This window comes from Carassius carassius, chromosome 3, assembly GCF_963082965.1.
Source record: "Carassius carassius chromosome 3, fCarCar2.1, whole genome shotgun sequence".
NCBI lineage: Eukaryota > Metazoa > Chordata > Actinopteri > Cypriniformes > Cyprinidae > Carassius > Carassius carassius.
The window spans coordinates 30,808,653-31,962,085 of record NC_081757.1 but is presented as its reverse complement, the minus strand read 5'-3'; the positions used below and the strand labels follow the sequence as shown (position 1 = coordinate 31,962,085).

Here is a 1,153,433-nt window from a genome sequence, read left to right as displayed (position 1 = left end):
CCATAAAAATCATGAACAGAACCGGCGACAAAGGGCAGCCCTGCCGGAGTCCAACACGTACCGGGAACAAGTCTGACTTACTGCTGGCAATACGAACCAAGCTCCTGCTCTGGTCGTACAGGGACCGGATAGCCCTTAGCAAAGGGCCCCGGACCCCATACTCCCGGAGCACCCTCCACAGGCCGCCGCGAGGGACACAGTCGAATGCCTTCTCCAAATCCACAAAGCACATGTGGACTGGTTGGGCAAACTCCCATGAACCCTCCAGCACCCCGTAGAGGGTATAGAGCTGGTCCAGTGTTCCACGGCCTGGACGAAAACCACACTGTTCCTCCTGAATCCGAGGTTCTACTATCGGCCGGATTCTCCTCTCCAGTACCCTGGCATAGACTTTCCCAGGGAGGCTGAGAAGTGTGATCCCCCTGTAGTTGGAACACACCCTCCGGTCCCCCTTCTTAAAAAGAGGGACCACCACCCCGGTCTGCCATCCCAGAGGCACCGTCCCCGACTGCCACGCGATGCTGCAGAGGCGTGTCAGCCAAGACAGCCCCACAACATCCAGAGACTTGAGGTACTCAGGGCGGATCTCATCCACCCCCGGTGCCTTGCCACCGAGGAGTTTCTTGACTACCTCGGTGACTTCAGCTTGGGTGATAGACGAGTCCACATCTGAGCCCTCAGCCTCTGCTTCCTCAATGGAAGACGTGACAGCGGGATTGAGGAGATCCTCGAAGTATTCCTTCCACCGTCCAACGACATCCCCAGTTGAGGTCAACAGCTCCCCACCTCTACTGTAAACAGCATTGGTAGGGCACTGCTTCCCTCTCCTGAGGCGCCGGACGGTTTGCCAGAATCTCTTCGAGGCCGACCGATAGTCCTTCTCCATGGCCTCACCGAACTCCTCCCAGGCCCGAGTTTTTGCCTCCACAACCACCCGGGCTGCAGTCCGCTTGGCCTGCCGGTACCTATGGAGTCCCACAAGCCAACCAGGCCCAATAGGACTCCTTCTTCAGCTTGACGGCATCCCTTACTTCCGGTGTCCACCACCGGGTTCGGGGATTGCCGCCTCGACAGGCACCGGAGACCTTACGGCCACAGCTCCGAGCGGCCGCTTCGACAATGGAGGTGGAGAACATGGTCCACTCGGACTCAATATCTCCAGCCTCCCTCGGGATCCGGTCGAAGCTCTGCCGGAGGTGGGAGTTGAAGATCTCTCTGACAGGAGGCTCTGCCAAACGTTCCCAGCAGACCCTCACAGTACGTTTGGGTCTGCCGAGTCTGTCCAGCTTCCTCCCCCGCCATCGGATCCAACTCACCACCAGGTGGTGATCAGTTGACAGCTCCGCCCCTCTCTTCACCCGAGTGTCCAAGACATACGGCCGGAGGTCGGATGAAACGACCACAAAGTCGATCATCGACCTACGGCCTAGGGTGTCATGGTGCCACGTGTACTGATGGACACCCTTATGCTTGAACATGGTGTTCGTTATGGACAAGCTGTAACTAGCACAGATGTCCAATAGCTGAACACCACTCGGGTTCAGATCAGGGGGGCCGTTCCTCCCAATCACGCCCCTCCAGGTGTCACTGTCGTTGCCCACGTGGGCGTTGAAATCCCCCAGTAAAACGACGGAGTCCCCAGTCGGAGCACTTTCCAGCACCCCTCCCAGAGACTCCAAGAAGACCGGGTACTCTGCACTGCCGTTCGGCCCGTAGGCACAAACGACAGTGAGAGACCTATCCCCGACCCGAAGGCACAGGGAAGCGACCCTCTCGTTCACCGGGGTAAACTCCAACACATGGCAGCTGAGCTGGGGGGCTATAAGCAGACCCACACCAGCCCGCCGCCTCTCACCATGGGCAACTCCAGAGTGGTGAAGAGTCCATCCTGTAAAATTATTTCCGGTGTCAAAAACGCTCTGATCGGAAGTGACGCAACGGCTGGTAAATCTCATCTCTTCGTAATGGAGTCAGACAGTGAAGAGGTTGCAGTAAGGGTACATGTCAACTCTTACGATGGGCCATTGCTGTATAATTATGAGCCGCCTAGGGGAGTGGGGTCAGGCAGAGTTAAGGGGAAGGGTAAATGGACATAGGAGAGAGATAGAGTTGTGGTGTGAAGAGAATCGGTGGAGTGACCACAGGCTATAGCTATTTGTGGCTAACGTTGTCTTCATGTTTATCACATTGCAGTATATTTAATAAATCATATTTAGCAATATTGCTGTCGACTTATTGTTTTTCAAGCATCCATGTAGATTGTCACCATCTATGCCAGCAACATGTGTCTTAAAATGTTCAATTTAGATCCCAGATTTTAAATGAATGTTGTAGGCTGGCTATAGCTTACATCTGTGACAGTCAGCTAGTCTGGACAGGGATGGAAATGCTGTGCATTTCGTGATTTTTTTTTTTTTTTTTTTTTTTTTTTTTTTTTTTTTTTAGAAATTGCTAGAAATTGCTGAACTGATTTCAGACCTAGGTGTCCACATGTTCTGCTTCTGCAGATGTCAAGCGTTTGGGCCGTATATCTGAACAACATAACTGGCCAGCTGGAATTCCAACCTTAGCCGGCTGTTATACTACTTAGTATTTCCGACGGACATTATGTAAATGAGCTCGCATGTACTGCGGAGTACGTGTATGAAAGCAGTTAGTGTTCCGGTTAGGACGGGAATATGCTGTTCATGTAAATACAGTCATTGTTACAAAAACCAAATATAATAACGATAACGACAAACTCTCTGTTACCACCTCTCAGACTTCGTAAACCCGGGGTGCTCAACACTACTCCGATTGACTGTCCTGCAAAGTTCAGCTCCAATCCTAATGAAACACACCTGCCTTTAATTTTTAACTGAGCCTGAAGACCTTAATTAGTTGCTTCAGGTGTGTTTGATTAGGATTGGAGCTGAACTTTGCAGGACAGTCGATCACCAGGAGGAGGGTTGGGCAACCATGACCTAAACCTACACTGAGAACCAGGGCGGCAGAGCCTATGTTTGCCTGTCGTTACGTCATATGACGCGTTCTCTGGGAAAAGGCATTTTTTTGGAGCGTAGCTTAGAATAGGCACACTTTTTTCTTAATTTCTGCCCGTGGGTGTTGTAAAACATACAAATTCTTATGTATGTCTTTTTAAATTAACATTTTCATACAAGATTCTGTATAAATTAAGTTATACAATTAAATTGAAAGATGGCCTTTAATCTAGATTTCAACTGCAAGAGTGTGTCTGCCTCCCGAACAATGTTAGGTAGGTTATTCCAGAGTTTAGGCGCCAAACAGGAAAAGGATCTTCCACCCGCAGTTGATTTTGATATTCAAGATATTATCAAACTGCCTGAGTTTTGAGAACGCAGCGGACATGGAAGATTATAATGTAACAGGAGCTCATTCTAATACTGAGGTGTTAAACCATTCAGGGCTTTATAAGTAATAAGCAATATTTTAAAATCTATACAATGTTTGATAGGGAGCCAGTGCAGTGTTGACAGGAACGGGCTAATATGGTCATACTTCCTGGTTCTACACACACACATATATATATATATGTGTATATATACATATATATATATATATATATGTGTGTGTGTATATATATATATATATATGTGTGTGTGTATATATATATATATATATATATATATATATATAAATATATATATATATATATATATATATATATATATATATACACACGTGTGTGGGCGTGTTTTTGTGACACATCAGGACACAACTTTGTATAATGACAGGGGTATGACACAGGTATTACAAGGAGAGGGTGACTTTTGAGTACATAACCCATGTCCCCATTTTTCAAAACGCTTATAAACCATACAGAATTAGTTTTTTTTTTTTTTTTTTGGAGAAAATAAAAAATGCACGAAGTTTCCTGTGTAGGGCATTGAATATAGAGTTTGTACAGTATAAAAACCATTACGCCTATGGGATGTCCCCACTTTTCACAAAAACACGTGTGTGTCTGTGTGTATATGTATATACACACACACATACAGTGGGTACGGAAAGTATTCAGACCCCCTTAAATTTTTCACTTTTTTTATATTGCAGCCATTTGCTAAAATAATTTGTTCATTTGTTTTCCTCGTCAAAGTACACACAGCACCTCATATTGACAGAAAAACACAGAATTTAAATTTTTGCACATTTATTAAAAAAGAAAAACTGAAATATTACATGTTCCTAAGTATTCAGACCCTTTGCTCAGTATTTAGTAGAAGCACCCTTTTGATCTAAAACAGTGATGAGTCATTTGGGGAAAGATGCAACAAGTTTTTCACACCTGGATTTGGGGATCCTCTGCCATTCCTCCTTGCAGATCCTCTCCAGTTCTGTCAGGTTGGATGGTAAAAGTTGGTGGACAGCCATTTTCAGGTCTCTCCAGTGATGCTCAATTAGGTTTAAGTCAGGGCTCTGACTGGGCCATTCAAGAACAGTCACAGAGTTGTTGTGAAGCTACTCCTTTATTTTAGCTGTGTGCTTGGGGTCATTGTCTTTTTGGAAGGTGAACCTTCGGCCCAGTCTGAGGTCCTGAGCACTCTGGAGAAGGTTTTCGTCCATGATATCCCTGTACTTGGCCGCATTCATCTTTCCCTCGATTGCAACCAGTCGTCCTGTCCCTGCAGTTGAAAAACACCCCCACAGCATGATGCTGCCACCACGCTTCACTGTTGGGACTGTATTAGACAGGTGATGAGCAGTGCCTGGTTTTCTCTACACATACCGCTTAGAATTAAGGCCAAAAAGTTCTATCTTGGTCTCATCAGACCAGAGTCCTTCAGGTGTTTTTTAGCAAACTCCATGCGGGCTTTCATGTGTCTTGCATTGAGGAGAGGCTTCCGTCGGGCCACTCTGCCATAAAGCCCCGACTGGTGGAGGGCTGCAGTGATGGTTGACTTTCTACAACTTTCTCCCATCTCCAGACTGCATCTCTGGGGCTCAGCCACAGTGATCTTTGGGTTCTTCTTTACCTCTCTCACCAAGGCTCTTCTCCCCCGATAGCTCAGTTTGGCCAGACGGCCAGCTCTAGGAAGGTTTCTGGTCGTCCCAATTATCTTCCATTTAAGGATTATGGAGGCTACTGTGGTCTTAGGAACCTTATGTGCAGCAGAAATTTTTTTGGAACCTTGGCCAGATCTGTGCCTTGCCACAATTCTGTCACTGAGCTCTTCAGGCAGTTTCTTTGACCTCATGATTCTCATTAGCTCTGACATGCACTGTGAGCTGTAAGGTCTTATATAGACAGGTGTGTGGCTTTCTTAATCAAGTCCAATCAGTATAATCAAACACAGCTGGACTCAGATGAAGGTGTAGAACCATCTCAAGGATGATCAGAAGAAATGGACAGAACCTGTCACAGCAAAGGGTCTGAATACTTAGGACCATGTGATATTTCAGTTTTTCTTTTTTAATCTGCAAAATGTCAAAAATTCTGTGTTTTTCTGTCAATATGGGGTGCTGTGTGTACATTGAGGGAAAAATGTTTTTAACATAAATGATTTTAGCAAATGGCTCCAATATATAAGTGTAAAATTTAAGGGGTCTGAATACTTTCCGTACCTACTGTATGTGTATATGTGTATGTACAGTCGTGGCCAAAAGTTTTGAGAATTTCATAATGTGGCGAGTGGGGCGGGGCCGAGGGACGTGGGAACAAGGAGTGAGGCCGGCAATGATTGGGCAAATCAGTGACACCTGCGACCCACCGCCGGTCTCGAGTCCCACGTAGGAGATGGAAGGATATAAAACTGGAGCGACGACAGTGAAAGACGAGAGAGGACCAGGCCTGGGCTTTTAGTTGTGTTTTGGTTTTTATTTGAGCGCACCAGTCGTCCGTGAGGGGCTGGTGCGCTGTTTTGTGTTTATTTTGTATTATTAAAATGTTATTTGATTGTCCGTCGGTTCCCGCCTCCTTCTTGCCGATGATTAGGAAGTTTTAATTCATTACAGTGGTGCCGAAGCCCGGGAGAAGGAAGGTCGCGCTGCTGAAGATCCCTCGCCGCTGTGGTGAATCCGCGGTGCCACGGAGCTGGCGAGGAGGATGCCGCCATGGACGCTCGAGGCGGTGGACTGGAGCGAGTTGCCGGGGACGGGCGAGCTCGCTGCCGACCGCCCGCGATGTCGATGAAGGAGGGTGATGCTTGAAATCATAGTTCTTCCATTGTTAACCATGGTGACCTGCAAAGAAACGCGTGCAGCCATCATTGCGTTGCATAAAAAGGGCTTCACAGGCAAGGATATTGTGGCTACTAAGATTGCACCTAAATCAACAATTTATAGGATCATCAAGAACTTCAAGGAAAGTCCAGCAAGCGCCAGGATCGTCTCCTAAAGAGGATTCAGCTGCGGGATCGGACTGCCACCAGTGCAGAGCTTGCTCAGGAATGGCAGCAAGCAGGTGTGAGTGCATCTGCATGCACAGTGAGGCGAAGACTTTTGGAAGATGGCCTGGTGTCAAGAAGGGCAGCAAAGAAGCCACTTCTCTCCGAAAAAAAACATCAGCGACAGATTGATTTTCTGCAGAAAGTATAGTGAATGGACTGCTGAGGACTGGGGCAAAGTCATATTCTTCGATGAAGCCCCTTTCCGATTGTTTGGGGCATCTGGAAAAAGGCTTGTCCGGAGAAGAAAAGGTAAGCGCTACCATCAGTCCTGTGTCATGCCAACAGTAAAGCATCCTGACAGCATTCATGTGTGGGGTTGCTTCTCATCCAAGGGAGTGGGTTCGCTCACAATTCTGCCCAAAAACACAGCCATGAATAAAGAATGGTACCAAAAAACCCTCCAACAGCAACTTCTTCCAACAATCCAACAACAGTTTGGTGAAGAACAATGCATTTTCCAGCATGATGGAGCACTGTGCCATAAGGCAAAGTGATAACTAAGTGGCTCGGGGACTAGAATGTTGAAATTTTGGGTCCATGGCCTGGAAACTCCCCAGATCTTAATCCCATTGAGAACTTGTGGTCAATCTTCAAGAGGCGGGTGGACAAAAAAACCCACTAATTCTGACAAACTCCAAGAAGTGATTATGAAAGAATGGGTTGCTATCAGTCAGGATTTGGCCCAGAAGTTGATTGAGAGCATGTCCAGTCGAATTGCAGAGGTCCTGAAAAAGAAGGGCCAGCACTGCAAATACTGACTCTTTGCATAAATGTCATGTAATGGTCGATAAAAGCCTTTGAAACATATGAAGTGCTTGTAATTATATTTCAGTACATCACAGAAACAACTGAAACAAAGATCTAAAAGCAGTTTAGCAGCAAACTTTATGTATGTATTTATGTAATTCTCAAAACTTTTGGCCACGACTGTATATATATATATATATATTAGGGGTGGAGCCGACCCCGAATACGGTATTCGGAAAGGCACAAATAACATGGTTTTTACAAATACTTATTTCATACAAATACTTTAAAAAAATATTTGTATTCGGGGAAAAAGTAAACCGTTATATCAAAAAGTTGTGTTTTCTCATGAGACCGCAGTACATGCCCGGATGTGAGAGAGAGAGAGAGAGAGAGAGAGAGAGAGAGACGTTCAGTCGGGGGAGGGGAAAAGAATAAAAGTGGTAACTGACACAGGCTGCTCCACAGTCCACACATCTCCATTCTCCACACAGCAACAGAGCTCGCTCGGCTGAGCGAAAAAACTTAACTGCGTCACAATTTTGTTTAATGTTTTTTGTAGCTTAACTGGGTTCCAAAGGCAATTTTTAACTTTCAGGAAGCAGAGTTTGATCGGGATATTATTTCATTACGCTGCAATCGGGTGCTCTGTGTACGTAACGTTAGCTCTGTGTTAGCTTGGCTATTTATAGACTGTTGACAGAGTAACGTTCACGTTTGATTAAAAAAGTAAAAAAAATGCTTGTGTAGTGTCGAATTGTATGCACTTGTGGGAGTTATATGCTACATTTAACTTATGACAGTTCAGCGGGTTTTTTTTTTTTTTTTTGCAGACAGCAATATGTAGGCTATAGGTTAGTTAACCTTAGCATTATAGCATAGCTTCCAGTCACTCATTAAATTAGATTAAGCTCCCCACATGCATTTGGGCAACCAAATAGAAAAGAGTGTGGCTGCTGCTGAGCCATCTCTTGGTCCTCCACTAGCCAAAAAAACTTGCTCAAGTTCTGTGTGGAAACATTTTACAGTCAGTGCTGCAGATATTACTAAAGTGATATGTAATGTGGGCAAAAGTCAAATCAGCAGAGGCAGAGATATCAAACATCTGTCAACATCTGCTATGCATAATCACATGCACTTAAAGCATCCTCTCCTGGTACTGTCTGCCAACCCCACCACAAGCACAAATCCCCCCACCAGCACCAAATGGCTGTTATGTTATTTTCTTTCAATGACGTTCCTTGTTACATGTTCATTACTGGATTTATGGAAAAATATCAACCAATATTTTCATATCCATAATTATTATAATAGATTTAATTAAAGAATACTTAGACTATAACGTAAATTAGAAGTGTAACGCAAAAAACCCCCGCAATTTTTACGCCTATTTTTAATTTGACTCGAATACAAATACAAATACTTTTTCCCCCTTAACAAATACAAATACAGATACAAATACTGGCTGCTCTGCACACCCCTAATATATATATATATATATATATATATATATGTATATATATATATATATATATATATATATATATGTATATATATATATGTGTGTGTGTGTGTGCGTGATTATCTAAGAACACAAGTCTGTCTACTGTCTCTGGTTTAAGAGAACCTCTTTGGCATGAAACTATGTTCCCATTGCTACTAAAAACTGTCATATGGGGAGCTATTGGCTGAAAACACATGTATTTATTTTATATATTTATAGTTATATATAAATAAATATATATATACACACACACGCACACATATATCAAAGACCTATACACTCTCTCTGGTGAAACAAATGAAAAATATTATAAAAGTTAAATTCCTATTAGTAATTCCACATTGCCATAGTCCATATACCTCTATTCATACAACAGCAATTGAGTTTTTTTATACAGCGAGCACAATGGCAAACAGTACAGTTGAGATCTCATGACAGAACACAGGCCGGCTGAATGACGCTTTCTTTCAGATGCTAAACTTCAGCTTTGTTTGTTTTTCAGATCATCTGCGGTGGCGCTTCCACAATGAGGAGCAAGCGTTTGTGTGTGCATGGTTGCCAGATTGCTTAAGATAAGCAAAACACCGGGAAGAAAATGTATCTATGTAACAGTGAAGCTCTGATTCTGGGATTTGAGCTCTTGATATCTGGCAACCGTACTCATGAAAGTTCGCGTAGTAGAGGGGTGTAGAGCAGTCTGCATTAACAAAATTTAAAATATATATATATCTTCATGGAACATGATCTTTACCTAAGATCCTAATGATTTTTTTTTTTTGGCTATTGCTAAAAATATAACCCAGCGACTTGAATGGTTTTGTGGTCCAGGGTCACATATTATTATTATTTTTTTTTATCTTTGTCTAGATGGAATCAGTAATCAGTCCAGGATGTTTAATAATGTATATACAAAAGGGTTTTAAACAAGGATTTATAATGGAAACCCACTTTACATAGAATACTTTGCTGTCTGCACACAGGCACTTTTGTGTAACACAGATGTATGACTGCTGCAGTGTTTGATGTATCTGTTATATAAAAGCAGTGACTAAGATGTAAATATAATTTTTGGGTTTCATTTTGTATTTTACTTTACCAGCTTAAAAAAAAAAAAAAAACTAAACATGCTGTATTGTAAAATAACTTCAAGAAGCAGTATAAACTATCATGTGTTAAAATTACCCATATCTGATGTTCCTCTGAGCTAATGGGAGAGTCATTAAGTGATTGCGTAGTGGCTTATTGTGCACTTTGACTTTGGGCTTCAAAAAGGATGGCATATATTCAAGCAATTATTTCAGACTCCGTTTAGTAATGGAGAACCCAATTATTTCTATAGACCCTTGTCTACATTTATATAGAAACTTTGTTTTGGACAGCCATATATTTTTGATTGAAGATTTTTTACAAGCTTTTATCCTACTATTTGAGTGTTGTGGATATGGACTTACCTTTATCTTCATCTTTTTTTCTATTTCCTTGCTTATGTTACTTTTATCACTCATTCACTCATTCCTGCCTGTACTTTCTTCCTTTCAGGGGTTGACAAGATGCACTGGACCCGGATATGAGAGCATTAGACCTCAGCAATCCTATTCTCCCTCCTTTTTTCTTTCTTATTCTTTCTCTCTCTATTTTTTTTTCTTTTATTTTAATAGCCCATGTGTGAGTCAAAAACTAGAAAATATATTTAATAAAACAAAAGGTACACAAGAAATAAATAACAGAAATAGACATAAATGAGTGGAAAGTAAGTACCATAATGATGAATGGCTGGGGTGGGAAAAGGTTTTATTTGTATTTATTTATGGTCTGGTTGGGCACATCATAACTGTCTTTACTAGCATGAGTGTCTGTTTTAATTTTAAGATGATTTAAATTTTTGCTAACTTAAATCACAATGGTAAATAGCTATAAGAGGTCTGTTATGTGGTTCATTTTATTTATGAGCAATTATAGTGCAAAGGAAGGGTAAAAAAAAGAAAAAGAATCCGTGCAGAATCTCCTGTACAGGACAGATACAAAGGCAATGACGAGTGATAGGATGCAGGTTTGTGTCTAAAGATGGATGATGCAGTAAGACTTTGAATCACTTTTTGCTCCTCCCCCTCTCTCCCCGCACTCCCACTCCCCTGATTAGACTGATAACAGGGGAAGCAAGCATCACCATTTTATCAAAATTTCCCAAGTTTTGGATGTTTGGGTATGCTCTGAAGTGGAAGAAGGTTCCATTAGCCTTATATTTCATTGAAATAATCAGACACATACTTCTGCCTATAATGTACTCAGTCTTGACCTGTAGTGCTTTGCTTAATGCTTGCCGTTCATGTTTGAAGGACAAAGAATCAAGTACCCCAATTCCTGGATTTTAAGTTTGAGGGTTTGATTTGAAAAAAAAAAAAATTGTACTACTACTCCCCTTTAAAATCAGTTGTATCCCATGCAGGACTGATTTTACAGTCATGCACATTACCCTAGACTTAAATACAGTAAGTTAAGTTTTTGTTTGTTCCAATACTGTGATTAAGACAAAAATAAATACAAATTTGTTTTCTAACAAGACAACACAACCCAATTTTAAAAAGAGCACCTAAATCATGTCTTTATTTCTGTTTGTGATGCATTCCGGTGTTACAATATAGCGACCATATATTGGCTGCTGTTGGCAAACTGAAAAAGACAAAGGCATTAAAAGACTAACTGTTGGTTGGTAAACTATTAATGTAATGTGGGAGAATAATATTTGTATATTATTAGCATTTTTAACACTAAACTTGAAGTTAAAATATACAGACAGCGTACTAACCAAAAAGCTCTGAAATCTGCAGAAAATTTAAATTGTGGCTTGTTCAACCTTTGGCTCTTGAGTTTTTTGTTTTGTATGTCGAACCCCTAACAAAGTAGGACCTGTATTTTTTTTTTTTTTAAACCATCAGAAAACCATGACATCTTTTCTTTGATTCATCAAGTGTAAGAACATTCCTTATTAACAACATTTATAAAACAGCAATATTTGCTGCATGGGACATTTATTACACTGTAAAAAAAAGAAAGAAGATGAAGTGGCTTTTAGCTCTCTAAGGTGAGCCTCCGAAAATAGTTTTCTGTAGCCTGGTACCTTGGCAAGATCATACTTTTAGAATTTAGTGAAGTTTTCCATGGTGACAGGACACACTGTCCAGTGTGAGGGAGGAAAGCATGCCGTGATGCTGGTTGAGATTAATTCAGGAATGGAGCCTAAAACATAATAAATTAAGTTAATCTATCTGTCAGTAATATAAGAAAGCTTCATCCCCACAAAATCTACAATTTGTTTTTTTAATTATCCAATAACTTCTTTAATACTGAAATAAAAGGTGTATATTAAGGTTCAAATGAAAATAAATTATTATTATTTTTTTTTATAATGTTTTTCTTAAAATTGTAAAGCAGCAACTAACAATGTACTGTACAGTTCCCTTTCGAGGAAACTTCGAACTGCGTCCTCTAGGGGGTCGCTTTGGTGAACACCTCGTCGTGACTGAAGCATACATTGAAAAAACACCATCTTGTTGGCCGGCGACAGCCTCCGACGTCACTATCGGCGTGACTATAAATAAGCACCAGGAGAGCATGTCATTATCTTCTTCATCTTCACTGCAGGGTTCCCACCCTTCTTGAAAGTACTTGAATTTCAGACATATGGATTCAAGGCCTGGGAAGTACTTGAAAACTAACATAGGTCCTTGAAAGTGCTTGAATTAAATTTGAAATCAGTTGTGTTTATGCTGCTATTTTTAAAATTGTCCGATATGTGCTTTTGTCAAAAACAGAACTAAACAAGGGGGGTTATCTGTTTGATCTCTGACGCGATCGTGCGCAGCACAGCAAAGTTGATTCTGTGCTTGCTTGATCTAATATTTTGTTTTGTTTTTTTAAATGTTGTAGATTTAAGTATAGCTAACAAGAGAATAGCTAAAAAAAAATCAATGCATATTTATGATTTTCAGTTTTGTTTATGATAATTAAAGCAACGGTTTTTAAATAAAGAACATGTAAATGTATGGTATTTGGGGTGAAAAACGCCTCCGCTGTAGCGACTAAAGGCGCTGTGATTAACATGATAATTAATAGACTGCTAAAAGACTGCTTTTCCATTTGTTGACATGATATGGTTAGATTCAGTTGCTAAATACCATATTATGTTGGGTGTCCTTGGAGATAATCACCATGTTTAGAATGAAAGCATCATATTTAAAAACATGATATTAATGTTTACGCGCCGCGAGCTTCACATGGATGATTATATATCTATAGCACGTGGACAGGGTCGCATAAGAGTTAGTGAAGTGAGACGTCAAAGACTGGAGATCGCGTTGGTTTCATATGGATTACTTTATTACTTAAAGGTGCTCTAAGTGATGCCGGAGTCGTAACTTCTTGTTGACGTTCAAATTGTTGTCAAACAAAACGGAGGCTAGCTAGACTGTCCCTCCTCCTCATCCGTTTACTAACCCCCCAAACCCCACCCCCAAATCTTTCTTGTCGGTTATTGGCTGGAACAGTTTGTTATGTTTTGTGGTGCGGGTGAGCCCAGTTTGTTTTTCTTGTTGTTTGTGGAGCCTGTGATGTCTAGAGAGACCCCGTTTTTTTACAGTGTGTTCAGGGGACAAGCAGCTAGCGTATAGTGAGGAGATGTTTGCTGGATATGACAAAAAAATGTTTTGGCCTAAAAAATGTGTGACATCACTTAGAGCACCTTTAATATTTGTTGTCAATAAACATGTCAAGATTTCTATAGAAATATCTCTCATATCTCTTTGTGGAGTATTTGTTGAGTTTCAGTTCATTTTAATAAGCATTTCTAAATGAAGATCACGCAGACCAAGGCTGCAGACAGCACACTCTGTTTGTTTTCTTTATTTTATAAATGCACAAAGTTTTCTTATTATGTGTGTATACAAATAAAAGTACACCATTTACAGATTTGATTGATGTATTGCTCTTACCTGTATGATCCAAACTGAAAGTGCATTTTAAGTTCTTTTCTCCCTCAAACGGTGAAACTTTTCTCCCTCAAACAGCACGCTGGCGTTACTTCTACACTAGTGGACACAGGTGTCATTCCCTGACTGCGGGTGTCGCTGTTGGACAGTGTTTTCTCTACTTCCTGTTGGCCTTCTGTTGCTAATCGTTGCCCTGTGTAGCTGTTTTTATTTTATTTATTTTTTCTCTAGAATCTTTTGCAGTACACCTGCAAAGCGTTAGCACTCGTTAGCTTGTCATTAGCATTTTCATTCGAACCTATCGCTGTTTTCTTTTCTCCTCTCCTCTCTCTCGCTCCAGTTTTTCACAAGTTCATCAAACAACCGCAGTAAGAATATTTCATCAAGCACGGTGAGTAATGGCTTCTCCTGCTATTGTTATTTGCACCTCTTGCCACATGTACAGTTTATCTATCTCTGTCGCAGATGAGGGATGCACATGTGATAAATGCAGGGAAATAGTTAGGCTGACAGAGAAGATTTCAGAATTAGAGACACGCATCCAAACTTTAATTGAGGACAGTAAGAATGTTAGGGCTCTAGATACGGCTTTGGATGCGTCTATCTCAGGGATTCCTGTACATTGTTCGGTTCTGGCAACAGAGCCCCTGCAGCAGGGCAACTGGGTGACAGTGAGGCAGCGTAGTCGTGGGTCAAAACACCGCTCTTCTGTTCCGATCAAAACATTAAACAGGTTCTCCCCACTCAGTGATGCACCCACTGAGAAACCTGATGAAAGTGCTCTAGTTATTGGTGATTCTATTGTACGGAAGGTGAATATAGAGACACCAGCCACCATAGTCAAATGTTTACCGGGAGCCAGAGCGCCTGACATCTAGGCAAATTTAAAAGTGCTGGCTAATGCTAAATGCAAATACAGTAAGATTGTTATTCATGCCGGCGCTAATGATATTCGACTTCGCCAGTCGGAGATCACTAAAAATAACATTAAAGATTTGAACTTGCAAGCACGATGTCAGACACTGTAATATGCTCTGGTCCCCTCCCTGCTTACCGTGGTGACGAGATGCATAGCAGATTGTCATCACTCAATGGCTGTATGTATAAGTGGTGCCCACAGAATAACATAGGTTTCATAACCAAGTTAAGATTAACAATTTAATTGAGGTTCAACAAATAAAAAACAGATGCAATATGGATAAACAAATGATAAAGCTTGGCTTATTGAATATCAGATCCCTTTCTACGAAAACACTTTTTGTAAATAATATGATCACTGATCATTATATGGATGTGCTCTGTTTGACAGAAACCTGGCTAAAACCTGATGACTACATTATTTTAAATGAGTCCACCCCCCAAGATTACTGTTATAAACATGAGCCGCGTCTAAAAGGCAAAGGGGGAGGTGTTGCTTCAATTTATAGCAATGTTTTCAGGATTTCTCAGAGGGCAGGCTTAAATTATAACTGGTTTGAAGTAATGGTGCTTCATATAACATTATCCAGAGAAACAAATGTTAATGATAAATCCCCTGTTATGTTTGTACTGGCTACTGTATACAGGCCACCAGGGCACCATACAGACTTTATTAAAGAGTTTGGTGATTTTACATCTGAGTTAGTTCTGGCTGCAGATAAAGTTTTAATAGTTGGTGATTTTAATATCCATGTTGATAATGAAAAAGATGCATTGGGATCAGCATTTATAGACATTCTGAACTCTATTCGGGTTAGACAACACGTTTCAGGACCTACTCATTGTCGAAATCATACTCTAGATTTAATACTGTCACATGGAATTGATGTTTATAGTGTTGAAATTATGCAGTCAAGTGATGATATCTCAGATCATTATTTAGTTTTGTGCAAACTTCATATAGCCAAAATTGTAAATTCTACTTCTTGTTACAAGTATGGAAGAACCATCACTTCTACCACAAAAGACTGCTTTTTAAGTTATCTTCCTGATGTATCCAAATTCCTTAGCATATCCAAAACCTCAGAACAACTTGATGATGTAACAGAAACTATGGACTCTCTCTTTTCTAGCACTTTAAATACAGTTGCTCCTCTACGCTTAAGAAAGGTTAAGGAAAACAGTTTGACACCATGGTATAATGAGCATACTCGCACCCTAAAGAGAGCAGCCCGAAAAATGGAGCGCAGCTGGAGGAAAACAAAACTAGAGGTATTTCGTATTGCTTGGCGGGAAAGTAACCTACCCTACAGAAAAGCATTAAAAACTGCTATATGCGATTACTTTTCTTCTCTTTTAGAAGAAAACAAACATAACCCCAGGTATTTATTCAATACAGTGGCTAAATTAACGAAAAAATAAAGTGTCAACAAGTGTTGACATTTCCCAACACCACAGCAGTAATGACAGTATCGCATCAGACAGTGTACTATAGACCCCCTGAGGAACAGTTCCACTCATGAAAAGTGGGATTTTCGACAGTTACCGGCGCTGTAGATTGTCGTGGAAGTTCAGGTTTACGACTGTAAACGGCAATTTACAGGCAACACTGCAAACTGTCGGAAATTGTCGGAAATTGACGTGGAACTTGCTTTGCAGGTTTTCCCCCGTGACCCCCCTCACACTAATGCTTTAACATGTAAATGAGACTGGTGTGAGCTTTACAAATGCAAATGAGGGAAGCAGGGGGAGTTTTATCCCAGGTGACTAAAAGGTATTAACTTAATTCAAAAAAAAAAATACAATACAATATTTATTTATAACGCACAATTATAAACAGCCAAGGCTGACCAAAGTGCTCTGGGCAATAGATAAAATGCAGGGTAGAAACAGGACAATAAAAAAGGCAATAGTTGTAGGCCTATCATAGTCAAGGGGTATTAAAAGCAGGAGAGAATAAATAAGGATGTTTTGAAGATGGAAATTGAGGGAGCTAGTCTGATATAGAGGGGTAGACTGTTCCAAAGTTTTGGGCATGCAGTCGCAAAAGTGCAGTTGCCTCGTTTTCTTAAGTCTGGATCTGGGCACGTTGAGAAGACAGTGATCACTGGATCTCAGAGTACGAGTGTACGGGCAGAGGAGATTGGTCAGATATTGGGGGCCGGTTTGTTAAGAGCTTTATACACATATAGTAAAATTTTAAAATCAATCCTGAATATGACAGGTAGCCAGTGGAGTTCGAATAAAATATTGACTCATATTTGCGTGTCCCGGTGAGAAGTCTAGCCGCTGCGTTTTGAACTAGATGTAGACAAGAGAGAGAGACCTGAGATAGCCCAAAATAAAGTGAGTTATAGTTAAAGTGAGTTATAGTTGGCCATCCTTAAAAATATTCTTGTTTGCCGTAACCCGACCGACCCTGTCAATTTAGTAGCCTACCGCCGACCCAACTATTATTTTTTCCCCCTTTTAGTCCAACCGACTTGCAGGCTGTTTTTTTAAACTCTTCAAACAACTAATATAAATGCAATAAAATAATATTACTTATTAAGTATTGTGAATATAAATTCCGTAGGCCTGCATACAAACATAAGCTACGTTCTTTCTGTTTAAAACCCCGTGGCGCGTCCTCTGTTTAGGCTAGGCCTACACCATTGGTTCACGCGCGTGCACGCTGCGTTTCATTCACTGTCAATGCTTCGCGCTTAGTAATGATAGCTGTGGCTTTATAAGATTACTCTAAAGATTATTTCATTTGTATATGTTGTTTAATGTGGTTTATTAAAAAATAAACACGTGAGAGCGTGTTCTAGGCTAAATGTTATTCTTTTAGTCAGATATGACGACACTGCAACACGCATTGCCTCAGATGAGCAGCAGAGCATAATTCATCAAGTCATCGTGAAAACTATCACAAATCAAAGTAAAAGTCGTGGACACTTAACACACAATCATCTTCAGTAGCCTAAATGTAAAGAAACTAAATGATCTTACCAGGAGGGCTGTTGCCCCTCTCTCTAATTACAGGCTTTGATTCAGAAATTAACGAGGGCGTAACTTCACATTTACTTGAAACTATGTCAGCAAGTCCAGATCTTCGTGACGCTGATCATGAAGACATTGTGTGTAAGTAACTTTTACTATTTTCTCCTTTGTTTAATTTTACTGTGACTTGCGTTGTTTTTATTCATATCACTATCATTAAATTGTTTTCCAGCTGCCTGTAAGACGTACTACGAGACAGTACGCAGGAACTTCAGGTACAAACACCCAGATCTGGCATTGCAGGCCGAAGCTGTGAAGAGTTCAGCTCGGAGTCGAGCAAGAAGAAAGAGGGTAAGATTTTTAGTCAATGTGACTATTTTTCATGTACATTAATAGATGTGTTGTGTCCACACACAGTGCATCACAGTACTGATTGTCTGTATTGGTTGTTTTTACAGCTGCTACAAGCGAGACAGAGTGTGCTAGCTGAGGATGAGGTGGGCATTTGGAAGTGCGCCACCATAGATTTGATGTCAGATGAAGAAGACGGCATTGTTGGCGGGGTGTCTGGATGGATTGTTCATCCACCATCCGTTCGCAGCCAGGAGCTCATATATATATATATATATATATATATATATATATATATATATATATATATATATATATATATATATCACTAAGATATATATATCTTAGTTTTGCTTAATATATATGGTTCGTTTGACTCAACAAAAATGGATAAAGTAATTTTAACTGTTAAAACACTTAACATTTGTTAATAGTAGGCCTAGTATATTATATTTTGTTAATAGGACCAAAGATAGCGTAATTCTTATATTTTACAATATTTTAGATAAATATTTTAACTAAATCGTTTACTTTTGTTTTCATTAACTTTGTTTTAAACTTTGAAACGTTTCAAAACAAAGAACTAGCGCAATGCATTGTTGCGCCCACTTCCGGCCAGAGGGGGCGGTAATGCACCAATAAGCTGGATGCCAACCGCCGGAAGAAGAAGAAGAAGACTCCATTGCTGGTGAACCATGATCATGACCATGATGAACTTATCGTTTCCTCTAAACTGAATGTAAGTTCGGTCAACCTAATAAATCCAATGTCCATTGTGTACGTATAGTCTTAGGTAGTTTAGCGTTATTGTCTTAAACTTCAACTTTTAAATCTTTTATGGTTACACAGCCGCCGCGAATGAGCAATGGAGTCAGCGGTTTTCACAGCAGCTTTTGGCGCTTTTTTTATTTTTTTTTAGTTAGCTTGTTGCTCATGGTTCATGTTCAGTTTCCATGTTATTTTAGCTGTACACGAGAGAATACGTCAATTTGGGACACTAAACTGCACGTAAACCGATAGCAGCATGGGATAGAGTTCTGAGTCTGACTGGCTAACTTAGCTCTTTGCTAACTAAGTTAGCTTGTGTCCATATAGCAGCTTGCTAGGGAGTTCCGGCGAAGATGGCGAACTGAGCACTCAATAATCCAGAGCTCCGTTTGTTTGTCCCCAAACTATTAGACTAGTCCTTCTTTTAAGAATAAATACCTACACAAACGAAACTACATTGATACGTGACCAATTTGACTTACTCAGCACGAGTTTCACACTCTGAAATGCCGATATCTAACAAGATGAAGAAAGCTAATGCAGCAGCGACAGCACTTCTCCCTCATGATTACTGTGCTGGTGCCGATGGTAACAACATGGAAACCTCCCCCACGAAGGTGAGCCTGAGCCGTCCTCTTCCTGACACCCCTACTAAAATACCTGTCTCGTTTAAGAAAGCGAGGGCAACTGCGGGCAGCAGATCCTTTTCCTATTTGGCGCCTAAACTCTGGAATAACCTACCTAACATTGTTCGGGAGGCAGACACACTCTTGCAGTTTAAATCTAGATTAAAGACCCATCTCTTTAACCTGGCATACACATAACATACTAATATGCTTTTATTATCCAAATCCGTTAAAGGATTTTTAGGCTGCATTAATTAGGTAAACCGGAACCGGAAACACTTCCCATAACACCCTATGTACTTGCTACATCATTAGAAGAATGGCATCTACGCTAATATTTGTCCGTTTCTCTCTTGTACCGAGGTCACCGTGGCCACCAGATCCAGTCTGTGTCCAGATCAGAGGGTCACTGCAGTCACCCAGTACGTATCCAGACCAGATGCTGGATCAGCACCTAGAAAGGACCTCTACATCCCTTAAAGACAGTGGAGACCAGGACAACTAGAGCCCCAGATCCCCTGTAAAGACCTTGTCTCAGAGGAGCACCAGGACAAGACCACAGGAAACAGATGATTCTTCTGCACAATCTGACTTTGCTGCAGCCTGGAATTGAACTACTGGTTTCGTCTGGTCAGAGGAGAACTGGCCCCCAACTGAGCCTGGTTTCTCCCAAGGTTTTTTTCTCCATTCTGTCACCGATGGAGTTTCGGTTCCTTGCTGCTGTCGCCTCTGGCTTGCTTAGTTGGGGACACTTCATCTACAGCGATATCGTTGACTTGATTGCAAATAAATGCACAGACACTATTTAATTGAACAGAGATGACATAACTGAATTCAATGATGAACTGCCTTTAACTATTATTTTTGCATTATTGACACTGTTTTCCTAATGAATGTTGTTCAGTTGCTTTGACGCAATGTATTTTGTTTAAAGCGCTATATAAATAAAGGTGACTTTGACTTTGACTTTGAATGTAAGTTTCGCCGAGCACATCCTACCAGCCGACCGGGAGGCGAGAGCAGCAGTGTGGCCTCAGATTAAGCAGGCCAGAGAAGCAGGTCAGCAGGCTTACTTCAGGGGCCCAAATGGATACATAAATGGGAAAAGAATTGTGGTTCCTTAACCACACTGCGGTTCACTATCATTTCACTGTCTAATGTGATGAAATTTGTTTACATTTCTATGAAGGACATCCAAGTTGACTGTTTTTAAGGGGACACTGCCTATGTTCTCATTCCAACGCAGTTTTCTCCTGCTGATTTACCTCGGGTTGTTTTTTTTTTCTTAAGTGGTAAGTTCCTGTTTAATGTTCACTGTTGATTCTAATTTATGTTTCATTTCATTTAATGCAAGGGGCCTCAGAGACAGCATCAAGCGAAAAGCAATTTTCCTCTTCTGTAAAAGCAAGAAACCACACTGTGTCCTGCTGCAAGAGACTCACTCAACTGATAAGGATGAAAAATTTTGGTCCAATCAGTGGGGTGATAAAATCCTATTCTGTCATGGAACTAATCGTTCTGCTGGTACTGCTATCCTTCTGAACAACTTCCCTGGGAAAATTGTGACATCCAAAAAGAGCACAGATGGTCACTGGATACTATGCGTTCTTTCGGTTAAAGACTCTTTTATTATCTTGGGAAATATCTATGGCTATAACAATGTAAACCAAAACAAAAATCTTCTTTCTGAAATTGATGATCTTGTTAAAAATTTGAAATTACGTTATCCAACAACTAATATTATCTTAGGAGGAGACTTCAATATGGTATTTAATGAATGGTTAGACCGCTCACCCACCAAGTTTCATAGCCATCACTATAACCCTCATTTAGTCAGTTTCTGTAGCATTCATAATCTGTCTGACCCATGGCGCTTTATAAACCCCAATTTAAAAAACTTCTCTTGGTTTAAACCGGATGGTTCAATCAAATCAAGGATTGACTTTTGGTTAATCTCTGACAGTGTAAAAGACTTAATATCTGACTGCTCTATATCTTCTGCTCCGCTATCTGACCACTGCTTTATTAATCTCACCTTGAAACCCAGTAATAATCCTAAACGAAACAAGGGTTATTGGAAACTGAATGCCAGCCTGTTACAGTCTGAAAAGTATAGCCAAGGGGTTAAAGACATAATTGATGAAATTATTCAAGACCCAAACCTTTTGTCTTATAGCTCCAAATGGGAATTTTTAAAATTCAGAATAAGAAACTTTTCAATCTCTTTTAGTAAACAATTGCAACAATCTACCCTTTTAGAGGAGACTAACTTAACAAGAGAGATAAGTCTCTGTTGTAATAAACCCACGCTTACAGATAGTGATAAAAGAAAGCTACTTACACTACATACCAAATTAGATAATATTTATACAAGAAAAGCAAACGGAGCCTTCATCAGATCCAGAGCAAGATGGATCGAGGAAGGAGAACGAAACTCATCTTATTTCTGTAGACTAGAGAAAACTCGCCAAGAAAGGAATAACATAGGAATACTGATCATTAATGAAAATGAATGCTCTAATCCTAATATTATAACTAATGAAGTTTATACCTTTTACAGTAATTTATACTCTTCTAGATTCTCGGCTGATGCATCAGAGGCTTTCTTTAATAAAATTAGAGAATTTATTCCCCAAATAAATGAGGACTTCCAAAATACCTGTGAGGCAGAGATCACATATAGTGAGCTAGAAAAGGCGTTGCATTGTCTGACTTCTGACCGCTCCCCTGGCCTAGACGGCCTGACAGCCAATTTTTATAAGCATTTCTGGGATCATATCAAAGAACTTTTATTTGAAACACTTAAAGAAGCGTTAAACAACCAATCACTTCCAGAGACGTTAAGACAAGGTGTAATCGTTCTCATTCCGAAACCAAACAAAGATCCCAAAGTCTTAGACAACTGGAGGCCGATAACACTATTAAACAATGATTATAAATTGCTAACTCACATTTTTTCAAATCGTCTCAAAGAAGGTCTCCCTCAAATAATAAGTGACACTCAATCAGGATTTATGAGAGGTAGATCAATTCACAATAATGTTCGCCTTGTTCTTGATCTACTTGAGTATAATGAGCATGTTAATGATGATGGCTTTATTCTTTTTTTGGATTTTTACAAGGCGTTTGACTCAGTAGAACACCCTTTTATTTTTAAGGCTCTAGAATTATGTGGTTTTGGGGAAAAATTTATAAACGCTATAAAATGTTTTTATAATGACACCAACAGCTCAGTGTCTCTCTCAGGTGGCACTACGCCTCGCTTCACGATCAACAGAGGGATAAAACAAGGCTGTCCCATTTCACCCTCGCTATTCATAATTGCAGCTGAAATGTTGTCAGTCCTCATTAAAAATTCAGATATCGAACAGTTAAATGTATTCGATAACCAAATAGTTATAAGTCAGCTGGCCGACGATACCACTCTATTCCTTAAAAATCTTGAGCAGGTCCCAAAGGCTACTGAAACTATAGACTCATTTTCAAAAGCCTCTGGATTACAACTGAAACTGAAAAAATGTGAGTTGTTATCTATACATGACTGCCACCTTCAGGCAGCATATGGTATCCCTATTAAAACTGCAGTCAAATACTTGGGTATTTATATAACCAAAGATACTAAGATGAGTGAAACATCAAATGTATGGAATAAAATGGATGAATGTAAATCAAGATTAGACAGATGGTTGAATAGAGATCTTTCTCTATTTGGTCGCATTTTTATAACCAAAATGGAAAGCCTTTCCAGGTGTATTTACCCAGCCTTTTCTCTACCTATCCCTAAAAAAGCCGTTAAATCCATCAATACATTAAACTTTGATTACATCTGGAAAAGAAAACCCCATTATCTTAAAAAAGCAACTATAGTGAAAGACTATGAAGATGGTGGGCTACAAGCCATAGACATTGATTGTATAAACGGAACATTAAAGATGAAATGGCTAAGATGCTTTCTCGCAAATAGTAGTAGCTTCTGGTATTGTGTCTCCAGGGAATTGTTTAAAAAAATGGGAGGAATTGATTTCTTTTTGTGCTGTGATTTTGATGTTCCAAAACTTCCTGTAAAACTGTCTGCATTTCATTCACAAGTTTTGCTATATTGGAAACTATTGTACAAACACAATTTCACTCCCCATGATGTTCCCATCTGGAATTGCAGATTTATTCTCTTTAGAAATAAGTCCATGTATTTTAATGAATGGATGGAAAACAACATTTGGTCTCTCACACATTTACTGGACAGTTATGGCAATATTTTATCTTTTGAAGATTTTGGTACAAAATTTAATTTTCAGTGCAATCGTAAACATTATAATATGGTTATCCAAAGCGTCCCTTCTGCCTTCCTTTTGATGGCAAAAAATGCACTACCTCATTTGCTCAACCCTCCTTCTCTGCCTTCACTGATGATTGCTGGTCACCAGTTCTGTAGTAGGACTCTGCAAAACAAAGTGTTCGGTGATCTCTTTACTCTGACCTTATACCCAATGCAATATAGCCGAAATGCATCTTATCTTATCTTCAATCATTCTTCTCTGAAAAAACTGCGTACAGATTTTTTTAGATTACCTATATCACCAAAAGCTAAAGAGCTTCACTTCAAAGTCATGAATGACATTTATCCTTCAAGTGACCTCCTTTCACGTAGATTTAAATTTGAACTAACAAACTGTATATTCTGTGATGAAGAAATAGAGACCACAGATCATTTGTTTTTCTTCTGCCCTTACAGTAACACATTTTGGTGTGACATGTATGATTGGTTGGAGCCTTATCTCCAGTCTCTCTCTAGTTTCACTAGAGATAACATTACATTTGGAATTATAATGAAGGACAAAAACCATGATCTGCTTTTAAACACTTTAATTATTTCTGGTAAATTTTTCATCCACAAATGTAAATGGATAAAGACACAGCCTCTTTTTTCTGTCTTCAAGAGAGAATTTGCATTGTACTATAAGTCCCTGTTGTTTATGAAGAAGAAAACAGCAAGTAAATTGCTTAATTTTATTGATGCTTTAAAATTAACTGAAGCCCCTTAACTACTGTCTTAATTTATTATTTGTCATTTATTATTTTTGTTTATATTTTTATTATTATTTTACATGCTCCGTTCCCTGTATGCAATTATATTTCTGTGAATTATATCTAAGCCAGTTATTGTTGTAAATTTTGACACTTCAATAAAAAATAAAAATAAAAAAATAAATATAGCAGCTTGCTACGGGGTTCACAGATGATGCAAGGTGGGTTTAAAGGTGAATTGTCTAATTTATTAAATATGCGTTGTGAATGTGACACCTAACGTAACAACGTTACCAGGCAGAGGAGAAGGACGATGAGGTGATTAACTTAGATCTAACGTTAACTTAATGAGGAAGCTCACTAAAAAAAAATCAAAAAAAAAATCGGAGGGTTCTGTTAGAAATGGTATTCTCATTTTCATAAATTTTTATACATTTGAAATATAAAATCGGTTGATACAAATTGGGCATGAAATTTTATACAAATGATTGATTTTATTTTGCAGTATTATTGGATTCGGATGAGAATATCGGTATGAATTCGGTAATCGTTTTCTCTTAATTTATAATTGCAGTTTAAAAATTAAATTCTTTAACTTTATATATTTTACCTCTGTATAAGCGTCAAGATACCCCCTTCAATAATGTACGAAGGAAGCTGCAGCCCATTGAGGACACCAGCATGTTGCACAATACTTGTGAGTACTGATGACAACTTAAACATAATATTGTGTTGTGTACAACATAAGTCACAGGCTTATTCATGTGTTTTATCTAATAAAGATTGTGCCATGTCTAGCCAAGAGGAGTGTCCTGGCAGTGAAATGTTCACTCCTGGTAAGTACTTTTCCCCCTGCACAAAACATTGCTCTTCACAAAGTCACACTCCATTCAAGACAAGTAATGTTTTACTAGCCTGGGAAAACCCAGACTACTTCCGGCGAATTTCAAGTCTCTCTACAGAATAGTTTGGCAAAGAGGACTATCTAGCTCGTTTCTGTGCCGCCGAAATCGCGGCACCAATCAGAAACGTTGAGGCGGGGTTTACACGATGACGACAGCGCAGCGACGGTAAAGCAGATTTTGTACATTACAAAGATGGATGCTGTAGAGGAACATTCGTTCGAAACTGCTATCGCGTCTGTTTTAAGTGATTTAAACTTTAACTTTGCGTTAAAACCCGAGCAAAGAACAACACTTGAAGCCTTCATATCTAAAAAAGATGTTATCGCTGTCTTACCGACTGGATTCGCTCTGCATACGTCATCTCCTTCATCGCTCTGATTGGTTTTAGGTCTATCAAATTGCGCCCAGAGGCATTTGAACGAGGTCCATCGGTGACGCCCCTTTAGAAACGAGACGTCAAATAGGCTTTGCCAGACCCTAACTCAGTTTCAACTGAAAAGGGTCTGGTTTTAACCAGGCCAATGTTTTACTGCTTGTGATTAATCTATTTTAAATATATACAGTGCTGGTCAGATTTATTTAAGCCGCTTAATTAAGAGTGAGAACCTACTCATCCTAAATGGACAAAAAAAGCCTATGTTTTTGTCTCATCTTTCCTAGAACATTTGAAAAGTAAATGACACTACTGGAACTTCAAACGGGCAGCGTTCTATGGTCAGAGTCTGGTCGTCCCCGTCCGTTTGAAGTTCCAGTAGTTACAGTTACTTTTCAAATGTTCTATGGAAAGATGAAACCAAAACACTTGCTTTTTTTGGTCCATTCAAGATGAGTAGGTTCTCACTCTTAATTAAGCGTATTAATGAAATCATTAAATTGTTTTCCAGCTGCCTGTAAGACGTACTACGAGACAGTTCGCAGGAACTTCAGGTACAAACAACAACAAACAATAATCTTACATTCTTTTATTTTTTACTTTCATAAAAACTTAAAAACATTTTAAAGGTAAGATTCAAAGAATATGCTTTCATTCTCTTGTATAAGAAAATAGATCCTTTATAGATACCGATCTTAATCATACATTTTGTTTTCACAGAGTAACCTCGTCTCATAACGAGGGCGTAACCTCACATTTACTCGGAGCTATGTCTCCAAGTCCAGATTTTCATGACTCTGATCATGACGACATTGTAAGTAACTTTTACTATTTTCTCCTTGTTTCATTCTACTGTGACTTGCGTTGTTTTAATTCATATCACTATCATTAAATTGTTTTCCAGCTGCCTGTAAGACGTACTACGAGACAGTACGCAGGAACTTCAGGTACAAACACCCAGATCTGGCATTGCAGGCCGAAGCTGTGAAGAGTTCAGCTCAGAGTGGAGCGAGAAGAAAGAGGGTAAGATATTTAGTCAATGTTTCACGTGCATTAATAGATGTTTTGTGTCCACACACAGTGCATCACAGTACTGATTGTCTGTATTGGTTGTTTTTACATCTGCTAGAAGCGAGACAGTGTGCTAGGTGAGGGTGACCTGGACATTTGGAAGTGTGCCACCATAGATCTGATGTCCGATGAAGTTCAACCACCAGCCAGGAGCTCAGAGAGCTCTGTGCCATGCTGCAGTCCTTATTAGAGGCGACTCCTAAATGCTGGGCAACGCACCATAACGTTTTCAAAGTGGATCGAACTCAGAGAGAACGCCACTAGTCACCTACAGCTCCAAAGATGAAAACAGACACTGAGCTTCCAATTTGTTGTGTGTGCAGATGATCTATGCATTGTACAAAGGTGTATATTGTTTTGTGTTTGTGCTAATAAAGCTCTTTCTTTGAATAAACCCTGGCAAATTTTCCTTTCCTTTATAAATTCATGTCCTTGATGGTAATAAGTGTAGTCCATAGGTTAACAATGACATGAATATACCACAGAATAGCATATTATGAATAAAAAAATAATTTATATAAATATTATAATTTTTTGAATTTATGAATATAAAAAAATAATTTATATTATTTATATGAATATTATAATTTTTTGAATTTATAATGAGCGAGGGTGACCAATAGTAACAGATCTGCCAACCAATCACGAGTGATTTTTCTTGTTTAACCCACGTGGGTTCAACCAATAGTGAGTGAGGAAATTCAAGCCTTTCTTTGGCAAGAGCTGCTATTCATATGCTATTTACGCTCTGCATACGTCATGGTTCGTTTCCGACAATTTTCGGCACAGACGAACGCGACGTTCACAGGCTGTAAATTGTTGTCAACTGCCGAAAATTAGGGAGATTTACGGCCGTTTACGGGGTCGGAAATCCCAATTTTCATGCAGTGCTACTATAGGAGAGGAAGAATTGTATAAACTTGTTAAATCATCTAAACCAACAACATGTATGTTAGACCCTATACCATCTAAGCTCCTAAAAGAGGTGCTTCCTAAAGTCATAGATCCTCTTCTGACTATTATTAATTCCTCATTGCCATAAGGATATGTCCCCAAAACCTTCAAACTGGCTGTTATTAAGCCTCTCATCAAAAAACTACAACTTGACCCCATAGAACTAGTTAATTATAGACCAATCTCGAATCTCCCTTTTCTGTCCAAGATACTAGAAAAGGTGGTATCCTCACAATTATATTCCTTCTTAGAGAAAAATGGTATATGTGAGGATTTCCAGTCAGGATTTAGACCGTATCATAGTACTGAGACTGTTCTCCTGAGACAGTTACAAATGATCTACTCTTATCATCTGATCGTGGGTGTATTTCTCTATTAGTTTTATTGGATCTTAGTGCTGCGTTTGACACAATTGACCACAACATTCTTTTGCATAGACTTGAACACTTTGTTGGCATTAATGGAAGTGCATTAACATGGTTTAAATCGTACTTATATGACCGCCATCAGTTCGTAGCAGTGAATGAAGATGTATCATATCGATCACAAGTGCAGTATGGAGTACCTCAAGGCTCAATACTAGGGCCGCTACTCTTCATGCTTTATATATTACCCTTGGGAGATATCATCAGGAAACATGGTGTTAGCTTTCACTGTTATGCTGATGATACTCAGCTCAATTTACGGCCTATGCTCTCAATGTCAAATGCAGAAATGTTAATCCATGTATTTATGACCTCAAGGTTAGATTATTGTAATGCTTTATTGGGTGGTTGTTCTGCACGCTTAGTAAACAAACTATAGCTAGTCCAAAATGCAGCAGCAAGAGTTCTAGAACCAGGAAGTATGATCATATTAGCCCGGTCCTGTCAACACTGCACTGGCTCCCTATCAAACATCGTATAGATTTTAAAATATTGATTATAACTTATAAAGCCCTGAATGGTTTAGCACCTCAGTATTTGAATGAGCTCCTTTTACATTACAATCCTCTACATCCGCTACGTTCTCAAAACTCAGGCAATTTGATAATACCTAGAATATCAAAATCAACTGCGGGCGGCAGATCCTTTTCCTATTTGGCGCCTAAACTCTGGAATAACCTCCCTAACATTGTTCAGGGGGTAGACACACTCTTGCAGTTTAAATCTAGATTAAAGACCCATCTCTTTAACCTGGCTTACACATAAAATACTAATATGCTTTTAATATCCAAATCCATTAAAGGATTTTTAGGCTGCATTAATTAGGTAAACCGGAACCGGGAACACTTCACATAACACCTTATGTACTTGCTACATCATTAGAATAATGGCATCTACGCTAATATTTGTCTGTTTCTCTCTTATTCCGAGGTCACCGTAGCCACCACATCCAGTCTGTATCCAGATCAGAGGGTCACTGCAGTCACCCGGATCCAGTACATATCCAAACCAGATGGTGGATCAGCACCTAGCAAGTACCTCTACTGCCCTGAAAGACAGCAGAGACCAGGAGAACTAGAGCCCCAGATACAGATCCCCTGTAAAGACCTTGTCTCAGAGGACCACCAGGACAAGACCACAGGAAACAGATGATTCTTCTGCACAATCTGACTTTGCTGCAGCCTGGAATTGAACTACTGGTTTCGTCTGGTCAGAGGAGAACTGGCCCCCCAACTGAGCCTGGTTTCTCCCAAGGTTTTTTTTCTCCATTCTGTCACCGATGGAGTTTCGGTTCCTTGCCGCTGTCGCCTCTGGCTTGCTTAGTTGGGGTCACTTCATCTACAGCGATATCGTTGACTTGCAAATAAATGCACAGACACTATTTAACTGAACAGAGATGACATCACTGAATTCAAGCTGAATTTTGAGCATCAGTACTCCAGTCACACGATCCTTCAGAAATAATTGAAATATTCTGATTTGCTGCTAAAAAACACTTATTATGATAATGTTGATGAGTAGAATTTTTTCAGGTTTCTTTGATGAATAGAAAATTCAGAAGAATAGCATTTATCTGAAATAGAAATCTTTTGTAAAATGATGTCTTTATCATCACTTTTGTTCAATTTAAAGAATCCTTTCTAAATAAAAGTTTTCATTTTTTATAATTTATTTTCCAAAAAATAGACTCTAAGCTTTTGAATGGTATAGGGTATAATGTTGTGAAAGCTTTTTGTTTCATATAAATGCTGAATTTTGGATCCTTCTATTCATCAAATTATACTGAAAAATGTGCTCATCTGTTTTAAATATTGATCATCAGCAAATTATCATATTAGAATGATTTCTGAAGGATGTGACACTGAAAACTGGAGTAATGATGCTAAAAATTCAGCTTTGATCACAGGAATAAATTACATTTTACACTAAATTCAAATAGAAAACGGTTATTTTAAATAGTAAAAATATTTCACAATTGCTTTTGCTGTACTTTGGATCATATAAATGCAGGCTTGGTGACCAGAAGAGACTTCTTTAAAAACATTAAAAATCTTATATTAAAAAACTGTAGACTGGTAAGCTATATTGATTACAGAAATGTTATATTGTAATGTTTTATTAGGGCCCGAGCACTGCAGTGCGAGGACCCTATTGGAATTGCTCCGTTTATTAGGGCCCAAGCACCGAGGTGCGAGGACCCTCTTGTATCTGCTTTGTTTATTATTAGGGCCCGAGCACCGATGGTGTGAGGACCCTCTTGGAATTGCTCAGTTTATTATTATTATTAGGGCCCGAGCACCGAGGTGCGAGGACCCTCTTGTATCTGCTTTGTTTATTATTAGGGCCCGAGCACCGATGGTGTGAGGACCCTCTTGGATATGCTCCGTTTATTAGTATTATTAGGGCCCGAGCACCGAGGTGCGAGGACCCTCTTGTATCTGCTTTGTTTATTATTATTATTATTATTATTAGGGCCCGAGCACCGAGGTGCGAAGACCCTTTTGTATCTGCTTTGTTTATTATTATTAGGGCTCAAGCCCGAAGGGGCGAAGAGCCCTATTGTTCCCCTAAGGATTATTCTTGTTATTATTATTAGGGCTCAAGCCCGAAGGGGCGAAGAGCCCTATTGTTCCCCTAAGGATTATTCTTGTTATTATTATTAGGGCTCAAGCCCGAAGGGGCGAAGAGCCCGATTGTTCTTCTAAGGATTATTAGGGCTCAAGACCGAAGGGGCGAAGAGCCCTATTGTTCCCCTAAGGATTATTAGGGCTCAAGCCCAAAGGGGCGAAGAGCCCTATTGTTCTTCTAAGGATTATTAGGGCCCGAGCACCGATGGTGTGAGGACCCTCTTGGAATTGCTCCGTTTATTAGGGCCCGAGCACCGAGGTGCGAGGTGTGAGGACCCTCTTGGAATTGCTCCGTTTATTATTATTATTATTATTATTAGGGCCCGAGCACCGATGGTGCGAGGACCCTCTTGGAATTGCTCCGTTTATTATTATTATTATTAGGGCCCGAGCACCGATGGTGTGAGGACCCTCTTGGAATTGCTCCGTTTATTAGGGCCCGAGCACCGATGGTGTGAGGACCCTCTTGGAATTGCTCCGTTTATTATTATTATTATTATTATTAGGGCCCGAGCAACGATGGTGTGAGGACCCTCTTGGAATTGCTCCGTTTATTATTATTATTATTATTATTATTATTATTAGGGCCCGAGCACCGATGGTGTGAGGACCCTCTTGGAATTGCTCCGTTTATTATTATTATTATTATTATTATTATTATTATTATTATTAGGGCCCGAGCACCGATGGTGTGAGGACCCTCTTGGAATTGCTCCGTTTATTATTATTATTATTATTATTATTAGGGCCCGAGCACCGATGGTGTGAGGACCCTCTTGGAATTGCTCCGTTTATTATTATTATTATTATTATTATTATTATTATCATTATTATTATTCTCTAAGATGAATCGCATTTTTGAGAGCCTAAACATGCTCGAAAAGTCATGAAACTTTGCACACACCTCAGAACTGGCGAAAATTTACGTCTGATATGGGTTTCAGAAGTGGGTGTGGCAAAATGGCTCGACAGCGCCACCTATACACATTCAACGGTGTGCGCCTCGAGCTACGTTTCACGTACATGTATGAAAATTGGTATACACATGTATCTCTCCAATACCTACAAAAAAGTCTCTTGGAGCAAAATCCGAAACCCAACAGGAAGTCGGTTATTTTTAATTTTATGAGCAAATTTTGTGTCATTTTTGTCATTTCCATGCGTTGTATTTTAACGGACTCCTCCTAGAGATTAATTCAGATCAACACCAAAGTTGGTATGCCTAATCTAAAGGCCTTTGCGATGTTAAATTGCGAAGATTTTGAGTTTTCGTTAAAGGGCGTGTCCGTGGCGGCCTGGTGAATTTCGATGATTCGCCATGAAAAATGAAGTTGCTATAACTCAGACATACAATGTCCAATGTGTCCAAAACTTCACATGTTTAATAAGACTCCTGACCTGAACAGATTGACATGCCCATATTCAGTTATAGTCATAGCGCCACCTATAGGCAACAGGAAGTGACATATTTTACACTGCGACTAACTACTCCTAGAAATATTATGACATCAATGTCTTTTTTGTGGTTAGTCTAATCTAAAGGCCTGTGCGATGTTAAATTGTGAAGATCTTGAGTTTTCGTTAAAAGGCGTGTCCATGGCGCCATGACGAAGTTCGATGTCTCGCCATGGGAATAAAATATGTTATAACTCAGGCATAAAATGTCCGATCTTCCCCAAACTTCACATGTGTGATAAGAGTCCTGGCCTGAACACACCTGTAGGCCAATATTCCATCGGGTATGGCAAAATGGCTCGATAGCGCCACCTATACACTTTCAACATAGCGCGCCTCGAGCTACGTTTCAAGTACATGTACAAAAATCGGTACACACATGTAACACACCAGTACCTACAAAAAAGTCTCTTGGTACGAAATCCTAATCCCAACAGGAAGTCGGTTATTTTGAAATTTCCCTGCAAAATTGGCGTTGTTTTTGCCATTTTCAGGGGTTGTACTTTAACGAACTCCTCCTAGAGATTTATTCGGATGAACACCAAACTTGGTCAGTGTAATCTAAAGCCATTGGCGATGTTAAATTGCGAAGGACTTGAGGTTTCGTTAAAGGGCGTGTCCATGGCGGCCTGACAAATTTCGATGTTTCGCCATGAAAAAGGAAGTTGCTATAACTCAGACATACAATGTCCAATCTGCCCCAAACTTCACATGTTGGATAAGACTCTTGACCTGAACAGATCTACATGCCAATATTCAGTTATAGTCATAGCGCCACCTATTGGCAACAGGGAGTGAAATATTTTACACTGCGACAAACTACTCCTAGAAATTTTATGACATCAATGTTATTTTTGTGGTCAGTCTAATCTAAAGACCTGTGTGATGTTTAGTTGTGAAGATCTTGAGTTTTCGTTAAAAGGCGTGTCCATGGCGCCGTGACAAAGTTTGATGTGTCGCCATGGGAATAAAAGATGTTATAACTCAGGCATAAAATGTCCGATCTTGCCCAAACTTCACATGTGTGATAAGGGTCCTGGCCTGAACAGATCTGAAGGCCAATATTCCATTGGGTGTGGCAAAATGGCTCGATAGCGCCACCTATACATTTTCAACAGAGTGCATATACACATTTAACGGAGTGCGCCTCAAGCTATGTTTCACGTACATGTACAAAAATTCGTACACACATGTAACACACCAATATCTACGAAAAAGTCTCTTGGTACAAAATCCGAATCCAAACAGGAAGTCAGTTATTTAGAATTTTCTCTGCAAAATTGGTGTTGTTTTTGGCATTTTCAGGGATTGTACTTTAACGAACTCCTCCTAGAGATTTATTCAGATCAACATCAAACTTGGTCAGTTAAATCTAAAGGCCTTTGCGAAGTTAAATTGGGAAGATCTTGAGGTTTCGTTAAAGGGAGTGTCCATGGCGGCCTGACAAATTTCGATGTTTCGCCATGAAAAAGGAAGTTGCTGTAACTCAGACATACAATGTCCAATCTGCCCCAAACTTTGAATGTTAGATAAGACTTCTGCCCTTAACAGATTGACATGCACATATTCAATTATAGTCATAGCGCCACCTGCTGGCAACAGGAAGTGACATATTTTACACTGAGACAAACTACTCCTAGAAATTTTATGACATCAATGTCTTTTTTGTGGTCAGTCTAATCTAAAGGCCTGTGCGATGTTAAGTTGTGAAGATCTTGAGTTTTCGTTAAAAGGCGTGTCCATGGCGCCGTGACAAAATTCAAAGTCCCGCCATGGGAATAAAAGATGTTATAACTCAGGCATAAAATGTCCGATCTTCCCCAAACTTCACATGTTTGATAAAAGTCCTGGCCTGAACAGATCTGAAGGCCAATATTCCATCGGGTGTGGCAAAATGGCTCGATAGCGCCACCTATACACTTTCAACGGAGTGCGCCTCGATCTATGTTTCACGTAGATGTACAAAAATTGGTACACACATGTAACACACCAATACCTACAAAAACGTCTCTTGGTACGAAATCCTAATCCCAACAGGAAGTCGATTATTTTGAATTTTTCCTGCAAAATTGGTGTTGTTTTTGCCATTTTCAGGGGTTGTACTTTAACGAACTCCTCCTAGAGATTTATTCAGATGAACACCAAACTTGGTCAGTGTAATCTAAAGCCCTTTGCGATGTTAAATTGCGAAGGACTTGAGGTTTCGTTAAAGGGCGTGTCCATGGCGGCCTGACAAATTTCGATGTTTCGCCATGAAAAAGGAAGTTGCTGTAACTCAGACATACAATGTCCAATCTGCCCCAAACTTCACATGTTGGATAAGACTCTTGACCTGAACAGATCTACATGCCAATATTCAGTTATAGTCATAGCGCTACCTATTGGCAACAGGAAGTGAAATATTTTACACTGCGACAAACTACTCCTAGAAATTTTATGACATCGATGTTATTTTTGTGGTCAGTCTAATCTAAAGACCTGTGTGATGTTTAGTTGTGAAGATCTTGAGTTTTCGTTAAAAGGCGTGTCCATAGCGCCGTGACGAAAATTGATGTGTCGCCATGGGAATAAAAGATGTTATAACTCAGGCATAAAATGTCCCATCTTGCCCAAACTTCACATGTGTGATAAGGGTCCTGGCCTGAACAGATCTGAAGGCCAATATTCCATTGGGTGTGGCAAAATGGCTCGATAGCGCCACCTATACACTTTCAACTGAGTGCATATACACTTTCAATGGAGTGCGCCTCAAGCTATGTTTCACGTACATGTACCAAAATCGGTACACACATGTAACACACCAATATCTACGAAAAAGTCTCTTGGTACGAAATCCGAATCCAAACAGGAAGTCAGTTATTTAGAATGTTCTCTGCAAAATTGGTGTTGTTTTTGGCATTTTCAGGGGTTGTACTTTAACGAACTTCTCCTAAAGATTTATTCAGATCAGCATCAAACTTGATCAGTTAAATCTAAAGGCCTTTGCGATGTTAAATTGGGAAGATCTTAAGATTTTCGTTAAAAGGAGTGTCCATGGCGGCCTGACAAATTTCGATGTTTCGCCATGAAAAAGGAAGTTGCTGTAACTCAGACATACAATGTCCAATCTGCCCCAAACTTCGCATGTTAGATAAGACTTCGCCCTTAACAGATCTACATGCCCATATTCAATTATAGTCATAGCGCCACCTGCTGGCAACAGGAAGTGACATATTTTACGCTGAGATAAACTACTGCTAGAGATTTTTTGACAATAATGTATTTTTGTGGTCAGTCTAATCTAAAGGCCTGTGTAATGTTAAATTGTGGCAATCTTGAGTTTTTGTGAAAGAGTGTGCCCATGGCAAAAATGACAAAAATTGATGTCTCGCCACAGCAAGAGAAGTTGTGGTAACTCAGGCATAAAATGTTTGATCTTCCCCAAAGATTCACATGTTCGATAAGAGTGCAGCCCTGAACACATCTGAAGGCCAATATTTCATTATAATGATAGCGCCACCTGCTGGCAACAGGAAGATTGGAACATATATGGAATAAACATTGATATATTCTACTTATATTTATGAGTTTAAATGCATATTTCTCACCGTTCACCTATTTACTAAAGCCACTCGCTGCCGGTGGGCCCGGGTGCGAGGGCCCGTTCATCGCTGCTTGCAGCTTTAATTAGGGCCCGAGCACCGATGGTGTGAGGACCCTCTTGGAATTGCTCCGTTTATTAGGGCCCGAGCACCGATGGTGTGAGGACCCCCTTGGAATTGCTCCGTTTATTATTATTATTATTATTATTATTATTATTATTATTATTATTCTCTAAGATGAATCGCATTTTTGAGAGCCTAAACATGCTCGAAAAGTCATGAAACTTTGCACACACCTCAGAACTGGCGAAAATTTACGTCTGATATGGGTTTCAGAAGTGGGTGTGGCAAAATGGCTCGACAGCGCCACCTATACACGTTCAACGGTGTGCGCATCGAGCTACGTTTCACGTACATGTATGAAAATTGGTATACACATGTATCTCTCCAATACCTACAAAAAAGTCTCTTGGAGCAAAATCCGAAACCCAACAGGAAGTCGGTTATTTTTAATTTTATGAGCAAATTTTGTGTCATTTTTGTCATTTCCATGCGTTGTATTTTAACGGACTCCTCCTAGAGATTAATTCAGATCAACACCAAAGTTGGTATGCCTAATCTAAAGGCCTTTGCGATGTTAAATAGCGAAGATTTTGAGTTTTCGTTAAAGGGCGTGTCCGTGGCGGCCTGGCGAATTTCGATGATTCGCCATGAAAAATGAAGTTGCTATAACTCAGACATACAATGTCCAATGTGTCCAAAACTTCACATGTTTAATAAGACTCCTGACCTGAACAGATTGACATGCCCATATTCAGTTATAGTCATAGCGCCACCTATAGGCAACAGGAAGTGACATATTTTACACTTCGATAGACTACTCCTAGAAATTTTATGACATCAATGTCTTTTTTGTGGTCAGTCTAATCTAAAGGCCTGTGCGATGTTAAATTGTGAAGATCTTGAGTTTTCGTTAAGGGGCGTGTCCATGGCACCATGACAAAATTCAAAGTCTCGCCATGGGAATAAAAGATGTTATAACTCAGGCATAAAATGTCCGATCTTCCCCAAACTTCACATGTGTGATAAAAGTCCTGGCCTGAACAGATCTGTGGGCCAAAATTCCATCGGGTGTGGCAAAATGGCTCGATAGCGCCACCTATACACTTTCAACATAGCGCGCCTCAAGCTCCGTTTCAAGTACATGTACAAAAATCGGTACACACATGTAACACACCAGTACCTACAAAAAAGTATCTTGGTACGAAATCCTAACCCCAACAGTAAGTCGGTTATTTTGAAATTTCCCTGAAAAATTGGCGTTGTTTTTGCCATTTTCAGGGGTTGTACTTTAACGAACTCCTCCTAGAGATTTATTCGGATGAACACCAAACTTGGTCAGTGTAATCTAAAGCCATTTGCGATGTTAAATTGCGAAGGACTTGAGGTTTCGTTAAAGGGCGTGTCCATGGCGGCCTGACAAATTTCGATGTTTCGCCATGAAAAAGGAAGTTGCTGTAACTCAGACATACAATGTCCAATCTGCCCCAAACTTCACATGTTGGATAAGACTCTTGACCTGAACAGATCTACATGCCAATATTCAGTTATAGTCATAGCGCCACCTATTGGCAACAGGAAGTGAAATATTTTACACTGCGACAAACTACTCCTAGAAATTTTATGACATCAATGTTATTTTTGTGGTCAGTCTAATCTAAAGACCTGTGTGATGTTTAGTTGTGAAGATCTTGAATTTTCGTTAAAAGGCGTGTCCATGGCGCCGTGACGAAGTTTGATGTGTCGTCATGGGAATAAAAGATGTTATAACTCAGGCATAAAATGTCCGATCTTGCCCAAACTTCACATGTGTGATAAGGGTCCTGGCCTGAACAGATCTGAAGGCCAATATTCCATTGGGTGTGGCAAAATGGCTCGATAGCGCCACCTATACACTTTCAACTGAGTGCATATACACTTTCAACTGAGTGCGCCTCAAGCTATGTTTCACGTACATGTACAAAAATCGGTACACACATGTAACACACCAATATCTACGAAAAAGTCTCTTGGTACGAAATCCGAATCCAAACAGGAAGTCAGTTATTTAGAATGTTCTCTGCAAAATTGGTGTTGTTTTTGGCATTTTCAGGGGTTGTACTTTAACGAACTCCTCCTAGAGATTTATTCAGATCAACATCAAACTTGGTCAGTTAAATCTAAAGGCCTTTGCGAAGTTAAATTGGGAAGATCTTGAGATTTCGTTAAAGGGAGTGTCCATGGCGGCCTGACAAATTTTGATGTTTCGCCATGAAAAAGGAAGTTGCTGTAACTCAGACATACAATGTCCAATCTGCCCCAAACTTCGCATGTTAGATAAGACTTCTGCCCTTAACAGATCTACATGCCCATATTCAATTATAGTCATAGTGCCACCTGCTGGCAACAGGAAGTGACATACTTTACGCTGAGACAAACTACTCCTAGAGATTTTTTGACATTAATGTATTTTTGTGGTCAGTCTAATCTAAAGGCCTGTGTAATGTTAAATTGTGGCAATCTTGAGTTTTTGTTAAAGAGCGTGTCCATGGCAAAAATGACAAAATTTGATGTCTCGCCACAGCAAGAGAAGTTGTTGTAACTCAGGCATAAAATGTTTGATCTTCCCCAAACTTCACATGTTCGATAAGAGTGCAGCCCTGAACACATCTGAAGGCCAATATTCCATTATAATGATAGCGCCACCTGCTGGCAACAGGAAGATTGGCACATATATGGAATAAACTTTGATATATTCCACTTATATTTATGAGTTTAAATGCATATTTCTCACCGTTCACCTATTTACTAAAGCCACTCGCTGCCGGTGAGCCTGGGTGCGAGGCCCCGTTCATCGTTGCTTGCAGCTTTAATTATTATTATTATTCTTCTTCTCTAAGATGAATCGCATTTTTGAGAGCCTAAACATGCTCGAAAAGTCATGAAACTTTGCACACACCTCAGAACTGGCGAAAATTTACGTCTGATATGGGTTTCAAAAGTGGGTGTGGCAAAATGGCTCGACAGCGCCACCTATACACGTTCAACGGTGTGCGCCTCGAGCTACGTTTCACGTACATGTACAATAATCGGTACACACATGTAACACACCAATACCTACAAAAAAGTCTCTTGGTACAAAATCTGAATCCCAACAGGAAGTCGGTTATTAAGAATTTTCTCTGCAAAATTGGCGTTGTTTTTGCCATTTTCAGGGGTTGTACTTTAACAAACTCCTCCTAGAGATTTATTCAAATCAACACCAAACTTGGTCAGTTAAATATAAAGGCCTTTGCGATGTTAAATTGCGAAGATCTTGAGGTTTCGTTAAAGGGCGCGTCCATGGCACCATGACAAAATTTGATGTCTCGCCACAGCAAGAGAAGTTGTTGTAACTCAGGCATAAAATGTTCAATCTTCCCCAGACTCTGCATGTTCGATAAGAGTCCTGGCCTGAACACATCTGAAGGCCAATATTCCATTATAATGATAGCGCCACCTGCTGGCAACAGAAAAATTGGCACATATATGGAATAAACTTTGATATATTCCACTTATATTTATGAGTTTAAATGCATATTTCTCACCGTTCACCTATTTACTAAAGCCACTCGCTGCCGGTGAGCCCGGGTGCGAGGGCCCGTTCATCGCTGCTTGCAGCTTTAATTATTATTATTATTATTATTATTATTATTATTATTATTATTATTATTATTATTATTATTATTATTCTCCAGAATGAATCGCATTTTTGAGGGCCTAAACATACTCAAAAAGTCATGAAACTTTGCACACACCTCAGAACCGGCGAAAATGTACATCTGATATGGGTTTCAGAAGTAGGTGTGGCAAAATGGCTCGACAGCGCCACCTATACATGTTCAACGGTGTGCGCCTCGAGCTATGTTTCACGTACATGTATGAAAATCGGTACACACATGTAACTCTCCAACACCTACAAAAAAGTCTCTTAGAGCAAAATTCTAAACCCAACAGGAAGTCGGTTATTTTTAATATTATGAGCAAATTTTGTGTCATTTTTGCCATTTCCATGAGTTGTATTTTGACGAACTCCTCCTAGAAACTTATTCAGATCAACACCAAATTTGGTATGCCTAATCTAAAGGCCTTTGCGATGTTAAATTGCGAAGATTTTGAGTTTTCGTTAAAGGGCGTGTCCGTGGCGGCCTGGCGAATTTCGATGATTCGCCATGAAAAATGAAGTTGCTATAACTCAGACATACAATGTCCAATGTGCCCAAAACTTCACATGTTTAATAAGACTCCTGACCTGAACATATTTACATGCCCATATTCAGTTATAGTCATAGCGCCACCTATAGGCAACAGGAAGTGACATATTTTACACTTCGACAGACTACTCCTAGAAATTTTTTGACATCAATGTCTTTTTTATGGTCAGTATAATCTAAAGGCCTGTGCAATGTTAAATTGTGAAGATCTTGAGTTTTCGTTAAGGGGCGTGTCCATGGCGCCGTGACAAAATTCAAAGTCTCGCCATGGGAATAAAAGATGTTATAACTCAGGCATAAAATGTCCGATCTTCCCCAAACTTCACATGTGTGATAAAAGTCCTGGCCTGAACAGATCTGAAGGCCAATATTCCATCGGGTGTGGCAAAATGGCTCGATAGCGCCACCTGTACACTTTCAACGGAGTGCACCTCGAGCTATGTTTCATGTACATGTACAAAAATTGTTACACACATGTAACACACCAATACCTACAAAAAAGTCTCTTGGTACGAAATCCTAATCCCAACAGGAAGTCGGTTATTTTGAATTTTCCCTGCAAAATTTGTGTTGTTTTTGCCATTTTCAGGGGTTGTACTTTAACGAACTCCTCCTAGAGATTTATTCAGATGAACACCAAACTTAGTCAGTGTAATCTAAAGCCATTTGCGATGTTAAATTGCGAAGGACTTGAAGTTTCGTTAAAGGGCGTGTCCATGGCGGCCTGACAAATTTCGATGTCTCGCCATGAAAAAGGAAGTTGCTGTAACTCAGACATACAATGTCCAATCTGCCCCAAACTTCACATGTTGGATAAGACTCTTGACCTGAACAGATTGACATGCCCATATTCAGTTATAGTCATAGCGCCACCTATTGGCAACAGGAAGTGACATATTTTACACTGCGACTGACTACTCCTAGAAATGTTATGACATCAATGTATTTTTTGTGGTCAGTCTAATCTAAAGGCCTGTGCGATGTTAAGTTGTGAAGATCTTGAGTTTTCGTTAAAAGGCGTGTCCATGGTGCCGTGACGAAGTTCGATGTCTCGCCAAGGGAATAAAAGATGTTATAACTCAGGCATAAAATGTCCAATCTTCCTTAAACTTCACATGTGTGATAAGAGTCCTGGCCTGAACACATCTGTTGGCCAATATTCCATTGGGTGTGGCAAAATGGCTCGATAGCGCCACCTATACACTTTCAACTGAGTGCATATACACTTTCAACGGAGTGCGCCTCAAGCTATGTTTCACGTACATGTACAAAGATCGGTACACACATGTAACACACCAATATCTACGAAAAAGTCACTTGGTACGAAATCCGAATCCAAACAGGAAGTCAGTTATTTAGAATGTTCTCTGCAAAATTGGTGTTGTTTTTGGCATTTTCAGGGGTTGTACTTTAACGAACTCCTCCTAGAGATTTATTCAGATCAACATCAAACCTGGTCAGTTAAATCTAAAGGCCTTTGCGAAGTTAAATTGGGAAGATCTTGAGATTTCGTTAAAGGGAGTGTCCATGGCGGCCTGACAAATTTTGATGTTTCGCCATGAAAAAGGAAGTTGCTGTAACTCAAACATACAATGTCCAATCTGCCCCAAACCTCGCATGTTAGATAAGACTTCTGCCTTTAACAGATCTACATGCCCATATTCAATTATAGTCATAGTGCCACCTGCTGGCAACAGGAAGTGACATATTTTACACTGAGACAAACTACTCCTAGAGATTTTTTTACATTAATGTATTTTTGTGGTCAGTCTAATCTAAAGGCCTGTGTAATGTTAAATTGTGGCAATCTTGAGTTTTTGTTAAAGAGCGTGTCCATGGCAAAAATGACAAAATTTGATGTCTCGCCACAGCAAGAGAAGTTGTTGTAACTCAGGCATAAAATGTTTGATCTTCCCCAAACTTCACATGTTCGATAAGAGTGCAGCCCTGAACACATCTGAAGGCCAATATTCCATTATAATGATAGCGCCACCTGCTGGCAACAGAAAGATTGGCACATATATGGAATAAACTTTGATATATTCCACTTATATTTATGAGTTTAAATGCATATTTCTCACCGTTCACCTATTTACTAAAGCCACTCGCTGCCGGTGAGCCCGGGTGCGAGGGCCCGTTCATCGCTGCTTGCAGCTTTAATTATTATTATTATTCTTCTTCTCTAAGATGAATCGCATTTTTGAGAGCCTAAACATGCTCGAAAAGTCATGAAACTTTGCACACACCTCAGAACTGGCGAAAATTTACGTCTGATATGGGTTTCAGAAGTGGGTGTGGCAAAATGGCTCGACAGCGCCACCTATACACGTTCAACGGTGTGCGCCTCGAGCTACGTTTCACGTACATGTATGAAAATTGGTATACACATGTATCTCTCCAATACCTACAAAAAAGTCTCTTGGAGCAAAATCCGAAACCCAACAGGAAGTCGGTTATTTTTAATTTTATGAGCAAATTTTGTGACATTTTTGTCATTTCCATGCGTTGTATTTTAACGAACTTCTCCTAGAGATTAATTCAGATCAACACCAAAGTTGGTATGCCTAATCTAAAGGCCTTTGCGATGTTAAATTGCGAAGATTTTGAGTTTTCGTTAAAGGGCGTGTCCGTGGCGGCCTGGCGAATTTCGATGATTCGCCATGAAAAATGAAGTTGCTATAACTCAGACATACAATGTCCAATCTGCCCCAAACTTCACATGTTTGATGAGACTCCGAACCTGAACAGATTGACATGCCCATATTCAGTTATAGTCATAGCGCCACCTATAGGCAACAGGAAGTGACATATTTTACACTGCGACTAACTACTCCTAGAAATTTTATGACATCAATGTCTTTTTTGTGGTCAGTCTAATCTAAAGGCCTGTGCAATGTTAAATTGTGAAGATCTTGAGTTTTCGTTAAGGGGCATGTCCATGGCGCCGTGACAAAATTCAAAGTCTCGCCATGGAAATAAAAGATGTTATAACTCAGGCATAAAATGTCCGATCTTCCCCAAACTTCACATGTGTGATAAAAGTCCTGGCCTGAACAGATCTGAAGGCCAATATTCCATCGGGTGTGGCAAAATGGCTCGATAGCGCCACCTGTACACTTTCAACGGAGTGCACCTCGAGCTATGTTTCACGTACATGTACAAAAATTGGTACACACATGTAACACACCAATACCTACAAAAAAGTCTCTTGGTACGAAATCCTAATCCCAACAGGAAGTCGGTTATTTTGAATTTTCCCTGCAAAATTGGTGTTGTTTTTGCCATTTTCAGGGGTTGTACTTTAACAAACTCCTCCTAGAGATTAATTCAGATCAACACCAAAGTTGGTATGCCTAATCTAAAGGCCTTTGCGATGTTAAATTGCGAAGATTTTGAGTTTTCGTTAAAGGGCGTGTCCGTGGCGGCCTGGCGAATTTCGATGATTCGCCATGAAAAATGAAGTTGCTATAACTCAGACATACAATGTCCAATCTGCCCCAAACTTCACATGTTTTATGACACTCCGAACCTGAACAGATTGACATGCCCATATTCAGTTATAGTCATAGCGCCACCTATTGGCAACAGGAAGTGGAATATTTTACACTGCGACAAACTACTCCTAGAAATTTTATGATATCAATGTTATTTTTGTGGTCAGTCTAATCTAAAGACCTGTGTGATGTTTAGTTGTGAAGATCTTGAGTTTTCGTTAAAAGGCGTGTCCATGGCGCCGTGACGAAGTTCGATGTGTCGCCATGGGAATAAAAGATATTATAACTCAGGCATAAAATGTCCGATCTTGCCCAAACTTCACATGTGTGATAAGGGTCCTGGCCTGAACAGATCTGAAGGCCAATATTCCATTGGGTGTGGCAAAATGGCTCGATAGCGCCACCTATACATGTTTCAACTGAGTGCATATACACTTTCAACGGAGTGCGCCTTAAGCTATGTTTCACGTACATGTACAAAAATTGGTACACACATGTAACACACCAATACCTACAAAAAAGTCTCTTGGTACGAAATCCTAATCCCAACAGGAAGTCGGTTATTTTTAATTTTCCCTGCAAAATTGGTGTTGTTTTTGCCATTTTCAGGGGTTTTACTTTAAAGAAGTCCTCCTAGAGATTTATTCAGATCAGTACCAAACTTGGTCAGTGTAATCTTAAGCCCTTTGCGATGTTAAATTGCGAAGATCTTGAGGTTTTGTTAAAGGGCGTGTCCATGGCGCTGTGACATAATTTGATGTCTCGCCATAGGAAGAGAAGTTGTTGTAACTCAGGCATAAAATATTCGATATTCCCCAAACTACACATGTTCGATAAGACTCCTGGCCTGAACACATCTGAAGGCCAATATTCCATTATAATAATAGCGCCACCTATTGGCAACAGCAAAATTGGTACATATGAATGACTGACATATTTCACTTTTTATTTACGATTTGAAATGCATATTTCTCACCGTTCACCTTTTTACTAAACCCACACGATTGCGGTGAGCCCGGGTGCGAGGGCCCGTTCATCGCTGCTTGCAGCTTTAATTATTATTAGGACCCGAGCACCGATGGTGTGAGGACCCTCTTGGAATTGCTCCGTTTATTATTAGGGCCCGAGCACCGATGGTGTGAGGACCCTCTTGGAATTGCTCCGTTTATTATTATTATTATTATTATTATTATTATTATTATTATTATTCTCTAAGATGAATCGCATTTTTGAGAGCTTAAACATGCTCGAAAAGTCATGAAACTTTGCACACACCTCAGAACTGGTGAAAATTTACGTCTGATATGGGTTTCAGAAGTGGGTGTGGCAAAATGGCTCGACAGCGCCACCTATACACGTTCAACGGTGTGCGCCTCGAGCTACGTTTCACGTACAAATATGAAAATTGGTATACACATGTATCTCTCCAATACCTACAAAAAGTCTCTTGGAGCAAAATCCGAAACCCAACAGGAAGTCGGTTATTTTTAATTTTATGAGCAAATTTTGTGTCATTTTTGTCATTTCCATGCGTTGTATTTTAACGAACTCCTCCTAGAGATTAATTCAGATCAACACCAAAGTTGGTATGCCTAATCGAAAGGCCTTTGCGATGTTAAATTGCGAAGATTTTGAGTTTTCGTTAAAGGGCGTGTCCGTGGCGGCCTGGCGAATTTCGATGATTCGCCATGAAAAAAGAAGTTGCTATAACTCAGTCATACAATGTCCAATCTGCCCCAAACTTCACATGTTTGATGAGACTCCGAACCTGAACAGATTGACATGCCCATATTCAGTTATAGTCATAGCGCCACCTATTGGCAACAGGAAGTAACATATTTTACACTGCGACTAACTACTCCTAGAAATTTTATGACATCAATGTCTTTTTTGTGGTCAGTCTAATCTAAAGGCCTGTGCGATGTTAAGTTGTGAAGATCTTGAGTTTTCGTTAAGGGGCGTGTCCATGGCGCCGTGACAAATTTCAAAGTCTCGCCATGGGAATAAAAGATGTTATAACTCAGGCATAAAATGTCCGATCTTCCCCAAACTTCACATGTTTGATAAAAGTCCTGGCCTGAACAGATCTGAAGGCCAAAATTCCATCGGGTGTGGCAAAATGGCTCGATAGCGCCACCTATACACTTTCAACGGAGTGCGCCTCGATCTATGTTTCACGTACATGTACAAAATTGGTACACACATGTAACACACCAATACCTACAAAAAAGTATCTTGGTACGAAATCCTAATCCCAACAGGAAGTCGATTATTTTGAATTTTCCCTGCAAAATTGCTGTTGTTTTTGTCATTTTCAGGGGTTGTACTTTAACGAACTCCTCCTAGAGATTTATTCAGATGAACACCAAACTTGGTCAGTGTAATCTAAAGCCATTTGCGATGTTAAATTGCGAAGGACTTGAGGTTTCGTTAAAGGGCTTGTCCATGGTGGCTTGACAAATTTCGATGTTTCGCCATGAAAAAGGAAGTTGCTGTAACTCAGACATACAATGTCCAATCTGCCCCAAACTTCACATGTTGGATAAGATTTTTGACCTGAACAGATCTACATGCCAATATTCAGTTATAGTCATAGCGCCACCTATTGGCAACAGGAAGTGAAATATTTTACACTGCGACAAACTACTCCTAGAAATGTTATGACATCAATGTTATTTTTGTGGTCAGTCTAATCTAAAGACCTGTGTGATGTTTAGTTGTGAAGATCTTGAGTTTTCGTTAAAAGGCGTGTCCATGGCGCCGTGACGAAGTTCGATGTGTCGCCATGGGAATAAAAGATGTTATAACTCAGGCATAAAATGTCCGATCTTGCCCAAACTTCACATGTGTGATAAGGGTCCTGGCCTGAACAGATCTGAAGGCCAATATTCCATTGGGTGTGGCAAAATGGCTCGATAGCGCCACCTATACACTTTCAACTGAGTGCATATACACTTTCAATGGAGTGCGCCTCAAGCTATGTTTCACGTACATGTACAAAAATCGGTACACACATGTAACACACCAATATCTACGAAAAAGTCTCCTGGTACGAAATCCGAATCCAAACAGGAAGTCAGTTATTTAGAATGTTCTCTGCAAAATTGGTGTTGTTTTTGGCATTTTCAGGGGTTGTACTTTAACGAACTCCTCCCAGAGATTTATTCAGATCAACATCAAACTTGCTCAGTTAAATCTAAAGGCCTTTGCAATGTTAAATTGGGAAGATCTTGAGATTTCGTTAAAGGGCGTGTCCATGGCGGCCTGACAAATTTCGATGTTTCGCCATGAAAAAGGAAGTTGCTGTAACTCAGACATACAATGTCCAATCTGCCCCAAACTTCACATGTTAGATAAGACTTCTGCCCTTAACATATCCACATGCCCATATTCAATTGTAGTCATAGCGCCACCTGCTGGCAACAGGAAGTGAAATGTTTTATGCTGCGACAAACTACTCCTAGAAATCTTTTGACATTAATGAATTTTTTGTGGTCAGTCTAATCTAAAGGCCTGTGCAATGTTAAATTGTGGAGATCTTCAGTTTTTGTTAAAGGGCGTGTCCATGGCGCCATGACAAAATTTGATGTCTCGCCACAGCAAGAGAAGTTGTTGTAACTCAGGCATAAAATGTTCAATCTTCCCCAGATTCCGCATGTTCGATAAGAGTCCTCACCTGAACACATCTGAAGGCCAATATTCCATTATAATGATAGCGCCACCTGCTGGCAACAGAAAGATTGGCACATATATGGAATAAACATTGATATATTCCACTTATATTTATGAGTTTAAATGCATATTTCTCACCGTTCGCCTATTTACTAAAGCCACTCGCTGCCGATGAGCCCGGGTGCGAGGGCCCGTTCATCGCTGCTTGCAGCTTTAATTATTATTATTATTATTATTATTATTATTATTATTATTATTATTATTATTATTATTATTATTATTCTCTAAGATGAATCGCATTTTTGAGAGCCTAAACATGCTCGAAAAGTCATGAAACTTTGCACACACCTCAGAACTGGCGAAAATTTACGTCTGATATGGGTTTCAGAAGTGGGTGTGGCAAAATGGCTCGACAGCGCCACCTATACACGTTCAACGGTGTGCGCCTCGAGCTACGTTTCACGTACATGTATGAAAATTGGTATACACATGTATCTCTCCAATACCTACAAAAAAGTCGCTTGGAGCAAAATCCGAAACCCAACAGGAAGTCGGTTATTTTTAATATTATGAGCAAATTTTGTGTCTTTTTTGCCATTTCCATGAGTTGTATTTTAACAAACTCCTCCTAGAAACTTATTCAGATCAACACCAAACTTGGTATGCCTAATCTAAAGGCCTTTGCGATGTTAAATTGCGAAGATTTTGAGTTTTCGTTAAAGGGCGTGTCCGTGGCGGCCTGGCGAATTTCGATGATTCACCATGAAAAATGAAGTTGCTATAACTCAGACATACAATGTCCAATGTGCCCAAAACTTCACATGTTTAATAAGACTCCTGACCTGAACATATTTACATGCCCATATTCAGTTATAGTCATAGCGACACCTATAGGCAACAGGAAGTGACATATTTTACACTGCGACTAACTACTCCTAGAAATTTCATGACATCAATGTTATTTTTGTGGTCTGTCTAATCTAAAGACCTGTGTGATGTTTAGTTGTGAAGATCTTGAGTTTTCGTTAAAAGGCGTGTCCATGGCGCCGTGACGAAGTTCGATGTGTCGCCATGGGAATAAAAGATGTTATAACTCAGGCATAAAATGTCCGATCTTGCCCAAACTTCACATGTGTGATAAGGGTCCTGGCCTGAACAGATCTGAAGGCCAATATTCCATTGGGTGTGGCAAAATGGCTCGATAGCGCCACCTATACACTTTCAACAGAGTGCATATACACTTTCAACGGAGTGCGCCTCGAGCTCCATTTCACGTACATGTACAAAAATCGGTACACACATGTAACACACCAATACCTACAAAAAAGTCTCTTGGTACGAAATCCGAATCCCAACAGGAAGTCGGTTATTTAGAATTTTCTCTGCAAAATTGTTGTTGTTTTTGGCATTTTCAGGGGTTGTACTTTAACAAACTCCTCCTAGAGATTTATTCAGATCAACACCAAACTTGGTCAGTTAAATCTAAAGGCCTTTGCGATGTTAAATTGCGAAGATCTTGAGGTTTCGTTAAAGGGCATGTCCATGGCGGCCTGACAAATTTCGATGTTTCGCCATGAAAAAGGAAGTTGCTGTAACTCAGACATACAATTTCCAATCTGCCCCAAACTTCACATGTTAGATAAGACTTCTGCCCTTAACAGATCTACATGCCCACATTTAGTTATAGTCATAGCACCACCTGCTGGCAACAGGAAGTGACATGTTTTACGCTGCGACAAACTACTCCTAGAAATGTTTTGACATTAATGTATTTTTTGTGGTCAGTCTAATCTAAAGGCCTGTGCAATGTTAAATTGTGGAGATCTTCAGTTTTTGTTAAAGGGCGTGTCCATGGCGCCATGACAAAATTTGATGTCTCGCCACAGCAAGAGAAGTTGTTGTAACTCAGGCATAAAATGTTCAATCTTCCCCAGACTCGGCATGTTCGATAATAGTCCTGGCCTGAACACATCTGAAGGCCAATATTCCATTGGGTGTGGCAAAATGGCTCCATAGCGCCACCTATACACTTTCAACTGAGTGCATATACACTTTCAACGGAGTGCGCCTCAAGCTATGTTTCACGTACATGTACAAAAATCGGTACACACATGTAACACACCAATATCTACGAAAAAGTCTCTTGGTACGAAATCTGAATCCACATAGGAAGTCAGTTATTTAGAATGTTCTCTGCAAAATTGTTGTTGTTTTTGGCATTTTCAGGGGTTGTACTTTAACGAACTCGTCCTAGAGATATATTCAGATCAGCATCAAACTTGGTCAGTTAAATCTAAAGGCCTTTGCGATGTTAAATTGGGAAGATCTTGAGATTTCGTTAAAGGGAGTGTCCATGGCGGCCTGACAAATTTCGATGTTTCGCCATGAAAAAGGAAGTTGCTGTAACTCAGACATACAATGTCCAATCTGCCCCAACCTTTGCATGTTAGATAAGACTTCTGCCCTTAACAGATCTACATGCCCATATTCAATTATAGTCATAGCGCCACCTGCTGGCAACAGGAAGTGACATATTTTACGCTGAGACAAACTACTCCTAGAGATTTTTTGACATTAATGTATTTTTGTGGTCAGTCTAATCTAAAGGCCTGTGTAATTTTAAATTGTGGCAATCTTGAGTTTTTGTTAAAGAGCGTGTCCATGGCAAAAATGACAAAATTTGATGTCTCGCCACAGCAAGAGAAGTTGTTGTAACTCAGGCATAAAATGTTTGATCTTCCCCAAACTTCACATGTTCGATAAGAGTGCAGCCCTGAACACATCTGAAGGCCAATATTCCATTATAATGATAGCGCCACCTGCTGGCAACAGGAAGATTGGAACATATATGGAATAAACATTGATATAATCTACTTATATTTACAACCCGAATTCCGGAAAAGTTGGGACTTTTTTAAATTTTAATAAAATGAAAACTAAAAGACTTTCAAATCACATGAGCCAATATTTTATTGACAATAGAACATAGATAACATAGCAAATGTTTAAACTGAGAAAGTTTACAATTTTATGCACAAAATGAGCTCATTTCAATTTTGATTTCTGCTACAGGTCTCAAAATAGTTGGGACGGGGCATGTTTACCATGGTGTAGCATCTCCTTTTCTTTTCAAAACAGTTTGAAGACGTCTGGGCATTGAGACTATGAGTTGCTGGAGTTTTGCTGTTGGAATTTGGTCCCATTCTTGCCTTATATAGATTTCCAGCTGCTGAAGGGTTCGTGGTCGTCTTTGACGTATTTTTCGTTTAATGATGCACCAAATGTTCTCTATAGGTGAAAGATCTGGACTGCAGGCAGGCCAGGTTAGCACCCGGACTCTTCTACGACGAAGCCATGCTGTTGTTATAGCTGCAGTATGTGGTTTTGCATTGTCCTGCTGAAATACACAAGGCCTTCCCTGAAATAGACGTTGTTTGGAGGGAAGCATATGTTGCTCTAAAACCTTTATATACCTTTCAGCATTCACAGAGCCTTCCAAAACATGCAAGCTGCCCATACCGTATGCACTTATGCACCCCCATACCATCAGAGATGCTGGCTTTTGAACTGAATGCTGAAAACATGCTGGAAGGTCTCCCTCCTCTTTAGCCCGGAGGACACGGCGTCCGTGATTTCCAACAAGAATGTCAAATTTGGACTCGTCTGACCATAAAACACTATTCCACTTTGAAATAGTCCATTTCAAATAAGCCTTGGCCCACAGGACACGACTGCGCTTCTGGACCATGTTCACATATGGCTTCCTTTTTGCATGATAGAGCTTTAGTTGGCATCTGCTGATGGCACGGCGGATTGTGTTTACCGACAGTGGTTTCTGAAAGTATTCCTGGGCCCATTTAGTAATGTCATTGACACAATCATGCCGATGAGTGATGCAGTGTCGTCTGAGAGCCCGAAGACCACGGGCATCCAATAAAGGTCTCCGGCCTTGTCCCTTACGCACAGAGATTTCTCCAGTTTCTCTGAATCTTTTGATGATGTTATGCACTGTAGATGATGAGATTTGCAAAGCCTTTGCAATTTGACGTTGAGGAACATTGTTTTTAAAGTTTTCCACAATTTTTTTACGCAGTCTTTCACAGATTGGAGAGCCTCTGCCCATCTTTACTTCTGAGAGACTCTGCTTCTCTAAGACAAAGCTTTTATAGCTAATCATGTTACAGACCTGATATCAATTAACTTAATTAATCACTAGATGTTCTCCCAGCTGAATCTTTTCAAAACTGCTTGCTTTTTTAGCCATTTGTTGCCCCCCAGTGCCAACTTTTTTGAGACCTGTAGCAGGCATTAAATTTTAAATGAGCTAATTAAGTGGATAAAAGTGTAAAATTTCTCAGTTTAAACATTTGCTACGTTATCTATGTTCTATTGTGAATAAAATATTGGCTCATGTGATTTGAAATTCCTTTAGTTTTCATTTTATTAAAATTTAAAAAACGTCCCAACTTTTCCGGAATTCGGGTTGTATGAGTTTAAATGCATATTTCTCACCGTTCACCTATTTCACCGTTCACCGGGTGCGAGGGCCCGTTCATCGCTGCTTGCAGCTTTAATTATTAGGGCTCAAGCCCGAAGGGGCGAAGAGCCCTATTGTTCCCCTAAGGATTATTCTTATTATTATTATTTTTTTTTTTTATTAAACCTTCCGGGGGTTTTTGGGGGCCTTAACATGCTCAAAAACTCTTGAAAATTGGCACACACATTGGAACCTGCGGCCATCAGGACGTCGCAGAGACTGGGACCCGGGCGTGGCACAGGGGCTCTACAGCGCCCCCTGGAACACAGTCAGAAATCTTGAACCATAGCTCACACACACTTGCATATATTTATATGAAACTCAGTACACTTATAGATCTCATTGAGCTGAACAACTTTCACGCTCTATGTCATAGGCTCCGCCCAACAGGAAGTCAGCTATTCAGGGCTGTTTAAAAAAAGCATGCTCTGGAATTTGATATACTTGTCATAGGTTTTTTACTTGATTGCCACCAAACTCGGTCAACATGATCTCAAGACATTGGGGATGAAAAATTGCCAGGGGATTTTTGATATCTCGAACGGTTTGCCCATGGCGTGGCATTGAAATTTGGGCAAAAAATGAGAAACAGGAAACGCCTAATAACATCCACATACATTGCCTGAGTTTGATCAAACTTCTTCGATTTGTTCGATGTATGATACCGATCGTATATATGTGACTATTAAGAGTCAACATTATAGTGCCACCAACTGGCAGCAGGAATTGAGTCATTTTCAAAATGCTTTGAATTCAGCATCTTATTTTTACTCGATTTGCTTCAAACTTCATCAGAATAATGACAAAACATGGCCGATGTAAATCTGTTGTGGGGATATTGATATCTAATATATTGTTGCCATGGCAACGTGTCAAACTTGAAAATTCTGTTATGGTGATTTTGAGGCAGATAACAACCTCAGATTTACATGAAACTCAAAACACATATCAGTATTATTGATAGCTAGACAATGGAAAAAGCTTTTAAAAGGGCGTGGAAAAGGCACTCTATAGCGCCACCTTTTGTCAAAAGTGGGGGGGTTAGTTTTAGCTACAGACACCAAACTCGGTACGTATATTGTTCTTATCATAACGGACAACTTTCTAATTCACAGTCATCAGCTACGACCAACAGGAAATCGGCTATTTTGATTTGAATATGGATTTTTTTTTAAAATTGAGCTGTGATTTAATGAATACTCCTCAGAGGAAAAGTTCACTATACTCACCAAACTTTGTCTACATGTTGAAAAAACATTGAGGAACTTAAATTGCGAACGGATTTTGGTTAGCTTGAACGGTTTTGTCGTGGTGATTTTTTTAAATAACAGTAAAAAAGGAATCATTAATTATCTTGTATTTTTAAATTGCAGCTTCCAAACACTTAAAAGCATTTTTTCATACATAGATCAAATCATTCTGAGGACATATGCATAGTTTCATGACTTTACAACACTGTATGATTAAAAGAAAATTAAAAAACTGTCAGACATTTCAACTCACTCTGTCCCTCTGTTTGAGGAATGTATGTGTGCTGACTGAGTGTGTGTGTGTGTGTGAGTGGGGGATGGGCATGAGCTGAGTGGCAGGCAGACAGACAGAGAGAGAGAAATAGAGAGAGAGAGACTTAAACATCTCTTTAATCACCAGGAAAAACTGTATTTTAAATTGTTATTTTTTTGTTGTTGTTGCTAATTGTGCTGTTTTCATTACAGCTCAAGAAATCTCTTAGGCCTTATCCTTTTCTGACAGTTTCAGGAATTAAAAAAAAAAATCTAAAAATACTTATTTGTGCTGCAAATAATAATTTCAAACTCATTTGATACTGACCTCTGAAAAAAATAAATAAACAAACACAGAACTCAGAAATATTTATTTCAAGATGCAATAAAAGAACACTGTACACTTGAATTCATATATATATATATATATATAATTGCATAAGTTTATATTTAATTTCTTTTATCAAGTGTACTGCTGTACAGTTTCATTTTTTGCATCTTGAAAAAAATATTTCTGTGTTCTTTATCCCTCTGTGTTGTGTTTAACTTTTCAGTTTGGAAGATCAATGATTCTTTACATCTCCTTTGTGAATGCTTTTAATGAAAAAATAGTCCTCACTTTAGATGAGCTCACAAAAATAGATAGCTGGCAATTACTAAATATTTTATAAAATCCTGACTTTATCATGAGTTACAGCTGGAATATATGTCAATAAAGCAGTTATTAGCAAACTGACCAACTATTATCATGTGTCTAAATAATAAGATTTATATATTTACACTAAAATAGTTCATTAATCATTTAATTTCACTTTCTTAATGATCTCATAAACCACTGACAGCTCCTTAATATCTGGTTTGTAAATAATGCAATAATTTATAAATGATAAATTGATCCTTAAAGTATGAAAAAAAAAATACAATGATTGAACTTTATAGATATGCTCAATAACAAAATATTTATAGCTGTATTTATGAACTGCTTAATAACTGCTTTTTCACTTTTTCAACTTTAGTTAGTCTGTAATGTTGCTGTTTCAGCATAAAAAAGTTCTGCAAAGTTACAAAGCTGAAAGTCCAATTCAAAAGGAGAAATTTTATTTAACAAAAATCACTTTTTAAAATCTACAACGAACAAATTGTTTGGACTACAACAAGCATTTTCCGGGATTTGTGATAACACAAATATTGACGAATGGGATGTGAAAAAAGACTGGAAGAGAAAAAAAAACTCCTTATATTCAGTTGTGCAGAATTATTAGGCACTTTTCCTTCACTGATAAAATGAGCCAAAAAAAGACATTTCACTCAGACTGAAAAAAAACAAAATTATTAGATCCTCATGAGAAATATTCAAAATTAGATCACTACATTGATTGCAAAGTAAAGACATGACCACTGGACAGCAAAATGCTTACTGGGTCAGAAGGGTCAGAAAAAAAAACAGGTGGAGAAGACCAGAAACACGTACACTGCAAAAGAATTAAGAATTAAAGTGAAGAATTAGGTGTGCAACATTTAGGGAGCATTTAGTCTACAGTGCCACCATTTTCCAGAACTGCAACTTTCCTGGAGTCTACGAATTACAATGTGTCAGGTTCTGAGAGATGTAAAAAGATCCCAAAAAATGACTTAATTAGAATAGCACAACGTATTGTGGAATACTATTTTAAGACTTTATATATAGGCTTTATGAACAGATAAGTTTTGAGAGATTCTTGAAGGACTAGCATCACCTCCTCTTGTATGACGGTTTGAGGAATATATCTTCCAGATAGTACCGCCACTCCCTATATGCAGAGTACGCAGTCTTTGTAGGGCACCAACTCCCAGAGGGGGCACCATCCCAGTTGCTCAAAAAAAAAAAAAAAACATGCGCCATTCTCCCATCCGCGCTCGCGACCGCTCGCACCTCATGTTTGCGGATGAATGTTCGTTATTGATGGATGGACATCTATGCCCATGTAAAAGACATCAGCAATCCGGCACAGAGAAAAGAAAAATAAAGAAAGTAAAAAACAAAACAAAAACAGGCATAAAGTTGGCTTGACATTGGACATTCGAGAGTCTCAAATTTAGGGACCGTCTCTAAAGTTATATGTGATATTGTTATACGCTTTTCTAACGTCAGCAGCATTTATAGAGAATGACTTACAGTCAAAAAACAACTGTAATTGTTCATCTAGGTGACAGCTATAATGCGCAATTAAATTGAATGTTTGATATTTATTAAAACAAACTGTAAGTCATATGTAAATTATGCTACTTTTTCACATGGGCTCAAACGCAAATTTGAAGCTCCATAGCATTTGAGGAGAAAGACTTGCAGTCATAAAACAATTGTAATGTGTTCATTTAGGTGTCAGCTACGATGCACACCTTATACATTTTTTATATATATTAAAATAAAGTGATACTAAAGTTATATATATTGTTCTGTGTATGTGATTTCAAAGTCTAGATGAGTCGGATTAACCCTTTAACTGCAGTATCCCTTAAAACGTGATTGCCAGAGGGTTACTGTAAATTCTTATGCCCGCTGGGCACAGTTTTCCCGATGCCACCGGGGTGGCGTTTGCACTGACGGCTTGAGCCCGCCATCGCTGCTTGCAGCTATATTTATTATTATTATTCTTCTCCGTCATGAAGCGCATTTTTGAGGGCCTAAACATGCTCCAAAACTCACGAAACTTTGCACACGCATCAGGACCGGCGAAAATTTACATCTGATATAGGCTTCAGAAGTGGGTGTGGCAAAATGGCTCGATAGCGCCACCTGGTAAATTTCAACGGAGTATCCCTCGAGCTACGTTTCATGTACATGCATGAAAATCGGTACGCACGTGTAACACACCAATACCTACAAAAAAGTCTCTTGGTACAAAATCCAAAACCCAACAGGAAGTAAGTTATTTTGAATTTCCTGTACGATTTTTGTGCAGTTTTTGCCGTTTCCATACCTCGTACTTTGATGAACTCCTCCTACAGTTTTAATCGGATTATCTTCAAATTTGGTGAGGGTCATCATAAGACCTTTGTGACATTAAATTGCGAAGCTTTTGAGTTTTCGTCAAGGGATGTGTCCCTGGCGGCCTGACAAAGTTTGATGTTTCGCCGTGAAACAGGAAGTTGCTGTAACTCAGGCGAGCAATGTCCGATCTGCCCCAAACTTCACACGTGTGATGGGTGGTCTGTCCTGAACAAACACCCATGACCAAATTCAGTTATAGTCATAGCGCCACCTGCTGGTAACAGGAAGTGACATGGTTAACATAGTTATGGACTCCTTGCAAAATAATAAAAGGCATCAACAAGGGTTAAATAGGCTGGCAAAATTTTATAAGCATGCTAATACATGCTAACAACATTTAGCTAAGTGCTAAAGCATGCTACTAATGCAGTGAAACAGGAAGTTGCTGTAAATCAGGCAAGCAATGTCCAATCTGTCCCCAAACTTCACACGTGTGATGGGTGTTCTGTCCTGAACAAACACCCATGACTAAATTCAGTAATAGTCATAGCGCCACCTGCTGGTAACAGGAAGTTACATGGTTAACATTGTTATGGACTCCTAGGAACATATTAAAAAGTGTCAACAAGTGTTAAAAAAGGCTGGCAACATGCTAGAAACATACCAATTTATGCTAGAAAACACTTAGCTAAATGCTAAAGCATGCTAGTGATGCAGTGAAAAAGGAATTTGCTGTAACTAATGCAAGCAATGTCCGATCTGCCTCAAACTACAAACGTTTGACAAGAGTCCTGTCTTGAACACATCAACATGCCCATATTTGATTATGTTCATAGTGCCACCTGCTGGCAACAGGAAGTGGCATGTTTAACACTGTTATGGACTCCTTGCAAAATAATAAAAGGCATCAACAAGGGTTAAATAGGCTGGGAAAATTTTATAAGCATGCTAATACATGCTAGCAACATTTAGCTATGTGCTAAAGCATGCTACTAATGCAATGAAACAGGAAGTTGCTGTAACTCAGGCAAGCAATGTCCGATCTGCCCCAAACTTCACACGTGTGATAGGTGTACTGTCCTGAACAAACACCCATGACCAAATTCAGTTATAGTCATAGCGCCACCTGCTGGTAACAGGAAGTGACATGGTTAACACAGTTATGGACTCCTTGCAAAATAATAAAAGGCATCAACAAGGGTTAAATAGGCTGGCAAAATTTTATGAGCATGCTTATACATGCTAGAAACATTTAGCTAATTGCTAAAGCATGCTACTAATGCAGTGAAACAGGAAGTTGCTGTAACTCAGGCAAGCAATGTCTGATCAGCCCCAAACTTCACACGTGTTATGGGTGTTCTGTTCTGAACAAACACCCATGACCAAATGCAGTTACAGTCATAGCGCCACCTGCTGGTAACAGGAAGTGACATGGTTAACACAGTTATGGACTCCTAGGAACATTTTAAAAAGTGCCAACAAGTGTTAAATAAGCTGGCAACATGCTAGTAACCTACTAATACATGCTAGCAACAATTAGCTAAGTGATAAAGCATCATATTATTGCAGTGAAACAGGAAGTTGCTGTAAATCAGGCAAGCAATGTCCAATCTGTCCCCAAACTTCACACGTGTGATGGGTGTTCTGTCCTGAACAAACACCCATGACCAAATTCAGTAATAGTCATAGCGCCACCTGCTGGTTACAGGAAGTTACATGGTTAACATTGTTATGGACTCCTAGCAACATGTTAAAAAGTGTCAACAATTGTTAAAAAGGCTGGCAACATGCTAGAAACATACCAATACATGCTAGCAACACTTAGCTAAATGCTAAAGCATGCTAGTGATGCAGTGAAAAAGGAATTTGCTGTAACTAATGCAAGCAATGTCCGATCTGCCTCAAACTTCAAACGTTTGACAAGAGTCCTGTCCTGAACACATCAACATGCTCATATTTAATTATATTCATAGTGCCACCTGCTGGCAACAGGAAGTGCCATGTTTAACACTGTTATGGACTCCTTGCAAAATAATAAAAGGCATCAACAAGGGTTAAATAGGCTGGCAAAATTTTATAAGCATGCTAATACATGCTAGCAACATTTAGCTAAGTGCTAAAGCATGCTACTAATGGGTCCGGCGAAGATGGCGAACTGAGCACTCAATAATCCAGAGCTCCGTTTGTTTGTCCCCAAACTATTAGACTAGTCCTTCTTTTAAGAATAAATACCTACACAAACGAAACTACATTTATACGTGACCAATTTGACTTACTCAGCACGAGTTTCACACTCTGAAATGCCGATATCTAACAAGATGAAGAAAGCTAATGCAGCAGCGACAGCACTTCTCCCTCATGATTACTGTGCTGGTGCCGATGGTAACAACATGGAAACCTCCCCCACGAAGGTGAGCCTGAGCCGTCCTCTTCCTGACACCCCTACTAAAATACCTGTCTCGTTTAAGAAAGCAAAAAACGAAGCAGAGGTATCCAATGCTGCAATACTCGAAGCTGTTAACAACCTCTCTGTCATGTTACAAGAACTCAACGTGCAAATGAAAAGCAACAGTGCCATGATTGCACAAGTGGCCAAAAGTGTTGAGTTTAATGCCAAAGAAATAAAAGACTGCAAATCCAAAACTCAAACTTTGGAAAAGGAGGTGAAAAGGTTCGGTACAGAGAACGTCGCTTTACAAGAAAGAGTCCTTGAACTGGAGCGTTACAAACGGCGCTGGAATTTGAAATTGCGCGGGATGAAAGAGCAAGAAAACGAAAACACGAGAGAGAGGGTGTTACAGATCGTACTTAAAATCGCTCCGCATTGGGCTGACAAGATGGACAGTGTCATCGACTCCGTGCACCGCCTGGGGAAAAGAGAGGAAGCTAAACATCGGCAAGTGATAATGCAGTTCACTATGAGGCACCACCGTGATGAGCTCTGGCATCTGACCAAAAGATCTGCAGTGTGCAAGGAGCTGAATGTAAGTTTCGCCGAGCACATCCTACCAGCCGACCGGGAGGCGAGAGCAGCAGTGTGGCCTCAGATTAAGCAGGCCAGAGAAGCAGGTCAGCAGGCTTACTTCAGGGGCCCAAATGGATACATAAATGGGAAAAGAATTGTGGTTCCTTAACCACACTGCGGTTCACTATCATTTCACTGTCTAACGTGAAGAAATTTGTTTACATTTCTATGAAGGACATCCAAGTTGACTGTTTTTAAGGGGACACTGCCTATGTTCACATTCCAAAGCAGTTTTCTCCTGCTGATTTACCTCGGGTTGTTTTTTCTTTTTTTTTTTTCTTAAGTGGTAAGTTCCTGTTTAATGTTCACTGTTGATTCTAATTTATGTTTCATTTCATTTAATGCAAGGGGCCTTAGAGACAGCATCAAGCGAAAAGCAATTTTCCTCTTCTGTAAAAGCAAGAAACCACACTGTGTCCTGCTGCAAGAGACTCACTCAACTGATAAGGATGAAAGATTTTGGTCCAATCAGTGGGGTGATAAAATCCTATTCTGTCATGGAACTAATCGTTCTGCTGGTACTGCTATCCTTCTGAACAACTTCCCTGGGAAAATTGTGACATCCAAAAAGAGCACAGATGGTCACTGGATACTATGCGTTCTTTCGGTTAAAGACTCTTTTATTATCCTGGGAAATATCTATGGCTATAACAATGTAAACCAAAACAAAAATCTTCTTTCTGAAATTGATGGTCTTGTTAAAAATTTGAAATTACGTTATCCAACAACTAATATTATCTTAGGAGGAGACTTCAATATGGTATTTAATGAATGGTTAGACCGCTCACCCACCAAGTTTCATAACCATCACTATAACCCTCATTTAGTCAGTTTCTGTAGCATTCATAATCTGTCTGACCCATGGCGCTTTATAAACCCCAATTTAAAAAACTTCTCTTGGTTTAAACCGGATGGTTCAATCAAATCAAGGATTGACTTTTGGTTAATCTCTGACAGTGTAAAAGACTTAATATCTGACTGCTCCATATCTTCTGCTCCGCTATCTGACCACTGCTTTATTAATCTCACCTTGAAACCCAGTAATAATCCTAAACGAAACAAAGGTTATTGGAAAATGAATGCCAGCCTGTTACAGTCTGAAAAGTATAGCCAAGGGGTTAAAGACATAATTGATGAAATTATTCAAGACCCAAACCTTTTGTCTTATAGCTCCAAATGGGAATTTTTAAAATTCAGAATAAGAAACTTTTCAATCTCTTTTAGTAAACAATTGCAACAATCTACCCTTTTAGAGGAGACTAACTTAACAAGAGAGATAAGTCTCTGCTGTAATAAACCCACGCTTACAGATACTGATAAAAGAAAGCTACTTACACTACATACCAAATTAGATAATATTTATACAAGAAAAGCAAACGGAGCCTTCATCAGATCCAGAGCAAGATGGATCGAGGAAGGAGAAAGAAACTCATCTTATTTCTGTAGACTAGAGAAAACTCGCCAAGAAAGGAATAACATAGGAATACTGATCATTAATGAAAATGAATGCTCTAATCCTAATATTATAACTAATGAAGTTTATACCTTTTACAGTAATTTATACTCTTCTAGATTCTCGGCTGATGCATCAGAGGCTTTCTTTAATAAATTAGAGAATTTATTCCCCAAATAAATGAGGACATCCAAAATACCTGTGAGGCAGAGATCACATATAGTGAGCTAGAAAAGGCGTTGCATTGTCTGACTTCTGACCGCTCCCCTGGCCCAGACGGCCTGACAGCCAATTTTTATAAGCATTTCTGGGATCATATCAAAGAACTTTTATTTGAAACACTTAAAGAAGCGTTAAACAACCAATCACTTCCAGAGACGTTAAGACAAGGTGTAATCGTTCTCATTCCGAAACCAAACAAAGATCCCAAAGTCTTAGACAATTGGAGGCCGATAACACTATTAAACAATGATTATAAATTGCTAACTCACATTTTTTCAAATCGTCTCAAAGAAGGTCTCCCTCAAATAATAAGTGACACTCAATCAGGATTTATGAGAGGTAGATCAATTCACAATAATGTTCGCCTTGTTCTTGATCTACTTGAGTATAATGAGCATGTTAATGATGATGGCTTTATTCTTTTTTTGGATTTTTACAAGGCGTTTGACTCAGTAGAACACCCTTTTATTTTTAAGGCTCTAGAATTATGTGGTTTTGGGGAAAAATTTATAAACGCTATAAAATGTTTTTATAATGACACCAACAGCTCAGTGTCTCTCTCAGGTGGCACTACGCCTCGCTTCACGATCAACAGAGGGATAAAACAAGGCTGTCCCATTTCACCCTCGCTATTCATAATTGCAGCTGAAATGTTGTCAGTCCTCATTAAAAATTCAGATATCGAACAGTTAAATGTATTCGATAACCAAATAGTTATAAGTCAGCTGGCCGACGACACCACTCTATTCCTTAAAAATCTTGAGCAGGTCCCAAAGGCTACTGAAACTATAGACTCATTTTCAAAAGCCTCTGGGTTACAACTGAACCTAAAAAAATGTGAGTTGTTATCTATACATGACTGCCACCTTCAGGCAGCATATGGTATCCCTATTAAAACTGCAGTCAAATACTTGGGTATTCATATAACCAAAGATACTAAGATGAGTGAAACATTAAATGTATGGAATAAAATGGATGAATGTAAATCAAGATTAGACAGATGGTTGAATAGAGATCTTTCTCTATTTGGTCGCATTTTTATAACCAAAATGGAAAGCCTTTCCAGGTGTATTTACCCAGCCTTTTCTCTACCTATCCCTAAAAAAGCCGTTAAATCCATCAATACATTAAACTTTGATTACATCTGGAAAAGAAAACCCCATTATCTTAAAAAAGCAACTATAGTGAAAGACTATGAAGATGGTGGGCTACAAGCCATAGACTTTGAGTGTATAAACGGAACATTAAAGATGAAATGGCTAAGATGCTTTCTCGCAAATAGTAGTAGCTTCTGGTATTGTGTCTCCAGGGAATTGTTTAAAAAAATGGGAGGCATTGATTTCTTTTTGCGCTGTGATTTTGATGTTCCAAAACTTCCTGTAAAACTGTCTGCATTTCATTCACAAGTTTTGCTATATTGGAAACTATTGTACAAACACAATTTCACTCCCCACGATGTTCCCATCTGGAATTGCAGATTTATTCTCTTTAGAAATAAGTCCATGTATTTTAATGAATGGATGGAAAACAACATTTGGTCTCTCACACATTTACTGGACAGTTATGGCAATATTTTATCTTTTGAAGATTTTGGTACAAAATTAAATTTTCAGTGCAATCGTAAACATTATAATATGGTTATCCAAAGCGTCCCTTCTGCCTTCCTTTTGATGGCAAAAAATGCACTACCTCATTTGCTCAACCCTCCTTTTCTGCCTTCACTGATGATTGCTGGTCACCAGTTCTGTAGTAGGACTCTGCAAAACAAAGTGTTCCGTGATCTCTTTACTCTGACCTTATACCCAATGCAATATAGCCGAAATGCATCTTATCTTATCTTCAATCATTCTTCTCTGAAAAAACTGCGTACAGATTTTTTAGATTACCTATATCACCAAAAGCTAAAGAGCTTCACTTTAAAGTCATGAATGACATTTATCCTTCAAGTGATCTCCTTTCACGTAGATTTAAATTTGATCTAACAAACTGTATATTCTGTGATGAAGAAATTGAGACCACGGATCATTTGTTTTTCTTCTGCCCTTACAGTAACACATTCTGGTGTGACATGTATGATTGGTTGGAGCCTTATCTCCAGTCTCTCTCTAGTTTCACTAGAGATAACATTACATTTGGAATTATAATGAAGGACAAAAACCATGATCTGCTTTTAAACACTTTAATTATTTCTGGTAAATTTTTCATCCACAAATGTAAATGGATAAAGACACAGCCTCTTTTTTCTGTCTTCAAGAGAGAATTTGCATTGTACTATAAGTCCCTGTTGTTTATGAAGAAGAAAACAGCAAGTAAATTGCTTAATTTTATTGATGCTTTAAAATTAACTGAAGCCCCTTAACTACTGTCTTAATTTATTATTTGTCATTTATTATTTTTGTTTATATTTTTTATTATTATTTTACGTGCTCCGTTCCCTGTATACAATGATATTTCTGTGAATTATATCTAAGCCAGTTATTGTTGTAAATTTTGACACTTCAATAAAAAAAAATAAAAAAATAAAAAAAAATAAAAAAAAAATAAAGCATGCTACTAATGCAGTGAAACAGGAAGTTGCTGTAACTCAGGCAAGCAATGTCTGATCTGCCCCAAACTTCACACGTGTTATGGGTGTTCTGTCCTGAACAAACACCCATGACCAAATGCAGTTATAGTCATAGCGCCACCTGCTGGTAACAGGAAGTGATATGGTTAACACAGTTATGGACTCATAGGAATATATTAAAAAGTGCCAACAAGTGTTAAATAAGCTGGCAATATGCTAGTAACCTACTAATACATGCTAGCAACAATTAGCTAAGTGCTAAAGCATCATATTATTGCAGTGAGACAGGAAGTTGCTGTAAATCAGGCAAGCAATGTCCAATGTGTCCCCAAACTTCACACGTGTGATGGGTGTTCTGTCCTGAACAAACACCCATGACCAAATTCAGCAATAGTCATAGCGCCACCTGCTGGTAACAGGAAGTTACATGGTTAACATTGTTATGGACTCCTAGGAACATATTAAAAAGTGTCAACAAGTGTTAAAAAAGGCTGGCAACATGCTAGAAACATATCAATACATGCTAGCAACACTTAGCTACATGCTAAAGCATGCTAGTGATGCAGTGAAAAAGGAATTTGCTGTAACTAATGCAAGCAATTTCCGATCTGCCTCAAACTTCAAACGTTTGACAAGAGTCCTGTCTTGAACACATCAACATGCCCATATTTGATTATATTCATAGTGCCACCTGCTGGCAACAGGAAGTGGCATGTTGAACACTGTTATGGACTCCTTGCAAAATAATAAAAGGCATCAACAAGGGTTAAATAGGCTGGCAAATTTTATAAGCATGCTAATACATGCTAGCAACATTTAGCTATGTGCTAAAGCATGCTACTAATGCAATGAAACAGGAAGTTGCTGTAACTCAGGCAAGCAATGTCCGATCTGCCCCAAACTTCACACGTGTGATGGGTGTTCTGTCCTGAACAAACACCCATGACCAAATTCAGTTATAGTCATAGCGCCACCTGCTGGTAACAGGTAGTGACATGGTTAACACATTTATGGACTCCTTGCAAAATAATAAAAGGCATCAACAAGGGTTAAATAGGCTGGCAAAATTTTATAAGCATGCTAATACATGCTAGCAACATTTAGCTAATTGCTATAGAATGCTACTAATGCAGTGAAACAGGAAGTTGCTGTAACTCAGGCAAGCAATGTCTGATCTGCCCCAAACTTCACACGTGTTATGGGTGTTCTGTCCTGAACAAACACCCATTACCAAATGCAGTTATATTCATGGTGCCACCTGCTGGTAACAGGAAGTGACATGGTTAACACAGTTATGGACTCCTAGGAACATATTAAAAAGTGGCAACAAGTGTTAAATAAGCTGGCAACATGCTAGTAACCTACTAATACATGCTAGCAACAATTAGCTAAGTGCTAAAGCATCATATTATTGCAGTGAAACAGGAAGTTGCTGTAAATCAGGCAAGCAATGTCCAATCTGTCCCCAAACTTCACACGTGTGATAAGTGTTCTGTCCTGAACAAACACCCATGGCCAAATTCAGTAATAGTCATAGCGCCACCTGCTGGTTACAGGAAGTGGCATGTTTAAAACTGTTATGGACTCCTTGCAAAATAATAAAAGGCATCAACAAGGGTTAAATAGGCTGGCAAAATATTATAAGCATGCTAATACATCCTAGCAACATTTAGCTAAGTGCTAAAGGATGCTACTAATACAGTGAAACAGGAAGTTGCTGTAACTCATGCAAGCAATGTCCGATCTGCCCCAAACTTCACACGTGTTATGGGTGTTCTGTCCTGAACAAACACCCATGACCAAATGCAGTTATAGTCATAGCGCCACCTGCTGGTAACAGGAAGTGACATGGTTAACACTGTTAATGACTCCTAGGAAAATATATTAAAAAGTGCCAACAAGTGTTAAATAAGCTGGCAACATGCTAGTAACCTACTAATACATGCTATCAACAATTAGCTAAGTGCTAAAGCATCATATTATTGCAGTGAAACAGGAAGTTGCTGTAAATCAGGCAAGCAATGTCCGATCTTCCCCAAACTTCACACGTGTGATAGGTGTTTTGTCCTGAACAAACACCCATGACCAAATTCAGTTATAGTCATAGCGCCACCTGCTGGTAACATGAAGTTACATGGTTAACATTGTTATGGACTCCTAGGAACATATTAAAAAGTGTCAAAAAGGGTTAAATATGCTGGCAACCTTCTAGAAGCATACTAAAACATGCTAGCAACTCTTAGCTAAGTGCTAAAGCATGCTACTAATGCAGTGAAAAAGGAAGATGCTGTAACTAATGCAAGCAATGTCCGATCTGCCCCTAACTTCTCACGTTTGACAAGGGTCCTGTCATAAATAAATCAACATGCCCATATTCAGTTATAGTCATAGCGCCACCTGCTGGCAACAGGAAGTGTCATTTTCAACACTTTTATGCACTATTTGCAACACAGTAAAATATGCCATTGTGTGCTAATCATGCTCGAAATATTTTCAAACATTCTAGCAACACTTAATATGTGCAAAACGATGCTATTAATACTATAAAACAGGAAGTTGTTGTAACTCATGCATACAATTCCCCATCTTACCCAAACATCACATGTTTTATAAGAGTACTGGCCTGAACACAACTAAAGGCCAATATTCTATTCTAAGTATAGCGCCGCCTGCTGGCAACAGGAAATGAATTATTTTATACTAACTTAAACATGACTTGTCTGATCTGCCCGAAACTTTGCATGTTTGGTAAGAGTCTTGGCCTGAAGAAATTTACATGTCAATATTCTGTTATAATCATAGCGCCACCTGTTGGCAGCAGGAAATGTGGCACAAATATTTACTATTTTATAAGCATATGGCCCAACTTTCACTGTTCCTCCTATGGGCACCGGGTAGTGGTGAGCCCGAGTGCGAGGGCCCTTTCATCGCTGCTTGCAGCTTTAATTCTTCTTCTTCTTCTTCTTCTTGTCCGTAATGAAGCGCATTTTTGAGGGCCTAAACATGCTCCAAAACTCACGAAACTTTGCACACGCATCAGGACTGGCGAAAATTTACATCTGATATAGGTTTCAGAAGTGGGTGTGGTAAAATGGCTCGATAGCGCCACCTGTTAAATTTCAACGGAGTGCGCCTCGAGCTGTGTTTCACGTACATTCATGAAAATCGGTACACACATGTAACAAACCATTACCTACAAAAAAGTCTCTTGGTACAAAATCCAAAACCCAACAGGAAGTAAGTTATTTTGAATTTCCTGTATGATTTTTGTGCAGTTTTTGCCGTTTCCATGCCTCGTACTTTGACAAACTCCTCCTACAGTTTTAATCGGATTATCTTCAAATTTGGTGAGGGTCATCATAAGACCTTTGTGACGTTAAATTGCGAAGCTTTTGAGTTTTCGTCGAGGGGTGTGTCCCTGGTTTGATGTTTCGCCATGAAACAGGAAGTTGCTGTAACTCAGGCAAGCAATGTCCGATCTGCCCCAAACTTCACACGTGTGATGGGTGTTCTGTCCTGAACAAACACCCATGACCAAATGCAGTTATAGTCATAGCGCCACCTGCTGGTAACAGGAAGTGACATGGTTAACACAGTTATGGACTCCTAGGAACATATTAAAAAGTGCCAACAAGTGTTAAATAAGCTGGCAAAATGCTAGTAACCTACTTATACATGCTAGCAACAATTAGCTAAGTGTTAGAGCATCATATTATTGCAGTGAAACAGGAAGTTGCTGTAAATCAGGCAAGCAATGTCCAATCTGTCCCCAAACTACACGTGTGATGGGTGTTCTGTCCTGAACAAACACCCATGACCAAATGCAGTTATAGTCATAGCGCCACCTGCTGGTAACAGGAAGTGACATGGTTAACACAGTTATGGACTCCTAGGAACATATTAAAAAGTGCCAACAAATGTTAAATAAGCTGGCAAAATGCTAGTAACCTACTAATACATGCTAGCAACAATTAGCTAAGTGTTAAAGCATCATATTATTGCAGTGAAACAGGAAGTTGCTGTAAATCAGGCAAGCAATGTCCAATCTGTCCCCAAACTTCACACGTGTGATGGGTGTTCTGTCCTGAACAAACACCCCTGACCAAATTCAGTAATAGTCATAGCGCCACCTGCTGGTAACAGGAAGTTACATGGTTAAAATTGTTATGGACTCCTAGGAACATATTAAAAAGTGTCAACAAGTGTTAAAAAGGCTGGCAACATGCTAGAAACATACCAATACATGCTAGCAACACTTAGCTAAATGCTAAAGCATGCTAGTGATGCAGTGAAAAAGGAATTTGCTGTAACTAATGCAAGCAATGTCCGATCTGCCTCAAACTTCAAACGTTTGACAAGAGTCCTGTCCTGAACACATCAACATGCCCCCTATTTGATTATATTAATAGTGCCACCTGCTGGCAACAGGAAGTGGCATGTTTAACACTGTTATGGACTCCTTGTAAAATAATAAATGGCATCAACAAGGGTTAAATAGGCGGGCAAAATTTTATAAGCATGCTAATACATGCTAGCAACATTTAGCTAAGTGCTAAAGCATGCTACTAATGCAGTGAAACAGGAAGTTGCTGTAAGTCAGGCAAGCAATGTCCGATCTGCCCCAAACTTCACACGTGTTATGGGTGTTCTGTCCTGAACAAACACCCATGACCAAATGCAGTAGTCATAGCGCCACCTGCTGGTAACAGGAAGTGACATGGTTAACACAGTTATGGACTCCTTGCAAAATAATAAAATGCATCAACAAGGGTTAAATAGGCTGGCAAAATTTTATAAGCATGCTAAAACATGCTAGCAACATTTAGCTAAGTGCTAAAGCATGCTACTAATGCAGTGAAACAGGAAGTTGCTGTAACTCAGGCAAGCAATGTCCGATCTGCCCCAAACTTCACACATGTTATGGGTGTTGTGTCATGAACAAACACCCATGACCAAATGCAGTTATAGTCATAACGCCACCTGCTGGTAACAGGAAGTGACATGGTTAACACAGTTATGGACTCCTAGGAACATATTAAAAAGTGCCAACAAGTGTTAAATAAGCTGGTAACATGCTAGTAACATACCAATATATGCTAGCAACACTTAGCTAAATGCTAAAGCATGCTAGTGATGCAGTGAAAAAGGAATTTGCTGTAACTAATGCAAGCAATGTCCGATTTGCCTCGAACTTCAAACGTTTGACAAGAGTCCTGTCCTGAAAACATCAACATGCCCATATTTGATTAAATTCATAATGCCACCTGCTGGCAACAGGAAGTGGCATGTTTAAGACTGTTATGGACTCCTTGCAAAATAATAAAAGGCATCAACAAGGGTTAAATAGGCTGGTAAAATTTTATAAGCATGTTAATACATGCTAGCAACATTTAGCTAAGTGCTAAAGCATGCTACTAATGCAGTGAAACAGGAAGTTGCTGTAACTCAGGCAAGCAATGTCCGATCTACCCCAAACTTCACATGTGTTATGGGTTTTCTGTCCTGAACAAACACCCATGACCAAATGCAGTTATAGTCATAGCGCCACCTGCTGGTAACAGGAAGTGACATGGTTAACACAGTTATGGACTCCTAGGAACATATTAAAAAGTGCCAACAAGTGTTAAATAAGCTGGCAACATGCTAGTAACCTACTAATACATGTTAGCAACATTTAGCTAAGTGTTAAAGCATCATATTATTGCAGTGAAAAAGGAAGTTGCTGTAAATCAGGCAAGCAATGTCCAATCTGTCCCCAAACTTCACACGTGTGATGGGTGTTCTGTCCTGAATAAACACCCATGACCAAATTCAGTAATAGTCATAGCGCCACCTGCTGGTAACAGGAAGTTACATGGTTATCATTGTTATGGACTCCTAGGAACATATTAAAAAGTGTCAACAAGTGTTAAAAAGGCTGGCAACATGCTAGAAACATACCAATACATGCTAGCAACACTTAGCTAAATGCTAAAGCATGCTAGTGATGCAGTGAAAAAGGAATTTGCTGTAACTAATGCAAGCAATGTCCGATTTGCCTCGAACTTCAAACGTTTGACAAGAGTCCTGTCCTGAAAACATCAACATGCCCATATTTGATTATATTCATAATGCCACCTGCTGGCAACAGGAAGTGGCATGTTTAACACTGTTATGGACTCCTTGCAAAATAATAAAAGGCATCAACAAGGGTTAAATAGGCTGGCAAAATTTTATAAGCATGTTAATACATGCTAGCAACATTTAGCTAAGTGCTAAAGCATGCTACTAATGCAGTGAAACAGGAAGTTGCTGTAACTCAGGCAAGCAATGTCCGATCTACCCCAAACTTCACATGTGTTATGGGTTTTCTGTCCTGAACAAACACCCATGACCAAATGCAGTTATAGTCATAGCGCCACCTGCTGGTAACAGGAAGTGACATGGTTAACACAGTTATGGACTCCTAGGAACATATTAAAAAGTGCCAACAAGTGTTAAATAAGCTGGCAACATGCTAGTAACCTACTAATACATGCTAGCAACAATTAGCTAAGTGCTAAAGCATCATATTATTGCAGTGAAACAGGAAGTTGCTGTAAATCAGGCAAACAATGTCCAATCTGTCCCCAAACTTCACACGTGTGATGGGTGTTCTGTCCTGAACAAACACCCGTGACCAAATTCAGTAATAGTCATAGCACCACTTGCTGGTAACAGGAAGTTACATTTTATGGACTCCTAGGAACATATTAAAAAGTGTCAACAAGTGTTAAAAAGGCTGGCAACATGCTAGAAACATACTAATACATGCTAGCAACACTTAGCTAAATGCTAAAGCATGCTACTGATGCAGTGAAAAAGGAATTTGCTGTAACTAATGCAAGCAATGTCCGATCTGCCTCGAACTTCAAACGTTTGACAAGAGTCCTGTCCTGAAAACATCAACATGCCCATATTTGATTATATTCATAGTGCCACCTGCTGGCAACAGGAAGTGGCATGTTTAACACTGTTATGGACTCCTGGCAAAATAATAAAAGGCATCAACAAGGGTTAAATAGGCTGGCAAAATTTTATAAGCATGCTTATACATGCTAGCAACATTTAGCTAAGTGTTAAAGCATTCTACTAAGGCAGTGAAAAAGGAAGTTGCTGTAACTAATGCAAGCAATGTCCGATCTGCCTCGAACTTCAAACGTTTGACAAGAGTCCTGTCCTGAAAACATCAACATGCCCATATTTGATTATATTCATAGTGCCACCTGCTGGCAACAGGAAGTGGCATGTTTAACACTGTTATGGACTCCTGGCAAAATAATAAAAGGCATCAACAAGGGTTAAATAGGCTGGCAACCTTCTAGAAGCATACTAAAACATGCTAGCAACACTTAGCTAAGTGCTAAAGCATGCTACTAATGCAGTGAAAAAGGAAGATGCTGTAACTCAGGCAAGCAATGTCCGATCTGCCCCAAACTTTACACGTTTGACAAGGGTCCTGTCATAAATAAATCAAAATGCCCATATTCGGTTATAGTCATAGCGCCACCTGCTGGCAACAGGAAGTGTCATTTTTAACAATTTTATGCACTATTTGCAAAACAGTAAAATACGCCATTGTGTGCTAATCATGCTAGAAATATTTTCAAACATTCTAGCAACACTTAGTATGTGCAAAACGATGCTATTAATACTATTAAACAGGAAGTTGTTGTAACTCTTGCATATAATTCCCCATCTTACCCAAACATCACATGTTTATAAGAGTACTGGCCTGAACACAACTAAAGGCCAATAATTAATTCTAATTATAGCGCCGCCTGCTGGCAACAGGAGATGAATTATTTTATACTAACTTAAACATGACTTGTCTGATCTGCCCGAAACTTTGTATGTTTGGTAAGAGTCCTGGCCTGAAGAAATTTACATGTCAATATACTGTTATAATCATAGCGCCACCTATTGGCAGCAGGAAATGTGGCACAAATATTTTTTTTATTTTATAAGCATATGGCCCAACGTTCACTGCTCCTCCTATGTGCACCGGGTGGTGGTGAGCCCGAGTGCGCTTTCATCGCTGCTTGCAGCTTTAATATTATTTTGTAATTTTATGTGTGTGTGTTTATATATATATATATATATATATATATATATATATATATATACAGTACAGACCAAAAGTTTGGAAACATTACTACTTTTAATGTTTTTGAATGAAGTTTCTTCTGCTCATCAAGCCTGCATTTATTTGATCAAAATTACAGAAAAAAAACAGTAATATTGTGATCACTGTTGGGAACGTTACTTAAAAAAAATAATTAGTTATAGTTACTCACTACTTGTTCCAAAAAGTAACTGAGTTAGTAACTGAATTACTCTATAATAAAAGTAACTCGTTACCAAGGAAAGTAACTATTTGCGTTACTGTAAAAAAAAAAAAAAAAAAAAAAAAAGTTGCTATATGTCAAAGAATTTGTTTTCGATATTTATTGCACGTCAACAGACAGCAAGAGTTTTATCCTGCACTTTTTTGTAAGAAAAGTGTTTTTGGCCACTAGCTTTGTAGATGCGTGTGTATCACATTACATGTACATATTACATGCACGTTCTTGCCTTTGACTACAATGAATTTGAAGTAGTGCTTATATCTCCACCTTGAAAATGCCAACTTTTCATCGGATTGCTCCTGACTCGCCATTTCTCCTGCTGCTGCGAATCTCTGTGTAGCTGTTGCGTGTGTGTGACTGTGTGTGTTTGGCGCCGCTGGCGCGTGTGTGTAAAAACACTGGCTCTGATTGGCTACCATGAAACACATGACTCTGCCTTAGCCAATAATAATTGCTTATCTCGTTATTAACCCACCTGCTCACTCGCTGTATGAGCCAGGGGTGCGTTCGGATTGCATATTAAATCAATGCATAGTAACGCACCGCATTTAACGTTCAGTAACGTTAATGGCGTTGTAACGACGGGAAAAGTAATTAGTTAGATTACCCCGTTACTGAAAAAATAACGTCGTTACCTAACGCCGTTCTTTTCAACGCCATTATTCCAAACACTGATTGTGATATATTATTACAATTTAAAATAATTGTTTTTAAATTTATTATACTTTAAATTATCATTTATTTCTGTGATGCAAAGCATTATCACATGACAGTTCTGCTGCTCAATATTTTTTTCAGAACATGTGATACGTTTTAGAATACTTTGATGAATAAAAAGTAAAAAAAAAAAAAAAGAAGCTATGTTTTTAAAATATAAATATTTTATAATAACAATATACACTACTGGTCAGTAATTTGGGGTCAGTAATTTTTTTTCTTTCTTTTTTTTAAAATAAAATCAATACTTTTATTCAGCAAGGATGTGTTAAATTGATAAAAAGTGATCGTACAGAAAATATATTAGAATAAATATTATTAGATTTTTTTTTTTTTTTGATTAAATGCAGTTCTTTTTAACCTTTTATTCATCAAATATATTAGACAGCAGAACTGTTTCCAACACTCATAATAAATCAGAATATTAGAATGATTTCTAAATGATCATGTGATAGACTGGATGTTACATGTGACACTGAAGGCTGGAGTAATGATGCTGAAAATTCAGCTTTGCATCACAGGAATAATTTTTTTTTTTTAAGTATATTCAAATAGAAAACTATTATTTTAGCTATGCCCCTGCACGTCTCTATTGAGTGAATGTGCAAATGTTTAATGTTAACAGGTTTTGCTATGTTATTAAAACATTTAACAGCTTTTTATATAAAAAAAGCTGAGACAAATTAATTCTTAATTCAAAAACTTTAAAAACCAGTGTAATGCATTTTCTTATCAATATTTCAGAAACTGCATTTGAATATTACCAGTATTGAGTTTAATTGATTTCAAGTCCTTTAAACACGACTGTCTAAAACGGTTTAATTTTATAAAACCTACACATTCAAAACATCATTATTACTCTGACATTACTTTACGTAAATATTAAGTGTAAGTGAAATGGTAAGTACATTAAGGACTTTCATGATGTTATGTGCTGGGGGTGTGAATTTCAAAGGTTTCCTTAATTTAATTAAATGGTGCATTAAAAAGTCCTTGAAAGTCCTTGAATCTGGTGTTCATGAAAGAGTGGGAACCCTGTCACTGACTTTTTTGTTTGAAGCGTGCATCTGAAAGAACCGGTAAGGGCAATCTTTCTCTGTTTATCATGGCGACAACTAGCAAGCGTTTAGACGATGTGTGCATCTGTGTCTGTGTTATTTGACACCCGATGACACACGCGATCTTTGCGTCATTTGTTTGAGTGAAGAGCACGCACGTGATGTCTTTGAGGAGGCAATCTGCATGCATTCTGAGCGTTTTTTCAATGGAAAAAGCTCCGCTCTCGTTCGTATCTCTTCTGAAAGAAAAGGGAAAAAAAGGCAGCCATCTGCTTCCCGCGGTTCAGGACCTGTCCGCGATGAGGCATTGAAAAGAGAATGAGCTCGTGAGAATACAGGTGGATCTGTCTGAATGGTTTAAAGAAGGACTTTCCCTTTCACGCTCGTAAAAAAAAAAAAAAGGGCGGCCGACGAGAGAGAGAGTCTTGGGAGGATGATGTTATATCTTTAACACTTTCTTATACTGAGGTTAGTGCTCTGCTGGGTTTTTACCCAGGAAAAGCAGGAGATATTTGAGGATGGTGAAGAAGCTGAGGCTGAGCCTTCTCATTTCTCCTGCCCTGCGTATGTAGAGCTGTTGGAGGTTATTGAGGGAAATTTACCCTTTGACCATAGCCCTCCAGCTCAGGTGAGCCTTTCATTTCTGCATGATCTCCATACAGAGATTATAAATAAATGAAAGATGCCGTTTTCTTCTCGCAACAGCGTCAGCAACGCAGCTCGAGACTCCGCTATTGCTCTACCGGCCGTCGCCCCGCAACGCGGGGACCACGGCGGAGGATTACGGTGAGGCCGGAAGCCCCGAAGTCATCCTAGCACTCCTAGGAAAGCGCCGGTGTACGAGTCCCGCTGCGGCCGAACTCTCACCCAAGCGCGCCGCTGTTTCAGTTCCAGGAATTGTGACTGTCTCAGCGTCTTCTGCAATGCGCAAGCCTGTACAGTTGCCCGCTTGCCTGCACACAAAAGCCGTTATCGCGGCTACCCAGATATTTCCCGAAAAGAGTGTAATTTCTGGTGTCCCGGCCACGGCCGATGGTGCTATAAATGTAGTGACGATGCCCACTGCTCAGTGCCCATCTCCACATATAAGCACAGCCCTTCACACAGGGCTCGCGCCCATAAAAGCGACTCAGGTCGATCGCTCGCACTACATAGTAAACGTGCCCACTCCTCAGTGCCAACAAACACTATGTCACATACGGCATGTGGTTTCTGTAAAAACGAAACCCGTGCACGTTCATTCTGCCCAGGCAGACAGCGAGTCGAAAGCAGTAAATGTGCACGCTTACAGCCAACAATTACTCACAGACAGCACGAGTCCCACGGGACCCGCTCCGCCCTCCCTCACTCGGTTAAGCACCGTGGCGGGGTCGAGGACGAGCGATCTGCCCGCTGTGATCAGCGCGCTCCCCGCCTCAAATGTCACAGGCATAACGCCCATGTTACAGCACATCGAAGCGCTGCTGTTGCCCAGCCAACAGAGCGCGCTTCGCATCCAACCCTTAGCCATTCATGCAGACGCATGGTCAGCGCTTCCAGGGGTTTCGGATTGGGTGCTAGACATTATAAAGAGAGGCTACTCGCTACACTTTTTTCGATGCCCTCCGCGCTTTTTAGCGCGCGTCGAAACTACGGTCAAAACAGAAGTAGCACACCTACTTCGAGCCGAAATATCAAAACTGTTGAGCAAAGGGGCTGTGGAGCCTGTATCTCAAGCTCAAAGCGAAGGGGGGCTGTACAGCAGATACTTTCTAGTGCCCAAGAAAGACGGGGGTTTCAGACCCATACTGGATCTAAAACAGCTGAACAAGGCATTGGTGAAACGCAGTTTCAAAATGCTTACAACCAGGAAACTCCTCGCGTATATTCGCAGAGGAGACTGGTTCATGTCGATAGATCTGAAGGACGCGTATTTTCAAATACAGATAGCGTCACGTCACAGGCGATACTTAAGATTCGCCTTCGAGGGCCAGACATACCAGTATACAGTCCTGCCATTCGGCTTGTCCATGGCTCCTCGTACGTTGACGAGATGCATGGACGCAGCGCTTGCTCCTCTCAGACTCAGAGGCATGCGAGTGCTGAACTAGCCCGCCCCAATCAGCCAGATGACTGGGTGATTCTGGCTCAATCACGATCAGAGCTCGTGGAACACAGGGCCATTTTAATCGATCACCTCAAGAAACTCGGTCTCAGTGTCAACTGGAAGAAGAGTTCGCTGAACCCCAGTCAGACGATACTCTTTTTGGGTATAGCTCTGGACTCACGGTCCATGACGGCGCAGCTGTCGCCACAGCGCGCGTTGGGCATTCAGCACGCAGCGAGCTCTCTCCGCTGCGGCGCGACCTTCTCGCTCAGAGAATTTCAGAAGATCCTAGGTCTCATGGCCTCATCACCAGTTCTTCAGTTGGGCCTGATCCGCATGCGCCCCTTGCAGTTCTGGCTGAAAGCGCGAGTACCGCGCAGAGTGTGGATATCCGGTCAGTTGCGTCTCAAGGTCAATCAGAGCTGTGTCACAGCCTTGAAACCCTGGACAGCGAGCGACTGGTACCAATCAGGTGTAAGCCTGGGGACTTCCTCGAAAGTGAAAGTGGTGTCGACGGACGCCTCCACTTCGGGATGGGGAGCGCTGCTCGAGGGCAGACCGTTCTTTGGCCTGTGGTCAGAACGGGAAAAGCTCCAACATATCAACTGTCTGGAAATGTTGGCAGTGGAGCACGCGCTGACGCGCTTTTGTCCCCGAATCAAGGGCCACCACGTCTTAGTCCGTTTGGACAACATGTCTGTGGTGTCCTACATAAATCGCCAGGGCGGTCTCAGGTCCTGAAACCTGTACAGGTTGGCGGAATGCCTCCTGGTTTGGGCTCAGTGCAACTTGTGCTTGCTGAGAGCAGTTCATGTGCCTGGGCTACAGAATCTGGGTCCAGACAGACTGTCCAGAAACAACATTCCCACGGGCGAATGGTCTCTACACCCACAGACAGTCCAGCTGCTGTGGGAGAGATTTGGCAGGGCGGAAGTGGACCTCTTCGCGTCCCACGAAAACGCTCACTGCCCCGCGTTCTTTTCCAAGAATGAATGCGCGCTGTCACAAAGGTGGCCGTGCTGCCCGCTCTATGCTTTTCCCCCCGTCTCCCTCCTTCCGCAGGTGATAGAACGGGTGAGGGAAACAAGATGCTCAGTACTGCTTGTAGCACCACTTTGGAAGAACCAACCATGGTTTCCAGATTTGATGCAGTTAGCAGACACTGCCCCGTGGCCAGTGCCGTTGAGGAGGGACCTCCTCTCGCAGGCCAGGGGCTCGATTTGGCACCCTCAAACGGAGTTGTGGTCCCTCCAATGTGTGGGCGCTCAACGGTTACCCGCTGATCTCTCAGTGGGAGTGCTAAATACTATCACTCAGGCTAGAGCTCCGTCGACTCGACGGCTATATGCCTCGAAGTGGTAAGTATTCTCCAGCTGGTGCACAGCTCGGGGACGTTCACCCCTTAGTTGTGAGGTGACGGAGGTTCTCTCCTTCCTACAGGAGCTGTGGGATAAGATTACGTGGCGGCTATCGCAGCGTTTTGTAGCCACACTGGGTTGTACATAATAATTAACTCAAATGATATATAGGGAATTTGGGTAATTAATCAGGAATATTATTAATATATATATCATATTACAGTTGTATTAAAATTATTGAAGATGAAAAATAGGTCAATTGTATATATTAATAACTCATCACAAGGCACTGTAATTTACTCATTAATATTTCAATATTCTATTCTTCATATCAATTATTGTGATATCTTTTACTAGAAATTAATGTAAATCAAACGTGGTTCATCCAGCAAACGGCCGTAAGATTTACTTATTAATTCTCAGTAACGCTATCACTTCTTATAATTCCAGGACAAATAGTCTCTGGCCATGAAACCATTCTCCTGTCCTTATAAAATTTATATTACTTAAAAGTAACAAATGAGCTTTGTAGCTAAGATCGACATTTCATTGACTTCGTAACATGAGCAACTTAGACAGACAATCTGGAGTATATGGAATTTAATAATTGAACTAATGATACATCAAACTACGATTTATACAGAGTAAATACGCGTACGACAATATAGACAGTAAACTTTGTACAAGACATAATGGAATCCAAATGAGGGTGAGAGAGAGAGAGAGAGTGAAAGAGGATGAATGAGAGAATAGGCGTGATATGCAAAACTCACAGACAGTAACCCTTGAAAGGCAAAGATAGAAATCAAATTATAGACAACTTTAAGCAGCATTTCAATTTCCATAGAGAATGATACTTGCAAGTGTCTCTGTGTCTCTTTGTGTGCTGGAGACGAGCGGGCGTGTAGCGTGCGTCAGTCTGGGCGTGTCCTCTCTGCTTTCCGGGCTGCTGCGGAATCGCGCGATATTTGAAAGTTCAAAGAAAGCAATGTTTCAGAATTCGTCTTCCTCGTGTGGAGAGGTGAATAGGTGAATAAACTTAGTAATGAAAATAAACGAAAACAAAAGAAATAAACGCTCCCGGAAGAGTCATGAAAAGGCTGTCCTCTCAGCCGCCGTGCTGAGAGGGACGGCGATAGGAGAGCGGCCCAAGGCCGCGCAGAGGGACGAGCAGCACGTAAGAGAAGAGCGAGGACCAGAGAAGAGAGAGAGCTGGACCTTCCGGGGTCAGCTCTTATGGCTTGAAATGGTTCACGCCTCTGTTCGCGTGAACAACCAATGAACGTCCGCGATCTGAAGCGGGAAAAAGTTCCTTTGTCTCTGTGGAAACACCCACCCTAATAAATTAGGGTTTATCAGATTTCAACAGTGATATTCTAGCACGTTCGTAATTCCAGATTAATACATTTTTCATTAATTTCCTTGAGATAAATGAGTTCGTCAAAGCATGACGATTAAACAGACACCAAAAGTGACATATATAAATGATCAAAACATGAAGTTATGTTCAAATGCAGAATTACACACATTTAAAATTTGATTAACACATGATAAAATTGCAGATACTCCAATTTGATATGGGGAGACATCTAAGCACAAAAAGAGATATATTCTATACCTTTAAAGGGTGCTTTTCTCTTTCCTTACAAAAGATCCCAGCGAGAGCTGGCTTCCCTGTTTCTCCCAGATGCAGTCGTAAAGTTTTTTATGACTTGGGGGAAGGGAGGGGTTACCAACAGGGCTCTATTTGGGAACATTAAAATAAGGATAAACACTTCCAACCCTTTAGCACTTATACTCTTCACATAACAAGGATTAACCATTTATGCAACGCACAAACATACTCAAAATACATATTATTAAGGATTTACATGATGAGTGTAAGATAAAACATTTGTGGGTGTGTGTGTGCGTGGGTGTGTGTAAGTTGAAAGGAGAGTCCATTTCTCCTTTGAAGCTGGAATGTGTTGTCGGGCCGTGGGGGAAAGAAAAATGGGGGTTTCGTCCTTTTTTCTTTTTGAGGCTCCCGCGAGTGTCTCTGGAGACTCTCTCTAAGGTGTAATAACTGTCACCCACGGCAGGGTGTTGCCGACATCGTGGCGCCCCAAATGGTGAATTATGTTGGAAGACGTAGTAAAACTCAAAGTCCTGGTTTTTGAGTGCAGAATGTGTTAGGGTTAGGATTCATTAATATGGAGCAGATGGCTGAAATACCATCAGCTCAATAATGTTTCATCTCCCCCTTTCCGTCAGATGAAATCCCTGTGTGGACATCATCGGACGGCAATCAACACTATGTGCAGATGACAGGTGAATCATGATGGTGGTGGTGTTGGCGCAGTGGTTAAGTCACATGACTTTGGTGTAAGAGACCCGGGTTCGAATCCACTGTGAGACACCAATGTGTCCCTGAGCAAGACACTTAACCCCTAGTTGCTCCAGAGGCGTGCAACCTCTGACATATATAGCAATTGTAAGTCGCTTTGGCTAAAAGCGTCAGCTAAATGAATAAATGTAAATGTAATGTAAAATGATGGTCATGTAGCAGGTGGATCATGATGGCAGGTGGTTCCTGGAGCTGAGGATTCAGCTTGATGAGGTTCGGTGTTGTCTTTGACTTGGCACCCCCTTTCCGAGGATTCCATCGGAGACCTCCAGCCACGGCTGTTGTGAGTTTGGATGTAAATGTAGCAGTGCGCACAGGAGTGTTGACGAGCCATCTGTCACCTACAATCTCTGCTTGCGTTTCTGTGACTTGTGTACGAGGCTTGGCTTCAGCAGGGCAGCGTGTGTCGCTAACCAGGGGTTGCAACCCGCAGATTCCTTCAGCGTTGTGTCTGAGGAAGGGTTTGCTAAGGCAGAGATAATGAATGTCTTTGGTCAAAGTACACATGTGCAGGTTTGGGGCCAGGTACAGCTGTGTGTCGCTGTCGTGGTAGGCCACCACATCTGGAATGTGTGTCTTGGTGTGGGTGTTGCTTTCCCACAACCTGACACTGACAATGTCTTAAGGTCTGTAGACTTGGCTTGACTCGCTGATGGGTTGGTTCAGGAGCACATTCACTTCTCTTTGTTTGGGGTTGACGTGCAGCAAGATGGTGCTATCCAGAGAGTTGGCCAGGTGTATTTGCAGCAGGTCAGCTGGTGTGGTGATGGCGTAAGCCAGCACAGTTAGCACAAAGCTTAAGGGTATCATGTATGGTGGGGTTTTACCCGTGGTTAGGCTGTCACTGGAGGAGCTATCCTCCCACAGCAGGTCTGTTGTTAATGCTGTAATCAGCTGAGTCTGGACAAAGTCATTATGGAAGACAGTAAACAGCGGTTTCGTGGAGCTTACGGTCTGGTTCGCTGCATTGACACTGGACATACCAATGTTAAATGTTCTGGCGGCAGCAGCGGCTCTGAGCAAAGCTCCCGGGAGCTGTTTGGAGCGGTGGTGGTGTCCACCTAACCCCATTTGGTTAACAGTCACTTTCTCATGTTGGCTGAACATGTGTTTGACATCGGCCTCAGTGTGAGTGAGGGAGTCCTCTCTCCATCGGACACCTGTCCAGCTGTATTGGGTTACGGTGCTGGGGTAGTGTGCTCTGTCGTCGGTGATCAGGAGTCTCAGTGGTTCTCTCGGTGGCAGCTGTCCTCTCTTTGGCTGACAGCACAGCACGGCAAACCACAGCAGCATCCTGGTACAGATAACAGGGAGAGAGAGAGAGAGAGAGGGGAGGAATTAACAAGCGAGGGCTGTCTTTGGTTGGACAGGGCAGTCTCTTTGCTTTGTGGGCAGCGACTGGTTTTAGCTCGCCCTGGCTCATGTTTTGCCACATCTTGCTGCTGGCATGACACTTGCTTCAGTGTCTTGTCAGTGGCTCTGGTGCTGCGTGGTGCAGCACATGATGCGTCATGGAAATATATTGGCATAGTCCCCCTTTTGCTCCGTAGCATTACAAGCCCCGGCATTGTGATGTCAGACGGTGCACAAACCACAATGTTTTTCTGTGCACGCAGCATGTCCTTTGTATCATGCAGTGGTCTGGGGCTTTGGTTGTCAGTGACTATAGACTGGTTGCTAGGGTGGATGGAGGGGTCTGAGAGGTGGTAAAGCAAAGTCATTATGGAGGTTTCAGAAGCCCGCATGTCCGCTATGTTGGTCTTTGTAGACAGCGGAGCCCGCGTAAGCGGTTCTGAGGTAGGCAGTTTAGCTAGTAAAGTGACACCTTTCTCCAGCATAGATTCGATGATCTCCTGCACTGGTTCGTGTGAGGCGATGAGAATCTTGTACTGTTTGACAGAAGTGGGAGGAGCATCAGGGTGCATAGGTATGCGCATCGTGTGTAGGTTGGTAAGACCACAGTCTAAAAAGTCTTTGGCACAGGATTCTTAGATCTTATAAAGAACTTGTCTGAGTCTTTGGCGATGTGTATCACTCTGAAGTGCATGAGCATCTCATAGAATTTGCTGCACTTGAGATTGAAAACCTGTGTAAGGCTCCTCCGTCGGTGTGTCATTGTCAGTTTGGTATTGAGAGTTGTAGCAGCTTCATCAGTCTCAATGACGTTCTGGTGGGAGACTGTGTATACTGCAAGGTGTTGGTCATCTGTCAGATCCATTCCGCACACCTGGTCTTTGCTTACCGACATGACAGATGTGATGACGACGAATTTGAAGGGTGCAGTGAACAATGTGTTGTTTGTACTCCCTTCGGGTATCAGTGCAGGTGGAATGGGCTCAATGACAGGTAGTACAAGTTCAAAGTCATAAAAGTCATGGCTCACTAGCCATCCCAGCCCGTAGCCCTTGGGAATGTTAATGTCAGTTGCCGTGCAGTTGTCGCACAGGATGTAGGCTATACAGGATGTATAGCAGGTCTTTGTCAATGAGAAATGCATGAGTGTTCATTAGTGAGACATACATGGGATGAACTAGACTCATCAGACCGATTGTCAGGTGAATGGAGTTCACAAGTTTGAGGTGTAAGAGTTTGATCTAGTCTCTTAGCTTCAAATTGGAGTCTTTTGAAAAGGTGAGATGAGATCACCGTAAGGTTTAATCCTGTGTCGATCAGGTCTTCCATGTTCACTCCTTTTCGGCCCACCCCCTTTTCGACAAGGCTGCCCAGGAATGTTGACATCAGGGCAGGTGTGACGATCGATGGGTGGTGAGGACCGGTCTTGTGTAGCTCGCTGCGAAGGCAGGTAGTCAAAACAGCATTTTCTGGTACCTTGTGTTTGTGGTACCTGGTGTGAGGACCTGTGCTGTCTCGTTCAGGGTGTGCAGTTGTCAGCTGTGGAGCTTGGGTGATGCGGTCACCTTGTGATGTGACAGTTAGCTCTGTGGTCTGTGGATGACGAGCAGTGTTCTGGGTGCTTGGCTCATACAGATGGCAGTTAGACAGGGTGTTGGTTTCAGTTCTTATGCTTAGACATAAGATGTCTGGTTCATCTTCCTTGTCTTCCTTGCAAGGTTTCATGTAAAGAAGCTCTTTCAGCACCCTCAGGATCTCTGCTGTCTCAGACGTGGCTGCACTGTGTTTTTCTGACGTGGGCTCAGGATTGAGCTTACCAGTGTCATGTCGAGAGTGGTTCCACTGCCGGCTGTCGGGGCTTTGTGTTCTGGACGTTGGGGATCGGCTCTTTTTGGGTCGCCGGTCCCAGAGTCGCTCGCTCTGGTGCGTTGGATGAGCACCACCACGATTGTGTTGCCCTCTGCTGGCTTGGAACGGTATTGACTCTCTGTAAAAATGTCTGTGACTGTGGTGTTGTAGGGCGCCATCTAGGATTAACTCCAAGCAGTGCTCAGAGGCAGAGACTTTGGGGTTTTTCACAGTCTTTTCACAAATAGTCTTTTGCTTGGTGCAAGCTTTGTGGGCTAAGTTCCGTAACTCTTGTGTAGTTCTGTTACGTGGACACGCTGGGACTCTGAGATGAAAACTCCAACTGGCATGTAGGTTTCGGAGGAACAGAGTTTTTAAGTTGACATCCTGTTCCATACCTGTTTCGTTGCATGCTCCGAAGTAGGCTTTTCGTAGCTGACTACAGAAAGTCTGTGGGTTTTCAAGTCGACCCTGTTTGAGGTCCATAGCAATAAGTAGCCCATGGTCTGAGTCTGGATCAGAGAATTCAAGAATCAAAGTCTGTAGCATTTGCTGGTAATACGCTTTGACAGTCTCTGGTTGACGATCCAGAAAACAATGCACATCATGGCTGGACGTGATTTTTAACAGGTACAATGTGTTTACCCTCACAGTACGTTTGGGTCTGCCGAGTCTGTCCAGCTTCCTCCCCCGCCATCGGATCCAACTCACCACCAGGTGGTGATCAGTTGACAGCTCCGCCCCTCTCTTCACCCGAGTGTCCAAGACATACGGCCGGAGGTCGGATGAAACGACCACAAAGTCGATCATCGACCTACGGCCTAGGGTGTCCTGGTGCCACGGCAAAGTACTGTGAGGGTCTGCTGGGAACGTTTGGCCAAGTCTCCTGTCAGAGAGATCTTCAACTCTCACCTCCGGCAGAGCTTCGACCGGATCCTGAGGGAGGCTGGAGATATTGAGTCCGAGTGGACCATGTTCTCCACCTCCATTGTCGAAGCGGATGCTTGGAGCTGTCGCCGTAAGGTCTCCGGTGCCTGTCGAGGCGGCAATCCCCGAACCCGGTGGTGGACACCGGAAGTAAGGGATGCCGTCAAGCTGAAAAAGGAGTCCTATCGGGCCTGGTTTGCTTGTGGGACTCCTGAGGCAGCTGAGAGGTACCGGCAGGCCAAGCAGACTGCAGCCCGGGTGGTTGGGGAGGCAAAAACTCGGGCCTGGGAGGAGTTCGGTGAGGCCATGGAGAAGGACTATCGGTCGGCCTCGAAGAGATTCTGGCAAACCGTCCGGCACCTCAGGAGAGGGAAGCAGTGCCCTACCAACGCTGTTTACAGTAGAGGTGGTGAGCTGTTGACCTCAACTGGGGATGTCGTTGGACGGTGGAAGGAATACTTCGAGGATCTCCTCAATCCCGCTGTCACGTCTTCCATTGAGGAAGCAGAGGCTGAGGGCTCAGATGTGGACTCGTTCATCACCCAAGCTGAAGTCACCGAGGTAGTCAAGAAATTCCTTGGTGGCAAGGCACCGGGGGTGGATGAGATCCGCCCTGAGTACCTCAAGTCTCTGGATGTTGTGGGGCTGTCTTGGCTGACATGCCCCTGCAGCATCGCATGGGAGTCGGGGACGGTGCCTCTGGGATGGCAGACCGGGGTGGTGGTCCCTCTTTTTAAGAAGGGGGACCGGAGGGTGTGTTCCAACTACAGGGGGATCACACTTCTCACCCTGGGAAAGTCTATGCCAGGGTACTGGAGAGGAGAATCCGGCCAATAGTAGAACCTCGGATTCAGGAGGAACAGTGTGGTTTTCGTCCAGGCCGTGGAACACTGGACCAGCTCTATACCCTCTACAGGGTGCTGGAGGGTTCATGGGAGTTTGCCCAACCAGTCCACATGTGCTTTGTGGATTTGGAGAAGGCATTCGACTGTGTCCCTCGCGGCGGCCTGTGGAGGGTGCTCCGGGAGTATGGGGTCCGGGGCCCTTTGCTAAGGGCTATCCGGTCCCTGTACGACCGGAGCAGGAGCTTGGTTCGTATTGCCAGCAGTAAGTCAGACTTGTTCCCGGTGCGTGTTGGACTCCGGCAGGGCTGCCCTTTGTCGCCGGTTCTGTTCATGATTTTTATGGACAGAATTTCTAGGCGCAGCCAGGGGTCGGAGGGGGTCAGGTTTGGTGACAACACGATTTCGTCTCTGCTCTTTGCGGATGATGTTATCGTGTTGGCCTCATCAAGCCAGGACCTTCAGCATGCACTGGGACGGTTTGCAGCCGAGTGTGAAGTGGCTGGGATGAGAATCAGCACCTCAAAATCCGAGGCCATGGTCCTCAGTCGGAAAAGGGTGGCTTGCCCACTCCAGGTTGGTGGAGAGTTCCTGCCTCAAGTGGAGGAGTTTAAGTATCTTGGGGTCTTGTTCACGAGTGAGGGAAGGATGGAACGGGAGATTGACAGACGGATCGGTGCAGCTTCTGCAGTAATGCGGTCGATGTACCGGTCTGTCGTGGTGAAGAAAGAGCTGAGCCGCAAGGCGAAGCTCTCGATTTACCGGTCAATCTACGTTCCTACTCTCACCTATGGTCATGAGCTTTGGGTCATGACCGAAAGGACAAGATCCCGGATACAGGCGGCCGAAATGAGCCTTTCTCCGTTTGCGTTTCTCCGATCCAGCCACTCTGTAATCTGTGAGATTGTCTCAGCTCTGTGTGAACAGTGTCAAGTTCATCTTGGAGCTCCTCTCTCTGCAGAGTAAGCTCGTTGATTTTAGCTCGATTTTTGATTTTTAGGCCGCTTGCAAGTGTGTTTTGCAGGCCCAGGTTTTAGAGTCTCTTTCTTTTAGTTCAGTCTCTTCTCTTTTTAGGAGAGCGTCACCTTGCTGGAGTTTTTTGTTGAGTTCTTTGAAGGCTTTTCTCTCCAGTTGTTCTCTTTGGTCTGTGTCGAGGCGAAGATCTTGCAGGGCATTGTGAAGTCTTTCCACTTCTTTCTGTAGCTCTGGATCTGTGTCGTCCTCTTTCTCGCGCTGGTTTTGGGTCTCGAGGAGGAGCTGATCAAGGCGACTCTGGGTTCGGGCCTGGTCCTTCCAGGCCTCCTCCACTTGAAGCTTAAGTGTTGCTGCTTGTTGTCCAAGGTCAATGTTGCTCCGTTCACTGAGCCATGCCTGGGCGACGAGAATGTGAACTAGGCTTCCGAAGATCCTGGCGAGTTCTTTGTAGTAGTCGCTTTGAGTTGGACCGTGTGCCATCAGTTTATCTAGCTCGGTGTCTAGTTGCTCTGGGTGCTGCAGGTTACTGGTGTCCTTGGGCAGGAAGGGGGTCGTCACTGCTTTCAACCATGTCGAGAGGTGGCCCCCGTGGACTGCTGGACTGGATGGCTGGAACATCCTGACTCGCTGTCGGTGAGAGAAGCACAGCACACACACACAAAAAGACCAATGCAAGTTCGTTCTACAGTTAACGAGCTATATTCATACGGGCTGTGCCGTTTCTGAGAATTTTGGGGCTAACTGATGCAAACAGTCAGACAATTCAGTAGCCAATTAACTTGGGTCAACGAAGGACCTGAAATGGAGATTTGACAGGCAGTAGCCTAGCGGGTCGCGTGATGACACCGGCTGCTGGTTGTCACTCTATTTAGCTTCTCTGGTGGCTCTCACAGGTTACTGACTCTATGTGAATTGAAAGAAACAAATCACAACAGAACAGAGGGTAGAAAAAGATCAAAGTGAAACACGACACTTGAAATTAGATAAAACAATAGTAACACAATGTGTTAGTGAGAATAAGGAGGCCTAAGCCTACTGCTAGATTTTAAGATAGGGCCAACAGGTGAGTGGGGCTATCTGAGTAGGAAACCTAGGAATATGGTGTGGCTTGAAGAAGCAAATGGGTCAAACACTTAAAATATATCCGGGGGAACATCTAATATTCTGTGGCTTATAATAAGTGGATGGTTTTATCACATTTGGTTCACCTGGGTGCATTGAAGCCATTCAGGTAGAAACCAGTGGCTTGGTCAACCTCTCCAGCGCTTCCCAAACAATCAACCGCAGTGTCCCTGGCCCTCCGTTACTCTGGCGCTGCACCCTCTCAGACAGCTTGTGACTTTTAACACAACCGGGCAACACCAAGATGTCAACCGCCAGACAGCACTACAAAATTGGGCTGTTCCCTAGAACCCTCTCTTAAAAGAGAGTGGCCCCGATTTAGGCCCCGGTTTAGGTACTGGTCCCAGAGATTGCGTCGTGTGTCGACTGGACTGATTGACTACCGTTGGAGTGTCAAATTGCTGATGTCTCCGCTGCGTGCCGCAATGGACAGAGATAAGAGGAACCAAGTTTCACTCACAGCCAGTTGCGGTAACGCTGGTCGGCTCCCTTGCTCACTGGAGACCTGAGATGACTGTCCAATCACCAAGGGAGTTCTACAATCAAATACACAAAGGATGAACAAAGGAAACTTAAAGTTAATTAAGGTTTGGTTGGTTTAACATCAACTGAGTAAATATATATGTAGAAAGGAAAGGTAACAGCTTTACCTAATAATGATAAAACAAAGAAAAGGGATTATGATAATAATGGTAATTATCAAAATAACCTAAGCCAAAAGAGAGAAGAAAAATAATAAGAATCAAAATAAACGACAGGAATGGAACACGGGAGAAGTAGTAGCTGGTTTTCACCACAAGGGGGCGTACTGCCTCTCCGTGCTTAATTTGGTGAGCAGAAAACTTAATTCAAATTAAAAATTCAAAACTGGTTTAAATCAAAATTCAAAATCAGCATGTAAGAATTAAAATGAAAATCTGAATAATATCTTATAATAACCAATGATAACAGTAGGTCTCATTATTAATTATGAAATTAATCAGAAAGGGTCAAAATAGACATGCAATTCAAAACAGAATTGAAAGAGAGCAAAGAGCTGTTAGTCGATTTAACAGGAGACTGCCACTAGATGGCTTACCTACTAAGTGGGTCAATCAGTGGTTGACCTGAAAAATCTAGATTTCCACTATTAAACAATTACATTTTAATTCAAATCATGGTTGAACCAAACTCAAAGTAAATGTAAACAGTCTGAAACTGTCTAACCTGGAATAATATTCGCATGAGCAAGGCTGTAAATGCAAATAATTATTGAGAATTTAGACATCTAATTCAATAAATCACAAGGGGAAATAGAGATTAGCAATTAGAGCGCATTATCTGAAACGGCCACGGGATGGCGGACTTGCACTCATGCAAGCTGGAATCAGAAGGCAGGGCGTAACTTGAAACTTCTAAACAAAAGACCCCCTCTGGTGTTTAGTAAGCGGAATTACAGCTGACATCAATGTGATCTAGAATTTGATCGTTTGTCAGGCTGATTCTCTGCATCGAAATCTTAACTAACAAACAGACAAAGGTTTTACCTCTGCGGTGCTATATTAAACAGAGCGTGAAGGGAGGATCCGTTCACTGCCAAACACACAACTGTTAACAACAGGAATTTTCCATCTGTTGACTCCCATAAACATTTATCAAAATAGCACTTATGTGATTTAAATGTTTTAGGTTTACAAATCGGGTAGCTAAGCCAATTTTAGACCAGGAGTTTTTATCGTTTATTTTTGAATATCAGTGTGGTTCACCACGAATTCAATAACGATATTTAATAAGCAAGGCCTTTTTAACTGAAGCAGAGGAACATCGCTCATGTTCAGATTTACATGTTGCGACTAATAAAAGATTTTTTTTTTCATCTTTTAATTATTCATATTAAAATGTTCTCACTGCAGAGAGATCTTGGTCTTTCTTAACAGGAGACTTTTTAACATTTTACCTTCATTAAAATAACAGTGACTATACTGTTAAGTTTCTATGAATACCTAACGTGCTGACTGATCAGTTAGGAGAGAGTTCGCGTCTTGCGACTTCTCACAAGTACAAATTTCATAGCGCGCGTGCAGAAATTATTAATAACCATATACACAGATTGAACTGGATTGCTCACAAAACGAAGTTTGAAATGGCCGCATTTCTCCACCAAAATATGTAGCCGCACTGGGTTGTACATAATAATTAACTCAAATGATATATAGGGAATTTGGGTAATTAATCAGGAATATGATTAATATATATATCATATTACAGTTGCATTAAAATTATTGAAGATGAAAAATAGGTCAATTGTATATATTAATAACTCATCACAAGGCACTGTAATTTACTCATTAATATTTCAATATTCTATTCTTCATATCAATTATTGTGATATCTTTTACTAGAAATTAATGTAAATCAAACGTTGGGTAATCCAGCAAACGGCCGTAAGATTTACTTATTAATTCTCAGTAACGCTATCAGTTCTTATAATTCCCGGACAAATAGTCTCTGGCCATGAAACCATTCTCCTGTCCTTATAAAATTTATATTACTTAAAAGTAACAAATGAGCTTTGTAGCTAAGATCGACATTTCATTGACTTCGTAACATGAGCAACTTAGACAGACAATCTGGAGTATATGGAATTTAATAATTGAACTAATGATACATCAAACTACGATTTATACAGAGTAAATACGCGTACGACAATATAGACAGTAAACTTTGTACAAGACATAACAATTTTATTGGATCTTAGTGCTGCGTTTGACACAATTGACCACAACATTCTTTTGCATAGACTTGAATACTTTGTTGGCATCAGTGGAAGTGCATTAGCATGGTTTAAATCGTACTTATATGACCGCCATCAGTTCGTAGCAGTGAATGAAGATGTATCCTATCGATCACAAGTGCAGTATGGAGTACCTCAAGGCTCAGTACTAGGGCCGCTACTCTTCACGCTTTATATGTTACCCTTGGGAGATATCATCAGGAAACATGGTGTTAGCTTTCACTGTTATGCTGATGATACTCAGCTCTATATTTCTTCGCAGCCCGGTGAAACACACCAATTTGAAAAACTAATGGATTGCATAGTCGATATAAAAAAACTGGATGACGAGTAATTTCTTACTGCTAAATTCTGAAAAAACAGAGGTGTTAATTATAGGACCTAAAAACTCTGCTTGTAATAACCTAGAACACTGTCTAAGACTTGATGGTTGCTCTGTCAATTCTTCGTCATCAGTTAGGAACCTAGGTGTGCTACTTGATCGCAATCTTTCCTTAGAAAGCCACATTTCTAGCCTTTGTAAAACTGCATTTTTCCATCTCAAAATATATCTAAATTACGGCCTATGCTCTCAATGTCAAATGCAGAAATGTTAATCCATGCATTTATGACCTCAAGGTTAGATTATTGTAATGCTTTATTGGGTGGTTGTTCTGCACGCTTAGTAAACAAACTACAGCTAGTCCAAAATGCAGCAGCAAGAGTTCTTACTAGAACCAGGAAGTATGACCATATTAGCCCGGTCCTGTCAACACTGCACTGGCTCCCTATGAAGCATCGCATAGATTTTAAAATATTGCTTATTACTTATAAAGCCCTGAATGGTTTAGCACCTCAGTATTTGAATGAGCTCCTTTTACATTATAATCCTCTACGTCTGCTACGTTCTCAAAACTCAGGCAATTTGATAATACCTAGAATATCAAAATCAACTGCAGGCGGCAGATCCTTTTCCTATTTGGCGCCCAAACTCTGGAATAACCTACCTAACATTGTTCGGGAGGCAGACACACTCTTGCAGTTTAAATCTAGATTAAAGACCCATCTCTTTAACCTGGCATACACATAACATACTAATATGCTTTTATTATCCAAATCCGTTAAAGGATTTTTAGGCTGCATTAATTAGGTAAACCGGAACCGGAAACACTTCGCATAACAACCTATGTACTTGCTACATCATTAGAAGAATGGCATCTACGCTAATATTTGTCTGTTTCTCTCTTGTTCCGAGGTCACCGTGGCCACCAGATCCAGTCTGTGTCCAGATCAGAGGGTCACTGCAGTCACCCGGATCCAGTATGTATCCAGACCAGATGGTGGATCAGCACCTAGAAAGGACCTCTACATCCCTGAAAGACAGCGGAGACCAGGACAACTAGAGCCCCAGATACAGATCCCCTGTAAAGACCTTGTCTCAGAGGAGCACCAGGACAAGACTACAGGAAACAGATGATTCTTCTGCACAATCTGACTTTGCTGCAGCCTGGAATTGAACTACTGGTTTTGTCTGGTCAGAGGAGAACTGGCCCCCCAACTGAGCCTGGTTTCTCCCAAGGTTTTTTTCTCCATTCTGTCACCGATGGAGTTTCGGTTCCTTGCCGCTGTCGCCTCTGGCTTGCTTAGTTGGGGACACTTCATCTACAGCGATATCAATGACTTGATTGCAAATAAATGCACAGACACTATTTAACTGAACAGAGATGACATAACTGAATCCAATGATGAACTGCCTTTAACTATTATTTTTGCATTATTGACACTGTTTTCCTAATGAATGTTGTTCAGTTGCTTTGACGCAATGTATTTTGTTTAAAGCGCTATATAAATAAAGGTGACATTGACATTGACATTGACATAACGGAATCCAAATGAGGGTGAGAGAGAGAGAGAGAGAGAGTGAAAGAGGATGAATGAGAGAATAGGCGTGATATGCAAAACTCACAGACAGTAACCCTTGAAAGGCAACATAGAAATCAAATTATAGAAAACTTTAAGCAGCATTTAAATTTCCATAGAGAATGATACTTGCAAGTGTCTCTGTGTCTCTTTGTGTGCTGGAGACGAGCGGGCGTGTAGCGTGCGTCAGTCTGGGCGTGTCCTCTCTGCTTTCCGGGCTGCTGCGGAATCGCGCGATATTTGAAAGTTCAAAGAAAGCAATGTTTCAGAATTCGTCTTCCTCGTGTGGAGAGGCGAATAGGTGAATAAACTTAGTAATGAAAATAAACGAAAACAAAAGAAATAAACGCTCCCGGAGGAGTCATGAAAAGGCTGTCCTCTCAGCCGCCGTGCTGAGAGGGACGGCGATAGGAGAGCGGCCCAAGGCCGCGCAGAGGGACGAGCAGCGCGTAAGAGAAGAGCGAGGACCAGAGAAGAGAGAGAGCTGGACCTTCCGGGGTCAGCTCTTATGGCTTGAAATGGTTCACGCCTCTGTTCGAGTGAACAACCAATGAACGTCCGCGATCTGAAGCGGGAAAAAGTTCCTTTGTCTCTGTGGAAACACCCACCCTAATAAATTAGGGTTTATCAGATTTCAACAGTGATATTCTAGCACGTTCGTAATTCCAGATTAATACATTTTTCATTAATTTCCTTTAGATAAATGAGTTCTTCAAAGCATGACGATTAAACAGACACCAAAAGTGACATACATAAATGATCAAAACATGAAGTTATGTTCAAATGCAGAATTACACACATTTAAAATTTGATTAACACATGATAAAATTGCAGATACTCCAATTTGATATGGGGAGACATCTAAGCACAAAAAGAGATACATTCTATACCTGTAAAAGGTGCTTTTCTCTTTCCTTACAAAAGATCCCAGTGAGAGCTGGCTTCCCTGTTTCTCCCAGATGCAGTCGTAAAGTTTTTTATGACTTGGGGGAAGGGAGGGGTTACCAACAGGGCTCTATTTGGGAACATTAGAATAAGGATAAACACTTCCAACCCTTTAGCATTAATACTCTTCACATAACAAGGATTAACCATTTATGCAATGCACAAACATACTCAAAATACATATTATTAAGGATTTACATGATGAGTGTAAGATAAAACATTTGTGGGTGTGTGTGTGCGTGGGTGTGTGTAAGTTGAAAGGAGAGTCCATTTCTCCTTTTAAGCTGGAATGTGTTGTCGGGCCGTGGGGGAAAGAAAAACGGGGGTTTCGTCCTTTTTTCTTTTTGAGGCTCCCGCGAGTGTCTCTGGAGACTCTCTCTAAGGTGTAATTACTGTCACCAACGGCAGGGTGTTGCCGACATCGTGGCGCCCCAAATGGTGAATTATGTTGGAAGACGTAGTAAAACTCAAAGTCCTGGTTTTTGAGTGCAGAATGTGTTAGGGTTAGGATTCATTAATATGGAACAGATGGCTGAAATACCATCAGCTCAATAGTGGTACAGTTTTCTGAGACAACGCTCGGTCAGTCAATAGGAAGGAACGATATGGTCATCTGCTTCCTTAGAGGAGCTAGGAGGCTGAATCCTCCCAGACCTCCGTCAGTCCCTGTATGGGACCTCTCGACGGTTTTGGAGGTCATGAAAGGTTCCCCTTTCGAGCCTATCCGAACGATTAGCCTCAAACATCTGTCATTCAAGACAGTGTTCCTGTTGGCTCTCGCTTCAGTGAAGCGTGTGGGTGACCTGCATGCGCTCTCGGTGAGCCCGACGTGCTTGGAGTTTGGGCCTAATGACTCAAGAGTCATACTCAAACCTAGGCACGGTTATGTGCCGAAATCCCTCAACACACCGTTTCAGGCTCAGGTTATTTCCCCTACTGCCCTGTCGATGTCAGAAGAGGATGGAGACTCAAGTCTTCTTTGCCCCGTTAGGGTTTTAAGAACTTATGTGTCTCGCTTTGCTGTCTTCAGACAGACTGAGCAGCTGTTTGTCTCGTTCAGTGGACGTTCCAGGGGAATGGCCGCTTCGAAACAGAGCCTATCCAGATGGATAGTTGAAGCTATAGCGTTAGCTTACACTTCCAGGGGCCTTCAGTGCCCACTGGGTGTCAGAGCACACTCCACAAGAGGTGTCGCCTCATCGTGGGCGTGGTCTAGTGGGATTTCCTTACAGGATATATGTATGGCGGCAGGATGGGCCTTGCCGTCTACATTTATCAGGTTCTATAACTTAGAGGTTCCCGCTCTGCAAGCAAAGCTGTTGTCGGTATAGTTGAATCAGAGTCCTGATTGGAACTCTGAGATCGCAAGCGCGAGGCGCTGCCGACTGTTATGTGGGCAGTATTGCGTAAGACCCACATTCCCACATTGGTCAGGCCTTGCCTTGAATATGTGATGTCATATTGCCGCGTCTACGGACGCTGCTAGATATGGGACGGAGAGTTTACCCCTCCTGTTCTAGGACTCTCTGTGAGTCCCTCTGGTGATTGTGCACTGTAAATCCTGGGCGTCGCTTCCAGGTTTATTGGTGTGTGATCTCTGCACGCACGGCGTTTTACATTGGGTTCCCGTAGCGTCTTAGCTAAGACGCAGTACGAGAGAACTCTCGTAAGAGAACGTACTCGGTTACTAATGTAACCTCGGTTCTCTCTAGAAGAGGGAACGAGTACTGCGTTCTCTGCCGTGCATACGATTCACTCTGGTTCGCTTCGGCGATGAAATAAATCAGGTGAGTCAGCCTTTTCGAGCTCCCTTTATAGGGCTAGGCCACACCTGTTTCGGCGGGAAGTGGCGTGGAGGGCGCGAGCGCCCTCATTGGTCTGATGTTGCATCAGCCTGCGCTCGATAGGCTTATGCAGTTGCTGCAGAGCAGCCAATGAGCGAGCGAGCCATCTCGCCTATGGCTGTGTGCTGCTGCAAATGCGCTTTACAATAATTCAAAATTAAGAATAATTTTTTGCTTCATGTATCGTGAAAAGAGACTTTTCCCGTAGCGTCTTAGCTAAGACGCAGTACTCGTTCCCTCTTCTAGAGAGAACCGAGGTTACATTAGTAACCGAGTACGTTCTTAGCCGTATCCCTTTAAAGGAATCTTTCCTGATTCCAAGCCTTCAGCTCTACCCTGGGCCGAGGCCCTAACAATTAAGTTGGGTATTTAGCTTAGGCCTTTTGGCCGTAAGGGGTACTGTCACAGACAGCCGTCTAAACGTCCCAGGGGCAACTCCCATGGAAATGGTAGAGTTGGTACTTAGTGCTCGCCATGATTCTGGTCTGCACTCCCCTCAGCATGGCAGCGTGGGTATACTTTTCCCCAAAGCGACCCCTAGAGGACGCAGTTCGAAGTTCCCTCGAAAGGGAACTGTCTCAGGTTACGTATGTAACCATAGTTCCCTGAGTAGGGAACGAGACACTGCGTCCTCTAGCTCCCGGCCATGCTTCAGACGCAAGCTTCAGACGAAGAAGATAATGACGTGCTCTCCCAGTGCTTATTTATAGTCGTGCCGGTAGTGACGTCGGAGGCTGTCGCCGGCCAACAAGTTGATGTTTTTTCAATGTATGCTTCAGTCACGATGAGGTGTTCCCCAAAGCGACCCCCTAGAGGACGCAGTGTCTCATTCCATACTCAGGGAACTATGGTTACATACGTAACCTGAGACGGTTATCACTATGCTGTTTTTACATAGCATCTGTTTTTAAAAATGTGTAATTTTTTTATTTTCATTCTTTTATATTTTTTGTGAACAGTTGCACTCACTCAGCATGCAAAAGAACAACTGATAAATCACAACAATCAGATAGTTATTAGGGTTGTGAAGGTGAGGAAATTTTCCCACTGGTTAATCAACATGTTACAACTTCGATAATAGCTTGTGTAGACTGCGACACATAAGACTTTAATTATATGCAGTTAAAGGATAGTTCATCCAAAAAATGAAAATTAGCCATATATTTACTCACCCCCAAGGCATTCTAGGCATGTGCATTAGTTTGCAGGATTTGCAGGAAATTTGCAGGAGCTAAGCACTTTTAGCGTAGCTTAGCATAGATTGGATCTGATTAGACCGTTAGCATCTTGCTGAAAAATGACCAAATAGTTTCTATATTTTTCCTTTGTAAAACTTGACTCTTCTGTAGTTACATTGTGTACTAAGACTAAAGGAAAATTAAAAGTTGCAATTTTCTAGGACGATATGACTAGGAACTATACTCTCATTCTGGCATAATAATAAAGGACATTTGCTGCCATATCATGGGTGCAGCAGGCGCAATGATATTATGCAGTGCCTGAAAATAGTCCTCAGCAACTCCGCTATAGCTGCAACAACACAAACTAGCTGGGAACTAAATACTGGGCGCTAAAAGTGCTACCGCCAGACCAGGAGATCGGCTTAATGGATTCAAAAACGATGAAACTCAACTGCTTAACTCTAGGGAAGTTGGAAAATGAAGCTATTTTCCAAAAAAAGAAAAAAAAAGTGTGCCTTTTTTACACGCCAGAGCCATGTGGAGTAATTTTATGATGGATGGATAAAAAAGAAACAGGGGCACCATTCACTGCAAATTATAATTGTTTATTACAAAAAATCTGTACCAATATTATGGACCATAAGCATCACTTGGCCACAGAGTATAGTTTGGGCTCCTCCTCAATGCATCCTGTAAATGTGGTCATAGACTCTTAAAAAAAGTAGGTACTTCACGATGCCGTAGAATAGGGGTCGGCAACTAGGGATGGGCGATATGGCCTAAATTATCACGATAATTTCAGGTATTTATTGTGATAACGATACAAATGAAGATAAATATTTTTTTTCTCCAGCTGTGCGAAAAAACACTGACAATCTTCTTACAGACTCCCACAGCTCTGTCAATCCTGGTATCCCTCATGCTTCTCTCTGCAAAACAACAACAAAACTATTTGTTTATTTTTAAGTATTTATTTATGTTTCTTTTGAATAAAATAAATACAATAAAAAAAAAAAAAAAAAAAAAAAAAGTTAAAAGAATAAAGTTAAAGTTCAGTTAAAATTAAAATAGATGAAACTTAAAAAATAACTGAACATTTAATATGTTCAATTTATTTATAAAGCACATACTAATACAACAAAAGTTGACCACAGTGCTGTACAAAAGATAAAATAACACAATCATCAAGACCATTTAAAATCAGGACCTTGCCACAGACAACGTCATACTCTAAGCGACACTATTAATATCCCATCGTACCATTAACACAGCACTAAATGAGCAAAAGCCAGAGTGAAAAAGTAAGCTTTCAAATGTTGTTTATACTCCATAAGAGAGGAACATTCCCTGATATAATGAGGTAAACTATTCCACAGCCAATATTAAATGCACATAATATAAACATTAGCTAATGTAATGAATTACTGTTAAAAAATACTGCAGTCTCATTATTAATGCAGAATCAAATTCATAAATACAGTTAATATTAAGCTCATGTTTACTCAGTGTGCATGCATTAAATATACTGACACTGACACAAGAGAGAAAGAGTAAACTTACCAATAGCAACATGTAGACAATTGCCAAACCAAGACAGTCTTGTCCACATGTTTAGAGTGGCTGCTTTTACTATATTGGCCCTGCTGTCTGTTGTCAGGCACACTTGTTTCTCCTCATGTAAATTCCATTCTTGAAGAAACTGCTTCAAGCCACTCGCGATGTTTTCACCCGTGTGGCCATCTGGGAAAAAACTTGTCTGGATGCAACAGCTGTTCAAACTCCAGTCACTCGTTATGTAGTGGAGCATAAGGCTAATGTATGGCTCAGTCGTTCTGCTACTCCACATAAGCATACAAATCCGCCATTGACAGTGATGTTTGAACCCTACCGCTGCACTCTTCATACATCACTGGCAGGGCTGTTTTGGAAAAGTACTTCCTTGAGGGCATGTTGTATCTTGGGTCCAGTTTATGGATCCTTCGCTTTGATCCTTCTTTTTCAACCGTTTGGAATGGCAACGTATATTTTGTCAAACAAAACGCGACTACTTCCGTCAGTTCGTTCCATCGTCAACTTTATGACCGTTTTTCTTTCTTTTTCTTTTGCATATTACGGTAGTTTGCTCCTCATCAGATGTAATCAAACCAGTTCCAAATTGTGGAGGTAGCTCCTCGCTTAACAACAAGCTTCTCTTCAGCATCGCGTCCGCCTTCCGCCATTCTTGTTTTCACTCCGTCCGCACGTGAATAGTGAATCGGGGGCGCGAGCGTTGTGCGCACAAAACTACGTCATCAACTAGACTTATCATTATTATCGTGAGGAGACAAATTTTTATTGTGAAGAGAATTTTCAACGGTAACAACGCAAACAAAAAGATATCGCCCATCCCTATTGGCAACCTACGGCACACATGCCAACACTGGCACGCAGAGGGATAGTCACTGGCACGCGAGCAATAGGGAAACACCAAAGCTGAGTTTAGTTACTTAAAATAAAAAACTGTGATTTTACCCCCCTCCTTGCTGAGAAATATAATGTAGCGATTCAGTATCGATTAATAAAAGTCTAGTGGCAGCGCTGACAAGTTTCAAGAGGGTCTGACTGCAGACTTGCTTGCACTCTCAGACTTGCATTCTCAGACACTTGCGCTACCGCTAGTGACATCACTTGCAGTCTTTTTTTTATTTTGTTCTATTTATTTATTTTAATATTTAGATTTTATTTTAAATTTAAAAATTATATATTAAACCAGACCTCATTTGCGAAATTCTCTCTTGAAGCTATTTCCTCCCATAGCAAACATACACTGAAGTGCCTTGAAACAAGCAAAGTTATTCTATGTGGTGACGTAATTTCATCTGAAACAGGAAGAGAGGGCGGGACATGTTTATTAAAGTAGCCAACAGTGCTTTGATTATGTCTGCTCGGGCCAGAGACGTTTAGTTTCGTAAAGCCGCATTTGACAGCCACAGTCTATTAGATTATCCCCTAGATTCAATATGAAACTCTTAGTAAAACAAAACAGTGGTCATTATCATGCTGAGGCGGTGTAGTTGCAAAAGTTTTTAATAAATGCAGACTCGCGCATATGATCAGCTCCGTACGATTGTGTCTCTGGATCAGAGCCAAAGTCTGGATATGTGCTGCCACAGTTTGCATGAAACCAGACCTTATTTGCACCAATCGAAAGCATATTTACACTTTCTGAATCATTCCCTATCACCTACACCAGGCTATTCAATTCATTTCATTTGAGGGCCAAATTATAAAATTGAAAATTTGAAGGGGGCCAGATGGGGGTGGTCATCCCAATGTGTTTTTTTTTTTTTTTTTTTTTGAAAAGCATATTCAGCTGTAAAATAAACAAATATTATACCAACAATAACATCTCTGAAAGGTTAACATTAGTGCTATCAATCGATAAAAAAATAACTAATAATAATAATATAATAAAAATAATAATAATAAATAATCAATCACACATTAAGTAATTAATAAATATTTATAAACTGCACATTAATATATTTATCATAATATCAAATTGAACCTCCAAATTAATGAAGTAACAACTTAAAGATGGTTAAAATGCAATACTGCATAAATATAGCAAAACGCTCCTCTTTATAGTTATTTTTCTAACTGACTGATGAGCTTATTTTAACAGAATGGTTATTCAGAGGTAAATGTATATTACGTTCATAGGCGTAAATATTGCGCTAATACTAGTATTGAACTAAAAGAAGCAAGACAGTTGCAAGCCTTTGATTAGAGTTATGTAAAGCTTTTGATGGGACAGTTAGGTCCTAGAGATGTGGTGACAACAGCTGCGCAGAGGGGGCCCAATTTGATTTTTTTTTAATGGGGCCCAAAATTCCTGGCAGCGCCCCTGGTTTTACTATAGAATAAGTGATACATAGATCATAATGAATTAATTTATCAGGACTCAAAATTAATCACACATAAATAAATGTATTTCTATTTTATTTATTTTTACGCTTATGAAAATAGCCAGCTTATACAGTCGAGTCTGTTTCTGTTTATTTGTAGTCACAGTAGCCTATACCTCACATTTAGAATGAATGATAATATCTCTATTTTTATAAAAGCTCCCGAACATAAAACATAAAACGTACATTTTTATGATAGGCTACGTGGAGTTACACTCTTAAAACGAGACTAGTGACAGATAATGTAAGTTACTAAATAAATACACAATTGTGATAGAGAATAAGAAGCTGATGTCTGATTTCTTCAAACGGTCACATTTATCATGTTTAATATGGTAATGTTAATGCCTAGCGTGCATAGTCTTTTGCATCGCTTATAAATATTTCTGCTTTGTTTAGTGATTATAATCCACATCGGATCAAGTTATTTCAAACACTGCTGCTGTCTAAGAGTGCGTTTTGAGCTCAACTTATTTTAAAAAGTCTTTAATGCTGGTTTTAAAAGCTGTTATCTTTCTGAAATGATCCACGTGCTGACGCTCTCCAAACGCGGAGAAACGCCGCCTTTGTCCTTAACCACTCCTCTAGGCCCAGCTGGCCCACTTTGGCCCAAGGTTTTCGTTGGGCCAAAAAACCCTGGCCGTTGGCCCAGACGAAGCCCCGATGAGGCACGATCAAGCCCCGGAAGTGACAGTGGAAACGCGACTGGCCCTGGCACGCCCTAGCATGCCCGGTTTTAGCTCGACAGTGGAAAATCGGCCACTGAGCATAGTGGCATGTGCCAATGGCATCTGTGTGTCAGATGTCATGTCACTTAATGTTAAAACTCTTTTGCGTATGAGAAAACTCAAACGGCAAATTATTTGAACTGGACAGCGCTTCAAGTGTAGTGCCTGGTTTATATAGGCCTACTTGTCATGTCAATTTTTCAATATACCATCATATTGATGGTTTTGATGCTAAAGTAAAAGACCGCTTCTTATGCTGTGTTCACACCAAACGCGAATAGAGCGTCAAATTCGCGTCTACTGAGTCTAGTTTGCCGCTTGAACATTTTGAGATCATTCGCTTCATTCGCGCGTGAAATTAACTTCACAACAGACGCAAATTCGTGTCATGGGGGGGGGGGGCTTTTGCCTGCTGAGTTCACGCAGTTCTGTGTTCTCTGTTGCTAGACCTTCTGACATTTGCCTCTGGCTCTGATGTCTCTTTAGTGGTTCAAGATAAAATATAATTAATTTGGGGTAAAACGAAACGTTTCTTATCTTTGGCCTTTATTCAATTAATCTATTAATATGTTTTATATATATAGGTCCTTTTTATTCCTGTCTCTATAGAAAAATGAACTTTTGTCATATAGCTCCGGTTGACTGCTCACTGACAACATCAGTCGTTCCTCCATGTTGAATGAGTGACTCCTAGAAGGCTCCTGATTGGTTAACGCGGCGCGAATTGACGCCAGAGTTCAAAACTAGACGCGCGAATGAGGCGAATTCGCGTCTTCCGCGCCGTGCTAAATGCCTCATTCGCGCCACGAGACCTCCAAACGCGCATAAACGCGCCTTTACATTGACTTAACATTGAAATCATTCGCGCCAGACGCTCTATTCGCGTTTGGTGTGAACACAGCATTAAACCAGAGAAGGTTGGGTGAACAAGTTGGTAAAAAATGTTGGTAAAAGGTGAACATGTTGGTAAATCTAAACTAAAAATTTAGTTTTACTTTTCTTTTTGTTTTCATTTTGAATAGGTAATCTTTGCTGTTTACCTAACATTATGCTATGGAGGTTCTCTTTTATTTTTTATTATTTGATTCCTCAGTGTTTGCTAAACGTGCTGCAATTTATTAGTGATTATATAGCCTAATATAGCATGTATTGTAGACCTATGCCATGCCTTATCTTATTCGTTTTTGTTTATAAACGTTTTGTAAGAAAGTTTGTCATTGAATCTTACGGTTTTATTGTTGTTGTGCATTTTAATTAAACAACAATGAATCCACCTTTTTTTATCTTAAAGGTGAAAGGTGTATAGATGTAAGCAAAACAGACAATTACTATCTTTTATTGTAAAACCTAACTAGATCACGAAATCGAATAGCCTAATATTACTGAAGAAAAAGAAAGGATTGAATTTTAACCACTTTTGTTTCCATATAACTATAAACTATGATAAAAGTTTGTGCTTGTGCAACCAACTGAGAAAGTTGCAAAAGATCGACTAGTGGGAAGAATAATATGGAGCCCTGAATTGCCCAGCTCCCTGTCAATGATCTAGCACCCCCTCTGCACCCGCTTTCAAAATTCTTTGGCACAGCCCCTGGTACATCGATGTATTTTTAAAAAGCGAAAATTAAGTTTTTCCAACTCTAAAACCAGTCCCCAAGTAAATTAGGTTCTAAAATAAAACAACTAGCAAAACAGTTGTGTGGTGTCACCACCACTTTTCAAAACAAAGTTACAGACTGCAAAATAATAATAAAATTATTATTATTAAGGATCTACTGCATAATAATAATAAAGGAATTAAATAAATAAAAATACTTATGTTCGAGGGTTTGTAGACCGTTATATGAAAAGTGCCATCCAACATTTTCTTCTAATATGATTATTTTTTCATACTCCTATATGTTTGTTTAGTTATTTTACTTTAATGGAAAATTAAAGAAACCATTAAAGAATGAAAATTGAAGTAAAATTACTGAACCTATACATGGGAGCCTGGTAAAAATGCTAATTTTAGAAGAAAATTTCTAAAGGGACTTTTATGCTTTTGCATCTGAACTCTTCATATGAAGTAGTAATCAATTTACACTATATAAAAATATTTTATTTAAAATGTTATTTGCATGTAATAGTCATAAAAAGTTGACTAGTTTGCATTACTATATAGTCTATTACTGTCGGTCGCTAAACATTTCTATCGTAAAACAGTTTTCTAATACAGTACTACTTGCCGCAAACTCTTCCACAAACTCTAGTTGCATTGTGACAGTGACAGTAAGACCTGCCCTTCTTTGATATGACTGGCCATCTCGATAATTTTGACTTTGACGAACGCTGTTGGACTACTGAGGCAGACCAACCTAGACTCCTGCACGGGTTCAAATTTAGGCCCTAGCCTGAGACGCTCAGGCCCTAGACCGGCCCATGTCCGACAGCTTATCAGAGTTACAGGCTCGAGCCTGACCCAAGCCCGTCTTTTCCCTCTTCCTCTCAAAACAGCTTATACTACTGCTCCAGCTATTAAAATAATTAATTTTCGTTTTGTATGTAATGGCAAAGTGATTATTGTCACACCCCTGGACTCATTATGTTGTGTTTTCCATTCCCCATGTTCTCTGTGACCCAGTTTCTGTCTCCCGTGTTCGGTTAACTGATTAGTTTCCAGGTTTGTCTAGTTTCTTTCCCATGTGTTCCATGTCCCCATTAATTTGGTAATTCCATGCACCTGTCTGCCCTTCCTTAGTTTGTCTTTATATACCATAGTCTTTCAGTTCAGTTTTGTCGGGTCAACCAGTTAAAAGTCAGTATGTGTGTCTTCCTCCTCTGTTCCATGTTGGATTTACCCCTGTGTTGGTTTCGTCTGGTCAGAGGAGAACTGGCCCCCCAACTGAGCCTGGTTTCTCCCAAGGTTTTTTTCTCCATTCTGTCACCGATGGAGTTTTGGTTCCTTGCCGCTGTCGCCTCTGGCTTGCTTAGTTGGGGTCACTTCATCTACAGCGATATCGTTGACTTGATTGCAAATAAATGCACAGACACTATTTAACTAAACAGAGATGACATCACTGAATTCAATGATGAACTGCCTTTAACTATCATTTTGCATTATTTATTTTTTTTCCATATATTTTATTGGAAAAAGCATTTAAACAACATCTGCAACATGACACAACACAGGTCTCCATGCCATATTTTCAAGAATAAACAATTCAGAATAACAGTCCTTTTATGGTTTTATCCCATATCCCTCCCTAGCACCCACCCTCACGATAGCCAGTCAGACATACAAACAAAACCAAATAAGTAGGATAGAAAGACTAAGTAAACTTAAAATAATTAAATGATAATTAAAATAGATTTTCCATATAGTGTAGCTTATGGTGTGGCGGGCAGACAGTGAGTCATAACGAGGTAGGAACCAATAATGATACGTACTAAATATGCCACTACAGTGACATTTCCCTAACGGAAATCTGGTTTACATAATTTAATAGTGGTTTCCAATGAGAATAAATTTTGTCAGTAGCGCCTCTGAGTGTAAACTTTATCTTCTCCAGTTTTAAGAAAAACAACGTGTCACATAGCCAGGCTTTGAACGATGGTGGTAGGGGTGACTTCCATAGAGTCAAAATTTTACGACGAGCAATTAGAGAGGTAAAAGCTGTTACATTTATTTGAATTCTTGTCAAATTAAGTTCGTCCGGAGGTCTGCCAAAAATCGCTATATGGGGGGGAAGGACAGATCTTCAAAGCCAGAATCTTTGAGATTGCATCAAAATATGCCAAAAGTTGAATAATTTGGGGCATGACCAGAACATATGGGTCAAGTCACAAGGGGTCTGAGAACATCTATTACATCCCTCATCCGAGCCCCCCGGATAAATCTGGGCAAGCCTGGCCTTGCTAAAGTGAATCCTATGCACCACTTTAAATTGAATGAGACTGAACCTAGCACAACTGGAGGAGAAATTAACTGCTCGAAGGGCTTTTCCCCAAAAGTCATCAGACAGGGAAATCTGCAGTTCGTTCTCCCAGCTGGTCTTAATTTTGTTTACAACAGAATCAAAAGATGGAGTAAGTAGATTATAGAAGTAAGATATATGGCCTTTTGACAACTTCTCAGCCTTAATAATTAGATCAATGCCACTTGGAGGTGGGATTTGAGGGAACTGAGGGGAGTGGGTCCTAGCGAAATCCCGTAACTGGAAGTATCTTAAAAAGTCAGAACCGCTGAAATTAAAAGTTATGCGCAATTGCTCAAAGCTAGTTGTTCAGTTGTTCACATACATATCGCTAAAATATCGGAGGCCACTGCTAACAAAAAACTTGAATCTAGGGTCAATTTTAGCAGGAAGGAATAGATGGTTATTGCAAATAGGTGTTGTCTGAGGAAGGGTGAGCAAGCCAGAGTTACGTCTAATTTGTGCCCAGATTTTCAGAGTGCCAGTTACTACAGGATTAGATGTATAAAGTGATGGGGAAAAAGGAAGGCTACTGCAAGCTAGAGCCTGGAGCGGAGAGAAGGAGCATGACTTGGCCTCGATTTGACACCAATTGCTCTGAGCCGAGGTAAACCAAAGCATAATCTTATGAGCATTTGCAGCCCAGTAATTCCCAATAAGACTAGGCAGGCCAAGACCCCCAAGGGATCTACTCCTCTGCAATAGTAATCTACTGGCTCTGGCGTGTTTGCCAGCCCAAATAAATGAGGAGATAATGCAGAAAAGGAGATCTATGGCAGTAAAAAATGACCTAGGTAAGAAGATAGGCAGACATTGGAAAAAATATAGGTATCTGGGAAGTATATTCATCTTAACAGACTGTACTCTTACGGCCAGGGATAGTGGTAGACGGTTCCACCTCTGAAGATCGGACTTGACTGTTGCCATTAAGGCAGTGAAGTTCTGTTCTCGCAATGCTCGGACGGACCTTGTTATTGCAATGCCTAAATATTTGAATCCTGAATTGGATTTTCTAAAAGGGACTGAAGACAAGGGTAATTCCATAGCTAATTGGTTAATAGCATAGCACTCACTTTTTGAGATGTTTAATTTATAACCGGAGAACTCGCTAAAGGACTTCAGGACTGAGAGAGCACATGGGATGCTGGACTGAGGGTCGCGTATATACAATAGAAGGTCGTCGGTGTATAACGATACCTTGTGGTGTAAGCCCCATCTCTGAATCGCCTTAATTCCCTCCTCTGCCTTCAAGGCAATTGAAAGTGGCTCAATAGCGGCCGCAAATAGGAGTGGAGAAAGCGGACATCCCTGTCGAGTCCCACGGAAGAGAGGAAAGTACCCCGAGCGCTGGGTATTAGTACAAACTGATGCGCAGGGGGAGGGGTAGAGTAACCTAATCCAAGAGATAAGACCTTCCCCAAAACCAAACTGTTGAAGGGTGGAAAACAGGTAGGGCCACTCCACCCTATCAAAAGCCTTCTCAGCGTCAAGAGATACAACAACCTCCGGTTCTGAAGGAGAATGCGGTGTATGAATGATACTGAGAAGTCTGCTGACATTAGAGAACGAGTGCCTCCCCCTTATAAATCCTGTCTGGTCTTCTGCTATAACTGAGGGCATAACGGACTCCATTCTGCGAGCCAGAGCCTTTGCGAGTATTTTAACGTCTACGGATAAGAGCGAGATTGGGCGGTATGATGTACAATTCAGGGGGTCTTTGCCTTTTTTATGAAACAAAGAAATAGCAGCCTGTGTAAGGGTGGGCGGCAGAGAGCCCAGGCTGAATGAGTGATTGAACATTTCTAATAATAGTGGAGCTAGTTGGTCTGAAAATTTCTTATAAAATTCGACCGGGTACCCATCGGGTCCGGGGGATTTACCATTATTCATTAACTGTATTGCCTCTTTGATTTCTGAAAGCTGCAAAGGAGCGTTTAACATCTCACGATCGCAATCAGATATTTTGGGCATGGTACATTTTTCAAAAAACTGAGACAACTGGGCTTCGTCATAAGAACATTCTGACTTATATAACTGGGCGTAGAACTTCCTAAAAATACCATTGAACGTTTCTGGGTCAGATGTAAGAAAGCCTGCTTCGTCTTTTATCTGTGAAATTTGATTTGAGGCCATTTTTGCCTTTAGTTGATGGGCCAAGAGGCGACTGGCTTTATCCCCATGCTCATACATGTATCCCCGCGCTCGAAGGAGATTTTGTTCAGCTTCCTTTGTCAAGAGGAGGTCGAGCTCAGTATGAAGTACCATCCTCTCTTTATACAAGTCAAGTGATTGGTTGGTAGAGAGTGAGATGTCCAAGTCTGCGATAGCTTTCTCCAGCTCCACTCGTCGAGCCTTACGAGCTCTATTTGTATGAGAAGTAAATTATATAATTTTGTCTCTAACAAAAGCCTTCAGGGTTTCCCAGAGAAGGGAAGGTGAGGCCTCGTCATTTTGATTGGTGTCTAGGAAAAGTTTAATAGTCTCTAACATATACTTGCCAAAGTCCGCCTCAGCTAACAAAAGAGGATCCAGTCGCCAAAATTTGAATCCCTTTGGTTTGTAGTCAAAAAGGAGGTCCAAAATAACAGTTGAGTGGTCCGAAACCGTTATTGGTGAATATTGGGTGGAGGAAATTGATGGGATAAATGTCCTGTCTACTATTAGGTAATCTATACGTGAATATGTACGGTGCACATGGGAGAAAAAAAGAGTATTGTCTGGTAGAGGGGTATGAGAGCCTCCAGGGGTCAACATAGCCATACCGGTCCATGAAGGTGGAGAGAGTTGCTGCCATTTTTGAGAGCGGGACAGGTTTCGGATTAGATCTGTCTAGTACCAGATCTATAACGCAGTTCATATCCCCTCCTAGCACCAGTAAGTGAGAATTCAAGTTTGGAATACAAGACAAAAATGATTTCATGAAAGAGTCATCGTCCCAATTAGGGGCATAAACAGATGCTAAGATAATTGGTTTTTGGTAGAGTGTGCCCGAGACGATAACCTAACGGCCATTCGAATCTGTAATTGTAGTATCGGGTACAAAGTCAATCCTAGATCTTAACAATATTGCTGTACCCCTTGTTTTCAGATTAAATTTGGAGTGAAAGATCTGTCCGATCCAGGGCCTTTTTAATTTTCGGTGGTCAGAATCACACAAGTGTGTTTCCTGCAGAAACATTATATCGGCGTTCAAATCTTTAACATGCGTCATGATCTTAGTACGTTTCGTCTGAGCATTCAACCCACCGGTATTTAATGAAATAATCCTCATTTTTTGCCCACCATTTGCCCCCTTTTTAGTCACTCCAGCCATGGCGTAGCGAACAATTGCAACGTATCAGAGACACCCTAGGATGTGAGCAACAAATAGAGAAAAAACAAATAATTATCTGTGCAAAACGTACTCGGTTACTAAACGTAACCTTGGTTCTCTCTAGAAGAGCGAACGAGTACTGCGTCTTAGCTAAGACGCTACGGGAAAAGTCTCTTTTCACGAAATACTGAAGCAAAAAATTATCCTTAATTTTGTATTTTTGTAAAGCGCATTTGCAGCAGTACACAGCCATAGGCGAGACGGCTCGTTCGCTCATTGGCTTGTTCTGCGGCAACTGCACAGCCTATCGAGCGCGGGCTGATGCAACATCAGACCAATAAGGGCGCTTCGCGCCCTTCTTGCCACTTCCCGCCGAAGCGGGTGTGGCCCAACCTATAAAAGGAGCTCGAAAAAGGCTGACTCACCTGATTTATTTCATCGCCGAAGCGAACCAGAGTGAATCGTGCGCACGGCAGAGAACGCAGTACTCGTTCGCTCTTCTAGAGAGAACCGAGGTTACGTTTAGTAACCGAGTACGTTCTCTTACGAGAGCTCTCTCGTACTGCGTCTTAGCTAAGACGCTACGGGAACCCAATGTAAAACGCCGTGCGCGCAGGGATCACACACCAATAAACCTGAAGCAACGCCCAGGATTTACAGTGCACAGTCACCTGAGGGACTCACAGAGAGTCCAGGACAGAAAAGGGAAAAAGCCCTCCGTCCTATATCTAGCAGCATCCGTAGATGCGGCAATATGACATCACACAGCCGAGGCAAGGCCTGACCAATGTGGCAATGCGGGTCTTACGCAATACTGCCCATATAACAGTCGGCAGCGCATAGCGCTCGTGAACTCAGAATTCCCCTCAGGGCCCTGATTCGACTATACCGACAACAGCCTTGCTTGCAAGGCGGGGACCTCCAGGTTATAGAACCTGATAAATGTAGACGGCGAGGCCCAACCTGCCGCCATACATATATCCTGCAAGGAGATCCCAGTAGACCACGCCCACAACGAGGCGACCCCTCTTGTGGAGTGTGCTCTGACGCCCAACGGGCACTGAAGGCCCCTGGAAGCGTAAGCTAACGCTATGGCGTCAACTATCCATCTGGATAGAGTCTGTCTCGAAACAGCCATTCCCTTGGAACGTCCACCGAATGAGACAAACAGCTGCTCCGTCTGCCGAAAGGCAGCAGAGCGAGACACATAAGCTCTTAAAACCCTGACAGGGCAAAGAAGACTCGAGTCTCCATCCTCCCCTGACACCGACAGGGCAATAACCTGAGCCCGAAACGGTGTGTTGAGGGATTTCGGCACATAACCGTGCCTAGGTTTGAGTATGACCCTTGAGTCATTGGGCCCAAACTCCAAGCACGACTGGCTCACCGAGAGCGCATGCAAATCACCCACACGCTTCACAGAAGTGAGAGCCAACAAGAATACTGTCTTGAACGACAGATGCTGAAGGCTAACCGATTGGATAGGCTCAAAAGGGGGACCCTTCAAGGCCTCCAAAACCGCCGCGAGGTCCCACATAGGGACTGACGGAGGTCTGGGAGGATTCAGCCTCCTAGCTCCTCTGAGGAACCAGATGACTAAATCGTTCCTTCCTATTGACTGACCGGACGCCGTTACAGAAAACGCCGCGATGGCCGCCACATAAACTTTGAGCGTGGATGGGGCTCTGCCCTTATCCAACAGTTCCTGAAGGAAGGAGAGGACCTCCGTCACCTCACAACTAAGGGGTGAATAACCTCGAGCTGTGCACCAGCTGGAGAACACCGACCACTTCGAGGCATACAGACGTCGTGTCGACGGAGCTCTAGCCTGAGTGATGGTATTTAGCACTCCCACTGCAAGATCAGCGGGTAACCGTTGAGCGCCCACACATGGACACAACTCCGTTTGAGGGTGCCAAATCGAGCCCCTGGCCTGCGAGAGGAGGTCCCTCCTCAACGGTACCGGCCACGGGGCGACATCTGCTAACTGCATCAAATCTGGGAACCATGGTTGGTTCCTCCAAAGAGGTGCTACAAGCAGTATTGAACATCTCGTTTCTCTCACCCGTTCTATCACCTGCGGAAGGAGGGAGACAGTGACAGCGCGCTTTCGTTCTTGGAAAAGAACGCGGGGCAGTGAGCGTTTTCGTGGGACGCAAAGAGGTCCACCTCCGCCATGCCAAATCTCTGAGCTCCGCTCGTGATCGGGCCAGAACCAGCCAGTCGTCCAAATAATTCAGCACTCGTATGCCTCTGAGTCTGAGAGGAGCGAGCGCTGCATCCATGCACCTCGTAAACGTACGAGGAGCCACGGAGGACTGTAAACTGGTATGCCTGGCCCTCGAAGGCGAATCTCAAATATTGCCTGTGGTTTGACGCTATCTGTATTTGAAAATACGCGTCCCTCAGATCTATTGACATGAACCAGTCCCCTCTGCGAATCTGCGCGAGGAGTTTCCTGGTCGTAAGCATTTTGAAACTGCGTTTCATCAATGCCTTGTTCAGCTGTCTTAGATCCAGTATGGGCCTGAGACCCCCGTCTCTCTTGGGCACCAGAAAGTATCTGCTGTACAGCCACCCCCCTCGCTTTGAGCTTGAGACACAGGCTCTACAGCCCCTTTGCTCAACAGTTTTGATATTTTCGGCCCGAAGTATGTGTGCAACTTCTGTTTTGACCGTAGTTTCGACGCGCGCTGAAAAGCACGGAGGGCGTCGAAAAAAAACTGTAGCGAGTAGCCTCTCTTTATAATGCCTAGCACCCAATCCGAAACCCCTGGAAGCGCTGACCATGCATCTGCATGAATGGCTAAGGGCTGGATGCGAAGCGCGCTCTGTTGACCGGGCAACGGCGGCGCTCGGGTGTGCTGCGCATTTGAAGCGGGGAGCGAGCTGATCACAGCGGGCAAAAAACCGCTCCCTCGTTTTTACAGAAGCCACGCGCCGTATGTTACATAGTGTATGTGGGCACTGGGGAGTGGGCACGTTTACTATGCGGCGCGCTTGACCGATCTGTGTCGATCTTATGTGCGCGAGCCCTGTGCTTACATGTGGAGATGGGCACTGAGGAGTGGGCATCGTCACTGCATTTATAGCACCATCGGCTGTGGCCGGACGAGCGTGCACGGGTTTTTTTTTTTTTTTTTACAGAAACCACATGACGCGTGTGACATAGTAATTGTGGGCACTGAGGGGTGGGCACGCTTACTATGCAGTGTGCGCGATCGACTTGAGTCACTTTTATGGGCGCAGGCCCTGTGTGCAGGGCTGTGCTTACATGTGGAGATGGGCACTGAGGAGTGGGCATCGTCACTACATTTATAGCACCATCGGCCGTGGCCGGACGAACGTGCACGGGTTTCGTTTTTACAGAAACCACATGACGCGTGTGACATAGTGATTGTGGGCACTGAGGAGTGGGCACGTCTACTATGTAGTGCGCGTGATCGACTTGAGTCCCTTTTATAGGCGCGAGCCCTGTGTGAAGGGCTGTGCTTATATGTGGAGATGGGCACTGAGCAGTGGGCATCGTCACTACATTTATAGCACCATCGGCCGTGGCCGGGACACCAGAAATTACACCTTTTTCGGGAAATATCTGGGTAGCCGTGATAACGGTTTTCGTGTGCAGGCAAGCGGGCAACCGTACAGGCTTGCGCATTGCAAAAAATGCTGAAACAGTCACAATCTCTGGAACAGAACAGCGGCGCGCTTAGGTGAGAGCCCGGCCACAGCGGAACTCGTACACCAGCGCTTCGATGAAGCAGCCATCGTGTGTAGTGCCGACGCAGCGTCATGCAGCATGCGTAGATGGCTTTCCTAGGATGGCTTCGGGGCTCCCGGCCTCACGGTAATCCTCTGCCGCGGTCCCCGCGGCGCGGGGCGACAGCCGGTAGAGCGAGAACGGGGGTCTCGAGCTGCATTGCTGAAGCTGTTGTGATAACGGCTTTTGTGTGCAGGCAAGCGGGCAACTGTGCAGGCTTGCGCATTGCAGAAAACGCTGAGACAGTCACAATTCCTGGAACTGAAACAGCGGCGCGCTTGGGTGAGAGCTCGGCCACAGCGGAACTCGTACACCGGCGCTTCGATGAAGCAGCCATCGTTAGTAGTGCCGCCGCAGCGTCACACAGCAGGCTTTAGATGGCAACACCGCTTTTGCAAAGGTGCGTCGCTATCGCCTGTTCCACCGGCGGAAGTGAGTGGTAGTTCCTGTTTTTAGCATCATCAGCATGGAGAATGCTAGTGAGACAGACGAACGAGTTCGCGCTGAATATGGAGCGTTCCAAGCCTTCGCCACCTCTTCGTGAAGCTCAGGAAGAAATGAGGCGGGCTTTGAGAAGTACGCTCATCCAGCCGGGAACGAGAGGGGGGGCGCTGGTGCAAACCACTCGCGGCCGAGACTCATTCTAGATTTAAACTGCAAGAGTGTGTCTGCCTCCCGAACAGTAGGTTATTCCAGAGTTTGGGCGTCAAATAGGAAAAGGATCTGCCGCCTGCAGTTGATTTTGATATTCTAGGTATTATCAAATTGCCTGAGTTTTGAGAACGTAGCGGACGTAGAGGATTATAATGTAAAAGGAGCTCATTCAAATACTGAGGTGCTAAACCATTCAGGGCTTTATAAGTAATAAGCAATATTTTAAAATCTATGCGATGCTTGATAGGGAGCCAGTGCAGTGTTGACAGGACCGGGCTAATATGGTCATACTTCCTGGTTCTAGTAAGAACTCTTGCTGCTGCATTTTGGACTAGCTGTAGTTTGTTTACTAAGCGTGCAGAACAACCACCCAATAAAGCATTACAATAATCTAACCTTGAGGTCATAAATGCATGGATTAACATTTCTGCATTTGACATTGAGAGCATAGGCCGTAATTTAGATATATTTTTGAGATGGAAAAATGCAGTTTTACAAATGCTAGAAACGTGGCTTTCTAAGGAAAGATTGCGATCAAGTAGCACACCTAGGTTCCTAACTGATGACGAAGAATTTACAGAGCAACCATCAAGTCTTAGACAGTGTTCTAGGTTATTACAAGCAGAGTTTTTAGGTCCTATAATTAACACCTCTGTTTTTTTCAGAATTTAGCAGTAAGAAATTACTCGTCATCCAGTTTTTTATATTGACTATGCAATCCATTAGTTTTTCAAATTGGTGTGTTTCACCGGGCTGCGAAGAAATATAGAGCTGAGTATCATCAGCATAACAGTGAAAGCTAACACCATGTTTCCTGATGATATCTCCCAAGGGTAACATATAAAGCGTGAAGAGTAGCGGCCCTAGTACTGAGCCTTGAGGTACTCCATACTGCACTTGTGATCGATAGGATACATCTTCATTCACTGCTACGAACTGATGGCGGTCATATAAGTACGATTTAAACCATGCTAATGCACTTCCACTGATGCCAACAAAGTATTCAAGTCTATGCAAAAGAATGTTGTGGTCAATTGTGTCAAACGCAGCACTAAGATCCAATAAAACTAATAGAGAGATACACCCACGATCAGATGATAAGAGCAGATCATTTGTAACTCTAAGAAGAGCAGTCTCAGTACTATGATACGGTCTAAATCCTGACTGGATATCCTCACATATACCATTTTTCTCTAAGAAGGAATTGTGACGATGCCCACTCCTCAGTGCCCATCTCCACATGTAAGCACAGCCCTACACACAGGGCCTGCGCCCATAATGTCGACTCAAGTCGGTCGCGCACACTACATAGTAAACGTGCCCACCCCTCAGTGCCCACAATTACTATGTCACACGCGTCATGTGGTTCCTGTAAAAACGAAACCCGTGCACGCTCGTCCGGCTACGGCCGATGGTGCTTTAAATGCAGTGACGATGCCCACTACACAGTGCCCATCCCCGCATGTAAGCACAGCCCTGCACACAGGGCTAGCGCACATAAGATCGACACAGGTCGGTCGAGCGCGCCGCATAGTAAACGTGCCCACTTCCCAGTGCCCACATACACTATGTCACTTACGGCGCGGGGCTTCTGTAAAAACGAGGCCCGTGCACGTACATTCTGCACAGGCAGACGGCGAGTTGAAAGTGGTAAAAGTGCACACATGCAGCCCACGGTTACTCGCAGATATATCGAGTCCCACGGGACCCGCTCAGCCTCCCTCCAGTCGGTTAAGCGCCGATACAGGGTCGAGGATGAGCGATCTGCCCGCTGTGATCAGCGCGCTCCCCGCCTCAGATGCGCAGCACACTCGAGCGCCGCCGTTGCCCAGTCAACAGAGCGCGTGTCGCATCCAGCCCTTAGCCATTCATGCAGATGCATGGTCAGCGCTTCCAGGGGTTTCGGATTGGGTGCTAGGCATTATAAAGAGAGGCTACTCGCTACAGTTTTCTCGACGCCCACCGCGCTTTTCAGCGCGCGTCGAAACTACGGTCAAAACAGAAGTAGCACACATACTTCGGGCCGAAATATCCAAACTGTTGATCAAAGGGGCTGTAGAGCCTGTGTCTCAAGCTCAAAGCGAGGGGGGGCTGTACAGCAGATACTTTCTGGTGCCCAAGAGAGACGGGGGTCTCAGGCCCATACTGGATCTAAGACAGCTGAACAATGCATTGATGAAACGCAGTTTCAAAATGCTCACGACCAGGAAGCTCCTCGCGCAGATTCGCAGAGGGGACTGGTTCATGTCAATAGATCTGAAGGACGCATATTTTCAAATACAGATAGCGTCAAACCACTCGTACGTTTACGAGGTGCATGGATGAAGCACTCGCTCCTCTCAGACTCAGAGGCATACGAGTGCTGAATTATTTGGACGACTGGCTGGTTCTGGCCCGATCACGAGCGGAGCTCGTGGACCACAGGGCCGTTTTACTCGATCACCTCGAGAAGCTCGGCCTCAGTGTCAATTGGGCGAAGAGTTCGCTGAACCCCAGTCAGACGATCCTGTTTCTGGGTATAGTTCTGAACTCGTGTTCCATGACGGCACGACTGTCACCACAGCGCACGATGGGCATTCAGCGCGCAGCGAGTTCTTTCCGCTGCGGCGCGACTGTGTCGCTCAAACACTGTCAAAAGATGCTGGGTCTCATGGCCTCAGCATCTCCGGTTCTGCGGCTGGGCCTGCTCCGCATGCGCCCCCTGCAGTTCTGGCTGAAGGCTCGGGTGCCGCGCAGAGCGTGGGCGTCTGGCCGGCTGCATTTCAAGGTCAATCAGAGCTGTGTTGCGGCTCTAGCACCTTGGACAGCGAACGGCTGGTACCGATCAGGTGTAAGCCTGGGGATTTCACCGAGTGTGAAAATGGTGTCGACGGACGCCTCCACTTCGGGATGGGGAGCGCTGCTCGAAGGCAGACCGTCCTTTGGCCTATGGTCAGAACGGGAAAAGCTCCATCATATCAACTGCCTGGAAATGCTGGTAGTGGAGAACGCACTGACGCGCTTTTGTCCCCATATCAAGGATCACCACGTCGTAGTCCGTTCGGACAACATGTCCGTGGTGTCCTACATAAATCGCCAGGGCGGTCTCGGGTCCCGAAACCTGTGCAGGCTGACGGAACGCCTCCTGATTTGGGCTCAACGCAACGTGCGCTCGCTGAGAGCAGTGCATGTGCCTGGACTGCAGAATCTGGGTCCAGACAGGCTGTCCAGAGGCAATGTCCCTAGGGCCAATGGTCTCTACACCCGCAAACAGTCCGGCTGTTGTGGGAGAGATTTGGCATGGCGGAGGTGGACCTCTTTGCGTCCCACGAAAACGCTCACTGCCCCGCGTTCTTTTCCAAGAACGAAAGCGCGCTGTCACGGAAATGGCCGTGCTGCCCGCTTTATGCGTTCCCTCCCGTCTCCCTCCTTCCGCAGGTGATAGAACGGGTGAGAGAAACGAGATGTTCAATACTGCTTGTGGCACCTCTTTGGAAGAACCAACCATGGTTCCCAGATTTGATGCAATTAGCAGATGTCGCCCCATGGCCGGTACCGTTGAGGAGAGATCTCCTCTCGCAGGCCAAGGGCTCGATTTGGCACCCTCAACCGGAGTTGTGGTCCCTCCATGTATGGGCACTCAACGGTTACCCGCTGATCTCGCAGTGGGAGTGCTAAATACCATCACTCAGGCTAGAGCTCCGTCGACACGACGTCTGTATGCCTCGAAGTGGTCGGTGTTCTTCAGCTGGTGCACAGCTCGAGGTTATTCACCCCTTAGTTGTGAGGTGACGGAGGTCCTCTCCTTCCTACAGGAACTGTTGGATAAGGGCAGAGCCCCATCCACGCTCAAAGTTTATGTGGCGGCCATCGCGGCGTTTTCTGAAACGGCGTCCGGTCAGTCAATAGGAAGGAACGATTTAGTCATCCGGTTCCTCAGAGGAGCTAGGAGGCTGAATCCTCCCAGACCTCCGTCAGTCCCTATGTGGGACCTCGCGGCGGTTTTGGAGGCCTTGAAGGGTCCCCCTTTTGAGCCTATCCAATCGGTAAGCCTTCAGCATCTGTCGTTCAAGACAGTATTCTTGTTGGCTCTCGCTTCTGTGAAGCGTGTGGGTGATTTGCACGCGCTCTCGGTGAGCCAGTCGTGCTTGGAGTTTGGGCCCAATGACTCAAGGGTCATACTCAAACCTAGGCACGGTTATGTGCCGAAATCCCTCAACACACCGTTTCGGGCTCAGGTTATTGCCCTATCTGCCCTGCCGGTGTCAGGGGAGGATGGAGACTCGAGTCTTCTTTGCCCTGTCAGGGTTTTAAGAGCTTATGTGTCTCGCTCTGCTGCCTTTCGGCAGACGGAGCAGCTATTTGTCTCGTTCGGTGGACGTTCCAAGGGAATGGCTGTTTCGAGACAGACTCTATCCAGATGGATAGTTGACGCCATAGCGTTAGCTTACGCTTCCAGGGGCCTTCAGTGCCCGTTGGGCGTCAGAGCACACTCCACAAGAGGCGTCGCCTCGTCGTGGGCGTGGTCTACTGGGATCTCCTTGCAGGATATATGTATGGCGGCGGGTTGGGCCTCGCCGTCTACATTTATCAGGTTCTATAACCTGGAGGTTCCCGCCTTGCAAGCAAGGCTGCTGTCGGTATAGAAGAATCGGGGCCCTGAGGGGAATTCTGAGTTCATGAGCGCTATGCGCTGCCAACTGTTATATGGGCAGTATTGCGTAAGACCCGCATTGCCACATTGGTCAGGCCTTGCCTCGGCTGTGTGATGTCATATTGCCGCATCTACGGATGCTGCTAGATATGGGACGGAGGGCTTTCCCCCTTTTCTGTCCTGGACTCTCTGTGAGTCTCTCAGGTGACTGTGCACTGTAAATCCTGGGCGTTGCTTCAGGTTTATTGGTGTGTGATCCTTGCGCGCACGGCGTTTTACATCGGGTTCCTGTAGCGTATTAGCTAAGACGCAGTACGAGAGAGCTCTCGTAAGAGAACGTACTCGGTTACTAAACGTAACCTCGGTTCTCTCTAGAAGAGCGAACGAGTACTGCGTTCTCTGCCCTGCGTACGATTCACTCTGGTTCGCTTCGGCGATGAAATAAATCAGGTGAGTCAGCCTTTTCGAGCTCCTTTTATAGGTTGAGCCACACCCGTTTCGGCGGGAAGTGGCAAGCCTGCGCTCGATAGGCTGTGCAGTTGAAGCAGAACAAGCCAATGAGCGAACAAGCCGTCTCGCCTATGGCTGTGTACTGCTGCAAATGCGCTTTACAAAAATACAAAATTAAGGATAATTTTTTGCTTCAGTATTTCGTGAAAAGAGACTTTTCCCGTAGCGTCTTAGCAAAGACGCAGTACTCGTTAGCTCTTCTAGCCTTTAATCACTCCTAAAAAAGGACAACACTTAAAGTCTTTGGGGTCATTTTTACCCCAAACTTTTAAAAAGCGATTGCATAAGGAAATATACATTTTTTATATGGAAAACTATATATCATTTTTTTTATTTACTTCTCAACTATACATTTATGCTGTGTTTTTGTGGAAATTTTGAAGTTTTTTACCTATTTACTGCACAATTACATAACTAGGCCATAAATTGGCTCATGAAAAATGATTTTTTAAAGAAAAAATCACTTAAATGATGATCTTAATTAAATCTAAATAGTTTCTGGACATTGCTCTATGTGTTAGGGATAGAATACTGCCATCTAAAGGTTAGTCAAAAAACTTTATTTCTTATGGGTTAGGAATTAAAGTGCAATGGCCACATGTATCCACTAGAGTGCTATAGAGACTCATTCATTTTCACTTCATTTTTCTTGATGCTTCAACTTCTCCTCACAACTTTATGATATATATTTTGTGAATATTTATTTAAACATTTTGAAATACATAAAAAAATCTGTAGTTTTGTCAGAGTTAGAATTTGTTGTTGTTTTCTAATATATTTTGAATTATCTGCTTTTGCAAATTATTATACATACATTTGAAAAAAACAAGTCACCACTATGACATGATTGTAATCACACACTATTTATTTCAGAAAATTATTTATCAACAACTATTTATTTTTTTAGAACAAGAGATTTTAGAACAAGATGAATTTTAAAAGTAAATAAACCAATATAATACAAAACAACAGCACCAATAAACTGTAATGAACAGGAGTGAAGGGTACACAGAACAACTTTTTTTATAAATCACATGGCTAATAAACATGTGAAAGAACAAGCAGAATATTATAGAATATATATTACAAGCTTGTTCCATGTTGCATATGTGACATTTTTCAGATTTGTGCCAGTTTAGTTGATTTTATTTGCCAATTTCTATAAAAATGCTCTCTGTTGCAGTGGCATACGTATGTTTGTGTGTGTGTGTATGTGTGTGTGTGTGTGTGTGTGTATGAGATAGAAAGTTTGTTCCACTTTGGGTTTATGCTCTAGGACCAGACCTTGAATTAAATGTAAAATTTTTTAGATTTATGCCAGTTTAGTTAATTTTATTTGCCAATTTCTATAAAAATGCTCTCTGTTGCAGTGGCATACGTATGTTTGTGTGTGTGTGTGTGTGTGTGTGTGTGTGTATGAGATAGAAAGTTTGTTCCACTTTGGGTTTATGCTCTAGGACCAGACCTTGAATTAAATGTAAAATTTTTTAGATTTATGCCAGTTTAGTTAATTTTATTTGCCAATTTCTATAAAAATGCTCTCTGTTGCAGTGGCATACGTATGTTTGTGTGTGTGTGTATGTGTGTGTGTGTGTGTGTGTGTATGAGATAGAAAGTTTGTTCCACTTTGGGTTTATGCTCTAGGACCAGACCTTGAATTAAATGTAAAATTTTTTAGATTTATGCCAGTTTAGTTAATTTTATTTGCCAATTTCTATAAAAATGCTCTCTGTTGCAGTGGCATACGTATGTTTGTGTGTGTGTGTGTGTGTGCGTGTGTGTGTATGAGATAGAAAGTTTGTTCCACTTTGCGTTTATGCTCTAGGACCAGACCTTGAATTAAATGTAAAATTTTTTAGATTTATGCCAGTTTAGTTAATTTTATTTGCCAATTTCTATAAAAATGCTCTCTGTTGCAGTGGCATACGTATGTTTGTGTGTGTGTGTGTGTGTGTGTGTGTGTGTGTGTGTATGAGATAGAAAGTTTGTTCCACTTTGGGTTTATGCTCTAGGACCAGACCTTGAATTAAATGTAAAAATTTTTAGATTTATGCCAGTTTAGTTAATTTTATTTGCCAATTTCTGTAAAAATGCTCTCTGTTGCAGTCACATACATGTGTGTGTTTGTGTGTGTGTGTGTGTGTGTGTGTGTATGAGATACAAAGTTCGTTCTACTTTTTATTTATGCTCTAGGACCAGATCTTGGTTTATTTGTAGAAATTTTCAGATTTATAATGGATTTAGTTTTATTTTTTTGACAAACAAAATTTTAAAAAGTCATTTTTTGCATTTTCCCATTCATTTTCAATGTGGGGTCATTTTGACCCCAAAGACCTTAAAAGGTAAATTTTTTTTTACACACCTTTAGAACAACCAAATCAAGCCCAGTTTTTTTGTGCATGTTTAGATAGATGATTTAGGAAATGTCACCGAGTTTCATGCCCCTGCGATGAAGGTAACACTTTTAAAAAATGAAGGAAAAATCCATTGGGGTCATTTTGACCCCAAAGGATGATTAAAGGCTAGAGAGAACCGAGGTTACGTTTAGTAACCGAGTACGTTTTCGTAGTTGGAAAAGTGTAAAAACGGTGTTAAAGTTGTTACAAATTAAATAAAAAGAAAACCAGGTTACTGGTTATTTATCTAAAACGACTAAACAAGTCAAAGACTATCAGAAAAAGGTTATAAACATAGAGGAAACAGAAACAATGTAATGATCATTTTTTTCATACTTGGAAAAGTGTAAAAACCATGCTAAAGTTGTTACAAATTAAATAAAAAGAAAACTAGGTTACTGGTTATTTATCTAAAACAACCAAACAAGCCAAAAACTATCAGATACGTTTCGTTAAACAACAAGTGAGAGCTTGTAGCATTACAATTTAAAAACTTTTAAGGGTTGTTACCAGTTAGAAAACTAGGTTACAGAGTTTTATAACATTTGTAACTTACCTCAAACTAAAAAAAGAAGCGAATGTAAAGCAACGATACAAACCAAAAGTTGGTGTTTGTCAGGATGTTAGAAAAAGTTAAAACAAAAGAAAAAAGAGTTATGCATTTACGCTGATCTCGAAGAAAATACATCAGACCCCGTCTTTAAAACACCAGCACAAGATACTTGTCAAAACTATGCTGTACTTTACCACTAACTACCATTTTAAAAATCGAGACTGTTACTTACAGAGAGTTAAACAACAGAAAAAAAGGTGTTACGATGTCTCCAGTAGATCGACTCAAACTAAAAAAAAAAAGAAGCTAACGTAAAGCAATGTTACAAACCAAGAAAGTTGGCGTTTGTCACGCCGGGTGAAAAGTTAAAACAAAAGAAAAATGAGGTATGCATTTACGCTGATCTCGAAGAAAATACATCAGACCCCGACTTTAAAACATCAGCACGAGATACTTGTCAAAACTATGTCGTACTCTACCCAGGGCCGGATTACCCAATGGGCATTATGGGCACGTGCCCAGGGGCCCATGCGCACTTGGGGCCCAAGAAAAGGAAAAAAAAAAAATTCTAAAGAAAATATTTTTTTTTTTCTTTTTACGGAGCGTATTGTATAGTTGCGCAACTTGCGCTAAGTGTCTGTCTTTCTAGCAAAAAGACTCACGTTAATGCATTATATCTACAGTCAGTGCAGTGGCGTAGACCGTAGGGCGTTGGTACTTGAGATTTTTGACGCGTTGGACCCGGGTTCGAATCTGCCTTTGGCCGAACTTGATCTTCTTCTTTCTCACTTTTGATATGATATGGTTATTATTTATATGCAGCACACAACTATGCAGTTTTTTCAACCTCATAATGTTTATTTTAGGTTTCAGACATTTCAATACATATAAGCAAGCACCGAGTAAAACAATACATTTGGATTAAGCGTGAAAGGTTTAATATAGGCTATGCATAATAAATGACGCTGGCTTATCTTTTTATTAAGCTAAATCTAAATCTTTAATTAAAGCTAAAGTTAATATCAGTGTGTATTGATCACTGATGGTATAAAGTTAAGCCTCCTTAAGAATTTCACATGCTGAAAGGCAGGCTGATATATTTGTATTCATAATATAATTCAAGCGCAGCTGTGGGAACGCACTGACTTAACAACCCCGCCCCCACGCGAACTTCAAATAAATCCGCACTGAATTGAGCGCGGACTGTGGGATGAGTCGTTGACGTTGTAGGTCAAGAAAATGAGTGAAAGAAGCGGTTGTTTTAAACGCAAACGAAAAAGAGAAAAAGAGGAGAGGGAGGCGTCTTTATTAAGACAGCTTCCATCTATCAAATCATTCTTTAAAAGTAGCCAGGCTGAGGCCCAGGAGGCGGAGAATCAGGGTGAAGAATGTGTGGTAGATCGAGATTATTATGATGATGACGAGCATGCTGCTAACCAGGGACCCGAGGACGTCGTGGAGACTGAGGCTAACGTTAGCAAGGCAGCACAACCTGCTAGCGCTAACGTTATCGGTAGCAGCAGCAGAAGCGACCATGATGAGCAGTGGTTTAATCAGGTGTCTGACCCTGCATTGTGGGGGGCAATCGACGAGGATGCTCGTGCTGTTCTTATCGATCGTGGACCTGCTGCTTTTCATAACAGAAAGAGCACATATCTAGCCTCAACCCGTGATGGGGGTCTGGGTGGTAACGTTAAGCGCTCCCTTACTAATGATCTGCTGTGCTGTCAACTCCCAAATAGGGAAAAAGTTTCCAGAGACTGGATCACCTATTCACCATCTACAGGTAATATTTTTTGTTTTGCCTGTATGCTTTTTTCTACCAAGAAAAATCAATTTGTTAGTGGTTTTTCTGACTGGAAACACCCTGAACGTGTGCGTGAGCATGAAAAAAGCACAGAGCATTGTAATTGCATGTTAGCATTGCTTCGGCGCTCATCTGTCACCGGGAGCGGGACTGTGGATGCTAAACTAGTGCAACAGCTAGATGGAGAGAAGCGGTATTGGCGGGAGGTGCTCAAGAGGGTTGTGGCTGTCATAAAGTTTTTAAGCGAAAGAGGACTGCCTTTCCGTGGCGATGACGAAATACTTGGCTCACCACATAATGGTAACTTTCTCGGCATTCTGGAAGTCATCTCTCAGTTTGATCCTTTCCTCGCCGAGCACATTAATAAGTATGGACAGAAGGGTAGAGGCAGCACATCCTATCTTTCATCCACTATATGCGAGGAATTGATTCAGCAAATGGGCAACAAAGTAAAAGATATCATAGCTGCAGAGATAAGGCAGGCAAAGTATTTTTCTGTAATAGTGGACTCTACACCTGACCTGTCACATACTGACCAGCTGACATTTATTTTTAGATTTGTGAATAACGAAGGAAAAATAATTGAACGATTTGTTGGCTTTGTACCAATTGAGAGTCACACAGGGGAGAGTCTGGCTGATACTGTAATGGCTATGCTTGACAATTTAGGCTTAGATATTGCAAACTGCAGAGGCCAGGCATATGACAATGCAAGCAATATGTCAGGGCGTTACAATGGGCTGCAGGCTCACTTGAAGAAAAAAAATCCATTAATCCATTACATACCCTGTGCAGCACATTCTCTCAATTTGGTGGGTGTCAACAGTATTGATGGCAGTTGTCAAAATGCAAGTCAGTTCTTCGGCCTCATGCAGTCCCTATATGCATTTTGTGCGGGTTCCACTCGTAGATGGAACAGATTCTTCAATAATGCAGACATCAAGGTAGATATGACGTTGAAATCACTGTCATCAACACGTTGGAGTTGCCGTGCAGATGCAGCTAAAGCCCTTTGTGGCAATTATGCACAAATCAGGGCTATACTTCAGAGCATTTCTTCTGATACAGAAGAAAACCGTGACACACGCAACGAGGCAGCAGCACTGTTCTCAAAACTGGGCACTCTTGACATGTCATTTATGGCACAGTTTTGGCACTGTCTCTTAAGCAGATTTAAAGTGACAAGCGAGGCATTACAAAAGGCCGACATTGATCTGATGACTGCAATTAATCTGTTCAGGTCTTTGAGATCATGGGTTGAATCCCTTAGAGAACAATTTGACCATTTTGAAACCTCTGCAAAGAACATTCCCAGTGTGTGTCAGTCATATAAAGATGAACTGCAGAGGGTCAAAAAGCGCAAAGCATTTTCAGATGAATGCACAGAGCATCAAGTAACTCTGAAAGGCCAGGAGCGATACCAGGTAGAAACATTCAATGTCATTATTGATAAGCTAATCAGCTGTTTAGACCATAGACTGGATGCATACCGGAACGTTAATGACATCTTTGGGATTCTACTGAACATGGAATCAGAAGATTTGCCCACTGTTCGTAAACAAGCGGATGCACTCAGCGCTTCATATCCTTCGGATTTAGATCAGAACCTTGCAGATGAAATTATCCAGTTCAGATTCTTTATAGAAAGCGAGCAGGATAAGTCTCCTCAAAAACTGCTGCAGGTGCTCTTGAAACATGGTCTGCAATCAACTTTCCCCAATTTGTTTGTAGCCCTACATATTTTTTTGACACTGCCGGTTACAAACTCTGAAGGAGAAAGATCTTTTTCACAAATGGCAAGAATTAAAAATGAACTCAGAACAACACAAACACAAAATCGCCTCAGTGCACTTTCACTGATGGCCATTGAATCTCAGCTGGTCATGGACTTGGATTTTGATGATATTGTAACTGAGTTTGCTAACAGGAAAGCCAGGAAGAAGTATTTTTAAGGGCAGATGGAGAGAGGAGAGAAGGAGAAAGACAGACACACAGACAGCCCCTGAGGAGAAAGACAGACACACCGACAGCACCTGAGGAGAAAGACAGATAGACAGACAGCACCTGAGGAGAAAGACAGATAGACAGACAGCCCCTGAGGAGAGGAGGAGAAAGACAGACAGCACCTGAGGAGAGGATGAGAAAGACAGATAGACAGACAGCCCCTGAGGAGAGGAGGACAAAGACAGACAGCCCCTGAGGAGAGGAGGACAAAGACAGACAGCACCTGAGGAGAGGAGGAGAAAGACAGACACACAGACAGCACCTGAGGAGAAAGACAGATAGACAGACAGCCCCTGAGGAGAAAGACAGACAGACACACAGACAGCACCTGAGGAGAAAGACAGACACACACACAGCACCTGAGGAGAAAGACAGACAGACACACAGACAGCACCTGAGGAGAAAGACAGACACACACACAGCACCTGAGGAGAAAGACAGATAGACAGAGAGCCCCTGAGGAGAGGAGGAGAAAGACAGACACACAGACAGCACCTGAGGAGAAAGACAGATAGACAGACAGCCCCTGAGGAGAGGAGGAGAAAGACAGACACACACACAGACAGCACCTGAGGAGAAAGACAGACACACACACAGCACCTGAGGAGAAAGACAGATAGACAGAGAGCCCCTGAGGAGAGGAGGAGAAAGACAGACACACACACAGACAGCACCTGAGGAGAAAGACAGATAGACAGACAGCCCCTGAGGAGAGGAGGAGGAGGTATACTGTGTGTTTGTGTGTTTGAGTGTGTGTGTTTGAGTGTTTGTGTGTGTGTGGTGTGTGTTTGAGTGTTTGTGTGTGTTTATGCAACAGCTTATAACAGCTTATGTGAAACAGTTTTGTCAATTTTTGGACAGGTCATGACTCCAGAAATTGTAATTCAAAAGCAACCAATATTATACCAGAATACAGTTTAAATCATCTTGTAATGTGTCTTCTACCATTTCACTTTTTCATCACAGGAAAAGGGGGAGAGAGACAAAGAGTGGCAGCCCCTGGTCTGGAGAACCGAGGAAAAGAGGACAGGAGAGGAGAAAAGAGACCGACAGGAAGGAGACATTAATAGGTGTGTTATGTGTTTGTTTGTGAATTATGAAAGTTATTTTGATTCATAGAACTGGATTGGTAAAGGTGAGGCTCTATGTGATTGCAAATGCCAGCTAGTTGCTCAGTAGAGATTTTACCAGCAAATAGTAACCAAAAATGTAAAAGCTTGATTGGGGTGGGGGGTGGGGGGGGGGGCCCTACAAGACATTGTGCCCAGGGGCCTTGGAATTCTTAATCCGGCCCTGACTCTACCACTAACTACCATTTTAAAAATCGAGACTGTTAGTGACATAGAGTTAAACAACAGAAAAAAAGATCCCCCAGCAGAGTTTGCGAAGCCTCCGGTTAAACGACCTCACACCACCACTGACACACTCATAATGCTTATGTCCGGTCCCACTCAAACCACTTCTTCGTCTTCTTGACGCAAAGCTTTAGGTGCATTTATCGCCACCTACAGGGCAGGGGTGTGCACTGGGGTGAAAACTAACTCAAACATAAGAGATAAAAGAAATACAAAAATAAAATTAATGATAATAATAAACTTAGTTGTGGTTCTTTAAATACTGTTTATCAACTGTTTGAGATACTTAATCTGTGGAACATTTCTATAGTCACATCTTTATTTAACAATTTCTAAAATTAGATCTGGTTTATTTCTATATTAAGTGTAAGTAAGTTGTAATATTTCGTTGTCATATCTTTTACATTTTATTATACACATTTAACACAAAGTCCAGACACATGTTTTTCCTCTTATAAATAATGACTGATTAAGTGCAGTGGGTCAAATTATGGTGAGATCTTCCTTTCTATCCCCAAAATTCTCCTTTCATTTCCAACTGTTCTTTGAATATTATATAAATGCCGTCCTTCATTCTCACCATCCCATTTAATTCCCATCCCACGTATCTTTTTATTTATTTATTTTTTAAGTAGCCCTTTTAATTATAATTTAGTCATTGGAGTATTAAATACGATGTCTGACATTTTAATGTTTTTATCTGATCCACTTTACATTACCCTCTATTCCTATATGTGTGGGTATCCATACAAAATAAATATTTGTTTTTGCCTGTATTCTGAAGAAACTCTGTAATATGACTGACAAAATGTCTTGTCTAGTTGAAGATTCGCCACTCTTTAAACTTGATAGTGCTGAAAATGAGTCTAAACATATGACTACTTTAGGTATATTAATGTGTTCAACCCACTGAAGAGCCAAAAATATGGCAATCATTTCTGTAGTATAAACTGACAGATGATTAGATGTTCTTTCTGGTATTCTATTCCTAACCCTTGGAACATTTATAGCTGCTGCTGCTGTATGGACTGTTTCAGGATCTTTATATACATCTATGCATATGAGTTACTTTAAAACTAGGTTAGCCTATATGTTCTTTATTTTTCATCTAAACAAAAGTCCTTGTTGTTTTATTTTATTTTAATAAGCCACTCACACTTACTTTAGTAGCCTAAATCATTGAATATGTCTTTTATTTTGTTAATATTAATTTCTGGCATAAAATTCTACATTCATAAATGTATGTTTTTCAAAATTCCCCCTTATTTAGTGGTACTTAAAGAGGAATTTGTGATGTATTTGGAGGCGTTAAAAGGAATGAAAAGTCCCAAAGCAAGATTTTTGTATTCTTCATTAGAGGACTTTGGTTTCTTAATGTGAAAATCTGTTACTCCCCTACTTTTTTGTCCTTTATCTTTATATATATATATATATATATATATATATATATAATATTTTTATTTTTTCTTCAGTGTTTTATTTATTTATTTTACATTTATTTTGTTTTATGATGTACAGAGTGTGAACGAAAATTGAGTGTAATTTCAGACTGTATTTGTAAATCTACTAGTAATGTATCCCTTTCTGTGTTAATGTTCAAAGCATCAAATAAAAAATAAATAAAAAACACCCTCTAACACCTCCCTAATAACATTGGCCGCAAAGGTTTACATGTATGTTATAAGAATTAAATAAAGTAACGTTTTTAATAGAAACACATCAGTTCTTATTTGATGAAAACATTCTACCTGTTTCTAATATTAGACCGATGTTTTTACTTTAAAATTAGGTTAACCTATACGATTTAATTTTTTCGTCTCAAAAAAAATCCTTGTTGGAAAAAAGTGTTATTATATTTACTTTTAATAAGTCACTCACAGTAGTCTATATCCTTGAATACGTCTTTTATTTTGTCAATATTTTGTCGCGTTTAGGCATACACAAATCTAACTGGAATTAAATGTTTTGGAAAGTCTTTGATTTTCTTGCCAAAGAGTTGTTATCATTTGTATCGTAAAACGTCTAAACTTTTACAACATTACACGAAAGGCTAAATATCTCATCTCAAGTAGTGCGTAGAAACGTGCCTGGTGTCTGGCATCTGATGTCTTTGTGTTTACTGTTGCGATCATGTCAGCGAAGATTGTAAAACATCTAAAGGTTTTCGGGGTTTGCAACTCAACTGTAATCTAATTAGTTTTGCCGGGGTTCTGGTGTTGTAAATGGTGTGCTGCAGGTCAGCTAAAGTAAAAAAAAAAATTTGTATTTAGGGATCAAAGAGTGACAATTTCAACTTTATGACTTAGGCCTGTGAGTGCGAGGTTACCTGAAAGTTCATTTACTGGTCAAAAGGATGTGAGATCTTTTAACAAGTCAGACCATAGAAAAATGTTGTTTAACAAAATATTGTTAACCTCAACATAAACGTACTGAGAATGCAGAAAACATGAACATGCAAACAAAATAAATAAAAATATACACTCAAACAAGTACATACATACACAAACAAACAAAATAGGTCACAAACACGAAAATAACTACATTAGATTGAAAATGAGTTGTCATAAGTTTTCTTTGAAACCAAAAGTGTTTGTTGCTACAAATGTCTCACAGAAATTTATACAATAGATTTGACGTTCTTTCTCACTTTACAAATGGTGTTGTTAACCATGCTGTTTAAAAAAGTAATATTTTTTTTAGCTTTCATGTAGGATTCATGTCAGCACTCAAATGCTTTTAGCAAGAGTCCAGGGACAGATGAAAGTAGATGCGTGAAGAAAAAAAATGTAAGATGTCTTTTTAATGACAGACTAAATGGTTTAGATTGTTTAAAACAATTGAGTTTATGCATTTGAATGTGTGTATGGTAACCGTTGCATACATGAAGCAGAATAAATACATAAACTCATTGTGGTTGATGTTAAACAATAAAAAAAAGTGTTATTTATATATCATAACTTACTTTCTTTTCAAAACACAATAAACATTCTTATGACTTTTTTTAACTGCAAACAACCGGTTTGGTTGGAAAATAAAAAAATAAATAAAAACATATTATGTTTTTAAGTTAGAATGCTTATAGTTTGTAGTAAAATCACATATATAAACTAAAACATTTTTCTTTCAAACCATGCGGTTTTCACAAACAAACACACACACACACACACACTCCTCACAAAACTGCCAACAAGGACCTTAAGTTTTTGTTTTAACATTTAGCTGTAGCTGAGACCTTGGTGGAATTATTTTATGCACAGTTTTGGGGAGGTTACTATGAACTTTGTAATAGGGTTATGTCACCTTTATTTATATAGCGCTTTAAACAAAATACATTGTGTCAAAGCAACTGAACAACATTCATTAGGAAAACAGTGTCAATAATGCAAAAATGATAGTTAAAGGCAGTTCATCATTGGATTCAGTGATGTCATCTCTGTTCAGTTAAATAGTGTCTGTGTATTTATTTGCAATCAAGTCAACGATATCGCTGTAGATGAAGTGTCCCCAACTAAGCAAGCCAGAGGCGACAGCGGCAAGGAACCGAAACTCCATCGGTGACAGAATGGAGAAAAAAACCTTGGGAGAAACCAGGCTCAGTTGGGGGGCCAGTTCTCCTCTGACCAGACGAAACCAGTAGTTCAATTCCAGACTGCAGCAAAGTCAGATTGTGCAGAAGAATCATCTGTTTCCTGTGGTCTTGTCCTGGTGCTACTCTGAGACAAGGTCTTTACAGGGGATCTGTATCTGGGGCTCTAGTTGTCCTGGTCTCCGCTGTCTTTCAGGGATGTAGAGGTCCTTTCTAGGTGCTGATCCACCATCTGGTCTGGATACGTCCTGGATCCGGGTGACTGCAGTGACCCTCTGATCTGGACACAGACTGGATCTGGTGGCCACGGTGACCTCGGAACAAGAGAGAAACAGACAAATATTAGCGTAGATGCCATTCTTCTAATGATGTAGCAAGTACATAGGTTGTTATGGGAAGTGTTTCCGGTTCCGGTTTACCTAATTAAAGCAGCCTAAAAATCCTTTAACGGATTTGGATAATAAAAGCATATTAGTATGTTATGTGTATGCCAGGTTAAAGAGATGGGTCTTTAATCTAGATTTAAACTGCAAGAGTGTGTCTGCCTCCCGAACAATGTTAGGTAGGTTATTCCAGAGTTTGGGCGCCAAATAGGATCACAAATTACCCTATTTAAAATCTAAAAGGTTGTGTAACTATATCAATTTCTTTAAAAAAGTAATGTAACTGATAACATTTGATTACATGTCTTAAGACTTGTAATGTTTTCAACCGTTAATCTTTTGAAACGTGTAAACAGGACGGGGTTAACATTAGAGTACTCAATAACTATTTTTGTAATCCAATGATATAATTTAGCTATATGTAACTAGTTGACCCCCTAACACTGATTATGCATTCTAACAATAATAGATGGTGAAAGAGTTCATTACCCTCTTTAACTTTAAAAATGTGGACAGTGTCGCTTAACACTAGTTTGGCAAACAAGGGTTTGCTCTTAAAACAACCCCAGACCCCGACTTGAAAGCACCGTAACAAGTATTGCCATTGCAGAAATTTATTATAGAGATGCAGTAAGATAAACTCTGGATGCACGATTGACCGACTTATGACATGTTTACCATATTATTACAATGCCCTGCTTACCTAGTTTTATGATGAAATATGTCTGTAAAAATAAACAAACATGCACACAATCTCCAGAATGGGGGCTGATGATGGGGGTTCATCATTTCATGATGAAGACAGACTGGATATTCAGACCGCAGCAGCAGGACACGATTGTCTTTTTCTAAAGATAAAGACAATTATTTGGTTTCAGGACACACGAATCCTAACGCCCCAATGGTTCACAAGATAACATAACAACGGTTGCTCCATTACAGCATAGCCAACCCTATTTTAGCCTGTTTTAGCACATGTATATCGTATTATTGTTGAATATAGTCGTTTAGTCTAAATATGTGTTAACAGTTATTTTATTGTTATTATATGTATTATATGTTTTTTTTTTACAAAGGGGTTCAATTTAATACGTTTAACTAATACCTCATTCAAGCTTTGTAGATCTTCAGGTCAGGGAACTACAATACCAATCATACACCTCAGGCTTCAAGCATGGCCATCGTGGATACGTACTCATATTGTATGTGGCAACGCTCTAAATCATTGGACATCTGATTAAACGCATGCGCAGATAACCTAAATAAAAAAGACGCACATTTCTACACTGTTTGTGAAGTATACGCTCCTTCCATGTTGTGATAAATTACAAAATGTAATATGGAAAGATGAGGACCCAAAAGCGATTATGCAAGTGAAGCTGCTTTAATAGAGGGTAGCGATGCTAAGAAGACGCGCTAAGAAGACATCGAAAGATATATCTTACCAAAGTTGTTGATGTTTCTAAGTGTGTTCCCCGAAGTGTCCCTTAGGAAGCTTCTTAGCACGCTGCCTCTTACGTCCGACGTTACAAGAGCGCTGTCCAAAGTCAGGGTGCTGAATTAGTTGGCATCGATTGCTCATGAATCGATTTTCCACTTTACGCGAAGGTGCAATACAGCGTTAAGAAAGACTACACGTTCTATGCAAATGAAACATTCCTCAAATTATTACAGTAACATTTATTTTAACATAGTTTAAGTTATCAGTAAAATATAGACTATAAATTAAATTATCAAAGGGTCAGTAATGTTCACACGATATGTTGTGATGGTAAGACAAACCGGGTATCCCTCGCTAATCATCCATCCCGTTGTGCCACATGTGCCGCTTCTTGACATGAGTCTAACGACTTATAAAAATTATATAATACACTTTTATATTAATGGCAAGGTACTTTAAAATTAGAATTGATTGGCAAGCAGCTGCAGTTACTTCTGTTTAATGTGGTATTGATTGCAATTGGTTTATGTTTTTAATAAAAAGCAACTTATGTACAATGAACAGAGAGAGAGAGAGAGAGAGAGTTAGATACAAAATATGCTGAGGAAGCAACGTAAAAAAGGGCACCAAGCCTCTCGTCAGAGGAACTTGAAGTGTTGCTGGACCTTGCCACCAGGTAAGATATCACACCCCTATGGTCCACTATAACCTGCACATTTATGGCCGCATCTTCCTTTCGCGATAAGTAGCCTACGCCTGATCATTCACTGATGGATTGGCGATAGGGATGAGTGCCATCCACCAGGATGCAATCCCTGGCATGGCGCAGAAGGGCGTTGGTGACAGTGTGGACGCACTTCAACACAGAGGTCTTGATTAGGCTGTAGCCCTGTCCCATGACCTCGATGAATCTCTCTGTAGCAAAAAAAAAAAAGGAAAAAAAAAAAAAAAAGTAGCGCTGGGCTTCAGGGCTTAAAGCAGAATTCCGCCGCGTTAGCCTGGCCAGCGCGGGTCTGGGAAGGTCCAGCTGCTCCACAATGAGTTGTCTTGGGAGGGGATTTTTTTTAATATAGCCACGTCAGGCAAAATGTCAAAAGGGCTTAAGTTTTGCCGAATAAAAAAACTGACATGGACTAAACGGCTCCGAGTCCGACTCCGTCTTTGATTGAATACAAGAACACGTTGGATCGATAGTTGGTCGCTTACTGGACACCACCATGCTTACCCATTTAAAGATCTTAGCCATTTAGAGCCAAATTGTTTGCCAGATTTTAATTATCAAAAAAATGATTGCCAATTCGCTTTAATTACATTACGAAAAAGACTAGGCTAATTACCACCTTATTAGTTCTGTAACCACATAAAGTCAACTTCATAAATAGGCCTGTATCCATTGCGAACATAATTTATTATGAGTCTTAAAAATAACAGAAAATCATTGTTGAGCCAAAAAATTGTCAACATACCATAGTTTGACTTGTACTTCGCTGCGCTGGTTTCTAAAGACTGCTGTACAGTAGCGTCATGAGCTCAAATAACGCTAAGAGAGAGCTACGAATGGTCCAGACCAACCTTACGAAAGTGTGACTTACAGAAGATATACTTAGCGTACGAACGTGTCGGGAACCGTGCCATAAGGTTAAGAGAGAGGTTAAGGAATAGGTTAAGAACTACTTTGCGATAAGAACGTTTTGGGGAACCGGGCCTAGATTAATATAACAGTGTTTTCCAACCTGTTTGTCTTAAATATACCCCTATCCCCATCTACAGGTTCAAGTTCATATCAACCTATTAATCGATATGAAACTAAAGATGTTTACTGAACACTAAATTAAAATTGTCTCAAAACCATTTAAGTGAAAAAGATTTACATATTTCAAAATTATGAGAGTAAATCACAATTTATTTTGATATATTGACATCCATATTATTTTAGGTCTTAAACGTGTGAGGTATTAAATTTTCTGGTAAGGGGCAATATTTAACCCCTTGAATTGATTTCTAGTGGTATTGACTATAACAATTGAAAATGACTTGATGACTAAAATTACTAAAACTGCCAAGTGAAAGCAAGGTAGTTTCTTAATCAGTGGGTCATTATATAATTTATTTCAACTGATTTGTTAAAATGAATTTGTTTATTTTGCTACTGTCATATCAGGAACAGGTAAATACATATGAGAATACATATTTTAATATTGTTCATAGTTCACAACTGTATGTACCCATAAGAGCTGTTTACATCATTAAATAGTTAAAATATGAACTAGGATTATTTAACTGTGAATGACCTTCATATAGGAGTCAAGGGTAACATGACTTCTGCTAAAAATAGAACCATCACGTATGTAGACAGACACATCTTGGTGCCGATTTCTCCTACACATCCTGCAATGATGATAGACATCGGTTTACAAAAGGTGTTGGGGCCTTCTTCTTTACGTTAGAAATTTTAAATTTAAAACCATTATTAAAAGTTATGTACTGTCATAGCTTGCAAAAAAAAAAGAAAAAAAAAAGGTGGGATCACTTACCATCGATATCCATCTTTTGTTGCATTACTTTTTTGAAGACTCATCCTCTTTTTGCATACTGGACACTTCTTTTTTCTAAGCAGATATCGGATTTCTGAAGCCATTTAATGAGTGTCTTCTGTTTTCCATAAATGCTCCATAATAAATGTCTGACTAAACTCATTTTATTAATTCCATTAGCTAAACGAGTTAATCTTTGTGTAATATTATATTACTATCAGCCTCTAAAAATAAAAAGTCCGCCAAAACTAACAATCTGAATACTCATTGGCCGTTTTATGAACACATTTTTGCACATGTAGCCAATCAGCTTTTAAACAGGAAGCCCGCCCTTCCGGTATTTGAAATTGTCAGCGATAAGCAATCGCATCAATCAATAATTTCCTGTTGGTCGCGTTAAGGTACGTTATCATGTAAAAACAATATACATACTAGCAGTGTATACGTATTTGTAGCGAATATTTTCGGCTCTTTTGGTTTTGGACGCGTCTGTACTGTGTGTACACACTTAATGTGGCGTGGCAGATTGGAACGCCATCGCCATACTACTGGTTAAAGCATTAAATAATCATAATTAAACATATTTACATTTCATTACAATCAGCTAGATTAATATATATATATATATTTTTATATATATATATATATATATATATATATATATATATATATATATATATATATATTAATCTAGCTGATTGTAATGATATATATATATATATATATATATATATATATATATATATATATATATATATATATATATATATATATATATATATGCTATAACGTTTTATTTTATAGCGAATTGGAGTAGAAACCAAATTTTACAATTAGATTCAGATTTTAAATAAAAAAAAAAATGCCTTACAGTATGTGCAATTGACATATTTTGTAATTTTTTGGTTAATATAAAAATAAATAACAAATGAAGTGAATACCTTAGCTGTTAACTGTAACATAATATTATGGGGGTTTTTTTGTGCCTTTTTTACAGTATTAGCTGAAGTAGATTTTTATCCTTTATATATATATATATATATATATATATATATATATTATATATATTAAAAAAATTATTATTATTGAAAATATAACAAATTATAATTTAAAGACAATGCCACACTAAAAAAATAAAAAAATCTGTTTACTTTCCGAAAATCATGCACCCAGTTACATCAAAGAGTTATTTCACATAATTTAAGATGTCCTACTTTATGAATTTCTGGAGTGTCAGATGACAGGACTAACCCCTAATATTTGGCATATTTGACCCACTTGTCCATTGTGCATTAATGTTACTCAAGTAACATGGTTGTATGTTGTCAGTGCTGTTGCTGTGTGTTTTAATGTTAACATTTCTAATAGTATGCAGAACACAAAGCGGGGGAGAAACCAAGGTGGCGTTGTTGTGACGTGACATTCAGCCAAGTATGGTGACCCATACTCAGAATTTGTGCTCTGCGTTTAACCCATCCGAAATGCACACACACAGAGCAGTGAACACACACACACACTGTGAGCACACACCCGGAGCAGTGGGCAGCCATTTATGCTGCGGCGCCCCGGGGAGCAGTTGGGGGTTTGATGCCTTGCTCAAGGGCACCTAAGTCGTGGTATTGAAGGTGGAGAGAGAACTTTACATGCACTCCCCCCACCCACAATTCCTGCCGGCCCGGGACTCGAACCCACAACCTTTCGATTGGGAGTCCGACTCTCTAACCATTAGGCCACGACTTCCCCTAAAACAGTTGTTGATAAAGGTAACTATTTTTCTTTTCTTTTCTTTTTTACAAGCCATAAATAAATCCATTCCATTATTCAGCAGAATAAGTGTGATGAATTTATGAACATATTCACTCCTCTAATAGCAGTTAATCATAACATTCACCCTCATAACAGTTTACTTGTACTTGACTATATACAGTACAGTGGTGTAAACACTAGTTGTTTATTAATGTGCCTTCCATGCTTGCATTTTAAAGTAAGAATAATCCAGATTTACTCAACTTTTTTGAGATCTCTAGAATGACCAGATAAATATTTTGTAATTACTGTAAATCTACAGTAGGTGATACAGTCTCAGTGCCACCTCCTGTCTCTGGTTCACCACAAGTTGCACCGACGGCAGTTGCAACAATTGAAAAACTCAAAGAAGAAAATAGACTCCTGAAAGAGGAACGGGATTTTCTGCGGGAGCAATTGAGAGGTTCCCTCAATAAAAAACAACTTCGTAAGTCTTGGTTTACACATTGTTTTCTTTCCATATCTTGCTCAGTTTTTTTATTTTATTTTTTTATGTCAAACAACCACAACAACAACAAAATAATGTGTGATCTGATTTTCAGAAACCTGATCCGAATGGAAATGGGAATTTAAAGTATTAAAGCTTTGCTGGAACAGCATCTCATTATGTTCTAGAATAAAGTTCTTCATATATTATATGCCCTAGAATATATTTATTGATATATTTATTTTAAATATTGTTCAAATTTATTAACATATTTACTGACATATAATTGACACTTATATGGTATTTAAATATAAATATGAAAATGTAAACAATGTATACAAACTTTTATTTTGGATGTGATTAATTACAAAATTGTCTTTTTTTACTTGCATACTGTTTTAGGGGCAAACAGAAGAATGCAAAATGATTCATCTTCTGAGTCAGAATCTGCAGACAACTCAACATTCTCAGACACATCAGATTCCTCAGACAAGCCTCCAAAGAGAAAACACAAGAGAAAGCACAAAGTCAGAGAAGACAAAGATACCTACATTCTAAGAGGCAAGTTAGTATATTATAGGACCTGCAGTATGCTATACACAAACACAAACACACACACACACACACACACACACACACACACACACACACACACATATGTGTGTGTTTGAGTGTGTTTTCTCCATTCCCAATTTAATGTGCTGAGACAATTATGTCTTATTGGTTTATTAAATTTAAATTACATAGTTTACCTTTAACTACTTCACACCTATATAATGTACATGTATTAATAAGAGTTTCCACCATAATAAATTAGCGAGAGAAGTCATTTTTTTGTTGTTGAATTCTGTTGTTGAGTTCATATAGTTTCACATTAGTTATCATGAATGTACCCTGTTTGTTTGTGGCTGTTATTAACCATACTTAAGTACTACATATTTACCATGTAAATACCATTAGGATGTACAGTAATGTGTCTTATTACTTACCATAAATGGATACTTTAAGGACGTGCCTGTTTGTACCCACACTAGTCCATAAGTACTACATATTTACCATGTACATACCATTAGGATGTACAGTAATGTGTCTTATTACTTACCATAAATGGATACTGTAAGGATGTGCCTGTTTGTACCCACACTAGTCCATAAGTACTACATATTTACCATGTACATACCATTAGGATGTACAGTAATGTGTCTTATTACTTACCATAAATGGATACTGTAAGGACGTGCCTGTTTGTACCCACACTAGTCCATAAGTCCTACATATTTACCATGTACATACCATTAGGATGTACAGTAATGTGTCTTATTACTTACCATAAATGGATACTGTAAGGACGTGCCTGTTTGTACCCACACTTGTCCGTAAGTACTACATATTTACCATGTACATACCATTAGGATGTACAGTAATGTGTCTTATTACTTACCATAAATGGATACTGTAAGGACGTGCCTGTTTGTACCTACACTTGTCCGGAAGTACTACATATTTACCATGTAAATACCATTAGGATGAACAGTAATGTTTCTTATCAGTTGCCATATACAGATAATGTAAGTGCATTTTTGTACATTCACACTTGTCCGTCAGTACTACATATTTGCCATGTATTTACATTAGTAGTTACAGTGAAGTATCTTATTACTTACCATGTACAGACACTACCTGTAAGTACCCACACTTGTATGTACATAAACACTAATTACCATGCATGTACAACTGTTAAGTACAGCCGTGTTTCTTATTAGTTACCATGTACATACAGCTCAGGTAAGTACCTTGTGTTACCACACATTTCCCTGTAGGTACAGGATATTTACCATGTATGTACCATGGAAGTACACATACTGTAAAATAAAGTGCTACCATTTTTTTTATTGTTTAACATCAACCACAATGCGTTTGAGGTTATGTATTTATTCTGCTTCATGTACTCATCGGTTACTGTATACATATTCAAGAGAAATGCATAAACTCAATTGTTTTAAACAATCTAAAACAATAATCTGTCATTAAAAAACATCTTACTTTTTTTTTCTACGCATCTATTTTCATTTGTCTCTGGACTCTTGCTAAAAACACTTGAGTGCAGACATGAATCCTACATGAAAGCTAAAAAAGAATACTTTTTAAACTATTTTAAACACCATGGTTAACAACACCATTTATGAAGTGAGAAAGAACGTCAAATCTATTGTATAAATTTCTGTGAGACATTTGTAGCAACAAACACCTTTGGTTTCAAAGAAAACTTATGACAACTCATTTTCAATCTAATATAGGTATTTTCGTGTTTGTGACCTATTTTGTTTGTTTTTGTATTTATGTACTTGTTTGAGTGTATATTTGTATTTATTTTGTTTGCATGTTCATGTTTTCTGTATGTTTACGTTTGTGTGAGTGTGTTTATGATTGTATGGTTGTGTTTGTGTACTTGTTTACATTCTCAGTACGTTTATGTTGAGGTTAACAATATTTTGTTAAATAACATTTTTCTATGGTCTGACTTGTTAAAATATCTCACATCCTTTTGACCAGTAAATGAACTTTCAGCTAACCTCGCGCTCACAGGCCTGAGTCATAAAGTTGAAATTGTCACCCTTTGATCACTGAATACACAATTTTTTTTAACTTTAGCTGACCTGCAGCACACCATTTACAACACCAGAACCCCGGCAAAACTAATTAGATTACAGTTGAGTTGCAAACCCCGAAAACCTTTAGATGTTTTACAATCTTCGCTGACATGATCGTAACAGTAAACACAAAGACATCAGATGCCAGACACCAGACACGTTTCCATGCACTACTTGAGATTAGATATTTAGCCTTTCGTGTAACGTGTAAAATTTTAGACGTTTTACGATACAAATGATAACAAGTCTTTGGCAAGAAAATCAAAGACTTTCCAAAACATTTAATTCCAGTTAGATTTGTGTATGCCTAAACGCATGTTTTAATTGATATAGCAATGATAGAAGTTAATATTGACAAAATAAAAGACTTTTTTTCATTTGGATTTAGACTACTAAAGAATGTGTGAGAGACTTATTCAAATTAAATAAAACAACACTTTTTTTCCAACAAGGATTTTTGTTGAGACGAAAAAATAAAATCGTATAGGTTAACCTAATTTTAAAGTAAAAACATCGGTCTAATATTAGAACCAGGTAGAATGTTTTCATCAAATAAGAACTGATGTGTTTTTATTAAAAACGTTACTTTGTTTAATTCTTTTAACACACATTTAAACCTTTGCGGCCAACGTTATTCGGGAGGTGTTAGGGGGAAGTGTTAGTGGGTGTTTTTTATTTATTTTTAATTTTTTATTCGATGCTTTGAACATTAACACAGAAAGGCATACATTACTGGTAGATTTACAAATACGGTCTGAGATTACACTCAATTTTCGTTCACACTCTGTACATCATAAAACAAAATAAATGTAAAATAAATAAATAAAACAACACTGAAGAAAAAATATAAATAAAATATATATATATATATATATATATATATATATACAGATAAAGAACGAAAAAATAGGGGAGTAACAGATTTTCACATTAAGAAACCAAAGTCCTCTAATGAAGAATACAAATCAATCAAGCAATCTTGCTTTGGGACTTTTCATTCCTTTTAACGTCTCCAAATACATCACAAATTCCTCTTGAAGTACCACTAAACGTGGGGGAATTTTGAAAAACATACATTTAAGAATGTAGAATTTCATGCCAGAAGTTAATATTAACAAAATAAAAGACATATTCAATGATTTAGGCTACTAAAGTAAGAGTGGCTTATTAAAATAAAATAAAACAACAAGGACTTTTGTTTAGATGAAAAATAAAGAGCATGTAGGCTAACCTAGTTTTAAAGTAACTCATATACATAGCTGTATCTAAAGATCCTGAAACAGTCCATACAGCAGCAGCAGCTATAAATGTTCCAAGGGTTAGGTATAGAATACCAGAAAGAACATCTAATCATCTGTCAGTTTATACTACAGAAATGATTGCCATATTTTTGGCTCTTCAGTGGGTTGAACACATTAATATACCTAAAGTAGTCATATGTTCAGACTCATTTTCAGCACTATCGAGTTTAAAGAGTGGCGAATCTTCAACTAGACAAGACATTTTGTCAGTCATTTTACAGAGTTTGTTCAGAATACAATCAAAAACAAATGTTTATTTTGTATGTATACCCGCACATATAGGAATAGAAGGTAATGAAAAGTGGATCAGATAAAAACATTAAAATGTCAGACATCGTATTTAATACTGAGTAAATTAGGATTAAAAGGGCTAATTAAAAAGATAAATAAATAAAAAGATACGTGGCAAATTAAATGGGATGGTGAGAATAAAGGACGGCATTTATATAATATTCAAAGAACAATTGAAAATGAAATGAGAATTTTGGGGATAGAAAGGAAGATCTAGCCATAATTGGACCCATTGCACTTAATCAGTCATTATTTATAAGAGGAAAAACATGTGTCTGGACTTTGTGTTAAATGTGATCTTCCTGAAACAGTTGAACCTATTTTAATAAAATGTAAAAGATATGACAACGAAAGATTACAATTTACTTACACTTAATATAAAAATAAACCAGATCTAATTTTAGAAATTGTTAAATAAAGATGTGACTATAGAAATGTTCCACAGATTAAGTATCTCAAAGAGTTGATAAACAGTATTTAAAAAATCACAACTAAGTTTATTATTATCATTAATTTTATTTTTGTATTTCTTTCATCTCTTATGTTTGAGTTAGTTTTCATTAACATCAATGCCGCACACCCCTGCCCTGTAGGTGTAGGTAGGTAGACGAAGAAGTGGTTTGAGTGGGACCGGACGTAAGCATTATGAGTGTGTCAGCGGTGGTGTGAGGTACCATTTTTAAAATGGTAGTTAGTGGTAGAGTACGACATAGTTTTGACAAAAATCTCGTGCTGATGTTTTAAAGTCGGGGTCTGATGTATTTTCTTCGAGATCAGCGTAAATGCATACCTCATTTTTCTTTTGTTTTAACTTTTCCCCCGGCGTGACAAATGCCAACTTTCTTGGTTTGTAACATTGCTTTACGTTGTAACGATAAACAACCTTCATATTCATGAAGGAGGCGGGAACCGGCGGACAATCAAACAACATTTAATTTCAAAATAAACACAAAAACAGCGCACCAGCCCCTCACGGACGACTGGTGCGCACAAAATAAAAACCAAAACACAACTAAAATCCCAGGCCTGGTCCTCTCTCGTCCTTCACTGTCGTCGCTCCAGTTTTATATCCTTCCATCTCCTCCATGGGCCTCGAGACCGGTGGGACGAACAGGTGCAGTTCATCTCCAATCACTCCCCCGGCCTCGCTCCCATGTCCCTCGGCCCCGCCCCACTCGTCACATACGTTAGCTTCTTTTTTTTTTAGTTTGAGTCGATCTACTGAAGACATCGTTACACCTTTTTTTCTTTTGTTTAACTCTCTGTCAGTAACAGTCTCGATTTTTAAAATGGTAGTTAGTGGTAAAGTACAGCATAGTTTTGACAAGTATCTTGTGCTGGTGTTTTAAAGACGGGGTCTGATGTATTTTCTTGGAGATCAGTGTAAATGCATACCTCTTTTTTCTTTTCTTTTTCTAACATCGTGACAAACACCAACTTTTGGTTTGTATCGTTGCTTTACATTCGCTTCTTTTTTTAGGTTGAGGTAAGGTACAAATGTTATAAAACTCTGTAACCTAGTTTTCTAACTGGTAACAACCCTTAAAAGTTTTTAAATTGTAATGCTACAAGCTCTCATTTGTTGCTTAACGAAACGTATCTGATAGTTTTTGGCTTGTTTGGTTGTTTTAGATAAATAACCAGTAACCTAGTTTTCTTTTTATTTAATTTGTAACAACTTTAACACCGTTTTTACACTTTTCCAACTACGAAAACGATCATTACATTGTATCCATTTCGTCTATGTTTATAACCTTTTTCTTGAAATGCACCGTGTATTTAAAACCTTAATAAAAACTTCCCTTATACCATATTCATGATTTCACCCTTTTCAGAGTTTAAAAAGCCCATAGCTTCCTAACACATTTTCCCTCCCACCGAAATTCCAGAACAGATGGCTTTTATGACCCTCATCAATCAAATTTTTGGAAACAAGGCAGCCTATACTCTCTCTCTCAGACTATTGAGTGCAAAAAGGGCCAAAATGAGGAGAAGCTCATAATCTGGGAATTGGAACTAGAAGTTGAACTGCCCCCTCTTCTCTTTCCGTCGTCTCCGCTGGTCCTGTCCAGCTCTCCTTCGTCCTTGGTTTCCTCGTCCAGCCCTGAGGGTCTTCTAATGCTCCAGTGCCTTTTCCCGAGTTAAACCCAGGATGGGCTCCTGTTGCACAGATAAGCCCAGGATGGGCTCCTGTTCCTGAGATAAGCCCATGAAGGGCTCCTGTTCCCGAGATAAGCCCAGTGTCGACTTTAGCCCTAGAGCTCACTCCAGTGTCGGCTCCAGCCCCAGCGCTCACTCCAGTGTCGGCTCCAGCCCATGAGCTCACTCCAGTGTCAGCTCCAGCCCCAGAGTTCGATGCGAAGTCTTGTTCTCTGACTCAAATCTACACCCAAACTCCATCAGCGCACGAGCATTTGCTGCAACATTGACAACTTCGACATCGACATCTCATCCTCATGAGTTATACTAACGCTCTCTAACTCTTCTTACTAAGGAAAGTTATGCTTCTTACCTTAACTTTTTTGTTGAAAAAGCGATAACAGTGTCATTCGCTGATACAACTTTCTCTTCTGCATTCAGCTGTTGAAACATGAGCGTTTTCCACCGTGCACTCAACGCCAAGTTTGGGCTGCTCATTACCCAGAGTGATTCAGCTTTGCACTCAAACTTGCTTGGCAAGGAAAGTTGTTTGGCAAATTGTTGCCATCAGTTGCCATTAGTAACGCAATGGCATTGTAGACTTCACAGCGACTACGTTGGTTCGTTTGTTTACTCCGCGTTTTGTTGTCTTCCGCAGTACAAATTAAATCTGCTGTTTCCCCCCCTGTTGGATTGTGGATTACCCTGGGCACATCGCTACAGACCAAAAATGCATGCCAGATGCCTCCTGCTGCGCACTGTTCTCCTAATAATGACTGTTAATATTACCACATTTTATATGGTTTAATTTGACCAAGTCCCTGATGATATAAATTGTTTCCATCCTGAACTCTCCTATATTGCATTTATGCATTTCTCGTGTACTGCATTCTACCAGCCAGTCATTAAATATAATTTTTTACCTTGTAATATATATTTTTGTGTTCCTAGTAAAACTGTCATGGAAAGCTTTAAAGTCTTAATATCAACTGGCCAACCTCATAATCATGATTCTCACAGATCCAAAGCTGTAAAATATCGTCTTTTAATAATTCTACTTCTTTTGATGTTAGGTGATAGTGTTGTCAAAAGACCCGGTACTTCGGTACCAAGTCGGTACTAAAATTTTTTTAATGTGACGGTACCAGGTTTCTTTAAGTGCCGGTAGTACCGAGGTCCCGTTCAAACCCGGTTCAGCGCTATGATTTCCGCGAAGCAGAAAACGAGGACGGAATCTCAAAATCCAGTCATGAAAATAAAACTTAAATTTTAATATGGACAGTCATGGAATTTGTCAAAGTTAGCAAAAAATAATCAAATCAAATCTCCATATGGACCAGTATCTGTAAATGTTAAGCCGCAAAAGTTGTTTGAAATATGAATCCGTGTTCTGCGCATCTCTGTGTGAATTAATGAATGGCACAGACGTGCGGGTTTGTTTACTACATAGACTGAAGCACATGACGCTTGCATTAATTTCAGCATCTGAGCTTCAGAGTTCTCTCTCCATCAAGTGATCTGAACTTTTCAGTTAATCTCAATGGACGCACAGCGCACCTGTATTTGACGCTCTGTAAACTCTTTATGAAGGCGCATGACTCACCGTCGCTTTACTGATAGCACTGTTTCTCACACATGCAAAGAGAGAGAGAGCGAGAGTCTTACCACGCTGAATCAACACGCTATATGTAAACTATTCTTTGTTGTCTTCTCCTGTCAAAATAATGGATTTCAATTAGAATTATTCATATTCATTTTCGAACAAGCAGAAGACATTACGGTTTCTCAGGTAGTGGGCAGAGCTAATGTGCAAATGGCAATTTCATTGGCTGGCGCTGATCTATTTCAGCAAATCAGTTTGACCGAACGCAGACAACGTGATTAATATTCATGAACCCAGCAGCTCATCAATTCATAGTGCATTGTATATACATTAGTATGATAGTAGAATTAGTAGCAGTATTATCTTTTAATAATAATTAATATGATCTATTACAATTTTTTTTTACATAAACCCTCAATGACCAAAAATATATTAAGCATCACCACCAGTCTTAAGTTCAGTTAAAATGAAAAATATGCATTCATTAGGCCTAAAAGTTAATTTTACATAAAGGCATTGTGCTAGAAATATTACTATTATTTAGTAAAATGTATGTGATACTGCTACTATTGTTGAAAAAAATTATAAAACTTTATTTTTTAAAGAAATAAATCACAATATTTCTTCCATGTTTTAATTTTAATAGCAAATCCCCTTTATTTACCAAAAATAAAATGTGTTTAAATTTCATAAATTAAAAGACAAATTAAATTTGGGTGAAATTTGTTTACTGTTTTTCATAATTATATAACTTGTAGAAAAACTTTAAACACAATTGTAAATAAGTATAAAGAATGGCATTGGTTTTATTTTTAGTGCTAAAAAGTTTTTTTTTTTATTAGCGTATTTTTGTGTTTTGCTTTGGTACCGAAATTTCAAAGAAAGAAATGGTCTTGGCTTCCTCCACATGAATGTTAGAAGTCTTGTGCCAAAAATGGACCTAGTCAGGGTTTGGGTGTCTACTTCAGACCCTAATGTTTTGGTTTTATCTGAGACTTAGTTGAAGAAATGTCAATGTCACCTTTATTTATATAGCGCTTTAAACAAAATACAAAAATTGCGTCAAAGCAACTGAACAACATTCATTAGGAAAACAGTGTCAATAATGCAAAAATGATAGTTAAAGGCAGTTCATCATTGGATTCAGTTATGTCATCTCTGTTCAGTTAAATAGTGTCTGTGCATTTATTTGCAATCAAGTCAACGATATCGCTGTAGATGAAGTGTCCCCAACTAAGCAAGCCAGAGGCGACAGCGGCAAGGAACCGAAACTCCATCGGTGACAGAATGGAGAAAAAAACCTTGGGAGAAACCAGGCTCAGTTGGGGGGCCAGTTCTCCTCTGACCAGACGAAACCAGTAGTTCAATTCCAGGCTGCAGCAAAGTCAGATTGTGCAGAAGAATCATCTGTTTCCTGTGGTCTTGTCCTGGTGCTCCTCTGAGACAAGGTCTTTACAGGGAATCTGTATCTGGGGCTCTAGTTGTCCTGGTCTCCACTGTCTTTCAGGGATGTAGAGGTCCTTTCTAGGTGCTGATCCAGCATCTGGTCTGGATACGTACTGGATCCGGGTGACTGCAGTGACCCTCTGATCTGGACACAGACTGGATCTGGTGGCCACGTTGACCTCGGAACAAGAGAGAAACAGACAAATATTAGCGTAGATGCCATTCTTCTAATGCTGTAGCAAGTACATAGGGTGTTAGGGGAAGTGTTTCCGGTTCCGGTTTACCTAATTAATGCAGCCTAAAAATCCTTTAACGGATTTGGATAATAAAAGCATATTAGTATGTTATGTGTATGCCAGGTTAAAGAGATGGGTCTTTAATCTAGATTTAAACTGCAAGAGTGTGTCTGCCTCCCGAACAATGTTAGGTAGGTTATTCCAGAGTTTGGGCGCCAAATAGGAAAAGGATCTGCCGCCTGCAGTTGATTTTGATATTTTAGGTATTATCAAATTGCCTGAGTTTTGAGAACGTAGCGGACGTAGAGGATTATAATGTAAAAGGAGCTCATTCAAATACTGAGGTGCTAAACCATTCAGGGCTTTATAAGTAATAAGCAATATTTTAAAATATATGCGATGCTTGATAGGAAGCCAGTGCAGTGTTGACAGGACCGGGCTAATATGGTCATACTTCCTGGTTCTAGTAAGAACTATTGCTGCTGCATTTTGGACTAGCTGTAGTTTGTTTACTAAGCGTGCAGAACAACCACCCAATAAAGCATTACAATAATCTAACCTTGAGGTCATAAATGCATGGATTAACATTTCTGCATTTGACATTGAGAGCATAGGCCGTAATTTAGATATATTTTTGAGATGGAAAAATGCAGTTTTACAAATGCTAGAAACGTGGCTTTCTAAGGAAAGATTGCGATCAAATAGCACACCTAGGTTCCTAACTGATGACGAAGAATTGACAGAGCAACCATCAAGTCTTAGACAGTGTTCTAGGTTATTACAAGCAGAGTTTTTAGGTCCTATAATTAACACCTCTGTTTTTTCAGAATTTAGCAGTAAGAAATTACTCGTCATCCAGTTTTTATATCGACTATGCAATCCATTAGTTTATCAAATTGGTGTTTTTCACCGGGCTGCGAAGAAATATAGAGCTGAGTATCATCAGCATAACAGTGAAAGCTAACACCATGTTTCCTGATGATATCTCCCAAGGGTAACATATAAAGCGTGAAGAGTAGCGGCCCTAGTACTGAGCCTTGAGGTACTCCATACTGCACTTGTGATCAATAGGATACATCTTCATTCACTGCTACGAACTGATGGCGGTCATATACGTACGATTTAAACCATGCTAATGCACTTCCACTGATGCCAACAAAGTGTCCAAGTCTATGCAAAAGAATGTTGTGGTCAATTGTGTCAAACGCAGCACTAAGATCCAATAAAACTAATAGAGAGATACACCCACGATCAGATGATAAGAGCAGATCATTTGTAACTCTAAGGAGAGCAGTCTCAGTACTATGATACGGTCTAAATCCTGACTGGAAATCCTCACATATAGCATTTTTCTCTAAGAAGGAATATAATTGTGTGGATACCACCTTTTCTAGTATCTTGGACAGAAAAGGGAGATTCGAGATTGGTCTATAATTAACTAGTTCTTTGGGGTCAAGTTGTGGTTTTTTGATGAGAGGCTTAATAACAGCCAGTTTGAAGGTTTTGGGGACATATCCTAATGACAATGAGGAATTAATAATAGTCAAAAGAGGATCTATGACTTCTGGAAGCACCTGTTTCAGGAGCTTAGATGGTATAGGGTCTAACATACATGTTGTTGGTTTAGATGATTTAACAAGTTTATACAATTCTCCCTCTCCTATGGTAGAGAATGAGTGGAACTGTTCCTCAGGGGGTCTATAGTGCACTGTCTGATGTGATACTGTAGCTGACGGCTGAATGGTTGCAATTTTATCTCTAATAGTATCGATTTTAGAAGTAAAGTAGTTCATAAAGTCATTACTGCTGTGGTGTTGGGAAATGTCAACACTTGTTGAGGCTTTATTTTTCGTTAATTTAGCCACTGTATTGAATAAATACCTGGGGTTATGTTTGTTTAATTCTAAAAGAGAAGAAAAGTAATCGGATCTTGTCACGTTCGGTGTTACAGAGAACACACAGGAGAGAGAACCAATTGCGGGTATGTATTTATTAAAGGGGCAATCCAAAGAATAAACAGTCCAGGCAGGGGTCGATATCCAACAAATCCAAACATAAACAAAACACGAAGACAAGGCAAGGCAAGGCAAGATGACGGACATGAATAAACATCAACATTAAACAAGGACTCCGTGACTAAGACTCAGACAGACCAGGTATAAATACACAAAAGGATGATGGGGAAACAGGAGACAGGTGGGGAACAATCAATTACCTAAACAAGGAGGAAGGTGACCAAATAAGGAGACAGGAAGTGATAAGGTGACAGACACCGTGAGAAAGGAGGACATCTAGTGGAAACCCAGGGACACAACCCAGACACTGTGACAGATCTAGCAGTTTTTAATGCTTTTCTGTAGGATATGTTACTTTCCCGCCAAGCAATACGAAATACCTCTAGTTTTGTTTTCCTCCAGCTGCGCTCCATTTTTCGGGCTGCTCTCTTTAGGGTGCGAGTATGCTCATTATACCATGGTGTCAAACTGTTTTCCTTAACCTTCCTTAAGCGTAAAGGAGCAACTTTATTTAAAGTGCTAGAAAAGAGAGAGTCCACAGTTTCTGTTACATCATCTAGTTGTTCTGAGGTTTTGGATATGCTAAGGAATTTGGATACATCAGGAAGATAACTTAAAAAGCAGTCTTTTGTGTTAGAAGTGATGGTTCTTCCATACTTGTAACAAGAAGTAGAATTTACAATTTTGGCTATATGAATTTTGCAAAGAACTAAATAATGATCTGAGATATCATCACTTGGCTGAATAATTTCAACACCATCAACATCAATTCCATGTGACAGTATTAAATCTAGAGTATGATTTCGACAATGAGTAGGTCCTGAAACGTGTTGTCTAACACCAATAGAGTTTAGAATGTCTATAAATGCTGATCCCAATGCATCGTTTTCATTATCAACATGGATATTAAAATCACCAACTATTAAAACTTTATCTGCAGCCAGAACTAACTCGGATGTAAAATCACCAAACTCTTTAATAAAGTCTGTATGGTGCCCTGGTGGCCTGTATACAGTAGCCAGTACAAACATAACAGGAGATTTATCATTAACATTTGTTTCTTTGGATAATGTAATATGAAGTACCATTACTTCAAACGAGTTATACTTGTAGCCTGCCCTCTGAGAAATCCTGAAAACGTTGTTATAAATTGAAGCAACACCTCCACCTTTGCCTTTTAGACGTGGCTCATGTTTATAACAGTAATCTTGGGGGGTGGACTCATTTAAAATAATGTAATCATCAGGTTTTAGCCAGGTTTCTGTCAAACAGAGTACATCTATATTATGATCAGTGATCATATTATTTACAAAAAGTGTTTTCGTAGAAAGGGATCTGATATTCAATAAGCCAAGCTTTATCATTTGTTTATCCAAATCTGTTTCTGATTCTTCTATGACTGTTGTATATGCAGTATATCCTTAAACAACGCCCCTCCAGTCGTTAGTTTGCTATGAGTGAGAGACCGAGACCAGGAGCCCAACCAAAACCATGCATTCTAATTAATATTCCGTTTCATCTGGAGATGTCACTACACTGAAATAAAGTCAGCAGCAGCTTCCGGGTCACGTGGACTTTAAGATGCCTGCAGAGCATTGAGCCGAATCTTCTCAATTGGAATAGGACCATGTATGCGTCAGCTTGATAGATCCCGTGTTCATAATAGCTCCAGTCCGAAGAGTGAGTGGTGTAAAGATGAGGTGAAATTCAGTTCAATTCACCTTTATTTATATAGCGCTTTAAACAAAATACATTGCGTCAAAGCAACTGACAACATTCATTAGGAAAACAGTGTCAATAATGCAAAATGACAGTTAAAGGCAGTTCATCATTGAATTTAGTGATGTCATCTCTGTTCAGTTTAAATAGTGTCTGTGCATTTATTTGCAATCAAGTCAACGATATCGCTGTAGATGAAGTGACCCCAACTAAGCAAGCCAGAGACGACAGCGGCAAGGAACCGAAACTCCATCGGTGACAGAATGGAGAAAAAAACCTTGGGAGAAACCAGGCTCATTTGGGGGGCCAGTTCTCCTCTGACCAGGCTTTCCTCAGAAAGCCACGTTTCTAGCATTTGTAAAACTGCATTTTTCCATCTCAAAAATATATCTAAATTGTGGCCTATGCTCTCAATGTCAAATGCAGGAATGTTAATCCATGCATTTATGACCTCAAGGTTAGATTATTGTAATACTTTATTGGGTGGTTGTTTTGCACGCTTAGTAAACAAACTACAGCTAGTCCAAAATGCAGCAGCAAGAGTTCTTACTAGAACCAGGAAGTATGACCATATTAGCCCGGTCCGGTCAACACTGCACTGGCTCCCTATCAAACATCGTATAGATTTTAAAATATTGCTTATTACTTATAGAGCCCTGAATGGTTTAGCACTTCAGTATTTGAGTGAGCTCCGTTTACATTATAATCCTCTACGTCCGCTATGTTCTCAAAACTCAGGCAATTTGATAATACCTAGAATATCAAAATCAACTGCAGGCGGCAGATCCTTTTCCTATTTGGCGCCTAAACTCTGGAATAACCTACCTAACATTTTTCGGGAGGCAGACACACTCTTGCAGTTAAAATCTAGATTAAAGACCCATCTCTTTAACCTGGCTTACACATAACATACTAATATACTTTTAATATCCAAATCCGTTAAAGGATTTTTAGGCTGCAGGAACCGGGAACACTTCCCATACCACTCGATGTATTTGCTACATCATTAGAAGAATGGCATCTACGCTAATATTAGTCTGTTTCTTTCTTATTCCGAGGTCACCGTAGCCACCAGATCCAGTCTGTTTCAAGATCAGAGGGTCACTGCAGTAACCCGGATCTAGTACATATCCAGACCAGATGGTGGATCATTTGACATTGAGAGCATAGGCCGTAATTTAGATATATTTTTGAGATGGAAAAATGCAGTTTTACAAATGCTAGAAACGTGGCTTTCTAAGGAAAGATTGCGATCAAATAGCACACCTAGGTTCCTAACTGATGACGAAGAATTGACAGAGCAGCCATCAAGTCTTAGACAGTGTTCTAGGTTATTACATGCAGAGTTTTTAGGTCCTATAATTAACACCTCTGTTTTTTCAGAATTTAGCAGTAAGAAATTACTCGTCATCCAGTTTTTTATATCTACTATGCATTCCATTAGTTTTTCAAATTGGTGTGTTTCACAAGGCCGCAAAGAAATATAGAACTTTGTATCATCAGCATAACAGTGAAAGCTTACACCATGTTTCCTGATGATATCTCCCAAGGGTAACATATAAAGCGTGAAGAGTAGCGGCCCTAGTACTGAGCTTTGAGGTACTCCATACTGCACTTGTGATCAATATGATACATTTTCATTCACTGCTACAAGCTGATGGCGGTCATATAAGTATGATTTAAACCATGCTAATGCACTTGCATTAATGCCAACAAAGTGTTCAAGTCTATGCAAAAGAATGTTGAGGTCAATTGTGTCAAACGCAGCGCTAAGATCTAATAAAACTAATAGAGAGATACAACCAGAGGTGGAAAGAGTACAAAAATATTCTACTCAAGTAAAAGTACCATTACATTAATGAAATTTTACTTAAGTACAAGTAAAAGTACCAGTCTAAAAATCTACTCAAGTAAAAGTAAAAAGTAGCTCATTTAAACTTTACTCAGAGTAAAAATTACTTAGTTGCATTTTAACAGTGGGAGGGAGTCAAAATGTGACAGGCCAAGAGTGTCAAACTCAGTTCCTGGAGGGCCACAGTCCTGCACAGTTTAGATATAACCCTAATTAAACACACCTGATCCAGCTAATCTAATCATTTAGGTTTATTTGAAAACTACAGGATATGTGTGCTGGAGCAGGGTTAGAACTAAACTCTGCAGGGCTACGGCCCTCCAGGAACTGAGTTTGACACCCCTGGGATAGGTCTATTAATCTCAAACTAGTTGTTTTTAATTAAAGGAATCAGTTATTTAGAATAATAAAACATTTGGGCTGTTACCAGGCAAATCAGTATCAACAAACTCATCTTTTAATGCAGAGGAAATGAAGAAGATTCATTGGAAGTGGCATTTAGATGTATTACACTGTTTAGTGCAGGACAAGAATGCATTTAACCTGCAGTTACAAATGCATGAATAATGTTTTGATATACAAGACATAAAATGTTGAATACTCATTTGAAATGATAAGAAATTAATTATTTAAAAAACTCAAAAGATACTTTAAATGTGAAATTAAAATGGCCAGTATGTGTCAGCAAGTCACTGTTAATAAAGTGAGTCATTGCGATTGAACCGAATCATTTAAACGGTTGATTCATTCAGGAACGAAACACTGTCACGTTGCTCAGAGACGCAAAACTGTGCTTTGGTGGCTGTGTTTGGAATTATTTTCTGTTGTAGAAATAGAGCTAAAAAGGCAATATGGTTTCTAAAACGCAAGTCTCTTAATTAACTTGTTTACTGAACTGTTATATATATATATATATGTATGTATATATTCATGATGATTTTTGGAGGAAACGATGGCATCCTTTGTGTGATTTTGATTTAATATATGAAATTATATAAATATGTGAATTTTCTGCCCCTATATCTTCAATTTTGTGATCATTCTAAATGCATTTTAGGAGACTGAATCACACAGTGAAAGAACGCACTATAAATGCGCGCGCACATCATTAAAACAAAAATAGCACACTCACCACCACGGTCTTTTTAGCTAATTTGTGCAAAACCTCTTGCTAAAATGTCAAAGCTTCATTTTAACCACCAATGCAACAATGCAATTATTTAGCTTACCTCTACATTCTTGCGAATGGTTGATGTCTTGTCGAGATTTTATAAGCTGCTAGTTTGGTCTTCCTAGGCAAGTACAGCTTACACTGCATAATAGAGCATACATATGGCCAGGGGTTCACTTCATTTCCTTCGAGTTCAACTTCAGAATATGACGGGGTTTCGTTTTCAGCGGTGTCTGCACCACTAACGCCTGTTTTGTCCGTCTGCATCTTTCTTGTGATTTTAGCGCCAGTTTGCCCTCCCCATAATTTACTGACTTTTTTTTTTTTTAATTTTTTTTTTTTTTTTAATTTTTTTTACTCAGTAATTAATGTGTTTTAAAATGTAGCGAAGTACAATACTTCAAACAAAATATACTTAAGTAAAAGTAAAATTACAGATTTAAAAAATTACTTTAAAAAGTATTAGTACACAAAAAAGCTACTCAATTACAGTAACGCGAGTAAATGTAATTCGTTACTTTCCACCTCTGGATACAACCACGATCAGATGATAAGAGCAGGTCATTTGTAACTCTAAGGAGAGCAGTCTCAGTACTATGATACGGTCTAAATCCTGACTGGAAATCCTCACATATACCATTTTTCTCTAAGTAGGAATATAATTGTGAGGATACCACCTTTTCTAGTATCTTGGACAGAAAAGGGAGATTCGAGATTGGTCTATAATTAACTAGTTCTTTGGGGTCAAGTTGTGGTTTTTTGATGAGAGGCTTAATAACAGCAAGTTTGAAGGTTTTGGGGACATATCCTAATGACAATGAGGAATTAATAATAGTCAGAAGAGGATCTATGACTTCTGGAAGCACCTCTTTTAGGAGCTTAGATGGTATAGGGTCTAACATACATGTTGTTGGTTTAGATGATTTAACAAGTTTATACAGTTTTTCCTCTCCTATAGTAGAGAATGAGTGGAACTGTTCCTCAGGGGGTCTATAGTGCACTGTCTGATGCATTACTGTAGCTGGTAGCTGAATGGTTACAATTTTAGCTCTAATAGTATCGATTTTAGAAGTAAAGTAGTTCATAAAGTCATTACTGCTGTGATGATGGGAAATGTCAACACTTGTTGAGGCTTTATTTTTCTTTAATTTAGCCACTGTATTGAATAAATACCTGGGGTTATGTTTGTTTTCTTCTAAAAGACAAGAAAAGTAATCGGATCTAGCAGTTTTTAAAGCTTTTCTGTAGGATAGGTTACTTTCCCGCCAAGCAATACGAAATACCTCTAGTTTTGTTTTCCTCCAGCTGCGCTCCATTTTTCGGGCTGCTCTCTTTAGGGTGTGTGTATGCTCATTATACCATGGTGTCATACTGGTTTCCTTAACCTTCATTAAGCGTAAAGGAGCAACTGTATTTAAAATGCTAGAAAAGAGAGAGTCCATAGTTTCTGTTACATCATCAAGTTGTTCTGAAGTTTTGGATATGCTAAGTAATTTGGATACATCAGGAAGATAACTCAAAAGGCAGTCTTTTGTGGTAGAAGTGATGGTTCTTCCATAGTTGTAACAAGAAGTAGAATTTACAATTTTGGCTATATGAAGTTTGCATAAAACTAAATAATGATCTGAGATATCATCACTTGGCTGCATAATTTCAACACTATAAACATCAATTTCATGTGACAGTATTAAATCTAGAGTATGATGTCGACAATGAGTAGGTCCTGAAACGTGTTGTCTAACCCCAATAGAGTTCAGAATGTCTATAAATGCTGATCCCATTGCATCTTTTTCATTATCAACATGGATATTAAAATCACCAACTATTAAAACTTTATCTGCAGCTAGAACTAACTCGGATGTAAAATCACCAAACTCTTTAATAAAGTCTGTATGGTGCCCTGGTGGCCTGTATAAAGTAGCCAGTACAAACATAACGGGATTTATCATTAACATTTGTTTCTCTGGATAATGTTATATGAAGCACCATTACTTCAAACGAGTTATACTTGAAGCCTGCCCTCTGAGAAATCCTGAAAATGTTGTTATAAATTGAAGCTACACCTCCCCCTTTGCCTTTGCCCTTTGCTCATGTTTATAACAGTAATCTTGGGGGGTGGACTCATTTAAAATAATGTAATCATCAGGTTTTAGCCAGGTTTCTGTCAAACACAGCACATCTAGATAATGATCAGTGATCATATTATTTACAAAAAGTGTTTTCGTAGAAAGGGATCTGATATTCAATAAGCCAAGCTTTATCATTTGTTTATCCGTATTGCATCTGTTTTTTATTTGTTGAACCTCAATTAAATTGTTAATCTTAACTTGGTTTGGACATTTTTTGTATTTTCTAGTTCGGGGAACAGACACAGTCTCTATAGTATGATATCTAGGTGAAAGAGTCTCTATGTGCTGAGAATTAGCTGACCTCCGTGACGTGAGACAGCTAGCAGACAGTCGGTTTAGCCAGTCTGTCTGCTTCCTGACCTGGGCCCCAGTTAGTCAAGTATAAACACTAAGACTATTTGCCATATTTCTAGAGAGAAGAGTGGCGTCACCCCAGGAGGGATGAAGACCATCTCTTTTCAACAGGTCAGGTCTGCCCCAAAAGCTCGTCCAATTGTCTATGAAACCTATGTTATTCTGTAGGCACCACTTAGACATCCAGCCATTGAGTGATGACAATCTGCTATGCATCTCGTCACCACGGTAAGCAGGGAGGGGACCAGAGCATATTACAGTGTCTGACATCTACATCTCCGTGTCGGTTGCCGGAGCCATCAGTTCCACCTAAGACCTCCGGATCCTCCCCATCACCCTGGCTCTTCAGCTCTCTGTCTCCACCTTGAGCTCCCCCTCCACCTGCTCCGCCACCGTTGGTCGGCCCTCTGGAGTCGGAGGCCATTCCTCCTCCATTTCTCCTCCCACCGTCGGCTCAACCTTGGGCCATTATGGCTGTGGCATGAGTCCTGCTGGGCTCCTCTTGCTCCATGGCCCACCTGTCTCCTTCCTCCGTCGTCTCCTCCTTGGCTCCTTCCTCCGTGGTCTCTGTCTGCTGTCCCACTCCCAGGAGTCCGTTCCCTACCGGAACCTCCTCTCAAGTTCCCACCCATTCCTCCTCCCCTCTATTGTTCCACGGTGCAAGGTCGCATCTTCCAGGAGGGGGGAGTAATGTCACATCATGTTGTGTTTTGCATTCCCCATGTTCTCTGTGACCCAGTTTCTGTCCCCATTAATTTAGTAATTCCATGCACCTGTCTGCCCTTTGTCATCCTGTCTTTATATACCATAGTCTTTCAGTTCAGTTTTGTCTGGTGTACTAGTTACAAGTCAATACGTGTGCCTCTCTCCTGTGTTCCATGTTGGATTTACCCCTGTGTTGGATTAATAAAGACTCTCTTGATTATTCTCGACTCTTTTTTCTTTCCAGCACAGTATTTTGAGAATTATATTTCATTTAGTTTTTTATTTCATTTTATTAAGTTAATTTATTAAAACGTTTGGAGCATTTTTTTGTTTATTAAATATAAGTTTTTTTTTTTAATGACAAAACAGCCAGCAGCAGACAGTGAGCCTATGTTTGATCAATTTAGCCTTCTCAAATCATCATGACTTGCCTAATATATTATCTATAGATATAAAACAGTTCAAGCATGTTTAAACGTTAAACCTAGATAAATGTGAGCTATATCCAATAGTTTGTGTGGAGAGTGCAAGCCAAACAGGAACAGTTTCTTCCCTCAGACAATCCATCTCATTAACACTTGACAATAACTGTGGAACACACAACACTTATTTATACACTCATATACTTATTTATCTAACACACATACTTAGCCTACACTTCAAATTTGCACATAATATACCTATACATACAAAACTTGTCTATACTTGTCTGTAACATACTTGCACATACAATTGTCAATTTACATAGTCAACAATATATGTTATTCCTTATTTACTTTTTCTTTTTTTAATTCATTTATTATCTGAGTTTTTGTTCTGTCATTGTCATCTGTTGCACTGTGTAAGCTTCGGTCATGAAAAATTCCTAGTACCTAGCAATAAAGCTCATTCTGATTCTTATTCTTAAGCTCGCTTTGCAGGACACCGAGGCACCAGCACAATCACTTGCATTATTTTCAGAGGTTATGCAGTAATTTTTGCTCATAAGAGTTATGCATAATTCGTAACTGTAAAGGGTCTACTTTTATTTGTGCACACTCACAATTTCAACTAAACGTTGTGCTTTTATAAAATAAAGAAAAACATGCGCTTTCTACCGAGTCATCTAGAACAGGAGCGCTTCACAAAAATGAACCAAAAATCAGCGAATACATGTCCCACAGACATGATAAATATATCTATAGAAAGTTTAACATGGAGTCGGAGACGTTCGGATCCATATGCAGTAGTTTATTAAAGAGAATGGCCAGACAGGCAGAATTCAGGTAACAGCGTCAGGTGTGTCAAGGGATATCCAGAATTAATAACAATAACAAGCAGAGGTCAGGGCAGGCACAGATAATCACAGTCGGTATAAACAATCCAGAGTCAAACACGAAGGAACAAACACTAGGAAAACGCTCGGAAATGCCAAACAGAACTAAACAAGACTTAGCACTTATTGAGAGTCCAAACACAGTTTATATAGGGGAGTGGTAATGGGGAACACCTGGTTGTTATTAGCCCTAAGCATGGGATTATGGAAAATTAAGTTGGGAATGGAAATACAAGAATGCCAGAGTCCTGAATGGAGTGCCCTCTATTGGAGTTCATGGGAACTCCAGCTGATGATTGTGACATAGCCCCCCCAAGGAGCGGCTTTCAGACACTCTAAACAATCTATGAGGGCGGTGGAGTGGAGTCGGAACAGGGGCAGGGATGGAGGGCCAGGTCCGTGTGGAAATGGAGTGGGCGGAGTGGACATTGCTAGCAGAGCAGGAAGCCAGGGTGGATCAGGTGGAACTGAAGCCCTTCCTGGGTTTAACTGGGGAACAGGAGTCCTTCCTGGGCTTAACATCCTGATCAGAAGCCCTTCCTGGGCCTAACATGGGGAACAGGAGCCCTTCCTGGGCCTAACATGGGGAAACGGGTCCACCGTGGGCTTAACTCGGGATCAGGGGCCCGCCGTGGCAGAGCAGGTGGAGCTGGAGCCTAACAGGGTGGAGCAGGTGGAGCTGGAGCTCACCAGGGCAGAGCAGAGGACCATCACAGCCGAGCAGATGAGACAGAAGCCCACCAGGGTGGAGCAGAGAACCACTACAGCCGAGCAGATGAGACAGAAGCCCACCAGGGCAGAGCAGAGGACCACCACAGCCGAGCAGACGAGACAGAAGCCCACCAGGGTGGAGCAGAGGACCACCACAGTGGAGTCGATGGCACAGGAGAGCAAGTCTGGTTAGGTGGGACTGGAACAGATAAGATAAACAGATTAATGGTGGCCTCTGTGGCCATGATAAGGCAGGTAGAAAGGCCTCCATAGCCATGACAGGACAGAACGAGAGTAAATAGGTGGCCTCCATGGCCATGACAGGACAGGTGGGGAAGTTCAGCTGAGATGTGACAAGGCTCTGGATGATCTGTTGTGGTATGATGAAGCTCTGGAAGATCTGTTGAGACGTGATGAAGTTCTGGAAGATCGGTAGTGATTTGACTGGGCTCATAAAGATCAACTGTGACTTGACCTTTTTCATCAAGATCAACAGTGACTTGACTTTGTTCACGAAGATCAACGGTGACTTGACTTTGTTCATGGAGATCTACGGTGACTTGACTTTGTTCACGGAGATCTATGGTGACTTGACTTTGGTCATGTGACTTGACCTTACTCATGAAGATTAACTGTGGTTTTACTTGACTCGTGGGTGTTAATGGTGACTTGACCTGACTCTGGACGGTCAGCGGTGACTTGACCTGACTCTGGACGATCGACGGGAACCTGACTTGACTCTGGAAAATCAACAGGGACCTGACCTGACTCTGGGAGATCAACGGGGACCTGACTTGACTCTTGGAGATCAATGGTGAACTGACTTGACTCTGGGAAATCAACGGGGATCTGACTTGACTCTGAAAGGTCAACGGGGACCTGACTTGACTCTGGAAGATCAATTGTGGCTGCCATCTCGTGTTGGGGCATTGGGCTGGCGGCCATCTTGTATAGTTGTGCTGGACTAGTGGCCATCTTGTGCAGAGGCGCTGGACTAGCGGCCATCTTGTGCAGTGGCTCTGGTGGATCAAGCTCCACTGCTATCTGCTATCAATGTTGCCCCCTCCCCAGAAAATTATTTGGGGTTTCAACACTGTCCTCTGCCTCACCCACAGTGAACGGAGAGCCACACAACAAAAGAGCATAGTCCATGATGTCCATCAATCTGCCATTAAATTCCCCTCCAGGTAACATTGATTAATTTTTAATCATTGAGTCCGAAATGGAACAAATCCTTAAACAAAATTTCGTCAGGTAACAGCGTCAGGTGTGTCAAGGGATATCCAGATTCAATAACAATAACAAGCAGAGGTCGGGGCAGGTAGCAGATAATCACAGTTGGTATAAACAATCCAAAGTCAAACACGAAAGGAACAAACACTAGAAAAATGCTCTGCAATGCCAGACAGAACTAAACGAGACATTCACACTTATTGAGAGTCCAAACACAGTTTATATAGGGGAGTGGTAATGGGGAACACCTGGTGGTTATTAGCCCTAATCACGGGATTATGAGAAATGGAGTTAGGAATGGAAATACAGGAATGCCAGAGTCCTGAGTGGAGTGCCCTCTATTGGAGTTCGTGGCCACTCCAGCTGATGATTATGACAGAAAGCTTTAAATTACTACAACGAAATAAAAAAAAACAAAAACTCTTTCCTTATAATCATAATCTGTAAAGATGCACTTCTCTCTAGGCACGTCTAATGAAAAGGTGGCGAAACAGGATCGGCAACTTCGTCTTTGCGACACTGACTCAGAAAACACAATTTATTAGTAAATAATTAAAATATCTCCTTCCTATTTCCCCGACACATTTATGGTAATTACTTTTGCCGATGCTTTGCGGCAAGCTTAAGCCTATGGGCTCAGTGCATAAGATGGCACCGATGAGCTTCAGTGACGCAAGTCTGCATACTTCAGGTCTTGCAACATTCTCATTTAATGTAAGGGGAAACTTACATAGAAAACTTGGCTAGATAGAAATAATTAATGTTTTTTAAATAGAAATAATTAATGTTTTTTAAATAAAAAAAATTGGTAATAACAGACAAGAGAAAACATCCTCCTTACATTATTGCGTACATATGTATGGAAATTTATTAAGATACCACACGGATCAAGAATGATTCAAACACAAACCACTCAAATCTGCAATACTGTTCATTTTCGGAGAGTTGATTTTGTTCTGTCTGCCATTTATAAGATTATAAGGTTTGTGACTGTCAAATGATTGTTTCGAGACACTCAGAGATTTCCGCATATGTTTTATTAACTTCATTTGATGACATAATTACTAACTAACTGTACAATTTAACAATGTAATTATGGTGGGTTGGTATTAAAATATCGGTGTTTGTATTAGGCTACCTGTGTGGTTTTATTCATATCTGTTTTGTGAAAAGATGTTGCATAAATAATTATGTCTATAAGCAGCACATGTATATTTTTATGATTTCTTTTGCATTAATTATCAGATAAAACAAATATTTGTATTTGTCATGTATTAGTTGTATCCTTTTACATATCCTTTAATATTTGTGCACAATTGAGAAATGGATATTTATGAAGATCTATCGCAGCCCATTTCTCACAAGGTAAATATTTAATAAAAAAAAATAAAATTGAGAAATAAATAATTTGTAGATTTACATAATAGGTTAGGGAAAAAGACATTGTGTAGCTGTGTATACACGCATGTTCAAGTTTCATTTCATGAACTGTAGGAATTTCATTCATTCATGGACATACCTAAGTTTCAAATGCACTCAATTAACATTTATAGTATAGTAATAATAGCGGTGTAGATGTTATTTGCATTTTAAGTGATATTATAAATCCTGTAAACGTGTAGAAGGTAATATTTGGATTTCTTCGGTACTCTGCACTGGCGTTTAGCACAACCAGAAGTATCTATGCACACACTCGCTAGAACGGAAATCCAAGATGGCGGAGATATGCAACTAGCCCACGTGCATTTGAATGTGGAACTCTTCAGTTGCAAGACACTATCCGTTGAGTCGCTCTTGACAGTCACGGTAGCACGATCTTGTGTTTTTTCGACCAGCACGGCAACAAACAGCTTTACTCATTCTTATACACAGAGTCTTATACTGTCTATCAGCTATGACTATTTTAGTCTTTCAAAGGGCAAAATGGGCAGAAAACAGTAATAAATATTAGACATAGATGACATAAAATGCAGGGCTGGAGCAAGGCCATCTGCCGCAAGGCCCTGTACGTTTGCACACTTAGCACAGCCCGTGCGACGGTACTGGTCAAGTAAAGTCAAGTCACCTTTATTTATATAGCGCTTTAAACAAAATATATTGCGTCAAAGCAACTGAACAGCATTCATTAGGAAAACAGTGTGTCAATAATGCAAAATGACATTATTTAAATGTTAAAGGCAGTTCATCATTGAATTTAGTGATGTCATCTCTGTTCAGTTTAAATAGTGTCTGTGCATTTATTTGCATCAATTTAACGATATCGCTGTAGATGAAGTGACCCCAACTAAGCAAGCCAGAGGTGACAGCGGCAAAGGAACCAAAACTCCATCAGTGACAGAATGGAGAAAAAAACCTTGGGAGAAACCAGGGTCAATTGGGGGGCCAGTTCTCCTCTGACCAGACGAAACCAGCAGTTTAATTCCAGGCTGCAGCAAAGTCAGATTGTGCCGAAGAATCATCTGTTTCCTGTGGTCTTGTCTTGGTGGTCAAGTGAGACAAGGTCTTTACAGGGGATCTGTATCTGGGGCTCTAGTTGTCCTGGTCTCCGGTGTCTTTCAGGGCTGTAGAGGTCCTTTCTAGGTGCCGATCCACCATCTGGTCTGGATACGTACTGGATCCGGGTGACTGCAGTGACCCTCTGATCTGGATACAGACTGGATCTGGAGGTTACAGTGACCTCGGAATAAGAGAGAAAAAGATAAATATTAGCGTAGATGGAATTCTAGGTATTATCAAAATGCCTGAGTTTTGAGAATGTAGCGGATGTTGAGGATTATAATGTAAAAGGAGCTCACTCAAATACTAAAGTGCTAAACCATTCAGGTCTTTATAAGTAATAAGCAATGTTTTAAAATCTATACGATGTTTGATAGCGAGCCAGTGCAGTGTTGACAGGACCGGGCTAATATGGTCATATTTACTGGTTCTAGTAAGAACTCTTGCTGCTGCATTTTGGACTAGCTGTATTGTTGCTGTATTGTATACTAAGCGTGCAAAACAACCACCCAATAAAGCATTACAATAATCTAACCTTGAGGTCATAAATGCATGGATTAACATTTCTGCATTTGACATTGAGAGCACAGGCTGTAATTTAGATATTTTTGAGATGGAAAAATGCAGTTTTACAAATACTAGAAATATGGCTTTCTAAGGAAAGATTGCGATCAAATAGCACACCTAGGCTCCTAACTGATGACGAAGAATTGACAAAGCAGCCATCAAGTCGTAGACAGTGTTCTAGTTTATTACATGCAGAGTTTTTAGATCCTATAATTAACACATCTGTTTTTTCAAAATTTAACAGTAAGAAATTACTCGTCAACCAGTTTTTTATATTGACTATGCATTCCAGTAGTTTTTCAAATTGGTGTGTTTCACCGGGCCGCAAAGAAATATAGAGCTGAGTATCATCAGCATAACAGTGAAAGCTAACAGCATGTTTCCTGATGATATCTCCCAAGGGTAACATATAGAGTGTGAAGAGTAGTGGCCCTAGTACTGAGCCTTGAGGTACTCCTTACTGCACTTGTGATCGATATGATACCTCTTCATTCACTGCTACGTATTGATGGCGGTCACATAAGTACAATTTAAACCATGCTAATGCACTTCCATTAATGCCAACAAAGTGTTCAAGTCTATGCAAAAGAATGTTGTGGTCAATTGTGTCAAACGCAGCACTAAGATCCAATAAAACTAATAGAGAGATACAACCACGATCAGATGATAAGAGCAGGTCATTTGTAACTCTAAGGAGAGCAGTCTCAGTACTATGATACGGTCTAAATCCTGACTGGAAATCCTCACATATACCATTTTTCTCTAAGTAGGAATATAATTGTGAGGATACCACCTTTTCTAGTATCTTGGACAGAAAAGGGAGATTCGAGATTGGTCTATAATTAATTAGTTCTTTGGGGTCAAGTTGTGGTTTTTTGATGAGAGGCTTAATAACAGCCAGTTTGAAGGTTTTGGGGACATATCCTAATGACAATGAAGAATTAATAATAGTCAGAAAAGGATCTATGACTTCTGGAAGCACCTCTTTTAGGAGCTTAGATGGTATAGGTTCTAACATACATGTTGTTGGTTTAGATGATTTAACAAGTTTATACAATTTTTCCTCTCCTATAGTAGAGAATGAGTGGAACTGTTCCTCAGGGGGTCTATAGTGCACTGTCTGATGCATTACTGTAGCTGACGGCTGAATGGTTACAATTTTATCTCTAATAGTATCGATTTTAGAAGTAAAGTAGTTCATAAAGTCATTACTGCTGTGATGTTGGGAAATGTCAACACTTGTTGAGGCTTTATTTTTCGTTAATTTAGCCACTGTATTGAATAAATACCTGGGTTATGTTTGTTTTCTTCTAAAAGAGAAGAAATGTAATCGGATCTAGCAGTTTTTAATGCTTTTCTGTTGGATAGGTTACTTTCCCGCCAAGCAATACGAAATACCTCTAGTTTTGTTTTCCTCCAGCTGCGCTCCATTTTTCGGGCAGCTCTCTTTAGGGTGCGAGTATACACATTATACCATGGTGTCAGACAGTTTTCCTTAACCTTCCTTAAGCGTAAAGGAGCAACTGTATTTAAAATGCTAGAAAAGAGAGAGTCCATAGTTTCTGTTACATCAAGTTGTTTGGATATGCTAAGGAATTCGGATACATCAGTAAGATAACTTAAAAAGTAGTCTTTTGTGATAGAAGTGATGGTTCTACCATACTTGTAACAAGAAGTAGAATTTACTATTTTGGCTGTTTGAAGTTTGAACAAAACTAAATAATGATCTGAGATATCATCACTTGGCTGCATAATTTCAACACTATCAACATCAATTCCATGTGACAGTATTAAATCTAGAGTATGATTTCAACAATGAGTAGGTCCTGAAATGTGTTGTCTAACCCCAATAGAGTTCAGAATGTCTATAAATGCTGATCCCAATGCATCTTTTTCATTATCAACATGGATATTAAAATCACTAACTATTAAAACTTTATCTGCAGCCAGAACTAACTCAGAAGTAAAATCACCAAACTCTTTAATAAAGTCTGTATGGTGCCCTGGTGGCCTGTATACAGTAGCCAGTACAAATATCACAGGGAATTTATCATTGTGGCAGGGGGGGTGTGGTTAAGCGAAGTCTGCAGCGGGAGAGAGAATCAGGAGACGAGCGGTGAGTGAGTGGGTTGGACGGAAATGATCAACACCTGTTTCTTGTTCCAGTAATTGGCGTGGAGAGAGTATAAAACGGCAGGAGAAACGGGAGCAGTGGAGAGAGAGACGGACTACTGACGTGACCTGAAAACCGGAAGGAGTAACCCGGAAGTGCTATGCAGTAGAGTATATTGTTGTCAAAGTAAAAGTCACCATTGGTGTTAAAAAAGAATATTTATTTTGAGTACTAATAAAACTCGTCAGCAATCCAGCCGACCCTTGTCTTCTTCCTTTCCTCACATGAACTCGGGAAGGAAGAAGGAGTGCCGCCGCCATGCAGAGCCCACGAACCACGAGAGGTTCCAGAGCTGGATCGACCGGGAGGTTCGTACCGAGGCCACGGTCCCCGCTCACCTGGCCCTTTCACAAAATGGGACCGCAGGATGACCCTGAAGCTTTCCTGGAACTCTTTGAAAAATCAGCTGAAGCGTGCGGCTGGCCCCGCGACCAATGGCCAGTTAGACTGATTCCCCTGCTCTCAGGCGAGTCCCAGGTGGGCGTACAACAGATACCGGTGGAGAACCTCCTGGTCTTCGACGACCTGAAGAGGGCCATCCTTCAGCGGGTCGGCCGGCCCCCAGAGCAACATCGTCAGCGGTTCTGTTCCCTGGACCTGGGGGAAGCCGGTCGGCCCTTCGCGATGGCCCAGCAACTCCGGGACTCCTGCTGCAAGTGACTACTGGCCGAGGAAAGTGATGTGGAACACATCATCGACCTCGTGGTACTGGAGCAGTTCATCGCTCGGAATCTCAGAAAAACAGTTGAGTGGGTCCAGTGCCACCGTCCCACGTCACTGGACTCGGCTATCCATCTCGCGGAGGACCACATGGTGGCGTGCCCAGGGGTCGGCGAACTCCTTCCATCAATCTCTCTCTCTCACTCTCTCCCCTCTCCTTCTCTCTCTCGACCTGTCCCTCTCCCTAGGTCCCGTCCACCCGGCCCTCCTCGTGTCCCGCCCCTGGGGTCTGACCAAGGGCACCACGCGAGTCTGAGAGCCCCGCCCAGGGCGTTGCAGGGACCCGGAGCATTTTGTGGACAGGTGTCCCGTGATGGAAGTGGGAACGATGATCCGGGTCCCGGATGTCCCGCAGGCCACCCCCGGTCAGGCAGGCGAATACCAAATACCTGTGAGTATCAAGGGGGTATACATCTGCCCTTGGTGGATTCAGGGTGTAAGCAAACCTCAATCCATCAAAGCCTGATGCAACCGGGGGCATTGGATACAAGCCGTGTGGTTAAGGTGTGGTGCGTACACGGGGATGTGGTACCCTGTGGTCCCGATCATAATTCAATTCAGAGGTCAAAAGCATAGTGTGGAGGTGGCGGGTAGTCCCTACCTCCGGCATCCGATAATTCTGGGAACGAATTGGCCCGCGTTTACTTTCTTATTGGGGTCGTTCTGTGTGGATGCCTTTTGGGGAAATAAGGCACGGAAGGGGGATGCGCGTGTGCAGGTGGGAGAAACTGAGCCAGGACCGCTGGGTTCTGCTTCAGGGGAACCGAGCGAAATCGGGAGACTGGTTCTCTCGGAGCATGATGACTTTCCTCTGGAGCAGTCTCAGGACGAGACATTAAAACATGCTTTCCAACAGGTCCGCTCTATCGATGGCCAGCCTCTCCATCCTGCCCACCCGCTCACCTATCCGTATTTTGCCATTCTAAGAGATCGGTTGTATCAAGTTGACCGGCCACCCCAAAAGCGCCATTGCGCCCCCTTCCCTTAATGCAGGTCCCCTTCGAGAGAATTGGTATGGACCTCATCAGGCCATTAAAGCGAAACCCCGTAGAGGCTTGTGGGACCTCTCGCACAGCGAATAACAAGGGCTCTAGCCACTTATCCCAATTCTTGGCGTCTTCTTGGACGAATTTACGAATCATTGATTTAAGCGTGCGATTAAATCGTTCAACCAGGCCGTCGGCCTGTGGGTGATAGACGCTAGTTCGAATCGATTTAATGCCCAATAATCCGTAAAGTTCGCGTAGCGTACGTGACAAACGCCGTGCCCTGGTCAGTGAGGATTTCTTTCGGAACCCCCACCCGGGAGATTAGACGAAACAGGGCATCCGCAACACTCTTAGTGGAAATGTTGCAGAGAGCAACTGCTTCAGGATATCGTGTTGCATAGTCAACTATGACTGGGTGCTGGATGTCCTGAGAGAAACTTGGGAGGAGGGGCCATCTCAAGGCAAAAATGAAATTCAGTATGTCCTGGACTTGAGAACAAAACTCCACATTTTGGGGCTGCTATCAATGGAGAATTTGTTACAAGCCCAGGACTGCCAGAGCCAGCTATATAACCGGGAAACTAGATTATGCAAATTTGCACCGGGAGAGAAAGTAGATGATCTCGGGCCAGAGGCCCGATTCAAACCACAATCCCTCGCCCTGGCCACAGGGGGAGATCACCTTTTGCCGTCCCAACTCACTGAGCTAACGAAATTACAGGCAGAGTTTGCCGACATGTTCTCGCCCCTACCGGGCTGTACCAACCTCATTCAGCACCACATCGAGACTGAGCCGGGTGTGGTAGTGCGCAGCTGGCCATATCGCTTACCTGAGCACAAGAAAAAAGTAGTTCAGGCTGAATTAGCCAAAGAAAAGACAGCTTTCACAACGCCGTTTGGATTACACCAGTTTGTTACCCTTCCGTTTGGGTTGTTTGGGGCACGGCTACTTTTCAGCGCCTCATGGATAAGATTCTGCGGCCCCATGCCGCATATGCAGCATCTGAGGGCCATCCTGAGGTCGCTTAGGGGTGCTGGACTCACGGCCAACCCAAAGTAGTGTGCGATTGGGCGTGTGGAAGTAAGGTATCTGGGCTTCCACTTGGGGCATGGACAGGTGCATCCCCAAACTGACAAGACAGCCGCTGTTGCGACCTGCCCACGTCCCAAGACCAAAAAGGAGGTAAGGCAGTTCTCGGGGCTGGCGGGATTGTAGATGGTTTGTTCCTAATTATTCGGACCTCACCAGCCCCTTGACTGACCTTACTAAAAAGGAGGCACCAGATACGGTCCAGTGGACGGAGTTGTGTCAGCAGGCCTTTACCCAGGTAAAGGCTGCCCTGTGTGGTGGGCCGTTATTACACTCTCCTGATTTTTCTCTCCCTTTTCTGTTGCAGACTGATGCGTCGGACAGGGGGCTGGGTGCAGTCCTGTCACAGGAGATAGAGGGGGAGGAACGGCCGGTGCTGTACATTAGCCGGAAGCTCTTGAAGAGAGAGGCTAAGTACAGCACCATCGAGAAAGAGTGTCTTGCCATAAGATGGGTCCTCACCCTCCGCTATTATCTCCTGGGATGGGAATTCACCCTCTGTTCGGACCACGCTCCCCTGCAGTGGCTCCACCGCATGAAGGATATCAACGCACGGATCACCCGATGGTATCTGGCTCTACTGAACCTGAAAAATGGAAGGAGTAACCTGGAAGTACTATGCGTTAGAGTATATTGTTGTCAAAGTAAAAGTCACCGTTGGTGTATACGAAGAATATTTATTTTGAGTACTAATAAAACTCGTCAGCAGTCCAGCCGACCCTTGTCCTCTTCCTTTCCTCACACGAACTCATTGCAATCATTAACATTTGTTTCTCTGGATAATGTTATATGAAGCACCATTACTTCAAATGAGTTATACTTGAAGCCTGCCCTCTGAGAAATCCTGAAAACATTGTTATAAATTTGCCTTTTAGACACGGCTCATGTTTATAACAGTAATCTTGGGGGGTGGACTCATTTAAAATAATGTAATCATCAGGTTTTAACCAGGTTTCTGTCAAACAGAGCACATCTAGATTATGATCAGTGATCATATTATTTACAAAAAGTGTTTTTGTAGAAAGGGATCTGATATTCAATAAGCCAAGCTTTATCATTTGTTTATCCGTATTGTATCTGTTTTTTTATTTGTTGAACCTCGATTAAATTGTTACTCTTAACTTGGTTTGGACGCTTTTTGTATTTTCTAGTTCGGGGAACAGATACAGTCTCTATATTGTGATATCTAGGTGAAAGAGTCTCTATGTGCTGAGAATTAACTGTCCTCTTGTGACGTGAGGCAGCTAGCAGACGGTCGGTTTAGCCAGTCTGTCTGCTTCCTGACCTGGGCCCCAGTTAGTGAAGTATAAACACTAAGACTATTTGCCATATTTCGACAGAGAAGAGCAGCGCAACCCCAGGAGGGATGAAGACCATCTCTTTTCAACAGGTCAGGTCTGCCCCAAAAGCTTGTCCAATTGTCTATGAAACCTATGTTATTCTGTGGGCACCACTTAGACATCCAGCCATTGAGTGATGATGATCTGCTATGCATCTCGTCACCACGGTAAGCAGGAAGGGGACCAGAGCATATTACAGTGTCTGACATCATGCTGGCAAGTTCACACACCTCTTTAATGTTATTTTTAGTGATCTCTGACTGGCGAAGTCGAACATCATTAGCGCCGGCGTGAATAACAATCTTACTGTATTTACGTTTAGCATTAGCCAGCACTTTTAAATTGGCCAAGATGTCAGGCGCTCTTGCTCCTGCTAAACATTTGACTATGATGGCTGGTGTCTCTATATTCACGTTCCATACAATAGTATCGCCAATAACTAGAGCACTTTCATCAGGTTTCTCAGTGGGTGCATCACTGAGTGGGGAGAACCTGTTTAATGTTTTGATCAGAACAGAAGAGTGATATTTTGACCCATGACTATGCTGATTCACTGTCACCCAGTTGCCCTGCTGCAGGGGGTCTGTTGCCAGAACCGAACAATGTACAGGAATCCCTGAGCTAGACGCATCCAAAGCCGTATCTAGAGCCCTAACATTCTTACTGTCCTCAATTAAAGTTTGGATGCTTATCTCTAATTCTGAAATCTTCTCTGTCAGCCTAACTATTTCCCTGCATTTATCACATGTAAATCCCTCATCTGCGACAGAGATAGATAAACTGTACATGTGGCAAGAGGTGCAAACAACAATAGCAAGAGAAGCCATTACTCACCGTGCTTGATAAAATATTATTACCACAGTTGTTTGATGATCTTGTGAAAAACTGGAGCGAGAGAGAGGAAAGGAGAAAAGAAAACAGCGATAGGTTCGAATGAAAACGCTAATGACAAGCTAACGAGTGCTAACGCAATGCGGGTGTACTGCACTCATGGATATAAAATGAAAGTGAACGATCAAAATTAATCTGATAAGATTGATCAAAAATATCAGAAATATGGTGTGAATTAAGTTATATTTTATCACTTTAAAAAACAGAGAGTGATAGTAAGATAAAGATATTAGAGAAAAAAAACAGCTACACGGAGCTACGATCAGCTCCAGTCAGGCCAAAAACACTGTCTAATAGTGACACCCGCAGTCAGGGAGGGGTTCTGTGTTTCTGGTAACCGGTATGTACAGGTGAATCTCAAATTAGAATGTCATGAAAAAATTCAAATGGTAAAACTTGTGTATTAAATAAATGAAATGCACGCAGACTGAAGTAGTTTAAGTCTTGTAAGTTATTTTAATTGTGATGATTTTGGCTCACATTTAACAATAACCCACCAATTCACTTTCTCAACAAATTATATGGCGTCAGGCCAATCAGCTAATCAACTCAAAACACCTGCAAAGGTTTCCTGAGCCTTCAAAATGGTCTCTGAGTTTGGTTCCACTAGACTACACAATTATGGGGAAGACTGCTGATCTGACAGTTGTCCATTAGACAATTATTGACACCCTTCACAAGGTGGGTAAGCTACAAATATTAATTGCCAAAGAAGCTGGCTATTCACAGAGTGCTATTTCCATTTTATTCCATAATATTTCCACATTAACAGAAAGTTGAGTGGAAGGAAAAAGGAAGAAAAAGTGGCACAAAAAAAAGAGAACCGCAGCCCTATGAGGAATGTTAAGTGAAATTGATTCAAGAATTTGAGTGAACTTCACAAGGAATGGACTAAGGCTGGGGTCAAGGCATACAGACGTGTCAAGGAATTTGGCTACAGTTGTCGTATTCCTTTTTTTAAGCCACTCCTGAACCACAGACAAAGTCAGAGGCGTCTTACATGGGCTAAGGAGGAGAAGAACTGGACTGTTGCCCAGTGGTCCAAAGTCCTCGTTTCAGATGAGAGCACGTTTTGTATTTCATTTGGAAAACAAGGTTCTAGAGTCTGGAGGAAGGGTGGAGAAGCTCACAGCCCAAGTTCAGTGTTAAGTTTCCACAGTCTGTGATGATTTGGGTACAATGTTATCTGCTGGTGTTGGTCCATTGTGTTTTTTGAAAACCAAAGTCACTGCGCCCGTTTACAAAGAAATTTTGGAGCACTCCATGCTTCCTTCTGTTGACCAGCTTTTTAAAGATGCTGATTTCATTTTCCAGCAGGATTTGGCACCTGCCCACACTACCAAAAGCACCAAAAGTTGGTTAAATGACCACCATGGTTGTTGTACTTGACTGACCATCAAAATCAGTAGACCCAAAACCCATAAAGAGTCTATGGGGTATTGTCAAGAGGAAAATGAGAAATGAGACCAAAAATGCAGATGAGCTGAAGGCCACTGTCAAAGAAACCTGGGCTTCTATACCACCTCAGCAGTTTCACAAACTGATCACCTCCATGCCACGCCAAATTGAGGCAGTAATTAAAGCAAAAGGAGTCCCTACCAAGTATTGAGTACATGTACAGTACATGAAGCGAAGGCAAAAGTCACTTCCTGTTTGTTGCTGCCATGTGTATTGAGTTTGTGCACAGTCACACAATTTTTTATCTTAAAAATCTATTTTATACACCAGGGGTCAGCAACCTTTTTAAATTTTCTGGTTAAGCACTGGGCCAACAACCCCCACCCCCCAAATACAAATTAATGTATTCTGTATTTAAACAGTACATACACATTTTTAAATGATACTATAAAAAAAAAAAAAAAAACGTTTCTGAATATTTTTTAATAAATCGTTTTTTAAACTTGTCAAAAAATATGAATAATAGATACACAGTGTGCCATATGTGTATGACAAGGCCAATGCATTAAAACAGTTCAGTTTAATCAATGTTAATGCGCGGCTCTAACTGATGCGCATGCGCACATACACACACACCACTCAAACACAGAGATCTGAGATTGCAAATCTAAAACAGCAATATAGCTGCACATGTTCTGTGTGATGTGCTTTGATGTTATTGGTGTGTAAAAATTACACAGCAATCACATCAAAGCAATTAAACTTAAACACAGTTTTCACATCTTAATCAGTTTGTCTGCATATATTCTGGCCCTGGTAATTATTACATATACTTACTGCTTGCTTCATTTCTGTGAATGAATGACTTGCTTTACCGGTTGCTGTGGTCTTCCTCAAACACTCACATGGACCACCTGCTGATGATCAACTAACAGCAGTTGGAAATTATGCATTGGTACTCTACTGTTATTCCTGCAGTTCCCAAATGTGTAATGGTGAATATTTTGTAGTGATGGGAAGTTCGGATCATTTTACCGACTCAGACTTTTGAGCCTCGTTCAGCAAAATGAAAGAATCTTTTTTCGAGTCATTTCGTTCATTTTAGCAAAATGTAATTAAAATGTTACGTGTTACTTCCCCAACACATGTAGTACTTACGCAAACGTTGATTACACTACAAACAATACAAAACTAAAATGCTATAAGTTACAGAAAAGATTAATACATTTTTTACCTGGGTCTTCAGTCTGTGATTAGCTCAACTCACCTCTTGTCTGAAAAGTCTTCGGATTCAAGTCATTCCTTAATCACGTAACAGACCCATACGCTACCAATGCAGTCCGAGCCGGAAAGAGAATTGATTAGTTCATATCATGAGTCTTTCGGGTCGAGTCGTTACTTAATCACGTGACAGCCCCATACGCTATTTCTGACATTTCTGTCACTGTGTTTTTGTTACTGTTGCTTCAGGATCTGTGGTGTGTTGTTATTTTATAAATAAATAAAGCCCTGTCCTAAATAAAATATTGATGAATTTTTCTTTTTGACTGTCTATCAGTAAATAAACACTAGGCTATATAATAATACAAGCCTACAATACAAAGTATTTATAGCCTAGTTTGTTCATTTTTAATCCAATTTTGAGTTTGCTGGTATAATAATTGCTTTTCCTAGGCAAACTTGACATTTTGGTGTAATATATATACAAGAAGATTGCTCAAAAAGGACATAATGACATAAATTAAAAGCAAATAACATTCTGAATCCTAAACAAGTAACACTACAGTTCTATAGTCTAATCTGAAGGGGAAACTCAAAAGACATAAATCATACAACAAGGTAATTTTTGAAGATTAGAATCCACTGAAAAAAAAAAAAAATCTCCTTTATCAAAGTGATTTCGCCATCATATGGACAAAATTTAAAGCATAACCAGTAACTGTAATAATAATAAGTACTGTGCACCCATTTGTAAGGAAGGTCAATCAAGATCAATTCTCTTTTCCGGCTCAGACTGCATTGGGTTAGCGTATGAGTCTGTCACGTGATTAAGGAACGAGGCGAAAACGCCATTAGACCTGAACAATGAACTGATCAATTCTCTTTTCCGGCTCAGACTGCATTGGGTTAGCGTATGGGTCTGTCACGTGATTAAGGAACGAGTCAAAAACCCGATAGACCCGAACAATGAACTAATCAATTCTCTTTCCGGCTCAAGGCTGCATTGACTGACACATGTGAATTACTACTAGCAGAACAGAACCTACAGAATATTGCGCATGCGCGACTGAATGAATCACTCCCCGAGATGACTTGTTCTTCTCGAGTCACATTAAAGATTCATTCAAAATGAACGAATCATTCAAAAAAGACACATCACTAACATTTTGTCAAATTTGAACCACTTAATTTGTGTTAGCAAAGTTTTAAAGCAAAATAAAATGAAGTGATTTCTGGAAGGCAAATACAAATAATTAAATTTTTAGTAATGAAAATGTTTGTATTATTCAATCATTCACAGCTTAAATATGCACACATGTTGAATTTCAGCCCCTAAAACACAAGCCCTGAAAATGCAGTGCAAGCACTGTTAATGCAATGCTTTTTTTTCAATTAATGCAATTCAGCTGTTTTGTTTCAAATACATTTGTCATTATTTGAATTCCATACAGGACTTGCTGTCAGATATACAGTTATATTATGTTCTGTAAACTTGATGAACTGATTAAAAAGGCTATGCTGAAATGATGCAAAGCAAATAAACCTCCTCAACAGAAAATAACAACAAAACATTGTGCTTTTGCAAAATAAACAAAACTGCCGTCTAGGTCTCCTTGAGCAACTTTCTACTATATTTGACACAGAGACATGAGAAATTCGAAACGAATATTCTCTGATTATGTAATCTGTATGAAACTAAAGCGAGGTAAAGTTTTTCCCATATCTAAGCTCATTATATGCAGTCACCTGCGCGCAAACACCTTCATCTAGATTCGAAATCCAAATCAAGATTAGTCTAATTTTCATCATTTTTGAAAGAAGTCCTGCTATGAGGAATTTACTTCAGAAGAACAGCGTGATCTGACACGGCTTTATTCAGCAGAAAATATCATTTATGTAATGTTTTCTTACCTATATTAGTTAACGTGTTATTTTTACATAAATCTGTATGGATTTTACTAGTTGAGCTTGTCCTGAACATCTTGCCAAACTGAAATATATTGTTTAACTTTCAAGCTTTTTTGTTATTCAGATATAATGTTAATCACAGTATTTCTATTTGTTAACCAAAGAAGGTAAATTTTTTGTATTTTAAAAAATAATGTTTTGAAGGTAAAAGGATAAACTATTCTATGTTTGACTCAAATGGAAAGAATAAAGATTTTATAGGGATTTTAAGATGTAGCCTAATAAGCAATTTGAATAATTAAGTTACTTATTGTATAACGAAGTTACTTTTCAGACAATGTAATTAGTAATGTAATTTAAATAGAATTTTGATGATGTAATTAGTGACTTAGTGACGTGACATTCAGCCAAGTATGATGACTCATACTCAGAATTCGTGCTTTGCATTTAACCCATCCAAAGTGCACACACACACACAGCAGTGAACACACACACACCGTGAACACACACCCGGAGCAGTGGGCAGCCATTTATGCTGCGGCACCCGGGGAGCAGTTGGGGGTTCGGTGCCTTGCTCAAGGGCACCTAAGTCGTGGTATTGCCAGCCCGAGATTTGAACCCACAACCATAGGGTTAGGAGTCAAACTCTCAAACCACTAGGCCACGACTTCCTCTAAATCGTATAAACTTCTTCTTGGATCTTAGTAAACGACTTCTATTGGATCTTGGTGCTGCGTTTGACACAATTGACCACAACATTCTTTTGCATAGGCTTGAACACTTTGTTGGAATTAATGGAAGTGCACTAGCATGGTTTAAATCGTACTTATATGACCACCATCAATTCGTAGCAGTGAATGAAGGGGTTTCATATTGATCACAAGTGCAGTATGGAGTACCTCAAGGCTCAGTACTAGGGCCGCTACTCTTCACGCTTTATATGTTACCCTTGGGAGATATCATCAGGAAACATGGTGTTAGCTTTCACTGTTATGCTGATGATACTCAGCTCTATATTTCTTCGCGGCCGGTGAGACACACCAATTTGAAAAACTAATTGAATACATAGTCGATATAAAAAACTGGATGACGAGTAATTTCTTACTGCTAAATTCTGAAAAAACAGAGGTGTTAATTATAGGACCTAAAAAACCATGTAATAACCTAGAACACTGTCTAAGACTTGATGGTTGCCCTGTCAATTCTTCATCATCTGTTAGGAACCTAGGTGTGCTATTTGATCGCAATCTTTCCTGAGAAAGCCACGTTTCTAGCATTTGTAAAACTGCATTTTTCCATCTCAAAAATATATCTAAATTACGGCCAATGCTCTCAATGTCAAACGAGACTAACTACAGTGTTTCGACGCAGTGCCACCTAACGGTCAGGAGATATGAGAAAAGCATTTATGATTATAACTTCTAAATGGTTTGTCCAATAATCACAAAACTGGTGTCTTTAGATTCAGTGGGTCATGTCGAGTTGAATGATGTCCAATTTTCCCATGTCAGCCATTTTAGGCGTCTGTCATTTTGAATTATGATTAAAATTGGGAAGTCGTGGCCTAATGGTTAGAGAGTCGAACTCCCAATCGAAAGGTTGTGAGTTCGAGGCCCGGGCCGGCAGGAATTGTGGGTGGGGGGAGTGCATGTACAGTTCTCTCTCCACCTTCAATACCACGACTTAGGTGCCCTTGAGCAAGGCATTGAACCCCCAACTGCTCCCCGGGCGCCGCAGCATAAATGGCTGCCCACTGCTCCGGGTGTGTGTTCACAGTGTGTGTGTGTGTGTGTTCACTGCTCTGTGTGTGTGCATTTCGGATGGGTTAAATGCAGAGCACAAATTCTGAGTATGGGTCACCATACTTGGCTGAATGTCACTTCACTTCACTGAATGTCACTTCACAAATGTTGTATTTTTGGAACGCTTTATTGTATCATTACAAAAATGTTTGGCTCCATGCCCTGATGTTACTCAAAAAGTTTGGTGGCAGCACCACCTTGTGGTCAAAAGTTATAATGAAATATCTGAAAAATGCTAATAACTTTAGAATAAATTAGGCTATTGAATTGAGTGGGCTCCCTATATTCCTTGGATCATGCCCAGAACATTGATACCAATTATGCCAAAATTGGCCATACTTTCTGACTGCCATTTTGATTAATGTTTAAAACCTACTTTTTCGAAACTCCTCGTAGACCTTTAGTCCGATTTTCACCAAATCTGTATCGAATAATCTTCAGACCAAGCTGGCAAAAAGTTATGGATTTCGTGTCGATATACAAAACGGTTTCCATTTAGCGCATTAACAAATTTGCTGGAAAGATGCCAAAATGCATCTGAGGCTGTATCTCTGCAAACCTTTGACATATTTGCACCAAACTTTGTATGTGCCATTGCCACATCACACTGACCCCGCAACATTGATTTGGTAACAGCGCCACCTATTGGTCAAGGGTAATAAACCATTTATTTACCATTAATAATTAAATTTATAAAAATGCTAATAACTTTTTATTGCATCAGCCTATTGCAATGAAACCGGTCTAAAAATATTCCGTGGCATATGCCGACAACATAGATATCAAAAGCTGAACTTCCTGTCCACCATTTTGATTTAAGTTGAAAACCTACTTTTTCGAACTCATCATCAAGCGTTGGTCCAACTTTCACCAAAATGGAGTCAGCTGATCTTCAGACTGTGCTGACAAAATGTTCTGGATTTTGTGTCGATAGGACAAAACCGTTGTCGCATACTTCAGCAACGAATTTTAGGCATGATGCCAAAATGACACTTCAGCCTGTATCTCTGCAATGCTTTGGCATATTGAGACCAAACAATGTGTGTACTATTGCCACCTCACACAGAACACACCAAAATGATTTGATTACAGCTTCACCTGATGGTCAAAAGTGATAAGTCATTTAATCAGATTACTAGTGGTTGTATTTATGATTTTTTCAGCCATTTCAATTACAATCATCCTAAAATTGCTGTAATTGTTCATTGTTGCATTTGCTGTGATGCTCCATGCCATGCTTAGCTCCTCAATTTGCCTGTGGAGTGCTTGGCCCCAGAATTGCTGCTTGCAGCTATATTCTGAACTTATTTCTGATGGTTTTCCAAATCTAGCAATTACTTCTTTTGTTAGATATGTAATTACTGTTCCTGCTTCCAGACCACATTTCAATTTTTTTGTGCCTGACATTGTATTATTGCTAGTCTTTTTGGTAGCATCATAGCAGAAATAAATTGCTCTATTTGTTCACTATGTTGAATGGGAGTCCCATCACTTTTTGCAAACCTTTGTTTCCACACACACTACGAATAGATTAGATTAGATTAGATTCAACTTTATTGTCACTGCACATGTAAGGTACAAGGCAAGTTAGCATCTAACCAGAAGTGCAATAAGCAGTAAGTACAGAATATACAAGGTCTACAATATGTACAATAACAATACAGATAAGTATTATGGACATAATTTACAGATTTCAAATACTATTAGCATGATATACAGATAGGTGTACTATGAACATACTATACAGATGGATAATGTAAAAGTGTATGTACACTATAGGCAGGACTATGAACATATGAACATAATTTACACTATTGCAATGGACAGTAAAGTGAATTAGTTCTGAGACAGTCCGTATCAGGGAGAGGTGCATGAGATGTACATGAGTTATGAGGTGATGTGCACTGGGCAACATGATTGGCTCAAAGGTCCTAGTCTGTCCTTCAATGTATCTTTTACATTCTATAAAAAGTTGACTGAGTCAGTGTGTTATCTCTTTGCACACACACTCAGAAGCTGTGTGTAAACCAGATCATTCTCTGCAGAGAATTAAACCAATACAAAGACAAAACTCTGTTTGGTTTTTCATTTTTAGTCTCTACAAATTGTTATTGAATTAGAATTTCCACGACAGGAGCACTTACTGGGAGACATCATTGTCACTTGTTCTGCTTCTGGATTCTTTATTGAAGCTTGAATCTTTTTCTTATTTTTATTTGTTAGTTATTCAAGCTGTAATTGAGTTGGTTTACGCTGTAGCTCTTTCCTTCGGCTTTTGAGCTTTTGTAAAAAAAAAAATTGTATTGTTCCACTGCATAAGACACATGGTCACAAAACTCTATATATGTCTTAGTATTTTAAACCGACCACATAAGGGCTGAAACGATTCCTCAATTAACTTGAGTAACTCGATTACAAAAAATGATCTAGGCAAATTCCTCTCGAGGTCTCGAAGTCTCTTTTAATTTATTTTAAATCTCATGTCAGGTTCTTTCACAATGATTTTTTTAATGTGACACAACGCGTTTACGTCACCCAGAAAGCGGAAGGAGACACAATCGCTGCGTCCGAAAATCGCATACTGCAAGGAGTCACACACTGTTAGACACACACTGAAGAGACTGAGACTTCCACTCCCTGACTGCGGGAGTCGCTGTTGGACAGTGTTTTCTCTACTTTCTGTTGGCCTTCTGTAGCTAATCGTAGCTCCGTGTAGCTGTTTTTATTATTTTTATCTTACTATCACTCTCTGTTTTTTAAAGTGATAAAATATAACTTAATTCACACCATATTTCTGATATTATCGATCAATCTTATCAGATTAATTTTGATCGTTCACTTTTATTTTATATCCGTGAGTGGAGTACACCTGCAAAGCGTTAGCACTCGTTAGCTTGTCATTAGTGTTTTCATTCGAACCTATCGCTTTTCTCTTTTCTCCTCTCCTCTCGCTCCAGTTTTTCACAAGTTCATCAAACAACCGCAGTAAGAATATTTCATCAAGCACTGGGTGACAGTGAGGCAGCGTAGTCATGGGTCAAAACACCGCTCTTCTGTTCCGATCAAAACATTAAACAGGTTCTCCCCACTCAGTGATGCACCCACTGAGAAACCTGATGAAAGTGCTCTAGTTATTGGTGATTCTATTGTACGGAACTTAAATATAGAGACACCAGCCACCATAGTCAAATGTTTACCAGGAGTCCTAATGCTACCTAATGCTAGTCCTAATGCTACCTAATGCTAAACGTAAATACAGTAAGATTGTTATTCATGCCGGCGCTAATGATGTTCGACTTCGCCAGTCGGAGATCACTAAAAATAACATTAAAGAGGTGTGTGAACTTGCAAGCACGATGTCAGACACTGTAATATGCTCTGGTCCCCTCCCTGCTTACCGTGGTGACGAGATGCATAGCAGATGGTCATCACTCAATGGATGGATGTCTAAGTGGTGCCCACAGAATAACATAGATTTCCTAGACAATTGGACGAGCTTTTGGGGCAGACCTGACCTGTTGGAAAGAGATGGTCTTCATCCCTCCTGGGGTGGCGCCACTCTTCTCTCTAGAAATATGGCAAATAGTCTTAGTGTTTATACTTGAATAACTGGGGCCCAGGTCAGGAAGCAGACAGACTGGCTAAACCGACCATCTGCTAGCTGCCTCACGTCACAGAGGTCAGCTAATTCTCAGCACATAGAGACTCTTTCACCTAGATATAACACTATAGAGACTGTGTCTGTTCCCTGAACTAGAAAATACAAAAAACGTCCAAACCAAGTTAAGATTAACAATTTAATTGAGGTTCAACAAATAAAAAACAGATGCAATACGGATAAACAAATGATAAAGCTTGGCTTATTGAATATCAGATCCCTTTCTACGAAAACACTTTTTGTAAATAATATGATCACTGATCATAATATAGATGTGCTCTGTTTGACAGAAACCTGGCTAAAACCTGATGATTACATTATTTTAAATGATTCCACCCCCCAAGATTACTGTTGTAAACATTAGCCCTGTCTAGAAGGCAAAGGGGGAGGTGTTGCTTCAATTTATAACAACGTTTTTTTAGGATTTCTCAGAGGGCAGGCTTCAAGTATAACTCGTTTGAAGTAATGGTGCTTCATATAACATTATCCAGAGAAACAAATGTTAATGATAAATCCCATGTTATGTTTGAACTGGCTACTGTATACAGGCCACCAGGGCACCATACAGACTTTATTAAAGAGTTTGGTGATTTTACATCCGAGTTAGTTCTGGCTGCAGATAAAGTTTTAATAGTGGCTGATTTTAATATCCATCCAATAGATGCATTGGGATCAGCATTTATAGACATTCTGAACTCTATTGGGGTTAGACAACACGTTTCAGGACCTACTCATTGTCAAAATCATACTCTAGATTTAATACTGTCACATGGAATTGATGTTGATAGTGTTGAAATTATGCAGCCAAGTGATGATATCTCAGATCATTATTTAGTTTTGTGCAAACTTCATATAGCCAAAATTGTAAATTCTACTTCTTGTTACAAGTATGGAAGAACCATCACTTCTACCACAAAAGACTGCATTTTAAGTTATCTTCCTGGTGTATCCAAATTCCTTAGCATATCCAAAACAACTTGATGATGTAACAGAAACTATGGACTCTCTCTTTTCTAGCACTTTAAATACAGTTGCTCCTTTACGCTTAAGGAAGGTTAAGGAAAACAGTTTGACACCATGGTATAATGAGCATACTCGCACCCTAAAGAGAGCAGCCCGAAAAATGGAGCGCAGCTGGAGGAAAACAAAACTAGAGGTATTTTTATTATTGCTTGGCGGGAAAGTAACCTATCCTACAGAAAAGCATTCAAAACTGCTATATCCGACTACTTTTCTTCTCTTTTAGAAGAAAACAAACATAACCCCAGGTATTTATTCAATACAGTGGCTAAATTAACGAAAAATAAAGCCTCAACAAGTGTTGACATTTCCCAACACCACAGCAGTAATGACTTTATGAACTACTTTACTTCTAAAATAGATACTATTAGAGATAAAATTGCAACCATTCAGCCGTCAGCTACAGTATCGCATCAGAGAGTGCACTATAGACCCCCTGAGGAACAGTTCCACTCATTCTATACTATAGGAGAGGAAGAATTGTATAAACTTGTTAAATCATCTAAACCAACAACATGTATGTTAGACCCTATACCACCTAAGCTCCTAAAAGAGGTGCTTCCAGAAGTCATAGATCCTCTTCTGACTATTATTAATTCCTCATTGTCATTAGGATATGTCCCCAAAACCTTCAAACTGGCTGTTATTAAGTCTCTCATCAAAAAACCACAACTTGACCCCAAAGAACTAGTTAATTATAGACCAATCTCGAATCTCCCTTTTCTGTCCAAGATACTAGAAAAGGTGGTATCCTCACAATTATATTCCTTCTTAGAGAAAAATGGTATATGTGAGGATTTCCAGTCAGGATTTAGACCGTATCATAGTACTGAGACTGCTTTCCTTAGAGTTACAAATGACCTGCTCTTATCATCTGATCGTGGGTGTAACTCTCTGTTTGTTTTATTGGATCTTAGTGCTGTGTTTGAAACAATTGACCACAACATTCTTTTGCATAGGCCGCTACTCTTCACGCTTTATATGTTACCCTTGGGAGATATCATCAGGAAACATGGTGTTAGCTTTCACTGTTATGCTGATGATACTCAACTCTATATTTCTTCACGGCCCGGTGAAACACACCAATTTGAAAAACTAATGGAATGCATAGTAGATATAAAAAACTGGATGACGAGTAATTTCTTACTGCTAAATTCTGAAAAAACAGAGATAACCTAGAACACTGTCTAAGACTTGATGGTTGCTCTGTCAATTCTTCGTCATCAGTTAGGAACCTAGGTGTGCTATTTGATCGCAATCTTTCCTTAGAAAGCCACGTTTCTAGCAATTGTAAAACTGCATTTTTCCATCTAAAAAATCAAAATCAACTGCGGGCGGCAGATCCTTTTCCTATTTGGTGCCTAAACTCTGGAATAACCTACCTAACATTGTTCGGGAGGCAGACACGCTCTTGCAGTTTAAATCTAGATTAAAGACCCATCTCTTTAACCTGGCCTACACATAACATACTAATATGCTTTTAATATCCAAATCTGTTAAAGGATTTTTAGGCTGCATCAATTAGGTAAACCGGAACTGGGAACACTTCCCATAACACCCTATGTACTTGCTACATCATTAGAAGAATGGCATCTACACTAATATTTGTCTGTTTCTCTCTTATTCCGAGGTCACCGTAGCCACCAGATCCAGTCTGTATCCAGATCAGAGGGTGGATCAGCACCTAGAAAGGACCTCTACTGCCCTGAAAGACAGCGGAGACCAGGACAACTAGAGCCCCAGATACAGATCCCCTGTAAAGACCTTGTCTCAGAGGACCACCATGACAAGACCACAGGAAACAGATGATTCTTCTGCACAATCTGACTTTGCTGCAGCCTGGAATTGAACTACTGGTTTCGTCTGGTCAGAGGAGAACTGGCCCCCCAACTGAGCCTGGTTTCTCCCAAGGTTTTTTTCTCCATTCTGTCACCGATGGAGTTTCGGTTCCTTGCCGCTGTCGCCTCTGGCTTGCTTAGTTGGGGTCACTTCATCTACAGCGATATCGTTGACTTGATTGCAAATAAATGCACACACAACTATTTAACTGAACAGAGATGACATCACTGAATTCAATGATGAACTGCCTTTAACTATCATTTTGCATTATTGACACACTGTTTTCCTAATGAATGTTGGTCAGTTGCTTTGACGCAAAGTATTTTGTTTAAAGCGCTATATAAATAAAGGTGACTTGACTTGACTTGAGTCAGCAGTGTTTTGATTTGAGGGCGCGGGCAAACGTAAAGAGAATGTCGTGGCATGTGTCCATTGCAAGATAGAGCTGGCATACCACAACTAGGGCCATATGATTTCCGCAATGCAGAAAACGCGGAGGGAATCGCGAAATCCAGTCATAAAAACGGAATTTCCAGTTTAACGCAGAATGGCACGGATTTGCCAAATTTTGAATGAATTAATCAAAAATAGGTCATTAAACTTACATCAAATCACGATATGGACGTATATCTGTAAATATTAAGCCGGAACAGTCTATTTAAATATGAATCCTGCATGTTCTGCGTGTCTGTGTTAATGAAATGAGCAGAAGCGCGACTTCCTTTAACACACACACTGAAGCGCGCGTGACGCTCGCGGTGATTTCAGCGTCTGCTGTCTCACTAAATAAGGACATGAACACATGAACAACATCTCCAGAACTGCTCTGACAGTCACTTCATGAGCATTTGACCGTTTGATTTTAGTAAAACTAGCATCACATCACATACACAGAACTGTAAGGGTTCATCAACCCGTCAAAATAAAAGTCTGGTTTAGTTTAATTATTGCGGTTTAGTACCAAAAAAGTTACTTTTGCTTAATTTTCAATAATTAAAAGATGAATAATTCTTAAATTAAATTAAATTTATGTTTTATGTGTTTAATGTTTAATGTGCATCTCAAAAAATGCTTCATTTAAAACCCCATCTGAATGGTACTTAAATGCACTTAATTCATCTATCAACTTTATTGTCATTGTTCACAGTACAAGTACAGACAGAGAAACAATGGGTACTAATTAAATGTTTATTTTTGATGTATGCATTGCATTCTATGCACTTAAAAAATAAAAAAAATAAAAAAAATTCTAAAAAAGGAAACCTAGTTGTTCATTTTAAGAAACCCAGGAGTCTTATTTTCTCTTGCATAATTAATATTGCACTTTAAGCAAAAACACATTTTTTCCGATTACTCGATTAATAGAGAGGCGAAAGGAAGGATAAGCTGTGGTGGTAAAAAAGTGTACAAGCAATAGGGATAACTGTACCCTGGAGAGGATTGTGAAACAAAACCCATTAAAAAATGTGGGGGAGATTCACAAAGAGTGGACTGCAGCTGGAGTCAGTGCTTCAAGAACCACTACGCACAGACGTATGCAATACATGGGTTTCAGCTGTCGCATTCCTTGTGTCAAATCACTTTTGAACAACAGACAGCGTCAGAAGCATCTCGCCTGGGCTAAAGACAAAAAGGATTGGATTGCTGCTGAGTGGTCCAAAGTTATGTTCTCTGATGAAAGTAAATTTTGCATTTCCTTTGGAAATCAGGTTCCCAGAGTCTTGGAGGAAGAGAGGAGAGGCACACAATCCATGTTGCTTGAGGTTCAGTGTAAAGTTTCCTCAGTCAGTAATGGTTTGGTGTGCCATGTCATCTGCTGGTGTTGGTCCACTGTGTTTTCTGAGGTCTAAGGTCAACACAGCTGTATACCAGGAAGTTTTAGAGCACTTCATGCTTCCTGCTGCTGACCAACTTTATGGAGATGCAGATTTCATTTTCCAAAAGGACTTGGCACCTGCACACAATGGCAAAGCTACCAGTACCTGGTATGACCATGTTAGCCAGCACCAGAACGCAGGCTTCCTGAATGCCTGCTTATAAAGACTGTATTTGCTACGTTTGTGTAAGCAGTACACATAAAAATATGAACAAGGGAAACGCAGTACATACCAGATCCGTCATTATAACGAGTCATAAACATCCACAGCTGTAAATCCCGGTTTAGTTAGGAAGGTAAGGGTCCACTGAACGACATCTCATGGAGCACGTTTTAAACGTTGAAAATGAACGTGGATTTGCGCATCTTCTCAGTTAACAATGGCTCTGTGTAGTAACAGCTGCTCTATGTGAAATCACGCACCTGATGGAATTTACCGCTGATTAGAAAACCGGCTTTACTGACGAGATGCGCATAACGATCGGCCGATCGTGATCGGAGCAGCCCTATTTTTCAACACTTTTTATATATGTGTTTTATGTTGAATGTGAATGTATCTGCATGATTACCATCTGCAAATCAGCCCAGATCAGTTTGCTATTACTGTATGATCACGGCTGTCAAAGTGAACGCGTCCATATGAATAGAGAGAGTGGATTATTTACTTTATGGCACATTTGTGTTATTACCATCTGTATAAGTGGCCATCAGCACATCAGCACTTATTTGCATCGTAATTTATTGTAAATGCTGCATTTCTAGCAATCTCAGGATTTTCTGTAATTGGCAAACAAAGTTAAATCTTTTTTTTTATTTTTCTTATTATTCTTATTTTTCTTACTCAAATTATTCTTATTGTATTTTCTAGTGCTCAAATAAATCACTTATATGATGTCTTAGTTTCTGTCTAGTGTTTTATAATTGAAAAAATCTATGCAGTGGTATGTTTACTGACTAAATAGTTTGTAGAAGCCTGCAATACTGTTGGTAAATATTTTTTATATTTGGGGAGGTGGGGGGTGTAGACATAGTCTCATAAAAATATTTGCAGGAGTCTCATTTTTCATGATATCTTATTCAGATTTGAAACAGAAACTCATGAGACATGTGACTTTCAACCCATTACTTTTCTAGATTGCTCCAGGACTCATTTCATGTATTTTATATAAAAAAAATATAATAATAAATAATAAGTGTGCTAAAAAAAAATCCAAGGCACTTCAGTGTCTATAACTTTTCATATTTTTTTACCATTATCAAATCTGGTTATCTGGTTACAGTCCGTTATTTTTTGGTGAAATTAATACATATCTAAACTCATTACAATCTAATCAGATTATAATAACTGGGGATTTTAATACAGTCTTAGATACAAATAAGGATCGTAGTGGTCTGCATAAATTTAATAATCATCCCCATGCACTTAGGGAAATTCAAGAAATGGCTGCATCATTAGATCTTGTTGATATCTGGCATTTGCTAAATAAAGATACTATGAGGTATACATGGCGTAGAGGAAAACAGGCCAGTAGAATTGATTATTTTCTTATTTCTTTCTCATTGGTTCCTACAGTATTAAACTGTTGTATTGGTGACTGTTTGAGATCTGATTGATAATCAGCAATGTTCCAGAGGACGGGGTTACTGGAAATTCAATGTATCGTTTCTAAATGATGATTCATTTGTTGATATTACCAGGAGATTTATCAAAGAATTTTTTGAAGATAATGAAAACTCCTCTAGTCCACATAATGTTTGGGAAGCCTTTAAATGTTCTTTTAGAGGACATGCGATTAAGATGGGATCAATTAAGAAAAAAAGAAACCTAAAACAGGAACAAGAACTTATTGATGAAATAATTGAGCTACAACAATTATTAGATACAAGTTACGCTACTGAAACAGAAATATTAATTAAAAGAAAACAAGATAAATTGGCGAGTCTTTATCATGAACGGGTAAACGGAGTTATGGTTAGGTCACACGCTGCTTGGATGGATAAGGGAGAGAAGTGTACGGCGCCCTTTTTACAGTTAAATCAAAGAAATTCTGTTAAAAAGAATATCATGAGTTTATACAGAAATGATGTCTTAGTCACAAATCCACAAGAAATATTGCAGGAAGAATGTGAATATTTTAAAACTCTATATTCTAACGATGCAATATTGGAGTCCCTAAATGGTGTGACTGAGCAATATTTCCCTTTGAACAATGTCTGTGCTTTCTACTTAAAAATAACAGAGCAGGAGTCATTGGAGGCAATTAATTAATTTTCATCTGGTAAATCTCCTGGTATCGATGGAATTCCTATTGAGATGTATAAGATTTTTTTTACAGAAATGAAAAAACCCTTATTAGAATCTTTCAACTTTTCATTTCAACAAGGTAATTTATCTAATTCACAAAGAGAGGGAGTTATCTCAATACTCTTAAAACAAAATCCTGATGGGAAATATAAAGATCCAAAATGGTTAAAAAATTGGCGTCCATTGACACTGCTCTGTTGTGATACTCGTATTTTATCTAAATGTATTGCTTTAAGAATAAAAAATATAATTGGAGATGTTATAAACAACAATCAAGCAGGTTTTATTAAGGGGAGATTTATAGGAGATAACTTGAGACAAATACTGGACACTATACATTTTTATGAGAACCATCAGGAACCAGGATTATTGTTTATTGCTGATTTCGAAAAGGCATTTGATAAAGTTCAATGGAAGTTCATAAAACAATGTCTTAGCTTTTTTAATTTTGGGAAAAACTTAAAAACTTAATACAGTGGTTTGAAACTCTTTATAATCATCCAGTTAGTCGAGTGATTAATAACAGTCATATATCAGACACATTTTTATTAACGCAAGGAGTCCGTCAAGGGTGTCCTATGTCACTGTATCTCTTTATTTTATGTATTGAAATTCTGGCTATTAAAATTAGGAACAATCCAGATATATCAGGTCTATCTGCAATCTTTTTTATAAAACCAACACAATCCACTTTGGAAGGACTAATAAGGGAATTAAATACTTTTTCAAAAATATCTGGTTTGAAACCTAATTTTGCAAAATGTAACATTCTGAGAATTGGGACATTAAAAGACACAGATTTTATTGCCAGTTCCGTTCCTGTTAAATGGATTAATGGAGACGTTAATTTATTAGGGATTCATCTACCTGACAACTTTAAAGAAATTGTTAAATTCAATTATGAGAGAAGGATGGAAAAGGCAGATAGAATTTTACAACCTTGGAGGGGGAACTCTCTGACAATTCAAGGAAAAGTAACTCTGATTAATACATTAGTAATTCCACAATTTACCCACTTACTAATGCTTCTTCCTTCACCTAGTATGAAGTTCTTCAAACATTTCGAACAAAAAATGTTCAAATTTATATGGAACAATAAACAAGATAAAATTAAAAGGCAGTATTTATATAATTCTTATGATAACGGTGGACTGAATTTGAAAAATCTTCGAATGATGGATTGTTCCTTGAAAGCCTCCTGGGTTGCTAAAATTTATCACAACAAACAATGGATCACAAGCCAGAGATTATATTCAGCCTTTTCCTTTTTCTCGAATAATATATTTCCTTTTTACCAATTAAAAGCAATACATATTGATAAAATATTTCAAAATAGTTTAAAAGAGTTATCACCATTCTTCAAGGATGCACTGAAAGCTTGGTTGAATTTCCAGTACCACCCTCCAGATACAATTCAAGACATTCAGACACAGTTGCTATGGATGAATTCAAACATTACCGTTGGAGACAAGCCATTGTTGTGGGAGGAATGTGTCAAAAATGGGTTAATTTTTGTCAATGACCTTTTAGATTTATCTGGAGATTTTATTTCTTTTGAAAATTTGAGAAATGTTTTTAGCATTTCTCTCAATCAGTTACAATTCAACCAGCTGATTTCTGCAATTCCTAAAACTTGGAAAATGAAACTGCAAAATGAAAAGAAGAATAAATTAATGGTTTGTCTCCCACCAATAAGATGCCTTAAATGGTTGTCTGGTGTAAAGATAAATAAAATAATATATATTTGGAATTTAAATATTACAGGCACTGCACTTTTTCCACACAGAATATGCCTGTTTTGGGAAGATGAATTTAATGATCCAATTTTATGGAAAGATTACTTTAGAACAATTTATAGAAACTACAATTTATAGAAAATAAATGGAATGTTTGCTTATTTGAGTTAGAGATATAAATATAAATATAAATAAAAGGTGCGCCATATGTTATGGCATAAATGTTTTGCTAATTCTATTGTGTTTTATGTTTATTGATTTTTTGATCAGTAGTATTGATTTATTTTATTTTTCATTTTCTTATGTTATTAACTTTATTTGCTTTGTGCTTCGTTTTACTTTGCTTTCTTGTCATAACACGGTGTGGATGATTGTGGTTGTGGTATGAATGCATGGTGGGGTGGGTGGGGGGTTTGAAGCTTGTCTTGTTATTTTGCTCTGTAATAAAAAAATAAAAAATAAAAAAAATACCGGATACATATGGTATAGTATTGCCACCTTAAAAAAACACAAACAAATGTCACGCTCAATAGTGCTAAATATCAATAAAAAAAAATAAAAAAATGCCTCGCAGGTGTGCAATGATAAATTGTTCTAATAGTGGGAAAGGGTTGTCCTATTTCTCATTTCCCAAGGACGAAAAAAGGTAACACGTGTGGACTGTGTTAATTGTCAAAGCCTATCTGAATTTACGGTGGTTCATGTGGGAGGGAATGTTGGCCAAATGCCAAGTTGGCTAATGTCCAAAATCGGCCAGGTTGCACGGGCTACCACAGATCGTAATGATACGTGTTGTTGGGAGGGGGACTCTTCCCTTACTCGATTGCTACATACAAATTGTATGTATAATTAATTTTTCAACGGCTCTGGAAAGCAACATAGACATTCTCTGAAAGCACCAAAAGGACTGAAGGATTGCCGTAAAGCAGTATCTCTGGTCGTACGATGTGTATGATGTCATTGACATTTTAAAATACTTTTTAAAGCAAATAAGTGACTCTAAAAAAATCTAACACCCAGCAATGTGTAATTTCTTTGCATCTCCTTTCGAATACAACATTCAAATTACTAGACAAAAAATTATATCCTGAGAAAAGTGTATTTTGAGGGGTATACCGCCATTGACCTCCATTCATTCTGCACTCGTCCTGTGAGCACCCTCATATGGAATCAGAGTGGAACTGCAACCAGTTCAGAAGCCGGAAGTGTAGTGAGAGTGAAACTTCTCGCCATATTAGACATTCTCTGCTTTGGGACAGTTTACGCCGTGATGCTGTGACGCAATCACACTTCACATCCTCACTTCGGAGTCCATGCACTTAAGTTTGGGACACAGCAATTGTCTGCAAAAAGCCCACATGACAACCCCCCCCCCCACCCCTTCTTTCCGTCTATCATTAAACTTTTTTTCAAAGCTCTATAAATTATTAAAATATGAAGACTTTACATTTATAATTTATATTTATTAGCATGAAAAAACTGTGATCAACTTCACTTCCCATATTTAAATAAATATGCATGTAAAGGGAAATATTCACCATTCAGACACTGGTGCCTCCATGACACGGAAACTAGTAGACTGTGGAGAGATTGGTCAGAGTGTACAAAGTGCTGTTGTCTGATCAAACATCTTCCCTGTCAGTACATAGCAGCACACATCAGTAGAGAGACAGAGACATGAGCAATTCATGTAAGTTTACCTTTGTTTCTTTTAGTTTTGAGTCTTTAACTTAGTTGTTCAGTTAATTTGCCACTGAAACTTAAAAAATATGTTGTAAATGTTTACTCACAAGATGTTTTGTACAACTAAAGAATAAATGTGACATTTGCTTTAACTGAAGATATTTTTAAACTCTGATATAGCTGAAACCAAGTATAAATAGTTCAAATTAAACAGCTTCACTACGCATTCCCAAATCTAAATGCAGTTTGCATATAAGTAAATTTTAAAAGTTGATTACATTTTAAATGTTATTATATTAAAACTGTGGAATCTAACTGTATCTTAAATGTCTAAGTGAGTTACAAAATGGCTCATAGTTAAATAATATATAATATATTATAATAATTATATATATATATATATATATATATATATATATATATATAACTTAAACTACGTGAAGTTATTTTAACTTTAAAAAATATTCAGAAGAAAAAAAATTTTGGAAGAAATGTAAAACAAAATGTAAGTGGTCCTTTCCATGGCAACACTTGGCACTGGACAGTTAATAGGTTGTTCTGAGTGTTTACAGTTGAGCCAACACCCATGTCACCCAAAGCTTGTTGCTGAGATATGGCTTGTACATTTTTGCTATACAAAAATTGCTAGGGTTTGGCAAGATGCCAAGCTGCCAGTCTGATACTTCCAGAGTGCTTGGTTGACTGAATTAAATGAGCCCATCCTTGTGTCAATATGGGCACTATGGGCCCCAAGTCATACCAGACCTCTCCTCTATAAGAATTTGACAAACTGTTCATTACAATGTGACAAACAGTGTGGGATGAGTTATGCACTGAAGTTTTGTCTTGGAAAAAGTAGGCTATAGTACACCACTAAGTTGAACAGAAATCCCAATATGATGGTATATTTTACATAAAAACAAGTAAACAATACACTTAGAGTTTAACTGAATATATCTTTAAATATGTAACAAAACTAGAGAAATATTGAAATTTACCATTTTTAGCTGAAGATCTCCTGATCATCTATGAAGCAGAGGCCGAGCAGTGGGCATCATACCTGCACTTCCATCTGGTAGGGCCAATTCCTGAGGCTGGCATCTGTTGTTATGATATTGCTTTGGTGACAAGTCGCCAGGATGACTTCCTGCGACTTAGTGGATACAAATGTAAGCTGCTTATCCTGTCGCGTGGCATGCTGGAGGGGTTATGCCAGCTCCGGCGGTACTTTCTGAATCGTGTATTGCGACCAGAGACAAATGTGGTGATTCTCTTATGTGGAGTGGAAAGCTTGGATCCTCTGCTAGAGCTGGTTCCACTGAAGAGAGAGCAGTGTCTCCAAATCTCCAGTGAGCAGGAGCCCCGGGACTATCAACTTGCTGTGGCAGAGATTGTTCACAAAGGTAAGAAAGTTTGGGAAGTTTTGGAATTGGGTTGGCAACAAAAACAAAAATGTAGATTTGATCCCTAAAATATATTTTAAAAAATGTTTTTGAATATTTACATAACATCTAACATTTACATAAGTTTTAGTAACACTGTATTCCCTTAAAGTTTATTATTATTATACAATTCCATTCTAAATATATGCATGCAATTGTACTCTTTATACATTATACATATGTAATTTATTGTAATTTTATTTATACTATTATAAACTATTATACTATTTAGTCTTTACAGAAAATATATATTTTTTTAGACTGAAAAAAAAGCCACAAAGTGCATTTTGTAATATATTGACATTTGAAGGTAAAACCTTTAGAAGGGGTGGTGGTGGCGGTGGCGCAGTGGATAAGACACATGCCTTTGGCATGAGAGACCCGGGTTCGAATCCACTGTGTGACACCAATGTATCCCCGAGCAAGACACTTAACCCCTAGTTGCTCCAGAGGCGTGCGACCTCTGACATATATAGCAATTGTAAGTCGCTTTGGATAAAAGCGTCAGCTAAATGAATAAATGTAATGTAATGTAAAAACCTATATATGTGAGTGTGAGTGTGTGTGTGTTTGCGTGTGTGCAATCATGTACCAAGCCAAAAACAAGCCTTTTACCTTAGCCAGTTCTTCTGGAATTTTCAGTTGACTGACTCTATAGAAGTTAAACATGAGATAGAATTTGTTTTGGGTATATGTATAACAGGCAGTCTTTGTTCTGATTAATCAATTGTTTGTTCCAAAGCAAATGGTTTTGGCTGAGGGCAAAGTTTCATAACTTTTATATTTTAAGACCCAACCAACAAACGCATTGACCAGTGAGAAATCCTCATAACCTTTGAAAGGATACTACAACAAAGATATAAATTGGACTTTCAAACTAATGTTTTATTATGAATATGAGATTGACCTGAAGAACAAATGCTTTATAAGATGCAGTTAATCATACTCGCACAGTCGATTCCTCTCATAATGTTCTATGCCAGGGGTGTCCAAACTAGCTCCTAGCAAATTAATGGCAAATTAAATTTTTATGCCATTTATTATTAATATTATTATTTTTTAGAATTAAACTGTACATATCTTTGTGTGTGTGTGTGTGTGTGTTCTGAATAAGGTAACCCTATTGTCTGAAATAATTAGTTCTGCACACAATTTTTAAAAGGGTCATTGGATGCCCATTTTCCACAAGTTGATGTGATTCTTTAGGGTCTAAATGAAAAGTCTGTAACATAGTTTGGTTAAAATTTCTCACTGGTAGCGTAAAACACACTTTTAACCCTGTCAAAAACAGCTCTTTTCAGAGAGAGACGTTTTTTAGCATTTTCCTTTACATGCAAATAAGCTATATTGACCCGGCCCCTCTCTTCCGAGCCGGTCTCTGAGTGACTGTTTATTCATAGGGGAACTTGTTAATTAGCACATTATTAGGAAAGGCAATTTGCAAAGATTAATTATAAAAACTTATACTCACTTCTTCTGTTGGTGAAGCTTGTTCACAAATGATTCATGCAAACATAGACACATTTAGGTAGACCGGCGCCTCAGATGTCAGGAGTAAATGAGAACTGCTATGTCAGTCGCTTAGGAGAAGTTCTTGTCTACATCTGCTCCAGTGGCCAAACAATGGTGGACTGATGACTGATGATAGGGTGGGTCTGAGCTAAGACACCAGTCCAGTCTGTGCCGAAACACCACTGTCAATCAAACTATCATGGGAGGGGCCTGCCTGTGTGACATCACATAGAAAAGCATCTGAGATCGGCTCGATTTAAGAAAGGGGAAATGATTTAACAAGATTAAAAAGATGCTTCTTATGAGATGCTTCTTATTTATTTACATAATCTTGTTGTGGGGCTGTTGTAAAAAAAATGATATCACACTCACAGCCATGTGATTTGAACTATGCCCAGGAGCTGAAATGGTTGGTTCAATTAGTTTTGTTGTGGCCACGACATAATAACTTGTGGGAACATAATGTGTCGTGGCCACAAGATATACATTTTTGGGAACGTCATATTAACTCGTGGGAATGATAGGATATATTATTGGTTATATTTTTATATTTGTTTATATTTACTTTTTTTCCTTCATTTTGATCTGTTTACTTAAATTTCTGAATACTTTTGTTAATAATAGCCTACTGTAAATGCTCAACATGATATTTGGTCTGTAGGTTCATGCTTACTGCTGAATCACCATGCTGATATAGTCAAGTCACCTTTATTTATATAGCGCTTTAAACAAAATACATTGCGTCAAAGCAACTGAACAACATTCATTAGGAAAACAGTGTGTCAATAATGCAAAATGATAGTTAAAGGCAGTTCATCATTGAATTCAGTGATGTCATCTCTGTTCAGTTTAAATAGTGTCTGTTCATTTATTTGCAATCAAGTCAACGATATCGCTGTAGATGAAGTGACCCCAACTAAGCAAGCCAGAGGCGACAGCGGCAAGGAACTGAAACTCCATCGGTGACAGAATGGAGAAAAAAACCTTGGGAGAAACCAGGTTCAGTTGAGGGGCCAGTTCTCCTCTGATCAGACGAAACCAGTAGTTCAATTCCAGACTGCAGCAAAGTCAGATTGTGCAGAAGAATCATCTGTTTCCTTGTGGTCTTGTCCTGGTGGTCCTCTGAGACAAGGTCTTTACAGGGGATCTGTATCTGGGGCTCTAGTTGTCCTGGTTTCCGCTGTCTTTCAGGGCTGTAGATGTCCTTTCTAGGTGCTGATCCACCATCTGGTCTGGATACGTACTGGATCCGGGTGGCTGCAGTGACCCTCTGATCTGGATACAGACTGGATCTGGTGGCTACGGTGACCTCGGAATAAGAGAGAAACAGACTAATATTAGCGTAGATGCAATTCTTCTAATGATGTAGCAAGTACATCGGGTGTTATGGGAAGTGTTCCCGGTTCCGGCTTACCTAATTAATGCAGCCTAAAAATCCTTTAACGGATTTGGATATTAAAAGCATATTAGTATGTTATGTGTAAACCAGGTTAAAGAGATGGGTCTTTAATCTAGATTTAAACTGCAAGAGTGTGTCTGCCTCCCGAACAATGTTAGGTAGGTTATTCCAGAGTTAAGGCGCCAAATAGGAAAAGGATCTGCCACCCGCAGTTGATTTTGATATTCTAGGTATTATCAAATTGCCTGAGTTTTGAGAACGTAGCTGACGTAGAGGATTATAATGTAAAAGGAGCTCATTCAAATACTGAGGTGCTAAACCATTCAGGGCTTTATAAGTAATAATCAATATGTTAAAATCTATACGATGTTTGATAGGGAGTCAGTGCAGTGTTGACAGGACCGGGCTAATATGGTCATACTTCCTGGTTCTAGTAAGAACTCTTGCTGCTGCATTTTGGACTAGCTGTAGTTTGTTTACTAAGCGTGCAGAACAACCACCCAATAAAGCAATAATCTAACCTTGAGGTCATAAATGCATGGATTAACATTTCTGCATTTGACATTGAGAGCATAGGCCGTAATTTAGATATATTTTTGAGATGGAAAAATGCAGTTTTACAAATGCTAGAAATGTGGCTTTCTAAGGAAAGATTGCGATCAAATAGCACACCTAGGTTCCTAACAGATGACGAAGAATTGACAGAGCAACCATCAAGTATTAGACAGTGTTCTAGGTTATTACAAGCAGAGTTTTTAGGTCCTATAATTAACACCTCTGTTTTTTCAGAATTTAGCAGTAAGAAATTACTCGTCATCCAGTTTTTTATATCGACTATGCATTCCATTATTTTTTTAAATTGGTGTGTTTCACCGGGCCGCGGAGAAAAATAGAGCTGAGTATCATCAGCATAAGCATGTTGCTAGCATGATAAATATGTTGGTTGTATGTCGCTAACATGTTGCTAGCATGATTCACATGTTGATAGCATGTTTTTAGCATGATTAGCAAGTGACTAGCATGTTTGTATCATGATTAGGAAGTGACTAGCATGTCGCTAACATGTTACTAGCATGTTCCTAGCATGATTAGCATGTTGCTAGCATGTTGCTAGCATGATTAACGTGTTGCTAACATGACTAGCATGATTAGCATGTTGTTAGTATGTCGTTTGTTGCTAGCATGTTGCAAGCATGTCGCTAGCATAATTAACATGTTGCTAGCATGATTAGCATGTTGTTAGTATGTCGCTAGTTGCTAGCATGTCGTTAGCATGTTACTAGCATGTTCCTAACATGTTTCTAGCATGATTAGTATGTTGCTAGCATGTTGCTATCATGTTTCTAGCATGATTAGCATGTTGTTAACATGTTGCTAGCATTTTTCTAGCATGATAAGCATGATTAACATGTTGTTAGCATGTTTGTAGCATGATTAGCAAGTGACTAGCATGTCGCTAACATGTTACTAGCATGTTCCTAGCATGTTTCTAGCATTATTAGCATGATTAGCATGTTTCTAGCATGAGTAATCTTTTTGCTACCATGTCGCTAGCATGATTAACATGTTATTAGCATGTCGTTAGCATGTTACTAGCATGTTACTACCATGTTTCTAGCATGATTAGCATGTTGCTAGCATGTTTCTAGCATGATTAGCATGCAACTAGCATGTTGCTAGCATGTTTCTAGCATGATTAGCATGTTGCTAGCATGTTGCTAGCATGTCCCTAGCATGATTAGCATGTTGCTAGCATGTCGTTAGCATGTTTCTAGCATGATTAGCATGTGACTAACATGTTGCTATCATGATTTTAGCATGATTAGCATGTTGCTAGCATGTTTCTAGCATGATTAGCATACGACTAGCATGTTTCTAGCATGATTAACATGTTGTTAGCATGTTTCTAGCATGACTGGCATGATTTTAGCATGATTAGCATGTGACTAACATGTTGCTAACATGATTTTAGCATGATTAGCATGTTGTTAACATGTTTCTAGCATGATTAGCATGCAACTAGCATGTTTCTAGCATGATTAGCATGTTGCTAACATGTTTCTAGCATTACTAGCATCCGACTAGCATGTTGTTATCATGTTGCTAGCATGTTTCTAGCATGATTAGCATGTTGTTAGCATGTTTCTAGCATGCGACTAGCATTTTGCTAGCATGTTGCTAACATGATAAGCATGTTGCTAGCATGCGACTAGCATGTTGCTAGCATGATTTTAGCATGATTAGCATGATGCTAACATGTTTCTAGCATGTTCCTAACATGATTAGCATGTTGTTAGCATGATTTTAGCATGATTAGCATGTTGCTACCATGTTTCTAGCATTATTAGCATGCGACTAGCATGTTTCTAGCATGATTTTAGCATGATTACCATGTTGCTATGATGTTTCTAGCATGATTAGCATTCGACTAGCATGATTAGTATTTTGTTAGAATGTTTATAGCATGATTAGCATGCTACTAGCATGTTGCTAGCATGATTTTAGCATGATTAGCATGTTGATAGCATGTTTCTAGCATGTGACTAGCATGTTGCTTGCATGATTTTAGCATGATTGGCATGATGGTAGCATGTTTCTAGCATGATTAGCATACGACTAGCATGTTGCTAGCATGTTTCTAGCATGATTAACATGTTAATAGCATGTTGTTAACATGTTTCTACCATGATTAACATGCGACTATCATGTTGCTAGCATGTTTCTAGCTTGATTAGCATGCGACTAACATGTTGCTATCATGATTTTAGCATGATTAGCATGCGACTATCATGATTAGCATGCTACTAGCATGTTGTTAACATGATTAGCATGTTGTTAGCATGTTTCTAGCATGACTAGCATGCAACTAGCATGTTGCTAGCATGATTTTAGCATGATTAGCATGCTGCTAGCATGTTTCTATCATTTTTCTAGCATTATTAGCATGAGACTAGCATGTTGCTAGCATGATTAGCATGTTGCTAGCATGATTTTAGCATGATTAGCATGTTGTTAGCATGTCCCTAGCATGATTAACATGCGACTAGCATGTTTCTAGCATGATTTTAGCATGATTAGCATGTTGCTATCATGTTTCTAGCATGATTAGCATTCGACTAGCATGATTAGTATTTTGTTAGAATGTTTATAGCATGATTGGCATGCGACTAGCATGTTGCTAGCATGATTAGCATGTTGCTAGCATGATTTTAGCATGATTAGCATGTTCTTAGCATGTCCCTAGCATGATTAACATGCGACTAGCATGTTTCTAGCATGATTTTAGCATGATTAGCATGTTGCTATCATGTTTCTAGCATGATTAGCATTCGACTAGCATGATTAGTATTTTGTTAGAATGTTTATAGCATGATTAGCATGCGACTAGCATGTTGCTAGCATGATATTACCATGATTAACATTTTTCTAACATGACTAGCATGCGACTAGCATGTTGCTAACATGATTAGCATGTTGCTAGCATGTTTCTAGCATGACTAGCATGCAACTAGCATGTTGCTAGCATGATTTTAGAATGATTAGCATGATGCTAGCATGTTGCTAGCATGTGACTAGCATGTTGCTAGCATGATTAGCATGTTGCTAGCATGATTTTAGCATGATTAGCATGTTGTTAGCATGTCCCTAGCATTATTTTAGCATGATTAGCATATTGCTAGCATGATTTTAGCATGATGTTAGCATGTTTCTAGCATGGTTAACATGCGACTAGCATGTTTCTAGCATGATTAGCATGTTGCTAGCATGTTTCTAGCATGACTAGCATGCGACTAGCATGTTTCTAACATGACTAGCATGTAGCTTGCATGTTTCTAGCATGCGACTAGCATGTTGCTAGCATGATTTTTGCATGATTAGCATGATGCTAGCATGTTTCTAACATGTTTCTAGCATGATTAGCATATGACTACCATGTTGCTAGCATGTTTCTAGCATGACTAGCATGCGAATAGCATGTTGTTATCATGTTTCTAGCATGATTAGCATGTTGCTAGCATGTTTCCAGCATGATTAGCATGAGGCTAGCATGTTGCTAGCATGATTTTAGCATGATTAGCATATTATTAGGATAGATAGATAGATAGATAGATAGATAGATAGATAGATAGATAGATAGATAGATAGATAGATAGATAGACAGACAGACAGACAGATAGATAGAGTTTGAATGAGTTTAAATTGATTAGCATCAAAGCTTGATTGAGTCTAATTGGATTTGGAGCTTGGGTCATCTGAACATCCTGTCAATGAAAGTCTATGGGCATTTTTATGATTTTTAATATTAATTTTTAAGAAAACCGTAACTCAAACCAGTCTGAAAAGATATAGCACACCGAGTCAGAACAGTATGAAGGTCTGACCCGAGTTTGGAGTATGTAGCTTGAACGATCTAGGAGGAGTTAGTGTCCAAAAATTTTGCGGCCAGAAAAATAATAATAAGAAGAAGAAGAAGAAGAAGAAGTTTAAATAGGATTTCAGTAAGTTGACTTTCTCAAGCCAACTTAATAATCAGTGTTGGGAAGGTTACTTTGGAAATGTAATGGGTTACAGATTACAAGTTACCCTATTTAAAATGTAATAGTAGTGTAACTTTTTCAATTACTTTATTAAAGTAATGTAACTGATTACTTTTGATTACTTTTTGATTACTTTTAAAAATCTCTAATAAATGTTTATTTGCAACCGTTAGTCAACATTTACACCATGCAGGTTTAACCTTAAAGTAGAGCTCAATACTGTCAGACTTTCACCATCCTTCATCACTTGAATTAAGATGATCAAATTTGAACAAATCCACCACACAATCAGACTTTAGTTCTGCATTTTACTTTAAGATTGATCTAAAGTTCACTGCAAATTTAAAATCATAAGAAACTGTTTAGTGAAACTTTTTTTGAAACCAAATCTTTGCATAGTTTCAGGAAACACTGCTTCTAACAATAGTTTGGAAAGAAAAAGTTAATTAAAAAATAATAAATAAAAGCATATACATCAACTCAAATATGTTTATCTAATAAGCATACCTCCTATTCTGTGTACTAAACTCCTGAAACATTGCTGCTCTTTGTATATGATGATAGTTTTCTCAAAACAAGTTAAATGCTCATGAAGTGATTCATGTTAGAGATTGTGTTTATGTGTTCATGTACTCATATATCGAGACGGCAGAGGTTGAAAACACTGCGAGCTTCAGTAGGCCTATGTATAGTAAATGAAACCGCAAGTCTGCATCAATTTCCATGAGGGGTGGACTGCGAAAAAAATTTCAGACCAGGAAATCTCAAACTCATACAAACAAATTCATGGACAACACTATTTTTTGTATGGACCTCACATAAAAAAAGTTTTAAATCTTTAGTTTGGGGACATGCAAAATAATTAAAAATTCTCTGCTGAACTGCACCTTCACTTCCATTTTTCTTTTCAGTCTCTTTATTTTGCCCTGTTATCCATCTCTCTCATGACTTTAATACTCAAGATTTAACAAAACTATACTTTCTAAATTGCCTACATGTCAAAATGAGTGCATCACTTCAATATATTTATAGAAAAATCCTAATTCATGAGTCATGTTTTTCCCTTACACAAATTTACCATGCTTTTATTATATAAAAGTACATTAACCTTGTTTTATTTATTTGCAAATGGAATACCATTTGTATTTGTTTTTAAATAAATACATTTGTAAGATAATTTTTAATTTGTGGCATGGTGTATTGTGTGCTTTGTGGCAATAGTAACCTTTGTCTCTGGATTTATAGCAAAATATTAAAACATAAATTTTCGTAAGGGTTGTGTAGTTGTCTGTCATAGCTTCCCCTAAACCTATAATAATCTCATTATTTTTCATCTTAATTACTACTGTAACATTACAATAGATAATAATGACGTCGTTTATGCAGTATTTTGAGTGAGTGTGATCAATGTGCTGTTGCTCCTTGACTAAGTGAACAAATACAAAACTACAATAGCATCTTTACAGATGAAACTGACCTGCACTGCAAACCCTGAAAAGTAGTTTTGCTTCTCTGCTCCAGCTGTGCGCTACAGTTCACTCCGGTCTCTCTCTCTTGCATTGATTACTCTGAGTCTGATCCAAACCGTTCGGCGGAGGCGCGGAGAGCGCACGCGACCAACCATTGCCAGTAACAACTAACCGATCCATGAATTATTAGAGATGTAATTATCGAATGGCGGATTCGGAAATGATCGCTTTAGTACAGTACATTCGGCAGGCAATTATACAATAATAATATTAAAATAGCGGGACAAATCGTCTGCCAGGCCACCGGGAATTGTCCCGGTTCTCCAGATGTCCGGTCCGCGCCTGTTCTCCACAGACACGCAGAACGTGCAGGATTCATAATGTCTTTTGCGGCTTAATATTCATAGACACTAGTCCATGCTTTGATTCAAGTGTACTGACCTACTTTTGATTTTTGTGTCCAAAATGTGGCATATTCTGTCCGCGTTAGGCAATAGCAATCCCGTTTTTATGACTGGATTCTACGAACCAGACTATGTTTCTGCATCGCAGAAATTATAGGGCCGTGTGTCTCAGAAGAAATCATTTAAATCTGTATGTGGATGTGTGAAATATTCATATGTAATCCCCTTTGTAATCTTTAAAAATTGCATAAGTAACCGTAATTTAATTACTCACTTTTTCTTAGTAACTGTAACTGATTACGGTTACATTTATTTTGTAATTAAATTACGTAACGCCATTACATGTAACTAGTTACTCCCCAACACTGTTAATAATATAGGCTTAGCTATAAACAAACAAATAAAGCTTTCTTATTCTCTCACTCGGGAGAAATCCGTTTCCATATTCGTTGCCCATTTGAAGCTTAAGTATTATTCGTGAGGTAAAATAGGCTTTGTTCTTCATGCGTGTTTCAGTATCGATGGAAAAAAATTATAATTAACAATATGTGGAGTAAGTGGACCGCTGCTAACGCTGAATGTCTGGTGAACGACTGCTGTTTCCAGTGAATATGTGCACGAGACACCAGCGCGATCAAACAGCAGAAACAGAAAATACTCAATTTTTGGTCACACATAAGGCACAAATCAAAAATGCAAAGTGTTAGTAGTTTGAAAAAAATCAAGAATAAAAACAGAGTTAATAATAATTATTGCTAAATGCTGGACCGTTCCCATTTCACTCTGCATATGGAACCTGAAGATTTTTTTTTTAAACCAAGAATGAACCGAAATGAAAATGAAAATATATATATATATATATACACATACATACATGGGTGTTATATTTATTTAATGTTTAATAACAATAGTATGCATATGATCCTTTGTGTAAAGGTCTTCTTTTAATTTTTGATGAGTAGACTGTAGCCTAAGACTCTTACGTTTTAAAATTAACTCACTGTAAATGTTTGAATATTTTTTAAAGACGTTACAATTTTATATCATAATGTTATTGTTGTTTTACTTCTTCCTTTTATTTCATCTTACAATTACATTCATTTCGCAATCTTTGCGCCACCTGGCAGTAGTTTCGCGAATGATTTTAACACGTGACTGAATTGCGGCGGTACACACGGCGGTAAAGCCCAATTAGTAAGTAAAAGTAAGTAAGTAAAATTTAGTTGTATAGCACATTTCACAGATAAAAATCACAAAGTGCTTCACAACAATAGGTAGAATACACAACACTTATAAATACATTACAGCACATAATCAAAATAAACAGAAGTACACATAAGGCCATCCTACAGTCTAGTTAAAAGCCTCTTTAAAAAGAAGAGTTTTCAACTGGGTTTTAAAATTTTCCAAACAATCCAAGCAGCGTATGGAAGGAGGCAAAGCGTTCCACTACCGAGGTGCCACAACTTGAAACGAACGGTCCCCTCTAGTTTTAAAATGTGTAAGGGGGGCAACTAAAAATCTCTGGCCTGTTGAGCTCAGACTACGTGAGGACGTACGCAGCTGTATTAGGTCAGAGATGTATGGGGGCGCCTGTCCTTGTAAGGCTCTAAAAGTTAGAACCAAAATTTTAAAGTGCATTTTAAATTTCACTGGTAGCCAATGAAGAGAAGCTAAAATAGGAGTAATATGTGCCCTTTTACTCGTGTGGGTTAAAAGCCTAGCAGCAGAATTTTGGACAGTCTGGAGACGACAAAGATCCTTCTTATTAAGGCAAATAAAAAGACTGTTACAATAGTCTAAACGAGACAAAATAAAAGCATGAATGATCATCTCCAACTCGGCCTTTGACATCAAGGCTCTTATCTTAGAAATGTTCCTTAATTGAAAGAAACAGTTTTTAATAAGTTGCTTCGAGTGTTTCTCCAGAGACATGGCCACATCAAAAACAACACCTAAGCTCCTGAGACTCGGCTGAACAGACGAACCTAAGGCACAGATATGTTGTTTTACCTGAGGGATGCTCTGCTCAGGGGCAATGATTAAAGTTTCACTCTTGGCTGAGTTCAGTATTAAAAAGTTATCATTTATCCACTTCTTGATCTTACTCAAACAGTTGATTAAAGATGACAATTTATATAACTCAGTAGGCTTAAAAGAACAGTATAACTGAATGTCATCGGCATACAAGTGATAAGAGACATCCTGAAACTGGCTAATTATCTGTCCTAGAGGAAGTATATACAGAAGGAAAAGAATCGTTCCCAGGACAGATACTGTAGGTTTGTCGAGTGGTGTTCCTCAGGGTTCTGACATGATCTGATTTATAAAAACACTAAAACTTCTACGGTAAAGTAAGATGAAAACCATTTTAAAACTGATCCAGATATCCCTAATAGATCCTGAAGTTTATTATGCATAATATTGTGATCAATAGTGTCAAAGGCAGATGTAAGGTCAAGTAAAACTAACTCTGTATGCTTCCCAGAATCAGCTGACATCAAAATATCACTTGAAACTTTCACCAGTGCAGTTTCCGTAGAATGTTTTTTTTTACGAAACCCTGACTGATATTTGTCAAAAATATCATTTATCTCGAAGAAAGTAGTAAGCTGCTCTGCTACCACTTTCTCTAGAATCTTAGCCATGAAAGGGAGTTTAGATATAGGCCTATAATGTATGGGTTGCAATGGGTCTAAACTGGGCTTTTTAAGAACAGGTTCAACAATAGCATGTTTAAAAAAAGTCAGGAACCACACCAGTTAAAAGAGAAGTATTGATCATTTCTACAGCACAGGGGCCAATACTATCAAAAACCTGCTTAAACAGCGAAGTCGGGAGAACATCACTATGGCCATAAGAGGGCTTCAACTTATCTAGCAGAGTGGTAACATCATGTAATGTCACTAGTTTAAAGGAGAAACACAGATGGGAAAGAGCAAAAGTGCAAGCCTTGTGTGCAGGATTAGGTAAAATGCTAGCTCTGATATCCTTAATTTTCTCAACAAAGAAGTCAAGGAATACATTACTTTTTGGCAGAGAGAGATTAGGCTGTCTACCTACTGTATGCTCATTATACCATGGTGTCATTCTGGTTTCCTTAACCTTCCTTAAGCGTAAAGGAGCAACTGTATTTAAAATGCTAGAAAAGAGAGAGACCGTAGCTTCTGTTACATCATCAAGTTGTTCTGAGGTTTTGGATATGCTAAGGAATTTGGATACATCAGGAAGATAACTTAAAAAACAGTCTTTTGTGGTAGAAGTGATGGTTCTTCCATACTTGTAACAAGAAGTAGAATTTACAATTTTGGCTATATGAAGTTTGCACAAAACTAAATAATGATCTGAGATATCATTTGGCTGCATAATTTCAACACTATCAACATCAATTCCATGTGACAATATTAAATCTAGAGTATGATTTCGACAATGAGTAGGTCCTGAAACGTGTTGTCTAACCCCAATAGAGTTCAGAATGTTTTTCATTATCAGCATGGATATTAAAATCACCAACTATTAAAACTTCTGTAGCCAGAACTAACTCGGATGTAAAATCACCAAACTCTTTAATAAAGTCTGTATGGTGCCCTGGTGGCCCAGTAGCCAGTACAAACATAACGGGATTTATCATTTACATTTGTTTCTCTGGATAATGTTACATGAAGCACCATTACTTCAAACGAGTTATACTTGAAGCCTGCCCTCTGAGAAATCCTGAAAACGTTGTTATAAATTGAAGCAACACCTCCCCCTTTGCCTTTTAGATGCGGCTCATGTTTATAACAGTAATCTTGGGAGGTGGACTCATTTAAAATAATGTAATCATCAGGTTTTAGCCAGGTTTCTGTCAAACAGAGCACATCTAGATTATGATCAGTGATCATATTATTTACAAAAAGTGTTTTCGTAGAAAGGGATCTGATATTCAATAAGCCAAGCTTTATCATTTGTTTTTCCGTATTGCATCTGTTTTTTATTTGTTGAACCTCAATTAAATTGTTAATCTTAACTTGGTTTGGATGTTTTTTGTATTTTCTAGTCCGGGTAACAGACACAGTCTCTATAGTGTGATATCTAGGTGAAAGAGTCTCTATGTGTTGAGAATTAGCTGACCTCTGTGACGTGAGGCAGCTAGCAGACGGTCGGTTTAGCCAGTATTTCTGCTTCCTGACCTGGGCCCCAGTTAGTCAAGTATAAACACTAAGACTATTTGCCATATTTATAGAGAGAAGAGTGGCGCCACCCCAGGAGGGATGAAGACCATCTCTTTCCAACAGGTCAGGTCTGCCCCAAAAGCTCGTACAATTGTTTATGAAACCTATGTTATTCTGTGGGCACCACTTAGACATCCAGCCATTGAGTGATGACAATCTGCTATGCATCTCGTCACCACGGTAAGCAGAGAGGGGCCCAGAGCATATTACAGTGTCTGACATTATGCTTGCAAGTTCACACACCTCTTTAATGTTATTTTTAGTGATCTCCGACTGGCGTAGTCGAACATCATTAGCCAGCACTTTTAAATTTGCCAAAATTTCAGGCGCTCTGGCTCCCGGTAAACATTTGACTATGGTGGCTGGTGTCTCTATATTCACGTCCCGTACAATAAAATCACCAATAACTACAGCACTTTCATGGGCTTTCAGGGGCTCTCTTGCCGGAACCGAGCAATGTACAGGAATCCCTGAGCTAGACGCATCCAAAGCCATATCTAGAGCCCTAACATTCTTACTGTCCTCAATTAAAGTTTGGATGCGTGTCTCTAATTCTGAAATCTTCTCTGTCAGCCTATTTCCCTGCATTTATCACATGTGAATCTCTCATCTGCGACAGAGATAGATAAACTGTACATGTGACAAGAGGTGTAAATAACAATAGAAGGAGAAGCCATTACTCACCGTGCTTGATGAAATATTCTTACCACAGTTGTTTGATGAACTTGTGAAAAACTGGAGCGAGAGAGAGGAGAGGAGAAAAGAAAACAGCGATAGGTTCGAATGAAAACGCTAATGACAAGCTAACGAGTGCTAACACTTTGCAGGTGTATTGCACTCACGGATATAAAATAAAAGTGAACGATCAAAATTAATCTGATAAGATTGATCGATAATATCAGAAATATGGTGTGAATTAAGTTATATTTTTTCACTTTAAAAAACAGAGAGTGATAGTAAGATAAAGATTCTTGAGAAAAAAAATAAAAACAGCTACACGGAGCAAATTTGTGTATTTGGTGTAATGCAATGCATTTATGTGATTTAAGGTAAAAAAAAAAAAAAAACACTTATTTTCCACATAATGTATAGCACTAACTTACTGGTTGCCACAAGGGCTACCACCATTGTGCCTTAAATTAAGCCCAGATTGCCTCAGCTGGGCTCACTGCCTATAGAATATAGTGTAGTAAAAATTTATAAAATTAATATTTACCTCATAGGTCTCACAGGTCAAGGTTCTATCATTTTAACTTATATGTTATATGTTAAAAGAGTTATTGTGTGCACATCCCACCTTCTGGCAGGTGCTGGACAAAGAAGGACTACTGAGGTGAAGAAATGTGATGTCCGCAACACTGCTAACTCCCATAATTTATTAAAAAACAAGCAACGTTTCGACCCTCAGGTTTTCATCAGGCTTAATATCAATGTGAAGTGAAATCACCTTTAAATAGACACAGGTGATCACCTTAATTAGACACAAACAAATACAAGTCATGTGACAATTACAAGTCATAATAACCCCACTCATTACTCAATTAAGGGAACAGTTGTATGGAGAAAACAATCAACATACATAGCCTACATGCAGAAACACAAATGCACTCATTGTAAGCATGGCTCGAACACAGATGTACTCATAAGAATGGCTTTATGTTAAAATCTTCATTAAGACCATAAGGAGATAATGTGTTTAAATAGTAAATCCAAAAAGTTTCCCGTTGGAGAAGCTTTTTACCATGATCACCTCCTCTAAACGGTTTGTTGACCCGCTCCACCCCAATATATCTAAGGGCGCTGACATTATGCCCAGCTAATTTAAAATGAGCAGCAACAGGACTACGTTCATCTCCTGTTCTGATGGTGCTTCTGTGCTCACTGATCCTAGTCCGTAGCGCTCTCGTTGTTTTACCGACATATGATAAGCCACATGGGCAACTGATTAAATAAATAACATGTGTGGTACTACATGTAATGGTGCCGCGAATAGATAGTGTCTTACCAGTGTGTGGATGATTAAAATTTTTACATTTATGCGTATACGAGCACTGGGCACAACTTCCACATCTATAATTACCCTCTGACATGTTAAAAAAAGAAGTTGTAAGTTGTGGACGTATATCATTCTTAACTAGATGGTCTTTTAAGTTAGATGCACGCTTAAAAATAAGCTTAGGTTTTTCTGGGAAGACTCTGATTAGTTTGGGGTCCGAATCAATAATGTGCCAATGTTTGTAAACAGATTTTCTAAATTCTGATACAAGTGGAGAGTATTTTACACAGCATAAAGGAGACTTATTTGGGGGTTTTGTGCGTTTATTTGATCGAAGGCACTCATCTTGCGTTGTCTGATCAAAACGTTCTTTTGCCGAATCCACCCAATCTTGTTTGTACCCTCTATTGAGGAATCTTTTTGTCAAGTCCGCAGCCTGCTTTGAGTAAGATGTGTTATCGCTGCATATTCTGCGTACACGATTAAACTGACTTATTGGGAGACTTTTGACCAACGGCCTGGGATGAAAACTATCCCCATGCAATATAGTGTTGCGATCTGTAGGCTTGCGAAAAAGATCAGTTTTTAAGACCGTACCATCTTTATATATCTGGATATCCAGAAAACTGATGCGTTGTTTATCATATTCCAGAGTAAATTTTAAATGTTCATTACAAGAGTTCAAATACTCCTGAAAGTCATTTAATACATCCACTGTGCAATCAATAATCAGAAAAATATCGTCAATAAACCTCTTGTAAAATAAGATCTTAGAGTAAAATGGATTTCTCTGATGCAGCACAAATTGATTCTCAAAAAGACCCGTAAATAAACAAGCATAATTAGGGGCCATTTTGCTTCCCATGGCAGTGCCTTTATTTTGTATATAAAACTCATCTTGGAAGCGAAAGAAGTTATTGGTAAGAACTATGTTCGCCAAGTCTAATATGCACTCAGTGCTAGGTTTTGACTCCGCCTTATTCAAAGATAGAAAATACTGAAGTGCTTCTAGGCCACCATCATGTGGAATATTTGTGTACAAACTCTGAACATCAAAAGTGGCCAACAAACAATTATCAGAAATATGATCAAAGGTCTTTAGTGAATTGATAAAATCGATAGAGTCACGTATATAAGAAGGAAGGGTAACCACTTCTGATTTAATAAAATAATCAACAAAGGCAGAAATATTTTCCGTTAGGCTACCAATCCCACTGACAATAGGTCTTCCCTTCAGAGGGGTATCTAAGCCCTTGTGGATTTTAGGGAGTGTATAAATTACAGGGATCACTGGATGTTCAATCTTAAGAAACTCAAAGGCATTTTTGTCAAATTCACCATTATTAAAATAATGTTCTAATTGAGAATATACCCCGTTCTTCAACCTATTAGTGGGAACAGATGATAATCTCTCATAGAATGTACAATCACTTAATTGTCTTTTAATTTCATTTTCATAATCCACAACATTTTGCAAAACAACAGCTCCCCCCTTATCAGCAGGCCGTACCACAATTCTATTGTCCTTACTCAGATCCATTACAGCTATTCTTTCTTCTTTAGTCAGGTTATTGTACACTTTATATTCTTTTTTATTTCTTAGTAGACCCTTTACATCATTCTCAACCAAACGACAGTATGTATCCAAAGAGGCATTACGGTGCTTAGGAGGAATAAAAGTTGATCTTTTCTTAAAGCGACTATGGGACAAGTCACTAGGGGCAGAGGAAACAGGCGACAGGACTTGATCCAGAGAGGGAACACTCATGGTTAAACTGTCCTTCACATCAGAATGGAAAAACTCCCTCAATCTAAGATTACGAAAGAACTTCTGGAAATCAATAATAGTCTCAAAGTCATTAGTATGAGTAGTTGGGACAAAACTCAGTCCTTTACTCAAGGCTGACGTACAAGCCTCAGACAAAGTTTTTTCAGAAAGATTAATTACCGTACTCTCCTGCTGGTCTGAATACGGGGCTGTCTGCGACCTCTTTCGCTGACTTCTTCGGCATCGTTTTTTCCTGGAAACGGGTCTGCTCTCCGCCATCGTTTTTTGGTTTATTGAGGTTTATTGACAATATTTTTCTGATTATTGATTGCACAGTGGATGTATTAAATGACTTTCAGGAGTATTTGAACTCTTGTAATGAACATTTAAAATTTACTCTGGAATATGATAAACAACGCATCAGTTTTCTGGATATCCAGATATATAAAGATGGTACGGTCTTAAAAACTGATCTTTTTCGCAAGCCTACAGATCGCAACACTATATTGCATGGGGATAGTTTTCATCCCAGGCCGTTGGTCAAAAGTCTCCCAATAAGTCAGTTTAATCGTGTACGCAGAATATGCAGCGATAACACATCTTACTCAAAGCAGGCTGCGGACTTGACAAAAAGATTCCTCAATAGAGGGTACAAACAAGATTGGGTGGATTCGGCAAAAGAACGTTCTGATCAGACAACGCAAGATGAGTGCCTTCGATCAAATAAATGCACAAACCCCCCAAATAAGTCTCCTTTATGCTGTGTAAAATACTCTCCACTTGTATCAGAATTTAGAAAATCTGTTTACAAACATTGGCACATTATTGATTCGGACCCCAAACTAATCAGAGTCTTCCCAGAAAAACCTAAGCTTATTTGTAAGCGTGCTTCTAACTTAAAAGACCATCTAGTTAAGAATGATATACGTCCACAACTTACAACTTCTTTTTTTAACATGCCAGAGGGTAATTATAGATGTGGAAGTTGTGCCCAGTGCTCGTATACGCATAAATGTAAAAATTTTAATCATCCACACACTGGTAAGACACTATCTATTCGCAGCACCATTACATGTAGTACCACACATGTTATTTATTTAATCAGTTGCCCATGTGGCTTATCATATGTCGGTAAAACAACGAGAGCACTACGGACTAGGATCAGTGAGCACAGAAGCACCATCAGAACAGGAGATGAACGTAGTCCTGTTGCTGCTCATTTTAAATTAGCTGGGCATAATGTCAGCGCCCTTAGATATATTGGGGTGGAGCGGGTCAACAAACCGTTTAGAGGAGGTGATCATGGTAAAAAGCTTCTCCAACGGGAAACTTTTTGGATTTACTATTTAAACACATTATCTCCTTATGGTCTTAATGAAGATTTTGACATAAAGCCATTCTTATGAGTACATCTGTGTTCGAGCCATTCTTACAATGAGTGCATTTGTGTTTCTGCATGTAGGCTATGTATGTTGATTGTTTTCTCCATACAACTGTTCCCTTAATTGAGTAATGAGTGGGGTTATTATGACTTTGTAATTGTCACATGACTTGTATTTGTGTGTGTCTAATTAAGGTGATCACCTGTGTCTATTTAAAGGTGATTTCACTTCACATTGATATTAAGCCTGATGAAGATCTGAGGGTCGAAACGTTGCTTGTTTTTTAATAAATTATGGGAGTTAGCAGTGTTGCGGACATCACATTTCTTCACCTCTATCATTTTAACTATCATAAAGGAATCTTCAGTGACTGAATGTTACTGTTTTTATGTGGTATGATGGTGTTTTTTGTGGCATTCAGAAACCCTGATGTACAAGGAGGTCTAATTTAACAATAGTTAGAGAAAGACTTATAGTGAATTGTCCAAGTAAGCTCACAGTGAATTGCACCCTGGTGGTATTAAATTGCCACATTATGGATTTTTTGAAAATTACCTTTCATGTAGTGTGTAACACAGCTCTAAGTGAATGAAAACATCCTGGCAAGTTTTAAAGGGGTCATATGATGTTGCAAAAAAAAAAAAAAAAAAAAATGGGTATTTGGTGTAATGCAATGCGTTTATGTGATTTAAGGTAAAAAAAAATATATATATATATTTTCCACATAATGTACATAATTGTTGTTCCTCTTTGCTCCACCTTTCTTAAACACATCAATTTTTACAAAGCTAATCGTTCTGAAAAGTGAGGTGTACGCTGATTTGGCAGCTATCCAGTGCGTTGTGATTGGCTCAAGCATGTGACGGAAATGTTAAGTACCTTAACACACTATGATACCGTCTCCCAGCAGCATGAGACAAAAACAATAAAACCCATTACAAACAAGGCATTTGTTGCATTCAGTGGGGAAATAATTACTGATTATATTGACTTATGCTGTTTTTTAACACGTTGCATTGCGTATCGCACATAAAACCATGTCTGCATTTGTGATTAGAGAAATTACAAACAACAAGCGCTACTCTTCACTCTTCAGAACTCACGTTTGAATCATCATTCACAAATTCTTTAAATATAAAAAACGTACTTACAGACTGTTAGCCAGAAGCACCAGACTGTCCTTGCAAAGAGTGAGAAACGGCTGGCAGATTAATCTCTAGGCATGTCAAAGTGGATATCAAACAATACAAAACTATAATGCTATACGAAACAGAAAAGTTAATTAATTTCCTCACAAATGGGTGCATAGTTATTACAATTATTATTAATTACTCTTACAGTTACTTGATGCGTTTCTGGTCTCAAATTGTATTTTTTATTTTCTTACAGTTTATAAATGTGTGCATTTCTGTCATGATCATTATTTTCTATAACACTGAATGTGGTAACAAAGGTAATAAAGAGTTGGCTATTATTATTAAGTCTCTTTCCGTCTCAGACTGCATAGGTTAAAGCTTATTGGTCTGTCATGTGATGAATGAAGGACTCTAAAAACCCGAAGACTCTAAACAGGTGAACTAATTTCAGTACAGAACCCATAGGAAGTTGCACATGCTTGACTGAAGGAATCACTCCCCAAGACGACTAGTTCGTCCGAGTCACATTAAAGATTCGTTCAATATGAACAAATCATTCAAAATGAATGAATTGTTCAAGAATGACCCATCACTAGTAGACATGTGGGGGCGTGTTTAAATAAGCCATTTTAGGAGGGCAAGGAGAAGTCTTAACTTTTATAAAGAATATCTCTTAGGTTTTAAGACTTTAGTCATTGCAACTTTACAGATCTTCTTTATGCACCAAGAGCTTGTAAATATGAAAGTTCACCATGTATAAAGGTTATTCTCTCAAAAGAAATGGCTTACTCTGAATCATTGAAACAAGTTGTTTTTAAAACAATCCCAAGCTGTTTCATGTTAACATCACCAAGAAACATTAGCATATTGCCTACCTACTTGTTGGTCTTTTCACGTTGGTCTGAATGAAAATGCTAATTCGTTCTTTGCCACTACGTGCCTATTTTGGAGCGGTAAAATAGTGATTTTCCTGGTAACACTGTACACAAAGCAGCACTGTGCTCACAAACATTGCTTTATTAGGCATTACAGGCATGATTTAAATGAAAATGACACCAATCTGACCTATCGCAGCAGATTAGCATCATGCAAAGGTGGGTTTGGAAAAATTATTTGTTAAACTAAATGTCAGGGAATCGCTGAGCATATAGGTAAAAATAAATGCATTTTATAAGACAATGAAAGTATTTTTTTGACCTTGCATGCATGTCAGCCTGTTGTTGGGGACTCCCCCATGCAGAAGTTGCATTGTGTCAAGTAGGTTTGTTTTCACAGGTTAATTCACAACGGGAAGTTTAATCAGGTTTACATTTTGCTACTGCTTGGTGGTCCTGGAGACTGTAATTACAGAATAGTCTGAAGAAAGGACCAGAGATTTTTCCTGGCACATGTGAGACTTAATTTTCCTGCCCCGTGACTTGATAGGCAATTACCATTATCCCTTAAAACAATTTGGACAGACTGTTTGACAGATTCTGAAATTTCAAACACTGAAAGTGGATTTGCTATAATTTACAGGGTGTATTACACACAGTTTGTTACTTGACCGGTGTAAGTACTTACAGTATGTTGGTAATTCTGCAGCAGTGCAAAGTTTGCCACATGTTGCCATGAGGAAACCGTGTACTGTATTACCATTTGTGGATGAAGCAGCGGGTGAAATTATAGTGTTTCGGCTACAGTAATTTGAAGATTTAGATCTTTTTAACAAACCAGGGTTTCATGTGTCAGGTATAATGTAGAGACAAGAGTTTCACTGCATTTAAAACATACACAGCTACTTGAAACTCCATCTTAAAATCAGCTATTTAGGTAAAATGCAAATAAATTCAAAAAGAGGGGTTATTTTTACCTATAGTTTTGCATACCATATTACTCTTCAAATATAGTCTTAATCATCATTCAGATTATAATGACAGCAAAGCAGTGGTATGTCCTTTGCTGATGGATGCTTCAGCACAGGCCAAACAATATGCAAATACATTCACTTCCTCATGCGTCAAACTGAGTACTTATCACTGAATATGTAAAGCTTGATAACCTCTGGGACAAATTTACCACGCTGTAAAAACATTCACTTTTATCATGAGAAAAAGGTTTTCATTAGCAGTTCTTATTGCAGTGTAGCAGGCAGAGAAGGCAGACAGAAACATGGATCTAAGTGCAGGAATTTAATAAATGATACCAAGCAGGAAAGCACATGCAAGCAACATGTAACACTTTTAGTTTTTAGACTAATTTAAAAGTGATAGTAGCTCGAGTAACAAATGGCTCTGGAAAAAATACCAGTAATAAATAGAAATGTCAGCACTATTAAACATATTAAATACATATTATTTGACTTTAAACTTTGGAGTAGGGAAGTTCAAAATGTACCTGCCAGTTTTCAGTGGTTAGTCAATCAGGTGTTATTTTATGGATTTTACAGGATTTATTTAAAGTCGTAGTTCACCTAAATAAAAAAATCTCACACGCATGCTGTTCTAAATCCATATGCCATTCATTATTTTGTGGGGCATAAAAATATACATATAACATGCATACACACACACGCACACGTTTGTTTTTGTGAAAAGTGGGGACATCCCATAGGCGTAATGGTTTTTATACTGTACAAACTGTATATTCTATGGCCCTACACCAACCCTACACCTAACCATGTGCATTTTCACTTTCACAAAAAAACAAATTCTGTATGGTTTATAAGCGTTTTGAAAAATGAGGACATGGGTTATATCCTCATAAGTCACCCTCTCCTTGTAATACCTGTGTCATACCCATGTCATTATACAAAGTTGTGTCCTGATATGTCACAAAAACATGTACACACACACACACACACATACATACATATATATACATGTGTGTGTGGGGACCAGGACCATAACATGGTCTCCTTGCTGGAACTCCCGTGGCTGGGCCGCCCTGTTGTAGTGTCATTGCTGGGCTTGTTGGTCCTTGGCGAGGTGTTCCCAGACTATAGGCATCACTTTGTCGATCCACTCTGGCATCTCCCGCACGTGTTCCACGGTGGTCTGGTGTACTGCCGGTTGTTGTTCCCAGGCCTCTCTGGCGACGTCAAGCAGGCAATTTTTTTGTAAATTTAGCCACTGTATTGAATAAATACATGGGGTTTTGATTGGTTTCTTTAAAAAGAGAATAAAAGTAATCAGATCTAGCAGTTTTTAATGCTTTTCTGTAGGATGGGTTACTTTCCCGCCAAACAATACCTCTAGTTTTATTTTCCTCCAGCTGTGCACTTTTTTGTGGGCTGCTCTATTTAGAGTGCGAATGAGCTCATTATACAACGGTGTGAGACTGTTTTCCTTAATCTTCCTTAAGAGTAAAGGAGCGACTGTATTAAAATGCTAGAAAAGAGAAAGTCCACATAAACACAACAGGTTTTCTTCGCTGTTGGTACAAAGGTAAAATTTACTTGATCAAGCTTTTAAAACACTCCCATCACGCTGTGTTACATGTATCATGTAAAATTACTTAGTGAACAACAGACACAAACAGGCAAACATTATTCTCTAATGTTTATCCCAGGGAGTCAAATAGCATAGCATGATTTGACCATGGAACACACACTGGTAATCAAGCTATGAATAATGAGGCTTTGATAAATAGATTGAGGAACACACTAAAAAATATATTCTTTATACATTTATTTATTTCCCTTTTAATTACTGCAGTTTAGCTCTGTACAGCGAACGTAACTGAGATTCCCTGCTGGGAGTATAGCTATTGAAAGGCACTGGAACAGGTAGTGAAATCAATTTAGCTATAAACAGGGCATTACAAAAATGAGGAACATGCTCAATTTCTACCTTATTGTACAATTTCAGATGTTAACTTTAAGTTCACTTACTGCTGTTTAGCAATGGAGAGGCGGACTTGAGTTACAGCCTCCTCTGCATTGGCAGAGGCAAATGGCAAATGTGAAATCCCAAGTTTATAGCAATACGTGAAATTGCATAGACATGAATAACCATCTGCGGAGTTGTGGGCTGGTTGAAATTTTAGACGGGCACTCAAGGACTTGACACCTCCCAAATGGTGTCTTTACAAATCAGATATTGTTTTTGCTTGGGGTGTTCCTATTCATAAACAATGTGATCTTATCAGTTGCATGGTCTAAATTGTCCCGCTCAGTCAATCCAAAGAGCTTATGATCATAATTACTATCATGGATTTACATGTGATGTTCATACTGTGCGTCTCTTTGACCATCAGTCTTGATTACTTGCCCCAAATTTGATAGCAATAAAGCAAATTTGACAATCTCCACTCCAAATTGGAATTTGTTAATAATTGTTCTTTTGTTCTAAAGTTGAAAGCTGTTCAAGCTGCTAGTTAGTGGACTTGCTTCAGACTCGTGGTGCTAGGATTTGATTTACAACATCCTGTGTCTTGAGCCTTTCTGTAAAATTCGGCTCCTCATGTTTCAGCAATGCTCCTGATCAAATCTTTAATTTGTCTGGTGCGCTCTGAAAACCTACAAAGGTAAACCATTATTGTTGTATTTATATATTTTTTTTAGATTGTCATATTATCGTACAGTAGAATTTTCATCAATAAATGACAGTTTTGACTGTCATTGTATGTGTTTGAACGAGTGTGAAATGCCTGCTAATTACGTTGATTTTTTTCTTATCACTTATATTGGCCACTTTTTGCAATAAGTGATTAGTATTAACAAATTTCAGGAGGAGCACCCGCAGGTTATTAACACGGCCAATTAATCATCAGTCATCACATCCATCTATCCAATCAGTGCAAGAGAGAACACCTATGAACAATCGAAGCAGTCCTATCTTCCTTATTTCTACTCTTTCAGCATTCGGTTCGCTCCATTTGCCATCTTATCAGAGACCCAAATCTATACCGGGGATTTTTTCAGATCGGCCGCAAATTGCCGGCCCCATGATCACTCCTACCCTGCCAGACACTACCACTGAGCACCAGGCTTCATCGCACCCGCTGCTCTCCTCGACCAGCCACACACTGTGGCCAATAGACTTGCCTTGCTCGACAACACCAATTTCCTTCACAAGACCCGTCTCTCCTCAAGCGCTAGGTCCCAGCAGCGACAGGCCTTCAATGAGCCTGGGCCGCTCCCCAGATCTCACCGCAGCAAAGCCTCACTCACTTCCCGTTGTGGCTCAGCCTTTCACCGAGTCTCTTCCGGCCGCAGCCCAGTTTGAGGCTGCCTCCACTAGTGGTTCAGGCCATGTGTTGCAAATTAATTAATTTTCAGGTGAAGTCACTAAATGCATGCGGCTTAAGTTTGTTAAAAAACGTTATGACCTAATTATGTCGGATCTTGATGCCATTTTTAACCATGAAGCAAACAAGGCATTTTTACCAAAGTTTTTCATCCACACTGAAATGTCTGAAAGCATTACATTTGCCTTACTGTGCATCTACAAACCTCACTGAAATGATACAGACATAAGTTTCACGCAATTTTTCTGGCAGGATCAATTCATTCCATGGAAATATTTCACCATTCACTGGCGCGCTCACTTAGAATTTAACTAAAATGCAACTGCCCTTGTGTTTTGCCACAGGACAGCAATCGTGAGTAAATTTTCTGTTGTTTTTTAGGACTAATATGAAGAGCGTGCAAAGTAAATATCTTTAGCAACAGTGTGAAAGTGAATAGAACAACTGCAAAATTAACGTTATTGGTATAAACATGTCTATTGGTACAATGAGTTACAAGACTAAACATGCTTCATCATTTTCAAAAGCCTCCGTTTCAACAGTCCATACTACAATGTGAAAACAGCATTTTCAAATTGATCTGCTCTGATCTGCCAAAACGAAAGGAAAAGATGCATTTTCAATGGAAACATATTAATGTGGACAAGGCTTGAGGAAATGCCAAATCAACCAACAAATTGCTACATCGGCAACAACGTAGGCTACCCAGGCATTTTTAGCTTGTCCCGTTAAATGTCATTAAACCTTCCACTTTCTCGCGGCCTACAGCTAAAGCAGCCAAAGCAAGCATGAAGCTGAACACATGCCCATATCTCTTCCGCTCCCTCATGCTTCTAATAACCATTTTTCTGTTCAGTGGCTTCCAGCTCCCGTAGCAAACATTAGCGTGAGGCTCCCTCTGTTATCAGTGTAGACTGCACACAGGGTCTTCAGGACTCCCTTCTCCTGGCCTACAGCATGTGAAGCAAGTGCGAAGCTGCTTCTGCTTGCAACACAGGCCCTCACATCTCAGACTTTCCTTCTGCTACTTGTTACCTCTTTTTTTCCTCTTTAGTGGCCTCCAGTTCCCGTAGCAGATTCTACCATGAGCAGGCCTCCGCTAGTGGCACAGACCCATCCACACCCCTTTTCTTACCAATCCCCTCTCTACCAATGGCCTGCAGTCCCACAGTCCAACCCGTTTCTGTATTTCATCCCCTGCCTCATCAGTCCACAGGAGCCTTTTCTGTATTTCATTTGATTATTTTTATCCAGAGTGCTACTCCATAATCCAGTCATATTAGTTACACTACCTAGTGACTAAATAAGTCACATTGTATTATCACTAGTGACTAGATTATGAAATTCCACTCTGAGGAATTACTGGACCAAACATCTCTCTCCTAATTTGACGAGGAGGGAGTAAAAGATCCAGTCTCCCTGATTCCTTCTTTAATAGTAAACAATGTTATAAGCATGAGCGTGCAATACTTACATCACATCACTCATTGAATATCACAAGATTATAAGAGTTGATCTTCAGCTCAGATACCTTATGTATCGTAGAGAGCCTTTTTGGTTACCCTCAAAAATCAATTTTCCGTCATCTTGACATCTTTGAATTTAATTTGCTTAGCTGTAGCTTTGACTAGTGACCTCGATATAGGAAGTATACAGTAAAATAGTAAATCTCCTGTCAATAATGCAATTCCTAAAAACATTCCCAGTTTACCAAACCATGCTCCCCATGCTCCAAATTTTACATCAATCCAATCCCAAATGTGTTGGTCTCTTCCGGCATTTGCTGTAAGATTGACTCAAAACCTGCTTTTATTTCATCTCTTGCCTTGAATTTATTAGGAATTCCTCTTGGCTGTCCAATTGAGTCTAAATACACTTTGGGGTCTGGCTCGTATCCTCTTTTAATTCTATTGTCTTCCTTGTTTGTTCTCTGTTCTGTTCCCCATTGTGCCATGTTAATTTCTTGAAGTAATCATACTCTTACACATATACCTTTCCATCCAACTGGTAAAGAAGGCAATAATATTTCACTTCCACAGATCCAAAAGAAATCTGCTATTATTAATGATTGGTCTTCATAAATTTCTATTGAAGGTAAGGCTATAGTTTCTCATTTTTGAGGTGCTATCTTACTTCCTTTAGTTGTTCTGAGTGCTAAAAGTTCTGGAGCTCTAGAAGGAACTCCTGAATTCTAAGAATTTTTCTTATCTACCAAATAATAGCACATTTTCCTTTGAATTTACCCACATCTTGTGTTCCTTTTGGTTTATGGAAACACTCATATTCTTGTTTATAATCTATGCTATACCATTTTGGAATCAATACTTTTTGTTTTTAAATTTTTATATTTTGATCGATATCTGAATACTGACACCAAGATCCCCAGAGTGGTCTAAAGAAATAATCTGTTAATTTAGGATGTCCTAAATATCCTAGGCATTCAGCAATACAATATGGTCTGGTAAAATCTGTTAAATGACAGAAGTTTCTCCCAAATTTGGCACATTTTCGGTAGTCATATGGATTTGGTATGGCTATTGCTTTGTTTAACGGAGATTTGGAGCACAGCAAGCAATTTTCTTTTCCTTCTTTAGTTTACGAATAATCTAGAGCTTTTCTATTTGTTGCATCCAATTGCTCTATTTTCCCTGTTTTCTCTTCCTACATCATTATCTCCCTTCTTCTCATAACCTTCAAACTCTTGATCTGCCATTACTTGACATTATCTTTCCACTTTTTCTTTTCCATTTGTTGGCTCACATTTGCTCCCAAGTATTTTGATCTCAGTAGCAGTCCCATCACTCTCTCATTCCATCTTCACCAGGGAGACTCTTTGCGAGTCGTTGCAATGGTCTTTCCCTTGTTGGCAAGGGTGGGTCGTTAGTAGCACGCCCTTCATCCCTCACTTCATGCTGTGTGGAGTTGTTGAAGCTGGTTAGCGTATTTTAAAGGTTAGAGATGTGAACTCAGGTGTCACTCTTTAATCATTTTGCTGATTAATGCAAGGCTCTCCCTTGAGATCATAACTTCACCTGGAGCAAAGCATTCCTTGGGCTTACTAGAACTGCTGTCCCCTGTAAATGGAAAACTTCAGAGTTTTTTGTTAGTGATATCAAGCATGCTAATTTGCTCATCTTGCTAGTCATCCTTGTTGGTGTGACCTGTGGAAATGTAATGCGGGTTCAGGGCTGTCTTGGCCCCTTTTTGAGCTTTCACAATTCCAGTGCTGTCCTTACAATGAGAAAAGGGTGAATAGCCATTTTTTATAATATAATAAAGAATTTGGTTCTCTTACGAGAGCTCTCTCGTACTGCGTCTTAGCTAAGACGCTACGGGAAAAGTCTCTTTTCACGAAATACTGAAGCAAAAAATTATCCTTAATTTTGTATTTTTGTAAAGCGCATTTGCAGCAGTACACAGCCATAGGCCAGACGGCTCGTTCGCTCATTGGCTTGTTCTGCGGCAACTGCACAGCCTATCGAGCGCGGGCTGATGCAACATCAGACCAATAAGGGCGCTTCGCGCCCTTCTTGCCACTTCCCGCCGAAACAGGTGTGGCCCAACCTATAAAAGGAGCTTGAAAAGGCTGACTCACCTGATTTTTCATCTCTTCAGCGAAGCTCACGCATCGCTGGATCACGGAAGAAGCAAGCGCCGTCTGAGAAAGCATATCAGCAGGACGAGCCATTCTGAAGCTCCTGGCATCGCCGCCTTCCACTGCCGTTCCTGCTGCGCTATCCGGCGCCTATATCCTTTCAATTCTGTTATATCCAGCTGTTCTTATGTGTGTGTGTGTTCGCCCTACGACACACACTCGTAAAAGAGCTCGCGTCTTTTTTAAGATGTCTTCCTGCGGCTCGTCAGAGCCCCACTCAGCGAGGGAGACCGGTACGTCATCTGTGTCTCCTGCCTGGGTGAAGATCATGCAGCGCTCGCGCTCGCTGACGGCGGATGCCCCCACTGCGAGCTGTTGCCATGGCGACTCTGAGGACTCGTCTGGCCTTTTTCTCTGAGCCTGCATTCTCCGCTGCGCTGAGGCGCCGTAAAAGCATCGCTTCCAGCGGATTCCGGAACTGTCTTCAGCTCAACCGAGCTCGCCGGTTCGCCCTGCTTCACCGGCCCCCCACTGCATCGCTTCCCGGTGGGCAGCGCCCGCTGTTTGCCGGCGCGTCGTCCGACAAAGTCGATCTCAGGGCCGTGTCGGGGGAAGAGGACACGCGCTCTCTGCTAGCTTCGGGCAGTGAGGGCTGGGCGAGCTCCGAGGATCTCGCGCCTTCTGCTCAGAAGCCCAGCAGACGAGCTGACATCGAGAAGGAGCCGGGGCGAATGCTCGCGTTGGCCGCGACGAGTCTCGGCCGCGAGTGGTCTGCACCAGCGCCCCCCCTCTCGTTCCCGGCTGGATGGTATTTCCCTTTCGGATGAGCGTACTTCTCAAAGCCCGTCTCATTTCTTCCATTTCTATAGGCCGATGGTGCTATAAATGCAGTGACGATGCCCACTCCTCAGTGCCCATCTCCACATGTAAGCACAGCCCTGCACACAGGGCTCGCGCACATAAGATCGACACAGATCGGTCGAGCGCGCCGCATAGTAAACGTGCCCACTCCCCAGTGCCCACATACACTATGTCACATAAGGCGCGTGGCTTCTGTAAAAACGAGGCCCGTGCATGTACGCTCTGCACAGGCAGACAGCGAGTTGAAAGTGGTAAATGTGCACATATGCAGCCCACAGTTACTCGCAGACATATCGAGTCCCACGGGACCTGCTCAGCCTTCCCCCAGTCGGTTAGCGCCGGGACGGGGTCGAGGAGGAGCGATCTGCCCGCTGTGATCAGCGCGCTCCCCGCCTCAAATGCGCAGCACACCCAAGCGCCGCCGTTGCCCGGTCAACAGAGCGCGCTTCGCATCCAGCCCTTAGCCATTCATGCAAATGCATGGTCAGCGCTTCCAGGGGTTTCGGATTGGGTGCTAGGCATTATAAGGAGAGGCTACTCGCTACAGTTTTTTCGACGCTCTCCGCGCTTTTCAGCGCGCGTCGAAACTACGGTCAAAACAGAAGTAGCACATGTACCTCGGGCCGAAATTTCAAAACTGTTGAGCAAAGGGGCTGTAGAGCCTGTGTCTCAAGCTCAAAGCGAGGGGGGGCTGTACAGCAGATACTTTCTGGTGCCCAAGAGAGACGGGGGTCATACCGGATCTAAGACAGCTGAACAAGGCATTGATGAAACGCAGAGGGGACTGGTTCATGTCAATAGATCTTAGGGACGCGTACTTTCAAATACAGATAGCGTCAAACCACAGGCGATATTTGAGATTCGCCTTCGAGGGCCAGGCATACCAGTTTACAGTCCTCTGTGGCTCCTCGTACGTTTACGAGGTGCATGGATGCAGCGCTCGCTCCTCTCAGACTCAGAGGCATGCGAGTGCTGGATTATTTGGACGACTGACTGCTTCTGGCCCGATCACGAGCGGAGGGCTCACAGGGCTGTTTTCCTCGATCACCTCGAGAAGCTCGGCCTCAGTGTCAATTGGGCGAAGAGTTCGCTGAACCCCAGTCAGACGATTCTGTTTCTGGGTATAGTTCTGAACTCGTGTTCCATGACGGCGCGGCTGTCACCACAGCGCGTGATGGGCATTCAGCGCGCAGAGAGTTCTTTCCGCTGCGGCGCGACTGTGTCGCTCAAACACTGTCAGAAGATGCTGGGCCTCATGGCCTCAGCATCCCCGGCTCTGCAGCTGGGCCTGCTCCGCATGCGCCCCCTGCAGTTCTGGCTGAAGACGCGGGTGCCACGCAGAGCGTGGGCGTCTGGCCGGCTGCATCTCAAGGTCAATCAGAGCTGTGTCACAGCTCTGGCACCTTGGACAGCGAACAGCTGGTACCGATCAGGTGTAAGCCTGGGGGCTTCCCCGAATGTGAAGATGGTGTTGACGGACGCCTCCACTTCGGGATGGGGAGCGCTGCTCGAGGGCAGACCGTCCTTTGGCCTATGGTCAGAACGGGAAAAGCTCCATCATATCAACTGTCTGGAAATGCTGGCAGTGGAGAACGCGCTGATGCGCTTTTGTCCCCAAATCAAGGATCACCACGTCTTAGTCCGTTCGGGCAACATGTCTGTGGTGTCCTACATAAATCACCAGGGCGGTCTCGGGTCCTGAAACCTGTACAGGCTAGCGGAACGCCTCCTGGTTTGGGCTCAGCGCGACGTGCGTTCGCTGAGGGCAGTGCATGTGCCTGGGCTACAGAATCTGGGTCCAGACAGGCTGTCCAGAGGCAATGTTCCTGCGGGCGAATGGTCTCTACACCCGCAAACAGTCCGGCTGTTGTGGGAGAGATTTGGCAGGGCGGAGGTGGACCTCTTCGCGTCCCACGAAAACGCTCACTGCCCTGCGTTCTTTTCCAAGAACGAAAGCGCGCTGTCACGGGAATGGCCGTGCTGCTCGCTTTATGCTTTCCCTCCCGTCTCCCTCCTTCCGCAGGTGATAGAACGGGTGAGAGAAACGAGATGTTCAATACTGCTTGTTTCACCTCTTTGGAAGAACCAACCATGGTTCCCAGATTTGATGCAGTTAGCAGATGTCGCCCCGTGGCCAGTACCGTTGAGGAGGGACCTCCTCTCGCAGGCCAGGGGCTCGATTTGGCACCCTCAACCGGAGTTGTGGTCCCTCCATGTGTGGGCGCTCAACGGTTACCCGCTGATCTCGCAGTGGGAGTGCTGAATACCATCACTCAGGCTAGAGCTCCGTCGACACGACGTCTGTATGCCTCGAAGCGGTCGGTGTTCTCCAGCTGGTGCACAGCTCGAGGATATTCACCCCTTAGTTGTGAGGTGACGGAGGTTCTCTCCTTCCTACAGAAGCTGTTGGATAAGGGCAGAGCCCTTATGTGTCTCACTCTGCTGCCTTTCGGCAGACGGAGCAGCTGTTTGTCTCGTTCGGTGGACGTTTCGAGACAGACTCTATCCAGATGGATAGTTGACGCCATAGCGTTAGCTTACGCTTCCAGGGGCCTTCAGTGCCCGTTGGGCGTCAGAGCACACTCCACAAGGCGTGGTCGTGGGCGTGGTCTACTGGGATCTCCTTGCAGGATATATGTATGGCGGCAGGTTGGGCCTCGCCGTCTACATTTATCAGGTTCTATAACCTGGAGGTTATATCGAATCAGGGCCCTGAGGGGAATTCTGAGTTCATGAGCGCTATGAGCTGCCGACTGTTATATGGGCAGTATTGCGTAAGACCCGCATTGCCACATTGGTCAGGCTTTGCCTCGGCTGTGTGATGTCATATTGCCGCATCTACGGATGCTGCTAGATATGGGACGGAGGGCTTACCCCCTTTTCTGTCCTGGACTCTCTGTGAGTCCCTCAGGTGACTGTGCACTGTAAATCCTGGGCGTTGCTTCAGGTTTATTGGTGTGTGATCCCTGCGTGCACGGCGTTTTGCATTGGGTTCACGTAGCGTCTTAGCTAAGACGCAGTATGAGAGAGCTCTCGTAAGAGAACGTACTCGGTTACTAAACGTAACCTCGGTTCTCTCTAGAAGAGCGAACGAGTACTGCGTTCTCTGCCGTGCGCATGATTCACTCTGGTTCGCTTCGGCGATGAAATAAATCAGGTGAGTCAGCCTTTTTGAGCTCCTTTTATAGGTTGGGCCACACCTGTTTCGGCGGGAAGTGGCAAGAAGGGCGCGAAGCTTAATAGGCTGTGCAGTTGCCGCAGAACAAGCCAATGAGCGAACAAGCCGTCTCGCCTATGGCTGTGTACTGCTGCAAATGCGCTTTACAAAAATACAGAATTAAGGATAATTTTTTGCTTCAGTATTTCGTGAAAAGAGACTTTTCCCGTAGCGTCTTAGCTAAGACGCAGTACTCGTTCGCTCTTCTAGAGAGAACCGAGGTTACGTTTAGTAACCGAGTACGTTTTACTCCTTTATCGGCATCCTTACTATTTTTAAATTAATTTCAATTTTATTCCCAACAATTTACTTATTCAGTTATCTCTTTGGTTTGTAAACTGAGTTCCACTATATCACTGGATACTTTATCTAGGCCTATCTTGCTCAGTAGCATAGGCCTTTGGACCTGGAAAACACTCAACCCACTTTATTTATTTTAACAGTCAGAAAGACAATATTTTATCCTTTTGACACAGAATCAGCTCCATAATGTTATGTAAAAGTTAAAAGAAAGAAAGAAATGTTAAAAAGAAGAAAGTTAAATGTGGGGTGGACAGAGCAAGCTTGCTTTGCTCTGCCTTCCCATTTTATACGCTGCGCATGTGTGGCACTGTTTTTCTTTCTGCCACAACAAAAACCTAGGTACTGACCAGGAAACTGAACCAAATTCATCCATGGTCATTATTTTACTGGGCACAAATTTGCCCTATGGGCCCACATTCAAATTTGTATACAGCTGTTTTGGCAAATTGATTGCATTGCCTCAGTGACTCGTCAGACACTGTCTTTCATGCCGTACAACACCATCATTCATACTTTTTCACACCCTTTCTCACCCCCTTTTGGCCAAAAACATATATTTTTTCAAAATGTCAACTGATTGTGAACTAAATTATTTTAGCTGTGGAATGGCACATTTTGTGTAGGATAACATGAACCTTTTTTGTTAGACTACTTAGTGTAGACCTGGTATCATTCCACATAGTTTCTAGATGTCATGCAACTGGGCAACATGAGTCACCATAAAGTTTAGTGTAACACCGCTGTATGGACCTATTTTTTTCCCTTCTTTCTTTCTTCAAAATCTAATAGATTGATTTGTTTAGAATATTAGGCCTAGGCATTGGGCATTTGATAGAGCCAATTATAATTTCTCAAATGTCACTTGTTTGTCTAATTTAAACTTTAGTCAAATATTTTTATGTTATTGCTTATGAGCAACTTTGAGAAGAGGATTGGAGATGTCTGCATAATCTAGGATCCATGGCCATCAACATTTCCATCTTGTTATCCCCAGGGATGACAGTATATGTGATTTCATGATTTTGGATCTTTGGAATCATTTTTTATTCATTCAAAATTACCTTTAAACAAAATGGAGTGACCAATATTTCTATTTTCTCAACCTTATATATTTTTTCTATTGTTCATCAAGATACCCTTTTCTTTTTCTTCATAAAAAACGGTTCAGCATTGTTGTCAAGTATTCAGTTGTGCTTTTTCCCCAGTTGGTTAATGTAACAGCCTTACTATGCCAAATCCAGCTCCATGTTTATTTGATTGGTGAGTCAAGAACTCACTTCTGTCTGTCAAAATTATTTTTTCTTTAAGACATAAGGCTGGACTGGAGCCTATTGAAAAGCAGATTGAGAATGTTAGTTAAAAAACAGAATTTAAAGAAGTGCTGTGAAACCAATGAATAATCAAGATTAATATAGTTAATAAAATAATTAAATAAAATAATTAACATTTGAAGCAGTCTCATAGTGTTCATTGAATATGCAGCACCTGTGCACCGAAGGGATGGAAGAACTTCTGGTTACATCATCACCCTGGGCTGTTGTACTGGGTCGTTAGTCTGTGATGGCACTCAAAGACCTGATGTTGTGGTGTACGGTCTCCGTTGTTTCTCTGCTTCTTCTCAGTCTGGCTTCTGGTTGCTTTCTGCCAGAGTTTTGCATTTCATAATGTTCTTTTCATCCTCAGGAACTTTACAGACTCCAGTTCATAGCTTCCCTCCACCAGATATAGAGTCTATTTTCTCATACAACCACAGCCAGTCACACAGACACTTACACTAAAAACATACATAAATACAGAGTACTCTACACTCCTTCCGAGTGACCTGTCAGTTCTACTCGCTCTTTCACTGATGCACTTCCTCAACACAGTAAAAAGCAGAACTTTGCAGGATTTCTGCCTTCCCGCTCAGACCTCTGTATCTTACGACATATACAGAGCGGTATCCAAAGGACTTTTGCGCGCTTTCTATACTACATCTGTTTCACGTTTATTGCTGTCCCTTTTAGGCCCAGTCTACAATAAACACAGACCATTGCATGCAATGTATTTCTGCTTACACTATCCAGATTAAAATTAGGCCTTTTTCAAAGACCTTTCAGTAAACCAAATATGTGCATGCAGACTTTCTTCTGGAAACAAAACCCCCCATTTTTATTTATTTATTTAGTTCTAAATTTGGAAGAGCAGATTTTAAGTGACCTTACCGCTCAGAACTGACCGGTCAACAACACACACTAATTATATAAGCAAAAATGCTTACCTTATTCTATGGTGGCCACCACTGTGTGTGTGTCAGCTCAAAAGCGGTCATCCAGTCTGCTACTCCTTTCCTGTCCCTGTTCGGGCGCCAAATGTAGTGAAGTTTCATCTGCCATGGATCTGAGGAATCACACAGTCTCGGGGTTTTGTTTCCAGAAGATAGACTTTATTTCAGAGAGAAACGAAGACGAGATGTTCTCTGCGAGAATATCTCCCGAATGCAAGGTGGCATCTCATTAGTGTTGTCAAAAGACCCGGTACTTCGGTACCAAGTTGGTACTAAAAAAATTTAAATGTGACGGTACCAGTTTTCTTTAAGTACCGGTAGTACAGAGGTCCCGTTCAAACCCGGTTCAGCGCTATGATTTCTGCGAAGCAGAAAACGAGGACGGAATCTCAAAATCCAGTCATGAAAATGAAACTTACATTTTAAAATGGACAGTCATGGAATTTGTCAAAGTTAGCATAAATTAATCAAATCAAATCTCCATATGGACCAGTATCTGTAAATGTTAAGCCGCAAAAGTTGTTTGAAATATGAATCCGTGTTCTGCGCGTCTCTGTGTGAATTAATGAATGGCAGAGACGTGCGGGTTTGTTTACTACATAGTCTGAAGCACATGACGCTTGCATTAATTTCAGCATCTGAGCTTCAGAGTTCTCTCTCCATCAAGCGATCTGAACTTTTCAGTTCATCTCAATGGACGCACAGCGCACCTGTATTTGATGCTCTGTAAACTCTTTGTGAATGCGCACGACTCACCTTCGCTTTACTGATAGCGCTGTTTCTCACACATGCAAAGAGAGAAAGAGCGAGAGTCTTACCACGCTGAATCGACACGCTATATGTAAACTATTCTTTGTTGTCTTCAAAGATAATTCATATTCATTTTCGAACAAGCAGAAGACATACCGGTTTCTCCGGTAGTGGGCGGAGCTAATGCGCAAATGGCAATTTCATTGGCTGGCGCTGATCTAGTACCGTCCCTGTTTTGATTTCAGCAAATCAGTTTGACCGAATGCAGACAACGTGGTTAATATTCATGAACCCAGCAGCTCATCAATTCATAGTGCATTGTATATACATTAGTATGATAGTAGAATTAGTAGTAGTATTATCTTTTAATAATAATTAATATGATCTATTACTATTTTTTTTACAGAAACCCTCAATGACCAAAAATATCTTTTGGTCAGTTAAAATGACAAATATGCATTCATTAGGCCTAAAAGTTAATTTTTACATAAAGGCATTGTGCTAGAAATATTACTATTATTTAGTAAAATGTATGTGATACTGTTACTACCGTTGAAAAAATTTATAAAACTTTATTTTTTAAAGAAATAAATCACAATATTTCTTCCATGTTTTAATTTTAATAGCAAATCCCCTTTATTTTACCAAAAATAAAATGTGTTTAAATTTCATAAATTAAACGACAAATTAAATTTGGGTGAAACTTGTTTACTGTTTTTCATAATTATTTATAACTTGTAGAAAAACTTTAAACACAATTGTATATAAGTATTAAGAATGGCATTGGTTTTATTTTTAGTGCTAAAAAGTCATTTTTTTTTAATTAGCATATTTTTGTGTTTTGCTTTGGTACCGAAATTGGTACCGAGAACCGTGGATTTTCACTGGTATCGGTACTGAATAATGGAATTTTGTTACCGTGACAACACTACATCTCATTATATACCCTATACTGGGCGTTTCCAATTAGTCAAACTTTTCTTTGTTTACAATTTTAATTCCTCCCTAGAGGGAAGAGGCACCCTCCTTTGGTATAGACAAAGGCCCTGTCTGTATGTCTGACCACATGTTTCTCAGCTGGTTTGACCAAATGTTTCTCATCTGGTCTGCACAATTTGGCCCCGTAGGCATATTTCTTTCTATACTTAACCTAAAGGATTGTAATGGAATAATAACTAGCAACAAAAATGGCTAGATTCACATTGATTATACTTGATTGATTAAAATCGTATTAATAAAAATCTTCCACAGTGTCAGCTCCCGTAGGAGTCTCTATCTGTATTTCCCCACTGCTGCAGCAGTAGGGTTGTGAACCAAAGCCAGTATGCACTGAACTGAATCAGAACACAGATTTTGGTGCCTCTTAAATGCCTAAGCTTTCAATTGGAATATTTGTCCTGGTTCTCCGTAATTTACACTTTAAGCATGGGTGCCACTAGGCTTTTTTAGCGGGGATATGGCATTTATCTCCATAAACTGTACAAAAATTTGTGATCGAGCCAGTCCCCTTAAATTTCATATGGAAACAGCGGCAGACCCGTCTCCTCCCCATCTTTCAGCGTGCTCTTCAATCAGCAGACCGTGGCGGAGCAGCGCGAGTGGACTCAAACAGAAACAGAGGACACAAGGTGTGTTTATCGATAGATTGTTAGAATATCTGTATCTGTGCAGTTCTTTTTCATAAATACTGTTTACAAAAGGTCACGAGTTTCCCATCTACTGTAAAGTTTTCGCTCCATTCACCTCTCATCACACTGCATCTGTTTCCTCCAGCGAAAATCTAGCCCTAAACACAGATGATCGCATACTGTTATTACACTTATTTAAATGATACTTAATTTAATTATACGTACGTTGTATATTTTTACTGTGCAAAAGTCTTAGGCACATTAGTATTTTCACCCCAAAGAATGGTGTTAGGCCAGTTATTTATGTATTTTGCTGTAGTGTGTCAGTAGGAAAATCAGTTTACATTTCCAAACATTCATTTTGCCATTAATTTGAATAATAATCTAGTGTGATTTTTGAATGTACAGGCAGTCTGACAACTGCCGGTGCTCCACACAGAGATCTGATCTCACCATCATCAAATCTGTCTGTGATTACATGAAGAAACATATGAAATTGAGACAAACTAAATCCAGAATAACTGTGGTCGTATCTCCAATATGCTTGAAGAAACCTTTCTGCAAATCTACCTGAAAAAACAATGTGCAAGTATACCTGGACAAAAGCTGTTTTAAATGCAAAGGTTGGTGACACCAAATATTGATTTGATTTAGTCAATAGAAGTTAATTGTTTAATAAGATCATTTTTGAAAGCATCCTTACTTTACAGCATATTTACACATCTGTATGTAGTTTCATCTGTATCTTCATGTAATAAGAGACAGATTTGATTATGATGTTGAGATCTGATCTCTGTGTGGAACACCGGCTGTTGTCAAACTGCTTGTGCATTAAAAAATCTCACTAGATTATTATTAAAATTAATGGCAAAATGAATGTTTGGAAATGTAAACTGATATTTACTACATATTTCCTTCAATCTACGTATCTGGCTGCTGTCCTGTTCTAATTGCATTTTTGGGGGAGCGCTTGGACATGCCTCTCCTTGGACATAACACTAAATAAGTGAGTGACATTTAATTTTGATGTGACAGCCAAGTATGGTGACCCATACTCAGAATTCGTGCTCTGCATTTAACCCATCCAAAGTGCACACACACACACACACACAGCAGTGGGCAGCCATTTATGCTGCGGCACCCGGGGAGCAGTTGGGTGTTCGATGCCTTGCTCAAGGGCACCTAAGTCGTGGTATTGCTGGCCCAAGGTTCGAACCCACAACCCTAGGGTTAGGAGTCAAACTCCCTAACCACTAGACCACAACTTCCCCAGATAACCCGAATAAGACGCATAACCCTTTACTCTGTTTATAATATGCAGGTGTCTACTCATGAAGTGATGTTATATTAACAAATTTCGGGAGTAGCATGCACAGATAATTAACACGGCCAATTCATCTTCAGTAATCACATCCATCTATCCAATCTATCCAGTCAGCTTAAGAGAGAACCCCTATAAATAATCAAAGCAGTCCTACCTTCATTATTTCTAGTCTTTCAGCATCCCTCCACCACCCTGACTCCTCATCTTCAGCCCGTTCCTAACCCATCATGGGGAGGATGTAATGGCGAAAGGTGAGGAAGCAAGTGCAAATAATGGATATTTAATAAACACAGTCAGACACACGAGTAGCATAAAACAGGATAACAGGTGGGTGAAGGACGATGCAGCAGGAGAGCGTGACACAGGAACTGAGATGAGGGAGCCGTGGGTGGTGAGGAGTGGATGGGATTCCAGAGACACAGACGATCCAACAAAGAGAAGAACACAGAGAACAGGAACGAAAGACGAGGCATAACATGGGGAACTGCAAACAACGCTCTGACAAACACAAGACGATAGACAGGGCAATAAGTAGGGATTGGGTAAATGATTAGCAGCTGGTGTAGATGAACAATTAACGGAGACGCCCACATGAAACAATCAGTGCTGATGCGAGACACACACAAACTCCACCCACATCCCAAGGCCATGGTTTACCAACCGTGACAGTACGCTCCCCTCTAGGACCACTTCTTGGTGTTCCCAGATGACCCTACCTGTCGATCGTACTCATCAATCAGGGAGTGATCCAGTATGTCCCTAGCAGGTACCCAACTCCTCTCCTCCGGACCGTAACCCTCCCAGTCCACCACATACTGGAATCCTCGTCCCCTCCGTCTCGAGTCCAGAATAAGATTTACTGAATTGGTGGGTTCCCCATCTACGAGTCGCGGCGGTGGGGGAACCAGGGTGGGTGGATTAATTTTTGTGAATAAAACACAGGTTTAATTTTTTTTAATTTTGGACACATGGAAGGCGGGATGAATCCTCCTGTACGCCGGAGGTAGTTTGAGGCAGACTGTCCCAAGACTAATAATCTTGGTGACAGGGAACGGGCCAATATATTTGGGAGCTGACTTATTAGAAACGGAATGGAGTGGAATGTTGTTGGTAGAAAGCCACACTTTTTTTAATCCACAACGTATACAGGAGGCTTAGACCGGTGGCGATCGGCCTTGGTCTTGGTGCGCGCCCTCACCTGGAGCAGAGTCTCACGGGCTCTGGTCCACGTGCGGTGGCACCTCTGGACAAAAGCGTGGGCGGAGGGGACTGCGACTTCATATTCCAGACTAGGAAGAATAGGTGGCTGGTAACCTATGATACACTCAAATGGGCAGAGGCCCGTGGCTGACACTGGTAGCGAGTTATGAGCGTACTCAACCATAGAGAGTTGTTGACTCCAGGAAGAAGGATTCTTGGAGACTAAACATCGCAACGTTCTCTCTAAATCTTGATTGGCCTGCTATGACTGACTGTTGCTCTGCGGATGATAACCCCGAAGACAGACTAATCATCACTCCAAATAATTTACAAAACTCCCTCCACAATTTGGACACAAATTGGGATCCCCTGTCAGAAACCACGTCTACTGGGAGGCCATGTAATCGAAAGACGTGATCAATTACAGTAACCACTGTCTCCTTGGCTGAGGGTAATTTGGGCAAGGGAATGAAATGTGCCGCCTTCGAGAATCGGTCCACTACGGTCAAAATAGCCGTCATGCTATTAGAGGGTGGGAGGGCAGTAACAAAATCTAGAGCGATGTGGGACCAGGGTCTCGAAGGGACAGACAGCGGTTGAAGATGCCCATCCGGAGGTCGGTTAGACATCTTACCACTGGCGCAAACTCTGACCCCACTGAATAATGATGGACCGTAACTCCTCCGGAACGAACAACCGATTCTGTGGGCACCCGGGAGGAGGCATTACCCCTTCTAAGGCCGTCTTGACCTTCGATTCGACCTCCCATATGAGTGATGAGATGACTATACTGTCAGGTAAAATACACTCGAGAGTCACTGGGAGTTTGGATGGATCAAAAATACGTGACAAAGAATAGGGTTTGATGTGTTTGGAACCCGGGCGGTATGGTAGAGAAAAATCTAAATGACTGAAAAAAAATGGCCACCGAGCCTGCCTGGAGTTGAGTCTTTTGGCAGTTCTAATATATTCTAAGTTCTTGTGATCGGTCCAGATGATGAAAGATACCCCCGACCCCTCCAACCAATGACGCCACTCCTCAAATGCTAATTTGATGGCCAACAACTCTCTGTTACCAATGTCATAATTACATTCGGCAGGAGATAAACGATGGGAAAAGAACAAGCACGGATGCATCTTGTCGTCGGAGGCTCCCACCTCTGATGTGTTGACCTCCACCACGAACTGACATGTGGGATCAGGAGCTACCAAGATGGGAGCCGAAACGAAGTGGCTCTTAAGGTTGGAAAATACAGTTTCGGCTGTAGTAGACCACCTGAACGTAGTTCTGGGGGAGGTCAAGGCGGTCAGAGACGAGACTAGTTGGCTGAAATTGCGAATAAAACGTGATAAAAATTGACGAACCCCAGAAACTGACATGGTTAGGGCCTTACAGGAATCTGGACTTGGCCAATCTCTCAAAGCCTTAACCTTGTCAGGAACCATACGCATTCCCTCAGACGAGACGATGTACCCTAGGAAGGGAACAGACTGTGCATGAAATATGCATTTCTCCGCCTTGACAAAAAGCCCATTCTCTAGTAATATCTGGAGCACTCATCTGACATGTTGCATGTGTTCCTGGAGAGTAGAGGAAAAAATCAGTATGTCATCCAGGTAAACATATGAACTGATATACCATGTCTCTCAACACGTCATTAACGAGTGCTTGGAAACAGCTGGTGAGTTGGATAGCCCAAACGGCATCACCAAGTCTTCAAAGTGCCCTCTAGGGGTGTTAAAAGCGGTCTTCCACTCATCCCCCTTCCTGATGCGGACCAAATGATAAGCATTACGTAAATCCACTTTTGTGAAGACAGATGCTCCCTGTAACCTCTCTAAGGCTGAAGACATCAACTGCAAAGGATACGTATTCTTTACCATGATGTTGTTCAGCTCTCAGTAATCAATACAAGGTCACAGAGAGCCATCCTTTTTACCAACAAAAAATAATCCCTCCCCTGCTGGAGAAGAGGAAGGGTGGATGAACCCTGACGCTAGAAAATCAGAAATATATTTCTCCATGGCCTCTCTCTCCGGAATGGAAAGAGAGTAAAGCTTGCCTTTAGGCGGGGACTTACCTGGAACTAACTCTATGGCACAGTCATAGGGACGATACAGAGGGAGAGAAGCAGCGAGGCACTTACTGAACATTTCCTTCAGGTCCAGGTACTCCGCGGGCAGTGGAGTCCATGAGGAGGAAGGGAAGGGTCTCGGTATGGTTGCCGGAGGTGAGGAGAGTTATAGGTCCAGTGGTGTGGGTGATGTAGGGCAGTTCCTGGCCATTGAGTGCACTGACGGTGATCTGGTGAGAAAGATGGGGAGTCTCAGGTGTTGTGCAAGGGTGGTGTCCATGAAGTTACCCTCTGCTACAGAGTCCAGAAGGGCGTGACAGGTGTGCATGTTGTTGGCCCATCTCAGTTTCACCAGAAGGAGAGTGGATGATGTTGAGGACTTCCCGGTGGAGATCCCACCCGATAGTAGACTCGAGTTTACTACCGGGCTGGCTCCTCTTACCAGACAGGAGAGTAGAAGATGTCCAGAGTCACCGCAGTATATACAAAGTCTTTGGGACCTCCGTCTCTCTCTCTCCTCCCGGGTCAGTCGAGCTCTACCCACCTGCATGGGTTTGTGATCGACGACGGGACCGGCCGTGTTCTCCCTGCTTGAGTTGCCACTCTCAGAGTTGCCGGGGAGACGTGTAGGACAATCAATCCCAGTCAATGGATACGAGCATCCACACGGAGCGCCAAGTCGATGAGCCCATTGAGGCTGGTTGGCAACTTGAGAAGGTAGATCTCCTTATGAACACGGTCGGCCAGACCATGCAGGAACATATCCAACTGTGCCTCCTCGTTCCACTTATACACAGCAGCCAAGGTGCGGAACTGGATGGAATAGTCCGCCACAGAGTGATTCCCCTCCTTGAGGTCCACGAGCTCCCGGGCCGCCTCCTTGCCAGTCATGGCCCGATCGAAAACTCTCCTCATCTCCTCGGAGAGGGAGTGGAACGAGGCACAGCATTGGTCTCGGTTCTCTCACACCGCCGTTCCCCACAGGGCGGCCCTGCCGGCGAGTAGAGTCAGAAAAAATGCCACCTTGGACTCCTCGGCCTCAAAGGTGCGAGGCTGAAGGGAAAAATGCATGGCACACTTAGTCAAAAATGTTCTGCAGTAGTTGGGCTCACCAGAGTAGTTCTCCGGCACAGGAAGGTGTGGTTCCGGCCGGTAGTAGGTTTCGGGGATAGCCTTGGGAACGGACGGTGCGGGTGGCGCAGCAGGAGTGGTCAGCTGTTGGATCTGCTGGGTGAGCTTGGACACCTGTGTCACCAGCGCTTGGACAGCACGTCCGGTGTTGACGATGCTCTACTGCTGCTGATCCATACTTTCTGACTTGAAAATGATGCATGTGTTGTTTTTTGAGGGTATTGGTTAATTTCTTCATTGCCGTTTTGACAGTGTCTGCTTGCATATTTTAATCATATTTGGTAACTCTCTTTAATGTAGGCTATTTGGCCTGATTGATCCATATATGCGAGTATAATCACAGTATGAATCAGCCTTAAATCTCCCCCTCTCATTCAACAGTTCTCCGCTTGAAAAGGATCTTAATCCACCAATCAGAATACACCAGCCAATACATTTACAAACCAATTAAAACAATTGATTTTGCTTAATTAAAATTAAACCCCATTTTCGCATACTGAAGGTTATAAATATAGGTGTCCACTCTTAAAAATAAACCCAGAAACAAACTTTAATGTGAATGTTTACAATCAAAATACACAGGGATTAATCACACACAAAAGAAAAAAACTTTCACTGGACACATTTAACAAAAACACACCAAATCACAATCTCAACAAATTAGAATACTTCATAAGACCAATAATGAAAAATAAAAAAGTGAATTTTTAGTGAATTCTTGGCCTTCTGGAAAGTATGTTCATTTACTGTAAATGTACTCAATACTTGGTAGGGACTCATCTTGCTTTAATAACTGCCTCAATTCTGCGTGGCATGGAGGTGATCAGTTTGTGGCACTGCTGAGGTGGTATGGAAGCCCAGGTTTCTTTTGAAAGTGGCCTTCAGCTCATCTGCATTGTTTGGTCTCTTGTGTCTCATTTTCCTCTTGACAATACCCCATAGATTCTCTGTGGGGTTCAGGTCTGGTGAGTCTGCTGGCCAGTCAAGCACACCAACACCATTGCCATTTAACCAACTTTTGGTGCTTTTGACAGTGTGGGCAGGTGCCAAATCATGCTGGAAATTGAAATCAGCATCTACAAATTCTGGTCAGCAGAAGGAAGCATGAAGTGCTCCAAAATTTCATTTCTTGGTAAATGGGTGCAGTGACTTTGGTTTCCAAAAAAATACAATGGACCAACACCAGCAGATCACATTACACCCCAAATCATCACAGACTGTGGACACTTAACACTGGACTTCAAGCAACTTGGGGCTATGAGCTCCTCCACCCTTCCTCCAGACTTTAGGACCTTGGATTCCAAATGAAATACAAAACTTACTCTCATCTGAAAAGAGGACTTTGGACCACTGGGCAACAGTACAGTTCCTCTTCTCCTAAGCCCAGGTAAGACGCCTCAGGAGTGGCTTAACAAGAGGAATACGACAACTGTATCCAAATTCCTTGACACTGTGTGGTGGCTCTTGATGCCTTGTCTTGTTCAATACGGAGTCGGTTCATGTCAGCTATCTGCAATCCTCCTTTTCTGAAGATACAGTGCAACAGTTTGTCAAGTCTTAGCAGATATGTAGACAGCTTTTCTCCTTCACTTTGAAACATGTCTGAACTTAACTAGGAGATCAGATAAACTTTCAGTTGTTCCAAAAGCTGTTTATAGTCATTATCAGTAGCGTTGGGATTTTGTGCTCTCAGGAATCTTATTATGTCAGCAGCAGAACCTTTAAGACTCTCCACTATTCTTTGTTTCTTTATACTATCACTGCGTTGCAATTCTTCCAACATGTGTGTGGTTTGCTCTGCCCAGGCGTCATACTCCTCTTCGCGCACCAGAAAACATTCTTTGAGCATCAGCAGGCATGGCATTGTATTTCTCAACAAGTAAACTAATGGCATTATGCATTCATTATAATTCCTTAAGAATACCTTTATAATACCTATATTATAAAAACGGGATTTATAGAAAGTGTTTACAGACAGTTTTAATTTCACATTTAAACAGTGGTGGACTAAGTACACAAATCAAGTACTCAAGTTAGAGTACAGATAAATATTATAAAATATTACTCCAGTAAAAGTAAAAGTACTCCTTTTTCAATATTTTTTAGGTAGGCCTACTTAAGTAAAAAGTACTGAATGATAGATTTAGCAATTTTATATAGGCTACTTAATTTAATTTTATATTAGCACATATGTTTTATAATCCTAGTACTGCTCAAAATACCGGGGATTTTCCCAAAATAACCACTATATGGAGTCAAGATATATTTTAGTTGTTGATATGGACTACGTTGACTAGAGTAATGTTCACTGTGAAGCTTACACTGCGATATACCTGAGAGAAAACGGTTGACCATCTGAATTTCCCCAAGAAAAAAGGAAAGAATTTCCATTACAATTAAGGGGCTATTAGTTTGCCCAGCCCTATTGAAAGGACTTAATTATGTGATTAAAGTGTTCCGTTTGCAGGTGATATTACTGGCTCTCATAATAAAAGTAAAAAGAAAAACCGTATGTAATTACTATAGATAATTTTTTTTTTCAAAATTCTGTGTAAATATGTACCCAATTAAGGTGAATTAAAATGCAGCCTTATTAATGAGCAAAACGTTAGGATGTTAAATGCACTATTTACGCATCACTGGGAGCAGGTGTAGATTTCTTTCATATCAACTGACATTTGGAAAATACGAACATTTTAAATGAATCTGAAAGTTTATGCCAGAACCACTTTACATACGATTTATCATGGAAAGAGTGCAAATTAATGAATTGAATAACAGTGCAGATAAAAGTTTTTTTTAGTGCAAAAACAAAAGCTTATTAAGTCTGATTAAAGTGACAAAGGGCTCAAGAGCAGTTATTTTATTTAACTGACTGATGAGGTAGTGGAATGATGTCAGTTCCAAGGAGAATAAGGTAGTGAGCAGACCAATTCTGCACAAAGTGACTGGTGCATGTCATCGTATATTAGTGGGGGGGGGGGGGGGGGCGTTCATAGTTCAGTGGTGCCTGGGGCAGAAGAGGGGAGGGGGGGCAAGTTCAGGAGTGAGTTCAGCTTCCTGACAGCCTGGTGGATGAAGCTGTCCTTCAGTCTACTGGTCCTGGCCTGGAGACTCCGCAGTCTCCTCCCTGATGGTAGCAGGCTGAAGAAGCTGTGTGATGGGTGGGTGGGATCACCTGCGATACAGAGGGCTTTGCGGGTGAGATGTGTTCCGTAAATGTGCTGGAGGGAGGGGAGAGAGACACCAATGATCTTCTCGGCTGCTCTCACTATGCGTTGCAAAGTCTTTCGGCAGGACGTGTTGCAGGCGCCATACCACACAGTGATGCAGCTCGACAGGATGTTCTCGATGGTACCTCTGTAGAAGGTGTACATGATGGAGGCTGGGGCTCTGGCTCTCCTCAGTTTGCGGAGGAAGTAGAGACGCTGTTGTGATTTCTTGGCCAGTGCTGCGGTGTTGTCGGTCCAGGAGAGGTCCTCTGTGATGTGCACACCCAGAAACTTGGTGCTGCTCACTCTCTCCACAGTCACACCATTGATGGTCAGAGGAACGTGCTGAGTGTGCGCTCCTGAAGTCAACAACAATCTCCTTCATCTTCTCCACGTTCAGAGAGAGATTGTTGTCACTGCACCACTTAGCCAGGCGGCTCACCTCGCTCCTGTAGTTTGTCTCATCTTTGTTGCTAATGATGATGTTTTGAAAGACCACGCCGAAAATACACACACAATGGCTTTGACAATTAACACAGTACACATGGGTTACCTTTTTTCGTCCTTAGGAAATGAGAAATAGGACAACCATTGCCCACTATTAGAACAAAATATCATTGCACACCTGCGAGGCAATTTTTCCTTTTTAAATTTTTATTGATATTTAGCACAATTGAGCGTGACATTTGTTTGTGTTTTTTAAGGTGGAAATACTATACCATATGTATCCGGTATTTCTTAACACAAGAATAACACAACAAGTACTCAAATTCCATTTATTTTCAGTGTAAATTTCACAGTACATACATAACAATAGGCAGATAAAAGTACCAGGAACCAAAAAAAAAGTTGAAAAGTTGAAAAAAAAAGTTGAAAAACTTGAGCGAAAAAGTCCGCCTTAACATTCTGATCCCGCTGATTTTGATTCGGATGCCATCAAGCGGTATCTCTGGTTGTAATCATTCGTTCACTGACCAATTAGCAGAATGCTAGCATGTTATGGGCAACAACAACTCAACCTGTAAGAAATCGAAAGGACATAAGTACTCGTTCATTCAACTTTCGACCTACAACCCATGTTGAACTTGCAAAACCTACAATCAGATCTGAGATTTCTCAACGGCAATTGGGTGAAAGGGACAAATTTAGCCATCTAGCCCCATAGACTCCCATTCATTTTGCACTCATGGCGATCGCCTCCAGTGGAACTCTGGTGGAACTGCAACCAAAATTCGGTACAATAGGACTTAATAGGGACTGGGAAGGCTCTCCGTAGACGGGTTCTGATAACAATCACACCATGCACCTGAGACCAATCACACACACACACACACACACAGCACAATCATCAGACATGCTTTATAAGCACTGGACTACCCCTCACACACTGCTGAGTATTGTTCGGCACATATCCCTCTCCTAGCAATAGTGGTGATACCAAGCCATTTTGTGTTTGTTTCCATAGTCTTATCTTAGTTTATAGTTTTCATAGTTTAGTCTTTTTCCTGCCTTGCCCTGTTTCTCGTGTTTTGACCCTTTGCTCTAGATTCTGGATTACCCCACTTGCTTAGCCCTCTGGATATTGTTCATTCATTGAAGACCCACACTTGCCCTAGGAATATTCTTTGTCTTGCCCTCTATATACCTGTTTGCAAGTGTTTGACCCATAGCTGTTACGACCATGTCTCTATGTAATAAAAGCTTGCTCATGGATCTTCGCGTCTCAAGACTCGTCATTCCTGTAACAGATTCTCTCCTTATTGTTCGATAAACATTTAATGCACAGGTCCATTATATTAATGCACATCCAATATTTTTTTAACTATTTATGTTCACTTAAGTGTGTTAAGTTTTTATGTTGATACTCGTCAAGACAGCCATTTAGAGATAATTGTGCCAATTTGCTCAAGATGAAAAAAAGAACTCAATTTGGTATTTGGTTGCTGTCTGAGAGACAACTTCCTTGTGTGCGCACTTCAGGTGTGTGCACGCACAGAGATGATCTATGACAGTGTGCAAGTACTGCATTGAGACTGCATCTTTTATGCCATCTTGTGCTTGAATAGCTTAAAATGTTTAAGCTGACTAGCCTTAAAACGCATGAGAATGATGAACTTAGAGGAAGCAGCACTTTATGGCGCATTTATATTATTACCGTCTCTATAACTGGCCATCAGCACATCAGCACGTATTTTCATTGTAATTCATTGTAAATGCCGCATTTCTAGCAATCTCAGGTTGTTCTGTAATTGGCACACAAAGTTAAATCTTAACAGTTAAATCTGAAGCAGCACTGGCTCGTTCATTCAGATGGAATATCATGGAAAAAGTCTTTATTTTTTGTAATTTAAGTCAAAAGGCAAACTTTCTTATATTCTAGATTAATTGTACACAAACAAAGATATTTCAATAGTTTTTATTGTTTTAATTCTGTTGGTTACTGCTTACAGCTCAGGAAAATTAAAAATGCAGTATGAAAAAAAAAAAAAAAAAATATATATATATATATATATATATATATATATATATATATATATATATATATATATATATATATATTGAGCTTGATTAGTTTGATTAATTTTGAGTATAAATACTGGATACCTCTTGGGCTACAGAACATGCAACCATAATTATGGGAAAGACTACTGACTTGACAGTTGTCCAGAAGACCATCATCAACACCCTCAGCAAGGAGCGTAAGCCACAGAAGGCCATTGCTGAAAGGGCTGGCTGTTCACAGAGAGCTTCACAAGGATTGGACTGAAGCCAGAGTCAGCGCATCAAGGTCACCACACTCAGACGTCTTCTGGAAAAGGGATACAGCTGTCACATTCCTAGAACCAAGCCACTCTTGAACCACAGAAAACATCAGAAGCATTTCTCCTGGAGTAAGAAGAAAAAGAACTGGACTGTTGCTCAGTGGTCCACAGTCCTCTTTTCAGATTAAATTAAATTTAGCATTTCATTTGGAAATCAAGGTCTGAAGTCTGGAGGAAGACTGGAAAGGTACAGAATCCAAGCTGCTTGCAGTCCAATGTGAAGTTTCTGAAGTCAGAGATGATTTGGGTGCCAGGATGTCTGCTGATGATGCTCCATTGTTTTTTTTTTTTTAAATCAAGTCTAAAGTCAATACAGCCATATACCAGATTTTGGAGCACTTTATGCTTACATCTGCTAACAAGCTTTATGGAGATGCTCATTTTCTTTTTCCAGCAGGATTTTAGCACCTGCCCACAGTGCCAAAACCACTTCCAAGTGGTTTGATGACCATGATATTACTGTACTTGATTGGCCAGCCAGTTCACCTGACCTGAACCTCACAGAGGATCTATGGAGTATTGTTAAGAGGAAGATAAGTAACATCTGACAAACAATACAGAGGAGACTGTTTTGGTGTCATTTACTAATTTAATATTTAAGTAAATGATTTGGGAATTTTAACCAATAAACTGTTCCTCCGTTGAAAAAAAAAAAAAAAAACCTGCAGCAGCTATTCATTTAGTAACTCCAGTGAGCGTGCATATGCTCATCATCACGACACAAACATTCTCCTAGAACTCACACTTTGCATTCAGTTAACAGATCCATATGAATAATGCATGAAATAGAAGTTTATAAACTCAAATGATAGCTTTATGTGCTTTAAAGATGAACTTGAAGTCTTTATTCATTCGAAATGTTCTATAATAGATCATTTTTGGTTCGGTAATGCAATTTCATGATCCGATTCGTGAACAGATGATTCTTTTGAGTCGGTCTTTTAAAATAATAATTTATTTTGTTGAACGAAACCAACGTTGAAACCAATGGTTCACAAACTGGATAGATCTGAGATGCAGGGCTTGTAAAATCTCTTGCCCGGAGCTATTGTGTTTTCAGTCGGGCTCCAAAATGTATCCCCGCCCTGACTGACGGCTATCTTGAATAGTGATGTAAAATAATTTGATTCATGTTGTTCATTCGCTTGAAAGGGTAAAACGGATCATAGTTGATCGTTTGCACTTGTTTCTAAATCTTGCCGATTCAAGCATTTTAAACTATTTGCGTACATTCGGAGCTTGCGTGCACTCATTCAAAGCACGTGCTAAGAGCAGCGTTTCAGACAACACATTCCCTTTTGGCAGCGGCCGTGTGATCGACTCACTCAACCATTTGCGTAGAAAAGAGATGTAATATTATGATTTCCATCATTTAAAAAAAAAAAAAAAAATATATATATATATATATATATGTTTATCGGGTGAGCCGGCCCACATTGCCCAGCGGCCCACCAGGAAAAGTCCCGGTGCTCCAGACGGCCAGTCCGCCCCTGAGAGGAGCTAAAGGCCACTATCAAGCAACCTGGGCTTCAATAACGCTTCAGCAGTGGCACAGGCTGATCGCCTCCATGCCACGCTGCACTGAAGCATTGCGCACGTCTGATGCTGTTAAATGTAAGTTATTAATGTCAAAATTTAGGATTAATTATTGTAACTAAAAATCATATTTAGGTCAAAACTGTCAGTTGTTTTGTGAACTAAATCTTAATTTAACCCCACTGAAATGCTTGAATGCAGACGATGCACATCAATCAGTGTATATGTTTTAGGTAAAAAAACAAAAACAAATAAAACCTTAAAATAACACAGATTAAATCAAATAACTCATGCACGGTCAAATTCCCCACTGCCTAATGTTAAGAGTTTTATTAAAATGCTAACGTTACGCATGCCCTATGTGACGTCTGTTTTTATAGTTTATCAACAGTTTACATTTTTATATTGTTTGGATTAACTAGCCGAGTAGACAGATATGAATGTTTATCCATAACCAAACTGGAAATAAGTAAATATCGTTAGCTGATGCTAACTGTCTAGCTAACAAACGTACTGGTACTAAATTCAGGTATTTTTTTTAAATAATCCAAATATTTTCATTCAACCATCTAGATAGATTACATTTGAGGGAAAAAGAAAGGATGTGATGTTCAGAACATGGTAACTACAGTAATTATCAAAGTGGTAAGTGATGCACTCTGGGGGCATTTGGCCAGGGGTGTTTTTACACCACAGACAAGGTTTGAGAAGAAAAAAATAATTATGAAAATATTATTATATTTTCCTTAAAATGTTCTTTTTAACTACAGGCCTTAATCTCATGCTCAGTTCTTGGACCACTCCTCTTCTCTGTCTATATGGCATCAATAGGTTCTGTGATTCAGAAACATGGCTTTTCATACCACTGCTGTGCTGATGACACTCAACTCTACCTCTCATTCCACCCTGATGATCCGACGGTAGCTATTCGCATCTCAGCTTGTCTAACAGAGATTTCTTCCTGGATGATGGACCATCACCTTCAACTCAACCTTGCCAAGACAGAACTGCTTGTGATTCCAGCAAACCCATCGTTTCATCACAATTTCACCATCAAGTTAGGCACATCAACCATAACTTCTTCAAAAACAGCTAGAAGACTTAGAGTTATGAATCCAATGATGAATCCAATGATCATCCAATGATGAATCTGAATGAATCTGAATCCAATGATGAACTGCCTTTAACTCTCATTTTTGCATTATTGACACTGTTTTCCTAATGAATGTTGTTCAGTTGCTTTGACGCAATGTATTTTGTTTAAAGCGCTATATAAATAAAGGTGACATTGACATTGACATTGACAGTTATGATTGATGATCAGCCGACTTTCTCAGACCACATTGCTAAAACTGTCCGATCCTGCAGATTTGCTTTATTCAACATCAAGAAGATCAAGCCCTTTCTTTCGGAATATGCTGCACAACTCCTTGTTCAAGCTCTTGTTCTTTCCAGGCTGGACTATTGCAATGCCCTCTTGGCAGGTCTTCCAGCCAATTCTATCAAACCTTCATTTTTAATGAGCCAAAAAAGGATACACGTCACACCTCTGTTTATCAAATTGCACTGGCTTCCAATAGCTGCACGTATAAAATTCAAGGCATTGATGTTTGCCTACAAAACTACCACCTACTCTGCACCCATTTACCTAAATTTGTTACTTCAGACTTATGTGCCCTCTAGAAGCTTGCGTTCTGCAAGTGAACGTCGCTTGATTGTGCCATTCCAAAGAAGCACAAAGTCACTTTTACGGACTTTTAAATTAAATGGTGGAATGACCTCCCCAACTCAATCCGAGCAGCTGAGTCCTTAGTCATCTTCAAGAATCGGCTTAAAACACATCTCTTCCATCTTTCTTTGACCCTATAACTTTAACACTCACTCTTCTAATTCTATTCTTAAAAAAAAAAAAAAAATCTAACTACCTTTCTAATCTTTTTGTATTCTATTTTCTTTTCATTTGTTATGCAATTGTATGTGTGTGTGTATGTGTAAAGACCTCTAACACTAGCTTGCCCTATTCTTTTTTTATACTGTTTTCTTTTTATTTATTATATTATTTATAATCCCATGCTACGTGTACTGTGTTAACCTAACTGAGACTTGTTATAGCACTTATATCATTGCTCTTTTTGTTGTTTTTGATTGCTTCCACTGTCCTCATCTGTAAGTCGCTTTGGATAAATGCGTCTGCTGAATGAATAAATGTAAATGTAACTGTAAATATATAACTGTGATGTTCTGCAAAACAACACATTTTAAAACACTTTTTTTCTCACTGGTGAAAATTAGATGGTCATCTCTGTTTTCTCTCAGGTACATCACAGTGTAACCTTCACACTGAACATTACTCTAGTCAATGTAGTCCATATCAACAACAAAAATATTTCTTGACTCCTTATAGTGGTTATTTTGGGAAAGTCCCAGGTATTTTTAGCAGTAGGATTATATGTGCTAATATAAAATTAAATTAAGTAGCCTATATAAAATTGCTAAATCTATCAGTACGTTTTTACTTAAGTACATAAAAAATCAAGTACCTTTGTACTTTCACTAGAGTAAAATTGAAAAAGGAGTACTTTTAATTTTACTAGAGTAATATTTTAAAACAGGGCCATCGCTAATGGGGTGAAAAGTGATGACGATTATAGGGCCCACAGCTGAGGGGGGGCCCCCAACAATCTCAACCGACTGGCTGAGGCCAGCCTAAAACGACCCTCAAGACAGTGTTTTAAGCCTTTCCAATTTAAGCATTCAAAAGAGTTTAAAGCTTTCAAACACAAGACTGAGTACTCGCGCCATGTTCGGTGCAATCAAAGAGCCGTGTCTAAATGAACAGCAACACCGAACCAAGCTCTTCTTCACACCCTCCTGCACTTCAACCTGAACTGGCGCCAGTGTTGGGGAGTAACTAGTTACATGTAACGGCGTTACGTAATTTAATTACAAAATTAATGTAACTGTAATTAGTTACAGTTACTAAGAAAAAATGAGTAATTAAATTACAGTTACTTATGAAATTTTTAACGATTACAAAGGGGATTACATTTTAATATTTACACACATCCACATACAGATTTAACTGATTTCTTTCCCAAATTGCACTGACTATTCTGAGACATACCGCCCTAATAATTTCCGGGATGCGGAAACACAAGTCTAGTTTGTAGAATCCAGTCATAAAAACGAAATGCCTAACGCGGACGGAATATGCCACATTTTGGATGACTAAATCAAAAGTAGGTCAGTACACTTGAATCAAAACATGACATGGACTAGTGTCTGTGAATATTAAGCCCCAAAAATGCAATATATGACTCCTGCACGTTCTGCGTGTCTGTGCAAATCAGGCGCGGACTGGACACCGGGAGAACCGGGACAATTCCCGGTGACCTGGCAGCCGATTTTGCCCCACTATTTAATATCATTAAAGTATAATTGCCTGCCGAATGTACTAAAGCGATCATTTGCGAATCCGCCGTTTGATAATTAAATCTCTAATAAACCATGAAGTGTTAGTCATGACTCGCGCGCTCTCTGCGCCTCCGCCAAACGGTTTGGATCAGACTCAGAATAATCAATGCGAGAGAGAGAGGGAGAGAGAGAGAGAGAGAGAGAGAGAGAGAGAGAGAGAGAGAGAGAGAGAGAGAGTGGACTGTGGAAGCGCACAGCAGGAGCAGAGAAGCAGAACTACTGTTCAGGGTTCCAGGTCAGTTTCATCTGTAAAGATGCTTTTTTGTCTTTGTTTTTTTATTTATTTAATCAAGCAGCAGCACGTTGCTCACCAGTCATCACTCAAAATACTATATAAAGCACATCATTATTATCAGTTGTAATGTTACAGTAGTAATTTAGCTGAAAAACAGATAAGATTTTTTTATAGGTTTAGGGGGAGCTACGGACAGACAACAACACAACCCTTACGAAAATTAATGTTTTAATATATTTCTATAAATCCATAGAAAATAGTTACTATTGTTTAACTGTGGTAACCAAAAATTTAAAACGATTTTACAAATTGAGTTATTTAAAAATAAATACAATTGTGCAGCTTTTGTGACAAGCTTTTTTTGATTGTGACAGCCCTTTGACATGCTTAATCTTTGATAGGCAGACGCGTGATAACAGCTCGACCGTGAGTGAAACCTAAGCGCTTGCTCACGGATGGGAGGGGCGGGTGACATTCATTTTCGGTTTACGTTTTCGGCTGTTTTTTTTATCTCGGCCCGAAACCGATAATGCCATTTCGGCCGAAAATTTTCGGCGGCCGAAATTTCGGTGCACCCCTAATTAAAATTAATAAAATCTTAATCGGCTATTTTTTGTCTTTTGGAAGCTGCATTCAACTTGACTCCCCTCTGTTATAAGCCACACACTACAAACTAATGTCACAGTAGTATCGTGTACTGTAATCGAATATAGCCCTAGTTATTAGCTGTTAAACAGTAGACAGCACACGCGGTGTTCATGTAATAAGGATCTCCATCGCAAGCAAATAATAGCCTTTGCAGATTTGCTTTCAATTCAGTGCAGATCCAGCCACGTTTTCAATGCTGCTGATGTTCTTAAACGTTACAACTCTGAGTGAACCGCTTCAGACACTCAGCGCGTGCGGCAGGGAACTGACGAATCATTCAAACTGATTAATGAACCAATTCACTCGTTTGCCAACTGGTTTGATCAAGCCGAATCATTAGCGAATGGGCATTGCTCATTGTCCAGAGAAAAGTAAACGGCGCGTTTGGAATAAACTGAAGCATTTATAACATTTATTGCATTAAGATAAAGTAACGAGAGGAGCGTCGCCCACAGTAACAAAGTAAAAGTACAGATTTTTCCCGAAACATTTACTCAAGTAAGAGTAAAAGAACCAATCTTTAAATATACTCCAAAAAGTTTTAGTTACCCCAAAAAATTACTCAAGTAAATGTAACGAAGTAAATGTAACGTCTCGGTTACTTATGGTAACCCTCGTTCCCTGAATGGGATATCGCTTCGATAGACCAATCTACTTCGAGTGTAAACTAAACGAGCCAATGCACATTGGCATGCAATTATTGCATCCAGCTGCCGCTGATCACTGTGTGAGTATAAGAGGGCAGCAGGTGAAATGCATACCAGTTTTTCGCTGAGGAGCCGAGCCGGGGACCCGGCAGCTCAGCGGCGGTACAGCAACCATGGCGACGGGACATGGCGTCTCCATTCCCTCCTTCAGGGAACGAGGGTTACCATACATAACCGAGACGTTCCCTTTCAGTCGGTCACTCTCGACGCCACGTCGGTGACCGACGAATATGGGATCCCTATTAAAGCGCCATGGGTGCTGCCCCTTCCAGTGCCCTGTGCGAGCCGCCTGCGCCCCTATTAGGTGTAGGCCGGGGCTCAGAACAAGTAGCTCCACTCACCATTGTCAAAGCACTATGAGTACCGCTTAGGTCTCAATATGGAACCCACCCTTCCATGGTTCTCACGGATTCATCATGAAGCTCTGGCACCGGACGTTCCGCTGCGTCCAGCTGCTTAGGGTGATGGAGGATCTCAACAGGGTCTACAATACGGACACTCTGGAGCGGTTTAAGCAAGCCGACACTAACCGGGGCCTCTCAGTGCCACTACCCATTTGAGGTGAGAACACAGGAGGATACCGGCTCTACACAAAGGCTATAGAACCTAGCGAACGTCCTGAGGCCCTGAAGCTTTGTGTCCGGTCTACGTAGCACCTTAATGCTCGGACGGGACAAAGCAAAGCCAGGGCTGGGTCTGCCTCCTCCAGGGGCAGCGCTTGCAGGTTCACCACTTGGTCTTTGAAGGGTGTAGTGGGAACCTTGGGCACGTAGCCAGGCCGGGGCCTCAGGATTACCTGGGAGACAGCCGGCCCGAACTGTAGGCACGAATCGTCGACCGAAAATGCATGCAGGTCCCCTACCCTCTTGATGGAGTCAGTAGATCCTTCGTCAGAGGAATTGGCCAAGGAGGGGCTGTCGCAAGGAGCACTAGTTCGGGGAACCAGGTCCACATGGGCCAAAACGGCGCTATTAGCAAGACTTGCTCCTTGTCCTCCCGGACTTTGCACAGTGTCTGTGCGAGAAGGCTCACTGGGGGAAACGCATACTTGCGTAGGTCCCGCAGCCAGCTGTGTGCCAGTGCGTCCGTGCCGAGAGTTCCCTCGGTCAGGAAGTAGAACAACTGGCAGTGAGAGGTCTCTGGAGAAGCAAACAGGTCTACCTGAGCGGCTCCGAACCATCTCCAAATCAGCTGGACCGCCAGGGGATGGAGTCGCCATTCTCCCGGGAGCATTGCTCGAGACAGCTCGTCGGCTGTACGATTGAGCAGGCCTGGAATGTGAACGGCACGAAGTGATTCAGAACCTTCTGACTCCAAAGGAGGAGGTGGCGTGCGAGTTGCGACTTGCGACGGAAGCGCAGACCACCTTGTCGGTTGATGTACGCAACGGTCGCAGTGTTGTCCAGCACATGCTTGCCTCACAAGAGACCTTTGAGACGGTTCAAGGCAAGGTGTACTGCTAGCAACTCTAGGCAATTGATGTGCCACTGCAGCTGCGGGCCCGTCCAAACCCCTGAGACTGCATGCCCGTTGTACGTGGCCCCCCAGTCGGTGGTGGAGGCATCCGTGTAAACCACAGCATGCCTGGAGATCTGCTCTAGGGGCACCCCTGCCCGGAGAAATGCAAGATCTGACCATGGAGTGAGGGTTTGGCGACAGGCCGGTGTAACTTGGACCCGGTGAGTGCCATAAAGCCAGTGCTGGAGCGGTCTCATATGTAATAGGCCGAGCGGTGTAAGTGCCGCCGTGGCCGCCATATGCCCCAGGAGCCTCTGAAAGAGTTTCAGTGGGACCGCTGTCCTGCTCTTGAACTTATTCAAGCAGGCTAGCACCAACCGCGCACGTTCCTCTGTGAGGCGTGCTGTCTGTTCGACCGAATCCAACTCCATATCGAGAAAAGAGATCCTCCACGGGAGTTTGCTCTTTTCCGAGCTGACCTGAAGGCCCAACAGGCTCAGGTGCCGGAGCACCACATCCCTGTGCTCGCACAACTGATCTCGAGACTGTGCTAGTATCAGCCAATCGTCTAAGTAGTCGAGAATGCGAACACCCTGCTCTCTGAGAGGAACGAGAGCTGCCTCCGTGACTTTCGTAAAGACACGGGGAGACCGGGACAGCCTGCAGGGCAGGACCTTGTACTGATATGCCAGTCCTTCGAACTCAAACCGCAGAAAAGGTCTGTGGCGCGGAAGGATGGACAAATGAAAGTACACGTCCTTCAGGTCGAATCTTGGGGATGGACGCACCCGAAAATGCGTTTCTGTGTCAACATTTTGAATGGTCGCCGATGGAGGGCCCGATTCAAAACTCGCAGATCCAAGATCGGTCGTAACCCACCGCCTTTCTTGGGTACAATGAAGTACGGGCTGTAAAACCCCATCCTCATATCGGCTGGAGGGACCGGCTCTATCCCGTCCTTCACCAGTAGGATCCCTTCAGTAGGATCCCTGCAATCCCTTCCGGCAGGACAGGGGCATCGGACGCGTTCACTGTAGTGAAGCGGACACCGCAGAGCTTGGGGGGATGCCGGGCGATCTGAATCGAATAGCCGAGGCTGATGGTTCGCAGAAGCCAGCGAGACGGGCTGGGTAGCACTGACCAGGCGCTTAAAAACCGTACAAGCGGGACCAGCAGAACCACAGCCGTACCCACAGTGGGGCAGCGAGGTGGAACACAGGGAACCAACTCGGGCGGCTTGTGAGCAGGCCGGAGTGTGGTGCGAGTGTGGGGTGCAGGGCTGAGGGGTGAGGGAGGGGTAGCCCACCGGCCGGTTTCTGGCAGTAAAAGGTGCCGTCCACGACCTGGTGAGCTCGTCATGCACTTCTGGAAAGAAAGGCACTGGGGTGGGGCGCTGAGAACCAGCGCGCCACTCCGAGAAACCAATCATCCGGCCGCGAGGGCTCGGGACGCAGTGGAGGATTCCACTCAAACCCTACCCTCTCGGCGGCCCGGGAAAGCATAGCTGTCATTTCGGGGGCCGACTCAGGCCTTGCCACCGTCCCAGAGGGCGGCAGCGCAGCCGAATCTTCGTCCGACAGCTCTCCCTCCGATGCTGAGATCGACATCCGGTCGGGGGAAGGCCCACTGGATACCACTGGTACGCTCGCTGTAGAGGGCCCAGTGCGTTCCGTTGGTTGCTCCACTGGATCGGAGGTGGAAGAGTGGTGGTCCCCAGAGGGTTGGTTCCCTGCGGGGTTTGCCACCACTGTGACCCTCAAACCGTCCGCGCTACTGCCGGAAGTGGTTCTCGTCTGTCGGCCGCCAGAACGAGCCCCAGATCGCGGCCGCGGCAGCGGGACTCCGCCCCCCTGAAGGTAGCGGAGCCTGGTTCGCAGCTCGAGATGGTCATATTCCCGCAGTGAGAACATGACTCATCCATGAAAGCCACCTCAGCGTGCTCGACGCCCAGACACGTGAGGCAGCGATCGTGACCATCACCCGTTGCCAGGTAACGACCGCAACCAGAAACGCACGGGTGAAACGGCATCCTTATAAGGATGATCCGTCGTCTTTACAAAGACGCACCCGTGAAGCTCTTTTAGAGAAATTTGCTCTTTAGGAAATGCTCTTTTAGTGCTGAGGCGCACAGGGGAATTGGCCGTTTGCAACACGACAGGGGTAGTGCAGCCTGAAGTGTGCAATCCACTCGACACAGATACGACCGCCGCTGAAGCGCCGTCTCGCCAACACACGAAGCTTCCGAGAGCGTGCTGAACTCGTAGTTCACAGCAGACACAGTTGAGCAGAGCGATACTAACGCTCGGCTCCGAAGCGAAAAGCTGGTATGCATTGCACCTGCTGCCCTCTTATACTCACGCAGTGATCAGCGGCAGCTGGATGCAATAATTGCATGCCAATGTGCATTGGCTCGTTTAGTTTACACTCGAAGTAGATTGGTCTATCGAAGCGATATCCCATATTCGTCGGTCACCGACGTGGCGTCGAGAGTGACCGACTGAAAGGGAACTCGTTACTACCCACCTCTGCTGTGGACTACCATTGAAATTGGTAAAAACTATTTGGGACCATGTTGATCTGACCATGTTTTAAGTGTTTGTTTTTTTTTGTTTGTTTTTTTTTGTTTAATTGCTAATTAACCACAGACTGAACAAAATTCAACATTGCTTGGTAATTGGTCAACAAGGTATTGATAGTTGTGTAAATATTGGTATACTAACAGTTGTCTGAAGTTTTGGTTGATTGTAATCCATTATATACTGTACTAGCCCTATCAAAGTTATCTGACATTATCAAGATGAATTTGTTCTGACACAGTTTAACTCTGAGTTCTTGATATTCCATGCAAATATTCAATGCAAGCATATTTCTGAATAAAAGTGTTTTCTAGCAGCATCATAAAAATTACAATTCAACAAAATATGCTTAATAGTCAAATTAACTTTACATGAAAGACATAAAGGAGGAACTTCACCTATTAATAAAAACCCATGGGTAAGTCTTGTGTGCCCCAGTCTACACCTAGTGAAGACAACTTGATTTAAACAACTTGACTGTCTTGATTTAAAATTATAGAAGCTACTTCTTTTTATACTTGGCTTTATTTCATACAGCTTAATATTTTTTTATTTATTATCATGTTCTAAACTATAGCAAATAAACTGTGATAATGTGAGAAATGTTGAAGGTGTCTGAATACATTTTGGTTTGATTGTATATTTTATTTTACACTGAAGACTATGCAGTGCTATTTTACATTTTATTATTCGGTTTCTGTACCTGGACACCTACAAACTTTAACAAGTTTAAACATTTTGTAAATAGCACAAATAAATAATTAGAATGAACATACAAATTAAACAATTTCAAACAGGGCCCACTGGTACAACCTGCACTGGGGCCCTGCTAACCCCAGCTACGGCCCTGTTTTATAATATGTATCTGTACTTTTACTCAAGTACTTGATTGAACTTTAACGATTGATTCTTCACATCCTCTTACTTTGGCAGTAAAGAAAAAAAAAGAAAAAACAGAAAAAAAAACGGATTTACCCTCACAGTGCAGTGCAGTGCAGTGCGGTTCAACTCCTCAACATGATGCTATCCACAGGAATCCACTACGGTGTTTGAGGGAGTTTTCCCAGGTATGCGTGTGCAACAACTGGGTGGACAATATGCTAATGTTTCATGTTGACATCAACATGAAACGGCTTGGGATTCATTTTAAAAATAACTTGTTTAACTGATTCAGAGTGTACCATTTTTTTGAGAGACAATAACTTTATAAACAGTTCACTTTCAGATTTAAAACTTTGCAGGATGTTTTAGTACAGCTGTGTTATACACTGCGTGAAAAGTAATTTTCAAAAATCCATAATAGGGGCACTTTAAAAGTGCCCTTTGGCAAGCCAGTCACAACACTTCTTTAGTAGTCAAGTATGTTCTGATGAACAGAAATAAATGTCATAACCCGCCACTAAGGCTACAACCACACGAAGCCAGAGCTTTCCCTATCCAATCTTTTTTCCCCTCATCTCAAGAATCCATGAAACCGACACAAAACTATGTAGTATACATGCCAGACCAGTATGTGGCACAGTAACTCTGCCATAGAGGAACAATAAAAATGGAAAAATGGAAAAAACTTGGACTATGGGCATAAACCTTGCATTCAGTATACAAATGAACATGGGACAATTTATTAGTTATTTAATAACCAATCATTCAATCATTCATTAATAGACAATCATTCAGTGTTTGTTCATGTTTTTGTTGTTGTCACGTGATGTAACAGTGTCTGACTAGGGGCGAGACGTGGGTTGATGATGTCATCATTTCAGAAAATATATGGATTCACTGTCTACGTGAAAACACAAGGGTGGCATTTTTCAGATTTATCCACTCTGGGACCCGATTCCAAAAAAATGGTTTGACTCTCTCAAAATGCTGGATCCATGTGGACGAAGGGCCTATGCAATACAAAATGTATACATATACAGCTAAATGCTCCTTAGCATGAATGGGGCCTCAATGTCTATCAGGCCTGATATATCAGGCCTAACGGTGTGAGCATGTACAATTCCTTACAAATTATAAGCAGTAGTTCCCTTTCAAAGCTTCAGTTCGATGCATTGGGAAACGTCTAATTCGTGACCAGCTGTGAATAATGTGTCTAACACATCGAATGAATTGACCCGGTGGTAATATATCCTCGGTTGATGACGTCATCGGGGCGCGTGCCCGCAACACGGGGATATAAATAGATACGTCACAGGTGCATCAACAGGTCTTTTGTTTTCAGATCATTCTGTGCATGTGTGCATCAGGAAGATTCTTCTCGTCGGCTACAGATCTTCGTAGGATGGGTCAACGAAATGGTCAGTGTTGTGTTCCTCCATGCTCTCGTCCTATGTATCAGCTGGATACATGTTTACTGTTTTGTTTGTTTGGGGGAAGAGCACGCGATTCTGGCTTTAGAGACGGGCGAGTGTGAGCATTGTGAACTGCTCTCAGTGAAGATGCTTCGTGCTCGTCTGAACTATTTTCAGACTGCACCCACGTTTTCATCGGAGGGCTCTCGTGCGGATTTGCCTGACGAACGAGCGACGGGCTCGTCCCTTTCGCTTGCGGTGTCACCGGATCCACGCATCCTCTCTCGTGATCACGAAGCGCGCTCTGGTGCTTCTTCGGTTCACGAAGAGGATCATATATCTCTTGGGTCTTCGGGCCATGAGCAGCCCACCTCTGAGCGTTCCTCTCGCGAGAGGAAATCGGTCGAGGAACTGCTCGAGGTGGTTACTCACGTGGTGGACAGGTTGCAGCTTGACTGGCTATGCGAACAAGAGACCACCAAACGTAGTAAGCTGGAGGATAGGTTTCTGTCGGGTGGTACGAGAGAGAGACCACAACATCATTCTCTCCCCTTTTTTCGAGGACCTCCATGATGAGCTATCGAAGTCATGGATGCGAACTGTCGTGGATGCGAAGTCGCGGGGGTATTCGGAGGTCAGGCTGGTGCTGCGATGCACACTATGGCAGTGTTATGGCAGTGTACCAGGCTGACCTGTTGAAGGACTTGAGTGTAGGCAGTACAATTGACGAGGAAGTGTTCTCTGAGCTGTCTCTCTGTGCGACCAAGCAGATGGCTTGTGCCATTGGCCGATCGATGTCAGCTTTAGTCGGCACGGAGAGGCAACTGTGGCTTAATTTGACGGGCATTAAGGAGAGGGAATGTTTGTTTCTTTTAGACTGTCCTATTTCTCCATCAGTCCTGTTTGGCAATTCGGTTAATACGGTTGTCAACAGGTTTAGGGAGGTGAAGAAACATGAAGAAGCGTTCGTTCAGTTCCTTCCTCGCCGCACTCAAAGGGAGGGGTCATCAGCCACCCAGCCTCACCCCGGTCCTTCAAAAACCAGGGAGGTTAAGAGCAGAGAGTGGCGAACCGTGCTCCCCCTCATAGGGATTGGGGACAGGTTAGCCGTGCTCAGCAACCTCCCAGGCCAGACATCAGGACTGTCCTTGATAAGAAGAGGAAGTCCTGATGCTCTGGTCACTTTGTGTAATTCGGGTGGGGATGTGGTTTCCAGCGAGGTATTAGATGTTCCAGTGTTTCTTGCCGTCATTCAGGACAAGGAATATCTAACATCCCCTCAAAAGGAAGTATTAAAATCGGTACCACTCTCTGTCTGGCAGCTTGGAAACTTCTGCCGGGCATTTCTGTGTGGGTGCTGAGCACAGTATAGATAGGATACAGGATCCAATTTATTCGTCATCCTCCACATTTCAACAGTGTGGTCTCCACTTCCGTGAAACTGGAGCTGATACAGGTACTGTCTCAAGAGCTACAAACTCTTCTGGGCAAAGAGGCCATAGAACATGTTCCTCTTCCAAGGAGAGAGTCGGGCTATTACAGCAGATACTTCCTGGTTCCCAAAAAGGGCGGGGGAGTGCGTACAATCTTGGATCTTTGAGGCTTAAACCGTACAGTCAAAGCGCACAAGTTCAAGATGTTAACCGTCAAGAAGTTCGTGTCGCAAATTCGGCATCGCGATTGGTTCATCACGATCAATCTGAAGGACGCATATTTTCATATAGAAATTTTGCCACAACAAAGGGAATTCCTGAGGTTCGCTTTCGAGGGCAAAGCTTACCAATTTCGGGTTTTCCATTTGGCCTAGCCTTATCACCCCGCACGTACACAAAATGCATGGATGCAGCACTGGCTCCATTACGACTCCAGGGCATTCGCATTTTGAATTACATTAACGATTGGCTGATACTAGCACAATCGCAAGAGATGGTGCTACAACATAGAGACATCGTGTTAGCTCATCTAGTTTCTCTGGGGTTGAGACTCAACACCGAGAAAAGAGTTCTCTGTCCTGCCCAGAGAATGACTTATCTCGGGATCGTTTGGGATTTTTTCACGATGCGGGCACAACTGTCTCCCACTCGGATCGAGACCATTCAGCAGACCATGAGAAAGGTCAGGCTAGGCCAGGATCACACTGTTCGTCAGTATCAAAAGATTGTTTTAGGTTTCATGGCTTCAGCATCCACTGTGATTCATTTGGGGCTGTTGCACATGAGACCGTTTCAGTTGTGGCTAAAAGCCAGAGGATTTCATCAAAGAGCCAATCCTCGTAGGCGAATAAAAGTTGCGCGCAGCGAGCTTTGTACACTATCTCTGTGCCTCAGACCCCGGCTCCTTGCCTTGGGTCCCACTCTAGGGGCACCTTGTTGTCGCAGATTACTAATGACAGATGCCTTCCTGATGGGCTGGGGAGCAGTCTTGGATGGCCACCCAGCTCAAGGAGAATTGGGGGTTCATCAGCTTGATTGGCACATCAAATGCCTCGAGCTGATGGCCATGTTTCTGGCTCTGAAATATTTCCTCCATCATTTGAGGCGCTGTCATGTGATAGTACAGGTGGACAACACAGCGACAGTCTCTTGGGCCTGTGGGGATGTGGGAGCAGATTTACTGTCCAGACAGGCACTACCAATGGGGGAATGGAAACTCCACCCGGAGGTAGTGAAATAGATTTGGAGAACATGTTATGAAGCAGAGGTGGACCTCTTCGCCTCCCATTCCCATCCCATCAGTGCAATGTCCCCTCTACTTCTCTACTTCTCCAGCCCCCCTGGGTCTGGATGCGATAGTGCCACGTTGGCCAAGTATGGTACTCGGAGATAATATCTCTCCTCGACGGCTCGCCATGGGCGATTCCGGAGAGGAGGGACCTTCTGTCTCTGGCAGGGGGCACGATATTCCATCCCAGGCCCGACCTGTGGAATCTTCATGTTTGGCCCCTGAAGGGTACCAACTGAGGAACACAGTGAACATTCTTAGTGCTAGGGCTCCCTCCACCAGACAGATCTTTGACAGGTGGTGTGGTACACAATGTTGATCCAGTCAACTATGGAATGCCGAAGCTGCCAATTTTAGAGATAAATAAATACATAAATAAATATGCAAATAAATGTAAATAAGAATAAATAAATACATAAATATATAAATAAATATACATAGAAAAGCAAAAAAACGAAAATAAATAATTATTTATACATTTATTTCCATATTTATGTATATATTTATTTTTTTCCATATTTATTTATTTATTCTTTTATTTATTTATACATTTATTCATTTCTACATTTATTTATTTTTACATTTATTTATCTATACATTCATTTATTTATACATTTATTCTTTCTTCATTTATTTCTACCTACATTTCTTCCTGCGTAGGGTAATGAGGAGGGCGTGGTTTACCTCAGACATAGCAATCGAGCTCAGAGTAAGCGAAGGCGAAGGGTTGAGGCCACTGTAACGCCTATTGTGTGGCGAAATACAATTAGTATAGCTCACTGACGTTGATACGGTCTGTGACTGCGAGGTATATGGTCAAAATCCTAAATCTTACTGTGTGACATGGATAGGCTACTCTTTATTCCGGACATGGCCGTAGAACATCGTTTGGTCTGGATTTGTAAAATGTCCGGGGCTAACAAACGTGAAACAGGGACTCTGCAGTGCTTAATTTGTAAATTGCGAGGTCCCAGAACAAAGCGGGGTAACGGATGCCGGATGCATGTGATTGCAGGAGGGAGAAGTGATGGAGCACTCGTGCAATCACATTGGTCAGCAGTTTAAGTGATTGACTGCATGCATCAGTTGCTTTTAGGGTCTGTATGTTCATGAATAACATGGAAATGCCATGCAATTTTAAAACAACAATTTCCAGGCCTAAAAACGTTTTGAAAAAAATGTGGAATTTTATTTTACAAATCTCTGTATAATAGAGTGCTAAATTTCGGTGGGGGACTGTGTAGCTATGTCGCATGGTTTTAATAATTCTCGCAGCTTTCAAGTTTATAATGAGGGAAATTCCTGCATTTATTCAACATAGCTTGTAGGTTTGAATAATAAAATTAATCCACGCAAAATTTAAGATTAAATAATTCATTCGAAACCAGTCTTCGAATTCATGAACTCTCTCGCGCGCTTCTCATCAGCGCATCTCGTCTGCACAGTGACCTGCAGCACGCTCCGACACAAGACTTCACTCGCATCTCGGGACAGCTGACAGAACAGTCACTTGACTAATCGGGTCATTGTTGCATTGTCACAAAAATGTATAATTTGCACACATTTATAAGCATTTTAAGCCATATGGTACTCGTGCGCTCCGAAGGCTGTATTATGTGCCTCTCACAGTCACATCCAAAGTTCACGCGTATAAAGCCGCCTCGCGAGTAGCCTATTATATGAGTTATTTTTCGTAGTTTGTTGAGCTTAAGCAATCAAATACACACAATATGATGTCTGTTGTGGGTGTTGACAAACAAAACAATTTCATGGCACACTCTACTTAAACACATGGGGAAAAAAAAAAATAAAAGGGGGAAAAAATCAATAATTAAACAACACTGAGTCGTCAGTGTTGGTATTGTATCGGACACTTGCACTTAACATGAGGCTATATGAAAAACAAGCTCAAATGGAGTAAACAGGTTTTTGCTGGCGAATGAGGAGATCTGTGTTTTGTCTGTCAACAGAACGCGCGCATCTGAGGCAAGTGCATCGCATTATACGTTTTCATCAACTCTTACAGGTTATATAACGTTTATTGTTGCTGGCATAGTTTGACCAAACTCCCAGCCACAATCATTCCCTTTAAATAGACTCCATAATGATTTGCCAGCTGATGATTATGATGATAACAATAGCCTAAAAATAAATAAATGTATGAATAAATAAATGTAGAAATGAATAAATGTATAAATAAATAAAAGAATAAATAAATAAATATGGAAAAAAATAAATATATACATAAATATGGAAATAAATGTATAAATAATTATTTATTTTCGTTGTTTTGCTTTTCTATGTATATTTATTTATATATTTATGTATTTATTTATTCTTATTTACATTTTAAAATTGGCAGCTTCGGCATTCCATAGTCAACTGCCACATTGCTTCAGTTCTGGACTTCATGCAAGAGAAATTGTCAACAGGCACATGCCCTGCCACTCTTAATGTTTATGTGCCCGCTATTTCGGCTTGCCACACCTTGATTGATGGGAGGCCACTTGGGAGACACCCTCTGCTCTCTCGCTTCCTTCGTGGGGCCAGACGACTGAAGCCTGCAGTGAAAACCAAGATGCCTTCTTGGGACTTGCTTTAGTTCTCGAGGGTTTGGTTGAAACCCCCTTTGAACCTTTAGAGTCAGCGTCTGATACGTCTGACTTTAAAAATGTTTTTTCTCATGGCAATAACTTCTTTGAAGAGAATTGGGGATATGCAGGCTCTGTCTATCTCGCCATCATACTTTGCCCCAGGGAGGGTAAAAGTGATTTTGCATCCGCATCCTGATTACTTGCCTAAGGTTCCGTTTTCGGCCGTACATCCGGTCATTCTAGAGGCCTTCTGCCCTCCGCCATTCACAACGCCGGAGCAGGAGAAATCTTATAGACTGTGTCCAGTCTGTGTTCTTCAGGCTTACGTCCACAACATTAGCCAGTGGCGTAAGTTGGAGCAGCTGTTTGTCTGTTATGGTGGTGGTAACAGAGGAGCAGCTGCCACCAGGCAGACCATGTCTCACTGGGTCAGGGATGCTATTGCTTTGGCTTATGAGGCATGCGGTCATGCTTCACCTATGGGTCTTAGAGCTCACTCCACAAGGGGGGTCGCTTCCTCTAGTGCTTTAGCAAGGTGTGCCCCCTTACAACAGGTTTGTGATGCGGCAGGTTGGTCCTCTCCGCACACATTCATGAGATTTTATAGTTTGGATGTCCATGCTACTCCGGTCTCTCATGTCCTTGAGTCAACATCACAGGCTAATGTCTGAGGTCTTCTTGTGGTTTGATAGCACACCTGCACAACCTTAGGGGTCCAGACATTTTTCAAGCACGGCGGCGTGGGTATTCTCTTTCCCAATGCGCTGAGCAGTGCAGCATCGACTGAAGCTTTCGAACGGGAACGTTCACGGTTACTTAACTGTAACCTTGTTCCCTGAGAAAGCGGGCCCCGATGACGTCATAAACCGAGGCTATATTACCACCGGGTCAATTCTATCAACGTGTTACACACATTATTCACATCTGGTCACGAATAAGACATTTCCAAATGCGCTGAGCAGCGCAGCATCTCATTCCGCTTTCTCAGGGAACAAGGTTAAGTAACCGGGAATGTTCAGTAATATAGTGTGTTTCTCCAGGTGGACAGGCAGCAGCAGAGGATGGAATATCACTCCAGAAGCTGAAAATACAGAAGAAACTGTCTAGTGGTGCTCTGGTCACAAATCAGTCTTTACTGGTTCTACCCAGCCGTGTACCATGTGAGGTGAGACACACAAAAGTGTAGAATGGATTTTCAAAAACAGAAATCTCCCAGGTTTCATAAAAAATATCTCCAAGGGCTTAGATGATACAATATAGATTACAGCACGCAATGTACAATGAAATTAAATAGAATTTACAGCGTAACTATTTGTAACTATAGAGTACAGTACCTTCTCATAGGTATAAGTGAACAATATGCAACATTTGGGGATAAGGGGCAATAACCTGCAAAATTATAAAGCATTTATACTCTAAGTATTTTATAACTAAAAGGTACCTATTCTAATCCACAATGTTCCGCGTGATCATAACTTAAAGATGAACGTACGTGTAGGTAAAGGGAAACAAGTGGGGAATAATGGGGTAATGACTTGGAAAATTAAAAGTATTTACACTGTTAGTATTTCATAAGCAAGGTATAACTATTCCAAGATTATGTGGTATTTATAACCTACTGTGTTAGGCAACAATGTTATTATTTATAACAAGTTGCCTTATTGTAACAACACAAAATATATGATGCAACAAATTTTTACACTATGTACTGGTTAGTCTACTTATTCTATTATTACAACATATATCTTACATGGCATTGATGCAAATAGTAAACTGTAGTATACTATATTATAATTAAGTAATTATAGTGAAGTTAAAAACCACCATAGTTTTTATAAAATGTTACCACAGTTTACTAAAGAATAAAAGCTATATTATTTACTAGTGCTATTTATGTGGGGTCATGGAGATTACTGAACAACTCAACTGAAAGTATGGGGTAATTATGGGATGAGCTTCTGATATGATTTAGTTTAGAAATTGCCATATGAAAATTTACCCGATGAAAGAGTATTGGCTCTTATGGTCATCTCAGAAGCGAGTCAGGTCACAAGCATTGTATCGGCGAGGTGCAATACAGTGGAAAAGCAGATTACCTGTTAGAAGAAAATATGATGTTTATGAACCCAGGTGTCAAATTATGAACTCTTGTTCCTTGATGTTTTATGGCAGTGGCCATTTTGCGAACAGGATATAATTCAGCCATGGGGATTTAGCATGTGCTTTGAATTGTTAAAGCAATCTTGTTTGGTCCTTCAAGCATTCTGGTTGTTTCACACCTTTGAATAAGAACAAGAATGATGAGAGGAGAGGCATTACACTCTTTTGTTTTGGGATGAAAGACTCTTCCAAACATTTATCCCTATTGTCATCAATGGTTGCTCAGGTTGCTCAACAGATCAAAATGGCAAACAATTATCCAACAGCAGCAAGTATCCAATCCATGCATGCTTCTGAAAAAAAGTGCTATGTCGGGACATGTTCTTTTTAGATCCTAAGAGTTGCAGCACATTTTCCACTCATGAATGCAAAAGAAGGAGCAGTACATACGTTTAAGAAATAAAACAAGAAAGTTCTAAGAGAACTTACATGAGTTAAAGTGATATCCATGCAGTCCAGTTCCTTAACTGTGAATGAAGTTGTTCCCAGACCTGCATGCTTAACCCACTGTCTGCTGACTGTGTTGTTCTGCATTTGGTTTGCAATGTGTTACCCTGACTGCTTGTATCAAACATGTATTGAAAAGCCAGGATGTAACTTTTCACATGAATGTCCCAACTAGTCTAAAATCCTCTAAATCTTCTAAATTATTCTTTCGTCTTTTCTTCAAATGTCTCCTTCCTGACTTTCGGGGCCTGTACAACAGTGTTTATGCCGACACCTCGCCATGGTCTGATCTATATGTTACATATAGATCAGACCATGCTACATGCTACATGTTAATGTCTCTTACTTTCTGAGCAGGAAGGGGCCAGGATGTCTACCTTTTAGTGGTGGAAGACAAAACAGCGTCATGTTTTGGGGTTGTACTTTGTTTTAGGTTGAAAGACATCCAAACACATGTTTATCTGATCTATGGGCTAAATGTTAATGGCTTAGACAAAAAAAAATCAAAGCATTTGAGAAGACCATTACTCTCCATAGGCGTAATGGTTTTTAAACTGTACAAACTACTATCGCCATACACCCAATGCTGTACCTAAACCTACCTCATAGGAAAATATTAGCAATTTCTGAAATTCATTAAACAACATTAAAGGGCAAAATTGTACACATTGTGTTGTAGCCAATTTTGATATGTGTTATGTTTTTTGTTGATGGTAAGTTGCATGGGGGTGACGTTCTTCCACCTGCACACTAGGGGGCATAGGCAGGGCATTACGGTAGTTGTGGAGGCTATATGAGTACGACACAGGTAAACCAGTGGATGAGAATTACAATCAGGATTGTAACAACCACATAGTTTTTCAACCGTGTATGTGAGCAGGTGTGGATGTTTGTGATGGATTTTGTCATGTTCAGCTATTAGCACCATGTTTAATGTTGCTTGCATACGTATGAGCTCAATTTACATCAGTAGATGCAAGCAGCAGTGTTTTTAAGTAATTCTACTCTGCATAAAATAAAGTGTTAATCGAGTGCCATGGCAGACCTGATTTCTTGCACCATTACGCGTTGGAGACGACTTCAAATTCCCTTAAGTGTTTTTTTTTTTTTTGTGGTACGATCGCCACTACACATTGTTTAATTTTGTTGTTATTTAAGGAATGTATTAATTTTAATCCAGCCCACAGATAGTATGTGAAATGTAAAGTACAAATATACATTTCACTTAAAGCTTTATTGGTGTAAATGTTCATACCTAGAACACAAAACATTGTTTTGGGGATACAGATGAAGCTTCATGCTAATCAAGTAGTTTTATTTTTTTTCTGACCATTTGTAGGTATCATGTCATTTTAAATGATTTACTAAAAGATTAAAAGCACCAGAACCTGGGATTTTCAGCATGAAAGAGTTGTACAAGCTGAGGATTTTAAACTATTATCATAACTTCCTTTTGACCCTAATAAACTGGTAATGAATTCTGTGGCAGATGAAACAGTATACTGTTCTCATAATATGTTTAAATAGCTGCACTAAAACATTTGTGAGTATTTTTGCATGCCAGCAGATTTTTTGGTCTAAAAATCACAATATTGTTGACAGACTTTTTTTTCATATACCCCTAGATTTAGACATATTGTCAAGATTTCGGATGGTCATTCAGTTTGTTGTTAGTTTGTTGGGCTGTGTATGTTTTTAGGTGAAGACTCCTCTTTGTGAGCTGTCATCATAATAGGAATAAATGAAAATTAAGAAATTTAGTAACAGTCTTTCTCTTAGAGATTTCTTTTAGTGCAACTTCACAAAGTGCGATCACATGAAGCATCAACACAGAAAGGAAGTCTGTTTTACCCTACAAACTATTACAACTAAAACAAATCAAACTATATCACTGAAAGCTGTACATTGAAGTTTTCACGGTCTTGTAAAGAGTATAGATATATTTCATCTATAGCCTTTTGTACTTTCAAGAGACCAAATCATAGAGAAATAGATATGTACTCTATAAGAAATAGAGTACAGCAAGAAAATAAATGTTTCTTATGCATACAGATTTTGTAAATTGTGAAAGATTTTAAATGATATTTTTATTACTCCACTAGATGTAATCATCTTGTTCAGATAGCAGATGAAACAATTCACATTTCGTTTGCTGTATTTAAAAAAAAAAAAAACTCCTCCATAAGTTTATGCCAATTCTCGTATGGGAAAGGAGCATATTGATCACATACCTATTCATTTAAGGAAATTATTAAACATTTGACTGAACTTTTTAATTATTTTGACAAACCTCCATTTCAAATTATTTTCCTTGGGGTGTTTATCAACAGAATCTTTTTCAACCCAATGTCATTATTCGTTAAAGAATGTTATCAGTTACTATCGCCATCTTCTTTGACTCAAATAAAGCAACATCTCTGGTGTAAGTAAACATCTTGAATGTGTGCATGTGCTAAACATCTTTGTTTCTCAACTTCAGTCATATTTGTTAGATGTAATGAAAACACATTTGAGAACTATGATGTTCAACACTTTTGTAAAGGTTCTAGAAAAAAAATCTAATATAATCTTTACATAAGACATTTTTTTCTACGCAAAACAAATTGACAAAAAAATCTTTTTTTCAAACTTTCAGGTGATGAGTTCTTTCTGATTGTGGTCAAACATGCAGTGTATGTTCATAGGAATTTATGAACAACTACAGCAAAAAAAATTAATAAAAGGATAGTCATTCTGGATGAGTCCTTTTTTGGTTGTCTTTTCCGACCTTATCTACGATCCTGTCTACCTGTGTCAAAAAGACACATAATAGCCCTTACCTTAACTTGAAAAATGAGTCTTGTCATTTTCTGTTTTGACTGTTACACTTAATACAAACCCATCTATTACAAATAAAGTTACACATTAAGGATGCCACAGACAGTATTTCCTTTGTCTTGGTCTCTAAACATTGCTACAGTAAATAAATCACAAATCACATGCAGTTAATTAGTTAAAAGGGACACTTTTTGAGCATTTTAAACAGTCTCCACCAACACACAGACACGTTTCACTGTATGTATTAATCTGACCAAAAGGTTTAACTTGGGAAACACGTGTGACTGCAACTGCGAGTTGTCATTATTTTGTCTTAATAATTGATCTACTTTTATTTAAAAAATATGGCATTAAGTTACTGTCCTCAACAGCACAGTCCCCTGAAATATTGTAGTATATCTTTATTTATTTATTTTTCTAAATATCTAAACGTATTTAGCTTAAATGTTAGTTGTTAAGTATTTACAAATTTGTCAATCCTGATGTCGATATTTTTAAGAACATTTGATATAGTTTAACATTTTATTGCAAATATTTCACCAAACCTATAGGACTGAAAAATAGGTTTACCATCAGTCCACATTTCAGCTGTTAGCCAGAAATGCAAGTGAACATTCCAAGGTTACGAATGTAACCCTAGTTCCTCGAAGAAACGAGATGCTGCGTCGAATGCTTTGGGGAACGCCCTTGGCAAAACCGACTCTGAATATCATTTGCAATCTGTCAAAAGGAAGGGCGTGACGTCATGGGCAGGGTGAAGCAATGACCAGGAAGCTATAAAAGCACATGCCACGCAGCTATCTTCAGCTTCGAGTAGGGAAGCAAGCGCTGGCAGGGGTGCTAGGAGTATGGCGATACGACGCAGCGTCTCGTTCCTTCGAGGAACTAGGGTTACATTTGTAACCTTGGGACGTTCCTCTTCAGGAACTCTAGCTGCGTTGAGCGCTCTGGGGAACGATGTGCCCACGCTGCCAGACTTACTAAAATCCCTGCCTAGTGTGTATCCGAAGAGCACAGCTAAGGCGAGAGAAAGACGAGCCGAGAGTAGCTCGCATATCTATGTTGTAAAATCTGACAAAAGTGGAGGCGTGGACCATCCCGCAGCATTGAAGATGTCCAATAAGGATACACCTGCTAAGAAGGCCTTAGAGGCTGCCATACCCTGTGTAGAGTGAGCCTTGGCTCCAAACAGCGGGGGAAGACCAGAGGACTCATAGGTAACATTGATAGCCTCAACTATCCAATGACTAAGGTTCTGCGTAGTTGCAGAAAAAATCCCAATTTGGTGGGACCATGGCACACAGGCCGTCGGTCCGTCTTTGTCCACAGGGCAGCTCTGTGGATGTATGTATCTAGCGCTCGAGCTGGATACATACAATTAGGAGGAGAGCAGAAGGCCTGCAGTACTATTGATTGTGGTGTGACAGAGGGATTTTTTTTTTTACATAACCTACTCGAGGGTATAAGAGTGATTTGGCCATGGTGGGCACAAAGTCTAGGTAGGTAGGGGCCACTGAAGGGGCCTACAGTTTAAAGGGTCAGATGTATATCTGAAATATCTTGAATTGGCTCAAAAGGAGCTTACACAGAGCCTCTAAAACCACAACCAATCCCAGGAGAGAAACAGGACTGTACTGGAGGCCTCAGCCTCAGTGCACCATGGAGGAAATGTGTCACTATGGGGTGTCTACCGACTGATTGATCACCAGAAGGGACATGGTAAGCTGCAATGGCCACCACGTAAGCCTTTAAGGTGGAGTGGGTTAACCCTGCAGAGGGCCTGGCTTGTAGAAACTCCAGAACTGTACCAATTGGGCAGTTAACAGGGTCAAGCTGGTGGCCTCTAAGAGTTTCCACCTCAGGGCGTTCAGTTTCCTCGTTGAGGGTGCTATGGATTGTAGGAGGGTCTCGGCAACCTCAGTTGAGGGACTGGATGCTATGAGTTGTGCCCCCTCAGGAGCCACACCCACAGTTTCCACAACTCCGGGCAAAGGTGAATTATCGTGCCCTGATCTGTCCTGATCAGAATCTCCCATTGAGAGCCGTCGAGGAGAGAGATCAGATCTGAGAACCATACTCCGCATGGCCAGAATGGGGCTACTAATAGAAGATGCACCACATTCCGGCGAACTCTCGCCAGAACTCCTGGGAGCAGAGCAATAGGGGGAAAGGAGTACAGGAGTACAGCCAGGTCTGTACCATAGCGTCCAGTCCCAGAGGAGCTAGATGAACTAGAGAGAACCAGAGCGGACATTGCAATATCTCTTGAGTCGCAAAGAGTTCCAAAAACTCTCCATATCTGCTTCACCACCTCGGGGTGAAGCCCCCAGGGCCTCGGCCCCTGTCTCGACAGTATGTCTGCTCCCACAGTCAATCTCCCAGGAATTTACACTGCTCCGAACGAGAGGAGTTTGTTCTGGGACCACAGAAGGATCTGGTGTGCCAGCTTGTACAGGGGGCGCGAAAGCAGATCTCCCTGGTGACTTATATAAGAGACCACCGATGTGTTGTCGGTGCCCACCAACACATGGTGTCCTCTCAGGTCTGGGAGGAAATATTTCAATGCTCGATACACAGCTAGCATCTCTAAGCAATTGGTATGCCATGTCTGATGGCGACCGCTCCACAGACCGTGGGCAGGGTGGCCACTCATGACCGCACCCCAACCGGTGAGGGATGTGTCTATCGCTAACGTTACACGGCGACAAAGAGATCCCAGCACTGGTCCCTGATTCAAGAATGAAGGTTTCTTCCACATGTCTAAGGCACGAAGGCATTGCCGCGTGACCTTGGTAGTTCGAACTGGGTCCCCCCTTGGGGAAAATCCCTTGGTCTTAGCCACCATTGTAGGGGTCTCATGTACAGCAGGCCAAAAGGTATCATGTTGGACGCAGCTGCCATCAGACCTAGTAATCTCTGAAACTGTTTAACAGTGAGTGACTGGCCTTCTTTGTCTCTCTTGACTGACGTGAGGATCGACTCCATCTGAGCAGGAGACAGACGTGCCTGCATCGTGGTCGAATCCCACACGACGCCTAGATAGGTGGTTCTCTGAACTGGAGAAAGTACACTCTTCTTGGTGTTTAGTCTCAAACCCAGCTCCCCCATGTGAGCAAGAACAGAATGTGGATTCCCTGCATACACAAAGGAACTAGAGCTGCATCTACACATTTCATGAACGTGTGGGGTGAGAGTGCAAGGCCGAAGGGAAGTACTCAATTTTGGTAAGCTTCGCCTCCGAAAGCGAACCTCAGAAACTTTCATTTTCATTTAGTGGAGGGACCACCTCCATGGCCTCCGTCCTTAATAGGGTATTCTCTTCTTGTTCCATAACCAGAGCCTGTTGGGGGCCAACTAGTGTCGGTGTAACCCCATTGAATATCAGCGGTGGATAGACGAATTGAATGCAGTAGCCTTTTTCTACTGTACGCAGGAACCCCAGATACATTTGGCAGTAGTTTCCATGCTGCTAAATAATCTACTAAGGGAATCAGTCTCTCGAGAATGACCTCTGGTGTAAGAGGCCCCCGAAGGGGTGGCAAGCATCTCAGCTTCGCTACGTTCATGGATGGAAATAACTGAGAGCAGCGCAGCAGTCGCGGCACCCTGAAACTCTGGCAGGGTTGGCAGACCGACCTCCCGAGGGCACTGAGGTGAGACTGGCACCGTACAATGAGGTGGACCCCGCTCTACCCCAGTAGGGGACACCCTCTTCAGTCATGCACATGTCAGGACTTCTTGGCCGAGGACTTTCCCGCCTGAAGTATGGCCCCCAGAGCCAGCTTAGGCTGGGAAGTTCCTGGCACAGAGTGTTGCTTCAGCCTCCGGTCCCGATATGGGGAGCATGGGAGGTAACACTCTGTTTGTACGTGGAGGGGTCTGCTCCCGCCCAGCAGTCCCTCCAGTACATCTAACTTCTCAAAGTTAGATAAATGTCATTATATTCCTCAGAATTTAATGCAATCAAACAATAAGACAAGTAAACACGGTCTGGCTTGTGATACAATTCACATCAAAATGATATATCTAACTCCTCACAGTCAGATAAATGCTGAACTTAATTCCTCAGAATTAAATGCAGCTGAACAACCAGTCAAGTATACACGGTCTGGCGTGGAATGATATATCAAACTTCTCATAGTCAGACGAATGCCTCATTTAATTCATCATTATTAAATGGAGCTTAACCCCTTAACTGTCACTCACGTTTTTGAAGATAGACTTGAATGTGCATGATACAAACCTAGATTTTTATAATTCATGACTGAAAACAGTTTGTTACATGATATTGATGTACCATTTACATGGTAATGCAATGTTTGATTTTAAAATGGGTTTTAAAGGATGAATTTTGAAATTTTAAGTTTTCAGTTAATATATAACTTCTGATGATTTCTAAAATGTGATAGAGAAAAAGACAATGCACCCGTCTCCATTCCCTCAAGCAGATCTATCTGCTAACCAAAAGAATGCAGGCGCCGCTCTGCCTTGGCCAAAGCGGGACCAGCTGTGTGCCATGTGCTTTCATAACTTCCTGGTCGTTACGTCACGCCCTTCCATTGGACAGATTGCACACGATATTCAGAGTCAGTCTTGCCAAAGGTGTTCCCCAAAGTGTTCAATTACTGATATAATCACAGAATGAGAAAAAAACTCACAGTTACATTAGAGTTTTGGGATTCTAGTTTGCTGAATATTGTTTGTTACTGTTCAACACGTTTAACACCTCATTACTCCAGTGTGACGATATGTACTGTATGAAATCACAAAGTTTTCACTGTAGTAGGCCGACTCTGAAACCAAACCAAACTTTAAAAAATAGCTTGAGCCTTGTTTTAGCACTTTGACACAAACAAATTGTTGTTTTTATCTTTCTATGATTTGTTGTACTGGAGGATTGTTCATAATAAGATCCATGATCCATAACATTCATTTCATGATGGTTATACTTTAACTTCTATACCAAAGATAATGGTTAGATGCTAAGAACAGTTAAATAATTTTAGTGCCAATTCCATATTAAAACATTTCAAATAAATAAAAAATGTGATGAACATAATACATCCAACACTATACAGCATCAATATTTTTAATGCATTTCAAAGTATACTCACACCTTTTAAACATATGATAAAATCGAATCTGACTAAAAGTCATAGAGGCAAGGGAACATTTCATCCAGTAGCTGTTTATTAAACAATAAAAAATACAGCAAAGAACACAGAGGTAGTAACAGGGAAACAGAAGCAAGTACACAATAGAAATTTATATTTTTCCATAAGATTCCAAAATGTATAGTTTCACAATCTGCAACTTTTTGTCAAACAAAAATCTTCCCACACGATCATCAGACACTGGGAAATCTTGTTTCACAAAATTTTAATCTTCATTGAGAACCTTTATAAGGCTTTTCCCTTGATAATTTATTGGTGCCAAAGTCAACTTCTCTCTCATTTCAACAGAACTTGTTGGTGTTGCACACATCATTCTTCTAGATGTTTCAGGGCTGTTTGAAACAGTGGCAGCCATTGTAACAGGAGAATGTTGAATGTCTTCTGCTATTAACTATGTGCCCCCTAAACCTTGTTTAAATATCATAAAACATATGCTTTGACACATATTAAGTGAGATTGTTATCTCTTTTTTTTTTTTTTTGAAAACTGCATTAAAATTATTTTGCTGGTAAATCAAAACACACTGTTGCGCAGTATGTTGTACAGTATTTTTGTTTACATCTTCAGTTCATGAGGCTCTCTATTAAAATGTTTAATTATATAATGTACAAATCAGCCGAGAACTCGCATTCACAATTCTTGGAAAATGTTAATGTGTTAATTGTTTATTTTTGCTACATGGGTATTTCAAGATAAAATATTTTCAAAGATCCATGTGCTGCATTCTGCATTACCCACAATTTATTTATTTATTATTATTATTTTTAAATATTACATTAAATTAAGCAAATTCAAATACTGATGTATATGAATAAAGAGAAGCCAAGAACACAAAGAGCTTACAGCAGTACTGTTTGCAAAATGCGAAAGCAGCATGGATTTTCCTGACAAAGAACATGGAAAACAGGCACACAAAACTTTTACAATCACACACAACAATACAATACGAAGTTTGATAACAACAAATCATAGAAAGATAAAAACAACAATTTGATTTGTCAAAGTGCTAAAACAAGGCTCAAGCTAATTTTTGTTTGGTCTGGTTTCAGAGTCGGCCTACCACAGTGAAAACGTACTCGGTTACTAAACGTAACCTCGGTTCTCTCTAGAAGAGCGAACGAGTACTGCGTCTTAGCTAAGACGCTACGGGAAAAGTCTCTTTTCACAAAATACTGAAGCAAAAAATTATCCTTAATTTTGTATTTTTGTAAAGCGCATTTGCAGCAGTACACAGCCATAGGCGAGACGGCTCGTTCGCTCATTGGCTTGTTCTGCGGCAACTGCACAGCCTATCGAGCGCGGGCTGATGCAACATCAGACCAATGAGGGCGCTTCGCACCCTTCTTGCCACTTCCCGCCGAAACGGGTGTGGCCCAACCTATAAAAGGAGCTCGAAAAGGCTGACTCACCTGATTTATTTCATCGCCGAAGCGAACCAGAGTGAATCATGCGCACGGCAGAGAACGCAGTACTCGTTCGCTCTTCTAGAGAGAACCGAGGTTACGTTTAGTAACCGAGTACGTTCTCTTACGAGAGCTCTCTCGTACTGCGTCTTAGCTAAGACGCTACGGGAACCCAATGTAAAACGCAGTGCACGCAGAGATCACACACCAATAAACCTGAAGCAACGCCCAGGATTTACAGTGCACAGTCACCTGAGGGACTCACAGAGAGTCCAGGACAGAAAAGGGAAAAGCCCTCCGTCCTATATCTAGCAGCATCCGTAGATGCGCCAATATGACATCACACAGCCGAGGTAAGGCCTGACCAATGTGGCAATGCGGGTCTTACGCAATACTGCCCAAATAACAGTCAGCAGCGCATAGCGCCCGTGAACTCAGAATTCCCCTCAGGGCCCTGATTCGACTATACCGACAACAGCCTTGCTTGCAAGGCGGGGACCTCCAGGTTATACAACCTGATAAATGTAGACGGCGAGGCCCAACCTGCCGCCATACATATTTCCTGCAAGGAGATCCCAGTAGACCACACCCACGACGAGGCGATGCCTCTTGTGGAGTGTGCTCTGACGCCCAACGGGCACTGAAGGCCCCTGGAAGCGTAAGCTAACGCTATGGCGTCAACTATCCATCTGGATAGAGTCTGTCTCGAAACAGCCATTCCCTTGGAACGTCCACCGAACGAGACAAACAGCTGCTCCGTCTGCCGAAAGGCAGCAGAGCGAGACACATAAGCTCTTAAAACCCTGACAGGGCAAAGAAGACTCGAGTCTCCATCCTCCCCTGACACCGGCAGGGCAGACAGGGCAATAACCTGAGCCCGAAATGGTGTGTTGAGGGATTTCGGCACATAACCGTGCCTATGTTTGAGTATGACCCTTGAGTCATTGGGCCCAAACTCCAAGCACGACTGGCTCACCGAGAGCGCGTGCAAATCACCCACACGCTTCACAGAAGCGAGAGCCAACAAGAATACTGTCTTGAACGACAGATGCTGAAGGCTAACCGATTGGATAGGCTCAAAAGGGGGACCCTTCAAGGCCTCCAAAACCGCCGCGAGGTCCCACATAGGGACTGACGGAGGTCTGGGAGGATTCAGCCTCCTAGCTCCTCTGAGGAACCGGATGACTAAATCGTTCCTTCCTATTGACTGACCGAACGCCGTTTCAGAAAACGCCGCGATGGCCGCCACATAAACTTTGAGCGTGGATGGGGCTCTGCCCTTATACAACAGCTCCTGTAGGAAGGAGAGGACCTCCGTCACCTCACAACTAAGGGGTGAATAACCTCGAGCTGTGCACCAGCTGGAGAACACCGACCACTTCGAGGCATACAGACGTCGTGTCGACGGAGCTCTAGCCTGAGTGATGGTATTTAGCACTCCCACTGCGAGATCAGTGGGTAACCGTTGAGCGCCCACACATGGAGGGACCACAACTCCGGTTGAGGGTGCCAAATCGAGCCCCTGGCCTGCGAGAGGAGGTCCCTCCTCAACGGTACCGGCCACGGGGCAACATCTGCTAACTGCATCAAATCTGGGAACCATGGTTGGTTCTTCCAAAGAGGTGCTACAAGCAGTATTGAACATCTCGTTTCTCTCACCCATTCTATCACCTGCGGAAGGAGGGAGACGGGAGGGAACGCATAAAGCGGGCAGCACGGCCATCTCCGTGACAGCGCGCTTTCGTTCTTGGAAAAGAACGAGGGGCAGTGAGCGTTTTCGTGGGACGCAAAGAGGTCCACCTCCGCCATGCCAAATCTCTCCCACAACAGCCGGACTGTTTGCGGGTGTAGAGACCATTCGCCCGTAGGAACATTGCCTCTGGACAGCCTGTCTGGACCCAGATTCTGCAGTCCAGGCACATGCACTGCTCTCAGCGAGCGCACGTTGTGCTGAGCCCAAACCAGGAGGCGTTCCGTCAGCCTGCACAGGTTTCGGGACCCGAGACCGCCCTGGCGATTTATGTAGGACACCACGGACATGTTGTCCGCACGGACTACGACGTGGTGATCCTTGATATGGGGACAAAAGCGCGTCAGCGCATTCTCCACTGCCAGCATTTCCAGGCAGTTGATATGATGGAGCTTTTCCCGTTCTGACCATAGGCCAAAGGACGGTCTGCCTTCGAGCAGCGCTCCCCATCCCGAAGTGGAGGCGTCCGTCGACACCATTTTCACACTCGGGGAAGTCCCCAGGCTTACACCTGATCGGTACCAGCCGTTCGCTGTCCAAGGTGCTAGAGCCGCAACACAGCTCTGATCGACCTTGAAATGCAGCCGGCCAGACGCCCACGCTCTGCGCGGCACCCGAGCCTTCAGCCAGAACTGCGGGGGGCGCATGCGGAGCAGGCCCAGCCGCAGAACCGGAGATGCTGAGGCCATGAGACCCAGTATCTTTTGACAGTGTTTGAGCGACACGGTCATGCCGCAGAGGAAAGAACTTGCTGCGCGCTGAATGCCCATCGCGCGCTGTGGTGACAGCCGCGCCGTCATGGAACATGAGTTCAGAACTATACCCAGAAACAGGATCGTCTGACTGGGGTTCAGCGAACTCTTCGCCCAATTGACACTGAGGCCGAGCTTCTCGAGGTGATCGAGTGAAACGGCCCTGTGGTCCACGAGCTCCGCTCGTGATTGGGCCAGAACCAGCCAGTCGTCCAAATAATTCAGCACTCGTATGCCTCTGAGTCTGAGAGGAGCAAGCACTGCATCCATGCACCTCGTAAACGTACGAGGAGCCACGGAGGACTGTAAACTGGTATGCCTGGCCCTCGAAGGCGAATCTCAAATATCGCCTGTGGTTTGACGCTATCTGTATTTGAAAATACGCGTCCCTCAGATCTATTGACATGAACCAGTCCCCTCTGCGAATCTGCGCGAGGAGTTTCCTGGTCGTAAGCATTTTGAAACTGCGTTTCATCAATGCCTTGTTCAGCTGTCTTAGATCCAGTATGGGCCTGAGACCCCCGTCTCTCTTGGTCTGCGAGTGACTGTGGGCTGCATATGCCACTTTCAACTCGCTGTCTGCCTGTGCAGAGCGTACGTGCACGGGCCTCGTTTTTACAGAAGCCACGCGCTGTATGTGACATAGTGTATGTGGGCACTGGGGAGTGGGCACGTTTACTATGCGGCGCGCTCGACCGATCTGTGTCGATCTTATGTGCGCGAGCCCTGTGTGCAGGGCTGTGCTTACATGTGGAGATGGGCACTGAGGAGTGGGCATCGCTAATGCATTTATAGCACCATCGGCCGTGGCCGGACGAGCGTGCACGGGTTTTTTTTTTTTTTTTTTTTTTTTTTTACAGAAACCACATGACGCGTGTGACATAGTAATTGTGGGCACTGAGGGGTGGGCACGCTTACTATGCAGTGTGCGCGATCGACTTGAGTCGCTTTTATGGGCGCAGGCCCTGTGTGCAGGGCTGTGCTTACATGTGGAGATGGGCACTGAGGAGTGGGCATCGTCACTACATTTATAGCACCATCGGCCGTGGCCGGACAAACGTGCACGGGTTTCGTTTTTACAGAAACCACATGACGCGTGTGACATAGTGATTGTGGGCACTGAGGAGTGGGCACGTCTACTATGTAGTGCGCGTGATCGACTTGAGTCGCTTTTATGGGCGCGAGCCCTGTGTGAAGGGCTGTGCTTATATGTGGAGATGGGCACTGAGCAGTGGGCATCGTCACTTAGCTAAGACGCAGTACGAGAGAGCTCTCGTAAGAGAACTTTGTGATTTTATACAGTATGTGTCTTCCCTTGTGAAAAAGAAGTGCACTTCAGTATAATTTTATAAATTGTACTTATTTCGAAAATAATATAATTTAAAAGAACACACAGAAGTGCAAATGAAATATGTTATTTTCGCCGCTTAAGTACATTGTATTTGTAATTAATTTCAAATATATAACATTTTAAAGTTATATTAAATGCAATAAGTTTAACCTTTGAGTGATTTTTTTAACAACTTAAGTGGGACTTAAGTGGAACTTTTTAGTACATCTTTATAAGTACAATTATATGTTCATAATTGCTTCTAGTGTCTTTAAAATATGCTTAAAGTGTACTACAAGCAATTAATGTGAACTAAAATACACTTTAATGTCAGTTAACAATACACTTAAAGTTTGAATTAAATGTAATGTTTTTGACCACATAAATGCATATTATTTGTAACTAATTTCAAATATATTACAATTTAAAATTACACAAATTTCAATTAGTTTAACTTTTTAGTGATATTTTTGAACCCCCTTAAGTGGGACTTTAGTAAATTTTTATATGTGATTTGAAAATGGTAAATATGTACTTCTGAATAAGCAATTAATTTGAACTAAAATATAGTTCAATGTCATACATCTCTGGCAATGAGGTTGAAATTTAGTATATATATATATATATATATATATATATATATATATATATATATATAATAACCGCTTAATAACCTAGTTACAATCAACGCAAAAACACAAAATGGAAAAAATCCTCTACATTTATTGACAAATGTCAAACAAATACACAAAAATGCTTTTTGCTGATGCACAAGAAAAACCCAACACTATACAGTTACAATACTTCAATTCACTTATTAGAAAGAGTCTGGAGAATGCTAATTTCACCATCACAGAAAACATCATTCTGTAAGATGTATAAGCCTGTTTTCTCATTGGGGACCTAAAATTTACTGGTAGTACTATACTTGTGGAGTCATTTGGTTGCCATAACATATAGGATTACTAACACACAAACAGACACACACTAAATACAAAAACAAAGAACATTATCATTCCATGTACAACAAATGAGACCTTATTGTAAAACATTATCAAAATGGGATTACTTGTACACCTGGTTTCACAGACAAGGCTTAAGACCAGCCCCAGACTAAAATGTAATTCTGAGCTGTTTCAACTAATAGAAAATTGCACTGACTGAGCTTTAAAAACACAAGTGCCCTTGTTTTGTCTCAAAATGCAAGCCAACAATGTTTTTTTAAGGCATGTCAAGGACAATTACTTAAATGTTCTTATTAAACTATGATCTTGGCTTATTCTAAGCCCTGTCTGTGAAACCAGGCCATTAGTGTCAGGAAACAAAAGACAGGAAGCAATAATGTAAGTAGTGGTATTGATTGCGAGACAATGAGGAAGGCTTAGTTGAAGTTGGGTGATGCAGGGACCTCGATGGCAGCACAGGACGGGTGAGGTGGTAAGTTGAGTGCGTTGGTGAAGAGTGATGAAAGGTTTAAGCGATGAAGAAGTAATCCACAACATAAAACCAGAACAGGACCAAGAGAAAGAATGCAGAGCGGGACGGACCAGACATTAATCACGATGGACCTCAAACAACTATCTGACAAACAAGAGACGAAAGACAGGGCATTACGTAGACAGTGCGTTATTAGTTACACCCACATTAAACAATCAACATGACATAAGATGAGACTGGCAGGAAACAATGCATTCATGAACCGTGACTGTACCTCTGCTCCTAGAGACGCCTAAGAGACGGGTTAACCGGGGCAGGCGGATTAATCAGAAGATGAAACCTTTATCTTTGATACATGATTTCAAGGCATTTCAAGACAAGGCAGGAGGAATTCTCCTGTATGCTGGAGTAAGTTTAAGGTGGACTGCCACTGGACTAATGATTTTGGTGACAGTGAACAGGCCAATGAATTTGGGAGCAAGCTTATTGGAAATGGAATGTTGGAGAGGAATGTTCTTGGTAGAAAGCCACACGGAGGGGACTGCAACTTCGGATTCCAGACTGGGAAAAATAGGTGGCTGGTATCCTAATCTAAACTCGAATGGAGATAGGCCCATCGCTGATACAGGTAACGTATTGTGGGTGTATTCCACCATTGACAGTTGTTGGCTCCATGAGGAAGGATTCTTGGAGACCAGATGTCGCAACACCCTTTCAAAGTCTTGGTTGGCTCGCTCTCGTTTTGACCATTGCTCTGGGGGTGAAACCCTGAGGACAGACTGACAGTCGCTCCCAGCAATCTACAAAATTCTCGCCAAAATTAGGACACAAACTGGGGTCCTCTGTCGGAAAAACACGTCTGTCGGGAAGCCATATAATCGAAAGACGTGATCTATGATCGTCAACGCTGTCTCCTTGGCTGAAGGTAATTTGGGCAAGGGATTAAAGTTGCTCGCCTTCGAGAACCGTATATGACGGTCAAAACTACCATGTTGGCCTGGGAGGGCGGCAATAAAATCTAGCGCAATATGGGACCAAGGTCCCAGAGGGACCGGCAGCAGTTGAAGGAACCCATCTGTTGGTCGATTGGAAGACTTACCAGTGGCGCAAACAGAGCAAGCCAAAACAAAACTGAAAATCGCGAGCCATAAGTGGCCACCAGAATTGTTGCTTGACCAAAAACTTAGTACGGTTAACTCCTGGATGACAAGCCACATTGGAACAAAGCCCCCACTGAATAACGTCAGACCGTAATCCCTCCAGCACAAATAACCGATTCGGTGGGCACCCAGGCAGAGGCGATACCATTTCTAAGGCAGTCTTGACCTTCAATTCGACCTCCCATGTGAGTGTGGAGACCACTAATGTCTCGGGTAAAATACACTTGGGAGTAGACGGCATTCAGAATGGTCAAAAATTCACAACAAAGAATCGGGTTCGATGTTCTTGGAACCCGGGCGGTACAAGTGTGTAAAAATCAAAACGACCGAAAAAAAAGTGCCCACCGAGCTTGCCTGGAGTTCAACCTTTTGGCGGTTCTAATGTATTCTAGATTCTTATGGTCGGTCCATACAATTAAAGGACCCCCCGAGCCTTCTAGCCAGTGGCGCCATTCCTCCAATGCCATCTTGACTGCCAACAAGTCTCGGTTACCAATATCATAATTACGTTCGCATGGGTGCATCTTGTCGTCTGTGGGAGAACGTTGGGATAGCACTGCACCTACCCCCACCTCAGACGCCTCGATCTCCACCACAAACTGACATGATGGATCAGGGGTAATAAGGATGGGGGCTGAAACAAAGCAACCCTTTAGTTTGGTAAACACAGCCTCGGCTATGTCTGACCACCTGAACGTGGTTCTGGGGGATGTGAAGTCTTTCAGAGGTGCGGCTAGTTGGCTGAAGTTGCGAATAAAAGGTTCAAGTGATGATGAAGTAATCCATAACATAAAACCAGAACAGGACCAAGAGAAAGAATGCAGAGCAGGATGAACCAGACATGAATCACGACAACGTCAAACAACGATCTGACAAACAAAAGACGGCATTAAGTAGACAATGTGTTATTAGTTGCAGCTGCTGCTGATCGCTAGTGATCAGCAGTAACGTCCACATTAAACAATCAACATGATGTAACATGAGACTAGCAGGAAACAATGTATTCATGAACCGTGACAATTAGTTCTCAAACCTTTACTAGCATCAACATTAAACAGGACCAAAAGTTTTCTTCTAAAATATTATTCCAGCATTAGTGAATGCAAGTTTGAATAAATAAATTATTTAAAAAAAAGAGCTCCAAATGAACTTGCTGGAAAGTGCTGTCTGTCAATGTCCCAGAAGCTGTCCATCTGCACTAAACGTCACGTCATGAAGCTGCACACTAAATTAAATTAAAGTAAATTATCCAAAGAGACAGGGAAGCCCAAACAATTCCTTGAGGAAAGAAAGAAGAACAATTGTTATAAAACATATCCAGTCGTTATAAATGGTTCAATTGAGTGAAAGCAATAGACACAGTTGCAGTCTAAAGTTTATATACACCTTGCAGTATCAGCACAATTTAATAATGTAAGTTAATAATAAATAAAGTTAATAATGTAAGCAGCAAGAGGCTAGAGAAAAAATGCAATTACTGCTCTGATAAAGCAGTACATTCTAAAAGATGTGTGTAAACTTTTGACCACATCTACATCACCTAAGAGCACACAATCATCAGGGCATCATCGTAGTAGAATACTGGGAGATGTTCCTTCAGATTTCCTGATCACACCATCTTCACTGACACTGGGCTTTAAAAATACATAACATTTTTACAAACATTTATTATTCCTACTTTACAGGGAATAAAACATAACTCTATCAATTACCAAAAAATAGATACATATCCCAATAAAAAAATAAAATAAAATAAGTAACTAAAAAAAATCATCTTGCCTTGCAAGCTTCTCTCACACATCTTCATGAAGGATATGCCTGTATTTACTACGGCTGGCACAGAAAAGCTACTGTCCTCATCCTTTGGTTTGTTACCTGTTATATTACTTGCAAATGGAAAAGATTCAAAGTTGTTCAAATACATAGGTATAGTGACTTAATATAGCACTTTTAGCTTGTCATGTGTGATTAGGGTGAGCTGACTAGGCAACAATTAATTAAAAACTTCTCTTCAGTACTGTTCTGTGTCTCCACACTGTAACTCATCTCCAGTAACAAAACTGTACTGATCCTGCAAAATGAATAACTCCAGATAAGTACAAACATATTACATTACAAAGACAAGCAGTAACGGAACAAATCTTCAAATAAAGAAAACAAAAAAAGCATTATTTCTAGAGGTGGCTGATATATTGAATTACTGGTGGTTATAATATCAATTATGTACATTACATATTACAAGATCAGCTCTCTGTTTTTTTCACATCTCTTTGATTTTGTTTAGTAGCATAACATTTAATCTTAAATCGTTCAGTTAAAATAAAATATTGTATTTTCAGCAGCCAATTTATTTTTGGTCCACATACGCGATCAAATTCCGATATCAAAATGCAGTCAGAGATAAATTACGCGATTACTTCACCTCCTGAGTTCATTTAGCAAGAACTGCCATTTTATGGTGAAAGCCGCACGAATGACAAAAATAAATTAAGAATAAAGAAAACTTATATCAAGATATACTTACTTGATTCGTCGTCTGCACTACATAATGTCTCATCTGTACTCATCCAATCGTGGCGCTCTGTTGTTCTCTTCTTGTTTGTTCCCTCACACACACATTGCGGTTACACAAACATGGCGCACGGCGCACTTTTCAAAATCTGGTGAAGTAGTGCGCCGTCATGACGTAGTATTTTGGCACATGGGCATTAAACAAAAGAGACACTGCGTGGTTACTTATTATTTCAATTTCCATACAAGTTCAGGTTGTTCTAATTCGTTGTGTGGTTAGTCCAAAGACTAGACTCACTAGGTTAGACTCATTCACCTAACTAAAAGTAATTTTTACAATGCAGTTTAGAAGGGATGCAATGATACCATTTTTTCAGAACTGATCCGATCTGATACTGAAAATTCTGAGTATCTGCCAATACCGATCCAATCCGATACCAGCACAGTTATTTTTAATCAATGTAAAATGTATAAACCTCTATGTGTTGACCTGATCATATACACAACTTCATTTAATAAAAATTAACAAATGAAAAAAATATACAATCATAATCTATGAAAAAAGTACTATTATAAACTAGGTTAGTGGATAATTCAGCAGCAAAATATAATATATATAGTGAAATATTTTATTTACAAATAAAAGTGAATAAGTCTAAAATCTGGTAAATTGTTACACATTGCTCTTTGTATTGTTGTAAAATAGCTACATTTATGAAAAAAAAACAAGCATACACTTTTATATAGAAATCTAAAAGACGTTTATTTTAAATGTATAGCACAGTAATAAAGGCAGCAACATGTGATAGATTGGACAGAACAAGAAAGACTATTATTAATCTTTGCGCAGAAAAATATTATATTACTAAAGGAACCAATACAGAGTACTTATGCGCATCCTGTGCTCAAAATAATGAGCTTGAAACAACACAGAGTCACAGTGCACAGGCTGCATAGCCCTCTGAGTCCAAATAGAAAGCTTCTCGGCTCGAGTTCATCTTTAGTTCTCTCTTCACATCAGTTCAGTCAGTGTACTGTTTGAGTAAATGAATTACTCCGATATCATGGATTATTTTGATTCAGAGGAAGTGTTAGCCACGTTAAAAAAGTAAATAACTTTAGTAATGTGAGGATTAATGCTTAATGGAGACGCAGACCGGTTCAAATGATTCAGTACGATTTGCTGAACTGGTTCAACCGGTTCACTAAGAAGAACGATTCGTTCGCGAACCGGACATCACAAGTACAAAGGGAAGAGATATTGATACGTAGTGTATTAAATCAGTGTGTTGGTTAAATGAGCCTTTTCTTTGAACAGTTTTAAACCTTAATTACGTGTGCTATTGAAGAGACTTTCATGGTTTTGACTGTAGTAACCGAATGCAACACGCAGTTTGAACTCTGGAAGAGTTGAATGGAGAATGACAGACAGCCGCAGCAGAGAAGAGTTTATGTGAACTTGAATTTAATGACTTCAGTATTAATCTGTATCTCACACTGAACTATGGAACAGCTTCAGAACACTTGAAATATGTTCTTGAAAACTTTTTGGTGCTTTATAATTTTTTTGTGCCTTTTGTGGAGCTCAACAATAACATAGAGTAGTATATGCACAGTATCGGATTAGTATCGGTCTGTCTGATACCCGATCCACAGAAAAGGCCAGGATCGGAGCCGATACTGATCCAGAGTAGCAGATCGATGCATCCCTACAGTTTAGACTATAATAGAAACCAAATGTAGACTCAAAAAATTATTTTTGCTATTTGTTCAATTTAATTAATTAAAATGAGCACATAAACACAACTCTTGGTAAAATGGTCCCAACTTAATTTTATTTAACATAAACAAAGTAATAAATTTTTTTTTTTTTGTTTTATTGAGTCAAGAATATTTTAACCGGATGCACGTCATCAACGGAAACGGATGCAGATGAATTGTTCAGCAGCAAACATGTGAGATGGGTAAGTGGCCATTTTTAATCTATCATCGTCCATCTAATTTAATCAACAAATCAATGAAAATATGCTTTGTTAACATCTTGTTGCATACCAGAAAGTTATTTTTCTATAAGCATTGTATGAAAATAGCTCTTAAGTGTGTCCTTTGTAGCTGATGTTAATTTTCAGGACTAAGCACTTGGTGCAGTCATTAATATTTATAAAAGAAAAATACAGCTTTTCGATTCTTTCTGGAAAAAGCCGAGTTCCTGGAGGCGTGCCGTGAGCGGAGTTGTCGTCATGGTACAGAGCCCCTCGATATCACAGTCTCCGCCATGTTGGCAGGATCCTGTCGGCAAAACATGATTGTTTACATGTGTTGTTAACTCGGTAGTAGAGGAGGTTCTCACAATTCTGCACTGTTTTACTGTTTTACCATACCTGGAAGTCACTGCTGCGTTAAAAACTGCTCCAGTACCTCACACAATACATATGGAAGACATAGGAACATAGGAGTTTTTTAGGTTACACCAAGCACAAAACAGCGGTATTTGGAGAAGCTCTCAGGCATCCAAAATATCGACCCATATGAGCTCCCTGCAGCGGAATGGCACAGAGACCTGGACCATTTACCTCAATGCACATATATGGACATTGCTGTTTTGCGCTTGGTGTGAGCTTGTTCCTGTAAGGTCCCTTTTCTTTCGCCTTATCTTTTTGCATTGCTTTACTTTCTTCATTTTCTTTCTCATATTCGTAGATCCGTCTCTGTCCCGTCGAAATAATAAATGCGCAAAAATTAAAGAGCTCTGGAATGTTTAGTCACGCAAGAGACAATTTCTAAGAGACCTGCCACTTCCTCAATCCTCAATACAACTATATAAGGAAAACCTGTAACGGCAAAGATGGCGGTTGTATGCACATGTCCCGCCCCTCCTGCTGGAAAGCCAATCATCTGCTTTTAAGAGTCAAGTCAGGAAACATTTAAGCCTATCGTCTGGTTGCACTGATGTATGCGCACAGTTGAGGAACCCTTGCGCATGCGTAGTAAAAGTATAACCTGTGGGGAAAAAGGCGTTTTAAACCTTATTTTGGCGCAAAGTCATCAAACTTTTCAGCGATTTTTATCATATTTTACTGCTGTTTCTATACATGTAGTTTTTATGTCTCTCTGCCCATTCATTTAGATAGGAGCCTGATCTTGTTAGTACGAAATAGCTGCCCGGAGGCGTTGCCAAGATGGCGGCCGAGTGGCACGTCTTGACTAAAAGGACTTTTGTCGTGCCTCTGTGAAGTCCTGAAGGCGTTGCCCCTGGCAACCTATAGCATATCCTACCGTCATGGTCGACCGGCTCAGACCCCTCCCAGATCAACCCAAATCGGCACGTGACTCCTCACTCTCACTCTCACAACACGATATTGATGTTTCGTGTTGTTTCCATTAACATATTCACTTATGTGCTGATTTCCAACAAAATACAGAAATCTGATGCAATTGTACTTACATGAATGGGGTCTTTTATCACAGGGACGGCTCCATGTTTTAATAGCAAACCATGTGCAGATCCAGCATCGACTTGGGCATTATTTATAAAACATTCGTCACTCAAATGACCAGAAAACACAATCGCACTTGATACACTCTGTGAAACTTGTACCAACCCGGAAGTATGATTTTCGGCACAGAAATTCTCATTCATTCTTCTAAATTATTTTTCAAAACTTTGGCCATGTTTAGCATAAGAATCCATCTCTTTAACACTGTGAACAACTCTTGAATACAAGAAACACCATTGTACCCCCCCTTTAACCATACATTTTGTAATATTTAATATTATATTTAATATTTTTAGTTATTTTTTTTATTAAAAGTATCAAATAACGTATGCATGAAGAATCGCGGATCAGAGAGAACAGAAAACCCTGGCAGTATTCAGTACCATGAATTAACGTATAAAACCAGGGCCATAAGACACCCCCGATTATTAGAAATGGCCAAATTGTCCCCAAGGATTTTAAATTCTTAATATGCATTCAGATGTTGTTAGGGTGACAAAAAAGTTTCAAATGTACATTTTAGGTCTTCCTCAACTGTATATTATTTATCGCTCGTCATCATTAAAATGATTGAGATGCCAATCAAAGCGTGCTGCAGCCAGTCCAAGGCTTTAGATTAGTCACGCTTGTTGAGTTCACGTGCTCGTGACTGAATTCACCCGTTCACGAAGTCTCTCATCTTAAACAACAAATAGTGTTTTAGCGACATAAGTATATGATTAATTTTGCTGGTTCAGTAATAGTAGGTGGAGTGTTTGCATGTCTTTTGCTAGATTATTGTCATGGACCAACATTATGTCTGTGTAGGCAGCTAATAACGTTTCGTTTTTTCCAAGCGATAGAAAAGAATTTTTTTTTTTTTTTATTGAGTCAAGAATATTTTTTGTTCGTCTTAACCGGATGCACGTCATCAACGGAAACGGATGCAGATGAATTGTTCAGCAGCAAACATGTGAGATGGGTAAGTGGCCATTTTTAATCTATCACCGTCCATCTAATTTAATCAACAAATTAATTAAAATATGCTTTGTTAACGTTTCGTTTTTTCCAAGCGCTTGTAAGTTAATTTTATTCTATTACTTGAGATTAATATATCAAGAGGAATAATCGACAATAATGATATCTGTCATAAATAAATTGGCAGCCTGACCCTGTACTAAAAATTACTTTTTTTTTTTTTGCTCCGTTGTAGCATTTTAAACTTTTTTTCTTTGCTGAATTGCCCATAAACACGACCTCCTGTTACTTATGTCTTCAGATAAATGCTGATTTTCGTCGGATCACAACCCTTCCTTTATAGTCCAAATTCCTGTCCCAACTGGATCAGTTCTCTGATGATCTGCTAAAAGTGTTTACCAAAAAGGGTGGAGTGTTTAGAAAAAGGATTCAGCATGTGATGGTGCCAATGTCTCAGGTTGTATTATTACTTTATTTAATTTTCTTTTAATTTAACTTTTTTATATATTGCTTTTTAATACAAGCTATTGACATAGTGCTCTGTAATGCATAAGGGGTGTTATGTCAAATGTATGAATATCAGAAACTTAAAATGTTTTGTGTCTGTTTTCTTAGAATGCCACCATGGAGACCAAGCAAGAGTGCATTCTCAAGGGGCTATACATCTACCTGAATGAATATCCACAGGATCTGGTGAGGGAGTATTTGGTGAGCATAGAGTTCTCTTTCATTACAAACAGTTATCACAAGTAATAACAAATTTGACCATGGAAAAGACGTGACATGAACTGCGCCTAAAATGGTTTGTTCAATTTGAAAGCAGAGACACTTTCTTTTATATATATATATATATATATATATATCAAAAAAATAAAATAAGAATAACCTATCCAGATAAATTGTGCCATCCGGATGGAGTGAATTTGATTGTGGTTTGATGAGAAGTATAAACATATTCCATTCCGACACCCTATTGGTTTGTACGCGATCCATCGCACCTGCACGGTACACAAATCACATCACACTCCAGCAAGGACATAGCCAGTTTTGGGTTCGTTTATCAAAAATATATATTTTTTAAAAGTAGGGTTGGGTATGGAACCAGTATCTGATCGCCTCAGAGTCAGTCCCCTTAAATGTCATATGAAACCGGTGTCAGACCGGTCTCCTCTCCGTCTTTAAGTGCTCTTCAATCCACAGACCGCGGCAGAGCAGGGCAAGTGCACTTAAACACAAAAAGAGGACACAATTATGTTCCCTCAACATAAGAAGTCGTGGCCACGAGAAATGGATGTTGTTCCCTCAACATAGCATCTCAAGGCCACGACATAAGGATGTCGTTACCTTGACAAAATGATCTCGTGGCAATGACATAATATGACGTTCCCAGAAGTTAATATGTCGTTCCCACAAATTAATATCTCATGGCCATGACATATTATCACGTTCTCACGAGTTATTATGTGGCCATGACAAAACTAAGTAAACCGAACAAGTCACTTTAAGGGCACCGTACTAAACAGCTGTTTCCTCCAGCGAAAATCGAGCCCTTATCACATATGAATGAACACATACTTTAGTTACACTTATTTAAATATACGTAATTTAATCATACGTACTTTATACATACACTACTGTGCAAATGGCACATTAGTATGTTCACGTAAAAGAATGGTGTTCGGCCAGTTATTTATATATTTTGCTGTAGTGTGCCAGTATAAAATATGTGTGGTTTTGTATTAAATAATGACCCAGATTGTGAAATACATTTATTAGCCTTAGATTAAGGGAAGCACAATTTGGGAAATTAAAGCATCCAAGGTGAAAGCTATGGATTTATTTTAAATATTTGTAATGTTCTTTAATGTTCTTTAATGTTATCCATAGTTTTTTTGTGGTTCTTTTTTTTAAAAGTATCGGTTCAGTCAACCGTTTAGGCGCTGGAACCGTTTTAAAAGTATCGAAAAGGCACTGGACCCTACTTAAAAGTTATTATTTCTCACTGGCTCATTTACCAAATGGGTGATTTCTCTTTGTCCTCCACAAATTAAGCTACTGTAGGTAGTTCGGTAGCGAGACGTTTTAATATATTAGCAATTGCGATGTTGCGATAAGTAGGCTGTACCAACTTTGTAACTCGTTACTCCCCGAACACTGGACATAGCAGACGTATGTAGCGAATACAGGAAGCTATCAATCAAGAAGTTATCAAGATTATGAGTTATTATTAATTTTTTTTTATTAATCTCTTGGATTAATCATTCATTTTGACAGCACTAATGTTTATTGTAAATAGACAACCATACAAGCGTAATTGTTACTAAGCCTGCCCTGGGTACACCAATGTTCTTGTCTATTGCCCTCGCAGATTCCTGCAGCTAATCTTGGATGTACATTTACATTCCATTAAAGTTAACTGATGTGATGCCTCTGAAGTTTGACTTTTTGCACCATAACAATACTTATAGTGTTCCTGTAGCTCAACTGGTAGAGCATTGTGCTATCAAGCTATCAAGGTTGGGGGTTCGAAACCCCCCGGGAACACATGATAGATAAAAAAAAGTTATATGTGGATTTGTATGTATTCTGTACGGATTCCACCGACTCAAGCGCCTGCTCACCTACCAGTTTGCTATCGCCTGTGGATTCCCGTGTCTGTCCGTCGCTGCCTGTTGCCGTGGGGCTTTCGCCTGAGATCGCTGCTGATGATCGCAAGGTGTTCACCAATGGTTGTTTGTTTGCTATGTCTGTTGGCTTTTCTCTGTGCATCACGAGCGTGGCTTGCAGCTAGCAGACCACTCTCCTCGACTGGCATAGTGCTGAATTATTCAGCCAATCAACTTTTGTTGAAGAAATTCAACAACTATACCACTCCATCGTGTACATCAGTCATTAAACAACTCGTCATTAAACAACATCTCGAACACGTCATCAGAGCGCCGTCACTCCCAGGACTAGTAGCGCTGAAGTTCAAGTGACAACGCTATGCACTGACTTGGATGGAAACCGGAGAAAACGTGGAGTGGATCTCAGTCTACTTCGGCCAATACAGAGACACACTGCTGCAACGAATATCAAGATTGAACTTTTTAATGCACAATCCATCACAAATAAATCTTGCCTCATACATGATCATATTCTAGAAAAGTGTTTAGATATGATGTGCCTTACAGAAACCTGGCATCAACCAGATGTTTATTCTGTTTTAAATGAGACCTGTCTCTCTGGTTACTGCTATTTACAGAAAGCCCCCAATACAGGGCGTGGTGGTGGTCTGGCTGTCATCTACCGAAGTGATCTGATCTTGTCCCCTATAACCCTGCCTGAGCTGTCTTCGTTTGAATTCCTTGCATTTAAATGTAAGCACCCTCTTTCCACTATGATACTTCTCATTTATCGGCCACCCAAACCAAACCCATCATTCATCCTAGAGATGTCCAATCTTCTTTCAACATTCTGTACAATGTCTGCTAATATCATTATACTTGGAGATATGAATATTCATGTCAACTCTTCAACCTGTCGTTTTGCAGCAGAATTTCTCCAATTACTCAACTGTTTTAATCTGACACAACTTGTCGATTCCCCAACTCATACCAGGGGCCATACTCTTGACCTAGTTATTACAAACTCTGTTTATCTCAGCAATCTTCTGGTGTATGATCTGGGAGTTTCTGATCATAAGGCCATCTCCATGAAGTTGTCTTCACTGTCCAGCTTCATCAAGCCCAAACGCCAAATCTGCTTCGGAAATCTGAAAAACATCAACCAAGAAACTATGGCATCTGATCTCCAGCATCTCCTTTCTGTACAGTGTCTACTACCTATGGAATCAGTGGACTATTATGACTATTATGATCTATTATGATCAGAAACCCCCAGATCATACACCAGAAGATTGCTGAGATAAACAGAGTTTGTAATAACTAGGTCAAGAGTATGGCCCCTGGTATGAGTTGGGGAATCAACAAGTTGTGTCAGATTAAAACAGTCGAGTAATTGGAGAAATTCTGCTGCAAAACGACAGGTTGAAGAGTTGACATGAATATTCATATCTCCAAGTATAATGATATTAGCATTATACTATTAGACTATTATAATAACACCCTCAGAAGCATTCTGGATCTTAATGCCCCGGTCAAAACCAGAACAGTCACTTTCACCCGATCAGCACCCTGGTATACCGGTGATCTACGAAAAATGAAGGCAGCTGGGCGTGCCCTTGAGAGGATATTCAAAAGCACAGGTCTCACTGTACAAGCTCGCTTTTCGGGAACATCAAAAGGACTACTCAAAGTCACTTATTGAGGCACGGTCAAATTTCTATTCAAATGTCACCAGAAATAGTCCCGGAAACTCCAAACAGCTGTTCTCCACCATAAATCATTTACTCAAACCACAAACCCCCTCACTTACAGAAACTACAGAAGAGCACTGTAATAATTTCCTGGACTTTTTCAAAACAAAAATATACTCAATTTACTCTACCTTTTCTGAATCTTCACCACTATCCACCCTGACTATCCACTTACAGCCTGTAATTTTGGAGCCCCTACATCGTTTTCCAGAAATTTCACAGCAAGAGGTTGAGACAATAATTAAAAGGATGAAACCTACCACCTGTGCCCTCGACCCTTTTCCTAAAGCTCTAGTGAAAGTAAACACCTCTGTCCTAAGTCCTCTGATTACCACTATAATAAACCACTCCCTCCAATCTAGTACTGTGCCATCTGCCCTAAAATCTGCCATAATCAGACCCCTTCTCAAAAAACCCACCCTTGACCCAGATGTGCTTGCAAATTACAGGCCCATTTCCAATCTCCCATTTCTCTCCAAAGTATTGGAAAAAGTTGTAGCTTCCCACCTCCAGGATCATCTCAAACACAATAATCTTTTTGAAAAATTTCAGTCTGGTTTCCGCACTGCACATAGTAAGGAAACAGCCTTGGTTAGAGTAACAAACGACCTACGGATGACAGCTGATGCAGGTTCACCATCCCTCCTCATACTCCTCGATCTGTCTGCTGCATTCGATACAGTGGATCATGGCATACTTCTAAACCAGCTGCATCACACCATTGGACTCACTGGCACTGCTCTTAACTGGTTTAAATCATATCTCACAGTACAGAGTACATTTCACTTGGAAGTGCAAGGTCCCGGCCACACATAGTTACCTGCGGGGTCCCTCAGGGGTCAGACCTTGGCCCCATTTTTTCCTCATTTACATGATCCCTCTTGGCCATGTCATTAGCCGCTATGGAGTCTCATTTCACTGCTATGCTGATGACACACAACTGTACATGAAAACTTCACCAACATCATTTTTTTCTTCAACTCAGACTCACTGCCTGTCTGGAGGAGATAAGGGTGTGGATGAAGCACAACTTCCTCCAGCTAAACAGCTCTAAAACTGAGGTAATTCTTGTTGGCTTCCTCCATTACTGGTATAACTATCACTGATCATGTCATTCCCCTCTCCACAACTGTCACCAATCTTGGTGTAAGATTTGATCCACAACTCAGCTTCGAAGCCCATATCAAAAACCTCTGTAAGACATCTTTCTACCATCTCAGAAATATTGCAAAACTCCGTCCAATGTTAACCTTAGCAGATGCTGAAAACTGGTCCACGCCTTTGTCTCCTCCAGACTGGAATACTGTAACGCACTTCTCATCGGGATTCCTAACAAAAGCTTGCAGAGACTGCAGTATGTTCAGAATAGTGCTGCTAGGATCCTGATGAGAGTTCGAAAATATGATCACATCACACCCATTCTCCATTCACTTCACTGGCTTCCTGTTTCCGCCAGAATTGACAATAAGATCTCCCTTCTAACCTACCAGTGTATATATGGAAATGCCCCCCCCCCCCATCTGAAAGAACTACTCACACCTTCGACTACTTCTTGATCCCTCCGCTCAACAAATTTAAATCGCCTCCTTCTCCCCAAGACAAAGCTCAGCTGTCACAGTGTCTGGGTTGTGTTCCCTGGGTTTCCACTAGGTGTCCTCCTGTTCCCACGGTGTGTATCATATTATCACTTCCTGTCTCCTTATTTGGTCACCTTCCTCCTTGTTTAGTTAATTGATTGTTCCCCACCTGTCTCCAGTTTCCCCATTATCCTTTTGTGTATTTATACCCGGTCTGTCTGAATCTTTTTCACGGAGTCCTTGTTGTATGTCGTTTGCGTGATACTTCCCTGAGTCTGCTCTGTATGTATGTTCGTGTTATGTTATTGGATACTCTGGTTTTGACCTTGCCTGGACTGTTTACCTCTTTTGGATTGCCCCTCAATAATACTCGTACCTGCATTTGGATCTCTCCCTTGTTTCTTGTATCACCGTACATGACAGAAGGACTCCGTCACCCAGAGATCCAGCGGTATGTCGGTTGACGCTTCTTCCCCAGCCACCGAGCGGGAGAGAGGCGATCGCTTTGAGGGAACCCGCCTGGTCGTGTTTCGCGGGACCAGGGGAGGTCGCCGAGGAGGAGGTGGGCGAGAGGAAATTCAGCACAAGATGGCCGCCAACCCAGCGCCGCTGCGGTGCAGAACCACCAACCCCGCACCACGAGGCAAGATGGAAGCCAGCCTCACCCCACAGTGCAAGATGGCTGCCAGCTCAGCACCAACGCCCAGGATGGCCGCTGACACCCTTCTCGATTACTTCGAGATGCTATCAAGGATCCTAGATGTTCCCAAGACGGTTCACGTCATGGCTGCTGAGCTAGAGCCACAGCACAAAATGGCCGCCAGCCCAGCGCCACAGCACAAGATGGCTGCCAGCCCAGAGCCACAGCACAAGATGGCCGCCAGCCCAGAGCCACAGCACAAAATGGCCGCCAGCCCAGCGTCACAGCACAAGATGGCCGCCAGCCCAGAGTCACAGCACAAGATGGCTGCCAGCCCAGAGTCACAGCACAAGATGGCTGCCAGCTTAGAGCCACAGCACAAGATGGCCGACTCAACGCCTGAGTCTCCAGACAAGGTTCCACCGACTCGCCATCATAGAGGGCGGAGGAGGAGGAAACAGGCGCCTACCATTCCTCAAAACCGGAGAACGTTCTGGAGGCCGAGGCGGTGACCGATGCCGTTCCGGAGGCCGAGGCGGTGACCGATGCCGAGGCGGTGCCCGATGCTGTTCCGGAGGCCGAGGCGGTGCCCGATGCTGTTCTGGTGCCCGTTGCTGTTCCGGAGGCCAAGGCGGTGCCCGATGCTGTTCCGGAGGTCGAGGCGGTGCCCGAGGCCGTTCCCGATGCGGTGCCCGAGGCCGCTCCCGATGCGGTGCCCGAGACCGCTCCCGAGGCGGTGTCCGAGGCCGTTCCATAGGCGGTGTCCGAAGCCGAGCCGTCTCACGTCTCCACAGGCAGTCCTAATTCGAGTCAGGTGTTCATGGACCCTCCTGAGTCAGGGTTAGTCACCGTCAACCATCCAAAGTCAGGGCTAGTTCCAGTTGACCCTCCAGAGTCGAGTCAGGTTCCAGTGGACCCTCCAGAGTCGAGTCAGGTTCCAGTGGACCCTCCAGAGTCGAGTCAGGTTCCAGTGGACCCTCCAGAGTCGAGTCAGGTTCCAGTGGACCCTCCAGAGTCGAGTCAGGTTCCAGTGGACCCTCCAGAGTCGAGTCAGGTTCCAGTGGACCCTCCAGAGTCGAGTCAGGTTCCAGTGGACCCTCCAGAGTCGAGTCAGGTCCCAGTGGACCCTCCAGAGTCGAGTCAGGTCCCAGTGGACCCTCCAGAGTCGAGTCAGGTCCCAGTGGACTCTCCAGAGTCGAGTCAGGTCCCAGTGGACCCTCCAGAGTCGAGTCAGGTGATTGTTGAATTTTCAGAGTTGAGTGAGGTTCCGGTTGACCTTCCAGAGGCTAGTCAGGTGCTAGTGGACCCTCCAGATTCAGGGCCAGTCACTGATGACCTTCCAGAGTCAGGGCCAGTCAGTGATGACCTTCCAGAGCCAGGGCTAGGTACCATGGACTCTCCAGAGACAGGGCTAGTCATCGTGGACCGTTCTGAGTCAGGTCAAGTCACTGGGTGGCCTTCTGCTCCGCCCTGTAGGACTCCGGCATCGACCACAGGGGCGTGGTGGTCATCTGCTCCGCCCTGGGGGACTCTGGTGTCGACCACGAGGACGTGGTGGCCCTCTGCTCCGCCCTGGGGGGCTTCCGCTCTGACCACGCGGACATGGTGGTCCTCTGCTCCGCCCTGGGGGGCTTCCACTCTGACCACATGGACATGGTGGTCTTCTGCTCCGCCTTGGGGGGTGCTTGCCCTGACTACACGGTTGTGGTGGTCTTCCGCTCCGCCCTGGAGGACTCTGGCCTTGACCACAAGGGTGTGGTGGTCTTCTGCTCCGCCCTGGGGGGCTTCATGTTGTTTTTTCCTTTTGTTTTTGTGTTAATGTCTGTCCCTGTTCCCTTCTGTTAGTGTGGCCCTCCGTCCCTCCCCCTGAACCTCCTCCGGTCCTCCTCCCTCCTGGTCTTCTTGTTTTGTGTTTACATTCTGGTGCCTGTTCCCCATGTTTTTCTTTTCTGACCCTCCGTCCCTCCCCCTGAGCCTCCACCTGTCCGCCTCCCTCCTGGTCTCTGTTTTGTGTCTGTCTTGGAGCGTCTGGGAGCCGTTCCGTAGAGGGGGGGGGGTACTGTCACAGTGTCTGGGTTGTGTTCCCTGGGTTTCCACTAGGTGTCCTCCTGTTCCCACAGTGTGTATCATATTATCACTTCCTGTCTACTTATTTGGTCACCTTCCTCCTTGTTTAGTTAATTGATTGTTCCCCACCTGTCTCCAGTTTCCCCATTATACTTTTGTGTATTTATACCCGGTCTGTCTTTTTCACGGAGTCCTTGTTGTATGTCGTTTGCGTGATACTTCCCTGAGTCTGCTCTGTATGTATGTTCGTGTTATGTGATTGGATACTCTGGTTTTGACCTTGCCTGGACTGTTTACCTCTTTTGGATTGCCCCTCAATAAACCTCGTACCTGCATTTGGATCTCTCCCTTGTTTCTTGTATCACCGTACGTGACATCAGCACTATGGGTGATCTGGCTTTCTGCTCTGCCGCTCCTCGGATTTGGAATGCCCTTCCCGACCATCTGAGGGCACCTCAAACTATTGAGACTTTTAAAAAAAGACTAAAACCATTTCTTTTTACGAGAACTTATGACTTTTAATGATGAAACCTTTTAGTATTTTATCCTTTCTAATTGATCTTAATTGTAGCACTTTGAGATTTGTGTAAAGTGCATTACAAATAAAATGTATTATTATTATTATTATTATAATTCATTATTGTGATATTTACAAAGCCACTCCTTTATAAAGTGTAACACATCAGTCTCCCAAAGGTGTTGAGTTGAGTTGTGATCTGGTGACTGAAGGCCATAGCATTGTTTTCAAATGGCTCATGGCTGTATGAATGTGTTATGGAAGTCAAATAGTTCACTGAAAATAACTGGGTTGTTTCTCTCCAAAAATGTGTATTTTTAGTGTCACGTTATAGCATTTTATTACACTACTGTACTGTAGTTATTAATTAAATTATTTAGAAATATTCAATTGAGGTCCATAAGTATAAAACAAACTGAGTACACATTTCTTAATGGCTGTATTGCAGTTTTCATTAAAAAAAAAAGAAAGAAAGAAACATGCAGTATAAAAATCTAAACTTGTTGATTTTACATGACTGATTGATCATTATAATGAGTCACATGCTGTATAGTAACGGCATAATTTCTGCAAGTGTTCTTTTTTTATATGCCATTCATTTGCAATTGTTTATTTATTTATTTATTTTCCCACAGGATGTTGACCCTGCAAGAACCGAAGCGGACATCAAGACCTTTTTGGGGATCTGTGATGTAAAGCATGATTTTGCTGATTCAACAGAAGACCCTGAAGATATCGGCATTGTGCTGGAAGATGTGGAAGTGCTCTCTGGTTTAGGTAATGTAGCATTGGCTACAGCCATACTTGGACTACTGTAATATACTCTTTAAATCTTACTTATCCACAGGAGTTCCATTACACTTTTAAGGTAAATGATTCTGGAGCTGGACTCGCATAAATTGTCTGCCTGGAACTGAAAACAAAACTCTTCACTTAGAATGTGTGAGCAGTGCTGTGTTTGAGGATCCCTTTGTGAATGCTGTGTTTTATTTTCTTGTAAGCTCATGTTCTTGTATCTGCTTTTTTGCATGGTGAGCAGCTCTCATTTAATTGGCTTACTCATTTAATCTCATGTTTAAAAACAAAATAAAATAAAATGCTGTTATATTCTCTTGTATGCTCATGTTTTATTTGCATTGTAATTTTTTAACTTACCGAGCATGTTTTATTGCCATATTTGCAGTTGTAAGCAAGAAGACAAGCAAGTTTAAATGTGCTCATGTTTTAAATACAGAATTTAACACAACTTATTGACTTTAACATATTGACCTTTTCTTCACAGTATACAGTATATATATACATTAAAAAGGTTTTAATTTAATAGAACACACGTAGTTCAATTTCATTTGGAAATAACTGTAGAGTCAAGTTAGATAAGTGTAATGATTTATTTTTTTCTAGTAAGCAGGACAAAAATGTTTGTAGTTGACATTGCATTGTTAACATGGCAGTATTTTATATAGAAGGCATGACAAAATTCAGAGTAGTTAACCTGACAAAATCTTCTCTATTAGGCATGGCAAAACTTTATCTAGTAGGATTTTTTTTTTTTTTTTGTCTTGACTAAAATAATTTAAGTTTATACAACAAGATTACAACAAATAGTTTCAAATTAATTCGATTTTGGTTGAAAAATGTAATTAAATTTAGTGGAAATGTTTGGTGAAATATATGCAATAAAATCAAAAATGTTGAACTATATCAAATATTCTTAAAAATATCAACATCAGGCTTGACAACTTTGTAAACACTTAACAACTAATATTTAAGCTAAATACATTTAGATATTTATAAATAAATTAATAAAGATATACTACAATATTTCAGGGGACTGTGCTGTTGAGGACAGTAACTTCATGCCACATTGTTTTAATAAAAGTAGATCAATTATTAAGACAAAATCATGACAACTCGCAGTTGCAGTCGTGCGTGTTTCCCAAGTCAAACCTTTTGGTCAGAATACATACAGTGAAACGTGTCTGTGTGTTGGTGCAGACTGTCTAAAATGGTCAAAAACATGTCCCTTTCAACTAATTAACTGCATGTGATTTATTTACTGGAGTGATGTTTAGAGACCCAGACAAAGGAAATAGTGATTTTTAACGTCTAACTTTATGTGTAATAGATGGGTTTGTATTAAGTGTAAGAAAATGACAAGACTCATTTTTCAAGTTCAGGTAAGGGCTTTTATGTGTCCTTTTGACAGAAGTAGACCGGATCGTAGACAAGGTGGGAAAAGACAACCAAAAAAGGATATCACACTTTTAGTTTTAAACAATCATCCATAAGGACTATCCTTTTATTTTATTTTTTTTAATGCTGTAGTTGTTCATAAATTCCTATGAACATACACTGCATGTTTGACCACAATCAGAAAGAACTCATCACCTGAAAGTTATGCAAAAACAAACTGCGAACAGATCGATTATCACACATTCACAACATAGAAGAGGAGAGCCTTTCTCTTATGTGCTCAAAGCTAAAATTATCTTTGGCTAAATGCCGTATACAATTTTGCATTTCGTAATTCAGTGATTTTTAGTCAATTTGTTTTGTGCAAAGATAATTCTTATGTAAAGATTATAGTAGTTTTTTTAAGAACCTTTACAAAAGTCTGGAACATCATAGTTCTCAAATGTGTTTTCATTACATATAACAAATATGACTGGAAATTGAGAAACAAAGATGTTTAGCACATGCACACATTCAAGATGTTTACGTACACCAGAGATGTTGCTTTATTTGAGTCAAAGAAAATGGCGATAGTAACTGATAACATTCTTTAATGTATAATGTCATTGTGTTGAAAAAGATTCTGTCGATAAACACCCCAAGGAAAATAATTTGAAATGGAGGTTTGTCAAAATAATTAAAAAGTTCAGTCAAATGTTTAATCATTTCCTTAAATGAATAAGTATGTGATCATTATGCTCCTTTCCCATACGAGAATTGGCATAAACTTATGGAGGAGTTTTAAAAAATATACAGCAAACGAAATGTGAATTGTGTCATCTGCTATCTGAACAAGATGATTACATCTAGTGGAGTAATAAAAATATCACTTAAAAACTTTCACAATTGTTTATAAAACAGATTTGTGAAATCTGTATGCATTATATACATTTCTTTTCTTGCTGTACTCTATTTCTTATAGACTACATATTTATTTCTCTATGATTTGGTCTCTTGAAAGTACAAAAGGCTATAGATTAAATGTATCTATACTCTTTACAAGACCGTGGAAACTTCAATGTACAGCTTTCAGTGCAATAGTTTTTGTTTTAGTTGTAATAGTTTGAAGGGTAAAACAGCATGACTTCATTTTTGTGTTGATGCTTCATGTGATCACACTTTGTGAAGTTGCATTAAAAGAAATATCTCAAAGAGAAAGACTTGTTACTAAATTTCTTAATTTTCATTTATTCCTATTATGATGACAGCTCACAAAGAGGAGTCTTCGCCTAAAAACATACACAGCCCAACAAACTAACAACAAACTTAATGACCTTCTGAAATCCTGACAATATGTCTAAATCTAGGGGTATATCAAAAGAAAAGTCTGTCAACAATATTGTGATTTTTAGATGAAAAAAAAAAAATCTGCTGGCAAGCAAAAATACTCACAAATGTTTTAGTGCAGCTATTTACACATATCATGCACTGTAAGTCGCTTTGGATAAAAGCGTCTGCTAAATGCATAAATTTAATTTAATTTAATCATGAGAAAAGTATGTGTCACTTGCCACAGAATTCATTACCAGTTTATTAGGGTCAAAAGGAAGTTATGATAATAGTTAAATAATCCTCAGTTTGTACATCTCTTTCATGCTGAAAATCCCAGATTCTGGTGCTTTTAATCTTTTAGTAAATCATTTAAAATGACATGATACCTACAAATGGTCAGAAAAAAATAAAACTACTTGGTTAGCATGAAGCTTCATCTTTATCCCCAAACCAATGTTTTGTGTTCTAGGTATGAAAATTTACACCAATAAAGGTTTAGTGAACATCAGAAAACAACATGCAATCCTTGTGATTGTTAAACACCTCGGGTAAATAATTTGAAACATAGATCTTGTCAAATGATAAAAAGTTCAGTCATAAACACATCCAAAGAGTTTTCCATTCATATGAGAAAAACATTTGGCTGTATTAATGATCTGAAAAAAGTGAGAGTGTAATTATTTTACGGAGAAGCTTTAAGCGAAATGTATATTTGAACTTTACATGTCACATACTATATGTGGGCTGGATTAAAATTAATACATTTCTTAAATAACAACAAAATTAAACAATGTATATGATTTTGCCTGTAATGTTGTTTAATGAATTTCAGAAATTGCCAATATTTTCCTATGAGGTAGGTTTAGGTACAGCATTGGGTGTATGGCGATAGTAGTTTGTACAGTTTAAAAACAATTACGCCTATGGAGAGTAATGGTCTTCTCAAATGCTTAGATTTTTTGTCTAAGCCATTAACATTTAGCCATAGATCAGATAAACATGTGTTTGGATTTCTTTCAACCTACAACAAAGTACAACCCCAAAACATGACGCTGTTTTGTCTTCCACCACTAAAAGGTAGACACCCTGGCACCTTCCTGCTCAGAAAGTTAGATACATTAACATGTAGCCTATAGATCAAACCATGGTGAGGTGTCAGCATAAACAATGTTGTACAGGCCCTGAAAGTCAGGAAGGAGATATTTGAAGAAAAGATCAAAGAATAATTTAGAAGATTTAGAGGATTTTAGACTAGTTGGGAGATTCATGTGAAAAGTTACATCCTGGCTAACTTTTCAATACATGTTTGATACTAGCAGTCAGGGTAACACAATGCAAACCAAATACACAACAGTACAGTCAGCAGACAGTGGGCTAAGCATGCAGGTCTGGGAACAACTTCGTTCACAGATAGGGAACGCGACTGCATGGATATCACTTTAACTCATGTAAGTTCTCTTAGAACTTTCTTGTTTTATTTCTTAAATGTATGTACTGCTTCTTCATTTGCATTCATGAGTGGAAAATGTGCTGCAACTCTTAGGGTCTAAAAATAACTTCTCCAGACATAACACTTTTTTCAGAAGCATGCATGGATTAGATAGTTGCTGCCTTGGATAATTGTTTGCCATTTTGTTCTGTTGAGCAACCATTGATGACAATAGGGATAAATGTTTGGAGGAGACTTTCATCCCAAAACAAAAGAGTGCAATGCCTCTCATCTCATTCATTCTTGTTCTTATTCAAAGGTGTTAAACAACCAGAACACTTGAAGGACCACTCAAGGTTGATCTAACAATTCATAGCACATGGTAAATCCCAATGGCTGAATTATATCCTGTTCGCAAAATGGCCACAGTCATAAAACATCAAGGAACAAGAGGATTTCAATTTGACACCTGGGTTCATAAACATCAAGGAAACTGGAACAGGACGTCAGACGTGTCAATTTGACACCTGGGGTCATAATTAATAGGGGGTGGGTCATAAATCAATCACTTTTGACAGGTAGCCCCCCATATTTTCTTTTCCTGTTTCCAGCTTCTCCCAGGATATATAACCGCATAATACACAACACATATAATTACTGTACAATTGATGTTTTATATATATATATATATATATATATATATATATATATATATATATATATGTAGTGCTATTGGTGCACTTTGGGCTTTCATATGTGGTTTGAGGCTAGTATAATAAAATGTACTACAACCTTTTTCTCAACTACTGTGCAAACATACACCCTCGTTATATGTAGTTATTGTGTACTGTATTTTTCGGGCTATAAATCTAAGTATACCTAAGTATACACCTAAGTATAATTCGCTTCAGTCCAAAAATACATCACGAGGAAAAAAACATATATAAGTCGCACCGGACTATAAATTGCATTTTTTTAGAAAAATATCTAAATATCTACCGCCCTCTCACTGCTGTAGACGGTATTGTTTTAACTTGATTTATTTCTCTTAAGTCGTATATAAGTCGCACCTGACTATAAGTCACAGGACCAGCCAAACTATGAAAAAAAGTGCGACTTATAGTCCGGAAAATACGGTAAGTGAAACATACATGGGCTGTACTCCAAAGTGATGCCTTATTACCCTTTTATGTGTAGTTACCGTGTAAGTGTATCATGCACAGGCTTTAACCCTTATGTGTTGTTGGAGACGTTTTCGTCCACTAGGGTGTTGAGTCTTATTTTGGACACAACTTTCTCTGTGTTCGAGCATGGAATGATTTTTGGTGACAAATCTTATTTTGACCCATATTTTGGGAAAATGCTTTGAAATTTTTCAAAAACTCAACGGTACACTGTGGGCAAATTCACTACCCTTTCGTTATGATCATCTAAATTAAACTGCTGTAAAAATGTACCAGGTGAATTATTTTTTTTTTCAATTTATTTTGCATAAATCTATTAATCAACCTCAGTCCTGATCAAAACTACCAAATGTTTAAAAAAAATTCCAAGATTTTAACTCTTTAATTACCAAGTTCATAAATGATGTCACTGATTTAAAAAAAAAAAAAACACACAAAAAATCTCATATTTTCAATATAAAAAGTGATTGTGGACTGGATATTTTTTTACCTTTTATCACAGTCTTGGGCATGTCAAAGATTAGTAACCAGATTGGCTTTGATGCATTGTTAGTTTTTGTGCAGCATTAGATTTTAATTTTTTCTCCCTCATTTGTTGTTGGTGGCTGTTTTTGCCCCATTGACTTCCATTATAACGACATTTTTTGATTGCAAAGCCATGACACCATATAATCATGCATTCTTGATTGTTTGTGGTTTTCCCTTTTTGGGTAGAGGTAAAACTTTTATTTTTACAGTTGATCACTAGGTGGGACTATTAACCCTTTAGATAGGCCTGTGCAAAAAAAGGCTTAGTTTCTGGCTTGTATATGGAGTTATATGGAGTATAATAGCAAATTATAGTGTGTGTGTGTGTGTGTGTGTGTGTGTGTGAGAGAGAGAAAGAGAGAGAAAGAGACGGTGTTAGAGAAACCTTTGTGCACTTACCTTGATGCACAGTATCTGAAAAAATCCAAATATGCACCTCATGCTCTCAGAACTACATGGAGTAAACAATAAAAAAAAGTGTGTTTATGCACCTGCTGCCTTTTGATGGTGAAAAGTACAGATGGCCTATATGTGAAATGCTCGTCTTTTCTTGATGGTAAAGCCAGTTTAAAACCTTAAAATCCTGTAAAAAAAAATCTACTTTGCATCAAATTTATGAACATAATGTATTATGAACCAAAATGCAATACCAACTTCAAATAAGCTGAAGCTCGCTGGAGGGGTCAAGCTACATAATCATTTCTAAAACTTTGGTACAAGTCAAGCCATTTCTCGTGTTGCTTGCTGCTCTTCTCACCATTAAATGAACAGCACGATGGCATGCAAGTGTTTAAATCCACATACTTTGCTTTTGTTTAGTCTATTCGCTTGTTAAGTCTGACGTCACGTAGCAGCGAGTCCGTGTCTAAACGCTCTATCAGTTACCACGAGAAAACAACAAAAGGTGCTAATATAAACTCACAAAGTGATAGAATACTAGTGAAAAAGTTATAATCTTAACCTTTAACTCCATAACGAAATCCCAGATAGCCAGAAAATGAAAATATAAATATAAAAAATATATATAAAAATTATTGTGTTTGGGATGCTGTGAGCACAGAGACTGTAGTGTATATCGTAAGTTTTAAAGCGTTTAGCTTAAATTATAAATATGAATAAACAGTGCTCATAAACTGCTGCTGAGGTCATATTCTCAAGTGAAGCGAGTTGAGGCCTGGACCCGGAAACATCGCTTCTTACGTCATCACTTAACAACCGAATACTTTCACCACCATTAAAAGGCAGCAGGTGCATAAATACACTTTTGTTTACTCCATGTAGTTCTGAGAGCTGAGGTGTACATTTTGATTTTCTGAAATACATCAAGGTAAGTGCACAAAGATCTCTCTCACACACACTCTCTCTCTCTCTTTCTCACACACATACACACACACTATAATATGCTGTTATACTCCATATAGCTTCATATACAAGTCAGAAACTAAGCTTTTTTGCACAGGCCTATCTAAAGGGATAATGGTCCCACCTAGTGATCAACTGTAAAAAATAACAAATGTTACCTCTTCCCAACAGGGAAAACCACCAACAATCAAGAATCTCACACACACACAAACACTAAAATTTGCTGTTATACTCCATATAACTCCATATACAAGCCAGAAAACTAAGCCTTTTTTTGCACAGGCCTATCTAAAGGGTTAATGGTCCCACCTAGTGATCAACTGTAACAATAACAAATTTTACATCTTCCCAAAAGGGAAAACCACAAACAATCAAGAATTCATGATTATATTGGCTTTGCAATCAAAAAATGTCATTATAATGGAAGTCAATGGGGCAAAAACAGCCACCAACAACAAATAAGGGAGAAAAAAATTAAAATCTAATGCTGCACAAAAACTAAAAATGCATCAAAGCCAATGTTGCTACTAATCTTTGACATGCCCAAGACTGTTATAAAAAGTAAAAAAAAAAAAATAATCCAGCCACAATTACTTTTATATTGAAAATAAGTCATTTTGTGTGTTTTTTTCCCCAAATCAGTGACATCATTTATGAACTTGGCATTTAAAGAGTTAAAATCTTGGATTTAAAAAAAAAAACATTTGGTAGTTTTGATCAGGACTGAAGTTGATTAACAGATTTATGCAAAAAAAAAAGAAAAAAAAAATATGAATCTGAAACATTTTTACAGCAGTTTCATTGAGTGGATGTTTTCATCCCGAACATACCGAAAGGGTAGTGAATTTGAACAATCCACAAGGGTTAATCTAAAGTGATGCCTTGTTACCCTCTTGTTATGTGTCATTACAGTGTAAGTGTAACATACGCAGGCTTTAATCTAGTGATGCCTTGTTACCTTCTGGTTACGTGTAGTTACTGTGTAAGCAATAAATAATAAAATAACAAAGGACTACAAAAGTACACAAGTAACTGGAAAATAAAAACATGAACAAAATAGTATCAACAAATAGAGAATATTCAACAGTAAGTAGGTGAAAGTCAAGTCCACTCTGATGGGCTCCAATTCATCTTAAAGGAGTGGTTCACTTCTGGAACAACAATTTACTCACCCCTCTGTCATCCAAGATGTTCATGTCTTTCATTCTTCAGTCGTAAAAACATGCTTTTTGAGGAAAACATTTCAGGATTTCTCTCCATAAAATGGACTTCTATGGTGCGAGTTTGAACTTCCAAAATTCAGTTTAAATGCAGATTCAAAGGGTTAGTAAGTATCTAGTATCTAGTGAAAAGACTTGTTAAACACTCTTTGTTTAGCTCTGTGTGAACTGTTTTTTTTTTTTTTTTCGGTTCATGTCAGTTAGGGTATGTCTAAAAAGTCCCATCTCATTTTCTCCTCCAACTTCAAAAATGGGGAAGACTTTTCTGCTTACTCATATACTACAGGGACAACTTTGCAAGCATATGAAAGTGAAAAGTATGCAAAAGATCTCCAGAAATTTGTGGACTCCTGCCTACAGCTGAAAGGAAAAAAAATATAATATACCTATGAAAAATAAATGTAGAACATGAAAATTTTTTCTGTTCTTTGTATTTTGCATAAGTGGTTACAAATTAGTTTTTTTCTGCATTCTGTTCTTGGAAAGGATCTGTTAAAATTTCTTTATAATAAAAATATTTCTATAACTTAAGGTATGTGGATATTGCATTTAACTATGTAATACAATTCATTGCATAATTAAAATTGTTTAATGTTAAACTTACACTAGTGTTAATGTTAATGTTACACTAGTAGGCTCAGGAAGAGCTTCTTCCCCAAGGCTGTGACACTTCTGAACGCCACACCACAAATCTAACTTGCACCTGCTCTTTTACTACTCTGGTCACAGTACTTTACATACATACTGTATATTTGCACTACTCATATTTTGCACAGACTGCACACTATCCTAGCTATTACTGTAAATTGTCTAAAGTTGTTACTGTATAAAGCACAGTAAACTATTTCTATAAAAATATTTTTTTCATATAATTATGATTGGCTAAGGCAGAGTCATGTGTTTCATGGTAACCAATCAGAGCCAGTGTTTTTACACACATGCCGGCTTACGCGCCAGCGGTGCCAAACACACACACACACATGCAACAGCTAAACAGAGATTCGCAGCAGCAGCAGAGATGGCAGGTCAGGAGCAAACCGATGAAAAGTTGGCATTTTCAAGGTGGAGATATAAGCACTACTTCAAATTCATTGTGGTCAAAGGCAAGAATGTGCATGTAATGTGTAGCCAACATGTAATGTGTGACACACGCATATACAAAGCTAGTGGCCAAAAACAATTTTCTTACAAAGATAATACTTGAAGTACAGGATAAAACTCTTGCTGTCTGTTGACGTGCAATAAATATTGAAAGTTATGTACGAACACCTGTCTGTTCTACTCATTTCAATTGACTTGTGAAATCTGCTAAATAAATACAAATTCTTTGACATATAGCAACTTTTTTTTTTTTTACAGAAATGCAGACAGTTACTTTCCCTGGTAACAAGTTACTTTTATTATAGAGTTATTCAGTTACTAACTCAGTTACTTTTTGGAACAAGTAGTGAGTAACTATAACTTAACTAATTACTTTTTTAAAGTAACGTTCCCAACAGTGGTAACTACACATCTCAAGGGTGTATGTTTGCATAGTAGTTAAGAAAAATGTTGTAGTACATTTTATTCTGATTGCCTCAAACCACATACGGTAGCTCAAGTGCACCAACACCACTTCAGCTATAAAAAAAAAAAAAAAAAACCTTAAATTCAGTAAATGCAAAAATTATTATGATATATTTATATGCTATATCCTGGGAGCAGCTGGAAACAGGTAATCTAGTTTTCCACTGTACTGAACCTCAACGGATATGATTCATTGCTGAAATGACCATATGCAATGTTATTTTATCAGGTAAATTTTCATATCAATTTTTAAACCAAATCATCCCCATACTTTAGTAATCTCGATCTATGGTGGTTTTTAACTTTACAATAATTACTAAATTATAATCGATATAGGCCAACTACAGTTTGCTATTTGCATCAATGTCATTTAAGATATATGTTGTAATACTACAATAAGTACCCAGTATGTAGTGTAAAATATACTGCATCATAAATTATATGTTATTACAATAAAGCAACTTGTTTTAAATATTAAATAGTAGGTCATGCATACCACATACTCTTAGAATATTTATATATATATATATATATATATATATATATTCATCTAGCAGTTTGTTTTGTACATTCAGTTTAAAAAACATTAAGTTAAATTGAAAGACTGTCTGCAACTGCTGCGACTCACATCCTGCTGCACCACAGACTGCCATCAAAGTTTTTCATAAAATCACATTATATTTGTCCCAAATTATTGTAAATGTACATAATGACTTCATGCTAGACTTGAAGACTGTGTTGTGCATCTTTTAGCACAACATTTGTCTTTATGTCAGTATGCTTTATATAGAGAGCTAATACTAGACATAAATCAAACGTTCTCTGTCTGTTTGTTCTGTTTTGTCTCACACAATACTTCAAATTCACATTTTGTTCATTCCTGCAGTGATCTTTTCTATTAACTGTTTTAGACTGCTGTCTGAACTGGGTGCAATACGTGTATGCTGTAGGCGCGATGCGGCTTCTCCTACGTTGTGCGACAGGTTCTTACTCCGTCCATCATGTATTAAATGTGCGTCCTTGAAAGTGTGCAGATTCTAACATATTTATTTCAACTTCTCAGGTGACTAATGTCGGGGTGTCGCTGTTGGACAGTGTTTTCTCTACTTCCGGTTGGCCTTCTGTAGCTAATCGTAGCTCCGTGTAGCTGTTTTTATTTTATTTTTTCTCTAGAATCTTTATCTTACTATCACTCTCTGTTTTTTAAAGTGATAAAATATAACTTAATTCATACCATATTTTTGATATTATCGATCAATCTTATCAGATTAACTTTGATCGTTCACTTTTATTTTATATCCGTGAGTGCAGTACACCTGCAAAGCGTTAGCACTCGTTAGCTTGTCATTAGCGTTTTCATTCGAACCTATCGCTGTTTTCTTTTCTCCTCTCCTCTCTCTCGCTCCAGTTTTTCACAAGTTCATCAAACAACCGCAGTAAGAATATTTCATCAAGCACGGTGAGTAATGGCTTCTCCTGCTATTGTTATTTGCACCTCTTGCCACATGTACAGTTTATCTATCTCTGTCGCAGATGAGGGATTCACATGTGATAAATGCAGGGAAATAGTTAGGCTGACAGAGAAGATTTCAGAATTAGAGACACGCATCCAAACTTTAATTGAGGACAGTAAGAATGTTAGGGCTCTAGATACGGCTTTGGATGCGTCTAGCTCAGAGATTCCAGTACATTGTTCGGTTCTGGCAACAGAGCCCCTGCAGCAGGGCAACTGAGTGACGGTGAGGCAGCATAGTCGTGGGTCAAAACACCGCTCTTCTGTTACGATCAAAACATAAAACAGGTTTTCCCCACTCAGTGATGCACCCACTGAGAAACCTGATTAAAGTGCTCTAGTTATTGGTGATTCTATTGTACGGAACGTGAATATAGAGACACCAGCCACCATAGTCAAATGTTTACCGGGAGCCAGAGCGCCTGACATCTTGGCAAATTTAAAAGTGCTGGCTAATGCTAAACGTAAATACAGTAAGATTGTTATTCATGCCCGCGCTAATGATGTTCGACTTCGCCAGTCGGAGATCACTAAAAATAACATTAAAGAGGTGTGTGAACTTGCAAGCACGATGTCAGACACTGTAATATGCTCTGGTCCCCTCCCTGCTTACCGTGGTGACGAGATGCATAGCAGATTGTCATCAATCAATGGCTGGATGTCTAAGTGGTTCCCACAGAATAACATAGGTTTCATAGACAATTGGACGAGCTTTTGGGGCAGACCTGACCTGTTGAAAAGAGATGGTCATCATCCCTCCTGGGGTGGCGCCACTCTTCTCTCTAGAAATATGGCAAATAGTCTTAGAGTTTATACTTGACTAACTGGGGCCCAGGTCATGAAGCAGACAGACTGGCTAAACCAACCGTCTGCTAGCTGCCTCCCGTCACAGAGGTCAGTTAATTCTCAGCACATAGAGACTCTTTCACCTAGATATCACACTATAGAGACTGTGTCTGTTCCCCGAACTAGAAAATACAAAAAATGTCCAAACCAAGTTAAGATTAACAATTTAATTGAGGTTCAACAAATAAAAAACAGATGCAATATGGATAAACAAATGATAAAGCTTGGCTTATTGAATATCAGATCCCTTTCTACGAAAACACTTTTTGTAAATAATATGATCACTGATCATAATATAGATGTACTCTGTTTGACAGAAACCTGGCTAAAACCTGATGATTACATTATTTTAAATGAGTCCATCCCCCAAGATTACTGTTATAAACATGAGCCGCGTCTAAAAGGCAAAGGGGGAGGTGTTGCTTCAATTTATAACAACGTTTTCAGGATTTCTCAGAGGGCAGCCTTCAAGTATAACTCGTTTGAAGTAATGGTGCTTCATATAACATTATCCAGAGAAACAAATGTTAATGATAAATCCCCTGTTATGTATGTACTGGCTACTGTATACAGGCCACCAGGGCACCATACAGACTTTATTAAAGAGTTTGTTCTACATCCGAGTTAGTTCTGACTGCAGATAAAGTTTTAATAGTTGGTGATTTTAATGTCCATGTTGATAATGAAAAAGATGCATTGGGATCAGCATTTATAGACATTCTGAACTCTATTGGGGTTAGACAACACGTTTCAGGACCTACTCATTGTCGAAATCATACTCTAGATTTAATACTGTCACATGGAATTGATGTTGATAGTGTCGAAATTATGCAGCCAAGTGATGATATCTCAGATCATTATTTAGTTCTGTGCAAACTTCATATAGCCAAAATTGTAAATTCTACTTCTTGTTACAAGTATGGAAGAACCATCACTTCTACCACAAAAGACTGCTTTTTAAGTTATCTTCCTGATGTATCCAAATTCCTTAGCATATCCAAAACCTCAGAACAACTTGATGATGTAACAGAAACTATGGACTCTCTCTTTTCTAGCACTTTAAATACAGTTGCTCCTTTACGCTTAAGGAAGGTTAAGGAAAACAGTTTGACACCATGGTATAATGAGCATACTCGCACCCTAAAGAGAGCAGCCCGAAAAATGGAGCGCAGCTGGAGGAAAACAAAACTAGAGGTATTTTGTATTGCTTGGCGGGAAAGTAAGCTATCCTACAGAAAAGCATTAAAAACTGCTAGAGCCGATTACTTTTCTTCTCTTTTAGAAGAAAACAAACATAACCCCAGGTATTTATTCAATACAGTGGCTTAATTAACGAAAAATAAAGCCTCAACAAGTGTTGACATTTCCCAACACCACAGCAGTAATGACTTTATGAACTACTTTACTTCTAAAATTGATACTATTAGAGATAAAATTGCAACCATTCAGCCGTCAGCTACAGTATCACATCAGACAGTGCACTATAGACCCCCTGAGGAACAGTTCCACTCATTCTCTAGTATAGGAGACGAAGAATTGTATAAACTTGTTAAATCATCTAAACCAACAACATGTATGTTAGACCCTATACCATCTAAGCTCCTAAAAGAGGTACTTCCAGAAGTCATAGATCCTCTTCTGACTATTATTAATTCCTCATTGTCATTAGGATACGTCCCCAAAACCTTCAAACTGGCTGTTATTAAGCCTCTCATCAAAAAACCACAACTTGACTCCAAAGAACTAGTTAATTATAGACCAATCTTGAATCTCCCTTTTCTCTCCAAGATACTAGAAAAGGTGGTATCCTCACAATTATATTCCTTCTTAGTGAAAAATGGTATATGTGAGGATTTCCAGTCAGGATTTAGACCATATCATAGTACTGAGACTGCTCTCCTTAGAGTTACAAATGATCTGCTCTTATCATCTGATCGTGGGTGTATTAGTTTTCTATTAGTTTTATTGGATCTTAGTGCTGCGTTTGACACAATTGGCCACAACATTCTTTTGCATAGACTTGAACACTTTGTTGGCATCAATGGAAGTGCATTAGCATGGTTTAAATCGTACTTATATGACCGCCATCAGTTCGTAGCAGTCAATGAAGATGTATCATATCGATCACAAGTGCAGAATGGAGTACCTCAAGGCACAGTACTAGGGCCGCTACTCTTCATGCTTTATATGTTACCCTTGGGAGATATCATCATGGAAACATGGTGTTAGCTTTTACTGTTATGCTGATGATACTCAGCTCTATATTTCTTTGGGGCCCGGTGAAACACACCAATTTAAAAAACTAATGGAATCGCTACACAAGTTAGCTTTGCAGATGTACATTTTCGGATTTTTTTATAAAAACGCCCTAGATCTCAAGAAAATCTCATACCAAGCTTTACTATCGTAATCGCGGGTTTATTATTCGGATATTTTGTGTGTACAGAAGTGTTTCAGTGTTGTTTTGGCCAGATAACTACCAGGAAGTGTACAGGAAGCATGTGACACGATGTGGCGGTGTCCGGTTATGACACTCTAAGATTGACAAGGAGAAGGACCAATCGGAGTCTGACTGACACACACACGAGCACCCAGCACTGCACACACACACAGAGATGGCTGGGAGAGGCTGTTTATCATCAGATCACGTAAATCAGTGGAAAATGAATAGAAATGACGATTCTGTCTGAAGAAATATGGAGTAAACATCAGTAAATATATCCATATATCTCCGCGGATATGCATCTTTGGTCTATAAATCCTTATTGAAGCTGTTCAGTGAGTCTATGTGAACACAAATAAACAGCTGCTGACATGACCGAATATGAATGAGTGGTGAATTTTCTATTAAAAATGTGGCATAATACGGATTTATTATTTTGCACTCCTGACATAAATTACTAAATAACTTTCACTACAACAATGTTTTATCAAAACATTGGTCAAGTATCGAAGTCTTTAAACTTTCAATTGATGCACAGTTTGTCCAGAACAAGTAAGAGAGTGATGTTTAACTTGCTGTGAAAGTGAAACAATAATAAACTGGGGCCGTCTGCGATGTTTGCAAGTAAAGGGGTTTTAACCTGGCTTACACATAACATACTAATATGCTTTTAATATCCAAATCCATTAAAGGATTTTTAGGCTGCATTAATTAGGTAAACTGGAACCGGAAACACTTCCCATAATACCCTATGTACTTGCTACATCATTAGAAGAATGGCATCTATGCTAATATTTGTCTGTTTCTCTCTTATTCCGAGGTCACCGTAGCCACCAGATCCAGTCTGTATCCAGATCAGAGGGTCACTGCAGTCACCCGGATCCAGTACGTATCCAGACCAGATGGTGGATCAGCACCTAGAAAGGACCTCTACTGCCCTGAAAGACAGCCGAGACCAGGACAACTAGAGCCCCAGATACAGATCCCCTGTAAAGACCTTGTCTCAGACGACCACCAGGACAAGACCACAGGAAACAGATGATTCTTCTGCACAATCTGACTTTGCTGCAGCCTGGAATTGAACTACTGGTTTCGTCTGGTCAGAGGAGAACTGGCCCCCCAACTGAGCCTGGTTTCTCCCAAGGTTTTTTTCTCCATTCTGTCACCGATGGAGTTTCGGTTCCTTGCCGCTGTCGCCTCTGGCTTGCTTAGTTGGGGTCACTTCATCTACAGCGATATCGTTGACTTGATTGCAAATAAATGCACAGACACTATTTAACTGAACAGAGATGACATCACTGAATTCAATGATGAACTGCCTTTAACTATCATTTTGCATTATTGACACACTGTTTTCCGCCCACAATCCGCGTCTCGCCCACAATCCCACACGATCACAAACACACGCCCCTGACCCTTTTTAATAATCCTGACCACTCCAATTTTTGTCTGCTGTAAAAGAGACTTGTGTTCAAATAGGGTAAATACAACTCCAATCTCTTCCTGGAGATCCTAAAAAAGTCTGTTGGCACCTCAGAAGCTGTCAGTCTCAGCTGTCAATCATGGCGTTACACTCCAGTTTTTATAGCAGCACATTACTAATTCAAACCAAACGTATTTAAAAAAAGGAACACTTGAACTTATATCACCGTGATCAAATCTACATCATATTACAAAAACCATATTTGAACACTTTAGAATAGGTAACACCTCTTAGTTGCTTATTAGCATGCATATTACTAGAATATTATCCATATATTAGTGCTAATTAAGAACATATTAATGTCTTATTCTAATTGACTTTATTCTACATCCCTAATCTTACCCAGTACCTAAACCTAACAACTACCTTACTAACTATCAATAAGCAGCAAATTAAGAATTTAATGAGAGAAATGCCGTAGTTAATAGTTAACAAGTGTTACCTATTCTAAAGTGTTACCACAAATCCCATTAGATTACATGCAGAGGGAAGGGTTTATGACCTATGCTTGGACCAACCACCTGGGAGCGATCAAAATGCATTGGCTTCAAGTCAAGTCAAGTCACCTTTATTTATATAGCGCTTTAAACAAAATAAATTGTGTCAAAGCAACTGAACAACATTCATTAGGAAAACAGTGTGCAAAATGACAGTTAAAGGCAGTTCATCATTGAATTCAGTGATGTCATCAATGTTCAGTTTAAATAGTGTCTGTGCATTTATTTGCAATCAAGTCAACGATATCGCTGTAGATGAAGTGTCCCCAACTAAGCAAGCTAGAGGCGACAGCGGCAAGGAACCGAAACTCCATTGGTGACAGAATGGAGAAAAAACCCTTGGGAGAAACCAGGCTCAGTTGGGGGGCCAGTTCTCCTCTGACCAGACGAAACCAGTAGTTCAATTCCAGGCTGGAGCAAAGTCAGATTGTGCAGAAGAATCATCTGTTTCCTGTGGACTTGTCCTGGTGGTCATCTGAGACAGGGGATCTGTATCTGGGGCTCCAGTTGTCTTTCAGGGATGTAGAGGTCCTTTCTAGGTGCTGATCCACCATCTGGTCTGGATACGTACTGGATCAAGTGACTGCAGTGACCCTCTGATCTGGATACAGACTGGATCTGGTGGCTACGATGACCTCGGAATAAGAGAGAAACAGACTAATATTAGCATAGATGCCATTCTTCTAATGATGTAGCAAGTAGATCGGGTGTTATGGGAAGTGTTCCCGGTTCCGGTTTACCTAATTAATGCAGCCTAAAAATCCTTTAACGGATTTGGATATTAAAAGCATATTAGTATGTTATGTGTAAGCCAGGTTAAAGTACAGTATTGACAGGACCGGGCTAATATGGTCATACTTCCTGGTTCTAGTAAGAACTCTTGCTGCTGCATTTTGGACTAGCTGTAGTTTGTTTACTAAGCGTGCAGACCAACCACCCAATAAAGCATTACAATAATCTAACCTTGAGGTCATAAATGCATGGATTAACATACCTGCATTTGACATACGCATAGGCATTGGCCGTAATTTAGATATATTTTTGAGATGGAAAAATGCAGTTTTACAAATGCTAGAAACGTGGCTTTCTAAGGAAAGATTGCGATTAAATAGCACACATAGGTTCCTAACTGAAGACGAAGAATTGAGAGATCAGCCATCAAGTCTTAGACAGTGTTCTAGGTTATTACATGCAGAGTTTTTAGGTCCTATAATTAACACCTCTGTTCTTTCAGAATTTAGCAGTAAGAAATTACTCGCCATCCAGTTTTTTATATCGACTATGCATACCATTAGTTTTTAAAATTGGTGTGTTTCACCGGGCCGCAAAGAAATATAGAGCTGAGTATCATCAGCATAACAGTGAAAGCTAACACCATGTTTCCTGATGATATCTCCCAAGGGTAACATATAAAGCGTGAAGCGTAGCGGCCCTAGTACTGAGCCTTGAGGTACTCCATACTGCACTTGTGATCGATATGATACTTCTTCATTCACTGCTACGAACTGATGGCGGTCATATATGTACGATTTAAACCATGCTAATGCACTTCCATTAATGCCAACAAAGTGTTCAAGTCTATGAAAAAGAATGTTGTGGTCAATTGTGTCAAACGCAGCACTAAGATCCAATAAAACTAATAGAGAGATACAACCACGATCAGATGATAAGAGCAGGTCATTTGTAACTCCAAGGAGAGCAGTCTCAGTACTATGATACGGTCTAAATCCTGACTGGAAATCCTCACATATACCATTTTTTCTCTAAAAAGGAATATAATTGTGAGGATACAACCTTTTCTAGTATCTTGGACAGAAAAGGGAGATTCGAGATTGGTCTATAATTAACTAGTTCTTTGGGGTCAAGTTGTGTTTTTTTGATGAGAGGCTTAATAACGGCAGTGGCTCAGTGGTTCATGTAGGTTGTCTACAAACCGGAAGGTTGGTGGTTCAATCCCCGGCTCCACCTGACCAAGTGTCGAGGTGTCCTTGAGCAAGACAGCTAACCCCAGCTGCTCCCGACGAGCTGGATGGCGCCTTGAATGGCAGACACCGCAGTCGGTGTGTGAATGTGAGTGTGAATGGGTGAATGTGAGGCAAATTGTAAAGCGCTTTGGATGACCATGTGGTCTGTTGAAAGCGCTATATAAATGCAGTCCATTTACCAATAACAGCCAGTTTGAAGGTTTTGGGGACATATCCAAATGACAATGAGGAATTAATAATAGTCAGAAGAGGATCTATGACTTCTGGAAGCACCTCTTTTAGGAGCTTAGATGGTATAGGGTCTAACATACATGTTGTTGGTTTAGATGATTTAACAAGTTTATACAATTCTTCCTCTCCTATAGTAGATAATGAGTGGAACTGTTCCTCAGGGGGTCTATAGTGCACTGTCTGATGTGATACTGTAGCTGACGGTTGAATGGTTACAATTTTATCTCTAATAGTATTGATTTTAGAAGTAAAGTAGTTCATAAAGTCAATACTGCTGTGATGTTGGGAAATGTCAACACTTATTGAGGCTTTATTTTTCGTTAATTTAGCCACTGTATTGAATAAATACCTGGGGTTATGTTTGTTTTCTTCTAAAAGAGAAGAAAAGTAATCGGATCTAGCAGTTTTTAATGCTTTTCTGTAGGATAGGTTACTTTCCCGCCAAGCAATACGAAATACCTCTAGTTTTGTTTTCCTCCAGCTGCACTCCACTTTTCGGGCTGCTCTCTTTAGGGTGCGAGTATGCTCATTATACCATGGTGTCATACTGGTTTCCTTAACCTTCCTTAAGTGTAAAGGAGCAACTGTATGTAAAGTGCTAGAAAAGAGAGAGTCTATAGTTTCTGTTACATCATCAAGTTGTTCTGAGGTTTTGGATATGCTAAGGAATTTGGATACATTATTAAGATAACTTAAAAAGCAGTCTTTTGTGGTAGAAGTGATGGTTCCTCCATACGTGTAACAAGAAGTAGAATTTACAGTTTTGGCTATATGAAGTTTGCACAAAACTAAATAATGATCTGAGATATCATCAATTGGCTGCGTAATTTCAACACTATCAACATCAATTACATGTGACAGTATTAAATCTAGAGTATGATTTCGACAATGAGTAGGTCCTGAAACGTGTTGTCTAACCCCAATAGAGTTCAGAATGTCTATAAGTGCTGATCTCAATGCATCTTTTTCATTATCAACATGGATATTAAAATCACCAACTATTAAAACTTTATCTGCAGCCAGAACTAACTCGGATGTAAAATCACCAAACTCTTTAATAAAGTCTGTATGGTGCCCTGGTGGCCTGTATATACAGTAGCCAGTACAAACATAACAGGGGATTTATCATTAACATTTGTTTCTCTGGATAATGTTATATGAAGCACCATTACTTCAAACGAGTTATACTTGAAGCCTGCTCTCTGAGAAATCCTGAAAACGTTGTTATAAATTGAAGCAACACCTCCCCCTTTGTCTTTTAGACACGGCTCATGTTTATAACAGTACTCTTGGGGGGTGGACTCATTTAAAATAATACAATCATCAGGTTTTAGCCAGGTTTCTGTCAAACAGAGCACATCTAGATTATGATCAGTGATCATATTATTTACAAAAAGTGTTTTCATAGAAAGGGATCTGATATTCAATAAGCCAAGCTTTATCATTTGTTTATCCATATTGCATCTGTTTTTTATTTGTTGAACCTCAATTAAATTGTTAATCTTAACTTGGTTTGGACGTTTTTTGTATTTTCTAGTTCGGGGAACAGACACAGTCTCTATAGTGTGATATCTAGGTGAAAGAGTCTCTATGTGCTGAGAATTAACTGACCTCTGTGACGTGAGGCAGCTAGCAGACAGTCGGTTTAGCCAGTCTGTCTGCTTCCTGACCTGGGCCCCAGTTAGTCAAGTATAAACACTAAGACTATTTGCCATATTTCTAGAGAGAAGAGTGGCGCCACCCCAGGAGGGATGAAGACCATCTCTTTTCAACAGGTCAGGTCTGCCCCAAAAGCTCGTCCAATTGTCTATGAAACCTATGTTATTCTGTGGGCACCACTTAGACATCCAGCCATTGAGTGATGACAATCTGCTATGCATCTCGTCACCACGGTAAGCAGGGAGGGGACCAGAGCATATTACAGTGTCTGAAATCGTGCTTGCATGTTCACACACCTCTTTAATGTTATTTTTAGTGATCTCCGACTGGCGAAGTCGAACATCATTAGTGCCGGCATGAATAACAATCTTACTGTATTTACGTTTTGCATTAGCTAGCACTTTTAAATTTGCCAAGATGTCAGGCGCTCTGGTTCCCGGTAAACATTTGACTATGGTCGCTGGTGACTCTATATTCACGTTCCGTACAATAGAATCACCAGTAGCTAGAGCACTTTCATCAGGTTTCTCAGTGGGTGCATCACTGAGTGGGGAGAACCTGTTTAATGTTTTGATCAGAACAGAAGAGCGGTGTTTTGACCCACGACTACGCTGCCTCACTGTCACTCAGTTGCCCTGCTGCAGGGGCTCTGTTGCCGGAACCGAACAATGTACAGGAATCCCTGAGCTAGACGCATCCAAAGCCGTATCTAGAGCCCTAACATTCTTACTGTCCTCAATTAAAGTTTGGATGCATGTCTCTAATTCTGAAATCTTCTCTGTCAGCCTAACTATTTCCCTGCATTTATCACATGTAAATCCCTCATCTGCGACAGAGATAGATAAACTGTACATGTGACTAGAGGTGCAAATAACAATAGCAGGAGAAGCCATTACTCACCGTGCTTGATGAAATATTCTTACAGCGGTTGTTTGATGAACTTGTGAAAAACTGGAGCGAGAGAGAGGAGAGGAGAAAAGACAACAGCGATAGGTTCGAATGAAAACGCTAATGACAAGCTAACGAGTGCTAACGCAATGCAGGTGTACTCCACTCACGGGTACCCGTGAGTGTACTGCACTCACGGGTATAAAATAAAAGTGAACGATGAAAATAAATTAGATAAAGGCGGGCTTACACGGTGCGAATTCGGATGGTCGGAAGATCGTATGTCCACGCACACGGCATGAGTGAGTTTATCTGAAAATCGTACGGACGAGATGATATACGACACGATTTTACAACCTGCGAATTCCAGAAGCAATCGCATGAAGTAGATAGACGCTTTCGACTTGAATCACCGCTGCACGCACAGAAGGATCACTGTATGACATTAAAGTACCGCAAGAGCGATAAGAGAGCACAAAAATATCCAATGCATTCGAATCGCTCTCGCGGTACTTTGATGTCATACAGGTGATCATTCTGTGTAGCACTGCTTCAAGTCGAACGTGCCTATTATAACTGCTCTCCCTCTCTCGAAACTGCATATAAAATATTGATACGAGTTTAAAAATGATCGGGAGGTCGGGAAGTGCTCGTAAGCCACTCTGCTCGGCTCGTAATTCATCGCAAATGATACAAGCCGCGACCATACGAGCATACGCGATCTCGTGCGAACTCGTAAGACAGCAAAAATCGCACCGTGTACGCCCGCCTTAAGATTCACTTTTAAGGACTAGTGTAGCACACTTGATAGGGACATGTATCACTTTCAAGGGTTTTCCACTGGATACAGTAGCTGGTACCTGGTACTTTTTTCAGTACCACCTCAGTTGAGGTTCCAAGTGAACCATACTGTTACCAAAACGTGAGATGTAAACTCTGCTGATCACTCATTGGCCGGGGAGATTGGTCAGTATCTGTGTCACTGAACTTATGACATAGAGACACAACAGAACCACTAGTTTTAAATCCGCACAGCTTGCGAAGCATCAAATGCAATGTTTTGAACAAGCGCACCTTTTTTAACAATTAAAAAATTGTTGTTTCGATGTCTGCTGAGGAAGTACAGGCGTTCCTCTCGTTGATAGCAGAGGAGCAGACCCCAGCGAGAGCTTGATGGGGTGCTGTGGAATGAAAAAAAAATTCTGGAGTCGCAGCAGGAGAGGCGGAGCAATGAATGTGAATAATCCCGCCTACTCTAAAGTGGTACTAAACTGCAGTGGAAACGCAAAGTGAGCCGTGCCGAGCCAAGTTGTACCACGCAGTGGAAAAGTGTCTTGTTAGCAAATGCTTAACACTGCCAACTAATTGAGCAAGAGCTTCTCACAGTATATAGATTAGACTGATGCCATGCTGTGTGTCTTCACAGAATCCAATGGAGATCTTCATTCTTCTGCAGGAGGCCATGGCCAGCAAAGATTCAGTGGTCGAGTTCAGTGGGAATAAGCAGCGAGTGAAAGTGAAGCCTGTAAATTGGAATGAGAGCACACTGAAAGTGATGGCACCTGGTAAAATTGGTCTACATAGATGCTTAAATTTTAAAACTTTAAGGGTGTAGAAAATGTTATGGTTGCATGTTAAAGGAACACATGCCACAAAAATTATTTGTCATTATTTATTCTTTATTTACATTCTTTCTAATTGAATTGTAAAAGAAAAAAATATATATGTTGTTCCATATCCATATAAGAAATTGACATATAAAATTCGTAAAATCATTTTTTGGTGGCAATATAATTTGTGTTTTCAGATTTTACTTCTGGACATGTGATTGTAACACTTTACAGTAAAGGCCTCGTGAAAGGCAATGCCTGCTTACAATACTACACCATCATGGAAGACATTGCCCACTTCCTTCAACAGGCTGCAGATCCTGTAAAGTTTATGTGCCAGGTAAGCACATGACGGTTTAAGTTTTAACCCACATGCTCAAACAAATTGGCTTCAAATACAATTTTCAGATTCTGCCCTAAAATATGCAAATTTTTTAGCTTTTCAAATGTGAATTTAATGTAATTTTTAATTTCTGACCCAATTAGGGTCTTAGGTGCCACAGATGGGACAGATTTTATATATCTAAATGGAAATCATAGTTATGCAAACAAATTATGTATCTGCAAACTTAAACTTGTTGGCTCTCTAGTGCTGCTTTTCATGCTTTAGTGTTGCCGCTGTCTTCCAATTGCCAATGAGGGGGTTTCTACAACAAATTAAAGGAAACATTTACTGTTGCTGGTAATCCTAAAGCCTAAGCTTTTATAGTCTTGCAATGATTTATTGTGCCCTTAGTGACATGTACGCCCATATGTATATTCTAAAAATCAGGGTCAAAGCCAGGATATTTTCATAGGGGTGGCCAGGTAGGGACGCTTAACCAGTCTAGAGTGTAAAATCATGTTCTATTCCCCTCTTTTAAAATCCTCTGTTCCCTGGAGATGTGGACTATTTCGAGTCGGGGGTTGGGGTGGCTGTGGGGCTATGACCACCCCCAGCTCCACTCTTTGTGCAAGCTGTAAACAAAGTGCTGAATAAGAGCTCTAAAGCTTTATTTATTTGATAGTTAGATGTTACTGTAGTTAATATCTAAGAAATTTTGAACACTATTCATCTTCATTTTTTAAATGCATTTATTTACTATTTTAGTCAGTACTGAGTTTAATTCTCCTATAACCCCTTAAAGCCCTTTTCTTATATGAGTACTTTTAGTGTGTATTTAAGGGGTACATTTCCATGAAAATAATTGTGCTAAAAAATATTTTTAAAAAAAGAAAAGAAAGAAAAATAATAATAATAATTAGCTTTTTTTGTGCGCAAACAACAGCACGATGCACATTCACACAGATCTGTGGAAAATACTACTACTACTACTAATAATAATAACATTGTATTACACCTACATATGGTAAAAATATGACAAATGACTTTGAAATAAAAAAAAGAATGTTGAATTTTTCTAATTGAAAAAAAAAACAATACATTGCATAAACAGTGCTTGCATTTTAATGCCATTTTAAGGCTTGGATTTTATGGGCTGACATTCAACACAGTTTTTTTTTTAATTTAAGCTGTGTTTAAATTCATAACATTTCACACACATTTTCATAATTAAAAATTCAATAATTAACATTCACCTTCCAGTGTTTACTTCAGAGAGATATTCAATCTGTTAATAATAATAATAATAATAATAATAATAATAATATAGAATATTCAACAAATAACTTTCTAAACATCTGGTCCTTCCTGTAGCCTGCACCCACTGTTTGGTCCCTCCACAGAGGGTGACACATGGCTCATTGATCTGGAGGACACAGACGCTGTCCCCCACCCTTCTGCCAACCCTTGAACTCCTTCTCCCTTTGGCAACCACATCTGCCTGAATGAACTCTCTGGTCGTAACCTGTTCCCTTTCTCCTCAACTGGTCCTGCTGAGCATACAAGCTCTTTTGTCCCTGCCAGCTTTGCCCAACTTTTTTTTCTCTGTTTCTACAATGGTTTCAGCTGGCTTACTGGCTTTGTTATCCTAACTGTCACTGTTAAGCTCCTTGGCTCCTTACTTGCTTGGCTCTGCTTTATTCATAGGTTCAGCCTCGGCTTTCCCAGCTTCCAGCTCTGATTTGTCTCTTGGATCATCTGCATCCACCTTGGTCTCCTGTGAGACCAAAGACTCAGCTTGAGCCATGCAGTCAATCGTATCCATCGTGGCTGGTCATCTCTATGGCTCCAGTGGGGGTCCCTTGTCCTACTATTTCCACCTCATGGTTTCATGGTTTCGGTCCCTCTGGCTTCACTTTGGTCTTCCGGGCTTGTGGGTACACCTGGGTCCTCCAGTCTTCTGGGTTCACTGGGCACCTCCATCCCTTTGGTGTTTTCTGCTGTCCACACTCCTCAGAATGGACAACAGAGCTCCATCTTGGTCCTTGGATCCCCTGGCTCCACCTCAGCTCATCGGCCCTAAATTATCACCCTGTCTCTACTTCCTTCCGGTTTTACATGATTCTCCAGTCACCCTGACTCTGCCTCGGTTGCACTTTTTTACCTGCTCTACCCTGCTCATTCCCACATAGGAGTCCTTAGGAGCAGTGTTGGGAAGGTTACTTTGGAAATGTAATAGGTTACAGATTACAAGTTACCCTGTTTAAAATGTAATAGTAGTGTAACTTTTTCAATTACTTTATTAAAGTAATGTAACTAATTACTTTTGAGTACTTTTTGATTACTTTTCTAAATTTGTGAAAATTAAAGAATAATAAATAAAAGCATATACATCAACTTAAATACAGTTATCTAATAAGCATGTGACGTATTCTGTGTACTAAACTCCTGAAACATTTGTGTTTTTTTGAAACTGCTGTCTCTGTATATGATGATAGTTTTCTCAAAATAAGTAAAATGCACATGAAGTGACACAGAGCAGTTCTAGAAATTATGTTTATGTGCTCGTGTACTCCTATATTGAGGCGGCAGAGGTTGAAAACACTGCGAGCTTCAGTAGGCCTATGTGTAGTAAATGAAACCATGTCTTTGCCATTAATTTACAGGAGGGGCGGACTGGGAAAAAAATTCAGACTGGAAAATTCTAACTCATACAAACAAATTCATGGACAAAACTATTTTTTGTATGGACCTGACATAAAAAAAGATTTAAATCTTTAATTTGGGGACATGCAAAATAATTAAAAGTTCTCTCCTGAACTGCACCTTCACTTCCTTTTTTCTCTTCAGTCTCTTTATTTTGCCCTGTTATCCATCTCTCTCATGACTTTAATACTCAAGATTTAACAAAACTATACTTTACAATACAATACTCTACAATACTACAATATCTTTATAGAAAAATCCTAATACTGTACACGAGTCATGTTTTTCCCTTACAAAAATTAACCTTGCTTTTATTAGCCTATATAAAAGTAAAATAATCTTGTTTTGTTTTTTTGCAAATGGATTTGTATTTATTTTTAAATAAATACAATTGTAAAATAATTTTACATTTTTGGTTACCACATTTAAACAATAGTAACCATTTTCTCTGGATTTATAGTTGAATATTAAAATGTTAATTTTCGTAAGGGTTGTGTTTGTCTGTCGTAGCTCCCCCTAAACCTTTAAAAAAATCTTAATTTTTTTCAGATAAATTCCTACTGTAACATTACAACTGATAATAATGATGTCCTTTATATAGTAGGCTATTTTGAGTGATGACTTATGAGCAACCTGCTGCTGCTTGATTAAATAAATAAAAAAAACAAAGACAAAAAAGCATCTTTACAGATTAAACTGACCTGAAACCCTGAACAGGAGTTCTGCTTCTCTGCTGCAGCAGTCCTCTCTCGCATTGATTACTCTGAGTCTGATCCAAGCCGTTTGGCGGAGGCGCGGAGAGCGCGCGAGTCAAGACTAACAATTCATGACTTATTAGAGATTTAATTATCAAATGGCGGATTCGCAAATGATCGCTTTAGTACATTCGGCAGACAATTATACAATAATGATATTAAATAGTGGAGCAAAATCGGCTGCCAGGCCACCGGGAATTGTCCCGGTTCTCCCGGTGTCCAGTCCGCGCCTGATTTCCACAGACACGCAGAATGTGCAAGTCATATAGGCTTTTGCATTTTTGGGGCTTAATATTCACAGACACTAGTCGATGTCATGTTTTGATTCAAGTGTACTGACCTACTTTTGATTTAGTCATCCAAAATGTGGCATATTCCGTCCGCGTTAGGCATTTTGTTTTTATGACTGGATTCTACGAACCAGACTGTGTTTCCGCATCCCGGAAATTATTAGGGCGGTATGTCTCAGAATAGTCAGTGCAATTTGGGAAAGAAATCAGTTAAATCTGTATGTGGATGTGTGTAAATATTCAAATGTAATCCCCTTTGTAATCGTAAAAAATTTCATAAGTAACTGTAATTTAATTACTCATTTTTTCGTAGTAACTGTAACTAATTACAGTTACAATAATTTTGTAATTAAATTACGTAACGCCGTTTCATGTAACTAGTTACTCCCCAACACTGCTTAGGAGGCCATACCACTGGCATCATAAAGGAAAGCCACTGCATGCATTCATCAGAATCCCTGTGTCTCTTCATCTGATCATCTAATAAAACAGCTCCTGCGTTTACTCTATTTGTTGCAACCAATTGTGATAATACACCATTTTCATCCTCCTAATTTACTGCACATTTGAATAGATAAACAAATTCTGAATAGCTTTAAAAGATGGTAAAGCATATTAGGCTTTACTGTCTGATGAAGTAACTTTATCATTGGTGTCTTTCATCTTTTTACTATACATTTTTATTTTGTTTATTAAAATTCTGGGTTGATACTTTAAATAACCCACAACAGATGATCTATATATGTATCACTTAACTATACACTATACACTATACCAGGTGTATCATTTAGTCAATGTTAAAATATCCCAGCTGAATATGTAGACACAACTATAAATGAGTCATATAAGTGAACTAATTTTCATCTTACACCCACAAATTGTGGAATTCACTCACAGGTGACATCAGGGAAACAAATTTGTTAGGTATTTTTAAATCTCGTTTTAAAACTTTTTATTTCTGTCTTGCTTTTAACTGATTGCTATTCTGTATTTCAATTCAGATTGTGTTTGCTTGTGTTGTAAAGCACTTTGAGAAAGTAGCATTTTAAATGCACTTTACTGAATAAAATTTATTATTATTATTATTTTAACTATGGGTTAACTCCCCTGAAAGGTTTCTCTGAGGTGCTATTAAAACGTTTGTCTAATCATCCTGGCCATACTGACATGCCAGCAATTGTTAAACTAACAGACTTTGTCGACAGAGCCATATGATTGTCTGACCAATGGCAGATGGAGAAGAGTTTGGGAAACCTTTCTTCATGTTTACAGTTTGGTTTAGTGATGATAGTGGCACACTCTTCAGCTTTAAATACTTTTTTAAGGTTTGTAATGTTTCTTATGTTTTTAAGGCTTTTCAGGTGTCTTCCTTGGAGAAGCTGGATCAAACTCTGGCTTCTTGTTTAATGCGGAAAATGCCGACAGGAGGTTTCAAGGGCCTGCAGTGTGGTCAGTCTCCTGCTGGAGGTAAGGACTTCTCTAGGTCTGAATAGCTTCTTTAACGCATTTTAGCTCCACTGTTTTTAGATCGCCAAATCTAGAGCAGCACAAAACAACTAATACTACCAGCACTTTATTTTACAGGCTGTTATAGACATGAATAAATTTTCAAGGGAAGCTGCCTCACCCAACATAAGTGCATTACTGTGCGCTTGTTCCTTTGTGTGCTTTCCTGTCCACTTATAAGTGTACAGTATGACCCAGATCCACTGAAGTTTAACAGAGGAACTATCAAAATGTTATAGTACATACACAAAAAATAAAGTCTCCATACCAATGCTCGATAAAAAACTTAGTTGATGTAACTAAGAAAGTATAACTTTTTCTGCAAACTTCACTGAAAAACAGAATAATGAAAAATGAATGTTCAGAATGTTCATGTTGTAAGTGCATTACTGTGCGCTTGTTCCTTTGTGTGCTTTCCTGTGAATACTCTATTATGAGAGGGAATCTGGGTTTTACAGCCAGTATTTTATAGTTCCAAAGAAGGATCGAGGGTTGCGTCCGATCATAGATCTTCGTCAGCTGAACCTCTCAGTCATGCGACTAAAGTTCAAGATGTTCATCATCAAGCATGTCATATCTCAAATAAGGTCCGAGGACTGCTTTGTCACGATAGATCTCAAAGACGCATACTTCCATGTCTCCATCCATCCCCAACACAGGAAGTTTCTTAGGTTTGCTTTCTGGGGCAAAGCATACCAATATTGAGTACTTCCGTTCGGCCTTGCACCCTCACCCCGCACACTTACAAAGTGTGTGGATGCTGCTCTGGCTCCACTGCAGCTCCAGGGATATACGCATACTAAATTACATAGACGATTGGTTGATTTTAGCTCAATTTGAGCAAATGGCAGTTTGACATCGATATGACTATAACAATGTTCTTTCGTGGGAAGAAGGAGGCAGGAACCGGCGGACAATAAAATAACTTTAATAATAAAATAAAGACAAAACAGCGCGGCAGCTGCCGCGCACAAACAAAAGCCAAAAACAACTAAAATCCAGGCCTGGTCCTCTCTCATCCTTCACTGTCATCGCTCCTATTTTATATCCTTCCATCTCCTCCGTTGGACTTGAGACGGGTGAGTGTCGCTGATTTCCAATCACTCCACCGGCCTCGCTCCGTTCCCATGGCTCTCAGCCCCGCCCCACTTCTTGCCCATATGGGGAGCTGGGTTTGAGACAGAATGTCAAGAAAAGTGTGCTTTTCCATTACAGAGGACCACTTATATAGGCTTGGTGTCAACCAAGATGCAGGCACGTCTGTCCCCTGCGTGTATCGAGTCAATCCTCGGGTCAGACAAGAGAGTCAAAGAAGACTAGTCACTCACTGTCAAGCAGTTTCAGAGATTGCTGGGTCTGATGGCAGCTGCGTCAAATGTGAAACCTCTTGGCATGCTGTACATGAGGCCCCTACAGTGGTGACTCAAGACCAAGGGATTTTCCCCGAGAGGGAATCCACTTCGAACTATCAAGGTCAAGTGGCGATGCCTCCATGCCTTAGACATGTGGAAGAAACATTTGTTCTTGAATCATCTAGCAATGGACCCACCCCTCACCGGTTGGGGTGCGGTCATAAGTGGCCATCTTGCCCACGGTCTGTGGAGTGTTCTCCATCTGACATGGCATCTCAATTGTTTGGAGATGCTGGCTGTGTATCGAGCATTGAAACACTTCCTCCCAGACATGAGAGATCATCGTGTGTTGGTGCGCACTGACAACACATCAGTGGTCTCTTACATCAACCACCAGAGAGGTGTGCATTCACGACCTTTCTACAAGCTGGTGCACCAGATCCTTGTGTGGTCCCAGGACAAACTCCTCTAAATCAGGGCAGTATACATTCCTGGATATCTAAATGTGGGAGCAAACCTCCTGTCGAGACATTGGCTGAGGCAAAGGGAATGGATGCACCCCAAGGCGGTGAAGCAGGTTTAGGTGGACCTCTTTGCGACTCAGGAGATATTGTAATGTCCCCTCTGGTTCTCTCTCTCCCCTGGGACTGGACGCTATGGTGCAGACTTGGCCCAGGCTTTGTCCTTACGCTTTTCCCCGATCGCTCTGCTTCCGGGAGTTCTGGCAAGAGTACGCCGGGATGGGGTTCGGCTGTCATTAGTAGCCCCGTTCTGACCGGCCACTCCAGTTCCGAAGGTTCCCTCCGTCACACCACAACCAATAGTGCTGCATGCTTTCTGTCCTCCTCCATTCCAGGAGCCTGACCAGAAGAAGCTTAATTGTATGTGTCCAGTTCGAACATCCACAGAGCTACCCTATGGAGAAGGATGGACCAACTGCGTGTGTGCCATGGTCCTCCCAAATCTATATTCAGAGCATGATATTTTGATATCAGCCTTACATAGTTACCATTGCTGCTGTCAATGTGCATAAGAGAAGAGTGCAGGACGTAAAAGATCTTTAGTGGATCAATTGGGGCCATAGGCAAATTTAAGAGGGTCCAAAGGATCAGGGATGGATGAGCAAATGTTGTTCTTTATAAATTTTTCAAAGATCTTAATGACTATTGATGTGAGGGCAACTGGACCATAGTCATTCAGGCAAAATGGGTTATTGTTCTTAGGCACAGGGATGATGACAGAGTTTTTAAAGGAGGTGGGAACCACCGAGGTAGCTAGGGACTCATTAAAAATGGATGCAAACAAACCAGCAAGCTGATCAGCACAGGACCTCAGAACACATCCAAGAACCCCATCAGGCCTTCCGAACCTCATCCTCCAACATGGTGAGCACAACGCCATGATTGCATGATGATCGCTGCTCTGTCTGTATATTCAGAGCATGATCAAGCAGAGCAAATTCCCCATAGTGTTTGATGCAGCATCTCATTCCCAAATTAAGAGAAGTCATGCTGATTTTAAGAGACTGAGTTTGAGTTTAGGAGCCTGATGGCCTGGGAGAAGAAGCTCCTCTTAAGTCTCTCATCTCATCAGCATGCCTTCACTTAATTATCAGTAAGATCGCATTCATGAAAAGACTAACAAGGTGGTTGGAGTCTTTGATGATTTTTACAGCTCTGCTTTTGCAGCGTTTGAGGTAGATGTCCTGCAGAGAGGGTAGAGTAGACCCTGAGATGCGCTCAGCTAAGTGAACAACTCTCTGCAAGGCTTTGCAGTCTTGACTGGAGTTGTTCCCATGCCACACTGAGATACACTGAGTTAATGGACTTTCTATGGTCCCTGAATAGAAAGTTTTCAGGATTACTGGTGAAACCCTGAATTTTCTCAGCTGTCGAGATGGTACAGTCTTCGCCTGGCTTTATTAACCTGAGTTTGAATGTGTGAAGTCCAAGTCAGGATCTCAGAAATGTTTACATCAAGGAAGTTGAAGCTGCTCACCCTCTCCTCTTCCTGAAGTCCAAAATCAGCTCTTTAGTTTTACTCACATTCAAAGAGAGAATTTTCCTGGCACCATGATGTAAGTTTCTCCACCTCAACCAAGTATGCTGCCTCATTACTGTAAGAAAGAGGCCCAGAACCACAGTATCACCAGTAAATGATAGACTTGTAGAGCAGGGGACTTAGGACACAGTCCTGTGGAGCTCCCATGTTCAGGGTGATGGAGTTGGAGGTGAACTGGCTTACTTTCACCACTTGAGGTCTACCAGTGAGGAAGTCTAGAATCCAGTCGCAGAGTGAAGAATTCAGGCCGAGGTCCATGAGATTTGAAGCTATTTTGATATCAGCCTTTCATAGTTACCATTGCTGCTGTCAATGTGCATAAGAGAAGAGTGAAGTGAAAGTGAAGTGACATTCAGCCAAGTATGGTGACCCATACTCAGAATTTGTGCTCTGCATTTAACCCATCCGAAATGCACACACACAGAGCAGTGAACACACACACACTGTGAGCACACACCCGGAGCAGTGGGCAGCTTTTATGCTGCGGCGCCCGGGGACGTGCAGGACGTAAAAGATCTTTAGTGGATCAATTGGGGCCATAGGCAAATTTAAGAGGGTCCAAAGGATCAGGGATGGATGAGCAAATGTTGTTCTGTATAAATTTTTCAAAGATCTTAATGACTATTGATGTGAGGGCAACTGGACCATAGTCATTCAGGCAAAATGGGTTATTGTTCTTAGGCACAGGGATGATGACAGAGTTTTTAAAGGAGGTGGGAACCACCGAGGTAGCTAGGGACTCATTAAAAATGGATGCAAACAAACCAGCAAGCTGATCAGCACAGGACCTCAGAACACATCCAAGAACCCCATCAGGCCTTCCAAACCTCATCCTCCAACATGGTGAGCACAACGCCATGATTGCATGATGATCGCTGCTCTGTCTGTATATTCAGAGCATGATCAAGCAGAGCACATTCCCCATAGTGTTTGATGCAGCATCTCATTCCCAAATTAAGAGAAGTCATGCTGATTTTAAGAGACTGAGTTTGAGTTTAGGAGCCTGATGGCCTGGGAGAAGAAGCTCCTCTTAAGTCTCTCATCTCATCAGCATGCCTTCACTTAATTATCAGTAAGATCGCATTCATGAAAAGACTAACAAGGTGGTTGGAGTCTTTGATGATTTTTACAGCTCTGCTTTTGCAGCGTTTGAGGTAGATGTCCTGCAGAGAGGGTAGAGTAGACCCTGAGATGCGCTCAGCTAAGTGCACAACTCTCTGCAAGGCTTTGCAGTCTTGACTGGAGTTGTTCCCATGCCACACTGAGATACACTGAGTTAATGGACTTTCTATGGTCCCTGAATAGAAAGTTTTCAGGATTACTGGTGAAACCCTGAATTTCTCAGCTGTCGAGATGGTACAGTCTTCGCCTGGCTTTATTAACCTGAGTTTGAATGTGTGAAGTCCAAGTCAGGATCTCAGAAATGTTTACACCAAGGAAGTTGAAGCTGCTCACCCTCTCCTCTTCCTGAAGTCCACAATCAGCTCTTTAGTTTTACTCACATTCAAAGAGAGAATTTTCCTTGCACCATGATGTAAGTTTCTCCACCTCAACCAAGTATGCTGCCTCATTACTGTAAGAAAAGAGGCCCAGAACCACAGTATCATCAGTAAATGATAGACTTGAAGAGCAGGGGACTTAGGACACAGTCCTGTGGAGCTCCCATGTTCAGGGTGATGGAGTTGGAGGTGAACTGGCATACTTTCACCACTTGAGGTCTACCAGTGAGGAAGTCTAGAATCCAGTCGCAGAGTGAAGAATTCAGGCCGAGGTCCATGAGATTTGAAGCTATTTTGATATCAGCCTTTCATAGTTACCATTGCTGCTGTCAATGTGCATAAGAGGAGATTGCAGGACGTAAAAGATCTTTAGTGGATCAATTGGGGCCATAGGCAAATTGAATAGGGTCCAAAGGATCAGGGATGGATGAGCAAATGTTGTTCTTTATAAATTTTTCAAAGATCTTAATGACTATTGATGTGAGGGCAACTGGACCATAGTCATTCAGGCAAAATGGGTTATTGTTCTTAGGCACAGGGATGATGACAGATTTTTTAAAGGAGGTGGGAACCACCGAGGTAGCTAGGGACTCATTAAAAATGGATGCAAACAAACCAGCAAGCTGATCAGCACAGGACCTCAGAACACATCCGAGAACCCCATCAGGCCTTCCGAACCTCATCCTCCAACATGGTGAGCACAACGCCATGATTTCATGATGATCGCTGCTCTGTCTGCTGCTTCCTGGCGTGCTTATCGGCAGAGTTTTGCTGTCTCGATTGAAATCAAAGTTGCTGTAGAAAGAGTATAACTTATCAGCCAGCAACAGGTCTGTTCTCACAGCTGCAGAGGATTTATTTCAAAAGGCTAAGATGGTCCTCAGTCCCTGCCACATGTGTTGGGAGTCATTGAGTTTAAAATGAGACTCTGTTCGTTCCCTGTTTCAGAGCTCTTACCGCATGTTGGAGATCATAGCACGATGCTTTGTACTCGCTCATATCCCCCGACAAGAGGCCGGCAGTGCATTTGTTTTCTGCAGCACGGATTGTTCTGTCCACCAATAATTTCTGATTTGAGAAGATCCTTATAGTTATTGTATCTGTTGAACTCGCTCTGAACATGTCCCAGTTGATGTCATCAAGAGCTGCCTGGAGCATAGCTTTTGAGTGGGAGGACCAGCGTGTCACGACTCTCTGCACCGGGGGTTCTTGAACAAGCCTTTGTTTATATTTAGGTATGTGGAAAATGGTGGTATGGTCCGATTTGCCAAAAACCAGTAGTGTGTGAGCTTTGTAGGCATACTTAAACTGAGAGTTAAACAATGCACTTTAAGAAAGTGTTGTATAAATGAAGAAAAGTCTATGGTTAACCCTTTAGGCCCCATAGGTTTTTTCCTAAAACGTTCGATTTTGACATCTTAATATCAAAAGTCTATATCTTAAACGTGATAAAAGATAGAGACTTTCTGTCAATTATAAAAATATTAAGGATGACCCAATGTTTATGTAGGGATTACATTTTCCCATCTAATTTGCATATTATGACATCATATGGTGGTGGCCATCGTGAATTATAGAATTTTCATGAAAAGTCACGTGTTTAAATGATGAAATGCAGCACTTCTTTCCCCCCAAAATGTCCCTCACCTTCTGTGTGCTATATTACACAATACTGAATGCTCAGGTAAATAGTAAGTAGTAAAAGGACTGTGTAAATCATTACTAATAAATGGTAGAAACAAACCGAATGCATGTAGAGTTTTTCAATTTACTACATACAGCAGGCACTGTGATTCCATGTATGGGGCACATATATATTATTCATATGACACACAAACACAATTAGACAAGACCTGTTTAGTTCAAAAGCTATGACCCGTGTCACACCGCCTCTGATCCTGCTACGAGCAGCGCGGCCAGATCTGCCTCACGCGCACCGAGTGTGCACAACTCGGACTACTGTTAGTGTCATTGCGACTCCCCACCCTGCCTCCACGTTGCCCCGTAACTGTCCTATGAATACTTCGACCTCGTCTAGCATACCCAGTGGCATTAGACAAAGTCTCCACTACAATACTGTCGCCGCGATTGCGGAAAGGCACACGGTCAGAAGACAAATCTACATGTCTAGCGCGGTAAAAATCTCCCGCCTCGTTCCCCGCTAATTTCGCGATGAACACTCCGATCCCGGCAAACATTGTTCACACCACTGACATTGGCCAAAGGACCATCTACATTGGGCAAAGGAAAGGATCCACCGTTTGTGCTTGGTGTAGGGCTATACTTTCACTTTCAGTATCAACGTCATCTTCTGAATTCAGATATTCCTCAGAATCAGGGTCCGCGAATAGAAGTCCCAACACTTCATTGCGGGTTTATTGAAGCTTTATTGATGCCATTAGATAATAATAATAATAATAATCTAATGCCAATACTCGCTGACGTTGACAATATTGCTCTGATAAAATGGCTCACTCTCACACTAGCTCCGCTTTTGTTCGCACTGATTCAATGCGCTCTAGCTCGAAGATTTTGTATAGAAGCATGACGTTTTGTTTGAGTCAGAGATGAAGTATTACATGTCTGCTATCTGGTGCAGGGGAGGTTAAATTTGACACCCTGTTTGTCAAAATCGGCCGTTTTATTCAGTGCCGCATCTTGTCGAGTAAACTAGACCGTGGCGCCAAGAGGGTTAAGATGAGCGGCATGCTTGATGATGTTTCTTGCCCTGCCCAGGCAGCACTTATGATAAATGTTCTCAATGAAAGTTAAGTGGGTGCAGGTGATCCGTTGAGCAGTTTTCACCACCCACTGGAGTGGTGAACTTTCTTAAGGCTTCATAAGAAGTAAAGGCGCTGCTGTGCCTTTTTGACCAGGGTGGATGTGTTAAGGGACCAGGTGAGGTCATCAGAGATGTGGATGCCAATGAACTTGAAACTCGACACATGCTCCACTACAGCTCAATTGATGTAAATGGGTGTGTGTGCATGATTTCTAGTCTGCCTGAAGTCCACAACGATCTACTTTGTCTTCTGGGTGTTCCAGATTGTTGGTGGCACACAGCCAGGTGCTGAACCTCATCCTTGTAGGCTGACTCATCATCATCCTTGATCAGACCTACCACCCTGGTGTCATCTGCAAATTTGATTATGGTGTTGGAGCCATAAACAGGAACGCAGTCATGGGTGAATAGGGAGTACAGGAGAGGGCTCAGTACGTAGCCCCGTGGCATGCCGGTGTTCAGGGTAATGATTTAGGATGAGAGATCAGTCTGTTAGTCAGAAAATCTAGAATCCAGTTGCAGATGAATGTGCTGATTCCTAGCTGACTGAGCTTGGATATCATCTGGGGGGGGGGGGGGGGGGGGGGGTTAAAGTATTACATGCAGTACTGAAATCAATGAACCGCATTCTCACGTGTGTTTTGACTGTCCAGGTGGATGAGGGCAGAGTGAAGTGCCTTTGAGACGGCGTCCTCTGTTGACCTATTGGGGCGATAGGCAAATTGGAATGGGTCTAGTATAGCAGGGAGACAGGATTTTAAGTGGGATGCAACCAGTTTCTTAAATCACTTGGCAAAGATGGGAGTGAGTGCAACAGGATGAAAGTCGTTATGGACCGAGGCAGTAAAGTGCTTCGGTACTGGCACGATGGTTGAGGTTTTGAAGCTAGTAGGGACAGTTGTTTGGGCCAGGGACAGATTGAAAATGTGCTCCGCACAGGCTTTAAGCACACAACCAGGTATTCCATCAGGGCCAGCTGCCTTCCGTGCTTTCACCTTACGCAGAGTGGAGTAAACATCTGAGGTTTGGCCTGGCAGATACCCTTCCTCAGGTTGGCTCTGGCTGAGCTTTAAGACTCCCGGTCTCCAGACCTGAAGGCTGCATCTCTTGCTTTGAGCAGGAGTCGAACCTCTCTGTTCATCCAGGGCTTCTGATTGGGGAAAAAATGTTTTTTCTTTTTGTGTGTGGTCACTCTCCCCACACAGCTGTTGATGTGCTCCATGACAGAGTTGGTGTAAGTGTAAATGTTGATCTGAGAGTTTGTGGTGGCCTGGGCAGCAAACTCACTACAGTCTGTGTGCTGGAATTCATGTTGAAGAGTGGAGTCAGCACCTTCAAGCCAGATTTTAACATTTCTAATTGTAGGGTTTCACACATTTGATGAGCAGGGTATACTTGGGCAGCAGGAATAAACAGAGGTGGTCAGACTGACCCAGGTGGGGGAGGAAATGCTTTATGGAAATGCTTACATTTTCATAATAATGGGTATGGAAATAAAAACATTAATTTACCAAGCAAGCTTTCAAATATCTAAAAACCTTGGTTGTATTAAGTCTGAAGTTGCAGTTCTACCTAGCAAATGATGCAGTTTAATGTTCTTGGTTTGTTTGGTTTCTATAACTTTCCAAGCATTATAATCCCATTTGGTTTAAGATGCCCACTCAAAACATGAACATTGCATGGTGGTCACGACACCTACTCACTGGTTCAAAGTACAGATGGAGATATTAAGATCATTAAGCTAACTTTTCCTTTTGTATTTAATTAATGCAAGTCAGCTCACTAGGGGCTGAGAAGAAATTGTTCTGTTTATTTAGGGCTCAAGCTACTAAGGCGCAGGGCCCTATCGATTCCCTAAGGATTATTAGGGCCTAATCCACTAAGTGTTAGGGGCTGTGTATGCTGGTGTGGAGAACAGACGAATGAGGAGGATAATAAATCAAAGAGGAGTTTAATAAACATCAATAGCTTCAACAGAGGTAACATAGACAGTAACACAGATAATCGCGGACAGGGAGGAACTAAACAGACAGGCTTTTAAACACAAGGGAGGTAATATGGGGAATGGAGAACAGGTGGGGATGAATCAATTAACCAAACAAAAACAGGAACATGACCAAATAAGGAAACTCAAAGTCCATGAACGTAACAGTTCGCCCCCTCCCGGAACGGTGCGGGCCAGGCAAAGAGGGAGCAAGGAGCTTGGAACCCGGGTGGAGTGGAAGGAGGGAGGAGCCAGAGAGGAGCCCGGAGCAGGAAGAGCCAGATGGTGCTCCAGAGACCAGCCAGGATAACGATCCACGGTGGAGTCGATGGCGGGAGGAGCCAAGGTGGTGGAGGAGCCGACGAAACCAGGGGGGCGACAGACGGAGACTGCGCCGGTTGGTGAGGAGCCCAAGATGGAGCAGAGCAGCTGCAGATCCAGGGTGACGCAGAGGGTCCGGAGGTCCAAGGCAGCGCTGAAGGCACCGGCGACCGAGGCAGAGGTGGGGCTCTGGCAGCACGCCCTCGGAGTCGGAGCGTCTGAGGACGGAGGTGGAGCCGGAGGGAAGGAGGAGCCTGACAAAGCCGGAGGGATAGAATGACGAGGTAAAGCCATAGGAGTGGAGTCCCGAGGCGGCGGATGGTCGATGACTGACCAAGGTGGAGTCGGAGGGATGAGGGAGCCAGGTGGAGCTGGTGGGATGATGGGCCACGGTGAAGACGAGGGAGCAGGGTGCCAAGGTGGAGCCGCAGGGTCGAAGGACCGAGGTGGAGTCCAGGGCTCAGAGGCTGGAGGCGGAGACAGGGAATCCACACGCCAAGGCGGAGCTGGAGACTGGAGGTCCCGCGGCGAACCATCGCGCCCAGATGGCGCTGACTGAGGGTGAGCTGTGGGACTGACAGGCACCAGCGGAGACGAGGTGGAGGAATTGGCTAGTCTAGGAGGAGATGAGAGAGGGAGGCCGGGAGGAAACACAGGAGGATGAGGGCTGGCTAGAGCCAGCAGAGAAACAGGAGATTCAGGGCTGGACTGAACCAGCGGAAGTGGAGCAGAGGAACAGACTGGTCTAGGAGGAGGCGGGAGAGGTAGGCTGGGAGGGAATACAGGAGGATATGGGCTGGACAGAACCAGTGGAGAAACAGGAGATTTAGAGCTGGACGGAACCAGTGGAGAAATGGGAGATTCAGGGCCCGGCGGAACCAGCGGAAATGGAGCAGAGGAACTGACAGGTCTAGGAGGAGGTGGGAGTGGGAGGCTGGGAGGGAATACAGGAGGATCAGGGCTGGACGGAACCAGCGGAGACACAGGAGATTCAGGGCTGGGCGGAACCAGCGAAAAACATGAAATTCAGGGTTGGGCGGAACCAGCGGAGAAACAGGAGATTCAGGATTTACCTCCACAAACCAGTCTATAAGGTCCATTAATTCCTCCATATAATTCCCAGAAACCAATTGCAGCTCACCCTCAGTCGCAGGAGTGTGGGCAGGACTATCCTCCATGCCCTCGATCTCCACCAGTAATCCCACGACGCATGGTGTTGCCGGCTCACACACCTGGTCAGTCGTGCTCTTGAGTTCTTGCTCCCTGAAAGTGATTGGCTTGGGCTCTGCGGCGGGCTCTGGCTTTCGCTCCGTGCAGCGGGATAGCGGCCGGCTGGTCTCTGGTTTGGGAGTGGGGCTGGAGATATCCTCTTCAGCGGTGCAGATGGTGAACGAAGATCTATTTTTCTCCAGTACCCACTCCATGAAAGCGGCGAAATCTTCTCTGGGACCGTTCGCTGGCAGGTGTGCCTTACACCGCCCGCTCAGGCCGGTGTAATAAAAGTTACTGAGTGAGCGGTCGGGGAAGTGGGTAAGGCACGCCAGATCGAGAAAGTCCCTGGTATGGTCCTCCAGCGAACGGTTCAGTTGCTCCAGGCACAGGAGTTGGACTGCTGGTAAGGCCATTCCGGGAGAGGGAGGAAAACAAAACAAAAAGAAAGAAAAACGCCACTAACTTCACATTTCGGTCTGCGATTCTGTTACGCGCTGTGTATGCTGGCGTGGAGAACAGACAAACGAGGAGGATAATAAATCAAAAGAGAAGTTCAATAAACATCAATAGCTTCAACAGAGGTAACATAGACAGTAACATAGATAATCGCGGACAAGGAGGAACCAAACAGACAGGGAGGTAATATGGGGAATCTAGAACAGATGGGGATGAATCAATTAACGTAAAGTCCAAGAACGTAACACTAAGGTGCAGGGTCTTATTGATTTTTTATTATTAGGGCCCAAGCCATTAAGGCGCCTGGCCCTATTGGTTCTCTAAGGATTATTATTAGGCCCTACGCCACTAAAGTGGAAGGTCTTATTGATCACCCAAGGATTATTATTATTATTTTTACAAATGATTGCCACTAAACTCGGATGAACATGATCTCAAGATATTGGGGATGCTTAATTGTGGATATTGGGAGTGCTATTTTTTTCAGTTAAAGCTTAAGAAATCTATTAGGCAGTATCCTTTTTCTGTCAGTTTTAGGGACAAAAAAACTAAAAATTAAAAAAATAAAAGTCCTAGAACCAGTTAAAAAAAGATCTAAACATGCATACACGTGGACTTTTATTTTATTTTTTGGCAAATAATAATTTGACACTCATTTGATACTGATTTATGACATCCTGTGACATGACATTCATCTGAATTTACATTTTCTCTTGGATGTTGTAATTCTAAAACAAAAAGTAACTGTGAAAAAAAATTGCAGTAATTTTCTTTCCCCCCATTTTGGGACTCACAGCTGAAAATGTCCTACCTAACTTAAAATGGTAACAGAAGATGCCATGAAAAGTGAGATTCCTGCAGCCATTTTTCTGAGATTATTTCTAGTCTCCACACCCCATTTAAGGAAAAAATAGCCCCCAAATGTAACTTTTACAAATGTTAGGGTTCTACAAACAATTTTAGTCATTATAAATACCACTACATACTTTTTAAACTATAAAATAACAGACCAAATCTTAGACATTGTATAAGTGATTTATTTGAACACTAAAAAAATACAATAAGAATAATTTTTGAGTTATAAAAAGAAAAAAGAAGAAAGAGAGAAAATAAAGAATTAGCTTTGTATGTCAAGTACATACTTTGCCTATATACAGCATTTAGCATTGATTGCTGCTCATACAATCAGGAATCACATGCTGATGGCTGGTCATACAGATGGGCAGCCATACAGTCAATAGTCATGCTCTCATGGCCAACAAGATTCCGCACATCTTTGACTTTTTTTTTTTTTTTGTGAATGGTCTCATTCTGTTTGTGAGTTTATGCTACAAAACCATGTTGTTGTTCTTTTGCTACTAAGACGAAGTTCTTTCTTCGTAAGTTATTCCATAATGGATACAAACAATGAAGAAGACTTAAAGGAATAACCATCCATATTATAATGTTATTGTTTCGTGGACAAAAGGTGCTCTATGGAATTCTGTTCAGTGGACTCTCGTCTTTCTAACTAAACCAGGATTTACATCAGTGGATGCAATTATGACTCGTTATGGTGATGAATCTGGTACGTACTGCGTTTTTATTATGCATATTTTGATGTGTACTGCTTACACAAATTTAGCAAATACATTATTTGTAAGACTTTAATTGAAAAAGAGTGATTCTAGTGTCTATGCTTGAGGCTAAGACCTTTAGAATGATACACAGTTTAGTGTAACCCCATATGAAAAAAAAATCCTTTGAGTAATAGGGTTAAAACTTTTCTTTTATTCTATTGTTTGTTAACAATTTGTATGTGCATTGTGCATTCATTTTTAATTCTGGGATTATGTAAAATATTTCAATACTTATACGTTTCTACGTGTGTATGTGTAATGTAGCATGAAGTAGAAATGCATGTTAAAAACGTGGTGTGTATAATCAAGATTGTCTTATGTTTAATGATTGGGTGTTTAATAGCTTAAACCCGCTTCCCAAATAGGTGAATGTAATGCTATTTGTTAATGAAGATGTCCGTCGGAGCCAAAGAGAGTCATGAACAAGTTTGTTGTGAGTGAAAAATTGACGAAATGTAAGGGAAAAAATATTTGAGTTTGTTTATTTTGTTTAATACTGAGTATTTTTGTTATTGTACTGTTGAGACATAGTTAGCTCAAAGTATGGGTTAAAGGGGTCATATGATGCTTTACATATTGTTTCTCCTCTATGACCCGCCTTTCTGAAACGCGTAGATTTTTACAAAGCTCATCGTTCTGAAAAGCGTGGTGTGGTCTGATTGGTCAGTTATTCAGTGCGTTGTGATTGGCCGAATCCTCCAGCATGTGACGGAAATTTTATGCCCCTTACCATACTTTGATGCCATGTCTCAGAGTGACGAGACAAAAACTATATAACCCATTATAAATGAGGCATTTGTTGCATCCAGTTGGGACATAATTACTGAGTATAATGTGTGGTGGCCCAAGCCACACAGGATGACCAATTGGCAAGGAAGGGTAATAGCCAGCAATGGTAATACCAGCACACAAGTTATGTGTTAGGTACACAGGTTAAGTAATTTTTTGCAATAGCCACACCCCAAACAATTCATGATTTAGAAACATTGATAATATAGTTTATTTCAGTTATAATATAATATTATTTGCTTTAGCCATACACTGTTTAAATGGAGTGCACACATGCACACATTTCCACATTGTAGGGTATGTAAATATGTAAATATGTAAATATTTTCTGTTTATTAATCATTGTTTCTTTGTTACCATGTTGGATAGAGCTCTGTCCTGGGGGGGAAGAAAGGTGTGGCCAAGGGTGGAGGACTGTGATAACCTGTGACCTGCCAATTAAGCCATACCATGTGCTGCCATGTTGGAGGGGGGTTTTGGGTTTAGTTTGTTGGCTTTGTGATTGTTTGTATTTGTCTCCCATTTTTCGTTTTCCCCTTTTTGTGTAAATTGGTTTGGCCAAGCCACTATATATGTTCCCTGGTGTCTCATTCTGTTAGGTCAGGTTGTTAAGTTCATATCCTGTTTTGTTGTATGCTGTTTTGAGTATAGTTATATTTTGTTGACCTCTATTATAGGCCTAGTTGTTAATTTTTTGGTTTCTATTGTTCAGTAGTTTTTTTGGGGTGTAATAAAATAACCCATTTTCCAAAGAAACTTCTGTTTTCCTCATTGCCAGACTGTTTGGTCCCTGACAAATGACTTATACTGTTTTTTTACGCTTTGCATTGTACCGCGTAAACATAGAACCATGTCTGCATTTGTGATCAGAGAAGTGGCAAACAACAAGTGCTACTCTACACTTCTCAAAACTCGCGTTTGATTCATCAGTGGCAAATCCTTTAAATTTAAAATCATACTTACAAGCTGTGAGTCAGCATTATTTGTCAGAACACCAGCATTGTAGGCTACTCTCCCAGAAAACAGTCCTCATCCTCCATAAAATGTGTTGTTCACATCTGAATAGTTGGGTAAATAAAAATTTACCACTGATTTTTAGCTGTGGCCTCTTTTGTTAAACTTGCTTAAAGGATATTTTCTGCAGAGTTAAGTTTAGTGAGTTTTTAGTAATTTAAGGCTGCTGTCATATAGTTGAAACTAACCAAAACATTTACGGTGTCAATTCAGCGGTTCGTCTGGGTTTCCTGCAACAGCTCCCGTGTTCCCCTGAGCGCTTCAACACCTTTGAAAGAGCAAATTTCTTTCACAAAAGAGATACGGGCCGATTTGCGTCTTTTTAAAGATGCCATTTCGTCCGTGTGTTTCTGGGTGCGGTCGATACATCGCTCCTCGTGATGGCCACGATTGTTGTGTCACGTGTCTGGGCTTTCAGCACGCTGAGACTGCGTTCGTGGATGGCTCATGTTCTCATTGCGGGGACATGACCATCTCGGCGTTGAGATCGAGACTCGATTACCTTAAAAGGTATAGAGTCCCCTCTGCCACACCCCATTCTAGCTCTTCTTCTCGTAAGAGGGCTACTTCGGCTGGTGGCCAGGGTGATCTGAGGGTTACTGTGTGGGCTTCCCCGATGAGCCAACCTCCTCGGACCACACCCCCCTCACATACATCGCAGCCGGTCGAGTTTCCGGATGAGTTTGCTGGACCCTCTCAGGCTCCTGACATCTCATTCGGGGCTCGCGAAGAGGACCATATGTCAATCGCCGCATCACAAGGCGGGCTTGAGTCCTCGGGAGATGAGGATGGGGTATGCTGGGATTCCCCCGGTGGAGCGTTATGTTGCGATGCAACTGTGTCCACAGAGCGCCTCCGCTTGGCGTGGCGGTCCCAAGCTGCCCTCCAAGGCCTGTAAGTTCTCGTCCACGGGGACAGCCGGGACTGTCTGCTCCACCACGCTGCTTCACTGTGGGTACGCCTGTAGTCCCCTTGACCCCGTTGATTCGGTTCCTGGGAGCCTGGCTAGAGCTCCCCAGGGCTTTCCCGCTGGCTCATCCGGACGCTCAGGCTTGGCTACGCGATTCAGTTCGCCTGGCGTCCCCCCAGGTTTCGGGGTGTCCATGCGACGATGGTGGGCATAGATGCCCCTGTCATGCGTGCGGAGGTAGCAACCCTGCTGGGCAGGACCCCGACTTCAGTGGCATGTCAATTGCCTCGAGTTGCTAGCAGTATGGCTTGCTCTGCACCGCTTCAGGGCCATTCACATTCCGGGCAGGCTCAATCGTGCAGCCGGAGATGCTCAGGTAGACCTGTTTGCCTCTCCAGAAAATTCCCACTGCCAGTTGTTTTACTCCCTGACCGAGGGCACTCTCGGCACGGACGCCCTGGCACACAGCTGGCCGCTGGGCCTGCGCAAGTATGCGTTTCCCCCAGTGAGCCTTCTTGCACAGACGTTGTGCAAGATCAGGGAGGACGAGGAGCAGGTCCTCATGTTTGCGCATTTTTGGCCCGGCCGGACCTGGTTCCCCGAACTTTTACTCCTCGCGACAGCCCCTCCCTGGCCAATTCCTCTGAGGAAGGACCTTCTTTCTCAGAGACAGGGCACCCTCTGGCACCCACGTCCCGATCTGTGGAACCTACATGTGTGGGTCCTGGACGGGTCACGGAAGGTTTAGTTCGCGCCTGTTTACCACAGGTGGTAGCTACCATCACTTCAGCTAGAGCAAGACAAGCCTATGCTTTGAAGTGGAACCTCTTCGTCACTTGGTGTTTTTCACGGCGTGAGGACCCCTGGAAATGTCCGATTGGGTCAGTGCTCTCTTTTCTTCAGGAGGGGTTGGAACGAAGGCTGTCTCCTTCCACCCTCAAGGTCTATGTGGCCGCCATTTCGGCTCACCATGACCCTGTTGAAGGTAAGTCTCTGGGGAGGCACGATCTGATCATCAGGTTCCTGAAAGGAGCAAGGAGGCTCAATCCGCCTCGCCCTCAGCAAGTCCCCTCTTGGGACCTCGCAGTGGTTCTATCAGCACTGCAGAGGGCTCCCTTTGAACCCTTGCTCTCAGTTGAGCTAAAGTTTTTATCTTTGAAAACTGCGCTCCTGACGGCTTTGGCTTCGGTGAAGAGGGTCGGGGACCTGCAGGCATTTTCAGTTGACGAAGCGTGCCTGGAATTTGGGCCAGCTAACTCTCACGTTATCTTGAGACCCCAGCCTGGGTACGTGCCCAAAGTTCCCACCACTCCTTTTAGGGATCAGGTGGTGAACTTGCAAGCGCTGCCCCTGGAGGAGGCAGACCCAGCCCTGGCGCTGCTCTGTCCAGTATGTGCGCTCCGCACCTACGTGGACAGGACTCAGTGCCTTAGGAACTCAGACCAGCTCTTTGTCTGTTACGGAGGCCAGCAGAAGGGAAAGGTTGTCTCCAAGCAGAGGTTATCCCACTGGATAGTGGATGCTATTGTCCTGGTTTATCAGGCTCAAGACCTCCCATGCCCCCTAGGGGTGAGAGCTCACTCAACTAGGAGTGTAGCTTCCTCCTGGGCGCTGGCGCATGGCGCCTCGCTAACAGACATCTGTAGAGCTGCGGGCTGGGCGACACCTAACACATTCGCGAGATTTTATAATCTCCGTGTAGAGCCCGTGTCCTCCCGGGGTACTCGCCCCTTCTGGCCAGTAAGGACCTGCTCGGTGTCAATCCGCTTGCTGCGCCATTCCACTCCGCGGACTGGATGCATGCGCTATTCCCCTCAGATGGGTTCCTCAGTCAGAACCCTGGGTTCCTCCAGCACTGTTAATGTCCAACACTTGTGTACATGCCCTTTGGTCAGCCCTGTGTGGGACTAGGTGCCTCCATGTGTTGTGATTTCCCTTTTTGGGCAATCCCACGTGTGTATGTCCACAGTAAGTCTCTCCACAGCATGTGTCTTTCCCTTGGCAAGCCCCTTGCCAGCTCTGTCGTTGAAACTTCCACCCTGTGGGCTGGGTACCTCAGAGTTCTTATGTATCACCACCTTGGTGGATACCTGCCTTCTGTAAGTCCTCCCATGGGCAGGCAGCCTGCTAGCATACGTCCAGCTGGAATATGCTACCCAGTGTATTCTGTGTAAGTATATATATATCCTTATATACCCGCTCTGCTGGGCGGAGCTCGCGATGCAAATCCCGCAGACCAAGGTTCTTTGTGTACCATTGGCTCATTTTGTACCACTCGAAGGTGATTGGGCTCTCGGGCGAGATCCCATTCGTAACGTCTCCGTTCCCTCCTTCAGGGAACGAGGGTTACATACGTAACCAAGACGTTTCACGCATATTGTATATTGAGCATCTAAAAAATTTGTTTAAATTTCATTATTTCAAATTACTATTCATTAATTCATTTATTTTTATTTGTTAAATACTCTCTTTATTTGTGAGTATTATTGTATTTGGGGGTATCTCTTGTTGAAGTAGGAATCAGACCCAAAAGTAAATGAAAATGATCTTTATTCAGACAACAAATATAGTAAGTAAAAAGCAGTGTTGGGAAGGTTACTTTGGAAATGTAATAGGTTACAGATTACAAGTTACCTTGTTTAAAATGTAATAGTAGTGTAACTTTTTCAATTACTTTATTAAAGTAATGTAACTAATTACTTTTGAGTACTTTTTGATTACTTTTATAAATTTGTGAAAATTAAAGAATAATAAATAAAAGCATATACATCAACTTAAATACAGTTATCTAATAAGCATGTGACGTATTCTGTGTAATAAACTCCTGAAATATTGGTATTTTTTTTAAACTGCTGTCTCTTTGTATATGATGATAGTTTTCTCAAAATAAGTAAAATGCACATGAAGTGACACAGAGCAGTTCTAGAAATTATGTTTATGTGCTCGTGTACTCCTATATTGAGGTAGCAGAGGTTGAAAACACTGTGAGCTTCAGTAGGCCTATGTGTAGTAAATGAAATCATGTCTTTGCCATTAATTTTCAGGAGGGGCGGACTGGGAAAAAAATTCAGATTGGAAAATTCAACCTCATACAAACAAATTCATGGACAAAACTATTTTTTGTATGGACCTGACATAAAAAAAGGTTTAAATCTTTAATTTGGGGACATGCAAAATAATTAAAAGATCTCCTGAACTGCACCTTCACTTCCATTTTTCTCTTCAGTCTCTTTATTTTGCCCTGTTATCCATCTCTCTCATGACTTTAATACTCAAGATTGAACAAAACTATACTTTACAATACAATACTCTACAATACTACAATATCTTTATAGAAAAATCCTAATACTGTACACGATTCATGTTTTTCCCTTACAAAAGTTAAACATGCTTTTATTAGCCTATATAAAAGTAAAATAACATTTTTTTTTTTTTTTGCAAATGGATTTTTAAATAAATACATTTGTAAAATAATTTTACATTTTTGGTTACCACAGTTAACCAATAGTAACCATTTTCTCTGGATTTATAGTTAAATATTAAAATGTTAATTTTCGTAAGGGTTGTGTTGTTGTCTGTCGTAGCTCCCCCTAAACCTATTAAAAAAATCTGATTTTTTTTTTCAGCTAAATTACTACTGTAACATTACAACAGATTATAATGATGTCCTTTATATAGTACTTTGAGTGATGACTGATGAGCAACGTGCTGCTTGATTAAATAAATAAAAAAACAAAGACAAAAAAAGTATCTTTACAGATGAAACTGACAGTCTTCTCTCTCTCTCTCTCTCTCTCTCTCTCTCTCTCTCAGTGTTGGGAAGGTTACTTTGGAAATGTAATAGGTTACATATTACAAGTTACCCTGTTTAAAATGTAATAGTAGTGTAACTTTTTCAATTACTTTATTAAAGTATTGTAACTAATTACTTTTGAGTACTTTTTGATTACTTTTCTAAATTTGTGAAAATTAAATAATAATAAATAAAAGCATATATATCAATTCAAATACAGTTATCTAATAAGCATGTGTCATATTCTGTATAATAAACTCCTGAAACATACAATACAATACTCTACAATACTACAATATGTTTATAGAAAAATCCTAATACTGTACACGAGTCATGTTTTTCCCTTACCATGCTTTTATTAGCCTATATAAAAATACAATAACCTTGTTTTGTTTTTTTATTTTGCAAATGGATTTGTATTTATTTTTAAATAAATAAATTTGTAAAATAATTTTACATTTTTGGTTACCACAGTTAAACAATAGTAAACATTTTCTCTGGGTTTATAGTAAAATAATAAAACGTTAATAATAACGTTTATAATAATGATGTCCTTTAAATAGTATTTTGAGTGATGACTAATGAGCAAGGTGCTGCTGCTTGATCAAATAAATAAAAAAACAAAGACAAAAAAGCATCTTTACAGATGAAACTGACATGAAACCCTGAACAGTAGTTCTGCTTCTCTGCTCCAGCTGTGCGCTTCCACAGTCCACTATATTTTTCTCTCTCTCGCATTGATTACTCTTGAGTCTGATCCAAACCGTTTGGCGGAGGCGCGGAGAGCGCGCGAGTCATGACTAACACTTCATGACTTTTTAGAGATTTAATTATTAAATGGTGGATTCGCAAATGATCGCTTTAGTACATTCGGGAGGCAATTATACAATAATAATATTAAAATAGAGGACCAAATCGGCTGCCAGGCCACCGGGAATTGTCCCAGTTCTCCCGGTGTCCAGTCCGCGCCTGATTTCCACAGACACGCGGAACGTGCAGGAGTCATATATTGCATTTTTGGAGCTTAATATTCACAGACACTAGTCCATGTCATGTTTTGATTCAAGTGTACTGACCTACTTTTGATATAGTCATCCAAAATGTGGCACATTCCGTCCGCGTTAGGCATTCCGTTTTTCTGATTGGATTCTATGAACCAGACTGTTTTTCCGCATCCCGGAAATTATTAGGGCGGTATGTCTCAGAATAGTCAGTGCAATTTGGGAAAGAAATCAGTTAAATCTGTATGTGGATGTGTGTAAATATTCAAATGTAATCCCCTTTGTAATCGTTAAAAATTTCATAAGTAACTGTAATTAAATTACTCATTTTTCTTAGTAACTGTAACTAATTACAGTTACATTATTTTGTAATTAAATTACGTAACGCCGTTACATGTAACTAGTTACTCCCCAACACTGGTAAAAAGGGTACAGTGTAGTCAGAGTGGGGGCCTTAAAGGGGTAGTTCACCTTCAGGTGCTGGTCCCCATTGCATTGTATTGTTTTTTTCCTACATATTATGAAAGTCAATGGGGACCAGCAACTGAAGGTTGAACTTTCTCTTTAATCCAACATCACAAGTAATTTAGTTTCTGAACCTGGCGCTGCTCCCAGTGGTGGAAAGTGTACTGTTACACTGATGAAAAAATACTCAATTACAAGTAAAAGTACTGCTGTCAAAACAGTACTTAAGTAAAAGTAAAAAGTACTCCTCTCAAAAAATATTCAGATTACAAGTTACTTGTTACTTTTTAGCTGCCGATATTTAGTTACCAAAAAATATTCATATCAAAGATCTATGTGCATGGATAACAGCAACTTTGAACAAAACCCACTTTTATCTTATTGACAAAGCATGTTAATTAGTGGTCATGATACAGGGATTTCTAACTTCAATATCTGGTTGAATAAGAGTGGTTAGGGGAAGAGTCCCTTAACCATCCTTCATCCTTCAATATCCAACCAGATATTGAAGGATGCATGATACATGATGTATCATTTTCAATGCCACTGGCAAAACTACAACATACTGTATACCTGTATATATATTTATATATATATATTTTTTTTTCCATCCATTTATTCTAGGCACTCATTTTTTCAAGCTTTGAAATTGGTTTAATCCAAGTCTTCTAAAAAGACACATTCACTTTATATGATGAATAGATTTTACATAGGCTTTTATTTACATATATAAATATTATGCCCCCAATTACCATTACAAAAATCTAAATAGGGTAACTTACAGCACGAGGAAGCTTGATTTCAAACTGAATTAAAAAACAAAAAAACAAATGACCTCAATTCAGTTTGAGGTATTCAAAATATGACCACACTGAATTTTTACAAGCAAAGACTTAAAAGCCATATACATGCCTTGACCAGCAATGACTGCAAAATGTAGTGATGCAGACAGTAGACAGGATATTTATATGTACAAATCAGACAAATATCCCATTCCAAAACATTTCTATCATGAATTAACCTTGTAAAGAAATTAAAGTTCCATCTTTGATTGTTGAAAGACTTTCTAGTGCATTTCACTTACAACCAATAAAACTTCTAGAAGGATTTTCATCGGTCAGGTGTGGATCTATTCTGAATGGTTGATAAATTTGACAAAATTTAATCCAGTAGCAAAGATAAATAATTTCTACTTTAAAAGCATGGAGAGATCGCGACTGCACACAGTCTGCAACCAAGCAGTTCATTTGTATAAGTTAGGCCTACTTGAGAGCTCGCAAGCAGTTTTCTGCGATGACAGTATTCTTATGTTACAATAAAGCGCTCGCCATATTTGCACGGGAATGATTATAATAATGCGGAATACCTGCAATCCTGCGCAGACATTCAGACTGTAATTGACAGGAGGCTGATGCGTGTCAAACTCACTCAGAGAGGAGAGAGAGACGCAGCTTGTATCGGTGTATATTCAGATACTGTGGAAAATGAGCAATGGAACCGTGTCAGATATTTCAGTATCGGTCTCAAAATATAGATATTTATCATAACACTACCATGTAGTTTGTTTTTCCAAGCTTGGAATCGATAAATGACGCTGAGCTCCATCGCTGTCTGATCAGCTCTTCACCCACTACAGCAGTTCAGATATCTTTTATTGGTCCGTTTACGTTTAGATATTTTTATTGGCTGCTGAAGTGCCTTCAATAATTTGAATATTGTGGGCGTACTCAGTAACTAACTATGATTTAAAAGTAATGAAGTACATTATTTTGCTTAATTTGTACTTAAGTACAAGTAAAAGTACAGCTTTAAAAATATACTTAAAAAAGTACAAGTACCCGAAAAAACTACTTAATTACAGTAACGTGAGTAGTTGTAATTCGTTACTTCCCACCACTGGCTGCTCCCTACAATTTTATTCTTCAGAATGGTAGGGTGTGGTACACAAAGTGGGGGCTTGTCTGGGATCTCTCCTCTTTGATATGTCAAACTGCCTGAAAGATAAGAAGAATAAGGTGGTGTTCAAGTACACATTAACAATTAATTTTATGTAACAGTGGTTAATTAAACACTCAAGATGGCTCTGGGAAAACACCCTTCTCTACAAGCAGAGTTAACCAGCTGGTGTAAAGATTCACGAGACACATGGTGCAATGAGGCCATCCTTAAAAATATTTTGGTTTGCAGTAACAGTAAAAAAAAAAAAAAAAAAAAAAAGGGTTGGTAGGTAGGTCTATATCAGGGGTAGGCAAGTTCGGTCCTAGAGAGCCGCAGTCCTGCACAGGTCAGCTCCAACCCTGAAAAAAAAACTCACCTGCCTGTACTTTAGTAATCCTGGATGGATTGATGAGCTTGTTCAGGTATGTTTGATTAGGGTTGAAGCTGAACTCTGCAGGTCTGCGGCTCTCTAGGACCGAACTTGCCTACCCCTGGTCTATATATATATAGAGAAAGAACTTAGACTTCGTTTATATGTAGGCCTAGGTAATTTATATATTTACAATACTTACTAAAATATAATTAATATTATTTTATTGTTTTTGTATTAGTTGTTTTTAGAGTAAAAATAAAATTGGACTTAACGCAAATGTACAACTGGCAAGTCGGTCAGACTAAAAGCAAAAATTTACTGTCCCAAATTGACAGGGTTGGTCAGGTTACGGCAAACAAGAATATTTTTAAGGATGGCCTGATGTTCAAGATATCTGCAGACAAAGAAGTAGCAGTTATTGAAGATGTAAAGCAAGCTGTAAAGCAAGCTGTAAAAGTCCTATGAAGAATATGTGTAAGATTCAAGAGATGGACCTACCTCACATCCCATGCTGATGTTGTGAGAGTGCAAACAAGCTGTTGACACCACACTCATACCTCCTGAAGTGAGTCCTGCTTAAACAGGTGAGCCTTGGACAGTCATAGTAGTCCCTGCAAAAGAAACCTTACCTGACGCTTCATCTGAAGAATTCACTGAAAAGCTCACCAAGTCCCTGATGGGAGAAAAGTCATTAGCAGATGTACAATCTCTTTTTACTTCTCACAGTCTAGCGATAGATCTCCTGAATCCATTATACAGGTATGAGCAGTGAGTGAGATTTTGGAAAAGACTGCCAAGCTCTTTGGAGACAGCAGTGCTTACTGACAATTATGTACCTTCTCTGCCATAATGCCAACACCCATGGGAGAAGAAAGTATAGAGAACTGGAACGAACAAGCCCATTTAATGATAACATTGTGAGTGTGAATGCTCTGAAAAAGAAAAACTACGCAGAATTATTGAAATTGTCAAAGGACCGGCATTGTAAATAATAAGAGCTGCTAGTTTTTCCAATACTGAGGAAGGTGCATTGCAGTATTTGGAGGCATTAAAGACCAGTGTTGGGAAAAGTTACTTTTAAAAGTAATGCTGTACATTATTGTGTTACTCCATAAAAAAGTAACTAATTACGTTACTTAGCTACTTTTTATAGAAAATACTGCGTTACATTACTTGTGTTACTTTTTAACCTGGACAGGGCTTGTTTGTTTGTTTTAAAATAAAAATAAAAAGTTATATTTTTGGCAAATATAAAAGCCTTTTCACAACAAAAGTGAAATGAATACACCTCAGGCTGAAGGGAAAGTAATTTAACATCCGTACAGTACAAGGCAGAAGAATAAATAATAAAAAAGACACACAAATGTTTGTCTAGAGTAGTTTTTGTTTATGGGTATGGCTGAACTGGATCATCGAAGGTCAGAAGTAAAGACATTGGTTTATAGAATGGGATTAAATACATAAGGATATTTGTTTAACATTTAATTATTGCAGGTTTGCATCAGATTTTGAGTTACATTATGTTTATTCATATTGAGGAATACTGAATCTGTTTTTTTTTTTTTTTTGAGTGAGATGAATAATGCATATTCATATTTATTATTAAGTAATGCATTACTTTACTAGTTACTTGTAAAAAGTAATCTGATTACGTAACTCGAGTTCCCTATCCCTATCACTCCCCGTGCCCACGGGTATAAATAGGCGACAGATGCATCCACTTATTCATATTTTTGGTTGTATGAAAGCTGTTATACTCCACAAAGCCATTCATTTACTGTGTGTCGGGAAGCTGTTCTGGTTGATGGTACGGCGCGAACAGTGGTGTCCCTTTCAGCGATTCCCCTGGGCGCTTCAAACTAAAAGAGCAGATTTCTTAAAAGAGCAAATCACGGACAATTTGCGTCTTTTTAAAAACGCCGTTTCATCCGTGTCCTTCTGGATGCAGTCGTTTCCTATGGACTCAATATAATGCCACATATATACACAAAAAATAAAGTTTTGCAAAAGAAAAAGTTTTGCAAACACAAATTAAAGTATTGAGGAAAATAAATTTGCTTTTTGTAAACAAAAATACTGAATTGCAGAATAAAATAAAGTATTGTGAGAAAAAAAACGTCTCGGTTACGTATGGTAACCCTCGTTCCCTGAAGGAGGGAACGGAGACGCCACGTCGGTGACCGACGAATATGGGATATTGCTTCGATAGACCAATCTACTTCGAGTGTAAACTAAACGAGCCAATGCACATTGGCATGCAATTATTGCATCCAGCTGCCGCTGATCACTGCGTGAGTATAAGAGGGCAGCAGGTGCAATGCATACTAGTTTTTCGCTGAGGAGCCGAGCTGGGGACCCGGCAGCTCAGCGGCGGTACAGCAACCATGGCGACGGGATGTGGCGTCTCCATTCCCTCCTTCAGGGAACGAGGGTTACCATACGTAACCGAGACGTTCCCTTTCAGTCGGTCACTCTCGATGCCACGTCGGTGACCGACGAATGTGGGATCCCTATCAAAGCGCCATGGGTGCTGCCCCTTCCAGTGCCCTGTGCGAGCCGCCTGCGCCCCTATTAGGTGTAGGCCGGGGCTCAGAACAAGTAGCTCCACTCACCTTTGTCAAAGCACTACCTCACTGGGTGAGATTGGATAACACTGGGAAAACGTACCCGGTCCGCTTGGAGCCGGGACGCTGCGGAAGCCCCATCCTTCCCGAAGGAGGTCTCGGAGGCAAATACACATATAGCATCCGTTTAGGAGTATAAGGAGAAATTTGAGGTGATTAAAACCCTCTTGGGAAGGCAGAAGTCTGCCGGGGAAACACAGGCTCTAAGGCTATACCGTGGACTACACACATATGAGTACCGCTTAGGTCTCAATATGGAACCCACCCTTCCATGGTTCTCACGGATTCATCATGAAGGTCTGGCGCCGGACGTTCCGCTGCGTCCGGCTGCTTAGGGTGATGGAGGATCTCAACAGGGTCTTCAATACGGACACTCTGGAGCGGTTTAAGCAAGCCGACACTAACCGGGGCCTCCCAGTGCCACTACCCGTTTGAGGTGAGAACACAGGAGGATACCGGCTCTACACGAAGGCTATAGAACCTAGCGAACGTGTTAGGGGTCGCCCAGCCCGCAGCTCTACAAATATCTGTCAGCGAGGCGCCACGAGCCAGCGCCCAGGAGGATGCAACACTTCTAGTTGAGTGAGCTCGCAACCTGAACGGGCAGGGCACATCCTGAGCCTGATAAGCCAGGGTTATGGCATCCACAATCCAGTGGGCCATCCTCTGCTTAGAGACGTCACTCCCCTTCTGCCAGCCTCCGTAACAGACAAAGAGCTGGTCTGAGGTCCTGAAGCTTTGTGTCCGGTCTATGTAGCACCTTAATGCTCGGACGGGACAAAGCAAAGCCAGGGCTGGGTCTGCCTCCTCCAGGGGCAGCGCTTGCAGGTTCACCACTTGGTCTTTGAAGGGTGTAATGGGAACCTTGGGCACGTAGCCAGGCCGGGGCCTCAGGATTACCTGGGAGTCAGCCGGCCCGAACTGTAGGCACGAATCGTCGACCGAAAATGCATGCAGGTCCCCTACCCTCTTGATGGAGGCCAGTGCAAGCAGGAGCAGAGTTTTCAATGAAAGAAACTTTAGCTCAACTGAATGCAAAGGCTCGAATGGGCCCTGCTGTAGTGATTTAAGCACTAGAGACAGGTCCCAAGAGGGTATACAGGGGGGCCGGGAAGGATTTAACCTCCTGGCCCCTCTAAGGAACCTGACAATGAGGTCATGCTTACCCAGAGACTTCCCATTCACGGGGTCCCGGGGCCTCTTGCTCTTCTGCTCACCGCCAAGTTTGACGGGGGCCGGGACGGGAGGGGCAGCCTGCCTGCGCCCAGCTCCACGGCACCACTTGGAGGCTGCTGCAGATGCGGCGCGTGAGCGGGGGCAGATGCAGGGGGCTGCCCTCGGCGACGAGGGCATGACCACCCTCGTGCAGGTCCTTCAGTGCCTTAGCCTGGTGCACCTGCAGTAACGCCATGGCGTGTAAGGCGGAGGCAGCTTCCCCGCAAGCCGTATAGGCACTGCCGGTCAGACCAGACAAGTGCCTACAGACACAGTTGAGCAGAGCGATACTAACGCTCGGCTCCGAAGCGAAAAGCTGGTATGCATTGCACCTGCTGCCCTCTTATACTCACGCAGTGATCAGCGGCAGCTGGATGCAATAATTGCATGCCAATGTGCATTGGCTCGTTTAGTTTACACTCGAAGTAGATTGGGCTATCGAAGCGATATCCCATATTCGTCGGTCACCGACGTGGCGTCGAGAGTGACCGACTGAAAGGGAAACTAAGTTTTGCAAACAAAAATAAAGAATTGAAAAACTTAAATGAAACCGTGAAAGCAATGATTTTGCAATACATATTTTCCATGGTCATATATATAAATTTATTTGCAACACTGCTTTTATTTTGCGTGTCAGTTTTGTTTGAGCTTGTGATATGCCATTTTCCCTTTGCGCTTCCCTTTTCTGCGCGTCTCGCTTTGTGGCACAGTTTTGACATGGGGGTGGGGCCAAGGGACGGGGGCTTGTACAAGATGCCTCCCTGGAAGTGACATCATCGACCTGAGACACAGCTCACTGATGAGCAGAGGGCAGAAGTGGATCGTTACTTTTTATTCAATAGCATCAAAACATGCATGTTTTCATATTATTTACTTATTAACAAATGTATATGTGTATTGGCAGTGTTTGTGTGTATTAAAGGCATTCTTTGTTTACATTAGTTCAGAGTTACTGCTAGTTTTAATTTAAATAATGAAATTCAGTTCATAAACTATAACTTACATCATTAAAAAGGTCTATGACTCAAGTTTCATATCGATCTCGACTTAGTTTTTCATTTACATAACTCCCGGCATAAATTAATAAATGACTGTCATTGTAAAAATGAAGCTGGAGTCTTTTTGGATTAGTTTTGTGGTGGCCACAAGATATTAATTCGTGGGACTGTGATAATGTCGTGGCCACGAGTTTAATGCATAAACAAACCCGCGTGACCATAGCAACCCGAGGTTTTCAGAATTTGATAAAATATTTTTTATCCATCCCACAGTCAGTTGATTTTGTCTTTTTAAGTAACGTGCATATAAGGCTATTATTATTTTTATCATTATATATAATATATCCAAGCAGTTGCTGCACGCTGCTGGTGGTTGAGAAGAGACCCTCTCCCTTCCCCCCCATGATTATATAAATGCATCATTCATTTATTCATTCATATAGGCTAACCATATATAATAATTGCTATTAATATTATATTAATTAGGGCTATATTTTTAGAATTATTGTTATGCTTATTTCCCTTTCAATTCGTGTATTGCTTACCTAATTAACGTTCTGTGATAAATGAGTGTTTTAATTTACAAATGAAACTAGCGTAGCATAGTTATTGTTAAATTCATCCTCTAAAGTGCACTTCCAGTAAAAATTCCTGTCATATAGCATAATCAAAGCTTTATTGGCATGTCGGGCATTTATAGTATAGGCTATTATTTACAAATCTCTTCAGGGCTGCGTTTTCCAAAAGCATCGTTAAAACTAGCAGTAACTCTGAACTAATGTAAACAAAGAATGCTTCTGTGCACTGGCGTCCTCCACAAGTTAAGAGATTTTAAACAAACACTGTTAATACACATGCAGTTAACCAAAAAAGAAACAATACACATTTTAGTGTGCACATTGAGAGAAATAAACAGCAGATGTTCATGTTAACAACTTATTTAACTTGAGCAAACACTGCTATACACGTATACATTTGTTAATAAAGTACATAAAACGAAAACATTAATGTTTTAATGCTATTTAATAAAAAGGAATGATCCACTTGCAAGCCTCTGCTCATCATGACAGTACCTGGATCAGTGAGCTGCGTCTCGGGCCGATGACTTCACTTCCAGGGAGGTATCTTGTACACGCCCCCGTCCCTTGGCACCACCCCCACGTCAAAATACTGCCACAAAGCGAGATGCGCAGAAAAGTGAAGCGCAAAAGAAAAACGGCATAGCAAGCTCAAACTAGACTGACACACAAAATAAAAGCAACGTTGCAAATAAATTAAAAGATATAACCATGGAAAATATGAATTGCAAAATCATTGCTTTCGTCCTGTTTCAGTTATGTTTTGCAATCTTCTTTTTATGTCCCAATACTTTATTTTCTTTTGCAATTCTTTATTGTTGTTTGCAAAAAGCAAATTTATTTTCCTCAATACTTTAATTTTAGTTTGCAAAACTTTATTTTCTTTTGTAAAACTTAATTTTTTTGCGTTTATATGCGGCATTATATTGACTCCATAGTTTACTGTCCTCTGACAACGGCAACGAGCGTTGTCTTCCATGTCTGGGCATTCAGCACCCTGAAGATGCGTTCTTGGATGGTTCATGCCTGCACTGCATGCCTGACCATGGCAACGCTGCGATCGCACCTCTCCTTTCTTAAAGGGAAAGGAGCAGACCCCTCTGTCACTACCCGTTTCGGTTTCTCTGCCATGAGCAGAGGACCGCCGGCTAGTGCTCTGGGAGATTTGAAGGTGACCGTGAGAGCTTCTCCGCTGGGCCACGCCCCATGGACCTCTCACCCCTTCCGCAGTGCTTGTCCTGTGCGGCTGCTGGGTGATTCTGCTTGGTGTCTTACGGCAGTCCCAGCAGGTCATTCTGTTTGCCGCTGGGGATCAGATGTCTATTGCAGCATCGAGGGATGGGCTATTGACCTCTGTGGATGAAGATTCGGCAGGGCTGCCCACCTCGGGTGTTGTCGCCACTGCCGAATCGGACCCAGAATTGACAGCCGTGCTTGCCTGGGCAGCTGTGAGCATCAGAATGGTGGTGAATACACCCCTGGTCAGACCTTAGAACAGCGTTTCCCAAACTTTTTTTTCCTGCGCACCCCCTTCTATGTCCCAACCGGGTTGGCGCACCCCCAATCCCCACTTTAAAAAAAAAAACGGTTTTTCATATATTATTTTCAGACATGAGCAGACATACTCACAGCATTTAATGAACACAAGCTCTTACTTTGGCAGAATTCAATTCAAATAGTCATCAACAGCCATTAGTTCGGTAAAATTGAGCATCAGAATGGACAAATTTGTTTTTAAGGGAGAAAAAAACGAAATGTGGAAAATGCCAGCGAATGAACACATAGAAAAAGTCAGAGTATAAGTAGTGAAGGGGAGTGTTGGATTTTCGGTTTGCCCCGCAACTTACTTGAAGAAGTTCAGGCAAATAGAAACACCATATACTACGTAGCAATCATCCTTAATTGAAAAAATGTGGCAAAACATCTCTAATATTATTAAATTCGAAAGTGGTTTCCATATTTGGATCAACATAGGCTACATTTGTGAACGCACATTTTCTGCAATGTCGCACGTCAAGTCACGCTCCTGTCTGTGCGCGTCTTACAGACAGCATCTAAAGCCTATGTTAAACTTTCCGCGTCCGCGGGGAGACCGTTATGGACCGCTAGGTAGGCGTGACGTAAACATCGTCATGGGAGAGTGTGTGCGGATGCTCTGAGATGACGAACGCGTGCCTCCCATTTTTTATGACCGCGCGGACAGGCGCGTGGTCAGTAGGCTTCAAAAGCACAATTGTACATGTGGAGGCAGTGTGAAGAAGCCCATTGCTACTCGAACCAGTGCAATCCATCAATAAAAGAATGTAAAGACAGTCAGATGTGCAGTAATTCTGGGCAACTGTTTGTTCACGTTTGTTGCAGAGCGGACCATCAGCGTGCGCTTTCGGAAGAATAAATGGAAGAAGTCCGCGCTGCCGTGTCCGCTTCTGGATTGCTCATGCGGAAAGTATAACACAGGCTTTACAATTGCAACTTCATTGTGCTGTTACTCCTTTCGAGCTGAATCTAGCTCCCGACAGCATCAGGTGTTTTATTTATATGGGGATTATAATTATTTATTTATGTAAATGAATGTAATCGATTAGATATCATAATATTTATGCTATAATATTATAAATCAGGTTGGTTTGTATTGGTGACGTAATCTGAAATGATATGCGTGCGGCCCGCTACAGTGCGCCCGGTGGGAAAAAAGGTTGAGAACCACTATAACACAATGGTTATGGAAATTAGAACGACAGTACATTGAATTAAATTGCAATGAAGTTACAAATGATCCACATCATTAAAGAGAATAAGCTCCGAAATAGATCAAATAAATAAAAACGAGGATCAATCTGAAACTTTTCAAGTGCGAAGATTAAATTAGCCTACACACGATCCACAACATAATTAAGTTTCAAAGAGCATAGGCTCAAACATAAAATAAAATAAAAGAGGATGCATCTGTAACTTTTCGAGTGCAGCGCAAAAGTCGCTCAGCCTGCAGCGAAAGAGAGATTTGCTCAAGAATTTTTCTTCGCTCATTTTCTTTCTCTATTCTCTTCGTCTCTGTTGCCTCCAAATCCTCACTCTCTCTTGGCCCTTCTCCGCCTGACTAACAATTTATCATAAGATGTCCCACTTGACAGTTTCCCTGATTTCAGCCAGTTAAGCATATTTATAATATATATTATGGAATAAATGAAACGAGTTGGCACACATATAGCCTAGCCTACAGTAGTACATAAAAGAAGAACAGTGCGTAGAAGACTACATCTGTCTTCTACGTTTCCATCAAAAACTAATAAATTATAGTTTTTTTATTTAGAATAAAAGCGATTACAAAGGAAATGTTTACTGTTCATGTTTTTATTGTATGGAAAAATCCCACTTAAAAAAACAGACCGCCATTACATTTTTCCTCTTGCGCACCCCCTGGTGGCAACTCCACACTTTGGGAATCCCTGCCTTAGAACAAGTGTCCCGATTGAGCTCAATTGAGCATACTGTTGTCACAACAGATGCCTCCAACACGGGGTGGGGTGCGCCGTGCAATGAGCAGCAGCTTCTCCTTTGGCACATCAACTGTCTGGAGTTGCTGGCAGTGCATCTAGCTTTATGGTGGTTTCGACCGCTGTTGCTTGACAAGCACGTGTTGGTCTGCACGGACAACACTGTGACTGTTTCATACAACAACCGACAGGGCGGTCTACAATCACATCGCATGTCTCGCTCGCCATCTTCTCCTCTGAAGTCAGACGTGGGTCAAGTCACTGTGCGCTGTCCACAACTCGGGTAAGCTCAATCATGCAGCCAACGCGCTCTCACGACAGCTCATTTTCCCAGGGGAATGGCGACTCCATCCCCAGACGGTCCAGCTGATCTGGAGTCGATTCGGGGAAGCCCAGATAGACCTGTTTGCTTTCCACGAGTCCTCCCACTGCCACCTGTACTATTCCCTGTCCCAGGCACCCCAGATCTTTGGAACCTTCACGTGTCGCTTCTGGATGGGTTGCGCCAGACTTAAGTGATCTGCCACCGGCAGTGGTAGACACTATCACTCAAGCTAGAGCCCCCTCCACGAGGCAGGCCTATGCTTTGGAGTCTGTTCACAAATTGGTGTTCTTCTTACCGAGAAGACCCCCAGAGATTCTTGGTCAGAGTCGTGCTTTCTTTCCTGCTGAAGAAAGGTTGGAGCATAGGCTGTCACCTTCCACCTTGAAAGTGTTGTACTACACTCCTTTAATACACTTACTATGTCACCTTCCAGCTTGAAAGTGTTGTACTACACTCCTTTGCTACACTTACTACGCCTTTTATTTCATAGACTATAAGTTACAAATAAAAAAGGACTTCACTTTTGTCAATAGTTGTGCTCAAATTAAGAGTCTCAACAAGGGAGTGAAAACACATAGTATATATTAAAACTGAGTAATGCAAATAACAACAAACCTACTGATGAAACCCAAATCCACATTTCACATAACCAAGCTCAATCTGAAAACAAACAAATAAACATATCAAACTCAAACTCAAATCATAAATAAAAGAAAACAAGCTAAATGAGGTATGGAAAGTGTACCTGCAGTATGAGAAAAGAAATACAGTCTGTAATGCAAATCTTCTTATCTGAATGTTGTAGAAATTAAATTTGCAATGTCCCAGCAGGCAGTGAAGATAGGCAATAACTTAAAATAAGTCCACTGGTGTAATATGACACAGGTAGCATATTCCAACACAGGTGAAAATTATATATCATCACAACTCTCGTTTTCTCCTCTAAAGCCCCATTTACAGAGTCCTCTATGAGCACAATATGTTCCAGCCTCTCTCCACCCTCATTCAACTCAAACTATCACCATGCTTCCCTCTCTCTCCTTCTGTGCTACCTCAACCTTAACTATTTCCTCTCTTTGTTGCCCCCTTGAGGCAGGGATGAACACCTTCATCCTTGTAACAGGGTAACTGTTACATACGTCCCCCCTCATTGGAAGAGTTTACCATACCATAAAAAGGTTTACAATTTTGTATGTGAAATTTGTCAAGAACCAGATTGGCATCCAGAAATGAAATTAAATAATTTACAGGACCCAACTGTTTACACAATTTGGCTGGACCCTTCCATTTTACTGCCATTTTTGCCATGTAACCTTCCTCTGCCCTGGGCAAAGGGTGAGCCCTAACCCAGACCAGATCACCTCCTTGAAAATCCTCCACTTTCCTCCCTCGGTTGTTTCTGTTTATGCTGAGCTCTTTCAACATTCTCCTTCACGGGTTCCATAAGCTTTTGTTATTTCTCCAATAGCTCATAGGTAGAGCTGTCAGGGTGAGGTACTGTTGATATAGCTCTTTCAAGAGGACCCTTGAGAGAACACCCAAGAGCAATCTCTGCTGGAGTAAATCCCATACTTTCTTTATGGCAAATCTGAATTCTGGCAACCACCTGTCCCAGTGTCAATGGTGATCTTTCACATAAGATGCCATCATCATTTTCAAAGCACAGTAAATTGGTCTGACGAGATGTAAATTGAGCCCCTCAATCTGGTAGGCAGGGGTGCCCCAACGAGTAAATATCTCCTCAACCAAGATTCTTGCCACTTGTGGTGCTTTAGCTTTCCGCATTGGGAACATTTCCACCCATTTTGAGCAGTAGTCCACCACCGCAAAAAGGTATTCATGTTGTTTAGTACTTCTGGGAAATGGTCCCATGTAATCTACACCCAGCATATGCCCAGGCTCCACCACTGGGTTTGACTGTAACTGTCCAGACAATTTAGTGATTGAGGGTTTGTATTATTGGAATATTTGGCATTCTCTACAATTTTTCCAGACATCTTTCCAAATACTTGGTCAGTACACCACTTCTAACAGCCATAAGAGAGTTTTCAACCTTCCAGGATGTCCACTCAAAGAATTATCGCGAGCAAACGTCAAAATTTCCTCCCGGAAAAATGTCAGAATGTCCCTAATAATGTCCCCAACTAATGTCCCTGCTGCAGGCTTGGCACACTACAGAATAAATATCCGTTTTCATTGGTGCAATGTATTTTTGAAAGGTCACGGTGAGTTTGAGGTATAACTTTGGCCATCATTTCTTTGACTTCAGGGTCTTTCTGTTGTGCTTCAGCTAGTCCATACCAGTCGAACTGAAGACTTGCATGATTATCCAACACTTTCGGGGCTTTGCATACAAATCGAGCATCGCGTTAGTTCAGTCAGGCCGCGTTAGTCACGCTTGCCTCAGCTGACAGTCAGCTGTTCCTGACGTGTACCAATCCAGTCTTGACACCTATAACCTGCTGTCTATTTAAATTCCCATTATTCAGTGTCTCTTCCATCGCATTGCTGCTTGCAATTAACTGATTGCATCGCTGCTTGCAAATCAAACTGTTGCATCGGTTCTTGCAAATCAAACTGTTGCAGTTTGTTTCAGAACATCTGAAATACGCATCTAAGATAAGTGAATGCTTTTTAATCCATATCGCTGTGTATGTTGCCTGGTGGTTAACATGGTTTTGCATCGGTTGCAGGAACAAATATTAAGCATATTTTCAGCAGCATTTATACATCTGTGTTCATACACCTGGAGATGCTAGAGCATGCAATCGCTCTAAGGACACGCCGATAAGGCCATGAGAACAGGGTTAAACGAGACCAGCATTCTCGTGTAAGCGTTTCAACGGGGGTTCGCTGTATTTAGCGGCGAAATATCAATGTCACTGGTGTTTATTTCTAAAGATGATGTCACATTAGCTGTGTGAGTGTTTTGATGCACGCAGCTTCAAAAGCCGGCATTTATCGCTCTATGGCTTCTATACATAGGGTTATAAGAACGTGACAAAAATAGCCACGTTTACATATATTTTATTTCTTCATCCAGATTTAAAGATTCAGTGGACCACATGAGACGTTATCTAATCCGATGTGGTGTTTACATGTGCTCGTGCTTCGATTTTGGCACATAAGTGGCTACGATGATGACATGCAAATTACCAGGAAAAAAAAAAACAGGGTTGCATTAATATTTTTAATAGCTGCTCGCACTTGCTTGGAATTAACAGACTAATATTGAACCTCTAGTGTTCATTCGTGTGCTCAGTCATGTGGCCTGAACACGATCACATACACACTAAGGCCGTCTTCTATCGTACCACTGGTGTGGTCGGGGCCATTAAGTATACCCACTTGTTTTGTTGCTTCGCAAAATCTGTAATTTACTATCATGAATCGTTCCCTTAATGGTGTACTATACAGTTGTGACACTAGTGATTCTTTGTTGTAATTGGTGCATTATCAGTTCTGTCATCTCACATTTCCCCGCCCATCATCTACTGAGTGCGCGTGTCCGCTGCAGCGAGAGAACTCCGCTCAAATGCCATCGGGAGCACCAGGACATTTCTGGTCCGGTTGAGTGAGAGCTGATCGCCGAACCGAGGGAATTCTCCCCCACTTTAGGCACTGTTTCTAAATTACACCAAACTGCAAAAAAGTGTGAGGCGGCGCTATGCACTGCATCCGCCAGCTGCATGCAAGAGCAGAGTCTCCCGCACAGCGCTGCGTTTGTGCAACAATGTAAAGTGATAAACCGCTTCATCCATTCAGATGTTACACAGAATTATTGATACTGTCGTGTCGTGTGACACATGAGAACATTAAAGGTTCTGTAATGTTGCTGGCTGAAAACATCCAGAATAATGTTAATGGCATGAAGAGGAAAACTGGAAAACACCAAGGCATGTCAATTCAGCAAGGGGAAATAACTGTAGCGTACGACCTTCTTTAATGCTGCTCTGAAATGAATTGTATTATGATATTTAAAAAAAAAAAAAAAACGTTGAAATTTAAATGGTAAAATACATGATTCTCACCAAGTTTTGTTAAAACATGAATCACGAGGGGGCAGCTAATGAATGCAGATAGTGCTTGCAATGAGCTATCTTACAACATTTACAAATGAGTTTATGAATCTGTAATAATTCATACAATGACAGGAAAATTTTGGTCAAGTGTTTTTATTGAGCTATTCACTATCATAGGCTGCATCCGAAAACTGAAAAATGCTGCCTTCGGAGGTCGCATTCCAAGGTAGGAAGGCTTCAAGGCACGTCCGAAATCAATGTCAGCTTCATTTCCTGTCTCCTGAGATGACTTCATCTGGGCGGTTTTTGAAGGCAGCATAGATGTATCCTTTGCTGCCTTTGATATCCCACAATCCTGTGCGTTCCGTTCTGTGACAGTTAAGCCAAAAGATAAAGATGGCGTCTGAAAGTTGCGGTCGGTGGTCAGTTTGTGTGCAAATGTATGTTTCTGAACAACGTTTTCCACTTATGTAATTTCTAGCGACAAATTCATATTGCAGTAATGAAATATCCACTTAGTTAGAACCAAAGCTCTATATTTTGATGTAGATCATTAAACCATTACTCCGCCTCAGAAGCCTGTCCTAATCTGTTTCATGAGGTGCCTTCGGGAAAAAATGCTGCCTGCAAAGTCATTGACTGATTAGACAGCAAGTCACCTGCCTAAGTTTTCAGATGCAGCCATAGTATTGTTTCTAAGCTGAAAAGCAGTTAATTGTGCTTCACTTATTACATCAGCTTTCTGCTCTGGTCATGAGATTCCAGATTCTATTCTAATGTGTGTTATTGTATAACTGGAATTTTATCATCTTTGTCCACTATTTCCCAGTCTCTACTGTAATGTCAGTGTCTACTAATCACTGAATTCACAGCGTTGCCGACATCACTTTCCCATTCTGATGACCGACTATTGATGTGATTACATGGGTACAAGTAATCAGTTTAACATGTTTACATGGCAGGATTTTAATTTAGTTCGGTTATAGAAGGTTATCCTACCTCTCAACAGATTACCATTTCGGTTTAGGCATTTTTATTCTGACGGAGGTGTTTCTATGGAGCATTTTCATTCATACTGGACACCATTCTAAGTTTCCGAAGGGTGCATGCTTCCCCTGCTGGACTACCACCCTCCATTATGCAACCTACAGCATTAGTGCATATTACATGTTCCTCATGCCGCAGCAAGGGGTCGTATGTATCACACCTTTGCTTAAAGGGGGGCTACAATGGTGTTTCATGGATTCAGAGTTGTTCAGTGTTAAAGAGATGGATTTTCATGCTAAACATGGCCAATTCGGATGAGTGGAGAAATCTTATTTCTGGGTGGTACAAGTTTCGGTAGTTTTTCGATGATGGATCTATGACGTAGACGATGGTGGAACTCCTTATGAGCATTTCTCTAGGGAAAGCACGCCCATGCACAACTCGACCAGAGGAGAGCGAGATCTCGCCCGTAAACATGCTTCATCAGGAAATCGTTGGCAGCGCTGCATAGGATTTGTTTGAGAATGTCTCCAAATAAGTGTGTTTTGGATGTGAGGGGAAAGTTTACCACGTTCAGCTTCTCAAAGAACCTAGCGTTACATGGACCGTGGATGCAGTTGCTTTTCTGGGGCAGCAATGGAGTGTAACAAGTGTTCTCGTCATTTCAGTGATTAATGTTTTATAAACAAGACCAGGTTTATGCTGGATTTGCACATCGTTTGCTATTAAAACATGGTAGAAGACCCCAGTCAGGTAAGTACAACTGCATCAGATTTCTGTCTTTTGTTGGAAATCAGCACATAAGTTAATATATGCTATGGAAACAACACAAATCAGTATTATAGCTCCGCCCACAGCATGCCTCCAGGAGCTTGGTTTTTCCAGAGAGAATCGGAAGCTGTATTTTTGTTTTGCAGATATGACCAGGCTGGGCACTTTTGGAGATGGGAATTCATACTGCTCTGTGGGTACTCGGGATTGGCATGAGATTTAAGCATTTTAAGAAACATGCTTGTTGCACATCCTCAGTTGCTTAACTTGGGGTGACGCTTCCCCCTTTGTGATTTTTACAGCATGGTAGATACATAAAATTGGATAATACTGCCATCATATCAGATGCTGCTAGGGGTGTATGCCTCCCCCATACAGTTCTCTCAAATATTTTGCATAAGCAGCTAAGCAACATTCTTGTTGTATGCTTCTCTCCGAGTGTAGGTGATGCTTCCCCCATAAATATAGTATCAAGCAACATTTCTCATTGCTGGCTATTCAAATTGCATCAGTTGTGTTGGGGAGTTTTGGCATATGGTAGTTTTGGGGGTTTGTCTTGCTGCTCTCCCCACTCTGTCCAAGCATGGCTGCATGGACAGGCATGTGGAGTGTTGCCCAGAACATAACCATACCGCCAACACTAACTGTATGCAATTATAATTGTCATAAATATAGTTGACGGAAGTGGTCCTGATTGAAATCGAGCATCGCGTTAGTTCAGTCAGGCCACGTTAGTCACGCTTGCATCAGCTGACAGTCAGCTGTTCCTGACGTGAACCAATCCAGTCTTGACACCTATCACCTGCGGTCTATTTAAATTCCCTTTATTCAGTGTCTCTTCCATCGCATTGCTGCTTGCAATTAACTCCCTCCTCCAACCCCAACTCTACCAACTGAACCTGTAATCCGTTCTAACTTGTTCTTTCTTTACAGTGTCTTCATTGGAAGCAGTCTCTATGACATTTTGTTTACAACTCATGTAATTGTGAATTGTAATTGTATATGCTTATAATGGTTCTGTTCTGTACCCCAGGGGGGTTTGTCTTGCTGCTCTTCCCACTCTGTCCAAGCATGGCTGCATGGACAGGCGTGTGGAGTGTTGCCCAGAACATAATTATAATTGCATACAGTTAGTGTTGGCGGTATGGTTGTCATAAATATACTTGACGGAAGTGGTCCTGATTGAACAAGCATTGCTGGAGAAGTTATATCATCCTTACTCCTAGACAAGGTGTCAGGTACGATATTACATTGCCCTTTCTGATACTTTACCTCAAAGTCAAAACTCTGGAGTCAAATGGTCCATTGTGTTAATCTGGAGGAAGGTTTTGGATGGTTGAAGACCCAAGATAAAGCTGCATGGTCGGTGATAACCTCAAAGTGTTGTCCTTCAAGGTAAGGTTTCCACTTTTCCACAGCCCAGATTACGGCGAGACACTCCTTTTCGGAGACTGAGTATGCTCTTTCAGCACCACATAGTAATCTGGATGCATATGCTACAACATTTTCCTCGCCTTCTCAACACGGCTCCGAGACCCACTTGACTAGCAACGGTCTGAACTCTGAATGGTCTGTAGAATTCTGGAGGAGAATACTGGAGCTTTGGTAAGTGATTGCTTTATGTCGTCAAAAGATTTCTGACACTCTTGAGACCAGACCCACATGGCGCCTTTTCATTTCAAGGCATGCAAAGGTGCAGCTCTCTCTGCGAAACCAGGGATGTATCGCTGATACCAATGTCTCACAATCTTAGTATGGCCAATGGCAGTAGTGCACACAGTTGGCCATTCTCTAAGGATTCCTTCCAATGAAACCTTATACTTATTAGTGGTATCAGCTGCTTGCACAAGTTGATGGATCAACTGGCTAGTACCTACGGTGTCTGGAGGAAGAGGTACAGCAAGGTAAAAGTTTAAGTGAGGTGGGCAACATGATTCTTTGTTAACAAATGGATGGACTTGATCTTTTTCATCTGAAGCTGTGGGTAGGATATACTGAGATCTAGAGAAATCCAAAATAATAATAATTATAATTATAACCTTTATTTCACCAGGAAAAAAAGCACATTGAGATTAGGAATCTCATTTACAAGAGAGTCCTGGCCAAGACTGACAGACACAGCACATTTGAGTGTAACAAATAACATCCAACAATACATACATATATATACACACACAAGCAAATCCATCAAATTTCAATATCAATACATAACTAGCTAAAACATCTACAACCTTCTCCAAATAATTTACAACTACTTTAAAATTGTCAAACTAAACCAGTTCCTTCAGTTTCAATGTGCTTTGCAAACAATTCCAGGCAGAGGGAGCAGCAAATTTAAATGTCTTTTTCCCCAACTCAGTATGTACCACTGGAACAGACAGTAAAAATATAACCTGTGACCGGAGGCTACAGCTACAAGCATACTTTTTACAGATGTATGTCCAAAGATAGGAAGGACATATACCCAGGATAGATTTATAAATAAAAACATGCCAGTGTTTTTGTCTTTGTATGGACAATGCAGACCAGCCAACCCGACCATACAACACACAATGATGAGTGAGGGTTTTAAGATTTGTTATGAACCTCAGTGCACCATGATAAACAGTGTCTAAAGCATGTAAACACTGTGAAAATGCATGCATATATATAACATTACCGCAGTCCAGTACAGACATAAAAGTGACTGCAACAAGCCTCTTTTTTGCCTCAAAGGAAAGACAGGATTTAATTCTGAAGTAAAAACCCAATTTCACTTTCAATCTTTTCACCAGTTGCTGAACATGAGGGCCAAAGGAGAGAGCGTCAGCAATTAAAATCCCCAGATACCTATACTGAGACACAAACTCAATTTCTGTACCTTGGGACATAGAAATAGGCAATAGATTATTATGGAAGATTATTATAATCCCAGAACAAATAAAAAAATACATTCCCAAAATGAGAGAAAATGTTAAATCAGCATCCTTCAACACATATAAGGTGACTAGGAACTTTTGTCCAAACACCTCACACTCCCAGTCCGAACATCCTAATGCAGTCTGAACTTGTCCATTTGCTAGTAAAAACATCTGACCTCCACTAGATTTCCACTTCTGCTTAGACTCCAAGTGCCTCCAACAGAATTCTTGGATCAAAGAAAATGTACTCCCAGTGTCATGCATGGCATGGAAATATCGGCCACGTAGAATAATAGGCAAGGTAAGCATCCTCATCTCTTGTTTACTGGGCTGGGTAAAAAATGGTTCAGACTTTATGGTATTAGTACTAGCCATTAATGTCCCTACTATATCTGAGACACAAAGCACAATACTGAAAGGCAAAGTCACGGATACTCTCTTGTACCCCATTTCCTTTCTCTCAGCAATCTTGCAGCTTCTGCCTCATAATCCTCAGTTAGGAACGACTTCAGAAAAAACTTATTTGAACTGATTCCAGGAACTTACATTTCTCCTCTTGGCTGCCAACCAGGTTTTTGCAGTTCCTTTTAACACAGAAGAGAGGGTAGCAAACAAATCTACCTCACAAAGAGGTCGTAGAGCTAAATATTCTTCACATTTCTCAATATAGGAAATGGGATCATCTTCACCAAAATGTTGAAACTCAATATCAACAGGAGGACGATGTGAAATGGATGCAGATGAAAATGGAGGATGGCTTCTTTGCCCACTGCATGTTTTGTTGGAGATATGAGAGACTGCAGGATTAGACTTGGGTTTAGATGCATTGGAACAGATGTTGAGTGTATACAAGCGTGGATTTTCTTGTCAATCTAGATATCGCGTCTAGCAAGACAATCAACCATCGATTTCCCCATATCATGTATGTCTAGCTCCAATGCCTTCTTGACCATCTCACATGCTCTTTCAACACAATAGGACATTTTATCCTCTCCAGCTCTGCATCTACCTTTTAATTGATCTCCAGTAACCCTCTCACTCACCTTTTGTACACAGTTTGTCAACTGCTCTTCCAGAGAAACGACTCTTCTCCTAAGATTTTCCACCATGTCTTGGTAATACATCTCAGTTTCTGGTGGAGGTGGAAAAGCAAGGTTGATATCATCATCGTCGACTTCACAGTTATCACTCTCTACCTCATGCTCTCCCTCAGAATCTATATAGAGGTCACTGGATGTAGTAATAAGTGCTCTCATCAGCTCTCTTCTGGTTACGAATGGACCAGCGGTGAAATCTGGATTAAACTCACTCTCACCTTCTATACCAGAACAGAGGTCAGCCACGGCAGTAGTGACTCTTTAACTGAACAACAACCTACAAATGCAAGTCCCTGTTCAGGCACGACTATGTAACTATCTCGTCTTTTATTTCATAGACTATAAGTTACAAAAAAAGGACTTCACTTTTGCCAATAGTTGTGTTCAAATTAATTAAGAGTCTCAATAAGGGAGTGAAAACACATAGTATGTATTGAAACTGAGTAATACCAATAACAATAAACACACTGATGAAACCCAAAACCACATTTCACATAACCAAGCTCAATCTGAAAACAAACAAATAAACATATCAAACTCAAAGTCAAATACACAAATAAAAGAAAATAAGCTAAATGAGGTATGGAAAGTGTAACTGCAGTATGAGAAAAGATATACAGTCTGTAATGCAAATCTTCTTATCTGAATGTTGAAGAAAGTCCTAGTCTTTGCAATGTCCCAGCAGGCAGTGAAGATATGCAATAACTTAAAATAAGTCCACTGTTGTAATCTGACACAGGTAGCGTATTCCAACACAGTTAACAAGTATAAATCATCACAACTCTCATCTTCTCCTCTAAAGCCCCATTACAGAGTCCTCTCTGAGCTTCTCTGCAAACATCTTTAACACAATATGTTCCAGCCTCATTCAACTCAAACTATCACCATACCTCCCTCTCTTTCCTTCTATGCTACCTCAACCTTAACTATTTCCTCTCTTTGTTGCCCTCTTGAGGCAGGGATGAACACTTTCATCCTTGTAACAGGGCAACTGTTACAGTGTATGTGGCTGCCATTGCAGCCCATCACAATGCAGTGGACGGCTGGTCCCTGGGGAGGCATGTCTTGATTGTTAGGTTCCTGAGGGGTGCCAGAAGCTTAAATCCTCCTGGGTCACCCCTGAAACCCTCCTGAGACCTCTCTATTGTTCTGGCTGGACTTCAATGGGGTCCCTTTGAGCCGCTGGATTCTTTAGAGCTCAAGTTCCTATCTCTCAAGACAATGCTCCTTATCACACTCATTTCCATCAAGAGGGTCGGTGACCTCCAAGCATTTTCGGTAAGTGAAGAGTGCCTTGTGTTTGGGTCTGCCTACTCTCACGTGTTTCTTGAGACCAGGTGGTGAACCTGCAAGCACTGCCCCTGGAGGAGGCAGATCCAGCCTTGACGTTGCTGTGTCCCGTAAGAGCGCTTTGCATATACGTGGACTGCATCCAGAGCTTCTGAAGCTCTGAGCATATCCTGGTCTGCTTTGGAGGTCAGCAGAATGGGAAGGCTGTCTCCAAGCTGAGGTTGGCCCACTGCATAGTGGATGCCATCACTTTTGCGTACCATTCCCAAGGCCTCATCTCTTGCAGACATCTGTCGAGCTGCGTGCGGGCCGACACCTAACACCTTTGCAAGGCTTTACAACCTTCGTGTAGAACCAGTTTCTTCTGTCACGGGAGGAGCCAACGACAGACACAGTGGGCTTGGCGTCAGGCCTCGGAGAGGCTTTTATTAACAGAAAATAAAACAAAGGAGGGGATAAACGTGGCACGGGATAAACACGGGGTCTGGTGTCCTCGTCATGCTGTGGGGGTTCGTGTGGGTTGAGCAGGGTTCATGGAAGAAGGGTCCAGGTAAGGGGCGGAGTCCGGCGGCCGCACGCGCTCCCCTCTTCGGTCCAGGGCGCGAGGGGCGGCAGCTTCTTCTAATGGCCGCAACCAGCTCGTTGGCTCTGTAAACGGGTGCGGTTCTGGCAGCTCAGGTCTCTGGTTGTGCGGGAGTCCCTCAACGCACTCTTCCTGGACAAACAAGGACACCAGTGTGCATGCACAGGGAAGAGACCGGTCTCCCGAGGAGAGGCGCGTTAAGCTTTTAAACAGCTGTGGTGTTGAGGCTCCATTCACATCAGGTATGCCCCATCACACGCCACCAGACCTGGCTTATCCAGCGCCCCTCCTGTCTCACACACCCACTCTTGTCGGGAGCCTGGTGAAGGGCGGCAATTTAGGACGGGGTGCCGATGATAATCAGTGAGGAGGCGGCTGCCTCGTCACATTCCCCCTCCCAAGTGACATCAGGATGCCGCCCACACGGGAGTGTTACCTTCCCTAACCAGGCTCCAAACAATCGGAGTGGGGATTCCTCTCCGGGCAGTCCTCCCTCTCACAGTGCACCGGAACAGGGATAGAGAAACCAGGTTTTAGTCCACAACCTCAACCTACCACAGGGTAAAATGACAATAATAGGGAAGTCACTTACCCCTTGTGTGGCTGGGAAGCTGTCTCCATCGTTCCTCCGTCCCAGTCCGGGTTTTCGCCAACTTCTGCGAGCAAGAGGGACTGACGCGGTGGTTATGAGGCTCCATTCACATCAGGTATGCACCATCACACGACGAAAGCCCTTGCACATCCAGCGCACCTCCTCTCTCACACACCCACTCCTGTCAGGAGCCTGGTGAAGGGCAGCGATTTAGGACGGGGTGCTGATGATAATCAGGGAGAAGGCAGCTGACTCGTCATGTGTCAGATAACAGGTAATTGGCGGGAAGGGCTGGCTCGGTATCACACTTGCTGCGCCATTCCCCCTAACACGGGGATGCAAGCACTTTTCTTCTCCCAGTAGAGTTCCTCCAGCACCCTTAGCGGTCAGACTTGGTGGAGCAGTCTACTGCCAGGCCCAGTACTGGTATTAGCATGCCTGGAATCCCGGTCAGCCCCTGTACTGGGCTAGGTGTCCATATGGCTTGATTCCTTATGCGTAATCCCATATGTGTATTCTTCCACGGTAAGGTTTCCCTCTTTGTAAACCAGTGTCTTCCCTTGACAGGCCAGCTCTGTCAGTCTCTTCTGGCAGCTGTTCCATCCCTACTCTAAGGTAGGACCTGCCTCAGAGATCCATTCCATATGTAGAACGTATGGGTCAAATGGGTCAGTTCATATCAGTATCTCCACATGTCACCTCCCTACGGGTAGGATGTGGTCTCCGTAGCAATCTTTCCGAAGGCTCGCTTCCCCATCTTTCTGCCAAGCTGAAAAAACAAATAGGAAAGATTTGAAGCAATCTTTCACTGAAGGTTGAAATCCCTTCCAAAAACTTTTTGTGGATGGAACAGCAGAACAGCCTTCTCCAGCAGCAATGTACTCAACCTTATGGTTCCCTTCGGTACCATATAACATCTCCGTTACCTCCATCAGGGAACGAGGGCTACGTACGTAACCGAGACGTTACTTGTAATGCGTTACCCCATACACTGTTAGAGGCTACCTTTGGATCATCAGTCTTGGGAGTTCTTCAAGTTTCGTTTGATGCGTAAAAATTCAGGTTAGGCTCAGTATGAGTTCCTTTAACAAAGCCTTGATAAAGCCTTTAACAAAGTAGTGGAACGCGATGGACTGTCTACCATACTGATGGATAAAGTTTGTATGGAACAGCTGATCAGGGGTGCTGTGCATTCAGATATGATGTTGCTTCAGATAGGGCTCTGTGAATGAAGAGAGCGCCCACCATCTTTTCTGAGTCTGTTGAAGGAGAATTTGAAAGTTTAGGAGCTGAGAAAACAAGTTTAACAGCTGCAGCAACAGTTGGCAGTTATGAGTCTCAGTCATAGTCAGCAGTCACCCCCGGTTCTTGAACAGCAAAATAAATCCTTTCAGTCTAAGACAGTTTTTGCATCATCTAGATTTAAAGTTGACCAGAAAAAAGAGGATTATTCTGTTACCGCTGTGGCAAAACAGCCATTTAGCCTCTGAGTGTCAAGGTCCTCCATAAACTGATCATGTGTTTCAGAAGCTGGTTTGTTCTCTGCGAAGGGAAGAGTGGAAAGCATGATGGAACAGGTGACCGTAAAAAGGATTCAGACTAAGTATGTTTCTCAAAAAGTGGAAGTGAAGTTCAATTACTTTTTATGTCAAACTCTCAGACAACAGCTCACAAGTGACCATTGTGTTTGAAAGCTGGTACTCCAAGAACATGATCGATGTGCCTATTCACACTTTAACCATCTGAGCTCTAAGGGGGTTTTGGGGGCCTGGAGAAGTTTTGACATGCCCTTTCTTTGTGTGTTTTTTTTTCAGTTGCTTATAAACATATACATGGCTAAAGTCTGAAAACACTGTATTCAGTACAAACTGGGCTACTATAATATATAAATAACACGTATGTACATGAGGGCATACGCTAGTGGGCGTCAACTATCATAAATATTATTGTGATTTACATAAAATGAGCATAATGAGCTGCATAATGAGCCTTTTAGTCAGGTGTGTGACTGAGAATGAAGAGTTACAAGAAAGAATGTGAGGACAAAATTAATGTATATATTTTTATGTTTGTAGTTTATTTAGAATATATTTAATTATCCCACAAAATAATTTGAGATTCACTTGCGAGTGCAGTTAAACAGTTAAGAACAATCAAAGCTGACGTTCAAATCTGAATTTTTAGAATCTTTAACTCCAGTCACACGATCCTTTAGAAATCCTTCTAATATTCTGATTTTCCACTAAAATATATATATATATATATATATATATATTATTATTATTATTATTATTAATGTTGAAAAGAGCTGACGATATTTTTTCAGGTTTTATTTATTTATTTATTTATTTTTGATAAATTGAAAGAACAGCATCGTTTATTGTATTAATCATTTTTATTTATCATCACGTGTGTGCTAATTAAAAGTTTTATTTTCTGTATACTGACTACAAGCTTTTGAATGGTACAGTGTACAGTATACTGTTACACTAAGTAATGATGCTGAAAATTTAGCTTTGATCACAGGAATAAATTAAATTGTAAAATATATTTAAATAGAAAGCAGTTATTTTAAATAGTACAACTATTTCACAATCTTACTGCTTTAAAAAACTGGTAATGACTGGTTTTGTGTCATGTTGAAATATATAAATCAACATCACATAACTAGCATTTCCAAAGTGTATATTGTTTATGTGCTCTCAAATAAATGAAATGATAAACTACATTATTAACATTATTTTGATTGTCACTGATACTGGTAGTACAGCAAAACATTTAGATGATGTGAATGAAACTTCATAATGTTTCACTTGATTATACATTTAGTCAGGAATTATAGTTTGGAAAAAGTCAAACTAGTAAAATGTGTACGTTATGTTTGTTTGTTTATTTTATTTATAAAGCACAATTTAATACAACAGCAGTTGCCAAAAGTGCTGTACAACCAACTTCAATCTAATGCCAATAATACATAAAACAAATAATACAAAAATATCATACATACACAATTAGTCCAAGTTCAAAATAAAACATGCCTCCAGACCTAATCGAGATTAAAAGCACGGGATAATAAATGAGATTTTAAGTGAGCTTTAAAAATAGATATTGATGGAGCCATTCTGACATGCAGAGGTAATATGTTCCACAGTTTAGGTGCAGCAACTGAGAAAGCACGATCATCCCTAAGTTTCAGTCTAGATCTGGGAATTGTTAAGAGCAGTTGATCAGAGGACCTAAGAGATCTAGCAAATTTGTGTCGTTTTAATAAGCCAGCAATGTATGTTGGAGCCAGGCCATTTAATGATTTGAAAACAAATAATAAAAGTTTGTATTCGATTCTGAAATGCACTGGCAACCACTCAAGTGACAATAAAATTGGTGTAATATGCTCATGCTTGTGTGTACTTGTCAGTAGTCTTGCGGCCGAGTTCTGGACTGCCTGCAAATGCAGCAGTGCTGTCTGACTGACTCCTACATAAAGAGAGTTACAATAGTCAAGCCGTCTCAAGATCATTATGTGAAAAATAATACAAGTATATATATATATATATATATATATATATATATATATATATATATATATATATATATATAAGCGCTTCGTTCTTTTTTCTGAGGAAATCCAAAACTCAAATCCTGAGGTAAACCTCAGCGCATCTTTTTGTGGTGAATTATGTCTTATTCCTCTCAGTTTGAAGCAAACAGTAAAATACAAATAAAAACCTTGAAGAACAGTCACTGCTTTGTTTTCTGTGGTATGGGCATATACACTCAGCACTTCACATGGAACATATACACTCAGCACTTCACATGGAATATCAATTATCAATATAAAGCGCGTGGGCATGGTCGCATTAGATATAATGGAGACGTGAAAGACTGGACATTGTGTTGTTTTCCTATAGATTACTTTATCCCAGAATATTTGTTCTCGGTAGCACTTGCTTGGTTTAAAAGTAGACATGTCAAGCTTTCTATAGATATATTTCTCCTGTCTCTTTGTTGAGTATTTGCTGAGTTACAGTTCATTTTAATGACGTGTTTCTAAATGAAGATCACCGCAGTGTCTTGTCGTTGTTATGTGTGTATACAAATAAAAGTAGAGCCTTTACAGATTTGATTGATTTATTGCTCTTATCTGTACGATCAAAACTGAAAGTGTAATTTAAGTTCTCTTCAGGGTTATCAGGAGAAGATGCCTCAAAATGCGTATACGCATGAATCGACTCCAGAGGGTTAATAGAAGTTTTGTCATGCCCTGACATTTGTGTTTTTTTTTCAGTTTCTTATAAATATCTAAATGGGTAAAGTCTAATATCACTGTAATCAGCACAAACTGGGTTATAATAATATGTGAGCAGCATGTATGTACATGATTGTATTTTTGCGGAAAAAAAAATATTATGCATGGTTAGTGAAAAACTAAAAATGTTAAATCACTTGAATAAGGCCATAAAACGCATACAGAACATTGGTTCCTGGGACTTTTGAGAACTGGAGCTTGTAGCCTAGAATTTTTCTTTCTAAATTATGTGAAAATCATCTTGTTTACTCGCTTACAGAAAATAATATATTTATTTAAATTTTCTAAGACACTTTTTGTTGGTAAAAGTCATATGTGAGTAGGCGCCAACTATCATGAATATCATTGTGATTTACACCTGAGAAGACAAAGGACTGCATAATGAGCTGCATAATGAGCATTTCAGTCACTGTGTCACTGAGGGGGAAGAGTTACAAGAAAGAATGTGAGGACAAAATAAATCTATATAACTTTATGTTTGTAGTTTATTTAGAATATATTTAATTATCCCACAACATAATTTAACCCTTGTGCATTGTTCAAATTCACTACCCTTTCGTTATGTTCGGGATGAAAACATCCACTCAATTAAACTACTGTAAAAATGTGTCCGATTCATATATATATATTTTTTTTTTTTTTGCATAATTCTGTTAATCAACTTCAGTCCTGATCAAAACTACCAAATGTTCTTAAAAAATCCAAGATTTTAACTCTTTAATTGCCAAGTTCATAAATGATGTCACTGATTTGGGGGGGGGGCACAAAATTACTTATTTTCAATATAAAAGTAATTGTGGCTGGATTTTTTTTTTACTTTTTATAACAGTCTTGGGCATGTCAAAGATTAGTAGCAACATTGGCTTTGATGCATTTTTAGTTTTTGTGCAGCATTAGATTTAGTTTTTTTCTCCCTAATTTGTTGTTCGTGGCTGTTTTTGTCCCATTGACTTCCATTATAACGACATTTTTTGATTGCTAAGCCATGACACCATATAATCATGCATTCTTGATTGTTTGGGGTTTTCCCTTTTGGGAAGAGTTAAAAATGTTTATTTTTACAGTTGATCACTAGGTGGGACCATTGACCCTTTAGATAGGCCTGTGCAAAAAAGGCTTAGTTTCTGGCTTGTATATGGAGTTATATGAAATATAACAGCAAATTATAGTGTTTGTGTGTGTGTGAGATTCTTGATTGTAGGTGGTTTTCCCTGTCGGGAAGAGGTAACATTTGTTATTTTTTTACAGTTGATCACTAGATGGGACCATTAACCCTTTAGATAGGCATGTGCAAAAAAAGCTTAGTTTCTGACTTGTATATGAAGCTATATGGAGTTTAACAACAATATAATATTTTGTGTTTGTATGTGTGTGTGTGTGAGAAATAGAGAGAGAGAGAGTGTGTGAGAGTGACCTTTGCGCACTTACCTTGATGTATTTGAGAAAATCAAAATGTACACCTCAGCTCTCAGAACTACATGGAGTAAACAAAAGTGTATTTATGCATCTGCTACCTTTTGATGGTGGTGATAAGTATACACTAAACGAAAGCAAAGTACGTGGATTTAAACACTTGCATGCCATCGTGCTGGTAAATAAAAAAATAACAAATGTTACCTCTTCCCAACAGGGAAAATCACCAACAATCAAGAATCTCACACACACAAACAATATAAATTTGCTGTTATACTCCATATACCTCCATATACAAGCCAGAAACTAAGCCTTTTTTTGCACAGGCCTATATAAAGGGTTAATGGTCCCAGAAGGGGTGCAGAAGGGGTGTTACAGGCTGGCCTGGAAGGTAAGGGGTTAACAGTGTCCAAACAAGGTGTAAGAGTGGAGCAGAAAGTATCAGTAGCACTGTTAGCATCCAAAGATGCAAACAGTTTAGGGGAAGGAAGTGAAGATGAAACCATTGCAGATAGCCGGGAGGGTGAAAGTGTACGTAGGTTACGTCAAAAGATGACATGTGGAGGGGTAAGTGATGTGTCAGGGACCATGTTGAGGTTAAGAGTGAGGAGGAAGTGATCTGACGTGTGCAGTGGAGTAACCAGAACATGATCAGTAGAGCAGTGTCGAGTATAAATAAGGTCCAATTGGTTGCCTGATTTGTGAGTAGCAGTAGTTGACACTCGTTTGAGATCAAAAGAGGCAAGCAGAGTGTGGAAATCAGCGTACAGAGGTTTATCTAGGTGGATTTTGAAATCTCCAGGCATAACTAGGGGGGTGCCATCCTCAGGAAAGGTTGAGAGCAACACATCTAATTCATCCAAAAAGTTACCCAGTGGTCCAGGGGGTCGATAGACAACTACAAAATGTATTTTAAGAGGGTAGGTCAAGTCAAGTCACCTTTATTTATATAGCGTCAAAGCAACTGAACAACATTAATTAGGAAAACAGTGTGTCAATAATGCAAAATGATAGTTAAAGACAGTTCATCATTGAATTCAGTGATGTCATCTCTGTTCAGTTAAATAGTGTCTGTGCATTTATTTGCAATCAAGTCAACGATATCGCTGTAGATGAAGTGTCCCCAACTAAGCAAGCCAGAGGCGACAGCGGCAAGGAACCGAAACTCCAGCGGTGACAGAATGGAGAAAAAAACTTGGGAGAAACCAGGCTCAGTTGGGGGGCCAGTTCTCCTCTGACCAGACGAAACCAGTAGTTCAATTCCAGGCTGCAGCAAAGTCAGATTGTGCAGAAGAATCATCTGTTTCCTGTGGTCTTGCCCTGGTGGTCCTCTGAGACAAGGTCTTTACAGGGGATATGTATCTGGGGCTCTAGTTGTTCTGGTCTCCGCTATCTTTCAGGGCAGTAGGGGTCCTTTCTAGGTGCTGATCCACCATCTGTTCTGGATACGTACTGGATCCGGGTGACTGCAGTGACCCTCTGATCTGGATACAGACTGGATCTGGTGGCTACGGTGACCTCGGAATAAGAGAGAAACAGACAAATATTAGCGTAGATGTCATTCTTCTAATGATGTAGCAAGTACATAGGGTGTTATGGGAAGTGTTCCCGGTTCCGGTTTACCTAATTAATGCAGCCTAAAAATCCTTTAATGGATTTGGACATTAAAAGCATTTTAGTATATTATGTGTAAGCCAGGTTAAAGAGATGGGTCTTTAATCTAGATTTAAACTGCAAGAGTGTGTCTGCCTCCCGAACAATGTTAGGTAGGTTATTCCAGAGTTTAGGTGAAAAATAGGAAAAGGATCTGCCGCCAGCAGTTGATTTTGATATTCTAGGTATTATCAAATTTTTGAGAACGTAGCGGACGTAGAGGATTATAATGTAAAAGGAGCTTATTCAAATACTGAGGTGCTAAACCATTCAGGGCTTTATAAGTAATAAGCAATATTTAAAAATCTATACGATGTTTGATAGGGAGCCAGTGCTGTGTTGACAGGACCGGGCTAATATGGTAACAGTAACTGAATGAGATTCAAAGGAGCTTTTGATACCCAAAATGGTAAAGGATTAAATTTCCAATCATAAGAGATGAGCAGACCAGTACCTCCACCTCTTCCAGGGAAACGGGGGGAGTGACAAAATGAGAAATTATTGGAGAGTACTGCAGGTGTAGCAGTGTCCTCTGGTTTGATCAGGGTCTTTGTTAGGGCCATGAGATTAAGCTTTGAATGACTAATAATAGAAGTAATGAAATCGGCTTTGTTCACAGCAGACTGGCAATTCCAGAGACCAATAGAAAAAGAAAGTAGTGTATTAGCAGATATAGGCAAAGTGTTGTTAAGATTGCGCTGCCTACATTGTGTGATGTGTGGTTTGCGAGTGGTAGTGATAGTAGGGATCTGGAAACACACAGAAAAGATTTGGTTATAAACAAAAAACAACTGAAACAGAAATTAAACAAGGAGAAAGAAAAAGAGATTAATCAAAACAATACTACCAGCTGGACTGTTCATAACTCCAGTGATATTGCCACCTTCTGCTGTTTAAGAAAGGAACATCAATGAACTGGTGCACAATGAACAATGCACAATGAACCTTCCAGAGATATTTCCATTCCTGCTGGAACAGTAATCGCCAATGTGTATCCAACAGACACCCTCACTACCAATTCCGGAGGCCAAAGCTCAACTGTAATTGATCCCCAGCTGTTTGACTTTGGTGACTCATCACTACTGAGGCCTCACATTCGGCTGCCAGATACCAAACCATTCAGAGAACATTCCAGACCCATCGCTCTTGTGCAATATCGATGTGTAACATCACACCAAAGAAATGCTTGCAGCTGGAATCATAAAGGAGTCAAGGAGTCTATATGCATCACCCATTGTGATTACACAGAATAAAAGTGGGGCAATAAGAACTCTTAATGCATTGACTATCCCAGATCAGTACACCACACCCAGGATATAGGATGCTCTGGACAGTTTGGCAGGTAGTAGGTGGTTTTCTGTGCTGGAGCTTCGTAGTGGATATTATCAAAAAACCTTGGCGAAAGAATATAAAGAGAAGACAGCCTTTCTTCCAGTTCGAACGCATTCCCCAAGGCATTACTGGAGTTCCGGCCACATTCCAGCGGCTGATGGAGAAAGCCATTTTTGATATGCACCTCCTACAAGTCATAGTTTACCTCAATGACATCACTGTGTTCAGACGCACGCTTGAAGAACATGAGAGGAGACTGTTAAAAGTACTGGATCGTCTGAAAAGAATGTGGTCTCAAAGAGCCAATTAACAAATTCCAGTTCTTTCAGTCTAAATTGGGTTTTGTAGGACACATTGTGTCGGCAATTAGAGTGTCACCAGATCTTGCAAAAATTGAAGCTGTGACACATTGGAAAATGCCAACTTATCTAATTTCCCTGAGATCTTTCCTTGGATTCTGTGGATTTTATTGGCCATTTATGAAAGGATTACACTGCTAAGTGGGACCTCTGATGGAACTTACCAAAGTTTACCCACCCACATCTGGACAAACTAAGAAACCCATAGATGGCCAGCAATACTTCATACATTTACTTGAAACGTAGCTCGAGGGGCACTTCATTGAAATTGTATAGGTGGTGCTATCGAGACATATTGCCACACCCATTTTGATGAATATACAAAGTTTCATGAGTTTTGTAACGTTTAGGCCCCCAAAAATGCGATTCACTTTAGAGAAGAAGAATATAGCTGCAGGCAGCGTCTGTCAGCCCAAGCCATCAAGTGCAAAAGCCACCCGGTGGCATCAGGAAAACGCTATACAGTGGGCATATGCATTTACAGTAACCCTCTGTCAGTCTAATTTTAACCTGATTAACTGCACCTGGATGCCAGCGCACTGAACGTTTTTGTTTGCGTGTGTCGATTTTTATGAATAGATTAAATGAAAAGGGACATAATTAATGTTTTTTTTTATTATTATTAATTATTTATTATTTCATATAGAAATATATGAAATCAGTCCTAAAGCAATCCAAAAAAAAGGGTCGAAACTCATCTGTCTGAGTTTATATTTCAAATCTGAAGAAGATACCATGAAAACCATTTTTTTGTGACTATGTCTAGTATTCACCCAAACAGCTTTTATACTTAAGGTAGTCCACATAGGTTACCAATTGACACAGTAAATGTTTGGTTAGTTTTAGGGGTTGCACGACTACTTATTTCTTATTTAAAAATTACTCAAGTTACTCGACTAATCTTGGTTCATGCTACTGTAAATGGAAAGACATGAAATAGTTATTTTCAATAAAAGCTCATTAATTCACAGCCAAATGCAACAATTAAATATGTATATTGTCAAAACTTTATAATTATGACATTACATATTTAAATTGTCATGTAACAGCCAGTATTTGTATTTGTATCTGTATCAACCACAAAATTATTCGTATCTACAGTCGGATGAAATCTTTTTTTTTTCATAATTTATCACTGAACACGTATGCCGTGTTAATCTAAAAAAAAAAAAATAGTTATAATGCAAGCAGAGAGATGTCTTGACAAACATTTAGTGATTATTTAAACACGACTGAATTAATTCAGTGCATATATTTTCATTACGCAGAACTCTTTAAGTGAGTCTTTTTTTTTACTTCACTAAACAAATGTGTTTGTGCCACGCAAACCAGCAAAAGACAAAGATACAAACATGTAGACCAAATATAAAATGTATCTAAGTTGATTATTAGCCTACTCTTGAGAAAGAACTGGTTTGATTTTTGAAAGACTGAGATGCACAACGCGGCTGTTTGATTGGTGAGCACGCTGTGCTTATTCCATTCATTCGTATCATATTGTAGCCTAAGGTTTAAACCATTGCCTTTTAAATATATACAAATAATAGAATGTGGATGATGTATTATTATTGGTGATATAACGCTTACCAAGCTCTGATTTCTGAGAGATGCACAGAGAGGCAACAGCAATGTGGTGTTTGATTTGCGGTCTTTTTATAAAGTTTACATTCATTCACTTCACATTGTATTGCGTGACTTTAGAGGTCTGTGTATAATATTGTGCTGATCCCCTGGCTCAACTACAGCTGATGGTCATATAATTAGAATATCAACAAAAAGTTGATTTATTTTAGTAATTACATTCAAAAAATGAAACTTGTGTATTATATTCATTCATTTTAAACAGACTGATATATTTCAAATGTTTATTTCTTTTAATTTTATGTTTATAACTGACAACTAAGGTCAATCCCAAATTCAGTATCTCAGAAAATTAGAATATTGTGAAAATGTTCAATATTGAAGACACCTTGTGCCACACTCTAATCAGCTAATTAACTCAAAACACCTAAGCCTTTAAATGGTCTCTCAGTCTAGTTCTGTAGGCTACACAATCACGGGGAAGACTGCTGACTTGACAGTTGTCCAAAAGACGACCATTGACACCTTGCACAAGGAGGGCAAGACACAAAAGGTCATTGCAAAACAAGCTGGCTGTTCACAGAGCTCTGTGTCCAAGCACATTAATATAGAGGCGAAGGGAAGGAAAAGATGTGGTAGAAAAAAACTGTACAAGCAATAGAGATAACCGCACCCTGGAGAGGATTGTGAAACAAAACCCATTCAAAAATGTGGGGGAGATTCAAAAAGAGTGGACTGCAGCTGGAGTCAGTGCTTCAAGAACCACTACGCACAGACATATGCAAGACATAGGTTTCAGCTGTCGCATTCCTTATGTCAAGCCACTCTTGAACAACAGATTGCATCAGAAGCATCTAAAGACAAAAAGGACTGGACTGTTGCTGAGTGGTCAAAGTTATGTTCTCTGATGAAAGTAAATTTTGCATTTCCTTTGGATATCAGGGTCCCAGAGTCTGGAGGAAGAGAGGAGAGGCACACAATCCATGTTGCTTGAGGTCCAGTGTAAAGTTTCCACAGTCAGTGATGGATTGCGGTGCCATGTCATCTGCTGGTGTGGGTCCACTGTGTTTTCTGAGGTCCAAGGTCAACACAGCTGTATACCAGGAAGTTTTAGAGCACTTCATGCTTCCTGCTGCTGACCAACTTTATGGAGATGCAAATTTCATTTTCTTGACTTGGCACCCTGCACACAGTGCAAAAGTAGGGCTGCTCCGATCACGATCTGCCGATCGTTATGCGCATCTCGTCAGTAAAGCCGGTTCTCTAATCAGCGGTAAATTCCCTCAGGTGCGTGATTTCACATAGAGCAGCTGTTACTACACAGAGCCATTGTTAACTGAGAAGATGCGCAAATAAACGCACGTCGATTTGCGCATCTTCTCAGTTAACAATGGCTCTGTGTAGTAACAGCTGCTCTATGTGAAATCACGCACCTGAGGGAATTTAGCGCTGATTAGAGAACTGGCTTTACTAAAGAGATGCGCATTAACGATCGGCCGATCGTGATCGGTGCATCCCTATGCAAAAGCTACCAGTACCTGGTTTAAGGACCATGGTTTCCCTGTTCTTAATTGGCCAGCAAACTCGCCTGACCTTAACTCCATCGAAAATCTATGGGTTATTGTGAAGAGGAAGTTCGATATGTCAGACGAAACAATGCAGAAGAGCTGAAGGCCACTATCAGAGCAACCTGGGCTCTCATAACACCTGAGCAGTGCCGCAGACTGATCGACTCCATGCCACGCCGGATTGCTGTAGTAATTCAGGCAAAAGGAGCCCCAACTAAGTATTGAGTGCTGTACATGCTCATACTTTACATTTTCATACTTTTTATTTGGCCAAGATTTCTAAAAATCCATTCTTTGTATTGGTCTTAAGTTATATTCTAATTTTTTGAGATACTGAATTTGAAATATATCAGTCTGTGTGTAATGAATGAATATAATATACAAGTTTCACTTTTTGAATGGAATTAATGAAAGAAATAAACCTTTTGATGATATTCTAATTATATGACCAGCACCTGTATTATCTAGCAAACACCAGACTGTGCCAGCCTTAGCCAAATATTCAGGCAGAATAATACCTTGTTCGTTATTTGCTTCTGAAGCCATTATCCGTGCCATTCCGGTACACCCCTAATTACTACATTACATATTTAAATTTTACATGCAACGTAGATAAATTCATAGAAAGTAACAGCTACATGCAATATTGTAATCCTAAAATTCACGTAATACTTGCTAACTCTGCATGCCTTGTGGTTAATGCATGCTCGAGTAGTCGATTGTTTCCGACAGCGCCAACTAATGGTTGAAGTAGTCGATCACTCAACTAGTCTATGCAAGCCCTAGTTAGTTTCAACTATGACAGCATCCTTAAATGAGCAAATAACTCACTAAACTTAACTCTGCAAAAAATATACTCTAAGCAACAAGTGTAACAACAGAATTAAATCAATCACACACACACAACAGTACTCACACCACCCCATTGCAGGGCTGTGCAATGACCTCCCTGCAATGACCTCCCAGACCTCCCTGACTGCGGGTGTCGCTGTTGGACAGTGTTTTCTCTACTTCCTGCTGGCCTTGATGTAGCTAATCGTAGCTCCGTGTAGCTGTTTTTATTTCTCTAGAATCTTTATCTTACTATCACTCTCTGTTTTTTTAAATAATAAAATATAACTTCATTCCAGTGGTGGACAGTAACGGAGTAGCTTTACTTCGTTACTGTACTTAAGTAAATTTTTCAAGTATCTGTACTTTACTGAAGTAGTTTTATTTTGAGTAACTTTTACTTTTACTTCACTACATTCCAAAGCATAAAATCGTACTTTTTACTTCACTACATTCCATAAAACATATCGTTACTCCCTATAATATATCACTTGCTCCGACACGCAGAAGCGGTGTTTGATTCATCATGAACGAACTGAGTCTTTTCAAAGTAAACTTAAATCGGATCGCAAATTGCACCAAACGATTTGTTTACGAATTAGAATGATCCGATTGCAGCCTACTGTCTATGGATTGCAGCTGTTCTGGAGTCCACCACTCACTGATTCAAATGAACCGTTTAGTGCGAGTCTACAGAAGTAAGAACCGGGAGATCTTATGAGCGCGCGTGCGTCTGATGTTGCAAAAAGTAAGTTACTAATGTCGAAATTTTGGATTAATTATTGTAACTGAAAATCATATTTAGGTCAAAATTGTCAGTTGTTTGGGAACTAAATCCGTTGTAAAGAGTGATTTATTTAAGCCCAATGAAATGCTCGAGTGCAGACGATGCAGACACATCAATTTTATGTAAAAAAAAAACAAAATAAATAAAAAAACAAACATTAAAATTACACAGATTAAATACAATAACTCATGCACGTTCAAATTCCCCGCTCCCGTAATGTTAACAGTTTTATTAAAATGCTACCATCCCTATGTGACGTCTGTTTTTATATTGTTTATCAACAGTAACGTTTGGATTAACTAGACGAGTAGATAGACATGAATGTTTATTTATTATTATAACAATTATTCATGTTTATTTATATATATATATATATATATATATATAGATTACATCTGGGGAGAAAAGAAAGGATGTGATGTTCAGAACATGATAACTACAGTAATTATCAAAGAGATGCACCCTGTTTGAGGTTTGAGAAGGAAAAATTGCAGGGGCGTTGCCATCTTTTCAGAAGTGAGGCGGACAGAAATTATATATATATATATATATATATATATATATATATATATATATATATATATATATATATATATATATATATATATATATAGGCTATATATGTAGGCTATATAATATTTCTTTAATATATATAGCTTACCAATCAACAGTTTTTGAACAGTAATATTTTTTATGTTTTTAAAGAAGTATCTTCTGCTCACCAAGCCTGCATTTATTTGATCCAAAGTACAGCAAAAAACAGTAATATTGTGAAATATTATTTTAATGAATTTTAAAATGTAATTTATTCCTGTGATCAAAGCTGTATTTTCAGCATCATTACTCCAGTCTTTAGTGTCACATCCTTCAGAAATCATTCTAATTTGCTGATTCAATATTTATCAATATTTAAAACATGAGTATTTTTTTCAGTATTCTTTGATGAATATAAGGATCCAAAAATTAGCATTTATGTGAAATAAAAAGCTTTTGCAACATTGTACACTATATATCATTCAAAAGCTTACAGTCAATATAATTTTTGTTTTTTGGAAAATAAATTATAGAAATGAACACTTCTACTTAGCAAGGACTCTTTTTTGGTTTCAAGTCTCAGGCCGGCAACACCATGACTAAGGTTCTCTTGAGCAAGACACCAAACCCCCAACTGCTCCCCAGGCACCGCAGCATAAATGATGCCCACTGCTCCGGGTGTGTGTTCTCGGTGTGTGTTCACTGCTGTGTGTGTGCACTTTGGATGGGTTAAATGCAGAGCAAAAATTCTGAGTATGTGTCACCATACTTGGCTGTATGTCACGTTACTTCACTTTAAATTGATCAAAAGTGATGATAAAGACATAATTTTCTATTTCAGATTATTCCAGATTTCTATTTCAAAATAAATGCTGTTCTTCTGAACTTTCTATTCATCAAAGAAACCTTTTTTTATATTATTTCTGAAGGATTGTCTGACTGGAGTATTGATGCTTAAAATTCAGCTTTGAGATTTCAGCAAATTACATTTTGAAATATATCCAAATAAAAAATAAATGCAGGCTTGGTGAGCAGAGGATACTTCTTTAAAAACATAAAAAATATTACTGTTCAAAAACTGTTGATTGGTAGGCTATATAGATTAAAGAAATGTTATATAGCCTACATATATAGCCTATATATATATATATATATAACTTCTGTCCCCCTCACTTCTGAAAAGATGGCAACGCCCCTGGATTTTTTCCTTCTCAAACCTTGTCTGTGGTGTAAAAACACCCCTGGCCAAACAGGGTGCATCTCTTTGATAATTACTGTAGTTATCATGTTCTGAACATCACATCCTTTCTTTTCTCCCCAGATGTAATCTATATATATATATATATATATATATATATATATATATATATATATATATATATATATATATATATATATATATATATATATATATATATATAGGTGGTTGAATAAAAATATTTGGACATTATTTATTAAAATTACAAAATGCAAAAATGCAAAAAACACTATAGTTCATAAGTCAGAAACATCTTTCATGTTGGCAAGTTTTGCAGTTAACATTGTAAAAAGCTACATTCTCTCACTGAGAGAGAAGCTGTATTGCAAATGTGGGCTTGTTTTAGCTTCGTTTCACCAGAACCACTAATTAACCATTAGTGCTCTCAGTAGCTCTATATTGATAATCCTGTGCACTGAAGCTGTAACATAAATTTATGTGCATAGAAAATCTAACACATTAAAAACTGTGTTTCTGCAATGCAAAAAACGTACTCGGTTACTAAACGTAACCTCGGTTCTCTCTAGAAGAGCGAACGAGTACTGCGTCTTAGCTAAGACGCTACGGGAAAAGTCTCTTTTCACGAAATACTGAAGCAAAAAATTATCCTTAATTTTGTATTTTTGTAAAGCGCATTTGCAGCAGTACACAGCCATAGGCGAGACGGCTCGTTCGCTCATTGACTTGTTCTGCGGCAACTGCACAGCCTATCGAGCGCGGGCTGATGCAACATCAGACCAATAAGGGCGCTTCGCGCCCTTCTTGCCACTTCCCGCCGAAACGGGTGTGGCCCAACCTATAAAAGGAGCTCGAAAAGGCTGACTCATCTGATTTATTTCATCGCCGAAGCGAACCAGAGTGAATCGTGCGCACGGCAGAGAACGCAGTACTCGTTCGCTCTTCTAGAGAGAACCGAGGTTACGTTTAGTAACCGAGTACGTTCTCTTACGAGAGCTCTCTCGTACTGCGTCTTAGCTAAGACGCTACGGGAACCTAATGTAAAACGCCGTGCGCGCAGGGATCACACACCAATAAACCTGAAGCAACGCCCAGGATTTACAGTGCACAGTCACCTGAGGGACTCACAGAGAGTCCAGGACAGAAAAGTGAAAAAGCCCTCCGTCCCATATCTAGCAGCATCCGTAGATGCGGCAATATGACATCACACAGCCGAGGCAAGGCCTGACCAATGTGGCAATGCGGGTCTTACGCAATACTGCCCATATAACAGTCGGCAGCGCATAGCGCTCGTGAACTCAGAATTCCCCTCAGGGCCCTGATTCGCCTATACCGACAGCAGCCTTGCTTGCAAGGCGGGAACCTCCAGGTTATAGAACCTGATAAATGTAGACGGCGAGGCCCAACCTGCCGCCATACATATATCCTGCAAGGAGATCCCAGTAGACCACGCCCACGACGAGGCGACGCCTCTTGTAGAGTGTGCTCTGACACCCAACAGGCACTGAAGGCCCCTGGAAGCGTAAGCTGACACCGGCAGGGCAGACAGGGCAATAACCTGAGCCCGAAACGGTGTGTTGAGGGATTTCGGCACATAACCGTGCCTAGGTTTGAGTATGACTCTTGAGTCATTGGGCCCAAACTCCAAGCACGACTGGCTCACCGAGAGCGCGTGCAAATCACCCACACGCTTCACAGAAGCGAGAGCCAACAAGAATACTGTCTTGAACGACAGATGCTGAAGGCTAATCGATTGGATAGGCTTGACAGGGGGACCCTTCAAGGCCTCCGAAACCGCCGCGAGGTCCCACATAGGGACTGACGGAGGTCTGGGAGGATTCAGCCTCCTAGCTCCTCTGAGGAACCAGATGACTTAATCATTCCTTCCTATTGACTGACCGGACGCCGTTTCAGAAAACGCCGCGATGGCAGCCACATAACCTTTGAGCGTGGATGGGCCTCTGCCCTTATCCAACAGCTCCTGAAGGAAGGAGAGGACCTCCGTCACCTCACAACTAAGGGGTGAATAACCTCGAGCTGTGCACCAGCTGGAGAACACCGACCACTTCGAGGCATACAGACGTCGTGTCGACGGAGCTCTAGGCTGAGTGATGGTATTTAGCACTCCCACTGCGAGATCAGCGGGTAACCGTTGAGTGCCCATACATAGAGGGACCACAACTCCGGTTGAGGGTGCCAAATCGAGCCCCTGACCTGCGAGAGGAGGTCTCTCCTCAACGGTACCGGCCACGGGGCGACATCTGCTAACTGCATCAGATCTGGGAACCATGGTTGGTTCTTCCAAAGAGGTGCTACAAGCAGTATTGAACATCTCGTTTCTCTCACCCGTTCTATCACCTGCGGAAGGAGGGAGACGGGAGGGAACGCATAAAGCGGGCAGCACGACCATCTCCGTGACAGCGCGCTTTCATTCTTGGAAAGAACGCGGGGCAGTGAGCGTTTTCGTGGGATGCAAAGAGGTCCACCTCCGCCATGCCAGATCTCTCCCACAACAGCCGGACTGTTTGCGGGTGTAGAGACCATTCGCCTGTAGGAACATTGCCTCTGGACAGCCTGTCTGGACCCAGATTCTGCAGTCCAGGCACATGCAATGCTCTCAGCGAGCGCACGTTGCGCTGAGCCCAAATCAGGAGGCGTTCCGTCAGCCTGCACAGGTTTCGGCACCCGAGACCACCCTGGCGATTTATGTAGGACACCACGGACATGTTGTCCGAACGGACTGCGACGTGGTGATCCTTGATATGGGGACAAAAGCGCGTCAGCGCGTTCTCCACTGCCAGCATTTCCAGGCAGTTGTTATGACCATAGGCCAAAGGACGGTCTGCCTTCGAGCAGCGCTCCCCATCCCGAAGTGGAGGCGTCCGTCGACACCACTTTCACACTCGGGGAAGTCCCCAGGCTTACACCTGATCGGTACCAGCCGTTCGCTGTCCAAGGCGCTAGAGCCGCAACACAGCTCTGATCGACCTTGAAATGCAGCCGGCCAGACGCCCACGCTCTGCGCGGCACCTGAGCCTTCAGCCAGAACTGCAGGGGGCGCATGCGGAGCAGGCCCAGCCGCAGAACCGGAGATGCTGAGGCCATGAGACCCAGCATCTTTTGACAGTGTTTGAGCGACACAGTCGCGCCACAGCGGAAAGAACTTGCTGCACGCTGAATGCCCATCGCGCGCTGTGTTGACAGCCGCGCCGTCATGGAACACGAGTTCAGAACTATACCCAGAAACAGGATCGTCTGACTGGGGTTCAGCGAACTCTTCGCCCAATTGACAATGAGGCCGAGCTTCTCGAGGTGATCCAGTAAAACGGCTCTGTGGTCCACGAGCTCCGCTCTTGATCGGGCCAGAACCAGCCAGTCGTCCAAATAATTCAGCACTCGTATGCCTCTGAGTCTGAGAGGAGCGAGCGCTGCATCCATGCACCTCGTAAACGTACGAGGAGCTACGGACAAGCCGAATGGCAGGACTGCAAACTGGTATGCCTGGCCCTCGAAGGCGAATCTCAAATATCGCCTGTGGTTTGACGCTATCTGTATTTGAAAATACGCGTCCTTCAGATCTATTGACATGAACCAGTCCCCTCTGCGAATCTGCGCGAGGAGCTTCCTGGTCGTGAGCATTTTGAAACTGCGTTTCATCAATGCCTTGTTCAGCTGTCTTAGATCCAGTATGGGCCTGAGACCCCCGTCTCTCTTGGGCACCAGAAAGTATCTGCTGTACAGCCCCCCCTCGCTTTGAGACACAGGCTCTACAGCCCCTTTGCTCAACAGTTTTGATATTTCGGCCCGAAGTATGTGTGCTACTTCTGTTTTGACCGTAGTTTCGACGCGCGCTGAAAAGCGCGGTTGGCGTCGAGAAAACTGTAGCGAGTAGCCTCTCTTTATAATGCCTAGCACCCAATCCGAAACCCCTGGAAGCACTGACCATGCATCTGCATGAATGGCTAAGGGCTGGATGCGAAACGCGCTCTGTTGACTGGGCAACGGCGGCGCTCGAGTGTGCTGCACATATGAGGTGGGGAGCGCGCTGATCACAGCGGGCAGATCGCTCTTCCTCGACCCCGTTCCGGCGCTTAACCGACTGGAGGGAGGCTGAGCGGGTCCCGTGGGACTCGATATATCTGCGAGTAACCGTGGGCTGCATGTGTGCACTTTTACCACTTTCAACTCGCTGTCTGCCTGTGCAGAATGTACGTGCACGGGCCTCGTTTTTACAGAAGCCCTGCGCCGTATGTGACATAGTGTATGTGGGCACTGGGAAGTGGGCACGTTTACTATGCGGCGCACTCGACCGATCTGTGTCGATCTTATGTGCGCTAGCCCTGTGTGCAGGGCTGTGCTTACATGTGGAGATGGGCACTGGGTAGTGGGCATCGTCGGGAACGTCATCCAGCCGGGAACGTGAAGGGGGCGCTGGTGCAGACCACTCGAGGCCGAGGCTCGCCGCGGCCAACGAGAGTACACGCATCAGCTCCTTATCGATATCCCCCCGTCTGCTGGGCCTCTGAGCAGCGGGCGCGAGATCCACGGAGCTCGCCCAACCCTCACTGCCCGAAGCAAGCAGAGAGCACGTGTCTTCTTCCTCCGACGCGGGCCTGAGATCCACTTCCTCAGATGACGCGTCGGCAAGCAGCGGACGCTGAGCATCGGGAAGCGATGCAGGGGAGACCGGCGAAGCGGAGGGAACCGGCGAGCTCGGCCGAGCTGGAGGCGGTTCTGGTAGGCGCTGCGAGCGGCGCTTCTTACGGCGCAGCGGATGATGCAGGCTTCGAGAAGGATGCCAGGCGAGTCCTCAGAGTCACCATAGGCATCAACTCGCAATGAGGGCATCCGCCATCAGCGAGCGCGAGCGCTGCATGGTCCTCACCCAGACAGGAGACCCAGATGACGTGACGATCTCCTTCGCTGAGCGGGGTTCTGCACGAGCCGCACGAAGGCATCTTTAAAAAGACGCAGCTCTTTTGTGAATGTGCGTCGCAGGGCGAACACACACACAGGATATTACAGAACAAGGATTGTAAAGGATATGGGCGCCGGATAGCGCAGCAGGAACGGCAGTGGAAGGCGGCGGTGCCAGCGGCTTCAGGATGGCTCGTCCTGCTGATATCCTCTTCCAGACGGCGCTTGCTTCCTCGTGATCCAGCGATGCGTGAGCTTCGCTGAAGAGATGAAAAATCAGGTGAGTCAGCCTTTTCGAGCTCCTTTTATAGGTTGAGCCACACCCGTTTCGGCGGGAAGTGGCAAGAAGGGCGCGAAGTCTGATGTTGGTCTGATGTTGCATCAGCCTGCGCTCGATAGGCTGTGCAGTTGCCGCAGAACAAGCCAATGAGCGAACGAGCCGTCTCGCCAATGGCTGTGTACTGCTGCAAATGCGCTTTACAAAAACACAAAATTAAGGATAATTTTTTGCTTCAGTATTTCGTGAAAAGAGACTTTTCCCGTAGCGTCTTAGCTAAGACGCAGTACGAGAGAGCTCTCGTAAGAGAACTGCGTTTCTGCAATGCAAAAACCATTAGTGCTCTCAGTGGCTCTATACTGATAATCCTGTGCACTGAAGCTGTAACATAAGTTTATATGCATAGAACATCTAACACATTAAAAACTGTGTTTCTGCAATGCAAAAAACACTATAGTTCATAAGTCAGAAACATCTTTCATGTTGGCAAGTTTTGCAGTTAACATTGTAAAAAGCTACATTCTCTCACTGAGAGAGAAGCTGTATTGCATATGTGGGCTTGTTTTAGCTTCGTTTCACCAGAACCACTAACTAAACATTAGTGCTCTCAGTAGCTCTATACTGACAATCCTGTGCGCTGAAGCTGTAACATAAGTTTATGTGCATAGAACATCTAACACATTAAAAACTGTGTTTCTGCAATGCAAAAAACAATATAGTTTATAAGTCAGTAACATCTTTCATGTTGGCAAGTTTTGCAGTTAACATTGTAAAAAGCTACTTTCTCTCACTGAGAGATAAACTGTATTTCATATCTGGGCTTGTTTTAGCTTCGTTTCATTAGAACCACTAATTAAACATTAGTGCTCTCAGTAGCTCTATACTGATAATCCTGTGCACTGAAGCTGTAACATAAGTTTTTTGTGCATAGAACATCTAACACATTAAAAACTGTGTTTCTGCAATGCAAAAAACACTATAGTTCATAAGTCAGAAACATCTTTCATGTTGGCAAGTTTGCAGTTAACATTATAAAAATCTACATTCTTCTCAATGAGAGATAAGCTGTATTGCATATGTGGGCTTGTTTTAGCTTCGTTTCACCAGAACCACTAATTAAACATTAGTGCTCTCAGTGGCTCTATAGTGATAATAGTGTGCACTGAAGCTGAAACATAAGTTTATGTGCATAGAACATCTAACACATTAAAAACTGTTTCTGTAATGCAAAAAATACTATAGTTCATAAGTCAGAAACATCTTTCATGTTGGCAAGTTTGGCAGTTAACATTGTAAAAAGCTACATTCTCTCACTGAGAGAGAAGCTGTATTGCATATGTGGGCTTGTTTTAGCTTCGTTTCACCAGAACCACTAATTAAACATTAGTGCTCTCAGTGGCTCTATACTGATAATCCTGTGCACTGAAGCTGAAACATAAGTTTATGTGCATAGAACATCTAACACATTAAAAACTGTTTCTGCAATGCAAAAAAAAACTATAGTTCGTAAGTCAGAAACATCTTTCATGTTGGCAAGCTTTGCAGTTAACATTATAAAAATCTACATTCTCTCAATGAGAGATAAGCTGTATTGCATATGTGGGCTTGTTTTAGCTTCGTTTCACCAGAACCACTAATTAAACATTAGTGCTCTCAGTGGCTCTATACTGATAATCCTGTGCACTGAAGCTGAAACATAAGTTTATGTGCATAGAACATCTAACACGTTAAAAACTGTTTCTGCAATGCAAAAAACACTATAGTTCATAAGTCAGAAACATCTTTCATGTTGGCAAGTTTTGCAGTTAACATTGTAAAAAGCTACATTCTCTCACTGAGAGATAAGCTGTATTGCATATGTGGGCTTGTTTTAGCTTTGTTTCACCAGAACCACTAATTAAACATTAGTGCTCTCAGTAGCTCTATACTGATAATCCTGTACACTGAAGCTGTAACATAAGTTTATGTGCTTAGAACATCTAACACATTAAAAACTGTGTTTCTGCAATGCAAAAAAAAAAAACTATAGTTCGTAAGTCAGAAACATCTTTCATGTTGGCAAGCTTTGCAGTTAACATTATAAAAATCTACATTCTCTCAATGAGAGATAAGCTGTATTGCATATGTGGGCTTGTTTTAGCTTCGTTTCACCAGAACCACTAATTAAACATTAGTGCTCTCAGTTGCTCTACACTGATAATCCTGTGCACTGAAGCTGAAACATAAGTTTATGTGCATAGAACATCTAACACATTAAAAACTGTTTCTGCAATGCAAAAAACACTATAGTTCATAAGTCAGAAACATCTTTCATGTCAATGTCAATGTCACCTTTATTTATATAGCGCTTTAAACAAAATACATGGCGTCAAAGCAACTGAACAACATTCATTAGGAAAACAGTGTCAATAATGCAAAAATGATAGTTAAAGGCAGTTCATCATTGGATTCAGTTATGTCATCTCTGTTCAGTTAAATAGTGTCTGTGCATTTATTTGCAATCAAGTCAACGATATCGCTGTAGATGAAGTGTCCCCAACTAAGCAAGCCAGAGGCGACAGCGGCAAGGAACCGAAACTCCATCGGTGACAGAATGGAGAAAAAAACCTTGGGAGAAACCAGGCTCAGTTGGGGGGCCAGTTCTCCTCTGACCAGACGAAACCAGTAGTTCAATTCCAGGCTGCAGCAAAGTCAGATTGTGCAGAAGAATCATCTGTTTCCTGTGGTCTTATCCTGGTGCTCCTCTGAGACAAGGTCTTTACAGGGGATCTGTATCTGGGGCTCTAGTTGTCCTGGTCTCCGCTGTCTTTCAGGGATGTAGAGGTCCTTTCTAGGTGCTGATCCACCATCTGGTCTGGATACGTACTGGATCCGGGTGACTGCAGTGACCCTCTGATCTGGACACAGACTGGATCTGGTGGCCACGGTGACCTCGGAACAAGAGAGAAACAGACAAATATTAGCGTAGATGCCATTCTTCTAATGATGTAGCAAGTACATAGGTTGATATGGGAAGTGTTTCCGGTTCCGGTTTACCTAATTAATGCAGCCTAAAAATCCTTTAACGGATTTGAATAATAAAAGCATATTAGTATGTTATGTGTATGCCAGGTTAAAGAGATGGGTCTTTAATCTAGATTTAAACTGCAAGAGTGTGTCTGCCTCCCGAACAATGTTAGGTAGGTTATTCCAGAGTTTGGGCGCCAAATAGGAAAAGGATCTGCCGCCTGCAGTTGATTTTGATATTCTAGGTATTATCAAATTGCCTGAGTTTTGAGAACGTAGCGGACGTAGAGGATTATAATGTAAAAGGAGCTCATTCAAATACTGAGGTGCTAAACCATTCAGGGCTTTATAAGTAATAAGCAATATTTTAAAATCTATGCGATGCTTGATAGGGAGCCAGTGCAGTGTTGACAGGACCGGGCTAATATGGTCATACTTCCTGGTTCTAGTAAGAACTCTTGCTGCTGCATTTTGGACTAGCTGTAGTTTGTTTACTAAGCGTGCAGAACAACCACCCAATAAAGCATTACAATAATCTAACCTTGAGGTCATAAATGCATGGATTAACATTTCTGCATTTGACATTGAGAGCATAGGCCGTAATTTAGATATATTTTTGAGATGGAAAAATGCAGTTTTACAAATGCTAGAAACGTGGCTTTCTAAGGAAAGATTGCGATCAAGTAGCACACCTAGGTTCCTAACTGATGACGAAGAATTGACAGAGCAACCATCAAGTCTTAGACAGTGTTCTAGGTTATTACAAGCAGAGTTTTTAGGTCCGATAAGTAACACCTCTGTTTTTTCAGAATTTAGCAGTAAGAAATTACTCGTCATCCAGTTTTTTATATCGACTATGCAATCCATTAGTTTTTCAAATTGGTGTGTTTCACCGGGCTGCGAAGAAATATAGAGCTGAGTATCATCAGCATAACAGTGAAAGCTAACACCATGTTTCCTGATGATATCTCCCAAGGGTAACATATAAAGCGTGAAGAGTAGCGGCCCTAGTACTGAGCCTTGAGGTACTCCATACTGCACTTGTGATCGATAGGATACATCTTCATTCACTGCTACGAACTGATGGCGGTCATATAAGTACGATTTAAACCATGCTAATGCACTTCCACTGATGCCAACAAAGTATTCAAGTCTATGCAAAAGAATGTTGTGGTCAATTGTGTCAAACGGAGCACTAAGATCCAATAAAACTAATAGAGAGATACACCCACGATCAGATGATAAGAGCAGATCATTTGTAACTCTAAGAAGAGCAGTCTCAGTACTATGATACGGTCTAAATCCTGACTGGAAATCCTCACATATACCATTTTTCTCTAAGAAGGAATATAATTGTGTGGATACCACCTTTTCTAGTATCTTGGACAGAAAAGGGAGATTCGAGATTGGTCTATAATTAACTAGTTCTTTGGGGTCAAGTTGTGGTTTTTTGATTAGAGGCTTAATAACAGCCAGTTTGAAGGTTTTGGGGACATGTCCTAATGACAATGAGGAATTAATAATAGTCAGAAGAGGATCTATGACTTCTGGAAGCACCTCTTTCAGGAGCTTAGATGGTATAGGGTCTAACATACATGTTGTTGGTTTAGATGATTTAACAAGTTTATACAATTCTTCCTCTCCTATGGTAGAGAATGAGTGGAACTGTTCCTCAGGGGGTCTATAGTGCACTGTCTGATGTGATACTGTAGCTGACGGCTGAATGGTTGCAATTTTATCTCTAATAGTATCGATTTTAGAAGTAAAGTAGTTCATAAAGTCATTACTGCTGTGGTGTTGGGAAATGTCAACACTTGTTGAGGCTTTATTTTTCGTTAATTTAGCCACTGTATTGAATAAATACCTGGGGTTATGTTTGTTTAATTCTAAAAGAGAAGAAAAGTAATCGGATCTAGCAGTTTTTAATGCTTTTCTGTAGGATATGTCACTTTCCCGCCAAGCAATACGAAATACCTCTAGTTTTGTTTTCCTCCAGCTGCGCTCCATTTTTCGGGCTGCTCTCTTTAGGGTGCGAGTATGCTCATTATACCATGGTGTCAAACTGTTTTCCTTAACCTTCCTTAAGCGTAAAGGAGCAACTTTATTTAAAGTGCTAGAAAAGAGAGAGTCCATAGTTTCTGGTACATCATCAAGTTGTTCTGAGGTTTTGGATATGCTAAGGAATTTGGATACATCAGGAAGATAACTTAAAAAGCAGTCTTTTGTGTTAGAAGTGATGGTTCTTCCATACTTGTAACAAGAAGTAGAATTTACAATTTTGGCTATATGAATTTTGCAAAGAACTAAATAATGATCTGAGATATCATCACTTGGCTGAATAATTTCAACACCATCAACATCAATTCCATGTGACAGTATTAAATCTAGAGTATGATTTCGACAACGAGTAGGTCCTGAAACGTGTTGTCTAACACCAATAGAGTTCAGAATGTCTATAAATGCTGATCCCAATGCATCGTTTTCATTATCAACATGGATATTAAAATCACCAACTACTAAAACTTTATCTGCAGCCAGAACTAACTCGGATGTAAAATCACCAACCTCTTTAATAAAGTCTGTATGGTGCCCTGGTGGCCTGTATACAGTAGCCAGTACAAACATAACAGGGGATTTATCATTAACATTTGTTTCTTTGGATAATGTTATATGAAGTACCATTATTTCAAACGAGTTATACTTGTAGCCTGCCCTCTGAGAAATCCTGAAAACGTTGTTATAAATTGAAGCAACACCTCCACCTTTGCCTTTTAGACGTGGCTCATGTTTATAACAGTAATCTTGGGGGGTGGACTCATTTAAAATAATGTAATCATCAGGTTTTAGCCAGGTTTCTGTCAAACAGAGTACATCTATATTATGATCAGTGATCATATTATTTACAAAAAGTGTTTTCGTAGAAAGGGATCTGATATTCAATAAGCCAAGCTTTATCATTTGTTTATCCATATTGCTTCTGTTTTTTATTTGTTGAACCTCAATTAAATTGTTAATCTTAACTTGGTTTGGACGTTTTTTGTATTTTCTAGTTCGGGGAACAGACAGTCTCTATAGTGTGATATCTAGGTGAAAGAGTCTCTATGTGCATAGAATTAACTGACCTCTGTGACGGGAGGCAGCTAGCAGACGGTCGGGTTAGCCAGTCTGTCTGCTTCCTGACCTGGGCCCCAGATAGTCAAGTATAAACACTAAGACTATTTGCCATATTTCTAGAGAGAAGAGTGGCACCACCCCAGGAGGGATGAAGACCATCTCTTTTAAACAGGTCAGGTCTGCCCCAAAAGCTCGTCCAATTGTCTATGAAACCTATGTTATTCTGTGGGCACCACTTAGACATCCAGCCATTGAGTGATGACAATCTGCTATGCATCTCATCACCACGGTAAGCAGGGAGGGGCCCAGAGCATATTACAGTGTCTGACATCGTGCTTGCAAGTTCACACACCTCTTTAATGTTATTTTTAGTGATCTCCGACTGGCGAAGTCGAACATCATTAGCGCCGGCATGAATAACAATCTTACTGTATTTACGTTTAGCATTAGCCAGCACTTTTAAATTTGCCAAGATGTCAGGCGCTCTGGCTCCCAGTAAACATTTGACTATGGTGGCTGGTGTCTCTATATTCACGTTCCGTACTATAGAATCACCAATAACTAGAGCACTTTCTTCAGGTTTCTCAGTGGGTGCATCACTGAGTGGGGAGAACCTGTTTAATGTTTTGATCGGAACAGAAGAGCGGGGTTTTGACCCACGACTACGCTGCCTCACCGTCACCCAGTTGCCCTGCTGCTGGGGCTCTGTTTCCGGAACCGAACAATGTACAGGAATCCCTGAGCTAGACGCATCCAAAGCCGTATCTAGAGCCCTAACATTTTTACTGTCCTCAATTAAAGTTTGGATGCGTGTCTCTAATTCTGAAATCTTCTCTGTCAGCCTAACTATTTCCCTGCATTTATCACATGTGAATCCCTCATCAGCGACAGAGATAGATAAACTGTACATGTGGCAAGAGGTGCAAGAAACAATGATAGGAGAAGCCATTACTCACCGTGCTTGATGAAAATTCTTACTGCGGTTGTTTGATGAACTTGTGAAAAACTGGAGCGAGGGAGAGGAGAAAAGAAAACAGCGATAGGTTCGAATGAAAACGCTAATGACAAGCTAATGAGTGCTAACGCTTTGCAGGTGTACTGCACTCACGGAAATAAATTAAAGTGAACGATCAAAGTTAATCTGATAAGATTGATCGATAATATCAGAAATATGGTGTGAATTAAGTCATATTTTACCACTTTAAAAACAGAGAGTGATAGTAAGATAAAGATTCTAGAGAAAAAAATAAAATAAAAACAGCTACACGGAGCTACAATTTGCTACAGAAGGCCAACAGGAAGTAGAGAAAACACTGTCCAACAGCGACACCCGTGTTGGCAAGTTTTGCAGTTAACATTGTAAAAAGCTACATTCTCTCACTGAGAGATAAGCTGTATTGCATATGTGGGCTTGTTTTAGCTTTGTTTCACCAGAACCACTAATTAAACATTAGTGCTCTCAGTAGCTCTATACTGATAATCCTGTGCACTGAAGCTGTAACATAAGTTTATGTGCATAGAAAATCTAACACATTAAAAACTGTGTTTCTGCAATGCAAAAAACTCTATAGTTCATAAGTCAGGAACATCTTCCATGTTGGCAAGTTTTGCAGTTATCATTGTAAAAAGCTACATTCTCTCACTGAGAGATGAGCTGTATTGCATATGTGGGCTTGTTTTATCTTCGTTTCACCAGAACCACTAATTAACCATTAGTGCTCTCAGTAGCTCTATACTGATAATCCTGTGCACTGAAGCTGTAACATAAGTTTATGTGCTTAGAACATCTAACACATTAAAAACTGTGTTTCTGCAATGCAAATAACACTATAGTTCATAAGTTAGAAACATCTTTCATGTTGGCAAGTTTTGCAGTTAACATTGTAAAAAGCTACATTCTCTCACTGAGAGTTAAGCTGTATTGCATATGTGGGCTTGCTTAAGCTTCGTTTAACCAGAATCACTAATTAAACATTAGTGCTCTCAGTGGTTCATTAGTCAGAAACATCTTTCATGTTGGCAAGCTTTGCAGTTAACATTGTAAAAAGCTACATTCTCTCACTGAGAGAGAAGCTGTATTGCAATTGTGGGCTTGTTTTAGCTTCGTTTCACCAGAACCACTAATTAACCATTAGTGCTCTCAGTAGCTCTATACTGACAATCCTGTGCGCTGAAGCTGTAACATAAGTTTATGTGCATAGAACATCTAACACATTAAAAACTGTGTTTCTGCAATGCAAAAAACACTATAGTTTGTAAGTCAGAAACATCTTTCATGTTGGCAAGTTTTGCAGTTAACATTGTACAAATCTACATTCTCTCACTGAGAGATAAGCTGTATTGCATATGTGGACTTGTTTTAGCTTCTTTTCACCAGAACCACTAATTAAACATTAGTGCTCTCAGTAGCTCTATACTGACAATCCTGTGCACTGAAGCTGTAACATAAGTTTATGTGCATAGAACATCTAACACATTAAAAACTGTGTTTCTGCAATGCAAAAAACAATAAAGTTTATAAGTCAGTAACATCTTTCATGTTGGCAAGCTTTGCAGTTAACATTATACAAATCTACATTCTCTCAATGAGAGATAAGCTGTATTGCATATGAGGGCTTGTTTTAGCTTCGTTTCACCAGAACCACTAATTAAACATTAGTGCTCTTAGTGGCTCTATAGTGATAATCCTGTGTACTGAAGCTGTGTATTCCTACCAAGACTCAACTAAATTACAACAATGACAAACCGTGGTTCACTGCAAAACTCAGACAGCTCCGTCAGGCCAAAGAAGATGCTTACAGGAAGGGGGACAATGTCTTGTATAAACAGGCTAAATACACACTGGAAAAGGAGATCAAAGTGGCAAAGAGGAATTATTCTGAAAAAATAAGGACTCAGTTCACTTTGAACGACTCAGCATCAGTGTGGAAAAGCCTAAAGAAGATCACCTTTTACAAGACACCAGCCCCCCAGCACTGTGGAGAATCAACGACTGGCAGACGATCTGAACGAGTTTTACTGCAGGTTTGAAAGAACACCCATCACCTGCCCTGAACACCTCCCCACACAACCATTCACACCATTCACAACTCCTGCAACCAACCCTGAATGCCTCTACAAACAACCGTTCACACCATTCACAGCTCCTGCAACCCATCCTGATCACCTCTCCAATCAACCGCTCTCACCATTCACAACTCCTGCAACCAACCCTGAATGCCTTTCCAAACAACTGTTCACACCACTCACAACTCCTGCAACCCACCCTGAACACCTCTCCAATCAAGCGCTCTCACCATTCACACCTCCTGCATCCCCCCTCTCCCCCACACCTGCAATACAGATCAGCGAGGATGCGGTGCGCCAGGTCTTCTGGAAGCAGAAAAGGAAAAAAGCACCAGGCCCAGATTGCGTTACACCAGCCTGTCTGAAATCCTGTGCTGACCAGCTGGCCCCCATCTTCACACAGATCTTCAACAGATCGCTGGAACTGTGCGAAGTCCCTTCATGCTTCAAACGCTCCACCATCATCCCTATCCCAAAGAAATCCAAAATTACAGGACTAAATGACTACAGGCCTGTGTCTCTAACGTCTGTAGTCATGAAGTCATTTGAAAAACTGGTGCTGGCCCACCTGAAAGATATCACTGGACCCTTGCTAGATCCTCTTCAGTTTGCCTACAGAGCAAACAGGTCTGTGGACGATGCAGTAAACATTGGACTGCATTATGTTCTGCAACACCTAGACAGACCGGGGACCTATGTGAGGATCCTGTTTGTGGACTTCAGCTCTGCCTTCAACACGATCATCCCAAACCTCCTCTTGCCCAAACTAACTCAGCTCTCCGTGCCCACCTCCGTCTGTCAGTGGATCAACAGCTTCCTGACAGACAGGCAGCAGCTAGTGAGACTAGGAAAATACACATCCAGCACCCGTACAATCAGCACCGGAGCTCCCCAGGGCTGTGTTCTCTCCCCACTGCTCTTCTCCCTGTACACTAACGATTGCACATCTAAGGACCCCTCTGTCAAGCTCCTGAAGTTTGCAGATGACACCACACTCATCGGCCTCATTCAGGACGGTGACGAGTCTGCTTACAGACAGGAGGTTAAAGAGCTGGCTGTCTGGTGCACTCTCAACAACCTGGAGCTTAACACGCTCAAAACAGTGGAGATGATCGTGGACTTCAGGAGAAACCCCCCTGCACTCCCCCCACTCACCATCATGAACAGCACTGTGACTGCAGTGGAGTCATTCAGGTTCCTGGGCACCAATATCTCTCAGGACCTGAAGTGGGACATTCACATTGACTCCATTGTGAAAAAGGCCCAGCAGAGGTTGTACTTCCTTCGCCAGCTGAGGAAGTTTATCCTGCCACAGGATCTGCTGAAACAGTTCTACTCCACCATCATCGAATCCATCCTCTGCACTTCAGTAACTGCCTGGTTCAGCTCAGCTTCTAAATCTGAACTCAGAAGACTACAGAGGGTAGTCCGGACTGCTGAGCGAATTATCGGTACAACCCTCCCATCTATTCAAGAACTGTACTTATCCAGAGTGAGCAAAAGGGCTGTTAAAATCACTCTGGACCCCTCACATCCAGCACACTCCCTCTTTGAACTGTTGCCATCTGGTCGACGCTACAGAGCACTGAGCACCAGAACGACCAGACACAGGAACAGTTTCTTCCCTTAGGCAATCCATCTTATGAACAGCTGATAATAACTGTGGGACACACTACACTATTTATATTTATATACACTACACTTTTTATCCAACACACATACTTAGCGTACACTTAAATCTTTTGCACATAATATACATGTACATACATGGAACACAATACACTACTTATATTTATATACACATACACTTATTTATATAAACACACATACTTAGCGTACAGTTAAAACTTTTCCACATAATATACATGTACATACATAAATGCTCATTTTAATATACCTGCCATACATTGTCAATTTGTATATTGTCAATCCTTACCCACCTATTTGTATTTTTTTGTATTTTTTATTCCTTATTGTGTTTTTTGTTCTGTCGCTGTTATGTTGCACTGCGGAGCTCTGTCACGAAAACAAATTCCTCGTATGTGTGAACATACCTGGCAATAAAGCTCATTCTGATTCTGATTCTGATTCTGATGTGCATAGAACGTCTAACACATTAAAAACTGTTTCTGTAATGAAAAAAATACTATAGTTCATAAGTCAGAAACATCTTTCATGTTGGCAAGTTTGGCAGTTAACATTGTAAATAGCTACATTCTCTCACTGAGAGATAAGCTGTATTGCATATGTGGGCTTGTTTTAGCTTTGTTTCACCAGAACCACTAATTAAACAGTGCTCTCAGTTGCTCTATACTGATAATCCTGTGCACTGAAGCTGTAACATAAGTTTATGTGCTTAGAACATTTAACACATTAAAAACTGTGTTTCTGCAATGCAAAAAACAATATAGTTCATAAGTTAGATACATCTTTCATGTTGGCAAGTTTTGCAGTTAACATTGTAAAAAGCTACATTCTCTCACTGAGAGATAAGCTGTATTGCATATGTGGGCTTGTTTTAGCTTTGTTTCACCAGAACCTCTAATTAAACATTAGTGGTCTCAGTAGCTCTATACTGATAATCCTGTGCACTGAAGCTGTAACATACGTTTATGCGCATAGAACATCTAACACATTAAAACTGTTTCTGCAAGGCAAAAAACACTATAGTTCATAAGTCAGAAACATCTTTCATGTTGGCAAGTTTTGCAGTTAACATTGTAAAAAGCTACATTCTCTCACTGAGAGATAAGCTGTATTGCATATGTGGGCTTGTTTTAGCTTTGTTTCACCAGAACCACTAATTAAACATTAGTGCTCTCAGTAGCTCTATACTGATAATCCTGTGCACTGAAGCTGTAACATACGTTTATGCGCATAGAAGATCTAACACATTAAAACTGTTTCTGCAATGCAAAAAACACTATAGTTCATAAGTCAGAAACATCTTTCATGTTGGCAAGTTTTGCAGTTAACATTGTAAAAAGCTACATTCTCTCACTGAGAGATAAGCTGTATTGCATATGTGGGCTTGTTTTAGCTTCGTTTCACCAGAACCACTAATTAAACATTAGTGCTCTCAGTGGTTCTATACTGATAATCCTGTGCACTGAATCTGAAACATAAGTTTATGTGCATAGAACATCTAACACATTAAAAATGTTTCTGCAATGCAAAAAAAAAACTATAGTTCATTAGTCAGAAACATCTTTCATGTTGGCAAGTTTTGCAGTTAACATTGTAAAAAGCTACATTCTCTCCCTGAGAGAGAAGCTGTATTGCAGTTGTGGGCTTGTTTTAGCTTCGTTTCACCAGAACCACTAATTAACCATTAGTGCTCTCAGTAGCTCTATACTGATAATCCTGTGCACTGAAGCTGTAACATAAGTTTATGTGCTTAGAACATCTAACACATTAAAAACTGTGTTTCTGCAATGCAAAAAAACAATATAGTTCATAAGTTAGATACATCTTTCATGTTGGCAAGTTTTGCAGTTAACATTGTAAAAAGCTACATTCTCTCACTGAGAGATAAGCTGTATTGCATATGTGGGCTTGTTTTAGCTTCGTTTCACCAGAACCACTAATTAAACATTAGTGCTCTCAGTGGTTCTATACTGATAATCCTGTGCACTGAATCTGAAACATAAGTTTATGTGCATAGAACATCTAACACATTAAAAATGTTTCTGCAATGCAAAAAAAAAACTATAGTTCATTAGTCAGAAACATCTTTCATGTTGGCAAGTTTTGCAGTTAACATTGTAAAAAGCTACATTCTCTCCCTGAGAGAGAAGCTGTATTGCAGTTGTGGGCTTGTTTTAGCTTCGTTTCACCAGAACCACTAATTAACCATTAGTGCTCTCAGTAGCTCTATACTGATAATCCTGTGCACTGAAGCTGTAACATAAGTTTATGTGCTTAGAACATCTAACACATTAAAAACTGTGTTTCTGCAATGCAAAAAAACAATATAGTTCATAAGTTAGATACATCTTTCATGTTGGCAAGTTTTGCAGTTAACATTGTAAAAAGCTACATTCTCTCACTGAGAGATAAGCTGTATTGCATATGTGGGCTTGTTTTAGCTTCGTTTCACCAGAACCACTAATTAAACATTAGTGCTCTCAGTAGCTCTATACTGATAATCCTGTGCACTGAATCTGTAACATAAGTTTATATGCATAGAACATCTAACACATTAAAAACTGTGTTTCTGCAATGCAAAAAACACTATAGTTCATAAGTCAGGAACATCTTTCATGTTGGCAAGTTTTGCAGTTAACATTGTAAAAAGCTACATTCTCTCACTGAGAGAGAAGCTGTATTGCATATTTGGGCTTGTTTTAGCTTTGTTTCACCAGAACCACTAATTAACCATTAGTGCTCTCAGTAGCTCTATACTGATAATCCTGTGCACTGAAGCTGTAACATAAGTTTATATGCATAGAACATCTAACACATTAAAAACTGTGTTTCTGCAATGCAAAAAACACTATAGTTCACAAGTCAGAAACAAGTCAGAAACATCTTTCATGTTGGCAAGTTTTGCAGTTAACATTGTAAAAAGCTACATTCTCTCACTGAGAGAGAAGCTGTATTGCATATGTGGGGTTGTTTTAGCTTCGTTTCACCAAAACCACTAACTAAACATTAGTGCTCTCAGTAGCTCTATACTGATAATCCTGTGCACTGAAGCTGTAACATAAGTTTATGTGCATAGAACATCTAACACATTAAAAACTGTGTTTCTGCAATGCAAAAAACACTATAGTTCATAAGCCAGAAACATCTTTCATGTTGGCAAGTTTTGCAGTTAACATTGTAAAAAGCTACATTCTCTCATTGAGAGAGAAGCTGTATTGCATATGTGGGCTTGTTTTAGCTTCGTTTCACAAGAACCACTAATTAACCATTAGTGCTCTCAGTGGCTCTATACTGATAATCCTGTGCACTGAAGCTGAAACATAAGTTTATGTGCATAGAACATCTAACACATTAAAAACTGTGTTTCTGCAATGCAAAAAACAATATAGTTCATAAGTCAGTAACCTCTTTCATGTTGGCAAGTTTTGCAGTTAACATTGTAAAAAGCTACATTCTCTCACTGAGAGAGAAGCTGTATTGCATATGTGGGCTTGTTTTAGCTTCGTTTCACCAGAACCACTAACTAAACATTAGTGCTCTCAGTAGCTCTATACTGATAATCCTGTGCGCTGAAGCTGTAACATAAGTTTATGTGCATAGAACATCTAACACATTAAAAACTGTGTTTCTGCAATGCAAAAAACTATATAGTTCATAAGTCAGTAACATCTTTCATGTTGGCAAGTTTTGCAGTTAACATTGTAAAAAGCTACATTCTCTCACTGAGAGTTAAGCTGTATTGCATATGTGGGCTTGCTTTAGCTTCGTTTCACCAGAACCACTAATTAACCATTAGTGCTCTCAGTAGCTCTATACTGATAATCCTGTGCACTGAAGCTGAAACATAAGTTTATGTGTATAGAACATCTAACACATTAAAAACTGTTTCTGAAATGCAAAAAATACTATAGTTCATAAGTCAGAAACATCTTTCATGTTGGCAAGTTTTGCAGTTAACATTTTAAAAAGCTAGTCTCTCACTGAGAGATAAGCTGTATTGCATATTGTGGGCTTTTTTTAGCTTCGTTTCACCAGAACCACTAATTAAACATTAGTGCTCTCAGTAGCTCTATACTGATAATCCTGTGCACTGAAGCTGTAACGTAAGTTTATATGCATAGAACATCTAACACATTAAAAACTGTATTTCTGCAATGCAAAAAACACTATAGTTCATAAGTCAGAAACATCTTTCATGTTGGCAAGTTTTGCAGTTAACATTGTAAAAAGCTACATTCTCTCACTGAGAGATAAGCTGTATTGCATATGTGGGCTTGTTTTAGCTTCGTTTCACCAGAACCACTAATTAACCATTAGTGCTCTCAGTAGCTCTATACTGATAATCCTGTGCACTGAAGCTGTAACATAAGTTTATGTACTTAGAACATCTAACACATTAAAAACTGTGTTTCTGCAATGCAAAAAACACTATAGTTCATAAGTTAGAAACATCTTTCATGTTGGCAAGTTTTGCAGTTAACATTGTAAAAAGCTACATTCTCTCACTGAGAGTTAAGCTGTATTGCATATGTGGGCTTGCTTTAGCTTTGTTTCACCAGAATCACTAATTAAACATTAGTGCTCTCAGTGGTTCTATACTGATAATCCTGTGCACTGAATCTGAAACATAAGTTTATGTGCATAGAACATCTAACACATTAAAAATGTTTCTGCAATGCAACAAAAAAACTATAGTTCATTAGTCAGAAACATCTTTCATGTTGGCAAGTTTTGCAGTTAACATTGTAAAAAGCTACATTCTCTCCCTGAGAGAGAATCTGTATTGCAGTTGTGGGCTTGTTTTAGCTTCGTTTCACCAGAACCGCTAATGAACCATTAGTGCTCTCAGTAGTGCTCTCAGTAGCTCTATACTGATAATCCTGTGCACTGAAGCTGAAACATAAGTTTATGTGCATAGAACATCTAACACATTAAAAACTGTTTCTGCAATGCAAAAACACTATAGTTCATAAGTCAGAAACATCTTTCATGTTGGCAAGTTTTGCAGTTAACATTGTAAAAAGCTAGTCTCTCACTGAGAGATAAGCTGTATTGCATATTGTGGGCTTTTTTTAGCTTCGTTTCACCAGAACCACTAATTAAACATTAGTGCTCTCAGTAGCTCTATACTGATAATCCTGTGCACTGAAGCTGTAACATAAGTTTATATGCATAGAACATCTAACACATTAAAAACGTACTCGGTTACTAAACGTAACCTCGGTTCTCTCTAGAAGAGCGAACGAGTACTGCGTCTTAGCTAAGACGCTACGGGAAAAGTCTCTTTTCACGAAATACTGAAGCAAAAAATTATCCTTAATTTTGTATTTTTGTAAAGCGCATTTGCAGCAGTACACAGCCATAGGCGAGACGGCTCGTTCGCTCATTGGCTTGTTCTGCGGCAACTGCACAGCCTATCGAGCGCGGGCTGATGCAACATCAGACCAATAAGGGCGCTTCGCGCCCTTCTTGCCACTTCCCGCCGAAACGGGTGTGGCCCAACCTATAAAAGGAGCTCGAAAAGGCTGACTCACCTGATTTATTTCATCGCCGAAGCGAACCAGAGTGAATCGTGCGCACGGCAGAGAACGCAGTACTCGTTCGCTCTTCTAGAGAGAACCGAGGTTACGTTTAGTAACCGAGTACGTTCTCTTACGAGAGCTCTCTCGTACTGCGTCTTAGCTAAGACGCTACGGGAACCCAATGTAAAACGCCGTGCGCGCAGGGATCACACACCAATAAACCTGAAGCAACGCCCAGGATTTACAGTGCACAGTCACCTGAGGGACTCACAGAGAGTCCAGGACAGAAAAGGGAAAAAGCCCTCCGTCCCATATCTAGCAGCATCCGTAGATGCGGCAATATGACGTCACACAGCCGAGGCAAGGCCTGACCAATGTGGCAATGCGGGTCTTACGCAATACTGCCCATATAACAGTCGGCAGCGCATAGCGCTCGTGAACTCAGAATTCCCCTCAGGGCCCTGATTCGCCTATACCGACAGCAGCCTTGCTTGCAAGGCGGGAACCTCCAGGTTATAGAACCTGATAAATGTAGACGGCGAGGCCCAACCTGCCGCCATACATATATCCTGCAAGGAGATCCCAGTAGACCACGCCCACGACGAGGCGATGCCTCTTGTGGAGTGTGCTCTGACGCCCAACGGGCACTGAAGGCCCCTGGAAGCGTAAGCTAGCGCTATGGCGTCAACTATCCATCTGGATAGAGTCTGTCACGAAACAGCCATTCCCTTGGAACGCCCACCGAACTAGACAAATAGCTGCTCCGTCTGCCGAAAGGCAGCAGAGCGAGACACATAAGCTCTTAAAACCCTGACAGGGCAAAGAAGACTCGACTCTTCACAGAAGCGAGAGCCAACAAGAATACTGTCTTGAACGACAGATGCTGAAGGCTAATCGATTGGATAGGCTTGAAAGGGGGACCTTTCAAGGCCTCCAAAACCGCCGCGAGGTCCGACATAGGGACTGACGGAGGTCTGGGAGGATTCAGCCTCCTAGCTCCTCTGAGGAACCGGATGACTAAATCATTCCTTCCTATTGACTGACCGGACGCCGTTTCAGAAAACGCCGCGATGGCAGCCACATAAACTTTGAGCGTGGATGGGGCTCTGCCCTTATCCAACAGCTCCTGAAGGAAGGAGAGGACCTCCGTCACCTCACAACTAAGGGGTGAATAACCTCGAGCTGTGCACCAGCTGGAGAACACCGACCACTTCGAGGCATACAGACGTCGTGTCGACGGAGCTCTAGCCTGAGTGATGGTATTTAGCACTCCCACTGCGAGATCAGCGGGTAACCGTTGAGTGCCCATACATAGAGGGACCACAACTCCGGTTGAGGGTGCCAAATCGAGCCCCTGGCCTGCGAGAGGAGGTCTCTCCTCAACGGTACCGGCCACGGGGCGACATCTGCTAACTGCATCAAATCTGGGAACCATGGTTGGTTCTTCCAAAAAGGTGCTACAAGCAGTATTGAACATCTCATTTCTCTCACCCGTTCTATCACCTGCGGAAGGAGGGAGACGGGAGGGAACGCATAAAGCGGGCAGCACGGCCATCTCCGTGACAGCGCGCTTTCGTTCTTGGAAAAGAATGCGGGGCAGTGAGCGTTTTCGTGGGACGCAAAGAGGTCCACCTCCGCCATGCCAAATCTCTCCCACAACAGCCGGACTGTTTGCGGGTGTAGAGACCATTCGCCCGTAGGAACATTGCCTCTGGACAGCCTGTCTGGACCCAGATTCTGCAGTCCAGGCACATGCACTGCTCTCAGCGAGCGCACGTTGCGCTGAGCCCAAATCAGGAGGCGTTCCGTCAGCCTGCACAGGTTTCGGGACCCGAGACCGACCTGGCGATTTATGTAGGACACCACGGACATGTTGTCCGAACGGACTATGACGTGGTGATCCTTGATATGGGGACAAAAGCCCGTCAGCGTGTTCTCCACTGCCAGCATTTCCAGGCAGTTGATATGATGGAGCTTTTCCCGTTCTGACCATAGGCCCCATCCCGAAGTGGAGGCGTCCGTCGACACCATTTTCACACTCAGGGAAGTCCCCAGGCTTACACCTGATCGGTACCAGCCGTTCGCTGTCCAAGGTGCTAGAGCCGCAACACAGCTCTGATCGACCTTGAAATGCAGCCGGCCAGACGCCCACGCTCTGCGCGGCACCCGAGCCTTCAGCCAGAACTGCAGGGGGCGCATGCGGAGCAGGCCCAGCCGCAGAACCGAAGATGCTGAGGCCATGAAACCCAGCATCTTTTGACAGTGTTTGAGCGACACAGTCGCGCCACAGCGGAAAGAACTCGCTGCACGCTGAATGCCCATCGCGCGCTGTGGTGACAGTCGCGCCGTCATGGAACACGAGTTCAAAACCAAACCCAGAAACAGGATCGTCTGACTGGGGTTCAGCGAACTCTTCACCCAATTGACACTGAGGCCGAGCTTCTCGAGGTGATCGAGTAAAACGGCTCTGTGGTCCATGAGCTCCGCTCATGATCGGGCCAGAACCAGCCAGTCGTCCAAATAATTCAGCACTCGTATGCCTCTGAGTCTAAGAGGAGTGAGCGCTGCATCCATGCACCTCGTAAACGTACGAGGAGCTACGGACAAGCCGAATGGCAGGACTGCAAACTGGTATGCCTGGCCCTCGAAGGTGAATCTCAAATATCGCCTGTGGTTTGACGCTATCTGTATTTGAAAATACGCGTCCTTCAGATCTATTGACATGAACCAGTCCCCTCTGCGAATCTGCGCGAGGAGCTTCCTGGTCGTGAGCATTTTGAAACTGCGTTTCATCAATGCCTGTTCAGCTGTCTTAGATCCAGTATGGGCCGGAGACCCCCGTCTCTCTTGGGCACCAGAAAGTATCTGCTGTACAGCCCCCCCTCGCTTTGAGACACAGGCTCTACAGCCCCTTTGCTCAACAGTTTTGATATTTCGGCCCGAAGTATGTGTGCTACTTCTGTTTTGACCGTAGTTTCGACGCGCGCTGAAAAGCACGGTGGGCATCGAGAAAACTGTAGCGAGTAGCCTCTCTTTATAATGCCTAGCACCCAATCCGAAACCCCTGGAAGCACTGACCATGCATCTGCATGAATGGCTAAGGGCTGGATGCGAAACGCGCTCTGTTGACTGGGCAACGGCGGCGCTCGAGTGTGCTGCGCATCTGAGGCGGGGAGCGCGCTGATCACAGCGGGCAGATCGCTCTTCCTCGACCCCGTTCCGGCGCTTAACCGACTGGAGGGAGGCTGAGCGGGTCCCGTGGGACTCGATATATCTGCGAGTAACCGTGGGCTGCATGTGTGCACTTTTACCACTTTCAACTCGCTGTCTGCCTGTGCAGAATGTACGTGCACGGGCCTCGTTTTTACAGAAGCCCCGCGCCGTATGTGACATAGTGTATGTGGGCACTGGGAAGTGGGCACGTTTACTATGCGGCGCGCTCGACCGATCTGTGTCGATCTTATGTGCGCTAGCCCTGTGTGCAGGGCTGTGCTTACATGTGGAGATGGGCACTGGGTAGTGGGCATCGTCACTGCATTTATAGCACCATCGGCCGTGGCCGGACGAGCATGCACGGGTTTCGTTTTTACAGAAACCACATGACGCGTGTGACATAGTAATTGTGGGCACTGAGGGGTGGGCACGTTTACTATGCAGTGTGCGCGACCGACTTGAGTCGACATTATGGGCGCAGGCCCTGTGTGCAGGGCTGTGCTTACATGTGGAGATGGGCACTGAGGAGTGGGCATCGTCACTACATTTATAGCACCATCGGCCGTGGCCGGACGAACGTGCACGGGTTTCGTTTTTACAGAAACCACAAGACACGTGTGACATAGTGATTGTGGGCACTGAGGAGTGGGCACGTCTACTATGTAGTGCGCGTGATCGACTTGAGTCACTTTTATAGGCACGAGCCCTGTGTGAAGGGCTGTGCTTATATGCGGAGATGGGCACTGAGCAGTGGGCATCGTCACTACATTTATAGCACCATCGGCCGTGGCCGGGACACCAGAAATTACACCTTTTTCGGGAAATATCTGGGTAGCCGTGATAACGGTTTTCGTCTGCAGGCAAGCGGGCAACCATACAGGCTTGCGCATTACAAACAACGCTGAAACAGTCACAATCTCTGGAAACTGAAACAGCGGCGCGCTTAGGTGAGAGCCCGGCCGCAGCGGAACTCGTACACCGGCGCTTCGATGAAGCAGCCATCGTGTGTAGTGCCGACGCAGCGTCATGCAGCATGCGTAGATGGCTTTCCCAGGATGGCTTCGGGGCTCCCGGCCTCACCGTAATCCTCTGCCGCGGTCCCCGCGGCGCGGGGCGACGGCCAGTAGAGCGAGAACGGGTGTCTCGAGCTGCGTTGCTGAAGCTGTTGTGATAACGGCTTTTGTGTGCAGGCAAGCGGGCATCTGTGCAGGCTTGCGCATTGCAGAAAACGCTGAGACAGTCACAATTCCTGGAACTGAAACAGCGGCGCGCTTGGGTGAGAGCTCGGCCACAGCGGAACTCGTACACCTGCGCTTCGATGAAGCAGCCATCGTTAGTAGTGCCGACGCAGCGTCACACAGGAGGCTTTAGATGGCAACACCGCTTTTGCCGCCGTCCAGCAGAGGGCGGACAAAGGTGCGTCGCTATCGCCTGTTCCACCGGCGGAAGTGAGTGGTAGTTCCTGTTTTTAGCATCATCAGTGTGGAGAATGCTAGTGAGACAGACGAACGAGTTCGTGCTGAATATGGAGCGTTCCAAGCCTTCGCCACCTCTTCGTGAAGCTCAGGAAGAAATGAGGCGGGCTTTGAGAAGTACGCTCATCCGAAAGGGAAATACCATCCAGCCGGGAACGAGAGGGGGGGGGGCGCTGGTGCAAACCACTCGCGGCCGAGACTCATCGCGGCCAACACGAGCATTCGCCCCGGCTCCTTCTCGATGTCAGCTCGTCTGCTGGGCTTCTGAGCAGAAGGCGCAAGATCCTCGGAGCTCGCCCAGCCCTCACTGCCCGAAGCTAGCAGAGAGCGCGTGTCCTCTTCCCCCGACGCGGCCCTGAGATCGACTTCCTCGGACGACGCGCCGGCAAACAGCGGGCGCTGCCCACCGGGAAGCGATGCAGGGGGGGCCGGTGAAGCAGGGCGAACCGGCGAGCTCGGTTGAGCTGAAGACGGTTCCGGAATCCGCTGGAAGCGATGCTTTTACGGCGCCTCAGCGCAGCGGAGAATGCAGGCTCAGAGAAAAAAGGCCAGGCGAGTCCTCAGAGTCACCATGGCAACAGCTCACAGTGGGGGCATCCGCCGTCAGCGAGCGAGCGCTGCATGATCTTCACCCAGGCAGGAGACACAGATGACGTACCGGTCTCCCTCGCTGAGTGGGGCTCTGACGAGCCGCAGGAAGGCATCTTAAAAAAGACGCGAGCTCTTTTACGAGTGTGTGTCGCAGGGCGAACACACACACACACATAAAGAACAGCTTGGATATAACAGGATTGAAAGGATATAGGCGCCGGATAGCGCAGCAGGAACGGCAATGGAATTGAATGGAAATTAAGGATAATTTTTTGCTTCAGTAATTCGTGAAAAGAGACTTTTCCCGTAGCGTCTTAGCTAAGACGCAGTACGAGAGAGCTCTCGTAAGAGAACTGTGTTTCTGCAATGCAAAAAACACTATAGTTCATAAGTCAGGAACATCTTTCATGTTGGCAAGTTTTGCAGTTAACATTGTAAAAAGCTACATTCTCTCACTGAGAGAGAAGCTGTATTGCATATGTGGGCTTGTTTTAGCTTTGTTTCACCAGAACCACTAATTAACCATTAGTGCTCTCAGTAGCTCTATACTGATAATCCTGTGCACTGAAGCTGTAACATAAGTTTATATGCATAGAACATCTAACACATTAAAAACTGTGTTTCTGCAATGCAAAAAACACTATAGTTCACAAGTCAGAAACATCTTTCATGTTGGCAAGTTTAGCAGTTAACATTGTAAAAAGCTACATTCTCTCACTGAGAGAGAAGCTGTATTGCATATGTGGGCTTGTTTTAGCTTCGTTTCACCAAAACCACTAACTAAACATTAGTGCTCTCAGTAGCTCTATACTGATAATCCTGTGCACTGAAGCTGTAACATAAGTTTATGTGCATAGAACATCTAACACATTAAAAACTGTGTTTCTGCAATGCAAAAAACACTATAGTTCATAAGCCAGAAACATCTTTCATGTTGGCAAGTTTTGCAGTTAACATTGTAAAAAGCTACATTCTCCCATTGAGAGAGAAGCTGTATTGCATATGTGGGCTTGTTTTAGCTTCGTTTCACCAGAACCACTAATTAAACATTAGTGCTCTCAGTGCCTCTATACTGATAATCCTGTGCACTGAAGCTGAAACATAAGTTTATGTGCATAGAACATCTAACACATTAAGAACTGTTTCTGCAATTCAAAAAAAAAAACTATAGTTCATAAGTCAGGAACATCTTTCATGTTGGCAAGTTTTGCAGTTAACATTGTAAAAAGCTACATTCTCTCACTGAGAGAGAAGCTGTATTGCATATGTGGGCTTGTTTTAGCTTTGTTTCACCAGAACCACTAATTAACCATTAGTGCTCTCAGTAGCTCTATACTGATAATCCTGTGCACTGAAGCTGTAACATAAGTTTATATGCATAGAACATCTAACACATTAAAAACTGTGTTTCTGCAATGCAAAAAACACTATAGTTCACAAGTCAGAAACATCTTTCATGTTGGCAAGTTTTGCAGTTAACATTGTAAAAAGCTACATTCTCTCACTGAGAGAGAAGCTGTATTGCATATGTGGGCTTGTTTTAGCTTCGTTTCACCAAAACCACTAACTAAACATTAGTGCTCTCAGTAGCTCTATACTGATAATCCTGTGCACTGAAGCTGTAACATAAGTTTATGTGCATAGAACATCTAACACATTAAAAACTGTGTTTCTGCAATGCAAAAAACACTATAGTTCATAAGCCAGAAACATCTTTCATGTTGGCAAGTTTTGCAGTTAACATTGTAAAAAGCTACATTCTCTCATTGAGAGAGAAGCTGTATTGCATATGTGGGCTTGTTTTAGCTTCGTTTCACCAGAACCACTAATTAAACATTAGTGCTCTCAGTGGCTCTATACTGATAATCCTGTGCACTGAAGCTGAAACATAAGTTTATGTGCATAGAACATCTAACACATTAAGAACTGTTTCTGCAATTCAAAAAAAAAAACTATAGTTCGTAAGTCAGAAACATCTTTCATGTTGGCAAGCTTTGCAAATTAACATTATAAAAATCTACTTTCTCTCAATGAGAGATAAGCTGTATTGCATATGTGGGCTTGTTTTAGCTTCGTTTCACCAGAACCACTAATTAAACATTAGTGCTCTCAGTGGCTCTATACTGATAATCCTGTGCACTGAAGCTGAAACATACGTTTATGTGCATAGAACATCTAACACGTTAAAAACTGTTTCTGCAATGCAAAAAACACTACAGTTCATAAGTCAGAAACATCTTTCATGTTGGCAAGTTTTGCAGTTAACATTGTAAAGGCTACATTCTCTCACTGAGAGAGAAGCTGTATTGCATATGTGGGCTTGTTTTAGATTTGTTTCACCAGAACCACTAATTAAATATTAGTGCTCTCAGTAGCTCTATACTGATAATCCTGTGCACTGAAGCTGAAACATAAGTTTATGTGTATAGAACATCTAACACATTAAAAACTGTTTCTGAAATGCAAAAAATACTATAGTTCATAAGTCAGAAACATCTTTAATGTTGGCAAGTTTTGCAGTTAACATTGTAAAAGGCTACATTCTCTCACTGAGAGATAAGCTGTATTGCATATGTGGGCTTGTTTTAGCTTCGTTTCACCAGAACCACTAATTAAACATTAGTGCTCTCAGTAGCTCTATACTGATAATCCTGTGCACTGAAGCTGTAACATACGTTTATGCGCATAGAACATCTAACACATTAAAACTGTTTCTGCAATGCAAAAAACACTATAGTTCATAAGTCAGAAACATCTTTCATGTTGGCAAGTTTTGCAGTTAACACTGTAAAAAGCTACATTCTCTCACTGAGAGTTAAGCTGTATTGCATATGTGGGCTTGCTTTAGCTTCGTTTCACCAAAACCACTAATTAACCATTAGTGCTTTTAGTAGATCTATACTGATAATCCTGTGCACTGAAGCTGAAACATAAGTTTATGTGCATAGAACATCTAACACGTTAAAAACTGTTTCTGCAATTCAAAAAAACACTATAGTTCATAAGTCAGAAACATCTTTCATGTTGGCAAGTTTTGCAGTAAACATTGTAAAAAGCTACATTCTCTCACTGAGAGATAAGCTGTATTGCATATGTGGGCTTGTTTTAGCTTTGTTTTACCAGAACCACTAATTAAACATTAGTGCTCTCAGTAGCTCTATACTGATAATCCTGTGCACTAAAGCTGTAACATAAGTTTATGTGCATAGAAAATCTAAGACATTAAAAAATGTGTTTCTGCAATGCAAAAAACTCTATAGTTCATAAGTCAGAAACATCTTTCATGTTGGCAAGTTTTGCAGTTAACATTGTAAAAAGCTACATTCTCTCACTGAGAAATAAGCTGTATTGCATATGTGAGCTTGTTTTAGCTTCGTTTCACCAGAACCACTAATTAACCATTAGTGCTCTCAGTAGCTCTATACTGATAATCCTGTGCACTGAAGCTGTAACATAAGTTTATGTGCTTAGAACATCTAACACATTAAAAACTGTGTTTCTGCAATGCAAAAAAAAAAAAAACTATAGTTCTTAAGTCAGAAACATATTTCATGTTGGTAAGCTTTGCAGTTAACATTATAAAAATCTACATTCTCTCAATGAGAGATAAGCTGTATTGCATATGTGGGCTTGTTTTAGCTTCGTTTCACCAGAACCACTAATTAAACATTAGTGCTCTCAGTGGCTCTATACTGATAATCCTGTCCACTGAAGCTGAAACATAAGTTTATGTGCATAGAACATCTAACACATTAAGAACTGTTTCTGCAATTCAAAAAAAAAAAACTATAGTTCATAAGTCAGGAACATCTTTCATGTTGGCAAGTTTTGCAGTTAACATTGTAAAAAGCTACATTCTCTCACTGAGAGATAAGCTGTATTGCATATGTGGGCTTGTTTTAGCTTTGTTTTACCAGAACCACTAATTAAACATTAGTGCTCTCAGTAGCTCTATACTGATAATCCTGTGCACTAAAGCTGTAACATAAGTTTATGTGCATAGAAAATCTAAGACATTAAAAAATGTGTTTCTGCAATGCAAAAAACTCTATAGTTCATAAGTCAGAAACATCTTTCATGTTGGCAAGTTTTGCAGTTAACATTGTAAAAAGCTACATTCTCTCACTGAGAAATAAGCTGTATTGCATATGTGGGCTTGTTTTAGCTTCGTTTCACCAGAACCACTAATTAACCATTAGTGCTCTCAGTAGCTCTATACTGATAATCCTGTGCACTGAAGCTGTAACATAAGTTTATGTGCTTAGAACATCTAACACATTAAAAACTGTGTTTCTGCAATGCAAAAAAAAAAAAAACTATAGTTCTTAAGTCAGAAACATATTTCATGTTGGTAAGCTTTGCAGTTAACATTATAAAAATCTACATTCTCTCAATGAGAGATAAGCTGTATTGCATATGTGGGCTTGTTTTAGCTTCGTTTCACCAGAACCACTAATTAAACATTAGTGCTCTCAGTGGCTCTATACTGATAATCCTGTCCACTGAAGCTGAAACATAAGTTTATGTGCATAGAACATCTAACACATTAAGAACTGTTTCTGCAATTCAAAAAAAAAAAACTATAGTTCATAAGTCAGAAACATCTTTCATGTTGGCAAGTTTTGCAGTTAACATTGTAAAAAGCTACATTCTCTCACTGAGAGAGAAGCTGTATTGCATATGTGGGCTTGTTTTGGCTTTGTTTCACCAGAACCACTAATTAACCATTAGTGCTCTCAGTAGCTCTATACTGATAATCCTGTGCACTGAAGCTGTAACATAAGTTTATGTGCATAGAACATCTAACACATTAAAAACTGTGTTTCTGCAATGCAAAAAACACTATAGTTCATAAGCCAGAAACATCTTTCATGTTGGCAAGTTTTGCAGTTAACATTGTAAAAAGCTACATTCTCTCATTGAGAGAGAAGCTGTATTGCATATGTGGGCTTGTTTTAGCTTCGTTTCACCAGAACCACTAATTAAACATTAGTGCTCTCAGTGGCTCTATACTGATAATCCTGTGCACTGAAGCTGAAACATAAGTTTATGTGCATAGAACATCTAACACATTAAGAACTGTTTCTGCAATTCAAAATAAAAAACTATAGTTCGTAAGTCAGAAACATCTTTCATGTTGGCAAGCTTTGCAGATTAACATTATAAAAATCTACTTTCTCTCAATGAGAGATAAGCTGTATTGCATATGTGGGCTTGTTTTAGCTTCGTTTCACCAGAACCACTAATTAAACATTAGTGCTCTCAGTGGCTCTATACTGATAATCCTGTGCACTGAAGCTGAAACATACGTTTATGTGCATAGAACATCTAACACGTTAAAAACTGTTTCTGCAATGCAAAAAACACTACAGTTCATAAGTCAGAAACATCTTTCATGTTGGCAAGTTTTGCAGTTAACATTGTAAAAGGCTACATTCTCTCACTGAAAGATAAGCTGTATTGCATATGTGGGCTTGTTTTAGCTTTGTTTCACCAGAACCACTAATTAAACATTAGTGCTCTCAGTAGCTCTATACTGATAATCCTGTGCACTGAAGCTGTAACATAAGTTTATGTGCATAGAAAATCTAACACATTAAAAACTGTGTTTCTGCAATGCAAAAAACTCTATAGTTCATAAGTCAGAAACATCTTTCATGTTGGCAAGTTTTGCAGTTAACATTATAAAAATCTACATTCTCTCAACGAGAGCTAAGCTGAATGGTTTATGTGGGCTTGTTTTAGCTTTGTTTCACCAGAACCACTAATTAAACATTAGTGCTCTCAGTGGCTCTATACTGATAATCCTGTGCACTGAAGCTGAAACATAAGTTTATGTGCATAGAACATCTAACACGTTAAAAACTGTTTCTGCAATGCAAAAAAAAAAAAAACTATAGTTCGTAAGTCAGAAACATCTTTCATGTTGGCAAGTTTTGCAGTTAACATTGTAAAAAGCTACATTCTCTCACTGAGAGATAAGCTGTATTGCATATGTGGGCTTGTTTTAGCTTTGTTTCACCAGAACCACTAATTAACCATTAGTGCTCTCAGTAGCTCTATACTGATAATCCTGTGCACTGAAGCTGTAACATAAGTTTATGTGCATAGAAAATCTAAGACATTAAAAAATGTGTTTCTGCAATGCAAAATACTCTATAGTTCATAAGTCAGAAACATCTTTCATGTTGGCAAGTTTTGCAGTTAACATTGTAAAAAGCTACATTCTCTCACTGAGAGATAAGCTGTATTGCATATGTGGGCTTGTTTTAGCTTCGTTTCACCAGAACCACTAATTAAACATTAGTGCTCTCAGTAGCTCTATACTGATAATCCTGTGCACTGAAGCTGTAACATAAGTTTATGTGCATAGAAAATCTAACACATTAAAAACTGTGTTTCTGCAATGCAAAAACTCTATAGTTCATACGTCAGAAACATCTTTCATGTTGGCAAGTTTTGCAGTTAACATTGTAAAAAGCTACATTCTCTCACTGAGAGATACGCTGTATTGCATATGTGGGCTTGTTTTAGCTTCGTTTCACCAGAACCACTAATTAAACATTAGTGCTCTCAGTAGCTCTATACTGATAATCCTGTGCACTGAAGCTGTAACATACGTTTATGCGCATAGAACCTCTAACACATTAAAACTGTTTCTGCAATGCAAAAAACACTATAGTTCATAAGTCAGAAACATCTTTCATGTTGGCAAGTTTTGCAGTTAACACTGTAAAAAGCTACATTCTCTCACTGAGAGTTAAGCTGTATTGCATATGTGGGCTTGCTTTAGCTTCGTTTCACCAAAACCACTAATTAACCATTAGTGCTTTTAGTAGATCTATACTGATAATCCTGTGCACTGAAGCTTTAACATAGGTTTATGTGCATAGAACATCTAACACATTAAAAACTTTGTTTCTGCAATGCAAAAAATACTATAGTTCATAAGTCAGAAACATCTTTCATGTTGGAAGGTTTTGCAGTTAACAATGTAAAAAGCTACATTCCCTCACTGAGAGATAAGCTGTATTGCATATGTGGGCTTGTTTTAGCTTCGTTTCACCAGAACCACTAATTAAACATTAGTGCTCTCAGTAGCTCTATACTGATAATCCTGTGCACTGAAGCTGTAACATAAGTTTATGTGCATAGAAAATCTAACACATTAAAAACTGTGTTTCTGCAATGCAAAAAACTCTATAGTTCATAAGTCAGAAACATCTTTCATGTTGGCAAGTTTTGCAGTTAACATTATAAAAATCTACATTCTCTCAACGAGAGCTAAGCTGAATTGTTTATGTGGGCTTGTTTTAGCTTCTTTTTACCAGAACCACTAATTAAACATTAGTGCTCTCAGTGGCTCTATACTGATAATCCTGTGCACTGAAGCTGAAACATAAGTTTATGTGTATAGAACATCTAACACATTAAAAACTGTTTCTGAAATGCAAAAAATACTATAGTTCATAAGTCAGAAACATCTTTCATGTTGGCAAGTTTTGCAGTTAACATTGTAAAAAGCTACATTCTCTCACTGAGAAATAAGCTGTATTGCATATGTGGGCTTGTTTTAGCTTCGTTTCACCAGAACCACTAATTAACCATTAGTGCTCTCAGTAGCTCTATACTGATAATCCTGTGCACTGAAGCTGTAACATAAGTTCCCTTTCAAGGGAACTTCGAACTGCGTCCTCTGAGGGGACACTATGGGGAACACCTCGTCGTGACCCGTGTCTGAAGCATACTTTGAAAAACGCCAACGTGTTGGCCGGCGACAGCCTCTGACGTCACTACCAGCGCGACTATAAATACGCGCCCGTAGGACCCGTCACTATCTTCTTCGTCTTCAGTTGACTGTTTTGTTTGAAGCGTGCATCTGAGAAACGACCAAAACGGTAAGAGCGATCTATTACTGTTTTCATCATGGCTTCCACTAGCAAGGCGTTTAGACAGTGTGTGCATCCGTGTCAGCGTTATCTGACACCCGATGACACGCACACTCTTTGCGTCTCTTGTTTGGGCGAAGAGCACGCGCGCGATGTCCTTGAGGGGGCGGTCTGCGTGCACTGCGAGCGTTTCTCTCTGAGAAAGCTCCACTCTCGTTTGTCTCTCTTTTCGAGGAAAGAGGGACAGCCATCTGGATCCCGCGGCTCAGGTCCCGCCGTTGCCGAGGCACGGAGGAGAATGAGCTCGTGGGGATCACAAATGGATCTCGCTGAGGAGTGTAGAGAGGGACCTTCCTTTTCACACTCTCTGGCGGCGAACGAGAGCGAACTTCGGGAGGCAGATGTGGTATCATTAACCCATTCTGACACTGAAGTTAGTGCTCTGCTGGGTTCTACCCAGGAAGAGCAGGAGATGTCTGAGAGTGGTGAAGAAGCTGAGGCTGAGCCTTCTCAATCCTCCTGTCCCGCGTATGAGGAGCTGTTAGAGGTTATGGATCGCGCCACGGCAAAATTAGATTTGCCATGGAAGCGTGCCAGCAAGGTGGCGCCACGAGGTCGCCTTGCTGAGCGGTACTTGTCTGACCATAGCCCTCCAGCCCAGGTGAGCCTTCCATTCTTGCCTGACTTGCATGCAGAAGTCGAAAAGGAATGGAAGAGGCCGTTTTCCTCTCGCATCCACCGGTTTCAGCATACGAGCTATGCTAATATCGAGGGCTTGCATGAGAACGGCTATGAGAGGATGCCCCCTGTAGAAGAGACGCTGGCTTGCTATCTCTCTGTGGGGCAAACATCCTCTCTTAAATCTCCCGCTTTGCCATCTAAGCCCCTCCAAGATACATCCCGCTTAAATGGCAGGTCATACGCGGCAGCCGGTCAGGCTGTGGCTTCACTGCACACGATGGCGGTGCTCCAGGCCTACCAGGCTGACCTGCTGAAGGACCTGGATACAGGTGAGGGCCTTTCACCTGACCAGGTAGCCGAGCTGCGCCGCACCACAGACCTCTCTCTCCGAGCTACCAAGCAGGCCGCCTCCGCCATGGGCAGGTCTATGGCGGCCATGGTGGTGACGGAGAGACATCTATGGGTGAACCTGGCTGACATCGGGAAGGAAGAAAGGGGGTTTCTTCTCGATGCTCCGGTCTCGCCTTCTGAGCTTTTTGGTACCTCCATCGAGATGGTGGTCGGGAAGTTCAGGGAGGCAAGGGCGCGCTCAGCGGCCTTTAAATCCTTCATTCCACGAAGGTCCAGGTCCGAGCCCGAGCAACTCAGGGGTCCTGGCTCATCTCGATCTGAGGGTCGTAGAGGGGCGCAGAAGGCTAGTGTTGCGGCTCGCGCTCCTCCCCCGCCTAAGGGCAGGGGCAAGAGGAACCGCGGGTCACGGAGCGGTAAGCAGGGTCTGAGGGACGTGATTCGGACGAGGCAGCGTCCTCGCCCGGGTCAGAGCGGTAGTATGACCTAGTAGCTCCGGATGTTTTTAACCTCTGTTTTTAACCTCTGTTTTTTGTCCTCCCCTGCCTAATTCCCCTGTAGCCACCAGCTTCCACCTGATCGAGGTTAGGTGGACGGTCTCTCACATAACAGTCTCCTTCTGGACCTATGATGTTTTGGTTGGTTCTATGTTCATAGCAACCGCCTTACTGACGGTCTGGACCAGAAGGGGGCGCCCCGCAGCGGGACTCCAGTACAGGAGGGTGGGTGAGTAGGTAACCCTTGCTCTACCTGTTTATGGACGTTATGTTGCTGGTGGTTATATGTCTACTAACAATCTCTGTGAGTTTCCTTACAGTAGCTAGGTGGCCAAAGAATTGGCACAGCACTGCAGGGAATTCCATAGATGTCCGGCTAGAGGACGCAGTGTCTCGTTTCCCTCTCAGGGAACCATGGTTACATTCGTAACCTGAGACGTTCCCTTTCAAGGGAACTTCGAACTGCGTCCTCTGAGGGGCCGCCTGGCGAGGTGATGCTCCCCTCGCCTAGAAAAGAGGGTTGGAGCTCACCGCTCCCGTGCGATCCAGCGCCTCTGCGATGCTTGGGAACCTCTCTGTACACACGCTTGCCTGTGTACTTTCTCAAAGCCACATAAGTGGTAAGTGTGCACGCAAGACTCTGCGCACTTTCTGAAATCCACATAAAGTGGTAAGTGTGCACGCAAGACTCTGCGCACTTTCTAAAATCCTGTATGGTAAGGGTTACGCGCTCCGCTTCGTTCCCTTTCTTGGGATGATTCGCCCCCGGTGTTCCTTGGGCTTCATCCAACCAGTGTGTATTTGTTATGCACCTCAAGCATCGCTTCCCTCAACATGAGGGGCTGGGTGGTCTCCCTGGAGATTTGGCTCCCACATACTGTGCGTCTCCACTAAATAGCATATTGTGGTTTTCAGATAGTAGGCTTCACCAGGTCTCTCTGAAGGTGAGCTCCCACGTTCGGTGGTCGCCAGGTAGTAGGCCTCACCAGGCCTCCCTGGAGATTTAGCTCCCACATACTATGCGTTTCCACGGAATAGCATGTTGTGGCTTTTTTCAGATAGTAGGCTTCACCAGGTCTCTCTGAAGACGAGCTCCCACATACTGTGGTTGCCAGGTAGTAGGCCTCACCAGGCCTCCCTGGAGATTTAGCTCCCACATATTGTGCGTTCCACTAAATAGCACATTGTGGTTTTCAGATAGTAGGCTTCATCAGGTCTCTCTGAAGACGAGCTCCCACATACTGTGGTTGCCAGGTGGTAGGCCTCACCAGGCCTCCCTGGAGATTTAGCTCCCACATATTGTGCGTTCCACTAAATAGCACATTGTGGTTTTCAGATAGTAGGCTTCATCAGGTCTCTCTGAAGACGAGCTCCCACATACTGTGGTTGCCAGGTGGTAGGCCTCACCAGGCCTCCCTGGAGATTTAGCTCCCACATACTGTGCGTTTCATAAAGAAAATACGAGCTCCCCCGATTTGTGGATGTCAGGTGGTAGGCCTCACCAAGCCTCCCTGGAGTTGAGTTCCATATTGCTTTCAGTTTCCACTGAGGTGGTTATCTGGTAACAGATAGTAAGCCTCTCTAGGCCTCTCTGTAGATGAACTCCCACATATTGTGGTTATCAGGTAGCAGGCTTCACAGGCCTCTCTGAATGTGAGCTCCCACATACTGTGGTTGTCAGGTAACCTTTCAGTACACACGCTTGCCTGTGTACTTTCTCAAATCCACGTAAAGTGGTAAGTGTGCACGCAAGACTCTGCGCACTTTCTGAAATCCACGTAAAGTGGTAAGTGTGCACGCAAGACTCTGCGCACTTTCTAAAATCCTGTATGGTAAGGGTTACGCGCTCCACTTCGTTCCCTTTCTCGGGATGATTCGCCCCGGTGTTCCTTGGGCTTCATCCAACCGGTGTGTACTTATTGTACACCCCAAGCCCCCTCAACTTGGGGGGGCTGTGTGGGCAATTCTCGGGTAGTTCAGCAGCACCCCCCTTTTCTGAAAGGGTCACCTATGAGCATGCTGCTCGGAGCTCGGAGTCTTCCTCTCTTGGGAGACTGATTCCCGGTTCTTCAGAGCGCTCCAGTACCACATACTGTTTGAGACGCTCTGTGAGAGCAGGCATCCTGCTGAGGCAGGGGCTGAGGCCTCCAATTGCTCTGCTCCCGGGCCATTCTTCTACGAGCTGCTCTGACAGAGTCCCACGAGAACCCCTCCTTAGAACAGTATTTTAAATCCATGTTATGGTAAGTGTGCACGGGAGTCTTTGCGCACTTTCTAAAATCCACATTGTGGTAAGTTCGCACGCTAGTCTCTGCGTTCTTTCTAAAATCCCTAGATGGTAAGGGCTTCGCGCTGCTGCTTCGTGCCCTTTTCTTGAGTTGGTTTAAGCCCCGTTCATCTTGGGCACCACTCCACCTAGGTATCCTCGGATACCTATCTAGAACAGGGCGCCGCTACTAGAGTGCTGTAGGGACAGCCCTTTCGGCAGGTTTTTGCGAAAGCTAGCAGTAGCCCCTGTGTGACAGGCAAAGACTTGGTAGAGGAAAGTGCCAGGCTCTTAGCCGTATCCCTTTAAAGGAATCTCCGTGATTCCAAGCCTTTAGCTCTACCCCGGGCCAAGGCCCTACAGGATAAGTTGGGTATGTAGCTTAGGCCTTTGGCCGTAAGGGATAATGTCATAAGGCAGCCGTCAGACCGTCCCAGGGGCGACTCCCGGTGAAGAGAAAAGCGGTAGAGTTGGTACTTAGTGTTTGCCATGATTCTGGTCTGCACTCCCCTCAGCATGGCGGCGTGGGTATACTGTTCCCCATAGTGTCCCCTCAGAGGACGCAGTTCGAAGTTCCCTTGAAAGGGAACGTCTCAGGTTACGAATGTAACCATGGTTCCCTGAGAGGGAACGAGACACTGCGTCCTCTAGCTCCCTGCCATGCTTCGGACGCAAGCTTCACGAAGAAGATAGTGACGGGTCCTACGGGCGCGTATTTATAGTCGCGCTGGTAGTGACGTCAGAGGCTGTCGCCGGCCAACACGTTGGCGTTTTTCAAAGTATGCTTCAGACACGGGTCACGACGAGGTGTTCCCCATAGTGTCCCCTCAGAGGACGCAGTGTCTCGTTCCCTCTCAGGGAACCATGGTTACATTCGTAACCTGAGACGTTTATGTGCTTAGAACATCTAACACATTAAAAACTGTGTTTATGCAATGCAAAAAAAAAAAAAAGCTATAGTTCTTAAGTCAGAAACATATTTCATGTTGGCAAGCTTTGCAGTTAACATTATAAAAATCTACATTCTCTCAATGAGAGATAAGCTGTATTGCATATGTGGGCTTGTTTTAGCTTCGTTTCACCAGAACCACTAATTAAACATTAGTGCTCTCAGTGGCTCTATACTGATAATCCTGTGCACTGAAGCTGAAACATAAGTTTATGTGCATAGAACATCTAACACGTTAAAAACTGTTTCTGTAATGCAAAAAAAAAAAAAAAACTATAGTTCGTAAGTCAGAAACATCTTTCATGTTGGCAAGTTTTGCAGTTAACATTGTAAAAAGCTACATTCTCTCACTGAGAGATAAGCTGTATTGCATATGTGGGCTTGTTTTAGCTTTGTTTCACCAGAACCACTAATTAACCATTATTGCTCTCAGTAGCTCTATTCTGATAATCCTGTGCACTGAAGCTGTAACATAAGTTTATGTGCATAGAAAATCTAAGACATTAAAAAATGTGTTTCTGCATTGCAAAAAACTCTATAGTTCATAAGTCAGAAACATCTTTCATGTTGGCAAGTTTTGCAGTTAACATTGTAAAAAGCTACATTCTCTCACTGAGAGATAAACTGTATTGCATATGTGGGCTTGTTTTAGCTTTGTTTCACCAGAACCACTAATTAAACATTAGTGCTCTCAGTAGCTCTATACTGATAATCCTGTGCACTGAAGCTGTAACATAAGTTTATGTGCATAGAAAATCTAACACATTAAAAACTGTGTTTCTGCAATGCAAAAACTCTATAGTTCATACGTCAGAAACATCTTTCATGTTGGCAAGTTTTGCAGTTAACATTGTAAAAAGCTACATTCTCTCACTGAGAGATACGCTGTATTGCATATGTGGGCTTGTTTTAGCTTCGTTTCACCAGAACCACTAATTAAACATTAGTGCTCTCAGTAGCTCTATACTGATAATCCTGTGCACTGAAGCTGTAACATACGTTTATGCGCATAGAACCTCTAACACATTAAAACTGTTTCTGCAATGCAAAAAACACTATAGTTCATAAGTCAGAAACATCTTTCATGTTGGCAAGTTTTGCAGTTAACACTGTAAAAAGCTACATTCTCTCACTGAGAGTTAAGCTGTATTGCATATGTGGGCTTGCTTTAGCTTCGTTTCACCAAAACCACTAATTAACCATTAGTGCTTTTAGTAGATCTATACTGATAATCCTGTGCACTGAAGCTTTAACATAGGTTTATGTGCATAGAACATCTAACACATTAAAAACTTTGTTTCTGCAATGCAAAAAAATACTATAGTTCATAAGTCAGAAACATCTTTCATGTTGGCAAGTTTTGCAGTTAACAATGTAAAAAGCTACATTCCCTCACTGAGAGATAAGCTGTATTGCATATGTGGGCTTGTTTTAGCTTCGTTTCACCAGAACCACTAATTAAACATTAGTGCTCTCAGTAGCTCTATACTGATAATCCTGTGCACTGAAGCTGTAACATAAGTTTATGTGCTTAGAACATCTAACAAATTAAAAACTGTGTTTCTGCAATGCAAAAAAAAATAACTATAGTTCGTAAGTCAGAAACATCTTTCATGTTGGCAAGCTTTGCAGTTAACATTATAAAAATCTACATTCTCTCAATGAGAGATAAGATGTATTGCATATGTGGGCTTGTTTTAGCTTCGTTTCACCAGAACCACTAATTAAACATTAGTGTTCTCAGTGGCTCTATACTGATAATCCTGTGCACTGAAGCTGAAACATGAGTTTATGTGCATAGAACATCTAACACGTTAAAAACTGTTTCTGCAATGCAAAAAAACACTATAGTTCATAAGTCAGAAACATCTTTCATGTTGGCAAGTTTTGCAGTAAACATTGTAAAAAGCTACATTCTCTCACTGAGAGATAAGCTGTATTGCATATGTGGGCTTGTTTTAGGTTTGTTTTACCAGAACCACTAATTAAACATTAGTGCTCTCAGTAGCTCTATACTGATAATCCTGTGCACTGAAGCTGTAACATAAGTTTATGTGCATACAAAATCTAAGACATTAAAAAATGTGTTTCTGCAATGCAAAAAACTCTATAGTTCATAAGTCAGAAACATCTTTCATGTTGGCAAGTTTTGCAGTTAACATTGTAAAAAGCTACATTCTCTCACTGAGAGATAAGCTGTATTGCATATGTGGGCTTGTTTTAGCTTCGTTTCACCAGAACCACTAATTAACCATTAGTGCTCTCAGTAGCTCTATACTGATAATCCTGTGCACTGAAGCTGTAACATAAGTTTATGTGCTTAGAAAATCTAACACATTAAAAACTGTGTTTCTGCAATGCAAAAAACACTATAGTTCATAAGTTAGAAACATCTTTCATGTTGGCAAGTTTTGCAGTTAACATTGTAAAAAGCTACATTCTCTCACTGAGAGACAAGCTGTATTGCAGTAGTGGGCTTGTTTTAGCTTCGTTTCACCAGAACCACTAATTAACCATTAGTGCTCTCAGTAGCTCTATACTGACAATCCTGTGCACTGAAGCTGTAACATAAGTTTATATGCATAGAACATCTAACACATTAAAAACTGTTTCTGCAATGCAAAAACACTATAGTTCATAAGTCAGAAACATCTTTCATGTTGGCAAGTTTTGCAGTTAACATTGTAAAAAGCTAGTCTCTCACTGAGAGAGAAGCTGTATTGCATATGTGGGCTTGTTTTAGCTTCGTTTCACCACAACCACTGATTAAACATTAGTCCTCTCAGTAGCTCTATACTGATAATCCTGTGCACTGAAGCTGTAACATAAGTTTATGTGCATAGAAAATCTAACACATTAAAAACTGTGTTTCTGCAATGCAAAAAACTCTATAGTTCATAAGTCAGAAACATCTTTCATGTTGGCAAGTTTTGCAGTTAACATTGTAAAAAGCTACATTCTCTCACTGAGAGATAAGCTGTATTGCATATGTGGGCTTGTTTTAGCTTTGTTTCACCAGAACCACTAATTAAACATTAGTGCTCTCAGTAGCTCTATACTGATAATCCTGTGCACTGAAGCTGTAACATACGTTTATGCGCATAGAACATCTAACACATTAAAACTGTTTCTGCAATGCAAAAAACACTATAGTTCATAAGTCAGAAACATCTTTCATGTTGGCAAGTTTTGCAGTTAACATTGTAAAAAGCTACATTCTCTCACTGAGAGTTAAGCTGTATTGCATATGTAGGCTTGCTTTAGCTTCGTTTCACCAAAACCACTAATTAACCATTAGTGCTTTTAGTAGATCTATACTGATAATCCTGTGCACTGAAGCTGTAACATAGGTTTATGTGCTTAGAACATCTAACAAATTAAAAACTGTGTTTCTGCAATGCAAAAAAAAATAACTATAGTTCGTAAGTCAGAAACATCTTTCATGTTGGCAAGCTTTGCAGTTAACATTATAAAAATCTACATTCTCTCAATGAGAGATAAGCTGTATTGCATATGTGGGCTTGTTTTAGCTTCGTTTCACCAGAACCACTAATTAAACATTAGTGCTCTCAGTAGCTCTATACTGATAATCCTGTGCACTGAAGCTATAACATAAGTTTATGTGCTTAGAACATCTAACAAATTAAAAACTGTGTTTCTGCAATGCAAAAAAAAAAAACTATAGTTCGTAAGTCAGAAACATCTTTCATGTTGGCAAGCTTTGCAGTTAACATTATAAAAATCTACATTCTCTCAATGAGAGATAAGCTGTATTGCATATGTGGGCTTGTTTTAGCTTCGTTTCACCAGAACCACTAATTAAACATTAGTGCTCTCAGTGGCTCTATACTGATAATCCTTTGCACTGAAGCTGAAACATAAGTTTATGTGCATAGAACATCTAACACGTTAAAAACTGTTTCTGCAATGCAAAAAAACACTATAGTTCATAAGTCAGAAACATCTTTCATGTTGGCAAGTTTTGCAGTTAACATTGTAAAAAGCTACATTCTCTCACTGAGAGAGAAGCTGTATTGCATATGTGGGCTTGTTTTGGCTTTGTTTCACCAGAACCACTAATTAACCATTAGTGCTCTCAGTAGCTCTATACTGATAATCCTGTGCACTGAAGCTGTAACATAAGTTTATGTGCATAGAACATCTAACACATTAAAAACTGTGTTTCTGCAATGCAAAAAACACTATAGTTCATAAGCCAGAAACATCTTTCATGTTGGCAAGTTTTGCAGTTAACATTGTAAAAAGCTACATTCTCTCATTGAGAGAGAAGCTGTATTGCATATGTGGGCTTGTTTTAGCTTCGTTTCACCAGAACCACTAATTAAACATTAGTGCTCTCAGTGGCTCTATACTGATAATCCTGTGCACTGAAGCTGAAACATAAGTTTATGTGCATAGAACATCTAACACATTAAGAACTGTTTCTGCAATTCAAAATAAAAAACTATAGTTCGTAAGTCAGAAACATCTTTCATGTTGGCAAGCTTTGCAGATTAACATTATAAAAATCGTACTCGGTTACTAAACGTAACCTCGGTTCTCTCTAGAAGAGCGAACGAGTACTGCGTCTTAGCTAAGACGCTACGGGAAAAGTCTCTTTTCACGAAATACTGAAGCAAAAAATTATCCTTAATTTTGTATTTTTGTAAAGCGCATTTGCAGCAGTACACAGCCATAGGCGAGACGGCTCGTTCGCTCATTGGCTTGTTCTGCGGCAACTGCACAGCCTATCGAGCGCGGGCTGATGCAACATCAGACCAATAAGGGCGCTTCGCGCCCTTCTTGCCACTTCCCGCCGAAACGGGTGTGGCCCAACCTATAAAAGGAGCTCGAAAAGGCTGACTCACCTGATTTATTTCATCGCCGAAGCGAACCAGAGTGAATCGTGCGCACGGCAGAGAACGCAGTACTCGTTCGCTCTTCTAGAGAGAACCGAGGTTACGTTTAGTAACCGAGTACGTTCTCTTACGAGAGCTCTCTCGTACTGCGTCTTAGCTAAGACGCTACGGGAACCCAATGTAAAACGCCGTGCGCGCAGGGATCACACACCAATAAACCTGAAGCAACGCCCAGGATTTACAGTGCACAGTCACCTGAGGGACTCACAGAGAGTCCAGGACAGAAAAGGGAAAAAGCCCTCCGTCCCATATCTAGCAGCATCCGTAGATGCGGCAATATGACGTCACACAGCCGAGGCAAGGCCTGACCAATGTGGCAATGCGGGTCTTAGGCAGTACTGCCCATATAACAGTCGGCAGCGCATAGCGCTCGTGAACTCAGAATTCCCCTCAGGGCCCTGATTCGCCTATACCGACAGCAGCCTTGCTTGCAAGGCGGGAACCTCCAGGTTATAGAACCTGATAAATGTAGACGGCGAGGCCCAACCTGCCGCCATACATATATCCTGCAAGGAGATCCCAGTAGACCACGCCCACGACGAGGCGATGCCTCTTGTGGAGTGTGCTCTGACGCCCAACGGGCACTGAAGGCCCCTGGAAGCGTAAGCTAACGCTATGGCGTCAACTATCCATCTGGATAGAGTCTGTCTCGAAACAGCCATTCCCTTGGAACGCCCACCGAACGAGACAAATAGCTGCTCCGTCTGCCGAAAGGCAGCAGAGCGAGACACATAAGCTCTTAAAACCCTGACAGGGCAAAGAAGACTCGAGTCTCCATCCTCCCCTGACACCGGCAGGGCAGACAGGGCAATAACCTGAGCCCGAAACGGTGTGTTGAGGGATTTCGGCACATAACAGTGCCTAGGTTTGAGTATGAATCTTAAGTCAATGGGCCCAAACTCCAAGCACGACTGGCTCACCGAGAGCGCGTGCAAATCACCCACACACTTCACAGAAGCGAGAGCCAACAAGAATACTGTCTTGAACGACAGATGCTGAAGGCTAATCGATTGGATAGGCTTGAAAGGGGGACCTTTCAAGGCCTCCAAAAACCGCCGTGAGGTCCCACATAGGGACTGACGGAGGTCTGGGAGGATTCAGCCTCCTAGCTCCTCTGAGGAACCGGATGACTAAATCATTCCTTCCTATTGACTGACCGGACGCCGTTTCAGAAAACGCCGCGATGGCAGCCACATAAACTTTGAGCGTGGATGGGGCTCTGCCCTTATCCAACAGCTCCTGAAGGAAGGAGAGGACCTCCGTCACCTCACAACTAAGGGGTGAATAACCTCGAGCTGTGCACCAGCTGGAGAACACCGACCACTTCGAGGCATACAGACGTCGTGTCGACGGAGCTCTAGCCTGAGTGATGGTATTTAGCACTCTCACTGCGAGATCAGCGGGTAACCATTGAGTGCCCATACATAGAGGGACCACAACTCCGGTTGAGGGTGCCAAATCGAGCCCCTGGCCTGCGAGAGGAGGTCTCTCCTCAATGGTACCGGCCACGGGGCGACATCTGCTAACTGCATCAAATCTGGGAACCATGGTTGGTTCTTCCAAAGAGGTGCTACAAGCAGTATTGAACATCTCGTTTCTCTCACCCGTTCTATCACCTGCGGAAGGAGGGAGACGGGAGGGAACGCATAAAGCGGGCAGCACGGCCATCTCCGTGACAGCGCGCTTTCGTTCTTGGAAAAGAACGCGGGGCAGTGAGCGTCTTCGTGGGACGCAAAGAGGTCCACCTCCGCCATGCCAAATCTCTGCCACAACAGCCGGACTGTTTGCGGGTGTAGAGACCATTCGCCCGTAGGAACATTGCCTCTGGACAGCCTGTCTGGACCCAGATTCTGCAGTCCAGGCACATGCACTGCTCTCAGCGAGCACACGTTGCGCTGAGCCCAAATCAGGAGGCGTTCCGTCAGCCTGCACAGGTTTCGGGACCCGAGACCGACCTGGCGATTTATGTAGGACACCACGGACATGTTGTCCGAACGGACTATGACGTGGTGATCCTTGATATGGGGACAAAAGCGCGTCAGCGCGTTCTCCACTGCCAGCATTTCCAGGCAGTTGATATGATGGAGCTTTTCCCATTCTGACCATAGGCCAAAGGACGGTCTGCCTGATCGGTACCAGCCGTTCGCTGTCCAAGGTGCTAGAGCCGCAACACAGCTCTGATCGACCTTGAAATGCAGCCGGCCAGACGCCCACGCTCTGCGCGGCACCCGAGCCTTCAGCCAGAACTGCAGGGGGCGCATGCGGAGCAGGCCCAGCCGCAGAACCGGAGATGCTGAGGCCATGAAACCCAGCATCTTTTGACAGTGTTTGAGCGACACAGTCGCGCCACAGCGGAAAGAACTCGCTGCACGCTGAATGCCCATCGCGCGCTGTGGTGACAGCCGCGCAGTCATGGAACACGAGTTCAGAACTATACCCAGAAACAGGATCGTCTGACTGGGGTTCAGCGAACTCTTCACCCAATTGACACTGAGGCCGAGCTTCTCGAGGTGATCGAGTAAAACGGCTCTGTGGTCCATGAGCTCCGCTCATGATCGGGCCAGAACCAGCCAGTCGTCCAAATAATTCAGCACTCGTGTGCCTCTGAGTCTAAGAGGAGCGAGCGCTGCATCCATGCACCTCGTAAACGTACGAGGAGCTACGGACAAGCCGAATGGCAGGACTGCAAACTGGTATGCCTGGCCCTCGAAGGCGAATCTCAAATATCGCCTGTGGTTTGACGCTATCTGTATTTGAAAATACGCGTCCTTCAGATCTATTGACATGAACCAGTCCCCTCTGCGAATCTGCGCGAGGAGCTTCCTGGTCGTGAGCATTTTGAAACTGCGTTTCATCAATGCCTGTTCAGCTGTCTTAGATCCAGTATGGGCCGGAGACCCCCGTCTCTCTTGGGTACCAGAAAGTATCTGCTGTACAGCCCCCCCTCGCTTTGAGACACAGGCTCTACAGCCCCTTTGCTCAACAGTTTTGATATTTCGGCCCGAAGTATGTGTGCTACTTCTGTTTTGACCGTAGTTTCGACGCGCGCTGAAAAGCACGGTGGGCGTCGAGAAAACTGTAGCGTGTAGCCTCTCTTTATAATGCCTAGCACCCAATCCGAAACCCCTGGAAGCACTGACCATGCATTTGCATGAATGGCTAAGGGCTGGATGCGAAACGCGCTCTGTTGACTGGGCAACGGCGGCGCTCGAGTGTGCTGCGCATCTGAGGCGGGGAGCGCGCTGATCACAGCGGGCAGATCGCTCTTCCTCGACCCCGTTCCGGCGCTTAACCAACTGGAGGGAGGCTGAGCGGGTCCCGTGGGACTCGATATATCTGCGAGTAACCGTGGGCTGCATGTGTGCACTTTTACCACTTTAAACTCGCTGTCTGCCTGTGCAGAATGTACGTGCACGGGCCTCATTTTTACAGAAGCCCCGCGCCGTATGTGACATAGTGTATCTGGGCACTGGGAAGTGGGCACGTTTACTATGCGGCGCGCTCGACCGATCTGTGTCGATCTTATGTGCGCTAGCCCTGTGTGCAGGGCTGTGCTTATATGTGGAGATGGGCACTGGGTAGTGGGCATCGTCACTGCATTTATAGCACCATCGGCCGTGGCCGGACGAGCATGCACGGGTTTCGTTTTTACAGAAACCACATGACGCGTGTGACATAGTAATTGTGGGCACTGAGGGGTAGGCACGTTTACTATGCAGTGTGCGCGACCGACTTGAGTCGACATTATGGGCGCAGGCCCTGTGTGCAGGGCTGTGCTTACATGTGGAGATGGGCACTGAGGAGTGGGCATCGTCACTGCATTTATAGCACCATCGGCCGTGGCCGGACGAACGTGCACGGATTTCGTTTTTACAGAAACCACATGACGCGTGTGACATAGTGATTGTGGGCACTGAGGAGTGGGCACGTCTACTATGTAGTGCGCGTGATCGCTTTTATAGGCGCGAGCCCTGTGTGAAGGGCTGTGCTTATATGCGGAGATGGGCACTGAGCAGTGGGCATCGTCACTACATTTATAGCACCATCGGCCGTGGCCGGGACACCAGAAATTACACCTTTTTCGGGAAATATCTGGGTAGCCGTGATAACGGTTTTCGTGTGCAGGCAAGCGGGCAACTGTACAGGTTTGCGCATTGCAAACAACGCTGAAATAGTCACAATCTCTGGAAACTGAAACAGCGGCGCGCTTAGGTGAGAGCCCGGCCGCAGCGGAACTCGTACACTGGCGCTTCGATGAAGCAGCCATCGTGTGTAGTGCCGACGCAGCGTCATGCAGCATGCGTAGATGGCTTTCCCAGGATGGCTTCGGGGCTCCCGGCCTCACCGTAATCCTCTGCCGCGGTCCCCGCGGCGCGGGGCGACGGCCAGTAGAGCGAGAACGGGGGTCTCGAGCTGCGTTGCTGAAGCTGTTGTGATAACGGCTTTTGTGTGCAGGCAAGCGGGCAACTGTGCAGGCTTGCGCATTGCAGAAAACGCTGAGACAGTCACAATTCCTGGAACTGAAACAGCGGCGTGCTTGGGTGAGAGCTCGGCCACAGCGGAACTCGTACACCTGCGCTTCGATGAAGCAGCCATCGTTAGTAGCGCCGACGCAGCGTCACACAGGAGGCTTTAGATGGCAACACCGCTTTTGCCGCCGTCCAGCAGAGGGCGGACAAAGGTGCGTCGCTATCACCTGTTCCACCGGCGGAAGTGAGTGGTAGTTCCTGTTTTTAGCATCATCAGTGTGGAGAATGCTAGTGAGACAGACGAACGAGTTCGTGCTGAATATGGAGCGTTCCAAGCCTTCGCCACCTCTTCGTGAGGCTCAGGAAGAAATGAGGCGGGCTTTGAGAAGTACGCTCATCCGAAAGGGAAATACCATCCAGCCGGGAACGAGAGGGGGGGCGCTGGTGCAAACCACTCGCGGCCGAGACTCATCGCGGCCAACACGATCATTCGCCCCGGCTCCTTCTCGATGTCAGCTCGTCTGCTGGGCTTCTGAGCAGAAGGCGCGAGATCCTCGGAGCTCGCCCAGCCCTCACTGCCCGAAGCTAGCAGAGAGCGCGTGTCCTCTTCCCCCGACGCGGCCCTGAGATCGACTTCCTCGGACGACGCGCCGGCAAACAGCGGGCGCTGCCCACCGGGAAGCGATGCAGGGGGGGGCCGGTGAAGCAGGGCGAACCGGCGAGCTCGGTTGAGCTGAAGACGGTTCCGGAATCCGCTGGAAGCGATGCTTTTACGGCGCCTCAGCGCAGCGGAGAATGCAGGCTCAGAGAAAAAGGCCAGGCGAGTCCTCAGAGTCACCATGGCAACAGCTCGCAGTGGGGGCATCCGCCGTCAGCGAGCGAGCGCTGCATGATCTTCACCCAGGCAGGAGACACAGATGACGTACCGGTCTCCCTCGCTGAGTGGGGCTCTGACGAGCCGCAGGAAGGCATCTTAAAAAAGACGCGAGCTCTTTTACGAGTGTGTGTCGCAGGGCGAACACACACACACACATAAAGAACAGCTTGTATATAACAGGATTGAAAGGATATAGGCGCCGGATAGCGCAGCAGGAACGGCAATGGAAGGCGGCGATGCCAGCAGCTTCAGAATGGCTCGTCCTGCTGATGTGCTTTCTCAGACGGCGCTTGCTTCCTCCGTGATCCAGCGATGCGTGAGCTTCGCTGAAGAGATGAAAAATCAGGTGAGTCAGCCTTTTCGAGCTCCTTTTATAGGTTGGGCCACACCCGTTTCGGCGGGAAGTGGCAAGAAGGGCGCGAAGCGCCCTTATTGGTCTGATGTTGCATCAGCCCGCGCTCGATAGGCTGTGCAGTTGCCGCAGAACAAGCCAATGAGCGAACGAGCCGTCTCGCCTATGGCTGTGTACTGCTGCAAATGCGCTTTACAAAAATACAAAATTAAGGATAATTTTTTGCTTCAGTATTTCGTGAAAAGAGACTTTTCCCGTAGCGTCTTAGCTAAGACGCAGTACGAGAGAGCTCTCGTAAGAGAACTACTTTCTCGCAATGAGAGATAAGCTGTATTGCATATGTGGGCTTGTTTTAGCTTCGTTTCACCAGAACCACTAATTAAACATTAGTGCTCTCAGTGGCTCTATACTGATAATCCTGTGCACTGAAGCTGAAACATAAGTTTATGTGCATAGAACATCTAACACGTTAAAAACTGTTTCTGCAATGCAAAAAACACTATAGTTCATAAGTCAGAAACATCTTTCATGTTGGCAAGTTTTGCAGTTAACATTGTAAAAAGCTACATTCTCTCACTGAGAGATAAGCTGTATTGCATATGTAGGCTTGCTTTAGCTTCGTTTCACCAAAACCACTAATTAACCATTAGTGCTTTTAGTAGATCTATACTGATAATCCTGTGCACTGAAGCTGTAACATAGGTTTATGTGCTTAGAACATCTAACAAATTAAAAACTGTGTTTCTGCAATGCAAAAAAAAAAAACTATAGTTCGTAAGTCAGAAACATCTTTCATGTTGGCAAGCTTTGCAGTTAACATTATAAAAATCTACATTCTCTCAATGAGAGATAAGCTGTATTGCATATGTGGGCTTGTTTTAGCTTCGTTTCACCAGAACCACTAATTAAACATTAGTGCTCTCAGTAGCTCTATACTGATAATCCTGTGCACTGAAGCTATAACATAAGTTTATGTGCTTAGAACATCTAACAAATTAAAAACTGTGTTTCTGCAATGCAAAAAAAAAAAAAACTATAGTTCGTAAGTCAGAAACATCTTTCATGTTGGCAAGCTTTGCAGTTAACATTATAAAAATCTACATTCTCTCAATGAGAGATAAGCTGTATTGCATATGTGGGCTTGTTTTAGCTTCGTTTCACCAGAACCACTAATTAAACATTAGTGCTCTCAGTGGCTCTATACTGATAATCCTTTGCACTGAAGCTGAAACATAAGTTTATGTGCATAGAACATCTAACACGTTAAAAACTGTTTCTGCAATGCAAAAAAACACTATAGTTCATAAGTCAGAAACATCTTTCATGTTGGCAAGTTTTGCAGTTAACATTGTAAAAAGCTACATTCTCTCACTGAGAGATAAACTGTATTGCATATGTGGGCTTGTTTTAGCTTTGTTTCACCAGAACCACTAATTAAACATTAGTGCTCTCAGTAGCTCTATACTGATAATCCTGTGCACTGAAGCTGTAACATAAGTTTATGTGCATAGAAAATCTAACACATTAAAAACTGTGTTTCTGCAATGCAAAAACTCTATAGTTCATACGTCAGAAACATCTTTCATGTTGGCAAGTTTTGCAGTTAACATTGTAAAAAGCTACATTCTCTCACTGAGAAATAAGCTGTATTGCATATGTGGGCTTGTTTTAGCTTCGTTTCACCAGAACCACTAATTAACCATTAGTGCTCTCAGTAGCTCTATACTGATAGTCCTGTGCACTGAAGCTGTAACATAAGTTTATGTGCTTAGAACATCTAACACATTAAAAACTGTGTTTCTGCAATGCAAAAAAAAAAAAAACTATAGTTCTTAAGTCAGAAACATATTTCATGTTGGTAAGCTTTGCAGTTAACATTATAAAAATCTACATTCTCTCAATGAGAGATAAGCTGTATTGCATATGTGGGCTTGTTTTAGCTTCGTTTCACCAGAACCACTAATTAAACATTAGTGCTCTCAGTGGCTCTATACTGATAATCCTGTGCACTGAAGCTGAAACATAAGTTTATGTGCATAGAACATCTAACACATTAAGAACTGTTTCTGCAATTCAAAAAAAAAAAACTATAGTTCATAAGTCAGGAACATCTTTCATGTTGGCAAGTTTTGCAGTTAACATTGTAAAAAGCTACATTCTCTCACTGAGAGAGAAGCTGTATTGCATATGTGGGCTTGTTTTGGCTTTGTTTCACCAGAACCACTAATTAACCATTAGTGCTCTCAGTAGCTCTATACTGATAATCCTGTGCACTGAAGCTGTAACATAAGTTTATGTGCATAGAACATCTAACACATTAAAAACTGTGTTTCTGCAATGCAAAAAACACTATAGTTCATAAGCCAGAAACATCTTTCATGTTGGCAAGTTTTGCAGTTAACATTGTAAAAAGCTACATTCTCTCATTGAGAGAGAAGCTGTATTGCATATGTGGGCTTGTTTTAGCTTCGTTTCACCAGAACCACTAATTAAACATTAGTGCTCTCAGTGGCTCTATACTGATAATCCTGTGCACTGAAGCTGAAACATAAGTTTATGTGCATAGAACATCTAACACATTAAGAACTGTTTCTGCAATTCAAAATAAAAAACTATAGTTCGTAAGTCAGAAACATCTTTCATGTTGGCAAGCTTTGCAGATTAACATTATAAAAATCTACTTTCTCTCAATGAGAGATAAGCTGTATTGCATATGTGGGCTTGTTTTAGCTTCGTTTCACCAGAACCACTAATTAAACATTAGTGCTCTCAGTGGCTCTATACTGATAATCCTGTGCACTGAAGCTGAAACATAAGTTTATGTGCATAGAACATCTAACACGTTAAAAACTGTTTCTGCAATGCAAAAAACACTATAGTTCATAAGTCAGAAACATCTTTCATGTTGGCAAGTTTTGCAGTTAACATTGTAAAAAGCTACATTCTCTCACTGAGAGATAAGCTGTATTGCATATGTGGGCTTGTTTTAGCTTTGTTTCACCAGAACCTCTAATTAAACATTAGTTAATATAAATAGGTTAGTAAAAATATTTCACAATTTTTCCGTTTTGCTGTACTTTGGATCAAATAAATGCAGACTTGGTGAACAGAAGAGACTTCTTTAAAAAATATTAACAAGCTTACTGTTCAAAAACTGTTGACTGGTAGTGGATACAATAAGCAACTTAAATTTTTCTCAAATTTCTAACTTTTAATTGGCTTAGAAATCTATAACTGCTGGACAATAACAAATAATAATGAATTGTTTATATACTACATAATGTTTTTGTCAATTAGCACTGCATTGTTCATACTTTATTTATCACCTGCTGAAGATGACTTGAAAAACCATATATTGTTGCAATCGTATGTTTAATGTCTTCGTTTTTCCAAAAGTTTCTGGTCTTTTTTTTTCTGTGTAAAAACTGCTTTCATACAGCGATAGATGGACGATTTTGCCCATATTAGGAATTTCTTGATATGGCTTTCTGCGCGAGAGCGCCCTCCGACTTCGAGTATGAATGAAACAAACACTGCAGGAGAGTTTAGCGCTCTGTGATGTTCATCTCGCTGTATTCTGGGTCCGAATAAAATCATGTGCAGACTATCCCGTCTCTTTGAGTTTAAATCTATATTTATTCACACCAGCTCTTGAAAACCTCTGTGCGAACACACTTGACCAAAAAAGTGTGGGGGACGAATTTCCGTGATATAAAAAGTGGTAATTATATAAAAAGTAATTATATTTTCATCATTATGAAAATATAATTATGTTTTCCTTTAAAATGTTCTTCCTAACTTCAGGCATTATTATCATGTCATATATAGTCCTAACTGTGATGTTCTGTAAAACAACAAACTTTAAAATACTTTGTTCTTATTGGTGAAAATCAGATGGTCATCTCTGTTTTCTCTCATGTACATCACAGTGTAAGCTTTCACAGTTAACATCACTCTCATCAGCGTAGTCCATATCAACAACAAAAATATATCTTGACTCCATATAGTGGATATTTTGGAAAAAATCCCAGGTATTTTGAGCAGTAGGATTATTAAAAATATGTGCGAATATAAAATTTAATTAAGTAACCTATATAAAATTTCAGTACTTTTTTACTTAAGTACATAAAAAATAGAGTACTTTTGTACTTTCACTTGAGTAAAATTGAAAAAGGAGTACTTTTACTCTTACTGGAGTAATATTTAATTATATGTATCTGTACTTTTACTCAAGTACTTGATTTGTGTACTTCGTCCACCACTGCTTAATTCACACCATATTTCTGATATTATTTATCAATCTTATCAGATTAATTTTGATCGTTCACTTTTATTTTATATCCGTGAGTGCAGTACACCTGCATTGCATTAGCACTCGTTAGCTTTTCATTAGTGTTTCCATTCGAACCTATCGCTGTTTCCTTTTCTCCTCTCCTCTCTCTCACTCCAGTTTTTCACAAGTTCATCAAACAACTGTGGTAAGAATATTTCATCAAGCACGGTGAGTAATGGCTTCTCCTGCTATTGTTATTTGCACCTCTTGTAACATGTACAGTTTATCTATCTCTGTCACAGATGAGGGATTCACATGTGATAAATGCAGGGAAATATTTAGGCTGACAGAGAAGATTTCAGAATTAGAGACACGCATCCAAACTTGTGTTGAATGTTAGGGCTCTAGATAGGGCTCTAGATACGGCTTTGGATGCGTCTAGCTCAGGGATTCCTGTACATTGTTCGGTTTTGGTTACAGAGCCCCTGCAGCAGGGCAACTGGGTGACAGTGAGGCAGCGTAGTCGTGGGTCAAAACACCGCTCTTCTGTTCCGATCAAAACATAAAACAGGTTCTCCCCACTCAGTGATGCACCCACTGAGAAACCTGATGAAAGTGCTCTTGTTATTGGTGATTCTATTGTAGGAACGTGAATATAGAGACACCAGCCACCATAGTCAAATGTTTACCGGGAGCCAGAGTGCCTGACATCTTGGCAAATTTAAAAGTGCTGGCTAATGTTAAATGTAAATACAGTAAGATTGTTATTCATGCTTGCGCTAATGATGTTCGACTTCGCCAGTCGGAGATCACTAAAAATAACAGAGGTGTGTGAACTTGCAAGCACGATGTCAGACACTGTAATATGCTCTGGTCCCCTCCCTGCTTACCGTGGTTACGAGATGCATAGCAGATTGTCATCACTCAATGGCTGGATGTCTAAGTGGTGCCCACAGAATAACATAGGTTTCATGGACAATTGGACGAGCTTTTGGGGCAGACCTGACCTGTTGAAAGAGATGGTCTTCATCCCTCCTGGGGTGGTGCCAGTCTTCTCTCTAGAAATATGGCAAATAGTCTTAGTGTTTATACTTGACTAACTGGGGCCCAGGTCAGGAAGCAGACAGACTGGCTAAACCGACCATCTGCTAGCTGCACATAGAGACTCTTTCACCTAGATATCACACTATAGAGACTGTCTGTTCCCCGAACTAGAAAATACAAAAAATGTCCAAACCAAGTTAAGATTAACAATTTAATTGAGGTTCAACAAATAAAAAAACAGATATCATCAGGAAACATGGTGTTAGCTTTCACTGTTATGCTGATGATACTCAGCTCTATATTTCTTCCCGGCCCGATGAAACACACCAATTTGAAAAACTAATGGAATGCATAGTTGATATAAAAAACTGGATGACGAGTAATTTCTTACTGATAAATTCTGAAAAAAAACAGAGGTGTTAATTATAGGACCTAAAAACTCTCCATGTAATAACCTAGAATACTGTCTAAGACTTGATGGCTGCTCTGTCAATTCTTCGTCATCAGTTAGCAACCTAGGTGTGCTATTTGATCGCAATCTTTCCTTGGAAAGCCACGTTTCTAGCATTTGTAAAACTGCATTTTTCCATCTCAAAAATATATCTAAATTACGGCCTATGCTCTCAATGTCAAATGCAGGAATGTTAATCCATGCATTTATGACCTCAAGATTAGATTATTGTAATGCTTTATTGGGTGGTTGTTCTGCACGCTTAGTAAACAAACTACAGCTAGTCCAAAATGCAGCAGTAAGAGTTCTTACTAGAACCAGGAAGTATGACCATATTAGCCCTGTCCTGTCAACACTGCACTGACTCCCTATCAAACATCGTATAGATTTTAAAATATTCCTTATTACTTATAAAGCCCTGAATGGTTTAGCACCTCAGTATTTGAATGAGCTCCTTTTACATTATAATCCTCTACGTCCGCTAGGTTCTCAAAACTCAGGCAATTTGATAATACCTAGAATATCAAAATCAACTGCAGGTGGCAGATCATTTTCCTATTAGGCACCTAAACTCTGGAATAACCTACCTAATATTGTTCAGGAGGCAGACACACTCTTGCAGTTTAAATCTAGATTAAAGACCCATCTCTTTAACCTGGCTTACACATAACATACTAATATGCTTTTAATATCCAAATCCATTAAAGGATTTTTAGGCTGCATTAATTAGGTAAACCGGAACCGGGAACACTACCCATACCACCCGATGTACTTGCTACATCATTAGAAGAATGGCATCTATACTAATATTAGTCTGTTTCTCTCTTATTCCGAGGTCACCGTAGCCACCAGATCCAGTCTGTATCCAGATCATAGGGTCACTTCAGTCACCCGGATCCAGTACGAATCCAGACCAGATGGTGGATCAGCACCTAGAAAGGACCTCTACATGCCTGAAAGACAGCGGAGACCAGGACAACTAGAGCCCCAGATACAGATCCCCTGTAAAGACCTTGTCTCAGATGACCAACAGGACAAGACCACAGGAAACAGATGATTATTTTGCACAATCTGACTTTGCTGCAGCCTGGAATTGAACTACTGGTTTCGTTTGGTCAGAGGAGAACTGGCCCCCCAACTGAGCCTGGTTTCTCCCAAGGTTTTTTTCTCCATTCTGTCACCGATGGAGTTCCGGTTCCTTGCCGCTGTCGCCTCTGACTTGCTTAGTTGGGGTCACTTCATCTACAGCGATGTCGTTGACTTGATTGCAAATAAAATCACAGACACTATTTAAACTGAACAGAGATGACATCACTGAATTCAATGATGAACTGCCTTTAACTGTAATTTTGCAGTATTGACACACTGTTTTCCTAAATAATGTTGTTCAGTTGCTTTGACGCAATGTATGTTATTTAAAGCGCTATATAAATAAAGGTGACTTGGCTCGACATGTTTAACACTGTGGAGCACTATTAGCAATTAATTCAAGTTAAGTCACCTTTATTTACATAGCGCTTTTAACAATACAGATTGTGAAAAAAACAACTGAACAGCATTAAATGGGAAATGGGTGTATCAATAATGCAAAAAGGCAGTTCATTACTGAATTCAGCAATGTCATCATCCAGCACAGTTCAGTTTAAATAGTATGTGCAATCAAGATGACAAAATCGCTGGAAATTAAGTCTCCCAATTAAACAAGCCAGAGGCAACAGCGGCAAGGAACCAAAATTCCATCGGTGACAGAATGGAAAAAAAAAAAAAACCTTGGGAGAAACCAGGCTCAGTCAGGAGGCTAGTTCTCCTCTGGCCAAACGAAACCAGCAGTTCAAATTCAGGCTGCAGCAAAGTTAGATTGTGCAGAAGAATCATCTGTTAACTGTGGTCTTGTCCTGGTACCCATCTAGGAGACAAGGTCATGACTGTGGATCTGTCTCTGGGGCTCATCTAGTTTTCCTGGTCTCCGCTGACATTCAGGACAGTAGAGGTCCTCTCTAGGTGCTGATCCACCATCTGGGTTTGATATGTACTGGATCCGGGTGACTGCAGTGACCATTTGATCTGGATACAGACTGGATCTGGTGGCTAAAGTGACCTAGGAATAAGAAAGAAACAGACTAATATTAGCGTAGATGCCATTCTTCTAATGATGTAGCAAGTACATCACATGTTATGGAAACTACTCCCAGTTCTGTTTTTCCTAATTAATGCAGCCTAAAAATCCTTTAACGGATCTGAATACTAGAAATGTGTTAATGTTGTTATGTGTAAGCCAGGTAAAAGAGGTGGGTCTTTAATCTATATTTTAACTGCAAGAGTGTGTCTGCCTCCCGAACAATGTTATGTAGGTTATTCCAGAGTTTGGGCACTAAATAGGAAAAGGATCTGCCACCCACAGTTGATTTTGATATTCTAGGTATTATCAAATTGCCAGAGTTTTGAGATTGCAGCGGACATGGAGGACTATAGTGCAATAAGAGCTCATTCAAATACTGAGGTGCTAGACCATTCAGGGCTTTATAACTAATAAGCAAGATTTTAAAATCTGAATGATGTTTGATAGGGAGCCAGTGCAGTGTTGACAGAACCGGGCTAATATGGCCATACTTCCTGGTTCTAGTAAGAACTCTAGCTGCTGCATTTAAGTTCTGTTAAATGTGCCATTGTGTGTTTAATGTGCCAGAAATGCTAGCAACACATACAGGTGCATCCCAATAAATTAGAATGTCATGGAAAAGTTAATTTATTTTAGTAATTCAACTCAAATTGTGAAACTTTTGTATTAAATTCAGTCCACACTGAATTAGTTTAAGTCTTTGGTTCTTTTAATTAGGATGATTTTGGCTCACATTTAACACAACCCACAAATTCACTATACTTATACTATAACAAGTATACTATAGCAAATTAGAATACTTCATAAGATTAATAAAAAATAAAAACAAAAACATTAGTGAATTGTTGGCCTTCTGGAAAGTATGTTCATTTACTGTACATGTACTCAATACTTGGTAGTGGCTCCTTTTTTTTTATTTACTGCCTCAAATCGGCGTGGCATGGAGGTGATCAGTTTGTGGCACTGCTGAGGTAGTATGGAAGCCCAGGTTTCTTTGACAGTGGCCTTCAGCTCATCTGCATTTTTGGTCTCTTGTTTCTCATTTTCATCTTGACAATACCCCATAGATTCTCTATGGGGTTCAAGTCTGGTGAGTTTGCTGACCAGTCAAGCACACCAACACCATGGTAACCAACTTTTGGTGCTTTTGGCAGTGTGGGCAGGTGCCAAATCCTGCTGGAAAATGAAATCAGCATCTTCAAAAAGCTTGTCAGCAGAAAGAAGCATGAAGTGCTCCAAAATGTTTGGTTTTCAAAAAACACAATGGACCAACACCGGCAGATGACATTGCACCCCAGATCATCACAGACTTTGGAAACTTAACACTGGACTTCAAGCAGCTTGTGCTATGAGCTTCTACACCCTTCCTCCAGACACTAGAAACTTGTTTTCCAAATGAAATACAAACTTGACAACTTTGGTCCAGTTCTTCTTCTCCTTAGCCCAGGTAAGATGCCTCTGACATTTTCTGTGGTTCGGGAGTAGCTTAACAAGAGGAATACGACAAGTTGTAGCCAGTTGTGTGGTGGCTATTGATGCATTGACCCCAACCTCAGTCCATTCCTTGTGAATTTCACTCAAATTCTTGAAATTATTTTGCTTGACAATCCTCATAAGGCTGCTGTTCTCTTGGCTGGTTTTGCAACTTTTTCTTCCACACTTTTTCCTTCCACTCAACTTTCTGTTAATACGCTTGGATACAGCACTTTGGCAATTAACCAGCTTCTTTGGCAATTAATGTTTTTGGCTTATCCTCCTTGTGAAGGGTGTCAATGATTGTCTTCTGGACAACTGTCAGATCAGTAGTCTTCCCCATGATTGTGTAGCCTAGTGAACCAAACTGAGAGACCATTTTGAAGGCTCAGGAAACCTTTGCATGTGTTTTGAGGTGATTAGCTGATTTAAAGTCAATTTAAAGTTGTAAATAAAACAAATATTATTAGAGTATGTCTTAAAATATTATTGCCACTTTTCTACTTACAAATAATTAAACTTTTTAAAGTTTTTACATTTTATTTCTGTTTCAATATGTTACTTTTCTTCCCTTTTCCAGAGTGTCATTCAGAGGACATTCCTACCCTCCTGCATTTTGCGGCCCAGCATGGATTGAAAGATCTGGCAAGTGCTTTGCTTCAGTGTCCTGGATCCGGGAAGGCCCTTAATATCTCCAACAGCCATGGACACACACCACTGGATCTTGCACACGTACATGGACACAACCAGCTCTTTATCCTCCTACAAGAGTCCTTGGTAAGTAATAGATCTGAAGCATAATTATTTCATACGTCTTCCCCATTTAAAAAAGTGTTAGTTATCTATGCAAAGCAAACTGACCCATACAATTAGAAGCATCACTGGAAAGCAAAGGTCAATAAAACACAATCTAATTATATAATAGTATTTTTAAAATTAACCTAATTTTCACTTAAAATTGTTCTGACAAATTATTCTCTCCTCTACTAAAACTGCTCTAACAGATTTGATTTGATCTAACAGTTTGAGGGGAAAAAACTGACAAAAAAACAAGCAGTTACTTCATACTTTAATATTAGTAATTTAAAAATGAACCTATTTTTCATTTCAAATTCATCTGACATCCCTCTGCTTTAACACAAAACAGACATGTACTTTTAATACAAGTAACTGTTATGCAAAATAGTGACATGGTTTCTGTTCGTTTTGAGTCCATTTGACATAAGCAAAAACACATAATAGAAAAATCAAAAAAAAAAAAAAAACTACTACAAATAATACAATTTGTAGAAATATCTTGCAACACAATATTTAGTAATCAAAGAATCATAGGACGTGGACATTCAATGCATTTGATTTTTATACTGTATATCTGGAGTCTCTGAAACCCCAAACTAGAATATATAGTTCAGTCATGAAACTCTAGTTGGCGCATCTGATGGGTTCTTAATGCAACTGATGATAATCAGAGAGTTAAACGACTTCGCACAAGCTGATTGGTTTATGCTGCATATGCAGCCAAGTAGCTTACTGCCTTGCATTTACATGGCTGGCTAGCATTCACTTGAGATTTCTGCAGAGTTCTCTGAACTTCCTTTCAGAGTTTCTCAACTCAACAGCTAGGTAAGCAAATGGTCTTCACTCTGATCTTATTGCATTATTGCATTCATCAGATTTACCTTAGCTTACCTTAGACATGCCTTGAGTGAGCTGCCATCAGTCCGCCATTGTTTCATTTTCAAGTGATTGTGGTGTTTTGTTGTTGGATATTTGTTGGATATAACAGGGCCGGTTCCACGATGAGTGTGAAAATAGATTTTAATTATGAAATATAATGGTTTATTAAAAAAATATAGTTGCCAAATGCATAGGCTCTCTAGCATCAATATGATGCTACTATAGCAACAATTTAGGACAGTCCGTTTCACAAAGTCGAATTTTAATTGTTACTCTGACACAAATTACCATGCAAGCGGGGCAACTAAGAAAGCAGCACTACTGAGAAAGCTATGATTATTTTTTTTTTTCATGTTTAATAGAGGGCTAGATGATCTTAGTTTCATTATTTTGCTGCATTGTTATTGTTTGTTGCTGTTCAAGTTGTTCTAACTTAAAATGATGCATCTGTTAAATGGGTCGCAATGAATGCATTATGTCAGGGAATTGGCCGCAATGAGCTTGTGTTTCATTGTAAAGCAGACACAATTAAGTATTTCTGGTGGTTTTGGTGGTATCAATATTTGTGGTAAAACTGCTGCCTATTTTTTATTTATTTATTTATTTATTTATTTCATGGACATAGCAATAACATTGGACAAACCAGATGCATTGTTTAAAGTGTTATAGCACATGTGCTAATTTTCAACACCTGTCCATAGGGGCTTTTACAACAGAAAAAAACACAATTGTTAAACAAAACACGGCACAATTTACACATGGGAACAACTTTGGATATAAGCCACTGTTTGAGCTTTCTGGTGAAGATGTTAATATTGTTCTGAAATTTGAATCCAGTGGGAAGAGAGTTCCGATTTGATTTGACTTTCCTGCAAACATGATTTACTTGACTTTGAAACTTCAGGTGTTTATCCAAGATTATGCCCAACTATTTTGTTTCATGAACCTCCTGAATGGGTTCATGGTCTAAATTAACCTCAAAGATGCTGTCAGGGGACCTCTGGTTGATAGAAAAACACTTTGAGAAAATTTTCTGCGTGTTTAGAGTTAAATGGGACAGCTGAAGCCATCTTGAGATGTTATGTAAAGCCTGTGTTAACTGCTGCCCAGCCAGTGCAGTTGTTTTTGCTGACACATGGATAACTGTGTCGTCAGCATAAAGCTGGCAATTTACACCCTGACAGCAGTCTGGGAGATCATTTATATACAGTGAAAACAATAACGGTCCTAGAACTGACCCTTGAGGCAAGCCTAAGTCATTTGGACTCAGGTTGGATTTAATGGTTCCTACTTTCACACATTGTTCTCTACCCTCCAGGTAGGACTTGAACCATAACAGGGCTGCAGCTGAAAATTGAAATTGCTATAATTTCTGCAATAAGATACAATGGTCCACTGTGTCGAAGGCCTTCTTCAGATCTAAAAACACAGCACCTACGACATTCCCTTTGTCCAGTGAACCTTTGATCTGTTCCAACAAGAAGCAGTTGGCGGTTTCTGTGCTGTGTTTTTGTCTGAACACAAACTGCTGGGGATGCAACAATTGGTTATTTTCAAGATGTTCTATTAATTGCTCCGCCACAGTTTTTTCCAACACTTTGGAAACGACAGGGAGAATGGAAATAGGCCTATAATTGCAGGCTTGATCTTTGTTGCCTGACTTGTAAATTGGAGTGATTACAGCAATCTTCCAGCTCTGTGGGAAAGTATTTGTTTCTATTGACAAGTTTACAAGGTAAGTAATAGGATCGAGTAAACTGCTTAGATGTTTTTTAATTACTTTGTCATGCAATACTTCTCTTATTTTTAAAAGATCTGTACTGCTAAGCTGAACTTTGTTCTCAAAAGGTAATTTGCCCTTGAAAGGTTAAGCTAGATCGTAGACTGATTCAACAAAAAATTTGTTGAACTCGTTAGCAATTAGCTGGTTGTCATTAACGTAATTATCATCAATATAAAGGTAATCTATCATTTGATGTTTTTTTCTATTAGAATTTGTCAATTTGTTTATATGTTGCCATAGTTTGGAGCTGCTTCCATTTGCTTCTTCTATCATTTTTATGAAATATTTAGTTTTTGCTTTGCGCAGTTCACTTGTGACTTTGTTCCTAAGACCAGTGAAAATTAGATGGTCAGTATTATTCCTAGATTTTAAAGACTTTTTAAGTGCAAGGTCACGATTTTTACCCATTAGCCAAATGTCTTTGTTGAACCATGGAAGAGAATACTTTCTTGGTTTTCTTATCCAGGTTTTTGTATACTTATTTATTAAATCATTTAGTTTAGTGACAAATTTGGATGCTCTCACTTAAATGTTTCTTTAATGTATAATAGCACACCCCCACCCCTTCCTTGGACCCTATCTCTCCTGTAACACTTAAAGCCAGGAATGTTGATTAGGTCTGTAGGAGTGGATGGATTTAGCCAACTTTCAGTCACACACAAGTAATCCAAGTTAGAGTCAGTTAACATTCTATTAATTTGATCTATTTTTGGTCAAATACTCCTTATATTAATGTGTCCTCCCAAAATCCCCTTTGGTTTTGTTTGGGGATTCCAAATAATCTGGGCATTATTTACAGTTTGAAAGATCTTCTGCTCTTTCTGCCTAAAACTGCTCACATTTTTATTTCCTGAATGTCAGAATTTTTTAATTTGGTGGCTATGCGATTTTGTTTTATTCAGTACTTTGCCACCTGTATTTGCTGTGTAGCTTATAATAGCTTTTAATAGGTTTTTCATTCCACTGCTGTACTTTTCCATTGTATTTTAATGTAAATGCTCTACCTGACGTCTTGAATGCTACACTCTTATCTCAGGTCTTAAGCAGCTTCTTGCACATAATTCTTGTGCATAATAGCCTTCAACATTCTAAATAAATTCAGCTTCTAAAACACGTCTCTAGACCTTGCACTTTAGAAAAAAAAAATAATCCACTCACCTGCTTCGCAACCAAATCTCCATCTGTGTGAACCCTGTATTCAAAAAGCTGTAGTAATATTGGTAATGGACTTTACTATGTCATCGCCCCCTTTCATCACCTCAGACACCTCCTCATGAGTGATGTTAACATACAGTAGGTGGCCAAACATAGTGTGCTTTCAACTGCCATGAGCACCACCGCATCTGCAAATTGCATGTGCAGCTTTTGACCACTGAGTAGCGCTTTAACCACAAGTTATCAAACAAACGCATCAAAGCACATTTTCACAAATAGCCTTCAACTTTGCCTCACCGATGTGTTACATTTGACGACTGCAGTTGGGGAAAATGAAAGAAAAACAGTATAGTTGTATGTTATACTCTGTATGCCATTGCAAAAATTGCAAAAACCAAACCAAACGAGTCATTTGTCCTAAAACAGACACTTTGACACTTTGCCTAAACCTGCTTGCAAGTTTAAAATGCTCATCTCAGACATACTCCATATAAAAGAGCAAGAGATTCACACCTTTATTTCAACCCCCACAAGCTACACAGAACTACCTCCAAACCCCTCTAAATCAACTGGAATGCAATTCAGTCACACTACTGCTTCCTTAGTGTAAGATGGACATGCTCTATCTAAAAAAAAAAAAAAAAAACGAGGTAACATAACCCAGCAAACTGCAGAATACACACAGGAGGAGTTTCTTCCCCCAGGTCATCAGGCTCCTTAACCCTCTGGAGTCGATTAACACGGATACGCATTTTGAGTCATTTTCTCCTGATAACCCCAAAAAGAACTTAAATTACACTTTCAGTTTTAATCGTAAAGATAAGAGCAATACATCAATCGAATCTGTAAAGGGTCTACTTTTTTTGGATACAGACATAATAACAACAAAACTTTGTGCACTTATAAAATAAAGATAACAAACAAGGTGTGCTGTCTGCAGCCTTTGTCTGCACTGATCTTCATTTACAAACACGTCATTAAAATGAACTGTAACTCTGTGAATACTCAATGAAGAGAAGCGGAAAAAATTACTTCAAAAATCCAAGATGGCCGCACGCATGGCAGTACGCACGATTGTTTGTTTGATGTGATTACTGAATGTTCGGAGAGGAAGTTTTAGCTGTTCTTGATTTTTTTGTTTTAATTTTCGTATTTGAGTAGATGCAAAATAGATTATTTTGCGCAGCGCTCTTTTGATTTAAGTGAGTAGTGGAATATTTTACATTTAAAAAGGGGCTGTGGAATTCCCTCACTGATAACGGGAGAAGGATTATCTGTCTGGCTTTGTCTGGGCCCACTCTGGATCTGCGGGGAACAAACTCTGCTTTGTTGTGTCATACATTGCATTGCTGGATGTGGTTTTTCCCTTCCTCGTGAAGTCGATTGTAACATCATTAGCTACTTCGGAGAGTGCGGAGTAGTGCAAAATGGCGTTTATAACAGCAGCCTTTTTTCTGCTGATTGTAATGGATTACACGGGGAATAAAAAGGCACTGGTGGTTCATTCTCAAAAGGTATGGACAAACTTTTACATCTCATCTGAAGGAACGTTCTCGGACATTGGTCTTATTATGGAACTGCATCACTCATCATCACTAAGGGCTATTGACTCTGTTCGCTTGGATTATAAGGACTACTTTGTTGTCATGAATCGCATCTTGATTCCTAGTGCCTACAATGATTCAGGATGTACACCTAGGAAAAGGAAGTGCTTGGTTCTTATTTTATTGTTAATCTCAGGAAATGTACATCCTAATCCTGGCCCTATCATTAATAGTCTTAGTACTCCTGAAGGTTTTAAATCTAGGACGGGGCTTGGTTTTATTCACTTAAATGTTTGTAGTTTGTTACCAAAAATGGACTTGGTTAGGGCATGGGCTATTCAAACAGATGTCCTATTAATTTCTGAAACCTGGCTTAAAAAAACTATCTTAGATAAGGACATTGTGATTAATGGCTATAGAGTTTTCCGTTGTGATCGTTTAAAGAAGGGGGGTGGTGTTGCAATTTATGTTAAGACTAAATTTAACACCAGGATTTTAGCTTCACAGTCTACTGTTAAACAATTTGAGATTTTGGTGTTAAATCTTGAAATAGCTAAAGGTCAGCATATTACTGTTATTGGTTGTTATAGACCCCCTTCTGCTGTTGCCGATGCTTTATCAAATTTGATGAAATTTTTAAATTAATTTGATTGCAGTGATATGGTTTTAGTGGGAGATTTAAATTGGGATTGGTTATCCTCTGTGTCTGATGATTTTAAAAATCATTGTAATGGTTTAAATCTTACACAGATAATAAATACTCCTACTAGACCTAATGTTAGAAATCCTAATAAAGCTACTCTTATTGACGTGTTTTTGACAAACACACCTCATAAATATTCAAATGTTGGTGTGTTTGCTAATGATTTGAGTGATCACTGTGTTATTGCAGCAGTACGAAATACAATACTCTCTAAGACTAAACCTAGAATAATTTTTAAAAGAAATTTGAAGCACTTCTGTGAGCAAGCGTTTTTGCATGATTTGTCTTGCTTTGAATGGGATAGAATTGCACTGATTGATAATGTGGAGCTTGCTTGGAAATATTTTTATGATGGTTTTAGTAGAATTGTGGATAAGCATGCTCCCTTCCGGAGGTTAAGAGTAAAGGGACGGGATAACCCATGGTTTACTCCGGAGTTGGCTAATCTTCTTTGGCAGAGAAACCAAGCCTGGGCTAAAGCAAGGCAATCTGGGACAGATTCAGACTGGCATAGTTTTAGACAGCTGCGCAACCGCTGCACATTTTGTATCAAAAAAGCAAAATCAGATTTTTATTTAGCAGCTACAACAGAGAACCTAAACAATCCCCGTAAATTCTGGAAAGCATTGAAATCGGTATGCTCCATGAATGCTTACAATGAGTTACCTCCGTATATTATCAAGGATAAAGCCGTTATATCAGATAAGCCTGCAATGTTGAATTGTTTTAATAAGCACTTTGTGGAAGCTGGTTCCTTGTTTGAGCGTCAGCTCCTTGTAGGAAATTCAAACGTGACAAACTGTTTTAATTCATCAGTACCACCAACGAAATCTGTGGCAAGTAAAGAGGTATTTTGTCTAAAGCCTTTCACTGTCGCAGATGTGCAATCAGCTCTTGTTGCTTTGGAGCCTAGTAAATCCCCGGGCCCTGACAGGCTAGAGCCTTATTTTTTGCGAATAGCTGCTAATTTTATTGCTAAACCAATTTCAATTATTTTTAATCTCACTTTAGTCTGCAATGAGATTCCATTAATCTGGAAATCGGCCTATGTACTCCCTCTTTTGAAGGGTGGTGATTCTGCCCATTTGGATAATTATAGACCGATCTCTAAGTTACCAATTTTAGCTAAAGTTTTAGAAACTCTGGTTGGTGATCAGTTAAAGGATTATTTGGTTTCCAACCACATTTTGTCTGCCTTACAGTCTGGGTTTCGAAGGCAGCATAGTACTACTACAGCAACAATGAAGGTCATTAATGACTTTATTGAAGCAGTGGACTGTAAGAACAACTGTGTAGCTCTTTTTATAGATTTATCTAAAGCATTTGATACAGTGGATCATTGCATTTTATTGGAAAAGCTACATAATATTGGTTTTTCTGACCATACTATAGATTGGTTTACCAATTATTTGACAGATAGAACTCAGTGTGTTTACTCGGACAATCTCAAATCAGCAACACTGACTGTATTTAGTGGTGTACCGCAAGGATCAGTTTTGGGTCCAATTTTATTTACTATTTATATTAATAACTTGGGTCAAGACATCCCACAAGCTCATTTTCATTTTTATGCGGATGATACCGTTATTTATTGTAAGGCTGCAACTTTACACCAAGCTTTTTCACATTTACAAACCGCTTTCAATCTTGTTCAGGCACAACTGCATCATCTTAAACTAGTTTTAAATGTTGAGAAAACTAAGACTATGCTCTTTTCAAAATCTAAGAAGTCCCTTGAAAGTCTCCCAAATATTTTTACTATACATGGAGAGCAGATTGAACAAGTCAAATTGTATAAGTACTTGGGTATATTAATTGATGATCAGCTCTCTTTTAAGTTGCACATTGAAAAATTGGTACAGAAGCTCAAATTAAAAATAGGATTTTATTTTAGAAACAAAGCCTGTTTTTCTTGGAAAACCAGGAAGAGATTGGTTGCTGCTACATTTCTCACTGCACTTGATTATGGTGATCTGCTCTATAGAAATGCGCCTGATAAATGTTTATCTTTATTGGATACTGTCTTTCATAGTGCACTAAGATTTGTGACTGGATGTAAAGCATCAACACATCATTGTACTTTGTATAAAATGACAAATTGGCCTTCATTATCAATGAGAAGGCACATTCATTGGCTTATGTTTATTTATAAGTCTATGTTGGATATGCTCCCTTCTTATCTTTGCACTTATATGTCTCGCAGCAACTGTTCCTACAATTTGCACTCTGGTAATTTGTATTTGTTGTCTGTACCTACGGTCCGTACAGAGCTTGGTAAGAAGGCCTTTAGTTATGCAGCCCCTTCCACATGGAACACATTGCAGATTGATTTGAAGTTGCAAAATCTGATTTCTTTTGGTCAATTTAAACACTACATGAAATCTTTGGAAATAGATGCTATAAATCGTTGTCACTGCTTTTAATATGTACTTTTAAGTAGTCTAATGTTGTCTAATTTTTAAGTAGTGTAATGCACACTGTTTATTTTTATGTATGTGTGTTGGTTGTTCATATTTGTTACTGTGCGCTGTCAATGCACTGTCATCTTGGCCAGGTCTCTCTTGGAAAAGAGGTTTTAAATCTCAATGAGATCCCCTGGTTAAATAAAGGTTAAATAAAAAAAAATGAGAGAGATATCTATATAGGGCTGTGCAAAAAATAAAATGCGATTTTCATGCACATCTCATCAGTAAAGACGCTCCTGTAATTAGATGTATATCTACAGCACGTGCGTTCAGATCAGGGTTGCCAGGTTTTCACAACAAATCCTGCTCTGTTGCTTCTCAAAACTAGTCCAAAACCAGTCCAATCGCGCTTCCAGGAGGTTCCCCGATAAAAATTGCTTCCCGGGGTTACAATATAAGTTTTTTAGCAGGGTTGCCTTGGTAAAATTCGCATTTTAGGTGCTAAATATCACGTTATTTGTATTGGGGTCGCTTCGACCCGCGGACATGAAAAACAACCACAGACTTGGCAAAAAAAGAAAAAAAGAATGAAGCACTTTATTCAGCAGAGATCATAAACATGATTAAGTCTCTTTTTATTTATTTATATACTTGTACTAGTTTTCACATATAGTGTAAACATTTTACTAGTTAGACTTTTTCCAAACTTTAATTCCTGACTAAATATATAATCATATATAAATATATAAACCTTTGTCTTCTCAGGTGTAAATCACAATGATATTCATGATAGTTGACGCCTACTCGCATATGACTTTTACCAACAAAAAGTGTCTTAGAAAATGTAAATCAATATATTGTTTTCTGTGAGTGAGTAAACAAGACAATTTTCACATCATTTAGAAAGAAAAATTCTAGGCTACAAGCTCCAGTTCTCAAAAATCCCGGGAACCATTGTTCTTAATGTGTTTTATGGCCTTATTCAAGTGATTTAACATTTTTAGTTTTTCACTAACCACGCATAAAAAAAATTTTTCTCCAAAAATACAATCATGTACATGCATGCATTTCACATATTATTATAGCCCAGTTTGTGCTGATTACAGTTAGATTAGACTTTACCCATTTAGATATTTATAAGAAACTGAAAAAAGCACAAATGTCAGGGCATGACAAAACTTCTCCAGGCCCCAAAAATACCCTTAGACTCCAGATGGTTAACTCAAATCCAGCTTCTTAACATCTTCATGTCTCCGCTTAATGTTCACTTTATAAGTAAGATATTCATCAATCTCTACCTCACACTGACATACTGACAGTGTCAACCTGTTTGCACATTTGCCTCTTGTACATTCCTGTGTACAGTCGTGGCCAAACGTTTTGAGAATTACATAAATATTGGAAATTGGAAAAGTTGCTGCTTAAGTTTTTATAATAGCAATTTGCATATACTCCAGAATGTTATGAAGAGTGATCAGATGAATTGCACAGTCCTTCTTTGCCATGAAAATTAACTTAATCCCAAAAAAACCTTTCCACTGCATTTCATTGCTGTCATTAACGGACCTGCTGAGATCATTTCAGTAATCGTCTTGTTAACTCAGGTGAGAATGCTGACGAGCACAAGGCTGGAGATCATTATGTCAGGCTGATTGGGTTAGAATGGCACACTTGACATGTTAAAAGGAGGGTGATGCTTGAAATCATTGTTCTTCCATTGTTAACCATGGTGACCTGCAAAGAAACACGTGCAGCCATCATTGCGTTGCGTAAAAATGGCTTCACAGGCAAGGATATTGGGGCTACTAAGATTGCACCTAAATCAACAATTTTATAGGATCATCAAGAACTTCAAGGAAAGAGGTTCAATTCTTGTAAAGAAGGCTTCAGGGCGTCCAAGAAAGTCCAGTCTCCTAAAGAGGATTCAGCTGCGGGATCGGAGTGCCACCAGTGCAGAGCTTGCTCAGGAATGGCAGCAGGCAGGTGTGAGCGCATCTGCACGCACAGTGAGGCGAAGACTTTTGGAAGATGGCCTGATGTCAAGAAGGGCAGCAAAGAAGCCACTTCTCTCCAAAAAAAACATCAGGGACAGATTGATCTTCTGCAGAAAGTATAGTGAATGGACTGCTGAGGACTGGGGCAAAGTCATATTCTCAGATGAAGCCCCTTTCCGATTGTTTGGGGCATCTGGAAAAAGGCTTGTCCGGAGAAGAAAAGGTGAGCGCTACCATCAGTCCTGTGTCATGCCAACAGTAAAGCATCCTGACACCATTCATGTGTGGGGCTGCTTCTCATCCAAGGGAGTGGGCACACTCACAATTCTGCCCAAAAACACAGCCCTGAATTAAAGCTGCAAGCAGCGATGAACAGGCCCTCGCACCCGGGCTCACCACCAGCGTGTTGATTTAGTAAAAAGATGAACGGTGAGAAATATGCATTTCATGTCATAAACATAATTGCAATATGTCAAAGTCATTAATATGTGCCAATCTTCATATTGCCAGCAGGTGGCGCTATGGCTATAACTGAATATTGGCATTTAGATCTGTTCAGGTCAAAAGTCTTATCCAACATGTGAAGTTTGGGGCAGATTGGACATTGTATGTCTAAGTTACAACAACTTCCTTTTTCATGGCGAAACATCGAAATTTGTCAGGCCGCCATGGACATGCACTTTAACGAAACCTCAAGATCTAAGCAATTTAACATCGCAAAGGCCTTTAGATTTAAATGGCCAAGTTTGATGCTGATCTGAATAAATCTCTAGGAGGAGTTTGTTAAAGTACAACCCCTGAAAATGCCAAAAACAATGCCAATTTTGCAGAGAACATTCTAAATAACTGACTTCCTGTTTGGATTCGGATTTCGTACCAAGAGACTTTTTCGTAGATATTGGTGTGTTACATGTGTGTACCGATTTTTGTACATGTACGTGAAACATAGCTTGAGGCGCACTCCATTGAAAGTGTATATGCACTCAGTTGAAAGTGTATAGGTGGCGCTATCGAGCCATTTTGCCACACCCAATGGAATATTGGCCTTCAGATCTGTTCAGGCCAGGACCCTTATCACACATGTGAAGTTTGGGCAAGATCGGACATTTTATGCCTGAGTTATAACATCTTTTATTCCCATGGCGACACATCGAACTTCGTCACGGCCCCATGGACACGCATTTTAACGAAAACTCAAGATCTTCACAACTAAACATCACACAGGTCTTTAGATTAGACTGACCACAAAAATAACATTGATGACATAAAATTTCTAGGAGTAGTTTGTCGCAGTGTAAAATATTTCCCTTCCTGTTGCCAATAGGTGGCGCTATGACTATAACTGAATATTGGCATGTAGATCTGTTCAGGTCAAGAGTCTTATCCAACATGTGAAGTTTGGGGCAGATTGGACATTGTATGTCTGAGTTACAGCAACTTCCTTTTTCATGGCGAAACATTGAAATTTGTCAGGCCGCCATGGACAAGCCCTTTAACGAAACCTCAAGTCCTTCGCAATTTAACATCGCAAAGGCCTTTAGATTAGGCATACCAACTTTGGTGTTGATCTGAATGAATCTCTAGGAGGAGTTCGTTAAAATACAACGCATGGTAATGAAAAAAATGAAAAAAAATTTGCTCATAAAATTAAAAATAACCGACTTTCTGTTGGGTTTCGGATTTCGTACCAAGAGACTTTTTTGTAGGTATTGGTGTGTTACATGTGTGTACCGATTTTTGTACATGTACGTGAAACGGAGCTCGAGGCACGCTATGTTGAAAGTGTATAGGTGGCGCTATCGAGCCATTTTGCCACACCCGATGGAATATTGGCCTACAGATGTGTTCAGGCCAGGACTCTTATCACACATGTGAAGTTTGGGGAAGATCAGACATTTTATGCCTGAGTTATAACATCTTTTATTCCCATGGCGAGACATCGAACTTCGTCACGGCGCCATGGACACGCCTTTTAACGAAAACTCAAGATCTTCACAACTTAACATCGCACTGGCCTTTAGATTAGACTGACCACAAAAAAGACATTGATGTCTGTGACGAGTGGGGCGGGGCCGAGGGACATGGGAGCGAGGCCGGGGGAGTGATTGGAGATGAACTACACCTGTTCGTCCCACCGGTCTCGAGGCCCATGGAGGAGATGGAAGGATATAAAACTGGAGCGACGACAGTGAAGGAGGAGAGAGGACCAGGCCTGGGCTTTTAGTTGTGTTTTGGTTTTTATTTTATGCGCACCAGTCGTCCGTGAGGGGCTGGTGCGCTGTTTTGTGTTTATTTTGTTATTAAAATGTTTTTGATTGTCCGCCGGTTCCCGCCTCCTTCTTCCGGATGAATATGAAGGTTGATATCGTTACAGTGGTGCCGAAGCCCGGGAGAAGGAGGGACGCGCTGCTGAAGATCCCTCGCCGCTGTGGTGAATCCGCGGTGCCATCGAGCTGGCGAGGAGTGTGCCGCCATGGACGCTCGAGGCGGTGGGCTGGAGCGAGTTGCCGGGGACGGGCGAGCTCGCTACCGGCCGCCCACGATGTGGAGAGACGGCTGCCGTCCGTGAGGGAGCGGAGGAGTCGGCGCCGTTCGCCAGGTGGCCGGAGCCTGCTGCCATCCGCCGGAACGGGGAGGAGCAGGGAACGGGGGACTCCTGCCGGCTGCCCAAAACCGGAGGAGCCGTCGCCGTCCACCGGGCGGCGGAGGAGTGTCGTGCCGTCCGCCGAGGGCCGTCCAGTGCCACCGCCAGGCACCGCGGAGGAGATCGCCCAGCTGGTGGAGGGCCGAGCAGCGGTGCGTCTGGGAACCGGAATTTTTTTTTTTTTTTCTTTTTTTCCTCTCTCCCCTCTCTCGTCTCTGTCGCTCCTCCTTCCATCTCCTTTTCTCTCGCCTCGCCTGTCCTACCCCCAGGTTCCCGCAGGTCCCCGGGAGCGGCCCCCCCGGAGGGAGGGGGGGGGGGGGGAGTAGAGCGCAGTCTCGGGAGTACCCCCCGGCCTGCGAGGGGCGATGGGGGTATGTGACGAGTGGGGCGGGGCCGAGGGACATGGGAGCGAGGCCGGGGGAGTGATTGGAGATGAACTACACCTGTTCGTCCCACCGGTCTCGAGGCCCATGGAGGAGATGGAAGGATATAAAACTGGAGCGACGACAGTGAAGGACGAGAGAGGACCAGGCCTGGGCTTTTAGTTGTGTTGTGGTTTTTATTTTATGCGCACCAGTCGTCCGTGAGGGGCTGGTGCGCTGTTTTGTGTTTATTTTGTTATTAAAATGTTTTTGATTGTCCGCCGGTTCCCGCCTCCTTCTTCCGGATGAATATGAAGGTTGATATCGTTACAATGTCATAAAATTTCTAGGAGTAGTTAGTCGCAGTGTAAAAAATGTCACTTCCTGTTGCCAATAGGTGGCGCTATGACTATAACTGAATATGGGCATGTAAATATGTTCAGGTCAGGAGTCTTATTAAACATGTGAAGTTTTGGGCACATTGGACATCGAAATTCGCCAGGCCGCCACGGACACGCCCTTTAACGAAAACTCAAAATCTTCGCAATTTAACATCGCAAAGGCCTTTAGATTAGGCATACCAAATTTGGTGTTGATCTGAATAAGTTTCTAGGAGGAGTTCGTTAAAATACAACTAATGGAAATGGCAAAAATGACACAAAATTTGCTCATAATATTAAAAATAACTGACTTCCTGTTGGGTTTAGAATTTTGCTCTAAGAGACTTTTTTGTAGGTATTGGAGAGTTACATGTGTGTACCGATTTTCATACATGTACGTGAAACATAGCTCGAGGCGCACACCGTTGAACATGTATAGGTGGCGCTGTCGAGCCATTTTGCCACACCCACTTCTGAAACCCATATCAGATGTACATTTTCGCCGGTTCTGAAGTGTGTGCAAAGTTTCATGACTTTTTGAGTATGTTTAGGCCCTCAAAAATGCGATTCATCCTGGAGAAGAAGAAGAAGAAGAAGAAGAAGAATAATAATAATAAACGGAGCAATTCCAAGAGGGTCCTCACACCATCGGTACTCGGGCCCTAATAATAATAATAATAATAAACGGAGCAATTCCAAGAGGGTCCTCACACCATCGGTGCTCGGGCCCTAATAATAATAATAATAAACAAAGCAGATACAAGAGGGTCCTCGCACCTCGGTGCTCGGGCCCTAATAATAATAATAATAATAATAATAATAAACAAAGCAGATACAAGAGGGTCCTCGCACCTCGGTGCTCGGGCCCTAATAAAGAATGGGACCAAAACACCCTCCAACAGCAACTTCTTCCAACAATCCAACAACAGTTTGGTGAAGAACAATGCATTTTCCAGCACGATGGAGCACCGTGCCATAAGGCAAAAGTGATAACTAAGTGGCTCGGGGACCAGAATGTTGAAATTTTGGGTCCATGGCCTGGAAACTCCCCAGATCTTAATCCCATTGAGAACTTGTGGTCAATCCTCAAGAGGACAAACAAAAACCCACTAATTCTGACAAACTCCAAGAAGTGATTATGAAAGAATGGGTTGCTCTCAGTCAGGATTTGGCCCAGAAGTTGATTGAGAGCATGCCCAGTCGAATTGCAGAGGTCCTGAAAAAGAAGGGCCAACACTGCAAATACTGACTCTTTGCATAAATGTCATGTAATTGTCGATAAAAGCCTTTGAAATGTATGAAGTGCTTGTAATTATATTTCAGTACATCACAGAAACAACTGAAACAATGATCTAAAAGCAGTTTAGCAGCAAACCTTTTGAAAACTAATATTTATGTAATTCTCAAAACTTTTGGCCACGACTGGTACACATAAAAACATGAGCAATGGAAACACTGTACATACCAGATCCGTCGTAATAACGATTTATAAACACATCCACAGCTGTAAATCCCGGTTTAGTTAGAAAGGTAAGGGTCCACTGAACGACATCTCATGAAGCATGTTTTGTCCAACGAAGCAATAACGTTGTAATATGGATCATAATCCTTTGTTTACGTTTCAGTTCTTCAGCGACAGAACTGTTTGCGTCCGTTATGGAATAACTCACGGTCAGAAACTGTGCCTTGGTAGTAAAAAAAGGCATGGTTTTGCAGCGTACAATGTCACAAACAGAATGAGATGTTCCACCGGAAAAAAAGAATGAATGAAATATAGGCGAAAGATAGTTTATTTGAATTTTGGCGCTCCCTCGTCAGCTGATGGAGGCAGAACTATTAGCGATCGCCTTTTTCTTTGTTTGTTTTATTTTTCAACAGTTTTTATATATGTGAGAGTGTGTTTTATGTTGAATGTATCTGCATGATTACCATCTGTTTGAGTGCAAATCAGCCCAAATCAGCTCGCTATTACTGTATGATCACGGCTATCAAAGTGAACGCGTCTATATGAATAGAAAAAGTGGATTATTTACTTTGTGTTATTACCATCTTTATAAGTGGCCATCAGCACATCAGCACTTATTTGCATCATAATTAATTGTAAATGCTGCATTTCTAGCAATCTCATGATTTTCTGTAATTGGCAAACAAAGTTAAATCTTTTTTTATTTTTCTTATTATTCTTATTTTTCTTACTGCAACAGCAGGGCAAAAGCTAGGCACAAAGCTAAAAGCATTAGTCATCGCATAGCTGCTTGTCATTGGGTTTTAAGCTTGTCCATCTGACCCATCCTTCTTAGTGCGACAGCCAATCAGATATTGTCTTGGGCGGGACGGAAATTTAGAAGTCAGCTGTTTAGAATATTGATTTTGAAACTGGTGAATCCTTTAAAATTGTTAGAAAACAGAATCACGATTCATATATGAATAGATTGTTTCATGTACCCCTAGTTTTGATGGCATAGCAACAACTCTTCCTCTTCTCTAAAGCACCGCAACATGGACTCGCCCCTTTTGTTGCATGTTCCAGAGGGTGGGGTTTATGTAAATATCTGTATTTGTGATGTCACCAACCCAGATAGGAGCTTGTTGTAGTCCCTACGAGCAGGGACGTGCACAGACATTTTGAGGGGCAGGGGCTCAAGTGAAATAAAGGGCACTTCTCATAATTAGTTTTTTTTTTTTTTTTAACAAAAAAGTATATATATATATATATTAACGCAACTCTTCCTTTAAAAAAAATTTTTTTAAAAAGTTAATTAATTTTATCTTCCTCAAACTCACGTAATTGTTTCATTTTCAAAAGATGTCTACAAAATAATCAGTTCACAGAAACCATGGTCTCCTTAGTATTCACTAGGTTTATAGAGCAGCAAAGGAAACCATTCCACAATGTGCATGTTTTGAAAACATTTTCTATGCTACTAGTTTCAAGTATATATGAAGAGTTCAGATGCAAAAGCCTCTAAGTGCCATCTGAAATTTTCTTATGAGCTTTTTTTTTCAAGCTCGTATTTAAGTTCAGTAATTTAACTTAAATGACAATTAATAGGTAATTTTCATTGCCAGTAATGTGAAATAAGTGAACATAAACATACAAGCTTGATAAAAATGATCATTATTGAAGGAAATTTCAGATGGCACTTAGAGCATTTTTCATCTGAACTCTTCATTTAGAATAACCTAAATAACTGCATCAAACAGAGGGGCGTGTTTTACTAATAATTTGTTTATTTTTGCACAAGGCACTACATCGTTTTAATTATTTTGGTGTTATCAGAATACATAACACTTTAAAATTAAACATACCAAAATTATTGAGTAAAAATTCAATAAAAGCCAATGTCATGTATGTATTTGTGGTGGTATGGAATACTATTTTATAAAGGTTTTCGAGGAAATAAAAAAAGTTAAATTACTTAAATAGTTAATTTATAAATATTGTTATTTTTAAAGTTTAATGTTAACTTATTTCTACTCAGTTTTATTTATTAATGTACCAGATGCAGTTACTCAGATTTACTAAATTTTTTAGAGTGTATCCTCCATCTGTTTGCATCTGTAGATTTCTTCTAAATTCACCAATTTAGATTTCTAAATTTCAGGAGGAAAGACTCTTGATGTAAGTCAATAATTGGGGATGTTCTGTATGCAAATTAGGCATCAACTAGTTAAAATGCGCACATTTGCATCTAATTGACAGGGAAATGCAGGTAAATAGGATAAACAAAATAACTAAAGCATATCACCTGGTGGTGATACATGCTTATTTTATTAACTTATTTTATTACATGGCTTGGTTGAATTCCAATGTAGAATGTGGTCTGTTATAACCAACATACCGCTGTGCGGAGTATAACAGACAGTTGCCATGAAAAACAGAGCGTTGCTATGGACTCAAAGGATTCTAACCGTAGAGACGGAGCAGACTATTTTCTATAGCGGAGGCAATACAATCGGGTTTAACAATCGGGGGAGAGGGAGAGGGAGCGCTTCAGAACTCCTGACCTGATATTTAGATACTATATTTCAATAAATATATTTGTTTGACAGGGAATCTGTGTGCAAACAGAAATATATATTATTTTTCAAAAATAAAAAAAAAAGCATCCCAGAAAAAAGGGCACTTTCTCTCCAGGAATAAAAAGGGCAGGTGCTCAAGCCCCCTTTCATGTCTATGTGTGCACGTGCCTGCCTACGAGCGATTTTTATAGTCATTAAACTGACATAATTTTAAAAGACAATTTCTTCGTTTGCATTGAACTTTAAGCATTGTAACTTTACAAATGCTGTTTATGCTCAAACAGCAACAATTACACACTAACTAAAATTAAAACTAACACCCCTTTAACTAATCGGTCAAGTTGTTTACAAAAAGGTTTGAAAGTTCTCTTAATCCAGTTTGATTCATTGGGACAATTCACTCACACACTGGATCATTTGAAGTGGTTTTTCACATGGGATATTTCATAAGAACAGAAGCAAAAAAGAGTGCTGGATGAGGTGGATATTTTCTGTTGTCTGGCAAAATGAAGCAGCTCTTTATTGCTTTTGCAACTTATAAATGACTCTGTGCCAAAGGTAAAGATGATTTGTATTAATTTATATGAAAAAAGCAAGATTAAAAAGGAGTATCAAAATATGAGCACCATTGATGGGGACCTGTGCCCCAGTACTGATGAAGGCTAGTAATGCCACAGTCGAACACCAAATGGAGAGGAGAGCAATTGCTTAATGATCATGGTTTATTTATGTGCTGGATTGATTTTTAAGGTCTTTTATAAATAGTGGTTGACAACATTGTACTGTTTGTGCCCTGAAAGAAAATTTAATCCTGACAGATCATATCAGTATCGTAACTAGTGGACGCTTTCACTTTCATGTGATATTATTTAGAAATTAGGAGGTGACTAAATGCAGTGATGTAAATAAAAAGTTTTTTTTCTTCCCTCCCTTTCTCCCTCCTTCTCTCTTCTCTCTCTCTCTCTTAATGGACACTGTAATTGTGTATTGTCCTTGCCTCCACTTTCTCTGAGATAGATCAGTATCCCATGACATGACCTTTGAACATTCTCAGTGCGTCTCATGTCTACTAATGATCCTTCGTCAAGCAGCCGTTAAATTTCATCATGTTTTTAGTTGAACTTGAGCAGTGTCATTAAATACATTATTACCAGCTGGATACTGGCGTGGTAGTGAGATTTGCTTGATATTTGAATAACAGCCTCACAGCATCTTTCACAGTAATGTTTAACAGTGGGTGCTTTCAGTTAGTGTAAAATAGTCAAATCAGCCTCACGCACTTCCCTAAAAGCACATTTGTCTTTCTTTAAAGTATCATTATTGACAGTTACCAAATCAATTATATATTTATGAAACAGACAAAACACAGCCATATCACAATACAGCAGTGGATTTTTGATGCATTGTGATTTAGAATGTGACCTTTTCTACATGCTACTCGATATTCATTCAGGCCACATTTATGAAAATTTTACCTTTTGGCGTACAGCAGCTTGACAATGTATCAGTACTCTTAAAAGGACATTTATTTTTTATTTATTTTTTAAACCTAATAGGTACATATTAGTACCTTAGAGTAGTAATTTGTACCCTTTAGATACTAATTAATAGGCCTACCTATTAGGGGTAAAAAAGGAACAAATATGTCCTTTTAAGAGTACTGCTACAGTGACAAGCTGTTGTACCCCAAAAAGTGCAAATTTTAATAAGGCCGTGGAAAATAATTAAAGGTTGTCTCTTGCACTGCACCTTCACTTCCATTTTTCTTTTCTTAATTTTACCCAATATCTCTGTCTTTTCCCCCTTTTTTTGCTTACCTGTAACTTCTTCACCAGCAGGTCTACTGTAATGAACAGAACTGTGTCCACCTTGTTGAAAACAACCACCACAATTTGTTGTGGCACAGAATGTTATTTATCTTAAAATTACTTAAATACCCTAGATTTAACAAACCTATATTACACACATATATACACTACCAGTTATTAATTGTTTTTGTTTGTTTGTTTTTGTTTTTTTACAAGTTTTTGAACAGTAAGATTTTAAATGTGTTTTTAAGAAGTCTCGTCTGCTCACCAAGCCTGCATTTGTTTGATCCAAAGTACAGAGCAGAAAAATTTTTAAATATTTGTTACTATTTAAATAACTGCTTTTGATTGGAATATATTTTAAAATTAAATGTATTCCTGTATTCAAAAAGCTTTTTAAAAAAAAGATGCTTTAAATTGATCAAAAGTGATAACATTTATAATGTGACAAACTATTTCTATTTCAGATAAATGCTGTTATTTTGTACTTTTTTTTCATCAAAGAGAAATCTAATCTGTTTTCAACTTAACAACAATAATACTAATACTACTCATAATAATGATAAGTGTCTTTTTTTAGCAGCAAATCAGCATATTTAAATGATCTCTGAAGAATCATGTGACACTAAAGACTGGAGTAATGATGCTGAAAATTCATCTTTATAATCACAGGAATAAATTACATTATAAAATGTATTCAAATAGAAAGCTGTCATTTTAAACAATAAAAATATATAGTCGACAGCACATTCCAGGGCCAAGTTTACGGCGGGGCCCGTCTCTGACCACAATAGTGGACAAAGGATTGCAACATTTTGATTGGATCTTGGTGGACTAACATAAGCAAACTGTCCAACACCATCAGATCAAGATTCCAGGACAACAGCCAGACACCTCTAAGAGGGCAAGAAGACCTTTGGTACAAAGCCCGGGAAGGACAGGACTTCTTATTGGTTGTAAGATTAATAAGGGAATTAAGATCAATATAACTCAAAGTATTAAATTAATCAATTACAGTAAATAAGAACCGAATTAGTATGCAAATTATTCAGAATTAATATTTAACACTTTATCAACTATTCGTCCACTGATAAGTTGAGGTTAGGGTATTTTATCAATTCTGGACAAAATATTGTCCCGTGGCCTACGGTAATAATATCATGAAATTATGATTACTGATTATGAGCAAGGTAACAGAATCTACAGCACACAGCACAAGACACTGGTATGTAAAATCAAACAAGGCTTTATTGAACTACTCTAATACACACAAACTAAACTAACGAAAACACACAAACATTAATTCAAACAGTGACAGAGAAAAGTGATGTTATTAATGAAGGGTGAATGGAGTCCCAAGTGTCTAGCGTTAGACACTATTACTTGACCGCAACCTGAGAGAATCAATCTACTAGCACTTTAATCTTAGTTCGTTTTCTTAATAAGATTTGCACCAGTTTCAGCCAGAATTAGGAGATATTGTGTACTTGCGTTTGGATGCTCCTTGTTGGCTTTGGATGCGTTCCCTTCTGTAACGAAGTTGCTGGAGAGGGATTCTCTGGCGCTGATTTGCTGGCAGGCGGTCGATGACACATTCTGAGGGACAGCAATCGATGGTGAGTGGTTGGTTGGCTTTGCCGGGTGGCGCTTCGTTCGCGAGACTTCCTGGATTGCGGGTTGCTATGCAACGGAGTTTCTCTTGTTGGTTTTCTTGGACGAAGTTCAACAAAGGATCTTACGGAAGAGTTGATGAGTTTTGAGTGAGCTCTTGGTGGTTTGAAGAGTACACGCTGGACGATGGAAAGGTCAGTGGAAGTAAATAAGGATTTAGCCGTGATAAGTGTTTTACACAAAAAATTACTTGAGTAATATAAAGCATGCATAATACAGAGAATACAGATGTATGAGGCAACTTCTAGTGATTAGTTCCTATAAATGAGGTAGAAAACCCTACGAATAGGCTGTAATGAAAGTTAAACACACAGAAATTCCACAGGTTATATAAAACATACATGATACTTAAAATATATGTATGGTAAAAACTGGTAATCAATTTAGCTTGTTGGAAGCAATTTTAAGACCGTTGTTTGTATTAAACCACAAGTGGGTTAGATTTCAGTCTGTTGGTTTTGGGAGACAAAGTCTATGGTTTAAGGGTTTTGGTGATCCTGGGCCAAAGGAATGCCTTATAGCATCCTCCCTGCTGTCCTGAGGTCGCTGGTATGAGATTAGACAGGCACAGAAGACAAGAGGGGGGGACATCTCCTTTAGCCATCTTAGCACCATGACTGGGTTTTATGATGCACTATTGGTTCGATGGGGAATCGTTCTGAACTGTGGAATGCGGTGTTGGGTTCCTTTACGGAAATGGACTGTTCAAGGATAATCCTACATATGCCCCCTTTCGATCGGTGATACTATAAATGAATTTGGTCATGGGTGTTTGTTCAGTACAGAACACCTATCACATGTGTAAAGTTTGGGGAAGATGAAAGTGAAAAAAAAAAAAGTGAAAGTGACATGACATTTAGCCAAGTATGGTGACCCATACTCAGAATTTGTGCTCTGCATTTAACCCATCCGAAGTGCACACACACAGAGCAGTGAACACACACACTGTGAACACACACCCGGAGCAGTGGGCAGCCATTTATGCTGCGGCGCCCGGGGAGCAGTTGGGGGTTCGATGCCTTGCTCAAGGGCACCTAAGTCATGGTATTGAAGGTGGAGAGAGAACTGTACATGCACTCCCCCCACCCACAATTCCTGCCGGCCCGGGACTCGAACTCACAACCTTTCGATTGGGAGTCCGACTCTCTAACCATTAGGCAACGACTTCCCTTAAAGATCGGACATTGCTTGCCTGAGTTACAGCAACTTCCTGTTTCATGGCGAAACATCAAATTTTGTCAGGCCGCCATGGACACACCCATTGACGAAAACTCAAAACCTCTGCAATTTAACATCACAAAGGTCTTATGATGAGCCTCACTAAATTTGAAGACAATCCGATTAAAACTGTAGGAGGAGTTTGTCAAAGTACGAGGCATGGAAATGGCAAAAACTGCACAAAAATCATACAGAAAATTCAAAATAACTTACTTGCTGTTGGGTTTTGGATTTTGTACCAAGAGACTTTTTTGTAGACAATGGTGTGCTACATGTGTGTACCGATTTTCATGCATGTACGTGAAACGTAGCTAGAGGCGCACTCCGTTGAAATATAACAGGTGCCGCTATCGAGCCATTTTGCCACACCCACTTCTGGAACCTATATCAGATGTAAATTTTCGCCAGTCCTGATGGAGAGAAGAAGAAGAAGAGGAAGAAATATAGCTGCAAGCAGCGATGGCGGGCTCAAGCCGTCAGTGCAAATGCCATCCCGGTGGCATCGGGAAAACTGTGCCCAGCGGGCATAAGCATTTACAGTAACCCTCTGTCAATCAAGTTTTAAGGGATACGGCAGTTAAAGGGTTAATCCGACCCATCTAGACTTTGAAATCACATACACAGAACAATATATATAACTTTAGTAACACTTAATATATATAAAAAATGTATAAGGTGTGCATCGTAGCTGACACCTAAATGAACACATTACAATTGTTTTATGACTGCAAGTCTTTCTCCTCAAATGCTATTGAGCTTCAAATATGCGTTTGAGCCCATGTGAAAAAGTAGCATAATTTACATATGACTTACAGTTTGTTTTAATAAATATCAAACATTCAATTTAATTGTGCATTATAGCTGTCACCTAGATGAACAATTACAGTTGTTTTTATGACTAAGTCATTCTCTTCAAATGCTACTGACGTTAGAAAAGTGTATAACAATTTCACATGTAACTTTAGAGATGGTCCCTAAATTTGAGACTCTCGAATGTCCAATGTCAAGCCAACTTTATGCCTGTTTTTGTTTTGTTTTTTACGTTCTTTTTTTTTCTTTTCTCTGTGCCGGATTGCTGATATCCTTTACATGGGCATAGATGTCCATCCATCAATAACAAACATCCGCAAACATGAGGTGCAAGCGGTTGCGAGCGCGGATGGGAGAATGGCGCATGTTTTTTGTTTTTTTGAGCAACTGGGATGGTGCCCCCTCTGGGAGTTGGTGCCCTACGAAGACTGTGTACTCTGCATATAGGGAGCGGCGGTACTATCTGGAAGATATATTCCTCAAACCGTCGTACAAGAGGAGATGATGCTAGTCCTTCAAGAATCTCTCAAAACCTGTTCATAAAGCCTATATATAAAGTCTTAATATAGTATTCCACAATACGTTGTGCTATTCTAATTAAGTCATTTTTTGGGATCTTTTTACGTCTCTCAGAACCTGACACATTGTAATTCGTAGTCTCCAGGAAAGTTGCAGTTCTGGAAAATGGTGGCACTGTAGACTAAATGCTCCCTGATTGTTTCACACCTAATTCTTCACTTTAATTCTTAATTCTTTTGCAGTTTACGTGTTTCTGGTCTTTTCCACCTGTTTTTTTTTTACCCTTCTGACCCAGTAAGCATTTTGCTGTCCAGTGGTCATGTCTTTACTTTACAATTAATGTAGTGATCTAATTTTGAATATTTCTCATGAGGATCTAATAATTTAGTTTTTTTCAGTCTGAGTGAAATGTCTTTTTTGGCTCATTTTATCAGTAAAGGAAAAAGTGCCTCATAATTCTGCACAACTGAATATGAGGAGTTTTTTTTTTCTCTTCCAGTCTTTTTTCACATCCCATTCGTCAATATTTGTGTTATCACAAATCCCGGAAAATGCTTGTTGTAGTCCAAACAATTTGTTTGTTGTAGTTTTTAAAAAGTGATTTTTGTTAAATAAAATATCTCCTTTTGAATTGGACTTTCAGCTTTGTAACTTTGCAGAACTTTTTTATGCTGAAACAGCAACATTACAGACTAACTAAAGTTGAAAAAGTGAAAAAGCCTAATAGCACTCCTTTAATAGGCATTATTAAGCAGTTCATGAATACAGCTATAAATATTTTGTTATTGAGCATATCTATAAAGTTCAATCATTGTATTTTTTTTCATACTTTAAGGATCAATTTATCATTTATAAATTATTGCATCATTTTCAAACCAGTTATTAAGGAGTTGTCAGTGGTTTATGAGATCATTAAGAAAGTGAAATTCAATGATTAATTAACTATTTTAGTGTAAATATATAAATCTTATTATTTAGACACATGAGAATAGTTGGTCAGTTTGCTAATAACTGCTTTATTGACATATATTCCAGCTGTAATTCATGATAAAGTCAGGTTTTATTGCATTTTTTATTGTTTTTTTTATTAGGTTATTTTATTGCATCTTGAAATAAATATTTCTGAGTTCTGTGTTTGTTTATTTATTTTTTTTCAGAGGTCAGTATCGAATGAGTTTGAAATTATTATTTGCAGCACAAATAAGTATATATATTTTTTTTTTTTTTTTTTAATTCCTGAAACTGTCAGAAAAGGAGAAGGCCTAAGAGATTTCTTAAGCTATAATGAAAACAGCACAATTAGCAACAACAACAAAAAAATAACAATTTAAAATACAGTTTTTTTTCCTGGTGATTAAAGAGATGTTTAAGTCTCTCTCTCTCTCTTTCTCTCTCTCTGTCTGTCTGCCACTCAGCTCATGCCCAACCCCCACTCACACACAGACATACACACTCAGTCAGCACACATACATTCCTCAAACAGAGGGACAGCGTGAGTTGAGATGTCTGACAGTTTTTTAATTTTCTTTTAATCATACAGTGTTGTAAAGTCATGAAACTATGCATATTTCCTCAGAATGAGTTGATTTCTGTATGGAAAAATGCTTTTAAGTGTTTGGAAGCTGCAATTTAAAAATACAAGACAATTAACGATTCCCTTTTTACTGTCATTTCAAAAAATCACCACGACAAAACCGATCAAGCTAACCAAAATCCGTTCGCAATTTCAGTTCCTCAATGTTTTTTCTTCATGTAGACAAAGTTTGGTGTGTATAGTGTACTTCCCCTGTGAGGAGTATGCATTAATTCACAACTGTAAAATCTCTAAAATACACATTCAAATCAAAATAGCCGACTTCCTGTTGGTCGTAGCTGATGACTGTGAATTAGAAAGTTGTCCGTCTTGATAAGAACAATATACGTACAGAGTTTGGTGTCTGTAACTAAAACTAACCCCCCCCACTTTTGACAAAAGGTGGCGCTATAGAGTGCCTCTTCCACACCCTTTTAAAAGCTTTTTCCATTGTCTAGCTATCAATAATACTGATATGTGTTTTGAGTTTCATGTAAATCTGAGGTTGTTATCTGCCTCAAAATCACCATAACAGAATATTCAAGTTTGACACGTTGCCATGGCAACAATATATAAGATATCAATATCCCCACAACAGATTTACATCGGCCATGTTTTGTCATTATTTTGACGAAGTTTGAAGCAAATCGAGTAAAAATAAGATGCTGAATTCAAAGCATATTGAAAATGACTCAATTCCTGCTGCCAGTTGATGGTGCTATAACTTTGACTCTTAATATTCACATATTTAAGTTCGGTATCATACAACGAACAAACCAATGAAGTTTGATCAAACTCAGGCAATGTATGTGGATGTTATTAGGCATTTTTTGCCCTAAATTCAACGCCACGCCACGGGCAAACCGTTCGAGATATCAAAAATCCCCTGGCAATTTTTCATCCACAATGTCTTGGGATCATGTTGACCGAGTTTGGTGGCAATCAAGTAAAAAACCTATGACAAGTATATCAAATTCCAGAGCATGCTTTTTTTAAACAGCCCTGAATAGCTGACTTCCTGTTGGGCGGAGCCTATGACATAGAGCGCGAAAGTTGTTCAGCTCAATGAGATCTATAAGTGTACTGAGTTTCATATAAATACATGCAAGTGTGTGTGAGCTATAGTTCAAGATTTCTGACTGTGTTCCAGGGGGCGCTGTAGAGCCCCTGTGCCACGCCCGGGTCCCAGTCTCTGTGGCGTCCTGATGGCCACAGATTCCAATGTGTGTGCCAATTCTCAAGAGTTTTTGAGCATGTTAAGGCCCCGAAAAACCCCAAGAAAGGAAAAAAAAAAAAATAATAATAATAAATATAGCTGCAAGCAGCGATGGCGGGCTCAAGCCATCAGTGCAAACGCCACCTCGGTGGCATCTGGAAAACTGTGCCCAGCGGGCATAAGCATTTACAGTAACCCTCTGGCAATCAAGTTTTAAGGGATACGGCAGTTTAAGGGTTAATCCAACCCATCTAGACTTTGGTCCCTAAATTTGAGACTCTCGAATGTCTAATGTCAAGCCAACTTTATGCCTGTTTTTGTTTCGTTTTTTACTTTCTTTATTTTTCTTTTCTCTGTGCCGGATTGCTGATGTCCTTTACCCGGGCATAGATGTCCATCCATCAATTACGAACATTCATGCAAAAACATGAGGTTCGAGTGGTCGCGAGCGCGGATGGGAGAATGGCGCATGTTTTTTTTTTTTTTGAGCAACTGGGATGGTGCCCCCTCTGGGAATTGGTGCCCTACGAAGACTGCGTACTCTGCATATAGGGAGCGGCGGTACTATCTGGAAGATATATTCCTCAAACCATCATACAAGAGGAGGTGATGCTAGTCCTTCAAGAATCTCTCAAAACCTATCTGTTCATAAAACCTATATATAAAGTCTTAATATAGTATTCCACAATACGTTGTGCTATTCTAATTAAGTCATTTTTTGGGATCTTTTTACGTCTCTCAGAACCTGACCCATTGTAATTCGTAGACTCCAGGAAAGTTGCAGTTCTGGAAAATGGTGGCACTGTAGACTAAATGCTCCCTGATTGTTTCACACCTAATTCTTCACTTTAATTCTTAATTCTTTTGTAGTTTACGTGTTTCTGTTCTTCTCCACCTGTTTTTTTTCTGACCCTTCTGACCCAGTAAGCATTTTGCTGTCCAGTGGTCATGTCTTTACTTTGCAATTAATGTAGTGATCTAATTTTGAATATTTCTCAAGAGGATCTAATCATTTTGTTTTTTTCAGTCTGAGTGAAATGTCTTTTTTAGGCTCATTTTATCAGTAAAGGAAAAAGTGCCTCATAATTCTGCACACCTGAATATAAGGAGTTTTTTTTCTCTTCCAGTCTTATTTCACATCCCATTCGTCAATATTTGTGTTATCACAAATCTCGGAAAATGCTTGTTGTAGTCCAAACAATTTGTTCGTTGTAGTTTTTAAAAAAGTGATTTTTGTTAAATAAAATATCTCCTTTAGAATTGGACTTTCAGCTTTGTAACTTTGCAAAAAAAAAATTATGCTGAAACAGCAACATTACAGACTAACTAAAGTTGAAAAAGTGAAAAAGCCTAATAGCACTCCTTTAATAGGCATTATTAAGCAGTTCATGAATACAGCTATAAATATTTTGTTATTGAGCATATCTATAAAGTTCAATCATTGTATTTTAATACTTTAAGGATCAATTTATCATTTATAAATTATTGCATTATTTACAAACCAGTTATTAAGGAGTTGTCAGTGGTTTATGAGATCATTAAGAAAGTGAAATTAAATGATTAATGAACTATTTTAGTGTAAATATATAAATCTTATTATTTAGACACAGGATAATATTTGGTCAGTTTGTTAATAACTGCTTTATTGACATATATTCCAGCTGTAATTCGTGATAAAGTCAGGTTTTTATAAAACATTTAGTAATTGCCAGCGATCTATTTTTGTGAGATCATCTAAAGTGAGGACTATTTATACATTTAAAGCATTCACAAAGGAGATTTAAAGAATTATTGATCTTCCAAACTGAAAAGTTAAACACAACACAGAGGGATAAAGAACACAGAAATATTTTTTCAAGATGCAAAAAATGAAACTGTACAGCTGTAAACTTGATAAAAAAAATTAAATATAAACTTATGCAATTATATATATATATATATATATATATATATATATATATATATATATATATATATATATATATATATATATATATAATATAATTTATTTATTTATATTTATAATAAATTTATTTATTTATTTATTTATTTTTTGGAAGATTACAGCCTTTAATCTCCTCAAAATAAATGTGCATATAAACCATGAACAATTTAATTATAGCTGTATTTAAAAAATGCTTACTAACGACTATTAATTTTGGGAGAAGGCTGTATAAAGCATGAACTGACTATTTACTTATGCATAGCTAATGAGTGCAGCTATTCTTATTATTATTCTTAATATACAGTATTTCACAATACTTCAGCATGTTATTCTAATTAAGTGAGGGTCATTTTATCAGTAAAATACAGAAAATACATATTATTTTTCTTTGAAAGATTTCTATAAATGATTTAAATCATACTCGTTTCTACAATAATTATTTAAAAGTAGTCCTATAGCTCCACCTGGTGGCCATTATTGGTACTAATAATTGCAAGCTTGATTTATAAGTTATGATAGTTTTAATTTTATGCTGGCTCCTGAACATGATAAAGCTATGAAACTTACTGTGCTTCCTTCAAATGATGATGACATACGTATATAAAAAATTATGAAGAGTTAAAATGAAAAATTTTAAAGATATAGTAAAATAACTATTGTATTTTTTTATGTTACTTTAATAAATCGCTATGGCCACACTATTTAAGGTATCCTATAACCATTCGCAATTTAACATCTTCAGTATATTGGCATCATGTTGAAAAAGTTTGGTGTGAGCTACTTGTGTCTTCTTGGAGGAGTATGAATTAATTTACAGGCTGATTTTATCATAAATCCACAATAAAATTTCTGTATCAATCTGTGTTTATTTATTTATTTATTTATTTTTCATAGAAAGATAACTGACCCTTTACTCTCCTTTTTAATAAATGTGCTTATAAACCAAGAACAAGCTATTTATAGCTGTATTTATAAACTGCTTACTACTGAATATTAATATTGGGACAAGGCTTTATAAAGCATGAACTGACTATTTACTAATGAGTGCAGTTATTATAAAGTGTTATCAATGCATTTACTAATGTTAACAAGCATTTGTGAAAGTTCTGCTTGCATTAAAGCTTAGTCTTGATCTGTGAGCTGAACAGTTTTACTGTTACATCCATGAGATTATGAAAAATCAGATACATGTCATGTCACAGGGTGTCAGAGGTCAGTATCAAATGAGTTTAAAATAATTATTTGCAGCACAAATAAGTATTTTTTGATTTTTTTTTTAATTCCTGAAACTGTCACAAAAGAATAAGGCCTAAGAGATTTCTTAAGCTGTAATGAAAACAGCACAATTAACAACAACAACAAAAAGATAACAATTTAAAATAAAGTTGTTTTTTTTCTGGTGATTAAAGAGATGTTTAAGTCTCTCTCTCTCTCACTGTCTGTCTGCCACTCAGCTCATGCCCATCCCCCACTCACACTCACACACACACACACACACACACACACTTCGAATTTGGTGTCTGTAGCTAAAACTATCCCCCCCACTTTTGACAAAAGATGGCGCTATAAAGGTGCCTCTTCCACGCCCTTTTAAAAGCTTTTTCCATTGTCTAGTTATCAATAATACTGATATGTGTTTTGAGTTTCATGTAAATCTGAGCTTGTTATCTGCCTCAAAATCACCATAACAGAATATTCAAGTTTGACACGTTGCCATGGCAACAATATATAAGATATCAATATGCCCACAACGGATTTATATCGGCTGTGTTTTGTCATTATTCTGATGAAGTTTGAAGCAAATCAAGTAAAAATAAGACGCTGAATTAAAAGCATTTTGAAAATGACACACTTCCTGCTTCCAGTTGGTGGCGCTGTAATGTTGACTTTTAATAGTCACATATATATGATCGGTATCATACATCGAACAAACCAATGAAGTTTGATCAAACTCAGGCAATGTATGTGGATGTTATTAGGCATTTCCTGTTTCTAATTTTTTGCCCTAATTTCAACGCCACACCACGGGCAAACCGTTCGAGATATCAAAAATCCCCTGGCAATTTTTCATCCCCAATGTCTTGAGATCATTTTGACAGAGTTTGGTGGCAATCAAGTAAAAAACCTTTGACAAGTATATCAAATTCCAGAGCATGCTTTTTTTAAACAGCCCTGAATAGCTGACTTCCTGTTGGGCGGAGTCTATGACATAGAGTGCGAAAGTTGTTCAGCTCAATGAGATCTATAAGTGTACTGAGTTTCATATAAATACATGCAAGTGTGTGTGAGCTATGGTTCAAGATTTCTGACTGTGTTCCAGGGGGCGCTGTAGAGCCCCTGTGCCACCCCCCGGGTCCCAGTCTCTGTGGCGTCCTGATGGCCGCAGATTCCAATGTGTGTGCCAATTTTCAAGAGTTTTTGAGCATGGTAAGGCCCCCCAAAACCCCCGGAAGGTTTAATAAAAAATAAAAATAATAATAATAATAAGAAGAATAATCCTTAGGGGAACAATAGGGCTCTTCGCCCCTTCGGGCTTGAGCCCTAATAATAATAAGAATAATCCTTAGGGGAACAATAGGGCTCTTCGCCCTTTCGGGCTTGAGCCCTGATAAACGGAGCAATTCCAATAGGGTCCTCGCACTGCAGTGCTCGGGCCCTAAATATAGCTGCAAGCAGCGATGGCGGACTCAAGCCATCAGTGCAACACCACCCCGGTGGCATCAGGTAAACTGTGCCCAGCAGGCAAATGCATTCTCAGTAGCCCTCTGGCAGTCAGGTTTTAAGGGATATGGCAGTTAAAGGGTTAATCCGAATCATCTATACTTTGAAATCACATTCACAGAACAATATATAAAACTTTAGTAACACATTTTTCAGTCTTGAGTTAAACCTCTTTTTTTGGCTCATTTTATCATTAAAGGAAAAAAAATGCTGAATAATTCTGTACACCTGAATTTAAGGAGTTTTGTTTTTTCTCTTCCAGCCTTCATGTTCAACTACATATATATCCCACTCATTGCCTTCTTTAGTGCAGCTCAACCAATTCTCATCCCATTCGTCCATATTTGTGATATCACAAATCCCGGACAATATTTGTTGTAGTCCAAACAATTTGTTCATTATAGTTTTTAAAAAGTGATTTTTGTTATGTAAAATATCTCCTTTTGAATTGGACTTTTAGCTTGTTAACTTTTCAGAACTTTTTTATGCTGAAACAGCAACATTACTGTATAACTAAAGTTGAAAAAGTGAAAAATAATAATAGCACTCCTTTAATAGGCATTATTAAGCAGTTCATAAATACAATATGTATGTATGTGTGTGTACTGGCTTTCCAATGCCGTTGATAATAGGAGTAAGCAAGCTTAAAACACGTACAAACAGAGTGTAAGATGTAGATGCATAACAAATGTCTTTCTTTATTACTTGAGCTCAATTAAACATGATCTCAAACTTCTTTTGGCCTCTCTTTGTTCACATGTACACACAAAGCCATACCTTATGGACCGCATACAACTATCGCATCCTCCTTGCGAACTATTCTGCAGTGCACTCAAAAACTCTGCTTCCCAATTACCAACACACACACTTGTTGCTCAGGACAGGTGCTCTAATTAAACATAGCCACAGCACCACCCAGTGGACAAAACCTTTACCATCCCCAAAATGGCTCCTACTACACACACACACACACACACACACATATATATATATATATATATATATATATATATATATATATATATATTCAAGTATACGGTTTCCTTTTATTGCATATTGAAATAAATATTTCTGAGTTCTGTATCAATCTGTGTTGTGTTTATTTTTCTTTTTCTAGGGAAGATAACTGACCCTTTACTCTCCTTTGTAATATATGTGCTTATAAACCAAGAAAAAGTTATTTATAGCTGTATTTATAAGCTGCTTACTAATGACTATTCATGCTGGGACAAGACTTTTTATAGCATGAACTGACTATTTACTAATGAGTGGAATTATTATAAAGTGTTACCAATTTATTAACTAATGTTAACAAATTACACAATATTTTACAGAGTTAATAAAATCCTTTAATGATTTATTAGTGTTTTGTAATTATTTTATTGACCTATAAGCATTTGTGAAAGTTCTGCTTGCATTACAGCTTAGTCTTCATCTGTGAGCTGAACAGATTTACTGTTACATCCATGAGATTATGTAAATTTAGATAAATATCATGTCACAGGATGTCATAGGTCAGTATCAAATGAGTTTAAATTATTATTTGCAGCACAAATAAGGATTATTAGGATTTTTATAAATCCCTTAAACTGTCAGAAAAGGATAAGGCCTAAGCGATTTCAATGTGAGTGACTAAATTTATTTTTGTTTTGGATTTACATTTAAAAAAATTAGCCTACTTCAATCATTCTAAACAGCTTGAATAAAACCAGATCATATGTATTACAGACAACTGTAACTGTCTATAATCTAACAAACAAGTTATGAAAATAAAAGTGTGGACACCAGATAAATTGGACGATTAAGAATTTGCTAACAATAGTATAATAGAGCATGTTTTAGGTTTTTAGGCGTTTAGATGCAGAAATGGACAAATCAAATGTAATATAAAATGTCATCGATTTAATTAAAAATAAATTAATTATTGTTAGAGGAAAATAATAATAATAAATAAATAAATAAATACACACATAAAAAAGCAGCAAAGACGAATGATTTTCTGTATTTTTTTATAGATTAAAATTGAAGCAGCTGGTAAATGCGGTCACTTTAATATTCAAATCCAGTATCTTGATCCACTTCAGATTTATTTCTCAACAGTTTATGTTCATGTGGCTTTTTTCGTTTGTATTCGCCAAGCTATGTATTTTGAAATAATCTTGTCCGTGATGTGTTCGTGCTTACGACGAAAGGCAGAATCAGTGTCCTGCAGCTCGAGAGATCGATGTTATTATACCAGTTGCGCTGTCAAATAGTCTTTAACATTTAAACGGGTCACAAACACCTGCATTTAGTTCTTGTTTTGTTATAATGGGTGGATTGTGTGCATTTGTGGTAATGTTTTATTTTAAAAAGCTCTTAAACAAGAATAAATTTGTTTGTTTTGAGCTCGTGACTCTGCACGCGCTGATCGGAGGCGGTGATTTCAGATAGGCAGCCGCAAATATGTCATTTTCACACATACAGTTCAAAAACATCTGAATTTAGCTCTTGGTGTGTTCTAATTGGTGGATTGTGTGATATAGCTGTAATATTTTATTTTTAAAAGCTTTAAAACAAGAATAAATTGTTTTTTTTCTGAGCTCGTGACCCCAGACGCTCGTGATCACAGCGGTGATTCATCTCTCGTATTTCTCACGTATCTCTGGCCAGAAATCAATTATCAATGAGCCCTGAAACGGTAATAATCAGATATGTTGGTTTAGCTTGTCAGTGTGAATTAAATCTAAGCATTCATTTGTATTTTTAACCGATTTAAAAGTGAAACTATAAGAGTCTCCTCCCTTTCAGTCCGGGAATTGTTCCTGTAGGGGCGCAATTTCTCTCAGACAATGGAAATTACAGCACACACTCAAACAGTGTGACAGAGTGAGATGAGATGTCTGACAGTTTTTTAATTTTCTGTTATCCATACAGTGATGTAAAGTCGTGAAACTATGCATATTTCCTCAGAATGACTTGTTATCTGCATTAATTTTTTTTAAGTATTTGGAAGCTGCAATTTAAAAATACAGGACAATACAGGTCATTTCAAAAAATCACCACAACAAAACCGTTCAAGCTATCCAAAATTAATTCGCAATTGAAGTTCCTCCGTATTTTGGCATCATGTAGACAAAGTTTGGTGTGTATAGTGTAACTCTCTTCTGAGCAGTATGCATTAATTCACAGCTAAATCTTTCCAAAAATCCACATTCAAATCAAAATAGCCGACTTCCTGTTGGTTGTAGCTGATGACTGTGAATTAGAAAGTTGTCCGTCTTGATAAGAATAATTTATGTCCCGAGTTTGGTGTCTGTAGCTAAAACTACCCCCCCCCCCCACTTTAGACAAAAGGTGGCGCTATAGAGTGCTTCTTCCATGCCCTCTTATGAACTTTTGCCAGTGTCTAGTTATCATTAATACTGATATGTGTTCTGAGTTTAATGAAATTCTAAGCATGTTATATGCCTCAAAATCACATGAGAAGTATTCCATTTTGACATGTTGCCATGGCAACAATATTTTTTAGATATCAATATACCCACAACAGTTTTACATCAGCTGTGTTTTGTCATTATTCTTGGAAGCAAATAGAGTAAAAATAAGATGCTGAATTCAAAGCATTTTGAAAATGACACAATTCCTGCTGCCAGTGGGTGGCGCTATAACTTTTTACTCCTAATAGTCACATATATGCGATCGACATCATACAACAAACAAACCGATGAAGTTTGATCAAACTCAGGTAGTGTATGTGGATGTTATTAGACACGTCCTGTTTCTCATTTATCACCATAATTTCAATGCCTCGCCATGAGCAAACCGTTCGAGATATTAAAAATCCCCTGGCCATTTTTCATCCCCAATGTCTTGAGATCATATTGACCGAATTTGGTGGCAATCGGCTAAAAAACCTATGACAAGTATATCAAATTCCAGAGCATGTGCTTTTTGTATATATAACTGTATATGGGCATGTCAATCTGTTCAGGTTCGGAGTCTTATCAAACATATGAAGTTTGGGGCAGATTGGACATTGTATGTCTGAGTTATAGCAACTTCATTTTTCATGGTGAATCATCGAAATTCGCCAGGCCGCCACGGACACGCCCTTCGACGAAAACTCAAGCTCCGCGGTCGGAGTGTTCATCGTGAAATTAGCAGGCGTGTTAGTGTTGCAGGGAACGAGGCGGGAGATTTTTATGATTCGATTTTTATGAGGCGGGTGCAAGGGCCCGTTTATCGCTGCTTGCAGCTTTAATTAGGGCTCAAGCCTGGAGAGCGAAAGCCCTATTGCTTTCCTTAGGATTATTTGTTATTATTATTATTATTATTATTAGCTTTTGCTTTTGTAATAGTAATATTATTACTATTGCTTTCCTTAGGATTATTTGTTATTATTATTTTTATTATTATTATTAGGGCCTGAGCCTATGGGCGCAGGGCCCTCTTGTTCCCCTAAGCATTATTTTTATTAGGGCCCGAGCACCAATGGTGTGAGGACCCTATTGTATCTGCTCCGTTTATTATTGGGGCTCAAGCCCAAAGGTCGAGAGGCCTATTGTTTTCCTTAGGATTATTTTTTATTATTATTATTATTCCTCTTCTTATTATTATTTTTTTCCAACGTCTTGGGGGCTTTTGGGGACCTTAACATGCTTAAAAAGTCTTGAAAATTGGCACACACATTGGAACCTGCGGCCATTAGGGCCAGGCAGAGACTGATACACGGGCGTGGCACAGGGGCTCTACAGCGCCCCCTGGAATATGGAGGGCCTTATATCATACATACTTGCTCGTAGACGTATGAAACTCGGTACACATATAGATCTCAACAACTTTTGTATTGCATGTCATAGGCTCCGCCCAACAGGAAGTTGGCTATTTAGGGTTTAGTATTAATTTTTTTTCGTCAAAGTTTTGGGGGCTTTTGGGGCCCTTAACATGCTCAAAAACTCTTGAAAATTTGCGCACACCTTGGAATCTGTGGCCTTTAGGAGGCCGCTGAGGCTGAAACCCGGGCGTGGCACAGGGGCTCTACAGCGCCCTCTGGAACACAGTCATAAATGTTGATGTATAGCGCACACATATTTGCACATATTAATATGAAACTCAGTACACATATAGATCTCATTGTACCGAACAACTTTCGTATTGCATGTCATAGGCTCCGCCCAACAGGAAGTCAGCTATTTAGAAGCACTGTTTCTATAGCTGAAAGGCTGCCCATTTATAACATTCATTGGACTGTATATGGGCATGTCAATCTGTTCAGGTTCGGAGTCTTATCAAACATGTGAAGTTTGGGGCAGATTGGACATTGTATGTGTGAGTTATAGCAACTTCATTTTTCATGGCGAATCATCGAAATTCGCCAGGCCGCCATGGACACGCTCTTTGACGAAAACTCAAGCTCTTCACAATTTAACATCGCAAAGGCCTTTAGATTAGGCATACCAAATTTGGTATTGATATGAATACATCTCTAGGAGGAGTTTGTTAAAATACAACGCATGGAAATGACAAGAATTACACAAAATTTGCCCATAATATTAAAAATATTTCCTGTTGGGTTTAGAATTTTGGTCCAAGAGTTTTTGTAGGTATTGGTGTGTTACATGTGTGTGCCAATTTTCCTGCATGTATGTGAAACATAGCTCGAGGCGCACTCCGTTGAACGTATATAGGTGGTCGAGCCATTTTGCCACACCCACTTCTGAAACCCATATAAGACGTAAAGTTTCAGGCAGATCTGACATCTCATGTTTAAGTTAGTATTAAATAATGGATTTCCTGTTGACAGCAGACGGCGCTATACTTATAATTGAATATTGGCCTTTAGTTGTGTTCAGGCTAGGACTCTTATAAAACATGTGAAGTTTGGGTCAGATTGGGAATTGTATGCATGAGTTACAATAACTTCCTCTTTCATAGTATTAATAGCATCCTTTAGCACATATTAAGTGTTGCTAGAATGTTTGAAAATATTTTGAGTATGATTTGCACACAATGGCAAATTTTACTGTGTTGCAAATAGTGCATAAAAGTGTTAAACAAGACACTTCCTGTTGCCAGCAGGTGGCGCTATGACTATAACCGAATCTGGGCATGTTGATGTAATCAGGACAGGACCCTTGTCAAACGTGTGAAGTTTGGGGCAGATCGGACATTGCTTGCCTGAGTTACTGCAACTTCTTTTTCACTGCATTAGTAGCATGCTTTAGCACTTAGCTAACTGTTGCTAGCATGTTTTAGTATGCTTCTTGAATGTTGCCAGCCTATTTAACTCTTGCTGATGCTTTTTTTATTTTGCATGGAGTCCATAACTGTCTTAAATATGCCACTTCCTGTTGCCATTAGGTGGCGCTATGACTTTAATCGAATATGTGCATGTTGATGTGTTCAGGAAAGGACTCTTATCAAACTTGTTAAATTTGGGGAAGATTGGACACTGTATGCCTGAATTTCAGTAACTTCCTGATTCACTGCAGTAATATGCTGCTTTAGCATTTATCTAAGTGTTGCTAGCATGTTTAATTATGCTTCTAGAATTTTGGCAGCCTATTAAACAATTTTTGACACTTATTAATTTGTTCCTAGGAGTCCATAACAGTGTTAACCTTGTCACTTTCTGTTACCAGCAGGTGGCACTATGACTATAACTGAATTTGGTCATGGGTGTTTGTTCAGAACAAAACACCTATCACATGTGTGAAATTTGGGGAAGATTGGACATTGCTTGCCTGAGTTACAGCAGCTTCCTTTTTCATTGCACAAGTAACATGCTTTAGCCTTTAGTATGCTTCTAGAAAGTTGCCAGCCTATTAAATACTTATTGTTGCTTTTTATTATTTTGCAAGGAGTCCATAACAGTGTTACACATGACACTTCCTGTTGCCATTAGGTGGCGCTATGACTAGAATCAAATACGACCATGTTTGTGTGTTCAGGACAGGACTCTCATCAAACTTGTTCAATTTGGGGCAGATTGGACACTGTATGCCTGAATTACAGTAACTTCCTGATTCAGTGCAGTAATATGATGCTTTAGCATTTAGCTAAGTGTTGCTTAGCTACAGCAACTTCCTGTTTCACGGCGAAACATCAAATTTTGTCAGGCCGCCAGGGACCCAACCCTTGACGAAAACTCAAAACCTTCGCAATTTAACATCACAAAGGTCTTATGATGACCCTCACCAAATTTGAAGATAATATGATTAAAACTGTAGGAGGAGTTCGTCAAAGTACGAGGCATGGAAATGGCAAAAACTGTGCAAAAATCGTACAGGAAATTCAAAATAACTTACTTCCTGTTGGGATTTGGATTTTGTACTAAGAGACTTTTTTGTAGGTAATGGTGTTACACGTGTGTACCGATTTTCATCCATGTATGTGAAACGTAGCTCGAGGCGCACTCCTTTGAAATTTAACAGGTGGCGCCTATCGAGCCATTTTGCCACACCCACTTCTGAAACCTATATCAGATGTACATTTTCACCAGTTCTGATGCATGTGCAAAGTTTAGTGAGCTTTGGAGCATGTTTAGGCCCTCAAAAATGCAGGGTCCTCGCACTGCAGTGCTCGGGCCCTAATTAAACCTGCAAGCAGCGATGAACGGGCCCTCGCACCCAGGCTCACCACCACCCAGTGCCCATAGGAGGAACAGTGAACGTTGGGCCATATGCTTATAAAATAATAAATATTTGTGCCTAATTTCCTGCTGCCAACAGGTGGCGCTATGATTATAACTGAATATCGGCATGTAAATGTCTTCAGGCCAGGACTCTTACCAAACATGCAAAGTTTCAGGCAGATCTGACATCTCACGTTTAAGTTAGTATTAAATAAGTCATTTCCTGTTGCTAGCAGGCGGCGCTATACTTATAATTGAATATTGGCCTTTAGTTGTGTTCAGGCCCGGACTCTTATAAAACATGTGAAGTTTGGGTCAGATTGGAAATTGTATGCATGAGTTACAACAACTTCCTCTTTCATAGTATTAATAGCATCCTTTAGCACAGAGTAAGTATTTCTAGCATGATTAGCACACAATGGCAAATTTTCCTGTGTTGCAAATAGTGCATAAAAGTGTTAAACATGACACTTCCTGTTGCCAGCAGGTGGCGCTATGACTATAACCGAATCTGGGCATGTTGATGTATTCAGGGCAGGACCCTTGTCAAACGTGTGAAGTTTGGGGCAGATCGGACATTGCTTGCCTGAGTTACAGCAACTTCCTTTTTCACTGCATTAGTAGCATGCTTAGCACTTATCTAAGTGTTGCTAGCATGTTTTAGTATGCTTCTAGAATGTTGCCAGCCTATTTAACACTTGTTGATTCTTTTTATTATTTTGCAAGTAGTCCATAACCATGTTAAACATGCCACTTCCTGTTGCCATTAGGTGGCGCTATGACTATAATCGAATACAGGCATGTTGATGTGTTCAGGACAGGACTCTTATCAAACTTGTTCAATTTGGGGCAGATTGGACACTGTATGCCTAAATTACAGTAACTTCCTGATTAACTGCAGTAATATGATGCTTTAGCATTTAGCTAAGTGTTGCTAACATGATTTAGTATGTTTCTAGCATGTTGCAAGTGTATTTTTCACTTGCTGGCACTGTTTAATTTGTTGCTAGGAGTCCATAACAGTGTTACACATGACACTTCCTGTTACCAACAGGTGGCGCTATGACTATAACCGAATCCGGGTATGTTGATGTGTTCAGTACAGGAGGCTTGTCAAACGTGTGAAGTTTGGGGCAGATCGGACATTGCTAGCATGAGTTACAGCAACTTCCTTATTCAATGCAATAGTTGAATGCTTTAGCACTTAGCTAAGCATTGCTAGCAAGTTTTATTATGTTTCTAGCATGTTGCCAGCCTATTTAACACTTTTTGACACTTTTTAATTTGTTCCTAGGAGTCCATAAGAGTGTTAACCTTGTCACTTCCTGTTACCAGCAGGTGGCGCTATGACTATAACTGAATTTGGTCATGGGTATTTGTTCGGAACAAAACACATATCACACGTGTGAAGTTTGGGGAAGATCGGACATTGCTTGCCTGAGTTACAGCAACTTCCTTTTTCACTGCATTAGTAGCATGCTTTAGCACTTAGCTAAGTGTTGCTAGCATGTATTACTATGTATCTAGCATGATGCCAGCTTATTTAACACTTGTCGACACTTTTTAATATGTTTCAGGAGTCCATAAGAGTGTTAACCATGTAACTTCCTGTTACCAGCAGGTGGCGCTATGACTATAACTGAATTTGGTCATAAGTGTTTGTTCAGGACAGAACACCTATCACACGTGTGAAGTTTGGGGAAGATCGGACATTGCTTGCCTGAGTTACAGCAACTTCCTGTTTCATGGCGAAACATCAAATTTTGTCAGGCCGCCTGGGACACACCCCTTGACAAAAACTCAAAACCTTTGCAATTTAGCATCACAAACGTCTTATGATGACCCTCACTAAATTTGAAGACAATCCGATTAAAACTGTCGGAGGAGTTTGTCAAAGTACGAGGCATTGAAAATGGCAAAAACTGCACAAAAATCGTACAGGAATTTCAAAATAACTTACTTCCTGTTGGGTTTTGGATTTTGTACCAAGAGACTTTTTTGTAGATAATGGTGTGCTACAAATGTGTACCGATTTTCGTGCATGTACGTGAAACGTAGCTCGAGGCGCACTCCGTTGAAATATAACAGGTGGCGCTATTGAGCCATTTTGCCACACCCACTTCTGAAACCTATGTCAGATGTAAATTTTCGCCAGTCCTGATGCGTGTGCAAATTTTCGTGAGTTTTGGAGCATGTTTAGGCCCTCAAAAATGTGATTCATTTCGGAGAAGAAGAAGAAGAAGAAGAAACTGAGCAATTCCAATAGGGTCCTCGCACTGCAGTGCTGGGGCCCTAATAAACGGAGCAATTCCAATAGGGTCCTCACACTGCAGTGCTCGGGCCCTAATAATCCTTAGGGGAACAAGAGGGCCCTGCGCCCATTGGCTCAGGCCCTAATAATAATAAAAGGAGCAGATACAAGAGGGTCCTCGCACCATCGGTGCTCGGGCCCTAATAATCCTTAGAAAATCAATAGGGCTCTGCGCCCCTTTGGGCTTGAGCCCTAATAATAAACGGAGCAGATACAATAGGGTCCTCACACCATCGGTGCTCGGGCCCTAAAAAAATAATCGCCCTCCAGGCTTGAGCCCTAATAATCCTAAGGAGAACAATAGGGCTCTCGCCCTCCAGGCTTGAGCCCTAATAGTAATAATAAACAGAGAAATTCCAATAGGGTCCTCGCACTGCCGTGCTCGGGCCCTAATAAACGGAGCAATTCCAATAGGGTCCTCGCATTGCAGTGCTCGGGCCCTAATAAACGGAGCAATTCCAATAGGGTCCTCGCACCATCAGTGCTCGGGCCCTAAAAATTATCCCGGTGCCCTTGATGGCCAGTCCGGGCCTGTGTGAAACCAAAATAAGGTCTTTAACCCTTTCATGCATGAATTAGGATAACCTCAGTCAGGATTTTTTTCCTATGTGTTTTTATTGCTCTTAGGGCATGAAAAACAAGAATTGATTTTTATTTTATTTTTTTACACATTTTTCAAAGAGATCCTCAGATGTCCACTTGAGTGGACAGCATGCGGTTGGTTTAAACTGAAGATATACTGTATTAAATATAAGACAATAATCAAACAGATAAAGTATGTGAATTTAACAAACTAATCAATGCAATTATATCAAATAATGTAAGAACTATAAAATATATGCAAAAAATATAAATGAAAAATATTGCAATGGCTTCATACAACTTCATACAAGTTGCACTTCGCGTATCTATGATATCAGAACATGAGGACGTGATTCCATCAGAATTTTCTACAGCCTGTCAAGGTACAACTGTGGAAACCACTCAGGGAGCCTCCAGTGCACCAGAATATGGAGATTTATCCTTATTAGCTGATAATTATGATTATGTTCAAGATGGACATGCACATTTCTATCATAGCCCTCCTCTGAGAAAACCTAGCGATACGTTTTTTCTAGCGATCTCATCTGAAATGATCAGTGTTGGGGGTAACGCATTACAAGTAACATGCATAACCCATTCAGATTACTTTTTTGACGTTACAAGTAAAGTAATGTGTTACAAGTAACATGTATTACCTAATCAGATTACTTTTTGATCTAACAAGTAATTAACTACAAGTAATGTGCATTACCTAATCAGATTACTTTTTGATGTAACGAGTAAAGAAACGCATTACAAGTAACATGCATTACGTAATCAGGTTACTTTTTGATGTTATGAGTAAAAAAACGCATTACAATAACGCACATTACATAATCAGATTACTTTTTGATATTATGAGTAAAAAAACGCATTACAATAACGCACATTGCATAATCAGATTACTTTTTGATGTTATGAGTAAAGAAACGCATTAAAAGTAACATGCATTACGTAATCAGATTACTTTTTGATGTTATTAGTAAAAAAAAGCATTACAATGACATGCATTATAAAATCAGATTACTTTTTGATGTAACAAGTAAAGTAATGCATTACAAGTGTCATACATTATGTAATCACATGACTTTTTTCGATGTCAATGAAAATTACATTCTAATAATACAAATACATTTATTTACAGTAGAAAAAGTCAATGCATATTAAGTTTTTAAGTTTTAAATTTCAAAAACAATATTCACATTATAATTATGAATTGTAGCTGAAATATAGCCATTGCATGCATGACGTCCACTACAGTGGACATGTGAGTTTTCTCTCAATCTAAAATCAAAACTTTAATAAAAAAAATTTTAATCAAAATTTTACTGTGATATGACTCAATAGATATTGCTTTATGCTGCAATATTTTTTTTACCTACAAGAGTCTCCTAGGATAGAAGGAATGGGTTGATATTCTGGAGCAACTTGGCATGTCTGACTGACCCTTGGCCATCTTGGTTTGGAGGGGGAAAAAATCGAAACACAAAGGCTTGCCACTTGGTTGCAATTTATAGGATGATGCACCAGGGTCCAATGATGAGATTGATGTTCAAGTTTGCCATAAAAACCCGTACAAATTCAAGAAAATGCTTTTTTAATAGCTGTCCACTGTAGTGACCACTATGCTTGAAAGGGTTAAATTCTGTTTTAAAGAAGGGTTGTATCAGGTCCAAATGCTAAAGAAATGTAAATGTTAACTAAATACCAGAATTATAATTATACACACACACACACACACATACATACATATATATATATATACAGTACAGACCAAAAGTTTGGACACACCTTCTCATTCAAAGAGTTTTGAGGCATTCTCTTGATGAGCTTCAAGAGGTAGTCACCTGAACATGTTCCCCGAGAGATGCTTAGCACTTGTTGGCCCTTTTGCCTTCTGTCTGCGGTCCAGCTCACCCCTACACTATCTTGATTGGGTTAAGGTCCGGTGACTGTGGAGGCCAGGTCATCTGGCGCAGCACCCCATCACTCTCCTTCTTGGTCAAATAGCCCTTGATGCCTCCAGTGTGACTCTACAATTTTCATAGTCATGAAAATAAAGAAAACTCTTTGAATGAGAAGATGTGTCCAAACTTTTGGTCTGTACTGTATATATACATATATATATATATATATATATATATATATATATATGTGTATGTATATAAAAAATTCTTGAATTTAGCCAACATTTACATTTCTTTATGCATTATTATGCATTTAAAACTGAATTTAAAGACCGTATTATGGTTTCACATCAAATCATAGATTATTCATTTGATATAAGCCTCCTGTCAAACTCTGTCCTGTGTATTGTGTGTGTTTTTTCTCCTCATGTACTCCCGTTAATTGCGTTAATTTGTTTCCAGGTGTGTCTCATTCTTCCCTGATGATCCTGTTTTCAAAAGCCCCCAGTCCATTCAGTTAGTGTTTGTCGTTTCTAATCATAACATCGATGTTGTGTTCCTCTGTGTCTCTGCCTGACCTGTGTTCCCTGGAGTTTTGAGTTTTAATTATTAAAATACTGTTTATGTTAAGTTTATCCTCATCTCCTCATTCCTTTGTTTGCCACAGAGTTCAATCATGACACCCATTTTGTGCAAAACTACTTCTGCCACAGATTAAAATTTAAAGTTGATAGTTTAACAGGTGCGCCCAAGTCTCCATTACTAATTCTAAATGTCACTTAAGAACTTATAATGAAGGAACATTTAGTTGCTTCATTAAAAGCTTCTTGTAATACTATATTAAAAGTAGTGTATTATGTATAGCAGAGGTGGAAAGTAACAAATTACATTCATGTTACTGTAATTGAGTAGCTTTTTTGTGTACTTCTACTTTTAAAAGTAGTTTTTAAAATCTGTAATTTTACTTTTACTTAAGTATATTTTGTTTGAAGTATTGTACCTCGCTACATTTCAACTACATGCTACACATTCATTACTAAGTAAAAAATAAATAAAGAAATCGCTCCCTGGAAAGTACTTCATTAAATAATGGGCAGGAGATCAAACTGGCATAAAAATCACAAGAAAGATGCAGACGGACAATACAGACGTTATGGTGCAGACTCAGCTGAAAATGAAACTCCATCGTATTCTGCTGAAGTTGAACTCTAAGGAAAATAAGTGAACCCCTAGCCATTTTTTAAGCTCTATTATGCAGTGTAAGTTGTGTTTGCCTAGAAAAACCAAACTAGCAGCTTATAAAATCTCGGCTTTGCAAGCATGTAAGGTAAATACTTGGATCGTTGCATTGGTGGTTAAAATTAAGCTTTGACAGTTTAGCAAAAGGTTTTGCACAAATTAACCAAAAAGACAGTGATAGGGTATGTGATATATATCGTCTGTGATAATATCGTAATTGCTATTTTAACAATGTGCGATTTGACATTATCAGTATTTTGCCAAAAACCAAACAAAACTCCTACAGTGAAGTCGAGTAGATTAGACTAGTGCATGTGCATTTAGAGTGCTCTTTCACTGCGTGATTCAGTCTGTTAAAAAGCATTTAGAATTATCTAAAAATTGAAGATATGGGGCAGAAACTTTATATATTTATATTATGTCATATAGTAAATCAATATCACATAAAGAGAGCTGTTTTTTTTCCTAATCAACATGATTAGGCTACATACAGAATTTTGTATTAATTTATTTATTTTACAACAGTTCAATAAACAAGAAGTTAATTGACTAAAAGACTTGCGTTTTAGACACCATATTGCCTGTTTTTGCTCTATTTCAACAACAAAAATAATTCCAAACACACCATAGCATAGTTTTGCCTCTCTCCGCAATGACAGTGTTCCATTTCTGAAATGAATCACCAGTTTAAATGATTCAGTTCAATCGCAATGACTCACTTATTAACAGTGACTTTCTGACACCTACTGGCTGTTTTAATTTCACAATGAGTATTTAAAATTTTATGTCTTATATATCAAAACATTATTTCTGCATTTGTAACTGCAGGTTAAATGCATTCAAAACAGTGGGTCAATACATTGAAACCTCACTTCCGATGAAGCTTCTGTATATCCCCTGCATTGAAAATTGTAATTTTGTTGATACTGATTATATATATTTTTTTATTCTAAATAACTGAATCCTTTAATTAAAAACAACTGGTTTGAGATTTATAGGCCTATACCAGGGGTTTCAAATTCTTACGAGCTATGAGCCTGTCATATTTAAATAGCAATATTAATTACCAAATTTGCCTTTTCACTCTCTCTGCACTGTGCATGTAAACTGCCAAAACTCAAATGGAATCGCAATTCCTTTTGCATTTGCATTTCCAACGTCTACACGGAAACCTGCCAATCAAGTGACAGGGGTGGGGCCATATTGTTGGGTGTGTTTGCATTGGGAAGTGACGTCACTCACAGTGGACGGTAATAAAAGAGGCAACTGATATAATATTTAGTTTCATTTGTAATGACTGTATATATACACATTTCCCTGAACTAAGTACATTTCTGCTGCTGTTATTATGTTTAAATAAGAAATGAAAGGAGGCAGTGGTATTTCATATCCTTTTTCGTTTTATTGTAAATATACAGTGAGGAAAATTGCAGTAGTCAAGGCGAGCTGACATGTTATCAAGTACGCTGCTGTTTGCAGAATTACCGGACCTGCGTCCTCGCAGACATCACACTCCCGAGTCGAATGCACAAAATCTGAACTACTGAGGATGCAAGTCTGAAATCAGCGTACTTTGTATTGAGAAACGCGCGCAGACCTACGTCACCAGTCTATTTGCTTAATATTCCCGGTGTTACGGTTTAACTGGTTACCGTGTTATCTGGTGACCAACTTCCTGGTTCAGGTCTCCGCTCCAGATGTGCTGGAACGACGGCAGCAGATTTGGCAATTCTGAAACCACAAACTGACACAAAATTAAGTGTTTAATAAACACAGACTTGCTCATTGCATGATTCAGATATTCTTGTAAAGATTACAAATTATTAGTATGATCGCCCGTTTCGCGGCTGAAGTAGGAAAACAAAAAAATAAAAATAAAGTACGTCTGTGTTGGCGCGGGTTTCGAAACACGGGTTTCGAACATGTTCGAGACGACAGTCACAAACCACCGAGCTACCGATCTACACCGAATCAGCTCCAAAACTCTAGATTCAAGACAGGACTCTCGTCTTCACATTTTGCAGCTGCTGAATCAAGGAAATGTGACCGTGTTAACTTGTGACCTGTGTTTATTTTCTATTATGAAAATAAACCATAGCAGAACACGGACTACATTTTATGGTTCATGATGTTAAAGAACATTTCATAACGTCTCAGACAACTGTACATTTGTGGCTACTGTGGTTTAATTATAAACACTATCGTTAACTCATAATTACCATAGTAAAAAAATTGTAAATTTTAGTATGATCGAAGATACAAAAATTCTTCCAGAACAGACTTGTATATGTGCGTTCCCAGAAGAGATGAGAAATGGATTCGTGTTCAGCACCACAAAAAGAACATAAAGTGTCAATATCAGGAAACATCTTTTTTAAGTAAAGCTTCACAGGATAGAAAAGATGAAGATGAAGTAATTTGTAAGACACATCCTTAACCGTATTGGTTATTAAGTATTTAGATGACAAAGTCCACACTTTAATTAATTAATAATTATTTATTACCGTCGACTGTGAGTGACGTCACTTCCCAATGCAAACAAATAAAATGGCCCCACCCCTGTCACTTGATTGACAGGTTTCCGTGTAGACGTTGGAAATGCAAATGCAAAAGGAATTGCGATTCCATTTGAGTTTTGGCAGTTTACATGCACAGTGCAGAGAGAGTGAAAAGGCAAATGTGGTAATTAATATTGCTATTTAAATATGACATGCTCATAGCTTGTAAGATATGGGAAACACAATTGCAAACGGACTTTGCATTTCCATTTTAAATTTGGCAGACACTGTGCATTTGCTTAAACGAAAATTCAAACGGTAATGCGCGATTTGCATTTGCGTTTGGATTATGTCACATTTTATGCGTCCACAAATTGAAAACGCAATTGCAAATACAATTTGCAATTCCTTTTGAATAATGTCCGGAATATCATTCCATAAAGCTATATCAGATGTGTTTAATTATACCTCTCACTGTTAAAATATAACAAAGTCATTTTTTCCTCTGAGTAAATTTTAAATGAGATTACTTGTACTTAAGTAAAATTTAGTTAATGTAATGGTACTTTTACTTGAGTAGAATATTTTTGTACTCTTTCCATTTCTGATGTGTCATAAAGTATTATAAGAGAGATTAAGCTTGTATTAAATGTGCCTCGCCCGAAATTTAGTTGAGAGTAGATGGCTGCAGTGAGGGGAGGAGTGAAATAAGTACAGTCAAGATGGACAGTTCTGACCTCTTGAAGTGCAACAGATACCTACAAGATCATAGACAGATATCACATTATTCTCATTCATGTGCTATGCTGCTGATAAACATTATATAATTTCAGTTCTGTCACTTTACATGACAATAAATATGATAAGACACTAAAAGTGCTTGCTATTTAATTCCATACAAAAGGTGTTTTTATCATTTATCATCCAATTTTACAATTACAATTAACAAATGTTAGTTAAACATTAGTTAATGTTGAACTAGTGCACACTTTACAATAAGGTTCACAAATTCCCTTAGTAAATGTTTTGTTAATGGTGAGTCATGTTAATAAACAGTCTTCAAATGTTACTTAAACATTAATGTTGAACTAGTGCACACTTGGAATAAGGTTCACAAATTCCCTTAATAAATGCTTAGTAAGTCGTTGATAAACAGTCTAAAAACCTGAGAAACATTATCAGTTGATGTTTAGATGGTTTCCAAGTTTACCAATAGCCCAAATCAATTCCCGAATGGGGAGTTAGTATTGTTTATCCATTGTGTGTGTTAAATGCTAAATAAATGTATTTTTACAAACTGTATGTAGTATAATTAAATAAAGCTTATTTAAATAAAGCTATCTACAGGCATAGTTCATTGTTAGTTCATGGTTACTAATGCATTAACCGACGTTAAATAATTAAGTTGTTAATGTGAAGATAAGCATTCGTATATGTAGGTTAACATGAGCAAAGATTAAATAATGCTGAACAAATCTGTTTTTCATTTTTAGTTCATTTTAACTAATGCATTAACCACATTGTTAACTAGTTAATCTGTTATGTCAGACATAACTTGGACACTTTTCTAACTGGCATGCATCTCGCGGTGATAACCGGTGATCAGTTCTGTGCAGATTTTGCTCATCTCAAACAAGCTAAACAAGCTCATCTCCCACATACTTCAAAGCTACCACCATCATTCCAGTCCCGAAGAAGCCATCTCCATCCTGCTTCAATGATTACCGTCCAGTTGCACTTAGCCCTAGTCTCATGAAGTGCTTTGAATGGCTAGTCATGCACCCACATCAAGTCTGCCCTCTCCCCCTCCCTGGACCCCTTCCAGTTTGCATATTGGTCCAACCGCTTGACCGATGATGCCATCACCACTACCCTCCACTCAGCACTCACACATCTAGAGAAAAAAAGACTCATACGTCAGAATACATTCAACACAATCATACCTCAACAGCTCATTAACAAACTGGTCCAGCTGGGGCTCAATACTTTGCTGTGCAACTGGCTGTTAAACTTTCTGACTGGAAGACCTCAGGCAGTACGGGTTGACAGCAACACATCCAGCACCAGCACCATCACACTGAACACTTGGGCCCCCCAAGGATGTGTGCTGAGTCCCCTCCTATTCACTTTGCTGACACACGACTACACACCGTCACACAACTCCAACCTCTTTATTAAGTGTGTGGATGACACAACTGTGGTTGGTCTCATTAGCAACAGAGATGAGACAAACTACAGGAGTGAGGTGAGCCACCTGGTGGTGCAGTGACAACACTCACTGAACATGGAGAAGACGAAGGACATTGTTGTTGACTTCAGGAGAGTGCACACTCAGCATGCTCATCTGACCATCAACGGTGCAACTGTGGAGAGAGTGAGCAGCACCAAGTTCCTGGGTGTGCACATCACAGAGCACCTCTCCTGGACCAACAACACCACAGCACTGGCCAAGAAAGCACAGCAGTGTTTTTACTTGCTCTGCAAACTGAGAAGAGCCAGAGCCCTGGCCCCCATCATGTGCACCTTCTACAGAGGCACCATCAAGAGCATTCTGATGAGCTGCATCACTGTGTGGTATGGCGACTGCAACGGGTCCTGCCAGAAGACTCTTCAGTGCATAGTGAGATTAGCTGAGATGATCGTTGGTGACTCTCTCCCCTCCCTCCAGGAAATTTATGGAACCCATCTCAACCGTAAAGCCCTCTGCATCACCGATGTAACCCCCCCCCCCCCAGCTCCCCAATAACACACTGGGACCTGCACCAGACACTTTGTGCAGCATCGGTCTGCTCACTAACTCATTCAGTATATAACTGACTTCATTCAACTACCTCTTCTGTCGGTTTAAATAAAGAACTGCTCTCTGAGATTTTTGACACTTTAATCAGACTGAATAAGCTCTTTTGCACTACAATCATTATATCTGCACAGTTTATTTCACTGGTTTGCACTCTATCTGCCATGTGCCTTGTACTGCTTTACTTATCTTTCTTTTTACATGACCTATTTGTATATTTGTATAGTTGTACTTTCATATTTTATATATACTTTTGTTAACTACATATTTTATTATCTATATTAAATGTTCTACTGTTAATGTTTTCTGTATGCACCAAGGTTCAATACATGTGGAAGAATTGACGAAGCACCCTTGACTTGACTTGAGTGTGATTACCTGCATCTGATCCAGCATGCATTTTTATTATCAGTCTCATATTCTCAACAAAACATTTGTTTGAATGTCCAGATGGCTACTATCCTTTCTTTTATCAAGGGTGATTCCTGATAACAGCGTACAAGCATCTTGAGAAATTAAATAAATAAATACATAAATAACTTCCTTGTTTAAAACTGTGCTTTATTTATTTATTTAAAAAAAATCATTTAAAAGTCTTGTCGCTGCTGACTGCTGACAGTCTCTTGTCACTATCTAATGGCGGAACAGTGTAACTAAAATCACCATCACACACACACACATACACACAGTTTCATAATACTAAATACTGCTATTATTTATATAAAACATTATTTATTGAATAATAATATTTTATAAACTAAAACGTCCATCATAAAAGTTGCTAGGCAATTCAGTTAAAAAAATACAAAGGCAGTGCTCTGATATACAGCACTTAAGCAACATAAGCATGTTGAGATTTTGAAAAGACTATTTGCTCTGGAACAAATAATAGATTAATGACAAAGACTACCTGTAACATGGAGTCAGAGACATTCGGATCCATATGAAGTGGTTTAATAAAGAGAATGGTCAGACATGGCAGTAATCAGAGCACAGCGTCAAGTATGTCAGGGATATCCAGAATCAGTAAAAGTAACAAGCAGAGGTCGGGGCAGGCAGCAGAGAATCTCAGTTGGTATAAACAATCCAAGATCAGACACGGAAGGAACAAACACAGGGAAAACGCTCGGAAATGCAAGATAGAACTAAACAAGACTTCACACTATTAGAGAGTCCAAACACAGTTTATATAGGGGAGTGGTAATGGGGAACAACTGGTGGTTATTAGCCATAAGCATGGGATTATGGGAAATGGAATTGGGAATGGAAATACAAGATGCCAGAGTCCTGAGTGGAGTGCTCTCTATTAGAGTTCATGGGCACTCCAGCTGATGATCATGACACTACCTATATCTCATGTTTAACCACTAAATAAACATCAGAGCCAGCTGTAAATTCCAGAAGATCTGGCCTAGGTGAAGCGGTCTTGGTGGCTTTAAGTGTGCAGAATTGCTGCTGATATTGTGGAGCTCATATCTCCAACAATGTTAAAGCAAATTTCCAAATAGAGGTTATCTTTATAAAAAAAAAAAAAAAACATATTTGAAGTCCAAACAAGTACATTTGGTAACACCTATTAGTTGCTTATTAGCATGCATATTACTAGATTATTAGTGACGTAAGTGACATACGGCCAAGTATGGTGACCCATACTCAGAATTCGTGCTCTGCTTTTAACCCATCCAAAGTGCACACACACAGCAGTGAACACATACACACCGTGAACACAAACCCGGAGCAGTGGGCAGCCATTTATGCTGCAGAGCCCGGGGAGCAGTTGGGGGTTCGGTGCCTTGCTCAAGGGCACCTAAGTCGTGGTATTGAAGGTGGAGAGAGCACTGTATACTGTATATTCACTCACCCCTACAATTCCTGCCTGCTCGAGACTCGAACTCACAACCCTTCGATTGCGAGTCCGACTCTCTAACCATTAGGCCACGACTTCCCATTAGCCATGTATAAGTGCTAATTAAGAACATATTAATGCCTTATTCTACTTGAACTTATTCTACATCCCTAATCTGACCCAATACCTAAAACCTAAACAGCCATTGTTATTGTTGCAGTTTACATCCCCCCCTGTGCAAACCCCAAGGATGCACTTCACAAACTGTGCAAGGTGCCATCAGCAAACAACAAACCACAAGGTGAGAGTCAGCTGATGCAAGCTTGACTAAAGTGACCTGCCAGAACTACGCTTGATTTCTGTCAGGACCACTATTGTCAAAGTTCATTGACCAGGCAGCTCATTTATAAGGGCAGGTGGGGAAGAGCCCCACAAAAATATTCATCCACAACATAGACCTCTATATAAACTGAAACAATAATAAATTGGAAATGTGTTAAGCACTATATATTAAAAACCTGCATATGGCTTTAGCAGGAGCTCAACAGCGCCCCACAATTTTGTAACATAAATCTGTGGTGAAAAAGGGAACTGAAGTGCACTCTAATTGAGAGCCATTGGACCAGATTTGAGACTGCCTTGCTTATTTTCAAGTTACCTTACGTGAACCTCGCTACACCAAAACGATATCAATCCACTTCAGCTATGTGTCAGCATCAGGTAAGTAACTAGATTGCATGTTGTTGTTTTTTTACATGGAGTAGTGAATCAAATTAACAAAGGATAAATGATTTAGTTTAAATGTGCTCTCATGAATAGCCTTATATGTGTAGTAAATTAAGCTCAAAAGGGAAATGTATATAAATTAAAATGTATACAATGTATAATTACAAATTATTTATATTAGCTGCCAGTAGTAACTGTAGCAGAATTAAATTGCCATCAACTAATCTGTTCGTCCAGCAACCCCTTAGTGCAATTTCATATCAACTCTAAGAAAGGATATTTGCGTGGCAACAGAAAATACTTCCATACAGTATTAATGCATTAGAGCATGTAGCAAAATCGGAATCGTAAAGGGACTTTGATTTGTAAGGCAGAATCAGTAACTTGTAATTTGTGCACAATATTTTTATTAACTAAACACTAACACAAACTAGTTTAATAAACAAACAAACATACATACAATCACTCATACAGGGGAAAGTGCAAATGAGATTTGATGGATGATACCATCAGGAAAACCAGAGAATGAAGCTATGAAAAGAGTCAGTTAACCACCCTGGTAAAAACATTAGCGCCATTTATAATGGGGTCTATATCTTACACTAAACCTCTGTTTCGTTTAGTTAAATGTATGATACTTGCAATTCCTTGGCCTGGAATAAGCGTCTGGATGCAAAGTCTTGATGGTTTGGAGGTTCGGTGGTGTAGGAGTCGCGATCATGTTATTCCGGTTTTGAAGAGTGATGAATTCCACTGGTGTCCTGACTCAATGGTGATTGGGAATTTCTTCCCAGTGGAAAGTAAATAGGACTAAAAGAGAGATCAGCTGAGATCCTAAGATCTTTGGTAAATGGAAAAGTCAAGGAGTGAAGCCTGGCGCAGACTTAGAGGTCCAAGAGAGTTCTAGCTCACATACTCTTAGCAGAAGAAAGGGGAAGCGAAGCTAGAGATGGCGGAACTGGTATAAGCCTTTTTAAAGACTAAGACTCTTTGGAAGGGCCTGTCCAATGAGAAAGGCTGAAATTCCAAGCGGGAGTTTGGAAATACTAGGGAGTTTTACAACCCCTTTGTGTGAAAGCCTGGTAATTTGCATATGTAACTGGGTCAGAAGTTGATATATAAACTAGTAAGGATTCTTAGAAAACTACTATGCTGCATAGGTATCAACATATAATATACACTCGTTTAGATCAGATCATCAGAAGACGAATTCATAGATACTAAAGACAGGTAAGATTACATATAGGTAAAATTACATGAATGAGTAGTTCTATCACAAGCATGCATAAAACAAGACGAAAAGACAATATACAAGAGCATTAACAACATACACAATGACCTGAAGTATATGTGTGTTCATTCAAAGAAAGGTTTTTCTAAGAATTAATTAGAGAAGAGTCCATTTTTATAACAATATGTTTCAGAGAGAACTCAGCAGGAAGATCCTCTCCACATACTTTCAGGTCACAAAAGCCTTGCTGAGGTGTTGTGGTTGCCATATTAACCAGGGGTCTGGAGTCATTCGCAGACATCCTGGCACCTAGTATGTTTATTGGCTGAGGGGTCTGTGATCATTTGTTGATCTAATGAATAATTAATTTGTTAAATCAAATTTAAAATGGTGTGTCTGATTGGCCACATGCTACATATGGTTCTCTTGTGTTTTCTATTTTTATTTTTTATTATAATTCTGATAATAGACATGCGATTGTCTTTTCTCACCCGAATTGCTCCACATCTTGTAACATTCTAAATCAACATTTGGATGTAATGAATGCTATGTTAAAGCAATTATTATACAGCATTTTATGCATGTTATCTGAGTTATCTAGTGTGCCACCCACATAATAAAGCAAGGACATATCTGCCAAAATCCTGTGAGCATGTGTTCAGAGATTAGAATATAAAGTTTACAAAATGTTTTTGTTCTGGCTTTGCCTATCTTAGCGTTCCCGGAGACTTGCTTTTGGAGATACAAGCTGCAAAGAGCGGGGGTGATTTATCTGGGCTAACTTATCTTGATACAGCCAGAGGGGTTAATCCAATTGTGCAAAAGTTGCCCTTTGGACTACAAGAAAAGTGGATGATGCAGGGTTCACACTACAAGTATACATATGGAGTTTCTTTCCCACCATTCTCCTTCTTTGTTGAGTTCGTGTGTACAGAAGCAAGAGCACGCAATGATCCAAGCTTCAATTTTTCTTCCCTCTCCATAAACCCTGGTGGATTGAACCGGTATAGTGAAAGCCGCACCCATGTTCATAAACCTGTTGCAGTCCATAAAACAGATGTGATGCCCTCCTTTAATCTTTCCTATGAAAGGAGTCTTCAGAGAGCGACCAGTGAGTTAGATAAGCAATGTCCAATACATCATAAACCTCATCCTCTCAAGAAATGCAGAGCCTTCAGAGAGAAGCCACTGGCAGAGAGAAAAACGATTTTAAAAGAGTTGTCCATCTGTTTTAAATGCTGCTCATCAAGCAAACATCTGGCTAAGAATTGTGATGTGTCAGTCAAATGCTCAGAATGTGAGAGTGACAAGCACCTGGTTGCTCTTCACCCGGGCCCAGCACCGTGGCGTTCTGGTTTTACACCTCTTTCACCGCATGGCGGGGAGGAAGAGGAGTCTAATGTTGGAGATGTGTCATCAAAATGCACCACGGTCTGTGGCAAAGGAGTTAGCGATAAGTCATGTTCCAAAATTTGCCTTGTTAATGTTTATCCTGTCGGTGACCCCAACCAAAGCAAGCGGATCTATGCCATAATAGATGAGCAGAGCAATAGATCTCTGGCCAGATCTGAGTTTTTTGACATGTTCAGTGTGCAAGGGACCTCTGGACCATACGCATTAAAGACGTGTGCAGGAGTAGTGCAAGCATCTGGAAGAAGAGCTCACGGGTACATCATTGAATCTGCAGATGCTGAGGTTCATTTTCCACTTCCTACTCTAATCGAATGTAATAGTATGCCAGATAACAGAGATGAAATACCAAGCGCTGTTGCTGCCCTGCATCATAGTCACCTAAAAGGAATAGCAGGAAAAATACCACCTATCGATCCAAATGCTAAAATACTGCTCCTGCTGGGAAGAGACATAATAAGAGCACATAAAGTCCGCAAGCAAATCAACGGTCCTCTTGATGCTCCCTATGCCCAAGAATTGGACCTTGGTTGGGTCATTGTGGGAGATGTGTGTCTGGGAAAATGTCACAAGCCCTCTCCGGTGAATTGTATGAGGACACACATCTTAGAGAATGGCCGACCAAGCTACTTCAACCCATGCAATAATCACATTGTACTGAAAGAGACATTCAATGAGAAAAAACAGATCCAAAAACCACCTCACTTGTCATACTGTCAAGAAAGTCTATCGAGCTGCAGACTTGGCCAGTCAGTCTTTCAGCAGACCAAAGATGACAATAAATTTGCACCTTCAGTTGAGGATCAGTTGTTTCTGGATCATCTGCATCATGGAAAAAGAATTCTTCAAGGACTCAAGTAACAGCTGGGTAGCACCATTGCCGTTTCGTGAGCCTAGGAGACGCTTGCTTAAAAACAGAGAGTATGCTAAAAGACGTTTCATGCCTCTCCGTCGCAATCTTGACAAACGACCAGAGATGAGAAGTGACTTCACAGAGTTCATGCAAAGAATACTCAACAACAACCATGCAGAGCTAGCCCCTCCTTTGCAAGATGGCCAAGAAAGCTGGTATCTTCCATCATTCGGCGTGTACCATCCAAAAAAACCAGGTCAAATACGAGTTGTATTCGACTCTAGTGCACAGTTTGATGGAGTATCTCTCAATGATGTACTGCTGTCTGGCCCTGACCTTAACAATAGCCTGTTAGGGGTCCTCATAAGATTTCGAAAAGATCCTGTCGCCATCACAGCCGACATACAGCAGATGTTTCATTGCTTCTTGGTTCGAGAGGACTGTCGTGATGTTTTACGCTTTCTATGGCATCGTGACAATGATCTGACTAAGGAGGTTGTAGACTATAGAATGCGAGTTCATGTATTTGGGAATAGCCCTTCACCGGCAGTGGCTATTTATGGAATTCGCCGAGCTGCCAAGGAAGAGGAAAAAGAGTATGGCAGTGATGTGAGTAAATTCATTGAACAAGATTTCTATGTAGATGATGCCTTGAAGTCATTTCCTACTGAGGAAGAGGCCATCGATTTGCTTAAAAGAGCACAAGAGGCACTAGCTGCCTCAAATCTCAGGCTTCATAAAATTGCCGCAAACAGAGCCAGAGTAATGGATGCCTTTCCAAACGATGATTTAGCCAAGGACATCAAATGCCTTGACCTCTCAACGGATGACTTACCCTATCAACGAAGCTTGGGGGTACAGTGGAATCTACAGTCGGATACCTTCTCCTTCCAAGTGCCAGACACTGAAAAGCCATACACGCGTAGAGGAGTCCTTTCAACAGTGAACAGCTTATTCGATCCTCTCGGATTCCTGGCACCAGTCACAATTCAGGGCCGTTTACTTTTAAGAGAACTCTCGTCACAGACACATGAGTGGGATGCACCACTACCTGAAAACAAACATGAAGAATGGACGCGGTGGTGTCATTCGCTGCAGGACTTGAGAAGTCTGAATATTCCACGCATGTATGTGTCCATCCCCTTATCTGAAGCCAAACACACTGAAATATGTGTCTTCTCAGATGCTTCCATCAAGGCTATCTCAGCTGTTGCGTATTTGAGAGTCTCGAATCAGAATGGCAATACAGAGGTTGGCTTTATTCTTGGCAAGGCAAGGTTGGCTCCAAAACCGGATCTTTCTGTACCTAGGTTAGAGCTATGTGCTGCTGTCCTGGCTGTTGAATTGACTGAACTCATTACAGAAGAGATTAATTTGAAACCGGATGGAATAAGGTTCTACACAGATAGCAGAGTAGTGTTGGGCTACATCTATAATGAGTCAAGACGGTTCCATGTTTATGTGAGCAACAGAGTGCAGCGCATCAGACAGTCTACTCAGCCTGAACAATGGAGGTACGTTGCCTCTGAGCAAAATCCTGCCGATCACGGATCTCGTTCTGTTTCATCTGCGAAACTTGAGGCCACAACTTGGCTCACAGGACCTTCATTTTTGTACCATCCATCAGAGCAACTCCCTGACAATCCAAGCTCATACGACCTTGTTGATGCAGAGAAAGATGTTGAAATTCAATCAGAGGTCAAAGTCTTGTCTACTCACATCAAAGTGGATCAGTTAGGTACCAAAAGATTTGAGCAATTCTCAGACTGGAGAACAGTCGTCAGAGCTGTGGCGCGGCTGCACCACATTGCTCACTGTTTCACAGAACCAAGTGATAATAGTCAGTGCACTGGTTGGCATTTCTGCTCAAATGGCTTATCTGTAAGCGATCTCTTGAAAGCAGAGGAAATCATCATCAGCAGTGTACAACATGAAGTGTATTCAGAGGAGTTGAAAAGCATCACTTCCACAGGTGAAATTCCCTCACGTAGTCCACTTTTAAAGTTGAATCCAATCATTGACAGCAATGGTTTGCTAAGAGTTGGTGGACGCATCAGACAAGCAAAGCTAGAAGATAAAGAAAAGAATCCCCTCATCATCCCGGCTCACCATCATATCACAGCCTTACTGGTCAGACATTTTCATGAACGTGTGCAGCATCAGGGTAGACACCTCACGGAAGGCACCATAAGATCCAATGGCTTTTGGATAACTGGGGCCAAACGATGCATTAGCAGTATTATTCAAAAGTGTGTTACTTGTCGTAAGCTAAGAGGAAGGATGGAGGAACAACAGATGGCTGATCTGCCAGCAGAAAGGTTGCAAATGGATCCACCCTTTTCCTTTGTCGGCTTAGATGTGTTTGGGCCTTGGGAGGTGAGCTCACGGCGCACAAGGGGTGGTCTAACAAATAGCAAGAGGTGGGCAGTGTTGTTTACTTGCATGTGTACCAGAGGAGTTCACACAGAGGTGATTGAGTCAATGACTTCCTCAAGTCTCATTAATGCTCTCAGAAGATTCTTTTCTATTAGAGGTCCTGCCAAGCAGTTGCGCTCCGACTGTGGGACGAACTTCGTTGGTGCCTCTAGAGAGCTTAAAATGAGTGAGAATGAACAATCAGAGGTGAGAGAATACCTGCTTGAGCAAAGATGTTCCTGGGTCTTTAATCCGCCACACTCTTCTCACATGGGTGGTGCCTGGGAACGTATGATTGGGGTAACAAGGCGTATCCTAGATTCAATGCTCCTTGAAAACAGGTATTCACAGCTTACTCACGAAGTCTTAGTGACATTTCTGTCTGAGGTCACAGCCATCATTAATGCACGGCCACTAGTCCCAGTCTCCACAGATCCTGAATTCCCCTTCATCCTAACTCCATCTATGCTTCTGACACAAAAAGCTGGTAATCTGTCAACTCCTCAAGAAGATTTCAGCAAGAAAGACATGCTCCAATCTCAGTGGAAACGGGTTCAAGCCTTGGCAGAAACGTTCTGGAATAGGTGGAGAAAGGAATATCTCGGAACACTTCAGAGCCGTTGCAAGTGGGTTCACAAGCACCCGAACATCAAAGAAGGCGACATTGTACTGATCAAAGACAAACAAGTCAAAAGAAATGAGTGGCCAATGGGGATAATTGTGAAGGCCATTCCCAGTACGGACGGTATGGTGAGGAAAGTGGAGGTGAAAACTGTTCAACATGGGACAACCAAAACCTATTACAGACCAATATCTGAATTGGTATACCTCCTGTCTTCAGATCAGGCCGTTTAGTTCAGTAACAGTTAGTGTAAATGGTATCTTTGAGATACCAGACGGGGAGTGTTCTGGCTTTGCCTATCTTAGCGTTTTTGCTCCCCCTGCTGGTTTTGTTGTATTTTGCACTTTGAATTGGGTTTATTCAGTTTCCGGGGTTAGGCTCAAAAGAATAACACAGCACATGGTAACGCATGTTGAATTCTCCATCGATCCACAGCAACAACAGCTCTTAAACGAGGCACTGCTTGTAAGTGGAGTTTGATTATTCTTGATTATGACCTTTTGTATGTATATAAAAGTAATTGTTTTGTTAGTTCTGCATTACTTTGTGTAAGTATTTTCTGTTGGTTTCTCCTGTGGTACATGACTTGACATTTATCATGTGATGTGACAGTCTATTTATGTATTCTTTTGTTTTCGTATTGTTTTACAGTTTTACACATTTATTCAGTAAATTTGAACGACGACTCCGGTGTCAAGACTGTTTATTGAGTGGATGTGTTTAGCTTGCTGGGAACGAAGCCAGTACAGTTTTTCATATATTAGTGCTACGACCCAGAATCTGCCCCACCTAAATTTACGACCAGGAGCCACTACTGTGATTGCTAATTAACATACAGTTTGAATTGGGAGTATGTTTCTATTCTGTGCAAGAACTCCCTGCACATCCATGCAGCCTAGCATGGATGAAAGCAGTGAGAGCAGTGATAACCCCCCAAAACAAACCATATGCCAATATCACCCAACACAATATGAAATTGAAAATCTCAATGCCTTAAGCAACAAACCTGTTGACCCAATACCATATGACCCAACGACTATCTTGCCGAAACCCAATACCTAACCAGATGACCTAACATTTATGTAGCCAATACCTGAGAAGCTTACACGACAACATTTTCTATAACAAGATAGCTTTTAGAACAAGGATGTTTCCAACAGAACCAGAAGCCCTAAGAACAAGCATTTCCCCAATACAACTACAGATTTAAGAACAAGTATGTTCCTAATACAACTAGAGCATAAGAACAAGCACATTCCCAGTACAATATAGCTTTTAGAACAAGCATGTTCCTAATACAACTACAGCTTAAGACTAGCACGTTCCTAAAACACTATACAGCTTTAAGAATAGCCTGTTTCCAATACAACTAAATAGAAAAGGCTTGTCAGATACTCAAACAGAATCATGAGCTAACTTCATCTGAACAACAACTCTTACAATGCATATTTAGCCTAGCACAACCATTTTACTGCTACTCTTGATATTTTATCCTTGATTAATGAAAAATCAAGCTCAAACAACCTTTTCTACATATCATAACAACAAATAAAAAATCACATTCATTTTCTATTGTTGTCTTAACATTCTCCTCCTATCTTGTTGTTGTTATAATTAGGGGCCAAGCACCAAAGGTGCGTAGGCACCTATTGAAATCGTTGGCGTTCTTCTTCTTCTTCTTCCTCTTCTTACGTTTCTTCCGCCGCAAGTCTATGGCAGCCCGTAGAACCGCTTATGGGAAAGTTGTCAGATTTGGCACACTGGTAAAGGACAGTCTCACCATTAACCATAACTAATTTGAAGTCTCTAAAAACATACTCACTTCAAGTTGATTCGTCCAACCGTTCTTGAATGACACGTGAACAAATTCTACAAAAAGCACGCAAAAATGCATGTGAGGCTATATCTCCACAATGGTTTGGTATATTGAGACCAAACTTGATGTGTGTTATAACAAGCATGACCTGAGACCAGTGATGGAGTACTCGAGTCCTGGACTCGGACTCGAGTCCAGCTCGAGTCACTATTCTTTGGACTCGAGTCCGACTCGAGACTCCATTCTCTGGACTCGTAACTCGACTTGGACTCGCAGACTGATGACTCGGACTTGGACTCAGAGGATATATAAAATCGGACTTGAGCATTCATAACGTTGTTTTTGACTAAATATGTTATAAAAAAATTATATAAGGTGTTACACTTTTCCTGTTTCGTGCCCAAGACCGGGCGAGATCTATTTTTTTCCCTCACAGACACTGCTACCGCTTGCTCTCTTTGCTTGACAACACACTCACTGACGTAACTCACTTTACGCTCGTGCTTTATTCACGAGCTAAATGTTCACATTTGAAAAAATGCAGAAAAATATGCCCCAAATCGTGAACTTTGCCTACACGAATTTTACGTCTAACGCTGGAAAGAGCAGCGCTAAATGTTGTGTGTGCAATCGCACAATTGAGGAAAAGACTGGGACCACTTCAAATTTTAACAGACACCTGTCACGGATGCACCCTGAAAAGTAAGTAAAATCCTTTCCATTGGCTAACGTTAGCTTGTAAAAAAACTATTATTGACTAATGCATATATGATAATATACAGAAGAATAGGGTTGGGCGATGTTTGAAAATTTGGCATCAGACATCGACGATGTCTAATGTCTGGTTCAGATTACATAATATTTTTTGTCTGTTGATAATTTACTAGTCACTGTGTCAGATCAGATTACATGATTTTTTTTGTCTGTTGCGATAGTCACTGTGTCAGATGCAATTTTGACTCCTAAAATCCTGTGGTGTCGTGGACAAGAATCATGTCAGACTGAGGGGCCGTTCACATATCGCACCTAAAAACGCTTTCAACATTGTTACAGGAAAGGATGAAGCTGATTGGTTCTTGTCACATGACCCGCGGTGAGCTTGCGGCATTCTGAAAAGTGAGATTTTTTATCTCGGTGTGGTGCGGACACGCCTGGAAAAAACGAGCGCGTTGCAACCGCGTCGCTTCCATTATTAAGCGCGCATACCGTACACCTACATTAGTAATAATGGACTTGAGCGCGCAAAAGATGCGATATGTGAACGGCCCCTTACGTTACATGTTGCTTTCTGACCAGTCACGTGCCGTCAAACACACACATTCACTTGAACACATACAAACACACTCAACGCTAAATCACTCGGTCACTCACACACAAACGCTCTCTCTCGCTCTCGCTCTCTCTCTCTCACTCACACACACACACACTCACACACACACACACACACACTCTCTCTCGGCATATCGTATTGTTTTTTACGTTTTAAGTATCTTTAAAATACAGTGTCCTGTAAAATGCACGTTTCTTTCTGTATTACAGAGTGTATTTCTGTAATACAGTGTTAAAGAATTAGTTCACACAAAAATGAAAATTTCCTAATAATTTACTCCTCTCCATGCCATCCAGGATATCCATGGCTTTTTTTGTTCAGTGGAAAATAAATTATGTTTTTTAAGGAAAACATTTCAGGATGTTTTGTTCATATAATAGACTTCAATGCCTACCAACTCAGTTGGTTGCTATTGTTTCCTCAAAAAACTTAAAATCTTTTCCACTGAAGAAAGAAAGACATGGATATTTTAGATGACATCAGGGTAAGTAAATTATTAGGAAATTTTCATTTTGAGGTGAACTAATCCTTTAATGTTACTTATAAAAAAATATTTAAACAATTAAATAAATAAAATCGTGCCACAGCTAGTTAACAATGATTTGAACTAAGGTCAAAGACAATTCTAGTGATATACACATTTCTAGCTGCAAGAAAGAGTGCCTGAAAAATGTTGCTTGATTTGGCTTAATTGTATATAATTTCTCCCACTAGGTACCAACAATACTGTGCTTCCGTTGCATCACATTTGACACCAGCTGCTTCAGGTCAGAGTGCTATTACTTCATTTTTCCATGCTGGACCACAAGGGATCTATGACACCAAACATCCACGTCAAAAGGCTATAAGTGATGCCCTTGTGAAAGATCTTATCATTAGCTGTTGCTTGTCTCTCTCCATGGTTGACAATGAGGACTTCAGGCACTTCCTTCATGTCCTGGACCCTCAGTATAGGCCTATAGCAAGATCCACTATCTCGTCTGTGACCATTCCAGGAATGGTAAAAGTTCAAAAGGAATGGATAATGTGCCAGCTGGCTGAAGCTTCGAGTGTTGCTGTTACTACAGATATTTGGAGTGATCGCAAGATGCGGTCATTCCTTGGAGTGACAGCACACACAGTGACTGAGGTAAACCATGTACTCAGCCTTCAGTCATATCTTCTTACCTGCGAAAGAGTCCATGGCAAACACACCCGAGAAAAGATTGCAATGATGTTTGAATGCTGTGCTGAACAGTATCTGATTAAGAATAAGATCAACTTTGTCATCACTGATAATGCGTCCAATATGAGGAAAGCATTCCAGGCCAGATTTCTGCCAGAGGAAGACAAGTCTGCAGATCTAGAGCCGGAGGATGAAATCTGGCAAGATCTGACACCAGAAGATCAAGAGGCAGTCAATGCTTCTTTGGATGAAAACTGTAAGATGCAGAGACTGTTGTGCTTCACACATTCACTGCAGTTGGTCATAAAAGATGGTTTGAAAGAAGCCAGTGGGCTGTCAGGCACCCTATCCAAGCTGTCCCGTGCATCCAACCTCCTCCACAGTGGCACCTTGTTTAAAGACTGCTTTGAAGCAAACTTTGGTGATGCAACGATTCCAACAGCAAATGCTACGCGATGGAATTCTACTTTGAAGCAAGTGAAGGCATATGTGAATTTTGACATACAAATGCTAGCATATGTGTTGGACTCAGAGGGGCACAAAAGTCCAATCCTTTCACAGCGAGAATATACTCAGCTTAAAGAACTGATTGAAGTTCTCGATCCATTCTTAGAGGCAACCAACCTGACTCAGGGAGAGAAAACTGTCACTGTCAGTGTTGTTGTGCCCTGTGTCCTCACTCTGCACAGTCATCTGCAGGAAATAAGAGAAAGAGTCAGATACTGTGGGCCGCTGGTGAGAGCTCTGGAGAACTCCATGAAAGCAAGGTTCACAGAGATCTTCAGTGCAGTGATGATGCCAGGATGTGAGCCAGATGACGGAATATGTCCCACCAAATTTCCTTTCACCATTGCCTACTTTGTAGCATCCGTGTTGGACCCAGCATTTGGTTTCCAGTAGCTAGACCATGATGTGCAGCTGGACAATAGCATTAATGGGGAACTAAAGAGTCAAATAAAAGGTGAGAAATGTTTTTTTTTTTTTTTATGCAGACAAGTGAGTTAAAACCCTTTATGAGTTTTATGTCCACATTTAATATGTAAGCCTATTTAATAACATATTTATAAAATACCTTGGTAACACTTTACAATACGGTTCATTAGTTAACTACATTTGTCAGCATGCATGAACTAATAAGGAACTGCACTTATACATTTATTAATCTTTGTTAATTTCTTTGTTTACTAATACTTTATTAAAATCTTGTTTATATTTGTTAATGTACAAACAACAATGAACACTTGTATTTTTATTAACGTTAACAAAGATGAACAAATACAGAAACAAATGGATTGTTCATTGTTAGTTCATGTTAGTTAATACATTAACTAATGTTAACTAATTAACCATATTGTAAAGTGTTACCCATACCTCACCTGCCTCCTTTTGTTTCAGGAGTATATCAAAGCAAAAGGCGAGAAACAACAGTTACCATCATCAGCCGCTGCAACAGGGCCAGGGGTAGGTGATGCTCCAGCATCGCTTCCTGAGGCCCCTCAGAAGAAGCTGAAAATGTTCTCCCACTATCGGAAGATTCCCTCCTCGACTAACAACAAGCCATCTGTCCATGCTCAGTTGACTGCATATCTTGACCTGATCGCCGAGCAGGACTCAGTCCCATGCTTTGGGTTTTGGGAGCAGCACAAAGTCAAGTTCCCTGCACTCTATCAGCTTGCCACACAGGTATTCTGTATTCCTGCCACCAGTGCACCCATTGAAAGGGTATTTAGCCATGGAGGCATTTGAAAGTGACAGTGAAAGTGACGTGACATTCAGCCAAGTATGGTGATCCGCACTCAGAATTCGTGCTCTGCATTTAACCCATCTGAAGTGCACACACGCAGAGCAGTGAACACCCACACACACTGTGAACACACACCTGGAGCAGTGGGCAGCCATTTATGCTGTTGGGGGTTCAGTGCCTTGCTCAAGGGCACCTCAGTCATGGTATTGAAGGTGGAGAGAGCACTGTACATGCACTCCCCCCACCTACAATTCCTGCCGGCCTGAGACTCGAACTAACAACCCTTCGATTGCGAGTATGACTCTCTAACCATTAGGCCACGACTTCCCATTTTGATGAGGCCTCACTGTGCAAGGTTGAGCAGTACCATGCTTTCAAATCTGATGATTTTTAAATGCAACATTAAAATGCAGCATGATTAAACATGCAATTTGTAAATTTTCTACGCTAGTTCTCAATCACAAGTTCACAACAATGGAAGTAAACACATGCTTTTGATGGTGTCGTAAAGTTGCAAAATGTGTTGCAAAGTGTATATGTCAAATCAGTAAATAAACTCCCTTTGCAATCGTGACAGTGGTGTCATTTTTGTTTAATGTAGAACCTCTTACAACATTTTATCAGTTCTTTGAAGGTCCCAGAACAGAGACATGTAGGCACTGGGAGCTCGAGACTCGACTCAGACTCGAATACGGGATTCGAGACTCGACTCGGACTCGAACACTGGGGACTCGAAACTCGACTCGGACTTGAACTCTGGTAATGGTGACTCGACTTGGACTCGACTCTGACTCTTCTTTGGTGACTCGGACTTGGACTCGGACTCGAACACTGGGACTCGAGACTCGACTCGAACTCGACAGTTGGTGACTCGACTACAACACTGCCTGAGACTACCTGCAGTATTTCGTAGCAGCACCACTGTGGTCAGGAGATATGAAAAATGCACATTTTTGCTTATAACTTCTGAATGGTTTGGCCAAAAACCACACAACTGGTCTCTTTAGATTTGGTGGGTGATGTAGAGTCGAATGATATCCAATTTTCCTGTGTCAGCCATTTTAGGTGTCGCTATTTTGAATTATGTTCTAAAATCCAGTATTTGTTTTTTTTTGTATTCATTATCGTATTGTTACGAAAATAATTACAAAAACCTTCGGCTCCATGCCCTGGCGCTACTCAAAAAGTTTGAGAGCAGCGCCACCTTGTGGTAATAATATTATAATATTATAATGAAATATCTAAAAAATGCTAATAACTTTTGAATAAATTAGACTATTGAAATGGAAGTGGTCTATATTTATTATTTGGGTCACGCCGAGAACATCAATAACAATTATGCCAAAATTGGCCATACTTATTTAAGATTTTTTAGCCATTTCAATTACAATCATCCTAAAATTGCAGTAATTGGACATTGTTGCATTTGGTGTGATGCTTCATGCCATGCTTAGCTCCTCAATTTGCCAGTGGAGTGCTTGGCCCCGTAATTGCTGCTTGCAACTAAATTTATTCTTATTACTTGTCTGTCATTAATAATAATAAATATTCAAATTTAAATATTCATCACAACAAGAGAGCACATTTGGACAAAATGATGTTAAACTCATGTCCTACATCAAAGCAGCTGTCTCTCATAGCCCCTCAATGTGTGATGCGTAATTAACTTGTCTGTAAATTCTCCCTTTCTGCTCTAAATAATATATTCATAACACTGAATCCATAATGTGCATAATCAATATTGAAGGGGAAGAAGTAAAGGCTCTTATAACAAGTGAATTGTAGCAGGTTGCTAAGGAACAGAACACAGAGAGAGGCAGTCAGAATGTAGTATGCATTACACTAGTGAACACTTTGTAGTGTGCCTACTTTCATCATTTTGTATTTATTATTTGAATGGAGTAAAATTGGTTTAGAAAAAGCCCATTGTTAGCTGTATAATAACAGCCCCCACACAACTGGATGTCAGTGGTTTCCACAACAACCATCACTTTGCTGTTGACCAACTTTGTGGCATTTACAAATCAATTCTTACAAATTAAGCTTGGCAAAAACTTGAGCACTGAACGCAACTGTACTGGGGCTGACGAGTCGTGAGAAGTGCGGATCGATTTGCAAGCTTTTATTACGAAGAGACGTGGTCGTAACAGGCATGGGTCAAACACAAACAGGTATATAGAGGGCAGGACAAAGAATATTCCTTGGGCAAGCATGGGTCTTCGATGAACGAACAATATCCAGAGGGCTAAGCAAGAGGGCTAATCGAGAATACAGAGCAAAGGGTCAAAACACGAGAAACAGGGCAAGGCAGGAAAAAGACTAAACTATGCAACTATAAACTGAAACAAGACTATGAAAACTTTAAACTGCAAAAAACTATGAAAACAAACATGGAATGGCTTGGTATCACAGCTATCACTAGGAGAGCGATGTGTGCAGAACAATACTCAGCAGTGTGTGAAAGGAAGTCCAATGCTTATAAAGCATGTCTGATTGATTGTGCTGTGTGTGTGTAATTGGTCTCAGGTGCATATGTGATTGTTATCAGGTGACTGTGATTGGTGCAATGGAGCATGGGAAATGTAGTCCAGGTTGTACTGTGTAGTGTGAGAGTCTATATTGTGGTTGATGACCTGGTGGTGAATAAACAAAAGTTCAGTGACCGGATCATGACAGCAACTTTCAATAGTCACATGCAACTCCTGCTACACCAGTGGTTATAGGAGCAATCATAACAAATGTGCATAGCTAAAATTTTGGCTTTGAATCAAAGTCTAAATGATATAAAACAACTTCACATTCTGTAATTAATAAACTAGGCTGATTATCTTGTTTTTTTATTTTTATTTTATTTTCTCAGACTGTGTCATATTAGTTAAGTTAATTTCAACTTAGATCTTAATCAACACAGAGGACATACTGTACATCAGCAGTTTTACCAAACATTTGAATCTTTTCTGTACTTTGATGTTTAAACCTAACAAGGTTGGTGCTTTCCTTTTCAGTCACATATTTGCTGTTTAAAAGTATCGTCATTATTAATTATCATTATCATTAATTTGATAATGATTATTAATCATTATTTTTTTATTAATTTGTTAATAATGTTCTCATAGAAACTTGATGACAATGATGCAATTGATGACATTGACACCGGTGTATATGAGTTGATGGGCAGAGCAGGTATGTTTGCGTCTACCTTGGTAATAATTTACATAACATGTTAATTCTTTGGTCTACTTTTTGTTAACACTAGCTACTTATTGTACTATATAAGAAAAACTGTTTTATCTAAATGAACACTACTGTCTATTGTGTATACTATTGCATCTAAAAGGATTTGTTTTAGATGCGATATTCATCTCTGAATACCCTTGATATAAATGGTTTAAATTACTTACTAGACTGTTTAATTCTAGCCTAGAAGTTTAGTCTAGCCTAAAAGCCTCAGAAGGACTGAATTCAACCTCACTTGGGTTCAGCCTTCTGATTGAGAAGCACTATTTATTTTATTCTGAAATGAATCTGTGGGTAACACTTTATTAAAGGTACTTACTATTATAATAACAATTAATTATGCTGAATTTCATGCAAGTGACCTTAACCCAATCCCTAATCCTAGGCCTAACCATGTAGTAAGTGCATGCAGTAAATTAATATTACTCAGTATTTAAATGTATAATTACATATATTTATATTATTACATGTTTCCCTATAAAGGACACCTTAAAATAAAGTGTAACCAATCAGTTTTTTTTTTTAATTGAATTGGTTTAGTGAACTTATGGGACCTTGTGTGTGTGTGTGTGTGTAAATATATATATACGCATGTATGTGTGTGTGTGTATATATATATATATATATATATATATATATATATATATATATATATATATATATATATATATATATATATATATATATATATATTGTTTTTGTTTTTTTGTTGGTGTTGGTGTTTTGGAAATCAACATATATTTGCTCTTTACGCAGATAATCTTTGGTTGGTTGATCCTAATGAGGAACACCAAAACAATGAAGATGTAAATGTCTATACTCCCCTGGGTAGAGATGGGGAAGAGTATGACACCATCCTCACATCCAGCAGCTCTGTAGTGATAGTGAACCGCCCCCCTGCACCGACCCCTCGACCTGACTCCCTGCCTACCCCAGAGGACAAGACTCCCTTCATCGCACAAGGTTTTAATTTTTAATTACCTTAATTTTGACTTGTGGACAGTTTGAATTTTAATTTGGCTAGCTGAGGACCATTAAATCGACTGTTGACACTGACAACAAATGCATTTACTTAAATTTCAATTTCAGATTCATTAATAATTTAAAAAGTGAAAAGTGCCAAGTGACTTGTATTGTTAGTGCTTTATAAATCATTTATACAATCCTGGAGCTGTATTCATGAAGCATCAAAGAAGCAGTGCTCTTGCTAGATCACAATCACTGTAGCTTCTTATGACAGACATATCTCATGATCTTATGAAAAACAGTAACAGACCCTTGCTAGAGGTTTCTTACAAATCTTACATTGCCCTTATGACATATTTTTGTAAAAAAATAAAAAAAAATCTGTGAGAACCGCTTTGCTCCTCCAGAGCATAAGAATAAGGTGCAAGTATCAAGAAAAAGAGAGAAAATGTTAATAGAATATTCACACTTAAAAGTCACCTTTATTTATGTATATAGCGCTTTTAACAATACAGATTGGGTCAAAGCAACTGAGCAACTGCATTAAATAGGAAAATAGTGTGTCAATAATGTAAAAAGCCAATTCATCATTGAATTCAGTGATGTCATCATCCAGCTTAGTTCAGTTTAAAGGTGCACTGGGTAATTTTTAGTGGCAACTAGTAGTGAGGTTGCGACTCCTGACATAAATTACTAAATAACTGTCACTGCAATGTTTTATCAAAATATTGGTCAAATATCGAAGCTAGAGTCTTTAAACTTTCAATTGATGAACAGTTTGTCCAGATCAAGTAAGAGAGTGATGTTTAACGTGCTGTGAAAGTGAAACAATAATAAACTGGGGCCGTCGGCGATGCTTGCACGTAAAGGAGTTAAATAGTATCTGTCGAATAAAGTTGATGATATCGCTGGAAATTAAGTGTCCCCAACTAAGCAAGCCAGAGGCGACAGCGGCAAGGAACCAAAACTCCAACAGTGACAGAATGAAGAAAAAAACCTTGGGAAAAACCAAGCTCAGTCGGGGGACCAGTTGTCCTCTGGCCAGAAGAAACCAGCGGTTCAATTCCAGGCTGCAGCAAAGTTAGATTGTGCAGAAGAATCATGTGTTTCCTGTGGTCTTGTCCAGGTGGCCATCTATGAGACAAGGTTTTGACTGTCTCTGGGGCTCATCTACAGTAGTTGTCCTGGTCTCCGCTGACATTGGTCATTTCGGTGTACATCTTCCTTACGAGCTCTGACGACTTGAGAAAGTGTTATTGGTAGCTCCGTGTAGCTGGTTTTTTTTTCTCTCTAGAATCTTTATCTTACTATCACTCTCTGTTTTTTTTAAAGTGATAAAATATAACTTAATTCACACCATATTTCTGATATTATCGATCAATCTTATCAGATTAATTTTGATCGTTCATTTTTATTTTATATCCGTGAGTGCAGTACACCTGCATTGCGTTCACCTGCACTGTAATATGCTATGGGCCCCTCCCTGCTTACCGTGGTGATGAGATGCATAGCAGATTGTCATCACTCAATGGTTGGATGTCTAAGTGGTGCCCAAAGATTAACATAGGTTTCATAGACAATTGGACGAGCTTTTGGGGCAGATCTGACCCTCCTTGGGTGGCCCCGCTCTTCTCTCTAGAAATATGGCACATAGTCTTAGAGTTTATACTTGACTACCTGGGGCCCAGGTCAGGAAGCAGACAGACTGACTAAACCAACCGTCTGCTAGCTGCCTCACGTCACAGAGGTCAGTTAATTCTCAGCACATAGAGACTCTTTCACCTAGAAATCACACTATAGAGACTGTGTCTGTTCCCCGAACTAGAAAATACAAAAAACGTCCAAACCAAGTTAAGATTAACAAATTAATTGAGGTTCAACAAATGAAAAACAGATGCAATACGGATAAACAAATGATAAAGCTTGGCTTATTGAATATCAGATCCCTTTCTACTAAAACACTTTTTTGTAAATACTATGGTCACTGATCATAATCTAGATGTGCTCTGTTTGACAGAAACCTGGCTAAAACCTGATGATTATATTATTTTATATGAGTTCACACGCCAAAATTACTGTTGTAAACATGAGCTGCATCTAAAAGGCAAAGGGGGAGGTGTTGCTTCAATTTATAACAACGTTTTCAGGATTTCTCAGAGGGCAGGCTTCAAGTATAACTCGTTTGAAGTAATGGTGCTTCATATAACATTATCCAGAGAAACAAATGTTAATGATAAATCCCCAGATGTTTGTACTGGCTACTGTATACAGGCCACCAGGGCACCATACAGACTTTATTAAAGAGTTTGGTGATTTAACATCCGAGTTAGTTCTGGCTGCAGATAAAGTTTTAATAGTTCATGATTTTAATATCCATGCAGATAATGAAAAAGATGCATTGGGATCAGCATTTATAGACATTCTGAACTCTATTGGGGTTAGAAAACACGTTTCAGGACCTACTCATTGTCGAAATCATACTCTAGATTTAATACTGTAACATGGAATTGATGTTGATAGTGTTGAAATTATTCAGCCAAGTGATGATATGTCAGATCATTATTTAGTTTTGTGCAAACTTCATATAGCCAAAATTGTAAATTCTACTTCTTGTTACAAGTATGGAAGAACCATCACTTCTACCACAAAAGACTGCTTTTTAAGCTATCTTCCTGATGTATCCGAATTCCTTCGCATATCCAAAACCTCAGAACAACTTGATGATGTAACAGAAACTATGGACTCTCTCTTTTCTAGCATTTTAAATACAGTTGCTCCTTTACGCTTAAGGAAGGTTAAGGAAACCAGTATGACACCATGGTATAATGAGCATACTCGCACCCTAAAGAGAGCAGCCCGAAGAATAGAGCGCACCTGGAGGAAAACAAAACTAGAGGTATTTTGTATTGCTTGGCGGGAAAGTAACCTATCCTACAGAAAAGCATTAAAAACTGCTAGATCCGATTAATTTTCTTCTCTTTTAGAAGAAAACAAACCTAACCCCAGGTATTTATTCAATACAGTGGCTAAATTAACGCAAAGATAAAGCCTCAACAAGTGTTAACATTTCCCAACATCACAGCAGTAATGACTTTATAAACTAAATTACTTCTAAAAATCAATACTATTAGAGATAAAATTGTAACCATTCAGCTTTCAGCTACAGTATCGCATCAGACAGTGCACTATAGACCCCCCGAGGAACAGTTCCACTCATTTTCTACCATAGGAGAGGGAGAATTGTATAAACTTGTTAAATCATCTAAACCAACAACATGTACACTCACCTAAAGGATTATTAGGAACACCTGTTCAATTTCTCATTAATGCAATTATCTAATCAACTAATCACATGGCAGTTGCTTCAATGCATTTAGGGGTGTGGTCCTGGTCAAGACAATCTCCTGAACTCCAAAATGAATGTCAGAATGGGAAAGAAAGGTGATTTAAGCAATTTTGAGCGTGGCATGGTTGTTGGTGCCAGACGGGCCGGTCTGAGTATTTCACAATCTGCTCAGTTACTGGGATTTTCACGCACAACCATTTCTAGGGTTTACAAAGAATGGTATGAAAAGGGAAAAGCATCCAGTATGCGGCAGTCCTGTGGGCGAAAATGCCTTGTTGATGCTAGAGGTCAGAGGAGAACGGGCCGACTGATTCAAGCTGATAAAAGAGCAACTTTGACTGAAATAACCACTCGTTACAACCGAGGTGTGCAGCAAAGCATTTGTGAAGCCACAACATGCACAACCTTGAGGCGGATGGGCTACAACAGCAGAAGACCCCACCGGGTACAACTCATCTCCACTACAAATAGGAAAAAGAAGCTACAATTTGCACAAGCTCACCAAAATTGGACAGTTGAAGACTGAAAAATGTTGTCTGGTCTGATGAGTCTCAATTTCTGTTGAGACATTCAGATGGTAGAGTCAGAATTTGGCGTAAACAGAATGAGAACATGGATCCATCATGCCTTGTTACCACTGTGCAGGCTGGTGGTGTTGGTGTAATGGTGTGGGGGAATCATTTCAAATTGGGATGTGCATCTTGGGATGTGGTGGAACGAGAGCTTCGTGTCCTGGATGTGCATCCCACAAATCTCCATCAACCTCAAGATGCAATCCTATAAATATGGGCCAACATTTCTAAAGAACGCTTTCAGCACCTTGTTGAATCAACTATGCCATGGTGTTCCTAATAATTCTTTATGTGAGTGTATGTTAGACCCTATACCATCTAAGCTCCTAAAAGAGGTGCTTCAAGAAGTCATAGATCCTCTTCTGACTATTATTATTTCCTCATTGTCATTAGGATATGTCCCCAAAACCTTCAAACTGGCTGTTATTAAGCCTCACATCAAAAACCACCACAACATGGCCCCAAAGAACTAGTTAATTATAGACCAATCTCAAATCTCCCTTTTCTGTCCAAGATACTAGAAAAGGTGGTATCCTCACAATTATATTCCTTCTTAGAGAAAAATGGTAAATGTGAGGATTTAGACCGTATCATAGTACTGAGACTGCTCCCCTTAGAGGTACAAATGATCTGCTCTTATCATCAGATCTTGGTTGTATCTCTCTATTAGTTCTATTGGATCTTATTGCTGCATTTGACACAATTGACCACAACATTCTTTTGCACAGACTTGAACACTTTGTTGGCATTAATGGAAGTGTATTAGCATGATTTAAATCGTACTTATATGACCGCCATCAGTTCGTAGCAATGAATGGAGAAGTATCATATCGATCACAAGTGCAGTAAGGAGTACCTCAAGGCTCAGTACTAGGGCCGCTACTCTTCACGCTTTATATGTAAACCTTGGGAGATATCATCAGGAAACATGGTGTTAGCTTTTACTGTTATGCTGATGATACTCAACTCTATATTTCTTCGCGGCCCGGTGAAACACACCAATTTGAAAAACTAATGGAATGCATAGTTGATATAAAAAACTGGATGACGAGTAATTTCTTACTGCTAAATTCTGAAAAAACATAGGTGTTAATCATAGGACCTAAAACCTCTGCATGTAATAACCTATAACACTGTCTAAGACTTGATGGCTGCTCTGTCAGTTCTTCGTAATCAGTTAGGAACCTAGGTGTGCTATTTGATCGCAATCTTTCCTTAGAAAGCCACGTTTCTAGCATTTGTAAAACTGCATTTTTCCATCTCAAGAATATATCTAAATTACGGCCTATGCTCTCAATGTCAAATGCAGAAATGGTAATCCATGCATTTATGACCGCAGGGTTAGATTATTGTAATGCTTTATTGGGTGGCTGTCCTGCATGCTTAGTAAAACAAACTACAGCTAGTCCAATATTCAGCAGCAAGAGTTCTTACTAGAACCAGGAAGTATGACCATATTAGCCCGGTCCGGTCAACACTGCAGGACCTATCAAACATTGTATAGATTTTAAAATATTGCTTATTACTTATAAAGACCTGAATGGTTTAGCACCTCAGTATTTGAATGAGCTCCTTTTTCATTATAATCCTCTACGTCCGCTACGTTCTCAAAACTCAGGCAATTTGATAATACCTAGAATATCAAAATCAACTGCAGGCGGCAGATTCTTTTCCTATTTGGCGCCTAAACTCTGGAATAACCTACCTAACATTGTTCGGGAGGCAGACACACTCTTGCAGTTTAAATCTAGATTAAAGACCCATCTCTTCAACCTGGCTTACACATAAAATACTAATATGCTTTTAATATCCAAATCCGTTAAAGGATTTTTAGGCTGCACTAAATAGGTGCATTAACAGGACAAGACCACAAGAAACTGATGATTCTTCTGTACAATCTGACTTTGCTGCAGCCTGGAATTGAACTGCTGGTCAGAGGAGAACTGGCCCCCCAACTGAGCCTGGTTTCTCCCAAGGTTTTTTTCTCCATTTTGTCACCGATGGAGTTTCGGTTCCTTACCGCCGTCGCCTCTGGCTTGCTTAGTTGGGGTCACTTCATCTACAGCGATATCACTGACTTGATTGCAAATAAATGCACAGGCACTATTTAAACTGAACAGAGATGATATCACTGAATCCAATGCTGAACTGCCTTAAACTAAATTCCTAATGAATTTTGTTCAGTTGCTTTGACGCAATGTATTTTGTTTAAAGCGCTATATAAATAAAGGTGACTTGACTTGACATTCAGGGCTGTAGAGGTCCACTCTAGGTGCTGATCCACCATCTGGGGTGGACACGTACTGGATCCGGGTGACTGCAGTGACCATTTGATCTGGATATAGCCTGGATCTGTTGGCTACTGTGACACTGGAATAAGAGAGAAACAGACTAATATTAGCGTAGATGCCATTCTTCTAATGATGTAGCAAGTACATTGTGTGTTATGGGAAGTGTTCCTGGTTCCGGTTTTCCTAATTAATGCAGTCAAAAAATTGGATTTGAATATTAGAAATATGTTAGTGTGTTATGTGTAAGCCAGGTTAAAGAGGTGGGTCTTTAATCTAGATTTAAACTGACAGAGTGTGCCTGCTTCCCGTACAATGTTAGGTAGGTTATTCCAGAGTTTGGTCACTAAATAGGAAAATGGTCTGCCACCCGCAGTTGATTTTGATGTTCTAGGTATTATCAAATTGCCATAATTTTGAGAATGCAGCGTAAATGGAGGACTATAGTGCAATAAGAGCTAAGTAATAAGCAAGAATTTAAAATCGATACAATGTTTAATAGGGAGCCAGTGTTGTGTTGACAGAACCGGGCTAATATGGTCATACTTCCTGGTTCTAGTAAGAACTCTAGCTGCTGCATTTTGGACTAGATGGAGTTTGTTTATTAAGCGTGCAGAACAACCACCCAATAAAGCATTACAATAATCTAACCTTGAGGTCATAAACACAAGAATTAACATTTATGCATTTTATATTGAGATCATAGGTCATAATTTATATATATTTTTGAGATGGAAATATGCAGTTTTACAAATGCTAAAAATGTGTCTTTCAAAGGAGAGATTGATATCACGTAGCACACCTAGGTTCCTAACTGATGACAAAGAATTGACAGAGCAGCCATCAAGTCTTAGACAGGGTTCTATGTTATTACATGAGTTTTTAGGTCCTATAATTATAATTAACTATAATAACTATAATAAAATACTATAACTATAAAATAACTATATATATATAATTTTTTTTTTCTTTTTTTAAATATAATTTTTTTTTTTTTTTTTTTTTTTAATTGGCATGTTTCTCAGGGCCATGAAGACATATAGATCTGAGTTTCATCAGCATAACAGTGAAAGCTAATATGGTACTTCTTGATGATATCTGATATATTTGAACCATGCTAATGCACTTCCATGAATGCCAGCAAAGTTTTCTAGTCTATTCAAAACAATGTTGTGGTCAATAGTGTCGAACACAGCACTAAGATCCAATAGCACTAATAGATAATTTCCACCACGAACAGATGTTAAGAGCAGGTCATTTGTAACTCTAATGATAGCAGTCCAAATACTTTGATACAGTCTAAATCCTAACTGGAAATCCTCACAGATACAATGTTTCTCTAAGAAGGAATATACTTGTGAGGATACTACCTTTTCTAGTATCTTGGACAGAAATGGAAGTTTCTAGATCGGTCTGTAATTAACTAGTTATTTGGGGTCTAGTTGTGGTCTTTGATGAGAGGCTTAATAACAGCCAGTTTGAAGGTTTTGGGGACATATGCTAATGACAATGACAAATTAATTATAGTCAGAAGAGGATCTATGACTTCTAGAAGAACCTCTTTTAGGTTGTTGGTTTAGATTATTTAAAAAGTTGATACAATTCTTCCTCTCCTTTAGTAGAGAATGAGTGTAACTATTCCTCAGGGGATTGTCAAAGGCCAGGGCAGACCGGAACCTTACACCCTGCCCCTATACCCTGCACCACCTCGAGGAGCAATTCCAGAGTACACCAGAGACAAGACAAGCCCAAAAAAGGGAAAAAGTTTGTCTTTATTTAATTAAAAGTAATTTCCTAAGTAAAACATCACTCGTCGACCTGTACTTCTCCACAGAATCCTGGTGCTCCTCTTCTCCAGTACGAGGTATGTGCATAACTGGAAGATCCCATTTTTAGACTGTACGCTGGTAAACACGTGAATACAGGTCCTCCTTAAAACAGTTCAGAACAAGAAACAAACAGCTCACTTCATTACTAAATCGGCTCTAAGCCAGTCGATAATACACATATAAATAATAGCTCTTCTTCAAGTAAGGCTAAGTGAACAAGGAGGTAATAACTCACTTTGTTAATAGGTCAGCTCCCAACCGGACTATGTTAAATGGGGGGGGGCTCTTCTTACAGCAGGCCGAGGAACAGAGGGGTGGGGGAGGTGTCTCTCAACTTCAACAGATCGGCTCCAGGCCAAATAATGGTGAGTATACAGATAATAATTCCTCTTCCAGACAGTTCAGGGAAAGCAAGGGAGAGGTAACTCACATCATTGACAGGACAACTCCAGGCCAGACAAGGTGAGTATGCGGGTATGGCTCCTCCTCCAGGCAGACCACAACAGCAAAGGAGGGACGACTTCACATTTCCAACAATTGGCTCCAGGCCAAATAATGGTATGCATGCAAGTACAGCTTCTCTTCCCAACAGGTCAGACAAACAAGGAAGAAATAACTCACATCCTTAACAAGACAGCTCCAGGCCGGCCAAGTGCGTATGCCGGTATGGCTCCTCTTCCAGGCAGACTAGAGCAGCAAAGGAGAGATGACTCCACGTGTTCAACAGTTAAGTCATTAACAGGGCAACTCCAGGCCGGATAATGAGTATGCAAGTACGGCTCCTCTTCCAGACAGAAACGACAGCGAAGGAGGACAGTGTCACATTTTCAACAATTGGCTCCAGGTCAAACAATGGTAAGTATACAGGTATGGCTTCTCTTCCAAACAAGTCAAGAAACAAGGGAAAAATAACTCACGTCATTAACAAGTGCGTATGCGGGTGTGGCTCCTCTTCCAGGCAGACCGGAGCAGCAAAGGAGGGATGACTTCACATGTCCAACAGTTGGCTCCGGGCCAGATAATGGTGAGTATGCAGGTACAGCTCCTATCGTTAATAAGGCAGCTCTAGGCCAGACAAAGGTAAGTATACAAGTATAAGTCCTCTTCCAAACAGACCAGCACGGTGAGAGGGGGATGACTTCGCGTCTTCAACAGTAGGCTCCAGGCCAAACAATGGTAAGTATGCAAGTACAACTCCCCTTCCAAACAGATCAAGAAAACAAGGGGGAAATAATTCACGTCGTCAATAAGACAGCTCCAGGCCAGACAATGGTATGCGGGTATGGATCCTCTTCCAGGCAGTCAGGAAAGCAGGGGATGCATAGCTCACAGCTCTGTATAATACACTCAAACACTGATTAAAACCCATTGTCTCCCCCCCAGGATGGGCGGCAGATCGGGTCGAAGTCACGAACTCCGGCGGGACTCTTCACTCCCCACACTCATATATTCAGCAAGACACTTCAAGAATTTCACACGTGTAAATCTCCACCATAAACACTACAATCCACACACTCACAGTGAATTGCCTTTGCTCATGGCTCTGACCTGGTTCCTCGTCCATGCAGGTAAGGAGGATTCGTGGGCAGCAAAGAAAATATAGTTGTCAGTGAACAGCACTGAATTCAAGAGCTAGATCTTCATCTATACATCTCAACACAGATTTGTCTGGATAGTGATTTAAAGTTGGACAGACAAATTAACACTGTGGTGAGATCTTGTTTTTTTTAAATCTACGTCTGCTAGCTAAGACTAAACCATTTCTATCTAGTTCAGATTTTGAGAGAGCAATTATGTCCATTGTCTTTTCACGAATGGATTATTGTAATTCCCTTTACTATGGAGTTTACGTTCGAGCACTCATGCGTTTACAGAAAATCCAAAATGCTGCTGCAAAAATGATCGAGTCGGCAAAGAAATATGAATCTGTGACTCCGTTATTAATTTCATTAAAGTGGTTGCCAGTACGACTTAAAATTGTCTATAAAATCCTGGTACTTGTAAGGCTCTATTTAAGGCTCTGCACAATATAGCTCCTGTGTATTTGTCCGGTTTGGTGACAATCTACACCCCCTCCCAGGGCCGGCTTTGCCGACAGGCGACACAGGCGGCCGCCTGGGGCGCCATCTGCTGGACGGGGCGCAAAATTGCAGAATTAAAAAAAAAAAGTTAATTAAATGTATGTATCATATTATGAAAGCTGCGCACACGCTGTACACTTTTACTGTGCACTGTCCACACACTGCTTGTATTTGTCCATTTCTTTTACTAGATTTACAATCCTAAAAAACGACTGAGTCACTCTGACAGGCAGCTGTCAAACTCAGCTGCTCAGCAACCGGGAGTGGCGGGGATGTGCTCACTCGCCTTGGGCACCAAATAACCTAGAGCCGGCCCTGCCCCCTCCAGATCCCTGAGATCAAAGAATCAACATCTGCTGTGCACTACCAGGATATATATATATATATATATATCTCTATGGTTTATAAGGGTTTTGAAAAATGGGGACATGGGTTATGTCCTCATAAGTCACCCTCTCCTTGTAATACCTGTGTCATACCCATGTCATCATTATACAAAGTTGTGTCCTGATATGTCACAAAAACCCGCCCACACACAGTTCACAGTTCATATATTATTATAAATAACTAAAACCTTTATTTTGGAGGCGATTAAACGGGATTAATCATTTGACAGCATATGTATATATTTATGTTCCTGTTACATTTAATGTTTTCACATTTTCTTGGTTAAACATTACAAAAGAGAGAAAAAAAATTATATTTATAAATTATTATTTTTTTTAGTTTATTTAATATTTAAAATAATAATTATACATTTCATAATGTGTTTTATGCATTTTTATATTTATTCCAAAATAATAAAGGCAGTAACAATTTGAACAATATTTTTGAACAATATTCTGCACCTTAGTATTGTATAACATTATAAAACAGTATGCATTAATAACAATTGAGTGTAAACTGGGTGTAAATGGATGACAAAATAAGAATAAATACAAGGCAATATAAACCCTCCCTATACCTATCCTATGCAATGTGAGATTTGAAAATGGAGAAAGAAAAGTTCGGAAGGCCTAAAGGGATGAAACCCAGGTCGATCGCATTAAAAATGACTTTGCATGCGCTTTACTATATGAAGGCAGTCTATTTGCACTTCATGAAATAGACACTCAGTTTTTTTTAATAGTGAACTGATGTTCAGCTGTTCTTTTTAATAGTCAACTTATTTTCAGGTTATCATCATAAAAGCCCTGTTAACACTGTCACAGACTAGAAGATACATCTTTCATTTCATCAAGCTGAATGCTCACACAGCAGTAAAGTGCCCTTTCAGTGTGGTCTATGTGTCCCTGGACCATGGTTTTTACGGAGGGGGTAGACAACATGAATACATGCCTCCACCTAGTGGACTCTCTAGGATTATGTAAACTAGTTATCAGATGTGTGGTGTACTGCTGCTGTGTGGAATAACTGGAACTCTAATCATGATGTGCTGTATTTATTTGGATTTTTAGTTTTCCAGAAGAAAAAGTCACAAGGAGATTCTGAAACACTGTACTCTTTTCCCACAAGACAGGGTGAGATTTGTCTTTCTGAAAATTGTATAGTTGTATATGCACTATGAAGTTATGAGTCTGATCCAATCATCTATAATAGATAACTATTTATTATTTATTAGAATAACGTCAACAAAAAAGTTAAATTATACAGCTGACATTTTATGTGCTTTCTGGTCTCCATGGTGACAGCGAGGCAGAGGGACAGCATCTCAACCACTTATGACACCTTTATGCCCAGTCAGCCACCAGGACTGGATGAGCTGATAAAACTTCAGCAGGAGGTGAAGATGGGCTCTCTGAGTATAGATGATGCTTTGGATCGATTCAATGACTGGCAGAGGCTTCAGAAGGGAATGGATAGCATCCAACAGGTAATGGACATGGCTAACCCTTTAGAATTCCTTTAGTATGTTAATAAAATACTAATATGATACTTTCTACATTATCACTAGTTTGAATATAGTAATATTTTAACAAATGTAATTTCAATTACATACCAAACCTTGTATTGTGTTTCTGTGATGGAAAAGACAATGTAAGCATCTTTGAATAAAACTGGATAAAGTTTTGTCATTAAAATAATGAGAATTATGAGACCAAAAGATTATTGTTATTTTGGCAGCTGTACTATTGATTATACATTTGTAGTAGTTTCCCTCTCAGACGCAAAATGTATAGGAATTTACTATGGTTTTTTGGTAGTCAGTTAGTCGGTCATTCTTGACTTAAGATTTGAAAAAGGTCTGTTTTCTAAGTGAAATTTATATGATTACAAAACAGATATGATATAATTCTGAGTTAGCACCAGGGTAGGGTTGCACCAGCCATTCGTAAGTTCTTACTTAAATTAGAACGTTAAGTAAAAACAAGTTTCCATTAAAAATGATGAATTAATAACATTATTCTATATGTAAGCTATTTTTATGTAAATAACATTCAGAAACTGTAATTGAAATATATAAGGATCAATAAATACTTAAAGAAAAAAAAATACATAAGAAATGCCATTCAATTATTATTTCATCTGACCTGAGCAACACAGACCAAAGCGCACAGAGGTGCTCTGTAGATGGGGTGTTGAAGATGCGCTAAAAAAGAAACAAAGTACATTTATTCACATATTGTTTTCCCTCTTAATATGTACGTGAGTGTAAATGTCAGCAGCATCATATATACCTAAAGGATTGCAGGTTGTCGGGTAAAAGGAGAGCATATTGATGCAGTTCACTCAGTCTGCTATTTTATTCCATGCTATGTTACTCCTGACCATACGTTTCCGTAAATATTTAGTTTATACATAGAGTTACACTTCAACTAAGTGTAATGGTGCAACAAAAAAAATATTTAGTAGTGCGTAAGTTGCAACTTAGTGCCCATTTATGGCAAAAATTGGCTAAGTTGGTACAGCTGGTGCAACCGGCCCCAGGACTGTACTATTTCTGTTATTTTGAGGCAGTCAATCTCTATGCACATTTAAAAAAAATATATAAAAAAATTAGCTTTTAAACAGATTAGTTTATTATTTTTACCTTACACAACCAACACATAAATTATTGATTCCTCATGGCATGAAATCTAAAAAAATGCACATTAAAGCCTGTTTATTTATATATATATATATTTTTTTTTCCCCAGGAGAAAATACAGCAGCTGAGGGCTAGTATCATCAGCAGCAGAGAGGATGATGAAAGTGTCTATGGTAGGGTTATTGCTAGTATATAGTATATATGATCAGTAAATATATTTGAGATAAATCATTCATTAATATGTGTATGCAGTGAGTTCAAGTGTTAATCAATGGCCCCATTTTCAATTTTCTATATTTATATATATATATATATATATATATATATATATTATTATTATTATTATTATTATTATTATTATTTTATTTATTTTTTTCATTCTGGTTGCACATGCATCAAAACTTTTTTTCTCAGACAAAAAGCTGCTTGTGTTTTTTTTTTTGCACAATCACTTTGCACTCAGTCCCTATCATTTGAGAAAACATCTCACAGATCGCTGGATTGCTTAATGTAAAGATTACAGTGAGAATATGAGAAAGAGAAAAAGAAAGTGACCTGTGTTTGAAAAGCTAACAGGCATCTTTTCTATACATCAGATAAAATCAGCATCATTCATCACACACCAAGTAAGTAAGAAATGCCCTGCTATGAAAGTAAGAAGTTTTACTTGTTAGAGTTACATTTTCTCTGTAGCTGTCTCCTCCTTATATGCGGGAATTAAGCTTTTGTGTATCAGGGAAACTGTTAGACCTGTTGGCTTATGCACAAGGGTTTTAGTTACTTTGTCTGGAAAACTGTGTAACATAGAAGACTTATGATATACTTAAGATATAATAGTACCTATAATAGTATATGTCTGTACTATACCATCCTATACTCCTATGTTTTTGCAATTTAGGAGGATCACATCTAGAGTCAGCCACCAATCACTCAGCTCTGTCTTATCATAATGACAGTGTTAGATACTTTAGTGAATTTTTATTTATTTCTTTTGTAGCTGCATCTGCAAATGAGTGTCGAAGAGCGAGTCAGCAAGCGGACACTGAGTTCTACAGTAAACCTATAAAAGGACATAATGTGAGTTTTATTTTTGCACATGCATTTACTGTTTCTTAAGTACTATTTCTCTAAATACTATAAGACTTTGTTTCTAGCAAATGGTTTTACTCATTCAGTTATCATATTTTTCATCTGTTCTTTTTTAATAGTCAAATTTCTTTAGGAAGGCAGACAAACAGTAAAAACAGGTATTAACAAACAAACCATTTAATATTTACTTTAAAAATAATAATAATAATAATATGCAAAATGTGACTTGGCTCTTTTGTAAGTTTAATTCATGAATAAAAGAAAAATAAAAGAAATTAATTTAAAACATTATGCATCTGTATCAGAAAAGTTTAGCTGTGTGCTGCTGTGACCTTTATTGATTACATTTTCATCTTCTTTCAGACATCCTGATTGTGGAAGCACTGATCCGTCAAAGAAATGCATTAAACAATATAGTGTACATTAATATCAACAATTTCATGGCAATTCGTAACTATTTTACATGCTAATTGAGGCTTATTTGTATGTGTTTTTATGATCCTGTTTGTACAAGTTCATATGATTGGCTGATAGTTTAGGTTTACTTATTCATACGGAATAAATTTTCTCATTAGGCTAATACTTTAGAATAGGAAAAACTATTCACTATTAACTAATTGCTTATTAGCATGCATACTGATAACATATTGGCTATTAATTAACCTACTATCATTAAGCATCAAATTGGGATTTTATTGAGAGAAAACTCTTAGCAAATAGTGAATATGTGTTCCCTAATGTAAAGTGTTACTCCCATTGTTTATTTAATTCTCCCACTACTTCTTCTTTTTAAATGACTAGTCAAGATTGTGTTGTACATCTTCATACAGAGATCTTTTTGTATCCTTCACTGCCACTTTAAAAAAAAACATTTAGACAATATATTGACAATTTCTTACAATGTTACCAATAAAGAAAATTCAATCTGCAATTCTACCATAATTTGATGATGAATTAAAATGTCTATTTTAATTACATTGCATGTTTTGACCTTGCTATATTATTATTATTAGTTGTAGTAGTAGTAGTATTAAGCAGATTTAAAGTGTGAAATCTAAAAATCTGCATGCATTTCTTAGAAAACCATGCCAGTCTTGGCTGTGGAATGTTCACAAGGGGGTGCTGTGCAACCAACCATGGTAAACGGTTTTCTGGCTCAGATCTCTCATGTTGTATTGATGGGCATTTTAATAGACAAAAACAAAGCCACTGCACAACCCATTGTCCCTGTGGACCTCTCAGTTCCATACGGATCGCTGATTGTAAGTAAGGACACAATCAAACATCTGGGAAAAAGCATCTACAGAAGAGTGAGGTCTTCCCACATGCTGCTTCGGTGTCAAGGGAAGTGGCTCTAATGTGGCTCTGTGATTCGAGGCAAAATACCGGGAGCAATGCTGCGCTCTGCCTGCCAACCCTAGCAGCTGGACACATTTGCATTATCAATCATGCTCTTTGTGAATAATATGTATTAAAGCCTTGCCACTCCACAGTGCTTAGATGAGCCAGATTTGCCTCCAGAGATGATTTGGCTCCTACAGTCATGGTGGCATTTGTGTCGTGTGTTTGCCTGTCACCTGCTGCTCTGGGAAAGAGATGGGCTTTCTGATCCAGTCTTGGATTGAGCTTCAACATTCCCTCTTCAACTCTGAGATCATTCCATATAGGGTAAAAGAAGCCCCACCAGCCAGTATGATATTGTGTCATGTTAGATCTCGGGCAGTTCACTTGAAAGAGAATTATCAGTGAGCATCCAATCACCACTCTGAGTTGCCTAAATAAATATGTTTATTGATACTATAGTCCTTGGCCTCTTGGAAATTCACATCATGAATCATCATCATCATCTCTCTCAAGCTTAAGCTGGAAGTGGGATGATAAACCCAATACAAAGGATTAGGTTTTCCCTAAAGTATAGCACTTTATCAGAGGGAGTGAAGGGCAGGATTAGGATTCAAATTCACCAACAAAGCTTTCATAAAACCACAAACTGATAGAGATCAAACCCAGCTGAGGCTCACACTCAATGGCAAAGCCAACGGGAAACCCAGACTGGAATTTCTCAGACCTCTGCCATTTATCAGCCATTTCCTTACATTTTGTGATTTGATGTGATTAACTAACCTTTCCAGATGTGTTTGGTATAAAGCATCTCCTTAGAGTCAATGTAAAATTGCAGCTCCTGCAGTTTTTCACATAACAGATGCAATCAAGTCCACTGAAACACAATTGCACACAAAAATGCACTTTAGTCCCTGTCCCTGTGATTAATTTACAAAATTATACACAGCTGCTTCCCCTTTGCAACCTAACAGAAATCAGGCAATTATACAGTCAGTGATATTCTTTCATCCCATAATCCCCCTGCATGTGTACAGTATATGTGACCCTCCACAGACAAGGGCCAAGGCCACAGTCTGGGCGCCTCCAGTTTGTAAGAAGAGATTTGATTTAGGGTTCCTGCCTGGGTAGAACTAAGCCATTGAACTGAGTCCACCACAGCTCCTCATTCTGCCTTAATCTCCCTACCACATCATGAGCATGTACTGAGGAGATTAAACACTAAAGCAAGTGTTTGGCAGGAACTGTAATGCATTGATATGACTTCCAGGGATACATATTTCCAGAGTTAAACAAATGAGTCACAAATGTGTACACTATTGCTCACAGTCATAGTCTTCTTATTAGTGTAAATGGTACTCTCTATTAACATGTTGCTATTGGTTTGTCCTCTTATTGCTGAGTGTTTGTACTTCTAAGAACAATGCATGGAGTGACTCCTAATCACTAAGTATACACAAGAGCCAGGTGTCCTCTGAGTGTGTTAGCCCCAACTGCTCCTTAAAAGATGTTTAATGTGGAATTTCATTGAAGTACTGGCAGGCGAAAATCATTAAGTATGAGGCACTGATCTAACTTTTAACTTGTCATTATAATGCAATGCATAAAACATGTTTGATATTTCCAAACTCCCATCATTATGTAAAAGACCTACAAATCTACAAATCAGCATCAATCACACCTAAAGAAGAAGAAATAATATTCATATGTCTGGATGTGTTTAGAGAGGAACTGGGAACCCTGAATGTTCAAACACAGCTGATCTCAACTCTTTTACAAATAATATTTGGCTAAAGGAGAAAAAACTAAATAACCATCAATTATACCTTGACAGACGTGAGGCATTCTTTATGGTCTTCATTGGTCTCTCACTTTAACTTACACAACATATGTTTTAAAATTGCTTAAATTGAGATGATTTAGTATTTTATTGTATTAGTTAGCTGTACTGTAATGTTTTGTATTCATTTATTGTTTTTTACTGCTACAAAAATTTTTATATTTTATTTTATTTGTAACTGTTTGTAGCACTTTGGGTAATAGAAAAGCACATTATTAATAAAATGTATTACTACTACTACTGCTACAGTATATGGCTGCATTTACACTTGGCATTAACATGCGATCACTGTGATCGAATCACACTATCTGGATAAATTATCAGGTCTGTACCACGCAATATTTAAAGGTGGGCTATGTACAGTATTTTTTCTAAATGCGGGCAAAGTACTTTAAAAAAATTGTAGCCAATCAGCAGTAGGGGACATGTCTACTCATGATGGTGAGGAGAGAGTGCTCAGTGCACAGGAAGGACATTAGCTAAGCCAAGCGACGACATAAAGATAGAGATGGCGAATAAAAAACAAAAGAGTAAAACGTCTGCAGAACAAAAGAAGGCTTCAGATAAGATTTTTTTCTTCTCAATAGGTGAGTAACATTGTTTTTCCTCAACTAGCTCTGGACCAGGACACACTGATCGGATAACATTCTGATCAGAAGCGCGTTACACTTGTCTTTTCAGAGTGTATGTGGACAACATCTGAATACAGGTCGCATGTTAATGCCAAGTGTAAATGCAGGCTATGTTTAAATTTAGATACTAAAACAGCAGGAAAGTAGCTGCAAAAAGTCTGTTGTGATTTAATCCATTTCCCCTGGGTGCTCCAGCAGGGCTTTTAATATCTTCCTGTGCTTCCTTTTGTTAACCTGTTGCAGTCATAGCAGAAGTAGGGACTGTCCTTCAGTAAGTCTCTATCAAGCACTTACTAAAATGCACCCCCCCCCCCTTCCACACACACACACCCCTGGCGGAATGTTTAATTCATCAACATCCTCTCTTGCCTTGGTTCTGGTGTGTTAGTGCTCCTTTCCACAACTACCCTATTCCCTGAAAGGCAAAACAACATCTGGTGCAAGGGCAAAGGTACACAGGACAGCGCAGCTCCTGCTGACCCCTTGTCTGTCTGATCAGGGGCCAAAAGATACCCCTGGAGTGTGGGTGTACCCTTGAGTCTTCAACTGAAGCCCATGTGCTGGAGCTTTGGGTAGATTAGTAGCACTGTTCCCCAGTGTAGAGCTTTTGTGCAGCAGCACCCAGGCGAGGCCAAGCTGTCCAAGGCCACAGGGATGCACTAATTCCACCACAGACCAGCGTTTCTGCTCCTGAAAGGTCACTTCCGCTGAGTTGGAGCTAGAAGACTAGGTTATAACAAAGTTAAAAGGGACACACAGTTTGAATCAAAGGCTATGATGATATGAACAGGGATTCTTAAAGGCTTTATTTGCGCTATACTTTTCCTGAGAGGAAAACCTCCTTTTTTTATATATATATATACATTTATATATATGGCAACTAAAATATTAATTATACTTAAATCCGCTGATTCGCTCATCACTGATTTTATTTGCACTCAATCTTGTGAATTCATCTGGTATACTATACAATATTATACAAAGATCTATATCAAAACAGAATAAATAAATAAATAAATAAAGAAATAAATAAAGAAAGAAAGAAAGAAAGAAAGAAAAAACTACTTTGAGTCCAACAACTTCTGCCTCAGATATAATGGGCAGTGTTGGTCATCTTACTTGAAAAAAGTAATTAGTTACAGTTACAAATTACTTCTCCCAAAATGTAATTGAGTTAGTAACTCAGTTAACACATTGTAAAAGTAATTAGTAACTCAGCAGTAACTCAGCAAGTAACTGTGACGTTATTTTTTATGTTCTATAACGTTATTACGTCCTATAACATCTTTAATATATAAGATGTTTATATTAACTGATTGAAGAATAAAAACACTATAAGTATTTTTGAAAATGTTGTATTTATTTGAACTCAATAGATTGCAGCCTGCCATATGATATGCATAGAAATAAAAACATATAAAAAATTTATATTGAAAATAAAATTCAAGTACAAAATTAAGACAAACAAATTTAAACTTGGGTAAAAGGAAACAAAGGGAAACCTGGCCATGTGCAAATCTCTGTAACTGTATATTAGGCCTAAAGTTACTACAATAAACAGAACACTATCCAACTCTTATGGTGCGTTCACACCAGACCTGAATAGAGCGTCTGGCGCGAGTGATTTCAATGTTAAGTCAATGCAAAGACGCGAATAGACAACCTCCAAAAATCGGCCATACACATTTTTAAATAAACCGCATATTTGAGTTTAAAACAACTACATTCTCGCATGAAATACTTTTAAAACTACATTTCATGACACGATAACAGTAATATTTAGAAAACTATCTGAACAAAAATGGTGGTTGAAAATGCTGCGTGAACTCAACTGGCAGAAGCGAACGCAAGGCGCACGTGTCGGATTCTGCAGTCGGGGCAGAGTTGCTCTCTACTGACTGCGCTGACCAAAAGTACGATGGGAAACGACTTGCTGACGACACAGATTAATGCTCATTGGTTTAAACAACTGTGATGTATTGTTCTTTTTTAAAATGTTTGATTTTAAAACTCTAACATCATGTTTTATGTGTATATGTTAAGTGTGAATATCACCAAACTATCTGAAAGTGCGATCTCTTTGGGTTATGCAATTAAAATTTTATATAAAAAAATTAATAAATAAAAACACATGTCTGTATTAAAGAAATAAATATTGCTAAACACGTATTTGGTATGTAATTAAATGGGTGTCTTGTTCATTTTATTTATTTTCATATAAAAGCAACAGAACTTGAATTACATCCAGTTTATTAGCAACACTGTGCACGAGCATGAATCCCGCGATAGCCATCTTTGATCTCACAGGTGTCAGATCCACTACGAGAAGAGAGATCTGTCCGGCTTGCCTGCGCTTTGTTCTATGGAAGGCCATGAGGGTAAAATTCACGTGAATTTTAACGTGTCAACAACACGTTAAATATGTGTATTTCACACGTAAACACGTGTTTACGCGTTAAAAATCAGCGCGTATTTAACGCACGTATTTCTGAAATACACGTGAAGTAGCGTTAAAAATCAGTTTGAACGGGTCAATGTCATTGGCTGCTGAGGACTTGGGTCAAACCACTTCTGTGAGCTTAGAGTGGTGTACCATTCATAGACAGGCAACCACCATTAAACATGCTATAGATCAGCTTATTCAGCCTTATTATTTAGTCTTTTTTGTATAGCCTATAGAAATAATATATTTAAATAGCAGTTTTATGAAATATTTATTTTTTAATAAATATTAATTAAAATTTTGTGGTGATAGTATAAAGTTTATAAAAGTTACAGTATTTTGTAATGAAACAGGACTTTTTGTTTAGCTCTTGACTCACCGAAGTATACTATTTAAATACTGTTGCTTTCTGAGTGCCATACACAAAAATACCAATTCATAACTCCACGAATATAGCAAGGAGAGTCAAAAGTTATAGTCTGATTCTACTGTGACGATCCAAGGGGTTGTAGTACTTTATTTTGTCCAGCAGGTGTCATGGGGTAACACTTTTTGTGTCTTTAGGTTAAGTGCTGTGATGCAGGTGTGGAAGATTGATTGTGATTAACCATGCTGCTTATAAGATGCTGGCTTTCTTACGCTCGGGAGGGAAGGAGATTGGGGCTTGGTCTCTGCTGGTCTTGCTGTTTGGTGGTCAGGCGGACTTTGGTGGTCAGGCGGACTTTCTCACGCTCTCCAGTCCAAGGCTTCATGTTGTGTTTTTGTATCTTTATATTTTTTATGTTTTACCTTAATGTAGTTATGTCTGTTTTCTGATTAAAATACATATTTGTGCAAATTTGATTATGTTGTATGGACTCTCCATTCATGTTGCTACTCCTTGAGCCAAGGGGTTGTAACACTATGTTCTGTCAAATGTTTAATAGAGTTCTCCAACTGATTCATGACATACATATGAAAGATCGTAATGGATTGTTTTTATTTTGGACTGGAATCTGCTGTAAATAATGGTATGTCATTTTTCACAATCAGAGCATGTTTCATGATCATGAAGTTATAAAGGTAAAACCATGAGAATATTGCAGCATGTGCGCATTTGGAGTTTTTTTTTTTTTTGTTATAATCCGATGACGAATATCTTAAAATCTACATGACAGATTATTGTATAATTGGGCTCATTTTAATCTAAAGAAATTTACATTTTCCATGAGCTATGCATGTTTCATGAAGTTATGAATGGAAACGTAACCTGTTTTTTTTTCTCAATTGAATGGTTTCATGTGTGTGATAATATCGTAGTGAACAAATTACGATGAATTTGAGCTCCTTTTAATCTGGAGAATTTTCTGAAAAAAATGACGTATGATTTTGCATGATATATGAATGTTTCATGAAGTTATTAATAAAAGCTCAAAGTGAAACTAAAGTTATTTGTTGTGCTGTGCCTGTTGGGTTTTATGTGTTATAGCAATATGAGTAATATATTTGGATCTCATCCATGGATTACAGTATCCCTGGGCTCATTTTAATTGGGATAATTTTCTGAAAATAATGATCTATGCATGATGAAGCTATGAATCAAAATGTAATGTGAAGTATCGAGCTGTTTTTCTTTGCAGCCTCAGTGCGCCAGTCTGCTTTCATGTGTCACAGCTCTATGAACGACATCTTTCGATCTGATCAAAGAGGTTTCAATAAGTGCCACCTGCTGGCGAGAGCTGTAAATGTAAGCACAATAAAAGCTGTTGATTACTAAGATGATTGTTTTCTAAAGACAGATATTGATTTCAATGGTTTGTATCTTAAACCTGAATTGATTGCTTACCTCCATTGTAACTATTTCCCCCACACAAATGTTAATGCTTGATGCTAACTTAAGTCTTATACTATCACCAAAACATTTGAAACAGATACACTTTAACTAACCTTATTTATGTCCTGAGATATTGAATATCAAATAAGACGGATATAAATAATTTCTCTTGAACACTAAATTTTTTCTTACATTTTTATCAGTTATTTCTCAGCAGGAGAATGTCCAAATATATATAGTTTTTTTTACTGAAAGTCAGAGTTGAGCAGTAAGTAGTTACTAGTAATTTAGCTATTTTAATTATATTACTTTTGCATTAACTAGTAGTGTAACTAATTACTAATTATATTTCAGTAATAATTTTACAGTTACCATCCATAAAACAGATTTGTTGCTTTACTTCTAACCCTTTAAGAGTGACCACTATTAAAGCTAAAATATCCACTAATGTGTTTATTTACAAAAAGGCATGAGTGGTAAAAAATAAATTTTTCATAAAACTGAAACTTAAATATATTATTTCTATAGGCTATATAAAAAAAGAAAAGAAAAAAAGACTAAATAATAAGGCTGAATAAGCTGATCTATAGCATGTTAAATGGTGGTTGCCTGTCTATGAATGGTACACCCCTCTAAGCTCACAGAAGTGGTTTGACCCAAGTCCTCAGCAGCCAATGACATTGACCCGTTCAAACTGATTTTTATGCGTACTTTACGTGTATTTCACGTGTATTTAACGTGTATTTAACACGTGAAATACACGTTAAATACGCGCTGATTTTTAACGCGTAAACAACACGTATTTAACGCATTAAATACGTGTTGTTTACGTGTGAAATACACGTATTTAACGTGTTGTTGACGCGTTAAAATTCACGCGAATTTGACCCTCTTGGCCTTCCATATTGTTCACTCCTCCTCTCACTGCAGCCGCCTACTCTTGCATACATTTCAGGCGAGGCAAGGCGCATCTCAAACAAGCCTAATTTCACGCGCGAATGAACTCAAAACGTTCAAGCGTCCATCTATGCGAGAATAGTGTGAGTTATTCGCGCAAGTCGCATTTGGTTTAAACACAGCATTAAATATTCAGTACAGTAACATGTTAGCATGTGTTGATGTGAGGTGGTTCAAAAGTTGCTTGAGGCAGACGTGGATAAAGTCTTTTTTCCTGGGCATAGCGTGCATGTTACAGAAACATTCTTGCCTTTAATTTCAGGTACTTCCAGTTCGAGAACGCCATTATCACTGATGCCGTCTTGTGTTTAGTGATTGTCAGAGCGTGCAGTGAGACACCGTGAGCAGGGCACCGCCCACCTAGCCAGTCATCATCGGATTTGCAACGGTGTCAGGCAGCTGATGTGTAGCCACTAGCCAAAGCATGACACCTCACGCTTTATTCAACCAAATTGTAGTAACACGACACTTTACATTCTCAGTAAAGATAACAGCATTGCAACAATGGGAAAAGTAATTAATTAGATTACTCCGTTACTGAAAATTAAACTCTGTTAGTAACGCCGTTATACTTAAACGCCATTACTCCCAACATATAATAATATGATAATGGGGAACTTTTGAAGCCAGAAATTTCCCTTATGAAAGTTATAACAGAAGCTGAAATGTGTATGCGCAAAAGCAAACATCAATGGTTTTCACACATTAAACACATTAGGCGGGTGTCGCTGTTAGACAGTGTTTTCTCTGCTTCCTGTTGGCCTTGCTGGAGCTGATCGTAGCTCCGTGTAGCTGTTTTTTTTCTCTAGAATCTTTATCTTACTATCACTCTCTGTTTATTTAAAGTGATAAAATATAACTTAATTCACACCATATTTCTGATATTATCGATCAATCTTATCAGATTAATTTTGATCGTTCACTTTAATTTTATATCCGTGAGTGCAGTACACCTGCATTGCGTTAGCACTCGTTAGCTTGTCATTAGCATTTTCATTCGAATTATGCATCCAAGTAATGATACCTCAGATCATTATTTAGTTTTGTGCAAACTTCATATAGCCAAAATTGTAAATTCTACTTCTTGTTACAAGTATGGTAGAACCATCACTTCTACCACAAAAGACTTTTTGCTTTTTAAGCTATCTTCCTGATGTATCCGAATTCCTTAGCATATCCAAAACCTCAGAACAACTTGATGATGTAACAGAAACTATGGACTCTCTCTTTTCTAGCATTTTAAATACAGTTGCTCCTGTACGCTTAAGGAAGGTTAAGGAAACCAGTATGACACCATGGTATAATGAACATACTTGCACCCTAAAGAGAGCAGCCCGAAAAATGGAGCGCAGCTGGAGGAAAACAAAACTAGTGGTATTTCGTATTGCTTGGCGGGAAAGTAACCTATCCTACAGAAAAGCATTAAAAACTGCTAGATCTGATTACTTTTCTTCTCTTTTAGGTATTTTCAGGTATTTATTCAATACAGTGGCTAAATTAATGAAAAATAAAGCCTCAACAAGTGTTGACATTTCCCAACATCACAGCAGTAATGACTTTACGAACTACTTTACTTCTAAAATCGATACTATTAGCGATAAAAATGTAACCATTCAGCCGTCAGCTACAGTATCGCATCAGTGCACTATAGACCCCCTGAGGAACAGTTCCACTCTCTACTATAGGAGAGGAAGAATTGTATAAACTTGTTAAATCATCTAAACCAGTGGTCACTAACCTTTTCGAGCCTAAGATCACATCCAAAGTCCAAATGTAAATCAAGATCTACCACTTGCAAAAAATTATTTTAAAAAGGCCACAATGTAAGTTCTACTCTAACATTCTTGTTGCCTGTTAGTCACTAGCAAATTAATTAACTATACAAATAGTACACAACTATACAAACTGCCAACTATAATTCAACATTTTCAACAGTAATGTAACATTAAGTATTTCCACAGGCTTACTACTCGTATATAAACACAATAATCAGTCAATTACAGGCCTAAGCCAATAATGTACTGTTTCACTTTCCCTTTTAAAAAATATTTCAAACACTTCAAAATGGAAATACTCAGGTTAATGCAACTAGCATACAAAATATTATGACAACAGTCATCCTTCAATTCTTCAAAATATTTTCACAAAAATTACAGACCTACATTAATTTTTAGCTACAGAAATTGAATAATGTAATCAAATGTAAAACAGCATCGCATACTTGACTGTATTAATTAAAGATTATTCTTTATTAAAGTTACAAAAGCTTTTTAATCAGGAGCAGTGAGTGATTTCTTTGTTGTTGCTGTTCGATTAATATAAATACTGTCACTTTAAGAGAATGCACTGATACAGTGGCCTACGTTCAGCTGGCTATGTCTGCTGTAGGATACTTACCAAAACAGTTATTTTGACATGATTTTTGTGTAAATGTGTCCATTTAAACACAATACTTCAGAGAGAGCTTATATTTGAGCTTAAATGAGTTTAGTTTAAACACAGATTTTAGCACCCAGGTGATGACGGAATAAATTACTGCTCATATACAGCATTCACGTTGAACAAGAGTGAATGATTTATGCAGGTTTTTTTTTTCCTCTCATGTTTTTGTAATGTCTGGGAAGGCAGAATGCGCATGCATCAACAGAAACATTTATTAGCTGAACCCTGTTTTTTTTATGTGCCATTTATAGCAAGCCATATTACAGATTAAATTACAGATGCTTTGTCAGATTTAAGTTTTAAAGATTTAAGATGTGGCGCGTGCCACCACTATTACCTTAATAATCAATCAATTACAGGCCTAAAACCATCATGCCCAAGCAGACAGATATTAGTACATCTCATCACACCGGCGCCCGCATCTAAATCAGTTGTATGGTCTGGTTTTCAGTCAAAACAGTTGCGTCAAGTATAAATGTCTCGTCTGTTTTGGGAGGTGTGCGCGCAATCAGCGAAAGCTCGCGCTGCGGTGCCAGGGGAAAGTATAAAGAAAGCGGTTGTTTTACAGACATTATATGTAAACTATAGGCTATTTGATTGGACAGATATACCCCTCTCCCTCCCCTAGACACAATTTACTACACACAATAGGTTCACACATGGTGCATTTTAAATTAATAAATAATAATGAATAAAAAAAAAATATATATTTTTTTTTTCTCAGATTTTGAAAAATCTTAGCAGTTGCCAAGTCGATCTTGGAAGCATTTTTCAAAATCTGAGAAAAAAAAAATATATATATATATATTTATTAATTATTATTATTATTATAAGTCACAACACCTTGATACTGGGGTTCCTCAAGGCTCAGTACTTGGACCACTTCTCTTCTCCATCTACATGACGTCATTAGGATCTGTCATTCAGAAGCATGGCTTTTCTTATCACTGCTACGCTGATGACACCCAACTCTACTTCTCATTCCAACCAGATGACCCAACGGTAGCTGCTCGCATTTCAGCCTGTCTGAGTGACATTTCTATCTGGATGAATGACCATCACCTTCAGCTTAACCTTACGAAGACAGAACTCCTGGTGATTCCAGCTAACCCATTGCTTCATCACAACTTCTCTATACAGCTGGGTTATTCAACCATTACTCCTTTGAGGACAGCCAGAAACCTAGGAGTTGTGATGGATCATCAGTTAAGCTTCACAGACCATATTGCTACAACGACCCGTTCCTGCAGATTTGTCTTATACAACATTAGGAAGATTAGACCCTTTCTGTCAGAGCAAGCCACCCAACTTCTTGTCCAAGCTCTTGTGCTCTCCAGATTGGACTATTGTAATGCTCTCCTGGCAGGCCTTCCTGCATGTATTGTCAAGCCTCTGCAATTGATCCAGAATGCAGCAGCGAGGGTTGTCTTTAATGAGCCAAACTAAATCTCACGTTACTCCTCTCCTCATCAGGTTACACTGGCTACCAGTAGCCGCTCACATCAAATTCAAGGTACTGATGCTTGCCTACAAGACGACCACTTGCACGGCACCTCCCAAAGAAGTTCAAAATCACTCTCACGGTCCATCCCCTGGACTGCGCCCAGCTGGTATGTTTAGAAGGAGCATTCAAGAAATTGAATGAACAAATATAAAAATAAAACGCTATATAAACTGAATCCTAAAGTAACTATATTACATTTCTTAAGTCAAGAGTACGCGAATGAAACATTTAAAAGCACATGTAAATAATGAGAGAGTAACTCTAACGCTGAGTTGACACTGCTGTGAATGCATGTTGCATTGTAAAGTATATGATGGAGGCGCCAGAACTGCAGCTGATAGAATGTGCGCTGTAGCACGATACTACGATATTTCTTCAAAAGCACATCATGGAGACATTTTAATTGTCCATGATCAAAAATCATCATATCGCACACCCCTAGACTCCATGTTGGAAAAGGTGGTCATCCGCCCCTCTAACAAGTCACCTTTATTTATATAGCGTTTTAAACATAATATATTGCGTCAAAGCAACTGAACAACATTCATTAGGAAAACAGTCTCAATAATTTAAAAAAGAAATGACAGTCAAAGACAGTTCATCATTGAATTCAGTGATGTCATCTCTGTTCAGTTTAAATAGTGTCTGTGCATTAATTTGCAATCAAGTCAACAATATCGCTTCAGAGGAAGTGACCACAACTAAGCAAGCCAGAGGCGACAGCGGCAAGGAACCAAAACTCCATTGGTGACAGAATGGAGAAAAAAACCTTGGGAGAAACCAGGCTCAGTTGGTGGGCCAGTTCTCCTCTGACCAGACGAAACCAGCAGTTCAATTCCAGGCTGCAGCAAATTCAGATTGTGCAGAAGAATCATCTGTTTCCTGTGGTTTTGTCCTGGTGGTCGTCTGAGACAAGGTCTTTACAGGCGATCTGTATCTGGGGCTCTAGATGTCCTGGTCTCCGCTGTCTTTCAGGGATGTAGAGGTCTTTTCTGCCGATCCACCATCTGGTCTGGATATGTACTGGATCCGGGACTGCAGTGACCCTCTGATCTGGATACAGACTGGATCTGGTGGCTACGGTGACTTCAGAATAAGAGAGAAACTGACTAATATTAGCATAGATGCCATTCTTCTAATGATGTAGCTAGTACATCATGTTTTTTGTGTAAACCAGGTTAAAGAGTTCGGTCTTAAATCTAGATTTAAACTGCAAGAGTGTGTCTGTCTCCTGAACAATGTTAGGTAGGTTATTCCAGAGTTTAGGCACCAAAAAGGAAAAGGATCTGCCGCCCGCAGTTGATTTTGATATTCTAGGTATTATCAAATTGACTGAGTTTTGAGAACACAGCGGACATGGAGGATTATAATGTAACAGGAGCTCATTCAAATACTGAGGTGCTAAACCATTCAAGGCTTTAGAGGAAAAAAGCAATATTTTAAAATCTATACGATGTTTGATAGCGAGCCAGTGCAGTGTTGACAGCACCGGGCTAATATGGTCATACTTCCTGGTTCTAGTAAGAACTCTTGCTGCTGCATTTTGGACTAGCTGTAATTTTTTTACTAAGCGTGCAGAACAATCACCCAATAAAGCATTACAATAATCTAGCCTTGAGGTCATAAATGCATGGATTAACATTTCTGCATTTGACATTGAGAGCATAGGCCGTAATTTAAATATATTTTTGAGATGGAAAAAATGCAGTTTTACAAATGCTAGAAACGTGGCTTTCTAAGGAAAGATTGCTTATCAAATAGCTAATCTAGGTTCCTAACTGGTGACGAAGAATTGACAGAGCAGCCATCAAGTCTTAGACAGTGTTCAACATTAATACTTGCAGGGTTTTTAGGGTTTTTTTTTCAGAATTTAACAGTAAGAAATGACTCATCCTCCAGTTTCTTATATCGACTATGCATTCCTTTAGTTTTTCAAATTGGTGTTTCACCAGGCTGCGAAGAAATATAGAGCTGCTAACACCATGTTTCCTGATGATATCTCCCAAGGGTAACACATACCTGCCAACCTTGAAGAAATTTTATGAGTACTACAACCCCCCCGCACCTGCACTCACGTGAGAACCTGACAGCACACCGCCAATGTATGCTCCACCGTTGCACACTCACCTGTGAGAAACCTATGAGATACCTAACACTATAATACATATTATACACGTAATATCCTTTGACCAATTAAGATTTATTATTTGCTCCGTAACATATACAAGTAGACCATAAATGTTATACAATTACTGCAATCACTCCGAACATTTTTTACAGGAGGCATAGCCCATGGAACTTCTTCCACCTGAAAATCTTGTCAGAAATAAAAGTAAACTGAGGAAATTCTTTCTAAATAAATAAATCAAACATTAAATAAATGTGCAAAACCAGCAGTTATCAATATCAAAATCAGTTTGCTAAAAACAAACAACCATTTTCTTTATAATTTTCCATGCATAGTGTTTAAACTTTTGCATTGTTTAACTTGTTAAAGAGTAACTAAACCCTAAACCAACTTTTTTTAGTTAATGATCTGTAAGAATGGGGCTTTATTAGTGCTGTTCATTGATTCGAGTAACTTTTTTGACATTTGAGTATAAAGTGTTTTAATTCTAAAATATAAGGTGTAAAAACGTCTGAGTGCTGCCCTCTTCAGGTTGAACGGTGGCTACTGCAGTTGATTTTTCCTATTGGATGTTGCTGTGGCAAGTGACGTAAGTGGTGGCAGGTGACGTAAGCAGTTTCCAGCTCACCACGCCCCTTGGTACGAGCTACCACGCCCTTGGCAGTATAAAACCATCTTGTTCCGTCAAAATCACTGCAGTGAGTCAGGAGTTGGCATTGAGAGTATTGAAAACGACCAGGATAGACTATTATAGCATCTATTTAGCATATCATTGTAACGATATCAACCTTCATATTCATCCGGAAGAAGGAGGCGGGAACCGGCGGACAATCAAAAACATTTTAATAACAAAATAAACACAAAACAGCGCACCAGCCCCTCACGGACGACTGGTGCGCATAAAATAAAAACCAAAACACAACTAAAAGCCCAGGCCTGGTCCTCTCTCGTCCTTCACTGTCGTCGCTCCAGTTTTATATCCTTCCATCTCCTCCATGGGCCTCGAGACCGGTGGGACGAACAGGTGTAGTTCATCTCCAATCACTCCCCCGGCCTCGCTCCCATGTCCCTCGGCCCCGCCCCACTCGTCACATACCCCCATCGCCCCTCGCAGGCCGGGGGGTACTCCCGAGACTGCGCTCTACTCCCCCCCCCCTCCCTCCGGGGGGGCCGCTCCCGGGGACCTGCGGGAACCTGGGGGTAGGACAGGCGAGGCGAGAGAAAAGGAGATGGAAGGAGGAGCGACAGAGACGAGAGAGGGGAGAGAGGAAAAAAAAAAAAAAAAAAAATTCCGGTTCCCAGACGCACCGCTGCTCGGCCCTCCACCAGCTGGGTGATCTCCTCCGCGGTGCCTGGCGGTGGCACTGGACGGCCCTCGGCGGACGGCACGACACTCCTCCGCCGCCCGGTGGACGGCGACGGCTCCTCCGGTTTTGGGCAGCCGGCAGGAGTCCCCCGTTCCCTGCTCCTCCCCGTTCCGGCGGAGGCAGCAGGCTCCGGCCACCTGGCGAACGGCGCCGACTCCTCCGCTCCCTCACGGACGGCAGCCGTCTCTCCACATCGTGGGCGGCCGGTAGCGAGCTCGCCCGTCCCCGGCAACTCGCTCCAGTCCACCGCCTCGAGCGTCCATGGCGGCACACTCCTCGCCAGCTCGATGGCACCGCGGATTCACCACAGCGGCGAGGGATCTTCAGCAGCGCGTCCCTCCTTCTCCCGGGCTTCGGCACCACTGTAACGATATCAACCTTCATATTCATCCGGAAGAAGGAGGCGGGAACCGGCGGACAATCAAAAACATTTTAATAACAAAATAAACACAAAACAGCGCACCAGCCCCTCACGGACGACTGGTGCGCATAAAATAAAAACCAAAACACAACTAAAAGCCCAGGCCTGGTCCTCTCTCGTCCTTCACTGTCGTCGCTCCAGTTTTATATCCTTCCATCTCCTCCATGGGCCTCGAGACCGGTGGGACGAACAGGTGTAGTTCATCTCCAATCACTCCCCCGGCCTCGCTCCCATGTCCCTCGGCCCCGCCCCACTCGTCACAATCATTTATATAGTTATTTAGATTATTTCGTGTAGCCTATGTAGTTAATTAGCATAGTTGTCAGTGTAACGTTAGTATTGTTAGAAGAATAGTTAGTTAGTAGCATAGTATTGCATCAGTTATGGTACGTATGTGTAGTGTTGCTGGTTGCGACAGCACTGCTGGACTGCATAGTTTTCTAGCAAACTTTAAAATTAGGCGCCAGTGGTTGCATGCACTTGGCCTGGAAGACCGCGAGTTCTCGCCTAGAGCTGTAGTGTGCAAACTGCATTTTACACGGGATTGCCTCTCCAACGCAATGAAGGTGGAAATGGGCTTCTCCACACAGCTCGCGCTGAAAAGTGAGTTAAGACCGCAGTTTGAGCCAGCGGCTCGAATTGATATGGCTCAGGCCATAGACACCTCGACATCCTCCATTTCAGGAGAAGGTGGGGGAGAAAGGCCCTCTACTTCAAATGAACGCTTGGTTGCAAAGCTACTTGCGTCAGTACAGTCACTCTCCATTTTAGCGACTCTCACAGCAGCTGTCAATTAACCCGTCACTGCGGGTCTCAGGTTCACGCCCCATGCACTCAGCCCCGCCCTCGGTTCATCACCTCTATCTTCGCTGTGTTCTGCCCACTTTTCAGCATTTTTCAAATATTGCCAGTGGGTGGAGTCAGGCTTTGACCAGGGGTTTAGTTACCCTTTAAAGGTTGCAGATTTGGCTTTTTTAAGTAGTGCATCAGTGAAAGTCTCTTTGTAACAAATGCTGCCTTTGGAGGCAATCATGACTTTTCTTGTCACCAGAGAACTAAACATCTCTGTGCTCATATTAATAGATTATTATTAATGTTGAAAAGAGTGGAGAATATTTGTTTTTCAGGTTTTTTCAGGGGGATAAATTGAAAGAACAGCATTGTTTGTTACATTTGTTACAGTTACATTTATTTGTTACATTTACATCAAGCTTTTGAATGGTATAGTATTGCATATTGTTATTGAAACTTCAAAATGTTTCACTTGATTATACATTTCGTCAGGAATTATAGTTTGGAAAAAGTCTAACTAGAAAAATGTTTACACGTTATGTGAAAACTAGTACAAGTATATAAATAAATAATAAGAGACATTTTTTCTGAGGAAATCCAAATCTCAAATACTCAACCAAATCACATTTTGGGGTGAATTATATCTTATTCCTCTCATCGCGAAGCAAACAGTAAAATAAAAAAAAACTTTACTTAACATTAGAATCTGAATAGGGCTTTCTATAGATATATTTCTCATGTCTCTTCGTTGAGTATTCACGGAGTTACAGTTCATTTTAATGATGTGTTTGTAAATGAAGATCAGCGCAGACAAAGGCTGCAGACAGCACACCTTGTTTGTTATCTTTATTTTATAAGTGCACAAAGTTTTGTTGTTATTATGTCTGTATACAAATAAAAGTAGACCCTTTACAGATTTGATTGATGTATTGCTCTTATCTGTAAGATCAAAACTGAAAGTGTAATTTAAGTTCTTTTTGGGGTTATCAGGAGAAAATGACTCATAACGCGTATATGTGTTAACCGACTCAAGAGGGTTGAACGGAACAATTCAAAACGAAAGAAAACCGACTGCTCTCTGCTTATGTAACGTTAAGCCGTATGAAATGTGCATTTCTCTGGCGCGTTCACTACTGCGAAGATCGCAAGACAGCATCGTCAACTTTATCTTTGCAGTCGAAACGACATTGATACAGAATACACTTGTTTATTAATAATTATATTCATAAAATATAAAATATGCATAATCATTACTTTTGCCGGTTCTTTGTGACAGCTTTTAGGTGCGTTATTGGCAGCGACACCTTTACATGTTAGCCTACATGAACTGAACTGAGCTCGTCACAGCTGGACTGCTTGTTATGATGTCAAGGTCATTTTTAATGTTCATAAATTCATTTAGGCTAAACATAGCCTAACTGCTACCTTTATCTTACCTTAATCAGCACCTGGCCTGTCTAAAACCCTTTTAGATTTCAAGCCATTCCACCACTTTTCTAACTGCCAACTAAGCTTGTGGATAGGAGGGGCAGGTGGGCGGTGGGTTAACATGCAGCGCTCTGATTGGCCGAAAGCTTTTCACTCCACTTACACGCTGTGGCTCAGCGGCAGAATCAGTGTCATAGATTGCATAGAAACTGAAATCGGCAAAATGCGAGAAGCAACAAAATGCGTACCTAGAGAGCAACGAATCGTACAAGCGTACTTATGGGTCAAAATGCGTGCAGAGTACGAAAAATGCGTACATGTTGGCAGGTCTGGTAACATATAAAGCATGAAGAGTAGCGGCCCTAGTACTGAGCCTTGAGGTACTCCATACTACACTTGTGATCGATATGATACCTCTTCATTCACTGCTACGAACTGATGGCGGTCATATAAGTACGATTTAAACCATGCTAATGCAACTTCCATTTATGCCAACAAAGTGTTCAAGTCTATGAACTATGAGTTCCAAACCAGTGAGACCTCCGTTTATCTTTGGTGGTAAATAGACGCTTCTCATGATCCACTTTGTTCCTCATGATCCACTTTGGCTCTCAGGAACAAAGTGGATCATGAGAAGCGTCTATTTACCACACTGAGAAATAAGGTTGTAAAAGAGCTCAAAAAGGCTAAAGCAACATTTTTTTATTAGTGCTATAAGTGAAACAAAAGGGAACAGAAATCTGGCGGAATTTGAATAAATTAACCGGGAAATATAATACCATTAATAAAAAAATCTAATTAAATATAGATGGAAATGTGATCGATGATCCAATTGAGTGGCCATAGCATTTAATAATTATTTCATTGATTCTATAAAAACTTTGACTCACAAATCCCCGGGATTGAACTATTCTATCGCTCCTCTGAATACTAATGCTCCCATTTTAACTTTTAGAGAAGTGACTAATTCCAAAGTGTGTATGATTATTTCCTCCTTAAATTGTTCAAGGGCAAAGGATGTTTACGGAATGGACACAATATTTATTTAAACTCATAAGGAGGCACTCATTCCTCCTATTACAAAAATTATTAATCAGTCTATCATTGATGGACTTTTTCCAAGTGCTTGAAAAACTGCTACAATTACACCAGTGTATAAATCAGGTGATCATATGACTATAAGTAATTATAGACCCATCAGTATTCTTCCATCAGTATCAAAAATCGCCGAAAAATGGATCTCTGAACAGATAATATTTAATTTAAATGCTAAATCTTTTACATTACATCCAATGCAATTTAGCTTAAGGAAACATCATTCCACTGAAACAGCTAATTGTTTTCTTTTGGAAAATATAAAGTCTAAACTTGACCAAGGAAGTGTAGTTGGGGCGGTCTTCCTTGATTGAAGAAAGCTTTTGAAACCGTAGATCATGAGATTTTAATAACAAGGTTATCAAAGTTTAATTTTTCATCCAGTGTCATCAAATGGATACAATCATACCTTTTAGATACTGTAGAAAACAATGTGTTTGCATAGGCCATAAAACTTCCCAAGTAACTGATAATGACTTGGGGGTACCGCAAGGTTCAACTTTGGGTCCTCTGTTGTTCTGCCTGTATATTAATGATCTACCTGAAGTTTTTCCTTCTGCAGTAACTTGTCAGATGTACGCTGATGATACGGTTATATATGTACATGCAAAAAACAAGAGGCAAGCTGCCAAGGAACTATCAGTTACTATGGTCAATATTTCTAATTGGCTAACAAACTCTTGTTTACATCTTAATACCAGTAAATCTGTATGCATGTTCTTTTCGAAATTGACAAATAAAGATCCCGATCCAGAAGTTACTGTAGCAGGAAGAACACTGTCAGTTGTACAGGAGTTTAAATATTTAGGTATAATACTAGACACACAACTGACATTTAAATCACAAGTTAAAAAAGTTGTAAACAGAATTAAATTAAAAGAATAGGCATATTAGAAGTAATTTGACTACAGAGGCCTCAAAGTTGTACATCGATGCCATGATATTGTCACATATGAACTACTGTATAACCAGCTGGACGCAGACAGGAAGGACTGCATTACAGTCAGTAGAAACAGTTTATAAACGGGCTTTGAAAACAATGGATAATAAGTCAAATTCTTTTCATCATTGTAATATTTAAAAAAAACATGGATGGATTTTTTAAACTGGGAAAATATGGTCAAATTAGCTGATATCTTGCCTGTGTATAAAATGTTCCATGGTTTAGCCCCCACCAGAGTGACTTCTAGAGGTTATTGTAAAATATCATATAGGAAAAGTTCCTTTGGACAGTCAGCCTTTTCCTACCGTGCAGCGCATACCTGGAACACAATACCTACAGAAGTAAGAAACATTACCTCTCTCACAACCTTTTCAAAAACTATAAAACAGTGGTTGCTGGACAATCAAATATGTTGTCATAATCTGTAGTAGTGCAGTTATTTACTCACAGGTTGATATATTCTATGTGACATTATTTGTGCTTGTTTGATGGTGACTGTGTCTATGTAATCTGTATGTTTATAATGTGTATGTATGCAATGTTTTTTACAGTTTTATAATAACAACCTGCCAGGGACTCCAGCTGAAAATTAGTCTGTACGGCTATATCTGGCTCATTTACATTTGGACATTGTCCTTATGTTCATTAATGTGCATTGTCCCTTTTAAATAAATAAACAAACAAACAAACAAACAGACACAGTTTAAGATATTTTAGATTTAGTCTGAGAGCTCTCAGTCATTCCATTGAAACTGTGTGTATGGTCTACTGTCCATGTCCAGAAAGGTAATAAAAACATAATCAAAGTACTCCATGTGACATCAGAGGGTCAGTTAGAATTTTTTGAAGCATCGAAAATACATTTTGGTCCAAAAATACCAAGTACTACGACTTTATTCAGCATTGTCTTCTCTTCCGTGTCTGTTGTGAGAGAGTTCAAAACAAAGCAATTTGTGATATCTGGTTCGCGAACTAATCATTCGATGTAACCGGATCTTTTTGAACCAGTTCACTAAATTGAACTGAATGGTTTTAAACTGTTCGTGTCTCCAAAAAGCCTTAATCCGCAAATGACTTAAGCTTAACTTTTTTAATGTTGCTTACACTCCCTCTGAGTTAAAACAAACCAATATCCCAGAGTAATTCATGTACTCAAACAGTACACTGACTGAAGTGCTGTGAAGAGAGAACTGAAGATGAACACCAAGCCAAGCCAGATAACGAACAACAGACTGACTCGTTCTCGAGTCAAGAACCGTTTCTGTCAGACGCATCCGATTCGAGAACCAAGGAGCTGATGATACTGCGCATGTGTGATTCAGCGTGAAGCAGACTGACACACAGAGCGTCTGAACCATACTGATTCTTTTGGTGATTGATTCTAAACTGATTCTGTGCTAGTGTTATGAGCGCGGGTAAACCGAAGGCTTGAATCAAGGGCAATCATCGCCAATGACGCCATTATGTCGAGCGCAAAAGAACCATTGAACCTTTTTTATTCAACCGGTTTATTGAATCGAACTGTCCGAAGGAAGTACTGGTGATCCGAAAACCGATACAACCGGTTCTTGACTCGTGAACAAGTCAGTCTATTGTTTGTTATCTGGCTAGGCTTGGTGTTCATCTTCAGTTCTCTCTTCACAGCAGTTCAGTCAGTGTACTGTTTGAGTAAATGAATTACTCCGGGATATTGGTTTGTTTTAACTCAGAGGGAGTGTCAGATACATTAAAAAAGTTAACAGCTTAAGTCATTTGGGGATTAATGCATATTGGAGACGCGAACCGTTTAAAACAATTCAGTTTGATTTGGTGAACTGGTTCAAAAAGATCCGGTTACATCAAATGATTTGTTCACGAACCGGATATCACAAACTGCTTTGTTTTGAACTCTCTCTCACAACAGAGATGGAAGAGAAGACAATGCTGAATAAAGTCGTAGTTTTTGCTACATGGACTACTTTGATGATGTTTTTCTTACCTTTCTGGACATGGACAGTATACTGTTCACACAGCTTGAATGGAGAGACTGAGAGCTCTCGGACTAAATCTAAAATATCTTAAACGGAGAGATGTGTTAATGATGTGAGTGAGTGCAGGTACATCTGCAGGAGAAATGGCTTGGAGGAGATGAGATCGAATAGGATCAAGCGGGCAAGTAGTAGGATGATTAGAAAGGATGAGTTTGGAGACTTCTGCCTCAGAGAGTGAAGAGAAGGATGTAAATGAGTGTATGTTTGCTGGTGATAAGAGCTTGACTATATATATATATATATATATATATATATATATATATATATATATATATATATATATATATATTAGTGGTGGGTCGTTATCAGCGTTGACGTGCTGCGTTAACGGGAGACTCTGATCGGGCGATAAAAAAAATATCGGCGTTAATCTATTCTCAAAGTTGGGTTAGGAGCTGGGTCTATACTACGCGAGCTGTTATGACTTTCAACTTGATATTTTAGCGCGGATGTATACCTAGCCGAATCTAGGGGGCGAGAACGAGTCTTTAAACCTGTGTGTATGCCTACTGTGAAATTACCACATCAAACGTGACGTGCTAAAATGGATGCAGCTAAGATGCCGCCGGGTTTGCTTTAGTGAATTAGTTTTTTTTATTAAGAAGCTTCCAAATGGAAACTTCGAAAAGACGCACGCCTGTTTCACACATTCCCCATCTGCAGTGCGTATGCAGTCTGTGTGCATTACGTATGTGGTGCAGAAGAAGCACGGACTCATACTCATTGTGCTTTCACACAGGATGCGTTTGCAGTCTGCTACTCTGTACATAAACGATCGCTGTACTGCTGCAGACGCAACGCTACTGGAATGCACTGACGGACCGCAACTGCGTGAACGCTGGAATCTGTTAACATGGGTGCGTAAAAAAAAATATACAATGTATATGCACTGCAGACGGACTATGTGTGAAACAAGCGTAAGGTTGTTTGAACCTTGTGCAATGTGGAATTCGTTTACAGCTTTCTCAAGCAGTTTGTGATGCATTTTGGAAACAGGACATGAGACCCTGGTCTAATGCACCACTTGTCTTGAGAAACCAGTTCTAAAAGACTTAACGTTACTTTTAGTCATTATTTTATTTGGGTAGCACACATATTCTGAATGCCTTCGGCAGAATTCAAATGAGCCATTTTAATCTAGATTAATCTAGATTAATTAAAAGATTACGGTGAGATTAATCTAGATTAAAAAAATAATAATCTATGCCCACCACTAATATATATATATTTATATATATATATATATATATATATATATATATATATATATATGGGTCGCTGTGATTTTGCCAAGTACAACATGTTCTACATGACATCTACATTATTATTAAAAATATAGATTTAACCTAATCCCTACCCCTAAACCTAACCCTACCCATAATTTATTCCTAAAATCAGTGTAGAACAGTGTAGAAGCACCTAACCCTGATTTTAAGCCTAAAAGAGATATTTCCTGAAAAGTTATATCTGAATTTGGATTGATTGGAATATTGTTTCAGGATCAACAAGGATGTTTGTACTTGATGAAATCACACTCACCATCTTTTAAAGATCATAGGATTCAGAGATTTTAAAAAATAAAATAAAAAATTACAACATTAGAATTTTCACTAGCTAAAACTGCCTTTATCAATTATTTATTTTGCTGTAGTGTGTCAGTACGACACATTTCCAAACATTTATTTTGACATTAATTGTAAAAATCCACTGAGATTTTTGTCTGACAACAACCAGTTCTTTACACAGAGATCTGATCTTATCATCATCCAGTCTGTCTGGAATGACATGAAGAAACAGAACAAACTGTGACATACTCAATCCAGAAGAAATGTGGCAAAGATACCACAAGAAACATACCTGCAAAGCAACCTGAAAAACTATTCGCAAGTGGATAGAGAGAAACAGCACACATCAAATGTTGATTTAATTTAGTTATTAGAATTTAATTGAGATTTAATTGATAGATTTTTTTTACAGCATTTTACACAAGTGCCTAAAACCGTTATCAGTACTGTAGCTTTGCAGGTGGGTTTCTTGAAGCATCTTGGAGACATTGGAGACAATTCACTATAATGAAGATAAAATTATATGAAAATCACCACAGTGGTACATGGGCAAGTGTAGAACAAGAGTCTGGTGGAGATTGCAGAAAAAAAATTGATTTAAATTTTTTATGAATTTTCAAATCTGACTGTATAGTGAAAAAGATACAATTTTTCATGATTTTGGGGTGCAATTATTAAAGAATGATACAGTAAAATTATATGAAATTCCCCCCACTGGTACATGGGCACATGTAGAAAAAGAGTCTTGTGGAGATTTTAGAAAACAATTTGATTTTAATTTTCAAATCTGACTGTATAGTGAAAAATACAGAATTTTTTATGATTTTGGTGTGCAATCATTTTAATAATGATACAGTAAAATGATGTGAAAATCACCACAGTGGTACATGGGCACATGTAGTACAAGAGTTGTCAGGTAGGACTCGGGACACAGATGTAAAGGTGAATTCAGAACAGTGTTTATTTAATAAGGTTTTTAAGTGCTTAGTGTTTTCAGTTCCTTTCAGTGCACGGTGAAGCTTCGATCTTCTAGTGCAGGCTTGTATGGAGTTAACATGGAGCAGGGAATCACACAGGTGAGTTTGTTTGGAACACAGATGTCAAAGCCACAGTCAAGGATCGCTCATTAAAGTTCTCTTCCTTCTTATAAGCCAAAGACAGTACCAGCTTGGGGTAATCACAGGAGATTACAGCGACCATCGAATCACTTGACATTGCACGGTGATCCACGGTCCTGGGAACAGCAGAACAAGAACACAGGTTAGCGTAACACTATGGCGAGTATACGTTACGTCTAGCTTGCAGGAGCTTGGAGACAACTTTGAGGAGGTGGTTCCTGTTGGAGGCTTGACGGGGAACTGAGGTGCGGGTGAGTGATTTTATAGTGCCCTTGATTGGTTCCGTGATGCGTGGCAGGTGTGGCTGGTTAGTAATCAGGTGACTGTGAGCGTTGGTGATTGGTGGGGACCGGGCATGCCAGATCCCTGACACTACGCCCCCCTCCAACTCTCCGACGCCGTGGGGGTCTACCTCTGGGTCGTGGAGCGGGTATTCCGGGATTCTGGGTATGAAAGTCTGTAAGCAGGTTGGGGTCGAGGATATCTTGACGAGGTACCCAACATCTTTCCTCTGGTATATAGTGCTCCCAGTCTACAAGATACTCCAGTCACCCACCACGACGTCGGGAGTCCAGTATCTCTTGTACAGTGTAGATTTGTTTGGTGTCAATGGGTGGCAATGGGGTTTCCTCGTCAGGGACTGGGTCTGTGGAGGGAACAGAGACAGGAGTGTGATGGGATTTTAGCAGGGAAACGTGGAAGGTGGGGTGTATCCGATATTGTGCAGGGAGGCGTAGACGATATGTGACAGGGTTAATTTGTCGTTCCACGGGGAAAAGTCCAATGTACTTAGGGCTGAGCTTTTTGCAGGGTTGTCTCAGACTGATATCTCGGGTAGATAGCCAAACCAATTGACCAGGTTGGTACGTGTGGTTCGGCCTTCGATGCGTATCGGCAAAGTGTTGTTGACGATTCACGGCTTGTTGGAGATGCTGATGGGCCTGGTCCCAAACCCTCTCACTATTTTCGAACCAGGTATTGAAAGGAAGGACTTCCAAAGGCTCAACTGACCAGGGAAACAGTGGAGGTTGATAGCCTAGGATACATTGAAATGGTGTAAGGTTAGTGGATGATTGACGGAGTGAGTTTTAGCCTCAACAATTAACTTTTTCTCGGGATCTGGGAGCTGCAACGGGGGGCAGTGGTAAAAGCATCCTTGAGCGTATGGAAGGCTTGTTCAGCTTTGCGTGTCCATCTGAGAATTTTGGGTTTCCCCTTTAAGAGAGAAGTAAGGGGGGCAGTAATCATACTGTACTGGTTAATGAATCTGTGGTAGAAGTTAGCGAAACCCAAAAACCTTTGTAGCTCCTTGATGGTATTGGGTGTTGGCCATGATGTAACCACTTGGGTCTTTTTATCATCCATTCTCACCCCTTCCTTGTTCATCATGTAACCTAGGAACTCGATGGACTGTTTATGGAAGACACACTTCTCAGCTTTAACATAAAGGGAGAATTCTCTGAGATGTTGGAGTACTTTGGCGACATGATACTGGTGACCCTTTTCATTTGGTGAATAAATGAAGATGTCATTTATATATACAAGAGCAAACTGGTTCAGGTACTCACGGAGAACTTCGTCCATGAAGCTTTGGAAGACGGAGGGGGCATTTACTAGGCCATACGGCATCACCAAATATTCGTAGTGTCCAGCAGGGGTGATCAAAGCCGTTTTCCACTCACCTCCTTCTCTTATTCTGACAAGGTTGTATGCACTCCCTAAGTCCAGTTTTGTGAAGATACGGGCATCCCGGAGCTGTTCCAGGGAAGATGGGATTAATGGAAGAAGATAGCTGAACTTTACCGTTATTTTATTCAGGGCTCTGTAGTCGATGCATGGTCTTATTCCTCCATCCTTCTTAGGAACAAAGAAGAAACTGGCCGCTGCTGGAGAGGTGGATGGCCTGGTGTAAACTTGTTTTAGGGCTTCCACCACGTATTATTTCATAGTCTCTTGTTCAGGGATGGATAGGGAATAAATTTGCCCCTTCAGGATGGTCTCTCCTGGAACCAGATTAATAGCGCAATCCCATGGGCGGTGTGGCGAAAGCTTGGAGGCTGCTAGGGGGTTGAAAACATCTGCAAAAAAGGCATAACAAGGTGGGACATTGACAGACTGGTTCTCCTTAGGACTTTCAATGGACGTGGAATTAACTGGCATCGTGACAGACTGATTATCAGCACTGAACATGGGATGATTTACTCTGGCGTTTTGACAGTTACAACCCCACTTAAGTATTTTACCTGTCGTCCAGTCTATAAAGGGCTGGTGCTGAATTAGCCAAGGGCTGCCTAGTATCAGTTCTGCATGGCTATTGGTAAGTTTAAACGGGGAGAATAATGGGTGTGATTTGAGATGTTACGTATCCCTTGTTTATCACTTCTCCGGTGACTGCGTAGATGGAGTAGGGAGTTGAAGTTCTTGTCCTTTGGAGATGATGGGTATTAATGAACTTCCCTGAAACGAAATTTCCAGCTGATCCGGAATCAACAATGGCGGTAGCCTCGACAATGGCGGTAGCCTCGACATCGAGGCCTCTAAACTTCAAAGTCACAGAGATGGTTAGTGGTGTTCATTTTGCATGCAACTATTAAAGAATGATAAAATAAAATTATATGAATACCACAACATTGGTACATGGGTACATGTAGAACAAGAGTCTCATGGATATTGCAGAAAACAATTTGATTTTAATTTTTTTATGAATTTTCAAATCTGACTGTATAGTGAAAAAGATAGCACTTTTCATGAATTTACCGTGCAATTATTAAAGAATGATGATTTATATTGAAAAAGAGTCTTGTGGAGATTATAAAAAACAATTTGATTTTAATCTCATATGATTTTTTAAATCTGACTGTAAAGTGAGCAAGATAGCATTTTTCATGTATTTGGCATGCAATTATTAAAGAATTATACAGTAAAATTATATGAAAATCACCACAGTGGTCCATGGGTACATTTAGAACAAGATTCAGGTGGAGATTGCAGAAAATAATTTGATTATAATTTTTTTATGAATTTTCAAATCTGACTATATAGTGAAAAATCATTTTTCATGATTTTGGCATGCAATTATTAGAGAATGATACAGTAAAATGATATGAAAATCACCACAGTGGTACATGGGCACATGTAGAACAGGAGTCTGGTGGAGATTGCAAAAACCATTTGATTTTAATTTTTTTTTAATTTTCAAATGTGACTTTATAGTGAAAAAATATATTATTTTTATGATTTTGGTGTGGAATTATTAAATAATGATACAGTAAAATTATATGAAAATCATTACAGTGGTACGTGAATACATATGACAACCGAAGGAGGATTAAAAGAAGAAGACTGTAGCGCTCACACGTTAATATACCACGCATCCGCATTAATCTACCATGCACCGCCGAGTAGATGCGCAATGAATTTGAAGCGCAGATAGCATGACCGCGCTACTCTGAAGCGCAGATGGCGTGACTGCAGTAAGTCTTCGACTGTGAATAAATCTACCCTCCGGGGTATTTCTTTTGAGCTCTCCTTGTCATGTGTTCCTTTCACCCAGTGACAATATAGATATATATACATACAGGTCCTTCTAAAAAAATTAGCATATTGTGATAAAGTTCATTATTTTCCATAATGTAATGATAAAAATGTAACTTTCATATATTTTAGATTCATTGCACACCAACTGAAATATTTCAGGTCTTTTATTGTTTTAATACTGATGATTTTGGCATACAGCTCAAGAAAACTCAAATCTCAAAAAATTAGCATATTTCATCCGACCAATAAAAGAAGTGTTTTTAATACAAAAAAAGGCAACTTTCAAATAATTATGTTCAGTTATGCACTCAATACTTGGTCGGGAATCCTTTTGACTGCATCAATGCGGCGTGGCATGGAGGCAATCAGCCTGTGGCACTGCTGAGGTGTTATGGAGGCCCAAGATGCTTCGATAGCGGCCTTAAGCTCATCCAGAGTGTTGGGTCTTGCGTCTCTCAACTTTCTCTTCACAATGTCCCACAGATTCTCTATGGGGTTCAGGTCAGGAGAGTTGGCAGGCCAATTGAGCACAGTAATACCATGGTCAGTAAACCATTTACCAGTGGTTTTGGCACTGTGAGCAGGTGCCAGGTCGTGCTGAAAAACGAAATCTTCATCTCCATAAAGTTTTTCAGCAGATGGAAGCATGAAGTGCTCCAAAATCTCCTGATAGCTAGCTGCATTGACCCTGCCCTTGATAAAACACAGTGGACCAACACCAGCAGCTGACATGGCACCCCAGACCATCACTGACTGTGGGTACTTGACACTGGACTTCAGGCATTTTGGCATTTCCTTCTCCCCAGTCTTCCTCCAGACTCTGGCACCTTGATTTCCGAATGACATGCAAAATTTGCTTTCATCCGAAAAAAGTACTTTGGACCACTGAGCAACAGTCCAGTGCTGCTTCTCTGTTGCCCATTTCCTGCACACGCCTGTGCACGGTGGCTCTGGATGTTTCTACTCCAGACTCAGTCCACTGCTTCCGCAGGTTCCCCAAGGTCTGGAATCGGTCGTTCTCCACAATCTTCCTCAGGGTCCGATCAATGTCAATGTCAATGTCAATGATTGCCTTCTGGACAGCAGTCAGGTCGGCAGTCTTACCCATGATTGCGGTTTTGAGTAATGAACCAGGCTGGGAGTTTTTAAAAGCCTCAGGAATCTTTTGCAGGTGTTTAGAGTTAATTAGTTGAATCAGATGATTAGGTTAATAGCTCGTTTAGAGAACCTTTTCATGATATGCTAATTTTTTGACATAGGAATTTTGGGTTTTCATGAGCTGTATGCCAAAATCATCAGTATTAAAACAATAAAAGACCTGAAATATTTCAGTTGGTGTGCAATGAATCTAAAATATATGAAAGTGTAATTTTTATCATTACATTATGGAAAATAATGAACTTTATCACAATATGCTAATTTTTTGATAAGGACCTGTATATATATATGTCTATGTGTGTGTGTGTGTGTGTGTGTGTGTGTGTGTCATTTGCAATAATACACTCACATTCCCATGATTTGAGGGGACCTTGCAACAACATATCACTAATGACAAATAAAAAATAATTTTTATGAAGTAAATCTTCAGACTACATTTGATCATTTGCTCTTAAAATTGGTTTAATCTACAACCAAGTAAAATTAAAATGTTTATTAGTAGTACAAAAGTTAAAATGTTGAAATTTAACTTTTAGTTTATGTGGAGATGTAGTCAGGCCTGCAAACATGCTGCAGAACCTGATTTTACCAAGTGAGACATGTTCCTGAGACAACAACTTTGTTGACCCTGGAACAACATTGTGATTAACTAATCAGATTTGAAGAACAATCATCAGTGTCATTCATCTATCATTGCCTCTGATTTTAAGGATCACTCATGGTTAAGGTTAGGTTTAGGTGTAGGGATATGGTCAAGACTACATTTTATGAGTAAAATGTTGTTACAGGGTCAACAAAATATGTTGACCTAGGAACACATCTAACTCAGCAATATCAGGACGTGCCAAACATGCTAGGGATGCAAAGCTTCACTTTCGCACAAAAGCCTAGTTTCACAGACAGATTAGCTTAAGCCAGGACTAGGCCTTACTTACATTAGGGTATATATACAGCTTCTATTAAAATGCCTTAGAAAAAAAAACATTACTAGTATGCATTTTGAGACAAAACCATGGTACTGACATGTTTTAAAAATCCTTCAGTGCAATTTATTTTCAGTTAGGACAACTCAAACATGCATTTTGTGCATGTGAATACAAAGGATTGTAGTGAATAATTGCCTGTATATGTTCCAAATCATATCATATCCACAAGTCAAACATTTAAACCTTTACACTTCAAACTATTCTTTCTTTAAAGAATACCAACCACCCTGCATCAGCTACTACTCATTAACTGGATACTTATCAATACAAAAAAACCTACTACTGCTTAAACTTTAAGACATTAATTCAAATTAAAATGACTGAATTCAACTTTTATTGAGTTAAATTTCACATAAGTTGAAGTCAAACCTCAAAAGTCCTGTTATACTAAATGTAAAAAAAATAATATAAACTTTCTCACATGCTTCCTTTCACAAACATGGATTTCAACAAAAAACTTTAGAACAACTTTTGTTAGACCAATGCTTTACAGCTTGTGGTCTTGCACTGATTTAACAATAAAGATATTCTATTTCTTTAAGTGTTGCTGTGGCTTTAACTTAAACAAAACTTACCATGCCAGATAGTTGCATCTTCACAGTATTATCTGCACTGCAATTTCTTTTTGTAAGCTGTAATGCGATTATAAACACAATTTTAAGGTCTTCCAATCGCGGTTCCTCAGAGCTTCTGGTTCAGCTTTCAAACATTTCACACAGTCACTCTTTGCTGGTACAGTGCCAGATATGATGAATGACTTCAGGTGCCTTTTCACCGCCTGCACCTCTGCCTGCTGCTAGGGACCTTTCTTCTGGGTAGTTTTACCTTAAAGTGATCAGAAATAAAGAAAGGATTAAGAGTGTATCCTGGAATTCCAACCCGAAGTTCTGAATCCTGAATTTGTTCAAGGATTCCATCTCTCTAAACCCTCATCATCGAGACTCTACTCTGCTCTGATTGGTCAGATGTCCCAGTCAAGAGAGAGCAAAATCAGCAACTTCAATATTTTTCAGTTTATTACAGAGAAAAAAAAAACCAACAACAAAAAACCCCTTTCCGACCCAGTCTAAAAAAAAAAATGCTGTAGATTTTCTTGCCAGAGATGCTTTGCAGCACCTGACGGAGAGTTCAGGAATTTGAGTTGACTAAAGGGGATGCTATGAGGATTACTTGCATAGTGGTTTACCAAATCCAGTAAGCTGCTTCTGATAACGTTATATTTTTTATTTATTTATTTATTTATTTATTAAATATATTATTTAAAAAAATATATTATTTTTTTTTTCTCCTCTATCTCCATATTTATTGCATGATCATTGTTCTACGGTTGGGAGAGAGAATTCATCAAGAGCCATCGAGGTGATTATGTTTTTAAATGGCAAATTATATGGAGCTGACGGATTGATTAATAGTTTCTTATCCCAGAATTTTCAGATTTGCCACTCCAGTGGGCTAATGAGAAACTGAGAAGGCGGGGCTTCAAAAGGGTTCATGATCAGCATTTTTTTTTTTTTATGCCACCAATAGGGGAAATCTGAACAGAATATTTCAGTGAATAGCTGAAACATAATTAAAAAAAGCTACATTTGAGGTCACGTTCAAGGACTCATGATTGCTGTAGCATGCCTGTAGTAAAGAATTGTCCAATATTAAGGATGGTGTACATTTGAATTAAATGTTTAGCAAAATGAGGACTAGGTTGTACAGTGACATGTAGAAACTATTATCGGGACGTTTGTGCCCTTGAAGGCTTTGATATAATGAGGATGTACATTATAGATTGTTAGCGATGCATTATGTTAAGTTTGTTCCATTGAACAGTACAATTAATTGTTTTTCTAGAGCAGTGTCGAGCAGGATTATTTTTTATATATATATATATATTAAAAGGCTCCTGTGGGAGCAAGAACTGCTACGACAGTAGGGAAGGACGAAAAGGGTCTCCTGCGTGAGTTGACTTGCTGCAATGAGAACTGGGGTGCGGCCCAGGCTGGTTTAAAGCCTGCTGCGATTCCAGCGCTCGGGGAGAGCCCGGTCTTGAGTGGGTCGATCGTGGTGTCGAGCGAGGCAAGCTCAGGGCTTTGCACGGTCTATTGGCCACAACGTGTGGCTTGGCGAGAAGAGCAGCTGTCACGATAACTCTTAATGGTGCTCGGCGGCCGTGTTTGGCAAGGTAGGAGTGATCATGGGTCCGGCAAAAAGTGGCAGATCTGAAAAAATTCCCGGTAACTTTACAGATCTCTTCGTTGGAAGGAAAATCGGGTCTGTGATAAGATGACAGACAGAGCGAACCAAATGCTGATAAACCATCAATGGATAGATTTAAGTCAGCGATATTTATACTGTGGGATTGATTACTAGATTGTGGTCCACCTGTGTTGATTAGGCTAAGTATCTGACATGCTCCTCCCGAATCTTGTTATGACAACACCATGTGTTTGCCCGTCCGGTCTTCACAAGTCACTTGACTGATAAATATCAATAACTACAAAATGTAATGGTGTATTTTGACAGTAATACAAACCGTCAACAGTAGATGAACAGTGTCCCTCTTGTATGCTCTCGTCTTACTCATCACAGTCATTAACTTGCTCTTCCTCATCACAGTCAATTACTTTTTATGTGGAGGTTCAAAATACAGCTTTACAGTGGTATATAATGGTTTGTAATAAACACATGGTATAGGAATAGATGGTTTAATAAATTAACAAACCATCAGGATCTATCCCGATTTCATCCAAGTTCTTGCCATGGAACTCAGCTAATCTTCTTTGCTCAAGAGCCATTAAAACCTTGCTGATCTTGGCAAGTTGCAGGGTCTTCTCAGGGAGTCGATAGAACTCACAATGGATTCTGATGTTGTGCCCAAGAAAGTTTGCCAGCTGGTCCATCTCTGTGTCGGTCATGTTCAGCACTGTTGAAAGGGTTGCGGCATGCTTACGCAGCCTGGTAGATGTCAGTGCCTTGGGACACTTTGCACCACACGCCTTTGCAAAGCCACGGAGGCAGTCTGACCCTCAGGAATGTGTCATGGCTTCTGGTCTAGCAAACATATAGGCATTGTCTTTTAAAACCCCACAAGCCTCTCTCTGCTTAAAAAGGAGTTCTGAGGAACACAACTTTTTGGAGTCAAAAGAACTGGAACTGGCAGACCATGCTTTCCCCTGGTGATAACCCTTGTGAAGTTTGCTTACTTGGGACACTTTCAAACTGGCTGTTATTAAAAAACCACAACTTGACCCCTAAAAACAAGTTCAATTCAATTCAATTCAATTCAATTCAAGTTTATTTGTATAGCGCTTTTTACAATACAAATCGTTACAAAGCAACTTTACAGAAAATTATGTTTCTACAATATTTAGTAGTAGCTAGTAGTTTGTGCACGTTTGACAGGATTTTAGAAAAATAAAAATAATAATACAAGACGTAGTCAGCTAGATGATGAACTATCAATATTATTAATTAATAGTAATTATATGATGTATTATATGATGCAGTCACACATGTAGCAATATTTGTTAGTTCTGTTTGTTGATTCAAGGTTAGCGTCATCTGGGGTCCTCTGAGGGTCAGCATCATCTCTTCTCAGGTGTTCTGGATCCAGACTGGAGCTTGTGTAAATCCTAGTTACCACGGGATGTTAATCCCGTGGCAAAACATAGAAACAAAATAGAGACATCATTAGCATAGCTGCTGAAACTGAAGTAAAATTAGTTTAACCCAAGCTAAAGAATAAAAATGCAGATGCAACTACACTCACAATTTAAGAGATACATTATTCGAATGCTTGGCGAAAGAGATGCGTTTTTAATCTAGATTTAAACAGAGAGAGTGTGTCTGAACCCCGAACATTATCAGGAAGGCTATTCCAGAGTTTGGGAGCCAAATGTGAGAAAGCTCTACCTCCTTTAGTGGACTTTGCTATCCTAGGAACTACCAAAAGTCCAGCGTTTTGTGACCTTAGGGTGCGTGATGGGTTGTAGCGTGGTAGAAGGCTAGTTAGGTACGCAGGAGCTAAACCATTTAGGGCCTTATAGGTAAGTAATGATAATTTGTAACTGATACGGAACTTAATAGGTAGCCAGTGCAGAGACTGTAAAATTGGGGTAATATGATCATATTTTCTTGACCTGGTAAGGACTCTAGCTGCTGCATTTTGGACTACCTGTAGCTTGTTTATTGACGAAGCAGGACAACCACCTAGAAGTGCATTACAATAGTCCAGTCTAGAGGTCATGAATGCATGAACTAGCTTTTCTGCATCAGAAACAGATAACATGTTTCGTAGCTTGGCAATGTTTCTAAGATGGAAGAATGCAGTTTTTTAACATTGGAAATATGATTTTCAAAAGACAAATTGCTGTCCAATATAACACCCAGATTTCTGACTGTAGAGGAAGTAACAGTACATCCGTCTAGTTGCAGATTGTAATCTACAAGATTCTGTGTGGTGTTTTTTGGTCCAATAATTAATATCTCTGTCTTATCCGAATTTAATTGGAGAAAATTATTTGTCATCCAATCTTTTACATTTTTAACACACTCTGTTAGCTTAGATAATTGGGAAGTTTCATCTGGTCTCGTTGAGATATATAGCTGAGTATCATCAGCATAACAGTGGAAGCTAATTCCGTATTTTCTAATAATATTACCAAGGGGCAACATGTATATTGAAAATAGAAGGGGACCTAGGACGGATCCTTGTGGCACTCCATATTTTACTGATGATAAATGAGATGACACCCCATTTAAGTAAACAAAATGGTAGCGATCGGACAGGTAGGATCTAAACCATCTTAGAGCCTGCCCTTGAATACCTGTATAGTTTTGTAATCGATCTAGGAGTATGTCATGATCTATGGTGTCGAACGCAGCACTAAGATCAAGTAAGACTAGAAATGAGATGCAGCCTTGATCTGACGCAAGAAGCAGGTCATTTGTAATTTTAACAAGTGCAGTTTCTGTGCTATGGTGGGGCCTGAAACCTGACTGAAATTCTTCATACAGATCATTTTTATGCAGGAAGGTGCTCAATTGAGCAGACACAACTTTTTCTAATATTTTAGACATAAATAGAAGATTTGAAATAGGCCTATAATTTGCCAGTACACTAGGATCTAGTTTTGGTTTCTTAATAAGAGGCTTGATAACCGCCAGCTTGAATGGTTTTGGGACGTGACCTAAAGATAACGACGAGTTAATGATATTGAGAAGCGGTTCTTCGGCTACAGGTAACAGCTCTTTTAGTAATTTAGTGGGTACAGGATCTAATAAACATGTTGTTGGTTTAGATACAGTGATAAGTTTATTTAGCTCTTCCTGTCCTATATTTGTAAAGCACTGCAGTTTATCTTTGGGTGCGATGGATGAAACTGAAGTGTTAGACGCTGTAGAATCTACATTCGCTATTGTATTTCTAATGTTATCTATTTTATCAGTGAAGAAATTCATAAAGTCATTACTATTTAACGTTGGTGGAATATTTGAATCAGGTGGCGTCTGGTAATTTGTTAATTTAGCCACTGTGCTAAATAAAAACCTTGGATTGTTTTGGTTATTTTCAATGAGTTTGTGGATATGCTCTGCCCTAGCAGTTTTTAGAGCCTGTCTATAGCTGGACATACTGTTTTTCCATGCAATTTTAAAAACTTCCAAGTTAGTTTTTCTCCATTTGCGTTCAAGACTACGAGTTACTTTCTTGAGAGAGTGAGTATTACTGTTATACCATGGCACAGTACGTTTTTCTCTAACCTTTTTCAATTTGATGGGGGCAACAGCTTCTAATGTATTAGAGAAAATAGTGCCCATGTTGTCAGTAATTTCGTCTAATTCATGTGTATTTTTGGGTACAAATAGCAGTTGAGATAGATCAGGCAGGTTATTTGCGAATCTGTCTTTGGTGGCTGGAACAATAGTTCTGCCCAGACGGTAACGCTGAGACATATAGTTAATATCAGTTATACGCAGCATGCACGACACAAGGAAATGGTCTGTAATATCATCACTTTGGGGTACAATATCTATAGCAGTAAGATCGATTCCATGCGATATAATTAGATCTAGTGTATGATTAAAACGATGAGTGGGCCTGGTGACATTTTGCTTGACTCCAAAGGAGTTTATTAGGGCAGTAAACGCAAGTCCTAATGTATCATTTGCATTATCAACGTGAATATTAAAATCTCCCATGATTAGCGCCTTATCAACTGTAACTAGAAGGTCTGAGAGGAAATCTGCAAATTCTTTTAGGAATTCTGTATACGGCCCTGGTGGTCTATACACAGTAGCCAGAGCAAGAGATACATTAGACTTCTTTTGCATGTCTGACAGTGTAACATTTAGCAGAAGTATTTCAAAAGAGTTAAACCTGTATCCTGTTTTCTGGGTAACATTGAGAATATCACTATATATTGTTGCAACACCTCCGCCACGACCAGTCTGACGGGGCTCATGCTTGTAACAGTAGTTTGGTGGAGTAGACTCATTTAGACCAAAATAATCATTCGGTTTTAGCCAGGTTTCAGTCAAGCAGAGTACATCAAAACTATTTTCTGTGATCATTTCATTTACAATAACTGCTTTGGGTGTGAGTGATCTAATATTTATGAGCCCAAACTTTAAAAATTGTTTTTGTTCATTTACTTTACATTTTTCTGGTTTAATTACGATAAGATTTTTTCTAGATCCTACATTATATTTTGACCTCACTATTCGGGGAACAGACACAGTCTTAATAGTTTTTACAGCGCACATACTTTTATCATTTAAGCGGGTGGAACAAAAGTCATCATAATAGTTATTTGAGAATTGTCTTACTAGTCACATGGAGCGAAGTGTCCTGGAGATGTTGTCAGAGAGCAGCTCCGCTCCGATTCTGCTGGGGTGTAATCCATCAGCGCGAAACAGCCTAGGACGCTCCCAGAAAAGATTCCAGTTATTAACAAATAGCAGTTTCTGTTCTTTACACCATGACAACAACCATTCATTTAAAGCAAAAAGTCTACTGAACCTTTCGTGTCCTCGTCGATACGTGGGCAGTGGTCCTGACACGACGATCGTCGCCGCGGTCGCCGTGCTGCGAACCGTCTCAATCAGGCTGCTGAAGTCCCTCTTCAGCGTCTCCGTCTGCCGCAGCGTGGTGTCGTTAACCCCGGCGTGAAGCACGACCGCTCTGGGGCTCTCGTCGGCCTTCACGATCGCGGGTATCTGCGCAGAAACATCGAGAACACGAGCACCAGGTAAACAGTGAGTGTGCACTTTACCTTCGGCTAACGTAGCACTTACGTGTCGGACGATGGAGTCTCCGATGATCACAGCGTCGCGTCCTGTCTCGCGGAAGGGAGCGAAGAGGTTCCGGATGGAGATGTCGAAGGCAGGAGGGGGAGAAGTCGTCGCCCGGGACCCGGCTCGCGTCCTCCGCTGTGGATGCACCCAGGGTCCGTGGTGTCCCGGCGTCGCAGTGAAGGACATCTGGGAAGATCGCGTCCTGGGTGCACCGGGCCTGTGCAGAGAAACACACGGAGTAGACGTGGTGGGACTGTTAGCAGATCGCTGTATACTTACCCCGGACTTGTGAGCGTCAGCCCGGGATGATTCCAGCGCAGCTCTCCGCTCTCTCAGCTGGGCCTGCCTCACCTCCAGGTCGCGGATCTGCTTTCCCATGGCCTCGAGCTCGAGCTGCACAGAGTGGAGACATTCATCTGCCATTAAAGCAAGTAACAGTGAGTACAGCAGTGGTAATGTGTGTGAATAGAGTATTAGCAATGTAAGCGCAGTTAGCTGCAACCACGCCGCTGATGCTAACGGGCTAAAAGCTAATAGCAGACCCGGGAGATCAAAATAAAACTAGTGATAGCGAGGCGCTCTGATTGTTTTTGTTGTAGAATACAATAGAGGATATATTCACACGTTATATAAACGGAAACGATGATGTATAAAATTGATTTTTGAGTTAAAAATAGTCAATGAAAAGAATATAGTGACGGAGCTCAAACTTATAATCTAATGTTCCTTCAGTGATCCCTCAATCCTGACTAAAAACAAGTTAATTAAAGAACAATCTCGAATCTCCCTTTTCTGTCCAAGATACTAGAAAAGGTGGTATCCTCACAATTATATTCCTTCTTAGAGAAAAATGGTATAGGTGAGGATTTCCAGTCAGGATTTAGACCGTATCATAGTACTGAGACTGCTCTCCTTAGAGTTACAAATGATCTGCTCTTCTCATCTGATCGTGGTTGTATCTCTATATTAGTTTTTTTGGATCTTAGTGTTGCTTTTGACACAATTGACGACAACATTCTTTTGCATAGACTTGAACACTATGTTGGCATTAATCGAAGTGCATTAGCATGGTTTAAATCATACTTATATGACCGCCATCAGTTCGTAGCAGTGAATGAAGATGTATCATATCGATCACAAGTGCAGTATGGAGTAGCTCAAGGCTCATTACTAGGGCCGCTACTCTTCACGCTTTATATGTTACCCTTGGGAGATATCATCAGGAAACATGGTGTTAGCTTTCCCTGTTATGCTGATGATACTCAGCTCTATATTTATTTGCGGCCCGGTGAAACACACCAATTTGAAAAACTAATGGAATGCATAGTCGATATAAAAAACTGGATGACGAGTAATTTCTTACTGCTAAATTCTGAAAAAACAGAGGTGTTAATTATAGGACCTAAAAACTCTGCATGTAATAACCTAGAACACTGTCTAAGATTTGACGGTTGCTCTGTCAATTCTTCGTCATCTGTTAGGACCCTAGATGTACTATTTGATCGCAATCTTTCCTTAGAAAGCCATGTTTCTAGCATTTGTAAAACTGCATTTTTCCATCTCAAAAATATATCTAAATTACAGCCTATGTTCTCAATGTCAAATGCAGAAATGTTAATCCATGCATTTATGACCTCAAGGTTAGATTATTGTAATGCTTTATTGGGTGGTTGTTCTGCACGCTTAGTAAACAAACTACAGCTAGTCCAAAATGCAGCAGCAAGAGTTCTTACTAGAACCAGGAAGTATGACCATATTAGTCCGGTCCTGTCAACACTGCACTGGCTCCCTATCAAACATCGTATAGATTTTAAAATATTGCTTATTACTTATAAAGCCCTGAATGGTTTAGCACCTCAGTATTTAAATGAGCTCCTTTTACATTATAATCCTCTACGTCCGCTACATTCTCAAAACTCAGGCAATTTGATAATACCTAGAATATCAAAATCAACTGCGGGCGGCAGATCATTTTCCTATTTGGCGCCTAAACTCTGGAATAACCTACCTAAAATTGTTCGGGAGGCAGACACACTCTTGCAGTTTAAATCTAGATTGAAGACCCATCTCTTTAACCTGGCCTACACATAACATACTAATATGCTTTTAATATCCAAATCCGTTAAAGGATTTTTAGGCTGCATTAATTAGGTAAACCGGAACCAGGAACACTTCCCATAACACCCGATGTACTTGCTACATCATTAGAAGAATGGCATCTTCGCTAATATTAGTCTGTTTCTCTCTTATTCCGAGGTCACCGTAGCCACCAGATCCATTCTGCATCCAGATCAGAGGGTCACTGCAGTCACCCGGATCCAATACTTATCCAGACCAGATGGTGGATCAGCACCTAAAAAGGACCTTTACATCCCTGAAAGACAGCGGAGACCAGGACAACTAGAGCCCCAGATACAGATCCCCTGTAAAGACCTTGTCTCAGATGACCACCAAGACAAGACCACAGGAAACAGATGATTCTTCTGCACAATCTGACTTTGCTGCAGCCTGGAATTGAACTACTGGTTTCGTCTGGTCAGAGGAGAACTGGCCCCCCAACTGAGCCTGGTTTCTCCCAAGGTTTTTTTCTCCATTCTGTCACCGATGGAGTTTTGGTTCCTTGCCGCTGTCGCCTCTGGCTTGCTTAGTTGGGGTCACTTCATCTACAGCGATATCGTTGACTTGATTGCAAATAAATGCAATCAAATGACACTATTTAAACTGAACAGAGATGACATCACTGAATTCAATGATGAACTGCCTTTAACTATCATTTTGCATTATTGACACACTGTTTTCCTAATGAATGTTGTTCAGTTTTTTTGACGCAATGTATTTTGTTTAAAGCGCTATATAAATAAAGGTGACTTGACTTGACTTGACTTACTTTAACCAGGGAATACCCAAGCTTGTTTGCAAGTGATGTGAATCAATTTATACCACAGGAATTTATACTTGACAGCATTGACAGTCTCCATGTACTTCTTTGGATTTACACAATCTTCCAGTGTTTTTAAGGAGGTGACTTTCCTGGCATTGTGAATCAATCTTCCCAATTCTTGCATCTTCTCCCGCACACATTGTTTATTCTTATCTGATAGCCCACCTTTGTTCAACAAGTGCTGCCCAATTTCAGTAATTACTCTGTCATTTTTTATTATATATGTGATTGGGTCAGAATTCATGACACTGATTACTCCCCACAGTTGTTTGGTCATGTTTGAAGGCACAGGCCCGATGTAGATACACATGGACTGAACACGGTTTTTTCCTGGTTTGGGAGGGTCTGTGCGCATATGTCTCCACAGGACCTTTCTTGTAAAAAGTCCTTGACAGTATGCACAATACATGAAATCTTCTCCCTGCACTTTTTTACGTGGTCGTTTAAATGGCACTAGTTCCCCCTTTCCTGACTCCATAAGAGCCGCATTGTGAGCATAGTTTCCTCTGTTGCGAATATAATCAAGCTTTTTTTTCTCTCCTTTGAACCCTTTGGAAAGCTTAGAGCTCTAGCCACATCAGACTTATTTTCATGTGAACTTTCTAGATGCCTTGCCATCTTAGCATATGGTTTACTGCAGTACAAGCAGTAATGTGTCTTGTTGTACACTCTAGCACCATCTCTTTTTTGGTATGCACTAACAACTATGCTGTATGTTGTGTTCTGACTTGAACTGGGTTCTTCTCCTGTTCCAGATGCTTCAGACGTAAGGTTGTGCATTTTGTCTAATGTTGCGGTGTCACAGTCAAGGCAACTCACTGAGCCAGATTGATCAACATCCAGTTCATCAATAAGCCGACGTTTTGTCTGGTTTAGTGTAAGGCTAACATCACTGTCACTTTTGGAAGTCTCTGATGTAGAATCAAAGAGCTCATCAGAATCTTCAAGATGTGTATTTCATCTAAAAAAAAAAAAATAAATAAATACAAATAAAACGGAGTACAAATACTTCGTTACCTTACTTAATTAGAAATTTGGGGTATCTATACTTTACTTGAGTAATTATTTTTCAGCCGACTTTTTACTTCTACTGCTTACATTTTCACGCAAGTATCTATACTTTCTACTCCTTAAATTAAAAAAATAGCTTCGTTACTGCTATTTCATTTCGGCGTGTTTTCATTCTGGCTTGTCATCATTCAAAAAAAAAAAAAAAAATATACAGATAAATCGCGCCATTCGGATGGAGTGAATTTGATTGTGGTTGGATGAGAAGTATAAACATATACCATTCCGACGCCCTATTGGTTTGTACGCGATCCATCGCACCTGCACATGACACAAATCACATCACACTCCAGCAAGCACATATCCAGTTTTGAGTTCGTTTATCAAAAATATATATTTTTTAAAAGTAGGGTTGGGTATGTAACCGGTATCCGATCGCCTCAGAGTCAGTCCCCTTAAATTTCATATGAAACCGGCGTCAGACCGGTCTCCTCTCCGTCTTTCAGCATGCTCTTCAATCCGAATACCGCAGCAGAGCAGCGCAAGCGCACTTAAACACAAACAGAGGACACAAGGTATGTATTTATCGATAGATTGTTAGAATATCCGTATCTGTGCAGTTCCTTGTCATAAATACAATTTACAAAAGGTCACGAGGGAGCAGTCTGTTTCCCATCTACTGTAAAGTTTTCGCTTGTCACCGCTCATCACTAAACAACTGTTTCCTCCAGCGACAATCGAGCCCTTAACACAAACGAACACATACTTTAATTACACATATTTAAATATACTTAATTTAATCATACGTACTTTATACATACACTACTGTGCAAAAGTCTTAGGCACATTAGTATGTACACTTAAAAGAATGGTGTTCGGCCAGTTATTTATATATTTTGCTATAGTGTGTCAGTATAAAATATCAGTTTACATTTCCAAACATTAATTTTGCCGTTGTCAGACTGCTTGTGCATTCAAAATCGCACTAGATTATTATTATTACAATTAATGGCAAACTGATATTTCCTTATCTGAGAGATTGACAGAGATACAGTAGAAACATTATGTGTGGTTTTGTATTAAATAATGACCCAGATTGTGAAATACATTTATTAGCCTTAGATAAAGGGAAGTACAACTTGGGAAATGAGAGCATCCAAGGTGAAAGCTATGGATTTATTTTAAATATTTGTAATGTTCTTTAATGTTATCCATAGTTTTTTTGTGGTTCTTTTTTTTTTAAGTATTGGTTCAGGCACCGTTTAGGCACCGGAACCATTTTAAAAGTATTGAAAAGGCACTGGACCTTACTTAAAAGTTATTATTTCTGACTGGCTCATTTACCAAATGGGTGGTTTCTCTTCGTCCTCCACAAATTAAGCTACTGTAGGTAGTTCGGTAGTGAGACGTTTTAATATATTAGCTTTTGCGATTGTCAATGTTGTGATAAGAAGGCTGTACCAACTTTGTAACTCGTTACTCCCCGAACACTGGACATAGCAGACGTATGTAGCGAATACAGGAAGCTATCAATCAAGAAGGTATCAGGATTATGAGTTATTATTAATTTGTATTTTTTTTTATTAATCTCTTGGATTAATCATTCATTTGTAAATAGACAACCATACAAGGGTAATTGTTACTAAGCCTGCCCTGGGTACACCAATGTTCTTGTCTATTGCCCTCACAGATTCCTGCAGCTAATCTTGGATGTACATTTACATTCCATTAAAGGTTACTGATGACATGCCTCTGAAGTTTGACTTTTTGCGCCATAACAATACTTATAGTGTTCCTGTAGCTCAATTGGTAGAGTATTGTGCTATCAAGCGCAAGGTTGGGGGTTTGATTACCCGGGAACACATGATAGATAAAAATTGATAGCCTGAATGCACTGTAAGTCGCTTTGGATAAAATCATCTGCTAAATGCATAAATTTAAATTTTAAATGTAAATTTAGGGGAGTCACGTGACGTGCTCATGAACCTAGTCGCACTTGAATAGAGTTCCATACGTTTGGCCCCTTTTTGCTGATTTTTTCGTTTTATTTTAAGCTTTTTTCATTTAACAACACTATTCCTAATGTCTGGCAATAGGAAACAGCAGGAGATGTCTCCGTCGGCTTCTCCGATTAAGAAGAAATCTAAATCACCGACGGATGATATGGTGGATAAGATGGCGAATACTGTTGCACACTTTGAGGAAATTCTAAGATCTGAGTTGACAGCGATGCGGAACGAGTTCGCTTCTCACATGTCAGTTGTTCAATCGCTAGGCTCCAAAATGGATCTTCTTACAGGGGAGATGAGAGAACAAAAGAAAGTTGTCGTGGATCACGATAGGCGAGTAGCAGCGCTCGAGCAACAGGTTGTTGATTTACAGGATCGCAATAGGATAGGGAGCTCATTTTGCGGGCAGCCAGACTTCACGCCCCGGTGAAAACATCCGACGGTGCAACGCTGTCTTTCTTTCCAGATTTTTCGCCGGCCACCGCCAAAAGAAGAAGTGCATTTGCGCCAGTAAGAAAGGAAATGAGAGAAGCAGGCATCCAGAATTTTCTTCTCTATCCTGCAACGCTGAAGGTCATTCTCAATCAGGGTGAACCTAAATTGCTATACTCTCCAGAAGAAGCAAGAGTGTTTTTCAGATCCCATTCATCCATCAACTCTCACTGATATTCAGCTGGGCGCTTGCTTTCTAATCGGAGAAGAGATGCTCTCAGGCGTCCAAGTCTTTCACTGTTAACTCTAATATTTACTTCTGAAATTATAGTTACTAGATAGTTTCATTGAGTATACAGTATCGCTTACTGATTATAGCGGTATAATATTTATGTTCTAGTTGTATTCCTTCTTTCTTGTTTTAATTAATTAATTTATTATTATTATTATAATTTATTTATATTTTATTATTCTATTTTTATTTGTTTATTTTTTATTTTTATTTTTTTTCAACAGAGATACTATTTAGTCAAAATGTGACTTTGGGGCCAATGTTGGTGCTTCTGTAATGTGCAGGTTTTTGTTGATGCCACGGATCATATTAAGGGGTGCTGGCAGATCAAGGTTTGTTCTTGGTTTGGTCTGCCATAGTTTCATGGAAATGTGTTAATATATTTTTTAAACTGACGGGAAGGGTGGGGTGGGGGGTGGTTTGATGGTAGACTCAACTGGTTTCGTTTTCAAATTTGTATTTTGACTTATTATGCAGTAATGCTGTTTGATACCTATGACTGACCTTAATATTCTAAGTTGTAATATTAATGGCCTAAATGGCCCACATAAACGTACAGGTTTTCTGGATTTTTTGCAAAGGAGAAAGATTGATATAGTGTTAGTTCAAGAATCCCATTTGAAAGAGGAGGATGAACACGGGTGTAATAATAAGTTTTATGAAGTGGTATCTCATTCATCTTCGGGTGCTAAAACCAAGGGTGTTCTAATATTGGTGCGGAGGACTTTAAATATTACTATTTTAGATAAAGGCTGTGATACAGACGGTAGAATAACACATATAAAAACAATAGTGGAGAATAGGAATATTGTATTTATTTCAGTTTATGCCCCTTTTACTCCTGAACCTACTTTTTTCTCAGTTTTGTCTTCCTATCTCTTAAAATTTTCAGATTTTGAAATTGTACTAGGTGCAGATATGAATTCTGTAATGTCGCATATCCTAGATAGATCTGGACCAAAGGAATCACATTCTCAAGCCTTGTGTTCTGACAAACTTAGGCAATGTGTAACCTCGTCTTCATTGGTGGATAGTTGGCGTTTACTAAATCCTTCTGCTAAGTCTTTCACTTTCTTTTCTGCTACTCATAAATCCTATTCGCGAATTGACTATATTTTCATTTCTACTTCTTTATCTTCAGCTGTTTGTGATGCCAATATCTGTTCCTTATCTTTGTCTGATCATGATGGAAATTTGTGCAGATTATCTTTGATCCCTCGACCGTCTCGTGCGGCTAGATGGCGATTTAACCCTAAATTGTTACAAGATGAGAACTTTTGTAGTCAATTCAGAAATAATTTTGCTGAGTTTATTGAAATTAACCAAGGCTCAGTGGATGATCCGCGAACACTTTGGAATGCAGTTAAAGGATTTATAAGGAATAACTCAATTTCTTATGCCTCTTTCCTTCAGAGAAACCGACATAAAAAGATAGTTGAATTGGAATCACAGCTCCAGAACCTGACTAGAGACAATCAGCGTTGTTTCTCAGACAATACACTCAGCAAAATCATGGCGGTTAGATCCGAGCTCAATTCATTACTGAGATCCAGGGCAGAATTCCTGATTCAAAGATGCAGGCAGAATTATTATTTTCAAGGAAGTAGACCAAGCCACCTTTTAGCTTTAAGAATACGCAACAGTGAAAAGTTTGCTAATATTTCAGCAGTGAAATCCCAATCCGGGCTCATTGTGACAGATCCAAAAGACATTAATATTTCTTTTCATTCTTTTTACTCTAACCTCTATACTTCTTCTGCTGTTGGTGACCCTGACTCTTTTGCATCTTTTCTGTCAAACCTTGATTTACCTAGGCTGTCAGATACAGACTCTGATTACCTGGCTGAACCGATTACCCTTCAAGAGCTGGAGTCAGCAATTCGATCTATGAACAAGGGGAAATCCCCAGGTTTAGATGGTATTCCTGTCGAATTGTATATTACTTTTTGGTCGGATTTAGGCCCCCTCATGTTAGATATGATAAATTTTTCAGTTACTCAAGGTTCATTTCACCCATCTATTAATATAGCTGTGATTTATCTCTTGTTAAAAAAAGATAAGGATCCGACTTCATGTTCTAGTTACCGGCCACTCTCTTTGATAGGGACTGATGTTAAATTATATGCTAAGGTACTATCTCGTCGTCTAGAGAAATATATGAACAGGCTAGTTCACCATGACCAAACAGGGTTCATTAAATCTCGCTCCGCTTCAGATAATTTACGCAGGTTATATCATATTATTTATTCAACTAATAGTTCGTCCTCCCCCTTGTGCAGTATTATCTCTAGATGCAATGAAAGCTTTCGACCAGCTAGAATGGAACTATTAATGGGCGGTTCTACAGCATCTGGGTCTAGGATCGAGTTTCATAAACATGATAAAAGTTCTGTACGCCAATCCAGCAGCCTCTGTTCTCACAGGTTCTGTCTGCTCTAACCCATTCTTTATACATCGAGGTACTCCTCTGTTATTTGCTTTATCTTTGGAACCCTTAGCTCAAGCGGTCCGACTATCTGAAATTATTTCTCCCGTAAGTATAAGGAATACTCATCATCATATTTCTTTATTCGCTGATGATATCTTATTGTTTCTGGAGAAGCCGTCACATTCTATTCCCCATGTATTGGATTTATTTGACCATTTTGGATTTCTCTCTGGATTTAAAATTAATTGGAGTAAGTCATGTCTACTTCCCCTCAATTCTAAGTCTGATCCCATTTCCCTTTCTTTATCTATTCCAGTAGTTCAAAACTTTAAGTACCTGGGGATAGATATTTTTCCTTCACTGCAAGAAATTATTTCAAAAAACTATAGTAGTATTCTAGGCAAAATATCCTCAGATTTAGAAAATTGGTCTCGTCTTCCTACTTCTCTTCAGGCTCGTATATCGGTGATTAAAATGAATGTTCTCCCACGTATTCATTTCTTCTCTTCTATGATTCCTCTAGCTCCACCAGTTGGTTACTGGAACAAACTTGATGCATGTGTTTCACGGTATATATGGGATGGGAAACGTCCTCGTATTAAACTGACTACTTTACAACGAAGTAGATTTACATGGAGGTCTTTCTTTCCCTAATTTTAGATTGTATGCCCAAGCCTTTTCCCTCCGCCCTTTATCAGTTTGGTTTGACCCTGATGCTTCTGTATCTTGGAAAGCAATTGAGGAATCTATTGTGTATCCATATAAATTGAGGCATCTGGTTTTCTCGGGGGTTCCGCTTAGGCAGTGTAAATCTAGGTTTGGTCCCATTGTAACCCATCTCCTTTCTACATGGAGGGATGTTGAAAGACGTTTACAACTAGTTGAAATTTGGCATAAGCATACGCCAAATTTTCACAATAATAACCTTTTGTCAGGCAACACTCCATTCCATTGTCCGCAATGGACTCATCACAAAGTAAATACTCTGGGAGATATTTATGATGATATTGGTTTGCAATCCTTCCAGAATCTCAAGACTCAATATAATCTGCCAGGCACTTCCTTTTTTATGTATTTGCGCATTAGATCGGCCCTACGGGCATATGGGGTGCCCTGGAACTCTCAACTGTCTATTCACCCTTTGCGCAAACTAATCCTTCCCTCTGAGGAATCTCCCTCCTCTGCTTCAGTCATCTATCTTTTTCTTCTTGAGCATTCTTACAAACCTTTATCTATTACAACTGTTTGGGCTAAGGATCTTAATGAGGATGTGCATGTCTTATTTTCAGATCAGATATGGAGAATGTTTAAACTGTCTTCTAAAAACCCAAACCACCAAATGATTCATTGGAAATTGCTGCATAGGGTTTACTTGACTCCAATGAAACGTTATCATATGAAGCTGTCATCTTCTCCTAAGTGTACTCTCTGTTCGCAAGGATCTTTAGGCACATTTTTGCATTTTTTTTGGGAGTGCCCCTCTCTCTCTCCTTTTTGGATTCAGCTCTCACAGGACCTTTCTTTTTTGTTGGGTACTGAGATATGTTTGTCTCCACGTCATTTTATAATGAATGACTTTTGGGACCTCACCTTGTCTAATCAACAAAGATGTTTACTGTTAGCTGCTCTCACTGCAGCAAAAAAGTTGCTAGTCAATCGTTGGAATCCTCCTCACACAATGGACAGAAGAACCTGGGCAGTTTATTTGTTAGAAATAATCTCAATGGAACTCTCAACTTGTCATATACATGGATCTAATGTGAAAACTGTTGGAGTATGGCATTCATCTTTTAATGTCGTTTCATCTTTTCTAAAATCTTTGTAAATATTATTTTATTGTATTTTATGTATTAATATTACTTAATTTATTTTTATTATTGTTTATTTTACTTTATGTATTTATTTATTATTTTTCTTCACTACTCTTTAGTCTACCAGGGGGTGGGATGGGTTGGGATGGGTTCTACATTTGCTCAGTTGCTTTTTGTCTTCTGCTGTTGTTCACAAAAGAAAATTCAATAAAAAGTTGTTAACAAAAAAATAAATGTAAATGTAAATTTACTTATAGGCAACTAGTCATCATATCTCTAGTCCTTTAATGTATTTGCATTGAACTAAAGTGCGTTCATTTTCAATCTGCATATATGTCTGCATATATGGGCATATATGCATATATGTCTGCATATATGCATATATGGGTGTCGCTGTTGGACAGTGTTTTCTCTACTTCCTGCTGGCCTTCTGTAGCAAATTGTAGCTCCGTGTAGCTGTTTTTATTTTATTTTTTTCTCTAGAATCTTTATCTTACTATCACTCTCTGTTTTTTAAAGTGGTAAAATATAACTTAATTCACACCATATTTCTGATATTTTCGATCAATCTTATCAGATTAACTTTGATCGTTCACTTTTATTTTATTTCCGTGAGTGCAGTACACCTGCAAAACGTTAGCACTTGTTAGCTTGTCATTAGCGTTTTCATTCGAACCTATCGCTGTTTTCTTTTCTCCTCTCCCTCGCTCCAGTTTTTCACAAGTTCATCAAACAACCGCAGTAAGAAGTTTCATCAAGCACGGTGAGTAATGGCTTCTCCTATCATTGTTTCTTGCACCTCTTGCCACATGTACAGTTTATCTATCTCTGTCGCTGATGAGGGATTCACATGTGATAAATGCAGGGAAATAGTTAGGCTGACAGAGAAGATTTCAGAATTAGAGACACGCATCCAAACTTTAATTGAGGACAGTAAAAATGTTAGGACTCTTGATACGCTTTTGGATGCGTCTAGCTCAGGGATTCCTGTACATTGTTCGGTTCCGGAAACAGAGCCCCAGCAGCAGGGCAACTGGGTGACGGTGAGGCAGCGTAGTCGTGGGTCAAAACACCGCTCTTCTGTTCCGATCAAAACATTAAACAGGTTCTCCCCACTCAGTGATGCACCCACTGAGAAACCTGATGAAAGTGCTCTAGTTATTGGTGATTCTATTGTACGGAACGTGAATATAGAGACACCAGCCACCATAGTCAAATGTTTACCGGGAGCCAGAGCGCCTGACATCTTGGCAAATTTAAAAGTGCTGGCTAATGCTAAACGTAAATACAGTAAGATTGTTATTCATGCCGGCGCTAATGATGTTCGACTTCGCCAGTCGGAGATCACTAAAAATAACATTAAAGAGATGTGTGAACTTGCAAGCACGATGTCAGACACTGAAATATGCTCTGGTCCCCTCCCTGCTTACCGTGGTGATGAGATGCATAGCAGATTGTCATCACTCAATGGCTGGATGTCTAAGTGGTACCCACAGAATAACATAGGTTTCATAGACAATTGGACGAGCTTTTGGGGCAGACCTGACCTGTTTAAAAGAGATGGTCTTCATCCCTCCTGGGGTGGCGCCACTCTTCTCTCTAGAAATATGGCAAATAGTCTTAGTGTTTATACTTGACTAACTGGGGCCCAGGTCAGGAAGCAGACAGACTGGCTAAACCGACCGTCTGCTAGCTGCCTCCCGTCACAGAAGTCAGTTAATTCTCAGCACATAGAGACTCTTTCACCTAGATATCACACTATAGAGACTGTGTCTGTTCCCCGAACTAGAAAATACAAAAAACGTCCAAACCAAGTTAAGATTAACAATTTAATTGAGGTTCAACAAATAAAAAACAGAAGCAATATGGATAAACAAATGATAAAGCTTGGCTTATTGAATATCAGATCCCTTTCTACGAAAACACTTTTTGTAAATAATATGATCACTGATCATAATATAGATGTACTCTGTTTGACTGAAACCTGGCTAAAACCTGATGATTACATTATTTTAAATGAGTCCACCCCCCAAGATTACTGTTATAAACATGAGCCACGTCTAAAAGGCAAAGGTGGAGGTGTTGCTTCAATTTATAACAACGTTTTCAGGATTTCTCAGAGGGCAGGCTACAAGTATAACTCGTTTGAAGTAATGGTACTTCATATAACATTATCCAAAGAAACAAATGTTAATGATAAATCCCCTGTTATGTATGTACTGGCTACTGTATACAGGCCACCAGGGCACCATACAGACTTTATTAAAGAGTTTGGTGATTTTACATCCGAGTTAGTTCTGGCTGCAGATAAAGTTTTAATAGTTGGTGATTTTAATATCCATGTTGATAATGAAAACGATGCATTGGGATCAGCATTTATAGACATTCTGAACTCTATTGGTGTTAGACAACACGTTTCAGGACCTACTCATTGTCGAAATCATACTCTAGATTTAATACTGTCACATGGAATTGATGTTGATGGTGTTGAAATTATTCAGCCAAGTGATGATATCTCAGATCATTATTTAGTTCTTTGCAAAATTCATATAGCCAAAATTGTAAATTCTACTTCTTGTTACAAGTATGGAAGAACCATCACTTCTAACACAAAAGACTGCTTTTTAAGTTATCTTCCTGATGTATCCAAATTCCTTAGCATATCCAAAACCTCAGAACAACTTGATGATGTAACAGAAACTATGGACTCTCTCTTTTCTAGCACTTTAAATAAAGTTGCTCCTTTACGCTTAAGGAAGGTTAAGGAAAACAGTTTGACACCATGGTATAATGAGCATACTCGCACCCTAAAGAGAGCAGCCCGAAAAATGGAGCGCAGCTGGAGGAAAACAAAACTAGAGGTATTTCGTATTGCTTGGCGGGAAAGTAACATATCCTACAGAAAAGCATTAAAAACTGCTAGATCCGATTACTTTTCTTCTCTTTTAGAAGAAAACAAACATAACTCCAGGTATTTATTCAATACAGTGGCTAAATTAACGAAAAATAAAGCCTCAACAAGTGTTGACATTTCCCAACACCACAGCAGTAATGACTTTATGAACTACTTTACTTCTAAAATCGATACTATTAGAGATAAAATTGCAACCATTCAGCCGTCAGCTACAGTATCACATCAGACAGTGCACTATAGACCCCCTGAGGAACAGTTCCACTCATTCTCTACCATAGGAGAGGAAGAATTGTATAAACTTGTTAAATCATCTAAACCAACAACATGTATGTTAGACCTTATACCATCTAAGCTCCTGAAAGAGGTGCTTCCAGAAGTCATAGATCCTCTTCTGACTATTATTAATTCCTCATTGTCATTAGGACATGTCCCCAAAACCTTCAAACTGGCTGTTATTAAGCCTCTCATCAAAAAACCACAACTTGACCCCAAAGAACTAGTTAATTATAGACCAATCTCGAATCTCCCTTTTCTGTCCAAGATACTAGAAAAGGTGGTATCCACACAATTATATTCCTTCTTAGAGAAAAATGGTATATGTGAGGATTTCCAGTCAGGATTTAGACCGTATCATAGTACTGAGACAACTCTTCTTAGAGTTACAAATGATCTGCTCTTATCATCTGATCGTGGGTGTATCTCTCTATTAGTTTTATTGGATCTTAGTGCTGCGTTTGACACAATTGACCACAACATTCTTTTGCATAGACTTGAATACTTTGTTGGCATCAGTGGAAGTGCATTAGCATGGTTTAAATCGTACTTATATGACCGCCATCAGTTAGTAGCAGTGAATGAAGATGTATCCTATCGATCACAAGTGCAGTATGGAGTACCTCAAGGCTCAGTACTAGGGCCGCTACTCTTCACGCTTTATATGTTACCCTTGGGAGATATCATCAGGAAACATGGTGTTAGCTTTCACTGTTATGCTGATGATACTCAGCTCTATATTTCTTCGCAGCCCGGTGAAACACACCAATTTGAAAAACTAATGGATTGCATAGTCGATATTAAAAACTGGATGACGAGTAATTTCTTACTGCTAAATTCTGAAAAAAACAGAGGTGTTAATTATAGGACCTAAAAACTCTGCTTGTAATAACCTAGAACACTGTCTAAGACTTGATGCTTGCTCTGTCAATTCTTCGTCATCAGTTAGGAACCTAGGTGTGCTACTTGATCGCAATCTTTCCTTAGAAAGCCACGTTTCTAGCATTTGTAAAACTGCATTTTTCCATCTCAAAAATATATCTAAATTACGGCCTATGCTCTCAATGTCAAATGCAGAAATGTTAATCCATGCATTTATGACCTCAAGGTTAGATTATTGTAATGCTTTATTGGGTGGTTGTTCTGCATGCTTAGTAAACAAACAAACAGTAAACAAACAGCTAGTCCAAAATGCAGCAGCAAGAGTTCTTACTAGAACCAGGAAGTATGACCATATTAGCCCGGTCCTGTCAACACTGCACTGGCTCCCTATCAAGCATCGCATAGATTTTAAAATATTGCTTATTACTTATAAAGCCCTGAATGGTTTAGCACCTCAGTATTTGAATGAGCTCCTTTTACATTGTAATCCTCTACGTCCGCTACGTTCTCAAAACTCAGGCAATTTGATAATACCTAGAATATCAAAATCAACTGCAGGCGGCAGATCCTTTTCCTATTTGGCGCCCAAACTCTGGAATAACCTACCTAACATTGTTCGGGAGGCAGACACACTCTTGCAGTTTAAATCTAGATTAAAGACCCATCTCTTTAACCTGGCATACACATAACATACTAATATGCTTTTATTATCCAAATCCGTTAAAGGATTTTTAGGCTGCATTAATTAGGTAAACCGGAACCGGAAACACTTCCCATAACAACCTATGTACTTGCTACATCATTAGAAGAATGGCATCTACGCTAATATTTGTCTGTTTCTCTCTTGTTCCGAGGTCACCGTGGCCACCAGATCCAGTCTGTGTCCAGATCAGAGGGTCACTGCAGTCACCCGGATCCAGTACGTATCCAGACCAGATGGTGGATCAGCACCTAGAAAGGACCTCTACATCCCTGAAAGACAGCGGAGACCAGGACAACTAGAGCCCCAGATACAGATCCCCTGTAAAGACCTTGTCTCAGAGTAGCACCAGGACAAGACCACAGGAAACAGATGATTCTTCTGCACAATCTGACTTTGCTGCAGCCTGGAATTGAACTACTGGTTTCGTCTGGTCAGAGGAGAACTGGCCCCCCAACTGAGCCTGGTTTCTCCCAAGGTTTTTTTCTCCATTCTGTCACCGATGGAGTTTCGGTTCCTTGCCGCTGTCGCCTCTGGCTTGCTTAGTTGGGGACACTTCATCTACAGCGATATCGTTGACTTGATTGCAAATAAATGCACAGACACTATTTAACTGAACAGAGATGACATAACTGAATCCAATGATGAACTGCCTTTAACTATCATTTTTGCATTATTGACACTGTTTTCCTAATGAATGTTGTTCAGTTGCTTTGACGCAATGTATTTTGTTTAAAGCGCTATATAAATAAAGGTGACATTGACATTGACATATATGCGGCTGAAACAGGTAGCCTAGTGCATCCCAAATTTTTCAACGTGAACATTTGAATATAACATTATAGTCATTATGGCCTATGGCCTTTAGAAAAATGTTTTTTTGAGGAGGTGGTAGGGCTGGACGATTAATCAAAAAGTAATCGAAACCGCATTTAGAACCTCTAACCGACATAATTTTCCCATGTCGGTTATATCAGTTATTTCCTGTTAATACTTCCCCCTTAAAAGTGTGTGTAGCCACATGATTCTGCCAGTCAGTGGCATAAAAACAAAACACGGAGGTGAACGCCGATGGCGCGCGAGCGTTGAGCCTTGAGTCTTCACTAAACTTTGTCAGTTGTATTTGTTTTATGGTTTGGATGTTCAAGCAATTAGACGATCGGATGTGTCTTATTATATCGATACCATGTTCGCGCAGCTGCATTGTGGCACGAAAACTCATAGCAGTGAAGATCACGTGCACAGAGGAATGCAGTTGTCAGCGCTGTCCTGTGATTTATCACTAAAGTATCTTAGAATCTCAAAACTTATTATAGCATATTTTTCTACTTTTGAAGGAACTAGGCTATTTACAACCCCCAGCTTCACAATAATATAGAGAAGGTATGACTAATTCACACACCCAATCACTCGTACTGGTACTTTTTACCTTTCATCTTTATGTATCTCTTAAACCGAGCAATAATATGTAAGGAATGTTACGAACATAGATAAATTAACTGCTGATAGTGAGCTATGATCGTTTTTTCAATAGGAAAAAATATCCAACCTTTAATAGTCGATCTCAACCGTCTGGCTGAGGTCAGTCTAAAAAGACGCTCAGAACGCTGCTGTGTATCGTCACGAAAGCGTATCATTTTCACGTGTTATGAAGCATTGCCACTTGCAAATGTAACCATTCAAAAGACTTTAAAGCATTCAAACACAAGACGTGGAAAAGCTGAACTGAGTAGCTGGTATTTCGCGCATTGTGTCAATGTCAATGTCAATGTCACCTTTATTTATATAGCGCTTTAAACAAAATACATTGCGTCAAAGCAACTGAACAACATTCATTAGTAAAACAGTGTCAATAATGCAAAAATGATAGTTAAAGGCAGTTCATCATTGGATTCAGTTATGTCATCTCTGTTCAGTTAAATAGTGTCTGTGCATTTATTTGCAATCAAGTCAACGATATCGCTGTAGATGAAGTGTCCCCAACTAAGCAAGCCAGAGGCGACAGCGGCAAGGAACCGAAACTCCATCGGTGACAGAATGGAGAAAAAAACCTTGGGAGAAACCAGGCTCAGTTGGGGGGCCAGTTCTCCTCTGACCAGACGAAACCAGTAGTTCAATTCCAGGCTGCAGCAAAGTCAGATTGTGCAGAAGAATCATCTGTTTCCTGTGGTCTTGTCCTGGTGCTCCTCTGAGACAAGGTCTTTACAGGGGATCTGTATCTGGGGCTCTAGTTGTCCTGGTCTCCGCTGTCTTTCAGGGATGTAGAGGTCCTTTCTAGGTGCTGATCCACCATCTGGTCTGGATACGTACTGGATCCGGGTGACTGCAGTGACCCTCTGATCTGGACACAGACTGGATCTGGTGGCCACGGTGACCTCGGAACAAGAGAGAAACAGACAAATATTAGCGTAGATGCCATTCTTCTAATGATGTAGCAAGTACATAGGGTGTTATGGGAAGTGTTTCCGGTTCCGGTTTACCTAATTAATGCAGCCTAAAAATCCTTTAACGGATTTGGATAATAAAAGCATATTAGTATGTTATGTGTATGCCAGGTTAAAGAGATGGGTCTTTAATCAAGATTTAAACTGCAAGAGTGTGTCTGCCTCCCGAACAATGTTAGGTAGGTTATTCCAGAGTTTGGGCGCCAAATAGGAAAAGGATCTGCCGCCTGCAGTTGATTTTGATATTCTAGGTATTATCAAATTGCCTGAGTTTTGAGAACGTAGCGGACGTAGAGGATTATAATGTAAAAGGAGCTCATTCAAATACTGAGGTGCTAAACCATTCAGGGCTTTATAAGTAATAAGCAATATTTTAAAATCTATGCGATGCTTGATAGGGAGCCAGTGCAGTGTTGACAGGACCGGGCTAATATGGTCATACTTCCTGGTTCTAGTAAGAACTCTTGCTGCTGCATTTTGGACTGTAGTTTGTTTACTAAGCGTGCAGAACAACCACCCAATAAAGCATTACAATAATCTAACCTTGAGGTCATAAATGCATGGATTAACATTTCTGCATTTGACATTGAGAGCATAGGCCGTAATTTAGATATATTTTTGAGATGGAAAAATGCAGTTTTACAAATGCTAGAAAAGTGGCTTTCTAAGGAAAGATTGCGATCAAGTAGCACACCTAGGTTCCTAACTGATGACGAAGAATTGACAGAGCAAGCATCAAGTCTTAGACAGTGTTCTAGGTTATTACAAGCAGAGTTTTTAGGTCCTATAATTAACACCTCTGTTTTTTCAGAATTTAGCAGCAAGAAATTACTCGTCATCCAGTTTTTTATATCGACTATGCAATCCATTAGTTTTTCAAATTGGTGTGTTTCATCGGGCTGCGAAGAAATATAGAGCTGAGTATCATCAGCATAACAGTGAAAGCTAACACCATGTTTCCTGATGATATCTCCCAAGGGTAACATATAAAGCGTGAAGAGTAGCGGCCCTAGTACTGAGCCTTGAGGTACTCCATACTGCACTTGTGATCGATAGGATACATCTTCATTCACTGCTACGAACTGATGGCGGTCATATAAGTACGATTTAAACCATGCTAATGCACTTCCACTGATGCCAACAAAGTATTCAAGTCTATGCAAAAGAATGTTGTGGTCAATTGTGTCAAACGCAGCACTAAGATCCAATAAAACTAATAGAGAGATACACCCACGATCAGATGATAAGAGCAGATCATTTGTAACTCTAAGAAGAGCAGTCTCAGTACTATGATACGGTCTAAATCCTGACTGGAAATCCTCACATATACCATTTTTCTCTAAGAAGGAATATAATTGTGTGGATACCACCTTTTCTAGTATCTTGGACAGAAAAGGGAGATTCGAGATTTTCTGAAGTTGTTCTGAGGTTTTGGATATGCTAAGGAATTTGGTTACATCAGGAAGATAACTTAAAAAGCAGTCTTTTGTGTTAGAAGTGATGGTTCTTCCATACTTGTAACAAGAAGTAGAATTTACAATTTTGGCTATATGAATTTTGCAAAGAACTAAATAATGATCTGAGATATCATCACTTGGCTGAATAATTTCAACACCATCAACATCAATTCCATGTGACAGTATTAAATCTAGAGTATGATTTCGACAATGAGTAGGAATGGAGTTTGGAGTGTATTGGAGTACACCAATAGAGTTCAGAATGTCTATAAATGCTGATCCCAATGCATCGTTTTCATTATCAACATGGATATTAAAATCACCAACTATTAAAACTTTATCTGCAGCCAGAACTAACTCGGATGTAAAATCACCAAACTCTTTAATAAAGTCTGTATGGTGCTCTGGTGGCCTGTATACAGTAGCCAGTACAAACATAACAGGGGATTTATCATTAACATTTGTTTCTTTGGATAATGTTATATGAAGTACCATTACTTCAAACGAGTTATACTTGAAGCCTGCCCTCTGAGAAATCCTGAAAAAGTTGTTATAAATTGAAGCAACACCTCCACCTTTGCCTTTTAGACGTGGCTCATGTTTATAACAGTAATCTTGGGGGGTGGACTCATTTAAAATAATGTAATCATCAGGTTTTAGCCAGGTTTCTGTCAAACAGAACAGGTTTCTCCTGCACCTCAAAGAACAAAAACAACTCGCAGTTTAAACTAACAGAAACCTTTTCTCTAAGAGCCCACTTCTGCACCGAGTTTGTCTGTTTTTGCTCTTGTACCGAAAAATACATAAAAAAATGTGAAAATACCCGTCTTGGATAGGATGTTCGAAAAAACTGTCAGTTATGTCTTAAGTTAAAGTAAACAGTTGAGAAAAAAATCATGTGTATTATTTTGGATGCATTCATTGTCTCTTAAAGTGACCACGCCTAATAGGGCTTGGGTGCCGCGTGGCATTTTGGGACGTGGCGGGCATGTTGATGAACAGATAAACAGAACGAACATACAAATTAAACACTTTCAAACAGGGCCCGCTGGTACAACCTAATCCGGGGCCCCGCAAACCCCAACTATGGCCCTGTTTACAGTACAAACCTTGTAAGTGAACTATGAGGGCAAAAAAACAAAACAGAAACAAAATAATCGTTCATTAATCGTAATCGAGGTAAAATGGTATAAGGGAAGTTTTTATTAAGGTTTTAAATACACGGTGCATTTCAAGAAAAAGGTTATAAACATAGACGAAATGGATACAATGTAATGATCGTTTTCGTAGTTGGAAAAGTGTAAAAACGGTGTTAAAGTTGTTACAAATTAAATAAAAAGAAAACTAGGTTACTGGTTATTTATCTAAAACAACCAAACAAGCCAAAAACTATCAGATATGTTTCGTTAAGCAACAAGTGAGAGCTTGTAGCATTACAATTTAAAAACTTTTAAGGGTTGTTACCAGTTAGAAAACTAGGTTACAGAGTTTTATAACATTTGTACCTTACCTCAAACTAAAAAAAGAAGCGAATGTAAAGCAACGATACAAACCAAAAGTTGGTGTTTGTCACGATGTTAGAAAAAGATAAAACAAAAGAAAAAAGAGGTATGCATTTACGCTGATCTCCAAGAAAATACATCAGACCCCGTCTTTAAAACACCAGCACAAGATACTTGTCAAAACTATGCTGTACTTTACCACTAACTACCATTTTAAAAATCGAGACTGTTACTGACAGAGAGTTAAACAAAAGAAAAAAAGGTGTAACGATGTCTTAGTGTGTGTGTGTGTGTGTGAGTGAGAGAGAGAGAGAGAGAGAGAGAAAGAGAGAGTGTGAGAGAGACCTTTGTGCACTTACCTTGATGTATCTGAAAAAATCCAAATATGCACCTCATGCTCTCAGAACGACATGGACTAAACAATAAAAAAAGAAGTGTGTTTATGTACCTGCTGCCTTTTGATGGTGAAAAGTTACAGATTGCGTATGAAATGCTTGTCTTTTCTTGATGGTAAAGCCAGTTTAAAACCTTAATATCCTGAGATCACGTGACCCGCTGACAGAGATGGTAGCTTGAGTCTGAAGCTCCCTTACCCGGTGTCGATAAACCATTCGTCTTATATTCTGGGCATACCCCTCTTTTTTTATATTTATTTCCTTATATTTGTTTACTTTTCTGTGATGGCTTAACGACAGCTTCTGCCATCCTCTCCTGAGAAAAATCGACAGAAAGAGCCTGTTAATGAGGCACTGCGTGCCATGGTGGCCGATGAGCCAAAACTACAGTTCGGTGTCGTTCGGGAAAATTTCAAGGAGGAATTTCAACCGATCACCGAAAGAATTGGATCACTGGAGAAAGAGATGAGACTGATCAGTAATAATTTGGACAATATCCAGACAGCTGTTCGGAAAGTTAAGCAAGACTTGGCCGAAGTTAAGCTAACCATTGACACACTTCAAGACAAAATGGCGAGATTAGAAGATAAAAGCTGTCAATGTAACATTCGTCTTGACGGCCTTGCAGAAGGGGAAGAAGGCAGCGATGCTTTAGGATTCATGCAAGCTCAGTTACCACGGTGGATCCCGTCACTTAAAAACAGACTGATCGAAATCGACAGTGCGTATCGTATATATACTGGTGACAGCAACAGAAAGAGCCCGCGTACTCTAATCTTCAAACTGCTTCGCTTCCAGGACAGGAACGCTATCCTCAAAGGAGCTCAAGCCGCGGGACAAATAATACACAAGGGCAGCTCGCTTCTCTTCTTTCCCGACTACAGCAATCAAACCGCCATGAAAAGACGTGAGATTAATCAGTCTAGGAAAAGACTCACACAACTCGGGATCTCTTCCTTTATGATATATCCCGCGATGATCAAGGTGACGCATCGCGGATCAATCTCTCATCTCCAAACACCGGCTGACGTGGAAGCTTTTGCTGACCAGCAACAGGCACTTGCTGCGCCTCTGCCCTTTACGTGACAGCACACCAGTGGAAATGGTATAACAGTGGTATAACACTAAGAAGGTCTTTGCTTAAAGCTATCAAGATATGGGACTGCTAGCTTGTAAGGTTTATATATTGTCCAGCGTCATGTGCTAGTCCTGCCGTTGTAACCTTCACACACAAGCGGAGAGAGTTAGCTCTGGGGTTCAAATTAACTTGAGCAAACTTAAAGTTCTTTATTTGTCATAAAGCAGGGTTCAGGGTAACGGGGAGAAAACTTGAACTTAGGTACTTCTCTCTCAGATTGCTCCTTTCTGCATCAATTTACTTCTGGAAAAGAGGCAGAAGAGGTGCAGTATTAGTCAAGGAGATTCACTTTACTCACGCCGTCACTTAAGCCTCTATCTTCAAGAGGGTATTTGGGCTGGCTGGGCTTGAATGCATCCAACACTGTGTCTGTCCTCTTCCCCTTCGTCTTCCCCTTCTGTGGCTTCTTTGTTCACTTTTATGTGATTACTAATTGGGCCCAACAGCCTGCAGCTGAGGCTGCCTGTCAGAGGGGAATGCTGCACACCTGTGTTAGAGCTGTCCTTGGTCCTGAACACCACTGTTTCACCCAGACCTTGTGTCCTCTGATGGTGCTCTCCATGGTGCTGCAGGTGACTGTGCTGCGTTGTGATGGACGGTTTCCTTCTGGCCACCACATACCCCCTTTTCCAGCTCCAAACTCCTATTTGGAGCGCACGCCCAAGAGCAGTCATGCCTTCTGGACATGGCATCAGCATTCGCATGAGAACTCCCAGCCCCGTGTTCTACCTTAAACTGGAAGTCCTGCAACTGAAGAAACCAGCGAGTGATTCTTGCATTTTTCCCTTTGTTTTGAGACATCCATTTTAGGGGAGCATGATCAGTTATTAAAACAAATTTTCGACCCAACAGGTAATACCTCAATTTTTCAATAGCCCATTTTACAGCAAGACACTCCTTTTCAATTGTGGCATAATTCTTCTCATGGGGCAGCAACTTACGGCTAATAAACATGACGGGGTGTTCCATGCCATCCTGCAACTGAGACAGAACTGCTCCAACCCCTACTTCAGAGGCATCAGTTTGTAGAACAAACGGTTTGTTGAAGTTTGGGGCTTGGAGGACTGGTTCACAACAGAGGGACTGCTTGAGTTCGATGAAGGCCCGTTCTGCTTCTTTGGTCCAGCTCACCTGGTTTGGGAGGTACTTGCGGGTCAACTCCGTTAGGGGGGCTGCTTTTGTGGCGAAGCTAGGTATGAATATCCGGTAGTAACCAAGTAGCCCAAGGAAGGTTCTCACCTGTTTCTTGGTTTGAGGTCGGGGCCAGGTAAGTATAGTGTCAATTTTCTTAGGTTGGGGTTTCACATTTTCTCTCCCAACCGTGTACCCTAGATAGCTGGCCTCCTCTTGGGCGAGTGAACAGTTGCCTGGATTTGCTGTAAGAGCTGCCGACCGTAATGCTTGTAATACAGCCTCTAGATGGTGAAGATGCTCCTCCCAACTCCTGTCATGGATAACAATGTCGTCGATGTATGCAGCAGCATATTGCCGGTGGGGACGGAGGACTCTATCCATGAGTCACGTGGCTGGTGCCCCGTGGACCCCAAAAGGAAGAACCCAGTATTGAAAGGTCCCCTCAGGAGTGGAGAAGGCGGTTTTTGGTTTGGCTTGGGGGGTTAGAGGTACTTGCCAGTACCCTTTGGTCAAGTCAAGAGTTGTGATGAAACGTGCAGGGCCCAGTCGCTCGATTAATTCATCTATCCTTGGCATAGGGTAGGTATCGAACTGGGAAACTTCATTCAGTTTTCGGTAATCATTACAGAATCGTGTACTCCCATCTGGTTTGGGTACGAGGACGATAAGACTTGACCACGCACTTTGGGACTCCTCTATAACACCTAGGTCAAGCATTTTCTTTACTTCGGTCCGGATGGCTTCCCGTTTTGCTTCTGGGATCCTGTATGGTCGCAGCCTAACTACCTTCCCTGGTTCAGTTATTATATCATGGGCTATAAGGGAGGTCCGTCCAGGCAGATCTGAGAAGATGTTACGGTTTCGCCACACAAGTTCACGTAACTCCTGCTTTTGCCGAGGGGAGAGCTGGTTAACAATTTTTACCTGCGGGGTCATAGGAGAAGTGACACTGGCTGTGAGCACATTGCTTGCAGGCGCGATAGGTTCATGCCACATTTTCAGAAGATTTATATGGTAGATTTGCTGGCCTTTCCTTCGGCCAGGTTGGCGCACTCTGTAGTTGACCGGGCCCACCCGCTCTACAATCTCATAGGGTCCCTGCCACTTGGCCAGGAACTTGCACTCGTTGGATGGTACTAGTACTAATACCTTTTCTCCGGGGTGAAAATCTCTTATCTTGGCTCCCCTGTTGTATATTTTGGCCTGTTGTTGTTGGGCCTGTTGCATGTGTTCCCTTACTAGCGGCCATATCTTTGCCATTCGGTCGTGCATCTGTTCAACATGCTCAATGACGGTGCGGTGTGGTGATGGTTGCTGTTCCCAACTCTCTTTAGCGAGGTCCAGAATCCCTCGAGGTCATCGCCCGTAGAGGAGTTCAAAGGGTGAGAAACCAGTGGAGCTTTGTGGGACCTCTCGAATAGAGAACAAGACATATGGTAACAGGTGATCCCAATTTTTCCCGTCAATGTCAATCACTTTCTTTAACATGGGTTTAAGGGTTTTGTTAAACCTCTCTACCAGCCCATCAGTCTGGGGGTGGTATATGGAGGTTCTGATTTGTTTTACCTTCAATTGCCGGCAGGTCTCTTTCATAACCGTAGACATGAAGCAAGAACCTTGGTCAGAAAGGATCTCATCTGCGATCCCCACCCAGCTGAAGAGTTGGACCAGTTCTCTGGCGACGGCCTTTGAGGTTGCTGATCGGAGAGGTATGGCCTCTGGGAATTGGGTGGCATAGTCAAGGATGACTAGAAGGTACCGGTGTCCCCGGTTCGATTTTGGCAGCGGTCCCACAATGTCCAGTGCAATCCTGCTGAAAGGGGTCTCAATGATTGGTATAGGAATAAGGGGGTTTCGGTAGGTTACCTTGGGGCTGTTGAGTTGACATTCAGGACAGTGACGACAATAGTCTTCTACCGCCTTTTTAACCCCGGGCCAATAGAAACGCGTGAGGATCCTTTCATAGGTCTTCTCTGTCCCCAAATGGCCCCCCAGCAGGTGAGTGTGGGCGAGATATAACACTTTAGTGGTGTATGGCTTGGGGACCAGCAACTGATTTATAGTTTCACCCCTTCGCTGATCCACTCTATACAACAATCTGTTTTTGATCATAAAATGTGGATAAGTGAGTCTACTCACCCCAACTTGTGGCTGGCCCTCAATCACCTGCGCATCTCCCCACGCTCGGCTCAGTACCGGGTCTTGCAGTTGAGCGGTGCCGAACCGTCCCAGCCTTTCTCCTTGGAGGATTTCTGCCGGGGGAAATTCAGAAAACACTTCATTGGATTCTATATCGTCCCGAATCTGTACACCTTCAGGGTCTTCTGAGGCAGTGGCAGTGGAGTCAGAGTGATGCTCCTCACCTCTATTACTATTGTGGGGCTCTTCAGGGCTGGTTTCATCTGCATCTGTGGTCCCTGCATTGGTTAGAAAAACACAGTGATTGGATAGACGGTCTCTTCTTCTGCGCCGAATAGGTTTCCTCCCCCCTGTAGCTCGGCTTGTCCAGTATGCAGAAAAGGCTTGACAGTCTCGGCCCACGAGGACAGGGACTGGCAGGTGATCGACGACCCCTGCTCGTACTCGGAACTGGCCCCGTGGGGTGACCATGTTTAATTCTGCAGTGGGGTAGTTTCTGGTGTCCCCATGAATACAGGAAACGGAGATCTCTTTTCCCATGATAGGCCCTGCAAATTCTGGCCGGACTAGTGTTACCATACTGCCTGAGTCTATAAGTGCTTCTGTGTCTTTGCCCCCAATCTTAACAGGGACTTTAGGGGCGGCCGTCCCCTCATGAGCCCAACAGGTGGTAAGAAAATGGCAGGGGAACCTGGATTCCGAGGTACTGGCGGTGGGCATCGGCTCCTCTCGGCCTGGGCAATCCCGGGCCAGGTGTCCCTCCCTCCCACACGTAAAGCATCGGAATGGAGCAGGATTTCGTAGAGGCCTCTCATCTTTCCAGTTTCCTTGGGTTTTTAGGAGTCCAGCATGGACCACGTCGGGGTGCTTCCTAGGAGGTTCTCGCTCTTGTCTTGGTTTCCAAGAGAGGTTTTTGGGTACTTCAGGTTTCATCAAGCTCACAGTCACCTGATGGTTTTCTAGGAGTGCAATCAAGGCATCTACACTTTGTGGTCCCTGTTGAGCCACATTTTTTTTGCATCTGTAGGCAGGCCACGTGTGCACCGATCAATCACCACCCTTTCTACCGCAGGTGGCCCCTCTCCTTCGTCTAGCCAGCTTCTTACCATGCGGATTAACTTGGTTACTTGGGCCCGTGCTGGAAGTGATTGACGGTATTCCCAGCTATGGACACGCTGGGCCTTGGCAGGCAGGCTGAGCCCATATTGGGCCAGGATTGACCTCTTGACCACTTCATAGTTTGTTGCCTCATGAACAGTGAGCAGCCCAGTTAGCAGAGGGAGTATCAGGTTCGCCCAGTCTGCCCTGGGCCATCTCTCTCTTTGGGCAGTTTTTTCAAAAAGTTCGAGGTAGGTTTCAACATCATCTTTTCTAGTCATTTTGGTCAGATAATCTTGGGGCCTCCTACCGTGTGCCTCAGTCCTTCGGCAGAGCTCTGTGACTGCAGCATTCAGGGTTGTTTGGGCCTGCAGAATGGCGGTTAGGGCTTCCTCCATTTTCTTAGCGGTTCTCTTTACTGTTTGAATCCCAGGGGAGGCTCAACTCATGCCCGCATTCTCCACCATATGTAACCTTCACACACAAGCTTAGAGAGTTAGCTCTGGGGTTCAAATTAAATCATTCACCAGGCCGAACTGTCTTAAAGTTCTTAAAGTTCTTAAAGAACTTAAAGTTCTTTATTTGTCATAAAGCAGGGTTCAGGGTAACGGGGAGACAACTTGAACTTAGGTACTTCTCTCTCAGGTTGCTCCTTTCTGCATCAATTTACTTCTGGAAAAGAGGCAGAAGAGGTGTAGTATTAGTTAAGGAGATTCACTTTACTCACGTCATCACTTAAGCCTCTATCTTCAAGAGGGTATTTGGGCTGGCTGGGCTTGAATGCATTCAACACTGTGTCTGTCCTCTTCCCCTTCGTCTTCCCCTTCTGTGGCTTTTTTGTTCACTTTTATGTGATTACTAATTGGGCCCAACAGCCTGCAGCTGAGGCTGCCTGTCAGAGGGGAATGCTGCACACCTGTGTTAGAGCTGTCCTTGGTCTTGAACACCACTGTTTCACCCAGACCTTGTGTCCTCTGATGGTGCTCTCCATGGTGCTGCAGGTGACTGTGCTGCGTTGTGATGGACGGTTTCCTTCTGGCCACCACACCGTGCATAGGAGGGATTCATGCTTTTGCAGAAAGTAGAGTGCTCTATTAATGCAAGACCTCCAATAAAGGTTTGTTTCCCACGGGAGAGTGTGCGCTTGAGTATAAAAAAAAAATTATTCCTGCTCAGTTAAACTACATTCTAAGACCGCAATGCATACAATCATATGCAGGGTTCCCCAGCATCAGGGTATGTATTATTGGCATTATATAGTCACACTCGGTGTTGAATGCTACAGTCGTGTCAGATCATGTGTCACTGGACTGGACTCTCTCTCGAACATCGTCACCACAACAGCGGAATGATGTAAACAAGAATTCATTTGTGGCATAGTGCGCGAAATGCAGTGGAATCGTCAGTAATCAATCAGGGATATGTTGCACATTCTGTAAATTAAATCCATTAACCATTTTTTAACCATCTGTTATGCTACAAAAATCACATATCGAAGGATGTATGAACATGATGTGTCATTCTCCCACAAAAATTAATCGTTATTGTGACAAAATCTAAGGACATTTAAACAAACCGTTGTACCGGTCCAAAAGCGCCGCCTGTTGGCATTTTCATGATTTGTCTAGAACAGTGGAATTGCTTATACATTTTACAAGTAAGGGTGTCCGTAGGGTATCTGTGCATGAGCTTAACTAAGGTAAGAGTATTTATGCAAAAAAAAAGGGGGGTAATTTACTCAGTCTAAAGTGCTGGAAAATTAAATGTCTTTGGAAGTGCTTGGATTTACTCGAGGGCGTAAGAACCCTGGTGTACCTTCTCTGAACAACAGAGGGCGACAAAGACTAACCATCCTCTGAAACCATCGGGAATCACTAGTGAGATGTACTGGCTGCATCCGATCTAAGGCAGCTGACGCGCTGAGCATCAGGCGTGTTCGACCCACCAGCACTGTGCAAACCAATCGCAATCTGACTGAAGCAGTGCATACTGGGTAGAATATTATCCGACTGAGACTGTGCCAACGCACATGACCGTCACGTGTGGCATCAAGTATCGCGAGAGTGTTCGAGAGCAGCCGGCTGATTCAGCCTGCAGTTTCTCCAGAGTGACAGCTGGAGCGATGATGACACAGCTGTTCATGATTGGCCAGACTCACCACATGACTACGATCATGTGTGTTTCAGGGTTTATTCAACATTTCAGTCCAATAATGGCCACAAATCTGCTTTTAGAACGGTAAAAGCTTAATGTAGTCAGCCGTTGTATTGAGTCACATCATCATCCTACACCGTTCAAAGCGTATATACCCCTCTGTACCCCTCATATATATATAAAATAAAAGCATACGATCATATGAACTTTATTCTTGAAATATATGGCACCTTATTAAGCAGTGTAGAGTATCTGTGCTCATAAAATGTTCTGAAACGCCTTCTTATTTGACACTACTGCATTTTAATTACTTCATAGTGATACGTACGTGACATAGACATGTCTGTTTCTCCTCATGAACCGATTTGGGACAGGCTTCTGAAGCAGAGTCATGGTCTATAGCTGATCTGCAGCTAAATATAGAAACGTTGGGTATAACCAGTGGATGTTTCGTACTACGTACATTTAATAATAATAAAATACAACACTGACTGCAAGGGAAAGAGTAGAATGAAGAGAGGAGGAGAAGAATGAGGAGGAGGATGAGAAGGAGATAGAGGAGGAGATGAAGAATGAAGAGGAGGATGAGAAGAAGGAAATGGAGAATGAGGAGGAGGATAAGAAGAATGAGGAAGAGGCTGAGAAGGATATGGAGAAGATGGAGTATGAGGAGGAGGATAAGAAGGATGAGGAAGAGAAGGATAAGGAGGAGGATGAGAAGAATGAGGAGGAGGATGAGAAGAAGGAAATGGAGAAGGAGAAGAATGAGGAGAAGAATGAGTATTGTTAGATGATTCCAGTCTCCAGTTGAATGTTCATCAGAAAAGGACTTTATCAGCTGCAAGTACTGCTGCCAAAAAGACTAATTTGAAATTATGGATAGAACCATCCACTTCTATAACTTTCACTTGGCTATCATACTTTAGAGACATTGTCTTGCTGGAAGGTACCACTGCCAGGCTCAACGGCGCAAAGGACAACACTATTCGAAGTTGGACAAATGTTGCTGAGATATTGCTAGATCGGATGAAAAGTTGACATCCCCATTCTTCCTCTTTCTCTGTATAAGTGGACGGCTTAATGGCATCTGTTTGTACATAGTTCTTTTGAACCTTGACTTGTGATTTATTTCTGAAAGTGAATTAATCTTAATATATGTTGATCACAAAAAAAAAAACCTTAAAATCCTGTAAAAAAATCTACTTTGCATCACATTTATGGACATAATGTATTATGAACCAAAATGCAATACCAACTTCAAATAAGCTGCAGCTTGCTGGAGGGGTCAAGCTGCATAATCATTTCTAAAACTTCAGTACAAGTCAAGCCCTTTGTTTTGTTGCTTGCTGCTCTTCTCACCATTAAATGACCAGCACGATGGCATGCAAGTGTTTAAATCCACATACTTTGCTTTTGTTTAGTCTATACTTATCACCACCATTAAAAGGCAGCAGGTGCATAAATACACTTTTGTTTACTCCATGTAGTTCTGAGAGCTGAGGAGTACTTTTTGATTTTCTCCAATACATCAAGGTAAGTGCGCAAAGATCTCTCTCACACTCTCTCTCTCTCTCTCTTTCTCACACACACATACACACACAATATAATATGCTGTTATACTCCATATAGCTTTATATACAAGTCAGAAACTAAGCTTTTTTTGCACAGGCCTATATAAAGGGTTAATGGTCCCACCTAGTGATCAACTGTAAAAATAACAAATGTTACCTCTTCCCAACAGGGAAAACCACCAACAATCATAAATCACACACACACACAAACACTAACATTTGCTGTTATACTCCATATAACTCCATATACAAGCCAGAAACTAAGCCTTTTTTTGCACAGGCCTATCTAAAGGGTTAATGGTCCCACCTAGTTATCAACTGTAAAAATAACTAATTTTACCTCTTCACAAAAGGGAAAACCACAAACAATCAAGAATGCATGATTATATGGTGTCATGGCTTTGCAATCAAAAAAATGTCGTCAGTCAATGGGTCAAAAACAGACACCAACAACAAATGAGGGAGAAAAAATTAAATCTAATGCTGCACAAAAACTAAAAATGCATCAAAGCCAATGTTACTACTAATCTTTGCCATGCCCAAGACTGTTATAAAAAGTAAAAAAAAATCCAGCCACAATTACTTTTATATTGAAAATAAGTCATTTTGTGTGTTTTTTTCCCCAAATCAGTGACATCATTTATGAACTTTGCAATTAAAGATTTAAAATCTTGGATTTTTTTTTTTTTTAAACATTTGGTAGTTTTGATCAGGACTGAAGTTGATTAACAGATTTAAGCAAAAAAAATAAAAATAAAAATGAATCTGATACATTTTTACAGCAGATTAATTGAGTGGATGTTTTCATCCCGAACATAACGAAAGGGTAGTGAATTTGAACAATGCACAAGGGTTAAACCAGTACTTTTACACTTTTACTTGAGTAAAATGCTTGAGTTGATACTTCAAATTCTACAAAAGTCTTTTTAAACCCTAGTATCTATACTTCTACTTGAGTAATGAATGCCAATACTTTTGACACCACTGGCAGCAATGCTGCTCTCCTGCAAGAGACAACACCAATAATGAGAAGATTTCACAACATGGAAACACAAAGAGACTAATCTGATGGAGATACTGAATGACCATTGAGACAATCAGCCTCATCTTAAACATTATTCCCTGTCCAGCATCCTCTGTCTGTGCTCACACACACATCTTGAATAAAACAGGCTTCATGGGGACATTTCAAACACAGTTGTAAATGAAGAAGTTCAGATGAATTAAGTACAAGGTCAGATTTGCGGATGCACCACTCAGAAGTGACCAGAGATGTATAAAGTACTAGAGACCCAGACTTGAGTAAAAGTACAAGTGCTCTATCAAAAAAATGACTTGAGTAGAAGTTGAAGTGCTCTTTAAGCACCACACTTAAGTAGAAGTACTAAAGTATTCAACATTTTTTGTACTTAAGTATTGCAAGTAGTCTATTTGAAAATTTACTACTCAAGTACTGAAAGTAAAAGTACAAGTATTGTGTTATGTAGTTATTAAAGAAAGTAGTCAAAAGTTTGAACATATTGTTTTTACTATTTCAAATGATTAACCTAAAGGACAATAACAATTCCTTTGACTGTAACTTTTTGTAAACAAAAAACAGATTAAAGGGTTAGTTCGCCCAATTTGCAAAATTATGTCATTAATAATTACATAATAACTTACCCTCATGTTGTTTCAAACCCGTAAAGCCTGGCTCACACTACAGGAGTTTTAAAATCCTAACCGATTTTGAAATGTGGTTGCAGCACACACTTAAGGAGAATCTTTGCAGATTTTCTTCCCTCAAATCTTAAACATGCTCACACTACAATATTTGAAAATAGTGGCGCATCACACACTACAAGATATTCTTAAGATTATCTTGCCAGATTTAGCACCTCACGTGAGTGACGCGATCTCACGGGGAAGCGCATGTAAACAAAATGGATAGTGTGTCGCGACAACTTGCTGGATTAATACTTATTCTTTGTAGCAATAAAAAACAAAAGAAAATCAAACGAGCGTGGATGAGAAAATGGTTGGGAAGACGGGATCAGCATGGATTGTCTGTTCAACGAGAACTAGAGGTACGATTGTTTGGCAACTTGTTACTATTAGTTTATAGCGCTAACTTACTGTACACTGTTACAGTGTAGAACTGTGTTTTAGTAAAATTTAAATCAAATAGGTGTTAAAAGACCTGTGTTGAACTACATTGGCCACCACACTCAGTCAACATGATGTCAATAAACATTGAGAATGCTAAATTGTGCTTGGATATTGGATATCTCAAATGGTGCTGTTATGCAGTGAGATTAAATTAATGATAAAACAGGGAAACATGAAAACATACAAATAGCTTTGACATAGTCTACTTACATTTACCATTTTAAACCTGTGATATTTTCAACTATCGAAATTATTTATGAAATGAATGCACTATATTTTAATTAAATATTTTTGTGTTTCTGTTGAAGGTGAAACCTACAAATCATTGAGTTTCCAGAACCGAATTGGGGCCACTACTGTGTCTGATATAGTGAAGGTGTCACGATCATTAGATGGAGTGCCCATGAGCTTCAGTAGAGGGCACTCCAGTCAGGACCATTCCACCCATTCACCACCAGTTGTCACTTGGACACTAGCACCTCTCAAACTGTTGCACCACACCCGAACTACATTACCCATGAGTCACTGCATCACAATCACCCTGCCACACCTGCACCTCATTCATCAGCCAATTTCCTTGCCACACCTGCACCTCATATACACACACACATAAAAGCAGCACACTCACTCTCACTCACGGTGAAGTCTTGTTTAGCCAGTCTGACATTTCCGAGTGTTTTCCCTGTGTTTATTATTCCTGTGTTTTGACCTTTGGACTGTTTATTCTGACTCTGATTCTCCGCTTCCTGTCCCGATCCCTGCTTGTTTCTGATTATGATTCTGGTTATCCCTGACACACCTGATGCCATTCCTGATCTCTGCCTGTATGACCATTCTGTTTAATAAATGCTGCATATGGATCCGAACGCCTCCGACTCCTTGTTACAGAAGACTTCGCCAAACCAGGATCCAGCAGCTTTAAGGAGTAAATCCAGGTCAGCCACGAATCCAGTAAGCCAACTTATGCGTTTACGTCAGGGAATTAGGCCCATCGAGGACTATGTGATGGACTTTATTGAGTTTGCCCATTTATCTATCATGGACGAGATATGCCTGATGATATTTTTTCGTGGTGGCCTATCTGAGCCGCTTGGCTCACTCATGCCTTTGCATGATCCTCACTGGACTCTGCAGTATTATATTGATCTGGCACTCCAACTGAGCAGCTCTGCATATACTGTGGGTGTTGTGGAGGAGGAACACGGCACTTTTGCAGTATCCACCACTCCTGAGCCTTGTCCTGTTAGGGCCGCCAGCCCAGCGCCTCTGCACAAGATGGCCGCCAGCCCAGCGCCTCTGCACAAGATGGCCGCCAGCCCAGCGCCACTGCACAAGATGGCCGCCAGCCCAGCGACACTGCACAAGATGGCCGCCAGCCCAGCGACACTGCACAAGATGGCCGCCAGCCCAGCGACACTGCACAAGATGGCCGCCAGCCCAGCGACACTGCACAAGATGGCCGCCAGCCCAGCGACACTGCACAAGATGGCCGCCAGCCCCGTCGACTTTCCAGAGTCAAGTCAGGTCCCCGTTGATTTCCCAGAGTCGAGTCAGGTTCCAGTGAACTCTCCAGAGTCGAGTCAGGTTCCAGTGAACTCTCCAGAGTCGAGTCAGGTTCCAGTGAACTCTCCAGAGTCGAGTCAGGTTCCAGTGAACTCTCCAGAGTCGAGTCAGGTTCCAGTGAACTCTCCAGAGTTGAGTCAGGTTCCAGTGAACTCTCCAGAGTCGAGTCAGGTTCCAGTGAACTCTCCAGAGTCGAGTCAGGTTCCAGTGAACTCTCAGGTGCTCATGAACCCTCCAAAGTCAGGGTTAGTCACCGTCGACCTTTCAGATTCAAGTCAAGTCACCAACGATTTTCATGAGCAAAGTCAAGTCACCAACGATCTTCATGAGCAAAGTCAAGTCACCATTAACCTCCGTGAACTAAGTCAAGTCACAGTTGATCCTCAGGAACCAAGTCAAGTCACCAACGATCTTCATGAGCAAAGTCAAGTCATCAATGATCTTCATGAGCAAAGTCAAGTCACCATTAACCTCCGTAAACTAAGTCAAGTCATAGTTGATCCTCAGGAACCAAGTCAAGTCACCAACGATCTTCATGAGCAAAGTCAAGTCATCAACGATCTTCATGAGCAAAGTCAAGTCACCATTAACCTCCGTGAACTAAGTCAAGTCACCATTAACCTCCGTGAACTAAGTCAAGTCACAGTTGATCTTCATGAACACAGTCAAGTCACCAACGATCTTCATGGGCACAGTCAAGTCACAGCTGATCTTCATGAACCCAATCAAATCACCACAGATCTACCAGAGCCTCGTCACATCTCAGCCGAACTCCCAGAGCCTCGTCACATCTCAGAGCTCTCGTCCTATCCTGTCACGGCCAGGGAGGCCGTCAATGAGCTCTCATTCATTCCGGTCTGGGCTACGGAGACCATCCACCTACTCTCTGTCTGTCTTGTCATGGCCACGGAGGTCCTCCATGAACTAACCGCCTGCCTTGTAATGGCCACGGAGGCCAGCTACCATCTCATCACGGCCACGGAGGCCGCTATTAACCTGTCAATGTTCTCTGTTTCAGTCCCACCTGAGCAGACTTGCGGTCCGGTGCCATCGACTCCACTGTGGTGGTCCTCTGCTCCGCCCTGGTGGGCTTCTGTCCCGTCTGCTCGGCTGTGGTGGTCCTCTGCTCACCCTGGTGGGCTTCTGTCCCGTCTGCTCGGCTGTGGTGGTCCTCTGCTCACCCTGGTGGGCTTCTGTCCCGTCTGCTCGGCTGTGGTGGTCCTCTGCACCGCCCTGGTGGGCTTCTGTCCCGTCTTCTCGGCTGTGGTGGTCCTCTGCTCCGCCCTGGTGGGCTTCTGTCCCATCTTCTCGGCTGTGGTAGTCCTCTACTCCTCCCTGGTGGGCTCCAGCTCCACCTGCTCCACTCTGGTGGGCTCCCACGCCACCTGCTCTGCCTTGGTGGACCCTTGTTCCCGAGTTAAGCCCATGGCAGGCCCCTGTCTCCTATGTCAGGTCCAGAAGGGGCTCCTGTTTTCCTGAGTTAGGCCCAGGAAGGGCTCCAGTTCTGCCTGCTCTGCCCCGGTCCCCGACCACGGCACTCCTTCATGGACCTGGCCCTCCATCCCTCCCCCTGTTCCGCCTCCGCTCCACCGCCCTCCTAGATTGTTTTGAGCATCTGGAAGCCGCTCCTTTGGGGGGGGGGGGCTATGTCACGATCATTAGATGGAGTGCCCATGAGCTTCAGTAGAGGGCACTCCAGTCAGGACCATTCCACCCATTCACCACCAGTTGTCACTTGGACACTAGCACCTCTCAAACTGTTGCACCACACCGAACTACATTACCCATGAGTCACTGCATCACAATCACCCTGCCACACCTGCACCTCATTCATCAGCCAATTTCCTTGCCACACCTGCACCTCATATACACACACACATAAAAGCAGCACACTCACTCACGGCGAAGTCTTGTTTAGCCAGTCTGACATTTCCGAGCGTTTTCCCTGTGTTTATTATTCCTGTGTTTTGACCTTTGGACTGTTTATTCCGACTCTGATTCTCCGCTGCCTGTCCCGATCCCTGCTTGTTTCTCATTACGATTCTGGTTATCCCTGACACACCTGACGCCATTCCTGATCTCTGCCTGTATGACCATTCTGTTTAATAAATGCTGCATATGGATCCGAACGCCTCTGACTCCTTGTTACAGAAGGACACATGTGCAGCACTACATCAGGTCTTGAAAGATGATTTTCTAAAGGTTAGAATTTCCTAATATTTTCATTGCTAGTATCACAATAACAAACATTATGACATACAGTATTTACAAATATGAAGACAACCAACATAGTTCGAAAATGACAAACTGAAAGAGGAGAAAACACAAACATAACAGAATGTATAGATGTGGTGGGCATAAGGTTTAACTTCACTGAATTTAGAAATTCTGTATAGGTGGGGTTGGGATTCAATAGTTAATCTATTAAATCAGATGAGGATAAATCTCTCACTTTGTAAATAAATCTATCATTCTGCTCTTATTTTTGCAGACACCAAAATCAGAGGACGAATGGCGAGCAATTGCCAAGAACTTTGAAGAAAAATGGCAATTTCCACATTGTCTGGGTGCCCTTGATGGCAAGCACATCATGCATGCAAATTATAAGTTTATTTATATCATTGTTGGCACTCAGGGCAGGGTTTCAGATGCTGGGCTCTTTGCCAATTCTGACCTGAGGAAAGCGCTGGACAAGGGGCTCCTAAATGTTCCTCCTCCAGAAGAGCTTCCTAGGTCAGATTTTTTGCTGCCCTATATGCTTGTGGGGGATGAGGCTTACCCACTAAGAACAGATCTGATGAAGCCCTACCCTTTCAGGCAGCTGGACCACAACCAAAGGGTCTACAACTACCGACTCTCACGGGCACGCAGAGTTGTAGAAAATGCCTTTGGCATTCTCGCCAATAGGTTTCGAGTTTTCCGCTCCACCATCCTTCTTCATCCAGACAGTGTTACAAAGATCACCCTGGCTTCAGCATGCCTCCACTACTTCCTTTGTGAGCGCCGTTCTGAGGCCTACATGCCACCAGCACTGGCAGACTGGGAGGATGCAGACCACAGAGTCAACGAAGGAGCATGGAGGAGAGATGGTCTGGGGGCCATGCAGAATCTGCAAGCTGGAAGGGCACGAAATCCCACCCTCACTGCTAAGCAGCAACGTGATGTCCTGAAGGATTATTTTACGTCACCTGCTGGCCAGGTGCCATGGCAAGAAGACTACGTTTAGAGAATTGATAAACATAAGCGTTAGCTAGGTGTAGCACAGCAATGTACATAGTTAGAAGATTACATCATTTATATTTTTGTGGTATTTAAATATTGTAATTATTTAAAAACAAATTATAATGTACATAGCTAGATTACATTTATATTTTTGTGGTGTTTAAAATATTGCAATTATTTAAAAACAAATTATAATTTAAACTCACAGCATGTCTATTTGCTATTATTAAAATAAAGACAGTATTCATGATCACATTTCAGTTCTTTATTCAATTATTTTCAACATACAAAAATATTACACTGCCAACTCAACATTTTAAAATATTAATTCATAAAACTTTCAAAAGCTTTCACTTTGAACTACATATCTCTTACACTAACCTCAAATGCCATAGTGAACTTTGTGTATATCGTACTATTTGCAACTACTCATCCAAATCTTCTTACAACCTGAAATAGTTTTGAGGCTGAGCTGGACCCTGAGGAGGCAGGAGCTGATGGTAGTGTTGATGTTGTGACTGTGTGTATAAAGGGGTTGAGGAGAGCATTTGTGTAGGTGAGTATGTAGCTGGTGGAATGTGTGAGGATGGTGATGGAGTGGACTGGTCAGCTTCCTGGGCCTCAAACAAAATATTCATTTTTTTTTTTTTTGCCCTGGTCTGTAAGCTTACATTTTTTATTAATTTAAGTTCCACAGCAACTTGATGTCCAAAGGAACTGTAAGGATCTGGAGTGGCAAGAACTGAAGTAACTTGCTGTAACAAATCAAGTTTCTGTCGCTCAATAGAATCTGCATCCCCTTTGCGACGTTTCGATCCCGATTTGGGAGTGGGAAAAGAGGTGGTGAGTTCATCACCCCTTTGTTGGGTAGAGGGATGTGGTGCTGTGGTTAATGAGATAAAAATTAAAGTAAGAGAAATCACATTGTTATTACAGCACAGAAGCGAATCCATTTAGAAATCAACATTTCAGAGCATATAGAACAATATTTATAAATGATTAAATATCTCCATAACATGTAAAAGAATAATAATATGTAAAGAATAACTAATAAAATAAATAATATGAATAAAGACATTATCATAAACATTGATTGACCATTTTGGATACACCAGTTATGAAAATGTCACTGCTTATTCTGTTTTGTGCAAACTTTAAAATAGGACATCTGGCATCCTGAATGACAAAACAACTAATCTGTCATCACTTTCTCAGCATTTTATTAGTCTTTACATTTACAATTGTTATTTTACCTGGTGCCTCGGATGTATTTATAACGTCCTCATCGCTGGTGGGGTCATCCATGTCCTGCCCGTCAATCAAGTCTTTGACAGATTGATCAAGCTGAAAAACAATTTTATGTCAGTGCAAGAATTTAAAGGATTAGTTCACCCATAAATGAAAATTTCCTGATAATTAATATCTAATTATGCAACTATCTATATTACTTAAGCACACAATATGCCTGTCCGTAATACTGCTCTGCTTACACTGGTTTCACTGGGGCGTTGGGCAACATGTTTTTTGAGGAACTCCAAATTCCTCAACAGCCAAGCCTGCTTATGAGTGAGCCCTTTCTCCCCACTCCCACTTGGTTTAGGTTTGAGAAGCTTAGTGTATTGTGTCCGTAATGTTGTTGCTCTTGTTTTCACCTCCTCCACTGAAAATATACACTGACACTGACATACACTGTGTTTTCTCTCTAAATTCAACTGAACTAATATCATTAAATATTAGGCTAGTGATATTATTCAAACAAACTAACTGTGCAATTCATCTTTTGTTAGACCTGAATGTAGCAGATGATCATTGACCTAGATCTAATGTTTACATTTGCTAGCTAGTGCGCTAGCAACTTTTTACACTCACCCGGTACGTTCAAATCTGAAGTGATCTCTCCCCAGCTCGTCTCTTTGTCGCTCCGGTTGTGGTACTCTTTTGAGGAGACATTAAATAGGCACTCATACTGCTGCCACATCTCCACCATCCGTTCTTCCATCTCCGTTGTCCACCGGACCCGCACAGCTGCTTTCGCGGTTGACATTTTCAAAACTTCCGTCAAAAGTTCTGTCACTTCCGTCTCCTTGTAGACCTGTCTCTCATTGGCTATTGTGGAAGTACTGACGGAATCATAGTTTTACGCCCGATTTATAATCCTAGATATCAAACATGTTTGATATTATCGGGGCGCCCCCGATGTGTCTGCGAGCAGATCGTGAGGTGCAAGATTCGATCTGTGAACGCCTCACATTACCAGATAATCTGCGCCGAACATCGGAACCGATCGAGGTCCTTGACAAGATTTTTTCTCAGATTCTCGGGAGGGGTAAATCGGGCATAAATCGGCCTAAAACTCCTGTAGTGTGAGCCAGGCTTAAGACCTCCGTTTATTTTTGGAACACAGTTTAAGATATTTTAGATTTAGCCCGAGAGCTCTCAGTCCCTCCATTGAAGCTGTGTGTACGGTATACTGTCCATGTCCAGAAAGGTAAGAAAAACATTTTTTTGACAACAAATTTTTTGAAGCATCGAAAATACATTTTGGTCCAAAAATAGCAAAAACTACGACTTTATTCAGCATTGTCTTCTCTTCCGTGTCTTTTGTGAGAGAGAGAGTTCAAAACAAAGCAGTTTGTGATATCCTGTTCGCGAACGAATCATTCGATGTAACCGGATCTTTTTGAAACAGTTCACCAAATCGAACTGAATCGTTTTAAACTGTTCGTGTCTCCAATACACATTAATCCACAAATGACTTAAGCTGTTAACTTGTTTAATGGGGTACTCCCTCTGAGTTAAAACAAACCAATATCCCGGAGTAATTCATGTACTCAAATAGTACACTGACTGAACTGCTGTGAAGAGAGAACTGAAGATGGACACCGAGCCGAGCCAGATAACGAACAACAGACTGACTCGTTCACGAGTCAAGAACACTGATCTATATATATATATATATATAACTTATATTATAGATCAGTGGTCAAGAACCATTTCTGTCAGACGTGTCCGATTCGAGATCCGAGGAGCTGATGATACTGCGCATGTGTGATTCAGCGTGAAAGCAAACCGACACACAGAGCGTCTGAACCGAACTGATTCTTTTGGTGATTGATTCTGAACTGATTCTGTGCTAATGTTATGAGCCCAAGTAAACCGAAGGCTTGCAGTCAACGGCAATGACGCCATTACGTCGAGCGCAAAAGAACCAGTGAACTGTTTTCTTCAACTGGTTTATTGAATTGAACTGTCAGAAAGAACTACTGGTGATTCGAAAACCGATGCAACCGGTTCTTGACTCATGAACGAGTCATTATCTGGCTCGGCTCGGTGTTCATCTCTCTCTTCACAGCAGTTTAGTCAGCACGCGCAGTCTTCTTAATCGCTTGATTCGCTCAATGATGTGCCAGCTTCATCAAACCTGCCATCTACAGTTCTGTTTGTAATGGAATGATTCGTAACATTTTTATACAACCCGAATTCCGGAAAAGTTGGGACGTTTTTTAAATTTTAATAAAATGAAAACTAAAAGACTTTCAAATCACATGAGCCAATATTTTATTCACAATAGAACATAGATAACATAGCAAATGTTTAAACTGAGAAAGTTTACAATTTTATGCACAAAATGAGCTCATTTCAATTTTGATTTCTGCTACAGGTCTCAAAATAGTTGGGACGGGGCATGTTTACCATGGTGTAGCATCTCCTTTTCTTTTCAAAACAGTTTGAAGACGTCTGGGCATTGAGGCTATGAGTTGCTGGAGTTTTGCTGTTGGAATTTGGTCCCATTCTTGCCTTATATAGATTTCCAGCTGCTGAAGAGTTTGTGGTCGTCTTTGACGTATTTTTCGTTTAATGATGCGCCAAATGTTCTCTATAGGTGAAAGATCTGGACTGCAGGCAGGCCAGGTTAGCACCCAGACTCTTCTACGACGAAGCCATGCTGTTGTTATAGCTGCAGTATGTGGTTTTGCATTGTCCTGCTGAAATAAACAAGGCCTTCCCTGAAATAGACGTTGTTTGGAGGGAAGCATATGATGCTCTAAAACCTTTATATACCTTTCAGCATTCACAGAGCCTTCCACTGAACACTGATAACATGCTGGAAGGTCTCCCTCCTCTTTAGCCCGGAGGATACGGCGTCCGTGATTTCCAACAAGCATGTCAAATTTGGACTCGTCTGACCATAAAACACTATTCCACTTTGAAATAGTCCATTTTAAATGAGCCTTGGCCCACAGGACACGACGGCGCTTCTGGACCATGTTCACATATGGCTTCCTTTTTGCATGATAGAGCTTTAGTTGGCATCTGCTGATGGCACGGCGGATTGTGTTTACCGACAGTGGTTTCTGAAAGTATTCCTGGGCCCATTTAGTAATGTCATTGACACAATCATGCCGATGAGTGATGCAGTGTCGTCTGAGAGGCCGAAGACCACGGGCATCCAATAAAGGTCTCCGGCCTTGTCCCTTACGCACAGAGATTTCTCCAGTTTCTCTGAATCTTTTGATGATGTTATGCACTGTAGATGATAAGATTTGCAAAGCCTTTGCAATTTGACGTTGAGGAACATTGTTTTTTAAGTTTTCCACAATTTTTTTACGCAGTCTTTCACAGATTGGAGAGCCTCTGCCCATCTTTACTTCTGAGAGACTCTGCTTCTCTAAGACAAAGCTTTTATAGCTAATCATGTTACAGACCTGATATCAATTAACTTAATTAATCACTAAATGTTCTCCCAGCTGAATCTTTTAAAACTGCTTGCTTTTTTAGCCATTTGTTGCCCCCGTGCCAACTTTTTTGAGACCTGTAGCAGGCATTCAATTTTAAATGAGCTAATTAAGTGGATAAAAGTGTAAAATGTCTCAGTTTAAACATTTGCTACGTTATCTATGTTCTATTGTGAATAAAATATTGGCTCATGTGATTTGAAATTCCTTTAGTTTTCATTTTATTAAAATTAATAAAATTTTGTGAACAAGATTTTGCAAGTTCATCCTAAAAAACTTCTGCCAACTTATTTTTAGTTAGAAACTGCCCTCCCACTAGCAAATACTAATTTTGGAAGATAATATGCAATTACATATATATATATATATATATATATATATATATATATATATATATATATATATATATATATATTTTGTTTTTTTTATAATTAACCTTGAGTCTGGAAATAAAATTGAATTGAATAATATTATTATTATTATTTAAAACATGGGCACTGTATACGGATAATGTACAATAATAATGTATTATTATTATTATTAGTAGTAGTAGGCTATAGTAGTAGTAGAAATAATAGTAATAGTAGTAGTATTAGTAACATATTGTGCACAGCAGTATATTGTGAACCCTGGAAATAATGCTGTCTTCACGTGCTTTCTGATAAATACTGATAAATTTTTAGAAATACTAGTTTTTTAAATAAAAAATTAAATGAACGCCCCCTCAAGTCAAAATCACGATTTAAAAAGAGGGAGGAAAATAGCAGTGAAGGCAGCATTAATTTGTTGGAGGAAGACTTTTACTGTGAAGTTCGTTAACAACAGGAGCTGGCGTCGGTTGGCTCCAATGCTCTTATCTCACTATTTTGCGCCCTATAGACAGAACAGAACACAATTAGCCTAGGGAAGAGTTATTTTTTATTGAATTGTTACATTTAAATAAAACATACATTTAAAAAGAATTAGCAGCATGTTTTCCGATAAGCGTTATTATTTTTTCTCATGCTAAACCACGCCCCTCAGTACGTGACCTTTGCGCAACCTTGCTGTGCATCAACAACGTTGTTTTTTAATGCATGAGAATCAACTGAGAAGACGTGTTCATCAGGCGGCCGAAGAAAAATCTTATTGAAAGACAAGGCAGCACGTGGGCGATGAATATTTATGGTGAGTGCTTTTATTTGGTTTTGTTGTACTTTACTTCTGAATTAGTTGATATTAGTTCATTAGGAAAAATAGACACACCACTAACTTTGGTTTGTAAGTTATCAACATTACTGAATGTTTAAATCTAGCTTTATTTTTTAACCCTTTTAACGTTACGTGAAATATTTAAGTTATCATATTTTGTTGCGATGGATTTTGGTGCAAAGTAACATTTTTGAAGTCGTGCACATTCTGTTGCTAGGCAGATTACCTGGCTCTCCATTTGCTGATAATAGTACGAAGGCCAATTCTGATTAATTGCTCCAACAGTAGTAGATTGATTGATGAAAAGTTCTGAGGAGATAATGATTTTTGAAATATCTGTGAAGCAGTTGTCCTACACTTTAAAAACAAAATGTACAGGTATAAAATGTCTATTTCATTGTTCATTCATTAATTTGCCTTTTATGAACCAGTTTTTTTTTTCTTTTTCAGATCTACCTTGAAAGCAAACCTCATGCAGTTTAGAAACTGTACATACAATTGTGCCAGTCAAACAGTCGAAATCTGCTGCTGAGGCTCTACAGCTCTTAACAAATTTGGCAATACCCTTATGGGCTGAAATATGTGCCACTAGAAACTGAATTTGAATTGCTTAACTTGAATAATAGCATTGAATAACTGAATTTGAATAAGATAATTTGAAAGTGTATTGTTTCATTTGAATCATTGCATTGAAAAACTGAATCTGAATTGTATAATTTGAAATTGTATTTATTCAAAAACTGAATCTGAATTGTAGTCCAATAAAATTTGACTTCACGATCACTTCTCACAATTCAGATTCAGTTCTCAAATTCAATTTCAAGTTACTGAGACAGACATCCGGGTAGTTGGAGGATGAAGGCAGAGTAATCGAGCACAGATCGATAGACAGCGTTCATTGGCGCATAGGACTCCCCTTGGGCCAATCAGCACCTACGTTTTGGAGCATAGCACGTACCCGCCATGATACAAGGAAGAAGTGCTTGCCTTGACGACTGACTTGACCACTTGACCATGGATCCGGCTGGGACAAATATGGTAACGTTAATGATAATTTATTTTTTTGCGATCGAACGATCTTTTGTTTAACTGTTGTTAATGTTGTAGCGATTTTGTAGAAACGTGTCGTTTAGTCCGCGACCATACACAAATCATTAGCATTGTTTCAGTTATTAGGGCCCGAGCACCGAGGTGCGAGGACCCTCTTGTATCTGCTTTGTTTATTAGGGCCCGAGCACCGAGGTGCGAGGACCCTCTTGTATCTGCTTTGTTTATTATTATTAGGGCCCGAGCACCGAGGTGCGAGGACCCTCTTGTATCTGCTTTGTTTATTATTATTATTATTATTATTATTATTATTATTAGGGCCCGAGCACCGAGGTGCGAGGACCCTCTTGTATCTGCTTTGTTTATTATTATTAGGGCCCGAGCACCGATGGTGTGAGGACCCTCTTGGAATTGCTCCGTTTATTATTATTATTATTATTATTATTATTATTAGGGCCCGAGCACCGATGGTGTGAGGACCCTTTTGGAATTGCTCCGTTTATTATTATTATTATTATTATTATTATTATTATTATTATTAGGGCCCGAGCACCGATGGTGTGAGGACCCTCTTGGAATTTCTCCGTTTATTATTAGGGCCCGAGCACCGATGGTGTGAGGACCCTCTTGGAATTGCTCCGTTTATTATTATTATTATTATTATTATTAGGGCCCGAGCACCGATGGTGTGAGGACCCTCTTGGAATTGCTCCGTTTATTATTATTATTATTATTATTATTATAATTATTATTATTATTATTATTATTATTCTCTAAGATGAATCGCATTTTTGAGAGCCTAAACATGCTCGAAAAGTCATGAAACTTTGCACACACCTCAGAACTGGCGAAAATTTACGTCTGATATGGGTTTCAGAAGTGGGTGTGGCAAAATGGCTCGACAGCGCCACCTATACTTGTTCAACGGTGTGCGCCTCGAGCTACGTTTCACGTACATGTATGAAAATTGGTATACACATGTATCTCTCCAATACCTACAAAAAAGTCTCTTGGAGCAAAATCCGAAACCCAACAGGAAGTCGGTTATTTTTAATTTTATGAGCAAATTTTGTGTCATTTTTGTCATTTCCATGCGTTGTATTTTAACGAACTCCTCCTAGAGATTAATTCAGATCAACACCAAAGTTGGTATGCCTAATCTAAAGGCCTTTGCGATATTAAATTGCGAAGATTTTGAGTTTTCGTTAAAGTGCGTGTCCGTGGCGGCCTGGCGAATTTCGATGATTCGCCATGAAAAATGAAGTTGCTATAACTCAGACATACAATGTCCAATCTGCCCCAAACTTCACATGGTCAATGAGACTCCGAACCTGAACAGATTGACATGCCCATATTCAGTTATAGTCATAGCGCCACCTATTGGCAACAGGAAGTTAAATATTTTACACTGGGACAAACTACTCCTAGAAATTTTATGACATCAATGTTATATTTGTGGTCAGTCTAATCTAAAGGCCTGTGCGATGTTAAATTGTGAAGATCTTGAGTTTTCGTTAAAAGGCGTGTCCATGGCGCCATGACGAAGTTCGATGTCTCGCCAAGGGAATAAAATGTTATAACTCAGGCATAAAATGTCCGATCTTCCCCAAACTTCACATGTGTGATAAGAGTCCTGGCCTGAACACATCTGTAGGCCAATATTCCATCGGGTGTGGCAAAATGGCTCGATAGCGCCACCTATACACTTTCAACATAGTGCGCCTCGAGCTCCGTTTCAAGTACATGTACAAAAATCGGTACACACATGTAACACACCAATACCTACAAAAAAGTCTCTTGGTACGAAATCCTAATCCCAACAGGAAGTCGATTATTTTGAATTTTCCCTGCAAAATTGCTGTTGTTTTTGTCATTTTCAGGGGTTGTACTTTAACGAACTCCTCCTAGAGATTAATTCAGATGAACACCAAACTTGGTCAGTGTAATCTAAAGCCCTTTGCGATGTTAAATTGCGAAGGACTTGAGGTTTCGTTAAAGGGCGTGTCCATGGCGGCCTGACAAATTTCGATGTTTCGCCATGAAAAAGGAAGTTGCTGTAACTCAGACATACAATGTCCAATCTGCCCCAAACTTCACATGTTGGATAAGACTCTTGACCTGAACAGATCTACATGCCAATATTCAGTTATAGTCATAGCGCCACCTATTGGCAACAGGAAGTGAAATATTTTACACTGCGACAAACTACTCCTAGAAATTTTATGACATCAATGTTATTTTTGTGGTCAGTCTAATCTAAAGACCTTTGTGATGTTTAGTTGTGAAGATCTTGAGTTTTCGTTAAAAGGCGTGTCCATGGCGCCGTGACGAAGTTCAATGTGTCGCCATGGGAATAAAAGATGTTATAACTCAGGCATAAAATGTCCGATCTTGCCCAAACTTCACATGTGTGATAAGGTTCCTGGCCTGAACAGATCTGAAGGCCAATATTCCATTGGGTGTGGCAAAATGGCTCGATAGCGCCACCTATACACTTTCAACTGAGTGAATATACACTTTCAATGGAGTGCGCCTCAAGCTATGTTTCACGTACATGTACAAAAATCGGTACACACATGTAACACTCCAATATCTACGAAAAAGTTTCTTGGAACGAAATCTGAATCCAAACAGGAAGTCAGTTATTTAGAATGTTCTCTGCAAAATTGGTGTTGTTTTTGGCATTTTCAGGGGTTGTACTTTAAAGAACTCCTCCTAGAGATTTATTCAGACCAGCATCAAACTTGGTCAGTTAAATCTAAAGGCCTTTGCGATGTTAAATTGGGAAGATCTTGAGATTTCGTTAAAGGGAGTGTCCATGGCGGCCTGACAAATTTCGATGTTTCGCCATGAAAAAGGAAGTTGCTGTAACTCAAGACATACAATGTCCAATCTGCCCCAAACTTTGCATGTTAGATAAGACTTCTGCCCTTAACAGATCTACATGCCCATATTCAATTATAGTCATAGCGCCACCTGCTGACAACAGGAAGTGACATATTTTACGCTGAGACAAACTACTCCTAGAGATTTTTTGACATTAATGTATTTTTGTGGTCAGTCTAATATAAAGGCCTGTGTAATGTTAAATTGTGGCAATCTTGAGTTTTTGTTAAAGAGCGTTTCCATGGCAAAAATGACAAAATTTGATGTCTCGCCACTGCAAGAGAAGTTGTTGTAACTCAGGCATAAAATGTTTGATCTTCCCCAAACTTCACATGTTCGATAAGAGTGCAGCCCTGAACATATCTGAAGGCCAATATTCCACTATTATGATAGCGCCACCTGCTGGCAACAGGAAGATTGGAACATATATGGAATAAACATTGATATATTCTACTTATATTTATGAGTTTAAATGCATATTTCTCACCGTTCACCTATTTACTAAAGCCACTCGCTGCCGGTGAGCCCGGGTGCGAGGGCCCGTTCATCGCTGCTTGCAGCTTTAATTATTATTATTATTATTATTATTATTATTCTCCAGAATGAATCGCATTTTTGAGGGCCTAAACATACTCAAAAAGTCATGAAACTTTGCACACACCTCAGAACCGGCGAAAATGTACATCTGATATGGGTTTCAGAAGTGGGTGTGGCAAAATGGCTCGACAGCGCCACCTATACATGTTCAACGGTGTGCGCCTCGAGCTATATTTCACGTACATGTATGAAAATCGGTACACACATGTAACTCTCCAATACCTACAAAAAAGTCTCTTAGAGCAAAATTCTAAACCCAACAGGAAGTCGGTTATTTTTAATATTATGAGCAAATTTTGTGTCATTTTTGCCATTTCCATGAGTTGTATTTTAACGAACTCCTCCTAGAAACTTATTCAGATCAACACCAAATTTGGTATGCCTAATCTAAAGGCCTTTGCGATGTTAAATTGCGAAGATTTTGAGTTTTCGTTAAAGGGCGTGTCCGTGGCGGCCTGGCGAATTTCGATGATTCGCCATGAAAAATGAAGTTGCTATAACTCAGACATACAATGTCCAATGTGCCCAAAACTTCACATGTTTAATAAGACTCCTGACCTGAACATATTTACATGCCCATATTTAGTTATAGTCATAGCGCCACCTATAGGCAACAGGAAGTGACATATTTTACACTTCGACAAACTACTCCTAGAAATTTTTTGACATCAATGTCTTTTTTATGGTCAGTGTAATCTAAAGGCCTGTGCAATGTTAAATTGTGAAGATCTTGAGTTTTCGTTAAGGGGCGTGTCCATGGCGCCGTGACAAAATTCAAAGTCTCGCCATGGGAATAAAAGATGTTATAACTCAGGCATAAAATGTCCGATCTTCCCCAAACTTCACATGTGTGATAAAAGTCCTTGTTTGAACAGATATGAAGGCCAATATTCCATCGGGTGTCGCAAAATGGCTCGATAGCGCCACCTATACACTTTCAACTGAGTGCATATACACTTTCAACGGAGTGCGCCTCAAGCTATGTTTCACGTACATGTACAAAAATCGGTACACACATGTAACACACCAATATCTACGAAAAAGTCTCTTGGTACGAAATCCGAATCCAAACAGGAAGTCAGTTATTTAGAATGTTCTCTGCAAAATTGGTGTTGTTTTTGGCATTTTCAGGGGTTGTACTTTAACAAACTCATCCTAGAGATTTATTCAGATCACCATCAAACTTGGTCACTTAAATCTAAAGGCCTTTGCGAAGTTAAATTGGGAAGATCTTGAGACTTCGTTAAAGAGCGTGTCCATGGCAAAAATGACAAAATTTGATGTCTCGCCACAGCAAGAGAAGTTGTTGTAACTCAGGCATAAAATGTTTGATCTTCCCCAAACTTCACATGTTCGATAAGAGTGCAGCCCTGAACACATCTGAAGGCCAATATTCCATTATAATGATAGCGCCACCTGCTGGCAACAGGAAGATTGGAACATATATGGAATAAACATTGATATATTCTACTTATATTTATGAGTTTAAATGCATATTTCTCACCGTTCACCTATTTACTAAAGCCACTCGCTGCCGGTGAGCCCGGGTGCGAGGGCCCGTTCATTGCTGCTTGCAGCTTTAATTATTATTATTATTATTCTTCTCCAGGATTAATCGCATTTTTGAGGGCCTAAACATACTCAAAAAGTCATGAAACTTTGCACACACCTCAGAACCGGCGAAATTGTACATCTGATATGGGTTTCAGAAGTGGGTGTGGCAAAATGGCTCGACAGCGCCACCTATACATGTTCAACAGTGTGCACCTCGAGCTATGTTTTACGTACATGTACAAAAATTGGTACACACATGTAACACACCAATACCTACAAAAAAGTTTCTTGGTACGAAATCCTTATCCCAACAGAAAGTCGGTTATTTTTAATTTTATGAGCAAATTTTGTGTCATTTTTGTCATTTCCATGCGTTGTATTTTAACGAACTCCTCCTAGAGATTCATTCAGATCAACACCAAAGTTGGTATGCCTAATCTAAAGGCCTTTGCGATGTTAAATTGCGAAGGACTTGAGGTTTCGTTAAAGGGCGTGTCCATGGCGGCCTGACAAATTTCAATGTTTCGCCATGAAAAAGGAAGTTGCTGTAACTCAGACATACAATGTCCAATCTGCCCCAAACTTCACATGTTGGATAAGACTCTTGACCTGAACAGATCTACATGCCAATATTCAGTTATAGTCATAGCGCCACCTATTGGCAACAGGAAGGGAAATATTTTACACTGCGACAAACTACTCCTAGAAATTTTATGTCACAAATGTTATTTTTGTGGTCAGTCTAATCTAAAGACCTGTGTGATGTTTAGTTGAGAAGATCTTGAGTTTTCGTTAAAAGGCGTGTCCATGGTGCCGTGACGAAGTTCGATGTGTCGCCATGGGAATAAAAGATGTTATAACTCAGGCATAAAATGTCCGATCTTGCCCAAACTTCACATGTGTGATAAGGGTCCTGGCCTGAACACATCTGAAGGCCAATATTCCATTATAATGATAGCGCCACCTGCTGGCAATATGAAGATTGGCACATATTAATGACTTTGACATATTGCAATTATGTTTATGACATGAAATGCATATTTCTCACCGTTCATCTTTTTACTAAATCAACACGCTGGTGGTGAGCCCGGGTGCGAGGGCCCGTTCATCGCTGCTTGCAGCTTTAATTATTATTATTATTATTATTATTATTATTATTAGGGCCCGAGCACCGATGGTGTGAGGACCCTCTTGGAATTGCTCCGTTTATTATTATTATTATTATTATTATTATTATTATTATTATTCTTCTCTAAGATGAATCGCATTTTTGAGAGCCTAAACATGCTCGAAAAGTCATGAAACTTTGCACACACCTCAGAACTGGCGAAAATTTATGTCTGATATGGGTTTCAGAAGTGGGTGTGGCAAAATGGCTCAACAGCGCCACCTATACACGTTCAACGGTGTGCGCGTCGAGCTACGTTTCACGTACATGTATGAAAATTGGTATACACATGTATCTCTCCAATACCTACAAAAAAGTCTCTTGGAGCAAAATCCGAAACCCAACAGGAAGTCGGTTATTTTTAATTTTATGAGCAAATTTTGTGTCATTTTTGTCATTTCCATGCGTTGTATTTTAACGAACTCCTCCTAGAGATTAATTCAGATCAACACCAAAGTTGGTATGCCTAATCTAAAGGCCTTTGCGATTTTAAATTGCGAAGATTTTGAGTTTTCGTTAAAGGGCGTGTCCGTGGTGGCCTGGCGAATTTCGATGATTCGCCATGAAAAATGAAGTTGCTATAACTCAGACATACAATGTCCAATCTGCCCCAAACTTCACATGTTTGATGAGACTCCGAACCTGAACAGATTGACATGCCCATATTCAGTTATAGTCATAGCGCCACCTATTGGCAACAGGAAGTGACATATTTTACACTGCGACTAACTACTCCTAGAAATTTTATGACATCAATGTCTTTTTTGTGGTCAGTCTAATCTAAAGGCCTGTGCGATGTTAAGTTGTGAAGATCTTGAGTTTTCGTTAAGGGGCGTGTCCATGGCGCCGTGACAAAATTCAAAGTCTCGCCATGGGAATAAAAGATGTTATAACTCAGGCATAGAATGTCCGATCTTCCCCAAACTTCACATGTTTGATAAAAGTCCCGGCCTCAACAGATCTGAAGACCAATATTCCATCGGGTGTGGCAAAATGGCTCGATAGCGCCACCTATACACTTTCAACAGAGTGCGCCTCGATCTATGTTTCACGTACATGTACAAAAATCTGTACACACATGTAACACACCAATACCTACAAAAAAGTCTCTTGGTACGAAATCCGAATCCCAACAGGAAGTCGGTTATTTAGAATTTTCTCTGCAAAATTGGCGTTGTTTTTGCCATTTTCAGGGGTTGTACTTTAACGAACTCCTCCTAGAGATTTATTCAGATCAACACCAAAATTGGTCAGTTAAATCTAAAGGCCTTTGCGATGTTAAATTGCGAAGATCTTGAGGTTTCGATAAAGGGCGTGTCCATGGTGGCCTGACAAATTTCGATGTTTCGCCATGAAAAAGGAAGTTGTTGTAACTCAGACATACAATGTCCAATCTGCCCCAAACTTCACATGTTAGATAAGACTTCTGCCCTTAACAGATCTACATGCCCATATTCAGTTATAGTCATAGCGCCACCAGCTGGCAACAGGAAGTGACATGTTTTACGCTGCGACAAACTACTCCTAGCAATCTTTTGACATTAATGTATTTTTTGTGGTCAGTCTAATCTAAAGGCCTGTGCAATGTTAAATTGTGGAGATCTTCAGTATTTGTTAAAGGGCGTGTCCATGGCAAAAATGACAAAATTTGATGTCTCGCCACAGCAAGAGAAGTTGTTGTAACTCAGGCATAAAATGTTCAATCTTCCCCAGACTCCGCATGTTCGATAAGAGTCCTGGCCTGAACACATCTGAAGGCCAATATTCCATTATAATGATAGCGCCACCTGCTGGCAACAGAAAGATTGGCACATATATGGAATAAACATTGATATATTCCACTTATATGTATGAGTTTAAATGCATATTTCTCACCGTTCACCTATTTACTAAAGCCACTCGCTGCCGGTGAGCCCGGGTGCGAGGGCCCGTTCATCGCTGCTTGCAGCTTTAATTATTTTAGTAACGCAGCAAGGAGTGTTGGAGTGAGTATACAAATAGCAGTGCGTACAATAACGACCAATTTTACTGCCAGTGAATATCACTGAGTAAAAGTCAATGATTTCTTTATATGTAGTGAGTGTGATCATGTTGTTTGCTCAGATAAGTACCGATAAACTGAGTCAGAAGATCTAGAAATAAAAGGCATCGTGCTAGCTAACTTGCCAGTCCCACCTGTGACTTAAAACAACCTAGCTGTTCTTTTGAAGATTCATTTTTGAAAAAACATATGCTGTGATCTGCACAAAGTTTAGCAAGGTGAAACTTAACGTTATAGTGATTATGGGCACGATCCAACCAGTTTCAAATTACTTTTTACTGTTACCATGGTATAAGAAACATATCTGGCAATATTGTAAAATTCATAACTAGTTGGCTTCTAATCACATAACAAATACAATTGTTTGCTACTATTCCTTAAATTTGGTGGTTCCTCGTCCATCGCCTCCATCACATGTGATATCAATTTGACATGAAATCCATAGCAATCAGTGATAATTTAATCTGTTTATGATAAATCAATTACATTTCTTTGCACTGAAAAGTTTGTACTACTTTCAAACTTTACTACTTCTAGATTATGTTACCAGCTACCTCTCTGTAGCTCACATCTCCTATTTGGAATATTATTAGTACCACAATAAATATTAATACTAACTCTTATTAATGTATGACATAATGTCATCTAATACATAGTATGACAGTGATTCTCAGTGATATCAGAAAAGAATATCTCCAGCTGATGAAGTGGGTTGCATTACTAGATGGTGTATGTTAACAATTCATTACATTGCTTTTGCAGAACATTGTCATTCAGGAGTGCTTAGCCAGGCTAAGGGAAAGACTGCAGTTTGCACTTGACAACAACCCTCCTGATATTGATTATTTGGCATACATCGTGACCCAAGAGAGGGCCTTCATAAATGCCATGGAGAATGTAGTTCTGCCTTATAATATCTGTGAAGCCCTCCATCAACTGAGCAGTTTGTTAGACCTGCGGAATAAACCACCCCCCTCAATAACTGTGGTGAGGAGTATAGGTCCCCATGGACGTTTTAGACTACAGGTCACAGAGGACCACCTCCAAAGTCTTCTTCATCTAGGTCTACCTGCCACATGTGTAGCAGACATTCTTGGAGTCTCAAGAAGAACCATATACAGGAGGATGCAGGAGTACAACATGTCAGTTAGGAGCCTGTATTCCACCATGACTGATGATGAGCTGGATAATGAAGTGAGAGCCATCAAATCAAGACTACCTCATGCTGGATACCAGATTGTCAAGGGGTGTCTTGAAGCAGAGGGCCACCATGTACAATGGACCAGACTCAAGGCCTCTATGCATAGAGTTGATACAGAGGGTATCTTGTCAAGAATGACAAGTATGGGCTGTGATGTTCGGCGAAAATACTGTGTTCAAGGCCCACATTTTCTGCAGCACATAGACACCAATCATAAACTCATTAGGTGTGTTTATTACATTTGAATATAGCAGGACTTAAAATAGTTATCATTGGCATTATTTTTTGTGGGTAATTATCCTCTGCTTCTTTCTTTAAAATTAAACCATGTTTTTTTTTTCCACCAGATATAACATGGTGATTTTTGGTGGCATCGATGGCTACTCGAGGAAGGTAAGTTTTCTACTGTAACAAAGTACATACTCATGAAATTATTGCTGGTAAATTCCATAATTTTTTTTTCGTAGGGTGTCCATGTTATGACAACCATCCCATAACAATTATTAATATTGCTCATGTCCATTTTCCACCCTTTAGATCATGTACCTCAATGCTGGGTCCAACAACACGACGAGTAGTGCGCTTCAGTTTTTTTTGGATGGAGTGAGGAGATTTGGATGGCCTTACAAGTGAGTTATGCTGTTCTCGTAGTATCGTTTAAGCAATATGAATGATTTGTCAGTCATTTATGAAACATGAAATGATCAGGATTTATTCAATGCTGCATTTAGTTTTCATGAACCTGTGTGAGGAAATGATCCGGTATTTTTAGTAAAGTTTGGTTGATTGAATTGGATGGATACTAATTTCAAAATCTGATGTTTTACAGGGTAAGAGGTGACCAGGGTGTTGAAAATGTCAGCATTGCCCAGATGATGTTCACTGTGAGAGGCACAGGACATGGAAGCTTTATAAGTGGAAAAAGCATGCACAACCAGAGGTGAACTATTCCTTTTGCAATGATTATCAAATAACCTCAATATCCAAGTAGGTACATGACATGTCTTGTTATTGTTGGTGTGCCCTTTAGTGTGATATTTACTCCAGTTGAATTGCTGTTTGGCTGTTCTTTTACATGGTTTGATTGACCCATGGGGAACTTTTCTTTGTACGAATTGTAGAATAGAACGTCTGTGGAGGGACGTTTGGACAGGAGTTACTCACGTTTACTGTGACGTATTACACAGCCTGGAGGAAGATGGATCCCTCGACATCTCGGATAATCTCCATCTCTTCTGTGCTCAGTACACCTTCCTCCCAAGACTCAAGGCTGATTTGGCCAAGTTTTCTGCTGGATGGAATGATCATCCTATCAGGACAGAGGGCTTCCTTACCCCAAACCAGTTGTGGGAGCTTGGGATGCTGCTGCACCCCATCCGCGAGCCAGAGACGTCTGAGGAAGATGTGGCAGTTGAGTAATAATGCCAATTACATTGTTTTCCTGGCTCCAAATTATTTTTTCAATCTATATACTGATAATACTATTTTCTGGTTTTAGGGAATCCAAATTGAGGATATTGATTGGGAGAGCTCAGGGCTCTCTCATAACTCTGCCAACACAGGTGTTACTGTGCCAGAAATGGAATGTCCATTGAAGACAGAGGAAATTGAAACTCTACGCCTTGCCATTGATCCCCTTTCTCATTCAAATAGTTTTGGAAGAGACATTTATTTGACCACACTCGCACATGCATTGTACCTACTTCACCATCACTGACAGTCATGTCTGAGCCAATCAGAGGACTAAAAGGCTTTTAATAATTCACGATTGCTCAAGTCCAGTCTAGGACCCCATGTATCCAGGCACCTTATAGTCCACCTTCCATTCAAAGCAAAGTAATTGAAACCAAAAAAATGCCACAAAATGTTGTATTTTGCTTCCAAAGATTTTGTATTTATCAGACTTCTGTCAAGCTGACACAACCAAAGAGAAGTGGGAAAGAACACAATGAAGGACATCTTCTCTGACAAACGTTGTAATGGTGTGATGCTAATATGGAAATGCTTTTTGAAGTGTAACATTACACCCATGAACAATGAATTGGGATAACAGATACAAACTGGATTTCACAAAAATTAAATAAAAGACTGCACAAATATCTTATCTATTACTATTTGAGTCTGAATGTATATGCATTGTACTTGAACCATGAAAGAAAAACATTCAGCAGTCTAATTAGCACTGCATCTTTGAAACTGCAACATTTCACTTAAACCTGAAGAAATGCCTGCCCTAGATGGAAGGCCTCTGTCATCACTTGTCTGAACTCAGTAGAAGTTTGCATATGCTTAACAGGCAGGCGGATTGTATTACTACATGCAGCGACTGTTGGGTAGCAAACTGTATGTGAACCATACTGGATGTCACAGGTGTGATTAAACTGCACAAAGACTCTGAAGTTTCTCTTCTCTTCTGGTAAGACAGGAATGTGGCCCTGTCCTGTGAGCCACTGGAGAAACGTACTGGGGGACAGGTGACCTGGATAGTCTACTGTGTCACCCACCTCTGGATGTTCACCTTTGCAGAGACAGAAAGCAAACAATCATATAAATTAAATGTTTGGTTTACCTGTACCAGCACAGATGTAGAATTTGGAAATCTAATATCTTACGTAAGTGTACTTCATGAAATGTGAAAGACAGAAACTACATAAACAGTTTACAAGACGAAACCTAAATGAGCAATTACATGCTTCCAGCTCCTGCAAGAAGTCCTGTAGATGGCTCATAATGCTCACTTCCACCTGTTCTTTGTTGGAGCCCTTCTCGCTGAACTCAGGTTGGCAAGCCGCAAAGACAAAGTCAGCATCAGCCTGGTGAGAGAAACAGTGTATTGTTATGAGTTTATCCAGAAAGAGAGAGCAGCGGTGGCCGAGTGAGCTAGAGAGTTAATGAATAGAGCAAGTGGTGCAGGTGGGAACAAATAAATGAGAAATAAAACTATGTCAGTCAAAACAGACACGCTGACAGAGGATGAGCAGCACACAACAGAGGAGAAGCAGCACATAAAAACACAATTGTGTTACCTGGTTGCTACGCTACGAGTCCCAACCTCACACATACTGGCTGTGGGCTACACACCCACTGCCCAAAGGTTGACACAGAAATGTCCCAAACACAGCAAAATAAGAAATACAGAAAATACCAACAGAAGGCAGTATCTGTATATAAATACACCACCTCACACTTGTTGTGGGTCATAAGTGATGATTTGGGAGGATTACTTTTGTATGACACTATACATTTTTTTTAGGAAAATTCTGCATCATGGACCTTTAATATCTTCATTACTATTGTCCAGTGACCCCACAAAGTCTATACAAAAAAGTTAAAAAGTAAAGGGCATGATTGGTACTATAAATAAGCTGTTTAGGACTTGGAATCACTATTGTTAGTTAAAAGGGGTATCAGTACATACCCTACTAAAGCCTACATTTATTAACTCACCTTCACCTCCATCCCGGGGACAAAGAGTGGTTGGCAGATGTTTGGTTATTGGTTCATTAGATCAGCAAGACCATAAAGTTTCAGACCTTCACGTAGCTGGGAGAGAAGGGGCAGCAGCCGAAGTATCGCATGAAGAACAACAGCACTAAAATATAGATTGAAAAATATAATATCAGTATGAAGTGAAATGTAAAAAAAAAATCAAAACATGAATATTAACATCCTTGACAATGATTAGCACAGTGAAAAAGCAATTATACCGAAGAATTTCTTCCCTCTTTTCAACATTAACAGGTCCATTATAGCCACAGCTCAAAAAGTTCTCAATCAGTTCAGTCATTGTAGCCTCTGTGGTCAACTCAATCTTAAAAAGACACACACAGAAAAAAAACACTGAATAATATGCGTTTCCTAACATTTTACAGCACTAAAACCCTTAAGACCTCTTACCTGGGAGATAAGTGATATATACTCCGCATCAGAGACATCCTCTTTGGAAATGTGCTGAATCTGTATTTCCCCATCACACAAGTACTTGTAGCACCAAAGTTTGAGGCAGCAGGGTGGTGGTCTGCTTTGAGCCAGACTTGCAGCCCAGATTTCACCAGCACTTCTGAAAGAAAACGATATAAATTAGTAGAAACATAGTAATGCCCTGAGGACATACGTGCATAATACTGTGTTAAGATCACAAGCCACAACATTTAGCCTACTGAACATAAAACAATAAAAAAGTATGCACACCTACAGAGGCAGACAGGTGCGTAAGACAGGACCAGAAGGGCGACAGACTGAAACAGAGGAAGCTCCCGCACACTTAACTTGCATATAAAGTTTAATCAGTGAATAATGTTTTGGTCGCTGGGACCTTCAACAGGTTATTTTATAGTGTGAACAGAGGAAGCAATTTAAATAGACTCAATGGACCATGTGGGCCAATCAGAGCCCATGTAGGCACCTAAACTGCAAGTGCCTGAAATTATCAAATATTTTCAAAGTCATCAAACACAATTCCTTTTTTTTTTTTTTGGTCATATGTGGCCTGGCACAAGCCTGAGTTCTTTCAGCCCTGTAACATGTAAACAAAATATTGTTTGAGGACTCAGACTTATCGAACCCACTGTATGCAAGCATGGCTTACCTGAAATTTGCTTGATCAAGATCCAACAGGGAATATTTGGGACATTTTCCAGTCTGGTCACCCTCAAACAGCTTCTGCTCAATCCCTGCAACCATCTCTTTGAAAACAAAGAATCACTCCATTCATGTAACTGTCACTTCTATTGCAATTAAACTTTTTTTTATTTAAAATCACATTTATCTCTGCCAAGGAGGTTATGGTTTTGATGGAGTTTGTTTGTTAGCAAAATAACTCAAAGTTATGAACGGAAATGTTGATAATGGGAAAAGGAACAGATGATTCAATTTTGTTGGTGATCAGTTGATGAAAAGTGGATAAAATATTACAATGCCGGGAAATCTGAGCTGCTTGGTGGAGGTCTGTGCTTTCCAAGTGCTTTTCTTGTTCAAATATATGTGTACCTGTGAGGAACTCCTTCCGTAGCGCCCCTGTATCAAGGCCCGCCTCCCCTATGAACCTGATTTTTAACCGACTGGTAGGCAATGCCTTCTTTTGTTGTTTCCATTGAGCAAGGCCCCGCTCCACCACATGGGATCTTGATACAGTGAGAGGAAATTCTTTGTTGTTGTTAACAGCAGCAGAGATGGCTTGCAGGACATCATCAAGGCTGAAGAAGAAATAAATGTTAGGCAATGTGATTCTGGAAAGCGTATATTGTCTGTTTAATTCCTTTAGGTTAGAGGTTGTCTATCTGTGGTGTATGTATGTGACTTATTCTTTCTCTATTGTGTGTTATTATTTGCATATTTGTGCCATTTACTTTTTTGTTGCTTCCGTAGGGTCATAGCTTACAGGTGATCCCTGGATTCTTTGACATTATATGAGGTACTTGGCCCCAAAAGTTTGAGAGCCTTAGGTTATTCACTTTTGAAGGAGACTAGAAGCATACAAACCTTGAAATACTCATCTTTTGTTTTGAAGTTGACGGAATGAAGTCAGCTTCACTGAAATGAAAAAACACAAGTATGAAGTTGAGAGTGAAACCCATATCCTCTGACCTTAAACATAAAAATGTGTACAATAAACTCAGTACAGAAGCCACATATAAAAGATTATCTTTTGAGAGAAAGTAAATTTGTTATGGTCAGGACTAACTGATCAATAAAAATCATATGGCAACAGTCACAACCAAAAACAAAATAAAAAATTTGTTTACTGTTGAAAGTAAATGTATATCACACACAGCACAGTCAGCCTTTATAGTAAAAGCTCAGTCAATTTAAAAGTATTAAATCCAACTGGTCAATACATTAATCCATTGGTGGGAAGACAGATGCTTGGAGGGATCTCTAACTAAAATGCTACAGTATCTTGACATTTTTACATTGACTAAATTGTGCTAAGATTCTGTTACCTCTCTCCACACTCGCTTGCATGTGCCTCCAGGTCATTGGGAGGAAAATGATGGCCAGAGATTGGGCACACGGTCTGCAAATGGAATCACTTAAATGTTTAACATTAAAAGGTGGAGACAAAAATACTTCAAAAATAAACACTCAACACATCACAACATACCTCTGTCTTTGAAGACACAAAAAAAACATCATCTGTAGGCTGTCAGGAGGAATAACAAAATAGAAAAATAAATTGACATGATTGCATATATCTGTTGTTACTCATCATTCAACAGATGATGTTTTTGGATAAACTGTTGATTAATTGAAACAGCCTTATTGCAAATATAGCTTAACCTTAACCCGTAAAAAATCCACATCACGTCAGGTGGAACTGGCCATTATACAAGTTATGACCAAATCCAACTGTAATGGTGAGCCTCCTCTTTGTTCTCTTAAGACATTGTATTCAAGCTTAATGGTCTCCCAACATTATCTATACAATGGGTCTGTACATACCTCCTGTGGATAAGTATATGAAGGCTTACATGTTTCAACATGCAGCGCTAGGATTTGCAATGGATAGCTCTTGTGACAGGAGTGGCACATTTCTTTTGGCATACTGGAGAAGGACCTGGAGTCAGGTGGCAGTGGTTGAGTGTCTAGTTCCTCCTGTATAGGAGCAATATATAGGACACCCTTTCCGCCTATACTTGCAGTCTTCAGCATTAGCCCAGTGTATCCACTCTCCCCAGGAGACACCATATATAGTTTTCTCGAACCCCACCCTCCTAACAAGAAAAGTTATTTAATAGTTGAACTCTATTGAAATGTGACAGTACTCATCACTCAAAATAATGATTCAAATTTTTTTTATACCAAGATTAGATTGGCCATGGGTAAGTTCTACGTACCTGCTCCTTTGTAAATCAGCCAGCCCCCAGACACACTTTCCAGTTTTGGATAAAGATCTTTGAGGGTTGAACATACCTTCAGGAGTAATATAAATCATACCATCATATTGACAAAAGAACAATGGTTTTGACAATGGACTATATGAAAATATTATATGACAAAGACAATGTTGCCTCACCTCATCATGGTTGTAGTTCTCTGGTATCAGCGTGGACCTGCGTCCCAAACCAGCTTGCAGATGGAAAACTTCTTCACTGCCTTTGGGAGTGCGCTCAACAATCTTGGGTAAGAGATAAAATGTAATTTCTATCTCTTTGACTTGTGTGAAGTGGTTGGAAGGCCCTTGTACGCGCCAGCGCTTTCCCCTGGCTCCAAAGAGGGCAGGAAAAGACCTGTGATGAATATTTTTTATTTGTCATTACACAATACAAGTACACATCTCACTAGCTATAGTTTGACTATTTAAACTGATGAATGTAAGGGACGAGTCAGTCTGACAGAGAAACCAAATACAGTGAAGGACCTTGTCATTTCTGTGTGGACACTGGGTCGGGCATCTCTCCCTCTTTCCTGACTCCTTCCCTGTCTGCTAGAATGACATGCCATGTTCAGAAGATGCATCACATTATTTTATACATGTTAATCTGGGTGTGTGTGTGTTATTTGTTGGGAAACCTTGGAGTCTCTGGGCCAGTTTGATGTTGGGCACTGGGCCCAACAGTGGTAGTTCTGTGTTGGGTACTGGGCCCAACAGGACCAGGGGAAGGTATTGCATTTGTGAGCAAATTTAGGAGGTGTCTTGCTGAATTGACAACTTCTGAGTTGTCTCCCTGTCGAAACACGGCGACACATACACGCTTACTACTCTCTCTCTCTCTCTCTCTCTCTCTCTCTCTCTCTCTCTCTCTCTACCCTGACAATGACAATCACGAGGAGTAGTTATCGGAAATAATCCCGCTGAAGACATTACCAGTCTACTTGGCGGCAAAAACAGACTACCATAAAAACGTGGGATAATAATAGCTACTGTGGTTGCAACGTCGGGAGAAAGATTTAATTTCCCCCGTTTCTACAAAATTGCTACAACATTAACAACAGTTAAACAAAAGATCGTTCGATCGCAAAAAAAAATAAATTATCATTAACGTTACCGTATTTGTCCCAGCCATACTTGCCAACCTTGAGACCTCAGAATTAGGGAGATATTAAAAAGGACCGGGGGGGGGAGGGGTTGTGTGTCGTCATATATATCACATACACAAACGATGTGTCGCCATATATAATATCACATACACAAACGCAAAGAAAAATGTAATTCATTTATTTGACAAATTCAATTCCTTAAGGCCTCTCCTCAGGAGGTTAGACCCTAATTTGTTAGCTATTGTAAATGAAGAGATATGAAATAGCTAGATCTTATCAATAAACATTTATTAATTCATAGCCTAATGCAACAATTACATAAGTAAACTCTCAAAACATTATAATTATGACATTTAATTTTTAAATTTTCATGTAACAGTCTAAAGCTAAATAAATAGCTGTTCTTGCCTTTCATTTCAGACGTCTGCTTCTAGGGGCCGTTCACATATCGCATCTTTTTCGCGCTCAAGGTCGTTATTTCAACCGTAGGTGCGCGGCCACGGTGAGCACGCTCATAATGGAAGCAACGTGGTGCGCTACTTTTTCCAGGCGGGTTTTTCCTTCTCATCTCCAGAAATATATCTAGTAGTAAAGCTAATGCGAGCCGAGGTGAGGCTAGAAATCAATTAATCCTTTGCTGATACTTCTTCGTCGTCATCATGGAGAGCGCAGTTTGGTTGCATAGCAACGACAGACGCCATGGGAGCGCTAGAGTTTGGTCTAAATGGCGCCCAGTGACGGATGGTGTAGCAATATTGTTGTCCGGGTGGAAATCGGGAGAAATTCGGGAGAAAGGTCGGTCCGGGAGATTTTCGGGAGGGGCTTTTTGAAATTTTGAAAGAATTGTGAGAAGTGATCGTGAAGTCAAATTTTATTGGACACATTTTATTGGACTACAATTCAGATTCAGTTTTTGAATAAATACAATTTCAAATTATACAATTCAGATTCAGTTTTTCAATGCAATGATTCAAATGAAACAATACACTTTCAAATTATTTTATTCAAATTCAGTTATTCAATGCTATTATTCAAGTTTAGCAATTCAAATTCAGTTTGTAGTGGCACATATTTCAGCCCATATACCCTCATCAAAATAGAATGACTAGCATGCGACTAGCATGATTTTAGCATGATTAGCATGTTGTTAGCATGTTTCTAACATGATTACCATGCGACTAGCATGTTGTTAGCATGATTTTACCATGATTAGCATGTTGTTAGCATGTTTCTAGCATGATTAGCATGCGACTAGCATGTTGCTAGCATGTTTCTAACATGACTAGCATGCGACTAGCATGTTGCTAGCATGATTTTACCATGATTAGCATGATGCTAGCATGATTAGCATATTGCTAGCATGTCGCTAACATGTTTCTAGCATGGTTAACATGTTGTTAGCATGACTAGCATGCGACTAGCATGTTGTTAGCATGATTTTAGCATGATTAGCATGTTGCTAGCATGTTGCTAGCATGCATAACATGCGACTAGCATGTTTCTAGCATGATTTTAGCATGACTATCATGTTGTTAGCATGTTTCTAACATGATTAGCATGCGACTAGAATGTTGCTAGCATGATTTTACCATGATTAGCATGTTGCTAGCATGATTAGCATGTCGCTAGCATGTTTCTAGCATGATTAGCATGTTGATAGAATGACTAGCATGCGACTAGCATGTTGCTAGCATGATTTTAGCATGATTAGCATGTTGTTAGCATGTTTCTAACATGATTAGCATGCGACTAGCATGTTGCTAGCATGATTTTACCATGATTAGCATGTTGTTAGCATGTTTCTAGCATGATTAGCATGCGACTAGCATGTTGCTAGCATGTTTCTAGCATGACTAGCATGCGACTAGCATGTTGCTAGCATGATTTTACCATGATTAGCATGTTGTTAGCATGTTGCTAGCATGACTAGCATGCGACTAGCATGTTGCTAGCATGATTTTAGTATGATTAGCATGTTGCTAGCATGTTTCAAGCACAATTAGCATGTTGATAGCATGTTTCTAGCATGACTAGCATGCGACTAGCATGTTGCTAGCATGTTTCTAGCATGATTAACATGTTGCTAGCATGTTTCTAGCATGACTAGCATGCGACTAGCATGTTGCTAGCATGATTTTAGCATGATTAGCATATTATTAGGATAGATAGATATATAGATAGATAGATAGATAGATAGATAGAAAGAAATAGCCAGATAGATAGATAGATAGATAGATAGATAGATAGATAGATAGATAGATAGATTAGATGAGTTTGAATGAGTTTAAATTGACTAGCATCAAAGCTTGATTGAGTCTAATGGGATTTGGAGCTTTGGTCATCTGAACATCCTGTCAATGAAAGTCTATGGGCATTTTTATGGTTTTTAATATTAATTTTTAAGAAAACCGTAAGTCAAACCAGTCTGAAAAGATATAGCACACCGAGTCAGAACAGTATGAAGGTCTGACCCGAGTTTGGAGTATGTAGCTTGAACGGTCTAGGAGGAGTTAGTGTCCAAAATTTTTGCGGCCAGAAAAATAAGAAGAACTAGAAAAAAAAGTTTGTCAAGACAAACTTTAAGTTGGCTTGAGAAAGCCTGACCAGAAAGTTTGAAGAAGTTTAAAGAAGTTAGAAGTTTATAGTTTAAAGTTAGATTGATAGATTAGTTGAAAGAAAGAAAGATATATTAGTTAGAAAGAATGACAGATAGATAGATTAGTTTGACAGAAAGATTGCATGAAACAAACATGTTTCTAGCATTATTAGCAAGTTACTAGCATGTTGTTAGCATGACTAGCATGTCGCTACCATGTTTCTAGCATGACTAGCATGTTGCTAGCATGTTTCTAGCATGATTAACATGCGAATAGCATGACTAGCATGTCGCTACCATGTTTCTAGCATGTTTATAGCATGATTACCATGCTGCTAGCATGTTGCTAGCATGTTTCTAGCATGATTAACAAGTTACTAGCATGTTGTTAGCATGACTAGCATGTTGCTAGCATTTTTCTAGCATGACTAGCATGCGACTAGCATGTTGTTAGCATTTTTCTAGCATGATTAGCATGTTAATAGCATGTTGCTAGCATATTGTTATCATGACTAACATGTTGCTAGTATATTTCTAGCATGATTAGCATTTGACTAGCACGTTGCTAACATGTTTCTAGCATGATTAGCATGTTGTTAACATGTTTCTAGCATGATTAACATGCGCCTAGCATGTTGTTAACATGATTTTAGCATGATTAGCATGTCGCTAACATGTTGTTAACATAATTAGCAAGTGACTAGCCATGTCGCTAGCATGATTAACAAGTTAGTAGCATGTCGCTAGCATGTTGTTAGCATGTTTCTAGCATGACTAGCATGCGACTAGCATTTTGCTAGCATGATTTTAGCATGTTGCTAGCATGTTTCTAGCAGGACTAGCATGCGACTAGCATGTTGCTCGCATGATTTTAGCATGATTAGCATGTTGCTAGCATGTTTCTTGCATGATTAGCATGTTGCTTGCATGTCGCTAGCATGTTGCTAGCATGTTTCTAGCATGACTAGCATGCGACTAGCATGTTGCTAGTATGTCTCTAGCATGATTAGCATGTTGCTAGCATGTCACTAGCATGTTTCTGGCATGATTAGCATGCGACTAACATGTTGCTAGCATGATTTAAGCATGTTGCTAGCATGTTTCTAGCATGATTAGCAAGTGACTAGCATGTCACTAGCATGTTCCTAACATGATTAGCATGTTGCTAGCATGTTTCTAGCATGATCACCATGTTACTAACATGTTTCTAGCATGATTAACAAGTGACTAGCATGTTCTTAGCATGTTGCTAGCATGATTAGCATTTTGCTAACATGTTGCAAGCATGTTGCTAGCATGATTATCATGTTGCTAGCATGTTTCTATTATGATTAGTATGTAGCTAGTATTTCGCTAACATGTTTCTAGCATGATTAACGTGTGACTAGCATGTTGCTAGCATGATTAGCATGTTGCTAGCATGTTTCTAGCATAATTAGCATGTTGCTAGTATGTCGCTAGCATGTTTTAGCATGATTAGTATGCAACTTACATGTTGCTAGCATGATTAGCATGCAACTAGCTTGTCGCTAGCATGATTAGCATTTTGCTAGCATTTCACTAGCATGTTTCTAGCATGATAGGCATGTGGCTAGCATGATTAACATGTTGTTAGCATGTTTCTAACATTATTAGCATGTCGCTAGCATGTTTTTAGCATGTTTTAAGCATGATTAGCATTTTGCTAGCATGTCGCTAGCATGATTAGCATGTTGCTAGCATGTTTCTAACATGATTAGCATGTCGTTAGCATGTTCCTAGCATGATTAGCATGTTGTTAACATGTTTCTAGCATGATTAGCATTTTGTTAACATGTCGCAAGCATGTTGTTAGCATGTTTAGCATTTTGCTAGCATGTTTCTAATATTATTAGCATGTTGCTAGCATGATTCGCATGTTGCTAGCATGTTCCTAGCATGTCGCTAGCATGTTGCTAACATGATTATCATGTTCCTAGCATGATTAGCATGTTGTTAACATGTTTCTAGCATGATTAGCATTTTGCTAACATGTCGCAAGCATGTTGCTAGCATAATTATCATGTTGCTAGCATGTTTCTAGCATTATTAGCATGTTGCTAGTATGTCGCTAGCATGTTGCTAGCATGATTTGCATGTTGCTAGCATGTTTCTATTATGATTAGCATGTAGCTAGTATTTCGCTAACATGTTTCTAGCATGATTAACATGCGACTAGCATGTTGCTAGCATGAATAACATGTTGCTAGCATGTTTCTAGCATGTTGATAGCATGTTTCTAGCATAATTAGCATGTTGCTAGTATGTCGCTAGCATGTTTTTAGCATTAGTATGTAACTTACATGTTGCTAGCATGATTAGCATGCAACTAGCATGTCGCTAGCATGATTAGCAAAGTTACTAACATTTTGCTAGCATGACTAACATGTGACTAGCATGTTTCTATGCTAATCCAGGTAAAACCAGTTGATGCAGTTAGAAACCAGCTAAGACCAGCGTGACAGTGGCCAAAACAACTTTAAAACCATGTTAAAAGCATGTTTCCATCCTGATTATCAAGTTGCTAAATTGTTGTTAACATGTTTCTATGATAATCCAGCTAAAACCAGTTGATTCAGTAAAGAAAACCAGCTAAACCAGCTAAGACCACATAAGGCCAGCATGACAGTGGCCAAAACCACTTTAAAACCATGTTAAAGGCATGTTTCTAGCCTGATTAGTGAGTAACTAGCATGTTGTTAGCATGTTTCTACGCTAATCCGGCCAAAACCAGCTAAAACCAGTGGATTCAGTAAAAACCAGCTAAAACCCAGCTAAGACCAGCGTGACAGTGGCCAAAACCACTTAAAAACCAGCTTGGGAGACTAGCCAAAACAACTGATCAGCTTAGGCTGGTTTTAGCTGTATTCTCAGTAGAGAGTTTTTAAGGTTTGCTATGGTAGTAGACAGCTTAAATACATTATAAGTCTTATTTTGTAAAAGTTTGTACCCCTTCAATAAAAGTCTATGGGATTTAAGGTGGTTTTGGTAGTCTGGTTTACGAAAACCATAAGCCGGATCAGTTAGAAAAGATATAGAAACCCGAGTCAGACCAGTCTGAAGGTCTGACCCGAGTTTGGTGGTTCTAGCTTGAAAGCTCTAGGAGGAGATAGTGTTTGAAATTTGGCTCAGAATAATAATAATAACTAGAAAAAAAAGTTTGTTGAGACAAACTTTAAGTTGGCTTGAGAAAGCCTGACCAGAAAGTTTGAAGAAGTTTAAAGAAGTTAGAAGTTTATAGTTTAAAGTTAGATTGATAGATTAGTTGAAAGAAAGAAAGATATATTAGTTAGAAAGAATGACAGATAGATTAGTTAGAAAGAATTATATAGATTAGTTCAAAAGAAAGAATGATAGATAGATTAGTTTGACAGAAAGAATGCATGCGACTAACATGTTTCTAGCATGATTAACAAGTTACTAGCATGTTGTTAGCATGACTAGCATGTCGCTACCATGTTTCTAGCATGACTAGCATGTTTCTAGCATGTTTCTAGCATGATTAGCATTTGACTAGCACGTTGTTAACATGTTTCTAGCATGATTAGCATGTTGTTAACATGTTTCTAGCATGATTAGCATGCGACTAGCATGTTGCTAACATGATTTTAGCATGATTAGCATGTCCTTAGCATTTCTCTAGCATGATTAGAATGTTGCTAGTGTGTTTCTAGCATGATTAGCATTCGACTAGCATGTCGTTAGCATGTTTCTAGCATGATTAGCATGTTTGCTAGCATGACTTGCATGCGACTAGCCTATTGCTAGCATGATTTTAGCATGATTAGCATGTTGTTAGCATGTTTCTAACATGATTAGCATGCGACTAGCATGTTGTTAGCATGATTTTACCATGATTAGCATGTTGCTATCATGTTTCTAGCATGCTTAGCATATTGCTAACATATAGCTAGAATGTTTCTAGCATGATTAACATTTTGCTATCATGACAAGCATGTTAATATCATGTTTCTAGCATGATTAGCATGTTGCTAGCATGCATAGCATGCGACTAGCATTGTTCTAGCATGATTATAGCATGATTATCATGTTGTTAGCATGTTTCTAACATAATTAGCATGCAACTAGCATGTTGCTAGCATGATTTTACCATGATTAGCATGTTGTTAGCATGTTTCTAGCATGATTAGCATATTGCTAGCATGTCGCTAGCATGTTTCTAGCATGATTAGCATGCGACTAGCATGTTGATAGCATGTTTCTAGCATGACTAGCATGCGACTAGCATGTTGCTAGCATGATTTTACCATGATAAGCATGTTGCTAACATGTTGCTAACATGCATAGCATGCGACTAGCATGTTTCTAGCATGATTTTAGCATGATTATCATGTTGTTAGCATGTTTCTAACATGATTAGCATGCGACTAGCATGTTTCTAGCATGATTTTACCATGATTAGCATGATGCTAGCATGATTAGCATATTGCTAGCATGTCGCTAGCATGTTTCTAGCATGGTTAACATGTTGTTAGCATGACTAGCATGCGACTAGCATGTTGCTAGCATGATTTTAGCATGATTAGCATGTTGCTAGCATGTTGCTAGCATGCATAACATGCGACTAGCATGTTTCTAGCATGATTTTAGCATGATTATCATGTTGTTAGCATGTTTCTAACATGATTAGCATGTGACTAGAATGTTGCTAGCATGATTTTACCATGATTAGCATGTTGCTAGCATGATTAGCATGTCGCTAGCATGTTTCTAGCACGATTACCATGTTGATAGAATGACTAGCATGCGACTAGCATGTTGCTAGCATGATTTTAGCATGATTAGCATGTTGTTAGCATGTTTCTAACATGATTACCATGCGACTAGCATGTTGTTAGCATGATTTTACCATGATTAGCATGTTGTTAGCATGTTTCTAGCATGATTAGCATGCGACTAGCATGTTGCTAGCATGTTTCTAACATGACTAGCATGCGACTAGCATGTTGCTAGCATGATTTTACCATGATTAGCATGATGCTAGCATGATTAGCATATTGCTAGCATGTCGCTAACATGTTTCTAGCATGGTTAGCTTGTTGTTAGCATGACTAGCATGCGACTAGCATGTTGTTAGCATGATTTTAGCATGATTAGCATGTTGCTAACATGTTGCTAGCATGCATAACATGCGACTAGCATGTTTCTAGCATGATTTTAGCATGACTATCATGTTGTTAGCATGTTTCTAACATGATTAGCATGCGACTAGAATGTTGCTAGCATGATTTTACCATGATTAGCATGTTGCTAGCATGATTAGCATGTCGCTAACATGTTTCTAGCACGATTAGCATGTTGATAGAATGACTAGCATGCGACTAGCATGTTGCTAGCATGATTTTAGCATGATTAGCATGTTGTTAGCATGTTTCTAACATGATTAGCATGCGACTAGCATGTTGCTAGCATGATTTTACCATGATTAGCATGTTGTTAGCATGTTTCTAGCATGATTAGCATGCGACTAGCATGTTGCTAGCATGTTTCTAGCATGACTAGCATGCGACTAGCATGTTGCTAGCATGATTTTACCATGATTAGCATGTTGTTAGCATGTTGCTAGCATGACTAGCATGCGACTAGCATGTTGCTAGCATGATTTTAGTATGATTAGCATGTTGCTAGCATGTTTCAAGCACAATTAGCATGTTGATAGCATGTTTCTAGCATGACTAACATGCGACTAGCATGTTGCTAGCATGTTTCTAGCATGATTAACATGTTGCTAGCATGTTTCTAGCATGACTAGCATGCGACTAGCATGTTGCTAGCATGATTTTAGCATGATTAGCATATTATTAGGATAGATAGATAGATAGATAGATAGATAGATAGATAGATAGATAGATAGATAGATAGAAATAGCCAGATAGATAGATAGATAGATAGATAGATAGATTAGATGAGTTTGAATGAGTTTAAATTGACTAGCATCAAAGCTTGATTGAGTCTAATGGGATTTGGAGCTTTGGTCATCTGAACATCCTGTCAATGAAAGTCTATGGGCATTTTTATGGTTTTTAATATTAATTTTTAAGAAAACCGTAAGTCAAACCAGTCTGAAAAGATATAGCACACCGAGTCAGAACAGTATGAAGGTCTGACCCGAGTTTGGAGTATGTAGCTTGAACGGTCTAGGAGGAGTTAGTGTCCAAAATTTTTGCGGCCAGAAAAATAAGAAGAACTAGAAAAAAAAGTTTGTCAAGACAAACTTTAAGTTGGCTTGAGAAAGCCTGACCAGAAAGTTTGAAGAAGTTTAAAGAAGTTAGAAGTTTATAGTTTAAAGTTAGATTGATAGATTAGTTGAAAGAAAGAAAGATATATTAGTTAGAAAGAATGACAGATAGATAGATTAGTTTGACAGAAAGATTGCATGAAACAAACATGTTTCTAGCATTATTAGCAAGTTACTAGCATGTTGTTAACATGACTAGCATGTCGCTACCATGTTTCTAGCATGACTAGCATGTTGCTAGCATGTTTCTAGCATGATTAACATGCGAATAGCATGACTAGCATGTCGCTACCATGTTTCTAGCATGTTTATAGCATGATTACCATGCTGCTAGCATGTTGCTACCATGTTTCTAGCATGATTAACAAGTTACTAGCATGTTGTTAGCATGACTAGCATGTTGCTAGCATTTTTCTAGCATGACTAGCATGCGACTAGCAGATAGATAGATAGATAGATAGATAGATAGATAGATAGATAGATAGATAGATAGATAGATAGATAGATAGATAGATAGAAAAGGTTTGAAAATAGATAGATAGATAGATAGATAGATAGATAGATAGATAGATAGATAGATAGATAGATAGATAGATAGATAGATAGATAGATAGATAGATAGATAGATAGAAAAGGTTTATAGATAGATAGATAGATAGATAGATAGATAGATAGATAGATAGATAGATAGATAGATAGATAGATAGATAGAAAAGGTTTGAAGATAGATAGATAGATAGATAGATAGATAGATAGATAGATAGATAGATAGATAGATAGATAGATAGAAAAGGTTTGTAGATAGATAGATAGATAGATAGATAGATAGATAGATAGATAGATAGATAGATAGATAGATAGATAGATAGATAGATAGATAGATAGAAAAGGTTTGAAGATAGATAGATAGATAGATAGATAGATAGATAGATAGATAGATAGATAGATAGATAGATAGATAGATAGATAGATAGATAGATAGATAGATAAGGTTTGAAGATAGATAGATAGATAGATAGATAGATAGATAGATAGATAGATAGATAGATAGATAGATAGATAGATAGATAGATAGATAGAAAGAAAAGGTTTGAAGATAGATAGATAGATAGATAGATAGATAGATAGATAGATAGATAGATAGATAGATAGATAGATAGATAGATAGATAGATAGAAAAGGTTTGAAGATAGATAGATAGATAGATAGATAGATAGATAGATAGATAGATAGATAGATAGATAGATAGATAGATAGATAGATAGATAGATAGATAGATAGATTAGATGAGTTTGAATGAGTTTCAATTGATTAGCCTCAAAGCTTGATTGAGTCTAATGGGATTTGGAGCTTGGGTCATCTGAACATCCTTTCAATGAAAGTCTATGGGCATTTTTATGATTTTTAATATTAATTTTTAAGAAAACCGTAACTCAAACCAGTCTGAAAAGATATAGCACACCGAGTCAGAACAGTATGAAGGTCTGACCCGAGTTTGGAGTATGTAGCTTGAACGGTCTAGGAGGAGTTAGTGTCCAAAATTTTTGCGGTCAGAAAAATAAGAAGAAGAAGAAGAAGAAGAAGAAGTTTAAATAGGATTTCAGTAAGTTGGCTTTCTCAAGCCAACTTAATAAGTTTAAATAGGATTTCAGTAAGTTGGCTTTCTCAAGCCAACTTAATAAGTTTAAATAGGATTTCAGTAAGTTGGCTTTCTCAAGCCAACTTAATAATAAGTTTAAATAGGATTTCAGTAAGTTGGCTTTCTCAAGCCAACTTAACTAGAATTAAAAGTTAGTGAACTAACTTTGATGTTGGCTTGGCCATCTTGGCCATGGGGCAAAAGAGCCACAGTACTTGTGTGCCCAACATTCTTGAGTTGCCCCGCTGCAAAAAAATAAAATAAAAAATACCATAAAAAAATACACCTGCAACAGTCGTTTTCCATGGTCCCTTGCTGTTTTCCTTTTTAATAAAAAGCCTAGGCTATGATAACAGCTAGGACAGGGTTGTCTAGCTGAATGCGAAATAAGTCATGCAAAAACTATAATCTCCTAAATACCATTCAATTTGATCTTATTTTAATAGTACTGACAACATATTTTAAGTTATCACACAGTACTGAAAAATTTAAGAAGGGACACTATATATAGTATACTTTGGCGAGTCAAGAGCTAAACAAAAAGTCCTGTTTCATTACAAAATACTGTACCTTTTATAAACTTTATACTATCACCACAAAATTTAAATTTGTTTATTAAAAAATAAATATTTCATAAAACTGAAACTTAAATATATTATTTCTATAGGCTATACAAAAAAGAAAAGAAAAAAGACTAAATAATAAGGCTGAATAAGTTGATCTATAGCATGTTAAATGGTGGTTGCCTGTCTATGAATGGTACACCCCTCTAAGCTCACAGAAGTAGTTTGACCCAAGTCCTCAGCAGCCAATGACATTGACCCGTTCAATCTGATTTTTAACGCTACTTCACGTGTATTTCACATGTATTTAACATGTGAAATACACGTTAAATACGCACTGATTTTTCACGTGTAAACAACACGTATTTAACTCGTTAAATACGTGTTGTCTACGCGTGAAATACACGTATTTAACGTGTTGTTGACGCGTTAAAATTCACGTGTATTTGACCCTCTTGGCCTTCCATACACATTAGATATAATGAAGGGAGACGTGAAAAAAGGACATCGCGTTGTTTTGATATGGATAACTCTATCACAGAATATTTGTTCGGCAGCACTTGTTTAGTTTAAAAGTAGACATGTCAAGCTTTCTATAGATATATCTCTCATGTCTCTTCGTTGAGTATTCATGGAGTTACAGTTCATTTTAATGACGTGTTTGTAAATGAAGATCAGCGCAGACAAAGGCTGCAGACAGCACACCTTGTTTGTTATCTTTATTTTATAAGTGCACAAAGTTTTGTTGTTATTATGTTTGTATCCAAAAAAAAGTAGACCCTTTACAGATTCGATTGATGTATTGCTCTTATCTGTACGATTAAAACTGAAGGTGTAATTTAAGTAATTTTCGGGTATATCAGGAGAAAATGACTCAAAACGCGTATATGCGTTAATCGACTCCAGAGGGTTTTAAAAGGCTGTCGTGACGTTTTTTCCTTCCAGTATTCATAAGCTGTATCACGCTGTCAAATTATATTTTATTTTGCATACATAAACAGCTCAAAAACACCTGAAATCTGCTCTTGTTGTGTTCTAATGGGTGGATTAGTGCATTCGCTGTGATATTATTTTTGGAAGCTCTTAAAAAATATAAAAAAGCTTTTATTCTGAGCTCATAGTGATAACTGGGCTGGCTGATAAAGCGCTCATTTCTCTCTCGTCTTTCTCTCTGTTCTTTGGCCAGAGACATAATTTATTAATGAAATCTGACCCGGTAATAATAACATATGTTGGTTTAGCTTGTCAGTGTGAATGAAATGTGTATTTATTTGTCCGATCTCGCCCCGAAAAGCAGCTGTCATGTGATGTTTTTTTCTTTCCTTCGCGATGTCAAATATTGCATTTTGCACACATACACAGCTCAAAAACCCTGGATTTTACTCTTGTTGTGTTCTAATGGGTGGATTGTGTGCATTCGGAGTAATATTGTATTTTAAGAAGCTCTTAAAAAATATATAAATGACTTTACCATGTTGTGCAGCGCCGATCAATCTATGTGACTTTCAGTCTGACAGAGAAAATCTCACAAGCACATATAAACACTCATTTTCATGTGTATAATATATTCTTCTAATTGTTTTGTGCCGTTTCGCTGAAAGTGTTCTAATGTGAAAGGCTGTAAATTCTCTATGTGGACTTCAAGTGTTCAGAGAAAACATCGCGAGCTCGCTGTGACGTTCAGCCTGACAGAGAAAATCTCACAAGCACATATAAACACTCATTTTCATGTTTATAATATATTCTTCTAATTGTTTTGTGCCGTTTCGCTGCAGTGTTTTAATGTGAAAGGCTGTAAATTCTCTATGTGGACTTCAAGTGTTCAGAGAATACATCGCGAGCTGGAATATCATGTTATTACTTTAAACAGTTCAGAAACATCTGAATTTAGCTCTTGGTGTGTTCTAACGGGTAGATTTCGTGTAATCGCCGATATATTTTAATTTAAAAAGGTCTTAAATAAGAATAAATTCGCTCGTTGTGAGCTCCGTGGAGACAATGCCTGAGCTGACCAGCCGTGATTCTTCTCTTGTCTTTCTGACTGCCCTCTGCCCAGAAATCAATTATTAATGAGCCCTAACCCCTGTACTAATCAGATATGTTGGTTTAGCTTGTCAGTTTGAGGGAAATTGTATTATTTACTTGTATTTTTAACCGGTTTAAAAGTGAAACGAAACCCGAATCCTCCCCTTAATCTCTCCCGGGTATTGCAACTGTAGGGGCGCAATTTTTCTCAGACTATGTAAGTCTATGGGTAATGTATTTTTACATTAAAAAATTAATTAAAAAAATACTTTAAGTCTGATCAGTCTGAAAAGATATAGCACACACCACCGCTCTATCCCGCAGGTGTCTGCCGAGTTTGGGGCTTGTGGCTTTAAAGCCCTAGGAGGAGATACGTTTAGAATTTTTAGTCTCAGAAAAATAAGAAGAAGAAGAAGAAGGAGAAGTTTAAATATCATAACAGTATGTTGGCTTTGCCAAGCCAACATAATAAGAAGTTTAAATAGCATAACAGTATGTTGGCTTGTTGCCAAGCCAACATAATAATAAGTATGTGAGATAATAATAGTGATGCTTTGCCTCCGGCAAGCACCACTAATAAGTATGTGAGATAATAATAGTGACGCTTTGCCTCCGGCAAGCACCACTAATAAGTTTAAATAGGATTTCAGTAAGTTGGCTTTCTCAAGCCAACTTAATAGTAAGTTTAAATAGGATTTCAGTAAGTTGGCTTTCTCAAGCCAACTTAATTATAGTTATCGTCACATGATCAGCATTTACGTTGCGTCTCGTCTCGTTTTCGTCACGTGATAAAGGTTCGTTGACGACGATATTTAGTCATAATTTTCGCTGACGAAAGCAACACTAGCTACAGCTCTACGGGGACTCCCCTTGTACCTCAGAGAGCGCTATGCTATATCAAAGACTTGCCTGGTAAGTTTTTAGCTTTTGTTCATGTTATATTTCTATTGATCACTGTTATTTTATGAAATGTGTGGATATATTTAATAAAGGTGCTGACATGGTTTCCATGTGGTTTGTTTTCATCAAGTATTTACATCAGGTTAGCACATACTGTGCCTGTGGCAAGCAGTACAATACACAGTCCTCTGTGAAGTGTTACCGCTTTTACTGTCATATTGTCTTTATTTATAATTAAAGTTTTGAACATTCGCTGGTTCCCTCCAGCTCCAATGCAACACCGTTAAAGGATCAGGGAAGGGGAAGTCAGAAACCGGCAAACGTTCAAACGGAACTTTAATCACATAAAATAAACACAAAATAAAATTAAAACAGCAGCCCCTCACCCACGACTGCCAGACACACATAAAACATAACGTAAATAGTCCAGGCCTGGTCTTCACTTGTCTTGCACTGTCGCCGCTCCTCCTTTTATTCATCCGGACCTCCTTCAGCGCAACATGAGACAGGTGTGCCTTGCAGGTGAGCTTGTTCCCATGGCCTCTTAGCCTTGTCCTGCTTGCCACAGTGCCATGTTTTGTTTGCAAAATTGATTTTTTTTTTTTTTTGGTACATATGCACAACAATTATTCATGAAATTTATATAATACATAGGACACTGATTTGGAGGAGACCTACACAAGAGGAGTGAAACTGGGCATCCTTGAAGTCATGGAGGACGATATCTCACAGACAAAAAATAAATGCCTAAACTGCAGCATCATCCTGGAGGAAACTGTGGTCATGGAGGACCTACCTGACTTTCCTACTGCTTTCATGGTACTCTTTGGACTTCTCTATGCGCTGAACATTGAGTATTCAAAAGGAATAAAATACACATTTGAGGCAGTGCAGAACATCATTGTGGGATTGGGAGAAAAGTACACCAACAAAACACAGATATCTCTCTCTATGAGTCGATGTGAGACTGAGCGTGGTGAGTGTGTTGGAGAGCATTTGGTAGTGTTAGCAAGTTTTCTAAACTTTTAATCCTGTTTTTTTTTTTTTTTTTTTTTTTGTATTTGTTTGACATTTAGTATAGGTTATTGTGAGTTGTTTGTAGTGCGGCGGCTGCAGCATGGCTGCGTGCCATCAGCTCAGGTTTGTTTTTAGCCTCATATGCCGGCACGATATTAAGCTGTCCAAACTGGCTGGTTGTTCGGTCACTGTAAAATGTAATTAGTTGACTTTACTTAGAAAATTTGAGGAAACCGATTGCCTTAAAATTTCCAAGTAAAGTATTTTATAAATTTTTTAGTTGGCACAACTTAATAACATTTATATACCAAACTTTTTAATCAAGTATACTTGTGTAAAGCTAACTCAAAATCATTAGTTGTGTTAACTTCTTATTAGAGTTCACATTACCAGGAAAAAATATGGAAACTGATTGCCTTAAAAAATTGAAGTAAGCTGAACTAAAAAAATTAAGTAAAGACAAAAAGCAACACCTGACCTCAGGTAAAACATTGTTTATTATCAATTGTAAAATACAGTGTACCAAACAATAGATACTCCTAAATATAAAACAGTTTTTACTTTAATCACAAAAAGCACATCTCTTGTTAACAAATGTGAAGCACAAGTGCAACCAAAATAAAAATGACTGATGAATGAATTTCGAATTTGACAATCTTTGACCTGAAATGAACAGAAAAGTTGACCTTTTAAAAGCATCAACGTTAGCTTAATGCAGGACAATTTATTACACTTCCAAAAAAAAAAAAAAACAATAACCTTGCAGTGTAAAAATGTTAAACAAAAACATTTAACAATAAAACCTTTATACGATTCAAAACTTTTTTGTGTATTTTAGACAGTCTGTGCAACAAGCTTAATAGAGGGACATAAACCACTCAGGGTTAATTTAAAATATTTGTATGTGTGTTTCAAAGACTATCCAAACTTACAGGTTTGGTATGAGATGTGGGAGAGTAAATTATGACAGAATTGTCAGTTTTGGGCTATCCCTTTACTATACTTTAACCTGTTAACCTGACCCCCCATTATGGGACTCACAGCTGAAAGTGCTCTAACTAACTTATAATTGTAATAGTTTCCTACTTCAGTGTGTTACAAACATAATTGTGGTGTCTTTAGAAAGAAGACCCTTTGGGCTTCACTTTTTATCAACCAGATTTGATAATGCTCAAAAATATTAAAGGTTATAGACACTGAAGTGCCTTGAATATTTTTTACCACTCTTAAATATTTTTTTATTTGATATAAAAATACATGAAATGAGTCCTGGAGCAATCTAGAAAAGTAATGGGTTGAAAGCCACATGTCTCATGAGTTTCTATTTCAAATCTGAATAAAATATCATGAAAAATGAGACTCCTGCAAATATTTTTCTGAGACTATGTCAACACCTCCCACCCCCCAAATATAAGAAAATATATTTCCCAGTAGTATTGAAGGCTTCTACAAACTATTTAGTCAGTAAACATACCACTGCTTAGTTTTTTTCAATTATAAAACACCAGACAGAAACTTAGACATCATCGTTTAGATTCCATGCTGCATTCATCCTCACCAGCAGGATAATTGGGAAGAAAATTGATTTCAAAATGTTTAGGCCTTTTAACACTTCTCAAAGGATCTTGGCCTCCCCTTTTCCCTACATTTATAAGAACATCTGTGCATCCAGCTCGTCGTAGCTTCATTCTGTAATTTCCCATTTTAAACTTGAGGCTGTTCTTCCAACCATTCCATCCAGTGGAGGAACCTGGTTCAGTGAGGCATGGATGTTTTTTGACTAGTGAAGATGCAACATCATTGAAATCGTCATCAGAGGGATATGCTTTGAAGCTGTACATACACTCAGCAAGTTTTTCAAGAATTTCGTGCTTCATGACCCTGGGAACTTGCAAATATGTCTGGTCTCTCATGTACAGAAGGTTTCCTTGGCGCAATCGGAACTCAATATCTACAGGAAAATTGGGGATTTCAAATGTCTCTGGCCACTGAGCCTGCCGTACATGAGATGACCCTTCTTCAGAAGACAAAGATACAATGTCTGTGTCAGCTGTACTTGCTGTAGGAGATGGAACAAGAGAGATCACCTTTAAGGTGGGCCTCTCAGGTAAATCTGCAATGTCTGTGAGTTTAATTAGTGCATTGTTAAAATCAGCATTTTCGTACTGAAGAGAAAACTTGTATGGAAGACCCAACTTTTCTTCAAGATGCTCCATCAATGTTTCCAAAGTTTGTGGTTTTCTATGCAGTGTGATTTATTATTTTTTTTCCCGTATTTCATTTTCATTCACTATCACTCTAAGTATAGTTCTTGTCTCCATTTCGTTCTGCGAACCTAACAATGAGAAAAATCAATTCATTTTACACTCGAGTTCTCAATAATAAAGGGATAAAAATTATTTTATTTACTCACCCTCATGTTGTTTCAACCCTGTGACCCATGACTTTCTTTTGCTGTACATTTAAGGACTTTGGAAACCAAACACGTTCAGGTTGCCATGGAAGTCATTGGGGAACTGAAACTGTTTGGTAACAAACACGGTTTAAAATATATTTTATACAGCAAAATAAAGTCATGTAGGTTTGAAATAATATGAGGGTGAGTAAATAACGGAATTTACTTTTTTAGGTGGACTATCCCTTTAAATGTTCAATTTAGCACAATATATAATGTTTCGCTGTAACAAATGTTCTGCCCTGAATTTTATAGGATGATAGTGGAAAAGGGTCATTCAATTCAAACAGCTTTGTGACTGTAATTTCTGATACATGGCTGCACAGTTCATAGGAACTAAGATGTTCAATGTACCACGCCGTCTGCTGTTTGCATACAAACATAATTTCAGTGTTGATGATGACAATTTTTACAATTTGCCTAAAATCAGGCAGACATGAACTTGCACCAGCATACAGAACCATATCAGGACTGTAGTTGATCCCGTCAATGCACACTTTAGATGTGTCAAGGACAGTGCTTTGGGTAACAAAATTCTGCTGAAGCACATTCTGTACACTCTCAGGAAAAGATGAAGTCAGTGTACATGTGACTTTGTCCATCTGGACAGAAGGTTTAAAAAAGGATGACGAGTCCATGTGGTATGCTATCATTCTCTGATGTCTGAGTGCCAGAGTTTGTGTGACATTTTTTAATTTTTTTGTCTTACAAATGATTTGTTTGAAGAACTTATGCTTGCCTTCAAAACGCATGGTCCAGACATCTCTAAGTGGCCCATATGTCCTTATTAGATGTGGATAATTTTCGATGTAGTGGTGTTTGGGACGCAACACGAAATGAGGAAATACTTTTAAAAGCAAACCTCTGTGCTCTGAAATTTTAGCCCCAAGAAAATCAATAGTATCATCAATAAATCTGAAGGATGTTGCCAGTTCTAGAATGTCTTTCAAAAGCATTAAAATCTCCCATGTTGCATCATTTTCTGGGATATCGAAGCCAATCATTAGTGGGAGAAGTCTCTAAAGTGCCCAATTTTCATGGCCGTTGCCCCCAATCGTGCCTCTTGAGGCAAATGTAGTTGGAATGACCTGAGGTTGATCGGTCTTGTCTATGAATTTGTTTGAATTTGTTTGGAAATTGTTTGATTGTTCTGTTCACATACTCAAGGGTGATGTACTTTTTGTTGATTAAATCATTGAGGCACAGTGCCATTTCAAAGGGTATGACACCCTCCAAGAGATCATGCATGATGTCAGGTGGAAAGCCACTGACAGAGTGAAAATAATCAAGCGCATTTAAAACACACCTGCCTTTTACACCATACTGTTTTACCAAATTTTGGTCTTTTAAAACTTCCTCAACTTGCCTGTCGTGATTCACCTTTGTCCTGGGTTCAAATCTTCCTGACAGTACGTCTTTCTGTTGAATTTCACTCTTTTTCACCATGCAAAAGCGATGAAGCTCTCTTGAATTCCTGCCAAGGAATGAGCACCAAGATTGTCAGCAGATACATTGAGAACAGTTCCCAGTGGTGAGGATTGACCACAAGTTCTCAATGGGATTAAGATCTGGGGAGTTTCCAGGCCATGGATCCAAAATTTCAACATTCTGGTCCCCGAGCCACTTAGTTATCACTTTTGCCTTATGGCAACGGTGCTCAATCGTGCTGGAAAATGCATTGTTCTTCACCAAACTGTTGTTGGATTGTTGGAAGAAGTTGCTGTTGGAGGGTGTTTTGGTACCATTCTTTATTCATGGCTGTGTTTTTGGGCAGAATTGTGAGTGAGCCCACTCCCTTGGATGAGAAGCAACCCCACACATGAATGGTGTCAGGATGCTTTACTGTTGGCATGACACAGTACTGATGGTAGCGCTCACCTTTTCTTCTCCAGACAAGCCTTTTTCCAGATGCCCCAAACAATCGGAAAGGGGCTTCATCGGAGAATATGACTTTGCCCCAGTCCTCAGCAGTCCATTCACTGTACTTTCTGCAGAAGATCAATCTGTCCCTGATGTTTTTTTTTTGGAGAGAAGTGGCTTCTTTGCTGCCCTTCTTGACACCAGACCACCTTCCAAAAGTCTTGGCCTCACTGTGCGTGCAGATGCGCTCACACCTGCCTGCTGCCATTCCTGAGCAAGCTCTGCACTGGTGGCACTCCGATCCCGCAGCTGAATCCTCTCTAGGAGACGATCCTGGAGCTTGCTGGGCTTTCTTGGATGCCCTGAAGCCTTCTTTACAAGAATTGAACCTCTTTCCTTGAAGTTCTTGATGATCCTATAAATTGTTGATTTAGGTGCAATCTTAGTAGCCACAATATCCTTGCCTGTGAAGCTATTTTTATGCAACGCAATGATGGCTGCACGCATTTCTTTGCAGGTCACCATGGTTAACAATGGAAGAACAATGATTTCAAGCATCACCCTCCTTTTAACATGTCAAGTCTGCCATTCTAACCCAATCAGTCTGACATAATGATCTCCAGCCTTGTGCTCGTCAACATTCTCACCTGAGTTAACAAGACGATTACTGAAATGATCTCAGCAGGTCCTTTAATGACAGCAATGAAATGCATTGGAAAGGTTTTTTTGGGATTAAGTTAATTTCATGGCAAAGAAGGACTATGCAATTCATCTGATCACTCTTCATAACATTCTGGAGTATATGCAAATTGCTATTATAAAAACTTAAGCAGCAACCTTTCCAATTTCCAATATTTATGTGATTCTCAAAACTTTTGTCCACGACTGTACATGGTAAGCACAATCCTAAATATCCCTGCCATCAAAAAATCATTCTCACGATAGTGCTGTCTTTGTAAGAGTTGATCCCCATTTGCATTTTCAAAAGGAGCAAGAACTTTCTCAAAAACATCAGTTCTGTTTAAAAGCACCTGTAGCATATTTAGAATTGGCACATAAGCAAATGATTGTGAGTCTTTCCCAAGTTTATATTCTGTTGGCATAACAATTGGAAACTCTTTCTGAAAATGATGCTCTTTTACCGACTGTAGAGAGAGGCTCACCATAATCAGTCATTTTCAAGATCAAATTATTTTCTGTGACAGCTTTCACAATGTCTCTCAAAACAGAAGCATTATCACTGACTCCATGATGATCTAGAATCTGCTGTATGGCATTACACAAAAGGGGCTTTGACAGAAGAAAGATCTGGTTGATTTGTTGAATTACTTCCTGTACTGCTGAATCAGAGATATGCAGAATGGTTTGCATCTTAAGAAAGAGCAAGCCTAAATTACTTTCTAGTTTATTCTGCAAATGATCCAGATTTTGAGTCTGGTCGGCTTTCATTTTCGCGATATTCAGAAGAATCCATTGACTCATGGTAAGACGTATTTTGAGCAACATCTTGTGGTATTTCTGCAGCTAAATTTGAATTTCAACCGCAATGCTGGGTTTTAACTTCCTCTGACTGCCTAATTGGTGTTCCTTACATTTGTGAGCATTAAATGTAGAATTAATTCTGCTCTCAAAATTGCAGTCATAGAATGGGCACTGAACCTTTTCATTCTTTTTTAAATGCTGGAGCAAGTGGGTGAAAAACTCAGATTCTGTACAAGGTTCCTTAAATTCACAGAGTTGACTGTGACATTGATTGAGATTCTTTTGAAACACTTGTTTGTTCTCCATCGTGTTGGGAATGACTTCTTGTTAAATGCACCTTCAATGCATTAAATGACTTGAAAGAACACAAACAGTCTGCATGAAGGCATGGAAATGGTGTAGTTCTGGCGTAACTTCCATGTTTTATGCGATAATACTTCAGTAGGAGAGCTCTCTTTTCACAGGAAAAAAAAAACAGTACTTACATTTCCATTGCATGTCTCAAGTCATCTCACAAAACAAGCTCTGCAAATGAAGAAAAAAATATTAACATAAACACTTCTAAATGTAAAGTTTTGTATTTACATTTACGAATCAATATGTAGTGTTCAAACATATGAAGTATGGTAGGGCAATATGGCAAAATATGAAATCACGATTCTTTTTCATGTTGGTTTTATTATGCATTATAGCCAAACGAATTTCCCCATTTAAAAAAGAAAAGAAAAATACTAACAAACAGCATATAAAATAGAAATATCATCTATAATATATTAGCAATTATAATAGAATAGCAGACATTTTAGACCAAAATGGACGAAGATAAAAAAAAAACGTAACTATTATTTTATCATTGTTAATAAAAAAATAGGAACAAAGATACACATTACATAATATGCAAATTAAACAAAATACTACATAGGCTTGAGTGTATACATTATAACTTTATTCTTATTAAAGTTACTCTAAGTTCTTCACTGAGAACCTACTCACACAAAAAAAAAAAAAAAACATAAAAATGTTCCTTGATTGAAAGCATGGACCTAACAATTAGCGACTTGCAATGCTAGACGTCCCCTCATTTCGATTAACACAATCCAACACAATCCAAGAATTTGATTAAAAAATAACGCATCCAATGTTCATGTGTAACACTAGTTAATTTAATCTGATTATTACACGATTAAGTATACAAAGCAATTCAGACATTAAAAATAAGGCAAACAAGCACTGACTCACCTTTCCATGTGCTCTTCACCGTGGTATTCCATTTCATATCGGCTCCACCTACTGGTAGCACTGCGCATGACCACTCGAACATTTTCAAAATACTTATTATTTTAAGTAGAATATTTTGAGTTTATTAACTTTCCATGCTAAAAGGTTGTCCTTTATTAAACTTAAAGTCAACAAACTTATTCAAAATAAGTTATATTCACTTAATTTTATTAGTAAGATCATCAGTTACATTTTACAGTGTAGAGGATTGCAGTTAGACTGAAAGGTTGGTTATGGAAGCATCAAATCTGCTTCAAGGATGAAAAGCACCGTTTTGATTTTTTTGGATGACATAGACAAAAGCGAATCAGTTAATTGAGAAGGAAGTTGTAATTCAAGGTTCTTTCACACCTGTTCTTTCTTTCACGAGTTCACGCTTACATATAATTAGCTGAGGTATGGTATGCATATTTGGCGTGCTGTCCGGGGAAGGGCTCCGAGCTCGGGAATGGCCCGAACCTAGAATACCCCCCCTTCCCCGTCTATTTATAAAGTGAACTCAAAGTGAGGAGATGGGGTGGAGGAGGGATGCTGATAAAACGTCAATGGGTAGAGGTAAGTCAGCGATATTTATACTATGGGATTGATTACTTGATTATGGTCCACCTGTGTTGATTAGGCTAAGTATCTGACGCGCTCCTCCCGAATCTTGTTAATAAAACATCATTTCACGAGTTCACGCTTACATATAATTCGCTGAGGTATGGTATGCATATTTGGCGTGCTGTCCGGGGAAGGGCTCCGAGCTCGGGAATGTCCCGAACCTAGAGTACCCCCCAAAAAGCAAATGAACAAGAGGACAGCCCCCAGTTTAAAGAACGCCCCCCCCCCCCCCCCCCCAAAAAAAAATAGCATAGAGTACTGGCTGGGCCTGATTTTGATTTTCTGAGAAGTTGTCTCGTTGGCAGGCTGCAATATACTCCGGTGGGAGCGATTTAGGCGTTGGAAGGGTAGGCCCTACCGGCTGCAGGTACTGAACTACGTGGTTTTGGGTGCCCGGTGGGTAGGGCTCGAGCCGATGCTCAACGGTAGCTTGTGGCGTTGGAACGGTGAGCCCTACCGGCCGGTGAGGAGGAGTAGCCCGACCGGGAGGACCCGAGTTGCCTCGACCGGAATAGGTCACGGTGTCGGCGTACGGGCCCTACTGGCTGATAGCCCCTGCTCTTCAGTGGGCGATGGGCCTAAGGCTGACCGAGAAGGCCCATGAAGCCTCCGACTGGAGATTTGAGACTCAGGACAACGGACGTCTGGGTCCTCTCAGTTTGGCAGATGAAAGCTTTGGGCTGGACTCTGGCGACATCCGAAGGGAGATCCCGACTCACGGCATCGGATGGATGAGACTCGCTTGTGGCCGGCAAGTATAGAAACTGACCGGGAGAACTCTCGCCAGACGTCTGAAGGGAGTGCACGCATCAGACGGGTAAGCCTCGCCGGACGGGGAGAGTGGAAAGCAAAACCCGACTGGGAGGGCTCTCGCGGCATCCGATGGGGCATCTTACTCAGAACGTCGAACAGGTAAGCCTCGCCAGGCGGGGTTAAAAGGTGTGAGGATAGCTGAGAGGTTTTTTTTTTTTTTTTGCAGGATTTGGCGAGAAGTCGAGACCCGTAGCGTCGGACAGTTAAGCCTCGCCTACCATCAAATGGAAAGGTAAGTTGCGTGGCTGGGAGACTCTTACCGACGTCTGAAGGGAGCATACGCATCAAACTGGTTAAGTCTCGCCAACCGTAGAATGGAAATGTAAAGGTTGTCTGGCCAGGAGGCTCTCGCTGGCGTCCGAAGGGAGCACACGCATCGAACGGGTAAGCCTCTCCAGATGTGAGACGGCAGAGGTAACATTAAGTGGCCAGGAGGCTCTCGCCAGCATCCAACAGGGACTTCCTGTTCCCGGAATCTACTGGGTAAGCTTCGCAGGCCATAGAATGGAAAAGGTAAGTTTGTGTGACCGTGAGGCTCTTGTCGACGTCTTATGGGAGTTCGCTACTTGCAGCATGAGACGGGTAAGCCTCGATGACTATAGAATGGAAGGAAGGTTTGTTTGTGTGTTTGGTACTTGCGGCATCGGACGGCTTGCATATTGGGTAGATCAGTTTTGCGACCTAAACCACGTGGAATGGTAATGGTTGTCTGGCCAGGAGGCTCTCGCCAGCGTCCGATGGGAGCACTCGCATCAAACAGGTAAGTCTCGCTGGCCGAAGGATGGAAAAGGTAAGGTTGTCTAGCCAGGAGGCTCTGACCGACGTCCGATAGGAGCTTAGCTCCCGGCATCGAACGGGTAAGCCTCTCTGGCTGAAGGATGGAAAAGGTTGTCTAGCCGGGAGGCTCTCACCTACGTCCGACAGGAGCTTAGCTCCCAGCATCGAACAGGCAAGCCTCGCTGGCCAAAAGACAGAAAAGGTAAGGTTGTGTAGTCGGGAGGCTCTCACCTACATCAAATGGGAGCCCCGACTCCATCCATTGAATGGGTAAACCTCTCCGTACGTAAGACGGAACGGCAAGAAAGGTAGCCTGGGGCATTCACCTACACCCGAAGGGAGTGTGATCTCCTGGCAACGAATGGGTAAGCCTTGCTGGCTGCAGAATGGAAAAGGTGAGGTTGTCTGGCCGGGAGGCTCTCGTCAGCATCCGATGGGAGCTCGAGCTCCTGTTATCGAAGAGAGAAGCCTCGCCGACCATAGGATAGAAAAGGTAAGGTTATCTGGCCGGGAGGCTATGGCCGGCATCCGGTGGGAGTTTTTTTTTTTTTACTTGCGACACCGGATGGGTAGTCTCTCCAACCATCAGAGGGAAAATTGAGATTGTTTTATCTGCGAAGCACCCGTTGGTGTTTGGCGAAAGCTTAATTTGCGGTATTGTATGGGTACGTCTCGCCATCAGAGGGAAAATTGTTTTAGCTGCAATGCACTCGTTGGTGTTCGATAGATACGTGTCGCTGGCTGAAAGGAGAATTAAAAAAAAAATCGGGTTAATCGGGCATTAATCGGTTAAGCTTCGCTGGTGGTCGGATGGAAAAGCCAAGATTGCTTAAGCGGGAAAGCTCTTGCAGCATCTGACAGGAGTTTAATACTTGCGATGTCATACGAGTAAGCTTTACTGGTAGTTGAATGGAGAAGGCAGAGGTTGGCTCAACCGGGAGCGCTCTTGCAACGCCTGATAGGGATTTGGTTGCAATTTGGTTGTCTACGAGGGTAGACGCTGTTAGGCTTACTTGAATAATTGTTTAGCAAATCCAATGAGCTGCTTCCGATAACGAGTCAGAAAATCTTGGTGCAGTCATTGTATTCGAAATTAAGCGTGCAAAAAATAAATTGGATTTCCTGTGCCAGTGTACCCCGAATAGGTGCCATGAATCAGCGATATGGTCATTGTCGAATTGTCATATTGTCAGCACGTGAGATCGATGGTACACATCGATGATATAATCGTGCATGGGTGGAGTTAGAGAAAGATTCTTTATTCTTGTCAGAGCTTACTATTTGCCATTTTAACCATGCAGGTGCACAAAAAAGAGCCTATGGAATCACCAATAATCGAAAAATATACTTTCAGACGTACTGATAAACTGGCATTAAATAAAATACTATATTTAAAACCGCTAGTTCATGTAGTTGGCACTACTGTCATCTCGCTTGTCCTGTGACAAATTTGCCACATCTGCGCACGGAAGTTATCAGTCTAAATGTTCTGCAAAATCCGTAAACGGTGCAAAAACAATAGTAGATTTCATTTAAGTCCAACGATTTAACCCTAATATAAACGTAAACGAAAGCCTTAAATATAAGATATTCAAAAACAGGTAAGTTCATATATTTGGAGTGAGTTCGGTTGAACTGATGCCTTGGTCATACATGCTCCGGACCACATGCCTCATGCAGTGCTGAGATGGGATAACGGAGCAGATTGATAGCCGAATTATGGTAGGCCGCCTAATAGTGATAATAAAAAATGTTGATTGGAGAATGAGCCTAATATCGTCTTGACTATCGTCGATACGTGATACTATCACCGCAACCTAGGATGCATGGCATACCTGAGGTGATGCCGATGTTTTTTTTTTTTTCGGGAGCAGACACTGCTGCGGCAGTGGGGAGATACAGGAAAGGCTCCTTCGGGAGCAGACACTGCTGCGGCAGTGAGGGAGATACAGAAAAGTCTCCTGTGGGAGCAAACACTGCTGCGGCAGTGGGGAGATGCGGACAACGGAGAAGTAAAGGGGAGCATGAGAAGAGGAGGAGAGATAACTGCTTGGGCCGCCTGCGGAGCTTGCTTCGGCTGCTGTAGATGTTGGCTACGGGAAGAGTAAAAGGGTTAGTAACATTTGATGGGGCAAGCTAAAAATGAATGGGCAGCGTACTGTGTTGCCAGCTTAGCAATTGGTTGCCTGATGTGACAATTCCTCAAGCCTTGTCCACATTAGTATGTTCCTGTTGGAAAAGCATCTTTCCTCTCATTTGGCCTCCGGCCTTTTTAGACGGTCTCCAGAGCGGATACATTTGGAACGTTGTTTTCACGTTGTAGTATGGACTGTGGAAACAAATTTTACTCCCGCTTGCTGTCCTGCATCAAAACACGAGGGCAGTTGCATTTTAGATGAATTTTGAGTGATCACGCCAGTAAGTGGTGAAATAGGTCCCTAAATAAATTAGTCCTGCCAGAATACTCTCATGAAACTTAAATTAAAATTTAAAATGAAATTTATGCATTTAGCAGACGCTTTTATGCAAAGCAACTTACAGTGCATTCAGGCTATCGAATTTTTTTTTTTACGTATCATGAAACTTATGTTTGTATCATCTCAGTGAGGTTTAAACGTGCACGATAAGGCAAATGTAATGTCTTGGACATTTCAGTGTGGATGAAGACTCTGGAAATAATGCCTTGGCTTCGTGATTAAAAGTGGCATCGTCATCCGACGGAACTACGTCATGACGCCATTAAAACAAACTTTAGCCGCGAACCTGCTTTTAGCGTCTTCGCCTGAAAATGTATTGGTTTACTACACGTGGTCTGCGGCGCTAGAGGAAGCGGCCTTGAACTGCGCCTCGGCCGGAAAAAGCCGCGTTGAAAGGCTGAGCCGCGGCGGAAAGTGAGAGAGGCTTGCTGCGGTGAGAACTGGGGTGCGGCCCAGGCTGGTTGAATGCCTGCTGCTGCTGCAATCCAGCGCTCGAGGAGAGCTCGGTCTTGGGCGGCACAATCGTTGAGCTCGGAGCTTGCACGGTCTATTTGGCCGCGACGTGTGGCTTGGTGCGAAGAGCAGCTGTCGCAATGACGCTTAATGGTGCTCAACAGCCGTGTTTGGCTGGGTAGGAATGATCGTGGGTCCGGCAAAAGCAGCGGATCTGAAAAATCCCCAGTATAGCTCTCTTCGTTGGTAGGAAGATTGGTTCTGTGATAAGATGACAGACGGAGCGAACCAGCATGGTGATAAACCGTCAATGGATAGAGGTAAGTCAGCGATATTTATACTATGGGATTGATTACTTGATTATGGTCCACCTGTGTTGATTAGGCTAAGTATCTGACGTACTCATCCTGAAGCTTGTTAATAAAACATCATTTAGTGAATCCTGTGAAAAAGGTCATCAATGTTCCTCCTTTTTTCAAAAATTAAGTCTTGGCTAAAGAGTTACAGAGACACAGAAAGCTGTTATCTCTGATTAAACTGATCCCAATTAGCTGCAAATCCCCTCATTTAAAACATGTTATGTCTTTTAGGAGGCAGGTACTAATGGTTCTTAAAAACAATGAAAAACTGAACTTGGTGTCAGGGCTCCAAACTGCGACTAAAACGGTCGCATTTGCGAACATTAATATTAAAATGCGAGTGAAGTTTTTGCTGAGGTCGCCACTGGCGACTAGGCCTATGTGTTTACATGCTATCTCTTCAAAAATTGCATGTAATGCCTTTTTTCCTGATTGTTTTGCATTCACATATTTTGTATGTTCGCGCATTGAGAGAATGTGTATCGAAGTTTTAGTGGGAAAAAGAGTTTTAAACCGTCCTCATCTGCCACGCTGCAGCGCTGACACACACACCTGATAAACGCGCGAGAGAGAGAAATGATGGAGACTTGAAGAGAATGTGCAGAAAAACAGCCTCTATTTCATTCATAACTTGAACAAACTACAACAGGTAAAGTTGTCATCTGTGTGGATATTGGTAATATCGTTAACAGTTCTCGTTTATAATCATAAGGCTTCTTCTTAACAAGATCTTAGTCCATGCTGTGTTCTGTTAATGCATGAACTTCATTATTTGAAGTGCACTTACCGTCCAGTAATCGCAAAAAGCTTTGTGATTTGTTACTTTTTAATTTACAAAGTATCAGCTTTAAAATTATTCCAAATTCATAACAAAATTCAAACAATAAATACAGTTTTGGTGCTCTTTAAGGGGCCGTTCACATATCGCACTGCTTGAACTGAGGCACTACTCAGTCTTTTTCCACGCCTGGCGTGGAAAACGCTAGGCGCGCCGCTTTCCTTCGGGCTCTCGCGCTCCTGAGGCGTCTGCCGTTGCTAAGCAACCATGACCTGCTCTCTCCATAAATTTCAGCAAAGGATAAATGGATTTGCAGCTCTAAAAATCGCTTGCAGTAGCTCTGTTACTAAAATTATTTAAAAATGGCTATCCATAAACCGCTATGATCAGCTGTTCCTTCATCTTGGCTGAGCTTTCAACGTTGGTACTGGAATAGATGAAGCTGATTGGTTGGTTCTTGTCACATGACCTGCGGTGCGCTTGCGGGATTCTGAAAAGTTGAGATGTTTTTAACTTGATGCGGTGCTGCCGCACCTGGAAAAAAACGAGCGCGTCGCTTCCATTATGAGTACGCACGCATACCGCGCGCCTACATTTGAAATAACGAACTTGAGCGCGCAAAAGACGCGACATATGAACGGCCCCTAGTGCAGCAGGCGCGATTGCGAGTAGTGCCTCAGTTCAAGCAGCACGTGAACCTATCATACCTTGCTCTTTACTACTAGAGTACATAATGAACATGAATTAACATCAAAAGGAAGGCTATTTTATAAGAGATTCTACAGTACAACACTTTCAAACTGCGGAAAACGTGTAAAACTTGTAAACATTGCAACGTAATATTAACCTCAGTAACCTTTCGGTGTCCATAAGCTCATCAGTCAGCTAGAAAAATAACTATAAAGAGGAGCATTTTGCTATATTTATGAGCTATTGAATTTTTATATTTTTATTTAACCTGTTGTCTACATGATTCAACTCCTCCTATAAAATTTAATTTTACTAATTAAGAAAAACAGACTGAAAGTGTGAAAGACATGCACTCTTAAAAATAAAGGAGCTTAAAAGGTTCTTCACAGAATAATTTTGGTTCCACAAAGAACCATTCAGTCAAAGGCTCTTTGAAGAACAATCTCTTTCTGACCTTTTCATAATCTGTTATTGTCTTCAAATGTTAAAGGTTCTTTATGAAACCATTTAGACAGGAAAAAAATGTTCTTCTATGGTATCATGAAGCACCTTTATTTTTAAGAGAGTATGACAACATTTTCAGGATGCATTGAGGAGGACCCCAAACTATACTCAGGGGCCAAGTGATGCTTATGGTCCATGATATTGGTACAGATTAATATACAATAAATATATAATAAATATATAATAAACAACGCATGACTGTATGTTTCAAGTTGGAAAAGACATTTAGCTCCCACTTTAAGTGAACCTTCATTTCCAGGTCATCTACAAGATGGATTAAAATGCTGATAAAGTCAAGAAAAGATGAGACATAAACACGTCAGTATGATAAAAAAGTTAAAATGTAAAATAAAAAATTTAAATAAAACACATAAAACATGTTTATTCTGTGGCACCTAAAAAAATCATTTGGCACCTGAGTTTTTTTCTTATAGGAGCCAATGGCTCCTTACGCGATTTTTTTGTTTGGAGCCCTGGGTGTTTAAGATTAATGGTTATGATTACACTGGACATGCAACATCAGAGATGATGAAGTGCTTCAGGTGCGGAACTGTAGGCCATCTGATCCGGTCATGCCTGGAGAGGTTAGTTGAGACAGCTTTGTTATGAGGAGAATGTTGTGTGTGGTAGCGATCTGGCTATATAGAACAGTCTATCAAAATAAAGTAGTTAGATAACTTGATGAACGCAGATCAGGCTAGTAAAGATTCAAAGCTGAATTTAACACATGGCTCACAGTCTGAAGAGAAGTCAATGGACACGCAGGAGAGTATGTGAGTTTATGCTGACACACAGGTGGAAGCGGAGAGCGTTTACTATTTCACTAGACTCCGTTCATTCTTACAGGACACTAAAGGCATGAGATCAGTTGATGGTTTTTCCCAGATTTAAAGGTGTTTCTGGATTAAGTCATGATGCTTATGAAAAACACTGATCTGTCTGATCAGTTTACTTTCAATGATCAAGACATTTCCATATACCAATATATTGTGTTGAGGAAATTTATTAAGGGTTAAAATTATTAAGGGTATGTAATTGAAGCTAAAGTCTTTTAAAATGTAAAATTTATTTTATTAATGTGTATCCTTCAACTGTTGGAAGTGAAAGGGTTGTTTTAAAAATACAAAATCTAAATATGTTTCTTTGCAGCAGTGGTGGTACATATGAAAGAGTAAAATCAAACAGCTTTGTATATTCTAAATGATACAAAAGATATGACCAGATCTATGAAAGCTTTAGAGAGTGAAATAGTGGAGCTGCAAGCGTTGGTTGACTCCACAGGAGAAAAAGAAAACTTTTAAATAGGGTGACCAAATGTGCCATTTTCCGAGGACACGTCCTGGCCAGGATTTCTATATTTTTGGTATAGCTTTGGTTTCCTGTTTTCATCTTTTGACCAATAACATGCAGACATTGTACGTAATCAACCAATCTTGATGTGCAAGAAGGTGGGATCTACAGAGAACGGTCAAAGTGATGCAAATAAGTGTCATTACTGTATTAGTGTTCGACTTGAACGCAGCACTGAGCGTACCGATCGGTGTATGACATCAAAGTACTGAGAGCGATTCAAAAGCACAAGAATCCATCTGCTCTCTATAGCTTTCACAGTACTTTGTCATACACCAATTAGTCTGTGTAGTGCTAACAAAGCCAAAACGTGGATATTTAAGGTAATATAGAAATCCTGGCCAGGATTGTGTCCTGGGAAAATGGCATGTTTGGTCACCACCAGTTCTCAAAAAAAAACAAAAAAACACTCCATCCAACCTGTTGGTTTTCCTGCTCACGGTGATCTGGTTCTTTCACGATTTCAAAATGTGGTTAAAATGGATGCTTCTAATTTTTACTTTGCACTTTGAGAATCTACTGCTTGAAACTGAGATTGGAAATGTACTGTTGACTTTTATGAAAAACTGTTCAAGAAAGAGCCTCGAAAGTCTCAAGAAGAACCACAGTCCTTTTATGAGGGCTTACCACAAGTTTCAGAGGAGATGTTAGATGTTAGAGCTCAATGTTAGAGCTGGGTGTTCCAATTTCTGAAGCTGAAGTATACACAACACTGCAGAACCTAGACAGTGGCAAGTCTCCAGATATTGATGGGATTCCTGTGGATTTGTATAATGTTTTTTGGAATGAAATTGGCAAAGACTTAAAATTACTTGTGCTAATGGACAGCCATGAAAAAGGATTTTTACCACTAAGCTGCATAAGGGCGATTACTTTTCTTCCTAAGAAAGTTGACCTGCAAGAGATTAGAAATTGGTGTCCAGTGGCTTTACTGTCGACTGATTAAAAGCTGCTCTCAAACGTTTTAATCATGAGACTGAAAAAAGCAATGGAAATAGCAAAAAAGCAAATAACCCAGTTATTTGGGTTGTGAACTTCAGGGAACTACACTAACCTTTTCCACTGGTAGCACTTGCGCGACCAACTTTTTCAGTTACTGGCGCAAAACATAATTTGGTCGCACCAATTTTTTAAAGTAAGCCGCTCTGGATAATAAACTGTATTGCATACAGATGTGCTTTTTATTTTACTTGCCATCTTTTAAACCACTAGCCTTCTTGTTTTATTTCTTACTGTACACACAGTGCATTGCTCCGTCTTGGTACCTTAACCCAGGGCCACAGCTGGGGTTAGAGTGGCCCTGGTGCAGGTTGTACAGTGGGCCATGTTTGAAATGGTTATTTACTGTATGTTCGTTCTATTTATTTATTTTTGCTATTTACACAATGTTAAGTTTGTTTTTTAAGTTTGTAGGTGTCCAGAAACTAATTAAAAATAGCACTGCATAGTCTTCACTGTAAAAATAAAATACACAGTCAAACCAAAATGTATTCAGACTCCTTCAACATTTCTCACATTATCACAGTTTATTTGCAATAGCTTAGAAATTGGTAATAAAATATGACAAGAACTCAGAGTTAAACTGTCAGAACAAATTCATCTTGATAATGTCAGTTAACTTTGATAGAAAGATATGTAATGGAATCAACCAAAACTTCATACAACTGGTCAGTATGACAATATTTACACAACTATGAATACTTTGTTGAACAATTACCAAGCAAGCGATGCTTAATTTTGTTCAGTCTGTGGTGTGAAAAGGTTGCATTAGCAATTAAAGAAAGAAACACAAGCAAAACATGGTCAGGTCCCTAATTTATTTTTGTTTTAATTTTTTGTATCAATTTCACTGGTAGTCTACAGTATGAAGAATTTTTGGGTATAATATTTCACAGTTCGCTTTATTTTGCTATACTCACTTACATAAATGAACTATTGTCCTGCACCCACCAGTAAAACAATATAATCAATTATAACTGATTTTTGGTTTGACTGTGGATAAATTCTTGTTAAAACTACAAAGTAATTCAATCAAGAGCAGTGAGTGATTTACTTTCATTTTCATACATTAAAGACACTGACAGCAGAGCTAGTAAATTAGACGTGGTCACTTTAAGAGACAGTGCATCCATTATAATGATACACATCCGATTTCTTTCTCAACTCTTTACTTTCACTTAAGACATAACCACATACTTTTTAAACACATTTTCCAAGACGGGTATTTTTATATATTTAGTATGTATTTGTCGGTACAAAAGCAAGAAGACTTTGAGACGCGTCTCTGCTAGCGCCCTGAACACCAGAACACTGCGTTGCTGAATTAAGCTCTTTTGCATCCTTTTCTGTTTGTTTAAACTGCGATTTGTATTTGTTCATTCAGGTGCAGGAGGACGCGAACGTCCTGAAGGAGAGCTCGGTTCAGTGTTGCTGTCCGTGAGACGCGGCTCTCTCGTGCACACCAAACACAGCATGCGAGTAACCAGCTGCTCAGTTCGGCTTTCCCGCATCGCGGGGCTGAAGCCAACTTCATGTGTTGAATGCTCAGAGCATGTTATAAAACGTATTTTTAAAATACACATTTCTGTTTTAATAAATGCTCATTGTAAATCATAGCATATTGCCCGAAACATAAGGTAGGTACAAAAATAATCAGTGATACATTGCGAAAAATTTAGGGTCGCAATGTCATTTCAAAAGGTTGCATATGCCCAGGGTCCCAGTGTAGTTCCATGAACTTGGTTTAATTTCAATAGACCAAGAAAAAGCATTTGACATAGTTGAACATCAATACTTGTGTTAAACATTAGAAGTGTTTGGTTTTATACCCATGATCAAGGTTTTATACAGAGGTATTGAGAGATTACTAAAGATTAATGGGGTCTAAGGTGCTCCTTTTAAGGTTCAGAGGGGAATTAGGCAGGGTTGTTTTCTCTTTACTCACTAGCCAACACATAAATGAAATATCTAAATATGTCTGGAGGTGTGGTTGTGACTCCAGGCCGTTAAAATGATTGGATTTGCACTCCCGAAGTGGTAATGTAGCCACAACACCAGAGCTGATTAATGAAATGTTCTTTCTCTGTTCTCTGTTATAGCCAAAGTTTTTGGCTATATCACAATAAGAGTTGGCAGTCAAAATTTTAGCTGATGGATGATAGATATTATTCAGTCTCACTGACAAATGAGATAATGTGAATTACAGTATGTACAATGTTAAACTAAATGTTTAAATTGCAGAGTACTGTGTTTGTTATAAGGCGGTATAATCTACAGCTCAGTACTCACTACTCATGAGTACTTTTAAGTAGGGATGTGCAACAGTGATCGAGAACTCGACCGCGACAGCGATGATCGATCACGTAAACGATGATCAATTTTTTTTTTTTTATTGGTTATGGCAGCACGTTGGGCGGCGCCCTGAGCTCTGATTGGTTAGCATCCCACTTGATGCCTCAAAAGACGTAAGAAGACAGATAATCATGGCATCAAAGTCACGTAGTGATGGCTGGCTTCCCTTTGAGAAGAATGAGGAAATTCAGTTCAGGGTAAGCTGTGCAGCGCCAAGCTGTCACACAAATCTATGACAAATACAATGCGCTATCATCCAAATTTTGTACATAAAATATCTGGCGATAACGGAGCGGCAACTCAGACGAGCATTGAATCACTTGCCGTAAGACCTAAATGCAACGCAGGCAGAACCGAGAAGACGACAAAGCTATTCGCTGAAATGGTGGTGAAAGATTTGCTGCCCATTAGTTTCAGGGACAGAGAAGGTTTAAAGTTTTCCTTAACTGTGGTGGAATGTAAATGAGAATCGGTTTACAAAGCTAAGCATGCTTGTCCAGTGGTTCCTGGCTGTTCCTGCAACATCTGTTCCAGCGGAGCGAATTTATTCCACTAAATGTGAACAGGCTGCGCACTCGGCTCTCATCTGAGCACGTAGACGACTTATCTTTTTGAATAGACATTTGAATGTTTCACTGGTCATGGTAAATATAATATCCATTTGTCACGACCGGGATACAAGGAGACACGGAGAGAGATCCAAGTGCGTGTATGACATTTATTGAGGGGAATCCAAAGGGTAAACAGTCCAGGCATGGGTCAAAACCAGAGTATCAATCCAACAAGAAAACAGACAAAAACACAAGGCTAGAGCAAGACTATGGACACGTAATTAAACAAGGACTCCGTGACACATACTAAGACAGACCGGGTATAAATACACAGGGAGAGACAAACGCTAATGGGGAATTGACTGAGTGCAATGATTAATGACCAGTGACAGCTGAGTGAAATGATTAGAGAGAGAACGTGAGGAATGTGGTTCATTAAGTGACCGACACCATGGGGAAGGAGGACATCTAGTGGATACCCAGGGAACACAAACCAGACACTGTGACAATACCCCCCCTTTACGGAGCGGCTCCCAGATGCTCCAAGACAAGACTACAAAACCAGAGACCAGGAGGGAGGCGGACAGGTGGAGCCTCAGGGGGAGGGACGGAGGGCCAGAAAAAAAATGGGGAAACCCGAGACCAGAGAAACATGTAAACGGGGAACAGACACCAGAAGTGCAAACACAAAACTGGGAGACCAGGAGGGAGGTGGACCGGAGGAGGTCCAGGGGGAGGGACGGAGGGCCAGGCTAAGAGAGAGGAACAGGGACAGGAAGTGAACACAAAAAAACAACAACAACAAAACGGGAGATCAGGGTGGATCGGGGCGTTCAGTAACCCCGGATGACGCCAACCGTGCAGGACCCCAGGGCGGAGCAGAAGACCACCACAACCGTGTGGTTGGGATGGACGCCCCCCATGGCGGAGCAGAAGACCACCACAACTGTGTGGTCGAAACCGAAGCCCACCAGGGCTGCGCCGAAGACCACCACAGTGGGATCGGACTGGCAGGAGAGCCAGTCTGGCTGGGCAAGTCTGAAACAAATAACGTGAACAAGTTAAGGGTAGCCTCCGTGGCCACGACAGGATCAGTCGGGCGCTCAGAGAGTTCGACTGAGACGTGACGAGGCTCCGGAAGTTCCACAGAGGCGTGAAGAGACTCTGGTAGTCCAGCTGAGACGAGGAGAGGCTCCAGTAGTTCAGCAGAGACATGGAGAGGCTCTGGTAATCCCATGGTGTTTAGACTGGACTCCAAAGGATCAATGCTGACTTGACTCTGCTCCTGAAGATCATTGGTGGCCTGACTCTGCATATTAAGATCATTGGTGACTTGCATTTGTTCATGGAGATCATTGGTGACTTGCATTTGTTCAGTATCGCCCTCAACCATGGCCCCCCTTCGACCCGGGGCTCGTGTGGGACAGATCAGAACCACCATCTCACCATGGCGGACGGAGAGGGAAGAAGAAGCGCACATCTGCCATGGTGGCGGCATCTGCCACTGAGGGTCAACGGGAACCTGACTCGACTCTGGAAGGTTCACGGGAACCTGACTCAACTCTGGAAGGTCAGCTGTGGCTGTCATCCTGTGCAGAGGCGCTGGGCAAGCAGCCATCTTGGGCCATGACTCTGGACGGGTGGCCATCTTGTGCTGTGGTGCTGGGCTGGCGACCACCTTGTGCTGTGGCGCTGGGCTGGCGGCCATCTTGGGCCATGACTCTGGACGGGCGGCCATCTTGGGCCGTGGCTCTGTACCAGTGGCCAACTTGGACATTGGCACTGGGTTAGCGGCCATCTTGTGCTGTGGCGCTGGGCTAGCGGCCATCCTATGCTGCGGTGCTGGGCTGACGTCCATCTTGCGTCGTGACGCTGAGCTGGCGGCAATCTTGTGCTGTGGTGCTGGGCTGGCGACCACCTTGTGCTGTGGCGCTGGGCTGGCAGCCATCTTGGGCCATGACTCTGGACGGGCGGCCATCTTGGGCCTTGGCTCTGGACCGGTGGCCATCTTGGGCATTGGCGCTGGGTTAGCGGCCATCTTGTGCTGTGGTGCTGGGCTGGTGACCACCTTGTGCTGTGGCGCTGGGCTGGCGGCCATCTTGGGCTGTGGCGCTGGCTCAGCAGCCGTGACGTGAACACTCCTGGGAATCTGTAGGATCTTGTTCAACATGGAATCCAAAAATGTCTCGGTGGCCATCTTGGGCAGTGGCACTGGGCTGGCGGCCGTCTTGCCTCGTGGTGTGGGGCTGGCGACCACCTTGTGCTGTGGCGCTGGGCTGGCGTCCATCTTGCCTCGTGGAGATGGGCAGTGCCGCCACCATGGCAGATGTGCGCTTCTTCTTCCCTCTCCGTCCGCCATGGTGAGATGGTGGTTCTGATCTGTCCCACACGAGCCCCGGGTCGAAGGGGGGTCATGGTTGAGAGCGATACTGAGCCTCCTCTCGACCACTCCCTCCTCGGCGACCTCCCCTGGTCCCCCGGAAAACCACCAGGCGAGTTCCCTCAAAACTACTCCTCTCCCGCTCTGTGGCTGGGGAGGAAACATAAGCAGACATACCGCTGGATCTCAGAGTGAAGGAGTCCTTCTGTCACGACTGGGATACAAGGAGACACGGAGAGAGATCCAAGTGCGTGTATGACATTTATTGAGGGGAATCCAAAGGGTAAACAGTCCAGGCATGGGTCAAAACCAGAGTATTAATCCAACAAGAAAACGGACAAAAACACAAGGCTAGAGCAAGACTACGGATACGTAATTAAACAAGGACTCCATGACACATACTAAGACAGACCGGGTATAAATACACAGGGAGAGACAAACGCTAATGGGGAATTGACTGAGTGCAATGATTAATGACCAGTGACAGCTGAGTGCAATGATTAGAGAGAGAACGTGAGGAATGTGGTTCATTAAGTGACAGACACCATGGGGAAGGAGGACATCTAGTGGATACCCAGGGAACACAAACCAGACACTGTGACACCATTTTTTTTAAATATTATTATTTTAGTTTTGAGTTTTAGCCATAGTTAAAATATCTAAGCTATTTGGTCTCTGTTTTATACCTTATAATAGTTGTTTGGTTAAACTTTGGTGAACTTTTTTTCTTTATCTTTTAAAAACTACGTTTCACCGCTGGATCAAAATATGCTGCTAAAGTTATACTGGAAGACAATGTTTTGTTAAAAAAATTCTGTTGAATAAAGTAGCAAAAAAAGAAAAAGTATCTTTGTGTGTTAATTTTTAAATCAGACAAATAATGAAATGGTCTTTATACAATAAAAATGCATTGGATATATTTGTAGCCTAATTACATTAAACATATTCGTAGAGATGACGAAAATCCAAATGATTTGTTTGTCATAGTTTTTATCTTAAATATATTTTAAATTGTATTCAATTATTTAACAATAATCAGTGATTTCCATGCTGTTAAATAATATTTAAATAATATTTTGGTTGATCAGAAAGTGCAAATTGAATACAAAATATTAAAGGAGCATTGCGTAGGTTCTGAAATTTCTAACCGTTACTGACACCAGTGGCCGTTAGAGGAACTGCAGCCAGTCTCATGCTTGTTCTCAGTGCGCACGCTCTTTTTTTTTTTTTTTTTTTTTTTTTTTTTTTTTTAACTTACGAGGAGTGTCCGTGGGTGTCTGAATTGTGCTGGAGGCCATTTGAAGTCCATTTGAAAACACTATTGCCGCTGCTTACTATAATGGCTGGCGTGCCGTACGGTTGTAAGCTCAAGTAGACGAGAACGCGCATGACGTCACATTTTGTGAATTTTCGCGCCAATTCGGGCCGACTCCTCCACACACAATTGAGCCTACAGGCTGATAGAGGCAACCGTGGTGAACAGTCGAGGTGTCATTCTTTTTTTTTTTACATCATGGTTGGCTCATACATGTACAAATGAAAACTCTATCTTAAAGAATTTTTTTAAGTAAAAACCTCCACATAGCTCCTTTAAATATTAGTATACATTAAAAAAATAACGATAGTGACACAAATGTGAATTTATTGTACTTTCGTGTTTGTAAAGCGCAATCCGAGTTACACTTTCGGTCAAGTTCACATCTGCATTGGCAAATTTTTTTCAGATAAAGTTGCAAGAGCTAGTCTACGTCTGATTAATTAACATGAACAATTGTGCTTAAATCGCTGCATATCAGCAATTCGTTTCATGCTCATATAAGCAATGCCCGATAATGATATTGCTCTTAAATGTTAAATTTTTCTATTATTATTGTTATTATTTTATTACTGATGTTATAATAATGCAGCCAAGCTTTTTTTTCCGTCATGTTTGTAGGCATAATTCAATTCCTATGGCTTCGAAAACGTGCAGGTGGTTTATGGAAAATAAAACTTTAACTTAAAAAAAAACTTAATTACAACTATTACACTTAATAACGTAGATGAAAATATAGCACAAATCTGGCATACATTTATAATGAGAACTTTATAGGAATCTATAGTAAAAATCTATCCTTGCCCATCTTTAAGCGCGCTGTCATGAAAACGGATCAGAGGGAGCTCGCACGCTCTCTCTCTCTCTCTCTCTCTCTGTCTAACGCATAACTTAGCATCCTATTGTGCTGATACAAGTTGTAATGTTACGTCTGATATGTATCTCAGTTATCTGATTTATCATAGGATGTGTCATAGAATTAGCTTCCGTTTATTGGTAGCCTATATTCTTCACTCTTCACGCAGATATTTCTTGATCCTTTATTAATAATATTGCTTGATCATAATCCTAATCTAACCTGTCCTAATCATGTGTTCATGTTTTCATAGACAGATTTTCATGTCAGATTTTTATTTTTATTTTTTTATTTTTTCATTTTCATAACAATCTTCAGATTTTTTCATTATATACATTATGGTCATGCCCCGCCCCGTTTTTTTGGACAAGTACTTTTTACTCTACTCACACTACTTTTTTTGGAAGGTTATGGTACTTTTACTTGAGTATAATTTTTCAGTTCTCTTTCCACCACTGGCTATGAGTAGTGTAAAGCTGAAAGTTTGTTACAATGAATGAGAAAAATTGACCATGGATCATTCACAATGGCAAGCCTCAGTTTAATTACTGCTTTTATACAATTTTCCATGTATGTATGAATATTTATATATTTAATTGCCTACATTTTATTGAAGACATCATAATAGCAACATTATGACTGCAAATATAACAATTTCACTCATTTAATTATAGGTTTTAATGAAAGTGAAAATGTCAGAAATGAAATCTAAATAGACAACCCGAATTCCGGAAAAGTTGGGACGTTTTTTAAATTTTAATAAAATGAAAACTAAAAGACTTTCAAATCACATGAGCCAATATTTTATTCACAATAGAACATAGATAACATAGCAAATGTTTAAACTGAGAAAGTTTACAATTTTATGCACAAAATGAGCTCATTTCAATTTTGATTTCTGCTACAGGTCTCAAAATAGTTGGGACAGGGCATGTTTACCATGGTGTAGCATCTCCTTTTCTTTTCAAAACTGTTTGAAGACGTCTGGGCATTGAGGCTATGAGTTGCTGGAGTTTTGCTGTTGGAATTTGGTCCCATTCTTGCCTTATATAGATTTCCAGCTGCTGAAGAGTTCGTGGTCGTCTTTGACGTATTTTTCGTTTAATGATGCGCCAAATGTTCTCTATAGGTGAAAGATCTGGATTGCAGGCAGGCCAGGTTAGCACCCGGACTCTTCTACGACGAAGCCATGCTGTTGTTATAGCTGCAGTATGTGGTTTTGCATTGTCCTGCTGAAATAAACAAGGCCTTCCCTGAAATAGACGTTGTTTGGAGGGAAGCATATGTTGCTCTAAAACCTTTATATACCTTTCAGCATTCACAGAGCCTTCCAAAACATGCAAGCTGCCCATACCGTATGCACTTATGCACCCCCATACCATCAGAGATGCTGGCTTTTGAACTGAACGCTGATAACATGCTGGAAGGTCTCCCTCCTCTTTAGCCCGGAGGACACGGCGTCCGTGATTTCCAACAAGAATGTCAAATTTGGACTCGTCTGACCATAAAACACTATTCCACTTTGAAATAGTCCATTTTAAATGAGCCTTGGCCCACAGGACACGACGGCGCTTCTGGACCATGTTCACATATGGCTTCCTTTTCGCATGATAGAGCTTTAGTTGGCATCTGCTGATGGCACGGCGGATTGTGTATACCGACATTGGTTTCTGAAAGTATTCCTGGGCCCATTTAGTAATGTCATTGACACAATCATGCCGATGAGTGATGCAGTGTCGTCTGAGAGCCCGAAGACCACGGGCATCCAATAAAGGTCTCCGGCCTTGTCCCTTACGCACAGAGATTTCTCCAGTTTCTCTGAATCTTTTGATGATGTTATGCACTGTAGATGATGAGATTTGCAAAGCCTTTGCAATTTGACGTTGAGGAACATTGTTTTTAAAGTTTTCCACAATTTTTTTACGCAGTCTTTCACAGATTGGAGAGCCTCTGCCCATCTTTACTTCTGAGAGACTCTGCATCTCTAAGACAAAGCTTTTATAGCTAATCATGTTACAGACCTGATATCAATTAACTTAATTAATCACTAGATGTTCTCCCAGCTGAATCTTTTCAAAACTGCTTGCTTTTTTAGCCATTTGTTGCCCCCGTGCCAACTTTTTTGAGACCTGTAGCAGGCATTAAATTTTAAATGAGCTAATTAAGTGGATAAAAGTGTAAAATTTCTCAGTTTAAACATTTGCTACGTTATCTATGTTCTATTGTGAATAAAATATTGGCTCATGTGATTTGAAATTCCTTTAGTTTTCATTTTATTAAAATTTAAAAAACGTCCCAACTTTTCCGGAATTCGGGTTGTAGTAAATAACTATTTTACCCCAAGGAAAGAAGGTTGCATCCTACCCAAAGGATACTTAAAAAGAAATATATATATATATATATATATAACTTTTACGTCACAAATCCTGTATCTACAAACCCCTCATTAACAAACATCACCATCACCATTTTCCAGTGACACAAAATCATATTAACCACAAAATGTCAATGAAATAAATTTCACAAATGTTTTGGTATTCAGAAGAAATCACATAATTAAAAATAGCTTAGTCATTTATCAAGTGCTGAGATAAGATTTTTTGCGGAGAAAAAATAATAAAACGCTGTAGGGTTTGGGTAACTTACATTTTAAATATCAAAATGTTGGTTGCTTTATTTTTTACTCTGCCAAGTTACATAATTCCAAACAAAGTCAAAAACAAGAATCTTTTGCATATTTCTGACCATCAGACAGCAGATAATTCTCAAGATGATCAGTGTTTTTGAATGAATCATTTGATTAACTGTCTTTATGAGTGAGTCATTTGATTCAGTTGTGTTTAATCAATTGTTCAATTACAGTAATTTGTTTGTCCAATCGGATTCAAGGACAATAATGAATACTTATAATGTATACATTTTACCTGTATGTGTGTTTAAATGGTTTACTTTTAAAGCTATAGTTGTCTACTTAGGATGTTTTATGAAAAAGTATTCTGAAATTAAAATGTAAAATTAATGTACAATCACCTTAGTAAAAAAAAAAATCCCTCTGAACAACTCTCCTCATGTGAATGGATTATATTTTATTATTACCACTCTTGAATGGACAGTGCAACATCAAAATCACTACAACAGAAAACCCTCTTATCAAAATAATGGCAAAATCACCTAGATTTCAATAACAGACAATGACACTTATCAGGTCTCATCAGAATGAGCAGTTCTCCTCAGCAACGAAAAATAGATTAATTGTCCTCACCACGTTTAATAATAGATTGACTCCATGCCCAACCAATAAAGTGTGCAATGGTAGCCCACAGAGTAATTGAGCTGATTTGGCAAGCACTGCCTCGCATACATCGTTCCATAAAGACATTATCCTATGCATGAGGACATCCCACATATCACCTCAGGGAGGCTTATGCCAAGGATGTGGTGTAAATATGAATTGGGGCATTAAGAAACTAAACAAAGTGTATGTGAGAATGGTCTCTGTCAGCATTGTGACTCTGACTGTGCTGTGAGAAGCAAACAGTACTGATTCTTTGAGGAATCTGTAAATAATGCCTCTGGCCTAATTAAGCACTGCATTGCGAGGACCCTATTGGAATTGCTCCATTTATTAGGCCCCGAGCACTGCAGAAATTAATCACATTTTTGAGGGCCTAAACATGCTCCAAAACTCACGAAACTTGGCACACGCATCAGGACTGGTGAAAATTTACTTCTGATATAGGTTTCAGAAGTGGGTGTGGCAAAATGGCTCAATAGCGCAACCTGTTATATTTTAACGGAGTGCACCTCGAGCTACGTTTCACATACATGCACAAAAATCGGTTCACACTTGTAGCACACCATTATCTACAAAAAAAGTCTCTTGGTACAAAATCCAAAACCCAAAACGAAGTAAGTTATTTTGAATTTCCTGTACAATTTTTTGTGCAGTTTTTGCTATTTCCATGCCTCGTACTTTGACGAACTCCTCCTACAGTTTTAATCGGATTGTCTTCAAATTTCATGAGGGTCATCAAACGACCTTTGTGATGTTAAATTGTGAAGGTTTTGAGTTTTCGTCAAAGGGTGTGTCCCTGGCGGCCTGACAAAATTTGATGTTTCGCCATGAAACAGGAAGTTGCTGTAACTCAGGCAAGCAATGTCCGATCTTCCCCAAACATCACACGTTTGAGAGGTGTTTTGTTCCGAACAAACACCCATAACCAAATTCAGTTATAGTCATAGCGCCACCTGCTGGTAACAGGAAGTGACAAGGTTAACACTGTAATGGACTCCTAGGAACAAATTAAAAAGTTTAAAAATGTGTTAAATAGGCTGGCAACATGCTAGAAACATAAAAAACTGGCTAGCAATGCTTAGCTAAGTGCTAAAGCATGCAACTATTGCATTGAATAAGGAAGTTGCTGTTACTCAGCTTAGCAACGTCCAATCTGCCCCAAACTTCACACGTTTGACAAGAGTCCTATACTGAACACGTCAACACGCCCGTATTCGGTTCTAGTTGGTTGGTAACAGGAAGTGTCATGTGTAACACTGTTATGGACTCCTAGCAACATATTAAAAAATGCCAGCAAGTGATAAATAGACTGGCAACATGCTAGAAACATACTAAATCATGTTAGCAACACTTAGCTAAATGCTAAAGCATCATATTACTGCAGTGAATCAGGAAGTTACTGTAATTCAGGCACACAGTGTCCAATCTGCCCCAAATTGAACAAGTTTGATAAGAGTCCTGTCCTGAACACATCAACATGCCCGTATTCGATTATAGTCATAGCGCCACCTAATGGCAACAGGAAGTGGCATGTTTAACACTGTTATGGACTTCTTGTAAAATAATAAAAAGCATCAACAAGTGTTAAATAGGCTGGCAACATTTTAGAATCATACTAATACATGCTAGCAACACTTAGCTAAGTGCTAAAGCATGCTACTAATGCAGCGAAAAAGGAAGTTGCTGTAACTCAGGCAAGTAATGTGTCTGATCTTCCCCAAACTTCACACGTGTGATAGGTGTTTTGTTCCAAACAAGTACCCATGACCAAATTCAGTTATAGTCATAGCCCCACCTGCTGGTAACAGGAATTGACAAGGTTAACACTGTTATGCACTACTAGGAACAAATTAAAAAGTGTCAAAATGTGTTAAATAGGCTTGCAACATGCTAGAAACATAATAAAACTTGCTAGCAATGCTTAGCTAAGTGCTAAAGCATGCAACTATTGCAGCGAAAAAGGAAGTTGCTGTAACTCAGACAAGCAATGTCCGATCTTTCCCAAACTTCACACGTGTGATAGGTGTTTTGTTCCGAACAAATACCCATGACCAAATTCAGTTATAGTCATAGCGCTACCTGCTGGTAACAGGCAGTGACAAGGTTAACACTGTTATGGACTCCTAGGAATAAATTAAAAAGTGTCAAAAAGTGTTAAATAGGCTGGCAACATTCTAGAAACCTAATTAAACATGCTAGCAACACTTAGCTAAGTGCTAAAGCATGCTACTAAGGCAGTGAAAAAGTAAGTTGCTGTAACTAAGGCAAGCAATGTCCGATCTACACCAAACTTCACACGTTTGACAAGAGTCCTGTTCTATACACATCAACATGCCTGTATTCAATAATAATGCCACCTGCTGGCAACAGGAAGTGGTATGTTTAAAACTGTTATGGACTCCTTGCAAAATAATAATTCTAGAAGCATAATAAAACATGCTAGCAACACTTAGCTAAGTGTAAAAGCATGCAACTATGGCATTGAATAAGGAAACTGCTGTAACTCAGGCTAGCAACGTCCGATCTGCCCCAAACTTCAAACATTTGACAAGAGTCTTGTACTGAACACATCAACATGCCCATATTCGGTTATAGTCATAGCGCCACCTGTTGGCAGCAGGAAATGTGGCACAAATATTTACTATTTTATAAGCATATGGCCCAACGTTCACTGTTCCTCCCATGGGCACAGGGTAGTGGTGAGCCCGAGTGCGAGGGCCCTTTCATCGCTGCTTGCAGCTTTAATTAGGGCCCGAGCACCGATGGTGTGAGGACCCTATTGTATCTGCTCTGTTTTTTATTATTATTCTTCCGCTTCTCCAAAATGAATCGCATTTTTGAGGGCTTAAACATGCTCAAAAAGTCATGAAACTTTGCACACGCGTCAAACCTGGTGAAAATTTTTGTCTGATATAGGATTCAGAAGAGGGTGTGGCAAAATGGCTCGACAGCGCCACCTATACTAAGAAAATCAACAGCCTTCCAGCTATGTTTCACGTACATGCATGAAAATTGGCACACACATGTAACACACCAATACCTACAAAAAAGACTCTTGGAGCAAAATTCTAAACCCAACTGGAAGTCGGTTATTTTTAATATTATGAGTAAATTTTGTGTAATTTTTGTCATTTCCATGCATTGTATTTTAACAAACTCCTCCTAGAGATTAATTCAGATCAACACCAAATTTGGTATGCCTAATCTAAAAGCCTTTGCTATGTTAAATTGCGAAGATCTTGAGTTTTTGTTGAAGGGTGTGTCCGTGGCGGCCTGGCGAATTTCGATGATTCGCCATGAAAAATTATGTTTGTTTTTACTCCGACATACAATGTCCAATCTGCCCCAAACTTCACATGTTTGATAAGACTTCGAACCTGAACAGATTGACCTGCACATATTCAGTTATAGTCATAGCGCCACCTATTGGCAACAGGAAGTGACATTTTACACTGCGACGAACTACTCCTAGAAATTTTATGACAATGTCTTTTTATGTGGTCAGTCTAAGGCCTGTGCAATGTTAAAAGTGTGGAGATCTTGAGTTTTTGTTAAAGGGCGTGTCCATTGCGCCATGACAAAATTTGATGTCTCGCCACAGCAAGAGAAGTTGTTGTAACTCAGGCATAAAATGGCACCTGCTGGCAACAGGAAGATACATACATACATACAAATGACTTTGACATATTCCACATACATATATGACTTTAAATGCATATTTCTCGCCGTTTGCCTTTTTTACTAAAGCAGCTCGCTGACGGTGAGCCCGAGTGCGAAGGCCCGTTCATCGCTGCTTGCAGCTTTAATTAAAAAAAAATGTTCTCCCATATATCAGACATCCCTTATACCTGAAAATATGTATTGTAGTACACCTTCCCCCTCCAGTTTACTAAGAGGAAATCTTTTTAAATCCATTTTCAACACACACACACACGCATGCACACATGTCATTATACAAAGTTGTGTCTTCTCATATTCTTATTTCATATTCATACTGTCAGTACAACAAGTGAAACCTGAATAGGGAGGCATAGGAAACTTGAGACTTAATTCTCTAAAACAAATTTTATGCCTTGAATAAAATGAAGGGAATAAAATGATTGGGAAATTTTCCCAGTTTCCCTGAGCCTGAGGCAGGTTTAATGGATGTTCTTCACTTGGATGCAGGTGGGGGGGTTCTTATTCCAGCTGAATCATGTGAGAACCTCCCCTGCCTCCCTTTATCTAGGTGTTCAGCCAGTCCCTCTGCTCACTGCCACTGGATGGTGACCATGTTCTTATTAAATTCTGCAGGCAGACTGAAAACAGCTTAAACACACTGCCCTCCAGTTACAAACCAATGCACAGCATTTGTACACACTACACTGAAAAGCAGAGATGAATGTAGCTAATATGAGTTTTAAAGTGCATATGGGTGGTTTTTGATTCACAAATCTGGTAATATTAATTAAACAAAATATTTTTAAGAGATTTAAACACTGCAGAGATCAAATGGGTTTAGGTTGCTTATGAACTTTTTCACAAACTTGTTAAGGAATATACAGCAACCAAAGCAGTTTCTTCCCTCAAGCTGTCCAACTCTACAATAACTAACAACATCCAAACAGACTGACCAATGCATGCATGCTGTCTATGGACTTGACCTTACAATCTTTGCAATCATTTTAAACTGTCCTTAAGAGTAGTAAACAAGGGTAAATTTGTATACAGTACAATCCCTAGTGTTTTACAATGTATTGTTTAGTACTGGATTCATTGTTTCCTTCTGTGACAAAACTATATTTTGTCAATTTGTATACACATCCAACATAAAATAGACCTTAAATATTCTCTCCATTTAGATTCAACCACCACACTAATATACCTGGGGTGCCAGCTTTACTGCTTTAGTTTTAATATGCTTATGTTTAAATTAGTTTAAATATGAGCTTTTCTCACCTGCAGCCAATGACACTGCACATTTCCACCAAAGCCCCATGTGCAAATTATTATTAATGGTCATTTATTTACTTGGCATCCTTTTTCAAGCCTGGCTATTAGACAGAGAGAACGAGAAGAGTGAAAAATACTCCCATGTTGGGTTGTATAAGTCCCACCCCCACCCAGGTTAAAGCGTTGCTATAGAAACTCCCAATCAGAAATTGTTGTGCTCATGCGCTTGGCATGGGTTTTGGTGGTGCAGGTGGAATGCATATGGAACAATGGCCCATCTGGGTGTGCCAGTGGCACCCATTTTAATCACACCATTTCAACAGTGCTGGCTGATGGAGACATTGAGTGGGCTGTTGGGAGGACGCCAGACCTCATCTACGGTGGGCAGAAATGGACCATAGAAGGAAGATGCTTCAGATTTTCTCACATGCAGACTTATTATGAAGGATTCAGTCCATTGGCCAGCCCCAGAAAAAAAGCACTTTGTACTTGATAATTGTAGCTTGTTTTTTTATCTCTTTCTGCTTGTACTTTAACGTGGTACTGCTCTATTTATTTTACTCCCTTTAAGGTGAACTGTAGGCACATACATTATACACGCATGTAGACATACATACACTAACACTATTTCTTGAAAATGAAATAGACGCTGATTACCTAAACCATTTTAACTAGACTTTAATGCTAATGCATTGCTAACTGTTGCTGTGGATATAGGGATGTGTGTGCCTGAATCAGTAACATTAACAATTGAACCACATTTGCACTATGAACAGAACTAGCGAAGGATAATTATAAAACAAAAGCCAAGGGGGTGACTGGCAGCTCTTCTGGTCTAAACCTATTTATACCATGCTGGGGGGATGGAGATTTTGGACCTAGGAATGTAGTATTGAGTCCTTCCAATAACCCAGTAACCTTGCATAAATGCAGATGCATAAATACATCAAGCCTGCACCACTCTCTGCACCGGTCCTGTTCAAATATTGCTGCTGAAGAAATAGCATAGTACTGTGGACACACAGCATAGTGGACACACATACATACATACATACATACACACACACACACACACACACACACACACACACATGTGTTATATATATATATAATTTATTTTATTTATTTATTTATTTTATTTAATTGGCTCTCAACTATTAACCTGCCAGAGGTTAATAGTGTTATTCGAGTGATTTGGCAGATTAATTTGTGCAGGAATAGTCAACACAAACCCAATGGTAACACTTTATGAAAAGTTTTAATCAACATTAATGAATAACACTAAACTACTTTTATTCTGAGGTCACTGTAGCCACCAGATCCAGTCTGTATCCAGATTAGAGGGTCAATGTCAATGTCAATGTCACCTTTATTTATATAGCGCTTTAAACAAAATACATTGCATCAAAGCAACTGAACAACATTCATTAGGAAAACAGTGTCAATAATGCAAAAATGAGAGTTAAAGGCAGTTCATCATTGGATTCAGTTATGTCATCTCTGTTCAGTTAAATAGTGTCTGTGCATTTATTTGCAATCAAGTCAACGATATCGCTGTAGATGAAGTGTCCCCAACTAAGCAAGCCAGAGGCGACAGCGGCAAGGAACCGAAACTCCATCGGTGACAGAATGGAGAAAAAAACCTTGGGAGAAACCAGGCTCAGTTGGGGGGCCAGTTCTCCTCTGACCAGACGAAACCAGTAGTTCAATTCCAGGCTGCAGCAAAGTCAGATTGTGCAGAAGAATCATCTGTTTCCTGTGGTCTTGTCCTGGTGCTCCTCTGAGACAAGGTCTTTACAGGGGATCTGTATCTGGGGCTCTAGTTGTCCTGGTCTCCGCTGTCTTTCAGGGATGTAGAGGTCCTTTCTAGGTGCTGATCCACCATCTGGTCTGGATACGTACTGGATCCGGGTGACTGCAGTGACCCTCTGATCTGGACACAGACTGGATCTGGTGGCCACGGTGACCTCGGAACAAGAGAGAAACAGACAAATATTAGCGTAGATGCCATTCTTCTAATGATGTAGCAAGTACATAGGTTGTTATGGGAAGTGTTTCCGGTTCCGGTTTACCTAATTAATGCAGCCTAAAAATCCTTTAACGGATTTGGATAATAAAAGCATATTAGTATGTTATGTGTATGCCAGGTTAAAGAGATGGGTCTTTAATCTAGATTTAAACTGCAAGAGTGTGTCTGCCTCCCGAACAATGTTAGGTAGGTTATTCCAGAGTTTGGGCGCCAAATAGGAAAAGGATCTGCCGCCTGCAGTTGATTTTGATATTCTAGGTATTATCAAATTGCCTGAGTTTTGAGAACGTAGCGGACGTAGAGGATTATAATGTAAAAGGAGCTCATTCAAATACTTAGGTGCTAAACCATTCAGGGCTTTATAAGTAATAAGCAATATTTTAAAATCTATGCGATGCTTGATAGGGAGCCAGTGCAGTGTTGACAGGACCGGGCTAATATGGTCATACTTCCTGGTTCTAGTAAGAACTCTTGCTGCTGCATTTTGGACTAGCTGTAGTTTGTTTACTAAGCGTGCACAACAACCACCCAATAAAGCATTACAATAATCTAACCTTGAGGTCATAAATGCATGGATTAACATTTCTGCATTTGACATTGAGAGCATAGGCCGTAATTTAGATATATTTTTGAGATGGAAAAATGCAGTTTTACAAATGCTAGAAACGTGGCTTTCTAAGGAAAGATTGCGATCAAGTAGCACACCTAGGTTCCTAACTGATGATGAAGAATTGACAGAGCAACCATCAAGTCTTAGACAGTGTTCCAGGTTATTACAAGCAGAGTTTTTAGGTCCTATAATTAACACCTCTGTTTTTTCAGAATTTAGCAGTAAGAAATTACTCGTCATCCAGTTTTTTATATCGACTATGCAATCCATTAGTTTTTCAAATTGGTGTGTTTCACCGGGCTGCGAAGAAATATAGAGCTGAGTATCATCAGCATAACAGTGAAAGCTAACACCATGTTTCCTGATGATATCTCCCAAGGGTAACATATAAAGCGTGAAGAGTAGCGGCCCTAGTACTGAGCCTTGAGGTACTCCATACTGCACTTGTGATCGATAGGATACATCTTCATTCACTGCTACGAACTGATGGCGGTCATATAAGTACGATTTAAACCATGCTAATGCACTTCCACTGATGCCAACAAAGTATTCAAGTCTATGCAAAAGAATGTTGTGGTCAATTGTGTCAAACGCAGCACTAAGATCCAATAAAACTAATAGAGAGATACACCCACGATCAGATGATAAGAGCAGATCATTTGTAACTCTAAGAAGAGCAGTCTCAGTACTATGATACGGTCTAAATCCTGACTGGAAATCCTCACATATACCATTTTTCTCTAAGAAGGAATATAATTGTGTGGATACCACCTTTTCTAGTATCTTGGACAGAAAAGGGAGATTTGAGATTGGTCTATAATTAACTAGTTCTTTGGGGTCAAGTTGTGGTTTTTTGATGAGAGGCTTAATAACAGCCAGTTTGAAGGTTTTGGGGACATGTCCTAATGACAATGAGGAATTAATAATAGTCAGAAGAGGATCTATGACCTCTGGAAGCACCTCTTTCAGGAGCTTAGATGGTATAGGGTCTAACATACATGTTGTTGGTTTAGATGATTTAACAAGTTTATACAATTCTTCCTCTCCTATAGTAGAGAATGAGTGGAACTGTTCCTCAGGGGATCTATAGTGCACTGTCTGATGTGATACTGTAGCTGACGGCTGAATGGTTGCAATTTTATCTCTAATAGTATTGATTTTAGAAGTAAAGTAGTTCATAAAGTCATTACTGCTGTGGTGTTGGGAAATGTCAACACTTGTTGAGGCTTTATTTTTCGTTAATTTAGCCACTGTATTGAATAAATACCTGGGGTTATGTTTGTTTTCTTCTAAAAGAGAAGAAAAGTAATCGGATCTAGCAGTTTTTAATGCTTTTCTGTAGGATATGTTACTTTCCCGCCAAGCAATACGAAATACCTCTAGTTTTGTTTTCCTCCAGCTGCGCTCTATTTTTCGGGCTGCTCTCTTTAGGGTGCGAGTATGCTCATTATACCATGGTGTCAAACTGTTTTCCTTAACCTTCCTTAAGCGTAAAGGAGCAACTTTATTTAAAGTGCTAGAAAAGAGAGAGTCCATAGTTTCTGTTACATCATCAAGTTGTTCTGAGGTTTTGGATATGCTAAGGAATTTGGATACATCAGGAAGATAACTTAAAAAGCAGTCTTTTGTGGTAGAAGTGATGGTTCTTCCATACTTGTAACAAGAAGTAGAATTTACAATTTTGGCTATATGAATTTTGCAAAGAACTAAATAATGATCTGAGATATCATCACTTGGCTGAATAATTTCAACACCATCAACATCAATTCCATGTGACAGTATTAAATCTAGAGTATGATTTCGACAATGAGTAGGTCCTGAAACGTGTTGTCTCACACCAATAGAGTTCAGAATGTCTATAAATGCTGATCCCAATGCATCGTTTTCATTATCAACATGGATATTAAAATCACCAACTATTAAAACTTTATCTGCAGCCAGAACTAACTTGGATGTAAAATCACCAAACTCTTTAATAAAGTCTGTATGGTGCCCTGGTGGCCTGTATACAGTAGCCAGTACAAACATAACAGGGGATTTATCATTAACATTTGTTTCTTTGGATAATGTTATATGAAGTACCATTACTTCAAATGAGTTATACTTGAAGCCTGCCCTCTGAGAAATCCTGAAAACGTTGTTATAAATTGAAGCAAGACCTCCACCTTTGCCTTTTAGACGTGGCTCATGTTTATAACAGTAATCTTGGGGGGTGGACTCATTTAAAATAATGTAATCATCAGGTTTTAGCCAGGTTTCTGTCAAACAGAGTACATCTATATTATGATCAGTGATCATATTATTTAAGGGTCACTGCAGTCACCCGGATCCAGTATATATCCAGACCAGATGGTGGATCAGCACCTAGAAAGGACCTCTACAGCCCTGAAAGACAGCGGAGACCAGGACAACTAGGACAACTAGAGCCCCAGATACATATCCCCTGTAAAGACCTTGTCTCAGACGACCACCGGGACAAGACCAAAGGAAACAGATGATACTTCTGCACAGTCTGACTTTGCTGCAGCCTAGAACTGAACTGCTGGTTTAGTCTTGTCAGAGGAGAACTGGCCCCCTGACAGAGCCTGGATTCTCCCAAGGTTTTTTCTCCAAAATGTAACTGCATCTGCATCTGAGTACTGTTAAGATCAGACTCTAATCTGTTTCATGTAATACTCAGGGTACAGTATGATACTCTTAGCAAACTACTGGTGGTGGATACTTCTCACGTGCTCCACATGTCCAGTCTATCATGGATTGTCACATATAATGACCAATATAATGACCAATTGTGGTCATTCATACATGGGGCTTTCACTAATGGGGCAGTCATAAGATAGCTCATACAGTCATACATTTTTGTAAATATTTATTATTTATATCTTTTGTTATAAATTTAATGCAATATGTTAAGTAAATTAAGCAAACACCGGTGGTGGTGTCACAGTGCCTGTAGCCTTTCTGTCATGGCCTATCTCTATCTCTCTATGGCCAATCGTGGCCTTTCTCGCTGTGGCTGGTTCAGCTATCATTTAGCCACCGTTTTAGAAAGCTGTAGTCTGTAACCACCTCACTACACTGCTGCTGAACGTGATGTTTCAACATCAGTCATCAAGCTGCTGGGCAGATGGTCACTCTCCGCATTTGAATCATACATTAGACCTGAACCACAAATGAACCAAAAGGCTCACCAAATAATTTCAATTTGTTCTCAAGGTAATCTATATGCAATTACTGGTGGTGGTGTAATACCTATTAATATTACTCCAAATAACCTCTTTGGTCTACTATCTGTGGCTTTACTGAGCCTTTCTTTCTGTGGCCTGTCTTTAGTGACCTTTCTCTCTGTGGCCTATCTTTCCGGCCTTGCCCTCTGTTGCCTATCTTTGTGGCATTTCTTTCTCCGGCCTGTCTCTGTGGCCTTATGATTTATTTATTTCTTTCTGTGATCTATAATGGCCTTTCTCACTACGGCCTATGAAGGCCTCTCCTTAGTGGCCTATCATGGCCTTTCCATCTGTGGCCTATCGCAGCATTTCCTCCTGTGGCCTATCATGGCCTCTATCACTATCTGACCTATCATGGCCTGTCTCTCTCGCTGAGGCCTTTGTGGTCCATCTCCTCTAGTCTATAAGCACCAAAACTTTAGTTATAATCTGATAAAAATGTTAACACTTTTCATACTTGCCTTATGATTTATTTAAAATCTTTTATTTGATCTTATATGTTCTAAAATCTTCTAGAAATACTACGTCTGGTGGGTATTTTATTTTCTTCTCTTTCTCTTTTTGTATTGGTTTTGTAACCCAACTCTACAGCAACCTCTCCCAGTGAGGAGCACACAAGAGGAGCAGATCATCAAACCAGTAGCCCTGTCTGTTGTCAAAGAGTATGCAGCATCCTATGTGCCAAAGGCTGTCATGCTGGATGTACCAGAACCCCTCACCAACCTGTATAACAAGCAGATAAGAGACCTCAACCTGGCAGAGTTACAAGATCGAGCAGAAGCACTATTTGAGGACATAACTGTGACCAAAGAACAGGTACAGAAAATTGTATCTATCATTGCTGGAATGTGTGTGTGTCTGTGTCAGAGAGAGAGAGGCATGGGCACGATCAAGCAGTGGAAACATAAAAACATACTCTGTGATTTTGTTCATAAGGGACATTATTCAAACTGCAAAGTGTTTAGCCTACTTATATTTGTGAAAATCACAACACTGTGCTTTTGTCAAACTGTTACCACTGTCAACAAACCAAAATCACAGACACACACACACACACACACACACACACTGTTCAAAAGCAAATATTATCTCATCTTTTGGACATTCATCATATTGCACTGGTTTTCATTTCTTGTAATAAAACAGAGCACTAATCTGTTTATTTTTAAATTACACATTCTACATTGATTAAAAAAGAAAAACAAATGTGTTTTTAATGGTAGTATTATTTTATACAGAAATAAATTATTTATGATTCAGACTTTTGTTAATTACAATTTTAAGGAAACAAATATATTGATCTGAAAACATAGCAAATTAATTTTAAATTCTGTGCTAACTTAAAATTTTATGTGTAACTGTTTGGATTGTCATGTTTTCAGAGTGATATTTAGGAGGAGACCTGAGCCCAGTCCAAGTCCAAAATCTGGTTTGAGCAAAGGAGTGGTAGGGTAACAAGATCTACCTTCAGAGCAGCCACAAAGACAGACATCAGAAAGCCTCCAGTGTCTCTGATAAGAAAAATATGCTACCCAAAGTCCCATAGTTTCCCCATTGAGGCTACCAGGTATTCATGAGCATAGAGGAGTGAGGGGAAAATGGGGCATGCAGTGTGTAACTGCTCCTGTGTATAAAATTGTCATTTCCAGATGGTGTACAATCAAGTGAATGCGATACATTTAAAAGAACAGGGAGGGTAAATCCAGGAAGTACTATTCTAAAAAAGCAGGAGTGTAAAACCAAAAAGTGTCAATTTGAAAGAGCAGGCAGGTACCAATGTGGGGTGGCATTACATTTGTCCAAAACTGGTGTTTGGTGTTTTAAGCCCCCAACGGCGCCTTCCAGGCAGCGAGGGGATGGGTAGGTTTAAGGTTGAGGGGTAGGGTTAGCTGCCTGTAAGGAGCCATTGGGAGCTTAAAACACCATCGAGCTCCAAAACTAATGTTATGGTTGTTTCTTCAGATGGGGATGTCAGCACAAGGAATTGGCAAGAAAATAGTATGAAATGCAGCATCGCCTCTCACACACGGATGTCATGGTAGGAACAGCTGGATTCAGGATTTCACCCTTGCACCCATTTATTGGGGCCTCACCTGATGGCTTTGTTTGCTGCAGCTGCTGTGGTTCAGGTGTCATAGAAATTAAGTGTCCACTTTCTGTAAAGTACCTTTCTGTTAATGAGGCAGCAAATTCTGTTACACACTTTTGCCTTGAAAAAGATGCGCAAGGAAAAATTTGACTGAAGCGGGACCATGCATACTATTATCAAGTGCAGATGCAGCTATTTGTAACTGACAAACAATTTTGTGATTTTATTCTGTGGACTGAAAGAGAAAGTACTTCACCTTTTGTTGAACATGTCACACCTGATGTTGCATTCTTTGCCAAAGAATTGGAATGTGCTTGTGACTTTTAAAAAAAAAATTATCATCCCAGAGCTGCTAGCCAAGTATGTTCTGCATTTTTAGAACACTAAGTTCTGCACTATTCTCTGTGATTGTTGTAATTTTGTGTAACAAGAAAGACCACAGATCACGTGTACTCACACCAGCCCAGGACCTCCACATTCAGCATCTTCACCTCCAAGATCGTCTGAGACCAGCCACCCAGACAGCTGCTGCAACAATCGGTCTGCATAACCAAAGAATTTCTGCACAAACTGTCAGAAACCATCACAGGGAAGCTCATCTATAAGCCCTTTGTCCTCATCGGGGTCTCGACTTGACTGCAGTTCATCGTCGTAACCAACTTGAGTGGGCAAATGCTCACATTCGATGGCGTCTGGCACTTTGGAGAGGTGTTCTCTTCATGGATGAATCTGGTTTTCACTGTACAGGGCAGATGGCAGACATGTATGGCGTCTTGTGGGTGAACAGTTTGCAGATGTCAACGTTGTGGATATAGTGGCCCATGGTGGTGGTGGGGTTATGGTATGGGCAGGCGTATGTTATGGACAAGGAAAACAGGTGCATTTTATTTATGGCATTTTGAATGCACAGAGATACCAACATTACACAGGCGACAATCAACAACTAAATCAACTCTATGCGAAGGAAATGTGTAGCACTGTGTGAGGCAAATGGCGAGACGGGTAGCTGCAGCCTGGAGCAATGGGCGTGCTGAAAGGTTTCTTATTGGTGAAAGGAGTTTTACTGTGCTGGCCAATCAGCGGTAAATATACATTTACGTAACTTTCTTTAGACAAGAGAAGGTGGCAGCACCATCATACGTTTATTTATACTTTATATACCACAAATATGCTTCAGAGTTGATAGTTTATATCTGCATCCTTTTTGTGTAATACAGTACAGAATACATCCTGTAAGTATAATAATTATTACCACCTTTGCTATTACAACTGTACTAAGATCAATTCACAATCTATGAAGATGGTTAAACAACATAAAAAAACTCTAGTTTAGAGATTGTTTCTACCTTTCTGCTAGGTGTCCAACTAATGCAGAGTAAATTCAAGTTGCCAACACACTGGAGATGAAATACCCTTTCCAGAGAAATATAGAAGGATATGACTGTGTAAGTTACATTGTTTTTAATCCATTGATTTATCTCTATCAACATACTGTAATCACACATGATATTGTAGTAACAATATATTGTAATCTTTATTTGCTGGAAAATGACAATCAGTCAAATTTGTGTTTTAAGCACAACTGACAAATCCCTAAACCAGATATTTAAAGCAGAATGTGCTCCACTTGCAGGTTATTGTATATTAATTGGTTATATATACACATTGGTTATTGTTATTGTAGCATATGTAAGCAAATTGCCATATGCATAATTTATTTTTGCACTGTTAATCAATTTTACATTTTCACTTAGTGCAGGTCAATGTAAGAAAGATATTGTACTACAGATATTTAAATATTTTTTGTATGTACACCACTTTTTCACTGCCTGACCATCATCTTAATGTTTATGCAGTTCAATCTTTTTATTATTTTTTATATCTAAAACACCTTGTTCAATAAGTATTTAGATGTTTCTCATACAGTCTCTGTCATGGTCTAAGCATGATCTGTTTCTGTTGTTCTGATGAAGGAAACTTGTTGGGGAGGATTCAATGTCTGTTGATGTCACAATCGTATAAAGGACAGGAAGCAAGTTGCAAGTTAACAGTCTTTATTTGAGACGTAAGGTCAGGCTGGGTTGGTGGTGGGTGACGCAGGGACCTCGATGGCAGCACAGACTGGTGAGAAGGTGATTGAATGCGCAGATGGGTGATGATGAGGGATCCGTGAGATGATGGTTTATCCACAACGACCAAACAGGAACAAGACACAAGGAGTATGCTGAGCAGATGGGACACAGACAAGAATCATGAAGGACCTCAAACAACGATCTGACAAACAAGAGACGAAAAGACAGGGCATTAAATGGGCTGGTGAAATGAGCTGCAGCCCATTTCATGTGGTTAACACCCACATGAAACAATCAACATGACGTAACATGAGATGAGCAGGAAACAGTGCATTCATGCACCGTGACAGTACCCCTCCTCCTAAAGACGCCTCCTGGCGTCCCCAGACTCCCTTACCTGTCGATTGTAATCATCGATAAGAGAGTGATCCAGGATGTCTCTAGCAGGCACCCAACTTCTCTCCTCCGGACCGTAACCCTCCCAGTCCACCAAGTACTGAAATCCGCATCCGGGGCAGGCGGATTAATCAAAGAATGAAATACAGGCTTTATTTTAGATACATGAAAGGCGGGATGAATTCTCCTGTACGCTGGAGGAAGTTTAAGGTGGACTGCCACCGGACTAATGATCTTGGTGACAGTGAACGGACCAATAAATTTGGGAGCAAGCTTATTAGAGATGGAACGGAGAGGAATGTTCTTGGTAGAAAGCCACACTTTTTGACCCACGACGTATATGGGAGGCCTAGGCCGGTGGCGGTCGGCTTTAGCCTTGGTGCGCGCCCCCACTTGGAGTAGAGTCTCGCGGGCTCTAGTCCAAGTGCAGTGACACCTCTGGAAAAAGGCGTGAATGGAAGGGACCGCGACTTTGGATTCCAGACTGGGAAAAATGGGTGGCTGGTATCCTACACTACACTCGAACGGAGATAGGTCCGTAGCTGATATAGGTAATGTATTGTGGGCGTACTCCACCATCGACAGTTGTTGGCTCCAGGAGGATGGATTGTTGGAGACCAGGGACCGGTAATAAAATCTAGTGCGATATGGGACCAGGGTCTCGAAAGGACCGGCAGCGGTTGAAGTAACCCATCAGGGGGTCGATTGGAAGTCTTAACAGTGGCACAAACCGAGCAAGCCAAAACAAAACTGTGAATGTTTTGCGAGCCATAAGTGGCCACCAGAATCGTTGCTTGACCTAAAATTTAGTACGGTTAACTCCTGGATGACAAGCCACATTAGAACAATGCTCCCACTGAATAACGTTGGACCGTAACCCCTCCGGCACAAATAATCTATTCGGTGGGCACCCGGGCGTAGGCGTTACCCCTCCTTAGGCCGTCTTGACCTTCGATTCGACCTCCCATGTGAGTGTGGAGACCACTAATGTCTCAGGTAAAAACACCCGGGAGTAGACGGGCGTTCGGAACGGTCAAAAATGCGCGATAAAGAATCGGGTTTGATGTTCTTGGAACCCGGGCGGTACGAGAGAGTAAAATCAAAACATCCAAAAAAAAAGTGCCCACCGAGCCTGCCTGGAGTTCAACCTTTTGGCAGTACTAATGTATTCTAAATTCTTGTGGTCGGTCCATACTATAAAAGGAATCCCCAAGCCTTCGAACAAGTGGCGCCATTCTTCCAATGCCATCTTGACTGCCAACAATTCTCGGTTACCAATATCAATATCATAATTACGTTCGACAGGGGATAATCGATATGAAAAAAACGCGCACGGGTGCATGTTGTCGTCTAAAGGAAGAACTTTGGGATAACACCGCACCTATCCCCACCTCTGACGCATCTTCAGTTTGGCAAACACAACCTCGGCTGTGTATGACCACCTGAACGTAGTTCTGGGGGAGGTCAAGGCGGTCAGAGGTGCGGCTAGTTGACTGAAGTTGCGAATAAAACGCCAGTAGAAGTCGGCGAACCCCAGAAACCTCTGTAGGGCCTTACGGGAATCTGGACTTGGCCACTCTACCACAGCCTCAACTTTCTCGGGATCCATGCGTATTCCCTCAGTCGACACGATATATCCAAGAAACGGAACAGACTGTGCATGAAAAGCGCATTTCTCCGCCTTGACAAAATGCCCATTCTTTAGCAACCTCTGAAGCACTCGTTGAACGTGCTGCACATGTTCCTGGAGAGAAGAGGAAAAAATCAATATGTCGTCCAGGTAGACATAAATGAATTGATCGATCATATCTCGCAGCACGTCGTTGATGAATGCCTGGAAGACCGCTGGGGAGTTGGACAGCACGAAGGGCATGACCAAGTATTCAAAGTGTCCCCTGGGGGTGTTAAGCGGTCTTCCATTCATCCCCCTCCCTAATATGGACCAAATGATAAGCATTACGTAAGTCCAATTTTGTGAACATCGACGCTCCCTGCAATCTCTCGAAGGCTGAAGACATCAACGGCAAAGGGTATGTATTCTTTATCGTGATGTTGTTCAGTCCCCGGTAATCAATACAAGGTCGCAGTGACCTGTCTTTCTTCCCCACAAAAAGGAACCCCGCCCCCGCTGGAGAAGAGGAAGGGCGGATGAACCCTGAAGCTGGAGAATCAGAAATATATTTCTCTATAGCCTCCCTTTCTGGGACAGAAAGTGAATATAATTTGCCTTTAGGCGGAGACTTACCATAGGGACGATGCGGAGGGAGAGAAGCAGCACGAGACTTACTGAACACTTCCTTCAGGTGGATGTACTCCGCGGGCACGTTAGACAAATCCACTGCTTCCTCCTGAAACATAGACATAGAAACAGACGGACAAGCAGACACTAGACAAGACTCATGACATTTATTACTCCAGGCCAGGATGGAATGAAGTTGCCAGTCCACTTTGGGGTTGTGACGAAGGAGCCAGGTGTGACCAAGAACTATGGGTGCAAGGGGAGAGGTAGTATGTAGAATGAGATGATTTCTGAGTGGTTGCCTGATGTGATGAGGGTAATGTTTCCAGTGGTGAGTGAGATGACCGGCAGTCTTTGTCCATTGAGGGCGTGAACCGTGATCTAGTGAGTGAGGGGTCTGAGGGGAACTTGAAGCTTTCGTGTAAGTGCATGGTCCATGAAATTACCTTCAGCCCCGGAGTCCAGAAGTGCTTGACAGTCGTGAAATTGTGCTGACCATCTCGGAAGGTCCAGGGTGTAGATCTCCTTCTGGACGCGGTCAGCCAGCCCATACTGCGCCTCCTCGTTCCATTGACACTCCACCGCCAGGGTACGGAACTCGATATAGAAATCCGATACTGATCTCTCTCCTTGACGTAATTCGGCTAGCCTCCTAGCCGCCTCTCTCCCGGCGACGGCCCGATCGAACACTCGCCTCATCTCCGCGGTGAGTGTCTGGAACGAGGCGCAGCATGGATCTTGATTCTCCCACACTGCCGCCCTCCCAGTGAGCAGCGTCAAAATGAACGCCACCTTGGCTTGTTCGTTGGAGAACGTCCTGGGTTGAAGAGAGAAGTGCATTGAGTATTGTGTTAGGAAAGTTCTACAGAAATTAGGCTCACCAGAGTAGATTTCCGGAACTGGAAGGCGTGGTTCCGGCTGGGAGGGGGTCTCTGGTGGTGTGGGGGGAACGGACGGTGTGAGCGGCGCAGTGGGGGCTCGCAGAAGTTGTAATTGCTGGGTGAGCTCGGACACCTGCGCCACCAAAGCCTGGACAGCGCAACCAGTGTCATTAAGATTTCGTTCCTGGGAGTCCATCCTTCGAGCACTGGCGCTGAGGAAATCTTCCGACGCCTAAGATGGGTTACTCGCTGCTTCCATGGGTGGTCAGATCGTTCTGTCACTATCGTATAAAGGACAGGAAGCATGTTGCAAGTTAACAGTCTTTATTTGAGACGTAACGTCAGGCTGGGTTGGTGGTAGGTGACGCAGGGACCTCGATGGCAGCACAGACTGGTGAGAAGGTGATTGAGTGCACAGGTGGGTGATGATGAGGGATCCGTGAGATGATGGTATATCCACAACGACCGAACAGGAACAAGACACAAGGAGTATGCTGAGCAGATGGGACACAGACAAGAATCACGGAGGACCTCAAACAACGATCTGACAAACAAGAGACGAAAGACGGGGCATTAAATGGGCTGGTGAAATGAGCTGCAGCTGCCCCACATGAAACAATCAACATGACGTAACATGAGACGAGCAGGAAACAGTGCATTCATGAACCATGACAGTTGAGGCCCATTTGAATGTGGTACAAAGTGAGTATGGGAAAACACATCGAGACCCCTGGACTGTCAAAGACCACACGGCAGGAACATTCTCCTGGAGACGTTGAGAAAGCAAAGAAGGAATGTCTGTGGAGGATGTACTCAAAAAATACCCATACTTAAGGACACCTGCTGGAGTGAGTATAGTAAAAAAAAAAAAAAAAAAAAAACATCAACCGTAAAATTTCTTGTTTCAAATCTTTTCATGTAATATTTTATTCTTCTGGTCTTTTAGCCCATCTGTTAAAAATTTAAAATAGTTTTAGAAAACTATGTAAGATTTATCAGTGTAAACAAGAACATAAAAATGCATTGTATATTGTGTACCTTATACTTTAGCCTTCTAATTGTTTTTACAGTTCTGCACTGTACGTGGCTACACTGTCTGAGTCAAAGAGGATGGAACAGAATCTGATGAATTTGAAAAGTGTTTTCATTTTTTTCTCTTTATTATTATTTAATTTTATTTTTTTATTTTTATTTTTTTTTAATGTAGGGGGACCCTGCTACACCCTATCCTACCATACAGCTGATGGATCCTGACTGTAAAGTGGCAATCATAGGAGGGCTATAGGAGGGCTCAGTGTGGTGTACCAGTACCAGTGCACCAGCGTTGATGAAGTCTTCACAACAGCCTTCTGAATGTATTCTGCTTTCAGCATTGCATATTCAACACACCTGAGAAAGACAAGGCAAGAAAGGCAAGGAACCGAAATTCCATCGGTGACAGAATGGAGAAAGAAACCTTGGGAGAAACCAGGCTCAGTTGGGGGGCCAGTTCTCCTCTGACCAGATGAAACCAATAGTTCAATTCCAGGCTGCAGCAAAGTCAGATTGTGCAGAAGAATCATCTGTTTCCTGTGGTCTTGTCCTGATGGTCATCTGAGACAAGGTCTTTACAGGTGATCTGTAACTGGGGCTCTAGTTGTCCTGGTCACCGCTGTCTTTCAGGGATGTAGAGGTCCTTTCTAGGTACTGATCCACCATCTGGTCTGGATACGTACTGGATCCGGGTGACTGCAGTGACCCACTGATCTGGATACAGACTGGATCTGGTGGCTACGGTGACCTCGGAATAAGAGAGAAACAGACTAATATTAGCATAGATGCCGTTCTTCTAATGATGTAGCAAGTACATCGGGTGGTATGGGAAGTGTTCCCAGTTCCGGTTTACCTAACTAATGCAGCCTAAAAATCCTTTAACAGATTTGGATATTAAAAGCATATTAGTATATTATGTGTAAGCCAGGTTAAAGAGATGGGTCTTTAACCCTTATGCGTTGTTGGGGATGTTTTTGTCCACTAGGGGGTAAAGTTGAGTCTTATTTTGGCCACAACTTTCTCTGTGTTTGAGCTAATGGAATGATTTTTGGTGACATCTTATTTTGACCCATATTTTGGGAAAATGCTTTGAAATTTTTCAAAAACTCAGTGGTACACTGTGGGCAAATTCACTACCCTTTCGTTATGTTCGTGGATGAAAACATCCACTCAATTAAACTGCTGTAAAAAAATTTTCTTTGCATAAATCTATTAATCAACCTCAGTCCTGATCAAAACTACCAAATGTTTAAAAAAAATACAAGATTTTAACTCTTTAATTACCAAGTTCATAAATGATGTCACTGATTTGGGAAAAAAAACACACAAAATTACATATTTTCAATATAAAAAGTGATTGTGGACTGGATATTTTTTTTACCTTTTATCACAGTCTTGGACATGTCAAAGATTAGTAACAAGGTTGGCTTTGATGCATTGTTAGTTTTGTGCAGCATTAGATTTTATTTTTTTCTCCCTCATTTACTGTTCGTGGCTGTTTTTGCCCCATTGACTTCCATTATAACGACATTTTTTTATTGCAAAGCCATGACACCATATAATCATGCATTCTTGATTGTTTTTTTCCCTTTTGGGAACAGGTAAAATTTTTTTACAGTTGATCACTAGGTGGGACCATTAACCCTTTAGATAGGCCTGTGCAAAAAAGGCTAAGTTTCTGGCTTGTATATGGAGTTATATGGAGTATAATAGCAAATTATAGTGTGTGTGTGAGTGAGTGAGTGAGTGAGAGAGAGAGAGAGAGAGAGAGAGAAAGAAAGATAAGGTGTGAGAGAGACCTTTGTGCACTCACCTTGATGTATAGTATCTGAAAAAAATCCGAATATGCACCTTATGCTCTGAGAACTACATGGAGTAAACAAAAAAAGAAGTGTGTTTATGCACCTGCTGCCTTTTGATGGTGAAAAGTACGGATGGCCTATGTGTGAAATGCTCGTCTTTTCTTGATGGTAAAGCCCGTTTAAAACCTTAAAATCCTGTAAAAAAAATCTACTTTGCATCAAATTTATGAACAATGTATTATGAACCAAAAAGCAATACCAACTTGAAATAAGCTGCAGCTCACTGGAGGGGTCAAGCTGATTAGACGTTTTTAAAACTTTGGTATAAGTCAAGCCCTTTCTCGTGTTGCTTGCTGCTCTTCTCACCATTAAATGACCAGCACGATGGCATGCAAGTGTTTAAATCCACATACTTTGCTTTTGTTTAGTCTATTCGCTTGTTAAGTCTGATGTCACGTAGCTGTGCTTCCGTGTCCAAACGCTCTATCAGTTACCACGAGAAAACAACAAAAGGTGCTAATATGAACTCACAATGTTATAGAATACTAGCGAAAAAGTTATGCTCTTAACCTTTAACTCCATACCGAAGTCCCAGATAGCCAGACAATGAAAATATAAATATTAAAAAATATATAAAATTTGTTTTTGGCACGCTGTGAGCACGGAGACTGTAGTGTATACCATAAGTTTGAAAGCGTTTAGTTTACATTTTTAATATGAATAAACATAAAAGTTGAGGCCTGGACCCGGAAACAGCGCTTCTTACGTCATCACTTAACAACTAAATACTTTCACCACCATTAAAAGGCAGCAGGTGCATAAATAAATTTTTTGTTTACTCCATGTAATTCTGAGAGCTGAGGTGTACATTTTGATTTTCTCAAATACATTAAGGTAAGAGCGCAAAGGTCTCTCTCTCTCTCTCTCTTTCTCACACACAAACACAATATAATATGCTGTTATACTCCATATAGCTTCATATACAAGTCAGAAACTAAGCTTTTTTGCACAGGCCTATCTAAAGGGTTAATGGTCCCACCTGGTGATCAACTGTAAAAAATAAATTTTACCTCTTCCCAACAGGGAAAACCACCAACAGTCAAGAATCTCTCACACACACAAACACTATAATTTGCTATTATACTCCATATAACTCCATATACAAGCCAGAAACTAAGCCTTTTTTTGCACAGGCCTATCTAAAGGGTTAATAGTCCCACCTAGTGATCAACTGTAAAAATAACAAATTTTACCTCTTCCCAAAAGGGAAAACCACAAACAATCAAGAATGCATGATTATATGGTGTCATGGCTTTGCAATCAAAAAATGTGATTATAATGGAAGTCAATGGGGCAAAAACAGCCACGAACAGTAAATGAGGGAGAAAAAATTTAAATCTAATGCTGCACAAAAACTAACAATGCATCAAAGCCAATCTTGTTACTAATCTTTGACATGCCCAAGACGTTTATAAAAAGTAAAAAAAAAATCCAGCCACAATTACTTTTATATTGAAAATAAGTCATTTTGTGTGTTTTTTCCCCCAAATCAGTGACATCATTTATGAACTTGGCATTTAAAGAGTTAAAATCTTTAAAACATTTGGTAGTTTTGATCAGGACTGAAGTTGATTAACAGATTATGCAAAAAAAAATTTTGAAAAAAATATGAATCTGATACATTTTTACAGCAGTTTTAATTGAGTGGATGTTTTTAATCCCGAACATAACGAAAGGGTAGTGTATTTTAACAATGCACAAGGGTTAATCTAGATTTAAACTGCAAGAGTGTGTCTGCCTCCCGAACAATGTTAGGTAGTTATTCCAGAGTTTAGGCGCCAAATAGGAAAAACATGTGCCGCCCACAGTTGATTTTGATATTCTAGGTATTATCAAATTGCCCGAGTTTTGAGAATGTAGCGGACGTAGAAGATTATAATGTAAAAGGAGCTCATTCAAATACTGAGGTGCAAAGCCATTCAATGCTTTATAAGTAATCAGCAATATTTTAAAATCTATACAATGTTTGATAGGGAGCGAGTGCAGTGTTGATAGGACAGGGCTAATATGGTCATACTTCCTGGTTCTAGTAAGAACTCTTGCTGCTGCATTTTGGACTAGCTGTAGTTTGTTTACTAAGCGTGCAGAACAACCACCCAATAAAACATTACAATAATCTAACCTTGAGGTCATAAATGCATGGATTAACATTCCTGCATTCGACATTGAGAGCATAGGCCAGAATTTAGATATATTTTTGAAATTGAAAAATGCAGTTTTACAAATGCTAGAAACGTGGCTTTCTGAGAAAAGATTGTGATCAAATAGCACACCTAGGTTCCTAACTGATGACGAAGAATTGACAGAGCAGCCATCAAGTCTTAGACAGTAGCTCTAGGTTATTACATGTAGAGTTTTTAGGTCCTATAATTTAACACCTCTGTTTTTTTCAGAATTTATCAGTAAGAAATTACTCGTCATCCAGTTTTTTTATATCGACTATGCATTCCATTAGTTCTTCAAATTGGTGTGTTTCACCGGGCCGCGAAGAAATATAGAGCTGAGTATCATCAGCACAGTGAAAGCTAACAACATGTTTCCTGATGATATCTCCCAAGGGTAACATATAAAGCGTGAAGAGTAGCCTTGAGGTACTCCATACTGCACTTGTGATCGATATGATACATCTTCATTCACTGCTACGGACTGATGGCGGTCACATAAGTACAATTTAAACCATGCTAATGCACTTCCATTAATGCCAACAAAGTGTTCAAGTCTATGCAAAAGAATGTTGTGGTCAATTGTGTCAAACGCAGCACTAAGATCCAATAAAACTAATAGAGAAATACAACCAGATGATAAGAGCAGGTCATTTGTAACTCTAAGGAGAGTAGTCTCAGTACTATGATACGGTCTAAATCCTGACTGGAAATCCTCACATATACCAATTTTCTCTAAGAAGGAATATAATTGTGAGGATAACAAGCTTTTCTAGTATCTTGGATAGAAAAGGGAGATTTGAGATTGGTCTATAATTAACTTCTTCTTTGGGGTCAAGTTGTGTTTTTTTGATGAGAGGCTTAATAACAGCCAGTTTGAAGGTTTTGGGGACATATCCTAATGACAATGAGGAATTAATAATAGTCAGAAGAGCTTGTATGACTTCTGGAAGCACCTCTTTTAGGAGCTATTCACTGTGTTGAATAAATACCTGGGGTTATGTTTGTTTTCTTCTAAAAGAGAAGAAAAATAATCGGATCTAGCAGTTTTTAATGCTTTTCTGTAGGATAGGTTATTTTCCCGCCAAGCAATACGAAATACCTCTAGTTTTGTTTTCCTCCAGCTGTGCTCCATTTTTCGGGCTGCTTTCTTTTGGGTGCGAGTATGCTCATTATACCATGGTGTCATACTGGTTTCCTTAACCCTCTGGAGTCGATTAATGCATATACACGTTATGAGTCATTTTCTCCTGATAACCCAGAAAAGAACTTAAATTACACTTTCAGTTTTAATCGTACAGATAAGAGCAATACATCAATCGAATCTGTAAAGGGTCTACTCTTTTTTGGATACAGACATAACTAAAAAACTTTGTGCACTTATAAAATAAAGATAACAAACAAGGTGTGCTGTCTGCAGCCTTTGTCTGCGCTGATCTTCATTTACTTACACGTCATTAAAATGAACTGTAACTCCGTGAATACTCAACGAAGAGACATGAGAGAGATATCTATAGAAAGCCTGACATGTCTACTTTTAAATTTTGGATATGCTAAGGAATTTGGATACATCAGGAAGATAACTTAAAAAGCAATCTTTTGTGGTAGAAGTGATGGTTCTTCCATACTTGTAACAAGAAGTAGAATTTACAATTTTGGCTTTATGAAGTTTGCACAAAACTAAATAATGATCTGAGATATCATCACTTGGCTGCATAATTTCAACACTATCAACGTCAATTCCATGTGACAGTATTAAATCTAGAGTATGATTTTGACAATGAGTAGGTCCTGAAACGTGTTGTCTAACCCCAATAGAGTTCAGAATGTCTATAAATGCTGATCCCAATGCACCTTTTTCATTATCAACATGGATATTAAAATCACCAACTATTAAAACTTTATCTGCAGCCAGAACTAACTTGGATGTAAAATCACCAAACTCTTTAATAAAGTCTGTATGGTGCCCTGGTGGCCTGTATACAGTAGCCAGTACAAACAACGGGATTTATCATTAACATTTGTTTCTCTGGATAATGTTATATGAAGCACCATTACTTCAAACGAGTTCTACTTGAAGCCTGCCCTCTGAGAAATCCTGAAAACGCTTTTATAAATTGAAGCAACACCTCCCCCTTTGCCTTTTAGACGCGGCTCATGTTTATAACAGTAATCTTGGGGGGTGGAATCATTTAAAATAATGTAATCATCAGGTTTTAGCCAGTTTTCTGTCAAACAGAGCACATCTAAATAATTATGATCAGTGATCATATTATTTACAAAAAGTGTTTTCGTAGAAAGGGATCTGATATTCAATAAGCCAAGCTTTATCATTTGTTTATCCATATTGCATCTGTTTTTTATTGTTGAACCTCAATTAAATTGTTAATCTTGACTTGGTTTGGACGTTTTTTGTATTTTCTAGTTCGGGGAACAGACACAGTCTCTATAGTGTGATATCTAGGTGAAAGAGTCTCTATGTGCTGAGAATTAGCTGACCTCTGTGACGTGAGACAGCTAGCAGACGGTCGGTTTAGCCAGTCTGTTTGCTTCCTGACCTGGGCCCCAGTTAGTCAAGTATAAACACTAAGACTATTTGCCATATTTCTAGAGAGAAGAGTGGCACCACCCCAGGAGGGATGAAGACCATCTCTTTTCAACAGGTCAGGTCTGCCCCAAAAGCTTGTCCAATTGTCTATAAAACCTATGTTTTTGCGTGGGCACCACTTAGACATCCAGCCATTGAGTGATGACAATCTGCTATGCATCAAGTCACCACGGTAAGCAGGGAGCGGACCAGAGTAGAGGTCTGCGCGGGACTGTTATTTAAGTCCCGCTCCCGCTGGGGTTATATCCCGCACCCACCCGTTCCCGCTATATATACACTATTTGTTCACCCGCTGTCTGCTTAGAATAATTTTCTTCCCGACCCGACCATCCCGCTTAATATAGATCTCCCAGAATTTCACATGTACATTTTCACAGAGAAAATAAAAATGTAGTCTGCACAAACATTTTTTTATTATTATTTTATTCGCCTTGTCAATATACAAAATTTAACATTTTGCTGCAGACAGTAGGGGAAAAAATGTCGCAGCGAAAAAAAAATTAAGTGTAGGCTATTATTTTTAATCGTATTATCAAAATTCGTAACATTTTGCTGTCAACACAGGAAAAGTCATTAAGCAAAATATGTAGGCCTTAACCGAACAATATGTAGGCCTTAACCTTCTCATCCCTGAGAAGAATGTGCTGACATACGTCTCTCCAACAAAATATGTAAATTCAACAATAACTAAAAAAAAAATTAACAACTCAAAATTGTAGGCAAAATATGTAGGCCTTCCATCGCGAACAATTTAAGAAAAGAATATGCCGACATCGATTTCAACGTCTCCCCTACAAACGAAATAAATTCAACAATAACTAATAATAAATTAACATCTCAAAATTGTAGGCAATATGAAATGAACGAAAGCCGTACTTACTTGGAAAAATCAGCTTTTTCCAGACTATTTTAAATATCCATGCAAGAAAAGACTCATTGACTGATGACGGTTTCAATACCGAACGTCTTTCTTCCAAAATCCGACCGCAAAGGCTGAATGCTCTCTCGGAAGGTGCACTCGTGGCCGGGATGCAGAGGACATATCTCGCAAGGTTGCTCAGAGCAGGAAACTGGGACTGATGTGAATCCCACCACTGCAAAACTTTTTGTTGACTTGATAATTCAAGTCTCATGGTCATGTACTCCTGAATCTGAATATCTAGTGATTTCGATCCAACTGATTCTTCATTGTCCTCCCAATCAGAAAATTTTGAGAGAACAGTAGGCCTTTTGGCAGGTGTTGGCTCAACATCCTCCTCACCATGGGTATCAAACTTTAAATCTTCTATTATCTCCTTGACACCCTGTATCACCTCCTGACGCCCTCTTTCATCCAACATTTTCAAACTTCGCAGATTTGGCGTAAGAAAGGTTGCTATTCTATAAAGCATGTGAACTGAATTTGGCAAAGTGGTGTCTGTTGACAGTAGTTCTTTCAGCCGTTTCACACAGACTGTTGCGATTTCAGAGAGCAGAGGGTCTTTTTTGGCTGATGTACAGTGCTAAATTAATCGCACAGACCACGGAAGAACTAGTGAGGCACTTGGAGTTGTGTTGTCGGTTTCCAAGTCGTCAGTTGCCTCTTTAAAGGGTTTTAGGAATGATACTAGTAACTTGAGCGTGCTGGCGTTGATGCGTAAGATCTTGTCATGATTTTTGCTCTCAGTCAGCACAGATGCGATGTCTTCGTACTGTTCCAAAACGGAATTCAGCATGTCAAAATTTGAGTTCCACCGTGTCTCTACGGATTGTTTCAGTGACATTTTTAGCTTGGCCTGCTGTCCTGAGTGTTTGAAAAATGTGACCAATTTTTTAACATTAGTTAGAAGCCCAGCGATCTCTGGAGACATTTCCATTACGGCAGGACCAAACGCACTGGACAGAGTCATGTTTAGTTTGTGCGCTGTGCAGTTTAGTCTCGTGTATCCTCGTAAGGCACTGATCATGTTAGCTCCACGATCTGTCACAAAAACAATCTTTCTGCCCATTTCTGTCGCATCAATGCCAAATATTCTGAGATTCTGCAGCAGGTGGATTCGAATATTTTCACCCATCTTTGAGGTGCTTGGGTCAAAGGGGACAGCAAAAAGCACTCTAGAATGTAGCTCAGATTGCTCATTAACATAATGGATGGTTGCCGACAAAAATGACGTTTTGCGATAAGTTTCTGTCCATATGTCTGTTGTAATTGCACATCCGAATTTGTGTATTACTGCAGTGATTGCGTCAACAACATGTCTACGCAGACTCTGAGCCCTATTTTCAACATTTCTTGACACTGTTGTTGGATGTGGAAGTATCTCACTGACATTAAACTTTCCAATTTTTGCTGCTGTGTCGACCAAATGTTGGGCCAGCTGATTTAAACCTTTTCCGGACACCGTATCATACGGTCGAATGTCTTGGCAAACAAAGTCAACACATTTTTCTGTGGTCTCTTTTTTAAACTGCTCTGGCACCGGCCTAGACTTTGTAAATGCCAGTTTAGTTTGACCCTTTGTGATGATGCATGAGTGCCGCCTTAATCCCGAGGTTCCAGTCTTGTGACTGCTGAACGGGAACACTTTTAGGCATTTATCACATTGCGCAAAGGGTATTTTTGCGTCTATGATGCATGAAAAAGACTCCCATACATTAGACTTGCCTGACATGGGTTTCTTAGCAGTAAACTGACCATTGTCCAGTCCAAGTTGAACGTCCTTCAAGGACAGCGGATCCAAACTTTGTTCTGCCATTTTTTTCTTTTGAGGGCCGTTTATCACATACAGTCTGCCCTGATGAGTCGGACCGTTATGCACATGCTGCGCGCGCGCACAGATCCAGCAAATACAATCAATGCATGACAGAAAGAACCGTTACTGGTCCGTGTTTAATGGAACCTGTTTAATGTTTTGATCGGAACAGAAGAGCGGTTTTTTGACCCACGACTATGTTGCCTCACTGTCACCCAGTTGCCCTGCTGCAGGGGCTCTGTTGCCGAAAACGAACAATGTACAGGAATCCCTGAGCTAGACGCATCCAAAGCCGTATCTAGAGCCCTAACATTCTTACTGTCCTTACTGCCTGTCTCTAATTCTGAAATCTTCTCTGTCAGCCAAACTATTTCCCTGCATTTATCACATGTGAATCCCTCATCTGCGACAGAGATAGATAAACTGTACACGTGACAAGAGGTGCAAATAACAATAGCAGGAGAAGCCATTACTCACCTTGCTTGATGAAATATTCTTACCACAGTTGTTTGATGAACTTGTGAAAAACTGGAGAGAGGAGAGGAGAAAACAGCGATAGGTTCGAATGAAAACGCTAATGACAAGCTAACGAGTGCTAATGCTATGTAGGTGTACTGCACTCAGGGATATAAAATAAAAGTGAACGATCAAAATTAATCTGATAAGATTGATTGATAATATCAGAAATATGGTGTGAATTAAGTTATATTTTATCACTTTAAAAAACAGAGAGTGATAGTAAGATAAACATTCTAGAAAAAAAACAGCTACACAGAGCTACGATTAGCTACAGCAAGGCCAGCAGGAAGTAGAGAAAACACTGTCCAACAGCGACACCCGCAGTCAGGGCGTCAGGTCAACATTAGAAGATGAAGACAAGCACTGCCAGTAACTTTCCTCTGAATGATTAGCCTTTTGTATTAGATCCTCATGCCTCAACTGTACCATTGCCCAAAGAGCACTCGAAGGAAATTCTCTCTTTTGAAGTTAATCCAACATGTTGGAGTTGTACATGCACATTAACCAAATATTAGTATAACCTGTGGTATAGATGAGTGCCACCCAGCTAGAAATTTTTTGTTCTAAAAATGTTCTAAGAACATACCATGCATTGTTCTAGCAAAGTTTTTAGCGGGTAGTTTTATTTAAGTTCCCAGAACATTCTCTCAAAAGTTAGGATAACATTCTCTAAAAAAATTCTGAAAATGTTAAGTGATAACATTCTTACAAAGTTTTTAGCGGGTAGTTTTATTTTGGTTCCCAGAACGTTCTCTCAAAAGTTAAGATAACATTCTCTAAAAACATATGTAGTTTTATTAACTAAGTTCGGGAGGAGCATGATCAAATAATCATCCAATTTGGCACAGGTGCATCTCGTTTAGCTAATCATCTTAACTAGCACACAAATGTATATATATCCAGTCTTCCTACCTCCTGTCCCACGACAGTTTTTCGGCATCCCTCCTCCACCCCAACTCCTCACTTCTAATCTATTTATCCCAAATTAAGCATGGGGGGGGGGGGGTATTTGGGTTCGGGCTATGCTCCGGGCCCTGACCCCTCCCCCAGGACAGCACGCCAAAATATGCCTACTATTCGCCTTCAGATTAGATGTAAGGGGTGAACTCGTGAATCTATAAAGGTTTAGTGATAACATTGTAAGAACATCTATCCATAACATTCTTACAAAGTTTTTAGTGGGTAGTTTTATTTTTGTTCACAGAACATTCTCTCAAAAGTTAGGATAACATTCTCTAAAAACATTCTAAAAATGTTTAGTGATAACATTGTTAAAACAGTATTCCATAAAATCAAAAGATTCATTTTAACCCACGGCCACCAATGAAATCCGAGAACTCTCTGACCCTCCATAGACAGCAATGGTACTACCACCACGGTCAAGGCACACAAACATAGTAAGTACATTGTTAAAATGGTCCAGTGGTTGAATCATAAATTTACGAAGCTAAGAGAATACTTTTTGTGCACAAAAAAAATTAAAATAAACCAGTTTCTAAAACAATTCTTTGCCTCCGCATGTCTTCTAAAGATCAATTAAGTTAAGGGTTCGGAATGAAATTAGGCTGAGTAATTAATGACTGAATTTTCATTTTTGGGTGAAGCTAAATACAAGTAGAAACAACACATCCTTGTGGCGCAGAGGACACAAAAGAGCATACGGTGTGTAAAATGACCGTAAATAGGCAGTTTCTCTCTTTATGAACGTCACGTTTATTCACATCCAGCCATATACTAGTTCACATATACTGATTTCCCCCGCGTCATCCCCCGACACGCCCCTGGTGATTCACGTCACTCAGATTTAAAGTAACAGTGTTGAAACCACCATACACTATATCACATCACATGACATCTCCCCCTTTTTCTGAAAACAAAGTCTGCTATTCTCTTCTCCTCCCCCTTTTTTTTTTTTTTTTTTTTTAGAAAACCCTTGACAGTAACTTTATCATACATAACAAACAGCATGTAATCAGCTTAGGTAAACATCTCTCAATAACATGAATTTGAGAAATGTAACTGTTAATGTACAATCGAACAGAACAAACACAACTACTGTAGCACAACTAGTTACGAAGCATATCGTTTCCTGATTTTTTTTTTTTTTTTTTTTTTTTTTTTTTTTACAGGTCAAGCCTGACAACCGGTCTACTGACTCTTCCTGACCTGGTAAGCAACAGTCCACGCTTTGGAGTATGAAATGTTTCCCTGCATGTTTGGGTCGGTACAGTCTCGGTTGTATCAGTATGTGTAGGCTCAATGTCCACAGTCCCTTTTGTTTGTGGTGCAAGTGTGTGTACAGCCTGTTTTGTTGCTAATGTTGGTGTTGGCACTGCTTGACGATGACGTCGGTTACGCCTCAGTACCGCTCCTTGATCCGTCTCGATGACATAGGAACGAGGTGTTACACTTTCGTGCCTGATCACTGCTGGTGAAGCCCAGACCTTCTCGTGGTCCAGCTTGGTAAGAACAGTGTCACCTGGTCTTAGTGTTGACAGATTCTTAGCTCCATTGCGACGATTATAGTAGAAAGCTTGTCTGTCTTTCTCTATTTTGTCTTTCAGCATGACAGACTTCCTATTTGGCCACCTGGGATGAAGATTCTTCTCTAGGGTTGGAAGTGTTGTTCTGATTTTCCTTCCCATAAGAAGCTCTGCCGGACTAACTCCAGTAGTGGCACAGGGAGTCGATCGGTAGCACATGAGGGCTAACAGAGGATCTGTCTGCTTCAGAATTCTTTTTGCAATCTGCACAGCCCTTTCGATGTGACCGTTTCCCTGAGGATGGTGAGGACTTGATGTAATGTGTTGGAAATCCAGCCGATTGGCTAGTTCTCGAAACTCTGCACTAGAGAACTGAGGACCGTTGTCACTCACCACCTCATTTGGAATTCCGAATCTGGCAAAGACAGCCGTCAACTTTTGTGTGACATGAGATGTCGTTGTAGAAGGTAAGTGCAGTATCTCCAGAAATCTGGAATAGTAATCGGACACAATTAGATAATTCTGTCCACGGTGTTCACAAAGATCAGCTGCGATTCTTTTCCAGGGTCGTTCTGGGAGTGGTGTGGAGATCAGGGGCTCTTTCTGCTGTGTACTTCTCAACTCTTGGCATATCTGACATGACAGCACTGTGTTCTTTATGTCCGCTGAAATTCCCGGCCACCACACAGACTCCTGCGCTCTCTCTCTAGACTTTGTAAGGCCCTGGTGACCTTCGTGAATCTTTTCCAGGATCTCCTTCCTCATCGCCCTTGGCACAACGATTCTTCTTCCCTTGATCACTAAGCCCTCATGCTCTGAGAGCTCTGCTTTTGCAACCGTATAGTCTCTGGCTGCTGCCGGAACTTGACTGCGGTGTTGTGGCCATCCAGCTCTGATCAGCTTAATTACGGCTTGTAGCTCACCATCTGTTATAGTGGCGTTTCTGATACAGTCCATTTTATGGGGCGTCGCAGGTACCCCTTGTATTACTGCATTCACGTAGCGCTCCACATCGGCATGCGTTTCTGAATCTTTAGTGATAACAGTTTGCGGGCTTCTGGACAGTGTATCTGCAACGACAAGTGTCTTGCCTGGCGCATACTCTGCTTTGGGCTTAAACCGCATTAGACGCATCAAAAGTCTCTGGCACCGTACAGGAACGTTGTCAAGACTTCTGCTATTGATGAGAGGAACCAGCGGCTTATGATCCGTCACCAGCTTAAACTCATCCAAGCCGCTTAGATACTTTTCAAACCTCTCACATGCCCACACACCAGCCAGACATTCTTTCTCGATCTGTGCGTATCGGGTTTCTGCATCAGTGAGACATCTGGAGCAGTATGCTACCGGCTTCCATCCTTCTTTGTGTAGCTGCAAGAGCACCCCCCCAAGTCCATAACTGCTTGCATCAGCCGAGACAGCAGTGGTCTTAGTGACATCATAATACGCAAGAACTGAAGCACTTGCTCTAAACTAGAGTCGTGTTGTTCCAGGGAGGACCCGTAGACCAGTATATCGTCCATGAAGACCTCTACCCCCTCCAGACCTTGAAGCGTCTCCTGCATTTTCCTCTGGAAGATCTCTGGAGCGCTCGAGATCCCGAAGGGAAGCCTCCTGAAACAATATCTCCCAAATGGTGTGATAAAGGTGGTAAGTCTGCAGCTATCTGGATGAAGAGGGATTTGCCAGAATCCGCTGGCTGCGTCTAAGGAAGAGAAAACTTTTGCGCCAATCAGTTTGGCAATAATCTCCTCTGCAGTAGGTAGCACGAAATGTTCTCGTTTTACTGCTTCATTCAATCTTTTGAGATCCACGCAAATGCGTGCTTTGCCATTTTTCTTCAGAACGGGAACCATTGGTGCACACCATTCAGTCGGTTGTGTCACGCGCTCTATGACGCCATTTTTCTCCATCCTTTGCAACTCCTCTTTCACCTTTTGCAGCATTGGTATTGGAACTCGCCTCGCTGTGTGTGTCTGACATGGCTGTGCTGAGTCTTTTAACTGAATTTTGACGGGGTCGGTTTTTAGTGTGCCGTGCTCACCAAACGCATCATAGTCAGTGGCCACCAGGTTCGCCTCCTCCACTCTCCTTACCAAGTTCATATCAGCTGATAGAGACCGACTCAGCAGGTTATTGACTTTGTATCCACGGACCACATAGGCAGAAAATGGATACAACTGTCCTTTGTACACTGCAGTGGCATGGAACAGACCCAGACAGTCTATCTTCCCCCTAGGGCTATCCAGTGTAACATTAGCTGGCTCTAGTGTCTTTACTGGGACTAGTGTGTTGAAAGTCTCTTCTGCCACAATGTTTACGTCAGCCCCTGTATCAATTTTGAAATTTACAGGGGTCGCCCCAATCAGGAGCTGCACCATCCACTGGTCTTCTCGTTCATCTACATTGTAAACTGAACCCAGAAAGTATGAAGGCTGGTCTAAACGTTCTGTGACTTCTCTCACTGACCTGTTACTGTGGCAGACTCTGGCCCAGTGTCTGATTTTTTGGCATTTGTGGCATTTGCCTTTCTTTGCAGGGCAGCGCTCATCACTTGCATGCACAGCATTTCCACAATATCCACATTTTCCATGACTGTCAGCTCGGATTTTGTCTTTAGGCTTGCGCTGTCCCCTCACAGGTTGCTTACTTGTGCTGACAACTGCTCTGACCATGCTCACCGTCTCGCCTTGCATGCTGACTTGTGTGGCCACCTCCTCCGATTGACGAACAGTCTGGATTGTTTGTGCTAGTGTGAGATCAGTGATCAACTGCAGCCTCCGAGAGAGACTTTATCCAAAATGCCGACCACAATGCGGTCGCGAATCGTTTCGTCCCTCATGGCGCCAAACTCACAGTGCTCAGACAGCTCGTACAGTGCTCTGATAAACGCTTCTGCTCTTTCGCCGGGTTGTTGCACTTGCTGGTGAAAGCACGCACGTTCGTGAATGACATTTCTCCTCGGGAAAAAGTACTCGTTAAACTTTCCCAGGACTATTTCAAAGTCGTTTTTCTGTCTATCCTCTGCGAACACGAACGATTTATAAATATTCTCTGCCTCACTCCCCATGGCGTAAATGAGACAACTCACTTGCACTTCTCCATCCTCTTTATCTAGCTTTGTAGCCGTTCGGAAGCGCTGAAATCTTTGTCTCCAATCCATCCACTCCGTTGGCTTGTCGAAAGAAAAACTCGATGGTGGATTAAACTTCGCCATTATCCGCCATTTCTGACACCATGTAAAATGACCGTAAATAGGCAGTTTCTCTCTTTATGAACGTCACGTTTATTCACATCCAGCCATATACTAGTTCACATATACTGATTTCCCCCGCGTCATCCCCCGACACGCCCCTGATGATTCACGTCACTCAGATTTAAAGTAACAGTGTTGAAACCACCATACACTATATCACATCACATGACACGGTGATATGAAGTGACACAGAGGAGACAGTTGACAAAGGAACTGTTGAATAAAGTCATTATTTTTGTTTCATTGTTTACAAAAAGTATTCGTCGCTTCATATGACTCAGATTACATGGCAGATGGAGTATTCTGAAGACACCTTTCATGACTTTTTATGGACCATGACACGGTTATTTACTTGGCAGTCTATGGGACAGTCTCATGCCTCCAGGTTTTCATCCAAAATATCTTAAATTGTGTTCTGAAGACAACTGGAGCTTTTACAGGTTTGGAACGACATGGGGGTAGGTGATTAAAGAGTAACTAAACCCTAAACCAACTTTTTTTAGTTAATGATCTGTAAGAATGGGGCTTTATTATTGCTGTTCATTGATTCGAGTAACTTTTTTGACATTTGAGTATAAAATGTTTTAATTCTACAATATATGGTGTAAAAACAGAGTGCCGCCCTCTTCAGGTTGAATGCAGGTGACGTAAGCAGTTTCCAGCTCACCATGCCCCTTGGTACGAGCTACCACACCCTTGGCAGTATAAAACCATCTTGTTCCGTCAAAATCACTTTGGTGAGTCAGGAGTTGGAATTGCGAGTATTGAAAACGAGCAGGATAGACTATTATAACATCTATTTAGCATAGCATTTATATAGTTTAGATTATTTCGTGTAGCCTATGTAGTTAATTAGCATAGCTGTTCGTGTAGCGTTAGTATTGTTAGAAGCATAGTTAGTGGCATAGTATTGCATCAGTTAGGATAGCTTCAATTTGGCGTAGATTTATCTGTATTTAGTACAGTGGTCAGGATGGTATGTATGTGCAGTGTTGCTGGTTGCGACAGCACTGCTAAACTGCATAGTTTTCCAGCAGACTTAAATTAAGCACCAGTGGTTGCATGCACTTGGCCTGGAGGACCGCAAGTTCCCGCCTAGAGCTGAAGTGTGCAAACTGCATTTTACACGGGATTGCTTCTCCAACGCAATGGAGGTGGAAATGGGCTTCTCCACACAGCTCGCACTGAAAAGCGACGCGGTGCAGGAGTTAAGACTGCAGTTTGAGCCAGCGGCTCGAATTGATATGGCTCATGCCACAGACACCTCGACATCCTCCACTTCAGGTGAAGGTGGGGGAGAAAAGTCCTCTACTTCAAATGAACACTCTGTTGCGAAGCTACTTGCGTCACTACAGTCACTCTCGATTTTAGCGAGTCTGACAGCAGCTGTCAATTAATCCGTCACTGCGGGTCTCGGGTTCATGTCTGGCACTCAGCCCCGCCCTCGGTTCGTCCCCTCGATCTCTGCTGTGCTCTGCCCACTTTTCAGCATTTTTCAAATATTGCCAGTGGGTAGAGTCAGGCTCTGACCAGTTTAGTTACCCTTTAATTACAAAAATGTAATTTTAGGGTGTAGTATCCCTTAAAATACTAATGAACAACTAGGGGTGTGCAATATGACAATTTTTGATCGTAGATGATAAAAAGGTCTCCACAATCTGCTTTTGAAGGAATGTAGTACGTATATGTAGCACGTAGTATCGTGCTACAGTGCACATTCTATCAGCTGCAATTCTGGAGCCTCCGTCATATAGGCCGTACAATGCCACATGCATTCACAGCAGTGTTAACTCAGCAGTAAAGTTACTCATGTGCTAAGCATGTGCTTTTAAATGTTTCATTCGCGTGCTAGTCTGACCGGTGCGATTTCTGAGCACCGCATACACCCGAAGGGCATGCGCTAAAGCCTGTCAAATAAAACTAGAAAATAAAACAAAACAAAAAGAGAAAAATCACTCACTGCTCTTGACTGGAGAAATTGAATACAGTTTCTTTAGAAATCGGTTCATATAGTATTTTATTTGTACATTTGTTCATTTAATTTCTTGAATGGTCCTGCTAAATGCACCTATTGCACCTGAAAATAAAGCACAGTTTGTTTTATTTGTATGTCATGTGTAGTTGTAATGTCTTTGTCATTCTTTTATCCTTATTAAAAAACAAAAAATTTTATCCTCACCCTCTTTGGCCTAAATATATGACAATCTTTTTTTATGTTACCTTAATAGGCTTTGTCTTTATAATAGGGAAATTTGTTTGGATGTAATTCTCAGACAACTTGCAAAATAGTAAAACCAACATGACAAACAATTGTGATAAAATCGTGAATCGTGATATTTCTAAAAAATATATATATTTTTTCCATACCGCCCACCCCTATGAACAACCAATATACAGGTGCTTCTCAATAAATTAGAATGTAGAGGAAAAATTCATTTATTTTAGTAATTCAACACAAATTGTGAAACTTGTGTATTAAAATAAATTTGTTGTACACAGACTGAAGTAGTTTAAGTCTTTGGTTCTTTTAATTTTGATGATTTTGGTTCACATTTAACAAAAACCCACCAATTCACGATCTCAACAAATTAGAATATGAAGACGATGAAGATGTATTATTGATAATATTGTATAACCAGGTACCTCAACAACATCCTCAAAACGTCCCTAAAATTTTGCAGGTAAAATGTTCTAGATTTGTTATGTCACATTACAAGAAAGTTTGATAAAATAATAATAATAACAATAATACTAATAATAATCTCAGGCCTCAGTGATTTTCCTATAACGTTCTCCTAATGTGGCTGAGAGAATATTCTTTCTTTGTTATCTTGAAACATTGTAACAATATTGTATCGTGATACAGGTGCATCTCAAATGAGAATGTTGTGGAAAAGTTCATTTATTTCAGTATTTCATCACAAATTGTGAAACTCGTGTATTAAAATAAATTCAATGCACACAGACTGAAGTAGTTTAAGTCTCTGGATTTTTTAATTGTGATGATTTTGGTTCACATTTAACAAAAACCCACCAATTCACTATCTAAACAAATTAGAATATGCACTCTAAAAAACGCTGGGTTGTTTTTTCAACCCAAATGCTGGGTTGAGGCCGTTGGATAGGATTTTGGGATGTTTTAACCCAAGTTTGGGTTGAAAATTGGTCTCCGTTGTAACCCAGCGGGGCTGGGTTGAGAACGCGGACGTGAAGGAGAGCACGCACGTCACATCAAGATCGTATGTCCCCAGTGCGAGCAGCCGCCATTTTCTCATCGTGAAAGAAGCTAGAAGCGAGTGAAAGACAATGGTAAGTAAATATTCAAAATGTAAAGTTATCGTTTATTGTTTACCCAGTTGTATGAAAGGCGGAAGGTTTTATGAAAGGCGGAAACAAAGGAGCTTAACGTTATATTTTAAAAAAAAAAAAATAAATGGTCGCGGTTTTCGCCTCAGACACGGAGGTCTTAACGGCATCATTTAACGTTACTGAACGGAAGAGGTAATTTTAATATAACGTCCGTGGATGTATTTTGTCATATTTACATAAGATTTTACATTATCTGTACTTTTTGATTTTACATTATCTGTACTTTTTGAGGCGTTAATAGACTGTTATGGTCACGGTTACGCTTATGTTAATTTGTCTTTTTTTTTCGCGGTTAAACTGAAAGTATGTTAGTCTCCTAAAGGAAACGGCATTGTATAGTAAAGACTAGCATAATTATTTTGAGGCTGTTGAAGTGGTAACTGTTAAAAGTATGTTTTACATGTAATATTTCAGACTTTTCGAGCTCGTGTCTTCACTGTGTCTGCACCGAGAGTTAAAGACAGAAGCTATTTGTGTGAGAGTGACTGACTGACTGAGGAGGAGGAGGTGTTCTCAGCTTCTTCTGAAGAGAGGGACAGACGGTTTAAGGAGAGTAAACTTCAGAATAACATCGTTATATTTATTTTTACTAAGACTAAAATAATGTTTGTTTTGCAGATGTTGAATTCCAGAGACAAGATAACTTCATTCTTTTGAGACTGATGATTTTTTTTTATTTTTTTTTTTTTATAAAATTATTGTTTCTGTTGTGCCCTGCCTGTTTACTTCACATTTTGATTCAACAACAGTGTGATTATATGTTCATATTTTATTGAAACCATTGATGTCCCTCTTTGCAGAACTCAAACTAACTTTGGAGTTAAGGACACAGAACTCTGCTTGTGTGAGGAGGTGGTTTTCTCAGCTTCTTCTGAAGAGAGGGAATGATAGTTTAAGGCAAGTAAACTTCATAATTTCATGTTATCAGTTGTTGTTGTTTTTTTACTAAGAGTAAAATAATGTTTGTTTTTTGTTTTTGTAGATGTTAAAAGCCAGACATGGGAGAGCATCATTCTTTTGAAATTTTATGTAAGTTATATTTAGAAAATAAATGTTTCTGTTGTCTCCTGTCGGTTTACTTCACATTTTGATGCAACAACAGTGTGATTATGTGCTCATTTCATTAAAACTATTGAGGTCTGTGTTTTGCATTGCAGGACTCAAACCAACTTTGGAGTTGTCTGATTTGGAGAGTCATCATTCTTCCCTCTTAAAGGTAAAGTTCACACAAAAAATCATTTACTTGCACTCATGTCATTCCAAACCTATAACTTGAATGACTTGAATATATCGAAATTAATATATTTTTCATTTTCTCATAATTTTGTTAATCCATTTATAGTCTAGATAATCAGTATTTTCAAGCCTCATAAATACAGAGTTATTGTAGAAGTAATTCATTCTGATATTTATATATGAATAAATCTTAAATTATATGATAGCAAACATGTATGTTCAAAATAAAATACTGGTCTCCCAGAATAGCAATGGAGGACACAAATTAAGAGAATATTAAATATATTTATTTGTTTTCCAAAAATGAGCAGAGTTTGTATGAGTCTGGAACAACATGTTGGAAAGTAAATTAAGATTTTTTTTTTTTTGGTGAACTAACCGTTTGAAGAGCAGCCATCTACTTACATGAACATTTGTGAGGTATGTGAATGGCATGTCTGTTTTAATGTTTCAGTAAAGAAGTTTTCTGAAAGCAATATTTATTCAAACAATATTACATGCCCTCACCCTAGTGCTGCCATTATAGCCTTCACAAGAGCTGTGGTAGACCGAGACATTAAACAACCACACAAAGTGCTGAAATTATAAAACAGATTATTTACCTATCCTCACGAATGTGAATACACCTCTATCTGAAAATGGATAGTTTAATTAAATGTTTTATTTTTTCAAATGTGTTTCTCTTTCTAGGCCACTGATGAAGAGCAGGCAGTGACTGGGATGAATGCTGGTCAAAGAAGAGAACGTTCTTTCCTCTAAACTGATGCAGCAGTGGTTTTAAAGGAGGACACTGCCCTGGATGATGTAGAAGATGTCACATGTGCTGATGAGGCTTCTTCATGACTACATCAGTTATGCTAAAGAGATCATGAAAATTGACCGTGATGCATGATCTGTATTCATGGACTATGAAACAAACTGTAAGTGTATAATTTGTAAAAACAATGTTAAATGCTTTTTCTGTGTTGTTTAGTAGAAGAGTTTAAACTCTTGTCAGTCATACACATACTCACATTCTTTCACACACACACACACACACACACACACACACACATGCGTCTGTTAAATCTTATAATATCAGAATTAATTCTGTGATTTATTTGTGTACTGTCATGCCAGAATAGTTTGTAAAGAACATAACTTTACATAACATAACATAACATAATATATAAAATTGAACAAAATCCAATTTGATCTTAAGTTATATTCAACAAATGTTCATGGTTAATGGCATCCTTTTCTGCATTTCTTCTTACATGTTACTTTTTTACTTTTCTCTTGTTTTTAATAAATATTTTCCTATTGATAATTGTTATGTGTGTAAAAGTGATATTTAAAATGAACAATATTTGTAGGTTTAATGCCTAGCTCAAATTGGGTTAATTTTAACGTAGCAATGCTTTAAATGGTCTCTCAGTTTGGTTCACTAGGCTACACAATCATGAGGTAGAATGCTAATCTGACAGTTGTCCAGAAGACAATCATTGACACCCTTCACAAGGAGTGTAAATCACAAAAATGAATTGCCAGTAAGCTGGCTGTTCCCAAAGTGCTGTATCCAAGCATGTTAACCGGAAGTTCAGTGGAACGAAAAAAGTGGGGGAAAAAAAGATGCACAAACAACCGAGAAAACCACTGCCTTATGAGGACTGTCAAGCAAACTGTATTCAAGAATTTTAGAGAATTTCACAAGGAATGCACTCAGGCTTGGGTCAAGGCATCAAGAGCCACCACACACTGACATGTCAAGGAATTTGGCTACAGTTGTCGTTTTCCTCCTTTTATGGCACTCCTGTACCACAGACTTCAAGCCCAAGATTGAAAACCAAAAGCACTGTACCCGTTTACCAAGAAATCTTAGAGCACTTCATGCTTCCTTCTGCTGACCAGCTTTTTGAAGACTATTATTTCATTTTCCAACAGGATTTGGCACCTGCCCACACTGCCAAAAGCACCAAAAGTTGTGTTGGTGTGCAGTGCCACAAACTGATCATCTCCTTGCCACATTGAATTGAGGCAGTAATTAAAGCAAAAGAAGCCCCTACCAAGTATTAAGTACATGTACAGTAAATGAACATACTTTCCAGAAGGCCAACAACTGACTAAATGTTTTTTATTATTATTATTACTGGTTTTATGAAGTATTCTAATGTGCTGAGACAGTGAATTGGTGGGTTTTTATTAAATGTGAGCCAAAATCATCACAATTAAAATAACCAAAAGACATACACTACTGCAGTCTGTGTGCATTGAATTTATTTAATACACGAGTTGAATTACTGAAATAAATGAACTTTTCCTTGACATTCTAATTTATTGAGATGCACCTGTACTAGTAATATGCAAGCTAATAAGCAAAAAGTTAAAAGTGAGAGTTGAACTCTAAAATTAAATGTTACCAATATTAACGTGACCTAGAAATTAGAAACGGATTAAGTTACAGTACCTTTGTTGTAAATGAAGACTTTTATTGCGTCATCCGTGTTCATCTTCAAGCAGGCAGTTTGGGTTCTGGGTGAAAACAAATCTAGCTGTTATTAAAAAGCAGCATCCAAAATGAATGCAACGTTCATATAATTCTAAGAAAGTAGGATCCAGCCCCAATACTGAAAGATATCTAACGCTATAACAAATGTCCATGTGAAATGCTAAAAGTATTTTTTAATATAAAAAGAAGAATCGTGTCATCCTAGATTGAAACTGATTTTTGTGTATGCAAATACGCAAAGGATAAAAAGAAATACGTAAACTGAAAAAGCCATAAAGAAATGTATCGTTACAGGAAATTATTGTGGAAGAGAGAGTTCCGCTGACCTGGACACAGGTTTGTTGTTTTGGCCACGCACTGTAAAGTACCTGCGAGTCAAGCATCCTACAGCACCTCTGTACCCGATTCCGCCGCGTTTTAAGTGTGAAAAACTCAGTCCGTACTCACTTAAGTTCCATCAAATTAGACTATTCCGACCACGCACACTGTACACCAGGGGTCTCCAACCTTTTTGTGAGTGAGGGCTCCCTGAAGGGATAAAATAGTCTTGAGGGCTACTTGTTTGAAATAATGCGCACACACGCACACACACACACACAGTGTGTGTGTTTAACTAAATTAAAATGCTGCTCCTCTGCGAGACACAGAGAGAACAAGAGAGGTGCGCGCACGAGACGCAGAGCGAGAGAGAGACAGAGACAGAGAGGTGTGTGCGCGCGAGCATGCGCAGGAAGAGAGAGAATGAATTATCATTGCAATTTTCAAATAAAATTATTTTCTGTTGAAAACCAGACTTTTTTCCACAAAAATCTGTTTTTGTCCCAAAAATACGTCAGGAAAATGGGGGGTGGGGGTCGTCTTATATTCAGGGTCGTCTTATAGTCGGGTATATATTAGGGGTGTAACGGTTCACAAAAAAAATGGGTTGGTTCAATACGATACAGTAGTGACACGTTTTGGTACGTTTTCGATAGAGCAAAAAGGAAGAAATGCAATTTTTTTTATATATAAAAATAAACACTTTTAAAACATGTCATAAAATAAACAAACACTGTGGCACTTTTTCACATTACTTTTTTAATCACCAAAATATGTCTATGTAATGAAATGAATATTGACATCATGGCATAATATGTAAATCACTTCTCACAAGCATTTTAAATTATTATTAATAATTAAATTATTTCTATTTATCAATCAATCAATCCTATTTATAGGAATTTATATAAAATATGTACATTTATATTTGTATTTATAATTTTCTCTCTGTAGATCCCATTACACTGAACACATTTACACATTTGAACACAATTTTAATACAAAATGTCAAGAGTTATTTGTCACACTTACAACAATAAATAGGCCAAATCAGCCTGCTTTTATGGGCAAAAAAACAACCACCTTTTAATGGGAAGCTTGGCACCGCATAACGTCCACAAGTGCCCTATAATCGGGAGTATAACCCGACACTGTTACTCTAATTGAGTCCTCCAAATGTCCATCAGTAAGGCGTGTTCTGTGTTTGTTCTTAATAAAATTCATATCTGAAAATGCAGATTCACACAGGTACGTTGAGCCAAAAAGACAGGCAACTTTCGTTATGTTAACGTATTTCTCTGGGTCAACAAGTTTCCAAAATTCTGTTGCCCCCTGATGGGCTTTGAGGTTAATGTCACTCTGCAGAGTGAGAATCTCCATCTCAACCTCACTAGAAACCAGGTTAAATGCATCACTTAGTTTTTCAGAAATGTGCAAAATGTCCACTTGCATGAAAGGATTTGCAATGAATGACATGCATGGTTCCAGACTATCAAAGTCATTAAATCTGTCCTCAAATTCTTGTCCAAGCCTTTGTCAGGAGTTCAAAGTAATTGTGTTTTGCTCTGTCAAAGACCGCAGTTGCAGAATCATTGTTACTTAGCATCGACTGCATGGATGGAAAGTGATGCAGTTTCTTCCTCTTCAAGTACGTGGAGAAAAGGCTAATCTTGGCTTTGAAAGCATTTACAGCACTGATCATCTCACTGATTGTCTTATTTTTGCCTTGCAGTTCACAGTTCAAATTATTCAGTTTCACAGTGATGTCAGTTAGGAAGGCAAGGTCCAGTAGCCACTCAGTGTCCTGAAGCATGGCGGTGTCCTCCCCTCTGGATTCCATGAACACTTTCATTTCAGAAAAACGTTGCAAAATCCTTCCTCTGCTCAGCCATCGAATTTCAGTGTGAAGCAATAGGTCACCATACTCAGCTGACAGCTCCTCCAGAAGTACCTTGAATGACCTGTGCTGTTTCGCTTTGGACCGGATGCTGTTAATGATTTTAACGACTGGAGTCATGACGTGATCAAATCCCATCACTTTGGCGCACAGTGCCTGTTGGTGTATAATGCAGTGGTAATGTAGAAACTTTGGGAAATCTGGGTCTCCTCTGCATAGCGCAACGAAGCCAGCATGCTGGCCAGTCATTGCAGGGGCTCCATCAGTTGTTACCGATAACAACTTTTCAAATGACACGTTCTTTTCCATGAAGTACTTCTTCACTGCATCGTAAATATCAACACCCCTCGTTGTTGTCTTGAGGGGCAGTAATGTTAAAAATTCCTCTTTCACTGACAAATCACTAAATACCATTCTGATGAAAACCATGAGCTGCGCTGTACTACTAGAATCCACAGATTCATCACACTGGATGGAGAACCATTTGCACGAATCCAAGTCTTTCTCCAGCTGCTCCGTTACGTTTGCTGACATAGCCGAGACTCGTCTCGCAATAGTGTTAGCCCCGAGTTGAACATCGGACACTGAGGACATTATTTCATTTCCATTCTTGTGATCTTTAAACAGAGTGTTTGTTATCATTGCTCCCTTGACAATTTCACCATCAGAGAACGGTTTTTTGTGTTTCGTTAAAAAATGAGCAACTCTAAATGAAGCTTCGGTTGCAGCCTGTGACTTTTTAGCGGGTTTTGTAAAAAATGATTGCTGCCTGCTTAATGTTGTTTTCATCTCACTAACTTTTTCTTTTCTAAGTGATGTACCTGGTGGATAACGAACATTGAAGGTCTTGTGGGTTGTGGTGAAATGTCTCTCCGCATTGTGTCTCTTGGCAACCGCAATGCTAGCGCCACAGATGAGGCATACAGCTTTATCTTTAACGTTGGTGAAGAGGAATTCTGTCTCCCACTCCTCGTTGAAATAATAAGTCTTCTTCTTTTTTGCATGACTTGCATCATCAGCCATAATTAATCTTTTTTTCTTTTTTATAGTTCAATTTATCTCATGTATGTACCGTCTGCCCGCGACCGCCTCAACTCACAGAAGTGACGGTTTTTTTTTTTTGCACAACGTAATGTAGCCTATGTCAACGTACGTTGACTCGACGTGCAGATTCTAAATATTTTAAATTATTGAATTATTTTATTATATTATTATGTTTTAATGGTATATGAAATATCACCAATAGTTATTTTCTCATTTTATGCCATTATCATAAAAAGAAAAAAAAAATAATGAAAGATTACAATTCAGGCTATTTATAGAACGTGCTCGGCGGGCGACTCAGAGACTCCATGCGGGCTACCAGGTGCCCGCGGGCACCATGTTGGAGACCACTGCTGTACACCAATATCTTCAAAAACCGTTTGGCGTTAGCGCGGTTCATCGATTTCAAATTAGCTTAAGTCACGAGAAAAGTATGCAGTGATTGGTGGATTTAAACTTGGCCCAATCAGCGCATAGAGCATCACAGTTCCGCCCACAGCCGGTGCCGGAAGTAAAAATTCAATACAATTTCTGCATTGACAGTTGGGGTATAAGCCATAAAAACGTAACCATACATGGTAGACTTAAAACCAGTTACGGCTGTACTAAGCGATAGTATATGCTCATATAAACGCCAAAGGTTCATGGGGCTCTAACCTTGTTTTGAGATAAATGCCTTTTATTCGCGATGTCTTGGATAAGTACTTCATTACCCACAATCCTGAACAATCCCACAATCCCACAGTGATGCATCTGATTGGTGGAACTCGTGTAACAATCTGGTTAAACCCCGCGAAGGTCTGTGAAGACAGAAGATCATTAATAAAAAAATAAAATAAAAACAAAACCTGTGTTGCGTTTTTTGCACAGTAGACTTATCAGTGCAATCATGATCTCCTTGGCTGCCATGATGGCTTTTTTCAAGGAGGAAAACAAGTGTTCAAAGGGGTGAAAACCACTTCAGATAGGGTCATGTAATATTAGTTGAGTGTAGCGTGTCCGAGGGTCAGCTTGTGGGTTTTGTAAGGGCCAGCCTGAGGGACAAGACCTACAAAGTTGTAGTGAGTTTTGCAGGGAGGTTGGTAACTTTACTTAGCATTATCGTCCACTTTAGCTAGGCTACTGTAGCTTTCATATGGTATGAGACGAGTCATATCAAGCATTTTATAATACTTGCCAATGTGTTTTTGATAACATTTTATATTATGCTACCTCAACAACATCCTCAAAAGGTTGCAGGAAGAATGTTCTAGCTTTGTTTTTACTTAACGTTATAGGAACATTTTTTTTAATTATAAACCTTCTTAGAGCATTTTTTAAACATTACATTCAAATGTTTTCTTTAAAACATTTAAAAATCTTTTACGGAATGTTAGCCAAAGTTATGAGATGGTTCCCTGCTAGCTAAGCAGTCAACATTTTTGTGATTCCATTCTTTTAGAAACCATGCACAGGAAGCATATGTACTTTTGGTACTCAGTGAAGAGTCAGCAGTACAGTTGTATTATAATATAATGGAGAAGGGTCTGGCTGCAGACTTGCACTCTCAGACTCTAGCGCTTCCACTAGTGACAACACTTGAAGTCTTTTTTATTTTATATTTTATTCTACTTATTGGTTACTTTTTGTTTGAATCTCTCAACATTTGTTTTTCTTTTGTTTAGGTATCGTTGACTGGAAGACTGTCAGTCCAGATGTGAGAAGGACATACAGAGTGGAGTTGGAGCTCAGCAGGTGTGATGGCTGTATCTGTTCTATGGACTGCTACTGCAGAATGAATAAATTAATGAATGAGTGGTTTATCTATCTATCATCTATCTATCTATCTATCTATCTATCTATCTATCTATCTATCTATCTATCTATCTATCTGTCTTACTATATATATATATATATATATATATATATATATATATACAGGTCCTTCTCAAAAAAATTAGCATATTGTGATAAAAGTTCATTATTTTCCATGATGTAATGATAAAAATTAAATTCATTGCACACCAACTGAAATATTTCAAGTCTTTTATTGTTTTAATACCGATGATTTTGGCATACAGCTCATGAAAACCCAAAATTCCTATCTCAAAAAATTAAATAAAATATGTGTATCTCTTATAACCAGACTGCAATCAGAAGAATTCCAGTTAATCAAGTATCTACAAAATACCTACTCTATAATCAATGCATTAAATTACATTAAAGACAAAAACAAATTAAACAAGCAAATGAAATGATAACTCGCATGTATCTGATCCACTGATGAAAGCGATTTAAAGCGCGTGCCAGCATCAGTTGTGCGCTCGGATATTGGCATTGATTTGCCGTCATAAGAAGGCCATCATTGACACCCTCAAGCGAGAGGGTAAGACACAGATCAAGGCACCTCAAGGCACCTCAGTGGGAAGTCTGTGGGAAAGAAAAAGTGTGGCAAAAAACGCTGCACAACGAGAAGAGGTGACTGGACCCTGAGGAAGATTGTGGAGAAGGACCGATTCCAGACCTTGGGGGACCTGCGGAAGCAGTGGACTGAGTCTGGAGTAGAAACATCCAGAGCCACCGTGCACAGGCGTGTGCAGGAAATGGGTTACAGAGAAGCAGCACTGGACTGTTGCTCAGTGGTCCAAAGTACTTTTTTCGGATGAAAGCAAATTTTGCATGTCATTCGGAAATCAAGGTGCCAGAGTCTGGAGGAAGACTGGGGAGAAGGAAATGCCAAAATGCCTGAAGTCCAGTGTCAAGTACCCACAGTCAGTGATGGTCTGGGGTGCCATATCAACTGTTGGTGTTGGTCCACTGTGTTTTATCAAGGGCAGGGTCAATGCAGATAGCTATCAGGAGATTTTGGAGCACTTCTTGCTTTTATCTGCTGAAAAGCTTTATGGAGATGAAGATTTCGTTTTTCAGCACGACCTGGCACCTGCTCACAGTGCCAAAACCACTGGTAAATGGTTTACTGACCATGGTATTACTGTGCTCAATTGGCCTGCCAACTCTCCTGACCTAAACCCCATAGAGAATCTGTGGGATATTGTGAAGAGAAAGTTGGGAGACGCAAGACCCAACACTCTGGATGAGCTTAAGGCCGCTATCGAAGCATCCTGGGCCTCCATAACAACTCAGCAGTGCCACAGGCTGATTGCCTCCATGCCACGCCGCATTGAAGCAGTCATTTCTGCAAAAGGATTCCCGACCAAGTATTGAGTGCATAACTGAACATAATTATTTGAAGGTTGACTTTTTTTGTATTAAAAACACTTTTCTTTTATTGGCCGGATGAAATATGCTAATTTTTTTAGATTTTCATGAGCTGTATGCCAAAATCATCAGTATTAAAACAATAAAAGACCTGAAATATTTCAGTTGGTGTGCAATGAATCTAAAATATATGAAAGTTAAATTTTTATCATTACATTATGGGAAATAATTAATATATATATATATATATATATATATATATATATATATATATATATATATATATATATATATATAATTATATATAATATATATATATATATATATATAATTTATTTATATTTTTTACTTGAATTGGCGACTGAAACTGAATGCTAAATAAATGTTTTAGTGGATAAAGCTGTGTCTGTTTGCTTAATTGGTTAATGTCACCTAAGATAAGGTTACTAAACTCTTCTGACTAATTTGATAATTTAGTGGTTTTGTCAAATATGTATTTTTCTCTATCAGACAAAACCTAGTTTTCTAGGGTAACATTTTACAATAGAGTTTTACTTGAGAAAGCCAACTTACTGAAATCCTATTTATGTTGGCTTGGCAACAAGCCAACTACTGTTATGCTATTTAAACTTCTCCTTCTTATTATTTTTCCGAGACTAAATTTCCAAACGTATCTCCTCCTAGGGCTTTAAAGCCACAAGCCCCAAACTCGGCAGACACCTGCGGGATAGAGCGGTGCTTGTTGCTATATATTTTCAGACTGATCAGACTTAAAGTTTTTTTTTTATTAATTTTTTAATGTAAAAATACATTACCCATAGACTTACATTGTCTGACCCGGATCCCCAGATTAAGGGAGGAGTCGGGTTTCGTTTCACTTTTAAACCAGTTAAAAATACAAGTAAATAATACAATTTCCCTCAAACTGACAAGCTAAACCAACATATCTGATTATTGCAGGGGTGAGGGCTCATTAATAATTGATTTCTGGGCAGAGAGCAGTCAGAAAGACGAGAGAAGAATCACTGCTGGTCAGCTCAAGCATTGTCTCCACGGAGCTCACAACGAGCGAATTTATTCTTATTTAAGACCTTTTAAAAATAAAATATTACGGCGATTGCAAGCAATCTACCCGTTAGAACACACAAAGAGCTAAATTCAGATGTTTCTGAACTGTTTAAAGTAATAACATGATATATTCTCGCGATGTATTTCTCTGAACACTTGAAGTCCACATAGAGAATTTACAGCCTTTCACATTAAAACACTGCAGCGAAACAGCACAAAACAATTAGAAGAATATATTATACACATGAAAATGAGTGTTTATATGTGCTTGTGAGATTTTCTCTGTCAGGCTGAACGTCACAGCGATTGCTATCCATCGTCACAATATGGTTAAGTCATTTATATATATTTTTAAGAGCTTCTTAAAATAAAATATTAATGCACACAATCCACTCATTAGAACACAACAAGAGCAAAATCCAGGTTTTTGTTGAGCCATGCAAAACGAAATATTATTTGACATTGAGGGAAAAAAAGTCACATGACAGAAGCGTTTCTGGGCGAGATCGGATAAATAAATACACATTTCATTCACACTGCCAAGCTAAACCAACATATGTTATTATTATCGGGTCAGATCTCATTAATAAACTAGAATTAAAAGTTAGTGAACTAACTTTGATGTTGGCTTGGCCATCTTGGCCATGGGGCAAAAGAGCCACAGTACTTGTGTGCCCAACATTCTTGAGTTGCCCCGCTGCAAAGAAAAAAAAAAATAATACCATAAAAAAATACACCTGCAACAGTCGTTTTCCATGGTCCCTTGCTGTTTTCCTTTTTAATAAAAAGCCTAGGCTATGATAACAGCTAGGACAGGGTTGTCTAGCTGAATGCGAAATAAGTCATGCAAAAACTATAATCTCCTAAATACCATTCAATTTGATCTTATTTTAATAGTACTGACAACATATTTAAGTTATCACACAGTACTGAAAAATTAAAGAAGGGACACTATATATAGTATACTTCGTCGAGTCAAGAGCTAAACAAAAAGTCCTGTTTCATTACAAAATACTGTACCTTTTATAAACTTTATACTATCACCACAAAATTTTAATTTATATTTATTAAAAAATAAATATTTTATAAAACTGAAACTTAAATATATTATTTCTATAGGCTATACAAAAAAGAAAAGAAAAAAGACTAAATAATAAGGCTGAATAAGCTGATCTATAGCATGTTAAATGGTGGTTGCCTGTCTATGAATGGTACACCCCTCTAAGCTCACAGAAGTGGTTTGACCCAAGTCCTCAGCAGCCAATGACATTGACCCGTTCAAACTGATTTTTAATGCGTACTTCACGTGTATTTCACGTGTATTTAACGCGTTGATTTTTCACGTGTACACAACACGTTAAATATGTGTTGTCTACACGTGAAATACACGTATTTAACGTGTTGTTGACGCGTTAAAATTCACGTGTATTTGACCCTCTTAGCCTTCCATATTTGACCCTCTTGGCCTTCCATACACATTAGATATATAATGAAGAGAGACGTGAAAAAAGGACATCGCGTTGTTTTGATATGGATTACTTTATCACAGAATATTTGTTCGGCAGCACTTGTTTAGTTTAAAAGTAGACATGTCAAGCTTTCTATAGATATATCTCTCATGTCTCTTCGTTGAGTATTCATGGAGTTACAGTTCATTTTAATGACGTGTTTGTAAATGAAGATCAGCGCAGACAAAGGCTGCAGACAGCACACCTTGTTTGTTATCTTTATTTTATAAGTGCACAAAGTTTTGTTGTTATTATGTTTGTATCCAAAAAAAGTAGACCCTTTTCAGATTCGATTGATGTATTGCTCTTATCTGTACGATTAAAACTGAAGGTGTAATTTAAGTAATTTTCGGGTATATCAGGAGAAAATGACTCAAAACGCGTATATGCAATAATCGACTCCAGGGGGTTTTAAAAGGCTGTCGTGACTTTTTTTCCTTCCAGTATTCATAAGCTGTATCACGCTGTCAAATTATATTTCATTTGGCACACATAAACAGCTCAAAAACACCTGAAATCTGCTCTTGTTGTGTTCTAATGGGTGGATTAGTGCATTCGCTGTGATATTATTTTTGGAAGCTCTTAAAAATATAAAAATGCTTTTATTCTGAGCTCGTGATAACTGGGCTGGCTGATGAAGCGCTAATTTCTCTCTCGTCTTTCTCTCTGTTCTTTGGCCCAGAGACATAATTTATTAATGAGATCTGACCCGGTAATAATAACATATGTTGGTTTAGCTTGTCAGTGTCAATGAAATGTGTATTTATTTGTCCGATCTCGCCACGAAACGCGGTTTGTCATGTGACTTTTTTTTCCTTCATGTCAAATATTGCATTTTGCACACATACACGGCTAAAAAAACCCTGGATTTTGCTCTTGTTGTGTTCTAATGGGTGGATTGTGTGCATTCGGAGTAATATTGTATTTTAAGAAGCTCTTAAAAAATATATAAATGACTTTACCATGTTGTGCAGCGCCGATCAATCTATGTGACTTTCTGTCGGGTATTTCGACATATTTTGTATTTATTTGCTGTCGGTACATAAGCAAGAAGACTTTTCTCTGCTTGCTCCCTGAACACCAGAACACCGCGGTGCTGAATTGAGCTCTTTCGCTTTTCGCTCTTTTTTTCTGTTTATTTAAACTGCGATGTGTATTTGTTCGTTCAGGTGCAGGAGGACGTGAACGTCCTGAAGGAGAGCTCGGTTCAGTGTTGCTGTTCGTGAGACGCGGCTCTCTCGTGCAGACCGAACACAGCGCGAGTCACCAGCTGCTCAGTTCAGCTTTCCCGCATCGCGGGGCTGAAGCCAACTTGATGTGTTGAATGCTCGGAGCACGTTATAAAGCGTATTCTTAAAATACACATTTCTGTTTTAATAAATGCTCATATTAAATCATAGCATAACACATAAGTAGGTACAAAAATAATCAGTGATGCATATGTGACCATTTTGGTCGCAGTGTAGTTCCCTGCTTTGTTGTGCAGCGCCGGATCAATCTATGTGAGTTTCAGTCTGATAGAGAAAATCTCACAAGCACAAACACTCATTTTCATGTGTATAATATATTCTTCCAATTGTTTTGTGCCATTTCGCTGCAGTGTTTTAATGTGAAAGGCTGTAAATTCTCTATGTGGAGTTCAAGTGTTCAGAGAAATACATCGCGAGCTCGCGGGCAGTTGGCTGCCGCGAATATATCATGTTATTACTTTAAACAGTTCAGAAACATCTGAATTTAGCTCTTGGTGTGAAGGACCTTTTCCTGGACTGTCCCCAGCTGGTGGAACGACCTCCCAATCTCAATTCGTACAGCTGAGTCTTTACTCATTTTCAAGAAACAGCTAAAGACTCATCTTTTTCGCCTGCACTTAACCAACTAACACTAGCACTTTTCCTTTTCTTGTCTTTTAATTAAAAAAAAAAAAACCTACCTATGCGTTCTATACTAGACTAACTGAGACTTGTCATGGCACTTGTATAGCCTACTGTTGTTGTTCTCTTGTTGACCTGACTGCTTCTATTGTTCTCATTTGTAAGTCGCTTTGGATAAAAGCGTCTGCTAAATGATTAAATGTAAATGTAAATGTAAATGTTCTAACGTGTGGATTGCGTGCAATCGCCGATATAATTTAATTTAAAAAGGTCTTAAATAAGAATAAATTCGCTCGTTGTGAGCTTGTGAAACCTTAGACCGGGTATTGCAACTGTAGGGGCGCAATTTTTCTCAGACAATGTCTATGGGTAATGTATTAAACATTTAAAAATTAAAAAAAAAAAAAACTTTAAGTCTGATCACTCTGAAAAGATATAGCACACACCACCGCTCTATCCCGCAGGTGTCTGCCGAGTTTGGGGCTTGTGGCTTTAAAGCCCTAGGAGGAGAAGCGTTTAGAATTTTTTAGTCTCAGAAAAATAATAATAAAAAAAAAGAAGTTTAAATAGCATAACAGTATGTTGGCTTTGCCAAGCCAACATAATTATGTCTCTGGCCAAAGAACCGAGAGAAAGACGAGAGAGAAATAATGAGCTCTTCATCAGCCAGCCCATTTGACAGCGTGATACAGCTTATGAAAAAAAGTTAAGACAGCCTTTTAAATTAAAACAGTGCAGCGAATCAACACAAAACAATTAGAAGAATATATTCAAAATGAGTGCTTGTGTGATCTTTTTGTCTTAGGTGAAAATAACATCCATCTCTCCAGCTTCAGAGGACAGTGATTCTGGCTTTTCGTCGGTAGATCGGACAAATCAAGTACACGATTATTTCAAAATTCATATTAGCTTGGCGAATATAAACGAAAACAGCCACGTGAACATAAACTGTTGAGAAATAACATCGCCGACGGCCCCAGTTTATTATTGTTTCACTTTCACAGCACGTTAAACATCACTCTTACTTTATCTAGACAAACTGTGCATCAATTGAAAGTTTAAAGACTCAAGCTTCGATATTTGACCAATGTTTTGATAAAACATTGTTGCAGTGACAGTTATTTAGTAATTTATGTCAGGAGTGCAAAATAATAAATCCGTATTGCCACATTTTGAATAGAAATTCACCACTCATTCATATTCAGTCACGTCAGCAGCGGTTTATTTGTGTTCACATAGACTCACTGAACAGCGTCAATAAGGATTTATAGACCAAAGATGCATATCCGCGGAGATATATGGATATATTTACTGATGTTTACTTCATATTGCTTCAGACAGAATCGTAATTTCTATTCATTTTCCACTGATTTACGCGATCTGATGATAAACAGCCTCTCCCAGCAATCTGTGTGTGTGTGCAGTGCTGGGTGCTCGTGTGTGTGTGTGTGTGTCAGTCAGATTCCGATTGGTCCTTCCCCATGTCAATCTTAGAGTGTCATAACCGGACACCCCACATCGTGTCACATGCTTCCTGTAAACTTCCTGGTTCATATCTTACCATAACACTGAAACACCTCTGTACACACGAAATATCAAGTGTAATAAAAGCAAAAGAATAATGATAAAAGAATAATGCGGATAATGTGTCATACCTGGCGGAGGTTCGAAAGACTCATATGAAACGGGGAGTTTTCAAAGCCAACACGCATACAGAGAGCACAGGAATGTTAACATGAGATCTTACAGAGATGACAAGTGCCATAAATCAATCTGATTAGCCTTCTCTAAAAACACACATGACAATATTTCATAAAATTCACAGTTTTACAGATTAGATTATGAAATTTTCATATGAAGCTTTGGTAGACTTGTGGCTTTAGCTACACTGTGTTGCTAAACTCATATCCTACATCAAAACATTTTTTAAATACATTAAAAAAATATGTTTTTAATATTTTTTAATTTTGTTTTTATGTTTGAGCTTATATATCGCTATTATCATAACAGTCTGAGTGATTATGTATCTAGTCAGAAAGAATCATGAGCAAAAACATTTTTATTTTGGGTATGTCATTTCTGTCTCCATGCCAAAAATGGTGGGTGACTGGTAAGGGGAGACTGCATTTACCAGCTGCTTTTAGTAAATTAGATTTTAATGGGAAATGAAGGCCACATTGCTTATGTTGTCCACACGATGGCACCACAGGATAAATACTAAATACTTCAGGATATATTCAGAGACAAAGCAGTTGGTAAATGAAATCACTTTAATATTCAAATCGATTATCATGATCAACTTCCAATTTATTTCTCAACAGTTTATGTTCAATAGCCAATTCTGTCGAAGCTATTGTCATAGCCTAGGCTTTTTATTAGAACAGAAGACAGCAAGGGTCCATAGAAAATTGCTTGGTGAATAGAAACGAAAACAACCATGTGAACTTAAACCTTTGATATATAAATCGGAAGTTGATCATGATACCGGATTTGAATATTAAAGTAACTTTATTTATCAGCGGAGCACAGGATTCTGCCTTAGTTTCACTTTTAAATCGGTTAAAAATACAAGTGAATACATAAATTGCCTCTTTTCAAGTAAATTATGAGTCGTTCTGTGAGTACTATTATATGTACAATATGAAAATAGATAACTAATATAGTGTCCCCTCTTTAATTTTTCAGTAATGTGTGATAACTTGAGAAATATGTTGTCAGTACTATTAAAATAAGATAAAATCGAATGGTATTTAGGAGATTATAGTTGTTGCATTATTATTATATTGGGCCTTATTGAAATTTATAAAAAAAAAAATATATATATATATATTTATTAATTTTTTATTTATGCAAATAAATAAATTAGAAATATTAGTTTTAGTTTGAATGAGTTTAAAATGATTAGAAAAAGTTAATAGAAGCAAAGTTTGATTGAGTCTAATGGGATTTGGCGCTTGGCTCATCTGAACATCCTGTCAATTAAAGTCTATAGGATTTTTATGATTTTTTATATTTATTTTTATAAAAACCGTAAGTCCAATCAGTTAGAAAAGATATAGCACACCTCATCTGTTCAAAAACTTGAAAATGTTTCATTTATGTGCATAAATAAAAAGAAAAAAATATTCATAATTTTTTATAAACTTTCATAAAACCCAATCTAGTAATTATGCAAAAACAATCATCTCCTAGATACCATTAAATTTGATCATATTTTAATAGTATTGCCAATATATTTATCAAGTTATCTCAAATTACTGAAAAAGTGAAGAAGGGACACTATAATAGTTATCTATTTTCACGTTGTGCATATAATAGTACTCACAAAAGGACTTATAATTTACTTGAAAAGATACACTAATTGTGCAACTGCATCATTTATACAAACCATTGTGCTTGGACCCCTTATGATCACCTTGATTTAAACCGCATTGTTTCAGTCATCTTGTGTTTCGTTGCCCACAACGCGACGGTGACAGGACTGTGAAATAGCAAACACGAAAAAAATAGGCATGACTTATTTCACATCCAGCTAGACAACCGTGTCTATGGCTATGTTATCATAGCCTAGGCTTTTTATTAGAAAAGAAAACAGCAAGGGACCATGGAAAACTTTTACAGGTGTATTTATGTTATTATTATTATTATTTTTTTTTTTGCAGTGGGGCAGCTCAAGAATGTTGGGCATACAAGTACTGTGGCTCTTTTGCCCCATGGCCAAGCCAACATCAAAGTTAGTTCACTAACTTTTAATTCTAGTTTTTATTATTATTTTTCTGAGACTAAAAAATTCAAAACGTATCTCCTCCTAGGGCTTTAAAGCCACAAGCCCCAAACTCGGCAGACACCTGCAGGATAGAGCGGTGGTGTGTGCTATATCTTTTCAGAGTGATCAGACTTAAAGTTTTTTTTAAATTAATTTTTAAATGTTTAATACATTACCCATAGACTTACATTGTCTGAGAAAAATCGCGCCCCTACTGTTGCAATACCCGGAGTCTGGTTTAATTTCACTTTTAAATCGGTCAATACAAGTAAATAATACAATTTCCCTCAAACTGACAAGCTAAACCAACATATCTGATTATTACAGGGGTCAGGGCTCATTAATAATTGATTTCTGGGCAGAGAGCAGTCAGAAAGATGAGAGAAGAATCACGGCTGGTCAGCTCAAGCATGGTCTCCACGGAGCTCACAACGAGCGAATTTATTCTTATTTAAGACCTTTTAAAAATAATATATTACGGCGATTGCATGCAATCTACCCGTTAGAACACCAAGAGCTAAATTCAGATGTTTCTGAACTGTTTTAAGTAATAACATGATATATTCGCGGCAGCCATCTGCCCGCGAGCTCGCGATGTATTTCTCTGAACACTTCAAGTCCACATAGAGTATTTACAGCCTTCCACATTAAAACACTGCAGCGAAACGACACAAAACAATTAGAAGAATATATTTTACGCATGAAAATGAGTGTTTAAATGTGCTTGTGAGATTTTCTCTGTCAGGCTGAATGTCACAGCGATTGCTCAGCGCTGCATAACATGGTAAAGCAGGGAACTACACTGCGACCAAAATGGTAACATATGCATCACTGATTATTTTTGTACCTACTTATGTGTTATGCTATGATTTAATATGAGCATTTATTAATACAGAAATGTGTATTTTAAGAATAAGTTTTATAACGTGCTCCGAGCATTCAACACATCAAGTTGGCTTCAGCCCCGCGATGCGGGAAAGCTGAACTGAGCAGCTGGTGACTCGCGCTGTGGTCGGTCTGCACGAGAGAGCCGCGTCTCGCGGACAGCAAGACTGAACCGAGCTCTCCTTCAGAACGTTCACGTCCTCCTGCATCTGAACGAACAAATACAAATCGCAGTTTAAATAAACAGAAAAAAAAAGAGCGAAAAACGAAAGAGCTCAATTCAGCACCGCGGTGTTCTGGTGTTCAGAGCGAGCAAGCAGACACGCGTCTCAAAGTCTTCTTGCTTTTGTACCATGGGCGTCAGTTTGGTTTGAAATGTGGTGGGGACAGAGACGCATTCAGAAGTGCATTTTCAGAAGTGGTGGGTACAATGATGCATTTTTTTTTTCTCTTTCGCGCAGGTCATGTTTTGAAAGACGTCCTGTATCTTATTAATGTAAATAAATAAAAATGTATACAAAAATGTGATGATGTCCGACTCGTTTTATGAAGAAGAAAGCCGTACAAAGCATTAGACATATGATATATGACCCACTAATCTGCTTCATATCATCATATAAGTACCATGTTGACAATATGACATGGCCATGACGTGGTTTAATGTACCTAAACAATGATTACCAAATTTCTCTTTCATGTTGCTTTGTTATAACCACTGAAAACGGGGAAAAAAATCTAACCCAAAATCGGGCCTCGCTCTACATTATCCCGCTTATTACATGGCTACCCACCAAATAAATCAATAATTTGACACAAAATATTGATTTGAAAAAGAGTTTATTGATTTAAACACGATTGTATTGCTTTTGCTAAAGAAAATAGTTCCGTCTCTACGATTAGAATCCTGCCGCGTCCATAGCAACGCTCTGTTTTTCATGGCAACGGTGTTATTATCAAGAAATAACAGACTTCATTCTACAGTGGAATTCAACCAAGCCATGTAATAATTTGATTTAATTCCCAGTACAATTTACCATATCTACACACAACACAACTTAAGCACTACAAATTTTATCAAGATTGAAAAAGCAAAAATACGTGTAGCACATGAACACTATTGACTATCACACCATGATCTGACTGCTCTCAATTCACAACAACATGCATCCATCCAATCTACATCAGGCATTTTGACTAAAACTTGATCCATTCCTCATCATCATCATCATCATCATCATCACAACTATTTCAGAATTCAGCAATAGATTCAAGCAATAATTAAACAAGATACTGACTACTCAACAATCATCTCCCCCAACACTTGCTGTATGAACGCAAACCATAACTAGCTAATTAAGTTGGTGGCTAAGGAAGTCTAACGTAACATTAGATTTGTTCTACAAGTTATCACTTTGATATGTTATAGTCCATGGCACTAGGATGCAACCTTGTGATATTGTATGAAGGCTAAATGACTTGCTCGTCTATGATACATTCGCCAGAAATTCTGGCCAATCCCAGCAAAGACTAGGTAGCCTCGTTCCCGCTCATTCACTGTCCATTCCAAACTGTCAACTCATTTGAAAAACATTCTTTAAAAAAAAGAAGCGCGATAGTCATATAGACGGTTTCATCGGGCGCATGCGCCTGGACCTAAGTTAACTTCCGGTCTGTGTTGTGTATATTGGTCTGGCTGCAGTGCCTTCTACAAACGCGGTTAAAGTCAAGGCGATGAGTAGACTGAGGGCTCAGGTGGTTGTGCTGCGGGATGTGTTTCCCATACATTTATTTATTTTTGGAAACTCACCACAATTTTAAAACTGATCGATTTTCAAAAAGGCTTCGCTGAATAAACATGGGTAACGTTATGTACTGCACGTTTAATAATAATAATCCCTTACATTTATATGTTTAAATATCAAAACGAGGCACAGGTGTTTTTTATATCGCTGTATTTCTGAAGGAAGACTTGCATGTTATATGCCTGATAAAGCAGCGTGTGTGAGCGTACTTTGTTTACAGCTGTTACTGGGGAAACCTCCATTTCTCGCGCTTTATGTCTATGCTTTAAAACATCTCCTATTGGCAAAGAATGGATTTGCATTCTCATTAAGTCCGCCTGATCCATGCAGCAAACATATTTTGTTTGTTATCAAAAAATATCTACTCTAGAGGGACTTGGCTGATGTTATTGATTCTATTTGGAAGTCTACCGGAAGTTAAGTTAGGTCCGCAAAAGCGCGCATGCGCAGTAACGTTTGTTTATGTTGTTGCCGTTGAAACCGGCATATAGAGAAAATAATAACAGTGACACGATGACTCCCCCTCCCCCAACCTAGAACGTATCCCAATGTTACAGTTGTTGCAGTTTTAATGAACAGAAAAGCGTGTAGCCAGCGCAGCAGCAGAACTCGAGGTTTAAAAAAAAAAAAAAAAAGTGGTGGGTACAAAATGACTCATGACGAAATCTGGGGGGGACACGTCCCCCCCGTCCCCCCCGAAATCGACGCCTATGTTTTGTACCGACAACAAATACATACAAAATATGTCGAAATACCCGTCTTGGAAAGTGTGTTCGAAAAAAAAGTATGTGGTTATGTCTTAAGTGAAAGTAAAGAGTTGCAAAAAATCGGATGTGTATCATTATAATGGATGCGTTTGTCTCTTAAGGTGACCGCGCCTAATTTACTAGCTCTGCTGTCAGTCTTTAATGTATGAAAATGAAAGTAAATCACTCACTGCTCTTGATTGAATTAGCTACTTTGTAGTTTTAACAAGAATTTATCCAAAGTCAATCCAAAAATCAGATAGAATTGTTTTACTAGTGGGTGCAGGCCACTAGTTCATTTATGTAAGTGAGTATGACAAAATAGTGATCTGTGAAATATTATACCCAAAAATTCTTCATACTGTAGGCTACCAGTGACATTGATTTTAAAAAAAATAATAATTAGGGACCTGACCATGTTTTGCTTAAGTGTTTCTTTCTTTAATTGCTAATGCAACCTTTTCACACCACAGACTGAACCAAATTAAGCATTGCTTGCTTGGTAACTGTTCAACAAAGTATTGATAGTTGTGTAAATATTGTCATACTGACAGTTGTCTGAAGTTTTGGTTGATTCCATTACATATCTTTTTATCAAAGTTATCCGACATTATCAAGATGAATTTGTTCTGAGTTATTGTCATATTTTATTACCAATTTCTAAACTACAGCAAATAAACTGTGATGATGTGAGAAATGTTGAAGGTGTCTGAATACATTTTGGTTTGATTGTGTATTTTATTTTACAGTGAAGACTATGCAGTGCTATTTTAAATTAACAAAAACAAACTTAAAAAAATGTAAACATTATGTAAAAGCACCAATAAATAAATAGAATGAGCATACAGTACAAATTAAACAATTTTAAACAGGGCCCACTGTACAACCTGCACCAGGGCCCCTCTAACCCCAGCTACAAGACGGAGCAATGCACTGTGTGTACTGTAAGAAATAGAACAAGGCATGTGGTTTAAAAGATGACAAGTAAAACAAAAAGCACATCTGTATGCAATAGTTTCATTATTGTTCATTATTATCCAATAATTACTATAAATAATTTGTGCGACCAAATCATGTTATGCGCCAGTAACTGAAAAAGTTATTAGCACAAGAGCCACCAGTGGAAAAAGTTAGTGTAGTTCCCTGTGGTAAAGTCAATCCACCCTTTAGAACACAACAAGAGCAAAATCCAGGGTTTTTTGAGCCGTGTATGTGTGCAAAATGCAATATTTGACATTGCGAAGGGAAAAAAAGTCACATGACAGCTGCGTTTCGGGGCGAGAGCGGACAAATAAATACACATTTCATTCACACTGACAAGCTAAACCAACATATGTTATTATTATTATTATACATACCGCGCGGAATGACGGCGATGACTCAACCTGAGTCTGGCTGACATATGTCAGCCACAACTGAACCAGATCTGGGCCACATCTCAGAAATGGTTTGGGTGACATCTGGGCCAGACCTGGCCCAGTTTTGTCTGACAGAAGTCAGCCACAACTGTACCAGATCCATGCCACATCTCACAAATGGCATGGGCGACACCTGGCCCAGATGTCAACCACGCCATTTCTGAGATGTGGCCCAGATCCATCCCAGTTGTGGCTGACTTCTGGGTTAGATATGGCCCATATTTACCCTTTCTAGACACAAAACCATATGTAATTCATCCAGAATAAAGAAAACACTCATGTAGTCTAAACTGCTTTATTAAAATATAAAAATTAGACAAATAAATATACATACATGAATACAACTGCATGTATAGATATAAAACAAATACATTTACATTATTACAAAATAAAAAATACAGATAAATATTTATAAATATAGTTAAATACACATTAACATTACATTTACATTTAGCAGACACTTTTATCCAAAGCAACTTATAAATGGAAGCAATCAAAATCAACAAAAGAGCAATGATATACAGGTGCTGGTCATATAATTAGAATATCATCAAAAAGTTGATTTATTTCACTAATTCCATTCAAAAAGTGAAACTTGTATATTATATTTATTCATTACACACAGACCGATATATTTCAAATGTTTATTTCTTTTAATTCTGACGTTTATAACTGACAGCTAAGGAAAATCCCAAATTCAGTATCTCCGAAAATTAGCTAGTTTTAGAGGCCCTTTTTTTTTTGCTTTTGTTAATTGTGTGTATATATATATATATAATATATATATATATATAAATGAATACAAAAAGATAAGAGAAGCTAGTATTATTATTTCTTTTTTTTAAAGAAAACAAGCAGTTAGTAAATGAAAGACAACATATACACATGACGTATATCACATAACATATTGCGGCTGTTCGATTTGGGGCAAATATCTAATTGTGATTTTTTTGACAGATAGTGCAGTTGTGATTTTGCAAAGTCAAGCTTTAGCTTAATATTGTCAGTAGTGTGCAGGACATTATGGGTTTCGTTACCCTGCTGAAAAAAAACAAAAACAAAAAAAAAAACAATAGAAACCATCACAGAAATTCTTATGGTTTCCATTAAAACAATTACAAAATTACTTTTTGTAGTGTGTTTTAGGGCATTATTCCAATATGAATTACTGTTCTATTTATTCCCATCTGCCAGATTACATCCCACCAATAGAATCCATCAAATACCAGTAGACACCATTATAGTTTACATTAAAGCCAATATAATTCCCATTATAACCCTTAATTCCATTAAATTTTCTATTGTGTTTTAGGACAATTTATTCATTTTTAAGTATTTAGGATTTTAAGAACAAGTGGAAAATGTGCTGAATGTTTCATTTCTTCTAAGTGAAATTAGCAATGCAGTTAAACTGAATTTAAGCTTTGTCCATATTGCCAGATGCGCTCGTAGAGTCTTGCGGTTTGGAGTATACCGAGTATAAACAAGCATTACGAAACAGGCTTCTGTAAATGGATCCTCTGTGAGACGCGGCAGAGAGGAGTGAGTATGAGAAACATTCAGATACACAGGCTGATTCAGTCTTCTGAATTAGGAGTAGCGAACATGCATTATAAACTTCTTTCAAATTAGAATCTGTTGGGGAGATAAAATGTGCAAGATAACGTATATGTACTAATAAAAACATCAAACAAAAAATATCAAACAAAAAAAATTTATCTTTTACTCTCCAGTACTGAAAGCAGAACTGATAAGGGAGCCCTTGATACTGTGACACAGCTCTTTCAAATTAACATTACCTTTTTTGCAGTGGCGGTAGTTTGTATGTCCATCTATAGTTGCCATCATCTAAGGTCTTTTGAGTACTGGTATCATGTGAAGTCCTCACAAGTCCTGCAAGTCCTGTGCTGTGCAGTTTCTAATAACCCTGGGATGGACATTTGCAGAAACAGGAAGGCAAAGGGAGAAAGATTAGCATAGCTGCTGTTCATATCATTTCAGGCAATGTGCACTTTTTACTATTTCAACAACGGAGTACATTGAGTACTATTTTTAATCTAGTAGGTTTAAACTGAAATAATTTTTCTAGATCCCTTAATAAACATATTATTTGTTGTCTGTTTTTGGGGAACAGACACAGTCTCTATAGAATAGACTGCATATGCCAGAGTAACATTTAATACATTTTAATAAAATTTAACTGGGAGGAACATCATAACTGTAATTTACACAACCATTCAAGAGTTTGGGGTCTGTAAAATCTCTTATGCTCACCACGGCTCCATTTATTGAATCAAATTACAGTAAAATAGCAACACTGTGACTATTACAATTCAAAACAACTCTTTTCTATGTGAATATTATGTTAAAATGTAATTTATTCCTTTGATCAAAGCTGAATTTTCAGCATCATTACTCCAGTCTTCAGTGTCACATCTTCAGAAATCATTCTAATATGATGATTTACTGCTCAAGAAACATTTCTGATTATGATCAATGTTAAAATACAGAAGTGCTGAATTTTTTTTTTTTGGGATTTGTTGTTACATACTCCAAACATTTGAATGTTAGTGTTACATGCATCAAATTGTTCAAAATCATCTGTTTCAAATAAATGCAGGTCTTTTGAACTTTGTATTCATCTGTGAATCCTGAAAAATAAAATGCATCACGGTTTCCACAAAAAAAATGAAGCAGCACAACTGTTTCAACGCTGATAATAAGTTTCTTGAGCAGCAAATCAGCATTTCTGAGGGATCCATGTGACACTGAAGACTGGAGGAATGATGCTGAAAATACAGCTGCACATCACAGGAATAAATTAGTTTATAATGTATTCACATAGAAAACAGCTATTTTAAATTGTAATAATATTTCACAATATTACTCTTTTTACATATTTTAATCAAATAATTACTACAGAGGTGAGCAGAAGATAATTATTACAAATTGTATCAACGTCAAGCTTTTGAACACTAGTGTACTGTATATTTGAGGTTTGACTTACTGTACTAGTCTTGTGGTAAATAGCATCTTTGAGATGTTGTCTTACAGTAGGTTCACTCCGACTGCAATTTGACACAGAGCCAACAATATTTAGTCTGCAGTTCCAGGTTTATTAGATGGAAACAAGCAAGAGCAGGTGAAATGCAAAAAATAAATAAATAAAATAACAGATTCATTGTGATATATGTTGTGAAAAAAATGCATATTAACGTTAGGTTACTTAACCTTTTCAGCGCTTCCTACATATCTGTCAGCAGCTCCCTTCAGAAATATTGAAATCTTGGACACTGCCTTCTGTTGTAGAAGGATTATTTTGTCACTCTTGAAATCGCAGAACAGTTTTATGTTTATCATAAAAAGATCAAATTTTCGCGCTCCTTGATAACGTGACGTCATCGATAAACAGTAAAGTGTAAATGTTAAGGTTAAATAAATTAAGCAATTTCCAATCATCCATTGAAAGATTACCAACAAAACAGTCAAAAGCTATCATCTACAGATGAAGATTTGATTAAAAGCCCAAACTTTCATAAATAAGAGCACAATAGAGTTATCATAGCTGACGATACGTCGTTTGAAAACGGTAGAAATGCTAACCGACGTTTTCGAAGACATTAAACCATTCCTATAAAGTAAATAAACAACAGAAGCGAGTCAAATACAAGTAAGAGAAGTGTCAACAACAGTTATAAGTAATATTTGTGTGATTTTATGGACTTAACTCACCTGAAAACAGTGAAATCAGCGAGAAACGGGGTGTTTCCTCGTGACATTTGCAGTGTTGCGCTCCGTTTCCATGGCAACTCCATCAGGGCCGCGCGCACGCCCATGAAAGCACGTCACGAATTAAAAGTCACACGCTTACGTTACATAAATAAACATATGCCCCTTATTTTTTTTCTGTAAGAGGGGGCGCGGCCATTTGTAAATTTAATGTGTCTGGCTTTCGGTGTCATTCCAGCTATATTAGCTGTACAAACAGCTTGTTTTGCTGTTTACTGTTGCAAACTGCTGTATCTTACCATGTTATTTTTAACGTATTGTCTTAATTATGAGCGTAGTGCAAACAGTTTTACCTTTTACTGCACTTTGTTCTTCTTGTTATTTCCCTATAACCATGACCATAAGTCTCCTACATTCACATACAATTGCTTGGTGGATAGAATTAGATCACTACATAATTCAAAATGTCATTCAATTATTATATTGCTAATTTAAAATTCATTTTGTAGTTCTATAGCCCAGTGCAAAAAGCCAGGCCTGCACATAATAGTGGGACAAAGTGGCACTTTTATAGTTTAAGATTTTGTATTGTTGCTTTTACGAACACTCATATATGTATGTGTGTGTGTGTGTGTGTGTGTGTGTGAATAAGGTGCATCTTGAAGAAATGTGAATATCATGAAAAAAGTTCATTTTTTGTAACTTTTTTTATTAAAAATTTTTCATATATTCTAAAGATTCATATTTTTTTTGATGATTAGAGCTTAATTTAATTAATGTAATTATTGCATTTAAAAGTATAAAAAAAGGAGTTAAACAAATATTATTTAATTATTTAAAATGATTTTTAAAGAAACTTTGTCCTTGTCCCTTTTTTTTTTAATCACACCAAAGGACGTTTCAGCCTTTTCTGTCAATGAATGACCTTGCTATTCCAAGCTAACCTGTCATTAGTGGCAAGCAAGACACATTTGCAAAATTTTCTAGGATAATGTAGCTTAACATGCACTTTTTAATAAAAAAATATATAATGTAGGGGTGTCATATTAATGCACAACAAAACATTTGTAGTGGTTCCGAAAAAGTTCAAAGGACATGGTGTCACACCAGAGGACATGGTACAAAAATGTAAAAAAAATCGAATAACATTGCAGCTTCATAACAGGTCCGTGTAGGACAAATAAATGTGTGTATGTATTTATATTACGTGTCCTGAAATATTATGGGCGTCCAGTACTCAAAATAGTTTTAGAACCACTGACTGGTAAAGTAAGGTGATCTGCCAGGACGTGTCTTCAGAAAATGGCACATCTGGTCACCTGGTATAGGCCATATCTGGCCCACATACAACAAGCCAGAACTCAACCTAAAACCGGTTTGTCACACATTGGCCGGATCTGGCCCACACGCAACAAGCCAGAACTCAACCTAAAACCGGTTTGTCACACATGGGCCGGATTTGGCCCAGATACAACATGCCGGAACTGACACTAAAACCGGCTTGATGTGTGTGGGCCAAATCTGGCCCAAATGACCTCTGCCACTGCCAGAACTCAGCCATATGTGCCAGATTTGGCCCAGATAAGGCCCGGAAGTGTATGCTATCAGGGACATAGATTGATCCGGCGCTGCAAAACATGGTAAAGTCATTTATATATTTTTAAGAGCTTCTTAAAATACAATATTACTCCGAATGCACACAATCCACCCATTAGAACACAACAAGAGCAGATTTCAGGTGTTTTTGAGCTGTTTATGTGTGCAAAATGAAATATAATTTGACAGCGTGATACAGCTTATGAATACTGGAAGGAAAAAAAGTCACGACAGCCTTTTAAAACCCCCTGGAGTCGATTAACGCATATACGCGTTTTGAGTCATTTTCTCCTGATATACCCGAAAATTACTTAAATTACACCTTCAGTTTTAATCGTATAGATAAGAGCAATACATCAATCAAATCTGTAAAGGGTCTACTTTTTTTTGGATACAAACATAATAACAACAAAACTTTGTGCACTTATAAAATAAAGATAACAAACAAGGTGTGCTGTCTGCAGCCTTTGTCTGCGCTGATCTTCATTTACAAACACGTCATTAGAATGAACTGTAACTCTGTGAATACTCAACGAAGAGACATGAGAGATATATCTATAGTAAGCTTGACATGTCTACTTTTAAACTAAACAAGTGCTGCCGAACAAATATTCTGTGATAAAGTAATCCATATCAAAACAGCGCGATGTCCTTTTTTCACGTCTCCCTTCATTATATCTAATGTGTATGGAAGGCCAAGAGGGTCAAATACACGTGAATTTTAACGCGTCAACAACACGTTAAATACTTGTTTCCCTTTCATAGGTCACTTCAATGCTGCGGTGACGTCACCACTATGGGAACACCTTCGGTGTGACGAATGTCTGAAGCCCTATACCATCCCGCCAATCCTATTGGCCAAATAGCGCGTGGCACCGCCCATGCATGCGTACGCATATATATACCTGGTGCTGCGCGCCATTTCACTCAGATTTCATTTCCTTCAGTAACGAAGCGAATCTTCTGTGCCCTATTATCTCGCATTCAACAGCGATCGTCACGAGCAGTATACTCCTCAACCGCGGACGCGATGAGTCAACGAAAGGTAGGAGCCGTATGATGGGTTATCACGAGGAGGCACTTATGAGAGGTTCGTTGCAGCCTCTCTACAGGTTCTCTCCTTGATAGCCTACGGCTACAGTAAAAAATATATATATATATAAGAAAGTATCCTCGCTCTGGAGTGTATTTCTTAAGTCGCCTCGCGTCTAACCCCCACCGTTTCGCTTCTGCGGTCGCCGAGGCCCCGCACGAGGTGTTGGTTAGGGGCGATATGTGCGGCTTGACTACGAATACAGTGATGCACTGGAGTAAAAAATCCATGTGCTCGCTCTCCCCCACTCGAGCGCGTTAATCAGCAGTTTTGCTCTTCAAACTATGTTGTCCGAGCTGCGGCCTCGAACTCTGAGTAGGCTCTGGCCGGCATACGCGGTTCTCTCCCTCCGAGCGGACAGGAGAAACGCGCCTCTCCTTCCTCAGTGAGCTATTTATGTGGCTACTCGCATGGTGGATTACGGCTCACACAGCCGCCGCGTTTCGCTAGCGGCTTGGCCCGATGTTTATCTTGTTGAATTAAATCCTGCCGTGGATACGCTTCAGGATTATGTACAACGAAACGCAGCGAGTTTGACGCACACGCTTTTCTTCATGTTAATATGCCAGGGACTATGCCCTTCACTGAGAGTGCTGTTGGACTGCTAATGCACATCTACCCTCTCACTGCAGTCCCCACACTCTAACTTTGACTGTCTCGCAGCAAAGGCACCTCGAGCTTCATTGAACTGAGCTATCATTCGCGCGCCCCCTCAGACACTCTGCACAATCCAGCCTTCAGAGTTTGAGTGACGGCGCGGAGGCTGGCAAAGATGGCCAGTGTATGACAGCTCACACAGCTGCCGCGTTCTCGCTAGCGGCATGGCCCGATGTTTATCTTGTTGGATTAAATCCTGCCGTGGATACGCTTCAGGATTATACACAACGAAACACAGCGAGTGTGACGCATGCGTTTTTCCTTCATGTTTGCCAAGGACTGTGCCCGCCTCCAGAGAGCGCTGTTGGACTGCTAATGCACATCTAATCCTCTCACTGCAGTCCCCACACTCTAACTTTGACTGTCTCGCAGCAAGGGCACCTCGAGCGTCATTGAACTGAGCTATCATTTGAGCACCCCCTCAGACACTCTGCACAACCCAGCCTTCAGAGTTTGAGGGACGTCGCGGAGGCTGGCAAAGATGGCCAGTGTATGACAGCTCACACAGCTGCCGCGTTCTCGCTAGCGGCATGGCCCGATGTTTATCTTGTTGGATTAAATCCTGCCGTGGATACGCTTCAGGATTATACACAACGAAGCGCAGCGAGTTTGACGCAAGCGTTTTCCTTAATGTTTGCCAGGGACTGTGCCCTCCACCAGAGAGTGCTGTTGGATTACTAATGCACATCTAACTCACTGCAGTCCCCACACTCTACATTGTCTGCCTCGCAGCAAACAGTGCTTCGAGCAGCATTGGAATGAGCTGTAATGCCAAACGTTCCCTCAGACACTCTGCGCAATCCAGCTTTCAGAATTCGAGGGGCGATTCAAGGGTCCTGTACAGACGACCCATTTATGACGGCTCGCACAGCCGCCGCTTTTCGTTAGCGGCAGAGCCCGATGTTCAATCTGTTGGCCTAATTCCTGCCGTGGACACGTTTCAGGATTATACACAACGAGACGCAACGGCTCTTATGCATACACTTCCCCTGTGCACGAACGCCACGAGCTTTTCGTGCCCGGACATTTTAACATGTATGACAGCGTTGCAGGAAGCGGGAATTTTGAGACCACTAGTATGGTCTCGGGCCGTGTGTGAACGCTTGCCCGACATTTCTCTATGGGTGTTACGCACGATTTGTCACGGATACACCATTCAGTTTCAATAAGGCCCGCCTCCTTTCCGCAGAATTCTTTCCACGGTGGCGAAACCGATGGAAATAGCGGTGCTGCGACAGGAGATGTCAACTCTGCTGAGCAAAGGGGCTATAGAGGAAGTACACCCCTCTCAGATGGAGGCGGGGTTTTTACAGCCGTTATTTTGAGGAAAAAAAAAAAAAAACACGGCGGATTACGACCCATTCTGGATTTACACCATCTGAATCTTGCACTCAGGCCGAGGAAATTCAAGATTTTGATGATCATCAGGAGACTCAGGAAGTTCCTCGGATTCGCTTTAGAGGGCAAAGCGTATCAGTACTTCTCAAAGTGCATGGATGGATCTCTGGCCCCAGGGCGTTCGTGTTTGAACTATTTTAGGCGATTGGCTGGTGTTAGCACAATCGCAGACTCAAGCACACTCTCATGGGGATCTTGTGCTGAATCATTTAACAGCCTGGGTTTACGCATGAAATCCAAGAGAAGTGTTTTAATCCCCTCTCAACGGATAACCTCCTGACCTCCTGATTCTCCTGACCGGAGTTCGGCTGGGGATTTGCGCTTCCCGAGAGACTGTCACGAGGGATGCGTCTTTGACCGACTGGGGAGCTGTTTTTCAAGGGAGTTGGCACATAAACAGTTTGGAATTACTGGCTGTTTTTTTTCTGGCTCTCCAGTATTTCTCGAATCTGCTGATCGGCCGTCATGTGCTGCTCAGATCTGACAACACAGCGGTTGTGTCATACCTGAATCATCAGAGAGGATTATGCTCTCGCCCCCTGTGCAGGCTGGCGAAACATGTTCTTTTGGTTTCAGAAATAAATTCTATCGATCCGAGCTGTTCATGTCCCCGGACGTTGGACTTCGGAGCGAATTTGCTATCCAGGCAGACTCTGGAGCAAGCGGAGTGGGGATTGCACCCCCAAACGGTGAGTCTCCTATGGCAGATTTTCGGGGAAGCGAAGTGGATTTATTTGCGTCGAACACGACTACGCATTACCCGCTTTGGTTCTCCCTATGCCCTCCAGCACCCCTGGGCTTGGATGCATTAGCCCACAACTGGCCCAGGACCAGTTTGTATGCGTTTTCCCCCAATCCGTCTGATTTCGGCGGTATTATGCAGAATACGGATGGACAGGGTGGAACAGCTGCTGCTGGTGGCTCCGCGGTGGCACACACACAGCCGTGGTTTGTGGATCTGATCAATCTGTTAGCGGGCTCTCCATGGGAGATTCCCCTCAGACAGGATTTATTATCACAAGCACAGGGACTGATTTGGCACCCAAGGCCAGATCTATGGAATCTGTGGGCGTGGCCTCTGAGCGGAGTGAGTTCATATGTCCCGGTCTTTCTGCTGAAAATACCGAGACTATACTGAATTCTAGAGCAGCTTCTACGAGACGCTTATATGCTTTCAAGTGGAGACTGTTTACGACCTGGTGTGAAACTCATAATATGGATCCAGTTTTACTGCCCAGTGGCGTCAGTACTGGATTTCCTTCAGGAACGTTTTTCGGATGGAGTGACACCAGCTACCCTAAGGTTTACGTGGCAGCCATTCAGTTTACCACGAATATATAAATGGTGCCTCAGTGGGCTGTCATCCACTGGTTTATCGTTCATACAGGGTGCGCGACGGCTGAGGCCTTTCCGCCCCGTGCGAGTTTCTTCATGGATTTTCCATTGTGTTGCATGGTTTATCAGGGCATCTGTTTGAGCCCTTGGAAATTGTTCTGGATAAATCCTGACTTTTATAACACTTTTTATGGCTTTATCCTCTCTCAAGGGAGTTGGGGATTTTCAGGCTTTTTCTATCTCATCCTCGTGCATGGAGTTTGCACCGGGCTCTGTGGAAGTGTTGTTGCGACCAAGGCCTAATTATGTCCCTAGGTCACATCTATCCCTTTCGCTTTCAGCAGGTGGTCCTGGAGGTTTTTTCCCCTGCTGTGGCGAAGTCTGGAGATCTAAGTCTTGCCCTGTTAGAGCTTAAGACTTATTTGGATCGTACTGCCCCATGGTTGAGTCTGACCAGCTGTTGTCTGTTTGGAAAAAGGAATAAAGGCCATGCGGTTACAAACAACGCATGTCCCATTGGCTGGTGGAGGCAATATATTTAGCCTATGAGGCGCGCGGGCTCGCTTTGCCCTTAGGAGAAAAAGGTCATTCCACGAGAGCAGTGGCTTCTTCTCAAGCCTTTCTCAGTGGATCTTCTATGGATGATATCTGTGCTGCGGCAGGCTGGTCCTCACCAAGCACTTTTATCAAGACTTACAGTCTGGATGTGAGGATGGCTCCTGGCTCCCGGGTTCTCTCCGCTTGAGCAGATGCTTCCTTGGATCCCAGCTATCAGGTACGTCAGGCGTTATGGTATAGCGTTCCCATAGTGGTGACGTCACCGCAGCATTGAAGTGACCTATGAAAGGGAACATCTCGGTTACGTATGTAACCTTGGTTCCCTGAATAGGGAACGAGATGCTGCGGTTCTGGCCGTGCCGTACCTTGATAGCATTCTTCTTCAGTCATGAAATCTGAGTTAAATGGCGCGCGGCACCAGGTATATATATGCGTACGCATGCATGGGCGATGCCACGCGCTATTTGGCCAATAGGATTGGCGGGATGGTATAGGGCTTCAGACATTCGTCACACCGAAGGTGTTCCCATAGTGGTGACGTCACCGCAGCATCTCGTTCCCTATTCAGGGAACCAAGGTTACATACGTAACCGAGATGATTTCACGTGTAGACAACACGTATTTAACGAGTTAAATACGTGTTGTTTACACGTGAAAAATCAACGCGTATTTAACGTGTATTTCACATGTTAAATACACGTTAAATACACGTGAAATACACGTGAAGTACGCATTAAAAATCAGTTTGAACGGGTCAATGTCATTGGCTGCTGAGGACTTGGGTCAAACCACTTCTGTGAGCTTAGAGGGGTGTACCTTTCATAGACAGGCAACCACCATTTAACATGCTATAGATCAGCTTATTCAGCCTTATTATTTAGTCTTTTTTCTTTTCTTTTTTGTATAGCCTATAGAAATAATATATTTAAGTTTCAGTTTTATGAAATATTTATTTTTTAATAAATATAAATTAAAATTTTGTGGTGATAGTATAAAGTTTATAAAAGGTACAGTATTTTGTAATGAAACAGGACTTTTTGTTTAGCTCTTGACTCGCCGAAGTATACTATATATAGTGTCCCTTCTTTAATTTTTCAGTAATGTGTGATAACTTAAATATGTTGTCAGTACTATTAAAATAAGATCAAATTGAATGGTATATAGGAGATTATAGTTTTTGCATGACTTATTTCGCATTCAGCTAGACAACCCTGTCCTAGCTGTTATCATAGCCTAGGCTTTTTATTAAAAAGGAAAACAGCAAGGGACCATGGAAAATGACTGTTGCAGGTGTATTTTTTTATGGTATTATTAATATTTTTTTTTTTTTTTTTGCAGCGGGGCAACTCAAGAATGTTGCGCACACAAGTACTGTGGCTCTTTTGCCCCATGGCCAAGATGGCCAAGCCAACATCAAAGTTAGTTCACTAACTTTTAATTCTAGTTATGTTGGCTTGGCAAAGCCAACATACTGTTATGCTATTTAAACTTCTTTTTTTATTATTATTATTTTTCTGAGACTAAAAAATTCTAAACGCTTCTCCTCCTAGGGCTTTAAAGCCACAAGCCCCAAACTCGGCAGACACCTGTGGGATAGAGCGGTGGTGTGTGCTATATCGTTTCAGAGTGATCAGACTTAAAGTTTTTTTTTTATTAATTTTTAAATGTTTAATACATTACCCATAGACTTACATTGTCTGAGAAAAATTGCGCCCCTACAGTTGCAATACCCGGTCTAAGGTTTCATTTCACTTTTAAATCGGTCAATACAAATAAATAATACAATTTCCCTCAAACTGACAAGCTAAACCAACATATCTGATTATTACAGGGGTCAGGGCTCATTAATAATTGATTTCTGGGCAGAGAGCAGTCAGAAAGAGAGAGAAGAATCACTGCTGGTCAGCTCAGGCATTGTCTCCACGGAGCTCACAACGAGCTAATTTATTCTTATTTAAGACCTTTTTAAATTAAATTATATCGGTGATTGCACGCAATCTACCCGTTAGAACACACCAAGAGCAGATGTTTCTGAACTGTTTAAAGTAATAACATGATATATTCGCGGCAGCCAACTGGCCGCGAGCTCGCGATGTATTCTCTGAACACTTGAAGTCCACATAGAGAATTTACAGCCTTTCACATTAAAACACTGCAGCGAAATGGCACAAAACAATTAGAAGAATATATTATACACATGAAAATGAGTGTTTATATGTGCTTGTGAGATTTTTTCTGTCAGGCTGAAGGTCACAGCGAATGATCGGCGCTGCACAACAAAGCAGGGAACACTGCGACCAAAATGGTCACATATGCATCACTGATTATTTTTGTACCTACTTATGTGTTATGCTATGATTTAATATGAGCATTTCTTAAAACAGAAATGTGTATTTTAAGAATACGTTTTATAACGTGCTCCGAGCATTCAACACATCAAGTTGGCTTCAGCCCCGCGATGCGGGAAAGCTGAACTGAGCAGCTGGTGACTCACGCTGTGTTCGGTCTGCATGAGAGAGCCGCGTCTCACGAACAGCAACACTGAACCGAGCTCTCCTCCAGGACGTTCACGTCCTCCTGCACCTGAACGAACAAATACACATCGCAGTTTAAATAAACAGAAAAAAAAGAGCAAAAGCGAAAGAGCTCAATTCAGCACCGCGGTGGTCTGGTGTTCAGGGAGCAAGCAGAGAAAAGTCTTCTTGCTTATGTACCGACAGCAAATAAATACAAAATATGTCGAAATACCCGACAGAAAGTCACATAGATTGATCGGCGCTGCACAACATGGTAAAGTCATTTATATATATTTTTAAGAGCTTCTTAAAATACAATATTACTCCGAATGCACACAATCCACCCATTAGAACACAACAAGAGCAAAATCCAGGGGTTTTTGAGCCGTGTATGTGTGCAAAATGCAATATTTGACATCGCGAAGGGGAAAAAAAAGTCACATGACAGCCGGATTTCGGGGTGAGATCGGACAAATAAATACACATTTCATTCACACTGACAAGCTAAACCAACATATGTTATTATTACCGGGTCAGATCTCATTAATAAATTATGTCTCTGGCCAAAGAACAGAGAGAAAGACCCCAGCAAACACAGAACGTTGTGAGGACGTCGCCAGTTAGTCGTCATTTGGTCAGCGCGACATTACTTTATGGCGACGTTGTGAGGACGTCGTGGCAAAGTTCCATTTTTTGGAATCTCGGCTAACTTCCCAGAAACGTCGTGGGCACGTCCTCAAAAGACGTCGCTAGTTAGTTCCTTTGGGGACGTTGTAGCGACGTGGTCAGTTGGTCTTCAGATAACTTTTAATATTATTGCACTACATGTATTATTATTATTAAGATAGCATTTGAACAGCCTATTTTTTGGGAAATAAGTTATACAAAAAATTCATCAAGCATGTTAAAAGATGGCATGAATTATATATATATATATAAATATATATATATATATATATATGCCATTAGTTTAAGAACAAACAAAAAAATTTACTTAGCAAATTGTGATAATGTTTGTTAATGAAAGAGTACAGGACAAATGAACATTTAAACCTTAAACTAGCAGCGCACGTCACTTTCTAAATGAAGTGTGCGACGTGCGCGTGCCCGTCATTTTGTAACGGTCAACTTCCAGCGGACGGACACCGAGGAAAGGTAAGCGCTATAAATCTACTTTTATTCATAGATTTTAACTGATATAACGTTAGATGCCATCAAAGAGGAGTAGTGTTTTGTATTTTTGTAGGTTTTCTTATTCAATTTAATAAATAAATGCTCTGTTTCGTTAATTAGCTCAAAATCAGTCTCAGAGGTGGTCTAAGGTAACGTTAACTGTTAAAATCTAATATAACCTTTCCTGTTTTAAATTATTTGAAATAACACGATAAACTATACAGTATTCACTTTCTAATTATATATTTTTTTTAACGTAGTAACTTAACGTTAATTAGTTTGTTTGAATGTCTGCTGCTCGCTCTTGATGATGCTCATGCTAGCCATGCTGTGAACTTGAATATACACCGCTGTATGAAGTTTAACGTTAATTAGACCGAGGCTGCCGAAATCATGTTCAGTGTATGTGGGATTAATAATTTCCCCATTTCTCCCTCATGTGGCAGGCTTGTAAATTCTGTCATCTGTTCATTATTGGTGTTGATGGTGTTTTTCACATGCACGCTTTTTAATGCTAGTTTAATTCTCAAATAGATCTGATACTTTCGTTTCACAAAAAGTAAACAAATTGTTCACTTTTTTAGGGCCTGGCTGCCACCAGTTGAGTCAATGATTCAGTGAGTTCCTTATGGGGAAATATATTTGTTACCACCTAGTAATTTAAATGTATTACTTATTGCTTTAAAATGAACACATATATTTATCATCAGGTGAAGAGACAGTTTGGGCAGCAGCAACAAGACAACTATTACAAGTAGAGATGGGTTTCAAGAACTGGTACTAATTTGGTTCCTGACTTGTTCGGTACTGAAAACATTTATATAAGCTACAGGATCAATAGTGCTGCTATCAGTATTCTTGTAACATTGATTCATAACCCTTTAGACACAACCACATATCATGTAAATCATCTCAGAGTGGATGGCAGCAAGGATCCAGGATCAAGAGATCATTCATCATGGAGACTGTTCCACAGGAAGCAGTTTAACCTGGGTGAAAAACTAAACCTGGTTGTTTCAGCATCACTCAGGCAAGACTAAATACATTTAAATTGATTTCAGTTGGTTATGTGTTTCAGGTCATCCTGACCATTCTGCTGTTCTGGATGTAAGGCCGTGCTGGATATACATTTCTCATGGGTGAAAGATTTGTGCAGCGGTATCCAGACATATAACGCCCCATTCACATGGGGAGTCTACGCCTCTCGTTTACTTTTAAATGGAGTGACGTCAAGCATGGAGAAATTAATTCTGGGTCCGTTGGTCGTGGCAGAAGTTGAAAACTTTTCAAGCGCCAATGCAGCCGTCCTCCAGTCAGAACGTCTTATGCAAATACCCTAGCGCAGACGCAAGCCAATCGAGTGCATGCAATACCAGAAAACTAATGTGATTGGCTGTCACTATGAGAAGAGACAGTAATTCCGATCCGATATCAGTGTCGTTTTTTGCATTTTTTTTTAAATCAATGTAGAATTTCTATACTTCATTGTAGGGATGTCAATTTTCATCGTTTAAATAAACGATCAATTAATCGATTAATCGTTAACCTTAATGCTGCAAAATGAGTCTATTGCAGCAACATCCAGTCACTGGTATGACAGGATGTGCAAAAGTGTGTGTGTTTATTTATGTATATATGTATGTATGTGTGTGTGTGTAAAATACATTTCTTTTAAATGTATAGCACAGTAATGAAGGCAGCAACATGTGGTAGATGGGACAGAACAAGAAAGACTTAATAATCTTTCATTGTGCTAATGTATTATAATACGAAAGGGTATGGCTCTTATACAGTGCGCAGTGCTTATACACAACCAGTGCGCAGAATGATGCACTTGAAGCAACACAGAGTCACAGCGTGTAGCATTACTCATAGAAATGTTCAAAATGCCAAGGGAAGAGATATTGATGTTGTGTATTATATGTGTGCAATAATTTGAGCATTTTCTTTTAACAGTTTTAAATCTTAGTTATTGTGCGCTCTTGAAGAGAGTTTCATTGTTTTGACTATAGTAACTAGAGCTGGAATGATATGCTAATCTGCCAATTCAATACTATCCCGATACTTGTGTGCCGATTTAATATATATTTATAATTATATATATAATTGAGTATTGTGATTATAGTTATATAACTATTGCAATTCGTGACATCCAAATTGTCTATAAAATTATTTGTTTGTTTCTGTAGATTTGAGGGAAAGATTAAAAACAAGGAGGTCTGGGAATGACTGAAGGGAACTGACAGCAGTGAGGGAAGGAAGTAATCACCAGAATGTAAGTTCTTTGAGAATGTGTGCATTGTTTATTACAAGTTGAATTTTCATTTAAATGTAGCAATGTACACAATGGTCAAACGTTTTAAAAGTATAGTTTATTTCTATAATGCACAGCTATATTTTCAGCATTAATTACTCCAGTCTTCAGTGTCACATGATCTTCAGAAATCATTCTAATATGATGATTTACTGCTCAATAAATTTTTCTGATTATTATCAGTGTTGAAAACAGTTATGCTGCCCAAAATTTTTGTCTAAACTACAGTTACATTTATTTATTTATTTATTTATTTTTTGGGGGGGGGGGGGGGCAATAAAAAAAAATTGAATACCAGTGGTAAAGAAGACTTTTGTAATTTTACAAAAGATTACCTTTTTTTTTTTTCTCAATGTTTTGAACTTTGTCATGTAATCATGAAGAAAAAATTTGACTCTCCAGAAATGCTAAGTTTTCTTCCCCATCATTTCTATTATGGGGAGCGTTTCCCAAAACAAAATATTGGTCACAAGTTCCATCGTTACCAATAGAGTTCAGTGGACCTAATGACCGTAGTAAGCTAACTGCAGATGTGATTCACATCATGTACGTCATGAGCAAATGTACACTTTGATCAAAATGTTTTTACCCTTTTGAGTAAAGTTACTGAAAAATTCAGCTTTGCCTCATAATTATTTCAATAAATCAATTTTAAAGTATATTTCGAAAAAGAGTATGAAAACTGTTATTTATTTTTACAATTTATTTTTTTTTTTTTTGTAATTTTGATTAAATTAATTTTTAATAGCCTTGGTGAGCAGAAGAGACTTGTCTTGAAAACCATAAAGAAAAGATTCCAGATTTTGACTGGTTGTGAACATACATGAGCAACATTAACAAGATGATTCTTCCTTTCAGCTGCCAGAGAAGGATATTGACCGTGCAGGCCCAGGATGAAGAAGAGGAGGAAGAACACATTTAATAATTTTCTCATAAACTTTCCACGTGTTATAATAAAAACAATGAACATGACTACAATAATATGCTAAATGTTATTAAAAGATTCCAGTTTGCAAGAAATCTGAGTGTCTGACTCTACACTAGAGGAACTCTTTTCTGAAGAACATCAGGTGCTGAGAAGCATTGTTATTACAGCAAAACACTGCATCAAGCCTCCTGTCCTTCCCTCAGAAGAGCCTGTCTTCTGCTGCTGGGGTAAGACACTCTTCCTCGTCTCTATCGGCTGTCCAGCACCTAACTCTGTCTCCTCAGCTCTGTCTGAAAGAGTCTTCTCCACAGTCAGTAATCAGAGTTCACAGATTCTTCTGAGAAAGTCAATACGCTCATTCTCTTAAAAACTTTGTTTTTTCGGGTGGGACAAATAATACAGGAGAGATGCTAGAAATCTCTATATTGTTCATTTTTCATATCTTTATGCTTTATGAATGTTTTTCTTCTGAGAAGCTCAAAAATTATGGTTCTTTGGTAATTGCTATATTGTTTAGGTTTATCCTCTGATAGTGAGCACAGAGCCCTGATCATGACATGCAAGAAAAAGAAAAAAAATAATGTCCATGATTTACTAATTCGTTCCCTCGATGTACTAAAACGTGCATGATTACTTTTACATTTCATTGATTTGCTTAATCGTATGCACAAATTACTAATTCGTTCTCTTGATGTATAATTAGTGTACATGATTTAGCAAATCAAGGGCATGAAATAGAAAATCGTGCGCATGAATTAGCCTATATTTTTTCCTGCATGCCGTGTAATTAAAGCACATCACCACCAGACATTTATACCAGGAGCCTCATATACGACGCTCACTGCAGTATCTGCTGAATTGTTTCATATCTATTTATCATGTATTTTTTTGTTGCACCAAATTATGTAGAGTTGTATCAATAAGTGTACTGATAATTATATATCATTTTCACTGATAACGTCATTAACTATCCCCATCCTTAATAAGACAAACATTTTCTATTGTTTATATTGTGTAATCTGTGAATTGATGCGTTTTCTGTGCTCATGACTTAGAAACACTTTGCATGGTTAAAGAACAGGTGCAATGTTCAAAATGTTTTGGCTTAGTATTTGTAGAACGTAGTGCTGAATAAATGTTGATTTGTGAATGAATGCAGTGTGTTTTTTTTATATTAGAATGTAATGTTTTTGTATTGGTTTGCATTTCATGTATGTAATTGATGTATTTACTATGAATCCCCTATAATTAGATTACGATTCGATTTCATAAGGTTTATTTTTTGCACCAGAGATGGATTGAGTTTATTAGTTTTTTATGTATTTCAAGGTAATGGTGAGGTGAAAATACGTTGCTGCGACCAATATGATCCGGTAATGTCACGTCCTCATAACGTGCCAGTTTGGTCGTTAGTAGTGATGGGATTTATGGCTCTTTGAGGGGATCCGGATCTTCGCGATCCGTTTCTTTCAAAGAGCCGTTCAAAAGAACGAAAGAAGAAGAAAAATATTTAGTCAGTTTTAAGAAGCCAGCTTGGGGGCATCTCAGTTTATCCTGGAAATAATCACTGGGAGGAATGATGAGGTGAGATTTGTAGCCAAATAATTAAAACTCAGATATCACACACCAATATCTGAGTTTGAATTATTCTGAAATATTGATTATTACCTCATTTGTCATGTGTGGACTATATTTCATAGGGTTGCACAAATCCCTCTGCTTAGACAGTGACATCACTATTTTGGATTTACCTTTAGTACAAAGTGTGTGTGTGTGTGTGTGTGTGTGTGTGTGTGTGTGTAAAGCTACGTTGACTTATGTTATTCATACAATACCTACTCAAATAAACATCAAAAACAAAGCCGACTGCAATGAATTTCTGTGCAAAACAGCTTTTACTACACTTTCACTTTCACACTTTCACACAAGAACATTGTTATCACACAAGAACATTTTGATAGAAAACAAAAAATATTTAAAGTAGATAAAATTAGAATAAATAAAATGGAAATGTCTACATACTACATACTATTACTACTGTAAACTTTGCAAATAGGACATCAGCCCCTTCAAGTCAATGAACAATAACAAAGTGGGCTGCAATGAACATGCACAACTAATAACTAATATCATCACGCTATAAAGGGTTGGCCTGCGCTGGGTGCGCCCCTCCCCCTATAACTGTTCTGTCTCGCGGAGGAGCTCATTTGTGTGCATCTGTGTGAAATACGCATAGGAAAAAAGAACGACAGAAAGAACGGCTCCCCTCCAGCCGCGACTCGGCTCCCATCATTCATGTTTATGAGCCGTTCAAAAGAATTGGTTCGTTCGCGAACGTCACAACTCTAGTCGTTAGGACATACTCATAACGTCCCAGCGACGTTCCACTATAACGTCCCCCACGACGGATATGGGAATCACAAAGTTACGTCACTGCGACCAATATGTTACTTTATAGTAACGTTCTCATAACGTGCCAGTTTGGTCGTTAGGACGTACTCATCACGTTCCAGCGACGTTCCACTATAACGTCGCCACGACGGATATGGGAATCACAAAGTTACGTCGCTGGAACGTTATTTGGGACGTCTCTGCGACGAATATGGTCTGGTCCAGTTACGTCGTCACGACGTAACTGTGTTAGCTAGGACGAGAGAGAAATGAGCGCTTCATCAGCCAGCCCAGTTATCTCAGTCAGAATAAAAGCATTTTTATATTTTTTAAGAGCTTCCAAAAATAATATCACAGCGAATGCACTAATCCACCCATTAGAACACAACAAGAGCAGATTTCAGGTGTTTTTGAGCTGTTTATGTGTGCAAAATGAAATTTAATTTGACAGCGTGATACAGCTTATGAATACTGGAAGGAAAAAAAGTCACGACAGCCTTTTAAAACCCTCTGGAGTCGATTAACGCATATACGCATTTTGAGTAATTTTCTCCTGATATAACCGAAAATTACTTAAATTACACCTTCAGTTTTAATCGTACAGATAAGAGCAATACATCAATCGAATCTGTAAAGGGTCTACTGTTTTTTGGATACAAACATAATAACAACAAAACTTTGTGCACTTATAAAATAAAGATAACAAACAAGGTGTGCTGTCTGCAGCCTTTGTCTGCGCTGATCTTCATTTACAAACACGTCATTAAAATGAACTGTAACTCCATGAATACTCAACGAAGAGACATGAGAGATATATCTATAGAAAGCTTGACATGTCTACTTTTAAACTAAACAAGTGCTGCCGAACAAATATTCTGTGATAACGTAATCCATATCAAAACAACGCGATGTCCTTTTTTCACGTCTCCCTTCATTATATCTAACGTGTATGGAAGGCCAAGAGGGTCAAATACACGTGAATTGTAACGCGTCAACAACACGTTAAATACGTGTATTTCACGTGTAGACAACACGTGAAAAATCAGCGCGTATTTAACGTGTATTTCAAATGTTAAATACACGTCAAATACACGTGAAGTACGCATTAAAAATCAGTTTGAACGGGTCAATGTCATTGGCTGCTGAGGACTTGGGTCAAACCACTTCTGTGAGCTTAGAGGGGTGTACCATTCATAGACAGGCAACCACCATTTAACATGCTTTATTCAGCCTTATTATTTAGTCTCTTTTCTTTTCTTTTTTGTATAGCCTATAGAAATAATATATTTAAGTTTCAGTTTTATGAAATATTTATTTTTTAATAAATATAAATAAAAATTTTGTGGTGATAGTATAAAGTTTATAAAAGGTACAGTATTTTGTAATGAAACAGGACTTTTTGTTTAGCTCTTGACTCGCTGAAGTATACTATATATAGTGTCCCTTCTTTAATTTTTCAGCACTGTGTGATAACTTAAATATGTTGTCAGTACTATTAAAATAAGATCAAATTGAATGGTATTTAGGAGATTATAGTTTTTGCATGACTTATTTCGCATTCAGCTAAACAACCCTGTCCTAGCTGTTATCATAGCCTAGGCTTTTTATTAAAAAGGAAAACAGCAAGGGACCATGGAAAACGACTGTTGCAGGTGTATTTTTTTATTGTATTATTTTTATTTTTTTTTGGCAGCGGGGCAACTCAAGAATGTTGGGCACACAAGTACTGTGGCTCTTTTGCCCCATGGCCAAGATGGCCAAGCCAACATCAAAGTTAGTTCACTAACTTTTAATTCTAATTTTTATTATTATTTTTCTGAGACTAAAAAATTCTAAACGCTTCTCCTCCTAGGGCTTTAAAGCCACAAGCCCCAAACTCGGCAGACACCTGCGGGATAGAGCGGTGGTGTGTGCTATATCTTTTCAGAGTGATCAGACTTAAAGTTTTTTTTTTTTTTAATTTTTAAATGTTTAATACATTACCCATAGACTTACATTGTCTGAGAAAAATCGCGCCCCTACTGTTGCAATACCCGGAATCTGGTTTACTTTCACTTTTAAATCGGTCAATACAAGTAAATAATACAATTTCCCTCAAACTGACAAGCTAAACCAACATATCTGATTATTACAGGGGTCAGGGCTCATTAATAATTGATTTCTGGGCAGAGAGCAGTCAGAAAGACGACAGAAGAATCACGGCTGGTCAGCTCAGGCAGCTCAGTCTCCACGGAGCTCACAACGAGCGAATTCATTCTTATTTAAGACCTTATAAAACGGCAATTGCACGCAATCCACACGTTAGAACACACCAAGAGCTAAATTCAGATGTTTCTGAACTGTTTAAAGTAATAACATGATATATTCGCGGCAGCCAACTGGCCGCGAGCTCGCGATGTATTTCTCTGAACACTTGAAGTCCACATAGAGGATTTACAGCCTTTCACATTAAAACACTGCAGCGAAACGCCACAAAACAATTAGAAGAATATACTATACACATGAAAATGAGTGTCTATATGTGCTTGTGAGATTTTCTCTGTCAGGCTGAGCTGAACGTCACATCGATTGCTCGGCGCTGCATAACATGGTTACACACACCCATTAGAACACAACAAAAGCAAAATCCAGGGGTTTTTGAGCCGTGTGTGTGTGCCAAAATGCAATATTTGACATCGCAAAGGAAAAAAAAGTCACATGACAGCCGCGTTTCGGGGCGAGATCGGACAAATAAATACACATTTCATTCACACTGACAAGCTAAACCAACATATGTTATTATTATCGGGTCTGATCTCATTAATAAATTATGTCTCTGGCCAAAGAACAGAGAGAAAGACGAGAGAGAAATGAGCGCTTCATCAGCCAGCCCAGTTATCACTACGAGCTCAGAATAAAAGCATTTTTATATTTTTTAAGAGCTTCCAAAAATAATATCACAGCGAATGCACTAATCCACCCATTAGAACACAACAAGAGCAGATTTCAGGTGTTTTTGAGCTGTTTATGTGTGCAAAATGAAATATAATTTGACAGCGTGATACAGCTTATGAATACTGGAAGGAAAAAAAGTCACGACAGCCTTTTAAAACCCTCTGGAGTCGATTAACGCATATACGCGTTTTGAGTCATTTTCTCCTGATATACCCGAACATTACTTAAATTACACCTTCAGTTTTAATCGTACAGATAAGAGCAATACATCAATCGAATCTGTAAAGGGTCTACTTTTTTTGGATACAAACATAATAACAACAAAACTTTGTGCACTTATAATATAAAGATAACAAACAAGGTGTGCTGTCTGCAGCCTTTGTCTGCGCTGATCTTCATTTACAAACATGTCATTAAAATGAACTGTAACTCAATGAATACTCAACGAAGAGACATGAGAGATATATCTATAGAAAGCTTGACATGTCTACTTTTAAACTAAACAAGTGCTGCCGAACAAATATTCTGTGATAAAGTAATCCATATCAAAACAACGCGACGTCCTTTTTTCACGTCTCCCTTCATTATATCTAATGTGTATGGAAGGCCAAGAGGGTCAAATGCACGTGAATTTTAACGCGTCAACAACACGTTAAATACTTGTATTTCACGTGTAGACAACACGTATTTAACAAGTTAAATACGTGTTGTTTACACGTGAAAAATCAGCGTGTATTTAACGTGTATTTCACATGTTAAATACACGTGAAATACACGTTAAGTACGTGTTAAAAATCAGTTTGAAAGGGTCAATGTCATTGGCTGCTGAAGACTTGGGTCAAACCACTTCTGTGAGCTTAGAGGGGTGTACCATTCATAGACAGGCAACCACCATTTAACATGCTATAGATCAGCTTATTCAGCCTTATTATTTAGTCTTTTTTCTTTTCTTTTTTGTATAGCCTATAGAAATAATATATGTAAGTTTCAGTTTTATGAAATATTTATTTTTTTATAAATATAAATTAAAATTTTGTTGTGATAGTATAAAGTTTATAAAAGGTACAGTATTTTGTAATGAAACAGGACTTTTGGTTTAGCTCTTGACTCGCCGAAGTATACTATATATAGTGTCCCTTCTTTAATTTTTCAGTACTGTGTGATAACTTAAATATGTTGTCAGTACTATTAAAATAAGATCAAATTGAATGGTATTTAGGAGATTATAGTTTTTGCATGACTTATTTCGCATTCAGCTAGACAACCCTGTCCTAGTTGTTATCATAGCCTAGGCTTTTTATTTATTATTTTTGCAGCGGGTCAACTCAAGAATGTTGGGCACACAAGTACTGTGGCTCTTTTGCCCCATGGCCAAGATGGCCAAGCCAACATCAAAGTTAGTTTACTAACTTTTAATTCTAGTTTTTATTATTTTTATTATTATTTTTCTGAGACTAAAAAATTCAAAACGTATCTCCTCCTAGGGCTTTAAAGCCACAAGCCCCAAACTCGGCAGACACCTGCGGGACAGAGCGGTGGTGTGTGCTATATCTTTTCAGAGTGATCAGACTTAAAGTTTTTTTTAATTAATTTTTAAATGTTTAATACATTACCCATAGACTTACATTGTCTGAGAAAAATCGCGCCCCTTACAGTTGCAATACCCGGTATAAGGTTTCATTTCACTTTTAAATCGGTCAATACGAGTAAATAATACAATTTCCCTCAAACTGACAAGCTAAACCAACATATCTGATTATTACAGGGGTCAGGGCTCATTAATAATTGATTTCTGGGCAGAGAGCAGTCAGAAAGATGAGAGAAGAATCACGGCTGGTCAGCTCAGGCATCGTCTCCACGGAGCTCACAACGAGCTAATTTATTCTTATTTAAGACCTTTTTTAATTAAATTATATTGGCGATTGCACGCAATCTACCCGTTAGAACACACCAAGAGCTAAATTTAGATGTTTCTGAACTGTTTAAAGTAATAACATGATATATTCGCGGCAGCCAACTGCCCGCGAGCTCGCGATGTATTCTCTGAACACTTGAAGTCCACATAGAGAATTTACAGCCTTTCACATTAAAACACTGCAGCGAAACGGCACAAAACAATTAGAAGAATATATTATACACATGAAAATGAGTGTTTATACCCAGCTAGAAATGCTACGTTCCCAGGACGTTCTCAGAACGTCCCCACTGGTGTCAAGGACGTCGCCTAGTAACGTTGCGGGAACGTTCGGAGACGGTCATGATGTGGAGTTCTTTAAAGGGTCGGGGGACGTTATTTTGCGGACCTTCACAGAACATTCAGGACGTTATCGGAACGTTTAGGGGACCATGTTATATTTGCAAATGTGATGTTCCCAGAACGTTCTCAGAACGTCCCCACTGGTGTCAAGGACGTCGCCTAGTAACGTTCCGGGAACGTTCGTAGACGGTCATGATGTGGAGTTCTTTAAAGGGTCGGGGGACGTTATTTTGAGGACCTTCACAGAACATTCAGGACGTTATGTGAACGTTTTCAGAACGTCCCCACTGGTCTCAAGGACCTGTAGGGAACCAAACTAGAATTTTACTGCAAAAAACACTTGTTCTTTCAGAACTTTAAACAGGAATAAGCATGCACGTTTAACACATTCAAAGATAAAATCAGTCATTTATTTTGTGTGAACAAAAACAGATTATAAATAAATTATATATTACATAAATTATATATATATATTATACACACACACAAATATTAGGAAACAGTAATAACAACAAGAACACATATTTATATTCATTTTATGTTGCGTAAATGGTGAACAACAAATAACAAAAACAATAATTTATATTAAATATATACTGTGTGTGTGTGTGTGTGTGTGTGTGTATATGTGTATCAGTCACTGTCTCCATCCTCAGGAGGTGCCCGAAGTTCTTCTTCCGCTGCCTGAAAAAATTAAACATTATATTTACCAATCACTTCAACGACTTTTTAATTACTTTTAACTCCACTTTGTTTATAAGTACCGGTACTAAGTAAATAAATCAAAACAGTTATGTTATTCTAGAGAATAGAGAGAGAGAGAGAGCTCTCATTGAATAAAACAACTTACAGGTGTTGCGACCAACTTGGCACGGTGAGGTGCATGTTTGAGGGTTTCCCCTATACATGTATCAATTTCCTTTTCTGTGTGTTTCGGAAATTGTTTGGCACAAGCACCTAGAAGAGAAAAAAAAATGTAACAAAATAAATGTGAAAAGTCTCAGGGCTCAAAACTATGCTGAAAAGTTTTTACAAGAACAATAGTCACAGCTCCACCGAACAAAAATTGAAAAAAGAGACACTTAAACACTTAAAATGGACCATTATTATGACGTTATTGTTATACATTTTTAAATATGTAGACTAGGCTATTATAGGTATTTTTATAGTTTGGATTATTTTATATTTTTATTTTATATTTGTTATAATATCCCATTAGTCCTAATAGATGCGATTTCAACTATTTCTGTAGTACTTTCATAAAGAACACCGCTTTTTCACATAACGCAGTGAAGCAGCCCTGCACGAGAGAATAATTGATTCTATAATAAGAACTGATCAACCGTTTCAGCACCATCGCCTCGGACAGCACCGGGGAACGGCGCGATGTGGAAATAATATTGCTGATGACGCAATTGCCCTGCTCCCTCCAAAATGGATACAAATGCATATTCTACAAGGGGGTTAAAATAATCTAAATAAATATATGACGATTATCACTATTGACATAAAATGTGAAAATAAATTAAAAGTGTTACGCCATATTACAGTAGGCAGTTATGACATGCAAAATATGAATTTTTATTTAAGCGTTGAGCATTATAAACAATCAGACATGAATCTGATGAGCTCATGATGCAATAACCAATCATATGAGTTTAGATAAGAGTTAAGAAAAAAAACTGCTGGTTTGCGGGAGTTTTTGCCGCGTTCACGCCAGTGCCGCTCACCTCAGACAGAGACAGACACAATCTGGATTTCACTGAATTCACTCGTGGAAAACTGTATATGTAAGTGAGATATTAATTTATAATCCTATTGTTTTTTCCATGCTACTAAAATAACGACTTGATTTTGTAATCGGAAAAACTAATTAACTAATTCATAAATGGGTCTTGTGATAGTCTACAATAATTTGTATTTGTAATATTGCAAATGTTTTTGTGTTTTCGTGAAATTAAATATAAGCATAGGCCTATATGGTGTAGTTTACAGCTAGAGTCCTGCACGGGTTCGGGTACCTGTAGGTTTTTGCTCAAACGGATGAAAAATATCCACCTGTTTTGGATACGGGTGCAGGTCGGGTCGGACACGGGGGAAACATGGGTTTAAGACAATCACATGCAAACGTAATGCATATTTTTAGGAACACATCTACAAAAATATGCCTGTATTTCAAGTTGATAAAATAATTTTTAATAAAACAATTTAAAATCCATATCAGTTTATTTGTGTCCACGCGCCACACCGTCCCAGGAATCTATAACGTTAACTATACTTCCACTTTTAAAAATTCATCATAACCGCGCGCGCGATCTGCTTGCAGTCGTCGAGATGGATTCTGAGGAGTTTAAGAAAAGAATAGCTAGTGGAGGAGTTTGTAAAGTTGTCGACAATACGTCATCAAAAATCAAGTCCAATATGTGGGAGAAATTTGGAGTTAACTGAAGAAAATATTGTGAACGGCTTATTTGCTGCATGCATTTTCGTGTTCGGAAATGTGGAACTTCATTGCTGAGGAAGCACAGATAACTGGTTAAGTGAGGAAGCTCATTAAATAACTTCATATTCATATTTTCTCACAATATTTTGTCACCTATATCACAATGCATCTGTTATTTTCTTATTTTTTAAATTCTCATATTTACATTTACATTTATTTGTTTAGTTTATTTTAATAAAGTTTTGACATCCAAAAGTACACTTTATGAGCAATATGAATAAGTGAATAAGTAAAACTAAAACCATATGAAACATTTATGATTATTAGTGATGAAAACAGTTGTGCTTCTTCACATTTTTGTGTTTTTCAGGGTTATTTGATGAATGAAAGAAAAAAAAGCAGCATTTATTTGAAATGTAAATCTTAACTCTCTTTTCTGGCCAATTTAATGCATCCTTGCTGAATAAAATGATTTTTTTTTTTTTTTACTTGTTTTTTTTCCGTTTAGAAGTCAAAAACGAGAAAACAAATTATTCGAAGGTACAGGGTAAGTACAGACATTTTTCTGTTTATCATTTGCTCTTTAAAAAGTTGCATGATGAAGTGAAAAGAAGAGAGAAGTTTTGAAAAGCATACTTAAAACAATATGGTGGAGGGCTGTCCCAATGAAGGTCAGTTTTCCTTTTCGGCCTTTCAGGCTGTAATTTGACCAGGCCTCATTGGTGGCTATTTTCCGAAGGATTCTCCTCACAGCGTCTCCAATGTTGCTACCTCCCATCAGGCTCAAAAACTGTATCTATGCAACATATAAAGATAAATAAAGCAAATGTTAGTATTGCAATGCCACATGGAGCAGGGTAACTGCTGACACACAAGCAAATGCGAGAGGTGTATTTAATTCTGATAATTTAGCCTACATGCACACAGATCTACATTTTGAACTTAAAAATGTCACTTTTGTGACAAAAAGGTTACTGACCCCTGTGCTATATCAACATACCATCCTTTTTTTCCCTTCTGGGCCCTCAAGTTTTAATAGGAAAGCTTGCAGCTCCTGCAATGTTTTGCAGGGCCTCTCAATGGTCTCCTGTGGTGGTGTTGTGATGGTTGCCGGACCAGGACGATTCTGTTGAATAGCCTGGATCAGACGCTCAATAGAATTGGAAATATCTGTTGACATTCTCTCAATTGCGAGGAGCATCCGCTGCTCAGATTGTTCGATGAGATGCTGGAAATCTGAAAAATTTAGATGGGTGAGATGATGATGATGGAAGGGGGGGTTCATCTTGACATTTAGTTATTTGCTTAGTATTCAGGCATATGTGTGGTACTTCAAGAAATAAAATATAGACATTGGCATGACTGTATTGCCAGATGCAATAGCTGGTCTAATTTGGATAGTAAGTCAAGTCATCTTCATTTATATAGCACTTTTAACGATGCAGATTGTTTAAAAGCAGCTTTACAGAGATGAATGTATAATTTAAGGTAACAGAGATTGAGATTAGAAAATGCAGCCATAATCTTAATTTATTGAAGATTAAAAAAAAAACCATTTATCTTAACAAATGAATAGAATATCAACATTAAAAATGCATACCATGAAAAGTATTATTAGCTGAAAGATTTGGAAGGGATGGCTCATCTTCCTCAGGTGAGTGAGCTGTGATGTCAGTAGGTGGTTTGTCTAAAAACAGACATTGAAAGCATGCGATAAACGAAGTTCAGGGGAGTTGAGTACTTTTACACAAAATGCCATGACAAAAAATACCAACCTGCAACTCACACAATATAAGACACTCCAACCAAATTCAAAACATTTTTAAAATAGGATTTCCATTAGAAATTTGTTTGTACTGTATTTCACACAAAATAGCTTCTTCCCGTCAGCTGGCAATGCACTTATTTTGCCTGTTCACTAATTGACGCTGACGCACCACCATCAAATCAACACAACACAAGAAATTACACCAAAAGTTAAATCTGTTACTTACAACTTGGAGGCTTTGGGAGGCTTGATGGCTTCTGAGAGGATGTTGACATTTTTCTCCTTTTTTTGGTAGGAATCTCACATTCTCCTATTCATTCAGGATGAAACAGTTTATATATAGTTTAGTTTTATAGAGTAGTTTTCTCTGTAATCATGGCATGATTTTTATACATAAACAGTGGACTAATGCATGACAAAAAGCAATCGCATATGTTTACCTTCACTCTCGGTCCAGTATTTTGATGGTACTTTTTTTTTCCGCTCTTTTAGCACCTCTTCTTCTGTGCCCACGTTTGAACTTTCTACAGCTTTTTTGGCTCGTTCTCTGGCTGTCTTATAGTTGTCTAAGGACAGAGTAAATTTGAGTTGTCTTTTTAGTTTTTGTAATCATTTTACTGTGTAAAGGCAGTGTACTTTCATATGACTATATATTTATTCAGTTTTCTCACCGGTCTCGGAGAGTATTCTTATTTTGTGCCGCTTCCAGAGCTCCTTATCTGGCCTTTGGGAGGCCTTTGCCATGGCAGCAGCGTTTCTACGGGGCCAGTAGCAAATCAGAACCTAAAACATTTCAGGGAATATGTTATTTCCGGTATTACGTGTGTGTGTGTGTGTGTGTGTGTGTGTGTGTGTGCGCATGTACCCTTACCCCATTCACCTCCTCTACCCATAATGCAGGCGCCACAGCAATTGCATTTTCTTGTTCAAAAATAACTATGTAAAATCCAACCTACATTACAAACAGAAGAACAGACACTCCTTAGAAAAGACGGTCAATATTCAGTATATGAAATCTAAGTTAAGACATTAAAGCAATGACAGAAAAAAAAATAATACTAACTATGTACATATTTCCATATTTCATTAATCAAGGTCATGAAGGAGAGAAAAGACAACTTTGCGGCCATGCCCATCCTCAAGGATCATTGCCCTTCCTTGCAAGTTTGCCTTGTCCAGGATCTCCATCTTTGATGGACCACATACATAGGCTCCATAGATCATCGAGTCACATGGCTCGTAAAGGTACGACGTTAAGTGCGAGAATACTCTACATAAGAGCTTTCCGGAGTTGGTCCTCTCCAGAACTTCACAGCAGGATGTTGGGCTAACAATGTAAACATTATTAGGATGTTTCAATTGTATTGGTTTCTCTTCACTTGTTTGTATAGGAATCTGTGAACGTTCTTGGAGCCGTTTTGCTGCTTGGACTAGAACATGGTTTCCTGATCTAACCATCTTCTTCAGCTGGTGCATGTAGCTCTCAAACGCAAAGGCACTGCATTTGTCTAATGATCCATATGTGGTGGCATCAGCAGTGAGGTGAAGCAGTGAGTGCACATTGTACACTAGGAATTCTTTCCCATATATGTGCCGGCCTTGTTCTACAAAATATGTGAGGAGTTCATGGGCATACACATTGTGGGTTTGTGTTAAATGTGGAGACACTAGTATACACAAAGCCACACTAAAGGCCATGAAATGACTGTATAGGGTTTCTGGCAGGATTCCCCGGAGAACAACTTTGCCAGTGTAGAGCATAAACTGCCTGAATTCAGTGGCCTTCCACCTCTCCAATTCCTCCAGACTGCGTGGCTTCCTGGCAAAAATATGGGGTATGTCATTTCTCAAGTTCCTTAGCCTCTGATTGACCTCCCTCAGCTGAGCCGGCGATAGTCGTTGCCCCGACTTGCCCTGTGACCATAGTAGGAGCATTTTTCTCATCACTCCCAGGCAGCACTGGTGCATGTAGTCAGCAGGGAAAGACTTGATCATGTCAATTTGGAGATTGCTGAAAGGGGACACAGCATTTTCGTGATGATGTTCTGGTTGGTGTTGCTCTCTAAATGAGACATCGTTCCTCAAAGTGAGGTCATGCACTTGTTGGTAAGTGATGCGCCCCTCCCAGTTGCCTTTTTGGGTGCATTTGTCACAGCCATAGTAACCTGAGAATTGTTTGATGCACTTCAGCATGGCTTTTGCTGGTGCATCACAGGTAATGCATCTCAATCTTACATTGAGTGTTGTTTCTCCCCATGCAAAGCCATTCATTAGAATCATTTTCAGTTCATCTGATATGACTTTAATGAAGTCCAGTGATTTGGGCTTGGCCTCAGTGAGGGCAATGGTCAAAGGAAATGTGCTTGCTGGTTTTAGATGTACTGTGCAGAGTACAGGCCAGAAAGATTTACCAGTGCTCTTAAAGAGTGGCAGTCCATCTACATTGAGGGAAATCTCAAGCTCAGTGATGTCTTTTGCATAATTGTAGGGATACCGATTCAAGCACATGATTAATTGTTCAGTCACTCCTAATTTAATGCATTCCACACCAGACACCATTTGGCTTTCAACAGGATCCGTTTTTAATAATGTTTTAGTAGTAGATGGCAGGTGTTTATGCCCGTGATTCCTGAGAATTTTGAGCAGTTTTTCTGCAGCATTGTGCTTGATATTATATTCATTGATCCACCTCTTTAACTCCTCTTCTAAATTTTCAGTGGGCATATCAATGTTGGCAGTATTCTGAAAAAACTCTCCATCCATGTCACTACTGGAATATTCAAGAACCATATTCTCTGTGTCTTCTGCCATTGTATGTTGTAGTGATGTGACTGCACTGATGTCAGTATTGACAAACGACATTTCATCGCTGTCACTATTAGATTCTCCAGTCATTGCATTTTTTAGGCCTGGGTTCCAGATTGGCATAGTGTCCCTGGGATTGTGTGCTTCATTGTTTAGCACAGTACTAGGACCAGCTGCGTTAATGTGCACATTTCTCATTTTCCGTTGTACCCTCTGCCATAGTCGTTTGTATTCTCTTTTCCTAGCTTCTGCAGGCATCCAGTTGTGTGACACAGCTATGTGTTTTTTTCTCTGCAAATGTGTACACGCATGTTATTTAAGTAAAAAACCTAAAGATCGTAAATTTTTAGGCAAATACAGTGATCTTTCACGCCACATTATAAGGTGAAAAACATCTTGATATAACATTGAACTTATCACATTGCTGTGAAATCGATCCCTTTTCTGGCATGTCAGCAATATGCTGTAAATTTGAAAACCTTTTTTGCAAAACAAGCCTACCTTCTGAGATGACATCATGGTAATCTGTCTGTAGGGCAGGGTCTGGAAAGCACAGAAAAGAGACAAAGTGAATTGAAATCACATATACGTCGACGTGGGACAATTTTATTTACACTTGTTACTTCAAAGGATACAGATGATATTAGATACAATGCCTGAATTGTGAATTGCCTAACCGGTTGTGCATTAAATTGTAATTTCTATAATTATTACTATAATTATTATTATTATTATTATTTTATTTTTATTTTATTTTGTTTGTGTGTTTTGTATTTATGTATTTATAGTTTGTTCTGGTTTTGTTATGTTTTGTTAAACATGGACCTTTATTTTCACCAAAAAGGCTTATTTCTTCTTTTTTTCTGCTTATTTCTAGGCTCTTTTTTTAAATGCAAGCGCAAACTGGGTGCTGGCTGTTTGGCCAGAATAAGCTCAAAGTCGTGCACCTCTAGAAGCGGAGTTTCGTGCAAAGTTACAAAAAATGCCGTGCACACATTTGCGCGAAATGGGGTCTCGCGCCCACTGTGATGGCGGCACCGTCGCGCTTGTGCGGAGGTTGAGGGACGCGCGCACGCTCACAGCCAAGCCTGTGAGAAGGCGCGTTAAATTTCAAATAAAGTATAATTTACAATAATGATATTAATTGTATTCATAATTTATTTTAAAGTAGCTAATGTTAACATGACAGACCCTAAAAAATTAATGAGCTTATCTGAAAAGGATAAGCTACTTCTTTAGACCAAATGACGTCACGTAAACATAACGGTATTTAACGACAAATAACGGCGATGACAGTGCGGACCAGTGGTATAAAGTTAAAGAAAAAGACGGAAAAACAGTTTGTCTGAGTAAATGTGGTACATTTATTACTGGAAAAGAAAGTCCGTCAATTTTATGACAATTTATTCAATTTCTTGTGGAAACGGCCGTTTTACCATGAGAAAATTTCGCTCAAAAGCTAACGTTACTGTCCTTATAATTCCATATTATTATTATTTATATCATGTAACGTACATTATATGTCATTTTGTTTTGTGTTTTTAATTTAAATAGAATGGTTAATTAGAAGAATTACCTCAGAGAAACTGACAGTTGGGATGTCCAGTTGGGATGTCCACTGAGTGAGTGAGGTGTGAGTACGCTGTGTGTGAGCGCGATGGTCACAGACCCCAGCTTATATACCCGCTGCCAGATTTAGAATTTGTGACCTATATAGGTGTTAAACGTTTTTTATTTTATAAAAAAAATATGTATATTTATATAATGATATATTGCGTTATAATACTAATAATTTCGTTATATTATGTAATGGATAATGTGAAAAATAATAATAAAGAAAATAATAAAGAAAATAGCCATTTCCGTCTAGATACCTGCGTCCATAGCAACACTTTGTTTTTCATGGCAACGGTGTGTTATACTTAGCAGCGCCTGTTATCCATAAATAATACATTAGAATTCAAATATATAAATTAAATGAGTATAAATTAATATATATACATATAATTTAGTATTATTTACTAATAAATAATTCATATTATAATAATTGTAATTTAGTATTATTTTTACAATTTATTTAAAAATGTTTAATTGCAAATAAACCCAATAGGTCATATTTCCCGGTTGTAAAATTGTCGTGTTTTATTCGTCTTATAGATAGGCGAACATTTCTCATGAATAATCGTTCATTATTGTAATGTATAAGATTATAAACGTCTTACCTGTTTTTTCTTCTCAGATGTGTAGAACCTGACTCATCCGATTGATTTTTTTCTTCATGGTAAAAAATAAATAAATAAGTCTTCTCCCAGAATGAGGTTCAAGCAGCTGCTTTCCTTTTGTATGTATATATATATTTATATATTTATTTATTTATTATTATTTTATTTTTTTTCATTACCTAGATACATATAGGCCTATTATAATTATACAACATACAAAAACCAGTGGCGGATACAGAACGTCATTAATAGGTGGGCCTGGTGAATATACAGAGGGGCCTCGGGTTTTTTAATCTTATACACCTGATTCCCGGGCTCTGTATTATAGAGCTTTCACACTGCGCGCGGATGCGGTCCGGCGATCCGTTCCATGTGCGGTGCAGTGCAGAGATCGTTTCCGCACCGAGTCTATTTCTGATGTGCTGCACGCGCTGAATTAAAGTGACAGGCTGACGGTGCATGGTTCGTGGTCAAAATGAACACAGATTGACATGAAAATATAATTATCTCACCATAAATGCGTTTAATTAAATAAAATGTAGTAATCTCACCATAAATGCATTTAATTTATTTATACTTTTACACAGTCATCTTTTTTTACTTTAGGACCAGGGTAAAGCAAGGAAAAATAAAATTTACTTCAACAAGGCGACATAATGAACAACTCTCGTCTCATTCATGGTGGAGGTGAAAAAACTATTTCTTTGTGACATGCAATATTTATTGTATTAAAACTTAAATGCAAAAGAAAAGGCATGTTAGTCGGCTGTTTTTGTCAATTTTAAGATTTGAAATGTTTGCGATTTTGCGAAGTACTACATGGTTAAATATTTTACCACTTGTTTGAGCAACTTAATATATAAATATATATAAGTAGCGCTGAATACGTTGTTTAAATTGTGTTAAAACGTCTATTAAAGAGTGTATATGTACAAAGAGAATCGCAATGCTGACAACCCTTTTTTTTACTTTTTTAATAAAAGTTTCTGATAACTTCTGGATTTGAAATACAAATAGTGAGTATGTGTTTGTGGTAGCCTACAGTCTGGATCAGTGACGCACTGCACACGGAGTATGTGTGTTTCACAGTGTAACAGTGTAACAGTGGTGTTACGCCACTTTTAAGTCAGTGCGCGCACGGAGAGCGTGTGGCCGGCCCGTGCAGAAAACAAATTCACAAGAGAACCAGCTGTGTTGCATGATAGCATCACTGGACTGACACGTGATATGCCGACATAATATTTTTATTTTGTAGCTATTTTTCGTAGCTACTTTACTTAAATGTCCTCATGAAACTATTAAAATTAAATTATTTATTAATTTGTTATTATTAAAATTAAAAAAATTAATTGTTTTTATTAATCTGATTGGGTGGGCCACCAGTCAATCTGCCCACCCAGGCCCACCCATATATCCGCGCCTGACAAAAACTAGCCAGAACACATCTAACAGAACAAAAGTTTATTTATTTATACAACATTAACGTGCTTTTTAAATTAACGAAATGTAATATTCATCTTTATAGAAGATACAGTACAATAGCCTACAACAATCTGCAAACTTCATATTCATAGCAGATTTAAAACAGTCCTTTTTGTGGTGGTTTATTTTGCTAAAGTTTTCTTGATATTGTGAGTTTACACAAATAAAAGCTTTAAATAATGTATTATTCTTATGACCAAAAATTGAGTATTTTAAGTTGTTTATACTGTTGACAGGAAAAAAATGCAAGCGACTGCATGGCCGCTTCCATGCCCTGCAGTGCGCGCGCTCCCCACTCCGCACATAAAGAAAGGACGATGCACCAGCAGCAGTGGCTTACAGTTGAATTGGGCTGCAGCTCTCCCTTCTGAATACAGTCAGCCGCGGGTGTGGCAGTGCCTCACCAAAATATTCATTTTTAATATTTGTATAGAAATGTACAGTAGGCTATATAGACATTTATATAGAAAATAATAAATGGTAAATGTGTCGTAAGTTGTAAAGTGCGCTTAATAAATTCAAAATTAACGCACGACTTCGAAGCGGGTGCTATGAAACAGTGTCAGAGCTCCACAAAACTCCACAATTTTCCAATGTAAATGTGGTGAAAAATTGAACTGCATCACTTATGCATCGCTTATTTTCACGTTGCCTTGATCTATGACATTGTATTGTTTTGTATGTCTATTTGTTAATAAGGGATTTATGGACACATCAAGGATTTTAGATCTGTAGAGTAAAAGCCATAGTTTTTATTTTGAAGTAACACATATCAAATCCTAACCCACAAAATTAGCAGAGAGGACCTAATAAAATGGCTAGCATGTTAGTGTTATTATTTAACAAATAAGTTTAATACTTATTGTATTATTATTTAATATTTTCATTAATTAGATGTAGATTTAATACATCTTTGCGTTCATTAATTTGTCATATTTTTAACGTTGTTGTGTGACCATATAATAACCACATTGGGAACGTTATTATATGACCAACAGAGGACCATGCGAGAACGTTCTGTTAACATCCCGAATGTCCTCTTTGTAACGTTTTTGTGTGACCATATAATAACCAATATCGAACGTCCCCCTAAAGTAATAACGGGAACGTTATTATATGACCAACAGAGAACCGTATGGGAACGTTCTGTTCACGTCCCGAATGTCCTCTTTGTAACGTTGTTTCATGACCATATAACAACCAGTATGGAACGTTCCCCTAAAGTCACTTTGGGAACGTTATTATATGACCAACAGAGGACCATGCGAGAACGTTCTGTTAACGTCTCAAATGTCCTCTCTGTAACGTTTGCTATGTGACCATAAAATGCCCCAAATAGAACGTCCCCCTAAAGTCATTTAAGGAACCTTGAACTGCAGCACTTTCATAACCAAAAGAGGACGTTCCAAGAACGTCCCTAATGTTCTGTAAAGGTTCGGAACTTTCGTTACCTTTAGATAACTTTTAGGGAACGTTGCACAAGGTCGCGAGAACGTCCCCTCCTACGTGGGTATGTGCTTGTGAGATTTTCTCTATCAGGCTGAAGGTCACAGCGATTGATCGGCGCTGCACAACAAAGCAGGGAACTACACTGCGACCAAAAAGGTCACATATGCATCACTGATTATTTTTGTACCTACTTATGTGTTATGCTATGATTTAATATGAGCATTTATTAAAACAGAAATGTGTATTTTAAGAATACGTTTTGTAACGTGCTCCGAGCATTCAACACATCAAGTTGGCTTCAGTCCTGCAATCCGGGAAAGCTGAACTGAGCAGCTGGTCACTCGTGCTGTGTTCGGTCTGCACGAGAGAGTCGCGTCTTGCGGACAGCAACACTGAACCGAGCTCTCCTTCAGGACGTTCACGTCCTCCTGCACCTGAACAAACAAATACAAATCGCAGTTTAAACATGCAGAAAAGGATGTGAAAGAGATTAATTCCGCACCGCGGTGTTCTGGTGTTCAAGGAGCAAGCAGAGACGCGTCTCAAAGTCTTCTTGCTTTTGTACTGACAACAAATACAAACAAAATATGTCGAAATACCCGTCTTGGAAAGTGTGTTCGATAAAGTATGTGGTTATGTCTCAAATGTTGCAAAAAATGTCGGACACATCGGATGTGTATCATTATAATGGATTCGTTTGTCTCTTAAGGTGACCGCGCCTAATTTACTAGCTCTGCTGTCAGTGTCTTTAATGTATTAAAATGAAAGTAAATCACTCACTGCTCTTGATTGAATTACTTTGTAGTTTTAACAAGAATTTATTTAAAGTCAATCCAAAAATCAGATAGAATTGTTTTACTAGTGGGTGCAGGCCACTAGTTCATTTATGTAAGTGAGTATGGCAAAATAGTGATCTGTGAAATATTATACCCAAAAATTCTTCATACTGTAGGCTACCAGTGAAATTGATTAAAAATAAATAAATAATTAGGGACCTGACCATGTTTTGCTTTAGTGTTTCTTTCTTTAATTGCTAATGCAACCTTTTCACACCACAGACTGAACCAAATTAAGCATTGCTTGCTTGGTAACTGTTCAACAAAGTATTGATAGTTGTGTAAATATTGTCATACTGACAGTTGTCTGAAGTTTTGGTTGATTCCATTACATATCTTTCTATCAAAGTTATCCGACATTATCAAGATTAATTTGTTCTGAGTTATTGTCATATTTTATTACCAATTTCTAAACTACAGCAAATAAACTGTGATAATGTGAGAAATGTTGAAGGTGTCTGAATACATTTTGGTTTGATTGTGTATTTTATTTTCCAGTGAAGACTATGCAGTGCTATTTTAAATTAACAAAAACAAACTTAAAAAATGTAAACATTATGTAAATAGCACAAATAAATAAATAGAATGAACATATAGTACAATTTAAACAGTTTTAAACAGGGCCCACTGTACAACCTGCACAAGGGCCCCTCTAACCCCAGCTGCAAGACGGAGCAATGCACTGTGTGTACTGTAAGAAATAGAACAAGGCATGTGGTTTAAAAGATGACAAGTAAAACAAAAAGCACATCTGTATGCAATACAGTTTAATTATTGTTCATTATTATCCAGTAATTACTATAAATAATTTGTGCGACCAAATCATGTTATGCGCCAGTAACTGAAAAAGTTATTAGCACAAGAGCCACCAGTGGAAAAAGTTAGTGTAGTTCCCTGTGGTAAAGTAATTTATATATTTTTTAAGAGCTTCTTAAAATAAAATATTACTCCGAATTGCACACAATCCACCCTTTAGAACACAACAAGAGCAAAATCCAAGGGTTTTTGAGCCGTGTATGTGTGCAACATGCAATATTTGACATTGCGAAGGGAAAAAAAGTCACATGACAGCTGCGTTTCGGGGCGAGATCGGACAAATAAATACACATTTCATTCACACTGACAAGCTAAACCAATATATGTTATTATTATCGGGTCAGATCTCATTAATAAATTATGTCTCTGGCCAAAGAACCGACAGAAAGACGAGAGAGAAATGAGCGCTGCATATCAGCCAGCCCAGTTATCACTACGAGCTCAGAATAAAAGCATTTTTATATTTTTTAAGAGCTTTCAAAAATAAAATATCACAGCGAGTGCACACAATCCACCCATTAGAACACAACAAGAGCAGAATCGCAGGTGTTTTTGAGCTGTGTATGTGTGCAAAATGAAATATCAGCTCGATACAGCTTATGATTACTGGAAGGAAAAAAAGTCACGACAGCCTTTTAAATTAAAACAGTGCAGTGAATCAACAAAAAACAATTAGAAGAAAATATTATAGAGATCAAAATGAATGCTTGTGTGATTGTGTGACTTTTTGTCTTAGGTGTAAATAACATCCATCTCTCCAGCTTCAGAGGACAGTGATTCTGGCTTTTCGTCGGTAGATCGGAAAAATCAAGTACACGATTATTTCAAAATTCATAATAGCTTGGCGAATATAAACAAAAACAGCCACGTGAACATAAACTGTTGAGAAATAAATCGATTATTGAATATGATGGATTGAATATTAAAAGAGGCAGCATTTACCAGCTGCTTCCAGTATGTTGTCCACACGATAGCGCCACAGGATAAATACTAAATACTTCAAGATATATTCAGAGACAAAGCAGTTCATACAAGTGAATACATAAATTGCCTATTTTCAAGTAAATTATGAGTCCTTCTGTGAGTACTATTATATGCCCAACATGAAAATAGATAACTTATATAGTGTCCCTTCTTTAATTTTTCAGTAATGTGTGATAACTTGAGAAATATGTTGTCAGTACTATTAAAAAAATGTTTTATTTATGCACATAAATAAATTTGAAATATTACATGAGTTTGAATGAGTTTAAATTGATTAGAAATAGTTCATACACTCAAAAAAGTCAACTAGCCACTTGTTTGATTTGCAAAATACAAATATGTCGGATTAATAAGAATACATCGAGTTTACATCTGTTAAATGATTCATTCTTGTTATTTGTAACTAAATTAAGAAACAATCAAATGAATTAGATCAGCACTTGTTGATTAAATGAGACTAAGGCGATTCATTTCAACAACTCTCTCTGGTGAGTCACTGCGCATGCTCAGCACTGCGGCAGGAAGTTCGTGAACATGTCATCACGCAGCGGTTTGAACTGCTGCGGCTAATCCTTGATATTAAGGGTAAGTACCTGATATGTACCTGTTTGCAATTAGTACCGTGGAATTTAAGACATGAGTTATTTGACAATGTGGCGATGTTTCTAAGCAGACTTATTTCCCCAGACTAGAAGCACATGTGTTAGGTACTGTTTCTTCGTCGATAAAAGTAAGTTTCATCTTTACATTAGTATATCCGCTTGCTATGCTGGTATTAACTACGTTAAAACTAAACTCTACGTTACCCCAACAATGGGAGGGGAAAATGGGAGATAAAGTGAATGCAGAGTCGAAAACACCATGTAAGTTACCCTTTTTTTCTGTAAGTTAATGTAGCAAACGTTAGCGTACTGTGCACGTCTCATCACTCTTTTCAGATATCGTTTATAGTTTTTTTTTTAATTTTAAGTTTAGGGGAGACTGTTGTTGTTATTAGCCTAAATAAATAACATTAGCTTGGCCCTTGTGTTTATATGTGTATATCGCCAAAATATTACTTTGAACGTTCGATAACTAGACATTTCTGTCTTTTCAAACAGTTTCAAAATGCCACATAATGCTACCCAGCTTATTGAACACATTATGCAAAAATTGTCAAGTAAATTCTATGATACACATGCAGTCTTAGCATACACATTAGAGTAAATCTGTACATTTCTTTTTCACAGCGGAAATGTTTCTTACAAAAAAGAAAAAAGAAATGGGCTACATAAAAATATAAATCTGTCCCCAATGCTCTTCTACTGTGAACCTCACCTTTATTACATGGTTAGTGGTTTTCCTTAACATTCACATACAGTAATGTATAACTAACAGTCCTTGATTAACGAACTTTCCTTTTCTTTCTCTTTTAGTAACATATATGTGGCAGTGCAGGCAGTGTATTGCAAAGGAGAGTTGAAGGTACAAATTACTATTATCATTATAAACTAAACCATTGTTTTGAACCAGCAATTATTATGGTTGTTTATTTAAATTGTCCATGCACATTTAAGACATGAGCAGGACTGAAAACTCACATCAGCTCTTATACTTTTAATAAAAAAAAAAAGTAGACCATATTTAGATGGTGCTGTATATCGTCTTAACTCTCTCATTGTTGATAGAAAATTTGTTAAAACAGCTTTTTGTATTTTCATCCTTGTGTTATGAGTATAAGAGTTAACAAATGTTTAATTTATTTTTTTTTTTTTACAGGGGAGTTCTTGCGGATTCCTACTGTACCATGTTCTTCGCTGAGCTTGACTGGTACTCAACATGATAGGTGGAGATCTTCAGTAGAAAAAAAGGCGGGCAATCAGGGAAAAAAAAGAATCGCACCGATCATGGTTGCCATCTCCAAGGTTTGTATTGATAAATGGCTTTCATAGTCATACTCATCGCAGGTGGAAAGAACAATGTAGTTTGGCATTTTTTTCCTTAACAGTACTCCTAAGCTGTGCCACCACTGAAGTTTGAGTTAATTTTGTCCCCACCCAACAGGATGACACTATACATACCAGAAGGGCTTGTGTGATCAAGTCTCTTTGCACCTACTTGAATGAAGACCCTGAAAAACTAGTGAAGGCATATTTAGTGAGTTGATGAGAAAATGCAATTTTAAAAAGCCATATATTCTGTACTCGGGCCGTGTTTCTTCCTATTTGCCACAACAACATGTGACATGATAGAACACAACTTTGTAAAATAACTGAGCTGGACAAGGTGTTCATTTATAGGAAACTGATGATACATTATGACAAACTACTTATGTGAATTGATGAACTAAACCATTTTTTTTTTTTTCATATTGGTTAAGCTCTTTGGGGGCCTACTTTGCAAAACTGTTTAAAGCCATACTAAAGATTTAAATTAATCTGAAAGGCAGAAGAGGCAATGTGTGTTTTTTTTTTTTTTTTTTTTTGTTTTTTTTTTTTTTATTAACGGGATCAGAAAACTGTACATGCATGCTTTTTTTATTGCTGTGCATTGTTTTAGCCACCATATTAATTTTAAATATGGGGGCCAAGTAAAATGATATAATGCACTGCAATAAAACTCCAGCACCCACTGTGACCTCAGTAATTAACACAAAGTATAATTATCACCTTTCTGACAGTTTCAAGTTTAAAAACTGAGAAATTATAACTTTGTAAATGTAGAGTTCAAAGCAGAGCTCTCATATTGAAGTTTGTTACAGATGTACATTATATATTGGTCAGGGAGTGTGTACGTGTGCAATTCTTGTAATAAATATTTGAGCTAATTTTTGTTTGTAATCTTTTATGCATTTCGTCCCACAGGATTCAGACAGAGTCACAAAGTACCATGGAGCAAACTGAAGGGAGTGTATGTCATACTGAAGGAGGGAGCACTGCCTGACGATGACCCACAGGACACTGGTGATCTAATTAAAGGTGTGGAAGTCCTCAATGACTTGAGGTAGCATTGTGCTGGCTTGTGCTGTTATTTGGGCTGATATACTGTTTGAACCTGAGCTTCTCACCAGAGCTCAAGTGCACTTTTGAAGTCATGCAGAAGATCCTTCTAAATCTAAATGGACAGAGGTTGACATCCAAGGCACAGCTCAACAACAAACTTTTGGAGATAATGACCATGAAAAATACAGAAAAGTTAAACAAAATGCACTTGGAGTTTCTTATGTATATGGACTTTTTTTTTTTTTTTGCCACCGTTCGTCCAAACAAGCTACTGGAGCAATTGAGCTGAACAGGACTGGTGTACTTCAGGAAGGTGCACATTTGTAGTTCGATAGAAACTCTTTTTAGTCAACTGTTATTCATGGCATAGTTAATTTAAACAGGGTGCTGGAGAAAGTGAGTAGAAGCAGTTGTTACACATTTACAAGTATAAAAAAATAAATTCATATTTAAATTAGAATGTCTTATTTTATTTTTGTGTGTGTCAGGACAAGGTTTACTTTTCCCCGGGTGCTACAGCATAAATGGCTGTCCACTGCTCCCGGTGTGTGTGTGTTCATGCTGTTTGTCACTTTGGATGGGTTAAATGCATAGCATGAATTCTGAGAATGGGTCACCGTACTTGGCTGTATGTCATGTCACTTTACAAATTCCCAAAAAGGGTGGTGATAAAATGGCTTAAGTAAAAAAAAACTGACTTACTAACTACTTAAAGGGCTTTAAAGTCCTACAAGTGGTGTTTGGGGATCTGTTTTTAAGATTCTGTTGGCTAAATGTTTCCTATACATTGTGTTACAAACACTCAAATGAATAGGAGACTTAAAGTGACTAAAGCGGTTTAAACTTTATTGGTGCATGTTAAAGCCTAATAAAATGTATATATTGTTAGCATGTTTTGTGTGCGCCTTTTGTAGATCACTGAATTTTTGGTATTGTCTTGCTGCTTAGCGCTGTCTTCTAAAACAAATCTAATTGAAACAACAAGACAGATTTTCATTAAACTACCAAAACAAGACATGAACTAGTTGATGTAACAAGGCAGCATTTTGTTGAATTGAAGTGGTTTACTGACATGGAATGGATAAGAGTAAATTTGATTAGACTAACACAATACACACATTTTGATTCAATTAGTTGCAAAGAAGTTACATTGACATATCCCAAACATGTTTAATCTACAAATGTATATTGTGTTCATATAACACATTCAAAGCAGTCCAAGTTTACCTAATTTGATTAGATGCATAATGGGTGCTACGATTAAATCACGTTCATTCAAAAAATAATTTTTGAGTGTAGAAAAAGTTTGATTGAGTCTAATGGGATTTGGAGCTTGGCTCATCTGAACATCCTGTCAATTAAAGTCTATGGGACTTTTATGATTTTTAATATTTATTTTTATGAAAACCGTTAAGTCCAATCAGTTAGAAAAGATATAGCACACCTCATCTGTTCAAAGACTTGAAATGCTTCATTTATGTGCATAAAAATCAAAAGAATAAATATTCATAATTTTTTATAAACTTTCATAAAACCCAATATAGTAATTATGCAAAAACGATCATCTCCTAGATACCATTAATTTGAACATATTTTAATAGTATTGCCAATATTTTTATCAAGTTATCGCACATTACTGAAAAAGTGAAGAAGGGACTATGATAGTTATCTATTTTCATGTTGTGCATATAATAGTACTCACAAAAGGACATAATTTACTTGAAAAGATAATTGTGTAACTGCATCATCTATACAAATCATTGTGCTTGGACCCCTTATGATCACATTGATTTAAACCGCATTGTTTCGGGTATCTTGTGTGTCGTTGCCCACAACGCGATGGTGACAGGACTGTGAAATACATACACGAGAAAAATAGGCATGACTTATTTCGCATCCAGCTAGACAATCCTGTCGTAGCTGTTATCATAGCCTAGGCTTTTTATTAAAAAAGAAAACAGCAAGGGACCATGGAAAAAGACTGTTGCAGGTGTATTTTTTATGGTATTATTTATTTATTTTTTTAGCGGGGCAACTCAAGAATGTTGGGCACACGTGGCTCTTTTGCCCCATGGCCAAGATGGCCAAGCCAACATCAAAGTTAGTTCACTAACTTTTAATTCTAGTTTTTATTATTATTTTTCTGAGACTAAAAATTCCAAACGTATCTCCTCCTAGGGCTTTAAAGCCACAAGCCCCAAACTCGGCAGACACCTGCGGGATAGAGTGGTGGTGTGTGCTATATCTTTTCAGAGTGATCAGACTTAAAGCCCCTACAGATGCAATACCCGGATCCCCAGATTAAGGGAGGAGTCAGGTTTCGTTTCACTTTTAAACCGGTTAAAAATACAAGTAAACAATACAATTTCCCTCAAACTGACAAGATAAAACAACATATCTGATTATTACAGGGGTCAGGGCTCATTAATAATTGATTTCTGGGCAGAGAGCAGTCAGAAAGACGAGAGAAGAATCACTGCTGGTTAGCAGGCATCGTCTCCACGGAGCTCACAACGAGCGAATTTACATCCTTTCACATTAAAACACTGCAGTGAGATGGCACAAAACAATTAGAAGAATATATTATACACACGAAAATGAGTGTTTATATGTGCTTGTGAGATTTTCTCTGTCAGGCTGAGCTGAACGTCACATCGATTGCTCGGCGCTGCATAACACGGTTAAGTCATTTATATATTTTTTTAAGAGCTTCTTAAAATAAAATATTACTCCCGAATGCACACAATACACCCATAAGAACATCGCAAAGGGAAAAAAAGTCACATGACAGCCGCGTTTCGGGGCGAGATCGGATAAATAAATACACATTTCATTCACACTGACAAGCTAAACCAACATATGTTATTATTACCGGGTCAGATCTCATTAATAAATTATGTCTCTGGCCAAAGAACTGAGAGAAAGACGAGAGAGAAATTAGCACTTCATCAGCCAGCCCATTTGACAGCGTGATACAGCTTATGAATACTGGAAGGAAAAAAAGTCACGACAGCCTTTTAAATTAAAACAGTGCAGCGAATCAACACAAGACAATTAAGAATATATTATAGAGATCAAAATGAGTGCTTGTGTGATCTTTTTGTCTTAGGTGAAAATAACATCCATCTCTCCAGCTTCAGAGGACAGTGGAGTGCTGGGTGCTCGTGTGTGTGTGTGTGTGTCAGTCAGACTCCGATTGGTCCTTCACCATGTCAATCTTAGAGTGTCATAACCGGACACCGCCACATCGTGTCACATGCTTCCTGTAAACTTCCTGGTTCATATCTTACCATAACAACACTGAAACACCTCTGTACACACGAAATATCCGAATAATAAACCCGCAATTACGATAGTAAAACTTGGTATGAGATTTTCTTGAGATCTGGGGCGTTTTTATTAAAAAAAATCGAAAATGTACATCGGAAATGCTAACTTGTGCAGCGATGAAAAAGGCTACAAATAGCATATTTTTACAATAGTAAACGACCAAATTCCACCCCTGATCGCTAAATGAAGTTATTACAAACACTCGATCAGGGTTTAAAGTGAGTATTTAGTAAAAGTGAACTAATAATTTAATAAATTGTCTGATGTAGCTTGATGCTAACGTTAGCTCTAATGCTACTAATAGCAGGTGCATTTCTTCATAATGCATTTCTGTCACAACAATTTTTATAGTAAGACTTTTGATAAATAAGGGCTAAATGCATACTGAGACTAAGTGAGATAGCAGTTTAGTGGATTGTAAAGCTTGAAATAACCACAACAAAGGCTGATAAAGGTGTAATAAAAGCAAAAGAATAATGATAAATGAATAATGCGGATAATGTGTCATACCTGGCGGAGGTTCGAAAGACTCATTTGGTGAGAACAATATAATCATGAAACGGGGAGTTTTCAAAGCCAACACACATACAGAGAACACAGGAATGTTTACATGTGAGATCGTACAGAGATGACAGGTGCCATAAATCAATTTGATTAGCCTTCTCTAAAAACACACATGACATGGCCTTAGAAAATATTTCATCAAATTCACAGTTTTACAGATTAGATTATGACATTTTCATATGAAGCGTTTGTAGACTTGTGGCTTTAGCTACAATGTATTGCTAAACTCATATCCTACATCAACAATTTTTTTAAATAAATTAAAAAAATATGTTTTTAATATTTTTATTTTTGTTTTTATGTTTGAGATTATATATCTCTATTATCATAACAATCTGAGTCTGATTCCTGAACAGTAAACTTTGAAGTGTCAGCTTTGTGGACAAATGTTGATTATGTATCTAGTCAGAAAGAATCATGAGCAAAAACATTTTTATTTTGGGTATGTCATTTCTGTCTCCATGCCAAAAATGGGGGGTGACTGGTAAGGGGAGACTGCATTTACCAGCTGCTTTCAGTAAATTAGATTTTAATGGGAAATGAAGGCCACATTGCTTATGTTGTCCACACGATGGTGCCACAGGATAAATGCTAAATACTTCAAGCTTTATTCAGAGACAAAGCAGTTGGTAAATGAAATCACTTTAATATTCAAATCGACTATCATGATAAACTTCCAATTTATTTCTCAACAGTTTATGTTCAATAGCCAATTCTGTCGAAGCTATTGTCATAGCCTAGGCTTTTTATTAGAACAGAAGACAGCAAGGGTCCATAGAAAATTGCTTGGTAAATAGAAACGAAAACAGCCATGTGAACATAAACCTTTGATATATAAATCGGAAGTTGATCATGATACCGGATTTGAATATTAAAGTAACTTTATTTATCAGCAGAGCACAGGATTCTGCCTTAGTTTCACTTTTAAATCGGTTAAAAATACAAGTGAATACATAAATTGCCTCTTTTCAAGTAAATTATGAGTCCTTCTGTGAGAACTATTATATGCACAATATGAAAACAGATAACTAATATAGTGTCCCCTCTTTAATTTTTCAGTAATGTGTGATAACATGAGAAATATGTTGTCAGTACTATTAAAATAAGATCAAATTGAATGGTATTTAGGGGATTATAGTTTTTGCATTATTACTCTATTAGGCTTTATTGAAATTTATATAAAAAAATGAATATTATTTTTTTATTTATGAACAAATAAATTAGAAATATTACATGAGTTACATGAGTAAAATCATGCTAGCAACATGCTAGTCGCATGCTAGTCATGCTAGAAACATGCTAACAACATGCTAGCAACATGCTAATCATGTTAGCAACTTGCTAGTCGCATGCTAGTCATGCTAGAAACAAGCTAGCAACATGTTATCAACATGCTAACCATGCTAGCAACATGGTAGTCGCATGCTAATCATGCTAGAAACATGCTAACAAAATGCTAATCATGCTTAAATCATGCTAACAACATGGTAATCATGCTAGCAACATGTTAGTCGCATGCTAGAAACATGATAACAACATGCTAGCAACATGCTAGTCATGCTAGAAACATGATAACAAAATGCTTATCATGCTAGAAACATGCTAGCAACACGCTAATCATGCTAGAAAAATGCTAGCAACATGCTAGTCGCATGCTAATAATGCTAGAAACATGCTAGCAACATGCTAATCATGCTAGAAAAATGTTAGCAACATGCTAGTCGCATGCTAATCATGCTAGCAACATGCTAGCATCATGCTAGTCGCATGCTAGTCATGCTAAAAACATGCTAGCAACATGCTAATAATGCTAAAATCATGCTAGAAACATGCTAGTCGCATGCTTATCATGCTAGAAACATGCTAGCGACCTGCTAGCAACATGCTAATCATGCTAGAGACATGCTAGCGACATGCTAGCAACATTGCTAATCATTCAAGAAACATGCTAGCAACATGATAATCATGCTAAAACATGCTAGAAACATGCTAGTCGTATGCTAGTCATGCTAGAAATACGATAACAACATGCTAGTCATGCTAGAAACAAGGTAACAACATGCTAATCATGCTAGCAACATGCTAATCATGTTAGCAACTTGCTAGTCGCATGCTAGTCATGCTAGAAACAAGCTAGCAACATCTTATCAACATGCTAACCATGCTAGCAACATGGTAGTCGCATGCTAATCATGCTAGAAACATGCTAACAAAATGCTAGTCATGCTTAAATCATGCTAACAACATGGTAATCATGCTAGCAACATGTTAGCCGCATGCTAGTCATGCTAGAAACATGATAACAACATGCTAGCAACATGCTAGTCATGCTAGAAACATGATAACAACATGCTAATCATGCTAGAAAATGCTAGCAACACGCTAATCATGCTAGAAAAATGCTAGCAACATGCTAGTCGCATGCTAATAATGCTAGAAACATGCTAGCAACATGCTAATCATGCTAGAAAAATGCTAGCAACATGCTAGTCGCATGCTAATCATGCTAGCAACATGCTAGCATCATGCTAGTCATGCTAAAAACATGCTAGCAACATGCTAATAATGCTAAAATCATGCTAGCAACATGCTAGTCGCATGCTAATCATGCTAGAAACATGCTAGCGACATGCTAATCATGCTAGAGACATGTTAGCGACATGCTAGCAACATTGCTAATCATTCAAGAAAAATGCTAGCAACATGATAATCATGCTAAAATAATGCTAGAAACATGCTAGTCATGCTAGAAACAAGCTAACAACATGCTAATCATGCTAGAAACATGCTAGCAACATGCTAGTCGCATGTTAATCATGCTAGAAACATGCTAGCGACATGCTAGCAACATGCTAATCATGCTAGAGACATGCTAGCAACATGCTAATCATTCAAGAAACATGCTAGCAACATGCTAATCATGCTAGAAACATGCTAGTCACATTATGCTAGAAACATGTTAGCAACATGCTAGTCGCATGCTAATCATGCTAGAAACATGCTAGCAACATGCTAATCATGCTAGCAAATGCTAATCGCAACGCTAATCATGCTAGAAACATGCTAATCATGCTAACAACATGTTAGTAACTTGCTATTCAAACTCTATCTATCTATCTGTCTATCTATCTCAGACTGAAAACCGTCAAATTTAAAACTTCTTAAACTTTTTAAACTTTTCAAAATTTTTCAAACTTTCTGGTCCGGCTTTCTCAAGCCAACTTATAGTTTGTCTTGACATACTTTTTTATCTAGTTTGTTGACTGATGTTGTTGACTAACATTAACTATGAGCAATACATTTGATACAATATTTGGTAACACTTTATTTTGATAGTCCGTTCGTTGAGACTCTACTACTTATTAGTAGCCATTCAGTAGCTTGTCAACAGTGCATCAGTTGACATTCAACAACATTGTTTCAACAGACAAGTAACATATGTTCAACTAACTGCCTATAGACTATAAGGTACATTTCAAGTGTTAATCTACAGATTTTACAAAAAGTGCCTGTTGACTTTCAATGTTATTTTGCAATAGGTTATTAGCCAATTGTCAACTAACTTTCTGTAGATTGAGTCACCATCTTCTAAGCTGTCTATCAACAACTCAAAATCAATCTGTCAGTTGAAAGTCAACTGTCATGTCAGTATATGATACTGTATATCCTACCCAAGGGGTGTCAAATGCATCACATTTCTGTATTTACCATTTGTTGATAACCTGTTGATAGTCAACTGAAGATTAGTTGCTTATCTGTTGCTTGTCAACAAATATATTGTTTATGATCAGTAGACTATTAATAGACATTCTCCACTAAGCGTTAGTAGATATATTTTAGGACTATCTAATTAAAGTGAAAAACAGTTTATATCAGTAGAAAGTCTATAACCTATCAACAGATTGCATACAGGTTTCCATTAATTGTATGCAACATAATTACCATTTAAAACATGTTTTGCATACCTGACTGAAGTAGAACAAACACCATAGGCAGCACATCAGAGAAAAAAATGCACCTTTATTAAATACAAAAACACTCCAAATAATACAACCCATTATTTACTAGGGTATCACACTCAAAAAAATATTTCACCCCAAAAGTTAAAACTTATGTAATTCAATTAGATGTCAATTGTCCATCCAATTTAATCACATAAATCCAACGCAAAAGTTAACTTTTGTTTAAGCTTCACCCTTTCATGTTCAGTTAACGTAAATGAATTAAATACATTTTATGAAAACTGATGAACTGTGATTTAAGCTTGTAAAATACTTAAACTTTACTCATTTTCAATAACTTATTGTTACTTGCTTTATATAATCACCTTACCTTTTTTTAATTCTATTAAATAAATGGACAAAACATGTTACATTTTCAAACATTTATTGTTGTAATTGGCCCATGACGAAAGTAACATCCAATCTGGCCAAAAAAAAAAAAAAAGAAAACACATGAAAGCAGCACATACTGTAATGCAGTACTTAAATAATAAAAGCAACTGTTTTCTGCAGTTTCATGTATCCATATAAACTAAATCATCCAGTGGTTATAACTCATGTTTGACTTTTTAGCTATGTGTGCCCACAACTAACAGGGATCAACAAGAAACCATTTTAACATCAAAGATTAATTTCACATTTTCAAGGTAATACTGTCATATTATTGCATAGTACAGTAAACAATGTGCTTTCTCCTGATCTATAACACAAAACAGAAATGTAAATGGTCCCTTCTCTTCCTAAATATTTGTTAAAATAATTAAATAACCAGGACCCTTTATACAATAAAATAAAAAAAATACAATAAAAAAATAATGGTAGCACTTTATTTTACAGTCCTGTTCCCCATGCACATACTATGTACTTATTATAGTAATTTCAATAACTATGTAATAACAAGGTACTTACCCTGAACCGACCCCTAAACCTAACCCGGTAGCACTTTATTTTACAGTCCTGTTCCCCATGCACATACTATGTACTTATTATAGTAATTTCAATAACTATGTAATAACAAGGTACTTACCCTGAACCGACCCCTAAACCTAACCCTACCCCAGGTAGTTACCTTGTATTACCAGAACTTTCTTAGATAAATACACTGTAAGTACACTATAAGTACATGTAAGTACACGTACTGTAAAATAAAGTGCAACCGAAGTAATAATAATTAAAACAAAAGGGAAAAAAGAAAAGCAAATATTTTACTTCACATGAATCAAGTTTTCAACACTTTTTAAATACATATAACAGGTTTTCACATTTCAGCATTTAGGCCATTACAAATGTGTCCTACTCATTGCAGAGGGGTATTCTGCATACCAAAAGATCTTCTCAGCCATGCCTTCAAAAATGTCAGACCTTTGTTTTGATGGTGGAATAAGTAGCATTCCACTTTTGTTGAACTCTGTTTTCGCTCTCTGCAGCTGAATTTAAGCAGAACATGAAAAATTAGAAAAGACTGCAACAAGGCTAAGAACTGTAAGCCGAGACAGCCTCAACGCTACTGGAAAACGAGTTATCTAAAAAGTTGACTTCCTGGACTCAATAGCAATAGAAGTAACATCTCCTGTATCAAAAGTTTCAGAGTTACAGGAAGCAGGAAAGTGCAGTCTCTTGCATGCTGGAGTTAGTGTCATCAGTTTGTAGAGGGCATTCTTGTCTAAATGTTTTCAATGTTCCTCCAGTTGTTGGAAATATGTAGGCAACCAGTGAATGTCCTTTTCACAGAAACATTTTAATTTTAAGTGCTTGAACCTTTGGGGAAAGCTTGCTGCCCACAACTCCAACATCACCAGACTCATCCTCAGCACCAGCACCTTCTTTGCAAATCACAAAAAGCCCCAGAGTGGTCTCAGAAATTTCTTTTTCTGCTTCTTCAGGGTTGCAGTCCTAAGGCAAAAGTAAGTAAATAAATATTAAATAATTTAATAATAATAAATAAATAAATAAAGAACACATTTTCAGTTTCACTGAAATATTTGCAACATACAGGCTGGCAATGTAAGTTAGGTCTTTAAAAAGGGCATACGTATACAAACCTGGAATTCTTTGATTACTGTTGTCACGTCCTCACTGAGGTACACACATAGACTCTGGATGACAATCTCGTTTGATGTGTATGTCACCACAATGAAAATTTGACACAAAATTAAACAATCAGAAATGGCACTATAATAAATACTTATTATAGTTTGATATTTTTTATTGCTTCTTAAGAAATTAAATGCAAAAAAAAAAATATATATAACAACACTTACTGTAATTGAGTGATTGCCCCAAACTGAAGATAATGTGGAATTATGTCACAATGATGAGGTCTCGGAAATAGTAAAGATGCATATAACTTCAGTTTTGTAATGAAAACTCTGCACTAAAAGAATGCGTGATCAACTCAATGTACAAAATTAGTTTTAAATGGAAATCCTATAAACTTTTACATGTATCTTTCATATACTCATATAACTTAATGTCTAAAAAAGAGAGAAAAGATCAACACTTTTACAAAAAAATGAAACTAGTACAGTTTACAAAACACATAAACATATTACAAAAAACAAACTATACATACCATGAGTGATTGACTTTAATCCGATTCAATGTGGAATTATGTCACAATGAAGTCTCTGGAATATTAAAAACGACATGATTAGATTTTTATAATGAAAGTACCACTCAGCATGAAAAGAATGAATGTTCCACTTCATGGAAATATTTTTTTTTTAACAGAACATCTTACAAAATGTTACATGCAACTTTCATATTATGTCGAGGATGTTTGTACAACGCTTTAGCGTAGTTGCAAAGTATATTTATAGAAAAGCAAAATGGAAGGTTACATAGAGATGGCTAATCTATTATTTTAAAAAAAGGGAAAAAAAAGAAAGAAAAGTCAAGGCAAGTAACGTTAATCTGCCTAAAAAGATGCACACAGTCGACCATATACCTTAAAATGGTTCAATTTGCATACATTTGATAACATATTTGTTTTTACCCGAGATCCTAACGTTAACAGTCAACTTAACGTACATGTTCTAACATATTTGCAAAGTGAATGTAAATTACGTCTAACGTTAGATGACAGTTAAAAAACACGCCTAATCTGCTTAAGTGCAAAAAATAAAAAGTTAAATAAAATTAAAAAAAACAATGTTACGTTAGCCTTAGTAAGCCTACATGACGTTACTCAAACGGTATGGGCCGTAAGGTTTAAAATGATCAAGAAAAAGTTAGCAGGGAAGGCCGAAAATATCTAACATTAGTTCATTCACTAAAAAGTGCAGTTGGCAGCTACGGTAAATCAAGATCGATCATATAATACAAAATAGCTTATATGTTAAAGTCTACATCAATTATACATGAAGAAAATATCTTACCTTTTATAATCTCCTCAACCGTTCTTCATTAATCTTCTCACCGCTGAATCACCGTCATCACGCGCCCTGGTTGAAATCCCGCCTTCAGGTTTTTTTTTTTTTTTTTTTTTATGCGCATGCGCAACATTCGCATTCGCGCTTTACTGCAACGAATTGGGCATGGTTTATGTAATTTGATCAGGTTGGTTTCGGATCCATTACGTTCATGTTGAGAAAGCGTAATTCAGAATAATAATAATTATTTCATACTTTTTTAAATATACTTTATTTAAATAGTTTACTCCATTTCAATTACTGGCAAGAATCATTTTTTTGAGTGCAGGATCACATCTGAACCATCAGATTATGTGACAAACGTTATATATTGAACATTTCAAAACGAGAAAACACTCTCAATACTTGAAAAAAAATGCTGCACTGCCCTAGTTGGTCTAGCTTGGTGCTCAAGTTATAAAGTTATACAACCACAAAAACAAAAACAAACAAAGTTGCATTAGTTAACAACAACAACCTACTTAACTCATTCAGTCTTTCTTGACAGAAAAGGGGATGAGCTGTTTGTTGTTTTTCATTTCAATTATCTTTTCTGCCAGTTCACCAACAATTTTTTCTGACAGAGTTGTGCTAGTTGCAAAAGTGTGTATTTACCCTTTAACTGTTCTAGGACACTTTTGTCTACCATGTAAATCTCTGCAATTGATGCGGTGTCTTTCACAGCATTTCTAGAAACACAAGCTTTCTTGAAAGCTGCGGTCATCCTGAAGCTTCTTTGCACAAGTTTGAGGACACGCTGATATCTTTTCACCACATCTGCGATTGAGGCCACTGAAAAAAAGAAAAGAAAAAAAACAATAATGTGAATAAATCACCAAGGACTGTTGTGTTGTGTCTTGTGCGGTTTCTTCGCAGGATGAGCCAGTGTTACCCACATGTTTTCTCTTAAAAGGGAGGCTACAACTTGGATAAAGGTGTGTGGCTTTTTCTTTGATTTAGAACATTTAATAGTCAGTAGTGTGAGGGCAGTGTGCCACTAAAGACTATTTGATGAGTATTGCTATAAAAACACTGAGGTAAATACTGTTGAGAACATTCTTTATATTGAATTATTGATTGCCATAATAGAAGCACATGTTGTGTCTTTATTTACTTCATTCGTTACATAATCTTTGTAAGAAAGCGATAGTAAAAAATAGGGCCGGGACTTTAACGCGTTAATTAAGATTAATTAATTACATAAAAAATAACGCATACATTTTTTTAACGCATTTTAATAACACTTATTTTTGCACCGCGGAACGTTTCTCACTGGATGAGTTTCGGCGGACCGATTATACTGGAGCACCAACTAGCGTTCATTACTTCAGACAACAACAAACTACAGTGAAGTGAACATGAATGCAGAAGCTGACGAGACCGCTTTGGTTGGCCCCTGTGGATGGAATATTCAGGGTTTCCAATGTTCTGAATGTACTTGAAAGTATTGTGTTTTACTTAAAAAAACAGTTTACAGAAGGTATACCTACCTATAGGCTAACGTTACCTAAATTTCTGAAATGTAGTCTACTATATTTCTAAATATGCTATTGCTACACTTAATGGCAAAAATTGCACTGGTCTGCTGGACTTGGTTGAACAAAAATAAACAATATTTTGTTGTTTAAGCTTATGTATTCAGTCATTATTCAATGGTATAACGGTTACTAAAGATCCATGTAAAAAAAAAAATACTTCTCACTGTTCTCAGGTCAAATATTTATATGCAATTAAAATGCTATTCATTTCGATTAATTAATTACAAAGCCTCTAATTAATTAGATTTATTTTTTTTACCGAGTCCCGGCCCTAGTAAAAATACAAGTTAGATACAGGGGCCGGTTGCATAAACCTCTAAGACTAGTCTTACAAGTTAGACATCAAATTTGTTTCTTTTAGGCTGTTCATAGCTTTTTAAAATCAGTTATTTAAAAAACGTAGATTGGCCTAATTTGATTAGGAAAGTAAGACTGACCGCCCATGACGAACTACTAGTGGGTAATACTAGAACTTAAGACAATGTTTTAATGTAATGGCTATGTTTATGCAACCGGCCCCAGATCATCACTGATATTCATTGAGAATTCTGGGACACTGGCTGTAACAGAACAGTTAAGCTTTTGACATGTTGATTTCATGTCATTCAAAAAAAAGAAACAACAAGAGTAATGATGATTGGGTTGTGGAATAGTGTGCACTATGCAACAAATCAAGTATAAAGCACTAAAATAAAAAATAATCACCTAAATACTTCATACCCAACTAAATTGTGTCCATACCTCGCTCTCCTTTTCCGTTTGACCACTTCACCATTTTGTTGTCCTTCTTTCTTTTTTTGCTTTTCTTTTTGCCATTCTTCTTTTTACGCTTCTTTTTCTTCTTTTCTTCATCTGAAGAGTCAGAGATAGAGCTAGAGCTGGAGTCAGTGCTGGAATCAGTGGTAGTGTCAGTGCTGGAGTCCAAAGTCATGGCCTGTGGCTCCCTACCTGCAGTGTCCATTATCTCCAAGTCCATACCTTTAATATAAACTTATAATGTAAAACTATACCCACTGTATAATCAAGCTGCTTTTTGTAGAACTTTACTGTAACTATTTGAGTATTTCAGTTAATTCTACAAAATTAATGCTAATGTTGTCAGAGCCACTTCTACTGTAAATGGAAAGCCAATATGCTATGGCAAGGCAGCAAAGTCAGTTCAGTCCTTACAAATGACTTAACAGCTAAAGCTCCTAAATGTCGTCACCCAAATAAGAGACTATTTCATTTTCAAAACCCTAGCAAAATAAAACACTTTGTAGAAACCTATAAATGGAAAAAGTACGTAGCTTCTGTAGGAAATCCTTTTTAGTTGCAATTGAACAGGTGCACATAAGTTAGCAACATTTAGTTCTAACGGTTTAAACAGTTTTCACACATAACTCTTTGTCTCTATTTTTAATTCCACCTTGAGGGTTATCTGCTTTAGAGATCCTATACATTGTCCACCTAAATATATGCATGCGCTAAATATAACATTTATGCCAAAACCTAAAGCAGGTACAAAATAATACTGAAAGGCCAGCAACAATATTGTCAAAGATAGCTGAAATATACAGTTATTCTGTAGCATTATTCAATCTAAAGCCATTGAGGTTCCGGAGAGCCACCTGCTCTACCTGTACAAACCTTGTTCTTGTGCAGACTTCTCTTCAAGCTGCCTCTTGAGGAAGTCATTTTCCTCCTCCAGCTCATTCACCCGAGACTGGAGCATCTCAGCCTTCTTTTTCCAGAGAATATGTTGTTTGACAGGTTTGAGACTGTCCATCCTATTAACTGCAAAATATGACATGAAAAATTAGGAATACATGTCAGTGGGGTAGAGTGGCCAAACCTTGTAAGCACATAGTCAAAAGTTGTTTGCATTATGCAATTATATCCATAAGACACAACAGGTCTCTATTATTGTTATCAATTATCAGACGATAACTTAAGACAGAGGGCAAGAAACATTTTAGCTTGGTTTTAACATGATTCATCAACAGTTAGCTAGACAACAGTTTTTACAATAACCACCACCTATCCCTAGTGTTGGGCAAGTAATTGGGCTACTAATTGCATCTTCAAAAGTGTACAGTAATTAGATAACTAATTATTCCCTCTAAAAAGTATTGCATTGATTACTTCCTAAATCTCATATCAATGTTGACCAGTTGCAACAACAACATACATGAAACTGCTTTTTAAAATTATTTCAAATAAATAATATTAAATTGCATAAATTATTATTGAACTGTGTTAGGATTCTGAGATATTTTGTGTGTTTGTATCAATTGTCCTTGTGTGTGGGTGTTGTCGTATTCTCTAGTTTATTGCATGAGTAAAAAGCACACACTCATCCATGACTACTTCCTAGCTTCACATTTATTCAACTCCCCACAATGCCCCCTCCTGGGCATAAACAGTACTCAGGATCTAAACCATGTAACATTATGTTATGTAGTACACTTCCACTACATAGATTATCCCACATCTCCCCTTTTAACAGAAGCAATAATAAAGAAAAAAACAATGACATATTTTCCTTAGTAGACATCGCTTAGAGAACAACTCAACGAAGAGCAATAAACAATATCTTTTGTACAGATAAACATTACCTGAAAACTGTTCATTCCAGGCTACGAAAAGTTATGAAAACACATTATCAACAGATACACATGTATATTTTTTTCAACATACATCAGCAACATGTCTCCTTTTTTTTTTATTTTATTTTTTTTATTTTTTTACCATTGAAGGGGAGTAGTAAACTGCTTGACTACTGTAAAAACAATCCCCTAAGGCTACAATGGATTTACTATAAATCCAGTCTTTTAGGTTTTACGACTGGCCTCCCAGATCTGGTTCTGGTTACTGCTCCTGTTGGACTGACAGAATATGTTTGGGGTGCATTTTGTGTCTCTGTACTGTTCTCGGACAACTGGGAACCAGCATGGGTGTCACACCCACCCTCCTTTACATCCATAGGAGAGAGGAAATGACGGTTCCTACGAACAGTTCCATGAGGCACATCCACTTGGTAAGAACGGGGTGTTGGATGTTTCTCCACCACAGTTCCAGTCACCTTTTGATCTGTGACCCACACCTTATCGCCAGGTGAAAGCTTATTCAGGCTTTGCACTCTATGCCGTTTGTTGAAATATCTCATATCTGTACTTCTTTTCTCTCTCTCTCGAACACTTATGTCGGTGCCATCAGGTAACAAAGGGTCCAGCAATCTTGGGAGGGTTGGCACCGTAGTACGAAGACGGCGTCCCATGAGCAACTGGGCTGGGCTGTACCCATTGTGAAGTGGAGTTGACCTATATGACAGTAAGGCAAGGTAGGGGTCTTGCTCTTTTTTGAGGAGGTTTTTTACAGTCTGTACAGCCCGCTCCGCTTCTCCGTTGCTGCGTGGATGCTTCGGGCTACTGGTGACATGTCTGAATCCATAAGCACCTGCGAACTCTGAGAAAGTGCTGGATGAGAACTGTGGCCCGTTATCACTCACTAATGTCTCCGGGATGCCGTGGCGTGCAAAGATAGACTTTAATTGCGTAGCGACATCTGCAGAACTGGTGAGTGAAAGATTTGCCAACTCAACATAACGTGAATAGTAATCCACAACTAAAAGATACGTTTTCCCTTTCAGGACAAACAGATCTGTCCCTAGCTTTTGCCAGGGCCTCTCAGGAAGATCCGATGGGATCAACGGTTCAGTGTGATTAGTGCGCTCTTTAATGCAAGCATGGCATTTCAGACCCAGCTCATTCAACTGCTGGCTAAGTCCCGGCCACCACACACTTTGCCGTGCACGTGCTCTGCATTTAACTACGCCTTGATGCCCTTCGTGGAGCCTGTCGAGGACATCATTCCGCAATGCAGAGGGAATGACGAGTCTTGTACCTTTCAGAAGAAGACCGTCATGAACAGATAGGTACGCTCGCTCCGACCAGTAAAGCTTCTCAGTCCCTGTACAACAACCTGACTCAGGCCATCCGTCCTGACACATCTTCATGACATTTGAGCAAACACTGTCTGATCTGAGGTGCTCTCTCAGGTTGTCCAGGAAAGATTGACTTGCTGGGAGATGCTCCACAATACTGTCCACGTAAATGTTAGTGCTCTCCATAAACTCGTCATCCACGATTTCTTTATGAGCAGATAGCGGAGCACGTGACAGAGTGTCAGCAGTCCATAAGCTCTTTCCAGGAACATGAGAAATCTTGTATGAATAGCGCATCAGTCTCATACGGAAGCGCTGGATGCGGGGAGGTAGGGCATCCAAATCCTGGCCACCAAGGAGACTCAACAGTGGTTTATGATCGGTTTCCATATCAAAATGTTGACCAATCAAAAGTCACGAAATCTCTCACATGCCCAGGTCAGCCCAAGGGCCTCCTTTTCTACTTGCGCGTATCTTTGCTCGATAGGAGTAAGAGACCGTGACGCGTAGGCAACAGGTCTCCAATCGACACCTTCTTTTTGCAGCAGGACTGCTCCCAGTCCATACGAGGATGCGTCTGCAGATACTTTGAGTTGCTTGTTTGCATCGTACAAGGCCAGCACTGGAGCAGATGACAAGTCTTCTTTCAAGTTCTTAAAAGCTTTAACCTGTTCTTCCCCCCAGAACCAACAATTTTTCTTGGACAGGAGATCTCTGAGTAATTTATCTTTTTCCGCCAGATGGGGAATGAATTTTCCCAGCTGGTTGACCATTCCAAGAAAACTCCTTAGCTCACTGACATTTGTTGGCTCTGGCATCTCCTGGACCGCTGCGGTCTTGGCTGGGTCTGGTTGCACTCCTCTGTCTGAGATAATGTGGCCAAGAAACTTGACTACACGCTGCGACAAGGCACATTTGTCTAAGTTAAGGGTGACGCCAGCATTTTCCATCTTTTGGAGCACTGCGTGAAGGCGCACATCGTGCTCCTCTTGAGAACGCCCCCACACCAGCACGTCGTCCATGTGACAGACCACACCGTCCAGGCCCTCAGTGACTTCAGTTACCATACGATTTTGGAAGTTCTCAGGTGCCGATGCGATACCGAAGGGCAAACGATTGAAGAAATACCGCCCAAACGGTGTGATGAAGGTCGTCAGTTTGGCAGACTGCTTTGCTAGAGGTATTTGCCAAAATCCCATGTTTGCATCTAACTTGCTAAAAACACAAGCTCCCGCTAACAACCCAAGAGTCTGTTCAACTGAAGGAAGTATGAATTTCTCCCTTCGCACTGATTCGTTGAGCTTTGTTAAGTCAACACAAATGCGTGGATCACCTGACTTTTTAGGCACCACGACAATGCCTGCACACCACTCTGTGGGCTCTTCCACCCTGCTTATGACCCCCATCCGCTCCATGCGTTGTAGTTAATTTTTTACTTTAGGCATGAGTGGCAGAGCGATGCATCGTGGGGTTTTGAGGGAAAATGGCACTGCTCCTGTGCTCAGTTCAATGGTGTAAGGCCTCTGCAACAGTCCTAGCCCACTGCACAGCTTTGGATATCGGTCCTGTAGTGTGTGAATGCTTACGCCATCGACACGTGTGACAAGACCCAGTTTGGTGATGGCGGGTCTCCCCAGCAGTGGTGAATGAAGACTCTTAACAACATACACATCCTCCAATATGTGCTTGTCTCCTTTCAGAAGCAGCATGCTTGAAACTCCAATCACGCTAAGTGGTGAACATCCAGGTCCAAGTAAAGGCTTGGTCACTCTCTGGAGTGCTGGTTTGTTGCCTTCTTTAAATATTTTGTGGAACACATGGTCTGGCATAACAGTGACATCAGCGCCTGTGTCGATTTTGAACTGTACTTCACAGTCTTTTATTTTAATATCAATTAACCAGGGGTCACCCTCGGCAACCACAGTGCCTAAAAATATGTCAGGGTCTTGTTCTTGAATCTCATTCACCTTTCTGGATGAAGCACACACCTTTTGGTAATGTCCCCTCTTCCCACAGGCATGACAGAGTACCGTATTTGCAGGGCAGTGCGCTTTCGGATGAAATGGGCTTTTTCCACACTTGTGACATCTTGACTGTGCATTTTTGACTCTCTGCCTGCTTTGTAATGGCTTGCTTTTACTTATGACTCTATCAACAGAGTCAGTTTTGGCATTAATGCATTCACCACGCAAGTTACTCTGCTGCTGCTTCTCTGCCTCAGTCTGTCTCGCCATATCAATGGCCTTTTCCAGCGTTAGACCTTTGTCTAACTGCATTCGCTCTGACAGACGTATATCATTTAAACCAACGACTAACCTGTCTCTAATTAATTTGTCGTGCAGTGTCCCATATTTGCAGTGCTCAGCCAAGGAATACAGTGCAGTCACAAAGGAGTCGACTGGTTCGTTTTCTCCTTGTTTTCTCATGTTGAAACGTGCTCTTTCATAAATTACGTTTTTCTTCACAACAAAAAACGCGTGAAAGCCCTCTTTCACTGCGTCATAACACTCACTGTTTTCATTCGTCAAATTCAGCCCCTTCAAGATGTCGTCCGCTTCATCACCCATACAGTACATGAGTGTATTTATTTGATTGGCTTGCGTGGAAGTATGGAGATTACTGGCTTGACGGAAACGTTCAAACCGTCGGATCCATTTTTCCCATTCGGTAGGTTTGGAAAAGTTAAATGGCTCAGGTGGCTGGATGCTGAACGTAGCACACGGGCTCGGCGTGGGCGGCTCTCTCCCCCCGGCAGCTGCATCACCTAGAGCGCGTTGTCCTCCTGCCGCTTGTTCCATGACTTTGCGACTTCCAACTTATAAAACTTCACTCTCCTCCGAAACAAAACTTCTTCCGCAAGCTTAATAGAGTATCCTACTCTGACACCATGTTGTATTCTCTAGTTTATTGCGTGAGTAAAAAGCACACACACATCCATGACTACTTCCTAGCTTCACATTTATTCAACTCCCCACAATGCCCCCTCCTGGGCATAAACAGTACTCAGGATCTAAACCATGTAACATTATGTTATGTAGTACACTTCCACTACATAGATTATCCCACAGGTGTGTCTTGCTCTCTTTCTCTCTCTGTATGTAGACAACCTTGTGTTTCAGATGGGCGTTACCTCTGTTAATCTGTGGAAGACTGTGATTGGACCAGCTATGCACCTGACCTGGATATAAGGACCGCCTCTGACACACCATGGTTGCCTTTGAGCCTCCCTGACTTTGTGCTTTATGCCTTTGTGTTTTGCGGTCGTACCGTTTAATTGTGTTTCTCTTCAGCTTTGTTTGTTTCGCCATTATTTAATTGAGTAAGAGTGTCGTGCCAGAGAGATTAGTAGTGTTTAGTGAAACTGAGAAAGTGTTTGTTGAATGTAATCCTACTTCTGATTTTCTCCTAAATCTGACTATTTCCTGATTGACTACGTCTTTGGATTCCGATTCTAACTTGTCAACCTGCAATTTTAAATGTGTAAGCATTCTTGTAATTGTTACCATATTAAGGGATGTATGGGGTTTGACGCCTATTTATTTTGTATTTATTTTTCACTTTGTTTATGTGTAAGGGAGTTAGGTAAGTTAAACTGTATTTTCATTTTTCTTTCTTTTGTTAAAGGTAATTTAGTTTCTAAAAAGAAGATCGTTTTGTTTGTTATTTTGGCCTTGTCTGCCCCTGACGCTAACCCTTTATGGTCAATAAAATTCATATTACTCGTCATCTCTCTGATAGTGTGACTCTCTTCCTTTTCCTGTTGCAGCTGACCCCTAGCGGTCGTAACAACTGACAAGTATTTAAAGGTACAAGGTTACATTAAAAACATATATTTTAACATTTGAAGTTAAATTTTGATGTTAATTTAAACCCACTATTGTTTCATTGTTATATAGTCTATAAGTATTTAATGCAATTACATCAGAAGAATTGAGAGTAATCCCTTACTTTACTTTTCCAAAGGAAAGTAATTAAATTACACTAATTAATTACTTGGTAATGCATTACTCCCAACACTGAGTATCCAACTCAGGAAGAGGAGGGATATCGGCATAGTGGAAAAGATTCAAACTAAAGTTAGGGATACCATGCTAAATTTTGGGTAACACTTTACAATACGGGTGCACTAATATGCATTAATTCATGTTTAACTAATGCACAGATAGTCATGTGTTAATGTATGACTCATGAAGAACTAATAATAATAATAATAATTCATTACATTTATATAGCGCTTTTCTCTGCACTCAAAGCGCTTTACATAGAAGGGGGGGATCTCCTCAAACACCACCAGTGTGCAGCTCCACCTGGATGATGCGACGGCAGCCATATTGCACCAGAATGTCCACTACACACCAGCTTACTGGTGTAGAGGAGACAGTGATGAAGCCAATCAGTATATGGGGATGATTAGGAGGCCATGATGGACAGAGGACACTGGACGAATTTGGCCAGGACACCGGGGTTACACCCCTACTCTTTTTCGAAGAACATCCTGGGATTTTTTGTGACCAGAGAGAGTCAGGACCTCGGTTTAACATCTCATCCGAAGGACGGAACTAAACAATTAATTAATGATTACTGCATCAGCAACTAATAAAGGGTCTATATGTATAATAGATTAAGTAATAAATGGATTGCTATTAATTAAATGTGGCATTGTTTATTAATTCATTAATAACATATTTTATTAACTAATAGTGTAAATGAATGTGTTAATCACCACAATTGGTCAAAGATTTGCACTTCAACTTCCATTTGTCTGCTTTAATTAATCAATAGCTAATGATTTACAAATGTATCATTATGTATAACTTTACTTGTTGATGCACATGACTAACTAATTGTTAAGTAATATGTAATTTTGGTTTTGACATCCACACTATGGATTTCAATTTCCAGCCTTCTACAACCGGGATTCCACTGTGCCAGATGAACTGCTGCATCCAATAGTTGATGGCACAGGAGTGTGTCAGGTTAAGCTTGAGGTCTAGGATTTAAAGGCAGAACACTGAGAACATGTGGCCGGGCTCTGCTATTTCATAACGCTGTGTCTAGACCGGACAAAGACACTAGAACCCATTATAATCAGTGATACTACACTGGATGCGGCACAACACTACACAACACAACAAAACCTTGACAATAAACTGATGACACACTCTATTTCTGACGTACTCCAGGCTCTAGTGCTACTTCTGTTATTGTCACAGTGTCTGGGTTGTGTTCCCTGGGTATCCACTAGGTGTCCTCAGTTCCCACGGTGTCTATCATATTATCACTTCCTGTTCCCTTATTTGGTCACCTTCCTCCTTGTTTTAGTTAATTGATTGTTCCCCACCTGTCTCCTGTTTCCCCATTATCCTTCTGTGTATTTATACCCGGTCTGTCTGAGTCTTTGTCACGGAGTCCTTGTCGTATGTATGATACCTCCCAGAGTCTGCTTTTCCGTGTGTTCTTGTTTTGTTTTTATGTGTTTGGATTTTCTGGTTTTGACCCTGCCTGGACTGTTTATGCCTTTTGGATTACCCTCAATAAACCTTTACCTGCATTTGGATCTCTTCTGTGCTTCTTGTATCACCGTACGTGACAGATATGAAGGACAAATGGACTTGCAATGGTCTGTCAGTGTAAACAGCTGTAATGGTCGCAGCAGTTTAAACATGGTGTAACAGCGTCAGTAGTTCAGATTCTGGTGTGCTGGTATTTGTGTGCAGCCCAACTTACCCATCCTTCAAACACATTATCTGACATTACATTCACTGCATGTGCAACTGCCCCACAGGCCTTTAGTGGGGATAACAAAACCCATAATCATAAGATTCATAAACACGGGACGTGATGGTAAACTGTCCATTGTGCCAATGGATGGTATGCACATGCACATGGTTTGCCTTGATGTTGAGAGTGGCGTGGGAGCTGTACCTCAGTCATGGGAAAGATGTAAATTTCAGGACACATCATCAGTAATGTACCTTTGAATCAGGGGGTGTTTCGGCCTTTCAACACTAGACACCCTCATCAAAGGTGGCCAGCTACAGGGTGATCAAACCTGAGCTTGTGTCCCATGCCCAATCATGAAAATTTGGTTGTTTACATGGCACAGCCCACGGGACTATGCAAGGCAGGAGGCGTCCTCTTCCCTGAGTCAAGCCTAGAGCTGACCGCATACCTTGTTCACCCTCCTCATGGAGGGTTGTGCCCTGGGTTCTCAAGTGGGTTATAGGGTGGGGGGATTAGTGAGTGGGTCGATAAGTGAGTGGGTCATGTTGATGCTCTATGAGCCCAACAAGGATCCTTTCTCTTAATCCATATCCACTGGCTGCTTCTTTCGGCCGCTTCAGAGACGGATCTAATTGTCTGTCGCAGAGCCTGTCCATGGATGCCAAGGTCTTTCAGCAGTCTGATGGTAGATGAAGCCACAAAACCTCTGCAACCCGCTTCAACCGGATAGACTTTCGCTTTCCATCCCCTTTGTTGAGCGTCTGCTGCTAGTTCTGTATAGCGCAGTTTCTTGCGTTCATAGGCCTCATCCGTTGAATTCTCCCATGGGACTGTGAGCTCAGTGATGTAAACAGACTTCAATGAAGGGGACCAGAGAACCAAGTCTGGCCTAAGTGTGGTGACTGCAATCTCAGCTGGAAAGATTAGTTGCTGCCCAATATCGACAAGCATCTTCCAGTCCCGGGCCATGGCTAGCTGTCCAGCCTCTGATTTAATAGGGGGATGTTTGGGCTTCTTCTGTCCCTCTCGGATGAAGGTTTGGGCCATGATGGAATTGATTGCTCTCAGGGGCAAGGAGTTGGTAGTATTCCTCTGGCTCTCAAGAGCTGCTGCTAGACTCTTGAGGATCTGGTTGTGTCTCCAGGTGTAACGACCTTGTGTGAGGCTGGTTTTGCAACCAGCCAAGATGTGCTTAAGAGTCCCTGGAGTTGGGCAGAGGGCACAGGTTGGGTCCTCTCCATACCACTGGTGGAGGTTTTTTGGAGATGGGAGCACATCATAGGTGGCTCTTATGATGAAGCTGATGTTACTTGCCTCCATTTCCCAGAGCTCCCTCCAGCTAAGCTTTCTCCTCTCCAGGCCTTCCCACCTCATCCATTGTCCCTGCTTGGCAAGAGAGACAGCCTTTGCACTTCTTTCCGCCTCCTCCTGACGGCGCACCTCCTCGACCACCATTTTCCTCCTCTCTGATGTTGAGGCCTTACGCCAAGTTGGCTTACTTGCGGTAAGGCCGAGGCCTCCTCTCCCCAACTGGACATGCCCTACAATGTCGCTGTGCCTCAGGGCTGACATAGCTTGCTGGACCGCCTCGGATGGTTTCCATTTCCGTCCAGTTAACAGAGGTGGAACGGCATTGCTGATGGTCTGGTCCCTGGAGTCCTTCAAAGTCATCTGGAGTCTCACTTTAGAGCACTTGTACTCCTCGGTGAGGCTCGTTATAGGCAGTTCAAGGACCCCTTTGCCGTAGAGGCTGATGTTAGTCAGACAGCATGGGACGCCGAGCCATTTCTTCACGTATGAAGTCACGGTTCGCTCCATCTTTTCCACAGTTGTTATTGGGAGCTCATAGATAGTGAGTGGCCATATTACCCGAGGGAGTCCAAATTGCAGACACCAGAGTTTGAGCTTCCCTGGCAGTAGGGTACTGTTGATAGTTTCCAGACTGTTGGTAATGTCCTGCCTTACTTGCTGAACTTTGTCTTTGTCCCCAAGGCTAGCGTTGTACCATCTACCCAGGCTTTTGACAGGTTGCTCAGACACTGTTGGTATTGGGTCATCACCAATGCAGAACTTCACATCTTTAAGCTGTCCCTTAACTATTGAGATGCTTCGTGACTTGTTCGGTTTGATTTTCATCCGAGCCCACTTGATGTTCTCCTGCAGTTTTCCAAGTAGCCGCCTGGTACATGCTGCAGTAGTGGTCAAGGTGGTCATGTCATCCATGTATGCTCGGATAGGTGGAAGGCGGATCCCGTTCTTAGTTCGCTCACCCCCCACCACCCATCTTGAGGCCCTGATGATGACCTCCATGGCCATTGTGAATGCCAGAGGGGATATTGTACAGCCTGCCATGATGCCTACTTCTACGCGCTGCCATGATGTTGTAAAGTCGGTTGTTGTAAAGCACAGTTGCAGGTCTTCGAAGTAGGCTTTTACTAGACTAGTGACAGATGATGGAACGTGGAAGAAGTTGAAGGATTCCCAGAGTAGGTTATGGGGAACTGAACCAAAGGCATTGGCCAGGTCAAGGAAGATGACATGGATATCTCTCTTGTCTTTCTTCGCCGCTTGGATCTGGTGCCAGATCATGCTGTTATGCTCCAAGCAACCAGAGAACCCAGGAATGCCGGCCTTCTGTACGGATGTGTCAATGTACTTGTTCTTCTCCAGGTAGGTGGACAACCGCCGTGCTATCACACTGAAAAAGATTTTTCCCTCAACGTTGAGAAGGAAGATTGGCCGAAATTGACTGATGTCTGCCGCATCCTTCTCCTTGGGAATTAGCACCCCTCCAGCCCTTCGCCACACCTTAGGTATTATTCCCTTCTGCCACACTATCCTCATGAGCCTCCAAAGATAGCGTAGAACTTCAGATGCGTTCTTGTAGAGCTTATATGGTACTCCATTCGGCCCAGGGGCTGATGCTGATCTTGCACGCCGTACTGTACTCTCTACTTCCTTCCATTTTGGAGGGCCAGTCTCCAGATTGAATTCGGGAGGTTGAATAGGTGGGATGTCATGTGGGATAACCATTTGTTCGTGCCTTTTTGGGTCATAGTTGACCTTTTCTAGATGTTCTTCCAGTTCCTGCTTTGGAATTTTCAGGATTCCGCTTTTTTCCTTAGCGAAGAGATCTTTAACGAACTTGAAGGGATTTTTATAGAACCTTGTTCTTGTGTGTTCCTTCTTCTTGCGAAGTTTCCTTAGGTTCTCTGCTCTTCGCAAGGTTGCCAACCGACACTTAATGTCCCCCTGGAGTAGCATGAGACCCTCTCTCTCTGCATCAGAGGCCTTCTTCCACTGCTTTCTCAGCTGCCTTCTCTCTCTGACCAGCATATCGATCTCTTGCTGCCTCCTGGATCTGGCTGGTACTGGTATTGCTTTGTCACTTCTCCTTGTGTTTACTCCAAAGCGCTCTTCTCCGTAGTGGTAGATTATGTCACCCATCCTTTCCAGCTTTTTTTCCACTGTGCCCACTTGTTGCTCCAGGATTTTTGTCAGGTCGTTGTTGACTATTTCCCACTCTCTCTTTTCAACAGCTTTGGGCCACTTCACACTCGGTCTGTGCCCTTTGATCTTCTCCTCCTTGGGAGGTCTCTGTGGTTGAGTGGGTTCCTCCACCGGCATTTCTGTGCTTGTATTATCCTCCTCAGTAACAATGGTGCTGATGCTCTGCGAACTTTGGTTTTTTTCCCGTCGCTGTGCTTCAATCGACTGATTTGACTGATTACTTCGTAGGAAGTACTGGTCAATGCGAGGCCCTTGTTTCTGCTCTCTCAAGCACCCTCTCTTTCCTTGGTGTGTCCTCAACCCCCTGTATGATGTTATTTTCGCCCAGCCACAGGTGCACACTTGAAGAGAGTGTCCAGCTGCTGCTGTGGTTGTCTCATGTGCCGTGTTCTTGCTCGTAATCATGTCCGTTCCTAGGTCTGTAACCATGCTGTCAGTCATTGAGCCATCTTGCGCCCCCGCTCTCGCAGGCTCTGGGGGTATGTTCCTTTGTTCACTTTCTGTAGCATTTGGCGGGTGTCTCCAACAAACTGAAACAGCGTTGGAGACTGCCGCCATGGGTAGCTAGCCCATGACCGCCCCAGTGGGGACTATTCCCTCCAGTCAGCTGTCTCTCCAAGCTGTCACACAGACTTTCCTATGTTGTCAGCTGTCCTTTCACAGCGGTCACTGGACAAGTCCAGATACTCAGATTCATAAACACGGGACGTGATGGTAAACTGTCCATTGTGCCAATGGATGGTATGCACATGCACATGGTTTGCCTTGATGTTGAGAGTGGCGTGGGAGCTGTACCTCAGTCATGGGAAAGATGTAAATTTCAGGACACATCATCAGTAATGTACCTTTGAATCAGGGGGTGTTTCGGCCTTTCAACACTAGACACCCTCATCAAAGGTGGCAAGCTACAGGGTGATCAAACCTGAGCTTGTGTCCCATGCCCAATCATGAAAATTTGGTTGTTTACATGGCACAGCCCACGGGACTATGCAAGGCAGGAGGCGGCCTCTTCCCTGAGTCAAGCCTAGAGCTGACCGCATACCTTGTTCACCCTCCTCATGGAGGGTTGTGCCCTGGGTTCTCAAGTGGGTTATAGGGTGGGGGGATTAGTGAGTGGGTCGATAAGTGAGTGGGTCATGTTGATGCTCTATGAGCCCAACAAGGATCCTTTCTCTTAATCCATATCCACTGGCTGCTTCTTTCGGCCGCTTCAGAGACGGATCTAATTGTCTGTCGCAGAGCCTGTCCATGGATGCCAAGGTCTTTCAGCAGTCTGATGGTAGATGAAGCCACAAAACCTCTGCAACCCACTTCAACCGGATAGACTTTAACATATTACATATAACATATTACTTAACAATTAGTTATTAGTCATGTGCCTCAACAAGTTATACATAATGATACATTTGTAAATCATTAGCTAATGATTAATTAAATCAGACAAATGGAAGTTGGAGTGCATATCTTTGACCAATTGTTGTGATTATCACATTCATTTACACTATTAGATAATAAAATATGTTATTAAGGAATTAATACATAATGCCACATTTAATTAAACAGCATTTGAATACAACGACTTACAGTCATAAAATGATGAACATTTTACAGTTGGTTTTAAGATTGTAAGACATTGTCTTCAAATGTTATTCAGCTTTAAATTGTCATATTTTGTGTAAGACCCCATACAGTAGTGAAATACATAGCAATATTTACATATGATTTAACAGTTTATTGTAATACTGTACATTTAAAAAATCTAAAAGGTGTGCATCATAAAACTAGATGAAGTCATTGTCTTCAAATGCTATTGAAGTCAGACACGTTTATACCAATGTCGTATAACTTTAGAGACGGTCCATAACGTTAAATAGGCGAATATCGAACGTCCAAAGTCAAACCAACTTCATGCCAGCGTTCAGACTAATGATTAGTCGCATTGTGTGAATTATTCGCTCGAGCTAAATCACTTTCAATTTGCCCAGACTCGTTATCGCGTCGCCCAGAGTGAATTTGATTTGACTTGTATGCAATCGCGTCACCAGAAATATCAGCTGTGTTAGGTAGCACACTAACACCAACAATTTTCACCTTTATAAACACAACTTACCACTTTTTTTGTGTATGGAAACGTCTTCTTCTTTTCCCTTGGTATTTCCTCCCCGTGCCTTTGCGCGGGTAAAATGCGTGGTACCCGCACTCCCCCCACTCCCAGTTCCAGCTGAGGGACAGTGTACTGAAGCTTGATCATATATATCTTGAAGCTGAAAAAAAGTGACAAAGATATTGTTTCACAAGAATGAAAATAATAAATGACAATATTTCCCAAGGGATTTGATAGGCCTACTTACCATCTCTACAATACAATCAAATGTTCGGAGTCGGACTCGAAGCAGACTGCAGAGCAACCTGTAGCTGTAGGCAGAGCTTGGCCTATCAGATTGAAGAAGTGCTCTGTCACGTGTCAACTCTCTGATTCTGATAACATCGTAAGCCAATGAAAGGAAAGTGCGCCAATTTTTTATTTTTTGGATTGTATTATATTGCTAGTTGTATTACTAGCTCGAGGCTCGAGCTGCTGATGTATTCACTGGAGATAAAACTTTTGAACAAATGTTATGTTAGAGAAACCAAAAAAAATCATCTTTAAAGTTAGTAAAATGGTTGCAAAAGATTGGCTTGTTGAAACGCAAAATTAAATGCAAGAACTGCGACCATAAAATGAACATGGTTGCCTCCCAGTCCAAGGACCATTACATCTGGCAAGAATAAATGCTTTGTTTTTATGATTTATCATAAAAGAAACTTAAATATCTTAAATGCTAGCCTAGTGTGTTAGTTGTTATTTCAAGAGGGGTTATAAAAATGTGACTTAAAAATTTTATCACATTTGAGGCATACTGTTTGCCATGTTCATATAGCAATTTACATTTCATCTACATTCCTATAGCCTGTACTGATGTGTTTCGGCTACGTTCCTATAGCCTGTACTGATATGTTTCGAGCTACGTTCCTATAGCCTGTACTGATATGTTTCGGCTACGTTCCTATAGCCTAATGTCTCAGTGGTTGTCACATCTATCTGTTTTAAATTATTTGTATTTTTTTATTGTGTAGAGATCTGGCTCAGAAAATTGATCCTGGGAACTGGACCGAGAAGACTGGGCACAATATTGTGGTGAATAATATATTGCATAATTAGATATTCCAATGAAATATGATTGCCCGTAATCTGTATTTCATATACAAGACATGTGACAGAGAAGACAGCAGCTTGGGTTTATCAGTCATGTTTCATATATCACTAATCATACCTCATTTTTTTGTTGATTATAGGGCTTGCCACGTCAGATCTGTGGAAATGACTGTGGGATTTTTATTCTTATGGTAAAGTGTAATGAGTGTGTGTGTGCGCGCGTGCGTGTGTGTGTGTGTGTGTGAAAAACCATTTGCATGTTTCTGTCAACATAGTAAATAAAATGTTTTTCTCCTTCTCTGTTTCAGTATACACTTTCCATTGTGACAAGCACAGGGTTTCCATTCCAAGAGGTGAGTTGATTCAAATAATTATTATAAGGATGAAATTGATTCTTTAAATGTTTCTTATATACTTGTTTATCTTGAAGTAAAGAGACACATTAAAAACTAAAGACTCTCCTTATCATTGTTACATTTCTTTCAGATGGACATGCCTTTGATTCGGAAGTGGTGGTGTCTTCTTCTAATGGAGCGTTTTAAAATTGATGGGTATGACAGCCCTAAACAATATGTGTATATTCACCTGTTGACTACATTAACTTAATGTTATAAGTAGACCCCAATCATTTTATGCAATACTTTAGATTCATTTTATTGTTATTGAAAGGTATGATCAGAGGTTTGCCTTCTGGACTGATGAGGCCAGAAGCTTGTTACAGGGAACCCTTCAACCAGTATTCAGAGTGCCAAGGAAGCGTGCCATAGGAAAAGTGACTGGTAGACTTCATCGTACAGTCATCGGGAGCAGAACAGCATTTGGTGGTACTTAGACATATTTATCATTACAGACTCACAGTAAATAAATCAACCAGGGCTTTGTTAAAAAATATTGTCAACTATGTGGCCCATTTATTGGCAATGACAGGCCAATAAAAATCCTGTCTGTGACTGGTCGCCTACCTGCCTCTCTAAATACATACCTGTCTACCTGCACACAATCTGCCCATGCACTCACTGATCGTCAGCGGAGCCCTCCAGCAGTAATTAGGCAGTGTATGTCCATTTGTTTTGGAAGTTTGGCTTTAAAACAAGCCCTAAATGAAGGGGTTGGAATATTTTCAGTTTTGCTTTTAAAATCTACCTTTGTCTTGTTCGTTTATCCAATTCTGGATATTCTAGCTTTAAAGTCAGTTGTGCCATCACTATCACACAAAACACTTAAAAATCCTATTACCACAAAATAATTGTAATAATTGTGGAAAAATAATTTGCCTGTAGGACGTACTCAACGGTAAGACATCAAAGTGGTACCCTCCGAAGTCCTTTCGCCAGGTGCCTGTCTACCTTGAGAGTGAAGAGCAACAGGACAACCTTTTTGCTTTTCTGAAGTCTGTACTGTATAAAACACCAACGCAACTGAGCTTCACGGATGAAGTGCAGTTAATCTGTGGTGTTCTTTTTCCAGAGGTATGCATAACAATATAATATATTGTGCATTTTTCTGCCCTTTCAAACCCTACTGTGTATAACACCTTATGCTACTTATGTACAGACCTGTGTATATTTCAATTAACAATATTCTTTACTATTTCTTTACGATACTATCATATATGGCCTGGCTGGGCTTCAGAATGTGTCTCTGCAGGATGCTGAGCAGGCCTTCCTCTCTGGTCCTGATTATCATCACAGGTAAGAGTAGAAAATGGAATAGTTTTTTTATACAATGTCCAATGCATCCCTTTTTAAGCATTAACAGTATTTCTGTTAACCTAGCGTGATTATGTTCTCCATTTACTATTTCAGTGAAGTTGAAGAATTTAATAGGCTCATAGAAAAACAATTGCGAAAAGAGGGGAAAGCATCCAGGTGGTAGGTAGTGCTGCTGCATACATCACAATGTGTGCTTTAAATATTTTATATATATATATATATATATATATATATATATATATATATATATATAATTTATATATATATATATATATAATTTATATATATATATATATATATATATATATGGTATATATATTTATATGGTATATATATTTATATATATGGTATATATGGTAATTTATAATATATATATATATTCTGACCATATATATATATATATATATATATATATATATATATATGGTCAGAAAAAAAGTCGTGTCAATGTTATTTCTATTCAGATTTCTTGCATCTCTCTATTTTTTTTCTCAGTTGAGATGGGCTTTATTGACATGAGTGTTTCTAGAACCTTTGTTCCCACAACATCAAAAACTTTTTTTTTTCAAATCTTTGAACAGTATGCAATAATAGTATTATGAAAATTAATTGATATGTGTGCACTGTTTGGTAACTAAGAAAAAATTAAAAAAATTAGAGAGTAGAACATGTTCAACTAAATGTTCCTTATTTAATTCACTTCTCTCTCTCTCTCTTAGGAGTCAGTGATGATGTTGTCCATTAAGTGCTGTTTCTGGTCCACATCATGAACAAATTTGTTTTTGTGTGTTTAAGTTCAGTTATTATTTATTATTTTGTAAAATATTTTGTGTGTGCAAGTTCAGTTATTATATATTATTTTGTAAAATATTTTGTGTGTTTAAGTTAAGTTGATATATATTATTTTGTAAAATATTTAGTGTGTTCAAGTTGAGGTGTGATATATTATTTTGTAAAATATACACAATCTACCCCCAAAGTCATCCTTGTCTTCCCTCTATACTTGAAAATGTGGTCGATCTAGTGACTGAAAAGACTATAACTTTTACTTTTATAACTTCCTTGTTTATTTTACTTGTTATTATATTATGCTACTTAGACCCAATAATTTCTCAACATTCCTAGGAACCAGGTTTAATTGCAATAAATAAAGTAGAATTTGGGTGTAATAAAGCTGTAAAACTCTAATGTAGTTAAAACTGGGTGGGTGGAAATACTGCCTGGCACAACTAGGGTCCTGGAAATGCGTTCCTGAGACTGCGGTTCTCCGAGTCGGTAGGTGGCGCTGTCACAAAAAACTAGGGTCCTAGAAATGCGGTCCTAAAAGTGCAGGTCCTGAAAATGCAGCCTCTCCGGCTCTGCAGTCAGATAATATTGGCACAATAATCAGTCTGTTGTCTTTTTTAAAAACATTATTTTATTTAAAAAAATCAAATATTGCTCAACATCTGTATCGACATATTTGTACTAAACAACATTATTTTTACATAAGCTTTTGTTATATTAATTAGGCTATATATCCAACCTATCATGTGTGTGTGTGTGTGTGTGTTCCAAGACATATATTAAACATGTCCACTTATCATACAGTCTTATGTCCTGAAACTTCCAGGGAGTTTCGACGTAAAAGATGTAGACGGTTGAGAAGAAGTGTTCGGACAAACTCACTTTTCTCACAATCACACTGCAATCTGTTCACATGGATGAAGTATATACATAGGTAAGCAATGCATTACATAACTACAGTATTTGACATATTACACTATTTGCATGGTGTATGTTGAGTCCATAGAGCACAATTTTTAATTTTTTGAATTACAGCATGTTTTCATAGTTTATGGTGGCATAAAAAAATATGATGGTCAATCTATAGCATATCCTATTGCAAAAGCATTTCCTGTAATATACCCCAGCATACTTTGCCAGATATCTTACAGTAACTCAAAAACTGTAAAACAAACTCTTTTTAAAATTGCATCAAGTTGACTATAAATGGACCATACTTTGAATTAGTATTTAGGATGTCTTGTAAAACATCTAACAGAAGCTCCTAAAAGAAGATTATGGTGGTGATTATATATGTTTTCACTGTGATGCTTTCAAGTTTAGTCAGTTTCTGTACAGCACTACAGTATGTTGTACTGTTTAGTTGTATGTTTGACAGAATCTATTAATATGCAAATGTTTTTTATACTTAAAAACTAGTGTTCAAAATTCAGGATACTAAGTACAAATTATGCTTTGTGGCCTGCAGGTTGATAAAGCGCACAGTCTCTTTGTGTAAAAATGCAAAGTTCTGATTTAATGATAATAATACTTTTTGTTAATCTTTGTAGATTTGCTCAGGGTTTACATCTACGGCAAGTAGACATGCTTCAAGATGGCATTGCAAAGAGCACAGCAACACTTTCCATGATGTCAAAGAAACTCAGAAGAATTTGTGTACAAAGCCTGGAGAAGCACCGAAAAAAAAAAAAAGACAGAAAGTTGGTGGAGTTAATGTCCTTGTTCACATTGATGAGAGCAAGTTTTGTACCCAACTTCTCTCCTCCGGACCGTAACCCTCCCAGTCCACCAAGTACTGAAATCCGCATCCCCTCCTTCTAGAGTCCAGAATGCGATTAACCAAATAGGTGGTCTCCCCATCTACGAGACGCGGCCGGGGAGGAACCGGGGTATGCGGATTAATGGCAGAATGAAATACAGGCTTAATTTTGGATACACGAAAGCCGGGATGAATTCTCCTGTACGTAGGAGGGAGTTTAAGGCGGACTGCCACCGGGCTAATGATCTTGGTGACAGTAAACGGGCCAATAAATTTGGGAGCCAACTTATTAGATACAGAACGGAGAGGAATATTCTTGGTAGAAAGCCACACTCTTTGACCCACGACATATACGGGAGGCCTAGACCGGTGGCGATCGGCCTTGGCCTTGGTGCGCGCCCCTACTTGGAGTAGAGTCTCACCTCTGGACGAAGGCGTGAACGGAGGGGACCGCAACTTCGGATTCCATACTGGGAAAAATAGGTGGCTGGTAACCTACACTACACTCAAAAGGAAATAGGCCCGTAGCAGATACTGGTAAGGTATTGTGGGCGTACTCCACCATAGACAATTGTTGGCTCCAGGAGGAAGGATTCTTGGAGACCAAACATCGCAACACCCTTTCCAAATCTTGGTTGGCTCTCTCGGTTTGACCATTGCTCTGGAGGTGAAACCCTGAGGACAGACTTACATAGCTCCCAGTAATTTACAGAATTCTCGCCAAAATTTAGACACAAATTGGGGTCCCCTGTCAGAAACCACGTCTATCGGGAGGCCATGTAAACGAAAGACGTGGTCTATGACGGTCAACGCTGTCTCCTTGGCTGAGGGCAACTTGGGCAAGGGAATAAAGTGGGCTGCCTTCGAGAACCGGTCCACCACGGTTAAAACAACCGTGTTGCCCTGGGAGGGCGGTAATAAAATCTAGTGTGATGTGGGACCAGGGTCTCGAAGGGACCGGCAGCGGCTGGAGTAACCCATCAGGGGGCCGATTGGAAGTCTTACCAGTGGCACAAACCGAGCAAGCTAAAACAAAATTGTGAATGTCATGAGCCATAAGTGGCCACCAGAATCGTTGCTTGACTAAAAATCTAGTCCGGTTAACTCCTGGATGGCAAGCTACATTAGAGCAATGTCCCCACTGGATAACGTTAGACCTTAATCCCTCCGGCACAAATAAACGGTTCGGTGGGCACACGGGCGGAGGCGTTACCCCTTCTAAGGCCGTTCTGACCTCCGATTCGATCTCCCATGTGAGAGTGGAGACCACTAATGTCTCAGGAAAAATACACTCGGGAGTAGACGGGCGTTCGGAATGGTCAAAAATACGTGACAAAGAATCGGGTTTGATATTTTTGGAACCCAGGCGGTACGAAATAGTAAAGTCAAAACGTCCGAAAAAAAGTGCCCATCGAGCCTGCCTGGAGTTTAACCTTTTGGCGGTGCTAATGTACTCTAAATTCTTGTGGTCAGTCCATACTATAAAAGGAACCCCCGATCCTTCTAACCAGTGTCGCCATTCCTCCAGTGCCATCTTAACTGCCAACAATTCTCGGTTACCAATATCGTAATTTCGTTCTGCCGGAGATAAACGATATGAAAAATATGCGCAAGGGTGGACCTTGTCGTCTAAGGGAGAACGTTGAGATAACACCACTCCTACCCCCACCTCTGACGCATCGACCTCCACCACGAACTGACGTGTAGGGTCAGGGGTAATCAGAATAGGGGCTGAAATGAAACGGCTCTTCAGTTTGGCAAACACAGCCTCAGCTGTGTCTGACCACCTGAACGCAGTCTTGGCGGAGGTCAAGGCGGTCAGAGGTGTGGCTAGTTGGCTGAAGTTGCGAATGAAACGCCGGTAGAAGTTAGCGAACCCCTGAAACCTCTGTAGGGCCTTACGGGAATCTGGGCTTGGCCATTCTACCACAGCCTTAACTTTCTCGGGATCCATGCGTATTCCCTCAGTCGACACGATATACCCCAAAAATGGAATTGACTGTGCATGAAACTCGCATTTCTCCACCTTGACAAAAAGCCCATTCTCTAGCAACCTCTGAAGCACTCGTCGGACGTGCTGCACATGTTCCTGGAGAGAGGAAGAAATAATCAATATGTCGTCCAGGTAGACATAAATGAACTGATCGATCATATCTCGCAGCACGTCGTTGACGAGTGCCTGGAAGACCGCTGGGGAGCTGGAGAGCCCGAAGGGCATCACCAAATATTCAAAGTGCCCTCTGGGGGTGTTAAAAGCGGTCTTCCATTCATCCCCCTGCCTGATCCGAACCAAATGATACGCATTGCGTAAGTCCAGTTTTGTGAAAATTGACGCTCCCTGCAACCTCTCGAAGGCCGAAGACATCAACGGCAAGGGATAAGTATTCTTTACCGTGATGTTGTTCAGTCCCCGGTAATCAATGCAAGGTCACAGTGATCCGTCCTTCTTTCCCACAAAAAAGAACCCCGCCCCCGCAGGAAAAGAGGAAGGGCGGATGAATTTGGAAGCTAGAGAACCAGAAATATATTTCTCCATAGCCTCCCTCTCTGGAACAGAAAGTGAATAAAGTTTGCCCTTAGGCGGAGACTTACCTTGTCGTAAGGACGATGCGGAGGAAGAGAAGCAGCACGAGACTTACTGAACACTTCCTTCAGATGGAGGTACTCAGCGGGCACGTTAGACAAATCCACCGCCTCCTCCTATAACACAGACACAGACGGACAGGCAGACACTAAACAAGACTCATGACACTTTTTACACCAGGACAAAATGGAATTAGAGGACCAGTCTATTCTGGGGTTATGGAGGAGGAGCCAAGGGTGCCCAAGGACAATGGGTGCCAGGGGAGAGTCAAGGATGTGAAAGGAGATGGTCTCGGAGTGATTGCCAGATGTGATGACTGTGATGTCTTCAGTAATGTATGAGATGGTAGGGAGTTGCTGTCCAGTGAGGGTGTGAACCGTGATGTGGTGCGGAAGGGGTCTGAGGGGAATGTGGAGTTTGTGATTTGTGGCACTGTTCGTTTTACACAGATATGTTTTGTTAAAACAACACAAATATATTTAGTTTTCCGCCAAAACACAATTGTATTGTGCTTAATTAACTTAAACTGTTTCATTTTCAATTTTGCTGAATTATCAATCGTTAAACTAACGTAAAGTGTTTAATTTCGTAATTAAAAAAAAAACGGAAGTGATGATTTCCAACGCATTTGATGACGGCTTGAAGGAGAGCAAGAGGTACTAGTCAGGTAAGAAAATCTAAAGTTTTTCTTGTGTTAAGTCAAAGTCTTTAATTTCTCTTAGAGTTTCTGTTTTGGGGTGCTTTTGTTTTGCAGTCTAGTATTGTGTAATCGGTTTACTGCACCATTAATAGATGATTTTGAGCGGTTGGGAGATGTGAAAGCGCACGACTCTCTGTAACGTATATTGACTTGAGTTATATATATATAACGTTAACTAGGGCTGAAACAATTAGTCGACATTATTGACAACGTCGACGATAAAAAAAAAATTTCTGCAAAAGTTTTTGAGTAACATTAGTGGCTTGATCTCGTATGTCTAATGTGAAAGCCTCCAATAATGCAGTTTGACCAGTGTGCGCTATAGCGCAAGATTGTAATACACTCTCCTTATTCAATTCAAAAGAAGAAGATAGCACTTCAGTTTGAGCAAACCGAGCCGATCCGAACCTTGGATGAATAAATATATACTGCACGCCTTCCTCTCAATAACTGCATAAACTCAACAAAAACTGACCGCGATGTCAAAGCAGCTCTTAAGAACATATTTGATTATAGCGATGTGGATGTTTGCACGAACTCTGAGGTTCTCCAGGCACTCCAGTAAAGAAAAGTCCAGCCACGTTTATTTATATAACAGTCTGTGACGAGTGGGGCGGGGCCGAGGGACATGGGAGCGAGGCCGGGGGAGTGATTGGAGATGAACTACACCTGTTCGTCCCACCGGTCTCGAGGCCCATGGAGGAGATGGAAGGATATAAAACTGGAGCGACGACAGTGAAGGACGAGAGAGGACCAGGCCTGGGCTTTTAGTTGTGTTTTGGTTTTTATTTTATGCGCACCAGTCGTCCGTGAGGGGCTGGTGCGCTGTTTTGTGTTTATTTTGTTATTAAAATGTTTTTGATTGTCCGCCGGTTCCCGCCTCCTTCTTCCGGATGAATATGAAGGTTGATATCGTTACAGTGGTGCCGAAGCCCGGGAGAAGGAGGGACGCGCTGCTGAAGATCCCTCGCCGCTGTGGTGAATCCGCGGTGCCATCGAGCTGGCGAGGAGTGTGCCGCCATGGACGCTCGAGGCGGTGGACTGGAGCGAGTTGCCGGGGACGGGCGAGCTCGCTACCGGCCGCCCACGATGTGGAGAGACGGCTGCCGTCCGTGAGGGAGCGGAGGAGTCGGCGCCGTTCGCCAGGTGGCCGGAGCCTGCTGCCTCCGCCGGAACGGGGAGGAGCAGGGAACGGGGGACTCCTGCCGGCTGCCCAAAACCGGAGGAGCCGTCGCCGTCCACCGGGCGGCGGAGGAGTGTCGTGCCGTCCGCCGAGGGCCGTCCAGTGCCACCGCCAGGCACCGCGGAGGAGATCACCCAGCTGGTGGAGGGCCGAGCAGCGGTGCGTCTGGGAACTGGAATTTTTTTTTTTTTTTTTTTTTTCCTCTCTCCCCTCTCTCGTCTCTGTCGCTCCTCCTTCCATCTCCTTTTCTCTCGCCTCGCCTGTCCTACCCCCAGGTTCCCGCAGGTCCCCGGGAGCGGCCCCCCCGGAGGGAGGGGGGGGGGGGGGGAGTAGAGCGCAGTCTCGGGAGTACCCCCCGGCCTGCGAGGGGCGATGGGGGTATGTGACGAGTGGGGCGGGGCCGAGGGACATGGGAGCGAGGCCGGGGGAGTGATTGGAGATGAACTACACCTGTTCGTCCCACCGGTCTCGAGGCCCATGGAGGAGATGGAAGGATATAAAACTGGAGCGACGACAGTGAAGGACGAGAGAGGACCAGGCCTGGGCTTTTAGTTGTGTTTTGGTTTTTATTTTATGCGCACCAGTCGTCCGTGAGGGGCTGGTGCGCTGTTTTGTGTTTATTTTGTTATTAAAATGTTTTTGATTGTCCGCCGGTTCCCGCCTCCTTCTTCCGGATGAATATGAAGGTTGATATCGTTACACAGTCCTTATGCAATTGATAGCTTTTCAATATTAAACATGAAAATACAGAGTCAGTGTCGCTAGAATTATAACTTGATTTCCTGTTATAAAGCAGCTCTCCAGTGTGGAGCTAGCTAATCATAAATTTTATATCATTATTTTATAATTGGGGGAAATATTTCATTAAAGTTTTAGTTCTGCGCTAGATCAAACCAAACTGTTTTAAATATCATAACCCAATGAGGTATTTTAAGAGAGATTGTATTTATTAGTAAAATGTATATCCAAAAATAAAAATGTCCTATCACTTACCTTTACTTTTATTATACATATGGCTTACAATAAGAGATGTTAAGAGGCAGAATGATTTGTCATTCAGCTACTTCCTCCTATAGCTAATCAAATGGTGAATAGGAGTTTCTCTCTTATCTCATTTTGTGTGCAAAATATATTTATTTGTATAAATTAATTGTATACTAGTAATACATAATGACTTTCAAAAGCGGAAGTAATTACCATTATTTGTTAGAATATGTATATTTTAACTAATTGCAAAAGCTAAATAATCAATAAATGTCTAACCATGAAATGTCGATCGAGTTTGGAGACCCCTGGTTCAGCACAGTGAAAGTATTTGAAGCTTTGTTTATGAACATGGCGGTGTGGTCATAAAATGACTTCAAACCGGACACTACTCTGAGCTATTCACATTATACAAAAATGCTCCAGATATGTAATCAGGTTCACCCTTTTGGAATGGTAAACATGACACTATTCATCACTCACACAAATAAATCACTTAATATTTTGATAATTGAATTGGTTTTTGCTGTTAAACCTTTTTTTTTTTTTTTTGTAACATATTGCAATTCATGTGTTTACAGATTTGTGCAGAATTTGAGACATACAGAATTACCATAAGCCCATTAGAATCAACAATCTTTGCCGAAATGGATCTGCACTGCAAAACTTGAAGATGTTTGCATACTGAAGAAGAGTGCTTGGACAAATACTGAAACCCTCTTGGTGCCCACTACACAGGTAAGAACAACTGCACTCAACACAACCTCGTATTAAAACATTATTCTCTCACTGGCCACTGGAAATTGACAAAAAAGACAGATAGAATATGATTAGGTTTATTAATACAATAAATACAAAATATGTGGTATTACTACCGGACGCACTTCCGGAAAAATCGCCGAAAAAAAGGCCAAAGACCGGCCGATTACCAATCGCGTATTTTAAGCAAAAACCGTCCGGTTTCCGATTGATGGCGGGTCAACCGATGCATCCCTAATATTTTTATGAAAATGCAAGAGATTTCTGAACCTCCATAAAGGCTGCAATGCAACTGAAATGTTCCCAGAGTCATAGTAAGGACATCAGTAAAACACTTCATGTGACATCAATGCTTCAACCACACTTTTACAAAGCTACAAGAATACGTTTTTGTGCAAAGAAAACAAAAATAGCGATTTTATTCAACAATTCTTCTCCAAATCACATACGCCGCCATTATGGAGAGTAACAAGAGGCATGATCATTGCTTTCCTCTGCGTGTAATCAAGGCTCAGCGCATGCGTGTTCTAGGTCAGCAGCACCATGCGCATTAATTATTTACGTGCTGTTGATAATGGTGGAAGATGCAATTTGGAGAAGAATTGTTGAATAAAGTCGCTGTTTTGGTTTTGTTTGCACAAAAAAGTAGTCTTGTAGCTTTGTAAAATTATGGTTGAACCACTGATGTCACATGACTATTTTACTAATGTCTTTACTATGTTTCTGGGACTGGGAACATTCCAGTTCTGTTGCTTACCGTACAGGGTCCAGATGTGTGTACCATTTTCCACTGTAATGTTTGTTAGAATCCCATCTTGACTGCTTGCTTGTATTTCCCATAAGAAGATGAATGACTGACTTTTTTTCATGTAATTTTAGAAAAAAAAAACAAAGGCTAAATTTTGTTGTTTTCATCTTCAGACTAATGAAATTGAAGTATCCAAATGAAGACCCTAGCAGTATGGAGTATATGGTGAGTTTTTTTTTTTTCAAGGTTAATAAATGATTTGTTAAAGTTAATACACAAGAATTTGAGTTCTCCATCCTTTTAAATACTTATAGGATACTGACGTTGGCAGCAATCAGGAGGTGATCCTGAAGACTCGTGGGAATCTATTTGAAGCTGCAAGTCATTGAAGACAGTCCAGCAGATGTTGGAGTTTTAAAGGATAAAGTTCTTCAGGACCTAGCAGTTTACAGTCTGCAAAACCATGTTGCTGGGACTGATATATGGACTGAACTGGAGCAACCCTCCTGAACTCCGGTACACATTTGGAATACTGAAGAAGTAATTTCTGGAGCCAGTTCCTGTTCCTGGAATAAGGTTTAATTGGTTACCCATGAATGCCAATTAGAAAATGAGTAGTTTCATATTTCCGCTATTTTGTGTAATTTTGTAACATGGTTTCAACTGTATTTAACTGTGTGTAATTATTTATTGCTTTTTAAACAAATACACTTTGATCATTTGCGACATCTTGTCTTTTGACTCATTACAAGACAGATCACACAAAAAATGCTTTGTTGAAGGGGGTAACTTTAAATAGAAAATATTTAGTTAAAGTAACTAGAACTAATTGTGTGGAACCACGGTCCATAATTGAAATGAGTAATTTGAAACGAACCTCCTTATGTTGATAGAGTGAAAAAAATTTGGCTAGATTGTAATAAACCAAAACATGTTCAGTTAACTTAACCGGTTTAAGTTGAAGCAAAGTGAATAAATTGATTTGGTTGAACATTACTATTTCACATAGATTCTACCTCATTCAATTGTGTTGTCACAACACAAGGAGTTTGCATAGATTCAAAAAATTCCATTAATGTTATCAAAACACAATTTGGTTGTGTGGAACCACTGTCCATAATTAAATTAAGTAAGTTTAAAGAGTAATTTTTTTGAGTGCACCTGTGACCATTAAAATGTCATAGGTCAGGACAGGTGAGGAGGGTCAAGTACAAAAGGTCGAGGACAAGTGGAGGAGGGGTCAAGGACAAAAGGTCAAGGTCAAAAGGTCAATGTCATGTGGGGGAGGGGCCAAAGGTCAAAGGTCAAACCCATCAATCAAATATGGACATATCGTATAACCTAATAACGACTAATGGCTGCCCACTACTCCGGGTGTGTGTTCATGGCGTGTGTGTGTTCACTGCTGTGTGTGTGCACTTTGGATGGGTTAAATGCAGAGCACGAATTCTGAGTGTGGGTCACCATACTTGGCTGTATGTCACGTCACTTCATTCACGTAAAGCTGTGTCACAGGCTGCATGAAAGGTAATTTTCAAAAATCCATAATAGAAGCACTTAAAAATCTACAATAATCATTAGTTAATCATTCTTTACCAATAAACTTATATTCAATGTGAATCGCTATAAGGTAAATTATCAAATTTTTTTGATCCATATTACTGATATTTTAGAGAATTTTGGTCATTTTCCATTATACTGTAAACAAAGTACATGATAGAAAATATGCTTTAACTTTCCTTTATTAACAATACAGTAAATACACAATGCACACAATTTCTTTTAAATAACTTTTGGTCAAAGTAGTGAAGAGAGCCCACTGTTGGCTGGAAGTTAACTTTTAAGGCCATTTCCTGTGAGATATGTCCATCATTTCTCTCTACTGTATTTCACTGTGTTCCCCTTGTCAGCCATTATTCATCACTGTAATGTTGTGCTGGGCAGAGGGCCCAAAACCTCGACTCACCATAGGGAAAGAAATGGAGAGAGACCAAACACCCGACATAAACACACACCATATTAATGTCAGCATGGATGGGAAGTATATAACACCAAGTGCAGGTTACGCTGCCTTTGAAAAGTTATATTTTCTTCGAAGGTTTGGGGTCAAAAGTCAATGTACACATTGGTTTAAAAATTAATGGTTGCATTAGCACGGCATAGACACAGCTTCTATGTTTAAATAATGGTTTTGTGTAATTCTGGGTAATTGGCAGAAAGTTGGATTCTGTTTGGGAACCATGTATTTATTCTTAAAATCCTCACCGCTCAACTCCACATTTTCTTAGCAGCCATTAGCCAGTTCTGTATGGGCCTTCGGGGTTCGGGTAGGGAAAGGTTCTGTTGGGATAGAGTTGGGAAAGAGGGAATTGATGGTGATTGTTTTAGCATGTGAGACTGCAGGGGAGGACAGGCACTGCTACAGACTGCCTGCCTAAGCTGAGGTTAGATGAGGTGAGAGCTTGAGGGCTGGAATGGTTCTTCTGGCCTCATGCCCACCTGGCTGTAAATAAAGTTATACTCACACATGATCCTCTGTTCATGATATTGTTTTGGAGTATTTATAAAGAGACACTAAAATTATCCTGCAAAAAGTATTTGAAGTTGCACTGACAAGCTTGCAGACTAAATAATTATAATTTTCCATTTTATATGATCAGAGTTCTTTTGTACATATGAATTAAAAGTTCTATTGCTTTTACATAGTAAAACGAAGAGTTCTAAAGTGGTGCACAACATAGTATGCATCCTCATCATAAACCATGAGACCGTCTTATCTGCTGCTGCCAGTGATTCCATTCACATAATTGACTTGAGCCACAAGCCTGTGTCAGCTAGTCTGTCTGCTCCATCACCGCCACCTTCCCGCGGCATTAATCCGTCCGCTCCGCCCCCGTGGGATTAATTAATCAAGGCACTCAACCCCTGTAGTCCTGCCAGGTACTCTACCTGAACCTTACACTCCATCAAACTCACTTCTAATCCTGGTCCTCCATACTTCTCTTCGCAAAGAGCACCCACAAAAGCAGGCATAACAGAAGGCCGGATTGCCGGCAAGTTTTCGTCTGTCATCATGGGCCTCTGGTCGCTCAACTCAAGGTGGAACCGTGTCGACTACGCCAAGTTTGTCACAGGCCGGAATGGGCCCCTACTGAATGTACCACCTCACGGAGTTTACCCAGAGACACCACAGACGGACAGCAAGGTAAGTAATAAAAGTTCAGTTTTATTAAGTTAACCCTCTCGAGTCGATTAATGCGGATACGTGTTTTGAGTCATTTTCTCTTGATAACCCCGAAAAGAACTTAAATTACACTTTCAGTTTTAATCGTACAGATAAGAGCAATACATCAATCGAATCTGTAAAGGGTCTTTTTTTTAGATACAGACATAATAACAACAAAACTTTGTGCACTTATAAAATAAAGATAACAAACAAGGTGCGCTGTCTGCAGCCTTTGTCTGCGCTGATCTTCTTTTACAAACACGTCATTTAAATGAAGTGTATCTCCGTGAATACTCAACGAAAATACATGAGAGAGATATCTATAGAAAGCTTGACATGTCTATTTTTAAACTAAACAAGTGCCGCCGAAAACAGATATTCTGTGATAAAGTAATCCATATGAAAACAACGCAATGTCTGTTTTTCAAGTCTCCCTTCATTATATCTAATGTGACCACGCCCCCGCTCTGAACGCGCTATTCAGATTCAAACTGAAGCGCGCGGCTTGAATACTTACTTAACTTTACTAGTTAGACTTTTTCCAAAATGAAAGCTTTAGCCTAAGTTCTGCCAGGAAGACTCAATTACTTCGTCACTAATTACCTTCCTCATTATCCAATCATGTCTTTATACTTTGGTATAAAATATCGTACTTACACATGTTTGAGTTCACAGATGCCGACGTGATAACCGCAGATTCCGACACGATTGTTCCTTGCTCAAGCTGTCGCGTTTATTGATTTACTCGCTATAGTTAAGTTTGTGTCCTGCAAACTATAGCGAGTTCGACGTTCCTCTAAGATGTACACGAGATCGCTGGCTTTGCTCTGCGTGGCGGTGATTTATCTGCGGTCATTCGTGTCGGATGATATACAAGCCTTGGCTTTTTTGGCAGAGGATGTGAAACATTGGAAACATTGGCGGAGTTCGCGTGCTTTCCAGGGTTGCCAGGTTTTCTCAAAACCGTCAGTTACTACCAAAAATAGCCCAATCGCGTTCAAAAAGGGGTTTCTCGAAAGAGTTCACATTCTAGGGGCTATGTATGACACTATTGGGGTCACCTCAAACCCCGGACCGGAATAGCAACCCACAGCAAAAAACACCGGTCTTGGCAATGCCGGTGCTTTCCGAGATGTCGCGTCAGTGCTGCTTGGGTCTCCACACCTGAAAGGATTTTGGTCTCAATCAACAAATATTTCATCCGTACGTACACGTGAACCTGCACGAATGAAGTCTCTCCGGAACAGCAGACAGGATCAAGGCTGCCGGTCTCTTTCGGCATCTCGCCTCCATTACTTCAATCTACAACATTATAAGTATCATTTTGTTCTATGCACTTGTGACGTTCGGGCATTCACTTTATTCTCTGCAAGGCTTTATACTCACACGTTCAAGATAAAGCACTGGGCGTTTCGTGCTTGTTTATCTAGCAGACTTGCACTGCATAATTAAGATGTTGATTATAGTGCATGCAATGTTTTGAATAACTTCTTCGTAATGAGACATTTTAAAGCTACAATCTTTTATACTGATAAGGATTGTTCACATTTCTGTAAAAAAATATGCTTCGTCTAGCACACTTAAGATTGTTGTTTTAATCCTATGCTATCTTTGTTTATTCAGTCATTGTTCATTTTCGTCTATTCCTGGATGCTTCGTTCCGGAACAGGATTCTATGGCTGCAGATGTAGAGAACCGCTGCTCTCACCTCATCCTTTCACGGCTTCCTCTCGGACTAGCGCTATTATAATCTATCTGGATCTATCAAGCTGATGTGTATATGGACCCTTTCATTTGAGTCGTAGGTAAGCTTCGGCTCAATGCTCAGTAGGCATCTTAGGTCCATGTGACACGGAGTTGCTGCTGACTTTATTTCAGTGTCGTGACATATCTTCAGTTTAAACCGATTATTTATTAGCGGGCATGGTTTGTTTGCACTCCTGGTCTCCGTCTCACTCATAGCAAACTAACGGCTGGAGGGGTGCGTTAAGGAGGTTCTGCACATGCCGTCAACCTGAAGTCATCAGGAAAACTATGCATTACAGAGTGGAATGTTCAGATTTCGATAAAGATTACGAAGACAAACAATGATTAATCGTTACATCAAGATTAGCAATGTGTGCTAGTAAGTTTAAGTCAATTTCGATTTTATGCGGACTTTAAGCTGCAATCTAGGCTTGTTTATTTCGCGCATCTACTGGTGTTGGTTCATTCTGTCTCCCATACCATCGACTTCAGTCTTACTTGGCTGTTGCGGCCTTCACATTACACTTCAGACTTTCAGACAGCTGTGCCCTCAGCCAACCCCGATCCTTCAATCTGCCCTCTGTTAGCAGACATAATACTAACTAAACGACCTGCTTGCGTCAGCTAGAAAGCACATTTCTAAAGGCGTCGCTCCCTCTACACTCAAAGCCTACACGTCTGCATGGTCCGCTTCCTAACGTTTTTTCCTTCCAAATTTCTGTTTACCTATCTAATTTTGACTGTTTGCTCCTTCTCGCTTTAATTTTAAAAATCGCAATCTTAAAATTTCTCTATTCACAGACTCCTTGCCGGCATCAATTCTACGCTAAAATTTTATAATCCTAATTTTCAAAGCCTTTCTGAATATTCCGTTCGATTACTACTTAAGGGGTTAGCTAAATCCCCCAACAAAATCAAAGACAAACGTCTGCCTATTACCATGCCCATATTGCAAAATTAATTACTTCCGTCCGCTATGGCCTTCTTTCTAAGTACCTCTATATTCTTCTCGAGGCAGTGTTTTATTAGCCTGGTTCTACCAGACTCTCATACATTTCATTGGAGTACTGAAGGGAAATGAAATTGAGCGGAAGTACGTAGGAGTGCGGAGCCAGGCTAGTGTTTTTTCTGCCTTCTACGGGTTTATGCGTCCAGTGGAATTCACTTCAGAAACTAATTAATTTGATCCTGCTCGCAGCATTCCTTTTCAGATCTACGATTCGGACCTAAATTCTTCACACTCTTCCGTAAGCACTCCAAACCGATGCGCAAGGCTCTGGCGCTACCTTAACAATTTCAAATCAATAATTTCTGTCCCTTATCAGCCATGGTGAAATTTCTTAAAATCCGGCCTAGAACTTCTAAAAACGCACCGCTCTTTATTTTACCTAACGGAGCACCCGTTTCCAAGGCCTGTTTTAGAACTCACTTAACCGCCGTTCTCAAGCTGCAGTCTATTCCCCTCTCTCTATACCAGCCATTATTCAGAATAAGGCCAGCTACTTCAGCAGCTGAACGAGGAATCTCTACGTCAGCTATTAAGATCATGGGCAGATGGTCTTCCTCAGTGTTCGAATCATACATCAGACCTGACCATTCCCGAAGCTCAGCAAGCCCTCCTGTTAGAAATCAGGTAAATTCATGCAATTACTGGTGGTGGTGTTACTAGCTGTATTTAAAATAAACAAAAAAAAAAAAAAAACAAACAAAAAACACTATCTGTATGGTCTATTGAGGCTGGTCTATTGAGGCCTGTCTGCGTCTGGCCTATCATGGCTATTTTTCTGTACGGTCTATCGAGACCTCTCTGTGTCTGCCTATCGTGGCTGTCTGCGTCTGGCCTATCGTGGCCATTTCTGTACGGTCTATCGAGACCTGTCTGTGTCTGCCTATCGTGGCTATTTCTGTATGGTCTATCGAGGCCTGTCCGTGTCTGGCTATCATGGCTATTTTTCGGTACGGTCTATCAAGGCCTGTCCGTGTCTGCCTATCGTGGCTATTTCTGTACGGTCTATCGAGACCCGTCTGTGTCTGCCTATCGTGGCTGTCTGCGTCTGGCCTATCGTGGCTATTTCTGTACGGTCTATCGAGACCCGTCTGTGTCTGCCTATCGTGGCTGTCTGCGTCTGGCCTATCGTGGCCATTTCTGTACGGTCTATCGAGACCTGTCTGTGTCTGCCTATCGTGGCTGTCTGCGTCTGGCCTATCGTGGCTATTTCTGTACGGTCTATTGAGACCTGTCTGTGTCTGCCTATCGTGGCTGTCTGCGTCTGGCCTATCGTGGCTATTTCTGTACGGTCTATCGAGACCTGTCTGTGTCTGCCTATCGTGGCTGTCTGCGTCTGGCCTATCGTGGCTATTTCTGTACGGTCTATCGAAACCTGAGACCCGTGTGTGTCTGCCTATCGTGGCTGTCTGCGTCTGGCCTATCGTGGCCATTTCTGTATGGTCTATCGAGACCTGTCTGTGTCTGCCTATCGTGGCTGTCTGCATCTGGCCTATCGTGGCTATTTCTGTACGGTCTATTGAGACCTGTCTGTGTCTGCCTATCGTGGTTGTCTGCGTCTGGCCTATCGTGGCTATTTCTGTACGGTCTATCGAGACCCGTGTGTGTCTGCTTATCGTGGCTGTCTGCGTCTGGCCTATCGTGGCTATTTCTGTACGGTCTATCGAGACCCGTGTGTCTGCCTATCGTGGCTGTCTGCGTCTGGCCTATCGTGGCTATTTCTGTACGGTCTATCGAGACCTGTCTGTGTCTGCCTATCGTGGCTGTCTGCGTCTGGCCTATCGTGGCCATTTCTGTACGGTCTATCGAGACCTGTCTGTGTCTGCCTATCGTGGCTGTCTGCATCTGGCCTATCGTGGCTATTTCTGTACGGTCTATTGAGACCTGTCTGTGTCTGCCTATCGTGGCTGTCTGCGTCTGGCCTATCGTGGCTATTTCTGTACGGTCTATCGAGACCCGTGTGTGTCTGCCTATCGTGGCTGTCTGCGTCTGGCCTATCGTGGCTATTTCTGTACGGTCTATCGAGACCCGTGTGTGTCTGCCTATTGTGGCTGTCTGCGTCTGGCCTATCGTGGCTATTTCTGTACGGTCTATCGAGACCCGTCTGTGTCTGCCTATCGTGGCTGTCTGCGTCTGGCCTATCGTGGCTATTTCTGTACGGTCTATCGAGGCCTGTCCGTGTCTGGCTATCATGGCTATTTTTCTGTACGGTCTATCAAGGCCTGTACATGTCTGAAATTAAACTTTTATATATATATATATATTATAAAAAAAAGAGATTTTTCATTTTAAACATAGGCATATGAGGTTAATCTAACGTTATCATACTGATTACGCTAACTCTCTCTTTATATCTTTATATACTTTCATCTATTTTGGGGGGAAGGCCGGCCTCGTCTGGTGGTTTCATAATCCACCTATTTTTGGGGGTTGGCTGCGCCCCTGCCTTCGTCTTCAGGCAGGAAATGCAGATTCGATACCCTCGGATTATGAACCATGGACGGGGCCTTCCGCCAAAGAAATTTATAATTATGCTTGCTGAGCTGTCAATAAATGTATGCTTCGTACGTTTTATCTCCCGAGTCTTTCTGGTAGAAATGAAAGCTTTAGCCTAAGTTCTGCCAGGAAGACTCAATTACTTCGTCACTAATTACCTTCCTCATTATCCAATCTTGTCTTTATACTTTGGTATAAAAGATCGTACTTACACATGTTTGAGTTCACAGATGCCGACGTGATAACAACATCTACCCTCCCCACCACCACCAGGATGGTCCTGTCCTTACCTTCCAGGGGGGTCGGCTGCGCCCCTGCCTTCGTCTTCAGGCAGGAAATGCAGATTCGATACCCTCGGATTATGAACCATGGACGGGCCTTCCGCCAAAGAAATTTATAATTATGCTTGCTGAGCTGTCAATAAATGTATGCTTCGTACGTTTTATCTCCCGAGTATTTCTGGTAGAACTATAATTCCTGACTAAATGTATAATCAAGTGAAACATTATGAAGTTTCAATAACAATATACAATACTATACCATTCAAAAGCTTGATGTAAATAATATAAATGTAACAAATAGATAACTGTAACAAATGTAAAAACAATGCTTTTCTTTCAATTTATTCCCCCTAAAAACCCAGGAAAATATTCTCAGCTCTTTTCAACATTAATAATAATGATAATAATAATAACAAAATTTTTTTTTTTTTTTTTTGTAGAAAATAAGATTGTTAAAAGGATTTCTGAAGGATTGTGTGACTGGAGTAAGGATGCCAAACAATTTGTTTGAAAGTCAGCTTTGATTGTTTCTAATAAACTGTTTAACTGCTCCCCCAAGTGGATATTAAATTATGTTGTGGGATAATTAAATATATTCTTAATAAACTACAAACATAAAATTATATACTTTTATTTTGTTCTCACATTCTTTCTTGTAACTCCTCACTCACAGTGGCACAGCTGACTGAGAGGCTCATTATGCAGGCCTTTGTCTTCTCAGGTGTAAATCACAATGATATTCATGGTAGTTGACGCCTACTCGCATATGACTTTTACCAACAAAAAGTGTCTTAGAAAATTTAAATCAATATATTGTTTTCTGTGAGTGAGTAAACAAGATGATTTTCACATAATTTAGATAGAAAAATTCTAGGCTACAAGCTTCAGTTCTCAAAAATCCCGGGAACCATTGTTCTTTATGTGTTTTTTTGCCTTATTCAAGTGTTTTAACATTTTTAGTTTTTCACTAACCACGCATAATATTTTTTTTCTCAAAAACACAATCATGTACATTAGGGCTGGGACAACACGTCGAGGTCATCGATGACGTCGACGCAAAAAATACTTCGACGCAAAATATGCGCATCGATTCGTCGACCTGTTTTTATTTCTCTAAAAAACGTTTGCAAAACAAAAAAATGTATTTTTACAGTTGATCACTAGGTGGGACCATTAACCCTTTAAATAGGCCTGTGCAAAAAAACGGCTTGGTTTCTGGCTTGTATATGGAGTTATATGGAGTATAACAGCAAATTATAGTGTTTGTGTGTGTGTGAGATTCTTGATTGTTGGTGGTTTTTCCTGTTGGGAAGAGGTAACATTTGTTATTTTTTACAGTTGATCACTAGGTGGGACCATTAAACCTTTAGATAGGCCTGTGCAAAAAAAGGCTTAGTTTCTGGCTTGTATGGAGTTATATGGAGTATAATAGCAAATTATAGTGTGTGTGTGTGATAGAGAGAGAGAAAGAGAGGGTGTGAGAGAGACCTTTGTGCACTTACCTTGATGTACAGTATTTGAAAATATCAAAATATGCACCTCATGCTCTCAGAACTACATGGAGTAAACAATAAAAAAAGAAGTGTGTTTATGCACCTGCTTCCTTTTGATGGTGAAAAGTACAGATGGCCTATAAGTGAAATGCTCCTCTTTTCTTGATGGTAAAGCCAGTTTAAAACCTTAAAATCCTGTAAAAAAGTCTACTTCGCATCAAATTTATGAACATAATGTATTATGAACCAAAATGCAATACCAACTTCAAATAAGCTGCAGCTCGCTGGAGGGGTCACGCTACATAATAATTTCTAAAACTTTGGTACAAGTCAAGCCCTTTCTCGTGTTGCTTGCTGCTCTTCTCACCATTAAATATCCAGCACGATGGCATGCAAGTGTTAAAATCCACGTATTTTGCTTTTGTTTAGTTTATTCGCTTGTTAAGTCTGACGTCACGTAGCAGCGATCCCGTGTCCAAACGCTCTATCAGTTACCACGAGAAAACAACAAAAGGTGCTAATATAAACTCACAATGTGATAGAATACTAGCGAAAAAGTTATAATATTAACCTTTAACTCCTTACCGAAGTACCAGATAGCCAGACAATGAAAATATAAATATAAAAAAAATATCTAAAAATTATTTGTGTTTAGGACGCTGTGAGCACGGAGACTGTAGTGTATATCGTAAGTTTGAAAGCATTTAACTTAAATTATCAATATGAATAAACAGTGCTCATAAACGGCTGCTGAGGTCATATTCTCAAGTGAAGCGAGTTGAGGCCTGGACCCGGAAACAGCGCTTCTTACGTCATCACTTAACAACCAAATATACTTTCACCACCATTAAAAGGCAGCAGGTGCATAAATACACTTTTGTTTACTCCATGTAGTTCTAAGAGCTGAGGTGTACATTGTGATTTTCTGAAATACATTAAGGTAAGTGTGCAAAGGTCTCTCTCACACACACTCTCTCTCTCTTTCTCACACACACACACATACACACTCAATATAATATGCTGTTATACTCCATATAGCTTCATATACAAGTCAGAAACTAAGCTTTTTTTGCACAGGCCTATCTAAAGGGTTAATGGTCCCACCTAGTGATCAACTGTAAAAATAACAAATGTTACCTCTTCCCAACAGGGAAAACCACCAACAATCAAGAATCTCACACACACAAACATTATAATTTGCTGTTATACTCCATATAACTCCATATACAAGCCAGAAACTAAGCCTTTTTTTGCACAGGCCTATCTAAAGGGTAAATGGTCCCACCTAGTGATCAACTGTAAAATTAACAAATTTTACCTCTTCCCAAAAGGGAAAACCACAAACAATCAAGAATGCATGATTACATGGTGTCATGGCTTTGCTATCAAAAAATGTCGTTATAATGGAAGTCAATGGGGCAAAAACAGCCACCAACAACTAATTAGGGAGAAAAAAAGTAAATCTAATGTTGCACAAAAACTAAAAATGCATCAAAGCCAATGTTGCTACTAAACTTTGACATGCCCAAGACGTTATAAAAAGTAAAAAAAAAATCCAGCCACAATTACTTTTATATTGAAAATAAGTCATTTTGTGTGTTTTTTCCCCCAAATCAGTGACATCATTTATGAACTTGGCAATTAAAGAGTTAAAATCTTGGATTTTTTAAAAACATTTGGTAGTTTTGATCAGGACTGAGGTTGATTAACAGATTTATGCAAAAAAAAATTGAAAAAAAATATGAATCTGATACATTTTTACAGCAGTTTAATTGAGTGGATGTTTTCATCCCGAACAACTCGAAAGGGTAGTGAATTTGAACAATCCACAAGGGTTAAACACGATAGAAAAACTCCAAAGTTTCACGCGCTCGCTCACTCACAGTCTTCAAACTACACGAGCGCTGTCTTGCTCTCTCTTGCTCGCTCTCTCTCTCTCTCTCTCCCTCTCCCTCTCCCTCCCTCTCCCTCCCTCGTGCATATTAACCAAAATCATTAGACACGATAGAAAAAGGGCGGAACGCCAAAGTTTCACGTGGAGCATTCAGAGATTTTTTTTCTCCATTACAGGCTGCTGGCTCCCACTGTTAATTTTTATTTTTTGGAAAAGCACTCTCTGTATTAGCTTAAAGCCCTCAAGTTTACATTGGTTACTGTATTCTTTCAATTGCTCTAAACAAGTATTTTGGGTGACCTTTTTTATTGAATGCTTGACATCAAGTTGTTGTTATTTTCATCTGAAAGAAGAACTTTTTTTCAGTAAGCTAGGCCCTATGTGTTCAGTAAGCGTGTTTCAGTAAGCTGTGTTTTCAAGGCTTCAAGGTTTTATTGAATGCTATCTCTATACAAGTGCAAAGTAATGCATTCTTAGTCAGTCTTTTATTTTGTAATTTTAAGAGCAATAAACATATATTGCAATGTTAAGGAATTCATGTTTTTTTCATTCAGATATGTAAATCAACATGCATAAATTGTTAGTAGTCAATTAATGAGGAGATAATCGAAATCGAATCTGAAAAAAATTAATCGCTAAAAAATAATCGTTTATCCCAGCCCTAATGTACATACATGCATTTCACATATTATTACAGCCCAGTTTGTGCTAATTACAGTGAGATTAGACTTTACCCATTTAGATATTTATAAGAAACTGAAAAAAGCCAGGGCATGACAAAACTTCTCCAGGCCCCAAAAATACCCTTAGACTCCAGAGGGTTAAGATCCTAAATACTAAAACACGTAGTGAAAGAGTTCCAACTCTGTTCCCCTCGGTCCAGCAGCGGTGGGAGCTCTTGGTACAATGGTCACAACCCAACGGATAACAGAACGGGAAGCCGACTCAATCCTTCCACGGAGCAGATAACAGCAACAGATAAGGCTACGAGATCTCCACTCAGCAATTCCTTTCCAAAGCAGTCGATGGTAGGTATAATGATTCCTCTTCGGGACAGCCAATGGTCAATACCCGCATAACAATGGCAAGGAATTCTCACAGCAGTTCCTCTCAAAAACAGTGAATGTTATGTATCTGTATAGGCGATAGTAAGGATCGAGCCCACGACAGTTCCTCTTTGAACAGACACGGCAGGTGATCGTACAGACAGCGGTACATGGATCGTCGCCTAGCGGCTCCTCTTCAGGGCAGACAACGGCGGGTAATAGAACAACCTGTAGTAAAAGACTTTCACATGGCAGATTACCTTAAAAGCAGACAGCAGATAATGGAACAGACAATGGTAAGAGGGCTTCACCCAGTGGCCTTTCTTCGGAGTGGACAACAGGTAATGGGACAGACTATAATAAGGAGCTTTCACACAGCAGCTTATCTTCAGAGTATGACAACAGAATATGGAACAGACAATGGTAAGATACTTCACCCAGCGGCTTTCTCTTCAGAGCAGGCAGCGGCAGACCATGGAACAGACTGTGAAGAGAGACTTTTACACAGCAGCTTATCTTCAGATTATAACAGCAGATAATGGACAGACAATGGTAAGATAGCTTCACCCAGCGGCTTCCCTTCAGAGTATGACAGCAGATATTAGAACAGACAATGGTAAGAGGTCTTCACACAGCGGCTTCCCTTCAGAGCAGACAGCAGAATTATACACCCACACCTGTGCATGAAATAAGTCACTTCAAAGAATAACACATGTTCACTTCACACTAAGCACTGCAGTCCACAGCAAACTCACAGTGAATATAGTTCTCGCTCACGGTCACAGCCGGCATCCCCTACAATTACTGAAACTTAAATTTCCAACACTGTGAGGAATCTATTACGAAGAGATTTCAGTCCATATCTTGACTAATTTACAAACACTATCCACTGACAGTTACACCCAACGAATATTGAAGATAAAGGGGCTTCACAGAAGAATATCCAAGAGACACTTAACTGCTGCAGAGATGATGTGGGTACTTAGCCGCTCTTCAATCTTCAAGCTCTTCAAGTTCACTTTGTAGACTCATTCCTCCAGTTCCCCAAAACGCTGTGACTAAAAGTTCAACCTTCCCGCCACGTTAGTCTGTCCGCTCCATCACCGCCACCTTCCCGCGGCATTAATCCGTCCACTCCGTCCCCGTGGAATTAATCCGTCCGCTCCGTCCCGTTCCGTCCCCGCGGCATTAATCCGCCCGTTCCGTCCCGTACCGTCCCCGCGGCATTAATCCATCTGTTCCGTCCCTGTTCCCGCTCTGTTCTGCCGCTCTTCATGTCAGAATGACCTTTTTATAATCCACCTAGTCAATCTGTGTCCTAATCGCTGTTGACTTTCCTCCTATCGCACAACTGAGACTCATCTCTTCATTAAATCACTGCGCCCGGACACAATACGTGGGGGAAACCCCGGAACCAGCCCGGTGTCTCGCTAAACTGCTCCCACCCGGAAACATTTCCTGGGACAATAGTTCCTCCCTGTCTATCATCCTGTGACACCTGTCCAAATGAATTTTTGTCCCCTCACAATGCTCTCTTTCCTCATTATTCATAATTAGCCATATAGTCTTTCTGTTACAACTGTCCTTCCTGACCCTCAGGACAAACTACATACACAGGCATATCTCCAGCTTTCTTTTGTACAACATAAATAGTGGACTCCCACCGATCAGCGAGTTTATGTTTGCCGCGAAAACAAAGATTTCGCACTAGAACTCTATCGCCTGTGTCAAGTGTTGACTCCCTTATTCACATGTCAAATCTGCGTTTGTTTTTGTGAGCAATTTTCTTTGCATTAGCAGATGCTAACTGATAACTTTCTTTCAAGTATGTCTTAAGGTTTCTCACATACTGTGAGTGAGACATGCCCGGATTGTTTTTAACTGGTAAACCGAATGCAATGTCTATGGGCAGTTTAGGTTGGTGCCCGAACATTAATTCATAGGGCGAAAACCTGGTGACGTCACTCCTTGTGCAATTGTATGCATGAGTAAGGGGTCGGACGTACTACCACCACCTAGTTTTCTCTTTGTCCTTGAGCGTACCCAAAGTGCGGTTATACCGCTTGACGGGTCCCCCCGAGGATGGTACGGGCTCGTTCTCACTTTCTTAGTACCGACCAAAGCACACAACTCTTTGACAACCTGTGACTCGAAGTCGTGGCCTTGGTCGCTGTGAAGACGTTCAGGGAACCCAGTAATGGACAAAGAACTGTTCCCAAAGGCATTTGGCTACCGTTAGGGCTTTTTGGTCTCGAGTCGGGATAGCAGTTGCATATTTTGCATAGTGGTCAGTTATGACCAGAATGTCCTTGCAATTATGACTGTCGGGTTCAATGGATAAAAAGTCCATACAGACCAGTTCCATCGGCTGACTTGCCTGTATGTGCGGCTTTGTTGGGTTGGCTCTTCCTTTTAACACACCTTGGACAGCTTTTAATCTTAGACTCATCAACATCAAGAGACATTTTTGGCCAATAAAACCGAGATCTAGTTAGCTCAAGAGTCCTTTCGGCTCCTAAATGGCCCATTTGATCATGTAAGCTGTAGAGCACAGGGTTTCTCAATGTTTTGGGTAAAACAAGCTGGTAGATGGTTTTGTTGTCACACTGTCTTTTCCGATACAACAGACTGTCTCTTATTTCAAATCGATTCATTTCTTTGAGCATGAGCTGGAGTTCAGGACAGTTATTGCCATCAGGAACAGGTTCTGCTGACTCACATGACTGTATGATCACACTGATTACCGGATCAGCTCTTTGCAACTCACCTATCTCAGCCTCATTGTACTTAGGGATGGCTGGAAGACCACTAAGATTTTCATCGTCAGAAAATGCTGAGGGAATAGGGATGCACGGCAAGTGACTCAATGTAACATGGAGACAGTTCAGGGCCATTTTGAAAAATAGTGTGGAGTTGACATGTGGCTTGGACAACGTTCACAGGTGCAAGATGGTATGAGCTAAAGTCATGTATTATTTGACTCTCTTCTTGAGATGCACTGTCACTGATTAGTTCACCATGTGGCCACCTTGACAGGCCATCGGTGTCTTGATTTTGCTTGCCGGCGTGATATTTGATGTCAAAAGTAAACGTAGACAAAGCTGCTAACCATCGATAACTAGTAGCATCTAGTTTGGCTTTGGTTAGAACATACTGCAAAGGGTTGTTGTCAGTAATGACTGTGAACATGTTGCCATATAAATAGTCATGGAATTTGTCGGTAATGGCCCACTTTAAAGCTAAAAATTCCAGCTAGTGGGCTGGATAGCGGGCTTCACACTGCAAGAGACCCCGACTCGCATACACAATGATGCGGTTCTGGCCATCCTGTTCTTGATATAGCGCCCAGACCTGTTGTGCTCACGTCAGTATGAACAACATAAGGTAATCTTGGATTTGCTTACCCTAAGACAGGCGCGGATGTTAACTTTTCAATGATCTGATCAAAAGCGTCTTGGCAAGATTGGGTCCGAAAGGTTCTTTGGGATTATGGTAGGTAATCTTGGCACCTTTACGCACGGGAGGGTAGCCAGCTGTGAGGTTGGTTAAGGGCTTCACTAATTTAGAATACCCCTCCACGAACCTTCTAGAGTACCCAGAGAACCCAAGGAAGGACCTAAGGTCTTTTAAAGTCTGAACGCTGTCTTGTCTTTGTCACTCTCAGTCATCTCAATCTGGTAATAGCCGCTTTTCAGGTCCATTACTGAAAACAACTGAGATCCACTTAGGGCTGAGAAGGATTCCTCAAGATTCGGTAATGCATACGCATCTTTGATTGTTTGCATATTTAATCGCCGGTAGTCTACACATAATCTGACATCACCATTCTTCTTTTTGACTACGACTATTGGAGATGCAAAAGGAGACTGTGATTCACGAATGATCCCTGCTTCAAGGAGAGACTGCAGGTGACGCCTCACTGCATCAAAATCCTGAGGATGAATAGGACGTGGGCGTTGCTTGAAAGGTGTCTCATCCTTGAGTTTGACACTTTTGAGTTGTTCACTTTTGTTGCATGTCCGTAGTAGAGATCGTGATGAGAGAAAATGTCTGAGAATGTGTTAAACTTGTTTGTCATATGAGCTTTCCACTTCTCGGGAAGTGATTCTCCAAAGTCGAAGGTTAAGTTTGAACTTGGCTGCTTGTTTGTTTGGCTAGTGGGATGCTGGTGGCTACTGCAACTAGTGGTGTTCTTAGTCGTAACAATCTCCTTAACAGCACTAAGTTCACCAATGATACACCTAACAGGAAGGTAAATGTTTCGATCAGTTTCATTCCTTACCACTACAGGTATTTTGTATGGGGTGTCTCTTGGGACATTAATGAGACGACATTCGGCAAAAATTCCCCCAGGTAAGGATGACACGGTAGGTTGCTCAAGTAAGAACCATCTTTCATTGTTTACATTGTCAAAATTTGTATATCCCTCTAGCATCTATCTTTTCACCAGCATAGATTACACTTGGCTCGTTATTTCTCACGCTGACGAGACCTAGTCTGCCATTTAAACTATGCTTGTGTCTAATTTGTAAAGTTCTCAGTACTTGGTGGTAGCCACAATAAGCAGTCTTTCGAAATGTATTATCATCACAAAACTGTTCGTATAGTGGATCGAGAGTGTTAGTTCCAATTAACCCTCTGGAGTCGATTAACACGGATACGCGTTATGAGTCATTTTCTCCTGATAACCCCGAAAATAACTTAAATTACACTTTCAGTTTTAATTGTACAGATAAGAGCAATACATCAATCGAATCTGTAAAGGGTCTGCTTTTTTTTGGATACAGACATAATAACAACAAAACTTTGTGCACTTAACAAACAAGGTGTGCTGTTTGCAGCCTTTGTCTGCGCTGATCTTCATTTACAAACACGTCATTAAAATGAACTGTAACTCAGTGAAAACTCAACGAAGAGACATGAGAGAGATATCTATAGAAAGCTTGACATGTCTACTTTTAAACCAAATAAGTGCTGCCGAAAACAGATATTCTGTTTTAAAGTAATCCATATGAAAACAACGCGATGTCCGTTTTTCAAGTCTCCCTTCATTATATCTAATGTGACCACGCCCCCGCGCTGAACGCGCTATTCAGATTCAAACTGAAGCGTGCGGCTTGAATACGCCCATAACAGAAGAAAAAGCAGCAAGACTGTTCTTCAAGTTCTTTTATTTTACTGTTTGCTTCGCGATGAGAGGAATAAGACATAATTCACCGCAAAAAGATGTGATGTGGTTGAGGATTTGAGAAATGGATTTCCACAGAAAAAAAAGAATGAAGCATGTTATTCAGCAGAGATCATAAACATGAGTAAGTCTCTTTTTATTTATTTATATACTTGAACTAGTTTTCACATAACGTGTAAACATTTTACTAGTTAGACTTTTTCCAAACTATAATTCCTGACTAAATGTATAACCAAGTGAAACATTATGAAGTTTCAATAACAATATACAATACTATACCATTCAAAAGCTTGATGTAAATAATATAAATGTAACAAATAAATGTAACTGTAACAAATGTAACAAAAAATGGTGTTCTTTTAATTTATCCTCCCTAAAAAAAACTGAAAAAAATATTCTCAGCTCTTTTCAACATTAATAATAATAATGATAATAATAATAACAATACATTTTTTTGTAGAAAATAAGATTGTTAAAAGGATTTCTGAAGGATTGTGTGACTGTAGTAATAATGTAATGATGCAAAAAATTAATTTGAAAGTCAGCTTTGATTGTTCCAGATAAACTGTTTAACTGCTCCCCCAAGTGGATATTAAATTATGTTGTGGGATAATTAAATATATTCTAAATAAACTACAAACATAAAATTATATAGATTTATTTTGTCTTCACATTCTTTCTTGTAGCTCCTTCCTCTCAGTGGCACAGGTGACTGAATGGCTCATTATGCAGCTCATTATGCAGGCCTTTGTCTTCTCAGGTGTAAATCACAATGATATTCATGATACTTGACGCCTACTCGCAAATGACTTTTACCAACAAAAAGTGTCTTAGAAAATTTAAATCAATATATTGTTTTCTATAAGTGAGTAAACAAGATGATTTTCACATAATTTAGAAAGAAAAATTCTAGGCTACAAGCTCCAGTTCTCAAAAATCCCGGGAACCATTGTTCTTTATGTGTTTTTTGCCTTATTCAAGTGTTTTAACGTTTTTAGTTTTTCACTAACCACGCATAACAATTTTTTTCTCAAAAACACAATCATGTACGTACAATAATTTCACATATTATTACAGCCCAGTTTGTGCTGATTACAGTGAGATTAGACTTTACCCATTTAGATATTTATAAGAAACTGAAAAAAGCACAAATGTCAGGGCATGACAAAACTTCTCCAGGCCCCAAAATACCCTTAGACTCCAGAGGGTTTAACAACAGGGTGAGACTGTTGGACATAACATCTGGCACTACGCGGGCAAGTGTCTCTAATTCAGGCTGACTAACAATGAACTCTTTGGGAAATTGGAGTGTAACTTTAACATACCAAAGGTAGGGCACTGACTGACCGTTCACCTCTTCAATCTCTTGTAAGTCAGCTACTGGGTGAATGGTCTGATCTGAAAGGTAATGGTTGTAAAACGACACTGACATAGTTGTTACCTGAGACCCAGTATCAAGTAGTGAATTGCACTCAAGCCCATTAACTTTAACGTTGGCAGTGTTCTTGCTACCAACTAGCCCTTTTGGTAAGGTTCTGGTTTTTGTCACTTTTTGCTCTTTTAACTTGACTTTCGATTTGGTTTTTGGTTCAATTATGTGATTTTCAGGTTGATTTGTTTCCATTTGTCCTTCAATAGAAACACAGTTCAATTTAAATGTTTATCTGTGACTGGATGGTCTTTTCCCCAAGCTTGTTGTTTCTCTTTTAACGGAGTTCTTTTTGCAGACACTAGTGGGGTTGGGAGGATCATCACAGTTTGTGGCAATATGCCCATCCTCGCCACAACTGAAACAGTACCATGGCTTTGATATAACTGTTGCGGATGTGGCTTCTGAAGTCAGTTTTGATGTTGATGTCTTTTTATTAACATGTTTCTCATGTCGTTTCTCCTTTTCCTTTTCTTTACAGGTTTGTTTGTTGGTGACGTCTGTTGTTTAGAACTCGATAAGGCAGCAATTTGAGCCTGCAGTTCGACAATTTGTTTTTGTTTTGTTGTTCATAGCTGGTTGTTCGGAAGAGAAAGACTGAGGCGTATGTGTCTCCCATATCTGCCTCATGCACTTGCACTGCAGCTTGAGCTTTTGGTTTTTGAAATCCCAGATGTTGCTTCATCCTGTTCGCTTTTGCAGTTTGTTTGTCCTCTTCTGTGCGTAAAAGGAGTAAAAACTCTGAAAAAAAAGGGGGCGGATTCTTTTTGCGTTGCTCAAACTGAAGGTTATTAATCAGCACATTGCTCCAACAGCCCCTACAGAACTGCTTTAAGAGCTGCTTGTCTGAATCTTGAGGCAAAATGGTTTTCATTTTCACAATTCTATTTAAAAGAGTCTGCAATCTCTGGAGATAGTTGGAAGGTTTCTCGTCTGAGTTCTAGTTAACATTTAAAAACTGGGTGAAAAGTTCATCCCCACCTTCCACTGTAGCATAAGCTGAGTCAAGCAGATCGAGGAAAGCTTTTGGATTTGCTTGGTAACCAAGCGACTTGAGAAACGAAGCGGCAGGAGGAAGCAAACTATCAACAATGCGTCTTACCAGCTGTGCACTGGAAATGGTAGGATCAGCCAAGTGACATTAAATACAGTTCCTCCAAGTCTCATAATCGACTTCAAAGTTTGGGCAAGGAACCTTGGCGGAAAAAGGTCTAACTTTTACTGATGCGTGTATTTGCGAAGAGAGGTCAGAACTTTTGACGATGTGTTAAACCACTACACGCTGAACCTCAGGCAGAGTAAATTGTTCAGCAGTTTGCAAGAAGGAAGATACTGGCAATTGAATGGGCATAGCATTTGCCATAGGTCTGAAAGGAGGGCTAAGGCGGTCAAGAGGATGCTGCTCATCATTGACTGAATCCATTTGAGTGTCATCAGGGGAAACGGAATCTGTGGCTGTTTCAGCAGGTGCCACAACTGTACCCTGAGGTCTGCCAGACTCATCTCGCTCTTTCAGTAATCCAGTAATTCGTGCTAACACGTCATGTAGCAAGTTTTCAAAAGATTTTCCACTTAGTTTTGCAATATTTTGGGGGTCAGACAGAAATGTTTTGGTAAGATCGGTACCTTTTTCACTTGAGTATAAACTGGATAAAGTTTCAACGTGGAAGACAACATTGTCACCTGTATCACTGGTTCTATCAAGAGGTAAATCCTTCTCAAGTGTCTCCACAGCAGCACCAGATGCATATTCTACAAAGGCTTTACCATAGAACTCAGAGGTTTTGTCAAAACCTTGACAATTCTGTTAACAGACCCAAATTGCTTTAAAAGTTCATAAATCTCTTCGTCTAAATCAGTATTTGTCAGACCTGATACAATGACGGCATTGGGGACCTTAATACCCTTGTTCTTAATCACATCCATTTTTGAAAAAAAAAAAACACCTGGTTATTACTTACTCAAAGCTCCTGGCTGCTGGCTCGCCGAGTTTTACCATGTAACCCACTTCTGAGGATTTACACCCTAGGTTCGTAGGAGCTGAGAAGTACAGTAATAACCAAGCAACACCAGTGTAACATTTTGAAATGTGTAACCCTTTAATTCAACAAAATATTTCAAACACTTCACAACAATTGTGTACACACCACCTATGGGCCCCAAATAAATTCTGAATAAAATAAAATGTCCTTCTTGAGACCTTAGGAGTTTCAGAGTTCAATCCAGAGTTCAAGTCAGTAAGTAAAAAGGGAACAGTCAAAGTCAAGGGTAAATACTCAAAAAGGGAAAATCTCATTGGTGCCGGTTCGATGAATTGACACGATCCTACCACAGGCTTCTGGAATGCTGTGGTAGAGGTTTTCGGGCTCATTGGGAAGGCTTGCCATATTTGGATCAATGGTTCACCTGATATGATTCAAGGACTGGAGCTTCTGGAACTTCTGCTCGCCTCATAAAAAGACCTGACCTGTATATAGAACAGGTTCAGTCCACAATCAATGATATCAACTGGTTCTTGAAGTGTTGTACAACATTTTATTACTGTTCAGAAAATATCATAGCATAGTTCACATGAAGAAAACAATAGCTATTTTAACTATTAAAGTCAGAATATACCATTTTAACCTTATGTCATTAAAATGAAATGTAATTATAGGAACACATTGTACTAATGAACTTTTTCTCTCTGCTTTTAATCCCTTTTTACATAGAATTTTATAGATTTTGGATCAAAATAAATGAATTACAGTTTTAAATTGAAAACCATTTATATGAAATACAGCATTTGCTGATATAACCACTTTAAATAACTTAAAATTATATTTTATATTCTCCCGTATGTAACTTTAACCTTTAGTCACATATATACCACTATGTAAAAATGTTACAAAAGCATATTTTTGTAATTCATGCCAATTCAGTTTACATTTCTCCTTAAACCATGAAATAAATGCCTTTATCATGTTACATTCCTTCAAAACAACAGAAAATATTGAATGATCACTAATTGGAGCTAGCAAGACCACCTCGTGGTTTTTTCCACACACAAATCATTGAACACTTTAGCTTACCAAGAGAGGATTTTCAATATGAGAAGCCAGGACAGATAAAAAGGATTTCTTCTCTCGAACTTCTAAAACAAATATACAGGTGTTTACATAACGAAATAAATCATATTTAACTGTCAGGAAAACAGACAGGTTTTCATACCTTTTCTTCATGTTTATTTTTCTCAACTCGTGGGAGAACCCAAAGCAGTGCTCCATCTGATTTTAGCGGTGTTATGCGAAAGGAAGTATTTTAGTGCGCTGCCTCCGGTTTCCCGCAAAATAACATTTATTTTTCAAAATAAAAGCCCCATTACTCATAACGTAAAGTATGAGTAAATAATGATAATAATTAAATACAATTAACTGGTTAATCCGTTTTTTTTTTAGGTGGGTTACACTTTGTTAAAATCTGTTTTGTTAAAAGCACTATATAAATACAGGTGACTTGACCTGACACCCACTGATTGCATAAACGCCATGGACCAATGAAAGCTAACTCCCCAAGAAAGTTTGCTTTGGTGAGCTGTTTTGAACTGCCAAAACAAACTCAAAACGAACATCATTTTGGCCTGATTTTGTTCGAAATTACGTCATATCATGTTTTATGTTCATTCTTCTATTTCGTTTGAAGTATACCGGGGCCTTAAGTCCCATAGAAACCAGAGGCAGGACCAGCTGATGAGCATGCCCAGTCATAAGCTCGTTGGAACTATACATGCGCATTGACTAATCTAGCCTGAAAAATAAGCTTTTTAAACACTATTTTTGTATAATAAACAACATTCGTGGAGCAGTTCATTTCAGATTTTGTTGCTGATTTTAAATATATAATTTAATCACGAGTTCAACAAGCAGTTTTTAAAGGGATTCCTGGGTATTAAGACTTGTATAGCTTACTATAATGCAAATTATGTCCTAAAACCCATTAAAGATTTATGTTATTTTAAAAAAAATCAATTCCTTTTATACATATTTTGGACTATGGGGGCGCCCTTATTCTGATGACGTAAAATGGTTGCACTCGGTGAGCTACTGCCGCTACCTGTTGCTGTTTTTACTGCAACACAAGTCAAAATAGACAACTCGGAAAATAAAATACTGATATGATGACTACAGCTACTGAAAGAGCTTACAGGTGGTGATGGATATAAGTATAGGCTTAAACCAAATGCCATACCATCTTTCTTTTCCAAAAGGAGTCTAAATGTCCTGGATCTTGAGGGAAATTCAAGCTGACAAACTCTTCTAGCAGCCGCAGCATCATGATTAACGTCGAAATGTTTACATTCTAACAGGATGGCATAGCGTTTCTTGTCTCAACCATTTGTAAGCTGTTTCAGTAGCTGTGGTCCACTTAAAACCTCAGAGGCATCAGGGCTAAAGTGAAGAGAAAAAAAGCGGGTCTTTAGGAAGTTTTATTCGTCCACATCCACCTTCCCATTCTTTTCTTCTCTTCTTATAGATAGGAAATCAGTGAAGTCTTATATTGCTTCTCTTGTTGCCCTCCGACTGAAAATTACAAACCAAAGCCACACAATGTGGTATCATATCAGTATTTTATTTACTAGAGTTGTGTATTCAGAGTTGTGTCTTGGTAAAAAGCGCCAGAAGCTCACCGAGTGCGACCATTTGATGTCATCAACGCAGAATGTACTGTGCATATAAAATAATGGCGCTCCCCATAGTGTAAAAACAATGTTGATTTTGTTTTAATAATGTACATCTTTCATGGGTTTTCTATTACATATTTCGGTAACACTTTAGAATACTGTTTCTTACTTACTGCATAACTAATAAGAATTATTAAGAACTAATAAGAACTAACAGGTAATTATTCATTAACACTTAACTCACAACTGTTAACTACTCAGTATGTAATACAATTTTATGATTGTGTTAAGTAACAGTTAGCTAACCAATAACTAATGTATTCTGTCATACCTCCTGAAGATCCTGAAGAACTATTATTAATTATCTACAAGTTAAGGTTCAAGAAAAATAACTATGAAGTAACTACTAATGAAAAGTTATACCCAGTTACACTGAATTGTGATCCTTGCATATAAATGTTATTAGTAGAAGTAGTAGTAGTATAAAAATGCAATATTAATAAATGCAATACATTTTATAGAGGATTTGTCGTGTAGTGTGAATTGTTTTGTGAGAAATCGGCTTCCGATAGGAACCCCACTCCAGTGCCTTGCGATAACATACCTTAGTTTTTATATTTTATATTGTTGTGGCAAAATTTAAATCAACTCTCATCCACATAAGAGACAGACTCACTCTCAGTTTATGATTAAAAAGAAAGCTTTTATTCTTTGCAAAGAAGGTCAGACAGTCATATAGTAACACTGAGTTCCTGCAGAGTGTGACGAGAGGGGAGGGCAGTCCTCCACCTTATATCCCTCTGCTGCGTCAAGGTTACAAAGCCTTAGCAGCTGTAAATTTCCATGGATAACTTAAAACACACTCTCTGTGGTTTGTTTCTCACATTCAGGACTTAGGTGACCCCCTCAGGTCATCCTCAGGCATTGTCCCCCCACTATATGGCCCAATGACCCACTCAGGTCATTCTCAGACATCTGTTTCCCCCCCCCAGGTGTCGCCCTTCTGAACCCACATGGCAATTCTAAGAAAACACATGCATATATAGGCATACAGAAGCAGTGTTAAAATTTTTTCCACCACAATATACAGTACAGTATGTGTGCCTCCTCAGCATATATCCCATGATCTATTTATTCAATTCCTGTATGTAAGGCAAGTGAAAATACAGGTAACCAATTAGAAATTAATGAAGATATATAAGTAACACTTGAAGTCTATGAAGCCTGTATTTATAAAACATTATAAGGGTATCCTTAAGGCATTATAATGAATGCATAATGCATTATATATATATAAAAAAAAAAAAACTTATATGTTATATCAACTCATGCAAAAACAAAACAACAATTATGATACATCATAATACTTACGTATTTGTGGTTATAAGTTTAAGTGTATGATTATTTATTATAACACACAATGAACACCATATTAAATCTACTTCATTTACAGTATAATGGACTGTATCACATCTTGACATTGTTTATTTAAGATCTGCACAGTATCTTACTACAGCTTGTGAGTAGTTAGATGTTGAGTGTTATGTGAGTGTTTCCTGTGGAGCTAATGTCAATTAATTGATGTGAGTTGAATACTCCTACTGGAAAAAAAATTAAATGTTTTATATGGTTACATTTTATTTTAATGGTCCACTTAATGAATCAACTATAAGCAACTTTGCAACTAAATACCAACTAACTCTCATTAGACTATTAGTATGCTCAAGAATGGCAGAATCTAGTATGGTAGAATAAGATGACGTACTTGAAAATACACTTATAGTCAGTTTATCTGTTGGTTGACTATCAAAATAAAGTGTTATAAGCATATATTTACAGTAGCAGACATATCAATACTCCAATGACTGCCAGTTGATATGTAGTTGCAGAGTTACTTACCAACAGCTGTCTAAAGGGTAAATAATCAAACTGATATTACAATAAAAATAGTTCAAAGCAAATGTGTCATATTACACATTCATCTGACCTGAAATATGATCTTATGGCTGTTTGAGCGAACGTATTATTATTATTATTATTATTATTACTACTACTACTACTTATAAGTGTACTTTAAGTAAAGTGGCATCAGAAAAATTGCAAGATATGAGACTTAAAATACATTATAACTATGAGAAATATAATTCATTGTAAAAGTGGATGCAATGTGTTCATTGTGTTATAAATCATCATACTCTTAAAAGCTATAACCACAAATAAGTAAATATTATAATATAGTAAAACTGTTCTTATGAATATTCATCAGATGATACAACATATTATAAAGTTCTCTTACGAGAGCTCTCTCGTACTGCGTCTTAGCTAAGACGCTACGGGAAAAGTCTCTTTTCACGAAATACTGAAGCAAAAAATTATCCTTAATTTTGTATTTTTGTAAAGCGCATTTGCAGCAGTAAACAGCCATAGGCGAGATGGCTCGTTCGCTCATTGGCTTGTTCTGCGGCAACTGCACAGCCTATCGCGCCCTTCTTGCCACTTCCCGCCGAAACGGGTGTGGCCCAACCTATAAAAGGAGCTCGAAAAGGCTGACTCACCTGATTTTTCATCTCTTCAGCGAAGCTCACGCATCGCTGGATCACGGAGGAAGCAAGCGCCGTCTGAGAAAGCACATCAGCAGGACGAGCCATTCTGAAGCTGCTGGCATCGCCGCCTTCCACTGCCGTTCCTGCTGCGCTATCCGGCGCCTATATCCTTTCAATTCTGTTATATCCAAGCTGTTCTTTATGTGTGTGTGTGTGTTCGCCCTGCGACACACACTCGTAAAAGAGCTCGCATCTTTTTTAAGATGCCTTCCTGTGGCTCGTCAGAGCCCCACTCAGCGAGTGAGACCGGTACGTCATCTGTGTCTCCTGCCTGGGTGAAGATCATGCAGCGCTCTCGCTCGCTGACGGCGGATGCCCCCACTGCGAGCTGTTGCCATGGTGACACTGAGGACTCGCCTGGCCTTTTTCTCTGAGCCAGCATTCTCCGCTGAGCTGAGGCGCCGTAAAAGCATCGCTTCCAGCGGATTCCGGAACCGTCTTCAGCTCAACCGAGCTCGCCAGTTCGCCCTGCTTCACCGGCCCCCCTGCATCGCTTCCCGGTGGGCAGCACCCACTGTTTGCCGGCGCGTCGTCCGAGGAAGTCGATCTCAGGGCCGCGTCGGGGGAAGAGGACACGCGCTCTCTGCTAGCTTCGGGCAGTGAGGGCTGGGCGAGCTCTGAGGATCTCGCGCCTTCTGCTCAGAAGCCCAGCAGACGAGCTGACATCGAGAAAGAGCCTGGGCGAATGCTCATGTTGGCCGCGATGAGTTCTCGGCCGCGAGTGGTTTGCACCAGCGCCCCCCCCCCTCTCGTTCCTGGCTGGATGGTATTTCCCTTTCGGATGAGCGTACTTCTCAAAGACCGCCTCATTTCTTCCTGAGCTTCACGAAGAGGTGGCGAAGGCTTGGAACGCTCTATATTCAGCGCGAACTCGTTCGTCTGTCTCACTAGCATTCTCCACACTGATGATGCTAAAAACAGGAACTACCACTCACTTCCGCCGGTGAAACAGGCGATAGTGATGCACCTTTGTCCGCCCTCTGCTGGACGGCGGCAAAAGCGGTGCAAAAGCATCTAAAGCCTGCTGTGTGACGCTGCGTCGGCACTACTAACGATGGCTGCTTCATCGAAGCGCAGGTGTACGAGTTCCGCTGTGGCCGAGCTCTCACCCAAGCGCGCCGCTGTTTCAGTTCCAGGAATTGTGACTGTCTCAGCGTTTTCTGCAATGCGCTTGCCTGCACACAAAAGCCGTTATCACAACAGCTTCAGCAACGCAGCTCGAGACCCCCGTTCTCGCTCTACCGGCCGTCGCCCCGCGCCGCGAGACCGCGGCAGAGGATTACGGTGAGGCCAGGAGCCCCAAAGCCATCCTAGGAAAGCCATCTACGCATGCTGCATGACGCTGCGTCGGCACTACACACGATGGCTGCTTCATCGAAGCGCCGGTGTACGAGTTCCGCTGTGGCCCGGGCTCTCACCTAAGCACGCCGCTGTTTCAGTTCCAGAGATTGTGACTGATTCAGCGTTTTTTGCAATGCGCAAGCCTGTACGGTTGCCCGCTTGCCTGCACACAAAAACCGTTATCACGGCTACCCAGATATTTCCCGACAAAGGTGTAATTTCTGGTGTCCCGGCCACGGCCGATGGTGCTATAAATGTAGTGAAGATGCCCACTGATCAGTGCCCATCTCCACATATAAGCACAGCCCTTCATACAGGGCTCGCGCCCATAAAAGCGACTCAAGTCGATCACGCACACTACATAGTAGACGTGCCCACTCCTCAGTGCCCACAATCACTATGTCACACGCGTCATGTGGTTTCTGTAAAAACGAAACCCGTGCACGTTCGTCCGGCCACGGCCGATGGTGCTATAAATGTAGTGACGATGCCCACTCCTCAGTGCCCATCTCCACAAGTAAGCACAGCCCTGCACAAAGGGCCTGCGCCCATAAAAGCGACTCAAGTCGATCGCGCACACTGCATAGTAAGCGTGCCCACCCATCAGTGCCCACAATTACTATGTCACACGCGTCATGTGGTTTCTGTAAAAAACAAAACCCGTGCACGCTCGTCCGGCCACCCGGCCGCATAGTAAATGTGCCCACTCCCCAGTGCCCACATACACTATGTCACATACGGCGCGTGCCTTCTGTAAAAACGAGGCCCGTGCACGTACGCTCTGCACAGGCAGACAGCGAGTTGAAAGTGGTAAATGTGCACATATGCAGCCCACAGTTACTCGCAGACATATCGAGTCCCACGGGACCTGCTCAGCCTTCCCCGAGTCGGTTAAGCGCCGGGACGGGGTCGAGGAGGAGCGATCTGCCCGCTGTGATAAGCGCGTACCCCGCCTCAAATGCGCAGCACACCCGAGCGCCGCCGTTGCCCGGTCAACAGAGCGCGCTTCGCATCCAGCCCATAGGCATTCATGCAGATGCATGGTCAGCGCTTCCAGGGGTTTCGGATTGGGTGCTAGGCATTATAAAGAGAGGCTACTCGCTACAGTTTTTTTCGACGCCCTCCGCGCTTTTCAGCGCGCGTCGAAACTACGGTCAAAACAGAAGTAGCACACATACTTCGGGCCGAAATATCAAAACTGTTGAGCAAAGGGGCTGTAGAGCCTGTGTCTCAAGCTCAAAGCGAGGGGGGGGCTGTACAGCAGATACTTTCTGGTGCCCAAGAGAGACAGGGGTCTCAGGCCCATACTGGATCTAAGACAGCTGAACAAGGCATTGATGAAACGCAGTTTCAAAATGCTTACGACCAGGAAACTCCTCGCGCAGATTCGCAGAGGGGACTGGTTCATGTCAATAGATCTGAGGGACGCGTATTTTCAAATACAGATAGCGTCAAACCACAGGCGATTTGAGATTCGCCTTCGAGGGCCAGGCATACCAGTTTACAGTCCTCCGTGGCTCCTCGTACGTTTACGAGGTGCATGGATGCAGCGCTCGCTCCTCTCAGACTCAGAGGCATACGAGTGCTGAATTATTTGGACGACTGGCTGGTTCTGGCCCGATCACGAGCGGAGCTCGTGGACCACAGGGCCGTTTTACTCGATCACCTCGATAGCTCGGCCTCAGTGTCAATTGGGCAAAGAGTTCGCTGAACCCCAGTCAGACGATCCTGTTTCTGGGTATAGTTCTGAACTCGTGTTCCATGACGGCGCGGCTGTCACCACAGCGCGCAATGGCCATTCAGCGCGCAGCGAGTTCTTTCCGCTGCGGCGCGACCGTGTCACTCAAACACTGTCAAAAGATGCTGGGTCTCACGGCCTCAGCATCTCCGGTTCTGCTTTTGGGCCTGCTCCGCATGCGCCCCCTGCAGTTCTGGCTGAAGGCTCGGGTGCCACGCAGAGTGTGGGCGTCTGGCCGGCTGCATTTCAAGGTCGATCAGAGCTGTGTTGCGGCTCTAGCACCTTGGACAGCGAACGGCTGGTACCGATCAGGTGTAAGCCTGGGGACTTCCCCGAGTGTGAAAATGGTGTCGACGGACGCCTCCACTTCGGGATGGGGAGCGCTGCTCGAAGGCAGACCGTCCTTTGGCCTATGGTCAGAATGGGAAAAGCTCCATCATATCAACTGCCTGGAAATGCTGGCAGTGGAGAACGCGCTGACGCGCTTTTGTCCCCATATCAAGGATCACCACGTCGTAGTCCGTGCGGACAACATGTCCGTGGTGTCCTACATAAATCGCTAGTGTGGTCTCGGGTCCCGAAACCTGTGCAGGCTGATGGAACGCCTCCTGGTTTGGGCTCAGCGCAACGTGCGCTCGCTGAGAGCAGTGCATGTGCCTGGACTGCAGAATCTGGGTCCAGACAGGCTGTCCAGAGGCAATGTTCCTACGGGCGAATGGTCTCTACACCCGCAAACAGTCCAGCTGTTGTGGGAGAGATTTGGCATGGCGGAGGTGGACCTCTTTGCGTCCCACGAAAACGCTCACTGCCCCGCGTTCTTTTCCAAGAACGAAAGCGCGCTGTCACGGAGATGGCCGTGCTGCCCGCTTTATGCGTTCCCTCCCGTCTCCCTCCTTCCGCAGGTGATAGAACGGGTGAGAGAAACGAGATGTTCAATACTGCTTGTAGCACCTCTTTGGAAGAACCAACCATGGTTCCCACATTTGATGCAGTTAGCAGATGTCGCCCCGTGGCCGGTACCGTTGAGGAGGGACCTCCTCTCGCAGGTCAGGGGCTCGATTTGGCACCCTCAACCGGAGTTGTGGTCCCTCCATGTGTGGGCGCTCAACGGTTACCCGCTGATCTCGCAGTGGGAGTGCTAAATACCATCACTCAGGCTAGAGCTCCGTCGACACGACGTCTGTATGCCTCGAAGTGGTCGGTGTTCTCCAGCTGGTGCACAGCTCGAGGTTATTCACCCCTTAGTTGTGAGGTGACGGAGGTCCTCTCCTTCCTACAGGAGCTGTTGGATAAGGGCAGAGCCCCATCCACGCTCAAAGTTTATGTGGCGGCCATCGCGGCGTTTTCTGAAACGGCGTCCGGTCAGTCAATAGGAAGGAACGATTTAGTCATCCGGTTCCTCAGAGGAGCTAGGAGGCTGAATCCTCCCAGACCTCCGTCAGTCCCTATGTGGGACCTCGGTTTTGGAGGCCATGAAGGGTCCCCCTTTTGAGCCTATCCAATCGGTTAGCCTTCAGCATCTGTCGTTCAAGACAGTATTCTTGTTGGCTCTCGCTTCTGTGAAGCGTGTGGGTGATTTGCACGTGCTCTCGGTGAGCCAGTCGTGCTTGGAGTTTTGGCCCAATGACTCAAGGGTCATACTCAAACCTAGGCACGGTTATGTGCCGAAATCCCTCAACACACCGTTTCGGGCTCAGGTTATTGCCCTGTTTGCCCTGCCGGTGTCAGGGGAGGATGGAGACTCGAGTCTTCTTTGCCCTGTCAGGGTTTTAAGAGCTTATGTGTCTCGCTCTGCTGCCTTTCGGCAGATGGAGCAGCTGTTTGTCTCGTTCGGTGGACGTTCCAAGGGAATGGCTGTTTCGAGACAGACTCTATCCAGATGGATAGTTGACGCCATAGCGTTAGCTTACGCTTCCAGGGGCCTTCAGTGCCCGTTGGGCGTCAGAGCACACTCCACAAGAGGCGTCGCCTCATCATGGGCGTGGTCTACTGGGATCTCCTTGCAGGATATACGTATGGCGGCAGGTTGGGCCTCGCCATCTACATTTATCAGGTTCTATAACCTGGAGGTCCCCGCCTTGCAAGCAAGGCTGTTGTCGGTATAGTCGAATCAGGGCCCTGAGGGGAATTCTGAGTCCACGAGCGCAATGCGCTGCCGACTGTTATATGGGCAGTATTGCGTAAGACCCGCATTGCCACATTGGTCAGGCCTTGCCTCGGCTGTGTGGTGTCATATTGCCGCATCTACGGATGCTGCTAGATATAGGACGGAGGGCTTTTTCCCTTTTCTGTCCTGGACTCTCTGTGAGTCTCTCAGGTGACTGTGCACTGTAAATCCTGGGCTTTGCTTCAGGTTTATTGGTGTGTGATCCCTGCGCGCACGGCGTTTTACATTGGGTTCCCGTAGCGTCTTAGCTAAGACGCAGTACGAGAGAGCTCTCGTAAGAGAACGTACTCGGTTACTAAACATAACCTCGGTTCTCTCTAGAAGAGCGAACGAGTACTGCGTTCTCTGCCGTGCGCACGATTCACTCTGGTTCGCTTCGGCGATGAAATAAATCAGGTGAGTCAGCCTTTTCGAGCTCCTTTTATAGGTTGGGCCACACCCGTTTCGGCGGGAAGTGGCAAGAAGGGCGCGAAGCGCCCTTATTGGTCTGATGTTGCATCAGCCCGCGCTCGATAGGCTGTGCAATTGCCACAGAACAAGCCAATGAGCGAACGAGCCGTCTCGCCTATGGCTGTGTACTGCTGCAAATGCGCTTTACAAAAATACAAAATTAAGGATAATTTTTTGCTTCAGTATTTCGTGAAAAGAGACTTTTCCCGTAGCGTCTTAGCTAAGACGCAGTACTCGTTCGCTCTTCTAGAGAGAACCGAGGTTATGTTTAGTAACCGAGTACGTTTTTTATAATGCATTTCCCATTCATTATAATGCCTTAAGAATACCTTTATAATGTATTATAAATACAGGCTTCACAGAAAGTGTTACCGAATTATAAAATAATTCTGCAGTATTTATTTCAAAACTGAAACATTAGGCCTATTCTAAAGTGGAAATATTTGGAACCCATTAGTAATTAATAAATAATTATTAGATACTTCCGCTAGAATTACCTAGAACCTGAAACAGTATTCTAAAGTGAAAACATAGGGAACCCATTAGTAATTGATAAATAATTATTATATAATTCCGTAAAGAATTACTTAGAACCTCAAACAGTATTCTAAAGTGAAATCATAGGGAACCTATTAGTAATTAATAAATAATTTTTTAATAATTCATTCATTTAGATAGGCCTAGGTATTGTTTGAGCTGCCCGGAGGCATTGCAAATTTTCATTTAAACTGCAGTATGTTCGTCTCATTTACGAAACAAATGTACGACAGAAAATCAGCGGAAAACTTGGAATTTATCAGTATGGACGTGAGCGGTGGCTACGATCATTTTTATTTTCCTGACAGCCAAACGAAACTCATGAGTTGATCGTTAGACAATAAGATTACAATGTGTTTTTTTTTCTTTTCTTTTCTTTTCTTTTTTTTTTTACAGGGCTTTAGCTTGATATGCTCCCATAGCAGCATAAACAAGCACATGTGGATTCAATCATTGCATCATGCAGCTGAAGCGCTTCTGTAAAAGAAGAAAAACATAAATTAAGCCTATAAAAGGAATAAATACATAGGATCACCCAAAATATGTAATGGGCTATAATATAATGAAAATATTAATGAAAGATAAAAAAACAAACACTGTGTAACAAGTATAGGCTACGCTCGTTTTTGTGACACTCTGAATGCATTTTATTTATTTTATTTATATCTTAATTTGATTTAATCCATCTGATCGCACAGGCCACCTCACATACAAACTTTAGTTCTACCGTTGCTTGATATTTCAGCTATTCATCATCAAACTAAAATGCAGCTGACCAAACATAAAAGTTACAGACATTTTGAGAGGTTGAGCAGCTGGCTGTCTGGTGCAGTCTTAACAACCTGGAGCTCAACATGCTCAAAACTGTGGAGATGATTGTAGATTTAAGGGGAAACCCCCCTGCACTGTCCCCACTCACCATCATAGACAGCATTCATGGGAACCACCATCTCTCAGGACCTGAAGTGGGGCAATCACGTTGACTCAAAGGCCCAAAAAAGGTAGTACTTCCTTTGCGTTTCAGAGCCGCAAATTATACTAGGATATTAAGGTACAAGAACAGTTTCTTCCCCAAGGCAATCTACCTCATGATCAGTTAAATGTTCCCCACTTATGCAATAAAAATGTGCAATATTCTTAAATGTATTTGTTACCTCTCCATCCTAGTACACCTCTGCATCTTAATGTATTCTATTCCATTATCATCTATAGCACAACTGTTCACACAATTTATTTGCAATTTATTTATTTATTTTGTCTGTGTGTTGTTTTTGTCTCTGTGTACTGGAAGCTTATGTCACTAAAATGAATTCCTTGTATGGGCAAGCATACTTGACAATAAAGCTCTTTTTGATTCTTATTCTGATTCTGATTATTGTTGCTCCTCTATGCCTCACCTTTCTGAAACGCGTAGATTTTTACAAAGCAAATCGTTCTGAAAAGCAAGGTGTACGTTGATTAGCCAGCTATCCAGTTTGTTGTTATTGGCTGAATAACTCAAGCTTGTGACAGAAATGTTACGTCCCTTAACATACTATGATGCCGTAACACAAGGCATGATGAGACTAAACTAATAAAAACCCATTACAAACGAGGCTTTTGTTGTATACAGTGGGTACATTATTATTGATTATTATGACTTATACTGTGTTTTTACGCATTGCATGTCGCACTGCATAAACATAAAACCATTTCTGCATTTGTGATCAGAGAAATGACAAACAACAAGTGCTACTCCACACTGCTTAAAACTCGCGTTTAAATCATCAGGGGCAAATTGTTTTTAGAGACACGCATCCAAACTTTAATTGAAGACAATAAGAATGTAAGGACTTTTGGATGCGTCTAGCTCAGTGAGTCCTCTACATTGTTCGGTTCTGGTAACAGAGCCACCGCAGCAGGGTAACTGGGTGACAGTGATGCGGCATAGTCGCTGGTCAAAACACTGCTCTTCTGTTCACACTATAGAGATTGTGTCTGTTCCCCAAATTAGAAAATACAAAAAAAAAAAAAAACATTCCAAACCAATTTAAGAGTAACAATTTAATTGAGCTTCAACAAATAAAAAAACAGAAGCAATACAGATAAACAAATGATAAAGCCTGGCTTATTGAATATCAGGTCTCTTTCTACGAAAGCACTTTTTGGATATGATCACTGATCATAATCTAGATGTGCTCTGTTTGACAGAAACCTGGCTAAAACCTGATGATTATATTATTTTAAATGGGTCTACTCCCCAAGATTACTGTTATAAACATGAGCCACGCCCAAAAGGTAAAGGGGAAGGTGTTGCTTCAATTTATAACAATATTTTCAGGTTTTCTCAGAGGGCAGGCTTCAAGTATAACTCGTTTGAAGTAATGGTAATGCTTCATATAACATTATCCAGAAAAGCAAATGTTAATGATAAACTGCCTTTGATGTTTGTACTGGCTACTGTATACAGGCCACCAGGGAACCATACAGACTTTATTAAAAAGTTTGCTGATTTTACATCCGAGTTAGTGCTGGCTGTAGATAAAGTTGTTGTTGGTGATTTTAATATCCATGTTGATAATGAAACAGATGCATTGGGATCAGCATTTATAGACATTCTGAACTCTATTGGGGTTAGACAACATGTTTCAGGACCTACTCATTGTCAAAATCATACTCTAGATTTAATATTGTCACATGGAATTGATGTTGATGGTGATGAAATTATGCAGCCAAGCGATGATATCTCAGATCATTATTTAGTTTTGTGCAAACTTCATATAGCTAAAACTGTAAATTCTACCTTCCCTTCTACTACAAAAGACTGCTTTGTAAGTAAACTTCCTGATGTATCTCAATTCCTTAGCATACCCAAAACCTCAGAACAACTTGATGATGTAACAGAAACTATGGACTCTCTCTTTTCTAGCATTTTAAAAACAGTTGCTCCTTTACACTTAAGGAAGGTTAAGGAAAACAGTCTGACACCATGGTATAATGAGCACACTTGCACCCTAAAGAGAGCAGCCTGGAAAATGGAGTGCAGCTGGAGGAAAACAAAACTAGAGGTATTTCTTATTGCTTGGCGGGAAAGTAACCTATCCTACAGAAGTCAAGTCAAGTCACCTTTATTTATATAGCACCTTAAACAAAATACATTGCGTCAAAGCAACTGAACAACATTCATTAGGAAAACAGTGTGTCAATAATGCAAAATGACAGTTAAAGGCAGTTCATCATTGAATTCAGTGATGTCATCTCTGTTCAGTTTAAATAGTGTCTGTGCATTTATTTGCAATCAAGACAATGATATCGCTGTAGATGAAGTGACCCCAACTAAGCAAGCCAGAGGCGACGGCGGCAAGGAACCAAAACTCCATCGGTGACAGAATGGAGAAAAAAACCTTGGGAGAAACCAGGCTCAGTTGGGGGGACAGTTCTCCTCTGACCAGACGAAACCAGCAGTTCAATTCCAGGCTGCTGCAAAGTCAGATTGAGCAGAAGAATAATCTTTTTCATATCAAACATCGTATAGATTTTAAAATATTGCTTATTACTTATAAAGCACTGAATGGTTTAGCACCTCAGTATTTGAATGAGCTCCTTTTACATTATTTGTAACTTGGACTAATCTCTGGAATCACTTCTAATCCACCTTCTTGATCATGGTGTCTCCCCTGCCAGGTAAGTATTTTCAGTCTAAGATACTAGAAAGTACTAAAGTAGTATCCTCACAAATATATTCCTTCTTAGAGAGAAATTGTATCTGTGAGGATTTCCAGTCAGGATTTAGACCATATCGTAGTACTGAGACTGCTCTCCTTAGCATTTATCCAATTGGCGTTATGCATTTATGACCTCAAGGTTAGATTATTGTAATGCTTTTTTGGGTGGTTGTTCTGCATGCTTAGTAAACAAACTACAGCTAGTCCAAAATGCAGCAGCAAAAGTTCTTACTAGAACCAGGAAGTATGACCATATTAGCCCGGTCCTGTCAACACTGCACTGGAATAACCTACCTAACCTGCCTAGTTGCCTAGTAGACACTATTTAAACTGAACAGAGATGACATCACTGAATTCAATGATGAACTGCCTTTAACTGTCATTTTGCATATTGACACAGTTTTCCTAATGGATGTTGTTCAGTTGCTTTGACGCAATGTATTTTGTTTAAAGCGCTATATAAATAAAGGTGACTTGACTTGACTTAGAGTTACAAATGACCTGCTCTTATCAATTGATTATGGTTGTATTTCTCTATCTTAGTGCTGCATTTGACACTATTGACCACAACATTCTTTTGCGTAGACTAGAAAACTTTGTTGGCATTAATGGAAGTGCATTAGCATGATTTAAATCTTACTTATATGACCACCATCAAATTCGTATCAGTGAATGAAGAGGTATTATATCAATCACAAGTACAGTATGGAGTACCTCAAGGCCGTTACTCTTCGCGCTTTACATGTTACCCTTGGGAGATATCATCAGGAATCGATATCATCATGGCACTGGCAAAACTTACCAATTTGAAAAACGGAATGCATAATCAATATAAAAAACTGGATGACAAGTAATTTCTTACTGCTAAATTCTGAAAAAACGGAGATGTTAAATATATGACCTAAAAACTATGCACGTAATAACCTAAAACGCTGTCAAAGACTTGATGGCTACTATGTCAATTCTTCTTCATCAGTTAGGAACCTAGGCGTGCTATTTTGATAGCAATCTTTCCTTAGAAAGACACATTTCTAGCATTTGTAAAACTGCATTTTTCCATATCAAAAATATATCTAAATTACGGCCTATGCTCTCAATGTCAAATTCAGAAATGTTAATCCATGTGTTAATGACCTCAAAGTTAGATTTTTGTAATGCTTTATTGTTTGGTTGTTCTGCACGCTTAATAAACAAACCCCAGTTAATCTAAAATGCAGCAGCTAGAGTTCTTATTAGAAGCAGGAAGTATGACCATATTAGCCCAGTTCTGTCAACACTGCACTGGCTCCCTATAAAACATTGTATAGATTTTTAAATCTTGCTTATTACTTATAAAGCCCTGAATGATTTTGATAATGTTTTGATAATTTGATAATACCTAGAATATCAAAATCAACTGCGGGCGGCAGATCCTTTTCCTATTTGGCGCCTAAACTCTGGAATAACCTACAATAACATTGTTCAGGAGGCAGACACACTCTTGCAGTTTAAATCTAGATTAAAGACCTATCTCTTTAACCTGGCTTACACATAACACACTGATACGCTTTCTAATATCCAAATTCGTTAAAGGATTTTTAGGCTGCATTAATTAGGTAAACCGGAACCCTTCCCATAACGCCCAATGTACTAGCTACATTGTACGTATCCAGCCCAGATGGTGGATCAGCACCTAGAAAGGACCTCTACAGCCCTGAAAGACAGCAGAGACCAGGACAACTAGAGCTCCAGATACAGATCCCCTGTAAAGACCCTATTTTAACCATCTAAACGCAAAGTGTAAAGCGCATGGCGCAGGTGCACTCAGGGCGTGTCCAAATCCACTGTTGCAATTTTAATGACGGAAAAACGGTTGGTGCGCCTGGGCGCATGGTCTTAACGGGTTGTCCCTATTCTCTTAATGAGTAATGGGTGTTTTTTGGGCGTAAAACATGCAATAAACCAATCAGTCTCATCTTTCATTCCTTTTAAAAGCCAGTTGTGATTGTGACATGAAGGATTTCATCACATGTAATTCTGATACATGTGATGACTATACATTATGACATGTAGGCATATATATATATATATATATATATATATACATAATTAGCCTACAAATAATTCTTATGCATTGAAATCCTTTAATTTGTAATCCTTTTAATTTGCTGTGCGTCCCTGTTTTTAATAAGTAGCGTGTACACATGTTGCGGACCTGCCTATACTAACATGCTCTTTAAATAACAAAGAAAAAATATTGTGCAAGACTTTAGACCAGGTTTGAGTTGGTCTATGGTGCAGTTTTTTTTCAGCTCCTTAAAATAGCAATGCGCCAGCAATGCGCCTGAACACACCTCTTTTTTTTAGACCAGCATGCCCATGGGCGCACAAATGAGTTCAAATGCATTTGCTAATTAAATGAAGTGGCACTGGACAGGAAAATGCAAATGGCGCCGGACTGAAACTAACAAACACACTTGCGCCGCGCCTTGCGTCGCATTGCACCGAGTGTATTATAGGGCCGCTTGTCTCAGACGACCACCGGGACAAGACCACAGGAAACAGATGATTCTTCTACACAATCTGACTTTGCTGCAGCCTGGAATTGAGCTGCTGGTTTCATCTGGTCAGAGGAGAACTGACCCCCCGACTGAGCCTGGTTTCTCCCAAGGTTTTTTCTCCATTCTGTCACCGATGGAGGTTTGGTTACTTGCCGCTGTCGCCTCTGGCTTGCTTAGTTGGGGACACTTCATTTACAGCGATATCGTTGACTTGTTTGCAAATGATTGCACAGATACTATTTAAACTGAACTGAGATGATGACATCACTGAATTCAATAATCAATAATTTAACTGTTATTTTGCATTATTGACACACTGTTTTCCTAATTAATGTTGTTCAGTTGCTTTTACACAATTTTTTTGTTTAAATTGCTATATAAATAAAGGATGACATGACTTGACTTGACAGACCCATTGTAGGCTACTCTGCTGGTTCAAGAAACAGTCCTCCATAAAATGTGTCACACAGCGTCACACACTGCAGACTTGAGTGAGGAACAGCCAGCAGGCTAGAGTGAGGAACATCTGGCAGACCTCCGGATGGTGGACTCGACGAAGGAGTGGCTGGTGGTCCGCTTCGTCCACAGTGAAAGCCGATCAGAACCACAGCGCAAAGTTGATGTATTTACTCAGCGACCAGCATGGATCAGCTCTAGGCATGATGAAGTGGATATCGTCCTCTTTTGGAGGGCCAAAAAGTAATTTTGCTTTCACAACGAAACACACAACATATCCACAACATGGCGAAGGCAACAACAACACTACAGCAAGAATTAAAGTTACGCCTTCTTTTTTTGCGTGAACATTTGGGCAGTGTTATGCAAATACTCCCACACAGTGACTTGGGGGCGTTCAAACGAGGCATATTAGGAGGGCGTGGGCAAGTCTTAATTTTACAAAGAATATCTCTTTGGATTTGAAACTTTAGTCTTTGAAACTTTAACGATCTTTTTTATGCACCAAGAGTTTGTAACACTGAAAAGATAAAGGAAAAATTTTAATCACATCATATGACCCCTTTAATTATTCCAGATGCTGTAAAAAGGGGCTATAAATGATCCGCCACTTGCCGCATCCACAAACATAACATAGCCTACTAGCTGGGACTTTACATTTCTTTTTACTGAATCAATCAAATTAGAAAAAAATAAGAATTTTTTTTTTTGTGAAGACTCATCCGAATGGTGTATGCTCACATAAGATGTTTTGTTTTTAAAATAATATATATATATCAACATGTTTATTGAACTGAACTGAATCAACATTGAACTGATTTGAGCTGAACTGCATAACAATACTCTTGTCTTCTGTACAAATGTTTATCTTAATTGAACATTTCATAATTAATTAACTTTACACAGTTCTTAGCTGAACTGAATCAGAAATGCTTGTAATGTTATGTATGCAATATACAGGTGCATCTCAATAAATCAGAATGTCTTGGAAAAGTTCATTTACTTCAGTAATTCAACTCAAATTGTGAAACTTGTGTATTAAATAAGACACAGACTGAAGTAGTTTAAGTCTTTGGTTCTTTTAATTGTGATGATTTAGGCTCACATTTAACAAAAACCCACCAATTATCAAATCTCAATAAATTTGAATACTTCATAAGACCAATAATAAAAAATAAATAATAATAACAATAATAATTAAAGCTGCAAGCAGCATTTATCGGGGTTCAAGCACATTAAGGCCTCTGAGGTGGTCTCGGCCAACCTGGATGTATGGATGACAGTTAAACACATCCAAAATGGAGAACAGCCTAACAGACAGACACACACACTGAAAGTAAATGATTAGACTAATATATTAATACTCTATAAGCATATGCACACACACACACACACACACACACACACACAAATACAAAGACACACATATAGATGCACACACATTTTGTTGCAGATATAGGTATTTGAAATAAGTGATAGGTGACAATAAACTTATTGCAAGTCTTCTCTTTTTAAGAGTTTAGATGTCATTTTCAGGTTAAACTGTAATCATAATGTGGCAAAATTGTAAAAACTGATATATCTGTATGAACAAAATGGAAAACATTGACTCAATGAAATTTAAAATGTTATAACAGTTAATTTATTAATGTTTTGGCATGATTTCATGAAACCTTTGAACAGTACTGTTTAACTTAGCTGAATGAGCCCATTAGTGTTCTTCCGCTGCCATCTAGTGGTTATAAATTGCATTTACTCAAACAACACTGTGTTTTTAAACATAACTGTTAAAGTGTTATTTTTTTTGCCCAATTTCTCTTAAATTTCGCATGCTTGTTTAGAATGAAATTCTGCATTATTTTACACAGTTTTGATAATTTGTGGGCTTTCTGTTTGTATTAATAGGCCTTTGTGTACACTATGAAAAGAACATATTATAAAATTGCTGGTTTATAGTTGTCCAAATGCAATTGTTCAACATGTTTTTGATAATTATTGACCTTCAGAGTCTAGAGAATTGTACTTCAGTGGTTTTATTGATTTTTAGCTTAAAGCCTTGGACTAGTTTGCCAAAGTAACTTTTTAAAATTATCTTGAATAATTAATTAACAGTTTTATTAACAACATTGGTCCCAGAGGCAAAGTTGTTCAGAATGAGGAGATCTATCATATGATATGAAGATCTAGTGTTTGTGTGAATATTTGAGCATTTTCAAACAATTTACCATATAAATTGTGTTTTTGAGACCTTTTCTACTGTTATAGCGCCACCTATGGTCCGATCTCCATGAAACTTTGCGTGCTTGTTCAGAGTAACCTGTCGCATGTTTTCACCAAGTTTTGTAAAGTTTTCAGTTTTCATCTAGGTTTTATAGGCTTTTGGGTATTTTGGCCACACCCCTTTTCTAAATTACCCTGTCAAAGGTAACCAAAGGAAAAATTTTAATTTTTTTCTTGATAATTATTGATCTGGAGAGTCCAGAGAATATTACTGCAGTGGTTTGATTCCAATCGGGCAAAAAACCTAGGACTAGTTCGCAAAAGTAGGTTTTTATCATATTCTTGAATAATTAATGAACGATTTGATTGACATCTTCGCTCCCTGAGGCAAAGTTGTTCACAAAGAGGAGATCTATCATATGATATTAAGATCTAGTGTTTGTGTGAATGTATGAACATGTTCTACAAATTGTGATCATTTTCTATTGAAAACTTGTGTTTTTGAGGCTTTTTCAACCGTTATAGCGCACCTATGGACCGATCTACATAAAACTTTGCATACTTGTTAAGAGTCAGCAGTCACATGTTTATTCCAAGTTCCAGAATATTTTGACTTTTTGTTTTGGTTTTACAGGCTTTGGGGTATGTTTGGCCACACCCCTTTTCTAAATTACCCCTTTAAAGCTAACCAAAGTAAAAAATTCAATATTTTTTTGTTAATTATTGATCTAGAGAGTCCACAGAATATTACTGCAGTGGTTTGGTTCCGATCGGGCAAAAAAACCTAGGACTAATTCGCAAAAGTAGCTTTTTAACATATTTGTAATTAACAATTGAACGGTTTGATTGACAGCAATGGTTCTTGAGGCAAACTTGTGCATGATGAGGAGATCTATCAAATGATATGCATATTGTGTTGATATGTGAAACACCCCGTGATTACAGAGCCATAAAACTTGTTAATAAGTGACGTGACATTCAGCCAAGTATGGTGACCCATACTCAGAATTTGTGCTCTGCATTTAACCCATCCGAAATGCACACACACAGAGCAGTGAACACACACACACTGTGAGCACACACCCAGAGCAGTGGGCAGCCATTTATGCTGCGGCGCCCGGGGAGCAGTTGGGGGTTCGATGCCTTGCTCAAGGGCACCTAAGTCGTGGTATTGAGGGAGGAGAGAGAACTGTACATGCACTCCCCCCACCCACAATTCCTGCCAGCCCGGGACTCGAACTCACAACCTTTCGATTGGGAGTCCGACTCTCTAACCATTAGGCCACGACTTCCCTTTAGCGCCAACTAGTGGCCAATTTCTTTCAAAATTCTTACAGACCTTAAGGTTCATGAGTCGAACGTACCCAGCGAGTTTCGTTCGATCAACTTCCGTTAACCCTTTCAAATAGGTGCTTAAAATTTTTTGGCCAATGGCGGCCATGTTTTTTGAGATATGCAAATGTCCTCATAGGTACTTGTTCCCCTTCAGAACCAAGACACTGCATACCAATTTTCAAGTCTACTTTTCAAGTAGAAGAAGAAGAAGAGGCATGGAAATGGAAAAAACTGCACAAAAATCATACAGGAAATTCAAAATAACTTACTTCCTGTTGGGTTTCGGATTTTGTACCAAGAGACTTTTTTGTAGGTAATGGTGTGTTACATGTGTGTACCGATTTTCATGAATGTTGAAACCTCGGTGCTCGGGCCCTAATAATAATAATAATTAAAGCTGCAAGCAGCGATGAAAGGGCCCTCACACTCGGGCTAAACACCACCCGGTGCCCATAGGAGGAGCAGTTAACGTTGGGCCATATGCATATAAAATAGTAAATATTTGTGCCACATTTCCTGCTGCCAACAGGTGGCGCTATGATTATAACTGAATATCGACATGTAAATGTCTTCAGGCCAGGACTCTTACCAAACATGCAAAGTTTCTGGCAGATCAGACAAGTCATGTTTAAGTTATTATAAAATAAGTAATTTCTTGTTGCCAGCAGGTGGCGCTATATTTATAAATGAATATTGGCCTTTAGTTGTGTTCAGGCCAGTACTTTTTTAAAACATGTGATGTTTGGGTCAGATTGGGAATTGTATGCATGAGTTACAAACACTTCCTGTTTTATAGTATTATTAGCATCATTTTGCACATACTACGTGTTGCTAGAATGTTTGAAAATATTTATAGCATGATTAGCACACAATGGCATATTTTACTGTGTTGCAAATAGTGCATAAAAGTGTTAAAACTGAAACTTCCTGTTGCCAGCAGGTGGCGCTATGAATATAACCGAATATGGGCATGTTGATTTATGTAGGACAGGACCCTTGTCAAACGTGTGAAGTTTGGGGCAGATCGGACATTGCTTGCCTGAGTCACAGCATCTTCCTTTTTCACTGCATTAGTAGCTTGCTTTAGCACTTAGCTACGTGTTGCTAACATGTTTTAGTATGCTTCTAGAAGGTTGCCAGCCTATTTACACTTCTTGATGCTTTTTATTATTTTGCAAGGGGTCCATAACAGTTTTAAAAATGCCACTTCCTGTTGCCAACAGGTGGCACTATCATCAAATACGGGCATGTTGATGTGTTCAGGACAGGACTCTTATCAAACTTGTTCAATTTAACACTTAGCTAAGTGATGCTAGCATGTTTTAGTATGCTTCTAGAATGTTGCCAGCCTATTAAATACTTATTGTTGCTTTTTATTATTTTGTAAGGAGTCCATAACAGTATTAGACATGCCATTTCTTATTGCCATTAGGTGGCGCTATGACTAGAATCGAATACGGGCATATTTATGTGTTCAGGGCAGGACTCTCATCAAACTTGTTGAATTTGGGGCAGATTGGACACTGTATGCCTGAATTACAGTAACTTCCTGATTCACTGCAGTAATATGATGCTTTAGCATTTAGCCAAGTGTTGCTAACATGTTTAAGTATGTTTCTAGCATGCTACCAGTGTATTTATTACTTGCTGGCACTTTTTAATATGTTGCTAGGACTCCATAACATTGTTACACATGCTAGGAGTCCATAAGAGTGTTACACATGACACTTCATGTTGCCGGTAGATGGCGCTATGACTATAACGGAGTACGGGCATGTTGATGTGTTCAGTACAGGACTCTTGTCAAATGTCTGAAGTTTGCGGCAGATCGGACGTTGCTAGCCTGAGTTACAGCAACTTCCTAATTCAATGCATTAGTTGCATTGAACTAATTTGACACTTAGCTAAATGTTGATAGCATGTTTTATTATGTTTCTAGAATTTTGTCAGCCTATTTAACTCTTTTTGACATATTTTAATTTTAATTTATAACTGAATTTGGTCATGGGTGTTTGTTTCACACGTGTGAAGTTTGGGGAAGATCGGACATTGCTTGCCTTAGTTACAGTAACTTCCTTTTTCACTGACTTAGTAGAATGCTTTAACACTTAGCTAAGTGTTGCTAGCATGTTTTATTATGTTTCTAGCATGTTGCCAGCCTATTTAACACTTTTTGACACTTTTTAATTTGTTCCTAGGAGTCCATAACAGTGTTAACCTTGTCACTTCCTGTTACCAGCAGGTGGCGCTATGACTATAACTGAATTTGGTCATGGGTGTTTGTTCAGGACAGAACACCTATCACACGTGTGGAGTTTGGGGTAGATCGGACATTGCTTGCCTTAGCTACAGCAACTTCCTTTTTCACTACATTAGTAGCGTGCTTTAGCACTTAGCTAAGTGTTGCTAGCATGTATTAGTATGTATCTAGTATGTTGCCAGCCTATTTAACACTTGTTGATGCTTTTTAATATGTTCCTAGGAGTCCATAACAGTGTTAACCTTGTCACTTCCTGTTACCAGCAGGTGGCGCTATGACTATAACTGAATTTGGTCATGGATGTTTGTTCAGGACAGAACACCTATCACATGTGTGAAGTTTGGGGAAGATCGGACATTGCATGCCTGAGTTACAGCAACTTCCTGTTTCACGGCGAAACATCAAACTTTGTCAGGCCGCCAGGGACACACCCCTTGACGAAAACTCAAAACCTTCGCAATTTAACATCACAAAGTTCTTATGATGACCCTCACTACATTTTAAGATAATCCGATTAAAACTGTAGGAGGAGTTCGTCAAAGTACGAGGCATGGAAATGGAAAAAACTGCACAAAAATCATACAGGAAATTCAAAATTACTTACTTCCTGTTGGGTTTTGGATTTTGTACCAAGAGACTTTTTTGTAGGTAATGGTGTGATACATGTGTGTACCGATTTTCATGAATGTACGTGAAACACAGCTTGAGGCGCACTCCGTTGAAATTTAACAGGTGGCGCTATCGAGCCATTTTGCCACACCCACTTCTGAAACCTATATCAGATGTAAATTTTCACCAGTCCTGATGCGTGTGCAAAGGTTCGTGAGTTTTGGAGCATGTTTAGGCCCTCAAAAATGCGCTTCATTACGGAGAAGAAGAAGAAGAATTAAAGCTGCAAGCAGCCATGAACGCGCCCTCGCACCCGGGTTCACTGCCAGCGAGCGGCTTTAGTAAATTGGCGAACGGCGAGAAATATGCATTTAAAGTCGTAAATATAAGTGGAATATGTCAAAATCATTTATATGTGCCAGTCTTCCTGTTGCCAGCAGGTGGCGCTATCATTATAATGGAATATTGGCCTTCAGATGTGTTCAGGCCAGGACTCTTATTGAACATTTGGAGTTTGGGGAAGATCGAACATTTTATCCCTGAGTTACAACCACTTCTCTTCCTGTGGCGAGACATCAAATTTTGTCATGGTGCCATGGACACGCCCTTTAACAAAAACTCAAGATCTCCATAATTTAACATTGCACAGGCCTTTAGATTAGATTGACCACAAAAAATACATTGATGTCAAAAAATTTCTAGGAGTAGTTTGTCGCAACGTAAAATATGCCACTTCCTGTTGCCAGCAGGTGGTGCTATGACTATAACTGAATCTGGGCATGTAGATCTGTTAAGGGCAGAAGTCTTATCTAACATGCGAAGTTTGGGGCAGATTGGACATTGTATGCCTGAGTTACAGCAACTTCCTTTTTCATGGCGAAACATCAAAATTTGTCAGGCCGCCATGGACACACCCTTTAACGAAACCTCCAGATTTTCGCAATTTAAGATCGCAAAGGGATTGATTACACTGACCAAGTTTGGTGTTGTTCTGAATACATCTCTAGGAGGAGTTCGTTACAGGTGCTGTAGAGACTCTTTTTATATACATATTAATTAAAGCTTAGTTAAAAATATTTTAATACATTATTTACTAATACATTTTTTATTTACAGTTTAATTTTAAGATTAGTTTATATACTGTGAAATAACATGAACATTCAGATTTTTAATGATAGGATAAACTAACATAAAAAAAGATTAATAAATGATCTAAAAAATAGATTGTTCATTGTTAGTTCATGTTAGTTAATGCATTAAATAATGTAAACCTAAGAGAGCTTATTATAAATTGTTGCCAAACACTTTTCATGATCTATAACCATTTGTAAAAATACTTTTAACGATCTATAAACATTTCTGAAATTATTATATAATTTAATTTATAATTAAATTATAAAACTATATTACCAGTAAAATTAATTAGCTTTTTAAAATACATATTATTTTTCTTTGAAAGATTTTTCATAAATGATTTAAATGCTCTATACACGTTTCTAAAACAATTATTTAAAAGTAATCCTATAGCTCCATCTGGTGGTGGCCATGATTGGTATTACACACTGCACGTTTGGTGTAACTCTCTGAACCAGTCTGAATGAAGTGTTCCTAAATGGAGCCCGAGAACAGGACAGACTGTGCATATGCCTATGCAAGGCCAGGTTCACAAGCTCTATCTGTAATGCGTATTTTTTTCAGATCCCATGTTAATGGATCAGAGCATTCACACTGCACACGGTAAAAGATGTGAACAGAAACGGTTTGAAGTAGAAAGGTGTGAAAATAATGAATATCTAGCGCATGAGCATAGAAAGAGTTGTGAGTGCACAGGACACAGTTTGAGCAGAGGAAACGGGTTTTAAGTGTGCGCACGCTCTCCGAGCGAAAGCAGCATGTATCAGAGCTCGCGTGTCTGGTTTTGTGACAAAGCGAAAGGAAATGTGCATGCAAGCGGAGAGATTCATGCTCGCGCATTATTTTAATATGTTTTTGCGTTACAATAACGCGCTTTAGCTGCTGCGTCTGCACCACATACACATACTGTATACACTCTGCAAACAGTGAACCTCTATAATGTATAACAAATCTATTTCAACACCTGAAGCATCGGTACAATGAGCTCTATGAACAATGGATGACAAGAAGACATGCCTAATAATTCAGCACTCTTGAATGAGTTTTTCACTTCCAGCCTTCGAGGACAATTATATATATCACTCATAAATCATGAAATACCAAATCTATAGTATTTATTAAGATTGATGTGATTTGAAATTGGTAAAATGTGCTTGGAAAAAAAATGTCATCAGAATATCAACATGGCTTATTATTATGCACTCTGTGAAAAAGCATTTTTAATTGATCTATATGATTTTATTGATCTATAAGCATTTGTAAAATATTTTGCCTGCATTACAGCTTACTCTTTATCTGTGAGCTGAACAGTTTTACTGTTACATCAGCAAGATTGTGTAAATTCAAATAAATGTCATGTCACAGAATGTCTGTCATAGGTCAGTATCAAATAAGTTTAAAATTATTATCAGAATAAAAAATATATACAAGTCAACGTGTATGTATTTTTAAAATCTTTTTTTATTTCGCAATTAACATAATTCTTAACCTAATTATATAAAAGCATGTTGTCTGAGCCCTACAAATTGTACTAGGTTTTTATTTTTCCTCCCTAAAACTGACAGAAAATGATAAGGCCTAAGAGATTTCTTAAGCTGTAATGATGAAAAAAATCAACAACACACAATTACTGTTTTTTTTCTGGTGATTAAAGAGATGTTAACTCTCTCTCTCTCTCTCTCTCTCTGTCAGGCAGGCCCTCAAGCACCCTCCCCCTCCCCCTCCCTTCCCTCACAGAGAGAGAATGCCTCAGAGTGAAATCAGATGTCTGACAGTTTTTTAATTTTCTTTTAATCATACAGTGTTGTAAAGTCGTGAAACTGCATATTTCCTCAGAATCACATTTTCTCTAAATTAAAAATGGTTTTGAAATGTCTGGAAGCTGCAATTTAAAAATACAAGACAATTAATGTTTCCCTTTTTAATGATATTTCAAAAAATCACCACGGCAAAACCGTTCAAGCTATCCAAAATCCATTCGCAATTTAAGTTCCTCAATGTTTTTGCATCATGTAGACAAAGTTTGGTGTTTATAGTGTACTTCCCCTGTGAGGAGTATGCATTAATTCACGCCTGAATTTTCCCAAAAAATACATATTCAAATCAAAATAGCTGACTTCCTGTTGGTCGTAGCTTATGACTGTGAATTAGAAAGATGTCCGCCTTGATAAGAACAATTTATGTACCAAGTTTGGTGTCTGTAGCTAAAAATAACCCCCGCACTTTTGACAAAAGGTGGCGCTATAGAGTGCCTCCTTCATGCCCTTTTATGAGGTTTTGCCATTGGCTATATATTATTAGTACTGATATGTGTTTTGAGTTTCATGTAATTCTGAAAATGTTATCTGCCTCAAACTCACCAGAAAAGAATATTCAAGTTTAACGCGTTGCCATGGCAACACTGTATTAGATATCATTATCCCCACAACAGATTTACATCGCCGTGTTTTGTCATTATTCTGATGAAGTTTGAAGCAAATTGGTTAAAAATAGGATGCTGAATTCAAAACATTTTGAAAAAGACACACTTCCTGCTGCCAGTTGGTGGCGCTATAACTTTGACTCCTAATAGTTACATATATACGAGCAGCATCATACAGTGAATGATCCGATGAAGTTTGATGAAAGTCAGGAAATGTATGTGGATGTTATTAGACATTTCCTGTTTCTCATTTTTTTCCATAATTTCAACGCCTCGCCACGGGCAAACCGTTCGAGATATCAAAAATCCCCTGGCAATTTTGCATCCCCTATGTCTTGAGATCATGTTCACCGAGTTTCGAAGCAAATGGTTGAAAGTCCTCAGAGGAGTATTTCAAATTCCAGAGCATGCTTTTTTTAAACAGCCCTGAATAGCTGACTTCCTGTTGGGCGGAGCCTATGACATAGAGCGCAAAAGTTGTTCGGCCCAATGAGATCTATAAGTGTACTGAGTTTCATTTAAATCCATGCAAGTATTTGTGAGCTATGGTTCAAGATTTCTGACTGTGTTCCAGGGGGCCCTGTAGAGTCCCTGTGCCACGTCCGGGTCCCAGCCTCTGCGGCGTCCTGATGGCCGCGGGCTCCAATGTGTGTGCCAATTTCCAAGAGTTTTTGAGTATGTTAAGGCCCCCAAAAACCCCCGAAGGTTCATAAAAAATAAAAATAATAATAACAAGCAGCGATGGCGGGCTCAAGCCATCAGTGCGAACGCCACCCCGGTGGCATCAGGTAAACTGTGCCCAGCGGGCACATGCATTAACAATATCCCTCTGGCAGTAAGGTTTTAAAGGATACGGCAGTTAAAGGGTTAATCCGAATCATCTAGACTTTAAAATCACATTCACATAACAATATATATAACTTTAGTAACACTTTACAATAAGATTTCATTTATAAACATTAACTATGTTAACATGAACAATATTTATATAGCATTTATTCATGTCAGTTAATATTCCTAACTTAAGCATTAAAACATTGTTTTATTATGATTTTTTTTCCCAAGCACATTTTACCAATTCCAAACCATATCAGTCTTAATAACTACCATTATTTTTTATTTAATCATTTATGAGTGATATACAATAGTCCAGGAAAGCTGGAAGAGAAAAAACTCCTTATATTCATGTGTGCAGAATTTCTAGGCATATTTTTTTTACAGATGAAATGCGCTAAAAAAGAGTTTTAACTCAAAGTGTAAAGTCGAAAATTATGAAATCCCCATGAGAAATATCAAACACAAATGCAATACAGAAATGGATAAGTTAAGACTTGACCATTGTACAAAAAATGCTGACTGGGTCATGAGGTCAGAAAAGAAAAAGAAAAAAAAAACAGGTTGAGAAGAACTGACAAAAAGAATTGCAAAAGAATTAGGAATTAATGTGAAGATAAATTTTTTGTCAATTCTGCAAGACAAACTTTTAAGGAAAGGAGATGGAATAAAAATGAGCTCCTAAATCTTAATCCCAGATCTGGAAGATATATTCCTCAAACCATCGGACAAGAGGAGGTGGTGCTGGTCCTTCACGAGTCACTCTAATCTGTTCATAAACCCTATATATAAAGTCTTAATATATAGTATTTCACAGTACTTCATGGTATTCTAATTAAATCATTTTTTGGAATCTTAAGTCTCTCAGAACCTGACACCGAGTAATTCTGGAGACTCCAGGAAAGTGTCAGTTCTGTAAAATGTTGGCGCTGGAGACTAAATGCTCCCTGATAGTTTCACACCTAATTCTTCACTTTAATTCTTAATTCTTTTCCAGTTAATGTGTTCTGTAAATTAATTAAATTAACTGGTTTAGGATTACAAATTAACTTGTACTAGTTTTTTTTTGTCCCTAAAACTGACAGAAAATGATGAGGCCTAAGATATTTCTTAAGCTGTAATGATGAAAACAACAACAACAACAACAACAACAACACAAAATTACAGATTTTTTTCCTGCTGGTGATTAAAGAGATGTTAACTCTGAGATGTTTCTCTCTGTCTCTCTCTCTCTCTGTCTCTCTCACACACACACACACACACACACACACACACACACACACACACACACACATTACCCACAGTGACAGAGGGGACAGAGTGACATCAGATGTATGATAGTTTTTTAATTTTCTATCATCCATATAGTGTTGTATAGTCATGAAACTATGCATATTTCCTCAGAATGACTTGTCTTCTATGTGTACATTTTTTTGAAGTGTTTAGAAGCTGCACTTTAAAAAAATTAAAGACATTTACTGGTTCCTTTTTTACTTTTATTTCAAAAAATCACCACGACAAAACCATTCAAGCTATCCAATATTCATTCGCACCTGTTCTGTAAGATAAATTCTTTAAACAGTGGTAAAAGAGGATGTGGTGCTGATCCTTCAAGAGTCACTCAAAACTTATCTGTCCATAAAGCCTATAAAGAACTATTCTTAATATACAGTATTTCACAATACTTCAGCATGTTATTCTAATTAAGTGAGGGTCATTTCATCAGTAAAATACATATTATTTTTCTTTGAAAGATTTCTATAAATGATTTAAATCATACTAGTTTCTACAATAATTATTTAAAAGTAATCCTATAGCTCCATCTGGTGGCCATTATTGGTACTAAGAATTGCAAGCTTGATTTATAAGTTATGATAGTTTTAATTTTATGATGGCTCCTGAACATGATAAAGCTATGAAACTTACTGTGCTTCCTTCAAATGATGACTTCGACGTATATAAAAAAATATGAAGAGTTAGAATGAAAAATTTTAAAGATATAGTAAAATAACTATTTTATTGTTTTATGTTAATTTAATAAATCGCTATGGCCACACCATTTAAGGTATCCTAAACCCATTCGCAATTTAACATCTTCAGTATATTGGCATCATGTTGAAAAAGTTTGGTGTGAACTACTTGTGTCTTCTTGGAGGAGTATGAATTCATTTCCAGGCTGATTTTATCATAAATCCACAATAAAATTTCTGAGTTCTGTATCAATCTGTGTTGTTGTTTGTTTATTTTTATTTTTTTATTTTTCATAGGAAGATAACGGACCCTTTACTCTCCTTTTTAATAAATGTGCTTATAAACCAAGAACTGTGGTGTCGTCTGCCAGTTCTCTGAAGAATCACAACTCAGTCAGGGATTTTTCTCTCAGAAGAAAATACTTTATTTCACTGAAAATAAAGCCGAGAGTCCTTGCAAGGAGATCTCCCGAATGTTATTTGGTATCACCCTTAAATACACTAAATGGGGCGGTTCCACATAGTCAAACTTTTCCTTATGATTACAATTTTAATACCTCCCTAGAGAGTAGAGGCCCCCTGCTTGATTTATTCTAAACAAAGGCCCTGTATGTATGTCTGACCATATGTTTCTCCACAGTTTTGTACATTCCAGCACGTAGCTTTCTATTACCCATAAGATTATAATGGAGTAATAACTAGCAACAAAAATGGCTAGATTCACATTGATTATTTACTTGTTTAATTAAAATCTTACTAATAAAAATCTTCCACATATTCTCCCCTTTGAGACTTAATAAGTCTCACATTTTTCTTATCCAGAGTGCTACTTCATTATCCAGTCATATTAGTTACACTACCTAGTGACTAAATAAGTCACATTGTATTATCACCAGTGACTAGATTATGAAATTCCACTCTGAGGGATTACTGGACCAAACATCTCTCTCCTTTTTTGACGAGGAGGGAGTAAAAGATCCAGTCTCCCTATTTCCTTCTTTAATAGTACACAATGTTATAAGCGTGAGCGTGCAATTGGTTCAGCATTTGCCTGTGGTTATCACAGTTATGTATAAAAGGCATAAAATACATACATTACATCAATAATTGAATATCACAAGATTATAAAAGTTGATCTTCAGCTCAGATACCTTATGTATCGTAGAGAGCCTCCCTGGGCCGAAGTTAAACTGGCACTTGTATCCAGGGAATGGTTCACCTTTAGACATCTTCATCATTCTCGTTAGAGTCAATAGAACTATCGTCAAAAGTTTGCTCATTTAAGTTCAGTTTGTTTAGCCATCCTTTATAATATTCCTCCAGACTCCTTTCATTGATCCTTTGTTGATTATTAGGGACTTTTATCACTTCCATTTGCTTAACAGTAGCATTGACGATTAATGATCTTAATAAAGGTAATACACAATCCTCCTATTAATATGGCAACTCCTCTTTTCCTGTTTCTTTAGCTGTAAAGGCTGCCCATTTATACCATTCATTATTTTGGGCTGTATCCCATAATGCATCAATTTGACTAATGTCTTCATCACCTTGTACATCATAATCAATGTCTCTACGAATTTTGATTATCATTGGTTCTGTTGAGTTGATTACATTGTCACTTTTGTTCAAAGGTTGAAAAGTCAATGGAAGGGAAGTCAGGTTGCTTTCTATCGGTTGAGTTTGAGTCTGCATTATGAGATGCATTAGGCATAGGATGGTCTTCACACCATTTAAGGTATCCTAAACCCATTCGCAATTTAACATCTTCAGTATATTGGCATCATGTTGAAAAAGTTTGGTGTGAACTACTTGTGTCTTCTTGGAGGAGTATGAATTCATTTCCAGGCTGATTTTATCATAAATCCACAATAAAATTTCTGAGTTCTGTATCAATCTGTGTTGTTGTTTGTTTATTTTTATTTTTTTATTTTTCATAGGAAGATAACGGACCCTTTACTCTCCTTTTTAATAAATGTGCTTATAAACCAAGAACTGTGGTGTCGTCTGCCAGTTCTCTGAAGAATCACACTCAGTCAGGGATTATTTACTTGTTTAATTAAAATCTTACTAATAAAAATCTTCAGTATATTGTATATTATACTTAATAAGTCTCATATTTTTCTTATCCAGAGTGCTACTTCATAATCCAGTCATATTAGTTACACTACCTAGTGACTAAATAAGTCACATTGTATTATCACCAGTGACTAGATTATGAAATTCCACTCTGAGGGATTACTGGACCAAACATCTCTCTCCTTTTTTGACGAGGAGGGAGTAAAAGATCCAGTCTCCCTATTTCCTTCTGTAATAGTACACAATGTTATAAGCGTGAGCGTGCAATTGGTTCAGCATTTGCCTGTGGTTATCACAGTTATGTATAAAAGGCATAAAATACATACATTACATCAATAATTGAATATCACAAGATTATAAAAGTTGATCTTCAGCTCAGATACCTTATGTATCGTAGAGAGCCTCCCTGGGCCGAAGTTAAACTGGCACTTGTATCCAGGGAATGGTTCACCTTTAGACATCTTCATCATTCTCGTTAGAGTCAATAGAACTATCGTCAAAAGTTTGCTCATTTAAGTTCAGTTTGTTTAGCCATCCTTTATAATATTCCTCCAGACTCCTTTCATTGATCCTTTGTTGATTATTAGGGACTTTTATCACTTCCATTTGCTTAACAGTAGCATTGACGATTAATGATCTTAATAAAGGTAATACACAGCAAAATAATAATCCTCCTATTAATATGGCAACTCCTCTTTTCCTGTTTCTTTAGCTGTAAAGGCTGCCCATTTATACCATTCATTATTTTGGGCTGTATCCCATAATGCATCAATTTGACTAATGTCTTCATCACCTTGTACATCATAATCAATGTCTCTACGAATTTTGATTATCATTGGTTCTGTTGAGTTGATTACATTGTCACTTTTGTTCAAAGGTTGAAAAGTCAATGGAAGGGAAGTCAGGTTGCTTTCTATCGGTTGAGTTTGAGTCTGCATTATGAGATGCATTAGGCATAGGATGGTCTTCAGACATGTTGTCAGACTTATTCTTTGTCCTCTCCAGTTTGTCTGACAGGAGGAAAGAAGCTCCTTGTGTACCTTTTGGGGAGCTCTCGTCAGTTTGCACTTCATCATGTGTCTCTGACTTTTCCTCATTGCTCTCTCCTGCATTGTCTGGTTGACTGTTTTCCTTTCTTTCTGCCTTTCCTGTGGGAACTCTAGTACAGTGGTTTAGATAATACCAGGTTGTGCTTCCTTCCACTTGGACTGCTGTTGGAGTAGCTCTCACCACTGTGTAGGGTCCTTCTCTCCGGGGCTCATTCCATTTTCTCCGGAATACCCTCAGATAAACTTGGTCCCCTGGAACAACTGGGCAGGCAGTCTCCAATTCCTCTCTGGGCTCTTTTCTTTTTTCCTGTAAATAGATAGCTTTATGTATGGCAGTTAATTTCTTCATATAAGAACGAAGTTCCATTTGTAATTGTTCTAGAGGCGGTCCTTTATAGGGACCTCTACAATATGGCACAGGCATGGGTCGACCCGTAAGCATTTCATGCGGTGTTAAATGCGTGTTCCTGTTAGTTTGCATGCGATAACTCATTAGTGCGAGCGGTAATGCATCAATCCAATTAGGTTTAGTACTTTCACATATTTTGTTTATTTTGGCCTTGATAACTCCATTAACCCTCTCCACTGACCCTTGTGATTGAGGTCTATAAACGCATCCTAGTCTCTGTTTTATTCTTAATTGTTGCAATACTTGTTTCACAGTTTTTTGTATGAATGCCGACCCATTATCTGAACTTATTTCTGATGGAATTCCAAATCTAGGAATTACCTCTCTTGTTAGAAATTTTATTACCGTTCCTGCTCCTAGATCTGCGGATGGCACCGCCTCCACCCATCTGCTAAACCTGTCTATGATAACAAGCATGTATCTTTTGCCTTGTACACGCTTTATCATACCCACATAATCGTATACAAGATGTTTAAAGGGGCCTTCAGGTGTTGGAATATGACCTATTTGTGTCACTATGCCTTTTCTTACATTGTATTTAGCACATACTTCACATGTGGACAAAAATTCAATCCACCATTGCATATAAATAAGGAGACCAATATCCTTGCTGTTTAATTTTTCTTACCACTTCTCCCCTTGCACAATGGTCAAAACCATGTGCATCTGTAATAAGAATATTCAACAGTGAAGTAAATGCAACAATGTCAATGTCAATGTCACCTTTATTTATATAGCGCTTTAAACAAAATACATTGCGTCAAAGCAACTGAACAACATTCATTAGGAAAACAGTGTCAATAATGCAAAAATGATAGTTAAAGGCGGTTCATCATTGGATTCGGTTATGTCATCTCTGTTCAGTTAAATAGTGTCTGTGCATTTATTTGCAATCAAGTCAACGATATCGCTGTAGATGAAGTGTCCCCAACTAAGCAAGCCAGAGGCGACAGCGGCAAGGAACCGAAACTCCATCGGTGACAGAATGGAGAAAAAAACCTTGGGAGAAACCAGGCTCAGTTGGGGGGCCAGTTCTCCTCTGACCAGACGAAACCAGTAGTTCAATTCCAGGCTGCAGCAAAGTCAGATTGTGCAGAAGAATCATCTGTTTCCTGTTGTCCTGGTGCTCCTCTGAGACAAGGTCTTTACAGGGGATCTGTATCTGGGGCTCTAGTTGTCCTGGTCTCCGCTGTCTTTCAGGGATGTAGAGGTCCTTTCTAGGTGCTGATCCAGCATCTGGTCTGGATACGTACTGGATCCGGGTGACTGCAGTGACCCTCTGATCTGGACACAGACTGGATCTGGTGGCCACGGTGACCTCGGAACAAGAGAGAAACAGACAAATATTAGCGTAGATGCCATTCTTCTAATGATGTAGCAAGTACATAGGTTGTTATGGGAAGTGTTTCCGGTTCCGGTTTACCTAATTAATGCAGCCTAAAAATCCTTTAACGGATTTTGATAATAAAAGCATATTAGTATGTTATGTGTATGCCAGGTTAAAGAGATGGGTCTTTAATCTAGATTTAAACTGCAAGAGTATGTCTGCCTCCCGAACAATGTTAGGTAGGTTATTCCAGAGTTTGGGCGCCAAATAGGAAAAGGATCTGCCGCCTGCAGTTGATTTTGATATTCTAGGTATTATCAAATTGAGTTTTGAGAATGTAGCGGACGTAGAGGATTATAATGTAAAAGGAGCTCATTCAAATACTGAGGTGCTAAACCATTCAGGGCTTTATAAGTAATAAGCAATATTTTAAAATCTATGCGATGCTTGATAGGGAGCCAGTGCAGTGTTGACAGGACCGGGCTAATATGTCATACTTCCTGGTTCTAGTAAGAACTCTTGCTGCTGCATTTTGGACTAGCTGTAGTTTGTTTACTAAGCGTGCAGAACAACCACCCAATAAAGCATTACAATAATCTAACCTTGAGGTCATAAATGCATGGATTAACATTTCTGCATTTGACATTGAGAGCATAGGCCGTAATTTAGATATATTTTTGAGATGGAAAAATGCAGTTTTACAAATGCTAGAAACGTGGCTTTCTAAGGAAAGATTGCGATCAAGTAGCACACCTAGGTTCCTAACTGATGACGAAGAATTGACAGAGCAACAATCAAGTCTTAGACAGTGTTCTAGGTTATTACAAGCAAAGTTTTTAGGTCCTATAATTAACACCTCTGTTTTTTCAGAATTTAGCAGTAAGAAATTACTCGTCATCCAGTTTTTTATATCGACTATGCAATCCATTAGTTTTTCAAATTGGTGTGTTTCACCGGGCTGCAAAGAAATATAGAGCTGAGTATCATCAGCATAACAGTGAAAGCTAACACCATGTTTCCTGATGATATCTCCCAAGGGTAACATATAAAGCGTGAAGAGTAGCGGCCCTAGTACTGAGCCTTGAGGTACTCCATACTGCACTTGTGATCGACAGGATACATCTTCATTCACTGCTACGAACTGATGGCGGTCATATAAGTACGATTTAAACCATGCTAATGCACTTCCACTGATGCCAACAAAGTATTCAAGTCTATGCAAAAGAATGTTGTGGTCAATTGTGTCAAACGCAGCACTAAGATCCAATAAAACTAATAGAGAGATACACCCACGATCAGATGATAAGAGCAGATCATTTGTAACTCTAAGAAGAGCAGTCTCAGTACTATGATACGGTCTAAATCCTGACTGGAAATCCTCACATATACCATTTTTCTCTAAGAAGGAATATAATTGTGTGGATACCAACTTTTCTAGTATCTTGGACAGAAAAGGGAGATTCGAGATTGGTCTATAATTAACTAGTTCTTTGGGGTCAAGTTGTGGTTTTTTGATGAGAGGCTTAATAACAGCCAGTTTGAAGGTTTTGGGGACATGTCCTAATGACAATGAGGAATTAATAATAGTCAGAAGAGGATCTATGACTTCTGGAAGCACCTCTTTCAGGAGCTTAGATGGTATAGGGTCTAACATACATGTTGTTGGTTTAGATGATTTAACAAGTTTATACAATTCTTCCTCTCCTATGGTAGAGAATGAGTGGAACTGTTCCTCAGGGGGTCTATAGTGCACTGTCTGATGTGATACTGTAGCTGACGGCTGAATGGTTGCAATTTTATCTCTAATAGTATCGATTTTAGAAGTAAAGTAGTTCATAAACTCATTACTGCTGTGGTGTTGGGAAATGTCAACACTTGTTGAGACTTTATTTTTCGTTAATTTAGCCACTGTATTGAATAAATACCTGGGGTTATGTTTGTTTTCTTCTAAAAGAGAAGAAAAGTAATCGGATCTAGCAGTTTTTAATGCTTTTCTGTAGGATATGTTACTTTCCCGCCAAGCAATACGAAATACCTCTAGTTTTGTTTTCCTACAGCTGCGCTCCATTTTTCGGGCTGCTCTCTTTAGGGTGCGAGTATGCTCATTATACCATGGTGTCAAACTGTTTTCCTTAACCTTCCTTAAGCGTAAAGGAGCAACTTTATTTAAAGTGCTAGAAAAGAGAGAGTCCATAGTTTCTGTTACATCATCAAGTTGTTCTGAGGTTTTGGATATGCTAAGGAATTTGGATACATCAGGAAAATAACTTAAAAAGCAGTCTTTTGTGTTAGAAGTGATGGTTCTTCCATACTTGTAACAAGAAGTAGAATTTACAATTTTGGCTATATGAATTTTGCAAAGAACTAGATAATGATCCGAGATATCATCACTTGGCTGAATAATTTCAACACCATCAACATCAATTCCATGTGACAGTATTAAATCTAGAGTATGATTTCGACAATGAGTAGGTCCTGAAACGTGTTGTCTAACACCAATAGAGTTCAGAATGTCTATAAATGCTGATCCCAATGCATCGTTTTCATTATCAACATGGATATTAAAATCTCCAACTATTAAAACTTTATCTGCAGCCAGAACTAACTCAGATGTAAAATCACCAAACTCTTTAATAAAGTCTGTATGGTGCCCTGGTGGCCTGTATACAGTAGCCAGTACAAACATAACAGGGGATTTATCATTAACATTTGTTTCTTTGGATAATGTTATATGAAGTACCATTACTTCAAACGAGTTATACTTGTAGCCTGCCCTCTGAGAAATCCTGAAAACGTTGTTATAAATTGAAGCAACACCTCCACCTTTGCCTTTTAGACGTGGCTCATGTTTATAACAGTAATCTTGGGGGGTGGACTCATTTAAAATAATGTAATCATCAGGTTTTAGCCAGGTTTCTGTCAAACAGAGTACATCTATATTATGATCAGTGTGTCCTTATCATCAATGTGTCCTTCATGTGTACGCCAGATGTCCTGTGAGTCTTTTTTAGCTCCCCTTTGATGCCACATTGTTTGTTCATAAGGACCTGCTTGTTGTTGAATTCGAATAATGTCATCCAATTGAGGATGAGGTTCGATAAGCACAACAGGTGCTAATACTGCTACCTGACATCCTGAAGCTTTTTTAGCTTCTAAATCTGCTGCATTGTTTCCTTTAATGACATAGTCATTTCCCTTCTTGTGTGCTTGACATTTGATTATTGCTAGTCGTTTTGGTAGGATCATAGCAGAAATCAATTGTTGGATGGGAGTCCCATCACTCTTTTTGAAACCTCTTTGTTTCCACACTGCTCCGAATTGATGACATACACCATGAGCATACGCTGAATCTGTAAAAATGTTAGCAGTTTGTCCTTTTGCTAACTGACATGCAGTTGTGAGAGCTTTTAATTCTGCTAATTGAGCATGGCTGTACACAATGTTGTGATATTACAGATTCATACTCTTTTTTGTTTTTCTTCACTACTGAGTATCCTGTATGATTTCCTTCGTGATCCCTAAAGCTAGAACCATCTACGAAGTAAGTAACTTCTGCTTCAGAAATAGGTGTTGATTCAAGATCTGGTCGTAATCTAGTAAATGCCAAGGACTCATTCACACACTCATGAGGTTCTCCTTCAAAAGCCAAAGGAATTAATTCAGCTGGATTAACTGTTTGGCATCTTTTAATGGTAACATCTGGATATGTGAGTAATGAGGAGTAGGCTAGAATTCGAGCTTGTGTCAGAACAAATTTCCCTTGTTCTATTAATTCCACAACTTTGTGATGGGTATATATAGTCACTGGGTACCCCATAGTTATTGTGGATGCTTTTTCATAAGCATAATACACTGCAGCTAAACCTTGTTGGTAACATGGTGGGTATCCCTGGGCTACATTGTCTAACTTTGTGCTGTAGTACGCTATAGGCTGTTTTTTCCTTCCACTACAGGTCTCTTGCATCAATACAGCTGATGCATAACCATCAACTCTATTTGCCACATATAGATGAAACATTTTATCATATTCTGCCATTCCCAGGGCAGGGGCCTGTTGTAATTTTTTTTTTATTGCTTCAAATGCTAGCAAGGCATCTGTGTTCCATTTTAATGGATTGCTTAAATGTTGTAATCCTGCTTGTTTCATCATTTCTCTCAAAGGCCCTGTCTTTACTGCATAGTCTTCTATCCAGTCTGCACTAAAGCCAGTCATTCCTAAAAAAGTCATCATTTGGCCTACTGTCTGAGGTAACGGTGTTTTACTTATACCTTCTAACTGAGCTGGAGCTATAGCTCGTGTGCCAAATGCAATTAATCTTCCCAAGTATTCCACTTGAGGCTGGCAATACTGCAATTTGTTTTTAGACACCTTGTGTCCTCCTTGTGCTAATTTTGTCAACACCTTAATTGAATCTTTGTGACATTGTTCTAGTGACCTAGAACAGATAATTAAATCATCCATGTATTGTAATAGTGTACCGTCTATTACGAGGTCTTCTAAATCAGCCTTAAGAATCTTGTTGAATATATGTGGTGAATGTTTATATCCCTGAGGAATTCTAGAATATGTATATTGTTTATTTGCAAATGAAAATGCAAATAAATATCTACTCTCTTCTGCAAGTGGTACACTGAAGTAGGCGGAGCAAAGATCAATTACAGTAAAGTATTTGGCATCAGGAGGGACATTTGTCAGTAAAGTGTGCGGGTTTGGTACCTCAGCTGGCATATCTTCCGTTATTTCATTTATTGTTCGTAAATCATGAACAAGTCGCCATCTGTTTTTGTCTGATTTGATTACAGGCATAATTGGAGTGTTACAGTAACTAGTAGTTTCTATCAATACTCCTGCCTTCACTAAGCCTTCAATTGTGTCTTTTATTCCTGCTTCATCATCTGCCCGTAAAGGATATTGTGCTTTTCTAGGTAGACGTGCATTTGGCTTAAGTTGAACTCTTACTGGATTTGCTGATTTTATTAATCCAATATCTGTGTCATGCTGAGACCATAGTTCAGTTGGTACCTGACACTCCATTTCCTTAAATAATTCAGTCTCAGTTGTGTTTATTAGCTCAGATGCTGTAGTCATCTGTGTCTCTTTTTTTTTGGCTGATAACTACTTCCTGTGGAATTCCCAGCAAACTGGTTGCACACAAAATTTTGATATAATTTTTGTCAGCTGAATGAAAAATTAATGGGTTTTCTGTTGATTCCCATTTGCTTTGTTCTGACCTTTTCATCATTGGTCCTAAATCTTTTGCTTCCCAACTTTTTCCTACATATACTGCAATATGCGGGACAGAGTTATTTACATTGAACCATTTTTTGACAAATTCACCTTCTGGTATGTTTAAAGCTGCTCCCTGTTTACCTATGATGATGCACTGGGAGACTATCTCAATTCGCTGTCCTTTTGTTTCTTTTTGCCATTTCTGTTCTATTTTTCATCCCTTTCTTGATCATACATCATTGTGCAATGAAATTCAGACTTTGATAGCTGTGCTTCAGGTATCTGTGCTTCAATAAACTTTCCCCATTTATTGACTGTCTGTCTCACATCTTGTTCTATCTGTCCTATCCAATAAACATTTGCTTTTGGCTCTGCAACCATCATTTGTGTTTCTGTTCCTATTGCATCAATATATATTCCTTTTGGAGAACACCAAATTTGTTGTCCTAATTTACATAATGCATCTCTTCCTAACAAATTAGGAGTTTGATTTGATACCAGAATGGGCATTGTTATACTTTGATCTTTTGTTTGTAGACACACTGGAGCTGTTATGGGTATCAATTGCATTTTTCCCGAGAATCCTATCGTCTTTGCAAATTTTCCAGACATGGGGAGATGTGAAGCATATTTCAAATTAATGCAAGTTAGATTTGCGCCCGTATCAATCATCATCGGAGTATCTTTTCCCTCTATTTTAATCTTCATAATAGGCTCTTGATCAGCTTTTGTTGATAAAATTGGAAGCTGACTCTCCCCTTTAGGATTCTCTGGGCACCCCTAATAGCCTGGATTGGAACCTCCCCAAGGGTTTACTGGACCCTGCACTGGACCCTGACTAGGCTGTTGCCAGCTCACCTCCCTTCCACCCTGAGGTTGCTGTGGCCATTGACGAGTTGGACAGTCAGCTTTATTGTGCCCGGGCTGTCCACAGCCCCAGCACAGACTTGGAGGCATGCTTCTGCCTCTGCCTCTGCCTCTTTGACCTTGCTGTATGGGGTTTTTTTCTCCATCCCATCTGTCCTGGCTGTTGAGTATAAACATTTATTATGGGCACAGAGTTCAAGTGTTCATTTGAAGGGACTGCTGTGAGTGGGCTTGACTGAGGAGTTGGTTGTGGAGCAATTACTGGAGGCATTATAGTCATTTGTTCGGCTGCTGCATTGGTTACTGAAGCTTGAATAATTTTCTTATTTTTCTTTGTGAATTCTTCAAGCTGTAATTTAGTTAGTTTACGTTGTAACTCTTTCTCTTGACTTTTGAGTTTTTGTTCATTTTTTCTGTGTTGTTACACTGCATGAGACACATGGTCGCAAAACTCTTTGTGTGTTTTAGAAGTTAAACCGACCACATCCTCCAGCTTGCTTTTTACTGCTGGCGGCATAGTACAGTTCTCTCTCCACCTTCAATACCACGACTTAGGTGCCCTTGAGCAAGGCATCGAACCCCCAACTGCTCCCCGGGCGCTGCAGCATAAATGGCTGTCCACTGCTCCGGGTGTGTGCTCACAGTGTGTGTGTGTGTTTACTGCTCTGTGTGTGTGCATTTCGGATGGGTTAAATGCAGAGCACAAATTCTGAGTATGGGTCACCATACTTGGCTGAATGTCACGTCACTTTCACTTTCATAGCATCAATCACAGCTTGCCTAAACAATGTTGCCATTAATGGGTCTCCCTCGGGATCCCCCTCAGTTTCTTGTTTCCACCTTTTCAACTGTTTCTGTACATATGTGGTTGGATTCTCTGCATCCCCGATTTCTTCTCCCTTCAGTGATTTAGGATTCAGTCTGATCGGATACTCCGCACGCAATGCCTGCCATACTGCTGGGCGGAATGCATCAAAAACACTCCCATCATTATTATGAGAGTTCACTGCTCTGTTTAGAGTCGTTGTAAGAAGAATTTCATCCATCTTTGTCCCTCCAATAATTCTAGCCAGTAGAGCTTTGACATCACCTACTGACAATAGCTTTCCTGTTGTTTCGTCCTCAAACATTCGAATAAATTTACCCGCGCCCTCATTTATATCAGGAAGGCGAGTGACAAGCCCCTCAAGGTCCTGTGAAGCCCAGGGGACATACTGTCCCTGCTCACCCTTGATTAAAATTGGGAGCTGTGCGGCCAGTGGTCTAAGTGTCCCTTTTTGTCTGCCCTGTTCCCATTTACCGTTATCAAATAACTCCTCTGCCTGATTCTCATCCTCACTACCATAGAATAACTTACTCTTTCCTCTCTCCAACTTATTTACCTCTTGTATCTTTTTTCCCTGATTCTCTAATTTTCTCTTCCATTTCTTCTTCCATAGCTTGTACTTGTGCTACAATATCGCTATCTTTCCTCCTCTTTTTTTCTAATCCTTCCTCAAACCAGGTTTTATCTACCTGATTAGCTTTCATTTTTTCTAATGCTGTACGTGCTTGCCTGTAACAATCAAGATGCAAACTTTCTGCAACTTCCTTTCTGGGTTGCCTCTGTGTTTTTACAGCTTGTTCCTCTCTATCATCCATCTCTATCTGCCCTTCTAACTCTAGTTCTCCTGTTACTTCCACTGTTCCCTTGAGTATTGGGAACTCTCCTTGTACTGGCAAATAGGGGGGAGGCTCTGAAAATAACTTTTCTTTTCTCATGTTATCTTTCTCTGCCCCCTTCAGGATTTTCCTAGCCTGTTTTAGACTTTTCAACATATCCTCACCTTCTTTTTTAAACAGAGCAATTACTTCTTTCTCTTTTTCCCTCTTTGTTTCTCTTTTTTCTCTTTTCATATTGATGCTTTTAGTTTTATAGTTTTTTATCAGAGTTTCCATTTCCCCACACAATGCCACATTAAATGTCCCTTCCTTTGGCCATTTTGTCGTCATATTTTTTGTTCTCTTCTGCCATTTTTTTGAGATTTTGTTTATTTCCTCTTTACACAGTGGATATTTTAATCCAATTATTTCCACTGGTGTGGCTGCCATCTCTTTATTTATATTATTACCCTCAAAAATCAACTTTTTAGTTTTATATAGTAACTTGGTTACAATCTTTTCATTCCTTTCACTTAATTTAACTATTTTTTACCAATTTCACCCTACTTTTTATTTTTTACTTTGTGTCATACCTCTTGGAATTTAGTTTTTTATTTTGTCTCATGCATTTACACTTTTTTATATTATTTGACTGTCTATTTTATTTGCTCTATTTTATTATCACTTTTTAGATAACAATTTCTTACATAATTCTTTATTTTTTACTTCTCTTTCCTTTTTTGTCCACCCCTGTAATACAACTTTAATGTAGACACTTCATCCCTTGCTCCCACTCCCACTGCACTGGGCTCAAAGAATTTTCTCCCCTTTCACACAAGCATCCAAATGCAAAAACCTATTATATATCTTGATTCAAACTTTATTGATACTATTTTCCTAAACTCATTTACACTTTCTACACTCTTTATTGAGCCAGAGTGCTTATTCTTGCATACTTTCTCCCTTTATCTAAGGGATAATCAGTCATTAATTGTCCTTTTATTATCAAGGCTCATCATACATTCATCCCTCTCAAGTGGATCTGAGTTGAGTCCAATTCTGCCAAGTCATACCGAAGTGACGGTCCAGGAACGGTGCTCAACCCTTACCCACCCAATACGGAATTTATTTGTTCATACATTCATCATCGTTCACACATTCATTCGTCCGGACACAGTTACATCCACACAACAAAACACCGCTCTTCCTAGAGCATCCTTAAGGGCCCACCCGTTCAGACCTTTGAGACTTTTCACTTTGTACTTTCTCAAAGCGGTATCCGTGGGGCTTTTCCTCGCGAATCCTTAACTAATCTGCTTCTCCGTTTATCACTGTCCTTCCTAGGCCCAGCTCTCCAGTAAACACAGACCATTGCATACAATGTCTTTCTGCCTACACCATCTTTGTTTTAAATTAAGGTGACCTTCCAAGGCTTTACTATTAATAAACCAAATATGTGCATGCAGTTATTTCTTCTGGAGTAAAACCCCCTTTTTTTAAAATTTAGATATCCTATTATTTTTCTAAATTTGGAAGAGCAGATTTTAAGTGTCCTTACCACTCAGAACTGACCTCAACCAACACAAACGAATTTTATAAGCAAAAATGCTTACCTTATTTTATGGTGGCCACCCGGTTGTGTTGATCATCGGTCAGCTCAAAAGCGGGTGGCCACTCTGCTGCTCTTTTCCAGTCCCATCTGGGGTGCCAAATATGTGGTGTCGTCTGCCAGTTCTCTGAAGAATCACACTCAGTCAGGGATTTTTCTCTCAGAAGAAAAGACTTTATTTCACTGAAAATAAAGCCGAGAGTCCTTGCAAGGAGATCTCCCGAATGTTATTTGGTATCACCCTTAAATACACTAAATGGGGCGGTTCCACATAGTCAAACTTTTCCTTATGATTACAATTTTAATACCTCCCTAGAGAGGAGAGGCCCCCTGCTTGATTTATTCTAAACAAAGGCCCTGTATGTATGTCTGACCATATGTTTCTCCTCAGTTTTGTACATTCCAGCACGTAGCTTTCTATTACCTATAAGATTATAATGGAGTAATAACTAGCAACAAAAATGGCTAGATTCACATTGATTATTTACTTGTTTAATTAAAATCTTACTAATAAAAATCTTCCACAGAACAAGCTATTTTTAGCTGTATTTATAAACTGCTTACTACTGACTATTAATATTGGGCCAAGGCTTTATAAAGCAAGAAACTGACTATTTACTAATGAGTGCAGTTATTATGAAGTGTTATCAATGCATTTGCTAATGTTAACAAATTAGACATTATTTTACAGTGTTATAAAATCCTTTAATGACTTATAAGCATTTGTGAAAGTTCTGCTTGCATTACAGCTTAGTCTTGATCTGTGAGCTGAACAGATTTACTGTTACATCCATGAGATTATGAAAATTCAGATACATGTCATGTCACAGGGTGTCAGAGGTCAGTATCAAATGAGTTTGAAATTATTATTTGCAGCGCAAATAAGGTTTTTTAGGATTTTTAAAAATCCCTGAACTGTCAGAAAAGGATAAGGCCTAAGATATTTCTATGTGAGTGGCTAAATTTATTTTTGTTTTTATAATTATAATGCATAAACTATGAAGTTATACAAAATGTATAAAAAAGTACAACAGTTATTGTTTTCCAATGTTTTTTATTTATTTATTTATTTTATTTATTTGGATTTACATTTAAAAAAATTAGCCTACTTCAATCATTCTAAACAGCTTGAATAAAACCTGTTAATATTTATTATAGACCTCTGTAACTGTCTATAATCTAACAAACAAGTTTATTATGAAAATAAAGTGTGTACACCAGATAAATTGGACGATAAAGAAATTGCTAACAATAGTATAATAGAGCATGTTTTAGGTTTTTAGGCGTTTAAATGCAGAAATGGACAAATCAAATGTAAAATAAAATGTACTTGATTTAATTAAATTTTAGATTAATTCTTGTTAGAGCAAAATAAATAAATAAATAAATAAATACGTACACACATAAAAAAGCAGCCAAGACGAATGAGTTTCCTTTTTTTATATAGATTAAAATTGAGGACAGAAGCAGCTGGTAAATGCGGTCACTTTAATCCCTTACGAAAAATAACCATGGTTTTATTATAGTAAAACTGTAGTAACCCATGGTTTTTTGGCGTGTTGACTACCATTTGTGTAACCACAGATTTACTACAAATACCATGGTTAAACCATGGTAAATATAGCAAAACCATGGTTAATTTGTGAGTACCATGGTTTAACTATAGTAACCATGGTTTTTTGGTTTTATTTGTAGTAAAACCATGGTTAATTTTCGTAAGGGATATTCAAATCCAGTAGATCCACTTCAGATTTATTTCTCAACTGTTTATGTTCACGTGGCTTCTTTTCGTTTATATTCGCCAAGCTATTATGTATTTTGAAATAATCTTGTCCGTGATGTGTTCGTTCATATGATGAAAGGCAGAATCCTGCAGCTCTAGAGATATATGTTAATCTGCCAGTCGCGGTTTCAAATAGTCTTTCACACTTAAACGGGTCACAAACACCTGCATTTAGCTCTTGTTGTGTTATAATGGGTGTATTGTGTGCATTTGTGGTAATATTTTATTTTAAAAAGCTCTTAAACAAGAATAAATTCGTTAGTTTTGAGCTCGACACTGTACGCGCTGATCGGAGGCAGTGATTTCAGATAGGTAGCCACAAATATTTAATTTTCACACAAACAGTTCAAAAACATCTGAATTTAGCTCTTGGTGTGTTCTAATTGGTGAATTGTGTGATATCGTTGTAATATTTTATTTTTAATAGCTATAAAACAAGAATAAACTCGTTTTTTCTGAGCTCGTCATTCCACACGCTCCTGCTCAGAGCGGTGATTCATCTCTCGTCTTTCTCACGTATCACTGACCACACATCAGTTATTAATGAGCCCTGACCCGGTAATAATCAAATATGTTGGTTTAGCTTGTCAATGTGAATTAAATCTAAGTATTTATTTGTATTTTTAACCGATTTAAAAGATAAACTAAAGGAGAGTCTCCTCCCTTTTTTAGTCCGGGAATTGCACATGTAGGGGCGCTATTTCTCTCAGACAATGGAAGTCTAAGCACATATACTCAAACAGAGGGACAGAGTGAGATGAGATGTCTGACAGTTTTTTTAATTTCTGTTATCCGTACAGTGTTGTAAAGTCGTGAAACTATGCATATTTCCTCAGAATGACTTTTACATCTGTATGAAAAAATTATTTGACGTGTTTGGAATTTAAAAATACAATACAATTAATGATTCCCTTTTTACGGTCATTTAAAAAAATCACCACGGCAAAACCATTCAAGCTATCCAAAATCCATTAGCAATTTAAGTTCCTCAATGTTTTTGCATCATGTAGACAAAGTTTGGTGTGTATAGTGTTACTCTCCTCTGAGCAGTATGCATTAATTCACAGCTAAATGTAAAAAAAAATCCACATTCAAATCAAAATAGCCGACTTCCTGTTGGTCGTAGCTGATGACTGTGAATTAGAAAGTTGTCCGTCTTGATAAGAACAATTTATTTACCGAGTTTGGTGTCTGTAGCTAAAACTAACCCCGCCACTTTTGACAAAAGGTGGCGCTATAGAGTGCCTCTTCCACGCCCTCTTTTGAACTTTTGCCAGTGTCTAGTTATCATTAATACTGATATGTGTTCCGAGTTTGATGAAATTCTAAGAATGTTATATGCCTCAAAATCATCTGAGAAGTATTCCAGTTTGACATGTTGCCACGGCAACAATATTTTTAGATATCAATATCCCCCCAGGAGATTTATATCGGCTGTGTTTTAACATTATTCTGATGAAGTTTGAAGCAAATTGAGTAAAAATAACATTCAAAGCATTTTGAAAATGACACACTTCCTGCTGCCAGTTGGTGGCGCTTTAACTTTGACTCCTAATAGTCACATATATGCAATCGACATCATACAACGAATAATCTGATGAAGTTTGATTAAAATCAGGAAATGTATGTGGATGCTATTAGACCGGTCCTGTTTCTCATTTCTCGCCATAATTTCAACGCCTCACCACGAGCAAACCGTTCGAGATATCAAAAATCCCCTGGCAATTTTTCATCCCCAATGTCTTGAGATCATGTTTACCGAGTTTGGTGGCAATCGAGTAAAAAACCTATGACAAGTATATCAAATTCCAGAGCATGCGCTTTTTACATAACTCTAAATAGCTGACTTCCTGTTGGGCAGAGCCTATGACATGCAATACAAAAGTTGTTCAGCACAATGAGATCTATATGTGTACTGAGTTTCATATTAATACGTGCAAGTATGTGTGAGCTATACATCAACATTTCTGACTGTGTTCCAGGGGGCACTGTAGAGCCCCTGTTGCACGCCCGGGTCCCAGCCTCTGCGGCCTCCTAAAGGCCACAGATTCCAAAGTGTGTGCAAATTTTCAAGAGTTTTTGAGTATGTTAAGGACCCCAAAAGCCCCCACAACTTTGAGGAAAAATATGAATACTAAACCCTAAATAGCCAACTTCCTGTTGGGCGGAGCCTATGATATGCAATACGAAAGTTGTTTGGATTGATGAGTTTTATATGTGTACCGAGTTTCATACGTCTACGAGCAAGTATGCATGATATATGGCCCTCCATATTCCAGGGGGCGCTGTAGAGCCCCTGTGCCACACCCGTGTATCAGTCTCTGCCCGGCCCTAATGGCCGCAGGTTCCAATGTGTGTGCCAATTTTCAAGACTTTTTAAGCATGTTAAGGGCCCCAAAAGCCCCCGAGACGTTGGAAAATAATAATAATAATAATAATAATAAAAAATAATCCTAAGGAAAACAATAGGCCTCTCGCCCTTTGGGCTTGAGCCCTAATAATAATAATAATATTAATAATAAGAAGAATAAAAAATAATCCTAAGGAAAACAATAGGCCTCTCGCCCTTTGGGCTTGAGCCCTAATAATAAGAATTAAAGCTGCAAGCAGCGATGAAAGGGCCCTTGCACTCGGGCTCACCACCACCCGGTGCCCATAGGATGAACAGTGAACGTTGGGCCATATGCTTATAAAATAGTAAATATTTGTGCCACATTTCCTGCTGCCAACAGGTGGCGCTATGATTATAACAGAATATTGACATGTAAATTTCTTCAGGCCAGGACTCTTACCAAACATGCAAAGTTTCGGGCAGATCAGACAAGTCATGTTTAAGTTAGTATAAAATAATTCATTTCCTGTTGCCAGCAGGCGGCGCAATACTTAGAATTGAATATTGGCCTTTAGTTGTGTTCAGGCCATTACTCTTATAAAACATGTGATGTTTGGGTAAGATGGGGAATTGTATGCATGAGTTACAACAACTTCCTGTTTTAAAGTATTAATAGCATCGTTTTGCACATACTAAGTGTTGCTAGAATGTTTGAAAATATTTCTAGCATGATTAGCACACAATGGCATATTTTACTGTGTTGCAAATAGTGCATAAAAGTGTTAAAAATGACACTTCCTGTTGCCAGCAGGTGGCGCTATGACTATAACCGAATATGGGCATGTTGATTTATTTATGACAGGAACCTTGTCAAACGTGTGAAGTTTGGGGCAGATCGGACATTGCTTGCCTGAGTTACAGCAACTTCCTTTTTCACTACATTAGTAGCATGCTTTAGCACTTAGCTAAGTGTTGCTAGCATGTATTAGTATGTATCTAGTATGTTGCCAGCTTATTTAACACTTGTTTACACTTTTAATATATTCCTAGGAGTCTGTAACAGTGTTAACCATGTCACTTCCTGTTACCAGCAGGTGGCACTATGACTATAACTGAATTTGGTCATGGGTGTCTGTTCAGGACAGAACACCTATCACACGTGTGAAGTTTGGGGAAGATGGGACATTGCTTGCCTTAGTTACAGCAAATTCCTTTTTCACTGCATCACTAGCATGCTTTAGCATTTAGCTAAGTGTTGCTAGCATGTATTGGTATGTTTCTAGCATGTTGCCAGCCTTTTTAACACTTGTTGACACTTGTTAATATGTTCGTAGGAGTCCATAACAATGTTAACCATGTATCTTCCTGTTACCAGCAGGTGGCGCTATGACTATTACTGAATTTGGTCATGGGTGTTTGTTCAGGACAGAACACCCATCACACGTGTGAAGTTTGGGGACAGATTGGACATTACTTGCCTGATTTACAGTAACTTCCTGTTTCACTGCAATAATATGATACTTTAGCACTTAGCTAAGTGTTGCTAGCATGTATTAGTAGGTTACTAGCATGTTGCCAGCTTATTTAACACTTGTTGGCACTTTTTAATATGTTCCTAGGAGTCCATAACTGTGTTAACCATGTCACTTCCTGTTACCAGCAGGTGGCGCTATGACTATAACTGCATTTGGTCATGGGTGTTTGTTCAGGACAGAACACCCATAACACATGTGAAGTTTGGGGCAGAGCGGACATTGCTTGCCTGAGTTACAGCAACTTCCTCTTTCACTGCATTAGTAGCATGCTTTAGCACTTAGCTAAATGTTGCTAGCATGTATTAACATGCTTATAAAAAATTGCCAGCCTATTTAACCCTTGTTGATGCCTTTTATTATTTTGCAAGAAGTCCATAACAGTGTTAAACATGCCACTTCCTGTTGCCAGCAGGTGGCGCTATGACTATAACTGAATTTGGTCATGGGTGTTTTTTCCGGACAGAACACCCATCACACGTATAAAGTTTGGGGCAGATCGGACATTGCTTGCCTGAGTTACAGCAACTTCCTGTTTCACGGCGAAACATCAAACTTTGTCAGGCCGCCAGGGACACACCCCTTGATGAAAACTCAAAAGCTTCGCAATTTAACGTCACAAAGGTCTTATGATGAGCCTCACCAAATATGAAGATAATCCGATTAAAACTGTAGGAGGAGTTTGTCAAAGTACGAGGCACGGAAATGGCAAAAACTGCACAAAAATCATACAGGAAATTCAAAATAACTTACTTCCTGTTGGGTTTTGGATTTTGTACCAAGAGACTTTTTTGTAGGTAATGGTGTGTTACATGTGTGTACCGATTTTCATGAATGTACGTGAAACACAGCTCGAGGCGCACTCCGTTAATATTTAACAGGTGGCGCTATCGAGCCATTTTGCCACACCCACTTCTGAAACCTATATCAGATGTCAATGTTCGCCAGTCCTGATGCGTGTGCAAAGTTTCGTGAGTTTTGGAGCATGTTTAGGCCCTCAGAAATGAGCTTCATTACGGAGAAGAAGAAGAAGAAGAAGAAGAATTAAAGCTGCAAGCAGCGATGAACGGGCCCTCGCACCCAGGCTCACCGGCAGCAAGTGGCTTTAGTAAATAGGTGAATGGTGAAAAATATGCATTTAAACTCATAAATATAAGTGGAATATATTACTGTTTATTCCATATATGTGCCAATCTTTCTGTTGCCAGCAGGTGGCTCTATCATTATAATGGAATATTGGCCTTCAGATGTGTTCAGGCCAGGACTCTTATCGAACATGCGGAGTCTGGGGAAGATTGAACATTTTATGCCTGAGTTACAACAACTTCTCTTGCTGTGGCGAGACATCAAATTTTGTCATGGCGCCATGGACACGCCCTTTAACAAAAACTGAAGATCTCCACAATTTAACATTGCACAGGCCTTTAGATTTAACTGACCAAGTTTGGTGTTGATCTGAATAAATCTCTAGGAGGAGTTCGTTAAAGTACAACCCCTGAAAATGGCAAAAACAACGCCAATTTTGCAGAGAAAATTCTAAATAACCGACTTCCTATTGGGATTCGGATTTCGTACCAAGAGAATTTTTTGTAGGTATTGGTGTGTTACATGTGTGTACCGATTTTTGTACATGTATGTGTAACATAGCTTGAGGCGCACTCCGTTGAAAGTGTATATGCACTCATTTGAAAGTGTATAGGTGGCGCTATCGAGCCATTTTGCCACACCCAATGGAATATTGGCCGTCAGATCTGTTCAGGCCAGGACCCTTATCACACATGTGAAGTTTGGGCAAGATCGGACATTTTATGCCTGAGTTATAACATCTTTTATTCCCATGGCGACACATCAAACTTCGTCACGGCGCCATGGACACGCCTTTTAACGAAAACTCAAGATCTTCACAACTAAACATCACACAGGTCTTTAGATTAGACTGACACCAAAAATAACATTGATGTCATAAAATTTCTAGGAGTAGTTTGTCGCAGTGTAAAATATTTCACTTCCTGTTGCCAATAGGTGGCGCTATGACTATAACTGAATATTGGCATGTAGATCTGTTCAGGTCAAGAGTCTTATCCAACATGTGAAGTTTGGGGCAGATTGGACATTGTATGTCTGAGTTACAGCAACTTCCTTTTTCATGGCGAAACATCGAAATTTGTCAGGCCACCATGGACACACCCTTTAACGAAACCTCAAGTCCTTCACAATTTAACATCGCAAATGGCTTTAGATTACACTGACCAAGTTTGGTGTTCATCTGAATAAATCTCTAGGAGGAGTTCGTTAAAGTACAACCCCTGAAAATGGCAAAAACAACACCAATTTTGCAGGGAAAATTCAAAATATCTGACTTCCTGTTGGGATTAGGATTTCGTACCAAGATACTTTTTTGTAGGTATTGGTGTGTACCAATTTTTGTACATGTACGTGAAACATAGCTCGAGGTGCACTCCGTTAAAAGTGTATAGGTGGCGCTATCAAGCAATTTTGCCACATCCGATGGAATATTGGCCTTCAGATCTGTTCAGGCCATGTTTTTTATCACACATGTGAAGTTTGGGGAAGATCGGACATTTTATGCCTGAGTTATAACATCTTTTATTCCCATGGCGAGACTTTGAATTTTGTCTCGGCGCCATGGACACGCCCCTTAACGAAAACTCAAGATCTTCACAATTTAACATTGCATAGGCCTTTAGATTAGACTGACCATAAAAAAGACATTGATGTCAAAAAATTTCTAAGAGTAGTCTGTCGAAGTGTAAAATATGTCACTTCCTGTTGCCTATAGGTGGCGCTATGACTATAACTGAATATGGGCATGTAAATATGTTCAGGTCAGGAGTCTTATTAAACATGTGAAGTTTTGGGCACATTGGACATTGTATGTCTGAGTTATAGCAACTTCCTTTTTCATGGCGAATCATCGAAATTCGCCAGGCCGCCACGGACACGCCCTTTAACGAAAACTCAAAATCTTCGCAATTTAACATCGCAAAGGCCTTTAGATTAGGCATACCAAATTTGGTGTTGATCTGAATAAGTTTCTAGGAGGAGTTCGTTAAAATACAACGCATGGAAATGGCAAAAATGACACAAAATTTGCTCATAATATTAAAAATAACCGACTTCCTGTTGGGTTTAGAATTTTGCTCTAAGAGACTTTTTTGTAGGTATTGGAGAGTTACATGTGTGTACCGATTTTGATACATGTACGTGAAACATAGCTTGAGGCGCACACCGTTGAACATGTATAGGTGGCGCTGTCGAGCCATTTTGCCACACCCACTTCTGAAACCCATATCAGATGTACATTTTCGCCGGTTCTGAGGTGTGTGCAAAGTTTCATGACTTTTTGAGTATGTTTAGGCCCTCAAAAATGCGATTCATTCTGGAGAATAATAATAATAATAATAATAATAATTAAAGCTGCAAGCAGCGATGAACGGGCCCTCGCACCCAGGCTCACCGCCAGCGAGAGGCTTTAGTAAATTGGCGAACGGCGAGATATATGCATTTAAAGTCGTAAATATAAGTGGAATATGTCAAAATCATTTATATGTGCCAGTCTTCCTGTTGCCAGCAGGTGGCGCTATCATTATGATGGAATATTGGCCTTCAGATGTGTTCAGGCCAGGACTCTTATCACAAATGTGAAGTTTGGGGAAGATCGCACATTTTATGCCTGAGTTACAACAACTTCTTTTCCTGTGGCGAGACATCAAATTTTGTCATGGTGCCATGGACACACCCTTTAACAAAAACTTAAGATCTCCATAATTTAACATTGCACAGGCCTTAAGATTAGACTGATCACAAAAATACATTAATGTCAAAAAATCTCTAGGAGTAGTTTGTCTCAGCGTAAAATATGTCACTTCCTGTTGCCAGCAGGTGGCGCTATGACTATAATTGAATATGGGCATGTAGATCTGTTAAGGGCAGAAGTCTTATCATGCAAAGTTTGGGGCAGATTGGACATTGTATGTCTGAGTTACAGCAACTTCCTTTTTCATGGCGAAACATCGAAATTTGTCAGGTCGCCATGGACACGCCCTTTAACGAAACCTCAAGTCCTTCGCAATTTAACTTCGCAAAGGCCTTTAGATTTAACTGACCAAGTTTGATGCTGATCTGAATAAATCTCTAGGAGGAGTTCGTTAAAGTACAACCCCTGAAAATGCCAAAAACAACACCAATTTTGCAGAGAACATTCGAAATAACTGACTTCCTGTTTGGATTCGGATTTCATACCAAGAGACTTTTTCGTAGATATTGGTGTGTTACATGTGTGTACCGATTTTTGTACATGTACGTGAAACATAGCTTGAGGCGCACTCCGTTGAAAGTGTATATGCACTCAGTTGAAAGTGTATAGGTGGCGCTATCGAGCCATTTTGCCACACCCAATGGAATATTGGCCTTCAGATCTGTTCAGGCCAGGACCCTTATCACACATGTGAAGTTTGGGCAAGATCGGACATTTTATGCCTGAGTTATAACATCTTTTATTCCCATGGCGACACATCAAACTTCGTCACGGCGCCATGGACACGCCTTTTAACGAAAACTCAAGATCTTCACAACTAAACATCACACAGGTCTTTAGATTAGACTGACACCAAAAATAACATTGATGTCATAAAATTTCTAGGAGTAGTTTGTCGCAGTGTAAAATATTTCACTTCCTGTTGCCAATAGGTGGCGCTATGACTATAACTGAATATTGGCATGTAGATCTGTTCAGGTCAAGAGTCTTATCCAACATGTGAAGTTTGGGGCAGATTGGACATTGTATGTCTGAGTTACAGCAACTTCCTTTTTCATGGCGAAACATCGAAATTTGTCAGGCCACCATGGACACACCCTTTAACGAAACCTCAAGTCCTTCGCAATTTAACATCGCAAATGGCTTTAGATTACACTGACCAAGTTTGGTGTTCATCTGAATAAATCTCTAGGAGGAGTTCGTTAAAGTACAACCCCTGAAAATGGCAAAAACAACACCAATTTTGCAGGGAAAATTCAAAATATCTGACTTCCTGTTGGGATTAGGATTTCGTACCAAGATACTTTTTTGTAGGTATTGGTGTGTTACATGTGTGTACCAATTTTTGTACATGTACGTGAAACATAGCTCGAGGTGCACTCCGTTAAAAGTGTATAGGTGGCGCTATCAAGCAATTTTGCCACATCCGATGGAATATTGGCCTTCAGATCTGTTCAGGCCAGGACTTTTATCACACATGGGAAGTTTGGGGAAGATCGGACATTTTATGCCTGAGTTATAACATCTTTTATTCCCATGGCGAGACTTTGAATTTTGTCTCAGCGCCATGGACACGCCCCTTAATGAAAACTCAAGATCTTCACAATTTAACATTGCATAGGCCTTTAGATTAGACTGACCATAAAAAAGACATTGATGTCAAAAAATTTCTAGGAGTAGTCTGTCGAAGTGTAAAATATGTCACTTCCTGTTGCCTATAGGTGGCGCTATGACTATAACTGAATATGGGCATGTAAATATGTTCGGGGCAGGAGTCTTATTAAACATGTGAAGTTTTGGGCACATTGGACATTGTATGTCTGAGTTATAGCAACTTCCTTTTTCATGGCGAATCATCGAAATTCGCCAGGCCGCCACGGACACGCCCTTTAACGAAAACTCAAAATCTTCGCAATTTAACATCGCAAAGGCCTTTAGATTAGGCATACCAAATTTGGTGTTGATCTGAATAAGTTTCTAGGAGGAGTTCGTTAAAATACAACGCATGGAAATGGCAAAAATGACACAAAATTTGCTCATAATATTAAAAATAACCGACTTCCTGTTGGGTTTAGAATTTTGCTCTAAGAGACTTTTTTGTAGGTATTGGAGAGTTACATGTGTGTACCGATTTTCATACATGTACGTGAAACATAGCTCGAGGCGCACACCGTTGAACATGTATAGGTGGCGCTGTCGAGCCATTTTGCCACACCCACTTCTGAAACCCATATCAGATGTACATTTTCGCCGGTTCTGAGGTGTGTGCAAAGTTTCATGACTGTTTGAGTATGTTTAGGCCCTCAAAAATGCGATTCATCCTGGAGAATAATAATAATAATTAAAGCTGCAAGCAGCGATGAACGGGCCTTCGCACCCGGGCTCACCGGCAGCGAGTGGCTCTAGTAAATAGGTGAACGGTGAGAAATATGCGTTTAAACTCATAAATATAAGTAGAATATATCAACGTTTATTCCATATATGTGCAAATATTCCTGTTGCCAGCAGGTGGCGCTATCACTATAATGGAATATTGGCCTTCAGATGTGTTCAGGGCTGCACTCTTATCGAACATGTGAAGTTTGGGGAAGATCAAACATTTTATGCCCGAGTTACAACAACTTCTCTTGCTGTGGCGAGACATCAAATTTTGTCATTTTTGCCATGGACACGCTCTTTAACAAAAACTCAAGATTGCCACAATTTAACAGTACACAGGCCTTTAGATTAGAATGACCACAAAAATATATTAATGTCAAAAAATCTCTAGGAGTAGTTTGTCTCAGCGTAAAATATGTCACTTCCTGTTGCCAGCAGGTGGCGCTATGACTATAATTGAATATGGGCATGTAGATCTGTTAAGGGCAGAAGTCTTATCTAACATTCAAAGTTTGGGGCAGATTGGACATTGTATGTCTGAGTTACAGCAACTTCCTTTTTCATGGCGAAACATCGAAATTTGTCAGGCCGCCATGGACACTCCCTTTAACGAAACCTCAAGATCTTCCCAATTTACCTTCGCAAAGGCCTTTAGATTTAACTGACCAAGTTTGATGTTGATCTGAATAAATCTCTAGGAGGAGTTCGTTAAAGTACAACCCCTGAAAATGCCAAAAACAACACCAATTTTGCAGAGAAAATTCTAAATAACTGACTTCCTGTTTGGATTCGGATTTTGTACCAAGAGACTTTTTCGTAGATATTGGTGTGTTACATGTATGTACTGATTTTTGTACATGTACGTGAAACATAGCTTGAGGCGCACTCCGTTAAAAGTGTATATGCACTCTGTTGAAAATGTATAGGTGGCGCTATCGAGCCATTTTGCCACACCCAATGGAATATTGGCCTTCAGATCTGTTCAGGCCAGGACCCTTATCACACATGTGAAGTTTGGGCAAGATCGGACATTTTATGCCTGAGTTATAACATCTTTTATTCCCATGGCGACACATCAAACTTCGTCACGGCGCCATGGACACGCCTTTTAACGAAAACTCAAGATCTTCACAACTAAACATCACACAGGTCTTTAGATTAGACTGACCACAAAAATAACATTGATGTCATAAAATTTCTAGGAGTAGTTTGTCGAGTGTAAAATATTTCACTTCCTGTTGCCAATAGGTGGCGCTATGACTATAACTGAATATTGGCATGTAGATCTGTTCAGGTCAAGAGTCTTATCCAACATGAGAAGTTTGGGGCAGATTGGACATTGTATGTCTGAGTTACAGCAACTTCCTTTTTCATGGCGAAACATCGAAATTTGTCAGGCCGCCATGGACACTCCCTTTAACGAAACCTCAAGTCCTTCGCAATTTAACATCGCAAATGGCTTTAGATTGCACTGACCAAGTTTGGTGTTCATCTGAATAAATCTCTAGGAGGAGTTCGTTAAAGTACAACCCCTGAAAATGGCAAAAACAACGCCAATTTTGCAGGGAAATTTCAAAATAACCGACTTCCTGTTGGGATTAGGATTTCGTACCAAGAGACTTTTTTGTAGGTACTGGTGTGTTACATGTGTGTACCGATTTTTGTACATGTACTTGAAACGGAGCTCGAGGCGCGCTATGTTGAAAGTGTATAGGTGGCGCTATCGAGCCATTTTGCCACACCCGATGGAATATTGGCCTACAGATGTGTTCAGGCCAGGACTCTTATCACACATGTGAAGTTTGGGGAAGATCGGACATTTTATGCCTGAGTTATAACATATTTTATTCCCTTGGCGAGACATCAAAACTTCGTCATGGCGCCATGGACACGCCTTTTAACGAAAACTCAAGATCTTCACAATTTAACATCGCACAGGCCTTTAGATTAGACTGACCACAAAAAAGACATTGATGTCATAAAATTTCTAGGAGTAGTTAGTCGCAGTGTAAAATATGCAACTTCCTGTTGCCTATAGGTGGCGCTATGACTATAACTGAATATGGGCATGTGAATCTGTTCAGGTCAGGAGTCTTATTAAACATGTGGAGATTTGGACACATTGGACATTGTATGTCTGAGTTATAGCAACTTCATTTTTCATGGCGAATCATCGAAATTCGCCAGGCCGCCACGGACACGCCCTTTAACGAAAACTCAAAATCTTCGCAATTTAACATCGCAAAGGCCTTTAGATTAGGCATACCAAATTTGGTGTTGATCTGAATTAATCTCTAGGAGGAGTTCGTTAAAATACAACGCATGGAAATGACAAAAATGACACAAAATTTGCTCATAAAATTAAAAATAACCGACTTCCTGTTGGGTTTCGGATTTTGCTCCAAGAGACTTTTTTGTAGGTATTGGAGAGATACATGTGTATACCAATTTTCATACAAGTACGTGAAACGTAGCTCGAGGCGCACACCGTTGAACGTGTATAGGTGGCGCTGTCGAGCCATTTTGCCACACTCGATGGAATATTGGCCTACAGATCTGTTCAGGCCAGGACTTTTATCAAACATGTGAAGATTGGGGAAGATTGGACATTTTATGCCTGAGTTATAATATCTTTTATTCCCATGGCGAGACTTTGAATTTTGTCACGGCGCCATGGACACGCCCCTTAACGAAAACTCAAGATCTTCACAACTTAACATTGCACAGGCCTTTAGATTAGACTGACCACAAAAAAGACATTGATGTCAAAAAATTTCTAGGAGTAGTGTGTCGAAGTGTAAAATATGTCACTTCCTGTTGCCTATAGGTGGCGCTATGACTATAACTGAATATGGGCATGTAAATATGTTCAGGTTCGGAGTCTCATCAAACATGTGAAGTTTGGGGCAGATTGGACATTGTATGTCTGAGTTATAGCAACTTCATTTTTCATGGCGAATCATCGAAATTCGCCAGGCCGCCACGGACACGCCCTTTAACGAAAACTCAAAATCTTCGCAATTAGATTAGGCATACCAACTTTGGTGTTGATCTGAATTAATCTCTAGGAGGAGTTCGTTAAAATACAACGCATGGAAATGACAAAAATGACACAAAATTTGCTCATAAAATTAAAAATAACTGACTTCCTGTTGGGTTTCGGATTTTGCTCCAAGAGACTTTTTTGTAGGTATTGGAGAGATACATGTGTATACCAATTTTCATACATGTACGTGAAACGTAGCTCGAGGCGCACACCGTTGAACGTGTATAGGTGGCGCTGTCGAGCCATTTTGCCACACCCACTTCTGAAACCCATATCAGACGTAAATTTTCGCCAGTTCTGAGGTGTGTGCAAAGTTTCATGACTTTTCGAGCATGTTTAGGCTCTCAAAAATGCGATTCATCTTAGAGAATAATAATAATAATAATAATAATAATAATAATAATAATAATAATAATAATAATAATAATAAACAGAGCAATTCCAAGAGGGTCCTCACACCATCGGTGCTCGGGCCCTAATAATAATAATAATAATAATAATAATAATAATAATAATAATAATAATAATAAACGGAGCAACTCCAAGAGGGTCCTCACACCATCGGTGCTCGGGCCCTAATAATAATAATAATAATAATAATAATAATAATAATAATAATAATAATAAACGGAGCAATTCCAAGAGGGTCCTCACGCCATCGGTGCTCGGGCCCTAATAATAATAATAAACGGAGCAATTCCAAGAGGGTCCTCACACCATCGGTGCTCGGGCCCTAATTAAAGCTGCAAGCAGTGATGAACGGGCCCTCGCACCCGGGCTCACCGGCAGCGAGTGGCTTTAGTAAATAGGTGAACGGTGAGAAATATGCATTTAAACTCATAAATATAAGTGGAATATATCAAAGTTTATTCCATATATGTGCCAATCTTTCTGTTGCCAGCAGGTGGCGCTATCATTATAATGGAATATTGGCCTTCAGATGTGTTCAGGGCTGCACTCTTATCGAACATGTGAAGTTTGGGGAAGATCAAACATTTTATGCCTGAGTTACAACAACTTCTCTTGCTGTGTAGAGACATCAAATTTTGTCATTTTTGCCATGGACACGCTCTTTAACAAAAACTCAAGATTGCCACAATTTAACATTACACAGGCCTTTAGATTAGACTGACCACAAAAATACATTAATGTCAAAAAATCTCTAGGAGTAGTTTGTCTCAGCGTAAAATATGTCACTTCCTGTTGCCAGCAGGTGGTACTATGACTATAATTGAATATGGGCATGTAGATCTGTTAAGGGCAGAAGTCTTATCTAACATGCGAAGTTTGGGGCAGATTGGACATTGTATGTCTGAGTTACAGCAACTTCCTTTTTCATGGCGAAACATCAAAATTTGTCAGGCCGCCATGGACACTCCCTTTAACGAAATCTCAAGATCTTCCCAATTTAACTTCGCAAAGGCCTTTAGATATAACTGACCAAGTTTGATGTTGATCTGAATAAATCTCTAGGAGGAGTTCGTTAAAGTACAACCCCTAAAAATGCCAAAAACAACACCAATTTTGCAGAGAACATTCTAAATAACTGACTTCCTGTTTGGATTCGGATTTCGTACCAAGAGACTTTTTCGTAGATATTGGTGTGTTAAATGTGTGTACCGATTTTTGTACATGTACGTGAAACATAGCTTGAGGCGCACTCCGTTGAAAGTGTATATGCACTCAGTTGAAAGTGTATAGGTGGCGCTATCGAGCCATTTTGCCACACCCAATGGAATATTGGCCTTCAGATCTGTTCAGGCCAGGACCCTTATCACACATGTGAAGTTTGGGCAAGATCGGACATTTTATGCCTGAGTTATAACATCTTTTATTCCCATGGCGACACATCGAACTTCGTCACGGCGCCATAGACACGCCTTTTAACGAAAACTCAAGATCTTCACAACTAAACATCACACAGGTCTTTAGATTAGACTGACCCCAAAAATAACATTGATGTCATAAAATTTCTAGGAGTAGTTTGTCGCAGTGTAAAATATTTCACTTCCTGTTGCCAATAGGTGGCGCTATGAATATAACTGAATATTGGCATGTAGATCTGTTCAGGTCAAGAGTCTTATCCAACATGTGAATTTTGGGGCAGATTGGACATTGTATGTCTGAGTTATAGCAACTTCATTTTTCATGGCGAATCATCGAAATTTGTCAGGCCGCCACGGACACGCCCTTTAACGAAAACTCAAAATCTTCGCAATTTAACATCGCAAAGGCCTTTAGATTAGGCATACCAAATTTGGTGTTGATCTGAATAAGTTTCTAGGAGGAGTTCGTTAAAATACAACTCATGGAAATGGCAAAAATGACACAAAATTTGCTCATAATATTAAAAATAACCGACTTCCTGTTGGGTTTAGAATTTTGCTCTAAGAGACTTTTTTGTAGGTATTGGAGAGTTACATGTGTGTACCGATTTTCATACATGTACGTGAAACATAGCTCGAGGCGCACACCGTTGAACATGTATAGGTGGCGCTGTCGAGCCATTTTGCCACACCCACTTCTGAAACCCATATCAGATGTACATTTTCGCTGGTTCTGAGGTGTGTGCAAAGTTTCATGACTTTTTGAGTATGTTTAGGCCCTCAAAAATGTGATTCATCCTGGAGAATAATAATAATAATAATAATTAAAGCTGCAAGCAGCGATGAACGGGCCCTCGCACCCGGGCTCACCGCCAGCGAGTTGATTTAGTAAAAAGATGAACGGTGAGAAATATGCATTTCATGTCATAAACATTATTGCAATATGTCAAAGTCATTAATATGTGCCAATCTTCATGTTGCCAGCAGGTGGCGCTATCATTAAAATGGAATATTGGCCTTCAGATGTGTTCAGGCCAGGACTCTTATCAATCATGTGAAGTTTGGGGAAGATTGAACATTTTATGCCTGAGTTACAACAACTTCTCTTGCTGTGGCGAGACATCAAATTTTGTCACAGCGCCATGGACACGCCCTTAAACAAAAATTCAAGATCTCCACAATTTAACATTGCAAAGACCTTTAGATTAGACTGACCAAAATAAAATGTTGATGTCATTAAATTTCTAGGAGTAGTTTGTTACAACGTAAAACATGTTACTTCCTGTTGCCAGCAGGTGGCGCTATGGCTATAACTGAATATTGGCATTTAGATCTGTTCAGGTCAAGAGTCTTATCCAACATGTGAAGTTTGGGGCAGATTGGACATTGTATGTCTAAGTTACAACAACTTCCTTTTTCATGGCGAAACATCGAAATTTGTCAGGCCACCATGGACACGCACTTTAACGAAACCTCAAGATCTTCTCAATTTAACATTGCAAAGGCCTTTAGATTTAACTGACCAAGTTTGATGCTGATCTGAATAAATCTCTAGGAGGAGTTCGTTAAAGTACAACCCCTGAAAATGCCAAAAACAACACCAATTTTGCAGAGAACATTCTAAATAACTGACTTCCTGTTTGGATTCGGATTTCGTACCAAGAGACTTTTTCGTAGATATTGGTGTGTTAAATGTGTGTACCGATTTTTGTACATGTACGTGAAACATAGCTTGAGGCGCACTCCGTTGAAAGTGTATATGCACTCAGTTGAAAGTGTATAGGTGGCGCTATCGAGCCATTTTGCCACACCCAATGGAATATTGGCCTTCAGATCTGTTCAGGCCAGGACCCTTATCACACATGTGAAGTTTGGGCAAGATCGGACATTTTATGCCCGAGTTATAACATCTTTTATTCCCATGGCGACACATCAAACTTCGTCACGGCGCCATGGACACGCCTTTTAACGAAAACTCAAGATCTTCACAACTAAACATCACACAGGTCTTTAGATTAGACTGACCACAAAAATAACATTGATGTCATAAAATTTCTAGGAGTAGTTTGTCGCAGTGTAAAATATTTCACTTCCTGTTGCCAATAGGTGGCGCTATGACTATAACTGAATATTGGCATGTAGATCTGTTCAGGTCAAAAATCTTATCCAACATGTGAAGTTTGGGGCAGATTGGACATTGTATGTCTGAGTTACAGCAACTTCCTTTTTCATGGCGAAACATCGAAATTTGTCAGGCCACCATGGACATGCCCTTTAACGAAACCTCAAGTCCTTCGCAATTTAACATCGCAAATGGCTTTAGATTACACTGACCAAGTTTGGTGTTCATCTGAATAAATCTCTAGGAGGAGTTTGTTAAAGTACAACCCCTGAAAATGGCAAAAACAACACCAATTTTGCAGGGAAAATTCAAAATAACCGACTTCCTGTTGGGATTAGGATTTCGTACCAAGAGACTTTTTTGTAGGTATTGGTGTGTTACATGTGTGTACCAATTTTTGTACATGTACGTGAAACATAGCTCGAGGTGCACTCCGTTGAAAGTGTATAGGTGGCGCTATCGAGCCATTTTGCCACACCCGATGGAATATTGGCCTTCAGATCTGTTCAGGCCAGGACTTTTATCACACATGTGAAGTTTGGGGAAGATCGGACATTTTATGCCTGAGTTATAACATCTTTTATTCCCATGGCGAGACTTTGAATTTTGTCACGGCGCCATGGACACGCCCCTTAACGAAAACTCAAGATCTTCACAATTTAACATTGCACAGGCCTTTAGATTATACTGACCATAAAAAAGACATTGATGTCAAACAATTTCTAGGAGTAGTCTGTCGAAGTGTAAAATATGTCACTTCCTGTTGCCTATAGGTGGCGCTATGACTATAACTGAATATGGGCATGTAAATATGTTCAGGTCAGGAGTCTTATTAAACATGTGAAGTTTTGGGCACATTGGAAATTGTATGTCTGAGTTATAGCAACTTCATTTTTCATGGCAAATCATCGAAATTCGCCAGGCCGCCACGGACACGCCATTTAACGAAAACTCAAAATCTTCGCAATTTAACATTGCAAAGGCCTTTAGATTAGGCATACCGAATTTGGTGTTGATCTGAATAAGTTTCTAGGAGGAGTTTGTTAAAATACAACTCATGGAAATGGCAAAAATGACACAAAATTTGCTCATAATATTAAAAATAACTGACTTCCTGTTGGGTTTAGAATTTTGCTCTAAGAGACTTTTTTGTAGGTATTGGAGAGTTACATGTGTGTACCGATTTTCATACATGTACGTGAAACATAGCTCGAGGCGCACACCGTTGAACATGTATAGGTGGCGCTGTCGAGCCATTTTGCCACACCCACTTCTGAAACCCATATCAGATGTACATTTTCGCCGGTTCTGAGGTGTGTGCAAAGTTTCATGACTTTTTGAGTATGTTTAGGCCCTCAAAAATGCGATTCATCCTGGAGAATAATAATAATAATAATAATAATAATAATAATAATAATAATAATAATAATAATAATAATAATAATAATAATAAACGGAGCAATTCCAAGAGGGTCCTCACACCATCGGTGCTCGGGCCCTAATTAAAGCTGCAAGCAGCGATGAACGGGCCCTCGCACCCGGGCTCACCGGCAGCGAGTGGCTTTAGTAAATAGGTGAACGGTGAGAAATATGCATTTAAACTCATAAATATAAGTGGAATATATCAAAGTTTATTCCATATATGTGCCAATCTTTCTTTTGCCAGCAGGTGGCGCTATCATTATAATGGAATATTGGCCTTCAGATGTGTTCAGGGCTGCACTCTTATCGAACATGTGAAGTTTGGGGAAGATCAAACATTTTATGCCTGAGTTAAAACAACATCTCTTGCTGTGGCGAGACATCAAATGTTGTCATTTTTGCCATGGACACGCTCTTTAACAAAAACTCAAGATTGCCACAATTTAACATTACACAGGCCTTTAGATTAGACTGACCACAAAAATACATTAATGTCAAAAAATCTCTAGGAGTAATTTGTCTCAGCGTAAAATATTTCACTTCCTGTTGCCAGCAGGTGGCACTATGACTATAATTGAATATGGGCATGTAGATCTGTTAAGGGCAGACGTCTTATCTAACATGCGAAGTTTGGGGCAGATTGGACATTGTATGTCTGAGTTACAGCAACTTCCTTTTTCATGGCGAAACATCAAAATTTGTCAGGCCGCCATGGACACTCCCTTTAACGAAATCTCAAGATCTTCCCAATTTAACTTCGCAAAGGCGTTTAGATTTAACTGACCAAGTTTGATGTTGATCTGAATAAATCTCTAGGAGGAGTTTGTTAAAGTACAACCCCTGAAAATGCCAAAAACAACACCAATTTTGCAGAGAACATTCTAAATAACTGACTTCCTGTTTGGATTCGGATTTCGTACCAAGAGACTTTTTCGTAGATATTGGTGTGTTACATGTGTGTACCGATTTTTGTACATGTACGTGAAACATAGCTTGAGGCGCACTCCGTTGAAAGTGTATATGCACTCAGTTGAAAGTGTATAGGTGGCGCTATCGAGCCATTTTGCCACACCCAATGGAATATTGGCCTTCAGATCTGTTCAGGCCAGGACCCTTATCACACATGTGAAGTTTGGGCAAGATCAGACATTTTATGCCTGAGTTATAACATCTTTTATTCCCATGGCGACACATCGAACTTCGTCACGGCGCCATGGACACGCCTTTTAACGAAAACTCAAGATCTTCACAACTAAACATCACAAAGGTCTTTAGATTAGACTGACCACAAAAATAACATTGATGTCATAAAATTTCTAGGAGTAGTTTGTCGCAGTGTAAAATATTTCACTTCCTGTTGCCAATAGGCGGCGCTATGACTATAACTGAATATTGGCATGTAGATCTGTTCAGGTCAAGAGTCTTATCCAACGAAATCTCAAGATCTTCCCAATTTAACTTCGCAAAGGCCTTTAGATTTAACTGACCAAGTTCGATGTTGATCTGAATAAATCTCTAGGAGGAGTTCGTTAAAGTACAACCCCTGAAAATGCCAAAAACAACACCAATTTTGCAGAGAACATTCTAAATAACTGACTTCCTGTTTGGATTCGGATTTCGTACCAAGAGACTTTTTCTTAGATATTGGTGTGTTACAGGTGTGTACCGATTTTTGTACATGTACGTGAAACATAGCTTGAGGCGCACTCCATTGAAAGTGTATATGCATTCAGTTGAAAGTGTATAGGTGGCGCTATTGAGCCATTTTGCCACACCCAATTGAATATTGGCCATCAGATCTGTTCAGGCCAGGACCCTTATCACACATGTGAAGTTTGGGTAAGATCGGACATTTTATGCCTGAATTATAACATCTTTTATTCCCATGGCGACACATCAAACTTCGTCACGGCGCCATGGACACGCCTTTTAACGAAAACTCAAGATCTTCACAACTAAACATCACACAGGTCTTTAGATTAGACGGACCACAAAAATAACATTGATGTCATAAAATTTCTAGGAGTAGTTTGTCGCAGTGTAAAATATTTCACTTCCTGTTGCCAATAGGTTGCGCTATGACTATAACTGAGTATTGGCATGTAGATCTGTTCAGGTCAAAAATATTATCCAACATGTGAAGTTTGGGGCAGATTGGACATTGTATGTCTGAGTTACAGCAACTTCCTTTTTCATGGCGAAACATCGAAATTTGTCAGGCCACCATGGACACGCCCTTTAACGAAACCTCAAGTCCTTCGCAATTTAACATCGCAAATGGCTTTAGATTACACTGACCAAGTTTGGTGTTCATCTGAATAAATCTCTAGGAGGAGTTCGTTAAAGTACAACCCCTGAAAAGGGCAAAGACAACGCCAATTTTGCAGGGAAATTTCAAAATAACCGACTTCCTGTTGGGATTAGGATTTCGTACCAAGAGACTTTTTTGTAGGTACTGGTGTGTTACATGTGTGTACCGATTTTTGTACATGTACTTGAAACGGAGCTCGAGGCGCGCTATGTTGAAAGTGTATAGGTGGCGCTATCGAGCCATTTTGCCATACCCGATGGAATATTGGCCTACAGATGTGTTCAGGCCAGGACTTTTATCACACATGTGAAGTTTGGGGAAGATCGGACATTTTATGCCTGAGTTATAACATATTTTATTCCCTTGGCGAGACATCGAACTTCGTCATGGCGCCATGGACACACCTTTTAACGAAAACTCAAGATCTTCACAATTTAACATCGCACAGGCCTTTAGATCAGACTGACCACAAAAAAGACATTGATGTCATAAAATTTCTAGGAGTAGTTAGTCGCCGTGTAAAATATGTCACTTCCTGTTGCCTATAGGTGGCGCTAAGACTATAACTGAATATGGGCATGTCAATCTGTTCAGGTCAGGAGTCTTATTAAACATGTGAAGTTTTGGACACATTGGACATTGTATGTCTGAGTTATAGCAACTTCATTTTTCATGGCGAATCATCGAAATTCGCCAGGCCGCCACGGACACGCCCTTTAACGAAAACTCAAAATCTTCGCAATTTAACATCGCAAAGGCCTTTAGATTAGGCATACCAACTTTGGTGTTGATCTGAATTAATCTCTAGGAGGAGTTCGTTAAAATACGACGCATGGAAATGACAAAAATGACACAAAATTTGCTCATAAAATTAAAAATAACCGACTTCCTGTTGGGTTTCGGATTTTGCTCCAAGAGACTTTTTTGTAGGTATTGGAGAGATACATGTGTATACCAATTTTCATACATGTACGTGAAACGTAGCTCGAGGCGCACACCGTTGAACGTGTATAGGTGGCGCTGTCGAGCCATTTTGCCACACCCACTTCTGAAACCCATATCAGACGTAAATTGTCGCCAGTTCTGAGGTGTGTGCAAAGTTTCATGACTTTTCGAGCATGTTTAGGCTCTCAAAAATGCGATTCATCTTAGAGAAGAATAATAATAATAATAATAATAATAATAATAATAATAATAATAATAATAATAATAATAATAATAATAATAATAAACGGAGCAATTCCAAGAGGGTCCTCACACCATCGGTGCTCGGGCCCTAATAATAATAATAATAATAAACGGAGCAATTCCAAGAGGGTCCTCACACCATCGGTGCTCGGGCCCTAATTAAAGCTGCAAGCAGCGATGAACGGGCCCTCGCACCTGGGCTCACCACCAGCGTGTTGATTTAGTAAAAAGATGAATGGTGAGAAATATGCATTTCATGTCAGAAACATAATTACAATATGTCAAAGTCATTAATATGTGCCAATCTTCATATTGCCAGCAGGTGGCACTATCATTATAATGGAATATTGGCCTTCAGATGTATTCAGGCCAGGACTCTTATCAATCATGTGAAGTTTGGGGAAGATTGAACATTTTATGCCTGAGTTACAACAACTTCTCTTGCTGTGGCGAGACATCAAATTTTGTCACAGCGCCATGGACACGCCCTTAAACAAAAATTCAAGATCTCCACAATTTAACATTGCAAAGACCTTTAGATTAGATTGACCAAAATAAAATGTTGATGTCATTAAATTTCTAGGAGTAGTTTGTTACAACGTAAAACATGTCACTTCCTGTTGCCAGCCGGTGGCGCTATGGCTATAACTGAATATTGGCATTTAGATCTGTTCAGGTCAAAAGTCTTATCCAAAATGTGAAGTTTGGGGCAGATTGGACATTGTATGTCTAAGTTACAACAACTTCCTTTTTCATGGCGAAACATCGAAATTTGTCAGGCCGCCATGGACATGCACTTTAACGAAACCTCAAGATCTTCGCAATTTAACATCGCAAAGGCCTTTAGATTAGGCATACCAACTTTGGTGTTGATCTGAATGAATCTCAAGGAGGAGTTCGTTAAAATACAACGCATGGAAATGACAAAAATGACACAAAATTTGCTCATAAAATTAAAAATAACCGACTTTCTGTTGGGTTTCGGATTTCGTACCAAGGGACTTTTTTGTAGGTATTGGTGTGTTACATGTGTAGGCCAGGACTCTTATCACACATGTGAAGTTTGGGGAAGATCAGACATTTTATGCCTGAGTTATAACATCTTTTATTCCCATGGCGAGACTTTGAATTTTGTCACGGCGCCATGGACACGCCCCTTAACGAAAACTCAAGATCTTCACAATTTAACATTGCACAGGCCTTTAGATTATACTGACCATAAAAAAGACATTGATGTCAAAAAATTTCTAGGAGTAGTCTGTTGAAGTGTAAATATGTCACTTCCTGTTGCCTATAGGTGGCGCTATGACTATAACTGAATATGGGCATGTAAATATGTTCAGGTCAGGAGTCTTATTAAACATGTGAAGTTTTGGGCACATTGGACATTGTATGTCTGAGTTATAGCAACTTCATTTTTCATGGCGAATCATCGAAATTCGCCAGGCCGCCACGGACACGCCCTTTAACGAAAACTCAAAATCTTCGCAATTTAACATCGCAAAGGCCTTTAGATTAGGCATACCAAATTTGGTGTTGATCTGAATAAGTTTCTAGGAGGAGTTCGTTAAAATACAACTCATGGAAATGGCAAAAATGACACAAAATTTGCTCATAATATTAAAAATAACCGACTTCCTGTTGGGTTTAGAATTTTGCTCTAAGAGACTTTTTTGTAGGTATTGGAGAGTTACATGTGTGTACCGATTTTCATACATGTACGTGAAACATAGCTCGAGGCGCACACCTTTGAACATGTATAGGTGGCGCTGTCGAGCCATTTTGCCACACCCACTTCTGAAACCCATATCAGATGTACATTTTCGCCGGTTCAGAGGTGTGTGCAAAGTTTCATGACTTTTTGAGTATGTTTAGGCCCTCAAAAATGCGATTCATTCTGGAGAATAATAATAATAATAATAATAATAATAATAATAATAATAATAATAAACGGAGCAATTCCAAGAGGGTCCTCACACCATCGGTGCTCGGGCCCTAATAATAATAATAATAATAATTAAAGCTGCAAGCAGCGATGAACGGGCCCTTGCACCCGGGCTCACCGCCATCGTGTGGCTTTAGATAAAAGGTGAACGGTGAGAAATATTCATTTCAAATCTTAAATAAAAAGTGAAATATGTCAAAGTCATTTATATGTGTCAATTTTGCTGTTGCCAATAGGTGGCGCTATCATTATAATGGAATATTGGCCTTCAGATGTGTTCAGGCCAGGAGTCTTATCGAACATGTGCAGTTTGGGAAATATCGAACATTTTATGCCTGAGTTACAACAACTTCTCTTCCTATGGCGAGACATCAAATTTTGTCACAGCGCCATGGACACGCCCTTTAAAAAAATCTAAAGACCTCCACAATTTAACATTGCAAAGACCTTTAGATTAGACTGACCAAAATAAAATGTTGATGTCATAAAATTTCTTGGAGTAGTTCTTTGCAGTGTAAAACATGACACTTCCTGTTGCCAGCAGGTGGCGCTATGACTATGACTAAATATAGGCATATGTGTACCAATTTTTGTACATGTATGTGAAACATAGCTTGAGGCGCACTCCGTTGAAAGTGTATATGCACTTAGTTGAAAGTGTATAGGTGGCGCTATCGAGCCATTTTGACACACCCAATGGAATATTTGCCTTCAGATCTGTTTAGGCCAGGACCCTTATCACACATGTGAAGTTTGGGCAAGATCGGACATTTTATGCCTGAGTTATAACATCTTTTATTCCCATGGCGACACATCGAAATTCGTCACGGCACCATGGATACGCCTTTTAATGAAAACTCAAGATCTTCACAACTAAACATCACACAGGTCTTTAGATTAGACTGACCACAAAAATAACATTGATGTCATAAAATCTCTAGGAGTAGTTTGTCTCAGCGTAAAATATGTCACTTCCTGTTGCCAATAGGTGGCACTATGACGATAACAGAATATTGGCATGTAGATCTGTTCAGGTCAATAGTCTTATCCAACATGTGAAGTTTGGGGCAGATTGAACATTTTATGCCTGAGTTACAACAACTTCTCTTGCTGTGGCGAGACATCAAATTTTGTCATGGCGCCATGGACATGCCCTTTAACAAAAACTAAAGATCTCCACAATTTAACATTGCACAGGCCTTTAGATTAGACTGACCACAAAAAAAACATTAATGTCAAAAGATTTCTAGGAGTGGTATGTCACAGCGTAAAACATGTCACTTCCTGTTGCCAGCAGGTGGCGCTATGACTATAACTGAATATGGGCATGTAGATCTGTTAAGGGCAGAAGTCTTATCTAATATGTGAAGTTTGGGGCAGATTGGACATTGTATGTCTGAGTTACAGCAACTTTCTTTTTCATGGCGAAACATCGAAATTTGTCAGGCCGCCATGGACACGCCCTTTAAAAAAACCTCAAGTCCTTCGCAATTTAACATCGCAAAGGTCTTTAGATTTAACTGACCAAGTTTGGTGTTGATCTGAATAAATCTCTAGGAGGAGTTCGTTAAAGTACAACCCTTGAAAATAGCAAAAACAACACCAATTTTGCAGGGAAAATTCAAAATAACCGACTTCCTTTTGGGATTAGGATTTCGTACCAAGAGACTTTTTCGTACATATTGGTGTGTTGAAAGTGTATAGGTGGCGCTATTGAGCCATTTTGCCACACCCGATGGAATATTGGCCTTCAGATCTGTTCAGGCCAGGACTTTTATCACACATGTGAAGTTTGGGGAAGATCGGACATTTTATGCCTGAGTTATAACATCTTTTATTCCCATGGCGAGACTTTGATGTTTGTCACGGCGCCATGGACACGCACCTTAACGAAAACTCAAGATCTTCACAATTTAACATTGCACAGGCCTTTAGATTATACTGACCATAAAAAAGACATTGATGTCAAAAAATTTCTAGGAGTAGTCTGTCGAAGTGTAAAATATGTCACTTCCTGTTGCCTATATATGGCGCTATGACTATAACTGAATATGGGCATGTAAATATGTTCAGGTCAGGAGTCTTATTAAACATGTGAAGTTTTGGGCACATTGGACATTGTATGTCTGAGTTATAGCAACTTCATTTTTCATGGCGAATCATCGAAATTCGCCAGGCCGCCACGGACACGCCCTTTAACGAAAACTCAAAATCTTCGCAATTTAACATCGCAAAGGCCTTTAGATTAGGCATACCAAATTTGGTGTTGATCTGAATAAGTTTCTAGGAGGAGTTCGTTAAAATACAACTCATGGAAATGGCAAAAATGACACAAAATTTGCTCATAATATTAAAAATAACCGACTTCCTGTTGGGTTTAGAATTTTGCTCTAAGAGACTTTTTTGTAGGTATTGGAGAGTTACATGTGTGTACCGATTTTCATACATGTACGTGAAACATAGCTCGAGGCGCACACCGTTGAACATGTATAGGTGGCGCTGTCGAGCCATTTTGCCACACCCACTTCTGAAACCCATATCAGATGTCCATTTTCGCCGGTTCTGAGGTGTGTGCAAAGTTTCATGACTTTTTGAGTATGTTTAGGCCCTCAAAAATGCGATTCATTCTGGAGAATAATAATAATAATAATAATTAAAGCTGCAAGCAGCGATGAACGGGCCCTCGCACTCGGGCTCACCGGCAGCGAGTGGCTTTAGTAAATAGGTGAACGGTGAGAAATACGCATTTAAACTCATAAATATAAGTGGAATATATCAAAGTTTATTCCATATATGTTCCAATCTTTCTGTTGCCAGCAGGTGGCGCTATCATTATAATGGAATATTGGCCTTCAGATGTGTTCAGGGCTGCACTCTTATCGAACATGTGAAGTTTAGGGAAGATCAAACATTTTATGCCTGAGTTACAACAACTTCTCTTGCTGTGGCGAGACATCAAATTTTGTCATTTTTGCCATGGACACGCTCTTTAACAAAAACTCAAGATTGCCACAATTTAACATTACACAGGCCTTTAGATTAGACTGACCACAAAAATACATTAATGTCAAAAAATCTCTAGGAGTAGTTTGTCTCAGCGTAAAATATGTCACTTCCTGTTGCCAGCAGGTGGCACTATGACTATAATTGAATATGGGCATGTAGATCTGTTAAGGGCAGAAGTCTTATTTAACATGCGAAGTTTGGGGCAGATTAGACATTGTATGTCTCAGTTACAGCAACTTCCTTTTTCATGGCGAAACATCGAAATTTGTCAGGCCGCCATGGACACGCCCTTTAACGAAACCACAAGTCCTTCGCAATTTAACATCGCAAAGGGCTTTAGATTACACTGACCAAGTTTGGTGTTCATCTGAATAAATCTCTAGGAGGAGTTCGTTAAAGTACAACCCCTGAAAATGGCAAAAACAACACCAATTTTGCAGGGAAAATTCAAAATAATCGACTTCCTGTTGGGATTAGGATTTCGTACCAAGAGACTTTTTTGTAGGTATTGGTGTGTTACATGTGTGTACCAATTTTTGTACATGTACGTGAAACATAGATCGAGGTGCACTCCGTTGAAAGTGTATAGGTGGCGCTATCGAGCCATTTTGCCACACCTGATGGAATATTGGCCTTCAGATCTGTTCAGGCCAGGACTTTTATCAAACATGTGAAGTTTGGGGAAGATCGGACATTTTATGCCTGAGTTATAACATCTTTTATTCCCATGGCGAGACTTTGAATTTTGTCACGGCGCCATGGACACGCCCCTTAACGAAAACTCAAGATCTTCACAACTTAACATCGCACAGGCCTTTAGATTAGACTGACCACAAAAAGACATTGATGTCATAAAATTTCTAGGAGTAGTTAGTCACAGTGTAAAATATGTCACTTCCTGTTGCCAATAGGTGGCGCTATGACTATAACTGAATATGGGCATGTCAATCTGTTCAGGTTCGGAGTCTCATCAAACATGTGAAGTTTGGGGCAGATTGGACATTGTATGTCTGAGTTATAGCAACTTCATTTTTCATGGCAAATCATCGAAATTCGCCAGGCCGCCATGGACACGCCCTTTAACGAAAACTCAAAATCTTCGCAATTTAACATCGCAAAGGCCTTTAGATTAGGCATACCAACTTTGGTGTTGATCTGAATTAATCTCTAGGAGGAGTTCGTTAAAATACAACGCATGGAAATGACAAAAATGACACAAAATTTGCTCATAAAATTAAAAATAACCGACTTCCTGTTGGGTTTCGGATTTTGCTCCAAGAGACTTTTTTGTAGGTATTGGAGAGATACATGTGTATACCAATTTTCATACATGTACATGAAACGTAGCTCGAGGCGCACACCGTTGAACGTGTATAGGTGGCGCTGTCGAGCCATTTTGCCACACCCACTTTTGAAACCCATATCAGACGTAAATTTTCGCCAGTTCTGAGGTGTGTGCAAAGTTTCATGACTTTTCGAGCATGTTTAGGCTCTCAAAAATGCGATTCATCTTAGAGAATAATAATAATAATAATAATAATAATAATAATAATAATAATAATAATAATAATAATAAACGGAGCAATTCCAAGAGGGTCCTCACACCATCGGTGCTCGGGCCCTAATAATAATAATAATAATAAACGGAGCAATTCCAAGAGGGTCCTCACACCATCGGTGCTCGGGCCCTAATAAACGGAGCAATTCCAAGATTAATTAAAGCTGCAAGCAGCGATGAAAGGGCCCTCGCACTCGGGCTCACCACCACCCAGTGCCCATAGGAGGAACAGTGAACGTTGGGCCATATGCTTATAAAATAGTAAATATTTGTGCCACATTTCCTGCTGCCAACAGGGGGCGCTATGATTATAACAGAATATTGACATGTAAAATTCTTCAGGCCAGGACTCTTACCAAACATGCAAAGTTTCGGGCAGATCAGACAAGTCATGATTAAGTATAAAATAATTCATTTCATGTTGCCAGCAGGCGGCGCTATACTTAGAATTGAATATTGGCCTTTAGTTGTGTTCAGGCCAGTACTCTTATAAAACATGTGATGTTTGGGTAAGATGGGGAATTGTATGCATGAGTTACAACAACTTCCTGTTTTATAGTATTAATAGCATCGTTTTGCACATACTAAGTGTTGCTAGAATGTTTGAAAATATTTCTAGCATGATTAGCACACAATGGCATATTTTACTGTGTTGCAAATAGTGCATAAAAGTGTTAAAAATGACACTTCCTGTTGCCAGCAGGTGGCGCTATGACTATAACCGAATATGGGCATGTTGATTTATTTATGACAGGACCCTTGTCAAACGTGTGAAGTTTGGGGCAGATCGGACATTGCTTGCCTGAGTTACAGCATCTTCCTTTTTCACTGCATTAGTAGCATGCTTTAGCACTTAGCTAAGTGTTGCTAGCATGTTGTAGTATGCTTCTAGAAGGTTGCCAGCATATTTAACCCTTTTTGACACATTTTAATTTGTTCCTAGGAGTCCATAACAGCGTTAACCTTGTCACTTCCTGTTACCAGCAGGTGGCGCTATGACTATAACTGAATTTGGTCATGGGTGTTTGTTCAGAACAAAACACCTATCACACGTGTGAAGTTTGGGGAAAATCGGACATTGCTTGCCTGAGTTACAGCAACTTCCTTTTCACTACATTAGTAGCATGCTTTAGCCCTTAGCTAAGTGTTGCTAGGATGTATTAGTATGTATCTAGCATGTTGCCAGCCTATTTAACACTAGTTGATGCTTTTTAATATGTTCCTTAGGAGTCCATAACAGTGTTAACCTTGTCACTTCCTGTTACCAGCAGGTGGCGCTATGACTATAACTGAATTTGGTCATGGGTGTTTGTTCAGGACAGAACACCTATCACTCGTGTGAAGTTTGGGGACAGATTGGACATTGCTTGCCTGATTTACAGCAACTTCCTGTTTCACTGCAATAATATGATGCTTTAGCACTTAGCTAATTGTTGCTAGCATGTATTAGTAGGTTACTACCATGTTGCCAGCTTATTTAACACTTGTTGGCAGTTTTTAATATGTTCCTAGGAGTCCATAACGGTGTTAACCATGTCACTTCCTGTTACCAGCAGGTGGCGCTATGACTATAACTGCATTTGGTCATGGGTGTTTGTTCAGGACAGAACACCCATAACACGTGTGAAGTTTGGGGCAGATCGGACATTGCTTGCCTGAGTTACAGCAACTTCCTGTTTCACTGCATTAGTAGCATGCGTTAGCACTTAGCTAAATATTGCTAGCATGTATTAGCATGCTTATAAAATTTTGCCAGCTTATTTAACCCTTGTTGATGCCTTTTATTATTTTGCAAGGAGTCCATAACAGTGTTAAACATGCCACGTCCTGTTGCCAGCAGGTGGCACTATGAATATAATCAAATATGGGCATGTTGATGTGTTCAGGACAGGACTCTTGTCAAACGTTTGAAGTTTGAGGCAGATCGGACATTGCTTGCATTAGTTACAGCAAATTCCTTTTTCACTGCATCACTAGCATGCTTTAGCATTTAGCTAAGTGTTGCTAGCATGTATTGGTATGTTTCTAGCATGTTGCCAGCCTTTTTAACACTTGTTGACACTTTTTAATATGTTCCTAGGAGTCCATAACTGTGTTAACCATGTAACTTCCTGTTACCAGCAGGTGGCGCTATGACTATTACTGAATTTGGTCATGGGTGTTTGTTCAGGACAGAACACCCACCACACGTGTGAAGTTCGGGGACAGATTGGACATTGCTTGCCTGATTTACAGCAGTTTCCTGTTTCGCTGCAATAATATGATGCTTTGGCACTTAGCTAATTGTTGCTAGCATGTATTAGTAGGTTACTAGCATGTTGCCAGCTTATTTAACACTTGTTGGCACTTTTTAATGTGTTCCTAGGAGTCCATAACTGTGTTAACCATGTCACTTCCTGTTACCAGCAGGTGGCGCTATGACTATAACTGCATTTGGTCATGGGTGTTTGTTCAGGACAGAACACCCATCACACGTGTGAAGTTCGGGGACAGATTGGACATTGCTTGCCTGATTTACAGCAACTTCCTGTTTCGCTGCAATAATATGATGCTTTGGCACTTAGCTAATTGTTGCTAGCATGTATTAGTAGGTTACTAGCATGTTGCCAGCTTATTTAACACTTGTTGGCACTTTTTAATGTGTTCCTAGGAGTCCATAACTGTGTTAACCATGTCACTTCCTGTTACCAGCAGGTGGCGCTATGACTATAACTGCATTTGGTCATGGGTGTTTGTTCAGGACAGAACACCCATAACACGTGTGAAGTTTAGGGCAGATCAGACATTGCTTGCCTGAGTTACAGCAACTTCCTGTTTCACTGCATTAGTAGCATGCTTTAGCACTTAGCTAAATGTTGTTAGCATGTATTAGCATGCTTATAAAATTTTGCCAGCCTGTTTAACCCTTGTTGATGCCTTTTATTATTTTGCAAGGAGTCCATAACTGTGTTAACCATGTCACTTCCTGTTACCAGCAGGTGGCGCTATGACTATAACTGAATTTGGTCACGGGTGTTTGTTCAGGACAGAACACCCATCACACGTGTGAAGTTTCGGGCAGATCGGACATTGCTTGCCTGAGTTACAGCAACTTCCTGTTTCACTGCAATAATATGATGCGTTGGCACTTAGCTAATTGTTGCTAGCATGTATTAGTAGGTTACTAGCATGTTGCCAGCTTATTTAACACTTGTTGGTACTTTTTAATGTGTTCCTAGGAGTCCATAACTGTGTTAACCATGTCACTTCCTGTTACCAGCAGGTGGCGCTATGACTATAACTGCATTTGGTCATGGGTGTTTGTTCAGGACAGAACACCCATAACACGTGTGAAGTTTAGGGCAGATCAGACATTGCTTGCCTGAGTTACAGCAACTTCCTGTTTCACTGCATTAGTAGCATGCTTTAGCACTTAGCTAAATGTTGTTAGCATGTATTAGCATGCTTATAAAATTTTGCCAGCCTGTTTAACCCTTGTTGATGCCTTTTATTATTTTGCAAGGAGTCCATAACTGTGTTAACCATGTCACTTCCTGTTACCAGCAGGTGGCGCTATGACTATAACTGAATTTGGTCATGGGTGTTTGTTCAGGACAGAACACCCATCACACGTGTGAAGTTTCGGGCAGATCGGACATTGCTTGCCTGAGTTACAGCAACTTCCTGTTTCACGGCGAAACATCAAATTTGTCAGGCCGCCAGGGACACACCCCTTGACGAAAACTCAAAAGCTTCGCAATTTAACGTCACAAAGGTCTTATGATGACCCTCACCAAATTTGAAGAAAATCCGATTAAAACTGTAGGAGGAGTTCGTCAAAGTACGAGGCATGGAAACGGCAAAACCTGCACAAAAATCGTACAGGAAATTCAAAATAACTTACTTCCTGTTGGGTTTTGGATTTTGTACCAAGAGACTTTTTTGTAGGTATTGGTGTGTTACACGTGCGTACCGATTTTCATGCATGTACGTGAAAAGTAGCTCGAGGGACACTCCGTTGAAATTTACCAGATGGCGCTATCGAGCCATTTTGCCACACCCACTTCTGAAACCTATATCAGATGTAAATTTTTGCCGGTCCTGATGCGTGTGCAAAGTTTCTTGAGTTTTGGAGCATGTTTAGGCCCTCAAAAATGTGCTTCATTACGGAGAAGCACGTATATATGTTCAGGTCAGGAGTCCTATTAAACATGTGAGGTTTGGGGCACATTGGACATTGTATATCTGAGTTATAGCAACTTCATTTTTCATGGCGAATCATCGAAATTCGCCAGGCCGCCACGGACACGCCCTTTAACGAAAACTCAAAATCTTCGCAATTTTAACATCGCAAAGGCCTTTAGATTAGGCATACCAAATTTTGTGTTGATCTGAATGAATCTCTAGGAGGAGTTCGTTAAAATACAACGCATGGAAATGACAAAAATGACAAAAAATTTGCTCATAAAATTAAAAATAACCGACTTTCTGTTGGGTTTTGGATTTTGCTCTAAGAGACTTTTTTTGTAGGTTTTGGAGAGATACATGTTTATACCGATTTTCATACATGTACGTGATACATAGCTCGAGGCGCACACCGTTGAACGTGTATAGGTGGCGCTGTCGAGCCATTTTGCCACACCCACTTCTGAAACCCATATCAGACGTAAATTGTCGCCAGTTCTGAGGTGTGTGCAAAGTTTCATGACTTGTCGAGCATGTTTAGGCTCTCAAAATTGTGATACACTTTGGAGAAGAAGTATAATAATAATAATAATAGTAATAATAAACGGAGCAATTCCAAGAGGGTCCTCACACCATCGGTGCTCGGGCCCTAATAATTAAAGCTGCAAGCAGCGATGAAAGGGCCCTCGCACTCGGGCTCACCACCACCCGGTGCCCATAGGAGGAACAGTGAACGTTGGGCCATATGCTTATAAAATAGTAAATATTTGTGCCACCTTTCCTGCTGCCAACAGGTGGTGCTATGATTATAACAGAATATTGACATGTAAATTTATTCAGGCCAGGACTCTTACCAAACATGCAAAGTTTCGGGCAGATCAGACAAGTCATGTTTAAGTTAGTATAAAATAATTCATTTCCTGTCAGCAGGCGGCGCTATACTTAGAATTGAATATTGGCCATGTGATGTTTGGGTAAGATGGGGAATTGTATGCATGAGTTACAACAACTTCCTGTTTTATATTATTAATAGCATCGTTTTGCACATACTAAGTGTTGCTAGAATGTTTGAAAATATTTCTAGCATGATTAGCACACAATGGCATATTTTACTGTGTTGCAAATAGTGCATAAAAGTGTTAAAAATGACACTTCCTGTTGCCAGCAGGTGGCGCTATGACGTTAACCGAATATGGGCATGTCGATTTATTTATGACAGGACCCTTGTCAAACGTGTGAAGTTTGGGGCAGATCGGACATTGCTTGCCTGAGTTACAGCATCTTCCTTTTTCACTGCATTAGTAGCATGCTTTAGCACTTAGCTAAGTGTTGCTAGCATGTTGTAGTATGCTTCTAGAAGGTTGCCAGCATATTTAACCCTTTTTGACACATTTTAATTTGTTCCTAGGAGTCCATAACAGCGTTAACCTTGTCACTTCCTGTTACCAGCAGGTGGCGCTATGACTATAACTGAATTTGGTCATGGGTGTTTGTTCAGAACAAAACACCTATCACACGTGTGAAGTTTGGGGAAAATCGGACATTGCTTGCCTGAGTTACAGCAACTTCCTTTTCACTACATTAGTAGCATGCTTTAGCCCTTAGCTAAGTGTTGCTAGGATGTATTAGTATGTATCTAGCATGTTGCCAGCCTATTTAACACTAGTTGATGCTTTTTAATATGTTCCTTAGGAGTCCATAACAGTGTTAACCTTGTCACTTCCTGTTGCCAGCAGGTGGCACTATGAATATAATTAAATATGGGCATGTTGATATGTTCAGGACAAGACTCTTGTCAAACGTTTGAAGTTTGAGGCAGATCGGACATTGCTTGCATTAGTTACAGCATATTAATTTTTCACTGCATCACTAGCATGCTTTAGCATTTAGCTAAGTGTTGCTAGCATGTATTGGTATGTTTCTAGCATGTTGCCAGCCTATTTAACACTTGTTGACACTTTTTAATATGTTCCTAGGAGTCCATAACAATGTTACCCATTTAACTTCCTGTTACCAGCAGGTGGCACTATGACTATTACTGAATTTGGTCATGGGTGTTAGTTCAGGACAGAACACCCATCACACGTGTGAAGTTTGGGGACAGATTGGACATTGCTTGCCTGATTTACAGCAACTTCCTGTTTCACTGCAATAATATGATGCTTTAGCACTTAGCTAATTGTTGCTAGCATGTATTAGTAGGTTATTAGCATGTTGCCAGCTTATTTAACACTTGTTGGCACTTTTTAATATGTTCCTAGGACTCCATAACTGTGTTAGCCATGTAACTTCCTGTTACCAGCAGGTTGCGCTATGACTATAACTGCATTTGGTCATGGGTGTTTGTTCAGGACAGAACACCCATAACACGTGTGAAGTTTGGAGCAGATCGGACATTGCTTGCCTGAGTTACAGCAACTTCCTGTTTCACTGCATTAGTACCATGATTTAGCACTTAGCTAAATGTTGCTAGCATGTATTAGCATGCTTATAAAATTTTGCCAGCCTATTTAACCCTTGTTGATGCCTTTTATTATTTTGCAAGGAGTCCATAACAGTGTTAAACATGCCACTTCCTGTTGCCAGCAGGTGGCACTATGAATATAATTAAATATGGGCATGTTGATGTGTTCAGGACAGGACTCTTGTCAAACGTTTGAAGTTTGAGGCAGATCGGACATTGCTTGCATTAGTTACAGCAAATTCCTTTTTCACTGCATCACTAGCATGGTTTAGCATTTAGCTAAGTGTTGCTAGCATGTATCGGTATGTTTCTAGCATGTTGCCAGCCTTTTTAACACTTGTTGACACTTTTTAATATGTTCCTAGGAGTCCATAACAATGTTAACCATGTAACTTCCTGTTACCAGCAGGTGGAACTATGACTATTACTGAATTTGGTCATGGGTGTTAGTTCAGGACAGAACATCCATCACACGTGTGAAGTTTAGGGACAGATTGGACATTGCTTGCCTGATTTACAGCAACTTTCTGTTTCACTGCAATAATATGATGCTATAACACTTAGCTAATTGTTGCTAGCATGTATTAGTAGGTTACTAGCATGTTGCCAGCTTGTTTACACTTGTTGGCACTTTTTAATATGTTCCTAGGAGTCCATAACTGTGTTAACCATGTCACTTCCTGTTACCAGCAGGTGGCGCTATGACTATAACTGCATTTGGTCATGGGTGTTTGTTCAGGACAGAACACCCATAACAAGTGTGAAGTTTGGGGCAGATCGGACATTGCTTGCCTGAGTTACAGCAACTTCCTGTTTCACTGCATAAGTACCATGCTTTAGCACTTAGCTAAATGTTGCTAGCATGTATTAACATGCTTATAAAATTTTGCCAGCCTATTTAACCCTTGTTGATGCCTTTTATTATTTTGCAAGGAGTCCATAACTGTGTTAACCATGTCACTTCCTGTTACCAGCAGGTGGCGCTATGACTATAACTGAATTTGGTCATGGGTGTTTGTTGAGGACAGAACAACCATCACACGTGTGAAGTTTGGGGCAGATCGGACATTGCTTGCCTGAGTTACAGCAACTTCCTGTTTCAATGCATTAGTAGCATGCTTTAGCACATAGCTAAATGTTGCTAGCATGTATTAGCATGCTTATAAAAATTTGCCAGCCTATTTAACCCTTGTTGATGCCTTTTATTATTTTGCAAGGAGTCTATAACAGTGTTAAACATGCCACTTCCTGTTGCCAGCAGGTGGCACTATGAATATAATCAAATATGGGCATGTTGATGTGTTCAGGACAGGACTCTTGTCAAACGTTTGAAGTTTGAGGCAGATCGGACATTGCTTGCATTAGTTACAGCAAATTCCTTTTTCACTGCATCACTAGCATGCTTTAGCATTTAGCTAAGTGTTGCTAGCATGTATTGGTATGTTTCTAGCATGTTGCCAGCCTTTTTAACACTTGATGACACTTTAGTATGTTCCTAGGAGTCCATAACAATATTAACCATGTAACTTCCTGTTACCAGCAGGTGGCACTATGACTATTACTGAATTTGGTCATGGGTGTTAGTTCAGGACAGAACACCCATCACACGTGTGAAGTTTGGGGACAGATTGGACATTGCTTGCCTGATTTACAGCAACTTCCTGTTTCACTGCAATAATATGATGCTTTAAACCTTAGCTAATTGTTGCTAGCATGTATTACTAGGTTACTAGCATGTTGCCAGCTTATTTAACACTTGTTGGCACTTTTTTATATGTTCCTAGGGGTCCATAACTGTGTTAACCATGTCACTTCCTGTTACCAGCAGGTGGCGCAATGACTATAACTGCATTTGGTCATGGGTGTTTTTTCAGGACAGAACACCCATAACACCTGTGAAGTTTGGGGTAGATCGGACATTGCTTGCCTGAGTTACAACAACTTCCTGTTTCACTGCATTAGTAGCATGCTTTAGCACTTAGCTAAATGTTGTTAGCATGTATTAGCATGCTTATAAAATTTTGCCAGCCTATTTAACCCTTGTTGATGCCTTTTATTATTTTGCAAGGAGTCCATAACTGTGTTAACCATGTCACTTCCTGTTACCAGCAGGTGGCGCTATGACTATAACTGAATTTGTTCATGGGTGTTTGTTCAGGACAGAACACCCATCACACGTGTGAAGTTTGGGGCAGATCGGACATTGCTTGCCTGAGTTACAGCAACTTCCTGTTTCACGGCGAAACATCAAACTTTGTCAGGCCGCCAGAGACACACCCCTTGACGAAAACTCAAAAGCTTCGCAATTAAACGTCACAAAGGTCTTATGATGACCCTCACCAAATTTGAAGATAATCAGATTAAAACTGTAGGAGGAGATCGTCAAAGTACGAGGCATGGAAACGGCAAAAACTGCAGAAAAATCGTACAGGAAATTCAAAATAACTTACTTCCTGTTGGGTTTTGGATTTTGTACCAAGAGACTTTTTTGTAGGTATTGGTGTGTTACACGTGCGTACCGATTTTCATGCATGTACGTGAAACGTAGCTTGAGGGACACTCCGTTGAAATTACCAGGTGGCGCTATCGAGCCATTTTGCCACACCCACTTCTGAAACCTATATCAGATGTAAATTTTCGCCGGTCCTGATGCGTGTGCAAAGTTTCGTGAGTTTTGGAGCATGTTTAGGCCCTCAAAAATGCGCTTCATTACGGAGAAGAAGAAGAAGAAGAAGAAGAAGAATAAACGGAGCAATTCCAATAGGGTCCTCGCACTGCAGTGCTCGGGCCCTAATTAAAGCTGCAAGCAGCGATGAAAGGGCCCTCGCACTCGGGCTCACCACCACCCGGTGCCCATAGGAGGGACAGTGAACGTTGGGCCATATGCTTATAAAATAGTAAATATTTGTGCCACATTTCCTGTTGCCAACTGGTGGCGCTATGATTATAACAGAATATTGACATGTAAATTTCTTCAGGCCAGGACTCTTACCAAACATGCAAAGTTTCGGGCAGATCAGACAAGTCATGTTTAAGTTAGTATAAAATAATTCATTTCCTGTTGCCAGCAGGCGGCGCTACACTTGCAGCAGGCGGCGCTATACTTGCAGCAGGCGGCGCTATAATAGAATTGAATATTGGCCTTTAGTTGTGTTTTCAGGCCAGTACTCTTATAAAACATGTGATGTTTGGGTAAGATGGGGAATTGTATGCATGAGTTACAACAACTTCCTGTTTTATAGTATTAATAGCATCGTTTTGCACATACTAAGTGTTGCTAGAATGTTTGAAAATATTTCTAGCATGATTAGCACACAATGGCATATTTTACTGTGTTGCAAATAGTGCATAAAAGTGTTAAAAATTACACTTCCTGTTGCCAGCAGGTGGCGCTATGACTATAACCGAATATGGGCATGTTGATTTATTTATGGCAGGACCCTTGTCAAACGTGTGAAGTTTAAGGCAGATCGGACATTGCTGTGTTAACCTTGTCACTTCCTGTTACCAGCAGGTGGCGCTATGACTATAACTGCATTTGGTCATGGGTGTTTGTTCAGGACAGAACACCCATAACACATGTGAAGTTTGGGGCAGATCGGTCATTGCTTGCCTGAGTTACAGCAACTTCCTGTTTCACTGCATTAGTAGCACTTAGCTAAATGTTGCTAGCATGTAATAGCATGCTTACAAAATTTTGCCAGCCTATTTAACCCTTGTTGATGCCTTTTATTATTTTGCAAGGAGTCCATTACAGTGTTAAACATGCCACTTCCTGTTGCCAGCAGGTGGCACTATGAATATAATCAAATATGGGCATGTTGATGTGTTCAGGACAGGACTCTTGTCAAACGTTTGAAGTTTGAGGCAGATCGGACATTGCTTGCTTTAGTTACAGCAAATTTCTATATCACTGCAATAATAAGATGCTTTAGCACTTTGCTAATTGTTGCTAGCATGTATTAGTAGGTTACAAGCATGTTGCCAGCTTATTTAACACTTGCTAGCACTTTTTAATATGTTCCTAGGAGTCCATAACTGTGTTAACCATGTCACTTCCTGTTACCAGCAGGTGGCGCTATGACTATAACTGAATTTGGTCATGGGTGTTTTTCAGGACAGAACACCCATCACACGTGTGAAGTTTGGGGCAGATCGGACATTGCTTGCCTGAGTTACAGCAACTTCCTGTTTCACTGCATTAGTAGCATGCTTTAGCACTTAGCTAAATATTGCTAGCATGTATTAGCATGCTTATAAAATTTTGCCAGCCTATTTAACCCTTATTGATGCCTTTTATTATTTTGCAAGGAGTCCATAACTTTGTTAACCATGTCACTTCCTGTTACCAGCAGGTGGCGCTATGACTATAACTGAATTTGGTCATGGGTCTTTGTTCAGGACAGAACACCCATCACACGTGTGAAGTTTGGGGCAGATCGGACATTGCTTGCCTGAGTTACAGCAACTTCCTGTTTCATTGCATTAGTAGCATGCTTTAGCACATAGCTAAATGTTGCTAGCATGTATTAGCATGCTTATAAAATTTTGCCAGCCTATTTAACCCTTGTTGATGCCTTTTATTATTTTGCAAGGAGTCCATTACAGTGTTAAACATGCCACTTCCTGTTGCCAGCAGGTGGCACTATGAATATAATCAAATATATGGTTATGTTGATGTGTTCAGGACAGGACACTTGTCAAACTTTTGAAGTTTGAGGCAGATCGGACATTGCTTGCATTAGTTACAGCTAATTCCTTTTTCACTGCATCACTAGCATGCTTTAGCATTTAGCTAAGTGTTGCTAGCACGTATTGGTATGTTTCTAGCATGTTGCCAGCCTTTTTTAACATTTGTTGACACTTTTTAATATGTTCCTAGGAATCCATAACAATGTTAACCATGTCACTTCCTGTTACCAGCAGGTGGCGCTATGACTATTACTGAATTTGGTCATGGGTGATTGTTCAGGACAGAACACCCATCACACATGTGAAGTTTGGGGACAGATTGGACATTGCTTGCCTGATTTACAGCAACTTCCTGTTTCACTGCAATAATATGATGCTTCAGCACTTAGCTAATTGTTGCTAGCATGTATTAGTAGGTTACTAGCATTATGCCAGCTTATTTAACACTTGTTGGCACTTTTTAATATGTTCCTAGGAGTCCATAACTGTGTTAACCATGACACTTCCTGTTACCAGCAGGTGGCACTATGACTATTACTGAATTTGGTCATGGGTGTTAGTTCAGGACAGAACACCCATCACACGTGTGAAGTTTGGGGAAAATCGGACATTGCTTGCCTGAGTTACAGCAACTTCCTTTTCACTACATTAGTAGCATGCTTTAGCCCTTAGCTAAGTGTTGCTAGGATGTATTAGTATGTATCTAGCATGTTGCCAGCCTATTTAACACTAGTTGATGCTTTTTAATATGTTCCTTAGGAGTCCATAACAGTGTTAACCTTGTCACTTCCTGTTGCCAGCAGGTGGCACTATGAATATAATTAAATATGGGCATGTTGATGTGTTCAGGACAAGACTCTTGTCAAACGTTTGAAGTTTGAGGCAGATCGGACATTGCTTGCATTAGTTACAGCATATTAATTTTTCACTGCATCACTAGCATGCTTTAGCATTTAGCTAAGTGTTGCTAGCATGTATTGGTATGTTTCTAGCATGTTGCCAGCCTTTTTAACACTTGTTGACACTTTTTAATATGTTCCTAGGAGTCCATAACAATGTTACCCATTTAACTTCCTGTTACCAGCAGGTGGCACTATGACTATTACTGAATTTGGTCATGGGTGTTAGTTCAGGACAGAACACCCATCACACGTGTGAAGTTTGGGGACAGATTGGACATTGCTTGCCTGATTTACAGCAACTTCCTGTTTCACTGCAATAATATGATGCTTTAGCACTTAGCTAATTGTTGCTAGCATGTATTAGTAGGTTATTAGCATGTTGCCAGCTTATTTAACACTTGTTGGCACTTTTTAATATGTTCCTAGGACTCCATAACTGTGTTAGCCATGTAACTTCCTGTTACCAGCAGGTGGCGCTATGACTATAACTGCATTTGGTCATGGGTGTTTGTTCAGGACAGAACACCCATAACACGTGTGAAGTTTGGAGCAGATCGGACATTGCTTGCCTGAGTTACAGCAACTTCCTGTTTCACTGCATTAGTACCATGCTTTAGCACTTAGCTAAATGTTGCTAGCATGTATTAGCATGCTTATAAAATTTTGCCAGCCTATTTAACCCTTGTTGATGCCTTTTATTATTTTGCAAGGAGTCCATAACAGTGTTAAACATGCCACTTCCTGTTGCCAGCAGGTGGCACTATGAATATTATTAAATATGGGCATGTTGATGTGTTCAGGACAGGACTCTTGTCAAACGTTTGAAGTTTGAGGCAGATCGGACATTGCTTGCATTAGTTACAGCAAATTCCTTTTTCACTGCATCACTAGCATGGTTTAGCATTTAGCTAAGTGTTGCTAGCATGTATTGGTATGTTTCTAGCATGTTGCCAGCCTTTTTAACACTTGTTGACACTTTTTAATATGTTCCTAGGAGTCCATAACAATGTTAACCATGTAACTTCCTGTTACCAGCAGGTGGCACTATGACTATTACTGAATTTGGTCATGGGTGTTAGTTCAGGACAGAACACCCATCACACGTGTGAAGTTTGGGGACAGATTGGACATTGCTTGCCTGATTTACAGCAACTTCCTGTTTCACTGCAATAATATGATGCTTTAGCACTTAGCTAATTGTTGCTAGCATGTATTAGTAGGTTACTAGCATTATGCCAGCTTATTTAACACTTGTTGGCACTTTTTAATATGTTCCTAGGAGTCCATAACTGTGTTAACCATGACACTTCCTGTTACCAGCAGGTGGCACTATGACTATTACTGAATTTGGTCATGGGTGTTAGTTCAGGACAGAACACCCATCACACGTGTGAAGTTTGGGGAAAATCGGACATTGCTTGCCTGAGTTACAGCAACTTCCTTTTCACTACATTAGTAGCATGCTTTAGCCCTTAGCTAAGTGTTGCTAGGATGTATTAGTATGTATCTAGCATGTTGCCAGCCTATTTAACACTAGTTGATGCTTTTTAATATGTTCCTTAGGAGTCCATAACAGTGTTAACCTTGTCACTTCCTGTTGCCAGCAGGTGGCACTATGAATATAATTAAATATGGGCATGTTGATGTGTTCAGGACAAGACTCTTGTCAAACGTTTGAAGTTTGAGGCAGATCGGACATTGCTTGCATTAGTTACAGCATATTAATTTTTCACTGCATCACTAGCATGCTTTAGCATTTAGCTAAGTGTTGCTAGCATGTATTGGTATGTTTCTAGCATGTTGCCAGCCTTTTTAACACTTGTTGACACTTTTTAATATGTTCCTAGGAGTCCATAACAATGTTACCCATTTAACTTCCTGTTACCAGCAGGTGGCACTATGACTATTACTGAATTTGGTCATGGGTGTTAGTTCAGGACAGAACACCCATCACACGTGTGAAGTTTGGGGACAGATTGGACATTGCTTGCCTGATTTACAGCAACTTCCTGTTTCACTGCAATAATATGATGCTTTAGCACTTAGCTAATTGTTGCTAGCATGTATTAGTAGGTTATTAGCATGTTGCCAGCTTATTTAACACTTGTTGGCACTTTTTAATATGTTCCTAGGACTCCATAACTGTGTTAGCCATGTAACTTCCTGTTACCAGCAGGTGGCGCTATGACTATAACTGCATTTGGTCATGGGTGTTTGTTCAGGACAGAACACCCATAACACGTGTGAAGTTTGGAGCAGATCGGACATTGCTTGCCTGAGTTACAGCAACTTCCTGTTTCACTGCATTAGTACCATGCTTTAGCACTTAGCTAAATGTTGCTAGCATGTATTAGCATGCTTATAAAATTTTGCCAGCCTATTTAACCCTTGTTGATGCCTTTTATTATTTTGCAAGGAGTCCATAACAGTGTTAAACATGCCACTTCCTGTTGCCAGCAGGTGGCACTATGAATATTATTAAATATGGGCATGTTGATGTGTTCAGGACAGGACTCTTGTCAAACGTTTGAAGTTTGAGGCAGATCGGACATTGCTTGCATTAGTTACAGCAAATTCCTTTTTCACTGCATCACTAGCATGGTTTAGCATTTAGCTAAGTGTTGCTAGCATGTATTGGTATGTTTCTAGCATGTTGCCAGCCTTTTTAACACTTGTTGACACTTTTTAATATGTTCCTAGGAGTCCATAACAATGTTAACCATGTAACTTCCTGTTACCAGCAGGTGGAACTATGACTATTACTGAATTTGGTCATGGGTGTTAGTTCAGGACAGAACATCCATCACACGTGTGAAGTTTAGGGACAGATTGGACATTGCTTGCCTGATTTACAGCAACTTTCTGTTTCACTGCAATAATATGATGCTATAACACTTAGCTAATTGTTGCTAGCATGTATTAGTAGGTTACTAGCATGTTGCCAGCTTGTTTACACTTGTTGGCACTTTTTAATATGTTCCTAGGAGTCCATAACTGTGTTAACCATGTCACTTCCTGTTACCAGCAGGTGGCGCTATGACTATAACTGCATTTGGTCATGGGTGTTTGTTCAGGACAGAACACCCATAACAAGTGTGAAGTTTGGGGCAGATCGGACATTGCTTGCCTGAGTTAATGCAACTTCCTGTTTCACTGCATAAGTACCATGCTTTAGCACTTAGCTAAATGTTGCTAGCATGTATTAACATGCTTATAAAATTTTGCCAGCCTATTTAACCCTTGTTGATGCCTTTTATTATTTTGCAAGGAGTCCATAACTGTGTTAACCATGTCACTTCCTGTTACCAGCAGGTGGCGCTATGACTATAACTGAATTTGGTCATGGGTGTTTGTTGAGGACAGAACAACCATCACACGTGTGAAGTTTGGGGCAGATCGGACATTGCTTGCCTGAGTTACAGCAACTTCCTGTTTCAATGCATTAGTAGCATGCTTTAGCACATAGCTAAATGTTGCTAGCATGTATTAGCATGCTTATAAAAATTTGCCAGCCTATTTAACCCTTGTTGATGCCTTTTATTATTTTGCAAGGAGTCTATAACAGTGTTAAACATGCCACTTCCTGTTGCCAGCAGGTGGCACTATGAATATAATCAAATATGGGCATGTTGATGTGTTCAGGACAGGACTCTTGTCAAACGTTTGAAGTTTGAGGCAGATCGGACATTGCTTGCATTAGTTACAGCAAATTCCTTTTTCACTGCATCACTAGCATGCTTTAGCATTTAGCTAAGTGTTGCTAGCATGTATTGGTATGTTTCTAGCATGTTGCCAGACTTTTAACACTTGATGACACTTTTTAGTATGTTCCTAGGAGTCCATAACAATATTAACCATGTAACTTCCTGTTACCAGCAGGTGGCACTATGACTATTACTGAATTTGGTCATGGGTGTTAGTTCAGGACAGAACACCCATCACACGTGTGAAGTTTGGGGACAGATTGGACATTGCTTGCCTGATTTACAGCAACTTCCTGTTTCACTGCAATAATATGATGCTTTAAACCTTAGCTAATTGTTGCTAGCATGTATTACTAGGTTACTAGCATGTTGCCAGCTTATTTAACACTTGTTGGCACTTTTTTATATGTTCCTAGGGGTCCATAACTGTGTTAACCATGTCACTTCCTGTTACCAGCAGGTGGCGCAATGACTATAACTGCATTTGGTCATGGGTGTTTTTTCAGGACAGAACACCCATAACACCTGTGAAGTTTGGGGCAGATCGGACATTGCTTGCCTGAGTTACAACAACTTCCTGTTTCACTGCATTAGTAGCATGCTTTAGCACTTAGCTAAATGTTGTTAGCATGTATTAGCATGCTTATAAAATTTTGCCAGCCTATTTAACCCTTGTTGATGCCTTTTATTATTTTGCAAGGAGTCCATAACTGTGTTAACCATGTCACTTCCTGTTACCAGCAGGTGGCGCTATGACTATAACTGAATTTGTTCATGGGTGTTTGTTCAGGACAGAACACCCATCACACGTGTGAAGTTTGGGGCAGATCGGACATTGCTTGCCTGAGTTACAGCAACTTCCTGTTTCACGGCGAAACATCAAACTTTGTCAGGCCGCCAGAGACACACCCCTTGACGAAAACTCAAAAGCTTCGCAATTTAACGTCACAAAGGTCTTATGATGACCCTCACCAAATTTGAAGATAATCAGATTAAAACTGTAGGAGGAGATCGTCAAAGTACGAGGCATGGAAACGGCAAAAACTGCACAAAAATCGTACAGGAAATTCAAAATAACTTACTTCCTGTTGGGTTTTGGATTTTGTACCAAGAGACTTTTTTGTAGGTATTGGTGTGTTACACGTGCGTACCGATTTTCATGCATGTACGTGAAACGTAGCTTGAGGGACACTCCGTTGAAATTACCAGGTGGCGCTATCGAGCCATTTTGCCACACCCACTTCTGAAACCTATATCAGATGTAAATTTTCGCCGGTCCTGATGCGTGTGCAAAGTTTCGTGAGTTTTGGAGCATGTTTAGGCCCTCAAAAATGCGCTTCATTACGGAGAAGAAGAAGAAGAAGAATAAACGGAGCAATTCCAATAGGGTCCTCGCACTGCAGTGCTCGGGCCCTAATTAAAGCTGCAAGCAGCGATGAAAGGGCCCTCGCACTCGGGCTCACCACCACCCGGTGCCCATAGGAGGGACAGTGAACGTTGGGCCATATGCTTATAAAATAGTAAATATTTGTGCCACATTTCCTGTTGCCAACAGGTGGCGCTATGATTATAACAGAATATTGACATGTAAATTTCTTCAGGCCAGGACTCTTACCAAACATGCAAAGTTTCGGGCAGATCAGACAAGTCATGTTTAAGTTAGTATAAAATAATTCATTTCCTGTTGCCAGCAGGCGGCGCTACACTTGCAGCAGGCGGCGCTATACTTGCAGCAGGCGGCGCTATAATAGAATTGAATATTGGCCTTTAGTTGTGTTTTCAGGCCAGTACTCTTATAAAACATGTGATGTTTGGGTAAGATGGGGAATTGTATGCATGAGTTACAACAACTTCCTGTTTTATAGTATTAATAGCATCGTTTTGCACATACTAAGTGTTGCTAGAATGTTTGAAAATATTTCTAGCATGATTAGCACACAATGGCATATTTTACTGTGTTGCAAATAGTGCATAAAAGTGTTAAAAATTACACTTCCTGTTGCCAGCAGGTGGCGCTATGACTATAACCGAATATGGGCATGTTGATTTATTTATGACAGGACCCTTGTCAAACGTGTGAAGTTTAAGGCAGATCGGACATTGCTTGCCTGAGTTACAGCAACTTCCTTTTCACTACATTAGTAGCATGCTTTAGCCCTTAGCTAAGTGTTGCTAGGATGTATTAGTATGTATCTAGCATGTTGCCAGCCTATTTAACACTTGCTGATGCTTTTTAATATGTTCCTAGGAGTCCATAACTGTGTTAACCTTGTCACTTCCTGTTACCAGCAGGTGGCGCTATGACTATAACTGCATTTGGTCATGGGTGTTTGTTCAGGACAGAACACCCATAACACATGTGAAGTTTGGGGCAGATCGGTCATTGCTTGCCTGAGTTACAGCAACTTCCTGTTTCACTGCATTAGTAGCACTTAGCTAAATGTTGCTAGCATGTAATAGCATGCTTACAAAATTTTGCCAGCCTATTTAACCCTTGTTGATGCCTTTTATTATTTTGCAAGGAGTCCATAACAGTGTTAAACATGCCACTTCCTGTTGCCAGCAGGTGGCACTATGAATATAATCAAATATGGGCATGTTGATGTGTTCAGGACAGGACTCTTGTCAAACGTTTGAAGTTTGAGGCAGATCGGACATTGCTTGCTTTAGTTACAGCAAATTTCTATATCACTGCAATAATAAGATGCTTTAGCACTTTGCTAATTGTTGCTAGCATGTATTAGTAGGTTACAAGCATGTTGCCAGCTTATTTAACACTTGCTAGCACTTTTTAATATGTTCCTAGGAGTCCATAACTGTGTTAACCATGTCACTTCCTGTTACCAGCAGGTGGCGCTATGACTATAACTGAATTTGGTCATGGGTGTTTGTTCAGGACAGAACACCCATCACACGTGTGAAGTTTGGGGCAGATCGGACATTGCTTGCCTGAGTTACAGCAACTTCCTGTTTCACTGCATTAGTAGCATGCTTTAGCACTTAGCTAAATATTGCTAGCATGTATTAGCATGCTTATAAAATTTTGCCAGCCTATTTAACCCTTATTGATGCCTTTTATTATTTTGCAAGGAGTCCATAACTTTGTTAACCATGTCACTTCCTGTTACCAGCAGGTGGCGCTATGACTATAACTGAATTTGGTCATGGGTCTTTGTTCAGGACAGAACACCCATCACACGTGTGAAGTTTGGGGCAGATCGGACATTGCTTGCCTGAGTTACAGCAACTTCCTGTTTCATTGCATTAGTAGCATGCTTTAGCACATAGCTAAATGTTGCTAGCATGTATTAGCATGCTTATAAAATTTTGCCAGCCTATTTAACCCTTGTTGATGCCTTTTATTATTTTGCAAGGAGTCCATTACAGTGTTAAACATGCCACTTCCTGTTGCCAGCAGGTGGCACTATGAATATAATCAAATATATGGTTATGTTGATGTGTTCAGGACAGGACACTTGTCAAACTTTTGAAGTTTGAGGCAGATCGGACATTGCTTGCATTAGTTACAGCTAATTCCTTTTTCACTGCATCACTAGCATGCTTTAGCATTTAGCTAAGTGTTGCTAGCACGTATTGGTATGTTTCTAGCATGTTGCCAGCCTTTTTTAACATTTGTTGACACTTTTTAATATGTTCCTAGGAATCCATAACAATGTTAACCATGTCACTTCCTGTTACCAGCAGGTGGCGCTATGACTATTACTGAATTTGGTCATGGGTGATTGTTCAGGACAGAACACCCATCACACATGTGAAGTTTGGGGACAGATTGGACATTGCTTGCCTGATTTACAGCAACTTCCTGTTTCACTGCAATAATATGATGCTTCAGCACTTAGCTAATTGTTGCTAGCATGTATTAGTAGGTTACTAGCATTATGCCAGCTTATTTAACACTTGTTGGCACTTTTTAATATGTTCCTAGGAGTCCATAACTGTGTTAACCATGACACTTCCTGTTACCAGCAGGTGGCGCTATGACTATAACTGCATTTGGTCATGGGTGTTTGTTCAGGACAGAACACCCATAACACGTGTGAAGTTTGGGGCAGATCGGACATTGCTTGCCTGAGTTACAGCAACTTCCTGTTTCACTGCATTAGTACCATGCTTTAGCACTTAGCTAAATGTTGTTAGCATGTATTAGCATGCTTATAAAATTTTGCCAGCCTATTTAACCCTTGTTGATGCCTTTTTATTATTTTGCAAGGAGTCCATAACTGTGTTAACCATGTCACTTCCTGTTACCAGCAGGTGGCGCTATGACTATAACTGAATTTGGTCATGGGTGTTTGTTCAGGACAGAACACCCATCACACGTGTGAAGTTTGGGGCAGATCGGACATTGCTTGCCTGAGTTACAGCAACTTCCTGTTTCACGGCGAAACATCAAACTTTGTCAGGCCGCCAGGGACACACCCCTTGACGAAAACTCAAAAGCTTCGCAATTTAACGTCACAAAGGTCTTATGAGGACCCTCACCAAATTTGAAGATAATCCGATTAAAACTGTAGGAGGAGTTTGTCAAAGTACGAGGCATGGAAACGGCAAAAACTGCACAATAATCGTACAGGAAATTCAAAATAAATTACTTCCTGTTGGGTTTTGGATTTTGTACCAAGAGACTTTTTTGTAGGTATTGGTGTGTTACACGTGTGTACCGATTTTCATGCATGTACGTGGAACGTAGCTCGAGGGACACTCCGTTGAAATTTACCAGGTGGCGCTATCGAGCCATTTTGCCACACCCACTTCTGAAACCTATATCAGATGTAAATTTTCGCCGGTCCTGATGTGTGTGCAAAGTTTCGTGAGTTTTGGAGCATGTTTAGGCCCTCAAAAATGCGCTTCATTACGGAGAAGAAGAAGAAGAAGAAGAAGAAGAAGAAGAAGAAGAAGAAGAAGAAGAAGAAGAAGAATAAATGGAGCAATTCCAATAGGGTCCTCGCACTGCAGTGCTCGGGCCCTAATAATAAACGGAGCAATTCCAATAGGGTCCTCGCACTGCAGTGCTCGGGCCCTAAATATAGCTGCAAGCAGCGATGGCGGGCTCAAGCCATCAGTGCAAACGCCACCCCGGTGGCACCGGGAAAACTGTGCCCAGCCGGCATAAGCATTTACAGTAACCCTCTGGCAATCAAGTTTTAAGGGATACGGCAGTTAAAGGGTTAATCCAACCCATCTAGACTTTGAAATCACATACATGGAACAATATATATAACTTTAGTAACACTTTATTTTAATATATATAAAAAAAATTATAAGGTGTGCATGTAGCTGACACCTAAATTAACACATTACAATTGTTTTATGACTGCAAGTCTTTCTCCTCAAATGCTATTGAGCTTCAAATTTTCGTTTGAGCCCATGTGAAAAAGTAGCATAATTTACATATGTCTTACAGTTTGTTTTAATAAACATCAAACATTCAATTTAATTGTGCATCATAGCTGTCACCTAGATGAACAACTACAGTTGTTTTATGACTGTAAGTCATTTTCTTCAAATGCTATTGATGTTAGAAAAGTGTATAACAATATCACATGTAACTTTAGAGACGGTCCCTAAATTTGAGACTCTCTAATGTCCAATGTCAGGCCAACTTTATGCCTGTTTTTATTTTTTACTTTCTTTAGTTTTCTTTTCTCTGTGCCTGATTGTTGATGTCCTTTACCCGGGCATAGATGTCCATCCATCAATTACGAACATTGAGCCACAAAAATGAGGTGCGAGCGGTCGCGAGCGCGGATGGGAGAATAGGGCTTTTTTTTTTTTTTTTTTGAGGGATAGTGCCCCCTCTGGGAGTTGGTGCCCTACGAAGACTGCGTACTCTGCATATAGGGAGTGGTGGTACTATCTGGAAGATATATTCCTCAAACCATCGTACAAGAGGAGGTGATGCTAGTCCTTCAAGAAACACTCAAAACCTATCTGTTCATAAAGCCTATATATAAGGTCTTAATAAATAATATTCCACAATACGTCATGCTATTCTAATTAAGTCATTTTTTGGGATCTTTTACGTCTCTCAGAACCTGACACATTGTAATTCTGAGACCCCAGGAAAGTTGCAGTTCTGGAAAATGGTGGCACTGTAGACTAAATGCTCCCTGATAGTGTCACACCTAATTCTTCACTTTAATTCTTAATTCTTTTGCAGTTTACGTGTTTCTGTTCTTCTCCACCTGTTTTTTTTTTCTGACCCTTCTGACCCAGTAAGCATTTTGCTGTCCAGTGGTCATATCTTTACTTTGCAATTACTGTAGTGATCTAATTTTGAATATTTCTCATGAGGATCTAATAATTTTGTTTTTTTCAGTCTGAGTGAAATGTCTTTTTTTGGCTCATTTTATCAGTAAAGGAAAAAGTGCCTAATAATTCTGCACACCTGAATATAAGGAGTTATTTTTTTCTCTTCCAGTCTTCATGGTCAACTACGTATATATCACACTCGTTGCCTTCTCTAGTGCAGCTCAACCAATTCACATCCCATTCGTCAATATTTGTGATATCACAAATCCTGGAAAATGCTTGTTGTAGTCCAAACAATTTGTTTGTTGTAGTTTTTAAAAAGTGATTTTTTGTATAATTGCGCATGTTTATATTTCATATATATATATATATATATATATATATATATATATATATATATATATATATATGAAATATAAACATGCGCAATTATACAAAAATCACTTTTTAAAAACTACAAAAAAACTAAAGCTATATATATATATATATATAGCTTTCCAATGCCGTTGCTGTTGATAATAGGATTAAGCAAGTGTAGAACACGTACAAACAGAGTCCATGTAGACAGATGTAGATGCATAACAAATGTCTTTCTTTATTACTTGAGCTCCATTAAACATCATCTCAAACTTCTTATGGCCTCTCCTTATTCACATGTACACACAAAGCCATACCTTATGGACCGCATACAACTAGAATCCACCTTTTTTTTTTGGAATACTTTATTTTCAGTTTTTCAGTTTACAAAAACAAAAAACAAAAACAGAAGAACAAGTGAATAATACAAAGAAAAAAAAAAAGAGAAAAATGCCTCCCCTCCCCCCTCCCCAAAAGGGTGCTCCATTATTCTACAATATATGTAATGTAACCATTTCTTCGAGGTCAGTCACAATCTAATATCACATTATCCACATAATCCAGATAGGGTTGCTAGATTTTAATAAAGGTATTGTATCCTTTTCTAAGGCCATATGTTATTTTTTCTAAAGGCACACATCTATTCATTTCTAAATACCATTTAGTTAAAGATAGAGGGGAATCAGACTTCCATGAGACAGCAATGCATTTTCTAGCCACTGCCAGAGCTATCTCCAGAAAATGTTTCTGAAATCTGTTTAATATTTTATCAATTTTCATGAGGTTCCCCAGCAAACAAAACTCTGGGTCGACCGGTAATGAAATTTTCATAATCTTAGTCAAGACACTACAAAAGTCAATCCAGAAATCTCGTACTTTTACACACGACCAAGTACAGTGTATGAAGGAGCCCACCTCTATTGTACAGCGGAAGCATGCATCAGATTGCTCAGGTTTGAACTTATGAATCTTCTCCGGAGTTAAATACAACTGATGAAGGAAATTATAGTGGATAAGTCTATATCGTGCATTAATAGTGGCAGATAAACTTTCTTTACACAACTCTGACCAAAGTTGGTCTTCAATTGTGGTATTTAAGTCTGACTCCCACTTTCCTTTAGACCTATACAAGTCAGGTTTAGGACGTTCAGATATCAGCAAGTAGTACACTTTAGAAATAAGCTTACATGGTCCACTTTATTGCATCAATTTCTCCATTTCAGTGAGGTTGGGCAGAGTCATGCTGTTGTTCAAAGTGCTCCTTAAAAAGGATCGCAATTGAAGGTAACAAAAGAAAGTGTTGCTGGGCAGGTTGTATTTACTTCTTAATTGTTCAAAGGACATGAAAAGTCCATCCTCGTAACAATCCTCCAATGTATGAATTCCACTGTGATGCCATGCCTCCAGGATCTTGTTATTTACAGTCATCGGGATAAGTTCGTTTTGTTTTAAAGGTGACTTTGGTGACAGTCTTATCTCCTTGCCGATGGTCTTATGTACATCATACCAGAGTTTAATAAGGTGTAACAGAATTGGATTATCAGTTTTTCTTGATAAAATTCGGTAGTTATATTTGTACACAAAGTCAATGAAGGAGTTATCTTTCAAGGAGTGAAATGCAATATAAACCCAGGATGGAATTGTCTGTTTCTCTGACATAGACCAAAGAAATCTCATTTGGGCAGCAAAATAATATTTTCTAAAATTGGGTAATTGTAGTCCCCCTGACTGATAGTCCCATGTTAATTTCTCCAAAGATATCCTTGGTACCTTGTTGTTCCAAATGAACTGTCTTACACTTTTATTAAGAGTCTTACACTTTTATTAAGAGTTTTATTAAAAACTTACACCTTTTTATATAAGGAGTTATCTTTCAAGGAGTGAAATGCAATATAAACCCAGGATGGAATTGTCTGTTTCTCTGACATAGACCAAAGAAATCTCATTTGGGCAGCAAAATAATATTTTCTAAAATTGGGTAATTGTAGTCCCCCTGACTGATAGTCCCATGTTAATTTCTCCAAAGATATCCTTGGTACCTTGTTGTTCCAAATGAACTGTCTTACACTTTTATTAAGAGTTTTGAAAAAGTTTTGGGGTAATGTAATAGGTAATGATTGAAAAAGATATTGCAATCTTGGTAGAATGTTCATTTTAATGCAATTAATTCTCCCGATCAAGGTGATGGGGATGTCAGGAGAAAGCAGGCTGGATTCAGGTGTGGGTAAACTCAAGGCTTTATTCACAAAGCGGAGACAGAGAAGAAAGAGTCACGCTCCACAGGTTTCACTCGCAGTGACAGGATGAACAGCAGATGAGTCACGTTTCATAGGATTCACTCGTAGTGACAGGATGAACAGCAGATGAGTCACGTTTCATAGGATTCACTCGTAGTGACAGGATGAACAGCAGATGAGTCACGTTTCACAGGATTCACTCGTAGTGACAGGATGAACAGCTGAAGCTACTAGGAGCTCTGGGCTTGTAAGAACTAGAGCAGAGAAATAAGCCAAACACACTGGAGCCTGAGGACAAGACACGACAGGGTGAGTACAAAGAACTGCTGGATGATCGGAGCTATTGGAACGAATAACAACAGTCTGACAATAGACAGAGAAACACAGGGAATAATAAAGGGGAAAAAATTAGAAGGACATAGAGAACAGGTGGCGAGCAATTATGGTTAACCACGGGGAACAAGGGAGGCGGGGAAAACACAAACAGGCAGACGTGGTGAGCAGTCACCATCCCAACACACACACCCACACCAAAAAGACAGGTGATTAGCCCCGAGACCCGACAGTACCCCCCCTCCCAGGAGCGTCACCTGGCGCTCTAGGAAGGGGCCTACCTCGATGCCGCCGGAAGTCCTCAATCAACGAACGGTCCAGAATGTCCCGGGACGGCACCCAACACCTCTCCTCTGGACCATACCCCTCCCAGTCCACAAGATACTGAAACCCCCTGCCGCGGCGCCGCTCATCGAGTAATCTCTTAACCGTATAGGTAGGAGATCCATCCACAAGACGAGGGGGTGGGGGGGTGGGGCGACTGCAAGCAGGATTAAGGGGGGAAGAGAACACAGGCTTGACCTTGGAAACATGAAACACCGGGTGAACCCGACCAAGAGTAGGAGGGAGCTTGAGCCTGATCGCCACCGGACTAACCACCTTGGTGATGCGGAAAGGCCCAATGAATCTGGGTGCCAGCTTACGAGAAGGCGCCCGGAGAGGCAGATCCTTGGTAGAGAGCCAAACCCGTTGACCACACACATAGGTAGGAGGAGAGGACCGGCGACGATCAGCTGCAGCCTTGGTTCTGTCAGAGGCTTGGACCAAAATCCTCCTGACTCTCTCCCAGGTGCGACGGCAGCGCTGGACGAAAGCCAGGGCGGATGGAACCGCTGCGTCGGGTTCCTGTGATGGGAACAGAGGTGGATTATAACCAACAGCACACTCAAAAGGGGACATACCTGACGCGGCCGCAGGAAGGGTGTTATGGGCGTATTCTGCCCAGGAGAGCTGCTGACAACAGGAACTCGGATTGTTGGATGCTAGACAGCGGAGCATTCTTCCTAGATCCTGGTTGGCCCGCTCACACTGCCCATTGGTCTGAGGATGAAAACCAGATGACAGACTAGCAGAGGCCCCAATCTGTCTACAAAATTCCCTCCAGAACCGGGAGACGAACTGGGGACCCCTATCAGAAACCACATCCACCGGTAACCCGTGGAGACGGAAGACGTGATCCACCACCAGTTGGGCGGTCTCCCGGGCGGAGGGTAGCTTGGGCAGGGGAATAAAATGAACCGCTTTGGAAAAGCGATCCACCACCGTGAGAATTACAGTGCTTCCCTTCGACGGAGGAAGCCCAGAGACGAAATCAAGGGCAATGTGTGACCAAGGACGGGAAGGGATAGGGAGAGGATGCAGTAGACCATCAGGAGGGCGATTGACAGGCTTACTTTGGGCACATGTGGGGCAGGCCAACACAAACTGTCTAACATCTGCGGCCATAGTAGGCCACCAAAAACGCTGTCGGATGGCAGACAACGTTCTCCGAATACCTGGATGGCAGACTAACCTGGATGAGTGACCCCACTCAAGGACCTCAGAGCGCAGCGCAGCCGGCACCAGCAACCTGCCCGCCGGACACTCTCCCGGCACCTGCACCCCTCGACCGGCCTCCTCAACTCGCTGCTCGATACCCCACGAAAGAGCCCCGACCACCACCCCCTCAGGAAGGATGGCCTCGGCCGCAAACTCTCCCCCCGGAGCACCGAACAGGCGAGAGAGGGCATCAGGCTTGGTGTTCTTTGATCCCGGCCGGTACGAGAGGGTGAAATTGAATCTGGCAAAGAAGAGCGCCCAGCGGGCCTGACGCGAGCTCAGCCTCTTGGCCGAACGGATGTATTCAAGGTTCTTGTGATCCGTCCAGACCAAGAAGGGCTGCGCTGACCCCTCCAACCAATGACGCCACTCACCCAAGGCCAATCGTACCGCCAGCAGCTCTCTGTTGCCGATGTCATAGTTACGTTCTGCAGGGCTGAGACGACGAGAGAAGAATGCACAAGGATGAACCTTCCCATCATGGAGGGAACGCTGAGATAGAACTGCGCCAACCCCAACGTCAGAAGCATCAACCTCGACAATGAACTGGGCCTCCGGATCTGGAACCATCAGAATAGGTGCAGAGACAAAACGGGACTTTAAAATGTCAAAGGCTACCTGCGCCTCCCGGTTCCACCTGAAAGACACCTTAGTGGAGGTTAAGGCTGTCAGCGGTGCAGCGATCTGACCAAAATTCCGGATGTAACGCCGGTAGAAGTTGGCAAAACCCAGGAAACGCTGCAGAGCCTTCCGGGAGTCAGGGACCGGCCACTGGGCAACAGCTTCAATCTTAGCGGGATCAGGCTTGATCCCCTCCGTAGAAATAATATGGCCAAGGAACGTAACAGACTCAGCGTGGAATTCGCACTTCTCCGCCTTGACAAACAACTGGTTCTCTAGTAACCGCTGGAGAACCCGTCTGACATGCTGGGTGTGTAATTGGAGAGAAGAAGAAAAAATCAAAATATCATCCAAATACACAAAGACAAAATGATTAATCATGTCACCCAACACGCTGTTGACGAGTCCCTGGAAAACGGCTGGAGCATTGGTCAGACCAAACGGAAGAACCAAGTACTCGTAGTGTCCCGAAGGGGTGTTAAATGCCGTCCTCCACTCATCCCCCTCCCGAATGCGCACCAAGTGGTAGGCGTTGCGCAGGTCTAACTTGGTGAAGACCTGAGCTCCCTGTAACAATTCAAAAGCAGAAGACATTAAAGGTAGGGGGTACCTGTTCTTGATAGTAATGTAATTCAAACCTCTGTAATCAATACAAGGGCGCAGGGAGCCGTCCTTCTTCTGAACAAAGAAAAACCCTGCACCAGCGGGAGAGGAGGAATGGCGGATGAGCCCAGCCTGAAGTGATTCACGTATGTACTTGTCCATGGCCTCTCTCTCTGGACCTGAAAGGGAATATAAACGACCCTTAGGCGGAGAAGAGCCCGGGAGGAGATCAATGGCACAGTCGTAGGGGCGATGCGGAGGTAGCGAGGTGGCCCGGGCCCTACTGAAGACCGCCCGAAGATCGTGGTACTCCGCCGGAACACCAGTCAGGTCAGAGGGATCCTCCTGAGGAACACAAGACACAGAGACAGGACAAAAAGCAGCACCCAAACATGACACGTGACAAGACTGACTCCAGGCTAAAACAGAATTATAGACCCAATCAATGTGGGGATTGTGCTTGTGCAACCATGGGTGTCCCAGAACTAAAGGAGCCTTAGGGGAATCAATAATAAACAGTTCAATCCGCTCATGATGACTGCCAGCAATATGGAGGTCTATCTTGGGAGTGACGTGGGTGATGGTGGTAAGGGGACGGCCAGCTAATGACCATGCTGAAACGGGGCTAGCCAAAGGAACAAGCGGGATCTTCCAACGTTGAGCAGAGGCAGCATCAAGGAAGTTCCCCTCAGCCCCTGAGTCCACAAGGGCGAGTCCAGTGTGTGAATGACTCTGGAAGGAGAGTTGGAACGCCAGCTGAGTGCGTGTTGCAGGAGAGCTTGAGCTGAGAACAGTGCCCACCAGGACGCTCCGCCTCACTGGTGGATCCTGGCCCTTTAATGGGCACTGAAGGGCGAAGTGGCCTCCCTTGCCGCAGTATAGACACGCCCCCGACAACAGACGCTCCTGCTTCTGCCGTGGTGTAAGCCGTAGACGACCCAACTGCATGGGCTCCTCCTGCGAGGGCTGTCGGCTGGCTAAACTGGCTGAAGAGAGCTCTAGGTGGCGCCACGGGGCGGGTGTTTGCCGTTGTTTGCGGCGCCGGCTGAGACGACCCTCAATGCGGAGCGGGAGACTAATGAGCCGATCCAATTCCCACGGGAGTTCTATGGCCGCGAGCTCATCCGAAATGGCGAAATCCAACCCCTCAAGAAAACGAGCGCGCAGCGCGCTCTCATTCCAGCCGCATGCCGCAGCTAAAGTCTGGAACTGGATAGCATAGTCAGTCACGGAGCTCCTCCCCTGAGACAGTCGTGATAACTGGGCCGCCGCCTCGTCACCCTGAGCAGAGCGATCAAACAATTTGGCCATCTCTTGACTGAAAACCGCGAAGGTGGCACAACAGGGAGCCCGCGATCTCCAAACGGCGATACCCCATTCGCGGGCACGGCCCGAGAGGAGTGTAAGGACGTAAGCCACCTTGGTCTCTTCATTAGCGTAACGCCGGGGCTGCAGAGAAAACACCAGCGAGCATTGGGAGAGAAACGCTTGACAGGCGTTAGGATCGCCATCGTAGACCGGTGGATTGTTGGCATGGGGTTCGGACTCGTGTGACATACCGGTGTGAGGAACGGGATCCCGGCTCGTTGCCTCTTGCTGAAGATCGTCCACCCGTGTGAGGAGTTCGGAGACTCGGGCACTGAGAACTTCCACATCCAGCGCGGTGGTGTTGAGCTGAGTGGCATGCTGCCCGATCAACACTCCCTGTTGAGCGAGAGCCGCGCGAAGCGGACCAGATCCCGCTGAATCCATAATATGGTCAGACTGTTCTGTCAGGAGAAAGCAGGCTGGATTCAGGTGCGGGTAAACTCAAGGCTTTATTCACAAAGCGGAGACAGAGAAGAAAGAGTCACGCTCCACAGGTTTCACTCGCAGTGACAGGATGAACAGCAGATGAGTCACGTTTCATAGGATTCACTCGTAGTGACAGGATGAACAGCAGATGAGTCACGTTTCATAGGATTCACTCGTAGTGACAGGATGAACAGCAGATGAGTCACGTTTCACAGGATTCACTCGTAGTGACAGGATGAACAGCTGAAGCTACTAGGAGCTCTGGGCTTGTAAGAACTAGAGCAGAGAAATAAGCCAAACACACTGGAGCCTGAGGACAAGACACGACAGGGTGAGTACAAAGAACTGCTGGATGATCGGAGCTATTGGAACGAATAACAACAGTCTGACAATAGACAGAGAAACACAGGGAATAATAAAGGGGAAAAAATTAGAAGGACATAGAGAACAGGTGGCGAGCAATTATGGTTAACCACGGGGAACAAGGGAGGCGGGGAAAACACAAACAGGCAGACGTGGTGAGCAGTCACCATCCCAACACACACACCCACACCAAAAAGACAGGTGATTAGCCCCGAGACCCGACAGGGGAGACTAATCCATCTGCGTAGATCTTCCTCAATCTTTTTAAGTAGTGGACAATAATTCAATCTATATAGATTTTTTTAAGTTATTATCCACAACTATACCGAGATATTTTATTCCAGCTGGGGCCCATTTGAATACGGATGCACCTTGATACACATGATAATTAAATGTTGTTAAGGGGATTATTTCACTTTTATCATAGTTTACTTTTTATCCTGAAACAGTACTATAGGTGTCTAATAAATCCTGTAATCGAGTGAGAGAGTGAGAAGGGTCTGTTAAATATAAAAGAACATCATCAGCTAATAAATTGATTTTATGGGTTATCTGTCCAACCTTGAAGCCCTTTATATCAGGGTCCCTTCTAATTGCTTCCGCCAAAGGTTCAATGGCTAAGGCAAACAGACTCGGAGACAGCGGGCATCCCTGTCTACTGGATCTATGTAACGAAAATGGGGATGAAATTTGTCCATTAGTAGTAATCTTTGCTTTGGGGTTATAATATAAGGTTATCACCCAGTTAATAAATGTATGTCCAAAACCAAATTGAGTTAATACCTTAAATAAGTAGGGCCATTCCAGCCTATCAAAGGCTTTTTCGGCATCTAACGCCACAGCCACTGTGTGTTCCGGCCTTGATTTTGCCAAATGAATTATATTGAAGAATCGACTTAAGTTATTGGCGGATAGTCGTTTTTGGATGAAGCCGCTCTGATCTGGATTAATTATTTTTGGTAATACCAGGCTAAGACTGTTTGCTAACACTTTAGAGATCAATTTATAATCTGCGTTCAGTAATGAAATAGGCCTATAAGAGGCACATTTTAGTGGATCTTTATCTTTTTTTTAATATAACTGTGATTATAGCGGTCGTGGAGGATCCGGGAAGTCTATGTGTTTTAGATGAAAGGTTTATTACATCCATAATCAGTGGGGTGAGTAAATCTTTAAATTCCTTATAGAATTCATGTGGGAAACCATCCTCTCCTGGGGATTTATTAGACTGAAGTGAATTGAGGGCTTTTATAACTTCTGCCTGCGTGAAGGGGAGGTCCAAATTTTTTTTATCTTCTTCACTAATTTTTTGTAATTCGATTCTAGATAGAAAATTGTCGATATGGGTCAAATCTCTAGGCAACTCTGACTTATACAATTCTGAATAAAAGTATTTAAAAGTATCATTAATTTCTGTTGGACTATATGAGATCGAGCCTGTTTCAGTTTGAATAGCATTAATACTTCTAGTGTTTTCCTCTGCCTTCAGTTGCCAGGGTAATATTTTATGTGCTTTCTCTCCCAATTCATAATACCTCTGTCTAGTTCTTAAAATGGCTCTTTCAATTTTGTAAGTATCTAATGTATTGTATTGGAGTTTTTTCTGAACTAAGGATTGATATGTGTCAGAAGAACCATTTCATTGATAATCCTTTTCTAGGAGTAAGATTTATTTTTCTAATTTGTCAATATCTTCTGTGTGTTGTTTTTTCAGGCCTTTTGTATAGGATATTATTTGCCCTCTCAGATAGGCTTTCAGCTTATCCCATAAGATAAAGCTATCGGGGGAGGAAGCACAGTTTGTTTCACAAAACAACTTAATCTGGTCTCTTATAAATGTGCAAAATTCAGTTCTTTGTAGGAGAGTGGGATTAAGGCGCCACCTATATGGTGTTTTGGGTTTGTTTGGAAACAAGATGGACAAAAATCTTTTGCACATAATATACATGTACATACATGGAACACAATACACTACTTATATTTATATACACATACACTTATTTATCCAACACACATACTTAGCGTACAGTTAAAACTTTTCCACATAATATACATGTACATACATACATGCTCATTTTAATATACCTGCCATACATTGTCAATTTGTATATTGTCAATCCTTACCCACCTATTTGTATTTTTTTGTATTTTTTATTCCTTATTGTGTTTTTTGTTCTGTCGCTGTTATGTTGCACTGCGGAGCTCTGTCACGAAAACAAATTCCTCGTATGTGTGAACATACCTGGCAATAAAGCTCATTCTGATTCTGATTCTGATTCAAAGTCAGTGGCGAGTGATCTGATAACGTTCTGGATAAATATTCAGTGTCTAATACTCTATGGAATAATTGGGTGGATAATAGGAATAAATCGATTCTAGTATGGGATTTATGAGGGCATGAATAAAAGGAATAATCCCGGGTCTGAGGGTGCATCCGCCTCCAAATGTCTATTAAATTTAAATCTTTCATATATGTTTGGGTGGTCTTGGCTGCTTTCGAATTTGAAATGGTCTTTGTTGATTTGTCCATTATAGGATCTAAACAAAAGTTGAAGTCCCCTCCTATAAGTATATTTTGTTGCCCCCCCCCCCCCCGCAGCCTTTAGAAACATATTTTACATGAACAATTCATCATCATAGTTAGGTGCATATAAATTTAGGAGAGACCATTGTTCTGAGAATATTCTACAATTAACAAAAACATAGCGTCCTGAGGAGTCAATATCAGTATCAAGTATTTCCAAAGGTGTATTTTTATTTATTAAAATGGCTACCCCTCTGGCTCTTGAATTGAATGAAGATGACACTACCTGCCCCACCCATTCTCTCTTTAATTTGTTGTGTTCCTGTACAGTGAGGTGAGTTTCTTGTAGGAAAACTAAATCTACTTTTAACTTTTTAAGATATGCCAAAACCCTTTTTCTTTTAACCGGCCCATTCAATCCTTTAACATTAAAACTGACAAATTTCAATACTCTATCCACTAAGCTCTTTTTTATTTATGAGCTTCATTCGACCTCTAACAATGTTACCATAAGCAGAGCATCTGTAAACACGTAAGCAACAAATAAATGGAGCACCCAAACAAAAAGAAAAATACCCCAAAAACAACATATAGAACCCCTTCGTGCCATCTCCAAGGAATGTGGCACACCTCCCCTCATCTTGAAAGGTCTTGTATCTGTAAATGTTGCACCCCTGGAACAGGGGAAAATAGACATAAATAAAATGAGACGACACGAACTCGCTGTTGTCTGTGCGCCAGCTGTATTGACTGTGACGCAAAACATAGAGTGTATCAGCTACTGCCTGCAGCCTTTGGTTTCCCCCTAGTGGGCATTTCCTCAATTACACTTTATTTTTCTCAAGTATGAATCACATTGATTTTAACCACACTACATACTCCCCCTCACAATTAGATGTTGTCCCAACATCTTGCAGTTAACTTAGGCTTTAGTAGCGACCCTCTTTTTAGACTTTGTTTTATGTGGACTATGCTGCTTTTACTACATCTGAGCCTGTATTAAGCCAGTCTATCCCTGATATCCGTATGCAAGATATCGGTAAGGATTATAAAATGGCCCTGGGCTTGACCATGATGTAAATGTTTGGTGTCCAAGGTAAGGCATATTCTGATACTGCTGCTGAACTTCACAACTACAACTTATTTTATGGACACTGGGAGTACCAAGGTGATCATAAGTGAACAGTCGAGGGGCACGTCTTTCTCTCTGAGGTCTAGATTGTCTCTCAACTGTTGTCGAATCATTGCATTGCTCAGGTGATAATGTGTTCTCGTCATGTTCCTCTCCTTGTCCAGTTATCAAAGGATCCCCAGTTCTAATCAGTTCCTCATCACAGTCCTCTTCACCTGGGCATCCGTCCTCTGATAGCCCAACAGCATCCATCTGATCTCCGATTTCGGCGATATTCTCAATCTGCTTGGCCAGTCCGCTCGTCCCCCTCTCTAACTCGTCAGCACCTTCGTTGCACCCTTCTCCACTATGCTGTTGGTTTGGTGAGTAATAAAGACAACATTCATCCTCATCCTCTTCATCTCTATCAGTTTCATCAATGTCACTCCTCTTTTTGTAGTCCTTTGTCAACCTTTTCTCTAGGTTAGCATCTTTGTTGGATTGTCCTTCCATTGGCAAGTCATCACATGAAAGCAAGAGATTACGGTGTAGGATTCTAGACCTCCCCTTTCCCAATTCAGGCTTGACTTCATAAATTGGGAGGTTTCCTTTTACTTGCCTCACAACAGTGTTGATGGTCTCTTCCCAATGGTTACGCAATTTACCTGTACCTCCTCTTGGCGTCAGGTTCCTAACAAGTATGCGGTCACCTGGATACAAGGTTGTGCTCCTCAGTTTCTTATCGTAATACTTCTTACTCCGTCCTCCTGCTTTCTCCATATTTTCCCTTGATATTTCATATGCTTCCCGCATCTGTTCCTTCCATCTCTTCAGATATTCCTGCTGGCTTACTGTACCAGTGCTTTCTTCTAAACCAAAGAGAAGGTCAATTGGCAGTCTGGGATGTCGTCCATAAAGAAGATAGAAAGGTGAGAACCCTGTGACCTCACATTTAGTACTATTGTATGCAAAGATCAGTTTACTCAGGGATTCCTTCCAGTTCGTCTTCTGCTTGTCCGTCAGTGTTTTGAGCATTTGAAGTAAGGTCCTGTTAAATCGCTCTGTCTGACCATTCCCTTGCGGGTGGTATGGCGTCGTTCTGGAACTAAGAACGCCGCAATTCTTTGTTAGCTGAGCTAAAAGCTGATTTTCAAATTCACCACCCTGGTCATGGTGTATTCGCTTTGGAAATCCGAATTGCAGGGCATAGTCATTAAACAGACGATCAGCTACTGTTTTTGCAGACTTTGACGTTGTAGGGTATGCCTGCGCAAACCGTGTAAAGTGGTCGACTACCACTAAGATATATTCATATCCCCCCTTACATTTATCTAAATGCAGAAAGTCTACCGATACAAGTTCAAAGGGCTGTGTTGTGATGATGTTGGTAAGAGGGGCCCTTGTTTCTTTACAAGGCTTCTTTTGCTTTAAGCAAGGACAGCTTTTTGCAACATAATGTTCGATTTCTTGTTGCATATGAGGCCAAAAGAAACGGTCTCTGATTAGGGATGTTGTACGGTCGATGCCTTGGTGACCCATCTCATTGTGCAATTCTTTCATTACAACTGTCTTGTATCTTTCAGGTAGAACCAATTGGTTCCTTGTAGATGTTTTCCGCTTCAAGATCCCATCTTCATCTACATAGAGCTTCTCCCACTCCCGAAGAAGACATCTACTCTTAGCGGTGAGAGACTTAATTTGGTTTCCACGAGGCCTCACACTGGTCAGTTTACATTTGATTACAGGTCCAATATGCAAATCCTCTCGTTGGGCCTGTTGAATCTCATTCCCAGGAATAGAATTATTTACACCCCCATCTGATGGACATGGAGGATCAGATACTACCCACGATGAAGAATCTTCCTGTACTTCCACTGCTTGAGCAGTAGCTGCAATACAGTCTGATGACAATTCCTCTGTATATTGTTCCATCATCTCTTCGATGTTGAGAGGCAATCGTGATAAGCTGTCAGCATCTGCATTCTCTCGACCTGGGCGATATTTTATTGAAAAATGGAAGTCGGCAAGCTCAGCTACCCACCTACAACCAGTTGCATTCAGCTTCGCGCTAGATAACACATACGTGAGAGGATTATTATCGCTGAAAACTGTGAATGTCGGTGCGTAGTATAGGTAGTCTCTGAATATCTCAGTCACTGACCACTTGAGGGCGAGAAACTCTAATTTACCCGAATGGAGATGGTAGTTTCGTTCAGCAGTCGTGAGTGTCCGAGAGCCATACGCTATTACACGGAGCTTACCATTCTGCTTTTGGTATAATACTGCCCCCAGGCCTTGGTTTGAGGCATCTGTATGAAGAATAAAGGGCAACGAAAAGTCTGGGAAGCCGAGGATAGGTGGTTCGACCAGATGGTTGATCAATATCTCCAAAATCTCTTGGTGCTCAGTTTTCCTAACAATTGGTTGGTTAGACGGCACTCCTCTATTTTTCAATCTGCTTTTCCTTGATTTTTGGCACATCTTTCCCTCTTCTGGGGTGCCCTTGAGTAGGTAATATAGTGGTCCAGCAATCTTTGAAAAATCCTTAATATATTGTCGGTAGTAACTTAAGAGCCCCATCACAGTTTGCAGCTGCCCAACGGTGGTCGGTCTCTTTTCCTTCCAAGCTTGCACAGCCTCCGTATCAGCTGGGTCCACTTGGCTACCTTCAGCAGAAACCACCCTTCCAAGATAGCGGATTTCTTTTTTGAACATTCCACATTTACTGGGTTTCAGTTTTATTCCATACCATCTAAGCTGCTGCAGTACCTCCCGCACATGGTGGACATGGTCTTCAAAGGACTTGCTATAGACTAGTATGTCATCAAGATACGGCACACATATCCGGTCTCTCAAATTCTCCAGACATTCCTCCATACACCTTTGAAATGCAGCTGGAGCATTTGTCAGGCCAAAGGGAATTCTTATCCACTCATATAACCCCCATGGAGTTATGAATGCGGTCAGGGGTCTACTCTCCTTTGCCATAAACCCTTGATGATATGCTTTGCCCTGATCTAATAGTGAAAACCACGAATTCCCGCCCAGGTTGTCGAGGATATCTTGTACTCTGGGAATTGGCTGACGATCAGGATGGGTCTTCTTATTCAGTTCCCTGTAATCTACACACAGGCGTAGGCTTCCATCCTTTTTCCTAACGCAGACTACAGGTGATGCATAAGATGATGTTGATTTTGATATCCAGCCCTGAGCAATCAGGTCATGAAGGTAATCTTTTACTTCCCTATACAGCGGCTTAGGCACGGAGATGTATGAACGTGCAACAGGAATTGTGTCTTTTAGAGATATTTTCAGTGTTAGATTTTCTATGCACCCAATGTCATCATCTGATTTGGAGAATGACAGACATTCCTCTCGTAACATTTTGTGTGCTATTTCTTTTTCAGGCTGACTCAGCTGACTCAAATCCACCGGGGGGTCCCAAACATCACTGGTAAACTCAACGCTGCTCGTTTGGATGGAAGTCACTGATGTACGTATGGACTGGCTTGACTGATCAAATGATGTGGACGGATAAACAGCTTGTACCCCCTGTGCTGTTCCAATGACTGTTTTACTACACAGAACATTGTCATGATCCGTTGGGTTCCGAGCATCAAGCATGATGTATGGTGATGCCCCCCCTTTCACCTGCACAAGTGTTTCCTGGAACTCAAGTCCTTCTGGCCATTTTGGATCAACATCAGGTTCAAACATTAAAGTTGTGTCCTCCTTCAGAGAGCTCATCTTTATCCGATACTCAACCTGCAGAGAGGTACGCTTGGGAATTAACACTGAATTAACCCTGACACTTTCTATAAAAGCTTTAATATGGCTTGTATCTAATCTTGGGAATGTCATCTTCACTATTCTCTTTAACTGTTCTCCGCATTTTGGATCTGTGCTTTCCCCTGAGTGGTTAGTCACTATGAGCTCGATAGCGTTGTAACCAATAATAGGATGGGAGAGGTGTTTTCCCTTTGTTACTAGAATGGGAATGATGGAATTGCTGCTATCGCTGTTTTCTCCTGGCAACTGAAATGTGACTTCTATCCATCCCACATAAGGGATACCCTGTCCATTGGCTGCAACTATCTGAAGTGTGTCAGATGCATCAATTATCTCGGAGACAAGTCTCAGCTTCACATCAGGTAATACCTTATTTTTCCACCACTCGTCAATGATACAAACTTGAGAACCCGTGTCCCACAATGCTGTTGTTTTTACTCCATGGATATAACAGTCATTGAGACACTGTTTTCCCACTAAAGTGGCCACACTCAATGTTTTGTTTGAGTTTGTTCTCGTTTTCACCCTTAATTCTTGCATATCTTGGTGTTCATTTCGCTTACATTCTTTCTTATGTTCACTCCAGTGATGAGTCTGACATAACTTAGAGCAGTAAAGAGACTTATGGCATGATGTACAGAGTCTTAAAGTATGGGAATCCCCCTTCACGCCACAACACGCGCACTGTTGGTGGGACATTAACACCTGGCAGGTCACCTCCTGTCCCATGGAAGTAACCCTCCCTCGTTTAAACGATCATCTCTGGGTGAGTTTGTTGTTCTTGCTCTACAGCCTGCCAGGAAATGCTCACTGCTTCCACATCTGTAACAGTGTGTACAATACGTATCAGTTTCACTCTGTTGGCAGTTTAAACATCTCCTAGGCCGACCCCTTGGTTACATGAAATTGAGCGGTCCTTCCTCTCTGTCCTGGGCTGTATTTTGGCCAATACGGAGGAGATGAATACTTAAACTGATTGGCTGGTATGTCGTCTTGTAAACCAGGTGAAGACAAATTCTGTGCTGCACTGGCTTGAGGCAGTTGAATCGACTCTCTGATGTGTGACACTTCAGCACTAAGGTTCTTTAATAGCGCCATGTCTGATTTGATTTCTCTGAGTTCATTTAGCAAGTCAGGACTGTGTTTACTCTGCTTTTCCTGAAGTAACATTTTCCCTTTCTTCTCTGCAGGGGCTGGAACATCAGTGTATTCAACGGTGTGCACCATCGGCCGATGTTGAACTGCAATTTTCTTTTTACTTTGTCTTTCTGCCTCGGTCATGCATGCAATATTCAATTTCTCTAACAACAGTTCATCACTCACTTCTGTTTTTTGCAGGTATGGCTTGAGGTCACCCCTGATGTAATCGTTTTGCAGACCGGTAAGAACTGTATGGAGAAACATATTTTGCACCAGGATAGGGTCGTACTTAAGGCTAGACTCAGCCTCCTGTGATGCAAAAAGAATTTTCTGCCTCAGATCTAATGCACGAATGAGAAAGTTCTGAGGGGTTTCTTTGCTGTCTTGAGCCTCTGACATGAGTTGTTTGTACAGTTCGGTAGCGCCCTTCTCCTGATAATGTGAGCGAAGGATTCTTCTCAAGGTAGGTAACGTTAAATTGCCTTTGCCCTCTAAGTAACTGCATAGTTGCATGCCAGGCGCGATTGCTTTGATGACTGCATGTACTATTTCGTGTTCAGGGACATTTTTCTTTATTCCATTTTCAATCTGAAGAGCCATGCTAGAGAAACTAAGTTTATCTTTTTGTCCTGGTTCTCCAATTTGGCCTGCTATTTTAAACTCTCTTTGCCACATAAATGGTTGGGCGAGATCTCTTATTGGATTACTGTTCTGGTTTGTTTGATTCAATGTCTTTACTTCATGTTTTGTTTCACTTTGTGTTTTCTGTAGTGATAATTGTAAAGCTAACTGCAGTGCTTCAATCTGTTTTTGCAGCATTTCCTGTTCTGACACCTGAGCTACTTGTTGCGGCTCACAGAATTCTGAATTGCAGGCTGGATTGGTAGTTGAATTTCAACAATTTTGTCTTTCAGGTTAAGGAGGAGAGACATACCTTGGTCCTCAAGTTCCTCTACCTCGTCTCTTTCTATATACTTCACAATGTGTGCAATTAGAAATGAACGACTTTTCCCCAAAACATTCTCATGTTCGGTACCAAAGATATGAAGAAAGTTACACACTGCAATCAACTGGTCACTACTCAGTGTATAAAGTGTCCCAACTACTTCAAGTTTCAAGTCCTCTAGCGTCTCCATGTTGGTTGTGAATAAATGGTCAGTGTCAGTGTAAAACAGAATGTCTACTTGGGCAGGAAGAACTTGCAGCTTCTCCTGGTTAACATAAGGAACCTCGGATTACCAGCACTTCTGCCCGTCTGGTCGTGAGACTATACTGCACACCGCCGACCTTCTATCGTGATGGTTGTTGTTGCAAGGTGGAATGTTGTCGTCTGGCACTACATCGATCGGCAGGACCATGGACCATCCATCCTCGCTGGGGCCTCAAAAATGTTGCACCCCTGGAAAAGGGGAAAATAGACATAAATAAGATGAGACGACACGAACTCGCTGTTGTCTGTGCGCCAGCTGTATTGACTGTGACGCAAAACATAGAGTGTATCAGCTACTGCCTGCAGCCTTTGGTTTCCCCCTAGTGGCCATTTCCTCAATTACACTTTATTTTTCTCAAGTATAAATCACATTGATTTTAACCACACTACATGAACAACTAATCTAACTTAAATCTAAGGTCTTCTGCCCCCAGGGGCTCTCCGCTATATAATATAGAATATTATATAAAACACTCTTAACGTAGGACTGACTGTAATGAGATAACCATTCAAGTAGGTGAACATGAAACAGTGCGTAAAATTGTGGTGTCTTACAGTTTGCACAATGGCTGAAGTTAAGAACGTGCGTCAGGTCACCTGTTTTCTCTTAAATTTTCTAGTGTTCTCTCTCACAAACGCTGCCGCTTCTCTTGGCGTTTTAAATGTTTTCTTTTCCCCATCTGAGAGCGTTACCCTCAGGGTAGCAGGATAAAGTAAAGCGAACTGGATACCTTTGGACTTCAGCTCTTTCTTTACCCGATCATATTCCTTTCGGCGCTTCACCAAGTTGGCACTTAGATCAGGAAAAAACATCACCGGCGAGTTCTCATACATTATGGGACCGTTGCTTTCCCTGGATAATTTTGCTGCCGTACGGAGTATCTTCTCCCGATCCTGGTATTTCAGCAGGCGTATCAACACAGCCCTCGGCCTTCCCTCCGTGGGTGGTCTTGGCGCGAGCGTCCGATGTGCTCGCTCTATTATTAGCGGCTCGGGAAAGTGCTCTTGACCCAATACAGTCGGAAGCCAATTGGCGAAAAAAGTGACCGGGTCACTCCCCTCACAGCCTTCACGCACGTTAAGAACGCGGACATTATTGCGTCTGCTGTAGTTCTCAAGTGACTCAACTTTCTCCATCAAATATTCATTGTCCTTAGTCAACTTGCTCACCCGCGAATCCAGCTCGGTGACATGATCCTCCGCCGCCCCGATGCGATCTTCCGCTTCAGTGACGCGGGATGTCAGATTATCAAGCATAGATTTTAAACCCGATATGGATTCGTTAATCTCTGCCGTTTTGGTGTCCAGTTTATTGGAGAGGGCTAGGTTTGTTTTTATATATATATAAAAATTGCATACGTTTATATTTCATTTTTTTATCAAGTGTATATATATATTATTTCAATATGCAATAAAAGTAAACTGTACACTTGAATTACATATATATAATATATGTGAGCTGAACAGATTGACTGTTACATCCATGAGATTATGTAAATTCAAATAAATATCATGTCACAAGATGTCATAGGTCAGTATCAAATTAGTTTGAAATTATTATTTGCAGCACAAATTAGGTTTTTTAGGATTTTTAAAAATCCCTAAAACTGTCAGAAAAGGATAAGGCCTAAGATATTTCCATGTGAGTGGCTAAATTTATTTTTGTTTTTATAATTATAATACATAAACTATGAAATTATACAAAATGTATAAAAAAGTAAATAAATAAATACGTACACACATAAAAAAAGCAGCCAAGACGAATGAGTTTCCTTTTTTTATATATAGATTAAAATTGAAGACACAAGCAGCTGGTAAATGCGGTCACTTAATATTCAAATCCAGTAGATCCACTTCAGATTTATTTCTCAACAGTTTATGTTGACGTGGCTGTTTTCGTTTATATTCGCCAAGCTATTATGTATTTTGAAATAATCTTATCCTTGATGTGTTCGTTCGTACGACGAAAGGCAGAATCCTGCAGCTCGAGAGATATATATTCTGCCCGTCGCGCTTCCAAATAGTCTTTCACACTTAAACGGGTTACAAACACCTGCATTTAGCTTTTGTTGTGTTATAATGGGTAATTGTGTGCATTTGTGGTAATATTTTATTAAGAATAAATTCGTTTGTTTGACATCGTGACACTGTACGCGCTGATCGGAGGCGGTGATTTCAGATAGGCAGCCGCAAATATTTCATTTTCACACAAACAGTTCAAAAACATCTGATTTTAGCTCTTGGTGTGTTCTAATGGATGAATTGTGTGATATCGCTTTAATAATTTATTTTTAAAAGCTATAAAACAAGAATAAACTAGTTTTTTCTGAGCTCGTCATTCCACACGCTCCTGCTCAGAGCGGTGATTCATCTCTCCTATTTCTCACGTATCACTGACCACACATCAATTATTAATGAGCCCTGACCCGGTAATAATCATATGTTGGTTTAGCTTGTCATTGTGAATTAAATCTAAGTATTTATTTGTATTTTAACCGATTTAAAAGTGAAACTAAAAGAGAGTCTCCTCCCCCCTTTTTTAGTCCAGGAATTGCACCTGTAGGGGCGCTATTTCTCTCAAACAATGGAAGTCTAAGCACATATACTCAAACAGAGGGACAGAGTGAGATGAGATGTCTGACAGTTTTTTTAATTTTCTGTTATCCATACATTGTTGTAAAGTCTCTTACTACAGTAAAGTCTGTAAAGTCCTTTCCTCAGAATGACTTTTTGATCTGTATGAAAAAATTATTTGACGTGTTTGGATGCTGCAATTTAAAAATACAATACAATTAATCATTCCCTTTTTACGGTCATTTCAAAAAATCACCACGGCAAAACCATTCAAGCTATCCAAAACCCATTCACAATTTAAGTTCCTCAATGTTTTTTCAACATGTAGACAAAGTTTGGTGTGTCAAGTGTACTTCTCTGAGCACTATGCATTAATTCACAGCAGAATTTTCACAAAAATCCATATTCAATTCAAAATAGCCAACTTCCTGTTGATCGTAGCTGATGACTGTAAATTATAAAGTTGTCCATCTTGATATGTACTTTGGAGTTTGGTGTCTGTAGCTAAAACTAACCCCACCACTTTTGACAAAAGGTGGCGCTATAGAGTGCCTCCTTCACGCCCTTTTAAAAGCTTTTGCCATTGTCTAGCTGTCACTAATACTGATATGTGTTCTGAATTTCGTGAAATTCTAAGTATGTTATATGCCTCAAAATCACCTGAAAAGTATTCCAGTTTGACATGTTGCCACGGCAACAATATTTTTAGATATCGGTATCCCCCCAGCAGATTTATATCGGCTGTGTTTTAACATTATTCTGATAAAGTTTGAAGCAAATCGAGTAAAAATAAGATGCTGAATTCAAAGCATTTTGAAAATGACACACTTCCTGCTGCCAGTTGGTGGTGCTATAACTTTGACTCCTAATAGTCACATATGTGCGATCGACATCATATATCGAATAATCTGATGAAGTTTGAATAAAATCAGGAAATGTATGTAGATGGTATTAGACACTTCCTGTTTCTCATTTCTCGTCATAATTTCAACGCCTCGCCATGAGCAAACCGTTCGAGATATCAAAAATCCCCTGGCAATTCATCATCCCCAATGTCTTGAGATCATATTGACCAAGTTTGGTGGCAATCGGCTAAAAAACCTATGACAAGTATTTCAAATTCCAGAGCATGCGCTTTTTACATAACTCTAAATAGCTGACTTCCTGTTGGGCGGAGCCTATGACATACAATACGAAAGTTATTCGGCACAATGAGATCTATATGTGTACTGAGTTTCATATGAATACGTGTAAGTATGTGTGAGCTATACATCAACATTTCTGACTGTGTTCCAGGGGGCGCCGTAGAGCCGCTGTGCCACGCCTGGGTCCCAGCCTCTGCAGGCTCCTAAAAGCCACAGATTCCAAAGTATGTGCAAAAGCCCCCACAACTTTGACGAAAAATATGAATACTAAACCCTAAATAGCCAACTTCCTGTTGGGCGGAGCCTATGACATGCAGTACGAAAGTTGTTTGGTTTGATAAGATCTATATGTGTACCGAGTTTCATATGTCTACGAGCAAGTATGTATGATATATGGCCCTCAGTATTCCAGGGGGCGCTGTAGAGCCCCTGTGCCACGCCCGTGTATCAGTCTCTGCCCGGCCGCAGGTTCCAAGGTGTGTGCCAATTTTCAAGAGTTTCGAGCATGTTAAGGACCCCAAAAGCCCCCGTAACGTTAGAAGAAAAAAAAAAATTATAATAATAAAAAATAATCCTAAGGAAAACAATAGGGCTCTCGCCCTCCAGGCTTGAGCCCTAATAAACGGAGCAATTCCAATAGGGTCCTCGCACTGCAGTGCTCGGGCCCTAATAAACAAAGCAGATACAAGAGGGTCCTCTCACCTCGGTGCTCGGGCCCTAATTAAAGCTGCAAGCAGCATTTATCGGGGTTCAAGCACATTAAGGCCTCTGAGGTGGTCTCGGCCAACCTGGATGTATGGATGACAGTTAAACACATCCAAAATGGAGAACAGGCTAACAGACAGACACATGCACTGAAATTAAATGATTAAACTAGTTTTTAAGAGTTTAGATGTTACTTTCAGGTTTCACTGTAATCATAATGTGGCAAAATTTTAAAAAACTGATATGCCTGTATGAACAAAATGGAAAAAACTTTAACTCAATGAGATTTAAAATGTTGCAACAGTGTTTTTTTTATTGTTTAGGCATGAATTCATAAATCCTTTCAACATTACTGTTTAAGTTAACTGAATGAGCCCATTAGTGGTTTTCCGCTGCCATCTAGTGGTCATAAATGGCAATTTCTCATACATCAATGTGTTAATCCTTTATAACTCTTAGTGGTTTTTTCTGAGATGAAATGTCTCTTAATTTTTGCATGCTTGTTTAGAATGAAATTATGCATTATTTTACACAGTTTTGATAATTTGTAGGCTTTCTGTTTGTATTAATAGGCCTTTGTGTACACTATGTAAAGAACATATAATAAAATGACTGGTTTATAGTTGTCCAAATGCAATTGTTCAACAATTTTTTGATAATTATTGACCTTCAAAGTCTAGAGAATTGTATTTCAGTGGTTTTGATTTTCAGCTAAAACCCTTGTAATAGTTTGCAAAAGTAACTTTTTAAAATTATCTTGAATATTTAATTAACAGTTTTATTAACAACATTGGCCCCAGAGGCAAAGTTGTTCAGAATGAGGAGATCTATCATATGATATGAAGATCTAGTGTTAATATATGAGCATTTTCAAACAATTTGAGGCCATTTACCATATAAATTGTGTTTTTGAGACCTTTTCTACTGTTATAGCGCCACCTATGGTCCGATCTCCATGAAACTTTGCGTGCTTGTTCAGAGTAACCTGTCATATGTTTTCACCAAGTTTTGTAAAGTTTCCAGTTTTCATCTAAGTTTTATAGGCTTTTGGGTATTTTGGCCACACCCCTTTTCTAAATTACCCTGTCAAAGGTAACCAAAAGACAAATTTTAATTATTTCTTGATAGTTATTGATCTGGAGATTCCAGAGAATATTACTGCAGTGGTTTGATTCCAATCGGGCTAAAAACCTGGGACTAGTTCGCAAAAGTAGGTTTTTAACATATTCTTGAATAATTAATGAACAATTTGATTGACATCTTTGCTCCCTGAGGCAAAGTTGTTCACAAAGAGGAGATTTATCATATGATATTAAGATCTAGTGTTTGTGTGAATGTATGAACATGTTCTACAAATTGTGATCATTTTCTATTGAAAATTTGTGTTTTTGAAGCTTTTTCAACTGTTATAGCGCCACTTATGGACCGATCTACATAAAACTTTGCATACTTGTTAAGAGTCATCAGTCACATGTTTATTCCAAGTTTCAGAATATTTTGACTTTTTTTTTTGTTTTATAGGTTTTGGGGTATGTTTGGCCACACACCTTTTCTAAATTACCCCTTTAAAGCTAACCAAAGTACAAAATTCATTTTTTTTTTGATAATTATTGATCTAGAGAGTCCACAGAATATTACTGCAGTGGTTTGGTTCCGATTGGGCAAAAAACCTAGGACTAGTTCGCAAAAGTAGCTTTTTAACATACTTGTGAATAATTAATGAACGGTTTGATTGACAGCAATGGTTCTTGAGGCAAAGTTTTGCATTATGAGGAGATCTATCAAATGATATGCATATTGTGTTTATATGTTAAAATCCACGTGATTACAGAGCCATAAAACTCATTAGCGACAACTATTGGCCGATTTCTTTCAAAATTCTTACAGTCCTTTAGGGCTATGAGTCAAACATGCCCACCAAGTTTTGTTCCGATTGACCTTCGTTAACCTTGTTAAATAGGTGCTCAAACTTCTTTGGCCAATGGCGGCCATGTTTTTTTAGATACGCGAATGTCCTCATAGATACTTGTGCCGCTTCTGACAAAGACACGGTATGCCAATTTTCAAGTCGATCGAACCAATAGTTGCCTAGTTATAGCCATTTAAGTGTTTTTTTCTGTCTAATAGTGCCCCCAAGTGGCAGAGGTGTGCAATTTTTTTATTTGACCAAAGTTTTAGCTCCTACAAATGTCTAGCAAGTTTGGTTAAGATATCTCATTTCATTCACAAGTTATAGCCTGTTGCGTAAAATTGGTCCTAGACTTTCGAACGTTTTGGCATCCCATTACAACAGTGAGTCGAAATTTCAACTTTTTTTTGATAATTATTGATAATCACTGTCCAGAGAAAACTTCTGCAGTGGTTTGGTTCCGATTGGGCGAAAAAACTAGGACTAGTTCGCAAAAGTAGGTTTTGGACATATGTCTAATTTGCGAAAAAACGAGGCCTCCCAAACCCAAAATCAGAGCTGAACATTTTTAATTTCGCTTGACCCAAGGATTCCAGAAATGTTAAATTTATGAGTCTACCACAAGCGGTTTAGGAGCTATTAGCAAAAACGCATTTTTGAATGGGCCGGATCTTTGCGCCTGAGTAAGACTATTACCTTTTGACCAAGTTTCAGCTCTCTAGGCCTTAGGCCTGGTTCACACCGGACGCCGAAGCGACGCGAAAGCGGCGCGGAACAGAGGCCGCTTCCTTTCGGCGCCCATGTTAAAATATGGTGTCGTTCACACGCCGTGAAGCACCAGTTTCGGCATCTGGCCTATTTTTTGCGTGAGCTGCGAGCGATCCGCGTCAATTCCAGCAGGAAGTCACACCAAGAAACACGAGACAATCCGGTCAATTGTAAAAATATAATAAATTTTCAAATTAAAATACCGCGAGTGACAAATGCGATCATATTTGTGTATCTAAACAGACTAAAAAAAAAAATAAATAAAAAAAAACACACATCACACACGCACGCACATGCACACACAGAGCAATGGGAGTGGGCGGACTACAGGGCGGGTGGGAGGGGGTGGGGGTTATTTACTTAACCATGATGTGCTCCGAATAAACAACAACTGAGCAGAAGCGCTTGTCGACCGCTGCGGAGAATACGCGTCTGGTGTGAACAGGTAGGCGCCGGACCGCGCGTGATTTTCCTTTCCGCGCCGCTTCCGCACCGCTTCGGCGTCCGGTGTGAACCAGACACCAGACGCGTATTCTCCGCAGCGGTCGACAAGCGCTTCTGCTCAGTTGTTGTTTCAGCACTTCGTGCTTGAACCCCTAATAAAAATTCTCAGTTGTTGTTTCAGCACTTCGTGCTTGAACCCCTAATAAAAATTCTAACAATTAGAATAGGGTTTGTGCTTGAACCCCTAATAAAAATTCTAACAATTACAATAGGGTTTCAGCACTGCGTGCTTGAACCCCTAAAAATCAGTACAATTACAATAGGGTTTCAGCACTTCGTGCTTGAGCCCCTAATACTTTTTGTGAGTTTTTAGCCTTCTGGAAAGTATGTTCATTTACTGTACATGTACTCAATACTTGGTAGGGGCTCCTTGTGCTTCAATTACTGCCTCGATTCGGCGTGGCATGGAGGTGATCAGGTTGTAGCACTGTTCAGGTGTTTTGGAAGTCCAGGTTTCTTTGACAGTGGCCTTCAGCTCATCTGCATTTTTTGGTCTCTTGTTTCTAATTTTCCTCTTGACAATACTCCATAGATTCTCTGTGTTCAGGTCTGGTAAGTTTCCTGACCAGTCAAGCACACCAACACCATGGTCATTTAACCAACTTTTGGTGTTTATGGCAGTGTGGGCAGGTGCCAAATCCTGCTTGAACATGAAATCAGCATCTTCAAAAAGCTGGGCAGCAGAAGGAAGCATGAAATGCTCAAATATTTCTTGGTTAACGGGTGCAGTGACTTTGATTTAAAAAAAAAAAAAACATTGCACCCCAAATCATCACAGACTGTGGAAACTTAACAGTGGACTTCAAGCAACTTGGGCTATGAGCTTCTCCTCCCTTCCTCCAGACTCTAGGACCTTGATTTCCAAATTAAATACAAAACTTTTGCTTGACTATCCTCATAATGCTCTGGTTCTCTCGGTTGGTTGTGAATCTTTTTCTTCCACACTTTTTCCTTCCACGCAACTTTCTGGTAACATGCTTGGATACAGCCCTCTGTGAACAGCCAGCTTCTCTGGGAATTAATGTTTGTGGCTTACCCTCCTTGTGAAGGGTGTCAATGATTGTCTTCTGGACAACTGTCAGATCAGCAGTCTTCTCCATGATTGTGTAGCCCAGTGAACCAAACTGAGAGACCATTTTAAAGGCTCAGGAAACCTTTGCAGGTGTTTTGAGTTGATTAGCTAATTGGCATATTCTAATTTGTTGAGATAGTGAATTGGTGGGTTTTTGTTAAATGTAAGCCAAAATCATCACAATTAAAAGAACCAAAGACTTAACCTGTTAAACAGCACCTAATCTGAGGGTCGTGCTTCAGTCAAGGAAGCCCTCGACAAAATGGTCTTGACAGTCATAGAACAGGACCACTGAGGGCAGCTCCTACTGGGGAAGAATGGAGTGCACAGCATTACACGGTGTCCGTCTCTCCTCAGAGCCCTCAGGAGATCAGTCTGCTAACCCTGCCAGAGTTCCAGGGTGCAGCAATCTCCAGCGAGCACACATCTCAATGTCAAGTCAAGTCAAGTCACCTTAATTTATATAGTGCTTTTAACAATACAGATTGTGTCAAAGCACTTTACAGTATTAAATAAGAAAACAGTGTGTCAAGCAATGCAAAATGACAAACGTAAATACTTAATTTTCAGTTAAAGGCAGTTTTTCATTGAATTCAGTGATGTCATCATCCAGATCAGTTCAGTCTAAATACTATCTGTGCAAATCAAGTCAATGATATCGCTGGATATTATGTGTCCCCAACTAAGAATGCCAGAGGCAACACGGCAAGGAATCAAAATTCCATCTGTGATAGAATGGAGAAAAAACCTTGGGACACTTTGTCTACACTTCAAATTTGCGCATAATTTACCTTTACATACAAAACTGTCTATTGTAATATACCTGTACATACAATTGTAAATTTGTATATTGTTATTCCTTATCTACTTGTTCTATTATTATTATTATTATTATCATAATTTAATCTGTGTTTTTGTTCTGTCGCTGTCATTATGTTGCACTGCGGAAGCTTCTGCCATCAAAACAAATTCCTCATATGTGTAAACATACCTGGAAATAAAGCTCATTCTGATTCTGATTCTAATCTGGTCCCTGTGGCATTGTCCCGGTGGCTGTCTAGGAGACAAGGTCAAGTCAAATCAAGTCACCTTTATTTATATAGAGCTTTAAACAAAAAAAATTGTGTCAAAGCACCTGAACAACATTAATTAGGTAAACAGTGTGTCAATAATGCAAAATGACAGTTTAAGGCAGTTCATCATTGAATTCAGTGATGTCATCATTCAGCTCAGTTCAGTTTAAATAGTATATGTGCAATCATTTGCTATTAAGTAAACATATCACTGTAAATGAAGTTTTCCAACTAAGCAAGCCAGAGGCGACAGCGGCAAGGACCAAAACTCCATCAGTGACAGAATGGAGCAAAATACTTGGGAGAAACCAGGCTCAGTTGGAGAGCCAGTTCTCCTCTGGCCAGATGAAACCAGCAGTTCAATTCCAGGCTGCAGCAAAGTCAGATTTTGCAGAAGAATCATCTGTTTTCTGTGGTCTTGCCCCAGTGGTCGTCTGAGACACGATCTTTTTAGGGGATCTGTATCTGGGGCTCATCTAGTTGTCCTGGTCGCCGCTGTCTTTCAGGGATGTAGAGGTCCTTTCTAGGTGCTGATGCACCATCTGGGATGGATAATTACTGGATCCAGTGACCCTCTGATTTGGACACAGACTGGATCTGGTTGCTATGGTGAACTCGGAATAAGAGAGAAACAGACTAAAATTAGCGCAGATGCCATACTTCTAATGATGTAGCAAGTACATTGGGTGTTATGGGAAGTGTTTCCGGTTCCGGTTTACCTAATTAATGCAGCCTAAAAATTATTTAACGGATTTGGATATTAGAAGCATATTAGTGTGTTATGTGTAAGCCAGGTTAAAGAGATGGGTCTTTAATCTAGATTTAAACTGCAAGAGTGTGTCTGCCTCCCGAACAATGTTAGGTAGGTTATTCCAGAGTTTAGGCGCTAAATAGGAAAAGGATCTGCCGCCCGCAGTTGATTTTGATATTCTAGGTATTATCAAATTGCCAGAGTTTTCAGAATGCAGCAGATGTGGAGGACTATAACAAGAGCTCATTCAAATGCTGAGGTGCTAAACCATTCAGACTTTATAATAAGCAAGTTTTTAAAATCTATACGATGTTTGATAGGGAGCCAGTGCAGTGTTGACAGAACCGGGCTAATATGGTGAATACTTCCATGTTCTAGTAAGAACTCTAGCTGCTGCATTTTGGACCAACTGGAGTTTGTCTTTTGCCCGGAAATATAGCAGAGCTGAGATGCTTGCCACTCCTTCGGGGGTCTCTAGAGCAGTTAGTTCCATCGTCTTCTGCCATTCCTCCACTTCAGGGCACCAAGCTAGCAGCTCCAAGTACACCAGAGACCAGTCTCAAGAGACTGGTTCCCTTATTAGACTATTTAGCAGCATGGAAACTACTGCCAAATGTGTCTCGTTGGGTCCTGCAGACTATAGAAAAAGGCTATCATATTCAGGCATTCAACTGGGTTTTTTCCAAAAATGGATGGGTCTGATATTAGAACAGGACATAAAAACTTAATTGAGGAAGAAGGCCATTGATGTGGTCCATCCACATGACAAAGAGTCCGGGTTCTACAGGCTGTACTTTATTTTTCTAAAGAAGGATGGAGGGTTACGTCCCATTTTAGATCTATGTTAGCTAAACCGCTCAGTAATACGACTGAAGTTTAAGATGCTCGTTATCAACAAAGTCATTTCTCAGATCAGGTCCGAGGACTTTTTTGTCACAATGGATCTAAAAGTTGATTATTTCCATGTCTCCATCCTTCCCACTCACAGGAAGTTCCTGACATTTGCTTTCATGGCGAAGCTTACCAATATCAAGTTCTTCCTTTCAGTCTTGGAATTTTACCCCGCACTCTCACAAAGAGTGTGGATTCTGCTGTAGCTTCACTGCGACTCTAGGGCATCCACATACTGAATTATATCAATGATTGGTTGATTTGGTTCAATCAGAGCAGACGACATTGAGATGTCGTTCTTGCCCATATGAAAAAGTTGGGGTTGAGACTAAATGTGTGTTTTCTCCAATACAGGGGAACTCTGGGCATGGTGTGATTTGACCACGATGCAGTCACGGTTGTCCCCTAGTTGGCTCGAGACAATCCTCACTGCAGCCGCTAAAGTCTGAGAAGGCCGGTCACTCACTGTCAAGCAGTTTCAGAAACTACTGGGTTTAAAGGCAGCTGCGTCCAACATGATACCTTTTGGCCTGCTGTACATGAGGCCTCTACAATGGTGGCTCAAGACCAAAGGAGTTCTCTCCGAGGAGAAACCCACTTTGCATGATCAAGGTCACGCGGCGATGCATACGTGCTTAGGACATGTGGAGAAAACCTTGGTTCTTGTCTCAGGGCACGGAAATTCAAGTGACAGATGCGTCCCTCAACAGCTGAGGTGCGGTAATGAGTGGCTACCCTGCTTGTGGTCTGTGAAGCGATCGCCATCTCACTTGGAACATCAACTGCCTGGAGATGCTGGCTGTATTTCGAACTTTGAAGCACTTCCTCTGGACCTAAGAGATCCCAATGCGCTAGTGCACAGAGACAACACAGCGGTGGTCTCTCATATCAACCACTAGTTAGGTCTGTGTTCACACCCCTTGTACAAGCTGGCGCACCAGATTCTTGTGTGGTCCCAGGGCAAAGTCCTTTCATTGAGAGCAGTACATATTCCTGGGCATCAGAATATGGGAGCAGATATCCTGTTGAGGCAGGGGCCAAGGCCAGGGGAATGGAGGCTTCACCCCAGGGTGGTAAAGCAGATATGGAGAATTTTAGGCCAGGCTCAAGTGGTCTTGTTTGAGACTCAATAACATTTCATTGTCCCCTCTGGTTCTTTCTGACTCATCTGGATCTACTGGGGCTGGATGCTATGGTACAGACGTGGCAAGCACTTCATCTGTATGCCTTTACCCCAATTTCTCTGCTCCCGAGAGTTCTGGAGAGAGTGCGCCAGGACGGGGTCCATCTGCTACTAATAGCCCAACTGAACCAAGGTTGTTGAGACCATCGTCCAATCCAGAGCTCCCTCTATAAGAAAACTTTATGCCTTGAAGTGGAAACTTTAACCCAGTTAACTGCTCGGTTGGTATAGTGCTGAAATTCCTGCAGGCCTATCACTCTGTGATTCAGAGCATGGTCAGGCTGGGAGCATTCCCATAGCATTTCCAATACAGCGTCTTGTTCCCTTTGGGAAACCAAGGTGACATACGTAACCTGGAGACGTTTCCCTATATCCCCACTAGGGGTGTGCCCGAAGCCGAATACTTTGTTCGGAAAGGCATGGATAATGGCTTTGACATGAATGATTTTGCTGAATAATATTAGGCTGAGGCTGGCACAGTCACACCTCGTGTTTGATGGATAACAGGTCAGCCAGGGGATCAGTGTCAATATTATAGGCCTACATAAACCTTTAATGTCACTACGCAATAATGAGAGTGTGAAGTGAATGAATGTAAACTTTATGAATGAAATGAGATAAAGGTACAGGCAATTCTGTATTTTAGTTTTTAGAGTACCTGCACTTTTTTGTGCATACTGCCACTTTTGACATTGTTGGTACTCTGAGTAAAAGCTTCAGTGCCTGGGTAATTAGAAATGACACTATATAAATCACACTACCCAGGTGAGATCACCTCTCATCTTAACCAATCACATGAACGTGAAAGCCAAAATAAAATCAGTAGAACTTAAAAGCTAAACTTATGCTATAAAAGAAATATAGGAGCAGGGTTGCTCGTCTTCAGCGTCACCAGCACCAAGCTCCTGACAACTTTTTCAAACTTATTTTTAACATGTTCAGTGAGAAGGATTTAGTCTGTATATGAATTTCAATCTATGCTACATGAACCTTTTCATATAAACTGGAATAAATACAAAACTAGAGTCAAACCAATACTGAAATCAGACATTACAGTCGTGGCCAAAAGACTGCAAATGTGAAAAAAATAATCTACAAATATTGAAGCAGCAAATTTTGCAAAACACAAAATGTATGTCTGCCAAAACTTTGGCAATTAGTGTAGTAATAAATACTTTAGTGAACACATATTTCTATAAATTGTGAAATAAGGTGATTGACATTAATATTTTTATTATAAACATGTCTCCACGTACTATTCAATAAAATTCTAGTGCATGTAATCTATTAAATAACAGCAGAGTGAGCAGGTTTTTTGATATGGCAAGATTAAACTTCTTTTAGTGAATAAAGTACCACATTTCAGCTATGGTTTTGTTAGGGTGAGTACACAAAATGTTATTTTATCCTTGCTTCTAGAAAATCCTCAGTCTATGTGTTTTCTAACAGCTGCTTATGGCCGTAAACATTTAATTTTAACATGGCTTTAAAGCTCCCCTATTATGGGTAATGAAGAGTTTATATTTTGGTTTTGGGAGTCCCCAAGAAATAGATTTAAGCCCCTAAAAACTTTGAACAAAGTTTTTTTTCGTTTTTCGTTTGGGGGCAAAAAGAAGTTCGAAAAGGCTGAGTGACGGTATACTGTTTCCGAACATTCCGACACCCCGCGCTACTGGAGGCGAGGTGTACATTAGTGCAAACATACGAGGTGCAAACATATCCCCTAAATACAACAACGATGAAGTGTAGGCAATCTAGGTGTGAGACGGGCACCAATGGTCAGAATATTATAGACAAAAGAATAATGTTTAGCAGCAGTTCAAGTATGTTTGCAATTTTCTTCACTTTTTTATTAATAAAGTGGAGTCTGTCCGATAACAGAGTAAGAGCTCTGGAATTGATTTAGATGTCACTGCGGCACGTTCTGTGGTGTTTGAACAGTTTGAACTGGTCTCACTCTCATTCCTTTATAAATTAGTGCAACAAATGAAAATTATAAATTGCCCCTGGGACCTTGTTCCAACCAAATTGCTAAAAGAGTTTTTTTTTTTTTATCATAGTAGGGCCTTTTCTGTTGATTTTCATTAATATATGTCTTAGTTCAGGATCTGTCCCTGCTGCTTTCAAACATGCTGTGGTTAGGCCTCTTCTTAAAAAAGAAAACAAATCTGGATCCCTCAGTCCTGTCTAATTTCAGACCAGTTTCCCACCTGCCCTTTCTTTCAAAAGACTTTGGACTCTGGACTTACAACTAGCCTTCATCTGAGCGCAACAATATTCCCTTGTCTACTTTCAAAAGTGTTAGAAAAAGTAGTTTTTATACAATTACATTTATGTTTAGAAATGTAGTGTATCAGACCCCTCACGGATGACTGGTGCGCTCAAATAAAAACCAAAACACAACTAAAAGCCCAGGCCTGGTCCTCTCTCGTCCTTCACTGTCGTCGCTCCAGTTTTATATCCTTCCATCTCCTCCGTGGGCCTCGAGACCGGCGGGTCGAACAGGTGTAGCTCATCTCCAATCACTCCACCGGCCTCGCTCCCACGTCCCTCGGCCCCGCCCCACTCGTCACATACCCCCATCGCCCCTCGCAGGCCGGGGGGTACTCCTGAGACGGCGCTCTACCCCCCCCCCCCCTCTCTCCGGGGGGGACCGCTCACGGGGACCTGCGGGAACCTGGGGGTAGGACAGGCGAGGCGACAGAAAAGGAGATGGAAGGAGGAGCGACAGAGACAAGAGAGGGGAGAGAGGAGAACATTTTAATAATACAAAATAAACACAAAACAGCGCACCAGCCCCTCACGGACGACTGGTGCGCTCAAATAAAAACCAAAACACAACTAAAAGCCCAGGCCTGGTCCTCTTTGGGAGGCGGGAGACGAACTGCTCCAGCACCACTGCATTGATGATGGACTCGGCGTCGCCGTCCCCGGCCAGCAGCCATTTGCGGCACGAGTCCCGGAGCTGCTGCGCCAACACAAAGGGTCGGCCCGGCTCGGCCAGCTCCAGCGACCAGAAACGCTGGCGATGTTGTTCTGGGCTGAGGCCGACCCTCTGGAGGATGGCTCGTCTGAGGTCGGCGTAGACCAGGAGGTTCGGGACGGGTAGTTGTTGGGCCGTCTTCTGGGCCTCCCCCGACAGCAGAGGGATGACCCGGACGGGCCAGCTGTCCATCGGCCACCCACATGCCTCCGCCGTCCGCTCAAACAGGTCCAGAAAAGCCTCTAGATCGTCGGCGGGACCCATCTTGGTGGGCAGGCAGGGCGCTGGGGGAGGCCGTCCCCATCCGTCCCTCCCGGTCCAGCAAGCTCCGGAACAGCTCGCGGTCCTCCTGCTGGACCCGCATCATAGTCTGGAACCGGTGGTCCTGGTCGGTCCGCAGGTCCAGCAGGGCCTGGTGGTGTTCTTGGTGCAGGCCCGCGAGTGATGAAATGATGTCTGCAAACGGCGAGGATGATGTGGCTGAGGGAGTCTGCATGGTGAATGCTCTCCTTCCTCCCGGGTTTCGGCACCACTGTAATGAATTGCAATCTTTGTAATCGTCGGGAAGAAGGAGGCGGGAACCGGCGGACAATCAAATAACAATTTAATACAATACAAAATAAACACAAAACAGCGCACCATCCCCTCACGGACGACTGGTGCGCTCAAATAAAAACCAAAACACAACTAAAAGCCCAGGCCTGGTCCTCTCTCGTCCTTCACTGTCGTCGTTCCAGTTTTATATCCTTCCATCTCCTCCGTGGGCCTCGAGACCGGCGGGTTGAACAGGTGTAGCTCATCTCCAATCACTCCACCGGCCTCCTTCCCACGTCCCTCGGCCCCGCCCCACTCGTCACACTCATTCTCTGAATTATCATTATAAAAATAAAAACAATTCAGAAATGAATTAAAATATAATTATATTTTAAATGTGACACAAATATTTTTTTTTTCTACAATAGCAACAGTGTTTACGACAGCAAGACCACTTTAGCCTGTAAACTCAATAATATCTCTGGAAATAAATGTAAAAATATCAAATGAATAATATACCTGACATCAAAGTGCAGTGTGAAGGAGATGTGACCCTAGTAGATTTCAGGAAAAGGTATGAAATGTCCTCTTGTGTTTGTGTGTGTTCTGCAGTGCAAAGATGCCTCGCAAAGAGAGGATAAAAAAACAAAAAAAGAAGGAGCTGTTTGAGGCAGCTAAAGGCAGTGGATCCCTATCCAGCTGGTTTATGAAGAGCATAACATGTCAGAATAACACATGTAGCCTGTCATCTGTTTACACTGCAAAGGTGCTCAATTTTAGACAACAACTACTACAACAATAATAATAATATAAATCACTATATTCCAGTGTATCAGTTGTTTTGTATCAATATTTAAGGTGGACTTATTGATTAGATGCAAGAATAGTAGTGATGGTTAAAATAATAGATTAATGCTGAAATAGTAAATAGTGCCTTGTTCCTAGATGGACAGGGAGTGGAAAGAAATAGATCAGATGAGGAGATGGAGATAGAGGAAGAAAAAGAGGGAAATGTAGAGGCACGAGCGACAGAAAGAAAGCAGGGAACAGCAAGCATGGAGAAAGAGGCTGGTGAAAAAGAGGGAAATGTAGAGGCACGAGCGACAGAAAGAGAGCAGGGAACAGCAAGTATGGAGAAAGAGGCTGGTGAGAAAGAGGGAAATGTACATGCACGAGCGACAGAAAGAGAGCAGGGAACAGCAAGCATGGAGAAAGAGGCTGGTGAGATCAGGCACACTGCCTTAATCTGGTATTGGTAGAAAGTGCAAAGTCAAATATCTGTTTTGTCAACTTTTTCAATCTAGTTGAAAAACTTTACACTTTTATGGCCAACTCATCAAAATGGCACTCTGCATTTATTGAAATGCAGAAGAGGAAGCACCCCGATCAGCGTCCACTGGAGCTGAAGAAACTGTCAGATATTCGGTGGGCCTGCAGAGAGAGTGCACTTAAAACTCTGGTGAAGGTCCTCCCATCTGTCATGCAGTTCCTTGAGGAAGTGACACAGCAAGATCCCCCAGACTCCTCAGCTGGTGATGCAATGATCCTTCTAAAAAGCATAAATTTTGAGTTCTTTTTGTGTCTGGAGATGACCTGTCCTATCTTCCAGGTGACTGCAGTTGTATCTGATGCATTGCAGCAGAAAGACATGGACCTGGCTGCAGCATACAGCATTGTTGAAAGAGCTTTAAAGAGGCTTGCCTTCAGCAAAATAAAGAAGAATTTTTTGAGAACATTTATAAACAGGCTACAGAGAAGGCTGCATCTGTGGGCCTGGATCCTCCATCTGAGGTCCCTGGTCAAACTAGGAGGAGGAAAGTGCCAGAGAATTTCAAGTTTGCTGCCACATCAGTTAAAACTGACCATGCTTTCCCAACTTTGCTGGAGTACTACCGTGTTAAAGTGTATTACGTTTTTGTGGACACAATGATACAAGAGCTTCAGAGACGCTTTAAAGGAGGAGATAATTCCAAATGGGAAATCTTGCATGCCTTCCATTGCCTGGCAGTCCCAGAGAACTGGAAAACAGCTAGCATTCCAACAGCAGCATTCCAGGCTGTGAAGAAACTGTGCCAGTTCTATAACATTGAAGATGAAGACAAATTGCAGACAGAATTGAAGGTCTTCCATACATCATACTCATGCCCACCACCAGTCAATGTGTCATCTATTCTTTCAGTGGTCAAGGAAAACAATGCACATCTAGTTTTCCCCAACATGACTCAGCTGCTGAAGATATATGGCACACTTCCGGTGTCCACAGCAACTGTGGAACGTTCCTTCTCAAAACTGAAGCTGGTGAAAACCAAACTTCGCAGCCTTTGCAAAGAGGAGAGATTGTCTGACCTTCTTCTGTTGGCCATTGAGAAGGACATTCCAATAAATGACAATGATGTCATTAACATTTTTAGGGACATGTCCAACAGGAAACTTCTGTTATAAGTGCCTACAACTACAACAGAATGAAAAAAAAACACACACACACACACACACCTCTGTCTATATATATATATTTTTTTTCACTCTTACCCCTGCCATGGCCACCATCATCCTATTCCCCAATTAATGTTTTTTTCTCAGATAATAAAACTATATTGTACTGTACGAAACAGGGGTAACGTCGATTTTACTATAATGTTTTCTATGGTTTTTACTATAACAGCTGTTCTTAATTATTCTGTAGAGCAGAGAAGAAAAAGCCATCAGGCTGGGACAACTTAATTTCCTTTTCTTATCCCAGAGTTATTATTAGGTGGAAAGAAAATATGTTTTTAACTTTTAAACTTAAAATTGTCTTTTCTATTCTATTTCTTTTTCAAAACTGCATCACAGCATTTGTTTCCGTCAGTCAGTCAACAGTCAACACAAGTAACGTACCTCCAGACTGAGCTAAACTGGTGTATCTAATATAATTTTAACCTCACTTAGGAACTCATTGCGAGGGTTAAAGTGTTAGTTCACCCAAATAGCAAAATTATGTCATTAATAACTTACACTCATGTTGTTCCAAACCCGTAAGACCTCCGTTTATCTTTGGAACACAGTTTAAGATATTTTAGATTTAGTTTGAGAGCTCTCAGTCCCTCCATTGAAGCTGTGTGAACGGTATACTGTCCATGTCCAGAAAGGTAAGAAAAACATCATCAAAGTAGTCCATGTGACATCAGAGGGTCAGTTAGAATTCAGTCTATTGTCTATTGTTCGTTATCTGGCTCAGCTCGTTGTTCATCTTCAGTTCTCTCTTCACAGCAGTTTTCAAACAGTCAGTGTACTGTTTGAGTACATAAATTACTCCGGGAAATTGGTTTGTTTGAACTCAGAGGGAGTGTCAGCCACATTAAAAAAAGTTAACAGCTTAAGTAATTTGTGGATTAATGCGTATTGGAGACGCGAACCATTTAAAACGATTCAGTTAGATTTGGTGAACTGGTTCAAAAAGATCCGGTTACATCGAATGATTAGTTCGTGAAACCGGATATCAAAAAACTGCTTTGTTTTGAACTCTCTCTCACAACAGACACAGAAGAGAAGACAATGCTGAATAAAGTCATAGTTTTTGCTTTTTTTGGACCAAAATGTATTTTCGATGCTTCAAAAAACTGACCCTCTGATGTCACATGGACTACATTGATGATGTTTTTCTTACCTTTCTGGACTTGGACAGTATACCGTTCACACAGCTTGAATGGAGGGACTGAGAGCTCTTGGACTAAATCTAAAATATCTTAAACTGTGTTCCAAAGATAAATGGAGGTCTTACGGGTTTGGAACAACATGAGGGTAAGTTATTAATGACATAATGTTGCTATTTGGGTGAACTAACCCTTTAATTAAGTGATTGATGGTTGTTCATGTCTATGCAATTTCAGTATTGCTGTAAACTTGGGAGTTTACATTTTCATTCTCTTAAACTCATTCTTCCCTAACATTCTATCTTCCTGCAACGTATGTGAATGTATGAGTGCTTGTGCTTTTGTGTTAAATTAGTTTAAATGTCTTAGATTTATCTAATAAAGTCTTATTCATATTGAAAAGAGGATTATGTTGTGTTTGTGCTTACAAGTTAATGTCTTAAACTGTTCAGTTATAAATTCAGTATAAGAATTAAAATAAATGATGCACTTTGTCAAAGATGAGAGGTTTGGTGAGGAAATGTTTTGGAGTTTTTGTTGTCGTTGTTTTACCATTGCTCCCTGGATCTTTTCCATTTCCAACCGCTTTTCCAGATGTTGAAGCTCCTCCTCAGTTTCTCCAATTCTTCTGAATGTGTTCACTGTATAAATTAATATTGATGAATCTTTGTCAAAGGTGTGTTTGTTCTGTTGTTTGCTCTTTCACCTCTTCTTGTGCTGTTTTAAAATAGCTTGAGTTTGTAAAAATGTACAAATGGTAAAACTTTTACTTTAATAAATTTTGTAATTGATCATTTGAACACGTGTGCTGAACCATGGCCTAGTCACAGATCACTATCAACTACGATCTGCTCCCTTCACTAAAATATCATGGTTCCTAAACATGATAACAAATAATATAGATCAATAATCAACACGTGGTGGACGAAGTACACAAATCAAGTACTTGAGTAAAAGTACATATACGTATAATAAATTATTACTCCAATAAAAGTACTTCTTTTTCAATTTTACTCAAGTGAAAGTACAAAAGTAATTGATTTTTTTTATGTACTTAAGTATAAAATTACTGATATAAATATTTATTTTGCACTTTTATATAGGCTACTTAGTTTACTTTTATATTAGCACATATTTTTTATAATCCTACTGCTCAAAATACCTGGGATTTTCCCAAAATAACCACTATATGGAGTCAAGATATATTTTTGTTGTTGATATGGACTACGTTGATGAGAGTAATGTAGTCATGTTAACTGTGAAGCATAATTATATTTTCATAATGATTTTTTTCCTTCTCAAATCTTGTCTGTGTTGTAAAAAATACCCCTGGCCCAGTGTTGGGGTAGTTACTCAAAAAATGTAATTAGTTACTAGTTACTTCTGTAAATTGTAATGAGATTACTTAACTAGTTACTGCATTTGAAAAGTAAATTCACTACTACTTTACTTTACTTTTTTTTTTTAAAAAGTAGGGATTTTTTTCCAAATTCCGTTTTCCATTTTAATTTTCCTGGATTCAATTTTTTTCTGTCTTATTTTTTCCTCAAATCCTTTTTAATGGTTAAATTTAATTGTATTAATCAAAAAGCATGTCTAATTAATTTAAATCATAAAACATACATTTTCACAGCAATTTATTAAAAGTTTTAAAAAAATTACGTTTAGGGCCCTATGAAATGCTTTATTTTTTCTTCTTCATATGTTTGATTTTTTTTTAGCATGTGTAATTATTTTAATGCATAAAAACAACTTAATTAATTCAATTTTTCTTAAAATAGTCTTATGAAATTTTTTTCCCCTCAGAAATTCTGTTGTGTATTTACATTTTTCTGGTTATCAAATGAAGGCATAAAACATTCATTTAGATTTTCTTTTAAATATTGAAAATTAAGCAAACTTTACGTTTTAGTAAACAAATGGAATTTACTATTAAAAGTAAAACATGGAAGAAATGTTAAGCAAGAGATGCTTTAAAGCGCAAGAAATAGAGGTTTCCCCAATAACAGCTGCAAACAAAGCAGCGCTGAGCTCACAAACGCTGCTTTATCAGGCATATAACATGCAAGTCTTCCTTCAGAAATACAGTGATATAAAAACACCTGTGTCGCGTTTTGATATTTAAACATATAAATGTATGGAATTATTATTATTATTATTATTAAACATGCAGTACGTGCTCATGTTTATTCAACAAAGCCTTTTGGAAAATTGTTTAGTTTTAAAACCGTGGCAAGTCTCCACAAATAAATAAATGTATGGGAAACACATCCCACATCACAACCACCTGAGCCCAACTTCAGTCTACTTATCACCTTAACTTTAACTGCATTTGTAGAAGGCACCGCAGCCAGACCGATATACACAACACAGACCGGAAGTGAACTTAGGGCCAGGCGCGTGCACCCAATGAAACCGTCTATAAGATGACATTTCAGCACTTGACAAACGGAAAACGACTCCTAAGTAGCACTTGAATTCGCAGCTGTGTGATTGCTTTACGTGCAATGTTGGGAAATGCACGTCAAACAATAACGAACGATCGTAAAATTACTCATAGAAAACACTCTTAAGCACTAAGATCAATTGTTATCGGGAAACCCGGCCAAGAACTTTAGACACAGGCAAACACGGCATGTGTAATGCAGGAAAGCGCGTTCCTATAGTCTAGTAAAGTAGTATAGTTAACAGTATTATTAGTGTAATGCGTTACTGTACTTCGTTATCCAAAAAAGTAATAGTTACTGTAATACGTTACTTTGTAAGTCGTTACCGCCAACACTGCCCTGGCCACATGCCCTCAGAGGGCATCACTTCCCACTTTGATAATTACTGTAGTTACCATGTTCTGAACATCACATCCTTTCTTTCCCCCCCAGATGTAATCTATCTAGGTGGTTCAGTAAAAATATTTGGACTTTTTTATATCTAAAAATTACCTAAATTTAGCACCAGCAAGCTTGTTAGCTAGACAGTTTGCATAAGCCTACAATATTTACTTATTTTCAGTATGGTTATGAATAAACATTTATATCTGTATACCCAGCTAGTTAATCCAGACAATATAAAAATGTATGCTGTTGATAAATAATATAAAAACAGACATCACACTTAACATTTAAATAAAATCTGTGTTATTTTAATGTTTCTTTTTTTATCTAAAATACAGAGACATTGATTGATGTGTCTGCATTCAAGCATTTCAGTGGGCTTGAATAGATCACCGTTTACAGCAGTAAGTTCACAAACAACGGACAGTTTTGACATAAATATGATTTTTCAGTGACAATAATTAATCCTAAAATTCGACATTAGTAACTTTTTACAGCAACTTTTTTGTAACTTTTTGTAACTTTTTTACAGTGTCAGTCGCGCGTGCGCTCACAACAGCTCCCGGTTCTTACTTGTGAATTCAGTTCACTAAAGAATCGCACTAAACGGTTCATTTGAATCAGTGAGTTGTCAACTCGAGAACAACTGCAATCGGATCATTATAATTTGCGAATGAATCATTTGGTGCGATTTGCAAACTGATTTAAAAGGTTCATTGAAAAGTATCAGTTTGTTCTTGAATCACCGCTTCTGCATGTCGCAGCACGTGATATATTATAAGGAGTAACAATCTGTTTTATGAAATGTAGAGAAGTAAAATGTATGATCTTATGCTTTGGAATGTATTGAAGTAAAAGTAAAAGTTACTCAAAATGAAACTACTTCAGTAAAGTACAGATACTTAAAAAATTTACTTAAGTACAGTAAGTCAAGTCAAGTCACCTTTATTTATATAGTGCTTTAAACAAAATACATTGCATCAAAGCAACTGAACAACATTCATTAGGAAAACAGTGTCAATAATGCAGAATGATAGTTAAAGGCAGTTCATCATTGAATTCAGTGATGTCATCTCTGTTCAGTTAAATAGTGTCTGTGCTGCGTTCGACACCATAGATCATGCCATACTCATAGATCGATTACAAAACTATACAGGTATTCAAGGGCAGGCTCTAAGATGGTTAAGATCCTACCTGTCCGATCGCTACCATTTTGTTTACTTAAATGGGGTGTCATCTCATTTATCATCAGTAAAATATGGAGTGCCACAAGGATCCGTCCTAGGTCCCCTTCTATTTTCAATATACATGTTGCCCCTTGGTAATATTATTAGAAAATACGGAATTAGCTTCCACTGTTATGCTGATGATACTCAGCTATATATCTCAACGAGACCAGATGAAACTTCCCAATTATCTAAGCTAACAGAGTGTGTTAAAAATGTAAAAGATTGGATGACAAATAATTTTCTCCAATTAAATTCGGATAAGACAGAGATATTAATTATTGGACCAAAAAACACTAAACAGAATCTTGTAGATTACAATCTGCAACTAGACGGATGTACTGTTACTTCCTCTACAGTCAGAAATCTGGGTGTTATATTGGACAGCAATTTGTCTTTTGAAAATCATATTTCCAATGTTACAAAAACCGCATTCTTCCATCTTAGAAACATTGCCAAGCTACGAAACATGTTATCTGTTTCTGATGCAGAAAAGCTAGTTCATGCTTTCATGACCTCTAGACTGGACTATTGTAATGGACTTCTAGGTGGTTGTCCTGCTTCGTCAATAAACAAGCTACAGGTAGTCCAAAATGCAGCAGCTAGAGTCCTTACCAGGTCAAGAAAATATGATCATATTACCCCAATTTTACAGTCTCTGCACTGGCTACCTATTAAGTTCCGTATCAGTTACAAATTATCATTACTTACCTATAAGGCCCTAAATGGTTTAGCTCCTGCGTACCTAAATAGCCTTCTACCACGCTACAACCCATCACGCACCCTAAGGTCACAAAACGCTGGACTTTTGGTAGTTCCTAGGATAGCAAAGTCCACTAAAGGAGGTAGAGCTTTTTCACATTTGGCTCCCAAACTCTGGAATAGCCTTCCTGATAATGTTCGGGGTTCAGACACACTCTCTCTGTTTAAATCTAGATTAAAAACGCATCTCTTTCGCCAAGCATTCGAATAATGTATCTCTTAAATTGTGAATGTAGTTGCATCTGCATTTTTATTCTTTAGCTTGGGTTAAACTAATTTTACTTTGTTGGATCAGCAGCTATGCTAATGATGTCTCTATTTTGTTTCTATGTTTTGCCACGGGATTTACATCCCGTGGTAACTAGGATTTACACAAGCTCCAGTCTGGATCCAGAACACCTGAGAAGAGATGATGCTGACCCTCAGAGGACCCCAGATGATGCTAACCTTGAATCAACAAACAGAACTAACAATTATTGCTACATGTGTGACTGCATCCTATAATTACTATTAATTAATAATATTGATAGTTCATCATCTAGCTGACTACGTCTTGTATTATTATTATTATTATTTTTATTTTTCTAAAATCCTGTCAAACGTGCACAAACTACTAGCTACTACTAAATATTGTTGAAACATAATTTTCTGTAAAGTTGCTTTGTAACGATTTGTATTGTAAAAAGCGCTATACAAATAAACTTGAATTGAATTGAAAAAAAAAAGTCTGTTCATTTATTTGCAATCAAGTCAACGATATCGCTGTAGATGAAGTGACCCCAACTAAGCAAGCCAGAGACGACAGCGGCAAGGAACCGAAACTCCACCGGTGACAGAATGGAGAAAAAAACCTTGGGAAAAACCAGGCTCAGTTGGGGGGTCAGTTCTCCTCTGACCAGACGAAACCAGTAGTTCAATTCCAGGCTGCAGCAAAGTCAGATTGTGCAGAAGAATCATCTGTTTCCTGTGGTCTTGTCCTGGTGGTCGTCTGAGACCAGGTCTTTACAGGGGATCTATATCTGGGGCTCTAGTTGTCATGGTCTCCGCTGTCTTTCAGGGCAGTAAAGGTCCTTTCTAGGTGCTGATCCACCATCTGGTCTGGATACGTACTGGATCCGGGTGACTGCAGTGACCCTCTGATCTGGATACAGACTGGATCTGGTGGCTACGGTGACCTCGGAATAAGAGAGAAACGGACAAAAATTTGCGTAGATGCCGTTCTTCTAATGATGTAGCAAGTACATACGGTGTTATGGGAAGTGTTCCCGGTTCCGGTTTACCTAATTAATGCAGCCTAAAAATCCTTTAACGGATTTGGATATTAAAAGCATATTAGTATGTTATGTGGAAGCCAGGTTAAAGAGATGGGTCTTAAATCTAGATTTAAACTGCAAGAGTGTGTCTGCCTCCCGAACAATGTTAGGTAGGTTATTCCAGAGTTTAGGCGCCAAATAGGAAAAGGATCTGCCGCCCGCAGTTGATTTTGATATTCTAGGTATTATCAAATTGCCTGAGTTTTGAGAACATAGCGGACGTAGAGGATTATTATGTAAAAGGAGTTCATTCAAATACTGAGGTGCTAAATCATTCAGGGCTTTATAAGTAATAAGCAATATTTTAAATCTATACGATGTTTGATAGGGAGCCAGTGCAGTGCTGACAGGACCGGGCTAATATGGTCATACTTCCTGGTTCTTGTAAGAACTCTTGCTGCTGCATTTTGGACTAGCTGTAGTTTGTTTACTAAGCGTGCAGAACAACCACCCAATAAACCATTACAATAATCTAACCTTGAGGTCATAAATGCATGGATTAACATGTCTGCATTTGACATTGAGAGCATAGGCCGTAATTTAGATATATTTTTGAGATGGAAAAATGCAGTTTTACAAATGCTAGAAACGTGGCGATCAAATAGCACACCTAGGTTCCTAACTGAAGACGAAGAATTGACAGAGCAGCCATCAAGTCTTAGACAGTGTTCTAGGTTAAATACAAGCAGAGTTTTTAGGTCCTATAATTAACACCTCTGTTTTTTCAGAATTTAGCAGTAAGAAATTACTCGTCATCCAGTTTTTTATATCGACTATGCATTCCATTAGTTTTTCAAATTGGTGTGTTTTACCGTGCCGCAAAGAAATATAGAGCTGAGTATCAATGTCAATGTCAATGTCACCTTTATTTATATAGCGCTTTAAACAAAATACATTGCGTCAAAGCAACTGAACAACATTCATTAGGAAAACAGTGTCAATAATGCAAAAATGATAGTTAAAGGCAGTTCATCATTGGATTCAGTTATGTCATCTCTGTTCTGTTAAATAGTGTCTGTGCATTTATTTGCAATCAAGTCAACGATATCGCTGTAGATGAAGTGTCCCCAACTAAGCAAGCCAGAGGCGACAGCGGCAAGGAACCGAAACTCCATCGGTGACAGAATGGAGATTAAAACCTTGGGAGAAACCAGGCTCAGTTGGGGGGCCAGTTCTCCTCTGACCAGACGAAACCAGTAGTTCAATTCCATGCTGCAGCAAAGTCAGATTGTGCAGAAGAATCATCTGTTTCCTGTGGTCTTGTCCTGGTGCTCCTCTGAGACAAGGTCTTTACAGGGGATCTGTATCTGGGGCTCTAGTTGTCCTGGTCTCCACTGTCTTTCAGGGATGTAGAGGTCCTTTCTAGGTGCTGATCCAGCATCTGGTCTGGATACGTACTGGATCCGGGTGACTGCAGTGACCCTCTGATCTGGACACAGACTGGATCTGGTGGCCACGTTGACCTCGGAAGAAGAGAGAAACAGACAAATATGAGCGTAGATGCCATTCTTCTAATGATGTAGCAAGTACATAGGGTGTTATGGGAAGTGTTTCCGGTTCCGGTTTACCTAATTAATGCAGCCTAAAAATCCTTTAACGGATTTGGATAATAAAAGCATATTAGTATGTTATGTGTATGCCAGGTTAAAGAGATGGGTCTTTAATCTAGATTTAAACTGCAAGAGTGTGTCTGCCTCCCGAACAATGTTAGGTAGGTTATTCCAGAGTTTGGGCGCCAAATAGGAAAAGGATCTGCCGCCTGCAGTTGATTTTGATATTCTAGGTATTATCAAATTGCCTGAGTTTTGAGAACGTAGCGGACGTAGAGGATTATAATGTAAAAGGAGCTCATTCAAATACTGAGGTGCTAAACCAATCAGGGCTTTATAAGTAATAAGCAATATTTTAAAATCTATGCGATGCTTGATAGGGAGCCAGTGCAGTGTTGACAGGACCGGGCTAATATGGTCATACTTCCTGGTTCTAGTAAGAACTCTTGCTGCTGCATTTTGGACTAGCTGTAGTTTGTTTACTAAGCGTGCAGAACAACCACCCAAAAAAGCATTACAATAATCTAACCTTGAGGTCATAAATGCATGGATTAACATTTCTGCATTTGACATTGAGAGCATAGGCCGTAATTTAGATATATTTTTGAGATGGAAAACTGCAGTTTTACAAATGCTAGAAACGTGGCTTTCTAAGGAAAGATTGCGATCAAATAGCACACCTAGGTTCCTAACTGATGACGAAGAATTGACAGAGCAACCATCAAGTCTTAGACAGTGTTCTAGGTTATTACAAGCAGAGTTTTTAGGTCCTATAATTAACACCTCTGTTTTTTCAGAATTTAGCAGTAAGAAATTACTCGTCATCCAGTTTTTTATATCGACTATGCAATCCATTAGTTTTTCAAATTGGTGTGTTTCACCGGGCTGCGAAGAAATATAGAGCTTAGTATCATCAGCATAACAGTGAAAGCTAACACCATGTTTCCTGATGATATCTCCCAAGGGTAACATATAAAGCGTGAAGAGTAGCGGCCCTAGTACTGAGCCTTGAGGTACTCCATACTGCACTTGTGATCGATAGGATACATCTTCATTCACTGCTACGAACTGATGGCGGTCATATAAGCACGATTTAAACCATGCTAATGCACTTCCACTGATGCCAACAAAGTGTTCAAGTCTATGCAAAAGAATGTTGTGGTCAATTGTGTCAAATGCAGCACTAAGAGCCAATAAAACTAAAAGAGAGATACAACCACGATCAGATGATAAGAGCAGATAATTTGTAACTCTAAGGAGAGCAGTCTCAGTCAGTACTATGATACGGTCTAAATCCTGACTGGAAATCCTCACATATACCATTTTTCTCTAAGAAGGAATATAATTGTGAGGATACCACCTTTTCTAGTATCTTGGACAGAAAAGGGAGATTCGAAATTGGTCTATAATTACATAGTTCTTTGGTGTCAAGTTGTAGTTTTTTGAGGAGAGGCTTAATAACAGCCAGTTTGAAGGTTTTGGGAACATATCCTAATGACAATGAGGAATTAATAATAGTCAGAAGAGGATCTATGACTTCTGGAAGCACCTCTTTTAGGAGCTTAGATGGTATAGGGTCTAACATACATGTTATAGGGTCTAACATACATGGTGTTGGTTTAGATGATTTAACAAGTTTATACAATTCTTCCTCTCCTATAGTAGAGAATGAGTGGAACTGTTCCTCAGGGGGTCTATAGTGCACTGTGTGATATGATACTGTATCTGACAGCTGAATGGTTGCAATTTTATCTCTAATAGTATCGATTTTAGAAGTAAAGTAGTTCATAAAGTCATTACTGCTGTGGTGTTGGGAAATGTCAACACTTGATGAGGCTTTATTTTTCGTTAATTTAGCCACTGTATTGAATAAATACCTGGGGTTATGTTTGTTTTCTTCTAAAAGAGAAGAAAAGTAATCGGATCTAGCAGTTTTTAATGCTTTTCTGTAGGATATGTTACTTTCCCGCCAAGCAATACGAAATACCTCTAGTTTTGTTTTCCTCCAGCTGCGCTCCATTTTTCAGGCTGCTCTCTATAGGGTGCGAGTATGCTCATTATACCATGGTGTCAAACTGTTTTCCTCAACCTTCCTTAAGCGTAAAGGAGCAACTGTATTTAAATTGCTAGAAAAGAGAGAGTCCATAGTTTCTGTTACATCATCAAGTTCTGAGGTTTTGGATATGCTAAGGAATTTGGATACATCAGGAAGATAACTTAAAAAGCAGTCTTTTGTGTTAGAAGTGATGGTTCTTCCATACTTGTAACAAGAAGTAGGATTTACAATTTTGGCTATATGAAGTTTGCACAGAACTAAATAATGATCTGAGATATCATCACTTGGCTGAATAATTTTAACACCATCAACATCAATTCCATGTGACAGTATTAAATCTAGAGTATGATTTCGACAATGAGTAGGTCCTGAAACGTGTTGTCTAACACCAATAGAGTTCAGAATGTCTATAAATGCTGATCCCAATGCATCGTTTTCATTATCAACATGGATATTAAAATCACCAACTATTAAGACTTTATCTGCAGCCAGAACTAACTCGGATGTAAAATCACCAAACTCTTTAATAAAGTCTGTATGGTGCCCTGGTGGCCTGTATACAGTAGCCAGTACAAACATAACAGAGGATTTATCATTAACATTTGTTTCTCTGGATAATGTTATATGAAGCACCATTACTTCAAACGAGTTATACTTGTAGCCTGCTCTCTGAGAGATCCTGAAAACGTTGTTATAAATTGAAGCAACACCTCCACCTTTGCCTTTTAGACGCGGCTCATGTTTATAACAGTAATCTTGGTGGGTGGACTCATTTAAAATAATGTAATCATCAGGTTTTAGCCAGGTTTCTGTCAAACGGAGTACATCTATATTATGATCAGTGATCATATTATTTACAAAAAGTGTTTTCGTAGAAAGGGATCTGATATTCAATAAGCCAAGCTTCATCATTTGTTTATCCATATTGCTTCTGTTTTTTATTTGTTGAACCTCAATTAAATTGTTAATCTTAACTTGGTTTGGACGTTTTTTGTTTTTTCTAGTTCGGGGAACAGACACAGTCTCTATAGTGTGATATCTAGGTGAAAAAGTCTCTATGTGCTGAGAATTAACTGACCTCTGTGATGGGAGGCGGCTAGCAGACGGTCGGTTTAGCCAGTCTGTCTGCTTCCTGACCTGGGCCCCAGTTAGTCAAGTATAAACACGAAGACTATTTGCCAAATTTCTAGAGAGAAGAGTGGTGCCACCCCAGGAGGGATGAAGAGCATCTCTTTTAAGCAGGTCAGGTCTGCCCCAAAAGCTTGTCCAATTGTCTATGAAACCTATGTTATTCTGTGGGCACCACTTAGACATCCAGCAATTGAGTGATGACAATCTGCTATCCATCTCATCACCACGGTAAGCAGGGAGTTCACACACCTCTTTAATGTTATTTTTAGTGATCTCCGACTGGCGAAGTCGAACATCATTAGCGCCGGCATGAATAACAATCTTACTGTATTTACGTTTAGCATTAGCCAGCACTTTTAAATTTGCCAAGATGTCAGGCGCTCTGGCTCCCGGTAAACATTTGACTATGGTGGCTGGTGTCTCTATATTCACGTTCCGTACAATAGAATCACCAATAACTAGAGCACTTTCATCAGGTTTCTCAGTGGGTGCATCACTGAGTGGGGAGAACCGGTTTAATGTTTTGATCGGAACAGAAGAGCGGTGTTTTGACCCACGACTACGCTGCCTCACCGTCACCCAGTTGCCCTGCTGCAAGGGCTCTGTTTCCGGAACCGAACAATGTACAGGAATCCCTGAGCTAGACGCATCCAAAGCCATATCTAGAGCCCTAACATTCTTACTGTCCTCAATTAAAGTTTGGATGCGTGTCTCTAATTCTGAAATCTTCTCTGTCTGCCTAACTATTTCCCTGCATTTATCACATGTGAATCCCTCATCAGCGACAGAGATAGATAAACTGTACATGTGGCAAGAGGTGCAAGAAACAATGATAGGAGAAGCCATTACTCACCGTGCTTGATGAAACTTCTTACTGCGGTTGTTTGATGAACTTGTGAAAAACTGGAGCGAGAGGAGAAAAGAATACAGCGATAGGTTCGAATGAAGACGCTAATGACAAGCTAACGAGTGCTAACGCTTTGCAGGTGTACTGCACTCACGGAAATAAAATAAAAGTGAATGATCAAAGTTAATCTGATAAGATTGATCGATAATATCAGAAATATGGTGTGAATTAAGTTATATTTTACCACTTTAAAAAACAGAGAGTGATAGTAAGATAAAGATTCTAGAGAAAAAATAAAATAAAAACAGCTACACGGAGCTACGATTTGCTACAGAAGGCCAACAGGAAGTAGAGAAAACACTGTCCAACAGTCATCCAACTGTTTAATTAACAGTAATTAAAGCAAAAGGAGCCCCTACCAAGTATTGAGTACATGTACAGTAAATTAACATACTTTCCAGAAGGCCAAATTCACTAAATGTTTTATTATTATTATTGGTTTTATGAAGACTTCTAATTTGTTGAGATGGGTTTTTGTTGGGTGTTTGTTAAATGTGTGCCAAAATCATCACAATTAAAAGTGCCAAAGACTTAACCTACTTCAGTCTGTGTGCCTTGAATTTATTTAATACATGAGTTTCACAATTCTTGTAAACATTTATCTACCCTCTAAGGCTTTCTGGTAGAACTTCTCCCCCAGTGAGAAACCTGTTGAATGTGGCTTAGCTGGAGATTCTCAAAAGATGAGTGGGTCCTGACATGTGTTGTCTAATTCCAGAGGTGGAAAGAGTACGGAAATATTCTACTCAAGTAAAAGTACCATTACATTAATAAAATTTTACTTAAGAACAAGTAAAAGTACCAGTCTAAAAATCTACTCAAGTAAAAAGTATCTAATTTAATATTTACTCATTAAAAAAATACTTAGTTACATTTTAACAGTGAGGGGGAGGCAAAAATAGTATCGGCCATGAGCAATAATTAAACACATCTGATCCAGCTAATCTAATCACTCAGTTCTCTTACGAGAGCTCTCTCGTACTGCGTCTTAGCTAAGACGCTACGGGAAAAGTCTCTTTTCACGAAATACTGAAGCAAAAATGTATCCTTAATTTTGTATTTTTGTAAAGCGCATTTGCAGCCGTACACAGCCATAGGCGAGATGGCTCGTTCGCTCATTGGCTTGTTCTGCGGCAACTGCACAGCCTATCGAGCGCAGGCTGATGCAACATCAGACCAATAAGGGCTTCGCGCCCTTCTTGCCACTTCCCGCCGAAACGGGTGTGGCCCAACCTATAAAAGGAGCTCGAAAAGGCTGACTCACCTGATTTTTCATCTCTTCAGCGAAGCTCACGCATCGCTGGATCACGGAGGAAGCAAGCGCCGTCTGAGAGGCATATCAGCGGGACGAGCCATTCTGAAGCTGCTGGCCTTCGCCGCCTTCCACTGCCGTTCCTGCTGCGCTGTCCGGCGCCTATATCCTTTCAATTCTGTTATATCCAACTGTTCTTTATGTGTGTGTGTGTTCGCCCTGTGACACACACTCGTAAAAGAGCTCGCGTCTTTTTTAAGATGCCTTCCTGCGGCTCGTCAGAGCCCCACTCAGCGAGGGAGACCGGTACGTCATCTGTGTCTCCTGCCTGGGTGAAGATCATGCAGCGCTTGCGCTCGCTGACGGCGGATGCCCTCACTGCGAGCTGTTGCCATGGTGACTCTGAGGACTCGCCTGGCCTTTTTCTCTGAGCCTGCATTCTCCGCTGCGCTGAGGCGCCGTAAAAGCGTCGCTTCCAGCGGATTCCGGAACTGTCTTCAGCTCGCCGGTTCGCCCTGCTTCACCGGCCCCCCCTGCATCGCTTCCCGGTGGGCCTTCTGCTCAGAAGCCCAGCAGACGAGCTGACATCGAGTAGGAGCCGGGGCGAGTGCTTGCGTTGGCTGCGACGAGTCTCGGCCGCGAGTGGTCTGCACCAGCGCCCCCCCTCTCGTTCTATACTGGATGGTATTTTCCTTTCGGATGAGCGTACTTCTCAAAGCCCGCCTCATTTCTTCCTGAGCTTCACGAAGAGGTGGCGAAGGCTTGGAACGCTCCATATTCAGCGCGAACTCGTTCGTCTGTCTCACTAGCATTCTCCACACTGATGATGCTAAAAACAGGAACTACCAGTCACTTCCGCCGGTGGAACAGGCGATAGCGACGCACCTTTGTCCGCCCTCTGCTGGACGGCAGCAAAAGCGGTGTTGCCATCTAAAGCCTGCTGTGTGACGCTGCGGCTGCACTACTCGCGATGGCTGCTTCATCGAAGCGCAGGTGTACGAGTTCCGCTGTGGCCGAGCTCTCACCCAAGCGCGCCGCTGTTTCAGTTCCAGGAATTGTGACTGTCTCAGCGTTTTCTGCAACGCGCAAGCCTGCACAGTTGCCCGCTTGCCTGCACACAAAAGCCGTTATCACAACAGCTTCAGCAACGCAGCTCGAGACCCCCGTTCTCGCTCTACCGGCTGTCGCCCCGCGCCGCGGGGCCCGCGGCAGAGGATTACGGTGAGGCCGGGAGCCCCGAAGCCATCCTAGGAAAGCCATCTATGCATGCTGCATGACGCTGCGTCGGCACTACACACGATGGCTGCTTCATCGAAGCGCCGGTGTACGAGTTCCGCTGTGGCCGGGCTCTCACCTAAGCGCGCCGCTGTTTCACTTCCAGACATTGTGACTGTTTCAGCGTCTTTTGCAATGCGCAAGCCTGTACGGTTGCCCGCTTGCCTGCACACAAAAAACGTTATCACGGCTACCCAGATATTTCCCGAAAAAGGTGTAATTTCTGGTGTCCCGGCCACGGCCGATGGTGCTATAAATGTAGTGACGATGACCACTGCTCAGTGCCCATCTCCACATATAAGCACAGCCCTTCACACAGGGATCGCGCCCATAAAAGCGACTCAAGTCGATCGCGCACACTGCATAGTAAGCGTGCCCACCCCTCAGTGCCCACAATTACTATGTCACACGCGTCATGTGGTTTCTGTAAAAACGAAACCCGTGCACGCTCGTCCGGCCACGCCCGATGGTGCTATAAATGCAGTGATGATGCCCACTCCTCAGTGCCCATCTCCACATGTAAGCACAGCCCTGCACACAGGGCTCGCGCACATAAGATCGGTCGAGCGCGCCGCATAGTAAACGTGCCCAGTCCCCAGTGCCCACATACACTATGTCACATACGGCGCGTGGCTTCTGTAAAAACGAGGCCCGTGCACGTACGTTCTGCACAGGCAGACAGCGAGTTGAAAGTGGTAAATGTGCACATATGCAGCCCACAGTTACTCGCAGACATATCGAGTCCCACGGGACCTGCTCAGCCTTCCCCCAGTCGGTTAAGCGCCGGGACAGGGTCGAGGAGGAGCGATCTGCCCGCTGTGATCAGCGCGCTCCCCGCCTCAAATGCGCAGCACACCCGAGCGCCGCCGTTGCCCAGTCAACAGAGCGCGCTTCACATCCAGCCCTTAGCCATTCATGCAGATGCATGGTCAGAGCTTCCAGGGGTTTCGGATTGGGTGCTAGGCATTATAAAGAGAGGCTACTCGCTACAGTTTTTTCGGCGCCCTCCGGGCTTTTCAGCGCGCGTCGAAACTACGGTCAAAACAGAAGTAGCACACATACTTCGGCCGAAATATCAAAACTGTTGAGCAAAAGGGCTGTAGAGCCTGTGTCTCAAGCTCAAAGCGAGGGGGGGCCGTACAGCAGATACTTTCTGGTGCCCAAGAAAGACGGGGGTCTTAGGCCCATACTGGATCTAAGACAGCTGAACAAGGCATTGATGAAACGCAGTTTCAAAATGCTTATGACCAGGAAGCTCCTTGCACAGATTCACAGAGGGGACTGGTTCATGTCAATAGATCTGAAGGACGCGTATTTTCAAATACAGATAGCGTCAAACCACAGGCGATATTTGAGATTCGCCTTCGAGGGCCAGGCATACCAGTTTACAGTCCTGCCGTTCGGCTTGTCCGTGGCTCCTCGTACGTTTACGAGGTGCATGGATGCAGCGCTCGCTCCTCTCAGACTCAGAGGCATGCGAGTGCTGAATTATTTGGATGACTGGCTGGTTCTGGCACGATCACGAGCGGAGCACATGGACCACAGGGCCGTTTTACTCGATCACCTCGAGAAGCTCGGCCTCAGTGTCAATTGGGCGAAGAGTTCGCTGAACCCCAGCCAGACGATTCTGTTTCTGGGTATAGTTCTGAACACGTGTTCCATGACGGCGCGGCTGTCACCACAGCGCGTGATGGGCATTCAGCGCACAGCGAGTTCTTTCCGCTGCGGCGCGACCGTGTCGCTCAAACACTGTCAGAAGATGCTGGGCCTCATGGCCTCAGCATCTCCGGCTCTGCAGCTGGGCCTTTTCCGCATGCGCCCCCTGCAGTTCTGGCTGAAGACGCGGGTGCCGCGCAGAGCGTGGGCGTCTGGCCGGTCTGGCCGGTCTGGCCTGTATCTCAAGGTCAATCAGAGCTGTGTCACAGCTCTGGCACCTTGGACAGCGAACGGCTGGTACCGATCAGGTGTAAGCCTGGGGACTTCCCCGAATGTGAAGATGGTGTTGACGGACACCTCCACTTCGGGATGGGGAGCGCTGCTCGAAGGCAGACCGTCCTTTGGCCTATGGTCAGAACGGGAAAAGCTCCATCATATCAACTGTCTGGAAATGCTGGCAGTGGAGAACGCGCTGATGCGCTTTTGTCCCCAAATCAAGGATCACCACGTCTTAGTCAGTTCGGACAACATGTCTGTGGTGTCCTACATTAATCGCCAGGGCGGTCTCGTGTCCTGAAACCTGTACAGGCTAGCGGAACGCCTCCTGGTTTGGGCTCAGCGCAACGTGCGTTCGCTGAGGGCAGTGCATGTGCCTGGGCTACAGAATCTGGGTCCAGACAGGCTGTCCAGAGGCAATGTTCCTACGGGCGAATGGTCTCTACACCCGCAGACAGTCCGGCTGTTGTGGGAGAGATTTGGCAGGGCGGAGGTGGACCTCTTCGCTTCCCACGAAAACGCTCACTGCCCTGCGTTCTTTTCCAAGAACGAAAGCACGCTGTCACAGGAAAAGGCCGTGCTGCCCGCTTTATGCTTTCCCTCCCGTCTCCCTCCTTCCGCAGGTGATAGAACGGGTGAGAGAAACGAGATGTTCAATACTGCTTGTAGCACCTCTTTGGAAGAACCAACCATGGTTCCCAGATTTGATGCAGTTAGCAGATGTCGCCCCGTGGCCAGTACCGTTGAGGAGGGACCTCCTCTTGCAGGCCAGGGGCTCGATTTGGCACCCTCAACCGGAGTTGTGGTCCCTCCATGTGTGGGCGCTCAACGGTTACCCGCTGATCTCGCAGTGGGAGTGCTGAATACCATCACTCAGGCTAGAGCTCCGTCGACACGACGTCTGTATGCCTCGAAGTGGTCGGTGTTCTCCAGCTGGTGCACAGCTCGAGGATATTCACTCCTTAGTTGTGAGGTGACGGAGGTTCTCTACTTCATACAGGAGCTGTTGGATAAGGGCAGAGCTCAAAGTTTATGTGGTGGCCATCGCAGCGTTTTCTGAAACAGCGCTCGGTCAGTCAATAGGAAGGAATGATTTGGTCATCCGGTTCCTCAGAGGAGCTAGGAGGCTGAATCCTCCCAGACCTCCGTCAGTCCCTATGTGGGACCTCGCGGCGGTTTTGGAGGCCATGAAGGGTCCCCCTTTTGAGCCTATCCAATCAGTTAGCCTTCAGCCTCTGTCGTTCAAGATAGTATTCTTGTTGGCTCTCGCTTCGGTGAAGCATGTGGGTGATTTGCACGCGCTCTCGGTGAGCCAGTCGTGCATGGAGTTTGGGCCTAATGACTCAAGGGTCATACTCAAACCTAGGCACGGTTATGTGCCGAAATCCCTCAACACGCCGTTTTGGGCTCAGGTTATTGCCCTGTCTGCCCTGCCGGTGTCAGGAGAGGATAGAGACTCGAGTCTTCTTTGCCCTGTCAGGGTTTTAAGAGCTTATGTGTCTCGCTCTGCTGCCTTTCGGCAGACGGAGCAGCTGTTTGTCTCGTTCGGTGGACGTTCCAAGGGAATGGCTGTTTCGAGATAGACTCTATCCAGATGGATAGTTGACGCCATAGCGTTAGCTTACGCTTCCAGGGGCCTTCAGTGCCCGTTGGGCATCAGAGCACACTCCACAAGAGGCGTCGCCTCGTCGTGGGCGTGGTCTACTGGGATCTCCTTGCAGGATATATGAATGTTGGCAGGTTGGGCCTCGCCGTCTACATTTATCAGGTTCTATAACCTGGAGGTTCCCGCCTTGCAAGCAAGGCTGCTGTCGGTATAGTCGAATCAGGGCCCTGAGGAGAACTCTGAGTTCATGAGCGCTATGCGCTGTCGACTGTTATATGGGCAGTATTGCGTAAGACCCGCATTGCCACATTGGTCAGGCTTTGCCTCGGCTGTGTGATGTCATATTGCCGCATCTACGGATGCTGCTAGATATGGGACGGAGGGCTTTCCCCCTTTTCTGTCCTGGACTCTCTGTGAGTCCCTCAGGTGACTGTGCACTGTAAATCCTGGGCGTTGCTTCAGGTTTATTGGTGTGTGATCCCTTCGCGCACGGCGTTTTACATTGGGTTCCCGTAGCATCTTAGCTAAGACGCAGTACGAGAGAGCTCTCGTAAGAGAACGTACTCGGTTACTAAACGTAACCTCAGTTCTCTCTAGAAGAGCGAACGAGTACTGCGTTCTCTACCGTGCGCACGATTCACTCTGGTTCGCTTCGTCGATGAAATAAATCAGGTGAGTCAGCCTTTTCAAGCTCCTTTTATAGGTTGGGCCACACCCGTTTCGGCGGGAAGTGGCAAGAAGGGCACGAAGCGCCCTTATTGGTCTGATGTTGCATCAGCCTGCGCTCGATAGGCTGTGCAGTTGCTGCAGAACAAGCCAATGAGCGAACGAGCCGTCTCGCCTATGGCTGTGTACTGCTGCAAATGCGCTTTACAAAAATACAAAATTAAGGATAATTTTTTGCTTCAGTATTTCGTGAAAAGAGACTTTTCCCGTAGCGTCTTAGCTAAGACGCAGTACTCGTTCGCTCTTCTAGAAAGAACCGAGGTTAAGTTTAGTAACCGAGTACGGCTTATTTGAAAACTACATGTATGTTTGTTGCAGCGCGGTTGGAACTAAAATCTCCAGGGCTGCGGCCCTCCAGGAACTGAGGGTGCTTGGGAAAAACTGAGGGTGTTCAGTTGCTCCCCCCTCCCCCTGCCCCCGCTTGACTGTGTTCATATTATTATATTTGAGTCCGAACCGTGGTTCGCTTGCCTCATCAAGCCAGCAGCTGTTTACCCCGTTGCTTTGTAACGACAGCGCAGGAGAAGGCGGCAAATGCATAACATTACTCTCTGCACTTTTATGTATTACGTTTTTGAACTGTTCGTTTTGTTTATAAAGATTTGGTACATAAAGGCACTTGCGTCTGTCTTACGAATGTACTGAAAAAATGCTCTAAAGAACATTGAAGGCGAACATAAATGAGATGTACAGATCTCTGCTTGCAGCGCGTCAGTCACGCTCATCAGGAAAGTGAGTGAAACACACACACAAACACACATTTTCATCAAATAATTTGTCATTAAAAGCGGTTCACTTCCACGATTTGGTACGATTGCGTTCACATTAAGCATACATAACCGTACCAGAGTTCAGATGAAGCGTACCCCAGACCACCGTTTTTAAGCAGACTCGGGTACGGTTCGCGGTTGCGCCTCCGAGTACGGAAGACAGCATTCACATCATCCAAACGAACCGAACTCTGACATCAATCGAACCCGGGTGCGCACCAAAAGTACTAGTGTGAAAGCACCCTGAGTTTGACATCCCTGGGATAGGCCTATAAATCTAAACCAGTTGTTTTTAGTTAAAGGAATCAGTTATTTAGAATAAAATAAAATAAAAATCAGTATCAACAAAATAAAATTTTTCAATGCACTGATTTTTTCGACACTTTTTGAGGTCTCCTTGAAACATTTCCATTGTGGTCAGTGCTATTTGCAGCGCGTTTGTTAATTGCATGTGTTGTGAGGATTTTCAGTGCATTTCGCTAATGTATGTGTTGTGAGGATGTTTTTTATGTGTTGTGAAGGATTTGCAGCGCGTTTCATTTATGCATGTGTTGTGATGATTTGCAGCGCGTTTCGTTTATGCATGTGTTGTGATGATTTGCAGCGCGTTTCGTTATATGCATGTGTTGTGATGATTTGCAGCGCGTTTCGTTATATGCATGTGTTGTGATGATTTGCAGCGCGTATAGGATGTTTTAAATGTTTTCAATATGAAATGTTAAAAAATACAATGATTCTTTTAAAATGAAAATGAAATGCCAGTAGGTGGTCCCATGTGACTGTCTTAATGAGTCATTCAACTGATTCGTTCAATTGTCTTAGTTTATGAAAAGGTCATTGAATCAATGACTCACCTGATTCATTTAAAGCACTGAATCATTCAGTAAAAAGCTCTTTGGGTGGGGGGTGTTAATAATATGTAAATCTGTTCAGTCATGCTGAGTCTCTTATGTATTTGTTTTATGATTTCTGATTGTCAACCGTACATTGCATACATTCTTTGCATAACTTAAACACTCTTTAAACTAAAAAGAAGTAAATTTTCAAAAGTAAAAGTTGCTTTAGTGTGAGTTGCATTTTAAATGTAAATTTGAATTATACTCTGAAATTAGCAAAATCAAATAAATAATTTAAAGGAATCTGAACAACACCACATTAAATTAAAATTGGATTAGGCCTACTTTTAGTTGTTTGTTTGCATCGAGGGCACATGCAAGCATGAAGAAAAGAAAATCGGTAGTATTACTAATTTCATAAAACCACATAAGAAAGAAAGTAAATTATACAGGGTCTATACCTATTTTAGTGCATCAAGGTTTTGCTATTATTTTTTCCTCTTATGATTTTGAGGTAAAATAAAGTTGTTGTTTTTTTGTTTGTTTGTTTTTTTAATGATATCTCTGTATGCAAATCAAAAAAAAAGAAAAGAAAAAAGAAATCAGAGATTTGCCATATATATATGCTGGAAACAAAAATGCCAAGAAGAAATCCAAGTGGGTGGTACTGGGCTGGATGAACTTCAATGCAAGAGACAATGACTTAAAAACAAATTTGGTCTGCAAAAGGTGGTGGAACCAGACATGTCTCTATAGATGTGAATTCAACCATGAAAGATGTGCAGGAAATAGCAGAGGGTCTCTTTTTTTCCAGATGGTAAATCCAAACATCTAGATCTTGTCACGCTGTCTAGTCTCTGTTTCCCTGGGTGTTCACTAGTGGGCTCACTTCCCCTTAGGCACTTCACCATAGGCACTAGAATTCCTCTAGTCTGGTCCTGTCTTCACAGTAATTGCACTCCAGTTAATTGCACCAGGTGCAGGCAATCTATTTGTCATTAGACTCCTTATAAATACCTGTCTTTCCCTGTTGTTTGTATGGAGTTCTTACCCTTCGTGTTACCAGCGTTCTCGTCTCCCGAGATTTTCCCTTGCCTTCTCGTTTCCCGAGTTCCCATTCCTTTCCTTCCTGTACCCTTTTTTGTTTTGTTTGTTTTCCTGGACTGTTTATTTTGATACCCTTATTTGATTAATAAATCTTACCTGCAATTGGATCTCTCCCTGTGTCTCTCTGGTGCACGATCGTCACAGAAGGACTCCATCTCAAAAGATCCAGTGGTATGTCTAATCATATTTCCTCCCCAGTCACTGAGCGGATGAGGAATGCTTTTGAGGGTACCCGCCTGGTCGTGCCCATTGACTTTCCAGAGTTGAGTCAGGTGTTCATGGACCCTCCAGGGTCAGGGTTAGTCACCGTCGACCTTCCAGAGTCAGGGTTAGTTACCGTTGACCCTCCAGAGTCAGGGCTAGTTCCTGTTGACCTTCCAGAGTCGAGTCAAATTCCAGTTGACTATCCAGAGTCGAGTCAGGCTCCTGTTGACCATCCAGAGTCGAGTCACGTTCCAGTTGATCCTCCTGAATCAAGTCAGATTCGTGTTTACCTTCCAGAGTCGAGTCAGATGCCCGTTGACTTTTCAGAGTTGAGTCAGGTTCCGGTTGACCCTCCAGAGTCGATTCAGGTGTTCATGGACCCTCCAGAGTCAGGGTTAGTCACCGTCGACCTTCCAGAGTCAGGGTTAGTTACCGTTGACCCTCCAGAGTCAGGGCTAGTTCCTGTTGACCTTCCAGAGTCGAGTCAAATTCCAGTTGACTATCCAGAGTCGACTCAGGCTCCTGTTGATCATCCAGAGTCGAGTCACGTTCCAGTTGATCCTCCTGAATCAAGCCAGATTCCTGTTGACCTTGCAGAGTCGGGTCAGATGCCCGTTGACTTTTCAGAGTTGAGTCAGGTTCCGGTTGACTCTCCAGAGTCGAGTCAGGTGCTCATGGATCCTCCAGAGTCAGGGTTAGTCACCATCGACCTTCCAGAGTCAGGGTTAGTCACCGTCGACCTTCCAGAGTCAGGGTTAGTCACCGTTGACCTTCCAGAGTCAGGGCTAGTTCCTGTTGACCTTCCAAAGTCGAGTCAGGTACCCGTTGAATTTTCAGAGTTGAGTCAGGTTCCGGTTGACCCTCCTGAGTCGAGTCAGGTGCTCATGGACCCTCCAGAGCCGAGTCAGGTGCTCATGGACCCTCCAGAGTCAGGGTTAGTCACTGTTGACCTTCCAGAGTCAGGGTTGGACACTGTCGACCTTCCAGAGTCAGGGTTAGTCACCGTTGACCTTCCAGCGTCAGGGTTAGTCACCTTAGACCTTCCAGAGTCAGGGCTAGTTACCATGGACTAATGTTTTTGTGTTTTTTGTTTTTTCTGTCTGTTTCCTCCTATGGACCTGGCCCTCCGTCCCTCCCCCTGATCCTCTGCCGGTCCACCTCCCTCCTGGGTTTCTAGTCTGTGTCTGTCGTTCTGTTTCCCTCTAGGACCTGGCCCTCCGTCCCTCCCCCTGATCCTCCGCCGCTCCACCACCCTCCTAGACTCCTTGTTTTGTGTTGCACTTCTCTTGTCTCTGTTTCCCCATTTTACCTGGTTGTCTTGTCTCTGTTTCCCCATTTTACCTGGTTGTCTTGTCTCTGTTTCCCCATTCTACCTGGTCCTCTTGTCTCTGTTTTACCTTGTCATCTGTCCCTCCGTCCCTCCCCCTAGTCCTCCGCCACTCCACCTCCCTCCTAGTCTCTTTGTCTGTTGGTTTTCCCTTGGTTTCGGGTGGAGCATCTGGCAGAGTCGAGTCAGGTACCCGTTGAATTTTCAGAGTTGAGTCAGGTTCCGGTTGACCCTCCAGAGTCGAGTCAGGTGCTCATGGACCCTCCAGAGTCGAGTCAGGTGCTCATGGACCCTCCAGAGTCAGGGTTAGTCACCGTTGACCTTCCAGCGTCAGGGTTAGTCACCTTAGACCTTCCAGAGTCAGGGCTAGTTATCATGGACTCTCCAGAGTCAAGGCTAGTCACCGTTGACCTTCCAGAGTCAAGTCAAGTCACTGGTGATCTTCAAGGACAGAGTCAAGTCACTGGTGATCTTCAAGGACAGAGTCAAGTCACTGGTGATCTTCAAGGACAGAGTCAAGTCACTGGTGATCTTCAAGGACAGAGTCAAGTCACCGGTGATCTTCAAGGACTGAGTCAAGTTGCCGGGGATCTCCATGAACAAAGGCAAGTCACCAGTGATCTTCATGAACAAATACAAGTCACCAATGATCTTCATGAGCAGATTCAAGTCAGCACCGATCTTCTGGAATCCAGTATAAACCCCATGGGATTACCAGAGTTTCGTCCTCCCGGTGGTTCGGCCGCACAGATGTGGTGGTCGTCTGCTCCGCCCTGGGGGGCGTCTGGTTCAACCACACGGACGTGGTGGTCTTCTGCTCCGCCCTGGGGGGCTTCGGCCTCGAACACAAGGATGTGGTGGTCTTCTGCTCCGCCCTGGAGGCTTTCTGCATCGACCACAAGGATGTGGTGGTCTTCTGATCCACCCTGGGGGGCACCTGTTCTGACCCAACGGTTGTGGTGGTCTTCTGCTCCGCCCTGGGGGGCTTCCGCCCTGACCACACGGTTGTGGTGGTCTTCTGCTCCGCCCTGGGGGACTCCGGCCTCGACCACAAGGACGTGGTGGTCTTCTGTTCCACCCTGGGGGGCATCCGTCCCGACCACACGGAGGTGGTGGTCTTCTGATCCTCCCTGGGGGGCACCCGTGCCGACCACACGGTTGTGGTGGTCTTCTGCTCTGCCCTGGGGGGCTTCCGCCCTGACCACATGGTTGTGGTGGTCTTCTGCTCCGCCCTGGGGGACTCCGGCCTCGACCACAAGGACGTGTTGGTCTTCTGTTCTGCCCTGGGGGGCATCCGTCCCGACCACACGGTTGCGGTGGTCTTCTGCTCCGCCCTGGGGGGCTTCCGCCTTGACCACATGGTTGTGGTGGTCTTCTGCTCCGCCCTGGGGGACTCCGGCCTTGACCACAAGGATGTGGTGGTCTTCTGCTCCGCCCTGGGGGGCGTCACGTGATGTCCTTCATGGACTAATGTTTTTGTGTTTTTTGTTTCTTTTGTTTTTTTCTGTCTGTTTCCTCCTATGGACCTGGCCCTCCGTCCCTCCCCCTGATCCTCCGCCGGTCCACCTCCCTCCTGGGTTTCTAGTCTGTGTCTGTCGTTCCATTTCCCTCTAGGACCTGGCCCTCCGTCCCTCCCCCTGATCCTCCGCCGCTTCACCACCCTCCTGGACTCCTTGTTTTGTGTTGCACTTCTCTTGTCTCTGTTTCCCCATTTTACCTGGTTGTCTTGTCTCTGTTTCCCCATTTTACCTGGTTGTCTTGTCTCTGTTTCCCCATTCTACCTGGTCCTCTTGTCTCTGTTTTACCTTGTCATCTGGCCCTCCGTCCCTCCCCCTAGTCCTCCGCCACTCCACCTCCCTCCTAGTCTCTTTGTCTGTTGGTTTTCCCTTGGTTTCTTGGCATCTGGCAGCTGCTCCGTGGAGGAGGGGGTAATGTCACGCTGTCTAGTCTCTGTTTCCCTGGGTGTTCACTAGTGGGCTCACTTCCCCTTAGGCACTTCACCATAGGCACTAGAATTCCTCTAGTCTGGTCCTGTCTTCACAGTAATTGCACTCCAGTTAATTGCACCAGGTGCAGGCAATCTATTTGTCATAAGACTCCTTATAAATACCTGTCTTTCCCTGTTGTTTGTATGGAGTCCTTACCCTTCGTGTTACCAGCGTTCTCGTCTCCTGAGATTTTCCCTTGCCTTCTCATTTCCCGAGTTCCCATTCCTTTCCTTCCTGTACCCTCTTTGTTTTGTTTGTTTTCCTGGACTGTTTATTTGGATACCCTTGTTTGATTAATAAATCTCACCTGCAATTGGATCTCTCCCTCTCCCTGTGTCTCTCTGGTGCACGATCGTCACAGATCTGAAAAGTTTGGACTGTGAGATTCAAGAGTTCTCCCACAGAATGATTTAATCGGAATGTACCACTGGAGTTTTGTATGAAGCAAGTAAGGTTAAATTTCTCAGACTTTATCTTTTTACAAAGTGCATCAGTACACAGAAGAATACAGAAAACTCTTTCACAAATCCTGAAGCAGATGTCATGTTGAATGAAAATGCCCAAGATGACAACTAAGCATCTAGTAACTTTAGCATCAATGTAAGTGAAATAATTGACCTCACATTTTCAGAAGAGTCTGAAGAGATCAATTTCATGTTACATGATCCACTTTATATTATGGCCCAGCAAATATCAGTAATGCAGAATGATTATATAAGTGAGGTAGATAACTGGGAAGGCAGTTTCCAAGAACAAATGATAACACTGAGTCAGGAAAGTGATTTAACTGAAGAAAATGGGAACACATTGCAAGTACGGAGCCCAGGGGCATTTAACTCCAGTTCAACATCACAAAATGTACAGAAGAGGAACAACTGAACACAACTGATGTGGAAGAGACACCATTTGAGGAATCATTTGATAATGAGGTCACAATTGGAGGAGGTTCACTTGAGTTTGGAAGCTTTGATGATACAGTTCCAATTGAGAATGTACCAAAGACTATTATTTTGGTGCGAAGAGGGCAAGTTCTGGGTGATCTGATGCAAGCTTTCAATGACCCAGCAATGATGGACAAAGAGATCATTATTCGAATGAAACTACCTAATAGGCAGACTGAACAAGGCATTGGATCAAGTGTTTTTTGTGACTGCTTGACAGAATTATGGGATGAAGTTTATTCCAGATGTGCTTTGGGTGGAGATGTTAAGCTACCATTCCTTAGACATGAATTTCAGTGCGATGAATGGCAAGCTATTGCAAGAGTATTGGTCAAAGTCAAAGTCAAAGTCACCTTTATTTATATAGCGCTTTAAACAAAATACATTTCGTCAAAGCAACTGAACAACATTCATTAGGAAAACAGTGTCAATAATGCAAAAATGATAGTTAAAGGCATCATCATTGGATTCAGTTATGTCATTTCTGTTCAGTTAAATAGGGTCTGTGCATTTATTTGCAATCAAGTCAACGATATCGCTGTAGATGAAGTGTCCACAACTAAGCAAGCCAGAGGCGACAGCGGCAAGGAACCGAAACTCCATTGGTGACAGAATGGAGAAAAAAACCTTGGGAGAAACCAGGCTCAGTTGGGGGGTCAGTTCTCCTCTGACCAGACGAAACCAGTAGTTCAATTCCAGGCTGCAGCAAAGTCAGATTGTGCAGAAGAATCATCTGTTTCCTGTGGTCTTGTCCTGGTGCTCCTCTGAGACAAGGTTTTTACAGCTCTAGTTGTCCTGGTCTCCGCTGTCTTTCAGGGCTGTAGAGGTCCTTTCTAGGTGCTGATCCACCATCTGATCTGGATACATACTGGATCCGGGTGACTGCAGTGACCCTCTGATCTGGACACAGACTGGATCTGGTGGCCACAGTGACCTCGGAACAAGCGAGAAACAGACAAATATGAGCGTAGATGCCATTCTTCTAATGATGTAGAAAGTACATAGGGTGTTATGGGAAGTGTTTCCGGTTCCGGTTTACCTAATTAATGCAGCCTAAAAATCCTTTAACGGATTTGGATAATAAAAGCATATTAGTATGTTATGTGTATGCCAGGTTAAAGAGATGGGTCTTTAATCTAGATTTAAACTGCAAGAATGTGTCTGCCTCCCTTACAATGTTAGGTAGGTTATTCCAGAGTTTAGGCGCCAAATAGGAAAAGGATCTGCCGCCCGCAGTTGATTTTGATATTCTAGGTATTATCAAATTGCCTGAGTTTTGTGAACGTAGCAGACGTAGAGGATTATAATGTAAAAGGAGCTCATTCAAATACTGAGGTGCTAAACCATTCAGTGCTTTATAAGTAATAAGCAATATTTTAAAATATATACGATGCTTGATAGGGAGCCAGTGCAGTGTTGACAGGACCGGGCTAATATGGTCATACTTCCTGGTTTTAGTAAGAACTCTTGCTGCTGCATTTTGGACTAGCTGTAGTTTGTTTACTAAGCGTGCAGAACAACCACCCAATAAAGCATTACAATAATCTAACCTTGAGGTCATAAATGCATGGATTAACATTTCTGCATTTGACATTGAGAGCATAGGCTGTAATTTAGATATATTTTTGAGATGGAAAAATGCAGTTTTACAAACGCTAGAAACGTGGCTTTCTAAGGAAAGATTGCGATCAAATAGCACACCTAGGTTCCTAACTGATGACGAAGAATTGACAGAGCAACCATCAAGTCTTAGACAGTGTTCTAGGTTATTACAAGCGGAGTTTTTAGGTCCTATAATTAACACCTCTGTTTTTTCAGAATTTAGCAGTGAGAAATTACTCGTCATCCAGTTTTTTATATCGACTATGCAATCCATTAGTTTTTCAAATTGGTGTGTTTCACCGGGCTGCGAAGAAATATAGAGCTGAATATCATCAGCATAACAGTAAAAGCTAACACCATGTTTCCTGATGATATCTCCCAAGGGTAACATATAAAGCGTGAAGAGTAGCAGCCCTAGTACTGAGCCTTGAGGTACTCCATACTGCACTTGTGATCGATAGGATACATCTTCATTCACTGCTACGAACTGATGGCGGTCATATAAGTATGATTTAAACCATGCTAATGCACTTCCACTGATGCCAACAAAGTGTTCAAGTCTATGCAAAAGAATGTTGTGGTCAATTGTGTCAAACGCAGCACTAAGATCCAATAAAACTAATAGAGAGATACACCCATGATCAGATGATAAGAGCAGATCATTTGTAACTCTAAGGAGAGCAGTCTCAGTACTATGATACGGTCTAAATGCTGACTGGAAATCCTCACATATACCATTTTTCTCTAAGAAGGAATATAGTTGTGAGGATACCACATTTTCTAGTATCTTGGACAGAAAAGGGAGATTCGAGATTGGTCTATAATTAACTAGTTCTTTGGGGTCAAGTTGTGGTTTTTTGATGAGAGACTTAATAACAGCCAGTTTGAAGGTTTTGGGGACATATCCTAATGACAATGAGGAATTAATAATAGTCAGAAGAGGATCTATGACTTCTGGAAGCACCTCTTTTAGGAGCTTAGATGGTATAGGGTCTAACATACATGTTGTTGGTTTAGATGATTTAGCAAGTTGATACAATTCTTCCTCTCCTATGGTAGAGAATGAGTGGAACTGTTCCTCAGGGGGTCTATAGTGCACTGTCTGATGTGATACTGTAGCTGACGGCTGAATGGTTGCAATTTTTCTCTAATAGTATCGATTTTACAAGTAAAGTAGTTCATAAAGTCATTACTGCTGTGGTGTCGGGAAATGTCAACACTTGTTGAGGCTTTATTTTTAGTTAATTTAGCCACTGTATTGAATATATACCTGGGGTTATGTTTGTTTTCTTCTAAAAGAGAAGAAAAGTAATCGGATCTAGCAGTTTTTAATGCTTTTCTGTAGGATATGTTACTTTCCCGCCAAGCAATACAAAATACCTCTAGTTTTGTTTTCCTCCAGCTGCGCTCCATTTTTCGGGCTGCTCTCTTTAGGGTGCGAGTATGCTCATTATACCATGGTGTCAAACTGTTTTCCTTAACCTTCCTTAAGCTTAAAGGAGCAACTTTATTTAAAATGCTAGAAAAGAGAGAGTCCATAGTTTCTGTTACATCATCAAGTTGTTCTGAGGTTTTGGATATGCTAAGGAATTTGGTTACATCAGGAAGATAACTTAAAAAGCAGTCTTTTTTATGTTAGAAGTGATGGTTCTTCCATACTTGTAACAAGAAGTAGAATTTACAATTTTGGCTATATGAAGTTTGCACAGAACTAAATAATGATCTGAGATATCATCACTTGGCTGAATAATTTCAACACCATCAACATCAATTCCATGTGACAGTATTAAATCTACCTCTTTAATGTTATTTTTAGTGATCTCCGACTGGCGAAGTCGAACATCATTAGCGCCGGCATGAATAACAATCTTACTGTATTTACGTTTAGCATTAGCCAGCACTTTTAAATTTGCCAAGATGTCAGGCGCTCTGGCTCCCGGTAAACATTTGTCTATGGTGGCTGGTGTCTCTATATTCACGTTCCGTACAATAGAATCACCAATAACTAGAGCACTTTCATCAGGTTTCTCAGTGGGTGCATCACTGAGTGGGGAGAACCTGTTTAATGTTTTGATCGGAACAGAAGAGCGGTGTTTTGACCCACGACTACGCTGCCTCACCGTCACCCAGTTGCCCTGCTGCAGGGGCTCTATTTCCGGAACCGAACAATGTACAGGAATCCCTGAGCTAGACGCATCCAAAGCCGTATCTAGAGCCCTAACATTCTTACTGTCCTCAAGTAAACTGGAGCGAGAGGAGAAAAGAAAACAGCGATAGGTTCGAATGAAAACGCTAATGACAAACTAACGAGGGCTAACGCATTGCAGGTGTACTGCACTCACGGATATTAAATAAAAGTGAACGATCAAAGTTAATCTGATAAGATTGATCGATAATATCAGAAATATGGTGTGAATTAAGTTATATTTTACCACTTTAAAAAAAAACAGAGAGTGATAGTAAGATAAAGATTCTAGAGAAAAAATAAAATAAAAACAGCTACACGGAGCTACGATTTGCTACAGAAGGCCAACAGGAGGTAGAGAAAACACTGTCCAACAGCGACACCCGCAAAGAATGGGAAGAAGTCAGGTACTTTCCTATTCGTTTTTCCCTGCCATTTCTTGAAGAAGCTTTATGTGGTACCACATATAGCAGTGTCTTAGATTCGTTTATGCACTACATAGCAAAACATGAGTGTGGTGTTATTGAAGAGGCAATGGCAAACTTCAACTCAGCTGATCATGAGTGACTTTGTGATGTTCTTGATTCCAATGATTGTAACCAGAGGCCTACTGAAGAAAATCTACCTCAACTTTTGGAACAGTTAGGCCATAAAGCTCTCATCCAAACCTCTAAGTTTGTGATTGAACCTGGAGACCTGTTCTTAAGGATTTTGCTAGTACTTTGTCACCACAAAATCAGCAAACATTATACGAGAGCAAAAACCAACACCCAGGGGCGTAGATTACGGACGTGTGTCCCCCACTTTTGATAACACGGAAATTCGTCCCCCGCACTTTTTCGTTCAAGTGTGTTTGTATAGAGGTTTTCAAGAGCTGGTGTGAATAAATAAAAATGTAAACTCAAAGAGACAGGATAGTTTGCGCATGACCTGATGTTTTATTTGGACCTAGAAGGCGAGACGAACATCACGTAGCGTTAAACTCCTGCAGTGTGTGTTTCATTCATACTCGAAGACGGAGGGCGCTCTCGCGCAGAAAATCATAACAGGAAACTCCTAATATGGGCAACAGCGTCCAACTATCGCTGTATGAAAACAGTTGTTTTCACAGAAAAACCTTTTATACAGTCTATGAGAAAAACAGACATGATTGCGACAATATGTTTTTTTCAAGTCATCTCCAGCAGGTGATAAATAATGTATATGAAAAATGCTATTATTACAGTATAAAAACTATTCTGCCTTATTATGTGATAAAAAAAAAGTGTTTGTAGTATATAAACAAATCATTATTATTTGTTATTGTCCAGCGGTTATAGATTTCTAAGCCAATTAAAAGCTAGAAATTAGAGAAAAAATTAAAGTTGCCTATAGTATCCTACCAGTCAGAAGTTTTTGAACAGTTAGCTTGTTAATGTTTTATAAAGAAGTATCTTTTGTTCACCAAGCCTGCATTTATTTGATAAAGTACAGCAAAACAGTAAAATTTTGAAATATTTTTATTAGCCTTTTTAAAATAACTTTTCTATTTTAATATATTTCAAAATGTAATTTATTGAGATTTTAAAGCAGATTTTTTTTTTGCATCATTACTCCAGTCACACAAATTCTGATATTCTGCTAAAAAACTAAAAAACTTATTATGATAATGTTAGAAACAGCTAAGAAGAATATTTTTAAGGTTTCTTTGATGAATAGAAAGTTCAGAAGATTTATCTGAAATATAAATATTTTGTAAAATGATGCCTTTATCATCACTTTTGTTAAATTTAAAGAATCCTTGCAAAATAAAAGTATTCATTTCTATATCCCCCCCCCCCCCCCCAAAAAAAAATTATACTGACTCCTATTCCTATTCCTTGAATGGAATAGTGTATAATGTTGCGAAAGCTTTTTATTTCACATACATGCTAATCTTTGGATCCTTCTATTCATCAAAGAATGCTGAAAAAAATGTGCTCACCTGTTTTAAATATTGATAATCAGCAAATCAGCATATGAGAATGATTTCTGAAGGATGTTACACTGAAGACTAGAGTTATGATGCTGAAAATTCAGCTTTAAATCACAGGAATAAATTACATTTTATCATTTTTTTATTTTAATAGTAAAAATATTTCAAATAAATGCATGCTTGGTGAGCAGAAGAGACTTCTTTAAAAACATAAAAAAAAATCTTACTGTTCAAAAACTGTTAACTGGTAGGCTATATAGATAGAAACGTTATATTGTAATGTTATATATATTTATTTATATATATATATATATATATATATATATATATATATATATATATATATATATATATATATATATATATATATATATATATAAATAATGTATGTATGTGTGTGTGTGTAATTTCTGTCCCCCTCACTTCTGAAAAGATGGCTATGCCCCTGCCAACACCCAAGCATTTGAAGGACATCCTTGTTTTTCCTGAAGTCATGACAGCCCAGCAGTGCTGTGTATCAAGATTCCTGAAAAAGGAATCGAAACTCCATCGGTGACAGAATGGAGAAAAAAACCTTGGGAGAAACCAGGCTGAGTTGGGGGGCCAGTTCTCCTCTGACCAGACGAAACCAGCCATTCAATTCCAGGCTGCAGCAAAGTCAGATTGTGCAGAAGAATCATCTGTTTTTTGTGGTCTTGTCCCGGTGGTCGTCTGAGACAAGGTCTTTACAGGGGATCTGTATCTGGGGCTCTAGTTGTCCTGGTCTCCGCTGTCTTTCAGGGATGTAGAGGTCCTTTCTAGGTGCTGATCCACCATCTGGTCTGGATACGTACTGGATCCGGGTGACAGCAGACACCCTCTGATCTGGATACAGACTGGATCTGGTGGCTACGGTGACCTCGGAATAAGAGAGAAACAGACTAATATTAGGGTAGATGCCATTCTTCTAATGATGTAGCAAGTACATCGGGTGTTATGGGAAGTGTTCCCAGTTCCGGTTTACCTAATTAATGCAGCCTAAAAATCCTTTAACAGATTTGGATATTTAAGCATTTTAGTATGTTATGTGTAAACCAGGTTAAAGAGATGGGTCTTTAATCTAGATTTTAAACTGCAAGAGTGTGTCTGCCTCCCGAACAATGTTAGGTAGGTTATTCCAGAGTTTAGGTGAAGTGACTTTCAGTGTCGCCCACAATCTCACACATGTGGTTGCTCTCTGATGTTGCCTTTAAACTACCAGAACTACCCAGACCTCCGCAGTGGCTTCAGTGCTGTTCTTAACAGTTCAGTTTGGGTGATGGATGTTATCTAAATTTAGTACTGGTGAGTAACTGAAATAAATAACAGTACATGTTCATAGACATATATATATATATATATATATATATATATACATATATATATATATATATATATATATATATATATATTTCTTGTTTATTGCTTTTTCAGGTTGTTTGTCGTGCAGTAGCTGGAATAGGATCCAGCCTTTCAGACACCACTTTCATCTATAGTGCCTCAACTGATGGATGTACCATGGTGTAACTTGGACTGAAAATGTTTATTTTTTTTTTTACATTGTTAGGACAGTCTTAAAAAATCTTACGTTTAGGATGATTAAATGTTCTTCTTATTTATTATTATTATTATTATTATATTATTATTATCTCAAATTAAATGTAATCTTGAAGAATTCTTTTCTTTACTGAAAGTAAAAAAAAAAAAATTGTGATTACTGAAAGTTTTGAAGTTACACAGCCGATATGTGACATTTGAAAAAAAAAAAATAATAATAATTTGTTCATTAACTGTAATGTACTCTTAGGATTGGTAGCCAACACATTATTACATTTAAAACAAACAGGTGTGCTTTTAATTTAAGCAGAATGTAATGTAAACAGAATACCTTTAACATAGTATTTATACAAAATCCCTCAGTTATTGTGAAATTTCATTTTTAAAAGTCCTTTCTTTATATGTTTGTTTTTACCCCAGAGAGCTTTAAGTTTGCTACTGATTGCTGCTAAAATAGCATAAACTTGTCTTTGTACAATGAAACAAAAATATCTCAGGATAAGTAGGAAGACGTGTTAACTATGGTTAAGAAATGTTTATAGTGTTTATTTATGCATTCTGAGTTTGCTAAAACTTACCTCAGAGCAACTAGAAAGGGATGTTCATTAAGAAATGTTTAGAGTGTTTATGTATACATTCAGAGTTTGCTTAAAATGTTTTTATCAGAGGACAACTAGAAATTGATGTTCATTACATTATGAAATGTTTAAAATATTTATGTATGCATTCAGAGTTGGTTAAAACTTAGTTCAGAACAACTAGAAAGTGATGCTCACTAAGAAATGTTTACAGTGTTTATGTATACATTCAGAGTTTATAAAAAAAAATGACTGAAGTTTCAGGTGAACTATCCCTTTAAATATATTCAGGGTGCTCACAGTCACAGTCTTGTTCTGCTTAGAAAAACTGTCAGTACATCATGTCTACAACTGTACAAAGTTAAAACTGTTTACATGCATTTACATTTATTTTGTGATAAAGCCACTGAGGAAAGTGGAAGATAATCGATCATTTCAAAACTGCTAGACCAACCCGTTCTCATCAATCTGCGTATAAATAACACGACTTTACACTTTCTAGTTGCGTGTAATGCATACGCCAAATGCCAATTTTGCGTGCATATGATACGCCAATCCTTCACATTAATTTCGGTGGAGAGCAGATGCGTACAAATACCACACATCATCTTCAGCGGCAGTGACGTCACCAGCGAGGTTCGTCCAGTTCACCTGATGTGCGTTCACCTTTAAACATTTTTTTTTGTAATGATATCACGTGGTTAACCGTATTGTTTTAATTATTTCAGAATTTCTGCATCACGTTAGATTGGGTCGTCGTGTGTTTAAAGGACAGTGTATGCTCAAATTATGGGATAGTGGGCTGCTCAGCTAGCCTACCATTGTCATTAGCCTAAGCTAACCTCTACTGTATATAGACCTGTTGCAGTAATAAATAATGATGTGACATGGGTCTTCATCTTTTAGACATGACTGATGCAAGCAAAACAAATCAACGAACCCAATATCGCGTGATAATCGTGATCATGTAAAAAGTTCACACATTTAGCATATTTTTACAATAGTAGCCAAACTGTTGCTCTACCACGTCATGCGTAGTCAATACACAGTAACTACAACATATTTACCATGCTTCTCCTACTGTAACCGTAGTTTTACTCTGGTATTTGTAGTTACTAACGCACAATAACCACAACATTTACTATGGGTTTACCATAGTAACCGTAGTTTTACTCTGGTATTTGTACTAACTAACGCACAATAACCACAACATTTTCTATGGGTTTACCACGTTAACTATAGTTTTACTGTGGTATTTGTAGTTACTAACGCACAATAACCACAACATTTTCTATGGGTTTACCACGTTAACCGTAGTTTTATTCTGGTATCTGTAGTTACTAACGCACAATAACCACAACATTTACTATGGGTTTACCACGTTAACCGTAGTTTTACTCTGGTATCTGTAGTTAGGGCTGTCGCGGTTAAGAAATTTCCCCTGCGGTTATTATGGGTGGGTCAATAGCGCGATATGCGGCATTACCGCCGTTTTTTTTTTCTTACATACCTAATTTATCCTGATTTTGCTGCTTACAAAGCTCTATCGTTGAGTTATATTGTTGCTTTTTTAACTGACAGAGAGACACATTTTAAAACATTTTTGTTTATTGTTAAATGCCAAACAGCGACAAGAACATGCATTTTCCAATATATATATTTTTTAAAGAAATCAAAGAGTTCTAACATGTATTACATGTATTTGCGCGCGACTTTGGACAGCAGCGGAAATCTAGACTGATTATCGCGCCACCACTGGCCCACCAGGACAGTGGATTCGCGTTGGAGTCGATGCACTCCTCATGCAGATAGCGTGTGAGCTCGTCATCTGCTCACACTCTCTTGGGTATGGGCACTGACCTGGAGGTTGTCCGTGACGTCAGCAGGTATGCCTGTTACTTTCACGGCTGTATTTGACAGATTTCGCAAAGGCTTCTGCTACTCCTAACTGTCGGCCGGTCTCAGCTGTTCTTTTTGATGTTGCTCCGCGACCTGATGCTTGAGGGGGCAGCTGCGCTGGATGACAGGGGACACTCTAAAACGCTTACCGTGAAAAACGCTTAACATGGCTTAATGTACTAAGAAAGTGATATTAACAGACCAAACTCACTAAAAATCTTACTAATAAAGTATACTATCTATAAAAAAATCAGATAAGCCCTGAATATGAATGCAACTCGTTTAATAACACGTTAAGCCTTTTCCTCCCATAGAAAACCGTTATAAGAAAATGCTTAATGTGGCTTAATGTACTAAGACAGTGATTTTTAAAAACCAAACTCACTAAACATTATACTAATAAAATATGCGATGTACAAAAAAAAAAAAAAAACAGATGAGCCCTGAATATGAATGCCAGTCGTTTAATAACACGTTAAGCCTTATGATGGTTTTCTATGGGAGGAAAAGGCTTAACGTGTTATTAAACGTGTTGAATTCATATTCAGGGATCATCTGATTTTTTTGTAGATAGTATACTTTATTAATAAGATTTTTAGTGAGTTTGGTCTGTTAATATCAATGTATTAGTACTGTAATGATTACGATTCGATTGATGGTGTGACGTCATTGTTACGGACAAACACTGAAGGAACAATGTCTGTGAGTACACCTGTGGACAATGAACAATTTTGGGAGGCTTTTAAATGTGGGGGAGGGGAAAGGTGAGGATGCGCGGTTGCCTAATAATGAACTGTAAAAGAGACTGAGACGCTGTGTTTGTTAAGCCTGCTGGGTTCACAAAAGCAAGGGATCCGTTTCGTTCGTGGTTGGCTAGCACCACCGGCGTGAAGAAAACCGGGGTCCCACTTATTGGCCCGGAGGTAGACAGTGGGGGGCGGAAACTCAGATAGATAGGGAAGCGAGTGTAGGTGTACTTGGCAGGCTGTGTGAAAGAAACCTTCTCAGCATTTCCGCGGAAGGGGAAGGTTGAGTGCTCACAGTGACGGCAGGGTGTCGTCGGATGTGGACAGGGAAGTCCCAAGTTATTTTATTATTACAGAGTTGTGTGGGTTGTTTTTGTACTCAGTCATTTGTGATTACTGTCCTCCTGAATTTTGCTGATTGCCTGTGCTGGTTATTACACATAGAGCATGTGATTTAGGTTTGGAGTTTCTAATTAAGTGGGCTGTGTATGAGATTTCACCTAATTTATTGTTTGCTGTGAATTTGGAATGAGTACTTGGGTTCTCTTTTAAATGTGTGTCACAGTTTAATAGAATATGACCAGTGTATGTAATCGGGATATTTAAGTGAGACAATGCCAAATGGCTGTTGTTGTTAATAAAAAGTGCATTCCTTGATAAATCTTGGTCTTGAGTGTGTTTTGAGTGCTCCTCCCGGACCAGACCGGGTTGAGATTAAAGGTGGTGGCAGAATAGGTGTTCGTCCGCATTACCAGTGGCCCCTAGTGGTGGTAAAATTTATTACACTGGTGGCAGCGGTGGGATTGTATTGTAATATATCCATACCTTTTTTTGGGTGGTAAATTGTTAAAATGGAGCACACTGAAAATGCACACTCTAGTCAAGAGTTTTCTGCAACGACAGCTAGGAGCATGACTGCTACTTCTAATAGCATAGTTAATCGTCCCGTGTTCATGCCAGAGATATTTACAGGTAGCGGCCGTGACTGGTCTGATTGGTCCCAGCAATTTGAAATGGCTGCGGAGGTGAATAATTGGAATGGGGATCTAAAATTGAAATTTATGTCACTTTTGTTGTCTGGCAGAGCGAGAGATGTATTCTGTGGTTTGACAATAGAAGATCGTAGTAATTACGCCAAATTAAAAGAAGCGCTGAGCAAGTGTTTTGATCCTTGTGAAAGTGAGGATTGGAATCGTGCAAGTCTGTCTGCTAGGCGACGATTACCTGGGGAAAGTGCACGTGAGTTCGGTAATGCTTTAAGGCGATTAGTAGCCAAATCTTATCCAGTGGCTAACTGTGATACGCAAGATTTACTAGCACGTGAGCAATTTATTGCATATGTTGGAACCGGCGAACTGCGAATACAGCTCCGTAGTGCTAGACCAGCTACATTAGAGGCAGCTATAACTTTGGCTTCTGAATTGGAGCTTATTCGAGAGTTAGAGCGTAGTCAGATTACACCTTAAATGAAGGTGCGTGGAGTGTCTAATAACAATCCTAATGATACTCAAATGGCTATATTGCTTGAAACAGTAGAGAGTTTGCGCCAGGAAGTTAGAACTTTACAGGTTACTGTTCAAAATCTTACTAAGACTCAAGTCAATAATGCCTCTTCTTTTAGGGCTCCTTCCCATTCTGAATTACAGGGTTTTAGTCGGGGCCAGAAGGGACGTGGGGATGTATGTTGGGAGTGTGGTTGTGATCGCCATTTGAGAAAAGCATGTCCGTATGTACAGGGAAAATAGAGGGGGCGAGTAAAGAGGGCCAAATGCTCGTCCCCCTCCCTGATTATACGACTGGCCTACAAATTAGTGTTTCTTGTAGTGAACAGGGTGTTGGTGTGTTTCTATCAGCTAGAGTGGGAGGTACAGCATGTGTTTTGTTGTTAGATACAGGTGCTCAGGTGTCTGTATTGTCTAAAGAATTTTGGAAAACTGCAACAAATGGGGGTTCTGAATTGGTCCCCTATGTAGGGAAGGTGTCTGTAGCTGATGGGGGACAGATGAATATTGTAGAAAAATGGTCAACTGTGTGTCAGATTGAGGAGTTGGCTTTGGCCACGGACTTTTTAGTGGCTGATATACCCTTGCAGGAGATAATTTTGGGCACAGACTTCTTGAAGAAGTTTGGGGCCGTGATTGACTTAAATACAAGAAGTTGACCTTAATGGGGAAGAGCCTACCCCTACAACTGGGTAATGTGAACAACAAGACCAGGACTGTATCTGTAAGGCAGGATGTGATTGTGCCCCCAAGAACTGAGGTTATAATTCCTGGTAGTGTTGAAGGAGTGGGGCAAGAGTGTTTGGAAGGAATGCTGGAACCTTCAGATAGATTAGTTACTGAAGTTCTGGTGGCCCGGGTGTTATGTAGAGTGGAAAAGGGAATGTTGCCACTAAGGGTTATTAATGTGACCAGTGAGGAACTTATCCTAAGAAAAGGGATGACTATTGGAACTTTGTGTACCGATGTTCAGATAGGGGATAGTGCAGTCAATTCTCTGGGTTCACCGAAAGATTTAGTAGAGCAGCCATGGAGTGCTGAAGTTTTGCTACAAAATCTGGGGTTGAATGATAGAGGCCTGGAACCAACACAGTTACAAGCCGTTCAAGAATTATTGAATAATTATCTTCCTGTTTTTAGTCAAAGTGACACGGATTTAGGGCGGACCCATAGGACTCTACATCAGATTGACACTGGGGATGCAAAGCCCATTAAATTGGCTCCTCGTCGGGTACCACTTCATTTGCAGCAGGAGGTGGCAGATCATGTGAAGCAGATGCAGGAAGGGGGTATCATACGACCATCCTGTAGTCCTTGGGCTGCTCCTGTTGTTCCGGTGAGAAAGAAAGATGGGTCATTGAGGTTCTGTGTCGATTATCGGAAGTTAAATGATGTTACTAGAAAGGATGCATATCCTCTTCCACGTATTGACGATGCATTAGATAGCCTAACTCATGCACAGTGGTTTTCTACTTTAGATTTAGCTAGTGGCTACTGGCAGGTCGAAGTGGACCCTATAGATCGCCCTAAAACGGCCTTTATAACAAGACAGGGGCTTTTTGAATTTAATGTTCTTCCTTTTGGACTGTCCAATAGTCCAAGTACATTCCAAAGACTTATGGACTTGATTTTGGCCGATTTGCAGTGGTCCACGTGTTTAGTCTACTTGGATAACATTATAGTTTTCGGGAAAGATTTTGGGGAACATCTTCAGCGGTTAGGTCAATTATTGTCCAAATTGCAGGCTGCCAATCTTAAAGTGAAACCATCTAAGTGCAATCTGTTCGCTACCAAAGTGCAATACCTATACTTGGGGAATATTTGGAGTACTTGGGTTCTCTTTTAAATGTGTGTCACAGTTTAATAGAATATGACCAGTGTATGTAATCGGGATATTTAAGTGCAGAGGTGGAAAGTAACGAATTACATTTACTCGCGTTACTGTAATTGAGTAGCTTTTTTGTGTACTTCTACTTTTTTAAGTATTTTTTTTAATCTGTAATTTTACTTTTACTTAAGTATATTTTGTTTGAAGTATTGTACTTCGCTACATTTTAAAACACATTAATTACTGAGTAAAAAAAAAAATCGCTCCCTGGAAGCTATGTCAGTAAATTATGGGGACGGCAAACTGGCGCTAAAATCACAAGAAAGATGCAGACGGACAAAACAGGCGTTAGTGGTGCAGACACCGCTGAAAACGAAACCCCGTCATATTCTGAAGTTGAACTCAAGGAAATGAAGTGAACCCCTGGCCATATGTATGCTCTATTATGCTGTGTATGCTGTGCTTGCCTAGGGAGACCAAACTAGCAGTTTATAAAATCTCGACAAGACATCAACCCCACGTAAGCATATAGAGGTGAGCTAAATAATTGCGTCATTGCATTGGTGGTTAAAATGATGCTTTGACATTTTAGCAAGAGGTTTTGCACAAATTAGCCAAAAAGATTGGTGCGGAGTGTGCGATATATATTGTCTGCGATAATATCATAATTGTTGTTTTAATGATGTACGCGCGCATTTAGAGTGTTCTTTCACTGTGTGATTCAGTCTGTTGAAATGCATTTAGAATGAAATCAATCAAAATCATTTAGAATCAAAATCACACAAAGAATGCTGTCTTTTCCTCTAAAAATCATAATCACACACACACACACACACACACACACATATATATATATATATATATATATATATATATATATATATATATATATATATATATATATATATATATATATAGATCAGTGGGGATTTCTTTAAGACTGCAAGGGAAGCTCAGCTTCCCCTCTAATGTAAAAAAAAAAACCCAACGGTCAAATATGTACTATTGTTTATTATGTATTGTGTTAATCAGCTACATGTCGGCTGACTCGATTTTCTTCTCATACATTCCCGTAGCGTCACAGTGCATTTCCCTGTTGAAGCCGAGCGTCCATTGACTTCGATGGGGCTGCTTTGAACAGTTTTTTTCAGTGCTCCGAAGCTAGACGGTCATTGGATAAATGCTGCGATTATGTCCCGCCCACGGACGCTCAGCGTCTCTGGAGGTGAATGAAGACTGGGCTTCCGCGTGATGATTGGAGGATCTGTCGATCTCCTTTTGACTGACAGCGGTCTGCACCATAAGAAGTCGGTGAAGCTGTTTCACGCTCAGTCCCATGATCGCGGATTTCTCAAGTGTATTCGAAAGACAAACTGCGGCAATATTTCTTGATATTTATAAAATGCAGAACCACCACAAAATTAAATTGGTAATTAAGACAGATTGAAAATGTGCGCGCGAGCACACACACACACACACACACACACACACACACACTATAGCCATCTAGTGGTTAAAGTGATTTATTAAAATTTTTAAACTGAATTTCCCCAAAAATGGGCAAAAATCTTACATTAAACCTTATAAAATTATCCATGGTATCCCCATGTATGAAAGTTAGAAATCTGGGTCTTTTATGAAGTGAATTTAACCTGAAATGCTTTTTTCTTTTTTTGTAAAAAAAAAAGCCTATTTAAATAAATATTTATTTATTTATAGAAATGTAAAAGATTTAAATCCTCCAAAAACTGTACAAAGTTTAGTAAAAACATAAATGAACAGAGTAAAATTATATTTGTAAAAAATTTAAATATTTTACTATTACAAAATGAAATGTTATTGTCTGGGGTCAAAAAGACCCCGAGTGTCACTACAAATGAAGACCATCAGAGGGTTATAATGTAGGCCGAAAATGAGCTTCCCCTCTTTGAAAGACCAGCAGCCGCCACTGATATATATATATATATATATATATATATATATATATATATATATATTTTTTTTTTTTTTTTTTTACAACAGGACAGTAAACTAAGAGACTTGCGTTTTAGACACCATATTGCCATTGTTTTTGCTCTATTTCTACAACAAAAATTTATTCCAAACACAGCCACCAAAGCAAAATTTTGCATCTCTGAGCAACGTGACAGTGTTTCGTTCCTGAATGAATCAACCGTTTAAATGATTTGGTTCAATCGCAATGACTCACTTATTAACAGTGACTTGCTGACACATACTGGCCATTTTAATTTCACATTTAAAGTATCTTTTGATTTTTTTTTTTTTTTTATAATTAAGTTTTTATAATTTCAAATGAGTATTCAACATTTTATGTCTGGCATATCAAAACATTATTCATGCATTTGTAACTGCAGGTTAAATGCATTCTTGTCCTGCACTAAACAGTGTAATACATCTAAATGCCACGTCCGATGAAGCTTTTGCATTTCCTCTGTATTGAAAAGATGAGTTTGTTGATACTGATTTGCCTGGTAACAGCCCAAATGTTTTATTATTCTAAATAACTGATTCCTTTAATTAAAAACAACTAGTTTGAGATTAATAGACCTATCCCAGGAGTGTCAAACTCAGTTCCTGGAGGGCCATAGCCCTAACCCTGCTCCAGCACACATATCATGTAGTTTTCAAATAAACCTAAATGATAAGATTAGCTGGATCAGGTGTGTTTAATTAGAGTTAAATCTAAACTGTGCAGGACTGTGGCCCTCCAGGAACTGAGTTTGACACCCTTGGCCTGTCCCATTTTTGACTCCCTCCCACTGGTTAAAATGTAACTAAGTAATTTTTACTCTGAGTAAATTTTAAATGAGCTACTTTTTACTTTTACTTGAGTGGATTTTTTAGACTGGTACTTTTACTTGTACTTAAGTAAAATTTCATTAATGTAATGGTACTTTTACTTGAGTAGAATATTTTTGTACTCTTTCCACCTCTGTTTAAGTGAGACAATGCCAAATGGCTGCTGTTGTTAATAAAAAGTGCATTCCTTGATAAATCTTTGTCTTGAGTGTGTTTTGAGTGCTCCTCCCGGACCAGACCGGGTTGAGATTGAAGGTGGTGGCAGAATAGGTGTTCGTCCGCATTACCAGTGGCCCCTAGTGGTGGCAAAATTTATTACAGTACATTAAACCACATTAAGCGTTTTTCACGTTAAGCGTTTTAGAATGTCCCGATGATGACCTCAAATTAGATGTATTGTGCGTCACAGGAACCTTTTTGCAGCAAATTTTGCATATAGGCTCATTTATAGTAGCTGGATCGCCCTTTTCATTGGGTTGAAAGCCAAAATGTTCCCAAACTGGTGACGTGACATTAGGTTTTGCAGCAGTTTCTGCAGTTGCGATCTTTCCTCTGCGGTTTGCTTGTCAATAGCGCGGTATTACAATATTGCTGTTATCGCTACAGACCTATCTGTAGTAACTAACGCACAATAACCACAACATTTACTATGGCTTTACCACGTTAACCGTAGTTTTACTCTGGTATCTGTAGTTACTAACGCACAATAACCACATTTACTATGGGTTTACCACGTTAACCGTAGTTTTACTCTGGTATCTGTAGTTACTAACGCACAATAATCACAACATTTACTATGGGTTTACCACGTTAACCGTAGTTTTACTCTGGTATCTGTAGTTACTAACGCACAATAACCACAACACTTAATATGGGTTTACCACGTTAACCGTAGTTTTACTCTGGTATTTGTAGTTTCTAACGCACAATAACCACAACACTTACTATGGGTTTACCATAGTAACCATAGTTTTACTCTGGTATTTGTAGTTACTAACGCACAATAACCACAACATTTACTATGGGTTTACCACGTTAACTCTAGTTTTACTGTGGTATTTGTAGTTATTAACACACAATAACCACAACACTTACCAGGATTTTACTCTACACTATTTGTAAAACACAGTAACCACTAAGTTTGCCACGCCTTAAATACCTTTTTGTGAAGTAATTGTAATTCAGTTTTTTCTGTCTTGCAGTTACGTCGGATTACGTACTCCACAACAACCTGTAATCCAGCAGCTCTTTAAAGAAGCCATCTCTTGTAAAATCTCTCTCTCGCTTCCTCTCGCTCTGCTAGAATTAACAGGGAACTTCAACTCCATGCTCCCAATGCTGATTTTGAAGTCATTCAAAGGTTCAACCCTTCACAGGTAATGTTGAAGACTTTTAGTTATAACTGATTTGCTTTAATGAACGCATCCTTATATTATGTGTTAATCAAATATTTTGGTCACAGATCATTTTAACACACTGTCTCAACATGTTTATATTTCAGGAAGGCCTGTCATGAGATTTGAATTTGACCATCTTGTGCATTTATGAAGAAGACCAAAAGCTGCAAAGGCAAACACTTCCAATGGTACGTCTGTGCGTCTGAGCCCCTTGACTGAACCTTACTGCAGATACATTTTTCTCAGCATTTGATGTTTCTTAAACTTTGGTTCACATAGCCCATCAGGAAGAACAGTCAACAAAGAGCATGTTGTAGTAGTAATAATTCATACAATAATCATATTATATTGTACAACTGTACTCGTACAAAATTCTACAACTTTTACTCCTACTGCTGTTATTGGCCATTACCACAACTCCCATCAGATTGTGCCCATTGTAAGAGTGTTTATATCATGAAATTTATATTAAGTCCATTGTATTCTTTATTAATCTTTACAAATTGGTGCCGTCTCTTCCTGTTTCAACAGTACATGATATCTGTCCACACCTCATAGTCTGCCTTTCTTTCTATGGTGATTTTATTGAAAACATCTGGCTTAGAAGCAAGAGAATGGAAATTCTAGTTTAACTTTTCAAGTGCTACAAATCAGATCCTCAATGAATTTGGGCAAATCAGATCACTTAAAGCTGTTCACACCAAGAACAAGAACTATAATGAGAACAATTTTAGCATCAACACCAACAGACGATACTGTTCTCTTAAATCTCTTAAATGTTCCTCTCATTCTTTTAAACTTGTACACAAAATTCTGCATTTCTCTACCTTTTTCACTTCATCTTTATCCTGTACTCCCTGACTTACACATTCTTTTATGCTCTGTTTTAAGGTAGAAACTGAGAGTTTGCATGATAGCATTTTCTCAGACGCTGAATCTGATGTGTACAGATGAACTCAGGAGCCTGCTAGAGTTGCCAGGGAACTTGAGCTTGAAGTATATAATTATAACTGCTTAATTTTTAAACAACAATAATAATTAAACATGGGGTCAATAAATATTTTCTTTTTTACAGCAGAAGACCAGAAACGGAAAGAAAATCAGTCAAACCAGTCCTAAAGAAATGAGGAATGAACATGGACTTCTTTTGCCCCCCCCCAAAAAAGACAGAAAGGTGAAAAGTTTCACATTTCCATTTGTATGTCTGAATTCAATGCAGTTATGTGTGGTACAACATTGATGTTGATCTCTCAAAAAACTTTTCAAGTCAGTGTAGCAAGTTGAGAAGAGAAAAGTATTGATTGTGTCTTGGGTTTGTATGATGAACTTCCCAAAACTATTTTTCTTTGTGGTTGGGAACTATTGGTTGAGGTGTTTGTTGTGTGGGACATTTATCAGTGTTGCGCGCTATGCATTTGGAGTGCGTGAGTTACGTCATCCTCAGTTTGCGGATGGACGCTGGCGAGGAAAGACGCACTTATTTTCTCTCGCTCTTCCTACTTAATGTTGGTATGTAAGAGGAGTTCCTTCAATTAAAGTTCATTGATCATTGAGTACAATGTTATATTGAATCGATTGTACACATGCATATTGTGTATTTTGAATTTTGTGTGAGTTTTATCGGACACACGTGGAGTGAATTAACTGTTGATTTGTGCACAGTGTGTGATGTGGGAAGAGGTTGGCGCAAAGAAAAATATTGATCAAATTGTCCCATATGTTTCCAGGTATGTTCAGTTCTTCAATTTAACCAGTATAATGTGATCTCATTTTTGTAATTTGGGTTTAAAATGTATATGTGGATTGTGCTTTTGAGCAGATATTGTATATTTATTTCTCAGATTCTGTAATACATTATATCATGTTACATCCATCTATTACACTGGTTTTGCAGTTCTATAGAGTATAATGTGGATGTGTCTGATGTTTTGAGGGAATATTTGTTTGTCGATTTGTAAAAGGAAAAACAACAACATTATTCTTATGTGTTACTACTGATATGTTTGAAGAATATATATACACATCCAGCCATTTTATCACTTTATTTTTCCTTTAACGAAAGAAATTTATTATTTGCACAATAATGTATCTGCTACATAATGTTAAATATGTATACAGGGGTGTTACGTCATCCTCAGTTTGCGGATGGACGCTGGCGAGGAAAGACACACTTATTTTCTCTCGCTCTTCCTACTTAATGTTGTGTGTGATGTGGGAAGAGGTTGGCGCAACGAAAAATATTGATCAAATTGTCCCATATGTTTCCAGGGCGGGTCAATAAATTCAGCTGTTTTGAAGCCATCCTGTTGTCTACTGTGTGAGGTTCGTTATGTGCAGAAAGGGATCTGCTACATAAAACTGGTCCCGTGACCTTCTTGGATACAACTGATCAGCCACAGCCGATCGTCGGGTGTTGTTCGGTTACGTGGAACTGTTGCTGCGCCCTCCCTGGATTCAGAAAGCCGGCCTTAATCGTCTGCCAGGTGTCAAGCCGCGGATCGAGTCCTGCCTTCCAGTGTCAGCTAATGAACTTTCCTTGTTTCATACAGCTCTCTTACATTCTTAACATTGACTTTCGAACATTGTATTACTAAGAAACTGAGTCAATTTATTTTGTTATGCGATAGTTACCAATTTGAACAGTAAGATGTACAATATGTCTACACCAGTCTTGGGGAGGGGTAGAAGTTTCATCAGTTCAGATGGTGTTGTGAGACGTAGAGAAAATGATCAGATTCGAGATATTAATTTAGGCTCTTCACAAATGGAAGGAAAAGTCAATGCTGGTGCTTCATCTTTTACACCTGCCCCAATATGTAATGATTCTCGTTTGCAGATAACAGAGCTACTTGAAGAGCTTGGTAGCCAAATTGGCGATAGTATTTTGGACTGGCTCTTAGCTGATCGTAGTTTTTCTGCTCTGGGGCATCAGACTGCCCCCGAACCAGCTAAAAGCGATCTAGCTAGCACTACACTTGACTTATCCAGGTTGAATCTGATTGTACGTTCTGACAATAGAAGCCCTCCTATTTTCCGTGGTGATGGTACGGATAAACATACTGTTCATGAGTGGATAGAGTTAATGGAGGTTTACTTACAAAAGTGTGATCGCCGGAAAGCAGAGCATTCCATTGAGATTTTGAACCACCTTTTGGGTAGAGCTAAAAACATTGTAAAAGTGGGGCTAAAAAGTAATCACTCACCTGACATGGTTGTTACCCCTGAAACCATTTACAAAATGCTCTTACGCTATTTCAGTGAGACCCCAGACTCTTGTCTTCCACTGGCAGACTTCTATTCTACAATGCCATATGACAAAGAAAGCCCTGTTGACTATTGGGTCCGTCTCAATAATGCGGCCGAAATCGCTGATAATCACATGCAGAAAGAGGGTAGTCGAATGAAGAACATTTCACAGGAAATCGCAATGATGTTCATTAGAAACTGCCCTAATGCTGAACTTTCTAGTATGTTCCGTAAAAGCCTATCACGAAGTGGTCATCAGCAGAGGTGCAAGAAGCAATTGACGAGCATCAAAGGGAGCTGAGAACCAAGAAACCACATCCTTACTCTTCCCCTGGCAATTCGTTTCAGCCACACGGAGACCTCTACAGTGGACAACACTGCAGTTAACTCAGCAGCGTGCATCCCCGGTACCCATGCCACAAAGCCTGAGATCGCCACAGCGCCTCCACACACGGCCTTGACTGACACTGGTACATTAGAGCGAGTGCTCAGCATGCTGGAAAGAGTGCTCGAACGCACTAATGCACAGGCTACTTCTGATAGACCGCAAATACCTTCTTGGTCTCGTCCATCCAAATGTCGTGTTTGTGGTGAGAGAACCCATTCCACACGGTCACACTGCATGTCTGAGAAAAGATGTCTAAATTGCTTAGAAGTTGGTCACCAGCGCAGGGATTGCCCTAAGAGAAGTGCTGAGTATGGGAGCCGCTCCCAGATTCAGGGAAACTGACACACCTGCACTTTGGAGGGGATAGTGTGGGTGAAGAAGTTCAGACCCTCCAAGATGATGCATCAAACATATACGAGTTGACTTGTAAGACAGTTACTAGTGATAATGTGGTCCTGTTTCAGAATGTGACGCAGCTGGCACGGGCAGACAGCCTTTTCTACACCGACGTTCTAGTCAATGACAGCATTCTCTTGAGAGCATTGTTAGACAGTGGCTCTATGGCTTGCACCATCAGTGAAGTTGCAGAATCTCGCTTATTGGATGCAGGTATGTCTCTGGATCAGTGTGAGATACAGGCCAATATTATGCTGAATGGATGTGGTGGTGTTCAGGTTACGCCGAAATGTATATATCAGCTGAAGATGAGAGTGTACGAGTATGAAGTCAGTGTACCCACGCTGGTTGTTACAGGACAGCGGGAAGATTTGATACTGGGCACCAACGTTCTTAAATTCACCTTGAGCCAGTTTAAGCAGAGACCCACATACTGGCGTGTCGTAAATAGGCCTGAATCAACGAAAGATGCTGAGGTTGAGCAGTTCCTTAATGTACTTTCTGGTCTTAATATATGGAGAGGTGATGAGATGCCTGACATCATTAGCACGGCCAAACTGGTTCAAGCTGTTACGTTGCTGCCAAGACAGGAGCACCTGCTGTGGGCCAAGCTCCCTCCTACGACACCTATTTCAGAGGGTAGTGCAGTGTTGATTGAGCCGACTAAGTCACCAACCCATAAGAAGGATGTCATCATGGGACGTGTGGTGGTTTCTATGACTGCTGACAGGTGGGTGCCAGTTAGGATGCTTAACCCAACCGACAAGCCAATCACTTTGAGGAAGAATTCTAAAATAGTCAACGTCTCTCCATGTGTGGCGTTAGAAGATTTGGAAATAGATGGGGAGCAACCCTTTGATACTGTTAAAGCCCAGAGTCAAACTGTGCATGACGGATCACACAACCCAGACTTCCAGCATGTCTTAGAGAAAATGGGATTGAGTGATTTGGACATTGATTCTTGCGAGGCGTCACTTCAATGGAAATTTCAGCTATTTCGCTTGGTCCAGAAGTATGAACACGTATTCTCAAAACACAAGCGGGAGAGCTAAAGACTTTGTGCATCGCATCCACCTGTCTGACCACCGGCCTTTCCGTTTGCCCTATCGGCGTGTGCCGCCAGGGCACTATCAGAAGTTACGGCAAGTACTGTCAGAGATGGAAGAACGTGATCTCATTCGTAAATCCAGCAGCGAGTGGGCCTCCCCCTTGGTTCTCGTGTGGAAGAAGAGTTGAGACCTACGTATCTGCGTTGATTACCGTTGGCTAAATTCACGCACTATTAAGGATGCACACCCTCTTCCTCATCAAGCCGACTGCCTCGCTGCTTTGGGAGGGAATGCATTGTTCAGCGCAATGGACCTTACGTCCGGCTTCTACAACATCTCCATCTCCCAGCGAGTTTCATGCGGCTTATGATGAGTATATTCGGCGACCAAAACTTCCTTACCCTGCTTTGTTATCTGGATGATCTTCTGGTTGTAGCTCCCAATGAAGAAAAGGCCTTGGAAAGGTTGGAGATGGTCTTCGAGAGATTGAATGCTCACGGGTTGAAGTTGGCGCCAAAGAAATGCTACTTCCTTAGAAGGAGCGTCAGGTTCCTTGGCCATGTTGTGAATGAGAATGGAGTCGCGACTGATCCTGACAAAGTTGCTGCCATTACGGCTGTCACTGAAAAGGATCTCATGATGGATGATGGGGGTCTCACCTTCCCAAAAAAAGATCAAGTCCTTTTTGGGTATGGTCCTGTATTACCAACGGTTCATCCCCAACTGTTCCAGCATCGCCAAACCGTTCTTCACACTAACCGCTGCAACCAAAGGAAAAAAGGGATTTTCAAGGGGTCGTGCTGTTTTTAGGAAACTCAGCTCGTCAGATTGGACTAGAGAATGTGCCTTATCCTTTGAACAGCTTAAGTCGGCTCTTGCGGACTCTGTAGTGTTAGCGCACCCCGATTTCGCCCGGCCATTTATCCTCTCTACAGATGCCTCCTTGGATGGTATAGGGGCAGTATTGTCACAAGTCCTTGAAGGAGAATCCAAGGCACGACCTATTGCCTTTGCAAGTAAGGCTCTTACACGAGCTCAGTCCAACTACCCTGCGCATCGTCTTGAGTTTCTGGCATTAAAATGGTCCATCTGCGATAAATGTAGCCATTGGCTAAAAGGGAATACTTTCACAGTCTGGACGGACAACAATCCGTTGACCTACATTTTAACAAAGCCGAAATTAGACGCATGTGAACAGAGGTGGGTAGCTAAGTTGGCCCCGTACACCTTTGACATCCAGTACATACCGGGCACAAAGAATGTGGTTGCCGATGCTCTGAGCCGTCAGCCGTTTGTTCCCAGTCTTGTGAGTCATAGATTAGTGACAGACCCCTACAGCCTTTTGCTTGAACAGTCTGAACAAATAAGGAAAGGCACAGTGCAGGATTCCTTTAGGCTCAGGGGAGAGTCCTTTCTTGGCTTGCTCAAGAAAACATACAAATTATGCCTGCTGGTCAGAACCCCTTACCAGTCTTCTCACTAGAGGAGCTTCGGGAGAAGCAAGAAGGTGACCATGTGCTCTCAAGAGTTCTCTTCTATGTATGCAGAGGTAAGAGACCGTCTCGGAGAGAAAGAGCTAAGGAACCTTTCAAGGCCTTGAAACTGTTGAAGCAATGGGACAGATTAAAGCGGTTGGATGGCATCCTGTACCGTATCTGCAAGGATCCAGTGACTAAGTTTACACGTTACCAGTTCATAGTTCCTGATTCACTGGTCAGTGAAGTCTTGCGCAGCATCCACGATGAGGCAGGCCATCAAGGTCAAGGAAGGACGTTATCTTTGGCTAGACAGAGGTTTTCTTGGGTTGGAATGGAGAGTGACACCCGTGATTATGTGAGACGCTGTCAGCGTTGTGTGGTCAGCAAAACCCCTGAACCTGAGGGAAGGGCCCCTTTAGAGAGCATCCGAACTATCCATCCACTAGAATTAGTCTGTATAGACTTCTGGTCTGCTGAGGATTCTTCTGGCAAGAGTGTTGATGTACTTGTGGTAACGGACCACTTCACGAAAATGGCTAATGCGTTTCCGTGCAGGAACCAGTCAGCATCCCAAGTCGCTCGTCAATTATGGGACAAGTTCTTCTGTGTTTATGGATTTCCACTAAGAATCCATTCGGACCAAGGAGCAAACTTTGAAAGCCGGTTGATCAAGGAACTGTTGCAGATTGCTGGCGTACAGAAGTCACGAACCACGGCATATCACCCGATGGGTAACGGCCAAGTCGAGAGGTTCAATCGCACCTTTGGCAATATGATCAGAGCATTGCCTCCGAGAGCCAAACAGGACTGGCCACAAATGCTGCAAACCCTGGCGTTCGCTTACAACTGTACTGGCCATGAGTCAACTGGCTTTGCCCCATTTTTCCTCATGTATGGTCGAATTCCTAGGCTGCCCGTTGATTTGATGTTCCAGACTGTAGATCGGGATAACATCGTCACAGACTATGACCGGTATGTAAAAAAAAATGAAGGATGATCTGAGGAAAGCTATGTTACTTGCTCAGGCCAACAACACTGTGAGTCAACAACGGCAATCTGAGCATTACAACAAAGACGTCAAAGGCCGAGATATAGAGGAAGGAGACTACGTGTTGCTTGCCAATAAAGGAGAGCGTGGACGGCGCAAGCTGGCCGACAAATGGGACTCAACTGTGCATGTTGTGGTATCTGTGGATACAAGGTGTCATACTTACCGTGTAAGGAACACCAGGACCAATCAGGAGAAGATGGTTCACAGGAACTTGCTTTTACGTGCAAATTTCTTACCTGTTGACGTGAGGAAGGATTGTGTTGAACCGGCTTCCGAAGACTCCGGGTCGGACTTTGAGACAGATGACTCTATGATCGATAAAACTATAAATGAATTGGAGGATGTTGGAAACGAGATTGATGAAGCAGTTCATTCTCCAGCTTGTCCGTCGACCCCATCAAATGCAGAGGAAACCAGAGGTCTAAGTTTCAGACCAGTATCGGAGCATGTCCTTGATGGAACGGACGTTGAAAGTGAGAGCCAGGAAAAAGTTCAGAGTTCAGAATCTGACCCTTCCGATGGAGCAGTTCATTCTCCAGCTTGTCAATTGAGCCCTTCAATGGGAGAGGAGACCAGAGATTCAGATTTCAGATCAGGATCGGAGCATGTCCTTGATGGAATAGATGATGAAATTGTGAGTGGGGAAAAGGTTCAGTGTCCCGCATCTGACCCTCATGATATGAATGTTGAGGAAGTTGAACGTGACATGGAAGAGTCAAAAACAACTGACGGAGTTCCTGGAGAAGTAGTTCAGCCTTCATCTGATATGACTCACACAGTCAGAACTAGGGCTGGCAGATTGATTAAACCAGTTGATAGACTGATTCAAATTATGACCCAGAAGACCCTCTTACGTAGCCCTTCGCTTAGCCTTCTATGGTCAAAAACTTCTTAAGTGGCACTTGAGTTCTCCAGTCAGAATAATTCATTTGGGGGTAAAATATTAGTGGTGATCATTTGAGTATCTTTGGAGTAGTGTTTATGGCACTTCTTTTTGTGGGTGGGCACTTGAGAGTCTGGCCAACTTTCTTTTGTCACTCTCCCAGTGAGTTGGGTAACAGGGTTGTTGCGTGCAGATACTGTGGTTTTCAGAGTGTGATCACATCCCCAATGTCGATTAGTCACTAGTATTAGATTAGTTTTGTGAAGTTCAGGGGGGTGAATGTAGCAAGTTGGGAAGAGAAAAGTATTAATTGTGTCTTGGGTTTGTATGATGAACTTCCCAAAACTATTTTTCTTTGTGGTTTGGAACTATTGGTTGAGGTGTTTGTTGTGTGGGACATTTATCAGTGTTGCGCGCTATGCATTTGGAGTGCGTGAGTTACGTCATCCTCAGTTTGCGGATGGACGCTGGCGAGGAAAGACGCACTTATTTTCTCTCGCTCTTCCTACTTAATGTTGGTATGTAAGAGGAGTTCATTCAATTAAAGTTCATTGATCATTGAGTACAATGTTATATTGAATCGATTGTACACATGCATATTGTGTATTTTGAATTTTGTGTGAATTTTATCGGATGCACGTGGAGTGAATTAACTGTTGATTTGTGCACAGTGTGTGATGTGGGAAGAGGTTGGCGCAACGAAAAATATTGATCAAATTGTCCCATATGTTTCCAGGTATGTTCAGTTCTTCAATTTAACCAGTATAATGTGATCTCATTTTTGTAATTTGGGTTTAAAATGTATATGTGGATTGTGCTTTTGAACAGATATTGTATATTTATTTCTCAGATTCTGTAATACATTATATCATGTTACATCCATCTATTACACTGGTTTTGCAGTTCTATAGAGTATAATGTGGATGTGCCTGATGTTTTGAGGGAATATTTGTTTGTCGATTTGTAAAAGGAAAAACAACAATATTATTCTTATGTGTTACTACTGATATGTTTGAAGAATATATATACACATCCAGCCATTTTATCACTTTATTTTTCCTTTAACAAAAGAAATGTATTATTTGGCGCAACGAAAAATATTGATCAAATTGTCCCATATGTTTCCAGGGCGGGTCAATAAATTCAGCTGTTTTGAAGCCATCCTGTTGTCTACTGTGTGAGATTCGTTATGTGCAGAAAGGGATCTGCTACATCAGCAGTTATAGTTTTTCACATACACATCTTTTTATAGTTCCTAGAATGAGCAAATCAGCTGTGCGTCATCTCTGTGATTTGGGAAGGAAATGACTGAATATGGTGAGTACTGACGGTGAGTACCGTACTTAGCAGCTATGCTAATGATGTCTCTATTTTGTTTCTATGTTTTGCCACGGGATGTAACTAGGATTTACACAAGCTCCAGTCTGGATCCAGAACACCTGAGAAGAGATGATGCTGACCCTCAGAGGACCCCAGATGATGTTAACCTTGAATCAACTAACAGAACTAACAATTATTGCTACATGTGTGACTGCATCATATAATAACTATTAATTAATAATATTGATAGTTCATCGTCTAGCTGACTACATCTTGTATTATTATTATTATTTTTTATTTTTTCTAAAATCCTGTCAAACGTGCACAAACTACTAGCTACTACTAAATATTGTAGAAACATAATTTTCTGTAAAGTTGCTTTGTAACGATTTGTATTGTAAAAAGCGCTATACAAATAAACTGACACCTGCATCTGTATTCACCAACACTATTTCTATAGAATAGTTATTGCTGTTATTGCTGACTTATTGTTTTGTCTGTTTGTTTATGAAGCCAGTTGATGAAGATATCAATTCAATGGCCGCCGAGTGCAGCACTGCTACCTGAACCCATCAGTTATCTGCTGTGAAGATTGCATTCACAAACCGCTCTACTGCAACAGCTCAGATGTTATGGCCCGTAAAAGTAAACATCACAGCTAAACAACGAGAGCTAGTTGTGGGGGTATTCTTTTGGCCCATATCCCCAACAAGAATCATTGTTAAGTCCAGTGCAACTATTATAAATAAAAATACTATATATTGTTTATTGATTTACCATACCCTAAATACATGTTTTGTCCCTCCAGGACATCTACACCAGGTGGAGTCGAGGACTGTCAGAGACTGTCAGAGCCACATGAGCCATGGATTGCTCTCACCATTACCATCAGGCAGACGTTATCACAGAACCTACACCAGCAGACAGTGAGACAAGTTCCTTTCACAGGCAGACTGAACTGAACTCATACCAGTAAAACCATACACACCCCACCAACCTCATATGCCCTGCACTCTTATCAGTTACGCTGACTGGACTCAATATTATTATGCACCCTGACATTCTGTTTGCACTAATTCATACCGTGCTGCACTGCAGAGATGTATGTGTACTGTGATTATTATTGTTTTCAATTCATGCTCTCTGTATAGCATAAACTTGATGTGATTCTTTGGTGCTCAAGACATTTCACCATGCATGCATTTGGATTGCTTCATCTGATTAAAAAAACATGGTTTTAACATAACCCATTTTTTATATTATTAAAAATGTATATCATTTGTCTTAATACACTACTTTAGTTGCCTTTATGTTGTATCCTCCAGTAAAGTACTGCACGTGGTGTTGGATAATAAAGTAGGGTGAATATTCTATATTAAGAATGGTGTTTGGTAAATACACCATTTAATTTTGTAAACAATAGACAATGTGTTTTAATTAAGAAATGAACATTTGGTTACATTAATGACATTCAGTTAGAAGATACTGCATGGGCTATAATGCTGCAGGAATTTCATGCACAACTGAAGGTGATGTACAAGGGAAAGATGAGCATGCACATTATTGATGTTTAGTACCCGAGCAGTGCTTTAAGTGGGCCGGTACGCACCGGTACTCAGTACCGCCACTTCCAAATATAGCTCTTGAGCGTACCGCCACCTCTCCATGCGCCCAGAACGTGCTTTTAGCGTACCGGTACGCTCATTTGGACATCTGTTTTAATAGAGGTTTTAATCCTTTGCCTGCACTGCCGCTTTTAAGAGCGCCCTTTACAATGCACGCTTCCTAATTCGTCCCACCGAGCGCAGAGACTACATTACCCAAACACCCTTGAGCGCATGCGTCGCTTTTGCCGCTGTCACGGTCAACAACTCAATGTGGCCGGAGAGGGTGTGTGAAACGCGCACACTCGGCTCGGTAAAAATACAAATACAGTGAACAACACTTAATATGCTCTCCTGGCTTCAGGCTCTGAGTACTAAAAGAACACAGTCAGAATAGGATGACTCGCTGGCTGACACCCCACCAAGCCAGAATGATATCGCTGCAGGTCAGACGCAAGCTAATGAAGTAATGCAGTAGCTCTTTCTAACGTTAAGGGTATTTTTTCAAAATCCTTTTGCACATTTTATTTATGTTCAGTAGCTCTTTCTAGCTCAAGCAAATCCACAAACTAATAAAAAGATTTATTATTTTTTATGAGGTCATCTGTTGACTCCTGTATATAAAACCCCTTCAATACAGTTGTTGTTACCTCAACATGAGGGGAGTCATCTAAAAAAAAAAAAAAAATAATAATAATATATATATATATATATATATATATATATATATATATATATATATATATATATATATATATATATATATATATATATATATATATATGCTATAATAGAGTACCGGCACCTCTTTTGGGCCACTTAGAGCACTGTACCCGAGGAGGACAAATATGAGGAGTATTTTACACGGATACACAAATTAGTTCTTAATATTATGATTCTTTGCATTGCATGAATTGTATGGCTTTTGCACCATAAATTACACACTCTCTGTACCTTGTCTTACTGAATGACACATTGACATTGTGTGAAAGTACAATGAAGTGTCACAGTATGTATTGGTTGTTTAAATTGGTGTCTTTGTTTACTGTCAGCACTGTATTCTTGCACCTGATGTAATTAAATATTTGGAGCCCATTTAAAATAGGCACTGATGTATATTTTTTGTGGTTCTATTCTTATTCTAAGAAAAACATGACTTACAACTTACATATTAGCAAGTTGTTGAAAAGACAGTCTTAAAAATATGACTCAGCACAGTTTGTTGTCCATGATGAGAAAAGGTATGTGTATGTTTTACTGCCCTTCCATCCCCAAGGGCCCAGTAGAGTCCCCTAGAAGAGAAAAAAAATATACATTTCAAATGGCTGTAAATCAAAGTGTGATTATAGTGTCAAAGAAAAAATTGGCAGGACAATGTTGGAAAGAGTTTTCAAACATATATGGAAAGGTGGTATAAAGGTGTTTAAAAATGTGCACTTAGTAAAATATCGAATTTCAGCCTGCCTCTTAAATATGTCATTAATGTTTACACATGAACATGTTTAGATGACCCTTTGTTAAAAAAAGATTGCATTTTCCCTTATTTTATTATTAAACATTTTAAACTACATTACCCATAAGCATCTGCCATTCTATCAATTGAACGTGAAAAAAAATTATTTGTAGTTTATTGGAGTTGTGCTTGGGGTTATGGTTACGATCTTGGTAAAGAGGTAACTTCTCACGACATAGCAACACTGCATTGTTAACTGAAGGTGTTATTACATTACATTACATTTATTCATTTAGCAGACGCTTTTATCCAAAGCGACTTACAGATGAGGACAGTGGAAGCAATCAAAAACAACAAAAAGAGCAATGATATATAAGTGCTATAACAAGTCTCAGTTAGGTTAACACAGTACACCTAGCATGGGATTTTAAATAATATAATATAAAGAAAACAGATAGAATAAAAAAAGGATAGAGCAAGCTAGTGTTAGAGGTCTTTACACATACAGACACACACATACAATTGCATAATCACTGAAAAGAAAATAGAATATAAAAAGATTAGAAAGGTAGTTAGATTTTTTTTAAAGAATAGAATTAGAATAGTGAGTGTTAAAGTTAGAGGGTCAAATAAAGATGGAAGAGATGTGTTTTAAGCCGATTCTTGAAGATGGCTAAGGACTCAGCTGTCTGGATAGAGTTGGGTAGGTCATTCCACCAGGAGGGAATATTTCATTTAAAAGTCCGTAAAAGTGACTTTGTGCTTCTTTGGGATGGCACAATCAAGCGACGTTCACTTGCAGAACGCAAGCTTCTAGAGGGCACATAAGTCTGAAGTAACAAATTTAGGTAAATGGGTGCAGAGCCAGTGGTAGTTTTTTTTATTACTGACGTAATAATTACAGCCAAACAGACTTTGCAACATTAAGCAGTTTTTAATTTGGGTTAAAAGATAGTCCAATCACAGCGAGTTCTGCGAGAGCCAAGGGAACTTCAAAGCCAATCGCAACCCAGTTGAGCAGAGGCATCACACTTACTTGTACACATATGGTCATTTATGCCAGGGGCTGGTTTTTTTTTTTTTCTCAACGAAGGCATAATGATTCCCATTGTATTGAATAGGCTACATTGTTTACACTAATATTAATGTACAATACTTAAACTCAAAAGTTTGCATATACTGTGTGAACAATAAATGTAAAAAGGTTTAATTTGCTTAAAAAACACCTCTGAAGATTATTTAAACACAGTATTTTTCTACTATTCAATTTCCCTTCTGTAATATGTACAATGTATTTATAGTGTATTAAAGGTTGTGATGGCCGACAACGTGGCCACACAGCAAGGCGGTAACTAAACCACACACACAGACATGCATCTTTTTCTTTCATTTGTTTACATGCTATTTTGGTTGTCCTTTAGTATATTTCATAATTAAACATTTTAGTTGCAGATCACCCTATATATATTTTCATAATAAAGACAGACACAGCTTTGGTTCATTTTCACCACTTTATTTCTAATTTACACTTTTACCATACATGACTAGTTTGGATGCACACTTTCTAGTTATGAGTGGTATATTGTGTTAACAGTTATTTCTTTTGAGTTTAAGTTACCTATGTGAGGAAGGCGGAGGTTTGACGCTGTCTGGGCAAAGAGCTGCACTTCAGTGGAGTTCCATTCTAATAAAGGACCGGCTGGCGCCAGTGCCCGCCATTTTGTTCCAGTGGTTGAACCCATGTTGCAGATTAGCTGGGGGGATGTAGGGTTGTTTGTTTATTTGTTTGTTTTTGCTTATTTTAATTTTTTGTGTATATAATTTTTTTTTTTTTATGATCCATTTCTTTATTTTTTGTGAATGAATTACAGTATTCATTCTTATTGGATTTAATTGGTGTTTGTTGTTCCTGGTGTGCGTAATGGACTAGTCCTTTGTGTATATAAGTTTCCCTATGTGTGGTATTTGTGGAGGCCATGTTTGTTTTGTCTGGTTTGTTTGTTTGATTATTGTTCAGTTTTGATTCTCTTTAGTTTATATTTTTTATGGGCCCAGACCTGACTTTATTTTCATTCAGTTTTCCAAGTTATTTAATTTGTAACTTTGTTTGGCATTTAATAAATTATTTTTTGGTCAGAAATCCTGTGTTCTTTGCCCTTGACTGCTTGGTCCTTCACAAAGGTAAACCATTAATTACTTCTACGTTTCCTGGAAATGGACCCTAAAAACTTGCCATTCGATCTACCAGTTGAACTATAAGAATAGAAAACAAACAAACAAAAAACATCATGAATCACTCATTGTCTAGTCATTTACAGTGTTTATTGATATGTCATACTTTTCCCTGATACATAGTGCCCAGAACAGTCTCTCTCCAGTTTATTCCACTATGAAAACAATGAAAACAACAAAAAAAAAAAAACAGTTGATTATAAAAAATAAAAATAAAATTTTTAGAAAACCAACAAAATTGCAACAGAAACCCCCTTCAAAAAACATAAGTTTAATATTCAAAAATAAAAAGAGAATTTGTTTACAGAAATCCTGGCAAAAGATGCCAAAGAATAATCAAGGCTACAGTTGAAAATATACATTATTTTCATCCCTTTATCAAACAAATAGGCAAAAATGATTAAGAACAATGCTTCAATATTTTACAATTATCACCTTTGAAAATATATATCCTGTAATCATTGTTTGCTTCTACTTTGAAGAAATGCAAAACAAGTAAATGGTTAATAATAATAATAATTATTATGTGTATATATATATATATATATATATATATAAATATATATATATATATATAGTGAGAGTGACAGGAGTGCTTATAGTAGGAAAAATTAATACAAGCAGAAATGCTAGGAATGGAGGTTGGCAGATGGAAGGACTGAGAGCAGATGTGTCACACAAGAGAGGAAGATCTGGAAGCTTTTGAATGGGCTGATATTGTGAAGAGTTGATGAAGAATGATTAAGTAATCTGTGAGAAATCCTGCAAGAAGAAACAAAGATAATTTATCACATGATGAACAACAAAAACACTGATAACAACAAATGGCAGAATACAACATACTGTAACTGCAGTGTGCATAACAGTAAACAGAACAGTATCGTCTGTTGGTGTGGATGCTAAAATACTTCTCATTATAGTTATTAGTCTTTGTGTGAACAGCTTTAAGTGATCTGATTTGCCCAAATTCATTGAAGATCTGATTTGTAGCACTTGAAAAGTTAAACTAGCATTTCCATTATCTTGCTTCTAAGACAGATGTTTTCAATAAAATCACCATAGAAAGAAAGGCAGACTATGAGGTGTGGACAGATATCATGTACTGTTGAAACAGGAAGAGACTGCACCAATTTGTAAAGATTAATAAAGAATACAATGGACTTAATATAAACTTCATGATATAAACACTCTTACAATGGGCACAATCTGATGAGAGTTGTGGTAATGGCCAATAACAGCAGGAGTAAAAGTTGTAGAATTTTGTACGAGTAGGCTTGTAGATATATAATATGATTATTGTATGAATTATTACTACTACAACATGCTCTTTATTCACTGTTCTTCCTGATGGGCTATGTGAACCAAGGTTTAAGAAACATCAAATGCTGAGAAACATGTATCTGCAGTAAGGTTTAGTCAAGGGGCTCAGACGCACAGACGTACAATTGGAAGTGTTTGCCTTTGCAGCTTTTGGTCTTCTTCATAAATGCACAAGATGGTCAAATTCAAATCTCATGACAGGCCTTCCTGAAATATAAACATGTTGAGACAGTGTGTTAAAATGATCTGTGACCAAAATATTTGATTAACACATAATATAAGGATGCGTTCATTAAAGCAAATCAGTAAGGGTTGAACCTTTGAAGGACTTGTTCAGCCTCCTTGACAGCTTCTTCAAAATCAGCATTGGGAGCGTGGAGTTGAAGTTTCTTGTTAATTCTAGAAGAGTGAGAGGGAGCGAGAGAGAGATTTTACAAGAGATGGCTTTTTTAAAGAGCTGCTGGATTACGGGTTGTTGTGGAGTATGTAATCAGACGTAACTGCAAGGCAGAAAAAAACACTGATTTACAATTACTTCACAAAAAGGTATTAAAGGCGTGGCAAACTTAGTGGTTACTGTGTTTTACAAATAGTGCAGAGTAAAAACACAGTTACTGTGGTAAAATCCTGGTAAGTGTTGTGGTTATTGTGTGTTAGGAACTACAAATACCACAGTAAAACTACGGTTACCGTGGTAAACCCATAGTAAATGTTGTGGTTATTGTGCGTTAGTAACTACAAATACCAGAGTAAAACTACGGTTAACGTGGTAAACCCATAGTAAATGTTGTGGTATTTCTGCGTTAGTTAATACAAATACCAGAGTAAAACTACGGTTAACATGGTAAACCCATAGTAAATGTTGTGGTTATTGTGCGTTAGTTAATACAAATACCAGAGTAAAACTACGGTTAATGTGGTAAACCCATAGTAAATGTTGTGGTTATTGTGCGTTAGTAACTACAAATACCAGAGTAAATCTACGGTTAACGTGGTAAACCCATAGTAAGAGTTGTGGTTATTGCGCGTTAGTAACTGCAGATACCACAGTAAAACTACGGTCAACGTGGTAAACCCATAGTAAGAGTTGTGGTTATTGCGCGTTAGTTAATACAAATACCAGAGTAAAACTATGGTTACTATGGTAAACCCATAGTAAATGTTGTGGTTATTGTGCGTTAGTAACTACAAATACCAGAGTAAAACTATGGTTACTATGGTAATCCCATAGTAAATGTTGTGGTTAATGTGCATTAGTAACTACAAATACCAGAGTAAAACTATGGTTACTATGGTAATCCCATAGTAAATGTTGTGGTTAATGTGCATTAGTAACTACAAATACCAGAGTAAAACTATGGTTACAGTAGGAGAAGCATGGTAAATATGTTGTAGTTACTGTGTAGTGTCTACGCATGACGTGGTAGAGCAACAGTTAGGCTGCTATTGTAAAAATTTGCTAAATGTGTGGACTTCTACACGATCACGATTATCACGCGACATTGGGTTGGTTGATTTGTTGTGCTTGCATCAGTCATTTCTAAAAGCTGAAGACCCATGTCACATCATTATTTATTTAAAACTGCAACAGGTCTATATACAGTAGAGGTTAGCTTAGGCTAATGACAATGGTAGGCTAGCTGTGGATTTGGCATTTTGCCAAATTGGCATTTGGCGTATGCATTACACGCAACTAGAAAGTGTAAAGTCATGTTATTTATACGCAGATTGATGAGAACGGGTTGGCTAGACACTTGCAAATATCAATACCATGATTGTCCAACCACTTTAAGGCTGTCTGCCTGTCCCGCCTCCTTCTTCCCATGATCATGGAGTTTTTATTGTTACATTGGTGCCAAAACCCGGACAATCAAAATTAAACTTTAATTACAAAATGAAGAAAAAACAGCGCGCCAGCCCCTCATGGACAACTGCCACGAACAAACAAAATCAAAACACAACTAAAACCCAGGCCTGGTCCTCTCGTCATCGCTCCCATTTTATATCCTTCCAATCTCCTCCTCCAATCTTACCTCATTTTGCCAGTATGCTTGCAGGACTTCGCAGAACACATCTGACCCTTCTTGTGTTCACATTACAGTTTTTGTTTTCCATTGACATGCCACAACTCAAATTCGCTCAAAAATAAAAATAAATAAATAACAGGCAAATACAAAATAATTCGGGACCGACCGAACAGTTACAACGCACAGCAGCTCACAGTCAGCCGCCTCAGCCTCACTCATTCACAGAAAGACAAAATTAACGGTCATATTTTCAAATTCAGAAGGCCCAAAACGATTCATTGTCCAGTTTCCTGAATGACAGCCAGATTAACCAATCATGATCAAAGTAATAAAATAAAACTCCCTAGGTATTGTTTCAGCGTGATAAAGCATTGAAATGTATTTTGTTTTATTGTTGCTAATGATGATAACATATACCTTTAGATTTTAGGATCGGTATCATGATTAAAATATTGTAAAATGCTATTAAAATAATAATAATAATCTTAATTTTAATATAAATAATTTAAAAGTTTATTAACCTTTTCAACCATTTAGCATTAAACATTTTCAATGTTGTTTGCAAGTTAAAACAGCTGACCTTATTTCAACGTTGAAGGTTGGTCATGTGCCGGAAGTTTTTCAACGTTCAGCTTTAAACATTGAATCAACGTTGTTTCAACATCGAAACAACATCCGTCATTATTTCAACCATATTTCAACATTGAAGGTTGGCAAATTGTCTCTGAGGTTGGTCATGTACCGGACGTTTTTCAACCGTTCAGCTTTAAACTTTGAATCAACATTGTTTCAACGTTGAAACCACAACTGACCTTATTTCAACCATATTTCAACGTTGAAAGTTGGTCATGTGCCGGCTGGGAAGTGAACCGACCATGTACTCTCACGGGCACCATATCTTTGGGACTAATTTGGCCCAGTTTCTAGTATATTAAACTATACTTTGAAGTATACTTTAAGTATAACAGTAGCAAACTTTGAGTTCACAACTAGTTTACCTCTGTTTGTACCTATGTTTGTAGTTTGTACTGCAATTATACTAAAAGTTAACTTATGGGTATACACATAGTTTACTAATTAAATATTTTGTACACTTCGAAGTATAGTCTCAGTAAACTACTAATTTAGTAGTTTTATACTGCAAGTATACTCATATGTTTTCTTTGAGTGAACTTTACATCATACTTTAAGTATACTACTATATCCCTTTTAGGTATTAATTTGTATATATTTTGTTATATGAATATCTGAACATACAAAACATCCAAAGAAAGAACAGGGTATCTGCTTGTAAACAAAAACATTTTATTCTAGCTTCATGCATTCTTTTTTAAAAACAATACATTTTTTAATGTGGGTAAGTTTAATAAAAAATAAAGAAAAAACATTTTGAACAAAAAGCTGAAAAAAGACTGAACTGGATTCAGAATGATAATCAAAATGTAGATGGAGTCGATCAACACCCCAAAGCTTCACTGTAATTATTACTTCTTCATCGGTCGACGTTATATTCCATAACAATACAGTTTTTATGCCATTTCATGTCAGATGATCATGTTAGATTACATGTATTAGTATCTGGTGTTTCTTTTTTCTTCTTCACGTGTTTTTATTTTTATTTTTATTCTGTGCAGAATATGTGTACTAGCACCCTCTACCATATAATAATGAAAACAAAGCCCATTTCTGAGAAGTACATAAAAAGTAAACTAAAAGCATACTTTCCTATTTTAGTTTAAACTTCTTTTTCGTAAGGGTACTCGGTTACAGTAACACGAATAAATGTAATTCATTACTTTCCACCTCTGTTGATCAGCACCTACAAATGACCACAACAGTCCATGAAAACTAGATGAGCTGAGCTCCTGGTTGGATTTAAACAGGTTTGTTTTGGGGGGCAATGACTGTGAACCATATAGCACAGTGATAGTAACTGGTAATTATTTATATTAGCACATGTATGTGTGTTTATGCTGATGTTAGCTAGCAGTCAAGTGTAAGAGAATTAAGTAGAAGTTTCTGATTATACTGATTTTATGTAATGTGGCAGTTGTATCTACACAAAGTATTTGAGTGGATTTGTTCTTGTTGGGTTTCATAGTGTATCAACAGTCAGCCCCACTCTGTCTGACCTCTCTAATCAGTGTCATAAATGTAATGCAACTAATTGCCTTAGTTGGGCAGCCACATGCCTCTGTCTGACATTCAATTTCAGTCTCAAATTCCACTCAGATCTCTGCTTGGTTACACACTCTCCTCCACCTTTCTCATCTTAAAATCTACTGGTACAACAAGACTTCAACATTACAACAGAGACTAGCAATCAGGATGTGAATAGCAGATGCTCTTCAGGTTTTCTATGCTAATCCGAATATGCAAGATGAGGTAGACTGGCACCACTGCCAATTCAACAGATGGACAGTTAATCTGAGCTGATTTTAGCCTAAATAAAAATTTTGGGATCGAAAGCTGGACGGCTACAAACCACAGCTATGTCTCAGAAGGAAATATAACCTTATAGGGATACTCCACCCTAAAATGAACATTTTGTCATTAATCAGTTACCTCCATGTCGTTCCAAAACCGTAAAAGCTCAGTTCGTCTTCGGAACACATTTTAAGATATTTTGGATGAAAACCTGGAGGCTTGAGACTGTCCCATAGACTGCCAAGTAAATAACAGTGTCAAAGTCCATAAAAGGTATGACAAGTTGTCGTTAGAACACCCCATCAGCCATCAGACATGCAATCTGGGTTATATGAAGTGACTGGAACACTTTTTGTAAGTAAAGAAAAAAAAAATGACTTTATTCAATGTTGAGTAACCCTTTAAGAAATTATGCAGAGAGATGAACGGCCATGGCTGTTTATCCATATGGGCAGGGGCGTAGTTTATGGGGGGGATGGGGGGAGGTAACCCCCCCAATATTCAAATCCATCAGTTACAACCCCCCCCCCCATTATTTCAACATGAAAATCACAGTAGATCAAATGAAAAATATAATATGAAAAAATAGAATTCATTTATTTTGTAAAAATAATTTTGTTCCTAATCAAATATGAGTATGTCATAATAAATCAGACAAAAAATACTCCCCCTCCATTGAACCGATTGGTAACGCCCAACCAATGAGTTGCACTTTCACCAAAACAAGCGAGTGGTGGTTTGAATGGGAGAGCACGCGGGTAACGTTAGCGCCAAAAATGAAGAGAAGCGCTGCACAGCGGACTATATTTAACTGCTGGTCAGAGAGGGATGCAAAAAAAATAAAGCATGTACTGAGAATGAGGTATGAGAATATTGTGTAATAGTTAGTACACACCACATATATTTTAGCTAGCTAATCCATTGCAATGTATTTAGCTATAACTATCAGTATAACAAGTTACCAAAGCAGCTGTCTGTTTTGCTAGTATATTTTTCAATAGTGTCTGTAATTATCAACGACAAAAGTATTCACACCCCACCCCAATGTTTTTTATTTACTTTTTTTTTTATATATATATATATATTTTTAAGTTAATTAGCAGTTTGCTCTATGGATATGACAAAATGATTATTCTCACTTGCCCTGTTGTTAATATGGACTTTCAAAGCATATTTTTACTCCAAAATCAGTTATTTTTCCAAACCCTAATCTCTCCTTCCAGATGGTCCGAGTCTGTCTCTGATATAATTGGCTATAAATCTGGTGTGAGTTACAGCCTAACACATTGCAAAGACAGGTGCAAGTTTCTATTTTCCCTTTTTTTTTTTTTTTTTTTTTTTTTTTTTTGGAGGCTCTGAGTTTCTGTGAAAGTACTATGATAACACATCCATAGAGAAGTGAGAACGAAAAAATCAAATGCCACATTCTCTCCCTCTCTGGATTCCCATTTTGATGACCTTGAATTATTATATTCTCAATGGCATGCATAACACAGTAGACACATGTGTCCTTTTATGTGTGTTATAGCACCATAGTTTTCCACATATTTAATAACATATGTCAGGATTTAGAGAAAGAAGTGAGAGCAAAGTAACTGTGACACAGTTGAGGAGTATGGGAGATAGGGGGAAAAAAAGATAGAAAAAGTCTGTGAAGCTACTTTAAGGGATGGAAAGAGATCGCTCAGGGGAACACTGAACATCAAGCCTGACCGTGATACTCGTTCTACACACTTGCTCTGTTCAGTGTGTGATTCCTCGCCGAAGCCATCTGGCCCTCTCTCTTTCATTCCCACTCAACATATTGACAATCGCTCCCCCCATCCCGCTAACACCAATCTGTCCTCTACCGACGCCAGCCGTTCTTGTATGCCCACGCTCCTCCATTGAAGATCGCTTAAACGCTCCCAGTTGCCCTTTTCCCACTTCAGTAGTGCCGAGGCCGATATCTTCCCCTTGAGCTCTGAATGGCCAAACACCCCATCCAGCAATCATATGGAGAAGTTGGGAGGGGGGCATCTTCTCAATAGCAGCCCCCCACTGGGGAAAAATCCCCTCTCCTGTCTGCACTTGAAAGAGCGTGTGAAATACTTGCAAAATGCTTAGAGACATACAACGGGCAGAGATGGGAGGAAAGGGGTTATAGTTCTTAAATTCTCACTCTCCTTTTCAGCTAATTTGACCCTTGACCCCTACTGTGATGTATCCAGCTTTGTCATAGTAGCTACAGTTTAATGTCTAGATTGACTTGATATGAAGAATTATATCTGAATACTGAAAGGACTTGTCTCCATAACCCATTGTTAACAAAAATAATAGCAGCGATGCATTTTTAAGAACCAAATTGTTGTCCTTCTAGAGGTCAAGTGCATATAGTTTTCCCAAATAATCAGCTTTGAATGGTAATGGCCATTAAACAACAACCCATATCATAGACATGAATAACATCTCTAATGGACCTTAGCAAAGGTCCAATGCTTAGTTATTCATTTTCCTCTTCATTTTCCTTTTTTCCTGTCCCTCCTATTACCTCTTACATCATTTGGTAATGAATGTCCAATCATAACATATTAGGAGTATAGCAAATAGAAAAGCAGCAAATCAGAGACAAGTGTTTCATGTGCTCTTCTGCACCAGGTCAGCCATATGCAGGGCAGCCTGTGCCACCTTCTGTCTTTGTGTGTATGAGTGGAAGACTTTCAGGTATCACTGGCCAGCAGCTGTGGTGAGATGAAATAAAAATTGTTTGCCAAAAACAGGAATAAATGTAAATTAAACCCACAGACAGGCCAAACTGAACAGCAAAAAAGCCATGTGGCAGTGACGGATACATTTTGGATATTTCGGATAAAACATACACACAGTTAATGTTGTGGTGCAATCACTAATCTTTGTTTGTTCATAAAAAGCTAATTATTGCAAAACATAGACAAAATTTGAATGGGGGTGTAATTTTTTATTACGAATCATTCTAGATCAACCCCTAAAAAAAAGCCTATACCATAATGTCTCCACATCCTAATGTAACTGCAATTATTTTAGTGGTATGACAGCAGAATACGGGTATTAAGTTAATGTTCCAAACCGAGCAATTGTGTGAAGTTTCCTGTTCCATGCTCAGTTTCAGGCCTATGGGTCATGGATTCCACGAAATGGCCAAAATTACAGTGGCCAGGCATCCTAGTAAACCTTGTGGAGAAAAAAAAAAAAAAAAAAGTACGCTAAAAAGACGTTTAATAAAAGCTCAAAAAGCTCAAGCTCATTTGGATGGCTTGAACTTTTATTAAAATCATATATATATATATATATATATATATATTTTTTTTTTTTTTTTTTTTTCATTTGAAATGTCTTGATAAAAATATTTTTTTTTTACTTTGCAGTCATGTCCAGGTTATTGAAAATCAATATTTGTTGAGTGATTTGTGTGTGATATAGGGACACAATATGCAGCTAGATGTGGGTTATTATAAACTAGCCAAACAACTAGAGTCTACTTCAGAGTGTTCTGTCCTTTGGCCTCATCTTTGTGTTTGGTAACATGCATGTTAAGGACCAAAGGAAACTGCAGCGCATGATTAAGATGGCCAGCAGGATCATTGGAATTGACCAGGTGTCGGCAGCTCAGTTGTACAATGAGCTTATTTAAAAAAGACTGAGCAAATCTTTAATGACCCTACTCACCCTCTATATCATAAATTCATGAGAAGCAATAGGTCAACTGGTAGAATTTTACAACAGAGAATTAGAACAGAAAGGTATAATAAATCATTTGTCCCCATAGCGATCAGATTGTATAATGATCAAGCACATCGTAAGCTATCATAGTTTTTGTTACCTGTTAAAATTATATATTTTTAATGTTAAATGTTGGATTGTAATTTTGTATTTGTAATTTTGTATTTGGATTGTAATTTTCATTTTTGTAGTATTATTTCTTTTTGTCTTTATTGTTCTATTTATAGACTGGTGTGTATTATGTGTTGTGTTTTGTTTTTGAAGAATATGTTGTGATAAGGGCACGTAATGAATGAATGACCATATGAATTTCCCCTTGTGGGACAATAAAGTTTACCTTGACCTTGACCTTGACCTTGATTTATACGTATATATGTATGTATATACAGGCAACATTGCTGGTATAGCTGGTGGACATGGTTCACCAGCATGGTCTTGCAGGGTTAAGTATGCGTAAGCCAGTTGTCTGTATGCGAGCAGTGTGTTTGGGGACAAACATTGTTTTTACTAACATATTTCTATACTTAACAGATTAATGATGGAGAAACCCTATATAAGATTAAAATATGATTTGTTGTAATTTATAGGGATGGGACAATTCGAACCGTTCGGTTCTTCACACATAGTTCGGCACGCGCTGGGGTCGCAGTTCAGCTTAAATCTGGCAAAGCATCTGTAATAGGCTGTGGTTTGTTAATAACATGTAAAATAAACAGGGTTCATCTAATATATGCTTCTGTTGATGTATGCTCATTCTGGCTTCCCAGACATTACAATAACAGCGATGGGGGGAAAAAAAAAAAAAAAAAATTGGACAAACTTGCACTGGAATATGAGCAGTTATTTATTCCATCATCACCCGCGCACAGGTGAGACCTGAACAGCACACGATGAAATCCTGTTTAAAAAACTAATTTAAGCTTTGTCAGTTGAATCATGTAAGTGCCAAAGGACACAAGCTCGCACGCACAGTGAGAAGATTTGTGCATGCGCTCATCCAAAGCCACAGAACGCGCGCAAATATTAATTTCTCTCAAAGATTACGTAAAAATTTCCATCTTGGTAAGTATCCTACAGAAGACATAGCTGACTGAACGTACTCTGTCAGTGCACTGGATTCAGGCATTCTCTTAAAGTGACAGTCTTTATATTAATCGAACAGCAACAACAAAGAAATCACTCACTACGCTTGATTGAAAAGCTTTTGTAACTTTAATAAAATACAATCTTTAATTTATACAGTCAAATATGCAATGCTGTTTTACATTTGATTACTTTATTCAATTTCTGTACCTAAAAACTAATGCTACACCTCCCTAAAAATAAATAAATAAAAAACAGAAAATTTGTATTTGTATTTTATGTGTATCTTTACTCTATTTCAGCAGCCATATCACCCTGGAGCCCAAGACCGGTTGCCCACTGAAGCTAAGCAGGGCTGAGCCTGGTCAGTACCTGGATGGGAGACCTCCCGGGAAAACTAGGTTGCTGCTGGAAGAGGTGCTAGTGAAGCCAGCAGGGGGTGCTCACCCTGTGGTCTGTGTGGGTCCTAGCACCCCAGTGTAGTGATGGGGACACTATACTAGTGATGGGGTCTCCTCTCCACCAGTAAGCTGGTGTGTGGTGGGTGTTCTGGCGCAATATGGCTGCCGTCGCATCATTCAATTCAAGTTTTCAATTCAAGTTTATTTGTATAGCGCTTTTTACAATACAAATCGTTACAAAGCAACTTTACAGAAAATTATGTTTCTACAATATTTAGTAGTAGCTAGTAGTTTGTGCACGTTTGACAGGATTTTAGAAAATAAAAATAATAATAATAATACAAGACGTAGTCAGCTAGATGATGAACTATCAATATTATTAATTAATAGTAATTATATGATGCAGTCACACATGTAGCAATAATTGTTAGTTCTGTTTGTTGATTCAAGGTTAGGATCATCTGGGGTCCTCTGAGGGTCAGCATCATCTCTTCTCAGGTGTTCTGGATCCAGACTGGAGCTTGTGTAAATCCTAGTTACCACGGGATGTAAATCCCGTGGCAAAACATAGAAACAAAATAGAGACATCATTAGCATAGCTGCTGATCCAACAAAGTAAAATTAGTTTAACACAAGCTAAAGAATAAAAATGCAGATGCAACTACACTCACAATTTAAGAGATACATTATTCAAATGCTTGGCGAAAGAGATGTGATTTTAATCTAGATTTAAACAGAGAGAGTGTGTCTGAACCCCGAACATTATCAGGAAGGCTATTCCAGAGTTTGGGAGCCAAATGTGAAAAAGCTCTACCTCCTTTAGTGGACTGCTATCCTAGGAACTACCAAAAGTCCAGCGTTTTGTGACCTTAGGGTGCGTGATGGGTTGTAGCGTGGTAGAAGGCTAGTTAGGTACACAGGAGCTAAACCATTTAGGGCCTTATAGGTAAGTAATGATAATTTGTAACTGATACGGAACTTAATAGGTAGCCAGTGCAGAGACTGTAAAATTGGGGTAATATGATCATATTTTCTTGACCTGGTAAGGACTCTAGCTGCTGCATTTTGGACTACCTGTAGCTTGTTTATTGACGAAGCAGGACAACCACCTAGAAGTGCATTACAATAGTCCAGTCTAGAGGTCATGAATGCATGAACTAGCTTTTCTGCATCAGAAACAGATATCATGTTTCGTAGCTTGGCAATGTTTCTAAGATGGAAGAATGCAGTTTTTGTAACATTGGAAATATGATTTTCAAAAGACAAATTGCTGTCTAATATAACACCCAGATTTCTGACTGTAGAGGAAGTAACAGTACATCCGTCTAGTTGCAGATTGTAATCTACAAGATTCTGTGTGGTGTTTTTTGGTCCAATAATTAATATCTCTGTCTTATCCGAATTTAATTGGAGAAAATTATTTGTCATCCAATCTTTTACATTTTTAACACACTCTGTTAGCTTAGATAATTGGGAAGTTTCATCTGGTCTCGTTGAGATATATAGCTGAGTATCATCAGCATAACAGTGGAAGCTAATTCCGTATTTTCTAATAATATTACTAAGGGGCAACATGTATATTGAAAATAGAAGGGGACCTAGGACGGATCCTTGTGGCACTCCATATTTTACTGATGATAAATGAGATGACACCCCATTTAAGTAAACAAAATGGTAGCGATCGGACAGGTAGGATCTAAACCATCTTAGAGCCTGCCCTTGAATACCTGTATAGTTTTGTAATCGATCTATGAGTATGTCATGATCTATGGTGTCGAACGCAGCACTAAGATCAAGTAAGACTAGAAATGAGATGCAGCCTTGATCTGACGCAAGAAGCAGGTCATTTGTAATTTTAACAAGTGCAGTTTCTGTGCTATGGTGGGGCCTGAAACCTGACTGAAATTCTTCATACAGATCATTTTTATGCAGGAAGGTGCTCAATTGAGCAGACACAACTTTTTCTAAAATTTTAGACATAAATGGAAGATTTGAAATAGGCCTATAATTTGCCAGTACACTAGGATCTAGTTTTGGTTTCTTAATAAGAGGCTTGATAACCGCCAGCTTGAATGGTTTTCGGACGTGACCTAAAGAAAACGACGAGTTAATGATATTGAGAAGCGGTTCTTCGGCTACAGGTAACAGCTCTTTTAGTAATTTAGTGGGTACAGGATCTAATAAACATGTTGTTGGTTTAGATACAGTGATAAGTTTATTTAGCTCTTCCTGTCCTATATTTGTAAAGCACTGCAGTTTATCTTTGGGTGCGATGGATGAAACTGAAGTGTTAGACGCTGTAGAATCTACATTCGCTATTGTATTTCTAATGTTATCTATTTTATCAGTGAAGAAATTCATAAAGTCATTACTATTTAACGTTGGTGGAATATTTGAATCAGGTGGCGTCTGGTAATTTGTTAATTTAGCCACTGTGCTAAATAAAAACCTTGGATTGTTTTGGTTATTTTCAATGAGTTTGTGGATATGCTCTGCCCTAGCAGTTTTTAGAGCCTGTCTATAGCTGGACATACTGTTTTTCCATGCAATTTTAAAAACTTCCAAGTTAGTTTTTCTCCATTTGCGTTCAAGACTACGAGTTACTTTCTTGAGAGAGTGAGTATTACTGTTATACCATGGCACAGTACGTTTTTCTCTAACCTTTTTCAATTTGATGGGGGCAACAGCTTCTAATGTATTAGAGAAAATAGTGCCCATGTTGTCAGTAATTTCGTCTAATTCATGTGTATTTTTGGGTACAAATAGCAGTTGAGATAGATCAGGCAGGTTATTTGCGAATCTGTCTTTGGTGGCTGGAACAATAGTTCTGCCCAGACAGTAACGCTGAGACATATAGTTAATATCAGTTATACGCAGCATGCACGATACAAGGAAATGGTCTGTAATATCATCACTTTGGGGTACAATATCTATAGCAGTAAGATCGATTCCATGCAATATATTTACATCTAGTGTATGTTTAAAACGATGAGTGGGCCCAGTGACATTTTGCTTGACTCCAAAGGAGTTTATTAGGTCAGTAAACGCAAGTCCTAATGTATCATTTGCATTATCAACGTGAATATTAAAATCTCCCATGATCATCCAGGTGGATGCTGCACACTGGTGGTGGACGAGGAGCTATCCCCTGACAAATGTAATGCGCTTTGAGTGCCTAGAAAGCGCTATATAAATGTAAGGAATTATTATTTATTTGTGCTGTTACTCGGAATTAGATTTTAGATAGTAATTAGATAGTTTTTCCATAAACATAGCACATACCGAACCGTACCGAAGATGAACCATTCCACCCCTAGTAATTTATATTTAGAATTTTGTAACTTCTTTACCTACCTTATGTTGACAGTAGAGTTATCATGAAGGGGCTTAGATGGCAAGGAAGGAGTATTAAGAAAGAACTTCTCACCCATAGAGAAAAAGCTAGCCAGAGAGAGAGGAGAGGTTGCTTGAGGGTCCATAGCGGACAGTTCCTGGTTCTTGCTGCTCTAACCAGCTATCTGGACAACGCGCTCTGTGCATTCTACGATGCCAGTTTAAACATTTTGTGCAGAGTGCTGTCATCCGAAGATGGTCCATGAGCGAATTTCAATGCCTTTGTTGAGTGGACACTTCCACTCCCGACCCAGTGCCCAGCCCACCATCTCCCTGACAGAGAGCCGGAGCCCACCGTGACCGACGAGCCATCGCTGCACGGAGCTACAGTGCTGAAGATAGCTGCGGAGCCAGAGCTGCAAATGATGTCAGTCAAGGGGCGAGAGCCAACAACAAAGCCAGCCAAGAGTCAAATCAGGTCACCTTTATTTATATAGCGCTTTTAATAAAAAAATAAAAAAAAATAGCACTTTTAACAATACAGATTGCAACAAAGCAACTGAACAGCATTAAATAGGAAAATAGTGTGTCAATAAAGCAAAAAGGCAGTTCATCATTGAATTCAATGATGTCATCATCCAGCTCAGTTCAGTTTAAATAGTATCTGTGCAATCAAGTCAACGAAATTGCTGGAAATTGAGTGACCCCAACTAAGCAAGCCAGAGGTGACAGCGGCAAGGAACCAAAACTACATCAGTGACAGAATGGAGAAAATGGATCTTGGCTGGATAAGTACTGGATCCGGGTGACTGCAGTGACCATCTGATCTGGATACAGACTGGATCTGGTGGCTACAGTGACCTCGGAATAAGAGACAAGCAGACTAATATTAGCGTAGATGCCATTCTTCTAAAGATGTTGCAAGTATATACTGTATTATGGGAAGTTTTCCCGGTTCCTAATTAATGCATCCTAAAAATCCTTTAAAGGATCTGAATATTAGAAATGTTTTCATGTGTTATGTGTAAGCCAGGTTAAAGAGGTGGGTCTTTAATCTAGATTTAAACTGACAGAGTGTGTCTGCCTCCCGAACAATGTTAGGTAGGTTATTCCAGAGTTTGGGAGCTAAGTAGGAAAATGATCTGCTGCCCGCAGTTGATTTTGAAATTCGAGGAATTATCGAATTGCCAGAGTTTTGAGAATGCAGCGGACAAGTGGGGGCATTTACATGTCCCTAAATTGGGGCTGTTAATTTAACGTGTTAATTAAATTAATGAATTATGGAGAAAAATAATGTTAAAATTAATGCATTTAACGCACTTGCCCCGCCCTATGTAGATCATCTGCCATTTCATACAGTCAATTGAAGACTAATAATATGAGGTAGAGCAACAACTTACTGAGTGATGGACCCTAGAAAATATCCCTAAAATTCAAGATATGGGGCAAAGTGCCCGTTTGAGATTGTGTCTCATATTTCCATCATATAATTAAGAAATATCACATGAGTGTAAATGTGATACTCATCTTATACAACGGTTAATGTTGTGTTATTTTAGACATAAAGTTGTCTGTTTTGCTCAGTTTTGCCAACCAACATATAAAGAAAAATCAGAATTGTTCATCCCCGAGCAACCCACAGCGGCATTTCATTTCTTAATCCATGTTTTGAACGAATTTGGTGAACCATTTGGTGCATTGAACCATTGGCCATGTCGCGTTGACTTTGAAGTGGCGCTGCACAGACTGATCGGTGTATGACATCAAAGTATCGCGAGAGTGATTCAAAAGCAGAAGGAGTCATCCGCTCTCTAAGCTCTTGCAGTACTTTGATGTCACACACCAATCGGTCTAATGGTGATGATCCGCTTTAAGTCGAACAAGCCTAATGATTCATTAACCCATTCATAAAGAACCCTTTACTTCACCCCTGAATGAATCCGACATTTGAACGAATCAACTGAATGATAAATGACTTGATGACTTAATCATTGGGACATTTACCACCACCTACTGGCAGTTTTAGTTCATTATTTAGAGTATAATTTAATTAAATAAATAATTGTATATTTTCATAGTAATAATAATACAATTAAGATAATAAAGTTCACCCAAGCAAAACTGACAATTCTGTCATCATTTACTCACATGTTCCAAAAGAGTATATGTAATACATTTTATCAAACAAAATATTTCTTGCTGAACCTACTTTTTGTAATCTCTGTTTGATGCTTTGCACAACAATGACTTTAAATTATATTATCAGAGTAATTTATCCAAATTTGATGTGCGATTAATTTGAGTAATTAATCACCACATCATGTAATTAATTAGAGTAAATATTGTAATCGCTTACCAGCCCTACCCTAAATATGACATGGCACAAAATGAAAAATTATTCAGTGTTTAGTCAGCACTATGCAACATTCATTCTGTGTGAAATAGGCAACATTTTCCTTTAGAATACTTCTCAATATTTCAAAGTTGTGTTGTGACTAATGTCTTGCAGGTCTTAAATAACCTAATCACATTGTGTCAGTGCCTCTTAAAATGTCATCAGCGACTGAGGTGGCAATGGGTGCCCACTCTGCTTGCTCTGAACAGCATCAGCATCTGTGTGTGACTTGTAATGTTTCCAGGCAATGATTTTGGACCCTAGTTAAGTTGGCTTGAGAAAGCTATCTATCTATCTATCTATCTATCTATCTATCTATCTATCTATCTATCTATCTATCCTAATAATATGCTAATCATGCTAAAATCATGCTAGCAACATGCTAGTCGCATGCTAGTCATGCTAGAAACATGCTAGCAACATGCTAATCATGCTAGAAACATGCTAGCAACATGCTAGAAACATGCTAGCAACATGCTAGTCGCATGCTAGTCATGCTAGAAACATGCTATCAACATGCTAATTGTACTTGAAATATGCTAGCAACATGCTAATCATACTAAAATAATGCTAGCAACATGCTAGTCACATGCTAATCATGTTAAAAACATGCTAACAACATGCTACTCATGCTAAAATAATGCTAGAAACATGCTAGTCGCATGTTAGTCATGCTAGCCACATGCAAATCATGCTAGAAACATGCTAATCATGCTAGAAACATGCTAGCGACATGCTAGCAATATGCTAATCATGCTAGACACATGCTAGCGACATGATAACAATATGTTAATCATGCTAACAACATGCTAGTTGCATGCTAATCATGCAATAAACATGCTAGCAACATGCTAGTCGCATGCTAATCATGCTAGCAACATGCTAGCAACATGCTAGTCGCATGATAATCATGCTAGAAACATGTTAACAACATGCTAGCAACATGTTAATCATGTTAGAAACATGCTAGCAACATGCTAATCATGCTAGAAACATGCTAGCAACATGCTAATTATGCTAGAAACATGCTAGCAACATGCTAGTCGCATGCTAATCATGCAAGAAACATGCTAGCATCATGCTAATCTTGCTAAAATCATGCTAGCAACATGCTAGTCACATGCTAGTCACATGCTAGCAACATGTTAATCATGCTAAAATCATGCTAACAACATGCTAGTCGCATGCTAGTCATGCTAGAAACATGACAACAACATGCTAATCATGCTATCAACATGCTAGTCGCATGCTAGTCATGCTAAAAACATGCTAGCAACATGCTAGCAACATGCTAATTACGTTAGATGCATGGTAGCGACATGATAGCAAACATTCTAATCATTCTAGAAACATGCTAGCAACATGCTAATCATGCTAGAAACATGCTAGTCGCATGCTAGTCATGTTAGAAACATGTTAACAACATGCTAATCATGCTAAAATCATGCTAATCATGCTAAAATCATGCTAACAACATGCTAGTCGCATGCTAATCATGCTATAAACATTCTAGCAACATGTTAATCATGCTAGTCGAATGGTAATCATGCTAGAAACATGATAGCAACATGCTAATCATGCTAAAATCATGCTAAAATCATGCTAGCAACATGCTAGTCGCATGCTAATCATGCTACAAACATTCTAGCAACATGCTAATCATGCTAGTCGAATGCTAATCATGCTAGAAACACACTAGCAACATTCTAATCATGCTAGAGACATGCTAGCGACATGCTAATCATGCTAAAATCATGTTAGCAATATGCTAGTCGCATGCTAATCATGCTAGAAACATGCTAACAACATGCTAATCATGCTATAAACATGTTAACAACGTGCTAGTCAAATGCTAATCATGCTAGAAACATGCTAGCAAAATGCTAGTCATGCTAGAAACATGGTAGCGACATGCTAGTCATGCTAACAACATGCTAGTAACTTGTTAATCATGCTAGAAACATGTTAGTCGCATGCATTCTTTCTGTCAAACTAATCTATCTATCATTCTTTCTTTTGAACTAATCTATATAATTCTTTCTAACTAATCTATCTGTCATTCTTTCTAACTAATATATCTTTCTTTCTTTCAACTAATCTATCAATCTAACTTTAAACTATAAACTTCTAACTTCTTTAAACTTCTTCAAACTTTCTGGTCAGGCTTTCTCAAGCCAACTTAAAGTTTGTCTCAACAAACTTTTTTTTCTAGTTACACTCTAAGATGCCATCATTAACCATTACCAGTAAACAGTAAGTTAGGCTAAACACGGTTAGCTGAAAAGTAATGAATAATGGCACACAGTATATCAGGGTTCAGCACATTGTTTTAAAGCATTGTTTGAAGTCTCTATTATTATATTTTATTTAAATGCATAGACAAAAAGGAACTTCTGTTCTATACAGGAATTTAAAAAATTTATACTCAAACCCACTCTCAAAAAACCTTTTCGCAAATGGGCAATAAACCACTGAGTATATTCTATTCATTCTTCAGGCTAGGAGAAGATGACAGCTGATGGGAATATTGGGAAACATTACTGGTTCAGGGTATGCATTTGCTCCCAGGCATTGAGGTCTAAGACTAATCACTCAACCCTGTGAGAGTCAAAATTCCCAGGCCTTCAAGAGTCCCAAATGCAGCCGCTGTCCCACACACACAGATACTCCCCCTTGGTTCTCCCCTCTGTGCGAATGCACTCTCATCTTAATGAGCGTAGAATTGGAAATCAGGCCTGATTGTTCTTCGAGCGCCTGCCTGGAGGCATGTTGGCGCTGGATAGAGGACTTGGGCCCTGAGAAGTCATACGTTTCTCTCTTGTTTTATTGTGAACAGATCAGTCTCCACAAAGGGCTCGTTAGCTGGTCCCCCTCCTTCTCTGTCTCTGTCTTTCCTCTTCACCAAGTGGCAGCTGATTATGAATGTAAGCTTGGGGTTCTAATTGAAAGGTTCTTTGGCAAGGAGACGTGCTATGCCATGGGTTGGTGTTTTAGTGCTTTCCACAGCTAGTCCCTTCACCATAGTTCAGGATCAAATAGTTAATAATACAAAACCATTTAGGAGGGTTTGGGAAAGGGTGAGAATCTGCAAGGACCTGATGGCAATATTACATCAATACCTGGGTTGTCCAAAAATATAATAATTATTTAGTGGACAATTATTTAACTGATATTTTTAACTTGTTTCTCTTTCCTCTACATTTGACTTATGTACTTTGTGCAATTCCTATCTCTTTTGTTTTTGTTAAATATAAATAGAAAGAAAAGAAAAGAAAAAAAAAGTAATTTTATGTACTTAAAAAAAAGATCCAAAAACACCATAAAATAATCAATAATAAAAAATAAAAAACTACTTTATACAGTGGCCTGCCATTGTGACTGAATCATGAGGCAATTAAACTCAGTGACTGGATCAAAATTATTGGTAAGCGATTCATTCATAGAGAAGATTTTGAGATTTGAAAGACATTGTAAATGAAGTTAATGAAGTCATAAAGGTTTAGAATTAAACTAGGGAGATTAAATTAAATAAACTATCCATCGCAATGGTCTATAAATGGATTCAGTTGATACAATTTATTAAATGGAAACACAAACCAGTGTTTATGAATATTTATTCTTCTCTTTAATTTTAAATGTGTCCTTAATTTTAGGGTAGAAAGAGATAAAGGTGTGGAGACCTGAATGACCAGATTTATGCCAGTGTTTGTCCTCTCTGTCCTTGAGAAGTGCTCAGTCACACGGTCAGCATCTCTCACACTGTGCCGAGGGGCCAAGCCACAGCAAGCCTAAATCTGAGCTCACCCCATGAATATCACAGAATTGCTGTGTATACAGGTCCAGTGCTTGAAACACTGTTTGAACAAGGGCAATGCATTAAAATAAAGTGTCATAGATGTAAGCATGATATGACATAATATAATTTTTTCCCCCATTTTCTTGCATACTTCAATGTTTAGTGTGCACTTTGCAATATAGTTTATTGTAGATTATTGTAAGTAGATTAATACTTCTCATAAGCGTAAATCATCTTACTGTTGTGCAGTAGATTGAGATTTTGCATTGTGTTTGTGTTATGGTACAGATTAGTATATAAATGCAAAAATATCCCTGAGCCTTCACAGGTCTCTGAAAGAGAGCTCTCTTAAATGTAGTTTAGATAAGCGTCTCTAAATATCCACTGCAGACATCACAAGTATTCTACATATTTCTTTCCAGCAGAGGGCAGTCCCCATCCCTACATACAAAATCGGCTTGGCACTGCTACTTGCACTACTCACCGACATTGTTTTTGTCCAGTTAGTAGGGGCAAGAGGGAGAGAGATTAAAATACTACGAGCTAATAAACTGATCTGAGGCCTGCTGTCCTGAACCTAAACTGCAGTATCAGCACAGCTTCTCTGTACCCTAGGTTGAAGTGTTTGATTTAAAAACTGACAATATTGTGGTCAGAACATCTTTTTTGATACTATGGTTATTTTCCAATAAATCATTTTAGTGGAAGAATTCAGATGGTTTATTTTTGTCTATAGATTAAATCCCACATTTTTCCAAGAAATGCCATACCAAGATAAGCTATTTGAATATAATTTGTAGTTATACAGTGCTTAGTTACTATAAGGGGACATTGTCTTTAGACTTTAGAATACCACTAGTTCTCCGAACAGCAATTTTAAAGCAAATTCATGGATAAAGTAGATGTGTAAATCTATGTACATGTACATTTGTATTGTTAAAAGATATAGCCTACATTGCAAAAAAAGATAAACTTTTACATGTAAGCTTGGTGATTTACTAAAACATGGCACAGTCGTGGCTGCCTTGGCTAAAGTCATGAGTTCAACATTATCATCTTGCATGCTCTGATCAGAATAAAAAGGCTTATGAATGCCATTTATGTTAACATTTAAGGTTTTTTATTTTGTTGTTTGAGGGTGGTCTGACAAATGAAGAACATTGTTTAAGTCAAGTCGTCTTTATTTATATAGCACTTTAAACAAAATAAAAATTGGATCGAAGCAACTGAACAATATTAATTAGGAAAACAGTGTCAATAATGCAAAATGACAGTTAAAGGCAGTTCATCACTGAATTCAGTGATGTCATCATCTCTGTTCAGTTTAAATAGTATCTTTGCAATCATTTGCAATCAAGTCAACGATATCGTTGTACTGTAAATGAAGTGACCCCAACTAAGCAAGCCAGAGGCGACAGCGGCAAGGAACCAAAACTCCATCGGTGACAGAATGGGAAAAAATCCTTGGGAGAAACCAGGCTCAGTCAGGGGGCCAGTTCTCCTCTGACCAGACGAAATCAACAGTTCAGTTCCAGGCTGCAGCAAAGTCAGATTGTTCAGAAGAATCATCTGTTTCCTGTGGTCTTGTCCCGGTGGTCGTCTGAGGCAAGGTCTTTGGAGGGGATCTGTATCTGGGGCTCTAATTGTCCTGGTCTCTGCTGTCTTTCAGGGCTGTAGAGGTCCTTTCTAGGTGCTGATCCACCATCTGGTCTGGATAAGTACTGGATCCGGGTGTCTGCAGTGACCCTCTGATCTGGATACAGACTGGATCTGGTGGCTACGGTGAACTCGGAATAATAGCGAAAGAGAGTAATATTAGCGTAGATGCCATTCTTCTAATGATGTAGCAAGTACATCGGGTGTTATGGGAAGTGTTCCCGGTTCTGGTTTACCTAATTAATGCAACCTAAAAATCATTAACAGATTTGGATATTAGAAGCGTATTAGTGTGTTATGTGTAAGCCAGGTTAAAGAGATGGGTCTTCAATCTAGATTTAAACTGCAAGAGTGTGTCTGCATCCCGAACAATGTTAGGTAGGTTATTCCAGAGTTTAGGCACCAAATAGGAAAAGGATCTGCCACCCACAGTTGAATTTGATATTCTAGGTATTCTAGTTTTGAGAACGTAGTGAATGTGGAGGATTATAATGTAACAAGAGCTCATTCAAATACTGAGGTGCTAAACTATTCAGGGCTTTATAAGTAATGAGCATGATTTTAAAATCTATACGATGTTTAATAGGGAGCCAGTGCAGTGTTGACAGAACAGGGCTAATATGGTCAAACTTCCTGGTTCTAGTAAGAACTCTTGCTGCTGCATTTTGGACTAACTGGAGATTGTTTACTAAGCATGCAGAACAATCACCCAATAAAGCATTACAATAATCTAACCTTGAGGTCATAAATGCATGGATTAACATTTCTGCATTTGACATTGAGCATAGGCCATATTTTAGATATATTTTTTGAGATGGAAAAATGCAGTTTAACAAATGCTAGAAACATGGCTTTCTAAGGAAAGATTGCTATCATTTAGCACACCTAGGTTCCTAACTGATGACGAAGAATTTCATTTTTTTTTAAGTTTACATAAATATGAATAAATAAACATGTTTATTTGACCACTCTGCAGATAAAAACCTTTCACTGTACATAGCACCCACTGGCCACACAAAATGAAAATTTGAAAGAGGTACAACATTTATATAGTTCTAAACATGCTTACTAATAAGAATGTAGTACTCTCAGCTCCATTTAATACATTTCACTATGCTTAAATGCATTCCACTAATTTTCCAAAAAATCAGCCACGGATTCCATTTGGACTTGCTCATGAGAAGCAAAAAATACATCAAAACTTTGGTACACAAAGAAAAATGTCGCAACACATCCCATGTCTCATAGTTTGTGTATGTCTCTTGAGCCTCTCTCTTTCTCTATCAGGGGGATAGTAGCAGTGGAGAGGGGTGGTTTAGGTAGGTCCGAGTTTGCCATAACTGGAAGCCTTCTTCGTCCGGTAATGAATTCCCCAGGTCGGAATCCCATGCTTTCCTGTTAAGATAAACAATGATTACACCTGGAGGGGAGAGTGAGGGAGTGTTTGTGTGTGTGTGTCTGTGCGCGTGCACACCCATGTATGTGAGTCTGTTTAAATCAGCGGCAGGTGCAGCAGCAGATCAGGCCTCATTAGCAGCACCTTCTGCCACAACAGGCCTTGAGCAGATGGGAGTTCCACCCTCGTAGACTACCTCACCTCATATGGCATGGGCGTTTGTGTGCAAGTTGGGAGGGGGTATTAAAATCAGTCTTTATAGGTTAGTTGTGTTCAGACTGGAGCAGCAACGCAGTGGATATGGGGGCTGATCCTGACTTTCATATGTGCGTGATGTGTTTTTACTCACCGCTGTGCTGCAGCATTTAAATCAGGAAGCCTGAAAAGAAAAAGGAACATTCTGTCATTATTATTATTATTATTATTATACTATGTACCTGCATTGGTGATTATAGGTTGCAAGGAGGGCCAAAATGTAATGAACTATAAGAAATAATAAAATCTAAATATTTAGAAAAAAAAAAATGAATTCTCTTTATTAGCCTGTGTGTGTCTGTGCCATGTTATTGTGTCCAGCCTTACGTTTTAACACAAATCTTACTTAACTTAATAAAATATATGATTTGGACATGGATAGTCTAAAATATTTTGTTTTCCATAAAAAATATTTTGTGTTATACAGTACATCTACAAAAAGGACAGTACATGCAGTCTAATCTTGCAAATTTCTACCTGCTTCAGTTGTGTTTTTATTCAGACCTTCGCGGACATGGCCTGGGAGTTTTGTTTCTAATCCAGCCCTGCTCACAGCTCAAACCTGCCTGTATGATGCAGCAGTGTAGAATCGCTCTAATGGAACAGCGCTACCTGGTTCAAACCATTGGCTTTGACACAACACTTATGTAGCTTTTGGCTTAAAGGGGGCCATTCCTGACTGAGACCAGACACTGGCCAAGTCGAGATGGGAGATGTTGGTGTTAAATGTGTTGCTTAGTGTGTGACTGCTGAGCCCATGGGTTCCCTTTAATCATAGATGACCAACATTTCCTGGAAGAGCTTTTAATCTACCACAAATAGAAACAGAATTAACCTCCTAAATATATCTAGACTTATATACATCCTTGTGTTTCACTTTTGATTGATTTATTAATTTTTTCTTCATTCCAAAGCCAATGTGGTTTAAAGGTGCTGTATTTAAGATTTTGACTCTACTAAACCATAAAAATACCATAATATGTTTGCAGATCTTTAAGAAACGTTTAGTTAACATACTTGTTTGTCTGAAAAACAGAGGTCTAACTAGTAAAATATAAAATTTTCTTTATATTAATAGATTTCCTACTTTGTGTGTTTGTATAACAACTATATTTTTAAGCAGTTTTTATAACCCCAAGAAGTACCCAAATGACTGAAGCATATAGAGACTATATAGATACTATAAAGACAACAAAAGCAACTATTCTTGAACTTACCTATGTAAAAAAGAAGATTAAAAAGGATAGAAAACACTTTATTAAGATTACATAAAATATTTTATTAAAATAATATAAAAAATAAATAAATAAAATTCCCCCAAATTTTCATGTTGACCTTGCACCCCCTAGCACACCTGGTGCTTGCCAATCACTAACATGGTATGGATAAAAAAAAAAAAAAATTCCAAAGAATTTAAAAAGGGGTTGAAAAAGTGATTTGTGATATCAGCTAAAAAGAGGGAATTTTTTCAGGCAGTGTAAGTTATTACATTTTCATAAACGAAGAAAATTGCATTATGAAGACAAACACTGTTTGAAACAACATGCACTAATAAGTGTGCATAATAAGTTCAAAAAGATGCATTTAGAAAGTAAATGGGGTTGATTTTGTTTCTAAGTTGACTTAACGGTGCTGAAGGATTGACACCGAATGGTTGAACTAGGTATTGCAGTCCAAATTCTAAATATTGGAGAGATTTTTTTTCACCCGGCCCCTCCTCCTCAGACTTGAAGCACATGCAGGTTGCCAGATTTATGACACAAACAGGAACGAATGGACTTGACAATGAATGAAGTGTAATACGCTGTGTTTTCCGACAACTGACAACCCTGGGTGCCGAAATACAACTGGGTGAACTGGCAGTGGATGGGTTTCACAAACCAAAAAAAAGGCCGACAGTCCGGCCCAGAATGCAAATGTTTTTCACAGGAGAATAACTGACTGTATTGGCTATGTTCAAGACATTGTTCAAAACCATGTTCAAGACATTGATGCTTGCATATACAGGTGCATCTTGATAAATTAGAATGTCGAGGAAAAGTAAATTTATTTCAGTAATTCAACTCAAATTGTGAAACTGGTGTATTAAATAAATTCAGTGCACACAGCCTGAAGTAGTTTAAGTCTTTGGTTCTTTTAATTGTGATGATTTTGGCTTACATTTAACAAAAACATACCAATTCACTAAAATTACAATATGGTGGCATGCTAATCAGCTTATCAACTCAAAACACCTGCAAAGGTTTCCTGAACCTTCCAAATGGTCACTCAGTTTGGTTCACTAGACTACACAATCATGGGTAAGACTGCTGATCTGACAGTTGTCCAGAAGACAGTCATAGACAACCTTCACAAGGAGGGTACGCCACAGACATCATTGCCAAAGAAACTGGCTGTTCACAGAGTGCTGTATCCAAGGTTGTTAACAGACAGTTGAGTGGAAGGAAAAAGTGTGAAAGAAAAAGATGCACAACCATCCGAGAGAACCGCAGATTTATGAGGATTGTCAAGCAAAATCTATTCAAGAATTTGAGTAAATTTGAGGAATGGACTGAGGCTGGGGTCAAGGCATACAGACATGTCAAGGAATTTGGCTACAGTTGTTGTATTCATCTTGTTAAGCCTCTCCTGAACCACAGACAACATCAGAGGCGTCTTACCTGGGTTTTTCAAATGAGAGCGAGTTTTGTATTTAATTTGAAAACCAAGGTTCTAGAGTCTGGAGGAAGGGTGGAGAAGTTCATAGCCCAAGTTGCTTGAAGTCCAGTGTTAATTTTCCACAGTCTGTGATGATTTGGGGTGCAGTGTCATCTGCTGGTGTTGGTTCATTGTGTTTTTTGAAAACCAAAGTCATTGCACCCGTTTACCAAGAAATTCCTTCTGCTGACCAGCTTTTTAAAGATGCTGATTTCATTTTCCAGTAGGATTTGGGACATCCCCACACTGCCAAAAGTTGGTTAAATGACCATGGTGTTGGTATGCTTGACTGGCCAGCAAACTCACCAGACCTTAACCCCATAGATTCTCAAGAGGAAAATGAGAAAAAGAGACCAAAAATACAGATGAGCTGAAGGCCACTGTCAAAGAAACCTTGGCTTCCAGACCACTTTAGCAGTGCCACAAACTGATCACCTCAATGCCACGTCGAATTGAGGCAGTAATTTAAGCAAAAGGAGCCCATACCAAGTACTGAGTACATGTACAGTAAATGAACATACTTTCAAGAAGAACAACAATTCAGTATTTTATTTTATTTTTTAAATTGGTCTTATGGAGTATTCTAATTTGTTGAGAAAGCTGATTGGCATGTCAGCATATTGTAATTTGTTTAGATAGTGAATTGGAGGGTTTTTGTTAAATGTGAGCCAAAATCATCAAAATTAAAAGAACCAAAGACTTAAATTTCAGTCTGTGTGCATTGAATTTACACAAGTTTCACAATTTGAGTTGAATTACTGAAATAAATTAACTTTTCCAATGCATTCTAATTTATTGAGATGCACCTGTAGAACAGTCACAGGCTCAGCACCCCCCTACTTCCACTCACTATTACAAATCTACATCCCCTCCAGAAGTCTGAGATCCGCTAGTGAGCGACGCCTTGTGGTACCATCACAGCGAGGCTCAAAATCACTTTCCAGAGCATTCTCATTGACCATTTCTGGCTGGTGGAATGATCTTCGGCGACAGCTGAAAACTCATCTCTTTCGGAACTGCTTGTCTTCACCATAAAAAAAAGTATTTATCTTTATTTATTCCTTCTCTTTCTAGCTTGTACTGATTTGAACAAGGTCTAAAACTTGGTATTACAAGCACTTCCTGTGTCTGTTTGCCTCTTCAAGTAGAATCGCTTAATTTATCCCCCAGTTGTAAGTCGCTTTGAATAAAAGTGTCTGCAAAATTACTAAATGTAAATTTAAATATTTGAATCATATATGTATTTGGCTTCAGTACCGTGAAAGTATAAATGGTGATTATTTAATACAAGAGATGGTGTGTTAATGTCTTTATAATATTACTTTAATACGTTTCTCTCACAAGAGCATATTTACACACGAAAATGTATAGCTGCAAAGGAAGGGGTTCATCATATTTGATGATCCACAGAGGATCTTCATAATATATGCCATGAAACTGTGAACAGTTTGAACTATTCCACACTGATGTCCTCTTTATGTAACATACAGGGAAAAAGTGTGCACACAAAGAAGGAAGTAGAAGAAAACAAGACAGCACAAATGCACCACAAGACAAGAAAATTATTTTCTTTTACTGATTAACTTTTTTATTCCAAATTTAATATGACCGAAACCACTTTGGCCAGAGCCTTGGCCTGACAATACCAATTTATAATCTGCACAGGCTCCACATTATAGCACTACCAAGAGCTCACACCCAACATCACACTTTTCGCTCATGCTGCAGATTAGGTAAATATGATGAGCAGAACAAAATGGCTGCTAGCACTTTAGAAGTTCCACTTGAATTTTGGCCCTGTATTAGTAGATTTATGAGCCCCCTAACCACAGAACTCTTTCAGTAAGTGCACGGTGACAGATTAAGCAGTGCCTTTTGTCCTCCACTATGTGGTTTTTAAAGAGCCCCTTAGGGAATTTTGCAGAATGTGATTGGAGATGTAGTAATATGAGGAAGGGCTAATTATTTGTGGTCTGGCACCTGTCAGAGGGCATATCCAACCATTTATGGATTAAGTTTTATTGTAAGGAAGAAAGTCAAACTGTACAGTTCAGTGAATATCTTAAGTAAGATTGGCTGACTAAGTTTATGGACTATTCTTCACTAAATTGAGATTACAAAAACTGGCATTTTACTTGCATTAGTAAATGCTGAATTGTGCTGAAAAAATATTTAACAGAACACCAAGTAATTTTTATATGTTTCACTCAAAGGGTCAAGCTGGTAAGCATGGTCCAGTTGAGGCCTGCTAAAGCTGGTAGATGTCATTGCTGCATGATTCTGCTTCCACCATTCTTCCATCATTTTTCACCACTGATAACATTTCAAAATTAGCTCTGGCATTTATATACATAGTAAAAATTAGAATACTATGGGATAAATGATAATACTAATTAATAGTTTCCCCCAGGTATTATACATTCGTTACCGGCCATTATAGCAGTTGTCTTGGACTTTATACTGATACCTACTGTCATAATTTCAGCATCATTTTAAGGCATTCAAGGCATAATTTTAAGGCAAGTTAAAGGCATTTATTGTGATTAATTTATTGTTAGAGAGCACAATAGTTGGTGATTTGCTGTTTATGTTCAATATAAAAAGTGACCTAGTAGAATTAAACAGCTTTTTCTAGTCATCACCTTTATTTATATAGTGCTTTTAACAAAACAGATTGTGTCAAATCACTTCACAGTATTAAATAGGAAAATAGTGTGTCAATAATGCAAATTGATAATAGAAAACACTAAATTTTAAATTAAAGGAAATTATTATTTAATTCATTGATGTCATCAACCAGCTCATGGATTTTAATATCCATGTTGATAATGAAAAAGATGCATTGGGATCAGCATTTATAGACATTCTGAACTCTATTGGGGTTAGACAACATGTTTCAGGACCTACTCATTGTCGAAATCATACTCTAGATTTAATACTGTCACATGGAATTGATGTTGATAGTGTTGAAATTACGCAGCCAAGTGATGATATCTCAGATAATTATTTAGTTTTGTGCAAACTTCATATAGCCAAAATTGTAAATTCAAATTCTTGCTACAAGTATGGAAGAACCATCACTTCTACCACAAAATAATGCTTTTTAAGTTATCTTCCTGATGTATCCAAATTCCTTAGCATATCCAAAACCTCAGAACAACTTGATGATGTAACAGAAACTATGGACTCTCTCTTTTCTAGCATTTTAAATACAGTTGCTCCTTTACGCTTAAGGAAGGTTACGGAAACCAGTATGGCACCATGGTATAATGAGCATACTCGCACCCTAAAGAGAGCAGCCCGACAAATGGAGCGCAGCTGAAGTAAAAAAGGTATTTCGTATTGCTTGGCGGGAAAGTAACCTATCCTACAGAAAAGCATTAAAAACTGATAGATCCGATTACTTTTCTTCTCTTTTAGAAGAAAACAAACATAACCCCAGGTATTTATTCAATACAGTGGCTAAATTAACGAAAAAATAAAGCCTAAACAAGTGTTGACATTTCCCAACATCACAGCAGTAACTACTTTACTTCTAAAATCAATACTATTAGAGATAAAACTGTAACCATTCAGCCTTCAGCTACAGTGTCGCATCAGACAGTGCACTATAGACCCCCTGAGGAACAGTTCCACTCATTCTCTACTACAGGAGAGGAAGAATTGTATAAACTTGTTAAATCATCTAAACCAACAACATGTATGTTAGACCCTATACCACCTAAACTCCTAAAAGAGGTGCTTCCAGAAGTCATAGATCCTCTTCTGACTATTATAAATTCCTCATTGTCAGTAGGATATGTCCCCAAAACCTTCAAACTGGCTGTTATTAAACCTCTCATCAAAAAACCACAACTTGACCCCAAGATACTAGAAAAAGGTGGTATCCTCACAATTATATTCCTTCTTAGAGAAAAATGGTATATGTGAGGATAGAACACTGTCTAAGACTTGATGGCTGCTCTGTCAATTCTTCGTCATCAGTTAGGAACCTAGGTGTGCTATTTGATCGCAATCTTTCCTTAGAAAGCCACGTTTCTAGCACTTGTAAAACTGCATTTTTCCATCTCAAAAATATATCTAAATTACGGCCTATGCTCTCAATGTCAAATGCAGAAATGTTAATCCATGCATTTATGACCTCAAGGTTAGATTATTGTAATGCTTTATTGGGTGGTTGTTCTGCACGCTTAGTAAACAAACTACAGGTAGTCCAAAATGCAGCAGCAAGTGTTCTTACTAGAACCAGGAAGTATGACCATATTAGCCCGGTCTTGTCAACACTGCACTGGCTCCCTATCAAACATCGTATAGATTTTTAAAATATTGCTTATTACTTATAAAGTCCTGAATGGTTTAGCACCTCAGTATTTGAATGATCTCCTTTTACATTATAATCCTCTACGTCCTCTACGTTCTCAAAACTCAGGCAATTTGACAATACCTTGAATATCAAAATCAACTGCGGGTGGCAGATCCTTTTCCTATTTGGTGCCTAAACTCTGGAATAACCTACCTAACATTGTTCGGGAGGCAGACACACTATTGCAGTTTAAATCTAGATTAAAGACCCATCTCTTTAACCTGGTTTACACGTAACATACTAATATGCTTCTAATATCCAAATCCGTTAAAGTATTTTTAGGCTGCATTAATTAGGTAAACCGGAACCAGGAACACTTCCCATACCACTCGATGTACTTGCTACATCATTAGAAGAATGGCATCTACGCTGATATTAGTCTGTTTCTCTCTTATTCCGAGGTCACCGTAGCCACCAGATCCAGTCTGTATCCAGATCAGAGGGTCACTGCAGTCACCCGGATCAAGTATGTATCCAGACCAGATGGTGTATTAGCACCTAGAAAGGACCTCTACATCCCTGAAAGACATCGGAGACCAGGACAGCTAGAGCCCCAGATACAGAATCCCTGTAAAGACCTTGTCTCAGATGACCACCAGGACAAGACCACAGGAAACAGATGATTCTTCTGCACAATCTGACTTTGTTGCAGCCTGGAATTGAAATACTGGTTTTGTCTGGTCAGAGGAGAACTGGCCCCCCAACTGAGCCTGGTTTCTCCAGAGGTTTTTTTCTCCATTCTGTCACCGATGGAGTTTTGGTTCCTTGCCGCTGTCACCTCTGGCTTGCTTAGTTGGGGACACTTCATTTACAGCGATATTGTTGACTTGATTGCAAATAAATGCACAGACACTATTTAAACTGAACAGAGATGACATCACTGAATTCAATGATGAACTGCCTTAAACTGTCATTTTGCATTATTGACACACTGTTTTCCTAATGAATGTTGTTCAGTTGCTTTGACGCAATGTATTTTGTTTAAAGCGCTATATAAATAAAGGTGACTTGACTTGACTCAGTTCAGTTTAAATAGTATCTCTGCAATCAAGTTGACGATATCATTGGATATTAAGTGTCCCCAACTAAGGAAGCCAGAGGCAACAGCGGCAAATAATCGAAATGCCATCGGTGACAGAATGCAGAAAAACCTTGGGAAGAACCAGTCTCAGTTGGAGGGTTTTAGCAGTTTAATTCCAGGCTGCAGCAAAATCACATTGTGCAGAATTCATCTGGTTCCCTTGGTCTTGTCCTGGTGGCCGTATAGGAGAAAAGGTCTTTATTGGGGATCTGTCTCTTGGGCACATCTAGTTGTCCTGGTCTCCACTGATATTCAGAGCTGTCTAGGTCATCTCTGCTTATCCACCATCTGGGCTAGATATATACTGGATCCAGGTGACTGCAAAAACCACCTGATCTGGATACAGACTGGATCTGATGGCTACATTGACCTTAGACCATTCTTCTATTGATGTAGCAAATACATTGTTATAGAGAGTGTTCCCAGTCCTGGTTGTCCTAATTAATACAGCCTAAAAATCCTTTAATAGATTTGAATATCAGAAATGTGTTAGTGTGTTATATGTAAGCCAGGTTAAAGAGATGGGTCTTTAATCTAGATTTAAACTGACAGAGTATTAGCAGTTGATTTTGAAATACTAGGTATTATCAAATTGCCAGAGTTTTGAGAACGCAGCGGACGTGGAGGACTATAATGCAAAAAGAGCTAAACCACTCAGGGCTTTATAAGTTATAAGCAAGATTTTAAAATCTACACAATGTTTTTAGGCCACTTATGTGACTAGAGTGCCATGCGAGTCTGCATAATTTTAAAAGATCTTAATTATTTTAAATAATTAGTACATCTTGAAATGACTGTAAGGATTTGACATTTTTCACAAGGGGTTTAATGTACAGTGTACATCACAGATCACACTACATGTGGATAATGTAATAGCTTGACATAAGGAGACCCTCTAGCCTCATTTATGCACTTACTCATTCCTTCTATGTTCTTATTTTATATGAACTGTGTTACTTTATTCATCCCCAGTCAAGATTGATAACAATAGCGAATTGTGCAGCCTCATAGACAGTTAATACAGATACTTAGCTGAATGCCTGTTCTTTGATTGTGTACTGAAGGAATGTAATCTATTACTCAATTTTTTTTTTTTTTTTATCTATATTTTTCTGAATGGTAATGGAGAGGGGGAAGACAGAAGACATTAAATTCCCAGATTCAAAATTCACTGTTGGGTTTGGGAGCAAATGAATAGAAACAGATACACATATGGGACATTTTTTTAGTCCTCAAACATGCGCATAGGCCAGATTCACACACCATATGGGAGTGGGTGAGAGTGTGGAAGCTCCTAACGCATTCTGAACACTCCATCCAAGACTTGAGGAGTGATCCAAGATCCCTCTGGTCTGGCTCTGGTTCTGCCGTGAGCTCATGAAAGCCAAGGTTAGTCTCCACAACTGCCTCAGAGCACCACTGTAATGAATTGTCTTTTTATTTTAGAAATTGTGTCTTGAGTTGGTTGTACATGCTCAACTGTCAACATGGAGGATGGACTCCCTTTGTGACAGAAAATAGAAACTTTGAGGCAGCAATTACAACAGTGTTCACAGTTTACACCATTTTATCACTGTATTTACTCTTCCAACAAGAGTAAACGCAATGATAGTATTATCCTTGAACAGTCCATTTCAGTAAAAGAAACCAACACCGCACTCCACAGTTCAGAACGATTCCCCATCGAACCATTGGTGTGTCATAAAACACAGTCATGGTGCCAAGATGGCTAAAGGAGATGTCACCCCCCTCTTCTCTTCTCGTGCCTGTCTAATCTCATACCAGCGACGTCATGACAGCAGGAAAAGATTTCTCTTTGTTCCCCAAACTTAAGACCAAATGACCAAGAACCCCTGTGGTGACCCCAATGCATAAATCCCCAGCCTTAACAGGAATCAGGAAGGATGCTAAGGCATTCCTTTGGCCCAGGATCACCAAAAACCTTAAACCAGGGAACACCTCCTTGCTGCAGCTGTAAATTCCAGAGACTTTGTCTCCACATTGAAATTTAACCCACTTGTGGTTTAATACAAACAACGGTCTCAAAATTGCTTCTAATAAGCTAAATTGATTATCAGTTTTTACCATGCTTATATTTTAAGTATCATGTATGTTTTATATAACCTTTGGAATTATTTCTGTGTGTTTAACTTTCATTACAGCCTATTCGTAGGGCTTTCTACCTCAGTTATAGGAACTAATCACCAGAAGTTGCCTCATACATCTGTATTCTCTGTATTATGCATGCTTTATATTACTCAAGTTAATTTTGTGTGTTAACACTTATCACGGCTAAATCCCTATTTACTTCCACCTCAACTATGAGTAGTTGCCCCACTTGATGGGTAAATGATTTCTAGAATTTTGAAATAAAGTAGATGTGTGTCGGATGCACCATATTTAAACTATTATCCCCTGGTTTCACAGACAGGGCTTAAGACTAGTCCTAGACTAAAATGTAAGTCTGAGCTGTTTCCACTGAAATAAACTTGCACTGACTGATCTTAAAAATATATCAGTGCCTTTTTAGTTTTAAGATGCACATCGGTAATGTTTTTTTCTAAGCATGTTTATAAAAATTACTTAAATGTCCTAATTGATCTATGGTCTAATCCTGGCTTAGTCTAAGCCCTGTCTGTGAAACCGGGCCTAAGTTTGCTTATTAAAGCATTTAAATTAAACTATCAGAAGTTTGGACATGCAATCACATGGACATTACGCTAATTACATGCAAGAACCGGAGAACGGGGCGTAGGTCCCGCCCAAGACAATATCTGATTGGCTGTCGCACTAAGAAGGACGGGTCAGATGGACACGCTTATAACCCAATGACAAGCAACTATGCATTGCTTTTAGCTTTGTGCCTTGCTTTTGCCCTGCTTGCAGTGACTTGGGCTTTTGCCTATGGTTTGTGCTGACCTTTCCATCGTCCAGCGTGTACTCTTCAAACCACCAAGAGCTCACTCAAAACTCATCAACTCTTCCATATGATCCTTCGTTGAAGTTCGTCCAAGAAAACCCTCTCAGAGAAACTCTGTTGAATAGCAGCACGCAATCCAGGAAGTCTCGCGATCGAAGCGCAAACCGGCACAGCCAACAAACCACTCACCATCGATTGCTGTCCCTCAGAACGCATCATCGACTGACTGCCAGCCAATCAGCACAAGAGAAACCCTCTCCAGCAACTTTGTTACAGAAGGGAACGCATCCAAAGCCAACAAGGAGCATCCAAACGCAAGTACACAATATCTCCTAATTCTGGCTGAAACTGGTGCGAAACTTATTAAGAAAATGAACTAAGATTAAAGTGCTAGTAGATTGATTCTCTCAGGTTGCGGTCAAGAAATAGTGTCTAACGCTAGACACTTGGGACTCCATTCACCCTCCGTTAATAACATCACTTTTCTCTGTCACTGTTTGAATGAATGTTTGTGTGTTTTCGTTAGTTTAGTTTGTGTATCAGGGGCGGACTGGCCATCTGGAGCACCGGGACTTTTCCCGGTGGGCCGCTAGCCAATGTGGGCCGGCCCACCCGGTACACAAATATATATATATATATATATATATATATATATATATATATATATATATATATATATATTTATTTATTTATTTATTTATTTTTTATTTTATTTATTTTTTTTTATTGACGGAAATCATAATATTACATCTCTTTGCTACGCAAATGGATGAGTGAGTCGATCGCGCAGCCAACAAGCGCGTTTTCGTCTAATTTAGAGAGAGACAGATTCATCTGGTACAGCGAATTTCTCTGAGCAGCAGGCCACTGTATACGTTCACTTAAAACATAACCGACTGTGTTTACGAGAATACTTGCAGAGACAATTATTTTGAAATAATTGTGTGTGTATTTGTTCATTCAGAAGTTAGGATACCCAAAAGATGAATTAATTCTTTGTACGCGCATTGTCTGAAATGCTGCTCAAGGCGCGTGCTTTGAACGAGTGCGCGCAAGCTTCGAACGCGCGCAAATTGTTTAAAAAAGTTGAATCAGCAAGATTTAGAAACAAGTGAAAACGATCAACTACGATACATTTCACCCCTCCAAGCGAGTGAACAACGCGAATTTTAAATCACTATTCACGATAGCCCGTCGGGAAGAGCAGTGATACATTTTGGAGCCCGACTGCAAAACACAATAGCCCCTGGACGTCGGGCTAGCGATTTTGCGAGCCCTGCACCTCAGATCTATCCAGTTTGTGAACCACTGGTTTCCACAATGTTTTCGTTAAACAAAATAAATGATTATTTTAAAAGATTTACTCAAGAGAATAATCTGTTCACGAATCGGATCATGAATTTATATTACCGCATATTCATGCATCTGTTAATTGAATGCAAAGTGTGAGTTCTAGGAGAATGTTTGTCTCGTGATGAACATGTATCGCTCACTAGGAGTCGCTAAATGAACAGCTGCAGCACGCAGGTTATCTTTTTTTTTTTTTTCAATGGAGGATCAGTTGCCCTATTGGTTAAAATCCCCAAACAGTATACTTAAATATCAAATAAATAAATTACATCAAAACAGGGGCGTTTGCGTTTTGATGTGGTGGGCCAGAAAGTCCAGGGCCACTTTTTGGTCCCAGTCCGCCCCTGGTGTGTATTAGAGTAGTTCAATAAAGCCTTGTTTGATTTTACATACCAGTGTCCAGTGCTGTGTGCTTACACGTTACTGCCTTAAACTGTAGATTCTGTTACCTTGCTCATAATCAGTTAATATAATTTCATGATATTATTACCATAGGCCACGGTATAATAGTGTCAGGGATCTAGGCAGGAGGACCCAATTGCAGTGAGATAACAAGGTTTTATTGACAAGACAGACTAATACAAGAGGTAGTTAAGTGCACAACAGATACCACAACAGGAACACAATGAACAGAACAGCTAGGGAAGGCCACTAGGCTTCAGGAAACAACTGGCAGAATACTTGGGCAATAGAGGGGGCAGCAAGACCAGGCTGATAGAGAAGGCCACACAAGGCACCATAGAGCAGAGCTCAGAAACTTGTTGACCACTGACTCTTGAGACAGACCAGATGCCAGGCTGGTAGAACCAGGGCAGGACACATGGGGACAGGTCAGGAACTCGAACACAGACAAAGCTCCACAAAAACACAAGTTAAATCCAAGACACAGAATATAAACCAATGAACTAATAAAAATAAAGTAACAAAATAAGAAATTACCAATTTAACCACTTAAGAGAATGATCAAACAAAACCAAGAAATCAAGACTAGAAAACTAAATAAATTACCAAGGAAAGCAAAGGGCAATAGGGAAGTGCACATCGATGCTGCAGTATCAATATATCGATACTCAGAAGCTTCTATTTTGGTATCAATATTTTCTGCAAAGTATTGTAGCAGAAATGACTCGAACCAGACAAATTAAAGAGTTGACAGGGCTGTGGCTGAAACACGAGCCGAATTCCTCAGTAAGGCAACAGGAAGTCATAAAACATTCTGTGCCACAAGTCCCAAGCAAGATAACTAACCAACCAATGCTTTCACAGAACAGCTCTCAACATTAACACCACTAGAACAATTATTGACAAGAGATTGTCAAATTTGGCGAAATTAATTGAAATGCAACGCTGGACATCACATATAAACCCATGAGATTTATACACCATATCCTTAAGCACTTCCCCCACCCAGCAGAACCAGACTGAAATTCCTAAGGGGGGGGGGGGGGGGGGGCTTTGAACCTCTGGTCTCCACAGAAAATTTTGTCAAGAGAATGACAAAGAAACGGTCTTTTGTACATATATATGGACCAAAATGAACTCCAAAATGACTTCTAAATGAATATCAGTCCATCGCTTCACTCCATATTCATTTATGTGTAACCCACACATTTGACTATCATGTTATAATTACTTATTGTGTATGTCTTTTAATAACTATGGGATAGCTTAAGGATACATATTCATGTCTAGTATCTATGTAATCGCATCTGCTTGCTTGAAATAGTCCTGACCATCAGTTATTTGTCAAATGTATCATATTCTTTTTATAGGAATCATGTCCAAAATTAGACACTACAAGGGCGGGAAAATTCGGACCACATGCTTGGTAAGACGAAATATGATTTATGATACCCCCGAGCCAAGACAATATCTGATTGGTCAAGATAACATTTGAGGTGTGGCCAACAGGCCAGTTTAAATACTCAGGACCCCATAAAATCCTGGTTTTAGCTTCTAGCTTTGCTCTGCTATTAGTCATGTATGCTTTTAATTGTTAGCTTTGCTTCTGCTACTAGTCATGCCTGCTTTTAGTTTTAGCTCTGCTTTAGCTATCAGTCATGCCTGCTTTTAGCTTTGCTTCTTAGCTTTAGCTTTTAGCCATGCTGTTTGTCATCACTGTTCTTTGAGCGCGGTTCCAGCATGCTTCAGCCTGCACGCCTGCTGCTACTTAGCCACGATGAGAAGAAACACCACCTAATCTCGCCAAACTTTATTTCTTTTCTTTTCCGTTTGAGAGTTTCGTGTTCTGAGTTAAGTTTTGTAACGTCGAGTTCAACTTCAACCAGCTACACACAACTCTGCATCTTCAGCCAACGCCCAACCATGGGCTTCCCAAGACGTCACTTCAACGACTACTGAACTTCCAGCCAATCAGCGACAACAAAGGGACACCTTTACTCAGGCAATGTACCTTCAGACATTTGTACTGGTGTATCTAATATAATTGTAACCTCATTGAGGAACTCAATGCGAGGGTTAATTAAGTGATTGATGGTTGTTTATGTTTATGCAATTTAACGTATTGCTGTAAACTTGGGATTCCACATTTCCATTCTCTTAAACTCATCTTTCCCTAACTTTCGATCTTCCTGCAACTTGTATGAATGTGTGCGTGTGTGCGTTTATGTGTTAGATTAGTTTATATGTCTTAGATTTATCTAATAAAGCCTTATTCATATTGAAAAGAGAAGTATCTTGTGTTTTGTGCTTACAAGTTAATGCCTTAAACTGCCGATCTTGTTACTGTGCTAATTAATAGTGTTTTCACTATACTTTGGATATTAATATCCAGCGCAGATTTGATGTTAAACGGCTCGTTCAGTGAATCGCGGGGCGTCTCAGTGATCAGCCGTGAAACAGTGATTCTGTTCAAATTCCCTTTAAAATCTTTAATGATTCCCTTTGAGCTAAATTGACCTTTTTCCCTTACAGTATCGATACTTAATTATATTTATAATTTCTAAAACTAAAACTAAATGTTTTAAGCAGTGTGTGCAGGCCAATCGGGACGGTGTGTGTATGATATAAAAAAAAGGTCTCGCAGACACGGTGGTATGACGTTAACACCGATTGGTCTGCGACTGCGCGCAGTGCAAAGTGCCATTCACTATCACAACACTGCATGCACGGTCGCGACTCGCGCAATAGATGACAGCAGTACCGCTGCTCCCTATACGCAGAATACGCAGTCTGCGCAAGGGACCAAATCCCAGAGGGGGCACCATCCCAGTTGCTCAAAAAAAAAAAAAAAACCTGCACCATTCTCCCATCTGCACTCGCGACCGCTCGCACCTCATGTTTGCGGCTGAATGTTCATAATTGATGGATGGACATCTATGCCTGGGTAAAGGACATCACCAATCCGGCGCAGAGAAAAGAAAACTATGAAAAAATTAAGTTGGCTTGACATTGGATGTTCGAGAGTCTCAAATTTAGGGACCGTCTCTAAAGTTACATGCGATATTGGTATACACTTTTCTAACGTCAGTAGCATTTGAGGAGAATGACTTACAGTCATAAAAACAACTGTAATTGTTCATGTAGATGTCAGCTATAATGCACAATTGAATTGAATGTTTGATATTTATTTAAAAAACTGTAAATAGTGCTACTTTTTCACATGGGCTCAAACACAAATTTGAAGCTCAATAGCATTTGAGGAGAAAGACTTGCAGTCATATAACAATTGTAATGTGTTCATTTAGGTGTCAGCTAATGCACACCTTATACATTTTTTTATATATTAAAATAAATTATAAAACATTTAGGTAAAAATGAGGCCCGTTTATCACTTTCAGGCACATTCCTGTGAAAGTTTTTTTTTTTTTTTTCAGGTTCCCTTACGAAAATTACCCATGGTTTTAACAATAACACCACAAATCATCATTCTTGTAGCCATGGTAACTGCAAATTTATATATATATATATATATATATATATATATATATATATATAATTAAATAAAGATTATAAAAAAAAAAAAAAAAAAAAAAAAAAAAAAATCGCATAACATTATAAGCATTATCGTTATTGGTATCATTAAAATTGTAACAAAAAGTATCGGTATCATATCACATGGAAAAAATTTGGTATCGCCCATCCCTAAAGGACAAGAACAAACAAATTACTAAAACAAGGAGCAAGACAAGAACATAGAATCACAAGGACTAGACAAAACAACGGACACGGACAAATATTCAGCCACATCCACAGACAGAGACAGAGGGGGTGAGAATGACAACAGACCAGCAAACACAAAAGGGTGAGGTGCACTATAAATAGGGAGGAAAATACATGAGGGACAGGTGAGCACAATTAGACCAACTAGGTAACAAGAGGGTGTGGTAAAGAGGAAACGAGGAGTAGGGTCTAAAGGAGCACATGGCCGAGAAAATAACTAACAAGGCCATGTGCTGACACTAGACACAGGAAACAAACATAAAACAAAGTCACAGTGCAAAACCCTAACAAATATTTTGTCCAGAATTGATAAAATAACTTAATCTCAATTTATCAGTGGACGAATAGTTGATAAAGTGTTAAATATTAATTCTGAATAATTTGCATACTAATTCGGTTCTTATTCACTGTAATTCAATCCCCTTTGAGTTATATTGATCTTAATTCCCTTATTAATCTTACATTTTATGGTGGAGAAACTTTGGGGCAGTTTAAACTAATTTGTAAGCACAAAACAAGTCATTTGTGATTGTATCTAATCTATTGGTCCGGAAAGATAGATTAGAGACACAGGAAAACAAGTATTTTATTGTTGATGTGTAACGTTAAGAGCGCATAACAGGGTGTTGTGTGAGTGAATGGAAATCTAAACTCCCATTTAGTTTGTATAAGTGTTTTGTTGTTATTTTTGAAACTGCAGTAAATGAATTTAAGATTGCCTGTTGAGACGAAAGAAAGTCGCCATACAGCACACCAGGACAGAAATGAGCGTGTTCCTCACTTTCTTCCTAAAAGGCCTTGTTAGATTGATTAATTATTGCGTGTTCCAATGTTAAATCAACTAAGCTGTCTCCCTACGTTGACATTAGAGTAGCTAACTAATGTATTTGTTTGTATCGACTCACTTGGTGAAGTTAAGATACTGTTACTCGTGAAACACTACATGTGTCCGAGTCTGATTTGAATGGGAGTATTTTGTTAATCTTGATCAAGTAAATTGATGCAGTAAATCCTGCATGCTGTGTTGCGTGTCCACAGAAACTGACACAAAGAATTCCGATCCGCGGAAAATTATTGTTTTAACCGTAGTGCATCTGCAGTGCACGAAATATTTTGCCTCACTCACAAAGAGCTGAGATTTTCCCTTCTCCTATCTTCAGTGGGAGCAGTAATGTATGTATATATTTATTGACATAAATGTATAGATAAAACACTCTGCGAGTTTAATGATGAAGTGGAAACAACTCCCTTTTGACATTGTTTTATTTAGGTGTGCACCAAATCTCAGGCGTGGCTCGAGCAGCGCGGAAAACACATGCATGCTAGGAATAGAACCGACGCCTATTTTTCACGCGACACGCAAGCGTGTTGGAAGCGTTCCCAGGCAAAATAGAATAGGAAATTATGTTTATATGTCATTTTGTACTCAAATACATATTAATTCATGACACTTTGATGTTTGAAAGTCTATAGGTTGACATATATTCAGATATAAATGTAATTAAAAAAATAAATGAATAATTATCGATTTTCAAATATTGCACCTGTCAAACATAGTCTATTTTGCCGTCAATACTGTTGACGGTGTCATTTATCAGTAGGCTTTATATTTATGCTCAACATGAAGTATAGATATTGTTGTCATGAAGACAAGAGCCTGGTCTGTCGGCGGCCTCCCTCTATGTCACCTACAGTAGAAGCTAGCGCGCCAGCGCCGCGTCAGGCACGATTCTGGTGTGTAAAGATATTGTCGAACGAATTATCGTTCGTTTTGTTTGTTTTTCCTCTTCATATCGCCCCCTGCTGATGGGAAGTCTTTACCAAGATGCAGTTCCTCATCGAGGAATGAAGAATGTGCTAGAATGTCACTGTACTACCTTTTCAACATGGTTATTTACTTATTTAATGAAGGTTTTATATGTTTAAATCCACAACTGAGCCGTTTTCTCCATGATATTTGTTTGAACAAAGAATTCAACGACCATAAGTCTCGATGTCCTATTTCTGCCATCAGTTTGTTTTAGCTCCAGCTGTTTTGATTGATTATTTTGTGTATTTTAGTGGGTGAGGATGTCGATTAAAACCGATACATTGTAAAAGCTACCCAGAAATGTGCATGCAGAAATGCTATTAGTAGAAGTCTATGAGGCAGCTGTATACTTGTCCCATAGACTTACATTGTAATTGCTAATCTGCCCACGTTTTTTATTCGTATGTATACTTGATTTAGATCCTGTGGGTGTCGCTGTTGGACAGTGTTTTCTCTACTTCCTGTTGGCCTTCTGTAGCAAATCGTAGCTCCGTGTAGCTGTTTTTATTTTATTTTTTTCTCTAGAATCTTTATCTTACTATCACTCTCTGTTTTTTAAAGTGGTAAAATATAACTTAATTCACACCATATTTCTGATATTATCGATCAATCTTATCAGATTAACTTTGATCGTTCACTTTTATTTTATTTCCGTGAGTGCAGTACACCTGCAAAGCGTTAGCACTCGTTAGCTTGTCATTAGCGTCTTCATTCGAACCTATCGCTGTATTCTTTTCTCCTCTCGCTCCAGTTTTTCACAAGTTCATCAAACAACCGCAGTAAGAAGTTTCATCAAGCACGGTGAGTAATGGCTTCTCCCGTCATTGTTTCTTGCACCTCTTGCCACATGTACAGTTTATCTATCTCTGTCGCTGATGAGGGATTCACATGTGATAAATGCAGGGAAATAGTTAGGCTGACAGAGAAGATTTCAGAATTAGAGACACGCATCCAAACTTTAATTGAGGACAGTAAGAATGTTAGGGCTCTAGATATGGCTTTGGATGCGTCTAGCTCAGGGATTCCTGTACATTGTTCGGCTCCGGAAACAGAGCCCTTACAGCAGGGCAACTGGGTGACGGTGAGGCAGCGTAGTCGTGGGTCAAAACACCGCTCTTCTGTTCCGATCAAAACATTAAACAGGTTCTCCCCACTCAGTGATGCACCCTCTGAGAGACCTGATGAAAGTGCTCTAGTTATTGGTGATTCTATTGTACGGAACGTGAATATAGAGACACCAGCCACCATAGTCAAATGTTTACCGGGAGCCAGAGCGCCTGACATCTTGGCAAATTTAAAAGTGCTGGCTAATGCTAAACGTAAATACAGTAAGATTGTTATTCATGCCGGCGCTAATGATGTTCGACTTCGCCAGTCAGAGATCACTAAAAATAACATTAAAGAGGTGTGTGAACTTGCAAGCACGATGTCAGACACTGTAATATGCTCTGGTCCCCTCCCTGCTTACCGTGGTGATGAGATGCATAGCAGATTGTCATCACTCAATGGCTGGATGTCTAAGTGGTGCCCACAGAATAACATAGGTTTCATAGACAATTGGACAAGCTTTTGGGGCAGACCTGACCTGCTTAAAAGAGATGGTCTTCATCCCTCCTGGGGTGGCGCCACTCTTCTCTCTAGAAATTTTGCAAATAGTCTTCGTGTTTATACTTGACTAACTGGGGCCCAGGTCAGGAAGCAGACAGACTGGCTAAACCGACCGTCTGCTAGCCGCCTCCCGTCACAGAGGTCAGTTAATTCTCAGCACATAGAGACTTTTTCACCTAGATATCACACTATAGAGACTGTGTATGTTCCCCCGAACTAGAAAAAACAAAAAACGTCCAAACCAAGTTAAGATTAACAATTTAATTGAGGTTCAACAAATAAAAAACAGAAGCAATATGGATAAACAAATGATGAAGCTTGGCTTATTGAATATCAGATCCCTTTCTACGAAAACACTTTTTGTAAATAATATGATCACTGATCATAATATAGATGTACTCTGTTTGACAGAAACCTGGCTAAAACCTGATGATTACATTATTTTAAATGAGTCCACCCCCCAAGATTACTGTTATAAACATGAGCCGCGTCTAAAAGGCAAAGGTGGAGGTCTTGCTTCAATTTATAACAACGTTTTCAGGATCTCTCGGAGAGCAGGCTTCAAGTATAACTCGTTTGAAGTAATGGTGCTTCATATAACATTATCCAGAGAAACAAATGTTAATGATAAATCCTCTGTTATGTTTGTACTGGCTACTGTATACAGGCCACCAGGGCACCATACAGACTTTATTAAAGAGTTTGGTGATTTTACATCCAAGTTAGTTCTGGCTGCAGATAAAGTCTTAATAGTTGGTGATTTTAATATCCATGTTGATAATGAAAACGATGCATTGGGATCAGCATTTATAGACATTCTGAACTCTATTGGTGTTAGACAACACGTTTCAGGACCTACTCATTGTCGAAATCATACTCTAGATTTAATACTGTCACATGGAATTGATGTTGATGGTGTTGAAATTATTCAGCCAAGTGATGATATCTCAGATCATTATTTAGTTCTGTGCAAACTTCATATAGCCCAAATTGTAAATCCTACTTCTTGTTACAAGTATGGAAGAACCATCACTTCTAACACAAAAGACTGCTTTTTAAGTTATCTTCCTGATGTATCCAAATTCCTTAGCATATCCAAAACCTCAGAACTTGATGATGTAACAGAAACTATGGACTCTCTCTTTTCTAGCACTTTAAATACAGTTGCTCCTTTACGCTTAAGGAAGGTTAAGGAAAACAGTTTGACACCATGGTATAATGAGCATACTCGCACCCTAAAGAGAGCAGCCCGAAAAATGGAGCGCAGCTGGAGGAAAACAAAACTAGAGGTATTTCGTATTGCTTGGCGGGAAAGTAACATATCCTACAGAAAAGCATTAAAACTGCTAGATCCGATTACTTTTCTTCTCTTTTAGAAGAAAACAAACATAATCCCCAGGTATTTATTCAATACAGTGGCTAAATTAACGAAAAATAAAGCCTCAACAAGTGTTGACATTTCCCAACATCACAGCAGTAATGACTTTATGAACTACTTTACTTCTAAAATCGATACTATTAGAGATAAAATTGCAACCATTCAGCTGTCAGATACAGTATCATATAACACAGTGCACTATAGACCCCCTGAGGAACAGTTCCACTCATTCTCTACTATAGGAGAGGAAGAATTGTATAAACTTGTTAAATCATCTAAACCAACAACATGTATGTTAGACCCTATACCATCTAAGCTCCTAATAGAGGTGCTTCCAGAAGTCATAGATCCTCTTCTGACTATTATTAATTCCTCATTGTCATTAGGATATGTCCCCAAAACCTTCAAACTGGCTGTTATTAAGCCTCTCATCAAAAAACCACAGCTTGACCCCAAAGAACTAGTTAATTATAGACCAATCTCGAATCTCCCTTTTCTGTCCAAGATACTAGAAAAGGTGGTATCCTCACAATTATATTCCTTCTTAGAGAAAAATGGTATATGTGAGGATTTCCAGTCAGGATTTAGACCGTATCATAGTACTGAGACTGCTCTCCTTAGAGTTACAAATGATCTGCTCTTATCATCTGATCGTGGGTGTATCTCTCTATTAGTTTTATTGGATCTTAGTGCTGCGTTTGACACAATTGACCACAAAATTCTTTTGCATAGACTTGAACACTTTGTTGGCATCAGTGGAAGTGCATTAGCATGGTTTAAATCGTACTTATATGACCGCCATCAGTTCGTAGCAGTGAATGAAGATGTATTCTATCGATCACAAGTGCAGTATGGAGTACCTCAAGGCTCAGTACTAGGGCCGCTACTCTTCACGCTCTATATGTTACCCTTGGGAGATATCATCAGGAAACATGGTGTTAGCTTTCACTGTTATGCTGATGATACTCAACTCTATATTTCTTCGCAGCGCGGTGAAACACACCAATTTGAAAAACTAATGGATTGCTTAGTCGATATAAAAAACTGGATGACAAGTAATTTCTTACTGCTAAATTCTGAAAAAACAGAGGTGTTAATTATAGGACCTAAAAACTCCGCTTGTAATAACCTAGAACACTGTCTAAGACTTGATGGTTGCTCTGTCAATTCTTCGTCATCAGTTAGGAACCTAGGTGTGCTATTTGATCGCAATCTTTCCTTAGAAAGCCACGTTTCTAGCATTTGTAAAACTGCATTTTTCCATCTCAAAAATATATCTAAATTACGGCCTATACTCTCAATGTCAAATGCAGAAATGTTAATCCATGCTTTTATGACCTCAAGGTTAGATTATTGTAATGCTTTATTGGGTGGTTGTTCTGCACGCTTAGTAAACAAACTACAGCTAGTCCAAAATGCAGCAGCAAGAGTTCTTACTAGAACCAGGAAGTATGACCATATTAGCCCGGTCCTGTCAACACTGCACTGGCTCCCTATCAAGCATCGTATAGATTTTAAAATATTGCTTATTATCTATAAAGCCCTGAATGGTTTAGCACCTCAGTATTTGAATGAGCTCCTTTTACATTATAATCCTCTACGTCCGCTACGTTCTCAAAACTCAGGCAATTTGATAATACCTAGAATATCAAAATCAACTGCGGGCGGCAGATCCTTTTCCTATTTGGCGCCTAAACTCTGGAATAACCTACCTAACATTGTTCGGGAGGCAGACACACTCTTGCAGTTTAAATCTAGATTAAAGACCCATCTCTTTAACTTGGCATACACATAACATACTAATATGCTTTTATTATCCAAATCCGTTAAAGGATTTTTAGGATGCATTAATTAGGTAAACCGGAACCGGAAACACTTCCCATACCACCCTATGTACTTGCTACATCATTAGAAGAATGGCATCTACGCTAATATTTGTCTGTTTCTCTTTTGTTCCGAGGTCACCGTGGCCACCAGATCCAGTCTGTGTCCAGATCAGAGGGTCACTGCAGTCACCCGGATCCAGTATGTATCCAGACCAGATGCTGGATCAGCACCTAGAAAGGACCTCTACATCCCTGAAAGACAGCGGAGACCAGGACAACTAGAGCCCCAGATACAGATCCCCTGTAAAGACCTTGTCACAAAGGAGCACCAGGACAAGACCACAGGACAATCTTCTGCACAATCTGACTTTGCTGCAGCCTGGAATTGAACTACTGGTTTCGTCTGGTCAGAGGAGAACTGGCCCCCCAACTGAGCCTGGTTTCTCCCAAGGTTTTTTTCTCCATTCTTTCACCGATGGAGTTTCGGTTCCTTGCCGCTGTCGCCTCTGGCTTGCTTAGTTGGGGACACTTCATCTACAGCGATATCGTTGACTTGATTGCAAATAAATGCACAGACACTATTTAATTGAACAGAGATGACATAACTGAATTCAATAATGAACTGCCTTTAACTATCATTTTTTCATTATTGACACTGTTTTCCTAATGAATGTTGTTCAGTTGCTTTGACGCAATGTATTTTGTTTAAAGCGCTATATAAATAAAGGTGACTTTGACTTTAAAGAAACAGAAAATGCGAGGCAGCCGCCACGCAGCTGACACGCAGCAGAAACGCCACGCAGCCAGTGTGTCACCGGCCTTAGTGGATTAGCATATAACCATAGCATAACTATTGGTCAACTAGATCCACATGCTAATTATTGTGTTTTCTGTGGAGTTCTGTCATTTGTGAAGTTCTGTTATTTCTTATGTATATGTTTAATCAAATGGTAACCTTAAACTAGAGCTACAAATGTTGTAAGTAGCATTTATGAAGAAATGCTTGAGGTTTAACAGCCCAATAGTGTAGTGTTTCTTTAAGAGAGGAGTGTGATGTGAGTACATGTGACCGGTGTCTATTAGTGAAAAGGAAGCATGAACTTCATTTAGTTTGTAATGACTTTCAACCCGGTGTGCAGTCACTTGGTAAGCTCTTAATTTCAAATGGTTTCTTGTCTGTTATGATGTACGGTTCATGTTGTTTGCTGTCGCCATGCTATGTTGTTGTATCATGTTATGTTCGTTGCATGTTAAAGATAACATTATGGTTTGGTAGATCTAAGCAGTTTAGTTAACTGATAAAGATAATGCTATGTTCAAATGCTATAATTGGACGTGGTGGCGAAGCCATGGGACATAAAGTCAACATTTAGACTTATAACATTGTTAAATAATATGTGTTTATTTGTGTTTACTTTCTTTAGTTTTGTAAATGTTTGATAAAGTATGAATTGCGGATTGGTATTTAACGTACTTCCTGGTTTGCCGCGGGGCATTTTGGAAGCTGTAGTTTTCTGCTTTTTGATAAGACTGTATGCATAGGTTCTTTGTAGGATTTGAGTATGTTGAATAATGTTTGAAGTGTGAAGCTTGTACATGAAAATTATGAAATGATGATTATGATATTATTATATTTTGATTAATGTTATTTATTGTTATTGGACTATTGAGGTAAAGTACAGAGGCTGTTTTTAGTATGCACTTGAAAAGTGAAACGTTGTATTTCTTATTGTTTCAGGTTTATTACCTGGTTGCTTGGTTATCCTTGTGAAAAAAAAATAAACAAAGAAATGTGGAATACCGAGTAATATTGTTTTGTACACTGGGTTGCCCTTTCCGTGGGAAGAAAACAGAACAGTATTAAACCAAACGGTTCAAGTGCGTTAAGCCAAGTCTGCTACCGCCCTATCAGCATTGACCAGGAAAGGAATAGGGTGAATAGACCCTCTCTGTTAGTTGCTGGGAAAGGAAGATGGATTTGACAGAATTAATGGCCCTAAAAGGAAAGCGCTCAACAGCACAGTGCTCTTTCAGCAAGAGAGCCAACAGGCTGTCCCTCACTGTAGACCTCCTAGAAAAAAGGGTTCTTATCGACGAGATTAGAGCACTTGGTGTAGACTTTGGAAAGGTGCAGGACGCTCTGGTCCGCTAAGGAGACATTGTGGTCCAAATTTGCTTATATCGACCTTGAGTTGTATGCCAACGGAGCAGAGGAGAAATGTAATGAAGTGGAAAACGCTGATGTGAAGTTGTCAGAGGAAGACTTTCAAGTCCTGAGAGAGGGTCTGGTAGAGAGAATCAAAATGTTTGAGCAGAAGGTGCTTGAATGGGAAGGTCTTGTCTCTGGAGCCAAGACAACAGTGTATAAGCAGCAGTTATATAAACTGGTAAATAGATTGCATGACGCGGAGTTGGCAAAAGTTGAAGCGGAAAGAAAAGGTCGATGAGGAGAAGAGGTTGAAGATGTAGGTACTGATGGAGGGCATAGTGAGTTTGATGAGGGGCCTATTAGAGCTGGCACGCAGTCCCAAATTCCCAGTGTAACACATGTATCCAGTACTGAAGCATCTGCACCTCGACAACCGCTTCAGGAACAAGGCGAAAATCGTCCTGAAGATATCTGAGGAGGTTCAGGGCCTATCCCCCATAAAGAGAGACAATCCTAGGAAGGCAATTGAGCTGAAGCAATTGAGCTGAAGCAGTAGAGCGAGCCCTTAGTAACCTTGTGATTCTGGGAGAAGAGGAGGTTATAAAGAATCGTTGGGTAGCGCAGTCCCTTGAAAGCAAGCTGCCAAGCTTTCTGAAGGAGAAATGGATTGCGCACAAGATTAAGCCTGTGAATGGGTTTGCTCCACATAACCACTTTGACTGCTTATTGCATTTCCTGAAAAAGCAGGAGGCAATTCTGGAGGAGTTGGATCAGCCAGAGGTAAGCCCTAGAGAGGGAAGCTCTTCAGTGAAAGGCCCAGCAGATAAATCAGAAAACGGAGTTAAGAAAGTATTCTCCAAAGCTACCTCAGTAGACACTAATTATATAACAAACAATGCTGCCCAGCGCCTTGGACTGATTGGTGAGCGCATCAAGTTAATTGTCCATGGAATAGTAGGGATGAGAACTACAGTCACAACCAAGAGATACTCCCTGCGACTAAGAGTGAAGACCATCAAGGGGATGGTAATGGAGCACAAACTGCTCTGCTACGGCCTGGAGAGTATTGCGGAGATAAGTCAACCTGTTACTCCACAACAACTGCAAAGGATCTTTCCTGATGTCGCTGCAGAGGAGCTTGCCCGCCCTGAGAATATCGATCTTCTGATCAGTCACAGGGAAGGTTGTTTAGTTCCAAAGCCGTTCTAGTTGGAGGGAGATCTAGTCCTCTATCAGACAAACACAGTGACTCCCCACACTGGGATGCGGCCTACCCATGGAAAGTAAGTCCAGTGATTCTGCCAGACAATCGCCAAGCAGTGGAAGCAACTTTCCGGAACACCGAGGTTCGGCTGGCAAGAGAACCTGTGTGGAAAGCGGCGTATGCGGAGCAGATCCGTGAGATGGTATCAAGAGGAGCAGCTATCGAGCTCACGAAGGAAAAGATCAAGGCATGGAACGGCCCAGTCTGGTATATCAGCCATCTGGTTGCCCCGAATCCTCATTCCAGCTCAACGCCAGTGAGGATAGTCTGGAATAGTAGCCAGGAGTTTAAAGGGTTGAGCTTGAACAACCTCCTTCATAAAGGCCCTGATGTCCTCAACTCGATCCGAAGTGTCCTGCTGAAATTCAGGAGCAGATTGTATGCTGCTCTTGGCGATGTTAAGAAAATGTATAATTCAGTGTGGTTGAAGGACGAGGAGGTCCATCTCCATCGATTCCTCTGAAGGAATAAACCCGAAAACGAAATCGGTGTGTTTGCCGTCATCATAGTCAACATAGGTGACAAGCCTGCTGGATGCATCGCTCAGGTTGCCATGAGAGAGACGGCAAATTTGCCTCAGTTTACATCTATGGTTGAAGAGCATCGGATCCTGTCAGAGGACTGCTATGTGGACGACATCTTGACATCGCATGATGATCTCCAAACTCTGATTAAGATGACCAAAGGAGTGGAAGAGATCCTAAAAGCAGGTGGCTTTTCCCTCAAGCCCTGGGTCCTGACAGGCCAAAGTGGGAGGAGTGGAAAACCCACTGACTCTAGCAACGTCAGGTTAAAAGAACCCAAGACCCTGATACTTCCCAACCAGATGCGGGATGAGGAGAATAAGGCATTGGGATTGGGGTATGAACTAGAATCTGATAAACTCTGTGTGTTGACGTCGGTGAACTTCTCAAGGAGACGAGGAGAGATGAGGACCGGTCTGGATCTACGAGAGGATGAGATAAGAGGTAGCACCCCTGACCCTCTTACCCGACTTATACTGCTGAGTCAGATTGCAGGGTTCTATGACCCAATCGGCCTGGCCTCACCTGCCAAGCAACGAGGAGTGATGCTCATAAGAGAGTCCTTTCAGGAAGCAGGAAGAAACCATCCCTCCAAGGACACCTGGGACGATCCTCTTTCTTCACGTCTTCGAGAGTCTTCAATAAAACTCTTTGAGCAATATGTAAGGCTTGGCCAACTTAGATTCGACAGGAGTCTCACACCCCTGGGAGCCATTGGTTGCCCAATGGGGATCACATTTTCCGATGGTAGTGAAGCTTCCTACAGAGCCATTCTTTATCTATGGTTGGGAGACAGAAGATGGAATTGTGGTGAAGCTGGTTGAATCAAAGGCCAAGCTCACCCCTCTAGACCAGAAAGGTGATGTCATTAAAGCGGAGCTGTGCGGGGCTGTCTTTGCATCCTGCCTGAAGACATACTTTGAGAAGCACTGCTACATTAAGATCGATCAGTGGATTCATTTTGTCGATAGTCAGACAATCCTGGGAGCCATCCAGAAGGATGAGCCTCGGAGAAGCTACAAAGTCTCTCACATGTGGAATACCGAGTAATATCCTTTTGTACACTGGGTTGTCCTTTCCGTGGGAAGAAAACGGAACACTAATTGAGTCCGTATTCCTTCCCTCACTTGCATTTAACTCCTTCCTTGTCTTTTCTGCTCTTCTCTCTTCTACCCATGATATTTCTGGAACTGAACCTGTGAGAATCAATCAGTAATTACAGGAATTTTTGCAAAAGAAACTGTTTGCTAACATTCTGCAGTTTTCAACAGTTGTGTAAATTCACCCTCCTTGCACCGCACGCTACCCTCTCAGATTTTGGCTACCCTCTCAGATCCTATATGGTCTAAACCAATTAAATTGATAGGAGGAACAATAAATTATTACACGCTTGAAAAAAAGAGCACGTAACAGGTGTATGGTTTCGATCCTATAAGAAGGAGCAAGATTATTGTCATTAACACTTTCTTTCTACCAGGAGGAAGTTATAACAACAATAATACACGGAATTAAGAGATTCCAGGTGCCTTTCAATTTGATCTTCATTGAAATATCTCTATTGAATTATTCACAAAAAAAAATTCTTCCCTTCCGTGAGAATATTACTATTATTTTATTTGTAGTTCTTTGTTTCACAGCTCTGATTGCTATCTGCTATCTTTGAGTATTGCCTTGCTTTGTCTGGTCTTTGCTCACTCTCCCTCTTCTCAGCTGTATCCTCCAAGCTGTATGCACTATTTTCTCCCATAGAGACTACGAGTAGCAGTACACGTCAACGGAGGCCCACAGTTCCAGCAAACCACACTTAACTACCCATCACATACTTGGCTCACACACACTTTCACTGATCTGTGCCAGTTTCTTTTCCAGGTTTCCCTAATGTGTGCCAACATGTCTCGCACTGATAATCCCATCACCCACTGGGAAAACTTAGAGAACTGGTTAAGTGCCATGACATGCAGCCTCGTGCCCAAAGCTGCCGACAGCCTACGACAGCACACGCAAGAACAACTGGATGCCAACATCTCTGACATCATGACACAGGATCCATTCCGCAGCTACAACCACAAAGAGATTGCAAAGATCACTGGCTCCCTGAGTCACGCGCTGATAGCCTTACTCAAACTGAGCGATGAGCAAGAAGCTCACCTGCAGGAAGAGCTGACTCGCACAAAACAACGCATCAACCAGTTAGAACTGGAAGCACGGGACCAACAGAAGAGTTCCAATGAGGTGGAGCCAGGCGCAAAAGAGAAAATCGAAAGGCTTCAATAAACATTGACAACCACAACCTCCTAAAAGGCAAAGGTGGAGGTGTTGCTTCAATTTATAACAACGTTTTCAGGATTTCTCAGAGGGCAGGCTTCAAGTATAACTCGTTTGAAGTAATGGTGCTTCATATAACATTATCCAGAGAAACAAATGTTAATGATAAATCCCCTGTTATGTTTGTACTGGCTACTGTATACAGGTCACCAGGGCAACATACGGACTTTATTAAAGAGTTTGGTGATTTTACATCCGAGTTAGTTCTGGCTGCAGATAAAGTCTTAATAGTTGGTGATTTTAATATCCATGTTGATAATGAAAAAGATGCATTGGGATCAGCATTTATAGACATTCTGAACTCTATTGGTGTTAGACAACACGTTTCAGGACCTACTCATTGTCGAAATCATACTCTAGATTTAATACTGTCACATGGAATTGATGTTGATGGTGTTGAAATTATTCAGCCAAGTGATGATATCTCAGCTCATTATTTAGTTCTGTGCAAACTTCATATAGCTAAAATTGTAAATTCTACTTCTTGTTACAAGTATGGAAGAACCATCACTTCTAACACAAAAGACTGCTTTTTAAGTTGTCTTCCTGATGTAACCAAATTCCTTATAGCATATCCAAAACCTCAGAACAACTTGATGATGTAACAGAAACTATGGACTCTCTCTTTTCTAGCACTTTAAATAAAGTTGCTCCTTTACGCTTAAGGAAGGTTAAGGAAAACAGTTTGACACCATGGTATAATGAGCATACTCGCACCCTAAAGAGAGTAGCCCGAAAAATGGAGCACAGCTGGAGGAAAACAAAACTAGAGGTATTTCGTATTGCTTGGCGGGAAAGTAACATATCCTACAGAAAAGCATTAAAAACTGCTAGATCCGATTACTTTTCTTCTCTTTTAGAAGAAAACAAACATAACCCCAGGTATTTATTCAATACAGTGGCTAAATAAACAAAAAATAAAGCCTCAACAAGTGTTGACATTTCCCAACACCACAGCAGTAATGACTTTATGAACTACTTTACTTCTAAAATTGATACTATTAGAGGTAAACTTGCAACCATTCAGCCGTCAGCTACAGTATCACATCAGACAGTGCACTATAGACCCCCTGAGGAACAGTTCCACTCATTCTCTACTATAGGAGAGGAAGAATTGTATAAACTTGTTAAATCATCTAAACCAACAACATGTATGTTAGACCCTATACCATCTAAGCTCCTAAAAGAGGTGCTTCCAGAAGTCATAGATCCTCTTCTGACTATTATTAATTCCTCATTGTCATTAGGATATGTCCCCAAAACCTTCAAACTGGCTGTTATTAAGCATCTCATCAAAAAACCACAACTCGACCCCAAAGAACTAGTTAATTATAGACCAATCTCGAATCTCCCTTTTCTGTCCAAGATACTAGAAAAGGTGGTATCCTCACAATTATATTCCTTCTTAGAGAAAAATGGTATATGTGAGGATTTCCAGTCAGGATTTAGACCGTATCATAGTACTGAGACTGCTCTCCTTAGAGTTACAAATGATCTGCTCTTATCATCTGATCGTGGGTGCGATCTAAACTCTATTAGTTTTATTGGATCTTAGTGCTGCGTTTGACACAATTGACCACAACATTCTTTTGCATAGACTTGAACACTTTGTTGGCATCAGTGGAAGTGCATTAGCATGGTTTAAATCGTACTTATATGACCGCCATCAGTTCGTAGCAGTGAATGAAGATGTATCCTATCGATCACAAGTGCAGTATGGAGTACCTCAAGGCTCAGTACTAGGGCCGCTACTCTTCACGCTTTATATGTTACCCTTGGGAGATATCATCAGGAAACATGGTGTTAGCTTTCACTGTTATGCTGATGATACTCAGCTCTATATTTCTTCGCAGCCCGGTGAAACACACCAATTTGAAAAACTAATGGATTGCATAGTCGATATAAAAAACTGGATGACGAGTAATTTCTTACTGCTAAATTCTGAAAAAACAGAGGTGTTAATTATAGGACCTAAAAACTCTGCTTGTAATAACCTAGAACACTGTCTAAGACTTGATGGTTGCTCTGTCAATTCTTCGTCATCAGTTAGGAACCTAGGTTTGCTATTTGATCGCAATCTTTCCCTAGAAAGCCACGTTTCTAGCATTTGTAAAACTGCATTTTTCCATCTCAAAAATATATCTAAATTACGGCGTATGCTCTCAATGTCAAATGCAGAAATGTTAATCCATGCATTTATGACCTCAAGGTTAAATTATTGTAATGCTTTATTGGGTGGTTGTTCTGCACGCTTAGTAAACAAACTACAGCTAGTCCAAAATGCAGCAACAAGAGTTCTTACTAGAACCAGGAATTCAGACCATATTAGCCCGGTCCTGTCAACACTGCACTGGCTCCCTATCAAGCATCGTATAGATTTTAAAATATTGCTTATTACTTATAAAGCCCTGAATGGTTTAGCACCTCAGTATTTGAATGAGCTCCTTTTACATTATAATCCTCTACGTCCGCTACATTCTCAAAACTCAGGCAATTTGATAATACCTAGAATATCAAAATCAACTGCGGTCGGCAGATCCTTTTCCTATTTGGCGCCTAAACTCTGGAATAACCTACCTAACATTGTTCGGGAGCCAGACACACTCTTGCAGTTTAAATCTAGATTAAAGACCCATCTCTTTAACCTGGCATACACATAACATACTAATATGCTTTTATTATCCAAATCCGTTAAAGGATTTTTAGGCTGCATTAATTAGGTAAACCGGAACCGGAAACACTTCCCATAACACCCTATGTACTTGCTACATCATTAGAAGAATGGCATCTACGCTAATATTTGTCTGTTTCTCTCTTGTTCCGAGGTCACCGTGGCCACCAGATCCAGTCTGTGTCCAGATCAGAGGGTCACTGCAGTCACCCGGATCCAGTACGTATCCTGCCCATATGCTGGATCAGCACCTAGAAAGGACCTCTACATCCCTGAAAGACAGCGGAGACCAGGACAACTAGGAGAAGTGGAAGGACAGATGAATCCCTGATGTAATGCCAGCTTGATGTATTCCTCCATATCAGCGCACTCCAGAATTGATAAGGGAATAGACATGTCCCTTAGGTAATTTGGCCGAAGGCAGCAGGTCGATTGCACAGTCCCATGGCTGATGAGGTGGAAGATGGGTTGCCATGACCTTGCTGAACACATTCTGGAATGGCTTAAATGGAATGTGTACTGAGCTTTGTGAGCCTGGGATCTCTATAACCTGTTAGCCTGCACCCCGACGCGGGCATCCTCAGCTTCCCGTGTTCTCACTTGTCAATATTTACGAATAGATTAAATGAAACGGGACAAATTTAATATTGACAAACTATATATCACTATAAAGATCTAAGCCTCAAGCATCGACGACATATCACTGTTTTTCAATGGAAAGCATATAAAGAATGTATTTGCTACATTTGTGTAAGCAGTACACATCAAAACATGAAGAATGAAAATGCAGTACATACCAGATTCGTCATAATAACGAGTCATAAACACATTCACAACTGTAAAACCCAGTTTAGTTAGGAAGGTAAGGGTCCACTGAACGACAACTCATGGAGCACGTTTAGGCCAACGAAGCAATAACGTTGTAATATGGATGATAATTCCTTTGTTTACGTTTCATTTCTTCAGGAACAGTATTGTTTGTGTCTGCTATGGAATAACTCACGGTCAGAAACTGCGTCTTGAAAAAGGCATGGTTTTGTAGCGTACAGTGTCACAAACAGAATAAGACGATCCACCAAAAAAAGTGAAAGAAAAGCGGAAGATAGTTTATTTGAATTCTGGCGCTCTCTCGTGACGGCTCGTGACGCGCACTGTGGCGCACCTGTCATCTGATGGAGGCGGTACTTAGCGATCGCCGCCTTCTTTATTTGTTTTATTTTTCAATAATTTTCATATATGTGTGAGTGTGTTTTATGTTGAATGTGCCTGTATCTGCATGATTACCATCTGCTTGAGCGCAAATCAACTCACTATTACTGTGTAATCACAGCTATCGATGTGAATGTCATCTATATGAATGGAGAGTGGTTTATTGACTTTATGGCACATTTGTATTATTACCGTCTCTATAACTGGCCATCAGCACATCAGCACGAATTTCATTGTAATTTATTGTAAATGCTCTATTTCTAGCAATCTCAGGATGTTCTGTAATTGACATACAAAGTTAAATCTTTTTTATTTTTATATTTTAAAACTAGCGAAAACACGTGCCGCATTGCGTCAGGGATATGATAGGGCCCTTTATCTTGGATTTTGTCATTGGATGTTCCTCTACGTGTTCCCGTATTTAATATACTTCAAAACACACACACACACATAACATTGTACTTTAACCTGTTAGCCAGCACCCCCCATTATGGGACTCACAGCTTAAGTGCTCTACCTAACTTATAATTGTAACAGTTTCCTACTTCAGTGTGTTACAAACATAATTTTGGTGTCTTTGGAAAGAAGATCCTTTGGGCTTTACTTTTTATCAACCAGTGTTAATTTCGTTGACTAAATATTTTCGTCATTATTTTCGTCACGAATATATTTTTGCGAACGAAAACTAAACGAAAACTAAAAAAGAAGTCACTGATGGAGACTAAAACTATGACTAAATTGATTGACATTATCGTCAACGAATAAAGGACGAGACGAAAATAGACTGTGACGAAAATCAAATCAGCAGACGGGAGAGATGCGAGGAATGAACAAAAGAACCGACAAAACGGAATAGGCCGCAAGACTGCATGAGAGAAGAGAACCAATCAGAGCCTGACTTATTGAGACGTGAAGCGAAAGTATTCCGTTTTTGAATGAGCTCCCGGGAAGACGGCATTCGAAGAGGTGATGTCTTAAAGAGCGACAAAATGTCCACAGCTCACTTCACGTTTGACGATGAACAAAACAAAACTAAGTGTAAAGCATGCGGAGCGATCATTCGTGGCAAGAACACATTAACAGACGAGCCAACCGGACATTTTCTCAAAGGTAAATTCACAACTATGTTCTTTTGTTTATTGAGCTAAGCAAAATTGGAAGACTGCAGTGCATAGATGTTGTAGCATTAAATGTTACGAACTGAAAAGTACTGTAAAATAGCCTCTTCTTCAAGTTAGATGAGAGCACCATACTAATACGTAATATTATGCTACATACATTTGATTAATACTAATGTTTAGTATATTTTATAATGTTCTACTTGTTGACAATATCACAAATATTTCTAGATTAGTCATGTGAAACGTGAATGTTCACATCCTATAATTATACATACTAATCTAGCAATATTGTACAGTAGTATTTAAAACATACAATATTTCTAGACAAATGAATACCTTATAAAATCTTGTTACTTTTTTATCCACCTAGCTGCCAACTTATTAAATATTTACTTTAAATTAAAAATGTTTGCACTTATTGTTCAGCTCAGCTGTAAGCTTTAAGGTCCTGGACCTAACTTTATTTTTCTTTTATTGATGGTCAATTGGCAGCTAGTTATTGTTTACATTATCATGATGGTGTTTGTTGATGCATAAAAGCTTTTGAATTGAAATAAAGACACAGTTGTGTTGAAATAATGTTGAATTTGTGTTTTATATATTTTGGTTAAGTTCGTTTCCTATACCAGCGGTAAAAAATTGTCTAGTAAATCTGTTATTGATTTTAGTCGACTAAAATACCAAACAATTTTAGTCGACTAAAATAAGACTAAAATTAAAACAAATCAGATGACTAAAACTTGACTAAAACTAAAAAGAATTATAGTCAAAAGACTAAGACTAAAACTAAATTAAAAGTTTGTGTCAAAATTAACACTGTTATCAACCAGATTTGATAATGCTCAAAAATATTAAAAGTTATAGACACTGAAGTGCCTTGAAATCTTTTTTACCACACTTAAATATGTTTTTATTTGATATAAAAATACATGAAATTAGTCCTGGAGCAATCTAGAAAAGTAATGGGTTGAAAGCCACATGTCTCATGAGTTTCTATTTCAAATCTGAATAAGATATCATGAAAAATGAGACTCCTGCAAATATTTTTCTGAGACTATGTCTAGACCCCCACCCCCCAAATATAAGAAAATATATTTCCCAAAAGTATTGAAGGCTTCTACAAACTATTTAGTCAGTAAACATACCACTGCATAGTTTTTTTCAGTTATAAAACACTAGACAGAAACATAGACATCATATAAGTGATTTATTTGAGCACTAGAAAAATACAATAAGAATAATTTGAGTAAGAAAAATAAGAATAATAAGAAAAATAAAAAAAGATTTAACTTTGCCAATTACAGAACATCCTGAGATTGCTAAAAATGCAGTATTTACAATGAATTACGATGCAAATAAATGCTGATGTGCTGATGGCCACTTATACCGATGGTAATAACACAAATGTGCCATAAAGTAAATAATCCACTCTATCTATTCATATAGACGCTTTCACTTTGATAGCAGTGATCATACAGTAATAGCGAGCTGATTTGGGCTGATTTGCACTCAAACAGATGGTAATCATGCAGATACACAGAGGTGGGTAGTAACGAGTTACATTTACTTCGTTACATTTACTTGAGTAATTTTTTGGGGTAACTAATACTTTTCGGATTATATTTAAAGATGGGTACTTTATACTCTTACTTGAGTAAATTTTTGGGGAAAAACCTGTACTTTTACTTCGTTACTGTGGGCGACGCTCCTCTCGTTACTTTATCTTAATGCAATAAATGTTATAAATGCTTCAGTTTATTCCAAGCGCGCCGCCTACTTTTCTCTGGGCAATGAGCGATGCCCATTCGCGAATGATTCATTCTTTTGAGTCAATTCTGTTCAAAGGCTTGATCAAACCAATTGGCAAACGAGTGAATTGTTTCATGAATCAGTTTGAATGATTCGTTCAGTTCTCTGCCGCACGCGCTGAGCGTCTGAAGTGGTTCACTCGGAGTTGTAACGTTTAAGAACATCAGCAGCGTTGAAAACGTGGCTGGAACTGCACTGAATTGAAAGCAAATCTGCAAAGGCTATTATTTGCTAGCGATGGAGATCCTTATTAGATGAACACCGCGTGTGCTGTCTACTGTTTAACAGGTAATAACTTGGGCTACATTCGATTACAGTACACGATACCACTGTGACATTAGTTTGTTGTACGTGTGTGGCTTATAACAGAGGGGAGTCAAGTTGAATGCAGCTTCCAAAAGACAAAAAATAGCCGATTAAGATTTTATTAATTTTAATACAATCACACCGGTGCGAGTACGTTCAGCAAGTCATATCATCAGCTGCTAAATTCAGATCTGTGATCGCTTGCTGGCGCTGAGCCAGAGATAGATGCGTTTATATAGCACTGCGCATTATAACCAATCACACATGATTCTTTTGAGCTTATTAAAGCATTGGCCAATCAGAGGTGTTCCGATGAGTCATCGCTAAAATGCCGGTGCTTCCTTCACTCGCTCGCTGACTGGAGACCTCTTTCTGGCGAATTCTCTCGTCAGAAACAACAAAGTGCAGATGTGTGTACGAATCTTTAATTAAGATATTGATTTCACAGTGGTAACAGTTTCAGTTACCAACTGTTTCTGAGAGTGATTGAAATCTAGACTCTCAGTGAAAATGATCTTTAATAATGTAAATGTTATTTGCTCTCTTTCTGAACAATGAAAGATTAGTAGCAATATTTATATCACATTAACTTTCAATGTTAAATTCACATTTAATATAAAGTCAGTCGTATTAAAAATATGTTATGGCATGACACCTATATCTGTTACTTAAGTAAACAGACAGGGTTTTATAATAAATTACATAAATTGGAGTAAAGGCTGATGAAATATATACATTTATACACGCACACATACATTACATACATTTTATCTATATATCTAAATAAAAATAGGCTCAGTATATATGACCCAAAGTAACTAGTAACTAACTACTTGAGTAGATTTTTTATCCGATACTCTTTTACTCTTACTCAAGTAACTATTCAAGACTAGTACTTTTACTTTTACTTGAGTAAATATTTCTAGAAGTACTTTTACTTTTACTTGAGTACATTTTTTGGCTACTCTACCCACCTCTGCATATACATTCACATTCAACATAAAACACACTCTCACATATATAAAAATTGTTGAAAAATAAAACAAACAAAGAAGAAGTCGATCGCTATAAGTTCTGCCTCCATCAGCTGACAGGTGTGTCAGAGCGCTTCACGAGGGAGCGCCAAAGTTCAAATAAACTATCTTTCGCCTATCTTTCATTCATTCTTTTTTCCGGTGGATTGTCTCGTTCTGTTTGTGACACTGTACGCTGACAGTTCTGACAGAACGGACGCAAACAGTTCTGTCGCTGAAGAACTGACGGATCTGGTATGTACAGCGTTTCTAATGTTCATGTTTTTTATGTGTACTGCTTACACAAATGTAGCAAATACAGTCTTTATAAGCTTTCCATTGAAAAACAGCGATCTGTCGTCGATGCTTGAGGCTTAGATCTTTATAATGATACATAGTTTGTCAAGACTAAATTTGTCCCGTTTCATTTAATCTATTCATAAACACTGACACGTGCAAGTTGAGAGGCTTTTCGTCGGGGTGCAGGCTAAGAGGTTAAAGGACAGTAAAAACACATGCCCATTCATTTATTGTATATATTGCATTTACAGTTTTCCTTTTTTTATTTAATAAACTTTGGGTTGGCATTAAATCTTGAAACCGGTGGCATTTATTGTGTCTGAACTCATTCAAACAAGCTTTTAAAAAGGGAAAAGGACAGTTTTTTTGTGTAGCCTCCCTTATTTAGGCCGAATGTTACATATTGTTGGCCCATACGAGGACCTCTTTTATTGTGTTTGTTTGGAATTGTGTAATTATCAGGTTGGATGTACCTAACACCGATTCAGTTACTGATGTCAATGTTGTGAACACTGTGAATACAGATAACCCAAGTACACCTGTAAATGACCAAGAGAATGTTGAACAACGATGATGTGGATTTTACTGCAGGATGTGAGACTGTGAGATGTGCTGAACTTAATTGAGCAATATGAGAACATTCTGGAGATCAGGCCTCTCCCCAGCGTTGAGCTCATCTGAACTCTGAGTACAGTCCTGAAGGGACCCACTCTGAGCTGGTGGTAAGCATAGAAGACTAAGGTAACAGATTGACAATCCTTCAAAAAGGCATTCATGGTGGCTTTAATTTCAGATTATTACCTCTCTGAAGAGGAGGAGAAGCTGAGGATGTTGGTCAAGCAGCCACAACAATGCCTGAGGGACTTTGCCTATGATTATCGGGCTCTCTGTTTGAAATGGAAGCTAGAGATCTCAGAGGAAGAGCTGGTGAACCGCACCCTGAACAACATCAACCCTAGGGTTGCAGGGTGTCTATGGGAGACTGTGAAGGCCACAGCCATGGCATCACAACCAGTTTAAGAGTGGAAACCTCATGTACTTATAGTTTATGCTGTTTTTCTTTAGGATTAGTTTATATACATTTTTAATACACATTTGTTGCAAGCATTTATTTAGTTACAAATAACGTACTCGGTTACTAATGCAACCTCGGTTCTCTCTAGAAGAGGGAACGAGTACTGCGTCTTAGCTAAGACGCTACGGGAAAAGTCTCTTTTCACGATACACTGAAGCAAAAAATTATCCTTAATTTTGAATTATTGTAAAGCGCATTTGCAGCAGCACACAGCCATAGGCGAGACGGCTCGCTCGCTCATTGGCTGCTCTGCGGCAACTGCATAAGCCTATCGAGCGCAGGCTGATGCAACATCAGATCAATGAGGGCGCTCGCGCCCTCCACGCCACTTCCCGCCGAAACGGGTGTGGCCTAGCCCTATAAAGGGACCTCGAAAAAGGCTGACTCACCTGATTTATTTCATCGCCGAAGCGAACCAGAGTGAATCGTACGCACGGCAGAGAACGCAGTACTCGTTCCCTCTTCTAGTTCTCATAACAGTCGGCAGCGCCTCGCGCTTGCGATCTCAGAGTTCCAATCAGGACACTGCTTCAACTATACCGACAACAGCTTTGCTTGCAGAGCGGGAACCTCTAGGTTATAGAACCTGATAAATGTAGACGGCGAGGCCCATCCTGCCGCCATACATATATCCTGTAAGGAAATCCCACTAGACCACGCCCACGATGAGGCGACACCTCTTGTGGAGTGTGCTCTGACACCCAGTGGGCACTGAAGGCCCCTGGAAGTGTAAGCTAACGCTATAGCTTCAACTATCCATCTGGATAGGCTCTGTTTCGAAGCGGCCATTCCCTTGGAACGTCCACTGAACGAGACAAATAGCTGCTCAGTCTGTCTGAAGACAGCAGAGCGAGACACATAAGTTCTTAAAACCCTAACGGGGCAAAGAAGACTTGAGTCTCCATCCTCTTCTGACATCGACAGGGCAGACAGGGAAATAACCTGAGCCCGAAACGGCATGTTGAGGGATTTCGGCACATAACCGTGCCTAGGTTTGAGTATGACTCTTGAGTCATTAGGCCCAAACTCCAAGCACGTCGGGCAAACCGAGAGCGCGTGCAGGTCACCCACATGCTTCACTGAAGCGTGAGCCAACTGGAACACTGTCTTGAATGACAGATGTTTGAGGCTAATCGTTCGGATAGGCTCGAAAGGGGAACCTTTTATGGCCTCCAAAACCGTCGCGAGGTCCCATACAGGAACTGACGGAGGTCTGGGAGGATTCAGCCTCCTAGCTCCTCTAAGGAAGCGGATGACCAAATCGTTCCTTCCTATTGACTGACCGAGCGTTGTCTCAGAAAACGCTGCGATAGCCGCCACGTAAACTTTGAGCGTGGAGGGGGCTCTGCCCTTATCCAACAGCTCCTGTAGGAAGGAGAGAACCTCCGTCACCTCACAACTAAGGGGTGAACGTCCCCGAGCTGTGCACCAGCTGGAGAATACTGACCACTTCGAGGCATATAGCCGTCGAGTCGACGGAGCTCTATCACCTGCGGAAGGAGGGAGACGGGGGGAAAAGCATAGAGCGGGCAGCACGGCCACCTTTGTGACAGCGCGCTTTCGTTCTTGGAAAAGAACGCGGGGCAGTGAGCGTTTTCGTGGTACACGAAGAGGTCCACTTCTGCCCTGCCAAATCTCTCCCACAGCAGCTGGACTGTCTGTCAAAGTCAAAGTCAAAGTCACCTTTATTTATATAGCGTTTTAAACAAAATACATTGCATCAAAGCAACTGAACAACATTCATTAGGAAAACAGTGTCAATAATGAAAAAATGATAGTTAAAGGCAGTTCATTATTGAATTCAGTTATGTCATCTTTGTTCAATTAAATAGTGTCTGTGCATTTATTTGCAATCAAGTCAACGATATCGCTGTAGATGAAGTGTCCCCAACTAAGCAAGCCAGAGGCGACAGCGGCAAGGAACCGAAACTCCATCGGTGACAGAATGGAGAAAAAAACCTTGGGAGAAACCAGGCTCAGTTGGGGGGCCAGTTCTCCTCTGACCAGACGAAACCAGTAGTTCAATTCCAGGCTGCAGCAAAGTCAGATTGTGCAGAAGAATCATCTGTTTCCTGTGGTCTTGTCCTGGTGCTCCTTTGAGACAAGGTCTTTACAGGGGATCTGTATCTGGGGCTCTAGTTGTCCTGGTCTCCGCTGTCTTTCAGGGATGTAGAGGTCCTTTCTAGGTGCTGATCCAGCATCTGGTCTGGATACATACTGGATCCGGGTGACTGCAGTGACCCTCTGATCTGGACACAGACTGAATCTGGTGGCCACAGTGACCTCGGAACAAAAGAGAAACAGACAAATATTAGCGTAGATGCCATTCTTCTAATGATGTAGCAAGTACATAGGGTGTTATGGGAAGTGTTTCCGGTTCCGGTTTACCTAATTAATCCAGCCTAAAAATCCTTTAACGGATTTGGATAATAAAAGCATATTAGTATGTTATATGTATGCCAGGTTAAAGAGATGGGTCTTTAATCTAGATTTAAACTGCAAGAGTGTGTCTGCCTCCCGAACAATGTTAGGTAGGTTATTCCAGAGTTTAGGCGCCAAATAGGAAAAGGATCTGCCGCCCGCAGTTGATTTTGATATTCTAGGTATTATCAAATTGCCTGAGTTTTGAGAATGTAGCGGACGTAGAGGATTATAATGTAAAAGGAGCTCATTCAAATACTGAGGTGCTAAACCATTCAGGGCTTTATAAGTAATAAGCAATATTTTAAAATCTATACGATGCTTGATAGGGAGCCAGTGCAGTGTTGACAGGACCGGGCTAATATGGTCTGAATTCCTGGTTCTAGTAAGAACTCTTGCTGCTGCATTTTGGACTAGCTGTAGTTTGTTTACTAAGCGTGCAGAACAACCACCCAATAAAGCATTACAATAATCTAACCTTGAGGTCATAAATGCATGGATTAACATTTCTGCATTTGACATTGAGAGCATAGGCCGTAATTTAGATATATTTTTGAGATGGAAAAATGCAGTTTTACAAATGCTAGAAATGTGGCTTTCTAAGGAAAGATTGCGATCAAATAGCACACCTAGGTTCCTAACTGATGACGAAGAATTGACAGAGCAACCATCAAGTCTTAGACAGTGTTCTAGGTTATTACAAGCAGAGTTTTTAGGTCCTATAATTAACACCTCTGTTTTTTCAGAATTTAGCAGTAAGAAATTACTCGTCATCCAGTTTTTTATATCGACTATGCAATCCATTAGTTTTTCAAATTGGTGTGTTTCACCGGGCTGCGAAGAAATATAGAGCTGAGTATCATCAGCATAACAGTGAAAGCTAACACCATGTTTCCTGATGATATCTCCCAAGGGTAACATATAAAGTGTGAAGAGTAGCGGCCCTAGTACTGAGCCTTGAGGTACTTCATACTGCACTTGTGATCGATAGGATACATCTTCATTCACTGCTACGAACTGATGGCGGTCATATAAGTACGATTTAAACCATGCTAATGCACTTCCACTGATGCCAACAAAGTGTTCAAGTCTATGCAAAAGAATGTTGTGGTCAATTGTGTCAAACGCAGCACTAAGATCCAATAAAACTAATAGAGTTTAGATCGCACCCACGATCAGATGATAAGAGCAGATCATTTGTAACTCTAAGGAGAGCAGTCTCAGTACTATGATACGGTCTAAATCCTGACTGGAAAAGAGAGAGTCCATAGTTTCTGTTACATCTCTCAGGTCTCTCAGTGGGTGCATCACTGAGTGGGGAGAACCTGTTTAATGTTTTGATCGGAACAGAAGAGCGGTGTTTTGACCCACGACTACGCTGCCTCACCGTCACCCAGTTTCCCTGCTGCAAGGGCTCTGTTTCCGGAACCGAACAATGTACAGGAATCCCTGAGCTAGACGCATCCAAAGCCATATCTAGAGCCCTAACATTCTTACTGTCCTCAATTAAAGTTTGGATGCGTGTCTCTAATTCTGAAATCTTCTCTGTCAGCCTAACTATTTCCCTGCATTTATCACATGTGAATCCCTCATCAGCGACAGAGATAGATAAACTGTACATGTGGCAAGAGGTGCAAGAAACAATGATAGGAGAAGCCATTACTCACCGTGCTTGATGAAACTTCTTACTGCGGTTGTTTGATGAACTTGTGAAAAACTGGAGCGAGAGGAGAAAAGAATGAAAAGTCTGTGGGTGTAGAGACCATTCGCCCATGGGAATGTTGTTTCTGGACAGTCTGTCTGGACCCAGATTCTGTAGCCCAGGCACATGAACTGCTCTCAGCGAGCACAAGTTGTGCTAAGCCAAAACCAGGAGGCGTTCCGCCAACCTGTACAGGTTTCGGGACCTGAGACCGCCCTGGCGATTTATGTAGGACACCACAGATATGTTGTCCGAACGGACTAAGACGTGGTGGCCCTTGATTCGGGGACAAAAGCGCGTCAGCGCGTTCTCCACTGTCAACATTTACAGAAAGTTGATATGTTGGAGATTTTCCCATTCTGACCACAGGCCAAAGAACGGTCTGCCCTCGAGCAGCGCTCCCCATCCCGAAGTGGAGGCGTCCGTCGACACCACTTTCACTTTCGAGGAAGTCCCCAGGCTTACACCTGATTGGTACCAGTCGCTCGCTGTCCAGGGTTTCAAGGCTGTGACACAGTTCTGATTGACCTTGAGACGCAACTGACCGGATATCCACGCTCTGCGCGGTACTCGCGCTTTCAGCCAGAACTGCAAGGGGCGCATGCGGAGCAGGCCCAATTGAAGAACTGGTGATGCTGAGGCCATGAGACCTAGCATCTTCTGAAATTCTCTGAGCGAGAATGTCGCGCTCCAGCGGAGAGAGCTCGCTGCGCGCTGAATGCCCAACGCGCGCTGTGGCGACAGCCGCGCCGTCATGGAGCGTGAGTCCAGAGCTATACCCAAAAACAGTACCGTCTGACTGGGGTTCAGCAAACTCTTCGTCCAGTTGACACTGAGACCGAGTTTCTCGAGGTGATCGAGTAAAATGGCCCTGTGTTCCACGAGCTCTGATCGTGATTGAGCCAGAATCAGCCAGTCGTCCAAATAGTTAAGCACTCGCATGCCTCTGAGTCTGAGAGGAGCAAGCGCTGCGTCCATGCATCTCGTAAACGTACGAGGAGCCATCAACAAACCGAACAGCAGGACTGTATACTGGTATGTCTGGCCCTCGAAGGCGAATCTCAAGTATCGCCTGTGACGTGACGCTATCTGTATTTGAAAATACGCATCCTTCAGATCTATCGACATGAACCAGTCTCCTCTGCGAATATGCGCGAGGAGTTTCCTGGTTGTAAGCATTTTGAAACTGTGTTTCACCAATGCCTTGTTCAGCTGTCTTAGATCCAGTATGGGTCTGAAACCCCCGTCTTTCTTGGGCACTAGAAAGTATCTGCTGTACAGCCCCCCTTCGCTTTGAGCTTGAGATACAGGCTCCACAGCCCCTTTGCTCAACAGTTTTGATATTTCGGCACGAAGTAGGTGTGCTACTTCTGTTTTGACCGTAGTTTTCGACGCGCGCTAAAAAGCGCGGAGGGCGTCGAAAAAACTGTAGCGAGTAACCTCTCTTTATAATGTCTAGCACCCAATCCGAAACCCCTGGAAGCACTGACCATGCGTCTGCATGAATGGCTTAGGGTTGGATGCGAAGCGCGCTCTGTTGGCTGGGCAACGGCAGCGCTTCGATGTGCTGTAACATGGGCGTTATGCCTGTGACATTTGAGGCGGGGAGCGCGCTGATCACAGCGGGCAGATCGCTCGTCCTCGACCCCGCCACGGTGCTTAACCGAGTGAGGGAGGGCTGAGCGTGTCCCGTGGGACTCGTGCTGTCTGTGAGTAATTGTGGGCTGTAAGCGTGCACATTTACTGCTTTCGACTCGCTGTCTGCCTGGGCAGAACGAACGTGCACGTGTTTCGTTTTTACAGAAACCACATGCCGTATGTGACATAGTGTTTGTGGGCACTGAGAAGTGGGCACGTTTACTATGCAGTGCGCGCAATCGACCTGAGTCGCTTTTATGGGCGCGAGCCCTGTGTAAAGGGCTGTGCTTATATGTGGAGATGGGCACTGAGCAGTGGGCATCGTCACTACATTTATAGCACTATCGGCCGTGGCCGGGACACCAGAAATTACACTCTTTTTTTGGGAAATATCTGGGTAGCCGTCATAACGGCTTTTGTGTGCAGGCAAGCGGGCAACTGTACAGGCTTGCGCGTTGCAGAAGACGCTGAGACAGTCATAATTCCTGGAACTGAAACAGCGGCGCGCTTGGGTGAGAGTTCGGCCGCAGCGGGACTCGTACACTGGCGCTTTCCTAGGAGTGCTAGGATGACTTCGGGGCTTCCGGCCTCACCGTAATCCTCTGCCGTGGTCCCCGCGTCGCGGTCTAGCACGACTCGCTGCAGAACCGGATCGCTTCGGGAGGTAGCACGAAGAGAGAGATCCAAAGCACTCCTTAAATCCGCGAGACAGATAGCTTCAGGTCCCATCTCGTCCAGCTTACGGAGGAGATCACCCTGGAATATCTGCAGCGTGGCCATGGTGTGTAGTGCAGACGCAGCCTGCCCAGCAGCAGAAAAGATCCGCGCAAGCAGAGATGACGTCATGCAGCAGGCTTTAGATGGCAACACCGCTTTCGTCCACCGTCCAGCAGAGGGCGGGCAAAGGTGCGTCGCTATCACCTGTTCCACCGGCGGAAGTGACTGGTAGCCTCTGTTTTTAGCATCATCCAGTGTGGAGAATGCTGGTGAAACAGACGAACGAGTTCGCGCTGAATATGGAGCGTTCCAAGCCTTTGCCACCTCTTTGTGGAGCTCAGGAAGAAATGGGGCGGGCTTTGAGTTCGGAGAAGTACGCTCATCCGGAAGAAAACTACCATCCAGCTGGGAACGAGAGGGGGGCGCTGGTGCAGACCACTCGAGGCCGAGGCTCGTCGCGGCCAGCGTGAGCACTCGCATCAGCTCCTTCTCGATGTCAGCTCATCTGCTGGGCTTCTGAGCAGAAAGCGCGAGATCCCCGGAGCTCGCCCAGCCTTCACTGCCCGAAGCTAGCAGAGAGCACGTGTCCTCTTCCCCCGACGCGGCCCTGAGATCTACTTCCTCGGAAGACGCGGCGGCAGACAGCAGGCGCTGACCATCGGGAAGCGATGCAGGGGAGGCCAGTGAAGCAGGGCGAACCGGCGAGCTCGGTTGAGCTGGAGACTGTTCCGGAATCCGCTGGGAGCGGCGCTTTTTACGGCGCTGCAGCGCAGCGGGGAATACAGGCTTGGAGAAAAATGTCAAGCGAGTCCTCAGAGTCACCATTGGCAACAGCTCGCAGTGAGGGCAGCCGCCGTCAGCGAGCGCGAGCGCTGCATGATCCTCACCCAGGCAGGAGACACAGATGATGTGACGGTCTCCCTCGCTGAGCGGGGCTCTGCACGAGCCGCAAGAGGGCATCTTTAAAAAGACGCAGCTCTTTTACGAGTGTGTGTCGCAGGGCGAACACACACACGAGGATATGAAAAAAAGATATAGGCGCGGGAACGCGCAGCAGGAACGGCAGTGGAAGGCGGCGTTGGCCAGCGGCTTCAGGAATGGCTCGTCCCGCTGAGATGCTATCTGACGACGCTTGCTTCCTCTCGTGATCCAACGATGCGTGAGTTCGCTGAAGAGATGAAAAATCAGGTGAGTCAGCCTTTTCGAGCTCCCTTTATAGGGCTAGGCCACACCCGTTTCGGTGGGAAGTGGCGTGGAGGGCGCGAGCATCAGCCTGCGCTCGATAGGCTTATGCAGTTGCCGCAGAGCAGCCAATGAGCGAGCGAGCCTTCTCGCCTATGGCTGTGTGCTGCTGCAAATGCGCTTTACAATAATTCAAAATTAAGGATAATTTTTTGCTTCAGTGTATCGTGAAAAGAGACTTTTCCCGTAGCGTCTTAGCTAAGACGCAGTACGAGAGAACTCTCGTAAGAGAACTCACAGGACACAAAGGTCATTTCACATACATTGTATTTTATTTAGTTGACCATACAGAAGTATAGTTTTGGGAGCGCTCACCATTAGTTACTTTTGGATTCTCATTCTGTTTGTGTAATTATTTGTTTCTGAGCTTACCAGTGTTGGATTTCACACCCGGGAGAGATCCAGGAAGTTGGCTGGCTTAAAGGGGTGGCGTTTGGAGCAGGAGCAGTTTTATAGGGGAGGTGGCCTAATTGGACACTACCATTGTTTGTTTGCTTAGATATTCTGGGGTTTGGATTTATATTATATTGAGTACTTTTGTTGAATTAAGGTTAATTAAATGTTTATTACTTTTGGAATAAGTTTTATGTAGATTTTGCTGTTATTTGTAGCTTATGTAGTAGTGTTTTTGTTAGTCTTCCCATGTGTGTTAAAATTGGTCTGATCAGCCAATATATAAGTCCCCGTTGTTTCTTTGTAAGAGGTCAGTTGTATTTTTTGTTTAGAGCTTTAGTTACTGTTTGTTTATTTGACTTTTGTTTTTTGGGCCCAAACCTTTATTTTAATTTTGTTGTCATGATTATTAGGAAATAAAAATCCTTATTTTTGAACTTCTCTTGCAACTCATCTTTGCTTAACTGCTTGGTCCCTGGCATATGGTGGCAGTGGTGGGACTAGCCAGTTGAGGACTGCAAGAATTTTTTTTATTTTTTTTTCAAGTTGGTGAAGCATGCGAGGAGGAAGAGTGACAAGAGGTGGCCAGACAGGGAATAAGAAGACTGAGTCAACCCCTTATAGAGAGAGGACACCGGGTGGAAGGTGAGGTCGCAATGGAAGGTGAAGCATTAAAGGGAGCATCAGGTGGTGAGGATGAAGATGGCAAAGAGCCAATGCTGAGTGACCTGGCTGGGATCATGCGGTCATTTATGGATCAACAGAAGACCAGGGAAGTAAAATTGAGAGAGGAAGCTAACCGCCAGGAGTACCAGTTCAAAGCCCTACAGCATCAGTTTCGCCTTCTACAGCAGGAGGTAGAGGTTCGCGTATCTCCAGTACCAGAGCCTTTTCTGAGGACTATGAACTGCCTTTAACTATCATTTTGCATTATTGACACACTGTTTTCCTAATGAATATTGTTCAGTTGCTTTGACGCAATGTATTTTGTTTAAAGCACTATATAAATAAAGGTGACTTGACTTGACTACGCCCTACCACCCACAAACAGATGGGCTGACAGACCGGTTCAGTCAGACCCTCAAGCAAATGCTCCGTAAGTTTTTGAATGAGACTGGATCTGATTGGGATCACTGGCTCCCCTACCTCCTTTCTGCATACAGGGAGGTACCTCAGGCTTCCACAGTTTTTTCCCCTTTTGAATTACTCTATGGTCATGAGGTGAGGGGTCCTCTAGCCTTATTTAGGGACACTTGGGGAGGAGATCAAGGGAAGAAAGGGACCATTTATGTAATCTCCTATGTTGTTCAGATGAGCGAGAAACTGCAGCGAATGAGGGAACTAGCCCAGATACATATGCTGGAGGCCCAAATGCACCAAAAGACTTGGTATGACAAGTCAGCTCGACAGGGAGTCTTTCAACCGGGCCAGAAAGTCTTGGTTATGTTGCCTACCAGTGATAGTAAGCTTCTTGCAAAATGGCAGGGCCCCTTTGAGGTGCAGAAAAAGTTGGGGCCCACCACCTATCAGGTTTCCACTCCAGGGCATCAGCGTTCTAGCCGGGTGCTTCATGTGAACCTCCTTAAGGAGTGGATCCCAAGAGCTGAGGTGCTCCTGATTCAGGCCGTAAAGGAAAAGGAGGAGGCGGATGACCAGTATCTGCCCTTGCCAGTGTCCACAGAGCTTGATGTAAGCCATCTGTCAAAGGATCAGCAGTCTCAGGTAGAAACTCTACTTTACTCAGAAACATTTCAAGAATATCCAGGGCGCACAAACCTGGTTGAACATGACATTGTATTAAAACCTGATGCAACAGTGAGATGGATGAGTTATAGGATACCAGAGCGCCTCATGGTGTCCCTGAAGAAGGAAGTTGACCTCATGCTATTTCTGGGGGTAATTCAGCGATCTAAGAGTGAGTGGTGCAATCCCGTGGTGCTGGTTCCGAAGAAGGATGGGACAATAAGGTTTTGTATTGACTTCAGGTATCTAAAATCCATTTCAAAGTTTGACTCTTACCCCACCCCATGAATTTATGATCTCATTGACCGCCTTGGAAAAGCAAAGTATCAAACCACCATTGACCTCTGTAAGGGTTACTGGCAAGGGCCCCTAACTAAGCAGTCTCAGGAACTGACAGCCTTCCGAACTCCCTGGGGGCTTTTTCAGTTTACAGTGTTACCATTTGGGCTACATGGGGCTCCAGCAACGTTTCAAAGATTAATGGACCAGGTTCTCTATGGATTGTCTGAGTTTTCTTGTGCATACCTTGATGATATTGTCAAATACAGCCCAACATGGGAGGAACATGTGAAGCATCTCAAAGTGGTCTTTGACCGCCTCGGTTCTGCCGGCTTAACAATCAATCCAGCTAAATGTGTCCTGGCCAAGAAGGAAACTGAGTATCTGGGTTTCACCATTGGAGGTGGGTTAATTAAACCTCAGGTCCGAAAGATCCATGCAATTGAGTCATGTCCTCTCCCACAGACCAGGAAGCAGCTAAGATCTTTCCTGGGGATGGCTGGCTTCTACCATCGGTTCATCCCCAACTTCTCGGCCAGGGCTGCTCTACTAACGGATAAGACGGGCTCAAGATGTCCCAATCAAGTCAAGTGGACAGGGGAGGCAGTGGCAGCTTTCAAGGACATTCAAAAATCTCTGAGTAAAAGCCTTGTTTTACATAGTCCAAACTTTGAGGAACTGTTTATATTACAGACTGATGCCTCTGAGAGCGGTGTGGGAGCGGTGCTTCTACAGGGACCTAAGGAGGAACAACATCCTGTGGCATATATCAGTCAGAAAATTCTACCCAGAGAGGTCCGCTATTCAACAGTGGAAAAGGAGGCCTTGGCAGTCAAATGGGCCCTGGACTCTTTCAAGTATTACCTAATGGGCAGAGAGTTTACCTTAGAGTCTGACCACCGGGCATTGCAGTGGCTGGAGAGGATGAAATATACCAATCGGTGGATTACCAGGTGGTATCTGGCCATGCAGCCGTTCCGGTTTACAGTCCAGTACATCCCTGGTAAATTCAACACCACTGCAGATTACCTCTCTCGCTGGTCTAGCAGCAGCTTTGGGGGGGGGGGGGGGTGTGAAGGCCACAGCCATGGCCTCACAACCAGTTTAAGAGCGGTAACCTCATGTACTTATAGTTTATGCTGTTTTTCTTTAGGATTAGTTCATATACATTTTTCATACACATTTGTTGCAAACATTTATTTAGTTACAAATAACTCACAGGACACAAAGGTCATTTCACATACATTGTATTTTATTTAGTTGACCATACAGAAGTATAGTTTTGGGAGCTCTCACCATTAGTTACTTTTGGATTGTCATTCTGTTTGTGTAATTATTTGTTTCTGAGCTTACCAGTGTTGGATTCCACACCCGGGAGAGATCCAGGAAGTTGGCTGGCTTAAAGGGGTGGCGTTTGGAGCAGGAGCAGTTTTATAGGGGAGATGGCCTAACTGGACACTACCATTGTTTGTAATGACCTGGGGGGATAGCTCATTCTCTGCTTAGATATTCTGGGGTTTGGATTTATATTATATTGAGTACTTTTGTTGAATTAAGGTTCATTAAATGTTTATTCCTTTTGGAATAAGTTTTATGTAGATTTTGCTGTTATTTGTAGCTTATGTAGTAGTGTTGTTGTTAGTCTTCCCCTGTGTTAAAATTGGTCTGATCAGCCAATATATAAGTCCCCCTTGTTTCTTTGTAAGAGGTCAGTTGTATTTTTTGTTTAGAGCTTTAGTTACTGTTTGTTTATTTGACTTTTGTTTTTGGGCCCAAACCTTTATTTTCATTTTGTTGTCATGATTATTAGGAAATAAAAATCCTTATTTTTGAACTTCTCTTGCGACTCATCTTGCTTAACTGCTTGGTCCCTGACAGGGACAGTGAACACTTTGGAGCAGCTGGTGAAGGTTGGGTCAATGGTGAAAAAGGATTGCATGGGAGTAAAGGACTATTGGCAGAAAGTCGAGACAAAACCAAGAAGACTGCAGAGCGTACCAACAGCAAAAACCTGGCTGGAGTAACCCTGGCACAACCCCATCCAGTCACATCTCTCCTCATTGTTCCTGTAAGGGTGAGTGGACAGGAGGTGAAAGTGGTATTAGTCATGGGAAGCTCTTACACTTTGATCCAGGAGAACTTGGGGAAACAGCTGAAGACTGAGAGACCATCAGTCTTTACCTCTACCCCTCAGAGATACTTCAATTCAATTCAATTCAAGTTTATTTGTATAGCGCTTTTTACAATACAAATCGTTACAAAGCAACTTTACAGAAAATTATGTTTCTACAATATTTAGTAGTAGCTAGTAGTTTGTGCACGTTTGACAGGATTTTAGAAAAATAAAAATAATAATACAAGACGTAGTCAGCTAGATGATGAACTATCAATATTATTAATTAATAGTAATTATATGATGCAGTCACACATGTAGCAATATTTGTTAGTTCTGTTTGTTGATTCAAGGTTAGCTTCATCTGGGGTCCTCTGAGGGTCAGCATCATCTCTTCTCAGGTGTTCTGGATCCAGACTGGAGCTTGTGTAAATCCTAGTTACCACGGGATGTTAATCCCGTGGCAAAACATAGAAACAAAATAGAGACATCATTAGCATAGCTGCTGAAACTGAAGTAAAATTAGTTTAACCCAAGCTAAAGAATAAAAATGCAGATGCAACTACACTCACAATTTAAGAGATACATTATTCGAATGCTTGGCGAAAGAGATGCGTTTTTAATCTAGATTTAAACAGAGAGAGTGTGTCTGAACCCCGAACATTATCAGGAAGGCTATTCCAGAGTTTGGGAGCCAAATGTGAGAAAGCTCTACCTCCTTTAGTGGACTTTGCTATCCTAGGAACTACCAAAAGTCCAGCGTTTTGTGACCTTAGGGTGCGTGATGGGTTGTAGCGTGGTAGAAGGCTAGTTAGGTACGCAGGAGCTAAACCATTTAGGGCTTTATAGGTAAGTAATGATAATTTGTAACTGATACGGAACTTAATAGGTAGCCAGTGCAGAGACTGTAAAATTGGGGTAATATGATCATATTTTCTTGACCTGGTAAGGACTCTAGCTGCTGCATTTTGGACTACCTGTAGCTTGTTTATTGACGAAGCAGGACAACCACCTAGAAGTGCATTACAATAGTCCAGTCTAGAGGTCATGAATGCATGAACTAGCTTTTCTGCATCAGAAACAGATAACATGTTTCGTAGCTTGGCAATGTTTCTAAGATGGAAGAATGCAGTTTTTGTAACATTGGAAATATGATTTTCAAAAGACAAATTGCTGTCCAATATAACACCCAGATTTCTGACTGTAGAGGAAGTAACAGTACATCCGTCTAGTTGCAGATTGTAATCTACAAGATTCTGTGTGGTGTTTTTTGGTCCAATAATTAATATCTCTGTCTTATCCAAATTTAATTGGAGAAAATTATTTGTCATCCAATCTTTTACATTTTTAACACACTCTGTTAGCTTAGATAATTGGGAAGTTTCATCTGGTCTCGTTGAGATATATAGCTGAGTATCATCAGCATAACAGTGGAAGCTAATTCCGTATTTTCTAATAATATTACCAAGGGGCAACATGTATATTGAAAATAGAAGGGGACCTAGGGCGGATCCTTGTGGCACTCCATATTTTACTGATGATAAATGAGATGACACCCCATTTAAGTAAACAAAATGGTAGCGATCGGACAGGTAGGATCTAAACCATCTTAGAGCCTGCCCTTGAATACCTGTATAGTTTTGTAATCGATCTAGGAGTATGTCATGATCTATGGTGTCGAACGCAGCACTAAGATCAAGTAAGACTAGAAATGAGATGCAGCCTTGATCTGATGCAAGAAGCAGGTCATTTGTAATTTTAACAAGTGCAGTTTCTGTGCTATGGTGGGGCCTGAAACCTGACTGAAATTCTTCATACAGATCATTTTTATGCAGGAAGGTGCTCAATTGAGCAGACACAACTTTTTCTAATATTTTAGACATAAATGGAAGATTTGAAATAGGCCTATAATTTACCAGTACACTAGGATCTAGTTTTGGTTTCTTAATAAGAGGCTTGATAACCGCCAGCTTGAATGGTTTTGGGACGTGACCTAAAGATAACGACGAGTTAATGATATTGAGAAGCGGTTCTTCGGCTACAGGTAACAGCTCTTTTAGTAATTTAGTGGGTACAGGATCTAATAAACATGTTGTTGGTTTAGATACAGTGATAAGTTTATTTAGCTCTTCCTGTTCTATATTTGTAAAGCACTGCAGTTTATCTTTGGGTGCGATGGATGAAACTGAAGTGTTAGACGCTGTAGAATCTACATTCGCTATTGTATTTCTAATGTTATCTATTTTATCAGTGAAGATACATTATGGCAGATGGAACAATTAACCACTCCAGAGATCATCAAAAGCTACAGTATCACTGGCATGATCAAAAGTGCACTGTGTACACCTATATACTGAAAAACACTCACCTCGCCTTTCCCCTTATTGTTGGCTTGACTTCCTGAATGCCACTGGAGCTGTTTTGGAAGTGGGATAAGGCAGATATGGCTTAAGATCTGGAAAAGATACACATATTACCCTTTCCTGCCATCACAGTTTCCAGCAGGTCAGACTACACCTTCGGGTCAAACTCATTCCCTTACAACTGCTATGTTAAATCTATACTATGCCTTACAACCAGCTGGCAGACTTCCCAAACTCATGTCTTTCACCCCAGCGAATACACAGCGAGGAAGTTGAGCTCCGCTTGTCCTCACAACACTTGTAAATGTGGTGGGTAAAACCTCAGTCGTGCAGCATAGGATCACATTGATTGATGACATACTTTTCAAATCCCATGCATACAGAGTTTCTTTTCTCAAAAAACAGATAATCGAGGAACAAGTTTACCAGATGCTCCAAGACAACATCATTGAGCCTTCCTTCCTGTCTTGGTCTTCACCTGTGGTCCTGGTCCTCAAACCTGATCAACCGGACCGTAAAAACAATGATTGCTGTCTATGTTGGACAACGATATCAAACCTGGCTACTAAAATTCTGCTATGACATGAACAACCCCCAGCAGGAAAGCACAGGGAAGACACCTGCCCAGCTCATGCTGGGTAGGCAGGTGCTGGGCCCTCTGGAATACCTAATCCACAACTATCTTCACCTCATCAGGCTGTGTATTCCCTAGTGTAATGACAGAACATCATGGCAGAGGAGATAAAAAACAGGATGAGGATGAGCCTAGCCAAAAAAGCTAGGTATTATAATCACCTTCAAAAAAAGTGTAGTTTCATCCGGATGACCTAGTTTGATTAAAAACCCATCTTCTTTTCAGTGCCTCTAACAAGTTATCTGCTAAACTAGTGCCCAAGTGGGAGGGACCAGCTGAAATAAAAAGTAAAACAGGGCCAGTAAATAACACTGTGTGCTGGGGCAGCCCACCTGAAACAGATGTAATTAATGTGGTTAATTTTAAACATTATTATGGATGCTCAACCCTGAAGCATTTGGCTGGTGGGTGGGTGGTGTCGTTGTGGGTAGTTGGGATCTATGTAGCATGGCCACACAAGAAGAAAATATTTATAATGCTGTTGATAGAATGCTACTTTGATTGTTGATTTATCTCAGCTGTTATCATTGTCCCTTTGTTTGAATTGCCCCGTGGAGTGTTGTGTTGTATTTTATAGTCTCTGCACTGGCTACCTATTAAAGGGTTAGTTCACCCAATAATCAAAATTATGTAATTAATAACTCACCCTCATGTCCAAACCAGTGAGACCGCCGTTTATCTTCGGAACACAGTTTAAGATATTTTAGATTTAGTCCTAGAGCTCTCAGTCCCTCCATTGAAACTGTGCGTACGGTCTACTGTCCTTGTCCAGAAAGGTAAGAAAAACATCATCAAAGTAGTCCATGTGACATCAGAGGGTCAGTTAGAATTTTTTGAAGCATCAAAAATACATTTTGGTCCAAAAATAGCAAAAACTATGACTTTATTCAGCATTGACTTCTCTTCCATGTCTGTTGTGAGAGAGTTCAAAAGCAGTTTGTGATATCCGGTTCGCGAACGAATCATTCGATGTGTTTTGGTGATTGTTAAGGACTGTATATTTTGACTGGTCTTTGGAAGGTTGTGATCAGCAGGGGGCATCGATTAGAATGCAGACGAGATGTTCCGTTTAGGTGTTTTATTGAAATAAAGGTTTAAAGTATATGTGTGTGGTTCTGAAATAGAGATACAGACATAAATCAGTAAAAATTTAAACTCTCTATATAAATAACAAAGAATTATTACATGCCTAACAGGTATATAATACAACAAACACAATCAAAATTAAATTATAGTTTTGTTATGTATGACTTGAATGCAGTGTTATAAGTGATTATTACTAAGTAAATACATACTTAGAAATGCAGTAGGACAAGATATCTCTATTCAAAGATTACTTTGCTGCACATTAATTACAACAATATACAACATTCCAAATTCAGCTGAACGTATAATAATTATGCACTGCAGAGTTACTCCTTAAATTAAACAACGTTACACATCGTGCAAGAACAGAAATTATTTCAATTAAGGCACATAAGGTTTGCAGAGCAACACTTCCAGTAATAAACAGCATTCTCAACAATTAAACACAAGAGCAGTACAAAGCTCCGCCATTATACTGTACGACAATGAGCAGCAACATGCCGCAACATTATTGTGAGGTAAAAAACAACAACAAACTTCAGTATACTTACTGGTAGTTGCACGCACACAATACTAGGAACTTGTAAATAAGTACAGCGACACTTTCTTATATTATTTATGAAATAACACTGCACAGTCTTTCAACGTCAGCGATCTCTTCCAAGTGTTTCGAAACTGAAACTAAAGCTGTCTGCTTCCGCGAGCCGCAGAGCGGAGTGACACTTCTGATTGGCTGATTCTCAAGCAGTCAGTTTTATCTGCCTGAAAGGAGTCGTCCTTCGTCACACGATGCAACCGGATCTTTTTGAACCAGTTCACCAAATCGAACTGAATCGTTTTAAACGGTTCGCGTCTCCAATACGCATTAATCCACAAATGACTTAAGCTGTTAACTTTTTTAATGTGGCTGACACTCCCTCTGAGTTCAAACAAACCAATAGCCCGGAGTAATTCATTTAACTCAAACAGTACACTGACTGAACTGCTGTGAAGAGAGAACTGAAGATGAACACCGAGCCGAGCCAGATAATGAACGAAACATTGATTTGTTCATGCGTCAAGAACCGGTTGCATCGGTTTTCGGATCACCAGTAGTTCTCTCGGACAGTTCGATTCAATAAACCGGTTGAAGAAAACGGTTCACCGGTTCTTTTGCACTCGATGTAATGGCATCATTGGCGATGTTTGCCCTTGATTCAAGCCTTCGATTTACCTGGGCTCATAAATTAGCACAGAATCAGTTCAGAATCAATCACCAAAGGATCAGTTCGGTTCAGACACTCTGTGTGTCAGTCTGCTTCACACTGAATCACACATGCGCAGTATCATCAGCTCCTCGGTTCTCGGACGCGTCTGACAGAAACGGTTCTTGACTCGAGAACGAGTCAGTCTTTTGTTCGTTATCTGGCTCGGCTCGGTGTTCATCTTCAGTTCTCTCTTCACAGCAGTTCAGTCAGTGTGCTGTTTGATTAAATGAATTACTCCGGGATATTGGTTTGTTTATTGTTGTTTATTTTCGATGCTTGAAAAAATTCTAACTGACCCTCTGATGTCACAAGGACTACTTTGATGTTGTTTTTCTTACCTTTCTGGACATGGACAGTAGACCGTACACACAGTTTCAATGGAGGGACTGAGAGCTCTAGGACTAAATCTAAAATATCTTTAACTGTGTTCCGAAGATAAACGGAGGTCTCACTGGTTTGGAACGAAATGAGGGTGAGTTATTAATTACGTAATTTTGATTATTGGGTGAACTAACCCTTTAAGTTCCGTATCAGTTACAAATTATCATTACTTGCCTATAAGACCCTAAATGGTTGAGCTCCTGCGTACCTAACTAGCCTTATATCACGTTACAATCCATCACGCCCCCTAAGGTCACAAAACGCGGGACTTTTGGTAGTTCCTAGGATAGCAAAGTCCACTAAAGGAGGTAGAGCTTTTTCACATTTGGCTCCCAAACTCTGGAATAGCCTTCCTGATAATGTTCGGGGTTCAGATACACTCTCTCTATTTAAATCTAGATTTAAAACGCATATCTTTCGCCAAGCATTCGAATAATACTCTTAAATTGTGACTGCAGTTGCATCTGATCAAATGCACATTCTTATTCTTTAGCTTGGGTTAAACTAATTAATTTTACTTTGTTGGAACAACAGCTATGCTAATGATGTCTCTATTTGTTCCTCTGTTTTGCCACAGGATTTACAAAAGCTCCATTCTGGATCCAGAACACCTTAGAAGAGATGATGCTGACCCCTCAGAGGACCCCAGATGATGCTAACCCTGAATCAACAAACAGAACTAACAAATATTGCTACAAGTGTGACTGCATCATATAATAATTGCTGTTAATAACGTTCATTGTCTGGCTGACTACGTCTTGTATTAATTTTTCAGAAATAATCCTGTCTTGCGCACAAACTGACAGTCACCACTTATAAGCTACTATTAAATATTGTAGAAACGTAATTTTCTGTAAAGTTGCTTTGTAATGATTTGTATCGTAAAAAACGCTATACAAATAAACTTGAATTGAATTGACCCTGCTGACAAAAACAATAGAAACCATCACAGAAATTCTAATGATTTCCACCACAAACCATCAACTTTTAACTATTAAAACCATTAACTAACATGTAGGGGGGGGGGGGGGGGGGGGGTTTGGGGGGGGACATATTACATTAGGATTTTATGTTTTTAACCAAATCCACCAACAGAAGGTGACCAATTACCAGTAGAGACCAACAAACACATTTCCATTAAAACAAATACAATTTCATTATAACCAGTAAAACCATAACAAATCGTAATGGATTCTATTTAGGGGCCAAGCCCCGAAGGGGCTGTGGCACCTATGGTATCTGTTAGTTTTCTTATTAGGGGCCAAGCCCCGAAGGGGCTGTGGCACCAATTGTATCTGTTAGTTTTCTTCTTCTTCTTCTTCCGCCAATGGAAGTCTATGGACCAGCACTTTTGAACCACTAATTCTATGAAAATAAGACTTAGTACAACTGATTATGCTCTTCATGGAGATTCCATTCCACACCTTACATTAAGACTCCGCCCATTACAGTAGCGGCCATTTTGAAAAGTACAGTATTCAGTCTAAACACTACTTCTCCTTCAAAATTGGTCCAATGCTTCTGAAATTTGGCTCAGATGATCTTTGGACTGAGCCGCACAGAAATGACTGAACATAATTTTTTGAACACTAGTGAAAAAAAAAAGTTATGTTGCTGTGAACTTAATGATGTGGATGTTCAACCGGTTCAGATGCTGTATCTCAGCCAAACTTTGATCAATCGAAACCAAACTTGGTACACTTCATCTACACCATGATCTGAGGGTCCATGCCAAATTTGGGAATAGCGCCACCTATGGGTGTTGAGATACCAAAATTTCACTTTTGTTGCTTATAACTTCTGAACAATGCATCAGAAAATTATGATCTTGGTGTCTATGGATTCTTTAGATCATTCCGAATCTGTGGAAGTCAATTTTGTCAAGACCACCTGGACCACCCGTCCGCCATTTTGAATTTTGTCATAAATTGCTATATCTTTTGAACTACCGGACAAATCTTCACAAAAATCAGTTCAGTTCAAAAGCCAGCATCTCTGATGGTATGGGGGTGCATAAGTGCATACGGTATGGGCAGCTTGCATGTTTTGGAAGGCTCTGTGAATGCTGAAAGGTATATAAAGGTTTTAGAGCAACATATGCTTCCCTCCAAACAACGTCTATTTCAGGGAAGGCCTTGTTTATTTCAGCAGGACAATGCAAAACCACATACTGCAGCTATAACAACAGCATGGCTTCGTCGTAGAAGAGTCCGGGTGCTAACCTGGCCTGCCTGCAGTCCAGATCTTTCACCTATAGAGAACATTTGGTGCATCATTAAACGAAAAATACGTCAAAGACGACCACGAACTCTTCAGCAGCTGGAAATCTATATAAGGCAAGAATGGGACCAAATTCCAACAGCAAAACTCCAGCAACTCATAGCCTCAATGCCCAGACGTCTTCAAACTGTTTTGAAAAGAAAAGGAGATGCTACACCATGGTAAACATGCCCCGTCCCAACTATTTTGAGACCTGTAGCAGAACTCAAAATTGAAATGAGCTCATTTTGTGCATAAAATTGTAAACTTTCTCAGTTTAAATATTTGCTATGTTATCTATGTTCTATTGTGAATAAAATATTGGCTCATGTGATTTGAAAGTCTTTTAGTTTTCATTTTATTAAAATTTAAAAAACGTCCCAACTTTTCCGGAATTCGGGTTGTATCACACTTGTGCAGCTAAACTAATTCAGAAGGAAAACTTTGTTGTCAGTTGACAGCAATATTATCCCAACAAATAAACATCTCAGTTGCAGTGTCTGTAAATTTGCAACAAACAAATGTACAGAGGTCCTATTTTTTAATACAGAACATTTAAAAAAAAATAAGAGGGCTGATATAAAGGGCTTATTAAAAATAAATAAATAAATAAATAAATAGTTATTCCAAATGGTACCATAAAATAACCGAATAATTGCAGATTTTTAAAATAAAATCTAAAAAAGGGAAGAGTCAAAAGTATAAATTATTATATTAATTTAAATAATTGGGCTATTATTAGACAATTATTATATTCAATTACATGAATATATCATAGTGTCTTAATTGTTTAGCTTTCTGTCAAACCACTGTTCACATTTAAAAATATGTAGCAAAAATAGCATATGGGCTTAATGACAAAGCAAATTTGTTCTCTGCCAGCAGGTTTCACTTTCGGAATTAGCAGTTTCCCCTGTAACGGAAGTACAAAGCAGTGTGCCTGACTTTGAAACATGCAGTGCTCAAGTTTATATTCAGTGAAACTGTAGCATTTTGAAGTTTAATCTACATACTAATCTATATAGCAATTTTTGTCTTTCTTTCCCCAAATTTAAGACCTCTAATAATTAAGATTTTGTATTATTTTAGAGTTTACATGGCCTTAAATTTAAATGATTTAACTGAAAACATTTGAGGACCTGTGGAAACCCTAAGAACATAGTTCAGTGCAAATGTCAAGGGTTGACTCAGTATTTTGTTTGTTTTTGATCAGAGATATTTGGGCCTTATTTTTTGCAGTGTCATGTGTGATGGTGTTTACTGTGTGCATTAATATATTGGCACTCTGAATTGTAGTGGTTATTTACTGTGCATTTGCATCAAATTTGTAGTGGGTTTCTATTTCTTAATCTGCCCTGCTTGACTCTTTATAGACACCTATTAATGGACAAACCTGGCAACCCGCTTCCTGTTTTATTATTCTGCCCATATTTGGACTGTGCTTCCTCCCTGCTAATGTGACTTAATTCATTAGAACTTGTCACCATGCTCCACCTTTTTGCCCATATTTGGACGACACTTCCTGTGATTTATTGCCTCTGCATTGCTGTTGATAATGGCAATTAGTAACTAATTCTCTAACAGCTGGCTATGCCTAGTTTGAAGGAGATAAAAACTGACTCTTTGGAACAGAGAGGGGTCTTGCCTGGTGGCTGCTGTTTTGCTGCCATTTTGTGTTCTATGCACTTCCCTGCTCTGTACACGAAGCCCAAGTTCCCAGGCATCTCTGTTTGACCACCGGTATACTGCAGCTGGATTTTCTCAATGCTCTCTAATGTTGCCTAAAGGGCCGTAAATATATTTTATTACCACACATTGTGAATGTGTGTCCATTTTCTGTGGTGTTGGTGTTCATTGTGGTCGTTTGCTTTTAGCCTCAGCAATACCTGTCTTATGGTTCCAGTGGTTGGCATTGTCCTGAAGACTGTGGCTATCCTCGAACCTCCCTCAACGCTCTCTAATCCTCGAACATCCCTCAACGCTCTCTAATGCTGCCTGAAGGGCCATAATTATATTTTATCGTACTACAGTGTAAGTGTGACCCGCTATCTGTGATGTTGGTGGTCATTCGTGGTGCTCTCTTCTAGCCTCTGGATTATCCACCTTGGATCCCTGTGTTGCTGTGAAGACTGCCTTGGGTAGCGTTTGCTGTTTGCCGCCGAGAGTACCTTAACGTTTCCCTGTGGGTCGGACGACTGCCGTGACCTTCTGGACGTGTCCGCTTGACTTTTTGGAGGGAGGACCGCTGGAGCGAACTGTCGTGAAGCCACCGAACCTTAGCCTCTTTCCAAACGGCTTCAGAGACCTCATTTTAGTGAACTCTTCCCCCTACGTAACACTATTTCTAGTTAGTGCTTGCTGTCCCAATAAAGACTATTTGTTGTATCCACACATTGACTGTCTGTTTTGTTTCTGTGGCTGGGACCTGATTTATTTTATGTAACGTTGGTCACTAGGTGACACAAACATTTCTAGTTGTGTCCTCTTTTGGAAGGCCAAACAAAGTATTTTTACTTTCAGAACAAAACACACAGCTTCTGCCTCCACAACATGGAGGTTGCAACAAGACTACAGCGAGAATCAAATTTACACCACCTTTCTGTGCATGAACATTTGGGCGGTGTTATGTAAATCTTCCCACACAGTGACGTAGACATATGGGGGCGTGTTTAAACAAGGCATTTTAGGAGGGCGTGGACAAGTCTTAACTTTTATAAAGAATATCTGTTAAGTCTTTGCAACTTTAGGGATCTTAACTATTCATGAACCGCTTGTAACACCCAAAAGAGAAAGCAGACATTTGAATGGAATCATATGACCCTTTTAATAATGTCAAATATTATATAACACAAGTGTTTAAAAAAATTGTGAAAATGACTTCGGAACTTGGAACTTTGGAATAACTGACCTAATATTGTTTGGGAGGCAGACACAATGTCATCGGAGACCAAGACAACTAGATGAGCCCCAGAGACAGATCAAGTCAAGTCAAGACCTTGTCTCCTAGACGGCCACAGAGACAAGACCACAGGAACCAGATGATTCTTCTGCACAATCTTCCATTGTTGCAGCCTGGAATTGAACTGCCGAAAATGCTAGGCTTTATGGGCAGGCTCAAGTTCCAGTCATCATAAACTAACTCACCCACCAGAGTACGGAACTCTAAGAGTGGAGGTTTCAGCATAACGACTCCCCAAAGCAAGAGGAGACTTGGCTACACTCAGCACCAGAGGCAGTTAGCTAGACTCAAAGAAAAGAGCCTGCAAATTTATTTTACTGCCAATGATGGAGCTCTAAAGAGCGGAGGCTTCAGCAGGATGACTCTCTTAATGAAAAGAAGCCTAACAACACTCATCCCTATTAGAGAAACTCTTAATAGTGGAGGGCTCAGCATTGACGACTCTCTAGAACGAGAGGAGACCTGACCACACTTAGCGCTAGAGACTGTTAGCGAGGCTCACAAAAAAGGAGCCTACATGCCAATAGAACTGTCTAAGCAGAGCTATGGAGAGCGGAGGCTTCAGTTTCTGCACAGAAAACAATCTGATATGAAAGTGTTTTTTTTTCTTACAACATCTGAATTTATTAACATGTCTGATACAGTGTGTTTTTAGAGATATGACATTGGTTATTTTTGTAGATGATAAAGCCTAAACATTTTGTTTCCCATCTGGTGATGCATGTAAAATAAAATGTATTAGCAGATTTAAAAACGTCTGAGTGCGGATCCTTGGTCCTTAATAGTTGAATATACAAACACTTTTATTGATCAGTAGTACAAAAGATGCATTTAACAAAAAGGTTTCATATGAAGTTGACATTTGTATTGCACAACAGAAATATTTAAGAATGATGTGCAACACAGATCAGAGCCTTGTGCCCCTAAAACTCCATAGAGGGCAGGACATAGGGGCAGGGGCCATAAGAATAACAGAGTTGATGCAAGTGTTGCACTTCAGCCAGCAGCTTATGCCAGGAGCCATATCACCCTGCAGCCTAAGACTGGTTGCCCACTGAAGCTAAGCAGGATTGAGCCTGGTCAGTACCAGGATCGGAGACCTCCTAGGAAAACTAGGTTGCTGCTGGAAGAGGTGTTAGTGAGCAGGGGGTGCTCACCTTGTGGTCTGCGTGGGACTTAATGGCCCAGTGTAGTGAGGTGGACACTATACTTACAAAAAGCATCGTCCTTTGGATGAGACGTTAAACTGAGGACCTGACTCTCTGTGGACATCAAAAATCCCAGGATGTCCTTTGAAAAAGAGTAGGGGTGTAATCCTGGCATCCTGGCCAAATTCACCCACTGGCCTCTGACTATCATGGCCTCCTAACAATCCCAATATCTGCTGATTGGCTTCATCCCTCTGTCTCCTCTCCGCCAACAAGCTGGTGTGTGGGGGGCATTCTGGCGCAACATGGCTGCCGTCGCATCATCCAGGTTGATGCTGCACACTGGTGGTGGTTGAGGAGATTCTATGTAAAGCACTTTGAGTGCCCAGAAAAGCGCTATACAAATATAAGGAAAGATTATTATTATTACTTCAGATTATAAGAGTGACTTCATCTCCACTGTCTTGAGTGTCTTGTTGAAAGTGAACTATTACCCGACTATTAGACTATGAATAGACACAATATAAATTTTAAAGGATATTCGTCTATAAAAACAGGGAAACTTGTCAGAAAAAGATGGATAACTATGTATGTATGACATTTATAGGAGGTCTCTATTCCTTTTTATTGTGTAATTCAACAATTTTCAACATTAGCCAGTCCTGACATTGGCTGAGTGACACTGTGAGGTGATCTGAATTGAAAGTGCCTCCGAACTCTAACGCATCCTCAGTGAGACCAATAAAAACTCTCATACACGCATTTATTGGACTGCAGCGGACTTTTAAAGAATCAAACATATACACATTTCTATTTTTTGTATATGTTGTGAGGAGGGGGGTTTGTTTAAATTGTACAATACACTTTGGAGTTGGCAATTATACTTTGGGTCCCTGTTAGTTTTTGTGTGTGTGTGTGTGTGTGTGTGTGTGTGTGTGTGTGTGTGTGTGTGTGTGTGTGTGTGTGTGTGTGTGTGTGTGTGTTTTTAATCAGACCTTTTTGGAGAGGAAGAAATTGTTCTTCGGTGTTCCCCTGGTGAAGCCCTACCTATCTGAGAGTGTTACAATGTATACATCGGTTCGACGGCACAAGTGTGTCAATACATACAAATTAACAATGGAGTGTCTATAAAGGCTCTATTTTGTGAAGAACTACTTCCTTCCACCACGGATTCAAATCCAACGTTGACAGTTTAACAGCTGAGCCCTAGCCTTCGTTACTAAATCCAAAACATCACTTTAGAACTAGTACGAACGTATGTTGAGTTGCTTCATTAAAACTTTTTGTATTACTGTAGTAAAAGCATTGTATTATGTATAGAGTATTTGACCCGGATTTGACCGCCTCCTCCTCGCCGCCACCCAGCCTGCCAGCCCCTGTGGGAGCCGCCGAAGACCCCTCCGGAAGAAAGTCCTGCTCTATTGTGTCCCACTGCGAAGGGGGGAGGACAAAACCCTACTGGTAGTGCCTCGGGCAAAGACGGAGACGGTGATGGAGCTGGCCCACTCACATCCCATGGCCGGCCACCTCGGGGTCCAGAATACCATCCAACGGATTCGGGATCGCTTCCACTGGCCCGGCCTGGACGCCGAGGTGAAGAGGTTCTGCCAGGCATGCCCGACCTGCCAGCGGACATCGCCACGGACCCCTCCCCCCAGCCCGCTGATTCCACTACCCATCATTGAGGTGCCCTTCGAGCGAATCGGGATGATCTCGTGGGGCCGTTGCCGAAGTCCGCCCAGGGACACGAGCACATCCTCGTGATAGTTGACTACGCCACCCGGTACCCCGAGGCTATTCCCCAACGGAAAGCCACCGCCAAGGCCATTGCCCAGGAGCTGTTCCTCCTCTGTAGCCGAGTCGGCATCCCCGCTGAGATTCTGACCAACCAGGGGACCCCCTTCATGTCCTGGCTGATGGCGGACCTCTGTTGGCTCCTCAAGGTAAAGCAGCTCCGGACCACGGTATACCACCCTCAGACGGACGGCTTGGTCAAACGGTTTAATCAGACCCTCAAACAAATGCTGAGACATGTGGCCGCTGAAGATAGACGCGATTGGGACCAAATGCTGCCCTAAGTCCTCTTCGGCATCCGAGAGGTCCCGCAGGCGTCCACCGGTTTCACCCCCTTCGAGCTCCTGTTTGGGCGGCAGCCCCAGGGCCTCTTGGATGTCCCAAGAGAGGCGTGGGAACAGCAGCCAGCTGGCCACCGATCGTCGATCGAGCACGTCCGTCTGATGCGGGAGAGGATCGACGAGTGATGCCCTTGGTTCGGGAACACCTCAGTCAAGCGCAGCGGGCCCAACAATGCCACTACGATCGGGCGGCGCAGCCACGGGAGTTCCGGCCGGGAGACCACGTCCTGGTCTTGGTCCCCAATGCGGCTTGCAAGTTCTTGGCCACCTGGCAAGGGCCGTATACCGTGACCGAGAAGGTGGGCCCGGTCACCTACAGGGTGCGACAGCCCGGGTGAAGACGGGAAAGCCAGTTGTACCATATCAATCTGTTAAAAAAGTGGATTGGAACCCGGATCCAGCTCTCCGCCCTTCCCACCTCCTCTCCCGTGGTTGTGGACATGGAGCCCCAACTGTCCGCCGCCCAGAAGATGGAGCTGCAGCACCTGGTCGGTCAGTTCCCCGATGTGTTCTCCCCCCTCCCTGGGTGGACCAACGTGGTACAGCATGACATCCGGACACCACCAGGACTCATTGTGAGGCAGCGGCCCTATCGTGTCCCGGAGGCTCGGCAACACGCCATCGAGGAGGAAGTTAAGGAGATGTTGAAGTTAGGGGTGATCGAACCATCCCGGAGCCCGTGGTCCAGCCCCATCGTCCTGGTCCCGAAGCCCGATGGCACCCTCCGGTTCTGTAATGACTACCGCCACCTAAACGAGATCTCGGAGTTCGACGGCTATCCAATGCCCAGGGTGGACGAACTCCTCAACCGACTCGGAAGGGCCCAGTATATCTCCACCCTCCACCTGACCAAAGGGTACTGGCAAGTCAGACTCACAGAGGACGCCAAGCCCAAGACCGCCTTCTCCACCCCAAGTGGCCACTGGCAATACCGGACCCTCCCGTTCGACCTTCCCCGGGCGCCGGCAACCTTCCAGCGCATGATGGACATCCTCCTGCGGCCCCATCAAGCCTACGCTGCCGCCTACCTGGACGATGTCGTTGTCCACTCCGAGCGGTGGGAGGACCACATAGAGCGGCTCCAGAGGGTGTTAGGAGAACTGCGGAGGGCTGGACTTACGGCCAATCCCCGGAAGTGCCACCTCGCCCGTACCGAGGCCAAGTATCTGGGGTTCCAGGTGGGCCGCGGCCTGATTAAACCCCAGCAGAAGGTAACAGCCATCCTCTCCGCACCATGTCCCAGCTCCAAGACACAGGTACGGGCCTTCCTGGGGTTGGCAGGGTATTACCGTTGCTTCATACCTAACTTCTCCTCCTTAGCACCCCTGACAGACTTGACCAGAAAGGGGCAGCCGGAGAAGATGCGGAGGAAGAGGCATTCCGTCAGATCAAGACAGCCCTCACGTCGGAGCCAGTCCTGCGGGCCCCGGACTTTAACTGTCCCTTTCTGTTGCAGACAGATGCCTCAGACACAGGATTGGGAGCAGTCCTCTCCCAGGTCCAGGACGGCCAGGAACATCCCGTAATCTACATCAGCCGGAAGCTGACCCCCACGGAACAGCGCTATGCCACGATAGAGAGGGAGGCGTTGGCCATCAAGTGGGCAGGCCTGGAGCTGAGGTATTATCTATTGGGAAGGAAATTTACCTTAATTACTGACCATGCCCCTTTGCAGTGGATGGCCCGGGCGAAAGACACCAACGCCTGGGTAACGCGGTGGTTCCTGTCGCTCCAGGACTTCCACTTCAGCGTACAACACCGAGCCGGGACGGCCAACGCCAATGCCGACGGACTCTCCAGGATTTGGTCAGCTTTCGCAAGTCTGTCAGGGCACACTCCCCACCCACCCCCAATCTCCCCGTTGTACAAGAGGACCAGGACAACGCTTAGGGGGGGGGGCGCACGAGGAGCACCTGGAAAACTCATCACCGGCCGATCGGTCACTCTGGATGCTAACGCTTTTCTCCGTGTTCCCTTGCAGAAAGCTCGTGACCGATCAGCACCCTCTACACACGGACACGCCACACCTGGGACACCACCACGATCAGCGCACCAGCACTTCCCACTCCTGAACACTGAACTCTCTCAAATAAATCCACCCTCCGGGGCCTTACCTTGCACTCCTTGCTGTCGTGTGATTCTTCACCCCGTGACAATATATATATATATATATATACATATATATATATACATACAAGGAGCCCCTACCAAGTATTGAGTACATTTACATATATATATATATATATATATATATATATATATATATATATATATGTAAATGTACTCAATACTTGGTAGGGGCTCCTTTTGCTTTAATTACTGCCTCAATTTGGAGAGGCATGGAGGTGATCAGTTTGTCGGACTGCTGAGGTGGTATGGAAGCCCAGGTTTCTTTGACAGTGGCCTTCAGGGGGTAAGTGATCCCCTCCTTGACTGTGGATGTCGCTGTTAGACAGTGTTTTCTCTGCTTCCTATTGGCCTTGCTGGAGCTGATCGTAGCTCCGTGTAGCTGTTTTTTTTTTCTCTAGAATCTTTGTCTTACTATCACTCTCTGTTTTTAAAGTGATAAAATATAACCTAATTCACACCATATTTCTGATATTATCGATAAATCTTGTCAGATTAATTTTGATCGTTCACTTTCATTTTATATCCGTGAGTGCAGTACACCTGCATTGCGTTAGCCATCGAGAGAGGGTAATGTGCACCTTGTCTCCAAAAATGTGATTGATGAGGGTCATTAAAGCCATCTGTTCTGGACACCTGTTTGTACACCCCCCCCCCTCCCCTCCCTGTACAGCCCAGTGACCTAAATATGAACTTATGAACCTAAGAAGGAATTTCGGTGAGGGAGGGGAAAGGGTTTTGTGTGTGTGTGTGTGTGTGTGTGTGTGTTTTGGGATCTATGTGGTTTTTAAACTCTGAAATGTGAAATCGTGAAAATGGTATAAGGGAAGTTTTTATTAAGGTTTTAAGTACACAGTGCATTTCAAGAAAAAGGTTATAAACACATACGAAATGGAAACAATGTAATGCTTGTTTTTGTCCTACTTGGAAAAGTGTAAAAACGTTAAAAAAGAAATAAAAATAAAACTAGGTTGCTGGTTATTTATCTAAAACAACTAAACAAGTCAAAAAACTATCAGATACGTTTCGTTAAGCAAAACGTGAAAAAGATGTGAGAGCTTGTAGCATTGCAGTTTAAAAAGGTGTAAAAACGTTGCTAAAGTTGTTACAAATTAAATAAAAAGAAAACTAGTTTACTGGATATTTATGTAAAACGACTAAACAAGTCAAAATCAGAAAAAGGTTATAAACACAGACGAGACGGAAACAATGCCATGGTCGTTTTTTTTCCATGCATGGAAGTGTAAAAACAGTGTTAAAGTTGTTACAAATTAAATAAAAATAAAACTAGGTTACTGGTTATTTATCTAAAACAACTAAACAAGTCAAAAACTAACAGATACGTTTCGTTAAGCAACATGTGAAAAAGATGTGAGAGCTTGTAGTATTACAATTTAAAAAGCTGTTTTGTTACCAGTTAGAAAACTAGGTAACAGAGTTTTAGCATTTGTACCTTACCTCATACTAAAAAAAAGAAGCGAATGTAAAGAAACGATACAAACCAGAAAAGTTGGCGTTTGTCACGTCGGGATGAAAAATTAAAACAAAAGAAAAAATATGGTAGGCATTTACGCGGATCTAAAATAAAATACATCAAACAAGATACTTGTCAAATCTATGCAGTACTTTACCACTAACTACAATTTTAAAAATTGAGACTGTTACTGACAGCGAGTTACACAAAAGAAAAAAAGATCTCACAGCAAAGTGTTACGACGTCTCCGGTAACGTTAGATCGATTCAAACTAAAAAAAGAAGCTAACGTAAAGCAATGTTACAAACCAAGAAAGTAGGCGTTTGTCACGTTGGGTGAAAAGTTAAAACAAAAGAAAAAAAAGGTAGGCATTTACGCTGATCTCAAAGAAAATACATAGGACCCCGTCTTTAAAACACCAGCACAAGATACTTGTCAAAACTATGCTGTACTTTACCACTAACTACAATTTAAAAAATCTAGACTGTTACTGACAGAGAGTTAAACGAAAGAAAATAAAAAGAACTCCCAGCAGAATTTGCGAAGCCTCCGTAAAACAACCTCACAGCAACGCAGACACACTCAGAATGCTTACATCCGGTCCCACTCAAACTACTCCTTCTTCCTCTTTCACGCAAGGCTTTAGGTGCATTTACCGCCACCTACAGGGCAGGAGTGTTGAGCATTGACGTTAATGAAAACTAACTCAAACATAAGAGATAAAGAAATACAAAAATAAAATTAATGATAATAATAAACTTAGTAGTAATTCTTTAAATACTGTTTATCAACTCTTTGAGATACTTAATCTGTGAAACATTTCTATAGCCACATCTTTATTTAACAAAATCTAAAATGAGATCTGATTTATTTCTATATTAAGTGCTTCTGTAAGTTGTAATCTTTCGTTGTCATATCTTTTACATTTTATTAAAATAGGTTCAACTGTTTCAGGAAGATCACATTTAACACAAAGTCCAGACACATGTTTTTCCTCTTATAAATAATGACTGATTAAGTGCAATTTGTCCAATTCTATGGCGAGATCTTCCAATCTACCCCCAAAATTTTCCTTTCATTTCCAACTGTTCTTTGATTATTATATAAATGCCGTCCTTTATTCTCACCACCCCATTTAATTTGACACATATCTTTTTATTTTTTATTTATTTTTTAATTAGACCTTTTATTTCTAATTTACTCATTGGAGTATTAAATACGATGTCTGACATTTTATTGCTTTTATCTGGTCCACTACTTTCATTACGTTCATTACCTATATGTGTGGGTATCCATACAAAATAAATATTTGTTTTGCTTGTATTCTGAACAAACTCTGTAAAATGACTGACAAAATGTCTTGTCTAGTAGAAGCTTCACCACTCTTTAAATTTGATAGTACTGAAAATGAGTCTGAACATATGACTACTTTAGGTATATTAATGTGTTCAACTCCCACTGAAGAGCCAAAAATATGACAATCATTTCTGTAGTATAAACAGACGGATGATTAGATGTTCTTTCTGGTATTCTATACCTAACCCTTGGAACATACATAGTTGCTGCTGCTGTATGGACTGTTTCAGGATCTTTAGATACATCTATTTATATGAGTTACTTTAAAACTAGGTTAGCCTATATGCTCTTTATTTTTAATCTAAACAAAAGTCCTTGATGTTTTATTTTATTTTAATAAGCCACTCACACTTACTTTAGTAGCCTAAATCATTGAATATGTCTTTTATTTTGTTAATATTAACTTCTGGCACGAAATTCTACAATCATAAATGTATGTTTTTCAAAATTCTACCATGTTTAGTGGCATTTAAAGAGGAATTTGCGATGTATTTGGAGACGTTAAAAGGAATGAAAAGTCCCAAAGCAAGATTTTTGTATTCTTCATTAGAGGACTTTGGTTTCTTAATGTGAAAATCTGTTACTCCCCCCTACATTTTTTTATCATTATATTTTTCTTTTTTCTGAAGTGTTAAGTTTTTATTTATTTTACAGTTATTTATTTTTTATGATGTACAGAGTGTGAACAAAAATTTAGTGTAATCTCAGACCATATTTGTAATGTACGTCTTTATGTTTTTAATGTTTAAAGCATCGAATAAAAAATAAAAAACACACACTTACACTTCCCCCACCTGCCTAATAACGTTGGTCGCAAAGGTTTAAATGTATGTTAAAAGAATTAAACAAAGTAATGTTTTTAATAACAACACATCAGTTCTCATTTGATGAAAACATTCTACTTGGTTTTAATATTATACCGATGTTTTTACTTTAAAATTAGGTTAACCTATACGATTTAATATTTTCATCTCAACAAAAATTCCTTGTTGGAAAAAAGTGTTGTTTTATTTAATTTTAATACGTCACTCACACTTACTTTAGTAGTCTAAATCCTTGAATACGTCTTTTATGTTGTCAATATTAACTTCTATCATTGCTATATCAATTAAAACATGCGTTTAGACATACAAATATTAAACAGGAATGAATGTGGTATCTCAAGATGGGCTTTTCTTGCCAAAGAAACTTTTACAACATTACAGGAAAGGCTAAATATTTCATCTCAAGTAGTGCGTAGAAATGCGTCTGGTGTCTGGCATCTGATGTCTTTGTGTTTACTGTTACGACCATGTCAGCGAAGATTGTAAAACAATCTGCTGGTTTTTGGGGTTTGCAACTCAACTGTAATCTAATTAGTTTTCCGGGGTTCTGGTGTTGTAAATGGTGTGCTGCAGGTCAGCTAAAGTAAAAAAAAAAAAAAAAACATTTTGTGTATTCAGTGATCAAAGGGTGACAATTTCAACTTTATGGCTTAGGTCTGTGATCGCGAGGTTAGCTGAAAGTTAATTTACTTGTCAAAAGGATGTGAAATCTTTTAACAAGTCAGACCATGGAAAAATGTTGTTTAACAAAATATTGTTAACGTCCTTTCTCACTTTCCAAATGGTGTTGTTAACCATGATGTAAAATAGTTTAAAAAAGTATTATTTTTTAGCGTTCATATTATTTTTTAGCGTTCATGTAGGATTCATGTCAGCACTCAAATGTTTTTAGCTAGAGTCCAGAGACAGATGAAAATAGATGCATGAAGAAAAAAAAATGTAAGAGGTTTTTAATGACAGACTAAATGCTTTAGCTTGTTTAAAACAATTGAGTTTATGCATTTCTCTTGAATGTGTGTACGGTAACCGTTGCATACATGAAACTGAATAAATACATAAACGCATTGTGGTTGATGTTAAACAATAAAAAAAAAAATATTTATATATCATAACTTACTTTCTTTTCAAAACACAATAAACATTCTTATGACTTTTTTAACTGTGAACAACCGGTTTGGTTGGAAAATAAAAAATAAATAAAAACATATGTTTCTAAGTTAGAATGCTTATAGTTTGTAGTAAAATCACATATATAAACTAAAACATTTTTCTTTCAAACCACGCGGTTTTCACACACACACACACACACACACACACACACACACACACACACACTCCTCACAAAACTAGCCAACAAGGACCTTAAGTTTTTGTTTTAATGTTTAGCTGTAGCTGAGACCTTGGTGGAATTATTTTACGCACAGTTTTGGGGATGTTACTATGAACTTTGTTATAGGTTATAGATCACAAATTACCCTATTTAAAATCTAAAAGTTTGTGCAACTATATCAATTTCTTTAAAAAGTAATGTAATTGATAACATTTGATTACATGTTTTAAGACTTGTAATGTTTTCAACCGTTAATCTTTTTAAAACTTGTGAACAGGACGGGGTTAACATTAGAGTGCTCAACAACTAATGACCGTCAGACTTTTCAAAATCCTTCATCAATTAAATTAGGATTGTGATCGTGATTTAATTTTAAAGCACAACCACCACAAAATCAGATTTGCTTGGAGATTAAATACATATTTAAAAACACAACAAGAAAGCTTAACAGCTATGATACTGTTTTGAAATCAGGTTTTTGCACACCTATGAAGGGAAATGCCATGGCATCTAACAATGGTAAAACAGTTCAATTTGACAAATATATATACATCAGCCAAATAGGAAATTACCATAGGCCTTTAACTCCTGAAACATCTGACTCATATTTTAGAGTTGTTAAGGTAGTTTATGAAATATATCAATGAAATCTGTATGTGTGTGAAAAAATATTCAGATGTAACATTTTCATAATTAACCGCAATTTAATTATTTTTTCTCACTGACTGTAACTGATTACATTTATTTTTGTAATCAAATGATATAATTTAGCTATATGTAACTAGTTGATCCCCTAACACTGATTATGCGTTCTAACAATAATAGATGGTGAAAGAGTTCATTACCCTCTTTAACTTTAAAAATGCGGACAGTGTCGCTTAACACTAGTTTGGCAAACAAGGGTTTGCTCTTAAAACAACCCCAGACCCCGACTTGAAAGCACCGTAACAAGTATAGCCATTGCAGAAATTTATTATAGAGATGCAGTAAGATAAACTCTGGATGCACGATTGACCGACTTATGACATGTTTACCATATAATTACAAGGCCCTGCTTACCTAGTTTTATGATGAAATATGTCTGTAAAAATAAACAAGCATACACACAATCTCCAGAATGGGGTCTGATGATGGGGGTTCATCATTTCATGATAAAGACAGACTGGATATTCAGACCACAGCAGCAGGACACGATTGTCTTTTTCTAAAGATAAAGACAATTATTTGGTTTCAGGACACACAAATCCTAACGCCCCAATGGTTAACAAGATAACATAACAACGGTTGCTCCATTACAACATACCCAATCCTATTTTAGCCTGTTTTAGCACATGTACAGTATATCGTATTATTCTTGAATATAGTCGTTTAGTCTAAATATGTGTTAACAGTTATTTTATTGTTGTTATATGTATTATATGTTTTTGTTTTACAAAGGGGTTAAATTTAATACGTTTAACTAATACCTCATTCAAGCTATGTAGATCTTCAGTTCAGGGAACTACAATACCCTTCATACACCTCAGGCTTCAAACATGGCCGTCATGGATACGTACTCATATTGTATGTGGCAACGCTCTAAATCATTGGACATCTGATTAAACGCATGCGCAGATAACCTAAATAAAAAGACGCACATTTCTACGCTGTTTGTGACGTATACGCTCCTTCCATGTTGTGATGTTACAAACCCTCTCTTTTTTTGTGATCTGTTTTAGCGATGCAAAGTTCGATTCACTTCTGAAAAATGATTCATTTGGACAGTTTGGTTCAATGAACCGATTCATAGGGCCCTTAAGTCATTTTCGCAGTTATTTCAGTACACATTTTTTTTCTTCTAACAACTCAAGAGTCATTTTATTTCAGTGAATCATCTAAATAAATTTATTGTGTGAACACATATTGGTGGTTATTATCATCTGTTCATTTAAGTTAATGCTGAATCATCTAAATAAAGTTAACTGTGTGAACACAAATTGGTGTTTATTGTCTTTTGTTCATTTAAGTTAGTGATGTTTGTGTTCTCAGTTTTAGGCACAGTGCCTCTGTCATTTGTTTAGCTTAAACATCAGTTTTTAGTCAGTTACAAAGGTGTCAGGCATTAAGTTTTTGTATTTTTAACTAACCTAATTATGACAGAGTTACAGGTTTCGGGTGTTTTTGGTGAGTGTAAGCGGTGAAAACTTAAATGTGACCGTCGAGTAACGTTAGCTACTCAAACGAAGACAAATTGTGTAAGTGTTCATTAAGATGCCGAAATGAAAATAAGCGTACAAATATTCATAATGACAATAAGTACAATATACCCTAAAAACACAATAGCCCCTGCTAAGTACACCTAAAATTTGCTAGAGTGGTGAGATATTTACATTTACATTTATTCATTTAACAGACGCTTTTATCCAAAGCGACTTACAGATGAGGACGGTGGAAGCAATCAAAAACAACAAAAGAGTAATGATATATAAGTGTTATAACAAGTCTCAGTTAGGTTACCACAGTACACGTAGCATGGGATTTCAAATAATATAATAAATAAAAAGAAAGAAAACAGATTGAATAAAAAAAGAATATAGCAAGCTAGTGTTAGAGGTCTTTACACACACACACACACATACTGTCACATACCTGGACTCATTTTGTGTGTTTTTGCCCCTGTGTTCCAGTTTCTGTCTTCCGTGTGTGGTTTGATTAGTTCCCAGGTGTGTCTATTCATTTCTCCATGTGTTCTATTTCCCGGTTAATTTAGTGATTCCATCCACCTGTGTTTCCCCATTATCCCTTGTATAAAAGCCTTGTCCTTTCAGTTCTGTTTGGTCGGGTCTACTTGTTACTTGCCACCAGTTACTTGCTACTTACCTGTGTCTTCTTCTGTGATCCATGTTTGGATAATGCCTATGTTGGATATAATAAAGCCTTGTTTCGTTTATCCTTCGGTTCCGTGTTCCTTCCAGCAGCGTAAGCCGTGACAGAAGACCCGACCTAAAAGTTTAAAAACTGCGTGTTTTCCCTCCGTTTTGTTTTCCGTTTTTTCAGTCTTTTTCTTTCCGTAGTGTGTCATGGATCCCCTCTATCGCCCCGAATTCCTCCTTCTCCTGCTGAAGCAGGAGGAACTTTCTCTCGAGGACCATACCAGACGGTTTTTACTGCTAGCTAATGCCACCAGCTACCCGGACAGCGCGCTCTGCTGCTTCTATCACGCCAGCCTGAACTCCAAGTGCAGAGCGTTGTCGAACGAAGATGGTCCTCGGGAGGACTTCGCCGCGTTTGTAGAGTGGAATCTGGTGAGAAATGGGTCGCCTCTCACGGTCTGCCCAATGGAGGATCTCGCCAGGTCCACTCTGGACCCAGAGCCCAGCCTACAATCTCCCCACGGTACGGGGCATAAGCCCGAGCCCACCGATGACGGAGAGCCAGAGAGCAACCCGTTAGACCAGGTGCGAGAGCCGGCGACACTGCCCACCACGAGGGAGCAAAATGTGGAGCGCCAAATGGGTCAAAATGAGGGGGTTTTCAATTCACCGATGCCTGATCCTCCGTTAAGCCCAGGGCGGGCTCCTGATCCCCCGTTAAGCCCAGGACGGGCTCCTGATCCCCCGTTAAGCCCAGGACGGGCTCCTGATCCCCCGTTAAGCCCAGGACGGGCTCCTGATCCCCCGTTAAGCCCAGGACGGGCTCCTGATCCCCCGTTAAGCCCAGGGGTCTCATTTATAAAACTATGCGTAGGATCTTTACTAAAAGTTTACGTGCGCCCAAAAGCCAAAAATGGCGTACGCCAAAAAATATTCCGATTTATAAAACCGTGCGTACGCACACCTGTAAGCAATGTTCCCTTTATAAATCACAGATCACCCGCAGATGTGCGTACGTGAACCAGCCTCATATCCCGCCCTATACACGCCCATTTTTAACCATAAATAGTCAATGCAAATCACCTCATCATTGCTGATCAGCATGTAAATGAGAGTGGAATCCCATATATACCTGGAAAACTGGCATGCGACCCGCCAATTAATTAATCCAAGAAAGTGAAAACGTGCATTTCTGTTAGCCTAATTTTAATAATGGCGACAGGTGAGAAAAGAGGAAAAAAACGTAATTTCTCAGATACTGAGATTGAAACACTTGTAGGGGAGGTGGAGGCTCGGAAAACTGTGTTATTTGGTGGCCACAGCAGTGGGGTCACTAATAAAAAGAAGCAGTGCGAGTGGCAAAGTATTGCTTCTGCCGTCAATTGTGTCAGTGGGACAGAACGGACAGTTGCAGAATTAAAGAAAAAATGGTCCGACTTGAAGGTATACAAATTTTTTTTTTACCAACATATTACATTTGTGTTTTATTAGGCTATATACCTATATAAATAGCAATATTGATTTTCAAAAAGTTTTATTTACATGTGCTTACAGTATGCAAAATATGTGAAATAAAGATTCTCATTCATTCAAGGTGGAGGCAAAGAGAAAACTGTCCTCCCACCGCCAGAGCGTGGCTGCAACTGGTGGGGGCCCATGTACAGCTGATCTCACATCAGTGGACAGCAAAATCGCGGCTATAATTGGGGAGGTCAGCGTGTGTGGTATTGTGTCGGAAAAGGAGGGAGACACTGACGTGACTGAAACCACAGAGGAGCAAGGTTAAACCGATTTTTAATCATTAACGCTGTACATTTGAGTGTGTGGGGTGATAAATGGATAAATGTTGCCAATTGTTTGTCCTCCAGTCCTTCCGGAGTCTGAAGCTGTAAATGAACAGGAGGTTCAGGGTGAGGGGTTCTCAGATGCAGATGCACAGCGTCCGGCTCAAAGCAGTGCCCCTTCTGCGTCTGGCACGTCCAAAAGTGGTCGGGTACTCACTGACGCAGTCCTGCAGTTACAGCGAGAGACAATAAACGCTGTCAACAGGGTTGCAGATGAGCTACGGCAGATGAGAGAAGTGATGCAAGAAATTGCACAATCATTAAAAGATGCAGTTAAAACATGAACCTTGAGTTTTGTCTTTCTTTACAAACGCCGCATGACATCCTCACGGATTCTTGCACCTCGTTGATATCCCTCTTGTCGGCCAGGGGGCTGTGGCTCGGGGTCGTAATGCTGGGGTAGAGGGAGATCAGGAGGGAGAGGAATACCGTTTCTCAGTGCTATATTGTGCAAAACACCACACGCCCTGACAATCTTGCACACTTTTGCTGGATGGTATAAAAGTCTGCCACCCGAGGCATCCAGAGCACGCCATCTGCATTTCAGGATGCCGATGGCACGCTCCACAACTGCGCGGGCACGAGAGTGGACCTCGTTATAATGAGTTTCCTCTGCGCTCTGCGGGTTTAAAAATGGGGTGAGGAGCCAGCGTCTCAGGGGGTAGCCACTGTCGCCTGCAGGTTATAATTATATTAAAAACAAAATTGTTACAGTTTCTACTTTTTAATATTGTTAAACTCACCAAGAAGCCAGCCATCATGTACTGCGCCTGCATTTAGTCTGTTCCCTACACTGCTATGTGTCAAGATAAAGGAATCATGTGTTGAACCAGGCCAGCGTGCCACAATGTTTGTGAGGGTCATGTTGGAGTCACATATGATTTGCACATTAATAGAATGCACATGCTTTCTATTAACATAAGCAAATTCATTTTCAGATGGTGCCCTTATAGCAACATGAGTGCAGTCAATTGCGCCGATTACATTTGGGAAACCAGACATTGCTGCAAATTGCGTTTTAATTTCGGCCTGTTCTCGCACAGTGTAGGGGAACCTGATGTATCGACTAACCATATTAAGTATACCATTTAAAACGACAGATATTATGGCACTCAGGGACGGCTGTGATATACCAGACCTATAGGGTGAGATGATAGATTCCAATAGAATTATTTCATATACAAAAAGGTCTTAGAGACAAATTTGAGGATTACTTATAGTTTTTTTATATTATTAATTTACCTGTCTGCCAATTCCCGCTGGAAACAGCCGGTTGCCAAGAACCCCAGAGTGGTGAGGACTTGTATTTGGACTGGGATGGCATGGTTCCGGCGTGTTGCCCTCTCTAATACTGGACCCAATTCAGCACATAGATCCAAGAGCACAGCTCTAGGGAATCTAAATCGGCTTATTAGCCAGTCATCATCATGGGCCAGGAAATCATCATGGTCCCTGAAAACTCGTTCTCTCCTTATTCTGCCATTAGCGTAATCCTCCAACAGTGCCAGGAGTGCCATCATGAAGCATTACATACCCGGGTCACCGGAGAATTTATATGTTTCTAGCAAATAGACTGATCGTTAACACCTTGACAAAATCACTTTTTTTTTTTTTTTTTTTTTTTTTTTTATACCTTTATTTAACCAGGAGGTCCCATTGAGATTCAGAATCTCTTTTACAAGAGAGACCTGGCCAAGGTAGCAGCCAAAGCACACAAAATGCATACATAAACACCAAATTACATTTTCACGTACAAAGAAGAAGTACAAAATGTTAAAAATAAAAATATAAAAACACAATGAGACTCTCAAGAAAAACAAGAACATGTCTCCATCACAACACTCTTTACAGTAGTTTTAAATTCATTTATGGACATAAGGGTTTCTAACTTTAGCTCTTTTTGTAGATTATTCCACCCCCAAGGTGCTAAATAAGAAAAAGCAGTTTTTCCCAATTCGGTTTTAACTCGTGGCACCTTAAAAAGCAACCACTTTGAGGAGCGTAGCTGATAGGTACCAGAGCAAACAGAGAGGAGGTTACAGAGGTACAGTGGAAATTTGCCAAGTATAGCTTTATAAATAAAGATATACCAGTGCTGTTGTCTACGAATTTTAAGTGATGTCCAACCAACTAAATCATAAAGAATGCAGTGATGGGTAAGGGACTTTGTATTTGTTATAAATCGAAGTGATGCATGGTAAACTGAATCAACATGACGCAGGATGGAAAATGCAGCATGCATGTACAATATATCTCCATAATCAATTACAGGCAGAAAAGTAGCTTCCACAAGTTTCTTCTTAGCACTAAAAGTAAAGCAAGATTTATTTCTGTAATAGAAGCCGAGCTTAACTTTAAGTTTCTTAACTAAAGCAGTAATATGTTCATTGAAGGAAAGCTTATCATCTATCCATATCCCCAAGTACTTGTATGAAGACACTCTCTCAATTGAGTTCCCATCTAATGAAAAAAGGCTACAATTGTCGAGTAGCTGTGCTCTAGCTTTAGAGAAGACCATAAACTTTGTTTTCTGTGTATTTAAAACCAGTTTTAAACTCAATAATGTGTATTGCAGTGTCTGAAATGCAGTCTGAAGTTCCTGCACTGCTACTGAAATGGTGGAAGCCTGGGTGTAAACCACTGTATCATCAGCATATAAATGTAATTTGGCTTGAATATCTCTATCCAAATCATTTATAAAAATTGAAAACAAAATGGGTCCTAAGATTGATCCTTGAGGGACACCTTTAGTTATTTCAAGAAAATCAGATTTACATCCTTCAGCATAAACACATTGAGTACGATCTACCAAATAATTCTGGAACCATGCAACAGCCTTCTCACTTAAACCAACTGAACGTAGTTTGGTCAATAACAATCCATGATCACTTAATTAATTTGTGGGCGAAAATTTAAGACGAAAATGTTATAGTGAACACATGCTTCTTGACGGTTTTGTAATGAACACCGTAATAGTTAGGACCGATGATGAGTAGCGATTGTGCTTCATGACTGTATTTGCAGACTTTGACATTTTATGATATAGGCTATGTACAATAAGGAAAATATTTCCTTTTTACACTGTGTTCTGCAGTTCTCTAATAAAAGGGTATTTCATGCTATTCTGTAGGCTATCACATGTATCGCGCCATGTCCTCCTGTGCTCCCGTTGTGGACAATGTGACTGTAAGGCAGCGCTGATTATTATTTTATTTTACTTTTAATACATTTTGAATTACGTTTGGATTTTACTAGATGTATATAGCCTAAAACAATCGGCACAAATAACACTGTTGGATTTAATCTTCATGATAATGTGGATATAACGTATGAAATGGAGTGAAAATTAAATGTCATTCATTCTTATAATCGTTCTTCTCACATTTATTTTCTACAATCTAACTTCAGTTCACGACCTCACCATCGGTGTCGCCAATTCCCTTTGTCTCCAGAATGTGCGTACGCACGGCTCAAAGTTTGCTTAAAGGTGCGCACATTCTCCCGTCAAGTTTGTTTTTTATAGATCACAACCTTTGCGTGGGAACTGGCGTACGTACGTTTCCAGCCCCGTTTTGTGCGTACGCACGCTTTATAAATGAGGCCCCTGGACAGGCTCCTGATCCCCCGTTAAGCCCAGGACGGGCTCCTGATCCCCCGTTAAGCCCAGGACGGGCTCCTGATCCCCCGTTAAGCCCAGGACGGGCTCCTGATCCCCCGTTAAGCCCAGGACGGGCTCCTGACCCCCAGTTAAGCCCAGGACGGGCTCCTGACCCCCAGTTAAGCCCAGGACGGGCTCCTGACCCCCAGTTAAGCCCAGGACGGGCCCCTGACCCTCCGTTAAGCCCAGGACGGGCTCCTGATCCCCAGTTAAGCCCAGGACGGGCCCCTGACCCCCAGTTAAGCCCAGGACGGGCTCCTGATCCACAGTTAAGCCCAGGACGGGCTCCTGATCTCCAGTTAAGCCCAGGATGGGCTCCTGACCCCCAGTTAAGCCCAGGACGGCCTCCTGATCCCCAGTTAAGCCCAGGACGGGCTCCTGATCCCCAGTTAAGCCCAGGACGGGCTCCTGATCCCCCGGTAAGCCCAGGACGGGCTCCTGATTCCCTGTTGAGCCCAGGACGGCCTCCTGACCATCCGTTAAGCCCAGGACGGCCTCCTGATCCCCAGTTAAGCCCAGGACGGGCTCCTGACCCCCAGTTAAGCCCAGGAGGGGCTCCTGACCCCCAGTTAAGCCCAGGAGGGGCTCCTGAACTCCAGTTAAGCCCAGGAGGGGCTACAGCCCCAGAGCTCACTCCAGTGCCTGCTCCTCCGAAATTCCCACCCACTCCTGCCTCCTCCTCCGCTGTCGTCTGGCTGCCCCTCTGCTCGCCCTCAGCCTACCATCATTGTGGTGCGAGCTCAGCGGGACCGCCATCCTCCAGCGCAGCCTTGGTCGGCGTCTCCCTCACCTCCGCCTCCAGCCTCTGAGGCCTGGACTCTGCCTCGGCCCGTTGACCCGTCGGCTCCACCATGGCTCCTAGCTCCTTCCTCTCCGCCGTGGCCCGGCAGTCCACATGCTCTGCATGGCTCCCTCGTCCCTCCGGCTCCGCCTTGGTCTGGCGTCGTCCATCCTATGCCTCGGGACTCCACTCCTCCGGCTTCGCCTCATCCCTCCGTCCCTCCGGCTCCGTCAGGCTCCTTCATCCCCTCGGCTACACCTCAGTCCTCGGTCACTCTGGCCTCACCGCGGCCTTCCGGATCCACATCGCCGCGTCAGTCACCAGAGCCATCTGTTCCGCCTAGGACCTCCGGCTCCTCCCCATCACCCTGGCTCTCCGTCTCCGCCTCGGGCTCCTCCTCCACTTGCTCCGTTGCCGTGGGTCGAGTCCCTGGAGTCGGCGACCATGGCTCCTTCCACCGTCGGCCCCACCTTGGGCCGTTATGGCTGTGGCCTGGGCCCTGCTGGGTGCCTCCTGCTTCAGATCCCTCCTGTCTCCTCCCTGGCTCCTCCCTCCATTGTCTCCTCCCTGGCTCCTTCCTCTGTGGTCCCTGTCTGCTGGCCCCCTCCTGGGAGGCTGTCCTCCACCGGAACCTCCTCCCAAGTTCCCACCCACGCCTCCCTTTGTTGTTTCTACGGTGCGAGGACGCACCTACCGGGAGGGGGAGTACTGTCACATACCTGGACTCATTTTGTGTGTTTTTGCCCCTGTGTTCCAGTTTCTGTCTTCCGTGTGTGGTTTGATTAGTTCCCAGGTGTGTCTATTCATTTCTCCATGTGTTCTATTTCCCGGTTAATTTAGTGATTCCATCCACCTGTGTTTCCCCATTATCCCTTGTATAAAAGCCTTGTCCTTTCAGTTCTGTTTGGTCGGGTCTACTTGTTACTTGCCACCAGTTACTTGCTACTTACCTGTGTCTTCCTCTGTGATCCATGTTTGGATAATGCCTATGTTGGATATAATAAAGCCTTGTTTCGTTTATCCTTCGGTTCCGTGTTCCTTCCAGCAGCGTAAGCCGTGACGCATACACACACACACATAAATAGATATAAACCGCAATGTTTTTCATAGCGTTACACTTTGAAACAAGAACGATATGTTTCCATGATTTTGTTAGCTCTTTCTGTTTGAATCTGTTTACCGCAGTTTCACCATCCTAATTGCAATGGTTTGGTCTTACGCTTAGGGCCTTATACGAGTCCTTTTCTTAGTTTTTGATCTCATGTTAACCGACCTCTTTGTTCATACAAAGCAATATTTCTGTGAATTTGGGTATTAAAATATTGCTTTAAACATAGTCTTTATTCGAGACGTTTACTTAACATCATTATATTATCCTTTATATTATCCTGGTTTATATCAGATATAAGATACAAGATCGTTGTTTATTATTATCCAACCTTTTAATCATAAACCAAAATGTCACGGCCGACTTGAGTGAAACTTATCTTGGGCGTGACCAATGTTTATGACTTCCTGATGACAATCCCCCATCGTGTACACCATACAATGGGTTGAGGGTGGGTCCGATCACTAAAACCAACAAAGACCGTCTGATAGACGCTACAGTTGCCTGCTGTGAACAATAAACTATACAATAAATCAATAAACCGGAAATTCATAGTGAATTAAAACCGTAACATCCGCATTCGGCAACAAAGTTCTATATCGATTAGGGGCAAAGTTTATGCCTTGGAAAGAATCGAATTCTGAAAAAGTCGTCTGACGCTGCACAAACTAACCATGGAGGGTAAATGGAGCGGCGCTGATGAGGTTGAAAAACTGGAGTGCAAAAGATCATCACGGCGGAATGCGACCCAAATCACGATTTTACGGACGATAGCAAGCGGGAAAAAATCGCAGTAACCAAATGAAACTTATAAGAAGCCTGAAATGTACATGGCCTGATTTGACGAGCATATTTTTAACTGGGTGGGACCCAGTGCATGTTTCTGCACGTACAATTCTGGAAGTGATGTCTGAATGTGAAGATGAGATGGACGTTAATGACGTTCTCTATCGGTGTACATCTCTAACAGATCAATGTGTACTGTTGGCTTCCAAAAATTATGACTCTATGACCTGTGAAATTGTTGCATCGTTGGTTGATTTTATATTGGAGCAAAACATGTTGATCTGCAGAGATTTTCTATTCTGGTTAGATTGCCTGTAATGTCATGAGTACTATTTGTTTTTAATGACATTTTGATCATTTTCTTCACTACATCGATGTATATTCAACAATATAGTGTTGAAATAAAAGATTGATCCACTCGCTATTCTGTTCTCGGAGTTCAGAAACTTTTTTGTTTGTTTGTTAACAATTCAATAATAATAAGCAACATATCTTATATCTGATATAAACTAGGATAATATAAAGGATAATATAATGATGTTAAGTAAACGTCTCGAATGAAGACGATGTTTAAAGCAATATTTTAATACCCAAATTCACAGAAATATTGCTTTGAATGAACAAAGAGGTCGGTTAACATGAGATCAAAAACTAAGAAAAGGACTCGTATAAGGCCCTAAGCGTAAGACCAAACCATTGCAATTAGGATGGTGAAACGTTCTGGTTTCAAAGTGTAACGCTATAAAAAACATTGTGGTTTATATCTATTTATGTGTGTGTGTGTGTGTGTGTGTGTGTGTGTGTGTGTGTGTGTGTGTGTGTGTGTATGTGTGTGTGTGTGTAAAGACCTCTAACACTAGCTTGCTATATTCTTTTTTTATTCAATCTGTTTTCTTTCTTTTTATTTATTATATTATTTAAAATCCCATGCTACGTGTACTGTGTTAACCTAACTGAGACTTGTTATAACACTTATATATCATTACTCTTTTTGTTGTTTTTGATTGCTTCCACCGTCCTCATCTGTAAGTCGCTTTGGATAAAAGCGTCTGTTAAATGAATAAATGTAAATGTAAATATCTCACCACTCTAGCAAATTTTAGGTGTACTTAGCAGGGGCTATTGTGTTTTTAGGGTATATTGTACTTATTGTCATTATGAATATTTGTACGCTTATTTTCATTTCGGCATCTTAATGAACACTTACACAATTTGTCTTCGTTTGAGTAGCTAACGTTACTCGACGGTCACATTTAAGTTTTCACCGCTTACACTCACCAACAACACCCGAAACCTGTAACTCTGTCATAATTAGGTTAGTTGAAAAAAAATACAAAAACTTAATGCCTGACACCTTTGTAACTGACTAAAAACTGATGTTTAAGCTAAACAAACGACAGAGGCACTGTGCCTAAAACTGCGAACACAAACATCACTAACTTAAATGAACAAAAGACAATAAACACCAATTTGTGTTCACACAGTTAACTTTATTTAGATGATTCAGCATTAACTTAAATGAACAGATGATAATAACCACCAATATGTGTTCACACAATAAATTTATTTAGATGATTCACTGAAATAAAATGACTCTTGAGTTGTTAGAAGAAAAAAAATGTGTACTGACATAACTGCGAAAATGACTTAAGGGCCCTATGAATCGGTTCATTGAACCAAACTGTCCAAATGAATCATTTTTCAGAAGTGAATCGAACTTTGCATCGCTAAAACAGATCACAAAAAAAAGAGGGTTTGTAACATCAGAACATGGAAGGAGCATATACTTCACAAACAGCGTAGAAATGTGCGTCTTTTTATTTAGGTTATCTGCGCATGCGTTTAATCAGATGTCCAATGATTTAGAGCGTTGCCACATGCAATATGAGTACGTATCCACGACGGCCATGTTTGAAGCCTGAGGTGTATGATGGGTATTGTAGTTCCCTGAACTGAAGATCTACATAGCTTGATTGAGGTATTAGTTAAACGTATTAAATTTAATCCCTTTGTAAAACAAAAACATATAATACATATAACAACAATAAAATAACTGTTAACACATATTTAGACTAAACGACTATATTCAAGAATAATACGATATACTGTACATGTGCAAAAAATAATTATACAAAAAAAAAATTTAAATTGCGGTTAATTATGAAAATGTTACATCTGAATATTTTTTCACACACATACAGATTTCATTGATATATTTCATAAACTACCTTAACTACTCTAAAATATGAGTCAGATGTTTCAGGAGTTAAAGACCTATGCTAATTTCCTATTTGGCTGATGTATATATATTTGTTAAATTGAACTGTTTTACCAACCATTGTTAGATGCTGTGGCATTTCCCTTCATAGGTGTGCAAAAACCTGATTTCAAAACAGTGTCATAGCTGTTAAGCTTTCTTGTTGTGTTTTTAAATATGTATTTAATCTCCAAGCAAATCTGATTTTGTGATGGTTGTGCTTTAAAATGAAATTACGATCACAATCTTAATTTAAATGATGAAGGATTTTGAAAAGTCTGACGGTCATTAGTTGTTGAGCACTCTAATGTTAACCCCATCCTGTTTACACGTTTCAAAAGATTAACGGTTGAAAACATTACAAGTCTTAAAACATGTAATCAAATGTTATCAGTTACTTTACTTTTTAAAGAAATTGATATAGTTGCACAAACTTTTAGATTTTAAATAGGGTAATTTGTGATCTATAACCTATTACAAAGTTCATAGTAACATCCCCAAAACTGTGCGTAAAATAATTCCACCAAGGTCTCAGCTACAGCTAAACGTTAAAACAAAAACTTAAGGTCCTTGTTGGCAGTTTTGTGAGGAGTGTGAGTGTGTGTGTGTGTGTGTGTGTGTGTGTGTGAAAACCGCGTGGTTTGAAAGAAAAATGTTTTAGTTTATATATGTGATTTTACTACAAACTATAAGCATTCTAACTTAGAAACATATGTTTTTATTTATTTTTTATTTTCCAACCAAACTGGTTGTTCACAGTTAAAAAAGTCATAAGAATGTTTATTGTGTTTTGAAAAGAAAGTAAGTTATGATATATAAATAATTTTTTTTTTATTGTTTAACATCAACCACAATGCGTTTATGTATTTATTCTGTTTCATGTTTGCAACGGTTACCGTACACACATTCAAGAGAAATGCATAAACTCAATTGTTTTAAACAAGCTAAAGCATTTAGTCTGTCATTAAAAACCTCTTACATTTTTTTTTCTTCATGCATCTATTTTCATCTGTCTCTGGACTCTTGCTAAAAACATTCCAGTGCTGATATGAATCCTACATGAACGCTAAAATATAATACTTTTTTAAACTATTTTAAACATCATGGTTAACAACACCATTTGGAAAGTGAGAAAGGACATCTAATCTATTGTATAAAGTTCTGTGAGACATTTGAAGCAACAAACACTTTTGGTTTCAAAGAAAACTTATGACAACTCATTTTCAATCTAATATAGGTATTTTCGTGTTTGTGACCTATTTTGTTTGTTTGTGTATTTATGTACTTGTTTGAGTGTATATTTGTATTTGTTTGTTTACATGTTCATGTTTTCTGTATGTTTACATTTGTATGTGTGTGTGTGTGTTTATGATTGTATGGTTGTGTTTGTGTACTTGTTTGCATTCTCAGTACGTCTATGTTGATGTTAACAATATTTTGTTAAACAACATTTTTCTATGGTCTGACTTGTTAAAAGATTTCACATCCTTTTGACCAGTAAATGAACTTTCAGCTAACCTCGCGATCACAGACCTAAGCCATAAAGTTGAAATTGTCACCCTTTGATCACTGAATACACTAACATTTTTTTTTTTGCTTTAGCTGACCTGCAGCACACCATTTACAACACCAGAACCCCGGAAAACTAATTAGATTACAGTTGAGTTGCAAACCCCAAAAACCTTAAGATGTTTTACAATCTTCGCTGACATGGTCGTAACAGTAAACACAAAGACATCACCAGACACCAGACACGCGTTTCTACGCACTACTTGAGATGAAATATTTAGCCTTTCCTGTAATGTTGTAAAAGTTTCTTTGGCAAGAAAAGCCCATCTTGACATACCACATTCATTCCTGTTTAATATTTGTATGTCTAAACGCATGTTTTAATTGATATAGCAACGATATAGCAATGATAGAAGTTAATATTGACAATATAAAAGACGTATTCAAGGATTTAGACTACTAAAGTAAGTGTGAGTGACTTATTAAAATTAAATAAAACAACACTTTTTCCAACAAGGAATTTTTGTTGAGATGAAAAAATTAGATCGTATAGGTTAACCTAATTTTAAAGTAAAAACATCGGTCTAATATTAAAACCAAGTAGAATGTTTTCATCAAATGAGAACTGATATGTTGTAATAAAAACATTACTTTGTTTAGTTCTTTTAACATACATTTAAACCTTTGCGACCAACGTTATTAGGGAGGTGGGGGAAGTGTTAGTGTGTGTTTTTATTTTTTATTCGATGCTTTAAACATTAAAAACATAAAGACGTACATTACTGGTAGATTTACAAATATGGTCTGAGATTACACTAAATTTTTGTTCACACTCTGTACAACATAAAACAAAATAAATGTAAAATAAATAAAACAACACTTAAGAAAAAAGAAAAATATAATGATAAAGAAAATGTAGGGGGGAGTAAAAGATTTTCACATTAAGAAACCAAAGTCCTCTAATGAAGAATACAAAAATCTTGCTTTGGGACTTTTCATTCCTTTTAACGTCTCCAAATACATCACAAATTCCTCTTTAAACGCCACTAAACGTGGTGGAATTTTGAAAAACATACATTTATGAATGTAGAATTTCATGCCAGAAGTTAATATTAACAAAATAAAAGACATATTCAATGATTTAGGCTACTAAAGTAAGTGTGAGTCGCTTATTAAAATAAAATAAAACATAAGGGCTTTTGTTTAGATTAAAAATAAAGAGCATATAGGCTAACCTAGTTTTAAAGTAACTCATATACATAGATGTATCTAAAGATCCTGAAACAGTACATACAGCAGCAGCAGCTATATATGTTCCAAGGGTTAGGTATAGAATACCAGAAAGAACATCTAATCATCCGTCTGTTTATACTACAGAAATGATTGTCATATTTTTGGCTCTTCAGTGGGGGTTGAACACATTAATATACCTAAAGTAGTCATATGTTCAGACTCATTTTTAGTACTATCAAGTTTAAAGAGTGGTGAAGCTTCTACTAGACAAGACATTTTGTCAGTCATTTTACAGAGATTGTTCAGAATACAAGCAAAACAAATATTTATTTTGTATGGATACCCACACATATAGGTAATGAAGGTAATGAAAGTAGTGGACCAGATAAAAGCATTAAAATGTCAGACATCGTATTTAATACTCCAATGAGTAAATTAGAAATAAAAGGTCTAATTAAAAAATAAATAAAAAATAAAAAGATACGTGTCAAATTAAATGGGGTGGTGAGAATAAAGGACGGCATTTATATAATATTCAAAGAACAGTTGGAAATGAAAGGAGAATTTTGGGGGTAGAAAGGAAGATCTCGCCATAGAATTGGACACATTGCACTTAATCAGTCATTATTTATAAGAGGAAAAACATGTGTCTGGACTTTGTGTTAAATGTGATCTTCCTGAAACAGTTGAACCTATTTTAATAAAATGTAAAAGATATGACAACGAAAGATTATAACTTACAGAAGCACTTAATATAGAAATAAATCCGATCTCATTTTAGATTTTGTTAAATAAAGATGTGGCTATAGAAAGTTTTCACAGATTAAGTATCTCAAAGAGTTGATAAACAGTATTTAAAGAATTACTACTAAGTTTATTATTATCATTAATTTTATTTTTGTATTTCTTTTATCTCTTATGTTTGAGTTAGTTTTCATTAACGTCAATGCTCCACACTCCTGCCCGGTAGGTGGCGGTAAATGCACCTAAATCCTTGCGTGAAAGAGGAAGGAGTAGTTTGAGTGGGACCGGAAGTAAGCATTCTGAGTGTGTCTGCGTTGCTGTGAGGTTGTTTTATGGAGGCTTCGCAAATTCTGCTGGGAGATCTTTTTATTTTCTTTCGTTTAACTCTCTGTCAGTAACAGTCTAGATTTTTAAAATTGTAGTTAGTGGTAAAGTACAGCATAGTTTTGACTTGTGCTGGTGTTTTAAAGACGTGGTCCGATGTATTTTCTTTGAGATCAGCGTAAATGCCTACCTTTTTTTTTCTTTTGTTTTAACTTTTCACCCGACGTGACAAACGCCTACTTTCTTGGTTTGTAACATTGCTTTACGTTAGCTTCTTTTTTTAGTTTGAATCGATCTAACGCTACTGAAGACGTCGTAACACTTTGCTGTGAGATCTTTTTTTCTTTTGTTTAACTCGCTGTCAGTAACAGTCTCGATTTTTAAAAATTGTAGTTAGTGGTAAAGTACTGCATAGATTTGACAAGTATCTTGTCTGATGTATTTAGTTTTAGATCCGCGTAAATGCCTACCATATTTTTTCTTTTGTTTACATTTTTCATCCCGACGTGACAAACGCCAACTTTTCTGGTTTGTATCGTTTCTTTACATTCGCTTCTTTTTTTAGTATGAGGTAAGGTACAAATGCTAAAACTCTGTTACCTAGTTTTCTAACTGGTAACAAAACAGCTTTTTAAATTGTAATACTACAAGCTCTCACATCTCTTTCACATGTTGCTTAACGAAACGTATCTGTTAGTTTTTGACTTGTTTAGTTGTTTTAGATAAATAACCAGTAACCTAGTTTTATTTTTATTTAATTTGTAACAACTTTAACACCGTTTTTACACTTCCATGCACGGAAAAAAAAACGACCATGACATTGTTTCCGTCTCGTCTGTGTTTATAACCTTTTTCTGATAGTTTTTTACTTGTTTAGTCGTTTTACATAAATATCCAGTAAACTAGTTTTCTTTTTATTTAATTTGTAACAACTTTAGCAACGTTTTTACACCTTTTTCTTGAAATGCACTGTGTACTTAAAACCTTAATAAAAACTTCCCTTATACCATTTTCACGATTTCACATTTCAGAGTTTAAAAAGCACATAGATCCCAACACACACACACACACACAAAACCCTTTCCCCTCCCTCACCGAAATTCCTTCTTAGGTTCAAAAGTTCATATTTAGGTCACTGGACTGTACAGGGAGGGGAGGGGGGGTGTACAAACAGGTGTCCAGAACAGATGGCTTTTATGACCCTCATCAATCAAATTTTTGGAGACAAGGTGCACATTACCCTCTCTTACTCGTTAGCTTGTCATTAGCATTTTCATTCGAACCTTTCGCTTCTTTTTTTTATCCTCTCCTCTCTCTCGCTCCAGTTTTTCACAAGTTCATCAAACAACTGTGGTAATAATATTTCATCAAGCACGGTGAGTAATGGCTTCTCCTGCTATTGTTATTTGCACCCCTTGCCACATGTACAGTTTGTCTGTCTCTGTCGCTGATGAGGGATTCACATGTGATAAATGCAGGGAAATAGTTAGGCTGACAGAGAAGATTTCAGAATTAGAGACACGCATCCAAACTTTAATTGAGGACAGTAAGAATATCAGGGCTCTAGATACAGCTTTGGATGCGTCTAGCTCAGGAATTCCTGTACATTGTTCGGTTCCCTCAACAGAGCCCCTGCAGCAGGGCAACTGGGTGACAGTGAGGCAGCGTAGTCGTGGGTCAAAACACCGCTCTTCTGTTCTGATCAAAACATTAAACAGGTTCTCCCCACTTAGTGATGCACCCACTGAGAAACCTGATGAAAGAGCTCTAGTTATTGGCAGACCGGACCTGTTGAAAAGAGATGGTCTTCATCCCTCCTGGGGTGGCATCGCTCTTCTCCCTAGAAATATGGCAAATAGTCTTAGAGTTTATACTTGACTAACTGGGGCCCAGGTCAAGAAGCAGACAGACTGGCTAAACCGATCATCTGCTAGCTGCCTCACGTCACAGAGGTCAGTTAATTCTCAGCACATAGTGACTCTTTCACCTAAATATCACACATAGAGACTGTCTGTTCCCCGATCTATAAAATACAAAAAATGTCCAAACCAAGTTAAGAGTAACAATTTAATTAAGGTTCAACAAACAAAAAACAGATGCAATACGGATAAACAAATGATCAAGCTTGGCTTATTGAATATCAGATTTCTACGAAAACACTTTTTGTAAATAATATGATCACTGATAATAATCTAGATGTGCTCTGTTTGACAGAAACCTGGCTAAAACCTGATGATTACATTATTTTAAATGAGTCCACCCCCCAAGATTACTGTTATAAACGTGAGCCGCATCTAAAAGGCAAAGGGGAAAGTGTTGCTTCAATATATAACAACGTTTTCAGGATTTTTCAGAGTGCAGGCTTCAAGTATAACTCGTTTGAAGTAATGGTGCTTCATATAACAGGCCACCAGGGCACCATACAGACTTTATTAAAGAGTTTGGTTTTACATCAGAGTTAGTTCTGGCTGCAGATAAAGTTTTAATAGTTGGTGATTTTAATATCCATGTTGATAATGAAAAAGATGCATTGGGATCAGCATTTATAGACATTCTGAACTCTATTGGAGTTAGACAACACGTTTCAGGACCTACTCATTGTCGAAATCATACTCTAGATTTAATACTGTCACATGGAATTGATGTTGATAGTGTTGAAAGTATGCAGCCAAGTAATGATATCTCAGATCATTATTTAGATTTGTGCAAACTTCATGTAGCCAAAATTGTAAATTCTACTTCTTGTTACAAGTATGGTAGAACTAGGGCTGGGATAAACTATTATTTTTTAAACGATTAATCTAGCGATTATTTTTTTCGATGCATTGATTAATCTAACGATTAATTTTTTCAGACCGATTCGATTTCGATTATCTCCCCATTAATTGACTACAAACAATTTATACATGTTGATTTACATATCTGAATGAAAAAAACATGAATTCCTTAACATTGCAATATATGTTTATTGCTCTTAAAATTACAAAATAAAAGACTGACTAAGAATGCATTACTTTGCACTTGTATAGAGATGGCATTCAATAAAACCTTGAAGCCTTGAAAACACATAGCTTACTGAAACAAGCTTACTGAACACATAGGGCCTAGCTTACTGAAAAAATTTCTTCTTTCAGATGAAAATAACAACAACTTAATGTCTAGCATTCAATAAAAAAGGTCACCCAAAATACTTGTTTAGAGCAATTGAAAGAATACAGTAACCAATGTAAACTTGAGGGCTTTAAGCTAATACAGAGAGTGCTTTTCCAAAAAAAAAAAAAAAAAAAATTAACAGTGGGAGCCAGCAGCCTGTCATGGAGAAAAAAAAATTCTCAGAATGCTCCACGTGAAACTTTGGCGTTCCGCTCTTTTTCTATCGTGTCTAATGATTTTGTTTAATATGCACGAGGGAGAGAGAGAGAGAGAGCGCAAGTCAGCGCTCGTGTAGTTTAAAGACTGTGAGTGCGCGAGCACGCATGAAAATTGGGTGTTTCGCCCTTTTTCTATCGTGTTTAATGATTTTGATTCATATGCACAAGGGAGAGAGAGAGCAAGAAGCGCTCGTGTTGTTTGAAGACTGTGAGTGTCTTTGTGAATGTCGCAGTCATTCTATTCTACATCACTCACCGATCAAATAAGTCTTTGACAGCCGCCAAAAAAAAAAAGATCAATGCAGAAAAACCCCTGGATTGGTTATATAACGTTGGACAGAATGTTGATCCGGCCATCGCGTATATTCAGCGCACATAAGGTAAACGTTTTGCAAACGTTTATTAGAGAAATAAAAACAGGTCGATGAATCGATGCTCATATTTTGCGTCAACGTATTTTTTGCGTCGACGTCATCGATGACCTCGACGCGTTGTCCCAGCCCTTGGTAGAACCATCACTTCTACCACAAAAGACTGCTTTGTAAGTTATCTTTCTGATGTATCCGAATTCCTTAGCATATTCAAAACCTCAGAACAACTTGACGATGTAACAGAAACTATGGACTCTCTCTTTTCTAGCTTTTTAAATACAGTTGCTCCTTTACGCTTAAGGAAGGTTAAGGAAACCAGTATGACACCATGGTATAATGAGCACACTTGCACCCTAAAGAGAGCAGCCCGAAAAATGGAGCGCAGCTGGAGGAAAACAAAACTAGAGGTATTTCGTATTGCTTGGCGGGAAAATAACCTATCCTACAGAAAAGCATTAAAAACTGCTAGATCTGATTAATTTTCTTCTCTTTTAGAAGAAAACAAACATAACCCCCAGGTTATTTATTCAATACAGTGGCTAAATTAATGAAAAATAAAGCCTCAACAAGTGTTGACATTTTACAACACAGCAGTAATGACTTTATGAACTACTTTACTTCTAAAATCGATACTAATAGAGATAAAATTGTAACCATTCAGCCGTCAGCTACAGTAATCGCATCAGAGAGTGCACTATAAACCCCCTGAGGAACAGTTCCACTCATTCTCTGCTATAGGAGAGGAAGAATTGTATAAACTTGTTAAATCATCTAAACCAACAACATGTATGTTAAACCCTATACATGTATGTTAGACCCCATTTAAGCTCCTAAAAGAGGTGCTTCCAGAAGTCATTCTGACTATTATTTATTCCTCATTTTCATTAGGATATGTCCCCAAAACCTACAAACTGGCTGTTATTAAGCCTCTGATCAAAAAACCACAACTTGACCCCAAAGAACTAATTAATTATAGACCAATCTCGAATCTCCCTTTTCTGTCCAAGATACTAGAAAAGGTGGTATCCTCACAATTATATTCCTTCTTAGAGAAAAATGGTGTCTGTGAGGATTTGCAGTCAAGATTTAGACCGTATCATAGTGCTTAGACTGCTCTCCTTAGAATTACAAATGACCTGCGCTTATCATCTGATCGTGGTTTTATCTCTCTATTAGTTCTATTGGATCTTAGTGCTGAGTTTGACACAATTGACTACAACATTCTTTTGCATAGACTTGAACTTTTTGTTGGCATTAATGAAAGTGCATTAGCATGGTTTAAATCATACTCATATGACCGCCATCAATTCGTAGCAGTGAATGAAGAGGTATCATATCAATCACAAGTGCAGTATGGAGTACCTCAAGGCTCAGTACTAGGGCCGCAACTCTTCACACTCTATATATTACCCTTGGGAGATATCATCAGGAAACATGGTGTTAGCTTTCACTGTTATGCTGATGATACTCAGCTCTATATTTCTTCACGGCCTGGTGAAACACACCAATTTGAAAAACTAATGGAATGCATAGTCGATATAAAAAACTGCTACTAAAAATTAGATAAAAATTAATATAAAAAACTGCTGCTAAATTCTGAATTAATTATAGGACCTAAAAACTCTGCATGTAATAACCTAGAACACTGTCTAAGACTTGATGGCTGCTCAGTCAATTCTTCGTCATCAGTTAGGAACTTAGGTGTGCTATTTGATCGCAATCTTTCCTTAGAAAGCCAAATTTCTAGCATTTGTAAAACTGCATTTTTCCATCTCAAAAATATATAGAAATTATGGCTTATGCTCTCAATGTCAAATGCAGAAATGTTAATCCATGCATTTATGACCTCAAGGTTAGATTATTGTAATGCTTTATTCGGTGGTTGTTCTGCACGCTTAGTAAACAAACTACAGCTAGTCCAAAATGCAGCAGCAAGTGTTCTTACTAGAACCAGGAAGTATGACCATATTTGCCCGGTCCTGTCAACACTGCACTGGCTCCCTATCAAACATTGTACAGATTTTAAAATATTGCTTATTACTTATAAAGCCCTGAATGGTTTAGCACCTCAGTATTTGAGTGAGCTCCTTTTACATTATAATCCTCTACGTCCGCTACGTTTTCAAAACTCAGGCAATTTGATAAAACCTAGAATATCAAAATCAACTGCGGGTGGCAGATCCTTTTCCTATTTGGCGCCTAAACTCTGGAATAACCTACCTAAAATTATTCGGGAGGCAGACACACTCTTGCCGTTTAAATCTAGATTAAAGACCCATCTGTTTAACCTGGCTTACACATAACATACTAATATGCCTTTAATATCCAAATCCGTTAAAGGATTTTTAGGCTGCATTAATTAGGTAAACCGGAACCGGGAACACTTCCCATAACACCCGATATACTTGCTACATCATTAGAAGAATGGCATCTATGCTAATATTAGTCTGTTTCTCTCTTATTCCGAGGTCACCGTAGCCACCAGATCCAGTCTGTATCCAGATCAGAGGGTCACTGCAGTCACCCAGATCCAGTACGTATCCAGACCAGATGGTGGATCTGTCTGTCTGATGTATTTTGTTTAAAGCACTATATAAATAAAGGTGACTTGACTTGACTTCAGCTCACTTGCAGTTTTTGCTCCCTTTTTTCTACTTTTCCTCTTGACAATACCCCATAGATACTCTATGGGGTTCAGGTCTGGTGAGTTTGCTGGCCAGTCAAGCACACCAACACCATGGTCATTCAACCAATGAAACCAAATGAAATCTGCATCTTCAAATAGCCGGTCAGCAGAAGGAAGCATGAAGTGCTCCAAAATTTCTTGGTAAACGGGAACAGTGACTTTGGTTTTCAAAAAACACAATGGATCAACACCAGCAAATGACATTGCACCCCAAATCATCACAGACTGTGGAAACCAACACAAACTGATAGGAAAATCTTAAAGCCTTGAGTAACAAGCATGTTGCCCTTAACCAATGACCAATCAAATGTGTTGCCAAACCTGCATAACCTGTAGCAATGTTTCTGTTGCCTTTAACAGCTGACCAATGAATATGTTGCCAATATCTTAATATCTTAAACAGCATTCTCAATACACTAGCTAGACTTAAAGGGTTAGTTCACCCAAAAAATGAAAATTATGTCATTAATGACTCACCCTCATGCCGTTCCAAACCCGCAAGACTCCGTTCATCTTCGCAACACAATTTAAGATATTTTAGATTTAGTCTGTGTGATGTGGCACATATGGGTCAAATGAAATCACCTTAGACCTGTTTGGCAAGATCTTTATTTTGTTTGTTTTACTTAGAAGCAGTAACATGGAAGGTCCACATCCCATGGTGACTGCTGGTAATGTGAAACATTCAATATAGTGAAAATAAAAAATAAAAATTGTGTGAATAGTAACCTGTTTCGTTTCTGTGTCTTACCAGTACCTAGAAAGCCCAAAAAGGAGTGGCCCGCGAACAGGAAACCAGTTTTATGGCATCCTGAAGGGGAGGAGTTACACAGTTAAGGATGTGTGAATTAAAATGTCTTTACATGTATAATTTGATGAATTATTAGGGAGATACGCCTTTGGTTAAAGGAGAACTTCATCTTGGGTGTGACTTGTGAGGTTGAAAGTCTATGTGAAGTGTGAAATGTACTGTTTAACAACTTTTTCTGTAGTTTTGCCACTTCTTTAGCTGTCAGTTAGCCACTGCATCGACCATCTTACCACAAATGGTGTCAGAAGTGGGATCAGAAGCCTTTGTGGAGTGACTGACAGAAGAAGATAAAAAACTGCAAACCTCAAGATGACTACTAGAGGACATGGAGGTCCTCAAAGGATTACCCGAGCTCATCCAATCCTACTTTCTGAGGGGGAAGAGGACACTGTTGAAGCTCAAGCAGGTGATTTGGAGTTCGAGACTGGGGCAACTGAGGAGGCTGTGATAGACTTGTTTCATGTGAAGAACGTGCAGAGTCCTGAGATTGAACCTGTGGTGAGACCCAAAATCAGTAAAGTTAGTACACCCCGAGGTGAAGCAGAAGGAATTGTGGTGGGTCAAGAGTTTCTTTTGGAAATGAGGAATTTTATGCAGCAACAACAAAGAAATGAGAAGATATTGTTTGATAAACTGAATGGTTTAAAGGCTACTATTTTCCAGAAACCCAAGACAGGGTGGGAATCAGTCGAACAACTAAGCCAACAAACTCATTACCCATTACCTACTCCCAGAACACTTCCGCAGGCATCAGGGGGAAGGGCCATGCTTTCAGAACCTCCTCAAACTCAACCCGAAGACCATTTGCCAGGTATGTCTCCACCACCAGTAGCATCTTTTAGACATTATAATGACCCACGAATTCCTGCTTTTGTAGAAGGTGAGGATGTGGTGAGCTTCTTTGTGCGGTTTGAGCACATTGCCAGAGTGTGGGGATGGCAAACTGATGAGTGGGCAGCCCGAGTGGTAACTCCGTTAATAGGCAAAGCTCTGGAGGCCTATGCAGGCATGGACGATCAAAGCTCCAGATCCAATACTGACATTAAAGCTGCGGTTCTGTCCAAGTACAACGTGACTGAGGAGACATATCGCCTGCATTTCAGGAGTCTTACAGTGCCAACGGGAGAAAGTGTAAGAGAGACCTACAACCACATCAAGGGCTTGTATAAGAGGTGGATGCGACCAGAAATGAAGAACAGGGAACAGCTGGGCGAAACCATCATACTGGAGCAGTATTTGGGAGTGTTGCGGCCTGACGTGAGAGTATGGGTCAAGGAGAACCAACCACAGACTGGTGAAGAAGCCGCTAGTCTGGCGGAGAGGTACATGGCTGCGCATCGAGAGCCATCACGAACCAGCAAAGGTACTCTGACTGGGGGCAGGGGTAAAGTTGAGGAGCCTATGGATAAGACTATGGGAGCGCCTGGGAAATATTCTAATGCAACCCTGATTTGTTTTTATTGCCAGCAACCTGGACATAAGGCTTCTCTGTGTCCCCTTAGAAAGCCCAAAGTGACTAAGCTGTGTTATGTTCCTAGGAATGAGGGTATTGGAGAATCATCAACCTCTACTGAGAAACATAATCACCTTATAATGGTAACGGTAAATGGTCAGCATGCTCATGCTTTGGTTGATACAGGTAGTACACAAACTTTGGTCAAATCTGACTTGCTAAATTATGAAATGTTGAACTATGGTGATACTGTGTGCTTGGGATGTGTACATGGGGATGAACACATTTATCCAACTGCTGAGGTATCTGTAGTGATAGAAGAACAAGCATCCCTGTTAAGGGTGGGGGTGGTTGAGAAACTAGCATTTGATGAGGTGTTAGGGGAAGATTTTCCTTATTTAACTGATTTGGTGGGTTCAGTATCCAAAATGTGTGCAGTAGTTACAAGGTCCCAGACCAAAGGATTGCAACCCCTTCCCAATACTGATGCTTATCTGTTCTCGAATGCAGGGAAGGATAGAAAAAGTAAAAGACAGAGACGACAAGAGAAGCATAAGGGGAAAGATAGGGTACAAGAGAACTTACAAAATTTCCCCGACCCTGGGTCCGAGTTGATTAACTCTCATTGGCAGGTTCATGATAATTTTAAGGAATTGCAAAAGGAAGATGTTGCTTTACAGCCCTTGTTTGCAAAAGTGTGTGAAGTGGATGGTAAGCCGGTAGGGGTACCAAAGTTTTGGGGGGACCGGTATATTTTAAAGAACAATCTTTTGTATCTGG

At 40.2% G+C, this 1,153,433-nt stretch overlaps 5 protein-coding genes, 4 long non-coding RNA genes and 1 pseudogene across 14 annotated transcripts in view; 5 read left to right on the top strand and 5 right to left on the bottom strand.

Moving 5' to 3' along the window:
* Window positions 1-10,514, top strand: part of LOC132125014 (eukaryotic translation initiation factor 5A-1) — a 44,286-nt gene extending 33,772 nt beyond the window's left edge. For 2 of the 3 annotated variants that reach the window (XM_059536236.1, XM_059536220.1), the window contains exon 6: window positions 10,198-10,514. The gene's annotated coding sequence lies outside the window, so the exon portion shown is untranslated. Of the gene's footprint in view, window positions 1-9,160; window positions 10,081-10,197 lie in introns of those variants that run through there. The other variant, XM_059536228.1, reaches the window with a different exon arrangement.
* Window positions 10,515-80,265: 69,751 nt separating this feature from the next.
* On the bottom strand, window positions 80,266-83,249 carry LOC132128121 (uncharacterized). The gene is made up of 4 exons (XM_059540159.1): window positions 82,709-83,249; window positions 81,933-82,540; window positions 81,238-81,301; window positions 80,266-80,312 (listed from the first exon to the last, which is right to left on the bottom strand). The coding sequence occupies exons 1-4, from the start codon at window positions 83,160-83,162 to the stop codon at window positions 80,266-80,268; spliced, it is 1,173 nt and encodes a 390-aa protein (XP_059396142.1). The 5' UTR covers window positions 83,163-83,249.
* A 105,121-nt stretch (window positions 83,250-188,370) lies between these two features.
* On the top strand, window positions 188,371-527,014 carry LOC132125002 (B-cell scaffold protein with ankyrin repeats-like). 2 transcript variants are annotated; one of them, XM_059536200.1, is made up of 16 exons: window positions 188,371-188,504; window positions 189,505-189,900; window positions 258,654-258,778; window positions 315,931-316,069; window positions 316,312-316,454; window positions 321,540-321,654; window positions 442,334-442,530; window positions 511,128-511,194; window positions 512,005-512,211; window positions 523,788-523,850; window positions 524,022-524,203; window positions 525,468-525,531; window positions 525,955-525,984; window positions 526,356-526,435; window positions 526,567-526,605; window positions 526,811-527,014. In XM_059536200.1, the coding sequence occupies exons 1-15, from the start codon at window positions 188,492-188,494 to the stop codon at window positions 526,597-526,599; spliced, it is 1,854 nt and encodes a 617-aa protein (XP_059392183.1). In that variant the 5' UTR covers window positions 188,371-188,491; the 3' UTR covers window positions 526,600-526,605; window positions 526,811-527,014. The 2 variants fall into 2 exon arrangements, with proteins under 2 accessions (XP_059392183.1, XP_059392191.1); XM_059536208.1 differs by lacking the exon at window positions 526,567-526,605.
* Window positions 377,644-734,784, bottom strand: LOC132125033 (uncharacterized). The gene is made up of 3 exons (XR_009426836.1): window positions 734,722-734,784; window positions 733,244-733,641; window positions 377,644-377,700 (listed from the first exon to the last, which is right to left on the bottom strand). It is a non-coding gene; the product is annotated as an uncharacterized LOC132125033 (long non-coding RNA).
* Window positions 734,785-757,073: 22,289 nt separating this feature from the next.
* Window positions 757,074-761,548, bottom strand: LOC132113076 (uncharacterized). Its single transcript, XM_059520894.1, has 8 exons — window positions 761,476-761,548; window positions 761,245-761,370; window positions 761,031-761,114; window positions 760,637-760,723; window positions 760,037-760,272; window positions 759,673-759,832; window positions 757,444-757,550; window positions 757,074-757,277 (listed from the first exon to the last, which is right to left on the bottom strand). The coding sequence occupies exons 1-8, from the start codon at window positions 761,546-761,548 to the stop codon at window positions 757,227-757,229; spliced, it is 924 nt and encodes a 307-aa protein (XP_059376877.1). The 3' UTR covers window positions 757,074-757,226.
* Window positions 761,486-763,611, bottom strand: LOC132114926 (uncharacterized). Its single transcript, XM_059523324.1, has 3 exons — window positions 761,875-763,611; window positions 761,676-761,756; window positions 761,486-761,587 (listed from the first exon to the last, which is right to left on the bottom strand). The coding sequence occupies exon 1, from the start codon at window positions 763,592-763,594 to the stop codon at window positions 761,891-761,893; it is 1,704 nt and encodes a 567-aa protein (XP_059379307.1). The 5' UTR covers window positions 763,595-763,611; the 3' UTR covers window positions 761,486-761,587; window positions 761,676-761,756; window positions 761,875-761,890.
* An 8,518-nt stretch (window positions 763,612-772,129) lies between these two features.
* Window positions 772,130-774,374, top strand: LOC132114919 (uncharacterized). Its single transcript, XR_009425378.1, has 4 exons — window positions 772,130-772,261; window positions 772,628-772,727; window positions 772,814-772,862; window positions 774,242-774,374. It is a non-coding gene; the product is annotated as an uncharacterized LOC132114919 (long non-coding RNA).
* Window positions 774,375-865,527: 91,153 nt separating this feature from the next.
* On the bottom strand, window positions 865,528-867,923 carry LOC132124884 (uncharacterized). Of its 3 annotated transcripts, none has more exons than XR_009426805.1 (3): window positions 866,857-867,923; window positions 866,169-866,575; window positions 865,528-865,946 (listed from the first exon to the last, which is right to left on the bottom strand). It is a non-coding gene; the product is annotated as an uncharacterized LOC132124884 (long non-coding RNA). The 3 variants fall into 3 exon arrangements; XR_009426808.1 differs by having other exon boundaries at window positions 866,861-867,923; XR_009426806.1 differs by having other exon boundaries at window positions 866,867-867,923.
* Window positions 867,924-1,015,351: 147,428 nt separating this feature from the next.
* LOC132114912 (uncharacterized) lies at window positions 1,015,352-1,016,540 on the top strand. Its single transcript, XR_009425377.1, has 4 exons — window positions 1,015,352-1,015,365; window positions 1,015,491-1,015,574; window positions 1,016,315-1,016,382; window positions 1,016,462-1,016,540. It is a non-coding gene; the product is annotated as an uncharacterized LOC132114912 (long non-coding RNA).
* A 24,838-nt stretch (window positions 1,016,541-1,041,378) lies between these two features.
* Window positions 1,041,379-1,041,495, top strand: LOC132128729 (5S ribosomal RNA; annotated as a pseudogene).
* Window positions 1,041,496-1,153,433: the final 111,938 nt, after the last annotated feature.

Excerpts from the sequence above, each read along its gene's own strand:
- LOC132125002 (XM_059536200.1), top strand. Across the intron at positions 316,070-316,311 it reads ACTGAAAGTGATGGCACCTG|ATTTTACTTCTGGACATGTG; the intron begins GTAAAATTGGTC and ends TTGTGTTTTCAG. Across the intron at positions 511,195-512,004 it reads TGAGTTGATGGGCAGAGCAG|ATAATCTTTGGTTGGTTGAT; the intron begins GTATGTTTGCGT and ends CTCTTTACGCAG.
- LOC132128121 (XM_059540159.1), bottom strand. The coding sequence starts at position 83,162 with ATGCTACAGACTTTGATTCTTGAATTCTCTGATCCAGACTCAGACCAT. Across the intron at positions 82,541-82,708 it reads CAGAGGGCAACACAATCGTG|CCACGTCTGAGACAGCAGAG; the intron begins GTGGTGCTCATC and ends AACACAGTGCAG. Across the intron at positions 81,302-81,932 it reads ATGAGTCTAGTTCATCCCAT|TACAAGATTCTCATCGCCTC; the intron begins GTATGTCTCACT and ends TCTGTCAAACAG.
- LOC132114926 (XM_059523324.1), bottom strand. The coding sequence starts at position 763,594 with ATGGTTCTTGAATATTCCAGTAGTGACATGGATGGAGAGTTTTTTCAG.
- LOC132113076 (XM_059520894.1), bottom strand. The coding sequence starts at position 761,548 with ATGGCAAAGGCCTCCCAAAGGCCAGATAAGGAGCTCTGGAAGCGGCAC. Across the intron at positions 759,833-760,036 it reads CAGAAGGGAAAAAAAGGATG|ATACAGTTTTTGAGCCTGAT; the intron begins GTATGTTGATAT and ends TATGTTGCATAG. Across the intron at positions 757,551-759,672 it reads CCTCCACCATATTGTTTTAA|GTGCTTGTGCCAAACAATTT; the intron begins GTATGCTTTTCA and ends TTTCTCTTCTAG.